Below are 883,195 nucleotides of genomic sequence, written 5' to 3' on the forward strand. Positions count from 1 at the left end.
AAGGCAGTAAACTAATTTACACTAGTTAAGCAATCTTAAATTTCTATAATTAATAGTAATAAGGTTTAATCTTTAATAGTAATCTTATTTAGCTATTAATAATTAATAACTAGTTTAAGTTTCTTATTTTTCTTTAGTATAAATATAATAAGGTATTTAGCTTATAAGATAAATAGTTTAATATATTCTTTTTCTAGCTATTCTTATATTTATTCCTAAAGTATTTTAAGTTTTACTTTACTAAGATTATAAATTAAAAAAAACTTTATTATTTTTCCATTTATAAGATTTATATAGTAATCCTATTATAAGTAAAGTAGCTATACTATTTTTAATATTAAGCTAAACAGTTTCTTATATTTCCTTTAGTATTATTAGGGTATCTTTTAAAGAATATCTTCTAGTTTTTTATTTTTCTTTTTTTCTTTTACTTTTAATAATACTTTATCTAAAGCTTATAATTCTATTTTAACTTATATAATAACTTAGTTAATATATACTTATTCTCCTTTAACTCTTTTATAATTATACTATAGTAATATTAGCAATTTTTCTATGCTAAATTAAACCTTTTTCTTAGGTTTTATTCTTTTCTTTATATTTCCTTTATTTTATTACACAGGAGATTTTATTTTTTAGTCTAAAGGCGCATCTTTACCTTCCTTGCCCTCTCTATAGCTTAGTCACAGCTCCTAAGTAACATCTTATTCCTAAAGTATTTATTTTATTTTCTAGTTAATTAATAAGTTACTTTATTTTAACTATAAGTATCCTAGTATAATATCACAGGTATTAAGGCTTATAATATTACACTTAATATCCTTAAGGTATTTAATAATTATTAAAAGAAGTTAATTAATCTTATATTTAATAACTATCTTATATTTTAGGTATATAATACTTAAAATATAAAATAGTATTTTCTTAGTAGTACTTAGTAGCTAGAGTTTAGCTACTAAATTAAGGGTAATAAAATTATAATTTATATTACTATTTATATAAATTATAACTAGTTATTAATTAATATACCCTTTAACTAATAGTTTTCTATTATTATATTTAATTAAGTTAATTTAAATATTATTCAAATAGGTTTAGTCCCATATAATATTTTAATATTTTATACACCACTTATATCTTATATCTTAGATTTAATTTTAAATTATATAGTAGTACCTTTTAATTAAGGCTTTATTTTATTTTCCACTATAAGTATACATTTTAAAGTTATAGCTTTTTTATACTAGCCTTTAGGTAGTCTAATAATACTAGTTCTTTTCTTGCTAATGTTTTAGGTAATCCCATATATTATAGTTAAGGAAATAGTTCTTCTAGCATTCTAAATTCTATAAATAGTAATTTTATATTTTATACTAATCTTTAAGTTTATTAAAAGCATATATTCTATAGTAAAAGGTATTATATAACATTTAATTATTATTTCCATAATACTTATTAAATCTTAGGTTTTCTATATATCTATTATCTAATAGGTAATAGGATTTTAGTAGGATAATATATAATAAATTATAGTTAATAAGGTTTTTTTATACTAGAGGGTATTCCACTAAGTATTATTATTATTCTTTCTATTAGTAATATTCCTTAACTAAGGTATTTAAGACTTTACTATAATTATATTATAAGTCTTATAAGCCACAGGTGCTATATTTATTATAGTTATAGTTAAGGTCCTAGGATTTATAAAGTTTATATTAGTAAGTGTATTTATTTATAAGTATTTTAAATATGTTAAGTGTATTAGAGATTTTATATAATATTACTTAGCACTCCTTTTTTACTTATATTTTAAAGTAATTTTTAGCAAGTTTATCTTCTTCTTTAAAAAGTTCACATATAGCTTTTATATTCTATTACTATTTACCTTTACAGGTATATTAGAATTCTTTTATAAATCTATAATCTAGGTATCTATAGCATTTATAATCTAGGTTTTAAGAACCATAAATATTATAATTATAAATATTATAAAGCTTAAGAGTTTTAGTATTATATTTATATTATAGTTTATAAGCTTTATAATACTTACAGTCCTTATCCCAGTCTAAGTCTTTCTTTTTACTTAGGACTTAGTTATAAAAATTAAAAGTATTAATTCTTACTATCTTATAAGTTTTCTTAGCTTATAGTTTCCTTAGGTAATACCCTAATCCATCCTTACTACTTTTATATATAAGACATAAGTTATTATAACACACTATCTAGCTTAGGTAAGCATATAATACTTCTATAATAGTATTTATCTAAATCTTATCCTTAGTAGTCTTAGGTTTCTTCCTATTTTTCTTAATATAGCAATAGCTTTTATTATAGCCCTTCTTACTATAAAATCCATAGGTTATCTTAGATCAGCAGTCTACTTCCTTATAGCCTTTCTTACCGCAAGTGTTATAAGTTCTATTAAACTTCCTATAGTTTAAGGTGTTAATATTTATTCTTCCTAGTTAAGTTCTATTATCTTTAGTAATATAATTTTCTTATTTTTTTCCTTAGTTAGCCTAAGGTTAATATCTAGTAGTCTAGCTATTTTTCTTATCCTTTTATTCCTACTTTTATTCTTATTATTAGTTATTAATTATAATAGCTTCTTAGGTAAATATAATAAATATAGTTTTTTATTAATTAGTTTTATAAATTTTATCTTTAACTTTTAACTTTAGGCTATAGTAATATATTTCCTTTTTTAATTCCTTAGTCTAGTTAACTTTACTAAGTAGCTAAATAAAGGTTAAAGTATATTTATAATATAATCCCTTTTACTTAAGGCTTTTAAGTTTCTTTTCTACCTCTTAAGCTTTATTAGTAATTCTAAAGAATCTTTTTAATTATTCTTTAAGGTTTTTATATCCTTTAAAGACTTCCTTTATAAGTTTACTTTACTAAGCTAGATTATTTTTCTTATCTTTAAAAAGTATTTTAAACTAATCAGCTGCTATATCCTTAGTGTAAGTTCCTATATATTAAATTTATTTTTCTAAATTATTTACTAAAAACATCTTTAGGTAATAATACTTAAAGTAAGTTTATAGTTTATTAAGGAACTAGCAGAATTTAATAGTATCTCTATTAAACTTCTTTAGTTATTTAATTTTCAGGACTTTTCCTAATTCTAGTTTATTATCTACAGGAATAGCTAATGCTACTATAAGTGCTATAACAGGTGCCACTTAAGGAGCTACCCCTAGTAAGTTACTAAGTTATTATTATAGGTTATTAATAGTTTATTAATCCGCTTACTATTATATATATAAGTCTTAGATTATATATTCTATATTTTCTATATAAGTTCTAGCGCTTTATTCTTATTACTTATATTATTTATATTTTTATTCAAGAGCTTCTATTAAAACATTTTACTAATTATAAACTATCCCTACTAATATATTTTTAAATTTAATAATACTATTTAACTAGTAATTACTTAAAGCTTAGCTCTTATAATTAATATTATATTCTAGGATATTAAAAGTTAGTATTCACATTCTTTATTTTATATTACCTATAAAGTCTAGTAACTATTTAAACAAGAGTTATTAACATATAATAAACTATATACTAAATAGTTAATATAAGGTAAATTCCCAAGGGATAAACCTAGTAAATAATTCTAGGTTTATATTAGTAAAGCAGTTAAGAAACCTAATAGATAATATAAGTAATAATAAATAATATTACCAGATAGTAAAGTGTAAAGCATATTACAATCTTAATTCTATATTAACAACTAGCTATCTAAGTTATCTAAATAAGCATAGAAAAGTAAACTTATATATCCAGTCTAATTATATATAATTATAGTTATAATAGTAATTACTATAGTAATTACTAGGATAGTGTTAGTAAGCGCAGGAGTAATTACTTATAGTGCAGTAATTACTTCCTTTTAGTTAGTTATTTAGAACATAATATATCCTTTCTAGGGCCTGCTGGTGCAACTAAGTGTTATTAGGTTATAATAACAACTAGGTTAAAATACTACTAATTGCTTAAATATAATATAATAGCTCTACTATAAAAACTATAGGAGTTATACTATTTTACACTAACTATAGGTTTACACTAGAAGTATATAAACTATTATATAATAGCCCTAATATAAATAACATATAAATTCTTACAAAAGATATAATCTAATTACAAGAAGAACTTAAAACTTAACTTAAATTCTTTAGGTAATATATAAAAAAATATATAAATTATATAAGGATTAAGGGACTAACCCTTTAGGAGGGAGATATAGTTTATTTACTATAATATTTACATAATAAAAAACTGCTAAACATTAAAATAAATAGGCCAAGTAATAAACTAGATTTTAAGAAACTTAAACTATTTAAAATTCTAAAGAAAATTAGTAAAGTTAACTATAAGCTAAACTTACTTAATAATATAAGATTAAAAATAGCTATCTTTTATATATTACTACTTAAAAAAGCACTAGTGGATAAAAAAATAAGTAAACCTATTATAAATAAAATAATAGTTTAAGATATTAAAAAAAGAATATAAAATTAAAAAAATACTTGCTATATACTAAAACCCAGAAACAAATAACACAAAGTACCTAGTTAAGTAAAAGGAATACCTAGAAATAAAAAACTTATAGGAACCTAAAGAAAACTTTAATTCTTATACGCTAATAATAAAGTTTCTCTAGTCTCTGGAAATAATAAAGAAGGGTTAAGCAAGAAATTAGAATTAAAAAAATCCACCCCCCTAGTAATTCTATATAACAAAAAGAACCTTTAACTCCTGCTGCTTAATATCCTTAAGCTTATCTAATAAGCTTAAGCTATACTACATCATTTCCTTACCCTTAGTACAAAGCTGCTATTTCTAATAATACAATTACTTTAGATAATCTAAAGCCTTATCTATTTTAGCCTAAGCCTTATAAAAAGCTTTATAATATTATAATAATAAAAGTTCAGCTAACTCCTTAGCTAAATTTAAATAATAAAACTTTAAAATAATATAAGATACTATAAATTAGCATAAGATTTTATTATAATAAAAACAAGAACTTACAAGAATTAAAAGCTACTCCTTAACTATTACATAAGCAACTAGCTCTTATATATTTACTATACTTTAAAAAGTAATACTTTACTATTTAATTTTTATAAACCCCCTAGAAAATAATAAGAATAAGGCATAATATTAAAACCCTTAATAGTAACTAAATCTGCTAAATAATAATAATAAAGGGTTAAAAGGGAAGCTGAAGAAAGAAGATTAGATATTGCATTAATAAGAATTTAAAAAAGAAAAAAGGGAGATGCACTAATAGGAACGGAATAACCTAGTTATAGGCCTTAAGAGTAAGACTAATAGAAAGGGAGTATTATATTATACCCTAATAACACTTAGTTATATTAGTAGGCCTTAGAAAGGATATATTATATTCTAAATAACTAACTAGAAAAAAGCAATTATTATATTATAAGTAATTACTTTTACACTTACTAATACTATCCCAGTAATTACTATAGTAATTACTACTATAACTATAATTATATATAAATAAACTAAATATATAAGTTTACTTTTTTATGCTTATTTAAATAACTTAAATAACTAGTTATTAATATAAAATTAAGATTACAATATGCTTTACACTTTTATTATCTAGTGATATTATTTACTATTACCTATATTACTTATTAGGTTTCCTAACCGCTTTACTAACATAAACCTAGAATTATCTACTAGGTTTGTCTCTTGGGAATCTACCCTATACTAACTATCTAGTGTACGGTTTGTCACATATCTTTGTACAAACCGTATCCTACTTTTTTCACTTTAAAAATATATAATTAAATAACTATAATAAATAATAAGTTTTTAAAAATAAATCTAGCTTTTAATTATACTTAATTAATTAATTTTAAAAGATTTATATATTTTTATTAAGTAATAGATTTTTAAATAATATTTTTAATTAAATAGTATAGACTTTTCTAGTCCTTTTACCCTATAGATTTTTATAGTAAAATTACCTTTTTTTACTTTTTAAGCTATTTATTAATATATTATATAATATAAAAGTTATTATATAATCTTTTTTATATAAATAATTTAATTTATATTTTTAATTTTTAATTTTTATATTTATTAATAGTTTTTTTTAATTTTTTTTAAATTTTCTTTAATTTATAAATATATAAATCTTATTTTATAATATTATTATTTATTATCAAAACTTTTTATTAAATTTTATTAAAATTTAAATATATAATAAAATTTATAATATATATAAAGAAAATTATTATATAAGCTATTATTAATAAAAAATTATATTTTAAAAATTTATTAAGCTTATATAAGCTTAATTATATAATATTATTTTTAAAAAATATTTTTTATATATAATAAATTATTATATAATTATTATATAAGCTTTTTTTAATAAATATTATTAATAATTATAAAGTAATTAAAGTTAAAAGTTAAAAATATTTTTTTTATATATAAATTTTAGTTAAGAAATTAAAGATTTATAGTGTAAAATTTAAGAAAAAAGTAAAAGATATATATTTAAAAAATTAATAATTAAATAAATATAAAAATTATAATATTACTTTTTTTAAAATAAAATACTTTAATACTATATATATATGATATATAAAATATGGGCTTATTGCTTATGTAATTATTTTATTATATAATTTTAAAGCTAAGATAGTAGGATACGGTTTGTACAAAGATACGAGTTTCGTTCCCGCCTCTCCAGCAGGAGAGGCGGGGGCCTTGATTACGGCCTTAGTCATCTAGTCAACCCGCCGGGTATATGCGGGACTAGAGACCATTGAAAACAGCCATAGCACATGTAACCCGTCACAAGTCTAGCCATTGGAATAGTGAGCAGCTGAGAAGATGGGGCCGTATACTCCTCCGACAACTAATGTAATCAAATCATCGATGAAGGTCCGGTTCCAGAGAAGAAACAATCAAGGGCCAAGATATCTGCGTTGAGCTGATGGCTACGTTCCATATTGTGCAAGGCCACCAACATAGAATGCCATCTTTACAACGCTGCAGGGAATCACCCTAACTTGATCAGGGCTGGGCCGAACCAGCTATTTTTATGTCCTAGGCAGTGACCAACAACATACAAGTACAACTTGCAGGGGAAAAGCAGTCTGCAAGCAAGAAAAAAAATGAGCGTTTCCAGGGACTTTTGATATGCACATCTCCGATATGTGGGATGAACAGAAGTTCCATTCAAGACCTGCTCATACAGGATAACAATGGGCTTCGTCAAATTGTAGACAATGGTAGCCCCTTTGAACCATGTGATATAGTTCTTTGGCTTGGTAGGAGCAACAGCTCACTTCAGCAATCTGATGCTACGCATGTTATTGCATATCGATACGCCGTTCGTGGTGACGTTGAACCACAAGCCAGGCACTCTTGGCTTCGTCCGCCCAACATGATAGTCCAAAACGCTTTTACTGCCTTAGGACCTTAGAATCTCGAGTTTGAGACACGCTAGCAGTTTGATTAACGACCCGGCCGGTCTTTTCACATGGTCTGGCCCCCAAGCCGCAAAGATAGGAGACAAACAAGCGGAGGGGTGGTGGTTTTGTCGAAGGAGCGGATATATTGCCACAGGAGCGGAGATGTTGCCCTTTGAGGCTGCCTTAGGATTGTGCAGCAGTCGACAAATGTTTGTTTGCCGTGAGGAGTGCGCGGGCGGGGAAGCTAGGCCTCTCAGGCCGTCGCCACGCTGATTGCGATTCGAGCTAACACCAACAGTGAACCGGGGAGCGTTCTGTTGGTATAATAATAATAAGCGTCCAATCTTGGACATTCTCTCCACAGGTGAACGCTGCGACACGCCAAGCTTCGTGCCAAGATGTCTCATACTGTCCGTCGGAATGGGCAGCTGTCGTCGTGTGAGCCTTGCCGCAAATCAAAGCTGCGCTGTGATCACGGTCGACCTCGATGTGCTCGCTGCGCCAGACGCCGGCTCACCGAGCAATGCTTCTATCACCCTGCGCCAATGGCTCGACGCCAGCGCAGCGAGTCGCGCGTAGTGGCAGCTTTGTAAGTCATGTTAGTTTTTGATTGCCTCGAATTTCCCGCGATCGAGAACTTACACGTTAGTCGGGCCTCTCTAGGGCTCCAGCTGATGTTACCCAGCGGCCGCTCGAGGCCTTGACAGAGGTATCAAGCTTGACAGTATTGTCGTCGAGTTCATCCTCATCCCTGCCGTCTTCTTCGGCCTCGTCAATTCCTGCTGCGTTTGATCTGGCTACTGGCTTGGTTACCATGCAAGCTTCTGGTTTGTCACCAACAGAGGCTGATCAAACGACATCGTCGCGTCAATATACGTCACTAACTCGCACTGGAGTTTCTCATCTGCAGCAACCATTCCACGCGAATTCTTCTCTCGTAAGGGAGGGTGAGAACTTACTGCAACTGCTCCTTGACCACTATTCTCACCCAGATCTCGAAGAATTAGTCCACAACTGGTATACAGATCTCGGAGACAGCCCAGTTGGTGGTCCTCTAGCCAAGGCGGCTTGGCGCGCGATCCAGAGCAATTTGCAGAACCTTCATGCTAGTCGATTACTGAATCGCCTCCAGGCTACTTCTCGAGATATTTTTGACCATACTGCTCGACCACTCAACATGCCCACGACAGCCGCAGACGGTGCTCTTGAAAAAGAGCTTTGTGCTATCCGGTGGGAAACTGTTGGGATATATTTCGCGCTCATAGGGATGGTTCTTGCATCGGCCAAAAATCTCAGCACCAGCTTCTCGGGTCGCCAGCGGTTTGGCGACCGTAAGGCAACGTCCATCGATGCCTTTGACGCCTGTCTACGATGCGAGGCTCTGTGCAACCGCGTGGGCCAAACGAACGACCTATCTGTATGGCTTGCCGTCCTGGCCACGACACTCTCCACCTGGTGTTTTGGTGATGACTCTTGTCAGGCCTGGCGTCTAATGGGAAATTTATCATCCGCCATATTCGCCCTCAATTACCACAAAGGCTTTCAAGAAGACATGAATACCCCAACATACTTGGTCGAGCTTCGAAAACGAGCCATTGCCCTATCTCATGAGCTAGACAAGTCCCTGGCGACGTTTGTCGGTCGACCGCCACGCTTGAATAGGAACTATTGTACCATAGAATTGCCCCTTGACCTCTCAGACTCGGCCATTATCGGGTCTGCCGAACTGTTAGAGCTACAAATATCGCGGCTTGATGGCAATGGTTGGAATAAAGACATGACTGTATATCCAGCGTCTCGCCAGCGAGCGATTGTTTGGCTAAGCTCGATCCGTGAAGAAGTTCTTGAGTTGTCACTGGGTACCATAACTCAAGATCTCGTTCATGAAGCCCAGTAAGCAATTAACCAACGACAAATCTCCTCTTTTTTTTTTTGAATGACTGACTGACTGACTGACTGACATGTTTATTCAGGGAAATTTTAACTCGGGCGTCGTCGATCTGGGAGACTATGCCTCACTTCATGCAGTATGAACCATCCCTATGGGGCCGCATGGCGCCTTCGACGATTATAATGCTTCTGAGCCTAAAGCTTGAGTATCTGTATAGCAGATTTCTTCTATACAAGATGCTAGTGAATCAAAGCAGTGGCTATCGTCATGCATTGATTCAAATTTCCCACGAGACCCTAGGGCTCGTGCTCTCAGTAATGAAGAAGAGAGATCTCATAGGCTCCCATAGAATCGATTTGGAATGGACGGTAAGTAGCTCTCAGCTTTCATCGCTGGTAAGAACTGACCCGCTGCAGATAGTATTTTACGCGATGCCATGCGCGAGTGTCTTGATTCTGGAATTGTTTCGACTAGCTAGCCTGCCAAAACCACAGCCATCCGTCGCTTCGAACAGGTCGACCATTATTCAGGACATCAGCGTTCTCATATCTTGCTGCGACTGGCTAACTGAGTCGGGAAAGGGCAATTATGAGCTCTGCAAACAGGCTCAGTTGATCTTCTCAAAAGCTCTGGACCAGATCCTCAATCACGAGATGCCTTTGACACGTTCACTGCCGGACAGTCCAACGGTGGACATGTACGATGCGTTACCGGCAGAGCCTGCTGGGGTTCAAAACCCGGAAACTATCACTCAAGATGTGCAGTGGGCAGCATGGTTGGATACTGTTGACTTCCAGGGAGAACCGTGGCTGGAGATGCTAAAACCTCCTACAAACTTTTTCGGAGACCTTGACGATTACTACTACTGATGCTGATGAGACAGTAAGCTTCAGGACAAAAATAAAGCTTTGTATATAGGTAGCTTACTATAAAAACTTTTGTATCTATAAAGTGATAAAACGTGAAAAGAACACCTTACGCATTCCGCTGCAGGACAACCCCTGGCGTATTTAAGACTGATGGCGGTGAGACAGCAAGTTGACTCTTAACAGGACCAATTCGTCGTAAATCGCGTCAACTCAGCCCATTTAGCTATTCCTCGACCCAACTCTTTTTGTGTTTTGCTTTGCAAGAAGGAGTTGCACGTGGTCTTCCAGAGTTGGATGGTCGATGACCTCTTCCATTGTGATGTGTGGGGCAATTTGAGCTTTGTACTGTGCTAGCAATAACACTGTAGCTGCATGGCCGCCGCGTACTTTGTAATATGGTGTTGTTGGAGAGATATAATCGACCTCTTCAGGGCTAGTGAATAAGGCGTTTTGCCAAATTTCTCGCACCTTGTGTAGTAAGCTGTGCTTCTGTCCACCCAAACTGACTCCACCGCCGTCGACCATCTGCAATTTATCACCCTCTCGAGGCAATCTGCGCGTTCCATCACGTTCCCATTCAATTTCATCTTGGGCCACTACCGTGCAAGCATCATCGGACATAAACATGGCTATTGCCTGAATAAGACTTCCAAGGAGAGTCTGAGCTTCATATGGCGGGACAAGGTTATCGTTGCAACTAAGAGTGACTTCAATCGTATTGCCCTTGGGAATAGAGATAACCCATATATCCGTAGAATCATGTGAAGGGCATCGAAGGTCCACATCAGCCTGTGTCTTCCCATTATTAAATTCTAATGAGGGAACGTCGGCAATATTCTGATGCTGCAAGATCGAGCTGTATCGTGTGGACCGCGGCCACGCTGTGCAAGCTTCCACAATACGATTAAAACCGAGCGTTTCGTGAGGCATCGAGGCAAGATAGCGGTCTTGGATTGCGTCTAGGAGACTCTCAGTTGTCACTCTAGGGGGAATCCGTATTCTCACAGGAACGATGTTAAGACACGGCCCAACCATGTCCTCCACTCCCGAGATGGGAAGCGTTCTACCAGACACTAGATGGCCAAACACGATATCGCTCTGCTTGGTATGCTTGGCCAGTGTAAGAGCCCAGGCTGCTTTCAACGCAGTTGCAAAAGTATGCTTTCGGCGTTCTGGAGTCGGGATTGTTCGTGTATAAGTCTTGGCGACAGGATATTGATATGAATGACTAGGAGGTGAGAGTTGCGTTACCTTCGTCATGCGTGCGCGATGAAGCTCTGTTCGCCAAAAACATTCGGCTTCTTTTTGCTGCTCTATGCTGGTTGCCCTTGCTGCAAAGATGGAAAAGCTTGGACGAGTCGGCAGTACACGACCGTCAAAGGCGTCAGATAGGTCAGACCCGATGTGTGATAAAGACGTTGCGTCAGATTGTGCGTGAGAAAGGGTCATTGCAAGCGCGCAGACGCTCTCGCTGGTAGGACCAGTGGTTATCATGCGTACACTGCCCTCGCTGATGGCTGAATCTTGACCATTGGCAATCATGGAGTCGACCCAAGCATGGATCTCTTGTTGGAAACTGGTATTCCGGCGCAGGTGCTCATGCTTTAGATACGGCTTTCTTCGCACAACTTGGAGAATTTGTGAACCGAACGCTACAAATGCGGTTCGCAGAATCGCATTGCGTTCAATCACAGTCTTGAACGCCGTGAGGAGTCTTTCTTTATCGAGAGGAGAAGAAAAGGTTATTATGACGTAGTTACTCCATCCTCGGCTTTTCATTAGGTCGCCTGCGACGGCCCAGGCTTGAAAATCCGTTGCTGGAACGATATCTTGGACGTCACTCATAGGTATCTGTAAACTTGTTGAGACGTGTCTTCGAATTGCGTCATCCTGTGATCGTGCTGTCGGGGTTTGGCTCTGCGCAGTTTCAACTATTGAGTCTGTCATTGACTTTGAGCAATGCTGAGCCATGCCGTATATCGTTGGGTGGCGAAACACATCAGACGCCGTCAAGGGAATATCGCTGCGACGTGCCAAAGAGGCAAGGTGCATGGCGCTTATTGAATCGCCCCCCATTGCTATAAAATGATCGTGTATTCCAATTTCGGCTGGATCTACCTGTAATACCATGGAAATGAGTGCATGTAACTTGGTTTCTAAGGGGCCTTGACGTCCCGTCGTAGTTTCACCCAGGCTACTTAGAGCCACTTCCTGCTGGGGTGGGAGGGAAGCGACACTCTTTGTCAAGTTCGTGTCCGAGATTCCCTTTTCGCCTTCCAGAGTTGCCCTCAGAGCACCAACACTTGACATGTCTGAGCTATTTTTTAGCTGTTGGATTATCCGTTCCAGATGCCTCAGGATGCCGTGTATGTGACTTTCCGAGATCCGGCGAGAATCGAATTCCATTTCAAACTCGAGCCTGTCACTGGTGATTCTGGCGCCCAAGACAATGGCATAAGTGTGGAAAGCCTCCACAGTCCCTGGGCGTTCTTCGGAGCCGAAGAGATCTGGAACGTCTTTGTCGTTCTGAATGTCAATGTCGAGCAGAGTCTCGAATTGGCATGCAGCTCGTGTGCTGGGATCGATCCTTTGAATATACTGCATGCCATACTGCGCAAACGGTATTGCCTCAAGGCCTTGGTTCTGAATCCTGACAAGGAAGGAATGTAGGTTCATTTCATCATCAATTTTAACCCTCGTTGGGATGATGGACATTGTAGGGCCACACAAGTCCATAATTCCAGGGACTGCCGTGCTGCGACCGTTGGTGACGGTTCCAAACGTAACGTCTCGTGAGTCGTAATAGCTTCCAAGCAGAAGACCCCAGGCAGCTCGAATCAACGAAGGCCCAGTGACTGGACAACGACCTATACCGAAGTCTTGAATAGAGTGCTTCACAGTCTTCGACAGCGGGCTTTTGTCAACTGAGGGTTTAACCAACTTGGAACCTGGAGATACAAAACCGTTCAGCAGCTGTGCCCAAAATGTAGTTGACTCAGATTGTTTAGCGGAAAGAATGCTTTGTATAAACACGGCAAATTGAGGCGGCGATGGGATGGAGCCCTCGTGGTATTGTTGGTCTACCAGGCGCAAGAGGAGATTTATCGTCCAGCCATCGTACGCAGCGTGATGGGTTGTCCAAATGAATTGGCGAACCGCATTATCACACCCTTCGGCAATACAAAATCGCATAAGCGGAGCTCCAAAGTCAAAAGCCAAGTTTTATCCTTATGAAGGTAAGTTTGGAGATCTTGTGTTTCGGCCCAAACAATTGTCTCGTCCAATACCGTCTGCACTAGGCCCCACGCCTCCGATGAGACTATACGAGTCCGGAGAATGTCACAAACCTTTGCAACATTGCACCAAGCGCTTCTGAACCTTGCAACGTCAATTGCTGGGTCAAGTCGGAATATTCGCTGTGCAACGTAGGAGCCTGGCCGGTTCTCCGAGTGCAAAATCATTCCTTCCTGGAGAGGTGTGCAGGGGTATGCATCCTCGATTTGGGCCTGATCGACATTGCATTGGTCTTCAATCTCGGCCATGAGTATTTTGAAGTCTGACTTGTCTCCTTTTTTGAGGAGGCCAAATGCTTCCAATGGCTGTTCTTCCAGATGTCTAATCGGCGAAGTAGCATCGCATATTTCAGCTAAGCTCTTTGCACGAAGGATTGCGGTCACCGGCATGTTCAAGCCCTCTTTTCTGGCCAGTGTGGAAGCTTGGATTGCCGTCAAGGAGTTGGCACCCAGTCTTACAGGACTATCATGCATACCAATATCTTGGGGCTTAATATTCAGTATCCTAGCCCAAAGTGACTGGACCTGTCGTTCTAGAGGCGAAGATGCTTTTCTTGTCGAATGAAGTGAAAGCGAATACTCTTTCAGGTTCGATCGCGGAATGTTCTCGAACAAAGTCCTGAGAGCGCGCCTATCTAGTTTTTGGGATAATGTCTTTGGTAATTGCTCGAGTGGGATGTAGAACGAGGGTATCATATATGGCGGCAGATGCTTTGATAGGCTCTCTTGCAAAGCTAGTAGGTCATTGCGTATTGGTGTTGTCACCGCGCCAATATTGTTCTCATAGCATATGTCCACATTGCCTGAGAAACTGACGAAAGCTACCAGGACTTGCGATTGCCTGTTCAGATTAGCAACCTCGACCGCGGCAGCCTTGATGGTTTGAGAGTTTTTGGCAATGCGGAATTCAATCTCGCCGAGCTCTATCCGTTGACCTCGTAGCTTGACTTGCGTGTCTTTTCGGCCCAAGAAGCTCAGAGTCCCGTCAGCTTTCTGTCGAGCCATATCTCCAACCTTGTAAAACCTGCGTCGGAGTCCATCTCGTCGGGGCGTAGCCCAATTTGGCGGGTCAATAAAAACTGCCTTCGTCTTGGCTTCATCAAAGAGATACCCGCGGGCAACCATGGGGCCCTCCAGCAGTATCTCACCCGGTACGCCAATCGGGACAAGCTGGTCATGATTATTTGGGTCCACCAGCCACATGTGGCACCGTGTTCCGGACCCAATATCTGAGGGTGATGAGCTTGCGCTGAACTTGGCCATTGATGGCCAGATAGTACCTTCGGCAGGCCCGTAACTGTTAATCAGGCAAGTACGATTAGCAAACTTGTCAATAAGCTCCTGCCTGGCAGCCTCGCCCCCAAGAACAAGAGTTTTGACGTTCTCGACATCTTCAGGCAAGACAAGGTTCGCAACTGTTGGCGTAAGATAGAGCCAGTTGATCCTGAAGTCTGCGATGACACCGGCGAGATTACTCAGACGGTCTGCGTCGGAAGGAATGCAACAGCATCCACCATGAATCAGTGTCAAAAATATTTCGCTGCTACTGACGTCGAATGCATATGCGGCGAACTGTAGGACTCGACTATCTGCGCTAAAGTTCATTTCTGCAGCCATTCCGTCGGCGAGTGTGCAGAACGCGTCATGTTGTAGAACGACTCCTTTGGGAACACCGGTAGAGCCAGAAGTAAATACAATCAGCGCTGCGTCCTGAGGGTCGAGAGGCGCCTTGAGCTCCAACTTGATCGGAGGTTGAGGGAGTTCTGCCAAGAGCAAATCATGCAGAACCACGACATGCTCGACCTGGCCGTCAAACATTGCCGCGTGCTCTTTTCCTGCCAGCACAAGTGTCGCTTTTGTATGGTTAACCATCATTCTAAGCCTCTCTGAAGGGTGTGATGGATCGAGAGCGGCGTAAGCACCTCCGATTTTGAGGACTGCAAGCATCGCAACAACGGCCCATGCCGATTTACTGAAGCAGAGTGGTATGATGGGCTTGTCACCGACTCCAATGTCTTGCAGGTAAACAGCCAATCTTGATGATACAATATCAAGCTCCCCGTACGTGAAATTTCCATCCCAGGCCTCGATTGCCGGACGCTTGGCGTCCAACATCACCTGTGCTCGCACCTTCTCATGGACGAAATTTTGGACAGCGCAGTATTCGGTGGAATTCCACTGATGAAGCAGTGCTTTGTCGAAAGGAGAAATACGCTCCAGGTCTGCCAATGTACCTTCAGTGCCTAATTGAGTCAAAGACTGAAGCCCGTCTATATGGACGAGCTGTCGCAGCATATGGGCAAAGTGATGCACCATTTGCAAAGCTTGCGTTTGATCAACCATACTCTCGTCAAAAACGCATTCCAAGTCGAGACTCTTTTGATTCGGACGGCATGTCAGCACTAGAGGGTGAGTGTGAAATGATTGAGAGTCATTTCGAGAGCTTTCAAGTTCAATGATTGTGTTGGGCTGCACATGATCAACCATGGGATGTATGTCTAATAGCGACTCAAAATCACAAGCTTCCCAACAGTCTTGGTTTAACTCTTTGATGTTTTGAACACCAAACTGCTCGTGCGGCATGACTGAGGCACTTTGGTTCTGCACAAGCTGAAGAAAATTAGTGATCGTAGATTTCCTGTCAAGCTGAATTCTCAAGGGCGCAGTGGCAATTGTTGGGGCCATGATTGTGTCCACATCTGCGAGTTGTATTGCGCGTCCGGCCAAAACTATCCCAAATATCACGTCTTCGGATTCTCCATACTCCGAGACCGTCAATGCCCAGGCCGCGCGAATATATGTTGAGAATGCAAGGTTGGACGTATTGGGAAATGTAACTTGGACAGTCTGTTCGAGTGAGCGTTCCATTCGTAGAGTATGGCGTCGTTGGTCTTGTTTGACGAAACGACCAGCGGAAGACGGTGATGCCAGCTGAGTCTTCCAAAATTGGCGAGTCGCGTCAGAATCCAATGTCTTGATGTAGCGGATGTAATCGCGATACTCAGCTTTTGGGCGGACCCAGGTGCCAGTATAGGCCGCCCGAAGAGCTTCAGTTAGTTGATCCAGCATCCAAGCATCATAGATGGCATGATGTGCAGTCCAGGCCAAGTAGGACTCTTCACCCTCCACCAAGTACAGCTGGGACAGAGGAGAGCCAGATTGTATAGCCATGGGCTCAGAGTTGCGGCGGCATTCGTCAAGTGTTGCTGCTTTTTTCCATACCAATGTCTCGTGAAGAACGACCTGCACTAGACCTGCAGACTCAGTCTGTACCAATCTTGTTCGGAGGATGCAACTATCCTTGGCTATTGTAGACCATGCCTCAACCAACTTGTGTGGATCTGCGTCATCAACAATCTTAAAGATATGAGTGGCGATGTATGACCCTGGCTGATGCAGGCTTCCCCGCATGAATAATTCTTGCAACGGCGAGCACGGATATACATATTGTATGAGGTTGGCTGTTATCCCACAGGCCGCGCAAACTTCTTGAATGGTCGCGTTGTCGACCGTGGGAAGAGTGTCACGGAGTCGTGAGAGTTCTGCGTTATTTTGACCATCAGAGACGGGCATCGTAGTAGCACTGGTACGGGAGAGAACTGAGGCAGTCATTTTTTCAAGGCTTGGACCCTTGAAAATATCCTCTACCGTTAAAGAAAGGCTGGCTTTCCTGCATTGGGTGACAAGTTGCATGGCTTTGAGAGAGTTCCCACCAAGGGCGAAGAATGTATCATGGAGACCTATGCTGGTCGCCCTGATGCCCAATTGCCGGGCCCAGAGAGTTTGAAGGGCTATCCCAATGAAATGCTGAGGCTGTTTCGCACTTTCTGCTGCAGCTACTGCATTGCGAGTGCTACATTGCGTTTTGTAAAGCTTCATGAAAATGCTCCTTAGCGCTCCGCGACCAAGCTTTCCAGATATTTGCATGGGGAGATGTCCAACCTCAACGTAAAATGAGGGAACCATATATGTAGGTAGATGAGTCAAAAGATGAGACTGGATGCTGCTCAACGCTGGGGGTAGTGAACCTGCCGTGTGAAGTACAGCGTCACTGCTTTCATCCTTTGCTTTATCTCCTAGAAACCCGACAATCGTAGGCCCCAGTCCTGGAATGGGAATGCACTCGACTGCTACCTGCTCGTGCGCAACGCCATCTCGCAACCTATATTCAATCTCGGCAACTTCGACGCGCTGGCCCCGGATTTTGCATTGGCTGTCTTTCCTTCCCACAAACACAATAGATCCGTCAGTTGCATATCGGGCGAGGTCGCCAGTCTTATAAAACCTCCAGCTCGGTTTCAAATTGAAGGTCGAACGCCATTTCGTATTGCAAAGGAAGGCTTCGTGGCTTGCGTCCCCGTGGTAGCCGCGCCCAACAATTGGCCCCTCTATGAGGAGCTCTCCTACTTCGCCAATAGGCATGAGTCTTTCATGGTCATTCTCATCCACAATCCAAGTAATACAGCCGACGCCGCGGCCAATGTTTGATGGATCCGTATCCACCGCTGCCGGGGGAGCCACTGTACTGACGATAGAACATTCGCTTGGCCCGTAGGTGTTGATCAGAGTCACTCGAGATGCCCATTTGGCCACATTATCGGCAGTCATTGCCTCCCCTCCTAGGATTATTGTTGTGAGTCCTGGCGTATCCTCTGGAGATATTGCAGCAACTGCCGATGGTGTCGTATCGAGAGTATTGGCACGATAACGCCGGATGGCTTCGGCCAATTCATTTTTGGACTCATACTCAGAAGGAATACAGACACAACCACCAACGATCAAAGTCGTCAGTACGTCTTCAATACTCGTATCAAAGCTGTATGACGAGAAGCTAAAGACTCGCGAGTCTTTGTTCCGATGTATCAGCTCTGCTCGCACACAAGCTCCAGAGCAGAACGAGTCGTGTTCAATCATTACGCCTTTCGGCTTTCCCGTACTTCCAGAGGTAAAGATTATGTACGCCAGGTTGGATGGATCCCTTGGAACTTCTGGATCGCCTGTAATATCTGCCTTCGACAAGTAAAGGCCATCGTTGGCATTGCGCGGCCAGCCATCCTGAGAAACCGGGATAGTTTTAAACTGCGGGGCTGGGAAGAGCGAGCCGGTTTCTTTAGAGACCAAACAAACGTCGGCTTGTACTTGGCCGACTATCTCATGCAGACGTCCAATAGGCTGGGATGGGTCCAAGGGTAGAAACGCGGCGCCAGCCTTCAGCGTCCCTAGAACAGCGATGATATACCACATCGACTTTTCGAAGGAGACAGGAATGATAGATTTAGCCCCATATCCCAGACAATTAAGGTATTCCCCCAATTGAGTGGAAATATGGTCAAGCTGACGGAAATTCATCTCCCCGTCCCAGGACATAATGGCTGGAGCCAAGGGTTCATTTCGCGCTTGATCGGAGATCAGGTGATGGATTTTCTCCTTAATATTTCGGGGTAAATTCGAATTCCATAGCTCGAGCTTCGGCTTGTTGGTAGATATGGTAGGTGTCAGGTCTCCCAATATGCGCTCGGTTGATCCTTCGCGTAGTTGCTGGAAAGCCGTCCTGATTCCCGCCAGCAGCTTTTGAGCGTCTGTAGTTGCCATCACCGAAGCGTCGTAATCAAGAACAAAGCTTACGGCGCCCTCCTCGGGGAAACACTCCAAAACAATGGGGTATTCTGTCATTGCCACACCAATCGCCGCGTCCTCGACGCGCAGCACTGCATTCTTTCTCCGCTGTACCGGCGCCTGAATGACAAGCAGGTTTTGGAACTCACAGCCTCTACCTGCTTCAACGGATACGGAGGCTATGTTTTGTAACCCAAAGTGCTGATGATGCACCATTTGCGCGCGCTGGTGGCGTAGTTTCTGCATGAAGTCGATGATTTGCTCTGTGGGAAGAACCTGGATCCGCACGGGCAGAGTCGCAATTGTTGGTCCTACAAGATTCTCAATACCAGATAGAGAGATGTCTCGGCCGCTTTCAACAATACCAAGAACAATGTCAGCCTCTTCCGAGAAGGACGAAATAACAATCGCCCATGCTCCTCTCAGGTATTCTGAGACTGTGAATTGCGAAGTTTCTGAAGACTTGTAGAGCATCCGGGCCTTTAGAGAGTCTCTCGGTCCCGCCAATGCGGATGACGGGAGCGGAAGCCTATGCCCTCTGAAATCACTATACTGTTCCTTCCAGAAACATTCAGACTCTTTTTTATCAATGCTTTGAATATAATTAACAAAAGAGCCAAATTGAGGACTATTTGGCAGTTGGTTGGAAGCTGACTGGATGTTGTAAGCCTTTGAAAATGCGTCGAGTACCAAGTCGCAGCTCCAGGCATCCATAATTGAGTGATGGGCCTCAAAAATAAACCTTGACGTTTGTTCAGTGCCGTGGCCTTGGAACAGCCCAAGGCGTAGTAACGGTTTGCCAAAGCCCGTGCCAAAATTGTCCTTAATCTGACTTTCGTTTGTTATAATTCGCCATTGGAGCTTCTCACGAATGACAGCTTGCCATATGGTCGAATCATCATCTTCGACGAATCGTGTTCGGAGTATGTCGTTTTTATGAAAGACAAGGTCCCACGCTTCTCTAAATTTGTGGAGGTCCAGATGCCCAGGAATGGCCCACTCGTATCGGATCATGTACGAGCCTGCATCTTGTAATGACCGTAAGAAAAGACTCGCTTGAAGAGACGTGCACGGATACGCGGCTTCAACCAATGACTCGTCGATGTGGCATTTCCTTGATACAAGCTGCCGCAAAGCTTGGGTGCATCCCGGTTTGGGCGAGAGGCTGAGTGGCCCCGTCGGTTGCCCGTGAAGGCTGATTTTACCCTGCGAGGAGTTTTGGATCAAACTGGCCATCTGTTGGACTGTGGGATTCTGCAGAATCTGCGGCACTGTTATACGGAGGCCTTTTGTCCTCGCAATAGAGGCAAGGCTCATCGCAGTGATGGAGTTAGCGCCAAGCCGGAATATGTCATCCTCAACACCAAATGCAGACTCTTCAATACCAATGACATCTGCGACGAGGCTATGAATGATGCGCTCCGTTTCCGTGGCAGGAGTGGTCGAGGTTTCCGAGAATCGCTCAAGTGCTAGTGGGCTGAATTGCACCAACAACAGCTGCTCTTCGGCGAGGTGCATTTTGGCAAAGACGTAACTGAGAGTACACTCAATTGGAAATGTACGGAGAAATCTCTTCGAGGTGGATGATGATTTGATTGTGTGATTGTTGAGTTCGCTCAGGAGTATAGCGGCAGTTTAAAGCTTTGTACACAGGTGCGACGCTGCAAGTTAAAGAGCCAGATAGCATCGGAGTTCGGCTCAAAAAACCACTGTTGGGCCATTATTTGATGATTTCTGTGACTGCAGTATTGTCCGAGACGTAGATGTTTACATGTGCTGTACACGGACTGAGGCGGCAGTGAGGAATTGCAGAGGTGTAATAACCGCATCGGAGCAACATTAGCAGTAGTCCGACCTGCTTCCAGATACATGTACCCATGCCGGAGCCCGGCGCTGGTAACCAATTAATTAATGCGGAGTGGTCCGATGCGCCTCGGAGCTCGTGCATGCAGCCGGAGCGCACAAGGGCGCAAACCAAATTTCACCTAGCCTCCCCTCACATATGGTTCAAATAGAGATATATAAATATACTTATATATGAGAGAGAGGTAGATAGATATTAATGGCCTCCGTAGCTTATGTAACATCATTATTTTCCCACCTCTTGACTTTTGTCGGCATCAAGTTTATAGCAATGTGTGGTGTCATCGGTCTCAGTTACGCGGACCCAAAGAAAGATGTGGCCGGCGAGTTGGTCGAAGGGTCCATTTTACTTCAGCATCGAGGTCAAGATGCATGTGGATTCGTTGTTCAGGGTGCCGTAGATCATTTTGGAGTCGCTAAAGGAAGGGGCCTCGTGATGGACTTCCTTCAGAGTGAATCGCGCTCCATCAACAATCTACGTGGCAGCGAAGGCATTGGGCACGGTCAGTAAAACCGTTGGTAGTGATTATGACCGTATTCAGGCCTAATAGTAGATACAGTGCGCTATCCAACGAATGACAACCACGCGGATTCACAAATCCAGCCCATCATTTTGGATGGCTACCACAGGACCAGTCTCAGTCACGTATGTACTTTGCGCTGCAACCTCATGGGCGACACAACTGGATGCTCGCTAACCAAAGCAGAATGGGCACTTGACCAACCCTCAGCAGTTGAAAGCAGAGCTTTGCAGAGACGGGCTTGAACCACGAGACAACGTTGGCGACACAGAGTTAATGTATTTGGTGCTCACCTCAGCTCTACGGGTCGGACATGAATCCAAAGCCTCTCCGAATCAAATAATTTCAGCAGTTTTAGAGGTGTATAAGCGCTGCCAGGGATCTTTTGCGTGCATCTGCATGATCCCTTCGTTCGGGGTAGTCGCTTTTCGAGATCCTTACGGGATCAAGCCGCTTGTTTTTGGCGAGCGCGGACCGGGGTCCTCTGGTTCAGACTTCGCGATCGCAAGTGAGAGTGTTGTCTTGCAAAAGCTCGGATTTGAGAATTTCCAAGACATCAAACCTGGTTAGTACCAGAGTATGCCCCTTGCGGCCAATAGCTGACACTCTCAGGGCAAATGGTTCTAATTCCGTCTTCATGGCGAGGCAGCCATCAACCGAATTTTCATCAAGTAGTCGCTCCTCGGTCATACGCTCCCGACATCTTTGAATATGTTTACCTGGCCCGGGCCGACAGCGTAATTGATGGCGTTAGTGTCTACGATAGCCGCAGGCAAATGGGCGAGGCACTGGCTCGAGCTGTGAAGAACAAGCTGGGACCGGTTGTCAAGACAATTGACTGCATCATCCCCGTGCCAGACGGTGGCTATATTGGTGCTCTAGAGTCGGCAAGAGCTCTTGGCAAACCTGTCAGCCTCGGTTTCGTTCGCAATCAACACTCTTGCAGGACTTTCATCATGCCCAATCAAGAGCAGCGACTTCGAGGAGTGCGGCGCAAATTGAGCACCGTCAATGCCGAATTTCAGGGCAGGAACGTGCTTATCATAGACGATAGCATTGTCCGAGGCACTACGTCCCGAGAAATCGTGGCCATGGCAAGAAAGGCGGGGGCTCGCAAGGTTTACTTGGCCAGCCTTTCACCAGCCATTAGGTATGCTAAAATCTCTCCCATTGTGAGACTCATTAGCCAACTATCTTAGATTTAAACACATCTACGGAATTGACCTCGCGGACGAAGAGAAGCTGGTCGCTCACAAGCGCACCGATGAAGAAGTCTGTGCCAATCTTGGCGCTGACGGGCTGGTCTATTTGCCGCTACCAGAGCTTGTAGACGCCTGCCAAAGGTCAACAGTTGGGGATGGACCACTAGGATTCGAGGTTGGCCTATTTTCAGGGAATTACGTGACGGAGAGGTACCCTGTTCCCCCAGCGAAATCTGGAATTGAACGGCTAAACTCCCTGCCCCGGTTCTACCACACAGCGGAATTTGGAGGTCTACATACGGCAGCTTGTCATGCTTTGAGAGGTACCCGCATATTATAAAGGGGATGGCCTGGTATAGTTGCGTCCAGTGGCTTTTATAACTGTATTCTAGTATCTGCTCGTAGCAAGCGCTTAATTAAATTGGGGATTGTCGGATAAAGCATGTTCTCTCTGTTGTTAGAAGTGACTAATTCTGCGCAACAGCTAGGAGCCTCGCCAAAACCTGGAAATAACAATCTGCCATTCTAAATGCGGAGCTGAAAGAGTAAGAGAGTATGTTGAAGCGCATACACGTCTGGAAAGTTTACTTGGCGATTTGCTGTGAGGAGCAGATGGATTGCATGTCTCCAAAATCGCCCTACCCGGAACTCGTGGGAATTCCAGCAGCTTGCGTCGATGGTATCAACCTATAACCCTCAAGGATCCTATGATCTTGTCGTCTATATTGGATATCCTGGTGGTAGTCCGGTGGGTGTCCGTTCACAGCTGCGGGTTTGCCTACATTGCACGAACGCTTTCGGAGCTCGGAGTAGGGCTCTGGAAAAGGAATGCCAGCCACTCTAGCAATTGCCCATACTCAAATCGTTCGTATCACTATAAGAACAACTTATTTCCTTTATCATGCTTCAGCGATACATCTTCACATTGATCTTATTTTATTTTAGCAATAAACCCAAACACCTCAAGACCCAAACATGTACAAAGTTTCCGCCCACGAGCCATGCCTGGAGCAGATTGCGAACGGCGATACATCTGGTGTGCTTTCGGTGGCTGACGTGAAAATGTTCAATCAACTGCGGCAACAGTTTTTGCAGGACCCCTGCTTGGATCTCCAACTTGGCCAAGAGGACGGCCAGAGGAACCGAGTTCCCTTGACCAACAACTGCAAGAAAGAGTCTAACGAAAGTGTAACGAATCGCCAAATAGAAGGTATACAATCTCATGATTGGCAGTCACACACAGCCACACAGGGTGCCTTGTATCAAATCAACCAAAGACGACTCTGGGAGGAAATACACAAGACTTCCTGTTTTGGGTTATTGTCATTGAAGCAGGGCATGAACAGGCTATCATTGAGCGTGGATGATAAGCTTGTTCGGGACTATCTTTGCACTGAGGCTAGATTGCTGGGCTGCCAGGTACGAACTGATGAGATGGGCAATATATTTGCCATTCGACCAGGACGAAACAATACCATACCGCCGATCGGAATGGGGAGTCATCTCGACACACAACCTGCTGGTCAGTTCTGTCTTTGCCACGAAGTATCAGTAACTCTAACGCTGCAAAAGGTGGCCGGTTTGACGGTATACTTGGAGTGTTGGCTGGATTGGAGGTCTTGAGAACAATGAATGAGAACGATATTCAGACGTATGCTCCAGTAGCTGTCATCAATTGGACAAATGAGTGAGTCTAATTTCCATCTCTAAATTTTATGCACCTGGCTAATTTGGATAAAAGGGAAGGGGTACGATTTACTCCAGGTTGCACTGGTTCCGCAGTTTGGGCTTCTCATATACCGCTAGAGATTGCTCATGCCATGCCAGATACTTCAAATACAACAACCATGAAGGAATCGCTCTCGTCTATTGGTTATCTGGGGGAGACGAAGGCTAGCCACAAAGAAAATCCGCTCTCAGCCCATTTTGAGCTTCACATAGAGCAAAATCGAAAGCTACAAGATTCACAAAGGAGAATCGGCATTGTGACAAAGATCCAGGGCATTCGGTGGTATCGAGTTCAAGTCTTGGGCCGTCGTGACCATGCCGGAGCAACTCCGATGCAGGAGCGCGCAGATGCCTTGGTTGCGACAGCAAAATTTATTTCATTCCTCGACAGGCAAGCCCTTATCACCTCCGCAGTCGCAACAGTGGGAGTACTCAATCTGGAACGCCCATCATTGAATACAGTACCTGGCTGGGCCAGCTTTACAATGGACATTCGCCACCTGTCAGAGGCAACCCTGGAGAAATTTGAGTCTGCGATCGATGCCATGGCAAACTTACTTAAAGCTGAGAATAGCGGGCTTGACTTTCAGATTGAGCGCACTTGGCACAGCCCCGCGGTCGATCTTGATCCTGCTGCCATCAAATGCACCCAAGACGCGGCAGGCGATGCTATCGGAGCGGGCCAGCTCATGGAGATGGTGAGCTTTGCCGGCCACGACAGTGCATTAACAGCAATGGCGGTGCCGACTTCGATGATTTTCGTACCGAGTAGAGATGGCATCAGCCATGCACCGGCGGAATTCACCAGCGAACGGGACTGGTAAGTTCTGATGTCTATATCATTATTATACTAAAGCGACTAACCATAAGTCAAGCGGCAATGGCGCCCAAGTGTTATTAGGCGCTGTTCTTAACTACGATAGTAGACTGGAAAGTCAGAAATGAACACGATGCAAGATCCAACTAAATATTGTTACATCGGTGTTCAAGTTGGGCTATACAAAGTATCTGTTCTATATATCCAAGACTGCACATTCCGATACAAAGTATTGATTACAAAAATCCATGTCTGCATGCCCTGACTAGCCCCAAGGCTATTTGATGTCTTGTGTTGCAATAAGAAAAGTGTTATGACAACGAATCTTAATGTTTCAGCTACTTCACAGGCTCGCACTTCTATCGAATCAGATAATACACCCAGACAAGCAGAGGATCCATTGGTGTTCAACCAATTGGGCAACACGCAAGTTACATAAAGACTTGGTTTCAAGTCCGGGGCTTCCAAAGTTGTTATTGTTTAGATCAAGAGTAAAGTAGCATTAGGGTAGTAAGGGGTGTATTAACTAGCCCTTTTCATGGAGATATCTAAAGTGTTTACTTCTACTCGTAAATTCTGTACCGAAATCTGGTATAGGTAGCGTTGCTCAATGAGTCATTCCATTGTTCATTTTCATCACCTGGTACATAGTGGACGCCCCGCCCTGAAAAAAATACGACAGACTTGGTGGTGTAGCGTTGACCACTGTATATTGTTTGTAGGGGAAACTTGAGCAAGGAACAGTCCGACTATCAACTACATAAGAAGCAAAAATCATTGGTCATTCATTCCGAAGTAAAGTATTCCGTCGCGGAGTCGGAGCATCTCGACGTCTGCTAGGCATGCTGTTGTCAACAGACTTTCAAACGCGCATGAATGTAACAAGGCCGAGGTCCGTAATCAGCGCCACTAACTAAGCAAAGCAACCGTCCGCAAGATGCGGCACTCATGCACGTCCCAAAACGTATCCTTGTCACTCCGAGCTCCGAGCGGAGTAGAGGTCCGATTGGCCAATTTGGTCCGCGCCCCCACGAACATGAGCTTGTGTAAGTGTGTTGTGAAGGCTACGATAATTTGGATATATGGGATGGGGTTTACTTCTACGTGTGGCTGTAATCGTTGAATGTTCAAAGAAACTTGCTTTGTTATTGAGCTGTAATCATGGAATGCCCAAAGAGAGAAACGACTGAAGCTGAACACCCAATCCCCGAGAATGCGCCAACTGAAGAGGACTCAAAGTATCCTCGCGGTGTACCGTTATTTCTCAACCTCCTCTCAATAATACTAGCCACTATAGTGTGCGGTTATGTATGCAAAGCATGCCACACTATGCTATCAAATGTCGTTTTTGCTAACATTGAAACAGGACGCGAATTGCGTGACGACAATTATCCCGGTTGTAACAGACAGATTCAACTCACTCAACGACGTTGGTTGGTATGGTGCTGCCTTCTTACTGGCTTCAGCATCTTCACAACTCTTCTACGGAAAACTATATCTCTTCTACCGAGCTAAAATTGTCTTCTCTGCCGTTGTCTTCACCTTTGCCGTCGGGAGCCTCATATGCGCTGTTGCGCCGAATAGCAGTTCATTCATCGTGGGTCGTGCCATCTCCGGCCTGGGAAGCGCAGGAATATTAGCCGGTACCAACATTATCATATCCCGGTGCGTTCCAGTTCGAATGCGATCAGTCTACTCTAGCATTATCGGGGCGATTGAATGCGTGGCCATCTCTATTGGACCATTGCTCGGCGGCGCGATAGCAGAGACTCTGGGATGGAGGTGGTGCTTCTGGCTTCTTCTGCCCCTTGCAGGCCTAACTATTGTTATTACAATGCTATTTCTGGGCAACGAAGAAGGCGCCGAACAATCGAAATTGACTCTGAAGGACAAAATACGCCGCCTCGACTTACCCAGCCTGGCGCTTTTTATACCAGCCATTGTGTGTCTGATCTTGGCACTTCAGTGGGGCGGAACTTACTATGCTTGGAGCAACTGGAGGGTCTTTGTACTATTCATAATCTCCGGATGCTTCCTGTTTGCTTTCGGGGTTTACCAATACTGGAAAGGCGAGGAGGCCACCGTGCCTCCAAGAATATTTCTTACTAGGACTGTTCTTTTTGGAGCTCTTTATTCTTTCAACACTTCTGGGGCACTGTATGTTGTGGTATATTATGTAAGTATTCCTGATTGGTGACATGTATCTTATTGCTAATTTATCGAAAATAGCTACCGATTTGGTTTCAGGCAGTGAAAGGAGCCTCGCCATTCAGCAGCGGCGTTCGTGGCCTTCCGCTGGTATTGTCTCTAGTGGTTTCCATCCTAACATCAGGGAGCGTAACTAGTATCATCGGGTACTATACTCCAACGATGTGTCTTGGATCTATATTGATGGCGCTTGGCGCAGGAATGCTGACAACGTTGCACGTCGAGACGCCAATATCGTTATGGATAATATACCAAATTATCTTTGCCCTTGGCATCGGGTTCGGTTTTCAGCAGCCCATCATCGCTACTCAAACAAATTTCTCAGGAAAGGACCTCCCGATTGCCCTAGTGCTAGTCAGTTTTATCCAAAACTTGGGAGGGATTGTAGCCCTTTCTTCTGCGCAAAACATTTTCACGAATCAATTGATGGATAACCTGCACAGAGCGGCGCCTGATATTGATCCAAAGCTTGTTCAAAAAGTTGGAGTACTAAGTCTAAAGCTTAGCTTTACTAAGAAGGAGCTGGCTGAAATACTTCCAGCTTATAACCTCTCTATCACACAGACATTTTTAGTGGCAACTGTTATGGCTTCAGTAACAGCGATTGGTTGCTTTGGTATTCCTTTCTATTCAGTCAAGGGCAAGAAAACTACAAAGGATAATGTTTAGGACAGGGAAATGTTTCAGCTAGAGCAAATGTATTGTTTCATTAAAGTACACTACATTGTTTTACACGGGCCTGGTACTTGCACGGGCTCGACTCTTCCTACTCCTGATTGGTTACGCTCGTTCCCGTTGATAGACGACTCTTGACAAACAAAGTCGTGAACTAGTCACGAAGACTCTATCCACACAACCGACCGGGGGAAACCCGCCCGAATCATTGAATGAAGACAATGATCAGGGCCGATAATGATTGGGGCCGACAATCATCATTATAATTCGACAAAGTAATGATCAGTCTAGAATTTATTAAGATACAGTTATTACCACAGCTTCTAGATAGCTTTCAGCACTTGATACAACTTTATCTCTATACCCTCTGATCATTGATCAATCAAACTCCTATTACAAGAATTGAATATTAATAGCATAAACCTAGGAAATAGTAGCTTTAACCTACTGGGAATATTCAGACCCTGACACAAGTCATAGCTAATTCCGGCTTGTCACCTGGCTGCTATGACTAATCGAAGACTGGCTCTAAGTCCAAGTATAAGAACTGCTATAATCTCAAAAAAATAACCCTATTGATGGGCATATTATTATCTCTCTACAAGAAAGACTGCAGAGGTGCTCTTAAGTGCACTGTCCACCTGATTTTCTGTGCTCTGAGGCACCATGGGTCTGGCCAGCGTTCCCTCTGAGTTCGATGTCCAGGTCGACATATTTGGCCAAAGATGGGTCACTATTTTTACACAGACCAGTTTCTGTTTTGCTCTCACCAATGACCATGACGTGGAAATAATTGTCGACATCTTGATCAAGGGCAACGATCGACTTTCCTATCATTTTCCATGGTTGGCCGGACAGGTTGTCTAGGAGGGAGGAGCATACGGCAACACAGGTGTCTTCAAGATCAAGCCCTTGGATGCTACACCTCGCATGACGATAAGAAATATGAGGGATAGTGCAGATACTCCTTCTTGGAAGGCCTTGGTACGATCTGACTTCGATAAGAATGACCTGGATGAGGGCCTTGTCGCCCCAAGGAAGTCCAGCTCGGGGCGACCCGGCGAAACGGTAGCAGAAGTCTTTCAGTTCCAGGCGACAATCATGGCGGGCGGGTTAGTTCTCACATTTCTCAGTATTATAGTATAGATGGAATGGGATTGGCTCAGGCTATTCGTTTGTTCTCTAAAGCTTGTCGCTTAGAGGAATTTACAGTAGAGGAGTTGGCCATAGGTACATTCTCCTCCGGCAAGGTGGTTCCATTACTGGGGGATACTTGGAGGCCCGGCCCTGAGCTTCATCACAATATCTAGAATTGGCTTTGCCGCCGATGAGTCAACGAGACGGCCATATTTCATGCTAAGTTTACGCGCTGCAATAGGGCTGGCGCACTATGAATTGCGCGATACTTGGCCGACGGCGAACCTCACCTAGGCGTTGTCAGCGCATGAAGATGAATAGAATAGTCAATACACCACTAGTCAATATCTGACTTAATCCTCGCTCCAGTCCAAAACAGACCATTCAGAATCGCTGGATATTATGCTTCAAAGGAAGAGCAGTCAAGATATACCCCAACAGCCATGCATCTTGAGTGAGCTGTGCATGAACCATACCAAAATATTGTCCAGGAGTCGAATGATCATACATGCTGACCTAGGTATGGAAGGACGTTCTTTCTTTACGACTCTCTGGCAACATGTGGACTAACATGGACTGGAGGTACTGATGATATTTTGGCCATCTTACTGGCACTTCCTTCCATGGTGGAAGAAATTGAGGTTATACTGACAACCTTACCGTACGGGAACGTAGCTCTAGAGAAGTATGTAATGGAGCATGAAACTTAGCATCCCTGCTCACAAGTTCCATGGAGAAGCCTGCGAAATCTTATCAGCATGTATCATGTGGTAGACAAGGAGATAGAGTGGCGTAATCTCAACGGGTGCTGAGTCGGATTTGAGCCGTTATGTGCTTGCAAGCCTACTGTTGCTGTTGGAGCCACGCATTCGCTGGAGGCCACAGAGCTCAAAGCTGACCACTTCCGTAGGTCAACGCTCATTGCTGTGGAAGTAGCACTGACGTGGAAGCAGATGGTATGGATGGCGTGCATGGCGTGCACAATCGATTTCCCGATCCAAGTCCGGACGATACCTGGAAATCCCTTCTTGAGAGAGGTATCCCTGTTAATACCGACATCGTTCAGCCTTTCTGGACACTCTTCAAACCCTCTGGAGAGCCGGCACAAGGGGAAATGCTCAGACTTCTTGTCGATAATCCCCCCAACGCCATTTCTACAGCAGTTATTGGTTCCATGACGAACATCGAGTTGGCCGCTGCACCGGGACCATGAGACTTTATTGAGAGTAAAAGAGGTCACTATGATGGGCAGCGCATTCAACGCAACGGACAACATCATACCGATGACGGAATTCAATGTCTTTGCGGACCCTGTGACGGTTGTGGTCCTATTCGCCTTGATGTCTTGGGCTCCCTAATCAACAATGCTGCTAGTATGCGCGAGTCTGCTGTCAAACATTGGCAGCTCAACGAAATGGAAGCGGTAGTTGAAGCTTACTCTGTTTCCATTAGACATCACCATAGCCCACACTGTTAAATAGAGCATCTTTGAGAGCGCTTGCGTTGCTTGTAAAAGCAGGGAGCCCACTTGCTCATTGGGTTCGCCATTTTATTTCGGCTTCGTATACTCACATCTGCATTACTGAGAAGGCTGGCGACGAGTTGACTTGTGTTCTCCATGTTCCCTTGGTTGTATGGTATCTAGTTGCTCAAAATCAGCACATATAAACTTCGGCTATGAAATCTGAGGATATACGTGTTGGGACTTTGGGCCGATTGACAATCGGGATGCTTGTCAGTGATCAGCGGTGTCTTGTGAAAATTGACAATGAAAATGGCACTTTTGAAGATAATGGTAGATAGCTGAGTCAAAAAAAAAAAATTATATTAATAAATGATCGAGTTGTCTATTAGCAGAATGTTAGAAAAGATATTACTGAAATGCATTTTTTATCTAATTATTCCAACAAGTTATATAATATTTAATTAAAGCAAAAAGATGTAAGAATAATAATAAAGTTATTTTAGCTAAAAAAACTTTTTATAATATATAATATACTATAAAGAATTATAGAAAAATATTATTTATAAAATTATTATATTATAATATAACTATTATAATTATAAATAAAGGGAATAGCAATTATTATTTAATATTCATAAACATATATATATATTAATAAAGTAACCTGTTCCTTAATATAAAGAGTATTATTGCGCAAGCTGTATCCTTTTGCTTAGGGGGCTGTAACTAACCTGATTAGGAAAGGGGCAAATTACCTTAGAATTTTCGACTAAAACACTATTATTACAAGTGCAAATTTTATAATAAAAATATAAAAAAAGAAATTTTATAAAATTAATTTTATAAACTATCTTATATAAATAAATAATAAAAAAATATATTAAAAAAAAACTTACTTAAATATTTAATAAATACTTATTAAAAGCTCTAAAGTTTAAGTTTAGTATTTTTATATAAAGTAATTAAATAATTAAGTAACTTTTTATTAAATCTTAATCTTTATATTAAAAATAATATTAAAGTTTAAAAAAACTATTAAAAAAATATATAATTAACTATATTATTTAGCTTTTAACTTATTATAGGTTTTATTTTACTAATATATTATATATTTTTTAAATAATTTAATTTTTAATATATTTATATAATAAAGTCTAAGAAATATCTACTACTTTATTATATATACTTTTTTTTAATATATTATTAACCTTTAGAATACCAAGTGTATTAAGGTAATAGGTTATACTATACCTAATCGGGTTAGTTACAGCCCCCTAAGCAAAAGAATACAGCCCGCGCAGCAATACTTAATATAAATATAAAAAATCTTTTTACTAAAACCCTTATTAAAGATTTACCTAATTAGCATCTACTTGTTTATTATAGTAGTTAATTGCGCCAAAGACCAAGTCATTCTCTGTTCACAATCTAGGTAGTTTACTAACCTAGTTTTTACAGTAACTGTTTAGAGGTAGTAGATAGTTCGGCGACATTAAACCCTACAAAAGTACTTCCGATAGCCGAAGCCTTGTACCAGGGACAGGGACCGCTGAATATCAGACTGTAACTTTACAAATACATCAAGTGTTTGTAATTACTTAAATAGCACCTAAAAAGTAGGTACAGGGAATTTCTTATCTTGCTTTTTGCACACTTATCCTAATGCGCAAGTACCCCAATCTGATCTAAGAAGCATTGCGCTAATGCCCTGCCCTTGTAAAAGTATTTGCCACAGCGTTGTAACAGTTTTTTTTCTTTACCAAATTCTCCCTATATACCAAAGTGCCTATACCCAGGTTGTTTTGAATAGTTGGCGGATATGTAACAAATGTTATAGTAACTACGATCATGTAGATAATTTTGTGCATTCCACCACCATCTATTTTCACCGGTTAAAAAGCCTTGACGTGGGGGTCTCAACTTTCTAGAGAATCCTACCCAATGTGAGGCAATTGTTTCCCGTGAGGTAGTATTCGCAATTGTGATCCCGTATTGTATACGGTGGTGAAATGAGGACTATTGCGGAAGGAAACTCTTTGCGCGGAGCGCCCCTGTTACGTCTTCGGGTCTTCTACGTGTTCTTCCACTTCCTTTATCTTACAGCCCGGTCTAGTGCAAGCGTGCTGGAATATCCTGGTCGCAGGTCAAGACAGCGTATGGAGGCGCTGGTGCAAATGAGAGTTGCCCAGTAGTGATGGTAAGGATCCCCAACCTCCCATAAAGGCGTAAACGTTGGAGCCTACGTAAGGTGCTGGCCAGATGTATGCCGTCACCCAACAAAGTTGTGTTAAAAGACAGAGTGCGAAGAATATATTAATGTGCGTTGGTAACTCATCTCACAGGCACATATTCCGGTGATCCCACTGTTGTTACAATTATGGGCCGATTATTTGAAGTTTTATGAGGTAATTTTCAAAGAGGGTAATGATATTCGAGATTTTTTTCTTGGTAGTTTGTAATTCATGAGGGAGGTAAGATTTACTGTTACATATTCTTGCGACTATAGAAAGAATACCTTTGACGTAGCTGCTACAAGGCCCTTGTTAGAACACCCCCCTGTAGTAAAGCGGTCCCATTCGTATAGTTGTTGCATGATAGATATGAATTATTATTGATTAGTATGAATTATTAATATTAATACATAAGATTTGCATTTAATTATACTGGTTTTTGTAAGCTATTTACTCTCACTTCTTATTAATTGATATTATTCGCTAGACTTGTAATGCAACTTTGTTAAGACTGCAAACTACGTGATTGATGTAGGGGTGTCAAAGGGTGTGCTTGTAGCCGGGACGTAGGTTCCGAGTGTAGACCACAATCTCTTGGTACACCTACCCCACTCTATTACATCTCGGTTTGAGTTTAGTTGTAATAAGCACGTAAGGATAACTTAGTCTTTATTGGGATATGTTCCGTGCTATGTAGTACACGAATTGTGCTCAGCAGCACCGGACCGTACCGAACATTAACATCATCAACCAAATGGAGACAAAGGCGGGTTGTCGGCCTTTTTCTGGGGCCTTGAAACTGACGTGTCGAAGTTCCCTGCAATGTTTCCCTCCTCCCAAAACTACTATGATCTTCTTGTCAAAGATATTTGTTAAAAATGCTTTGAACTGAATCTTCCCGCAAGGCAAAGCTTTTTTACCACTGCCAACAGAAAAGAGATCCGGTGTTTCTTTCTAGATGCCAGCCGAATCCGATTAACAGGCACGATTAGCTCCAAGTGCTGGGTCCAATTTGTTATCATTGCTCTGTTTGGAACATGACGATGGATTCCAAACAGCATTCTCCAGATGAAGTCGATACCAGCAGCACCAACGCCACAGACAGAGATTCAACTGCTTTACACAAGGGGTCAAGACCTACGGAGACTGAGTTCTCTGGCGTACTAAGGAATAATGGCCCAGCTGTAGAACTGGAAAAGACTTCTCAGCCGGACCAGGCCACGCGCCCAAATGGTGGATGGAAAGCCTGGTTGCAGGTTGCTTGTGGCTTTTTCCTTTACTTCAATACGTATGGTGCGGCAGCCGTGGTATCTAGAATGAACATGCGCCTTTGTGCGTCAAAGGCGGCTGGCTAACAATTGATCGATAGGTCTCATTAATACTTTTGGGATTTATCAGAATTACTATACAACTGAATTCCAATTTGATCCCTCCCGTGCCTCTCTTATTGGCGGAATACAGACGTTTCTTCTGTTTTTTGCTAGCGGTGCTGCAGGCCCTTTATACGATGCAGGCTATACACGTTCTCTTGTTATTGCAGGATCAATCTTTATTGTTTTAGGAACGATGATGCAAAGTCTCTGTACACAGTATTGGCAGTTCATCTTAGCCCAATCCTTATGCATTGGACTTGGGGGCGGCTTAATATCGTTCTTAACTCCTACCATTCTCTCGACTTACTTTACATCTTTATATCCCTTGACTGTGGGAATTGCGGGTTCAGGAACAGGAATTGGCGGGTAAGTTCTCCTACGCTAAGAAATCACAATACTGATATATGTAACTTAGTATTATCTTGCCTATTACATTCCGTGAATTGCAGCCCAAGATTGGGTTTCCATGGACTGTTCGTATCATCGGTTTTATCCTTCTCGTTACGCTTCTGCTCCCAGTACTTTTTCTACAGCCTCGCATAACCCCTAGTGCTGGCCGCCGCAGAATTATTGATACAACCGCCTTTACCGACTGGCCCCTTGTCATTTTATTAATCGGCAATTTCATCTATCTGCTTGGAGGTTTTACACCCTTTTTCTATGTTCAAGTATATGCAGTGGAGAACAACATTGCAGACGCAAATCTAAGCTTCTATATGATTGCAGTTATGAACGCAGTATCTGCCATAGGGCGAATCCTGCCTAACTTTCTCAGCCCATACACTGGCCCTTTTAATATGCTTATTATAACAAGTGTTTTAACCTTTATTTTCGCATTTGCCTTTGAAGGCGCGAAAAGCCTTGCCTCACTTATTATTATAAGCATGGGCTTTGGAGGTGCTACTGGCTTGTTCTTTGCACTACAGCCAGTTGTGGTAATTGGACTTTGCCCCAACCCCAAGCTTGTTGGGACGCGAGTGGGAATGGCGTTTTGCTTCTTGTCATTCGCAGTGCTTGCAAGTAATCCTATTGCTGGTGCTATCCAGCCTGTGGGCGGCTACTCAGGAGTGTGGATTTGGACTGGAGTTACTACTGCTGTTGGCACTGCTTTAATGTTTGTAGCACGTCTGGTCAAGACAAATGGTGTTTTGTTGACGAAAGTGTAAAACCTGTACAAAGATTTGTCAGCCAAGTCTTATTTACTGCTAATGTAATTAATTACTCATAAGATTTTAGTATCTTGACCCCTGTTATAGGTAACGTTATTGAGCTAGATATTTAAATATCATTGGCCCCAAGACTTCTTCTTGCGTCCCCTGCGTTGTTTTAATCCGGTAACTTTTAGATTGCTTAAGATTGTCTGGACTTTTCGCGCTTTTACAGCTCTCTCTTTCACCGCACAATGCCTACAATTATTGATCTTAAGAAGAGCTTCGCTTCTGTCCCATGGTGCTCAGAACTTCTCAGTAACCCCGATGTTGAAGCGTGCATTCCTCCGTGCCGAGCCGGCGAAAAGGATACTACATATGAGCTCTGGGAAAGGACTTTGAACACTTCAAACACCATCCCAGAGTTCCTTGCCCTTCACACAAGAACAGAGAACCCAAATTCACGTATCCACGATATCAAACTCCTCGCCAATTTAAACAACGGGCTGGACGGGTTTCCTGGCGTTTGCCATGGAGGAATGGTCGCCACGTTGCTGGATGAGTCCATGGTCTCGCTCATTCTGATAAATATCCGCCGCGGGGCACTTGCTTGCCCTTGGTACGGTACTGTCTCTCTTAACATGTCGTTCCAGAAGCCCGTCAAGACGCCAACCACAGTGCTGGTAGCAGTGAGTCTAGACAAGGTAGAGGGGCGCAAGCTGCTCATCACAGCGACTCTGCAGGATGGATCGGGAAAGGCACTTGCGAAATCAAGCGCTGTATTTATTGGTTTAGATGGAAAACTATGAGAACTTGGTGTCCTAATGTATAACCGTTATGAGTATTGCATCTCCATGTTGCAAACTCGCAACGTTAATACGGTCTATAGAGTGGAAATAAACAATTATAGCACTAAATAGACATCAAATGTACAATGACAAGTGAACGAGACAATGAATTTTAGATACAGCTGATAGAATCCTATAAAATATGTGCACAATGAAAACGAAAGTGTCCTCTACAGCCTGGCTCTTCCCCTAGCGCGGCGCTTTCTCTCTAGATCCACAAGCAGACGACGGAGGATCTTTCCCGAAGGGCTCTTTGGCACCTCATTAACAAATTCAATGCCGCCTTTTAGCCACTTGTGCGCAGCCTTATGGTTCTGCACATGAAGCGAGATCTGACGTGCCAACTCTTCATCGTCCACGGCTCCTGCAGCAGAGGCCTTCTTTACGACAAAGGCCTTGGGCCGCTCGCCAGCGGCTTCATCTGGGACGGGAATGACCGCACAGTCCTGGACCGCGACATGGGTGAGCAGATGAGCCTCTAGCTCGGCTGGCGGAACTTGGAATCCCTGATTCATGTCAGCTTCAAGACACCATCTTCGTAAATGAGAAATCCAAAAAGGCCTCCAACAAATACACTTACCTTAACCTTGATCAGTTCCTTTATTCGGTCGACAACGACTACATGCTCGTTCCCGGATGGTCCCTTGCGAATCACAACCTCATCACCAGTCTTAATCCACCTGCCGTCATCGTCCCAGACGAAGGTCTCCTCGTCAGCTCTCCCATTGCCCAGATAGCCTGGGATAATTGAGGGACTCTGTACAAGAAGCTCTCCTGGGGTCTCGTATGTAAAAACTTCTTTGCCGTCGGAGTCAATGACCTTGGCACGGATACCCGGAAGCAGAGAGCCGGAGGAACCAAGATCAATGTCATGTTCGCTAGTAGTGCAAATTAATGTAGCAGTTTCAGTCATGCCTGGTAAGTGAGCTTTGGTCAATTTGCGTGCGCAATGTCATAAAGTAGGTTCTTAGACTCGGTAGCTTACCATAACCTTGTCCGAGGTGCCAATCAGGGTACATTTTGAGAAGCTGTTCTGCGGTTTCCGCGTAAAGAGGAGCACCACCTGTATGTATGTTTGCCACGCTAGATAGATCATGCTTGAGGCACTTGTCGCGATTCCGGAGCATCTGTATGATGATCGGGGGTGCCTATTGATCATATCAGCACATAATTTACTATCTTCAACATGTTCTGAGGAGTGTTCATCAGCCATGACAGCTTCCGCATGAGCTTGATACGTACCACGTACAGACGCCGTATCTTAAAGCGCTGAATAGCATCGAGAAAAGAGTCAATTGTGAACTTGGGAAGCACAATGAGCTCATCACCCTGATATGCCGCGCAGAGTGCAACAGTGACGAGGCCATAAATGTGACTCATTGGTAGCAGCCCGAGAGTGACTTGGGTGTCAAATTTGAAATGGCTTCTCGCTCCTGTTTCGTATGTAGCTGTTGCTAACACGTTTGAAATGACATTGTAATGAGATATGACACATGCTTTCTTAAAGAAGGGTCAAAAAAAGAATCTTTACACAATCAATGGCATCAAGCTTGACTTACAGGTAAACCAGACGTTCCGCTAGACATTGAGATAAAGGCTGCTCGCCGTGCCCCTTCACCTTTAGGCCAGTTCAATGCCTCAAGGTCAGGTAAATCTTTGCCAATGGAGATCAGCTTCTCAAGGCTGATATGAGACGTGGTGCTTTTGGCCCCAGGGAAGTCCATAATGAATATCTTGTCGTCAGTAATACCACATTGTTCCGCAGCCTTCTTAGCAGTGTCTAGGAGCTGAGGGCAGGTAAAGATAGCCACAGCACCGGTTTTTTTGAGCTGATATTCAAGCTCAGACGGCGACTGAGATGCGCTTGCTGGAGTTACAATGCCTCCAATTCGATGAATTGCCAAAACTAGCGGTATGTAATCGATCTAGGGCTGTTTGTTAGCTGTAATGATTCATGTTTTGTTGAAGTCCCCACCATAGTATATCCATACCGTGTTGGGCGAGAATACTGCAATAACTTTGTCTAGTGACAAGCCTTTGTTTGGTGTAATGTTGAGAGCCTGGGCAAGGCCTCGTGCAAGGAAGTTGGTCCTCTGTGGCACCTGGGTAGCTGTGAAGCTCTTCCCGGTGAGGCCACATGTAAAGGGACTCCGTGATGTTGCTGCTGGCCGTCTGCCATATTTGCCGGACAGGATAAACTCCTCAATAGTAATGCTATTAGGAGGTTCTTCCAAAAAACACAGATCAGCTAGAATCAATATAAAAGACACATGGGGAAATACCAAATGGGAGACTAGGCACCCAAGCTGGGGAAGTAAACATTGTAGCTTGGATTCTGGAAGGCAATGAGGTTGTATTGTTCAAATTATGAGACTAGATTTAAGACAAAGGTTGACTGGCCCTTATAAATTAACTAGAAATACAGCACCTATACTTTTGAAGACACTATTCTAAATTTTACACGCTTGGAACAATATTAGTGAGAGAACAGTAACTAGGCAAATAGTAGTATAGTAGTTGGTATACAAATATAAATCACAGGGGATGTATCTTTAGATAAGTAACTATAATATAATATATAATATATTACATATTACATATTGTATTTACAACAAATAAATACTTTATTAATACAGGGTCAGGCTTGGTACTAGAGTCGTAAGTAATAAGTTTTCAAAACTACCTAATTTAACAAAAGTAATTTTTTTTTATTAAATATTTACAATACTATACTTTTCTTTTAATATATTATACAATTGCAGCTTCATGCCTCTTATCCAAGCTTATAAAAATACAGTCTAATAAAGTTAGAATAGTTGTAAACATTAGTTTAGTTTGTTTACAAGAATAAGGAGATCTAGCTGTACTAGGGTAGTAGTCCCTCAACTCCTTGAAACTAAATCGCCGGCGCCATCATACGACCGACATATTACCAGGAGGAACATGCTTTCGGCGGCTGACATGCAATTTTGCTAGGTATGTTAGGCAGGCAGCATGATCCTGGACCTTGCAGAGAAAGGATTCAATGTCAACGTGTAAAAAGCACGTTTTTCCACGCCTTGATAAGGAGAGCAGGCTCTGTTAGCTTATTCAGTAACCGATTCATTAGATCAGAGAATATTCCTGGCAATTGTCGTAAGACCGACAGCCGACCCCCACCCCCGGTGGCGTAGCCCTTACCGATAAAGGTCTTGCTGCAGCAACCTTGCTATAATCCAGGGTGCCTATTCATTGATAAGTAAGCGGCGTATTTAGTTAGCAAGGTTGCATTACAGCAACGCTGCGAGCATATTATCTAACACGTTTATACTTTAATATACCATGTAACTTGGGCTGAATACGATTTGTTTAATCCACTTTCCCAAAGTGTCTTATTCGAAAGAGATTTATACCGCAGAATCAGAAATTAGTGCTGACTCTGACCCTATTCCAGCTGAAAATTGCAAGTTCCAGATCTAAGACCTTAATCTAGATGCTAAGGGTTTAATAATACTACCTCCTACTGTATTGTAGTAAAAGTAATCGGTAGATTGTTTTATTGATTGTTACAAGCTTCGGTCTTTTTCGGCCTATTGTTTAAATCAAGTTAGTTGTGTTCAAAGTACTAAGAAGATGGAAACTAGTTTTAGTTAATAATTCTAGTGTTTTTATCTTTGATCTACCAAGACAACTCATAGTTGCCGGTTTACTGCCTTACAACTGCAACTGCAACATAATATTCCAACAAACATCACAAACAGCAACAACAACACTAGCAACTGCAACTGCAACAAGATGGCACCACCTTTGCAAGGAGCAATTGGCGCAGCAGATGCCGCACCTGGTGTAAGTCGACGACTGTTTGACAACAAAATGCACTTCTACGGGGACAATTCTGAAGATAGACTTAGGTTTCGTTCTACACGCCTCGACAAGAGCCAGCTGCGGGTACTGCCAAGGATAAAGACTGCCCTAGCTTGTTCAAGCCCATCAACATCGGAGGGATGACTATTCACAATCGCATTGTTGTATCTCCAATGTGCCAGTACGAATTCCCATAAATCCAACCCGCATTATACGAATTCTATACACGACTAACTCTGAACAACGTAGATATTCATCCCCAGATGGTTTCGCTACACAATGGCACAAATCTCTGATCAACAGCTTCTCTGCACGCGGCCCGGGCTTAATTTTCATGGAGGCTCACTCTGTTAGCCCTTATGGCCGCATCACGCCTTCGGATGCTGGACTTTGGAGCGACGCACACATCGAGCCTCTCGCTGAGATCACCGAGTTCGCCCATAGCCAAGGTGTCAAGATCGGCATACAGCTTCAGCACGCCGGAAGAAAGGCGAGCCGACTCTCACCGTGGCTGGAAATGACAAAAGTTTCTAAAGGCAAAGTACGGCATCATATACTTTTTGGTAGATGAGACTCAACACTAATTCGTTTCAGGACTTTGGATGGCCTGATAAGGTCATTAGCTGCAGCCCGTTACCATTCAGCCCTGATACCTGTCTACCGAGAGAAATGACCATCGCCGACATTGAGTCTCTGAAGAAGGACTGGGTAGCAGCAGCGAAGAGAGCTCTCAAGGCTGGTTTTGACGTAAGTAACCGAAATACTGCTGCTATTTGAGATATCGCTTTCTAATTTTCCGCAGACAATTCTCTTTCAGGCAGCCTTCGGCTTCCTCCTCCACAGCTTCTTGTCTCCAGCTGCCAACCAGCGCAAAGACAACTACGGTGGCTCTTTTGAGAACAGAATCCGTCTCCTGGTCGAGATAGTGGATTTGGTAAAAGCTGAAGTCCCTGCCGGCTTCCCTATCGGTGTCCGCATGCCGGCAACTGACCATCTGGAGTATGACGAGTCTATTCCACAGTGGAACCTGGAGCAATCCGCCAAGCTCGCCAAGATTCTTGCAGAGCATGGAGTCGACTATATTGATGTCTCCAGTGGCGCTCTCGACCGCCGCCAAAAAATGAAATACGGGAAGGGCTACCAAGTTGACCTGGCTAAGCAGATAAAGAAAGCTCTGGCGGGCACTAGTGTCATCGTTGGAGTTAGCGGCAGTGTTATAACGGGACAACAGGCTCAGGATGTCCTGGACTCATCGGCCGCAGACGTCGTTGTTTCGGGGCGAGCCTTTGTGAAAAACCCAAATCTGGTCTGGCAGTGGGCTGACGAGCTGGGCGTCGATATTCATGTCGCAAGCCAATGTGAGTAAGACCCTAATAAGTATACTTGACCTTATCTTAGACTTTTAGCTAATAATATCTCTAGTCGGTTGGGGATTTGGCAAGGCTCGGGGCCTTCCGTCCAAACAAAAGTCAAACCCTAAGTCCAAGATATAATAGTTCCGTGTGCAAAACACATTTTAAGATAGCTTTAGTATATATGTGTTGATAGCTTTCAACCAGTTCCATGACCTACGACGGTTGAAAATGGCCAATTTCGCTATCAATTTGCCAAATAGAAGTCTCAATAGAATAGGAAGCAATTAGACCAAGTTTTTGTCTCTAGATCATGACTTTTACAAATAGTTGTTCATAGTTTAAATCGCTTACGACCGGAAGAAATCTTGTCGAACTCGGCCTGCGGAAGTCCTGTGACTAGGCTATTTACGCCGGCAAACACCTCGGCGATATTTTGCCTCTCCATTGCTTCCACTTCAGGTTTATTAATGAGCTTCTTGATCTGGATCAAACTTTCTCCCACAAGTTGATCGCCTAGTCGCTCCTCAATTTCCTCGAATACAAGGCGGTGGAACTTTTCCTCCTCACCTTGGCTGCAAGGGAAAATCTTGTTAACGAAGCCTGCAGCTAGGAGTTCCTCCGACGTGATCTTTTTGCACATGAGTAGCGCCTCTCTCGCCTTTCCTGCTCCTAGCCGCTGAACTAGAGCTCGCGAGGCGCCGCCCTCAGTGACAAGGCCAAGAGATGCGAACGGCATGAAAAGAACTGTATCGGGGACGCAGTACACAAAATCTGCAAACGCTGTAAGGGATGCAGATAGTCCAATCACAGGTCCGTTGAGAGCTACAACCATGACCTTTGGGTGGGTTGCGAAGGCATCTGTGATATTAATATTGAATGCGAGAAAGTGCTGGAGCCAGTGTAGGCGTATCTTGTCCTCCCCCTTCGGCAACGGGGGGTTGCTGCCAACATCGAAGCCACTGCTGAAGGTGAGTATTAATTTTCACAAGTAAATGAGGCCGTGCTTATACGTACGCAGAGAAGTAACGCCCTTTGGCGGTGATTACAGTTATGAATACTTCATCATGAGTAGCAATTTCTCTCATGCGACTAGCGAGTTCGAAGTACTGCTGCTGGCTCAATACATTGAGCTTTTTGGCATTATTAATGGAAACAACCGCAATGCGGCCACGGTAGTCAACGTTAATAATAGAGGAAGTCATTATACTATAAGCAATAGTAAATAATAAATAAGAAGAAAAGTAGACTTCGACTAATCCTAATTATATAGAAGAGACTATTGTCTCTTGTAGAAAAATAAGTTACTTAGTGCGAGATGTTAGTTTAGGATATAAGCTTGTTACAAGCTTCGAAGAACTATTGTATTGTAAGCAGACTGTTGCATCGGACCGATTGCCTTGAGTTTTATTTGTTTTTGTAACCGAAACTTGACATGGAAAAAGATAAGAATATAGCATCGGCGAGTTATTCATCCATGTAATAAGTCCAGTCTAACTATATGTAGGTATTAGTGTAATATAGCTTTTTGTTGAGCTGCAGCTGGGATGCTGAATAATATTTTATATTAATGTCTTTACAGATGCTAATACAGCTGTACAAGCCTAACCTGTATTGTCTCCACTGATGTTAAGGATTTTACACTACTGGGAGTAATCAACTATTTGTTCTCTTGCGCTTCAAAATAACAACTCTATGACAAAAAAAAAGGATTGTTATTGCATGTTGTAGGATAATATAGCGTATAGTGCGTATTCTTATAAACTGGGTATGTTACACTTAGTGAGAGATACTCACTGCTCCCATAGAAGATAAGACAACTTTTCTAGTGTTGCTCTCAATCTACTGGACCTGTTTATAACAACAATGATAGAAGCCTAAAGGTACAAACATCAGTCTGATCTAGAGAGTTATATTATCAAAAATTCTGGATTCTTACGCTCTCCACAGAAATCCACAGTTGTCGAGGCCCACTGCTGCGGTTTGCATATGTATAGACGGAGCATAGAGGCCTTCACGATAACATATCTTTTAATCAGCTTCAGTCCCGAGAATTCTCTCAATTCTTCCTCTTTCTTTGTTTCTCATATCCTTTTTCTTTAACCTCCTAGATCCCTATTGAGCTCATCCACGATGACTCATAAACCACGTTCCAAGGCTTTCACGCCATTTCTCACATCATGGCCAAAACTGGATCTCTTTATCTTAATATTGATTCTCTAAACGCTATTGCGCCTCTGAGAAAATTACGAGGCATCAGGTAGAACATTGACTTGAACCTCAACTTTTTTTGTAGTGCTGGCCTCGGTAGTATACCTTTGGCATGCCCAAAACCTGGTGTCTTGCCCTATGTCCTGGTTGGCAAAAGTATCACCGTCAACGGCCGTACATATGTCATCGACCTTAGCTGGGTCGACTCAAAGGGTCATCAGTCGGGCATCAAGTACATGAATAACCATGGTATTACGTTCAAGAGAGTCATTCCGCCTAAACCTCTGAAATATCGCTAGCGCGGTTCATATGGCTACGTGTTGCAGAACCCAGACGGGTCATCTATTTATTCTGATGAGTAGTATACGGGGGGGAAATGGAATACTAGTTCTAGGAGAGATCCTCAAGACAAGATAAAAACGAAGAACTACATAAGACAAATAATAGTAACTGAAGAAGCTGGTGGAGGATAGACATGAACCACTTAGTGTCCAATGAGCGCTACAGCGTAGATTCTGGCCGCTCAGATAAGTTTGGCCTCCGTGAGTGACACTTACACGACCCAGTCAGCGATTAGCTCTGTTAGCATTCTAGAAAGAGTACTGGTCATGAACATGAACAATCCAAAAAGTTACTGTTAGGCTCACAACGTCAATGGTATATAGAAGCAAGTCAAACTTTTACTTACCAACCTAATAGGTCATAGGCGGTATTATTTTCGCATATTGTAACTTTGGAGTTTTGTACTACAGTCTTGAAAGAACCCAAGTAGTGGTTAAACAGCTTAGTATTTGCAAACATATAAGAGAAACTAGAGAGTACTATAGCTGCGACAGAATTTTTCTTGCCAGTTAATTCATCGTTATCTGCGTCTGCTCCAAGATATACCTACAGGATGAATTGGACTCTTCCCTCTGCCTAATGCAAAACTGCGAGACTACAAATCTTCCATGTCGGGAATTGTGTTAGTTGATCTTTGAATCCAAGTCTCTTCAACCATTACCCCCACAGTGTTGCCAGCAGTGTTCTTCATGTTCATTACCTTGTCACCACCCGCCTCTAACAGAGTCTTCATCATTCCGTCAAATTCCCTTTGTATTTTTTCTTGAGGTAGTTGACGCCAACATAAATGCCTATTCGCTGCTTCATAAAGCGGCGTGTTTCCCTTTAGGTTCTTTATGCCTACGTTAGCCCCTCGGTATAAGAGAAACTGTAGAGCCTCGACGCGATGCCAGTGCGATGCCAGTGTGCACAAACATGTATTGCCACTTGCATCGGCGTGAGATAGCTCCCCACGCTCTGTAAAAAGCAAGCTCATAGTCGCTGCTTCGTGAGGGATGCCGTCGTTGAATCGGTCACATAAAAACTGAAATGGTGCTCTCCCTTCTCGGTTTTGGATACTCGCATCAGCGCTATTGTCGAACAAATACTGAAAGACGCCTTTTTAGGTGATTGTAAAGCAGCCGTAGCTGTGTGCAGCATAATGCAGAGGCGTTCCTCCATCGTGATCCTGAGCATTGACGGTCCTAGGGTTGCTTTCCACTAGTAATTTCAGTGTATTCACTAGCCTCTTATTAAATTCGGGGCATTCAATTAGGCTTGGGTGAAATTCTTCTTTACTTCCACCAGCTGTCCAATGAAGCGGGAGGCGTCTATAGCTGCTGCACCGCGAAACCAGCTCGGCAGCATCACCACTACCTATATAGTGCCTAGGCAGTATTCGGACGGCCTCGACATTCCAATATATATTAGCAGCGAACAAAGCCGTGACTCCACAAGTTATTACCTTCTTCTCAGTGGCGGCATGATCGCCCGTGCTGTATGTATAAGTTCCCTCATTTGGGTCAGCGCCGTTGTCGATGAAACGTTTGATCAAACCCAAGGAACAGCGAGCGTTAAAACATTCTCTATCGGCTGATCTAGCTCTATTGTCACCTCTGTAGGAAAACTCGGACATTCGCCGAAATCTTCCGCCGATGCACCTTTATCAAGCGGCATGTGCATTATTTCGTCGCGGCGTGAAGCCTCATTGTCGATATTGAACCCCAACCATTTCGCAGCCGCTAATATGGCTGACTTGTCGTTCTCAGCTCTTGCGTGAATGTCGTTATATTTTTGGTATTCCTCTTAAAGAAGACGAACTGTCAAGGCGACAATGCTCGCACGCCGTGCTGAGTAACAAAAATCCTCGTTCATGAGGAGGCTGCATTGTGTTTGTATTCGAAGCGTAATGTTGCAAGAGCGCTCTAGCACATCCACACCCCCGCGAGCAGTCCCCAGATGGAAAATATCTCCGATACATATTTCAGAGTATTTTTTAATATAGTGAACCAGTGCATCAACATCATTGTTCACAAGGATTGCGCGCAGCAGTCGACGATCACAAGTCTCAAATAAGCTGTTGTCGTTTTCATCAACAAGCGTATGGAAAGGCTGAGGTGGATATCCATCATCGCCTATCTGAAGATTGTAAAATCCGGTATACAACGACGCCGAGATACGAGACACCTTTTCAGTCATCTTGCCAATGTGGATTTGTTGCACTGTAGAGTTGCAGCGCTTTCGTTGGATGGCCTTTTATGACTTGCGATATGCTATCAAACTGCAGCCAACATAGACGGCGTAACAATTAAGTCAGGCAATAAGTGTCAAGTTTTATTGCATCAGGTCCGCATATTGAAATACGGCGCCGAAGTGTTCAGGTGCAATAATAACTTGGGAGGATGATTTGGGACCGCCCCAGCAGGCAGCTATCAAGCCTCTAATACCACTCTGGCATGGTAGAGCACAGTACCTGAGCTGAAAAGTTTGCAATAGCAGGGGGATTATTGAGGCTAATACAAGGCATAACCTTTGATGGAACACAGCCTACAAGCTACTTCATACAAATACTGTATGCTGTTGGTCGCGACGCAATAGTACTATTTCATGCAGCTTAGATCTCCACCTAAACTTCTTTATATTGGTGGAATTATATAACCGGTCCGAGCTAATGCGGGTGCCAATTCCTTTCGACGCCAACCACAACCAACAACATAAACGAGCCCCCCTGGTATCATACTCCGACCCAGGCATAGTGCATAACTTAACCAGAGCTCGGAACAAGCGGTATCTCCCCCTTGCATGTTCCATTTGTAGAAACTATCTTCCGTGATTTTGTACTGCTCTCTGACATCTCCACTCACAACAAAGTGGAACGTTGTGCAAGTGGCAAATGATGCCAGGCTCTGTTGGGCTAGGTACAGCTTCGTTAGTAGTTGTCGGCTTGATACTTGAAGGCGTCGGTCTCGTAGTCGTAGACGACGCTTTAATCTTGAAGATGTGGACTTGCTCGTCGTGGATGTAGCCTTGGTACTAGCAAAAGGGTTGCCTGTTACGGATGAAGTCTTACTTGTTGTACCTATAGTAGATTTTGTTATAGAGGAATCTGTCGACGATGCGGCTGTCGATGCGGTAGTAGATGCTTGTTCTTGTCCTGAAGCCCAGCCTGGAATGGGATCGACGCAGGTAAGCATTTTCTTTTCGCAGAATCTTGACCACAGGTCACCTTCCTTGGACTTGGATTGGCTGCTGTTAAAAAGTTAATAGTAACCTAGTACTGTAGCTAAATTTGTACACATAAAACGTTGCCATCCTTCAGATTCACTGAACACGGTCTGTTGTCAAACTTTTGGCAACATTCACTCCCGTGAGAGGACTGGCAGGATGAGAATCTTCTGGCTGTGTTTTATTTTAGAGTTGGCCGCTGTAGGTCCCTCTAGGAGTCGTTAGGCAGACGATTGTTCCTAAGTAAGGATCTGTCGAATGTAAGTTGGCACAATTCCAGGTAATCACGTTGTTATACATCAGCAATTGTCGTGTTGAAATGCCAGTTTTAGCTGTGATGCTTCTACAGTCGTCATTTGGGTGCACCTTATATACGCGATTGCACGGAAGGGGTGGACAAAGCTTGGCGTCAGTTGCGATGGATAGGCAGTTGGTAATAATACCATTGATGCGATAGGGGGTAGCAGCAGACAACTTGTGAGACAAGGCAATGGAATCGTATCTGTTTGGGGTACATGATTGTAGAGAACACTCACCGCTCGTTAGAGAAAAGCGCGTAATCACAATCAGTTCTTTGATGGGCGGTGTTAATAACGTACCGAACATCGTTGTTGGTTACGAGAATCGAGGTCTCGTTGCCATTGGGCAGAGTAATCTGATTTCAGAATAGGACTGCCAGGTAAAATGATGTGCTTACGTCACGAATCTCGAACGATGTCTAACCGGACGCTCTTTGAAGGGTAATAGCTGTAGGATATAAACTCCGGATATGTAGTTTCGCTCGACTGGATTGACAGTCCTATAAGAAAACAAGTTGTTCCCCGGACTGGTGAAGCCTAGCAAACGATATATCCTGGTCACTGCTGATATAAACAATTTATAGGAAAACTTTTGAGAACTATATCTGACAAGTCGCGTGTTCCGGTCAGCGACAGCTTCTTGGCTGATGCGAAGAGCATATCTCTCGATCGCATGCTTCAAGCCTTTCTTTGAGCGGGAATGTCTTTCCAGAGGAATATACAATTTTAAAAATAACTCAATTAGCTGGCTTTGTAATTATAGATAAATGTTATCATTACTACCAAATTCAGATCAACTTCTAGTCTTGCCCAAACATCTCCTTATAACCTTGCAATGTCTAAGGAAGAATTTGGCTCAAGGGCAAAGTCCTTGAAGAGCTTCCCACATAGACAGTCTTGGCATAGTTAGAGATGAACCAGTTCTGGCTTGATGAGTCCCAGTTACTCAGGTCACGTCTGGTCAACTGGAATGTGACGGTGGCAGCTCGGCCAGGAAGAATCTCAATGTCATCAAATCCTCGCAGAACACGTACGGGATCAGTTGGGCCACCCAGGCTCACATACTAGGACAAATAGTTAGAAATTTTACGAGGACAGATATTTTCGATGATTTGTAAAGTACTTACCAGTTGCGGGATTTCGGTACCCACGACCTTTCCAGTGTTCTCGATTTGAGCTGTGACAGTATACAGAACGTCGTACAGACGAGGATTTCCGCCAGGAGCACCACCAGCCGGGGCGACCTTCTGGGGCGACCCATCCTGAGAGTTTGGAGGGACGTCTTCGGGCTGCCCTTCAGGAACGGGACCCTCGAGATATGGGTAGACGTAGAGGTTAATTGGATCAATGTTCTTGGGGAACTCATTTTTCGCAGGATTCTTGTTGATAGTTCCAAATGTGGGTGCTGATGATGTCTTGCCTTTATTGGGAGTATAATTGCGGACCTTGTGCTTGACAATCTTGAGATCAGAATAGGTGAACGTGGTGTAACTAAGGCCAAAGCCGAACTCGTAGCTTGGTTCAATACCAGCGGCATCGAAGTGGCGATAGTCAATGAAGGTTCCCTCGGTATACGGGATTTGTACCGGATCTTGGGCAGTTGTGTAAATGACATCAGTACCCCAGTCAGTACGCTGCTTGCCCCAGGTAAAGATAGACTTGGCCTGGGGGTTAACCTTGCCGTAGAGAACGTCGGTGATGGAATTGCCGGACTCTTGGCCAGGAAGACCAGCCCAGAGAATGGCAGTGACATTGGGGTTGTTCTTGTAGGCCTCCACAATGATAGGTCCGACAGTGTGCATGACAACGATGGTATTTGGGTTGTGCTGCGCAACCAGTGAGACCACTGCGTCGCCGTTACCCCAGGCAGTGAGGTTGTTTCGATCACCCTGGTTGCCGTCGACAGTGATGTAGCCTTCGCCACTATCGGCGTTGACAAATACAATAGCTGCATCAACACCTGAAGCTGCCTTGATGATAGCATTTGTATCAAAGTTGTTGCTCACATTCCTGAAGCTGGTCTTGTCCTGCTCGGCCTGGGCAGAAAGAGCTGTAACGGGACTGATCAAGTATGGGAAGTTGGCAGTGCCACTTCCCCAACCCATAGCGAGGGTCCAGATGGGGTAGCCGTTCTTGACGTTGGAGCAGCCTCGGTCGCTGCATGCATTGGGGCCCGCTGGGTTGTCATGAGCGTCGTTTCCGATGACGGCAATGCTCTTGGGTTTCTTCAGAGGGAGCGCCTTCTTCGTGTTCTTGAGGAGAACTGTTGAGGCGCCACCAATCTGGCGAATGAGGTTCTTGTGATCAGCTTGTACGTTGACGTGCTGGTTGATGGTCGTAAGTCCCTTGTTTGGATCCTGCGCATATATGGGCCCGGTGGTCTCCAAACTCCATGAATCGAAGTTGACAGGGACTTTGGTAACATCACGGCCAATCTTGTAATAAGAAGTCATAATTCTCACCGCCATGTCGTCGAGTCTCCATTGGGGAACGGTGCCATTGATGACAGCGGCAGTAAGGTTGCTTCCCCAGTAAGTGTCTCCAGACGCAAGACCCTGATCTCCAGCCATGGTCTGATCAAGGCCAGCCAGGGCGCTGGCGACACCAGACTGCTGTGCCCACCAATCGCTCATGACTAAGATGTGTAAGCTTTTGCATCGATCAGAAAGCATTAGCACGACTTACCAAATCCCTGGAAACCCAGTTCCTCCTTGAGAATGTAATTCAGCATGTAACTGTTTTGACATGCGTAGCTGTTGTTGACCTGGTTGTATGAGCACATGATGGACCCTACTCCAGCGCGAACAGCATCCGCAAAGGGCCTGGCAAGAAAGAAACAGTCAGTAATTGCTCAACATTGTTTGTGGAGATTTTCCTTACCAGAGATACAGCTCGTGAAGCGTAACGTCATCGATGTTGGAGGATTCTGCTTGCTTGTTGTTCTGTCCGTTCGATAACGCGGAAGCACCACCTTGACGGTAATGTTCCTGCTCGTTACCAATGAAATGCTTGGCACAGGCAATTACACCAGAGTCTTGGATTCCCTGAACCGTCTGGGCCATTCCAACTCCCGTGAGCACTGGGTCAGGGCTGAAGCCTTCCCAGTTTCGACCACCCTCAGGTGTACGGCCAATAGGCCCCGCCACAGGTCCCAATTGCGTATCTACGCCCTTTCCGCGATGCTCAGCTCCCATAGCCGCACCTCGAGCGTACATCAGGCTCCGACTCCAGGTTGCCGCCACATTCATTCCGGCTGGGAAGGCCGAATTTTCATCCGCTAAAAGATCTCTTAGAATTGTTCTCACGAAGGCCAACTGGCTGGGGGCTGATCTTACTGTCACGAACACCGAGAGGCGAGTCTTGGTTGCAAAAGCCTGGAAACCCAAGTCGAGGGATCGATCCAGAGTTTCCCACGCATCTTCCCCCCTCCCATCCTACACCAGTAGTGAGGTTGACCTTCTCCAGAAGAGTGAGTTTGCTAACAAACTCGACAGCCTTATCATAAGCCTGTGCCCAATTTCGACCGCTGGTCGGAACGGGAGAAGGATCGTCCCAGTTAAAGTCCGCATTGATCCACGGTGAAGGATACTTGGGCGGGGAAGTCGCTTGTCCAGAGGCAACGCCTGCTAGCAGAGTGCCAGCGGCGATGATGGAGTTTGGCAACATGGCTGAGACTCGGCCACCAACTGATTGTGCCAAGAGGAAGACACTTGGCACTGATGCTACCAAAAGCTTCTTCTCACATCTGAGATACCAGCTGAATATATACCCCTGAATAATGGAGTAATTCCAGCGAAGGTATGGTTACATGCCGAACAGCCGTGCAAATGATGTTACCCTAGCTGTCAGCTTCTACGACCAGGAGTCGAGGAGTCCAGCCGTGATTTGCACATCTGCTTTTAAATGGTATCGAGGGTAATCGGACCGATGGTCTCGATAAACACGCCAAAATAATACATTGAGACGGGCAAACAAGATACTACGTGACCGTGGCGAACGGTTATAGGCGAGCTTCCGCGCGCTCTACTCCAAGCTCTACCCGTTTTCTACAAGTCACAACATATCCAGTTAGACAGCAGTTTGGTTTGCCAGTATACCCCAGCTTGCAAGGTAGTTGTTTAGTAAATTACGTGCGTCCAATACTTCAGCCACTAGGATGTATGCAGAAGGAGAGATCTTATTAGTGGATGTTTTGAACTTGGGTTTGTCCGATTGCTGAACCGGTTCAGGGATTATACACAGCAAGTTTACAAAGGGTCTCCGAAATAAGGCCGGGGATAAAATGATACTGCCGAATTACACTACTGAGCAAAAGGATACTGCGGGGTAGTTGGGGAATAGGGAGCGCTATGTAAGAATTGAGATTGGTCCCTTGCTAGGAACTACTAGTCTACTCGGTAGACCAAGGGTTTGATGAGGGTCAGAATCTGGGGAAATTGGTTCACAAGCGGAGCGCAACCGGGCAGCGGAGCGTCCAAAACAGCTGATTCAACAGCGAACATAACACACACACACAGAGAGAGAGAGAGAGACATTCTGCCATCATCCGATCACGGCAACAAAAGCTTCGAATATGCCGATGATAAAGTCTACTAGAGCTAGCTGTCCCTATACTTGGAGTTCAAAGATTCATTACCAATGCTCTACTACGTCTGGAGCTACTTAATAAAGAAATATTTATTGTATACAAAAAGTAGATACATTTTATGAATTCTTTTCCCTGATTTGAACTTGGTCCGACCATGGTGACTCAAATTTTCATACGACTATCTACTTACTAGTTTCGTGCTGTGTCTACTAAGCGAGGGTAATCCATGGCATACACGAGCGCGACGCATTATTTAGCGGTTACCTGCCGATGGGCGAGGAATTTCTTTTGGTTGTTTGGTAGTTTACCTATCAATCCAGGCTTTACGGCTCCCAGCAATTTTTTTACAGAGGGCTGCCGACGTGAAGTTTATGCTGTGTGCCAAGGCCTAGTCGGCCGCAAGATACCATGAATCCGTTATTAGTACAAGAAAAGCTAATATTCGGAATAATTTACTATTATTGTTGGGTAATCAGCTGACATTCTGGTTAAATTATCTCCCATTTGACTTGTTATTGCCCCTGTCACTACAGCACAATCTCCTTATCCTTGGATGAAAGTACAACGAATCATAAGTGTATGCTAGAGAATTAGCAGGCTTACTCGCAGGCGATCAAATCGAACCTTATTAGAGAGAGAGAAGAAGCGAGTTCACTTAGCTAAAAACATAACCACAAAAACCATCTGCCCACTTACTTATGCTATTTTCGTGATAATTCTTTGTTTAGGCTTTTTGCGTAAGAAAGCTTGCTACGTGTAGAACATTAATGTGCATGAAACACTCATTTGTCATTCTACTAGGCTCAAGTTGGTTCATGTCACCCTTGTTGACTCACTCCGATCTGCCCACAACATTCCAATTGTTTGTGGGTTGTCCTAATCTTTTCCGCCTACAGTGGATTAGTGTGAAGTGTGAAACCTCTTCGTTTGTGGGCCTTTGAACTAACAAAGCTGTCGATATGCAGGTACAGCTGACTCGTAACCCCAAAGAATGGTAATACGAATCGATCGGGGAAGGCATCCACAAACCCTAGTGCAGCAAATCATGCTAGTAAGATCGAGATACCAAGCCCCATGTTGTCACTAGATACACTGAATTGCTTGGTATAGGGTTATAGATAAGCCCCAAAGCAACAGTGGTGTTAGAAATCAGAATCTTTGAAGCAAGTTTGGAGACTGAGGTAACATCTTATGCATCCAGATGAGTGCCGCGTAAGATGAGACGGTTTTATTGTTTCCATAGACGATGCATCTAAGGTACTAGTGACCGGCTGAGAACAAAAAAGGCGGCAACACACTCAAAGTTTAAGGAGCCCTCTTTTGACTAGCACTAGAGCTTCACTCTTTATTGTGGTTAGTCTGACGTACTGGTATATCTAGTTGATGCAACATTGGATCCAGAAGGAGATATTGCTTGTGTATGCTCTAACTCCAAAGAGTGAAAGTTTCCCTAAGAGGGAAAGACTGATCTATAATGGTAGCCGATGGCTTCTTGATTACGGACTACTTTTCCCTATTTTCATATTTTTGCGAACTCGCGATCCTCTCGCCCAATTGTTTGTTCCCGAATCAGCTCTCTAATCGTGGTATGAAACCTTTTCAGTGGCTACGAGGAAGTATTCCTGTAATGTATGTAGCTAATCCATTCGTCTTACTTAAGCTGCTTCATACAACACAGTAAATTGTTGCCCAAACATGAATGCACAGCCTATTCGTATGATGATTTCTGTCATGATGTGCAAGTGTAACGTATGTAGTCTGTTATTTACCAGCTGCTGTCTACTAGCTCGCCAAGTCATAACTCTTGCGAAATCTTTTCTTTTCGTTCCTCACTTTTCTGGCTTATAAGCATTGAGAGTAATACGGATTCGAGTACGTGCATGTCGAACCAGAAGCGCAGACAGTCGGTCCGCTCCAACCTTGGCCTCCACACTGGCCGTATTTACTACAAAGGGCATTAGCTTGCTCTCTCTCTTCTTACATCGGAAAAGAACTTACGTCTGTGTAGCTCCCGCAGAACTTGTTGTCTTTGAAGTTGTTGGCGGAATGGTAGTGCTTGGCTTTGTGGTGGTGCCAGGGTTGGAGGTAGTGCTATGCGCAGTTGACGTTGGTCGAACCGAGGTGGTTCCAGATGATGCAGGACCGCCACATCCTACGCGGCTCGTCGCAATCGCGACGTCGTCGAACCAGACTGTGTTGATGTCTCCGCTGTAGGCCTCCCAGCCAAAGTAAACACCAGTGATATCCGGTACATATGTTTCTCTTGTCCAGCCAGCGTCATTCGAATTGTTAGCACTTGGCCCCGCAGTCATACCCGTGATCAGGTTGCTGTTCAGCCAGGTCTGGATAGTCCCGTCAGTGCCCAGGTAGTATTCAAAGCACTGGAACGAGCCAGTAGGCAGATCGACTGAAGATGCAATGCCCTGTGGAGATAGGTCCGGAAGAGTAGCATCGTCAGATTCGCGGTTATAATCGAGGATTTCGCTTTGACCACCAATGCGGAGGTGTTTACCGCTTTGTGCGGTATCTGGCATAACAATGAATGTGACGTGGTCGCTGTTGAGAGCAGTCTCAAGCTGACTAAAATGCCCGCTCAGTATGCATATGTTCAAATCTAAGGTGAGAGTACTTACACCCAGGCTCTAACGTATACGTCACCAGTTGGCACTTGGGTAGTGCCAAAGAAGATATGTCCGCAATAGCCATTTGCGCCACCAACGACCTTCATAGAATTGCTGCCGCTATGGGCTACTGTGGTGTCCAGACTAACAGTTCCGCCCTGGTTGCAATCGGGCGCATAGGTGGGCCATGTACTCTGGTTCCACCCATCCTCAAAACCGTCTGAGATTTGCGCGATAGAGAGAGACGAGAAAGTTGCAAGGGCGAGTAGAGCAGCCTGGCGAGCCATATTTACGCACAAGGCCTTGGTAAGGACCAAAGGTGCTATGGATGTAAATATTGTTAAGTGAATTAGATCTGGATTTCACATTAGCATACCTAGGTATTTAAGGAGGTCTCATAAAGCAATACCTCGATATATGGCAAGGCTCTTATTCTATACCTAGTATTGTTGATTTATTCCGGTCTTGCTAAATGGCAATTTGATCAAAGCAACGTTCTATCCACTCGATAATGGCTTTGAACCCAAGCCTGGTATTGAACCGCTTTGCCTATATAGATCCGAACTTAACCTGTTGCATGTGCGCGGCTAAAGTAAAACAGGTAAAATATTTTTGCCTAATAATTTAATATAGCTAATATATCACAAGTCATAATTGTATAACTACCATACCAAACAACATATCACTAAAGAACGACTCTTGTCTCGATCGTCTATTGGTAAAAATTGATCCATACATAGATGAGAGGAGCCGGACAGTCGAGAGTGTTTTCCCGCAATTAAGGTAAAACAGTAGAACTTCAATTTAGTTGCAATTTCATTAACTGTCATCTACGCTATATAAATGAGTGCCATATTGTAAAATTCTATGTACAGTTGGTCGGTTGCATTCTTTGCTTCATTCGGTAATCCTATCAAGGATCGCTAGACCATCTCGACAATATATGTGATTGGTCAATTTCTCTGGAAAAGCCTGCTAGGACAGACTCTCGTAGCAACCATAAGAGTTAGATCGTGGTATTACTGTAAATATAGACTTTCCGGAGTAATACCAAGAGATCACTACATCCAAATCCACCAAAGTAAAAAGATTGTCCCTCCGTTAATCCAATAAGTGAATGTCATGTTTCCTAGCCAGCAAGTGCATGTCAAAGTTCCAAAAGCCCTCATAGTAATACCTACCATTATGACTAGTTAAGGCACTGCGCATAGTAGGGATTCAGGGTCGTGCAAACGGCTGGCGAGGCGCATTTGGTAGGGCCAGAGTAGCCGCTGCCGCCGCACTGGCCGTACAAGGTCTGAGTTCCGCCGGCGGGGGGCGGCGTGGTAACAGCAGTTGAAGAGCTGGCTTTTGAGGTGACCGACGTCGTCGATCTCACGACTGTTGTAGTCTTGCTGGTCGACCCTCCGGTGCTGCTGCCACCGCCACCGCCGGAAACGGTGGCGCTGCTGGTGGCCGTCGCGGCGGAGCTTGCCTGGGCGACACTTGAAGGAAGGCCTGATACGACGGTAGGACCAGGCATAATATACGTAAGGGGGGCTAGTGTAGATATTGAAGAGGATACCAGGGTCTGTCTCATGGTAAAGGTCGGTCGCTAGAACGCCAGAGGGCTGCAGCGATCCCGTGCCTGTGACAGCGAGGTTGAAGCACTGAGGGTAGTTCTGGGCGCCGTCTGCTTGCTCGGCGCTATGTAGGGCGATGAGCTCGTGGCGCAACACGTAGTTACCCGTCTGGAGATCCTCGGGAATTTGGATAACCCAGGTATTGTTGTTGCCGATCAGCACGTCCGAGCCCCAAGTGCCTGGGTTTCCGCCACTGAGAAGGCCAATGCCATCAATCTTGAAGAACTCAAGTGTAGTCTTATCCACGGTCTCGCAGGGGCCATTGCAGTTGGCCAAATAGTCAACGACGGTGCTTTTGTGTGGCCACGGAACAGGCACCCACTGGAAAAGCACAGAGTCTCCGGCCTTGACAGATGCGTGCCCCTTTGCGTTGGTGCCATTCTTGTGGCAGACTATATCAGGGGTTTGATATGCATCTGGTGAAACAAAGCCTGCCGAATAGTATAAGCATCAAGACACGAGGAGAATTTGCAGATCCGGCTGGAAGCCACTTACCGTTGTCAGTATCGGCAGCCGTCCAGCCCACCACGATGGGCGGATCTGGCATGTATGGAAACGATGTTGGATCATAGCCCTGATAGTACACCCCATTGACGACAATGTTGTTTACATGTCCATGTCCAACAACGCCAGTCGCCACCGTTAGTGCGATGGCAAAGAGGTTGGAAAGCTTCTGGGCCATCTTTGTATGTAGTACGGAGTAAATCCTATCTCTGTGTATGCCCGAAATAATGCTTCGACAGATGTTCCATACCGGATGATTATGTCTGTATTTATGCACCATGGCTAGCTTTCGGTGCCACAAGCAGCCTATCCAACTGAGTTCCTGCGATGGTGCATCTGTCACCTGCCAAGGAGCCTATTTACCCGCTGAATCAAAATTGAAAGACAATATACCATTGCGGCTAAATGATTTAACCCAGATATAAAGCAATGGAAGGAATGGAAGGTCATGTTCCGCGATAGAGCATCCTCTTTGTGGAGAAGGTTGCAGCGGCTAGAAAAGTTTGGCACTTGAGTAGATACAGCCGCCTGTTAAGCCAAGCAAATTATAAGAGTATGTGATCTATCTTTTTCTTACGTATTTGACTAGTGAGCAGAGGCTGTGTAATAAAATACATGGGCTGATTATTTTTTGTTCGTTTATACACTTTCCAATACATTTACTAGCAGGTTATTGACGAAACCACCGGCTTTGCGGCAAAGATACAGTAGTCATGCTAACAGTGGCCGCGTGTAGTGAAAAGCCGGGTCTAAGAATCGGAAGAGGCGTTGGGCTACTCGGCAGATCTGGATGGAGAACGGAGCCACCCCGCCAATAGTGCCGGCAGAAGAAGCCTGTCACAGAGGTCGAAGAACACATATGTACAAACAATTCCTAAGAGTACTTAGGTCCTAGTTTCTTGGCTAGATATGAAACAACCGATTGCTGATACTGGACGACTTCGTAGATAGCTATAGTTTCCCATTATTCAAGTGCCAGTCTCATGTTATAAACTCATTTGATCCCATAGTGTTATAGTGTAATTGAATGTTTGCTTTAACAACAACTAAACTCTGATTTGTCGACTAGATTATCAACATTTCGACTTAAAGCCCGGAGCAGGTATTAAATATGCATAAAAAATGCCGGACGAAGAATTCGCCGTAATTGTACTTGACAATTATCTGCCAACAGACGTCACTAAAAAATGAAGATTCTCAAGCAACAATTCAATGCAACATCTAATTCGCGCACTAGGTGGATACACCAGCATGACTCATTCGTAATAACATCTGAAAGACAGTTGTTATTTGACAGCAGAGATATTAGCTCGTGCAAAATAAACAGCAAGCACATGTTTACCTAGGCCTATGTAACTACCTAAATACATCGACTGAAGCTGTAATTTGCCTAAATCGGCGACATGTTCCACTTCTTGTTCTCTTTCGTAAACTTTGTACAAGGGTGAATCTACCAAGTGTACTTTCCAATAGGAAAATTGAAGGTCCAAGTTGAAATCCTTCTGAACACCGGGGAATGTCCCCGTTCTCACCCTCTCAGGCCATACCAATGATCTGATTGGCACACTAACTCTCACGAGACCTCGATACTCTGACCAGATAAGCTTGGCATTCGGCATCTATCACGTCAATGGCTAGGCAGAGATTTCCAGACTCCAGCACCAACGCTCCGAACGTTGCATCCATCTGCGGAGAACCCATTAGTCGATGCTTAGCTAGAGACAGTGTGCAACGGGAATAGGCAATGTGTATTACGCTCTTCATGAGGATTCTCACATTGGACATGGGATCACAGAAGGCACACTGGAGTTTAGTGCTCAGTGTTGATAGAGTGGTATATAGTTCAGCCGCTGCTAGCAAATTAGAAGCAGGGCGGAGCATGTATTCTGTAACTTTAGTAATACAGTTATGGCACTGGCAGCCAATCGAGCTATAAGAAAGTAGGGTTTAACACGATTGTTTATAATATTACAATGAGCCTAAACTCCCACATACACATGTTGGAAAAAATCTGTATATAAACAATGTGGCTGCTAAAATTGGAGCTACTCTATGTATGTCTTCTTTGGTGAGGTAAAAGGTATACCTGTCAAGACTATGAGCCATCCATTAAGCAGTTTCTTCTTCGCTATTGATGATCACATTGAACATTGGAGAAAACCCCCGAAACTAGAGGTTCCGAAGCGGTCTAAGGTGAGCTCCCATGTTAAGATATGGAGACCTCCTGGCGTATTGCATGGCCAGCCTCACATAATATATTCAGCAGCCTGCTTTGAACCGCTTCATTGAAGAGGATTCCAATGATATCTAGAGGGGGGACTACAGAATTGGTAAAATTGTATAATAATAGTCCATCCAGTGCCAAAGAGTCTTCTAATGGACTTTTTGTAATAGTTTAATGCAATTACCTAGCAGCCCAAATCCGATGCGCTCCGACGAGAAAAAGTTTCGTATGCTTTTATACCGCTTGCATTCCGAAAAGAGATAACGGGTTAAGCTTCTAATACAATTCATTGTATAAAATTTCCTCGAATGATTCCTCTTGGCCTCTAGAACTGGCTGGGACAGTCTTATTGCATTGTCGATCGCTTTGCACGCCTACTCCTTCTAAAAGAATTTTAAGGGCCGAAGAGCCGACGCGTTCTGTTGCTCCGACGGCATTTCCAGAAAATATGCGGCAATCGATTCCATTCTAAAGAGCGCGCTCTATGCCAATCAAAGACCTCATGCTTAAAGCGGAGTCATTAGCGAGTCTAAGTGCAAGATACCACCTGCATGTTCGGCAAACGATGATTACATGAGCATTAGGAAGCCAAGAGCGGAGTTGTAAATCGCAATTATTCCAGACAGTTGAGATGAAAGCGCTATTCGGCACCTTCTGCTTGGATGGAGGTCGGCAATTTTTCAGGGTATTCCAGAAGTAATTATTAATAACAAATATAGCAATTAAGCTACTTTCATAACTAGCCAATTAACTTTATGAAGACCTTTTTATTCTACCAGCAGTAAGTCGAATCTGATCGCCAACGCGGTGGGCAGAATGCGGGGTGATGTAGGGTAATAATAGTCAAGATGATTTACCGACGGATGGCCAGCGATAATTATATTACGATTGCCAAATCAGACACTACTTTTTGACCAGACGTAGTCCTATAACAGTCGTTAGGTTTCCCACTAGCTTGTTGTTTCATCCTGTGCAAGATTTGTCTAAGGACTTCAACAATTGAAGAAAGACCTTGGAGATTTCCCTAAAATGAATCTTTAATGACGCCCAAGACCTAAAGAGTTTTCGAAAATAATACTCCATGTACTCAGTCTCACTTAGGCCGGCCATAATGATGATCTCATCATTCGCCAAGAAGAACTTATTCTTGAGCTGCTATTTCGCGCTCTTCGGTTTGCTGGCGCAAGCAAAAGCACAAAACTCTACCTACTTCAATCCTGTTCTTCCCGGCTGGCACTCAGATCCCTCTTGCGCCGTTGTTGACGATGTGTTCTATTGTGTTACTTCAACATTCATCTCTTTCCCTGGTCTACCCATTTACGCTTCCAAAGACTTGATTGACTGGAAGCTGGTCAGTCACGCCTGGAACCGCGAAAGCCAGCTTCCCGGCGCTAGCTGGGGCACTCCCGATCAGCAGAATGGCATGTATGCAGCTACTATTCGATACCACGACGACCAGTTCTTTGTGATTTGCCAATATTTAAATGCACCAGAGGGTAACATTGGTGTGATATTCAAGAGCTCAGATCCTTTCAGCAATTCTGCTTGGAGTGATCCGGTACGGTTCAAGCCTTCGAATATTGACCCTGACTTGTTCTGGGATGATGACGGCAAAGTTTACTCCGTAATGGCAGGCATCACGCTTCAGGAGATTGATCTTGAGACTGGAGATCTGAGCCAACCGCCTCTGAGTGTTTGGAATGGCACTGGTGGAACGTATCCCGAAGGGCCACACCTTTACAAGAAAGACAACTGGTACTACCTCATGATTGCAGAAGGCGGTACAGAGCTCAATCACTCTATTACAATCGCACGGTCACGGAACATCGGCGGCCCATATGACAGTTATGCCAACAATCCTATCCTTACAGCGCGAGGCACAGACGGATACTTTCAGACCGTTGGTCATGGAGACCTCTTCCAAGATCAGAAGGGCAAGTGGTGGGGAATGTGCTTATCGACACGTTCTGGACCTGACTGGACTATCTATCCCATGGGGCGTGAGGCTGTACTTTTTCCCGCTACATGGAACAAAGATGAGTGGCCAATCTTGCAGAAAGTAGAGGGGCGCATGAATGGATGGCACCTACCACCACGCAGTCGCGATGTAGCTGGGACGGGACCTTTCAACGACGACCCTGATCGATACGACTTTCCTCTTCACAGTTCAATTCCGGCCAATCTTGTCTATTGGCGAGTTCCACGTCAAGGATCTTTTAGTATCTCAAGCAATGGCTTACTGGTGGTACCAAGCCGAAGCAACTTGACCGGTGTTATCCCTGCTTCAGACTCTGATGACGCTCTCGCGCTAAATGGCCGACGAGGTCTCTCTTTCATTGGAAGGCGCCAAACACATACAATTTTCGATTATGCTGTTGATTTATCCTTTTCCCCCAAAGAAATAGATCAAGAGGCCGGGGTGACCATTTTTCTCACACAATTTAATCACGTCGATCTGGGTTTAGTCCTCCTTGAACAAAATAACACAGCCAATTCGAGTCTCTTCCTTCGCTTCAGGACCATCAGTGGAGGCTCCACTGCCGACTCCTCCTTGACGCCGCTACCAGAACGCTGGGGACATGGTCCTTTGCGCCTCGAGATTCAAGCACCAAATGCGACTCATTTCACCTTGTCGGCAATGCCAGCATCAGAACCGCAAAAGAGAATTACTGTGGGCGCAGCCTCAGGATCGCTGCTGAGCGGAAATACGGGTCCATTCACGGGAAGTCTACTTGGTATTTTTGCTACCTGTAATGGAGCTGGGAACGAAGATAGTTGCCCTGAAGGAGGCAATGCTTATTTTCAGCGATGGAGGTACACGGGAATAGCGCAGTACATTTCAAATGATACAGCCATTCCAACATAGAGAAGACGGACATTCTTATCTATTTAGGATAGCGACATAATTCTTTCATCTGCCTATTTCCTTCACTTGCTTGCAGCATGAGCTTGAACACTTAACCCGAGTGAAACTCTTAACTCGAATAGGACTCGTACTTCGCTCGGGAGTTATTTCAGCAGTGCTGCTGTTTTTGAACCGCAATTGCGATTATCTATCTGCAATGTCAGCACCTCTGATATTCGACGACTACCCGTTGCAGTCGAGGCGTGAATCGGAGACGGGCAGGTGATGTTGCATTGTTTCGTGGCGCAGACGAAATCTGTTGCTTCGGCCAGGGATAAATGACATGCTGGATGCGGCGGCAGCATTAACTGTCACTGCGCATGGGTTGGTGGTCGGACTGGCTTCGAGCATACGACATCCGATTCCGTTTATATGCACTTCTCAGGGCGTTTTGGATAGCATGCACCACCTCGTATGGGAAGTACGGCGTCACGGAAAATACGGCAAGCAAGAAGTGATGGTTGACACTTGTTCAATACCTTGTCCAAACAAGCCGAAACATTTAACATTGGCCATCGCAGACACTTCTTACTCTGGCTCTAAATCTGCGTTTTGTCTGTCGAATAGAAGGAACACTGGCTTGTGAAGGGCCAACAAGTGACGATTCAGCATCCTAACGGGGTGAGAGACGTTGATGTATATAATGAGAAAAGACGATTTAAGTGCATCGCTGTGCCGCATCACATGACTATTAATGAAAGGCAAGCGGAAAGCTGAATGCACAAAACGATACCTGTTGGATAGTAACATAGTCCTGCTTATTTAAGTGAAGCCTTGTTCTCCAATTCCGCATTATAGAATTAGCCTGGCCGAAACCGCTACCTAAAACCTATCGTGGCAGGCCGGCGGTGTTTTCTGCCACTCTGTTGAGTACTACAGCACCAGGAGCATCATGTATCTTTGCATTAGTCACTTATTAGCCTACTGGTCATGAAGACACTAAGCTTGAATCTATTCTTCAGCCAAGCTAGCTACCATTATTACGAAGTTCTTCGTCCAAAGAGTTTACACCAGTGACGAAACGTTTTCTTGGGCATTTTGAAGACGTGGTTGTGACTATAGCCAAGGCTCAGCTGTGTTTTCCAAGCGTCTCCAGATTCGATAGTTGCTTCGGCAATGGGTAGTTTCTGAGCCAGCAGTAATGATCCCTGTCGGTTAGAAGATGATTCTCCTCTTTGATGTAGGGATACAATTATTTGCGCAAACCACTGGCATTCCTCCTCGAGCTCGTATACGCTGGATTTATCTTTTGAATGGATACATGTATTCAGACGGCTACTGTATATCATGCAAATGTAATATATAACAAGCGCGTCGTAATACTTATTTCCATAAGTTGGATCATTGATTGGTGTCCTGCTGGGTTGTATATAAGTGTGATACCAGTCTTGGAGAGACGCTCGAAGTTTGTGGGCTCGAGATATAAACTCTGTAATCGCTTGAAGTGGCTGGTCGGGATTATGGCAAATCACGTCGGTAAACTCTTTAAGCAGAGTGGGTATGGTGACGAAAATCAGCATTATGGATATAACCATAGTACTTCTTTCCGGCACAAGAGGATCGTCCGTGATAATTGATAGAAGGACCGCCTTCCATGCTGGATGATCAAGGAAACAAGCTTCATTGTTTAGTATTGCTTCTGTTGCCTACTGAGATTCAGCCTCTATTTTCGAGATAACGTTGGGGATAGTAACGATCTGATAATTACCATTGGCCCAACATAACCCAGGAAAAGACATTTCTCGAACTCGGATTGATAGCTCAATGGACCTCGTAACTGTATTAAAAATGTAGCTCCTGCGGTATGCTTTATCCATGCATCCTCTCGACTAGGATTTAGAAGCTGCACGGAAAAAAAAAAGAAACAATTAACCAATATTTTCCATAGTCTGCTCGAGACGCACTTACTTCATAGAGGCCTAACATTTGCGTGGCGCAGAGGAGCTCAGCTGTAATACGCTGAGAAGTAGAGTCCATCGCATCTTGTAACTTTAAGAGCGCTCTTGAATAAGCTGAAAGAGCGAATAGCTCCCAGTTTCTGTCGTCGGGCGTAAGCAAGCACCTAACGCGAGCTAAGACACAATCTGTAGCGCTTCTTATCAAGGCGCTTTGCTGGTAATGCAAGGGTATATACTGAAAATATGACCAATTTCTTCCCGTGAAGAAATGCGCTATAGTTTGAGGGTTTTCAAGAAGCCTTTGTCCAGTATACCGGCCAACCCCCACGGAAGTTAATAAAGACAGATCTAGAAAGTGTAGATTTGTTTTGGAGAGAACCGCTGAATATGTGGAAGCAGGGGCTCGCAAATATGCTGTGTCTGTCTGGATGTAGACGCCGTCAGGCTTGGTTTGAGACGCTTGCTCTGCCATATTAAGTATTTGTATTTGTTTGCATTCTGCTGCTCTTTCATCGCTTGGTATAAAAACAGGAAGCTGTCTGCTATTGGGATGCCGATGTTTAGGTTCTGCCTTTCGCTTCTGAGCCACTTTCTGCATGATTTCGCGCCTTATTTTAGCGCGATCGATAGGCGAAGTAGTCGCTGGATTTATCCAAACGAGATTGTTAGACATTGTAAAGATGAAGATTTGTCCTCATATAATACCAGCTAGAAAAAGGCGAAGTCTGGGATGTAGGAAGAGCAAGAATCTATTTGAACTGCGCTATTGGAGGTAAGTAGGTAGTAGTGCGCCTGTAGTTAAGCACCATCGAGGTGGGGAAACGGTCAATGTCAGAACCTATGCAGATGCTACGACATGTGGCGAGGGGGGGATTGGTAAGCCTGTTAACAAGTTTTAGCGCTCACTTTATAAAGCCATTTTGAGGCTTAGAAGAGTGCGTACCTAAATAAACGCCAAAGCATTAAAGTCTCAAATATGTTACCTCTTATTCTGTCGAAACCTAGACAGTAGTGGATGACTTATATTCATGCATATTAACAGAACGTGTGAAGCCATAGTGATCAAGTCGTTCACAAATAATAGATACATAAGCCGAAATTTATGCAAATGTTGGCATGTTGGTGCATACATCACTCCAAACGTTATTGCCACTTCTCTCATTTCGATCATTATCAGACATGATATTATTGAAACGCCATTCAGGCTAGGAAGCCTTTATAACGAGAACACTATCCGGCTAAAGAACTAAAGCGGAATACGTACGTATGTCCAGTGCCTTGGCATAAGCAATTATCGCATAAGTTGTCATCTACATATAGCTTCATATTCTCCATCCCTGGTTATCAACATAATCGACGGGAGTCAAAAGGCCAGTCTTGATATCGTATACATAACCAAAACACTGATCAGCAATCCTCTTAGGCACATATGGAGAAGTCTTCAGTATATGAAGGTCATCTCTGACGCTTTGCTCAACACTGTTCTATGAGTTAGAAAAGTCCATTGAGATAAGAATAAGTGCTTCTATAGAGGATTACTCACTCGTCAAAAGCACCAAACACCATATCATCAATCTCCGAATGATCTGGCAGGCGGCTTTTATGGGCTTCTCGAACCTCTGCCTCTTTGAACTGGCTCGCACCACAGTCTATGCAGGGAGCATCAAGTCAGCGTATAATCTTTACCTCGATATCAACGGACGACGTATACCTGTATGGTGAATCACTATAACACTCTTGAGTCCAAGAAAAACGTCAAAAAGCATCACTTGTTGCAAGGCGGGGGCAACACGGCCGGCAGGATTGCGCGAAATAAGGACTTGATCTGAGATATCACACACGTTAGAGTATAGCACGATAGAAAAATGACGACTTTACATGCCCTCGGGTCTAGTTTGCAAAAATTGATCCGGGTTGAGGCGAAAATCGACGCAAGTAACTTTGTAAGTCAGTCTTTGGGTTCTTTGCCATTATAAACGGCTATGAACTTTACTCACTGACAAGCGTGGTCTGAAAGACACGGCCGAGAGCCACCTGCTCGCCGATTGTAGGCGCAGGACTGTGAGTTTCAGAGTATTTCCTGTCCAGCAGATGTTAGAAGTCGCGATAATAGACCCTAAAATATCGTAAACTTGCTTGTTGCGCTCAAGGAGCGTTTCGTGGAAAGAAAGAGACATGGTGCTGGAGCGAGCTAAGTAACGTTATCTTTGATCTTGTTGAATTAAAGCAGAGATATCAGGCAGGTTCTTGGCCATTATTTATACGCTGAAGAGTAACACCCGTGTAGCTTGATGATATACAATGACGGAAATCTATGATCTGTAATCATCTACGGCGTGTTTTTAGCCTCATATTCATGGTCTATCTTGCCTTGGTGATTCTTCACAAATGGTTCTCGCCTTTCGTTCTCTTTTCCAGGGTGCTTCTGCCTCGCTTGGATTAGCACTTCGTCCTAGCATTCCAGTTTGTTAACTGATGTAAGCTGTTGTTAGCGCCTGCAATACTTGTAACCTCCCTTGCCTCCATTGCTCTAACCCATTTTTGGGAATTGTACCCTGGTCGATTTAGCGTTCGTTTGCACTGCTACTAACCAAAGTAGCTGACCAGTTTGCCATTTACAGTAACCGTACGCTTGTACTTTTTTGCCTCGTGTAACTAAGAACAACAGACCAAGTTTCTCCTAGCTGTATTTTGCTTGTCGAGTCGCGGGCTAGTAGCCAGGACGCCGCTGCTCCGTCCAATCACCAAGGCCTTCTTGTTATTCCGACATTGTTCGGTCGTATTCAGATGGAATGATTTGGAATCGAGCTTGTATTTGTTATCCGGCCATTTTCTCCATGCGCCTTAGATTAAGTACAAATACTGCTATGCTACGTAATTGGCCATGGATTGGGTCTGTCAAGTAAGCGCATTTTACTCATTCCAAGCTCGTGAAAGCCTCCGCCAGGAGACAGCTTTGCTTCAACTTCGATTCGGCCTTGTCTTTTTTCACATAATTCCATCATCTCAGTAGCGGGAAGTTGTTGAATTGAGTGGATCCATACGCGCGATTCATATGGAAAAAGGGAAGAACATTTCTCTCTCCAGGTCTTGCCATGCCTGCATCAAGGCTAAGCGGCGCTGTAAGGCCGGAATACCGAGGTGTGAACGATGCCGCATCAAGGAAATAGAGTGCTCGTACGTCAATGAGCCACTGGTCTCCCACTTGGATGATAAGCAGTCTCTTGCAAATGGTAGCCCTAAGATCCATGAAGATTCACAAGAGAGCCGACTTCTGGAATCTCGTCAAAAAATAACATCTCGTGATATGGAATTCTTCCACTTCACACATTTAAACGCTCCTTTGCGTCTTATTCGAGAATGGTGTTATTCGAAAACGACATATGCTAGTCCAACAGCATGTGAACCTACCTTACCTTTTATGGAGTGGGGACAAGATCTTGCAACTGTGAACTATCTTGCGGCTCAATTGAAAGCTTTCCCAATCACGTTCTCACGAGAAGCAAAGACTGTTTTCATTCATTCCACTTTATATAGCCGATGGTTGCCAAAGCATATCAAGAATGCATACGCCATTTGTCGAGCATATTCGTTATCAATAGACAATGGCGCAGACTTTCACTACGGGACTCTACATCAAAAACTTGACGAATTGATCAAAGAATATCCAACATTAGACTCATTCAGCGACCTGCTAGCTTCTCTTCAAGCTTTATTACTCTATTTGCTTATATGCATTTTCCACAAGGACCCCCGGCAGAGGGGATTTGCAGAGACACATATCGTCACTCTCAACCAGTGGACACGCCATGTGTGGGAGCAAGCTCCAAACAAAATATCACAAAGACTAAGCAATTGGGAAGCTTGGGCTTTTGCAGAAAGCGTTCGTCGCAGCATCATAATCTCATATATGGTTCGAGGGGTCTACCAAATCGCAAAGTTCGGCTTCCATCCGCATTCAATGTTTGTTGAAACCCTGCCATTCGATCGACACACATGGCTTTGGGACGCGATATCTACAACAGACTGGTCTTCACTACCGAGAGATCCTCTGCACTCAATAATCTCGTATCGTGAATACGTCACGGATTTTGCAAATCAGCGAATAAGGCCAACTGGCTTATTCGAATTGCTACTCTTGGTTATACGATATGGGAAAGAACCAATTTATTATCGGCTTTGTAATGGCTAATGTAAGGGGCGGAAAAAAACATCATAATTATATTGTAGGAGGGTCATGGCCATTGCTTAAAGTATCAGTTTTCTATTGGTCTACAATTTCTCTAACTCAGACATGTGAAGAACTTGAAAGTTTACCTTTTACGCAATCTGCTTAGTTTCCATTTCTCTGACTTAATTTCTGGCCCTCGAGTTAATTTTTCACAACCACAAGTTGCTTTCAACACCATATGGAGACCAACCTAGCGTCCAAATGGGTTACGTATGGAATAAGAGCGATTTCCATTTCTCCGGTCTCTATTTGCTCATAAGGACATTGTTACTGGCCTTTTCATGTCCATGGGGCTAGCATACCACGTCAAGTTAATTAGATATGCAGAAATCTCTAAATGGCACTCTGTTTGACTACTAATGAGTACTGGCGAACATAGAGAATCCTAAACTGTGACCAGTTTTATATGATACACAGTGATCACTTGAACACAAGCCTCCACTGACGGGACGTTTTCTTTAAACGCCACTGAATCCATTGCTGTACGATGCGTTGCTAGATCCAACCACCCAATCATCGCAACATAGAGCTTCTCACTTCCTCCCTCTCCCACGTCTCCTGGAATTTCATTTGTTGCAATATCCTTAGCAACACCAGTACACCCCTGAGACCTCTTGATCACAGATGAAAAACCGTCAAATGTGTCAATAAAGCTCGAGTTGTAGGAAGAGAATATCGCAATCTCTGTCAATACATTGTTGAATATTTGTGGATACATCTGTGGAGCAATGGGTGCATAAAGCATTCGAGGAGCGCCTAAGGCGATGAGATCAAGGTTCATCTGAAAGGCTGCAAAACCTGTAGATTGTTCGAACTTGACACAATGTTGAGTTGCGATCCAGTCTATTGTCACCAATTTTGAGAAACATGTTCATTTTGGTCACGCTGTAACCCGAAGCGCTTACCGATCAATAGGTACACTTTGTTTTGGGACTCAATGGTCTGGCCCCAATGGACTGCTCGCACACCGTTTTGCTGCTTTAGTGTGGGGAGCGTGTCATTCCACACGCTGTTAGTGAGTAGTGAGTGAGGGTTGATGGTGATGATAGGCTGTACATCAAAAATGATGATCTCCATGATTTGGGAAGCCATGGTAAAACAGTGTAAGTTCGAATCGACTATTGAGTCCCCAAACGCTTTTCTACTCAAAGAATAAAGTTATAGTGATATGTTAATGTTATATCTAGAGATGCGTTACCATGAAATATTCTTTATCCTGAACTACGCCAATATGGATCATACGGGGCCGCAATCCGCGACGCCGGAGTAATAACTCCGCCTCTGGCTCGCGTGGACATCACTGACCGCCGGGAAGCCGTAGTTATATAAAAGGTAAAAAATAATGTCAATAATGAGTAATATCATATACGGGTGTTGGTTTAATCATTTGATCTTACGTACTCAGAATGCCGAATTGCAGCTGACATCTGAATACCTAGTAATTAGTCTATCCCTTCTGTGCGCCGCAACATCTCTTACCTTGGCCTGGTAACTTTCCTGAATGTCATAATAGGCTGTACTAGATTTAGGGTTATGGATAACTATTTGGTAAATACCGAGATCGGAAGATTTATTGAAACTCGCACGATTGCGTGAGTAGACTAAGAGTCTAGGAATCTGATGCACCCGGACTACGGATCCCGGACCCCGAACGAGTTATGCCATGATTGCCGCCTTAGGTCCTCGGGAGTCTCAAAAAACTAGCCGGGATCAAATGCCCGTTCGAAAAAGCGGCAATTAAGTTTCTATTTCTCTTGGTACTTGATTAGATCTCAATGAGCCGATTTCATAGCTGGGTAGGCGGGTGACAGAATCCGGCTGTCTTGCTCTGCTGAATCCAGGGTCCAAAAAAGAAGAACATAAAGGCGCTAATTACGTGCTGTTATTGTTGTTGACTCACTCACAATTAACATCCCAGAGGTTTTCATCATGTCTAGTGGTGGAATTAATGCCGAGGGCAATTTTAATCATGGAAATGCCATCCCTGGACCTGAGGCAGACAGAGTAATGCCTTTATTCTCTCTGCAAGGGAGAACGGCCATTGTGACTGGTGCAGGATCAGGAATCGGGCTTGCTGTTGCGCAGTCATTTGCAGAAGCTGGTGCGAATGTTGCTATATGGTACAATAGTAACAATATGGCTGTTGAGCGAGCAGCAGAGATTGAGCGCGACTATGGGGTGAAATGTGAGTAACAACTGCACAATTATCGTGGGTCAGCTATGCCTAACAAACTTCAAGGCAGAGCCTACAAAGTCAATATAACATCGTATGAAGAGGTACAGACGGCAACGGACGGTATTGTCAAAGAATTTGGAGGCCGCTTGGATATCTTCGTCGCCAACTCGGGTATTCCTTGGACCCAAGGCCCTGCTCTCGAAGGAGATATCTCGCACTATCACAACGTGGTCAATATCGACCTCGATGGAACTTTCTATTGTGCGCGCGCTGCTGGAAAACACTTCCGTCGCCAAGGACTGGAGGGCACGGATGCAAACGGTAAAACACTGGATCAAAGCTATAGCTGCGGATCTTTTATTGCCACTGCAAGCATCAGTGGCCATATAGTCAACATCCCACAATTGCAAGCGGCTTACAATGCAGCAAAAGCTGGCGTAATTCAGCTTTGCAAATCTCTCGCTGTTGAATGGGTTCAATTTGCGAGAGTCAATTCTGTATCCCCTGGCTACATCGCAACCGAGATATCCAATTTTATTCCCCAAGAGATGAGAATTATCTGGAAGAACAAAATTCCCATGGGGTGAGTAATACCCGAAGAAAAATGGCGATTGTTCATATTATACTAATTCGAAAGTCTAGTCGGGAGGCCCATGCAAATGAACTAAAGGGAGTTTTCTTATTTCTGGCTTCTGATGCTTCGTCGTACATGACTGGTGCCGACCTCGTTGTTGATGGGGGATATACTCTAGTATAGGTTTACCAGAATGAGACGCTTACAGTATCACCTCTTTGGGCACAATTGACACCTTTTGTTGTCGATTTGGGGCTACAAACTTCAAAACTAGTATATTATACGTACGTATTGCCAAATCTAAGGTGAGTGAACTTGTTAGAAGTAGTATCTGTCGCGAGCTTGTGCGTAAGTACCTAGACGAGTAAAGCAAGTACATAATGGCTACCTTCTACGAAAACGCCATTTATTTGATGCTAGAATGACTTTGCGCCGTTAAAAGGAAAAAAAAAATACCTACTCACATTATGGCTTTAGAGAGAAAGATGATAAGTTTTTATAGTATGGTATCTGTAGGGTTCATTGAGAGGCTGCGCAGTCCTTACAAGAATTGGATTCTTATGTTTTTTACATCTGATATACACTATCATTGCGGCATCTTTTCAGTGAGAAGCAAAAACTAAACAACTCCCTGGATCAAAACTTTGATGACATTCTCGTTTCTCTCTCGCACCAACTGAAAGGCATCCTTCGTGTCTTCGAACTTGAATCGGTTTGTGACCAATGGTCTCACGTCAATCTTTCCGCTAGCGACCAGATCAACGGCAGTTGGATAGCAGCCTGTCGTATAGCGAATGGAGCCACGAATTGTGAGGTCGCGAATGCATGCAACAGTGATTGGGAACTCCACAACCTAAGATTACGTTAGTAGAGGTTTACCTTGAGGAAATATTGCGCATGAGCTAAGAGCCCTACCTCCTGGCCCATGCCTGCTTGAACATAGGTGCCCCCTTTCTTGGTCAAATGAACTCCCGTTGAGATGCAGCTTGCAGCACCCGTAGCCTCAATCACAACATCCGGGCCATCACCAAGATCGAACTGCTCCTTGATCATTCTGGCCAGCTCTTCATTCCACTCATTGTCAGTCTTCACAGTAGCTGGCTTCTTGGGCGGCAAGAAAACTCCATCGGCGCTATAGCTTTTTGCGAAATCCAGTCTCCCCTGACTGATATCTACCCCAATCACCTTCTTTGCGCCGTAAACCTTGGACACTTTTTGACAGAGGACGCCAATGGGGCCACAGCCGAAGACGACAATGGTTTGGTTGGCTCGCACATTGCCTACTTTAGTCATTTGTACAGCACAAGCTACCGGTTCCACTAGAGCTCCTTGCTCCATGTCCATATGATCTGGAAGAGGAACGCAATAGTCAGCCGCGACTATGTAGTACTTGGCGAGCGTACCATCCCATGGTGGGGTAGCAGCAAAAACAGTTTCGGGGCACAAATTGTAGGATCCAGAGCGGCAGTAGTCACAGCTATATATGTGGATTAGTATGGAAATTCTGCGGCTGTTAAATACAAATAAACTCACTGTCGGCATGGTACACCGGGTTCGATCGCGACACGGGTCCCGACTTTGAGATTTTTCACGGCAGAACCCACTTCCACAACAGTGCCTGAGCTTTCATGACCCAGAATTATGGGCGTAGTCAGGACAAAATCTAGCTCAAACATTAGCACAGTTTATAGATTCCAGATCTACGATGTTTATTCTAATCTTCTGTAGATATCTCACCTCCGATTCTTCCTTTATCATAGTAATGCAGATCCGAGCCGCATATCCCGGTTTGAGCAATGTGAACTCGGACATCCCAGGCATCCCTTAGTTTAGGAATTGGCCGCTGCTCGAAACCTGCGTCTCCAATAGCTCTTAGCACAAAGGCTGGGTTCTCTTCCTGTAATGACCTATGAGTTAGATGGAAAGATCGACAAACGTTAGGTTTTTGTAAGTCTCACAGTAGCGTGTGCCATTTTAAAGCGTCGGACAGCTTGTTCGTAGTAAGGACGGGTGGTTAACTCAATCTTTGACTAGCACAATATAGTTTGGTGTTTACAGGACTTTATGAAAGTTGGGTTTTGTTGCATTTCAGCATTTTTACTAACAAGTTATATTGAATATACTGAGGTGGGTGATTGCAGTCAATATTGATCGGTCAGCCATGTCTGGAACTCCTCACGCGGGGCTTTGCGGTCCGGCTGACTAGCAGATTACGGGTTACTAAACTCCGAGTTCTCGGGAGAAGTAGTCCGATGGCACAAGTTCTCTTTTATTGATCATGTCCGTCACGATTTTAACCCAAAAAACAGGCGTTCGGGGGCCGTCTGCCGAATTTTGAATGAAAACCTTACAAAAAGCCCCTTTCATATTGTTCAAATATGTTTTAAGTCAATTCTGGTCATCGCATACCAGTTTCTCCTTTCGACCAATTCTCTATCAGCTGCGAAAGCAAAGGAAGCACTTCGAAGCAAACTACATTGTGTCACGCAAAAGCATTTTCACTTTATCAACATGAGTTTATCCAAATCCAACTTCCAGGGAGAGTCATCATATCCAACTCTGCCGGATAGTGTTATGAAAATGTTTGACATGACTGGTAAGGTTGTCATTGTCACTGGTGGCTCGGGGGGGGATTGGGTACGAAGCAGCTCGAGCGCTTGCAGAAGCTGGCGCCAATGTTGGTTTACACAGCGATTTTGGCATTTGCATTATGTTTTGTTGGATCTGACTGTGTGTCCAGGTTGCTCTTTGGTACAGCAGCGCTACAAATACTGACGATCTTGCGGCCACGATTGAGGCAGATTTTGGTGTCAAAGCCAAGGCTTACAAGTGCTCTGTCGAGAATTTCGAAGAGGTTCAAAAGCAAACTGCTGCTGTGGTGAATGACTTCGGTCGACTTGACGTAATGATTGCAAATGCAGGCATTTCTCGGCCGGCAGGTACGTACAGTTCTCATGCATCTGTATACTTTTTTTTAACAAGCTCTTTAGGTGGCATAGATGACCCCATCGAGAACTGGGAAAAGGTGCTTGCAGTCAACTTAGACGGAGCTTACTACTGTGCGAAATTGGCAGGAGAGATTTTCCGAAAGCAAGGATCTGGAAGCCTCATCTTTACAGCATCCATGTCTGGGCATATAGCAAACGTTCCACAGCGTCAGGTAGGTCCAGCTATTATATGCTCCAGTATTTCTTGCTTCAGAAACTCTAACCAGCGTATGTAGGCCTGCTATAATACGTCTAAAGCTGCTGTGATCCATCTTGCCAAATGTCTCGCAGTGGAATGGGCAGACTTTGCACGTGTTAATGCAATTTCACCGGGCTATATCAAGACTCCGATATCTGCCGGGGTCCCCAGTGAGTGGAAAGAGGAATGGTTAAACCTCACGCCAATGAGACGTGAGGGGGATACGAAAGAGCTGAAAGGAATATTTCTTTACCTTGCGAGCGGCGCTAGCACTTTTACCACTGGAGCAGATATTGTGGTAGATGGAGGATATTGTTGTCGGTAAATTCTTATATAGCGAGACTGGACAAGAAGACTTTCACTCTGCGTAATATTTGACATGAAAATGTGAGGCTACGAGAGTTTCACTTAATAGATACACGCTATGTATATGCGATTGTACAAGGCCAATGGCCAGATAGGCAGATGGTAAATGCGGAGCTTTTATTAGAGACTAGGAAGATTCTGACGCTGATCTGAATATAATCCAAATGTCTTGTACATGCCGGTACGGTGAGAACGACAACTTGAGTCAAGCAGCTAGCTTTTGAACAACACCTGTCAAGGTTCTAATCATACGCGGACATTCGATTCATAAAATCCGAGATAGTTGATTCTTGCCTAATGTTCGTACAAGTTAGGAAAGGATTTTGACATGGATAGATCTAGACTCTTGAAGCTATGCTAAGTCACTTACAATTCGTTTATATGATCAGATTGTGCAAAGTCCGATCCAAGTTCTGGCCACATCATCGGATATAGACTTGTCAATTGATCTTGCCATGACTCTTGCGTCGGCCCATTTATTTCTTCTTCATTTGAGATATATGGCTGGGTCAGAGATGTTACGACCCGAAGACAGCGACCCGCTGTAGGATTCAGCCGCATCATGGATTCTAAAATTTTGGTGGATTCATGAACCTGGTCACGCCATGCTCCAGCAAGATCTGAATGCGGATTATTGCGCAAACAGACAATGGGAATAAGGACTGCTTGAAACAAAAAGTATAACCCATACCAGGAAACCATCATGGTCTGGGAGTTGCCAAACCAGAATCTTGAGATGAGTTCGATCGACTCGCTTGATGCATCTAGACAGCGTTGGAATGCAATGTCAATATTGCCCAGGTCCTCTGAGCTGTCTTGGTCTTGTCCCCACTCCGAACCGGACATAGCCCGTCTGAGGAGAAATGGACGGTACGCCAGGATGCGCAAGTTGCGATACCGCCATTGAAGCGTGGCATGACTGAAGGCATATTTGGGCGTCTGAACAGCGGACGGCTGAAAGTAATGGGGCAGTGAATTCAGCCACGGTTCGATTGATATATCATCCAGCGCAACCATTTCCTTTGCTGTTGGAAAAGAACTTGATATCATTCGTTCGTAGATGTTGTAAGTAGCCATATGAAAAGAGCACTGAGCTCTCAAATGGGAGTATAGCGTAGTCGCATCTGCTGGGGGCGGACTTTGTGTTGTAGCCGTTGTGAGATCCTATATGACAAGTAAGCTGCGCGCCTTTTCTCAGACATCTAGCGATACTAACGGCATCGTGAACATTTATTGGTAGCTCGACATCGACTCCACTTTGTGGAAAATCGAATGGCCTGGAAAATGTGATAATACTTCCCACATCAAATGCATACAGACACCACCAAACTCTGCGTCGCATTTCTATGATCAATGGTTTCAGCGGCCAGGCCGAGATTTCCTTATGGAGGCCAATTCCCATAGCGTTACGTCGTGCCAACCCGTAGTAGTTGTAACTCGAGTTTGGCTTGTTCCCCATTTGTGCATAATTCGACATTAGTGTCAAGGCCTGAACCAGAACCAGGTTACCAGTTTCCAATAGGTCAAATGAGAACCTTGCTTTTGCTGCTTCAAACAGTCCAGTGTGAACATCCGTCCGCTGTGTAGCAGTTGACCATGCCCCTAGAGCAGCCACAACATACAGTAAGACTTGCCAAGCATTTCCGCTAGGCCGCGGTATAATTTCCATGAACTGAGCTCGAAATGTAGCTTCGTGTATGATGGGGTATGAGCGATGGTAGAGTGCAAAGTAATCGTCGATATAACCGTCCAAAGCAGATAGAGACGTCATGGCGAACGGTATTGTGGATATCCTTGGGCTTGATGTCCCAGAACGATGGCCATTGTGGCCTACGGTAATGCGCAAGAGCGCAGCACCCGAAGCAACGCCTAAAATATGTCAGCGTTTGTCTGGATAGAAATTTGGAATAAAGCGGGTGTAGGAGAGGGGGGCTATACCAAGATAACCACTGCCATCTGTGTCGCTAGTTAAACTTCCCATCCCATCAACAAACCTTTGTCCGCCGGGCTGGCTACTTCTTTCATCCCATTCAAAGCTTCCTGATGCGGGGGGCCTTTCCAATGAAGTCATGATATTTCGATTAGATTGCGATACTCGCCCTGTGCAATGTGTGTGGGGACTGTGATGGTTGAGGCTTGCTGAGTGAGCAGTAATTGTGCCGTATCTTGTCTCTGGTAACTCTACGTCTCTAGAGTGCAGTAAGACGAAGTCTTCTTGAAGAAGTAGACTTCGTTGAGAGATGACTGCCTCAGTTTCGTTGGTTTCCATATGCTCAATTGACTGAGAGGGGGGTGTAGATGGAGTTACGGTCTCTCTGTCGACTGTATTGTCTTTGGAGAGTGACGTGGAAGATTCATTCATTTCTTTGCACTCTTGCTGTGGCTGAAGTTCTCTTAGCAAGGCATTTGCCCTGGCGAGTTCTCCCTCGACTTGTGTTAGATGCCTATGATCTAATTAGTGAAATACTCTATCCTAGGTGAAAAGACCGACATCACATACCTCCTCGTTAATGGCGTCCTGCCTGGCCTTTCGTAACTACATACTCTACGGTATTTCTGGCACGTAGAACAACAAGGAAGCAATCTATCACACTTGAGATGTGCAACACTAGTCAATAGGCCGCTCAAATGTGCTCGGGACACGAATCTTTACCTTGGATTTCTTTCTGCTGCATTCTTGACAAGCTCTCCGAGCAAAAGTTCCGCGCTGATCACGCCGGTCTGTCTGGCCCGGCTGCATCTTTAACAAGTTTCACGGGTGCTCGTAGCAACACAATGGCTGTGCGCGAAGTTACAGGCAACGTAGGTAGGATATCATTATAGCTCGGGCGTTATTTCCCGCTTATGGTGCACATTATTGACCGCAACGGAATCCGACGTCCGGCCGCCGCTCCACAGCCACAACCACTGTGTTCTACAGAGTGCTAGCCACATAATTTTCTGCGCTTGCTATAAAACAAAACGCCGCAACAGACGATAGGTGCCATGGAAAGCTCAGAGGTACTACCTCACCGTTTGTTTGTACATGAGATAGCCGAAAATACGTGGTTCCTGAAGAATATATGAATTTATCTGCCATGTATTAATTACATATCCCGAGACCTTTTCTTGCATGTTGGCTCATATTAAGCAGTGCGTTTGAAACTCGCCCGTGCAAGAGCGTACGCAAGCTGTATCGCTGCGAGCCAACTTCGAGGCTTCCACAAATCTAGACCAGCGCCCAGCCGGGCTACCCGCACCATACTCTGCGGCGAAAAATCTGGTGGTAGTTTCTTTGCAATTGCCATTACCTTATCTCTATTTTCCTTCGCCTTTTCCCGGTGTGCCGAGCTGAGTAAAGTCATGAGTTCTTTCAAGGTTGGTTCGGTGCAGTATGCCGGTTGCCCAGCCTGTTGTCGCCATGAATCTTCCAATGGCCCCGCGTTAAATGCGTCAAACCCCATTGCTTCCAACAATTCCATCACAACTGGCACAGCTTTGTTGTCATCTCCTGCGACAGGGAGCGCCACTCTCTTAGGCGAACCTTTTGGTCTCGCACTAGAAGCAATGTTGAGCGCGATGATATTATTCAAGGCTTTCACAACAGGGAACGAAAGAGTTTCTGATATCCAGACACTCTCCGCCATACCCTCATCCACCTGTTGAATGTTCCCATCACGCGAAGGATAATAATTGCAGGCATCAACCAAGACCATGCCAGGGCGCATACATGAATGTAAAATCGGCTGCAAGGGGAGAATACCACTCATGGGCACCGCCAGGATAACAACATCCGCTTCGGATACTGCTCGCTCGAGGTCCAGTGCTTTAGCACCTGTCAATCTCTCTACTTCATAGAGACTGCTGGGGCCTCTCGAATTGCTGATGCTGACCGAATAACCGGCATGAACAAGTTGTGTTGCCACGGCTGTGCCGACTACACCAGCACCTATGATGGCAATCTGGCGTGGTATAGTGGTTGCTTGAGATTGGGCAGTGGTAACCATTTTCTATGGGAAGAGGGCAGAATATTGTTGGCGGAGGAGCGCTTTTGGTGTATACAGATTAAATAGTAAGTAGAGAATTTGAATTAGAAATGAAAAGTTTGGAGAGATTTATTTCAAGTCTCAAGTATATATACCTAGACAGAAAGTCCAGTTGACCCGTCAGCCAAATTGACAAATACCTAGGTAACTACTATTATTCCTTTTATTAGAATTACAGTATGTAACTATGAGTAAAGCTATTATAAAGCTACACCAGTTTCCTCCGCCAGATTCTCCGCACCGCCGCTTACGCAACTTGACATATTCTCCGCAAGGTTGCTACTAAGAGCCTTATCTTAGAACTTAGAACTTTTGGAAGGTATCCTTGTCATATATTTCTATACTTCAATTAAAGTTTTGTCGTGTAATATATCGTGAAGAAAGTCTCCTACTTTCATCATCAAGTCTTCCCTTAGCTGATATGCTTCATTCTCCAAACGAGCCAACCGGAAATGCCTCTCAATAGCCAACAATTCATGTAGTATATTTAAAGCCGAACTCGCCTCCTCTGTTTGGAATTTGCCGTATGCAACTGTTTTGTCTTTGTTTTCATCAGTTTGGCTAGAGAGAACACCTCCATCACTCATCTCAATCCAAGCAAGCCGTCTTTTCGCGTCTAGGAAAATTTTATCTCGATATGCTTCGTTCTCATGCCATAATATCTCTTGCAGAAGTAGCTTGGCGGCTAGAGATCTGATTTCCGTGACATCAATTCTCAAAGTCTCTGAAGGCTGCGGGCGCGTTGATAAAATTGTGTCCCAATGTTGCGCATACTCTTTGATGTTTATGTGGCTCCGTTTTAAAGTCCAAAGTCCTGTGACGAATACATCTGGAATGAGACACGCCTGGCGCTGTAAACGCACTATGCATGAATCATGAAGCTCCTGTCTATAAAACTGAGGGCTAACCTGTCTCGCTAACTGATCTAAAACCTTGGAATTGTATACTCGGATGATGTTGAGTTGACATGCGGTTTGTCTGAACATCAGAGACGCAAACCTTTTAAGCGGATGTTCTGCTCGAAGCTTTTGTTGAGCCACGGAATATAAATGCCTAATAAAAATACCTAGGAGCTGATTTTGTCCGGTCATTGTCATCTCGTACATCATATCAACGAGATTCCATGCTAGATCAATGTTGAAATCTTGGATCGCATCCTCCAGTTGGATAAACACCTTGCGAATCGCTAAACCAGCAAGAGAGCCATAGTTTAGAGAAAACAGTTCCATTGCAAGAGTAAACGTCTGGTACATCTCTATGCTTGAAGAGCATATCCTGGTTTTTACTTCGCCCATTTCAATGACACCATTGACCCAGTTAGAGATGATTGTTAACACTTGCTGAAGTGCTCGTTCCGAGGTGTGGACATCTGGTTCTAAAGCAATTATCGGAAGCGAGATATCTCGCCGCTGAGTTTGCTGCGCAATTCCAATGCCATTGATGTCCTGCCGTGAGAGCAAGTATTGACTTCGCATCCGCTCTGTCAGATGCTGAGTCCCCGGGGTGGTCGCTTCGCGCTGGGCTCTCTTTGTAAGCCCCCATTTTTTAAATTGTTTTTTATACATTTGCCTCCTTCAAATAGAATTAGTATTATGATCCCAAATAAACATGTTCTTACATACGTAGCCTTAAATCCATATGTATACTCCATGTGTGTCATGATTTCGCGTAGTTTAAAACCCTGTATCTGATACATACTCCAGACTTGAGGATAAATGGTGACCCAGTCTGGCGAAGTCCTTTCTGGTCTCCTAAACTGATCCATGTTTTCCAAGGAGACCTTTGCAGAAGATAATTGGGTGCCTCGTGGCAACAAAACGCGATATGGTTGAGGGGCTGGCAGTCTCGAATCCATGGAGACGGAGCTGACCCTAAGACTGGTAAGACAAATAAGCGGACTGATGTTTGCTATTACAACCAACAGCTTCGTGAGCAAAGTGTCATTGATAGCTGTAAGTAAAGCACGGATATCATCAAGTACTAACTTGCGGAGAAATCAAGTCAATGATGAAGAAAGTGTGCGGAAATGTTTCCCCAATAATACTGCTGATGCGGACCAGGAGAAATCCGAGAAGTGATGCTAGTGGAGATTACAACTAGTGCTGGTTTCCGGGATGTCACAGCCAATAAGAAGAACAGAAATAGGAACCATGTCCAGTGGGTCTTGTCAGCAAGCGAGGCATGATGGAACGGACTTTGACTTTGTACAAAGTACTAAAGGCTACTCGGCCGCTTAAATGACTATCTATGTTCATAGGTTTCAAGAAGATATCAAGCAGATGAAACTACCAAATTTGCAATTATTACAGAGATGTTAGTAAAACCTTGAAGATTAAGTCTGGGGTACTATACCTAAATACAATGTTACATAGGTTTACCTACCCAGTATATAAACGTGAGAGAGGTGCTGTCATACTGCCAGCTTTTGTTCCCGTTGCAATGGTGCTCTGCTCGAGTCAATTTGTACGCGGATAGATGTTATCGAAATTATACTGCTTGCTTGAATCCAACTTGGGTCTCTTGCACGGAAACAATCGGCCACTACAGTTACAGATTCGATGGCAACGATGGCAAGTTAGTAACTTGGCTTTGAGCAACTCAAGTTACAAATATGTTTCAGTCACTAAATGTCTGTAAAAGCAAGCTGAATAGGAAGAGCCCTCACTGTAAGGTAATGACATTTGAAAGGTGCTCCAAAAGTGCTTTTTGCTGTGAATTGCACTTCTGATTTAGCTAGATCTTTGGAAAACTTTACTATTAGACCACGTCCAATCCAACCATCTCCGCAAAGGTATTGGGAGGAGGAAGCATATTAAACTGACCGTCTGGCTAAGTAAACAAATTACTAATCTTGTAGCGACACTGCATCAAGGATCCGCTTATGGCAGCACACTAATCTACGCTTGGAAAACGCCACTCTTGGCGAAACACTCAAGTTAGGGTATAGCTAACATAATCCTAAATCCGTAGTTGTAGCTGTGGGAAAATATAAGTCTTGTGTACAATATTAATCCTCCTAGATCAGCCAACTGCGACGTCAACTGAAAACTCCAAATGCATTTCGTTATTATTGAACGCCCGGATTTAGGCGGCGCAACAGGGTTAGACACCCAAGGCAGGTCATATGCTGCCAAAGTTACTCGTAGTGGATCGAGACGGCGACGAGTACTTCAGTATCAACAGCAAAAGTTATAGAGGCAGGCGAATGGAGTTCAAACTGTCCAAGGGCTTCGACAGGTTCAATAAAATACCAGTCAGCCCAGTCCTCACAATATACTATCATCCGCTCGGAGAGATCCGTTTTCTGCAAGCACATTTGTAACCCCAATCAACACCTTTGAGGCCGGTCTATTTGATTACTGTAAGAATCTCACCAGCAACCTTTGTATGAAACGTTTTGAAGTAGACTAAGACAGACTGTCGATGCTAACATGCACTAAGTTGTCCAGGTAGTGGTTCCATACGGCAAAAGCCACTGTGAGCACTTTACGGACAATCCCACGTACCGAGATGGCTTGAAACGGGAATTCTTACCTCTTGTTCTGACCAATATTGGATTGTTGAGTGGCGCTTTACTTGCAACATGCCACAGTCTCTTGATTCAGTCCCAGAATTCAGTATACGAACAGCTGGCCATTCAGTATAAGGTAGCTTGTCTAGGTCACCTGAATAATGCAATGCCATGCGGGACCGACTTTATAGAGGATTCTACCGTGATCCAGGCTCTGCTTCTGGCCTCTAATGATGTGAGTCGGGGTCATGATGGATGTGTTCAGGCTCCGCTCATAATAGACATAGTACGCTGCTGGCGAAAGAACTACTGCACAGCTTCACTACAACGCAGCATTGCAAATAGTGCATCTACGGGGAGGAAGCCAAGCTTTAGGCTTGAATGGCTTCCTTTGGAAACTTGTTAATATATTTCCATGCTGCAAGGATTTAACTGTTAACTGAGGTGTGCTAAAACTGAGTCGAAGTCTCAATCTAGCTAGAGAACTTCCTGGACTGTCCTCGAAAGAGAGAAAATTTTCCTTTAAATCACGACATAACGAAGTGGAGAACTCTAGAATAGGCAGTTACCTATTTAAGAATGGATGTACAAAAGGGAATGTTAGAGACAATAGTAAATGTGTTATATGAAAATATCTACAGCTATTTAAGTAGAGGTAATGCTACTTTCAAGAACAAATCCCCAGCACCAACAAAGAACTTACACACGAGTTATATCTCTTCATATCGCTCCAACTTTAAGCATGACGTCTGGGCCAACTCCAGCTTTCCCACCAGGCTCCTGGATTCTTGTCACCGGCGTGACTGGCCACATTGCCTCTCACGTAACCTCACAGCTCTTGCGGCGTGGTTACAAAGTTAGAGGCACCGTCCGTGATCTTACTTGCGCCTCCTGGCTGGTTGATGATCTATTTAAAAGTGCTGCTGTAACCGGGAACTTTAAACTTACTCTGGTGTCGGATTTCGGCGATCCAAACGCCTTCAAAGACGCCGTAAAGGGAGTCTCCGCTATTGCACATATAGCCACCCCAAATAACTTCGACTCGGACCCATCGAAAGTAATTCCGGTGACGGTTGGAGCTGCAACGTCTATATTGGAAGCTGCTGTTTCTGAGCCTTCCGTGAAGCGGTTTGTTTACACTAGCTCAGTTGCCGCCGCTGCGACACAAAGGCCCGGCAATCATACGCATGTTGGACGAGATACGTGGAACAACTGGGCGATCGAGATTTCCAATGCGCCGCCACCTTATGAAGCTTCTCGGGGATCGGCTGTCTATAGCGCAGCCAAGGCCAAGGCAGAGAAGGCTGTATGGAATTTCCTTGAAGAAGAGAAGCCGCCATTTGCTATCAATGTTGTAAGCCCATTCGCTACGATTGGACCAGTGTTGCACCCCAATCAGCCTGGCGCTACATCTTTGTGGATCAAGGAGCTACTACAAGGAGACTTATCATCTACAAATATAGTCCCTAACTGTGAGTTCGATGGCCTTTATTCTATGTCCAGGTTATGGAAGGTTATTAATTGTCTATTTGCTACTGGCCAGTCTACACCGTTCATGTACACGATGTGGCTTTGTTACATATCGCAGCCTTGCTAGATCCAGAGGTCAACGGATGTCGTTTGCAGGCTTGGGCAGAGCCAGCCAACTGGAATGACTTGCTGAGAACTTTACGGAAGCTCTATCCCAACAACACAAGCATAGCCTCTGATGTCCCACACGAAACAGACATTGAGTTGACGACAGACACGACCGAATGTATATGCTTGTTGAAGAAATGGGGTGATCAAGACGGGTTTAAAACAACTGAGGAGGCCGTGCAAGATACAATTGCTCATTGGAAATTGGTCTAACAAAGTATAGTCTGTAAAGATTCTGTCTTGCTGGGCGTAATGACATAATTACGTCCGAGTGGCTGCGGAGACTAAGCCTCATGGGCAATTAATACCATGACATTGCTCAGGTGGGACATGTAATAAAAATAGCAAAAGATCATTCTCAACATAAATTGGGCTTACATTCTGATCGTATATACTGCTTGTATCCAAAGATTGGCTATTAATAATGCGATAATATTACGTTTTGATTCGTAATATATTTATCTCTCAGCATTGCAATAGGTTGCATGCATCTTTCATTGCCGCCTGACAAGCTATAAAACCAGCAACGTATGCCATAGCTATACCTCGACATTCGCTCCTAGGTCAGTTCAAGTCGACTCTCCTCGCAAAATTTAACTGTCGCTCTCTCCTTCAAGAAAAACCCATCTAAACCATGAATACTTGCATTCCTGAGACAACTATTGCGGGAGTCACGGTAGTTGACACTCCTATTGTTCAAGCTGCTCAAAAGTATGCTCGCGCATACCTGAACGATATGGGTTTTAATCATGTAATGCGTTCATGGATACTTGGAGTTGTCGTTTACAAAAAGCTTCGTGAGAAGAACGCTGTCTCGGAAATTGATCTGGAGGTACATGCGCTGAGTGCTATTCTTCATGACCTTGGCTGGGATGTAACAGGTAAACTTATTTCCAAGGACAAAAGGTTCGAAGTTGATGGTGCGGAAGCTGCTTGTGCTTGGATCAAGGAAGAACAGCAAAGTGGAAGAGCGGAACACTGGGACGATTATAGGCTTCGGCTTGTGTGGGATGCAATTGCTCTGCATACTACTCCCTCGATAGCGCTGTATAAAGAGCAGGTGATTAAGATCTGTGCTCTTGGAATCTCCGCAGATTTCCGAGGCCCAGGTTTAGACAAAGACGGCACGATTTCTGAGGAAGTATTCGATGCTGTCAATGAAAGCTTTCCTCGCCTGGATCTTGCTGACGGAATCCGCAAAATTATATGTGGCTTTTGTCAGACCAAACCGGAAACTACATATGGTGTGTACACTATTTCATGTTATTCACGTATCCCTTATCTAACACTATACAGACAACTTTCAGATGGAGTTTGGCAGGAGGTATCTTGAGGGTTATAAAACAGAAGGTTCGCTTATGTGTGATTTCATCCAAGCAACTGCTAAATGAATGTTATTACAGTAATAGAGAGCTCGGACTAAATATTATGTCGGCGCTTGTTAACTGAAGCATACGGGGCTCCAATTAAACTTGATAACTTGATCAATATTAGTTAATCAGCTATGTATCTTCTAATAACCATCCGAAACCATCTACAGGGTCTCGAATTCGTCATCGGGTAGCTGTCAGATGGGATGCATCATCCAAATTCCGTGAGCAACGTCGCGATAAATGTCTATCCTTGTAGATACTCATACTCTTCCTGCAAGATACACTCGTAAATGAGACTGTCGTTCCGCGCATAATCTATCCGAGCAACCTAGCAATCTGCTGGATCGAGGGTTTTATGCCTTGCTGCAATATCGTCCAAGTGATAGCGGTAACTAATAGAAAATGGACTGGTTCATTGCAATAGCTAATCTCCTATATATACGTTCATGTATTGTTTCAGGCCGAGGCTCCAGATGTCGGACTAAGATGCGCCTCCTTGTAGCTAATGGCTGCGCCAGACTGACAGGCCTGTATTTCGAAACCCGTTATCTAATTGACATTTGCGGGCAGCATGTTTCATCCTTCTCACTGCTGTACTACTGCGAAAATACGGTTGACGTCTGTTACTATGGCGCAAGGCATAGGATATTACAACACAAGCAATTCCCGCGCAGTTGCAAGTTCCATCTCCGGGTAGCCAACGCAGTGACCGCTGCTATGAATAAAGATCACAATAGGACATGGAACGGTGGTGGGTATTGCGGAATGGCAGACGATGCTTTGAGTTGAAAATGTGTCGGAAATTGGAATATTATATTCTCTCTTAATAAGGGTGGTCGTTTGGCTGCTAGCATTTGCTAGGTAATAGAAATTTACCTGTCGGTTTTTGGGAACATGGAATAGCGCTCTCTGTGCCCCGGTGGCGACTGCGACTCATTGTCCCCTCTAAGCGGCTTCAAAATTCGGGTCCATGAAGCCAGTAGCCAAGGTTTGCCCAACAGTGCTTGGCGGTTCATCCATTCTAAACATGTCGCGCAGTAAAGTAGCATAGAAGATGAAAGACAAGATCAGTGAATGTGCAAGCCGCGATACTTTTCTTATGGTTGTTTAGCTGAGAACATTTACAAAGGAGTAAGAGAAGGATTCAGCATTGCTACTAAATGTTGCAGGTTGAGATGACTTGCGAACGAAAAAGTAACGATTAATATTGTATAGATGACGCAGGGTGACTACACTGGCCGTGTGCAACCTCATTGACGATTAAAGATGGCGAGTAGCATTTCTGCGACCTGGGAAACAAATCGAGGCTGGGTGCTCCGAAACCTTGCATATGGCGGAAAATCTGCTGCTGAGGATTCAAAGTCACACCGGATTGAGTCACACACCGGATCCACCCATGCCCCGGAGACGAATTAAATTGCATTTCCCCTTAACAGTCAAACAACACGACGATATAATTGAGTTTTCTCATTGGATGATGTAGATTTCGATTTCGGTTACTGCGATTTAGTATGACTATAGAGTAATATTGCAACGAGGCATTGCTGACCCGCTCTAATGATCGCGACGCATTGGAAACGCTCACCATAAATGCATTAGCGCCGAGTGGTGTAAGAGATTTGTGTTGTATATATTCAACAGCCAGCTCCCTCCAATCTTGGCTCTGGCTATACCTAAGCACTTCAATATTCTTATACACTTCGATCAACCAAGCTCACGATGGACGAATCCTGCGAGCTGGGCAATCTGCAGGCTCCAGGCCGACTCCTACTCACATCTATTCCTGAGTTGGCCAACGAGCAGCCCCAAGTCGTCTCATCAACCAGTCAAGTACAGGACAAGAAGCCTCGGCCAGCGAGCTTCCGAACATGGAGATTCTGGGCCATCATTTTGGCATTGACCATCACTGGCCTGATGTCTGCAATCGAGGGTACCATCATAACGAGCGCGCTGCCCACCATCACAAACGCTATGGGCGGTGGAGATTCCTACATTTGGGTTCCCAACGCCTATCTCCTGGCTCAAGTAGCCATCCTTCCCCTCGCTGGGCAAGCAAGTAATATTTTTGGTCGTCGTAATCTGCTGCTGGGAGCCGTTGCCCTTTTCACGCTTGGAGGCGGCCTCAGCGGCGGTGCATCTTCGATGCGAATGCTGATAGCGGCCCGGACGATCCAGGGACTCGGCGGTGGAGGCATTAACCTCTTGATAGAGACGATCGTGACCGACATTGTCCCGCTTCGGGAGCGCGGTCAATACATGGCCATTGTAGGGATGGGTGCTGTTGTGGGAGCCACCGTGGGCCCGTTTCTGGGCGGGCTGATCACCGATCATGCTTCCTGGCGGTGGTGTTTCTATATCAACGTGCCCATTGGCGCTGGTAAGATCAATTCTCTTCCCTCTTTCCCGTCAAATTCGACCTACATCCAGTCAGGTTCTCTTAACTGACCTTTGTCTAGTCTCTTTCGTGATCCTATTTGTGTTCCTCCGCGTCAAATATGAGCGTGACCTAAGCTGGTCGGCACGCTTCAAGCGCATCGACATCTCTGGCAATGTCATTTTCGTGGCTGCAATTGCCTCTGCCCTGATTGCGCTCACTTGGGGCGGCACCATCTACCGTTGGAGCACCTACCACATTGTTGTGCCCCTTGTGCTGGGCTTTGTGGGCGTGTTACTCTTCATCGCTTTCGAATGGACCCCGCGACTATGTCCTGAGCCTTCTTTCCCGCGGGAGATTGTGTCGAATCGCACTTCGGCAGCCGTTCTCATCTTGACTTTTATCCATGCAATCGTTGCGTATTGGGTATACTACTTCATGCCGATATACTTCCAAGCCGTCAAGGGTTTAACACCTCTACGCTCCGGAGTAAATACGTTGCCCAACGTGGCTGGCGGGCTTGTCTTTGCGATTCTGGGAGGCGTCCTTCTCTCTAAGTTTGGCCGCTACAAACCTATCCACTTGGCCGGATTCGCTATTACCACTGCTTCCTTTGGCCTGCTCAGCATTTTGGATGCCAACTCAAGCAATGCCGCGTGGGTATGCATACAGCTTCTAAACGCCCTCGGCAGTGGCGCGCTTGGCGGTGTGCTACTACCGGCGGTTCAAGCGCCTCTGGATGAGAGTTATGTCGCCACAGCTACCGGCGTTTGGAGCTTTTCTCGCTATTTCGGTTGCATCTGGGGCGTTACTATCCCGAGTGCTGTGTTCAATAACGAGTGCAGCCGTCTCGCAAGCACCATAAGCAACGCGGAAATCGCTAGTAATCTGTCGGGGGGGCGGTGCATATCAACATGCCACAGGTGCCTTTCTTTCAAGCATTGAAGACCCAGAACTTCGCGCAGAGGTAGTCGGAGTATTTACCACAGCGATGCGGACGGTTTGGCTGATGGGCATTGCATTTGCTGCATTGGGATTCTTGGTCACTTTTGTAGCGAAGGAGATTAAGCTACGGGAGGAATTGAACAATAGCTTTGGCGTGGAAGAAAACAAGCATGCTTCAACTTTCCCAAAGAAAGATGCTGAGGCTGTGTTATCGTCTCATTCAGTGTAGTATCGATGTAGGGATTATATTTGGCTACAGTTACAGAGGAGTGCAAACTCGGCAGTCTTGGCTGCAAATGATTTCAATTATTACGCTGAGCGTGCTCGGAAGAAGTATAAAGTAACATCATTCCCCAGATACGCGGATACAGCTATCAACATGGAACTAGCCCTTTTCTACTCTAAATTAAACTCCTGTCGCAGTGTTGACTGTATTTAATCTGGCTTTGATATCCGTTGCTTGGCAGAACGCCCGCTTAGGCCCCTCGGGGATGGTATGACTCGTCGCCCTCGCCGGTTAAAAGCTACTATAGCATGCATGTGCCTCTCAGAGCCCTTATTCTGGGACAAGTCAGCATCATCTAGAAGAAAAGGGAGTCAGCGAGTTACTTCTCAATCGGTGAGATAGTATCAGCCTGTTTCATGTATGAACTGGGACCTGTCCAAGATATAAGGTAAATTGTGTATTCAATCTCGGGAAAAGGAGAGAGAGGTGGCTGCGTCATATATGCTATATCACTCTCCCTTTTGTTTCAACAATAAATTGCCTTTACTACCTTATACTATATGTGAATCCATCTAAGGTGGGCTTCTGGGGAATATGGCCTTGAGATGAATGTTTCCGGCTTACTCCAAATACCGTTATAGCTTTAAGCATCGTTCCGCCCAGCCAGATTTCCACACAGCCACCCGAGTATTAGCTTCAGAACGGCGTCTAAGAGTCTGGTGCTGACAATTTAACAAGGAGTCGATATGTTCTGGGACTATTAACAACCAAATTACTGCTTCACGCCAGCCTACCTTAGTCTCATTTAGCTTCGGCAACATTTCCTTTACTGCCTTTGGCGCTACTTTGCAATGGGGCCCCTCGCCGGATCTCGAACTGGGAATTGCTTCATTAGATATATGACTTGGGCCTTTCATCTGGAAAACTCAAAGCCGGACACACCATTGGGCTGCACTAGATGGCTTAGTATTACCCACTGGCTGTCAGCTAATGTTATAGAGAGGATGCTAGTAATTCGGTAGGTAAGATCATATTCTTATAAAAACATTCCTCTAAGAAAGTAACCCGGAACATTAGAGAAAAATAGGAGCAAAAATAGGAGCAAAAGGCTGGAAGCGTTCGCACCACATATTCTTTCCCTCCGCGAGATAGACGCCAATAATACCTATTCTCGTCCACTGGCACTAGACATTCTTTTTGCGCCCTGAATTTGGTCGTTTACCTATGTGCTTATCTCACGTCATCCTCCTCGTGTTGGCTAGCGTTTGAAGAGTCATGCAATGCCTTCTTTTCTACTATATTATATCTACGCCATGTGTTTCGCACGAGGCATCTTTAAATATACAAATACTCTATTACTGCATTCTTCGAATCATTCTGAGTTTCCTAAACGCGATTCCATAACGCCAGTTCATTCTAACCATGGAATATGCGTCGGGCAGGAATAGTGCTTCTCCCTTAAGCAAGATGTCGGAGCAACCGGAGGCATCTTTCTCAAACATAATAGGAAGATTAATTGATGATGCTGCGCGAATCACGTCGGCTTCTCAATACCGAATTACTCTCGGCTTTGCCGTTCTATTTCACATTCTATTCTTGGCGCGCGCTGTATCAAGGTTTTCCATTACAGCCAAACAAATAGGTCTCCTTGTTCTTTTATTTCACATTGCCGTCTCAGCGATGGAGCTTCTTCGTTGGAACTATACCCGAGCCACAACTGGAACCGAGCCAGTTGCAGATACCATAGATATTGTCCTCTGCATAGCTCAGGTCGCCAGCACAATGAAGATAATAAGGCGACACCAAAAGGGACATCCAGATATAGTGAGGCCCATCTTTCAAGCTGTTACGCCGTATCGTCTTCCTTTAACAGCCGCGGCTTACATCCTAAGAAGCTCCGCCTTGCACCGGGCGTCGGTCATGACCAACCGGGGCTTTCTTTATGTTCGAATTGGTATACTTGGCTTCGCCATGTTTGACCAGCTAAAAGGCTCAAAGGCATCTATATACACCCTAGGAAGCTATTTTGGCTCAATCCTATCTACTTTGGACAACGATATACCACTAGGATGGGCTATTTTTGGCTCTTGTATTATATTGACATCTAAAGTGTCGCGCTGGACAACGCAACAAGTTTCGCCAAGGTAAGGTGATCTAAAAACAAAAAATAAAAGAACGTTTGGGATCTGTTGGAATGACCTTTAACAATATGACTTTAGCAGCTCTGGGATTCCGAAGAAAATAAGTGCGATGAGATTGCAGCTAGTGCAGCTTCTGCTTTGGATGGGGCTTGCTGATCTGAAGACTATTAAAGCCTATGATGACGGATCTTTGTTCAGCGGCAAAGCTGGAGAGAAGGAACACAAGAATTGAGGTTCAATCAGATATGAATATTGAGATAAGCAATTAAAATATTGGAAGGAGATCATGGCTGCTTTGTAAACTGAGGGCGTGTGTGATGGAGAACATGATGATAGTAAACAAGCGCTGGATTTTATTCAATGCTTACAATAACTATGAAAGCTTGAGTTTTTGCTATCACTACCTTAGGTATGCAAAGATAAAAGTACCGAATGAGAGTTCAGAATATTGCCGGATAGAACGAGCGGGGAAGACCAAGCTTCAATTGCGATCTTATCTCGTGAGGCCGATAAACTAGGCGCAAGTGAAGCACATTATTGCTATTTTTTGCTTGCTCGTTCGCTTATTATGGCTCATGGACGTGAAGTCCTCATTTTAAGCGCTAATACCTTGTCAGGCACTTCCCGAGGAGGGATTTGGGGCATTGGTTCCTAATTGGGCGAGGCTCATGGTTGCATTTCTACCTCTCTGTGAGTTTTACTGCCGCTGCTAATAAAAGCCTCGTTTGAAGATCACTGCGGGTGCAATCCCCACAAAGACCACCTGGGGGAGGTATGCGTAGCATCTATGCAGCCCCTATACCATGGATCGTAAATAACTGGAGGAGTACCTAGTAAAACTTGGGGTTTCGTGGGACCGGGAACGGGCGGGAGGGAAATGCGCTGTAACGACATAGATAGATGGGTACATGTAGTAGCCACCATTGCAGGAGCCGCACAACTGGTCTTGATGAAGAGAACCGCAGGCATCCGCCACCCATTTCTCTGTGTCTACCTAGGTCGCTGCGTATATCTTACCAACTGCTTCCAAACGCCCATCACCTAATTCTTCTTATTGTCCGGCTTTGAGAATCGCTATGGTCGCTTCATAGCGATACAACCATGTACTACTTATTTGGAATCAAGGATGCGCTTGCATATGATCGCAAAAAATATAAATAAAAAGATGATGGCGGGTGCCAATATCATTGCGACGCGCGCTCCTGGTATGGCGCAATTGAGTGTTCCTCATCAACATATCTTTCGTGTAGTCTATGTTTGCAATTCTTTGCTCATGGTCCAGATGAATGAGCAAATCTCCAGGCAGCTCTTTAGCAGCGCTTTTGTGCCTAGCAAATTCAAGAGTGGAGTCGCGGCTATATATAGAATTTCAATAAATGGCACGGCAAGCTAAGAGACATGATGAATATTATATGTACAAGCATTATTGGGGCCTTTTACTTCCAAATCTTTTTTTAAATGGCATATGAAATGTAAGTGTTCCAATTGATTCCCATCATAATCTGTTTAGACTCTCTTTCCCCTTCAAGCGATTTGGGTATCATTGCTAGGGATACATTGCGTTTGCAAGGGTATTTTAAGACGCAACTAAAGACAAGATGTCCTCTTATTTATTTCGGAGATTCCTTATAGAGGCAGTGTCTAACAATTATTGCATTTCGCATAACTATCTACCCCTCATTGTAAAATGACTGCTCAATGCTCTTTGCAAGCTGCTCTTTTAAGCCGTGGGTATTCTTTCCCCCAATTCTTACTATATCAAGCGTTATAATCTCGCAAGCACCATCCAAATTTAGAACTAGGACAAAGCCGCACTCCCCGAAGTGGCCATTCACTCTCTCTTTGCTTTGCCATTGTCTTCCCTTGCAAGGGCTTCGGGATAAACACCTTATCGAGAAATGAACGTTAGAGTGCCTGTACTTGTACAGCGCGACCCCAGCGAAGCATCTCTTTCTTAATTTTCGGAGTAAAGTTTAGCCCGACTTACGTTATTTGATGGCCTTTGTACAATCACCATTCAGTTGAATGCTTAGTTGCCATGTTCTAGAATGTCGGGGTAGAGTTTAGCCCGACCCTGATCGACGGCCTTTGCCATAGTGGCCTCCACTCGGGAATTTTACTCCGTATAAGATTCTAGAATGTCGGAGCTAGGTTTGACCGGACTTGGACTAACAGCCTTTACCATGCCGCCTTCTTCTGTACAACCAGTAAACAAAAGCCGAATCCCGAAATGTAATTGCCCATATCAAACGTAATGAGAAGAACAAGTGAGGAGGTTCAACTTGTAAGAAGAGGAAGTAAAAAGATTACCCGAAAAATGTAAATTGCCAAAGTAGAGTAGGAGTTTGGCATTTAATTTGTGTAAATACAAAAAGAGCGTTTACTACATGAGGATACTATTTAATACAACGTGAAGCATAAATAGGAGGATACTTTTATGTAAAATTATTGTTTAGTGCCTTTTAGCGTTCTCCGAGTTGCAGTTGCCTGTTCTAAATGCAGTATAAAGTGCAGAGACATAAGCTCCGACTTCAACGGGGGTTGCATCAGCGGTTGTTGCTTATTAGCCTGCAGCTGTTTTCTGCTAGCATCATGCTTTTGAATCCTATAACTGCAAATATGGGCTGATTAAAGCCAAGCAAATCTTTTTCAGCCCACGTTACTGAAATTTTAGTAATAGCAGTTACCCCGCCACCCCTCCATCAACTGCGCTACAAGGTTGAGAACTATTACGCCGCATCTGATATGCAAGTCAATAACGGCATACTAGCTGTATATTCTTTCTAATTGAACTTGACTAGATGCTCTCATTCCAGCAACAATTACTTTCCAAGTGCATTAGATAGATTGACTCTATCCAAAACCCAAATAGGAGCAGTCGAGGTGAAATCTTAGCGTTACTGTAGATGCTGTCACAACAAATAAAGGTGTAAGTGAGCGTTGTTTATTGTGTTGTAGTTTTCTAGCCGAAGAATCCCTGGCCTGCTGAGAACAGGCATCTTTGAATAAGCCCACATTTTATCGAATGTTAACTGACAATCCGGCCACAAATACGCAATTCTCTTCAAACTGGGACACCTATAACTTCTTGATCTGTGTACAAGGGAAAAAAAAATACGAAAGTTCCACTTAAAAGCCGCAAAGCCGCAAGGCCGCAAGGCCGCAAAGCTTTCCTTGGCGGCTGAACTGTTGCCACCGAAGGAGCGCCGCTACTTATGGTGTCATGGTGTTACAGCAAACAGTGAACCCTCTCACCAATCGTCAGCTTCATGATGAACAAATGTTATGTACACCCTGGTACTAATGCAAAATAATCCTAGCAGTAATATAATCATGTTGTGGTCATGGATTCTTGTGGTGTACTTGCTCCGAATGCAATAAGCTTGGAGGATTTGGGATGTATAGGTGAAAACAAATATGTATATATTAACAGCCTACGTCTCCTCTTCTTATACTCATTGCAAATCACAAAGGGTGATCACTCTACAATTTGGAACTCAAAATTACCCTTATTTCCTTCATTCTTTTTCTCCACATCTCCGTTCTATCCATAGCTTCAAGCTTCAGAACCAGCTCAACAACAGCCATCATGACAGTCGTCCCAAACATCGCTAGCGAAAGGAGTGTGGTCACTCTTAAAGCAAAACGTCACAAGATAGACACTTTAAACTATTCCAGTATTCAATATGAATACCCCGAGATATCTCTTTCTACTGATAGTACCCCTTTGGTGAAGCCCACAAAAGAGTCCAAGCACATACTCATTGTGGGAGGTGGTGTGAGTGGGCTGTTGATTGCCTGGATACTCTTGGATGAAGGATACCGTGTCACCATTCTTGCTGATGACTGGGCCTGGACTAAAGATTTCGAAAAGTCTCGGATGACGTCGCAAGTTGCCGGGGCTTTGTGGGAATTCCCCCCTGGTGGGTGTGGGTTGACCGAGATTGAGTCGCCGGGCAAAGGCTGGGCTGCCATTGAACACTACCGAGAATGGGCTCTGCAGAGCTATGAGTTTTACGAAAAGTACGAGCAGGTATTCAACACTCATGAGAGGAACGGTGGATCTTTTGGTTTAAAATTCACCAATCTCCACCAGTTCTTTTTGGACGACTTGTCTCAGTTGAAGAAGGATAATCCCAACTACGAAGAGGCTTTGAAACTGCAGGAGATAGAAAAGAGCCCGCTCAGGAAGGATGTGAGAAAGTATTACAGGACGACGGAAGCAAATAAGTTGGAATGGAATAAACAATTCGACAAAGTCATCGAGCCAAGCTTGAATGGGCAAGAGCTCAAGAGCGCCTACAGCCACAGAGCTCCTATTGTCAATACAGACAAAGCAATGGCATATCTTATGGCAGTGGTTGCGGCCAAAGGGGCGATCATGGAAACGCGAAAAATTGACACCGACATCAGGCATGAACTCGGCTTGCAGCTGTTGAAGGACCACGGGGCAGATGCCATTGTGAATGCCACCGGCCTCGGTGCCAAGACAGTGGCGGCCGATGATGACGTTTATCCCGTCCGCGGAGCTGTTCGACGCGTTGAAAATACCCACAGAGGCTCTTTTAGACATCTGAATGATGCATATTTGGTTCCTGCACAAAAGGATAGCAACCAACACCCCACCAAGACGGTTTTCATTGTCCCTCGCAATGACGACGTTCTATATGTTGGATCCATTGTACAGCCCAATAACAGTACCATGAATCTTACTCCAGAATCGCCAGAAGTCCAAATGATGTGGAACCGAGCGGGCTCCTTTGTTAAGAACTTGCTACATGCTGGATTTGTTCCCCAATATGAATTTGCACAGGGCCTTCGACCTTTTACCAAGAGGAATGTCAAAGTTAGGGCTGATGAGGTGGCGACTTTTCCGCTTATTCACAACTATGGTCATGGAGGCTCCGGTTGGACTTTGGGTATTGGTACTGCTCGATGTGCTGTGCTTATTTTGAAGAAGCGCTTGGAGGGAATTCCGGCAGCCGTCATCAATGAGGAAATTTATGGATAGGCTTTAGCCGATTTGTGCGCCAGCTCTCAAGAATTGCTGTTAAATATTGATAAAAGAATGAAGATTTATAACTAGGTACAAATCGAGTCTACTCTATGTCGCAGAGAGAAAATGTTCTCAGGAAATTCTCATTCTTCCTAGCCTTTCAGTATTATAACATAGGCTATCCAGTAATACTACACATGCATTTAAAAGTAAAAGATAATTTTGAGTTTGCCAGGCAATTACAGTTCATGTGTCTTTGTTGCCATCTTCTCAAAACCTGCTATGACTTCGATGCGAATGCAATAACAGTCACACTCAAAGCTTTCAGATACACTGCTTCAGCAAGATGCTCCACTTGTTCCACAAGGTCAAACTATTGTGAACTGGGTTTAATTATGTATCGTACCACTCCTTGAAAACACCATAAAATGCTTCCATTCGCTTTGGCTTTGTGCAGTAAAGAGGGGCAATGAAGCTCACGAATTTTACGAATAAATGTTTGGTATCATACGGCTATGTTAGCTCTTAACCAGGAACAGAGTAGTTAGCCCAAATACAATATTGCAATACTCTTGAACATTTCGCGCGCCCTGACATACTCAACTAAAGTATGGCGTGTGCTCAAATGGAAGCTCAATGTATTCAACGATTATCCACTAACTTCATGAAACCCGCGATGGCTAAAGGCACGCAAGTAATGACTCAAGCTTTCGTCTTTCGATGATTTAGAAGCATCCTGTCTTGCACAGTGATGGTATCAGGTACGGGGTCCATTTTTTTGCCAAAGAGGCCACTATCAGAAGTTGAACTGAGACATCCTTTGAGGTGTTTCGACACGCATTCTCGCACGAGTGTAGCTTGGCTACAGATCAGATGAAGTTGGTCCAATCAAATGTGACAACAGTATCCCAGCATAGGCACATCACAGAGGGATTATATGCTGAACTTAATCACCATAATGTAAGCCACTATTCTACTGTAGGCTCTAGTGGTAGCTGGCTTTCAGAGTGGGAAATTTCAAGTCAACAGGTAAAGTCCATTAGCTAATCGCTAATGCTAATGAGAGGAGTTCCAATCATAGATCTCTTTGGTGCACTGCAAAAGATTGACCATTCGCTCTCTCTAGTCCAATTCCTTGCACGAAGATAATCTCTTCAAGAATTCTGATATTCTTCCCATTTAGTCGTAACCTCCACCTACCACACCCTCGATAATGATCCCCTTTCGAAGATAGGCTTTATAGGCACTGGGAGTAGTATGAGTTTGACACCTTGCAAGATCCGGATGAGCAGCATGTAGGGCCGTTCCAGCCAATGCCACCGCACTGGCCGTACAGGGCAGAGCAGCTGCCAGAGGGACCCGTGGGACCGGTGGATCCTGACGAGGAAGTTGGAGTTCCAGTTCCAGTTCCACCGTTGGAGACTTGCTGTGATGCAGATCCGCTGCCGCTCCAGCTCTCGACGGCAATGACCTGGAAGTTCATTGTGCCAAGATTCAAGCCAGCCTTGGCCCAGGCATCGAAGTGGTTCTGAATAGTTACAGTACCGCTGCTCCGTGCTGATTGTCGGATAGAGATGTACTGGTTGAAGGTCGCCGTGCCGATAATAGAAGGCTCATTGACGCGCTGGTTCTCCCAGATAGCGTAGGTGCCTCCGTCACTGGTGAGCGTACCCTTTTGCGAGCCGCCCGTGGAGATTCCAATGTTGGTCTCCATGACATAATACTCAACAAGGGGGGTTTGTGGTCCACCCGTAGACGGAAAGGCTACCAAGACCGCTGGAGACATTGAAGGTGCCTGAATAGTTGATAGGACTACAATATTCGTATCATTTGATTAGCCTCCCTGATTAGTGAAAGCACAGAGCAACTGGGAGTATGTTATAGGACAATTGATCATCACTTACAGATTGGTACCGGGTTGCCAGCCTACACCCACAACAAAGTCTTGCTGAGTGTTCCAGTTAAGGTTGAAACCAGTTTTTGACGGCGAGAAGTTCACGGTGCCACCAGTGGTATAGTCCTGGTTGTAGTTGATGGCGGTACGACGAGCAAGAGGATGATCAGGTCCAAGGAAGAAGTTATGCGGGCCTCGCTCCTCAACGCTCTTCTCGACAACCTCCGCAGGAGCTGCGAGCGAGGCCGTGACGGCCGAGAGGCCGGCAACAAGGCGAGAGAAAGCAACCATTTTTATTTGTTGTCGTACAGTCTGGATGTCCACGAGGTAAAAGCTTAGTGAGGTAGAAGCATGAAACGGCATCATAAGCTTCACGGGAAGCTTATATACTTATTATGAATCGGTAGAACACGCGTTTATAGTAGGTGAAATATTTCCCATTTCCCTTTTCGTTCTGCCCAATCATATAGCCCCTGCTGCTTACTGACTCGTGCAAGGGTAACAGTAATTCTGCCAATTCATCAGCCTGAAGTCAATTTATGTCCGTTGATCCGAAAGACCATATTTTTGGACTACAACACCTTTGGTTAGGCAGTGGAATGGATATAGAAAGTAAGATGAGTAGTTTTTCTTTACCTGATTACAGAATCTGTGGAGAATATGATAGATCAAAAGCCTTGAAGGGCACAGCATAGATGGCTATCCATGATATCCTAAAAGGATCAATATTCAGGCCAAAGCGCGTCGACGGTATCAAACATCTATCTTAGTCCTAGGGTACAAAGTACTTACCGCTTGGGGCAATTCAAGATCGACCTTGGCGCGGGGTAAATTCATTGCTAGACTTCATTTTTGCCGTACCGATTAAAATGTAACCTAAATATCGGCTAGCCGCTGTTGACAGCAAGCCATGTAAATGGCTGCCGGATACATTGGGCGAGAAATTTGTATCGCCAGGAAAAAAATAAATAGCCTTACGCGTGGATGAAAATCATGTCCCTCCCTCTCCCAATGTCACAATTACCCTAGAGATTTCTATAATCTCAGTATCCATTCTCACATGCCCCTAGGGGGTGTTTGCAAAAGTCAATATCACGGATTCATATCTCAGCTTTGTGGGAACTCTGGGTGGCCACCCTTCTATTTTAAACTGCTTTCGCCATATTATCTGCAGGAGCATATACAGGGCACAACAACGGTTATAACCTAGAATGTTGTGTAATACTAGCTAGTTTCTAAACAGTAAGCATATAAACTAGATTGCATCAAATTTGCAGACAGCACCACAACTTCTTGATGGCATTCTGAGCGTATTCAATCTCTGGGTAAAAGGAATGCCCCGCTCCTTCCCAATGCATATACGCCCAACATGTTCTCAGGTGCTACCTTGACGATAGATTCGTTCTGTATACCAGTGCATACGATGCAATCATGCACCTACCCCAGATATTTCATGAAGTTGGGACTCGGAGTATTTGCAGTCGTAATAGATCGCCCTGTGGCTCGTCTTGGTATTAATGAGTGGAGAGCCAAGTCCTTGGTATTTCAAATCAGGTAACACCACTCCTGCTTGCTAGGGCGTGTGCTGCCCTGATTCGCTGTTCGGATTTTCTTTCGCAGTGCAATTATTCCCGCTATTTCTTCCCTTTGTACAATGTATTTCCATGCCCACTTTCGCTATATTCGAAGACTGGTACAACCACACTCTTACAATAACACCCATTGGGCATTGGATGAGATTCCAAGCTGGAGTAGCGGCTAAGTTGATCATATTTAGCCAGTTTACCCGTCATGGAAATCTGGCACTGATGGCTATTATCACAAAATGTGTTTTCATATTCATTTCTCAGCTGACCTTCCGTTAGCTGACAATGTTATCCAAGGATTCTGCATTCTGGCTTCCCCCAGTCTACGCGCAACTCCGGCAATTAGCGGCGCGACGGCGTATGTAAGAGACTAAGCCACAGTTTGCCATCAACCTCTTTTGAAGTCCGAGAACCAATATTTGACCAAAGCTGTATTAATTGCGCGCCTCTTTTTGAGTAGAGCAGTAGCATATCAGCCTTTTAATTTTACCATTGTTCGACTCTCTCCTTTTGAGCGATAAACTGGCACAGATATTATGCCTTGTTTGTATTCCCTGGTAATTTCATATTACCAGAAACGAAGTCTTTAGATTAAGTCGTATACTTAGGATACACCGCCGTACAATACAATTCAAGCGTCAACAATTTTAGGCTAATTTTTAGTATGCAAGATTTGTCGTGGCTAGGTATATTCACGCCGTGGATTCTGCCCGATTCTTAAGGATGGAAGGTATTAATACTCCCGGGCCGCAGCGCTAGGTGATTCCCGCTAATGACCAAGAGAGAAATTTGTCCAAAAGACGATCGTCACAAAAGTTGCAAATCATCACGAGCTTATCGAATTGCTTAAATTTAATAATACTGCCATACATGGTATACATTTTAAGTATAAATAAAGCATCTAGACCTTTTTGCTATTACAGATTGCATCTTCGTAATCTGTCTAGATGTAAGAGGTTTGTGAAGTTGCTGACCTTATAGGGCATAGTATGCTAGAAGTTGTAGCATATGGGTAGATGGGCACGTACAAAGGCCTGTATAGGACTAGCGTGGTCTGTTGAGTGGAAAGGAAATTCTATACTGCAGCTGAGGTTTTACAACTGCTTTTCACAAAATCACTTTTCTTTGTTCTTATATAAGAAATCCCTTTGTGGCTGTCGAACGTGGTAACATTCTCGGCTAAATTCATAGACAACACAGCGCTATGCAACATAGCTGTTGAAGACATTATGCTATTATGCCCTTATTGTACTAAATCTATGCATGACGACTATTGCGGGATATCATCAAATTCCTCAGCTAAATCGGTAGAAATGAATCACCGTTACTAAAGCTATGTCAAGCTTAGCTGAAAGCGGTTTACAAGCCCCATGGTAATTCTGCTTCAAAGGTACGAGTCGCATCCCCATCATAGCCAAACTTTTCCATCCATTGTTTCATGCTTCTGATTCTGCCGGGGTATATTTCGTCTAGCAAAGCGTAATCTCTCTTGCACAGCCCAAGCTCAGTATTTCGCCCAGAATTCTGGTATATCCTCCACCATGCAGAAAAGTTTTGTTCGAATGTCAGCAGAGATGGATCTTTTGGAGATGTCGAACGACCCGGCCTATGTTGCGTAGCAGTTTTCTGTGGAAAATGAAACGTAGTAGATGTCTTGTTTACCCTTCTATGTCTACTAGGATTACATGCGTGCTGCTGTCTGGTGTTTATGCTAGCAGTTTAAGCCTGACTGTAGGGTGGACGAACAGTTGGTGGCTAATAGTGGAACCAGTCTGATAGCGCTACTGGCCTGTCACTCCTGGGTTTCCAGTTGTTGGACTTTGACTATGACAAGGAAACCGAAACCGAAAGCTAATATCTATACTTATCATAAACCGTAATTGATGAATCAGGTGAATCTGTCAAGATAATTTAGGTAACTGTCTATCTCCATGAACTAAGGCATATACGCATGCGGATGAATATAAAATGAGAGTAGTCAATCGTGATGTTGCCTTGACAATATATACTTGCAGGGTAAGAGTGTTGTATGATGTCAATATATATACCGCGAGAGTCTTCTGGGGCTGTCTCTTTTTATGTTTTGACAGCAAAGACGCGTCATGGCTGTGGGGCACGGTCTAATTAAATGGAGATTCCTCAACAACCAGCATCCTTGAATCTGGTGGAAAAGGACAAGGGCTATACATGACAACTTGAACGGATGATACAGTAAAGGCACCCACAGAAAGGTAAAATAAAGGCACACACAGAAAGGTAACATGCTCGATGCGATCCATGACAAGGGTCTCTCCAAGGTGACGACAAAGCTGAGGAGCTCGAGAATGCCAAAAAGAGAAAGAAGAAGAAGAAGAAGAAGGAATAAGTAAGTTGTTACATAATACACAGGAGTGTAATATATTGGAGAATAGAATCTCAGTATTGCCGTTAACGCAGCTATACTGCTGTGGACTGCCCCCCCTGATTACTTACTAGTTCTATATATGTGCAGATAGCTTGCGAATCTGTAGTCGATCATATTATGCCCGGAGCGGCTGAACACAATTGGAAATGTTTTGAGTCTTGAAAATCGTTTGAGAGTTTTTATGTTGTGTATACTTCTGTATCTACCGACACCCTACTTGTAGACTCTAAGTTTGCGCTCTGCACAGACAGTGAAGCTTTTTGGCCCTAGCCAATCAGGCAGTAATGGCCAGCTATCCTCAAATCGGGTGGCGATCGAAAGGCTTGTAAAGATTCTATGCGACTAATAGTTGCTCAACCCAAGGACAAACAAGTCAAACAACGTGAGGTGATGCTGCACGATACGTTAGAACACAGCGTAACCGCGAGTACTCAAGGTTTGTCTAGTAGAACATCTCGGAGGCAGGTTCAAGTTTATTAGGCAGCCATAGTAAGGCGTTTAAAAAGACGTAACAGTTTGAAAATGAAAGTAATCAGCAATAAATTAGACAAGTGCTTGCAATTTTAATACATGCCATGCCTAGCGTGATTGCCGTAGCCACTTTGACGCCTAAAATAGAATAGAAAGGGTTCTGGGCAATGATGGCGAACGCCATGGCTGCGCGTATTTGAATGATTAACACTACTAACAGTAGCCTGTCATAGATTGTCCGGGTTGCCAAGTAATCGATAGCCAGCTCGCCATTTCGCTCTTGGAGCTGTACCAGTCGCACGCTAGTTAGCGAGCTGAGCTGGTTACCATGTGGCGTATGTATGTACATATGTCAGGGCATCGCATTTCAGCAGATAAGCAGGGGACATGTATGAAAGTGGCGCCATGAGTGAAGAGCCATGTGGACCGGCTATCGAACGGATTTCATCCCCCGCATGATAAGGCCATCGTAAAACTCCATCCAAATCCACGCTGCCTCAAAGTACTGACATTAGCGAGAGTTTTAGAAAGCATAGTTTATGGAGTAGTGCTGATGAATTTATGGGGTCAGTAGCCCAGAGGGCCAATCTCCAGCTGCTTCTGCTAGTTTTCGACCATCGAGCCAGCGACCCAGCTCGAGCGGCGGGCGGATTGGTTTATAGCGGAATGGGGCACGTTTGAAGAAATGACTTGACATGCTACACTGACTAGACTGATACGCGACGGATGGAAGCCGGAAGGGTGGAAGCCGGAAGCTGTAGATCAATTAGCCACTGGCTGCCGACATCGGCTACGTCTCTTTTGAGACAATTATCACCGAAGCTACGGCACTGGCTTCCTCGATACCTACCTATCTTGTGACAGTGGCCGCCCATCGAGCTACGCAAGAGGCTGATCCAATACTACAAGTAGTAGCTGCGAGAGTCCAGATGCAGTTGAACCCTCGACCAACAGACAATGAATCCTGCAGAGTCTTGGCACAGCTTATGCAGGGGCTTTCACGTTGTTTTATTTCCGAGCCCGGAAGCCTCACGAACCACTCTAGCTCAGTTTCCAATCTGTAGCACCGGAAGGCGCTCTGTCAGCCGCAGCAACTCAGGTTTCGCCCCGCCCAAAACAGGGGATATCCCCGGAGCTAACTATCACAAGCATGTGCAGCAGAGCATCGCCTCCAGTAGACACAGGCCAATTCGCATCGATCGGAGGCTAGATATGTCCCAGTATGTATAGCCAAGCGTGCCCAGCCTCGGTCTCTATCACGTTTTGCTGCCCTAGCACCGTTCCGGCATTATTTCGCGCAAAAGTTCCAATCCAGGATACAGAATTAAGGGCCGATGTATCCCTCTGCTGCAGGGCTCGCACATCATCAGCACTCTGATTGGACTTTTGATACGCGGACAATTTGTCCCTTTAATATGGATGGACAGGCCAACATCTTTTCCCATGATGCCGCCACACGTATTTTGCATTATGGGGTAGATTTTCTTCTGATCAATGCTTCTGGAGCCAAATTCTGGAGAAAAAGTGGCCATGCTGGACTGCACAAATTTTGGTGGCTGATCGCATCACCCCTGACTAACGACGCCTCGCTACCAGGAATCAGGACCAGACCAAACTAGACTGTCGCGTGCCTCTATAACCGATCTACTGTAAATCCAGGGGTCAATATAGGATACTACTGAAAAAAAAGCGCGATAAGGCAAGTTAAGGGCCATGGCAAGGGTGGGTTTGGCGCCAATAGTGAAGTGTTGCGCGCTGGTCTAATCTCGGCTTCCAAATCAGATGTTCTAATGCTGCATTCGTTCCCCACGTAGCGAATGCATATTATCCTCTTCTCTGCTTCGTGCTGCTGATCACTTCCTTCTCCCTTGCATCTCAATTACGGCTCGTCAACGATTTTCTCCGAATGGTGGCGCCTCTACCGAGAACAGGCAAAGGCAACAACTCCAGCAAGAGTCGCGGTCAATGGTGCAGAGCCATTAACCCTTGAAGCACAACGGCAGCAACGACACGACAAGGACGCCAAAATGGATCGAGAGTTCATGGAACAATTATGGAGCGAGCGCCACTACGGAACACCGCTCGCCATCATCTTCATGGTGATGCCCACAATCGCCGTTGGCTTGCGTCTGTATGCGAAGATCACGGCTCATCAACAGCTTGAGCTAAGCGATTACTTGTCCATTACTGCATGGGCTCATACAGCAGGCTTGTTCGTATCGTTACTGGTAGCCGTATACTTGCCGGCCTCATATCTGGACAATCCTACTGGCATCGATGAGCCCGTGTCCAAGATTACATTCTCTCTCAACCTCTTGTGGGTTGGCGCCTGCTACAGCTGCAAGCTGTCGATTCTTTGCCTCTACTATCGCCTACTGAGTACACCAAACAGTACTTTTCGTCGAGTCGTCCAGGGAATGTTCGTTCTAACGGCCTGTGTCGGTCTTGCGAGCGCTCTGGGCTTCCTCTTGATATTCAAGGATATGTCGTGGTGGTGGACAACAGGATTGAGATCCCACCCTGTACAACTGGCACAAATGATTCAGATGAATGAAGCCATAGATATTCTGTCGCTTCTCACTGATGTCATCTTGTTCGCGATGCCTTTGCCTGTTATCAGGAAATTGAGCCTCGATAAGCAGAAGAAGCGTTTGCTTATTGGTCTATTCTCGCTTGGTTTTTTGTAAGCGGCCATTTCTTTCTAAATGCACAAGAAGATATCTTGGACTAACTCTTCCTTCCCAGGACCTGTATCGAGGTTGTCATCAGAATCATTACCACGTATGGCTTCGACGGTGCTTTGGACGCCATCCAAGTCCAGTGTCTCTTGATGGGCATTGAGCCGGCCATGGGCATTACGCTATGCTCACTTCCTGTCTTCTTGCGATTGGTTAGTGTCCATGTTTACAGATATTGATAAACTGAATTTTGCTAACAATATACTATTACTACAGTTCCGAAAGGGCCACAACAACTCAAGCGGTCGCAGCTACGCGTCAGGAGATCGTGGCAATTTCTATTCTCTGGGCCCCGTGAGCGGTAAACATTCAACTACCAGAGATCCTGACGGTGCCTTGTTGGAATCAACTGTCGGAAAGCCGCAGCCAGTGATTGTACAGACAGAGATTACTGTCCACTCTTCACGGAGCGGATATAATGACTCTCTTGAATCCCAGGAGGGTTACTGGAAATGATGAATTACAAGGGATCTTTCAATTTAATGTTAAACTGAATTAATGCGAGACTTATCGAGCAATCGCCACAACCATTGTCGGGTATATATTTTCTTATTAATGAACATAATTATTTGAGCGTTTCATAGTCTAGTGTTTGTATTTAATTGCCATAGCCTTTTGCCATGCTAGTCCATGGGTTATCCAAAGTTTTCATGGATCTCAATTGTATTATTCAGACCATTCTAGGCCACCTACGACACGTGTATATGTGAGTTCAATATCAAACGTTCATGTCGAAAGTTCACGTTTCTATCACAATCCCCCCTTTCCCGAGAGCTTTGCATACTTGCCTACCCTAGATATTTCTAACATGGTGCGCAATCACTTGACGGATTCGCCGGACTGGGAATAAATATCAAGAAGGATTATTCTCCGGTTTGAACTTGGAAGTGTCATCCAAGGCTATAATTTCTTCTGTTTCGGTCCTCATTTCACTGCTACAATCTTTGGAATATGGATGCCTTGCATCTCATAAATAAAGTCTAAAAGGTAGCCTCAATGTTTATGTATGCACTTGCTTTCTACTTGGAGTAAGGGATCCAAAATGCGGGAATCACGTTTGACTCCATCGTTTCCAACCCACAGTTTGATGCTTAAGGAGGATCCATTCACTCTCTGCCAACCTGGCCATGATGCGGCTAGGCATCTTATACGAGTGGTTTAGGTGGCTTTTGGAGTTGCGGCAATCGCGTAAAGTGTACCGACTAGCACGTGAATCTGAATCCGTACTTGGGTAACTATTCCAGGGCACAAGCTTGTTTGCTAGGCGAAAACAATGCATCGATGTGATAGTTTTAAATTGCTCCTTATGCAAGTTATTGACCTATTCTGTAGATCCACTACCATTGAGATTCTCAACCTTGCTCATGTGGGCGGCCGGGAATTAAAATGATGCAAAGCAATATTATTTGGTTATATTCCTGCAAGATGAACTGCATGTGGTTTTTGGATCATCCGCAGCAAGAAAGGTCTCCTCAAAACTTGAAAGTTCAAGATTATGCATGCAATAAAATGCGTTTTTAGTTTACAGGAAGCACAACGCGCCCGATAGTTAGCTCGATGCCGGTGTTTGCAGATTTGATTCTCGCACTTGAGATTACAACATATCTACTGAAAACATAAAAAGAGTTTCTATTAATAAAGGAGGGATTATTGGACTATGCGCAATTATTCCATATACGCTGATTTGTATCATTCTTCAGCGCTCACATTCTTGGACGTCGCTGAGCTAAGTTGGCAATCCAGCTCTTATCAAGAATTTGGGTTATACGCGTAGTTTCTTAGATCCACACGCGTTTTCGCGGCGAGGTATTGCTTCGAGGACAAGTTATTCGTTTCTATTAGAATAAAGCCACAGCTATCTAGTTATTAGGACCCAAATTTCGGATGGGATTCTTAAGAGAAGTATTACCAAGTATTCATTGTAAAGTATAGGTAGTGATAGGCGTCTAGAAAAGGGCAGAAGTGACAATTGTCGTATCTCTACCAGCTGTATGTACTTAGCCCTCGTCTATTCAACTACAGCAAGTTAGTTCGCTAAATTATAGCGCTTGTTTGCTATAATCTTCTTCTAGGTACAGCCCCGCTGTACATATTTTGTATGCCTGATCATATACGAAATATGGCGCTTATTTTTAAAATACAGCGCTTATTCGCTGTCATGAAATGTAATACACGTATCCAATACTGCATAAGCATTTACCTAATTATCAATAACATGTTACTTGTTGAAGCCGTATAAAGCACTTCATGACTATACAGCTCAACTCTTTTGTGACTACTCATAAAAAATTCTACTGTTTATACAAGCCACTCTATAGTAATAGATAACGAGTAGGTGCAACATTTCTCTTTCCTGATTATATCAGGTGAACATTAAAAAGGAGGACTGGATTATATAATTCAAGTTTCTCATAAAATGAATATTGCCCCATTAAAATAAATTCCGAAACAGAGAGAAGCGCTTAGGTTTTAATGTTTAGTAACTACACAGCGTAATCATTGGCTCTCACCACATGATAACATAAGATTAGCGCATCACCTAAGATTTTACGACTTGTCAGGCTTTTTTCACCGACTCTTCATTTTTCCTCAGCTAGTTTAGAAAGAATGCGCAGCCTTCGAAACCTGTTGCCAGCAGTCTTTGCCGTTCAACTTCTCTAACGATAAACCGCCTAACTCTTGAACAACAATGCCCGCTGTTGAGTCTAGCTCCAGCGTTACGGTTCGGCAAAGCACTTCGCTTGGTGAGGTCAACAGTCTCTTTTGCACTCAGATTAAAGATTTAGGATGGGTATGAGTTGCGAATGTTATTTCATGGGACGAATGGCTGATAGATTCCAGAATCGCCATGAATTGGATGCTCAAACACACTTTACAGTGGCTCAGAATGGCCAAGACTGGCTACTATTGATTCCAGCGGGCGCAACCGAGCCTGTTGGGATGGTGATAGGCTTCAAGTTCCCTAATCGCACCGGATGGGTCGGTTTCTTCATAGTTGACAAGAATTACCAAGGAAGAGGATGGGGTGGGCTTCTGTTCAAAGCCATGCTTGATGCCTACAGCGAGATTGGCATCCAAATGGTTGGTTTGGATGCTGTACAAGAGCAAGTTAAAACATACGAAAGACGAGGGTTCGTTGAAGCGGCCAAGATCAAGATAATGACGTGCACACCTGAACAAGAATTGGCGACGAAATATAGAGCTGTCGAGCTGGCCAAAGGGTATAAAGCAATCGATATCAAAGAAGCTGATACGGGTGCCATTGCGGATCTGGATCGCATGCATACTGGGCTTGACCGAACAGTACTCTGGGCTAAGGCTTTGTTTCCTCGACCAGATTCATTTGGATTTGCCATCATATCTACCACCACTGAGGAACTATCAGGTTTTATCCTAGTTCGTCGCTGCGAACACGGACACCGATTTGGCCCTCTGTTTGCGGACTCAAACGCCCACGCGTCCTCTCTTCTTCAACTAGCTATGTCGCATCCAAGTGTTTCAGAATCTCCTGGAAGCTTAATCGCTGAAGTATTTGGCCCCAATGAGAATAGTGTTGATGTATTTTCACATTTAGGATGGCAATGGACGAAGATGGATTACCACCGAATGTGGTTCAATGGCCGAGTGCCAGTAGAGCAACAACAAGGTGGACGAGGTCAAAAGGGAATGTTTGCTATTTTTGATGCTTCCGAGGGATGAATTTGAAGGTATATATAAATACGGCGGCGCATCAGTAACTCATACAGGTATGTATATACAGCCGCTTATCAGTTCTCGCGGTCCCAGTGCTCATGTCCAAAGTCATCCCTTTCCTGGATTTGTAAAAGTAGCTCGCTCTCATGTCCATTGACGGTATAATAATTGTAACATGGTCGACAGTGTGCTAACAGGAATACTTGATGCTAGAAGTTCTGTACTTGCGACGATCACGGTTTTTTTCGCTACTAGCTGAGAAATGTACGTCGGTATTAATAATAGTCTTTAGCCTTGCGCAAAGCACGCACGTTGTTTCGCAATCGACTTCAGAGCCTGGCTTATATGATATCGAAGCAATCCATTCTAGGTATTTGTAATCCAGGCAGGGTAACATTTATTTGATCTGATTGGCGGGGACAAAAGGACATACAGTAACCAATGACTGCACATTCCCAACTGAATGCGACGCTGCTGGTTTTGGGTTATCTCATCATCATAGTTTGCCTGATATGCCCAAAGACAGTTATTTTGCGTTCGTTTTGCTACCCTAATGGGAATGTCTCCCGGAATGCATGACATTACTATAACCCGCATCAAGCTGTCGAGAAGATGGTGAATCCGTTGACGAAAAGACATGCTGTACAATTGCAATGTTAACTACGTAGTTACACGTCTACAACCATTATGTTTGTAGTTTATCAAGTAGCTATTTTTCTTTGGAATGGTAATGGTTTATCTTTAGGATTGTACATTTTGATGTACCTCAACTCAAGACAACTCGAAACTGGCATCCAACGTAGGAGGTAGTACCACCAGTAGACAAATACAACTCTAGATTGCTTTCGCATATTAATACCAACTACCGTCGGTTATCGTGCTACTCCACGTAGCATTGCATTTGCATGTTTTCCTGCACCAAATCTCCTTCTCTCTTAGGCAAGTAGCGGTGTCCATTAGTGGAGTAGAACACGGTTTGAGATTGATTGTGCTTGTGCTGTCAAGCTGTCAAACTTCAACGTTAGGTAATCAAAACATGCAAGTCTCGTATCTCAGCCAATGAGTTCCGTGTTGTGTATTTTATACAAGCATTTCAAAATTCCATTCATGGTAACAATGATAAGTTACGCATTTCCTAACAATATTTTTTGATGCTGTCGAAACTAGTACTAGTATATCCGTTTCTTTCTGTCTTGATATTCATTTTCTGTGGAACTCTAGTCCCAGTTTTTGTCATACTGATTCATATCATTTGTGTTTTAAGCCGCTTGAGGAAAAAAAAAAAACGCACGAGAATCACACTCGCAGCGCATGCTCTCAAAATTAGATTGACGAAGGATCGGTGATTACGTACTTGAGACGGAGCACACCCGCAGGCATGTCTACTTGATAGGTGGTCTGATCACCGATCAGTGTCATCATCGCACAAAAAGCTCCGCTGTCCACATCATACGATACCACGCCGCGGCTGGAGCCCCTGCTCCATTATGTCGCAACTCAGCGTGAGCGCCGCATAGGCTGCCGCTGTAATGGCTTGGTCAGCCTCTCCGTCCCCCACCAGCATGGCCTCGATGTAGGCTGCTGCACTCGAGCAAAAGAGGAACTCGCGCGCGGACGTGGCCCCTCCTGAGGTCCGGACGCGCTGCTCCAGGATGGCGACATAGGCCTGGATGGTGTCTTGGATCTGGCGCCAGCTGGGCCCGCTGACGGCAGAGAAAAACTCGTCCTTCAGCTCGCTTATCAGATCGAGACAGAGGGCCAGAATGGCGTGCCACTGCAGAGTGGCGAAGTGGCCTTGGCCGTGGATGCGCAGAACGGCTAGCGAGCTCGCAGCAGAGGATGCACTACTGCTGGTAGTGGCGGTCGTGGCCGCAGACGAGGTCGTATTGGAGGGCAAGACAGGTATGCCGTCAGCATCAGCAGTAACCTCGTCGAGCCCGGCTGCCGGGGGCTGCGTCACCGTTGCCAAGCCTGAGGGATGATTCGTCAGGAGCAGCGCCGAGATTTCCATGCGCACCTTGCGGGAAAAATAGCAGGCCGGGCTGGGCAGCGGATGGGCGGCGAACTTTGCGTGTGGTGCCAGGACAAACGGCAAGGTGAGGGTATCCAGGAGCTTGATCTGGAACTCGGTGGGCTTCTTCGGCAGCGACTGCAGCCTGCGAAGCTCTGTCGAGTACGCTGCCTTCAGCTCGGCGGCGAGCCGGTGCGTGTCGTCCAAAGCCTTTGCAGCGCCAGGGGAGTGCATGACGTGCAGTATTCGAAGACGCAGGCGTTGCGTTCGCGTCAGGATCACTAGGAAGTTTGTCCTCGTCATGCGGTAGCCGGGGGGAAAGACTATTGAGATACGACGATGGCGCTGAATCGGCATCGCTGGTGCTCGCGTCCTCGTCTGCCAAGTCGGATGGCGGCGCACAGTCGTAGGTTTCTGGGGAAATAGGCGCTGGCAACTCATGATCGAGGCATAGCTGTAAGGATAACTCTAGCATAGTCGCCCACAAGCGCCGACGGACTTCGATTTCGGTGGCCGGCATATCAGGATCGATTGTAGCAGGGTCTCGGTGCAAACCCAATTGTATCGCTAAGCGTGTGAGGTCATGATCGCCAGGAGACCACAGTGAGCCGGTTGATGTGGCATTGACTGGGCCGGTGTACCGTGATAGCGCCAACAGACATATTATCTGCGCAGTGTTCAAGTCTGCTCGTGATCCAGCGATTGCCTTGCGAGCCAACCATTGCCTGCCGTATGCAATCCAAGTTTTCGCTTGGTCCCGCCAGTAGATGCCGTCTTGGGTTTGCTCAGAGACGGTCTTGTCAGCAGTATCCAGTTCAGGGTTGACGAAAGCTCCCAGGGCAATACATATCACAAGCTTGCACAGGAATAACTCTTCAATCTCAGGGGACCATGTTGACGAGGAGCCCGCCCAGAACCGTCCGTAGTCGCGAAGAAATGAGGGCACATGCAAGATGCGCAGTACCGATTCAAAGGTGCCAAGGTATGCATCCAGGAGAATGTCGCATATCCGCTGAGGCGGCAGCAGCTTTTTCACCGCGTAATTGGGCAACTCGGGAGTTGCGGTCCAGTTGAGCGACAGGCTAGGCGCCGAGTGCTTCGATGCTCTTACTTGACGCTCGAGCTTGACAAACTTGTCCATTAGCGGTCTCAATGGCTCATGCTTGGATTGCAGTTGTATAGGCCCTCTCTTATTCCTTAATCCGTGTAGCACAAATTGGAGCCTTTCGCATTTATTCATCGCTTCTTCCCAGCAAGTTGCTATTCGTCCATGAGTGGCGACGCTCGGAGTCTGCTGTTGTGGCTCTGGGTCAAAAATCGAATTCGCCGAGGACCAGGAAGTATGGTCCTCGCTTGGCGTCGATAGCTGCCTGGAAACTGCCGTAGATGCATCGGAAAAGTTTGAAGCGCTCGCATCTGGGAACGAGACTCTTGTTGATTGCGATGGTGCAACTCGAGAATGTGCGTCGTCAAGGCCCAAGTAAGTGGCGAGATCTCCAACGTCGTCGCGCAAGTGCGCCGTCGTTTCAAGGGGAAAGAGATCAAGGCGCCCAGAAGACTGTATATCTGCTAGTTGAGAAAAATCGAGTCGTGTGCCGTTGGAAGAACGAAAGTCGCCGTGTGGAAAGGGATGATAATGGACATTGCTGTAGATGCATCTGGGGCTCGGGAGCTTGCTACAAGGACCGCAAGGCGTTGCGCTATCACATCTGATCTTTCGTCGTTGGCATTCGACGCAAGCTGGGGCCAAGCGTCGCCGTTTGTGTGCTAAACCGGAATCCATATGTAGATGATTGCGCGCTGGACGATGAAGGTGTTGACAAAGGATAATAGTTTATGTACCGCATTATGGGTGTAGCTAGATTTATTATCTACTGAGTGTCGGGGATACAGTTGGATTTTAGTAGGATTGCAAAGAGTGGGTTAGCTTGATTGTAAGATACGGGATGATAGAAGAACTGGGTTAGAAGGCAATAGTTTCAAGCATTATATGGAATATGTATTCTACGATTCATATAAGTTTCACTACATGTATAATAATATAGTTGATATTTTATATAATTATTCATAGTATATTATAACCTTTTTAATACAGTTCTACAAACAATTCTATATTATTAACTATTATATAAGGCATATAAATATGCATGTATATATGCATATTATATAAATTCTGCTTTAATATTGTGTATAAGAGGTGAAAAGAAATAAAAACACAAGTAGGATTTGTACAATAGGCTAGATATAAGTTACAAATTTAAATTTATAAAGCAAGTGATTAATGTTGCTATAAACAGCTACTATTCAGTATATAATATTAGCGGCAGTGCTAAACAGGCACTAGATATAGAATCAGGCTTTATTATCTAGTCTCCCTGCACTAACCAAAAAGATCTCTTGCAGCCTAAATCTTTGCTTTTACTCTTCAATGTACACAGCTGCCATCTTACACCGGTAACAAGATCCCAACTCTTATTAGCGGGAAAGTTAGGCGTACCGTAATCGAATCTGTAATATCTGTAAAGGCTTCTGGGTGAGAGTACTGAGAAGCACGTTGGCTAGAATATCTAACTATGTGCATATCGACACCTGTGACGGTCAAAGAAGGGTTAATAGACTCAGTTGTAAGAATGTAAGAAGCCAACAGTGTTTTTACTTACCGCTATTCTCTCTTCTTTGATGCGCATGAAAACAGCCGGCCATATCGGTGTGGTAGCTGATGTGCCTTGTACAAGCAGCGGAAACGCCGTGCAATAGGACGCGAAACGATTGCCATGCTTCAGAAACGTTGGGGTAGCCTCGTTCACTAAAAGGGAAAATGGCGTCAGCGATGTTGTCTCAATTATTTCCAGGATTGGTATATGCACAAAGGGGAAAGATATCGTTCAGCCGCGCTTTTCGGACAGTGTGGGATGGGAAGGTGGTTGTGGAGCCGCCGCCAGACAGGAAAGAAATTGCAAGCAAGCTCCGGCAGCTATCAAGCTGCGGTCAGGGCAACATATTCTACTCACATTGGCGCTGAGCATATGTTTATCATTGATCTATTTACTCGCTAGCATATGATATGATACTGACTTGGGTAAGCGGGCTTGAAGATGCCGCGTTGGTGCTGACTGTGACAGCCGGTGGGATCGTTGGGCTCGGGGTAGACTGGATCACGACAAATGTCTTTGGTGCAATTCCTAGTTTCGCCGTGCGCACCATAGTTGCAGTAAACTGTGTAAATATTAGTATCAAGGAACGCTGCAACTCCCGCTGAACTTTCGTAATAGCATAGCAATAATGTTATTTGTTTTATTGCTGAAAAAGGCTCTGTGTCTCTCAAATCCTTGACCCCGGCCCTTCTCGTAGATTTGGTCATCTGATCGGCAGAAGACAGCCGTTGTGAAGTCCATATGACTTTAGAAAGCTATGTAACACTGACATGCCAGATATGATTTGTCTGTCTAATCCCGGGAACTATCTAGTACCATGTGTCAAGCGCTCAATTGGATACGTTCTGCTCGGAACTCGCAGTGTGGAAACTCAAGAGATCAACAATGCTTCGATTCACTATCAAGATCATGTCCGTATACCAATCAATATAGATCCCACCGGGAGAAATTGATATCTGCGGTCCTGTAGCGATTATTAAACTTCATAAATGCTAGCTTGGTTGCCATCGGCAGTCATCGCACCATTGGGAGTGGAATATCGGACCAACAGCCTTGCAAATAGGTGGAGATAGATTATAGATGCTGGTTTCTTATCAGTGATGCAATCCATAAAGGTTCTCTCATAGCATAAGCTTAGACTAGTGAACGGGGACGGGTCAATAACGCCCATGATCTGGTACGTTGGACGAACCGTACGTCTGAGCTTTGCATGCATCTTTCCGGGCTCGACACTTTTATCTTGCTCTTATTTATTCTCACCGCGCCTAACCCGGATTTCTGGCATGATACAGTTGATGTGTCATACCTGTTGATGAGGAAACGCGGTATTTTTTGCGTGCGGAAAAGATCTAAACTTTCTGTACACACATGTTCAAAGTGATCAAGTGATAATACCCATGTCTCATAATCCCTTTCACGTGAGAAGAATGAACATCAAAATGGATTCGTTACATATTTATAAGGAAAGGGATGATCGCAAGAGATTTGTGAGGCTTATAAGGTCTACACAATGAAGGGGGTAGAAGTGTATATGTTGATTGGCTGACTGAGATATATCCAATGGGAATGTGCCCTTTGAGGCTAGGTTGTCTATCGAGACCACCGTGACCGTATGTGGCAACAATAGTACAAAGAGTCCACCTTAACGAATAAATTTGGAGCCTCAAGTTTGTGTGAAGACTATGTAGGCTATAGGGAAGCGTGTCCTGGGATGTATAAGCGGTAGCAATGATTGACAATCTGAAATAAGAAGTCTTGGCTTTGTTACTAAAGCAAAGGCTAAAGGTAATGATCAGAGACAAGAGGAAGTTAAAATGATTTCCAAATTCACATACATATATATAGCGTGCCCAACTGGCTGGGCCTTATAGAGAATGAGTAAAAAAAGGTTTTTTTTGTATGACACCAGTTTAGCAAACAAGAAAAGGCAGCCGAGGATGTTTGTCTTCAATTTTATTCCAGTAGATTCTCGCCACTGGTTGTTTCTTAGTAGAACCTCAAAATCAAAACACGGAGTCATTATATTGGAGGGGCATTAAAGTCACCTCGACTGTAAACTCAGCTTTTATGATGGAGGTATTTGAGTCCTATTCCAATGTTGCAAATGACATACAGCTGTATGCGTTTGCAGAAAGCGTGCGGAAGAAAATTGATACTAGTGGTTCTCTATTCAATAAGAAGAATGCTTTCATACAATCCTGAGAGTTTTATTCTGGTTTATACTCCTATACTGAATATATGAAAGGTTTGTTGCTATATAGCAGCAGGCAAGAGCAATCGCTCATTTTAGCAAACAGCCAGAAGATGTTTAGACACAGGATTCTTATACGGCATCTCATTTTGTTATTACTGTAAGGTTGAGATTTATCTAGTTCCTCCTGTACAAAATCCAGAAGCAAGATTAATCTGTAAGAAAATAGGAAATTACGGTCGCAAATCTTTGCTGAAGAATGTGATTACCTAGATTCGTTCAAATTGCCATGTGCTCTCGTAATCGCGAGAGACGCTTCACAGCGTACACAAAGAGCGCAAGCTCAGCGTGTACTCCCATGAAAGCAAGATATACCGCCTTCATCTATGGATACAGTATTACATTAAATGCCCATAACGAATCTAAGAATTACGTCAGCTGCTTTCCATGCAAGTTGTGATAACAAATGATCCGCTACTATTCGCCTGGCTATTGGCGTGAAACGAAAAGCTTCCAATTATTCACAGAGTGAAAGACGGAAAAGTACTAGCAAATGTCGGAATTATGGGCTTCGCTTAGGGGCCTTCGTTCGATGGCTGCTTTGCTATTAGTTTTCTGTAGCAATGACAACTGATAGCACTTGAGATGCCAAAATCAACTGCGCCAGAGATTAATTGGACGTAATATAGCCGCCTTGTAGCCTTCTTGTCGCTTCATTTGCTGTTGCTGGCACACTTAGTGTCTGTGCTGAGCGCAGCTCTAGACTCAATCTCAGCATCGCCCTAGAGAGGGAAGAATAAAGGGAGGAGAGAGAGGAGACAGCGTGAGTAAGAAACTGCCTAATGAATAAAGTCTTCGCACAGAGAGTCCCTTGATGAAGAGGCCTTCAAGGTGTACATGTATCTATCGAGCTTAAATCCCCTTTGTCTAGTCGGTTTCCGTTTTGTGTTGAATCCTAGCTAGCTACACTACTATATAACGCTAAAACAGCGCTATAATATATCGAGGATTTGGTTTAAGCATATTCATTTGTACTCCCATTATATGGAGAAGGAAATAGTCTCATTGCTCCAACTATTCTAACAAAATAGTACATTGCCTCGGGATTAACTCCGACGAATCTATGGCTCGTCGGAATTAATTTGTCCTCGTATCAGATGATGATACAGAAGCCCACCAATGCGACGCACACTGCAATGGATGCTTAATATCTTATTTGCAACTCAGAAGGAGCTATATACCGTCGGAAATTTCACCAGCGAGGAAGCAAGTACTATATCGCTTGGGCAAATATTTAGGCAGAAACAGAATCGACTGTGTTTTGTTGCTGGTGGATGCAATGCGCCGCTAGCGTAGCATCGCTGATTTTGATGCTCTGGGGCCCCGGACAAAGTCTGCGGAACCGAGGTCCGTGGAAGAATTCCAATCAGAAATGGCCTCCGTCTAAATCCCCTTCGCAGCTTATTACATATGAAGCGACACTAGACAGTAACGTTGCCAGGGGCGCGACCCCTATTAGAGGCTGTTCACTGGGATTATGAGTTTTGGTTGGCCAATTCGCTGTCTCTTGTGGTACAATTATCGCCTGATTCTACTCAAGTTGTTGTTTAGTTAACGGCGGTTGCAATGGCCGACGGAATCCAAGAGTTATTTCCCACCTCCCCAATACAGCTACTTGATCGTTTCTATTCTCTCAACTGGGCAACGGGGCTGACACAGGATTATTGATCCTCATGCGTCCTGGGTGGCTACAGCGGGGTTCACGCGGGGTACGGGGCAATTACGGTGTGCTATTGCCATCTTTCTCCAGCGGCAGCTACAAGTCGGCCACTCCTTCGCATACGGACACAAGGAGTTGACTGCGGATGCCTGGTGACTCGAATATGCTTTTAGCTGCAAAGAGTATACTGATAGTATGATGAAGAGAATCAGTTGGCTGTGAATAGGGGACGGCGGTAAACATGAACATATCTGCTTCACATTGCGGCCATAGACCGCATTTTTGAAGCACCCCAGGTCGAGGCTATCACTGCATTGGTGTGAGAAAACTGTACAAAGTAGCGTTGACAATTTCACTGGTGTATATGATTGGCATCTGTGGAGGATCGACCCATTTGAACGCATCCTCCGTCCACCCGCGCCATAGCTTGACCCGATTCTGGTGTGGTGCCGATCCGGGAGTTATTGCCGTCTCCAATTGCTAGAATCCAACGAATTATATGTCAAAACAGGCTTCCTAACGTTGTAAAGCAGAGTTAACGGAATCATGAATCCCGTGTGACTCGGTTCAATGCTCGGCGAGTTAGCAAATAGAGGTGCTTGTGGCCATAGGCCCCATACAACTCTATAAGAAGCTTATGAAAACTCCTAAGCTTAATTGTAGTAGCTTCGTAAACACCTGCTCAGACATATCACCGCAGCTAGGCCATGGATAGCCTATTCGGGCTCGCTCAAAAACGCGGCCAGCTCTCAATTACCGTACTTACTTACTATCCGTCTGAGCTAGGTAAGCCGTGCATCTCACGAGTAGCCTGTTTGCAACTAGCGTTCGCAAACTATGCCCATCGATGCATGCTATAGACGCAAGTTATAGGTGACCAAAGAATGAGACGCTCCATAGATGGCCGCAGATATGTTCGGACCGATCTCACAGACCTCAGCTTGTGCTTGCTTGGGCATCGGCATCATCTCGGAAGATGCATCCATGTTACGAAGTACTGTATAGCTCATCAAGAGCTTCGTATGAGGTCAGGTGATGAATCGAGCCCTACAAGCTTCAACAAATGTATAAATTCTTCGATTGGGCCCTATAATCGACGTGAAACTCAGACCTGTAGGTCCATAGGCCTTGTTTTTTGTCACTCGTACTCAGAATGCTGCCAAAGTTGAACTTGGTTCGCCGTCTCGGGCTTGGTGCCCTTGCCGCTGCAGCCTTGTCTTCTCTCTCAAGTGCTGCTCCCGCCAATGTCGCTATCCGTTCACTAGAGGAGCGCGCCTCTTCTGCTGATCGCCTTGTCTTTTGCCATTTTATGGTAGGTAGTCGTTTGTGAACCATCTGTAACTCAGCTAACTCGACAACTCATTGTAGATTGGCATTGTTGGTGACCGTGGCAGCTCATCCGACTATGATGATGATATGCAACGCGCCAAAGCCGCTGGCATTGACGCCTTTGCTCTGAACATTGGCGTTGACGGCTACACTGACCAGCAGCTTGGATATGCCTATGACTCTGCCAACAGAAACGGCATGAAGGTGTTCATCTCCTTCGACTTTAACTGGTGGAGTCCTGGCAATGCTGCTGGCGTTGGACAAAAAATCGCCCAGTATGCCAGTTTGCCGGCCCAGCTATACGTCGACAATCGCCCGTTTGCTTCTTCGTTTGCGGGTGATGGTCTTGATGTCAACGCACTGCGTTCGGCCGCCGGGTCCAACGTGTACTTTGTGCCCAACTTCCACCCTGGCCAGTCCTCCACTTCAACTATCGATGGTGCCCTTAACTGGATGGTATGAAGAGCATCTGCCGACGTTGGAAGAAAACAATGCTGATACTCCTACAGGCATGGGACAATGACGGAAACAACAAGGCCCCCAAGCCAGGCCAAAACGTCACCGTGGCCGATGGTGACAATGCCTACAAGAACTGGCTGGGCGGCAAGCCCTATCTCGCTCCCATCTCGCCCGAATTCTTCACGCACTTTGGCCCCGAAGTGTCATTCAGCAAGAATTGGGTGTTCCCGAGCGGCGCACTGATCTACAACCGGTGGCAGCAGATCCTCCAGCAAGGCTTCCCGATGGTTGAGATTATCACATGGAACGACTATGGCGAATCGCATTACGTCGGACCTCTAAAGTCAAAGCACTATGACGACGGAAATTCGAAATGGACCAATGACATGCCTCACGATGGATTCCTCGATCTGTCAAAGCCTTTTATTGCTGCATACAAGAATAAGGATACCGATGTCTCTAAATACATCCAGAACGAGGAGCTGGTCTACTGGTATCGCCGCAATCTCAAGGGATTAAACTGTGATGCCACGGACACTACCTACAATCGCCCTGCTAACAATGCCAGCGGCAACTACTTTGAGGGCCGGCCCGATGGCTGGGATTCTATGGAAGACGCTGTTTATGTCGCCGCCTTCTTGAAGTCTGCTGGCACAGTCACCGTCACGTCTGGAGGCACCACCCAATCGTTCCAAGGAACTGCTGGCGCAAATATCTTCCAAGTTTCGGCCAACCTGGGTCAGCAGAAGTTTGCTCTCACCCGAAATGGCCAAACCGTCTTTGACGGGACGTCTCTCATGGATATTACCAACGTCTGCGCCTGCGGCATATACAACTTTAACACATATGTCGGCACTGTTCCGGCAGGATTTGACGACCCTCTAGAAGGAGATGGTCTCGCATCTCTCACGATTGGCCTGCATGTGACAACTTGCCAAGCTCGTGCCTCTCTGGGAACCAATCCCCCCGGTTACATCAGGTCCTGTCACTTCGATTTCAGCTTCTTCGACTCGGGTTTCTTCTCCCCCGGTTTCCTCTACCCACGCATCTTCCCCTCCTGTGTCTCCCCCTCCAACTTCTCGTTCTAGCTCTTCTACTCCCCCAGTCAGCACACCGCCACCTGGACAAGTCTGTGTTGCTGGAACCGTTGCCAATGGTGAAAGCGGTAACTATATTGGTCTGTGCAACTTCAGTTGCAAGTAAGTTCTTTTCTATCCTCTTTTACAGCTTCACAGCTAACTCTCACAGCTATGGCTACTGCCCTCCTGGGCCATGTCAGTGCACTTCATATGGATCGCCCATTTCCCCGCCGGCGTCGAATGGCCGCAACGGCTGCCCTCTCGCTGGAGAAGGCGACGGGTATACTGGCCTCTGCAGTTTCACCTGTAATCACGGCTACTGCCCCCCGACGGCATGCCAGTACTGCTAGATCATTTGAGTTGTACAACTGGGCGTGGTACGGGATATTAGTACCAGCTGTACATAAGCTGTGAATACATCAGGCTCTATTAGTTACTTATAGCGACTATATAGCACTAGCACTGCTTGTATATAATTCAGATTGTGGCATTAACCTTTGAGGTGGACATTTGGATGTGCATGCCGCAGTGTAAATTGCTTTTGAATGACAAGATATCCATCCCGGTGCACAGCAGTGATCATTAGCTATCTGAAACCCACCAGAGCTCAAGCAGTTGTTATACATGTCTGCATGTACTCACTGATTCACCGCAAATTGTACAAAAATGGATACAGTTTGAATGATTCACCCAATATGTATTTCGTCTCTTATATAATATGCAATACCAAATACCTAAAGCCTCCAAGTTGTCCATGCTTTTTATATTCCGTATTCATAGCCGTCATAGTCTTTATGATGTCGGATGATAGTTCTCCATAACCAAGTCCTCCTTTGACACACTCTCCGCCAAGAACCAACCCTCGTTCTGAAACAAGGCTATTAGCTCAGCACGACCATCCGACGCGAATGTATAGTTATCTGTTTTGAAAGAAGCTTCAACAATATACTCGATTCCAGTACCGCTCGCATTTTCGATTGGCCAGACCTCAATGTCAAGTTCAACGCCGTCCCATGTGCCAACTGAGCGCTTGGTAAGAACGGGGCCATAAATGACACCACTCTCGAGCATATCAGTACCCCAATTGTTAGATACCCAATCATCAAACATGCCTGGCGCGTTTGATTCCAACATGCTGCGCGAATCAGCCTCGTCTGGGTCGTCCGTGCCACTGTAGCCCTTTGATGAAGCCGTGTAATCCCGCTGGATAGAAAGAGTTTGCGAGGCATAGAGCCAGTCAATCTGCGCATTATAGTTGCCCTGGCCAGAGTTCCAGCCGTCGTTGAAGGCCGTGTTTAGAGCACCATTGATATCTCCGTTGTTGACCGGAAGACGCCACTTGTATGTGAGGTCAAATCCGCTTTCATTCTCAATGTTTCGGATGCGGCAGCTCCAGCCATTGTTGTAAAGATCTTCCGAAACTGTGTCGATGTACTGCACATTGATCTTTGTAACCGTTGTTGGCATCGCAAATGTGGAAAGAACCGTAGGAGTAAGTTTGAAACTGGAATCCAGAACCACGGTAGGATCGAGCAGCAAATGGACTTCATAATCAGGGACCATGGGACCATCGGCTGCCAATGCCAGAGGCAACATAATGGCCGCAGATGCGACCTTGGCCAATACGTTCTTCATGGCTTTTATAGTGAGTATGAGACTTGAAAGGCCTGAAAATGACACAGATTCATTTCTTTCTCATTTTCGCGAGGTCTACGGTCTATTTATCTTCAAGTTCTCGCTCTAGCAAATCCTCAAATTCATATTGGCATTCTTTCTCTCTCTATCCCCATGAAGATGCGGGGAATAAACGGTGTATTGTCTTCTAATATTAAAAGATACCCATGAAATATTTTGTCGCTGTTTCCGTCACCGAGTATAATTGAACTTGAAAGCCCACGTGCTTGTTTCCGTACGCCTTATTGCAGCAAAGAGAATTATAGCGCGATATATCTATGGGACCTCGTTCTTAGCTCATCATTATTGCTACTACCTACTAGTACACGTATGTTGTAACCCAGGTAAGCACACGATGCATACAACAGCAGGACTTCATAAGGTGTCTATCCAAAAAAATCTTTATAGAGGCATATCCGCCAGATAGCAATGGGAATTTACGAGACTCATGGTTGTTGTCCTTGCTCTGTAGCGGAACGTAAAAGTTGAAGTCCTTGATTTGCAGCAGTTGATTAGCGTCTCACCTGCAGCAGTGGCTATCGTCTAGGTGCACTTGGTTTACGAAGAGTTTTCATCACGGCAAAGACGCAATATTTAGCTCGCGTTAAGTAGTATGCCGAGTCTTTTTATAAGCACCGAATTGCCGAGAAATACCTGTCGGTAATGTGCAAACAGTACTAGGTAGTAGTCAATGTATATATATATGAGCAAAGCTGTGCCGTTGTTGCCGGGCGGCTGTTGCGATGCCACTTTTCTGTTAAAGACCCTGTACGCACGTGGGCGCCTCAAGCCATGTTCCAATGGGGGTCTCTGATAATATCCCTATAAACTGTTACATATCTATTTCGTTTGCAAGAGGGACTTCGTGGGGGCATCTATACTTCGGTTACAAGAGGAACTTCGCGGGGAAAGATGGCGTTTCAACGTTCGCCACGTAATTCTCGTAATATTATGACATCTTCGGCATGGATGACTATTCCTATATCATGTTTCGTTCAAGACCACTGCGCTTACTTTTAGCATGCTAGCATTTGCTGCTTATTGCTATAAAACTTACAGCAAAGATATCAAAATGAAATCTCTTCCAATCATGTGCATTCGCACGTTTATCGTGTTTGCTGATTCTTGGTACATGAGCCTACATGTACCTAGATGGGGGAGGCCTAATAACTTTTAGTTCTGCTGTAAGCTGTAAGTCAAATCCTTGGAAGTCCAGCGACACGCCTTTAAATCTTCATAAAACAGCTAGAAATTTTACAATATTAAAATATTCCATTCATATCTGAAACACTACCGAGTGAGTAAATGTAGTAACAAAAATATTGTTGCTGAGAGATTGCTACTAAGATGGTCCATGCAAAGACAACACACACAGGTATAGGGAGATAAGTAGCAGCGAGATGCGGCGCATCAGATGATGAGCAAAGTAACATCCCTTTGAACATATAGCCGTTGTGCTAGACTTTATCAGCCCGAAATCCATTAATGAAGCTTGGAACTATCTTCTGCCCCTAGGCGTACTTGCCATACTCATCAAGTTAAAAACCTCTGCGGCACATAAAAAGCAACGTACGGCGCCGACGTTGCTGGTAGCCAGCCATGTTTCCAGTTTCGCTGGGAATGCAGCAGAAGGGTTTTGGGACAATTAACATGAGCGTTTTATCGTCAGGCAGATGGAAATAACGGCGCACATCATTAGGCATTTCCAAAAATACCGTGTGCTATTGAGTGCCTTGAACGAGTGGGAGGGAGTTAAGTTTACTGAGCTCGCAATACGCGAGGTATTTCTCACTAAACTCTCCCGTGACGCTTGTATATCGCAATATTGCTTGCTCTACTTGATAGCCGAATCAATAAGCTTTGGTAGTAAACAAACATTGGGATTTGACCGTGTTACTCAACATATCGGTGCCCAAGTCTCTCTTCAGCTGCGGTTTCTAGCCTCTTGATCCCCAATGCTGCTTTGGGTTAACCGCTGTAGCTGAGCCATTAGGTGATCCGCCATGACGCGTAACCCCTAGCCGGATAGCGGGTTACGGCGGCCAATGACTCGACACACTAAACTGCCTACATGTATGGAGACTGATTCCGGATTTCCCATTCAAACACTTACCTCACGAGTCTATATTCGGGATCAACAAGTAAAGAGGATAGACCGTATTGCTGTTGAGAACCATCATTCACCAATTTAGTTACTCCGGTTATTCATGATCAATATTGCATGGTCTCCTTCGCCTGTGTTCCGTACAAGAATTGCCAACTACATGCGCAAGCAGTCCTGACATGTTGCGTATCCACAGAGTCTGATGCAACATGCGCAAGTGGTTGCCATATCTCTCGATTCAAGCACCTGCACTGTAGAATGCCATATTATCACGTTCACACGCCAAGGCTCAAAGAACAACCTGCATCATGAAACGCGCTGTTGGCCCTTTAGATAAACGCAAGACAGTTTCTCGCTGCCAGGCTTGCGCGAAGAGGCGCATAAAGGTCGGTCCCTTGATTCCATTCCATCCTTATTCACATATCAATAACATTAGTGCCATTAGTGCCAAGGAGGGTTTCCTTGTGAATATTGCAATCGTACCAACAAAACATGCAGCCCACAAGCGGTGGCAACATCCACTAATCTCAGCGGACAGTTCGTGGCATACGCGCCACGACAACAAGGAGCGGCAACTGCTATCGCGTTACCAATACAGATACAGTCCCATGATAGCGAAATATATCTGAATAGCTTCGCAGAGTTACTTCACCGGTGCCAATTCACCAAAGATTTCATCCACATAGGGAGAGACCTGCTGCCTTTGATGCACACTTCGCCAGCACTGCGAGACTTGGGCATCGCAATCGGGGCGCTAGATGCTAGCAGACGAGTTTCAACCAGAACATCTCTCGAGCATGATTTGCCACAATGCGTCGCATATCGTTCCTATAGCCGTTCCCTACAGTCTCTCCAACTGCAGCTCCAGACAAAGGGTGTGGGTATGGGCCAGGACGTAGCGTGGACTACCTTTCTGCTGGGATTGTTTGAGGTGAGATAATTATAAGGTGTACATCATCGGATATTGCTAACATAACTAGTTAATGGCTGAACCATCAGGGGACGGATTCGCGAAACACATGCTCTATGGCACATCAAAGGTACTGCAGCTTGCTGGTCTGGACGCCCAACAGTCAACATTGCAGAAGAGATTGCTTAATGCATTTCGGGTGCTAGAAGCAAATAGAGCAATTCTATACGGAGACGGCACATTTTTGTCGAAGGGCAAGTGGAGCTTCAATAACAGAATCAGAAACAAGCAAGCTGTAGTTCCTGATCCTATGGTGGATATAACAAAGCTAATGATACAAACGTCACAATTCAGCAAGCAGTGAGTCATAAATTAATGTATATATTTGGCATCGAGCTAAATCTTAATAGGCTTTTCCAAGTCGTTGAGGATACTCCCGCGGAGAAAAGATCCAACAGTCCTGCTATCAAAGCTCTGGCTCGCGAAGGAACCGCGTTAGATCATAGAATCACCATCTGGAACAAGGATAGCCTCTTACAGTCAGCCGTTGCAGATCACTTCACCCAAATCTCATTTGCGTATTATTACGCTCTCCAGCTCTTCCACTGCAGAAATTTTACTTATTATTCCTGTTGGGAGACTGGGACAGTTCCCGAGTTAAGCCCGCTTGAAACAAACGCGTACGTTGCGGCAATCATAGATATATGCGATACAATCATTCGGGCTTCTAATATACCTGGAGTTATTCTCCTGTTTCCATTACGGATGGCAGGAGCACATGACGACTTTGGGCATAGAAGTAAGATTCTGAAACTCCTCCAGCAAATTTACAACAGTGGCTTTGCAGTGGCGGAGAGAATCAAGGTAGATTTATGCGATTTCTGGACATTCAAAGGTTTGGAGGTTTCGATCGAGAAGAATAGTTAAATAGTTGTCTAGGTAAACATGCTCAAGATACAAAGTACCTGAATAGAAGGAAGAAGTAAAGCAAGACCAAAGCCTCCCGAATTGATGCGAGTAGGCTTACTTTCGCTAGGTAAAAGCGATCTCAGATCTTTCAGCCTAGGCAGTTTCTTCAATTTCCAGTCTGAACTTGGATGTTGAAGAAGTCGGTAACGACTCGGGTACGCCTACCAGGCGAAAAATAGTCATACCCAACAATGACATTGCAACTGTTCACATAAACTGTCACCGGAATAACACCTTGGTACATGATATCCCACTGCTCAACATATTAGCTTACTGTGGTATAAAGCTTTTGTAAGAAAACACTTACAGAGGCCACATCGCCGTTGAACTGCCTTGTGACAATCCCTCCGAAAACTGCGTCGGCTTTGGCAAGAAAATCTTGTTGGAAAATGGGGTAGTTGGAATTAACATAGCCTTGCCAGACATAAGGTGTCGTTCCATTATAGATGGTCATGACATTATCAACCAGGCCATCACCGGTAACGTTTGCATAATTAAACACCGACGAAGCTGGCGCATCATCGTATGCCTCATTCACGCGGACCATGCCTTTGGCGGGAGAATTATCGATGTATCCAGTCATGATGTGAGAGAGTGTTTCATCCCTGAATCTTCTATTAGCTGTGAAACAAGTCAAATAGTCTAAAACTAACCATTTGTGTTGAACAAAGTTTGCTGTGAACTCAGGCTGTACCAAAGGCGGCTTTGGCTGCTTGAAGCCGGATGAGTACTCGATCATAGATGAAGGAAATGCAGCGCATTTCGGGACACTGGCTGCGGCGGCGACAACTACAAGAGTAGTTGCGGCAAAAAGCTTTCTCATACTCATGTTTGTATATGAAGAGAGAGATTTTAGAAGATTGTGTTTCATTAGTACGAAGAGCAATAATTGTAGAATTGCTGTCGTTGATCACTTGCTCAAAAGAAGTTAACAGCTGGACCAGAGCTTCTATATATACTAATCTCCACCAAACCACGTACGGAACATCTCGTGGCTTAAGATGAGCGGCTATATAATTGAGCATGCTGTGTGACTTCTTTAGGGCGTTCAATTACTGCTTCTTTAAGACACGAGATGGAGTACATTTCCACTCAGCCTCGAGCCAGTTCGCTCACCCAGCCTCAATGTGGGTCATGGGTGAAAAGCGTTCAATTATTTCCTAATTGGGCAAGGGCGGGGGTTTCCGAAAGCGCTGAGAAGAACGGAGTACTGTTGGATGTCAGGTACATTTGGATAGAACGGAACGCACTCGTGAAGTACTCAACTAAAAGCTGCAACTTGAAAAGGGGAGAAACATATACTGGTACTTCAGAGCTAAGAATAGAATCGCATTGAAGCGAGTAATATGTATGCCACAGTACGTAAATCATTCTAACGAGATTAAGCAAAACAAGCCGTATAAAACAAACCTATACCTGTTTCGAGGCAGAGTTATCGGCTAAACAAAGAGGAAACCAAAAGGATACCAAAGGTGGAATGGAGACTACGTCTACTAGTTGTGAGTATTTGAGAAAGATTTGTGGTAGTGCTAGGCTAGAATACTGGTGAAATGGAGTTTGGCGAAATCTTTGGGTAACCGTCTTTGGCGTAGTTATTTTTCTATCAATGATTCATTTTTCTACTACCTACAGAGACGGCTATTGGCTTGAAAATTTGGTTAGATACAGAGAATCGATCTTAGCTATGATTAACAAAATTGGTGATATACGTGCAATCAATTGAGATATCACATGCTATCTGAGTGGCATACACACTTTCGCGCAAGCCATGGCTGGAGCCAAGTTATAAACAATAAACGATCATCCTTTTATATACTGAAATATAACATATAGTGCAGAGAATATAGTATTGACAAGAATGGTGGGAAAAGAAGTTTCCAATATCATCTGAGGACAATAGCTGCTAGTAGCAGTACCCCCAATGACCGCCCTATCGACGATGGTAGAGCAAGCCATTGTTCGAACCTTACTGGAAGATGTCGTTCTGGGCACCAGGAGTCCAACCCATGTTGGTGCCATAGGCGGGAGAAGCACCGTTGGGAACCTGGACGTTGTTACCAGAAGCCTGGTTCCAGGCAATCATCTGCTTAGCACCGGACAGGCACTTGGATGAGTCATTTCCGCAGTAAACGGGGACCTGAGCCTGGGCAACCTTCTTGGTGGAGCTTGTGCCGGTGACATGGCATCGGTAGTTGGCCATGTACATGTTGGGCTGGCCACAGCCGTTGGGGACCCAGAGCCAGGCGCAGTAGCAACCGCCCTCGGGGCACTCAGGGAGATCCTGAGGGACCTCGTAGGTAGCAATACGCTTCCAAGGAGTGCTATCATCGAATTAGTACATTTCTTCGTCATCTTTTTGGCATTAAAGGCTTACTGCTCAAGAACAGAGAAAACTACGAGGTTCTCCATGTTGACCTGGGAGATGTCGGAGTTGTAAGAGATGGCCCAAGCACTGCCGGCAGCCATAGTCTGGTTCTGGGTGTGCATAGCACCATCATCCTGAATGCAGTCAGGAGGGTTGCCAGGGCCAGACCAGTTCTCGGGGTGGTCCTGTCCATCGGGCCACTCTCCAGCAAACTGTCCGTTGAAGGACAGGGTGGTCTGGGCTTGGTTGTGGGCAAGCTCAACAGTGAAAGAGCCACCTGCAGGCAGCTCAACGGAGGCATTGCCGGGAGGAGGTGCCTTGTCGCAGCCACGGTCGGCTTGCATCCACCACTGCTCGAACGGGAGGTCCCAGAGAGGGTTGACAGGAGTGTTGGAGTTTGAGTTGTAGTTGCTAGGATCCGGGCCACCCTACGAGATGATGTTAGAATTTGCTCCGTAGCGTGATAGTCTTTGATCCGCAGATGCACAAACCTCGCAGTACATGCCCTTGACGAAGGCGGCAACGTGGGCATTGGCCCCGGAGGCGAGAGCCAGCGCAACAGGGACTGACCAAAGCATGGTGTCGGTTAAGAATCGAAGATGATTAATGAATGAACGGTTGAACAAGCGAAAGAGTGAAGAGAAGAAGGCTGACTTTGAAGTTGCTTGGGAGTAAAAGGCTGGAGGATTTGCGAGACAGCGAGATGCTTATATAGATGCTGCTCAGCGTCGCCGAATAGTCTACCTATTAGATCGATACTATATGGCTTCCAGGGTTTGGTCGGGAAACTAGCCAAGAATAAGCTGTAAAGAGTGGCAGGTCCTCCGTGGGTTAGAACTTGACATGGGTTGGCCGGAAAGGCTGAAGATCTGCCACCCATCATCCTTCAGAGGAAGGCTAGTCATGGGTCAAACTTGGCCGCTTCCCCTTTTCGAGACTATGACAGGTCTATGTTTTTCTTCTTTTAGCTCTATATGTAACCTCCAAACGAAACGGTTCCGAAATTATACGGCTCGTTACAGCCGACCGTGCGGATGGAGTTGTCCCTCGCCAAGCGCTATTAGAACCGCACCACCTTCAAAAATTAACCGGCGGGACGTTTCCTTGCATCACATTGCTGTCATGTAGTACCTACTACCCTCATTGTGTATATGGATTTCTCAGGTAATGCCAAGGAGACAGGCCGCGGATACTGACCATTGATGCTACATCAGGCGTTTCGAAACAAAACGAGGCGGAGAGGGCTCTCCGCAGATAGGCTCCACAGAGACCAGATGTTCGCTCCACCCACTCTATCTGGAAAAACTCCAGGAAAATAGGCATTTGTCCAGCAGGCTGCCTATACGAAATACTGCACACCTGTGTGTGTGATATCTACGAGGCTGGTTAGGCTCTGATGGTCTCCTTGCCACCATCCTCGTTGTCAAACGCTAATTGTTTCTATGCCGAATTGAAGCCCAATCTCACTCAGACATAAAGATGTAATTGGCAGGTCGATGACCTGTAAGCTTGGCCACTATCACGAGGCGGCCTCGCCTGGATTACCCATACGCTAGGGAAAAGAGCTCCTTCAATAGTATTCATTTCTCAAGCACTCTACAGAGCACACTCCGGCATATGTACAAGTACGCGCGCCGGTCGGTCCGTTTCGGAAAAAAAATAAACGTGCCACTCAAAGTTGACGCTGCTGGCATTTCTGGCTGTTCCTGGTAACTCTTTAGTTAGCGCTTAGGTTAGGCGATGAAACAGGCCAAGGGTCGTGTTAAATAAGAATACAAATCTTACGAACTGCCATCTTTGATCGCTAATCCCTGTGCCTGTCAACAGCTGAGCGCCCGCTTTTATTATCTATCACTGAAAACAAAGCTTTGGATTAAATGCCGGCGGCCATTTTATTTCCACAGATTACGACTGTGACCCCCCTTACTACGTGTATGTTAGAATGTAGCGGGCTTACCGAGCAACAGATATGTAATCACCACAATAAGATATGGAAGTTTACCGAGCACTTGGATTGCTCTCGGGGCAATGATAATTGCTGTTTCGAGGGATCGTACCTCTAGTCGAACTTTTACATTGTAATTGCCCTTTCCTTGTGGTTGCATCTCACTGCCCTATATGGTTATATAATGGAAAAGCCTGTTATAAGAATTGAACTATCCTCGCATACAAGAACATGGCCAGAAATAGATCACAGAATCTCTGTGGATTGACTAATCCGCAGATCATCTACGTCTAAGCCAAGCAAGTCCTTCGCGAGCTTCCGTGTAGCGTTAGCTATTGACTACTGCTATACAGCTTTCCAATTCTGGATTAATTATAAGTTTCATGTAAGGCAGAACAAAAATAGCAGCCCGTTAAACCGCCTAGTTCGACAGAAGTGACTGACCTAGAACTCGCTACAACATATTCCGGGATATACCACTATGTGTTGTAGTTTCATTTATTAGGGAGCTTTTACTCCGTCTCTACAATCATAAATAGAACGAGACATGTCATCTCAAGAATTGGAACTGGGCATTCTTACACGAACCAAAAAATAGAGGAAGCAGACTAGTATTTGTGTTGCTTCTTTATATTTTGTCCATCCCTCACGCCCGTAGAGCTTTCGCGGATCAGACACGTTTATTCGAAGAATATGTTGTATTGCATCTACTAGACATGATCAGCCGGCGAATATCGCATTATACAAGATCTGGGTTAAAGAAACAGCTCGGCTTAATATTCGACTCTCCTTCGAAATCTATAATTTCTACAGTCATGCTCAGGAATCTCTCAACATCTACCCAGGTACCTATAGCTAGCTACCATACTTTATTTGTGCATCGTTATAGTACCCAGGTAGGCACCTATATACAGAGCCTTGCTTCGTCGAATTCATTACAAGTATATCCTTGCGACTCTCGAATTTTCCAAGGAATACTAGCACGTCTCAAAACCAGATCACTCTAGCCTTGAATATGAAGTACCACCTACAAATGTCATTTTGCAGCTAGCTGGAGCCATCATCTTAGCCCCTATCGTGTACCGACCCAGATCAAAGAGCACTGGTCCTTGCAAGTCCTAAATCGACTACAAATTCAAGATATGCTGAGGCTCTCGGTATGCTTGTTGACAGCCGAGGTTTTCATTGGTGGAGAGACAGCGCCCGGATACGAGCCCCTGTATCATATTAGGTAGATGTGGAAGCTCGCCTGTCAGTTGCCAAATACGCACGGAGACCCACGCTGGTGTTTCACCCACTGATCGTGCCAGCCGGCTCAAAGTCGCGCTTTTACGCTGTACGTTTCCCGCAAATGTTCTTGATACTGATTCGAAAAAGGAGAATGATTACTACTCGCATGAATCACGAATAACTGCGCCTATTGCACCAACTCCATAATAGCTTAATACCCAAGGGGCAATCGATCTCATCTGTTCCGGATTCCGGAAGCGCCGGTTCACTCTAAGGACCCAGCGCCGATTGTGTTTCGCACGGATGACTAGCTGGGACTAACATTTTACGAGACTCATACAGTACATATTGATCACATTCAGCATAGAATTAAGATGCCTAGGTACTCTGTCATCATTTGTTCGAGACGTCTGACCCATTCAAAACATCATAATCATCGTGTGATACCTCGTATCTTTATTAGATTAGGGTGATGTGATACGCTGAACGCGTATTTGCAGCCCGCTAGCCAGCTGAGTGATCAAAAATAAAGAAACCTCCTCCAGTCCTGCCCACAGCGCCTAGGCCTTTGAGATATTCGACGACCAAATCATGGCCTCCAGCCATAGCCCCTTGCAATGGAGTCTGCCCTCTGCGATTAGAGCTCGCATTCACATCAGCACCAGCGTCGATGAGCTTCTTAACAATATCCATATGTCCTTTCTCAGCAGCAGCATGCAAAGCAGTCCCGTCGCCGTCGAAGCCGCCTCCTGAGGCCTGTACGTCAGCGCCTGACCTGAGTAGAAGCTCCACGATCTCTAAATTGCCCTGCAGGCATGCCCCCTGAAGGGCTGTAATGCCCTTATACCTTGCTGACGGGGCATTGGCCTGCGCCCCAAGAGAAAGTAGCAGATGCACGATGGCCCCAAAACCGCCCCTTGCCGCTGCCTGTAAAGCGGTGCGACCCGCTACTGGCGACGGGGGCGCATTTACCTCGGCACCACGTTCCAATAGCAGCTTCACAATGTTGAGATGGCCGCGCTCCGATGCTGCCTGTAGCGCAGTTCTTCCATTGTAGCGAGCGACAGCGAAAGTATTTGGCAGCGAATTTGCCTCTTGTTGGCTTCTTGTTAGTATCCGAACGCCGTGATTCGTCTCGGGCCTCATGTTTACTTCTGAGCCTGCTTCCAGAAGCAGGTGGACGACCCTTTCATTCCCCTGCCCGCAAGCAATCTGTAGCGCGGTACGCTGAAAGTTATTCCCACCGCAGAAATGAACATCTGCTCCAGAGCCGAGCAGATATTTGACAACGTCTTCATGTCCTTGCATGCAGGCTGCTTGTAGGGCTGTTTGGCCATAATAGCCTCTTGGGGGGTCATTGACGGCAGAGGGACCTGGTGAGGCAAGGATATCTCGGACGGCCTGAAGATCTCCGCTTCTAGCAGCGAGCTGCAGAGGTGTCCAGCAGTATTCTTCTACATCTTCAGTTGGCAATGAAGGATCCCATGCCGCATCCAACGGCGACAGAAACGTTTGGTGTTGTGGCCGCACTATAAGTGAAGTCTCGACGAATGTTTCTGCCATTTTCACGTTGACAACCTATCGCGGCGCTGCTTTTTCTTATAAAAATGCGGCGATCAGCGATATCAAGCATTTGAAAAGTGGCTGATTGGATTTTGGCTTTTCGGGGATTGAGTATCTCTACAGAACCACGTGCAGCTTTGATCCTTCGCGCAATTTTTACAAGCGGCTGCGCGAACGTAATATCAGATTAGCCTGGTATTGGACGCCCTTTGATGCACCTACGATTCGTGAATATGTAATTATTGCCCATATGACCACTATGCGCGTGTATTCACCGCATAATGCTCATGAACGCCCAAAAGTAGTAGGTATATGTCAGCATATAGATATTTTCTTGTAACATAATCTGGCGATTTGTGTTGTATGGCAGATTTGTCAAACATGACGCAAACTGCAAACCATTATTGTAGCCCTTCTATACGGTATGTTATTCTATTGGGCACAGTAAACCCAGAGGTGAAGGAGAAGAAAGAAAGTAAAGAATGTTCAAATTGATCAAATTGTTAATTAAGCTCTGAATCATTTACTGGGCGAGATGCGACTATGCTCTCCATGAGACAACAGCCTCCTTCTACATTCGTCCCAAATCTATTCCTTTGCACCTTTGGCGATGAAAAATGGCTTCATACTAAAGTTCTTGCTAAAATCATGCCCAGAGATATCGGATGCATGTGGTGACGTGTTGGGATATAGCTGGTAGTCAAAGCTTCCTGGAACAAATCCAGCTTTGGACAGAAGATCCTTCATATCTTCAACTCCGTATCCGTGATGATTAGAAATCGTGTGCTGAACCCGGGCTTTATGTTGGGCGTGATAGTCGTCATGGTTGGCGCATTCGCCTCCCTGGGTGTGGTTATGAGAGTGAGCGTCTGGAGCCAGATCTATGACAACCAAGACACCACCGCTTCTTAGGCGCTCATAAAGACCAGAGAGAACGCCCGCTTGATCCTCAATGTGATGAAGAGCCATACTAATCACTATTAGGTCGAAATTGAAAAATTCCTCTGCGGCGAGAAGCGTGTTTTCGGGTGGCGGTGGGATGTAGCCCTGGACAGCGTGCATTTGCTCAACTGGGATACCCGACTGTTGAGCCATCTCGTTGTAAGATGCAACACTAGTTTCGGAGATGTCGATACCCCTAATAATGTCGAATTGGCCCAGAAGAGTGTTCGAAACCATGCCAGGGCCGCACGCATAGTCTAAAAGCTTCACGGGAGAGCCACCTTCTGACCGACCTCGGACACCCATCCACTGGACGCTGTTGGAGAGGGCATCGCCGATTTTCTTGGACATGTCGAGTACCCACTGCTGCTTAAATAACTCGCGACCGTGGTCACTATTGAATGTTGGCGGCTGTTTCATCAAAGGGATAATGAGGGTGGCGCAACCCAATCACTTACTTCCAAAATCGGCGGTTGGTTGCCGCCAAATCCTCCTTTGCGTGCTGAGAGTTTTCCATTTCGAAAAAATAATCCTATCGCTTGGTTGCTGTTGAACACAAAGAGATTGGACTTTGTGCTCGCAACATGGACGAAAAAGGAGTCTTAAATACTTAGACAAAGTCTCCGGAAAGGATCCGCGAAAGTGTCCGCGACCGCTTGCTTGAAGTGAGTTTCGTGCTACTAATATGCCCTGAGTAGTTATTTCTCCGCTCGGCATATTGGCCTCAATTTCACAGAGAGACTCTCGCTAATATCTGCAACCAATGTAAGTGGAATAATTTGGGCTGCACATAGCAACGACTTCTTGCTTTGTGGTTCTACTCAACACACTAAGAGTGGCGTTTTACTACTATACTACCGACGTCACTGTAAATTTGTGTGCAAGTCTGGGTGAGTACAACAAGATTCATTCCAATCAATTGCAATACAACTTTAAAGTTAGCAGCTACATAATATTCATTGTCAGTTATCATGATTAAAATTAAGACACTGCGCAAACTGTTGCCGCCATAAATGTTCAAAGTACGCTATGACTTATACTACTTCTAACCAAGATTAATCCTCCGTATACATGTTTACAGCACAATCACCTCAAACTAGTTTCTGAATGATAAAATTAGGGAATTTGTGAATCATTTCATTATTTTTGTTCCAAAGAGAAAGTGAAAGAAATATAAGGAGCAAAGAACAACGAAGCAGACGCCCTGTTACTACCCTGTTGGAGAATAGATTGAACTAGGTATGTAAAGACTGTATACATTATGTCGCTTTCTTTCTTTGGGCTTCCAGTTAACCTACCATTCTGCAGCCTTTATGTCCAATGGTAAGCGTAACATTCTCTGTCCGTCCGGGGTCGGGGATGGTAGTCGCCCCCCTCGTATATTTATCTGAAGCGACTGATGAAGCATCCTCGGCGCTGCCAAGCCTGCATCGCGCTCATTTCGCATAGTGACAAATTCCTCAGCCGTGATACCGTCCTTGAGATGCTTGTTTTGCTCCCTGTGGTCATGCACAGTCATGTATGCCTGCGGAGAACGGCCGTCTTTGGGAGGATAATCGTGGCCAGTCCATATCTTGACATTATCTGGTAAGCTGAGCAGCTTACGACCTGACGAATAGAGACTTTCAGAGCTGCCACCTGGGAAGTCACAACGCGCGGAGCCAATGTCGGCGTTAAAAACAGAATCGCCACAAAAGACGTTATCTTCAGTCAACACGTCAGCAACCTATGACGATCTAATTGAACTTGATTTGGTGTCTTACCTCCAACTTTGTAACCCATGTGATCAGGCGTATGGCCAGGGAGATGCATAGCCGTTGCTTGGATATTGCCAATCATAAACTTTTCATCATCTCCTAGGAGATGGTCAAAAACGACTTCATATTGCTCCTCCGGAACTCCATATCTCTTGCCAAAGAATCTTTGGACCTGGCCAATTCGCTTGCCAATGGCAACAGATGGCTTATATCCCTGTTGCTCAGCAAGACGCTTCTGAAGATAGGAAGCCGCCGTCAGATGGTCTGCATGTACATGGGTTTCCAGAACCCAATCAACTTTGTAACCTTTCTCCTTGACCAGTGCCAGCAACGCATCAGCAGTGTGCGTAGTAAGGCTCTGGCTTGTGCGATCAAAGTCCAGGACAGGATCAATAATTGCGGCTGTCATGGTTGACGGATCAGCCACAATGTATTGCCATGTGCCTGTGTCGGGCTCAAATTCGCTGTGAATAGTGGGCTCCATGGCTGAAGAAGAGACGGTGGTGAAAGCCTTTCTGCTGTATATAGACAGTTTTTTAGATCTGTCGATACTGGCTGAGCTGCCGGATGAAACGCTTGAGCGTGTATGTAATGGTCTGTGTCTGGGACTCTGGCAACGAGAACTAATCTTGCAGCTGCTAAAGCACCTAGCATGTGTTGAAGGTCGAGTCACAACGCTTGAAGTAAGAGACGAAGCAGCCTCCAACTGCCTTAGACAACCGGTGATGGGGTATCGAAGTGACATTGTGCACAGCTGATGCTTTATAGTTGCTGCAGAATGAATCTAGTCGCCGGCTTACTCGTCAGCGCAAGAGGTCAACGAGCCCAGAACAGGCGCGGGCATGTCTAATATCGCAAATCGATTTGCCGCATCGAGTTCCCGCGGGTTGATGTCATCTTTCAAGTCGTACGAGTGGCCAAGTGAGTTCGGCGAGCCGCAAAGCTGGTCGGCGACTGTGCACCAGCCATTCATCAACCATCACCGACTTCCGGGCGCTGACGATGCGTTTTTCGGTGGCGGTCGCCGGATCCTCGCTGACCTTCTCGGCTCGTCGCCGTCAGCCACGGCTAAACATCGGCGCTGCGTGTTCCAGCTGCGGATGTCGGTGATGCAGGCGGGCCGCGGCGACTAGTCGATTGCGCGATCGGTGATTATTCATCGCAATGCGTGCAGAGAAGCTCACATTTTAGCTTTTAAGGTGTTGAGCCGCGGAGATTTCCTTGTGTCCTTTTCCTTTGTGGTTTGCCGTGCTGTGTTTTGTTGCTCGTTTTCTTTATTGGCCATTTCTCTTCTCTTCTCATCTCATCGCCGTCATGTTCCCAGCACGCTCAATGGCCGCCTGCCGCACTGCCACCGGCCTGGCTCGCAGCTTCGCCACGGTATCAAACGCCTCTGCTGGCCGCAGCCACCGGATTGTGGTGATTGGAGGCGGCGCGGCTGGCCTGGACATCAGCCACAAGCTGCTTCGATCTGGCAAATTCGCCCAGGACGACATCGCCGTGGTTGATCCCGCAACGTGGCACCATTTCCAGCCCGGGTGGACCCTGGTTGGCGGCGGCATCAAGACCAAGGAGGAGCTCAGAAGGCCGCTGAACAGCTTGATCGACCCTAAATTCAAGTTTTACAACGACAGCGTTGCCGGGTTCTCACCGGAGCAAAACTCCATCACACTTGGCAATGGCGACAAAGTCAGCTATGAGCAATTAGTTGTCGCCCCCGGCATCTCAGTCAACTACGGCAGTGTCAAGGGCCTCCCGGAGGCTTTGGCTGACCCGAAAAGCCTCGTTTCTTCCATTTACAGCTATGACACTTGCGACAAGACTTTTGAGACGATCCAGAAGCTGCACAAGGGCACTGCCATTTTCACTCAGCCGGCTGGTCCGATCAAGTGCGCTGGCGCGCCTCAAAAGATTCTGTGGCTCGCTTTGGACCACTGGAAGCGTGCTGGCCTTTATGATCCCGCCAACCCCGCTGGTTCCCCAATTCAAATCAGCTTTGCCACGGGCATGCCTGTCATGTTCGGAGTTGCCAAGTACAACGCCACGCTGGAGCAGCTTCGCAAGGAGAGAGGAGTCGAGGGATTGTTCCAGCACGATCTTGTTTCCATCGATGGCGACAAGGCAACCTTTGCTCTGCCCGATGGAAAAGCCTCTGTTACGAAGCGATTCGACCTCTTGCACGTCGTACCCAAGATGGGTCCTCATGCTTTTGTCAAGGGCAGCGCCCTGGCGAATGAGGCTGGCTACGTCGATGTTGATGACGGCACTACTCGCCACAAGAAATACCCCAATGTGTGGTCTGCCGGCGATGCATCAAGCCTTCCGACGTCCAAGACTGCTGCCGCCATCACAGCACAGACACCTGTTCTGGTTCGCAATCTCTTGGGATCGCTGGAGGGCAAAACGCCTGACGCAACATATGATGGATATGCTTCATGCCCGCTGATAACAGAGTACGGCAAGGTTCTGCTTGCCGAGTTCAAGTATGGAGGAGAGCCAAAGGAGACCTTTGGTGACTGGTTTGGCATCGATCAGGCCGTTCCTCGCAAATCTTTTTACTACATGAAGAAGCACTTTTTCCCTTGGGTTTACTACCAGCATATGGTGAAGGGAACTTGGGGTGGTCCAAAAGGCTGGATCAACTAAGTAAATAACTTGCCCTTACAACTTCAAATTGTATCTATAGTTACTGAAAAGCGCTACGTGTGGTGTATTTGTTTCTTCGCGACCCGAAAGGTGTCTTAGTATGTGTTTATAGCTTGTCTAAGATAAGTGCCTGGGTATATGTGGCTCTGGGATGGGTGGGGGTAAGGGAACAAAAATATTGCAGAGTTTCCATGATGTTAGTGAAAAGAGAAAAGTATTCAATGTATACAATGTCACAGGTTTCACAAATTGATCTGATAATTAGAACTAGCTCGCATTGTATGAACGTATGACGCTGGATTACATGTCACCCCATAAATGAGTGAGCGAGTGGGCTTGCCAAATTTTCTCGAAAAATGTTCAAAATAATCCCATCACCGACGCCGACCCTCTTCGCCTTGGGTGAGTATCTTGCGGGGTTGTTCAGACACAAAACTGTTAGCATCATACGATTTGACTCCCTCCAGTCAGCTACTACTTTCTTGGCATTCTTCGTAGGTACAAATTTGATCTAGGTATCCGGTACACCCGTGAAAGAGAAGCTTGAAGAATAGTGAAGAGGTAGCTCCCCTAGCAAATTTGCTTCACCATTTATGTGTATGTATATGTATGTGAGAGATATATTTGTGTTTCGACAGTCAAGTTAACATGTGCAACATCACCCTAGCCCATGTCTCTTTTTCCGACGCCTTTCACTCACACTCTCGCCCGTGGTGAGCAAGCATGAAAGCTGATAAATGTAGACGCACTGTAAACCCGGGTTTAACTGTAAGTGGCGTAATGACGAGTAAGCCACAATAGCCTTTACCAACGATTGGAGTCGAGTGACTACTAGGTCCAAGGACAGTGCAAACATTTAGTCTGTCAATACACATTATTCGAACCAACAATGCTAAAGGAAGCTCCGCAGATAACTGGCCATCTTCGCCGAGGATATTCCTTAGGCCAGTAACGTATTGGCTGACTCTCTTAGAGTACGACCAACTCATCTAGGCGTTCTCTCTAGGGGATGCAGTGGTTAGCTTCTACATAGCCCCATCACTTCATCCAATACCATACACTGCAGACGACTTTATAATTATTAAGTGCATTTATTGTACTTAGTTTGTTGTTGCATTAGCTCATCTCTTTGATTGAAATTAGTCTTTTACATACATCGTGAAATTCACGAGGTCATTGTCACGAATAACGAACGAAAATCGAACACGTATATTTGTCTTGTGTAGCAATAATCAGGATCATCTCAGCACAATCAGACATTTTATCAATTTCAACAGAATGAGAAGAACGAATTGTAAGGTTCCATTGGATGTAAATTTGTTTGCTCTATGTATGTAGAAGAATGTGTTCAGGCCTTTCGTATCAAACGAGTGTAGGCAAGGCTCTATAAAAGTATGTGCAAGAAGATAAGGATGGTATATGATTGAAAATGGATATATGCAGTACATGTAAGAAATGTATTCACATATTATCCATGATTCAAGAAGACAGAGCATTTCTTCTTAAATCATTGTGTAAACGAAGTGAAGCTGCTTAAGCACAAGTGCTAGTAGCAAGGGTCCAGCCCGTAAGACGGTTAGCAACGTCGGAGGCGTAGCAAGCAGTGCTACCGAGGCCATTGTCGAGAGAGGCGAAATCAGCAGAGCCGCTGTTGTAGAGGCGAGCGGTGGCATAGTAAGCCTGGCTGCCAGGGCCCTTGACCTCACCCTTGGCCTGTGAGTAAAGCTTCTGGAGGCCAGGTCCCTGAGAGGTACCGGCAACACCGTCTTTGATCATCTGGTCAATGGCAGATGAAGGGCAAGGGTTGATACCGAAGCAGGTACCAGATCCATCGTGAGACTGCATAAGACCGGGGTTGGTGACGCCGTTGTTTGTAGTGGGAACACGGACGCAGCCCTTGCTCTCTTGCATGACGATGGCGAGGATGAAGCGCTCGTCGACGCCAGTGGACTTTGCAGTTGCCTTGATAGCATTGGCAATATCCTGAATCTCGGTCTCAGAGTCGTTGTCGACCCAGCCGTTCCAGACGCAAGACTGCTTCATGAGAGGGACGTTGGCCTTCCAGAGGTCATCCCAAGAGCCCCAAGAGTCCTGAGAAGGCCAGCCAGCACCGACTGATCCGTCACCCTGGTAGTAGGTGTACTTGTCTGCAAGACCGCGCTTGACAGGAGTCTCAGCAGCGGGAAGGGCAGTACCGAGGGCAGCAAGGCCGGTAAGAACGAGAGCAATGTTGCCGAACATTTTGATGTTTTGGATTGTGTATATCTTTAATGAAAGAAAGAAGTGAAGTAGCCTCAGGCTTAGTTGGAAAGGAGTGTTGGTAGAAGACGTTTGAAGGAAAGGAATGTAAAGGTGAACTGAATTGTATGAATCAAAATATCATTGCTTTCAGAGGAGAAATGAACGGCTTTTTATACATAAATTCATCTATATAAATCATTTGTCTGTCTAGCATGGAAGTATGGGGTGTCACCCCTTCCGATGCTAAGGCAAGAAGGCAAACGCCATCTTTTCAAGAAAAAAGTGAAGAGCTTTCTAACAAAAAATTTCTCATTCTTACAAAAAATTCTGAATCTCCGAGTGAAGGACGGTGGTGACAGTAAGGAGGAGACCGATATGCGGTATGAAAGCCGAAGACACCTCTTTAGGGGACGGCCTAAAAACGCCACCTGCAAGGGGCCATTCTGAAAAAGATCCGACTCGTGCCCGACTCGTGGTATGTGGATACAAAGGGTCTTTTTTAGCGTAAGGTCCACGTGTGCGAAAGGGGAAAATCTCGCAAGCCTTGTGCTCCTGGGTTGGCAGTTATCTGCGATATCAAGTCGGTTTACTATTGTTTTACAAGCGATATTATTTACTCTTCACGTTCACTTGTCTTTTACTTTCTTGCTCCATTATCACTACCTCAGATTTTACTTTATAGAAAAACTGCCAAGAGAACTTGACATTTGGTAAAGGAGGGGATGCGCTAACTGTTTGAGCATCATCACCATCCAACATGAATGCATCATAAGCGCCTTTCGGAAGGTTGCAGTGTCAACTAACGGAGTGGCGCTTTGGAAGGTCACTAGAAAGGATAAGTGGATTCATAACTGGCAAATGGCAACAAACCACCCTACGTTGGCGTATAGACGAGGCGTCAACGTTATCGAATCGGAAGCACCCTCAGTCATTTGTTCCTGGCTAAATAGATTCTTCTTTTTCCTCTTCCAGTATCCCTGGATTTGCCGCCGGCTCTATGTCGGTGAGCGGCTTCTCAGTTTTTCATTGTGACCGAGTCGTCAAGACAAACGCGTAGCCCCTGAATGACAATAGCACAGACAACACCATTTAGGCAAAAGAAGTTCTAGAAGAGTTTGACGCCTTGCGCTAGAAAACCAGCCACACTCCTTGTAAACATCACAACTTGCATGTAAGTGCCTATTGAGGAATACAATGCGTACGCATACTCCTTTGCCAAGATTGCCGCGTTCGTCCTTGACAAAACAGAAGTAATCCTAGTACTCCAAGTAGTACTAAATCTTCGGTTTCTAGCCCCAAGTCTAAGAGTCCGCACAGATTCGGAAATATGTTGCCAACGCTGGGGTAAGCAGCGGACCGAGGGTGCCGAAGTACTAACTAATGCAGAGAGGCCCGAAGCCGTGCCTACAAACAGGAAGATCGTGCAGGGAACATCTTTGTAAAGAATATGGGGTAACCGAACACGAAGTCGATCATCGACTCAAATTCTGGGGAAGCCGCAGAACGGTTTATGATAGACGCTATAATGATTTCTATTTACTTCATAGATGCATTTAAAAAAATTCCTTGAAGCACAAGAAATCAGAAAAGAGAGAAAACAAATCAGTTGCCCATGTGAGGTGGGCATGGCCATTCTCGGGCATCCGAGGTTGCCACGGAAAACTTTTCGCACCGCTGCGTCATCCACTGCGTGATGGAATACACCAAAGGAGATGCCCCTTCTCTACAACCCTCAAAAACCTGAACAAAATTTCTCTTGGGATATACTGCCATTTCGGTGAGTTGACAGGCGCCTTGTGGCGTTTGCCCCTGGCCGGCGTTGCCCGAAGCAGAAATTTTGTGCCTGGTGTGGCTGTTGATTTGACAGAGCAACGCCACTTAGCCAATGCTTTTCAACGGTGTGCGCGTTCTCGCGGTTATGGAAAAAGCCGTCCAATTGCGTAGAATGAGCGTACTGTACGGAGCTTCAAGCAAGTTAACAGCATTAGCTCACAGCTAAATGGGGCAACTGACTGAGATATTTTATGGAGTCTTTACAGTATGTACGTCGACAAATACAGTGCACGAAGGCCAGAGAATGTGTTGCTTCTTTGCCTCTCATTAATTAACTGTGGTAGAATTCGATTTTTTTTCTTGCCTAAGACAATCTCAACTATTATAAGTTTCTGAATGACTAAACCGCCAACAGCGTAATACTTTTCGTAGCGGGTTGAACATTACAATCGTAGCGCCCAAAAGCCGAGTATCGCGCCCGTTGAAGGAAAGACTTGCATAAGTAATATTTCAAAAGGGATTTAGATATCTCAGTGAGGGTAAACGTTCAAGGGAAGACGGAAAAGAAAAATTAAATGAGTGGAAACTCCCCCGAGGCGATTTGGTCATTCTTTTTGCTGGGAACTCTCCGCTAGAGTGCATCAGCCCTTTGCTACCTGCGCTACTAACAGGAGGGTTCTCTCCGGAATTCACATCAAGGCTTCTTTCCGGCCCCGCACGTTCTTGACACTGAAAGCCGGCTTAATTCCAGAAGGGGCCACGCCTGGTTGTACTATCTGCGCAGCCTGATTATTAAACGTCATTGCTTAGTATCAAGTTGGCAGGTATAGTCTTATAATCACTACCCTAGACATGTTGAAAACAAAGGAGATAGCATTGTAAGAGCTCAAGCAGACACTAAAGCTCTCAAGTATCGTTGTATTTCTATGAAACTATGGCCGTTCAATGCACAAACTGGTTTTTGGCCGACATAAAGCATGGACATTATAAGTATTGCAGCTCATGAGGCATGTCATTGTTTGCAAAGGAAATTAGTTCTCAGTCTCGCTACTTCAGCGTCGCCAGCATTATTATTTAGTTTGCAACGAATTGAGTAGATCCTATCTAAGTAAAGAAAGACCAGAACAAGTCTGGTTTATCTAAGGCTTTCTTCGCATTGGATTCCTGCTACTTCCTTTTACAAAGGCCTATCCTTCCATGCATGGACGGATATGTCCGTTTAGTTTTTTCTATAATAAGTGACGAGCCATGTCGTTTTAGAGGCTAACTACATTGGAGCACAAAATACTTAGAGTCGAGGCGCTCTTTTCACAGCTACACGATGTTATTTGTTCCTGATTTCAAGGGTGTAGGTGCACGTCCAATAGCCTGCAGATCGAAAGGAGTGACCACCCCAAAAGAGTAAACTGGCTGACAGCTGACAAAAATTAACGGAAAATGGTCTAGTTTTGCGGACTTGCGCCTTTCCGCTACGCCAGCTATTACCCCGGTTCATTGAATAGATCAGGCACGTAAGTCGAAGTCGCAGCATTCGTTGCTTAATTTGATGTTTCGTGATTTTTGTTTTTACTCTTCAGGCGGTACAAGATGACCCAAGTAGGAATTCGGATTTTGCCTTCAACCCGGATATTACGGGTGAATGGATTGTCGGTTTGTAGGCTTGGAAAAGACAATGGCAAAACAAGAACAATCTGAATATAAATACTTGAAGCGCCTTCATCTGAGTATTCGACCACATCCTAACTGCTGGTAACAAAATCGAGCTGAATACCGAAACCCTCGCGATGAAATCCAGTCTCGCATTCTTGTCGTGGCTGGCCTTTGCCAATGGCTCTGCAGCCTCACAGAAAGACCTTCCGACTGTTGACCTCGGATATCAAGTCCACCGCGCAATCTCATATGATGTATGGCTCTCGAATCAAATCATCAAAGGCAATATATACTGACTGGTATTAAGAAAACGTACAAGACATACAACTTCACCAATATACCTTTTGCGGAGCCTCCTCTAGGTGCTCTGAGATTCAATGCGCCGGTTCCACCCAAAGGCCGAAAATCAGGGATTCAAAACGGCAGCATTGGCAAGGTCTGCCCTCAAGCGACTCCTAACTGGCTAGGAATGAGCACATTATTTAATACGGCATTCGCGAATCACCAGTTGCCTTTCAACGTGACAGCAGCAAATGAGACTTTATCAAAACTGCCTCCGCTGCCGCAAGATGGTAGAACAACGGAAGACTGTCTTGTACTTGATGTTTTGGTTCCTCAGAAAGTATTTGACGCCAGAATTACGTCTAAGAAAGGCGTCAAGCCTACCAAAGGAGCACCAGTTTTGGTGTGGATTTACGTAAGTAGTATCATGAAAAAGAATAGTTAAAGATTGAGTAACCTAACACTATGAACAGGGTGGTGGATATGTGCTTGGAGATAAAACAATGTTTGGTACTCCAAATGATCTCATGGCAGCAACTCAAACCAAAGGTTCCGATGGAGCTATCTGGGTGGCAATGAACTATCGTCTGGGTGCATTTGGTTTTCTTTCTGGCCCTACGTTGCAACAAAACGGTACATCAAACGCTGGGCTTCTTGACCAGAGGCTTGCACTTGAATGGGTTCAAGATAATATTCATTTATTTGGAGGTGATCCCGATAATGTCACCGTCATGGGCGTTTCGGCCGGCGGCGGATCGATCATGCATCACATCACCGCCTATGGAGGTCAAAAGCCCGCACTTTTCCGTCGTGCTATCCCGCAGTCGGCTGGTTTGGTCCCTATGCCTGGAAATCGAGCACAAGAGCAAGCCTTCGACGACTTTTTGTCTATGCTTAACGTTACTACACTAGACGAAGCAAGAGATTTGCCATCGAGTGCATTGCAAGCTGTCAACACGAAGCAAGTTGGTAATGCGCCATACGGTACTTTTATATTTGGCCCAGCCGTGGACGGCACTTTTGCACCAGGAATGCCATCAAAGCTGCTTCTTCAAGGTGCATATGTCAAAGGCATAGAGGTGGTCTCCTCTTTCAACCAGAACGAGGGAATGACCTTCACGGACCCTTCCGCTTATGATAGCGAGCCTCTGTTTAGGAAGCAGATCGAAACTGTATTTCCGCTACTTTCCAGCGATGATGTTGACTTTATTTTCGGAACGCTGTATCCGCAGACATATGATGGATCTCAGCCATATACCGATTCTCTTGGCAGAGCGCAGCTGCTCATTGGTGAAGCAGCACTCGTTTGCAACGAGAATGCAATGGTCAAAGCTGCCATACAACAGAACCTTGCTGCATTTGGCTATGAGTATTCCGTCTGGCCAGCAGTGCATGGGTCAGACCAGGTTCCGCTTTTCTCCAATGGACCAACACCAGGCGTAGACCCTGAGGTTTCGAGCATTTTGAAGAATATTGTTGGAGGCTTTGTGAGCAGTGGTTCGCCAAACAAGTCTCCAGCTGGCATTACGGCGCCTCCCTACGGCCAAGATAGTTCCATTGTGAACATCCTGGTCAACGCTTCTTCTGTTATTCGAGATCCTACGGCAAACAAGAGATGTGACTGGTGGCAAAAAGCGCTGTATTATTAGCGGCTCGGTTAGATGCTGTCAGACTTGTTAACTTTCGATGCCGTGAGCCTCAAAGGGGTTGAAAGCGGTATAATGTTTAGGATCACTAATCTCTTTTACTTATACACTGCTAGTAGTACTACCATATAGAAAATTAGAGTAATCGTGCTATATCATCTAAATAAACCAGTAAGCTTAACCATTCTATGGCTGCTCCTGCCTTTCTTGGTGCTCATCTGGGAACATGGCCAGTCGGTCTTTTTCTCGTTTCGGCAATTCCTCTGCTTCTAAAGATAGAGTTCCGCGTAATTCTAGCTCGAGTTCTTTCAGCTCTTGTAAAAATCCTGGATTCGGTGATGCCTGGGGACGAGCGCGCACAATTTGCCCCAAAGCCGTCCTCAATGAAATGCCATGATGTTTCATGAGATACGCCGCAACTACTGCTGGAGAGCGAGATATTCCAGCAGAGCAGTGAACCAATATCCGGCTCGTGCCATTACTTGACTGAAGAGCCGCCTCGATGATGTCGCAGGTGGCGCCACTAATCTTCATGATCGATGAAGACGGTGAATCGGTGACGCTTACGCGATGGTAGGCCACTCCTGGGACCTTACTTGACGGGCTAGTACCAACGCTCAATACATGGGATATTGAATTTGCTTGCAGCAGCGAGATGGACGAAGCTGCGGAGACTGGCCCGATGAAGATGGATGGTGGAAAAACAAGGGAGATGGGGCTGCTCTTTTCTCGCTTGCCCATTTGCAGAAACTACAGGCAGGCAGTCTTTTCTGAAAAGGAAATTGTGTATCAAGAGCTATGCTTTAGAGGTTGGCGAGCTGCTGATGGAACGGAATGCAATTGCTTATGCGGAAAAGGTGACTCAGGATACATGTATTTTGCTCCTAACATTGGGCTAGCATAATGTACATGTAGGTACTCTCAGGCAGCAAACAGGCTAGCATGTGACCTGAAAAGCACATAGACGTTCATTGGGCACAGAAATTGCAATACTAGACCGAATATCGCATGTGTCATGCTACTAAAAGACTCGGATTGCGGATGACTGCATCGTAAGTATACGTATAATGTTAACCTAAATTTCTTTAGGGCAATAGTACTCGTATGTTCACCGATATTCCATATGAATATTTGCTCAGACTCACAACCAATCTTGTATGTCTGAGTGGCGAATTATTGCTTCGCATATAGCGGAAAAATTGTCCTATTCACTCGGGAGTGGCGGGAACATTCCCGAGCATTTACCGTGGAAGAACGGCACACGCAATTTTAGAGACTTCATGCTTAAGTTTAATGCAAAACGAAGACAAACACTGCATCCAGGCGCTGTAGCTGAGCCGAGAAGCCGCATCCGCATTGGGGTAGCTGAGCAGCCGGCTTGCCGTCATCCCACCTTGGCAGGACGATCAATCGGTCAGGGGCTGGCCTGGAGTTCGATGGATGTTCTAGAGCAGAAGAAAGCTGACTCGCAGAGGGAAACCAGCACTAAACATGCAACAGGCCACTCTCCACTATAGATTAGTCTTAAAACTCCGTTGCTATGATCTGGCTCCTGCCCAACAAGGGGTACTACCTAATCTACACACATACTTGCACATTCTACCTACTAGACTGGTATCTACTGTAGTAGGTATTACTGCCAATACTTCGTAGTGCTGCATTCGTAGCAGGGAAGTTCTTGCTCACACATCAATTGGTGGACAGCCGCAAATTATAAGGATGTAGAGCCATCAAATTACTCGTGATTCCTCGCCGTCTGATTTTTATGCGTAGGCGCCTGCGGGCTCCTCGCATGCTGCGGAGCATATGGCTCGGAGCATTCCGTACAAGCTGCTGTTACTGCGCCCATACACGTAGGTTCGGTGCGTGTATTCTTCAATGCTACCACCAAATTGATACTCCATATGCTGCGTGTGCATACCAAAGTAACAAACAGGAATCATCTTCTCGCTGACTGCAGAATATCCCAGCGAATTGCTTCGAAGCGTAGTCTAAACATACTTCTTGTGGCACGCGAATGCCACCTTGAGCTCGTATTATTGCTTTTACCGCCAGGTCTGTTGGGGCCTTCCTAGCACAGCTTAGCCTTGGCTGTTCATCGCAGCCACCTGTAGCCGCAATGCTATTAAGGGAGTCTTAGTGGCGCTGAATCTGGGGTCCTGAAAATCCACAAATCACCGTCGCCGGAAGCACTGCCAAGGCCACCCCGTCTCCATTTCCTAAAGAAGCAGCTGAAGCAAACAAAGCCAGGCCAGGGCAACAACCATCTAATCTTTCCAATTGATGACATCGTCTTTTCACTTGTACGGAGCAGAAAGTCAGTTGTTTCTAGCGCAAAGATGCCTGTCCTATCGGTCCGTCGATCCAACCGTGGGATGCCGGAATCCGGTTGTGCCTTGCGTAGCAATGGGCTACTTTGTTCCACTGCGGCAACTCCTTTCTCTTTCTGGACCTTGACTGAGTATGGATCTCGAATGAGCCCAAGGCTTGAGATGTTTCCCATATAAAAGGCGTCTTCCCGCCCCCCCTCAGATCATTTCCATTCCAAGCAAACACTGTGAACATCTTCAGCTCTTCTATCTCAGTCTCAATCTATTCAGCCAATCACTCAAAATGAAGTCTGTCGCTGCTTTCTCTGTCATCGCCGCCGCTATGGCTGGCTTCACCCAGGCTTGCTCTACTCCTGGCAACTTCGTGGTCACCTTCTATGGCTACCCTGACAACAGCCCTCCCGGACCTGCTACCGCCCACAACTGCGGTGGCCGTAACTTCAAGGCTGGTGGTAAGTAACTGGCATCATGGAATGTTTATGAATGGGAGTGCTAAGGCGTAACTAGGTACCGGAACCTATGCTGATCCCATCACCATTGCTACTGCCCCTGGCGAGCTTAACGTTTGCGAGATCGTCTACCTTCCCTTGTTGACCAAGTATGGCCGTTACGAGGATGACTGCGAGCAGTGTGGTACGTATCATTCCTAATGACGCTGTCAAATTGACATGTGCTAACCCCCCTCTCAGAGACCGACTTCAACAACGGTCAGCCTCACATTGACATCTGGACTGGTTCCAACAGCCAAAACGGTGGCCAGAACCAGATCAACTGCGAGGATAACCTCACCTTCGGTGGCCGTTACTCCATCGTCCGCAACCCCCCCACCAACTACGGTGTTGACAGTATGTTTCATATCCCCGGGTAACTATTGGTCTTGACTAATCATTTGTTTAGCCACACCTCTCTTCAGTGCTCCCAACACTTGCAACACCAACCACGTCTACCCCAGCAACCCTGCTCACTGCTAAATTAATGACCGGCAAACTTGTAAATAGCCGCAGCTTTTTAACTTTCGATTTATGATAATGATTAGCTACGAATAACCAACTCCCACAGCGGGTTATCTTTGGAACGCTTCAGTATATAGCTGATTGATATTTGTAAATAAAGCACATCATGAGCTTTGGCTCACATAACTCTTTGTTCATGCATGCGCCTACCTTGAAGTGATTAACTTGATGATTGTAAACCTATAAGCACCTATTTAACACTGATGATCCCTTTTTTTAAGAACTCTTTTCGTGATGTCGATATCGAAATCGTTGAGAAAGATCGCATTAAATATAGAAGTAATCTGATCTGACTGCACAAACTTTATACTAGATATATAGCTAACAGATCCGGGGTTTAAAAATTTTTAGCACATATATACATTTTCCTAATACAATTCCTTCTAAATATAGTAGTAGTATTCATATTTCAAGAAATACAGCAAGGGAAGACGATGAATCGTATAAATTACGGAAGAAAAGACTAGTGCGGTGTTCCTTTTTCAGAGACAGGAGATTACGTCAGGATGCAATTCATGAACAGTACAGCTTTTCTTAAAGGTTTTGTAGGTGCCTACTTACTTTTTTGATGCAGCTTATGAAAGCCAAGAATACCGGTTAACTGCAGTCGTTTCAAAGTATGGTTTTCACTTCCGTTTCGGCAATTGAGGCTGATGCTACTTTAAGGTAAATTTAGTTTAGAACAGTCATAGTATAAGACATCTTTAGTTTATCTAGGCAAATATGCATAAGCACACCTGCTATCTTTAACGCTACTTGCTAATGTTCAGCACGCTTCTTCGTAACCTTCTCAACGCTAGTATAACACAGTCCATGTATTTTTATGAATCGTTGACCAAAACGTAACGGAATCTGGGCTTGCCCGCCTCCAAGTCAACAATTGCCTGGTTCGCGTCTTTCATAGGTCGCTTCTCCACCCAAGGCTTGATTTGTTTGTCGGCGGCGAGTTGTAGCATGTCGCGGATCTCATCAGGGCTGCCGATGCCTGAACCAGTAACATTCTTGCGGCCATAGATGAGAGACATGGGATTCAACTTAATAGGAGCCTCTGGGGCACCGACTTGCACAAGAGTTCCCTCGTGTTTAAGAAGGGCCACATATTCGTTGAATGGCATCTAGAAGTTATCAGGTTAGCGCAAGAGTTCAAGGGAGGATATTGGCATCTTTCAACATACATCATCAGAGGATACGGTTGAGATGATGAGGTCAAAGCGCTCGCTGTTCTTCTTCACCCAATCTGCGTCGTCGCTTGTTGCAATGTAGTCATCACATCCCAGGTTGATGGCATCGGCCCTCTTGTTTTCCCTTCTTGAGATTCCGACAACTTCGTCGGCGCCAAATGCCTTTGCAAAAAGCACCGCAAAGTGACCAAGACCACCAACGCCGACGATGCCAACCTTTTTACCGGGCCCAGTATTGTGAAACTTGAGTGGCGAGTAGACAGTGATGCCACCACACATCAAGGGGGCAGCATACTCGGGCTCCACGCCTTTAGGGATTTTGACAACAAAGTGTGAAGGAGCACGATGATATAAAGCGTAACCTCCGTACGACTTGTCCTTGTTGCGATGTCTGGAGTTGTATGTGATGACGCCGCTTTTGCAGTATTGGGGCAAGCCTGCGTTGCAAGTAGAGCAAGGGCCGTCACGACCAAGACAGGCATCGCTCTGAGCACCGACACCGACAATGTCGCCAACCTTGATGCCACCCTCGGCTTCAGAGCCAACTCGAACTGCGACACCAACGATTTCGTGTCCGACAACACACGGGTACTCCGTGGCACCCTAATCAACCCTGAGTCAGTACTGCCGTGACGGCCGAAACTAATGATATCATTGAGATAAGACCCACCCATCCTGATCTCAGAGTATGCAAATCTGAGCCACAGATACCAGAGTGCGTGACTTTGATATCGACATCGGTCTCTTCCCAGGCCTTTGGCTGAAACTCTCTCCAGACCATCTTGCCTTCTGACGAGGAGACATCGTCACCCATCCATCCTTCAAACTTGTAGTCAGTCGACATTTTGGTCGCTTTGAATATTTTGTAGGTTAAGTAAAACTTGTGTTGTATAATTAAGCTCTGTGTAGAATTGTTGTCTGGTTCAGATCCAGTTGCACGGCTATGAGCTCCTCTTTATATCTGTCTCAAAAGCACACTTTATACTACGACGCTATTGAAGTCATAGGGGGCCCCTTCTCTACGGACACGAAAACTGGAGATAGTTGTCCCACAAATTAGACAGACAATACTGTACGCTTCTACCAGGTCGCCATTTGCCAAGGCGTAGACATTTGGCTGCTGAAGCTTTTCGATCAGCTCTACACTTACACACTATCAGGTACTACCGGGAGCGCCGCCAAAAATGGAAATTGGTCCACTTTTCCACTTTGTGGATGAGTCTAAATGTCACTGAGTGAAGACGTCCCTGTTTTGTTGTGGTCAACGTAGCCAATAACAGGATTCATAGTGGGTTACCTAATAAATGTCGTCCTAGGTAAACGTGTCTGGTGCCCTAATTCCGAGAAAATTGCTAATGCCATCGTAATTTAGCGACAGCACGTTATCGGCGATTGCGAATCCACTTTCGGAGATCCAAGGTTAAAGTTGCCAGCCGTACCTCGGGTTCTCGCATGAATGTTCCACTCATGGCTAGTAAAGGAGCATTGAAGAGAGTTACTAGTAGTTGTCAACTGGATGACGTGTAATTATTTTGTAGCACCTGATAGTTATTAAGCCGGATTTGTGCGGTGGAGTTAAAGCTGGACCCGGATCTACAATTACCAGCTATCCTATCAATGTTTTCAGCTACTCGGATGGGACCGCCTGTGGCGTACAGGTTTTAAGCGAATAGCGATAGGAGAGATGCGCCTCTTGTGTTGAGAGTATTTCTACTTTATTTTGTCCCTTTTCCTAGGTTTTCTCTCTAAAACAAAATATGTATTGCGCGATGGCTGAGAATAATTATGTACATGATTTCTTGTTCATATTGCTACGCGCCTGCGAGCCAAACTACGGAAACTTCCAAGTCCAGCTAAGCAACACTCGGATTAAGAGCCAACTCGCTCAACTCGGACATAACGAAGTTACCGGGCTTCAAGAGACCGAGCCTTATCTTAGTCGTACCATTTATGCCATAACTACATCGTAGCTACATACCAAAAACTCCCCTATTTTCTTTCTTAGGCCACTCCATGGGTCAAGTTGACGTGAAACTCCGCTGAAAAAGCCGCCCAGTATGTACTATGAAGGTCCACTGCGGAAGATACGCGGAAGGAATGCGGTGGAACGTGGAAGATAGGCGGAAGATATGCGATTCGGAACTCTCCGCACAGTAGCTTTTCCGGTTTCTTATGAATCAGAAACAGCTCTGGAGTTAAGCTCGTTGGAGTCCCCTCTGGTGACATGGGATTGAACTTGCGAACTTGGCTGGAGCTGACTAAAAGACTCTTGTAAACTTGAAACCAGAATTCGCAAAGGAAAATGTCGATTTGTAAAAAAAAAAAAAAAAAAAAAAAAACATACTTAAAACAGCATTACAACTCGCTCTTTAGATCCAGTAGTGGGGCGAGATTTTATCAGCTTCTGCCCATGCCTATTACATACCTGTATAGCATCATTTAGTTCCCATCTTAAATCTCAAGTACTTTTGCTACTTCTTGAGATAACGAATTCAGGAATGCAGGAACTAGGCAAGTGGTAAAAAGAAAGGCATCACTTTGTATACATTTTGAATCCATTTGGACTAAAATTTGATTGTGTAAAAGCCGAGCGTCTTACTGCAACTATGTTAACATACAAGCTTTACTGTTCAGTGCCTATTCAGCAGGTTCAACAGAGACCTGCCAGCAGTAATTTTACTTCATGAGTTTGTTACAATGATAGGCCAAGGCCACCGATAGCGCACCGATTTTTCATCGACGAGTGAGTTAAGGCTCACCACAGATGAAGTAGATCATGTTTACTATTGCTTTGCTACAACGATGGCTACAGAACGCTGAGCTAATAGTGTACGTAGTTGGAATGTTGCTAGATGTTCTTCGCTTGGCCTTGCCAAAAATAATACGTGTGGATCAATTGCCAGCTCAATTGTTAAGATGAAGTGCACGCTCCATAGTCCATTAGGTGCATTTTGAAGGGAAGTCATAGCAAAGCAAGGACCACGGATCGCAAAACTGTGATCGCGAAAACAACATGAGTGCACAAAACACCAATAAAGCATCATCAGCTTGGGTTAATGTAATTCTTTGTGCTTGTACGTATACATAAGGCAGTTGCCATTCTGTGAGTCGGAGATCCCCTCTGTTTTCGGTAAACTCTGATGAGTATATGAAGCATGCAATAATGTTTTCTCATCTTAAGACTCTCCATCTCGCAGCCGCAAAGTAGAATCGATCAGAGGCAGTGTATATAGATCAGATAACTAACGGAGTACAGAGTAATCAACTAGCGTTTTACGCCCCGCAGGCTCTTTTGCGCACAAAGATTCCCGCTTTTCCAAGGTGCACTGAAAACTGTAAGATAAACAGTTATAAGCAGTTGCAAACGTGCGATACGAATACACAAGTGCGGCTGAATTGATTTAGCCAATATGAGACGATTCTGCCTCGCCGGATCCCCTAAGGAAAGCAGGAATGCATCTTGAGCTTTGTAGTGCGCCATTTTAAGTCTCAGCTGGTCTGGAACTAATAGAGACGAAGTCAGAACACAAACACAGCCACGCGACACATTCAGCATCCAACGGACACAATAATGAGCAGGAAAAGACAAGCCGTATGACGGCGGGACAGCTCTTCTACATCTCCACGTTTAAATTCTAGCTAGATTAAAAAATGTTTTACTACTGGTTGGCAGCGTGTCTCACAGCTTATCGATCTTCAACTAGGTATTTTAAAGATCTCACTGTTGCTCTATATTAGTGCAACGCTTCACTAGCCCAATCCCTGTGACCACGTGTGGGCAAGGCTTATTCCACCGGGTCGGCAGGGCGTGGGAGCCTGGCCGCAGTCCGTGATGCATTCCGTGCGTTTCCCCCGCTAGAGGCTGAGCCAGCCGGATCGCCCATTCGCTACACGAAACGGCCAAGACATCGTAATCCTATTGCTTGGATCACAAGCTAGTAGCATCAGCTGGTATTTAAATCACTCAAAGGCCGACAATCCTCGCTCATCCAGGCAACATTTCGATGAACGTTGTAACTTGGCTCTGAGATCTGCAAAGAGACTTTCTCAAAGAGAGTACCATTTAAGCTTATAATAAAATGTCGGGCTACCCGCAGCCACCACCACTGCCTCCCCGATACAATAATGGATCGGGTCCCCCTCCACTCCCTCCTCGATTCCCTCCTCAGCAGACAAGCGGCCAGCCCGTGCAAAACAATGCTCAATACTCGTATGGGAGCTTGAACTCGCAGCAACAGCCTTCGTACGGATATCAAGCACCACCTCTCTCGTCACCATCATCGTATCCAGCTACGACTGCCTCGGCGCCATATTTCCCACCTCCTCCAGGTGCACCACCGACTGAGCATACTAACTATCCGCTCAGGCAGCCAACGACTAATCCCAGCTCTATCTCGGTGCCATCTACTCAGAGGCCATCTCAGACCTATCCCCCTCCTCCTATTTCCCGCCGCCCAGTACCACAGAGTCCATCCGGCTACCCCCCACATCCCCCCGTATAATCCAGCTCAAAGTGCACAAACTCAAGCTTCATATACATACTATCCACCACCTCCTACGACATACTACAATAACCCTCCTGCCAGTGTTGCGGCAACTACAAACACGTATGGTCTTCCATCAGCCACGCCTTCCCAGGGCTCAATATATCAATATGCGAACTATACCCCCACTGAACCACACAATTTGCCCCCCCTCCTGGCCACAGTCACCTGCATCAGGAGAATCTATGTCATATGGACATGTAAATTCACCATCTCAGCAGAACCCACCTTCGCCTCTTCCTCCTCCTCCTCCTATTCCACTGTCAACTCGTCCTCCGGTTGAAGCGACCTCTATCACCCATTACCCTCCACCACCTACTCCTCCTCTGACAGCGGCACTAGAAACTCCAGGACAGCAATTTGCGGCATCGCAAAATGGACTTCGTTCATCGTTACCGTTGTCTCAGTCGCAAACAAGCCAAAGTCAAGATCTATCCAGGCCCGCTGTGACTCTCGATACCCAGCATGCAGCCTTGACATCTAGTCCTCCTCTGACGACTTCGGCTGCGTCACCTCAAGCACACGAGTCCTATAGTCTTCCTCAAGCACCCCAACCGCAGCCTACTCAGATCTCATCAACTCAAATTACAGATAATACCAGTTCAAATCCTGATCCAGAAAACACCCAGCCGGCCACTAGAGTGCCGTCTGCAGATCCTATAGCTATTCTTTCCACGCAAATGGTCAATCTCAACATGAATCCCTTGGGAGGTGCTACAGAGCCACAGCCCTCTGAAAGACAGCGTGATGAGAATACGCCGCAGCCTCCACCACATATTAGAGCTACGGGGCCACCCCTGGAAGTCATCACTTTCTGTCCAGAAGGAAGGGTGGTGGATTATTCGCTTTACTGGTATCGGCTGCCTGATATACCGGATTTCCTGGTCTGCACAAAATGCCACGCTAATGAAATCGAATCTACCCAGCTGGCAAGCCAGTTCGAGAAGATAAAGCGGCTTGATAATGAATCCTCTTCCTGTTCCTTCTGGAGACCCAGAGTAAAGGAGATTATGTGGCCGCAGGCTGTTCGCACAGGCAATATGGACGCTATGCGACTATTTATGAAGAAGCGCGGTAGTGTAAAGCCATGCAAAGGGGCAAATCCAACAGCGGCCACAGAGGGGATTACATGGTACGGGATGTCTAATAGCGAAATTGACGGGTTTATCACATGCGAAGCTTGCTACGAAGATCGAATAGTAGGAACGCCATTTGAGAGCAAATTCTCTCCACATCGTCAGCAGCCTGCCAATGAGACATGGTCATGCGATGTTGCTCTGCTGTACATTTCTCGAGCCGTCGTCAAAATGGCTCAGCAAAACGATTGGGCCGGATTTGTTGCCGGAGCTACTCGCCGTCTCTCATTACCTAAATGTGAAGGGAGAGAAGTACGGCCAAACTCTTGCACCTGGTACACACCACGCGGCAAAATCGACAATATGCAGGCTTGTGAAGCTTGTTACATGGATAGAGTTGCGCTTACGCGGTTTGAAAGAGAATTCGGGGTTTATGAAATGAAGACAGACTTCGATTCCTGGATGCAAAGTCTTGGTCAATACTGGACCTGCAAACTCCACGAAACCAACCTCCCGTTGGTGTGGGCTATGGAAAATGCAATTGAGCAGCGCGATTGGTGCGTGTTTAGCAGCTCAGCAGAAGTTGCGTGTCGACTCCCGCCTTGTACGGCAAATGGGATTATTCGCGGCAACTGGTGGACAATCCAAGGAGGGTGCGATAACTTCGACATCTGTGAGACGTGTTATACGTCCATTCTAAGAACGAGTGGAGTCGGCCACTTCTTCGAGCCTGCAAAGCGCAATCCCGAGGCCACTTTGATTTGCGATTTCTGCGTGTCGAGCCCCCGATTCAAGCAATATATAAGAATGTATGCCAAGTCGGTGGATCAGGGAGTTTTCAGTTACTACTTGGACTACGTCCGGACGTTTGCTTCAGTTCCTGTCTGCCCTGTGCTCAAAACAGTTGAGAAGACACACTGGTGGGGCTATCCGGGTGCTTTGTTCTGTCATGATTGCTACTTGAGTTTTGTCATCAACACCAAGCTTGGCAGTTCAGTGCCCATAAAGGAAGGGTTTGATGAGCGGCCCCAAATCTGTCAGATCTGGTCGTCTCGCATGCGCACAATGTGGTTGCAGGCGTGTGACGCTGGTGCCCCAGGCTCTCCCGAATCGGATGCCAAGGTGAAAGAATTCACCGAATTTGCTAATGAACGGCTGAAGATTTACACCCAAACGATTCCTCAGATGGATTTTATACGCGGAATGAAGCAAATTAAGATGCAAGCCGCAATGAATCAGGGACTGGTGAGTGTCATGTACCAGGGAATGGATAGTTTATTGTCTATATCTGGTGCCACAGACGGGAACCTTCATGGAAATAGTCAGCTGGGCTGGCACGACACAACCCAGGGCGTACAGAGCGCCCAAGCGTATCAGAATATGCAAGCTGGATTCGCGAATGCAAACCGGGCAGATGAATGGATGCAATTCTTCCAGCTTGAGCAGATATGGAAACAAGTTGAGTAGGGCAGACGTACAAGTATGTACCTATACAGCTATACAGCAACGAATATTCCCGATAGAATTGGCGTGGATAATCAAAACCTCAAATAGTCTGACAGATTGTTCGCCCATTGTGGCATCCTTGCCCAGCTTAGCTAGGTATTTACCACGCATAGTTGTATCCAGCTATTATAGAGAGTTGAAAACGGACACCAAAACTTGCTTTCTTGTCAATTGATTGCTCTATTGCTGTCTTCAAACCTTCAGTTATTCCGCAGATTGGCCGACCCTCGGCAGTAGCTTCACTAGTGCGTTAGTGCTTGAGGGGTCGTGAGACCTGAGATCGTTCGGTGGAGAGCAATAATTAATAATTCCATGGCATGATCCATACTGACGACAGCACTTCAGTCCGCACTTAATCCCCTCATCGCAGTTTCAACGGTTCAATTGACTTGAAAGCAGCATCATATAAGGGATTGTAAGGCTCTCTGTTATCAACAACCCTGCACTTTCTCTGTAAAATGGCACTGCCTGAAACAATGAAAGCCGTCGTCTTCGGCGGGCCCCGCAGTGTTTCCGTTGAATATCGGCCTGTGCCTCAAAGTACGTCTCTGCATGCAGCTGAATGCTGCAAATGTGAAATGAGCACTTTATAACTCAATTCAGTTCAGGATGATGAAGACATCATCGTCAAAGTGAGCGCGACTGCTCTCTGTGGCTCGTAAGTGTTTTTCTCTCAACACAGCCAGACAAACTAAATCGCCTAGCTAATACAGTATGCCCTATTAGCGAGCTACATGTTTATCGTGGCCATGAACGACCGCAGCCTGGATTCATTATGGGACATGAATTCACAGGAACTGTTGTAGCCGTAGGCTCAGCTGTCAAGTCAGTTACGATTGGCGACAAGGTCGTGACTCCATTTACGGCATCATGGTATGTGGCGGTATCTTGGTTATGTTTTTTGAAAGATACTTTCATCTTCTCTTCGCAGAATACAAGCATCCATGCTTACACAATTATCAGCGGCAAATGCTTTTATTGCCTCAATGGCGCTTCTGCGCGCTGTGAGAAAGGCCTGCTCTTTGGCTCAGTCAAGCTCGACGGCGGCCAAGCCGAATACGTCCGAGTGCCTTTTGCTGATGGCACTACCCACAAAGCACCGCCCTCAATCTCTGACGAGGCTCTCATTCTAATGGCAGACATCTTTCCCACTGGCTTTTTTGGCGTCAAGTCTGCGCTTAGCCTTGCCTCTCCAACTCTCAATATTACTGAGTCCACCATGGTTGTTATTGGATGTGGCCCTGTAGGTCTATGTGCGATTGTTGCAGCAGCCGAGCGGAAGCCCAAGCATCTATTTGCTATTGATAGCGTGGATAGTAGACTCGAACAAGCCAAGAAACTCGGCGCCGAGCCTCTCAACTTTGCCAAAGACAAGGCAGGAATGGCGGCTAGAATCAAGGAGGTTACAGAAGGGCGAGGCGCCGACTTGGTCGTTGAGGTTGTTGGACTTTCGCCAGCATTGAGGACAGCTTTTGACATCGTGAGACCATTCGGATGTATCAGCAGCATTGGCGTGCACAACGCAGAGGTATATTTCATCACAATGCTATGCGACTGAGCTCGGCTAATATCCGACAGATTCCTTGGTCAGGCAATGAAGCTTATGGGTAAGTACAAGCCAGCCCCCCGGCGGAAAATAAGACGAGGTAGAGTACTGATAGATGATCCTGTACAGCAAGAATATTCGTTTACAGATGGGTCGATGCCCCGTCCGCAGCATTTTCCCGGAAGCTCTCGCTCTCCTTGAGAAGAAACAACATCTATTTGGGTGAGCTACCATCCCCGCTGCATTCGTATATAACAGAATGATCTAATTAAATATGATAGATTTATGTTTGAAAACATTATGCCTCTTCAAGAAGCTGTTCAGGGCTATACACTCTTTGACGAGATGAAGGTCCAGAAAGTTGTCTTTAAGCCATAGCTATGAGTCAACACTGTTACAAACCAATTCTTGACCAACGAAGCTGTATCTTTTTTATGCTGCATAATTTGAGAAAATGGGGCAGTGAAAGATCAGATCGAACAATAAAAGATGTTTCAGTTATACATTGCCTACCGAGCTTCTGAAGATTCGTAGTCTGGCCTTATAGGACCAATTCCACGTTCCTTCGATGCGCGTGTCTTATTCATCTTGCCAACGTCTTTTCTATAATTACCAACAACAAATAATAAGGCACTAGGCAGCTACGCTTAATTAATGCGCGTACTTTTGACGCAGGAATTTATTGCCATTAAGAAAGAGGCGCATAGCTCTAGTGAAGCTAGGTAGTGAAACTAGTGCGTATTGCCCATGCTACCTATCAAGGGATCATTAATTGAAATGCTGTGTGTTCATTAAGTCATAGAGTCTATAATATGATTAAAATAAACATCGTCTTTCTAAATATTGATCAAGCTAGGCAGCAGAGGCTCCTGAAACCTCGTCAAGACCCCGTTTTTTGAATGTCTCTTTATTTGCATGCCCGCCTTTAATTACACTCGGTAAATGCATCGTTGTGAAACTCACGCCCTTCGGATTACATGTCGCATGATTCGTAGACACAGCAGAAATAGAGACGGGTGTTGGACTTGGCGATTTCTGTTCTGTAAATCTCAAGCCTCTATTCCACAATTAAAATGGCTGCCAAAACACCTTCTGATGAGCGCAAGATGCTCAATGGTCTGTTTGCACCTTGAAGGGATGAATGATGAGCATTACTTTGCTAACACACTGAATAGGCCAAGGATCTGTAAAGGCCACCAGTTCCACCCATACTAATGGAGCTGCTAAAACAAACGCTGCAGAGCAGTCTGGTGAAGATTCGGATGATGATCCAGACCAACATACTATTGAAGTCGTGGCCGCCACCGGTGAGGGTGGCGACGTGAAGAAGCCAAAGAATAAAAAGAAGAAGAACAAAAAGAAGAAGAAGGCTGTTCAGACCGAGCCTCCGTCGATCCTTGTATCGAAACTATTTCCAAACAATAACTATCCAAAGGGCGAAGAGGTCGAATACAAAGATGAAAATCTGTATCGCACTACTGACGAAGAAAAGCGTCATTTAGACAGCATGAACAACGACTTCCTCTCCGACTATCGCCAGGCGGCCGAGACGCATCGTCAGGTCCGCCAATGGGCGCAGAAGCATATCAAGCCGGGCCAGAGCCTCACTGAGATTGCCAACGGCATCGAAGACAGCGTTCGGCGACTCTTGGGGCATGACGGCTTGACTGAAGGGGATTCTCTTCATGCCGGCATGGGCTTCCCCACCGGCCTGAATATCGATGAGATTGCTGCTCACTTCAGTCCCAACGCAGGTGATAAAACTGTGCTCCAGCAGAATAACGTGCTGAAAGTTGACATTGGTGTGCATGTCAACGGCCGCATTGTCGACAGCGCCTTTACAATGGCGTTTGATCATAAATATGACAACCTTCTTGCAGCTGTGAAAGACGCCACGAATACTGGCGTCCGCGAAGCAGGAATTGATGTCCGCCTTGGAGAGATAGGCGGCTACATCCAAGAAACCATGGAAAGTTATGAGTTGGAGCTCAACGGGACGACGTATCCGATCAAATCGATTCGCAATATCGGAGGCCACAACATCTTACCATATCGCATCCACGGTACCAAGAGTATCCCAGCTGTAAAATCGGACGACATTACCAAGATGGAAGAGGGTGACATCTTTGCCATCGAGACTTTCGGCAGCACTGGTAATGGCTGGGTATACGACCATGGAGACGTCTCTCATTACGCCCTCCGCGGCGATGCACCAAAGGTGGACTTGCGTCTCTCTTCGGCCAAGTCACTGTTGAATGTGATCAAGAAGAACTTCCATACCGTTCCATTTGCCCGACGCTATTTGGATAGAATCGGCCAGGAAAAGTATCTCCTTGGTGTATGGGTCATCAACTCTCAAGTTCTGCAACTACAATGACTGACATTTGGGATAGCTCAACACTCTCGTGAAAAATGGCATCGTTGAGGATTACCCGCCCTTGGTTGACAAGAAAGGGTCGTATTCGGCCCAATTCGAGCATGTAAGCATTACCTTCATTATGCTACTTTCAGCGATATCTACTAATGAGCTATGACAGACTATTTTGCTCAGACCTACCGTAAAGGAGGTCATTAGCCGTGGAGAGGATTACTGATTGAGAGAAGCTCCTCACAGCCGGGGCACTTCCCCTAGCTTAACGATCCTGGTGGAAACATCAGTCGATCGTAAAATACAAGCAGAAGCTTGAACCTGTTTCATTCACCACTTTCGTTTACATACATTCGATTACCATTTTCACTACAATTAAAATGCGATGGGATACAATGTCTTTCAGCGCTGGTGGCATTAAGCTGACCTGACCTAAAGACAATGCTCCCAAGCACAAAAAAAAGATAAACATAGTATAAAACAGGATAATCTCCAGATAGCACACAGTCATTACAATAAAAATCCAGTCTATCTTACTACGGCTCGAATCTAGTCTTGCAACTACTGAGTAGAAAATGCGCTGATAAATAATACGCAATCTGAGCCATCCTTATGCCTATCAATACAATGCGCGTTCTATGTCCACAATTAAAGCTGAACACCGGTTACAACAGTGTACTTCCGGATATCCTCTCTTGGTACATATTTTCGTCCATCGGTGCTCACGCTGACAGGTTCCCAATCTTTGAGTAATCTCAGCTCTTCCTCTCGCCGGTGTTTTGCACCATCAAGCGCATCCGAACCCAGTACAATGCGAGTAGCCCATGGCCGACCAGCTGCCACTCCTTCTCCCTTAACAATATCAACCATTGTGGATGCAGCTTTTGCAGGATCCCCCGGCATAAGCCCCATTGGATCGGTTGCAAACATGCCAAGGAAACCTGCCAGTAGAGGTTTGTACGCCTCTGTAGCCTCAGACGGGGGGGCAGCATGGTCTCCTTCTCGAGGCTGCATAAGATTGGTGATGAAACCTCCACAATCGAATGCGACGCTTCGAATACCCAAGTCGCAAACCTCTTTATGGAGGCTTTCTGCGAAAGCACTTAGAGCCGCTTTTGTCATTGAGTAGTGAGACATTGTCGGAAGAGCCATCCAGCTGGAGCTGGAGGAAGTGAATGCAATACAGCCCTGGCCTTGGGCACGGAATAAGGGCAATATGGCCTGGGTAGTATGCATCTGCCCAAAGACATTGACTTGGAACATATTTTGCACGTATGCATCGCTATTCCCGATCGTGAGTTAGTAAGTTGCATATATCGATCTTTGTTCCCAAAAGAAACTCACTCTGCATCTTCAACAGTCTTTGCGGCTGACATGCCGGCGTTGTTCATCAGCACGTCAATGTGCCCGAAAATGTTCCATGCTTTCTGTATTTGAGCCGTAACCTCTGCGATTCCAGCGGTAATATCAAGCTCCAGAAGCGCGATGTTACTAGATGTAGACTTTAAATGGCCAAGTCGTTCTTCGACCTTTCTACCACTTGCAATGACTTTATCCCCACGAAGCAGGATGTGCTGTGTCAGGGCAGCGCCGATACCAGATGTAGCGCCAGTAACAAGGAAGACAAGGGGGGGCCATTTTAGATCAATGAGATAGTGTCTGAGATGAAGAGTGTTACAAATTGAAATGAATAAAAGCGATGATTATCTGTTGTTGGAATGTGAGGATTGCAAGAAAGTTCATTTGTAGCATTGTCCTGAAGGCCACTTATATAGATGTATGTTTTTTATTTTAGCCATGACCTTTGTTTTGGGCATGTTACCTCACTACTCCCAAGTTGAGTAAACTTTCTTAGCACTTTCAGTTAAGTCCGAGAAAATGAATCACAGCAGAGAGAAAATGGACGAAAGTACGGACTAAATGAATGTGAGCAGCAGCAAGTTGAGAGAGATGTCCGATCACGTGAGCGGACGAATCAACGATGATGCCCTTGATTGACTTCGTCCGCGGACGACTCTTTACACCTACATCACATGTCCGGATGAGAACTCATTTGCCGTAAACCCGAGTTTTGCTTTCAACTCATCTCCAAACATTTCATCTCATACAAGCCCGTCCACTCATCGAGCGAAAAAGATGCGGAAGGGAACCCGAAGCTGCACCGAATGTATGTAACCCAGTTCCCAATTACAGATGCCTTGCATATGACCCCATTACGTGCGCTATGCCATGCAAAGATTTCTTAATGAAAGATTAGCGGATATTAACAATTATTCAACAGGTAGAAGACGTAAAACGCGTTGTATCTATTCGCCCGGAGACCGCGAGTGCATTTTGTGCAAATCGCGCGGTGCACGCTGTATTGAGCAAGGCAGCGAAGATCCGAGCTTTTCAGGATCCAAGCAAAGTAATCTTCGTAAACAATCTGCAAACGGGAGAAAGTCTAAGAAGCAGACTGGAACTCCTATTGGTCAGCCTGAGAAGGTCTTTGAAGATGCGGAGACATCCGATCTCGTGTTGTCGGAAAAGATTGACTCTGCACCGATCGTCTCCTTGCTGCTCGATGCCAAGGTAAATTGGATCATTGGAAAAATAAGAATATATTTGTCCTCGGCTTCTGACGTTATACATAGCTTTCTAAGTTAACAAAAGCCGATCCGGCCCAGCCTTCCGGCTTCGTAGCAACGGGTAACGAATCCACTTACGCCCGATTGCCAAACAGAAGCCAGAATCTGCGATATGCTTTTGACCACCCTCTTGGTAACAAATCCGCACGTATATGCTCCACTTTACGTTCAATTCTGCCAAGCTATGACACGATCATGTCCGTCTTGGCCGAGAAGGGGTCGTGGTGGAACAGCTTCCGTCAAAAAGCATACGCCATTTCTGAAGCCCCGTCTCAGACAATAGAGGCCTTTGCAAAGCGAACCTATACAAGCAACAACCCGGCCGACATAGGCGCCCTTGCCATTGCATTTGCGAGGAGCTTGAACAAGCACCGTTATATCTTCACCCTTGTAGATGAGCTTGTGATATCAGATATTAACTATACAGCAACTATAGAGGGCTTGGAGTGTCTGATACTGCTTGCCAAATCGTATACGGATTGCGGCCAGCCAAAGAGATCATGGCTTGTATGGAAGAAGGGCATAGCTGCAATTCAGCTGATGGTTCGTTGCTGTGTTGATCCATTGAAGATTGTATGCTTTATCTAACTATGCGCAGGGTATTTGCATTGGAAGCAACTATTCTCCGACGGAGCTGAGACTGTGGTGTTCAGTCTATCATGGTGATCGATTCAGTAGCATGCTACTGGGGCTGCCTTATGGGCTCAACGACAACCATTATCAATCTGCTATTACAGCATCCGGAATGTCCCCGGGATTTTACTTTGTTCTCAACTGTGCGGTCATCTCTGGAAAGATTATTGACCGGAATATGGCTCCCAGCAAGCCTTCCTACGCGAAAGCCATAGAATTGGATGAGGAACTGGAGTCGATTGCGTCGTCCCTACCAAAAGATTGGTGGATGATTCCGAGTGATATAGAACAGTCACTACAGCCATTCGAGTCCGACAATCTCAGAGAACAATTCTTACAGCAATTATACTTCTTTTGGGTCAAGCTGTACCTTCACTTGCCATTCTTAGTAGATTCGTCAATGGGCTCACCTCATTATTTTAGCAGAATGGCCTGCATTGAAGCGGCCAAACAGATCTTGAGGAGATACCGGGTCTTGCGCTACAGAAACAAGTCGGGCTATTGTTTATTCGAATGCCAGACAACGGATTTCGCTTGCTTCACTGCCGCTGTAGTTCTTCTTGTTGGGACTTTTCATTGCAGCGCTGCATTTCTCTCGCCAAATGTGGAAGAAGACTTGGAGCTGGTGGCGGCTACCGACCAGATTTTACTCGATGAAGAGCTCAAGAGCGACTGCAAAGTTGCAGCACAGTGTCGAAAAGTGCTCCGAATGCTCAGCACGGAAGGACCCGAGCCATCGGACGAATGTCGGGAAGTAGTGATACCGTATTTTGGCGTGGTGATTCGCAAACGGTCTCGCCACATACAGTCCCATAGCCATAATGTCGATGAAACCTCCGACCCGTCTCTTCCTCTTCCGCCTCAACCCTATTGTCCAGCCGGCCCAGAAGATAATAGCCCGGCTGTGGAAAACCCCTGGAGTTTAAATGGATTTTCGCTGCAATATATTAGCCATCGCGGACTTGACCGGGCCAATCCCGGTGGGTTAATGGGAGGCGCCGGAGTGGAGTCCGCGCCGGACGAGTCGTATTTTGCCTCGGCAGCAATGGAATGGGACCCAGGCTGGAGCGTTCTCACCGACATTGACTGGGACCTGATGCCGGGCATTGATGAAATGTCTCCTGAGGATTTGTTCAACTTCTAGCCACCACTGGATACATGAATCCCATATCTAGCTCTGCGGCAGCATTCTACATGACATCGCTTACTTGTGAATCAGCGCGCATATTCTCTTAATTGCTATACATGAAGGACTCCTTTTACTTATTTTTCTTACTTTGAAACGGTTTAGTGATCTTTCCAAGTGTTAATTCTTTGCCTGACTAGACTTCGTTGAAGGTGGGGATTTGTCAATTGATGGTCGCATGCCGAATCAGCCGATCGATCTTCCGCCACCATAATGACCTACCCTATCATTTGTTTGAAGAAGAAAAGTGACATGTAAATCCACTTTTGGGTGTGAATTGGGCATAAGCCTATCACTCTTCTTCTTTCCACAGCCTGCCTATGTGACTACGGTGTGCCTTTGACTATCTTAGATTGAGCAACCAAATGGATGGTGCGTTACTAGACTGAACACGATGATGATTATTTATTATGCAGAGACGTTGCAGCTACTCTTAGGTTAGCAAACTAGACCTTAAATCCCCTACAGTATGCATTGTGGAATAGCTTGGAGCATTCTCTCCCTTTGCCCCTTCTTCCTATTGCTAACTGAACACTTATCCTCGGATGTGGTTCCAATGCGGCTTAGGTGTAGCGCCTTTCCCGCGATATCAAAGCCGCTTGCGGCCCGCTTGGACCTCAGTTGACTGGCTGAAGCTCTCATTTAGCGGAACCCATGACAGTTTCGCATCTCTCATAGACTCCTAAGTGACAGTATTGCCCGTATATTAGCTCAAAAGGACTCTAAAAATCTGGCTCAATCGGAGGTGGCGAAAGTCCCTGCATATTGCGTGCATATACGGATAGACGGCTATCGACTCGTACATAGGTACAAACAGGATTCTCGACGATAATCAGTCATCCAGCTGTGTATCAAGTCTACTCGTACTTGTGCTGTGTAAGATGGGCAGATGTTATTGATTCCATCAACTAGCGTCTAGGTACTCGGAAAGGTCCGTTGTCTTTCTAAGCAGCCTGGACTTTCGGCGTTATCTTGAGCATACGCATTGTCTCCTGATAACGCAACTCGAAACCTCATAACAGATAACAAAAGTAAATCTCTCCTAAATCTCTCTAAATCTCTCTTTCATTGGCTGAGTCGAGGGTTTTGGGCGATGAGATAAGCAGGATTCCGACATGATGTCACTAGTGGTTGGAAAGACCCGCAAAATGCTCTGAAAATTCTTTCAAATGTGGCCTAGAAGCTTTTTCGAAGCAATCGCGCTACGGCTGCCGCAATCACTAAGCCTAATGCGTAACTGTACGGGAGATGCCGTACGCAAGGAGCATCTTCCGTCGATGGGATCTTCCGGTAGCTTCATAATAGACGCTCTGACAGGGTGGGTTTCCTCGGTTATGCGCGAGTGTGTTTGTAATTCTCCTTGAGATCTGAGTTTCATCGGTGCTTAGATTAGAAACGCCGAAAAATGATATCAATTTGATGATGGAAGAGTTGCCATGATAAGAGTATTAAAGAGCCGCGGGCCGGCCCCTCGATACAGCTCTCTTCATCTAGAAGAACATCAACAAACAACACCAACTCCTATAAACCAAATACATTAAAACATCAACTCCAAACCCTTTCATCTTTACAACACACATAATCATAATTACCAACCTTGTATACTCACAACTTCACAACCACACATCAACATAATCAGAATGAGCGGCCAGGTTACCTACGACGTCTACCGCGGTGCTGAGGGCGAGACCCCAGTTCTCAAGACCATTACCACAGAGCTTCGCCCCAATGATGTTTTCCTCGAGATGACCCACTCCGGCCTTTGCGGCACCGATCTCCACTACAGACACGCCGATATCACTCTCGGACACGAGGGTGTCGGAATTGTCAAGCAGGTCGGCTCGGCCGTTAAGGACCTCAAGGTCGGTGATATTGCCGGATTTGGGTACATTCGCGAAGTTTGTGGTAACTGCATGGAGTGCTTGACTGGTAAGTTATAGCTTATAGACGATTAATCACTGTAATGCACAACATGCTAACTGATGATAATCTCTAGGCTGGGACCAGTACTGCTCTCAGGCTGTCTCATATGGCAACGCTGGTTTCGACATCGGCAGCTTCGCTTCCGGAGCTGTTCTGGATGCCCGCTGTGTCTTCAAGATCCCCGATGAAATCGACCCTGCTGATGCCGCTCCGTTGATGTGCGGAGGTGCTACCGTCTGGACCGTCCTCGACCAGTATGGAATCAAGTCCACTGACCGAGTTGGTATCATGGGCATCGGTGGTCTCGGCCACATTGCTATCAAGATGGCCGCTGCCATGGGCTGCCACGTTGTTGTCCTTTCCAGCAGCGAGTCTAAGCGCCAGGAGGCTATGGAATTCGGCGCTCAGGAGTTTCACGTTCTCCGCCGGGGAGAGAAGTTTGAAGACAAGATGGAGCCCATCAACCACCTTCTCCTCTGTGGAAACGCCCAGATTGACTTCGATGCGTATGTTTTCAACTGAAAACCCCTGTCTGCCAAGCGATTGTATCAATAAGACTAACTAACCAATTTTTAGCGTCCTTCCTTTGATGGCCGCTAACAGCGCTCTCTACCCTCTCGCAGTCGACTTCAACCCCTCCAAGGTCGTCCTGTTCCAGCTTGTTCTGAAGGGTATCCGAATCCAGGGCTCAGTCGTTGTCTCCACCACTGAGATGCGCAAGATGCTGAAGTTCTGTGCTCTCCACAAGATTACTCCCCAAATCGAGAAGTTCCCGCTCAACGAGACCGGCATGACCGATGCCATGGCCAGACTGGTTAAGGGTAACGTCCGATACCGCGCTGTCCTTGTCGCGCAGAACTAAGCGGTTGGCAACTCTGTTGGAGCACAGCATAAAAGACCTCACTCGGGTAATGATGTAATGAATTTTGGGTCAAGCGGTAGACGTCTGGAAGAAAAAAATAACAGTTTGGGCTTAGATATAGAATACTTTAGACATAGATGTTAGGTATTTCGGCGTATAATAGACTCTTTAACTCTGTCTTGATTTTCTTGATCTCATCATCCCCCGTCTAGCATTGCGCTAACATCACAAGTTGTGAGACAGTATCCCATCCTTCCCCTCAAGAGCTCTTTGGTGTTTTATGAGTTATGAAAGCTTTTTCCGCCTTCCCTTCCTTCTCTGCCCTTCCCTTCTCTTTTCCTTCTCTCGCATTTTCTCTTTCTTATCTTTTCATTTCTCTTTAGCCGCCAATTGTGATGAGTTACCTATCATATCTGCCCATTGTGGCCAAAGCCCACGCACAGTGATATCATTGTGACATTCTGACGATTTATGTCTCAACCACTAACCCAGCACACTTCCCTTATGAGCTGCTGAATATTCAACTGCCGGGCACTACCTAGGTCATGGCAAAACGCTGGCCACAGGCTTACATCATCATTTTCACGCCTACATATACTCGCTAGTAGAGCTACCTAAACTGTTATCGTCATAGTGTCTCGAGTACACGTATATTATTAGCGGAAGACGCGGGCTAGTGGCAGTACGAAGAGTTATGGGCTCAACAACTGTTTCCGAAAGCTCAAAGACAGAGTTGCCCGATGTCTTGGCAACTCCCCAGGCTCCCGGAAAAGTTCCAAAGCTGTCAAAAGAAACTGGATATGGGCTTTAACTACTTTTTCAACTCTGGTTGACGCCATGTAGCTAGTACTTGTACGGGTAGAAGAAACCAGAAGAGATCGCAGCGCCTCGCTACCTAGGCAAACCTTATTCGTAGTAGCTGGGCTGACAAATGCCGCGCTTCTTATAGCCGACAAGCGAATAAGTAATCTCTACCTCACGTGACAATCAATCTTGCTTGATAATGGATGCGCCGTAAGCTCCGCATCTGAAGCCGCATGAGACAAAGGCCTCGGCGCTCACTCACTACATGTAGGACAGCGTCCACAGAGCAACGAAAGCAATCTTTTTATGAGAGTTTCATTCATATTTTCAAGAAATACCCCGTAATGGAGCAAAGAACCAGCCCCAGCGACTCGACTCCAGACCGCGATTCGCAACAACCCGCGACTCAGCCCACTCACAGAAGAGCGAGGACTCGGGCCCGGATAAGCGCAGCGTGTGTGAGATGTCAAAAGCGGAAGATTAGGGCACGTATCTCTGCGACTTGTTGCCTTCAAAGAGGCTACCACGAAGTTGACTGACCATGTGAAATGTCTAGTGTGATGGAGTTCTACCGGCATGTACAGGCTGTCAGAAGGCCGGCGTCCGGTGTGTGGATGGTGGTACCTCGCGTGAGATACCTCGAAAGTGAGACCTTCAGCTTCAACTACGGGCGGCATTTGCCGTGACGCTTTCTGGTTCACTTGGCTAACTCTATTCAACCCTGTACAGCTATCTAACGGACCTTGAACAGCGAGTTTCATGGCTGGAATCCATTGTTCGTGATAGATGTCCAGATGTTGACCTCGGCTCAGGGCCAGGAAGGCCATCGCCAGCCAAGGCGGCATCAGCAGCACGCCTGAATTCTAAAGATTCTCCAGAAGAGTCTTCGCCTCATGAGATTACGGAGCAAATGAGTCTCGTCTCTATTTCCGGCGGCTCAGACCTTCGATACTTGGGTCCCTCCAGCGGCCTCTTCTTCACCAAATTCGTGCTTGCGGGCTTGGCGCACGTCGCAGACATTGAGACTGTAAACCTTCGCGGCACCGGAAGCGACGACAGTGACGAGCTCTTACCAGGAGATTTAGTTGACTTGCAAGCAAAGGACTTTCCAAATGACAAGAGACAGACCCTATTCCTCACTCAGATATACATCGACTCCGTTCATCTTCAGTGGCCTTTCTTGCACGAGCCCACTCTCCTTGGCATTATTGACAGGATTTACAATGGAGCACTATTGGATCCCCTGGAAGAGTTCCACGTCTTTATGGTTCTGGCAATCGGAGCCACGATTTATGGTCGGCGATCGCGGCGGCACATGCTGGGCGAAGGCTATTATGCTTCTGCATTGCAGCGTCTGGATACCGTTTTTAGAACACCGTCCCTCGCTACTTGCCAATGCCTCTTATTGATGGAGATGTATACCCTCCATGACCCTTCTTCAGGATTGAATCTCTGGCAGCTTCACTACCATTCGCTGGCCTCATGTTTGGAACTCGGCTTGCATCGCGATGTTCGAAATCCCCGCCACTTTAATCCCCTTCAAATCGAACTGCGCACGCGAATCTTTTGGTGCACATATGCCATGAACCGACAGCTCTGCACTACAATGGGGCGGCCGCTGGGCTTTTTCGATGAGCAGTGTGAATTAAGAGTAAGTCTCACACCGTTCTCAGAAACCGGAGTGTTTCCACTGACACATGAATAGATACCCTTGGACGTAAACGATGATGAGTTGACTGAGGAAGGAGTACGGCCTTCTTCGAGGCCTCCTGGAAGCGTTACGACAATGTCAAGCGCAATCCATCTTTTCAAATACGCCCGACTCAGCTCTGAAATCAAGGTGGTCATCTTTTGCACTGACCGAAGCTATCCGCCTTATGTGACTCCAGCCATTACCGACATGTCAGCATGGCGTACGGACGCGATAAACCGCATACGGCAATGGCGACAAGACATCCCCAAGCATCCCGAAGGCGATCGCATGGCTTACCTGAATGATCTCTGTGAGATCCGATACCACGAACTGATGATGCTTATCCTGCGCCCCAATCCCGTGTTCCAACAGCCCACGAAAGCGGCCATGGGCGAATGTTTCAGCAGCGCCATCGCGTGCAGCAAGCTCTACGCGAAGCTCCATAACGAGAACCAGCTGCGCTATGGATGGCTTACTGTCCACTCATTATTCCTCTGTATCATGACAATCTTCTACTGCGTCTGGACACCGGATAGCATTGCCGAACAGGTCAACTTTGACTGCCTGACTCAGTCTCTAAAGGCGGCGTCGGATGTTCTGAGTGCAACTGGAGAGTACTGGCCCGAGGCAAAGCGGAGCCGCGATGTCTTGGATCGAATCTTCTCCGCAACCATGAGACGGTTTTCCCCGCGGCAAGAGTTTCCAAAGGGGGTTCCGCTGCTCTCCTCTTCGGATTCTCAACCTGGCAGCGTTGCGCCATCAACGAGCATGACTGACGGCACCAGCGCCTCGTCTCAATCCGGCAATAGCCCATATGGGGATGCACTTCTCTCTACGGTAGAGGGATTTGTCACTTCGGCGCCTGCGGATGCAATTCTTGGTCCAGGAGAAGGGCTGCTGCCTCCAGGCGAACCAGCGCTGGGCTCGCAGCCGCTCTCTTTGGCGGATCTTCCAGACATGGTGGCCGAGTTCCCTGCTTATCCGACCACGACGCTGGATTCGTTCATGTCGACGGACTGGCTGTCGTACTTTATGAATGCGGAAGACTTTGGGGGCATGGGCATGATGGATGATAGTTTTGGAGGTTTGGGTGGGTTGGATTTAGTAACGGATGTGTCTGGATGGTATCAAGGGAATAATATGGGCGTGATGCAATGATTTATAATGGGACGACGACACTTTGTAGAAGCGCTACGAGATGAATAACTGTATAAAATTAATGTCGCATTTTTATTCATAATACTGCTCGTTCTTGTGGCTCCGCATGAGATCCGGCTCTGGAGTCTAGACGCTCAAAGCTTCAGCCAAGGTGGATAGTGTATAAGTCGCAGCTTTAGAAGGGACGAGACCAGACGCCAGTCTCCTGATCCGTGCTACTATTGCTCAGCACTCTTGAATCTCCATGGAGACTGAAATACCCAAATGCCCTCTGATTTGACCCAGATTCTTGACACGTTTCCATCTGCCGCAGCCATTCTGTCCACGTTGCCGCCCGTCGAAATGCATGTGGTCAGCTGAGTCTTCAGCAGGTCCCCTCGCGCCGGGGTAGGCTTAGCGGTTCATGCACCCCAGATTCCCACTCGGAGCTTAAAACTCGGCCGCTAGAGGCGCTGAAGCGCTGGAGCGTGAGCACCTGAGCACATGAGCGCTAAGAGCCCAGCCTCGCCACCGCCGTCACAACTCCATGCTTCCCCTCTTTGCCATCTCACGATGCCTCGATCTGCGACGGCAGGCCCTCGAGACTATTGAAGACGCGTTCCGGCTCTGTCTAGCTGCGGACGCTGCGGCCGAGATTCACCGTCCTTTGTCGCCGTCGTGACAGCGCCCTGCCGCATTGCTGCCACGGGCATGTCATCCACCGAGAACACTTCGCCTCCCATGGCAGAGCAGGGCATTTCGGCGAACACGCAGTCGCCGCCGGACAGGAACAAGAAGAAGCGGATTAGGAACTGGACAGCAGACGACCGAGCAGCCCATCGGGTGTTTGAGAGATCGCGGCGGGAGGCGTTCAAAGAGCGATTGACAGTAAGTGCGACTAATAAGACGAGGTGTCTACATGGACCCGGCTCTGCGTGTGTGAAGCTAATAGGCATGAAATACAGACGCTTGCAAGCCTCATACCGTCACTGCGATCAACCGACCCGAACCGACTCTCCAAACACGTCGTCATCGACCAAAGCGTTGCACTCCACAAAGCCGAGCAGCAGAGAATAGTTGCATCCGACCAGAAGCTCCATCGTCTTGCAGCCGAGCGTGATGAACTCCTCTCTGAGCTCAACACATGGCGGTTGAACGCTGGCCTCGAAGGGCACCAGGCCCGAGTTATAGCTGATGAGCCCGAGACTGTTCCAATGCCAATAATGGGCGAGTTAGACACTGCGATGCTAAGAAGCAGCATTTCATCTATTGGAATGGGCGAAGAGCAGGGACCGACAGGCGGCGGCCCCATATATCTAGAAGAGCAGTCTTCATTCACGCCTACAGAACATGAGCTCCCACCCGAGGCAGTTTTGGTTCCGGCAGCCGAGACAGAATTGCCACCGGCATCAACATCTGCAGGCACGGGAATTCCATGGATGCCCGCTGAAATGAATTTCTCTATTCCCAACTCGATTCCTCTAGATGGCGAGTTTCACGCTGATGCACTCAATAAATCACCATCCTACACTCATCTACCGATGGCGTATGGTATGGCCACCAATAATCTGGATGGAGAAGCCCTACATTTCAACACAGCAATGATGCACATGTCTGATCCATCATCATATCATGACGATTCATACATCTATAATGGCTGATGACTAGTGTTACTGATTGGAAAATCTCAAACTACTCTCATCCGCCGCTGCCAACGCCAATACGCAGGGCATCCATCCGTTCTGGAGCTACCAAACAATGCCCTATCTATGCGGCACACTCATAGGGCTCGAAGCGCCGTGTCAATCTTGTCCTTGCTACTGTTCTCGCCACCAGTAAAGAGCTCTAAAGCGATCGCCAGTCTTTCTTTGGTAATGGGATCAGCCTCAATTGCCTTGGCCAGTTCTGCGCCGCCGTTGGCGAGGTAATCGATATCGGTGCTAGCCAGCTTGCCATCCCACTCTGCGGCAGCAAGGGGATCGATCTTTGCCAACTTGCGAAGCCTTTCGGAAGCCGGAGGAGCGTTCTTGTATACATGAACAGGCTTGGGCGCGCCTTCACCGGGCTGCTTGGTGCCATCATACTTGAGCTTGGCGAGTTGGTCCAGGACGGTATGAGAGATGGTGGCTGAGTGGCAGCCCAACTCTCCCGCTGCCATGGCTTCTTTGGCAGAGATAAAACTTGACAATAATTGTTTAGTCAATGGATTTGGCGTTGAGGGTTTTCAGATTTCATGCATCTCACCTGGCATTCTTCAGAAGTGGCTGCTCCTTGCCAGTCTCTTTGTATAGTCGTCGATACGTTTCGAGGATCTGGAAGACTCGAGCGCTCATGGGATGTTGGGTCGCGGGATCTTCAACGTCGGGCCAGAGCGATAAATCATCGTGTGCTCTAGTTTCTATATGTTTTCTTAGCTTTTGTCGCGTATACCCCAGAATGTGAAAGCTTTTGACAAACCATTAAAGTACGGGCTGATGTACAGCATACCTGCCTGGCTACAGGCGATGGCTTGCGGGAGACCAAATAATGCTGTTCCGAGCGTTGGAATTCCCTCGGAGCTCAGAATTTTGGCTGCATTCAAGGCCGGGCCAGTGGATGGAATCTTGATGCAGTATCGATCTCGGCTAATGCCAGCTCTAGCAAACTCTTTATCGTATAGCCGAGCATGATCGAGAGTCGCCTGCATATCATATGCCTTGGACGGCAGGGTTTGAAGCAGGACACGGCCTTGAATCAAGTCGATATTCTTCTTGCACATTAAGACGGCCTTGTATATATCGTTAAATGAAGAGCGTCATATCTTATCAGAAGAAGTGAAACGTACCATTCTTGTGTATATGGCCAGCCAGCCCTGATCTTGTAGCTCTTTCGCAGTTTCGACCAACAGCTGGGCGTTGGATTGGTGGCCAAGCTGGATATCAACCCAGAGCTGGTTACTGGTCTGGTCATGCGGCTTGATTGGCATGGCCTTGATGTATTCAGGATCCATCCAGTCGACATCGACATTGACTGAAATTCGGGTCAGTTCACACCCATCTTTTTGAGAGTCGTGTGTAAGATCGGCTTACGCTGCTCCTCGAGCTTGTCGAGCCATGTTTGAGATTCCTTGCTTCCCATTGTATATGCAATGAAAAAAAAGATTCGGTCGTTAATGAGTGAGTTTCAGATGGTCAAGTGTTGGTTTGGACAAGGTTTGCGCTGTGGTGCTTGAGCAGAAGGTGATGCTGAGATGGGTTTATATACTGGTTTATTACGGGTCTATCCACCTCTCATATACTCTTGCAAATGGTATTATCCTATCGACGCTGACCTCATTTCGGGTCCAACTGGGCCTAATGCTACTGGAAAACTATACAGGAACCAAATAATCCAAGGGGTCGTCACATGCTAGTGTCAAAATACGACATTAATACTCGTTCTTGGTGGATATTCCAAACCCTCCCACATGCCGTGCCGCTATTTTGTTGCTAAAGAGCCAATCTCCTCACCTTGTTCTGCGGACCTGCACAGGTCAGAAGTCGGCACACGCAGGGCATCTATGCATAACCAGATTGCGCTGTTTGCGGGGAAAAGTCTAACTTTGGGATTTCGGTGCGGAACCCATCTTCCGCTAACTAACAGAGAGACGCCTAAATGGCTAAATATTGTGAGGTCGCAGTTTTTGCCAAGAAACACACGCAGGGCAAGAGAAGGAGTTCTCCACACTTTCAATTTAGATCGGAGGACACGCAGGGCAGAAGCTGAAAAGGAACGGGGAGAGAAAGTTGCCAAAGGATCAGAATACCAAGTGGCGAATGAGTTGGTGTGGAACACATGCAGGGGATTAGATGGGAATAACATAGTCTGGGTTTAAAGGGTGGCTCCGTTTTGCATTTTATTGTACGAAGAGAGATGGTTAGCATACGGAGTTGACCACCTAGAAGACATATAACATGTTCGTGATATGTCGAGTATTGAGAATTGACATTTACAGAAACCTGTTGTCAAATGACAGGTAGCACGATGAAAATAATATTATCGATATAGAGATTCAAATCGAATAAGCAAACTGTCAATTGATCTTGCAAACTGTCAAGTGTCGTAATCGTACGGTACTTCGACCCGAACTTCCATGTGGCTGGGAATTGGCGCGTCGAACTAACGCCATGGTGCTGTTTTGAACGAGCCGGACCAAAACCTGGGGTTTTGTGGAACTCTAATGAACCTAATGAACCCCATGGGGGGTAATGGCTCTACCGACAATACGATAGTTGCGATGAGCATCGTAAAATATATAAATGTTGGTCTGGAATGCATCTGAACCCCCTTCGTTTCCGTTAAGACGGCGATCCAGTACTGCATTCGAAGACTGATCACTAGATCGATGAATATCTGCCCATCATGGCTCATTCACCAGACTTGAAGCCCAAGGATGAGTTCATTTCTTACGTTGAACCCTCTGGCCCCAGCCTTTCTCGCAATGTCAACGCCAAGTAAGTTTACATGCTTTTTTACACTTACTAGGTCTCTCAGTTAATAATATTGCTAGGATTTGGAACCCTTTGATGGGTATTTCAAAAGATAACCTACAATCTCAAGTCAGAGCCTTTTGCAGAGAGTATGGCTTTGAGGACAAGGAAGATACCTTCTTCCGAGGTGCTCTGGCAGCCCAGAATCCAAGGGACTATGAAGATATTCCAGAGCTGACAGACGATGACAAGTATTGGCTGAGGCGCGAAGTCACAAACCGGTGGCATTTGCCCAAGGCTCTTTACTACACCATCGCTCTTTGCTCCCTTGGATCAGCAATCCAAGGCTGGGATAACACCGGCGCCAATGGCGCAAACCTGTCATTCCCCAAAGAATTCGGCATTGAAGATAACGGGTGGCTCGTTGGAGTTATCAACTCGGGTCCAACTCTCTTTGGCCTCCTCAGCGCATGGGCCGCTGACCCAGTAAACAACCTTCTTGGTCGACGGGGAACAGTCTTCGTCACGGGCCTGTTTTGTATCTTTCCAGTCTTGGCGCAAGCATTCACGCAGAACTGGTGGGGTTTAATGATTTGCCGCTTGTTCATGGGCCTCGGAATGGGTATCAAGATCTCGACAATCCCAGTCTTCTCCGCAGAGGTCGCACCAGCGTCTATTCGTGGTGGGCTAGTAACTAGTTTTCAGCTTTGGGTATCCTTTGGCATGTTTGTGGGATACTGCTGCAATCTGATCTTTTATCGGATTGGAAAGCTGGCTTGGAGGTTCCAACTTGCATCTGCTTTTGCACCGGCAATTCCAGTTGTCATATTCGTGTGGTTTTGTCCCGGTATGGCCATTATTAATCCATCGCGAAACACTTTGTTGAAATTGAAACAAACTGACAATTACATATAGAATCACCTCGGTGGCTGATGAAAAAGGGACGATATGTCGAGTCTTTCCAATCATTTTGCCGATTGAGGAATACTGAGATGCAATCGGCAAGGGACTTGTACTATGCCCACTGTCAAGTGATGGAAGAGAAAGATGCGTTTGCTGGCGTCAGCTTTTGGCACCGAGCCTGGGAGTTATTCTCTGTGCCTCGATTGCGCCGCGCAGTTGTTGCCAGCGGATGGATCGTCATCAGCCAACAGTTTTCTGGGATCAACATGTAAGTGGTATCATCTCACTAATAGAAACAAAAAATGTATGCTGACTACTCATTACACAGTATGGCCTTCTACAGCTCAACAATCTTCGTCGAGGCAGGCTATTCGACTCTCAGCAGCTTGCTCGCTTCAATGGGCTTTGGTCTCGTTCTTTTTGTCTTTGCTTTCCCGGCAGTATATACCATGGATACGTTTGGCCGTCGAAATTTGCTCTTGACAACATTCCCAAATATGGCTTGGTGTCTCCTTGCCGCTGGACTTTGTTTCTTGATGTCAAATGACAACAGCGCTCGAATTCCCTGCATTGCCTTCTTCATCTACCTCTTCACTGCTTTCTATGGACCCGGTAAGTACAATCTTTTGCATTGAATTGGACAATCGCTAATCTGTGTAAAGGTATGGGTCCATTGCCATCAATTTACTTTGCTGAGGCATTCCCTCTGTCTCATCGCGAGCTTGGCGCCGGTCTGACCATTTGCATCAATAATGCTGTTGGCAGCGCTCTGAGCCTTACTTTCCCTTCGCTCTTGAAGGGACTTGGGCCTACTGGCGCATTTGGATTCTACGCGGGATTAAACATGCTTGCATTTGTAGTCATATTTTTCATCGTTCCTGAGACAATGTATGTTACCCACCGACTACTCCAATTGCACAAGATGAAGACTGCTAACCTGGATATAGGAAACGGACACTGGAAGAGCTCGACTTTATATTTGGCGTGCCAACGCGGCGCCATATTTCGTATCAAGTTGGTACTTGGCTGCCGTGGTTCATTAAGAAGTACATCTTTTTCCAGCGCAAAGCGAAACTGGAGCCTCTTTATAAGCTGGATGGTGTAGACGACACATCAAGCGCATAGGAAGAGGGATTGAAGACCAAAAAATATTGTTTCCTTTTCTTGGTTCGAATTCACAGTATGAATCATTACTTAGCTAGTTGTTGAATTTTCATGTTAACTGAAGTATTAATTGCAAGATCACTCCGAATGTCAAATAGTTATTGAAGAACCTCATCTCGCGTCTCTTGTAATTTGCAAGCCTTTAGCAGCCATGAGACCTAGACATTCTTTGCTAGTCTACCAACTCAAAAGGACTAGCTATGGCTCCTAATTACCGGCTTACTACAGTCAGCCTTGAACCTGAGCGCCCACCATTGTCAGATCCTTTGGAGCAGCTTTGGCTAACTCTTATGTTGACGCACTCGCGGAAGCACCGATATTGGAGAGGTGGAGGTTATTATACTTGAGATAAATAGGGTCGGACATGATGACTGAATTTCGGATTTATTTTCGCGAATGACATTATGGCGATTAGAGTAGGTGTCTTCAATATACCGCGAGGATATAAGTCGGCGTTTGATGAATTTTAATCTGAGCGCACATGACAAATTATGCGTTTTCCAGTAAGTTTCGGTCCATTTCTTTGTCACACTGTATTAAGTCTAAGCTTAGCTGGGTCAAGCGCCCGGCTTCAAGGCCTATAGGCTGCCTGTTTATGGTGCGGAGTCGCCTCAAGCCCGTGAGCTGGTCGTTATTTATACTGTGTGGCTCTAGGCCACTCATGATATCTGCACTCGCAGCTCATTTTGAGAGGCGACAAGTACTAGGCAATAGCATCCCGAAACCATGACGGTCGACAAAGAAGTCATAGTTTCCAAGCCTAGAGGGAAGAAATCATGCCTCAACTGCAAAAGTATGCTCCCTTGGCCATTCTTAGCTTAAATATGCGCCATGAACTGCGTAAGAAAAGGCCCTTTAATGGTACGTCACGACTGACGGCTTCTAGACCGCAAGATTGCTTGTGACAGGCTGATGCCGGCATGTTCCTCGTGCAAAAGACGAAAGAAGATATGCTCTGGCTACGACTACAATCTATCATGGCCACGTTCCGGCGACGAGCGACGAGCTGCCACGGCGAATGTTCGACATCAGAGATACCAGACCGACACTTTTGCATTCTTGAACACCTCCAGCTGGGACGTGATGCTTTACTATGAGAACTTTGATGCAAAATCCCAATGTGAGATACCCAGCACTTGATGTAGCCCTATACATTGCACTGACGATGACTCCACGGGACAGCAAACAGAGTTGGTGTCTGGACACCACCATCACCAGCCCGCTCACCGAAGCTCCCGCGATTCGGGACTGGCAGATCTCCCATATGTAAGCTGTGACTGGTAGCTTCCGAGACTTTGCCTTCACGTTAACTTCTCACACTCTCTTAGACGATACTGAGATATCATCTGCTGTTCGACTAATCACCTCTCGAGGGGATCTCCGACAGGACGTATGTGGCCTTCTACGCCGCATGTCGCTCACGGACGATGGCGTTTCGTCTCTTGCTGTTCGCTACGCTATGAACGCCATTTCGTATCTCTATCTGAAAAATCCAGATGAAGCAACGCTGCATCAAATGCGTGCTGTTGCGGCGTTGCAAGGCGCTATTGATCGGATTAAAGATCCCCGGTGTAGAGCTCAAGCTATTGCTGCAAGCTTGCTCCTGAGTCTGTACGAGGTCTGTAGTTGCTTGGCTGCCTCCGTATACACTGTATTTACCGCACGTGCTGGTGAAAATACTAATCTTATTTCAGGTACTCTGTCCAAGTGGCAAGACGACCGTCTGGTCCGTACATTTTGATGGCTGCATGACCATTGTCAAGTCAAGCTATCAAGGCCGCCGAGAGATTGAAGGGGAACACGCAGTTCTCTTGGACTGGGTGTTTTACCACAGCGTGCTCTATAAATTCAGCCTGCAACATTGGAAGCAACGAACTCCACAAATGGCAGCGATTGCACAGCGAGACATGCTGATTGCTAATATTGTTTCTTACGATCATTTCGGCACAGTACGGACCCTCAGTTCGCGGTGATAATGAACATGTCTAATGAAAGAATTATAGATTCACAGCACCCTAGGCTGCTCTCTCGAGCTTCTGGAATTCCTCAGCCAGGCTATCGATCTTGCAAACAGCCGAGGTGATTCGGCAGTTCTATCGAAACGCCGCTTACATGCAATCTACGATCTCGAAAGTAAGATTAGAGACATCAACCAACATCCATGCGTTGGAATCGACCGAGAAGATTACCACGTCAGGGGAAGCAGGAAGCGCTACATCACCATCGCTCGCATGTACCAACTTGCGGTCCTCATTTACCTTGATCGAGTGGTTCGCGGATCGGTTGCCGACTCCAGGCTGTCACGCACCAGCGCCGAAGAAGCCTTTTCTCTGTTGCGCGACCTTGGATTATGCGAAAGACCGTTTATAATGGTCATGTTGGCTCTGCAAGCAGAGGGCGACAGCGACCGTCTACTGGTTCTTTCTGCGCTGGAAAACGCCATCAATGAGAGGCCACTAAGTAATCTGACTTCCACGGAGCATATCATACGAAGCATCTGGACCCAACAAGACCTCCAAGGCAATGAGCAAACGGATGCATCAGCCATGCTAAACACCATCATCAGCTCTTATGATATACCTCCTTCTTTCACTTGAGACGGGCCTAGTAAAGTTGGGATTATATGAGAACGGCGATACTCCGCGATCTGAGGCCCGAAATATCCATCGGTGTGTGCCAAGTATTACCAGGTACCCATCCTAAGATGCGTATGGGATTTTTTCCAAGACAGGCCAATGCTGGTCAAGTAATTGGATGACCCCAACGGGCTATCATGAAATGAAGGCCCGTGCTGGCGATTTTACGAACGATTGTCACGACACCAATACTTCATAGTTGCGTAAGCCTACGCTACTAATTCCAAGAGCTCGTCGGGGAATTTCCCCGATTCCCCGCTGGATAATGACGAACCCAATTTTGCTTGTACGAAGCCCAACATCCAACCTTGACGCAGCCCTCCATCGCGGAACGGTTTCGGCGTCAGCTGTCGCACGAGACACAACAGGGATGGGTGGGGAGGATTCTTACGGCTTCTGGTGCCTGGTCCCCGCACCGGATATCGTTCCTATTTGCCGGGGAATGGCGGCTTTGCAGCGGTGAACGCAGCCTAGCCCCCAACTTGAACCCGACGCGATGCTCAAACTTGAGCTTCGGCGACATCATATGTTGGCAAGACGGTATTAAAGCTGGGAGATTCCCAGACAAGGCTGTACTTTGTGCTTTTTATCGCGACGCAGTTTCCAGCGAGATTGGAGCGATATTCGACATATTAATACCATGCGGCTGCATACGCTGTCCAGCCATGCGAGCTTGTTTCTCGCTGTAGCGGCCTTGCCCCCAAATTCGGATCCACCTCAAATCTCTCTAAGAAGTGTGTTTTTTTCTTTGCGCTCTTCATTTTTTTAAGTAAATGTAGAAAGTATCTCTAATGCTTCATAGCACACAGTAATGGCAATGGGCAATGGGCGCACGCGTATCGCCGAGCTGAGAAGCTAGTGCAGCAAATGACTTTGGAGGAAAAGGCCAACATCACGCGCGGATTCCAAAGTGATAATATCTGTGCTGGTAATACTGGCTCTGTTCCTCGTTTGGGATGGCCCGGAGTGTGTGTTCACGATGCTGGAAATGGAGTTCGTGCAACCGACATGGTCAACTCTTATCCATCCGGAATCCACGTCGGTGCAAGCTGGGACCGAAGTCTGACATATGAGAGAGGATTCCACATGGGCAATGAATTCAAGGCCAAAGGAGGTGAGACGTTCTGTATTTGTCAATAAGCCGAGCGAGAAAGCCGTATACTAAGCAGCAGTCTCATCAGTCAACGTACCGCTTGGTCCAAATGCTGGACCTTTAGGGCGAACCCCTCTAGGTGGTCGGAACTGGGAAGGGTTTTCTGTTGATCCATATCTTTCTGGCCAGTTGAATGCTGAAACAATTATCGGCATGCAAGAAGCAGGCGTGATTGCCAATATCAAGGTAAGACCTAATCGTATTGAAGCCTATACCACCTATACGAAATACTAACCGCTCTGGTATAGCATTTTATTGCCAACGAGCAAGAGACGCTAAGGCGTCCGTACTTTGGCATTGAAGCTGTGTCTGCAAATATAGATGATAAAACTTTGCACGAATATTATCTATGGCCATTCATGGACAGCGTGCATGCCGGCGTGGGATCTGTCATGTGCTCTTACAACAGGATCAACAGCACGTATGGATGCAAGAACGATAAGCTGATGAATGGTATCCTTAAAACAGAGCTGAATTTCAAGGGATTTGTCATGCTAGACTGGAATGCGCAGCATGATATCGATAGTGCAGAAGCAGGGCTGGACATGGTTATGCCTCTTGCTGGCGCGTGGGGCAAGAATCTGACGGACGCAGTTGCGAATGGGACGGTCAGTGAAGCTCGAGTAACCGACATGGCAACACGGTAAGGAGCCCTTCTATTATCCTCTCAACGTGTTTCTGTACTAACTATACGGGTTTAAGAATTGTTGCTGCATGGTACTTGGTTGGTCAAGACGGCAAAACCTTTCCAACTCCAGGGATTGGCCTGAAACAGCTCACACAGCCTCATGAGCAGATAGATGCACGGGATCCTGCTTCAAAGCCCGTCATTTTAGAGGGTGCCATAGCAGGGCATGTCTTGGTCAAAAATTTGAACGAGACGCTGCCATTTAAACAAAGACTTGCCATGATATCCGTGTTTGGCTATGATGCCACGGTCCCACGGACGAAGAATACGGATGTCTTGTTTCAACTTGGATATACTTCGTCTCCAGAAATGGGCCAAGCTGTCTTAGGCGAAGAAGCTCATTTTGACCAGGCCGCGAGGGGAGGTGTAATCGTTACTGGTGGTCGAGCCGGCGCGAATTCTCCAGCTTACATTGACGATGTATGTGGACCAATTTCTTTCTCCAAATCAAGTTGAACTCTTTCAGCTAACGTTTTTTCAAGCCTCTTAGTGCTATTCAGCGCCGAGCCCGCGAAAACGGGACTTGGGTAAATTGGGATCTGGACTCTTCCAATCCCGATGTCAATGCTGCTTCCGATGCCTGCCTGGTATTCATCAATGCCATCGCCACCGAGGGCTGGGACCGCGAGGGTTTGCATGACGATTTCAGCGATGACCTCGTCAAAAACGTGGCCTCCAAATGTTCCAATACCATTGTCGTGATCCACGCCGCAGGTATTCGCCTGGTTGATCAATGGATTGAGCATCCCAACATTACTGCTACCATCATCGCCCACTTGCCTGGTCAGGATAGTGGTGAGGCTCTTGTGAAGCTACTTTATGGAGAAGCCAATTTTTCAGGCAAGCTGCCATACACAATTGCGAAAAACGAGAGCGATTACTCAGTCTATGCACCGTGTAAGCGTACCTCAACAAATGACACTGACCCACAGTGCGATTTTACTGAAGGAGTATACCTGGATTATCGCGCATTCGATGCGAAGAATATCGCGCCGCGATTTGAGTTTGGATATGGCCTCAGTTATACGTCTTTCCAATATTCTTCCCTCTCTATCAAGCCTTCGGTACATCTTTTCAAGTCAAAGTGCAACGACGATAAGCTCTGGCAACCTGTGGCGAAGGTCTCTGCAACCATCACCAACAGTGGCCCTGTTTCTGGGCAGGAAGTCGCACAGCTCTATGTGGCTATCCCAAACAGCCCCCCAAAGCAGCTACGTGGTTTCTATAAAACGCAGCTATCTCCCCAGAAGTCAGAAGCAGTTCATTTTGAGCTTACGAGACGAGATCTCAGTGTATGGGATGTGGTTTCACAGGCGTGGGTTATCCAGGACGGAGAATACAAGATATTTGTTGGAGCGAGTAGCCGAGATGTTCGCTTGCAGGGGACATTAAGAGTAGCAGATGATTAATTGGTTGAATAGGAATAGAGATACTCTGCTTCATGAATTTCCCCAAGATGGTTCATACACGGTGTCAACGCGACCGAAAGACATTGAAGAGAGGAGCAGCTTTTGTTATGTGAGTCGGTGCTTTAGCTGCTTCAACTTTTCTATTTTTAGATATGCCATACGTATCAACCATACGTAATGAATGAAACAGAACCAATCATTAGTCAAATACCAGTCCAACTTGGCAGATTATATCTCGCTAGTAAGTACATTGCTTGTATCCGATAATATGGTGTATTTTATGCCCTGTTCTCGATATCACAACTCCTAAAGCTTAAGGTAAATCGCGGCTTTTTGCGCTATAATGCCTAGCTGCCGCGATGGTCAACACTCAGCTATCAGGGGATCAATAGCCTGCCTTTAGTATCAACAACCTGAACACCGTTATTGTATGTAGAAAGCGAAATAAGCATCCATCTTCCATTAGATATGGGGCTTCATAAGATTTGATGGGCCGTGATGAGGCTTGTGTGGCTAGTGCGAGAGGCACTGTTGCAGTACTGCCCAAGGAATTCTTCACGCTGTTCAGAACAATAGGCCGACAATAGTGGCACATGTGGACAATGCACACCCGCCCACTCTTTCGTCCATGTCATGTCAATATTTTAAGTACCAAAAAACTACCAATTCTCGTATCTCATGTTCAATGACAGATGAGGCATTAAATATCTGATAAATACATGCATGTTGCTTAGTGCGCCTCGTGATTCAACTCTTACGGGTAACGATTTCGTTTTGCTTGTTATCAAGGATTAGACTAAATTAATGGTTAAAAGACTGTCTTGCAATTAATGCGGTTTTCTTCCAGGGAAAATATATAACGGAGTAATTTTACTGTACCCAATAAGTGTTGTTAGATCAACCACAAACCTTGTAGAGTTGACTGAGAAGTTGACCGCTCTACATCTGGGTTTCTATCTAGGAGCTATAGAACGTCACCAGTATACATCACAGCTCGTATACACAGCCTGTAGATCTTTGTATATTCGAGTCACGGGTTTTCCGTTATCTTGTTAGACTAATAGGTAGTCCATGGTCACATCCTTCGCTTAATGCGGCAACCCATTGCGCGGAGAGCTAGATGATGGTACCAAATGGGCGAAGAATGACTGCCGAATAAAAAAGAGCCAATCGGCAATCTTTTAAAACCGATCTTGTTGAAAGACTGCCCAGGTTTTTAACGGAGGTAATCTCTTGCTAATCATGAGCCTAGGAGGAGATCCGAATGATACATGCAAGCGAGTGCATACTAAATACCGGGGGGAGCTTTATTGTACGGGTCCGAAGAGGGCCATGCTAAAGCATTGACCGTGTCTCAATACTGTATATCTATTCCCTCGTTTCCCTCTTTTCCCTCTTTTCTCGCGTTTTCTTTTTTTTTTTTTCTCCACAAGTCATTTTCAAAATCGAAGTCAAACATGCGTGTGGGACATACATCCCTGGCGCTTCTCTGCGTCGTAGCAGAGAAGTTTGTCCAAGTATCGTTGGCTGCACATGTCATCCATGAGCGGGCTCTGCCAACAAATGACTGGGTCAAACTGGGCAACATCAATCCTGACGGTCTGCTGCCTGTTAGAATTGGTTTGACTCAGCAAAATCTTGTCCAAGGACATGATTTGCTCATGGAAAGGTATGGGAGATTGAATGATGGTTGTTCTTCATATCACTGACCCTATTCAAGATCTACCCCTGGCCACCCCAAGTATGGCCAACATATGACACAAGATGAAGTTTTTAAACTATTCGCACCACATGACGACAGTGTGAATGCAGTGCAGAACTGGCTGGAATCCGAGGGAATCAAGCCGGATCGTGTGACTAGATCCGGCAATTTTCAATGGATACAGTTTCATGCTACTGTAACGGAGCTTGAGAAACTCACCAACTCGACTTACGACATCTATGAGCACCAAAAGACTGGCGTTCGCCATGTTGGTACCGATGAATATTCGATTCCGGCCGAGCTTAAAGTCCACATCGACATGATTTCACCTGCCATTAAACGACTGCAGATTGCCGGACCCGTCAAAGATCAACAGATTCCGATACCTCAAAACACCGAAGCCCAAAATATTCGCCGACAGTCACACCATAATGTAATTCCTGCAGCCCCATTGACTGGCTCAGATGTCACAAACGATTGCAACACTTTCCTCACCCCCCGCTGCATTAGCAATATGTATCGCATGCCTCTTAACAGCGGGAACTCGAGCATCCACGGCAATGAACTGGGTATTTATCAGCTACAACCGTACAATCAAAGTGATTTGACCTGGTTTTACAAGAAATTTGCGCCGTAAGCCATTTCGGAGTTTTCAACCACGACCAAAGCCACTAACATCCGCTGCAGGCACATGGACCACAACGTCAGCCCTTTATTCGACTCAATTAACGGCGCCCCCAGGTTCAGCGATGATCAAACGGCTAACACGACGGGAGATGGCCAAGCTATGCTGGACATACAGGTCGCTTCTCCAATCGTTTACCCTCAGCATGTCCGCGTCCTTGGCGTTGAAGATGTCTACTATCAAGAGAGAGCATCGAGGGGATTGTTCAACAACTTTCTCGACGCTATTGACGGTAGCTATTGCAACCTCACTGCATTCAACATCACAGGAGATAGCCCCAAATACGATCCGAGTTACCCAGATGGCCACGGCTACGTAGAGGACAGGATGTGCGGCGTCTTCACGCCGACTAATGTCATTTCCATCTCTTATAGCCCGGAAGAAGCGCAGCAAAGTGCAAACTACGATCGGCGCCAGTGCAATGAGTGGATGAAGCTCGGCCTGATGGGCATCACGGTAGTCGGCTCAACGGGAGTTTACGGTGTTGCTGGAAACGAAAACGAATGTTTACAAACTTATGACGCAAGAAACGTCTTCAATCCGCTGTCTCTGACTAATTGCCCATATGTTCTCGCCGTGGGCTCGACACAATTGGCACCAGGTGTTCATGATGGCAGCCAGGGTTATGAGGTTGGCCTTCAAACCGTCCCTTACGCCTCGGGCGGCGGCTTCTCAAATATCTACGAAGCTCCTGCGTACCAAAAGAGCGCTTTAGATTGCTATTGGGAGAACAATTACCCGCTATACTTGTACTATAACGTCACAAACAACCAAACTATCGGCCAATGGGGCGGCCTCTTTAACATTGCTGGTCGCGGATTTCCAGATATATCGGCAATTGGAGCCAACATTGTCACTGTTGACCAAGGTGACGTTCATACCACCAGCGCCAAATCAGGGGCTGCTCCGCTTATTGGTGCCATTATCACTCGCATCAACGAAGAACGCTTGAAAGCGAATATGTCGACGGTGGCGTTTATAAACCCAGCGTTATATGCTAATACTAGCATTTTCAATGATGTTACAGTAGGCAACGCAACTGGCTGTGGTGGGTTTGGCTTTCAAGCCGTCAAAGGCTGGGATCCGGTAACGGGCTTGGGAACTCCAGACTATCCCAGCATGTTAGAATACTTCTTGTCCATTGGTAAACCGTTCAACGAGGAGTTGAAGTGAGATGAGGAGGCAGCTCGGTTAAGATAGATTGGAAGCCTCTAGAAAGGGTTTTAGAGCTATTAGTCTCCTCTTGTTTATAGTTTGTCAGATTTACAAATATTTACTAAGCTATGAACGGTGATATGTTGATGTGACTTTGTAGTCACGGATATTCTCTGTTCCTAGATACGTTGAAGCTCCTACCTTGATACACATAGGCCACGCGGCATTTTCCTTGATGAATTGCGACCTCGAATAAACATCATCTGAATTGGTTTATTTTCCAGCTTGATCCTTGCGTTTTCTTTATTCGTTCTTCATTCAACCGAAAAGACATTTGTAAAAATATTGATTGAATCCCTTCACTCTGCAGGTAATGGGAGCCTCTGAAAAAAGAACGGAAGAACTTGAATATCATTCATTTTTCCACTCAGAAAGCGATTTATAAACTTGAGTCTCCAGTTCAACCCACAGGCTGATGACTCGGCTATCTGCGAATGGAAGTATCTGAGTGCAGACCATCCCGGCAACTCCATTTTCTCGATCGCACCACCACCATAAATTTGGCAGGCCAGCCCAATGAGCCGCATCGGTAGACCTGCCGGTGCTGCTTCCATTGGTCTTCATAAATGTAAGTCCCCAGCCCTGGGGTGGATTCTCAGGGACCGGATACAGCTCGCTGAGGGCGTTGGTCAAATCTGGCTTCGACGCAGGAATTCCTTGGCGGCTATAATTTGGGAACTGTGGAATCTGGTTTCGGAACATTTCATCCACTGTTTCTTTACGCAGCAGTTGAACACCCGTCCGCGGGCAGGTGCCGTCGTTCAACAACACTGCCAGTACCTCTAATTACCCTGATTAGATGCCGAAATATGCCTTGACCGTGAGTTGTTAAGGTGGGAATATGGCTTACTGCAGTATTCTTGGGGCCTTGCAAATAGGCCGGCGCCCCCACTGTTAAACACGCGGCGTGTCTCAGCCACGTTATTTGGATCGATAACCAATGGAAGTTGAAGAAGGTGGTCCCGTGGTCTTATGATGCCAGCAGGGGCTCTATCGTGCATATATGCAAGTCTATCTTTCATATCCTTGCTAGGAAACATGGTCATGTCTTTGATGCCTAGAGGCTCAAACATGTGCTTTTGGAAATATGCATTGAGAGCGAATCCGCTTATCCGTTCAACAGCGATTCCAGCCCAATCTATGCCCGTCTAATGAACACTCATGTTAGCAACACTGGATAACGGAATGTAGATATTTATAGAACTTTCAAGATAAAAAGGCAGAATTGAACACTCACTCCGTATTCCCATCCCTCGCCAGGTTGAAATACCAAAGGCTGTGAAATGATATGCTCAATTCTTCCGGAAAATTCATTTACTCCGGCGGGAAAGGACCAATCCCTTAGCCGCTCGTTCATAAAGCTGTAACCGAACCCAGAAGTATGGGTCAATAACATCCGAAGAGTAATTTTCTTGTTTTTTGTCTCACAGGTTCCATCTTCCCGCAGCACCTGTACTTCCTTGAGTTCGGGGACAATATTTTCAAGGGAGTCTCCGTCATCCAGCTGCAAGGCACCTTTTTCAACGAGCTGCATGCAAGCAAAGGCGGTAAGCATCTTGGTGCACGATGCAATCCAGAAAACGGTGTCAAGAGTCATTGGGTCTTTCGATACCAAGCCGCGCTTGCCAGCCGAATGTGCGAAGAGTTCCTTTCCATCTTTGCTAATAACCACAACCGTAGCCCCTGGAATATCTTTTTGGGGGTCAAGACAAGCTCTGTCAATCGTGTCTCGGAGACTCGAGAGAATTTCAGCGCTGAGAGACATGTTTAGCAATTGGAGAAAAGCAAGGGAGTGCGATATTAGGAAATTAATGTGCGAGTTTTTCAGTGTCATATATTCGCCTCTTATCTTTCTGTCACACATCCAGTCATCTTTACTTCAATCTTGACAAAGAAGGACAAATATATTAAGCTTTTCAAGTTGTGCCACAAGTGGGTCATTGGATCATCCAAACGTGGCTTGTATCTGAAGTTGCATCCATTTCTCAATACGGCTTCACATGCATACATCCCCCTCTTCTATCCGACTCTACCCGTGGAAGTGTCGCAGGATGTAACATATATTTCAAAATCTTGATTCACAACGGTGGAGGTGCTTCGGTTGTATGATGCAAACAATTAGACGCACCAATAGGTTACCTGTTTACCTTATCTCATGTCGTACAGATGCGGTGGCGGTGGATGCGTACTAGAATATACGTTGACGCAACAACGGGTATTAATATAAAACAGGAAGAACTTTTCGTCTTCAAAAAGTACTCTACTTCATTTCGTATTCAAGATCAAATCAACACACCTTCTAAACATCCCTACATCCCCACACACCTACACACCTACACACCTTTATACTAGATAAAGATGGGCGACAATATTCCTTCCGGGCCCAAAAAGTTCACCACTGGGCTAACTGACTATTCGCTTTCAAGCAATGATAAAACTGGCCCTTATTCGGACAATCTTGAGATAGATGCCCTTGTGGTAGGGGCAGGTTTCGGTACGAAGAAATACCAGCTTCTTATATGAGTCGTCCCTGATGCTAATTAATTCGTGTTCATTATTTAGCCGGTATCTTTATGCTCAAGACCCTTCGGGATCTTGGGCTGAAGACCCATATATTTGAAGCTGGTAATGATATTGGTGGCACTTGGCGTTGGAATTGCTACCCAGGTGCTGGAGTCGACTCTGAAGTGCCTGAGTACGAGTTTTCCTGGCCTGAAGTATGGAAGTCGTGGAATTGGTCAAGCAATTACCCCAACTACGAGGAGCTGCGAGCCTACTTTGATCACGTTGATAAAGCAATTGATGTCAAAAAAGACTGCGCATTCAATACCGTTGTAGTTGGAGCCCACTTCGACTTGGTTGCAGGAAAATGGATCATACGTACCGAGGACGGCCGAACCACAAAGGCCAATTATCTCATCCTTGGAACTGGGTTTGTAAGTTTTTTTCCACTTGCCATGTTTCTACAGACGTTTTGAAGCTAAGGAACGGAAACTTCTGCAGTCGGCCAAGCGATATATCCCTGATTGGCCTGGAATCAACAAGTTCAAAGGCACCATTCATCATTCATCTTTTTGGCCGGAAGAAACGATCGGTGTAAAGGGCAAAAAGTGTGCAGTTATAGGCACAGGGGCATCCGGAGTGCAAATTGTACAAGCCTGGGGCCCCGAAGCTGGACAACTCAAAGTCTTCCAACGCACTCCCAATCTTACAGTTCCGTTGCGCAAGCGAGACCTCACTAATGAAGAGCAAGAGAAGACCAAGAAATACTATCCAGAGCTTTTTAGGTATCGTGAAACGAGCTTCGCGGGCTTCATGTACGACTGGGCTGAGAAGAACACGTTTGACGATACTGCCGAAGACCGAGAAGCATTTTATGAAGAAATGTGGAATGGTGGTGGATTCCGATTCTGGCTTTCGCTATACAAAGACAATCTCTTTAATGCACAGGCAAACCAAAAGTCGTACGATTTTTGGGCTAAGAAAATTCGAGATCGTGTGGAAGATCCAAAGAAACGGGATATCCTGGCTCCCCTTGTCATGCCTCATTTTTTCGGAATCAAACGACCCTGTCTCGAGTACAACTACTATGAGCAGTTTAATAGGCCAAATGTCGATGTTGTAGACATCAAAGACAACGCCATCAAGGATTTTGATGAGACAGGTATCATTCTCGAAGATGGAACGCACCATGAACTTGACGTGATTGCGATAGCAACGGGCTTTGTATGTACCCTCAACCATTTACATGACGGAAGCAGCACATGCTAACAATCTTCATATAGGATATTGTGACTGGAGGTACGATATACGGACAGAACACCCCAGGCTGAAATTGTGTTCAACTTCAATCGCGCTAACTCTTCATAGCAATGACACAACTAGGTCTTGAAAGTCTATCTAAAACTAAACTCGAAGAAGAATGGATCTCTGGCGCCGAAACATACCTGGGTCTCACCGTGAACGGATACCCCAATATGTTCTATCTATACGGTCCTCAAGCTCCGACCCTTTTCAGTAATGGTCCAACCACCATAGAGGTGCAAGGCCGCTGGATCGCCGATTGCATTCAGAAGATGCAGCTCAAAGATATTAAATACATCAATGCGAAGCATGCGGCATCTGTGGCTTGGAAGAAGAACATCGTCGATCTCACTAACGAGATGTTAGTTCCGACCGTCAGATCAACTTATATGGGTGGAAGTAACCCTAACAAGATCTTTGAACCGGTTTGCTATCCCAGCGGGATTCCCAAGTATGCCAGGGATATTCGCACGGCGCTTGATGATATGTCAGGCTTTGAGGTGGTATATAACTGAAGACATAGGCACAAATAGATGACTGCAATACTCGTGATCTTCAAACGGCTACCAAGTTTATCACAGTTTATACATGGGCTATCATATAGGTCATCATGAAATATATTTATTTACCTCCCGACGATAAACGAGAAAAGGTATTTGACTTGCGACCAACGTCTCATATTGGGGATTGAATCTTATCATTTATTGTATATACATGATAAACGTCTAAAACAACTACTTTGTAAAAGAAAAAGAAGAAGTGGTGAATAATAAAACACTGACTAACATGAACATCAAATCATCATCCTTTAACACATCTCCTCACGTTTCCTCCTCGACTCAGCACCCTAAGCCTTCACTCCTTCATATCAGCTTAGTATGCCTTTCCACTCTCAACAATCTCGGTAAGATTGGTGTTTCCAGTCTTAAGGAGTGTCTTCTCCTTGGGCAGGGCCGCAATGACGTCGCTGGAAATGTTCAAGTGGTCGATGATGGTCTGCTCAGGAGTTAGAGCAAGCCACTGAGCAACAGAAATATCAGAGAACTTGGAGGCCTGGAGCACTTCCAAGAAAATCAGGTCCTCAGTGCCAGTGTTCTCGACGTAGTGCGCGTTCGCAACAGGGATGTAGCCGACATCGCCAGCAGTGAAATCAAAAGTGTTGGCGGAGCTCGGGGCAGCATAAAGAGTAGCACGGCCGGAGCCCTGGATAAAGTAATCCCACTCATCGGAAGTAGGGTGCCAGTGAATCTCTCGCATAGCGCCGGGCTGGATAGTAACAAGGGCAGCAGAAAACTTAGCAGCGACAGGGAAAGTAGTGGGGTCCAGAATCTTGACTGAGCCTCCTGGAACCTCATAAGCCTTCTGCTTAGACCAGTGGAAGGTGTAGCCGTTGGGGCCACTAAGGAATCCACCGGGGGCTGTTGTGTTCTGCTTGCTGATATCCTTAGGCTGAGGGGTACCATTGAAAATGTAGAGCTGGTTAGCGGGAAGGTTCTTGAAAGCATCGACAGGGGCGCGGAAGTTCTTGGACAAGACAGAGCGAGGGGTACGAGCAAACATCTCAGAGATGAGGAAAGTTCCATTCTCGTCAAAGTCACCCTGGTCAAAGACAAGCAAGAACTCAGCACCGTTCTCGAATGCCTGGATAGAGTGAGGAACACCGGCAGGGAAGAACCAGACATCTCCCTCGCAAAGGTCGTCAGTGAAGGTCTGAGATTCGTCGTTGACGGCTGCAACACGGACACAGCCCTTCAGAATCAGGGACCATTCGCCGGCAGTGTGCCAGTGAAGCTCACGGTAAGCGTTAGGCTCGAGCTTCATGTCGACACCAGCCATATCCTTGGCGTTGGGGAGCACGGCAGTGTTTTGCTGGCGGGCCCAACCGGCTCTGCCGGAGGCTCCAGGACGGTTGTGAGAAAGACCAAGAGGCCAAACAGCATTGGGAACGGCTCCAGAGTCTGTACCGGGGGCCGCAAACAGATCAGGGTTCAGCTTCTCGTACTCAAAAGTGCGAGGGCCAGCATCTGTGCCACCAAAGGCACCGCGGATGGGCTGTGGCTCATCAACGCCCTCGAAGTCGAGATAGACACCAAGGCTGGAGTCCGCATCTTGGCCGGGAACCTCCTTGAAATTCTTGACCTCGGCGCTTCCCTTGCTAGTGTCAGGGATGTTGGCACTACTGCCGCCTTGGAGGCCGGTGCTTCCATAAAGACTGCCAACGGGAGCTGTGACAGTAGGAACAGGAGGAGTGACACCTGCAACAGCTCCAGTGTTCTCCCCATAAGATTGGATCCTGCAGCGCGGTGTGTTAGTTGCCAACTCAAAGGTTCTTAGAGAGCGAGTTTGCCATACTGAGGAGCCGGAGCTGCTATGGCCATCATTGCGGGCACAAGGCCGGCAATGGCAGAAGAAAGCTTGGCATGCATATTGATGAAGAGTTTATAATTCTCTAAGTTGCTCCCAACTAGTCGTGTCTCTCTATCGCGTCTGCCAGATGCTGGTGATGCAAAGCGAGTGACGAACTGGATCTCGAGGGCAGCGTCCGGTGGCTTTATACCAAACGGCGCCACGGACACATCTCCATTTCTAGATCCGAGACTCGAAGTCGGTGATGTCCTCCATGGAAGAGGTCCGCATGGTTGTCACTTTCCGATGACTCGCCGAGCGATGCCGATCGAGACACGATGCTCCCCAGTAACAAGGCTAAGACGACGCAATCATGATTCCGTCGCACGGTATAGACTCATACCGCCTTCACTTTGTTCAACACTGCCGGTAATCCACTTCTAGGCACCGCTGGAGAACTCCTATCCGATGCATTCCCTGCACGTGTAACAGGGAAGCTTCGGCCCAAACTGCATCTGTACTCTGTAGCACAGTCCCAATTCCCCTCATATATTCAACCTAGGCCAACATTAATGTCTCCTGGCAAGAGTCTTGAGCAAAAGGAGGCTTTCCATTGGCTATCGCACAACTAGAGTACCCCCAAAGCCATCTCTGTTGGCGCGCTTCATGTTTTTCATACGATGAATGATCGAAAGGTTCTCTTCTATTCTTAGAACACCGTTTTAGATGCCGGAGCACGATGTCTCGAAACGGAAAGATCGAAAGGCTAGATTGGCCTGCTTGGAGCCGAGATATCCGTGATTTTGCTTGAAGCAAAGCCCGTGATGTCGCATCGTGACGTTTGTTCACATAGAAGCTTGTGGATCGCCTTGTTGAATCCTGGAAAATAGCATTGCAAGCTCGTTCCGATTATCCGTTCCATGGGCCCTGGATCTTTTATACTCAACAACAGAGAACTCCATAATTGTCAGACACTAGATGTTGTATAGCCTCTTCGCCGAGCCGCCGGGCAGAGCACCATGAGGCGTGCTTGCTGTGATCAAAGCAAAATGTAACCCCCAGGGCTACTCTATTGGTCTACAAGCGGGCCGTCCCTGTGATGATGTGCGGGGGTTAGGGCAGCCACTTTTTGCCTCCGAGGCGCTAGACTCCATGGGCTTGCTCTGTCGTGCAGTACAATTGGGTGGCCGTATGCAGTCTGTGTTACATCTTGTCTTTTCGTCAAGATATTTTCCGATGAGCTGAGCAGCATCTCAGCTTTGGATGCGGAATTATGTCGGTATTTCAGTGTCCTTGGCGTCGGTCCATACTTTGCAGAGCGAATGTTGTCTCACATATTGATACACATGTCTTCATAGAAGTACTTGTTGACCATTGTTTGAGTCCCACAACCACAAGGTTCATCGAGGCTAGTAGAGACGGAGTATGGAGTAGTAGATATCAGGTCTCCTCTCTCACCATTCTTCTCTCTCTTGAATAGGCAAGTGTCACGATAAAGGTTTTTCCTCTTTTTAAGATTACGCGAGATAATTTTTAAGATTATTTCCAAGTTGTCTCCACCCAGCAGACGCAAAGAGGTGACCGGCCAATCACTTCGAAATGCGCGTGTGATAGTGACTAGTACTCTGATCTACAAGTAGTTGGCTTTTGTTCTATTTTTAACTCCAACTGAATCCATTTGATGCTGGCGGCAATCTATTGATGAACACACAAATCAGGCAGCGCAATCAGACAGCCCAATCAGACAACGATGTGTCTCGTGGCAGCAGTGCGTAGTTGTGCAAGAATGAATAGCTTCTAGTTCCGGGGTAGCGAGTTCATGTCGCTCCACTATTAACTCGCCGGCTGGACGGAGAAAAACGGTCTCGCGGCGTCCAAGTTTGAAGTCCATCAATCAGTCACCACAACCCCGGCCAGATCGCCTTGCTGTTCCTGCGCGGCCATCCCTTGCCATCGGCTGCTACTTCTAGGGACAAGCTCCACACAAGGAAGATGCCTAGTTGAGCCTGATTGAGAATCCCAGGCCTGTTTCTAGGCCCATTATTCTCGTTAGCGATCCACTATCCTAGCTATTAACAAGATGCACGCATAGGTATGCATAACAATAGTCCTCATTCATGAGAACGATTGACCGCTCCTGTAATTTTTTATCTTGCTGGCTGAATATATGTCATTAATTGACTAATCTTTTCCGCGCTGCGTCTTTAATTTCACTATTCTCCAGTATAAAACTTCAGGCTGGTCACGAAACTTGAGCCCGCCTGTTACTTCGTTTAGAGGAATATTTTTGAGACGAAGTATATATGAAACTAAAACTTTTTGAAAAGCTTTGAAGATTACTGGCAAGCTACACAGCCTCGTTGTGGTTACTTCAGACCTTGTCCTTGATTTCAAATCCGAGCAGTTCCGAGGGTTAAAATCTGATCAGTTGTTAGTATTCTTCTAAATCTTTGAACTTCTCCATATATCTCTCGTTGCATGCCAAAAGTTTCCTTGGTGGGACAAATATTGAACAAATACAATACATCATGGAAAAAACACCTCTTATACCTATACTGTTAACTGGTCGTCATCGAAAGCCGCTGGGTATGCATACCCATCCCGAACAATCCAGCCTATGCATAGTTCAGGTCTTAATCTCAAGTGATATTTTAAGCTCCAGTACTATCTAAAAGGTTTTGGGAAACAATTTACCAAACTGAAGACTCACTGGTTGCATATTCTCGACTCATACGGACTCCGTTCAGCTTCAAATCAGCTGACACCCGTGTATAATTTTTCTTACCTAATGATGATATGCATTCAGTGCAATCCGGTCAGTGGATTTCATAGCTCTGCTAGTCTGTTATAAAACATGGAATCATCCATGCATTGTACCGGAATCTATTGGACTTGAATTACAAAGCGGCTGCTGACGACTTGTGGGTAATTTTGAGCTGGTCAAGCCCCTGACGGCAGCTGTCATGTAACTGTAAGATCTAGCAGCCCTACTCCATGTCTCGGAGATTAGGTGGCCCTGAGTAGTTTTGTAGTCGTACCATACAATATACATCTCAAAAAAAGGTCGGCCGATGTAACACCAATATCTGATATCTATTGATGTAAAAGAGTACGTTTGTTGAACCTATCTACGCCTGATCAGCTCTTGACAAGAGAAACAAATAAAAGAATACTTTACAAGAACATAATATGTATACAAATCACTTACTCAAATGTACTCTTAAATATACGTTGCACATGCGTGGATATACCGATCGCCGCACAGCCAATATATAACACATCTATAAACACATACACACACATGAGATTGCCATTCTTCGCTTTGATCTGTGCTGCAGTCGTACTTAGATATCGCAAACCTGTACTTATAATGAATAACCAAATCTGTCATCTGCATTCGGTCAGTTCTTCGTATAGGGGATATAGGTGGAGATATGGCGAGAATTACAACTAAATCGTCACATGTTTATGAAATTTTACGTGTGATCGTTCAGCTATAGCTTCAATGAGTAGAAATTGTTTTCTTTTCTTTATTGTTGAGCAAAGATACCCTAGTGAAGTCTGAATCTATGCATCGCACGGGTTTTACTATTCACAAGCTCTGCCTCTTTGTCATTTGATTTGAAAACTAAGACTGATCAATGTAACAGCCTACTATCGTCCTTCTCTCGAGCGCGACCACCCCGATCTCGTTTAGGAACCGTTGATGACGCATATCATGTATACTGATCAGATTGCCTGTAGTGCCCCCGCCCCAAATCTACCAAAATCTACCAAAAGCATAAGAAGAAAAGGTTATAGCTTTGATGCGAAATCTCATGGGTTATGAGTATCATTCTATACACACGAAAGTTGCAGGGTATAACAGAGATAGAAGAGAAGGGAGCCAAACCAGTCGTTACACAATTAAGACTCTGTGTTGAGTCATAACGCCGCTATGCAATCGTCGTTGACACATTAACATGACAAATGAACGCACAATTAAATGATGAAAATTTCGTAGCAATTACAATAATGATTGTGATTATACTAGCCAACGCCAATTAGAAAGTAGAGAATCATTCCGTCTTCAGCCTTCATTGTCCCACATTTTTACTCAGCTCGGCAACTCTACTTATTGAGGAGTGTTCTCTACGAGATGCAGTCATCCATTCATATGCCTCTGCTAGCACAGCAAATGAAGCTTTCAAGAATCCAAACTAAGCACCAAATTCTTATTATGTTTATGTATATGTTTGTATACTATGTACAGGATCAACTACGCTGCTTTCTGCAACTATTGGTTTTTGGTAGTGTCCCAAATAACGTTGCCAGAGCCATCCTTGACCTGGATCCAAGGAGCCTGGTTAAGGACTACCAGGGATTTTCCAGAGCCTGAAGTGTTGGTGCTCCACTGCTGGACGCCGTTGAAGAAAGATGCAAAGTTACCGTCGGAGCCAAACTTCAGTTGGCATCCGGACGGGCTACCGCAGTTTCCACCGTTAGGCAAAGTGTGGCCTGATGCCCAAACAGGGCTGCCTGCCTGAAGAACCACTAAGTTGTTGTCGCCCTGGTACTGAGCAATGACATTGTGAAGAGTAGCGAATGGGCCAGAGTCGGAAACAACAGTCAGCTGTCCGGGCTGGAACGTGACCGAGTTTGGCAGCGGCAAGCTCGAGCACAAGAAGTTGGTCGCGTTACCAGGAGTGGCAACGAAACCAGACTGGAAGTTCTGAGATCCAGAGATTCCAGCAGGGTAGTAGATGAGGTTTGCGTTGGAGTTGAAAACGCTCTGAATAGCTTGGCTGCATTGAGAGGCATCAGCAAAGCTGGACTTGGGAGATGTCACGCCCGACACAGTGTTTCCCGTGACCTAAAGACATGTCAGTGGTGGTCGTAGATAGATATTGCACGTAAATCACATACCGTAATGCCGTTGGTCCATCCGTTGACGGCAATGGGGAAGCTGACTTGTCCGCTGATGGTGTTGCCGGTGATGGTGACTGGTCCAGACAGCGCTGATGGGTCGTTGAAAGACCAGACGTTGGCGCCAACGCCAATACCGATGTTGAACAACTTATCGCCTATGATGTTATTGTTGGTAACAGTAACGCCGGCGTAGCTACCATCGTATTCATCATCGACAAGGTTGATGGCACCAAATCCTAGGTACTGTGAAGATGATTTGACAGTGTTGCCGGTGACGGTGCTGCCAGGAGAACCAAAGACGACAATACCACCGTCTGTGCTGCCCGTGATCTAGCGTCGATATGTTAGAGGCTCCTATTCTCACAAATTCTTTAAAAGGTTCTGAGTATGGTCACTTACAGTGTTTCCCTGCACTAGAGAGGCAGTGCAGTCCAGGGAGATGCCATCGGCCCATAGGCCATCACCACTGGCCGGATCGGTACCAGATTGACCGCAAGGGCCAATGTCATTGTTGGTTAGGGTAACGTTTCTGCAAGGGTTGTTGTCCTGTCCAGAGCCAATGACATGGAGACAGCTCCAGCTGCGGGGGTTTCGCGATGCTACGTTCGAGATGACCTGGCCGCCGGAAGTGACACCACCAACGATGATGTTGGCATCGCCGCCTGAAAGGAAGCCGGCGTTCTGTCGGTTACCTTCCAGCTGGATGTTCTTGATGCGAATGTTGTTGAGATCTCTGGCAGAAATCAGAGTGCTAGCACCACTGCCGACAGCGACCTGGATGGTGGCTCTGGAGCTGTCGGTAGGGTAGCCCTGTGTGGAGAGTTCCTGGCCATCGGCGGTGAACTTGACGATATCGGTGATCTGAATCAAGGCATTGGGGCAAAGCTGAACAACGGCATTCTGGCCTCCAGACTGGAAAGCGCTGTTGATTGTGTTCTGGTCTCCCGAGGAGATGCAAGCTGCGGATGCCAGAGCCGGCAACAGCAGGCCGCCTGTGAAAACGTTCTTCATCTTGGCTTGCTAGTGCGATCTGATAACCCTGTAATAAGAAAGCAGCGGTTTATAGGCAGCGAATAAAGAAGCTGGAGGGCCTGTCAAAGCAACGAGGATCTCGAGGAACAGGACAATTCTTAGCGCTTCTCTACACTTTTTATCTATTCAGATCGGCTCTCCTATTCTTTCAGCATGGCCTATATCCTCATGTTCCGTACTATCCGCTTACTTGCTTTAATTCCGAGAGACGGCAAGTTTACGTGTTTCAGGAACTATGCCACATTGAATTGCACGGAGCAAGTATGCGAAGGTAAGCCCACCATCATCCGATGCTAAAATCGATAGGCCCGGGTCTGATGCTGTCCTAGTTGTCAGAAATAGGGCATATCCTAGCTGTGTCTTACAGCTAGGAACCGACTAGGCCCGATCAAGAAGCTCCACGCTTGCCCCTTTACTTTCAAGCTTTCAACTGACAGCCAGGGAAAGATTCTGTGAATGGCGGATTAATGGTGGACTGCTCAGGGAATAGTAAACACGATAGCCACCTACCACAAAGGTGTCCGGCGCTCACTCGCTTCGGCAGTAATCTCGGTCGTTCCCTGTAAACGCATCACAAGAAGACGCATGGTTCCCACCCTCACAAAGCATCAGACACCTACAAATATGACAACGTTGCGTAACGACAACCAGAGCAAAATCTCAGATGGAGGTAGGAACCAGGGAAACGGCCTAGCTTTAAGGCGGAATGCCGGATTGGCACCGCATGCAGGAATTATTGGGTACCCGGGGCCGGGACATTTTCAACTCGTCTGCCACTAATATCACGCTGTGCTGGCGTTGCGGCTTTAGGCTAAATGGTCACCAGATCTAGCCGGAAAATTAACATTGGAAGCCTAACTATAATCCATTAATTCAAGCTGCAACCTTCGCTCTATTCTAGAGGCACTGCCGTCCAGAGACTGCTCCAACCAACATGGAGGGGTGACAGCTGAGGCTGCGGGGAAAAGCCTTGGCCACGGCAGTCGACGAACGAGCCGCCGGGAATCTAAACTTTAGGAGACGGGAAAATCTGGGGAAGACGATAGACGTAACGATTTAGTCGTTCGATACTGCCTTGGTGGAAGATGGCGTAATGGAGATGTGAGTGAGTTTTCCGCAGAGGGCGAGGATCGGCAACATCGAGAAAAAGAGAGGGAGGCGTTCGGAAACCGGAGATGGTCACACCCGTCGGGTCATAAGCCTTGCTCGATTAAGAAAGCGGATTTGGACTATGAAGCCATTTCTGTATGTGGCCAGAGAGCTGCGGGCGATAGTAAGCAGGCAGCATATGCAGCCGGCAGGTGTATATAACAAGTGGGAATTTGTGTTCACGAAAATACGGAATACGATTCATCGCTATAAACCAGGCGCGCAGATTGATATTCTGAGGCTCTAGGGTGCCGGGTGCATCGCTTTCAAAGTCAGCCATGGCGCGTCTACAGCTGTTACCATGGATGTTCTCCATGGCCCTTTTCCATGTTGCCCAATCTCGAACATGTTTGCCAGTGTATGAAGCGACGACAACGTACGTGGGATGCTACCACGATCCCAACTCGCCTCGTGATCTCGCGGGCCCGTTCTTGACGGTTGGAAACCTCAACTCGCCGCAGTACTGCGCCAACGTGTGCGGTGCGGCTGGTTACCAGTTTGCTGGAGTCGAGTTTGCCATGTGAGTTACTTTGAAGATTTGAAACTCGCGCCTCTTGAGCGTTTAGCCTGTGAACATTCTGAGACTGACTATTTTACTGTTGAAAGCCAATGCTTCTGTGGTCATAGCATTGAGAGCACAGCCGTAAAGGCTGATGATAGTCAATGCAGCACACCATGCCCTGCGGACTCCAGCAAGACATGCGGTGGTGGAAATATGTATGTTATGATTCCATAACCTTGAAACAGCTTGAAGTGTCAGGGAATGTTCCATTCTAACACAACTTTGCAGGATTAACATCTACTCCGTCACCAACCCCTCGGCAAACCCCCCCTTGACGCCTTCATTCCCCGACTGTACCCGTGATCCCCTGTGCAGCAATGCCATCTGTGACACCACTCTGAGCATGGCTGAGAGAGCCGCCGCCATTGTGAAGCCTATGACTCTTGATGAGAAAGTTGCCAACGTTGGCAGTTCTGCTTCCGGCAGTGCGAGACTCGGCTTGCCCGCATACCAATGGCAGAATGAAGCACTCCACGGAGTTGCTGGCAGTACCGGCGTCCAGTTCCAGTCGCCTCTTGGTGCCAACTTCAGCGCTGCAACCAGTTTCCCTATGCCTATTCTCCTCTCTGCTGCCTTTGACGATGCTCTGGTCCAAAACGTCGCCACCGCCATCAGCACAGAGGCACGTGCCTTTGCAAACTACGGATTTGCTGGACTTGACTTTTGGACGCCGAATATCAACCCATTCCGAGACCCGCGATGGGGTCGAGGCATGGAGACTCCAGGAGAAGATGCCTTCCGCATCCAAGGCTATGTCCTGGCCCTGATTAGCGGGCTTCAGGGAGGAATCAACCCTGACTTCTTCAGGATTATTGCAACCTGCAAACATTTTGCTGCCTACGACATTGAAAATGGCCGCACAGGCAACAATCTTAACCCCACTCAGCAAGATATGGCAGACTACTATCTGCCAATGTTTGAGACTTGCGTTCGTGACGCAAAGGTTGGGTCTGTCATGTGCGCGTATAACGCTGTCGATGGCATTCCGGCCTGCGCAAGCGAATATCTCCTGCAGGACGTTCTGCGAGATGGCTTTGGCTTTACCGAAGACTTCAACTACGTCGTCTCCGACTGTGATGCTGTTGATAACGTCTTTGATCCTCACCACTACGCCAGCAACCTGACTGAAGCTGCTGCCTTGAGTCTTAATGCTGGTACTGATCTCGACTGCGGTTCCTCCTACAACGTCTTGAACGCCTCTGTAGAGGCCGCCTTGACATCAGAAGCTGCGCTCAACCAATCTTTGGTCCGTTTGTATTCGGCGCTTATCAAAGTCGGATATTTCGATCAGCCATCTGAATACAAGTCGCTGAGCTGGGCAAATGTCAACACCACTCAGAACCAAGCACTTGCTCACGATGCTGCTACTGGAGGAATGACATTGTTGAAGAACGACGGGACTCTTCCCCTTTCTCGCACCCTCTCCAACGTCGCTATCATTGGTCCATGGGTTAACGCCACTACCCAGATGCAGGGCAACTATGCCGGCACGGCACCATTCCTGGTAAACCCTTTGGATGTCTTCCAACAGAAATGGGGCAACGTCAAGTATGCTCAAGGAACTGCCATCAACTCTCAAGACACCAGCGGCTTCAGTGCTGCTCTCTCAGCCGCAAGCTCTTCCGATGTCATTGTATACCTTGGTGGAATTGACATCACCGTAGAGAACGAAGGCTTTGACCGTGGCTCAATCGTCTGGCCTGGAAACCAGCTCGATCTGATCTCTCAATTGGCAAACCTGGGCAAGCCTCTGGTCATTGTCCAATTTGGAGGTGGCCAGATTGATGACAGTTCTCTGTTGAGCAACCCCAACGTCAGATCGATCCTGTGGGCCGGGTATCCCGGTCAAGATGGCGGCAATGCCGTCTTTGATGTTCTCACCGGCGCCAACCCGCCAGCTGGAAGACTTCCTATCACCCAGTACCCCGCCAGCTATATCAACAACAACAACATCCAAGACATGAACCTGCGCCCAAGCAATGGCATTCCCGGACGTACCTATGCCTGGTACACTGGCACACCAGTTCTTCCATTCGGCTACGGTCTGCACTACACCAACTTCTCCGTGTCCTTCCAGTCTATCAACACTGCTGGCACAGACGTTGCAACTATTGTCAACAACGCAGGCGCGGTCATAGATACGTCAGTATTTGCAACACTCGTCGTCAGCGTACACAACACCGGCGGCAAGGCAAATCTTGCATCCGACTATGTTGGCCTTGTGTTCCTCTCATCCACAAACGCAGGCCCGTCACCCTACCCCAATAAGCAATTGGCTGCATACGGGCGTGCCAAGAGCGTTGGTGTCGGAGCGACCCAGCAATTGACCCTGAAAATAAACCTCGGATCACTTGCTCGTGCAGATACCAATGGTGATAGATGGATTTACCCCGGCGATTACAAACTTACTCTCGATGTCAATGGACCGCAGACGTTTAATTTTACTTTGAGTGGCCAGGCTACAAAGATTAGCACTTTGCCAAGGCAGTCTTAGAGTAGAAAGATAGGATGAACTGTATATAGTATCAATTGACGACTGGTGTGATATGAAATGATCCTTGTGCGTTGTGTACCCCCGTCGCAGTTGTAGCTATTTTGGCAATTTTCGCCAGTGCTCTTATCAATCGTAAAGATGCGTAGTCCAAGTCCAGTATAAACCTGTAGCCAACAGCGGGAGTAACAGCGGCTATAGGGTTACAGCCATAACCGGCAAGTCTTTAACTAATTTGTATACAATAAAGTCAATATGCCTGGTAAGAAGGCTAAGTAGAAAACAGGAACTTGTAGAGTATTGAAAATATTGAATTGAATAGCTAAAATAACAAATCCATTGACTAGAATAACCTTTGCATTCGCACGAAGGCATGGGAAAACCATGTAGGAAAAAACCACACCAAGGTAAGCAGCCACATCCACTTAAGATCAAAAGACACCCATATCTTCACTCGCTTCCAAAAGTATCAATCCATCCCCTCAAATTCAGCTTCCATTCAGCTTAGATAAGGCCACCCTCTCCCGGCTGGACAATTCCGTTGGTGGTGGCCGCGGCATGAGCCCTAGCAACCATGCCATAAACAGGGAAATACTTGTCGAGATAAGGAAACACTTCCGCCGCGCCAGGGACATTTCGCCAGTCCCTCATCAGATCGCAAACGATGGAGAAAAGACTGACAACTTGCACACCTGCATGTCGCATCCTATCGTTGGAAATGTCGCGGACGAATGTAGAAGAGCTACCCGATGCCTCGGCATTGGCCCAAACAGAGTATCCTTCAGAACGGAGGGACAAGGCCAGATGGGCTGTACAAACATCTGTCACAATGCCAGCCATGATAATCTGAGTCCTGTTTGTAGCTTTGACGGCATTGCGGAAATCTTCGTTGTCCCAGGCATCAACTTCGCCCTGACGCTTGATAAAGGTTGCGTTTGGATACATGTCCGTAATCTCTTTCGGCAATGGCCCATTGGGTCCTATAGATATTTTTAAGTCTTGGATCTCGTATGCAGGAAGGTTATCTTACCTTGTTCTGCCGAAGTCGTCAAGATAACTGGCAGGTCAAACAGTTGTCCAATGGCGGCGTGTCCAATGATGCTCTCTTTGTACGTGACCGGATCAAAGTCTCTAACAGCATTGTAAAGGCCGACTTGCAAATCAACGACAAGAAGAACCTTTGAATGTGTTAGCTTGAAAGATCACCATGAATAGAGGTTTCGAAAAACTTAACATACAGCCTTGTCTTTGTCAAGCCTCTCATAAGGAACCGCTATAATTCCAAGTCAATAGATGCCAGTATCAAACCAAATTTGACGTTCAAGTACGACTTACAGTTTCCCATGGCGGTTGCAGACATCGATGCGATTGCTACCGTGACGATAGAGAAGAGCTTCATTGATGAACCGGGTTGGCGATTTCCGAGCTGGTCTACAAGTAATTCAGGAAGTGAATTGTATAGTTGAGAATGGTTGTGGGTGAAGGAAGGATATATTTTGCTTGAATTCTTCTTGATATATATACTACAACCCCCTTGGCATTGAACTTGGTTCTCTACAGTCAACCAAAGAAGACTGCTCTCGAAATTTCTCGTCTAACATCTCTTCATCATTACGGAGCAATTTGTCAAACCACCATTTACCACTCCCTCGAATGAAAAATCTTGATTTGCATATCCTTGAGTTCTTTTGCCGCAGTAAGCAAATCCATCGAGTCTATCCAAGTGGCGTTACTAATGAAAGTTGCGACGTATTACCAGGGTCAGCTCGCTGGGCGTATAGAGTTGACAGGGGGGGTCCAACCTTTGTAATTTTACAGTCAGCTCTGCGCTATGGCTTGCCCAGCGCCCTATAAGGCCGTGCTGCACTCTGTAAGAAATTTTCCACCCGTTCCACCAAGAATGAAACGCTCCCCACACTGATGCTATGTTGACAAGTAGCTGACAGTGAAGAAGCACTGCCTTGATGAATGATGCGAGCCATTGATAGGCTGTAGATGATTCGCATATGCGCTTCATTATAAAGAACAATGTCATAGCCATCTCCACATACAGTTCCATTACTTCAGGCTACAAGAGGGTGGTATATGCCACTCGCAGACTTTCCACTTGAAAGGCTTATGCAAAGAGAAATTTTCAACGCTAACTTATCTCACTGTTTGTATTGTCAAGGAAATATCACATCGCACATAACAGATTGAAAAGCGAATGGACTGAAGAGACATTTGATTCTAATTGCACATATGAAGTCATCTTGTCTCGCATCCAGTATGCCATCAAAACTCATATCACATGATTGATACCGCACAATTTTGCAAACTAGAGGAATTGTACGCCTTTCAATCATTCTCAGATCCTTTTTAATCATATTTGTTGAACGAGATGAAGGATCGCACTACTGAGACTAACGTACGGCCTAGCCGACGCAGAGAAAGCGACAAGGCGTAATATACGATGATCATGGTATTCCATTGTGAGATTGCTGTGAAACTTCGATGCCGTGACAACTCAACCATATTGTTTAAGCTTACACATTATAGGTAGATTAGGTTGCTTAATCTTTCGTCAAGGCGGCTGTGGCTTTTACTTATACCGCATTAGTGGCGGCTCGGCATTCATTAGCTACATGTAGTAACTACAAGTAGACAGGTAGGGCGAATTTGCCAACAGACATGTACCTTACATTTAGGAATCGTAATTATTGCGATTACTGACGGGATAAGGATAAACCTTCAGCTGACCGACCTCTTGTCCTTGGCACTAATTATCAGATACTACCTAGTATGATGCCAAGATTGAACTCCAATTCCACGCATTATTCCCGTATCAGATGTAAACAAGGAGTAGAATTACCCTTCTGCCCTCTGGGGACCATTTTCGAGTGCACGAGGCTGTAGGAATGAGGAAGAAGGAATGGGCATTGATGTACATACGAATTCTTGCTTGTATCGTGAAGACGCCATCGGGCTAGCTAGGCTACATCAAGATCCGCAGGGATTGGTAACCGAGAGTGTTGGTGATGAACAATGTGATGATATTCAGCCCGGTTACGATTCCACTTGGCGCATCTGCAGATATTTCGTCACACCCCTTTACGATACAGCTATTATCGGTACTCATTTGAGTATACTCGCAACCGAGGCTCCAATAGGTCCACATATGTGGGCAGCAAGGATTACCAAGGATTATGTAAATGGCGAGCCAACAACCAAAGGTCTCTCCAGCCATTGGTCCGCATTATGCCGAATGAAGGAATGGTCCCACGCAATCTATATGCGAGGTTACATCCATTCATATGCGTTCGGTGTATAAGTGGCAATCGCGGGCAATGCGGATTAACAGTTCTTCGAGTTTCACACATGTGCCTCGCAATTGAGGATTCGTAAAGGCAGAGCCAACTGATACAAGGCAAGCTAATGTATGCCTTGTGCCTCCTATTACAAGGTTCCACAGCCTGGGCTCCAATGAGTCTCGCGAGAGTTGCTGGTAACGCGTGAGACGTGACGCGCTGTATAAATACACGAGCCGAGTCTCTGTAGAAATATTGTAACACACACACTTAAATATCATCATTCATTCGTAAAAGCTGCAGCTTCTGTGTCCGCCATGCGCCGTTTTCAATTGCTTTTGGGAGCTCTTGGGCTCTCAAATGTTGTCGACGCAGCTTCAACGTTGCTCTCAGGCGGCACAATCATTGCTTGGGACGACAATGAGAACTATTTACGCATAATCCAAAACGGTTCTGTGTTGGTCACGAACGATCGCATCGCCGCTGTGAATTCAAAACCGTTGCCATCAAACCTGCCATCTGGAACAACAGTCGTGGACATATCGAATCAGATCCTAAGTCCTGGATTCATTGACACCCATCGCCATGGGTGGCAAACTGTCTTCAAAACAATTGCATCAAATACATCACTTACCGAATACTTTAATCGCTACGGAGAGTACTTTTCGGCAGACAAGTTCACAGCGGACGATGTGTACATTAGCCAGCTTGCCGGCATCTACGAAGCCGTGAATGGCGGAGTGACTACAATTCTTGATCACGCCTCACACACCTGGTCAGCGAGTACATCGTACGCCGGACTCAATGCATCGGTCGATAGCGGAGCCAGAGTCTTCTGGGCATTTACTTTCCACAACATCACATCACTGAACTATACCGCCGAGGATCAGTTCCCACTCTTTCGGGAGATGGCCGAAAACAAAAAGGCGCTGCTGGGAAATTCCGCTGCTGAGATTGGCATTGCATACGACTACTGGGGATCAAATCCAGATATCAACGAAGCCCAGACTGTCGCAGATCTTGCCAAGGAGTTCAATGTCTCGGTTGTGACGACGCATTCTCTCGCTGGGCCGTGGGCATTCAGCAATCTTCCATCCCAAGTTCAGCGATTTGACCTTTTGGATGGGTCTATCCCAGTCGTCTTTTCGCACTCGAGTTTCATAACCGCAGATGATTTACAGCTTCTTCGTTCTACCAACCAGTATATCTCTATCACAGCCGAGTCGGAGATGCAGTACGGCCACGGCCATCCCCACTCATACTATGCGCAGGACCAAGCAGCACTGGGAATCGATACCCATTTTACCTATTCCTCAGATATCTTGACACAAGCCCGCATGTGGCTTCAGTCCGCACGGCACTACTTCTATAACCAAGTGTTGGAGAACTGGAATGTGCCGACATACAACCCTATGAGCGTCAACCAGGCGTTTTTGCTGGCCACACGGTCTGGAGGATTGGCTCTCCGACGCCCAGATCTTGGTGTTATCAAAGTCGGCGCCAAAGCTGACTTAGTAGTCTGGGATGCAGAGAATTCACCTTCAATGCTCGGATGGGAGGATCCTGTTGCAGCAATTATTTTGCACGCGAACATTGGAGACATTTTGCACGTACTGATTGATGGCAAGTTTGTCAAAAAGGATAAAAAGGTGGTAAATAGCGACTATCCTACTATTCGAAAGAACTTTTTGCAAGCAGCAAAGAAGATTCAGAAAATTTGGAAAGAAATTCCATATCCCACGTACGAGGGAATATTTGCAAGTGGCTATTCTTATGGCACACCACAAGCCGTCGATGTGCAAAGAGGGTCAGGCACAGGATTCGGCACTCAATTCTTATAATGCGCAAAATCGTGGAAGGAAAATGTAAAGAGCCCTGAAATGCGAATGAATGAGGCAAAAATATAATATCAGAACTAATATAAATACAACCCTGTGTTGTAAAAAATGACAATAATAACTATATGTATTTGAGAATTGGTCTGTGGAAGTGAGGTAATACGGATAAGTGACATGAGCACGCTATATGCTTTTTTCACAAACAGCATAAGGAAATAATTTGCGATAGGTAAAGCAGCCAGCAATTGAGCTATTATTTCATATAGCCGTCACGAACTAGACAACAACTGCAGTATTCGCGGTATGCGTATATTACCCGCCTCGGTGAGTGTGCGACTACAAACCATTAAGCCAACTGCAAAGCAATTAAATGTAAGACGCCTCCACGATGAACCCGACTGTAAACTTGGCATGTCGCAGAATAGCTGGCCACTGGATCTTCTCAAGAGACTATCTATATGTGAGCCAAAGCCAAACAGACTCCATTTGTGAAACTTACATCTGCAGCAGAATGAATGTTTTGGTTGGTCTTTTCGAATACGTCTTCATTAACGAAAGCAGATGCTATCGACCATAGTAAGTAAGGTCTCTGTCTTTCAAAGGAAGCAGAGGTAACTGACGGAACCCGTTGGATCGGGCGCTGGCATGATCGGAGCAGCCATAGCCACATCTAGTGGTCAGAGGAGCAGCACCGGTGTATTGAGTAGCAATTACTTTGACGTACTGAGTGAGGGGCGCGTCAACGTTGTCAGTATATACAGCCAGCTGGTTACTCGGCGAATACCCAGTCATGTCTTGATTAAGCATGGCAAGCACATTCTTTTGAGTGGATTTGTAGTTTGAAAAGATGGCCTGAGAGCCAAGGAGACCTCCCTCCTCGCCACTGTACCAGTGAAACTCAACAGTGTTCTTCGGGGTAAAATCCGAATGGGCAATGACACGTAGGGCCTCCAAGATAGTAACAGATCCTGAGCCGTTGTCATCTGCTCCAGGACTGCGGGCTGTAGCAGAGCCAGCAGTAGAGTCCATATGGGCTCCCACAATAACTCGAAGCGCGTCAGCGCATCATGCACCAAATTTTCTGGAGGGAGCGTACTTACTTAAGTTGGAGCTTTGGCCTGGTAGGCGAGCAATAATAGAGGGCTGGTTCCATGTGTGATTGAATCTCTGCACAGTGATTTCCGGCCTCGCAGATGCAATGCTGGAGACCTGATCGAAAAGCCAGGCTGAGGCTTGTGTGCCAGTAGTCGAACGGTAGTGTCGCGTAGTAAATCTAGTCAACAATCGTTATCATCATGCAACTACGGGCCAACCTCGTACAATACTCACTGCGTGAACGTGGTTAACCAGCTTTGTGGGCCATTGATGGACACGTCGGCGATGAGTGACTGTGCCTCGTCTACGTGCTCAACCTTGGTCGGATAGTTAACCGCACGGGCAGAGATGGAGGCTTCTGAAGATGGGGTGGATAGAATAGATAGCACTTCATCGTCCTATAATCTAACGTTAATAAAGGAATTGGTCGCGGCCTGCTCAATCGATAGTTTGAGATACTCGCCTTGATATCGGTAATGTCGATGAATCCTATATTCTTTGAGATGAATCTGTCGAATTTGTCTTGTTCAGTCACCCATTGGCCGATATCAGCTTCAGAGGTCTTGATGAGGCGGAGCCCTGAGCCACTGCCAGCCAGAGGCGCGGAGAGGGCAAGCGGGCAAGCCACCAAAAATAAGGATATGGCGATTTTAGTAGACATGTTCTCGAAAATTTGCTCAAGTTGATATTGAAGTCTGATAAATATTCGCAGTGCAAGACGTCTAGTATGAACGGGCCAACAACCCATTTTATGCTTCTACGGCAAGTAGCGGCGCAAAGATACGCGCAAGAAAGATCGGACAGACAATTAATGTTTTCCAGGCGTAGAGTAACTGCCATTTGTGATATAAAAAGCCATAGCAACCAATCATTTCATGCCTATCGGTACATGACGACTTACTTTGGAGCTTATGGAGCTTCCTGATCCGGTAACTAATGCCTCGCTGTCATGGCATCTTCCTTGTTAAGTGAGGTGACATTCGGGCCAAGAGCAGCAGATCAAGCTGGGCGGGACGGAAGATAGACATATAAGCTTAATTTATTGGCTAATCTTATTTTTGTTAGCCACCCTCATAGGTCCTTGGCAGTCGGGGTCGACTGCGAGAGGAAAGCACGGAGTAAAATAGAGGGGAACAATTGTGCCATTTGCGAAAGTTCCATCCCAAATAGCAGGTGAACTTGCTTTCTGTTATCTCCGCGCCGATATGCAGCAAAGTTGTGAGCTTGGCAGCCATAGCATCTAGGAATGGAGATAGGTGCATATATTTGACGGGACAGCCGTGCTAAGAACCTAGAGAGTGTAATGACTACGTGAGCGATTAATTCTATGCCAACAGTAGTGGTAGATTTATGGAACGCTGAGTTTCTTCAAGATTGTCGTGAAGATGGATGGTGGGAATGACGGCCTCAACTTGTGAATGGGCCTGATGTGCAAGCTGTAAATTCCCAAGTGGGAGAAAGAGTCTGCGGAGCCGTACGACTTAGATGAAGGAGAGGCGGGCAATAGGTATGTTTGCTCTGCTTTATTGTTTATTGCCTCTATCGACGGAACGAGGTGTCGATGTATATTTGAAGCGCATCATCGCCCGTTCGAGGACATCATGTGCCAAACCAGTCGCCTCACTCCCATATTTTGCACAATGAGAGGTTTTCCTTTTCTTTTTCAGGAACGGCCTAGGTAAAAACGAGCAAAAAGACAACGTAACATACACGCAAATAGATCATTATAAAATGCACGGACTATATCGTGGTGTTTGTCCTTGTGGCTGCATGCCCACCAAGTGAGTCGCACCGGCGCATCTCTTGGGTGTTCAGTAGAGATTAAAAATGCTGTGGAGAGCCATGCGTGCATGCATTAGCGAATTTTTCTGCAGATATACTAATTGTATTGTCTCGAGAGGTTTTAAAAATGCTGTGAAGTAGGAGAGAAAAGAGGAAGCGAGGAAAAATCAGCAACTAACACGCAGTAGAAGAGAAGCCTGAGAATTCCAGATTCGATACATGTAAACAAGCGAGATCTGGCTGCTTCAAATTGCTATTCATCCCCATGCGAATAGCAAACTATCATAATGCAATAATTTGCCCAGCGTAGCATCACCAAGTGCTAGCTATTATGGTCCAACGGTTAAGACATCAGTTTGTGGTATTACTGCAAACCACTGAAGACCGAGGTTCGACTCCTCGTAATGGCACATTTTTTGTCTTTTTGCTGCAATTCCTTTTTCTTCCTTTTTTAGAAGGCCAGCGCTAATAGCGTTAGTGAGCAGTTCGCAGCAGTAGCGTACGGCAATACATAAGGCAGCTAAACAGTAGTTTTCATCACCAAAAGAGGGAGATCTGCAGCTTTACTGGCAAAATAGCTACCAAGGTAGCAATTCGGCTCGCCTTTCTACCTACAAGTACCTAGTACCTGATATGTGCAGCAAAGTGAGACAGGCACGCGCATTCATGCCAGAAATTAAAAACCACCAGCTGTCATCTACCCATCTAAGCGTCTTATCAGTGTTTCCAGCGGTCACAGGTTGTACCGAAGCATAAACATTTGTAACTATCTCAAAGAGTGGCCCTCAGGTAATCGTGATTTATAATAAATACATCACCTGATACTAATCTCGACCGTCTTGTTTGGGAAGATGATTGCTAATCCAGACAGCTAAGCCTCTTCTTCATGGCAATGGGGCTTATACTGTATGTAAATGTTGAACGCAGAAGAGAAAGTAGGCAGAGAAAATCCAAGGTAGATGCTTCCGAGAGAAGTGATACATTTGCTGCAAATACCGATTCTTCTGGCAATCCTCACATATCCATGTTTCTCTAGATGTTATTGTCCTCTTTCAATGCCGTAATTGGAAGCTCAACAGCGCTCCCAAAAAGGGCAGTGAGGCTGGTTGAACATGTCTTCAGCCCACCATCTCGTAAGCCCAAATCATAATTCCGCACTCCACCAGCCGCGGTACAAGCCGCATCCTCGGAGAGCTCTCGGCATATAAATATTCCTCCAACAGACAACCCAGCCTCAACACCATCAGTCAACTCACAGATTCATTTTGGACCAACCATTCAATCTCAATCAAAGTACGAACCGGTCCAACAAGAGCATACTACGAGACCCAAGCTAAACACCTCCTGCACAGCAAAGACACAATGCCTTCCAACGTGACAGTTTTCTACGGGCAGCCCAAGGAGGGCGAGTTCTTCGACATGGACTACTACATCAACAAACACATGCCCATCGCCAACGAGCATTGGACGCCTCTGGGCCTCCAGAACTGGCAGGTCCTGCGGTTCGGCCCTGACGCCCCCTACCATGTGGTCGCCATCTTGAACTGGGAGAACGAAGGCGACGCCGACAGGGCCCTCAAGCACGAAGCAGCAAAGATTGTTGTTGGCGACGTGCCCAACTTCACAAACATGAAGCCTATCCTGACGCCCGGCGAGATCACTGGCACCTGGGAGCGAAAGTAAGGAGGGGTTGCAAAGAAGGGCGGGGTTGATGGATCGGAGTGGATTAGCGACGCCACTTGATATACCTACCACAGCTAATTTATCGCATAGCTAGCAAATCACGCACAATTTATCATGATCAGCTTATCAGCGCGAGGATGTGATACCGTGTCCATTATATTACGGAGTATCTAGTATCTATACAAAAGGTGTCCAGAGTGTGCGAAAAAGAGGCTACATTTACGTGGGGCGTAATGACATGAAACCATCATCACCCAACCGACATGGCCACAATCGCCAGATGCCCTGTTCATCTTCCATCTTGATATCGTCAAGAAATCTCGATACACACCTTTCCTTTGTGCTGTCCCGACCACTGATACTCACATGCTTCCTTGAGTTGATCTAGACGAAACACCTTGGCATCAATGACCGGTCGGAGCCTCTCCGGATTAGCCTCGACTGCGCGGCACAAATCTTCCAACATGACTCTTGATCCTACAGAAATAGGCCGCACTATACACCTATACGTGAAACTGTCCGAGAAGCCGGGCTCGTTGCCCTCGGAACCTCCCAGATAGCCAACAATATTGATGACTGCATCTACCCTGATAGCCTTCAAACTCTGCGCCATGGACAGCGGACCAGAAACCTCAACAACTTGGTCAACGCCAACGCCCCCAGTTAGCGCTTTGGCCGTAACGCCCCATTCGGAGTCTTCTTTGTAGTTGATAACGTGATCAGCTCCGAGATCCTTTAAGAATTGTACCTTGTTGCTGGAGCCCGTAGTAGCAATGACTCTTGCGCCGACTGCTTTGGCAAGCTGCAGTGCAAAAACGCTGACTCCTCCGGTGCCTTGGGTCAGCACCCATTGGCCAGCGTTTAGTTTGTAATCAGAAAGCCCAAAGAGAGCACTCCAAGCAGTCAATCCAGCACATCCCAGCGTTGAGGCCTCCAGAAAGCTCAAATTTGATGGGATTCGTACCAAACCCTGCTCGTTGAAAGCTCCGTAATTGCGAAGCGTGCCATCCAGAGTGCCTCCAAGCATGGAAGCGGCCATAGCAGCCTCGAAACGCCCGCCAACGAAGTCTTGGAAGAAAGCTGTGGCAACTCTATCGCCTGGTGTGAAGCGGCGGACATGCTTGCCAACTGCGACGACTGTCCCAGCCCCATCAGACCCTGGGATGACGTTCGGGATAAGCATGTGTGGGGCATTTCCTTTTACTATCATAAGATCGCGGTACTATGATATAAATGCTCTGGTCAGTGGTAGGGGACATGATGCCAGTGTGCATTGACTCACGTTGAGAGATGCCGCTTCTACTGTATCAATTGGTTAGAATCTGACATGTAAATACGCGGGATCTCTATAATTAAGCTTACATTTCACTAATACTTGGCTATCCCCTAATTGAGGAAGAGGCTGTTCTGAGTACTTCAAGGATTCAAATCCTCCTCCCTCGGTGAGGTTCCACTGGTATCCGGCTTTAGGGATTTCGAATGCCATCTTGTATGTCCTTGATATGAGCTGCAGTCAATGAATATGCGGATTGCCAAGTTGAGGCTTAGATAGAGTTTTCGATGCAGCTTTTGATAGATTGTCAGACTTTATTGTCCTGATGTACAGTGCAAACCTTCTTTATATAAAGCTCGCCCGCTGGCAATAATCTCATGGCACTCAACAATCACATTAATAATTCATTATAGGAGTCAATGATGCTCCGGACCCTTGATGCTGACCATCACCAATATAGTCTCAAATGATATTCTAATTTATAATACTCCTTTGATATCAAACGCGACCAGACATACAATAGTTGTTAATTACTGTCTTGAGAATTGTCTTTTCAGACAAATACAAATTGTCAGGTGATATTTAGCGGGGCGGTTCTGGATGCCTGTCTCGGAGTTAACGAGTGGAGTTGACACTACAGTTTTAAATTCTCATCAGATGGGAGTCTTTATTTGAACGAGAAGACTATTGATAAGCAGTCTGGCCTACCGGTTGACATATAGAAAATATCTGCAAAGTGAAATAGTCCAAAGAAGCCGTCCTCCTTTAGAGATGTCAACCATTGACGTCTTAGCGGCGGCACGCTATTAAACGTAGCTCACCTCAGAACAGCTATAATTACCAGTTTAGGCCTGCTGCCGAGTGAAATTTTACAACTACGGGCGCTAATAATTCAGCGTAGTGTAATCTATAAGATTTGATCTGGGAGCTTTCTATGATCAAGTACGGGCATAAAGAGAGCTTTTACTATCTAGATTCTCAATAATAACTCTCAATCTTACATGACATTGAAAGATTGACGTCTACGTCTACGTCTACAATATTATCCATACTTGACGGCAACAGCTCCGCAGAAGCTTTAGTTCATCTGTCGCTTCTATTAATTAGGTAGTAATGTACAGTCAGTTATACACATTGCCCACGATCTTTTGCCTAAATTTTGGAAGCAACGATAAATGCCGTCAGAAAAGTCAATGAGTCTTACAAGTACATCATTTACAACGCAGCCTCGAACTTGCCGCAAATGGCACATTTTCTCTTCCATGAAGCAAAAAACTCCATCAATATATCCTCCCAAAGCGTCTTTCCCCTCGTAAACATAATTGTGGCTCCAGGTACTCTAGAGTAGTTTCATAGGCGGAAAAACAGTTCATCTCATCATATCAAGTATCGATCAAACGGACTCTATTCTACCGAGAAATGGCGCAAATGCTTGCTATTGCCGCCCAGGACCCGAATTTTGCCCCATCCCCTGTTTTCATCGTGCTAATATTGATGGCATCATTCTAAATGCGGGGTTGAGCAGTTCCTATTTACCCCACCATCTATTATAGAAGACTTTGCGACTTGGCGGTTATGCTGTTGGTGACACATTTCACTGTTTAAAGGTATACACAGATTATATCGCTTCATTGAAAGGAAAACTAGGACCAAGAAAAGTAACAAGGATGGGTTCAAATTCCAACTCAGCACTAAAGATAGTCTTTGGGGCTATGACCCTTGGAGAGAAAGGTTTGTAAATCCAGCCTATGAGAGCATTATGGATGCTAATTGCAGCCTCCAAGGTGCTGATCAAGCTCGAATTCATACTCTGGAAGAATGCGCAGAGATTCTCGATGTATTTCAGGAATTTGGCCATTCAGAGGTCGACACAGCTCGAGTGTACGGTGGAGGCAGCTCTGAAGAGTACCTCAGGCAGCTGGACTGGCAAAAGAGAGGCATTGTTATGGACACCAAATTATCGCCTGCTAGCGGCAAGTATAACCACACGGCTGCGGGTATTCGACAAGGCCTCTTGGAGAGCATGAAGGCTCTTGGAACTGAAAAAGTAAGTTGAAAGGAGACACGCATATGAGATGCATGTTTGTCAGGTGGAGAATTGCCAACTAAATGTTGATTAGGTTGACATGTGGTACCTGCATGCGCCTGATCACAATACACCATATGAGGATACTCTTCGCGAAGTCAACAAGTTGTACGAAGAAGGCTACTTCAAACGCTTCGGAATTAGCAACTACTCAGCCTGGGAAACGGCTCAGCTAAGCGAGCTCTGCATTCGCAACGGGTGGAAGAAGCCTGATGTCTACCAAGGCGTATACAACGCCCTCCATCGAGGCGTGGAACCCGAGCTATTCCCTTGCCTGAGATACTACGGCATCGCATTCTACCAGTTTAACCCCTTGGCTGGAGGAATGCTCACTGACAAGTATAAGCTGGACTATCAAGAACACGAGCAAGGCAGTCGGTTTGATCCCTCGCATGAGCAGGGTGCGAATTACCGACAAAGATACTGGAACGAGACGTATTTCAAGGCCCTGGATATTGTGAGGCCAGTGGCTGCCAAGCTGGGTATCAGCACCGTTGAGGCAGCCCTTAGATGGTCTCTTCACCACAGCTTAATGCAGAACCAATATGGCGACGCCGTGATCATTGGGGCCAGCAGTGTCCAGCAGCTGAAGGAGAACTTGACAAGTTTGCAAAAGGGGCCACTTCCAGATGAGCTGATTGCAGCCTTTGACAAGGGATGGGAAGTGGCCAAGCCGGTCTGCAAGCCATACTTTCGTTAAGAGAGAGCCAGAATGTGCTACGGCTGTGCACGATACATTGAATAATGGCCAACGCGCCCAAGACAGGGTTCAAGAATAGGGTAGTGTGATTCAATGCAAGCTACTGCTCTTCAAAGGCAAAAATACCATGCTCCACAGTGTAATACTATGCTCATATCGGCTCACTGATGCCGATTTCCTCTGCCTTCCGGCGGCTCGCTTTACTAGCTACATACCTTTTACCCGTGATTTCTTGATTACTTATACAATTCCTCTTGGATTTCCGAAGCGATCATCTGCGGGGTAAGTCCTCGTATACATGATATATTGATCAGGGTCATGGGAGCGGGAAAGGAAATATCATTATACACGTTTGGAGTAGCTGTTAAATATCGAGCCAATTACATTTACTTATTGACTAAATAGCAAAGTTGTTTTACAACTATTGAAGAGAGAAATTGACACTGACGGGCGCTGTACAAGGGCTAGGATCGGTACTTCACTTTGACACCTCAGATCTCTCTCCTCCGATCCGTCGGGATGTAACCTCGCCGTGATCCGTCGTGGGGATTCATTTGAAACAGGAATTTACAACTTGCTTCAACTGATGCGTATTTTTAGGCTAATTCCTGGATTTTTCGTCAATGGCAAGATATGGAATCAAAAATGACGTCGATCGAATCCTCTTCTCAAGAGCAACGTACCATATACCCAACAACCCGCGAATGCTAATAGTAATCCAGCAGTGTGGTGAGAGTATAGAACAATATAAAGCGAGCCTCAATTATGTTCAATGTAGATACATACCCATTTGGTTATCTAAACATTTGCAAAATGGTTCGGGCTTCAGTAGTCTCGTCAATTGCGACTCTCGTCGCTCTCGCTGCGAGCGAAACGGTCCGCTTGAACGTCGCCAGATCGGCTCCAGCATCGTCAAGTCCGCCAATCTCACTTGATTTCCAGTCGTTTTCCATCGAATTTGCATTCCTCGTCGATTTCAATGGTAAGTTACAGTCTGTTAATGTCCAAGGAATAACATTCACCGTTCCCCTCAGGAAATAAGTCTCATCCGAATAAATTCACCAATAATCTCTTGACAAATTTAAGAGCCTTTAATGGAGATGTTCCTCAGATTCTTCGTATCGGCGGGAATACTCAGTAAGTATTCATCTCAATTCCCAGCAGCTTGTTGCTGATAAGTGCACACAGGGATCATGTCACCTATTTTCCCGACCAGAAAGAGCAAATCATCAATTTCTGGGATCCGTCGTACAATTCGGATCAGCCTCGTAATACTTCGATTGGCCCGACCTTTTGGGAGGCCTTTACCGCCATTGAAGGGACAAGGTACATTTTTGGGCTAAACTTTTACAAAAACGATTCCACATATCTTGATAACCTTCGAGGAGAGGTAGAACAGTCTTTGCTGCAGATTCCGCCCGAGCGACTGCACCTATTCGAAATAGGCAACGAGAATGATTACGGCGCCCTGTCTGGATTCCGACCTCCAACATGGACCCAGCAGGATTGGGTTGACGAGTGGGTATACCGTTCGCGACACATCCAAACGCCGGCCAATCCATTGCGTTTCTTTGCTCCTTCAACCTGCTGCTATAACATCACGACGCCTTACTCGTTCTTCTCCCCCCTGGACAATCTGGAATAGTACGTTCGATTACGATCGAGATGGGTGGATCTCGGAGGTATCCCAGCACGGGTAGGTCTCAGCCGAAGATGGCTCAGAGGCGATTTAGTCACTGAATTGGGGACAGATATGTATCCGGAACGTCTCAGAACCCATCTCTACAAGGTTGGTTAATCGATTACTCTATGGGTTAAAATATTAACACGAAAGCAGGCACTCTCATGAACCACACAAGCGTAGTGATAAATGGGACTATCCATCAATCCCTTTGCAACTTGAACCACCACGCTGGCCGTATATACACTCTTGGCGAGACCAACAGCGTCTCTGGTCAAGGAGCATTTGGAGTCTCCAATGTATTTGGATCTGCCCTCTTCGTTCTTGACTATGAGCTCTATTATGCATCTTTCGTAAGTCATCTTGTCCCTCTTTTCTACACCTATAGTCTTGACGGAACCTGGCAGGGAGTGAACCGCATGCACATGCACCAGGGAACTGCTTACCGCTACGGGGCGTGGATGCCCATTTCTCAGAACGGCACCGGTCCATCGACCAACCCTCCCTACTATGGACATGTCATGGTTTCCAAATTCATCGGAAGCAACCCCAGCACGAGAATCAACAACATTGATCTAAACAGTGAGTTTTACTCTGCATACGCAGCATACGAAGATGGACGCCTAGCGCGAGTTGTGCTGCTGAATCTTCACGAATGGAACCCGAGCAGTAGCCAAGCCGAAGCCGAAGCCGAAGCAGCACCGAGCACGACGTTTACTCTTGGCACTGGCCGAGATGGCATTCAGTATGCTACTGTAGAAGCAATGACTGCTCCAGGTGCACTGTCGGAAACAAATATCACGGTCGCTGGGATTAGTTACGATTATGACCTGGCTGAGGGAAAACCCGTGAGGGTGGCGAAACAGTACGAGAGCGTGCTCCGCCCTGATGACAAGGGAGAGATTTCTGTTCCAGTACGGGATTCACAGGCAGTACTTTTGACATTTCACTAACAGGTAAACGTGAATGTCTTGCAATATATGTTGGGGATATCTTGGAGACGTACGAAGGAGCAAACACGGTCATAAAGTAAGCCCACCACCATGTATGACAGACAGTGTATAGTATGTTGAAAGGCACATGGCGACTCCATCTTTCGAGAGAACTCGTCTTCTTGAATCTGACGTCCTGCCATTGCAATAAAACATGGTAAAAACACACAGCAAATACCACTTTATCTGACTAAGAGCAATCCTACCGGTTCGTCAAAGACCTGCATATGCATTGGTAATCGCTGGAAACCACTCCCCGCTGCTCCAGGCCCGCAATCTGCCGAAAACGCTGCCCTTCCAAGCGCTCGGCTTTCCGACTCGGCGGGACTCGCGCAATCAACAGCCTTCATTCGCCATTTGCGATATCAGCGATCCACCAACAGGCCGGCTGCAGTTCGCTGAGCGAAACGGGACAAGGAGGCGATTCCGAGCCCGTGGCTTCACTTCGTTCTACGCGCACGCGACAAAGCAGAGAGTAGAAACCAAAAGCGCAAAAGGTGCTGCGGGCTCAGAATGGCAACAGATGAAGCGACGCCACTGCTCCCGGGCCGTAAAGCCTCGACTTTGGCCGGTCAGAAAGGCTTTGGGGCGTCGGTCAGAGGCATCTTCACCAATGTCGAGAACCGCATCCTGGCGGCCGGGTTTCTGATATGCGTCGCCTTTAGTTACACGCAAGTTCCGTGAGTCGCAATGCCGATACTTGTGCCGTAAAACAGTCAAAACTCACATCGCTCGAATAGGCTCATGTATGTGTTCCATCTCATGGTATGCGACGAGTATTACGACCATCATCCGCCCTTTGAAGGCCCCGGTCAGCGATGCAGTCGTGACGAAATCGCTGCTGGGACCGCGGCGCAGTTTAGTATTCTAGGAATGAGCACAACACTATGCGGTGAGTTATCCTGACTGTTGGCCAAGATTATACTGCCCAGTTATATGTAATATTGACAATAGCCGCGTGTGTGACGGACGCTCAGGAACTCTCAATCTATTTCTCGCGGGATGGACAGTCAAGAAGATTGGCCCTCGCGCTGCTCTCATGATTCAGACCTTTGTGCCTGCGATTCGAGTCCTTGCACAGATCCTGGGAGTCGTCGCGGGCAAACGCACCGGCATGCTAATTATCCAAAGCACTCAGCTCTTCACCATCGTTGGCGGGCCCGCGGGATACATTCTCGTCACCAACATCATCGCCAGCGAGCTCGTTGAGCCATCTCGGCGTACAGTTGTCTTTGGCAAACTGCAGGGAAGCATCATGCTTGGGCAAAGCATCGGATACCTGGGTGTGTACATCATCTGTGTTTAGGAGCTTATCCAGCCGGCTAACAGGTTGAATGCGCAGCTGGTGGAATGATTGGAGATGCAATCGATATTCGCGCCCCCTTCGATTTTGCCTGCATCACGTTTCTCATTGCCTGCGTGTACGTCCGCTTCGGCCTCCCGTACATCTCTCCCGAGTCTATGAGCAACAAGAAACCGGGCCGGCAAGGCATTGCAGGCTTCTTCGCGCCGCTCAAGATTCTCGTGCCGCAGCGCATGCGCTCAGCCAACGGCAGTATCAAGAAGCACTACGGCGTTGTGATTCTCTGTGCCGGTATATTCCTTGGAGTTGTACGTAGCAAGGCCTTTCATTTCATTTTGTATCCTGTGTCTTCAGAACTGACTAGATCTACCCAGCTTGCGACGGATTATGCACCTCTGTTGATCCAGATGTACGCCACCGCAGCCTTTGACTTTGACCAGGCCGACAACGGCTGGCTCATGTCTGAATTTGCCTTTATGAGAAGCATTTTTCTCATACTGCTCTTCCCGCGCATCATCAACTTCGGCCGCCACCTGATGAAGCGTACTTCAAGCCCGGCACCAGAAGACTCTGACGATTCGTCCATATCCACGGCTGATACCCAAATACCCACCGAGCCTGGCGACTTCGATGCAGCTACTGGCGAGCAGACCGACGTTGAGCCAAGTAAACCACTATCCTCGACGCATCACCGCGAAGTTGGACGGTTTGATCTCATTTTCCTTCGATGGAGTCTCGTAGTTGACGGGGCACTCACTACCGTGGCCGCATTTGCTACAAAGAGGTGGCACATCTATCTCGGTAGGTTCATCGCCATCGACTCAGCTTCATCTCACGGCACCCAGTACTAATTCATCTCTTTGCAGCTGCATTCCTCCTACCTTTTGGATCCGGCTCTGCGCCAGCCGCCAAAGGCGTCATCACAGACATGTGTTCAGAGTCGCAGCGCGCGGATGCCCTAAACGCCGTGACCCTTGTAGAGAACATTGCCCGATTGTCCACACAGGGGCTATTTGGGTTTGTATTTTCGAGTCTTGCAGGCGTGGGCAAGGCATATATAACGTTTTTCTGCAACGCGGTAAGTTCTGCCACATGTCAGCCGAGCTGGACAATGTTAATGAGAGGCTAACGTGGATGGAAATTGTAGGCAATCGCAGTAATTGGAATGGCAGTCTTGCTGTTCTCCCGTTTCCCACCTACAGGCAGTACACTAGTTGACGATGACGCTGAAGAAATAGGAGAAGATCAAGATTAACGTGAAAATTCACTTTGCTCATCAACAGTTCATGCATCTAATGGCGGCTCTATAGGATGGAGCTTTTGCTCACAGATCAGCCGTGAGCGTCCAAGCCAGTTTCCGCCTTGGACATAGGCCGAGCATACTTTTGCTCGCAAGAATGACACCCCCAAAAGTTATAGAATCTATAGAATCTATAGAATCTATAGAATCTATATATATACTCCTTACGCTTCCACTGTAAAGACATGCTTTCCTCCAGCAGCATCAACACTCGCCCAGCCAGTTGTTGGGTCAGGCGACACATTTACAGGTGCTCCATCCATACTTATCGTCGGGTTATCCAGCCCCAAGGTCGGAACGCAGACCACCCCCGACGAGCCATCTAATGTTTCAATATTCAGAGTAAATACCACTCCAGTTTGTGCATCCTCTCTCTCCCATGAGACTTCAATCTTGCCTTGCGGCGTTGGCACTTGTCCTTTGGCCCATGTAAGTCCGCCACCATCCACCACAGGGCAAATGCTCCACGTCTTGAATCCAGGAGACTGGGGCTTCACTCCAAGCACATAGCCAGTCAGCAGCGGAACTACTCCCGTTGACCAGCCATGCGCCATGGATGTAAATGCACCCTCGTACGGAGCGCCACCTGGTCCAATGCCCTCCCACATGGTGATCTGGGGATCATGGCTCGCCATCCATCCATACAGCCTTCGGAGTTCGTCAAAGGCGGAAGAGGCTTGCCCAGGAGTGGCAAACCGGGCCGCAATCTCAAAGTAGGAGATGAAAGCGTAGACTCGGCTATTGAATTGATCGCCGGGGCTCAAGATGCTGCTGTCATAGAATGCGTTTCCATATCCCTGAGAGGTCGCATTTTGCCAATAGTCCAGTATCTGAGCCGAGGTGGTGTCATTTGTCACTCCTGCGAGAATAGCAATAGAGTTGCCATCTTGCGAGTGAACATTGCAGTATGTGCCAGCTGCGGCTCCGGGGCAAGGGCCGCCATCATAGAACGCACCAACGCTCTGGTCAAAATTGTGGCTTAGAAGCGCTTTTCCAACAGATGAAGCCCTAGAAGACCATCTTTCTGCGTCATCATCGAGGCCAAGACTCGTAGCCAGCTGCGAGGCATACGATAGCGCATGAACGTACAAGGCGTTGTAGTACGTTACGGGCCCTGACCGGGGCAGAAACGCATAATCGCCATAGCCAGTGTCATTTTTATACAGGAGCCCAGTTGCGCTGTCTGTATTTGCAGCGTAATAACCGTCAAGGGCGTTTTTCAGTGTGTTCCAGTAAGTATTCGCATAAGAGGTATTGCCGGTGTACATCACAAGGTCGACACTACAGACAACCCACCAAAGGGGATAGTCAAACAGCGGAAGACCGTAATTGTTTCTATTTTCCCAACTGTTAGCCTACACTTTCTTTACCGCTAGTCATATTCGCGACCTTTGAGAGACTTACATGCTCGCTGGAGGAATCCAGCCATCAGAACGCTGATGCTGCGCCAAGTCTTCCAACACATTTCTTGATGGTTCGGCAAAATCATGAGACAGATATGAAGTAAGTGATGATACGGCAAGATCTCCAACATATGGGTCTCTATCACGCTTAGCTCCATCAAAGAGTACTTGTTTGCCCTCCAAGGTCGGACTCGAAGCGCTTCTAGGCTCTGTCTCGTTGGCAAGAAACACGTCTGTTCCCATATCCACGGTATACACTCCATCATACCACCATTGCGTGAGACTTTCGTCTGAGCATTCAAACGATCCGGTGAAAGTATCCGGCGTCCCAAGATACGCCGACCATTCAAGGCTCACGCCTGAGATGGAAACCGAACCTAGAGAAGAAGTGTATGGCGCATCCGATGCCAAAGCTTCTAGCCAGATTTTCACATAACGGAAGCCGTGAAGCCCATCTGAGCAGACTTGAGTGCCGTTTTCGCATCCATGAAGATCGCTCCAAGTGTAATTACTGTTCTTAACAGCCACCTATGAAGAAATGATCTAAATATCAGCGTCCAGATCGCTTGACAAAATGACGACTTCAAGTCTTCATTTTCTTACCTGATCCGTTCCATTGGTCAATTTCTCATTCTATATCGGCATTTTCGTTAGCAGTCCGTCTGATCAAAGGAAGAGGACAAGGGGCATGTGGCTTCTCAAGACTCACTCCGCTAGCATTATCAGATCGTGTAAAATCACTCCGATCGGTGAGATATTCCGTCGTCTCGGAAAAGGCCAATCTCAAGCCCGGCAGCCCAGTAGACAAGCTCTGTGATCCGCTGAATTGCAGGCTCAAAACTCCAACAACATTCTGCCCAAAGTCCACCACTATTGTCGGCAACTGGTCGCTTTCAGTATTACGGCTCAGCACTGTTGGCTCTTGGCCATCGACCAAACCGTTTGGATTCGACACATTGCCAACTGTGCTGTCCGAAACAACTGCAACTGGCTTCACTGTATTGGAAGCAGGCGATCTGACATATTTCTGCCAGCTTGGAGCTGTATCAGCCGCACCAAACTGAACACCATTCGACAACACAAGGCCAGTATAAAGCGCAATCAAGCTGTTAGAAACCATGGCTGCGCCTCATCAATCAGCTCTTGGCTACCGTTCAATTATAGTTTCAAGGCCCAATGGTTCAACTCACTTACAGCGCACAACGTAGTATCACCCAGAGGCTTTAATAGCATGGCTTCTCTAGGCATCCATAGTCGAGTTTTCAAATCCTATCGGCGATTTCGCGTTATTACGCACCGAGTGTAACCCTGTCCTGAATCTACTTGCGGGGTCAGATCCGCGATCTGTTCCCCCGCGATGGGCTACGAAGCGCCGACACAAAGCAGGATATCAGGTCGCCGACTTTGAGAATGCGGGTGTTGTATCTAGTAATTGAGGTGATAGATCATCCTACGCTAAGATGCCTTGAAAGAGCGGGGATGCATGGAGTTTCATGGTCTATGAGTAGCCTGGAGGAAGATTCATGAGATGCTAGCCGGCTTAATTCATGAATTAGCTGCCGAGTAAGAGGGACGGCTAGGTATTAGACTACGCGCCTCAACTACCCAGCGGCTCAGAAACCATCGTGGCGCGCGTTAATGAGATCCGAAATCCAAATTCCAATCAAGCTAATACGGATCATGTTTTCCAGACCCCGAGAGTAGAGTGCAAGTCCGTCGAGAGGTTGGTATGCTCGAGGCAAGACGGCAGTATATTAGAATATTCCTTTTGACGTTGTAACAGGCTACGTGGAACTAACATGACACTCGTAAAACGCGATTCACGACTCAAGATAGTTACAAGTGTCGAGTATGTATGTATACTTGATTCTGACTGGGACAGAAAATTGATAACAAAGGATACAAGAGCAAGACAAGATAATAGCAGCCCACGTAATCCAGCAATGTATTCGCGAAGTGGTGGAAAATGATAACCCCAGACACCGTGCATCAATGCCCCAAGTCAAATATAAAAGCTACCATCTAACGACATGGGATTACGCTTTGCCTTTTTCGTCCTTCTTTTTCTTCTCATCCTTCTTCTCGCCCTTCTTCTCATCCTTCTTCTCGACCTTCTTCTCATCCTTCTTCTCGACCTTCTTCTCATTCTTCTTCTCGACCTTCTTCTCATCCTTCTTCTCGACCTTCTTCTCATCCTTCTTCACTTCCTCCTTCTTCTCCAGCATAGTTGTCGCTTCCCAGACATGCCCATCCACATCCTCAAAGCTCCTGGTGTATATTCCCACGGATTTCCCATACCCTTCCATTTTGAATGGATCTTTTTTGCCGCCCCCCCCTCTCGGCCTTTTCTAATAGCCCATCCACATCGTCTCTGCTGGCCACGCCTAGAGTGTATATCGCACCCGTGAACTTCTTCGCATTTATAATCTCTGAGCCCTGACGGACAAATTCTCCGAACCGCCTTGTAGAGTGTAGCATAAGACAAATATTGGAGTTGGATCTGTAGGGAAAACGAAAGGCAGAAGTGTTGGCGTCGGAGAAATCAGGAAGAGGAGTGAATGAGAGAGATTTATAGAAATCGGTAGCGGAGTTGAGAGACGCGACGGGGAGTGAAATAAAAAACGATGGCGGATTTACAGTCGGCATGGTAGCAGAAGAGATATCGTTGACAATGTATATACTATGAGAAACTCGGCATATATGTGCAAAACGTAGTTATATCGTTTATGATTGAGAAGTTGCCCTAGTGGGCTCCATCGCGTCTTATAAGGCTGAAGTATATGGCTTCATAATGACATAAAAAGCTCATCATCGGACACAAGCATCAATCTATCCGGCGCTAGACACAGCTCAATCGGAGTCAAATGGACGAAAATTGAAACCTTGTTTCTTCCAGCCGTCACGCTAAGACTGCTTTTTGCCCTTCTGAGGAAAAGGGCCAAGGAGGTGTAAGCAGCCCTGCAGCAGAGCTACGGCAGCTCCAAGTCTAGAATTACTTGGCGTAGCATTTAAAGCGTTCCTGGAACGCCATGCAGCTCGCTGAATCACAGGGCCTATATTCAGTATAAGTATTGGTGATAAATCATTAGTATGCATATGCACTATTAATATTCGTCCAATGACTCTCTTTCTCGCTCCCTCCCAATGTGCTGTTTGCCCTATTGCAGCCACCACTGCTACGCTATTGATTGAAGGCTTGCATTTATATGTAGGGAGGAATTGTTTTGCACACCGCTTCGGCTGCAAGTATGTGGCCCAAACCAAACTTGGTGCCGGGCTGGCTACTCCAAATTACTACATGTAACTTACAAGGTGCTCAGTAATCACCTGCAGCATATAAGGTTCGAAGACGCCCTGAAATCCCATCTACAGATAGTTTCTCTTTGCAGGCAAAAAAAAATGAGCTCACATATCACCAAAATTCATATGAAGTGTCAGATATAGCAAGGTCAATATGCTGAGAAATAGGAGGTGGTACGAGAATCCTCATGGCAAAAGCAACGAAATGGTAATCCTTGCATCTATAAGCCGACGGCAAAGTATTGGAAAGGCAGCAATACATGTACGTACATATAACCTGCAGCTCTTTGACCAATTAAAGACTTGCGTCTTTGTTGGCCAGAGCAGGCGACTCAACCCTTTGCATGGCTGTGATGCCATGATTAAATCACAACTTGGTCCAGTGAATTGCGAACGTACCACCACGAGTTTTGCTATGCATGATCCCAGGAGCATTCTCATCTGCATATACACCATATCGTACTAAATATTAAGCATCCCAAACCCTCAAATGTGATGATGAGCAGCGACGTTGCATGAAACATCCCGCGCCGATTGGACACGCCTTACTTTAGCCTCTGCCGTTCGGGCCGTTTCCACATTCTGTGCCTGAAAGAGCAGCCGTCACCATCGATCCACAAGCAAATCGCATCTCGGCTGAGCCAGCAGTCGATTGGCTGGGTATGTTACGATGTGTTTCTTGGCTCATTCTGATGGCACTACTCGGAATTTAAGCCCAAGAGCCTACGGATAATAGACCGTCAAGACGGCTTCAAAGTCACAATCGGAGTTTGTCGCCATGTTTCTGCACGTATAGACGGCTGGCAGAGCAAATAGGACAAGATCGGCATGTACGAGTTGCCTATTTTATGCCAACGCGCAGCGCGAGAGCCGCGGTGGGACTAGAACGAGAGGCGATAGTAATCACAGCCCAGTTTAACACCTTGCGACCTGAATTTGGGTCTCATAGGGGCTACGATGGGTATTATATATAGATGGAGCACATGCAACTCTATAGCTTTACACTATAGTAAGCAACGGGGTATGCGTCGAGATTCACTTTGAAATACCATCTCTTCACAAGCCGTGACCGCTACATCATGAAATCCACTCTATCATGGCTACTCTATGCCACTGCGGTATCAGCCGCGTCGCATAATCAACACACTCACCCTACCAGAGCCGCGGCCATCGATGCCTCCACCATCCAAGGCAAGTGGCTCTTTGGCTACCAAGGCTGGTTCCGCAAGCCAGGCGCTGGCGTAAACAACCACTGGTCCGCTGATGGCAACACGCCAGGACCCAATAACAGTAGGAAACATGTCTTTCCAATTCGCATAAACCCAAAGGCTGAGGCCTTGTATGACTGACTCTTTGATAGTTGAGATTGACTTCATCCCAGACGTCAGCCAATATCCGGCCAACTGCCTCTTCAACACGCAGCTCACGCTGCCAAACGGCCAACCAGCCCAGCTCTATGACAGCTCTTGCGCGGGTGTTGTCGACCTGCACTTCAAGTGGATGCAGCAGTACGGCCTTGACGGCGTGATTGTGCAAAGGTTTCTAGGGTCTGTCGGCGACCAGTCCTTTACCACGGTGAGCATATGCCGTCTTGGATGCAAATCGCAGAGCCCAGCATCTGACCACCAGCCTAGGTCCTGAATCAAGTCCAAGCAGCAGCTGAAAAGTATGGCCTCGGCTTCATCGTCGAATACGACGTCTCCGGCGCCGATTCGTCTCAAGGCAGCGTCGCTACCGCAGTGCTAAACGACTACAACGCCAACATCAAGAAATACACCACATCGTCAGCCTACATCCACCAAAACGGCAAGCCCGTCACCATGGTCTTTGGAATCGGCTTCTCTGGATTCAAAGTCACTGCCGCCGACAGCATCAACATTGCCTCTCAGCTCCAATCTGCCGGCCTGTACGTCGGCTTCGGCGTGCCTGAGCAGTGGTCTGGCGATGTCACCGGCAACACGGGCTTCGTCCAGGCTTATAAGCAGGCAGACTTTATCAGCCCTTGGACTGTGGGAGGCTACAGCGATGCCGGCTACGCAGGCTTCCACACCTCTACCCAGGTTCCAGACGCGCAGTACGTGATATAGCTAACTGCAGGGCTCTTTTCTGCAGATTTGAACTTTGCAAGCTAACAATGTTTTGTTATTAGGCTGTTGAAGTCGCTCGGCAAGCAATACGCACCTGTTATTTTCCCCGGCACCTCTGCCTTGCATCTCAACGGCGGCAACAACCCATCAGCATTCGACTACTTCCCTCGATACAACGGCTCTTTCTACTCTGCACAGGCAGATGCTCTTACCACCATGGCCAACAAGCCTTTGTTCATCTTTAGTGCCATGTTTGACGAAGTCAACGAAGGTGGGTTCATAAACTCGGCTGTTTTTTCCTTTTTCTGCGTCCCGTCAGCTAACCGGTTATACCTCTAGGCACTCAAATCATGCCATCTCTCAAGACCAATCAGCTGCCCACCAACCAGAAGTTTGTGGGCTACGACAACAACTTTGCCGACACAAGCTTCTACCTGGAGCTGGCTGGGAAGAAGGCCGCTGCCTTCCACGCTGCGTAGCAAGGATTACACGGCATCAGGGTAAAAAACAACGTATGATACCTTTTATCTCGAGTACATATCAATAAAGTGAAATGAGTAATGAAAAAGTGTCCAAGCTCAGCCCTGCCTGTAATTAAACTACCAAGATGAAATAAAGAAAGCAACAGATTGCGAGATCCGATACAACGATGCCGACTACGTGATTCAACCACGAATGTAAAACTGCCGTACCATCGACTTGCTACATGTAGCAAACTACTAACATGACCCCAGCTTCTCCGTGTTTTCCCTTTCGCCTCGATCCCCTCTACATACCTAGGCGTTGCTTTTCATTCTTCCGCCGCATTTTCTTCTCAATCACAGCTACACAACTTCTCCCTCTCATAACCGAGGCTTCCCGGCAGATCAAGCTTAAAATCCCAACGTCATCACCCCAAACCAGCATCAACAAACACCATCATAATTGACTACTCCAACAATAAGGTAGCCAAGCATCAACTACCGCTGTCCCCACCCCCTCCCTATATGCAGCTCAGAAAGTCAAAAAAGTCAACCCCCCCAAGCTAAGCAGCCGCCCATCCAACAAGCAGCAGCCAATCCACGCGCATTCCGCTTCACCACCGGCGAGCTCGGAAAAGCCAATCCAAGAAGAGGCATGACAACAAACATACTTGCAGCCCTCCATCCAATAACATCATTAACCGCACACGGGAAGGCTACAGCAAAAAAAGGTTACCTCGGACTTGCTCAATGCAACTTTGCTTCTTTTCCCAAACGCCATAAGCACGTAATGACAGCTTTTTCCTTGCAATTCTTCTTTTAACCCACGGGCGTTTTTTGCACCAACTGGCTTTCATGCAGCTTTAGCTCGCGCGGAGGCGGCATCCTTCCCGAGCAGAATACGTTACCAAAGGAATGTCAATTCAACTTTTTTTTGTTAATCAACTCTTTTCTTTTACTTAATGCTCAACCACCCAATCACTGAAATGGTGGGGAGTCCGTGATCTTAGCTCGCCCTTCAGATTTTGATACATCTACACCGAGACAACTTTCTTGCTAACAATGGCCTAGTTATGATATGTCAACCAACAACATACATGAGCCAAATACGCCCACCTATGCTCAAACACGCCGTTTTCGTTCGTCTGCATGTTTGTCGATCCGTTTACCTATTTGTTTCGTAATACAAAACACAGAAACAAAAAAGCATCGCCGTAAAATGAGAAACTAAAAGACCCTTAAAATCCACATAGGGAGACAAACCCCAGAGTAAAGATTTTGACACCAAAAACCACACACCGAATAGCAATTCGCGCATACTTACTTCCCTCTAGCCCAGTTTCACCTTTACACACAACGTGAAAAAAACCACGCTCTCCATGTTTTCCCCCTCCCAAGGTGAAAAGGTGAAAAAAGCGGAGTTTGGAGCAGAGAGCAGGTCATTAAGGCTTGACACTAACATCCTTAGCCAGCATACTAGAGCCGAGATTCCGAAACTCTCTGCACGATCTAGTGGGCTCGCGACCTCCGGTGGCGTAGGCCCGTAATTTCAAACATGGAGAAAAAAATTGAAGGAAAAAAAAAATTTACTTAGCTTGCGCCATTTATTTCCCTGGCGCTTGGAGAAAGAATTGGGGGAAAAGCCTGGTGCCCAGACTCATGGTAGTGTTGGCGTAGGATAAGCTTGTTTGGTGAAGGCAAAAAACTCTCCCGAAGTCGGCTTGGGAGAATAAAAAAAGAGAAAAGAAAAAGAAAAAGAGAAAACACCAATTTAAAACATCACGAAAAGCAATTGGCACAAGAAGCAGTAAAAGTATTTTTGAACATAACACATTAGCAAGATATGAAAAGTCTATAGTAACTAGATATAGGTTTATACTAAGTTTTAAATTAAGTTAGCGACTGGGGGAATCAAAAGGTTAACAATGCATCCACCGGCTGGAGAACTCTTCTCTATGCAAGTTCATTTCTCCGTCCATCTTTGACTTTGGTAGCAAAAACGTGAATTCGGTTCTTTGCAGAGGCGATTGACCAAAACAAATAATAAAAACCACATGTTAACTTGCTCCCGCTCTCCCTCAATTGTAAAAAAAGAAAACTTTGGTCCTCCTAGACCAACCTTTCTCTTCCCCAGTTCACCATATATAGATTAAGCTCTTTTTGTAGGCGAGTAGTAGCAAGTTTCTTTGTGACCATATTAAAAAGATTATTGCGGTTGGGTATACACAAAAAAAAGAACAAGACAACTCTCTTTCCTAAATTAGGCCTTGAACATCCACGACATTAAAACTCCATTTACTCTTCCTCGTTATCAATAGCCTTGTCGGCAAGGAGGTAACGGTCAACACCCGTCGTCTCGTCTCTCTCGTGCTCAATGGCGAGCTTCTGGAGGGCGGTGAGGACGTTCTCGACAATGGTGTCCTTGCGCTTGCGGTCCTTGCGGCCGAGGTCGTTGAGCCAGGGGATCTGGTTGAGGATGAAGTAGATGATGGCAATGAAGATGGTGACACCGAAAGAGTACAGCCAGACAATGACAACGGTGACAATGTCGGTCCAACCATCGTGACGCTGCTTGGCAAGGTCGACGGGGTTGTCGAGCTCGGGAGCACCAGACAACCAACCGAAGAGGGCGAAGAGAGTGGCCATGATGTCGACACCGAGAATGGCGCCGACGAGCTGCCAAGAGGGCCAGGTGCGGCCACCACGGGTAACAAAGATCAGCCAGTTCTCAGTAAGAGCGACCTCGAGGAAGAGAATCTCCTGGACAGAGCCAAAGTTCTGGATGATACCGCCGTTGGGCAGGTACATGGTTCCACGGAGGACCCAGGTACCGAGGGCAAGCAATATTCCGAGGACGACGGAGATGACCCAGATCTTGGGCAGCTGCCACTCGACGGGACGGGGCTCGTAGTGGGCATTGTCGTAGGCGACGGCGACGGTGGCCAAATCAGCAAACAGGGCCAGGAAGACAATCAGGTCGACACGGATGGTCTCGTTGATGATGATCATGGACAGGGTCAGGTAGATCTCAAGGTGGAGACAGAGAGCAATACGGTACTGGACGTAGGCCTTCATGCGCTGGAAGATCTGGCGAGAGGTCTTGATGGCAAGGACAATGGTGGACAGACCGGGGGCAAGGAAGACGATATCGGCGGCAGCCTGGGCAGCCTCGGTGGAACCCTCGACGGCGATACCACAGTCGGCCTTCTTCAGAGAGGGAGCGTCGTTGACACCGTCACCAGTCATGGCAGTAAGATGGCCACGCTGCTGGAGCATCTCGACGACACGGTACTTGTGCTCGGGGAAGACTTCGGCGAAACCGTCAGCACGCTCGACGAAGTCGTGGGCGACAGCGCCACCGAGACCACCGTGGATGAGCTTCTCAGAGTTGTAGACCTTGGTTCCGAGGGCAAGCATCTTGCAAGTCTCCTTGGCAATGGCAATGGCATCACCAGTCAACATCTTGACGGGAACACCGAGCTGGGCAGCCTCGAGAATGGTCTGGGCGGTATCCTCACGGGGGGGGGTCGAACATGGACAGGAGACCAAGGAGAACCCAGTCCTCGTCGTTCTTCTTGTAGCAGACACCGAGAGATCGGAAACCACGGCGGGCAAACTCACGATCCTTCTCGCGGTAGAGAGAGGCAAGGGGCTCGGCGGGGTTGGCAAGCTTGAGAATGGCCTTGGGGGCACCCTTGGCGCAGATGAACTTGTCCTTGCCGAGACGGCACTCAGCAGTGATACGCTTGGAGACGGGGTCGAAGGGGGTGAACTTGTCGGTGATCCAGCCCTGCTGAAGGACCTCACGGGCCTTGGGGTAGCGCTTGAGGGTCAGGATGGTGACCTTGTCAATGGGGTCGAGGGTCTTGAGGTTGTGGGAAGAAGCGAGAGCGGCAACGGCCATCATCCAGTTGACATCCTGGCCCTCAACGACGTAGGGGTCACGGATGGACAGCTTGTTGGCAGTGAGAGTACCGGTCTTGTCAGAGCACAGAATGTCGACACCAGCAAGGGACTCGATGGCAGTGAGCTTCTGGACAATGGCCTTTTGCTTGGCGAGGTAGGCGGCGCCGACAGCCAGGGTGGTGGTGGTGACGACGGGCAGACCGACGGGGACACCAACAATGAGGAGCACAAGGGCGTAGTGAAGCAGGTTCTGGGAGCCGGGCTCGGCAATCTTGAGGTGGTGGAAGAAACCGCCAATCCAGGCAGCGAGAATCCAGAACATGACGAGGACGAGCAGCGAGGTACCAATGTTGTTCATGACAGCCTTGAAGTGACCCTGGTCCTTGGCGCCCTGCACGAGATCGGCAGTCTTACCGACGAAAGAGTCGTGGGCAGTGGCAGTGACAATGGCATAGGCCTTTCCGCGCTTGCAGCCGGTGGTGTAGTAGGCAACGTCACCGAGGTACTTGTCGACGGCGAGGGACTCACCAGTGATGGCGGACTGATCGACGGCAACAAGGGGAGTGGCGCGGTGGGAGACCAGAGCGCTCTCCTCCTGTTCCTTTTCGTCTTCCTCAGCCTCGTCGTCACTGCTGCCGAGCTTGCCTTCAGCGCGGAGCTGCTTGAAAACCTCGAAATCCTCAGTACGAGTGTAGTCGCAAATCAGGAGAACATCAGCGGCAACGGTGTCACCCTCTTGGATGATGAGCTGGAAAGGATTGGATTAGCTAAAGTGACAGTAGAGCGATAGAATGTAGTAGACTTACAATATCACCGGGGACGATTTCACGGGCGAGAATGTTCTGCTCCTGGCCGTCACGGACAACAGTGCATCGCATGGCAATGTCACCCTTGAGAGAGGCGACGACATCGGCAGCAGACTTTTCCTGGTAGAAGGCGACGAAAGCGTTGAGCAGCAAGATACCACAGATGACACCGAAATCGATCCAGTCACCCAGACCGACGGCCAACAGGGCGGCAACCTCCATGACTAGCATCAATTGTTAGCTTACATGACATTTTTTTGGATTTCCCAGCCATTGGAATTGACCAATTGGTTGAAGAGAGAGAGAGAAGAGCTTACCATATAGAATAGGACCAGTAAAGAAACCAAGAAACTTGACAAACATATTCTCCTTCTCGGCGCTCAGCTCGTTCCAGCCAGACCACTTTCTCCTCTCGTCGACCTCGTTGATACGAATACCAGTGCGAATGTCCGTGTCCAACCAGGCCTCGGGCACAACCCTCTTGGCCGGCTCGGCATCCTCAACCAGATCGGCGTCGGTCGACCGCCAGAACTGCCACCACTTGACATTGCGGCGCTTCTTCTGGTTGTCGTCGCCGCTGCGGGAGCCCTCACGGTAGGTGGAGATGTATCGCTCCAGGGCAGCGTACTCGGGCAGGTTGTTGTCGGGCTGTTGGGGCGGAGCGACGGTGCTGCCAGAGTGGTCCTCACGACCACCGGCCTCAACGTCGCCCTCGGCCTCACCCTTGCGTCGATGGAAGACTGACATTGTTGGAAGAGATTGCGCTCTCGAAGCCGCCGCGAAACTGGCAATTGAAAGGACGCAACAAGTCGCAACTGGGCAGGAAGGAGGAAAGAAAATTCATCCACCACGGCGGCTTGCCAGAGATATTTATTCCAGCGTCCGGACCCCCCCCAGTCCACCCATTGCCGTGGTTCCTTTTTTTTCTTCTCTTTGGTCTCTCGCGCTGTCTATCCGTCCATACTACCTGCACTACACTAACCCATCCTTCGATGAGACGCCAGAAAAAGTCGCGAGTCCCCATCCATCCATCCCATCCCAATTCCAGCTTTGCCCACACTCCCACGCCTGCTAGTCCTAGTAGGTCCAACTAGTCCCAGTCCCAGCCAAGCACACACGCCCCCCCATCGGCCAGCGAAGACCGACGGCAGATTGTCGTCCACCATGAGGGCTAGACCGCTTCCAGAGCACGGTCAGGCCTCAGGCGCAAGTAGCGGCGTGCCGCGCAGTACCTCCAAGGGCCGCCTGGCGTGTACCTCCAAGGGCCGAGTGATCCTGGCCTCTGCAAAAGAGCGGCGCCGAAAGGGCTCTGGCGGCGGTGGATACGACTGGTCAGGTCCCGGCGCAACCGAACCTGTCGACCGATGCCGATATCCGACTTAACCCCCAAGCATCATAGCCAGACGCCTCTAGACTGCTTCGAGGCAAGGAAAAGCCTGTGCGCCCGGAGTAGCTGGGAATCCATTATTCGCTCTGGGGGCCCAGAGCTCGTTTTTTTTTCTCTCGTCTGTGTCTCGTCTCTCTGTCTCTCAGGCGGCGGGTCCCCCCAGAATCAGCACGTCGAATCCCGGGACAGCCGGTTCGAGGAGAGGCAGAAACTTGTACGTAGGAAATCCCGCATCAAAATCATGGGTAATCTTTTTTTACTGGGCTCCCAATTTCCTTGCCCATTGCGCGCTTACCCGCATCGACAGAGGGAACAGCGCATCATAATACCTGCTGCAGCTACAAGCAGTCTAGCTATGTACATACAATACGATAACGCGCAATGATACCTGCGCACTCTCACTGACCGGATTGATGCTCGTCCATGCCGGCAGCTGTGTCTGTGTCAGTGGTCGTTTCTTGGGGTCCCTTTTTTTTACAAGTAATTCCCTCTTTTTGATGGTGTTGGTTTTAACCAAGAGGCTGTTTCAAACGGTCTACTCCGTAGTGCTAGCATATTCCCACCCAGTAGACTACTCGACTACCTAGATACATGTAATCAAAGCGCGTATTGAATGACACGGAGAGCACAGAATAAGAAAGAAAAAAAGCTTCGCGAAACGCACTTTGTACGTCCCAGCGACGTCGGAGGCTGAATTTAGCTGTGTTTTAGTGAACGGCAGCATACCTAAATCATACGTATGATGGGCAAGACAGCCAATAACGAAGCTGCCGTTGACTCTGCTCGGATGGCTTGGCCCGTCTACGTCTCGCTGATTGATTCTCTGTTCTTGATCTGCCGTAATGCAGCAATGCCGTGCCTCATTCCTCATGGAGCATGTACAAGTAATCATGCTACCCGGCAGTAGTTTCTTGTACAGTCTACGGCAAGGCATCACAGACCCCCAAATCGCGCATACCTCTTCTACATCCTCTAACCTCGGAGATGCAGTCTCCAGGTCCTGCTCCTGGCCCCCTATCATTTCCCTTGTTTGCCTCCCCCTTCTTCGTCTTCTCCTCGGTGAATGGCTGTCCAAGTTGAACGGCTTGCTGGAGCCGATGGTCAGCCAGCATCAGCTTCGGCATCCAGCTCGTGCTTCGCTCTTCCATACATCCATACAGCCATACAGCCTGTATCGCCTTCCTCTCGATCCAATTCGCCGGCCCCCTCCTCGGTGCGTCCCGGGATCGCCTTTTGGGTCCCCCTCCCCAGCCCAGGCAATGCCGGTAGATGTAAACGCTTAATCCGGGCGCGGGCTTGCCCTCTTGCTGTGCCAAAACTCTCTTGCGATAGGACAAACGGGTTTGACCTCGTTTGTTTCCTGATGTAGCCTACGCCCGCGACGGCGACCTAGTCAGCTCTACAAGTATACTTGAAGGTAGTCGAGCTATGTCATTCTGCATTTCAGCCGCTCCTTGCCATGCTGCCGCTCTTTGCCATGCTGCTATTTTTGCGCCTTTTTCGCCCTCTCCCTTGCATTGCCTTACTTGCCGTTTTTCCTTTCGCCATCTGGATCATTCCTTCCCCCAGAGCTGAGCTGGAGCTGAGCTTGCCTCGTGCCTGCCTGCCTGCCGACTTAACCAGCGCGTGCTAACCACACGCGCCTGCCTCCTTCGCTGCGAGTTTTGCGCGGATATGCCTCGCCTGGGCTCCACACCGACGTCATTGGCCATGTGCAGGCCCGCCCCATTTCCGGCCTAGCTCCGTTGCCCCGCAAACTTGGCTGCTTCGCTGCATTTTTCTAGCGCTTCCATCCGATCACAAAGGGCCGCTTGGCGATTTGGGCGATTTGGCTGCCTTGGCTTGCCTTGCCTGCAGGGCAAGGAGCGAGAGGCAAGACGTGCAATTGACGATCGCCAAGGGCGCGGAGGCGTGAAAGGGGCACACGAGGCAGACCAGGTAGCCCGTGGGGACCCGTCTCCAGGCGGCGATGGGTTTTTAGACCGCATTTTCGCCCGCAATCGCGATGCCACAGGCGCTGCGTCCTGGGCTCACGCGACGGGCTGGAGAAGGGAAAAAAAAAATCAAAAGAAGGACAACGGGGGGGACCCAGAATTCTAGGTAGCAGTACGTACCGCCCATAGCTCCAAGGTTGGGTCCAGTTAGTACGGAGTCGAGGCCCCACCAATTTCCAGGGACATTTTCCCTCGAGGTACGAGCATGCAAGTACCGGCGAGCGCTGCGGTACTTGCAGAACTTGTGAGCTGTTCGGCACTAGAAGGATTCTAGGTTAGGAGTTATCCTCGGTACGTACCCTGATCGGGCCGGTCGCAATTTTGCTCCGGTAGCCGCCTTGGCCGCTTGGATTCCGTCATAGCCGTGAGCCTGTAGGAGGCAGCACAGAGTTGCCTGAGTGGCGCTGGAATGGCCCTCAAACGGCGCGCCCGACGTGTAAGTGACGGGAATCTCGTGTAGCTGCTCAATGCCGGCATATCTGCGCCGGTGCGGCAAAAAAAAAAAAATTGGAAAAAAAAAAAGTGGTAGACTCGATATGCGTGTAAATCGCGGCTGGATGGAGCCGTGCTACTGCTCTACTAGGAAAGTCCCTGTATACGCTACGAGTCGCAGCGCAAGAGCTTCCACAAGCTCCGATAGCAGCTCCGGCGAAGCAACCGCATCGCAATTGAATCGATTCCACCATGCGGCTGCGAGAACACGCTCCTCCGCCATATGAAGAGGTGTCCAGCCATGGCCCGCGAGTCCAGTTGCCCATTGGCGAGCTGCTGTCTCTGGCGCTCGACGGCCGCTCCGTCTTCTCGGCCACCAACCCGGCGCTCGTCTACTACGAGCTGAGCGCGGCGCCGTTGCAGGCGACGTCTCTGACTTACATTGTCAAAAAGGTGAAATACCGGCTGGCGGGCAATGGCCGGGGCGACGATGCCAACGGCCGGCTGCGCACCCGCCACGACGAGATTTACCTCTTCCGCGATGCCTACGTCAACTTTTATGCGCCGCGGCGCATCGTCATCGACGGCAAGGCCAAGGACGGCCGCAGCTACAAGAGCGTCAAGCTCTCGCCGGGCCTCTTGGGCTGGTCGACGTGCTCGGCGGCGGGCCACTTCAGGGCCAAGGTGGGATTTGGCGATCGCTGGCGGAACCGCCATCAGGTCATCTGGAAGGACGACAGCGGCCGCATCGTGGCCATGGAGGACGCATACACTGCTTACACTGCTACCAACAGCAATACCGGGAGTAGCAGTAGGCCAGATGGTGTGAGCAGTCCAGACGGCATCAGCAGTCCAGACGACAGCAACAGCAACAACACCAGCAGCAGCAATATCCCGACTCGCAATGCGCCGGAACACACATCGACTGTGCCCTGCTTGAAGCTCCTGCGCCTGCTCGACGACAAAGACCTGGATCTGCTGGTGACGTGCTGGACAGCACGGCTCTGGAAGCAGTCGCAGAAATCACACCGCAGCTCGCCTCCATCGTCCATGGGCCGGTCCAGAGGTATAACTTTTTTTTTATCCGTTATCCTTCATATTCACTTACACCCTCCACCGTTCATGCACGTCATTGAGACTGTGAAAGCGCTAACATTCACCAGTCAAGCGATTTGCAGCACGACACCTCAGCCTGCGGTACATGACCAGCCTAGTTTCGTCCAATCCAACCCCGACCCGGCGCCTCGAAGCGTAGCGACCCTCCAACTGTTTCACGCAATGCTCTGGACATAGATCAACGAGGCTCTCATAATGTTTATTTCTACATCTAATAATTTTTACGCCTCTTTTTTTTTTTTTTTTTTACTCTCTACCGCTTATTGTAGTGCTGTATTTACAGGCGTTGCCCAGAGGCCGGATCACATACATAATCGTACTTGAACAGGCTCGTCTTAGGCGGCGCAGATCCCTTGCCTTGAATTTCAGATAGCCGAGGGTGGACGTGGAAGGGGGCCCCCATTGCACACAGGCATCAGGAGGACGAAGCCGGCACAGCGAGAAGAACATGAAGCCATTATGATGGATTGATTACCTGGACGAACTGATGGACGCCGGAGAGACACGCAAGAGGCTCTCGAGCTGTTAGAGCTACCTTGGCACCGCTGATTGATTTGCGCGCTTCCACCTCTCAGCTTATTCGAATGACACTGGAAGCCGGGGTTGCTACATCATAGATACTCGTACTACCTACCACTTACCACACTTATTCCTACGCGCACCGCACACACACATACACACACACACACACATAATGCCATCGCCACCACTAGGCCCATCCCATGCGAGGATTCGGCGTCACGATCCTCGGACGAACCGATTGATTGACTTCTCCTCGATTCAACACGAGCCCTGGGGCCGATGACGGGACACCTCCAGAAACGCAACGCCTGTCATGTCCTGCTTACAGTAATGGAGTCCCATCAACCCCCCGTGCTCGGCACAATCACGACTTCTCCTTGCCAGTTCGATAAGCGTCGTGCAAGCGAAGCGGCACAACTGATACAGACAGGTATTCCCCAGAAACAGCAAGCCCAAAAGACCGCGGAGATTCACCAGGCGAGGCGATAATAACCACGGAGAACAATACCCCAGCGCCTATACTACTAGAACTAAGTACCTACCCAGTAGGGATCGTAGGAAAGTCGAGCTGACCAGGGGGGGTGTCTCTTGGACTTTTTTTTACAACAACAGTTAGCATCAAGACGCTAGACAAGGGCCAGCGCGTATCCACAAGAACACTCAGATCGGCCGGTTCAATCTAGTTCCGACCGCGGCTTTTTTTTGACGCGCAGGGGGTGGTGGCCAAAAGGCAAAGCAGGCAGAATCAGGAAAAATCACAAGTAGACAGAACTGGTGAAGAAGAAGGGGTGGCTGGGTCTTTGGGGGTCCCCCCTGGCGTATCCGGGGAGACATGCGCGAATTGATGGAACTCGAGCCAACGAACGGGAACGGGACAGGCATCTTTTTTTCTCGTTCAAGCCATTGGACTGACTGACTAGTATTACTCGTAAGTATGGAGCTTGGGATGGCGTGTGTTGTTCAGTGCGCTCTTCAAGAGTCCCTTACATTGTAATCAAATCCCGAGCAAAGCCGCGGCATAACGAACAAAAGCAGACGGAGGCTCCAGTAAAAAAAGCAACAGCAATAAGACGAAAGATCGGTGAATACGGAAGACGGCTTCTACAGAGCATAGCACCATCCTATCTTCAATCAAGTGAACAAACTACACACGCAGTAAAAAGGAGGTGACAGCAAAGTCGCCCACTAAATGGGCCTTTGCCCCTTGACAGCTATCAATGCCGCCTTTTCGCTCTCCCAAGCGTTGCAGAAGACTGCCCGTACAAACTGGTCTACCCAAAGTTGCTCCCGTCACGGACAAGTTTTCCATGGACAATGGACAAAGGCACCAAAAAAGCACAGAGACAAGACACGGAACAGGATCCCCACTGGCCCGTCAGAGCCGCGCTAATACGCCCTGGCCCGGACCAGGTCTCTTCTATCCGCATGTACATTCACGAACGCAGATACAACGGCCTTGTCGCAGGTATAGGCAGATAGGCAGGTATCGGTAGGCATTAATTACTGATCCCAAACTACCTACACTATTGCCTTGAGGCTAGAGCTGATATCGACCACGTCCGCCGGCATGCCGGATTCGGGGGAGTGGAGCTCTGTGTTGCCTTATCCTATCCTATCCTCGGAGCACCCCAGCGCTGATTCTGTTTGGCTGCTGATTTGCTATTCTTGTAAATTACACTGAGTATTACAGGTACTCTCTGCGTACTCGAAACTACGGCGAGAAGAAGACGTCGAAAACGATGGAGAGAAGAGAGATTGAAAAGAGCGGTAATGAATAATGTAGCAGCATGACGCCAAAGCGAAAACAGGTGAGCGCCGCGGAGAAGGGCCGTGGGACGGTAATTGGAGCTGAAATAACGACGTGTAGAGAGATTCAGCTGCGATGATGCTATATTCATACCAGTACTTGTAGTTTCTTGTAGTCGCAGCAGCAGCGGTACTTTCTTGCCAGTAGAGCAGCAGTACCTACTCTTGCTCTATTCAGCATACATCCACCCCCCCTTTATCACCGGGTACACCACCAGTTTCGCCTTACGTATACATTCACACTCTCCGGAGTAGATACGAGGCCAGATACGCAACAGCCATAACAAGGCGGGCAACGGCAGCGGCACAGGCTATTTTGGCAAGGCGGTCTGTCCTGGCACTGGATTGGACGTCTGCTGCGCTGGGCCAATTGACTTTCCGGCAATACGTCGCAGCAATTGGCGGCTGCAGCGGGCTGGGCCAATTTTTTTGGGGGGGGTGATTGACGGCAATAGAGTTTTTCTTGGGTGGGAAAAAATTACAAGTAGGGGGCCATGATCAACATTTTGTATGGGGGAGAGGCAAAAAGACGAGAGAGAGAAAATGTTTTTTAGTGTCGTCGGCTTTTGATTTTCTCGGCGTCTACAACTGTCACCACAATAGAAAGAAAAAAAAGTTGTTTTTCTTAAGAGGTCGACTTACTCAGTAACCAGCCACTTCATCCCCAATTGGGAAGAGGACTCAATACTGGCCACCGTGGCTGATACTCCTGACCGTAGTTGATTGATTGAATGAATCTTTGCATTGAATTGCCCAAAGCCTTATCTTCAATGCCCCAATAGATACACGGAGTAGTGTCCCTTCTTAGCCTCGAGGCACCCACTCTCCAGCGATTCTCCGTACTATAAACTACGGACATTTTCCTGCCATGGGGCCTGTCCCGCAGACCAGACCCAGGCCCGGCCAGGCCCAGAAGCAATCCAGCCGCCCGGACGTGTTTGACCAATTCAGCCGGCTAGGAAGCGAAGCTGAACAATAAATATCGCACATCAATTCAATCAAATCAAATCAATTAATCAATCAATATACAGGGCGGCTATCTATCTTGTGTAACCAAACTATCTGATAGCTTCAAACTCTAGCAGCATTTCCCACCTGAAGCATCATCTTCCATCAGTCTATCGTAGCAATCTGCTGCTGCACTTGCACTAACACATTTAGTCCCATATGCGCAATTCTCCATTCTCCAGAATAAATGAAATAAAAAGGGGAGACGGTCCTTATTGCAGGGTAGACGGCATTCCCACTCCAGCTCCTAATGTAAGGGACCTGCTAGTCGTATGGAGTCGCGAGTCCCAATCCCCATCTTGCTAGAGCCGGAATAGCTTCAAGTGCAGACGCAAGACGCAGATAGCTACAACTAGGCACTGCACATCTCAATTCCTGCGGCGACCGTTAGCAGAGTACGGGGTACATTAGCAAAAGTAGCTCGCCCATAAGAGATACAAGTATTATTACGGAGCACCCCTTTCGCACCACCCAATATCTGGCACAGAGTCAAAGTCGCATGTGTAATCCGTGAGCACGGAGTAGTTCCGTTCCCTCTGTTTTTGAAAGGATACCAGATACGACCGATATGCGCTCCAGTAGGTGCTACTGCCGGGAGCCTGACATCATCTCACGCCCATGCCATTGATCCCGCAATAGCCTCTCCCCGAGAGCTCCATTTCCAGGTTTCCAGCCACGCTTCGTCCGATCATCTCCTGGGCCCTGTCGCTTGAAGCGAGCGGCTTTACTCCGATGGTCACACGTAGTGCCCAGTACCTACGGCACACAGACAGACAAGTACCTACACTGCTTGAGCATTACGAAGTGGAAGAGCTGGACTACCGTATTGAAATTCATCCTTCTCCGGAAGAGTAGGGACAACAATGCCGCGCCCATTCACATAAACCGGGCCCTCTCATCAAGCGAGGCAGTCCAAGAAGGGAAAGCAAAGATTCGGTCTCTCTGTCACAGCAAATTCTCTGCCTCTGATTTGCTGCCTAGTCTCCGTCTCCGTCTTTCAATCAATGCCTTGGCTGGGCGTCCTGCGTGTCCACCGCACCGGACGCTACAGGGCATTTTGTTGCATACAGACTAGACACGCTGTTCGGCTCGGCAAAACGAGCCCAAAGTCACAGCGCAGGCTATTGGACAAGGCTCCTGGAATCGTTCCGGACCGGGCAGTGATTTGCATTGACAAACAGAGAGACACAGAAGAGAGACGGCGGAGACGGCTCAACCCCGGGGCAAGCGAGTGCGAAGGACTCATCACGAATGAATGTACAGTAAGCAGGACGGAAATGAAGTTATCTAGGCGCCAAAATAAGAAGAGCAGCACTACCTCGAATCCGGCAGTCTGCTGTGACCAGTCTCTACCTCCAGCTTTGACTGGCCCAACCACCCATTTGATTGAATTCTCTCACTGACTCTCGTCGCGTGCCCCCTCCATAAGCCAGAAACGGCCCCCCCCCCCCCCCCCCCCCAGGTCAAACCAGCCCCCTTGCCTTCTCACCATCACCAGCATAAAGAGCAAAGCCTGTTGCTCCGTTTATAGCTGCGCTGGGCTGGATTGCCAAGGCGGGCCCAGGCTGGCCCTGGCTCTGGCTGCCCTGCTGGCTCCTCCATAGCCGAAAAAAAGGGCGATCACATCAGTCCAATCTTCAGCGTCAGTGCGTTCTTTTTGCCATTTAATGGCGCTTTTTAGTGACCCGGCCTGTGCGGCTCGTAGGGCGCAACAAACGCAAGACAGTCTTTCTTTGTGCCCCCCCTAACATCGCCAAGTCCTCTCGCCTCTGCAAAGCACGGCCATGCGATCGCCTTGGCGGACGCCGTTTGCTGGGCAGAATCTCGACAGTTTAATTGGGGACAGGAAAAGAAGAAAAGAGGGCTGAAGGGGAAACAACGGCCATCTACAAGTGCAAGCATCTGCTATAAGTCGTTTAGCTGTAAGACGCCGCCATCGTTTCTCGTATAACCGTAAAGCCAACGGTGAGAAAAGGGACGCCCTGACCGGTCCCACGCAACAGCAACAGTAGCACCAGAATAAAAGGTCAAGGCACCGCTTTACGCGCTCAAAAGAATAAGTGGATATTCTGCCCATGATCGAAGCACAGCAGCCCATTCTCACCGTCGACGCCGCTTTCCATTCCGGGCAGGACGAACAAACGCCGCAGAAAAAAGAAGCCAGAATAGAAGGCCGCAGAATGCGCCAATTAATGGTCTCACTAGGGGCTGGTCTCTCTGACTGTCTCTTTTTGTCAGCCCCCGAGCCGCCAGGAAAAACAAAAACCGACTTACTCGAGTCACTGACCGAAAGAAGAACCAACTGAAAAAAGTGGCCAGGGGTCTCTCTCTCGCCTCGATGTTCCCGACCCATGTGGAGACTCCAATGCCTTGGACTTTTTTTTTTTTTTTTTTTTTTTTTTTTCCTTATTTCCCTCGCGTGCTCGTCGCGTTTCCATCTCCAGCTAGCCAGTCTAGGAACTTTTCCTTTGCTCTCGCGATTCGCGTTGGCAGAAATACGACTTCCGGTCTAGCGTTGCTTCGCTGACGGCGGTTGGAGCCACCGACTCCGTGCGCAGAATCACATCATCACATCACTCGTGGGCTCTTGTTTTATCGCCGGCGGTAAGGGAAATTGATCCAGGGCTCACGTCGAGGCAGGTCGAGTGACTCCGTTGCGCTGCGGGTACAGGGTTGGGCGTTGCGTGTAATACTGCGCAGAATGTACCTCCACGAACGAAGCGAGCAGTTTCAGCTGCCGTGAGTGAGTTATTTGCCACTTGGTGGCCTGATGTCCGAGATACTTCCTGCGGTGAGATTGGTGACGACGATGCCGGGTTAGCAGCGTGCAAGTGCTGGATCTGAAATGAGAAGAGCAACACTGCATACTCGCTGTATAATCAGTTTATATGCATGTTTATCGAGTGCAGTCTAGTACCTGGCGTAGTGTTGCAACTTGTGTTTGCATGCCATCCACCATCTTACCCGGGACCTGAAATTCAATTCATCGATTTCATACTCTTGTCTCATAAATCTGTAGCAGCTTTACTCTCAACTACATGGTCAACTCCTGTCTCACACAACACATGTCCTCCACGCCATATCCAAGACACAAACCTGTCTCTCCACAAGACATTTCACAATAAAACACTCCATACTGTAGCACTACGCAACTCTGCAACCACCCGGAATTAAGCATAATACAACACCCCAACTATACACGTAACACGTAAACTCAAACCCGCCACAATTCTTCTAGAATGCATACATTGTAAAAAAAAAGATTCCACAAAGAACCACTTTCCAGCTCCATCCCCAAAACACCTTGTCAGACCAAAAGCGAAAATCACTTCACTTATACGCGGCTATACTGAATATACTCTCGTATTTGCCTCTCTTTACCTCCGGCCCGTTCCGGCCTGGCCGGACTTCAACTTGACCCCAAACCCACAATGGCCGATCGCATCGCCAACACAAACGGCATCACAGCCCGCAAACGCAAGACTCATCGCAAGTCTCGCCTTGGCTGCGGCAACTGCAAGATTCGCAGCGTCAAAGTACAATCTCATGCTCTCCTTGTCTCCCTCTCATTCGTTCCCCCGCCGTGTCTTCCGTTTCCCGTGGAATATACCGTAGCACACACATGACACCAGTTCGATATACCACATCAGGCACTCATGACTTACACGCAAATAGTGCGACGAATCAAAGCCTACATGCCGCCGCTGTCAAGCATCAGGCTTCACATGCAACTACTCCAGCACCGGCCCAACTCTGCAGCTCTCTCGCTCCAGCGTCTTTAGACTCAGCCTCGCTCCCACCCAAGCCAGGCCTGCATCTGCATCTACATCTGTCGATGGCCTCTTTCGAGAAGCGTACCTCCAGCCTGGCCTGCGGATCCCCATCGTCCTGCCTCTGCAGGGCAGACTGGGCGAATATGCTCTGCGGCCAGAGGACCACGCCGCCCTGAGCCGGTTCTACGACAGGACGGCGTGTACACTGGGGACTCCCACCACGCGGAAGGGATATCTCAAAGTGCTGTATAGCCTTGTAGACGAAGTATGTCTCTCACCCCCCTATCCCTTCTTTTACTCACATGTATCGTCATCTTCATCATCATGTATATCAAACTAACTTCATCTCCAGCACGCATTCCTCATCCACGTCCTCCTCGCCATCACCCTCCTCCACGACACCCACCTCTCCTCAGCCCCCCTCCCCCCCCTCCCACGACCTCTCCCTCGCCTTCCACTGGTATCACGGCACCGCCATCCTCAAGCACTTCCTCGCCCTCCCCTCGCCAGCCACAACCCTCTCCTCCACCCACCGCGACGCCCTCTGGGTCTGCGCCTCCATCCTCGGCGCCACGTCCTTTGCCTCCGTCCGCACCCAGGACCCCCTCGCCGCCTGGCCGCTGGCCGACCCGAACCCGGCCGTCGACCTGGACTGGCTCAAGATGGGCTACGGCAAAAAGGTCGTCTGGGACATTGCCGACCCGTCGCGCCCGGAGAGCGTCTTCCACAAGACGCTCTACAACACGCCCATGCAGCAGACGTTTGACATGGAGGCCCCCGTCAGCGAGGGCATATTGCCGCCGCTGCTCTACTCCTTTTTCAACCTCTCGCCCTCGACCGCGGCGTCGACTGTCTCGGAGGATGCAAAGTCTTACCATTCTGCGTGCGTCATCTTGTCCATCCTGTGGGTCAACAAGATCAACGAGCACAACGCCATCCTCTTCCTCACATTCATCACGCACATTGACCCAAACTATAGGTCTCTCATCGAAAACAAGGACCACCGGGCACTGCTCCTCCTCTTGTATTGGCACTGCCTCGTGGTGCCCCTCGAGAGTTGGTGGATGCGTCGACGATGCGTCGTGGAAGCCAAAGCGATTTGCATGTATCTCGACGACAAGTGTGCGGATGACGAAGCTTTTATAGAGCTGTTGGAATTGCCAAAGCAAGTCCTGGCAAATGCGCATTGAACAAGTGTGACTCGGTAAACAAAACATAATTATATAGAAATAATCAAACACGAGGCGGCTAGAGCCCTTCGTGCATCGCTATAACTTGAAATGAAAAATATATATCTCTATCGCTCATCATGGATAAGGGGAAGAAACAATAAACAAAGACAAGGAAAAAAGAATCAAGTGTCATAATCAACAAGGCAGCCGCTGGTGTACCATATCCAGCCATGCCAATCGCTCACAACCTACGTCCCGCTTGCTACATCATTCGCTTCTCCAACCACAGATTGCTGCTCGACGTCCTCGGCTTGCCCAATCACATCTTCTGGAGCGCTCATCAGCGGCTGCTTGGGATCGTACCCTACAGACTTGACAATGCCGAGACCTCTAGTGCGGCCCTCTCTGAACAAAAGCCGGTCTCCAGGGGCAATGTACTCTGGACGCTGGACAAAGCGAAAGGCAACGTTGGCGCGATCGCCCGTGCGAATCAGCTCGCGGTCAATGTCGATGATAGCGCATGTCTGCGAGACGGCACCGACATGTAGCATGGCCTGATAGCGCTTCTTGATGGTGGTTGCGTGCGACAGAATAAGAACTGTCATGTTGGTCATGTTGGTTAGCTGGCTGTCCATAGAGTGTATATACTAAAATTAGGGGACATGTGAAGCCCTGACTCACCTTCTGCGACGAATTCTTGAAACACCCTGGGCCCAGTCTGTCCCTCTTCTTTATGAAGCATCACCATGCCCTTGCGGACATCTCGCCGCTTCATCTTCTTGAGCGCAAACGAGGCAGATTGCCCTGCCTCGGCCACATGCACCCGTATTCTCTTGCGCTCAATGGAACGCACTGCCGTGGGCGTGAAATGCCCTAGAGAATCCGGCCCAATCAGAACATTGTCGCCTTCGTGAACCATGCCAGACTTGACAATGCCAGAGACAACCGTACCAGTGAACGGCACCGAGAATGTGTCATTAACTTGAAACTCGAATGGCGCGTCAGAGTGATAGTGCCCGTGGTGAGGCAGCATGTTCAGGAAGAGCCGCACGAGATCGAGGTTCTCGCCGGTGACGTTGGACACCTGGAAGACGGGACATATCCTCTTGCTGACAAACTGGGTCGCCGTGTTGATGCACTCTTCGCGGTTTGTGATAAAGGTTGGCATCTTTCGGGCACCGGGACTCTTCATGATCTTGTTGACCTGGCTGATGGTCTCCTTGAGAATGTTGGGAGGGCAAATGTCAATCTTGGTGATGATGACCATGACGGGGACGTTGAGCGCCAGCGCAATGCCCAGGTGCTCCTTGCTCATTCCAACCAGTCCATTGTTGGCCGCGACCATAAGAAGGCAAAAGTCGGGACTGCTGGAGAGCAAGCCGAACACAGTCGTGCGCAGGTACTTTTCGTGCCCAGCCAGATCGCTGAAAGTGATGACCTTGGCACTGCGCTTCCCAATGTCTTCCCACGACAGCTTTCCTATGCGCAGTTTCAGCAGACTGTTAACGGTAGCTGATCATTGGCATTACTTACGGCCTGGGGTATCCGAAGTGACGACTTGGCCGAGACTGTCGAACCCCATGATTTCCATGCCCACAGAGCTTGTTCGTCCCGTCTCCATTTCGTGCTTGTGACGGAAGAGATTCACTCGCGCTCGTCCTCGCCCGTCGTCCAGGTCGTTCTTGACTAGCACGCCGAGCAGCGAACTCTTTCCAGCATCGACTGTTTGTGTTCAATGGCAGATTAGTGCTGTCCAGTATAAAGGATAAGTGGTGTTAAGCTCACCATTGCCCACGACTGCTATCCTCGTCTCAATGACATCCTCAATCTTGCCCGGTATCCTTCGAATGAGAATCTTTCCGCTGCAGCTCTTGTCCTTGGTCGGGCTCGTCGCCGTGCTTTCCGCCTCTTCCTTGCCACCCACATTGGTCGTTAGGAGCAGCTGGCAGTCTGCGCCCACCCGCTTCGCAGCCTCGACGAGTCTTGTATACGCCTGATGCCACTCTTGCGGAGTCAGTTGCATGGATTCGCCGCTGTTCTCGAACCCGAGATCGAAGACCGTCTCGCCGGCGCCTTCTTCTATTCGCTCGACAATGACGTCTCCGAGCTTCTTCAGGGTGTCGTCGTCCGATTCGAGCACGAGGTCCTTGAGCTTCACTCGCGGCGCAGAGTCGACCAGATTTAGGCTGTCGAGCAGCTCATCAAGCTCCACATCGTGTTCCACTGAGTCGGCGGGCTTCTTCGCAGAGGCTGGATACCGTAGATTCTGCTGTTGTTCTACATATTCGGCAAAGTCGCTGAGAGCCTGCGCAGCCCGCGTTAGAATAGATACGGTGCAGATTGAGGCTCTGAAAGAGATATATAGAAAACACCTACCGATTCGCCCTTGCGCTTTTCATGCTCGAGGCCCTTGGCCGTCTTGGTCTTGGTCGCCATCATGCCGTGGAACCATGCAGCTGCCGCACTCGTATTACAGGAGAATGAGTCGCGAGAGAAGCACAGAGAGCAATGGCGGTGGGAAGCATCATTTACATGAATATATAGCAAAAACACCGAAAATAGCAACTATGACTCTTCGGCCAGCCCAGTTAAGCTTCAGCCACCGTCAGTCACTGTTGAATCGAGGCTCAGCAGCTTGTAGTGAGTAACCGGGGAGCAGGTTATCGATAAGGCGAGCTGGTATCGGAACTGTGGGTCGATGACACGACTCCCGTATTAGGCATTAAAGCATACCACCACTAGATACATAAATGTGCTCGTCCAGACTAACGAATCTCCAAAAGGCTGTGTGTCTGTCCACGTTGAGCTGGGCAAGCCGCAGTGTATGCGCATTGAGCGCATTGAATGCATCTCTGCACAGAGCAGATGCCTTGTCCATGGCATCACCAGCTCCAGAAAGTAAAGCGCCGCATCTTGATCCCCGTCCTCATCAATTGATCGCCCTGTAGCGAATTCCATGCTGATAGCCAGAACTTCTGGCAATGAAGTCTAAACATGCTGGAGCAGCCCTATTCACCTCGACCATTATGTCACCGCCTCCTCCAACTTATATGCGCCTCGTCGCATCGCGTGGTTCGGTGGAACATCATTTCAGTTTCATTATCGGTATCATTGCTGCCATTGCTGCCATTGCTGTCTATATCTAGAAAGGAACTTGAGGAGAGATTAAAACGACGCTATCGCCTGTCAAGCTGTTAGCCAAACACACCCATCGCCTCTGTGGATAATGGGGAGACCCGACCTCTTACAAACAACATTTCTGATTTCCTGCTAATGGTCTTGGAAAGCATTAGAGCCATATATAAGTGGTAGACCAGACAATGCTTCAACGCATACCTTGACCTCGTCGCTCTCCTCCTCGTCATCGTCGACGGCGTAGATGGTCTCTTCCACCTCGCCCAGCACCAGGTTGCAGTGACTATCGTAGGCCTGTCAAAGCATCAGCATCAAGTCCAGTGCCACTCAATACTATGAAGTTGGCCATACGTGAAGCTTGCCCTTGAGCTCTCTGTCACCGCGCAGCTTGACGAAAACCACCTCGTTCAGCAGCAGCCTCACCAGGTCGAGCGGCTCGGCCACATGGCTGGTCTCCTCTCCAACATCGGCCATGGCTGCGTCGTAATTCTTCGTCGAATGTATGTATCGTCGGGCAATGAAAACGGACTGCTCGGTTCGAATATCGTGGCTCTGCAAGGGCGACTCTGCTGCTCGACTTTGGGTAGCTTTGGCGATGGCCTTGTCAAAAAAGCTAGCCTTGCCCCTCCATTGCCGTGGAAAATCCTCGGCAGACGCAACACCGCTGCAAGCGCATCGAGTTTTCCGCGATATGCAGCTATCGGGGTGCCGCCCCATATGGCTTCAAAGCTTCTTCACCAAGACCCGCGGCCCCAGCTCGAAGCCACTTTTACCCCAGATTCTAGAGCATCGAGCCACTGCTAGGCCAGAGGGCTGCTCAATCTCAGGCCCCTCATTCCGATTCACCAGCCAGATGATAGAACAGGCCAAACCATGACGCTCAGACGACTCGTCTGGCCCAGAGGCCGTCTTAGTGGACTTGGCCTGGCACTCAAAAACCAGCATCATGAGCCTTTGCCATTGAGATGTGGGCGGCGAGCTTCAGACCGGCGCCATCTGGCGTCTCATAGCACAGTTTCCAACGGCCAGCGTCATTTACTACCAGATCTGATGCCACCATCTGTTTGCCCGGAACTTGGAAACCTCCTAGAGTCTATTCAGAAGCTGGACACATCCCAAATCAGCTGGGACTTTACTGCCTGGACCGACATCTTGAGCAATGAGAATTCACCCGCCCACGAAGCAGCAGTTCGAGAAGCCAGCGAGCTCCCCGCGTCAACCTTTTCAGAGATTCTGCGCAGCATCGATCCTCTGGTCTCGACAGAAGTTGACATTGCCCACGGCCTCAACCTCACCCAGGGCCATGCCCAGTTCAGCTTTCCCGGCAAACTGCTGAACCAGTTCGGCGTTCGCAAAGTCCACCATGGCATCCTCCAGGGCGTCCAAACCCTCATCACCATCCGCAGCGAAGCATCACCGCCCAACAGCTTAACAATAGCCGACTACGAAGTGGCCATGCGATGCGCCGGAGCAGCAGTCGACTACCAGCAAGTCAAAGTCTTCTGGGCCGCCATGGCAGCTCAGGGCCTCTCAGACTCGCGCACATCCAAGTCATGGGCCGACTTCCTCAAAGCCCGCTTCATGACCGAGCCGGAGTACTACCAGTTCGACCGCTCCAGAGTGGCTTTTCTCGCGCGCGACCTGTACAGCAACCGCAACCCCTTACCCATGGCGGTCCTCAAGCACCTGGACAACATCAGATTCAGCGTCAACGCCCTCAAAATGGAGCCCTGGAACCGAAGACCCGACGAGCTCGACGAGGACATGCGGCGCCTGCTGCGTCGCCGTCTGGGCTACAAGAGCTTCAAAAGCCACTGGATCCGCGGCCTCTACTACGGGCACGAGATGGACGAAGATTTGCTGTGCACCTCCATGGTTGCCTTTGCCAGGTCCAGCTCCCTCAACTCGATCAAAAAGATGATTTTAGAAAACTACTACGGCATCATCATCACCCAAAACGACACAACAGACATTCAAATCTCCGGCGGCCGCGAGATCCCACCAAACTCCCCCCTGACGCCCACGCCTCGCCTCCTCCACGCCATCGTCGAGGCCTTTGGCTCCATGTCCCACATCCTCCTCGGCACAAAGCTGCTCGACTTCGTCTCCCGCCGCTACAACATCGCCATCCCCCACGAAACCTGGTCCGCCCTCCTCAACTGGACCTACATCTCGGCCTCCAAGCCCTTCAAGCCCCTCCGCGACATCCAGACCGGCGAGCTGTCCACCTCCAGCTCCGCCGCCGACGTCCGCCACATCTGGGCCGCCATGACCTCCGAACCATACAGCATCGTCCCAACCCTGGCCGACCTCGACATCTACGTCAAGACCCTCATCAACCAGCGCTCCTTTGGCCAAGCCATCGCCACCATCCGCGCCCACGCAATCCCCCACCACGCCTCCCTCCTTTCAACCTACCACACCGCCCTCGCCGACGAGATCCTCCAGCTCGACGCCCTGGCAACCCTCTCCAAGGCCCTCTCCTCATCGCTCACCTCTCGCGCAACCTCCCGCCGCCGCCGCGCCCAGCTCCTCAAGGACCACACCCACCACCTCATATCCTCCTGGCTCACCCGCCTCCTCAAGTCCGCCTCCGCCACCCGATCCGCCCGCGGGGGCTCCTTTGCGCACACCCGCATCCCCGACCTGCTCCTCGAGTTTTCCGACTTCTTCCACCCGCAGGTGCGCTACCGCACCGCCCAGGGCCACGTCGTCCTGCAGCGGCCCGACGCCGACGTCGCCAAGCGCTTCGACTGGGACAATGCCACCTGGCGGCGGACGCTGCCGCAGAAGAAGTCGGGCATCTACGCGCGGGACTTTGAAGGCTCCGACGACCCGGAGTTTCCCTGGCCGAGGGTGAAGGAGATGAAGGTGCTGGAGTGGAAGAGAGTGCCGACAAGGAGATCCGACGTGATGCTTCGGCCGCCAAGGGAGTGGGCGAAAGAGGCGAGAGCGCAGGAGTGGTGGGATGCGCTGGAAGAGGAGTTGATGCTGTAGATTTGCTCAAAATGTGCTACAGTGTATATATACATGTATGGACATGAGTAGGTGTGTGGATGGATATAGATGGATATATTACGTGCTCATTTAGAACGACATTATCTATATAGAGTTCCAAGGCACATGTGCATATTACTAGTATATAACAATTTCATCTAAATAATCACAAACACATCAATAAACGGCTCTCTACGCCAAACGAATAAAAATAGAACCAAGAATACAACAGTTATGCAAGTCATTATTCGTGATTCATTCGATCCATCTATCCATGCCATAATAATAGTCAATATGTACAAAAGATGAAGCTAGCCCAGGGTATCTACCAGTCGTCCTTCCTCCTCCCAGCCAGTGAAAAAAAATAACCAGTCATAAAGTCGTGTTATCCAAAAAGCTTGCCAAAAACCTAATAATAAGAAAAAAGTCCATTTGTCGTTGCAGCAATCGACTAGCACCCGAATGATTATACAAAGAAGAATATATACAAAGGATTGTTTCCAAAGATTTGGAGAAGGAGCGAAGATTTTCAAAAACCTTTTGCAGAAAAACTCTGGGTCATGTCATGGGATGGTAGAAGCATCTTGATGGAATGTCGCTTCATCAATTTCCTATCGCAGCTTCAGCCAAAACTCCCAGCAAGCTGGCAGCAGCGCCGCCAATGCCCACCGCACCAAGCGCCTCGGCCCAAGGCGTCTTGCCGGCTGTCTTGTCTCTCCTGCGGTCATCGCGGCGATCACGGTAGCTGTCGTCTCGGTCTCGGTCTCGATCTCGGTCTCGGTCTCTGTCCCGGTCTCGTCGGTCACGATCACGATCTCTATCCCTGCGATGTTTGTCGCCATGTGATGGATCACTGTCTCGACGTCTCCGTTCTCTGTCATCTCGGCGCTTAAAATGGTCATCCCTGTCTCTTTCATCGCGATCTCGAGATTTCTTTGAAGAGCTGGAGTCTCGGTGCTCACGACTTTCCTTTTCTGCTCGGGGATTCACCTCATAAGGATTAGGGCCGAACCGCACATGGTTCGTGTTCTTGTTCTTCAAGATTGACTTGGGCATGGTGGAACCAGTTGGAGAAGTCTTGTCCTTTTCTGGCGGGCTCACAATGACGGGATAATTCTTATTCTTCTTTTCACCCGAGTCTTTATCATCATCGTCAGAAATGTCGCTCGAGTCTTTGTCGTCCTCGGAATTCTCATCTCGACTACTCTCTGAGCCCGTTTGCTCATGCTTCTTGGCATGGTGAGAACGCTGTTTGCCTGACGTCTTATTGTTCCGAGCAGCATCATGCCGAGCAGCACGACGTTCGGCGCTTAGGCGGGCGTAGTAGGTCACTTGATCGAGAGACAGGCGGCCAAGGACGGCAACATAGCCTGGGCGAGCTTCGTATCGTACCCTAGCCAGATGAAGGGCTTCGGGGCTAACGACAGAGCGGTCGATCTTGGTCCACTCCGCGCCCATGGGGATATCCCGGCCGTAGCTATCAGGAGCCAGGCGAAGCATCGGCGCACCCCCATATGCTGGCGGAGCACTAGAGCCGTATACCTGAGGCGTTCCCTCTACATGAAGCTTGTTCTTTTGAGGAATCGGCTGAGGGGCCGTAGCCCCAGATATCTTGATCTCAGGCAGCGGCATGGCGCCAGACATCATGGGCTGGAAGGACGGAATATCGGCCTGTGTCGGAGAGCTGCTCAGGTTGAGGCCAGCCATTCCAGTACTGAGAGAGTCCAGCATGATTAATTCCTGGGTCGAGATGAAGGTGAAGGAGCCAGCAACGTTGCCACCACCCTCAGCTGGCGCCCAAGAACGGGAGTCATAAGAGAGCTCTGGCGCCAGCGAAGGGAACGGAGGTTGATCGGGCATCAATCTTTCAGTCTTCATGCTGGCAGGAGCTTTTTGGTAATCAGCGAGCGGAAAGGTCATATGGCGCCCATACTTGTGCGCAGACGCAGGGACAGAATTGCCGTCAAGTTCGAGGAGGCCTTGGACAGTAGGAGGAGCGCCGTCTTTGGCAGACAGCATGGTCTCGATCTCGTGAATGTAGGCGCGCAGAACATCCTGAGAGTGTCAGCTTCAGTACATGTTTCACCACCAGATGCCAAGACTGTACGCTACTTACCTCATGCTCGTCCAGCACCTTGGACGAGAACCCCTCCTTGACAAGCTCGCCCTGGAACCTTTTCCATAGCTTGTCGTCGCCACTTGCAGCAGACTTGCTGGTGCTATCACGACGAAAAAGCTTGCGCCCGATGGTGTCGACCTTTTCTTTGATGTAATCGAGGCTGGGCCCGCGACGGCCACTGCTTGGCGGAGCGCTGCTGGATTGCACCAGCTCCAAAAAGGCGTCAATCACAGTCTGTTGGTGGACCAGCTTGGTCTGCACAGCAGCGATGCCCTCGGCAGCACCATCGGCATACGGCCCTCCCCCTCTGCTGTTCAGATCCAGCACGAGCTCGAGCTGCTTCAGCGTCGTCTGGGAGTCCTTGATGATGGAGTTTAGCTGGTTCAAGTAGGACGACGAGTCTGCGGCGTTTAGGCGTGAGTCCGGGTCGGCAGCCTCGACGCGGAGATGGCGCAGGGCATTGTGCAGGTTGCGAACGGCCTGAGAGGCATCTGTTGAGAGCGACGGCACGGTTGACTGGGTGGTGCGCACGTGAAGGGTCCTGGCAAAGGCGTCGACGGCATCGATGTGTTGGACGACGGAGGTACCGCTCATAGCTATGGGGAATGGCACGATGCTTGCTCTATAGATGGTGCGATGCGATGCTGCTGGCTTGAGAAAAGAGATATATAGGTATATCTGTATCGGCTGTGGCAAGTCAAAGTCCAAGTCGCCAAGTCTGTGGTTCAGGCAAACTTGGCGGAGGATATTTTTGTCTTGGGAAAAAAGAAAATCACGTTGGGCCGCAGTTTTGAGACAGACGGTCGTCTGCGCTCGCGTGTGTCCGTCCTCGTGATAGGCAGGGCAGCTGTGGTTGTGACTGGCCGCTGGTTGGTCAGCAGCGGTCGATGAGTGAGCTGAGATGGCGCAGCAGAGCCTGGGCTTCGGAAGTTGTGGAGGCTCGTATAATCGAAGTACTATCTCCGGGATGGGGGTTTGGAAGCTGGACCGACGGTGGAGGAGATTTCGATCGAGATTTCGATTGAGATGAGAGGGGGAAAGTGAAGGAAAAGGGAAGAGGCAGAAGCAAGGCTCGCGGTTTTCAACGGCCAGTACCTGAGGCAGAGGCCATCACACCCAGATGGTGAACAACAGCGCTTGTACCGCTACCTGGCAAGAACCTTGCCTCTATCAAGGCTCAACTAAAACATTACATGTAAACCATCCATCCATGCTTTACTCCAATTACTCCAGCCCCTCCTTTGGTACTTGTCGGCCATCTCAGCCAAGCCCCAAGTCTCAGTCTCTTTACTGTAAAGCACCCCTACATTAGAACATGCACGGGATGGGCTGCCGATCCAAGCAACCCATAGACTCTGTCGACCCGGACACGAGCCAAATTCAGGGAAAACACAAAAGAGACGGCACGAACATGTGACTTCACCACGGGCTGTGACGTCGTTGCACCAGCCCCGCCAGAAACCTGGTGTGGGGGAAATCTGTTAGTGCCACAGAGCGACGGTGGTACAGCATTAACAGAGCACGAGAGAGAGTCACAGCGTGAACTGGACGGGTGGCCACAGACCAGGGGGGCGCTGTTCTGGAGCCTGGAGGCGCTGGAGGCCAATCCCGACCCCTGCGGCGGCGACCCAGCCCAGCAGGATTTCCAGCAATGCACATCATAGCTCGATTGAAGCAGCCATAATCTGGTTGATGCTGAGACAGGCACGGGTACAGGTACCGTGTCGCTACCAGACTCTGCCTCCTCGCAGCAACTGCCACTGCGCTAAAGCATCAGTGCTATGGAGCGCTAGTACCTGGGAACAGAACAGCCCCAGAAACAGCCCTAGAAGGCGTCGGTATTCCTCCCAGTTAGCGGCAGCGCCAGTGCCTGGAGCTTCCATCAACCACTGACGCCAAAAGCTACATGTCCACGGAGCCACGGGCGTCTTAGTGCAGTACAGCGCGACTATCAGTTGGCCTTGGGGAAAGCCTGACGCAACAGCCGGCCCCGTTGGTTCCGATCTGCCCTTTTAGCATCTCCATGTAGTCATTTGGTGACGGGCTTGGAGCTACGTCAAGATTGCATCTGCCTGACGGTACCTGCCGGTATCGACACATTGGCAGCAGCAGTCATCACTTGTCAAACCTCCATGTCTCGTCTCTCGTCTCTTCACAAGTAATATAAAAATTTCTCTTCGTGTTTTGCCATTTGCCACCCCTCGTATCCATCTCGCTATAAGCCGGCCTTCTCGAAGCGTCCAGAACACGAACCCTCTGAACCCTGCATTTTTGACTTTTTTTAAGGTTAATCGACCGCGGCCAACGTACATATGCACGGCACGGCGCATGTCTCGTCTCGTTCTCAGCGAGGCTGTGCCGCTGCGAACAAACTCCACTGCATCCAACGTTTCTACTACTACTAATCTGGTACTAACTCGATCGCTGAAACCGAAACCTGCATGTACTGCCACTCGCCTTCATGTGTAGTGGCAAACGCCTAGGGCTAGGGGTGAGATAAAGCGCAAGGCAAATGCGGAGATGGAGAGATTGAGATTGACGCCGCGGATTGCATGTCTAGATACCAGCACATGTATTTCCTGTTTATTGAAAAGATGCATGCGCGTTACATTGCAGGTTCAGCTCGTCGTCTGTCGCTTGCCGCCTCCAATAAAATTCATGGACTGTGCAACTCTGCACAGAGTCTCTTCCGCCTACGATCGACATGAGCTCGAGCTTCACCACCAGCGTAATATCCCCTCTACTCACAATCCTCTGACAGCCCTGCATTTCTTTGCTCTCTCATTCGTCCGAGTCTGCTGTCCAGCTAACTGCATCCTCCTAGCAAGTTCTAGCTACACTACATGCAAGACCCTCAGCTCACCACCAAAGCCCCAGCTCAGCTCGCAAAAGGGGCTTTTGCTTACTACCATCATGTAATAGAATCTGCTGCAGAGCCTCACAGAACGATTCCTCCACTAATCACATGCTCATCCATCTATCCCGCACAACCACATCTCAGGTATGGATACACTGGTTGACTGGCTGGATGTCATACATGCTTGCTCGGCCTACTTTTGACTCCAATCATTCACCCTTGTCAGCAGCAGCATGTGGTCATTGCCATCATCTTCTTTTTCTTTGTCAATTAGCCCGCAGGCATGGATTGCTATGTGCCTCTTTTTCCAAAAACTAACTCAATACAAACACCCTCGGCATCATCATATTTGTTATGTACAAAACCGGCAATCACCACCTATCAATCGTCCCGTATATAGCCGCCAAGTTTCTTCGTTGCCAACAATGGTATTATCCAGCTCGCCAAATTATTTGAAACTGCCAACCAATCCATTCGGCCTCCTTCACCGAAGCTCGCTCTTCACCCCCACAAGATTATGCCATGCATGTGAAAGCCTTACTTTTTTCTTTTCTCCGACTACTAGTTGCCCGAGTGAAATACCGACTCCGTCTGAGCCGCACTAGTCAAAGATCCTACCATCCATCGCGCTGTTCTCTCCCCGACGCTCCGTTTCTGAGAGCCCCCTCTCATCGAAAAATAAGCCTAATACAATTGAACTGACCCATTGTATGAGCCTCTGCCTGTTCAAAGGAGCACACCTGCGGCTCAGATTGAGAGCTTCTCCAAAGAGTATGCCTCCACCTTTTGACTGATCAGGTGTCCCATCTCTCGAACGCTTCTCTGCATCACTTCACCTCCCGACACCACCTTCTCTCTCGTAGGCAGCGACTTTGTCTTCAGGCCAAGCGGCAGCAGTTTGGATTCCCGGTTCTCTACCTGGAAAAGCATCGACTTGTTCTGGGATGCTCTGGCTACACCGCCCTTTTGGGCTGCGTTTCCGAACCGCACAGTTTCGCCTAGGATGCCATTCAAGAAGACGGCTTCTTCAATGCCTTCCAGAGCGGCTGTCACTTCGAGTCGAAGGGCTGTCAGGAAGTCGCTGGCTTCGGCCTTGTCAGCCCACGAGATGGCATCGTTAAATAGCCATCCACCAGCCCCAACTGCGTCCAGGCATCGACCCAAAAGGTCTGCAATCAGGGCAATGACGCCATCCGGGGGAGGCTCGTTGCCCTCCGAATCAAAGCTGGTAGGATCAATGTATAGCGAGGTCCATGCTCCGCGGAGTAATTCCACACGTAGCAGGTAGATGAGTGACATGATATCCTCTGTTGATACTGTTGTTCGGAGAGCCTTGACCGTAGAGACTGCAGGCAGCCGCCATAGCTTAGTAAATGCCAGAGTCAATCCACGCGAGCGGCTGCTAGAGTCATCGCCCAGATAATGCTCTGTGACGGCAATCTTTCGCTCCAAGTCATCCAGGTCCATCTCAATATCGTCATCCTTGCCGCTGTTGTCGGCGTGGGGCTCGCTTGTCAAGAGTTTGGTGGCATCCATTTTACCCTCGGGAATCAAGTCCATGCTGAGCATTAGGGATCGAATGGCGAGTAAAAGCTCCACCTCGCCTAGCTTGGTTGCTTGCAGGTAGTTCAGCAACAGGGTCAGTGAGAGATCAGCATCCGCAAGGCTCCGGATCAAGTCTCCCGCAACGGCGCGGTTGTCCGATGCCTCGGGTGCGAGTTCATCTCGGAAAGCCGTTCTCAGATTGGATAGAGTGAGATGGCCTGCGACCACAAGGTAGGTTGTCACATTGCTCTCGGGCAAGACGAGGCGCAGCTCTGGCCGTGTAGATTCACCAACCTCCTTAATGTCAACTGAGAATACTTGAGTGATGGCGTAAATGATCCATCTGCGATCTACCGCAGGGTAGGACGATCTAGACAGCCACTCCCATTCTGGCAGCTCTTGCGCATCGGAGCCTTCCAGAGTCTTTGAATTGTCGCCGTTCGGTAGCTCTGTGGTCTTCTTGGGCACGTTAAACTTGCGGCGCAAGACGTCTTCCCACTTGTTTAATTCGTTGTTTGCGAGTAACCTATCGGCCGCTTCTGTTTCGGCTTGGAACTGGACGAGATAGTCACTTGTAAGCGTTCCTGGGACCAGCCTAGTAAATTCAGATGATACTTCGCATCTCATCTTCTTGGATGGTACTTCAAGACCAGTGCCTCGCCCAATTGAGTCAATCAGGAGACCTTCCTTTCGTCGTTTGCCAGGGTTCTTTGGCGGCTCGACTTGAATGGTCACAAGAATGTTGTCTACTAGGGCAACGACTGTATCTTGGCTTCGCAGGTAGCTGATTAGCTGGCAAGATCGAGGTGTCTCGCCATCAGTTGGAATTTCAGACCAGTCCAGGGAAGCCTTGGAGTGGATGGATCGATACTGGTAATTGTAAAGACCAATGGAGTTTAGTGAAGAGGCGAGAATGAAGGGCTTGAAAAGCCGGACAAAGGTTTGCGCATTCTCTGCCTCAATCGACGACTTGAGCTTGGGCACGGCACCCGTCAAGTCGTAGACACCAATAGCTCCTTGCTGGAGCTGGAGCAAAAGGCCTGACTGTACATCAACCTGGTAGATTGGAGATTCGTCATTGTCCTGGTTGGCGATTGAAGTGATTGGCACAATGTCGAGGGGAACGAGATGCTGTACGTCGGCCGATGCTGAGCTTCCAGACACGGCTGCCAGCACAATCAAATGCCGGTTCTCAACGTTTTGGCTCAAACTCTTCGAGATTAGAACAACAAGTTCCACTTGAGAATCGGTGGCCTTTGGCAGAGCGCTGAAGACTTCGGGCCGATTCTTGAACAGCCCTTCGTTGAACTCGGCAGTGCTTCCCGAAAGTGCGTATTCGATGTGGAACTCGGAAATGGCTGTAGCCACTGAATCTTGAAGCATTGACTTGGAAGAGGAGGACCATTGTATAGCCAGGGATTCCCCAGACAAGCACACAACCTCTCCGTCTTCACAGACAGCTATTATATCCCCAATGTTTGCGGATTGACTCGAGGGTGAAGAGCAAGTGATGTACTGGACAGCAGAGGTCTGCAAGACTTGCGAGATGCTGTTCGACGTCGTTTTCCCGTCACGATGGGCTACGTCCTTGAAGAGAGTAATTTTGTGAGCCCCGTTGTCGGCGGTTGCTATGAATGTGTATCGCAAGGCATCGGTGGTGTTGTTTCGACGGACTCTGACAGAGTATGGGGGGCAGGTAAACGATTCTTGCGGCGGGATTGGATAAGATGTGACGAGTCTTGAGGCAGGGACCTGTAATTATTCACATGTCAGCAAACTGCCACTATCAAATAGCCCAGTTATTTTGTTCCATACATCGTATATGCTTGTTGTCTCTCCGTCAACGCCAACAACAAGCTCGGTTCGCTTTCTCTTCTTCTGGCCGTCGCGCTGGCCGTACACTTCTCGGGCCACGATATTGCCCTTGGTATGGTCCAGAGGCTTTGGCAAGTGCGCCAGAATGTATGGCTTGTGTATTCTGTATTCGGAAGCCATGGCGATGCTTGTTGCTGTCCGGAAGCCGTGCAGTCCAATAGCTGATGTTTTGCGACTTCGAGCGATTGCAGCTATCGCTGATAAAAAAAAAAAGTTGGCGACGGCGTTGCAAAATTCCGTTAGTGGGGTGGCTTAGGTAATGCATGTGGCGGGGCTCCAGGTGATAGCGCGAATCCGCTGTAATCCCTGCGACTCTACAGTGCACGCGTTAATGGGAGCTGGACGCGTCGAATTGCTCTTGAAGTCGACAACGCGGGCTGTTTCGGGACTTTGCACCAAATGAGGACTCGACAATAGGGCGGGGATATTGGCGAGGCCTGGAGGATTCTTGATTTACTGCATCTTGAGCATATTCATATGGAAAAAAGCAGCTCCATCTCCTATCTCGGTCTCATTCTTCCCCGATATCGACGTTGTTCACCAAACAGCGAATTCATGCCGAACTAAGGTGGGAAAGACACAGAAGCGCTGGGAATCGCTGGGAATCTCGAAACACAGAAGCGTACTAATGCAGTTTCCCGTCTTTTCAGTCTCGCTTGGATCAATGGGACCGGTCCTGGTCGCTACGATGGTGCAGGGCGAAAATGGTGACCCGTCGTCCAAGAAGCTTCATCCGTTCTTCACCAAGAGCGATCCCGACCAACTCGCGGCCCAGCCTGCGGCGTCTCCGCTAGAATCGACTGAATATACACCCGAAGAGTCCCTTCCGACCTCTGCTGAAGGCCCCAAGCGAAAGCGGCAGAGGACAGATGCTTCCACAGCTCAAGATGACCCCGAAGCCAAGAAGTCTCGACGAGGAAGGAAGCCCGCAAAACAAACACTCAACGGGGCCATCTTGAGCCATCTCAACAGGCCAGACAAGGATGGAGCACATGGGGACGATATTCCCGTCACACAGCTGGCCCAGAGCCTTGCTTTATCGACAGTCAACGAAATGCAGGTACCGAAACAGCAGCCGGAGACGACTGGCCAGACTGCGAACAACTTCACATGCTCGAATTCCTCTCTTGACCCTCTGCAACAACAAACACCCGTCCCTGCGCAACAGAAAAGGGTGCTCAAGTTCAATCCAAAAACCGGAACTTTGGGTTCACCGCCGAAGCCCAAAGCCATAAACAAGCCGAGTCGAGTAGTTACAATCAAATATGGACGGGATGATGAGCATCGAAAGGCCCTAGGCGAAAGGATTGTTGCAGTTCTCGAAGGAAGGCTACATTTATCACCTGTGCCGAGCAAAAAACAAGGCACAAAGCCAAAGTCGCAACAGAAAGACGGAGCAGCCGACAAGTCAAAAAACACACATCCGTTCTTTACAGGCAAAACGAAGCCGCAGCCTGGTACTATTACTGCTCCAAACGATTCAGCCAATAAATCCTCAAGTCATGGCCGCGTCTTCATGTCTACTCCAGTCTCGCCAAAGAAACTCAAGATGCCATTTTCTACACCCAAGGCTATTCAGTTTGGGATAAAATCAGGAGGCACAAAAATTCCTGGTGCCATGTACCCATTGTGGCCGGCGCACGGGATGACACATGTGCGTGATTGCGAGTTCCCATACGCAAGGGCAACTATTCGAGAATCTGGTACAAGGCACAGGAGGTCAAAAAGGACGGCCGTCTCTATTGGACCGCGCGAGTCTGTGATGCGACACCTTCTACATGGCTTGGACATGGCAGGAATACAGAAAAGTCTCCCTAAAGACGACAACAGCTTTTTACCAGCGCCCGCCGAACTACGACTGCCCCAGAGGCATTTTGAGAGTGGTCGAAAACTCCAGAGACGAATTCGGTCTCAGCTCCAAAGCAATTTGGCCAACCATCACCTTGATGAAGCTGATCTTGATGTCGATGAGCTTGCCGGTCGAAAGTCTCCTAAAATCCATCCTGCCATTAGCCGTCTCTACAACTCACTCTACACGCAACTCTCGGCTTTCGATAAATCACAGTGCGAAAGTAGCAGCTGGATCCAAAAGTACGCACCCATAACGGTCGCGCAGGTATTACAGCCAGGAAGAGAAGCGCTCCTTCTTAGCGACTGGCTTCAGGCTCTCAGAGTAGAGTCTGTGGAATCTGGGACTTCTGAGGGAGACAAGGGGAAAAGTAAACCGAAGAAGAAGAGGAAGAAGAACAAACTCGACGGCTTCGTCATCGAAAGCGAATCGGAGGAGGCTGAGATGGACGAGATTTCCGATAACGAAGGAGACTGGGCCGTCTTATCCGGCTCGACACTGGTTAAGAAGTCTGTGATGCGCTCAATCAATTCGACAAGCAGAGGCAGTAACCGTCTCAAAAATGCCATCATTCTGAGTGGTCCCCACGGTAGCGGCAAGACGGCTGCGGTCTATGCGGCTGCAAAGGAGCTAGACTTTGAGATTTTTGAAATCAATTCGGGGAATCGAAGGAGTGGAAAGGACATTTTGGAAAAAGTTGGCGATATGACACGGAATCACTTGGTGCAACACAACCGAGCTGAAGCCACCGCGATTGATCTAGAAGAGGTGGCCAACGATATCAGCTCAGGGAAGCAAGGCATGATGACGTCGTTTTTCAAACCAAAGGCGAATACGCAGCCTGCGAAGCCCGGCACAAAGCAGCCCAAGCAGGAGGCTGAAAAAGAGACGAAAGCTCCGTCTAAAAGCCAGAAGCAGTCTCTTATTCTCCTCGAAGAGGTTGACATTCTGTTTGAAGAAGACAAGCAGTTTTGGACCACCCTGACAAGTCTCATTGCACAGTCCAAACGACCGTTTATCATGACATGCAACAACGAAAGCTTAGTTCCTATAGACACTTTGGATCTACATGGAATCTTCCGCTTCTCACCAGCCCCTCTAGGTCCAGCTGTGGACCTGTGCCTCCTCATCGCTGCCAACGAAGGTCATGCTCTCCAGAGATCGGCTGTGGAAGCATTGTATAGTTCTCGCAATAACGATCTGAGGGCAACAATAACGGAGCTAAACTATTGGTGTCAAATCGGAGTTGGCGACCGTAAGGGAGGGTTTGACTGGTTCTATCTACGCTGGCCCAAAGGCTCCGATCTTGACGAGAATGGCGACGTGGTTCGAGTCATCAGCCAAGACACCTACCAAAAGGGCATGGGCTGGGTCAACCGCGACCCCATTGTCGCTAGTAGTGGACTTGCTGCTGAGGAAGAGGCCATAGACCAAGCCTGGGACTTTTGGGGCTTCGACATGGGAGACTGGTGCAACAGTACCAACATGAATTCTTGGAGCACAGCTACTACGACGCCGGAGAGAAATCTGACAGCGCTAGAAATGCTAGAAGCGTATGACGATTTCTGCAGCGCTATGAGCTGTGCGGATCTCTGTTCTGCAGGCGCCTACGGCATCAAATTACAGGAGACGCTGGATCCAACGCTGCCCGACCTTCCAAGCCACGTCAAGGACGATTATACTATAGGACATGCTCTACTGGAAGCCCACCCGGTGGTGCATTATGCTGCGCCAAACAAGGCCATGTCAACATCCATCATGTCCCTGGCTCGCGCAGCTTTGCGTGAATCGACCACAGAGAAGTCGGATAAGGCCTCACTACAGGCCCCAGTCCTAAAACCAGTTGACGAGGAACAGGCAATCTGCATCATCGATTCGTCTTTCCGATACTCCCCTCCACAAATAACCAGGATGGACATTGCCATTGCATTCGATCCCATCGCTATCGCTCCCAAGGTCGTCCCGACAACATACCTCGATCCCTCCGTCTTCGATCGGACAATGCAACTAATCGTCCTCGACGTCGCCCCCTGGATCCGCGGCATCGTGGCATACGAACATCAACTCATGCAGAGACGTTTAAAGCTGAGCAACCTCCTCAGCGAGGGCGGCAAGCGCAAGCGAATGCGCACGACGAGGAGCGCATACTCGGCACTGGAAGGCGGGGAGCGGCGGACGACTCGCAGAGAGAGGCACTTTGGCGATTGTCTGTCCACACTGCACGTTATGCGCACTGGTGGTGAGAGGTGGATGGATCTGGTAGTGGAAGAGGTCGCAAGGTCTGAGGCGGGAGACAGCACTGCGGCGAGTAGTCCTGCATCTGATGATTTGGGGCTACAACAATGATATACATGTTTATGGGATGTATGCAAGCGGGAAGATGGATGTTTAACGTTGGATTGGAGCATGGGAGCATACGCTGGGTTGTTTGCCGGCGTTTTTCGTAGCGTTGAAGAAAATATCGAACATCTAGATGGGGGCTATGAGCTATTATAAATTCAAAGTATGTGAGACAGTTATACCTCCTGGCATGAAGTTGCGAATCTCAGTATTATGACTATTACTCCTCGTCCTCTCCTTTGCAAGCTCCAGGCAGATACTGCTACCTAGGTACTTTTATTTACAAGCCAGCCAACATCAAATATACAATCTGCAGAAACAGACAAGCTATATCATCATCACGACTCTATATCAAACAACGAATAAAAAAGGGTCTTATAAACTTACACTCACGACACACAATCCTTACTCACCACTTCCGTTACTCTACACATGTCTCTCTTTCTCAAGCCTCAAAAAACAGCAAAAGAACACTCAGATTCCAAGCAACGGAACTTCCCACCCTTGTTACGCTTAAAAGCTCCCATCACCAACTCTCAGCGCACTAGAAAAACGAAGCTAGCACAGGTGATAACAAATAGCCCAGAAGCTAACGTTCGGCACAATACTACTAACAAGGATAAAGAAATTTGACAGTAGTTGAGTTTGTATTCTCTGCATCATGTACTTTACGTTGGCGGTAGGCATGAATTCAGCCGAGATTCGAGTGTCTCACTCTCCAACGGACTACCTGATTTAGGTGCATGATGCTACAATCACAGTGAAAGCCCCAACGCAAAAGCTCCAAAACTTGCACACCCCATGGAGCATTTCATTATCGTCAGGGGCATATTATATCACTCGCACCCAATCTCAAGCTACATGATTGGTGATTCCACGCAAGAATTCATCCGTGCCCAGCGCTCATACACATCACGGAACTTACAACGTCAATGCTGCAATCTAGAAGCAGTACATAGCACAATAGTACTACAAGTAGGTAGCAACAAACTATCCACGTCCCAACCCCCCTACCCTGTCAGCGGGCAAACATCTTCCCCTCATCCTCCGGTGTGATTCCCACCACCAACCCCAAAGACGAAAAGCTACAACCAGCCAAAGCAGCTACCAAGACACGGAGCACAAGTGGTCCCGTTGATCAGTTATTCAGGCCCCTAGCACTTTACATAGTAACCGTGTATAAGTGTGTCTCAGTTGCGAATTCGCACCAACATGTCACCGGCCTAGGCCACCTACATACAAGCCGTCGTTGAGAAGAAAGCCCGTTCAGCCAGATCAGCATACAAAAACAACCCCAACTCCCAACTCCGCAAGGCAAAAAGACGAAGCGAGTTTAGAGCTTTCCATAACGATGACACTTGCCATTCATTATTCGCAGAGGACATACGCAGGAGATCCTTGCTGGTCTCGCCGCCCACCGGATGCCACTTGATACCGGGCCCACCATGACGGGACCTGGCAACAATGTCCGTCTTACGGAGTGATAACCACAGCAAATACGGGTAAGACCGTGCTGGCAATCGGCTGCTTAACTCCTAGGAGCTAATTATAGCTTCGCTTTCGCGTAGCGGCGGCCAAGCGACTTTGATATGGAAGATCAATAGTTATTTCGGCGTGGTCTCTTATTGCCCCGTCAGCAGAGGGCTTTGAGGCGACTTGGGATGTTGGGAAGCTCTCAAAGCACAAATATTCACAAGAAAGGAGTTTTCAAAGGTTACAAACGACATGAGCAAAAGTGTTGTAGAAGTATTTTCTTCTTAGATTCAAGTGTAACACCCCCTTGCCATGTTTCGTCCGGATCGTGAATCTCGGCGGGGAGTTCCTCGCTCTATCTCGCAATGGACGCTCCGTAGCAAAGAGTGCCCTTGCTCATCAAAGGTCAAAACACAGCTTGAGTTTGATGCCTTTCTCAGGCAAGAGTCCGCAGGTTTCAATAGCGACCAAATCAATCAAGTAGCCTCGCAAAACCGACACCGTCAAAAATTGGCAATAGGAGCGCCTCCAATCGTTCATGGTTTGCTAAGGCCTTGTTGAATTCGCGGAGAGCAATAAGATCCTCTTCTGCGTGCAGGACATGCCGTTGTAGTTGCCAGTTCGGATTATCCTCGCTCCCATCGGCAACCAGTCCTCGTCGAAGGACATTGTCAGCAACGATGAAGCCGCCAGGACGAAGGAGCCGATTAGTTGAACCAGGCCGAGATCCAGCCAGGATGTCCCTGAGATAGCTTGGATAGCCTGATTTCTGGGCATCAATAAAGATCAAATCATACGGTTCCTCGGGCTGCAGAGTTGATAACCTTGAATACTTTGTTAGCTGCCATGAAGAACAAGGGATCATTATGGCAAACCGGTGATTTACGTTTGGAGCGCATCCCCTACGATGATTTCCACATTCTTCACCCCATGCTTCTCAAACGTGCCATTGGCAATCTTTGCATATTCCTCTGAGAACTCAAGGCCGGTCACTTTGCCATCTTCGCCAACGGCATGCGCCCACACGAGCGCAGAGTAGCCAACGTATGAGCCAATTTCGAGAATTCGCTTAGCACCAAAGGCTCTTGCAAAGAAGATGAGACTCTGAGCCTGCAAGTTCGAGATCATGTAAGCCGCATCCTGCGGACGGTTCTCATCTACCCAAGCGTGATAGTCCACGAGGTGTTTTGGCAATGCAGTTGAACTCGACGCTGAATATGTCGTCACTTCAGCGGCCACCTTGGCATTGGGAAACAGAGCTGCAGACGTCGTCTTTTTGGACATGGTTGATCAGGGCCAAGAGTGGACGAAAAAAATGTAATGTTCTCTTTCAAGACAAGTTGTGGCAAGGCACCTTTGGGAAGCTTTTACTCAGTTATCTCTTTCGCGGAAGAAGAATTGCCCATGACTTTCTCAGTTCATTGTCTTGATCATTAAGCTACCTCTCGGTCTCCGAGGCTTGATGCGGAGAGGATGCAGGAGTAGTGATGCTGGACAAATGGACGATCATCACAGAACAGGAGTCGATTGCGTTATGAAGCTATTCCTTTCCCCTCATCGGTCTCCGAGGCCGACAGCCCGATAGCCGAAATGGCACTCGAGGAACGCATCTGATAAACCATTATTAGGCACCATAATACGGAGTCATAGTCCATGAACTCAAACCAAAGCAGAACAGAGCGGGCAGCGACTACGCGGCCTATGACAAGCCCAAATCACTGATAGTCATATGGTCAGGCAAAATGGATTAGTTCGTGACACAATTCCCCATGTCGGAAGGGTTGGCTCAAAGGCCGTGTCCTGCACGACAGCGATCTGCTTCGGCGGCGTTCGTCATGGAGGACCCGGCATGGTGCGACTATCAAACCCGGCTGGGAGCCCACTGGGTCCTGCTAAACTTGCAACGAAATCCCGCTGATGTAACCGGCTTGTGCTGTGCCGAGCTTCTCTCCAATTATCCTGTATGAGGGCAGCGGCAAAAATAGCTAAGCAGACAGCCAGACATGAAAAGCCATTACCGGGCTAACTTGCGTTTCGAAGGGAGTTGCTCCGTATTACTCCCCGTATCAACGACGCAAGCGCCAACAGATTGTGCTTGGCGTGAAAACCTGATGGCGGAGAAGCAAAGAGACTTGACGCCTCCCAGGGATATCTACTAGCGAAGTGGATCTTGGCTCAAAGCAGACGAGGGTTGACGTTTGCTGAAACTCGCCGAGCAAAGGATTCATGAAAGCCGTGCTATTGTATGGCGGCTTTGGAGTTTACTCGAGGACGAAAACCCACCCGGGTAAAGGAGGTTGCCTTTAGCGCAGACGTACTCTGTACATTGTACATAGCCTGGAATCCGGTGGCACTGTTACTTGTAAACTGGATTTGCCCGTCATAAGGGCGGCCTAAGCCCAAGTGAGCAGGAACTGCCACCCGGCGCTCCGCCGTGTAACCGGAACGTGTCTATAGCGACCGGGGCCATGGCGAGAGACGCGGCTCCCCATCTAGCCTCAGCTGCGTCCGATCCAGCCGCGAATGTCGCTGAGCTCCGTTTCAGGGAGCGTGCCAAGTATAGCAGCTTGGGGGGGATCATCGTCGTCGCCATAGATGGGAGTCGGTAATATGGATGCGGTGAGAAATGGCCGTGGCACCTGAAATGACGAGAAACACGACTAATCTCCCTGCGGACCGGGCGCAGCGATGCTCGACCCAAGCCAACGGGCGCTGCTTTTCGATGCCGCTTTCACAGTTCACAGCTGATGTTACCCCCGGGGAAGAAAAGAGTGAAGGATGCGAGCAAATGAGAAAACAAACAGAGGTGGCAGACAACGGAAAAGACATGGCGCCCGAGCTAAGACGGCGTCTGGACCACACAAGATGAGTCGCCAAGAGTGGACTGCATGCCGATATTGCATGCCTATCTCACAGCTCTGAAGAGGTACTCCGTGCAAGTTCTGGATAGTGAGAACTGCAAAGCATGAGGACTCGTGCCCCATACAGCAACCGATTCCAATGACACATGAGGGATTACCTATCCGCATGTTGCCCGTCCCCTGGGAGTAACATGCAGCAACGTGTGTTTATTTGGTATGCCATTGTATACCACACCATACTGGCAACTCTCGGCGGCAGCTCAGGAGCTGATACATAGCACCACTTTGGCAAAGATGATCGCCCAGTCATACCTGAGAGACAGTACCATGACTGTATTTGCAGAGGCGTTGGCGCGTGGTGTGCAGAGGCACAGGCATGGGGCGGCTCTAGCCCTGTACGCGCTGCGACCGACCATTTACATGCAGGCAGTCAGTGTCTGTGGCGTCGTCCAGGATGTGCCACAGATCGCTAAGAAGCGCAGCTGGGCCAGGGAGTGGGTTCCAGGTTGTCGTCTTTGGATGGCGCATTCGTGCACGCAAATAGCACATCAACGTTGGATCAGAGGAGCCGGTGTGGTGGGATGAGGACAAGGCGTCGCATGATGCTGACGGTCAGTGCACAGGCAGGAAGCTGGAAGACTGCAAACGAATTAGCAATACGAACATAACATTCTGGCCTGGCGTCGGGGCAACAGTTGATGTCAGCCACCGCAAACGCCAACGAGTGTCTACAAGTACAACCGCGACAGCAGTGCTATGCTGCTGGTACTGTACCGTCTGTACTCGACTTCCACAGCCCTGGTAGGCCCTATTAGAGCCTGCAATGAATGCCTTGACCCTTTGGTCGTACGAGGGCGGTGCTCCATCCAGCGACTCTAGCTTGACGCCAGGAGGATCGAGGCTGATTTGACGATGGGGTCTGGCCCGCTTTGGGACTCGCGTGCACCACTGACGCCAGGACGAAGTGCGCGCATAGTGAATGAGTGCATGGGCTGGTGTTGGAGGTTGGACGCTGGCGAGGAGATATTTTGGTCGTTTGTTGGTGTTTGCCCGGATTTACTTGGTTGCCCGGATTTACTTGGTTGCCCGGATTTACTTGGCTGCCTGGGTGCTGCCTGGATGCTCAGGCTACGAAGAGCAAGTACCTCGCTGCATGTACCTACGTGCACTGAGCGGGTGGACGGGTACATGCAGTACACAGCGACTCTGATAAGATATGGTGGTGATGGACTCTTCTCTCTACCAGCATCAAACTTGGAAGAGACAGCCATGGTCCAATCACACGACTGCAGAGTAACCGCTACTGCTCGTACGGCATCGCCAGACTCTCAGGTGGGCCGGCGCCATCGTGCAGGGCATTGCATGCACTAACGTGAGGACGGATATGGAGCCTTTGCTCTTTGATACAGGTACTGTAGCACTTCCACTGCTCCCGTGATTGTGGAACTTGGAGATGCCAACGATGGCAGGGGACGCAGGCGTTGGCGTCTTGCTGGTCTCCTGCTGGTCTCCTGCTGGTCTCCTGCTGGTCTCCTGCTGGCATGTCCATCACAAGCAACCGAATCATCTTGGCGCTGCCGAACGTCACAGCCGAGGAGCCCGAAAACTCTTGTCTGGCCGGGCATGAATTGATTGTTGCACAAGCAGTCGCTGTTGGGCCACTATGAGACAGAAAACAGAGCAAATGGCACAGACGATGAGACAAGCCAAAGCCAGCCTGAACCTTGGAACTGGCCACCAGGCCGAATCTGGCTATAAGACAAGAGCATCTACAGGCAATATACTGTGCTGTGGCCGTCACAAGATTCACCACCACATGCAGCCTCTTTAGACGCGGGCGAGTCTAGTCCGGCCAGCCCACCGGCCAGCAGGGAGGGACCCGTCCGGACGTTGGTTTGCCATGGACAAGCACGAGTTGCAAGTACAGTACAAGACTGCCCGTGGCACTCGAGTCTTTTCGCTCTCCAGTGTGTGGACCTGGACTATCGCCATCATGGATCCCATCGCCGAGAGCCACTGTTTAATAGACCCGAGTGCTACATTAGGCTTTGCAATATTGGCCTCGCCCCGCGTGTTGCGCAAGGCAAAAGGCAAACAAAAATTGTCTCTAGCGTCCAACAGCAGGGTCCATCTAGAGAGCAAGACTGAATCCAATACACTCCTCTTCTGATGCCGAAAGCGTCAACATTCGCCCAGTCCCAGAACAATGCGACTTGAAGACGAAAAGGTCGGTCCACACAGTGTCTGATGACACGCCATGTAGGTGAGCAGTCCGGCACGCTATTGCTTATTATCCTGAATCTTCTTCCTGTCAAGTATGTAAAAGTACGGAGCATTATTAGTGGACCAGCTCTGGTCAACCTCTCTGATTCGATCATCCGGACCACCTGAGCAGCCATCTCTCGGCTACCCGTCCATTGGCTGGCTGGAATTGGATGGCTGTCGCCGAGCCACCAAACTTCTCTTGCCTTTGCCGAATCTTGACCTTTGCATATTACTCTCTTTCCCCTCTCTTGGTGGATGCCATGCCATGAGACATCGATGCAGGCCGCCACCAAATGATTCACGCAATCGGAGCCGCCTCATCAGCAGGATAAGGGGACTAGAAACGCCTCACGATGATGGTTCCAGCACGAGTCGTCGCACAGAGCCGAGCCCTGAACATCATTCGCCCTCGCCTAGACCATCAGTGCCTTGCTGCGCCAAACGAAACGGCTCCAAGGGATCCAACCACCTGAGCCAGCCTTGGGTTTGCTGGACCAGTGGGCCGGATCATCTAGTGCAAGCCGTGGTGCTTTTGAAACTAATGAAGCTGGAAAGAAAAAGCGGCATCAGGGCGTCACACAGTTGCCACACCTTGCCGGACCCGCGCACCCATTTCCATGCTCTGATGGCAATGCACATGCCTTCTCAAGCATCGTTGGCATCATTCAACAGCCCTCGGCCGGGGCTCTGCGGACGCTGATGCTCCCGATTCCACATCATGGCCGAGATGGCTGACGTTGAGCCTTTGCTGCTCGTTCTTGATCTGGTTGGCACACCCTCGTGAAAGTCAGCCGTCTTCAAATAACGGTCCTACACGCCCCCCCTTTCAATAAGCCATGGGCTGTGATTGGTCCATTGGAGGCGGCATGCTAGATTGACTCTGCAAACGAGTATCAAACGAAATCGGTGTTGATACTAAAGTCGTGGACATCATTTTTTTTTTAGCAACCGAACATGCCAATCTTGTGCATCTCGCTTGAGTACTAATATCATTAGGCTGACTCGTTATGCTCGTCTTGGAGACTGGTGTGCAGATTTCGTACGGGCCCTGATAGTGGCCTTCTATAGACGCTTGATGCTGCTTGATATCGCTTGGACGAACGCCAAACGAGTATTCACGCATTAAACAGGCTTGACCAGGGGTACTTTAGAGGTGCGAGCATTCGAGACCACGCCTTGGTACCAGCACTATTGTCTTCATTCCTCGCATCCGTGCTCCGTGCATCTGCAAATGAATATCCAAAGCATATTAGCCCTGCTGTTGCCTTGCTAAGGTAGCGCAGGCAACCTTGACTCCCACGATGCCTCTAGCATTTTTTAGCTTTGTATATCCCAACGGGCCGAGACACGGCATCCGTGTTCCATTTTCATTTACATACGAAACACGCCACTTTGATACTATTTGCTTCCCTTTTCTTTTTTTTTTCTTCTTCTCTTTGCTACGGCAACAGCCAGAAGGCGGCTGAATGACCAACGAAATTACTCGTCATGAGTAATATCATGAGAGACGCAAACGCATTACAACGGAATGAAACCGCCCTGCTTGCCACGGTCCACCTAACATAACATAAAGCGGGTACAAATAACAGTATAACGCATCACCATCAAATTCGAGGCCTCGCCCCCAAAAACCAGTACAGTATTAGAGGGTATTGCCCCTCCCCCCCTGGTCATCCTAGGGACCATTTGCGGGAACCTGCCTGGATCAGTCCCTGGCAGCCAATAAAGGACCCCTGCTAGGACTTCAAAGGGGAGTTGTGTCAATGGGGCCTTTTCTTCGTGTCTGAAAGGTACGAGCGTTTACGAGAAGCACTACCTCACTTTGTAAATGATCAAGGCAGGTCGAATCTTGTCGCCGTGTTCCTTGGCGTACGTCCTTTGACAGCGAGAAACGCGGCATGTTGAAATTTCAATGCCTCCAAGCGGAATCAAACTTGCAAGCATACTTGTACCGAGGCAGCTGACGGACGCCACGGGAATGAGAGATTCGCATACCTACAAAGTACCATCCACCGTGCATCTTGCAGCCACCGTCTCTTAGTATCATTCGGGATAGTAGCTCCGCAGGTTGAAGGAAGCAAGAAGGGGGAACACTGGGAAAAGCCAACAACGAAAAGAAAACAAGGCCGTCTCTAAACCCTTTTCACTCTCCCCTGCTTCCAACCCCACGCTTGCGCATCTCAGCTACATACTCGTAACAGGTAATCTGCCGTGTACATGCTGCAAACGAGCGTGGCTTATAAATATCACATCTTACATGCGACACAGCACTTCTCTCGACTCTCTCTGCGGGAATCCACACCGTCAAGAAGGCAGTTGGGTAGTAGGTAGTGCCGCCTACTCCAAGAACAATCACTTATAGACTACATGTACCAACCAGGCCCTGTTCACGGACAGGGAGTAAACGCTCCAGTCCTTTGTCCGCGCCTCATCCTCCTTGCTTGCTCCCTCTCCCCTCTTTTACCAAGCAGCGCTGCCGATTGCTGCAGCCGCTAGAGACAAAAACGGTCCTTCAACAAAAGCAAAGAGAAAAGAAATGTCTTACGCAAGACGCCATGCATCCTTGGGTACTCCTTGTTACTAGCACTGTCGCAGCCAAGGTGGCGCTGATAGCGGTACTTACTGCCACTATACAAGTTGCAGAAAATGATTATGGCATGTACTCCATACGGAGTGTGATGCATCCATCATTCAACCCATATCAAGTACAAGGACCAGACGGGATCAAAAGCGAGTCCCAGTCACGAGAAGGTACAGCAGGTGGGCTTCCTTTTCTCACGAGTCAAGGGAGCGAGAAAGGAAGCCCACTTTTGACGTAGTCCATTTTCCTTTGGTTGATACAAGTATCACATGTAGTCAGAGTCGGTTGCGAATCTAGGCTAGTATTTGGATCTTCTCCTGCGTCTGTGCAGATCAAACAAAGTTTCTTGCTTGCAGTGACGATGATGCGAGAAAAAAAAAAGAGAGGCTCCGAAATGAAATGAAAATGTACCTACCTAGGTGGGACATTACCAAGCTTTGTAGCCACAGCAGGATTTGGCTCTGATACGGCCGCGGGCGGATTGGGTGGGCCTGGACCATGCCAGTTGCATTGATATTGGCGGTGATGAATGGATATTCAAGTCTATACCAGTTTATATGCGCTCGACTTTTGCTAGCAGCACCCGGTTTATCATTAAACCATGGATGCTTTTCTACCCTCACTTATTGCAGGACATGGCATGGCATTACATACATTACATGGCTTTATCTTGGCGGATTGGGCTTTGATCGCTTCGAGATGGGTGCATGCCGTCTGGGTCTAGGTCTAACTACATGCACATATGATTGCCACCAGGCCAGAACATCGGCAGGGGAACGCACGCGCGCGCAAAAAAAAAAAAAGGACGTTGTCAACATTCGCCTTAGCATCTGATACGGATACGATGTTTCGGTAACATGATCCATATGGCAGGTAGACACCCAGGGCTCTCATGTAAGCCCGCCCTGTTTTATAGATGCCTTTTACCTGTTACCGCTGAGCTCGTCCATGTAATTAAATATGCGTAGCACAGCAGATTTAATTTTTCTCTTTTGCTCCATGTTGTGTAAAATTGTTTCATCTGCAACTAGACGAAAACAAGACCAATGAATGAAGCAACATGGATATAAATAAGACATTTTTTTTTTTTGAATCTTCAATGCAACGAGGTAGGTATGCTATAAGTGGCTTTTGGACATTGTACCCACAGCTCATCCCGGAGTACGCCGAGACGTACGTGTTAGTCGAGGGCGCAGCATCCTTTCAATGTACTTGATACGGCTCGCCTTGTGCTACATCATCAAAATAGCTACAATCTACTACGGATTATACACAAGGCAGCATTCCCCATAATCGTCATGTTCATCAACTCCCCCTCAACAAGTTTTTCTTTTCCCCCCTGGTCATCCTTTGATGTTTCCCCCCTTGGGCCTAGGCCATAGGACGCTGGGGCTCTCTCTCCCTCTTTTCTAGGCGAAAGGCGGGAAAAGAAGCAGCTGAAGGGGGCCGCGTACCGCGGATATCATTGGATGCTTCCCCCAGCCACGGGAGGGTGAAAAAAAAAAAAAAAAAAGGCAAGGGGAGTGGGGAAGCGAAAAAAAGGGAAAACATGGCAGCAGGAGAAAAAAGGGTGTGGGCCCGCGCAGGTTTTCTGGTGAGCGAAAATGCTGCCGCTGATCACAAAAGAGAAAAAAAAGACGGGGGCGGTTGATTGAAAGAAAGAAGAGCAGCATCAAGACTGTTTCAACGGGAGAAGCTGGGGCTAGGCTGTGCCCGGCTTAGCAAGCAGCAAGAGGTCTTGTCTATGTTGCCCTGGGACAAGTACTTATAGGTATACCTACAAGTAGTACTGTATATTCTGTAGCTGAATCATTCTGTTTGGATTAGCATCATGTCCAGCTGCCTACTTGTACATCCATACGGGCTGGCCGCGCCCCTGTAGTTTTGTACAAGTGTCGAGCTAGGCCGGAGTTGCATGCGAGCACTTAATCGAGATATGTACATACAGTAGGATGTGGCATCACCTCAAGCAATAGCATCATCAGTATGCCAACTCAAGCGTCATCTCCAACATTTGTCTTTGACAAGTATCTAGTCATCCTTTGATTGGCACTCTTTTTTTGTGGTCCCGGTGCTCCCCCGCGCAAGAAAAAAGGCATCATCGCCTGGCGAGAGATATCAGACAGGCCGGGCCAGGCCTAAAAGCAATGCCATGCAAGGCTACAATTATACGGGCAAAATGTATACGTATCCATCAGCAATAAGCCCTGGCGCTATGCTTTTGTATCCGCCCTCCACGCAGGGGCTGGCTGACGCGGATCGGGGGATCGAATTTGTGTGTCGGTGGATCATGGATATAACGCAAAGCAAAGCAGAGCAAAGCACAGTACGCACGGTTGGGATATTTAGAGCCCGTTTTGCTTGTATAAGTGATGGTCCACGGAGTTGCATCAGCGAATGTTGAATCTTGCTTGCAAAGGGGCCAAAAGAGAAATCAAAATGAAAATTCAGTCTTCATCTTTTTTTTTAGCCGTCATACCAGATCAGCATCAGCACCCGGCATCATCTAGTCTCGTCATCAAGCCTGCGCAACACGACTCCGTTTGCTTTGAAGGGGGCAAGCGAGGCCATTCCAAGTGGAGCAGCCGGACGCCGGGTACGAGACGAGATATGCTCCGTTGAGATTTTGTCTTGCTGCCATTGCGGTGTTTGCCGGGCCAACAGCAAAGCTATTACAGTATATGTACTCTGTGCAACGTTGAAGCGGGATATACTGTAGCTTGATGCTGGTTAAAACATGGATAGTGTTTTAACCGTGGCTTCTCCAAGACTCGTATAAATGCCACTTACTGAGCACAGTGCCACTAACGGGTACCGTCTGCTCGTAGTAAACGCAAAGTGGCAGATCAGATCCCTACCCTCACAAGCACATGGACCCTTTGCCGTACTACTGCTAGCACTACCCAGTAAAATACCACTTCGTACTTGAATGGGGACGAAAACGGGGAACACGGCCAGGAAGCAAGCAAGCAAAAAAAAAAAGGCGGCAGCAGAATTCATTAGCTTACGCCTGGCTACTTGAAAAAGAACGAAATGGCTCCCAAGGCGTTAGTCTAAAAAGCGAAAATGCTACATGCATGTACCTCTACAACTGCTACAGTACTAGTAGTACTTGCCCAGGCATTGATGTCTTACTACGATCTGTGCATGTCTGTAGCAAATCTTATGTGTCACCGGGGCTGACTCTATGCGGAGGCACGAAGCGAGCAAGAGACGCCGTCATCTCGTCCTGCTCCTATTTTCGGCATCAAGAATAAGCCGTGTTGCAGGTTGGCGATGTGATTGATGAAGCAGGAGGAATGTTGAGAGTTTCTAGATGCATATACCGTTGTATATGCCCTGGTCGCTCTATGCCATTTAAAGCCTCAACCCTGCAACATTCAGGTAGAACTAGCAGCAGTAGTCAATGTAGGCTACAAGGTGTAATTGATAAAGGCTTTTGGCGGCACGGTACAGTATGGATGGGCGTTGATGCAGGGGTGCAACTAGAGGGAGCCAGAGAGACGTGGACCGCCTGCCTGTGTCCTTTGCAGAGTAAAGGTAAGAGGTGAACAAGGAATTAATCACACTACAATAATTTGGAGCGCCATCAGGCGGAAACCAAAGAAAAAAAGGCCGGCTGCGGGTGTTCCGGGCAAGGGAACGAAGAGAAATGGCAGCGTCACAAAGTCACGACCGTTTCCAGGCGTGTCAGTGCAGTCAGTCAGCTGGGCTCGCCAAGCATCACCCACTCCAACCGCTAAAATGCCCAGGCAGGCTCAACTGCCTGTTGGTGCTGAATCTTGTCCACGGCCATCCATGCGCGCACTGCAGGGGGCTTTGCGGGTTGCCGCCACAGTCGGGTCGGCGTGATGCAGTTGATGTGAGCATTTGATTGAGAGGGACTAGCGGTCCGTTAGCAGTCATGGCTTTACAGTAGCTGGAGAAGCTTTGCTGCAAAATGCGCTGCAGGCGGTCATTCAGGACCCCGCAGAACCGTCTCAAGTACTTTCAGTGGACGTGCTTGTACTGGCTGTCTTATTGGGGGCAGTCGGCGTGTATCCAGTATCCATCAAGGCCGACGCGACAGGGGCCGCAGACGCGCAGTGCAAGTAAATTGGATGGATGGATGGATGGATGATGGATGGAGATGCCCGTTGCGTCGGAGGACTTGCTGCTTGGGCATAGGCCTGCAGACGGTACCGGTACAGAGTTGGATGGTGTGGCAGTGGGCAAAGGCATTACATACAAGGGGGGCAGCCTCACATCCAGATTGATCAATACGATTTGATGCCTGGGCATATCCACATCAACGCCTGCTCGTCGGAAAGCCGGGCACAAAAAAGGCGTCGTGTCCGTTTCTGATGATCAAGTACATGGGGGATGATGGAGAATGATGGAGAACGGACCTTTGCTGGAGCGTGGCGTAGTCAGTTGGCATTGCGAGAATTAGCATTCAGATGGAGAAATCAGAAGATGGAAAATAAATTTCACCACAGGCCAGACCCAAAAGACGCCCCTCGCTCCAGGCTCTTTCGGTGACCCTCCTCGGGCTGGCGTAGCGCAATTACGCTCGCTACTAGCAGTAGCTGCTCCGTTTTCTGGGTACGAGCAGCGCTTTGGAGCTCGTCGACGCTGGGGGCTTCGCCTTGCCTCCCATTGGGCAGGATTGGCGTGGCGCCGCCGCGTACTCTCGTCCAGAGGTACCTGGAGCTGCGCTGTGAGGCCTGCGTGGCGAGGGTACCGCCCGGCGCAGGTACCGCGTGAGAGCAGCCCCATGCCCAGCGCCAGTGCCTCCGCCAGCTTCTCCATCGCCAAAGTCCAGCCCAGCCCAGCCCATCCTCATCCGCCATCACGACATGCATCCGCGCACAGTATCTGTAGCGGTACCGGTACCAGTACCAGCACCAGTACCAGTGCCAGAACGACCAAGTCAAGTTGCTCTGCTCTGCTCTAGTCGCATCCTCCACTCGCAGTCAATGCCTCCTCCGACGCCGACGACTCCCCCCGTGGCCGCCGAGCCGCCGTGGCCGTGGTCGTGGCCAAACCCATCGCCATCGCCAGAAGCGCGAAACCTCAGCAGCGACGCCGAAACAGAAACGAGCCGCACCCATGCCATGGCAGCCGACGCAGCCAACCAGCCCGCCTGAAGTCGTCAGCCCTTCTCGTCGTGCTTCTCGTCACCCCCCTCCTTCAGCGTCCCTTTTTCTGGGTCCGGGGGGGGTTCCCTTCCCCTTCTGCTGCTGTTCTTGTGCACCTCTCCTGGAACCCATAACCGATTGCCCCCCCCTTCTCATTTTAGCATCTGGTTCATGTCTTCCATGCTGCGCTCTTGTGCTGCTCGCCAGTTGTGCCGCCGGCTTCTGGCCTGGTTCCGCGCTTTGATGCTAGGGATGCATGTCAGCAAAGCGTTCCTTGCCTGGTCCGGCGGCGTTTTAGCACCGCTGGCTGGGCTCTTTTGGACGCCATCCATACCTCGCCGGTACGTACCACTTTGGCCAGAGGACGGACTAGCGGTGCGAGCTAGCGGTGCTACTGCCATGAATTAGCGGTGCTGCTACCTCACGGGCCCGGGCTGCCAGTGTTGATACAGCACCTGGTGCGCTACTCTACTCTGCTCTGCTCTGCTTTCTCAGGTAGCCTACACCAACCACGAACCAAGAGACTCAAGTCTGATTCTCTCTGCATCGGCCCTGTCAAAGAAGCCCAAAGAAAAAGAAAAAGAAAAAGAAGAAAAAAAAAAAAAAAAAAAAAGCCAAGCAGAGCAAGACGAAAAGGGCAATAAAGAAACGAGGGTTAAACAAGGACAAAACGAGCGACTCAAGACTCAAGAGCCACTCACTGTGCCGCTACTGGCAGCCCCGAAAAAAAAGATACAGGCGCTTGTACCCTCACATCCCTGGCACCTCCGCCGCACAGAAATAAACCTGGGGTCTGTGGCTCTTGCTGGCGCTGCGCGTGTCTGCATGTACCGGTACCTGGCTGCTCCTGCACCTGCTCCCGTACCTGTACCTGTACCTGTAGCCGTGCTGCAACGCGCAGATATTGTACCCACCTCACTTACACAGATCCAAACTCTGGTCGACGACTTTCCTCTGCTTCTCATCTCGGCCTCACCTCACTTCCCAAACCCACAATCCTTCATCTCAAAGTCTCCAGCGTCTCTCTTTTCTCTTTTCTCTTCTTTCCCCCTCCGCAACCCACCGCGACTTTGCAACTCCGTGCGGCGCTGCATCACTGCGAGCCTCGCTCCTCCATAAAACAGCCAACCATCCACATCCGCGCTGCTCGTCGTGCTTCACTCTCATCATCGGCTCCCCATGTCGGTTACAGCTGCGCCCTCGAATCCGCATCTTCTTCACCTGCCGCTGTCGCCGTCATTCTCCGGCTCCCGACGACCCGTGCTGCCTCCCCTCGGCATTCTGCACAAGCCCTCGACGCTCGCCCGCGACATCGACCATCATCACCAGCATCTGGCAAACGGCCTGCGGACGCCTCCAGTCGACGACATGAGCACCACCTACCAGCAGGTGCCGGCCGCCTACGACAGCCATGCCCTGCGATCATACACGTCGGCAATTGTCCACCCCAGCAGGCCAAAGACCGTGGCCGTGCCTGGCCTCAACGATGCTCGCCAGTATGGCCGATATCCTGCAGTCCAGCAAAACCAGCACCAGCACCAGCACCAATACCAGCACCAGATTCCCGTCTCGCAGGCTCTGCACGCACCGCTGCACAGCACTCCCTCTGATCGATCCGCGAAATCAACGCCAGCCTCGGTGGTTTCTGCCAAGGATGCTGCCTCGTCACGGAGGAGCTCCGAGGCGCTCATCTACCACAGTCTCCAGATCCCGAGATGCATCAGCCCCAGCGGCGGCAGCTTGGCGGATTTTGCAGCTCAGGTTAGTCGAATCCTTTCCAAACAACCATACGCGCACATGTTCCGATTTCTTGTACAATTCTTCTCACCCTACGAGTTTCGTACCCTTGTCTTGTTTTTCACTGCTCGCCTTGTTCCCTCTATCCAGTTGCCCAGTTAGCTGACTCTATGCGTTTTCCTGTCTAGATGACGTGCCTCTTTTGGTTCGAACCTCATGACCATCTCAGAAAGGCCGAGAGCATGAAATCACGGCCAAATGTACTTCCCTCTCGTCTGGTGGATCTGGCCAAGCCAAGCTCGCAGTTTCGAAAATGGGTCTACAACGTCTTGTCCACCACCCAGGTGACACAAAACGTAATCCTGCTAGCTCTGCTCTTCATCTATCGACTCAAGTGTTCGACACCACAGATCAAGGGGCGAGGAGGCAGCGAGTACCGATTGCTGACTGTCTCTCTCATGCTTGGCAATAAATGTAAGCACTCTTCATGGAAGAATCGTGGGGCGGCAGAAGAAAGGCTAACACCAGTGTCTAGTCCTCGACGACAACACTTACACAAACAAGACGTGGGCTGAAGTGTCCTGCTTCACCGTCAACGAGATCCACGTCATGGAAGTCGAGTTTCTGAGCAACATGCGATACAACCTCCTTGCCTCCAAGGACGAGTGGGAGGAGTGGTTGACCAAGCTGGCCTGCTTCCACGACTACTACGAACAGGCCCTCCATATCCCGGCATCGCCGCTGCACGCCGTGTCTCCGTCTTCCAGGAGCTTCCACTCTCCCATCCCCTCGCCGACCACGACGACGCTGGCAGCCCCTGCCGATATGGCCTTTATGCCCAGCAGCATCGCACCAAACTTCTCGCCTACGACCTCGAGACACGCTCAGAACTGGGCCATGTACCACGCCAACCCCGTGTCGCCGCTGGCTGCAAGGCCGACCATGGTCCTGCCCATCAACCGAAAGCGCAGCCCCGACGTGGACCCGATTGAGCACCCTGCCAAGCGACACATGCGTCAAGCCCAAAGACCCAACATGGCGGTGCCACCGGTGATGAATGCCCGGCCCAAGGACTCGGCCAGGCTTCCTGTCCCGCATCTCACTCTCGTCACGACGCAGGTCCCCCCCCATCCAGCCACCCGTCTTCCCGGCCTCGGCAACATCAGCGGCAATGACCATGACGCCCATGACGACGGGATACGCTCCTCAGTCACCCTATGCCGCTGCCAGCCAGAACATGGTTTCACTGCCGCCTATCCAGCCCGGCGCACGCGCCATGTCCGCCGTCTATCAGCCTGCTTCCGCCGCGACGGTACCAGCCTCGACCGGTTTCCCCAACTCGGCGCTCCCCGGCCAGCCATCGATGGCCTATACCACGCCCACCAAGCACCTCACCTCTGCCTACACCTCCTCGCCCATGGCTGAGAATCTGTTTGGAACCGCCTCGGGAATGCACACGCCGATTGCCCTCACACCAATCTCCCACTCTCCCAGCGTCTACTTGCAGCAGCGGGCCAGCCCCTACCGACCTATTCGCCACGTCAACCGGCTACTCTACCCACCGCCGTCGGCATCGCTGGATCAATATCACTTGGCGGTCCCCGTCCAGCCTACGCAGATGCACTACCAGCCTCTTGGTCGACGAAACGATTTACGCACCGGTGTGGTGCCCGAGTTTGTCGTGTACAACAGAGGCCAGCAATCCCTTCCGCAGAATGGAGTGCAAGGAGCGTATGCACCCTAGGGGTGGCTGCATTGTTCCTTTTGCAACCGTTGGCTGGTGGATGGGAAGCACGTCTGCACCCCATACTATCGACAGTAGATGTTGCGAGATGAAAAGTCTCCATTCGACAGCGTGTCTCAACATCCTTGTACTTTTACTCATGTTTTTTTTTTTTGTTTCTTGACTATTTTTGGAGTCGCGGGGTGTTATTCCCCCTACCTTGTGTTATTAGTTGCTATCTGCTCTTTTTTTTTAATGTTTTCTTTTCGGGCTTATGCTAGTTTATCAAGGCGGAGCACATCGATTTGCATGGTTTGGGCGTTGGTTAAGGGAAATTGGCTGGTACATGGGGATATGCGGCTTTGATCGGGTTTTCGGGTATGTCCATGACGACGGTACAGCACACGACGGAAATGGGAAACCTGGTCGAGCGAGTCTAAAGGGGGTGCCAAAGGGAAATGCTTGATACACTTATACTCCTCCAGAAGCATTTATTTGGAGTTGATTTCTTTTTTTGTGGTTACGCGGTTAATGCCTTTATTTCCCCTTTTTCTGTTCTATTTTATCGCGTTTATCTTTTAAGACTCTATTTTTTATGTCCATTATAATATCAATGGATGATGCAAAGACCAGTGGTTTGGGTTGTTTACCGGGCAAATGGGGCCAAGTGAAAAGGGAGGGCGACACGATATAACTGGCTGGAATGAGAGAAACAGAACAGCCTTTTTTCTCTCCTCTCAGACTTGTGAATTGGGCCTCTTGTTATTACACTTTTTTTTCTTATCTGCTTTTTCTGTCTAAGATACCACCATTACGATTTAGGCTTTTGGGGAAATGGGAATTGAATTGAACGGGCATTATGATGTCGCCCTTGTTCTTTATGCATTTTTTGTCTCTCATGCGTGAATTCATTTATTAGCAGTTATGTGCAACGTACGGACTGGTGTCGAGGGAGAGAAAGCGAGGAGAAGAGGGATGTTGTATGGACTCCTTTGTAGGGAGGGCTGACGATGTTTTGCTTGGACGTCGTTGTATGAAGTAAGAAAGGAAGGAGTGTATGAATCAGTTTTGTTTTACTACAGCAACGTGGTGCTCTTGTGGGGTTGAAAGCCCGATTATTGATGTTGCTGCAGGGTATCTACAGACGAGCGGTATCGTGGATATTATGTAATCTCGCGCTGGTGGTGTTGGAGTTTGTTTGTTTACTCTGGATAGTCCCCGTATCTATGCTTGGAGTATAAGGCTACCTGTCATGATGAAGCGTGAATTCTCAACTTGAGATACTTGATATAATCTCCAAGGTATCATCTCTTTTTGTAAACTTGGCTGGTACGGGCGTATGTTGAGCCCAGGGTCACCAAGACAACGGCTCCACGTATTAGTGCTTAAATGGAGACGGACGGAGCTGCATCTGTGGCTGCAAAACATGGCTGGACCTGCATCATGCTTAAAGTGGCGAATGCAGTTACTTTAATTCTATGTCGCCTTTCAAGACAAGCTGCTTCTCTGCTCTTTTTAATCGTCGCCATCTTGTATCTCACCTGCTGTCTTGGTACGTGCATGTACCGATACTTTGTAGAGACGCCCGTCTTCTCGTATTTCCAGCAGTAGCCAAAAGTCACCTTCCCTCCCTGTGGCCCCACCGCCCGGAATCCCACCCCCAACTTTTCCTCTTCCCTTTTTCTCCTCTCCTCCCCAGGTTCTCCCTTTGGAAATCTCGTATCCACCAGCAATTCTTGCCTCGTATCGAAACACCATCGACGACTGCATCTCGAATCCAAGAAGCGGGAAAAAAAGATTCCTTTTTGAGAGGGCGAATAGAAGAAGAGAAGCATCTTTTTTCTTTTCTTTTTCTCTTCCTTTCTGTTCAATCGTTTCCCCCGACACTCGTTTATTATTGTGGGGAGGAGGAGAGACTGTGGCGTCTTGTTTATTTGGATCTGGCAGCTGTCGCATCAAAGGGCAAGGCGAGTCTGAGGAAGAAAAAGGAGGATAAGGATACAAAGGGAAAAGGAGGACAGATGAAAGGACGCTGTTGATCGATACCGATACGACATCCTCGCTCGTTACGATTTCTTTGCGCGCTTGCGACACCAACACCACCGACGACAAACCGATCCGACCTCTCCCTAAACACCAAGGAATTCCACAATAGCCCATCATGTCGGGCTTTGGCGACTTCACCTCCATCTGCGAGCACACGCCGCTGCCGCTGTGCGCCTCGGTCGGCCCCGTCCTCTCGTCGTCGGGCCGCGTCGGCATCGAGCCCAACTGCTACGCGCGCAACATTGAAGTCGCAAACACAATCATCTTCGAGGGCGCCGCGTCCTTTGCCCACATTGGCGCGCTGGTCATGACCGTCATCATGGTCCTGCACGTGCGCAGCAAGTTCACCGCCGTCGGCCGCAAGGAGATTCTCAGCTTCTTCTACCTGTACATGCTCCTGACGTTTATTTCGCTCGTGGTGGATGCCGGCGTGGTGCCTGCGGGCAGTGGGCCGTTCCCGTACTTTGCGAGCGTGCAGAACGGCCTGACGAGCGCCGTCGTGACGTGCCTGCTTGTGAATGGCTTTGTGGGCTTCCAGCTGTACGAGGATGGCACGCCGCTGTCGGTGTGGATGCTGTGGCTCTGCTCGCTTGTGGCCTTTGCCATTTCCTTTTTGGTGTCGTTGGCGACGTTCAAGGGCTGGGCTGGGCTGGGGCCGACGAACACGATTGGCCTGTTTGTCGTCTTGTACCTGCTCAATGCGATTGAGCTGTTTGTGTATGTGGGCATGCAGATTCTACTAGTGGTCCGGACGCTGCAGGATCGGTGGCCGCTGGGCGACATTGCGTTTGGCATCTTCTTTTTCGTGGCGGGACAGGTGATTCTGTATGCGTTTAGCTCCAAGATTTGCGTGGCTGTGAGCCATTATCTGGATGGGCTGTTTTTTGCGACGATTTGCAATTTGTTGGCTGTCATGATGGTTTACAAGGTGAGTGACATTGAAGGAGATGGGGACGAGGTGGAAAAGGACAAGAAGAGGAAAAAAAGGAGAGTTGTTTGTCGAGACTTGCTAACGTGTTGCTTCTAGTACTGGGACTCCATCACCAAAGAAGATCTCGAGTTCTCTGTCGGCACCCGCATGAACAACTGGGAGGTTAAGGAACTCCTCGGAGATGATGAGCGCCGCGGCACCGTCTATGCAGATGATCCTTATGCTCAGTCGAGCGGCTACGACATGCCCTACTCTCCGACCACGAACCGCTACTCATCCCGACACTAAGTCTGTTCACCACGGCCTTTGAGTTGGCGTGATTCTTTAATTGTTTTTGCGCAAAATTTTATTATCATATTTTTACGGGCACTTAATGTTGGCGAATCTAGGATGGACAGCTCCTAGTTTCACCATGTCGCTACTATTCCCCCCCGTCAGACGGGATTTTACGCTTTTACGTTTTTGTGAGGTTCTTTGCAGCATGGATATTGAAATGGCACGGCGTTTGACGAGAGAGTGATACCTGATGAGTTGTTGAGAGTATCCGCGTTTCTTACTGTCAATTTTGAATAGATGAGCAGACAAGAGGTGGTATATAGAAGCACAGATAGTACATGAATTAACACGTGAATGCTGTAGCACGCTCGGCGACTTTGTCTAATTATAGATTGTGTCTTGTCAGCAGAAACTTCCCTTTTCGTGTCTATGTCGATGGCGATTACTAAAGAGGGGAAACCGACTCAGATCCATCCGTTTATCAATGCTATGTATGGTAACTGAGCACATTCTCGCTATCCTTGTCCGCATGACGGGGCAGATGACTTGAAGGAACGATTAACTCGTGGTGGATTACGATTCACGGTTGTTACAGGTCTGTTGTCTATCTGTTGCTGATGACTGATAATTACCGAGTTTAGTAAACGCCAGAAGCGTACTTTTGCACGGAAGCTGGTGTTGCTGCAACGTATAAGCGCTTGTCAGTGGAAGGGGTCCTCTTCGGGTGCTTACGACTTGGTTGAAAGACAAAACAAGTCTACTTGCTGGGCTGGGTTGCATAACTGACGCGAGTCCTTGAGTCCAGTCAGCCTCATCGTTGATCTGACTTTAAACTCATGGGGTCTTTGCGAGACTTGCTGACTTGTATATATTAGTTGCGGACAATAGCCCCAGATTACAATTTGTTTACTATTCAGAAAATAAAAAAGACTCGAGTGACTAGTTCAGTTGAGCAAGCTGAGATTTAATTATCCCACCAGTCCCAGAAGCCTGTCAGATTTTCTTTTTTTATGCATTTGACCCCCCCCAAAGGTTTTGCAAGATTACACAAACCTGAATAGGTAATGAATTTTTATGCCCTCTTCTGGGCAACCGACTACTGTTCTTGGTCTTTCGCTTCTTAACCTGCCCTGTGAAACTGAATCCTTCGACTCAAGGGAAGCTCAGGCCACGTAACTCAACAACCAGGGTAAGGCGTATTTTCCTGTCGTATCATCATAGTGTAACAAGGGTTTTTTTTTCTCCAATAATGTCCACCCCCTCGGCATGAATAAACTGGCCGGCCGAGTTTATGGGCTCGATCGCGGAGGGCTGTGTTTTGAATACTATCTTTCTTTGGTGGTTCCACTGAATGATCATGGGTGGGGGGAGGTCCTTTTGCAACAAACAAGTTACAGTCCATATAATTTGTCTCTTTTTGTTGCTGAAAGCGGGTTTACGAACCTCGGTATCGAGCTGGTGTAGGCGAAGTGTGAAAGTAGGCAAAGTGTAAAGAAAAAAAAAAAAACGAGTTTAAGCCTCAAGGAGAAGTTGTTACATTGCTACTTTGTATCCAAGGCAGCAGCGAAAAAAAAAAAAAACCCAAACCCCCCTCCCCTTTATTCTGATTCCTTCGGGTTCCTCCAACTCGGAGTTAATAGTAGAATAAGGAATACGCATCAACTAGCGAAACTCACAGCGAAAAGAGGGCTTTAAAGTGTCGGGAGCATGGAGCACAGCCCAACGCCAAGGAATATTCTAACTCGCCTGAGGAAAGGGTTTGCGAAAGAAAAAAAAAACGGCCATGCTGAATCCTTCCTTCATGCTTCCATTCCCCCCCGCCCCTCCCGGCTTTTTTTTTTTTTTGATGCGATCCTTTTTTTCTTCTTCTTTTGTCGGCGGCGGAAATACTGCCACACACTTGTAAAAGTCGCAAGTCCGAGCAGTATCGGGTTTCTGCAAGAGTTGCGGATTTCTTGTTTTCTTACAAAACTAGTATATTGCAAGGGAGGGAGGGTGTGAAACTTAAAAAAGGTCTGTTTATACTAATCCATCTGCATCAACTTGTGCGCTATCAGCTGTCAAAACTTAAAGAACGCTTGTATTCGCCTCTTGGCTTTTTTTTTTGATACGCTTTTGCCAAGGAAGCCAAGCAAGTCAAGGGCCAGGCGATGAAGCGAGCAGCCAACAGCACAGGCGAAAGTAGAGCAAATTATGCTGCTACTGCTGCTATAGGTAGTAGCAAGGTATAGAGAGAGGTGTACTGGATGACTCGTTGACGAATTAATGCCCAAGTAGGGTTAAACTCACGCCGGATAAGAAGGAAGTGATGAAGAGAGAAGGGCAGTAGTTGGCAATACACTACTCGGAGTCGTCTGCATATTACATTCTACACACACCACCTTGCTCATGCGCTTTCTTCATCGTATACATCGTATATTGACTTGACTCCTACTTGGCCTTTTGTGATTAGTTGCACTAACTGTTTGGGTGCTTTGTAATAACCTCCGTTGGGCATGACTACAGCTGCTATACTTGTACACGAACTACCAGGGGTTATATAGCCTTTGTCTTGATGGCCTGCTCGATTGCGTTGAACAAGCTTGGCAGTTTGGGGTAAAGCCTCGTTTGTCGTATATACTTGTGGTACGACGCGTGCTTTTGTCGTTGCTTTTCGTCAGCAGCCGCCGATCTACCGCTTCAGGACAAAGCTGAGCAGCGGGTTGTCCGCTCGTGCAGGATTCGAGACGCAGTGCTAGCACCACACTACTGTGAGTAGTCGTGGTATAGGTTAGATGCGGGCTAGGAGGAATAGGCAATAGATGGCGAGCGTGATGGATGACGATTGGGCCGCGCAGAGTTTAACAAGGGGCTGATGCTTCTAATTCCGTGAAATAGTAATGGCACATGTAATACTAGTAATACGAACTACTTTCATGTTCTAGTGTCCCCCCCTCGGTAGGGCTTTTGAGGATTCGGGGCCACTAGGATCCTCGACTTACATCCGAGAGAAGCCCGGCATTACAACAACTTGGAATCAAACAGATACCAGAGCAACAGCCTGCCGGAGATGGACATGGACCGTGGGCTGGATTGCCGAAAACTGGAGACTTTGGAGCTGAACGGGGGGGCGTCTTTGTCTAGACACGGGCTTTTTATTTCCCATCCAAAGGGGGCGTCTGTTTCTTGGCTTTTTGGGCTGTCCGAGGTAGATCCGGGGGGTAGGGATCGGATTATTGGCCAATCGGCGTCGAGGGGCAGGTATTCTGTATAAGTGATGTGTTATAATTGCTGCGCCCATCTGTCTCTCTTTTCACGCTGCTGACATATCACGAGGAAAGAAGAGAACTTTTAACGAGATGAAATTGATCTGCTCGTGGAGATGTGCGAGAGGGGGAGTCTGTCATGCTCGTTGGTTTCAGGTTGTGCTGCTCGTTGGACTTGCCATCCATGAGCATTGTTCGAGTACGGTATGAGCAAGATACCTAGAATGGTGTATACAAGATGAACCGTTTGAAAGCAAGCCAAAATCTGACACTGGCCTAAATCGACCGTAAAACTCACTACATACTTGTACAGTAAATGCACCCTCCCCCAAAAAACACCGTATAGGGCGGACAAGGATTTATTTTCTCGTACGAGTAGGCACGGATCGGAGCACGGAGCAGAACCAAAGAGCAATTCACAGCGACTGGCACTCCACATCACGCCGAGGACCAAAGTTCAGGCTGCTGCTTTTTTTGCCTTGTTCGTCTTTGTCTATTGCGATGTGGGATATTTCCGGACCGGAGTTGCAGCAGCCAAGGATTTTCACGGTGGGGAACAGGAGCGTATGAGAGTACGATGAAAGGTTCTTTTAATGCCTAGGTAGGTATAACAAGACTTGTTAGTGGTTACCTGTATATCACCATCAGCGAACCTTGCCTTGGAGTGAAATAGGACGCTGTTTCGAGGGGAGGGGTGTGCGTGAAGACATGTGGCAAGGGTCCCCTGGTAATTTCCTATCTCGTCCATTCATTACCGGTAAAGACAAAACAAAAAGGTTCCAGCGCCGGTTTTCCATTGCTGCTTGTACAACCTAGCATCTGCCTAGTCTGCGTGCGTGCAGGATTTTGACAAGTCGGGTAAGCATTCAATCTTGGACGGCCGCAGCATTGCGAGCTCACATCGAATCAGACTGGCCAGGGGGGGAGAGAGTGGAGGACAGTCTAGAATGTCTTGTTTTTTCTTCCTTTTTGTCTTTTTTCCTCTCTGAGTTGCGCCGTCACGGAAGATGCCGCCGACGCAGAAGCGATAGCCGCTGCTATGTTACGGCTATTATGCCGAAGCCGAGCTCAGCTGCTCTTTAAATTGCCGTTCTATTGAAAAAAGAAAGACACGTTCGTTCTAGAGCCCAAAAAAGTAGTGGCACCCCGAACGGCATATTGTGGGACCTAGGGGGTCTGGAGAAGGATAGGAAAATAGTGAAGCCATTTTTTTTTTTTTTTTTTTTGCTGCTAGTACAATACGGCTGAGGGCCGTCTTTCCATTTTTACGTGATTGAGGCTCTGTTGTAATAAGTAATACAGGCTACTGGATTACAAAATGTGCGGCCGCTGCTTATGAGACGTGGTCCAGGGCCGAGTTGCATATTAGGTTGATCATCGGACGCTCTTGTGACAGGGTACGGAGGATATAGACGGATACCTGGTAGATGCTATATACAGTAACCGCGTGCTGAGCCTGTCGGTAGGGATGTAATACATAGCGTGCCGTAGAAATAGGTACAGGACGGTAAGATTGCAGACCCTGTCTTTTTTTACGTGGGGGGAACTTGGACATACGGCAATACAAAAGCCCGGCGAGTGAGAGAGAAGAGGATGTTTTTTTCGAGTGGAGACGCATTCTGATGAAGCGGAAGATGGAGTCTTTTTAGCTTATGGAAGAAGTCGATGATTGATAATACTATTGCCCTTTTAGGCAGTTTCAGTCTATCATAGGCAACAAGGGTGCGAAGAAGGGTTCTTAAACAATCAGCACACATTTCTCAACATTACACACTATAATAACAAAACATGTAAAGTATTAATGCTTTTACTGCTTTTACTACTGCTATTATTACTACTATTACTACGCTATATCCAATATGCATTATTAAATATTAGTTTTAGGGACTAGATGACCTTTTCTTTTATAAAATAGTGCCCATGTTTCAAACCTGTGTGTGCATTTTTATTTTGCCGTCCTATTCTTCGCACCCTTGGTGAGTCAGTTTAGCCTTTGGCGTAACTTGCTGATCAGAGCTGAAGGTGGAATGTTTCTGTGGACTAGAACAGCTTAGCAAGGTAAGCGAAATACGCGAAAGGGGGGAGAGCTAGTGCATGTATACAGTAGTGGCAGTGTTAGTAGAAGCATTGGCAGCTGAATGATGAATCACAGACTATACGGGCACTATAGCACGGCTAGGTATATTCCGCGGATGATGGCCGGTTTCTGCTGACGCAGCATACGAATGCCCTGAAGCAGTTAGGCTTGCGAGATACAACCAAGCATGAAGCAGCTCCTAGGCAACAAGAGAAGAGAGTAGTATACTGGGCATATTGAGCCATGGCATGATGCTTGGTTTTGGAACAAGCGCTCATGTTGGTAGCAACATGAACCAATAAGCTTCGGATGACGACATTTCGATTATTAACGCCAAAGCCATGGCTCGCATCGGGTTGAGTAATCTCATTTCCCCATCGCTATAGCCTATCCATGCCTATTTGTTCTAGGAGTTGTTAGCGCCGCAGTAAAAAAGGGAATATAGAGTCGAGAACACGAGTAATGCTCAGCCGGGCAAGGCTCAGGCTTGAATCGAAAGGATATACTTAAAAAAAAAACGAGGAGAGCGAAAATGACAAGACAAATTAAGCTAGCATTGACTAATGATGACAATACCAACAAGAAACAAAAAAAGGGCCATGTGATGGATCTTTTTCCCCGGAAATAAGGGCCAGGCCAGTCGGCGAGTTTGTCTGATGCGGAAAAGAATCCTGCAAAACTCAATTTCTGTTGACCCTTGGTGCACTTTAGGGCGCGGCCGCTCAGGCGGTTCACAAATAATTAGTAATGGCTTCGTGGGTAGGATCCGCGGCAGAATCAGGAAAGACATCTACGAGCAGAGCAGAGCAAATGGTAGAGAGGCTCGGAAAGATGCTTTGAGTGAAGAATGTACTTGGAGTATCCGCAAGTTGCCGCATCGGGCGCATCTGGGCAGTGAGTTTGATATGATGGGCCATGAGACATGTTTATCATGAATTAAGTCCGAGGCTTGGATGTGAACAGGGGGTGCAGGGAAGCGTCTTGACACGCACCCGAGGAGGAATACGCCTTGATACTACGGCGAAGAAAAAGGTTTGATGTAATGCAACGGCACGACTCCTTCTCTTCGATTTCTCATTTTACTTTGTCCTGTGCTTTCGAATCCTTCCAACGGCCGATAGTACGAAGGAGTTACTAACCTGGGACTAGAAACAGTCTAACGCCTTTGCTATACGCAATCATCTCCACACGGCCAGATACGCAGCGCATATACGCCCCCCCGTCTGCTCCGAAGAACTCGCTCGCTACCCGCTGTGCTGTATCTCGGAAAATATGACTGGGCAGACGAAAAGCGAACCCCATTAGAAGGGCGCATTACGAAACATGATAAAAAAAGATGATGCCTCAACAAGGCCACAACCCGCTTAATCCGCAAGACCCGCGCGATCCATCGGATATAGTAAGTCAAGCCCAAGTTTAGGGGAGCCCAGCCCAGCCAACGAACGAACGGGGCGATAGCCGTTGGCTGAAAGAGGAAAAAAGCTGCCGAATAAGAAAGATGAGAAAACAAGTAGAAAAAAAAGGATGCTAAAAACCAGCCGGGGTCTGGGCAGTCGTATATTCTGGCCAACCAGAGATGACAAGCTGCAGTGCTCTGAGTCGTGGTGCAGACACTACAAAAACACGATGACTTGTAAAAGAAGGAAGAAGGTACTGTAGAAATTGGGCATAAAAAAACAAAAATCGTCAAAATGTAGAAACAAGCTTTTGGAGTCAAGTTCTAGATCTCGGGTTGATATCACAAGTTGGGCTGTGTGATGTTACACTCTGATGCAGAATACGGAGCCCTGTTTTGCAGCTTTCATTGGATGACAACGTTTCTGGCGAGATGATCACCACACCTACATGAGAAAAGGACACAAGCGGCCAAATTAGAACTGCCGCCGCACATCCAGGATTCAAGGGAAGTGGGATGGAGTTACGACAGGAATATGCGGTTGATAGTTGCAAAAGCCGCGCCCCGGTTATTTGTTCCTCCTCGTCGTCTTTTCTGGCTTCGAAGGATTTTTTACTTGGATCGGCTCGCCGAGAGCGCACCCCCCCATGCTAGAACTTTGACGGCACATGTCATGCCATGCCATGAATCAAGGGGTGAAGAGGGAAAGACTACGCGATTCTTTTTTTCTGGTATTTCTTCCAAGCTGCCGGGATGTACAAGATGGGATGCGATGGATGAGGCGAAGGATCCGCTTGTCTGAACGGGCTATACGAAATATATGCTGGTGGGCAATTTTTGTAACATTGGACAGCCGCACTAGCGGTCCGCATTTGCCTGGATTGCGTGGGATAATTGATAGGCTATTCCATGTTACTTGGCTGTGTATGCCGAGAGTGTGCGTGTAAGAGACGAGTGTAAGTTGATCCGATAGCCGGTTTTCCCACGCGGAGGAGCAACACCGCATATTGTGTACCCATAATGACGCTAGTTTTGACTGATTGGATAGTCTTGAAGGAAAGAAAGCGTGTGTCTTGGCCCTTTCTGCGTCCCTTTTTTTTTTGTTGTGGTGGAGAGAATGGCGGATAGCGGATAGCCGGACGGATACAGGCACGCCAGGAGAGCCAAGGACGCGAAGGATTGGGGATGCAAGGAAGAAGAGAGTGAAACGAAGAGAAGGATAAAAAAATGGAGCAGAATAGTATTTCTCTCTCTCTCTCTTTTCTGCTTAATGGTCTTTATTTCCTTAATTGGAAAATGGAGTCTTTTGTGAATGACTCTGAATGACTCGGCAAGGCGATGGCAGTTGGACAGCAACAATGGCATACATTTGGGATAGCTCGCTTGGAGTCGCCCGCAGAGGTATCAAGAGCTTTGCTTGAGTCGTTACACAAGCACTATAGTCGGGCTATCCGAGGGCTGATAGGGTACCGCACTCGTATAGTAGCCAGCATAATCCCCGATTGGGCAGAAACGAGGCAACAAGATAGGCTCGCTGCCCGGGCTTCTGGAGTCAGTCTTTTGGGGGCTGTGTTGGCATGTACTTGCTCGGATGATGCACGCAGTATTCCAGACTAGAACAAAGCAAGGGAGTAGATTACTTTTTTTCTTTTTCGGAAACTCGCTCTGCGTGGGGGATCGATGCAGGCAAGATCATCACAGTATCCGCCGGCATGACACAGTACTAAGCACCTAATCATCAAAGCAATGCTAGAATGGCTGTGGAAGAAGCAGTTTAAGCATTGAATCTCATCTGGCCGGCACTTGCATCAAGGGCCTTTTGGCGTATGCCCTACAAGTTGTTTGTTTTCGAACTGCCGTTGATACAACACCGAAAGCCACATGTTAGTCTATCGGCCAAGCAACGGTGCCACCTCCACACAAAATTGGGCAAAAAACATGGATGTTATGGAATCATGGCAATTACGCCTTTTTTTCTTGCCCGCTTTACTAGTTTAACTACTTGTTCAATGTATTATTAAAAAAAAAAGCCCGAAACGCGACAAGTACTATTGTTAAAATAGTTCCTATTTCGCGTGTTCTGGCTGGGCTTTCTAGTGCTAAACTTTGGGCTAGCGGGGGCTAATAAGTTCGGGCTTTAAGCTTGCAATCGGCAAAAAGAAGCTGAAAACGAAAGAACCAAGTGTTGGCAACTTTGTTCCGCGATTTTTTTTTTTACTTTTTGTTTTTTTTTGTTCGTAAACGTCACGAATTGCAAACAATGAATAGGGGTGGCACTTGATAGCTTGACTACTCTGTTGGCTGTCCTTTGTTTGCTTAGATTCAATAGAGATGTGACGCACTGGCGCATGCATCCCGACTCTTTTTGCTTTCAGAAATGGACAGCATTGCCTGATTCGGAAGCAGGATGGAACTTTCAATCGCCTCCCCAACGCCTTTCTGCTGGTTTGCTATTGACGGCAATAATTGCATCACATCTCGCAGATAGAGACTATGGCAGCGCTAGAAGAGCACGGTCCGCCAAGCTATCGCGGCCGGACTGAGGGATGGGCATTTGCCCCTTTGGTCGATTCTGGTCGGGGCGCCGGATCGGTAAAGTGGCATATACCAGAAGCAGGCAATGGTGGCAGAGGAGCAGGTACCCGGCATGTCGTCTTGATGCTGCCACAGTAACGGCATTTTCATGCTGGCTGCAGCCGGCGCTTCTCGTCTTGCGCCGGCCAATTCAAGCCATTCTTACGCGAGAGTATAGTCGCTAGAATCGTGTCACAAATACGCCAGATCAATAATCACCAGATTAGCTAACCACGCCGTAATATCTGGCTGCCAGCTGCAGCGCCGTCTAATTATAGCCCCCGAGACGCTCGAAGACGAGCAGTACCTTGCGGCTACTTGCCTGTGCGCCTATCGCGATGGCTCGTTGTTTGTACCCGCCTCGTCTCGCGTGTCTCGTTTGCTGCTCTCTGTTTCCGTTCACTCCTCTTCGCTGTCCTCTTTTATGTTTTATCCCCTCCTTCATTCTTTATTCTCTCATATTCATTTGCCAATCCGGGTACATTTCCATCCTCCTCCTCCTCTTCCATCGCATTTTCCTTCTTCATCTTCTTCCTCTCTTCCTCCTCTACATATCCCACGCCCCCTCCCCTTGTCCAAACAAATCTCACCCCTCCCCCCCCTAAGAAAAACAATTCTTCTTATCTGATGCTTCCATCCTGCACACCCTCCCCTGCTCTCACATTCTTATTTTATTATATTTATTATTTTATATTTCTCTTCTCTTCTCCGGTTCGCCTGAATCTCCCCTTGCAGCCTCAAGACCCATCCCTTTATACGACGCTTACGTATCCTGTCTCCCAGATCGACCACCCACCGAAGATAGAGAATAGGCTGCGGATAGACGTAGACCCAGATTGATGAGAGGACCAGACGATATATACTGTACAGTAAGTCGTTCCCAGACGGCCTTTTTCCCCATTGTGGAGTCTTGCCTTTCTAACGCCTTTTATTCACCGGCCAGAGTTACAAACACTCAGCTGTGATCAGTAATACCCATTGTAATCCGGATCGAAAGAAAGGTCTTGTCAACCAGGTTAGTCAATGCTCGCTCTTTTTGTCAATCTGCCATGGGGGTTTCTCTTCTCGATGCGGCTGCTATCGTCGAGCAGAGCCGCACCTAGGATTTTGCTCGCTTTTTGTTTCCCGTTTCTCTCTTTCTCGATCCTTTGATCTGTATATATATACATGCCCCCTTGGGATTGGAAAGGAATACGCAAAAGAAGAAGAAGAAAGACCCTGCCTGACATGGTTACAACAATCCTGCCAAACTCTTGTCTGTCTCGGTGTTCTACAAGTATATTGACTGGATTGGGACGCTGCAATAGGTACCGCAGCAGCCGCAGCCAGGCAGCCGGCGTATTATTCCTTGTCCGTTCCTTGTCGGCGTCGCAAGACAAATTCTAGCCTTGGCACCACCATCTCGCTTTTGCCTAGTGCCTGGGCGTGTAGATACCACGCCGGCTTACCTTGTCTCTCTCTCTCCACAAGTATGGAGAAGCCTGGGCGTGGGCTATATACTGGCTCGTCCCTTTTTTGAGATTCATATAGACGCCACCATCTGCTTCTAGTTCTAATCTGCTTCTTGCTCTACATGCTCTTCTCCTTGTGTCCCTTTATTGTCTGGTTGACTAACCGTGAATATTTGGCCGTGGCTCCTGGAAACCAGGCCTCGCTGTCTTTGCCCATCTCGACCAGACCAACAACCTATACAAGCTCATACGACGACGGACAAACAGCATCGTCTTCCGCCTTGGCTGCACATCACCCGCAATTGGACTGCAGCCATCGATGACTGTTGTATATAACCGTCTTTATTAATCAATGGTTTGAAAACATCTTGGAACAAGGACAAGACAAGGGAACAACTCTGGCAACTACGATACCGCCACCGCCGTTCCCGACACTTGCATGGGACTATGGTTGAGTCTCGTGTATATCATTGGGGGACTAAGACTACAAAAACAGGATATCTATAACAGAAGAACAAGGAAAAACAAATTGAAATATTTATTTGCTCTTTTTTGGGTTGTAGCATCACACAATTGGCGCTGGCACTTACTCTCAATAGTGCTCACACACAACTCATTCAAAGCAACCACCTCGACAAGATAAAAAAACAATTCATCGAGACAGCAAGACGAAAACAAAGCAAACAGAGAATGGAAGAGGCGGCCACATGGGAGGACCTCCCCCCCACGAACACCAGTTCGTCTGGGACGAGGCCGAGGGCAAGTTCTGGAGAGACTTCAACGCCAAGCAGGAGAGCCAGCACGCCGACGCCGAGAGAAAGTACCAGCTGGCCCTGACCGAGGCAAAGGTCGAGCTGGGCACGCTGGACGGGAGGCGCAACCAGCTCAGCAAGCTGCGCGAGAGGCTGGCGCTGGAGCTGAGCCAGCTCGACAAGGAGCTGGCCCAGGTCGTCAGCGAGTGCGACGGCAAGACGGACAGGATCCTGGCCATTGAGCGCAACTACCGGCACGATGAACACGACTGGCTGCAGCAGCGCGAGAAGGTGACGGAGACCATGATCCGCTGGTTCCAGGAGAAGCGCGAGGTGGCGGCCAAGGCCCAGGCCGCGGGCAACGGCACGGCGGGCCACCTCATCGGCAAAAAGGCCATTGACGCCTCGCGAGGCCTGGCCGATGGCGAGGCCCCCGAGATGGAGGGCGTCGAGTACTGGGCCGAGCAGGGCGCGCGGCAGACGCCCCTGACGCTGCCGGCCATTGTCACCAGGCAAGTGGCGGCCAAGACGGCCATCACGCCCCTGACGCCGTCGCTGGCCTCGTTCAAGGGCATCCTGCAGGAGCCCATCGAGCCCATCGTGGACCTCGTCGACGCCGACGGCCGCATCATCGGGCCCATCAACAAGACGGAGCCGTGGAACCAGTGGGTCAAGGCCATCCTCGGCCTGCCCATCAAGCGCGCCGTCAAGATCCGCCGCGGCCGCAAGTTCACCGCCGACCACCTCGCCGGCATCTACGAGCACACCGAGGCCAAGGGCGTCAAGTGGCTGTCGTGCATGATCCAGGCCATTGGCGACGTGCAGCAGCAGCGGTGCATCTCGTGCGACAAGAACCAGGGCGCCTTTGACGACTGCATCATCATCGGCGGGCCGCTCTTCCAGAAATGCGGCAACTGCGAGTGGAATCGCCAGGGCTGCCACGGCGCCGCGCTGCGCAAGGACGGCTCGGGCTCGGGCGATTCCCCGGCTGCGGACCGGGAGGTTTCGCCTCGGAGCATGCCTCGGGAGGACGTCTCGATGGAAACAACGCCCGGCGGAGAGGGGCTTGGCATCAGAGAGGCCGTCGAGGCAAACGGCGTTTCGCAGAGCTCCCCGCGGAATGCGCACATCATCCTCTCGCCATCACCCACGGAGCCAAAGGTCGAGGTTGCCGCAGAGACGTTGCGACGGATCCCTTTGGCGGAAGAAGCAATCAAGGAGGCCGAGGACAGCAAGGAGCCGATCCGGGACCGGCGCGATGAGAGACGCGAGCAGGAGATGGTGGCGCAGCAGACTCTGCAGAATCTCCAGGTTCGAAAGGAACAGGCTGCCCAGGAGGCACTCGCTGCTGCGGCCGGATTCGCCCAGCACGCCATACAGTCGACTGAAATGGCCAGTTCCAAGCCGTTGCAGCAGCCTGAAGAGCACAAGCCCGTCATCTCAGAGCGGCGCGTACTGCCGTCGAGTCGACCAGCTACTTACCAGCCCGAGCATCAAACTCAGCATCAACATCAACAGCACCAGCACCAGCTGCAGGCGCCCAGAGAGCACCGCCAGGAGCCAGCTCGAGCATACGCCTTCAGCTCGGGCTTCACTCCCGCCAACATCCCCAGCCGCCCTTCGTCTCAGGACCTCAGCAGTCCCACGCCGCGCTCCATCGAATTCTCGCCCCAGCCCTCAGACTCGGCCGACCACGCCGACCTCCCCAAAATCACCCGCGAGACGCTCGTCCTCCGGCACAACGGCCGGGAATACACGTACCCCGAAATCATCGAGGGCGTGCCCCTGGAAAAGATTGACCCGAGCCACCCCTACTGGGACCCCAAGTGGCCCGACATCAAGAGCCTGATCGAGCCGCCCCTGAGCCAGTGGCGCGAGAAGCACCAGCAGGCCGTGCAGTCCAAGGACAAGGGCGCGGACAAGGCCTCGACGCGGTTCCAGCTGGGCCGGCAGGTGAACCGCGGGCTCAAGATCCTCGAGTTCCTGGACGAGGGCGACATCAGCCCCTACCAGCTGCTGAGCAAGAAGTACACCACGTCGGGCAAGGGCAGCATCACGTCGTACGACACGCTCTTCCGCCTGTGCGAGACGCTGAGCGAGCTGGCCAAGTACGGGCTCGACATCCACCCGCTCGAGTGGATGCGCCAGCGCCTGCACGAGCTGTGGCTGGAGCAGGGCGCCGCCTTCAACGTGTCGCGCATCATCCACAACTTCTACAACGACCCCAAGCTGGCCCTGCTGCGCGCAAAGTCGGGCTTCAAGAACATTGGCCGGCCCTCGGGCGTCAAGGCCAGCCGCCGCAGCCAGGGCGCGCCGTCCAGCGCCCACGAATCGCTGTCGGGCAAGCGCAAGAGCACCTACTCCTTCAACGGCACGCCCGCCGACCACGACGCATCCTCGACCGACCTGGCCTCTGACGGCGGCAACGAGAACCCCCCTGGCGGCGTCCGAGTCGCCCGTCTCCGGCGGCGGCCCCATCAGCAAGCGTGCCCGGACGCTCTCGCCGTCCATCCGGCCGTACCGCATCCTCGTCGACGACACGGCCGACTTCACCGACACGGACCTCTGGAGCGGCGCCGCGCTGACCAAGGACGACTTCGGCATCGACCAGATCAAGTCGCGCCTGCACACCAGCTCGCCGCGCGTCACGCAGTACCTGCACTGGACGGAGCAGGGCCGCTGCCTGGCGCACCAGGTCCTGAAGGAGGGCCATCCGGCGCGATGGGGCGTGCTCAAGGCGCCGGTCAGCTTTGACGTGCGCATCGACGACTTGATGGACGTTGTGTGGAACCGGCGCGTCATGAAGGCGCATTTCATGATGGCGGAGCGAAGCAGCAGCAGCAGCGGCGGTGCTTCTACAGCACGGCTTGCGTCGAGGGATGGACGGCCGAGGGGGGATGTGATTGTGTCGTTTAAGCGGGAGAGGACGCTGAGGCGGTTGATTCGGGTGCTTGAGGGCATGGGCGTGAGGACGATTGAGGGGTCTCAGTGAGTCATTTCTTTTCCCTTTACTTGTCTTGTAACGAAGCATTGTGCTAACATGCTGTTCTAGGGAGGAACTGGAGCATCGCTGGGCAAGGATGCAGTCGGAGCTGCTCTCTGACAGAGACGATGAGATTTCGGGCGAGGAGGCCAAGAGGCCGGCTTCTGCGTCCAAGCTGCCTGTTGCTTATTAGCCTGTTGTGTGGCAGTCTAGCATATTTCTTTTGCTCTCATTTTTGTGCATTCTGGGTGGTGGAAATTGTTTGCGGCGTTTTTTGGCGAAGCACTGATGCATTCTTTTTTTTTTTTTTTTTTTTTCTTTTGTTTGTTGGAATGATAGATACCCAGTCGGAAAAATTCGGTCGCTGCCTGTTTTCTTTTTCTCCTTTTTCCATCTCGAAAAAGAGAATGGTTTTTTTTGGCCTGGTTTGGCAGAGATATTGTATATAGCAGGATGTGTGGCTGCTGTTGAGGGCAAAGTAGGGAAATTTAACATGCATGACTATTCGTGCAGCTTTTAAAACCAGACTTGTTCGTTCATGAAAGAGGATGTAGAGGGTATAACTTTGTTCTCAAGAAAAAGACGGCTCTGAAAAATCATGTTTGTGATTCTCTTAGATGGGGACACATGCATGTGGGTTATAAGAGGCAGAAGTGGAAAGGTAAGATTTGGACGTTATTTGAGCGATAACTAGGAGGAATTTTTTTTTTTGCAGAGATTAAGGGTCTACAGTCTCGTATTATATAGGTCGAGTGATTGGGGCATGATATCATGTGGCGTTGATGATACCGGTATGAAGCTATACATGACGATGCAGTTTACAACTTCATTTGTTCATTTATCAAATATACGATTCATGTGGCCTTGATGATATGAGTATGATACTATACATGGTTATTATTCATATCTTCATTTATTTCTTGAATTTATATCTCATTCATTATCCATTCCCAATAAATTGTAAGGCATCATTACACCGTCATTACATCGCCCAGCATACAACGCGCAAATACTCCCCAAACCTTGCATTCACACCCTCACTTCCTCCTAGCAGAAGACCTCGTCCGCCCAAGCACCTCCGTCGCTCCCTCGGCAGCGCCCGTCATCCGACTCATCAGCATGGCCTTTGTCTCCATCGCCTCCGGATCGCGATACTCGAGCTGCGTCGCCGGCGGAGACTGTCTCTGCTCGTGCTCTTCGTCGTCGTCGTGCAATGCAGCGGCGGCGACTCGAGGGACGACGGCGTCGATGCTGGTGGCGCTGCTCGCGTTGGAGGCGTTGCTTATGGCGCGGCCGAGGATCTTTTGGCGACGGCGGCGGATGGTGCGAGAGTCGGATTGGTTGTGGTTGCTGTCGCTGAGGGAAGTGGACTTTGGGGGCAGGGGGGATCAGGTCGGAGAGGGCGGATGTGAGGCCTTGGCGGAGTTCGGCGGCGGCGAGCTGGCGTTGCTTTTCGGCCTCTTCTTCTTCTTCTGTTTGCTTTGTTGTTTTTGTTGTTGTTGAATCAGGCACAGGATTCGGTATTGATGGTTTTAGAGGTTCAGGGGCTGATGGCGGAGGAGGAGGTGGAGGGTCGAGTGCTGGAGGAATCGATTCTTCTTTTCTACTGCCATCTGGCATCTTGGCCGGCGCAGATATGGTGCGGGGGACGTTGACTTTGGCAGCTGGCAGCTTTGGTGACACGTTGAGCGCGGCGTCAGATAGCTCGGATAGAGGAGGAGGAGGAGTATCCGCTGCTTGCACGCTTTCAACAAGATGAGTGGGTGCCGTCATAAAGTCTGCGGATGTAATCGACTCGAGTGTATGCTGCCTGACGCGGCTTTTCTCAGGAGCATCCTTGTCAAAAGCCGTAGTGTCGACGCCAGCGCCGATGGTAGGCTTGGGAGGCCGAGCTGTGGGCTTTGCTTCTGAGTCTGCAGGTGTAGCCTTTTCTTTTCGCGGTTGAGGGGCCTCTTTTGCCGGGACCGGCTCGTCTTCTTCGTTGACAAAAGGATCTCGTCGTTTTGCGCGACGCTTCTTAATCTCGGGGTATATAAAGTCTTCAATGGGGACTAGACCGGCGCTGGATATGCATTCCCAAAGCCAGTCTGCCGAGACAACGGGCACACCCCAGTCCAGCGCGCATTTCAGCTTCTCTCTGCGCATTGACATGAGGGACTTGCAGACCAGCACGTTTGTAGACCGTCGAAACTCCTCTTCATACTTGCCTCCTAGCTGGGTCACGCTTCTTGCGACTTGGTTGAGCTCTATTCCGGTGAATGCAGCGCTACATACCACCATACTTGAAAAGCCAGGGATGGGGAAAAGGGGGAATGGTCGTCCGAGCACCTGCTCGTTGGGGCTAAAGAATCGCCTGTTATGCAGGCAGTTTTCAATGTAAAACTCGGTAATGACGTGGATGTGTTCGTCTGGTACGGTGGGATGGGTATCGGGCTGTGAGGTTTGGGGGACAATGAGGAATCGGTAATGTTCGGGGTCTGTGGGCTCAGACAGCATGGCAGGAGACTGTAGCGACGCCGCAACGTTGCCGCCGAGCGTGGTAATTGTCTGTTCCAGTATAGATGCTCTTTGCGGCGGGAATCCATGGATGAAAAAGGTGCAGTTGGCAAAGACGCCTTGGTCCTCCTGGAGAGAGTAGCCTGGCTGCGTGGGAACTTCAGAGGTTGGCGTTGGCGCAGGTCGTGCCTGTGCCTGTGCCTGTGCCTGTGCCTCCTCCTTGAGCGGGTTCTCGTGAGCGAATGAGTACTCTCTCGATGCAGATCTACCCAGAATGTCGCCCCAGAGGTCGTTTCTCTGCGAGCTCAGCTTCATGCTGGCAGTCTTGCGCAGCTTCCTTGCACCCTCGTCAGGCCCGCCGTTCAAGATTGCTGACCTTGCCCTCTTCCCCAGGGACGTCCTTCTTGGGTCTGTCTTTACCCAAGCGCCGGAGCCTTGCTCTTCTACAGGCAGCAGCGGATCAAACTTGGCTTCTTCTAGAATCATGCCGCGCTCGACGCTCTGGTTGAGCCACTCCAAGGTGACCGTATGGACGCCCCAGGACTTGGCCGCTGTAAATTTCTTGCCCTCGGGCTTGTTGACAATTAGGTGAGTGCATCTCCTGGTCAGGTCTCCGGTGAAACGGCCCCCGTTCTGCTTGACCGTCTCTGCAATCTTGTCTCTCTGCTCGCCAAAGCCCGTCAGGCATACCAGCAGAGACCCTCTGGCGGCTGGCGATTCTTCTTCCTCCGACCAGGGCTCGGCGCCGCTCGTCTCCAGTGGCTTCATTTGGTAGCGCTTTTCCAGCGCGGCAAGGTCAATCTCCTCGTCCTTTTTCCACAACTCGCTGACGGCAATGATCCAGCCGGCGTCCATGGCCTTGATGTCGACTCGCTCGCGCGCAACATGGCGATACTTGGGGGTGTCGTAGCCACCGACGACGAGATGCGTAACGTCTGGTGTGAGATCGTATTTGTGGACGCCACCGAGCTCGGCAACCTTTTGAGCAATGTCTGTCTGTTTGAGGAAGAGTCGAGATCTGTTAGCACTTGTGACGATGTATATTAGAGCATAGAGCTTGGAAAGTCGAAACGAACCCGTTGATCAGTCGGGATGTCGGTGCAGCAGACAATGACGCCCTTGAACGGCACGGAGGGGTCTACTCCGTAGTTTTCATCCTCTGAGGAATGAGGAGAGGCCATTGTCTAAAGCATGAAGCTGCTGCTGCTTCTTTAGACATAAAGAAGTTGGAGTGCGCATGCGCTGGTAAAGTATGCAGCCACTATAATGCAGGTGCCTGTAAAATCAATGTTTGGATGCCGTCAACTGATAAACGATAAGAGACGCGTCTCAGTGCTTGGACACCGACTGCTAAAGCGCGTTGATTGATGACATCCATGGCCTATTCCTTAGCGGCGAGATGCACTGAAGGGATGGGCCGTTATAGTGGGATGCAGCCGTTTAGTGGGATTAGCTCCAGTGTTTGATATTGACGTGTGTCAGTGTAGAGGCAAGACAGTAGCCAAGCCAGAAGATTATGGAAATTGTATAACAAGTAGAAGTGGGAGAAGAAGAGAATTGGCAAAAATAGGTACGATCCATGTAATGACGCTCTACGAGTTGAGAGACTCAGTGTAATAACAACGGCAACAACTTGTGCCCCCTGTAGCTTAATAGCAGTAGTTGGAAATTTCCAGTATCCGCAGAACGCGGTGCTCAACTATGGATTGACAGCAAATTCCACTTTGTGCTTGCTGATCAATTCCGTGGCCTGTCAAGGTTTGAGTTCAAAACTGCAAACAATCAATATCCAATCCTCACAACGCGGCGTATTATTGACCGCCGACAGCGCTGTCGCCACTGCAAGCCTCGCTCGCCACTACAGCTGCAGCGGTTCCCTATGCGGCAGCGACTGCTTCTAGCATAAGCCCAGCCCGCAGCAACCCACATCCACATCATCCATACCTACCCAACCCCACCATCGCAGCCTTGCGTGAGTCCATCTTCTGCTCCGCCAGACACAAAGCAAAGCCTCTCCTCCCAGCCACGCCGAGTGTTCCACGACCTGCCCTTTGCTGGACGCATCTCGCATCCTATCTCATACAGACGACAGACTGACGACAGACGAGACGCATCCATAGCAAGCACCGCCGTCTTCGAACCGTCGTGTGCGTGCACCACCGCCCGTCCGCCGTTTCGATTCAAGCCGCAGCTCCTCGACTCGACGTCGTAGAAGCGAAACGCCAGCGCATCGCTGACTCGTCCGAAAACGATCGACGCTCTGCTCTGCTACAGTCCAGCGGCAGCTCTCTCGTCTGCTGCACCGGGCAGAGGCCGCATACAAACTTTCGGGGGGCTTCTCGGTGCTTTATCCAGCAAGCTACGGCGACGCATCCTCATCTCCGCGCGGAGACGCTCGTGTGACTCGGCTCATATCCCAAGGCTGCCGACCTTCCTCTTCTCGCAACGATGCCTCCTCCCTCGCTGGCGCAACAGAAGATCCTCCTCGCACAGTTCGTTTCCCTGACTGGGGTCTCGGAACGTCAGGCGACTCGGGTACGTTGAGATAACGTTGCTTCTCCCTTCTATCCTTCGCCGTTGCCGGCCGGAAGCCCAACGGGCATTTCCTCAGGCCCTGGCCTTGTTGGTCCATGCATCACGACATGGCACGCAGACGGGGCAGAAAATTGGGTCGGCGCCGTGAGGCTGGCATGAGGCTGACCGTTTCGGCTTGCACCGCAGCTGCTGGAGACGTGAGGCTGCGGCCGCGGCAGGCAATCGTGCATCCCGATGGAGCGGCTCTGGTCCCGTGAGTTTGGCTAACGTGCTGGTGGTGTGCAGTATCTCAAGTCAACCGGCTACAAGCTTAATGAGGCCGTTGATGCGTAAGTCGCCCTCTATCAAGTCTCCAACCCCCCTTACGAGCCTCAAATCTCCGCCTGGAATTTTCCCCGATATGCCCCCCTCCCACCTCCCGTCCAGCCCGTCGGATATTCCTCGAATCAGACTCCTCACGGCGCTTCTCGGACAATTTCGCTGTGAGATGATGCATCGCCAGGCTTCCAGTGTTGTTATCGGTGTGGGTTTGACTGTGGGGGTCCCACTAAGGCGAAGCCCGCCCGTCTTGTCGGACACTCACCAGAGTATGGCCGAGCGCCGCCGATGCTACTGAAACAGAGACGCCAGAAAGCTACGGCATGCCAAGATGCTACCTTGCCAGATCGTATAGCATTGTCGTCTCCCGGATGCGTCAAACATCCATTTTCGAGCACGCCTCTTTGCCTATCTTGCCGGCTCCCTGGCAAACCTAGATCCTGGGGGGCTTCTCCAGACGATCCGAGCGCTCTTGATTGCGTTACTTTGCATCCTGCGTCTTGTCAAACCATTCCATCTCTTGTGATACTACTGTCTCCGTCCATCTGGCTCCTGCTATAATCTTTCTCCTTGTCTGTTCGTTTTGCGCATATCGCCTATAGATTTGGTTCCTGGCTGCCGGTGCTCCACCCTAGACGACGACAACGACGACGACGACGAGAGCAGACAACCAAGACCCAGCAGTTCAGGGACGCATGCATCCCGTGCATCGGGCCTAGAATGACGCTGGGTTGGAAAGGCGTCAAACAACATCTGCCGTCCAAAGTCGCAAAGGCAGTTCCTCTCCTGCTATCCAAGAAGAAGCGGGAGAAGCATGGCGCAGATGGCTCTGCCAAGGAGGACCCTGGACGGTATATTCTACTCTGGATGACTGGGGGAACGGGAACGAGCATCAAGACGGCAATTTGACGTTGATTGAATACACTGTTGCAAACGACTATCAAGTGACGCCGCTGCATCATTCCTTCCATCTCTCTCGTCTTTCACAAGATTGCACAAGCTACACGGTTTGCACCGCAGCAGTGGCTAACGAATTGATTTTAGATTTTATATGAACTCGGCCAATGAAGCAAAAGGCCCATCTCCCTTGGATTCAAAGTTGGATGCTCTGTTCGATTCACTAAGAGGTAGAGTTCTATTGCTCCTGTATATAAAGTTTGTCCCGTAAGCTTACCATTCTGATAGATGACGAAAATGATGAAAAGGACAAGCTGGAGCTGGAGTCTACCATGGGCTACCTAAGCGAGAAACTTAATGTCAGCTTGGAAAACGCTGAACTTTTCGTCGTCTTGGAGCTTGTGCAAGCCCCTAGTGTGGGCGAAATCACCAGAACCGGATTCATCGACGGTTGGAAGGCAAGCGGGTAAGTCTTTTTGCTTCTTTGAATTTCAAAGTCTGGAACAGCGAAATACTCATGGTTGGTAGGGCTGGGGCGTCGCACCAAGAGCACGCTTCTCATGTACGGAAGCTTATATCCGATCTGTCATCAGATAGCGCTTTGTTCAAAAAAGTCTACAGGTACGCCTTTGTCGCTGGCCGCGAAAAGGACCAAAAGTCCTTGGCCCTGGAAAATGCTCTCATCTACTGGAGCATGCTGTTCTCGGCCCCGGGCATGGCATGGAAAGGCAAACACGACTGGCTGGAGCTGTGGAAGGCGTTTTTGGGCGAGAAGTGGACCAGATCCGTTAACAGGGATATGTGGAACATGATCTTGGAGTTTGCCCTGAAGACCATCAAGGACGAGTCGCTATCATTCTGGAGCGAGGACGGCGCATGGCCAAGCGTCATTGACGACTTTGTCGAGTGGTGCAAGCAGAAGGGCATTGGGAAGTCTGAGACTATGGATGTCGACGACCAGTGAAGCTGAGGATCTGGAAAGCCATTTTACACAACACGCTTATTCGGGATGGAGATTATCGATACGTTTCTTGACGGCATGGGGGTTTCATCCTTACTATATTATGAGTTGAAGCGAGACCCGCTTTTTCGTCTGGAAGGAAAAAGGGCTGGCTATGATCTTTAGAGATGCTAGATGAGGCTGGCAGCGCAGACTTTCAGCTCTTCTGGCATACAATTTTTGTGACGATATAGACTTTAAGCGCCAATTAAACAAAAATCACATGTATGTTTAGACAGGATGGCGTAGTGTGATGTTGTATATATGCTACATGTATACGCTTTAGTATGTATCATGTGTTAGACTCTTATACATTCCCTCCATTGACACCACCATCTCATGTCTCATGATGTGGCAATGCCGTTGCCAGTAAACACCAAAAACTTGTACAGCGCAGTTTGGAAGCGTCAGCTTCTGTTCCCCTGTTGCATATTGATGCCAAGCATTGATAGTTCCTCTAGCCCCTTGTCGACACCTCTCTTTCGGTTTTCTGGTACATCATCATAATCTTACACGACGTTAATCCCATTTTCGGATCCCAGCTAGCGCATGTACTCCCGTTCCCATGATTTTTGTAAGTCGTTTTGCATCCAAAAGGTGCTTCCATGCGGTGTATAAAGCAAAAAAAGAAAAAAAGAAAAAGAAAAGAAAAAAAGAAGAGCTGAAACATAAACCCCCCCTCAAAGCAAAATCATTCCTTTTCTTTTTATCTCCCACACATCTTCTTCTACGCCTCACTGCCCTGCGTCCTCCACTTGGGCGGCCCAAACCTCGACACCGTCTCGAGCTTGCCGTCACCGAGCTTGACGTGCGCGGCGCGAATCATGCGCGGCTCGAGACGCAGCGTGGATCGCACGTCCTGGTGGACTTTGGTGGACGAGTCGTAGCGCATGACGAAGTAGTGGCCGTGGGTGTGCTTCATCTGGTGGATGGAGATTGGCTTGGGGAGGGAGAAGACGCCCCAGTTGGAGAGGCCGCGGATGACGCCGCCGTTTTTGAGGACGAGGGAGCCAACGGTTTGGGCGATTCTGTTTGTAAGTTGTAAGCTTGAGGAGCAATCGAGAGAGAGGGGCCAGAGAGAGTAGAGAGCGTGTGAATGCGCCTGTTGGTTGGTGGGATGTTGAAGTGAAGACGTACTCTTTTACCTCGGTGAGGCTGCCCGGCCGGACCTGTGAGGGGAAAAAAAAAAAGACAGATTAGTGGATTGAAGATGTGGAATGGGCGACATGTCGCTGCTTACAATGGCAATGAGTTCGTAGAGCATCTTTGCGACAGCATCTACGGTCTGAATTGATGTGGTTATTTTTTCTGTATGGTTGCGATTGCGGGATGGGTTGAAATCTGAGCATAGCTGTTGCGCCGAGGTTTTGCCGTGGTGAGGGATGACGGCGTATCTGACTCCGAGGCGTGTTAGGTAATCACATTGTATGAAGCATGGTAGGTTCCCATAATGGATATTTCAACACAGAGCGTTTCACGCAGGTCTCTACACTGGTAATTGATGTTATAGCTGGTTTCTTTGAAATTGTATTCGTATTGTACACTGTATTGTATAGGTATTTTCTATATCCTCTCCTTGGACAGAGCTTGCCATATCCCCCACGGCAGCCTCCACCCGCTGCTCTTCACGGCAAACGGGTCAAAGTTGGCCTTTTCCAGGCTCAGCAGCCATTGTGCTGCGGGTACAGCTTCTAGCAATGCCCCGAAACCGCGCCGTATGTCCCGCGCCGTGTCGTTGTCTCCCTCCTCAAAATATTGGTGCTCGCCCTCACCCTGGTGCTCAAACTCGTGGCCTGGATCCTGCCCCGCTTTTAACCTCTTGAGCATCTCTCGCGCCGTGATCAGATGGTCATTGGCGCGGGTGGCGACCTTGAAGATTGCGTCTTGCAGCCCGGGGGCGTTGGGGCCTTGCCGGAAGACCTCCTCCTCCTTGACACCCTCCTCGGCCATGATGTCCAGCGGCAGCAGGATGGCCTGGGTGCGGCTCGGGGTGTCGAGGCCAGAAGGGCTCCTGACGGGCTGCGCGGGGGCGGCGAGGATGGGAATGCCCCGAAGCACAGCGACGATGCCGCACGCCTTGCCGATATGGCTGGCCAGGTGATCCACGTGCATTGACCGCAGCGGCATGGATGCCAAAGTCGCATACATGATCGTGGAGTACGTGTGCTCGGCGTAGTCTTCCAGGCTGGCCAGGGTGGCGAAGGGCCGATTGTCCATGTGCCTCTCGCGCGTGCGGATCAGGCGCGAGACCCAGAATTTGATGGACTTTGCCGTCGACGAGCTGCCGGCCCGTAGCTCGAGCTGCTGCAGTCCGCGGTGGAGCAGGATGCAGATTGGCTCGCGGGGAGGCTGCCCGGCGAACGTCTTGTCGATGGACTCTTGCCAGAACTTCATGCGCATGACGCCAATGGTGGGATTGGACACCAACTCGGGCAGGCGGACGAGCTCCAGGTTCAGTGCGCGGAGGGCGGCGTAGGTGTCCTGGACGGGCGGCGGGATGAAGCGGTGGATGAGGTGGGCATCGTAGTCGCTGGTCCTGTGATTCGAGGCAGAAGTCGTTAGAAGCTGTAGCAGAAAGCAACAAGGCTGCAAGGTTGCCTTATCATGCCAAAGGAGATAGGGCAGGGGAGTGGATTGACGCCATACTGAAGCTGCTTCAAACAGTATCGCCGCGCTGATTCGACGTCAGCGTCCGTCACCGTTGCGAAGCTGCGACGGCTCCGGGGCGCGCTGGCGAGCCTTTTCAGGCCATTGCCTAGAATGCCGGGACGATGCATGCAGCGTGGGATGAAGCTTATCGCGGCTCAATTGGCGCAGCCGTCATGGTGATGGGCTCGGGCGAGAAAAGAGTCGCATTGCATTGCGGGCACTTTTGCGACTGAAAAAAAAAAAGGCAGCGAGTGGCAGCTCTTCAAGCTGTCTGATATAAACAGACCGTGATTGGCTGGTCTATTACTCCGTCGGACAAATGGGGCAACTGCTGGGTTAGCGTAGATGGATGACGCGGTCATGTGACCTCTCTACACGGTTCGCGTTTGGCAGGCTCTAAGGCGCGTCTCCCAGCGGGTTTAGCGGGAAACGCTGCAAAAAGTCACGGCTTCTGGGTTTTGCTTGCATGTTCCAGATGAGAGTCCCGGCGCAAATATGGAGCTGGGATCCTCGCAAGAGCCTCCAGTGAAGAGGCGGAGATTCTTCAAGGACCCGGACGAGGCATCATCGGATCCGGTGGCTTTCAGCAGTCCCAAGCACGAGTATAGCTCGAGTCAAGAGCCAAGGCTGTTCTTCAAGACGGAGGACGACGATGACCGCGAGGAGGAAATAGAGAATAAAGCGAAAGGTGATTCTTCTGGAGAATGGGTGGCACAGGAGAGAGAGCTGGAGAGGCAAAGAGGCATCAAGACCGAACAAGCAGATCGAAATGCCTTCACCCAGCTTCGTGAAAATGGAGCTGCCTCTAGGCAAGCTTCTCGCGAAGAACCCACGCCCCAGCACGAGTCCTCATCGTTGACCTTTGACCAAGAGACGTTTGAAAGCTTTGTTGGATGTAAAGTTGCTGCCGATATCCTGAGGACCATTCAGCAACACTGCGGGAACAACCTGGAACGAGCTGTCAACATGTACTTCGACGGCACCTACAAGAAACTCATCAAGTCAAAGTCAACATCTCATCCAACGGCATCTTCTGCCACGCCGGGCTCCAGCCGAACAGCATTGACCGACGCCCCGGCCCAGTCCCCGCCGATTCCCATCCGACGAACCATGTCGAGCTCACGATACATTGGCGCATTCGGCGTCGAGGGATGGGCTACAAGAAGTGGAGCAAACTTGCTGAAGCACGGCGAAATCGTCAAGATTGAACGGCAAAAGATACAGCCTCCTCTACCCCCAAAGACGAAACCCCGGCTCGGCGCCCCTCCCACTCCCGTCAAGATGAACACCGCCGCCTCGAGACGAGTCGACGTTATCGTACGATTTACCACCCACAGCGGCCAAGAGATCGGACGGCTGGCTAAGGATACTGCGAACTGGGTGTCGACGCTGATAGATCAAAAGGTTTGCGGGTTTGAAGGTATATGCGTGTACTGCCCTGAGCGTGTGCGAACAAACGATACCATCTTTCTCCAGCTGAGATGCTTTCTGCTCAACTCGGCCTTCTTCGACCGAAGCTTCAAGCCGGGAAACGATTCTTCAGCCACATGGTTCGAACAGCAGATTGAGACGGCGCAAGAGAAGGAACTCCGACTTCGACAAGTTGCTTTGGTTAGGCTTTTCCAGGAAATTAATCTGCAACCGGTTGCCGCAAATGCTGCAGCAAAGGGTGGGCGAAAGGGCCTCCTTCAGGCTGCCGAGATGGATGAGCAGAAGCAAAAGGACTCGAAAAAGGCAACAGCGAACAGCAACAAGGAATCTGGAAACTCATCACCGTCGGAAGAAGCTGAAGAAGGAGAGGAGCTTGAACAAGATCAGCTTGATTCGCTGTATAAGAAGGCTCAGACATTCGACTTTAATATGCCGGAAGCTGAGCCCGCGAGCACTTTTGCCATGTCGCTGCGGCCATATCAAAAGCAGTCTCTGCATTGGATGCTGGCCAAAGAGAAAGATGAGCGGAGCCATAGAGAGCCCTCGATGCATCCATTGTGGGAGGAGTATCTATGGCCAATCAAGGATGTTGACGACAAGGATTTACCCACAGTAGAAGGCCAATCCAAGTTTTATGTCAACCCTTACTCTGGCGAACTTACGCTAGACTTTCCTGTTCAGGAACAGCACTGTCTCGGCGGCATTCTCGCTGATGAAATGGGTCTTGGAAAGACCATTCAGATGCTCAGTCTGATACACTCGCACCGATCCGAGGCTTCGCACAACGCCAGGTCAACTTCTAAAGACGGATTGAATCAACTTCAGCGGCTGGGTAAGAACTCGTCAAACGTCGTGGATGCGCCCTGCACTACTCTTGTGGTTGCTCCGATGTCTCTACTATCGCAGTGGCACAGCGAAGCCGAGAAGGCCTCAAAAGCAGGCACTATGAAGGTTCAGCTCTACTATGGCACTGAGAAGGCGTTGAATCTGCAGTCGCTGTGCAGTGGCTCCAACGCGCCGGATCTTGTCATCACCAGTTACGGCGTCGTCTTATCAGAGTTTGGCAGTGTTGTCCCAAAGAACGGCGAAAGGGCATTCCATACTGGCATTTTCTCGCTCAAATTCTTCCGAGTGATTCTAGATGAAGCCCACTATATTAAAAACCGAGCTTCCAAAACTGCGCGCGCGTGTTATGAGATTGCGGCAGATCATCGATGGGCCCTGACCGGTACGCCGATTGTCAACAGGCTAGAAGACCTCTTTAGCTTGGTGCGCTTCCTGGGAGTTGAGCCGTGGAACAACTTTTCCTTTTGGAAGACGTTCATCACGGTACCATTCGAATCAGGCGACTTTGTGCGCGCATTGGACGTTGTGCAGACGGTTCTAGAACCATTGGTCACGCGAAGAACAAAAGATATGAAGACACCAGATGGCCAGCCCTTGGTACAGCTTCCCCCGAAACAGATTGACCTGGTGGAGGTGGAGCTCTCCAAAACGGAACGAGACATTTACGACCACATCTTTAACAAAGTAAAGAACACATTTGCCAAGAACGTAGAGGCTGGCACTGTACTCAAGGCATTCACAACTATCTTTGCTCAGATTATGCGTCTCCGTCAATCGTGCTGTCATCCTGTTCTTGTCCGCAACAAGGATATTGTCGCCGATGAGGAAGAGGCTGGAGCCGCAGCAGATGCAGCTACTGGGTTGGGAGATGACATGGACCTCGAATCGCTGATTACACAGTTCACTGCCATCACAGATGAAGCGACCAGCGATAGGCAGACATACGGAGCACATGCGCTGGACGAGATTCGGAATGAAGCAGAAAAGGAATGCCCCTTGTGCTTTGACGAGCCAATGAATGAGCAGATTGTGACTGGATGCTGGCACTCTGCGTGTAAAAAGTGCTTGATGGACTTTATCAAACATGAGACGGACCATGGCAAAGTGCCGAGGTGCTTCAACTGCCGGGCACCGATCAACCAGCGTGATCTATTCGAGGTCGTGCGGCATGACGAAGGCGATGCATTTGCCTCGAAACCGCGCATCAGCCTGCAGCGATTGGGCGTCAATTCATCGTCAGCCAAAGTTACAGCGTTGATGACAGAGCTTCGATCGTTACGCCGTGAACGGCCTCACATGAAGTCTATCATCTTTTCACAGTTTACGTCTTTCTTGTCGCTCATCGAGGCCGCGCTCAATCGCGCCAACATCAAGTTCCTTCGACTCGACGGAAGCATGACGCAAAAGGCGCGTGCAGCGGTGCTGCAGGAATTCTCAGACAGCAAAGGCTTTGTGGTGATGCTGATGAGCCTGCGCGCGGGCGGCGTGGGACTGAATCTGACGAGCGCGGGGCGCGTGTTTATGATGGACCCCTGGTGGAGCTACGCCGTGGAGTTGCAGGCGATTGATCGGGTGCACAGACTGGGGCAGCAGGACGAGGTGGTTGTGAAGCGGTTCATCGTGAAGGGGAGTGTGGAGGAGAGGATGTTGAAGATTCAGGAGAGGAAGAAGTTTATGTAAGTGATGTTTCCCTTGTTTGGTCTAGGGGTTTCACGGTGCTAATTTGACTGATTGCAGAGCGACGTCGTTGGGCATGATGAACGACGAAGAGAAGAAGCTCCAAAGGATAGAGGATATCAAGGAGCTTCTTAGCTAGATGACGGAACGAGCAATCAAATGTCACGACATGGCTGATGAATATGGGGCGGATCTTGGAACTGTTACGACTGTACTTTGTTTTCATGTGGCTGGCTTTTCTCATTGACTGGCGTAGGGGATACTGCAAAACTGGCATGGCACAATACGGAATTGCATTGCATTGCATTTGGTTCCTGCATTGAACAAGGTGTATATATATGAATGGCTGGCTGGCGGTGTGACATATAATTTTACTCGTACCGGTAGCGGTGCAACATGGAAAGGGTATTAGACGACATGTCAAATGGATCATGACAGACGGTTGCATCACTGGTCCGAAGCGATGGCACGTTTGGAAGAGGAGTATCTCAGCGTGCCATCGTATGGGTGGCATATCAATCACAGCTCAATGCGGGCGTCCCCACAGAATTCCCCAGTGAGGCTTTTGGGCAATCTAACTTAATCTGCTAGGGTGGTTTCAGGGTCCTCGATGGGAACTGCGCGAATGCAAGTATGGACACGCCATGATGCCTCTAATGCACCTATTGCTACTAAGTAGTGGTATTGGATAAATGCTAAAGACACAAGATTGCGTCAAGACAAAGAATCGCCACCTAGACCGTCGATACAGCGCAGAGCAGGCATTTCCATACGCAGCAACAAGCCAGAGCTGCTGACCGAAGCTATTCAGGGGCACCCTGTCAAAAAGGGGCGGGGCCGCCCAAAGGCGCAAGCCACATTGGGACAGCCGAAATTACCGGCCAGGGGGAAGCCCCAGCAGCTTATCCAAAGTGCGATGCCTTGGTCTGTTCATCAAAAGAATACGAGGCGGATTGTCGGTATGCCGTATGTTTTTTGCTTGCTTCGGCCTGAACTAGTTTGGCCTCCTTTTTAAACACGAGGATTGATGAGAGGCTAGTGGGTGGCTTGACGGGGAATGAGAGTTGATAAATATGCTGATCCCCCCGGATTTGTACGCGCTTGAAAAGGGTCTCTTTTTTTGTTACTTTTGTCAATCTCCAGTCCAGTCGCTCTTTTCAAGCAGTCAATTGTGATTTCTTCGCCGTTCCTTAACAACACGACGTCCTTTGTGTAATAATACAAAAACCGGTCATTACCGACGACATACATTTTCATCACATACCACCGCAAACATGAAGTTCACCGGCCTTACCGTTGTTGTCGCCGCCCTTGCTGGCCTCGCCGCCGCCTCTCCCGCTCCTCTCGTGAACGGAAAGCTGGTCTGCGGAACGATGAAGGACAGCATCGTGACTTGCCCCTTTGGACAGATTTGCTTGCTTGCTCCGGGCGCTGATGAGAAGTCTGCTACGGGAGTCTGCCAGACTCGCTAAGAGGGTGAGTGTCTTTTTTTTTTTTCCATGTGCTTTGCTTTGCGAAGATGAAGACGAAGAAGTGGGACGTGTTGCTAATGGCTGGTGGTTCTTAGGTCATTCCTTGGAATTGAAGCCGATGTGAAGGGAAGGTGGACGTAATGGGTTTTGATGGAGATGAGAACATTGAATTAAAGCGATTAAGTGCTACGACTATTAAATCTAATAAGTCTTGTCTAGCCTGGGCAAGCTCTCACTGTGAATAAAGTGCCGAAAGTACATACATATCATCGCGCTACTGTGACTCTTTCTCTTTACTCTCTGTAGTGCCATTGTGAATGATGAAAGGTTGACCTGCCAAGACAAAAAAAAGATGTCCAAAGCTATCCAATCCCGGCTGGTTAGATCGATCGACGCGTCTTCAAGTTCAGAGTTCTGACACTTCCCGAGGTGGACTTTGCTGCTTTAGGCATGTGCGTTGAGAGTGTCAGAAGCATTGTCTCGAATATCGTTGCCCAATCTGAATATATCTTGTTACTGTAAATGTATGTACTATGTAGATGCGTTGAAAAAGTGGGTTTCAGTGAGTTTGTTGTTCTGATACTGTGGATTGGCTGAACAAGCATCTCGATTTTGCCCCATGTTGAGAATCTACCTAGTTGCATATAATGTGGACTTGTAGCTGATGATCTTGGGGTTATTTCCTATTTGGGTAATCGGCAGAATGTGCGATACCATTTCCACATCCGCTGCATCTACTGCTGCTGGTAGTACATCTGCTACGTCCGCTACATCTGCTACATCTGCTACATCTGCTACATCTGCTATAGCGTCTTATCGAATGTGACGAGAGGAATAAGCATAGTTTACATAATGTAAGCGCTGCTGCTCTATAGCACGCACAGTATTCTAAGCTACAGCAATCTTATATGCAAACCCAATCTTTTATCTATCAAGGGCAAAGGCAAAATACCTCAGCGCTTTAAAGTTACGCGCCTCTATACTCTATAATCTGGAACTCAACCCTTATGTGCAGCTGCAAAGACTTTTTGGACGAGATATAGTCGAGTAAAATACTTGTATAGACAGCGAATAGAACGCCATCAGTGGAAGGTAGTATAGGGCAATGCAAATCTAGAAGTCTCAATAAGTAATTTTCTCAACCACTTTTTTTCACGCTGGCAATCATCAACGCTCTCTGGTTAGGTCGATTGCCTTGTAATAAGTGGCAGGGTCTTGAAAGAGTTTGTTGTTGTGGCTGTAGCTGTTGCTAGGTTAGATGATAAGTGTATGATAACAAAAGAAGCAAAGGCCACTCAAGGTTTTTGATGGACTGCCGCGTACTCTAGATACGCTATTTGTGGCGGGGCAAATAAGATTATACCACCAAAGTATATACTTCAAAGGGTCATTATTGCCAATGTGCCGATAGCACGATCCCTTGAGTCTACATAGTGACGAGCGTACGTCGTGGGATGAGCTATGGTCCCTCGTCTGACTTTTTCGTCACAAGAAAGTCCTCTCTAGAGCTGGGATATGAGAGGTACTGAAAATTCTCGGCACAATTGAGAGTTCTCCATCCTCCCGGGGATTGTGCAGGCATCCCCCAAAAGAGTCAAGGACACAAAGCCAAAATAGGGTTTGCCTTGAAAAGTAAACATAACATAACCTAAATAAGAAGTCTACGTAGGTAGGTAGGCATTGCATGCGAAGATGGAAAGTTAATTTTTTTGGGGCAGCCTGGAAAAACTATTTATACTCCTTGCTGTCCCCAGCCTGCTCTCTTTTTTCTCTTTTCATTTCATTCCATGGACTTTTCCTTTGGCTACTTTCATTTTCTCCTTTGGCTTTTCTTCTTCTTTACCTTTAGTTTCTTCATTCTCACATGCTTTTTTTTACACTATGTCTACTGTCGCTACATGGTATAGTGCCAGTGTAGGCACCACATGGGCGTTTTTAAATTAGTAGGTAGGTGGAGGAGGGGGAGCCCCTTTGGGGGGAGGATGTTGGGGTGAGGAATTTGAGGAGGGATGTGGAGGGTATGAAGGGGAGGGTGGATGGGTTAGAGAGGAGGGAAAGGGAGCGATGGCAGCAAGAGAGGGGGGGATGGGAGAGGGAGAGGGGCGAGCTGCACGGGCAGCTGCAGGCCGCGAGGAGCCTCTCTTCGCAGAGGACGAAATGAAGAAGCTGGAGAAGAAGATAGATAGGCTGTGGGTAACCTTTGTTCGGAGAGGGCGAGGATAAGATGAGGATTTGGGTGTTGGAGGAGACAGTGGACGGAGTGGGAGATGCGGGAAGAGGGGATAAGGTGGGAGGAGAAGTGGGAGAGGCGTGAGGAGGAGTGGGCGAGAGAGAGGAGAGGGCTAGAGGAGCAGATGAAAGCCCTGAGCAAGCAGATTTCTTTCTCCCTCTCAAATAGTAGTGTAGCATTGCTTTTTTCTTGTTGCCAGCGTGTTTATAAGAAGAGGGGAAAGTCATCAAGCACCTCGGTTCTATTGCTAGTGCACTGACTGTAGCTCATCGGGTTGATAAAACACAGTGCTTGATCACTGTACATTAATACTTGAGAACAAAAGTAGTAGTAGATGTAGTAGATGTAGTAGATGTAGTAGATGTAGTAGATGTAGTAGATGTAGTAGACGTAACAGCTAATGAATTTGGGCAGGCAAGGCGTTTCGTATCCTTGCTTTATTTACATTAAACTAAACACTTACATGCGTATGACATCGCTCGGTCGTTGCTCTCGCCCCCTTCCGCCGAGAATCTTCGTTATTGGCACCGCCCTTGGTTCATCGCCATTGTCACCAGCTTTCTCTCTACTGACCTCGCGTCTTGCAGGTTTGCTGGTTCAATCCGACGATGACTGGACGGTTACGCAGAAAGTGACGAATCAACCAAGTTCTAGCGAAGAGCTGGCCGATATGATCTTTGAGCTAAAAGACGGCAGTGATGAAGCTGGGCATCAAGCTGTAGAGACTTTAAAGGGGCTGATGCAGTTAAATTAAAAATATAAGCCCTACTTTATTTGGCCTAGCAAATAGAAGAGCTCGGTATTGTTATAGAGCGCAAAGTTGAGAGCTATTTGCCGATCGTGTATGGATTCCCCAAACGTCTCCTCATCGCTTGGCTGAATGCAGCCGCCGGATGTATCCTAAACTCATATCTTCCCCTTTCCGTACCCAAATTCACAGCTATTCCCCTAGTACTTAGTCTAGAGATTCTATTCGTTGAAATATTTATACATGATTTCACTTACTGCTATTGCTTCTGACATTTCGCGCCCAAAGGCTGCCAACTTTTGACGCTGCAGATCTTCAGTGAAGAGAAGCGATAGTACGAGCGGGAGAAGCATGCTAGATAGTCATGAGACCTTGTGGCGCCCAGTGAAATGTGACCTATGACGTTTGTCCTTATGCGGCTGTGGTGCTTCCCTCTCGATCTCTCTAGTTGACTGCCACGTTCTTTTGTGCGATTAGTTTTGCGTTCTACTCTCTCTACCTCTTTTGGACAAGCTGAAGGCAGAATTCAACGATTTGCATGTGTCCATCGTCGCGTAAAAGGCAGTGCAGCTGAAGCGTGGGATCAAGTGGCCTGATGGCGATCAACTAGGCCGTCGACCAGAGCCGCCTCTTTGACGCTTGTCGATTTTGATTCGAGATCCAGATTGTCTCCCCCAGCTTCGTCAATATAACAGCGACAACGACGACAGCAGATCATAGCTCAACTTTGATAGTGACAATTAAGACTGTGGCAAAGCAAATGGCAACACCGCAACAGAATGAATTTAATCGCACGACAAGGATTGGCGAGTAGCAGGATATAGAAGGATATAATACAGCCTCCATTGGAACCAACTTCGCTGTCAATAGAACATGTCAAAAACACGGTAGGAATAGAAGGCGCCTAATGAAAGAATATCTTGTAAATTTATTGAGAGTAATAATCATGCTTACAATACCAAATAATCTTCGTTGTTCTCAAGCTGGTCATATAGTTTCCGAGCGTTTCCAGGCTGGTGACTGACTCTTGTGAGATCGCAAAACATCGACTCCCATTCTGGATCAAATACTGTTCCCTCTGGCCCCAAGTCTTGCCATGTGCATATAATCACAAGCTCCGGCGAAGCTTGTATAGAGAAATCTGTTCCACAAGAACTACAGGAAAAGAAAAGTTGAGAGTCTTTTGCTGAGAATGCCATGTCGAAAGCCATTGTGAGATTCGTCTTATAATCACGTATATGATGGCATATACGTTCCCGTCTTAGAAACTGTCGTGATATCGTATTTTGAGCCCCAAGGTAAGTCTGGACAGATAAATGTACATATCTTCCATCTATGACCTTGGGATAAAACGAGGATTGTTCTAAGATGCCTTCTTCTTTGTGGTTATAAAACCTCTCTTTATCCGGGAAGTAATGTGGTTCGAGAAGCCTCTGAAGACGTCTCCGTTGTCTCCATTTGATTGTCCTCAATCGAGTATATTTAAGGGTGAGTTGGACGTGCCTATGCGCTGGCATATTGAGGGCGAACGAATTACGAATCTGAATGTCTTCTGGATCGCGCCACAAATCGGAGCCGTATTCGCACTCCGGGTTATATAGGTGGGTTGCTGGCACATCACGCCAGACAATTTTATGAAGTTTGCAGCATCTGGCGCAAACCCAATAATCAGGGAGAGATCTGGCGAGGCAGGTTAGATAGCGTAGTTTATCTTCGAGCGTAGCCAGTATCTCCCCCCTCCCAGAAAGAAAGTACTGATGAGTAATAGCGCGTAGCGGTCGACAGGTTTGGTAGATGACTAGCAGGCAGTGTGGAGGGAGGATATTGAGTATTTCGAGCAATATTTCGACTGGCAGTCGAAGAAGGTAACTGCGAGTATGAGGCCGGAGCCGTTGGAAGCTGGAGAGGAGTTTAATGATGTTCATGGTGAAATATTCCTGCGTTTCTCCTTATTCTTGTTTAGGTAGGTGTATATCTCTGGGGAAGAATTAGGATATGATCGGTAGCATGGACAAGGTAATATATTTGTTATTCGTCAGCTTAGCCCCATTGCAGAACCTGGACAGTAAACCTTTCTGGAGGTCAGAGGAAGTTTATTGGTAGAGGTTTGTCTATGCATTGCCGAAATCTTCTATAACATTCTAGTTCATTATTAAACGCAAATCTAGAGACACAAAGTTTAAATACACAGCTAAATGCTGGAGTGGCTTCCTAGATATACCCACAATATTGGAGAGAGAGGAGACACAGGCATTGATAAGCTTTCACCAAGTACCGTCGGGCCGTAACCGCACCAGCCACTTACACTGCAACAAGCATCTATTAAGATGTGGCTAGTTATTGGAGCTGGAAGAGACTCAGTCAGATGTTTCGAGAGGCGATGTTGACTTCGAACTCAGGCGAGGTGGCTTCCTGACGGAATCCTCCGGTGGCCCAAGCAGGGATGGCCGCTGTCGGGATCGAGTCAAGCATCTTGTATACTCCCGGATTTGATACAAATATGCTGAAGGGGCACAGAGCTAAAGGCACGAGCGGCTACGTGGGTTCATACCTGCTGAGCTTATCGGCGGAAGCGCCCCAGAAGCCGGCCCGGTGCCTGAAGCCACTTTAACTCTGTGGATAGTCCAGGCCTAGCGTTAAGCTATACTGATACAGACGATACCGATGGTGGGAGGTGAACGAGACGTCCTCGGCTCACCGTTACTCTCTGTATGGGCGTGCATTTTATCCCTATAGACGCCATTGGATGATACATTGAAAAATAGTACTTTCATACACACAACGGTTATCCAGCCATGTATCATGAAGCTATTCAGCGAAAAATCAAATCAACCGCCAGTTTCCAAGCCAATCAATATCATAGACAGCAGGCATACGTATGCATATGATGCAGCAACCTGTAAATAACCTCTGCAAGGCCCAAAGGGGCAGACAACCCTAAGATAATGACTCATTATAGAGTTTGAGCGTCATTTGGAGGACAAGTATTATCAGAGGCGTAAACTTGACTTGATATTCTTCCCCAAATAGTCTTGGTATGAGCGAAATTGTTCGCTTTACGTTTCCCAACATAACCTTTGAAAAGGTTTTTTATTATGGCTATAACTATGACAGAGTGAGATATCGAATGCGTACAAAGTGTATATATATTGCTTGCTGCCCCTAACCTGCCTTGGCCTTTTTCTTCTTCTTTTTTCTTTTTCCAGGCATAGCATCCGTTCGTTCTGAAAAAAAAAAAAAACTATATATTAATATACGTTTTTTTTATCTTATTTTTTTTTCCACTATGTCTGCCATTGCAACATGGTATGGTGCCGGCGTTGGCACATTAAGTGTTTTAAACGCCATAGGCGTTTTTAAATTGGTAGGTAGGTGGTGGAGGGGGGAGCCCCTTTGGGGGGGAGGATATTGCGGTTAGGGGTTTGAGGAGTGGTTTGGAGAGGTTAACGGGGAGGGTGGGTGGATTGGAGAGGAGGGAGAGGGAGCGTTGGCAGCAGGAGAGGAGGGAACGGGAGAGGGAGAGGCAGGAATGGGAGAGGGAGAGGAGCGAGCTGCACGGGCAGCTGCAGGACGTATTGATCCAGCAGATTAAGAGTCTGCTGGGTCCGACCAGCAGCCCCGGGACAGCATAGTTCCTGCTCCGCCCGTCCTCCCCAAGCGCCAGCAGCGTTGTTTTTTTTGTTTTTGTCATTCTTTTCAGCGTGGTTTTGTCATTCGTTTTCAGCGTTGGCATGTCACTCTTTTCAGTATTTGGCGTGTCATTCTTTTTCAGCGTTGGCGTGTCACTCTTTTCAGTATTTGGAGTGTCATTCTTTTTCAGCGTTGGCGTGTCACTCTTTTCAGTATTTGGAGTGTCATTCTTTTTCAGCGTTGGCGTGTTATTCTTTGAGATCGAGTTCCTCGAGGTCAAGGCCGAGAGTGTCTTTGAGAGACGCGTCTTTGCACAAGACTTCCCCAAGAGTTGGTGTGTTATTTTTTGACACTGTTGTTTTGTTATTCTTTTTCAGCGTTAGTGTGTTATTCTTTGAGATCGAGTTCCTTGAGGTCAAGGCCGAGAGTGTCTTTGGGAGACGCGTCTTTACACAAGACTTCCCCAAGAGTTGGTGTGTTATTCTTTGACAGTGTTGGTGTGTTATTTTTTTTTTTTTTGATAGTGTGGTTTTATTAATTATTCTTTGACAGCATTAGTGTGTTATTCTTTGACAACGTTGGTTGATTCAACATTCCTTTTACCAACAGCTTGTTGCTCCCTCCAGCGGCGGTTTGTTATCCTTGACAGCAGTGGTTGGTTATGGCCTTTTCCAGCGGTGGGTTGTCATTCTCGACAACAGCATTTGACTAACTATTCTTTGCAGTGACGGTTCAATGTTCCTTTCAGCGGTGGTTTGTCATTCCCAATAGCGGTAGTGATTATGGACTCTTCTCTCTCCTCAGCGGCGGTCTGTCATTCTTGATAACAGTGGTTTTCATTTCATTTATTCTTGGGCAAACGCGTCATTAAAATCACCAGCAAAGCCGTTTTGGGCCTGTGAATGTCACAAGCATTGAAGCTCCCGCGGCTCTTGGAAGATGGCTTCTCGATTGGAAAGTTGATGGAGTTGGGTAAGCAAGTTCTCTCATATCCTTGATTCGGGTACCTAGATCAAGCTAGCCAGGTATATGACAGCACTCTCTCATTGCTCTCGCCCCCCCTACCTCGAGGATGTTGACCTCGATCAAACCGGTTGGCCTCGATCAAGCTAGGCGGCTCAGATCAAACTAGGCGGCTCGGATCACTTTCACGACTATGAGCCCGACATCCAGCACGAGTCGCAATAGATTGATCTATTGGGGAACATAGATATCAACGGCTTTGTCCTAGCTCTTATATCTTCTCCAAGTCCCCGTCTAGGAGAAAGTATCTTCCCCCCCTTGTTTTTCTTTACACTTTCGTTACGTCTTCTTCCATTGCAACATGGTGTAGTGCTAGTGTTAGCACTATCAATACCCTCTGGAACCTTGGTGATTTTTACGTCCTTGGGCGCTGGCCTTTAGGGGGCGGGCGTATGGGAGGGCAGAATGGAGGCCCTGGAGGACAAGGCCAAGTTGATCCAGGGGAGGAAGGAGAAGATGACGAAGGAATAGGAGGAGGAGAGGGAGGAACTCCGGCAGGGTAGAGAGCGCTGTGGGGAAGAAAAGAAAGGAGATGAAGGCGTTGCGGCAGACTATAATAAGAATCTGGTGCTACTGCTAATATTGCTACTATTGCTAGGTGTATATAATAGATAGATAGTTAGACAATGGATATTGTATATACCCGGATACATCAACTGCTTTATTGAGCTTTATGTGAGTACTGTAATAGAGCTGGGGTGCTAGATAACTTTTCCCTTATTTGACTGTGTATCATGCAGCTATCCACCAAGATGTACATCAGTCATCAGTCTCCAGGCTAATCAATATTAAAGATGACAGGCAGACACATGCACATGGCGAAGTCAGTGGGTAAATAACACGGAGCCAATGACTCATTACAAAATTTTTTATTGTCAATGCTTTTACCGAGGTTCCAATAATTGGTTTGCGCACAGACAGTTGAGCAGGAAGGCTTAGGCGTTCCGGTCCGCGTAAGCAGAGTACCAGCACAGCAAATTATTAGAATATAGAATTATAAGCCTGGTGATAGTCAAGATGTTCAATAAAACGGCATCTCCTTTATTAGGTGTGATGTTTTGCCTGTCATCACACGGCTGAAAGCGCAGATTCCTTGCTATTGCGGGCTACTCGCTGCTAGAAGCATTTGTTTGCTCATGCCGAGAGCCAACGCATGGATAGCCGCCGCACGGACTATATGAATACGCAGATTCTAGATTTTCTTCTTCTTCTCTCTCTAGCTATTTATCTGCTTTCTTTCTTTCTGCTGCACGTGAGAGCTCCCATGATCTGATGCAGCAAGCCTGTCCGTGTGCAACACCACGGCACTATTTATTTCGACTCTCTCTTTAGATAGATCATCGTCATCAATATCATCATCTATTTCCCCTTGATACCTTTCATCGCCTTCTTTTACTCGCCTTCCAAGAACAATTTCTACCACGCTCATATCCCCGCTATGGAGCTCACGAACTTACCCACGGAGCTTTTGAATGCGATCCCTCTCTATTTGACGAGCAAAGACATCAAAAACTTGAGACTCGTGTCCAAGTTGTTTTCCGACATACCTTTACAGCTCTCTAGGGTGTTTATAAGCGCGAACCCGATAGACATTGAGGTGTTTCGCTCTATCGCGGATCATGAGGCCTACAGACATAGTGTAAAAGAAATTATTTGGGATGAGGCCCGATTCGGCAATCCTCGTTCTGGATGTGACGGGCATGAAATGGAGCTTCGCGAGGCACCTCGTGAATATATGAATGCTTGCAAAGAGAACTTGGCCGACATTTTGGGAAGGCGATCCATGTACGCTGTCCATTTTCCCTCTGAAAAGGCTATAGACGAGCAAGTAAAGGCCCAGATGCCTATATTCGAATCATGGCTGCTCTATTGCGAGTATGCAGACCGGCAAAACAAAGTTTTGAAAGACGGTGGCGATATTAAAGCGTTTGAATACGGCCTCGAACGCTTTCCGGCTCTCGAGAGAATCACGTTGACGCCAGCAGCCCATGGGACAATCTTCAATCCACTGTATAGAACACCGATGCTTCGATCGCTTCCATATGGCTTCAACTACACCATTCCGCGCGGTTGGCCGGGCACTTATTTTCATTTGAGCAGCGAGCCGTGGGAAACCGAGGCTGATAAAGAGCAATGGCGAGGCTTTCGAGAAGCCATTCGTTGCCTCGCGGATAACAAAGCACCGTCGGTGAAAGAGCTTGTTCTCGACGTTCATCAGTTGCCAACAGGCTTGACCTGCCATTTTTTCGACAGTCCCTGCCGAGAATACGACCAGCTCATTGATGTTCTTCGCAGGCCTGGTTTCCGCCGCTTTGATCTCGCCCTCACCGCCGGCGGCCAGCCCACTGTCGACTGGATGTCATTCCGGAACAGGCGCATACGACGTGCCCTGGCAGAGGCGTCGAAAGACTTGGAGCATATCCATTTGAGGACGGATTGGGGTGAAGAACCAGATTATCGTACTGGGCTGGACAGCAGCGGCCTCCCTTATCACTTCACCCCACTGCTTGACATCTTTCCCATGGAGCAATGGCCGAGACTCCGGCACTTTGGGCTATCAAAGTTCCTTGTGCGGCAAAATGATGTCATGTCTCTTCTGAAAGCATTGCCAGTCACGATTCGGACCATTGAGCTCAGCTTTTTGTGCTTCTTAAACGACGTGGGCAGTTACGAAGCCCTGCTTTACGAGATGCGTGATACTCTAGATTGGCGCAATAGAGAAGCCGCAGCTCGCCCCAAAGTCAAGATTGGCTTGGAAATCTCCCCCCGAAGAGACGCTATATGGCCGAGCAATCTGGTTCGAAAGAGAAGTGGATTCGTTTTTGTACAAAGGGGGGGCCTTGTCCGTTTCCATGCGATCCAGATGATGGCGAGTCCAGAGATGGTGGTATGATACGGGACGAATTTCAGCCTGAGATTGACGGCCCATGGGTTGATTGTCCTGTTTGGAACCGCAAGGATTGGGAATCATATTCGCGAGCCTACGATGAAAAGGGGGGGAATCCTGACGTACAGGCAGCTTATGATGCTTTGGAGGCCATGGATTACGAAGACTAACCCGCCATGGGTTCGAGCCTTTGTCTTCTTACTTGTAGGGTTGTTGATCTCGAACGTTTATATAAAGCTAGTATTTCAGTCATGAGTTTCGATTTTATGGAAATAGTTTAATAGAAGGAGAGAAAGCTACAATCAATACTACCCCGTCTATTTAAACGTCATCAGAGGCTAACCCATGGAGCTCTCGACAGTGCCAAATACTTGTCACCCAGCTTCATCCTGAAGAAAGCTTTACAGGGGCTTACCACACCAGCTTGGCCTCGCAACTGGCGTTGTGATACCTTTAGGGCACCGTCACTGTCATCTTGGGCCCAGCCGCTGTCGTCAACTTGGAGGTCATTGCAGATCGCGCGATTTCAGGCCATGTGCGCTCAACGCAAACGTATACCTCGGCTTGAAGTCCAGAACAGTCAGCTTTGACGGCTGGATTCCATTTATAAAAGTCTCCGAGGTCGATTTTCGCATGAGCGGCAATACCGGAGCATCCGTCTCCTTTCTTCACCTTGTAAAACCCGCTGCATTGGTCGACCATGCCGCTTTGTCTTGGAGTGGGCGTATGCAAGCCAGTGTATGTTGCAGTGGCATGTGTGTACGTCTGTGAAGCACTCTTGGTCACCGCGGGATCAGTCATTGTTGTGTGCTTGTCATTGTCATTGTCGTCGTCGTCGTCGTCGTCGTCTTCGGTGTAAGGCTGATTTCCGCCGGGGTATGTCGAAATACAATAATATGTGCCTTTAGATAGTCCTTTGCAATCTTTACCAACGGAAGGGTTCATTAAGCAAAAATCTTTCATATTCAAGTTGTTAAGGCCCATGATTGTGTCGCATGTGGTTTCGGGCCCTATGAGAAACCAGTCGGTGCAGTTCGCAGTCTCTCCAACCGCTCGAGGACTTGGTGGACTTTGAACAGGATCGGGAGCTACAATATATGAGCCACAGTTCAATTCCAATTTCACGCAAATGTTTCATGAAGGAGTAGAGATTCTCTGTCAAGAAAAAAAAAACAAGTCTTACTTGGAGAAGGGGTGGTCAGCAGGAGGCAGTATGAGCTGCTTGCAGAGAGCGTACATGGCTGCGGATCGTTACTGCCACTAGATGTAATTTTCTGTTTGTCCTCCCTCAAGGATGGATTCCATAACATGAACTCCTACCACAACCAAGTCAGTATTCCACACAGCGTGAGAAAGTGGTAGGATTGTACACACCTCGAGTGAAGTGTCTGCCTGGTAAGCCCATCCCAAACAATCGGTATCATCATTTTCGAGCCAAAAGTACCTTAGAGCAAAATAAATTAAAAATCTGTCCCTTGCCCTTGGCAAAGTGCACTTACAAACTACAATCTCGGCGTGTGCCGTTTGCCATCGGAATTTTAGGCTTGCTGGTCCTATACGAGGCCATAATGTCCCTCCTCGGTACTGACTTCATAGGCAGCTCAACCCAGATGTCGTTATCAGTTTGATCTCCGCCATATCCTGAGTAAGTAGATATGTTTCCTACTGGCCTGACACAGTAATAATAGTACAGCAGAAGGTGAGTGCAATTACTGTGGACCTCTGGGTTTAAAAATATGCTTCATCATCTGTCAGTATCATCGCGCGATATACAGCAAGGTGATTTGGCGACTTACAAATCTTTCAGCGATGTGCCAAACTCAGCTTCAATAGTCGAACAATCATCCCCTTTGGCTACTTTGTAGAACTGCCCGCAACGCTCATTGGTCGCTTTAAGTACCAGCGTTGGCTTTGGTCTATGCGAATCTTGTAAGTTTCCTTGAGACGATCAATTGCATGGCATGGAAGAAGCTTACGCCGGGGTTGAGATGGTAGTCGTGGCTCCGCGCGAGTTATTGGGGATAGAAAATTTGCCTGAAGGATTGCTGATACAAATATTCTTGCCCAAGAAATCATTCATGTTTCTTTCATACAATTAGCTCTCCTTGACTGCAGAGTCAATCTACCCATCCGTGGCCTCAACTTACGTGCAGGCAGGTCTGAGATTGTCGTTCCAAGCGAGAATTTGTGCATAGGTGATGTTATTCTCCCTGGTGATCCTACTACAGGTGTCGCCATCGTGAACAGTGTGCTTTTTGCATTCGATAGCAGCAGCAGATCCGTTGGTCAAAACAGGAGCGGGAAATGCGAATGCATGAGCCCGGAGAGCAAGAAGGAAAAGAGAAAAGAAAAGCCTATAAAGGTCCATTGTTGCACTCAAGAAAAGTAGCACTTGCAAAAATGCAGCAAAAGGTGTTTTTTGGCTATAGACTTAATGTAGAGATGCAGAATAAATGCTGAAGAAGAGACTCTTTCTCATGAAGCAACGAGTTTTTCCTCACGACCGCACGGACCGCTCCCAAGGCACATTGTGTGCGATTTTCAAGACAAATCCTGTCTTCTGCACTTCAAAGACGACCGATTAGCACAAGTATGGATTGAAGGCTGTGATTGTTACGATGCATAATGCAAACATGAAGGTCATTGAGAAGGATGCTGCCCGATAGCAAACATCGACATGACTACATTTTCAAGGGTGCCGTGTATTGGAACCAGTCCTCTTTCCACATTAAGCATGACTTGCGTCAATTATTTTCTGCTAAAAACTTGACAATACGCATATACTTGGCTTTTTCAATTTCCCTATACCATCAATATTCAACGATGATGCATTTTTAGGGCTGTACCAACAAGAGGCATAAGAAGAGGCCTGAGTCGCTAAAGTCGGCTCAACGCAGCGACCCGGCATGGGTCTTCCCGTGCTCTTGGCTTTGCAAAAGTTCCCGCCCAAGGTCCGCGTAGAAAAAAAGGGGATTCAAAACAATCAACAAACATTTCTCAATCTCACACATCACAATAACGCTAGTATCTACATTGCCATTGATCATAGGAACAGAAGTTATCCAGCACTTTAGCTATAGCATGGACTACCATGTACTAATAAGTACTTGAACTACAGCTACTACGGCTACTGCTGTTTTAAAGAGGCATAGCTATACTGATATAATAATTGAATACTCTTACATATAGGCTAACGATGTATAGTTTATCAAGCTATAGCTAAGGTATTAAACAATACAACTAAAGTGCTGGGTGAGTTTTCCTCTAATAAACTAGCGTTTATGTTTTGAACTTGTTTCAGGCCCTGCCGCCAAGATCCACATCAGCTTTTGCGGCCAAGACGTGGCAAACCACTTGATTATAAAAGTGCGCTGGCTTTATTCGCATATTTGTCTTCGTCGTGTCGTGCTCAAAGAATAATACGCGGGTAGGCGATTCATGAAACCCCCGGAGCAGGGATGACATGGGTTTTTATCACCATACTTGCTCTAGCATGGCGGCTGATCAAAGCGGGTAAACAAACAAACCACATATTTCTTCCCTGAAACAACGGAATTGAGCATTAGAGAGATCTTCCCCTTGTCGGCCAAGACCGAGAGTAAAAATAGCTAGAATACATGCTAGAGCTTTGTGGTATGTACTTATTTATACAAATTTATATAATCTGCAATGGCGAGCCACGAATAACACATTCAAATTTTAAGTATTCTAATGGTGGCATCATTACATTTAGCATTAATGAAAGCAATATAGGTGGTTTCTTGCTCCGATTTCGTTCTCTGAAGCCATAGTTTATGAGAGTTGTCACTCAATTTCAGGTATTTGGGAACATATATATAAAGCAGGAGAGCTGGCACCCTTGTAGATAGAAGAAGATTTACTGACCAAAAGGGGGACAAGGTCTGTGTGGGAAACAACCATTTTTGGAACATCCGAGCTTAGCAATAATGGCGCAGACCTAACACTCCTTGCCATATTAGGGAATGAGAATGACAAACAGCTGCCTGGCGGTGAGTCTGTCCTCTTCCCGTCGGTGTTTCAAAATGGAAACTATCAAATTATCACTATCCAGCTGCTCCAGGGTCCAACAAGCCTCATTTCGCACTCTATCAAATGACCAAGTTCTTGGGCTCGGGAGGCCGTGCTGCTTGATTGCTCATGACTCTCTGCGATGACAACCTGTACATTGCATACCCAAGTATATATGAATAGAGTGAGAGATAGAAGTAAATGTAGTTTGAACCTTTTCGTATCAAGAAAGAATTGCAACACAGAGAGTCGGATATAATCATTTTGATACTACAGAGGATCGACTGGCATCAGTCCTCGTGATGCTATGGAGATGCGTCGATTCTCATTCTTTTACCCGTCCATCTTCTTGCTCATATCAGCACTGCTTTCATTTCACTACATTTCCTCCTGCGTTTACGGTCTCCGGCACACTCAATCACATCACGAATGGCGCGAGACTGGCATCGTCGAAGCTAGGCTGGCTCAACCAAGGCAAAGCGGCTACACCTGCTCTAAGAAAGAGCCATGTCCTAACGGTGCTTGTTGCGGTGTTAGTGGTTGGTGTGGTTATGGCCCAACGTATTGTGGAAAAGGTTGTCAGTCCAACTGTAATGCCAAAGCAGAATGCGGCAAGTTCGCTCCCAAAGCCGAACAATCTTGCCCCCTTAATGTCTGCTGCTCAGAATTTGGTTTCTGCGGTACAACAAGCGAGTTCTGTGGCAAAGGTTGTCAATCCAACTGTCATCAGCCGAAGCCGTCCGGCCCTCCGTCAAATGTTCAGAAACGAGTGGTCGGATACTGGGAAGCGTGGAATACTCAGCATCTATGTGGTACTATGGAGGCTGGAGAGATTCCTGCCAATTATCTGACTCACTTGAATGTTGCATTTGGATACATCACTTCGGACTTTCGAATTACTAACATGGATGGCCTGTCAACCAATGTTTATGAAAGTGTTGGTGACATAAAGGCTCGGAATCCGAACTTGAAGCTACTCATTGCCCTCGGTGGTTGGAAATTCAGCGATCCAGGTCCGTGGCAAAGCGTGTTTCCAGCTATGGTGTCTACAGCGGCGAATCGAGCAGTGTTTATAAAAAATGCCTTGAAATTCTTAGAGAACTATGGGTATGATGGATTGGGTAAGTTCTTTGTCTTTGCAATTGATCTGACTGTTCGCTAATTGCTCTTGTTATCCCTCGATAGATTTTGGTAAGTGTATCACCCCAACACCATCGACGACCCATAGCAATCTCATCTCGACATACTACGGATCGCACACAAACAAGCCGAATGTATAATCCAAAAAAAAAAAAAATTTTTAGCTTACAATGAAGCAGATTGGGAGTACCCTGGAGCCGACGATCGCGGCGGCACTGAGAAGGATGGCGAAAACTATGCTGTGCTGTTAAAGGAACTGCGAGCCGCAATCAAAGCCAGTGGCCGCGACTATCTCGTCACATTTACGGCTCCAACCTCTTACTGGTATCTTCGCCATTTCGACTTGGAGAACATGGTTCCTCATGTTGACTGGGTGAATTTAATGTCATATGACCTTCATGGAGTGTGGGACGGCAACAATACAATCGGTAAACAGGTCTTGGCCCATAGCAACTTGACAGAGATTGATCTTTCACTTGATCTAGTGAGTCAAAGGGTACAAAGCATGGGCTTTTGGAAGGCTACTGACCCTTTTTGGCAAATAGTTTTGGAGAGTCGGAGTTGAACCATCAAAAATCGTTCTAGGTCTCGGATTTTACGGTAGATCGTTCCGTTTAAAAGACCCTCGCTGTTGGAAGCCCGGATGTGCCTTTAGCGGCCCAGGGGATGCAGGCCCATGTTTTGGCACTGCAGGCATATTATCTTTCAGAGGTGATAACTTTCCATTCATATACTCATGATTGTCCTTGGCGTGAAAGGTGCTGATAGAGCTGGCGTATAAAGAGATTACAGATGTACTTCGTCGAACTGGCGCAACAGCTTACTGGGATAAAAAGGCAGCCGTCAAATATATGCCTTATGGAAAGAACTCGTGGATCTCGTAAGTAACTTGACATCCTATTTTCTCATCAGATGGTCATAAGCTAACGACGCTCAAGTTTTGACGATGTCCAAACGATACAGACCAAGATCGATTACGCGAATAAACTAGGGCTTTCGGGCTTGATGATATGGGCCATCGACCTTGATAATGGACAGCTAGATGCGCTTAGAGCAACCTCTGATCCGTCTGTCATTGGCAACGACGACACCCCATTTGATCTAGTGGATATCAAGAATATTTTCCCGACTGAATACCTTCCTCCTAACGGATACACTCCAAGGTATGGACTGGTTAACTTTGGGGGCTCTCTAGGCTCAGCCAATATGGATCCAGGTAACGGCGGATTTGGCTTCTTCCTCATATCAGGCGATTCTCACGTCGCTTCGCCACTGACTAAACGGGACAATGAGCCGGATCCATTCAAATTCTTGGATTGCCATGGCACGAAAGTCGCATTGCAGTCGGGCATTTCCAAAGCCAGAGTTGCTTGCTTTAGTGATGATGTGGAAGGCTGCTTCCGAGTCATGGAACAAGGTATCGAGGGTACTCTGGTGGAGCTACCGGACCATGTGAGTGATCATTTCTCCAACTTCCGATGAAACGACCAGCTCTCTAATTTGTACGGATTGCTTAGTGTTTTTCACAACAATATGCAAGAGCTGTTTCTATTTAGGTTTCACCAGGTAAGTCCCTTATTTTACAAACGTTGCAACATGTAGCTCACCAGCCAGATCAATACATCCCCACAATGTTTGACGGCAGACAGCCAACCTCACAGGTCTTTGACTTTTACTTTGATTTCAATATGGGTCTTGCCCGCCGAGATACCAACAACACCAGCATCCGTATTGACTACTCAAATGTCAAGGGCTACTGGGACTCTGTTGTCAACTCGCCTGGCATCCAAACTCGGCATCTTACACGCAGATTCTTCGCCCCATCATCTGTAGAATGGCAGAAAAAATATTCCAGCGACGGTTATTCGGCATTTGAAGATTCCAAGTCTTTTGACATTAGTGAAGATGTACAAGCCCCACTACTGTGGCAGACTGCTCAAGATTGTCCAGTTGATGGCTCGACATTCAATGAAGGCATTGGTGCTTACATAAAAGGAAAGCTCAATGCTCACTTTCTCTATGGTTTCTCCATGGTGGTAAGTGGACTCTTAATTTTTTTTTCCGTGCCTATCACAGTACCATTGACCAGCTTGTCTTGGTAGGCATCCCTTAACCGAGGAGCATTTCAGATTCAAGAGTCCAGTGGGTTCTTGCACGTATCTGGAAACACAAATTTTACATATGCCGTTGGGGGAGTCGGATCTCTCGATATATCGGAAGCTGGCAAGGGAAATCCGGCCATAAGTGACGACATTCCGGTGACGCTAGGTGGGCATGCTATCAGTGCCGGCAACTCTGCTGATATGGCTACCTTTGAACCCTTTTACCAAATTCAGTACGAGATGGCCACTATGAATGGGACTGACATAAGAAGTTTCGGAGACGACAGTATTCCATTCAATGGGCGGCTACAAACCAGAATTTTGTCCGACTTGGGTGACTCAACAGTATATTTTCCGATTTCCAATACAGAGTTAGATGCGACCCCCAAGAAGCGCAATGGAAACAGAATCGTGGTACCGGCAACTAACGTATTGTATAATGGACTGGGATACGGTGGGAGAATAGCTCTGAGCAGCATTGTTACGTTTGGTCTGAAGAGTAAACTGCTTTTGGGGGGCCAACATCTTCCCCTACCGATTGATCTGCCCAATGTGAGCGATTGGCAAATGCTATGTGATTGATCATCAGCTAACCTTTCTCACAGATGTCTGTCACTTACAATACAATGACCGAATTTGTCTTCTCTTCAGAAAAAGGAAACAATCAAGAAATGTCATGCGCGGATTATTCGGTAACGTCAGTAAATTTCACGTTCACTACAGGAGGCAGGTTGAAATACTAATACACAATGGACGAATAGAACTTTAGCCTACCAATCGCAGAATGACACGTAAGTTTCCCTATACGCTCCATCTTCTACAAATTGATGGGATTCGGATGCTTATGGCTGGCGAGAACAGTGACTTTGCTCGATGGAATGGCGACCAGCTAGCCGAGTTTGCGTATGAGTCTGTAAGTGGCCGTTAAATATTATGCATCGGAGACGAAATTAACCAGCTTAACGCTTGTAATACAGCAAGCCCTAGAAGGTGAAAAGCATTGCTACAATGAGACCAACCACACTTTACTTGGCGGCCGAGGGAAATTATTTGGCTGGGGCTACAGTGCTGGAAAGTCGGTTGACGTCTCAGATTTCCTAAAGGACGAAGCTATCCTTAGCATGTTTGACACCACCCAACCAAAATTTGACTGCGATGACTGTGTTGGTTGCGAAGAAGAGCAGAAAAAACGCAAAGAGGATTTTTGTTGCGGATGTGTGAGTATGCAATATCTCTACGGCTATACTGACTTCAATCCCACAATAGATCCTCCCGAAGAGGGAGAATGGATCCCAGGCCACCAACCGAGGAGCGAGCTGGATGAAGAAGATGGGAAAGACCATTCACTAGAGACACGGGCTAATGGCAAAGCCACATTGTCTCCCAAGATAATAAAGGTCTGTGGTCCTGCTAAAATTAGACCGCGAAGTGCATTCTACTATCCCGCCTTCCCAGCAGATGCAACATATGCATGGGAGCATATCGATCAAGGACGCTGGGAGCCCATATCTAGGTACTGGGGCAATATTTCTTCCTCTTGCACGAATTGGGCTGCTGGCCAGCTGACTGCTGCCGATGTCGAGTATACTCCAGCGGGCATATACCGGGCCAAGTATCAAAGTACATACGCCCCCTCCCCCCCCAAAATTTTTCTTTCTTTCTTTCTTTTTTTCTGTATATATATATATATATATATATATTTGGCTAACGAAATTACTGTTTTAGCGGAGCATGTTTTTGAAGGCCAGCTGATATCAATCTTCTTCACTCAGTGGCTTGATAAAGGGTTTTTCAAGCGCCAGAACCCTATGCCTAGCAATCCTCGGCCCAAGGTGCCCTGCAGCTTCACTGAGATCTATATAAAGAAGATAGTCTCTCTGAACTCATGGGTGCTGAAGAATAAAAAGCAGCCTTTTATTCAAGTTCTTCTAGCAGAGCTGGGCAACATGGAAACCCTTGATCGCTTGACCATTTTTAAGGCTAGACCAAACCTGAAGAAAGGAAATGTAAGTATTCTCCGGCTCTCTTCTCACTTTTTATTTTTTATTCCTCAGTTCTTCTTTGGTTCACAAGATTTTCTAATGCAACAATAGCTGTTTGAAAATATAAACAGTGTTGCTGTAACAAGCTATGGTCTCATGACTGTCGCCGAGCAGCTTCAAAGTGTGAAAGAGCTAGGTAGGTGTGCAGCGACGAGACGTGAAATTTGATCTCTTGAGGACCATCTTGGTCTTCAATTTTTTTGCTAATTCAGTATTTGTTTTGCACAGGTCTAATATTCTCATACATGAACAACCAAATGATTTGGGACAAGTTTTGCGACACGTACGAAGCCTTGTATGATCGATTCGGAGATTTTGACTCGTGGTACGCTCGGAATGGAGGCGCTTTAGCAATTCCTTCTCTACAAAATGAATGGCGAGCATTTATTCGGGCGATGCTGGATAGTATCGTCATGAATTCAAGGACAGAATTCGATAAACTTTACACGCTCAGACGGTACGTTGTTGTATTGATTAGAATGTGAATCGTGACGCCAATCATGATTTTTAGTATTCCCCTCGCAAACCAAGCACGTGCTACGTCTGAAGCTTTCTGGGCAGTTAATAACCTACAAAATAGGAGACTCATTAAGCTAGACAAGACATGTCAACATCTGCCTTGAGAATTGTGAGAATTGTAGGCGGAACCAGACCAGAGCGGAGAAATACACATGTATTCTTTAGAATTGAAGATGGTAGAGGTCCGAGGGGTATTGGAGAGTTGTGGCTTGCACTGGGACGCTGGATACATGTAACCTCTTCATATAGGTAGGTCGCAATTACACGTACCTACGCAGTTGTCAAAAAGTACATGTAAGTTATATAAGAACACAGCTCAATCTCGCACAATGAAAGCTTAACTACGGGTTAACGGAGCAGCTTGGAAGATGGAGACATTGAAAGTCGCCTCTACACGTGGAAAATAAGTGAGCCCAGCCAATATATTACGTGATCTAGAGCTTGACTGGTAGTCTATCAGCTCCCCGACACTTGGAATGCGTAGGCTACGATGTTTTTTTTTTTTTTTTTTTTTTTTTTTTTTTTTTTTTTTTTTTTTTTTGACGCAGGTTAATGAAAGTCTATTTGTTGTATATAACTTTTCTTCATTCTATCCGGCTCCAAGGCCATACATGTGCAGGGGTATTCATCTCACGCTACGTATAAAATCCTTTTCTCCTCAAATTTACAGCTTGACAATGGCCTTGTTGGCAGCGGGCTGCTCGTCCTCAGTGTTGAACAGGTTGATGTTCCATCTGGGCTTGTCTATTGCGAAGGAAAAAAAGAGTTTGTTAGCACTGTCTGAAACGAAGCAGTTTGACAAAATCAAGGAAAAAAACTCACAGTTGAAGGGAATGTTGAAGCGCTTAGGAGTCTCGCCCAGCTTGGCCAGGGCAGCGACAGCCTCGTCGTCCAGGTCGACCTCCTGGAAGTTCTCGGCAATGCGAGCCTTGGTGACGGACTTGGGGATGACGGTGTGGCCGCCAATCTGGGACCAGGCGAGGATGACCTGGGCGGGGGTGACAGTCTTGCCCTGCTTCTTGGAGAGGCTCTCAGCAACGGCCTGGACCTCGGGGGGTGTTGACGAGCAGGGGGGATGCCGCTGGAGTTGTTGCCAAAGGCAGAGTAGGCGGTGATGATGATGCCCTTCTTCTGGCAGTACTCGATCAGGGGGTAGTCGGGGAGACGGGGGTGGCGCTCGACCTGGTTGGCGGCGGGGACGACGCCTGTGGCCTCGATGATGGCCTCGAGCTGTGTGAGTTGTCAAGTTAGCTGTTTGAACTTTGGAACACAGAGTCTTGGGGAGACACGTACGTTCTCAATGGTGAAGTTGGAGACACCGACGGAGCGGGCCTTGGACTTGGGCAGCTCAGTGACGGCTTTCCAGGTCTGGACGATGGACACGTTCTTGTTGAGGAGCGTCTCAGTGCCTTCGGCGTTCTTGGGGAAGAGACCGTGGCCGGGGGCAAAGGCAACAGGCCAGTGGATGAGGTAGAGCTGCAGTGAACATGTTAGCGAACCAAGGCGTTTCTTGCTTCAGTCAGGCCAGCATACGTCAAGGTAGTCGAGGCCAAGCTCCTCGAGGGTGTCGTCCAGAGCGGGCGCAACGTCCTCGGGGGCGTGGGAGCTGTTCCACAGCTTGGAGGTGATGAAGATGTCCTCGCGCTTCAGGCCGGGCACCTCAGCCAGAGCCTTCTTGATGCCCTCGCCGACCTCCTTCTGGTTGGCGTAGACCTTGGCCAGGTCGAGGTGGCGGTAGCCGATCTTGAGGGCCTCGTAGACACCGGCGCCAACCTCGCCAGGGCCGGCCTGCCAGGTGCCGTAGCCGATCTGGGGGATCTTGTGGCCGGTGTTGAGGGTGACGGTTCGTCCGGAAGACATTTTTGCGGTGGTGCTGAATGTTCGGGGGAGGAAGGTGTTGGTAAGTGGAAATGCGCGGTGGCTGAGACGAGTCGACGAGGAGAGGAATGAAGAGATGGGGAGGAGGGACGGGAGAGACAAGCGACGCAGGGCTGCCATTATTATACGTCGATATCGTCACTATCAGTAGCCACAAAAGCAAGCCATGGCGCGTCACTATGGGGGGGGGAGCTTGGATCATATTTCCCCATCCAGGGCCTCCCATCTCCATATCTATGTATCCAGCTCTATCCATTGCCTTCTGTGGGGAACATCGGCGTTTACGCACCTTCGAACGCGTGCTTTTTTTCTGTTATTCAGCAGTCTCCATCATAGGTACCTTGTCTGATTCATTCACCGCAAAGAATGATGCATTCTATTGTTTGAAATGGTGTAATTGCCTCATGCTTTTGAGCAATTTGCCCGTCTGTTTGTCTCATTCTGCCTCCTCTATCTGACGGTCAAAGCGTACACAGGCAAGACAACGACGAGGTTCCTAGAATTGCCCCGCGGCCCAAAGAGGAAATCTTAGACGCTCGAATTTTTTAGGTGATGAGGGGCTTAAATTACGTACATGGCAGAAGCTGTGCTAGAACAAGGCACGGAGACGCCACCATGACTAGCAAGAGTCGTGGCTTGTGGGGGTCCGGATTCGACGATGGAATATGAGGCAAGTATTGCCCGTGGGCTGGGGCGGATTTAACAGCTTGTTTGTCCAGGCGTTCGAAAACAGCAATAGAGTGTCATCGTCAGTTTGTCTCTTCTGTAGCACCTGGATGGCAGGAAACCAGCGGGACGAATCAGACGAGCTTCCTGATGCTCAGCCCATGCAAGCAGCGAAAGTGCGAGATAGTCTCTGTGCCAATCAACGAGTCCTTCCTATGTTGAAGGCTGCTCCAATCTCAGCATCTCCTGCCAATCACACCGATTTGCCCTGCATGTCACCATTCCATGTGCGCGACGCCGAAATACTTCATTCACCCAGCATTCCCCTCTACCCCACGCAAGTTACAGCGAGGTACCCCCGTCTCCAAACGCCACCTAAATAGATAGCGGGACGGAGAGACTTGCCTGAGTCTCGCGGTGGAGAAACGAACCGCTCCAATGGCGAATCCAAACTTGGCTTGAGCGGCTGATAGATTGTCCGCTGGGCACTCTCTCCATGTGGCGATTTGCTCGCCGGGTGACAAAGCCGCATCTCGGATCACGGATAGACGGACAAATATCCGACCATCGACGGCTTATCTCCTAGACACTGGGTAGAGTGGGCGGCCTTTGAACGGTTTTCTCGTGTGGAACCAGCCAAAGCCGCTGGCTGCGTCACAAGGGAAACCCATCCCGCGGAAACCCATCCCGCAAAGCTTATTAACTTTATTAGCAGTTGAATTGGCCGATGACAAACTAAATCGCCTTGGGAGAGGGGGAAAATAGTTTTGAGGCAAGTTAAGCCGCCTTCTAGAAGCCTTCTTCACGAGCTCCACGTGTTTGTACTCCACGTCAAACTTTCTTCGTCACAGCAGCACCAACGTCGCTTGTCCATCTCAGGCTCGTCTCTCCCGTCGAAACACGTTGATCTCCTTTTACAAACTGTTCGGCTGCCATGCCACATGTTCAACAGAAGTCGTCAAAAATGCTTCGCATCATGTCACGAAGCTCCTGTTTGTCGGTCTTGAACCTCCTGAATCACCAAACTATCGCTACCTGTAGAAATCTATTTGCGTGAAAGAAATCACTCAGCCGGGCTCTTTCTTTTATTCATTTTCAATGGCTATAGGAAGAGCAAACTGTTTCAATGTCCAAAAAACGGTGAGGATAGCTGCTTTGGCTTGTCAAACTAGATCAAGTCGCATCAATGAATCTGTACTTGGAGCAGCAATAACACCGTAGACGCCTTCTTGCAGGAGGTGTATAAGATGAACATATTGTCGTCGTAAAATAGCCATCTTTTAATTTTCAATAGCATTAAATTCGATTCAATTAACAACTTTAGCAAATCCTGACATTCCTTTCAGGCCCCATCATGGTCTTCCCATTGTTCACTATGCCCTGCCTCCATGACCACCACCATCAGCCCCCTATCCTTCATTCTCGCGACTCCTATGATGGACAAATATCATCCTCAGCGGCTGTTGGCCTCACCGTTGGAATCACCCTCATTGTAGTCATCATCGCCGCCATCACCTACCTTTGGTGCTGGCGCCAAAGTCACCGCCACCGGCGAGCTCGGCGACGACGACGCTCTGAGTCGCGCCATCGCCGCGACAACCAGCAAGAGCAAGCAAATGCTGCTGCATGTGGAAACAATGAGAGGCCAAATGAGGTCGATCAGGTGCCTCAGGGACAGAATGCCGCTGCCCAGAATGAAGAGGGACCTCCACCACCTGCTATACCCCTGACGGTTCATCACCACCAGCATGAGGACAAGCATTTCCACGGTCACTGCCATGACCATCATGACCAACAAGATGATCATGAGGATGGCCAAGGCTCTCCCACGGATTCTGATTTTGACCATCGTCACGTAAACTACCATCGCCATCGCCGTTTCAACCGCGCCCAGCGGATCTTTCACCCACAAGACCCCATTGCGGAGGCTGAAGATCCAATCCAGCCACAGATTCGACTAGCGGACTTGGAGGCTATTTTCAATGGACTAGATGTACCCCTGACGAATGATCATGTTCATGTCGCTGCGAAAGAAGAGAAGAATGGGGACCGTGAGAAGAAGCACAGAGAGAAACGTCGTAAGCGACACCATCGCCATCACCATCACTGCCACCATCGGCATAGGCGAGTGATGATTCGCTAAGGGGAAGAATGGAACGTCTTGGAGGGTTTGATAAGTGATTTGATAGGTTCATAATTTGAGAGCACGTAGGTAGATGAGAGGTATGAATACAATGTTAATCGTTCTGTTATCCGAATTTATCCTAGTTATACGATGAGCAATCTGTCCAATCCATCAACGAATTGTTAGAAGTAGCTGACAAAGAAGTTGTCAAATGCCATTAAGAGAAAATCACGCAACATCTCATTCGAAAATGCCCCAGCACCGCACACCAACAAGGTTTCAACGCATCAAGCCTCCCCTCCTTCACCTTCAGCCGCGCCCTCGGGACGCTCGACCTCTTTCGAATGCTTCGAATGACGTGATCCCCTACTGCTACTAGACCGTCTTCTATGTCGTTGCTTCTTTTTATAGACCTTGATGGAATCTCCATAACAGCAGAGGAAAATGCAAACGCCGACAATGAATGCGGCGAGGACGAAGCCGACGACAAGGCCAATTATGAGGTTGGTGTTGGTTCCAGAGTTTGAGCGTCGCTGTATTGACGAAAGTACTTTTTTCGTAATGGTTGAGATGGCGATAAGAGAATGATTTGCATTGTCGGTATACTCTTCTGTTGCTTGTACATGGCGCTGAAGCGCCTCAGATTGATCTGGATTTATCGGAATATACATGCGGGCTATTGTTTGGGTTTGTGCGGTAGATGAACAAATCTGACACAAATGATTCAAGTGCAACGGAAACTCAAGGTGAAGTTTGGATAATGGTATGCGACTACAAGTTGAGCCTTTACTAACACACTGCACTATATACATGGTCCTTGGACCCATCGCGGCGAGACAAGCTACAAAGATTGGCCGGCATCGCACACCCAACAGGCCATGAATGACCGAGTTTGGTCAAATGTAGCAGACGTTGCATATGCAGCCTTTACACGAAATCGTCATTGCTCTTCCTGCGAGCATGCCGGAGCGAGTAGAAGGACAAGAAAAGACGGGTGTGTAAGTGCATGCAGCTGCATGTGGGTGCGCCATGAAGAGTAAAAGCAGCGAGGGGCGAACTTGTCTCTCACACAGAAGACTAATCAGTTACTAGACCAGAGTTGCTTGAAGTATATGATAGGATAAATTCTAGAGGTGGTGACTGGTGGAGGACACGATGCACGCTGCAGAGGCAAGGAGAAGAAAGACTGGGACTTGCAGTCTCTCGGCGCATATCTGCATGTGCGTGATTGGCAGGTTGAGGGGAAATGCCCAATGGAAATAAATTTCCGTGACACATGGACTGCGGCGGTATTGCGCACAAAGATAAGTACAATAGTCAATAATATCGCAAACTTGAGTAATGGGCCCTACGAGAAGAAATGCGGCATCAAAGAAACAACGAGCAATACTCAAGCTACTGCTGCATTATCAACAAGGCCAGCGCATCGCAAACATGCCATTGCACACTTCTACTTCATCGAAGCTAGTACATTACAAGAAGGATGATGTGGACTTGGCAGGGTCGCAGCGGACACTCCAGCTCCTCAAAGCGGCAAAGGCGAGGCAGAAGCATCTTCTCATGGGACACACGATGCTGCGGGGGACTCTTTGATGCAGGACAACGCATCGCTTTGGGCGTCTGCTCTAGCACTAATTTGATAATTCAACAGGGCATCTATTTAGCTTGATGAAATGGCTATTCTTTTGGTCCGACCATGTTCAAGTGTGGTGTGCTGGATCCAGCAACTATCAGAGAATATGAGCCTTTTTTCCTTGTTTCGTTTCTTTGCAGATGGTAATCAAGACGATATGTGTGCACATGTGGTAATTGGGTACGACTTGGGCCTATTTTGCCCACTACTTCAATGTACTGATAAAGTTACATTGGCTGAATTGAGACGACGCCTGCACAATCCCGCAAACGTGGGCGCCAGAGTCCAAGCGTGTAATAAACAACACCCCCAAAGCTCAAGCATCTGCACGACTCCTTTCATCTAATCTGTCAGAGTATTCGGGCGCTTAATCAGACTCGCTCCTCCACGCGCTATTTGCAGTAACAAACCACTCCCAGCACCACAGAGCCAAAAATGCATCAAAATGTCACTCATACAGCCAGACCCAAAGCCATCCAGTAACACACCCAAGTACGGGGCAGCGACTGAACGCCTAGCACAGTATTAAGCGCCCTGGCTAAGTAAAAAAAAAAAAAGAACTGGACCCGGCAGATGGCCCTTCCGGTGGCAGATAAGCTACAAACTAAACACCGGGGGGCCGTTAAGGATCAACCAAAAGCTCGTCCCAACACCGGGGATTGGGCTGCTTGCCTCTTGTTCATTTCGCGAAAAAAAATAACGGCCCCAAAGCCAAGAACAAAGCATAAAATTCGCAATAGCTTGGCGGGGGGAGCGTCAACTGTCAAAAGGTTCAAAAAGTTGAGTTCAATGGCTGTCTCCTTTGATTATTCAGGGGCGCTGGGCGTTTTCTTGGCCTGTCCCCACGCTGACATGCTGTGCCGCTTTCTCGTTTATTTCACTCAACTTTCAGCTCGAGTCAAGAAGAGGCAAATTCTCTCTACAATCAAAGATGTACATGTTTATTAAGAGTCAATGTGAACGTAAAAACTCAAGATGCTATCAAGCTGGAGCAAAACACAGCACTAATTCCCAAAACGTAGCTCAGCATCCAGAAGCAGTAACATCAACTATCCAAAACAATAAATCCCTTCAACCCCTAACGATACTCGCTTATTTCATCTGTTCAAGCCACGCGTTAACACTCTCTCTATCTCTCTCTCTTTTTCGGCTCCGTGTTTGACAATCCGCTGGTCCCGAGCTTCGCGTTTCACCATTTCAGCCTCCCCCTGTCCATTTCAAACTCCACAGGCCTCCTAGCACAAAAGCCAAGCCCAGCAAAAAAAAGCAAAGCAAAGCAAAATATGACAGCTCTACAGGCCGCATAGAAGAGTGAAATAATCTCATTTGCTAGCTCCAATCTCCATCTTCCTCTCTTCACTTGGCAGCTCCATAGCTTCGGGTAGTTTTGTGCCACTAATAATAACCTCTCCATGCACCTTGTCTTTTTCCGCCCCTCGTATTATTTTCACGACAAGCCTCTAACCCCCGGGGCTTCGTCATCAACCTAGATAGCAGTCTTTTTCTCTTGGCTTCGCGTTTCGTTTAATCTTTCATCTAATCCTCTAGCGAGTAATGTCTTTACCGTCTTTTTAGAAAGCTTCTCTTTCTTTCTTTACCTCGTCTCTGCTTTTGCCGATAATTTCTTTTCTTTCAACCGCTTTTCTTTGTACATCTTCTACCGTCGGGAACTGGCTTCTCTCTCTCTTTTATTCGAATAATTACAGACGGCCTTGACGGCTGCTTGTTGATTGCGATTGTCCTTCATTAATGAGCGTCGCCGTTCCCTCTAATAATCATATCCGATAATATCCTCATCTATTTATCTCATTTATAACGCATATATATATATATACCTCTATATAAAATCAGCGTCTCATTGAGCGAAAGAGCAATAATCAGCCACAAACACATCATGGCCATCCGGTCCTTTCTCACCCTCTCTCTAGCCCTGCTCGCGCACGCACGGCCAAGACACGTATTCGACCCGGAAGACGTGGGCACCAAAATCACCCTGCCGGTCATCTCAGCGCCTCGAGCAGTGGAAGCAGTAGCAGGACGAAGTGCAGGTGACGACGAAGACAAGCCATTTCACATCTTGCCGTTCCCGTACACGGGCAATGGCAAGCGGGCGATTTTGGAGGATGATGACGGAGCAGCCGGCGCGGTGACTCTGCCAGTGCCTCGACCGGCGTCCAGGAGAAGTGCCGGAGATGAGAATGAAGATGAAGAGGACAAGCCTTTCCACATCCTCCCCTTCAACGAGAAGCGGAAACTCCCCGTCGAAGAGGGCCCTATAGGAACCATCACGCTGCCAGTCATTCACGCCGCGCGCCCCGTATTGGACAAGCGAGCCGTGGAAGTGCAGGTCGAGAACCGCTCCGACGTCTCATACTACGCTCAACGTAAGTATCAACAACCCTACATGTAGCTACATCTAGATACTGACACATGGACAGTCAACATCGGAACTCCCCCCCAGACCGTCTACGCCCAAATCGACACGGGCTCCTTCGAGCTCTGGGTCAACCCCGACTGCTCCAACGTCGCCTCCTCGGACCGCCGCTTCTGCCAGGCCATTGGCGTCTACAACCCGCGCTCCTCGTCCTCATCCGCCACCACCGACGAGTCCGCCATGCTCCGCTACGGCATCGGCTCCGCCAACGTCTCGTACTTCAAGGACACCATCGCGCTGTCCGGCGCCCCGGCCATGAAGCAGGTGCAGTTCGGCGTCGCCTCGGCCAGCGTCGACGAGTTCTCCGGCATCCTCGGCATCGGCGCCGGCGAGGGCGTCAACACCGACTACCCCAACTTCATTGACGCGCTGGCCGCCCAGGGGGTCACCCAGACAAAGGCCTTTAGCCTCGCGCTGGGCAGCAAGGCCGAGGAAGAGGGCGTCATCATCTTTGGCGGCGTCGACACGGCCAAGTTCCAGGGCAAGCTCGCAACGCTGCCCATTGTGCCGGCAAAGGAGTCGCCCGACGGCGTGGCGCGCTACTGGGTCAGGATGAACTCGATTGCGCTGTCGCCGCCGCAGGGCAAGGCCACGACCTTTAGCCAGACGGACATGACCGTCTTCTTGGACAGCGGCTCGACGCTGACGCTGCTGCCGGAGCAGGTGGTGGAGGAGATTGCAACGGGGCTGGGGTCGAGCGGCATGGACTCGACGGGCTACTATGCCATCAACTGCAACCTGGCGAGCCAAAAGGGAACAATCGACTTTGCCTTTGACGGCGTGACGATTTCTGTGCCGTACAGCGAGGTGATTCGCCAGGTCAGCTCGTCGCCGCCGCAGTGCTACCTGGGCATGATGGGCAGCACCGAGTTTGCTCTCCTGGGCGATACCTTTTTGCGATCCGCCTATGGTAAGTCTCTATTGAATTCTCCGATACCAAGTCGTTACTAACCTCCAAACGCAGCCGTCTTCGACCTCACCGGCAACAGCATCCACCTCGCCCAATACGCCAACTGCGGCACCAAAGTCCTGACCATCACCCCCCGACTCTGCTCTCCAGGGCCTCTCCAGCAGCTGCGGCGGAGGCAGCGAGTCTCCTGCAAACCCTCCCGCCTCTTCTTCCTCGTCAGCTGCCCCAGCGGCGCCCTCAAAGTCTGCTGCGTCCAAGCCCAGCGCCCCTGCTTCAAGCAGCGTCCAGCCGGTTCACAGCCCAACGCCAGCAGCATCCAAACCCGCTGATCAGACACCTCCCGCTACGACTACGGCCGCGAGCACGCCAAAGAGCACTCCTTCGAGTGTGTCTGATGCTGCTGGCAAGAGCAGTGCCGGTAGAGTCAATGTCCAGGCTGTGGGATGGAGCATGGTGTTTGCAGCAATGGGTCTGCTATTGTTGTAGGAGAAAAGATGTGAATCAGGGGAGAAAAGAGAAGGAAAAGAAAATGGAACCTACTTTTTAGCATAATATCGTATAGACTGCTATGTTGGACAAAACTATAACGCTTATACATAGATGACTTATATCGGATACTTTTTATTACCATCAATCATATTCTTACACAACCTCCAGCACAAACATGGGTCCTCTCTCATCTCCCCCCGGCTTCACAAGCTCATGCATCCTAATCCCCGCCACGGGCTCCTCTTCCAACGTCCCATCATCTCGCCTCTTCAAAACCACAACCGCCCACTCACCCTCCTGATTACCCACAAACAGCTCACCTCCGTCTCTACTCACACTAAACATGCGCGGATGTTTCCCTCCCGTCGACGTCTCCCCCACAAGCTCCAGCGATAGCCCTTCTTCACCTTCAAGGACCCGAAAGTGAGCAATCGTCTCCGTCAGAGAGTTCAACAGCCGATTCGACGTATAAACATGTCTCCCATCCCTCGAAAGAGCAATCTCCCCCGCCGCAGCACCCGCCGTCCTCTCAGACTCGGCATCACCCTCCATAAACGTCGAATAGCTCCCCAATAGCGTAAACCCAATACTCTCGTCCGCATACTTCAAAGCAAACACAATAACACGATTGCTCTTCTCGCAAAGAAGCATATAGTGCGTTGCCGGTGCATCATCACCTCCCCCAGAAGAATAAAACACTCCATGCCGAGGCCCTGATCCATCCGGCACCCGGACCCGGTTCACAATCGGCACACCGGCCGCCGCCGAGTCCAGCACCAGGAGAGAGTCCGTGCCAAGATCATTGACGACAAACCAGCGGCCCGTGGGATCAAGCACGGCCTGATGAGCACGCGCCACTCTTCCAGCGTCGAGCACGGCATCTTTCGACGGCACCGTCTTGACAAACTCCAAAGAGCCGCTGCTCGTGTTCCAAATATCCATCGTGCCAGAGGCCCATGAGCTGCCAACCATGATGGCGCCGTCTTTGCCGAGGCCCAGATGGCAGACGCCCTCGCTGCCGTCATTTCGCTCAGCCACCTTTGTGAGAGAGTTTGCCGCAAGGTCAAGTTTATAGAGCAACGTTGTTGCTGTATTTTCGTCAAAGGTGTATAACAGACTTGGATCTGCAGGCGAGACGGCGAACCAGGAGGGATTGCCAGCGACGGCGAGATCAAGATCGATGGTGAGGCTGCGAGAAGCGGAGTTGTAAGTTGCGAGATAGATGTGGCCTGGCCGGGCAATGAGCAGGCGGCGAGACATGGTTATTCTTTTGGGTCTTGTAAATTGTGTATATCAATCTGTGTTTAAGAATACTGGCTGTTCCGTCAGAGGTGGGGTTAAATAATGAATGAGGTAAGATTTTGGAGCAGTACCGTAACAAACACTTTCTATGAAAGAATAATCTTTGCAAAATAGATCAATCGAGATTACATTTCAAGAGAGAAAAGAAAGATGCAAAGTTTAAATCCAGCTGTCTCATAATTGCATCTTGACAGGCGGGGGGGCGTTGACAAGTGCAAGATCGACGCATGGATTGTGTGGGGGTCATTCAAGATGGGCTTGGCTCTATTGTTACATGCACTCCAGGCGCAAATCATCCATGTCGACGACTTCACTCAGTAATCGATATAGGCCTACAGGCTACAAAGCTTTGTTGATAAAACATGGCAGCCGTCATATACACGTTTACAGCGTCATGGTAAGCATCTTAGAACAGCCACTCTCACATCGACATTCTGCGACTTCGTGCTGACAAGCAGTGACAAGACCGCACATCCTCACCAATCAAGCACAAGCACATTCATAAAATAGGCTCAGACAGTCCCGTAAATACAACGGTATTCTCCTAAATACAACATAGCCTCTCGCTCACCCCATATTAAAGGCCTGCCGCCCGCTCATAACCCTCTCATCCTCCTCGTTCTCATTATCATTCGCACATGTTCGAAACCATGCATAAAATACGTCAAAAAGCACCAACGAATGAGGTGTGTATCTTGGAAAAATAAAAATTATGAACCCTGCAAAAAGAAAAAAAAATTGCAACAAACAATCCAGAGCCATTCAGACTGCTTTAAATTAATACCGTATTTCCCAACTTAGAACAAAAACAGCGCAGCACCGGCCAGGACCATGGCCAGGGAGCTCACGCCAGTCTGAGAACCAGCATTCTTGCCGCTCTTGGTATTGCTGCTGCCGTCACTGCAGTCTTGGTTAAAGCTGGAGGACGAGCAGCTGGAAGTGTCAGCAGGGGTAGAGCCGCCAGAACCGCTGCCGGAATCAGAGCCGCTGCCGGAACCGCTGCCGCCAGAGCTGCCGCTGTTGCTTCCGCTGTTGCTACCACTGTCGCTGCCGCTGGATCCATTGTCACCACCGGGAACCGTGCCAGAGGAACCGTTACTTCCACCTGGGATCTGGGCCTGGGTGTTCTTGGGGGTGCTGCTGGACTTGGTGGCGGAACCCTTGGCAGACGAGGCAGCCGAGGAGGTGTCAGGCTTGCCGGCGTCCATGTCGGTACCGGTGCCCTCCAGAGAAGCCAGGTTGGTGCGCTTGTTGCCGTCGATGACGGTGTTGTTGGTGCCGGCAATGTTGCTGTAGGTGTAGCTGGTTCCGGAGCTGGATCCAAGCCCCGAGGTGGCGTTGTAGCAGTCGACGGTGACGGACTCAAAGGTGGCGTAGAAGTAGCCGGCCTTTTGGATATCTTGGGCGTTCCAGTCAATCTCACCACCGGCCCAAGCAATGGTTCCGGGGGCGTTGCTGGCGAGACCTCCGGGCCAGATGGAGATTTGGACACGGGAGGGAGTCTGGGGGAAGGACCACTGGTTGGAGGTGGCGTTCCAGTGGTCCTTGCGGTTGACGGTGCGGCCGACCTTGCCATCGACGAGCCACTGGATGGTGTCGGGGGTCCACCTGATTTCGTAGTCGTGGAAGTTGTTGAAGGTGTCTGAGAGGGAGGTGATGTTGCCCGAGTTGTCGTCTGTTGTCATTAGCATTTTCATTTACACGGCCACGGATCCATTGAGAGGCTTACAGTCGGGAATGCCCTGAAAGTACCAGTTGGTCTGCGCGGTGCCCAGGTCGACGCCCACAAACTCGTAGTCAATCTCGTCCTTGACGTCGGAGAGCAGGATAAAGGCCGTGACGACGCCCTTGCCGCGGCTCGTCTTGAAGCGCGCCTTGACGTTTCCGTACCACATGTACTCGGTGGTGGCCATGACGGTGCCGACGCTGTTCTTGGGCATGGTCAGCAGCACGTTGCCGTCAAAGTAGGCGGGCTCGCCCTGGGCCACCCAGTCGGCGGTGGACGGGTCGCCGAGGTAGTTGCTGATGTCGGCGATGCTGGACAGCTTGGAGTCGAACGTCAGCGTCTTGGACTTGCACACGGGCTCGGGCGTGCACGAGTCGATGGAGAAGGACATTCGGGGGTCGCAGCCGCCGAGGCAGTAGGCGCCAACGCCGCATTCGCCATATTCTGCGTCATTGTCAGCTGCCGGACGATGGAAACAAGAGACGAGACAACTCACGCGAGCAGCAGGGACTCTCCTTGGGGCACTTGTTGGTGAGCGAGCACGTCGTGCTGGTGCTACCCAAGACAGCCCCAGCGCCCAGCAGCGCAGCCAGCGCAGCAGACCGCAGCATTGTTTCGAGCCGGATTTGATTGGATTCGATTCGATTCGATTAAACGTCGTCTTCTTGCTGTCCGAGAGCGAGCGATATCGGATGATTCTGTTATATTGCGTGTGTAACACCGAGGAGCGATTGGAAGGAGGATGGATTGGATGCAATTAATCTGCGAGCGCGTAGCTCTTTTTTTTTCTCTCCTCGCACAAAAAACGATTGGATTGAAAAGAAGCGAGTTCCACGACGGACGAGATGCGATGAACGAGTGACGCACCCGTGGAGGCGACAAACAAATACACGAAACAAAAAAACACACGCAACAAGCGAGAGTCTTTTTTCTGGTTTGTTTGCCGTGGGCAGAAAGGAAGCGGGCTGGAATGCAATGCGGCGGAGGATTGCCGTTATAAGAGGTCGGACTGGAGTCGCTGTCTTGCGCTATGGCCAGGCCAGGGGCTTGGACCGGGCTGGCCTGGACTGGGCTGGACTGGGGAGATTCTTACAATTCTTACAGCACTGTCAAGTCCCTGGATCGGGCAGGTCAGATGCTGCGTCGCGGGCTGATTTGTGTGTGATGAACTGCTGGTTTGAGCATTGTTTGCTAGCATATGCTGTTGAGTACATAACATGCTATTGAGTACATCACATCAATCACTGTTTGCCGTGCTTGTGTTCGCCGATCCCAGCAAACTGCTTCCCTTCAGCTCGTGCTTCTAGTCAGTACCCCGGACCTGCACAACAGCGCCACCACGCCACCCATCAGGGGAAAAAAAATCAGCAAAAAGAGCGAACCCGCCTAACCGCAAGGGAAATCCCGCTGCGCCCTCAGCGCTAGAAGCAAAAAAAAGGCACGCTCTCCTTTGACTCAAAGCATTCTTCTATAAGAACGAACAAAAAAAAAAATTTATTCTCATCTTCTCAACTCCAACATCTTCAAAACTCATCTCGTATCAATTGCTCCATGCCCCGATCCCCTCCTCACCAACAAACAAAAAGCCCCATCCCCCATTTCTGTCTTCTTCTCTTCCAGACACGAGGTGCGAGTGGAACCCCCTTTTTTAGCTTCCAATGCCTTGTCTTGTCCCATTTCAGCCGACCATCCGGACGGTTCCCTCCAGCTCTGCTAATGGCCGATACGAGCTGGCGCTGCAGTCGCACTAACACGCTGCAAGTCACATACAAAATGGGTATTTCGTGTGCTCGAATCTTTGTACACATGCAGCCAGCACATCTACAGCCAGGTATCCAAAGCCATCAGAATCTAGCTCAAGCCTCCCCCTCTACAAAGAAACAGCCACATGGAAGCCCAGCGCTTAAAAGGACCTGACAAAGAGCAACAGCCCACTGTAAACGGAGAAATCGGCGCTCCCGGAAAAGCGGCAAGCATCTCATGCACCAAATACGTGTAATCAGTGGTCGTGTTGATTGTGTGGTAGCATCATAAAGCTCGACTGCATGCTGCTCGAAAAAGAATATCAGAAATTTTCTTCTTTTTTTTTTCCCAGGATCCATTCCGAGCATCCATTCACATGTAAGACTCCGTCTCACCGATCATCGCGATCGACACGAGCCCCCCCCAATCCGGGGTAAAAACATGGCTCGGGCTTCGCTTAACGCGCTGCTGCCATTGTTTCGTTTTTTTTTTTTTTATTACTGCGGAGTTGTACTGGCGATTGTGGATTTGCGCACTGCGATATCATAACTTCCAGTACTGTTAGCCAAGCTAATAGTGGATATAATGACAAGCCCAATTATAGCAACAGTTTCATCAAAGTTGCTGCCATTGCACATTCGCAAAGACGAATCAACGGGTCTAGATTCAAATTGAACATACCTCTTAGCAGAAGTAGCAGTACCAAGTACCCAGTATTAGTAGTAGCAGTAGTACCCCATACTATAGCCGGAGTACTGGATAACAGAATCGGTGTGCTGGATAGCTTTTCTCTAAATTAACATGAATTGGAGCTTGCATGAGCTTCTGTCATATCAGTATAGTATGCCCACCTAGCATCTATATGGCCCAAGCATCATTCGTTTTAACCAACATGATAGTAGACCATCTACAAGTAGAGTGCCCAAGTCTCATTCCAAAATGGCCCAAGACTTCCTTGTATCACGTACATCAGAATCAACACTTCTCAATTATTAAGAATCACTCATTCTGCCATAGTCCGTATAACATGCACATTTAAGATCTATACACCCACGGAAATACTGTCTACTACCTACGTACTATCGTCTTAGCTAACATATTAGAACAGCATCCACAAGTGGAACACTTTGACTTTCCTATAAACATGCCCAGGACTGCCTTAATCACGTCCAACAGAATCTACACAGCTCAATCATTAGCCATCACTCCATATACACCAATCAACACATCCAGCCTCAAAGACATGACTCCATCCATCCATTCACTTCATCACCCCATAACCAGAAATCATAAAATCACAAAGCAATATATATATGTATTATATGTAAAAAACGCATTATATACGCAGCCACAGCCGCATCGCTCCAACATCACACCCAGCACAAAAACCGTATGTCAAAGTTTGCACGCTCAATCCTTCACTCTTCTTCACTTCGTCTTCCGTCTCGCCTTAAATGTCTTCAAAGGATCGCCCTTTCGCGCACCCACTTTCCGCTTGCCACCACCTTTCCTCTTCGTTCCCGCGCGTCTATCATGCTTCTTCAGCGGCACGAAGCCAATATCCCCCGCCGCGATGCCCTGTCGGCCCTCCTTGGGCAAAAGGTAGTCCGGCACGTGCTTCAGATGGGCCTGCTGTCTGGCCGTTCTTAACTCGCCGTCGTGGCGGAGGTGGTTCATCTCTGTGGGGTTCTCTTCAAAGTATCTATCCAGAAAAAGAGCCATTAGTCTTACGGTCAGCTATTGTAGCCAAGTCATCAAACTCACCTCTTCAGCTTCTCACTCTTCAACAGCTCCTGACGCAGCTCCCTTGTCCGCGCCTCTCGAATAGCCACCTTTGTCACCGCACGCAGCGCATCGTTCATTCGGTATCTGAAAGCATCCACCTGGTCCTTGTTAAAGTCGTATGGGTTCAGCTCTTTGCCCTTCTTCGCCTGCTGCTTTGTAATTCTTGCCAGAATCTTCTCGTCATTCTCCGCGCTGGGAATGGACGTGTAAATGTGCTTTTTGTAGAGATCCTTGGGAACGACAAAGGACAGCGCCATGCCTGTCCGGCCAGCTCGCGCTGTGCGGCCTATTCTGTGTGTATACGATGAGGCAGATGTGGGAAGGTCAAAGTTGATGACGGCTGCGACGTTCTTGAAGTCAATGCCTAAAAGCAAGCAGTCAGTAAGAAGAAATCCAGGCGCATGTATCGCAGGTATACATACCTCGAGAAACACCATATTCCACATCTCCCTTGGCAGCCTTCCGCTTCTTCTTGGGCCGAGACTCCTCCTTGGACTCGCCCTCGTTTTCTTCGTCCTCTTGCTCTTCCTCTGCCTTTTCCTCGTTTCCAAGAACTTCCTTCTCGTCAGAGGCAATGATGATGTCGTAAACATTGCGGTTAAACTCCTCCACAACGTGAATTCTCGAGTTCACCGGTAGCTCCGAATTCAAAATACAGCTTCGGATGCCGAATTGCTCAAAGTAGAGCTTCAGGCGGTAGCATCGGTCGATGTCGGCGACGAAAATGATGCACTTGCCCTTGACCAGCTGGAGCTTGAAGATGACATAAATCAGCAGAAACTTTTCGTCCTCGCCACACCTATAGCCAACGTTAGTATCGCATCATAACCAGCCAGCTAGAAGACACAAGTAAAAGAAGAAAGAACAAACTCACTTGGTCACCAACTGCGTAACCCCCTCGCCCTCTGCATCCGGCTCCTCCAAATCCAACAACTCAGGCTGCTGCTCGCGATAGAAAATCTTCTTGAGCGAATCCACCTCCGTCGTCAACGTCGCACTCATCATCGTCGTCTGGATGCCCTTGGGAATAGACCACGACAGGCTCTCCAGATCCTCGCTATATCCATACGACAAGAGCAGGTCCGCCTCGTCCAGCACCAGATACGCCAGCTTGTCCAGCGCCAGGGCCGACGAGTTGCCATTGACATTGTGCCAGGCGCGCGCGGGCGTCGAGATGACAATGTCGGGACAAGTCGATAGCAGAGACCGCTGCACGGCGTCGGTGAGCTTGTCCGTCAGCTTCACGGCGCGGACGTCCTTGGCGCAAAAGGCGGAGAAGAGCTCAATCGCCTTGAAGACTTGGTCGGCGAGTTCTCGCGTAGGCACCAGTATCAGAGCCGTCGTGGCAGCCGTAGAATCGACCTATCGCAACCAGGAATTAGCAACCCTCTTACGCATTCAAACGACTCCAATCCACATACACTCTTCTTCTTCAAAATGCCAGCCAGCACAGGCAGCACATAGGCCGCCGTCTTGCCCGACCCCGTCTTCGCCTTGCACAGCACATCCTTGCCATCCAGCGCCAGCGGAATCGCCCTGCGCTGCACCAGCGTGGGCTTCAGGAAGCCCTGCTCCGCCACAGCCTGCACCAGCCGGGCATCGAGTCCAAGGTCTGCAAACGTCGCTTCTTCATCCGCCGCCGTCGTCGTCGCCGTCGCTGTCTCGGCCTTGGATGCAGCAGCAGCAGCAGCAGCAGCAGCCGAGGTTGGCACGTCGTTTTCGTTGAGCTTGCGCTTCATGTTTGCCGTCTGTAATGACAATCCTTCAATTGTCTGAATGGCAAGACTTGAAAAGTTGAAGGCCTTGGTTGGCAGTAGGTATGTAAACACCACCTCTGCTTTATCGCCTTATCACTACCAAAGACGAAGAAGGAAGAAAAAAAAATTCCCACGCCTTATCTTATCGCCCAAGCTCCAGTAAAAATCCCAATACGCCCCCCTACAAAAGGTACCTAGCAGAAAACCATGCGCTTGAACGTTAGCGCGTGGAGGGGTTCTTCACGCCAAACCAAACCAGCAACAAACACTTGCAACATTGCTTTTTGTTCCTCCAGGTACAGTCGCTGCCAGAAGTACTGATGCCCGCTAGCGCTTACCTGGTAGCGTCGCACCCCCTAAGTCGTACACGATACCTCTTCCCTCCACCACAGTCTTCCAAGTCCAAGTACCTCTCCATTTCCCATCACAAGCGTTCCCGTCCGATGCAATCCATACAAGGACAAGGGCTCGTTACGTACCTTGCCTTTTAGCCTTTTTGTTCCCCCTTCATTGCCGCTTGGATCTTGTAGGGCTGAAGCAGACATGGGGCAAGATGGTCATCTTTGAGATCGGAAACACCCTTTGACAGTTAGTATAGAGCAATCCTGTAGTCTGTTTTACCTTTATACTTCAAGCTCCAGAGTCGCAGTCTTTATACACGGCACACGTGGTGGTACAGCTACCTGCACCACAGTTCCCATCCAGCACATGCACGCTGGCAGATGAAACGAGACTCCGCGGCAATAAAGACTTCCAATGATACTGCTGTATCACAAAGATGATTCATATTCCAATATATATGCCCCTTATCTTGCGTAACCAGCTCTCCCAGATCAACACTCGTAGATGCTACTGCTACTGCTGCTAGTAGTATTTACTAAAAGATACCTGCCTAACCTGTAAGCAGGCCATGTGCTCCAGCCCCATCTCCGAATAAACCGGAGCAGGGCCCCGGCATCTAGTGTCAACCACGCGCGCGTGGCGCTGCACTACCAGGTACGCAGCGACGGGGTATGCATACCAGCGACCCTTTCTCTGCCTCTACGAGTCGCCAATGTATCGCCAAACAGGGGTAAGTGAAGCAAGTGAGGCCGCTAACGGCTGTACATCCAGTGGGCGTATCTTGCATTGTACCCTCTATACAGGCCGCTCATGTACACATCACAAGCGCCATCTGATATACACACCGCCTACTTGATACAGTATTTCATCTACAAAGGCTTCTTACAAGTATACACGGAGCACCGCAGAAACTATGCCGTCGTCTGCCTCTCCAATTCACTGTTTTGAACGCAACAAATGCAAAATAAACTTGATATTATAAAGGTAAAAATCGAATCAAGGGAAAACGAAAAAAAGAAAAAACATCTGCTCCGGGTATAGCTATCCCCTTCTTATAAGCGACAGTCTTCCGCATCCCCAACCATCCAGGCAAAGGCTGCTTTGCTTCACGTTCTCCGGCATCCCCATCCCGGGAATTTCACCATTGTTAGACCCTTGGCCTCGCCGTATACCTGCTTCTCCATCATCTCACCCCGTACAACACCACCGCTGTCATCCACCCGGTAGGTGTCGTGGTAGAAGAAAAAGTGAAAACGGGGTGAAAAGAGAATAGGATACAGTAACAGCCAAGAGGCCATGGGCCACGTAGCCATATTTTCTCAGAGCGAGCACGAGCAGAGAGAAAAGACGACAGTATCCCGTCAACAACGCCAGCCAAGACCCATCCAGTGCTTTATTTCCCGCCCATGAAACGCAGAAAGAAATGCGCACACAAAATCTCTAAGCCCGGCGATAATGATGGAAGAAAAAAGACGAGAAAAGACAACAAAAGGTTGTAAAACTAAAGAAGATATAGAGAAAAGAGTTGGGAGGCAAAAAGAAAAAAAAAGTGAAGGGGGAGAAAAAGAATAAATAAAGTAAAAACAATGACAAATGCCATGTTTTGCCCATTAACGAAGTAGCGGAAAACCCGGCCGTACTCCTTACTGTTCCTTGCTTTTCTTCAGAAACCTGCATCTGGAGTTGATAACTGGAAGCCCTTGCAACATATAAAAGCCCGAATAAGAATAATAAACAAAGATGAACTGATTTCCTCCTTCTGCGTGGTGTTGATTTTTTTGGTTGTTGGAACTTTTTTTCTTTTTTTTTTCCTCATTGCTCTCCGGAGCCCGTGTCCTACACAGACCAAAACAAAAGGAAAAGACGACTTCTGGGTAGAAAAATTACAATCGTCGGACAGCCCGGCCGGGAGCGTTGGTCAGGTTAGGGCGCTGGTGAGCGGTCACGTCGAGTTCATCTCACCTTGGGGTTGCCAAAGAGATCTGTATCAAAGTTAGCGGGACCTCGATCGTTGCAAATTAACCCCTACCGGCCGTTGGCTGGAAGCATACCTGGAAAATGCTCCTTGGCATACTGCTCGCAGGCCTGTGGAAAGTTAGTACCCGAGCCTTTGTGCCATGTGTGAAAGCTGAACAGGAAGGGGAGGGGGGAGAGGCGTACCTTTGCTGGTTTTCCGACTTTTTGCCCTATCACTTTCCATTTGTTGTTTTCGTACTCTTTTATAGCATTCAACAGCGCCTGGCTCTGAACAGACTGATCAATCAATGAGGCATCAAGCTTGGGACCAGGACAATACTTACTTCGTCTTCGGCAAACTCAGCATAGTGCATATCCTTGTACCAGTGCTTCTTAACGGAGCCTTCTGTTCTGGTAGGGAAAGTCTGTGCGTAGAGAGGACAGTTGGTTAGCTGGCTTTTGCCCATTGATTCAGGTCCTCGTCTCTCATCAGACATACCTTGGCAATCTCAGCCCAGCTGTTTCCGGCATCTCGCATCTGCTTCAATCGCAGCTCTTCCTGGGGGGTCCAGGGCGTGTTGGTCCGGCTCTTCTTGGCAGGAGGAGGCACGGCCGCGGCAGCAGAATTGGCGTCCTCGGCCGCGGCGGGCGGTGGCTGCGAAGGAGGCGCGGCCTGAGGAGCGGGCGGCGTGGGCGCCGGAGGCTGACCCTGGACCGGAGGCACGGGAGGTGGAGCGGCGGCCGTGGCGGGCGAAGGGGCAGCGTTTTGAGCCGGTCGCTTCCTGGGACGGGCATTGGGCGGCTGGACGGCGGGCTGCTGAGTCGGCGTCTGCTGCTGGGACGGCGGGCCGTTTGGCGGCTGCTGCGATACGCTCATGGGCGGCTGGACTGGCGTTGGGTGGTGTTGCTGCTGCGCAGCCATGTTGGGCTGGGCGCCGTAGGGAAACTCCATGCGCTGCTGCTCGTTGCGACGCATATCGGCCGGGTAAGGATGGTTACTGTTCGAGGCACCCCGGTTAGCAGACTCGCTGGCGGGGGAGGGGAGTCATCATGGCCTGGCATGCAACTATGCATGGTATGGTATAGGAAAAGGCGCCCTCGAGACGGGGGCCGGGGGGGGTGGGAAGCGGGGAGAGGGAGAAGAGGGCCGTCGTTGCGCCAGGCACAGCACAGCGGGCCAAGTTATAGCAGGTATCAACAGGAGGCAGACGGTGATACAGCATTTCGTTTGTCTGCCGGCCGGTGATGCCACGCCTGGACTGGGGGAGAGGTGTAAAAATAACAAGACAACAGCAGGAATTGGGTACCAGGCCGGGGCGATCGTCGATGGCGGCGGCGGGACAGAGGCGGCGACCCGGGCATTGAGGCCACGACGGCCATGTACCAGGAACAAGGAGATCGAGTACTTACTGCATGTCGTTGGACGGGTGGGGGGAGTTGGAGTAGACGTAGTCCGGCACGGGGCCGACTTGCCACTGCTGCATGATCTGAGGATAGCGCACGCGAACAAGGTCAGTAACGATCTCGTGTCTCTTTTTAAGCTTTTGGCCGAATTAAAGAGGATTTCGGGATGTAGCAAAGAAGAAGAAAAGGGCCCGCGCGGTGTTTTCTCTGCTCTCGGGACAGAGAGGGCCGTCGCACGCGGCGCGTCCAGGGATCGACAAGGCTGTCGACGGGAGAAGAATAAAAAGGAAAAAAAAAACAAAAAAACAGGAAGAAAAAAAAAAAAAAAAAAAAAAAAAAAAAGAGGAAAATACAGAGAGGGGTTGTGTCTGTCTGTCTGTCTTTTCTGCTGCTCAAGCACGGCTTACGCGCAGAGCACGCGTAGGTAGGATCAGGGTCAAGCTCCCACTGATGCCGTCTCAGGAACTGCAACGGCACGACGCGATGCAGGCCAAGAAGCAGCAATCCGGCAGCAGCAATGGGAACACACAGAGCATCCCCGTCGACGCTGGACGGACGGTTGCGAGGGCACAAGGTGAAGAAGCCGGCGACGAGGGAGCAAGGGGGGGAGAGGAGAGAGGAAGTCCTTACGGGCGAGGCAATCAATGTAGGTCAATGTTGCCTAAAGCATCCGACCTGGGCAAGTCTGGCTCGGCTTCTTTTTCCTTGGTCGACAGAGGGCAAAAGCTGGGGGCCGAAAGGGTCAGGTTGCACAGCTCGCCAAAGTAGTGCAAGGCCACTTGGACTTGGATCAACAGAGTACCTGTAGCCGTGTGGTACCGAAAGGAGCGAATGGGAGAAGAGCAGAAAAACAATATATTATTTATAATGGAAAACAAAGGCTTGGGCGGGACGCGAGGTGGACTGATGGTCTGGGGAGGATGGAGCTCGCAAAGTACAAAGACGAGCAAGCTTTGCAGAGTGAGCACAGAGGCAGTAAAGTTGCGGCTTGGTGGTGGGGGGCAGCCAGCCAGAGGCGTTGGCTAGGGGCAGATCCGAAGCCGAGGCGGCTTGGGTTTGGGTTCCTGCTGTGACGGGTGCGGAACGGCGAATTGGCCAGCCAAGAGGGATTAATTGGGCTCAAGCAAGGCGAGTTGGGGGGGGGCCGATGAGTTGAGTCTGCGAGGAGACTCGGCGAGGATGGATGCATGTGCTGACAAGGCTCAGCTTGGCTCTGGGCCAATGCCCGCTGCTGGCTGGGCTTTGGCGCTGGCCTGACTTGGCCTGGCGCTGGCTGGCCTTGACTCGACGCAACTCGCTGATTGAGTGCAGAAACGTTGCTGGGTGGGAGTGACAAGAGAGAGGAAAAGAGAGGGTGGCTAGAGATGGCTGAGGACGATGGATGGGAAGTACAGACGGGCCACACAGACAGCTGGACAGGTAGACACGCAGCTGGACAGACAGACACGCAGACAGTAGACAGACAGATGGTGGATGGCAGACATGAAGAGCAGCAAAGAAAAAATGGACAAGAAAAATCAAAGAGAAAACAAGCAAACAAGAAAAAAGAAGGCATCAACGTACGACGGCTGGTGGTTGGCGCGGCGCTGAGGGCAGGGCGAATGATGCAGTGGTACTGCCCGGTACTCCGGCGAGAGAGCTGCGAAGACGCGGATCGGCCAGGGTTGGACGTCGAGCGGATAAGTGCAAGATGGTTCGTTGTTGGAGTAGGTGGTGGTGGCCGCAGTATCAGAGGCCAAGGTGGACGGCAAGTTGGAATGCTACTGGACGAGCAGCAGATGCGTGGGATCCGAAAAAGCTGTGCGGTGCGACTGGAGCAGGCCGGCGGTAGCGTGGCGGCAGGTCAGTCAGAGTCAGCCTGCAAATGGCGTGTAGCCGGTACAGTACGTAAGTCGCCCCGGCGTGTTTTTTTTTCCCTCTCGGAACACGCAACGCACGCACGCACTGGTTACGCACGCGATATGCCTCCTGCTCGTGGCGGCACTCTGCAGCTCAGGTCGCAGCAAACAGGACCGGACGGCGGTTGCGAGCAGCTGGTGCAGTTGCAGGCGGTGGATCCGCGGGCCAGACGTGCAGCGCAAGCTCGAGATGGCCAGGTCTGGTCAAGTATCGGGCTTCAGCTTCAGCTTCTCGCAGCGTCCCAGGCTTGGGGGTGGAAGGTCGCGCAGTACTTGGAGCCCAAGTAACTCGGTTGGGTTTTTTTCTTTTTTCGCTCCTGGGGGGGGAGAAGTAGATGTTTTGGAGCGACTGGGACTGGGTCTGTTTTGGGGAGGGAGAAGGGAGAAGGGCGGCCGGAGCGCAAAAGAGACTGGAAGAAAAGCTTGGCCTTGTGGGTGGGAGGGTCCACTGACGAGGTGCAAGTACCTCGATTGAGCATGTTGCGGTACTTGGCGCTGCAGCTGTCCGCGTGGAGGCCAGGCGGCAAGTCGAGGGGAGTGCAAGTACCGGTACCGCGCCGCTGGTGTCGTCAAGGCCGGGGCGCAGGGAGGGGCGTGACAGTGCATCACCCACATCGCAGGCCCCGGATCCGCACGGTCCTCGTCAGGCATCGCGTTGCACCGCATACAGTGCCCGGCCTCGGACAGCAACGGTGGGCTGCCTTGTCGCAGCTCGCACGGGAGTCCGCAGCAGGTTGCGGCGCAGCACAGGCCCCCAGAGCCTGCTTCCCTTGGCTCCTGCTCGGCAACGCACGGTACGGGCTACAGGCGGGCTACGAGAGTACGGCCGGAGTAGTAGACGGTACACTGCACCCGATACTGCGAGTACATTGTACTTGTAGCCATTCATGCAGCTCTAGAGTAGAGCTCCATCACTAGCACCAAGCAGCTCTACATTGCAGGGAACCGCTCACCTTGAAGCGACAGTTGAGAGAGCCCAGCTCCGACCAGCAGCAGCTCGTACCGGTTCTTCCCTCTCGTCCCCGTCCCTTCCGGTACTTGCACGTACCTGTACTAGCGGCGCTGCTGCTGGTCTCGCACAGTCACGGTTACAGTCAGAAGTGCGCAGCACCTGCATACGGTGAGGAGCCCAGCTTCCGATAAAAGAAATTGCAACGAGAGCGCAGCAGCTGTTGGGAACTGCTGGGGACTGCTGGGGCATGCGGCGCCGGCCAATCAGCGGCGGCGAACGCCTACGCGTCCTGCTGCAAATTGGGCGGCGCACCGTCCGCTCCAGCCACTCATTTCGCCGCGCAGCCAATGGGCGGGGCGGGGGTCGCAGATTGGGGTGCGTTCATGTGCAACGCAGCGACGAGGACAGGAGAGGCGGGCGGGTGCAGGGGCCACGGCTGGGCTGGGTATGCGGTACTTTGCGCGCGAGTACTTGGAGTTGCAGCCAGGCGGGTACAAGGTACGAGGGAGCCTGGAGGAGTGTATTCAACCCGATCTACTACCACTTGTACAATGGAAGCTGGCCAATAGTGGCAGCATTAGCGGTTGTTGGACATGCGCAGTGAGAATTTGGCAATGGTGACACGATGTGGTATGGCGGTCGTAATCAATAGATTGCTGCAAATTAATTGCACAAGGCAGCAACCCAAAACTGCAAATTGCCAACATTTGAGATTATGGCGTCGAGGTTGTCGTGTTCGGCGCCTCTATTAGTACCGGATACTTTGCGCTACCCGCTTTAGGAGGAAAGTGCCTGGAAACAAGATTCGCAGCAGCTTCTTTCAGCCTTCCATCTATTTTTGTTTTCCACAAATTCGAGAAAAAGCTACACAATCCCAGCCTCAAACCCTCTTACAACTCTCGAATTTCACCGAAATGCTGCTTCATTACCCTCGGCCATTCGCTTAGGCGTCCAAGGCCTTCCCTGTCTCTGGAAAAAGGGCTCGAGCAAAAAGCGGAGCCTGCGGCGATTGCGTGGAATTGGTTGGCCGCACTCGTCTGGCCAGGCCTGCCTTGCTACAGTATGGCATGCATCAACAAGCGCAAAAGCAACGCTCCGGTGATGTGATACGCGATGGCCTCGTCTCTGGGGAACCTGGGAGCAGGCAGCGACGAGAACCGGCGGCCAGCCTTGCTCCTGCTCACGCTCCTTTGCGAGCAGCCTTGCGTGCAATCGGCCCTTGTGCGAGCTGCCAGCAGCCTCGACGTGCTCCGGCACCGCAGGATCCACGACAGTTTGCGATGGACAGTAAACAACAAACAACAGTCGTCTACAGTAATCGATGCCGAGCCGGGACGCTCCTTGTGCTGCACAGCTTCCAGAATGCGCCCATCCCGCCCCCCTGCAGCGCCGCTCGCGCGAACTGCAAATCGCCAGGCCGTACCTCGCCGCCTTGTACTCGATACCTTTGGGGCTGGAGAGGCTAGGGCCGCATCGCTGGCCAGCTCCACCTTGTCCATGCCTTGTCCAGATCGAGGTGTCGAGACCTCATCGGGAGCTTGGGGTGACTTGTGGCGATTGTACAAGTACTTGTGCCTCGCCCTTGGTGGAGGACGCGAGTGCTTTGGCAGTTAATGTGGCTACGATGGCATGGGAATAAAATCCGATTCGTTCTAGGGGAGATCAAGGCGCTTCGATTCACTCCATGGGTTCGTCGTGCTGAGCGGCCATGCCACGGGCAAGACGACGCCCCAGTGATACCTTGCAAGTTGCACAGGTTTGCTATACTGTAGATGCCTGGATTTCGGTACTAGCAACACATACGGGCTTTTACGCACCCCGTCTGCTCCGTAGGGCCATCCAGCCAAGGTACAGACCGAGCGAGCGAGCAGATGAATCTCCCAATCTCCACACTGGCAATGTACGTCCACGGGAGAACCATGTGTGCATCCATCTTTAATTACGGCAGGCCTCTGGGGATGGACTTGGCTGTTGGACACTGCTCTCTGGGGAAAGGGATTTGTTTACCCGGAGACCTGCTCCAGCTGCTGTTCTGAGCAGCATAGAGTACAAAACTAAACGAGCTTGGGGCGGATGCTCCCCTGGCCAATGCCAATGCAATACGGAGATGCAGGTGCAGATCCAAATGCAGCATCTAGGCACTCAATCAATATTGGCCTTTGCCGTATCCCCGTCTGGTGAATGCTCAGCCAACATGCAGCAGATTGTAGGGTAAGCTACTGCACATGGCAGCGTTTTAGGCAAAGCACAGATCGAGCGGCCTTATCAATTGGAGCATCGCCAAGAGGGTGCTATGCCAAATACTCAACATGCCACAGGCGATATCGCTTACTCTCAACCGTTGCCGGCCAATCGAAGACGCTGGGCGGAACATTGGAAAAGACATGCAGATGCTCCAATAACTCAGACATGAGGAGATGGACCTTTCCTCTTGCGTTATTGGACGAAGCCCAGCAGATGCTGGGGGGGCGGCTGGAGTGATTCATCATATTGAGCGTCGCTGAGCGGCGGATTCCAGCGCACGCCGCGCCGAGCCGCTCTGCCTGATTCATGAGCTGCTGAGTCTTGCTCCCATCGGCCTGTTTGGCTGCCTGTCTTGATATCTGCCCGTCTATTCGCATCCTCCTAGGCTGTGCAGTGCAGTCCTATCCATTAAAGGGGAGCCATGCTTGGCAAAGATCTACAAGTAACATGTCCAAAGGGTGCATTATCCGCTGGAAGAACATGACAGCCGGGCAAGTTAGCCGAGATGCAATGCACTCTTCCAAATGGGTTCATTTCGTTAATTTTTATTTCCCTGTGACAGTACATGCATTTATTTCTCTTGCAGATATTGCATAAAGTTTCACAAGATGGAATTGTACCAGTACAGTTACTCGCTTCGAGTTGGCAGGGAGGAAATGAGAAAAGGACAAGAGAACAGATCTTTTTTCACGGTGAAGTGGAAATCGAAGAGATTGGAACCAGAAAAAGCAGCCGATAGAACGTGCGTGTCATACGATTCCGGGTGGCTTTTGGCGTTTACTCATTAGCCACACGCGGCCAACCGGAGAATCCCTTGCCAGCTTCCTCAGGGAAACTCGAGATTGGTTGCGATGCAGCAACCCATGGAAATGAAGCCCGCCCGCTTTTCTCCAGATTAATCTGGGCACGGCAGGCGATGATGCTGCGGTGGCCCGTGATGAGAGAACCGGCGGGACAAGACGGCATTTGGTATGAATGCGTGGATACGTGTATACGTGTATATACGCTGTCTCTGTCTCGAAACAGCAGCCCTACTCCAGGATAGCGGTGGCTGGGCTCATGTTTCGAACAGATGGTGCTGTCCATATCAAATCAAGGATGAGCAAGCAAAATTGACAAGCAGCATGGCCATGGACTTTTCCGGGACAAGCGTCGAGTTTGACGTCAAGACGTTTGAATCGTTTCTCTGCTCGGGAGAGGAGCAATCCGTACGGCCAATGCTACGCTGATCCACCCGGCAGTTTCTCTTTTGTTTCCTCGTCCTCTGTCTTGTCTTGTCTTGTCTCTTGTCCTCTTCATGCATCTCTCGACCTGATAAAACAAACTGCCACAACAACCGAACATTTGCAAGCGCTGGCGTGAAACGAGACAAACGGACCAGGGCGCTAAACAACTTGCCAAAAGGGCTGATACTCGTATGAGGAGCGCCAGGCGGTGTTAGCGCGTTTCGAGCATGGGTTGAAACGCGGCTGCACCAAGGCCCGGCGGCCAAGTTTGAGGCATGGCGGCTACCAGGATGAGAAGCGAAACGAAAATGATGGCTGACAAGTTGCTGTTTTGTGGTGTATTTCAGTGTATTTGGTGGGAGAGTCCTGTTGAGGTTTGCTCGTGATGCGTACTAACATGAAATGGCAGATGAGACCACTTATACGCAGTAATTGAGCATAGCTTCGTCCCTAGTACTTGTACGTTAAAATCTTTATCCTCGTTCAAGACGAGAATCCACTCAGTTGCGTCAGCTCTTGCTCCATTCATCATTGTTTACCTTTTTCTTCTTGTACATCATTTATCATTCGCTCAGACGGGCATAGCATAGCCGAGCAAGGGGTCCAAACCGGTCCTCGAGAAACGGGCCTCCCTGTTTCGACAAGAGAAACAGCCTTCAAACAGCGACGTCTGCCTCCTTGCATGATGGATCTGCTACGATGGCGGAGACGATCGTTACGGGTCGAGGTCGGGTCCGAGCTCTTCCTTTACGCATAGGAGAAAACACGAGGGGTCAATGCTCTAGATGCCATTCTTTCTGTGGCTTGCTGATGCTAGCTGAAGTTTGGAGTACAGTCCCAATTGGTTCTCTCTTCTTGTCGTTTACTGCTGGATAGACAACATCACTGCTCATCTACGCAACATAACAAGGCTCCTACCAAGCAAACAATCTTCAAACAACCTGCACTGCCCCGCACATCACTCTATCGGAATCCAAACACGCCGTTTGCTCAAAAGACTTGCATGAATGTTTGAAATGCGTTTCCTAGTGCCGTCCCGAGACCCTGACCTGGACCTGGGACCGGGGGCCGCATAAGAAACAAACGCCCCTTCCACCGGGGCCAGAACGTTATGCTTATGTTGAAAATCTGTTACAGGACCTCTCCAAACGTGTCACAGGCTAATACTTCAGATCTCACAGAGACCCGGACCAGGGGGGGGACCCCTGCTCCAGAGAGCCGCCCTGTTTCGTGGGGACCACAGAAAGAAGAGGCTAATGGGAACGCTTTTGTTGTACCATGGTTTAGTGGTATATGCGCGCAGGTTAAGCTCACGGCATGAGATGTGAGCAGGTTTTAATACTTGCTCACTTCCCCCTCGCCTGGTGAGTTTTCCCCTTCTCTTCTTTTTTCCTGTTGTTGAGTTGATATAATTTATTTTATTACTATTTTTTTATTTGGTTGCATCCCTCGGCGTTCGGGCCAACTTCTTTTTTCTTCTTTCGCTTCTTTTTAGCCTCCTATATAATAATATTTTTTGTTCTTTTGTGGCTGGTTCACTAAAGTTCATTTCACTCTTTTTTTTCAGTTTTTGGCTTCAAACTAGCTTGGCACTGGGCGCCATTGGTTCGAGATACCCGCATACTCTTATTATTCTGAGACGGAATTTTGATCTTGGATTCTAAGAAGAAAGATTCATTTACGATTTTTATTTTATTTTCAAAAATAAAAAGGCTTGCATCGAGTTCACTTGGTTATATATTGCCACGACTCCTGTGGGGACCGTTACGTGGCAAAGCTTGTTTGGTATAAGACGGGTTGCAGTAACCTTGTATCGTGGACGCAACTATATCTGGGAGGAAACGATATTCCATCACAAACAATGGCATCGACACTGCCTTCTGGGCCTTCTGGAAGCCAAAGAATGACTCGTGGAGGACGCGCATGGAGTGAACAGGAGGTAAGTTGAACGCAATCACCATCATACGGAATAGGAAGCAGCATGAAACTGACTCGATACTGCAGGATGCTTTCCTCATGCAGACTCGTGAGAACAAGATGCCGTACAAGCAGATTGCCCATCAGCTCAAGAAGACTGAGCTGGCTTGTCGGCTGCATTTCCACCAGCTAGTCCGCAACAGTGCCCGTGGCCGTCGAAACCGAGGATCAGTGTCGTCCATGTCAGACCTCTCGCCTGAAATGGATGCCGCGGCCTCTGCGTCGACTTTCCGCAGAAGACGGGCACCGCACAAAAGGACGGACAGTGACAGCTCCATGTCGACCACGTCCAGCCGTGAATACTACCTTCCGAGGATCACAGAGTCCAGCGGCGACTCTGCCAGGCAGCACATCATCCTGCCGAGACCCGCGGCCATGCCTGATGACTCTGCGTACACCGGCCGAGCATCTTGGCGGCCTCGCAGCGTGGCCGAGGAGTTTGCACCCCTTCATGACCAGCATTACCAGCATTACCACCACAGAACGCCGTCTCTGCCACCGCAAAGAGAGATGATGCCCCTCCCTCTGCCGTCGACTGCGGCCGACATGCCGGCGCACGTCGATCTCCCGCGTCTGCATGCCATCTACGACGCTCACCGCGGCGCCTTTTGGAACCACATTGCGAGCGAGTACGGCTACAACACGCCGCCGGAGATGTTGGAGGATGCGTGGAGGGCAGGTGTGTATGGCGGCGTGCAGCAGTATCCCTGTCCTTTGTTTAATCGTCCCATGACGCCTGTGAGTAGCCCCGAGGCCGAGAGGAGGCATCATGGCGTAGACAGGACGAGGATTTCGTCGATAATATCTGGGGATGATGATGCTTGTGGTGATAGGCGGTAAAAGGGGAAGAAGTACAAAAGAAAAAAAAAAAAAGAAATTATTTTTTAAAAAAAAAAAAGTAATAATAGGAACGGGGTCTTATTTTTCTTTAGGAAGCGATGTTTTACTATTTATTAATTCTTTTCACTTGATGCGATTTCCTTTCCTGGCGCGACTTTATTGATACTTTTAATTTTCGTTGTTACTTGGCTCGATTTGGGGGTATGTTACTAGTGGAACGCAATACCCTGATTACCCTTTTTTACTAGGTTTCTACGCCTCTTTTTTCCCTTTTTTTCTTTGTGTATCGCTATATGCAATTTCTACAATGGAGTTGGAGTTTGTATGGCCTGCGGTGGAAAACGAGCAGCTCTGGACAGTATGGAAGAGATTGTGAAAATAGAAGATTGAAGTAATGAGGTATGATGGGGTTGTTTCTTTTTTCTTTGCTTATAGAAAGTTTTTAAAAATGAAAGTATCTCTCTCTATAACCTTCTTTTCCTATTTGCAAGTGAATTTTTTGATTATCTGATTGTGAATGGCTTTGGTAGTATATGAGATTGGAGGAGTAGTAGCAATAGTACCGGGATATGCGTATTTCCCGCTTGTATCATTTCAAAAATAACATTTTGCTTCTTTTTCTTCTTTACTCCATGGATTTTTTTTTTTTTTTTAGTTTATTTTTGACAGGAATTATCTAATCGCCAACATGTTACTGCGAGGTGCAATTTGCAGTTTTGAACACTGAATGAATATGTCTGCTTAGGGTAGGCTACCAGCAACGGTTACACTTTTATCCAATAAAGTTGTAAAAACTGATTCTTTCCCTCCGAGGTTGCGGAGACAAACACGATGAGCATCCTTTTAATGTCTTTTAATTTGAAGATCAAAGCATTCCTATATGGAGCCTTGGTCTTTTCAATAATTCCCACCCTCTTGGCGCAAGCTCCTAGTTTTCAAGCCCCAAAATGGAACCATGAGTAAAACCAGCGCTACGATTCGGGGACGCTCCGAACGTCCCCGCAAAAAAAGTCCCGAGTCCCCTCGCACTACCGCTATTAGGCTGAGTTGGGTGTGTAGAAACGAACGATGACGGAGGGGGTTGCGGAGGGGTGGAGCTCAAGGAAGCTGGAGAAGAAGTGAGGGGGGGACAGGAAGACAAAGTCCGTGAAGCTGGTTTTCTTTTTTTTGCATCTTTATTGATTATTCATTGAGGGAGAATAGAAAGATATCTCGCTGAGAGTTTCAATCCCATTGGTGAGTAACTGGTCTCCCATCTCTTGTTCGTTTCCTCAATCCCGCGTATAAGTTCTGTCTGCCGATCACAGCATCATCTCCCCTTTCCCTTCATTTGCCGGCTCCCCAAGCTTCAATTGCCGCTATCCTCCGGCATCCCTCCGGAACCGCTCTGCTAGTTTTGATCATTTTCTCTTTTCATTCTCAAAGAAGCCGGGTGATTTGATGATAGTCGTACCGCGGGGGGGGACGTTGCCAAGCATTGGAGCTTTCCTCGACAATGTGGGGTAAAGAAAGATGACAAGCTTGTTTTGTTTATAAATTGACTCTCTCCTGTTGGCTGCTCTGCTTTTCTGAATGATGCTAGGCACAATTCATAGCTGATATCATACAAGGTGAAAGTAATTCAACACAGACAATGGCATCGCAGACATCTGGCAGTGCCGAGCCGGCACACGACCCCAAGTCGTCGAGCGACTACATCCAGTTCCCGTGTCTTCCTCCCGGCGGAGCGCTGAATCGCTGGTCGGCGCGCCTTACCAAGGACCATGACTTTCCCGGAGCACAGGTGCGTTATCATACACTTATTGAAACAGTTATCAGCTGAGCTGACGTGGTTGGCAAAAGGCCATGCTCTACGGAGCTGGCGTCCCGGATCGAGAGACGATGAAGAATGCGCCGCAAGTGGGCATTGCGAGCGTATGGTGGGAGGGCAATCCGTGCAAGTATGAAGACTTCTCAATTGATACACGACTTGAGTAATTTGAAAGGCTAACTGAACATCACAGCACACATTGTGAGTGCTAGACTCGACTACTTGACAAAAAGAAACCGGCCAACTAACACGCAACGCGACAGTGCTCGAGTTTGGCCAAATCGTCAAACGCTCCGTCGAGAAACAAGGCATGCTCGGCTGGCAATTCAACACGGTCGGCGTCTCAGACGCAATCACCATGGGCGGCGACGGCATGCGCTTCTCGCTCCAGACGCGCGAAATCATTGCCGACTCCATCGAGTCCGTCACCTGCGCCCAGCACCACGACGCAAACATCTCCATCCCCGGCTGCGACAAGAACATGCCCGGCGTCGTCATGGCCGCCGCGCGCCACAACCGGCCCTTCATCATGATCTACGGCGGCACCATCCGAAAGGGCCACTCGAGCCTGCTGGAGCGCCAGATCAACATCTCCACCTGCTACGAGGCGTCGGGCGCCTACGCCTACGGCTCGCTCAAGGCAAAGAGCGACGCCGATGCGCCGGGCCGCTCCAGCTCCGACGTCATGGACGACATTGAGCGCCACGCGTGCCCCGGCGCCGGTGCCTGCGGCGGCATGTACACGGCAAACACCATGGCCACGGCCATTGAAGCCATGGGCCTCACCCTGCCCGGCTCGTCGTCGTACCCGGCCGTCTCGCCGGAAAAGGCCCGCGAGTGCGAGCGCGTCGCCGACGTCATCAAGGTCACCATGCAAAAGGACATTCGCCCCCGCGACATCATGACCCGCGCCGCCTTTGAAAACGCCCTCGTCCTGACCATGATCCTCGGCGGCTCGACAAACGGCGTGCTGCACTTCCTCGCCATGGCCAACACCGCCGGCGTCCCCCTGACTCTGGACGACATTCAGCGCACGAGCGACCGCACGCCCTTCCTGGCGGATCTCGCCCCCAGCGGAAAGTATCTCATGGAGGACCTGTACCAGGTTGGCGGAACGCCGTCGGTGCTCAAGATGCTCATCGCAAAGGGCCTTATTGACGGGTCCATCCTCACCGTCACTGGCAAGACGCTCGCCGACAACGTCGCCGACTGGCCTTCCCTCGACCCGGGCCAGAAAATCATCCGCCCCCTCGAAGACCCCATCAAGTCCAGCGGCCACATCCGCATCCTCAAGGGCAACTTTGCGCCCGGCGGCGCAGTGGCCAAAATCACCGGCAAGGAGGGCCTCTCCTTCACCGGCAAGGCCCGCGTCTTCAACAAGGAGCACGAGCTCAACACTGCCCTGACAAAGGGCCAGATCAAGCGCGACGACGGCAACCTCGTGCTGATTGTGCGATACGAGGGACCCAAGGGCGGCCCAGGCATGCCCGAGCAGCTGCGAGCGTCGGCAATCATCATGGGCGCGGGATTGAGCAACGTTGCGCTCGTGACGGACGGTCGGTACAGCGGTGCCTCTCACGGCTTCATCGTGGGCCACGTAACGCCCGAGGCAGTAGTAGGAGGGCCGATTGCGTTGGTCCAGGACGGAGATGAAATCACCATCGACGCTGAGACGAATAGAATCGACGTTGCCATATCAGACGAGGAGATGGAAGAGCGAAGGAAGAAGTGGACGTCGTCGGAACCAAAGATCAAGAGAGGCGTGTTGGCCAAGTATGCGCGGTTGGTAGGCGACGCGAGCCACGGAGCCGTAACAGACGGATGGTGAGCGTCTTCACTCAGTTTTGCGTTGAACAACTTGTATCAAGAGAAATATAATGAAAGATGGAATGCTCAAGACAGTTCGCTTTATGATAGTATGACAAAAGATGGGAATTATGAAGACCCTTCGTCCGCTCAATGTAGGAAAAAAAAAGGGGGCAAGAAAGGGAATTCGTTTTCAAGCTTCATACAGGTACGTAAAGCAAAAACAAATGAGAACAAGTAAAAGTAAAAAAAGAAATCGAAGGGTATCGTCCTCGACTGCCGCCTTCTCTAAAACCAATCAATCAAACCAGTCTCATAAAACTTTGCACATCTGCTCTCCCTCGCTATCCTATATCAATGCATGGACACGTATATATACATATAGACATGTAGTTCGTCTCCCCTCATATTCAGCGCGATTAATCGCCCAGAGGCATGCCCTCCAGAGCATCCAATAGGCGGCGCCAGTTATCCGCCAGCATCTCCGCATATTTGACGCGCTCGCCGGCCCAGTCTTGGTTCCATTTGCTGACGTGGTACTGGGTTGACTGGAAAGTGATGAGCTCGTCTCGGAGACACTCCTTGACGAAGATGGAACGGCTGTGCTGTTGCACAATAGACTCCTTGTCCTGTTTCCCGCATTGTCAGCTCCAAAATACACAAAATCATCGAGTACAGGGTATCAAACGTACCTTGATGATGGCCTCTGCCACCTTTTCAATCTCCCCCGGCTTGACGAGACCCTCTGACTTGGATCGCAAGTTGTCCAGCTTGGCCTCATTGGCCTGTATTCTTTTTTCCAGATATGGGATGTTGTCCTTGTCCAATCGCTCTCTTCGCTCAAACAGCTCGCGGAGGCTGACCAGAGCATCTCGCTGTCGCTTCAGATCCTCAAGCACGCCTTCTTCCCATCCCCGGCTTTCGTCTTCGAGTAGAGTCTGGCAATTACTCAAATGCCTGCTCATTGCTGTCAAACCGTCGTTGAGCAGCGCAACCTCGCTCGTATCAGTGGCGTAGGTATCGGCAGAAGCTTCGGTGAGCGAAATGAGCGACATGGCAACCCGCGCATGATCCGCTGCGACACCCTCTGTTCTTTTGACGAGACGATCCATGATGTTGCAGGAAGTAATGTACAGCTCGGAAGAACGACGAACTCCATTGCTTGTTCGGGTGAAGAGATCCTCCAGAGTTGGCGGAAGTGAATCTTCCAGATCGGGGGGCAGCACCCGATCGGAGAATTCGTCTTGGACAGAAAGGTTTGCTTGCTTTCGCCATACGGCAAGTTCCTGCATTTAGTTAGCAATTTATTTGACCCCTTTCATCTCCTATTGTTTGGTATTATAAAAAGTGGGAAGCTCACTGTAGGAACAGTCAAGAACATGACGACCAGCTGCTCTTGGCTCAGAACTGGATGGCGTACGAGAGCGTTTAGGAATCTAGCCAGCCCTCGTCGTCGTTTTTCAATAAAGGCGCCGTCATTGGACAGATGATTGCCATTGACAGCCACACGCTTGGGAGGCAGCAGCGGCAGCATCCTAAACGGATATCTCTTGTGCAAGCAGTCCAACAGCCAGACAAAGTCGCTGTACCGGCGAACGACTTTGCTCCCTCGTCGATGGCTCGTAACCTCGTAGTTGTGGTGCTGAAACATGAAGATACCCTCCTTCCCTGGCATGAGCGTTACAACGACATTTTCCTCTGCGCTGTTTCCTACGCGGCCGCCCAGGCTTCGGGGTAGTGCCATGGTAGGCGGCGCTCCAGGCCCTGAATCAGCGCCATCCGCTCCAAATAGGTTCTGCATAGTGGGCATCGGTGGGTTTTGAACCTGAGGCGGCGTATCGTTGAAGCCAGCACCAGGTGAGCTGCCGTAGAAACCAGCTCCCCAGCCGCCTTGGCCAGTCAAAGAGCTGCTCGAGGCTTGCCTTGGGCGGTTGGATGGGCGGGCGTTGTCGGGCGGAGCACTGTAGTTGTTGGTTGTGAGACGTGGATCGTACGAGGGAGGTGCATGCTGGCCGAAATCGTGGTTGTGTCCATTGACCGCAGGGGTGTGATTCTCCGAGCCGTTTGAACGGGAATGGGAGTGGCCCTTGTGCAGGTCTGGCGCGTTCCACGGATCGTCTTCGGGGTCAACCAAGGTTGATCTGGTAAGGACGCTTGAAGGAGGCGGCGGAAGCTCAGGCTGGGGCTGTGGTTCCGCGGGAAGCTGCGGCTGGGGCTGTGGCTGGGGTTGAGGCTCAGGCTTATACGGCTCGGATTCTGGCCCATGTTTGGAAGGGACCTGTGGTGGTTTCGCCGCAAGTTCACTGATGGGAGGCATGATGGGTTCGGCGGTAAGTCCTGGTAGGTTGGGCTGAGGTATGTCTAACCAAGAGGACGAAACGTTAGCTGGCTGCCCAGTGAAGAGAGATGTTGTGAATGAAGTCTAGTTGCTGCAGGACACGCCAGGTCAGATGGCGACTATCAATCGGTCTCTGATCGTTTTTGACGTGAGTGCGACTGAATCGCAGCTACGGCGTAGGTCGAGAGTTGAGCTAAATTGAGTGACATAAAGAAGACTCCATGATGTAATGCTCCCGTGCAGAGGGTGGCGTATGTCCGCAGCCAATATGAAGCAGAAAAGAGCAAACACGGGCTGTATATATGGGCGTTGCACTCACTTCGTCGGCGTTCATCCACTCCGTCGAGGCTGATGATGTCGCCCTCTTGCGCCAGGCCAATCAGCGCGAGCACCACGTTGAACTCGTTGCGCGACAGCAAGACGTCGGACCCTTGGCCAGGAGCCACCAGCGCCATGATGCGCGCCTGGGCATCGGCATCCAGCCTCGCCACGGCAAACAGCTTGGCGATGCCGGCGGCCGTGACCTGGCCGTCTCGGCCGTCCTCGCCCACGACGGCGTCAAAGGCCCCGGCGTAGCTCTCGGGCACGTCCTCGGCCGGCAGCAGGCTGCGGATCATCTCGGAGCGGCTGCGCTGCTTGCGCGGCGTGGGCATGTCCCAGGGCGACGAGGCGCCGCTGTTGTCGTCGAAGAGGCTGGACGAGTTGCGGCCCGACGCAGGTTCGTCGTCGAAAAGGCCGCCTCGAGGGCCCGGCGGCGAGCCCGTGGTTGGGCCACTGTCGCTGGGCTCGTCTCCAAAGAGCGACATGCTGCGATGGCCGGCCGGTGGTGGATGTCGAAGCTCGCGTGTGTCTCTTCCGAGGATGGAGAGGGCAAAAAGAAGACGGACGAGAAGCCAGACAGCAAGAGGCGAGAGAGTCGGTTGCTCGCGGGGTTGCGCAGTCGGAAAGAGGCGAGGTTGGCCGTCGCAGTATGAATGATGAAGCAAGGATGGCTAGCCCGGCCTTAGTGGTGCGTTGCGTCTTTCTTTAGCTCGGCGTGCGTAATGGCGCCGCTATAGCGCCCGGCTGGCTGGCTGGAGGACGACGATATGGGGCAAGGGAGGAATTACAGCTGACGTAGCAATTAATAATGACAGTACAGAGTGTATGGAATTGGAGAATTAAAAAAATTATTATTATAAGAGCTGTGATCAAAAGGGAGAAGAAAGAAGCCGTGAGTCTGCAGACATACGGTGTGAGACGCCGAGTGTAGTATAGACGTTGGAGAAGCTAGACTGCCGGGGGTCGTGGCCCCGTCATATCTGCAGGGCAGATAGGCGATGGAGAGCTGACTACCTGGGTATATCTACGAATAAAATATAATTCGAATGCTATGCCCTTTATCATTTATTTTTAGAATAAACTGCGCAAGATACAGGTAGACTAGCTACTGGTTGCATGCTCAACGACTTACAGCGCCATACTCTGTGACAGCACTTTGGCTACAGTACCCAATGACAATGACGCGGCTGATGCATGAACAAAATCCATGCCCGAGTTTACATATACATATATATTATACATTTCGCCTTGTTGTGCATCGTCCTCCATCATTGAAACAGGTAGCTTTTCCCCCTCTCAATCCTCGCTCGATCTATGCGCAGCAACATCACAATATAGCCATCATTCATAACGTAATACACCCACCCTACCACAACGTCTCCTCCGCCTTCTTCTTGTCCTTCTTCACCTCGCTCTTCACCTTGTGCACACCAGGCACCCTAAAGTACAGACTGGGTGACTGGCCTGGAGCAACCTGGTGGCTTAGGTATCCCCTGTGCGCAGGGTCTCGGTAGTACTCGATGTCGGCACGGCTCGTAGGGTCCGGTAATCTGTATCGGAATGGGCCCTTTCTCGCCTCCGCCAAGATTGACTCCACATGCTCGAGGCCAACTGGTAGGGGCCGGTCGGTATTGACAGACTCGCCGGTAAGCAGTCGCTGAATGGCCAGTCTCGTGTAGTATCTGGTGAGAACCTTGCCTCCTGCGGCTTCAATGGCAGCAATTGCGCCTGCTGAGACTCTTGACACCATGACGTTGATGGGTTGTCTGAGAATCTCGTCGCCGCGAGAGAGAATCTTGACGCCGTCTTTGACGCTGCCAATCAGCTTGCTTTCGATCAGCTCCTTTGGCGTGATTTGCTTGGAGGGGTCGAGTCGGCCTTGGTCGATCCAGTTCTGGATCTGGTCCAGGTTCACCTCGGAGATCTTGGGCGCTCGGCTATCAAAGGTCAGTATCACGCTGTTTCTTGAAAAGTTGGCGGGGCGCAAAAGGTTGTTGCCCCGCCTCCAGAGGCGCTCACAAGTTGTCGAAACCCTTCCGGCCGTGCTTCACAATCAAAGGTGTCTGGCCACCCTGGAACCAGGGCTTGACCTTTCCATGCTGTTTTTGACCCTTGTGGCCTCGTCCGGAAGTCTTGCCGTGGCCCGAGGAGGGACCGCGACCGACTCGTTTTCTGTTCTTGATGGCGCCGGCATTGTTGGCCAGGCTGCCTAGGATCGAAGCATTACGGGTTTGGGTCTGCTGGAGGGTGAGTCTGGCGAGACAGGCTGTCAATGAAGCGGCGGGAGTGTTGACGGCGACTCGGCAGCACGACGCTGTGCTGAGAAACGGTATTCGGGGAGGCATCGTGGTATAGCTGGGTCTTTTATCGCAGCGCAGGCAGTTTTGCTTCTCTGCATCTTGAAAGATTTTGGACTGGTACGATCTGGGGTGGTGCCTGAGGCCCAAACCGGGACTAGCTTGGCGGAACGTACCCGCTCCAATAAAGGGCCATTATCATGGCCATGAAACTTTACCATGCACATTGATGGCTTCGAAATGATTCAAACGGTGATATTTTTATTAAATTAATTGAATCAAGTAACGCGTCAATACTATTCATTCGATTCTATGGAACTGCATCCATGATTTATGGTCTCATTAGCTGCCACAAGACATGCGACAAAGTAATAAGAGTCGCTCGTTCCTGGCTTGAAGAACTGCAGATTTGCTATAGGACGAAAAATATATTTCACAATCCTTGTTAGCAAGTCGTTTTGGATAGAGACTCCTTGGAGTTTTCAACATCATCATATACATGATAAAGGCATAAAATTTCCCTTAAAAATGTATACCACCTACCCCACATCGCAGCTTTTACTTGACGGTGGGAGCAAAACTTAGAGGGCGTACAAAGTAGCTATTAATTCTGCCCGCATATATTTCATGGATCAACATCGGCGATACTTGGCCCTTTGCCGCATCAAGTGCAGAAAACTACCATCTTTTTGTGTCTAATCAGCTAAAATGAACTGAGCTGAGATCAAGCTATTTACAAAACTATTGGAAAACAGCCTTGGGGGCTACCCAATTGGGCGGCATGCCGTCTCAGCTCCTATCCTCTTGTGAAGCTAGGCCAATTATAGTTCAAAGAATAAATAGTTGTCGATGGATTTCAGCGGCAAAATTCTGGGCTTGGCTTTGGATTGGTGATAGCATGTATGATTCAAATTGAATATTATTTGCCTGATCACATGTAGCCGCAATAAAGTACTACGAGGCAGATCTATTTGATACCTTTCACTATGCCGCCGCGTTCTTATATAACGGATGGCCCTCCAGAATTTGGCAGAGATACTCCTGAATTATTATAGATAATCTCTCGACCAGTTTAAGAGCTCCACCACCCATGGATAAAGTCAAAGACATAATTCAGTTCTTCAAAGATGAAGAAATACCAGTGTACGCAGTTGGCGAATTGCCGTATGAACGATCGGTAGCAACAGCCAACTTCCTCTACCGATTCGCAAGACCCGACTGTGTTGTGCAGCCCAAGCGAACTTCACAGGTCCAGACAATTGTTAGAGAAGCCAAAGAAAGGGGCATACCCATTACGATTAAGAATGGCGGCCATTCTTATGCGGGCGCATCCACCGCTGAAAAGGGCATCTCGTTGGACTTGTCCCGAATGAACAATGTTAAGCTCGATACCGACTCGAAGATTATGACGCTGCAAGGAGGTGCGTTATGGGGACACGCGTATAAAGAGTTTGTCAACAAGAAGCTCAACCAATATGTCATCAACGGTGGACGATGTCCAACGGTGGGCGTAAGCGGCTTCATTTTGGGAGGTGGCCTCAGCCCGTTTACGAGAAGTTTCGGCATGGGCTGCGACACTCTCAAAGAGATTACAATAGTTACCGCGGATGGAGCAAAAGTCACCGTGAAGGAGCGCGGCAATGATGATCCCAAGAAAGACATGCTCTTCTGGGCGCTCTGCGGAGCGGGTGGCGGCAACTTTGGAGTCGTGGTGGAAATGAAGTTGCAAGTCCAAAAGCTACGATGCGACAAAGTCGTGGCTGGCAGATATACTTGGTGGCCACAGGACGATCCGGGCAAGATGAAGAACTTTATGGAGACGATGCGGAGCTTTTACGCAACTGCTTGGCCAAATCAGCTCACCATTGATAGCTCTTGGCTGTGCGATCTTTCACAGAGCAACATTGGTGTCAGGTTTCTCGTCTACCATAATGGCGATAAAGCCGAATTCGAAAAGCTTATTAAAGAAAACATTTCTGATGAGGATTTATCGAAACCACTCATAAAACGATCCCTGGAAGAGCCGTCTTCTCTATTCCTTCATGAGACGCTAGTTGCTCAGTGGTCAGAAGAGACTGAGAAATCTTTCCCCCAGAATCCATCTTACATGATTTATTCATCATTTGTCTTTAATAATGATGCGGACGATATTAAGGCCATTACAGACATCATCAGAGAAAACATGACTGCTTTCAGGGCAAAGTTTCCAGGAGAACGTGGCCTGCTACAGGTAACCTGGATACATGCGGGCGGCGAAGCAGCTTCCAAAGACTCATCAGCTACAGCATACCACTGGCGCGATTGTGTTTACCACACATATATCATGGTGCAATGGTATGAAAAGTTCTTGGAGCAAGATATGTGGGACTTCCTCAACCGTTTCAAGGGAGAGTTGAGGCCATACTCTATTAATGGGCAAGCGGCGTTTATTAATTTTCCGGATGGAAGATTGGCATCGGACATTCATGAGCAAGCATATTATGGAGAAAATCGCCATGCATTGCAGCAAGTCAAGAACATGTGGGATAAGGATGACTTCTTCCATTGGGACCAAGGCGTGCGCCGTCCAGCTGAAGAGCTGAAAACCGAGACCAATGCAACATTGCGATTGGGACTGGAAGATTCCCTATTTATAGAATCACTGGAGAGCAATATCGTCGATGAAAAGGACTTTTATACCTCTAGGATATCATCGTTCAATATGGCCATGTCGAACCTTGAAGATGTTCCAGATAACGGGTACAGCTGGGATAAGCCTCTGGCAAATCAGTTGGTCTCAAGGCAGTGGGAGACTGTGACACTTCCTTCGGAGAAGATATTTGATAGAGGCATCTACAACTTGAACGATTTGGGATTCTAACGTCCTAGGAGCATTTGCGAGAAAGGGAGAGAGCCAAGAGACTTTTATAGGCATCAAAGGAAGAGAACAAGCAAAATAGTATATTAGCATGTAATACAACTTCCCTACTACTGCCACTGCATTTACTGTTACCACGTCTACAGGTAAACTGGCCCTGTCGCGCATTCATTGTAACAATCGTATGGCTTTGTGTGAGGTAAAAAATGCTGTGATACCAAAGGGACGCTGCCCCACGCCGCTCCAAATATGCATTATTCATAATTGTAAGGCGTCGCGTGAGGTTAAAAATGCTGTGAAAAGGATAACCCAAAAGTACACTGCATAATTGTAAGGCGTCGCGTGAAGTTCATAATGCTGTGAAGTCACGATTCAGAGAGAAAAGAGTACTACTGACTTATCTGAGCTATAGCGGAAGATTAATTCTGACGATGAGGAAACTTGGGATACCGAGTTATAATATCGAGTTTAGGCAGATTGGGAGCTTTATTACATGGGCGCATGAAAAGCTAATGAAGACTGCCTAGGCACTATAGCTACCTTCGAATCTGATGTGATTGGACAAAATTATTTTGAGGCAGAAGCTGTTATAGTTGACTGATTGCGGTTGACTATAACAGCTTCTGTCTCAAAACACAGTGCGCAAGAGCTTGGCTACCAGTCTTCTGATTATTGATGATGTGAATACGCATATGTGGGACTTTGATTAGAGCTGTATTAAAATAATTTGGTTGAAATTGATTCATAATGCCCATCTCTATTGTTGAACTAGAGATGGTAAGCTGTCGTGCAGATTCAGGGTTTGCTAATAACTCCAGTCTACATACAGCGCCATGTTAAAGTCTCTTGTGAGCTAGGTTTTGGCGACCAATTAAGCGTGTCATTCATCCAACCTTAAAAAGAGACCTACTTGTAAGGTACTGTAGCCACGGGAGACAAAGTCTTCATACCAGACACTGATCAACTGAGGTTCAAGGCCCTGTTCCACAGAGACAAGCCTTTAGCTTCCGGGGTATTGCTTCATGTTCTTGCGTAGGAATCATGATTGCTTGCTCTTGTAATCAATCCACCAGCACTACACCAGCAGCCGAAACACGGCCCGCATTAGTCATCCATTCCCGAGCTTCGAATGGCCGGAACCTGCATCTTGCAAGTAAGCTTCGGAGTTCGCTATAAACATGCTTATACGGGCGCCTCCGACTGGATACCCTCTTATACAGCCTTGCAACTCTTCACCGACTTTGCACTCGTTGATGCCAGGCTACGCCGTTTTTGTGCCTGGAAAATGCGCACAACCCTGCGCAGGTCCTGCAACGCATGCGCAAAGGCGAAGCTAGGCTGTGATCTCCGAGTTCCGCAGTGCTCTCGATGCCTCAAGCGCAAGTCCAAGTGCGTTTATGCCAACTCGCCTCTGAATACGCCCCTGGACGCAACGGGGCCATTAGCAGAGACGACGGGGCACAGCTCGTTACATGTAGCTGCTAAGAATGAGGGCGAGGCGTTGTCTGTGGTGTCGCAGGAGAGGGAGATGGTATCGCGACCCTCGGAAAACCCGGGATTGTTGATAAATCCGGCGACAGCGTCCTTTGATCCCTTTGACTCATACCCGTCGACAAGACTCCCTCGACTGCATGTGCAACGCCTCATCCACCGGTGTAAGTCTTTCTCTCTAATGAAGGCATGTTTTAGCACATTCACACACTGACATTTCCAGTTCTTTCCAGCATTGCGTTTCAATATTATCCCTTGGATCTCAATATAGAGTCAAATCCGTTCATTGTTTCCTGGTGGCCGCTTGCCCTTGCAGATCAAGCGTTATTCCATGTTTCATTACAGACAGCCTCTCTTTATGAGGAGCTGCAGGCGCAAAAGGGATTTCCAATATCCGACCTCCTCATGGTGGACTCGATTGCGTTAGTCAGAAGAAGGATCGAAAACTCATCATTGGCGTTTCAAGACGAGACCATTGACTCTGTGGTGACCTTGGCGGCCATTGAGGTAAGGTGCCACTGTATAGCGAATGAATGAACATTGCTTACTAACACGGGAGATGGACAGCATGGCAAGGGAAACATCGAAGCCAGCAAAACGCATATCGATGGAGTCAAGAGGATGGTCATCTTCAGAGGTGGAATCAATGAAGTAAAGCGCAAAAGTCCACTGACGGCGCGTATGGTGTCATGGTGAGCGTTGCAGATACTGATGACGAAATGGCTCTAACAAGTGTCGCGCAGGGTATCTATGCTGGTAATGGGAGCTCCTCAATTCCCAGCCAAGGATGACTTTGGCGATGGAGATGGTATCAGTCCAATACCGCAGTGGCAACTTGCTTCAACCGACGCAGAAACCCCGGGAGGGATCTTTGACGATTTAAATATAAACCCGGCCCTGGGCAGCATTTTATCACGTCTAAAACCCATCTTTCAGGACCCACGGCATTCGAATCTCACAAATACAGCACTGCATGATCTGACGTGTTATGTCATACACAGGCTGCTGTTGCTGCCTCCACTCATAGATGGGAATCCGATGCAGTCAGCTGCTTCAGAGTGCCTTCGATATGCGGCGGCCCTCTATATGCTAATCATACACGGCACCACATACTATTCCCACGCCGGATTGGCACACATCATAATCCTTCAACTACGGTACCATCTAATGGTCTTGGCTGGAACTAGCTACATGCATGAGCCACACATAATCTGGGCTCTTTCTGTTGGCATGGTGTCGACGATGGGGGGAGAGGGCCATCAGTGGTTCTTGAATGAAACCACTGCGGCTGCAGAAACCCTCGACCTCGAGACTTGGGAGCATGTGCTCATGCGGCTGCAGAGCATACTTTGGATAAGAGTGCCACAGGAAGACCTTTTTCACCAGACGTGGAATGAAGTATTTGAGGCTGCTGCGAAACGCAGGCAACAAGTTTCTCTGCTTGCATCGCAATCACCCAATTAGGCAATAGACCTTGTTCAATACCCTTGACCGCTGGCACATCAAAACTTTGCGCTAAAAAGACCCTTTTATAGCATGATTGCTTTGTATACATGGATAAAGACTCTCTGGCAGGGGGGTTGTTCATATCAGCAGGGAAAGACAAGTTGTCTCCAACCCTGCGGCTATAAGCAGCATTTCGATGATACGGAGAATCTTGCTCAGGCAAAAATAAGCCATGATCACTCCCGTCGCCATGTTCCGCATCCGAGCGCAGTCGCATGTTTTCCGAGCAAACGTCCAACAAAAGAGTGGACTCTGGTCGATGCTAATGATGACAGGCCAATCGAATCTCTGCCCTGAGCCAGGATGAAGCGAAAAGTCCGCCGGGCTGCCCCATATCGAGGTACAGAATTCGGGGTCTAGAACTAATCAGGACTAGACTCCGAATATCTTAATCGCAATGGTAATTCGGAGCAATCAGGCTTTCATCGTATGGCATACCAAGCACAATGATATGTCCGGGTCAGGACACCCTTTGTTTTCGGAGTCTAGCACGTAAGCGGCTACTCAGTGCTAGAAGACAGAGTCGGAACTGGAAAAGGATTACAAGTATACGAATACGAGACATCTCAGATAATTCGTAGATGCAAAACGAATGCGCCAACCGTCTGCTTGGTGGTATCAAGTCTGGCCACTTTCCACTTTGGTTAAAATTGGCTGCAGTGAGCTAATTACCCAGTGTGCTGATGTATTTCAAGGCAGCAAGATGTTGGTTGTCCGTATATATTTGGTCCAGTTGCCTCTCTTTCAAAGTCTTTCCCGTATAGACCCATTCGTGTATCCTCTGCAAGACACGTTCTTGTAGCTGCCTCCGAAATCATGGCCACTATTATCGAAAGTGGCATTCCAGCCACTGTCCAAGTCATAACGAATGGTACTCAGAATGATGTTTCGAGTCAAGCGAGTGGTCTGTTATCAAAATATCTGCCTAGATCGAACTGGCAGATAGCTGTCACGGCGTTGATGATTTTGATCGCATACGATCAGTGTATGTCGTCTAAACTATCTCAAACAATTACAACAAGGAGAGCTACTACAATTGCTGACGAATCAATAGTTTTATATATAAAACAGAAAGGATCAATAGCTGGGCCCATGTTCAAGATTCCACTCATGGGACCATTCCTGCAAGCAATCTACCCAAAGTTCGATGCCTATCTCGCACAGTTCGCCAGTGGCCCCTTGAGTTGCGTATCTGTATTCCACAAGTATGTGTCTCGCATTTCCTTCTACCCGTAGCTAGATATGCCCGTTTTCTGCCGTTTGATAGACGTTGGACTGACTTTTTGACAGGTTTGTTGTCTTGGCCACGGACCGCGATCTCGCACACAAAGTGTTCAAATCCCCAACGTTTACGAGACCATGCCTTGTCCCGATGGCGATAGAGATAATGCGTCCTACAGCATGGGTTTTTCTGAATGGAAAAGCACACGCCGAGTTCCGCAGAGGATTGACTGGCCTATTCACAAACAAAGCTTTGAGCACATATCTGCCAGTTCAAGAAAAGGTCTATGGAGACTACTTCAAAAAGTTCGTTCAAGCTAGCAAAGAGAACAAGGGAAAGCCCTCTGTGTTTATGGGTTGGTTCAGAGAGATCAACTGCGCGCTATCATGCCGAACATTCTTTGGAGATTACATCTCCCAGGAGGCAGTCAAGAGAATTGCAGACGACTTCTACCTCGTTACTGATGCTCTCGACCTAGTCAACGTCCCGCTCTCTATCTATATCCCATTCACAAAGTGCTGGCGAGGAAAGCGTACCGCAGATGCCGTGCTGGCAGAATTCACAAAGGCCGCTGCGGCATGCAAGGCCAACATGGCTTCCGGTGCCAGACCTACATGCATCGTTGACCAGTGGGTTGAGCACATGTTTGAATCTCAAAAGTACAACGAAGCAATTGCTGCAGGTGCCGAGGGAATCGAGAAGCCGACCAATCTTATTCGCGAATTCTCACCGGAAGAAATCGCCCAGACACTATTCACTTTCCTCTTTGCGGCTCAAGATGCGTCTAGCAGCGCCACCACATGGCTGTTCCAGATTATGGCTCAGAGACCAGATGTTTTGGACCGCTTGCGGGAGGAGAACTTGGCTGTGCGAGGTGGCGATAAGAACCGACCGTTCGAACTTGGCATGTTCGAGTCAATGACTTATACGCATGCCGTGGTCAAAGAAGTCCTCCGCTATCGCCCGCCCGTCATCTTTGTGCCTTACCTCGCCACCAAGGCATTCCCGGTTACCCCAAACTACACGGTTCCCAAGAATGCAATGATCGTCCCGACTTGTTACCCGGCTCTTCATGACCCGGTAGCCTATCCGAGCCCTGATGTATTTGACCCAGAACGATGGATCACAGGCGATGCAGAGTCAAAGACCAAAAACTGGCTGGTATTCGGTGCTGGCGCACACGACTGTATTGCACGACGATATGTGCCGCTTACTCTTGCTCACATGATTGGCAAGGCTTCACTGGAGGTTGATTGGGTGCACCACGAAACGAGCCGCTCGGAAGAGATTCGAGTTTTTGCTACCTTGTTTCCTATGGTATGTTGAATATTCATAAAGATCAAGCCTCACTCTGGCTTATTATAGATTGTATGGCTAACTATATACGCAGGATGAATGCCCACTTGTTTTTACGGAGCGAAAATAAATCTCAGTCTCAACATCAAAGTAGTGATCAATAATTAGTATCTAATAGTATAGAGAGCGTCAGACGCTCAGATAGATGAGAGAAGGCGTTCGATAATAAGATGACGTGATAATGAACCCAGCTTACATATCTCTATCGCTGTTGAAGATGGGCTGTCTATGAATGTAACAAAAAAGAATTGTGTGTATGTACTATATACATAAGTAAACAACTATGTACCATCTCTATAAAAAAGCTCAAAGCAGAAAACAAAAGCCAAAACCAGCTCCCATGTATGTAAATACATTACAATGTCCATACTGTAAAAGAAGATGTCAAGTAAAACAGCGGCAGGAAAAAAACCTATCGGTATCTTGAAAAGCATGGCAGCTAATATATTCAAGCAAGTTTGGCATGCTCTTGCTCTAGCTTCTTGGCAAATGGTTTCATACTTTGGCAGAGTTTATCCTGTGATTTCACTCACTATTAGCAACGATTCAATATCGAATTGTCCATGGTTTAAGGAAAGACTTACAATAGCGCCTTGAGGCATCAACCACAAGCCAAATCGAGCTACACCAGCGCCGCCACCGACCCATTGCTTGCCAGTCGCCCCCCTTTCAACTCGTTGCAAAACATCCTGGGCAAATGCGTCCGGCTTCTGGCCATAGGGATTCTCCTCTGGGTTTTCCTCAATGATATCTTTTATGGGCTTATAGTAAGAGTTTTCTGGGAAGATGAGCGTTTGCATGTTGACAAAGAAGTTTGTTGCAATGCCGCCGGTCACGAGAGTCATGACGCGAACTCCAAGCGGTGCCATTTCAAGGCGCCAGGTCTCGCCTCCTTGAATCAGTGCCGCCTTGCTGGCGTTGTAGATGCCTTTTTCCAAAATTAGTTTGGGAACATAGGGAGTGAAGTTGAAAGAGTTGTATGTACATACTTGAGAAAGGAAAATTGAAGACGCCGCCCACAGAGGAGTTATTAACCACACAGCCCTTGGCTGCTACCAGCAAAGGACCAAAAGCTTGCATCATAGCCAGGGCTCCGAAGAAGTTGGGATTGAATAAGCCCTTGGCTTCCTCGAGGGATGTGTCGAGGCCTGGCATATTGAGTCCTAGCCCAGCGTTGTTGATGAGGACGTCGAGTTTGCTCGTTTTGTTCTGAACTTCTACAAGTGCTGCTGCAATCGATTCCGCGGACGTCACATCGAGTGCGAGAACAGTAACGTTGGGCGCATCGTGGAGAGGCTGCGGTATCTTGGAGGGCGAGCGTGCTGTTGCAAAGACGTGATAGCCCTTGTTCTTGAAGGCTTCAACGAATGCGGCGCCAACTCCACCGGCGGAGCAGCCTGTGACGAGACAAGTCTTCTGTAGAGCCATTGTTTAGTAGAGGGAGTTGTTGTCTTGTTTTGTATAATATAGAAGTGGTGTATTAGAGCTATAAGTTGTAGGCAGATGAATGCTTCGACTATTCCTACGGTTCTACTTGCTTCTTATATATCTTTCTTCTTCCATTTACACAACGCTTCCGCTTTTAGCTTCTTGTCGCCTATCTCAGCGTATTCTTAGCATAGACCCTCCGCCACTACTCATTGTCTAAGTTAGATTATGGCTGACGATGATCTTACCCACTTCGTTATGATTGGCTGCAAACTCCGGCGGCTACAGCTCATTGGCCTACAACTCCGGAGATGCTTTAGGAATCTTGCTGGCTCAGCTAAAGGGGTCTGTCAAGCAGCCTCAATCTCCGTCGTCCTTTGCATTTCTATTATTTATTCCAAAATACCTTGCCTGATTTGCTCCAATTACCGAGCTTCCGGATGCCCAATACCCGAGCCAAATCTTGCCACAACTGCCGCGTGGCCAAATCGCGATGTTCCTTGTCATCTCCTTGTTCGCGGTGCGCAAAGCGCTGCCTCCAGTGCCACTATCCGCAGAGCCGTATGCGCGATGCAGGTATTCAGCAACGCAGGAAGGATTTTAGACCAATATTGCCTGTGACGAATGCTCCGACAGCCATTGACAATATTGCAAACCATGGACGTCTACTTGCGGAGAATTCAGTTTCTGTTGCTGAGATTTCAGATGCTGTAGCAGCAGACGCAGCAAACTACTTTGCCAACTCCGACGCAAATTCAGAAGAGAACTCGTTTGATGCTATGGCTACGTTACTCGGTATTGGTACCAAGATGCCAAACCTAGCTATCTATCCGAGCGATACATTTTCACCTTTTGACATTTCTGTGACACCAGCATTTGGTCATGAGACAACTCTATCGCCGGATAGACAGGGAGATTCTGACAACAGCTCTGTATCTCGATACTTTGTTGATCCTTTGCAAGCATCGGATCCTCTTTCTCTTCCATACTCTGTGTCGGGCTTTGGACTCAGCGCTGCATCTTCTCCTATGCCGACTAGCATCAGTTTCAGCAGCCCGAATTTCCTATTGACGGCGATGGACTCAGCTGATACCCCAGACAAGCCTCCTCTTTCGATGCGCGAGAGATCATTTCAGCAAGGCTCTCTGACAGCCAAGATGATATTAAGCCAGCTCTTTGACTATACCCGCCGAATTGCAGAGGGTAAAAACTTGCCGCCCTTTATACATCCCCCGTGTTTCCTTAGTCAAAACGACGAATGCCCTACAGAGGCACCTCATAGTTGCTTGCCTCAGTCTTTGGCTATTTGCAGAAACCTTACCCAAATGTTCTATTCTCGAACCTCAGAAAGCACTTCTTTCATTTGGCGGCAGATATACATTCACCTGCGCGAGATGCGCGCGGAGGTAAGTTGGCCAATTATGATGATCCCGAGCTTGGAGACGTAGCGAGGAGAAGTACTTACCGACTACTTTGTTAGTATAACAATTATGATACGAAAAGCATGCTAGAGGCTTTGCAAGCGATCTTGATATATGGCCTGTTATGTTCACAGTCCACAGAGTCTGTGTCAAGAGAGGATATTGACTGGCTAATTTCAACAACAGAGGTAAAGACTGAGTCACAACTACACCTTGTCGCATGAGCATCATACTTATCTTGCTATTCTTGCACAGATTTTTGCTCGCCGACTGTACAGCATCAGCTCATACGACCAAGGGTTAGACTACGCATCCTTGTCTCGCAGCAAATGGGTCTTTGTGGAAAGTCAAAGAAGGTATTTAGCCCAAACACGACATATACCTCGCCTTTAATACTAATCTACTCAGAATGGCATGCCTCATGTACCTAATGGACTTGTTACTTCATGTAAAAGGCCAAACTCCTTCGAAGGGGAGATGCCCGGAGTTTGTCGATCTGCCTTTGCCATGTACCCGAGAACTTTGGCAGCCTATATCCGACAGAGACTGGAGAAGAAGATATAACGAGGAGAACAACTCAAAGTTGATGAAGGGAAATCGGGGTTTGACAATGGGAAATTTATTTCTACTGAGGCAGTCATTGTCTCGTGGCGAAAACTTTCTCAAGACGGCTAAAGCTGACCTCGCGAGAGAATTGGCCGAATGGGTTGAGAAGGTGGACGATTTGTCGATGCTTTTGTGGATGGCGGTTGCGCTAGAGGGGGATGGACAAGCCAAGATGATACAAGGGACGTTGGCAATGGAATGAGAGCGAAAGCATGCCGCTCTAGAAGCTGCACTTTAGGAGCATGGTGTTTCATTATCTTTGTGTGTATCAACTTGATGTACTATTGCTGCAGTAAGAGCTTATGGCACAATCCACATGAAGTTTTATTATACATTATCAATTAGAATATAGCCGACAGGCACTCTGGCTCAAGATATCATCCAGCTATATAGTATGGATACTCTTTTGGTCTTTGTATAGGACATAAGTTTGATGACGCGACCACCACCATTCCAGTCTCCCATCGCAAGAGAGCTCAACAACTCCCTCAAGGTCCCATTCAGAGCTGCACGGAGTGGTAGTAATTGCAGCAACATAAGGATGCACGTCGGTTCTTCTCTTAAAGCCCAAAAACCATGATGGAGAAATTTCCAAGTCCATTGAAGGACATATACAGTCCAATCGTACTTGTCCAACGCTTTCTCGATGGCCATTCGAGAAATGAAAGAGCATACCTGAGTAGCCTGGTTTATCGAAAAACTTACAAGGAGTAACACTCACTAGACCAGTCAAGTCGTGGTCCGAGTAAAAGTAATCTTCTATGACGGAAGGAGATATACCCCCTGATGGTTTGGGTATAGGAAGTGGAAATTCGGGGGGGCGCAGGCTTGTCGCTCTCGAATGCTAACGACATTAATTCCGTTCCTGAACAATCGAGGAATACTTCTGCCGTCTGGCCCGGTCTGCCTACTAAAGACCAGTTTGTACACCGACCAGAATAGACGCCAGCAATGAAGACTCTTCCTGTACTTGTTTTGATCTAGACAATTATCTCAGCGTGGTATTATCTCAAACACGATTCTTCAACTTACCCCTAGAGCTCTCTCTCGGCGACTTAAACTCTGGCGCAGCCAGACTTCAGTGATGACCTCGCCAGGATCGATTGGCATATGCAGCCAGGATTTATAAGGGCTGGACTGGTACCTGAATCCAGCTTCGCCTCTCCGGTGAGCATAGAATTTGGTCAATCCTATATCCCAGAGAATGGAATAACCAACGATGGAAGGGTGGTTGATAACGAGCGACGCCATTCGATCCGGAAGCTTGACCAAATGGCTGGGAGTAAAATGCTCAAATCGGACGCTGTTGGATTTTGGGACGCTCCATGCAGTATCATCCTCCTCCACACCCATCAGACGGCGAAGTTTGATGCCCTAATGAGATAGTTAGACCAGTATTAACCATAGACATAAAGTAAGAGATGGCACACATCTGAGGATGCGCGAATATTTAAACTTTCTTCGTCGATACGACTTTTGCGCCACCATATCCCTTCGACCTCATCGACCTTTGGTAAATTATGGGGGCTAGAGAAGAGCAATTTTGTGATGCCGAAGTGGTTCTCTGCCGCATATACGTCGACAATTCCCGCGTTGGACGGTTGGAATACCAGTTCCCAGTCATCACTTTTGGGCTCATTGGAGAATGTCGATACATATTGGTTACCCTCAAACTCAACGTACTTGCACCATATAGGCTGTGTCATGTTGGCATAGCAAGGCTTTGGTGTAGGTTCCCACAGACTTTGTAGGTTCGCCGTTGTAAAGTGCGGCAGTAGATACTCTGCAACGATTTCCCAGAGCTCTAATGGCAGATTCGATTTTGAGTGCGCAAAATGTGTCAAGAGCTCTGTACCCATAAGGGACTTGATTTTGCGTTGGCGGATATCCAGTTGCCGAGCACTAGGCATGTAATCATATTTCGACGCGTCTGTCATATCCCAGAGACATTTTAGATATCGCGGACTTATCATGTTCAGGCACTGCCGATGACAGCGTCTTAAGCAGTGAAGCTCCCAGATAGATTTGAAATATGAATAAGTAGGGGAGGGGCATATCATTCCGCCGTATTTGGTCTCGTCATCCCCTTGTAGCCACAAAGTCAGCCTCTATGACTACCCAATACACAAAGCTGCAACGAACCTGTGATGATATCTTCGTCTGAAATAACAAATTGGCAGAGGGAGCATCGTAGTCCTCCCGCCATGGTGAATTCTGTCTAGAGATGTGTGATGGTAATGAAGCAGGATGGCAGCCTTGGAGAGCAGGTATGGTGGTGTTGTAAGAGAAGCAAGGCGCACGATCAAAGGATAGAAAGGACACAGTTGCAAGAGGTGGCTGATGTGTGCCGAGGAGATTCTGCGAATCCATTTAATGGAATCCTTATCGTTTATATACCTGTTTATCGGTCCATCGGTTACGTGTAGGCACATGTAGGTAGACATAGAATGAAGTCATTGCGAGAGGCGACACGTGACCCGCCTCTTCCCCCAACTGCCACATATAGATCTATGGATCTCCGAGGAGCAAAACCGGCCCTTCTGGACCATCTTTCGTCAGAATGGTCAATTTGCGAGACAAGCCACAGAGATGGGATCAAAAGTCTCTCCGTTCTGTTATTAGGCCAATACGAGACAGTCAGGTGCTCGTGCTCTAGATCTCAATTATCATCACCCAAACATGGCAATGAACTCCTTCAGCTTTTGATGCAATGGATGAATAATTGGCAACTGTGAATTTCTGAGGAGCTCCTTGGTATATTTGACTACTTAGTCTTATAATGAGAGAAAAACCACTTTACAGTTTCGTGAGCCAAACCCAGGTTGCTCAGTCCCGCAAACGGTCAAAAGGGCATTTCATCGTTTTCAGGAAAAGTCAGTATCGGTGTATCTAGGCAGCCACACCATCCGGGTTAGATGAACCCACCAAGCCAATATTCATCGACTTGATCCCGGTATCCTGTCGCGAAGTGGTAGGTGTGGGGATTCCCTGATTTCTAGAAGCAAGTCGGCGCGAATAGGCTACCCGAGCAAGACTGTAATAAGGCATAAAACTAATAATAGCAGAAGAAAGCGCGATTAATCTGAGCCACAGAAGGAAAAAAATCCAAGCGAAAAGTCTATTAGGCAGGAAAGGTTTGAGTGGCGCTTTGCGAAAGCATCTATCGCTGTTGGCAGAAGGTACACACTATCGCTCACTACTAGGTACTTCTACACGTATAATCCGAAATAGTAAGAAAAGATTAGAACTTTGGTTGGATGTACATCTGAATATGCTATTAGAAGCTTCGTTTATATATTGATATTGCTCATGATACCACTGGATGAACGTGTGCGACTGCTGATGGCTTCCCAAAGATACCACTTCCATCCAGTGGTCAGGAAATGTTGCGATCTGCATTTCAATTTACCTGTAGTGTCACAACAGAAGTCACAACTATGGCGAATGATAATATAGCTACTTCCGGACTCCATAACAAGCTGGTATAGTGAAACATAGGTAGGTAGGTACCGAAAGATGCCGGAAACATAAGTCCTCAATATCATACATGGAGGTACACATAGTGCGGAACCTAGACACATAAGTGTATTATATACAAAGGGAGGTAATGTAGAATTATCTTCTAACGCTACCTACTCAAATTAATACCGCATTAATCTGGCCTGCTGTTTGCACTCGTATCTGCATGGCCCACGTTCACTCGCCACTCGGTTTGGCTTTGTAAATGCACGCAGTATCAAAAGAGAGAGCTGGTAAGATCATCATCATATCGAAGTATGTCGATTATTCAATTTGGGGCTCTCAACTGTATTTTCCGAAAAGGCTGATGTAGAGACAAAAAGTTGGCTCTTGTAGCGATGAACTCACGTTCCTTGACCTGTCTCTTGATCGTTTTAATTTAAGCCTGCTGTAGTTTTAGCGCCCGCGATGTTCTTGCTGGACTACGTGTATGCAGCCTAAACGGCCTGCTTATCTTATAGTGCTTCAATACTTGAGTCCATATTTATTATATGCCACCAACAACAAGAATGCAGGGTTTTTTATACTGAAATTTCTACCATTTAGTTGACTTGGATCAAATTTGAATAAATACCTGATTTGTCTTAATATTACGGTTTAATCTATGTGCTTTTGAGGCAGTCTAAGAATGCCCTCCAAGATCGGATTTTGTATACTCTTTCGGGCAAGGCATTTGTTTAGCTACATGCAAGCGTGTTTATTTCATCGCCATTTCAAGTTCTACCGAGGCATTTCACATGGCTCAAGTCTGATAAAAATGGCTAGACAGCTGCATTCGCCAACTATAGAATTTTTAGCAGCAAACTCACCATGCAACAGGGAAGAAAACCCGGCTTTTTACGGCATTGCGGCTGGAGCAACATTTTATGCTTAAGCGTCAGCGGCCTTTTCTCCGCACCGAACTCTACTCAGAAATGATCTGTAGATTACGCCTTTGCCTCGGATGAGCGGAGTAAATGAATGCTATTTATATAAGCTCATGGCAAACTGAACAGAAGTTGCTCTCAATGCGGATGCATACGTTTCTGCATTTTGGTGGAAATTAATCACAAACAATCTCCAATATACCTCAGAGCCTCACAATGACGCCACCAACCGGAGACGAGAACACGCCTGTGCAAGTTACCAAGACTGCTGACGGCATCACTACCATCACCATTAACAGACACCACCGCAGAAATGCAGTTGACGGCCCTACCGCACGAAAGCTGACCGAGGCTTTTATTGCTTTCGAAGACGATCCTAGTCAAAAGGTGTGCGTCTTCCATGGCGCCCATGGATCCTTCTGCGCCGGCTTCGATTTACACGAGGTTGCCAAATGGAATGGTCCCGGAGACATGGACTACATGGGCCCAATTGTTGATGGCGGTCATGCCGTGACCGGTGACCGCCAAATCGGGCCTATCGGCCCCTCTAGGCTTCAGATCAAAAAGCCTGTGATCTGTGCAGTGGCAGGATATGCTGTTGCAGGAGGCATGGAGCTGTCTCTCCTGGGCGATATCCGTGTCGTTGAAGAGGATGCTGTTTTCGGCATTTTCTGTCGACGCTTTGGTGTTCCACTCATCGACGGTGGCACAGTTCGGCTCCAAGCAATTATTGGTCTCGGCCGTGCCTTGGATCTGATCCTCACCGGCAGACCAGTTGGGGCTCAAGAGGCTCTCCAGATGGGTCTTGCAAACCGCGTTGTTCCCAAGGGACAGTCTTTGGAGGAGGCTACGAAGATTGCTAGACAGCTGCTTGGCTTCCCCCAAGAATGCATGAACGTGGACCGGTCAAACTGCTACTACTCGGCTTATAACGCGACGTCGTTTGTGGATGCGCTGAGAAATGAGTTTGCGAATGGATCGCAGGTAATTACGACGGAGAGCGTCAAGGGCGCGGCCCAGTTTAGTGCCGGAGCTGGGCGACATGGTGTATTTAAAAGTGCAGATAATTCGAACCTTTAGACGTCTATTCTATAGCACGTCTTGATTTATTAGTCTTCAACAGCTAGAGCCGTTTCTAACCTTCCATGTCCGTCAAGTTCTTGTTGCGAGTAACACACTCTTCAACTCTACTTATTTTGAATGTAGATTCAATGGAAATGTCAACTTGGACCGATGTCTGCCGCTTACATTGAGAAATGGAGCGTTCTAGTAGGCATTTCCTAACTGTATGCGGCTGTAGTAAATTTCCATGTACGAATAGGCGCGCCTTACATTTTGCGGAGATGGCGCTTATGTAACTTGCCTGTATAAAAGAAAGTAAGAAACTTTGCATTCCATGGATTTGCTTCATGCACGCAAACATATGGCTGTGCTGTTTGTATTCATAACTCGGACGAAAAGATTCGCAAGGCTGTTTTATGTGAAACGCTGAAATGTCGAAGCTCGCAAGCGACCCTGGCGAGAAATCGCTTACCAAGCTCTTGGCCACTCTCACAACTACTCTGCATGACACAACTTACGTCTTCGCAACTCTTACCGACACATCGAAACTCCCACCGTTAGCTGAAACCCAGCTCTTGTTCAAAGAAACAGAGGGAATCACAGTCATTGTCAGCCAGGAATACGCGGAAGCACACAAGATTGATTTCTTCTTCCCTTGCAAGATGATTACGCTAAATGTGACGTCAAGCTTGGAGGCTGTCGGGTTCATGGCGGTCATAGCGACGAAACTGGCGGAATACAAAATGGGGGTTAACCCGGTCAGCGGCTTTTATCATGATCATTGTTTTGTACCTCTGGGGAGAGAGCAGGAAGCAGTTGAAGTTTTACATCGATTGGCAGAAGAATATAAGCAAAAGGCGCTGGTAGACAATTAGTTACCGCGCATGATTAAGATGCCTAGCATGTAGACACAGCGTTGAACAGGTCACTATAACAAATAAAGGTAGTCTACATGTATGATCAGCATTATGGACATGCACCCTTTTTTCTCTTCTTTGAGCTATAATAATGGACCAGTGGGATAACATTTCCACAAATGATCATTCTGTTTCAGATACCCAAGGAAGGCGCCCAAACGGTTTGCAAAACAACTGAGACTGCAAAATGAACATCCACTTACAGTATATTATAAAACTCCATGAAAATGCGCTGAATTAATCCTTTACATATTCACGTCATCGCGTTGTAAACCACTTGGCACCTCAATGTCCATGCCATCTCCAAGATAAAATAAGCTGATTGTGTGTGTCATAAAACTATCAACCTATAAAACAATAAGAATACTTCAATCTTGTGCTAATAAAATCCAAACATGTCATGAGTGCAATCATAATCATAACCTTCAAAGGGTATAAAGGAGCGGCCAGCCGCGTCATATCAATCTGCTACCACGTATTTCGTAAAGCCCTTTCCACCATTCAGGATTCCATGATTGGCTCGTTTGCAAATAGGAACTCGCGCAGCAACTTCCAAGCGTTTTCATAGACAGGAAGGTTGACAAAAGCGCGGTTTTCCGAGACGCTATGGAAGAAACGCTTCAAAAACTCCTTGTCGGCATGAACGTTCTGCGTATTGGCCGCCTGGCCCAAAATCAGAGCGCAGCTGAAAGTAATGTGAACAAAGAACCAAAGCCTCTGGAAAGCTCCATTCAACTTGAGCAGTTCCATGTATGTTTGTAGAGCAGATCGGCATCGGTTCAGGTAGTACTCTGTAATGTCGCTGTCTTGGGTTTCATCGCCCGTCATGGCTGGCCTATATAGGCAGACCATGACCGAGTCTGAGAAGAGTCGGAATATATAGTGTTGGAGATAGTCATTCTTTGATTGGCATTTGGATAAATCTTGTAGATGAGGAACCGATCGGGTCTCGATGACGTTGACAATCTTTCGGAAGTCAAGAATCGTTTCGTTGGGTAGCCGCTCTCCTGAGAACTTGGCCTGATTCTGAGAGTGACTGATCTTGTTTGCAGTCACAAACAAATGGTGAGAGCTGTCGAAGAATGAATAGAATCGCGGCGAAGAAGTGGTCGATGGAATGGATTCAAGGACAGTAATTCCGGACGGTCGATCGTAGCAAAGGGATGAAAGAGTGTCTTGCCAGACTAAAGAACGCCTGCAAATTTTGGATAGCATTAGTCATGTGTCCACAAACAGTCTGATGACAAAGGCTCTTACCATATAGAAGACTTGATAATGGCTTCTTCTCTTTCTTTTGTATTGCTGATAGTGTGTGGATCTGGCGTGCAGTGAATGCCCAGGGCTTGGGCAAGTCGTATTGCTAAGCCTAATATGGCACACGGTGTGTCAGAAAATGACTCGTGAAAGCAGTCAAAGAGGAGAATATGCGGGATTACTCACCCAACATGGACCACGACGCCCCTGCGTCTCCCTGGTTCCTCAAGTAGTTTACCAGCATTATCAAGGTCTGAACAACCTCTATATTTGGGTACGAAGTGAAGTTGCATGATCGTAAGCATTGAAAAGAGCAGCATGCTGTATACGAGTATCAGAATCAAAATTCCGAAACAGTGAATGTATTACACCAGAGGCTTACCAAAAACCCATGCTTTCGTGGTATCAAGCTGCCCTTCTATCGAAGCAAGTTGGGCACCGCATGCCAGCATTCCGAATAGCAATCCAAACCACGAGATTGGATACACAGAAAGGGGTTCTAGGAAAGCATCGAGGGGAGTATTTCTTCGCCTTTGAAGAAACTCCTGAAGTGAAGTCTCAAAGTTTAGTAAATTTATAATCGAGGACTCGAGGTGAAATAGAGATTCTTGGTATAGTCGAAAGTGGCTTGAAACCAAAACCATTAGCTCAAAGTCTATAGTGTAATGGAAGAAACAAATCAAGGCTGTATTTACCTCAAGATAACGTCGTCTTCTGGCAAAGCGCTGTAGACCTTTTCAATGCCATCACCTGGCATCCACAGATTCGTAAAGGGAAACGTGGTGCTAGAGTTTTGAAGGCACAACAGTTCAAATATTGCCTTTGGGTCCATCAAAGGTTTCACCGAAGAGTCTTTTCCTTTTTGACCTGCCATTGAGAAGACACCAGGTAGAGACTCCGAGCCCAGATGCACCTTTGTACCGTACGGCAGCGCCAGGTCAACAAAGACGCCCTGAGCCATGGCAGAAGCCGTGGAGTTCACATTGGCAGCTTCTGACTGTTGCTGCTCCCTGCTATCCAGGCTCTGCTCGGAAGTGGATGGATCCGCTCCAGCAAAGGTATTGGTCGTGTAGTCACACAAATCGGGATGCTCCCGACTGATGCAAGTCCCGCATGGCTGGTTAAGGTCACACTTGACTTTTCGTCGTCGACACGGATAACAAGCCTTTGCGGTGCGGAATCGACGTCGTCTAAATAGCAGCAGGTCGAAGTCTCCCGCTGGGATGTTTCCTGTTGAGTCGCCTCCAGACATTTTGATCGGGAAGCAGCGTGCCAACGAGGTTCGCCTGTGAAACATGAAGCTGAAGATATCGGATCGGGTTGAAGAGGTCGAGTTGAGTTGGGTTGTTATTGTTTTTGGTTTATTCTCCCGAGTTATCTCGTTTCTGTAAGCAATTGGTCTTTATTGACCTCCCTTTGCGTCTTCCCTCTTTTATCACATCTTTGGTGAGCGCCTTCGACTAGTGCAGCCCTCTCGTGTTTCGTATTATATCGAGCTGTTTATAAGTCCATGGTGCCTCATATATCCCAAGCGAAGGCATCACCACTCAATAAGCTAGGCCCCCCCCCGAGCGGCTGACAAGGCACACGCCGAAGGGGGTGTCCTCGCTAGTCTCCACAGATTAACCGAATCGATGCCAGCTAGGACAGACGCCGAAAGCCACTTTCCACTGGTGGGAATTAACAAGCTAGGCATTCCGAGTTGGAGGCGTAATACCGAGCCTCAATCCTCCTCGTGTAGAGGAAATAGACGTCACGTGAATATCCCGAGAATTGTCGCTTCACAGCTGCATCATTGACGGAAATCGCCGAAGAACCTCCTACGGTTGCTGAGTTCCTTGTTTTGCTTGTTAATTCTATTTTGAAAGCTGAAAAGTCGTCACGTTTATGTAATCCTTTTTTTCGCCTCCAGGAAAACTTTTCCTATTGATGCAGGGCAGCCAACGGGATCTCCCGGATTTTGCCATCTTGAGTGTTCAACTAACTAGAGTTTACCGTGTCGATATCTGTAACCTTGGTGTTGAGTCTTGGTTTCCTAGCTTTGCCGTGACTCAAGCTCCCGCAAGCTAGTCTACCAAATCTATTTCCATTAATCCCCGTGAGTGCACGGGCGGTCAGAGTTGCATGTTTGCAGCCCTGTAGTGGGTCGACATCTCTATAATCATCCTGTGGTTCGCTAACCACCATCCTGTCGCCGCGCTTAAGCAATGACCCGGTACGTGATCCCGGGGCCCTGGATGGATAGATTAAGAGTATCGTGCCACCAGGGGGTGGCAACGTGGCGATATAGATTCGGAAATGGATAAAGTGACTGCAGCAGTTTCTAGAAAGTGAAAATCCACGTAGACGTAAGCGGGAACTGTGTATGCCTTGGCGATCGAGCGATAACTGAGCAGCTGATGGAAGCAATACGAGGCTGTTTCGTTGTGTACCTATTACATGTACCTAGTTCTATATGGCATAGTTAGTCGTATCTAATTTGATAGATAGAATACATAAATCTCACTATTTACTATACAAATAGTAACGTGTGTCAACTAAGTACCTAGATCTTCTCGTATTAGATGATCTTTTTCTAAATTAAACCACTGCGACGAAGTAGAAGGGGGCTAGCTTCGTCAGAGCGAGAGCCGTAAACTATGACGAAAACCGACACTGACAAATTCAAGAATTGCCATCTCTTTTGGCTGAACGTATGTCTCCTGCCAATCTGTACAAGGGAAAAAAACCCGCCGTGGCCTATCTTGGGTGGCAGAATAGTGTTGTGAGGACTGTTAGTTGAGTGAGTAAAGCTGGCTAGTTTGCCCGCAACGCCCCATCCCTTCATCTAGTAATGCTGAAAATTTTTGAATGCTTTCCCAAAGTAGGTGGCGGACAAGCTACTGTATGGTGCAATAAGAAGATAGCATGGGTACACTGTAATCGCCGAGTGGCGGCAGTTTCGACGGCGATAGAAGGCGGGAGGATCTAGTTGCCAGAAACTCGCACCAGCACCCTTACACTCAGATTATTACGGCTATCGGATCTTTCGATATCGAGCTTGAACATAAGAGCCGGACATTTTTCCCAATTCGCTGCTTTCATCATATTTTTTCTCGCATAACTGGGTATGGTTGGCCCTGCAACTTGGATGTTTGAGCTGACTATTCGGACAAGTCGGACGAGGTAACCTCTTTCCGCTAATACCCGCCGCCAACAGGTAGCATTGTTCCTCAGCATATGGCAGTTGTTGTCCAGCCTCTGCCAAGAAAATACTGGTGGCAAGTTGTGGCCTCAGTTGTCCATGCCAAACAGGCTCTTCGCAGTTCCTCAACCAAGCTGTCTTGTCAACGACCCCAAAACGGTCCACAGCTTCTCTCTCCACGGCTAATGCCGAAGCGCAAGCGACAGGCGCGGTGTTTAGAAAGCGACGGTGCCAGCGGCCCCACAAACACCCCCGAGTTGATGGCGAGACCGCCCCGGACAGTGACACAACTAGGTTTCACATAAGGGAGCCTATCAGAGTGCCGGGGAGCTTTGGTGGTCCACTTATAGCCCGCCGCGCTTTGGGCTGAGTTCCACCAGTAATGCCGAATTGTCTGCGAAAGCTGGTCATACATATTGCCTAGTTGGGATGGGCTGGTTGACGGGGATAAGCAGGGATCATCGAAGCCACCCAAAATCCCGTAGCTGTGGGCTGTGGGCTGTAGCGTGAACCGATCTGCCTGATCTTGAACTGAGAAAGATTTCAAGGCAAAAGCAAAGGGTTCCACATTGAATTGAAGGATTCACTTACTATCAGAGGTTTTTACATTTTACAATCTTACTCAGCCCTACAGACGCTGCCAGTGTTATCGGGAGATCGCAACGTGAATATATGCGTGCAAGCTTGTACAATTGAACGCTCGTTATAGTATGTGCATAATCTTGTCGTGTGTGTTGAAAATCCCTGTATTTCCTGATTTTCTGTCCCCCGCTTGCTATGCACGAATTTACTGTAAGAGCAACTGTATGTCAGCTCACAGGCTCGTATCTCGAAATATTTCCTTTTCGACGCGTTGATCAAAATAGATTCTGTTTCTCGTTTTCTAGCCTATAGGATTGGATTGCCACGTTTAATTAGACCAATTGTGTTCCTGAACTAGACAACCCTTGCGAAATGTGAGGAAAGCAATCTTCAATCGGCAGCTATCAATGGAAGCGAGCATGTCACTACAGGCATATCGAAATTGCACTGAATTACTAGAGAAACACCTTACCCGCCCTAATCTGCATTTGCAACTAGGAAGCCATACCTACTGGCATCAAAACTCGGTGAGAAAATGACTCAACTGGAACGGATCTTTTAGCCTTATCCGAGCTGGAGTCATAGGGCTGGCAAACTTCATGCGCGATTGGTCCTAGAGTTTCCCTCCGGAGAGGTGAGACAATAGTACACATGGCCTTTTCTTAATATAGGTCTTAGTGGAAGAGCCAGGATCGGTGTATATCTCCTTGCTCTGCTTCAGGAAAAACTGGCATGGTTTAGCTCTCCAAGGACAAAGCTATGCGCAGAGTCCAACAACTGCAAGCTCATGCTAAACACCCGGCGGGTATTCGACTGTGCCGTTTAGCTGAGATAGGAATGTGGTCCCCAACATCCTTGCTTAACAAAGGTTCGCAACAGGGGTGTCGGAACTTTTACCACAAGCCCTCACGAGCAGCACGAGAGGTGGATCAGCCCACGATGAGGAAATAATTCAGGGCTAAGGTGGAGGTGTGCGGCTGAAAATGCACGTACAATGAGATACGGCCGAGTGGTGATGGGGCCCGGGGGGAACCTCTTCTCCATGGGGTACCGGCCGAGAAGTGCGTCAGGGGTCCCCAAAAGATATGGCATCTCTCGTGAGAGGAAAGTTGCAGCCATGTCAGCCCTACCTGCTGTCTCAAGCGCATCAATGACAGCCTCCCTGGATGGTCGATGCGTGGATAGTCACTCCACGGAGATGTTCTAGACTGCGGCCCAAGAAGCTATTGTCATGCCTCTCATTATTGAGAAAACAGGCTAGCTCCATCTTGGCTCTCGGCATATCTTGTGTATCTCATCCGGTGTTTCTATTAAAGATCTCGTGATGGGTTCTATTCTGCCTTGTTCACGATGGTAGGTCACAGTATGCCTGTTGCTCCAAATCAGGCGATTAGAGCCCAAAGTGCTGCATTAGCTCTTATAACTGTTCGGCTCATCGCTCTTCTGACAAAGATGAGATTCCCAAAACATACCTAGCGAGTGCGAATACGAAGAGTAATACATACCCCATGTATTGTGGCGTACCATATTTAGTATATCGAGTTATCAGAGATGATCAATGCTGCATAAATGGGTAGTTACTCATACGACTTTACTCTTGCCGTTATTACCAACGCCGTCTTCTATGAGACTGAGAGTGCTCAACGCATGTTGCTCATTATATTATTAATAGCTATATCTATACATTTAGTAAGCATTTAACTCGGCCTGATATCTATCATTTCCAAGCATTATTCCGTTCCTCTCCAGCATTGCGTGTAGGGTATCAAGCTCATGCTTATCAAATTCCACCTTGTCCTCACCTAAGCGCCCATCCGCGGTATTTCCCGTCAGTGTCACTTCTTCAAGAAACGGAAATTTAGCGACCGAATCTATCAGGCGGATCATATTCGCAACAGACTCGTACTGCGCATCTATGAGCTCAACATGACGGATAGATCTGGGTAATAGGTTGACCAGAATATTTGTGTGATAGTCTGGGTTTGCAACTTCCGGAAACAAGACCGACGTTCCGTCAATTTTAAATGTTTCAAGCTGTGAAAATTCTTTGAGAGATAGAATCTGATCGCCATCATCACACAAGCCAGAGAAACAGAACATGCCTGTCTTCTGCCTTTCTCGGTGTCCCAGGTCAACTGAGATAGAGCGGAGCGTATGTTTATGCAGCGCCAAGATCTCAATCAACTCCCTAGGCGTCACACTAATCTCCTGAAGGCCAGCATATATAGTGTGGTGTTTGAACTCGAAACTCTCTAGCTGTCCACAAAGACGGACTATCGATTCTAACTGGGTCTTGGATATGTGACCGCCATCAATCGTTAGCTTTGTCACATTGCTGAGAGAGAATCGGGTATTTTTAGGCTCCTCGTCGCAATATAGACCGTAGCAAGGGCTTATAGTGAGTTCTCGTATGTGAGGCGCAAGCTCAATAATTCCTCCAAAGTATCCAACAGATATTCTCCTGATATCGCTATGGCCAATTGTGAGCTGTTGTAGCTGATGCAAAGACACCCGTCTTGGAACTTGCGCAGCCATTTGCTCTAGTAGTGTGAAAGCCCCGACACCGTCGTCGGCATAAACCTCGTGCGTAGAAACATCCATAATCTTCACATTGGGGATCTGTGCGATAATGAGCTGCGTCATGGCCTCGTATGGGTATTCCTCTAGCCAACTCCCGAGGTCTATGCCCAGTCTAGTCGCTACATCGGCAAAGATGCTGAGATAATCTTCTGTAAGCTCAAACCAGTAGAATCTGCTGAATACGATTTCCTGCACGTATCCACCAAGTTCAGGCCGCAGACTAATAGATCTAAGGAAGCTGGCCATCTTCTTCATCTTTTCCCACGAATTAAAGCGAGAGTAAAGAACAGGCGTCGCGATGCGATTAAGGGCTTTCGATGCTCGGCAGACAAAAGACAGTGTCTGAGAGTCGAGATACCGATGGTTCGAGAGCTGCCGACAGATGAGCTGGACAATCTCCTCAGGGAGGGACATGAGCGGGAATGGCTGTGCCATGGCGCGCAGAGCAGGGAGAAGTTGAATGAACGCTGAGAGGATGTTGTGCTGCCTCTATGCGTGATAGATAATATGGTCAAGGATACAGTCTTTCGAATTGACAACACAAGAGAAAGATCTGATGCGTCATGCGGCGGCCAGATACGAAAGTCAGCCCTATAAGAACGCGGCAATAGCGGCATGACTCGTACACAGACCCTTGTACGGACAAGGCGCAGCATCGATAGAGCTGATTTAACTAACTGAGGCGAAGTAAGCAAGCGCTACGAGCTTCGAATCGCCTTGGAGAACGCCCAAGTCATTTCGCGCCCGTTATACAGCTCATAGTCAATGTCTGCTATGCGAGGCTTGACTTGAACGGATGCGAACATTTGGGGAGAAATAAGATCTCAAGTCCATGCACAGTTGTCTTATGACTTGGCTCTGTTAAAAGCTGACAGCCTGGGGTTGCCGGGTTCCACTTGCATGCTGAACTTTGTAAACTCCCCGGACTTGTCCATCGTTGTTTCAGCCTGTTTGCGAGTTGAGAGCCGCATGAGGAATTATCACATGTTTATTTTCTCACCTTTGAGCGTTGTGTGGAATATTCCGTCCATGCATAGCTGGATCCACGCCATTGAGCCTCTGCTGACACCGATATTTACCTACAGTGTAAATTGTAAGCTTTGCCAAGAACTGCAACAATGTCCACTTGCCGGATAGTATACTGCGCTGGATTCGGAAACCGCCAAGTCTAGTCAGCAACCCAGATGCCGTACGATCGATGGAGTATGCTGCCCAGTATCCACCTCTTCGTCTCCAAGCTTACCCCGGGCCCTCCCCCGGGCTCGTATATCGACCAAAGAACTGCTTACAGTTTGACAGGGATATTTGCCGAAGCGCCTGTTAATGGGGAATATTCCACATGCAGCAGACGACAGCCGAATTGAAGGATCGATATGCAACGACTCGTCTCAAGTCCCACCTTGGTAGAGCCGCGTCTTCCCAAAAGGGGAGTGAATCTTCGAGAAGGGATGCATCTCATAAGAAAACTTGATTGCTTGTCAAAGCCCTCTCAGCTGATGATCTGCATTTGTCACAAGTTTAATCATCAACTTACTGTTTAGAGTTATTGGAAACGAATAACACCTGTCAACTTCTAACATTTCGGAACATGCCTTATATTATTGGAGCAAAATTTACGAAACCCTTGTTCAATAATACGCCGTAAAAAAAGAAAAGGCCCGGTTGTGAATAAGCTACAGAAGTTCATCAGGGTTATGTCCATTCCAATATGGCAAAAGCTTTGGCCTCTCAATCGCCAAATTTAAACACACCCTGGTAAATAGCCGAGCGGGTATGCATGGCCGGCTTTTCTCTCAGCGTCAAGCCGCTGCAACAGAACTTTTGCGCGGGGAATTTGGAGCGTGAACTAAGCTACTGACACAACTAATACACAACTAACACATGCAATTCTCTATACCCTGAGGCTCAGCAAAACCGATAGACCGCCAAGCTTTAGTTTGCAACCGAACGACATGCAGCGCCTCTATTCTCAACTTTGGATTCAATAGGCTCAGGATCTTAATGATTCGAAGGAGTGTATTGGTAAGAAGCTACCTAAGGCTACATTTTCATTGTGATACCTAATATTACAATGATTGATTGACATTTTTTTTTTGTGATATGTTTTACTGTTTTGGTTTGCGCGCAATATTCTCCGTACCCTCAGCCCGGAGGAACTAGTAAATATCCTTATGGTCAGCCTTGATCATATCGGCGCCCTTTTCAGCCACTGCGTACACAGAGTTCTGAATGCGGCAATCAGGGATCAATGGAATAACAGAGGCATCAATAACGCGGAGGTTGTGAACTCCATGAACCTTGAGCGAGGGATCAACCACGCCCTGCTCAATATTTTTGCTTAGACGAGCAGTTCCGACGGGATGGAAAGCAGTCTGGCAGCGATCCAAGACTGCACGCTTCATCTCCACCTCTGAATGAAGCGGCATCGGCCATGGCGACTCTGACAAAACATAGTCCTTGAAGCCCTCACCCTTGGTCAACACATCGTAGGTGAAGCGAATGCCCTCGCGCATAGCAATGATGTCGAGGTCATCGGCGAAGAAGTTGAGGTTGATGTAGGGTTGCTCGAGCGGATTGGCGCTCCTCAGAGTAACCTCACCGGGACCTGACACAGGACGGACCAGATCCACGACGACAGTGGTGTGTTCACCTTCCGGAGGAGGAGGGAAGTGCCACTGGAATGCGCTGCCCCAAAGACACACGAAATCGAGCTCAAAATGCGGCTGTCCTTCGGGTGAGAAGGGATCCTTTCCGCCGTTGGCCTTCTTGGCCTTCTGATAGTTGGGATCTTTCTCCAGATATTCGTCGATTCGCGGGAATCCCACAACTTCCAAGAAGCCTGAGCCAGCAGGACCAGAATGATCTTTCTTATACTGGGCATGCATCTTCTCATTTTCAGGGCCCTGCCGGAGAACAGCAGTATCCATACCAACTTCGGGCTTAACACGCAAGACAAAAGGAACGGCCGGATGATCCATGAGATTCTGACCAACATGACGCGAGTCAACAATCACGTCAATGTCAAATTTCTTAAGCTCGCGCTCAGGACCAACACCACTGAGCATCAAGAGCTTGGGGCTTTCAAAAACGCCCTCTGAAAGGATAACTTCACGGTCTGCGTAGAGCTTGATGTCCTTGCCGTTTGGTAGAACAACTTGCACGCCGCGGCAAATTCGATCAGCGTAGCTGATGAGCAGCTTCTTAGCGTGAGTCTCGGCTAGAACCGTGATGTTTGGTTTGTTTTTAAGGAAGAGGTAGCTTCCGGAGCGAACTCCCTTATAAATGGTATCGCAGCAGTGGTAGAGACCGTTCATGTCGCCATCATAGATGTTTTCCGTAATAGGCTTTCCGCGTGACTTCCAAGCCTTGAAGATGTTTTCACGGAAGGGCTTCATCTCGTCAATGAGCTCGGCGTGAGAGATATGGATGGGGCCTCCACCGCCAATCTTCTTCAGCTCTGGCAGATACAGCTTTGAATCATCATGATAGGTGGCGCTTTTGCGAAGGTAAGGGACGAGAGGGTCCCAGGTCCATTCTTTACCTCCCCATTCCTCCCAGCGATCAAAAGTAGGCTTGCAGCCTGGAACCCAGGTGAAATAATTCAATGACGAACTTCCACCCAACATCTTGCCTCGCGTGTTGGGCTTTTCAACACGCTCATAATCGTCACGCTTGACCATGGTAGTCTTGTAAGACCAATCATGTTCACTGTTTCGCAGGTTCATGGCGTTGGAAGGTGTGGTAATCTCAGGGTGTTCTTCAGGGTTACCGACACCGGCCTCAATCACCAAGATGCGAGTCTTGGGATTCTCGGCCAGGCGACCGGCAACACAGTTGCCAGCCGTACCTCCTCCAACGACAATGAAGTCGAAGTGGTCGCCGTCTTGAACGCCGGCGTTGCTGCCCATGTTGCTGGATTGAATAGGCACTGTCTTATGAGATGGCATCAAGATGGGTTGGAATAAGCCAAGCAAAAGGGCTACTGAGAGGCTTCTTGCTTTGAGTCTGTTTGCTTGAAGAGTAAAGTTTTTTCAAAAGTGGCAACCAAGGCCTTTTTATACCCATCATCCTCAGCTCTAGTGAAAGTCTTAACTAAAACCCTATCGGTATACCTGATCTGGCTGGAAGCAAACTTTCGAGGCCCCGAGAGGACGGCACAGCAGGCTACACCAAACTCTGCACTCCCGTTAGCATCTCAAGTGAGCGGATTTCAGATCTTGCCATATTGCTCTAAACCCCGCTCCGAAGAGGGGTTGATGATACCTCCTTCCGTCGTATAGATCTCACCCATGACGGGACGTCGATCTTGCTGGGTGGAACTTTGAGTTTTTGAAAGATATCCAACCATTACACTAGAAGCTGTGAACGTGACGGCGCCGTGTAGGATCGGAGATGGCGATAAGTGGATAGTTCTATATTCCCTTCACCCTTTGGGTCTCCGAAAAGAACAAACTGAACGAATAGGAAGCTACATTTTTAGGTCCATTGAGGAAACTTGGTGTTTAGCAATATAAAACGACCTTGAGGGTGCTTTGTGTTTGGTTCTATTGGCTGTGGCTATCACTACGCTTCTCCTGGATTAGCTTGCGGTGGCGTTCACGACAGCTCAGCTTGCTGCTATGTGCCCTGGTGAACTTAATTCGAAGCAGTGCCCAATGACGCCTCCCCAAGCTATGCAGATTTACGTCAACCGCCGTCAAGTCTTTCTGCTCTCAGCCAAGGCCCAGCGAGGCCGTTGAAGTACTTGATGAGCGGCTGGCGCTATAACGCCGCGTGTGCAATCGTCGATGCATGCCAGCTCGGGTTAGGAAGCTCGCTCACACTTGCTACACTAGGAAACTTAATGCTCCAAAAGATGTATGCTTCGGCCAATAATTGAAGATATTCACAATCAAGGCGGCTGAGGATGGGACGATGGAACGTGATGCCATGGTGGTTCGCAAACGTGTCTCTGTCAGACTCGGCCAAGACCGACCTCAGCCGCATGAACCGAGCCCAAGCCATTGACGAACCTAATTATGCGCGGAATTGCCAGACGTTTTCAAATGACGAAATCACTTTTTTTTTATAATTATTCGAAATGGCCTGATAACTTTCCCCCAGTCGCTCTCGCTTGCACATTTTAGGCAATATTAAGCATGCTACAAGTTATAGGACTTTATAGCTTAATTAGCTGTCTAGGCATGATTTGCGAACCTAGATTTCATCATGTGATATAATTGCCAAGTAATTTATCACAATTCTCAGACTGTATATACGAGTTGGCATAGAATAAAAGCTCTAACCAAGGCGGCTAGATATTGCAAGCTTTGGCCGTATGGGCTCGAATGGGGTGGCCTCGGCTGTGATGAAGCGGGATAGTCATACCGACTGCCTATTACCCTCTTTCTCCTAGAATTGAATTGAGAGGTTTGTGAGTCTCATAAGAGTGACTGTTTTTGTAGAATTGAGCTTCCCTGGAGCTAGAATCATTCTATCTAGTAGCTTAAATGACTATATAACAAAGAAACTTTATGTTTCATATTGAATCACGTTTGTTATTTTACCATCGAAATGCGTTCTACACAAGAAGACTCTTGACGAGATAGCTTCTGATTTACACCAATTTAGTTAGAGCACTAAAAGAGGGGACAAGTGGCCAAAAGCTCTCTTGCTCTATTTTTCCAGCGCGAGTGGGCAAGCCCGAGCCAAGCCTCTGCTCATGTTTGCAGCTGACGTATATGCCAAGATGCGTAAACTCAAGTTCTAGCTATTGGTACACGTAGCTTATCGGAGAACAGTCCGATTCTAAGTGAGAGCGAATCCCCAAGCGAGACGTAAAGATTAGGAGACTGCGAGGTGGGAAACTCCGCTACTTACAATGGTGATTCTTAGAGTCAGTCTACGCCCATGAATCCGGCCAACCGAGTGTTGCCACTGTGATGGCGGAGCAAGCCAGAAGAGACTAAAGTCGCCAATCATTCCGTATATTTGGACTGCACGCGGTTTAATTTGAATGCGCTTAGTAGCAGGTCTCTGCTATCAAGTAATCTAGAAAGCAATTGTTGTTACAACCATCTGTGACTTAGCTTAAGTTCATAGTCTTCCTTGAGGAGCAATACTTTTTGTTCAAGAACTGATGGCGTAGAAGTCGTTTTCTGCAACTTCAACTCAAAACAGTCAAGTATACAAGTCCACTGTGAAGATGGCTCGTTTCCGTAGACAGAGATTCGTATCCAACCTCGACTCTTGGTACCAAAAAGTCTCCACAGCTTCTCTGTGGACCTGTAGCTTAACAATTATACGTAATTGCTGCTTGAACAGGCCGCTTTATCCGTCTCTCAGGGCGCCTGAGATTGCGCCATCTGCAACTTCCGGCTGGTATGTAGTGACTTATCGCGGAAGGGGGGCATTTCTACTCATCACATTTGCAAGAACAAATGCTGTGCTTTGAATCGGCACGCTTGGTTGTACCGATCACTCGTCATAGACCCAGAATAAATCACCAACAACTTGTCTATCCTATTCAGTACGATGATCTTATAGATGGTGTTGCCAAGTGCGGCGATGCCGTAAACTATACCACCCCTTAGCTTCATCCAATCACTATAGATTAGCAGCAAGCAAACCCACTAGCTTAACGGCTTTTACGGCAGAACGCGAGAAATGAGCGAGTGGGGACCGAAAGCCTATGAGTAGCCTACATTAGTCTGAGAGCTATGAATGAAGAGAGATCTGTTGGTGATATGGCTGAACGGGCGTCTGGGCCGAGCTTTCTCCATCTCAGATGAAACATTGACGGTGAGGTACATAATTTTGCATTCCTAGCGTTATAGCATGATGAGGAGCGGTTATTGAGATGTTGTAGGCTACATTTTCCCCCATTTTAGATTCCAGTTTCCCAGAACTGTGGCAGCGCGTTTCTGAAGCGAAATAGAAACCACGCTCAAAATAAGAGTACTGTAGAAAACTAGATCTAATAGATATTTATTACTGAATGAATTATATTGAGCTATAAACTGGGTCCATTAAACTTGATAGCTAACATATTAGTGTGGCTGGGAGGAGCTGAACTATAGCTTGGCCAAGTCCGGCCATCCTTGCCATGCTTTGCCGCTTTCAAGACTAAAACGCCAGTTCGACTCCCTCATAAAAAGTTACCACTCACATGAAACCAATGACCTACCCCTCTAGCTGTTGCTAGATCGGATGAGGTCTCCATTAGGATCTAAAAGCCCTGGACTCTACGTGGCGTTACGGCATTCAAGAACACAGTTCGCGGGATACCGACAAGGCGGCTCGATCTCCGGACCAATGTAATCGAAATGATAGATCCACAGGCCATTCGGACAGAGGCAACCAAGATCTGGTCATGGGTCAACCCTGCATAAAAGAATAGATGATATGAAGTGGCGCTGCATTCGCCTCTCCTGGATCCACGCTAAACACCGACCTGTTTCCGAGTGCCAAGTACTAGACTTGTGGAGTACTGGCAAACTTATGCCCTGTTCGTATTCTTTACACAAGCTTCTCGAAAGATGTATACGTCCTATTTCTCTGTACTCTATTTGCATTCTGGGCATAGCCCACCCATATGCTACTCTTCAACTTTACCAACCAGGCAACAAAATTCCGCCCATCTTCATCGTTTGCCCTGAGCCGATTCTCGAGATCGCTGCTATTACTGTTCTTACTGCCATTACTGCCATTACTGCTAGAACAGTGACGTGGTTGTTATAAAATAACTGAAAAGAGTTAGATAAAATGAATCAGTACCTCGCTTAGGATTTTGTCTGTATGTCCTTGAATAGTGGTTAATTAGCTCAGACCTCTGCGGTGCATATAGCTAAGGCAGCTTTATGAAGACTCTTGATCCTTCACTACTTTAGAGGTCTTCATAACGGCATTGTTACGAGTTCTCACTTACTGTTTGCTGTCATTAGTCCTGTCCCGTCCTATGTCATGCATATGAATAGTCATAAATTGGCACATAATCGCCCAAGGCTTCTGACAACGCAGCAGGATACGCAGTATTGACCAATCGAGAGACAAACTAACGATACTATTGCGTATGCAAACTTCCCCGCTATCAATTGTTGGATCAACTGGGTCTCTCATTGCGCATATACCGTTACGTTGTTTATTTTCTGGCCTTTTGAATCTAATGCCCATCCAAGTAGAAGTGGAACTGTTTTAAGCGAGTTTCTATGCATCTAGTATTGAGGGGTTGGGCTCATTAAATCGTCATGGGTGTGGGATATGATTGGCGTCGTTGACTATTCCGATATTTCTGTGAACGGCCATGGGCTCTCAGGAGACGCCCCATTCATGTACTGACTCGCAGATCTGTATCTATTTGCTTAAATTTTCAAAGAATCTGCAGGCAGTGCTCGATTTGCCCAACCCCCATGACTGATCACTCAAATAACGCTCGGCGCGCATACTCATGCACAAGCTGAGTAGCTATTTTCTTCGCATACGCAACGCTACTATCTTGTGGAACCTCTTCGAAATTATGGAGCATGTCTACCACAGGTAGGACAAGCTGGATGTCTGCCATTGACTCATCTGCTAGAGGATTCTTTGCGGCATGAGCAACAAGAACTATTAGAGCCGTAACATGGTGATGTAATGCGGCCCTGTTGTTGTGAAAGGGTTAGTTGACAAAACTCCCTGTGGCTTATAGCCTATCACCAGTGTGTATTACTTACAATGAACAAGCATGATCGTAATCAGCAACGCGGAATAGATTCAACGAAGCTCTTGCTGATGAAACACAACAGCCCGGCGGCCCTACATCTCCGCCTATGGCTAGGACCAATGGCAACAGCTGAAGAGTGGGTGGTTCGGATGCCCTAATCTGGCAGCGAGGATGGTCCCAAGCTTGCATCCTCAAGGCTCGGTAGGAAAACCCATGCAAATTAGTGTGGCAGTTGAGATAGGTGAGATACAAGACTCGTAGCAAAAAGATTCCGGCGCCCCCAAAAGTCGAGCACGATATTCCATCTGCGTAAACGCTATCCAAATTGTCCAGAGTAAAACTCAAGTCAGTACATGAAGCTTTCCAGCTGCTTAGCTCCAGTTCCAGCTCCTGGATCGCAGTTTGACGCTCCGTGGCTGTTTGGCGCCTTGCCTTTTCAGATATGAGACGTCGATGGATATGGCCCTCTATGAGAGCAAGGTGAGCCCGCACACGCATATAATTGATATTGATGGAGCCATTCTTGGAGGTTATGTAACCTAGTCCATCTTCAGGGTATAATGGAGGCAGGTCGATACCAATATCGTCCTCATGTATCAAAGGTGGCCGCTCGAGTCTGCTTGCAAGATCATGGTCAAGGTAGTATGCTATCCAAAATACACGATTTCGCTGGATTGCGCGATGCGCGGCCGCAAAGTCAAGCTGATCCAATGGCTGCTCGTCTTCCTGAATATGAAGTCCATGCTGAAGAACCAGCCTAATTGCAGCCGCAAGGATTGTCGATGCCGGATGTGCGTCTGGTGAAGCCTGGAGGAATATGGTCATTCCTAACAGTGCTTGAATGGCCAATAGATCTTCACTACCTCGAATCGTGATTTCTACCGCCTTGTCCAGTGCAGCATGTAGATACTGCCAAGCTTCTTGAGCCCGAGAACGAGGGCAGCCGATAAGAGGAATCATTACCTCTTGACGTAGAGCAAGAGCACACATGACGTTTGTAGCTGTCCAGAGTGCCGCATCTGCTCGAATTTGGTCCATCTCGAGTTCAGAAAAGCGCGCAAAGAAGTCATTTTGGTCGAATAGCGTAACGGTTTGGTTGAATGTACTGAAATAAATTCGAATAAGGGCAACGTACTCCTGCCGCCCTTTCAAGTTGTTATTGTTGTCCTTTGCGTTGTTGATGCTGCAAGATTTCACAAAGGATCTGAATTGCTGAGGAACCCACTCCACAAGCTCTTGTAATAGTGAGGCCCTGATATATCCTGCACTGCCACCGTAGGCAAAACTGAACGGGGGGCTATGTAGAGTCGATGAACCGGCTACTTGAAAGTTTTGCGCCTTGGGCTTTGTTGATACTACTCGACTTTCGTTGGGTTGGCTGTTTGTTGCAGATTCGTGGCTTTTGAGCGCTTGGTGTAGGATGTTTTCAAGTTCGCTGACTTTCCTTTCCAGAGCTTCACGTCTTTTAGGTCTATGAGAAATTAGCCTCATTGAGAGCGTGCATTCTGAACTTTTCCTTTTTTTTCTTTCTGAGTTGGAAAAAACAAAGCATCAACAAGGGAAAATGGCGCGGAGATAAACTCACCTGCTGCGCGTAATTCTTTTCGGCGTTGCGGCCACAATGTATGTACAATCAACGCCAAATTTGACACACTCAGAGCAAGATGGACTGCTCCTGTCGCATTTGACCTTTCTTTTGTGGCAAATATCGCAGGCCTAATAGTGAATTGGTGAATACTGCTTCATGCTTCAAGGGGCGGGCAGAAAACGGTGTACATACTCTGCTCTTCGGCTTTGTAGCCGGGGCGGAGTCTACCGTCGCAGTTACAGGGAGACGTTCTTGATTGCTACCTGAGCCGCTCTCCTGTTGTTCCATCGAGTGACGCCTTTGTTGATTATTCAATAATGTTTCGGGACTGTTAACGTTATGCGTATCGGACCGACGGTGAGCGTGAGAGGGGCCGAAAGAGCGAGAAAATGGGCCTGAGAAACGGGTCTGAGAAACAGGTAAGAGTTTTGCCCTATTGAGGAAGCAATTGCTAATTTTGAAAGTAGACAGCAGTCAACACCAACAATCACGAAAAATAATGATGACTGTTCTGGTGCAGTCTTCAGCTCAGCTATTTTGTCGTCGTAATGCATCCTGGCCGCTCGGCGCCTCTCGGCGCACAGCCGATGCCGAGCTGACAAATGTCCGATTATATGGAGAATGGACTCCGTGGGCAGCCTTTCAAGCTCGAGACGCGGCGCCGGTCGCTCTCGGTGACAGCAGCTCCTTATCGGGCCTGAAGGTATTTACATAATTGGTAATTTCTGTCTCCTGAAGTGTTTACTTTGTTAGAAATGCGACGGTCAAGGGGGTCCAGCACAGTAGCACGGGGGAAAAGAAGCAGTAGAATTATGAGCTTGAAAGGTAGATAAATAGCTTGGAGCCTGCGCATGAAGATGGAGAGTGCCAGCAGATACAAAATTCATATTTGATAAGTCAAGTCTTCAACTTTGCGACTATCTGAGTTCACAAAACGAAAAGGCGAAAAATATATAATTCAACATGACGGCCGCAAACAAGACAGTTGTTTTAATCACCGGCGCCAACAGAGGTACGCCTAGCAAGAGCTCTTTCAGCAGGTCACTGTCAAAACGACAGTGCTAATACATGGCAGGCATTGGACTGGAGCTTGTCAAGAAATTTATTGCAAGGGACAATACAGTAGTAGTTGCTGCTGTACGAAACCCCGAAAACGCCTCGTCTACTAGCTCTCTATCAGGGCTTCCTCACGGAGCTGAGAGCTCGCTCCTCATCATCAAGATTGACAGTTCCGACAGCTCCAGTGCTCTCTCTGGCATCGCGAGTATCTCGGATCGCATCAGCCATCTCGATGTCGTCATTGCCAACGCTGGAGTCCTCACTCATCAAGGCCCCATTTCGGACATGCCTCTAGACCAACTCACCTCTCATATTGCCATCAATACGGTGGCTCCAATCGCGCTTTTGCAGGCCACCAAGCCTCTCCTACGGAATGCTGCCAATCCTAAATTTGTCGTGGTTTCATCCTCCATGGGAAGCATCACGGACATCGTGACCCAATTGTTCGGCGCTTACGGAGCCAGCAAGGCTGCCGTCAACTATCTCATGCGCATGGTCCATCTGGAAGAAGAGTGGCTTACTTCCATGGTTATCTGCCCTGGGTGGACTCAAACTGACATGGGCGATGGTGCGGCAAAGAGTCGAAATTATGGTGAGAGAGCGCCAGTCCCATTGGAGGTCTCCATTAAGGGAGTGGTAGAAGAGGTAAGTCTATTATGAAAAGAAATTAAAGCTCTTCGCGCGGTATACTAATTGATGATAGATTGATGGTCTTACAAGAACTGAAAAGTCAAGATTTGCTTCGTACGATCACATTGATCGTCCGTGGTAGCAGCTTCCAATCAGCTCCACGATGAGTTGGCTTCAACGCAAGCAGCATGAATATGGCGAAGTGGAAATGGAAAGTTTATCATTCATAGAATTCTAGTTCAACACATTTTTTCCCATTAAACAACAGGTTTTCGATAACTGCTATGACCATTGTAATCCTAGTCCAGCACTCAGTTCTTTTCCGGCACAAACTCAATAACGACCTTGCCCTTCCTACCCCGGATCGAAGCACTCTTATGAGCCTGCGCCGCCTTGTCAGGGGAAAACAATTCCACATCTATAGGCTTGATTGTCCCATTATCCACCAATTGCGCAGTCTTTTCCAGCGTTTCTCTCTTTGGACTAACAATGAAGAAGAGCCACTTTACGTTGGGAAACTCGTCCACCTCGATTGGACGACCCTTTCCATACTCCCATGCAGCCGGTGCTGGCCCTACGGTGATAACATGGCCATGGCTCTTGACCGTCTTCCATGTCTTGGCCAGGATGGGATCGCCAACCGTGTCAATGACGACGTCAACGTCCTTGATCGAATCCTCCCAGTTCGGCGTGTTATAGTCAACGACCTGATGGGCGCCAAGTTCCTTCAACGCCTCGTGGTTCTGCGGACTGGCAACAGCAATGACTTCGGCACCAGCCACGCGGGAAAGCATCTGCACAAGAATAACACCGACGGCCCCATTGGCGCCAGTAACGAGCACTTTCCATCCCTTCTGCACCTGCGCGCGCTCGAAAATGGCCTCCCAAGCAGTCAGCAAAGGAATCGGCAGCGCAGAGGCTTGAGCATGGCTCAGCAGCTTTGGCTTCTTGGCCAGCTCTTCGCCTTCAACAATGACATATTCCGCCTGTCCAAGACCCCTGAACGTGTGAATCATGCAGTAGACTTCGTCTCCGATCTTGAAATCTCCCTTATAGTCCGGCCCCAAGGCGGCGATTTCTCCAGAGACGTCGTGGCCGGGAATGCGAACGGGGCGAAGCCATAGTTCCTCCCAGGTAAGTTCATCCCTCGTGACAGCCGCAGCGTGGACTTTGATGAGAATCTCAGCTTTTTTCGGACAAGGTATCGGAATGGCGGGATTGAGGGTGACCTCTGGGTTGGTCTTGGTGCCCAGGACTTCAACGGCTTTCATCATGGTGGCAATTGGATGCTGTAGAGGCGAGATGTGGCTGTGATTTTACATGTTGAATATAGCTAGAATTCTCAACTGTTTATATATCCTTCTCGACAAGGCGTACAAAAAGCTTGTTCACCGGGCTGACGGCTGGTTTCGTCATTCGGGTGGTGGGTGGGTTCCCGGGTCGGCGCCCGATGGGGCAACTTTTCGGATCGGATAGCGCCTAGTCGGGTCGTGGATAGAGACTATCGGGAGGCACTTGTCGACTCTATCATTCTATAGGGAATTAGGTCCTTGAATGCCTTACTAAGCGTTTCAAACATTAATGAAAAAGAAACAAGTGTACATGGGCTTTCTACTACATGTACCTTGATTCAAACATGTTCGTAATGGATCCAGGCAGCTACAGGCAACACAGGTCTCATCCATACGGCTAGCGAATCACGCAGCTTACACGTCCTCACAACAGCCACTCCAGGTATCATCACCAGCACGTCTTCTCGTATCCAGACAAGAACAGTGCACCATCTGCCCAAAGCGCTCAATTCGATAGCTCAAAGTTGTTCTCGTTGAAAATAGCAGGGCGGCGTCTCTGAGCAGACGCTGCACAGCCCTATTAGTCGAGATGCAAAAGGACCTGTTTAGCACATCGCCCCCAACTCTCTAATTAGACCATCCCAAATACCTAGTTGTCTACAAATAAACAGAAACTGCCGTAGTTTACGATCTGTGCGATTGCAAAGAGGGAGCTGCGCAATATATCTTCCGGTGGGATTCGTCACCACAGCCCAGCCTCCTCCAGCCGAGACAATCGCTTTTCCCGGCGCTGTGCCTGTATTAGTTTAACAGCCATCCATCCCTGTCCAGCAAGGAATCGCTTCCTTTCGATACAACCATCGTATCATTAGCTCTCAGTGACTCCCTGCGCTACCACTCCACGTGTCTCGTGCCCAATGAGCTCCTTCACCACACGGCAAAGATCGCTGTCTTACTCGAAAGAGAGTGGCTTTGCACAGTTCCCTCCCAAGTCGAGACTATCCTCCGGATGAATCACCCGCATTCCACTTGCAGCATCAATCTTCATGCACCGCCTAGTCTAGATGCCATCTTCTCTGTTTCCCGTTTTCCAACTTCCCATCCACTGTAAAACAAAAAAATAAAACCCCAAAAAGCTGAGCAATGGCAGAGGCAGTAGGACTCGCCCTCAGCGTACTGCCAATCGTCATCTGGGCCCTGGAAAAGTACTCGGAGCCGTTTGAGGCCTACAGCGACTACCACAATGCGATTAGCACGCTGCAGGCCAACCTGCAGATCCAGCGGATGCATCTCGAGGCCACTTTTCAGAGCATTGGCCTGCGGCACCCGACGCCTCGCGAGCTGCATGAGTGCTTGCAGCAAAAGTTTCCGCAGAACCACAGCGAGCTGCTGTTTATTATTCGGCAGATGGATGGCTTGATGCTGGGGCTGATGGAGAATCTGCAAGTAGACATAAGCCGAAAAGTAAGAATCTCATCTGCGGAGCTACTGAATTACCCAATGGTTTTCCCACCCACCCATCACCGTAACTTGTTGTCCATCTCATCCAACCTCAGGCATATACATGCATCTACTTACACAAACTCTCCTACCAGCCCCTCTGGACTCGCGAATCTCCCGAAAGAGCAGCATGGGAATGGCGTCGCGTCAAGCGCAGTTTCCGCGCAAAGAAATGCGACAGGATCATCCACGACCTGCGCAACTGGAACGACGACCTACGGCATCTCATCAACAGCGCAGAAACCCTGCCCGATGACGAGAGCTACGCCGTGAGGAGAGTCAGGCGGCTCTACAATCGAAGCAACTGCGAATCTGTACGCGGCACTCTCAGATCCCTCCACCGGGCTCTGCAGTACGGGCTGAGCGGCGATGGCGCCCAGTGTCATCAAGTCTGCATAGAGCTGAATAGTCTTCATGTAGGAGGCTTTCCGCTACTGACGTTTCGCATCGGGATTCAGCACAATCCAAATGGACCTCAGACCTCTTCTCCATGGAAACTCTTCTACGCCGCTGGCGAGGCAGTCAAAGAGACCTCGGGAGCGATATCACCGCCACTTTCATTATCCAGGCCCTCGACGCTTCGATCACGCCAATCTTCTTATTCGCAGGGACTGCGGGATAGGGCTCATAGTATTTGGAGCAAGTCGCGGGATTCATTTGCCTTTGTTAAACAGCTTCCAACGCCCAGAGCCAGTGTGGAAGACGCTTCCATTACATCTGCTACGCCAATACTACCAGAATGCATCACAGCACGCTCTCGACCAATAACGAACCTCTGCAAGAAACTGGAAGCCGCTCCCACCGGAGAAGTATTCGGTTCCATCAAAGATCTCGACGACCCTTTATCGCCTCATGAGCGAACATTCTCATTAAATCACCTATCTCGAAATCACGACACAGTAATACGAGACGTCTCACTTGAAAAGATCCTCGCCACAGAGTCCCAGCGAGTAGCCCCCGCCATCCAACCTCTCTCCGCAAAGAGGCGATATGGCATCGCCGCATCTCTCGCCTGGGCAGTCCTATATCTCGCAGACAGCCCCTGGCTCACACAAGGCCTGGACAGACGAAAAATCAAACTATTCCTCCAAAAAAAGCAATCCAGCGGCTACATCAGCCTTTCCGAAAAAGCATACCTCTCATGCCTCATCTCAAAACCAACGTCTCTACCATCGCCAGCATCATCCACCACCTCCTTACGAAAAGGCACCCCCAAGAATATCATATTCGAACTAGGAATCCTCCTCATCGAGCTCGCCGTCAACCAATCCTTCAGCGAGGAATCCCTTTCCGCAATTCTCAAAGACGACTTTCGCCCGCTAAAACTACACCTTAACCGCGTGGAGCAAGAGGCCGGGATTTATTACTTCAATGCCGCGCAGCGATGCGTGTACGGCGTCTTTTTAGCGGACCAGGGACAGATGGACTTTGATCTGGAAAAGTTCCAAAACGAGTTTTATAGTACAGTTGTAGCGCCTTTGCAAGCGACGTACGACTCACGATGATGCACGAAAAGAAAAGGCTTCGATGATGGTTCCAACTGCTTGCACAATCCCATTTACTCACTCAATGGCTGGCTTACGTTTGACCTGTATCCGTTTTGTATTTACTTTACCTTGATGAGAGACGGGAAGAGGCCAAACGATGAATGCCCATGACTAAGTAGATCAAATTGATCACTGCTGAATGTCAAGAGAATCTAAAGTCCAAACTTTGTAAACTGCATAGCCTTTCATAGCTCTTATATAGCCACGATAAAGCCATCACCAGCATCTCTCTCACATTCAGTAATAAGAGTCATACATCTAACAATGCCTTCACTCCATGAATTGGGCAAGCACATTTAACAGAGCCACATGTTGAATTGTCTTTTCGCATAATCATAACTCTACTATTTATGTTTTCTTATAAAAATAATTAAGAGGACTTGTAGTCGCCGCTTGTGCCTATCCCGTCATGTATCCTAGATGCAGTAGCGAATAATGTCTGAAGAAAAATATAGAGATCAGGAGCCAGCGGGATAGCCTCATGCTTGTACAAAATCGCATGAGAATAAAGTACCATTTTCCACCCTTCCAAAACCCTCCCAAAATTTGTTGCCACACAAAAGTCCCGTCCCCATTGTCTCTCTCTCTCTTTCTCTCTCTCCTGTGTATAGATGAGGAGTCGTAACTGTTTCTAACCTCCTTGTGCCTCTTGATGTGTATTATATTCGTGCACTTCATTAATGGCCAATCCCTAAAAATGGAAGAATCAGGCCGTTCTTTATTCAAATTTCCAAAAGAAGAAGAAAAGGACCCATGCTCCTTTACCCGGTTATGGCGAGGCCCAGCCACCAGCAACGTCCACCCACTCGGCCAGGCATGAACCGTCCTTGCCCTCAACGTCAACAATGTCAGTGTCGCATCGGCAGCGGCATCCAACGCCATTCTCCTTGGCCTCATCCCAGCTCTCCCAGTACTGGTCTTCTTCGACTCGTTTTCGCTCGTCCAAGGTGGTTGTCTCGAGGAAGGGGGGGTCGAGGAAGCTGTCGGGCGGGAGCATTCGCGGGGCAGTGCTGGATGGTCGTGTGTCGGTATCCAAAGTCTCGGAAGTAGTGAATATCTCGGGGGGCCAAGAGAGCACCGGCGGCCAAGGAGTGGATAGGAGCGTCTCCCCACTAATAACCTTAGTTAGCCATGCTAAATTCTCATCGTGGCGAGTATAAAAAGATGTAGATATTTGACTTACCCGTTCCATCCAGAATCCACCACTGCGATCCATCGTCTGGAAAAAGTCGTTGTACTCCTTGCTGCGGAACCAGCTGAGCTTTGCGATTTCAAAGTTGGACCAGAAATGGCACATGTTGTATTTTTCGCCCTCCATAGCCTCGGGGTCGATGGGTTCTTGGCTGCTTGGCTTGGGTTCATCGGGCAGGGCATTGGGGTCGTCATGCTGTTCCTTTGGCTCCTGAGGTTCCACAAACATTTCCCACAGGCCCTGTGACGTCAGGTTGTTGTTTCGCTTGTACGCCGAGGCATAACGGAAGATGTTGGGGACGGTCTCGCGAAGCTCCTTTACAGCAATGGTAAAGCCGTACGTCTTGTTATTCTCAATCATCTTTAGGAATGGATCACTGGTGACCTTGTCAGCAACAATATCTTGGTAACGACACATGCATAAGCCCAATGGGTGACCTACTAGGTAATATCGCAGAAGTAGGTGATTTCGGGCTCCACGCGCCAGTACCATTCGTACTTGAGCAGAAGAGGGTGGTTGTAGAAGAAGCTAAATCGCAAAGGGTCAGTCAAACCGCGCGTTGACTTTGCACGTTGGCCGAGTTGCTCACCCAGAGTAGAAACGACACATGAAGTGGTAGCTCTCCATGCCACCGTACATGACTGCAGCATCGCCTTGCTTGGCAATGCCCTCCTTGGCAACTTTCTCGTCAATCCAGTCCGGGAAGCCCCAGGTGCCTGGCTCGACCTTGCCAAACTCGACAGCTCCCGATGTGTAGTTTCGCACAGTTTCCTTAAACGTGTCGTCGAATTCGGCGTCGTTGAGGAAGACGTAAGGGTAGTGGTACCATCGGTTGAAGTGTCGCTCGACAGACTTGATGGACTGGATAACGCCATCAATCTCCTTGTTCCTGGCCAACACAACAAAGGCAGCGTTGGCTCGCGGTTGTGAGGTATCGGGCTCGAGGCAGCCGGTGACGAAGACCTTGTCATGTTTTTCGCTGATTTTGCTGCACACAAAAGAAACCACAGTTAGCAGCCTGACGCAGAAAAGCAATCCTATGGATGCGGTATTCTAGCATACCGAATAGCTGGCGGCGAGCCAGCGGGCATCAATATCCTGCCTGGAGAGCTGGGATGCCTGACGAACAGCACCAGGATGAGCACAACCACCAGCACCGGGAATACGAGCACCACGCCCAGCGGGATCGAAACCGCCGAGTTGCCGCGCAGCCGCAGCGGCCTCTGGAAAAACGCCAATCTTGATACCAGGCCCTTGTTTTTCGGTCGTTTCTCGTCTGAAGTTGGAAGCCCATGAGAGGGTCCCGCAGACCCCTTTCGCCGGAAGATGTCCATGGCGACTAGCAAACAGCCCGCTTATGGCTGCAGGGACAGCAACAGCAACAACCCAAAAAAAAAGAGAGAGGGAAGGAAGAAGAGGGAAAAATTCGCAGCAATCGGCTCGACAGAGGGGCTGAGTCGTGGCCTATGCTCGCGTCGAATGCGGTGTGGAGAGGCGGCAGTATAGAGAGGCCAGATTGATTAAAGGCACGAAATAGCAGACCCTTGGTAATCAGGGGTGGTTTTGGCGTGTATATTAGATTAGATTGTCGATACGCCGTCAAGAAGCACTTGTGCCAATCGAGCAACAAGAAGAATCGTCTCGTGTGTCTATAAAGGCCAAAACGCTGACACGGATCGTGGGTTTTCGAAGCACAGCGCCGTCTTGCACCCTTGTTTTTTGTCCTCTTTTTTTCTTCAGATAATGAATGCGCCTCTCGCGGGGCAACCGGCCGCAATCGCAATCTCCAACTTCCAATCGCAGAGTCTCGCGCCAAAAGATAAGGCCTCTCGCAGCGAGAAGCGTCGCGCTCGATCGTCGTCCGTCGGTCGAGGCCAGATCAGCAGTGGAGGAGGTTCCTGGAATTGCCGTCTCTGTTTTTTTCCTTCCTCGAAAAGGAGGGAGGCAGTTTTTGCTAATTGGAAGGCCTCGCCCTCTAGAGCAGCGCCCAGACCGCTGTTGATTGGGGAATTTGCGTCCGATTTAGCGTGGCCCGGCTAATGAGTCTGGGGCGCGAGGCTTCGATTTTCGGGGACCAGAGGTCAATCACAGGCACTGCCGTTGGAGAGGTACCTGCACTGCTACAGGGCATTGCACCACGCTGCATGTACAGCATACCAGCACCTGAAAAGCGAGACTTGCAAGTCAACCGCTGCGCCATGGCCCCATTGCGTCGCCACCACCCAAACAGGAATTTTCCGAGACAACGCCAAACAGACCGGCGGAACATCGATTTTCCCCCCTTTTTCCCACGCGGCACAACGCCGAGTCGCGGCCATCAACGCCCCGTTTATCCAACTACTGAATCCTCTCCACACCGAGATTTGGAGGCGCAAAAAGACAAAAAGTGGTGATCGCGCCCGGGCTCGAACCGGGGACCTTTTCGGTGGTGTCAACTGATGTTGTTAACGAAATGTCATGACCAACTAGACCACGCAACCATCCTATTATCTGATTGGATGAGATCTGGCGGCCGGAAAGGAGTCTATGAAGCATCACCAGAGCTCGACCTCTCTGCTAGAGGTGGTTGACCTCAACAGCGACTAATCTTTTGTTCTTGCACAGAACGGCTCGAACAACCCGCTCACGCAACAAGTCTATTCCAATATGTCACAAAAGATCAATTCGAAAAACCTCTCGTACAACTCTTCCCTCCCGCCTTTTCTCGCCGCCCTCCGCGCTCAGACATCTGGTGCTTCAGGTCCAGATCCCATCCTTTCGGCACAGCGTCGAGGAGCGAAGAAGAGATCAAGTAGCGAGGAAGCAGAAGATGCCCCGCTGGTTGTGGACGAAGAGGGCAACGCTGTTGATGACCTGAAAGTCAATAAAGACGGCACCGTCGAGGAATTACCGAATGACAAAAGCAACAATGGGACAAACGACGGAGATGCAGAGACAGCGCAAAGCAAGACAAACAAGAGCGAACTTGAAACGGCCAAGGCTTCAATAGGAGGGAGAAAACGCAAGGTCGGCAAGGTGATTGGCGAAAACGCCGAAAACAGTGAGCCCGAGACTTCTGCGGCGGACAAGAAGAGCGAGCCAGTGAAGAAGGATCAAAAGGATGCTGAGCAACAGGCTACCAATCGGAAGCCTAAGAAAAAGGCAAAGAAGATTAAGCTGAGCTTTGACGAAGAAGAGGGCTAGCTGGTAATTGGATAACACTACGAAAGAAGAACATTCAGGTTTTAGGAGGCGCCAATGTCGAGCATCAAGCATTACCGCAGAAGCTTTTCGTGTGCTCTACCAGGGATCGTCTTGAAGCGAATAGCATTCATCAGATGTTGGTACATGTTTATGAGTTGCAATTCGTTGAATTGGGGTAAAAGAAGCTCTATACACTCAGCATTCCGAAATTAGGAGCTCGGCGGAACAGCTACTATTACTGCACGAGCTGCATGATACGGCGCCCTACTACTAATGATTCAAAGCCCTCCTGCGACGGTGCAAGAGTCATAACATCACAATCTAGAACACCAACCAGGCAATGGACGCAGCTTCCAGCGTCAGCACTAGATATATCAAAAAAACAAACAAACAGGCCTCCAGTCTTGTCAATGCTTGTGATACACATTGAAACGAAATCATCGGTATCTACAGAATACACAGCCGCTTCCCAACCTCCCGCGGGCACGGCACTTTCGCCCCTTTTGCCGTCTCTACGCCTTTGATAATACATCTTTGAGTCACCCTCCTCCTGCCATCAGTTTTATATATCCCCCCTTTGTTTATCGCCATCGTGTGCATTGCATTTACTGGTAGCGGTACTCGGGCTTGACAAAGTCGGCAAAGGTCTTGGGCTCGGCAATCTCCTGGGCGTGGTGGCCGTGTCCGTGGTCGTGGCCGTGGTCCTCGGGTCCGATGTACTCCATCTTGTAGACGCCGCCGCACTCGGGGCATCGCTCCACAGGACGCTCCTTGGAAAGCTGCGCACATGTCCACCGTTAGCATATTCCATTCCCACGCTTCACAGCGCCCATATATATGTGATTCAATCTGATTCACTTACGCCGAGCCAGATAACGGTGTGGGAGTCGACGGGATAGCCGGTGCAGCCAGCAAGCTGCTCATCGCCGGCGGAGCGCACCAGGATGGGGTTCTCCATGGTTCCCTTGCGGCTGGCGTCGAGGGGTCGCATGTCGAAAACGTCTACGCCCTCCATCTTTCCGAGGATTTCCAGACGCTCAAGACCGGTGGCCTGCTCGAGATCGGTAGGGACGGCGCCGGGCTGGCCACCAGGTCCGATGAGGTCGTCCTCGGTCTTGACCTCTGCAGCCGGTAACAAGCTCCTGCGTCAGCAATTGCCATGCCACGATGGCCAATGTATAGCCATGTACAAGTATCCACGGGGAACAACATACCGGAGATGGTCTTGTAAGTTCCAACCTTCTTCTGGGCGGTGCCGGCAAGAGCAGCAGCCTGCTCACTGGGGGTTGTAGGACCAGCAGAACCTGTACAGAGCTCGACCCTTTACGTCAGCCACGAATTCCATCGCATCCAAAGCCCAGATTCGTCCTCATCTTCCTCCTCCTCCTCCTCCTCCAATCCAAAACACAACAACATGTTGAGGAAAAAAAGTCACATACGGCGAGCAATAGAGGTGGTGAAGCCGCGAGCAATGGCCGGAGCGACGGCGGCGCGGCGAGCCGCAGCAATAGCAGTTCGTTGCAAGAACATCTTGTTGTCGAAATTCCCGAGCGGTGTTGGTGATTCGGAAGGGGGGGGGATCGGATTCGAGGTTTTGAACGTGGGGAAAAAGAGGCTTCGTTTCGTTCGAGGGATTTGCCGGATGGTCTGATTTGGGAACCCATGATGGAGTAAAAAAGGGCCCCAGTTTGGGGCAGGGAATTGGCCAATCAGGAGGAGTGGATTGAAAGCACGTGACTAAGCTGTAGATTGAGCTGTGCTTGTTTTCTTCAGTGAAGGTGGGATTGCATCATTGTGCCTTTAATAGCTTGGAGAGGTGTTCTTGAAGCTGTTTCAACGTGTTATTCTTTTTACTAAACATCAGTCGCTTCTGTATAATATATTTTAAGTCTTTTTAACAAACTAATTTTCATGTTGTAGGCCTATGTTACTGACCTTTACTAGCCTAGGAAGCTATCCCCCTCATCTTATACAGGTAGCTCCCAAGTAGCTGTATAAGAGAAAAAGCATTGCCTTGCGGATATAAAAACTTGAGGTAATAAAATTGAACCTTGCATTAGTGACTATTTAAGATTGTTCTTTCTGAAATAAAGTCCCTCCATAAAACGAATCATATACATCTCCCAAGGACTAGAGGTGAGAGCGCGCCTTCGAAGCCCAGTTTCCATCACAACAACTTGGCCGTGAATACCAGTTCCGAAAATAAAAGAAAAATCCGATTCACACGGGTCTCAGACCAAAACTAACCAAAAAAAAGAAGAAGAAGAAGAAGAAGAAGAAGAAGAAGAAGAAGAAATCGCAGATCCTCCAGTAGTAAGTGCGCCTCAAGTTCACCTTTTCCCCCCAAGCATACGTGGCCCTTGCATATTCAACTCTCTGCTGAGCTTTCCTTGACAGATTTCAGGCCCTCCAGACTGCTAAATCCCATGCAAAGCAATTATTGCTCGTTCTCGCGTTGCTGAGCCTGCTGTCGTTGCTGCTGCCTGGCTCGATAATCGTTAACGCCAGTATAGATGGAGGGCGCTGCATTGCGTCGGGCTCGTTGTGCTCGCTGCGCTTCGTTGCGTCTGGCCTGCGCTGTCGACGCCTTTTGAGCGCTGTTACGCACATCGGCACTCAACAGTCTCGGTGCCTGTCTTTGGACGTTCCGGATGACGGGTCTGAAGGGCAGCTGCGTCTGCCGCCCAACGCTCTTGATGAACTTCTTCTTTGGGCCATAGCTGTTGAGGAGGTGTCTCTCGCGAGCCGACAGAAGGGCAGCCTGTCTCATTACCGTATCTTCGTATGCTTTCCCCTTGGTGTCGTTGCAGTCATCTCCGAGCCTGTAGACGATTGAGCGAAGGAAGCCTCTCGGAGTGTCGCCGGGCATGACAAGCATGCTCGCTGCTTTCTTGATCACTCGCCACCTAATAAAGTCAAATGGATCCATGCCAAGTTTGCCCTGGTTTTGCAAGCATTGAAGGTCGGATATCTTGCAGGCAAGCTTATACATGGGCTCCATTTGGCACAGCCCTTGCGGAGGGAGACATCGCTTTCCAATAATCTGGTTGGGGTGGTATCTGCCGCCCTCTCCAAAGATTTCTCGAATCTTCTTAAACTTGCTCGCGTTATCGGATAAGTGCTTGAGCTTCTTCAACAGCACCGCATTTGTAGGGTCTAGCCGATGAAGAGCTTGTGCTTCTTGCTTCAGTACGGCTTCCGGACCCTCCTTCTCCAGGAAGGCGTTGAACGAATCCCATGAGCTCTCCTAGTACTCATGAGACTCGTTGATTCGCTCCACCGGAGTTCCTCGAAGCAGAGGCGGCTCCAGGTAAGTCTTTCCGTCTGGCGAAAGCTTGTATATCTGCTCAAAGGGGGTCTGGAGTACTCTTAGGAGGGTGGCTTGATCTTCTTCGTTGTCCAGGCAAAGATGAGTAATGCCCGTTTCTGGATGGAAAGCTGCCATGATGAGAGATTAAGAGGCTGATGATGTGCTAAACTTTTCGGTGGCCGATTAGCAGTAAGTAATGAAGCTGTGATCAAATGTATTAGTGCGTGAATCACGTAGAGGCGCCTAGCATTCACTCACACTGCGATTTATTCGCTCGACGGTGAATAACAGGGCAGCAAGGCGTGTGCATAAAAACAGAAGAGTGTCAAAAACTTGTAATAGCCCTCGGAATATTGCTAAAATGGAGCTGCTATGACAGTGCTGTCGCTGAAGGTATGTTGAGTTGGGTTGGGCTGAGACAGAAGGCCTTTGTTAAATGTGTGGTAACGAGGCAGGACGATGGATGGGTTGGGGGATGTAGATGAAAGGTTTAGAAAGAGGAATGGGAAAGAAAACAAGAGGGATTCGCGTCTTTATGCTTCACGCGTCCTCACGTGCCTGGCGACTCTGTTTGCAGCTGGCGTTTGCATCGACCAAGTGGCAGGCAGGTGATGGCAGGTGATGGCAGATTATGTTTGAAGTTCACTTGCATGGGATCAGGGGCGTTTGATCCAAGCAAGAAGAAAGACTGTGAATATCGGGACAAGTTATCCAGCACCCCAGCTGTACCTTAATCCAACGGCTAGTCCATACAGGTATATTAAGATATACAACTGCTAAACACTTTTAAAGTCAGCAGCAGTAGTAGTAGCAGCAGTATTAGCAGTGTAGCATTAAGCATTAGCAGTAGTATTAAGCAGTAGATGGCCTATATGTCGTTGCTACCTATAGCTAGAGTGCTAGATAACAGAATTGGGGCGCTGGATACATGTAACTTTTCTTTAAATATCAATCCCATCCTATATTGTACCAACACAGGCCAGAACTATTCAAAAGGCGGCAAACGAGACATGGTGAACACGATCCTATATTATTGTTATCATGTCGATTCCTTGTAGTGTAGCATCAGTTATTACCAGATACCCATTCTCCAGATACCCATTCCTGCACCGATGCCTCATCCCTCAAATACAAAGCGCCATCCCCGTCTAAGCCACACAACTCCATCGCCCCCCCTCCAGCAAACCAAACACTCACACATGCCTCACAGCTTCGCCTCGGCCTTCTTCTTCCATTCAAGCCCCTTCTTCGTTGGCAGCGCCATCCCGTCCTGGTACCCGCTCGCCACATGCTTCCCCTCCGGACTCCATATCCTGCTCTCCAACACCCCCCTGCCCGCACAGGTCCTCGGCCAACACACCTCCTGAATCCACCACCCATCGCCCTTCATCACGGCCTCTTCGGCGTTTACGTGCACGTAAAAGGCATACGACAGACTCGCCGCAGATCCGAGCGTGTAGCCCCAGCCAAGATGGTTGGTCAGCATGATGAGTCCGTTGCGGTCTGCCTCAAACGCATGCGCCACGATGTGCGCGTCGGGGTCGTCTTGGGCAATGGGCTTGTGCGGCCGATACAGGATGAGCTGCCGCCGCTCCGGGACGTCCTTGTCGGCGTTGTAGGCCGTCATGTCGACCTTGTACATGTCCAGCATGGGAAACCCGCCATGGCCAGCGTTGGGAAACAGATCCGTGACGGCCTCGACGTCCAGCTGGGGACTGGCTTCCCACTCGTCTGGCGCGCGCTGCGAGAGGATATCGGCATATCGTTCCTGCGCAGACGTCATCTGCTTCTCTGCGGGAGACGCCATCGGACGCTTGAATGTTGTGAGGCAGGCAAATCGGACGTCTCCCAGCGGCCGATCGGCGTCAGACAGCGGGTAGGGACCTGTAGGCTGGCTTGATGCCTCCAGAGGCTGCCGCGCCTGGACAAACTTGGTTGCGAATGTGCGACTTGAGTGGACGTCTGTCACGTCGTACACAAACGGGCGGTCCATGGCTCCGGGTTTTGTGAAGACGCCTTGGATAGACTGCTCCGACGGTTAATCATCAAGTCCCGTCAAAAGACGCTGCATGAAACCTTCAAAACTCACATGGATGCCCAGTTTGCCTGCTCCACTGCCAGATTTATCCTCCTCCTGCACCGCCTTCGCCGCAACGTAGGGTGCTTGGGCATAGACATGCCCTCCATACGCCGCGGGCGGAAAGTCCGTCATGTTGCCCTTCTTGAATGCCTCTGGGTTGAGTTTCGCCCAGGGCAATTCTCCCGCGGGTCTCCAGGCCGGCGTATGGCTCATGAACCGCTTGACACCACTTCTGGAGCTGCTGTCGGGGACCCGCGAGAACCTCATCGTCTCGGAAAAGTCCCTGCGGACAATCGCATCCTCGGCAGCGGCCATTGTGTATTATCGTTGCTCTTGTGCCTCTGTAGCTTGGTGTTTGTTGCTCTTTGTCTATACGGGCATCCCTTTTTTTTTACATAAACATTCTCCCAGCGTCGTCCGCCCAATCGCGAGTCCACGCGAGTATAAGTAAGGACACAGCCATCGCTATAAGAAGCGCTTACACTGCGTGGGGAACCGAGAACCGGGGTCGATCTGGTCTCAGATGGAGAGTTGCACTGAGCCTCGGCTCAAGTCCGTAACCGCTAGCTTGCGAAAACCCGCGAAAGCCCGCAGCGCAGAGTTGCGACGGGCGCACCAGATGGTGAGCATGTGGATCTTGCCGGACTCTAATGAGTTCTACTGTAGGGGATTTTGCCTCTGATGTGGTAAGCATAGCAGATGGTGTTGTGTTACGCTGCGTCTGATGGATGCGACTGGCTACAAGCATGGCAGCACACGACTTTAGCTACCTAGGCATCATGACGATGCTGGCTTCGTTGGCAGCGCAGCTCAGCTTTCTATTCAAGGCTGGTAAAACGGTCATAATAAGGCTGCGGTGATTGTCAGGAATCAACCGCTGTGCTAAAGAGCAAACAGAACAATTCCACTACCTAAAGTCTTACATGGAACTCGTCAGTCTAGACCTATGTGCTGCCCAACTAGGAAATACGTATGCCAACCATACAGGAGTCTAGTGTTGGACAGCCCACAAGCTTAGAGATCATTTTGACAGCAAATTAAACAGTTTAATGGACTAAATTTACTAGTGGCGAGTGGCCTATAAGGGCAAAATGATGAGCTGAGTGAGCTGATTGCCAGTCGAGCTACAGAGGCTAAATAGGTGTGTGTGGTGATGGCATTAATAGTCTTGGGAATTTCAACTCACACTCGAATGAATACACCAATTGAGATCCAACGGGTCGACTTCATCGTATCCAGAATCATCTCAATACGGCTAGCAAATAAAATAGGCGATTACCTAGACAAGAATGCCAAAGATGGGATGGATGAATGCTCGACTTACCATGAAGCATAACTTACCCTAGACTACCGCCTAGAAACGCCGTGCTTTTGTTTTCTTTATTTGGCTTTCCAAACAATAGCAGTCGCAATGATAATGCTATTCATCTGCCATCTTTAATTAAACAATATAATTCACCCAAGCAACCTCGCGGTTAAAATCGAACTTTATTCCTCGCAATCCCTCTCCTGTGATTCGCTGCTGAACGCGGTTGCCCATGTCTCAATGCCAACGTCAAGGCGTCGTCATAGATTCTCGCGTGCAACTTGTTTATTATGAGATCCCTACAAACGCCCACTCATTTGCTCACAACAACTCCCATCTCAGAACTTCACTTTCATCGTCGCCATCGGCACCTAATAATTAATTCTTGACTCACACACATCACTGACGGCGCAAAATGTTCTCGTGGAAGGCCCTCAGCAGGCCGTCCCAGATTCGCCATGACGAGGAACACCAGCCCCTGCTCCCTCAGTACAACGAGGCGACAGCGAGACAGACTCGCCTCCACGAGAAGCTTCACACATACCAGATGGTGCGGGCCCTTTCCAACGGCTACATGCCCTCCAACGAACAGGTCATCACGCACCTCCGCACCCTGCTGGCCGCCGATGTGCTCAATCCGCAGACGCCGGGCCTGAGTCCCTCGGGCAGGGCGCTGGTTCGCACAACGCGCATATGGCTCGGCGAGCTGATTGACCTGATGCAGTCCAAAAACTCAAAGGACCAGATCCAGGATTTTCTGTGGTACTTGACCAAGGCGAGGCTGGAAGTAGACGTGGACACGTCGCAAATACACGCCAGGGCTACGATGGCGAAATGGAAGGCTGATGCGATGGCTGCTGTCGACAGCCTCAAGACGGTTGGATCGCTTTTACTTACTAATTCTGATTTCCGGATTCTCTTGACGGATCTATCTACTGTTTCACGGGAAGTTTTTCGGGACACGGCCTTTTCACTAAGAGATGTCGCCCATGATACGGGCAAGAAGCTCGAGCCAGCAGAAGAAGAACAGCAGGCCCTTAAAAAGCCCGGCGGAGATGACCAGCCCGCGCCGTCAACGGAGGATCTGCAAGAAGAAGTCATGGAAGTGGCTCAAATCGTTACGAGTGGCGCTGGCGATGTGGTAGGCACTGCAGCCCGCAGTGCTCGGGATCACCTCCAGGGAGAGGAGCAAGAGGCCCTGACACATCGCCTCAAGCAAGCCGTGCTGAAGCTTCGCAAAAGGCCAAATTACTCAGACTCCGTGTCTACGATATCGCTTCTCCTCAGGCAGTATCTCAAAACTTACGCCCGTGCAGCCGCTACTACGGCCGAGGCTATTGACGCTGATATCAACATCAACCCAGAAGGCAACGAAGCCCTGCGTGATTTCTGGCAGCTGATTACATCATTCGGCAGCAAGGACGCTTGGGATCAAGTCGAAAAGTCGTTTCATGAAGTTGCGGAAATCGGCGAATCTGATCCGGCGTTTGAAGATCTTGTAGACCAGGTCTCTAAGCTGGTGCAGGATATCATGATGGATCCAGACTTTTTCAGTAATGCGGAAAAGCGTTTTGAAGAGGTTCGCGATAAGTCGAAAGAGCTCGCCACGGAAACTTCCATCAGAGATAAACTTGATGATCTGCTGCGAAGCATAAGCTGGGCCTTGCGCGCTGTGGGCGAGGATGCAGAAGTCACTCAGCTGTCGCGTAGTTCAGCTCGCATTGCGCGCCTCATCTCGCCACCGGGTCAGTACATTAACCAGGAAATGGTCTCCGATTTAATAAACGTGTTTGTCCCAGTGTTGTTACAGGCAGTTCAGTATGTGCCAATTCCACGGCTCGAAGTTTCGACTCCGGACGTTGATTTGCTCGTTGAAAATTTAATCTTGGAACCTGGCCGGACTGTCAACAATTCTTCGTTTTTGCCGTATAGACTACAGGTTTCGACTCGGAATGACGTCGACATTCGCAAAGCCCGCTTCCAGATCCTGTCAACCGTCACGTCCCTGGCTACAATCAAAATCTCGGGACTGTCCATTGCGGCAGAGGAACTGGGATACTGGCTGCAGCTGCATTCTGGCATCCTGGGATTTTCGGACAAGGGCCTTGCGAGCATCGAACTGGACGAGCGTGGCATTGACATCATTCTGGATATCGAAATCGGCCGAGACCGACTCGAGAAGATTGTCTCCCTGCGCAAAGCCAGTGTCCGCATCCACCATCTCAATTACACCCTTCGCGGCTCTAGGTTTTCATTCTTTGGCTGGCTTCTCAAGCCCTTTATCCGGCCAATCGTCAAACGGGCCATGGAGAGGAGCATCGCTTCCGCAATCGAGGACGGATTGCACACTCTGAACCGAGAACTCGTCTTTGCCCGAGAGCGTCTGCGCGCAACCCGAATTGCCAGCCCCGAAGATCTATGGACGTTTATCAGAGCCGTGGCCGCTCGACTCGTTCCCAGGCCTCATCCAGATGTCGAAGCCCGTATTGGCGTGCGTCCGGAGATATTCCGCGGCCGCTATGCTCCGGGAAGCCTGGTGGAGCTCTGGGAGCGTGAAGCCCAAGATGCCAGTCAGAAAATCTACGAGTATGAGCGAGGCGGATGGCGCAACGACATTTTCGGTGTGCGAACGCGTCCGGCGTAGTTGGACTTGTAAAGAAGCAACGAGTAATCAAAGGGGCCTGCGGCTTTGCGTGACTGACTCGTCATATCCGGTCGTGGGTGTACGGCATAAAAAAAGGAAAAAAGGACCTGCGGCAACGGCACAGCTCGCTTTTTGCTTATACAGAGTAGGTATCCCGAATGGTTACGTGCAGTGCAAGTATTGGCTGACTGACAGCTTGGGTTGAAGTAGCGAATGGGAAAGGATGGTGGTGCGAAATAGCCACCATCCATAATCGGATGTAGCGGATTGCTTGAGATGCGGTTTGTTGCTGATCAAGCGCCGCCTCATCGGTCCAGATCCCGCAGGAATCGCCATGCTCGACTCGGGCAGCGAGTAACCCCGCGATTCCCCAAATGTTGGGCCGGAATATTCTTGGGCGGGCGGGCACATGGCCAGATCGGCTTCTCAATAGTCTTGGGCGGCTTCTTGGAGGCAGAAATGAGGTTAATGCAGCGCTGAGTTGGCGGGAAGGGCTTTTGGGTGACACAGCAGCCTTGTTGAGGGAGTGGCTGGATATACTATTGGATGAGGATGCTGGCAGATTCGGGTAACGGCTTGTTAGCTTGAAGGGGTCGAGGACGAAAGGGCCGGTAGATGCCTACCTTGGTACCAGTAATACTGAATATACTTGTCATTCTGTGATGCGATCAATAATATGATAAACGACTGCTCCTATGAGCGCCGTCTCTAGGCTTGTGGGTTAAATTAGGGTGCAAAATAAGGTCAAGAAAGGCGGAAGATGCAAGATGGGGTGAGAATAGGAGAAAATCAAGAGCTAGATTGTCCAAGTGCTGCACCAGTTCCCTTTTCCTAGCCATGGCATGATGTGACTGGGTTGACAAGGTCGATATGCAAGTAGCACGATGGGGAAAGTCGAGGATGGAGCCTCGCGGACAAGCAGACAAAAGGCCGCCACCTTTTTGGAAACAACAATTCGAGGAAAGAAAAAAAAAAGGTGATTTATTACCGAGCCGTGCTCTTTGAGTGGCCAGAAGGCAGTGTGGCATTCACCACTAGTGACTAGCCAGGGTCGTTGTGATGAACGTGACCAACTTTCTCAGCTGCACGGCTGATGCGAACGAACGAATCCCGTGCTTTTTGACGATGAGGGCGACAAGTACACGTCTTTTTTTTAGTGGCGAACGGGGTTTGCTGCTGCTGATGTTGGGATAATATACATACAAGTACAGCACCCAGGCCTGGAACTGTCTCAGTCCGTAAATTGGAGATGCAATGCAGTACGAGCAGCCTATCATGGGAAGCAACATGCCAGGGCAGCGATCCGATTCGACAGGCAAATGCGTCTGTTGGTGTGTACGATGCAGTAGGTTGAATGCTCGTTACCCCCGGTTTCATAGAGAGAGTCAGATCTGTATGGTATACTGTACCTGTGCTAGCCGACATCAGGGCAATAAATTGAGTTTTTCTTTCTCTTCTGGACGGATGTAACCCTTGGACAAGGCATGGATGATGTCAAGAAGCATACTTGGTAACCCTACCTCCTAGTGCCCGCGTAGCACAGCTGCTAATATCGACTTCTTTGGCGTGGTGTCTCTCGTGATGCCGATGCCTTTGTGGCCTCATGCTGGCAGCAAGTAGACTGTAAGAAAAAACATCGTGAGACATTATATGGAGAAACTATCTTGTCTCGCGCGGATATATGCACGCCGTGTCTCATCCCATCGTATTCCGTCCAACGCAGCTGCACGCTCGGTATTGTAAAAGCGATGCTGGCCGCAAAACGAGTGAATCCCGGTCGCAATAAAAAACCCCTGCCACTTCAAAAAAACCGCGGCTTTTCTAAAACTCCCCCGTTGGCTGCAACAAGACGGGACGATGATGTCGTCTTGCAGCAGGAATCCTGAACCTGGGGAATTTCTCTTCCTCTCCTCTCCAGCAAAGGCTGACACACACTGTAGTGTTCGTACGATGGATGCATCGCCCAGCGTCCATCCAGCTCGCAGCCCGCACCTCCAACACGCAGATGGTGATCCCTGCTTGTTAACTATAGCCAGCCCGGGCTCTGCGCTTCGCTCTCGTCCTTGTGCTTCCCCGGACCATGGAATGGCCAGATGTGGAAATCCGCTGCGTTGGCACACACCACCTGTTAATCCCTGTGATGTGCGTTGGTCCCCTTTTTTATTACCAGTCAGTAGCTTTTTTTGGTCTTTGATATTGCAATGTAGCATCTGCTTTTGGGCAAATTCAATTTTTGGAGGCGTAATTTCCTGGGGAGAGAGACCAAAAAAAAGAAGAGGGGCGAACCCGTGGCTTCGGGACGGCTGGATTGGATTTGGATTGAATTCTAGACTTGTGCTTTGCATGAGTCTAGCTTTTCCCCTTCTGGGGGGCACGAAGATGAATGGAATTCGTCGAGAGACGGACTTTGGTCTAGCTTTAGCTCGTTTCGAGGCTTCGGTCAACAACCGCCCCGTATTCATTATTCACTCCCCCAGCAAACTCCCCGCTTTATGATGCGGCAGTCTCCCAGCATCTTGGTCGCTTGGAACACAGACCTCGCTCTTGTGGGAGACACAGCTGGCCATTCGACGGAAAGTGAATTTACAAGAGGAACACCTGTTTTGTTTCGGCTGGTTCCTGGAGCACGGAGCACAGAGCCGGGTCTTGATCTTCGTTTTCATTATTGTTGCTGGGCAGCAGACTTTGAGAGCCTGTCTTCTGCTCTCATGCCGCTCGGGCCTCACATTACACATTCTGCAGGAAACGCTACTTAGCCTGCAGACGAAGCCAACTTGTCAAGTGATTAATGAGTAATAAGAGCTGGAATTGCCCACCGCTACTTGTTTCGAACAGCTGGCAGTATGCAACGCTCGCTCGAGCCGGTGCAAACGCTACGATGTCATGACCCTCTCGAGGCCGGCCGCCATGTGCGGAGGCCAAGACAGCACAAGGCACTGTCCAGGCGCAAGAGCTCCGACTTTCTGCTCGAGGCGGCGCCGCATCGCCAGCGCCTCAAGAGGAGCAGCAAGTGGATGAAGCTCGACCTCGCCCCTCTGCCGGAGAATGTGATGCAGTTCGCCATCTCGAGCCACGGCACGCAAACGGCCTTTGACTTCTCGCTCGACACGCAATGGGCGTACAGGGGAACCAAGCGCTGTCGTCTCGGGTCCGACGTCGAGGGCCCCAACACGGCTACCATCAGCCGCAAGAAGCGGCGCCTGAGGACGCAGCTCATCACCAGCCGGCTGTCCCAGCCCTTCTCCCAGCCTGCCACGCACATCTTGAATCGCAATGGCAGGCAAGTTGGCGACCGGCGCTTCGTCAAGATGGCCGTCACGCTCGACTCCAGCAGGCGGGCGGCGCATCTGCAGGAGACGGCGTACCTGAGATATTCAATCATGAACTGCATGCGCAAGAGGATGGGCATTGCGAAATCCCTGGAATCGGGAAAGACGGGCCACGGGGGCACGGAGCGGCAGAGCATGGACACGTACACCAAGGCGCCGTGGCAGGCTCGAGACGTCAAGGCGGTTCCCGAAGCAGAGGCAAAGACTCTCGAGCCCAGTCTCGGGGCGTGTCAAGGCTCACCAGTGGCGCTGAAAGAGGCCGCTGATGCTCAGTCCGAGACACTTGTCAAGGTCCCGGCATGCCGCTTGTCCAAGCCCAGAGCTCTGCCGCTTCCCTCTGCTGATGCCGACGCCACGAATGAGCGCAGCTCGGCGCGCATCGACTCGACAAAATCACCAGAGCCGAGGCCGCCGTGGATCTATGACGATGGTGAGGAGGACAGCTTTGCCTTTCTTCATCTGGACGAGGAGCATCTGGACGACGACGACGCGGACATTTACTGCGACTTTGACGCCTTGTTCGGGGCCAAGGCGACTTCGCCTGACACGCAGTCCGCTTCGGAAGAGCATACATATGAGGAGTACATGGATGAATTAGACGGCATATCTTGGAGGTTGGGCTAACATTTTTTTTTTTTTTTTTTTTTTTTTTTTTTTTTTTTTTTTTTTTTTTTACATCTCTTTGCAAACATGTCCTTTGCGTGTTTTCACTTTACTAGAAAGAGACGGCGGAATTCATAAGATCTTGCATGCCCGGAAATCACTTTATAAAGGGCGGGGGGAGGGCTGGAAAATTACTGTATATTTATTCGCATGGCTTGGCTGGTGCATAAGCCAAGGATGGGCTGTATGGCTTTTTTGGGGGAGGCGTTCTTTTTTTGTTGGATGAGTGTAAAGGCTATGGGCGTTGGCGGCAGGGACCCAGAAAGTGTTATGTCCCCCGGAAATGTAATAAGCTAGGAAGTTATGATATCGAATATCCCACCAATGCATATAGTGTATATAATGGCTTTTTTCTTCTTCTTTTTTTCAAAGAATCAGTTGCCGTTGGATTGCTTGCGGTTAGTATCTTCGGGGAGCTTGGAAGCCCTGGCTTTTGCAATGTCGCACATGGCCTTTATGGTTGTGAAGAAGAAAGAAAAGAATTAGCTCGTTGAAAATTACCATGTGAGATGATCCACGCTGGCTGTGTGCCTGGCCGTACCTGTAATGCAGCATCGACTTCCATTGAGTAGTCGCTTCGTTCGATCCGCATCCTCATGTCATCCATGATCTCGGGGCGCCCTCTGCCGTTGACAAAGACGACATATCTGAGTCCCGGGAACGCCTCTTCGTATTCCCTGTTGAGCGTGGCCAGCTCTTCTTCGGAGCCGCCCTGGATGTTTGCCTGTTCAGCGACGGATTGCGCCGACTCAATGTTCTTCTCGCCAAGACGGGGATGGGATCCGAGCACGGAGAGCAGGACTGGATGCGGTTCTGTCTCGGCGGACTTTGCCGCGAGAGCGAGCAGCCGGATCTGGCATACGTCTATCAGGTCGGGATAGGAGGTGTAGACGGCGGTGCGGATCACGGGCAACAGCGTGTTGTGGATGGCCGGGCTGGGCTCAAAGAGCACGTCGAGCACCTCGGTCTGCGCCAAATCCGTGTACGAGTGGAGAGCCGCAATAGGGGGGAGACGCTCCAATGGCATGATGCAACACGTATGCTTTCGCGGACAAGGAGAAGAGGACCGCCAGAAACGCTATTAGGATGAGTTGGTGTTTTGAGTCGAGGGCTGAATCGCGTTGCAGTTTTGGCAGAAGAAGCAGTGAGTGAGCGCCGTCTATAACAAACAATGGCGCCGAGGACGAGGGCCAGATTATATGAGCTTTGGGCGGGGTCTGTGAGACGTGGAATCCAGCCGCAGAAACAATCACACAAACTCGCAAAAGAGCCTTGGGACAAGAGTCACTGAACAAAGGTAACAGAAGGAAAAAAAAGAAAAAAACAAACGAATGAATTTGCACAAAAAGCAAGAGTCAGACGACAGCCAAGCTCATCCCCTTAACCCCCCGCATTCCAGTGGAGCGACGAAAAGCAGCGATACCGAGTTGGTAGCTTGTTCTTGGTGAGCGGCGGGCTTATCACTATCAGCGCGTGACGTGCTTGGTCTGTGCGCCAGGGAGCGGAAAATCTCGATCGGGATGCAAGGTCGCGCGCGAGGAGCCGCGGGCGTCGCTGAAGAAGCTGGCAGCCTTGTGAGATTTCACCCAGTATAGCATTCAATTCACAGCCATTGGCAGCTCAGAGGCGATCCATACCCAGTCGCCATGCTTTGCGGAAGTGAGTGATGCGCTGCTGTCTTTCATTATAGATTGAGCTTTCCGTTCATCGCTCGTTTTGATCCCCCCTGCTTGCAGCTTTGCTAACTGGTGCACAGTCTCCGGAGAAGCTCCCCAAGAGCCTGTCGCGTCCAAGAAGTCGGGTGAGTAGAGGTGGAATTGCAATTCGCATCTGGTTGGGATGCCGGCTAACTGGTCTTTTTCATAGGCGTTGTATACGAAAAACGACTCATAGAGCAGTACATCAATGAACATGGCGCAGAACCCAACGGCGAAGTCATAACAGCCGACGACTTGCTGCCCATCAAGTCTTCTCGCATCCCCCGACCCCGACCCCCTACTCTGACATCGATTCCTGCACTCCTTGCCACATTTCAAAACGAATGGGACAACCTTGCCCTGGAGACGTACAACCTGAGAGAGCAGTTGGCACGGACGAGAGAGGAGCTTGCCACGGCCTTGTACCAGCACGATGCCGCCGTTCGCGTCATTGCCCGGCTGACAAAAGAGAGGGATGAGGCCAGAGACTCGCTGAGCAAAGTTACCGTAACAGACGGTGCCGCGGCCGGCGAGGACATGGTTGTGGATAGTGTTGAGCTGCTGCCAGAAGAGCTGGCAGCACAGGTGGACCAAACACATCAGAGGTTGGTGTTTTCCTGTCCTTTCATCCTGGCCCCATTGCTGACCATGCAATCCTTTATAGCCTATCCAAGAGCCGCAAGAAGCGCCCCGTCCCAGAGGGCTGGGTTTCTGCCGACGAGGTGTCCTCGTTTGAGCCGACAACAATCAACTCTTTACCTGTCCCACAGGCCACATCACTAGATCTCGAGGGCAGCTATGCGGTGGCGGGCGGATTGAACGGCGAGGCGGCCATCTATTCTATCGAGGCGGACAACGTGGAGAGAACCGTGCCTGTCAATGAGCCCGTAACAGATACTCTGTGGTCCGGGTCAAAGGTTTTCTTTGCCACCAGTCAGGGAAACATCAAAGTCTACGAGGCTGGCAACGAGATTGGCACCATGTCTGAGCACGCTGGAGCTGCCAGTGGCCTGAGCTTACATCCTTCTGGAGACCTGCTTGCGTCGGTGGGCACTGACAAGAGCATCGTGTTTTACCAGCTGGAGACGATGAAGCGAGTCAGTCGAGCATATGCCGATGCCTGTAAGTTGGACCCATCTCTTACATTTCCCCCCCTTTACTTTGAACTTGGTAGGCTAACACGTTTGGCAGCTTTGACTACATGCGCTTTCCACCCTGACGGACATTTATTCGCCGCGGGCACTGTCAATGGAGACATCAAGTTGTACATGACCAAGACGCTTGAGCAGGCCGTGGTATTCAAGCTCGGTGCCCCGGTTCAGGCCATTGTCTTTTCCGAAAATGGCTTCCTGCTGGCAGCCACAGCCAAGGGACAGACCAGCGTCACCATTTTCGACCTGCGCAAAGAGGGAGACGCGGCGGTTTCCAAGGTGCTCGAGACGGGCGGCTCAGTGCAGTCGCTGGCCTGGGACTATTCAGGCCAGTTCCTGGCGACGGGCGGAGCGACGGGCATTACCGTCCAGCAGTACACAAAGTCGAGCAAGAAGTGGAGCGAGCCGCTGCGCAACTCTGTGGCTGCCATTGCGGTTCGCTGGGGCGAGTCGGGCAAGAAGCTGGTTTCTCTCAACGGAGAGGGTGTGGTGAGCGTGCTTGGCGTCAAGAACTAATGGGCAGGCTGCGTGTCTATGCAAGCCACCCCTTGCCGGATTTTGCTTGCTCTTGGTTATTTTCATTTATTTACTTGTTCCTAATTTTAAATCTGCACGCCGGGACAAACTGGGAAATTGTTAAATGAGGGGTTTTAGATTGTGTCACACGAGCTGTACATTTGAGAAGAGATGAAAAAGGGCACCTGCTTTCTTGCTGTCTAGGTAGCCTCTAGCTATCAGAAAAAGAGCAAAAATGATATCAAGCGAAAGACACATTACACGCATTGTCTTGTTACAATTCTTTTGTTCAGAAGCTGATGAAATGGTGAAGGGACCCTCGGCATATTGCTCACTTCCACACACTGGGTGCCAAAGTCTATATCTGTACGTGCTCCCTCGTTGCCGCGCAGAAAACAGGACCTTTGAGAGCTGAACCCCCATTTCATATGCAAGGGAGGCGCAAAAGGGAGACGCCGAGCACAGGCGGCTGACGCTGAGCACAGCAGCGGCTTTGGAGTGAAATGAGTAAAGAAATAGGGGGCACAAAGCAAAGGAACAAAAAGAAACAAAAAAGAAACAAGAAAGAAAAAGCAAAAAAATACGGCGGAATGTCTTGGAATAATATTTGGTGCTTGGTGTTTATTGGCCGCTCACTTCCGGGCCATGTTGAGCTGATAATAGCGTCACATCTGTGGCGTCGGCTCTCCCTGCGTTTATATCACGCTGCTGCGGCCGCTCTGCTATACGAATGTTTAATATATTGCTGCTCTACAGTGTACTGTGTGTTTTGTACCTACCCAGTGGAAGCATCTGTTATTTCATCTCTTCCTTTCATCTCAGCTTCATTTCCCCCCGGGATGTGCGCGGTGTAGCACCAAAGCTCCCACTGCTTATCAAAGCCGAGCGCACATCACGGCTCAGGTGCCTCACAAGGGCAGGTACCTGCTACCTGCTACAATTACATTAGTGCATGGTTTGACTGTCAACAAACAAAGCCACCTGGACTCGACTCGACTCGACGCTCGCCAGCTCCTGTAGGCGGCAAATCCTTTGAAGGGGCTCAAGGGGGGAGAAGAAACACAAAAGAAAAAAAGACCAAAAAAAAGAACAAGATTACAACAAACAGTCCTTTCTTTATTCATGTCCTTCAGTCCATCGCTTCTTATTCTTCTCGCTCATTTTTCTCGCTGATTTTTTTCTTTTTGCCCTTCTCAGCTGCCTGTTGCCACCAACTCCATCCCCACTGGCTAACCAAAAGCCGGGCTGCTGTTTGCGTTGAATCGCTCACAAGTGCATCAATCCGAACGGCCGATACTGTGCGGCGGGTCTTTCTTTTCCTCCTCCAGCGCCACCATTCTGGCGAATGCTCTGCCCTCCGACAATCAGGCTGCAGAGACGCCTCCGAGGCAACTCCTTTGACGACGACGCTGATTTGCCGCTCCCGTGATCCTCACTCTCGCCCATTCTCTGCCGACGACGCCGCCCTCACAATCTCGAGCCCTCTCCACATCGCCCTCTTCACGCCGTCGACACCGGATTCTTCACAGCCAGCCCACGGCCCGATTCACCAGCACAGCATGTCGCTTGCCGACGACGGGCTGGTGGCCATCAGCGACGACGAGCTGGTCGAAGTCCACGTCACCCGAGCCTCCTCCACGACCAGCAGCCGGCCCAACCCTACAAGCTCCATCTTCAGCAATCTGCTCAACCCGCAGGGCGTCGCATCGCGGGCGCGGGCAACGATGGAGAGCCTTCGCTTTTCCATGCCGGGCAGCGGCCAGTCCAGAAGACCCTCACAGCCGCACGTCCAACTTCGCCCGCCTCACGCACATTCGCAATCCGCCTTTCCTCGCTCGTGGACGACGACGCCGGACTCGGGCGTCATCGACCTGACGGTAGAGCCAGACTCGCCGGTGGAACGGAGGAGGCCGCAGCCCTCGCACAACTCGCACAACACTCACAACACACAGCAGCAGCCATACATCCCCCCCCAGGAACCCGCGGCGGACAGCCTCGCAGCGGATATCGCCGCCGCACCTGTCCCGGAGCGACAGCACCTTCGTGGGGCAGCAGGCGAGCTTCATAGACTTGACGGCAGACTCTCCCGACGACGACCAGCGACCGAATCGACACGCATGGCGACCACAGCCGCCGCCGCCGCAGCCGCAGCGAATTCACCGGCAGCGTCGCCACCACCACCGCGCCCACGACCACACCACCGAGGAACACCTGCTGGCCCTGGGATACGATCAGGAATTTGTTGGCATGGACTCCTTTAGGAGATTGGCCGGCCTCATCACCGGGGACATGCTTCCAGGCTTCACTGCGCATATTCCTTCGTCGGCCTCCCAGCAGCACCAAGAGCCCCCGAAACCACCCTTGGAGCCTCTGCCCCCCCGCAAAGCCGGGCTTTACTCGGGATACATGCACGGAAGCCGATGGCGAGCAGGTGGTGATATGTCCTGCGTGCAACGAGGAGCTCGCGTACGACCCTGCGGATGCACCGGCCACGCCGTCCAAGAAGAGGAAGCGGGTTGCTGGCGAGCATCATTTCTGGGCACTGAAGAAATGCGGTCATGTAGGTGGAATCTCAAGTCCATGTTTTATTGGCCTACATCGTCTATATCACATTGAAACTAATCGTAGTCGACGATAGGTATATTGCGCCGATTGCTTCGAAAACAGAAGACCGACTAAATCTGCCCCCAATGGCGCTGGCTTTCCCTCCGTACCAATCAAAGATGGTGCCTCTCACGACTTACACTGCGCTGTGGAAGGGTGCGAGACAAAGGTGGCTTCAAAGACGGAATGGGTTGGCATATATCTCTAAGGAAAGGAGATTTTGTTTTTCCATGGAAAGACAAAAACAAAAGGGGAGAAGAAAAAAAAGAGACGACTTCTCATTTTGGTCTACGTGTGCATATGCATATTTTCTTTTTTTTTTCTTCTTTTTCACACGAATATTTAAGGCTTGGTGGCTGCATGGAAACCAACGGGACTGATTGGATGGTATGGTATTTATATACATATGAGTCTGCATGAACGAGGAGCACACCTTTTACAAAACATCATTTGTGCTTTCAAGGGCATTTAACGGAACGGACAAAGACGGGATTGGAGTTTTAGGGCTAGGGAAGGGGGAAGGAATTCTTTTTTTTTGTTTCCCCTCATGAGATGTTTTTTTTTTCTTCTTTCTTTTTACTCTCCGTTTATAGGCGTTGGGAGGGACATCGACCAAGCACACACAAAGGACGGAAATATGGGAGATATCGAGGGTAGGGAGGGATGGTTTTGCAGGAAACGCCTTTTTTTTACCCATTGCTTTTTTTTTTTTCTTTCTGCGGTTGCAAATAGACGGACTCTTTATTTTTTTTTTGTTTCGTGTCTGATATTGGTAGTGTTTGTTTTTTTGGTGTTGTGAAAGCGATACCCCCAGGCCGTCTATAATAGGTAATCGAATCCACCGAACATTTTATAAGAGGGTTATTTTTTTCTTAATAATATTCCACTACATGAACAAATAACTTTAGATCTTGAAAAAAAAAACATGCTCTTCAATTGGGAGATTGCCTCAATGGAAATAGAGATAGAAAACGTTCTCTTTTGGCCTAGTTGATCCCAAAGAGATGGGATGGGATGGGATGATGCTGATCTCGGGCAGGGGCAGCTAAGCCGGATAGAGTGCTATTTTGCTGAGCAGAGGAACTAATGCTAATGCAGCTTTTTTTTTGGCATGTGATTGAGGTATGGGGGATGAAGGATGAAAGGATGAAGGCTATTTTTATTAGATGATATCGGTAAAGTAGGCGGTGATAAAAATGCAGAATAGAATAATCTTCCAAGGCTGCGCGTCACGTCATTGGCAAAGTATGTCATTTAATTCTTATATTTGACGAAAATGTATCTACAGAGCTAATCTCAATATCTAAATACTAGTCGAATGAAAAAAAAAACTCCATCTTGGCTAGAAATGCAATGCAATGTCAAGCTACTAATTCCCAGTATGCCCACCCAGTTCATGTCCCGAATCTGCAATATATGCCGCTTTCCCAAGTATGTGCCATAATAATATGCTGCTCCATCTAGCCGCCAAGCAAAGGGGTATATCATCTCATCATCATAGGTAGGCACTGTGCCAGTCCAAGTTCATGTACATCATAAGGAAAGCTCCGTCGCCAACTCGTCCATCCAGCTGCCGCCGAATTCTGACTCCTGCGAAGCTGGTGGGCACTTGGACTCGCTGGTCTCGAGGGAGGTATTGGCATCTTTCGGTTTATTTGCTGGTATGATGGGTGTGTTTGCGTGCTTTGGAGACGAGTATTGCTGCCTTGCCTCTTGGACCATCCTGTTGGTGTTGTGAGGGGTAAAAGAGGACGGAGACGGTCGAAAATTGCTCCCAAGAGAAGTAACTTTTCTGCTCATGTTAGCTACAATGGGTGATTTAGTACCCGGTGTTGTAGCCTTTGGATTTGTTTCAATCAGCGGCCTTCTCTGTGGCGTGGGCTTTACGGGAGTGCGGTTATCATTCATGATGAGTCTTTTCCTCGTCGAAAACTGCGATATCCTTGTAAGGGCTGAGCTCGCTGGATTCGAAATCTGTGCCCCGTCGCGTCCTGTCCTAGCAGCTGTATGATTGGCATGCTCGGGGTTTAATTTGCCAGCCGCTAGCATCTCGTCTCGAGCACGACGCTCGGCCTCTTTCTTTCTGGTCTTTTCAATTTCGGCAAGCTCCAACTGCATTGTTTGTCGCCTCCGCTCCTCCTCTTGCTCGGCCGTCCGTCGGCTACGAAGCAAAGCTACAGCCATTCTCTCATTGGATCCAGAAGCAGTAAAAAAGGGCTTAGGTGTGTCAGGCGACGACGAGGATAGAGATCCTAGAGAGAACGAGCCTTTTTGGGATACCCGCGGTGGGTTCGGAGTTTGAACTTTAGACTCCAACCTTGATTTGATGGGAGAGGTGAATGTAACTTCTTCTTCTTCCAGCTCAGCCGCCTGCTGCGAGGGCGAAGGAAAGAAATCGTCCATGTTAAAGAGGATTTGTTGCGTGCTGAGAGGCGGTGCTTGCGGTTCTGCAGCTACTGGCGAAATGGGAGAGACTGAGGGTCGCGGAGCAGAAGGTATTGGTGGCGGTGGCATAAGAGACGTTTGGTCACGCTCTTTTTGGCTTTTTGCCCGATGAGTTTGCTTGTCAGGATCAGAGTCAGCGGCAAGCCCCAGATCCAACTCATGAGCGGTCGTCTTGCGTCTCGAATTCTGAGGGCTTCGTGGCAAAGGCATCTCTATAGATTCCTTGGTAGGTGTTTGCTGGAAAGTCGGGATAGCGTCAAGAGCCAGCATTTCCAATTCCAAATCCTCTTGATCGCCAAAAATCAAATCAAATTCCTGGGAATCTCCGAGTTCAGGGTTCTTGATTGACTTGGCAGGACTGACTTGGTGATTTTCGGCCTTGTCCTGTGGATGGCTCTTTTGTTTTTCAACCGGAGTAGCGTCGAGTTCCACAGGAGACTGTGATGTGCCGAAAATCAAATCAAATTCTTGGGAATCTCCTGTTTTAGGGTTCTTGGTTGACTTGATAGGACTGGATTGGCGACTTGTGGCCCTATCGTGTAGATGGTTCTTCTCTTTTTCGACTGGCACAGCGTCTAGTTTCAGAGAGGATTGTGGCGCTGCGTCTTCTATTCTGTTATCCACGCCAATATGTGTGGCCGTTTCGTTAAAGGACAGCTTTGACATCTCCTCATCAGACATTATTTCGAACCCATCGAAAAAGTCATCTTCTATGATGAGCTCGTTCTGCTTTTCCTCAGCAACAACACGAGACTCAGCGGAGGGTTCTTCAGGCAATGGAGACGCATGTCTCTCCCTTCTCTCTACGCCCTCGCCAACTTTTCCATCTTGCTCCGTTTCATTGCATAGGCGTTTAGGGCTCGGAAAATCATCTTCCTCTTCATCGTCGTCCTCCACCAGTTCTTCCACGACAGGTAATTCCGAAGCTTTCGCAGTATCTGCAGCCTCACCCACGTCCTCACCCTCGCAGCTCCTCTTGTGACCTAATCCATTTCCTCGAAAGAATTTGGCAATGGTGTCTTGGCTTGGCCGGACCGTCACGAGCGGCAGGCCCTTCTTCTTCTTCTCCTCTTTCTCTGCATGTTCCTTTGCCTTCTTCTTCTCTCGCAGGAACTTTGCTCTGGCAGCAGCCTTTTCCTTTTCAAACTCCTTTCGGATACGCTCCTGCTCGGCTCTCTCCTGCTTTATGCGCTCTGCTTTCGACAGACGCGGCACGCGATTTGCCGCTTGGTAGGCCTTGCGTACTTGCTTGGATGTCATGGGGCGATTGTCGACGGGGGTCCGCGTGGCCGGCCCGGCGGGCGGGATGACGGTGAATGTTTTTTGAACCCCCATTGCGGCGATTGCGTCAGAGTCAACGGAGGGGGGGATTTGGGGTGTGGCATTCTTAGACATTGCACCATGTCCAGTGCGTGGTGATGATGGTGTTGTTGTCGCGGGGTAGGACCAAGTACGTGACGATGTTGACGCGAGGCCGATGCGCCATCACGTGATGGATTATACCGCTGGGCCTTGTCTGCTTGGCCTTTATACCGTGGTTGGCCAGTATTCTATTGATTCATTGAATTTAGCAATTTTCAATATAGGTTATATTCAATAGATGGGTAAAGTGTTGAATCTGAGTGTACTCATATTTCGTTGTTTACTCATGTCTAAGTGCTTGTTGGGGACTCATTCTAGCGTCATTACGAACTAGAGCTTCAAGTTCTTAGCAGCTGCGAGTAGATGGCCACTTATGATGAGGTCCTCGTCTATTCAATACTTTGCTGCATTCTTTACAATCAATTCAATATTCACGCATGGAGTTACTATAGTGCATATTAGAAAATGAAAAGAGATGCGCTTTTGATTCTTTCATATAGCCATCAATGGTTGTCTATTTGCCCAAGCACTTTTTCTTCTTACACAAGCCTCGATATACCCATCATGGCTACGTATAGATGATCCATCAACACTCAATCTACCTGTCCAACGGCTCAACTGTAGGGTCCCAAGCTACCGGGGTATACTCCGTCGTCGTCAAGTCCTTGACCTCGTCCTCCGTCAGCTCAAAGTCATACAAGCCCGCATTCTCCGCAATCCGGCTCGGCGTAACGCTCTTGATCAAGGGAACAAGCCCCTTTTGCAGACTCCATCGCAGCAGCACCTGCGCCTCCGTCTTGCCGTATTTCTTCGCCACGGCCACGACCTGCGGCTCGCCGAAGCGCTCGCCCCGGACAATGGGGCAATAGGCCTGCACGGCAATGTTTCTCGCGTGGCACCACTGCACAATGTCGTCCCGCGGGAGCCACGGGTGAACCTCCCACTGGCCGACGGAAATGACGCCGCCCTTGCCAGCGCCGCGCTCCGACTCGAGCTCCTTGATGTAGGCCTCGAGCTCGTCGAGGTGGTGCACGCCGTAGTTGGAGATGCCGATGGAGCGCACCTTGCCGGCCTCGACGGACTCGACGAGGGCTTTCCAGGCGCCCTTGCGGTTCTCGACGCCGCCGTAGGGCGAGTGGATCAGCACGAGGTCCAGGTAGCCCAGCTTGGTCTCCTGGAGGGCGATGTCGACCAGGTCGATTGTGTTTTTGTAGCCGAGCGGCTTTCCGCGCACGGGCACCTTTGTGGTGAAGAAGACTTCTTCGCGAGGGACTCCCGATGCGGCGATGCCTGCTGCTGAAGGGCCCTGGTTGTGATAGGCAGAGGCAGAATCAATCTACGACACGCGTTAGAGACGCAGATTCCCGAGGGGGGGTTGACATTTGAGCGTCAAGAGTTCCGATGACTTGCTTACATGTCTGTATCCAATTCTCAGCGCCTCTTTGCACACTTCAGTTGCCACAGACGCCGACCTATGAAAGCTGTCAGTGAAAAACAGCCTCCTTTCAAGCTTGTTCAAAGCTAGACAAACGTTTGATAGACCTAAAATAAGCACCACGCCTGTCAGCGCCATGCCGGCAAGATTTGAGCTAGCAGAGACGAAAAAGAGCCATCAGGTTACTCACTCCATAGCCGAGGAGGGGCATGGTGTAGCCCGAGTTGAGCTTCACCACAGACTGGAGCGTGAGTTTCTGCGCCATGTTGCCGAGTTTATTGTATAGAGAAGGAAAGTGCTTGGAGAAATGGTACGGGATAAAGATGGAACAAATTACAAAGCCCGCTGCCTATTTATATAGCCATGATAAATGATGTCAGTTACGCCATTGAGGGGTTGGAGGGGCAATTCCCCGATTAGCTGATAAATCGCCAGGTCCTCGGTGTTTGCACGGAGAATAGAGCAATTCTGCCTGCAAAACCCATAGCATCTGTGGCATCTTTTCTCCCATTTGGGCCTGTAGGGCTGCTTAACGCCGAGATCCAACATCGGCTAATCAAATAATCCAACGCTGTTGATTGCTAGTACGTGGATGTACCTACAAGATGAATTCTGGTATTCTGGCCTCTTATGCAGAGGCATCAAGCTAGAGCGTAGGCAACAGATAGTGCGTGCATCGTCAACATTTTCATCCATCATTCGCTGTTGATTCCAAACATATTTTGCATGCATCCAATTTGACCCTCTAAATGACGCTATCCAACATGTCTATTTCGTCCTCCTCATTCCGTCTATTGGGTGTCGGCTCCGTCTCTGCTTCCTCCTCTTCCTCCTCGTCCAGGTCGTGCATGGGGTAATTCAAGATGGCCGCAATGTCTCCCATCATCTTGAGTCGCTGCCCGCTCTCGTGGTCGCTGCTTAGTATTCGCGCATCGCCGCCGTCGAGCTTAACCTTGTCCACCAGCGCAACGTACTTTTTCCGTGTCGCGAGATCCTGACTCCTAAAGAGGGAGTTGTTGATTAATAGCACTCCTCCGCCAGGACCAACTGCGCCATCGGCAATGGCCTTTTCCACGGCCCTGCTGCCGTACCATGCTCGCCCATCGTCGAGCTTGAGCAGGTCAAAGAAGTTGTCCATGTACTGCGCCTCCTTTGCGAAATTCATATCCTTCATCTTGGCCAGCACCTCGGGGCTCTTGAGCACCTCATTCAAGCTGTGGATGTGCCCTGAGTTGGCGTGTATTACTGTTGCCTGCCTTGCGACAGCTGTGAGCACCTTGTCCGACTTATCCCGACCCTGCTTTGCAATGTATTCTTTAAAGTCCGTCGCAACAAAGCCGGGGCTCGCTAGTAGTAACGGTCTTGACTCGGAAAAGTCAACGGCTCTGAGTAGTGACGACAGTGTCTTGTCGTAGAATCTCTTCATTCCTGCATCTTGGTCGGAAGCAGTATCGCGCTTTTTGGGAACCACGCTCTCCACGCGTGTCTTGAGAACAGTTCGGAACTGTGTAAGGAGGCAGATGTTGGCGAGGCCTTCTTGCATGACGACAGCGGCCATGGCGCCGTTCTTGTCGTCTGAGAGAGCTTGCGCCAGAGTGGCCTTGGCTACACTGTCCCAGCCGTCGGGCTTGACCACGGTAAATGATCTGTTAATCTCAATGTCTAGGGTGTGATGGGCGCCCATGGACACATGGTCGTTCTCGGCCGCAACGACGCCAGACACTCGGAGCGAAGAGACAACGGGATCGAAAAAGGTTGACTTGACCCGGATGGCCAGATTTGTGTGGACTCGCTCGGCGGCTGGGACGCCCGTGCCCGGGTTGATGTTGACGACTTTTCGGATGGCATGCGCATGGACGAGATCGCCGGGAACTATCAGGTTATATGCATGCCACTGCAAAAAGAAAAAGGACGACGGTGTTAGCCGTAGTGGAAGCAAATGTCACGATGCCCTCATGTCGCACTGCGGTATGCGACGGGGCGAGTGCTGCGGCTTACCATGTCTTCCGGGTCCTCTGGTAGGAGCGAGACCTGCTCGTCCTCAAACTCTTTGGGTATGTGTCGCGATACGAGCTTCATGGTGATTTTGTGATGAGATGGTGGCTGCAGCTCTGGGATCGTGATCTGCAAGCAGATTTGATGCAATGGTTTGTTGTGAACTGAATGCCATCGTTGGGGCGAGAATCTTATCGGACCAGGCCTTGCCGATAAGCTTCGGTGGCTGCGATCGCTGCCTGTAACGGTTTGCGCTATGCGTCATCGCTAAAGCATGCAGTCCACTCAGGATGCAGGCATTCATCAGCCTTGAGCCTCACTACCGATGCAGTATTTGCCCTGGTGCCTGGACAGGGCTTCAGGTCGGCGATGCGCACATCTTTGCAGCTGTATCTGCCGGTATTTCGATTTTTGAAAACCCCATTGTATATTTCTTTCCATTTCATGTAGTACTGTTATACACTTTCATCTTGTTTTTATCCTTCTGGACTATGAGGAATGCTGGATGGCGATGCCTGCCTGGCACTTACACTCTGCATGTACTTGCGCACTGCCACGGTTGAAACAGTTCATGTCGACAGTTAAAAAGACGAGAGCTAATAATAACTTGAGTGTTCCATAAACGGACTAGTAGAAAACAAGAGGAAAACAAACTCGGCTCTTTCACATGTATTGGTGAGTTGATGTCTGAATCCACAACGGTCTAGTTTGATATCATTGCCATCTTTGGCTGCTGTGTGTTTGTTTCAACAACCCTGCATGTCAAACAATCCTATGATCCTACACAAAGCCTCTCCGCTAACCGCTTAGAAGCGACCGTCGGCCGGTATCGAAATATCTTTGAGTTCTTTATTCTTCGCTCTTCTGAAACATGGTAGATATACCAAGACAGGCAGCTGCGGGACATCAGGACAAAGCCTCAGCCACCTTGTACTGTATCCTCGCATTCGGCTGCTGTTAATTGGCGCCTCGCTGTCATGTCCCTTTGCGGCGATGAAACTGACTGCTCAGCCGTTCAGCACGCCTTGCCCGAAGAAGCCTCTCCATTCGAGGACCCTCATGGCTTGCGCAAGCAATGTGGCAGCCGCGTCATTACAGGTACGGCCTTGTAACGAGAATGCCGTGTTGGTTGCTGTTTACTGCATCAAAGTAAACAGAGGCTTGGCCCCATGAGGCAGTTATGGACATGCTTTTCCCGGCTAGTTGGGTGTAAATTCCGATTCTAGACTGAGGCAACGCAGCTGTGACAGGTTTGGGAGCCTTTCGGGACGGGGACGGAGACGGAGACGGAGACGGGGGGCTGGAATGGGCGCTGCAAGGATCTGGGTCGAGAGTGGATGAGATGAAGTCATTGGCAGTCATTGACGCGCATGGCGGGCTGCACAAGATTTGCGCCGCACAGCAGGGCCCTGAGATTGACAGCAGGCTGTGCCTGTGCCTGGTGGCATTACATGAAGTTGCAAGAATAGAATACAACACTTGTCCAACTGTATATTCAGTGTATCATCACGACGAGACTCATTTCGCTTTTTGCGCTCACGGGCCCCAGCAATTCTTGGCGGGGGACTGGAAGCTGGTCGGACCGAGGCAGCTTTGGGTGGATGGGATGAGACAATTGATGGAAGATGCGGCTTTACGCGTATTTGGATGCACGAGAGCAGCTCCGGAGCAATAGTCCGGCACTCGCCCGCGTAAATCGCCCCGGCCCTGCAGTAGAGAGATGGAAATTACGGAGCATCTGCACACAGTCTGACGGCCAACTTGACCTGGAGCTTTGGGTGATGCTGCGTGCACAAGCACATGATTGATACTGTACTCCAGCTTCTCCAGGCTCACAGATCCTTCTAATCACCCACTAATCCAAGTGCAGCCCCTAAAATAAAAAACGCTCAATGGCAATAGCAGTGCATGGATCATGGGACGGCACGTTCCAAGGGGCGGATAGAATAATAACTCAGTGCAGTAAAATAGAGATGCATCGGCGCAAGGCAGCCCTGGATCCTGCTGCAAGGCATACCGCACCGTAAAAACACGGACAAATGCCATGCGTCATCATGCCACCGGGCATCGGGCTCTCTTGGCAGCGGGTCGTATCGTATTACGGCCATCGCCTTAGGTAGCTCGTTATGGCACTCTTGCTTCGTACAGCACTACCCGTTTCTGGCCATCGAGATTTGGGGGGGTTTGATTGAAAAGGCTCTTGCGCCAAGTGCGACTCGCTTCTAGTTTTTTCTTTGCCTTCGTACTCGGATTGGGCTTTGAGATGATAATTAAGAGCCGGTGGCTTGAAATTTTCTTCTTCATTCCCTCAGCTTCTTCTCTCATCAGCTTCAGCTTGTATTCCGTGCCGCCTGTTTTATTCTATGGGGTGCATCACCACATGATCAAGCGATAGTCCATCCATCGCGCCTTGAACACTACCCACCTACAACTACTCCATCTGGGATATTAAGCTCGCTGCGGCCCCTGGTTCGCCGCTCCACCATTGACGTTTGAGGTTGGACATCTCGAATTGCTCAGTGTGCGACTTGGCCTGTTCAACTGCGTTTGCCACGGCTCCGCAACTGCGCGGAATCAAGGCACCAGAACGAGAACGAGCCGCCTCGAATCCTCACATCTGCGTCCCTGACAAGGTCCCCGGAGCCCGCGGATTGGCTCTGCTTATACCTGCTGTAGCTCCTCTACTAGGGGCTGAAGAAAAAAAAAAGAAAGAAAAAAAAGCATCCCGCTTATATAAAGAAGCTTAGTCGGCCCACTCGGACCCTGGACGTTGTCCGGAGTCCGTTTTACCTGCATTTGATTTGACTTGATTCGGATGTGAAGCCCAGGCCGGGGCCAGCTCGTGACTCGACCTTCTCGACTTTTCTGCGAGGCTCCAGGATTGGCTGCATCGAGCCAGCCTTTCGCTGACTTTGCGGTTCGAATCCTTTCATCTGGCCAGGCCCCCTTACACCGACCGATTCGACCGTCCAGACTCAACTCGACTCAACTCTCTACTGCACCACCACCACCACTTACACCCGCAACTTACCATCATCGCCCTCGGGTTGCTGCGACTTCCCGGCGAGGCGCTTTGTTTCCCGCAGAACCGTTGCCATCACAGCATGGAAGATGCCTCCACCAATACAGACACCTGCGGACAGCCAATTGGCCCCCAAGAAAGACGGTAGCACCAAGCTCTCCGCCAACGGAACCTCCGGCAACTCCGAGTCGCAGCCCGTGCCCATTGTGAGGCGATCGACAACTCGCCTGTCGCGCATCTCGACCCAGCAGCTGCAGAATGGCAAAGACCGCGAGGCCAAGAATGTGTCGGTCAGGACGCTGTCCTCGACCCCGCCGGCCGCGGCGACGCTGGACCCTTTGAGCAATGTAAGCATATATACAAGCAGATGCATTTGTCTTGGACGGTGTCGGTGCGATCAGATTACTGACATGCACGTCATTGGCTGCAGCAAATCTTCCTGAGGACCAACAGCGGCTCTCTTGAGACAGCGACATCCCTAGCCCAGCGCTTGCGCAACTCGACCAAGGCCGACAGTCCCACGACAGAGAGCTTTCCCCGGAAGAGCATAACCATTGAGAACACGGCCCGCTTGGCAAATGGCTCCGCCGACCTGCCCAGAGACCGAAGGTACGTTGCGCCTTGGGCTTTTGACCTGGTTGATCCAGCATGCTCATTTTTTTCTAGGAAAGGAACTTCGTTTTTGAGCCGCCTGGCCATGCGCAGCGCCTTCAAGAAGAACGACGACGATGCGCCCGACTCCGACTCCGAGCTCGGCGAGCTGCGCACTGAAGGGAGCAGCGCTCGTGCTCCCATGTCCGTCATGAGCGATGGCGGCGGCTACATCCCGCTCTACAAAGAACCCCCCCGCTATATTCGCGTGAGGGCGCATAACAGCAAACGTCGAGACTTTAACCGCCTCTTCTTGGCCCAGGAGCTGCTGGGCCCCAAGCCGGACAAGGACGACGAGCCGTCGCAAGGCCGCGCCCCTGCCACCGCGGTGGGAACAAAACTCCTCAAGGCTGGCGATGCTATTTGGGCGGCCGAGTTCAGCCTTGACGGCCGCTATCTCGCCGTAGCGGGCAAAGACCAGGTCGTTCGAGTCTTTGCTGTTCTATCGACCGAGGAAGAGCGCAAGGCGCATGAGCAAGAGGAGGAAGCGGAAAGAGAAGCGCAAGGAAACAGCAGAGGGGAGCGACTCAGCGCGCCCGTATTCCGAAGTAAGCCGATTCACGAGTTCAAAGGCCATACCGGCGAAGTGCTGGCCCTTTGCTGGAGCAAAAACAACTTTTTGCTGTCGACATCAATGGACAAGACTGTGAAGCTCTGGCACATCAGCAGAGACGAGTGCCTTGCTACGTTTACGCACCACGATCTGGTTACTTCGGTGGCCTTTCATCCGACCGACGACCGATTCTTCCTCGCCGGCTCCCTGGACGCTCAGCTCAGATTGTGGAACATACCAGACAAGACAGTCGCCTTTTCGGCGTCTACAAATGAATTCATCACGGCTGTTGCCTTCTCCCCCGACGGAAAAATGGCCATTTGCGGGGTGCTGAATGGCATGTGCTCGTTTTACGAGACAGAGGGCCTTAAATTAAAGTTTCAGATCCATGTCCGATCGTCAAGGGGAAAAAACGCCAAGGGTAGCAAAATCACAGGCATCAAGACGGCCGCTAACGCGGGAACTGGCGAGGTCAAGGTACTGATTAGCTCCAACGACTCGCGCGTGCGAATCTACAGCTTGAAAAGCAGGATGCTCGAAGTCAAATTCAAGGGTCTGGAGAACCAGTCCAGCCAGATCCATGCTCGCTTCAGCGATGATGGCACCTATGTCATCTGCGGTAGCGAAGACCGGAAAGCATACATTTGGAACACAAACACGTCCGAAGCCGACACCAAAGACCGTCAACCTTATGAATGCTTCGACGCTCACCCAGAGGTTGTCACCACCGCTCTGATAGCACCGACGCGGACAAGACAGCTCCTGAGCGCTTCGGGAGACCCGATTTTCGACCTCTGCAATCCACCCCCGGTTTTGCTTCGCAGTCTTGATGAGGCAGCGCTGAGCCAAACAGAGGTATCGGAGACAGGCACGGAGATCCATCACCCACCGCCGAGCATCAGGAAGCCCGAAGAAAGCCCAGCCTACATTGAACGTTGCAAGCACAGTGACGGAAATATTATAGTTACAACGGACAGGACCGGCACCATCAAGGTATTTCGACAAGATTGTGCCTTTACCAAGCGCCAGCAAAACATGTGGGAGATTGGCTCCAAGTCCTTTAGCAAGGTGAGCGGGCTGGGACGAAGCGGAAGCATCATCACGAGAACTAGCGGAAGCTTGTCTAGACGGACTTCGTTGAATCTGAGCCAAGGCCAGAGCGCCCAGCACCCGTCTGACCGGATTATTAGCTGGCGCCAAGATGTGGATGACGAGGGGCGGGCCAGCCTCAATGTGACGCCGGCAAGGAGTGAGCGATCTGCATCGCCAATGAAGGCCGGCAAAACACCTGCCAGCATATCCACGGCGGTCAATCCCTCAGCCGAAGCCCGAAGACGACCTGTTCCAAGCGGCTCGCCGGTTCGTGCCGCGCAGAGGAATAGTCTCGTCAGCCCCGTAGGTAGCGTGCGGAGTAGGCCATCGATTGGAGCGTTGGACGGAGCATCACAACCACCGACGCCGAGCTTCAATTTGATCAGCGTGGCTGATGCCGACGAGCCCGAAAAGGACGGCAGTTTTTGGAATCTCAGTCGGTGGAGGGGCAGCTTTTCGGGACTACGATACTCGATAAGTGCAAACTCTCCCACTGAGTCTACTCACGATGCCGCCGCTGCCTCTTCTTCTTCTGCTGCCGAAGCAGAACAGCCCAAAGCTGCCAATGAATTGCTGAAGCCCCCCTAGCAAGACCGCCAATCGGAGGAGCATTGGGGTTACCGACCTCAACAGGCCCAAGGTCGTGGAAGATCAGACCAACCGCAGAAGATCAATGGGGCCAACAATTCGAGCAAGCAAATCCCAGGAAACAACTACGGGAATGGACGTCATTGATGAAAACAAATCCGATCCGTCGCTACCCAAGAAGCGGGCTGATTCTGGCGTGGGGAGGATGAGTGATGATACGGCTGAATGATTTTATGGGATATGGGATGACGTGGGAGAGAATGGGAAAGGGGAAAAAAGGAAAAGAGTATGGCTTAAAAGTCTCTTGGGAGCAAAACTTTGTTACTTTGGGTATCCAGAGCTTTGTCCTGTTGATTTTTTGGAAATCAAGAGCTGTAATGCTCGATCTATGCTTGTTGCTTCAGATCCTTGTCTCTCTTTTTCTCTCTCCCTCTCTTCACCTTTCCTTCTTTATAACGGCTGCATACAACAAGCGTGGAGTTTTTCATTTTCATGTTATTCAATTATGTCTACATTTTTCTTTTCTTTTTTCCTTGCTATACCCAGCGGTGTATAAATTCATGGTGGTGGTGGGAAGATTAACACTGGTGTTTTCTTTTCCTTTCTATTCTCTCTCTTTCCTTGGCAGTTGGAACACGGAACAAGACTCCTCTTTTGTGTATTATCGGGGCGCACTGTATGTAGAATTTGGGAGTAGAGCAAATCAATGATATCGTTAGGTTATTTGGGATACGACGGATGGAATGATGAAGCGGGCTGAATAGAGTCGTTACGATGCAAGATGTCTCTTTCTTTTTTTTCTACTGAATGCGCTTGTGAAATTTCCCTAGTCACTAGAGATTGGATTGCGAATTCGGATCTAATGAGATTTGTTTTTATTATCTTCTACTTTGCATTCTGTAGCTTTGGGGTATCCTCTCAAAAGCAAAACCAGAAGATGGGTAGCTTCATCTTTATGCGACTTGTTCTGAAGCAAGTATTTTCTTTTCCATTCCCTCATTTTGCCATGTCAACTTTGTATCCTCCTCTGCGTTCTTCGGTTTTCGGTTTTGCATATTGTTTTTCTTCTTGATTTAAAAGTCCTCGTTGGTAGAAAGCTGTCCCTAAATAACAAAGGACCCAGTATCAGCGATCCGTAAATCCTTGCTTCTTTTATTCTCCTCTATACTTTTTTTTCCCTCTTCACAGCAAAGAGGTCTTTCGTCGCGCGCCATCACCACTCACCTCGCTCTTGGCCTTTTCGCCAATTTCCGCCGTCAGCTTCTCCAGCGCCTTTGGGTTCGCGCCCGTCAGGTTCTCCGTCTTCTCGCCGTTCTCGAAGAAGAAGAAGGCGGGGATGCTGCGGATGCCGAGCTCCACGGCCAGGTCGGCGACGTCGTCGGTGTCGAAGCGCGCAAAGGCATACTTTTCGCTGCCGAGGCTGCCGGCGTGCTTGCTGAAGAAGGGCGAAATGGCCTTGCAGGGGCCGCACCAGGAGGCGTGGGCCTGGAGGGCGACGTAGGGCGTGGTTTTGACGAGTTCGTCGAATTGGGCTTTGGAGGTGATGTCGACGACGGTGGCCATTTTGGTCGTTTTGGCTGTTGAGAGTTTGAGTGTGGGTTTTGGTTGGAGATGGGAGACTTTTGATGTTTGCTGGTGGAGATGTGTGAGAGGAAAGAGGGCGGTTTGTTGGGGTGGAAGCTTTTATGCGGATTTTTTTTTAGTGGTGGAGGAGGAAAAAGGTGGTGATGATGTAAGTGTAGCGGTTGGCGAGCCTCGGTATTAGTAGCTAGCACTGAGATATTAATAATTATTGAAGAGGATGAAAAGTGATTTAATTTGCATGGAGACGAACAAATACAAGAGATATTCAGATAGCTTGCATCACTCATATTATATATTATTTGTTATGGCTGTGCATATATGAACCCATCTACTCCTTTTCTTTCCATGGTTAATCGCCAGCATTACAAATAGCATCATCGCCTTTACTTTCCAGATGGGCTAATGCGGAGGCAACCTGCAAGCGGTAAACGCAATGCTGTGCCAAACATGGAATCTGCACGGGCAACAAGCGTATTGTCCCTTTTGTATGATTTTCAGGGCTAAAAGATACCTATTGCCTTTTTGGAATTATCGGGAGAGGTGTAGGTGGCGGACGAATGCGGAGCTCCTCTGGCGGGGGTTTAGGGTGCGATTGCGTGATTGGGAGGGAGCGGTTGGCTAATTTTTTGCTGACAAAAGAAGGGGGCAGTCGGTGCTTGGGATCGGATGTCGCAGGGGGGTTTGATCGGAGTGTCGGCAGTGGATGGTTTGTTCTGGGTATGACGTAGAGCTGGAGCTGTTGATTTATTAGATGCTGCAGTTGTTTGAGATGGGTAAGAGTTTGAAGCTGTTTGCTGCGTAAGGGTTGAGAGCTGTGGTGTGGCGTTTTAGCTATACGGGTGCTTGATATGATGTAGTGCTGCCGCAGCCATTCTCTTGGATCAGGAATGGGAAGTACGGGCTGATATTCGTAGAGCATTAGCCATCTAACAGAAGGTTGAGTGAACTTGGCTTATAAACTTGGTTTTGAGCTTTCTATTGATAGTTAATTTACATGTGCGGTTTAACTTGTGTACGCAAGTATTGATGTGTTGGCTGTCTTTGACATTGGCGTATTCCGTGCTCTAGCTGCTCTTCGATATAATACCTACGAACAGCTAAATGTAATTTCCGTATGCCTGAGGAGAGGGCATACTAATGGCAACTAAGCCTATGGAGGCTGCGGGTGATTAAGAACTGTCCATGTCAGACAACAGCTTCGTTCTTCATCTCTTCATCTGCTTTTATCCAGCTCAATATGCCTTTGCACCCCTGAAAATTGGTTCACACAGACAGAGTCAGCAGAAGCTGTTATGCCTGATGCAAAACTGGTAATGTCCTGGGCTTGCATGTAGATGATGTTGTTCTGTGTTACGGTTTCAAGGCGAGATCGAGCAGCACGACAGAATAGCCATAGCCGAGAACCCATCTCCACAAAGCTTCCCAGTCGGGACACAGTTTTCATTACACCGTTTTTTTTTGTTCCATTAGCGATTGGGTCTTATCCAATGACATGGCCAATGAATTGGGGTTTGGCAGCACGTTGAACATCCAGTTCGACCGCGGCGGAGTGTGCTTCCTCTCCGATAGCTGCTCCACGGTATTGTCGTTTGTCTTGAGTCTTTCTTGTATAGCATATTGAGAAAGATCCTTTCCGAAACACTCGGCAGGTAGAGCAACCCGATGATCGTTCGTCGATGGGGAGGAAGGGAACTCACTCAATACGCACGTTTCCAGCCGGTCGCCACTACCGCTACGAGGAGGTTGATATCAAAACTAGGCATGATAAAATTCTACATTTATGCCAGAGTTCAGCAAAATTAGCCTTTTTAACGAAGACATTGTTGGCTTTGACGCTCTAGGGCATCTATTTAGCATCTCTTTCCCCGGGTTGATAGAAGCTATGCATGATTCAACCGCTACGTGCTTCATTGCAATCTCCAATGTCTTTCAGATCAAGTAAACGTGCAAATGTTAACACCGTTCGTTAATATTCATTCTCTATATTCCTTGACAGGCTGAAGAGTTTGCGCCGACCCCTTATCTCCAGCTTCCAATCTAGTTAGACGCATATCAGCAATATCCAGCTGCTAAATACTAAATTAGAAGGATCTCAACACGCAAGCTAAAGATCATCACACCTCTTACGGAATCTCAGATCCCCCGCATTGGATATCGTGTGGGGTTAGGGGTAACCCAGAGCGAATCGTTGGCGCAGTATACATGACCAACATTACGGCACATGTAGTTACTTACTAAAGTTGGCCGCAGGGATGAGCTGCGTAACGAATGGAAATGCAGGCAACAGTGGCATGTGAGACATCTACTGAATATATAAAGCCATGCACTGCTCCTGTTTCCGCCCGCCTCCTTCATCCGCTCCTAATTGCGACTGGAAGACGCATTGTAACACCAATGGCGCCCCAAAAGTCATGCGAGAACACCGAGGGTATTGTCACAGAAGTAAATAATACGCATACGCCTCCAGAAGCAGAAAAGGCCGTCAGTCATGATGCTCTTCTCGCCAATGCTGCTGATACGCAGCAATTAGGTGTGTCAAGTCTCATGCACGCACATCAATGATGTCTATCATCCCTTATATAGAGGGGTTGCAGCGGGGATTTAATGCGTAAAACAGCAAACATCGACTATAAGCAAGAACTCAAGCGACATTATTCCAGTATCCAGATATTCGCTATAGCATTTAGCATTATGGGACTGCTTCCGTCCATTTCAGCAACGCTGTGGTTTTCGGTCCCTGCAGGTCCTGTTGGTATGGTGTGGGTAAATCGCCTTGGTTACTCCCAAAGGCATACCAAGATGCTGACTATCATCAGGGATGGTTCTCAGCAAGTTCTCTTATATTTGTTGTTGCCCTAGCTATTGTTAGTTTGCAATGTCTCATTTCGGACGTCGACATGAGCTGATCTCCGCAGGCTGAACTTGGCTCCTCGTTGCCAACATCTGGTGGTTTGTACTGGTGGACGCATTACTTTGCTTCTGAACGATTCAAAAATCCTTTAAGCTTTCTTGTCGGATACAGCAACACGCTGGGGCTCATTGGAGGCATTTGCTCCATAGATTGTATATGATCGACCCCTTTATGCAGGAACATACTCTGGCTGACGGTGGTCTAGATGGATTCGCATCGTTTATCGTATCCCTGGGCAGTATTAGCAGCGATGGGAAGTGGCTACCCCATCGCGGATACTTATATGCCATCTTTGTTGCGACTGTGCTCTGTCATGGCCTGCTTGCAACCTTTTGTGCAAGAGTCATGCATCATCTTCAGACCTGGTTTGTTGTCGCCAATATTGCGCTGATTATAGCGACAGTTATTGTTTTACCAATCAGTATGCGCATCAGAGGCGTTCCAATCAACTCGGCTGATACTGTATTTGGTCATACCGCCAATGAAGGTACTACTTGGCCGACGGGCTGGGCATTCATGCTATCCTGGCTGTGTCCGATTTGGACAATAGGAGCGTTTGACTCTTGCGTCCATATGAGTGAAGAAGCCAAAAGCCCAAAAAGGGCTGTTCCGGCTGGTACAGTAGCCTCGGTCGGATGCTGCTGGATCATAGGCTTCTTTCTGAACGCGATTCTGGCCGCTTGTGCCGGCAGCGACTTTGGAGCAATACTAGCCTCGCCTTTTGGCCAGCCCATGGCTCAAGTATGGCTTCATAACTACTTATGCCTCTATCTCTCTATATGTATCCGCCATGCAAAACTAATAGTATCATAGATATACCATAATGCTTTGGGTAAACAAGGGGCTTTAGGCTTCATGTCCGCCATTTCCATCCTACAGTTTTTCATGGGCCTCAGCATTGTAAGTCATCCAATGATGTCTGGCTGTCGGAAGTTAGTTATTCATGAAAAAGTGCTTACCTTGCTTGAAATGCCAGGTAATTGCTGCATCTAGGCAAACTTGGGCATTCTCTCGAGACGGGGCCCTACCGTTCTCTTCGTACCTCCGCAAAATCAGCAAATCTTTTGGATACCAGCCCTTGAGGACAGTATGGGCATGCTGTCTTACGGCTATTGTCCTTGGGTTGCTATCGTTAATCAACACTGCAGCTGCCAATGCTCTTTTTTCTCTTGCTGCAGCGAGTAACAATGTCGCCTGGGGAATCCCAATCCTATGTCGTGTCCTTTGGGGCCAATCCAAATTTCGCCCGGGTCCCTTCTATCTGGGCAGATTTAGTGTTGCTGTGTCAATCATCGCATTAATTTACTTGACGTTTGCTACTATTCTTTGCATGTTTCCAACGCAAGGACCAAATCCTGATCGTGAGTCAACAGTTCCTGGCTCTTCTCTTCTATGCTCCATATTTTGCATTATTTGAGCATATCTTTCTTTTATCCACCGCAACAAAAGAAAATTGCCAGCATCTTCCATGACACAATGCTAACTAGGAGGAAGCGACTATCATGAATTATTCTCCAGTTGTCAATGGAGCGGTCTGGGGGGGGGTGCACTACTATACTATTTCGCATACGCCCACACCTGGTTCAAGGGTCCTATACACAATACTCATAGCGTGGAAGAAGAAGGACAGATTTAAGTTTTTACTGTTTTTGCTATGTGTCTGAATAGCTTTACTATTCTAAACTATGGGCGGACGATGCCCCCCAATGTCAACTACGATATTATAGGACATTGAAACACGTCATCAATTTTGCATGTGCCCTGGTACTAGAGAACCCGTTTTAGCTACTTACCGCTTGCTACCCCGATCTCATGCGGGCGTAACCTTGTGGAATACATCCTCCGACGAATTTAGGCCCCAGAAGCAGGAAATTGAAAACATTTCAAAGTATGCGTTATTTAGATCCTGCAAATAGTCGTTTCCTATATAGTAATTAGTTAGTCGGAACCTATTTAGTTTGCTACTTATAGATAAATTCTTGGGTGGCGAGTCGTTAATTTTGCAGAATAAGTAAACATACAGAGAAAAGAATAGTAATATAAATCCATAGTGTTAAAGCTAGAGCATAGATAGCTAGATCTGCTTCTTAGTAGGCCACACAAACAGTGTAATTCGCTGGTAGCGACATCTGGAGGGCGCATGATATGCGCTACTAAAACTTCATATGTAATCTTCAAGTTACCAAACACAAGATAGCAATACTCACATAACAAATGAACAGGCTAGTAAAACCGAAGTTTGAATGAAGATTTTACAAACGCTTATTACATGATCGCTTGATCACAAGAGTATAGTATTCCTATAAGTGAGATTGTCTTTCTCCCTTGGCGCTAATACGTTGGCTTTCTATCAACAACTTTTAACCGATAAACGGGTGTCGGGCTATAATGGTGGGGGGAAGAGATTTGCGAGTGAGAGTCGAAATGAAGATAAGTAATCCATGCACATGTTGCTAAGCCACTAATACCTATCAACCCGTGCTCGGAGCCTGTTATTTCGTTTTGAAGGAGCATAAACGGGTCTGAAGTATACCAGTAGTAGATTGGCCATAGCTGGCGCAAGATGGTAACATTATCCATTTAATAAGTATTTGTAACTAAGCGAAAAGCGCATAAACTTTTTCTGAATGTAGAAGTATGTCTATGTGGTCAATTCCCTTTTGGATTCCCATGTAGGCCTACGTCGTGACTTGTCGTTTACACATCGTAGAAGCATTGTGTTAAGAACCCGAAGGCCCGGGTGCAACGCTAGGATTACAGCAGGGGCTCAACACATTGCAACAGAGCAGGGGCCTGTTAAAGAGACTATACGCTTACGCAATGTTAAGAATAAAGGGGAATGCTTTTGTAAATGCTAGGTAAGCGAACAGATATATCCTAAAAGCACAACTAGTAAGAATTTTGTGTTCTTCGATCGGATAATAATTTAAGCCTAGGTTGCGTATCAATGAATTAGTTGAAATTATGTTCGAAAACACAAACCAGCATTTAAAGCTTATTTATGGAGTTGGCTGGTTCTGTTAAAGGAGACAACTCGTATGGAAGACGTAGGCGACCGGTAGTCTCTCACTAATTGAAGTTTCCTAGAATCATTTACAGAAAGTACCCCAAGCGGCAACTATCCCGAATAGTAAGTATTGCGAGCATATGATACATCACATCGGAAGGAAATCAATGCTTTGGATGGCAAAAAGTGGACTTTCAGCCAGCCTCTCCATGTCTACGAACCCACAAATGCAGTTTCAACAGGGGCGCCGAGTTGGATTAGTCGTGAAGCGGCCGCAAACCCCGCTTATCAGAAGTGCTGCTTAGATGTTTGATGGTAGAATACAATACATCTAGTAGGTATTAGCGGGTTTGTTTACACTTATCGCTCAGTAGTTATAAAGTAGCTGATTTCCCACCTGTCTCTAAGTTATGTACATAGTTGAGGGCCCAATAGTACTCATTGTTGGAACTCATAAGGCATGATTCTTAGAGAAACACGTCGTTTTACTGTTACTCACTCTGCCTAGTCAATATGGGGTTCATACAAGACTCGAATATTCCTTTGAAGCCTAGTGTGGCACTGCCACTGCTAGCAGTCATATTGGTACGATCTTCAACTTTAGTAACTGCCATGGCCAAAGACTACTTGTTACCTAACACAACAGAATTAGGGAATATTATACATCACATACACCACGATTTACAATCTTTTTTTTCACCCTCTCAGAAACTTCCCAGGCCCAAAACTCTGGGCGCTTCACTATGGCTTTTATGCTCGTCTAGAGCTCTCTGGCGAAGGCCACCGAAGGATGGTAAAAATGCACATAAAGTACGGCCCAGTCATTCGAGTTGCTCCGAATCATCTAGCTTTTTGCCATCCTGATGCGATGAATAATCTTTCATCTCATCGAAAGCCAGGCCAGCTTGAAAATGGCAAAGAAGAATCTCGCAGCTTGAGTGTTCCCCACAGCATCATTGGCGCGTCCCGTACCGACCATACTCGAATGCGAAAAAGCATGACAAACGGATTTTCTCAACAATCAATGATCAGTCAGCAGCCTCTGATCAAAGTCTACATTGACAAATTATTTGAAAAGTTTCAAGAAGCAAGCGAAAAAGGAGAAAAGATTGATGCGGTTGCGTGGTATAATTATACGACTTTTGATATCGTTGGCGATTTGGCTTTTGGTGAACCATTTGGGTGCCTCGAGGAATCTACCTACCACCCCTGGGTGGATCTTATTTTCAAGAGCATAAAAGGTATAGCATTTGATTCATCTTTTAGACGTATGGGATATCTCCATGCTATCCTCATGTCCTTGGTTCCCAAATCGATGAAAGATAAATTTGAACAACACAAGAAGCTATCGGAAGAGAAGGTTGTAAAAAGATTAAAGTCGGACACAGATCGAAAAGACTTTATTGCATCCATGACATCCAGAAAAGGGAAAGATGTAAGTGCTGAAGGAATCTGAGTCTTCTTAGACGAGGCTCTATCTGCTAACTTCACCTAGGAGTTGTCTTTACAAGAGCTTGCTGTCAACGCTGGTATTCTAGTCATCGGTGGTTCAGAAACAACAGCAACGGCGCTCTCTGCGGCAACATACTTCCTTGGTACCAATCCAGAACCTCTGAAGAAGCTATGCGAAGAAGTTCGGTCTGCATTCAACAATGAAGCGGAGATTGACTTGTTTAGCGTTGGCCGTCTGAACTACATGCTCGCTGTTTTGGATGAAGCAATGAGGCTTCACGCACCGGTTCCAGCTACAACTCCGCGAACTATTAATGAGTTGGGAGACACCATTGCAGGCTACTATGTGCCACCAGGGGTACGTGTCACTTTGTTGTTCTTCCAAAAGCCGTAACATCTTCTAACGAGCATATTCTACTCTAGACAAACATTGATATCTGGTACTGGACCATGTTCCATTATCCTGAATATTGGGCGCAAGCAGAAGATTTTATTCCAGAACGTTGGCTAGGAGATCCACGATTTGAGCACGATAAGAGGCAAATCTTCACTCCATTTTCTGTTGGACCTAGGAACTGCATAGGCAAGAAGTAAGTTCATTGCAAAGGCCTCGCTTTTCATCATTGCTAATACATGACCGATCCAGCCTTGCGTATGCCGAGATGCGACTCATTCTTGCCAAGCTCATTTGGAATTATGACATTGAGATTGCAGAAGAAAGTATTGGCTGGGATAAGAAGTGTGGATGCTATATACTATACGAAAAAGGGCCGCTCTACATATGCCTGAAGCCTAGGAACCAGGGCTGAAGGACTATCTTCTTCATGCGTTAAGTTACTGAGTGTTATGATTGATCCGACTCCATTCAGTTTTACAAGATGCCTTGGTCCGCAAATGGACAATACGCCTTGGGCTACTGATATCTACCTACGTGACATTCTACTTGTTGGTTGCGTCTAAAAGCTCCCTTGGTCTGAATGCGCCAGAGCAATCTATTCTTCGTTGACAAAGGGGTACCTGTACAAATTCAGATCTTATAATGCCAACGAAGTTGCCGCACTATCACTCCATCTCGGCCCCAAGTCTCAGTCGCCGTCTTTATCACCTCCTCTGTGATAGGAACCTGGCCTTTGCACCGATCGACAAGTAATTCTATAACTTCTTTGCCTTGTTTCATATTTTCCACCGCCATTTTTAACACCTCTTCCGTAATAGGGACCTGATGTCCACGCTGGTCAAGGAGTAGTTCTATAATCTCCTTGGCTTGGTAACGATTTCTTGCTGCTTGTTTTAGTACTTCCATAGTAATAGGGACCTGGTCTCCACGCCGGCTGAGAAGCAATTCTATAACTTGCTTGCCATGGTAGTGATTGCCTGCTGCTATTTTCAGCACCTCCTCAGTGATGGGGACCTGGTCGCCACGTCGGTCAAGAAATAGCTTTATAACTTCCCTGCCCTGTCCGTAATTCTCTGCCGCTGACTTTACTATACCTTCTGAGATGGAAATCTGATCGCCGCGTCGTAGTAGAAGTAGTTCTAATACTTCCCTGCCTTGGTGAGGGTTTTTTGCAGCCGTTCTTAACACCTCTTCACTAACAGGGACTTGATCTCCGCGCCAGTCGAGGAATAATCTTACTATCTCTGTGGCAGATGACTCATCTCCCGCCGCTGTCTTCATCACTTCATCAGTGATTGGGACCTGGTCTCCGTGTACGGCGAGGAGCAGTTTCAACAATTCTTCCCGAAACGGTCTTATGATTCGGATTACTCCATGCTCTGTGACCTTGGAATAGTCTCCTCTCCGCCCCAGAATGTCAGCCATGATCCCCAGCCCTTCAGCCTTCCGGCCCAGAAAGAGCGTCTCCCAACGCGCGGAGAGTGATGGCGGACGAGTTATCTCGTTTATCGTCTCATAAGTTTGGCGCCATACTTCGAATGTCGCTTCATTAGCTTGACGCCTTAGTTTGTACATTCTTTTGTAAGCTTTTATGGCTTTTTGGAAGTTTTCGACGGCATCTTCATAGCTTTCCGCGTCTTTCAATAGCCATCCAACGTAGTGTAGCCTGGCCGCTTTGCCCCAGCGATCATCTGTTTCCTTCAGAGTCTTCGTACGCATAAACTCTCGACTGTGTAGCAAGCACTCATAGTCAATCTCGCATAATTCTTCACAAGGAGTTTCCCAGTCCCATACGAGTAGCATTTCGCGGGGGAAGGCCTGTATTCGTCGCGAACAATCCAGCCAGTCGAAAGGCGTCCCCTCAAGTCGCTTATATCCGATTGCGGTAACGGCAATTGCGACGACGACACAATAGTCCTCACATGGTCTTATGATTGTGAGCTTTGAAGCGCCCTGCAAAAGGCAGAGAACGTCGCCCTGCTGGATGGATTTTGCAGAGGCTTGGAGAGTCCAGCAGCCGTCCCACCTCCACAAGTCTTCAGAACCGTCATCTATAGCAATACTAACATCTATACTCTGTCTCTCATCCCACGCGCCGGCGTTGGATACCGAGAGTACCTTTCCGAGAACACAGCCTGTATGCTTGATAACTGCGACTTGCTGGTTGTCCCAGGTGTTGACAAGTGCTTGCTCACCGACGAGAGAGTGCACAAGTTGACGAAAAAGGTCTCTCCACAACATGTTATAGTTAGGTAGCAGGCCGCTTAGAGTATCAGAGCTCATACCCAGCAAGGCATAAATCTTGTCCCGCAGATCCTTTGCCTTGCGGGTATGATACATATCCACTAGCTCCCCGAGAGGACAGATGTTAAGAGAAAATCTGTCCGAGAAAGTAGCTAGATGCTTCGGTCGCAGGCCTGCGCCCTTTATTAGGTAGGCCGCCGACCGAATACGATTCTGCGTATCTGGGTCTTTAAAGTCATGGTTTAGTGCAGTTAGACCCGTGCAGAATGCAAGTCCGTCCATGTCCATGGAGTGAAACATCATTAGAACTTGCCGAGCCGCAGCTACCTCCTGGAGTACCTAGAAGATGCCATCAGCAACTGCCTACTGACTCCATCGGATGTCTGGAATCTTACCCAGATACGCTCAAACCATGATCGCTGAAGAAGCGTCTGGATTGCAAGGCGGGCTGCCTCGTGGTCAGAAGACTTGACCGGCTGGCCGCTCGCAGCGTTACTTATTTCTTCAAGCGCTCGGTGGACATCATCTGAGGCCTTGCTGTCCCTTGGATGGCTACCCATTGCCTGTTCAAGCCAAACTATTACACGGCTTGCTTTAGCGTATATACTCGCCATAACTTGAACCTGGTGATTCCGCTCTTCAATGTCATCCTGGTTGATGCAAATAGCATCGGCCCATATGATTCGTTCAAATGAGCGATCTCGGAGACGCAATAGAGCCGCGTGGAGATTTTCCGTAATATACAGATCGCCTTTGTTGGTTAAAATACGTCGAGGCTTCTCTTCAGAGCCCCATACGTAAGATAAAGCCTCGTAGAGGTGAGTGCCTCTGCTTGAGTCTAGGAGAGGATACTCAAAGAGTTGGCAGTGCACTAGAGCATGTTCATCTGAATGCGGCTGCAGCCGAAGTAGACGAATAGAATTGGCTGGCAAAGAGGAATAACGGTATATAGTTGCGGGATTAGAGACCGGGTTTGCCGTCATGGCAAGTTCAGTATCGCGCTCCACAGTCTCTGCCTGAGGCGAAGGGGAGGTGTTGGTGGTGTCGCATTCTATATCAGGAGTTTCGCTCTCCAGGATATCCGGAACTGTCTCCTGCTCGGATTGACTTGGGTGCAGTGCTTTTAAAGTCATGTCTCTGCTCAAAGGCGAGGCGGCAGCGTAAGCCTAAGTCTATTGAAGCCCCCGCAAAGGTATGGAAATAAGATAGAAGTGAGAATACAGAATGAAAGCGAGAATAAGTAGGGTAGCCGTCAGAACATAGCTATGGGGTGATGCGTCAAATAGCGGCTTAGGCAGCTAAGCAGCTAAAGACTGGAGATTCTACGCAGTTAGCCAGCATGTGAGCCTACGGGTACCAAGCAAGGTACATGCAGGGCGGGGCTCTCTGTGCCTTTGAATCGCGAATATGGTCTTTTCCTTGTCACTTTGTCTCCTTTGACTTTGCATCTATTCTCGTACAATGTCCTGGCATTAGGGAAAGGTTTTGGCGGCTGCTTTGCCACATTGCCTGAAAATTTAGGGCTGTAGAAGGCTGGGGAATTAATGTGGCAGGCTATGACTGATAGCTCTATAACAGTGCTAGTGCCTACATGTAAACAGCAATGACATTGAGCACGATTTGACGAGTTGGATACAGTTTGCGCATTCCTGTCTCATATATTTCTATATGAAAAAGTCTCTTTTCGGCGTTTTTTAATTATAACATAGCTGTACGCAATGTCTATGGGGGAACCGGGGACGATGTCTGCCGGAGGAAACATGCGGAAGCTCGTCCAAGTAGGGAGATCGAGTATCCAGAAGATTAACGTCTCAGCCTAATGGAAAGGCATAGTAATTGTACTTGGGACATCATAGATGATTCGACCAAGGTCGTCTGAGGCCGCCATTTGAACGAAGCCGAAAGGCATAGCGAAAAGGAAAATATCTAGGAGGACGAAGACAATATATCCCGAATAAAGTACAGCCAAATGGTAAAGAGGACTGCATCTACTATTTATTCTTTCCTGGCGACCTCCACCTGATAGACCTACAAAAGGCTCTGTTAGATCAAAGTGAAATTTGTAATCTAAGCGACGCGCTTGTAAAGTTCAGCGGAAAAGTATTTTATCGAAAAAGAACTATTTGACAAAAAATACGGCACAAGATGTCTCTGTTAGATCCGTTGCTTAAGATTATGTTTGTAATATAGACAAGTATTACAAATGCATACAACATTTGTCACCGTTTCATGATAAGCCGACACCGGTGATAAGCAAACGTACACACGCCGGCGTTAAGGCATTCCAGCCTCATTCACAAGGCTTATTACGCTGTACAGCCATGTCTCTCCTCCATCAGGGGGCTGAAACTCTCCTGGATTACAAGGCTGAGCTTTTGATGGACCTGAGCTCCGTCACCAGAGCCTGATGGATAAGGCTTACAGATACATTTCATGCGACAGAGCGTGGGGGTAGAGGATTTCTTGGATTTATATGGCTTCTGTCAAAATGAAAAGGCCCCATCTTGTTCATGCTGCAATGCAGTCATTTGCAACGACTCAGCTGTATACCCAGCTGGACCAACGTCCCTGAACATGCGACGTAAAATGGACAGCCACGTTTCATCAGGAGGAATGGTAAAGGATAATCCAAGAGGCTCAGTCAGCTTGACGAAGATCCAATCTTTTATAGGACATATAGCCTGATAATTGTGACAGATTGCTTAGTTGGGATATCCTGTTAGGAGGAATTGAAAACAACTTCCTGTCTTGTGTTTAGCTATGTACTCTCTCTTCATAATCTTCGACTGGGAGTACATGGTATGCTATGTCTATTGGCACCTTTTTACAAGGCGTAACTTACGCCACCCCAAGCCTCTAGTCCACCACTTGGCTTCAATTTTCAAACCCTATATTAGTAACGTGTAACGCAAAGAAGTAGCTGCATTCATCATATACCTGTTGCCTTAACAAGATATCACTCTATTGTAATCGAGATTCAAGTCCCGTAGATCTAAACCACTCTGTTACAATGCATAAGGCAAATGTTCACAGGCATTACTGCTTGTGCTTGTAGCAAAAGGAGAATAGATGCACATCCAGAGAATTATATCAAAGACAATGAAATGAAAAGAATTTACGGTATTTAATATATTCAAGGTTTCTTCCAATAAATCAAATGCCCTCCCTATGGTCACAGCATGAAGTTTGATCTACAACAAATACGCCTCATTATAGAGCTAGATGTAAAAATAACATCATTTGAAAGATAACTACTATTTAGAAACATATTTTACAAGTTTGAAAGGTGTATCATGAGGCTCAGTATAATGAGGTGACTCGTCTAAATGCACTGTAAGTAGTCGCGGTCAGCAGTCATGCCTACCGAGATGCTGACATAGACATGCGCTTTCCTGTCAGCTTTTCAGCCTATTCCGCCGTTCGGCGAACCTCCATCCTTCGGGAGGGCAAAATGGGATGAATCTGTAGATGCGTTGCCCTATTTCGTTCAGCTTGACTGAATTCGGCTTTTGAACGAGTTAGTCACGGCCGCGTCACGCTGACCGGTGCAAGAAGATATAAGAATGGGCTTGGGAATGATCATGTTGGTCCTCGAACCAACAAGCACATCCAGATAACATTCACTAGAAGATCAAAACAACTACATCACTTTCTTTATCAGTCATCTATCTATTAGAACTTTGATACTCGCAACCATTTACAAAATGAGACTCCCTCTTGTTGTAGTCATGGCTTCAGTTGCCGGTAGGTTCACCTCTACATCTGCCCTGATATGTTGCATATAGGCATTTGAGTTTAAGGAATAGCAACTAACACCATTCTCAGATGCCAACGGCACCAACTCATCTGCTGGCCAATCTTCCGGGTCCGGAGGATCTGGGTCTGGAAACACTTCGGGCAGCACACCCTCCGGCTCGGGTGGTAGCAGCGGCGGATCTTCTGGATCTCAGAAGAAGTAGCCCAACGAGGCCTCACGACTTTTTACTTCTACGCCAAACGCAAAACTACATGTGCAGTTCCATGTTTGGATTGTATTCTTTGATTAGAATTTTTTTGGAACAGGGCAACCAAAGGGTTATAGACGCCAATCTTGTAGAACACAGTGTACTTTTATAGACTAGATTAGACCGCAATGTTTCATGACGTTTACTTCGCTCTCGCTCTCGCTCTTCCCTGAATCGGAGATCGCCGTATCGCAATGTGACTCGATGTCTCGAATCAATGTCTCGAAAGGGTTGTGCGTTGTGGCTGCAGAGACGTGCAACGAATGCGTATGTGTCTACGTGCACATCCCAAATCGAAGATCCTTTGGCTCGCCCCAAAGTCTCGCAACGGCTCTCCCCATTGGCTAATTTGGCCTTGGCTTAAATCTTAGCTCTCTATTACCGCCCGGCCACTTATATCCGAGAACAGTCTGTCGGGGCCGCGAAGGAACACGCACAGGGACTGACTCAGGTTTTACCACCCGCTCTTTTGTCGAATCCCAAGACCCCAATTTATGAACTGAATTTCCCGTTTTGGGGAAATGAGACGCTGGAGAGCTGTAAGCTACAGGTAAGACTTGCTGCAGTGTTGCATCGCAACCAAAACACATGGCTTCTTTCTTGTCGGTTCAGGAAGGTGTTCTACTTGCTGTTTCTCCTCTTATTGTTCCTGTTGTTATTAATAAAGCGCGCTGCGCATCGTGCAAGGCACGTCCAGAGTCTGCCTGGCATCTCGATACCATCGGGGCTAAGCGGCGTGTGGTTGTTCATATTGTTCATATTTAGAATACAACGCACGATCTAGCAGCGTCATGTAGGCGCGCCGCAGCGCTGGTTTATGCCCAGCCGCGATTCCCGTGACCAAATCGTGGGAAGTATGCCTTGATGCCAGGGGTAATCCTTCCTGAGATCCTCCTGTATTCTGCGCCTCGTCCGAAGCGCTTATTGGGCCAACCGCGAAACCGACATGGATCTGGCATTCGCCACACTGCTTTAGCTGGAATGGCCCTGGCCAGCAACTGCCGCGGCGTATCTTACGGCAGTCATTGCGTGTCCAGCAACTTAATTTATACCTTTAGAGTTAGGATACTGTCGTCGCCGATAGAACAAACGAACCAGGCGTGGAGTTGTTAGCCGATTTGCCCTCCCATCATCTGACTGCCGCCATTCCTTTGGTCTCCGGAACCTTCCCTGTCCAGCAAAGACCTCGTTGATGATCATCTCCCGTGCCGCCGATTGGCCAGCCTTATGGTTATCCCAATAGCCCCAATGGGCCCCAACAGCCCCCCTGGCACCAGGACTTGGCTTCCTGCTCTGCTGATGCTGCTTCGAAACTAGTTCATGGCCCCAAGGACTTTTGCTCGGATTGGACAGCTTGGCTTCGCCATTGACTATTCCTAGCAGTCGTCCAAGCCGCACCCGCTGCCCTGGGATTCGTTGCGGCAGCCTCGCTAATCCAGATCAAGTACACAACCTTGCAGGATCGCCACGCACGCAAATAAAGGCAAAATGGGCCGCCAAGATTGGACGAATCGGCCGCTGGAGCTGCGACCTGGTAGCGCGTAGGTGTTTATAGCCTTTGCACGAGCGCCTCGTAGAGCCATAAACGATCCGTTTCGAGCCAGAGCGATGGCATCCCGGGTCTCGGCTACGCACACGATGACCGAGGTGTGGCTTGTGGCATTGAGATGCTGCACGCTGGTGTGCCCGCCCCCAATCTTGAGGGGTCTATCACGCAGATTCCTTCGAGACCCTTGTCGGTTGAGATGTGTTTAAATAATGGAACGTCTGTCTTGCTTTTGATGTTCCATGGATGAGAAACCTGCACACGCACGAATTTCTGTCTATTACATGACGCCAATCCACCATCTACAAAATGGCAATGTCAGCGTCCAACTCGGAACGAGCTTCCGGCAATCGAAATGTATTAAGGCTTTCTATTCACAACGAAGAGGGGATTGAGGAAAGGGTTAGAATCGATACCATCATCGATGCGGAAGCGGCTGCAAAAGAAAGACGCAGAGCTCAAAACAGAATTGCTCAGCGGAAACATAGTGAGTAGGCCGAATAGTAAAGACCATCGTCCAAGAGAGCTACGTAAACATTGACCAGCCATTTCAACATGCAGGGCGCCGAAAGGCCGAGAAGAAGCTATCTGCCATGTCCCAGTCACCCGATCTTCGAGTGCCGTCCCACCCTGGGCCTTGTTGTTCTTGTGTCGTAGGGCGTTCAGGAGATATGGGCACAGAGGATTACAGCCAGAGTTTCATGTCCATCACATCGCCAAACTCGTCGTATGGCCCTCTCACGCCCTCGGCTTTTTCTGATTATGAGGGCCATTCCAGCTTGTCCGCCAGGGAGGTAATCGGCAACGAGCTCCCCAACCAGTGGTCTCCATTTTGGTCAGCGACTTCTCCGTTATTCGACACCGACGCTAATATCCTGCCGCCCGGAGACGCTCTTGCTAGCCGTAGCCACAGCCCCATCCCGAGTTCATCATCACTGGATATCCAGCCTTTTCAGGATTCGCAGTCTTCAGCAACAGCCCTGCCGTACGACGGATCATCGGACCTTTTGAGGAGACAAAAGAGCAATTCTCTATCCCCAGAGGGACCTATTGGCGGCCAATTTCCTCTGCATTTAGCCGCAAGGGGTGGGTATATAGGAACCATAAGCCTCCTGATTAGCAGAGGAGCTAGGCTAGACATTAAAGACACATATGGGCGAACTGCGCTGCACTATGCTGCTGAGGCTGGTCAATTCGAGGCCGTGAGCATGCTGCTCTCCCTGGGAGCGAACCCGTTTCTGGCGGACGGCGAGGGATGTAGTAGCTTGCACGTAGCTGCTAGTAAGGGGCGAGAAGACATAGTTCGGGTGTTGATGGAGCGAGGGATGGATCCAAATCTTGGAGTCGGCAGTGACATTGAGGCATCCTGATGATTTTCTCTTCTTTTTTTGGAATGTATATTTCTATTAGATACCAATTATAGCTCCGTCAAGAGCAAGGAGTTGATGTTCAATTTCTTTACTTCTTTCACCAATATTATCATCTGTTTTTCAAAAGATCTTTTGTTTTGTTTAGTTGGTGACCGAATAATCATTACCTAAGATATTGAATTGGTGTGTACATGTACATTTCGAGTTTGATTAATAGATTTTGAATTGACTTATCCTCGTCCATTGAGATAAAACAGGATTGACTTGTTCTTTTCCTCCACTCTTGAAAGGTTCTTTTTTATTATGCTAATTCACAACGGGAATGAAATTTCGCAATGTTCGAATAAATCTTCTCTGTGCTTGAAGCTGTGGGCTAGGAATTACTAGGTTTCGCCACTGACCATCTCCAGTTTACAGGCAGTCTGTAAACCCGCGGCAGCAACAATTTTCTTCGTTGTGAATACATGTACTATCCATTTGGCACTCGCCGCAACATCGAATCTCGGATCACTAAATCGGGTCTAGCGAAGCTACACCGCACCTAGATCCGCAGCATTTCTAAAAATGAACCTATTTGACGGATGGATGATTATTAGTACAAAGCAGATTGCCCAAAAGAGGCGCAGCCACTGCTACCCAGAGTGGCTATAGCCGGCAGCCGCCGCTAGGACTGCCGATTGTCTCACTAGTGCCATCGTCTTTCCTACCGTCAGACAGAATACGAGAGATTTTATTTATGCGAGGATTTGACGTCACGGCATATATATGAGGCTTCGAATCAGTTCATTGTTTGAGAATAATTGAGCTGGAGAAACAAAAGGAGGCGCTTCGTTTCTATAATTGACTTTGCACAAGCACAGCCGCAGGATGGTCTACCAGACGCCCACAGAGATCCTCGAGGTGCTAACCTGCTACCTTCTCGCCGACATCTCTCAGGAACAGCTACAGGCGTTCAAGGCGGCCTTTGAACTCGGCAATTTCGCACGGTTTTCGCCCAAGCTAAGGATTAAAATCGTGCGCCCGCCCGAAGACTACATTGGCAAGTCTCATGAATACATTCGCCGCAAAGAGGATGAAGCCGGCCGCGAAGAGGCCTTTCTCATTGTAGATGACAGGGCCGTAGAGAACGATGCTGTTTGGTACATTCAATGGTTTGCGGATGATGGGCCCATGGATGTTTGCGCTGAGAGCTCAGACGTTTTGTGGAAAATGCTCATCAGAACTGATAAGCTGGCAATGGTCTACGTAAACTACGACGTCGGCAACATATCTCTCCAAGAACAGTTGCCCAACTGCGGCGTGGAGTTTCCTGTAAAAGAGGGGTATGAACAGCCGAAAGTATTCGATTACGACATGGACATGCATAAGGAGCAATATGGCCAACCGACATGGGTCAATGCCGAACCCCACGAATTTGAATACAACAAGGGCGGCGAAAAGTTTGGAGATTATGTCGCGCCGCCAAGGACACTTGCAAGATTGAAAGATGAAGTCGCAGAAGCATCGGGGGTGTTGAACGACTGGGTAAAGCCTTATCCAGCGGGCCCGTTGCGAATGTCGAATGGAAAGATGAAGGAATTTCCAGAGGGAACAATGGTTCTGCAGCTAATGATTAACCCCGATTTCCCTTGGCCGCCTTTCAAATGGCCTAGAGGATCACTATGATCTGGATATTGATATCATACGCGGAAAGGCATATGAGAAGAACTACGGGATTGAGTGCGCATTATTATAGCTATGTGATGAACCTTGTGAAAGGCAAGTTACGAATACAAAGCTCAATGAACAACAATAAGGCTAGCTGGAAACAAGTCTGAAGTTTGATTAGGTTTGTGAAAAGGCTTCGTTGAATAACACTCATTAGCTGAGTACACATTTCACTATGAGACACTTCTACTACTTACATAGCATTATATGGTATTGTACTCGAGAAATCACATATGGTTCTAGTATCATTTACAAGCAATTCCACTCATGCTGAAATAGGAGAAAACCCATCAAAGATCCGACTCATTAGTGTATATACTCTATCTTACTATCTATATGAAACAAAAGAACAAAAGTGGTGATTTGCAATCTAACGCCTAGCACATTTCCCAACTCCATTACCTATACTTCCATAGGGTCCTGCCCCAGTTAAACGCCAACACACACTTTCCAATTACGTGACCAAGGACCAGCGGTAGCCCATACTTGAACCAAGTCAAAGGCTGCCACAGTCGAGAGTTAGGCAACTTTACCCTCTTGTCTTGCTCCATTTTTATCGCCACCTTTCCTACTCGCTTTCCAGAAAATGCTTCGACAGCCTCCAATATGACATGAACAGTCGCTTCCGGCTGGCTGAAAAACGGGGAGTGGCTGGTCTGCAGCTCCCTATGCTCGACAGAAGCTCCCATTCCTCTCGCCATTCCTACATTCATGCGCTGCGCTATCACTGGCAGCCCCTGATCTTCAATGGTACCGAGATAAAATGAAGGCACATCCAGCCAGCCAGAGTATGAGTATTCGCCTCCCTCAAACAACGACTTGAGACTATGTGGTGTGAGCTGGGACACTCGGTACTCTGCCTCGTCGGCTGGCAAGTCGTGGTAAAAGAACTGGCGCGGAGGAACAGCGAGGTCGGCAAATCCAGTAGCTTTATTTACGCGGAAAAAGTGAGGTGCACGGCCGAAGAATGGATCCATAAATGCAAGTCCTGTAAACGTGTATCCAGAGGCGATCAGGATAAGGCCAATGACGTGACCAGCGGCTGGGATTTTTGACGCATCTGCATCCTGAAGACCGCCTCTCTTTCGCGCGAAACCCTTGATGACGCTGTTTCCGACCAGGCCACCGTATGAGTGGGCAATGACTACCACGTCTCGCCCGCAACTTGTTTCGTCGGAAACTGCTTTCCTGGCAGCATCGAGATCATCTTTGAGAGTCTTGGAGGGGTCTCCAGTTGTTGAAGGCAGAGTTACTGCGGTGCATTTAATACCGTGCTTCTTCTGCAGTAAATCGATAACCAGATCGTAGCATAGAGGCTGGTGCCATGCTCCCGGGATAAAGACTAGCGTCGGAAGGTTTTGCATTTCGGAACCCGGCTGACGGATCGTGGCGTTTGTTGCCTCAACTCAGATTCTCAGAGGTGTAAGTGAAAATGTTGTGAATCGCTTTCAGAATGCCGAATATACGATGATAACTTGGAAGAAAAGGAGGGAGAGAAAAAATGTAATTGCTTGTTAGTTCTCCCCTTGGTGGTCAAATCTTAGTTTTCGTGCAATTTTTCGGCCCTCGTAGCTGTTCGGCCTGCGATGCGAGGCGAAGTCCGAGATGGGCCAACAATAGACGGCGGCGCTATGCTCAGTCATGCTGCGCTAAAAAAAGAACTGAAACTGAAGAGCAATATATACAGCTAGAAATACCCATCCTGTGCCTATATACAATACTCGACTCTAAGACAGGTTCCTCTGATAACCTCTAGATGTGTATATCCACGCTCCAATTATATGCGCCAACTCATTCAGAAGCCCCTGCAGTCATCTTCTAAAGCGATGCAAGAAGAAAAAAGGTATAGGCGGTGTCACTGCGGTTCTCGAGGTTGAGAGTTGTATGCCGGTGGTTTGTGGTTTCCTGTTGCTCTTCACACCCTTTGCTTGCCTTGTTTTACACAGACTGTGAGATTGGGCGCCAATCGAGTACGATATAGTCTATTGCCTAATTCCCAAGTGCATTGCTGTTTGCCAGCTACTACCTTCGCTGACCAAATCGTGCTCTTCTCTCGTGCCGAGGTAGCATCTATAAATCTACAGTTGCTACCCTCCACTCAACCCACATTGCTCCGGCCCCGCACAGTTCCGGCTCTGTAATGTAGCTGTATTTCTCGGATGCTCTGCACTTTATTACTGAATCTAGTGAATCATAGTACTACCCCAATAGACATACATACTTGTAACACACATCAATCCGAGGATGAGATATTAGTCAGCTTGTGCTTACCTGCAGCTTACCCGAAACTATCGACTTGAACGCACGGAGTTTATAACTTTAAAGGACGAAGGAATTGCATTGAGATGCGGCTTTTTTCTGCCAAGCGCCTCATCTTATATAAAGAAGTTCCCGTCGCATGTGAATCTAATACATCTTCTTAGATCCAGACTTTTACTAGTAAAGTCGTGCCTCATTCTCTCAACGTCTGACGCCTTTTGCAAAACGCATCCGCCATGGGTTCAACCACTCCTCAAGTGCAAATCATAGACAAGTCGGATCATACAAAACAGTATGTCGTCACCCTCAATGATGCGTACCCGCTGCCCTCTTTAGAAAAGGGCAACATTCGCATCCGCAGCCGTATCATCTCTGTCACTACCAACACATTTACCTATGCCCGGCTGGGCCATGTCCTGGGCTGGTGGAATGTCTGGCCCGCGATCCCATCATTACCAGCGCCCTACGATGACTCCTCCAAGTACGGTCGCATCTCGGCTTGGGGCTACTGTGAGGTAACTGAGAGCCAAAACGACAAGATTCCTGTTGGAACCCAACTATTCGGCTACCTCCCCATTGGAGACTACCCAGAGATCCTCCAGGTGGTTGTTGATGACGAGACTGGTCATATTCTGGAGACTACAGAACGGAGAGCCGGACTTATGCATATATATAACCGATACCTGCCGTCTCCCCCAGGGGTGGACCCGTTATCAGCAGATACTCGGTCATCTGCGGCCTGGGATGCGGTTGCGCGGCCTCTGGCCGAGACCAGCTACCTGCTGAACCGCCATGCTTTTGGCTGGGACAAGACAAAGCTCGTTCATCCATCGGGTGCTCCAGTGCCATGGACTTCAGACGATGCATCTCTGGCAGACGCCGTGGTGGTGCTTTTCGGGGCATCTGGCAAAACTGCACTTGGCCTCGCCCACCAGCTCCGCCGAGCAAGGCCTGCTGAACACCAGCCTCGCAAGGTTGTGGCCGTTGGATCGGCCAAATCACGAGACTTCACCGAGGGGACTGGCCTCTTTAGCGACGTGTTGCTGTACGAGGATGTTTCTGGCGGAACCAGTGCCAGCGTTGTCGCCAAGCTGGGGATCGACGCCAACACCAAGGTGCTGCTCGCCAACTTTGGTGGGCGAGGCACAGCTGATCAAGAGCTGCACGCTGCCGTGACTCGCGTGTCTAAGAACGTAGTCACTCTCATGGTGGGCGGCGATCCGACGGGTAATGGGTCGGGATTTGGCAGCATGCCGAGCGGTAGCGTTGTATGCAGTGCTTCTCACCTGCGAGATGCCGCCTTGAAGCTGGATGGAGCGACGGCGTACTTTGAGAATTCAGCGCGCGAATGGAGTCGATTCAAGGAGGACGTGGCGGCCAAAGCAATGAAACTGCAATGGGGCAAAGGATTACAGGAGTATTCACAAGGCTGGGACGCGCTGTGCAGTGGGAGCGTCGACCCAACTCTCGGTTTAGTGTATGAGATTTAGGCCTGGATGGTTGATCGCGGGCAATAAGGTCCATAAGGTGCATCCTTGTAAGCTTACCCGAAGATACAGCCCACTAAAATTGAAGCACAGAACTATGTCTTTGTACTGGATTGCGGCGTAAACTACGCTTAACAGAGATGTTCATGGTGAAGGATTGGGGAGTAACAGAAGCAGTATAAGCGTTGAAGGCCTGTATCGTGCTAGATATCACCGAGCTCGAAGAGTCAAAATGGCGATAACACGACACGTGCTGTTGAGTCTTTGAGAGTCTATAAACTAGTCATGATAGCCGCCGTGGATGATCTTAACCCGCAGGCGAGGACGAAGTGCTCCGTCACGGGTGGGGCAGCAAATAGGGACCCAAAATGAACACATGCGAAAACGAACCAGTTGTAGCAAAAGGAGAAGTAAAAGCTGCTTATTCCAGAGTATCCGACAACTCTTATAACATATCAACAGTTCGCCTAAGGGAGCTGTGCGTTTATGGTTATATTCTTCTTACAATTTTGTCCCCTGCGTGTCTATGTACGTGTTGAGCAAGGGTGGCATGCGAGGTGATTGTCGAAACTTCTCCCCTCAGTGCATCGCCCACTTCTAAAATTTCCACATTACATTTTTAGTTGTGATTTGCAACTCTCCGCTTTCGCAAGTACTAGTAGTCTTGTGCTTGTAGAATACCTCGCTGATGCACGACGCATAGTCTTGACACAGGTTATGCGACCATCTTCAAGTCAGCAACAAAATGTTACAGGATGTGATAAAGTGAAACCGTGAGAAGCACGTCTTAACCACGAGCGGCTTGCCTAGTTGAGTGCAACAACAGGCAGGGGAGGAACGCCAAGCTTAAATTGTCAAAAGCTAAAATAGCGAGCTAAGAACTCATACATGGGGTTCGCAGAATAAATAAGCAGCATCCATGTCAACTCTGTGCCTAGCTTGTCCGCCTTGCTTATGAACGGCAAATGCCGCCCTTGGCCCTGAAGGGCAAGAGAACGTCCCGAGTAGTCCAACTGAAAACCTCATAGTTCAGTCATAAACGGATCTAGTGTGGTATTGATAACTTGCCAAGGCCTATTTCAGTAGCGGATAGTAGACATAGTATCCGCATGAAGCACAGCAGCTAAATGTTGGGGTCTATTATAAGCAGCGAACCACCCCCAGCCCGTATGGGGTCTGGTGAACTGTCATCTATTGGGTATTTAGCCGCCGATCGTAAACCTCGCGCCTCACTCTGCAGCCTTACAATTGGTGCTTGCAGGGAATCCTGAATCCTTCAGTAACCCCTTTCTGCCGCATTTCTGCCTATCCTTGGTTGTCAACCAGGCCATGGCAATTCTCAGCGAGCTGTGGTGGATTCCGCGGTTGAGGGAGCCGCAAACGGGCTGATTTCGCCTACGCGAGTCTCCCTCTAGCAAAGCTCCCAGCCCAACACAAAGATTTACCTCGGGTGCAGTTCTATCCTTCTTTTCTATTCTGTCTTCTTTGCCCTTTGTCTTCAATCTACCAACGACGAGTTGCTTCCGTCACCTCGGGCTCCCATGAGCACGCTACCCAGTTATGAGTCTGCGGGGCCGGGGGCGCCCTCAGAAGGTGGTTATTCAGCATTGGAGGTCTCCTCCCACAGACTCAGTGGCACCACCGCGCCCGAGGTATACAGCGCCTACGATGGCTTGGAGGTAGTGAACGGCGACATGATCGATGCGAGCAACAAGATCAAGGTCGATACAGAAGCAGCCGTTGAAGAGCCGTTACCACAAAGGAGTACGGGAAAAAAGAAGTTGTGGATCATTGTTGGAGCCGTTGTTCTCGTGGTGGTGGTGGTGGCCGCCGTGGTCGGTGGCGTTGTGGGATCGCGACATCACAACAGTACAACCACAGCCTCAACTTCATCAGATCCTTCTTCAACTTCTTCTTCGACCTCTTCTTCAACGCCTTCTCCAAAGCCTTCATCAACGCCTGCATCGACGTCGCCGAACGCTGCCTATTCCAGTTCAAGCATTGCAGTAACTGGCTGGTGGACAACCACGTCTAGCTATAGCATCCGTCTTTTCTACCAGGGAAAGGATGGACATTTACGCCTGATAGGCTACGACTCCACAGATGGCATGTGGTCAACAGTAACAACCCTTACCGGCCCGGACGTCAAGCTAGGTAGTCCTATTGCAACATGCAATTACAATACCACCGTGTATTTCGGTTCTGCAGTCAATTCTGGAAATGTAAGTCTTCGATCCTTAGAATGTTTTAGGTCATGCGCTCGCTTTCTGATACTTCAAGTTCAACCACAAAGAATTATACGCAAATCGACGTTTTTTATGTGGATAACTTGGGCCAAATACAGGAGTGGGAAGTCCAAGAGCACCCGGGGGCAGCAACTAACAATTTGAACGGAACCATCTCCTCGCTCGGCCTGAAGCCAGGTCCAAACTCGAGCCTCGCAACATACTGGCCTAGTCTCATCTTCCAAGACGATCTTAACCAGTTACAAGAGACTTATTTCACCACGAGTAGCAAATGGCTACAGAATCCTCTGAATATTTCGCCACAGAATCACTCAGCCCTGGCAGAGATTGTCTACTCAGTAAGCTCAGCGAGGAAAGGCGGCGGAAATTTCATCTACCAGGATGGTGACCAGAAGCTCCAAGCTGAGGGGAGAAGTAGCTCGACTACTTCATTGAAAGCGGGTAAGTCGACTGTGAATGTCATCATATCTTTACCAAAATTAACTTGAGATCACAGATGCTCCAGCTGTTGCCATCCCGTCCGAGTCTCCCATTGGGGCCTTTTCCGTTCCGCGAAATTCCCAGACAGATAGCCCAATGAATACTTATATTCTGTGGCAAAATAAGACAGACGGTGTTCAGATAACTTGGATGGATGATGACAAAGGCTGGCAAACTACATCAGCACCAGATTCTTTTGGAAATCCCGACAAAGGCACAGATATAACTTGCCTCATGCCATCTGCTTTCTCCTTCACCCCGTTACAGTCCAAATACGACATGGCCCGCTGCTACTACTTGGTAGATGGGCGAATAAGGGAGGTAAAGTACGATGGCTCAAATTGGTCCGTTGTTGGAAATGTGCCGCTGGGATGATACTCATTACTTGTACAAATACCCTATTTCTTTGCTCAGTTTAGACATGTTATCATAGTTCCAGCGTTCCATTTCATTTAGCTGCAATAGGCTTTAATTAATGCGATGTTTCGAGATCATATTGCCTCTTATTCAAGACAGCTAGCATTTGTTTCCGTAAAACTGATGGCTACTTGACCTTCAAATTGATCACACAGAATTATTGACTTCGTTTACATATACATATTATGTAGATAACCTTTTAAGAATTGTCTAAGCTTATCTAAATATGGACCACAGGGCTGCGCAAAAGAGCAAGACGGTACACGAAACAAGGCAAATGCTAGCCTCAATCATATGAATCAGTGGCATACAGTCAATATTTACTGCAAGAATGACTGGACGGATGCCCATTGCTGGGAAGCTAGTACTCCCGTCATTGTGTCTATGCTATATGTCGACCTACAAAGCCGATTTGTGAGATCGAACTCCAAGCTGGGATTGGAGCTTCACCTAACAGGCACCGGTGTCTTGGGAAGGCTAGATGGAAGTATCGACCTCGGCGAATTCGAAGAGGACGGCATCGAGTTTCTTGCGCAAAGCTAGAGTCTTTGCTAAACATGCTGGTAAGACATTTCATACGCCATCATGATGAGACTAGCTTACCTTTACCATAGAATAATTACGAGATGATGATATTTCGGCTAAGGGGACTAGAAGAAGGATACAGAGTCATTTAATTTATAGTCTGCTGATGTACGAGCATTCAGCATGCCCATCACATAAATGCAACACATATTTCGTCCAACTTTTCTTTTCACGTTGTCTTCTTGATAGTGCGCTTAAGTAAGGAAATAGGTGAAAGGCCCTCTTCAGTCATACATCATTCCAAGTATCCTAACAGGGAATTGGAGTACTTGGACCGTCTACCCTCCTGCTCAATATTCTCTAGCTCCTAAAGTTGCCAACTCTATGTTGGTAGGCATTTAGTCTGAGTCGGAAGTATTGTCGTGATTCTTCGTCTTTTTCCTTGAAGATCCACTGGAATCCGAGTCAGAATAGTCACGAGATTCGTGATGATTTCTCTTCCTATTCTTCGACTCATCCCTCCGGCGCCTTCCATGTTCTCTGTCGCGATTGCTGCGCTGTTGATAACGGTCATATCTTTCGCGGCGAGACTCAGCCATATCCATATCACTTAAATGAGTCGCTTTTACAAGATATCTTTCGAAGTCTTCGGCGATTTTTGCTACCTCTTTGAAGTGTCTTTCGCGAAGTCTGGGCCGTGCCTCAAGGCTCCCAGTCCTGGGATTCTTTGCTTCGTGAGTAGCCATTGCAATCGCTGTCTGAAATGCATTTCGGATTTGCCTAGTTATAGGGCTCTTTGGATTAGTCGTCACTAGCTTATCAATTTCATGGATATGGTAAGATCAACTTGCCTCCCATTCCAAACTGTGAGATTCTCGGTGTCGTGTAATTCCTTAAAATGCGCTTTCGCAAACGCCATAATTTCTTCCGAGTCGATCTCAATCTTTTTGCCCTGCCCATTGAATTCCTTCTTGATCCGTTCGATATTGTTCTCCCACACGGCAATCGTACGCTTCAAATTGAACTTTTTGTAAAATAAGCTGACATGGATCCGAGACTTGAACGCCCTGTCCATTGTGCCAACCCTATTGGTTGTAAGGAATAAAATACCCTGAATGCTGTAAGTATTTTCGAATATCAACTGTGGGTGTGTCATTATATACGCTATAATACTCAACCGACCTGAGAAACACTGTAAAATTATGTTAGATTCCATTTCGATAGTAGCTACGGTGTAGCGGTGCGCTCACCGGAGACAATTGCATTTCGTTCAATGTCGTTTCCTGTACGAGCTCCTAGAAAGATACTAATTCTTTCTTAGCTTCTCCAAATCTTCTCTTCGTTTTCTTCAAGGGCTTTGGTACTTACTCGGCCTCATCAAGCAGCATCACGCAACCCCACTTATGAGCTAGCTGGAAATTCTTTTCTAGATTTCTTTCCACAGTCTCAGCTTTGTCGCCAATGTCGCCACATGTGATAGGGAAAAGTGGCCGTTTAGTATGAGCTGCAACGCATTCTGCAGTGCTTGTTTTGCCAACACCTGGCTCTCCGTGAAGAAGAATTATTAGTCCACGGCCTTTACCCTGAATGAGATCGACTGATGGGAGGACACCACCCGTTCTAGTCTGGGTGTCTCTTGGCCGTTCATGATTTTCTACCAAAGCCAGGATCATTTTCTTGTTGTCTTGGTTTATCACGAGATTATCCCACTCGTTTCCGTAGGTTGGATTGGTGAGAAGGTCAATATCGAAAGTTGCCCATCTCCTCGTTCTTAATACAAATCCGTATACTTGAGGCGGTAACAAGATCATTTGATCATCACTGAGGTCCGCTGAGTGCACCGGAACAGAGTCAAAAAGAGCCCTGTTCCCTTCTCTGAAAGTGTTGTACTCATGCTCATCAACAATATAGTCATTAAAGATGGCGTCATTGCCACAGCAGCCTGCTCGACCGCAAAGAGTACCCATGATGGCCGAATCAGCGAATTCGCGACTATCGTCAGAAACTAAGCGACCTTCAAGGCCAAGCACTGGTTTGGTCTCTGGTTTCTGAATGAATGCGAGCTCAAAGTCTATAATGACTTCCGAATCGACCTACGCCGGCATCAGCTTATTTAAACAAAATAATAGTCGCGCATAACGCAAAGGTTGCTGAAAATTGTCTTACCTGTTCAACATTTTTATCAAGCGTTAAACCTTTGTACTCACGATGTGATGTAGATTTTGGGTTTGACAACTCTGCAAACTTTTTCCCTCTTTGTCGCAGCTTTTCTTTAATATTTTTTTGGTCAGGAAAGCATTTGAGCGGTATGACTGGCAGAGAAGTAATCTTTCTTTCCCCTTGGAAACTTGCAATCTGAAACGTCCTGTTTACAGGCCCAAACTGGGTACCATCGAAATGAATATAAAAGCATTCGATCAGAAAAGAACCTTCCGAATAGCCAGGATCCTTGAGCTTGCTAGATGCATGCATGCTCGGAGGATCGTCTTTCGAAAGAATATCTCTGCCGCCTGTGACTTTGACAACGCGATATCTGTGAATAGATGGGCAACGTAAATTATTTCTATGTCTGCATGCATACTCTCTGTAGCACACATCAGGGAACTTACAGCTGGATTCTAGACTCGCCGGGAGTTCGCACTTCATCTCCGGGCTTGAAAATGTACCACAGGTCACCGAATGTAACTTTATCGACTTCGTGGCCCAAATTAAATCGTAGATTCAACTTATTGCCCAGCCATTTTTCCATCATATCCCACAGCACTTGTAGCTGATCAAGGGCTTCCTCGGAATCAATATCATTCTGTGGGCCTTCGACTAAGCCTGTTGTGCTATGATTGTCGCCAATCTCTTCTAAAACATTAGCTTTTGGCTTCTCAAATTGTAACCCTTATACCTGAGAAAGCTTTCCAGAAGTTCACAGGTAAAAGAAACTGATGAAAAGGGTACTGATCAGGTATACATGCCTTTGCCTTCGGAATGCAGCACTCTCAGTTTCTGGATCTTTTTCTTTATCTGTTCATTGAAGGTAACAAGTAGTTTAAATGGCCGAAAGAACAATAGCCTGTGCTCGTAAGGTCCCAAAGTAGTGTTGCATTGAGTTATATTCTTCAGAACCTTGAGCAGAAGTTTTGATCTGATTCTAATGCGATGTGCCTCGAAAGAGGTAGCAAGTTGGTCCAAAAGTTGATCACGCGTCGCATCAGAAGCTTGAACTATGAAATTGTTGTGACGAGGCTGCTCGGTAAGTATCTCGATGATGTACTTTTCACCTTTATCTATTTCCATGCAATGAGTCCATTCGCCTTGACTGGCTTTAAAGTTAGTTTGCAATGAGCGATTAAATTCGACCCATAGAAGTCCGCGTATCTGAGGGATAACTTTGATCTCTTGGGAGCCCTCCTCTTCTTCTGGCGGGGGTTCCTTATTCAGCTTCCTTACTTTATCTTCCAAAGTAAGAATTCTGCGCTCTAGCAGTTCTGCATATGCTTTGCTTTGCAATATCCTCTTTCTTGCCTTTACTTGTGCTTGTTTCACGGAAAGCCCCGACAGTCCCAGTCCTCGACTCTCGCCCCAAAGAGTATAGGAACTTTCATCGTTATCGCTAGGTGAATCATTTATGTCTCTCTTAGTAGTGTCCAATGGCCTTGTCTTCTTCTCAGATGTTGCTGCTGTCTCTTCTTTCATGCTCTGGTTCTCTTGGCTGTCTGTGGTAGTAATTTCCGCTTCTTCCTTGATCGTCTGCTCATTGATATGGTTTAATGAGCCACTCGTTGATGATGCAGTCAAAGACATCTTCCGCTCCGGAACTGGCGGCGCCATAGTTTTCGTAGCAGAGTGCTTGCGTTCATTTACATCCATATGGGAATCAGATGAAGAAAGCGACGTGGTCCGTTAAATTAATGTTACGGGCTCTCGAAAGCATATGAGCAAGAAAAGGTTAATAAAGAACCGCAAACATTCAGATTCCAAAAGAGTTGTAAGAAGCCTGTCTGTTTCATGTTCGGCTCAAGAACAAAACGTTAAATAGTCGGATTTGCTTTTTGGAGCCTTGTTTACATGGGAGCAACTGGTGCAGTACGCATGTACAAAATTAGATCCTCTCAAATTCAGCAGGGGTAGCTAGAAGTAATCCAATTGGTGGGAAACCCCTCTTTCTTCGGTGACGATAAGCAAAATATATTGGAGATCGCTTAACTATTGGGTTGCAAGCCCCTCATTTATTCGGCGACAATAAGCAAGATATATTGAAATTTTTTGGGGGCCATGCGTCCGGATACTGTACACCTCATTTTCCGTACTATGTGCATCAGAGCCTATTGATATGATGACAACCATACATGCCTCAGGAGATGATTAATCATCATGTATTTATGGGAGTATCATTATGTTTCCCTTCGATATCATCGACCTATTACTACTCTTAGCTCTACTATGTCCCCAACACATTGCACTTTCTTTGCCTTTCACCATGCATATTACATGTATTTAATACTGATCTAAGCGCGTACATTTCGAATACGCGTCTATTATGTCCCAACTAGCTCTATTTAATCCCCAAGATTCCAATGGCGCTTCTATGGCAGAGAAGAGCGTCCCCATGATGTCCTTTCAGTCTGTGGTAGCTAAGTGTTTGAACGCATCAGAAGATACGGCAATGCTTGGCGCCTGTACTTATACGCTTTAATGATTTCCAGACATAAACTTCTCTCATCAATGGAACTATGAAAAATATTTGTAAACATGCAGGAAATGTGGTTCTCGTAAGTGAAGATATTGACAGAAAGCGAAATAGGGCAATTTTCATTTGAGAGTCATTACAGCGTCACATGCTGACTATAGATCGTAAATTCGTCACCAACATTTACAGCTTTTCCGAAGTTATTAACCCACACTCTTTTGCTTGCATACCCCTATAGTTTCGAGTGGAAGCCAGTTAGCACCTTTATGTGCAACATTATTCACAAAATGGGAGTATTAGCTTCCTACCTCTGAGCTCTCGGCGTTGGGAGGCATAAGTATCTTTCTCATAACGCTAATAATGATCAGATAGTCGTCGTCTTTGGCGGACTTGAACTTGCATATGTTTCCGTGATCAGCTTTAACAGGAATCCCATCTCCACAGCCTGGGAGCTGAGCGGATTCTTTTTCAACAATCTATACGTAGTCTATGTTTCAGCACCTGATACTGCAAAGTGGGATGATGCTTGTTTACCTACCTGGATGCTCTCGCTACCAATCTTTGTGGGAAGGGCCTCATAGAAAAAGAAGGCATCGATTTTATCATTTGGGTCTTTAGATCCTTGGCGTTCTTTTAGTACACTCGAAAATGCACTTGTCAGTTCATTCAGACGTTCAAAGTCGACGCCAAGAAGCCCAAGTGTTTGTTCTTGAGTATCGACTCCAACGAGCTGAAGGATATTGCTAATACTGCCGGGTAATCCCGGCACGATAGAGTTCCTGAAGGGTGTCCCAAGGAATATTATTCCCCGGATATACTTGGTGGTGGAATTTGCATTGGAATCTTTTCTCCTCCGCTCCCCATGAACGAAAAGTCGTGCCGCGACAAGCCCACCTAGACTGTGTGCAACAATGATTATGGGTCGATCATCCTGATAGGTAAACTAGATTAGACATCTAAAATTGAGGCGGACAAAAAAGACAACAAGGCAAAGAAGAAGAACAGACTCTTTTATATGGGAGTTAGCTTACCGTTTGGGTCTTGGAACGTTCCTCTGCCAGATTTGTAAGGAGGTCGCCAGCGACTCGGTTGACTTTTGTCTCAGTAACATTTCCCACCTCTGTGTGGGTAATGCTGCTATCATAGCCAAATGAATAAATCCTGGCATCAGGTATATCAACTGGGAGTAATTGTCCAGGCCAAAACATGAAATCTTTACTCCATGTAGTTACCACGTCGCCTCGAAGTCCATGTAAGAAAACGATGCTATTACTAGTGTTTCAGCTGAAGTTGTGATAATATTGTTAACATTTACTTACTCAACTTTGGAGTCGTTGCCACTAGTGACCAGCTGCAGCCCAAAGCGATCTGCCATAGCCATTCCTATATCTGACATTGATGCGTCCGTCCCATATAATTTACACGGAAAGGGAGGAGGCTCGGCCCTAAAAGAAAATGCAAAGAGCCAAAAGTTGATTGATTCCTATCCAAAAGCGCTACAGAGAAGATGCGAGAGGATAAATGACTCTTCAAAAGCGTAGTTTCATCGTCGAAAAATAAGAAAAGCCCTTCTAAAGCAGGGATTCTGGAACAAACGCTTCAGCTCATGTACACCTATGGATATGTTCGGAGACATGGCTCTCAATAGGTCTCCACATTTGCATTAACACTGTGTTACATCCGGCGAGCCTTGCTAGAATGAGACGCTGGCTGCAGATTGCGCCTCGTGAGGCTAATTATGAACAATTTAGCCAGGCGCATATGACCCGTGTTCCACGCGGCAGCCTGATGGAGGATTCCGTGACTCTAAATATATCAACATAAGCGTTTTTTACTTGTCAGTTCCCATCCCTTTACCGCAGATCCTTCCATTCTTCTCGTGGCCTGAGAAAGAGCCGCATGGGCTAAGCGAGGACGAATCTGGTCCGAGACTCTGCGTTGCCCCTCTGCTTTCACACATGTACTCGGTCACATATTTCGGCGCAATCCATATTCTAAGCTTCATTACGTCCAGCAACATCATATGAATACTCTAGCCCCCTGATCATCAAATATGGGTCCTGAAAGGCTGACTGCTGTTACCAACAATGAAAAGGCCGTGAATGTTGGCTCCTCACAACGCATCCAGCACCAAGACGCCTCAGTTGGTTCCAATGCTAAATCTGTTCATACGGGATATGAGTCCCGAGATATTACAGTCATCAATAATAAGATAACACATCACTATGCTCCGCCAAGTGAGCTGCCTTATCGAGGAAATCTAGCGGCTGGATACGTGAAGAATTACTTGGTATCGCCAGACGATGACATCAATTGGAGCAAGAGGTCTCAAGATTTTCTCACCCGAAATGAGGCTGAAAATGAGAGTTCTGAGATGTAAGCAACCTGCATGAAAAGACCCAACTATCACGTGGCTAAAAATGCAGTGTAGTGATTTTAAATGGCAGAAGACAATATCGTCTGTTCAGCGCCTCAATGGAGAAGTCGCTGGATTCTCAGATAAATTCGAAAATATCTCATGGTTAGCGTGGAATACTATTGAATGCAGTTTCCAAGATGAGCTGGATAAAGCGATTGATTCTTACAGCGGAATATCTTGGAGACGACAAAGTCCACGAATTGATCATCTGAAAGCTATTAAAACGAACATGATAAGTTTCTCTTCATGGCTAAAGGCTCTGAACACAGATCAGCATCGCTCTTCACTATGTGGTATGTAGAGAGTCCGAGCTGGCGGCTTGTTGAAGCCCTCTCAAAATCTGAGCGTTACACTGGCTGATACCTGCTCAAGGCGCTATGCAATGCATATTGAATGTAAACGTTATCTGCAATCTTGAGTTATAAAATATTAGCTAATTTAGAGAACAACCAGGTGCTAAGGGATCAAGACGAATTAGACGCCTACGCTGTCGAAAAACTGGCAAATGTATTTTGCCTCTTCGGTGATGGCACAGAATATTATCTAAGGGCTATTGAGAACGAAAAATTGACGTCGTCAATAATCGAAGACACAATTGTTATTTATGAATGTCTAGTCATTATACTTGTTCTCCTCTTACATGGAATCAGAATGCTGGAGCGTATGTCCTTTTTCGGGCGAAAATCTCTCGGTCCTCGCTAACCTGTCACTTATAAGCGTTTCAAAACGAAGTCATCACACGAAGAATAGACTATATCAAGGAAAGACTGCTCAGCGCCAATAACGCAGCTAAAAGGCCACCGGCACGTCGAACCAGAAGCAATTCTGGGCACTGTGGCTTGGAGCTTTTAGTAAGATATTATTACAATTTATTAAGTTCCTTTGAACCGGATATCGGTCAGTCAAGTCGTTGTTCTCGATTTAACGACTGTAGTACTAAGATATATTATTTCAGAGTACCTGCGTAACGAGTACATCCAAAAACGACAGATGAACTTGTCAAATAGCTCCATGGCACAGACAGATAAGTCCTGTTGGTAACCCAATCGCAGTGATCTTAATATTTTGTTAGCAGAGCATCAAATCTCATGATTGCTTAGGCCTTAAGTCAACAAACGTGATCCGTTATCTCAACTACAGAGCCACTGGCGACTTTAAGAGGTGTATCACAGTGGGCAGGCCAAATTTTGAACATATTCAGCAGCTGGCTCGATTGACCCATGGAGAAATCTACCGAACCTGGTTAACAGATGAATACAATTCTTCGGCCCTCCTCGTGGAAGGCGGGAGTGCACCAACTGAGTCAATTACTTCGTTATCTTACCTCTGCGCCCGTATTGTACAAGAGTACAAAGATACCGACAGAATCTTCGTTCTGTCTTACTTCGGTGGTATCCGCGGCGAACAAGCAAATGCGACGGATGTGCTCTGTCAAATGTTGGGCCAATTATTGACATACAAATTAGTCGCAAACATCTACTTGCGACATCCAATCGAGCAGGAGTTGAAGGATAAAATAAAGAGAAAGGACTTTGCGACGCTGCTGGATGTCTTCCTCAAGCTGATTAAACAGCTTGAACCATACAAGGGGGTTATTTTCTGCATTATCGACTCTGTATCAATGATTGAAAGAGGAAAACAAAAGAAGAATGCCGAGAATCTTCTTCTAGCACTGAATAAGGTTGTGAGAGAGCAGAGAGGTAGAGGGCGGAAACCGGATACTCGCTTGATTTTTAAGTTACTAGCTACGGAGAAGGCTACATGCTTAGTTGTAGATAGGTTTTTTCGTCCAAAGGACAGAGTTAACCTATCTCATGAGACATTTGATGAGAGCATCCATAGCGATTTATTTATGAAGCTATATCCAGCAATTAGTCTTTAATAACAGTATAAGTAGGTGTTTCAACTGTATATAGAAGAATTAATTAAGAAGAAGGCAAATTCAAGACCTTTGAGTAGATTACTCCTGGCAAAACATCAAGCGTCAGTGTAAAAAACGCATAGCTGAAGGAGGACAATAGTCGTGTGTGGTGGTATGAATCCTAGGACCCGTTGATCCAAGAACAAAACGGTAAATGGTGCCAATTTTCTGTTTTGACAGAAAATCGAGCAAAAAAAAGAATGATTTCGCCCGGGCTCGAACCGGGGACCTTTTCGGTGGTGTCAACAGATGTTAACGAAATGTCATGACCAACTAGACCACGAAACCATCGAGTAACCTGATTGGTTGATGACAGAAGGGACATAGCAGCCTCATAAACGCCGCATCCGTGAGCAGCTGAACATGGTATCTCATCAGGCAATGCCAATGGGGCATTACCAAACAGAAAATAACCGAAGCAATGCCAAAAGGTGATGTGAGATTTATTTAGCACTAAGCTTAGCACCTTGTTCTCGAGAGAAAATTGCTGAGACAAGATCTTACTTTGTCCATCAGCAAAGTACGCCTAATCTATCATAGAGTAGCCGCTTTTGCAAGCCACATCCAGTGAGGCTGCTTACGCTTTTCTCATAGTGACGCGCAGGCGAAATACTGAGCTTCGGCCTTAAGTTAGGGTTTACTGTTATGTGACAGATATCCGATCGGAGATGCATCAAAGGCTCTCTGCATATGCCCTATTTGGAAGAGGCTAGCTTCTCAAAGTGGCAATAGGTTAGGTAAAGAGCTCTAAATTGCTCAAAACAAACAAACAGAAAGTTCGCGATTAAGGAGACTTATTCATTAATACCGCACGTCGAAAGGGGCCTTCCGATCGTATCGGAGACAGTGGTTTCCGGAGTAGGAAACCTTATTCTTCCCGTAAGCCCGTTCCCAATAGCCTGGAACCATTGCGTCTAGATATCCCTGGCATAGTAAGCACCCCCTGCTTTTGTCTGACTAGTGAGCCATTGAGCCCATATGTCTTAACCTACGGCCGTTGCTTTCGTATAATTACGAGTCAGAGAAAGATCCTTGTTCAACAAGGACTGATTTGCTGCTACCTGAGAATTGCTGGACTCGAACGAATAAGCGCTAAGCAATGAGCTTGCCCGTAGTCTTTTGTACCTTTTCTAGCGAACTAGTTAGTGGTTGAGAACGATGGATAACATGTGTACCGATATATTTAAATGGGCTGTAGGGATCAATTAGTAAACTTCTTTACGCTACGAAGGTGGACTTGACTATATCGGAGAATTACTATTCAAAACAGACTAGCAGAGCGAATAGAACCACCCTAAGAGATGATGATATAGCGTTAGATATATGGGAAACATCATACCAACATTTCCCATATAGCAGCAGTTCGGCCTATTGCGAGCTTGTTCGTTATAAAAAGCGAATTGGAATCGTCACGCCACATATGTAAAAGCTGTCGAGCATGAACTGCCAGGGGGGATCTCGCTATTCTGATAAATGGCTCCATTTCTATCGCAATTAGAAGCTTCATGCCCAGGTGGCGCGGCTCCTTGCCGTCGCTGCCGCGCCACACAGTTCGTATGGATTAAGGAAATGCTCGAGGCATGTCCCTCTTATGTGGGCCCTGTGAGTCTTGTAAAGAGGTTAGTGTGGCTAGCTACTTATTAGTTCATTAGTCAACAAGACAAAGTTTGAACAGTGCTGACATGGCCTTTGAGAGGATCAATTGGATGCCTTTAAAGAAACACTGTATGAGGCTCAAAGAGCTGCCTGATCCCTTTGGTTCGTTACGGCAACTACCGATCATAAGCTTGTGGAGCTATTTCTGAAGCTCATATATCTAGGTTTCATGAGGCATAAGACTTACCGGCGATATCAACACTCGTTATAAGCGTCGCCCCAGGGGCTCGGATTCGCCTCCAAAGAGTGGAAATGACTTTTAGATGCCGGTTTATAAAGCCCCAATGGGAAAATTGCCAAGTGCTCTTCCAGACGGGTTGCTTCAATGCATATTTTGAGCGATGATACTCAATTTGGGATTCTCTAATGCTAAAGTATACACGGTATACCTTTCTAGCCCCGACCGGAGACTTGTATTAGTGTATGACAAAGCAGAGACTCTCACACTAGCACGAGTTTAAAATGGAATCCGCCATATTCCTGCGCTGTAGGGCTGAGAGGCGGTGGCCACTGCATAGAGCACTAGTTCATGGTGGTGCTAGCTGCAGTGTATACATAGTGATAGCTGACTGTTACTGGAATGTTATCAAGGTCAATTGTACTGCTCTAGAACTAGGTAGTATTTTTTATAGGATTGAAGGTAAATTATCCTTGGCGAATGTAACTGATATTGGTAGTTAAGATGCAGGCTTAGTGGCTGAGCCTCAGTGTCGCATATTGCATACCTACAAAGAGACAATAGACCAACTCCGAGGACCAAGTGATCCAACGTGAGAAACGCCACGGCAGCTTCCATCATGTCGGCTAAGTATACTGTTGCTTAGAGTTGGCCGCCATAAGCCACGTTCTAGATTGAGCATTTGTACAAACATAAGCAACCACTGTGGAACATGGCCCGAATTCCCCTAGTTTAGGGATTTTACCAGTCTACTTGAGGAAACAGTTCTTTCAAGATTCCAAGTATGCCCTTTACAACGTATTTTACATCGAGGCTAGTCCTGACAACAGAATAAGGGAGTCAAGTACTCCTGATCAAACGCATTCAAGCACAGGTTTCGCAATACTCATACAAGTATACATAGGCTGGGAGGCATTCGTTTTCGTAACTGTGAAAATCTTTTGAAGCATCGTGCTTAGGATAGAGCTCTTGGGTGCCATCTACGTCGAGCAGCACATGTCAGAAACTAAACAAAACCCAGGGGTGGAATGAAGCCACCATCGGACGCCGTGGCGTACCGCCCTGGCAGTAGAGTACAGGGTCCGCATAAAGTTACAAGTACATCTATTTTTACGACAACTGGTATGACAGTTCGTCTCTCGTGTACGCCAAAGTGATTCGATACCTCCGCTAGTTCCGCCCAAGGGGCCTAGATCTATCATCGGGGCAGTGAGACATGGGCGGGCTTAAGCCGACCCTCCTTGAGATGGTAGCTCATAAGCAGTCAGCCTCAATTGGCGTAAAGACCTCGGAGTTGATGGATATAACACTGAGATAATGTTGGGATAAAGGTGGAGTGCCGTAGAAACCACAACTATAAAAAGGATGATGAGTCTCCTAGGGAATTGCTAAAGCTCCCTTCCTTCACAAATCAATAATACCACTACCAGTATTATAGCCATTTTCTTAAGAATACTTGATTAAATCAGCAACCATGGCAGGAGTTTCACGCTCAGAATACTACCGTAACCAGTTCAACCCGGAACCATCGGCAGGCATGGCTGCTTATGCCGCGACCTCCCTCTTCCAACCTCACCACGCTCGCCAAGCCATTCGCGATGCTCACAAGAAGAAGATTCCCCCGTTGTTGGGCTACTACTGCGGTCTTGGCTCTCAGAAAATCACGCGCTGGGTAGCACCTCTAAACTTTGACGTCGTTTGGGTCGATTGGGAACACAGCAGCATGAACGTCGAGACAATGACGACCATAGTCCACGAGGCCATTTTCATGAGCCACGGAAAGACAATTCCGTTTGTCAGAGTGCCAGGACATGACCATGCAGCTATTGGATATGCGCTAGATGCGGGTGCCAGTCTCGTTATTCCTCAGGTTCGTCGCCAGGTGGCATTCATTCCCGAACGCTCAAATAGCTTACATGTGACATTTCAGGTTGAGAGCGTTGAGCAGGCCAAACACGTCGTATCGGCAGCCAAGTTCGGATCAAAGCAAAACGGTAGCCGCTCTGCGCCTCCATTCCGATTGTTTCCCGGTGTTACAGATCGGCCATTCGAGGAAGGCAGAGATATCTTTGAAGCTCTCAACCACCAAGCAGCCATCATGATCCAGATTGAGTCGCTAGCAGGTAAATATCTCCTCGTCACTCGAAACCCTCGACACATTCACCCTAGGCGTCTGTTTGCTAATCAATATTTTGTCGCTAGGCATCAACAACCTCGACGCCATCCTCACCGAGGTGCCTGATATCGACATGGTATGGCTCGGAACCCTCGACTGTCGTGTTGAGATGAACATGCCAAGCAACATGGGCATGGGCGGTACAGAGCCCGAATGGTTAGAGGCCCGACAGAAGTTCTTTGATGTTTTAGACAAGCACGACAAGCCCTATGGCGGCTTTGCCTTCCCCAACCCTCCCTTTGGCGGCGAAGAATCGTTCAAGAAGGCTGCAGAGCGCATGTCATTCATTATGGCGGCAGCGGATACATTGGCGTTGGCAGGAATGGGCGAGATCCTGAAGATGTCGAGAGAGTATGTGGCGCCGATGGTGAAGAAGGAAGAGGCGGTTCCCACCCGCAAAGTCGTCAATGGTGAGAAAGGAAATGTTCCGCAGCCCACGTTGAAGGCGTGAAAATAGAGAGGCAGAGAGCAGAAGGCGGAGCGGAGACGGTTGGCAGAATGAAATGGGGTGATGTAAGCAGCAATTTGTTAGTTACATGTACCTACAGTTACAACTTAATGAATCCATAACCTATTGCAACAATATCGTCTGAATAGAACAGAAAAGGCATCAACCCGTGATTTAGAAGCAGTTCTACTCCGCATTCAACTCCTCATCGCATCGACACCATTTACATAACAGCAACTACTAGCGCTCCTCGAGATCTGGGGAAGCTCGACGCCGTTATCGCGCGCCATGTGGGACTCGTTCGACAAGAATCTGCAATCGAATCAGCGCCGTTGCGCCTCGAATCCCCAGGATGCTTATCTCTTGTCTGTACAAACTGACTCGGTCGTCTCCCCGCAAAAGACCCCCTACGAGCGCTGGAGATAATTGGCTCAAGGCGGAAGCTGCAAGGCCCCAATCCCTGGCCAGCGACTGATCCTTGACTCATGCGGTCCGATTTCAGCCTGTCCAGCGCCATTCTTATCTCGCCTCCATGCATCGGACCATCGCCTGTCGCCAAAAGCCCGGATGGAAAACAGTGACCGATGAGAGGTGGCAGTATATAAGACAAAGCAAAGCCAGAGGGCCTGAGAATGTGAGACACCACGTTATCTTGGCCGTTTTTAACTACAAGTAAGCCCCTGCGGCCACGGAGGCAGGCCAAACAAGCTTATCGTCAGCAGCGAATGCCTGGCCCAGAATCGGCGCCGCTGTTACTCGTTCCAGATGAGGCGTCGACTAGGCCTCAGGCTAAGCACCAGCTAGCAGCACGCGACAGCCAGGAGGGCGCCTCAAGCAGGGGCAGAGCCGAGGCCGTCGTCATCGGACGAACCATTGCTTGCATGCGATTCCTGGTGCCAGGTCCTCGAAACGAAACGGCAGCTTCTTATCTCTCTCTCGTCCGACTTTGTCTCTTCAACCTTCGCCTCTCCCTCACCTCTCACAGCCTGCCTCACGCTGCTGCTCCTGCAACTCCTCCGTCGGGCCGCTGCTTGGATGGTGACACGGGACGACTTCAGACGCTCAGCTACGCACCACCGATAACGGCCAATTGACATCACGGACCGTCGACCGAGAGCCTCACTTCGCTTCATACAGCCATGGATACTCGTCGCCGCCGCTCCTCTGTTGGCAGCGGCGCCCAGACCGCCGACCAGGCGCTCGCGTCGCTGGGCTACAAGTCCGAGCTGCCTCGCCATCTCTCCATGATGTCCATCCTGGGCCTCTCCTTCGCCATCATGGCCGTTCCCTTTGGCCTCAGCACCACGCTGTACATCACCCTCACCAACGGCCAGTCCGTCACCATTCTCTGGGGCTGGATCCTCGTCTCCCTCATCTCCGTCTGCATTGCCGCCTCGCTCGCCGAAATCTGCGCCGTCTTTCCCACTGCAGGCGGCGTCTACTACTGGTCTGCCATGCTGAGCTCCCGCGAGTGGGCGCCTCTGGTCAGCTTTGTGGACGGATGGCTCACTCTTGTCGGCAACTGGACGGTGACGCTGAGTATCAACTTTTCCGGCGCGCAGCTTATCTTGAGCGCCATCAGCATCTTCAACGAAGACTTTGTGGCAAATACGTGGCAGACTGTCTTGTGTTTTTGGGCCGTGATGCTGGTATGCGCTTTAGTCAATGCGTTTGGGTCGCGATACTTGGACCTCATCAACAAGGTCTGCATATACTGGACCGCTGCCAGCGTCATCATCATCATGGTCACCCTGCTTACCATGGCCGACCACCGACACTCGGGTGAATATGTCTTTGCTCACTATGATGCCTCAGCCAGCGGATGGCCGACGGGCTGGTCCTTTTTTGTCGGACTCCTCCAAGGTATGTTTGCAACATCATCCCCCTTTAGAGTCTAGGCTGTATTCTCCTCTTTCTTCTTCTTCTAACGAAACAAAAGCTGCTTATACTCTCACCGGCTACGGAATGGTTGCCGCCATGTGCGAAGAAGTGCAAAACCCCGAGCGCGAAGTCCCCAAAGCCATTGTCCTCTCCGTCGTTGCCGCCGGCTTTACTGGCGTCATCTACCTCATCCCCCTCCTCTTCGTGCTTCCCGATGTCCAAACCCTGCTCAGCGTTGCAAATTCCCAGCCAATTGGTCTACTCTTCAAGACTGTCACCGGATCCGCAGCTGGTGGCTTTGGTCTCTTGTTTCTCATCCTTGGAATATTAATGTTCGCTGGCATTGGCGCCCTCACGGCTGCCTCGCGTTGCACATATGCTTTTGCTCGAGACGGTGCCATTCCCGGATATAAGCTTTGGCGCAAGGTGAATAAGTCTTTTGACGTGCCCATCTGGGCTCTTGTCCTCTCTACGGCAGTCGACTGTATCCTCGGATGCATCTATTTCGGCTCGTCGGCTGCCTTCAACTCCTTCACTGGCGTCGCCACAATCTGTCTCTCCACCTCATATGGTGTCCCCGTCCTGGTCAATCTTGTCCAGCGGCGCAAGGCCGTACGACACTCACCTTACCCTCTTGGCAAAGTCATGGGCCCTATTATCAACGTCATCTGCATCATCTGGATCGTCTTCTCCGTCGTCATCTTCTGCATGCCTGTGTCGCTGCCGGTAGACCCCACGACGATGAACTACGCTTCGGTGGTGTTTGCCGGATTTGGAGCCATTGCCTTTATTTGGTACTTTGCGTATGCGCGCAAGAACTTTACAGGTCCTCCGGTTAGAAGCGGTGGAGAAGACGATGCTATTACGACAGTGGGAGTGGCAGTGGGTGAGCCCGGAAGAGGCTCGGAGTCACCGCAAACGAATATGGAAAAGGATATGAAATAGGCTAGAACCTACGATGAGTAATATGAGCATAACGAGTAATTCTTCTTCTTAATTCAATTGCTTTAGTAATTCATGAATCTATTACATACTCCTGCTATCTATACCAGCGAAGCATGCCCATAATCATAACAGGTATATACAAAAAAGGCAAAAAAAGACATTTTATTTTCCCATCACACCCAGGTTTTCCCCTTTAAACACTGATAGTCCGGAACACGCTGAATTCCTCACCGGTAGCAATCAAGCTGCCCGGAATCTGCGGGTGCCAGTGCACCTCCCTGACATCCTTGAGGTAGTGAACAAACAGCAGCTGAGGCGGCACGTCCTTGACGCCAGCAGTGTCCTTGCTCTCCTCGTCGTCCAGCTCGACAGCCAGATCCCACAGCGTAACGGTGTTATCAGCCGCAGCCAGCGCAATAATAGAATCGTCCGTGGGATGCCACTCGATACTGCAAATTTGCTCCTTGTGGTAGTTGAAGCTGGCCACTGGCTGGGGCTTGCTGTCATTGCCCTTCCATTGTCTAAGATCCCAGACAGCCCAGGTTCCGTCGTCGGCTCCGGAGGCGAGCAGGTTGGTGGTGTGCCTGGACCAGGACATGACGTTGACGTCGTAGTTGGAGACTTGGACCGTGATGGCGGGTTTCCTCGACTTGGATCGAACGTCCCAGATGCGAACGGTGCCGTCGCTGGAGGCAGATGCGAAGACGGACTGCTCGGAGGGAGACCACTGGATTTCCTCTACGCTGCTGGCGTGGCCCTGGAATGGTCTGTTGTCGGTGACCCAGCCGCCGCCATCAGTGCGCGTCGTCATGTAGATGAGGCCGTCGTTGTCGCCAGTCAGGAGCTTTCCACCGGGGACGAGCGGTGACCAGTCCACGGCATAACCCTCAGACTTGTGTGCTCTAATGGTAGAAATAGGCTTATTCTGCTGGGCCGTAATGACAGTGCCGGGCGTATCGAACGAGGTGAGGTGAGGAGTAACGTCGTGGATGAAGACGCTCGCGGACTCAGTCATGGTTGCCGTGAGCGTCGTGGGAGGCAGAGAAGGATCCTGGTTGGGGATCTGGTGCGTGCGGATGCGGTTGGTGCAAGAGTTGAGAGGGATCGACTTGCTCTCCAGGATGGGGTCTGAATCTTCGTCGTCGTCGTCGGAATCAGAATCCTCGTCGCCGCGCTCCATCTTGCTGAGGCCGCTGAACTTGACGACCAGCAGCTCGTTCTCGTGGGCCTTTGCCGACTCGGCTTGCGTTCCCGTGACGGTGTACATGGTGTGGGGGTAGGCTTTGCGGTTGTCGCCGAGGGAATCCTTGACAATGTCAAAGGACAGGCACGGCCAGGGCGTGTTGAGGCGGTGCAGCATTTCGTAGGTGGTCAAATCCGGCGCCAGGGTCTGGCCAGGCTCGAGCTTGCTTCGTCCGACAATAAAGGTTCCCTGGTCAACTTCCATGGCGTCTGTTTCAATCATGTTTGTTAACAACGGCTCCCAATTGAAACTTTGCGATGGCGCGCAAAGTGCCGATGCTGCTGGATCGCAGAGATGGGTACTCACGCTCTTTCTCTTCGGCCTCTCTCTCGGCGTCTGGCCGTCCATCCACACCGGCCTCGATGATTTCGTCTTCGCTCTCAAATTCGTCTTCAAACTCATCTTCGAACTCGCCCATGTCCTTGTCCATATCGATGTCCATCTGCTCGGGGCGCTCGCCGCCCTTGAGCGGCGCATCGTCCTGGTGGTCTGCTGTGCGCTTCGACATGCTGAATGTATGATTCAGAGAGTCTCTAAACTTCCTAATAAAGCTTGTTAGAAAGATGACTATAGATGGCAGCTGAAACAATGCGCAAGATACTCACTCTAAGCTGGGGCGCCGTATGGAATAGCAAAGCTGAGACCTCAGTCAGTTCAATATTTTTTTGAGCCCCTCTAAAATTTCCATCTGCAAAAAATCTTATCGATTGTTATCGGCAAAGCCACACTAACCCCGCTGTGTGGCTGGTGCTCTTTTCTCCAAGCCTAGCTATGTGGCGCAGGTCTTGTTGGTTCCACTTTTCGTTGTCCTCCATTTGTTAGGGGATTGTGTATCCGGTATCCGTTGATGAGCAAACTGTATCCGTTTTTGCTTAGTAAGCAGGATACTTAAAAAGAAATAGTAATTATACTATTATAAACTATAAAAAAGTAAAATAACTTAATATAGTATATTAATTATTAAGTAAAGTTATAAGATTTATTATAAAAAGTTAAGTTTATAAAAGCTTAATATAAAAATTAAGTAAAATAAGTTATAAAAAGTTTATTTTATTTTTAAAATATTAATAACTTAATACTTAACTATTATATTTACTTAGTAAAATAGTATTATAATTAAAACTTGAAGTTTTAATATTTTTATATTAATATTAGCTAAATCAAGGCTGTTGTAAATAGTTATTTTAAATTTAGTTTGCTTACTAAGCAGAAACGGATACAGTTTGCTCATCGACGGATACCGGATACACAATCCCTTTGTTAGTTGACAACAACTGTATATAGACCAAAAGTTTTTTTTAAAAAACGGTACAGTCCTTGGGTAGGGTTAAAATGTGCGCCATGATAGATTTTTGACTTGATAGTTGTAAGGGACCCTATTTATCTACCTACAGGCACCTGGTTCCTTTGTAACGGCTTATTCTCACCCAGTACCGCTGCAGTGTGTCGTGTAGGACGTTTTGATGCACCTAGGCCGCGCTATCGCGATTAATCAAGAATCTGCCGTCAAATAAGAATCTGTTGGCAGGCTACTATCTTACGGCGTTTATTACCGTCTTTTCTCAAGAAGCGGCCTCGATGTGGATGGCAACACCAACACCAAACTTCGGCAAGCCGGGCACAGTCCGTCCTGATGCTCCGGAATTGCGGGGCCGTCTTCCGGCGTCTGGCATCAAGATTCACGCAGAGATAGTGAGTGACTCACATTCGAGATACATCATTTAACATGCCCATCTGTAACTTTAAACCAGCTTCTTTGTACAACATTCAGCACATCACCTTGTTTTGATTGTTTTATGCCAACGATGTTAAGGCAAAAAGTGGTAGTATCGCACAAAATATCAGCAAGAATAGCAAGAGACCAAGAACATCTTCATCGGGTGGGTCGGCTGTACTCGCAATCTCTTCGAGCTTGTCAGCCCAGCTCATATCACTCGCAGACTATACATAAGAAACGCAGAGCTGGACGGCGAGCTGGAAAGGTATAATTGGAAGACTCGCTTTCAAGAAGGAGGCCCTACTTTCCTTTTGAAGTTGATGCGTCGACCAGTTCAAGACTTCTTGCTTCTCTCTATTTCATTGGCTCTATCCTTCGCTTTTGTGATATTCAATCTAGTTAGGTTCCTCAATACTACATCGATCAGCATATATTCTGCGCTATTCCGGATGATGCAGGCGGCCCCATCAAAGGAAAAGACAAACCTCGACGTCTTAGTATGTGGCCAAAGCCAGCCTTATCGCCTGTTCCGGGGAGTATCGGGTACATACTCCGTCGCCGCCAAGTGCCAAGCACTTCGTGGATATCATCAATATGCCGCATATCCACAGATGTCGTGGTGGGATGCCCTTCATAGGTGAAGACCGGCTCACGAAAGTGGTTAAGAAACTCCACCCGGCGCCTAACGTAATGAACAAGGTCCATTGGCCAATACGCTCCATTGATAAATACACCCCATGAGCGAATACGCTCTATGGACGAATATGAATGTACGTTGCGTTTGTCTCTGAGAGTGTCGGTGATATATCAGAGAACAGGCCATCTCTCAGGGGGTGCTGAATTTCCCGTTACGCGTTAGGTTTAACCATGCCCCCGTCATCAGAGCAAGAAATTGGACTAGTGGTGTTCTGCTTGGTCACTCGGAAATTAAAACGGCGTGACTCCGTCCAAATTCTCTACATCGCGATTTTACCTGCAGCCGAGCGGGAGTGTAAATAGCACAACGTATTAGACATTGTCATCTCCTCATACTGGGTGTATTCTCGCAAAGCTACTCGCTGTAAGGCAGTAAAAGAATACAGATACAGACTCCAAAAGTTCCCACTGGTTAGACTTATTAACAGAGGCCCAGAATAATGCAAAGCAGAAAGACAGGTAGCTCAGCTGCTTCAGGGGTAACTAAGGCATCGTTTTGGAATTATTTTCTCTGCCATTTGTATCATACATCATTCGAAACTCTATCAAAGTATTGTACAGTTAATGACAAATCCAATTTATATTTGAACAATTGCCTGATTCACGGTTGAATCATGCGTTGATATCGTTGTGAAAAGCATTATTTGTCTTGATCTGGCCTCGACGTTGGAATGAGGCTATAGGCACTGTATCAACTACCGAAAGACGGGCACTCAACTACAACAATCGAAGCCAATCTAGTGTAAGTTATGATACGCATGATACCGAGATGGAAAGTGAAGTTTCACCAAGCCGGAAACCTTCATGCGCAAGACACCAAAGGTGTATATTGAATCATTGCCCCCAGCTACACAGCCTACGCTGGCAGTGGAAGAATAGCCGGATCAGACCACAATTTGCTTCCCCAGCGAATTAATTTATTTTGAGTTATGATGTAAACTCTTTTGCAGCTTACTCCCTCTTTCTTGCACATTTTCATGGACATAGTGGACGAAAGACTCTAATGATGTCAAGCCTAGTGACTGTTGCTTTACACTTTACACGTACTTACACAAAGGGAATGATCTTTAATATATATCATGTTCCTATCTCGGTTCTCCCCATATTATAAATTCATATCAGCAGTAATCATCCCATAAATAAGTAAGAGGTACGCGTTACGCTGCCTGTCTACGTTGAGCGTAGCAAAGCTGAACGTTCGTAGTGAATCCTAGTTTACATCCCATCTATAATGAACTCCCTGGTGATTTAACAGATAATTTGTTACTAATCTCTCAGTCGCAGATCAGATAGATATTACTTTTTCGGGGAAAAGTGTTGACTAGTAGTATGCATATGTTCACATATACCTATATGGGCAGGTCGCCTTTTTGTCATTGTCGCGTAAGCTATCTGCATGCCAAGAAAACTCTCCGACCCCTACAACGAGAGTACCTGTGACAATGAGGCTACTTGTGTTTTCCAATGCTCATGACGAAGCATTCGCCGACTGTGGCCAGCTGTGATGCTGTGGACGCGTCGTCACCAGCTGAGAGCTCAGGTAACTGAAAATCCCCACACAATGCATCTCACCCACTTGATGAAGTGAAGTTTCTGCAGATCGAGCACACGCGGTTCGTTCCAAATCAAATTCCCCCGGCCTATTAATATAAAATTATCCACAGTATAGTAATCCCAAAGGTTGCCATAGAAGGCGTACGAATCCGGGCCCGGTACCCGGATACGAGGCGGGGCCGTGCCAAGCCCGAAAACCCTGTGTAAATCACAGAATTTTCACCAAGCGTGAGATCGTCAGTAAGATACACGACAATAGAAAATCTTGCTTCGGCCGCTTGCTGCTCCAAAAATTGTGACATGATCGGTACTTCTTGCTCTGGAAGCGTGATTTAAACCTTTGCTCGTGGCGGAGCCACCATATTGAAAACTACTTCTAGTTACATCAGCATAGGTATTGAGAATTTACCTTTCCAGCGGACATTTCTAGAAGAGAGTTGATTAGTGAATAAGGGATAAAATGAAACAAGCCTATACTGCCGTTGAAGATACTGTCCAGGATAAAAGGCTACTGCCAGATGTCTTAAAAGATAACACTTACACTACCTCGCAGTAATTGACAACTACCCATATTTCACTTGACATCTCGCGGTATATAACCCACAGTTCATACATCATGTAGTAGCTCACAAGTACTAGCAGAATAAAAGTTTGCATAGAACTATAAAGACCCCTGCCTGTCTTTTTTACCAATTTCTTCGATCTATGATGTAGTTTTAATACTGATTTTCGCCCCTAGCCTTTCACCAGCCGCTCGGGGTATATCATAAACGCCGCTCCCTCCTCACTGCTATCTGCTATGACTCGCCAAAGTCCACTGGCTCGTCGATACTTTTCCACGTTTGTTGGTTGTAGCTACACAGGAGTATTGGACAAATAGTTACGCATCCGCTGTCTTTCTTGCTTGAGAGCTTCTCGCCCCCCCTCCAGAAGCACAGCATATCAAAGTGCATATATAAGACACCCGTAGATCACTTCACTGCACCCCTATACATTTAACGCTCCGAGGCATAGCCACTCTGTAGGCTTCCACTGGCTGCTTCGGGGTGTTTCCGATTTCGATGCTAGCATTGTGGCGGAATCCATCTTGATAAGTACTAGGGGCTGTTTCATTTTACTCTGTTAAATATTTGAGTTACTCAACAGATTCCATACAGCAGATATAAGATATACAGATCATGAGAAAAATGGTTAGTGTTAATTTTCTTATAAGTTGTTCAAGTCAAATCTTTCTCATTTTTTGAGGGAGCTTTCATGTTGTTTACTAGAGCACTGTCCTCCACTGCATTATAGACTGCGCCTCGCTCGAGAATATACAGTAGCTTTAGGTTGAAATTAGCTTTATAATTTTAATGCTTTGCCACGAGCTACCAATGCAACGGGGGTGTGTGCCCGCAATCCTGGCGCAGGCCATGCATGAAGTACTGGCAAGCATCGTGTTCCCCCCTTATGTGGATGATCAGCCTGCAAACTTACTCCGCTTCTTCCACTATCCGAATCGTACCTCGCCAAGAGGGATAACACGGCACAGAATCATTGGATAAAGCAAATGTATTACTTAAGTACATACTAATATAGAAGAAGTTTACCCCCGATCCATGACGCAGTGATCAACCAGGGACTTTTTCTAATCGAATGTTCATCCAGGAAAAGTACAAGACTAGCTACGAAGGGCGTATAGAATACAAGTAACTGCAAGGTTGTTTGTAGACGAAAACAAGACACCTTTTCTGAAACTAGAAATTTAGAATGTAATGTCCATCATGAGAGTTCTAGAGCACACGCCTTGCCATACTAAAGGCTCGTTATATATGCCAAAACCAGAATATTTCCAGCATCTATTCTTCTTTGATACACACAATTTATAAACAGTATAAAAAGCATATGTTTCAGAATATATAAAAATCATTCCGTCAAGTAGAATCGTTTTATAGAGGCGCCAATATGTACCGTGATTATGTGACCCATTAATTGTGTGCTAAAGCCCGCGTTTCAAAAGCTGTTTCCATACCCAGTTACGTCTATAAAATAAACAGCCGAGAGTCGTAATTAAATCAATATTAAAAAGCACGTAAGAGATCAATATGTCGCTGAAAAGAAATCACAAGGTAATTCGAGAATGCGTTGTCGGGACTTTGGACCAGTCTTTGCAGAAGCCAAATGCGGTCCTGCAAAACTTGCCGTATTCGACTATCAGATCGAATTTTCTCCATGAGCCCAAGGCACGATGGACAAGTCGAGCATCAGAGTGCGTAATAGGTTTAGAGCCCATATTTCCATACTTTCCCCGACCAGGACTGTGAAAAACTATTAGTCATTGATCCATGTGGAAGATACAAGGCACATGGCTTACCTGAAGCCTGTTATGGGCAGAATCAAAGCATCCTCCACCAACTTTGATTTCCCTCCGTCCTTCAGACCTGTCAAGGCGCTCCATCTAAAGCCAATTGTGTTCTCCAGCCACATGAGTGTGGCAAGAGTAACAGCAGCAGGCCCAGTTCGGGTCAGGGGGGTCAACTCTATTTGAATCATACGTGGTTGCTTCCTTTTCCAGGCGCACTTCGTCGCGAAGATTCTCCATGAATTGCTTCAGGGCCGGGTGGTCAGGGGCAGCTGCCAGTGCCCACTGGGTTAATTGGACGGGATAGGTGTATCCCATTCGCCAATAGGCATTTGAATTTGGATCTGTGTCAGCCTCAAGCCCCCAGATAAGGTTAACTGGCTGCGTGCCATTTGCCTCAGCCTCCGGGTTCTTGAGCCCATAGCTCTTGCCAGTGATATCATCGGTCCATCTCGAGAGATCTGACGGGCCGAGCCAATTGGCAGGGTGTCGTAAGGGCTCTGTATCTATGTCGGCATACTACTAGGGTTAGACAAGGCAGAGGTAAGGAGAAGAGTTGTGAGAAGACATACAACGCCACCAAAGTGTTGACACACTAGGACACGAAAGATGTCTGCCCTTTCGACGGGAGTGAAGATGTTGTAAAAGTCTTGGATGAAATCCTTTTCATATCTCTCCATGAACAAGTCGATCCCTTCGTCATCCCAGAAGAAATAGGCCATGGGAGCGGTATTGTTTGGAGCCACGGCATATCCAAGCCATTGCTGGACCCACGGAATGATTTCAGGTTTCCATGTGTCGACCTTGGACGAGGCTCCGGTCTGATGCATCAGCAGGGGAATGTTGGAAAAGGAAAGCTGCCGCTCGCGCACGGAAAGGGCTGCCTTGGACGCAAGCACAGCAGCTTCGACAATGTCTCGCGGCGGCTCATGGTCGTCTGCGACCCAGCTCGGAGGAATGAACCACGCTGCGGCGTTGATGTCAGCATCAAACTCTCATCAAAAAGGGCTTTGAATTCTATTCGGGTTATGTAATGCTGCCAGATCCGAACGCCACAAAGCCAAAGCTGCTTACCTCCTCCCAAGCCGTCAAACGACTGGATGTGATTCCATACCAGAGGGTAGTTGAGTTGTACCAGCTCGGCATCAAACGGCGGACTTTGCTCCTGCTGCTGGCCGTCGGTGAGGACCCAAACCGTTATCACGCCGGCCAGGGCAGATAACAGGAGGAACCGTAGCCGGCGGCGGATTAGACCATGCGGGAGTAGCATGGCTTATGTGATTTTGGACGGGGACCGCGGGCGCCCTTTCGTAAAAGACGCAGTCACGCACGCACGCAATGGAGCATCAAGAGACTCGCGCACCGAGCAACTGGCGATGCTACAGTACTTTGTCCGCTTCCTGCAGCGGCGCTCTCAATCAAGTCTAGCCGCCTCTCTCGGGGGGTTCCCGATTGCCTGTTGACAGCACGAATTACGGGACAATCGACGGTTAGCTCTCTTTGCCATGTACAATGGGAGTTTGTACCGGTTTGCTTTGTCCAGATGGAGCCTCCAGGCCTGATATTTTCTTCAAGAGCAAGGCAAGGCCAACGCAGCACGGCGCAGCACAGCACAGGCCATTAACCAAACACGCCAAAATCCAACACGTCGCAGAATTCGCACGCCAAAATCCTTAGGGGGCGGTAGCTCGGCGTTCTCGGCCGTTCTCCGAGCTGGGGTTCTTTTTTTTTTCCTTTCTCAATTCGCTAAGCCCCTGCGACCAGTGATCCGTAGGCGAGCAACACCGTCCAGTCAGATTCATTGTTTGCGGCAATAGTTGGGCGCCAACCGTGGCGCAGCCAAGACATGGAAGCCGGGGTGGGCTTCTGCATGAGGAAAAAAAAGGCCACTTACTAGAGACGATGACGATGTGCGTGGAGACAGACGGTGAAAAAGGGAAAAATAGAAGAAAGAATAGAATCGACTCCTGAGATAAGCAATCAACGATAAGGTGATACTTGCCTAGTACCTGGTCATCACGAGGCAGGTATTCTGCCTTCTTCCTTCCCTGTTTCAGCGCAGCTTCTGCCAGGCAAGTGCTGCTGCTCTGCCCCTTCCCACATTCCTCAGGCGTGCCTCGTGTGGGGCCGGGTCTCGATTGCGGCGGGAAGGAGGGTCACCCGTAAGAGCTCCTTCCACTCTGGTTGGTGCAATTTACAGGCCTACCGTCGCCTAGTACCGACCCGGTAGCGGAACAGCGACTAGAGACTTCGTCCCTGTTTGCTAGGCCAGCATAGGCCAGCTCCAGGCCGCGACTAGGCCAAGGTACCTCCATGGCGTGGTTCAGCAGAGCCTCGACTTGGCCGTGACTTGGCCACGGCTAGCTCCAGATTCGAAAAAGCTTGGCACTGTAGATCCAAAAGCTTAGCCATGACTGCTGCGGCTGGAGTACCCTCGTGGTACCGGGTACGAAAAGTACGCCGGCTGCCGTTTTCCCTTGTTGCTGCCCGTATTTTCACGCCTCAACAGATGGAGATTCCGTTTAATAACTCTCCCCTCAATCAGCTGTCAATACGAGTAAGCAATCTGAATCACTTAATGCCGATCAGCCGAGACACACAGAACGTCTTAGTAGACCAAAGATGGAGAGAAAAATAAATTCAAGGCTCTATTAACGGGTATTATTCAAAAAAGGCATTAGAAGAATTTGTACAAAAAAAAGTGAATGAGAAATTGCGAGAGGCCCTTTTCTTTTACAGGCCCTACATGATCCTCGCGGTGTGTTTGTGCGCTGTTTTGCTCCTGTTTAGTTGTTGTTATACATAGGAAAAAAATGACGAGAGTGTGTTTATACAAATGAGCGATCGCCCTTGAAGTTCCACCACACCCTCCGCAGGATCAGTCTTCTCCGCACAATAAGAGCCAGCACGACGCCGACGCAGAAGAAGACGATTTGGTGCAACCGTCGGCCCAGCGATGTGATGAAGCGGGCATCGTAGGAATGCCACGATGAGCTGCCGAGGTGCTCAAAAATGGGCGTTGTGACACGCCCATTGAGGCTGTGCAACGGTCCGGGGAGGATCTTCAGGTCGCTGCGATCCGACTCAAAGGCGTGGATGACCGAGGCATAGTGGCAGCCCGTGCTGAACATGACAGTCGCGTAAGGGAGGCCCAGCCAGTGTTTGTTGTAGGTGGCGAGATTTCTGACAACGTCGCCGATGAATTGGTTGCGCTTGCTAGACATCATGAAGCCAACGGAGAAGCCGACGGGATGAGCTTCGGGAGCCACAAAGTCGAATCGTCGCAGGGGACCCAGAGCTCGTGTGCACTTGAGATCCATGTCGAGGACAACGCCGCCGTATTCATACAGAAGCATGTAGCGCAGGGCGTCAATTCGCTCCACGGGGTAGGTGTAGCTATCCCACATCTCCTTGAGGTCGGGGAACTTTTCCTCGACAAACTTGGAGGCCTTGTCATCAGTCCAGATGTTTGCCTCCCAGCCTGGGTGCATGTCGACGCAGCTCTGGACCGTCTCCTTCCACTCCGTCCTCCAGTTCGTGCTGTGTTTGCCGAGGGCGATGTGATGTAGGATGGGGGGCACGACATCTTCGTAGGGGGCAGCTGAGACTTGGTTTATGCTGTAATTGGAGAATGTGACGTCGAAGTTATCTCTCTCTTGTGAGAGGATGAATGTGTCGCGATGGATGGGCCAGTAGGCGGGAAGGGCGGCCAGCGTCCATGATGTGTAGAGAAGATGGCGGAAGAGAAAGACGGCCGACGCGAAGCTCACAATCGTTAACCAGAAGAAGGTCCGGGCTCTTTTTTCGACAGTGTCGCCAAAAATCGTTGCGCGTTCTTTAATCATGATGTCGATGCTAGATGGCTAGCACTGAAGAGAAGAAGAAGAAGAAGGAAAAAGGGGAGTGAGAAGGATAGATAAACGGGTGTGGAGCGGTATAGTATCGTTTTTCTCTCGGACTCTTGGTACCAACGACGGTGACACTCTGTTCGATTTTCAACCACAATGGCAAAACGGATGAATAAGAATAAGAGGGTTATTATTCGAGTATTAAAGTTTAGTTGAACATGGCTCGTGGCGAGATAAAATAGGTTTGTGGGGGTGTAAAGAGAGAAATAGAGTGGTCAAGAGAGAGAGGCTGTGTGTTTCAAAGTTGGAGATTGCGGCGCGGTATCTCGACTAGATTTTTATTCTCAACAGCCTCAGGGTGTCTCGTAATTCCGCTTTCTTTCTGACTACTGCTCTTGACAGCATAGCCTCCCCCCAGTCAAGAGTACGTTGGATCTCCAGTAGCGCGTAGGTGGACTATGCCAATGCGCACCTGGCGAAAAGGAGGAGCCTCCACCACTGCAGCCATCCTTACGACAGAGCTGGCGTGGATCGCTAACCGTACCCGGCCTTGGGTAGCGACACAAAGCCACCCCCCCTGCCCTTCCTTCGTCTTTTCTACGGACACTTGGAGGGGGCGGGGGCGTTTGGTCTGTTACAGTGGCAGTGGTAGATACAGTAGTCGACGCAGATGAAGGCTAGAAATAGAATCCTGTTGAAACATCATACCGGTTCTAGCACTGGCTGCTTCAACAGTGCTTACGACCCAATCTATTTTTTTCCTCCCTATTCAACATCTAGTATATACTGCAGAGCCTCAATACTAATCAACATGTTGCTCTCGAAAAGGGCATGGACCTGCGGGAGAATTCCACTGGATAGGAACCCTGTATGCGAGAAAGAGAACTGAGAGATGGGGAGAGAGAGGAGCCGCTAATAGACCACGAGTGCTACGGAGTACAGGCATTTGTATTTGCACCATGTACTACAAGTATCTTTTTAAATAGCCCTGCACGTCTGACTCCTAGCATTGGCTCGTCAGAGTGACATGATCTAAGGCACGCTAACCCCCGTCGCTTAGTATTCCGCCTCAGCAGCTTAATTTGCTTTTAAAGCCCAGATGGCCTGCCACGCGCATTGAATGGCAACTGGTTCGCCATGATAGGGCTGGCTAAATAAGCCCTAGAGCGGCTCGGCCATGCCCCAAAACAACCAAGCAAAAGCATGTTAGCCAGCGGCCATCCCGCAGGCAAAGCATACATAGCATGCGGCAACATTACACGTACCGACTCGGCGAGCTGACCTAGACCCAGGCCAGAGCTGCGCTTATAAGGGTGCCTGTTGCTCTCTTGTCCCACGCCAAGCATTGCATTGCCTAATTGAGCGGCTCTACACCGGGAAATCGGCAAGGTTTGTGGCTTCTTTGGTCGGAACGCTGGCTTGGCTTGGGCTTGGGCTTGGAATGGGCCACGGCATATTTCACACAATGCACGGCTGTCGGCTGAACTCATGTAATCGGTACATTAGTGCTACTAGTAGTGTCGTTGCCGTCCTTGGCACAGGACACCATCTTTTCGGCGGTAGAAGAGCTGCCGGAGAAAAGCAATTGCAGCTAGAAAGTGCTAAGGCGCCATGATGCGTTGAGTGCCTAGGTACCTAGGCAAGCAATCGTATAGATACACCGGATGATTCATCTGTACAGCCTCAGCAGGGCCACGGCATAGCATCACCGCGTCGCAGGTCCAATTTCAAAGCCCGCCGGGGGAAAAGTACCCGGTACTCGTACTTGTACATCACATCACATCACATGTTATGTCACCCTCTCTTGGCAGGGATCCGCAGCTGGTTCCGTCGTGCTAATCTTACCTTGACCACGGGGTTCGCACGCAGCTCTCCAGAGGGCGTCTGCCGTTGGCGTCTGTCAAACTCGTACCTCGTCCCTACCGCGTGCTGTTCGGTACAAGGCCGGTGGCGTGGCACACCCCCCTTAACTGCTTCTTGAACTTGCACCACTACTTGTTGGTGGCTCTGTGCCTCGCAGCCCGCGGGCTCTGGTCAAAGCGCCAGTCAAGCTTTTTGAGACATCGAGCCATCTGGTTCCAGAACGGATGCTGGCCGGTAGTGCGTGTTCTTGTGCTTGCTTGCGTGTACCAGGTACGAGCAGCTGGTTCGTCCCTACCTACTACCGAGTGCCACGTCGTTTCGCTACGTTGCTACCTAGTTGGGCACAGTTTACTCATCAAGCTTATTCCATTTCCTGGGACGCCAAGCACAAACACGGGGCTGAAATATTGGGGGCTCTCGCCATCGGCTTCCTAACTCGAGGGTCGCTCTTCTTTATTCCCTTTTTATTGTATCTCTTTCCCCTCCCTTGCCTGATTGACTTCCGGGTTATTTTTATCTCTCGTGGACCGAGCTGGCTAGCTGACCATGGCTCGCAAAATCCGCGATTCTACCATCTTCAAGACGTGCCATTGGTTTGTTGGGACGCGCAGCCGGCGTCGCACCTTGCTTCGGCTCGCCGTTGCTATCCTCGTCATCCCTCTGTTCTTACAGTGGCTGCTCGCCTACGTCGTTGGTAGGGATGCGCGGCTGCTGCCGCCGGAGCTGCTGCAGGCCAAGAACGTCTTGATAGTCACGGCCCATCCTGATGACGAGTGCCTGTTCTTCTCGCCTGCCATCCTGGGCGTCCTTGACAGGAACCGGGCCATCAATGGCGGCTTGCTAGTTATGTCAACTGGTTAGTTTTATTTTTATTTGCTTTTTTCTTGCCTTGATTCTTGTCCTTCTCTTGGCTCCATTTTCCCCGCATCCGCCGAGGCTTACAATTCGTCACCCTTGGCGTACACAAATAGGAAACAACTATGGCCTGGGCGAGACGCGCAAGCAAGAGCTAAAAGGCTCGTGCAGTGCTCTACGCATCAATCCATCGAGATGCGAGGCATTGGACCATCCGAGCCTTCAGGACAACCCCAAGGTGTGGTGGGATACGGATCTCATCAAATCCAAGGTCAAGGAATATGTCGACAAGTGGGAGGTTGACGCCGTAAGTACACACTACTCTGCTTCTTGCTTTGCCCCTCTTTTTTTCCTTGTTTGCTTTACATTAGTTCTGCTTTTTTGCATCTCCTGTGTATGAGGCTGACACACTTCACTGTATAGATCATCACCTTTGACGAGGGCGGTGTGTCTGGACACATCAACCATCGCGCTGTGAGCGCAGCCGTGAGGTACGCCACCTTGTATCCTGCATTGCATACTCGCCTGGAGCGATGTAACACGCACACTATTGATAGTTCCTTCAACTGACTCGCCCGTCTAGTGAGTACGTGGCCGGTGATGAAAAGGCGCCGCCAGCATACAAGCTTGTCACCACGGCAGTTCTCAGGAAATACACTTTCTTGTTCGACTTGCCGTTGACGGCACTGTCTTTCTCGTGGAGAATCATCGCAGCCGTCTTCTATCCGACTGAGAAAGCAAGCTCCGAGCTTAGCTCCGAGGCGCTAATAGCCAATACCTGGCACCGGTATCAGAGGACGCGTAATGCCTTTGCAAGCCATGACAGCCAGTATTCGTGGGACCGCCACTTGTACATGATTCTCAGTCGATATGTGTGGTTCAACGATCTCAAGAGGATACCGGCCAAGGGAATGGCTTCGTGAACTGTATCCTACCATAGCGAGGCTCAAATTGACTTACTCATCCAAGTGTGAATGCAAGGTAGGGGTGAGCATGTATATGTGACATTCGACTACCTCGAATCTAACTTTCTACGGCGGCTACGGCAAGCTAAGGGACTTTGAGATCGAACTGCAATCCATCGTCAAGTCCACAGCTTCATAGCTGCTTCATGTTCGCCTCAGCCAACATCGCAGCTTATCCTCTGTGGCGCAATTGGCTAGCGCGTCTGACTGTTAATCAGGAGGTTGGAAGTTCGAGCCTTCCCGGAGGAGACACAAAAGCTAGACTCTTCTTTTTGGGTGACGTCCAATAGTCTTTTCTTTTTGCTCATGTAAACGTTGAGCTGAAGTTTGCATGCGACTTGTTTTGAGTTGTCTAGTCATCGAGATGCATGGTGTTGCCACCAGCTAGCACGACAAGACCTGGGTAGTTGACGAAAGGATTCGCTTAACACTTTGCAGCAAGCTATGGCAACCACTAGTTTGCCAATATACGTGTATCCCTGATCCTTACAACGGCAAGGCAGAGCTACCAGCAGCCTGGCTGTACTTTTACAAGAGTCCACTCCCTATTAACGAACCACGCTATTGAAGCGTCGGCACTGATACGTCGTAAACATCCTTAATTCTAAGATTAATTTGTTTGCCGGGCTCCAGGATTCACAAACCACGCCGGTCTTCAAGCTGAATACCAAGAGAGAATGGAAGCCAAGTGACATCCTTGGTCATGCATTAGTCACAGGGCTAGTCCCACTTGGACGAAGAGAAAACGCTGAAGCTGAAAAAAGGGCTGACAGCAGTTTGCTACGGGGAGCAAGGGTTAGGACTCAAGCTAACGCAACACGACGACGCTTTCTATAATTAAATAGTACTAACAGCAACGGACTGAGTCCAGCCCAACAGTCGAGGGCGTTCGACGTCAGGCATGAGCATCACGATCATTCGGCAGTCATAAGACTATTGCTCCATTTTGCTTCGTGTCACATATAGAGCACGGAGAAGTAGACGCCAGCTCAGTGGGCCCCCCTGTTTTTACCGCCTTTGTCCGCAATCAGGCCCCTTACTGCAGCCCTACATATGGAGTTGTTGCTTTTTAGAACTTTTCATGGGAGGTAATCTGTGACAGAAGCGGTAAGAGTTTCGTTCTGCATGGAGTAAGGTCTTTGAGATGCCCAATAAGCGACTTCTTGGCCTCTCCACAGCCTTATCAAAGTGTTTAGCTTCGAAACTTGTATCTCAAAGTATCAAAGCTCGATTTGGCAAGAGTTGAGTTGTTGGTAAGCCCCCTTTAGTTATGATTCTCGCAACTACTCAACAGTTTCCAAAAAGAGAAGTGCCTCGAGAAGACTCTGTACATTCGTTGTTCAAGTTGTTTGAGGAAGCGGAATTCCGCATCTTGGTACTCGCGGCTTGGATAGGGCATTTGGTTATCAAACTTAGAGAAACACTTAAATCAAGTAGACGATGGACAGGATCTTCAATAGTAGCAACTTTCTCGTTTCACAGGTTCACTCTGGTACATGTACTTCTGTAATGAATACAAAGAATTCAGAACGATGCCTAAACAATGTATAGCTTTCAACGGAGTGCGAGTCAAGAACCTTTTGACTCCCTATCAACCAATGATCGACATCATCAATCCTTCTATTCCAATGGATAGGCACCAGCTAACTAAAGATCTGACTGAAGCTTGATGTATAGACTAGCTGAAGTTGGCACCCAGCTCGTAGACGTACCCCCTCATATGCAGCATGCTTGTCGTTTTCAAGTTGGTAATTTGTGGGCAGCAAGATCCAATGCCATGCCATAAACCCACCCCCCTATGTAAGACGAGAATAGTAATCACACTCACGTTATCATGCAATCATACCTTGTTCAAGATAACTACGCGTATCATGTTAGTTCCTGTAAGGGGAAAAGATAAAGTAGTAGTAGTGTGGGGATGCACCCCAAATAACATGGTTTCATTTCGACCATACCGCCACACGAGGACCTAGCCTCGATGCATCTTATGCCCCTGCAAAGCAAAAGGCATCAAGTTGCTCCAGAGTGGAGCTATCAGAGAATGCTGACAATCATGGTCACCGAAACAATCTTAAAGACGCCGGAGAGGATCGGTCAATGGGGCCGGAGAAGACAGGTGGGGCCGGAGAAGAATGACAGAGCCGCTCACAACAACATGGTAGAAGTACAACATGAAAATTACACGAAACAAGCTGACTTTTAGCGTGCGTGATCATAGCTTGTATGATCGTGGTTTCTGCGAATCATCGATGGGCCAGTAAAAGAAGCAATACCGCCAAGCAGAGGTAATCTCGGTCCATGGGTTTAGGCAGCCCTACACGAAGGAAACATGAATAACTGGTGGAACTGGTGTTCTAGAGCGTAATTAATAGATATTATGGCTAGAGAAGGTCAAACATCTTGAGCAAGATCGTCGACATAAGCGATATGGAGATACAGGTAGACTTTCGCAAATCTTTACACATACATTGGGATGGCATTCAGTAAGCAGCAAAACCTGTCTTCCTGAGAAAAGGGACAACTCAAATACTTTCAGAGTCCGACATAGTGACCCTGAACTGAGTCGAGCTGAAAAGGGGGGCATTTTATGTCGTATTGCCGAACTACTTAAAGTTATGTTAGAACTAATAGAAATCTCGCAGTTTCTCAGACGGTCGAGGTCTCACTTGACACCGAGTGAGCAGCAGATAAAACAGATACCAACATTTCAACAGCGCTAAAATAGTAAATCGTACAGGTGTGGCTGTATCATTCATTGCCACCAGGGGACAAACAAATCAAGAATATCAATACTGTATACAGGATAGTGCTCTGGATACTGGGCATGGAGAGGCATGCAAGCCCAGGTGCCTCGTATCTAATATTTGATCCATACTAACACTTGGACTTTTCGCGGAAAGAATTCCGTGTATACTAATCTACTTGATTTGTCAACACAGGGACTGCTTGACGGAGCAGCCCCTTTAATGGACAGAGAGTAGACTGTGCATTCAGTCAAGCCCTGGGATAATTGCTGAGAAGAGTAGCCTGCCTTAGTCTCTCCAACTATGTGTCAATCTAGCTCATGCAAGAGTTGATTTGTTTGCGTTCTTTCTGAATCACGACCAGTTATACGGCGAGAGGCTTCGCATTAAATTTCGTGATAGTCAAGAATTGCTTCGCTAATCTGCCCAATCGTTTGTCTTTTAAATCCTCAGAAGTAGTCAAGGAGTATACATATAGAGCTACTAAAGCATCTTGAAATTAATCGCCAAGAAGAATTAAATTCTGTTTCCTCGTCGTTAATTTATGTTCACATTTGATGGCCTCTGGGTATTCCGCACAAGAGTCCTTACCCTGCAACAATTGGATATTCACACTCTCGACTTCTGCTACGCTCTATCAGTGTCAAATGTATGCTTTGATGCCTTGTAGCTGGCAAGAAGATGGATTCGAGCCTTGAGCAGACTTTTTTATTGAGCTCCATTACTGGATTGTTTCAGAGCGGCTTTACATCCTCTGGCCGCGGACAATACCGCTCCAACGTAAGGCTCGTTTTGTCATTGGTGGAGCAGACCATCAAGTTCTTGGTCTTACAAGGTCATTTGGGCAACCATATTCTCAATTGAATCTTCAATCTTTCCAAACGCTGTCAAATTTGTCTTTTGTGCTCTGACTGCTCTTTGACACCTATTACCCCTGTATATGACACACCAGCGTCAATGAACCATGCGTCAGTAGAATGGTCAACGAGAATATTAATAAGCTTTGTATTGTTTTAACCACTCCCTGCGTGGTGCAGTTGGGGAAAGAATGTCTCCAACCTGGTCGGTCCCCCTCCGTAAACATGCGCCTCTGGGCTGACGGCACAGTCTGACGTGTTGCCATAGTCGACATCCGTTAAAAAGCAAGTGAGCATCCGGTTGTGCTCAATCTGTACGATGCCACGAAGACGGGAGATTTGTAGAGACTTATCATCATAGGCGTCACGAATTTTGCTATACGAGCCATGGTCGCATAACAGAGATGTTTTATCACTGAGGCGCATGAACTTTGTGGCTGCGTTGTTCTCATCTAGTAGTGGAACTTTGGCCAATATAAATAAAAGGGGGCCACTAGAACTACTATTTATAAATGACTCTTTAGAGAAGGCTATATCGAATGGACAATCTGAATGAATATAAATCGCAAACAACGGACCATCAGCCTCTTCACTTTTGTCGTAATATGGGATAGCAATAGGTGACTCGCCGTTAACCTGCAGTGTAAGAACATGAGATACAATGAAAAAGAATTCTTGCAGACTCATAGAATGGTCAAATAAAGCACCCAAACGACTGAGGGTGGAGAGAAGTGGCTCTGTAATCCAATTACCATAACCCTCGACGGTGTAGTTGTAACTCGAAATCTTCTGCTATTTCCTTCTTTATTTTTATAAAAGAAAGGAATATTACGTTCATTGAAGATGAGAAAGATAATCCTTCAACTAAAACATAACCGATTAAACGATGGTCATTACGTATGATAACCTTCACATCAGTATATTCGCTGCTGAAAGTGAACTCGAGTATATCCCATACCAGAGTCGGGAGATCTGAGCTGCCGATGCCTCGGATCTGATGGTCACGAAATCCATGAGAGCTGATTGCCTACAAGGTTTCTAAGGGTGGTTTTTATTAAATACGCAGCGCCCCAGGGCAGCTCAAGCATAACAACCGCATTTTCGCCATTGTTGTTCATATCTTAACAACTACATAACCTCAGCATGAATTCTTAATTAGGAATGCTCTATTTTCTGGGCGTCGCATTGAGCACTATCAATAGAGCGCGCGGTCTCGACGGATACAGAAACAACTTCTGACTGACAACGAATCAGTGGCAAATGAGAAAGATTTTTTTTTTTAGTAAACCTGGCTCCGCAGATGGTTGAACTGTCGCAATCGAGGAGCGAGAGGCCCAGCAGAGACGGAGATTTCTTTAGAGAGAGTACCTTTGCGAACGCCATGTCACAATCTAAAGCTTCTCACATCTGCTGCTGTTGTTCTGATCCCACTCAAGCCTGCTGAGAAAACTAACAGAGGGAATGCTAAATGACTTGGAGGATAACTGAATAGCTGTTCACCCTCAGCCTAGATCAAGATGACAGGCACATGCGTAGGAAGGCCTCCGTACGCGAAAAGAACGATGATAGTGAGACCCCTCCGTAGTGGAATGAGGGAGAGATTAGACAAAAAGGTCAAGCTTGGTCACACAATCCTTCCGACGCTATCTTCACTCCTGGCATTCTAAGGGAAAGTTTATAAAGACCTCGAATAGCAAGAGAGGAGATGATGCGACTTACTTTCCCACTGGCTATTCTAAAAATCTGTATATCGCAGAGCCGTCACAAGTATTGACTAAGTCTTTTATTTGTTATTGCAGTGCCTGGTGCTAAGAATCTTGCCACTATGGGAAAACACTTCACCCCCAAATCTACAAATGCAATTCTAAAAGCAACTGCTTCTCACTCAGAAATTCACACCTTTCCATTTCAGAATCCTACAGCCAGGTTACCATTGCCATCTATTGCCAACAAGTCTCAAAACTTCCATTCTCACCACGAAACCTGCTCGTCGGAATCCCTTCTGACAGGAACTAACCCTGTATATATATCCCTGATATATCCTTCATCAAAGCTACCAAAAACGTAGCATACCGGAGAACGATACGAGCCTCTCCTTCAACAGCCACATCAAGGGTTAGGTGATTTGTCAATGTATTCAAAAGTGCAATGTCTCCCACGCGCGAGAAGTTGACAAAGACTATCAATCTGCTTAAAGTATAACAATTCCACCAGACATGGGTGTCAACGACCCGTAAGTATTAACCTTTGTCACCACCAAGACCTCAACTTGCATCATATCGCACATTCTCAAGTCAGAAGTCAAGCCAAGTAGACAAGATAAAGCGCTCAATCACGCATCATTACTAAAAACACACTAAAAGCTAATAAGTATCATCTAAAAATAATCCCATAAACAAAATCCACTCTCCAAAAAACCCCATAGTCAAAAACTATCCAAGCCCAGGGTATGTCTGTCAAGTATGTATATAATAATATCATTTCCCATCATTTCATCTCGTAGACATGGTCCTCGTTTTTGTTTTCATCCTATCCATATACAAAACGCCTTCATCCGTCGCCATAAAAACCCCTCTTGTTGAGATGCGGGTAAACATCTTTCATAATATTTTTTTGTCAAAATATGAGTGAATAAGAGAGATTGTTCTCTCGAATACCATGGCCCCCATCTATGATAAGTACCCAAACGCGTTGAGAAACTGATAATATGCTCTGCCGTTTGAGGGTGGCTGGAAATGATAGAATATGTAAATAAATCGAATTAAAATCTTTAAAAAAAATTATACTTGTTGCGCTTGCGCCTGTGACTGGACCTCATCTCGAACATAGGTAGATCGCTGGAGCAAGGCACTAATGTTCAGGTCCATAGGTGGCCGCTGGATTTCCATGCTTCGACTAGGCATCCTTCTGCCACCAGGAGTTCGTGGGTGAGCCACGTTGACACGGCCGCTTCGGTCTAGGATTCTAGGAGGCGACTCATCACCATCCGATCCTGAACCCTCATGATCGTCAAGGCCATACTCAGCTAGTCGAGTAAAGTAATCGGCGAGACCATCAACGGTACTGGGTGTGCCGACAATGGCGTCGTACTGAGGAGGCGGTGTCATGATCTGAGGGATATCGGCATGGTCATAGACGACGGTGCTTGCAGGAGGCGGTGCGGTATCGTCTTCAAAGGCGGGTGGATTGAAGCTGGGTGCTCGTAGCAAATGGATAGGCCGGCCGGGTCTCTCAGCTGATGACCAAGCTGCTGGGCTTTGTCGACCCGTGGCGGCCGGAGCCCCTGATTGTAAGTGGACGGCTTGAGGCGGAGCGGGCATGCTGTCTGCCAGTCTCTCGGGTTCCGGAAGAGTTCCTGTCGAAGAGCTCGGGGATGTTTCCATGGCAATTGTCGCCGAGTCGGGGCAGCCGCAAGCTGATTGATAGGGAGAGGGTCGGTTCATCTCGCCAGAATAGGCGGGCAGATACGTGTTGGCCTTGGTGGCCCGGCAGTTGAGGATGGTGAGAGGAGAGTCGATGCTGATTTCAAAATGACGACGCTTAGTTCCTGAAGGATCTTCGGCATCTAGGCGGCTAATTCGCATAACGACCTGTTTGAAGTCAGTGTCAGGTTCTACAGCAGGACATTATTGATTGTTTTGAAACTTACCTTGATCCAGTGGAAGACATTAACATTCTTCCAGCTGCAGTCAGGATGTAGTCGAAGAGCCTTGTTCTTGGCCATCATCTCACACGTGGGAATCTGCACGCTCGCCTCAATCTCAGTGGAACCCCACATGTTCTCAAGGCCCAGATCCAAGTCGCCGAGGAGGTTATCCACAGGCGCAGGCAGTGGCTCTGGGGCTTGATGCCTCCTGGCAGCATCATGAGCTCGTCTTCTTGAGGCGGTATCCCGAGCGACTCGGCGCTGCTCTTCATTGAGTTCGCCACCGCGAACAGTGATGACTTCGGAGTCGGCCCAAGAGGGGTCGAGCTCTTTTCCTGCCGTCTTCTCAAGAAGCAGAATCTTTCGGCCCGGGTCTTTCCTCGTCACGCGCTTATCGCTGGTCCAGTACTCGACAGACTCGGTGATGTAAACCTTGAGCTTGTGGACTTGGACCTTGGCCAAAGGCGTGAGCTTAAAGGCGATGGGGATCTTGGCTCCAATGGGGAAGCTCTTTCCGGAGACCATGATGTCGTAGTGGAGCTGGTCCTCCCATTGACGGCTGATAGAAATGGGCTCGGACATTTCCAGCGACATCTGATCCGGTAACCGGATGATTGGGACTTCTTTGACACCGTGGAGGTTGGGCTTGAAAGCACCGGCACGATCAACGGTGGCGTGGAGCTCCCACTTGACCGAGGCATACTGCAGCTTGGTCGTCTCGAGCTGGTGGTGGTCGATGGGAAGCTCAAAAGAATAGTCGTAGACGCCAGGGTAGAAGACCTTGAATCCCTTGGCCTGAGTGGGAGTGACGACTCCGCTGTCGCCCTTTCCAAAACTCCGGGACTGGACATTTTGAAGAGAGAGACGCTTCAGTTCCTTGGCAGTCAAGTTGTTTCGCATTGACGCAGATGGAGAGATGCTGGGCGAGCTGTTCAAGCCAGTGCTGCTCGAGTTTGCAGAGCCACCCTTGAGCTTGTAAGTGCACTGGTTGCCATACTCGGTCTCCCATCCGTCGTTTAGGGCATTGAAAAAGGTAAGGACTTGCGTCCGTAGGCTTTCTTCCTCGTACAAGTCTTGTTTTAATGGTGGAATTCCCTCGGGCCATTCTGTGCGCGCGCGACCAACCAGCTTCAGCTGGACGGCCTTGATCTTGACGTTTTTGCTAATGGTGAGCTGCATGCGGCCTCTGAGGAGAGCGGTGCCGGCGCGGGATTCCCGGCGCTCATGGCCATTGTGGTCGAAGCCCGAGAGAAATAGGTTGGGCTCGGCGAGGAGGATGGAGCAAGCAACTCCGCTGCCTGTGGCGACGGGCTTTGTGACTTCGGTAACGATGGCGTTGATGCTTGATTTTGAGCTGCGGATGGAGGAGAAGCTGTTGTGATGGCCCAACTGATAGGTGCTCATGGGCACCACGCCTCTGGCTGTAGCCATGCTGTTTGGGGGGTATCGACGGTGTTGAGACGAGTTGCGAGGACGGTTTGTGCGGTGGCCGGCGTGGCGGCTGGAGTGGCGGGTGCGGCTATGGCTGGTGCCGCGATGCCTATGCCTCGATCTGGAGGATCTCGAAGCCGCTCTGTGCCGTGCTTTGTCTCGTGGCTGTTCACGGCGGTCTCGACGATCTCGGTTATGAGCAGAGTCGCGGTCTCTGGAAGGCGGCGGGGCCGGTTTGGAGTCACGATTCCTGCGGGACGACGATGAAGTTGGCTCGCGAGAGTGGTGTGAGTGGTGGCTGCGAGAGTGATCTGCGCGGCTGCTATGGCGAGAGGATCTGGACTCGGGGCGAATATACTCGGTCGTCGGGAGAGTCTGGACACCAACGGGGAATGCGTTGTGCTCCGGGATGTCGACAGAAGATAAAGAGTTGCTTGCCAGCGACTGGAACAATCGTGTCAATGCCAGGCGTACAGGCAACTCGGGCGGCCGGCTGGGGTGGGCCAAGGCCGAGAATCTCGACGAGGACCGCGGAGTTCCTGGGGCGGGACTGCCGCTATTGCTGCTGATACGGGTCCTGGAAGAGCCAGGCGAGGTTCTGGTTCTGGCGCGAAGCTCTCGCGGCACGTAGCCGGCGGGATAGCTGACGACGTGGATGGAGTGCGGCCGCGTCCTTCTTGGCCCAATGAGGGGCGGTGGGAGCTGCTGGTCAACGGGGTCGGCCGGATTGTCAGCCGGATTGTCAGCGGCGGCTGCGGCGGAGGCGTCGGCGACAGGGGCGTCGAGTCGGTACAGGATGTTGCCGCTGCTGGTGCGGACCCAGTCGTCTCTGCGGCGGCGTCTGCGGTGGCGGGAGTCGGACTCGCGCGAGGCTGGCATGTGGTCATCAGTATAAGAGTCTTGGTGGTCTTGGTGCTCGGCGGTGCTGTTGCTACGGCACTGCTCCCGGCGATGGGTTCGCGATGGTGGCGGCTGCACTGCAGCTCCCGCCGGCATGTTTGCTCTGCGGATGACGGCGATGCTGATCTGGGGGGAGGGGGGGAGGGGCTTGCTCAAGCCGAGGGCTGGGAAGGGGAAAGGTGGGAATATCTCGTCTGCAAGCTCGACAGCGGCATCAAGGGCAGCGAACAGGGCCATTCAGACCGCCCATTCTCAACCAGCCGGGTGGAGAGCCAGAGCAAGCCGGGCGACAAAGGCCACCGGGCAAGCAGGCAATGATGTGCGGTGGTGCAAAGAGATGAGGGGAAAGCACTGAGACTATGCTATGCAGGGCTGACAGAGAAAAAGAGGAGAGAAGGGGTAAGTAGTACACAAAGCACTAGGAGCTTAATGCAGCGGGGGGTAATGAAGCAAAAGGGAGAAGGTGAATAAAAAAAAGGGAAGCTTGAGATGTGCTGGCAGCAAACAAGAGGGCAGAGTTGCGTTGACGGCGATGCCAGCAGGACTAGAGTGCTTTTGTGTCTGGATCTGGGCGCACTCGAGGCACAACCACCAGGGCGAATGAAGAAGCTGCTGGCCTCACAAGATATGGAGAGGGGGCGTTGAAGCTGCAGATGAGGAGACAAAGGAACAAATGAGCGAGGAGGGAGGAGGATCAAAAATTTTCTTTCTATTATAATTGGGCATCGAGAGACGAGGCGAGCTCGCCTCCTCGTGATTATGCGAAGCGGCGATAAGATAGTCTGATGTCGACCCAAGAACGATGCAGCCGGGGCAGTTTGCGGCCGGAGCGTGGCAGAGGCCCATGAGTGGCGCTGCCGCAGGGCCAAGCTTCATCAACAAGACAGGACCAGTTCAACGAGGCCCTGCACGAGCATCCACAAGTGCAGGCTGGACACGTCGATGGGAGGGTGACGTTGACGGTTGGGCCGCTGGAGCCCATGGAGCATGGAGCATCGAGGCCCCGCCGCTGTTGCGTGTCCGCCCAACGGGCTGTAGCCACAGGCGCATGCTGTGCAAAAGCAGGTTTGGGGGAGAGGCTTGAGCGAGTGTGTGGCCAAGATGATAGGTGATGAGAGCAGGGGGAGAGAGACGCGGTGGAGATGAGGGATGGGCTTGCAGAGCGCTTGCAGCAAGAGGAGCAGGCATGGAAATAAGAAGCAAATAGTGCCGGCATGTAGATGAAGTCCAAAACTCAAGAGACAATGCCTGGGTAGGGCAGCCATTGAGACCTGCACCGCTCGACGTATCATCATCTCTTGATACGACGCAGCAGCGGCAGGGCCAGTGGCATGGGAAGCAGGACGACAGACACACAAAAACAAGACTCACTCACCACAAGTTGGGGCCAGATGAGATGCAACTCAGATCGGCAAACGCGATTGGTGACCCTGCTGCAGGCGCAGACAAAGCAGACTTTTGATCTGCTGATCGCTGCCGAGTTGTCGTTTTGCCTGTGCGTGAGGCGGAGATGTGATGCGAAGCGATACCGCAGTGGCTACTCTCGACTCGAGCTATGGAGCAAACAAAAAGACGTTGCGTGACCAGGGAGTTTTAGGCGAGATGCAGCTCAGAAAACGGGATGCTGGGGGCGAGAGCGCGCGCTGAGAAGATCAAGACGGAAAAGGGTATCTGCGAATTGGATGCGAAAAGAGACTGCGTTTATGCAAACAACCAAACAATCAATGGAGAGCGGCGTTTCGGCGTCTTTGTCTGCGCTGGTTCGTGTCGTCGTGAAACTCGAGAAGAGAAATGGAGCGGATATCGACGAGGCAGAGGAGAATGAGATGGATGAGGAGAGAAGGAGGAAGTTGAGTTGTGTAGAAAAGAGAGAAAAGTACAACCGGCGTTTCCTCAGCTGAACCGAAATGGCAACCCCAGAAAAGCCTCCCCCAAAGCCCTTATAAACAATTGACAGAATAGTCTCGTGGCCCGGCAAAAGGTTAAACGGCAGAAACAAACAGACTCAAAGCCAAAAACCTGTCAAAGCCGGTGGCAGCGGCAAAAAAAAGAGAAGTTGTCAAGCCCAGCGCTGGGTCTTGCTTTAATCAGCGCTTGAGTCTCCCCCCGATGGCCGGGCGAACTACGTAATGCCGGAATCACCCCCCTAGCTGGCGACGCTTTGATTTGCATTTGCTTTTTTTTGTATTTTTTGTTTTTAATCCCTCTTTAATTTCCTCGCCGGTCTAGTTGGGGCCTGGATGTAGATTAGCCTCGCTTCTCCATCTTCCCCCCCTCCCCCCCTCGGCAGTGTCTGTCCGGGGCTGATGGCGGGCCAGGCTCGGGCTTGAGGCGTGACGGCCATGCTAACGAGGCGGTAGTGCCCCTTGGAGCAAGGCGTGTGGCAGCCTCTTAGTACATTTGGGGCAGTAACTTGGCATAAGGCTGGTGATGTCAGAGCCCGAGGCTTGGGGCTAGCAGGAGTCGAGCCCTTACTAACGTAGGTACATTTATGCGCAGCAGATTGCGGTGTTGCGGGCATGTTTCTGGCATTTCCACGGCAGAGAGGAGGTGCCTGTTACGGACAGAATGGCCCTTTACGGCAACACGCTCTGCAGCATCTGGAATAGACGGGACAACGAGAGAGCGACGCAGGGTATCTCGGCTGATGCTAATCATGGGTCGCGTTTCTGCACTGCCCGCGAGAATAGCAAAACAACTGGTACGTGCAGACATCATTGTACAAGTATTCAGGCCTCAACCTGCTGCCTTGGCACCCGTTCAATGCCCTGTCCTGCAATCTATTTCAAACCCGCTAATACGCACGCGCTTTTGTCTCACGCGCCCAAGCTCAACACTTGAAAACAAACCAAGAACGAAAGATGGAAAGGAAAAAAAAAACAGACAAGCCAAGATGATCGACGTCACTGCCACGCCAACCCCCTGGTCGTTTTCTCTTTAGGAGGGGGCCAGCACACCAAGGATGCTTCAGGCGTCCAATCAGCCTGGCCTACGGGCATTTCCGTGGAAGTCTACCATTCGCGTTCTCTTTGGAAATCTCATGCATCAATGTATACTCGTACACACACTATCTGCCATGGCATTCTTTACTCGTAATAGCTGTCAATTCATTCAGAGCGAGATCCCTTTTTGGCCATCCTCTGCCTCGTGACCGCCACAGCCAGGACCGTTTTGCGCCTCATCCGCCCCATCATGTCGATCTCAAACACAAGATGTAGAAAACGACATCTCATATTCAACCTGGTCTTGGTTTCTGCCAAGAGACAGAAGACCTGGGCAGAACAGAACCACCCCAAGGAAGTACCCGAACTGGCGGATAATGCCGGGCACCTCTCCCCGCTGCCTCTCACAGTGTCTATACGCTCCATACCGTACAGCAACACCACGCAGCCACTATGTCGCAGCACATGGCATCAAGACACAGCTTCCAGCCGCTGCTGAAAAGCTGAACAAGCCCGTGGGTTTCTCGCATGGCCCTGCGTTCCAGTTCCCAAACCATCAGGCCACCATGGCGCAGCCGTTTCAGGAACATGCGTAAAATAGCTCCAGCTCCCTGACCCAGCTGGCCGTCTCCATTCCAGCTCAAACCATGTCTTGCATCCAATGCGAAGCTTGCCCAATGGTCAGCTCATCCAGTCTCCTCGGAGCTTTCATGGAGCTTTCATGGGATTGTCCCCAATCCCAGATCGCGGATTCGGCAATCGGGCTGGCCCCATTAAAAAGGGGGCTCCATATTCCCGAGACATGCTTTCAATGCCGAGCCACAGCTTTTCTCTGGACGAGCTCTTTCCCCTCGCCTTTCCTTTTTTGTATTTTCCCGATTTTATTTTAATTGTTTCTTATTTTATTTTATTCATATTATCTCAGCGCTTTTTTTCTTCAACGGCTCGCTGCCGCAGCGAGAGCCCAGGCGTGGATTCGCTCCGGCACACCCGAGTTTCTTCACACCCTCCGGATCTGCCGGATCCTTTTTGGAATAGGCCAAAATCAAATTTCACAAACCGCATCTCTTTTTGCCCATTCACCATGATGCTATTACTTAGTAACACATATACCGGCACTGCTATTAGCAATGTGTAGTTGTCGTTGTTGCTCCATCTCTGCCTACACGTACCCTCGCTCCGTTCTAGAACAGAGTCTACATGCACCCTTGAGGCTCAGATGGGCTCAGGAGATTTGAGATCTCACCATGTGACGGGGCTTGCGTCCCAAGACCCTCGGTCCAAACTTTCCCAGACGACCGGTTCCGTGACTCAGCCACCAGGGCCGCGCACCAAATCATCTTGATGCTGAGTGATATTCTTAGTTTTCCTGTTTTCCCGTCCAAGATAACAAGGTTTCGCCGTGGTTGTTCGCGCAGCTCAACTCGGCGGTCAAATACATCTTGGCTACTTCTCCCCCGCAAAATAGGTGAAGGATAATATAGATTTGGCAACTCCATATAGCTCAACCATACCGCAAGTCGCCACCTCCAAACGCCAAATCAACTCAACCAGCTCTGGCGCATCAGCTCTAGAGCGTAATACATTGTAAAATTCCTAAGCCCATCTCAGCTCTTCAACCTAGGTGTATCACCAGCTCGGATGCATATCAGCTCTGCCACCGATGAATGATCTCACCGACCCGTGAGCTAATCTATCGCAACTGTCAGAATCAGCAATTACAGATTATCCTCTTCGCTGAGCTGAGCTCAAACGGCTTTCTCTTACGCGTCCAGCAGGTCATCTGAGGCTTTCCCCTCTTCAAGCCAACTTCTTTCCGCAATCACTCGTCACTCTATCCGCTGTGAATGTTTACAAACGTCTGAGTCTGCAGCTGCACGAGTGCGTCATCTGCCTCTGCAGACAACGCCCGCATCCGCTTTGTCCCCAACATATCCGGACAGTAATACTACAAGGTAAAAAAAAACTCTCCACGCAGTAGAAAAAAAACCTCCCGATTTCCCTCGCCCGGTCCCCCTTTGCAATTAGTCAAGTAAAAACACCACAAAGTCCCTCCCCATTTCCCTTCTCTTTACCAGATTCCGTCATCGAGAATTTTTCACCTTGCATGCTTCCTAGGTGCCCGGTTACACCGGTTCGTACCAAGTGAGCGTCTACTCCCCCCACACCCGCTCCAGCCACCGGATCCCCCGGCCGACGCCGTGCCGACGCTGGCTTCTTTTGAAATCTAGCCGATCGACATGACAAAGGCTGTGCCCTGTCTGCGAATGGGGTTCAAGGGTCCTAAGGGTCCTAGGAACATGGAACGAGTGGTGGTATGATTGGGGCCAAAGGATCCACTTGCCTGCGGAGGAGACATTGGTGGAAGAGGCAGCGTGACATGTTCATCCTCGGAACTTTGCGTCTTTCTATATTGATGCTATTGAAGATTGGTAACCGTATATGTGATTGTAACCATCTTTTGAAAGCTAATATGGCCTGTATCAACCAAGTGCATGACTCTCGTTAAGTGTAATACGTCATTGAAGAATAGTTAATACAGATCAAGTAGAGCAAGTTTATTGCCGGTATGCAAGTTTTGTATTCTCGGGTCGTCAGGATTTGTGCTCTTTTCTGATCTGCCTAATGCATTTCAGAGGGAAGAAAACCATGTGCGTCAAGTCCAAATACTTTGGTCGTGCAACAATGTTCCTAAACACCTCATTCTTACAAATCATTCAAGCACAAGAACAGGTAATGATGTGAACAAGATGATAATTAAAATACAAACACGGCTGTATATAGGATTATACAACTGTCGTTGGAAAAAGGCTGAATCATTTACTGTGACATTCACGAGCTTGACTCACTTCCGGCCTATCTTAACCTACAGCATATTCTTAACTTACTTTTGACTCAGTCGAGCTTATTAAATGAATCAAAACAGCAATCATCTATCATTCTATTAAATAAACCTGCTGTTTTCATCATGATACATTGAGGAGAAGTTGAGTATTGGGTGAGTACACAAGTTCATAGGTTCAACTTCAGCACACACTACTTGCTCGCAAAGATACATGAGCTGTCACAAAAAGAGCAAAACAATCCTAATCAAGGTGTATAGGACTCAGCTTGCATCAAGGAATGTATTCTATTGCCGATCAGCCTGGTACGACTCATTATAGCATCACAGCTATCTCTCTCTTATACTGGTCAGTAATCAAGCCAATACCACTCAACTCATTAAACGGTACGTTTGTATCTTTATCATCCAAGACGCGGCAAACAAGCAAAACGATACATCAACAGACCATATATCTAAACGCTGAAGCTAAAGTCTCAAAGTCAACTCTCAAAGTGAGTTCGCACTTACAACACCAGCAAGTCCAATACCTCATCACCACTCATACTCATCCTGCAAATCATTCCACCACACACACTCTCCAGCTTCTCTCCTCAGTAATGCACACGTTCTCATACAAAAGAGTAGTATAGGTTCTAATCAACATGTATGGGACTCAGTCTCCATAATGGAATTCATTCTGTAACTGATCAACCCGGGACGACTCACTATATCATCAGAACCTCATTAGCCCTTCTGTAGGTACCATTCCCTTGTCATATTTCTGTCAAGCAATCGCTACTCAAGTGACGAAACTATTTTTAACTCATACAAGCAGAAACTATTCCTTGAAATAGCAACAAACAAGTAAACCAAAGGCCAAACGACCATCTAACCGCTCAGATTCTAAACCCAACTCTCAGTCCCATCTCCGCCCTCACTCTCATCATCTCACACATTCTCCCCATCCTCTCTCCTCAATCTAAACGCCTCCAGCAACTTCCTCCTCATCATCATCCCCGTCAACTTAATCCCCCTCCCATCCCCCATCCTCTCTCCCCTAACCTCCTCCTCCCCCGCCCAAACCCACGCCTGATGCTCATTCTCATCCAGCACAACACTCCCCTCCTCAACCTCAACCTCGAACCCAACCCCGCAAATAATCTTCGTCCCGCTCCTATTCGTAAACACAGACCACCTCTCCTCGCTCCTCCCCTCCGTAACAAGCCTCTTCATCCGCCTCGCCACCAGCCCAACCTCCTCCCTCAACTCCCTCGCGCATCCATGCAAAACGGACGCATCCTCCGCGTCCACCGCCCCGCCGGGCGCCTCCCACAGATTCGGCATGCTGTCGTGCGCGGCGCGCTGCACGAGCAGGACGCGGTTCTGCGCGTCAAAGACAAAGCCTGATGTGCCGATGCCGTCAAAATGCTTGTCGTGAATCCTGAGCCAGTCGGCTGCCGGGACCGTCCATTCGACAAGTGACTCGTCAAAGGCAAAGTCGGCCGTGGATCCGCCTTTGGAGTTTGCGTCTGTTGTGGTGTTTTCTTGAGACATTGTTCAAGACTCGATTTTATAGCGGAGTAAAAAAAAATTGACGCTTATGCTTATGCTTGAATGTCTCGTTATCCAAGACTGAGGGGAAGAAGAATAGATCGTATTTTGTATCGTAAGTTGGCTTGCTTCAACTCAAGGCAAGCCAGCTGAACTCGATGAAGAGGGGAGAGTAACAAGGCAGAAACGTTTGTTGTTTGTTGTACATCTGGCCCGCGCACCAAATCAGCCTTGCGTACCTTAGTCATTCTTGAGGCTCTTAACACGCATTAGTTCGCTGAAACTCGAAACCGCCAGGCAGCATTCGGGATTGCGTGTGTCACCAATTGAGTCATGATTGGACACAGGTCATTTTTCTCTGCATAACTGCGTGACTCCATTTTTGACAACAATGCACAAGTAGAGCCGCAGAGCCGAGATGCTAGTCTTTCTTGGCCGCAGCCGAAGGACTTCACAGCTAGGGAGCAAATACACACACGCAAACACAAACACAAACACAGGCTGATGGTTCAATGGTTCAATTTTTCACAAACACAATACAAGCATTAAAATAAAACATACAAGTCTTGAATCATTCACAAGTTCCCTATTATTATAAAGTTATCAAATACAAAAGTTCCTTCCAACTCCCATTGCGACCCAACCCATACTAAAAGAAGAAGCAAAGTATATAGATATAGATATAGATATATATAAGGTAATGCCTTTCAGGCAAAAGGAGGCATCCCGCACACTCTGGCTTTGAATATGAAAAAAATCTTTCAGCCTGGGGAATCAATAATACAAGACCAAAAAAATAATAATATCCGCGTGTCTTTGATCTAGCATGAGAGGATCGCTTTTTTTTCCTCCCCACACCTCGAATCCAATCCGCATTAACCAGATATCCTTTGTTGTTTTGAATGTTGGTTCTGCAACACTTGCGGCCAGCATCCCGACTTGCGATGCTTGGTTGAGTATAGAGCCTCGTCTGTTAATGCCATGCCGCAGGAACTCAATCGCCCTGATATCATAAACTCGTGTGCAAAGGCCTTTTCTCGTATCTTGTTTTGGACAACCAGCCAAGCCTCTTGCCAAATATCTTACAACACATTAAAGACATGACCTCCAATATCGTCAGTTCTAAAACCAGGCGCCCCTGCTCTGGATTGAACATATATATCATCCACAATCGTTAGACAAGAATAGGGTCGTATAACATGAAACCATTTCGTTCGAAGATGGGAAGGTAGTGTGATGATTGCGCCAAGTTTGGTGTGAGCCAAAGGCGCGTTCTTTCGCTTGTTGAATTTGTAGCGAGCAGAAAGATACAGGGTTGTTATACATTTCTTTTTTTTTTCTCTCTTTTTTTTCTTTCTTGGTTTTCCCTTGTTTGTGGGGCACCTCAAGTGTAGGACTTTGAACAACTCGTTTTGATCAAGTTCGCAAGTCCAACGCGACAATGAACGGCCGTGGTGTTGTCCAGTTGTACAGACACCCAGAATCGTAGAGTCGATTCCCTGTTGAAGGACTGGCTGTCAAACTCTTGAGGGCTCCAATCATTTTCCTTTCCTTATTTTTTTTCCCTCCTCTCTCTGGTCGACGCATCCTGAAGTGGCAGGCATCGAGGAAATCGGATACCCCAATCTCAAGCTGCAGCCCATCAGTTCTCTCCTTACTCCTTACTCCGTTGCCAAGACCGACTTGTCTGTCCTGACTCGCATGTGATTGGCGTGAATGTCAAGGCATCGGGACATCAAATGAGTAACTGGCCAAACAGCGGCCTTGTCCAACATCTGAGAAGTGATGCGAAGGATCTTGGTCGCGAATCCGCCATTATATCCGTCGTCAGAATTTAAGCTGCCCATGAGATCCAAACTAATCTTCATCTCTGCCGAGGACAGCACTGCATGTATCTTTTCGATCAGTTGGGCATCCTCTTCTTCCAGCAGCATGATGGCAGGCATCGATGTGCCATCAATAGGGTCTCGGCCGAGGATTCCCAGATAGCGGCCAACTCTGTCCTGTACGGTGGCAACCCACTCGGCAAGAACTTGCGCGCAATCGAAAGCGCACATGGCGGATTGTAGGGGCAGTTCACGACTGGTGAAATCAGCAAAAGTTACTCCAAGCTTATCCGACATTGCCAATGAATCGGCCGCATAAAAGGCAGCTTTCCGCAAATGGCGCTCGCGGCGAGAGATGGTTCGAGTAGCAAAGGGAGAGCCGCTGGCAAAGGGAGACTTGTTGTTCGACAGGTCCATTGCTGATGGCGGAATCGAAGGAGAGCCAGTAAAGAGGGTGCTGTCAAAGGCGTCATTGCCGACAGGTTCCACGTTGGATGATGGGGAGTGCTCGGCATGCTGCACAATCTCCGTCCCCCGGGCCAACTCCTCTGCCATGCCATCCCAATCTCGTTGCCAAAACTTCTCCTTTGACCTGGAGAGATTGACAAAGAGCCGCACGTATGCCAAGTCAAGTAAAGGAATTGCGTCGGCGGAGAGTGGTCCCATGCCGAATGGATTTGGTCGCTCCACGGAGTGCTTCGGGTTACTGGACCAGGCTGCTTGCCACGCCTTCAAAGCTGGCTCAATGTGTCGGTGCATCTTTTCGGTCTCCTCGTTGGTCCAGACTTTGTTGTGATGCCTCTGTCGGGTTTCCCAGATGTAGTTGTGCAAAGCGTTGATCAAGATCAGGCAGCCAAAAGTGCTGGGCTTCAGATTCGACGGCGGAAGCGTCGCTGGCGAGAGCCGTCCGCCATTCATCGCAGCCATGTGCTTCTGTTGTCGCTCATTTGTGCGCAGGAGCTCTCCGAGAGCATCGGCAAACTTGAGTCTGTTGTGGTTGGCGGCCTCGACCCCGCCCTTGGCGAAGAAGGCAGAGCTTGATTCGGCAGCGAAGAATTCTTCGTCGCAAGGCAGGTCCAGCATGATTTCTGAATTGGTCAGCGCCGGAGTGTGGTTGTAGGCGGCGACGAGGAGGCTGGACATGATGAAGACGGCGTAGAGCGTGCGCTTGCGCTCCTCTTTCCGCTTCCAGTGCAGCCACTCTTGTCGCTCCTCGGCTTCACTTTTCCTGCTCCAAGCTGTTGAGTCATCATTCATCCGGGCGTCTTCGGAGTCGTCTTGTTCAGGGCGCAACAGATCGGCGGCTTGGGCGAGGCTGACGAGCGCTGCACAGTGAGTCGAGGCAATATCACTAATGGTCTTGTCGGCGCAGTTATGGCCGTACACGACGTTGAGCAGCATGGCCTGGACGAGCCAGACGGGCGTGTGCGCCGAGCTATCCCTACCTTGAGATGGCGAAGACTGCGTGTGCTGGTGGTGATCGGATTCGCTGTGCGAGCTGCGTCGGATATTATCTGCTTTGCGGACATCTGCTTTGCGTCTTTCTTCGAGGTAGAAAAAGATCATCTTCTTAGCCATATTGAAGAGTTCCTTGGACTGAGCGTGCTCCATTTCATACAAGGCGCCAATGGCAGCCGTCGCGAGCACCAGACATCCACTACCGCCTACACCATTCTGACGCCCACTCGGGGAGGACGCGGACATATCAAAGGACAACGTGGGCAGGTGCAAAAAGGGGAAATGGGGATGGAAATAAGTAATGTAGGCTGAGACATAACGCTGTAGATTCTGGGTACTGGGCACGTTGACAGCCGGGGCAGAAGGGGTGGACCCGGCGGATGACGACGATGGGAACTGCGGCGACTGCGGTGAGGTATGAGAGGTAAAGGAGTATTTACGGCCTCCAAAGGGCAGGCACTGGGAGAGGATATTCACAATGGTAGTCCTAGTGGCATCTGTGATTGTGGTTACGGGCGAAGCGCCATGGTTAACGACGCCGTTGAGGGACGATGGGGTTTCCGGGCCGGCATTGAAGGCAAGGGTGTGGTTCATGCTCTGCGTGTTCAGTCCAGATACGACGTTTGGGCTCAACGAGCTCAGCGATGGTGGGGGCGTGGAGAAGTATGGGTCATTGATCTTTTGAGTAGCTGGCTGAGGTGATAAAGGAGCTCCATTGAGGAGATCCGGGAAGACTGAACCATTCAGATCCATCGCAAAGGGATTTGGCATCTGCGGGGGGCCCATCACGGAGGGTTGCCACATGGTACTCGTCCCGGCCGGAACAGGGTGATTTGATCCATCCACCATGACATCGCTAATCCCACTCTGGCTCGTCGTGCTAAGCGCCGACGGGCTCGACTCGTCCACCACGTTTTCGTTTGTCTGAAAGGACATTTGATGGTCGAAGCCGCTCAGCCAGTCAAATGTGTCGTCAAAGGTTGGGTTCGGCGGCACATCGCTGATGGCCGACGCGAACGGGGAGGCCTGCTCCATTACCATCGAGGGAGGGGAATCATTATAGTGAAGGGCGTTGGGGTTGATGGTGGTGCCCGGCCCAAACAGGATGCTTTCGAAATCAAAGTCGGGGTTGAAGGCCGCGAGGGGAGGCGCTGTGCGGAGGGCGTTTTCAAAATCGGTACCGCCGATTTGCCCCGTCTCCAGCTTGGGGAGGCCGTGCATCATGGCCCTCTGGCCCATGGCGGCCATGGTCATGCCCGTAAACATCTGGTCAAAGTTGTGCATTGGCAGGCCGGCCAGGCTGGGGTGGCGGCTGTGTCCGCCGTGCATGCTCCTAGCAACGGATGCATTCGCCGAGGCGATCATCTGCATGGCGGCGCCGTCAACATGGCTGATGGTGTTTGCACGCGGACGCATGGTGTTGGAGCCGGGGTTGTTGTTGTTGCTGCTGGCCGCCGCGGCCTGGCTGGCGCCCGCAACGCTGTTCTTGCGAGCCCGGCTCTGGCCCGGGGGCACGCCGCTGGTCGACTCGCGGCGGTTTCGAGGCCGTGCCGAGGGCGTCGACGTCTGGTGCAGCTTCTGCTGGTGGCGGAGCAGCAGGTCGCGGCGGGCAAAGCATCGCGAGCACTCGGGGCACTCAAACGGCTTCTCCTTTGTGTGGGAGCGCTCGTGGCGCTTCAGGTGCTCCAGTCGGGCAAAGGAGCGCTGGCAGGTGGAACAGACGTGCGGGCGCGGCTTGTCGGTCTTGGGCGGAGGGAAGTTCGGCGCGGCTTTGGGCGTCGTGTTGACGGTAATCGTCGACGCTGGAAACAAGCAGCAACACGGTCAGCTGTCAGACGAGAAGCTTTGCTAGCTGGAAGGGAGGCTTTTTGGAGCGGGTCTGTCCTTTGGAAGGGGAGCTGGAGGGGAGCTGGAGGGGAGCTGGAGGGGAGCTGGAGGGGAGCTGGAGGGGCACGGGCAGGCGCCGGCGACCAGAGAGAGAGATGCTCACCAGAGTCGTCTGCGTTGGGGGCAGCGTTGCCGCCAACGCTGGCGCTGGCAGTGGTTGAGTTGGACATGTTGGAGGCGCGCGACACCCTGGGGCCTGAATCATTCATCACCATGGCAAGACACCGCCGAAACAAGGCCGCCGTTCGCAGACGGGGGAGCGAGGCTGGCGACGGCGAGAGCGAGCAGAACAGCTGCTGCAGGGCGCTTCGCGGGGTGGTTGAGCCGAGCTGCAAGCTGCGCGCGATGACTGTATTTTTGGCGGGGAGGTCGTAGCAGGACAATGGAGGGGCGGAAGCTGCCAGCCTCAGCACGACAGAAAAGCGCCGAGTCACAGGACAGAGCAAATACCTGATTAACGAGAACGGGGCGTGAGGGCGTGGCGCGTTCCCGCGAGAACCACAAGCATCCCAAGCAGAGCTTTGCGCACAGAACAGCGGCTTGGGCGTCGCTCAGGTCGAACGGCGAAGCAGAGATAAAAAAAGATGCTGCTTGAGCAAGACGGAGCAGAGGGAGAGTAGGAAGAGGTTTGGCGACGGACGAGCGACGAAAGGGCACTTGCGAGTCGCCCACCATGCGGCGACACAGTGGCGGGACTGTGCGGTCCAGCGTCCAGCCGCCTGTTCTGCTGCGCCCGCTAGCCCGGACCAGGGCCTCACAGTGCGCTGTCGGCGCCGGAGCACGCTGGAGACCGCTGGAGCAATCGCCGCAGAGGCCTGGGACGGGGCAGCCCAGGAGGGCTACAGCGGGCCGCTGCTTGCCGTGGGGATTGGGCGGGGCTCGCACGGTGCGTCGCCTGCATGTACGAGTACTCACGAGCTACGGGCCTGTACGGGCCTGTACGGGCCTGCACCACTGGGCGCTACCGCGAGGTACGTACCGCGAAGGCGCCGAACGCATGTTGTTGGTCGAACGGCGCGCGGACCCCAGCAGGCTCGACGGCGGCCAATCGGCAGGGGCCAGGGCCAGCTGCTGCAGAAGAGGGAAATGGCCTGCAACGAACGGTAAGGATCAATATGTATGTACAGTACTGCTGGGCTATTAATATGTGCGCATATGTAGGTGCTATTAGCACTGCTGTCCAGCAGGTGTTAGCTCTCGGTGCAAAGAGGCATGCCTGCAGCAGAGTCGCACTGCTAGAAACATGTACGACGAATGTCGCACGCATCAGCTGCCCATCCCATCCTGCATTGGTGGGATGACGGCAAGTACCTGCGCTGCGCCGGGCCCTGGGAAGATACTCGCTGGGCTGGCGCTAGCGGCTGCATGTACTGTACACGCCGTGCTCTGGCGGAGCCACTCACACTGTCCTGCACTGTAACCTGCAGCAGGGTGTGGCCGCCTGCGCTGGATGCGCTCTGAAGTCATGCTGCCGTTGCCTGATGAAGCCCTTTTTCTTTGCACAATAAATGCACTGAAATCTTTTTTTCGAGTGGCCACGAATTAATGCCTCTGCCGTGTGTCGTATTGGGCTGTCTTTTGCAGCGCAGAGCCATGGGTACCCGCGGATGACGCGGATGGACGCATCGCATCAGCCTTTTGGGAGGCAAATACACGGCAGTACCTACTCGCATGGCAAGATTGGGCATTGGCAGCGCTTCTTTCACTCGTCAGGCTCACGCAGCACGCTAGACGGCAGCGGCCACACACCCATTCGACGCTCGACCATTTGTGCCTGGCCGCCACAGCGCGAATACGCAGCAAATCGAAACCAGCTTCCGTGCCACGGCGGAAAAAGGCTTTTCATCCTTGTCCTGCGTCGCTGCCATTGCATCAAATCAAATCATATCATGGGAGATTCGGTGCAGAGATAAGGTACATCCAAGTAGTGCAGAGCCGAGTTCTGCTTCCGTATCTCGCACTACGGCGAATCGGTCGAATTCAATCCCATGTACCGCCGCGCCCAGGAGACGCCTGCGAGTACAAGAGCCTGCGGACTCGTCCTGTCGCATGAAGCAGCCTTATCCGATTCCGGCCTCATTTCAATACCCGACTCTTGCCAAACGCCTTGTTCTCATTCTCTCTCGCCCATCCAATTGCCTTGTAACCGACTGTTCCAAAGTTCAGCCAGCTCCACCCTGCCTTGCTGTGTTTGACCAGCTTCCGGCTGACTCTTGCTATACTTGCTCTACAGGCACGGAGCATCCAAGCTGCCATGTAAGATGGAACCCAGATACCTGTGCTAGTACTTTGTCATCTCGGACAGTGTGAGGCTCAAGAGCAGCCGCTAATAGCACCGCCTCCGGCATGGATCTGGCCGGATCGAGACTCGGCGGCAGCTCAGGCTCCCCGGCGCTCATTCTTGTCGATTCATTCCATCTTCTCATTATTTCGCAAGTGTTGCTACCAATGCCCTGACTGTATAAACTGGCAGCTTCAATGAAACGTACTGCGTACTCTCGTGTACATGCAGGGAACATCCTGGTCCAGCCACTTCCAGCAGCAGCAGCTCGTCGACTTGTTCGCATCCCGGGATGACTCCGACGAGGCAATTATCCCGCTCGGCGTACCATTTATCGCCAGCCCACCCTCCTGTACGTGGTTTGCTGGGCACACTGTACAGGATACAAGCCGGCAGGGATGCGCTGCTGCGTGCCCATGGCGCCCAATTCCCGCTCGTACAAGGTCGCGAGCACAGTGCCGGGTCGCATCCAACCACCGACGTCGCCTGCACTTCTGTACCTACATATCGTTCCAAGCGCAGCCTAATCCTCGACGCATCGCTGCTAGTGCCTGTGCGGTAAAGAGGTAAAGATTGAGTCGTTTGCCAGCACGCACCCTTGCCGGGCTCTGCCATGTCCATATCTGGAGCAACGCAGCCAATGCCTTGGCCGCTGCAGTGCACGCATGAGCGAGCGGAGCTATCCGTGGACCTCGTTCTGTGGGCGTTGGTTCCACCGGCGATGTGCTCAGTTCTGCTTCAGGATGGGATGCGCCGCAGAAGCCCAGCGAGCAGACAAGACGCACGGCGAAATTGCGACCCAAGCCCAGGAATAACCGCTGGCGCAATCCATTGGCGTGGAGACGGCAGCGCTCGCGAGTAAGTGCTAGCTGGCGCTGATAGCGAGTTAACAGGCGATTAGTCGACTATCGATACGTCGCTGTGCCCAAAAGCTGACTAGCGGCCAGGCTAGCAGCCGCTGAGCGCTGCGCAGAAGTTCTGGCTCTAGTGGGCTCTGATCACGCGCTTGGCCCCTCTGGCTCTAGGCCATCTGCAGCGTGGCTGGTCAGAGGGCACGGTGCGAGCGTGGCCGACGCTTGAGAGGCTCCTAACGCCAGGTACCAGCAAGTACCTGAGCCGAGGAAAGCCTCATGCAGGGCTGCTGTTGGGGGACTGGCACGGTGCCACCATTCTGTAAGCGTCCAGACTCTGCACTGAGCCTGCTACGGAGTATGATGATTGCTTCACGACTTGGTACGTAGAGGCAATGCTTCGGCCCCAGGATATGCCAGCGAAACAACAATGCTTGTCAGAGATGCCAGACTTGCTGGCGGATAAGCTTCGTGACTTGTATACGGATGCTGGGAAAGGCTATCTATCCGCAGTCTCCACAGAGGAACCTGTTGATAACGCTGCTACCTAATCGTACAGGCAGGAGGTATCTGCCTAGGTACTTGCCTATACTACCTGCCTTGGCACATTGCGTATAGCTAGTGTGCGTGCTCTTGCCAAAAGGAATATTCGATGGAGCAACAGATACGGAATGCGATGCAAAGTTCGGCGGGCCTTTCATTCCCATTTCGTGGCAATAAATCATGGAAGGAGCACCGAGAATGAGGCGGACATCGATACATGCTGGAAGGAGCTAGGGACACGGCCGCTACTAGACAGTGTCGAAGACACCATCGACATCAAGCCACGGACTAACCTAGAGCCTGAGCCTAAAGCACAGTTGGCTGCTTCCACCGAGTCTATAATGGTGAATTATTAATTGCATCTTCTTGCTTTAGTGCTTGCGTATCTACCAAACAGCTTTATACATCAGAATTTAGCAGTTCCGAGCTCTTGATGCTAGCTTATACTTGGGTCACCACCTTCATAGCCCAGATCGCTGCAACGCATGCTGCATGTACTTGTACAAGCACCTACAGCTCGATACAAGCACATGCCACCACCAGCATTGCACTCGCTTAACCCAGCCATCTCTTGGCCTACATTGCTGCACCTTATTTACTGACTTACATGAAATGATCTTCGCCGGTCCCACCGCAGCCGGCACTCTGGGCTGGTTCGAGAGCTGCTGCGTTTTGCGAATCGAGTCCGTTTCTGCGGTGGCTGTGTTTGCCTCTGCGTCTCCGTCTCCATCTCCTGATCAATGCGACGTCGTCTGGCGAGCCAATCTGCGGCCTGAGGCCTCGTGCATTGCATAAGGCGCGCCACCAGAGAAAGAGCGCATGTTGCAATGGGCGACGATGCCACGGCCCAACTGCAGTGGGTGGCTGTTGATCTATCCATCTGGCACCTGTTGAGCTATTGATGTTGGTTGCTACCATGTATATACGGAGTGCCAGTGAAAAAAATGCACAATTCTCCAGATATCTGCTACCAGGGGCTGCGTCTCTCTCCATCACATGGTAATCGTACGAAGCCAATGCTCTGTGCATAATCTTTCATGCATAGCTACTCTTTGCCGCGGGCTTCGGATTGCTCCATATCGTACGTTGATGGCATGGTTGCGTGAAAGATCAAAAAGACGGCTGGCTGCTCGATATACAAGCCAAAGCCGAATTCAAGTCAATTGAGCTGGAGCTGATGGCTCCAAAGAGCGATTCTCCTTCTTCTCTTGGCTTTCGAGACACTGGCACTCGACTGCTCGACCTCATCTGCGTGTAATTGCGCTAGAATGGCAGACATAATTGACCATCTTCTCTCAGTCTCCCTGTATGTCGGTTCCCAGAATTGAAATCTCGACATCGATTCTCTGCTGTTGCTCGCTATTAAGCCACGTCCGCAGAAGCGCTCGAACCTCGAGATACAACTGAGTCGATTTTTTATCAAGCCTGAACACTGCATATTGTATTGACTCGATATGTGACACTCGCAGTCATTCGATCTGGGGACACTCGTCTTTCTCATTGAGTGGAATATATTGCCTCGATTCTTCCGCTATCAAGACCATGATGCTCTGTTGGCTTGATATTGACTATTCGATACGTTCTAGAAACAATTGGAGTTTCTAGCCCCTGATAGCTCTTGCACCAGATCGTCGAGGCTCGCTTGTGCCTGAAAATTGGTCTGTGAGAATCTAGTGGCTAGACGTTAATCATGGAGAGCATCACGTACTTTGGCCAACCAGTGTTTTCGCTTCATCACGACACCTCGCCCCTACTTCAACATAACCATCTCCAGCACACTCATTGCCATGAATATTTGCGCCAATGTCGAGCTATGCCGTCAAAAGGGGCCGTGAATCAGTATTTGGAGAAGCTGCCGTCAAAGCTGGTACCTGAGAGTCTGTCCCTGGTACTACTAGGAGCGAGCGGCGAGCCGTCCATCGTACGTGGGTCTCCAAGCTGTGATCGACTACAGTGCTATTAACACAGTCACACATACACGCGCAAGCCATGCCTCCGGACAGTGATCCGTTATGCGAACTAGGCCGCATGACGGAAGAGAGCGCGCTGTACCAAGTAGACGACGAAATAGCAACATATTCATGTCATATTGATTCCATCCTGTTGCTAGGAAAGATCGATATTGTGTAGGTTTACTTGTAAGCAACGCCGGCTTCAACACTAACACAGCCGCCAAGCGCCAGATACTACTTGAATCGACGCATTTCCAGAGACATCGAAAGCAAGACAAGACAATGATGAGGTCACCGAGAAGAAGCAGAAAATATTGACAGAGATCCGAAATAGAACCTGCTCCTTCGACCCAGGATCCAGAAGAGCTAGCAAAGAAACGCACCATCACGTCACTTGTTGGCGAAAGAAGCAAAGACCTTCCAGCCCCAGCCAAGCTTGTGTGATTCCATCAGCCGTGCCCTTACTGGACTTTGCTTGAGCAACCATACTGCACTGTAGACCCTTCACCACAAGCTGTTCCTGGACCCATATCAAACGAGGTCAGGTGCACAAACGTCCCCAGGGCCCACCGCTTCGTTGCGGGTTAGAGCGTCGCAATTGATGCATCAATCCTCGGAATGCATGTCGGCATAGCGGCTCTGCCATTCGCTGATTCGCCCGTCTCCCATGCACGTTAACCTGACCGACATGCTGCTAGCAGCCTAGAGATGCACCTTGACCTTGAGTCACAGATAATACTGTATATGGAGGGATTCCCATCTCTGCTCAACCCTGAAACTGGAGCACGAGTTTCCGTCCGGCTCCATCCGCCTAGTGGTGAAAACGACGAGGACTAACTCGCTTTCGTGATGTTATATAACACGTTCTAATAGTTTCCCGCGTCGCTAGGATTGCATATATGCACGCTAGTCCTGTGCGTGGGAGGCCGCCCATGTGATTGAATGAAATGGCTTCTTCATCATTCCGATATGCAAGGACTTGTGTGTCTTTTTTTTTTTTGTTTCCTCCCCAGCAGCCCGGGCAGATTTGCGCGTTGATTTTCCCTTCAGGGATCCCCGGATGCCTGCACCGGCTGTGTCGCTTGTGCGTGCTCACGCTGCCGGACACGAGTCAATCAATCTACGGTATATGCTTAGTTCTCACGGCTAGCTGCCCAAGACTTTGTGCTTGCCATCCAGCCAAATTCTTGTCTCAGACTCAACAGCCCTATGATGCCACTTACACGGAAGAGCCTGGCCTATAGAAATCTCCCTACATGACGAACCCCAAAAATCCCCAATCTACACAAGCTCCTCGGTTTACCCCAACTTCTCTGATATGGCGGGGGAGACAACCCCCGGCCAATTTTCTTTGGCGAACTGTCCCCCCCCCCCCGGACTGTGAACCTCAATCGGGGCTCAAGTCGCCTGCTGACCAGGAACCCTTGAGTGTGTGGGCGGTCTGTGGTAGCGCTCTTCGTACACCATCGTGATGCTCTACCCCTGTTTCCCCAGATTCCTTAGCTCTGGCTCCACGACCATGGGAAGATGGGAAATGGAGCGGGCGACGAGCCGCCGTAGGCTGGGCCATAAATTTCTTTCGGCCGTGAAACTTGAAGCAGGTCGCGATTAGTTCGGAGATGTGGCAACCTTTTTTTGTTAAAACTGTAGCCGATTTGTCTTATCTAGCACTGTCTGTTTGAAACATTGCAAAAGCAGAGGCTGTAACCATGCCGGCACCCGGATTTCTCGGGTCAAAGCAGAGCTGCTTACACCTCTATTCGGGTTCGACAGGAGATTACTGCGAGGCCAGCCAACCACTGCGCTGTGATTATGGCAGTATTATGAAAGATGTACAAAGTCCGTCGCACATCCACTTAGACCGCCTTTCAATATATACAGAGGCTCGCCGAGGGAACCGGCGGACAGCGGCATGGAAGCCGGCATTAGCTTCTCTCCAGCTTTTCCAACGGAGCTCGCACTCGCTTTCACCTTGGCACCAAGGTTCTTGCGCCTCAATGGGTCCTGAATACCCGCCAACTGATGTGGTCCCCTGAAAAGCGGCCAACAAGTTGAAGAAGGAATTATTCGGGTATTGGTTTAGCCGCCTGTTGACAAAAAGGGGAATCTATCTACAAGTACGGGCGAGTGTCGCAAATGGCACAGTGCCCATCCTTCCACCTCTGCCCTTTTTCTCTTATTCTTTTTTAAGAAAGAGATGGTGTTTAGGTGGGCTCGGAACCAAGGGGACAAGAAAAGCTCGCATGTATGTATTGCGATTTGCAGCCAATAACACCTAATTGAAATCCACCCTATACATTGCCTCAACACCATACCATGGAATTTCAAGCTCCCAACTTGGTTGAAAGCCAGGTTGATTCCCCCTTTGGCGTCATAAGGCATCTCCGCATTAGCGCTCCTCGAGTTCCGCAGCAGCGCCTTGCATGAACCCAAGGCCAGCGAAGGAAGTTGGAGAGTCTGAGTGCTGCCACGCCCACGTCCCACGTGCTCGGTACTGCTCCGGAAGCTGCTTCTCCTTTGGTGTTTTCCGTGGATGGGACACCAACCAGCCCGTTTTCAAAGTGCTCGCGTCTTTCAAGCGGCCGACACCACGCCGTGCCTTAAAAAAGTTCAAACTCTCCGCGGCATCAATTTTCGGCTGGGCATTTTACATTACGAACGCCACAGCACTTGTTTAGCAACGCCGTTCCCCGTGGAGTGCTGCAACGACCCACAAACGGCCTCCGGTACTATCTATGGTGGCGCCAGGGGCAATTTGTTCTGGATTCTTCACCAACAGCGCAGTCTTCCTCGCTTCCGGACTTTGTTGCCGCCTTTTTCTTCTCTCGCTTCTCCATGGTGTGATCGGCGCTTCACTTTCCACATTCTCGGGAACCTGCTTCTTCTCAGCCCGCAGCGCTTTTATACGGAAAACCGGGAATGAGAAGGGCGTTACTACCACCACCTATACTAGCATCGTGGCAAGGATGCAAAAGAGCGAGAGAAATGAATGGCCGTGGCCGGAGCAGTTTTGCCATACTGTAGGGGAACCTCCGTATAGCAGGTCCACTCGCACTTCGGACCTAACAGCAAAAGCGCATCCGTGGCCCGCCACTTGAACCGCGCGGACAAGCGGACCATCCGCAAAGGGACGCACGAGCTTCCGGCTTGGTCAATTACTGCACTTTGTAGGCTTTGTAGAATTCCTAACTACTGAGCTTGCGGCTTTTCTATGATGTGGATAGGCATGCCTAGTTAGGAACGAGTAATTGACTGGATCAAGTATGTAACAAGAGTGCGCCGAGGTATATTTCTGTCAAGGCTGCCGAGATGCCGCTGGTAGACTTGCCTAGATGGGAGTTGTGTTGATAGAATGTTACAGACGCTGAGAGCTTAAGCGAGCGGTTACGGAAACAAGCGACAGGGAAAGTGACTCAAGCCGTGGAGTTTCGAGTCAGGATTTGGCCAAAACGGCATTGTTCTCTCTGTCTTTTTATGTAGGAGATTGTAAATAGCGCTCAAGATTGCTGAATCTTTGAGAAGTTGCACTCTCAGTTTATTCAGTAGGTGTCTAAGAAGCAATAGCGTTGATTTTTTTTTTTTCGTTTGGTAGTTGATATCTTGAAAAAGCATTGTTTAGAAAACATGACATGTAAAAGCATCAAGCTTGAATCAAAATTGTTTAGTACAAGACCATTTATTGAAGCATGTCGACCTGTGTTTCAATAGTATGTATAAAGGTGCCGATTGATACAAAACAAGATTACCTAGTTGGAACCCACGCGGGACGGTTTTTCATGTGCTAACAACCCGGTGGTATGTCACTGTTATTTTGGATCCAGTGTAGTCAATTCGCGACGTGGACTGCACGTGGTAAATCTTCGATGTTTTTTTCCTCCAATGGAGAGTGTAGAACGGGTACCACGTTGATGTCAAGTTCAGAGAGATATATTCGGTGTCGCTGTATAGGATCCCAAGGCAGCTGAAACATTTATTACTATGTACTCTACAGGACAGCATTGACTGTTCTTCTCCTCGTACTTGGGGATAGGTTGAACCATGGGAAAAGGCAGCTAACCTCTTGACCGGTATTAATGCATTTAACCGTTGATACATAAGTAAGCAGAGGAATAGTAGTTTATTCTCCGATTCCGAGTGCTATTACGGAGTACTCTGTGATAGTACAATGTGAAATGGTGGCCTGTGCGCTTTATGTCCTGATTCAGGGTAATTACGAGATCTATTACCTGCCAGAATTGGACATTGAGACTGCCATGGTTGAACAAAAGATAGCATGCTGGTAGACTATTAGTAAATGGGTAAGCTACACGTGCGGTAAAAATGCTTGGATGATATAGCATGAGTAGGCATCATCATATGATGTGATTGGTACGATTCTTTTCTCTCATCGTATTATGCTAGCATCATCAAGGGCCATGACGCAATGACGGTGCCTGTTTGATAAGCCTCCCTGGCTAGGCAGAATTTTCTTTAAAACAATCTGTGTTCCGATGTGGAAGGAGAGTTTGTTTGGCACTTTGGCTTATAGGTCAGCGGCGAGATACCAGGCTGCAGCACCCTCGATTATTACCCTGAAGCACTAGGCACAACCAGTGATAACAAGAGTATGATGACTAGTCTGAAGCTCGAGGATACGGCAAAGTTTTTATGTCCAAGTTATAGGGCGTATACAATATGCCGTTCTCCACCAAAATGGCAGTCAAATGTCCAATGCTACATATTCACTAGAAATAGTAATATGATGGCCTAGATCTAATATCTTTTGGTGCGTGCCCGCGCGCTTTTCTTCTCCAAAGCTGTAAGCGCCCAGGATCGCCAGCGGGCATGTAACGCTGGATCTACAATACAATCCTCAAGCAGAATACCTTTCCCTTTTTGCGGGCGCTGAAGGGATGGCACGCGCCGGATCACCGCTGCCAAGGAACAAAAGTTGACAAAGGGCGATTGCGTCCTTATCCACCCCATGTGCTAGGAGTTGCATCCCGCCGTGTGAATAGGATTATCTTTCTATTAACTATTTCGATAACCTTAAATCCGCGATGAAAGCAGCCAACCACATCTGTTGCTCCTAGGGGCCGTGTGCCGCCTGTGGGAGAATTTTGTGCGAGGGAATGCGCATATACGTACATGTAAGTCAGCTTACACAAGATAGGACATAAAACGATAGCCTAGGACATGTATTTATAGATTGGCCTGTCACGTTCGAAGCATATTAGAATATAAAACACTTGATCCTACTACTGTTTGTTTGGCCATCTATTCCGGTGCTGTCTCACGCCTTCGTACGCCGTCCTACCAGACCTTTGAAGCTCGCGGAATCTAGGCCTTAATAACGGACGAAGCCGAAGGATCAGGCAAGGGGCACGGCAACTGATTCCGTCAATTAGATTGCATTCTTCTAATCAGATATAATGGCGTTTTCAGATCGGACTTTTGTTGCTGAAACAGACAGCGTTGTCAGATGGATCCTACTGCGTCGCTGGCCCCACTGTGCCGTTGATGCCTTTTATCGCCAATGCCATGGCCCGAATCGAGCTTGCTCGTGTGCTCTCTCAGCAATATCTCTTTCCTAAATCTTGCAGAGATCATCCGGAAATATGCCCAAACGGCACCGTCATCATGATACAACGTAGCTTCTAGACGCTGCAGTTCATATAATAAAGTGTGATGTTTTCGAGCCAGCTTCGGGCCTATTATGAACGGGGCAGCTGTGCCAATTCAAAACGGTCTACTACGGAAGTTCGGCACCCCTGTGGACGGGTATTTCGGCACTCATATTACGGGGAGACAGGCATTGAGACCGCCCCTAAATTTGGAGATCTAAAGGGCAGGTCTGCTTTACGTAGGTCTGCAGTACCATTCTCTGGAGAAATCGTAAATGGACCGTTTTGCTGGGAACTTGGCCTGCCCATTGGTGGCAGATGAGTTGCGGCTCCGCCGTCACTGATGAACTAGGTATTTGCTATGCCCATGAATACGTCGACTTGTAATGCTCATCCTCCTAGTCGATGAACATGCTAGGACAAATGAGGATGGTGATTATGAATTGCTGGGTCTGGATGATCGCTTCATGGAAGAACTGGGAATGAGCTGGGGCGCTGAATCGGTACAGGGAGTTGAGGGGGGGATATCGGCCGAGAGTCTTATAAGAAGACGTTGAAGCTCGAAGTACGAGTTTCGAGATCGGCAGCCCAAGCTCCTCAAAGTTGTAAACTCCAACTCAAGACAACTCAAGACTATCCAACAACAGACAAAGAAAAAATGCGTGCCTCTCTCTTTGCCTCCCTCGCCGGCCAGGTGGCCATCAGCGCTGCTCTTCCAGAGCCTGCTGCCCACAGCCCCCCGTGCGGCTGGTGCTACCGCCTATGCCTCCAACTCGGGCGGTAACTACAAGCTCAGCTCGATTGCTGCTCCCGTCCAAGGCGCTGGATCTCCCGGCTCAGAGTCTACTTGGAACTTGAGCATTGACGACACGAGCTCCGGTTACAAGCAGAAGATTACCGGTTTCGGTGCTGCTGTTACCGATGCCACCGTCGCTTCCTTCAACGAGCTGTCTGCCAGCACTCTCAGCCAGCTGCTCAACGAGCTCATGACCGGCGCTGGTGCCAACTTCGCCCTCATGCGACACACCATTGGTGCCTCCGACTTGTCTGCCGACCCTGTCTATACCTACGACGACAATGGCGGCAACGCTGATACCGGCATGACTGGCTTCAACCTCGGTGACCGTGGTACCGCCATGGCCCAGATGCTGGCTCAGATGAAGGGCCTCAACTCCAACTTGAAGATCTTTGGATCTCCCTGGAGCCCTCCTGCTTGGATGAAGCTCAACAACGCCATTGACGGCAACACCAACAACAACAACCTCAACGATGGCTACTTGACCGGCAACGGTGCTCAGTACTCCAGCTCCTTTGCCCAGTACTTTGTCAAGTACATCCAGGCTTACGAGTCCCACGGCGCCACCATCGATGCCATTACCATTCAGAACGAGCCCCTGAACAGCCAGTCCGGCTACCCTACCATGTACATGTTCTCGTACGAGCAGGGAGACCTCATCCAGAACTACGTCGGCCCTGCGCTGAAGGCCGCTGGTCTCAACACCCAGATTTGGGCTTACGACCACAACACCGGTATGTATCTCGCATCAATCAACGTCTCTATAATGAAAGCAAGCGTTCTTTATGGCTAACACATAAACTATGTAGACGTGCCCGATTTCCCTGAACAGGTCCTGGGCATTGCCTCCGAGTACGTCCCTGCCGTTGCATGGCACTGCTACGCCAGCAGCCTGGACTGGACCGTCTTGACCAACTTCAAGAACCAGTTCCCCAACGTGGAGCAGTACATGACCGAGTGCTGGACTCCCTCCACCGGCTCCTGGAACCAGGCCTCCAGCTTCACCATCGGCCCTCTCCAGAACTGGGCTTCCGGCGTTGCTGCCTGGACCCTCGGCACCACCGCCCAGGACGGCCCTCACCTGTCCGAGGGTGGATGCGCCACCTGCACTGGTCTCGTCACCATCAACAACGGCCAGTACACCTTCCAGACCGCCTACTACATGATGGCCCAGTACAGCAAGTTTATGCCCGTCGGCGCCACCGTCCTCAGCGGCACTGGCAGCTACACCTACTCCGGCAGCGGTGGCATCCAGTCCGTTGCCTCTCTCAACCCTGACGGTACCCGCACAGTCGTCATTGAGAACACCTTTGGCAACGACGTCTACATTCACTTGACTACCCAGAGCGGCCAGGAGTGGAGCGGCAATGTTCCCACTGAGTCTGTTACCACTTGGGTCCTCCCTGCTGTTTAAAGCTCCTATGGGGGAACGAAAAGAAAAGTGACGGATGGCCTAATGGTTTTTGATGTATATAATTTATCCATGGTGGCAAAGGCCGCAATACACGTGTATATTTGCAAGAGCGCCTGCTGATGATGTAATCGAAATGAATAACGACGCGCCATTGATATCTAATTTTGCCTCTGAACTGAATGCTTGATACGGACAACCTGTGAGATGTGAAGTTGAAGTGCAAGCGCATAGTTAAAGGGATGCCACTGCATGGGAAAAGCGTATGCTTTGAAGCCGTAAATGAACTTGATCGAGCTTTGGCGAATATTTCCTGTACAAAGCTTTTTAAACATGGCTCTACAGATTCGTTATTACACATACTGTAATTGGAAGTATCCTCATGTTTACCGAAATAACCATTTGCTGCTACTCAATGTTTTACTATTGTTGCTATTCCTTCTACTACAGCTAATTGGGCTATTTCTATCTCTTCTACGGTATATAAAAAAAGACGTGGCTTTTTGTTGCAATCATTAAATAATTGTTCGATCATGGTAGTACAAGTTATTCACATGGTATCGGACAAGATTGTTAATTCGAATATTATCATTATATGCATTACGCTATGTCAATATCTATCATACGCTCATTCATTACTCATCCACATTAATTGAAAGGATACTCTACTGATGCCTTGGGGTTGCTGCCGTAGCAAGAGTACATAGGATCCTGGTCGCCAAGGTAGCCAACACACTTGTAGCAGTTGAGCACGGTATCCGGATCCCACTTCTTCTTAATGGCGAGAAGCGTGCCGTAGTTTTCACCGAAAAACAGGTTCTGCCAGTCGGGCTCAGCTGGATCAGCCTCGTTCATATAGGCAGCCTGGACAGACAACGGAGCCTGAATCTTGTCAATGGCCGCGCGGGCGCCCGACATCATCAGGTTGGCGGTGGAATCAGGAGTGCCAGGCTCGTAGCTAACACCATAAACCAGGTGCCACAAGGTCTTTCGCCAAGCGGGGTGGGTGCTGGTTGCGTTTGCTGCGTCGGGAGTGTTGAATGGGGCAGTCTTGAGGAGGAAAACGTTTGCTCCACTTGCAAGTGCCTCGCCAAGTTGTACGCGGGCGGCTTCCAAGCCGTTGAGAATGCTGGTCACAAGAGTATCAATCTTCTCGGAGCTTTCGAAGTTGTCGACGGTGATGAGACGACTTGGGACCGAAGACGACAGACCAACTGCGGTGTTTGGAGTGTAAAAGGTGTTTTGACCGATGAAGAAGTCTGTCTCGCTGTCGAACTGTTGGTAGGTGCTCGAAATGACGTTGATGCCGGGGTGGGTAGTCAACAACGTGTTGAATTTGGCAGTCAAATTCTTAAGGGTGGTCAAGGGATCGCCGTCGGCAGGCAGAATCTCCAAGAAAGTGAGAGACTCGGGCAAAATGTTGTTGTATCCAGCAACGCCGGCCTTTGACCAAGATTCCTGGTCAGTTGACATGCCAGTGAGAACATCCCTCAAGACGGTATTCTCTGTAACGTTGGAGCTGGGTGGAGTGATGGTAGCGTTGAACAGCCATGTAGCCCACTTGGTTTGTGGGTAGACCTGGAACTTGTAGTTGACGAGAACGGCGTATGACTGGCCACCACCACCGCGCATTGCCCAGAAGAGGTCGGGGTCGTTACATTCGTTGATCGTTCTGAAAACACCATCTGCCGTGATCACGTCAAATTCAACAGCCTGGTCCACCATCAGGCCCTTGGAAGGACCGAGCGGGCCGTGGCCTGCAGATTGACCATATCCACCGGCGATACCGACTGTGTGGCAAGCTCCCATGGTGATCATCATGCCGTGATTGTTGAAGAATGCAATTGCATCTTCAGCAGTGACACCTGCGCCAATAATGCCGATATTCTTCTTGTTAGAAGCGGCAGAGCAGTTCTTGGCCGAGAAGGAAGACGCAAACGTCATGTTCTTCATGCTGTGAGTTCGCAGGCCGAGAGTGTTGGCAGCAGCACTGCGTCCCAGGTAGTCGTGTCCAGTGTTCTTGAGCACAATGCGGATATTGTGCTGCTTGGCGAAAGCGATGGTGGCGCTGATGTCGGAAGGCTCCAATGCGTCGACATAGAGGGGAGATATTCTTCCGAGAGAGCATGTCGATGCTTGAGGCTGAACCAAGCCAGGATAGCAGTTCTCAGCACCGCAAGACTCCCACTGCGTAAACTGAGTAGATCCAAACGTAGTCTCTCGAAACGTGCCATTACCGTATTGTCCCAAGACCTCGGCACAGACGTCCTTGTTGTAGTCTTTTGAACTCGGGAAGCAGGGACTTCCAAGCATGACTGGAGCCTTGAGGCGTCCAGATACCGTCTTGTTGAAGGCATCCCATTGCTGGAGACTCGGCCAGCAAGATTGACCTGGCTGACATGTAAATGAAAGACCGACCGCCGGGGCGGCAAGATTCGCCAAGGCGAAGAGCCCTGTGCTCTCCTTGATATGCATGCTGAACTCTGAAGGAAAGTCAAAGTATCAGTGAAGAGGGAAGACTTGAGTGCTGAGTAGCCTTTCCAGAGCCATGTTGGCGTTGATCTCTTATATATATATATATGCATGCGCAATGTTTCATTCTTGGAAACTCTTCCGCCCGCCATAACTGAGTCAAGTGAGCAAATATTCATAGACAAGGGCCGGAAGATCACGCCAAGGGAGCCCTTCCTGATCGCCCAAAGCAATCCCCAGTCATACTTCTTGTCAAGTTGTTAGTGCTTATTTGCAGCTTTACTTGGGTTCCTAGACCCTTGAAGCAATCACTTGATATGGAAAGCATAGTCATACTTGTACGAGCACGGATACAATCGATAGTGCCTGGTGCGCAGGGAACAGTGGGTCTAGGTATAATACCGTGCCCCTCTATCGCGATGCCATCCCTGCCTGCCGCGTGTCTGTGGTTGGAAATGGGTCTAGAGGAAACTGCAGCGGCTAGGTATTCTTTCCAAAAGCTACCAACCAATCTCTCTTTCTTGCTGGGCCGTTATATTGATCACTTTGCCGTAAACTTGTAGACTCCTCAATGCAGCGTTGAAAACTTAAGCCATTTATCTTTTTCGCATATCGATAGCTCGTTTCCTAGAAAGCAAGCTCAAGACGACAGACCACAAACTCCTTCAAAAGCTTTAGGGCTTACAGAAGGGTCCAGTTACCCCTGAGCAGGCACATGGTTTCAAACTTCACAAAAGTGATAAGCTGACTGCAGATCGAGCATCAATGGCGGGCCCTGGAGTTCTATCTAGCTTTTGATGGTCAATAGTCAGCCGTTGGCGGCCCGGGCCGGGATAAGGGAAATGTCAAGCGGGGGTTCGGTTGGGGCGGATCGCCTGTTTACACATGGGCACGGGCACTCGGCACCCAGGACTCAAGATGAGTCGAAACTAAGTGCTTACCTACCACTATGCCATTACACCCTGCCAGCATTATACACATTGACTGGGTATGAATCGACGCTTCTCGTACGATCTGAGCGCCGTTTATTCTTGTAGCTAATAAATATTGCAAGACTTCAGTCCTGTTAGAGGACTAATTTTATGAACGTTTAATAAGCCCTCACAGAAAATCGTCTTGCTCAGCCTTGTCAATCACCCTTGGGATTTATAATACTCGTGCGTATGGTCCTAGAATAAATGGGATACACACTACGTAGTTTAGCCTAAAGCAGATTACCCAAAAGAGATTCTTGATCTGCAAATGAATACCGCTTTCAACAATGCATGCATTCATCATTCCGAGGAACGCCCATTTCTGTCCATCTCGGGTTACACGTCATAAACCAGGTACCTGAATGTGTGGACTGATGGTATTGGTACTCAGCAGTTCAAACAGCTTCTGGCAGTAGCTGATCCGAAAGATCATCCGACTGGCATCCCTGACCTCAGCTGATATGTGCATACAGGGCGACCAAACAATTCCTACTGCGCATGGAAACGGACATGAATCAGCTTGGGAAATATTGACCTGCACCGGGCACCTTAGATAAGGCAATGGTACAAAGGGCTGAATAGTAGGTCTATGCTGAATATTTGTAGATGTGTATAAACTGCCAAGCCGCTTTCACCATAGAAGAATGACGGTGCTCTATATGATCCCTTTTAATGATCTTCTACTGGTCATTTGAGGCTGCGGTCGGAAGTTTTGCACGTCGCAGTGCAGTAGCTGACAGGGAAATCCTTCGATTGGTGGCATACGTAGGGATCTCCTTGCGCTATGCGGACCGAATAAGCGTGCAGCTGCATCTTCCAGAGGCGGAAATACAGGGCCAATTATGTATTCCCGGGGGCCGGGAATATTACCCGCATCTCTATTACCAGAGAGCCGGAAATACTGCTCCGCAATATGACAAGGGTTTTTGAAGTTGTAAATACTTGAACATGGCTTACAGGCGTGGACTGGGCCACCTACGATATGACAACTTTGGAGCCTCATTACTATGTGAGGTCGCCATTATATCCTACTGGTGCTTAGTTGACATAATCTGCTACACTTCAAGTTGTAATTGAATGGCTGGAGTAGGCTATATTGGTTAGGCTACTGGGAGAAGTGATCGAAAGATGTCTCATCTTGCTACACAGCGCGATTGAACGTCATTACAACCACCTATAAGTTTATGGACCAACATATCTGACTACAAGTACGAAGTTGACACACAATGGCATCAGGATGGAATAGGTGGTAATAACATTAAAGTCACAACTCCGTAGGAGACAACTTACATTTTCCCTCAACTACGAGAGGAGTGAGGTTTATGTCTTATTTATAGGTTACGTATCAAGTTCAATGTGCACGCAACGTCCGTTCACTTATATAAGCAGATACAAAGCATATCTATTCGTTCAATGCTGCCACGCACTCTATCTCTACATCTGCACCCATTGGCAGACCAGCGACGCTCACGCACGTTCGAGCCTAAAACACGTTAATTATCTTTGTTTGTAGTAGGCAAAAAGCACACTTACAGGAAATGGAGCGGAAAAGAACTTTGCATATCCTTCATTCATCGGTCCGAAGTTGTCCATGGTCGTCAAAAAGACGTTGACCTTGATGATGCGTTTGAGAGATGAGTTGGCCGCTTCCAAAAGCGCAGATATGTTACGGATAGTTTGTTCCTGTGACCAGCGTGTCAGTGCCAAGAGTTCTCATTGCGAATACGAAGGGTTGCTTACGGTACGCTCCGTTACGGTGCCTTCAATGAGTTTGCCTGTCTTGGGGTCGATGCCGATGTTTCCTGAACAGTACACGAGGCCATTGTAGACTTGAGCCTGCGAGAAGAGTGAAATGGGTGCCGGAGCGGCGGCTGTTTGAACAGGCTGTGGGCTAGGCATTTTGTCTATGTCTAAGTAAGAGGTTTGATGAATAAAGTTTATGAAGTTGTATCTGATGAATGAGATATGTGAATGCTGAAAGCTTGTCTGATGCTCAGTCTTTTATCTTGAGAAAACCATTGGCCCCATTTGCGTATTGTTTTTGAAGTAGCAATCAGAGTTGAGCTCTTCTTGTCAGCCCCGCCACAAGGGCGTAGTAGCGTCAATGATTCCATATCGCTCCCTATCTCGGACGCCATTTCAAGATGCTCTTTTCTATCTTAGGTAACCGATTTGTCATCGGCAATGAAAACCCGGGGCACCACCGGTTCCGGTGATAAGGATCTTATTTCTTTAATAATCAAGCTGAATCAGCAAAGCCGTTAATAGCCTTGGCCCTATCCACCGATGGCGGTTACCTTTGAAATGTGCAGCAACTTAGACTAGTCGACTTATAGTTGTCAATTATTGGTGGGAAACCAATAATGACGGAGAATTGCTTTGGTCATGCAGCGATTGGATTGGCGTAGCTCTGCACGGCGTCTAGAATCATCAGGTAAGGTGTATTAGCTAAGTCGATTGCTTTGAGGAAGATCTCCAACGACATAAAGTCAAAGTCTTTTTTCATTCTATCCGTAAAGTTCCCTCGATATACCAACACGAGATCAATTACAAATCACTTATTTACAGAGTCAGAGCTTGTTTCACAATGTCAATGACCAGCTCAATGGACACAGCCAATTCTCCCAAATTCGGCAAAGTTTTTGGAGAGAAACACTTTATGTTTAAACCAGGCTTTATTCATTTAAACCAAGGTTATTGAAACGCAGCATAAATTGAATTGCATTAAACAATATGGCTAACGTTGTTTAATAGGATCTTATGGCGGATATCCTCGTCCAGTGCGAGATGCTCTACGTTCTGTCCAAGACGCAGTACAAGCTGAGCCCGATAATTTTGTCCGATACAAGTATCCGGCAAAATTAGATGAAGTCCGTGAGCTCATTGCTAGTCATCTACATGCTGCCGATACAGATGAAATTGTTCTAGTTCCGACCGCAACAGTGGCACTGAATACCGTACTTCGCAATTTGACCTATCAGCCAGGAGACATGATTGCTTACATAGAAGGAACTTACGGAGCAATCGAGAAGACGATTGATTATCTTGTGGAGACTACACTCGTGGAAAGCGTTTGTGTTCCATTTGATCCAACCGTGGACGATGATGATACGCTTGTCGAGGCGTTTCAATCAGTCCTACAAGAGAACCACGGCCGCGTTCGCGTAGCCATTTTCGATACAGTTATGAGCATGCCAGGGCTTAGAATGCCATTTGAGCGCCTGGCGCAGATCTGTAGAGACTTTGGGGTTCTAAGCGCTGTCGATGGCGCTCATGGAATTGGCTTAATTGATTTGAACATGGAGAAGCTCGGAGCCGATTTCTTCACCACGAACTGTCACAAGTAGGTTTTGTTCTCCAATGGCTGCTTATTATCTGAGAGATATGATGGCTAATAACGACACAATATCTAGATGGCTATTTGTGCCACATACTTGCGCCGTTTTGTATGTAGCCTCAAAGAACCAACATCTCATGCGATCTTCCATCCCAACGTCGCATGGCTTCCAGCCTCTTCCCGAAATTCTACAGAAGAAACAATACATAAGCCCGTACGAGCTTCCGGCATCCAAGAACCCATTTGTATTCCAATTTAGTTATACGGGAACAATTGACAATGGGCCGCCGTTGTGCGTCCCCGCCGCACTTCGCTTTAGGCAGGACATCTGCGGCGGGGAAGAGGCTATACGGGCTTATTGCGAGAATTTAGCTCGGGAGGGCGAAAAGGCCGCTGTCGAGATATTGCAGAGTCGCCCGTTATCTATACCGGAGACAAAACGAGTTGCCTTTGCCAACGTTCGTCTTCCCTTGGAAATAGCATCATCTGTCGTGGAAGAGAACGGGCATTCAGTTCCCTTGTTAGACGTTGGCAAAGTTATGGACTTCATTCTTGAGCGCCTTGCTAAGGATTATAATACGTTTGTAAATATTGCCTTTATCTCGGGATCTTTGTGGGCAAGATTCTCAGCTCAGGTGTATCTCGAACTAGAGGATTTTGAGTATGGTGCAAAAGCTTTGAAGGAGCTTTGCGAGAAGGCTGCCAATAAGGAGTATGTAGGATTGTAGATATATCTCATTTCTTCTAAGCGTTCTACTGTGTTTCTAAACTAGAGCAGTTGTCAATTCAGTTACTGATGGAGTATAAGTCAACTTGCTTGTGTCTATCAAGTCTTTTTGTTACTTCAAATTGTGCTGCGTGTTCCAACAAACATATCAGAAATTGTATTTATTCAAGAGCTATACTCGTTATACTCGTTCCTATAATTGATGGTGGGAGTTTCGCTCCATCTTTGCCCGCTCGGCAAGTCCGGACAACACAATAGTTGCGCCACTTACTTTGCGCTGTTAGACTTTGCGCTCCATTCGTCTATGGTCAAGACTTCGTCCACAATAGTGGGCCAGACAACTTTCTCAGCGACATCTCTCAGCTCAACTGAAAATCCAGCGGTCGCATCGCTTCTAAAATGAGGGTTAGCATATTAGAACCTTGTAAAGTTTGATAGGCCTGCGAAAATACGCACATGATCGTGACATGATACCCCCTAAGATAGCACGTTTGTTAGTTACTGTATACTGTAGTTTGGGCTTAAGAGACTTACAATTCAATTGCATAGCGAGCGGTAGCTTCCAAACATGTGTTTGCAACCATGCCCGCGCAGACAACGTGCGTAATATCGCGTTGGCGAAGTTGATAGTCAAGATCAGTATTGCCGAAAGAGCTGCACCCTTCTCGTCAGCCTTGGCGTATTTTATACTTGAAAGCATATGAAGAGAGTCGATGGATTACCTGCTATTCCAGTGGCGCGACACAATGGCATCGCCGTTGCTGCGATCCGGCTCAAGACCTTTATAAATTTCCGCCCCGAAGCTCCCTGCTGCGAATGAGGCCGATTGTTGGATTCTGAGCTGGCTCTTTGTCATGTGGTTCCAATCATGATATGAGTTTTCTTCATATAGTTGGTGTTGGCAATAAAAGATAGGGATATGGCTATTTCTTGCAGCCTTAACAAATTTTTGGAGATTGTTCACCGTGTCGGTAGCCTCAATGCTATCCTTGAGAGCAGGGTATACTTTGCCCTCTGGATGCAAAAAGTCATTCAGCGGATCGATCAACAGGAAAGCTGTTTTCTCTTGCATTTTGGCGGTCAAAATATTTGATGTAGTGTTTGTTGGTTGATAAAGAGATAGCGCCTGTGATACTTGTGAAATGTGAATCTGAGAAGATTAGACTGAACTCGTTGGGTTTATATAGAGTAGGAGGGTGAAGCAGATCGACCAAGGTACGCAGAGGAACTGGCCATCCAAGCCCGTGCATGGCTTCAAAACCCCCAACTCTTTTCTTCGTCAGCAAAATTTGTCAGATAATAGAGCAACTTTGTTTAACTATATCGGCAATAAAAAAACAGACTGAGCGGTTTACATTGCTTATCTCCGATTTATTATCCTGCGTGGCATTATTTCGTAAAGTTTCAAGGTCATTAGCTCGTGTTGCGGACTTGTTAAAACACCGCATAACACCGAAGGCCGCAGAGGGCCGCAGAAGGCCGTAAAGAAAGCCCGCCAAAAAGTAAGAATATTTTACTCTTCCAAAAACGGGGTGCTTTGAAAGCACCGATGATTAAAGCAGTAACTGGATGCCTTCAGAACTCACATCGATTGCATCAATGATTATCCTTGCCAAGTATCTTGGCGGCCAAAAATGGTCATCTGAGCTGCTATAATACTGAACTAGCTCCACTGCACCATTCTCAGGAACGTCAGAAATGAGTCTTTGTCTATATTTTAGTTACTAGGACAGTAGATACTCGCGTGTCCTACTGCGTAACCTGAGAAAAAGAATGTGGAAATGATAATCCATCCAGAAAAATATCTTCCGATGCTTGGATATGGTTGACATGTCCTCTCTCAATCAACCGACATTACCACCAATCATTGGAATCTAATAATAAATGAGTGTTTAGATGGTGATGTCACTCATTGACTAGTTGGCCGGCCTCATTGCCTACAATTAGCGAGGTGTTGCGAGAGATGTGAAGATTAGAAGCCGGACATTCCCTCTAACCTATCTCGGCTTACTTTAGTCATCAGCTTTACATATTCACGCCCTTCGCTTCTCCATGTTTCCGTCCTGTTTAATATCTCTGCCGACAATATCCGCAGAGGATCAACAGTCCTGTCTGCATGGCGCGCAGCCATTTCTCTTTTCGGACGGATGACCAATCCTTTAAGTGGATTCTTCGTCAATATCACCAAGTTAATTCCACCTATCGACTTGAGAAAGACATTTGGACAAGCCGATATCGGTTGCAATTGATATACTTAAGAACCTAGTGGCAGCAAGTGAGCAACTAGATGATAATACCAGCCATATACTCCCTGAAACTTTTAATAGCAGCAACTATTACTTTATTATTGCCAAATTATCAAGATGCCTATGTATCATTTTGAACTCGCTACCAAGCTGACTCAGACCCAAAAGTTGGCTCTGGTTCGTACCATCACAGACTGGCATGCAACTACATTCAAGTCACCTAGGTTTATCGTAAACGTCCGCTTTATCGATGTTTCTGAAGGCCTTTTAGCCGATTCCTACGTCGGTGGTACACAAAGACGCATTAACCGCCTCTTTGTCAGCCTTCGAAGTGGCACTAGTCGCAGCCAACAGGCCTTGGAAGGCATGGCTGACAAGCTAGAGAGTTTCTGGAATGAGACTGTCGGCAAAGACTCCATTGCAAAGCAGCTTAGAGGAGTTTTTATCATGGGAGAGCTAGATGTTGCGAAAGAAGCAGGATTCCATCTCCCACTAGTAAGTTTAGAGGCATAAACTCTCAAGATTACGCACTTACCAACGCAATATAGCCGGGCCATTTTGAGCAATGGGTAAAGGATAACACTGAAGAGTTACACCGTTTAGCCGCAGAAGGCGACCCTGATGCGGCACAAGTTGTTGAGGAGATCAAGGTCCGACCGGAGTTTCAGAAGTAACATTGCCGTATTGGATACATTGCCAATACTCTAAAATGACAAAACGTTGGACATTGTATTGGAAGAAGATAGCCTTTCATACATCGTTATATAGTTTTGAATGGTCATTGAGACTGAGTTAAAGTTGTATGTAAAAGATGTCCTTCTGCTCGTTTCAAGTGTTCCATATCGTATCAGCGAAATTTCCACGACACATGACAAAGCGCAATCGCCATGCAATTTGTTTTACTAAGTGTTTTAAATTGTACCATCTACCATCCAAAAAGGACTGAAAGGCTATATTTATACAAGCGACAAAGAAGTGATGTTCATACGGATGGAATCTCTTCCGTTGGTAGCCTATTTCGACAATGCTGCTATATAGGCGGTATGCCCCTCGTATGGATGAGACAATCTGCAGAATGTTGAGACTACTCATCAAAAAGCGAAATCCACCTATTGCCAAATAAGGTCTTTGAATTATGCAGAGATGATTTATCACTTCATTTATTGACAACGCCCTCAGCATTAATACCCAACTGCCTTGTTCATTTTTCGGGGGTTGGCGCTGACAGCACTAAAAGGTCCCTGTGGATTTGTAGATTAGTGGGCCATTGAACGGAGTGGGCCAATGCACATGTCAAAACATGTGAAAGCGATCAATTGAGATCGATCTGGGGCCTTTTGCTCAAGGGCTTGAGCGCCACTTGTTGCTCTGAAGGGCGATTTATTACAGGGTTCAAAATGTTCTACTATATCTCTGTATCAACGCGTTTATCTCCCATTTAAATTCCATTTGAGCCTTTCATAAAATTGATAACAAGCAATACGGCGTAGCACGAACCTGCTTACGAAACTTGTCACCGAGCCGAGGCACGGAGAAGGAATAACGAATCTGTCAATTTTTGCCGACCAGGCGGGTCATTTTGTGCCCAACAACGCGAGTCACATCCCAACAAAGCCAGATGAAGATCTATTATCATTTTGACAGTCTTTATCAATCCCAAGACGGCACTTGAATGCTCAGCCCAATTCGAGTTTGAGCCGAGTGCCAGAAGTTTCAACCTCTTCAATCAATACTACATTTTATCTCAGTCTTTGCCTGTCAGACATATTGGCGCCAAAGAAGTTCGCCATGATTGAGAAAAAAGACTTTTTTCCGGGCTTCACCCCCTTGTCGGCGCAGGTTTACATCCGCCACCCGGATGCACAGAGCGATGCTGTTGAGCGTCCAACTGATCCCAGGGCCGTCCTCATCTACTCATGGGGTGATGGACAGCCCAAGAACCTGATCAAATACGCCGATGGATACAGAGATCTCTTCCCCTGCTCAACGCAGATCGTCGTGCTGGCTCCCATCTCCACAGCCATGTGGTCAAACCTCGACCAACGCACACAGGCCATGCGGCCTGTGATTGATGCCATCTTTCCCAAGGCATCCAACGACGACAGAGAGACTGAAAACAGGGAAGATCGTGTGCTGGCACACATCATGTCCAACACCGGCGGCATAAACTACGCTGCAACGCTGAATGCCTATCGTGCTGTTCATGACAGACCAATGCCGCATCACCTTCTGGTCTTCGATTCCACGCCTGGCAGTGTCATCATGACACGCGAAAACCTGGCTCGCTGGTCGCGGGCAATGGCGCTGGGAACTGCAAACTGGTTCCCCTGGCCGTTTGCCGTGACACAAACCCTTTGGGCCGGCTTTCTCTGTGGAAATCGCGTGCTCGAGTGGGCTATCGGAAAGGAACCTGCCCCAGTCTTTAGCGTGAAAGCGATTATAGACCCGTATTATGAGACTAAAGATACGCGGCATTTATACGTTTACAGCGAGGATGACGACTTGATTCCGTTCGAAGACATAGAAGAGCATATTGCAGAAGCAAGAAAAAGAGGATACAAGTCTGATAACCACATGTTCAAGGGAAGCGGGCATGTGCGACATATGCAAATGTTTACGGAAGAATACTGGGGCGCTATTCGAACGTCTTGGAATAGAGCAACGAGCGAGCCTTCTGATAGAGCGTAAATGTCTCTGTCGAGTGTTATAAGACTTAAACATGGATATGCGTTGTTTTATATAGAGTAACTTGCGTTGCAACTGCCTTTTCTGGCATTATACATAATTTCTAGATAGAACTCCGTTTTTTAATTGGCATCTGTTGTTGTGGTTTCTTAAATTGCCTTTAATCTTGCTTTAAGCCTTCGCATAGCGAAAATAAAAAGAGCTCATATACTTTATTTATACTTAGTATTATAGCTAGGAAGCAGCTATATTGAATCTAGTGGATTTTATTTTACGTTTTAGTGTTTCTCTTTGCTCTTCCATAGCCGTCCTTGTGCCATCAGCCTACCGAATCGTACCTCATCAATGTGGTAAGATCGTATACTGTCTTGGGCACGAGACAATAACCAGTTCTCTCTCCTTTCAAACATCCACTTCTGCGTCGTCACACTGCAACGACAGAGCTAGTAGACAGTTACATACATGTTTTTCGATTTGCTCACAGGAAATGTTGCTTATACGATGTCCATTTGCCCTAAAGACACTGGTGATATTTGTATAACTTAATGGCAGAGCAAGCACGAAAATCTATTGACAAGGCTGATATAAGATTTTTCAATGATGATAAATCGTATAGTTCAATCCGTTGTAGTTTGTTTAGTGTAGTATCCTGAGTTATTGACAAGAAAAGGGCGTTTGCCACTGGCTATGTGGAGTAGTGACGAGTAATATGTCCCCTTAGTCATTGATCCAAAACTGATCTCCTTCTGTGTCATGTCAAACAGGTATTTACTTTCCACTGCAATAAAGTAGCGAAATAAAAAGATGCATGCCAAGCGTCTTGCTGATTCTTATGCAGCTATATATGTATATGCTGCCCCTTTCCTTGATGGCGTTTGAGCTATGCATCTCTCATGAATGATTCGTCCTATGTGAGTTTAACTTGGCTTGTCTACGGACTCAAGCTAGCAAATCTCGGCATCGATGAGCTCTCCCGAAGTTGTGGCAAGACGCGGTAATTAGGAGGCAAAGCAAACCAGTGAGCCATAGTGCCCCCGAGCATAAATCTTTTACTTAATTCATATAGCTCAGAAAGTGATGTCTTGAAAGAATTACAATATCTATGATCAATAATACATCATGATGCAAATAACGATACCAATAAGCATTGGTATCATTGACCCACGTACGCCATGCCAAACGCGTGCCAGCTATCCCCTATATACATGTAGAATGGCAAACCTCCATTAGATAATTCTGCGAGTTTATCCCCCCAGTAAGTTTTTCAGCTTCCCTCGTAGCTCCTCCAACTCTGTCTGCTTAGTCTGAGCTCGTGATTTCCAGTACTCCGCATCTGCCTGGTAATAATGAGACCGAGACTTTTCATCAGCTAGTAATCGACGCATATCCTCAGCTTCCTTCTTCAGCTTTTCATTCTCCGTTCGTAGGCCCTCCGAATTGCGCGAATTTGATGAAGCAGCATTGCGCTGCGCCAACCTGAGAGCGTTCTCATTGATCCTGACGTCTTGCTGTAGTCTCACAATCACGTCTTCGAGATGGGTGATTTTTTGTCTGGCATCACCAAGATACTCTAATTCCCTAAGCAGTAGGGAGACTGCATCATCTACCTCGGCTGGTAGGGTAGAAAAGCGTGACCGAGGGCCTCGTGGGCCGGCTACCATCCCGCGGCCTACGCCCGACATGTTGATTACACCCGAAAGAGGCGTTGAAGCTCGCGGGCTTGGAATCGTGCCTGAGCGAGCGATTGGAGTGGTGTACTGGTTTTGGGATAGCCAGGTGAAAGACGTCGGTGCCGTGGCCTGAGAATTCTGGACTGCTGGTACAGGAGCAGGAGCCGGAGCCGGAGCAGGAGCCGGAGCATGGGCGGGAGTAGGAGTGAGAGCTGGTGAATTTGACACTGGAGCGGGTGACGTCGAAGGTAGCGAGGTTTCATTATTAGGCTGTGTATTTGGCCTGTGACTGGGTAGAGCCACCCTCTGCTTCTCTGGGGGCGGAGATGGAGGTGGGCTGAGTGGCGGTAGATGCTGATGCCATTGTCGCTTTTGGCAGACTTGGCAAAAGAAATTATCGCGATACATGAAGGTTTCCATAGGTCGATCCAAACAATGCTGGTGGTATGATCTAGGACAGGTGTGGCAGTCCGCTAGGTCTCCCCCTTTATTGCATACAAAACACACGCCTCGACGGGGAGATCCATTCTCTACACACTTGGTTAGTATTATGGAGTTGAACCTGGAGTAGGGATTATTCATGTAGAAGATTCTAGAGCATTAGAATCGGAAACACAGGGGGGTTGAACATACTGCGCCAATCTCGATATCTCTTTTCTATAATGCGGGTTAGAAGGTTCTTCACATTACGGGGGCCCTCGACTCACCTGATACACTTATGGGCTCCGGATTCCCGTTTGGATCTTCACTCTCAGGTACTGGACGTATGGTATCTGCCTTATTGGCTATTTCTGATTCTGAGACGCTGCTCTCCATGTCGGATTCCTCAGTGCGCTTCCTCTTCGCTGTCACCGATGAAGACGACATAGTCTAGCTACTTTGCTTGCAGAGGTTACGGGATGAGGGGAGTTCATCAATAATAAGTCGTGTAGCTACTGATAAGGTGGCGAAAGCTTCTTCTTCGTAAGGGAATGCGGATGTAAAATTTAAGAGGCTGAGAGTTCAGCGAGGTCTCTCTCGCTTCACTAGGGACAATTATACCACGCGATGATTCGTAGCATGATTATTAATAGATGACTATGGCTATGAGAAATTTAGTCACGTGACTCTCAGATTGAACCAAATCAAGAAGTGTGATGGCTAAAATGCCCCGTTTGTTCGCCGGACCAAACTCGCGCGCTCTAGTTTAGGCGGATCGATGCATCATCGCCTTACCAAGGCTTTGTAGTAAGCATAGTATTCCATCCATTTCTTACAAATCCGTGTTAGTCCCGGATCCGGGCAGCGAATCTCGTCTCGAGGGAATGAATTGATTTCCCATCACTAATACCTAGCCTCTGCACCTACAACCAAGGAGGACAAGTATTCCACATTCTTGCTGTCTGCCTACAGTTAGGCCCTGGTCAGCATTGAGTAATCTTTTCCGCTTTCGAGACGCCTGTCTTCCTCGGGTTGTTCCATGCACTCCATGCACAACAGTCCACCCGCAAAATACAACCCATCCAGGTTACACTAGAGCGCCTTGCTTGTCCTTCCTGTATTGCTGTAGTACGGGTGGCTTTACCAACAGTTTTGGTGAGGCAGAATACAGGGAGCATTGGCCTATTTATACCTAGTCCTTAGGCATCCATTCCTTCTTGTCTTACTTGCTTTGATTACCAATCCGTGGCTGGGAGTCTAGCCTTAAAAAGGCATCGCGAACATCTCTTCTCAAGCTACTGCGATCGAGAAGAGGAGCAACAAAGAGAAAAGACGCCAGAGTGAAGTTATGAAGACAGCTGCGAATAAGCCATTGAAATTGTAGAAAGATTTCCACGATTTGCATGCGTATACTCCATGCATTGTAATCTATTCATTTGCGCTGGTGAGCTCGTAAGAGTGTTCATATAAGGAATACCTAGTACGCAACAAACCCTTCCATTATTCCAGAAGACGCCTAATACAGTGGCAACAGACACAAGGTTGGCTTGTATGAGCGGTTCCACCTTAACAATCCTGCTGAGTAATGTCTATCCTTACCAGCAATCTGACCAAGACATGCTCTGTTTGGTAAAACAAACGCTTCACAGAAGATACCACCTTTTATAACAAAAATTCTTTTGATAGCATATCTAATTCTAAAGCTCTGCTCTCATGGCTATCGGATTTTGACTTGTTTGCTCTCCTATTGAGCAGGTAGTGAAATGGCAGGTGCTTGGTTAATAGCAGAAAGCGAAAGGATAGCGCCTCAACGCATCAAGTACCGAGTATGTGTGATGCATGTATACCGGTGTATCTGAAGCGTTTCAGCACCCACTTAGTATTTTGACTTTAACAATTCATTGCTATCGATTATAGCGATCCCTCCCCAGATCATTTAGCGAAAAAGATGATTAATATCAACACTTTTTACCTCGGTTGGTAGCCTGTTTTGGGTAAAAGATTTGTCATGCAACCCGAATGCTTCATAATTGCCGAAGGAAATAACTGTGGAGATAATTAGGCCATCCCCTCAAGACTAAAGATGCCAATTATTGCCCATTACAGTAGAGTATTATGTGATTCAGGGCTTGGATTTAGCAGCGGAAATCTGCCGAAGCTCTTTGCAAGGGACAGAAAGAGCCGGCGTCTGTTGTTCCGAATCCTTCACCGCTGGCTTTCTTTTTTTGTATAAAACATATTGCCTTTATGATCTTGGCAAAGCTCTTTAAGAATTTGATTAGTGACCTACGATCCGGCTGCCTTTCAAGTCACGAGTTAATATGGATGTTATAGAGGACATCAAAGAGGATGCACCGCGTGGCGAAAAGGAAGATGATTCCTTTCCCTCGAGCGATCCGGAAAGTGCTCCAGAAAGCAGCCATGCTCTAGAGTGGGAAGATGATCCTCGCAATCCATACAACTGGAGCGATGGAAAGCGGATGTACCATACAGTCTGCGTAGCCCTCTACGCGTTTACGGTGTAAGTAATAAGTAGACATACACATGGCCATGGTCCAGCTAACTTGCCGCTCCGATAGCACTTACATGTCTTCAGCCTACGCACCAGGGGCAAAAGCAACTGGAGAAAGATTTCACGTATCAGAAACGGTTTCATTGCTCGGTATCTCGCTCTTTTGCCTCGGACTGGCATTCGGACCTATGATAGGAGCACCTCTCAGTGAAACGGCAGGACGATTGGTTGTCTATCGGCTGGGCTTACCCCTCGCCACGCTCTTTCTCATCGGTGCTGCGGTCTCCAAAAGCATTGCCTCAGTTGTGATTTGCCGCTTCTTCGCCGGTGTATTTGGAAGCCCAGCATTGAGCGTGGGTGGTGGAACAATGGCAGATATGTGGCCGCCCGCACGTCGTGGACCATCGACAGCACTCTTCGTTATGGCTCCTTTTATGGGGCCATGCATTGGTAAGTCGGCATTCAAAATTATTGACCTTTCAAAAATACATGTTGTACATCTCGTAGTGCTAACTCTTAACAGCTCCAATCATAGGTGGCTTCGTCATAGAACGGTTAAACTGGAGGTGGCTCGAATGGGTCTCTGTCTTCTGGGGCGTCGCGACATGTGTATTTGCTCTTGGTATGAGTGAAACCTACAAAAAGACCATTCTCGAGCGCGAAATGAAGAAAGAAAACCCGTCTTACCGAATCAAGATGCCTACGTTAAGCTGGGGTGCTATACACAAATGGGCAAGCGAGTCCTTGGTGAGGCCTTTGCAGCTTCTATTTACCGAACCCATCGTCTTGTTCCTGAGTCTCTATATTGGCTTCGATTTTGCTGTGCTATACGCCTTCTTCGCTTCCATACCACTTGTTTTCCAAGAAACATACCACTTCAATTCTCACCAGAATGGATTGGTTTTTATCGCTCTAGGAATTGGCGCGTTATTAGCAACGCTGACGAACGTTCTTTGCGACCGCTTCATCTATACACGAAAGTGCGCTGAGGCACGAGAAAGGGGTGAAACGGGCCATATACCTCCAGAAGAGCGTCTCTATCCAGCACTCATGGGAAGTTTTGGAGTTGCCATTGGCCTTTTTTGGTTTGCTTGGACTGCCCGCCCTAGTGTACATTGGATAAGCCCGATTCTTGCTTTGATCCCATTCAACTGGGGCAATCTTTGCATCTTTGTGAGTCTCCTTCTCTCTTGTTTTTATATCGGTACCCCTAGTTCTAACAAGTCCTCTGAAACAAGGCAACCAGTATAACTTATATGATTGACTGCTATGGCGCTCGGTATGGAGCTTCGGCGCTTTCTGCAAATGCCTTTACACGCTACATCTTTGCTGCCGCCTTTCCGCTTTTCATCATTCAAAGTACGTCTTAGTATATAACTGATGTCAACACTTGAGGAGACTGCAAACTAACGCCTAATCTTAGTGTATGATACGTTGACGACAAAATGGGCCGCCAGTCTACTTGGTTTCATAGCCATTGGCTTGATTCCTATCCCCTGGCTACTGTTTAGGTTCGGTTCAAAGATCCGGCAGAAGACACGCTTCGCTCTTTAAGAGTAACCATGATATCTCTTCAAGATAAAGGAGATAGCAATTTGTGTGGTGATGAAGACGACAGATAGAGTTTGCAAACGTAATCATACCAAGAGGCACTTAGAGCTAGAACGTATAGATATTAATAACTAACTGCCAATAATTTGCCTAGACAGCCGAGGATCTTCATTTAGAGGGCCGCGACTGTTACGTAAATTTAGATCAAGGTCATCGAATTTTCGTGAATAAACTAGACCACACAGTTCAGAGCCGTAGACTATATTTGTGCAGAATTACTCATCTTGCTTTGTCATTTAACAATCTTACTCACGATGGGTCAATCAACAATCGTTATTACGACGATGGCGTTTGGAACGATTTATGGATTAGATTGCCATATGCCGTTACTCTAGTTACTCGAGTCAGCCATCCATAGTATTAAATTTCTTGGTATGTGAATCATTTCAGCTATTTCTCTCGATGTAATAGTTTGCTTATGCACGTAAGATGCAAGCCAAGTTAAAAAACAGACATTGTCAGTAATTTTGTCCCTGATTATTGAACTGGGCCGCGGTAGTCTGGCAATTCGGCAACTCTATTAATACCCAGCCGGCTAGTAAGTCCATTGGTTTCTCAGGCACACTAGCGAAATACCATTAGCAACTGCCACGGAACTCCCAGAAATGGCACTTACAAATCATGGTCTTCTTACAAATTAGTACAAAGTCAGATGCTTTGAGTCATTTACGTAAAATGGATTACAACTAGAGACCAAAAAAGAATTCATCTCCTCCGGGAAGGCTCGAACTTCCAACCTCCTGATTAACAGTCAGACGCGCTAGCCAATTGCGCCACAGAGGAATGAGCTTTTTGATTGGACGACGTCGACGCAAATCAGATTTTGAGTCTCCTTTGCACGAGATGGCATGAACTCGAGCCTGATGGCCCTGATAGGTAGATGACAAAATATGAGATGAAAATAAGCCATCACTTAGATGCTTCCTCGTGGGCTCTTATACCATCTATGATCTCCAGAATATTTGCGATACCAATCGCACGACAGTATCTATTAATTGCATGAAAAGACGCAGATCAGGTACATTAATTAAACAAAACCTCCTGGTCCGTTGACAGCATCACAGCTTGGCAGTTCCAAACCACCAAACCACTACTATTATCACACAACACTGAACCAAACTCACCACAACAGCTATAGCCGCAACTATAGGACTACTCAATCTTGTCCCTCCTCCCCCATCTATATTCCTATCCACCTCTTTCGCGTACTCTCCTCCTACATTTCCCCTTGGCCAATACTCGCAAACCACGAACCAACCTTTAGTCCCGCACAACCTCCTCCCACATCCCACAGTCGTCGTAGTCTTCCAAACCAGCTGTGTAAAATGCCCCGTCTCTTCCGAGAAACCAGGGTCGTTGAAGTTATACTTTGCTTCCTCGTTCCCCCACGCTTCCACCGATGCCGTGGCATTAGGGTACCCTATAGCCAAGTTCTCTCCATAAGGGCCACCTGAATGAGCAAAGCGACAAGTTGTGTCTGACTGGAGGTATGATGTGGCGAATTTCTCAAGCGTAGTATTCCAAGAGAGTGAAGAGGCGTTGTATTGGCGTCGATAGGTGTTTGTCGAATTAAGGATTGCTGATGTAAAAGATGAAGCGATGGAGTAGGAGGGCTCATTGGAGGGAATCGCTGGGGCGGCAGTAACGGTGACAATGGCGGTCGAAGAGGAGGGCCTGGCGAATAAAATGAGAGTGTGTAGCAAGAAGAGCAACCGCATAGTGAAGGCGTGGTTTGTTTTGTGTTCTCAGAGAAAAGTGAATGTCGCTAAGAAAAAGAAGGCAAAAGGCCTATACGCAAGCGCCATCCGCTGAACATTAGAGGTAACAAAGAAAGCCGCTGTAAAAATGCCTACAAAGAAAAAAAAATAAAGGATAAAGAGTTTGGAATAGCAGTGAATTGGTATTATTCTTTGTTTTAACAAATGATGATTTACCCTTGCTCGCTGTATCAATAACCGCCCATTGCTTGATTTGTCGCCGAGCTTCCAGTTTAAGCGCCGCTCACAGGACGAAACACCACCCAGCAGCCAATCATGCGCGACTGCTGCTGTCAACAAGGATAATGCAGCATGCGCCGAAGGAGACAACACTGGCAAATATGTAATATGATTGCTCCAAATTATCATGACTATGTATAAACATTCGGTTCATCGTACCACTCTTAGTCTAAGGTATTGCGGACAACCTGGCCTTGTTAAACTTTTGTGCTGTTTTGCCGGTATTTATACGCCATGATCAGGTCAATTTCTGGATAGTATATGTAAAGGTGCAGTGCCCTCAAATTACGTAGAGTAGGACAAAGAGACTCAAAATTTTGGGGGGTGGATGATAGTTCACTCTATAAGATTAAGGCCGGGGATCTAGGCAGTCTAGTAGATCTTGTTCCGCCGGGGTCCATCAACTTTAGATCATACCGACCAGTGGATGCAACTTAAAATATAGTAAATTATGTGTCTTGAGGCATCACGGCTCTCACTTGATTAATCAGTTTAATAATACTTTACAATACTCCTATTATGGAGCGCTCAGACTGTTATAAAGACGGCTCCAAGTCAATACCATATCTCTCTACGCCCTTCTCATTTCGCCACCACTTCAAGCTATATTGCCCATTGTGAAGCAAATCATCCATATCCATCTGTTCGTCACCAATTCGAGAGATCATCTCTCCGCCAGCCATCAGCGTCGCCGTTCCAGCAATCGAACAAGGATTATGCGGCAACACGTCTCTCACTGGCAAAAGCAACCTCGTTGCAATAGCGCACGCCACCATCACTGCGAGTACAACCTGGAGCGCAATCTTAGACCCACGAGATTGCTGCAGCCTCTGATTGCCAGATGTTGTAACCAGGCCGTCATACGTAGGCAGGTCTTTAATAGTACTGTTGTCTCGCATATTTAGAGAAATGGCCTGAGCCATATATGTCCCGTAGAGGCGCTGAGTGGCGTTTCTGAGATTTTCGACATTTTCAGCTCCAGCGAGCTTACTTGCCGGTTGGCCGTCTTTCGTCAAAACTAGGGCCTCAATAAAATTATCAATGTAGTTATTCGATGAGTTGGAATTGCTCGGGCCAGGAATTGTCTGGTTAAATCGCGGATTGCTGAGAGTATCTAACCAGGCATTCGGCAAAAAGGGAAACCGTTCACTGCCGCGGCTTGATTTCAAGAATCTCGCCGTACTCTCGTTCGCTATAGGAAGCTGGGCGGGATCAAAAGACAAATTGGGAAGTTGCCATGTTGCATTGGTCATGACCTGCTCAATATTTTGGTAACAGATGAGCGTCGCGAGATCTTGCTCGAAGCCGGAAATTTTGCGCTTGGATCCCGTGCCCGATTTCTTCACCTTCATCTGACCGAATGTTACGGCAAATGTTGGGCACCCGTTGTCGGTTTGATCGAGCCCGCTACCCATTTCTCCCGACTGTGGGTTTGTGTCTACCGCTCCATCACCGAATATTACACCGCCATCCCACATGAGGACGGAGGCCTTACCCACATAGGCCATGCTTGTATCGTTGGGAAGGAGGAAATACTGCATCCATGGTTCTTGGCTCTTCAGATCCTTGGGAGCAGTCTCACACCACTCGGCATGTTCCAGAGTAGTGTTAACGCCGACCCAAATATAGCCATCCTCGGGAGACACCATGGCGTTTTGCCCAGGCATTTTGAACCCCATTGAACCACTTTCTTCATTGTCTTGATCGAATATTGTGATTTCACGAAGGTAATTGGGTATCGAGGTGCAGTTCAGCGATGGTCTCACGGCGGGTACATTGACTGTTAGTGGCACGTCTGCGCTTGAATTCATCGTGAGGGTGGCGTTCTGCTGGAGTACATTGAAGGCCAGATTCCCGTGCGTCCACTGTGTGCTATTCAAGCCCAGATATTCCACCAAGTTATCAATGGCAGTAGCTTCGTTATCCGTTAGAGAAAGGTCAACGTTGGTAAAGTTGAACACATCGCCTTGCTGAAGTGCAACAGTTTGGACAATTGGTACTTCGATGACGCTGTATAGGCCTGATACAATAATAGTTAGAAAGCTTCCAACAAAGCTTCCAAATAGTGCGATGGCTACTGCAAAGTTCCTTGTTCTCAGCGATAAGAATAAAGAATGAGGAGGTAGCTGGGCAACGAGGCTCAGCTCAACTGTCCTTTTCGCATTGGCTGTTCCTTTCTTTAAAGGAGCAAATGGCGCAAAAATTGCCGTCATCATTTGCATAGCAGAGTAGAGACCAGCCACCCCAAGTGCGACGGCTGAAGGGATGTACGTGGCGAATGCAAGTGCACTCGATTTGTTAATACTGATAAATCCATTGTTTGTGTCTGAAAAATGCTGAACAATTTCCAGTGAAGCAATAACAGCCAGCGGGAGACAAATCGCAAGAACAAGAAACCAAGTGGTGCTGGCCATTGGCATCCATGAAGGCACTTGGAGTTGGCTTTGTTCTGTCACGTTGTTGACGTATGTTTGCCCTTCATTCCGTCGGATTGGTTCAATACATATACCTGAATGAGAATCAGGGACATGGTCTGCTCGAAATCGGTAGTCTCTAAGATGTTGTTGTAACTTGTCATTGCTCAAATGCCCCATAGGTGTTAGGATTTTGTCAAGTTCAGGGCTCGATGCGAGTATAGTAGCCGTCGAAAAGGCTGCTACTGGTTTGGCGGGTGCTGAAAAGCTGGGGCGGACGAATATCATGGTCACAGACAATATGACCAGCAGTCCAAGAAAGCTGCACATGAATCCGGTCGAGAGAGCTTTCGCATGCAATCTCTGCTCTGTGTATGTAATACTTCCGGTAGTATTACGCTTCGCTGGCTGAACGACAAGCTCGTGCAATACTTGAGCGGCAATCCCCTCGAAAACTTGGGTTCCTGTACTGATGAGGAGTTTCGGATCCATGAAGCTTCGAATGGATTGGAACCCAGCCTTTTTGGTCATGAGCTGAAAGAATGTGGGCACAGTGGTCGATAGAACATAGTCGATTCCCCCCGGTACCCAAATCCCAGCGATTAGTAGAGTATGTGACTGCCATGGCCAGTGCTCCTGGAGGGAACGATTGAAGCATCTGTTTCTTGGCAGGTGCTTTCGAGACAAGAGCTTGAGCAGATCCATTGACGTTGCTTGGAACACTGACATTGAATTGGCGGAGCTCATAAGTAGGTTTGCAAAGAGCAGTCGTGACGTTGTGGAGATACATGTACATGTTGGGCCGGTCGGATGGCGAGATGCGAACATCAGCCACCGACATGAACACGCGATTGTCGTTATTGGGATTGTATATCCGTTCTTCAAGAGTCATATTGTCCGGTTGTATATAACCTGTGCTAAAGTCCCAATCCATGTTGCAGGGATAGAGGTCGAACCGAGCCTGGTAATTTTGTGTTGCGTTTGGGTCGTGATAGTAGCTATGATCAGCACCCTCAGCCAGAGTTACTCCTTTAATTTCGCAATCTTTGGTGGTAACGTTGGCAACGATAAAGGGAGCCATAATGCTTCGCCATGGCATGTACGCTGTTGAACCATTTGTAATTGGGAGAAGTTCGCAGTCATAGTTGACTTGGAGGCCATCCGTAGAAACTGAATAATCGAAACCAGTTGCGGCGCCTGACAGCAGTTGGAAGTCGGGTACAACGAAATTTTGGCTAGTTCCGGCTGGGAAACGCAGTCCGTAAAAGTTGATCCCATAGTACGTTTGCGCTGGGCCAGCGCCAACGGCCCAAGCGTTTTTTGGGTCTACAGTTTGGCTAAGTTGAAACTTGGACGATAACTGGAAATGTTCGTCGGTCTTGGTCAAAGTAGTCGGTTGCAGTATGAGAAAGCCGGTTGAGAAAATCGTCTGGCAGAATGGTTAGCAACTGGCCAAGAAAGAGGTAGAGGGGGAAAGAAAATGAAATACGGACAGTGCCCAGTATCAGCAACTGGCCAACCATAGACATCACCACAGCCCAGTGTCTGTTCTTGATGGCTATCCAGAGGCCAACCGGTAGTATTGGAGAGATATAGTCCAAGAGCAGCGTCTTATCAGCTGGCGATGGGCCTGCCTTGAGCTCTTCCCAGGGCATCAGTATCTTGTTTGCGAAATCGACCTGCCGCCACAGAGCTCCCACCACAACAAGAACTAGTTGGAAGTATGAGAGTCAGCGGTCAAAAGTATTAAACAGAATCTTCTCTCTCGCGAGACTGTCTGCGCCTTACCTGCGGTAGGGCCATATTTCCAGCCATAATGGTTTGCCTCTCGTTGTGAACTAATGCCATTGCCCAGCTCAGAATAATGATACAGCAAAGCGGTGGTTAACAACATCAAAAGAAAGGTGATGGCAAAGGCGACGAGAACGCCTCGGCTAAGCCATATCGGCATCCACAAAGTCGAGCGAGAGCTCTGTGGCGGTTTAGCAGGAGGCGTCGGTAAATACTGAGTGGTAGTTGACGCGCTGTTTGTGACCACTCCAGCATCAGACCCATAGGGTGTTAGAGCTGACACAGTATCGTCTTCATCGTCAACTTCTGCTTGGTCGTCGGTTTGGGCGGCTATAGGCCCGTCAGTGCTTCGTCGTTCGCATCTCGTATAACGCCAATCCGCACCACAGCAGGCGCACCTTGATGATATGGCCCCGCCCTGACCTGAACAGGCTTTCTTTTTAAGGATACGATCTGTTGATACGTGCCAAGGCGCGGGGGTCGTAGGCCTTGCCCGTCGAGATCGGACATGGTGCTGGTCGATAGCAAACAGGCGTCGCGAAAACTTGCCTGAAGCTGTGGGAGCGAAGAAACGGAAAAGTAAGCTTCGCCATGGTTTTTTCTCTCCTTTGGTCTTCCTAGGCTCACAGGCAACAAGTCCTACAAGTACTACTAGTCACACAGGCCACTTGATGCTCTAATAAGTCCTCGGATCCAGCTCACGCACCACCTAGGATGTGAATCCTTAGTGTCTCTCTAGCAAGTTGCGATGTGCGCCAGAACTGGTTTCGCTAGACGGAGCAGGCCTTTTATTGGCATAGGTGGCGCTGCTGTGGATGCGTGGTTCGACCTAATACCAGCTCTAAGCAGGGACGTGCCGAAGCCACCGCGGCAGAGAGACTGTGGTACCTTTTTCTTGGCCAGAAGGTTATCTCTTTTTTTTTTTTTTTTTGCCCCGGGAGGCTGGGTTTGGCGGAGGCTGGGTTTGGCGGAGGCTGTTTCACATGAACTCGAGATGCGTTTCGCATTGATGACGGATGGGACGAGTCTTGGGGTAAACGTGGCTCCGGCGATTGTGGAGGCGTTCTTTGTCTTTGCAACAAGGGCAATTAGAGGGGCTCATTGCATTCCTAGTGTTTTCGCTACAGAGGATTGTATGCCGCATTCAACTAACACCATGTTCCAGATTGCCTATATGCTACCGCCCACAATTCATCCCGCAAGTACCAGTAAGACGATAGAAAGCAGCTCATTATTTTTCCAGAAGAGGAATTTCTTTTCTTTATTGAAAATTGCCAGTTCTATGCGGGCTCCATCATTATGAAGAGCACGTGTCAAAGCTTTGTGCGCTCGCAGGTACAGGTGACTTCCATGCATCTCGTACATTTGACCCCTGCATCACCATCGCCATTCCAGTTGCTCTCGCCAAGTTTCCGACATCCTGTCTGCCACGCGACTACCCGATGAGAAGCCCCTGTTGGCAATCGAAACATGTCAAAAGCCTAGGGAAACATTATGCTGGCGGATATGGGAAACTGATCCCGGCGTACGGCTCCAGAAGCGCCAATCGCTCCTGCTATGGCGCCTGGTTGGCGTCATCAAAGAAGGGCCTGAGACAAGTGGTGTTTCGCATCTTTTGCCCACGGATCCGGCTGCTCCATGAAAGCATGACCAAGAGAGAGAGACATTTGGTCATTCCAGAGGCTGTCATAAATAATAAAACTTGTCCAGATCTTTCACGCCGGCCTGTCTCGCTTCTCATCTGCTAAAGCAAAGCAGCTTATAATTCACTGGACGACCCATCTTGGCGGCAATTGTTGTGCACATACACTACGGCCTTGACGCTACCTCAATAAGAAGCATATCAGCGACGACTCACATCTCAATGACGAGATATCGTGCAATGCAGCAACTCAGCCTCACACATCTCGTCTTTCTAATCGGCACGGCATCCGGAGCTCTTTTGACCTTGTCCAGTTTCGAAGGCCTGGCCTCTCCAGCGCCTCTTTCGTGCATATATGCATACAACGCACCGATTCGAGGATGCACCGCAAATGATTTCGCTAGAGGCGCAACATGTTCAGAGACCTGCGTTGAGGGGTTACAAGCAGTGCAGTTTACAGTGCGATCCTTGTGCGCCAAAGCCAGCACTGCCAACAATCCTCTGCTTCAGCAAATACAGAATGGCAATCTAGTGGCTGCTGTCTGCAAGACGAATACACCAGCTTCAATGCCGATTCCTTCTCCTGCGACGACACTACAGACCTCGACGATACAGACTTCGACGATACAGACTTCGACGATACAAACATCACCGCCATCACAAGCTTCGCCTACACCTCAGAGCACCTCAGATGGTGCATCTCAAGTGACATCAACGCAACAACCGGTTTCTACCGAAGCGGCGTCAAGTACGGCAGCATCCGCCACACCGGATCACAGCATCACATCAGTGGCTGTTTCTACTTCGGCGATCGAATCCGCTACACAAACCTCGCAAACAAGTGTTGAGAAGCCCTCTTCATCGAGCGAGGAGCCGTCAAAACCAACACGGCCGATCAATCCCAATGCACAGCCAGGCAGCGGCGGCGGGAGCCCGTTCGACTTTGTCGCAATCAGCAGGGCAGTCAAATTTAATTTTGCCGAGACGTTCACCACGCTGGCCACTGCCGCTGCGCTGGTGACACTAATACTGATGTAATATTGTATTTTTATTTGACTACCACAGCGGTCTCGATGCTGAGGAAGTTATGAATCTTTAATGTCTATGTAATGATGGGGAGGAAGAGCATGAAAAGCGCACCTAGAGCGCCTGTGGGCGGAAAGTTTCTCAGCACGGAACCACTATAACGACGATCATACCAAAGGGTGTCATGTATAACAAGCGACAGAGAAGGCATTTTCTTTATTTCTCAACTGCGACAGGATCGCAGACACGGAATTGGCTAGCAGTACGAATACATGCTTGGCTGGAATAGGCGCAGGGTTTGTTGGATTTGGGAATGAGAGTTGGATGCTCTTGGAAGAATTTGTACTAAAGTCATGGATGAATGGATTGAATTGGCATTACGCCTTAAACCAATGCAACTGCCCACCCTTTGACGACCGTTTTCCCTTTTGTTTGTGCATGATGCATAGATTTAGTCGAGTCGGCGAAATCTGGGAGCTTACCATACGACATGCTAATAGGGCAGTAAAAATTTAATAAACATCAGTGAGTGAGTGGAATTGATTAAATACAGGTGCATTTAAAAAGCAGAATGTTCTGTTCAACTAAAGAAAAGTTTGGGTGAAGAACTGGAAACAAAAAAGCCAAAAAATAACCGCACCATCTCAGTTGGCAGATTGAATTATAGGAAAAGCCCAACGCGGGGGTCGAACCCGCAACCTTGAGATTGCAATACAGAACGTGTACCTCATAAGAGTCTCACGCTCTACCGATTGAGCTAGCCGGGCAAATCACGTGACTATTAGCCAATCATGAATCGCCAACTGAGCTCGATGCGGCTCGTTGAAGGTCCCTGGATTTATTTCTATCTATGAGGCTTTTACTCTGTACTCTACCCCGATGAAATGGAAAAACAGCACCGCTGGATTCCTTGAGAGGGGATTGAAACAGACTTCAGATAAATTGCTGTTGACGTATTCTATAGCTGGCTGCTAACTACACTTTATCTGCTTAGGTATTCAACTTACTACGTTAGGTATTCTGGCGCATACCCACGACTAGCAAGTTGTTGCAAAGACGCTCGCACAAGTCTCACAGATCTAATTCGTATGCAAGCACTATAGGCAACGCATACATGTCATCATATTTTAGCTTCTTCGTGATAATGGGGTATTGAATCTGGAGCCTAAAATTATTGCAAATGCTAAGCAGGCCAGCTCAGGCGATACACGTAGCTCCCACCATCAAGGTCGCCAAAGCAGATCGCTATTCTGATCGAACTGGAATAGCCTTGGCTCTGACCTTTTCCATAAACTTATACATGTATTCAAATTACAATTTGCTCACATTCTTTCTCTCAAGCCACAACTGATTAGGGAAGTACAGACATTATTATTCACCTCCATTACCTTTCAGTATCCCATGCTGAGTCAGCTTCTACACACTATCAGTTAGACGCGAGTTCTTTCAGAACAAGTTGCGACAGCTGTTGTGCCTACCTTTAAGAATACTGGGAGAAGGTATGTCTTTCCTAGCCTCTCTCTTCAGTTTGTAATCTGACTGGAACCTTTCATCTCGGTCTTCCACTCTGGCAAAATCCAGTTGTCCATCAGCGACATAGCTAGTCATAAGTTTTGGCTCTCCAAGCGGCAACTTATCGCCCCGGTCGATCTGCCAGAAGTGGTATGTTTTGCCATAGAGCGTAATTATTTGCTCCATTTCTCTTTTCTCTGCTAGTTCCCAAGCTGCTTGAGGAACAACCCGATTCGGCATGATTAGCATTCCAGATTTGACCTCATAGACGTGGGAGTGCCATAGCCGCCGTTCGTCCTGCGGTAACGATTCATATAGCCTCGGTGTGATCATATACTCTACGCCTATGATCCGTGCATCGGGCTCCGGTGAATCGTATATAAGACATTGACGAACCTCATCATCTAATCAGTGGTCAGTCTTCTGCACAAGCTTTTTACTGTGCTTTTTTTGTACCTATGTGGCTGCAATAGTGGTTTGCTTCCACAGCTCGTTTAGGATCGTCAGCATACGCGTGGAATGCGTTGAGATGGGCGCATATGTTCTTGACCGGTTTGAAGTCCTGCATCAGTCAGCTGAGGCTTTCTTGAGGTTGGTCATTGAAATGGTACTTGTGTGAGTGAGGCTGCGCTCGCCAGTACTTTGGTCTCACTGGGCAACACCTCACTAGGCGCACTATTATGTCCTGCGTCTGAATCCATATTCGAAATGCGATGCTTAAGATCTCGGAACAACAGTTTCTGGTCTTTGAGTCTGCAAATTACCTTTAGAAATAATGTGGCAATAAATAGAGATCTTATATCTATTGCCTGGTAGAAGCTGAATGAGACATCCATGACGTTGGTGTATCATCACCACGGCCGGCGAGCGGCGAGCGGCGGCTAACGTGGGGCCATTACACAACTTGTCGTCCATCGCGTAGAATCTATACAGTATCTTTTCATCGCTACTCAACACTTTATTGTATTATTTAAAATATTATGGGGACCTTTGTTGGAGAGCTATATCGGGCGCAGAGGCAAATTTCCCTACGATCGGGAAGTGGCGAAACCCCATTTTCGTAGCTTCTAGCTAAACGAACCAATCGCTGGAACCATCGACAACTTCTTGTCGGGATGCTTGCGTTATCTTCTGCATGTAATTCAACATGAACAAGGTAAAAGAAACTTATATTTGATGTTGGCTATCCGGTTAATTGTAGCTCACCTATTAACTAACGGCGCTGGTGCTCACTGGAGAAGTTGCGAATGTTGATTAGTAGAGCTGCCAGTCCCTGTTGTTGTGGGCTTTGGGTCACATTGCGCCATCAAATTGTTCCCCTTGTCAACCGCAAACTGTATAACATCAGGCTCACATATTACAAGCTAATAGTCATGTATTATAATACAATTGCCCAAGTCGCAATAACGGTCCGTTTTTGCGCACCTAAATCCCATAGGTCCATGTACTGGTCGCACATCGTCGTGATGGGCTGGAAGAGGCCCTGACTAGAGCTCAAGCTAATGTACACAATAATTGAAGTAGTACGAAATAGTTGAATGAGTAAATGCCATTAAGCAGGCTGAAATCTCAAATATCTGGAATTAATAATTGGTTAACAAGTGAGTTAATTGCCGTCTCTCCTTCGTGGTACGCCAATACCCGGCCACTTATAGCCAGACACTGCAGTCATCACCCAGGCTTCATAGTATCCGAGTTCTATAACTACTCATACACATGTCTGCAACAGCCAACCATTCCATACAGGCTGTGTACACATTACGTGAGTTTGCAAGGCTCTCGCCCGATAAAAATCGTGCGTCAACTGCTTCTTGTATGAATAGTTGCAACTTGGCCACGCCAAAGCTTCTTTCCTCGATCTCAAGTGGCAAATTTACCGCAGGTAGCAATATACCCATGGCTAACATCGCTGTCTCATAGTTTGCCAGATACAAATATATCAAAAAGTCGTCGGACGCAAATCTATCTGGCGACCTAGGCATGAGTCGTAACCAGCTGCGAATGGGGAACATAATTGATAGCTGGTCCTCGAGCGAGCCATGCTGTCCAGATAAGGTACGAACATTGTGAAGAAAGTTGATAAGTTCTCTTGTGGCACTCTCAAGTTCACCGTCCAGCTTGCACTTACAGAAGCTACGGATGGACTTGGCCACTGACTCCAGCAGTGTGTAAATTTCCTCCGTTAGCCGCGAAGGGCCGTCTGAAGGCGTTTCGTTTTGTAGTTTCTCAAAGACAGAATGCTGTGCCTGCATTGTATGAAGCGGCTTTTGGTTCTTCGTCGTAGTATCCTGATCGAGCTGGGCGTCGGTAGACATGCTAACATTAGCTCAAGACTAGGAACCATGGTTGCCGAGATTCCCAACTTACAGAAAGTTTTCCTTTGAGATAGCTACTATATTCGCGTCTAATCCTTTGCAATTAATACGTACCCGAATGCCCCAGGCCGTTTGTATTGCTTACGGGTTAGGACTATACCACGCCATCAATATTGACGATGCGATGAGGCCCTGTGAGATTTCTTCTCGATACTCACAGCTTTGGCGACTCAAACTTTGCATTTCTTCGACCATTCCATGAATTGCAAGTGCCCGGTAGTGACCTTCCAGCGGCACTATGTGAGATGATTTCGTTGCCGTTCTCAAGTGGGCTGCGCTAATGCCACATAAACAGTGCCTCAAATGTTCAAATTTGCCTGCCATGGCAAGAAATCTGAAATAATAAATTTCATCAATACATGTGTAAAAGACCGGGAAATCTGTCTTATTTACCTTGAGAACTGACTGATACCCACAGAAAATCCGCGCTCTGAAACTAGTATCATGTCTTTCCGCATAGCGCAAAGGTGATACAGTAGAATCTTTTCGTCAGGCAGCATCGGGTTCGACCAGCCGAATTGAGATATCGCTAATGGATAGTCCAGCGACAGTGGTGCGACCGTGGCCTCCGAGGATAAAATCCATTCGTCATCAGCTCCCGGCAGCGTAGTTTCTGAGGCGGTTGGCGGAGGTGTGCTATAGCTGCAATTGACGAGTTGACTACGTCTGAGAAAGTGTTTTTGACACTGAGTACTACTAACTTGGTAAGATGAATCATCAATTGCAGGATGACGGGATGTCGAACCATTGTGGCTTGAGTTCATCGCATTTGACTCTTCTCTTCCGACAGGTAATACACCCACTTCGAACTTTCCGATGCGTCTGCTTCATAGAACTTTGGTGCTCCCGCTGGGCTTGGAATTGCAAAAGAAAAGAGAAGATGGTAAAGGCTGAATTAAAAATAAAATAAAAGTCAAAGGAAGTAAAGGCTTTTATTCGACGATGTATACTTGTCTGGACTGGCGCAATCCGTCTTTTCTATTAATATACGTAGCTGTGAAATCGCATCCATGACTGCCACAACAATGCCGAGGCCCCATCAGCACCACACTTCGCACTCCCCGAACTTTTAGCCTATTCTGGCTGGGCGCTTGTTCCACTGTACCTTTCAAGAATAGCGCAGCGCCACAGCACTATAACACCACAGATACAGCGGTATAGCTGAAGATCCACGTTCCCCGTCATAGTAGTCCTCTCACACATTTACGCAACAAAAGTTTCGCCGTAAAGAGTTTATTATTCTAATAAAGTAAGAGCATAATTATGTACTCAAGATGATCAGTACTGCAACAGGCGTGATTCAAGAGCTAGGTAACGATCTAAAGGCCAAGACGTTGTTATTTGGCTGTAAGTCGCTGTTGTGACATATTAATACAGCAAACAAAGGCTCCCAGACTTTCATACGGATGCCCTTTCAACTAATTTATTTATTCCCTCTTGTTATATCAGTAATATACATCTATTTGCTTGCCCACTACTCCCTATTCGCTTTCAAATTCTTTAATCACGATTCCCTCAGCCTTGGCTGCCGCCCGCATGAGGCCAACATCATAATAGCATCGAAGCCCCCGAATCTGCAAGCCATCTGTGCCCTCGCCCTCTGCCGCTGGCCCAATCTCGTATACAAACACCTGCGGCACACGCGTGATAGTGGTATTGTTGTGGCTGTGCAGACCTCGCACGTACTCCATATGCAGAGTGTGCGTTCCCACAGCATCCGACACGACGGTGAGCGTATAAAACTGCTCAATTGGGTTGGCTCGGAAGGCCCCGTACATCTTCTTGTAAAAATCCCAGAGGCGATCACGCCCCGTAAAGAATGCCCCGTGGGGCAGATTTATATAGGCGTTGCGTGTGTAGTACATTTCTGCAGGGGTATTTGCGAGATCTTGAAAGTCTTTCGCGTACTTGGCGTAGAAAGCCAAGACGGGATGCAAAGCTGGTAGGGAGGACAGAGAGATGGGGGCGGATAGAGAGAGAGTTGTCGTGTCGGCAGCCATGTCTATGGCTTTACTGATGGTAGGTTGCTTCGGTATGAATTATATAAATATAGCTCAGAGCGTAAAATCGGGTGTCGAAGGGTACGAGAAATTTGTCTATGTGTAAATATGCTGATCTGAGTTTAACCTTCAGTTCACATCAGTATGTGATGCGCCATAAATCGATGGTGATGGTTTGGATGAGCGCGTAGTAGGTAGAAAGAGTAACAATAGCAGAATACTTACAGGTACTCCAGGTGTGAGCGTGATATCTCAATCGTCCGTTGTTTGGCAGTCATTGCTTTATAGCTGACGGCGATGACTGAACTTGACGCCGATTCTTTGCGCGCGTAATGCCGAATAGAAGTCCACAACGCTTGTTTCTCGAAGACTGGTCTATTCACTAGTCTATTCACATGCCATATTTACGGCGTCCTGGCTCTATACAGCATGGGCGAGATACATGGAAGCAGCGATGCACGATTGCCAGATCCGTCACGATTTCTTCTTTGGGAGAACATGGCCCATTTTTTACTTGGCGCCGAGCGGGCCGACCCGCTCCAAGGCAAACCAGTGCCTCGGCGTCGGCTTGTGGATCCAGAGCTGCCGAAGCAAGACAATTCACGATGAAATAAACCTGCGTCTGGAGCATTTACATAAACCCCTCAAGCCCCTTCAGTACTATTGCCGAAGTCATGATTTTCGGGCATTCCGAGTGCTTGATTTTTCCTTGGTCAGCTAGCAGCTCCCGTGCTGCGGGCGTTTCACCCCTTTGCAGCGGAAAAGAGATCTTCTTGGTGCGCTTCTTTAATCGCCTCTAAATTGCTACACGACGCGAGATCATTTGCATTTTTCGTCGAAAAGATGGTCGACCAAGGCATTTAAAGAGCGCTGTAGACGAAAACAACGTTCATAAACCGAATTCTGGACAGGAAACAGTAATGTAAAATGGTAGATTCAGTACCGTATTATTTGAAGAAAAGTACTGCGTCAGGGAGCGCAGATCCCTCACTAACGTTGTAGACGTCGTGCAAGATTACATCCATGCAAGGCATTTAAGCTCCCATTCTATCAAGGCAAAATATTTTACGCCCTGCTTATATAGACAACAGGGTTCGATGCGCCCGTACTATAATCTCTTCTCTGCGAGTAGTGCGCTATGAACTAATCGTGGGAACCTGCATGAGACTACGGAGCTCTATATTGACTCAAAGAGCCACTTTATTTACATGTTTGGACGGAATAGTGCAGCACCCTTGCACTCATCCTAAATACTAGAGATTTCGCCATCTGACGAATCTCAGCTACTCCCTGATCATTATTAGCTGTTGCAGAGTGGAACATCTCGGCAATAGATTAGTGGCATAGATCACCGAATAACCCGCGTCAGTGACCCATTTACAATAGGAACCCACCCCTCGCCACATCGTTCATGCGCACGCTAACCAAAAATTAAGTCAACTAGTGCCTTCCGCCTCTTCCAGATCTTCTGGAAGCATTTTGCTTAGATGGAGACAACAAGAGTGGCTCTACGCAACAAGGCATTATCGGTTATCAGAGAGGGAAGCTCCGTTGGTCATGAAATACAAATGGGAGATATAATTGGTTTAAATGACGATTTTAACTGATTGACAACTTAATTCAACTACTCTAAGAATACAAACACGAGATTGCATGGCTCACTCTGAGGCAGCCAAGTCATTCTTCGACTTAATTGAAGATAGCCGTCTCGTTAAAGCAGAAAGGCACCGGCGGTGATGTCCACTTAGGAGTCGAGTTCCTATCCTCAGGATTCGTATATTGCACAATAGGTGCCAAAATACGCAAGTCCTTGCCGTAGACGCTATCTTTGAAGTGAGTATAGAATTCCTCATTTCTCGTGTACGAGTTACCGTCCCGCTCAGCGTATCTGTCCCAGGCTTGGACGATGGCGTAATACAGCTCGATGACATGGAGATCGCTTGTCATCGGCTCAAATTGGAACCTATCTTGTATGCGCTTGACGATTTCTGGCTGGTACAGACCAACCCATGACTCTAGAGTAGCGGCATTGTAACCCGTCAAGCTCGAGCAGCCTGACCAACTGCCACCGTAGCGGGCCCGATCTCTCAGCATGCTCATGACGTTGACTGCGGAGAGGATGCCTGTAGACATGTCGCTGATTGGAAGCGAAGGGAGGACGCCCTGGCCATCAGGAAAGCCGTACGCCTTGCCAACAACATAAGAACTGCCCGCAGCAGCGTCGGCGACCTGTTGCCATCCTGGACGCTCAGCATAGTAACCGTCGGGGCCATAGCAATTTTCGTCCAAATAGACGACGCCACGCTTGCGAGCAGCGGCCAACTCCAAAGCCAACGACTTGCCAAATCCGCGTCTTTCAAGTGATCCTAGTCTATAACCCTGGATGATGACATCGGCATCAGCTACCAAAGACTCAAGAGTCTCTTTATCCTCGTCTTTGCCGAGGTCGAGGTCGATAGAGCGTTTCCCCGCCATGAGCGTGAGTTGAGCCGGCTTTAGATGCTTGTTAGAAACTTTGTCCTATCAATAATTATGGTATATCAGAGGTGCACTCACTGTAAAATCGGGGAGACGGCTGCTGTTCACACGAATAACGTCGGCTCCCATTGCCGCCAAGATTGTGCCGCAGGCTGGTGCAGCGATAACCCTTGCCAACTCCAGCACTTTAATGCCAGCAAGAGGCCTTGCATCTGGATTCTCCTGTGCCGTTGGGAATGCAGCTGGGGGGGTTGCCTCCGTAAATTGGGCCTTGTTGTAGTTGACGAGTGGGCGTCGAGCGAGCGAGCGACCCATCGTGGTGTCCAGCCAACCCGCGGGCGAGTGCACAATAGATCCCGGGAAACCTCGATTTACCATGAGCTGTTCGAGGTCGCTTGCAGTGTAGGTCTGGGTGATTTTCTTGATATGTTCGTATGCCTCATCTCCAGATGCAAAAGTGGCATTTGGGTCAACGCCAATGGATCGGAGAATGGGTTCTGGGCCCAAGCTACCGTGGAGCTGAAACCAGACACCAGGAGTAGCCGTTGGATAGATGGCCTGGGATCGCATCTTAACAGGCGTTGCGACGGCACCGTGATCAAACACTTTCACCGCAGGATTTTCGAGAATCTGCGGTCCTTCGGATCCATCGATGTGTACTAGAGCAGGTGTCGCAGGGAACATGCCAGCGGCATCAGTGTTGACCGTAGTCTCGCCGGATGTCTTGAATCCACGCAGCTGCAGGATTTCGTGACCGATGATGCCCGCCAATCCATGAAGAGCTGCAGTGAAAGCCTGAGACTTGATGGGTCCTGGTATGCAGGGGAGCTCATCGCCAACAAACCTTACTCCATCAATAAGAGATTGATCAGTGGTGAAACCGGGTGTCTTCTTTGCAAGCTCTACAAGCAGCCTCTTGCTTTCCACGGGCACGGGCGTAAAAGCTGTATCAGTGAATGATCCAAGGCCATACACTCCCTCAACTCTGACTTGAGCAGCCATGATAGAGATACAGGTGAGAGATGAGAAGATGCAAGTTAAAGATGGAACAAAGGTAGCAAGATTAGATATCTTAAGCGTTCGTAAAGAACTAGATCACTTGATTTGTGTCGATGGATGAGATAAGATGGAAAGAGGAGACATTGGGATGTAAAGGCTATTTATATTTTTCTCCTCACATATTATACCGGACGATGAGTTCTTGTTGTACAGACTATGTGCAGCCAGAATAGCGTTCGTCACACCTACGAGCCTCGGCTGGAGCTAGCAACATGAGGGAGTTGGAAGTGTCGGAATTCGGACTGTCCTGATCTAAGGGGAACATTGTCATCGAGTAAGGGGTATAGGGACGTACGAATCGATGTCCATTATGAGTAATCCCGGGTATGGGTCTAAAAGGTGCGTTGCATGAACGAGCAATTGAGCAAAAATACATACCGCATTGGGTAATTCATCAAGAACATGCCGTCATGAAAATTAACGCAAGAATAAGTATCCCCATCATAACGTTTCATGCTTAAACATCTTGCATGAACGAGGTTGCGATATGATTGTGTATCGCAGTCGAGTGGATCGCCTCATATCTAAAATCCCATAATGACGCCGCCCTGAATGCGCGTGGCGTTAGCTTTAATCCCACTCTCATGTAGGACCATAGAGTGAAGCATCTCGGTAAGTGGGGTACCGTAGACAATCTGCCGAGGCCGCGGCGTCGCCAGCTCCAACTCCTCGGTAGCTTCATTGACGCTGTGGAACCGCCATCAAACAGCTGGGCATGGTTTGGCAGGCCGTTTATTCCATACTTATTGCACTCAATATCAGCCGGAGAGGACGCGATTGGCTATTCGGATTCACCTCTGACGTTTACACAAAATTCGGTGTCGGCGTGTGTGGGGTTAGATGCATAAACGAGTCTACTAGAGAGCGGATTCTTCGGATCCAGCCGTTGGCGTTTTAAAAGAAGAAAATGAAGAATTGCAACAAAGACTAGGGTATCCTACGCAGGTCCACCTGGTCGGTAGTACGGCAGCGATATGCCCGCCATGAGGTTGGCTACGGGAACGCCGCTCATTGCGACGAGCTGTATTGATGGGTAGCTTATGGTCCAAATAAGTAAAAGCCGTAGTCTACCATCTGTATGCATACAATTCGTATATAAATGGGAATGGTTGCTGACTACGGTCCATTAGACTTTGTGCGAGCATTAGGGCAATATATCAATTGCTTACGCTGACAGCCTTTCTCACTGCGTTGATATCAACTTAACTTATTTTCATCGCCATCATGTCGATCCGGACAGTAGGCGTGGTTGGAACCGGGGTGATTGGAGCATCTTGGACCGGTCTATTCTTGGCTCATGGCTTGAAGGTCATTGTATCCGATCCTGCGCCGGGGGCCGAACGCGGGCTTGCAGACTATCTTCACAGTATCTGGCCAACCTTGGAAAGGCAGAAGATATCTCCCCACGCGTCATTGACCAACTATCGCTTTGTGGGAGCTAATTTTAAGGATCACTTTTCCAACGTTGACTTTGTCCAAGAGGTACATTATCCACAGCTATTGCCATGGCTATATAACGCTAACAGACATGAATAGAATGCACCAGAACGACTCGAGCTGAAGACCAAGCTATTCGCAGAACTTGATGCGGCGACCCGTCCGGATGTCGTTATTGCTTCTTCGTCGTCCGGAATACCTAGTTCTCGATTCATATCGGAATGCGCGATCAATCCTGCCCGCGTGCTTATCGGACATCCTTTTAACCCTCCACATTTAATGCCACTTGTCGAAGTTGTCCCTCACCCTAAGACAGCAGCTTCAATCACAGAAGCGGCCAAGTCATTCTACAAGTCTGTGGGCCGAAATCCTGTGCACATTCGTGAGGAGCTGCCAGGATTCGCCGCCAACCGTCTCCAGGTAGCGCTTCTCAATGAAGCTTATAGTCTTGTGAGCCGTGGTATTATCTCGGCTGAAGATTTAGGTGAGTGTGACTTTCGCGGATCAACCCGAGACTAGCAACTAATATAGAAACCAGATACGTGTGTGACTAATAGTCTTGGGCCGCGATGGGCTGCCACCGGTCCCCTTTTGTCCAACGCGATGGGAGGCGGAGGCGGTACCGACGGCTTGAAACACGCTTTGGAACACCTTGGTCCGGCATCTCGATCTTGGCTTGAGGATATGAAAGCTCATGCATTCACATGGACGCCTAAAGAGCTTGACACACTGAGTGCCAGTGTTTCTGAAGAGCTACGTGGAAAGGATACCAAAGACCTAGAACGACAGCGGGATGATCTGCTCGTTGAGATCCTCAGTCTAAAGAAGTAAATATACGGCTAAAAGCATGCTTCTATATTTGCAATTAACACTTATTTGCCTAACTATTATCCCCTTGTACTATATAAATGCCAGCCAACTTTTAAATGTACATAACGTAAGCAAACAGCGTCGAGCCCTATTCTTTGCGCAAAGGGAGGCTTCTAATGAATAATTACTTTACTGCTGGGTAGCTTTAATGACCCTCATTTACTTTTAGCTAGTAGAAGCGGAGACAAACGGCACTCTGAGGCTACTATTTGCAAACTGGCTTGATTTCGAAACTTGCCAGCTGTTAGCTGATGTGTGTCGTGTGGCTGAGCGACGTTTTATACGAATATAAATTCTCCACCTTAGTCGTCGTCGTCGTCCTGTCAACGCGTAACAGAAACTTTGTGAAAGCCCCAGCCTACCATGGAAATAGGATAAAGTTAAAATCCGTTATCTGGAAGTTAATTTTAGACCTCCATATATTACACAGAAATTCCAATCCCAACCACTTCACATTTCGATTCTTTCTTCTACATCTACTCGTTCATTCTCGTTATTTCTTTGGATTATAACGCCCAAACATTACGATACATATACCCTCGACAGGGCCATTTATTACATTAGCCCCAGCAATACCTCAAACGACATACACAGTTAGACTCGTCCGCAAGCTTTACTTTGATTGGAAGCTGCTTTTACGCAACCATAACGGCGACTTTGACAATGGATCAGAAATTCAAGCTGGTAGCCCCTCGTGCTAGGTTGACTGAGGATTACAGCAATCCGATTGAAGATATACTCTTTGGTTCCGGATGGGATCGCGGTATTGGAATTAAATCATCCTACACGGCTGAACGTCTCGTTGACCTGCTTGCCGTTCCTGTCGTGCACAAGGACGACCGAAAGCCTGCATCAGTGGAGCCTCGAAATACGCCACAAAATTACTGCTCCCATAACCAAGATCAGAGTCGCGATCTGTTGGTAGCCTAAGCCATCAAACACGAAGCTAGCGTCAAGATTTTGAAAAGCAATCCTCTGAAGGAGGCGAACCAGGGAGACCAGACAGGACGTTTCCGATCGGCCGCATTGTCCAATCTTCCTACAGAACTCCTTCTAGATATAATGAGCTATATCGAAGATATTGAAGACATCGTCAATTTAGCATTGGTCAATGAGCGCCTATGCAGTATTGCTCAAGGAGAACTGCAATCCTATTTTCCCCAATATTTTGCACCATGGGCCAATGAAAACATTGCATGCGTGGGAGATTACTCGGCTGAACACGACTTTCCCCCTGGGCTTTTTTCAGATGCGGAATTAGAGGCCCTGCAGCACGAGGAAATCGCAATTTTTATCGAGGAAGAAGCAGAATGGAAGATCGGGAGTCCGAATAGGCTTGGTGACTTCACCTACCCTGGTGTATCACACATTCAGGAACGGCCAATGGAAATTCTTTCCTCGAAGACCTGGCCACTGAGGGATTGTTTAGGGAGCGTCAGAGACTCCTCGCCGAACCCTCTCATCAAATCGTGTGACATCTACCGCGACTATTTCCCCAGGGATCAGCCATGGGTTCTTCGAAACCTTACTACGAAAGAATTTGTTCGTGCAGAAGCCATCGCCCTGAAGCTCGAATTCATCAAAGGTCCGCACATTGTCGGCCTCGGTTTCGGCGAAGTCCTCCTCTCACGGATTTCTTGGACATCAGCAGCCTTGGACATAGAGGATCCAGCCAACGTCGGCAGAGGAATATGGGCGGGACACTGTTTCGACATCACGACGCTTACCAGACATGAAAGAAAGACAACTGGTGACGCAGAGTGGACTGATGTGAGTGATGAAGTTGTAACGGAAATTGCTATTATTTGGGAAAGCTTCTTTGGCGCCGACTGGCGTGAGACACTCTGTCGGGTATTTGAAACTCAAATGTAGACAGTAGGCGTGGGGAATAAGCATGGGCTTAGTATCACCGGACTAAAGTTATTATAAATAATACTTGGTATGGTATGGAGAGAGTAGTGTGAGTATTCTTGGCGTTGGTATAAATTTTTTTTACAATACTTATGTCTTCGGCAAAGTATCCGTAAAAAAGACTGCGAGAACACTCCGGAATCGATCCGGAGTGGATATATATAGGTTACGCAGCTTCCACAATAAAGTATCTACTATCATAGAATTCGGTCTATCCCTTGGCTTTCTTCAAAATGCGTCAATTCCCCTGGCTCTTATACGTGTATCCTTGGATGCCTTACCCCCGAAGAATTATTATTTACCTTCGGGAGAAAGGAATCCCATCTTCTATTGTGACTATTGTACCGGTCACAGATCCTCAATTAGGCAACCAGGTTGACTCACGGTTCCCTGCTAAGCCACTTGGGAGCTTACCTATCCTTGCCATTCCAAAGGACAATCATGGTGCCCATTTCACATACATTCGTCAGTCGCTAGCTATTATGAGTTACCTAGACGAACTATGCGACAATGGCGAAGAGGGGTTCCCGCGCTCTCGTTATTCCATGCGTGGAGCCGATGCTCTCCAACGGGCGCACGTCAACGGAGTGATCGCCTTGGCGGACGAGTGCACGACTCAATGGAATGCCATACGTCTCTTCGGTACTGGTGCAGGACCTTTTCCTCTACCAGAGGCATCAAATGAGATGTTGCGTTGGGTTCGACGCTCACTCATGACGATCGAAGAGGCGTACAAAGATCGCGACATGGCACCGCCAATACAGAGTGAGAGGGACGAGTCCGCTACTGGCAGTAGCGTGAATCTCGCAGACATTGTGTTGTACCAGTTTCTCGAATTTACCGTCGACTGCTATGGCGTGGATATGACTCAGGGATCGGGCAAGATAGTAAAGGACGTTTATGGGCGATATGTCTTGGAGAAATTCCCAAAGCTAGAAGAGTTTTACAACGCATTTAAGACTCGGAAAAGTGTGATCAGAGATGTTGAGCAGGGAGAGGTACCGCCTTCGGCAGTTTTGGAGAAAATGAGAAATTGGCATAAAGGGAGCCTCTAATGCTGAAAAGGAAAGAGATTGTACTTCTGCGTCGCGTAACACAGTCTGGATGAATGTAGCGAAGTAGCTTGATGGCTTTTGTAATCAGCTTTGAGATAGTCAAGTCCAACATGTATTATTACTTCTATCTTTTACATTCATAACATTTCCAATCTGCGCTTGAGATCTACATTCACATTTCCTCTCATATGACTTGTATCAGAGAAAGCTTGTAGGGGCAAGCACCACACCAAGAGCCTTACTGGGGCCCTATGACCAAAATTGACGTTTGAAATGGCCTCTAATTGGCTTATCTAGAGAGCTAGCCGAGACCTCTTTCTAGCGGATGATCCTCCGCTTGCTACAGAGCTAAGGTGGAATTTCTGCAAGGTCGTCAAGGAAATGTTGCGGGCATGGATCGGAGATCGATCTTCAACTTTCCGAAGCTGAGCTTGGACTGTTGAACATGAATCGCAAGAAAGAAGAAATGTTCAAGGCAATTACGTATTGCAAAAGCTGTCGAGTATTAGAAGAATGAGTGGAGGGGTTGGGGAGGCGGCATTTTGGGGGGGCGTAAGCCCACCACAAGCTGCGCTGGTCTGGCTCCGCCAGTCGGTAATATTGTTCATATAATCTTGAAGGCGGATGACTATGTACTATTGTTTATAGATTGAGCTCGTGAGGTCATTTAGACGGCCGGTCCTGTGCCTGTAGTCAGAAATCTGATGGATCGTAGCTCAAGTTTGGTTGGGAAATCTGTCGCCCAGACACTAGCTGCACCTGCAAGCTTCTTGTACAAAGATGAAGTATGAGGCATCTTATTTGGCGTAATTGAAGAGAACGTGAACAATCTTTTAGGTTTGACCGAAATTGCCTTGCCTACAGTCTACCAAAGCGCCACCGAAAGGCGTGTGGGTGATTTGGAGAAGCGGCTAGCGACATTGGGCCTCGAAGGAGACACCCGAGATTCTTCTACCAGCAGGAGAAAGCATTGGAGTGAACACTAGACTCCATGCTTGGATACGCCACTACAAAAATAAGTAACATATGTTCGGAAAAACAGTAGCAAGCAAGTGATTATACATGATACTTAGAAAAGCCTAGCTGTGGCAAGCTGTGTATTTCTAACTACCAGGTAGAGGAATATGAGCCTGCACATTTCTCCACCACGCGAATTTGCTACAATGAAAGCAATATTCCGCTAGATGTAAAAGCCATATACTCTTCGGCATTAGCAAGCAATAGCAGGCAAATTTAAGTGCCATAGAATATGATGCATTTTCCTCAAGTCAAACACTGGCTCAAAAGTCTAATACGCGTCATTTTGTAAGATAATTGAGCATTGTGAGCCTTGAGGAGATACACCAGAGTGCAGAATGACGCGGCCCGTCTCTCCTTGCATGTACTACCTAGCAAGCATGAGGATCTAAACACATGTCAGCCCCCAAGCCCATGCCAGTGAAGATAAAGTGGGAAAACAGAGAGACACGATCTCCAACGAGTAATAAAGATTCTTCAGAGGAAATTCAGTACATTTGTTACTCCATTTGGTCAAATCACCTATTTGACGGTGCAAATATTAGTAAATGAAGCCTTCTTCAAAGAGCAGTGAGCTGGGCAGCTGTGCTACGAACATGAAATTGCCAGCTAGCCCCAAAAAGCAAAGAGGTACAAGCAGCAATATGGCCATAAATTGCGGGAATACAGCCACTGCCACCCCTCCCCCCGCTCCCTACGTCTCTATTCCGCTGAGTGCCATCTCCGTTCACTTTGAGGGGCAAACTCCAGCCTCACGAAGGAGCTTGGCATTCTTCATATGTCATGAACACCTCTCTTCTGTGGTAGCTTAGGAAGAGACTCGAGCTATCAATCTCCACCTGAGATGGATGCTTCCCACTTCTTGTCTCCAGATCATTGGCTCAGGCAGCGATGCCTGGCATTGCTGTCTTACTTCATTGGGTCCGCGGTATCGAAGAGATGCAAACGGTCACCAGCAGCGACCTGGCACATTCAGCATTGTTCATTATGCCAGCGGCATTGAATAGATGCAACATTCACAGATTTTTTGGCCTCTTGAATTGAACATGCCAAACCAGAGTATTGAAAAATACCTTTGTTTCTGCTTCTTTTCTTATATAAAAGCCTACCTGCTTCTGTCTTCATCATGGACCATCTCTCATCACTTCTTTCTCATCTATTCTGACTACTTTCTGCGCACTGCAAAACGCACACGTTCCATACCCACTTATACTTCCCCATCCTCAGTACCAAGCCATCAAAATAGTAGGTATAAGTACTAAAGTTGGCCTTGTGCATTTATCTACACCTACTAAGCATCCCTTAGTACCTGTGCCTACTAGGTTATATTACTCCACGGTACCTCGAGATGTCTTCATCATCTGCCCGCGCAACCTACAACGGAAGCACCGCGTAAGTTCATCTCAATGAAACATTTCTTTGCTTGTCTCACTCTCTCCTCCGCTGCTCCCTTAAGCACACATCTGAAATAGAAAAGGAGAGTGTGGAATTGGGCCACTGCTGTACTGTTCAAACCTCGTATCATTACTACTGCATATCTCTAGGTACATGTACATGTACCTTTTACTGCGCTCCATGCACTAAGGACACAATGTATAATCAAGTGCTAACAAAAAGAATTTATTCTAGTAGTCAACGAACCGGCGTTAATTCCGGAAAGGTCCGAGTTTCGCCCCAGGTCCCAGTCCATTTGACCTATAACATGGACCAATTTGCTCAAGAAGGCGGAAAGAAGTCTGGCGATGGCCATTTACGACCTCCACTCGAATTCCGCCGTGCGGAAACTCAAGCCGAGTCGGGAGCTCGAATGCAGGCGCAGCTACGCGAATTGGAGGAAAAGTTCAATAAAAAGAACAGCTCTAGTGGCAAAGGCACTAGTGCTAATAAATGATTGTTGAGGAATTAGTGTACCAGTGGATAGTATGGGGCTCTTGTTCTCTACTCTTATTTTGTTAAGTCTTTGTTTGCCTAGGAAGCTATTTAGCTAGAATTTGATACGGCCGCTTCGTTTGTCCTCACTATCAATTATTTCTTTGTAGGCTTGATTGCCGTATCACATGTGATGCTCGACTGATGGATCCTCATTGAGAATACATACAGGTATGTGTACAGAGTCATCTCACCACTGTTGTTCCAGCAATGCTGTTATCTTCGGCGGGCGCTAGGCAACAGCCGCCGCTAAAGATTAGTCGCTACCTTGGCCACGGGCACTAGAAACGTGCAAAGCACATGCATGTGGATACATGTACCCATACAAGGTGAGATACGTGAAATCATATAGTAACGTCTCACAAGTAGAAATATCCTACGCCTTACCTAGCCTACGCCTTACCTAGCTAGTTTTTTTCCCCTCTCCTTTTGCACAGGATTTGACGGAGAATAGTGGACTGTTGCTACTGGAGTTTGCTGGGCAAAACTACAAGCGGGGCTACCAATGACTGAGGGGGAGAGGAGGTTGAGTATGGCTATGTATGAAATTTGGGGCTGAGAGCTACCATTCGTAAGTAGTTTTACCATTCTTACTACTATAAGTTTGAAGTCATCGAAGGTAGTCGAGAGCCATAGCACATAAGCTTGTGGGTAAACATGTCGGAGGTACTCAAGACATACAAAAATGAATAGATGAATGCATGATGATATTGGAATACCGTGGGCGATTGCCATAATTGGATGGGGAGTGTAGATAGGGTGATGGCGAGTGTAGATGATCATCCATCTCTATTTACATATACAATTTTAGAAGCTATTTCAGCTGCCGCTAATCTCCCCAATGCGTGTATCTACTTTTCTTCCTCTAATTTTCTATATTAGTCCACCATGCTTACCCACTGATGTGCTATGCCTCGTGGTATCTTATGAGCAACAAAAAACTTGGCCTCTTCTTCCTGTGCTTCAAACAGCCGATCAAGAGGAAGACGCGCTTGTGCTTAAGAGAAGTGAAAGAAGATGCGGCCTCACGCTCTGTGGTGGAAACCTATCATGAAATTTTATTTTCTTAGCATCTGGGCTGTCCCTGTATCTGCGAAATCTGGAAACTGAACCAACTCAGATATTGTCAGTCAACAAACAGCTGCTCGAGCATCTTCACGAGTAAGGGCCGAAGTCGCACTCAGTAGTCGAATCGCCGGAAGCCCATCACGTACAAGAGCCCGAATTAGTCGACTTCGCCTTCTTTAATTCTTTTCTCATCTTTATTCAAGTCTATATAGTGTACCAAGAAACATTGTAGCGGCACCTAGGCCAACTTGGCGACGCTATCTCGGCTACCTCGAACCATCACCTCGAATTTAATGAGCTGCAGTTGCAGACGCACAATATGAGCTTTCAAAAGAGATAACTGTACTAGCGACGGCGGTACCACAAGCGCCATTGGCGCAGTCACGGATGCCATAGCCAAAGTTGACGTTCTTGCAAAGGCAAGATGGTGCTGGTGAAGCACATCCAAGGGTTGAGTATTGAGCCAGCAGGGCGCTAAAGCACGTCTGGCCACAGGATGGCAGCCCTTCAATACCAGTCACTGTTGGTACTGCAGTAGTTGGGAAAGTAGTGCGAGCTGAAGTAGCGGATGCACAATATGTGCTTTCAAAAGAAATAACTGTACTAGCGACAGCAGTGCCACAAGCGCCATTGGCGCAGTCACGGATGCCATAGCCAAAGTTGACATTCCTGCAGAGACAGGCAGGGTCATAAGTGCCGCAACCAAGGGTCTGGTACTGAGCCAGGAGGTTGCTAAAGCACGTCTGACCACAGGATGGCAGTCCTGCAATGCCTGTGGTGGTAGGGGCAGCCGTCGTGGGATACGTGGTGCGAGCTGAAGTAGCAGATGCACAGTAAGTGGTTTCGAAAGCCAAGACTGTACTGGCAACACTGGCTCCGCAAGCGCCATTGGCGCAATCACGGATGCCATAGCCAAAGTTGACATTCCTGCAGAGACAAGCTGGGTCGGAGGTGCCGCAACCAAGAGTCGTGTATTGCGCCAGCAGGTTGCTGAAACACGTTTGCTGCGAGGCGAGAAAAGTCAGCACCTTGTATAAGATGAAGGTTTGGTTTCACTTACTCCGCAAGACGGCAGCTGAGATATGGCCGTCAGCGTAGGGCTAGCAGTGGTGGTGGTTGAAGTTTTGGAGGTGGTGGAGGTGGTTGAGCGGACAGAGGTAGACGAAGTGGTTGGGGTTTTTGACGTTGTCGTCGTAGTTGTGAATGGTTTACTTGTAGTAGTCGTGGACGGTTTACTTGTAGTAGTCGTGGACGGTTTATTTGTAGTTGTGGAGGATTCGGTTATACTTGTAGATGACGTGGACGTGGACGTAGACGTCGTCGGCGTTCCCGTTCCCGTAACCGTAACCGTAACCGTAACGTCGCACTCGCACCGTCAAAGGCACTTGCGAGTACCAAGGTTCCATTCACACCAGCCGTCATGGGAACCACAGTTGAAGTTGTTCCACTGTAGCTGGTAACATCCAGCAATATCTCTGGCCACACAAAGGACGTGCAGATAGCGTCTAACCCAGGGCGCTGTATGTCAGAGAAGTTTGGAGCATAGAGTCCAAACCCACTAAGCAACAAGCATGGCAAGTAAGCAACTGTCTACGCATTTCATGAGTGGGGTGAAACATACTCTGGGCAGCAAATTCTGTACGTAGATTTGACATTAATAGTCTGCCAACTGTAAGGACAGACCAACTGCCGAAACGGAGGCAGCGAAACAGTGGCCAAGGCGCTGGCGTAGAACTGGGGCGGATAACAAGACGTCACAGTCACACTCGGTACAGGCGTCATGATATTCTGCCAGAGCACGTCCGTGTCTGTTGGCACCGCAGTGAACCCTCCATCGCAACCTGTAGGCGGGGTGAAGATTTCGGTGACCACCAAGTTGTACCCTGTGCTGGACGAAGCTGAAGACACGGATCTCGTCGTAGTGGATAATTTTGGGCTTGTCGTGGATGTTGATGGAGTGGATGTGGAACTTGATGTTGTTGGTGGCTTTTGACCAGACGTAGTCAAGGTGATTGACTGGAACTGTCTGGGTGCAATCGACGGTATATCAGGGAGGTCTTGGCCAGAAGCAAGCAATGCCTTCCCCAGCAGCATCAGCGCAAGTCTTGAAAACCGCATCTTGAACAATCGCCAGAACTACCCTTCTGACTACAATGAGCTATGGTGAAGTTGGCAGAGGGGAAGATACGATGCCCAACTTAACCATCTTTCGACTCCCACAAGAGTCATTGACCCATCAGACCATTGCCTTTTCTACAGAGTCGTTTGTTTCTACGGTATAAGTGCATGGCCGCATATCGGATGTTGGCGGAACTACCTGTGGTAATTTTGGCGAGCACTTTTGCAAGCTGCACCTGTGGGAATAGGATTTCCAACTGCAACCGAAGAAATTAAGTAGCCTTGTGGAAGTGGATATTGGGGTCTAGATGATCGGGAACGGTGCTGTTTTAGCTTTGAGGAGGATCGAGTCTCGGGCGGCAAGGCGGCTAATCGGCAACGGGGAATCATTGCTCTTTTGGGAGCGCTTAAGATGCTGCATAGACTACTACATGTACCTCTCTATTAAGCCAAGCCGAACAAACCTCCATTTCGTTGGAAACCTCTCCCTGCACTTTGGTATTGCAGCTTGTCATATTTTCCCGACTTCTCTGATACCTATACCTATCGTATTGATAAGCCATCCCTACAATCGTACTACGGCAAGCTGATTGTAGACGGTTGGATGTTTTCTTGCGTTTCCGCCACTTGACCCAGAGGTGACTCACTTGTAAGACAGTGACCAGGCATATCGGGCTTGAATACCAGAAGACCATGGCCGCCGACGGCAAAGCAGCCGTCTCGCTGCAAGAGTTGCCAACCGAGCTTGTTGCCCCAATCCTTAGGCGTGTTGCCGACATTGCGACACTGGATAGTCTCATTCGAGCGTGGCCCGCTGCGTATCGCGTGTTCGAGTCCAGCGCTGCTGATATCACCGAAGCCGTCTTGTCTTCTGGCTACGTATGCGGGCATATCCGAGTCATTTTCCGCATCATTGCCTTGCTACGGTCTGGAACCCTCCCAATCTCCAACATGGCCGATTTTCGACGACGGGTTATTGTCGATGCTATGAGATACGCATCTCGCGTGCGCAGCTCGCCCAGCGGATTCGCCCCGGCCTTGTTAGCCAGGGAGACGCCACCGGCAGTAATACGCAGTCTTTTGGCGACATATCGGCAGATCATGCTGGCCTCGCTTGGCTGTCTCACCTACTATCTTGACCGTTTCAAAACTCTCAAGCCAGAGCATCCCATTGACAGGATGATCAAAAATCCTGCATGGAGCGAGCATGTCCCGGCTTGGCAATCGAGGCCGCAAGGAAGAAAATTTAACGTCCGGGACGTCGGTCCCCCGTCTTGGACCGTGGAGCAGCGCGTCAACCGGGCTTTCTGGCGTCTGCAGCTTCTCTACGATCTCAAAAGGGCCGCATCAAGAGGTTTATTAGACTGGCTAGACGATAGCAAGGCTGAACTTTGCGACATTGTTGCAGTCAGTCGTCCAATCAAAGAGTCTGCGCATTTATGGCGTCGGAACCGCCGCTACGTGCACCAAACCTGGGCTGGCTGTTCAGACTTTTACCATGCTTGGGTGCATAATGTTCCATATGCGCCAAATAATCCGTGCCCCCCCCGAGTACGAAGAGCTGATATCCGTCGTTGATTATGTTGGAACCGTTCATGGCCAGGAAGCTTCTGAACGGTTGGTTAAAGGCCAAGTATGCCTAGCAGAGTTACAAGGACCTGTAGAAATACATCGAGAATGGCCGCTAGCAAAGCCTGGCGTAAAGGACTGGAAAACACTCCTTGGCGCATCCGTGGGCGCCAAACGCTATTATTACGGGCAGCAAGGCAAGTCAATACTGGACATGGTTGCCTTTGACGCTTTGGGGCGCTATGGGTTTGCGTTTTGGTCGTGGGAGCGCATGTTTGCGTATGGTCTTGCCGCAAGGAGCGAGTCTGAATATGAAGACTACCGGGTCACTTATGCTTGGGAAAGCATCCTCAGTTCTGAGCAAGTTACGAGGGCGGAATGGGAAATAGTGAACATGATATAGAAAACATGCTTGCCGTTACGTGACGAGGGCAAATATATTGATACATTGAACCCTTTAACTACCAACATGGAATATAATAATAATTATCATAAATGTGCTTAGAGATGAAGAGAATGTCTTTTCACGGCCGCTCTTTAGGATCGGAGTGCATCATGAACAATCTACACGGCATAGTGACCGATTCCTGAGGTAGTCTTAGAACCCATGCCTTCTAACCAAGTGCATCAACTTTCGCTTCTCCCTCAATTTGATGTGCCGTTTTGGCGGCTGTGATCTGCACGCAAGGTCACTGCCGCTAAGAACGTTGGTCGAGAATGTCTGCATGTCGAGGACATCTTGGTGAATCTTGGTGACGACATCTGCCGGCGGGAAGACAAGGCTCAGTTATTGACTGCTGCTACTACGCTTTGTCCAATTATTGAGTTTATATAGTAGTGAGGAAGCTAAAGATACATGGTTGAATAGTAATAGAATATCCTAACCTAATAAATATCAGACAGCTTAACGAGCTGCTTACGTACAATTATTATAGATCTAGTTTTAAGAGGGTAAATAAAAGGCTACAATAGCCAGCCACAACCTCTAAATAGGTAAATATCTATGCAGGGCTAAAAGATGGGTAGATCTTAGGACCATGCCGTGGTAAAACGGGCAACACTATCCAACGGAACCATGTTCAAACTGCTAAATAATGATTTAGTTTCTCTAAATTAAACAGCAAGATATCATTTTCCTGCAAATAATCCTACCTAGCCGCAGATTCAATTCAGTACAGGCCAGTAGCAACAAGCCATGAACCTCTTTGCTGCATCATGCTCCGGGCTCTATTATCAATTTCTTTCCTTTAATATTAATCCAAGGTATTCCAAACGATATCACAACCGCGGCTGCAGACGCGCCTGCAGCGAGATAGAATGTGCCTACAAGGGCCTGGTTGAATGCATCCAGAACAACTGGCAAAATTTCCGGGGGTACCAGTTTGCGAATAGATCCTGAGCCATTGAGGAGCAGATTCTGTATTTCAACACCAGAAAGATGCCCCGTCAACTTATCAATAAAGATATTACCAAAGACAGCTTGTGCAACCGCTAGGAAAATAGCACTGCCAAAAAATTGAAAGAATGTGGCTGTAGAAACGCCAACAGGGCTTTGTGAGGGTGGTAGGATGGCTTGTACCGCAACAACGGGCATTTGAGCCATCAAGCCAAATCCTATGCCCGGAAGGATTTGGTACCCAATCCAATGTGCGGAAGATGTAGACACATCAAATGTACTGTAGAGGCCAATGCCGATGGCCATCAAAGCACAGCCAACATAGACCCAGGAGTTAAGAGGACCTAGTTTGGGAGCCAATGCTCCAGATACCAGGGCGGCGGCAATTTGCGGAAGAAAGGTCGGTAGGCTCATGACGCCGCTTCTGATTGGACCCGCTCCTTTAACGACTTGGAACCACTCCGGAAGATAATAGACAACTGAAAATATCGCGCCGTACGCAAACGCCAGAGTGAGGCTGCTGAAGGCAACAGTGCGGTTGAGGAGCACGGACATGGGCAGCATGGCTGCTTCGCCTTTGTGAAACTGCCAGACGACAAAGACCGCACAGAGTCCTCCGAATCCGAGAAAAAGTCCGATAATCGTCGCTGATTTCCAGGGATATGTAGATCCTCCCCACTGAAGCGCGAGCAGGGCCATCAAGATTGCCGGTATGAAAAGAGCGGCGCCGACAAGATCGAGAGCCTGAATACGGCGGGTGATGGGCTCTGTTTCTATCGCTCTCGTAGGTGGATTAAAGAACATGATCAGCACAAGGCCGGCTACCCCGCCGATTGGCAGGTTGATGTAGAAACACCATCGCCACGATACATGTTCCGTAAAAGCCCCTCCAATCAGAGGGCCAATCACAGTGGCAAGGCCAAAAAATGAGGATACGAATCCGATATACACTAAACCGCCTGGGTTAATATCAGAGGCCAGATGTCATTGGGAGGACGCGGTTCTTACGTGGTCTTTTGTCAAGCGGAGCAATGAATGCAACAATAGAAAATGCACCAGACACGATACCTGCTCCTCCGGCTCCTGCAACAGCCCGCCCGCCGATGAACATGTTAGAGCTCACGGCCGTGGCACATAGTAGAGAACCGAGCTCAAAGACGGCGAAGAAGCTAAGGAACGTCCACTATAATCGGTTAGACTAATCTTCTTGCACAATTGCGACGGCATGAGCTTTGCTTACTTTAAGAGAAAATGTCGCATAGAGTTTACCACTTAGGGGCTGCAGTGAGCATCTGTGTAGATCAATATCAGCACCAATACAGTATACAATAGAAAGAATGTGGAGAAACAAACAGTGCAAGAAAATATGCGCTCCCATACCACCCAATGTCCTGCGTAGATTTGAATCGATCTGTGATATAGGGGATGGCCTGGGAACGAAGCATAAGCTAGTTAGCCGATTTCTACCATGAGACTGACTGGCGAAAGGAATACCCACCGTAGCAACAATGGAAGTATCCAAAGCAATGAGGAAAACGGGCAAGCTCAGCCCCAAGAGGATCAAGGCCAGTGCTGTTGAAGAAAGTGATGGCTCGTCCAAAGATTCCACCGCTTCGTCCGGCTGTTTTATCTCTCCGTCTGTATTGTCATCAAGACTAGCCAACGTTTGAGATCCTGATTTAGACATGACGAAAGCCCTCGTGAGTGGATGCTTCAACAGTATGACAAGCAAAGACCCTTATATGGACTCATAAGCTGACTTGGAACAAGCAAAAAGGTAGAGGTACTACTACTTTAAATGTTGAAGCTTCCGCGGAATCGATGCAAATGTCCGCAGCTAGGGAGTACTGCAGCTTGGGTTTGGACCTATATTCGCATATGAGGATTTGGTTTGAACATTCCAAGACATGCTCCACTCCGCTGCGGAATTAGGCAGTATGATTATCTGCTCGGGAATTCTTTCGAGGCTATTTGTCATCGGAACTAACGGTATGTTGATTCTACTGACTGCTGGCACGAATGGCAGAAATCCACAAAATCAACAGCCTAGATCTATCGATATTAAATCATATATGAATATCATTATATTATTAAAGCAGATGCCATCCCAAGACTGCGCATAAGCGAAAGCCGGGTAACAGTCTGAGTGCATACAGTTAAAACACACCAGAGGACCCAGTGATGGATGCAGCAGAAGCGGAGAAAAGGAGGCGAACTAACTGTCTGGGCTTTTCCTTGGGATAGTGAACAATGTGGTTTGAACTTGTAGAATCTGGTGAAGGATTGCCAGAACAACAGCTTATCTGTTGACACTTTGTTCCTATACAAAGAAATGCCCTGCAGTTCAGCGAGATTAGGTAAGCTCAGCTACAAAAGTACAGCTTCCCAAAAAGGAAATAAAAGTCTTGGCACTTCGACCCAGCCAATAGGCGGCCGCCAAAGTTTGAGCTTGAAAAACTCAGGGGCGCAGAGACTCCTTTCTGTCCTCCGCAATACAAATTCGGTGAAAGCCTTTTAGTGACGATGGCGTGGTTGGGTATCTTGATGTATCAAGCTTGTGACCTGCTCAGAGTCTATTTCCGCTCCGCAGAAATGGCCAATGAGTTTTATGATTTAGTCATACAGCCGATGATGAGGGAGCTCCCATCTGGTATGATAGTTGGTAATACTCCCTTTCAAACATGATGCTCTTCATCAGGAGAAGTACAGTAAGTCAAGCAGGCGCTTCGCTTTCTGACTTGAGCACATCATCCATTTAAGTTTGTCATCGTCACCTTGAAGCCATGATAGACCGCTCACGGAGGCCCACAGAGGCTCTTAGCACACATTCCCAGAACGGTAATTTCTCACTCGCTATTTGAGAAAGCATCTTTGCAACAGTACTAGACATATTATGCCTTCACGGTACTAGGTTCATTTTACCTAAGTTTCAAGCAAAGAATAACGCCAATGTTGAAGTACCGTTTACTTCTGGATGCGGCTTGTCAGCTTTAACCTATGTCTCAACCTAATGATCCCATTGATCTGATTCCCTATTGGGGCTCCTCATCTTGTGGAAAAAGTTAACCCGTGATTATCAATCTCTTTTGGCTTATTTTGTAGCTTTGAATGATGCTAATCAATAATTTTGAATATGATTGCTCAGCAGGACGGACTTGAGAAACTGTATCTATGCCTAGGAGAGAAACAATGAACGTATAAAGTAGGGGCAACAGACCAGAGAGGAAAAAATTTTGTTCATCAAGATAACAATATCATCAAACGCCCAATCTCACCACTAACCCATCATAAACCTACATCACCATGGCTGAACAGACTGCCGCTATCCCCAAGGGCTCCCTCGTCCTCATCACAGGCCTCACAGGTTACATTGCAACACACGTGGCACAGCAATTCTTCGACCGCGGATATAAAGTGCGTGGAACGGTCCGCGACCTTTCCAAGGCCTCTTGGCTCAAAGATGATCTCTTCTCGGCGGAGCATGCGGCTGGCAAATTAGAGCTTGTCCAGGTGCCAGATCTCGGAGCCCCAAATGCCTTTGGTACTGCCGTCAAAGGGGTTGATGCTGTCGCTCACATTGCCACTGTCGCCAACTTTGATCCAGACCCGAACAATGTCATTCCACAGACCGTGTCCGGCGTGGTTTCGATTTTACGCGCCGCAGCTACAGAGCCTTCCATAAAACAAGTAGTTTTTACGTCTACCGCTGGCACAGCCGTGATGCCTCTCCCCGGTGCGTCGGGACACATCGGCCGTGATACCTGGAACGATGCGGCTGTGCAGGCAGCGTGGGCTCCGCCGCCATACGACGCCAGCCGCGGTCTGGTCACCTACGTGGCGAGCAAGGTGGAGGCTGAGAAGGCTGCCTGGAAGTTCATTCAAGACGAGAAGCCCAACTTTGTATTGAATGTTGTGAACCCATTCACCACGCTTGGCGCCATGCTTCACCCTAGCCACGAGAGGGGCACAGCCGGTTGGGTGACCGGATTGTTCAAGGGTGATACAACCCAAGCTAGCATGCTGCCTTCCAGTGAGTATCGCTTCAACTATCCCTGTTAAAGAATGTTACCCAGTGTGTTAATATCATGAAACAGTATACTATGTGAATGTCAAAGATGTTGCCGTCCTCCATGTCGCTGCCGTCCTTGACGAGGGCATCAAGGAGGAACGTATTCAAGCATGGGCCGCCCCTTGCAATTGGAATGATATCCTGACCGTCATGCGACGTCTTTATCCGAGCCGAAAATTCGTCGACGATTTCCCGGAATCGGAGCCAATTACTGCAACTACTGATGATAGTGTGGGGTTGAAACTGTTGAAGAAATGGGCTCATCAGGATGGCTGGAAAAACTTGGAGGATACGATTCGCGAGAACCTAAGCGGCCTTCCATAGATGCTAAGCTGCAGTGGCTGCATCAGATCAAACGTATGGGTAGGTATCGTATGATTGAAAGAAGATGCCCATAGCTAGAAAAGACTAAGAGAGTAGCCAACCGAAGAAAGGATGTCATTATAAAAATACAAGATTAGTGATAAACTTTCAATATCTCTCCAACTATAACATAGAGCAATCTCACTCGACATAGAGACCATTTTCCTGTTATAGTAAAGTCTATGTAATACAGCTTAGCTTTCTTTTTTTTTTTTTTTTTTTGCCTTGCAATTTTCTTATTAAGCAAAGCCGCGAAGTTGCTTTGCGAAGGTACCACCGGAGCTAATTGCCAGCTTCCAGCTTTGCTTTTGTTAATTAGATTAAAACATAGAACAATCTCACTCGATATAGAGACCAATTTCCTGTTATAGCAAAGTCTATGTAATAATGCTTAGCTTAGCTTTTTTTTTTGTCTTCCAGTTTTCTTCTCAAGCATAGCTGCGAAGCTGCTTTAAGGTACCACCAGAGTCAATTGCCAGCATCCAGCTTTGCTTCTAATAATCGGACAAAATGCCAACGCTGGGGAACTCTAAATAATTCTTAACTACTAGTAGCAAATGGTCGTTTTTACCCCAAAAGTAGCGGAGACTTTATTTTCCTGTTGTTTTAAATACTAAACGCAAGTTTCGCGATGTCGCACTTGTAGTGTTGATGTATTTATGTACCTTGGATTAAAAATAAATTACAATTTCTGCTTTAACGCTCCATCTTCATGAAATATTTTTAACATGGAGAAATACAGCACTTCTACAGCTTTTAAATGATACAAGTTATGCTAACTAGATAGTTGTAATATATTCTTAAATGTTATTTTTAATTAGGACTTTTAAAAGTTCAACAAGAATATAGTAGTACCTGGAGCATTTCAGCTATGGAATTTCTGACATTCGTACAGCTGGGCTCTGAAAGAGAAAACAACGCAACAAAACTCCTGGTGTCCGTACAGCCGGGCTCCGTAAACATCAAGTATCGTATACTAACTGACAATTATATATAAGGGCAAACAACGCAACATGACTCCTGGTACTCGTACAGCTGGACTCCCCCTATTACCAGAAGCTAAACGCATTGCTAATAGCATCCCCAATGTCGCTGGCTACATTCTCAACTGCATGTCCCACATCCTCAACAGCATCCCCCACATCGTCAGCTACATGCCCAAGGGCACTTCCGACATCACTGACGGCATCGTCCATGCCTTGTCCAATATCTTGCACAGCGTGCCCGACATCACTCGCCACGTGGCCCAAAGCGCTCCCCACATCACTGACGGCATCGTCTATATCCTCTGCAACGTCTTCCACAGCATGGCCAACGTCGCTTGCAGCATCACCAAGAGCCGAGGCGACATCGCTAGCAGCATCGTCAATTGCTTCCACGGCCTTCTCTGCTCCCTCCACGACGGCTTCGCTCACGTCTTCAACGAACTCGACGACCTCCTCGACAACCTCCTCGACGAGCTTGGCAAGCCCCTCGAAGAACTTGCTGAGAGCTTCCTTGATCATCTCCCACAGCTCGCTGAAGATGGCCTTGATGAACTTGACAATGTCAAAGTCGGGCTTCCAGCTCAGGTCGATGTCGATGTCCTCGCCGACCAGCTTACCCTCAATCTTGCATGTGAGGGGAGGGCCACCGTCCCTGAAGCTCGCCGAGCTTCCAGAAAATGAGATTTTCGTAATGTTGATGATCTCGCCTGCCGCCTCGAGAAGCCATTTGGCAATCTTGGCACCGAAGTCGAGAACTTCGTCCCACAAACTGGGCTTGTTCTCTGCCACGAGCTGGCAGGCTTGTCGAGCAAGTTCGACCTCGGCAGATTTTCCTTGGGCCTTGGCTAGACCCTTACGAGCCTCTTCGAGAGCGGCATACTCGGCTGTTTTCTTCAGCTCATCGAAAGCTCGCTGTGCGCCAGAGACCATGGAGCGCGCTGTCTCTTCGCCAGTAACGACGGCGGCCTTGGCTTGCATCGATGCCCTGATTTCGCTTGAACTCCTCTCAACATCGTACAAGGCCTGTGAAGCCTGAGACACAAGAAGCCCCTGGGTCTTCTTGGTATCCTCAAGGGCAATCTTGGCGGCCTCGACAGCCGCCGCCTCGGTTTCCAAGAGCTTCTCGAGGGAGTCCTCATCGACTGCTACTGCAGATTGTCCAGCAATAAAGTCAGGGCCTTCCAAGACTCCCTCGGCTACCATCAAGACCAGCCGAGCAGCTTCGAGCCCGGTGGCGGCGATAGCCTGTTCAGTCGCCTTGAGCGTCTTCTCGGCAACCAGGAGAGGCATATCCCACAGAGAGGCCTCGCTGATCTGACGGTCAATGTCGGACAGATCCTTGTCAAGTGCCTCAACCGTCGCCAAGGCCACGTCGACAGTCTGCTGAGCACTCTCCACATCGGCGTGAGCTTTACCAAAGGAGGCGTTCAGCGCATCCCTCTTGCGATGCAGCTCATCCTGAGCCTGCCGGATAGCATCACCGCTATCGTGATCAGCATGATATACAGCAGACTCTGCCTCACGGATAGCCACCGAAGCATCATGGCAGACTTGTTCTTTGTAGGCGGTCACGGCAGCCAAGGTGCTGACGTATGTCTTGTCTGCCGCATCGGCCTTGTCTCTGAGATCCTGAAGATGGGCAGCTGCCTGTGCTTTGGCACGCTCCAACTCGGCCTTGACGTCCGTCTGTTTCTGCTCCCATGCTCTCTGGCAATCGTCAACCTTGCTCTGAGCAGCTTGCAAGCTGGAGTTGTATTCGTTCTCCTTTTCTGAAAGTCTCCTCTTTGCGGCTTCGTAGTCAGTGTTCTCGGACATGGAGTTAATCTGCTTGTCCAACATGTCAATAACGTTCTCGAGAATATGCTGCTCCACCTCGCCCGAGACGGCAAAGTCAGCGTTGGCGAGCGTGCTCAGATCCTTGAAGTCGATATCGCCCGTCAGCTGGGCAGCGAGCTTGAACTTGAACCAATCGGAGAGCTCAACCTTGACCCAGAAGTCAAAGGCCGGCTTGGGATACGCTTGGGCTTCAAGATGCAGGGCTGCAGATAGATCCCAGAGCTCCACAGCACCGTCGATGAAGATACGTTGCTTGTCGGCCGAGAGCTCGATATCAACAATGGGGTCCTTACCCGTCGCTCCCTTGACTTTCAGAGGACCGAGATCAAATTGCTCGATTGTAGCCATGAGTTTGACGCCCTTGCCACCAACGGTGCAGTCAAATTTAGCCTTCTTGCCCAGGATGAGCATATCTCCGCTGAGAGAGGCTCCAGCAGGGAAGTAGATCTCTCCAATGGAGGCTCCGGTGGAGAGATACAAGTCGAATTTGTTGAAATGCAGTAGATCCTTGGGCGGCTTGGGGAAGTCTATCTCGCAGACCTTGGAAGCGAACTGGACCAAGTCAACGACCCCGAGGTCGGTCACGGACGCGGCGAGCACCTGATCCTTTGGATTCTGGCTAAGCTTCATGGCCAGCTTGGCCTCCTTCTGGCCAAGCATCAGCTGTCCTGCGAAGCCGATAGCACCAGGTACGCCGGTCGTGAAGAAGGTAGCGTAGACGATGCCAAATTCGAGAGAGCAGCCTTTAATCTTTATCTCTTTACCCATCTTGGCTGGGTTGGCCCATTCGTTGATCATGGTGGCATAGGCGGCTGCTCCGGTGGTGCCGGCTTTGAGACCGAGAGAGAATTTGAGCGGCTCGGGCTGAGTGTCGACCTTGACGTTGAGCAGAGCCTTGACGATCAGCACAATGTCAGTTCCTTCTTTGGCAAACTCAATGGCGATAGGACCAGTGTACACATGCTCTCCAAAGGAGATTGTGCGCTCTGCAGGAAGCATGACAGACAGCCGCAGGTTGCCGGTGCCGGTCTCATAGCTGGCGCAGAGGATCATGCCCTTGACGCTGCCTCGCATGAGATCCTCCAGCTGGGGGATCCTGTCAACCACGGCGCAGAACTGAATGCCCTTGCGGACGGGGTATCTGAACTTGTTGTATGCGCCATCGGGGTTCTCCTTGTTGGACGCAATGAGCGCAAGCCCCTTGAGGGAGACGTCCAGGAATGAGCCCTTCAAGTCGGGATTAAGCCTACCGATGCTCAAATCCCCAGCAACCTCACCGTAGATGGTCCACTGCAGCTCCGAGCCCGATGCCTTCTCGGTGAAGAGCCCGACGCTCAGGTCAATGCCGCTGAAGGACACCTCACCCGCGATGCCGAACTTTGTTGTTCTGGCGCACGACAAGTTATTGCTGCTACTGCTGACGAAGACGTCGAAGCTGGCACGCTTGATCTGGATGGACTCAAACTCTACATCCCCGATGCCACCGGAGATGTGCAGGCCATCCTGCATGATGGCAATGGAACCATAAGCCGTGGAGTGGCCATTGATCGTGATGGCACCGTCAAGAGAGACTCCCGAGTTGGAGATGACCAAAGAGAGAGAGTTGAAAACAATGTCGTGGTCGAATACGTCGAGATCATGACCGGTGATTTGGTTAAAGATCTTGCCGACCTCTTGGAGAGTGAGATTGCCCACGTAAGCCGCAATAGAATATTCATCTGGCAAACACGGTTAGTTCATTATTATTGTCACAATGCAACAAGTGAAAGACTTGCCTTTTGAGTAAGAACCCGAAATAGCCAGTGTGGTATCATTCAGATGCAAAACGGCTTCCATTTGGAGACAGATATCGGCCTTGGACGAAGCCTCAGACAAGACGCCGACGAATGTGACCTCAGAAAGCTGCGCAATAATATGTCAGCAGATACTCAAGCTATAAAAAGTGACTGTGTGCCTCTTACCATCAGGTTTTTAATACCAAAGCAATCCTTCCAATCATCATCTTTCAGCGTGACAGAGAGCATATAGCGCTCATCCATTACGCGGAGGAGATACTCGGCCTTTAGTGGCACAACAGATCCGGGCATGGTCATGTCAACTTTTCCAAAGAAGCCATAACCAATATTCATCCCGCCATCATCACCACTGGCTTGGTCGAGAGTCAGCTCGACGCCCAACTGCGTGAAGTCGAGAATATCCCACAGCTTGACGGAGCAATCGTCAAACGAACCGCGGAGAACAAGACGAGGCGGGGCGTGGGGCATCATCCAGTCCCTCGACATGCCGAGATGAGCACTGACGTGAAGGGCAGGTCTCTCTTGGTTGAAGACATCTCGGATGACATCTTGAAGCGCCTGGAGGGGACCCTTGAACATGAGGTCCGTCTCGAGATAGAGTCCTTCAAGCTCGTAAACACTCAGTGGAACAACAGAATAACAGAGTTCAGTATTTTCAAGAACAATGGCGTCAAATGGGCCATCCTTCAAGAAAGGGAGTACAGAGCCAATGGTGATCTGACCTGCAGAAAGCTGGACGACCTCCTGGTATGGATGAAGTTTTGTGATCTGTCCCCTGAAGATGTGCAGCTTGGCGGGAATGCAGCCAAAAAGGTCGACGTCTCCGATTATGACATGGTTCTCTGGTATCTGGGGGAAATGAGGAGGAGCAGCCTTGCCGACATCTCTACCCACAGACAGATCTTCGGTGACGCCATATTGATCCAGAGGGTCTAGTTTCTTCTCGGTGCCAACAGCAGGTGTGATTGGAGGAGACGGAACGTCTGGTCCGCTCTTCTTTTTAAAAGCCTGGAGAGCAATTGGGTCTTGTTCCGTCTCTTGAGCGTCAGGGGAATGTGGTGGTGTAAGGGAAGAAGAGGACGTGACGTGGTGGTGGCTTGCAGCACCCAGCGTGACGAACTTGCCATCCGCATCAATGGTTGCAATAACAGAGTTGCGGACGGTCAGGCCAGCATAGCTCCATGACGGATCTTTGTTGAGGTCATCTTGTTGTCTTGACTTCTTTGTGGCCGAGTCATCCCCTCCATCTTCGCTGAAGAAGGTAGAGTGAGAGCGCTTCAGACCTGTGGCCTCAAGGGCGAAGCCAAGAGCAGACTCTTTGAGAAAGTCTGTGGCTGAGGATGTGAAGCGGGCTCTCTTAGGATCGACATCTTCGCGGACGGGCGATCGAGGGCGCTTGGTCCCTGAGCCTGTTGTTACGCCCATCGCGGGAAACAAGGTTCCTCAGGAGGTAGAAAAGAAGTCAACAAGAACGCGGGGGGGGGGGGGCACAGAACCAACGTGGTTAGATAGGCGAGGGGATACAATAGAATACAAGATGGGGGGAGAATGATTAATAGAGTATTTTATATGTGGCGGGTACCTAAATGTGCGAGAGATGTATAAGGATACTGGATAGCAGGAGGAATAATGTAGTATCTTTATAGAATATGGCTGAATTTTGGGGGAGAAGCGATGGAGTATTGTTTATCAGGCTGAATGCTATAGTAATGTACTCTTTTCTCTACGAGATGGAGGGACATAGCCTCTTACCATATTGTATATCTCAACTCATATCACATCCCATTCAAGGAGCAGAATATCCGTTGCCTCCCAATCAGGTAACCATTTCATTCTTAGTTCTGAATGAGGGACTCTTACTGGTCTAGAATGGCCCCAACTACAAGCCACGTTTCTAACGGTCCCCTCTAGAGTCAATAACGGCTCTCCCCAGCGTGGCTGGCTGGGACATTCCAACGCGAAACTGGGGAGATCATCTATTGGATGCGGGACGGATATGGCCGGAACTATTGGCATCGAGCTTGCCCAGCTGAGCTCAAACTATCGATCGTCTTACGAGAGACGTGCAGTTCGGGGGGCGCAAAAAGGAATTCACCACCATCAGCCGTTTGGGTTCGTTCCAGCCCTGATAGGGAAACAGTTCCAAGGCTGATTGGGGCCGTGCCGGGGGCGGGATTTCCACTGCGGCACCGGGTGTTCGGCGGCTAAGTATGGGCGTAGACCAGGAAATAGCACCCTTGATTGGGTAGAGCGGTCCAATAGCCCAGACTGAACCGCGTCAATGGTGCTTTTTGGCTAGAGCTGAATGCAGGGGTTCATTCCCAGCCGCATCCAAGACGGAACATGACATCCTGACTACTGACATCCTTTGAGATCGGCAATCAATATCACAGTGGCCATTTTAGAGAATCACATACCAGTTGATGTCCCCTCGTGAGTTTCAGCTGGCTCCTCGAGGGCCTAGGCTTGAAGCTGAAGATGTGGACGCGACGACTAGTGATTAGGGAAAGGGGGCAAATATTTGACTCGTTTGGTCTCGAGGCCAGCCTGACAACAGTTAGCAATGCACATGTACGAGTATTTAATTGCGCTTTTGCTCGGACTTGTATCCTTTCCCTCGCGTCATCACCATCCTTCCAGTTTATATATGTTGGCCACACCTTGACTTACAGCGCCCTCCACTAGTTGTGGCTTATTATTATCATCATCTTAAGATACCCATCACTTCCTCTGTGTCTTTTTGACAAGCAGCATTCCCTTGGCCACTTTCAGGCCTCATCGCTACCATGAACATAGAAAATAATAATGTTTTCAACAACAATAACAATAACAACAACACCGGCGGCTTCATGGAAATGGTCTTTGAGAAAGAGCCAGAACCCGATGAGGGAACGCAAGGAGTGACAGAAGCGGATCATCGACTGGCTCAGAGGCTCACAGAAGCAGGTCGGGTGCCAAACAACAACCTACTCATCCCAGAGACTGGAAATACGGAGGAGACAGAAGTCCAGGGAAATGCAGGATACAACCCCGCCCCAGGGATTGACGACGAGATGGAAGTCCAAGGAGATGCAGGACACAACTCAGAGAACCAGGAGCGCACGAAGAAAATGACGAGAGCAGAAAAGTATGTCCAAGGCAATACCCTGATACACAATCAGAATGGCCAAAGTGGGCGAGCAACCAGATCCGGCGCAAAGACCGTCCTCAAGTGGTCAGCGCTGGACCAAAGACTGAGTAAGGCCTGCAGAATTGCCGCTTGCACAGTCGAGGAGGTCCAGGGGAATAATTCGATGCCGAGCCCTTATGCGCCGACTGTCAGCTCGGTCGAAGGCGCTGATCCCTCACTGTACCTCAAAGTCACTTGGCAGAGCATCGCTCATCTCTTCTCCTATTACATGGACGGAACCGAAGAAAATGTGAATAAAGTCAAGGGCCAAACCAATAGCGAGAAAGAGGAGATCAATGAAGAAGATGATGACATGGAAGAGGACATCGCAAAGGAGGAGGAGGGCATCGCGGAGGAAGATCTGGAGGATCGCGAAGAGGAACTCGAAACCAATCGCTCTACCAAAGACAAAAACACCTCCAATCGTAACGAATGGCCGGCGATGCCCAAATTCACCAAGGGCAAAGTTGTCTACATCCCTATTGCTTTCTTGCATGCATTAGCTGCAAAGCAAAATCCATGGCCTGAGCTCACAAGGTAAGTTGGATCCCCCTCCCTCTTTCTTCTCCTCAACCTCACAGATTTGCTACCGAAAATCGAGATCCCAAACCACGGCAAGGAGTTCCAAAGCTGACTACCATTATTTTCTTTTCACTCTAGCATGAGAAACGCCCCCCCGTGACGACTTGAAGAACGGACCTCTCAATTTCAACGCAAAAAATGTCAAGCTTTTTACTGCAGCAGATAAATCAGGAGTTAATGCTTCCTTCACCCGAGTAAGCGGATATAATCGTCTTTGGGTGGCTCTCCGCGACGGGTTAGGCCGTCTGATCTTCTGCTTGCACGACAGCTCCTGGTCATGGCACCACTACACAGAGGCCAACCGGCTCAAGATTGCGTGGAGGTTTGCTCTAGGTGCCATCACACCTCCCTCGGGGGCCGGTGGAGGCAAACCGCCGCGGTACCAAGTGGTGCCTGTGGGTGAGCTGAAGATCAAGATAACAGCTGAAGGCGAAGAGCGATGGCGGCACCGCACTGGCGGGGCTCAGGCTTTGTTCACGACCTTTATCGACGAAATCAACAAGAAAAAGAAAACAAACGTGGATGACGGAAAGGTATCTCTTCACACTGAGGATGGCATCCCGACTGGCTACCGTCTGGTGAGTTTATTTTTCTATTCCCCACTTGTCTCTGAGCTGCCCCCCCAGTGTGAGATTGTGATGATGGTCCAAGGCTAATAATGGAGCTTTCGCAATCATATAGCTTTCAGAAGATCCATTTGGTCTTTACAGAACATACATCAGTGTCGAAGGCTATAACTCCTATATGAACTTCCTGCTGCTCGGTGCTGTCACGCAAGACAAGGAGGTTGAAACATATAGATCTCGTAGGAAGATCATCGACACTCGTGCTCTCCCCAAGAGATTGGAGAAAACCCAAGAAGAAAAAGAAAGGATTGAAAAGGAAAATCAAGACCCGAAGGATAAGATAAGCCCGTTGGACAGGACGAGGATCAACCAGAACTCGATGAAGGCCAAGGATAAGGTAAACTCAACAATTCCCTATCACCCCCTATTTTCCCTTGCCGTCGAAAAGCCTTCTATTTGATCAGATATTGACAGTCGGTATTTTACAGGCAGATATGGACGTCATCCGGAGAAATGGTAGGGACGCCATCAAAAGAGGCGACACCCGGGCCAAAGTCGAAGAAAAGTCGTCCAGAGACATCCAAACCTTGACCATTATAAATGTGAATGCCCGGAAAATCGAACTGGCAAAAGGTCGACGCCAGTTCGAGACAAAAGATCAAGGAGACGTCATGGCCTCTAGCGCACCAGATGTATGTCCTCGTTGCCGCATAGAAAGAGCCTACGCGAGGACTTTCTTTTTCTCCAAGAGGGTGTATGCTGACAGAATATTTGTACAATAAAAAGACAGCCAGAAAACTACTCGACTGGCAGTGGATCGATCCCAAAAGTCGGATCATCGGACGCGTCAGAACCACCAAACGGCAGACGGATTACCATCCAAACGAGATGTTTAATGGCCTTTACATTGCCGAGGTAAGTAAATATTTATATCATCTGCTTTTTCCCCACCTCTCTCCTGTCAATTTCCATTACAAGGGCTAACATTTGTTTCTTCTTCTCTTTAACCAAATAGTGGCTGCACCTATCTGCATACTCTTGGGGTGGTCTCGCCGATGTTCAACCGGACGCCACGGTGGGTAAAGAAGGAAGCAGTCAGATCCATCCGAATTTCGTCCTTGGTACCTCGGAGACCAACTCAGCCATGACCAGGTAAGTGATTGATAGGGAAAATGGAGACTCCAAGCCCCTCCTCCGTTTTATGCCACACCGAGAAAAGTATTTTTACCAACAAGCCTATTTGTAGATGGGAAAAGGCCTGGCAAGACCTAATTGAGCATGAGGGCGAGCTACTCAACGCAGCTGGCGAAAATGGCAAAGCGTACGGTGGTCAACTCACCATCGTTCGACACCCATTCCGCAAAATCTCCAAAAAAGAATCCACGGCTATAGTATCCGAGTCCGATGAAAACAAGGGAGCTTCCAGTACTGGGATGCAGGGGTTAGACGTTGAACAACCTGGGCCCCAGAATAACGGAAACGAACAGAAGCCCAATTTGAAGATACCTGCCAAGACGGGAACCAAGGTGTACGCATCCTTCCTGCACGATGTTGCGCATGAACCTGCTGCGAACAAACCCGGGATTATTCAATGGGCTCCCGAAAGCACGCAGCTGGATAAAACCCTCCAGCGAGCGGCAAAGGAGTTCCGCTGGATCTGCTACCAGTTCGACTACGACCTTCACATCAATGCTGTCAGCAAGATCCTTCGCCGCCGGGACGGCTTCAAGGGCAGCACCCGGTTCTACCCGTTCCGAAGGATGCTGTATCACAAGATTGAGCACGACCTGGACGCAAAATTGTGGAAGGACATGCTGAACGAAGCTCTTACGACAACCTGGACTTTATAAAACAAGACTACTCGTTGACCCAGAGATTTATGAGTCTCCAGACGAGACCCAGTATTCCTGGGTTAGAGCAAATCAGAAGCTGGACTGGAAACAGAATGAGACATGTGGAAAGATTCTCATGGGTCGGTAATAGGCGTTGCTCTGCTGGCCATGTTCTAATTACAGAAGATGAAGGTGCATGAAGGAGACGTAGGGTATCAATCTTATATATATGATGTTTTAAATACGCTCTGTTTCGGGATATTCCATAGCTCTCTACATGCAGTATTGTGTATCAACCTGCAAATCCCGCCACTAGGCGAAAGATTGGACCGGTATTCACTTTTACGTCCTTTAGTGGGAAAGCCGAAGAAAAGCTCTGCCATTACCTACATTTACCTATCTAGGTAGGTATAGAACTAGTGTACAAGGAACTCAATGCCATATATTAACTCCGGTATTTCGGTATTTTAGGATGATAAACCCTCTTCAAGTCAGGTTTTTTAGGATATTCTCCATATTACACCATTCAATGGCCTTTCTCAAAAACCCACCAGGCCCGAGAGTTGGCAAGCCCCCCTTTAACTTGATCATTTTGCTCATACCTTCAAAATGCAGAGCTGTAGCATTTAAATTCTTACATAGAAACTACAGGCCCGCAATATTTTCATTAGATAATCTTTTCTCGGCAAATTTCCGTGGGGGTGTAGCTGCGTAACTTACTTCGTCTGCGCACAATATCAGCGTTTTCGCAATTGTAGCTTCGCTAATTATGGGCCTCTCGGCGGCAATAGCCGCATTTACAGACCTGATGCACTCGACTTTGTACATCATTGCAATTTGAAAGTAATCGTGGTCCGCTTGTGCTTGGTGCTCACGAAGAGTGAGGTTACGGCACGAGGATAGAAATATGCCGGCTAACAAACCACTGTCTGTGATGATAAAGGGAAGCCAATATTGCTTCACGCCTTGACGGAACAGCGCCTCCTCATCGCCATGGGGACACCAAAGTCCGGCGTTTGGGATAACTGATGTTGCATCTATGGCGAGTTAGTTGGCATACAAGGATGAAAATCCTTGAGTGGCTCGTCCGATGGTCACTTACAGTAGTCGAGGAGGAATTGCTCAAGCTTTGTTATAGGTCGGGCACAGCAATAAAGCAAGCCATTGTATACGGGGATTGCTATATTTACCGGCGAAGCTAAACTCAAATGAGAGTCTCCGCCAGCATCTACTTTCATTCTTATCTTCCTCTCGCCTCCCTTGAGCCGCAAAGCCGACGCGCGACGCGTAGCATGAATATCTCGCGCTGCGTGTGACCGAATGTTGGAAATGGTGGCCGAAGAGGTGGCATCAAGCGGATGTGCAATGTTGACGAATTCCAACTCGATCCCTTTCCTCAATGGCCTTGTTGATGGCGTCTGCGACGTGTTGTCTGCATCCAAATCATTTTCGTAGACGATATTCGACGCCGGCTGGTAGCTTCTCCAGCGGCGGATTCGCGTCGGAAGCTGCAGGCCTTTTTCGGACCGGCTTTCTACCTCTCTCATGATTGGCAATGATCATTAAATTAAAATAAATAAATAGATAAAAACCTCAGGATTGCCAAGGAGATGTTCGTGACGGATAAGTAGGCGGCAGTGGTGGTGGTCACTGGCCATGAAGTTTAAAGTGAGATTCTGACTAATGTCCGTTCTTAGCTCTGACCGCGTATCCACCTACATATTCCGAAATAGGAAATCTCGGAAATGGAGTCCTAAATCCGCGTATGTTGACAGCAGAGGAGCAGCAATGAAGATTCCTAAGGCTTAGAGATCTCTTTAGAAGCATTACCATTCTATACCATACGAGAAGAATTGATTACGAAGCAGGATTGGAGTCGGTATTCTCAGAGAACAATCTCGCCTTCACATGATTATTAATCTGCCAGTGAGTGGTTGTTCATGCGCTTGTGTGATAGCAAGGGTAGAGGAGTGCCGTTCTTTATTATTGCTTTCCTGCAATCATGTGTGCATTCGTCCTATCATTAATTACAGACAGAAGCTTATTCATATGCCTTTCTTTGAGATTTCTAGATACGTATCACAGCATGCGAGATTGTAAGAGTTCGGGGGAGAGTACAAAAGGAACCCCATCTTCACCTGACTCGTCTCAGTCTCGTCGCCATAAAACACCTCCAAGATCGTGTCCACATAAACTCTATTGTGCCTTATCACCATTCTTTACTCGTATAAACAAATATTCAGAGTCGAATAGCAGAGCACTTTTGTTCGTTTTTGCTCTACGACATACAAATTCATCGAATCATTAACATTCACCGCTACCAAGGTTACTTAACAAGTGGTGGGGGCAATATTCTCCCTCAACGTACTCGATGTTTCAAGCCAAGTATTTTGTATCTGTATGTAACAGATTCGCGGCGCCCCGATAGAAAGCATGATACTGTAGTTCAAGTTGTTCCTCCGAATCTTGGATACTGCGAGCGCCTCGATAGGCATACTCTCCATGTCCCCAGCTTATCCGGCTAGCATCCGGCGGTCATAGCACGCTCAATCAGTAGAGCAAGTTTGGCGCCCATCTACGTCTTTGCTACCTATTATCTCGCTAAGCACCGTGAGTAATTGTATGAGCCGCTGGAACAGTCGATGGCGCTGGAGACCTGATGTAGCTACCGCCACAGCCCGAAAGCCTCAATTCCGTGTCCGTGCTGGGCATATCCACCACGCAACGTTTTCTCAAGCCTCTTACCTGGCAACTGGCCGCTCCCTGAACTGCAGTCAACAGTTTGACCGTGAAATCTAAATCTCATGAGGTTACTTGTTGCAGCTATAATTACCTAAATTGACGGGAGTTTGCACGGATTAAAGTTGCGTGTGCACTATAAGTACTAATACACTCCACCTTTGTCCGATTAAGTACACGCCTCAGGATCCTCGATCCATCGTCCCGCTCCGCTCCCGTGGCTGTAGATTGAACCTTGAAACAGGAACCAGATCCTTGGAACCAGCCCTGCACAGATTCCTGTAGAAAACGGGCATGGCGTTGACGGAGGCGTGCCGCGATGCATCACATGCGTTGAGAGCGGTATTTGCATTCGCGCTGCGATGAGCGGATTTTGCGCTTAGCATGTGCACGAATTGTCCAGGCTTTCATCATGTAACTTTTTTCCTGTTTTCAATAAAGCCGCCGAGATTCTCGTAGGTGTAGTACTCTTCACTTTTCGCATTCTAGACCGTGCAGCTGTTAATAGGTACAATAACGGTGGAGGTTTAGATGGCGATTATTCTCCTAGACGGCCTGGTAATCGCTTGAATGATTTCGTATTTCGCCCTTGTGGACACTTGCTGGCCTTGGTTTCTAGCATATCTGGTCACACGGTTTGATGCTTCAAGTCCGAGAGGTTCAAGGCATTAAAAAATCGAGCCTTGAGCGTCTCGATATGCACAATCTTGATCAAGAAGCACCGAAGTGAGCTTGTTTGTTAGTGCGCGATTCATTGCAGCAGGCAGCGCCCGCTAATCTTGATACGGGCTTGTACACATGCACATATATTGACGCTTATGCCCCAACAGCGCTCCATGTTGCACACGCACGCATCTGACGGGGGTCCTCTCTGGCGCCTTTAGCAGTCCAGATGCATCAGTGGTCGCTAATACTATCTAATCTGGTCTTCACATGGCGTCTGTTGATGCCCAAAAGCGTGCAGATGACTCCTTCTCTCTGCGTTTGCAGCATGATCCAACCAAGGTATGGACTTTCTTGATTCACAGAGACGCAGCACGACCACCTTCATACTTGTTCGTTTTATTCCTCCTCGTCCTCGTCTCTTCTTCTCCCTCTCAAAACCTCTCCTCCTCCACCAAGCATTTACCACCATTTGTTCCAACATCGTCACGGTCATTTCAGCCAACGGCACCTGCAGCGGGCTCCGTCAGCAACAGCTCACCCCTCCCACGCTCCAGTCTTCGCTGCACCCTCGCTGCAAGCAACCGCTCACTTTTTTATTCCCCGATCCAAAGCCTCTCAACGCAGAGAGGCACATGCAGCTCTTTAGTACGTCACCAGCGGAGGGACCATTTAAAACACCCAACTTTTTTTCCTACCCAAAAAGGTCCCCCCCCGGGAACTGCGTTGGGCAGCTCTGGCATGCAAGAAAGCATTGGCTCTTCTCTCCATCCTACAAACGTCCACATAAATTACGCAACTTGACAACTTGATTCTGTGATTCTCTGCTGGCTGCTGCAAAAACATCTCTCATTCACGGCTTTGCTCTGCTCTCCTACACTTTGCTTGCGCTTTTTGCGTCGAGGCTTCACCACCCACCAACGTCATCTTGTGCCGCAAATTCCCGACCCCTGCTCAACAAACAAGATGGGCGCCGAACCCATCAAATTCGAGATTCCCGACGAGTACCGAGTGTTTCTGCCTTTCAACCGCTTTCCGCCTGAGATCCGCCAGCAGATATGGCATGGATCCGTTTCGACGCCGGGGATGCATTTTGTGAAGCTGGAGAGCCGGGGCCGCCACTGGAGATGGATATCGCTAAACAGGCTGGCGCAGTTGATCACGCAGCAGCAGAATCCCGAAAAGGACGACGACTACGACGAGATAGCACACGAGGTCAAGAATGAAGTGACTCCCAAACGCCTGTGGGACACTCGCCTCGTGCCCGTGTCGCCAAACCAGAAATCCGACATCTCCAGCTACCATGACCTCAACAAGCAGATGGCAGCCCTCACCACCGTCTGCCACGAGTCAAAGGCCGTAGCCGACAGCTTGATGGCCAAGCAAGGCGCCCTGAAGCTGAGCAACGGTAAGCTGGTTGCCTTGGGGGGGGTCGTCTGACATTGTCTTTCTCGAATATTTCCCTCCCGAGCTCTTTGAAAGCGGCTGCGGCTACGACATCGATCCCAACTGCCCCAGCCTGGACAACATACGGCGGGTGGCGGTGCGTTATTGCCATCAGTGGCAGGAAAAGCCGCTGCCGACGGTCTGCTCGCTTTGCGGGCTGGTCCACGATACGACTGGCGGCGTCATCTATCCGATTCACTTGTACCATTTCCTGGCGAGACATTTGCCCAACGTGGAGGAGTTTTACTTTGTCGACTATTTCCTTTTGCGCAAATCAGCACAGTCAGGCGCCAGTCCCGGTAAGTTTTATTTTCTAGTGTGAAAACTTGTAGGCTTCCTTCTTTCTTATACGTAGATGTGTGTATGATAGGCAAGTTGCCTACGCGCAAGTATAAGTGCGGCAACCGAACGTTTTACGAGGCGAATGACGAGCACTGGAACGTAAAGCCGCAGGTCACCAAGATGCAGACGTGGCTACAGGACAGATTTATCCGTTATGCCAAGGCAAGCCAATTGAGCCGCCACAAGAACCCGGAAAAGGTGCGGTTCGGCGTTTTGGCCTGCGAGTGGGATATCGTCCCTCCGCTGTCACTCAAGGCGCAGCCCACGCCTCCAGCTCCAAAGGGCCGTAACAAGCGTATGCTTTACGAGGAGCAAGCGCTACGTCGAAATCGCCGGCGAGTCCTGCGCCAGAAGTCGCGGAATGCGCAGCTGATGAAGTCGAGTACATTTACGGCCAATGTGCCGTTTGTATTCGGCAATCCAAACAACTCGGTTGACTTTACCTTTTCACTTGACTGGAGGCAGACGTAATGAGGATCGGATCCGGGGGAGCTCAGAGGTACAAGGTTTTCGTTTGTCGGACTGGATTGGTCATATCACGGAATGGGAATGGAGCTTAGAGGACAAAAGGCGCAAAATGGAATACAAGTGGCAATGGTCAAACACACAAAAAGAAAAAAAGGCGAGAAATAACGGGAAAGGGGTGCGAGCTGTACGATAACGAGAATGATTAAAACAAATACCCTAAGAAGTGGACGACTAATATTGCTACTATACTTGAACAGTTGAATTACAAGTTTTTTTGATACAAGGGTAGTCTGAATGATGATGCGTCTATGATGTATTTCTACGAAAAGTTTTACTGTTAATTTCATTATAAGAATCCCTTCACAGCTTCCCAAAATGCGTCTGGGTCCTCGGACATGGGCAAATGTCCTGTGTTGGGAACAATTTTGAGCTCAGTGCCGTTTGGTCCAAACAGGCCTGTAAATCCTTCCATTGCTTTTACCAGCACTCCATTGGCGTCGCCATCGCCAACTACAAATAGTCCTGGAACAGAGCACGACGGCATATCAGGCTTCATGTCATAGTCGGAAAGAGCGGTGCAGCTATGTTTAAACCCGTCTACACTGTTTTCAGTGACCATTTCCGTCATCCGCTTGACGAGATCCGGCTTTTCCATGGACGCCGGGTGGAACCAGCGGGCAATGGTGCGTTCGGCGAGCTGGTGGATGCCGCGGCCGGAATCCTGCTCGGCGATGGCGACGCGGTCTTTCCATGCCTGAGAGTTTGCGGACGAGGAGGCGGCGTTGAAGTCGCAGGCGATGAGCTTGTCTAGGCGCGAGGGATATTTGAGGGTGAAGTTGAGGGATGTGGCGCCGCCCATGGAGACGCCAATGAGAGCGTACAGTCTTGGGATGCGGAGGGCGTCCAGGACGGCGAGGAGATCGTCGGCGAGAGTGTGGAGCGTTGCCGAGGTGGGAGGCTGTGGGATGGCGTGTCGGCCGCGGGTGTCGTAGCGGAGGATGCGGAGGTCTGGACGATGGAGCTTGAGGATGTCGACGAAGGCGTCCCACATGTGGAGAGAGGTGAGGAGGGAGTTGCAGAAGGCGACTGTGGGGGCGGCTGGCGAGGGATTGCCTTCTAAGCGGTAGGGAATGGCGAGAGAGTCTGGGGTGGTGATGTATGAAGCGAGGATGGGAGCTGGGCCGGCGATTGTAGATGTCTTGGAGTCTGCCGCAGTGAAGGACGCTGCCGGGGGGAGTCTCGATAGGTGGTCGAGATCTCTTGGAGCAGGGCCAAAGGTGTAGAAGAGAGAGTAGATGCGCCTCTTTCTGGATGCGACCGAGTTGTCAAAGTCGTCGTTCTTCCAGGAGCCATCGGTGGCAGCCTTCTGCTCTGCAGCCTGCAAGCCATTGTCCTTGGCAAAATCGTGAAAGGTCAGGAATTTAGTGGGCAGGTCCGGCTCGAGGCTCGAAGTGACAAAGAGACGACTTCTTAACCAGCCGGGGATCTTGGACAGAAAGGGGATGTGCTCTTGGATGAACCATTTCTTGAACAGGGCCTTTGCTTCAGGCGTGTCCTTGAGGGTGATTTCGGTAGCGACCGCCACGAGGCCCTCTGCTTCTTCGTCCGTCAACTTGTCGACCGGCATAAAGAGGGGCGATTCCTCGCCATGCACAAGGTCGTAAAAGTACCGCGAGACGTCCACCTGGCCAATGGTCGCGGCCTCTCGCGGGGATCGATTCGCGCGCAGCGTCAGGTACGTCTCGGTCTCGAGATGCGCCATGTCGGTGACGTCGTAGGCCGCGAGGAACTCGGGCTGCTGGCCGTCGGCAGCCCGATAGCGCAGGCCATTGGCGAAGATTTGCGGCAGCCGCAGTCGCGTAGGGCCGTGTTCGTTGTTGTACCACTCGTGGAACTGGTCGAGCGAGAGGCCTGGCCGCGGCTGCATCGTGACGTAGAGGTTGCCGGGGGGAGCCATTGCGGGGGTGGTGTTTTTTTGCCTTGGCTGGAGCTGTTTTTCCGTTGTTGAAAAAAGAAGAGACGAAGAGAGAAACTGAAGCCAAATGCTATCTGCCTGTTATATAGGAGTGTATAGAGACGAGAAAAGCGCCAAAGCAGCCTGTTCTGAAGCGAGACATTTCGTCCGGGTAAACATTTAGCTTTCGGTGCCAGAGTGAGATGTGGCGCTCGAAAAAGGAACCCCGCGATGTCTCGGCAATTGGAGTCGGAGCTGGAGCCCCCACGTGGATTCTGGAGCCGGACCGGTAATATGGAGCTCCAGCTGCCAAACGCCGTCGAAAAGTGTCAAAAAGGTCCCTGGATTTAGACTGGTGATTCACTAGGCTAAGATCTATGCACGTCGTGACTCTTCTCCTCTTCATCTTCAACGCATCGGCAAGACGACGCAGCAAACACTCCAGCATCGTTGCACCACCTGCAGCTTCGCCCCGTCGCAGAAGACACAGCGCAGAATGGCACGGCATCACCAGTCCCGGCGATTAGGCACCAGCCTCTGTCGTCTGCATCCACGGCCAAAAGACGTCGAGCGGGCAGCGTTCTGGGCCTCTAGCCACTCACCACCTGGACCGCAACGTACCACGCACCGCTCCCATCAGCCTCTCAGCCAACGGTGTTGAGCGTACAAATCCATAAATCCCCGTCTGCTGTATGCTGTATGCAACCCCACCTCACGCCTGCTGCCGTGGTTCGGCCAATGGCGCCGTGGTGGAGCTCGCGTGGGATGAGCCCGGATCAACCCCTCAATTGACGCTATCACGCTGTAACGAATTGAATCCGCAGTCTCTTCACATCCTGCGAGCGTGGCTGGCCTCCCGCCTTAGTGTCGGCTGCTGGTTGTGAGGTGGTACGACTGGGCGCTGATAAAGAGAGGCAAATGCAGCCGCTTCCCCCTCAGTTTTGTTTCTTCTTTTACTTGCAGGACATTCCTCTCTTTTGTCCTCTGGGCGAGCCCAAGAAACATTCTGTCCGTCACAGCGTTTCCAAGAAACGTCGCGATGGAGCTGTTCTTGACCAATGTGCCCGCTCATCTGTCCGATGACAGGCTCAGGACCGAGCTTGAGCCCCACACAAGAGTCTTGGGTGTTGTCGATTGGCTCTGCGATAAACCCAAGGGAAAGGCTCATGCCTGGATCTCTTTCGTTTCCGAAGCTGAGGGGAAGAGGTTTCTGCAAAAGCACGAGAGCGTCAATACTCCGACGCAGCCAAAGATATTCCAAAATGACAAGAGGTCGTCTCAGTCCAAGGCCAAGGGTGTGGCAAGACTACATATACTCAAGACTCCTATTTATGTCAAGAAGAGCAAGAGAGAAGTCGATAAATTCACGCTTCAGGCTCTAGAGTATCAGAAGGACCAGCGAAAGGAATTGGCTGAGGACCTCAGCAGAAGGGCTTCAAAAGACTCAAACAACAGCAAAAACAACACCAACACCAACACCAATAGCAGCAGCAATACCAACAACAACAACAATAGCAGCAGCAGCAACAGCAGCAACAGCAACAGCAACAGCAACTCCACCATCAGCACGCCTATCCGTGGCATCTCTTGCGGCAAAAACATATTCGCAGGCGAGTCTGATACTCTGGTGTTTGTCCAGCAGAGCAGTAGCAATGTTAAAGGCGTTGCAAAGTTTGGCCGCCGCGCCTTGATCCTCACACTCGGACAGGAATTCCGAGTCGACATTGCCTATGACACCATTCAAGATCTCATAGCCGGAGTATCTGATAACTCGTTGACTTTCGTCTTATCCGAGACTCCTAGGTTCTACGAGGTGCAGGCAGCCACGCCAACGCAGCCTGGACATGCTTCACATTTTCCGAAATGGGAACGGCAAACGCACATAAGCACATGGCCTGCTCACGATAAATATGTAGCTCATTGTCTAGTCTACCAGATAACACTGGCTTCGCATTACGCGGAAACCCTCGAAACGCTAAAGTCTCGGAATGTCATTGCTGTCACGAGACAAAATTTGCCTGTACTGAGGAACCCTAAGCCCTTTGACCAAGATTACACTACTAGTATGAGCAGGTTCGAAGGCTCTATTGGGAGTGCTGGTTCAGGGAGAACAAAATTGCTGCCATTTGCTATCCTGTTCCAAGTCCAGGCATTAGTGTGGAACAACTACTTACATCCAGCCATCGCGACCAAGCTGCTTCACCTCATGACTTCAGTAGCCAGAGACTGCAAGAGATCGGGCACTCCACTACCATTCACTACCGATGCCATGAAACAACTGTATCAGAAAATCCCATATCCTTGTCCTGGAACTGAGCCCCAAGATCTTTTTGAGGGGGGAGCTGGCATCCATCGTTGTCGAAGCTGAACGGGCTCTCCGTAACGAGGACCAAAAACGAACCTTGCACTACGGCGCACAGCTACCTAGACACCAAGCTTGGATTTTGAAAGCAATGGTCACTCCAACTCGCATTACGCTGCATGGTCCGGACGCCGAGAGCATGAACAGAGTCTTGCGAATGTTCCCAAATCACTCGGATTACTTTATGCGAGTCATATTTGGGGATGAAGATGGCCAGGACTTGGCCCTGACCTCAAACGTCAAGAACACATTAGTCTTTGAGCGATACAGAAAGATTCTCAAGGACGGAATTCAGGTTGCCGGTCGAAAATTTGAATTCTTGGGCTTTTCACATTCATCTTTGCGTTCACATTCCGCATGGTTTGTTGCAGCCTTTGTTGACGATTCAATGAACCTTCAGAATAACGACACCATCATCAAATCACTCGGCGACTTTAGCGATATTCGCATTGCCGCAAAATGCGCAGCGCGCATTGGCCAAGCTTTCTCCGAGACTCCTTACGCTGTGCCAATCTTGAAATGTGGCATCAACATCGAGTACATTGACGACGTCAAGACTGCAGATGGCAAGCGCGTTTTTAGCGACGGCGTCGGAACCATCTCGTGGGATGCCATGGAGGAGGTATGGGACCATCTCCCGAAAGCCTCGTCAGAAGCCACCTGCGTTCAGGTCCGCCTAGGGGGGATCAAGGGCATGCTCTCGCTTGACTCTCGTTTGAACGGAAAAGTCATTTGTGTGCGGAAAGAATCCATGATGAAGTTTCCCAGCAAAGACCAGACGGAAATGGGCATCTGCGACACTGCCTCCAAGCCGATGCGCACGTATTTGAATCGCCAAACCATCAAGATTCTAGAGGACATGGGAACAAATTCTGAATGGTTTATAGATCAGCAGAACAAGGCACTCAACGTACTACGAAACGTCACTACCACAGCGGCAAACACTAGCACTTTTTTGAAGAATCAGATGGTCGGTACCACTGCGGGCCTTCCCAGGCTCATAAGATACCTCAGTACAATTGGAATCGATTATCGCCGAGAAAGGTTTATGAAAAAGGTCGTGGATCATACCATTTTGCGAGAGCTGCGTCTGTTAAAGCACAAGGCCCGGATTCCCGTGGACATGGGAGTCACTCTCTTTGGTGTTATGGATGAAACAGGCTTCCTAGAAGAGGGCCAGATTTACGTTACCTTTAATGAAAGCCATGACCATCTCCAGGGTCGAGTCAAACGGTCGCTCAAGGATGGGACCGTTCTCGTAACTCGCTCGCCCGCCCTTCACCCTGGAGATATTCAACTTGCGCGAATGACGACACCACCACAGGGGCATCCGCTTCGCAATTTAAAAAACTGCGTCGTCTTCAGCCAGAAAGGGAGCCGCGATTTACCAAGCCAGTTGAGCGGAGGAGATCTTGATGGAGACTTGTACAATGTCTTTTGGGATCCTTTTGTGATCCCCAAACAATATTTTGGCCCGGCAGATTACCCAAGAGTGAAGCCGCCGGAACTGGATCGAGCGGTGACGCGCGATGATATTGCCGATTTTTTTGTCAAATTTATGGAAGCAGACATCTTGGGCATCATTGCCAACAGGCATCAGATGCTGGCTGATTACCAGGACGAAGGAACGCTAAGCGCAGACTGCGTCGACCTCGCGGAGATGCATTCGACTGCGGTCGATTACTCCAAGACCGGTATTGCAGTCAGGCATCAAGACATGCCAAAGCCACCACGGATGCGGCCGGATTTGTGAGTTTGCATCTCCTACTTCTCTCAACCTCACTTGCCCTTCTCTGCCTACTAACTGTTGTTGTTTTTTTAATCAGTCTCGCCCCCGCACCTCCGACTCGTTTGTTTGATCGTGGTGAGATTGACCACATCGGAGATCCAAATGAAAACGAAGATGACGAAGACGGAATGGGAATGGCCAAGCACAAATACTACAAGTCGTTGAAAATACTGGGCGAGCTGTACCGCGGCGTGGACGAGAAGAAAATCTGGGCCAATGATGTCCAGCGCCCTGTTGACATGAGCGGGCCGCCGCTGTGGGATCAACTAAGCATCCATGTGCGGAATGCCTTGTGGGAAGAGGGATATTCCACGTTGGATATTGACTATAGGCGTCAGATTGACCATGCGTGGAAAATTCGCGATCTGTAAAGCTCCTGTGGATTCATTTTACGGATAAAATAACTAACTTGCGCACAAATAGGTACGAATCATCCGTCTCCAACAACATGTGGCAGTTTTCGTCCAACCCCCGCGTCCCCATCACAGAAGTGGAAGCTTTTTGCGGTTCAATCTTGAATCCCAAGGGTAGCCAGACCAGGCGAGAACGGGACTCGTCCATCAAGCTGAAAGATGAGATGGACAATGTCATGAGCCATATGGTGAAACTCATCAGTGATCGCAGCGGAGGGGTCACAAACGCAGATGACGCCTTATCCGTCATGAGCGACGACGATGAAATAGGCGAAAGGAGGGCGATGAATGCGATAGAATTGTCCTGGGCATGTATGATTGTGGGCAACGATAAGGCTCTGGACAAGAATTATCGTCAGGACGAGTTAAAGCTGGAGAGCTTTCGAGTGGTGGCGGCGTGCTGCCTGGTGAAGGAGCTGAATGAGCTTTTGACGAGGAAGAACTGGGGGCGGATGTTGAAGACGAGCGGGGGGGTTTGTTGGGGTGTCGTCGGGCAACCGCAATCGACAGCATGGGCCGTTGCCGATACGATGATGATGAAGGTAGATTGTTTTTTGGGTATTCTGATGAAGTTATGACTCAACGTACTCTGTACGTGATTGGAGATGTGTGGCTATGTTATGGTATGTACTGAACGGGTAAGGAGATTATGGTACAGAATGACAACAACAACTTGACAGTCTTATTTCTAGCCAGTCTTTAGCATCATGGCTACTAGTGAAAAGAATAAAATTAAAAATAGTTTAGTCAAAATGATTATCGGTATAAGACGGAAAAACACATATCTCGCTTGGGGGGGGCGCTTGGCTTAACTCTGGTCCAATTTACTCTGCAACCTGGACGAGATTTACGCACGTGAAGCGGCTAAATATAGGGCCTAGACGTGATGTTGCACCAGATGAAGCCTTCTACAGATGTTTGAGTATCAATTGACTTTAAGCGCAACTTATGCATCGGGCACTGCGCTGCAATGCCAATGAGATAGTATTCTACTGAGAACACCGGGGGAAGTTCCCAAAGTAAACATCGATCATAGCATCAGTGACTACTAAGTAATTGTCTCCGAGCGGTGTCCGGGCGGCTTTTCGACTAGGCGAAAATTCCTGCACCGCGTACGAGTATGTATTCTATAGTAGCTGGGACTCTATTCAGCAGATGAAGAAGTGATGTTAGTTGCAATGCTTTGCTTGTCCCTTTAGATGCAATTGACTAATCATGACGAGATTCCATCTGACCTAGCTGGTAAAGAGCCAAGCTATAGTCTAGGAAATGGAAGATGAGATGCTTTTTCTTTTCTCTTCCTTTTTCTTGTGGCTTGCGTGGCTGTTTTAGGAGCAACATTTTGGCCTAGATACTCGGCGTGGGCGATAACAAATGATGTCGGGGTCTGTGGGGTAGCATTTAGTCCAGTGTTTGAAGAAGATTTGTTTAGGTTACATGGTGATGAACTATTCAGTGAATCTCAACGAGTCTTTCGATCACAACGTCCATGATACACCCATCTATTCAGTATCTAACTCTGTGTTTCCTGGCATATTAACATCTGGACTTGCAGCCAATTGAGAGGCAAAAAGTGAAAATTCAGAGTAGCCAGAGCGATCTAGGGTAGCAACGGAGTGGCCGGCACGTGATGAGCTCAGCAGTCGCCACGCGCGGTACGTACCGGCAGGCGCTATCCAGATTTTCTTAGCGCCAAAAAAAACTGCAGGTAAGAAAAAAAAATATCTTAGGCGCAGACCGAATCCCCCTGCTTTCCGATTTCTTTCTCTTCAACAAACTCTCCAGACGGCATTCTCTGGCCTCTCCTCTCTCTTTCTTTCATTCCCGCGTTCATCGCACACCAGAGACTACTCATCAGGACTGTCTGTCCTCGGTTTCGCTGACGCGTTTCATTTCATTCTCTCTGCTCGCCTGTTGACCCCTCGAGTATTGCCCTGACAACCGCGTTTTCCCTATTTCTTTGTCCAGAGACCCTTTTCTTCACAACCACCACAACTTCATCGACAGCATGTCTGGCTACGGCGGCGGTCGATCCAACGGCGGCGGTTACGGAGGCGGCGGCGGCGGTGGTGGTTACGGTCGTGATCGCGGTGATCGCGGCGATCGCGGCGGCGACCGCAACGGCCACGGAGGCGGTGGATATGGCGGAGGGTAAGTTTGACCACCTAATTCTGATATCATCCCTATCTTTGAATCGCAAGGGTGTGGAATGGCGGGGACTCAGGTCCCTCCGCGATACACGCTTGTCGGTTGGAAGACTTGCTTTCTGCGGCTCAACCGACAACACTCTCTTCTCTCTATTGGAGGCAGCCAGATGCTAACATCGTTTTGCATAGCCGTGGCGGATTCGGCAATGGACACGGCGGCGGATTCGGAGGCGGTGGCTATGGTGGAGGTGGTGGTGGTGGTTACGGAGGCGGCGGTGGTGACCGAATGGGCCACCTCGGCGCTGGTCTGCAAAGACAAGAATGGGGTATGTCTTTCTCTGTGTTTCTCACCGAACTTTGGTGTTTTTATTTTATTTAATTGGTTTTCTTCGCAACGTCTCGCTAACTTTTGAATTACCAGATCTATCCACTCTTCCCAAGTTCGAAAAGGACTTCTACAAGGAGGCTCCTGAAGTCGCCGCTCGCGACGCTGCCGAAGTCGAAGCGTTCCGTCGCAAACATCAGATGACCATTGCCGGCTCAGATGTTCCCAAGCCCGTCGAGACCTTTGACGAGGCTGGATTCCCTCGCTACGTCATGGATGAGGTCAAGGCTCAGGGCTTCCCTGCTCCTACCGCCATTCAGTCTCAAGGATGGCCCATGGCTCTTTCTGGACGTGATGTTGTCGGTATTGCCGAGACCGGTTCCGGAAAGACTCTCACATACTGTCTTCCCGCCATTGTTCACATCAACGCTCAGCCCCTCCTGTCCCCTGGTGACGGCCCCATCGTCCTGATCCTCGCCCCCACTCGTGAGCTTGCTGTCCAGATTCAGCAAGAAATCTCAAAGTTTGGTCGCTCATCACGCATCCGCAACACCTGTGTCTACGGCGGTGTCCCCAAGGGTCCCCAGATTCGTGACCTCTCCCGCGGTGTCGAGGTCTGCATTGCCACTCCTGGCCGTCTCATCGACATGCTCGAGGCTGGCAAGACCAACCTTCGTCGTGTAACTTACTTGGTCCTCGACGAGGCTGATCGCATGCTGGACATGGGTTTCGAGCCCCAGATTCGCAAGATTATCGAGCAGATTCGACCTGACCGACAGACTCTCATGTGGTCCGCTACATGGCCCAAGGAAGTCCGTGCTCTCGCCTCCGACTTCTTACAGGACTTTATCCAGGTCAACATTGGTTCCATGGAACTGGCTGCCAACCACAGAATTACCCAGATTGTGGAGGTTGTCACCGAAATGGAGAAGAGAGACCGCATGATTAAGCATCTGGAAAAGGTCATGGAGAACAAGGAGAACAAGATCCTCATCTTTGTTGGCACCAAGCGTATCGCCGACGAGATTACCCGATTCCTTCGCCAGGACGGCTGGCCCGCTCTCTGTAAGTCAACTCACACAGACAAAGTCTTGTCTCTCAAAATGATGCAAGTACAACATCAGCTAATATTCGTCTAGCAATTCACGGAGACAAGCAGCAAAACGAGCGAGACTGGGTCCTCGACCAGTTCAAGACCGGAAAGAGCCCTATCATGGTTGCTACCGACGTGGCATCCCGTGGTATCGGTATGTATCAGTCCCCCCTCTCCCCCCATCTCCAGCAACTTCCAGCAAAAGCACTTGCTGTATACTTTACTCTCGCGTTTAGGGGCTATCTTTATTGTGCGAAACTGCCTGACCAGACGGTATCCGTATGGTTCCCATTATGTGGTGGAGTCTTGATCCGTTGTGTAGCTTTCCCACCGCACTGCTATACTCGTATTTCCATTCTTGTACCTTGCTCACTCCCGTGGTACAAAGGGTGGAGGTTGGCATCTCTTGACCCCGATCAAGCTGTCTCCCCAAGGCTCCTTGAAATTCCCTTTGAGGACTCCTGTGATCACATAATATGTTTCTCCCCCCCAAAGGAGGATGGATGGCATTTTGAACGCACTTGGATTTGGCCCTGGTCTACCAAGGAGTGAAGTTGCACAGATGGACGTTAATATATAATTACGCCGTCTCTTCACGTTCCGAGCTGGAGGTTGCTATACATACCCGTATTTCGTTTGCTAACCCTTTCTTTTTCTTTGTAATCCAAAAGATGTTCGCAACATCACCCATGTGTTGAACTACGACTACCCTAACAACTCGGAGGATTACATCCATCGTATTGGCCGTACCGGTCGTGCTGGCCAGAACGGAACTGCCATTACGCTCTTCACCACTGACAGTAAGTTTCAATCCTGCTATTCTCATCATGGGGGAGAAGTGCTAATCATATTGCCAAAACAGACCAGAAGCAGGCTCGTGATCTCGTCAATGTGCTCCAGGAAGCCAAGCAACAGATCGATCCTCGTCTGGCTGAGATGACCCGCTACGGTGGTGGTGGTGGCGGCCGCGGCTACGGCGGTTACCGTGGCCGTGGAGGCGGTCGCGGTGGATATCGTCGATGGTAAATTGCGCCAAAAAGCCCCTCTAGGAGTGACAACGGTCTATCAGCCAACTCCAACAACTACCCACTGGGCAACCGTCGGTGGTAAGACAGAAGAAGACCTGCGCGCATACCCACGCAGCGGACCGGACAAGTGCAACTCATCAGAGTTTAGAATGAATGCGCCATGTCCTGGATCGCATGATACAAAAACGTGAACGGCCCAAAGCACTCAAACGGCGTTTGATAGAGGACAGGATTGGTTTCAATTAGACACTGGCTCGCATCCTTGCGTAGTCACCGGTTATTTGGTTTTTGCTGTGGACGGATATTTTCTTGCTTTTGTTTTTGCTCATTTTATTAACCCTTTTTTCTTTTTATTTTAATGGTTTGAACGTATATCACATAAGGACACGGAAGAAGGTGCTCCATGGTTATCGGTCACTTACTTGGCCATGATGTTTGATGTATCTCTCGACATCAGCTATATGCCTCGGGGTTAACAAATGTATGTTGATAGAAAAAAATATGAGGTCTGAGAGGACACGCATTTGGGCAGAATGTCTTTGTTTTTGCTACAGTGAAGTCAAGACTGCACATGAGATGTGAGATGTGAGATGTGTTGCCGATGCATTCAAGTTGCAGTAGCTGGCGTAGAGTTTATCTGATTTGGTGTTCCTGTTGGAGTGTCTTTGATGCTTGTCCATTCGTCAGCTACCAGTAGAGTCGAGTTCATGACAGGCTGTCCATCTATAGTTGTAAGATTGCTTGTGTTTGGAACATGGAACTGGCTCCAGTATCGCTCACGTCCTTATTTGCGCTAGCCTTGCACATGGATTGATGGTATCCAAAGGCCATCCATCACAACTACCGTTCAAACATATCACAACTCACCTTTTGTGCAAAGACCTTGTCGACGCACCTTGCCGATTCCAGCACCTATACACACCATCTACGTGATCCTTTCCGGCGTTGAATAGACCAATCCCATTTACGGAAGATATTAACCAACCTTTTTTTTTTTTCATCTTTACACTTTCTCATTTGTTACGGCCTTTAATCCCTGTGTATGTTTATGTAGTGTGATATACGTGAATACAGCACCTGGTTATTCGCCTTGTTTTTTTCCCATTCGTCTATTCACTCAGCCACCAACTTGCCTTCCTTCACTCAACTCTAAACAAAAAAAAAATCCTTCTGCCACACCAACAAACAATTGAACTGGCACACAGTCACACTCTTCTCTCTCTCGCACACACGCCCCCCCCCCCCCTTTCTCTGCCAAGCGAGCGCAAAGACGCGTCCGTGCGGGCGTGTTGGACGGTCGTTGCTTTGAGCAAAAGAAAAGAAAAAAAGGAGCAACAAAAAAAGCCACATGCACATGCAGATGCAGACGTTGGGTGTAGGCATATTTTGCTCCTTTTGTAACTCCTTTTGTTTTAGGGGGTTGGTGTGTGTGCGGTTTCTTTTTTTAGGAGCGGTTGTTTATCCAAGATTGGAAATGAGTCTATTTTGTATTTATATATATGCATGTATATGGTTCTTGATAGGTTCATTCGTACTTTTTTTTTCTTTCTTTTTTTCGTATAATATACCCTGTTTCTGTCTCTCTATTCCTCTCTTATTTGCTAAACATGCAAGGGGACGCATCCTTTTGCTAGTATTCAATCTGCTCTAAACCTCAACAAGCAAAAGGAAAAGAAGTAGAAGAAGAAAAACAAACTAGCATCGCAATCCTTGCCCGGAAGGATCGAGATTCCTTCTTTGTTTTTTTTTCTTTTCTTTTTCTTGTTTCGCCTTTCGCCTCTTTCCCCCTGCTATGTACCATCGGGCCTTTTGTCTATACTGTAACTAAAACTTTCCGTTATGCATGCTCACTTTTTGCTATTATTGTAAGACTGGATATTTGTATTCCCCCCTTTTTTGCTGTGTCTTTTTCCCCATTCTTTCATCTATAAAAAAAGAAGAAAAGGAGAATAGGGCGAGGCTGAGCTAGGAGCTGAGAGCTGAGCTGCATCAAACAGGGATCAAGCAATATAACCTTGCCTAGTAGGCACTACTGTACGAAGCGCATGCCATCATATGTATTCCAATCATTGTTATTTATTCCATTCCATCGCCATGTGTTGTTCCCCCCGACCCCCTTGTTGCTTTTATACTTTGCTTGCTTGCTTTCCTTTCATCTACACTCTTTGTTACTTTCTCCGTCTTACATACAAAACAACAAAACATCCCAGTCGTCCAAAAAGAGAAGAAGGCGACAAAACCCTCCAAAAAAAATGATAACTGACATGAAATGGAGATAAATAAAAAAAAATATAAAAATAAAGCAGACCCCAGCCCCCCAGATGTCATGCAACCCTCTCCTAAGTGGTTGAAGCTCTTCACACACACAAGCGCACATGCACCCATAAATAATACCATGTACGAAAAATCCTATAGGGCGGAAGGATTCTTTCCCATGGCTTCGCTTCGCTCTACTGACTGGAATAGTATGCTCGTACGAGCTGGCATTACTACTACAGGCGAAAAAGTATAGCCCCCCCCTCCCTCGAAAACAAAGTGAGGAGACAAAATCCGGTCAGCAGACGAGAAAAGAACAAAGTTGTCATCCCATATCAGTCCATTCTTGTCAGTGTCAGGAGCTTGAGGCAACATACTCCAATGAGATGAAAAAAAAAAATGTATAATGTAAAGTATACAAGTAAGACGACGAGGCGGCACAAAAATAATAATTGCTTGGCAAAACTCACTACCTTGTTTTACTGTTTACTTATCACGTCCGTGTCATATATCCAAGGGGGGGGGGGGGGTTCTACCTACAAAAGAAAAAGTAAATGTACATTTACCGAGCCGGTCATAGCCAAAGGTCCCGCAAAATCCTTCCAAGACATCGGCGAACTGAAAAAAAAAAATCCTATAAGAATAGACAAGGATTCTGCTTCATTGTCTCAACAGCTGTCAATAGTTACAGAAAGAAAAAAAAAGGCCAGTTGGTCGGCCACGTCCGTGTCTCTGTTGGTTGGAACTGCAAGCCGGTGAGCTCCGACGCCGAGGAATTTGAACTATTTCCTCCCTGCAGAATTTTATAAATGCTGGGACTAGGTTGAATCAATGCTTACCCGGTAATCTGGAAAGCCGCGACGATGATTCTCTTTTTTTTTTAAAATAAGAAAACTCCACAGATAACACCGACATCAAGCCGCCCGAGTGACATACACGCATTTCTGCTTTAATGATACTAAAACCCTCTTCGTTTCAATTACAAACAAGATATATATCTACAATACATAAGCAGTCCCTTGTAATCCACCCTTTACATTTGGAATCTTCATCCAATAAAACGCATCACATCAAATCAAACCTTGAAATCATCCAAACAATGACTCGTACACACACACACAAACCACATCTCTCTCCCCCCAAAAAAGGAAACCCCCATCATTCGTTCTCCATTCATCTCAAAACCAATACAAAAAAAAAACACAAAAAGTAAACCAAGCAAACAAGGCAACTTTACCGCAGCTGAACAACTAGTCCCCGACCATCCCCTTTTCCCCCATTAGGCATGGAACGAACCAACACCACAAGGCGCACAAAATTGCCCAAAAAACGAGGCGTAATACTTTTCTCTCAAGCCCTCCCCATAATTTATTTTGGGGAGGCCCCATTTCTCCATTTAGTATATCAAAAAGAGGGAAATGGCAAGACCCCTCGAAATGGGCAAGTTCTCCAGGGAGGTGAGATTTTGAGCCTCCTCCTGCCTGGGGGCAACCGTAATCGGAGAACCAACTTACTTCAACGCCCGCTCGAAGAATATCTAACGTGTGTGAATTACCCGATATAGAAAATACATGACATATGAGCATTCTAGGCCTACAAAGTGGATCTGTACAGAGTACAGACACAGCGTTTGGCAAACAACAGTTCCAACGCAAAGGGGGCGTGCCGGCAAGATTTTGCAAATATTGAACAATTAGAGATACTATATATGGAGCAATTCCAAGCAGGTAGAAAACGCGATAAGAAGGGGGTAGTAAATGTTGGAATTTCAACCGCAAAAATTCATACCCTCCCAGAGACTGGAGACATCTCCATCTCCTCCTCTCTCTCTTCAGTCCATAGCCGTCACACGCAAAGCATTCACCTACAGGATACCTCACTCCGTAGGACGCACATATACAGTAACCACTGCCAGGAAATCCAAGGGTATTCAGGAAAACGCCCGTATGTCAAAACAAACATACTGTAGCGTGCAAGTAAAAGCCTCCATTTTTTTTCCCTTCACCGAATCGTATACTACTACTATAATAGAACAGCTGGGAGGGGAAAAGAAGAAAAAAAGCCCAGGCTCCCCCCTCCATTGTCATGCACGTCTTTGCCCCGATTTTGAAAAATAAATTATGGAGAGAGAGAGAGAGAGAGAGAGAGAGCCACAATTTTTTTCTTCTTCGTTCTCTCTTTTTCAGCCTCTACCCTTGTCTAACGCCCACAGTGCATTCAAATCTCATTTCAAATAAGAAAGAGATAAAAACAAAACACACATATACACACACACACCCTGGTCAAAACGATTAATCAATTTTCTATTTTTTCCCTGAGGCTGAAAGGATTGGTGATGGCCCGATGAAGAGAGGGGAAGCGCGCAAAGAGACAAAAAATACCACCCTCAAAGTATATGGTCGCCGAATGGAAAGTCAGTCGAATGCACATGTAACAGGGGTGACAGGCAATCACAGAGACGAGACCCAAAGAGACCCCAGTAATCCCTCCTCCGCTTGCTCGCAGAGAGAGTTTACCTGCCTCCTCATCTGCGGAATGTTCTCCGCTGTCTTATCCTTTGAAATCAAATCCATGCCGGGACGGGCGTAGTAAGCACGTGGTCAAAAGTGGCGTTATGCTGTAGGAGGAGAGGGAAGAGAAATACAGTATATGTTGAAAGGAGGGGGAGGAGAGACTCTGGGACCGAGGATTCAGAAGGAAGCTTCTTCATACGGCATTTCGTAAAGCTTTCCCAGACAGATGGTTCCTTCAGCGTCGCATTGGAAGAAATGAACTGGCAAGGGAGAAAAAGACCCGTGTGTGGGCAAGGCATGTGAAGCGGGATCTCCACGCTGAGACGAGACGCGTCCGAAAAGCACAGCTCTCTCAATCGAGCCAGGGATGAGCCGAGCTAGCTAAAAGCCAAGACACAAGGAAAGACTGGCGACCAGGTTCAGTCAAGGGGTGTAGCAGTGGCTAGCCAGCATCGCGATAGCCATGGCCCATGGGTCAGATGCCTCTTAATCAACCTTATATATCCAGTCACCAGTTTATGAATCTCTCACACATCCATCCACGCTGCCTCTGGCTTTCTATCACGTACTCATACATCTGCCTCTCACTCATGCCACTTGGCGTGTGATGTGCCAAGCCCAGGTCAAGAAGTGTGTTGTGTGTGACTGGGGGGGCTCAATGCAGACAAGGGAGAGGAGAGAGAATAACATGTGTGATTCGTCGTCACAGCACAGGTGGAAAAAGACGGTGGTTGATATTTTGATCCTGAGCTGCACATGTAGGCAGGATCGTTATGCCTTGCTCGGTACCGTCACATCCCAGCTTGTCAACCTGGCAAGCATTACGAGCAGTCCGATGTCCGTACAGGATACAGGGCAAGGTAGCATTAGTCGAGTTGACCGTCTTTTTCGCTTCCGATTCCTGACCCATGGGCTGAACTACAAGCCCACAAAAAGACAACCTGAATAGAGGAGAGAGGCAGGCGCGAGAGAAAATAAAAGGCGCGAACCTGGGCGACCCCAATGACCCAATGACTGGGATGAAAGAAGAGAAAGGAAAAGGCGGTAATGGACCAATAAGATTAGAGAATATCCCCAGAGAGAGTCAAGGGGACCCATAACACAGATAACTGGGTCGGGGGTGCCGAGATGAGTCAAACAGGAAAATGGGGTTTTAGCACGTTCGCCGACGAGCTGCAGGTAAAGTATCTATACAGTGTACAATAAGAAACAGCGCGTTCCCCACATTATGAAAAAAAGAGGAAGAGAAAAAAAGATCGGATGCTACAGTAGCTCTTGGACGTAGCCCTCCGTTAAGGCCAGGTAGGTAGTAATTGCCTTCTCCATAATGCTGCAGCTGCAGCTGTGGGAGGGGGGGCTGCGAATGGATTGGGGAATGTCACAGTCGCCGTCGTCCTGCGGATGGCGCTCTCGTCAAGGGTCAGATGCAGCCAGAGACAGGGACTTCAAAGTACAGTAAACCAAGTTTTTTTGAAGCCAAGGCAAAATCTCCCATTGGCGGCGGCGGGGATGCTGAGGGCTGGACAAATGAAGAACCAGCAAACGCGACTGGAAAATGGAGGGGTGTGTAAAAAAAAAAAAAGCAATCGTGGACGCGAGCCTCTGTCTCTCAAGAAGAAAAAAAAAAAGACGGGTCATCTCTTCCCTCCCTTGCTGAGTCTCTTAGTCATGGGGATAGAAGAAAGAGGGGGAGCGAAGGGCCCTGACTCGGCAAAATGATATCCTTGAAACGTCAAGGGAATCCCTATGAGAACAGCCGCACAAGGGTCAGTATAGGTGAATCATTGAGGTTGGGGAGAGGTCCGGTTCCCACCAGCAGACGTCATAGGATTTGGTAAACAAGCAGAGCAGCCCAGTGCCAATCTGAACGGCGAACCCCGGCCGAGGTGGCTGAAACAGTTATCAAAGCCCAAGGACCGAGGCTTTTTGAGCTGTCCTCCTCTCATCTTGACATATGCCTTGGGGGTATCGTGTCCTCCTCGCTCTCGGCTCCGTGCTGTCAAGGTTGCTGTGTCCGGGAGCATGTGAGCTCACTTTTTTTTTCGTCTCCATCATCATGCGCATCTTCCCTCTTCCAACCAGAGTCTCGATGCGACGGCGGGCGGTGGAGGGAGGGCGAAAAAGTGGACGGCCCAGGGTCGAGCGGCAGTAGCTGGACGAAAGCAGACATGGTTGGCCACGAACCCTGGACGGCCATCGTCACGTCCATATCCATATCCATACTGTAGCGGAGAGGCTGAAAATTCGACTGCAGGACGAGGAGAGCAAGAGACGCGCCAGCGGTCTGCGGGCAAGTTGGTCGCGCTGTCGCACCACTCAGCCCCGGACATCACTTGAGCGTGCACTTTTGTTGCTGTCTCCCCCTCTTTTTCGCATCTCGCATCTCGCTCCAGCAGACGGGCGACCTTGGATGAGACGTGAGCAAGGCTTGGACTGTGCAATGTGCAGTGTGCAGTGGTGCAGTGTGCAAAGGCGAGATGCCCCGACTGGAACCTCGCTGGCCCGTCTCTGAGTGCATGTCTCAGTTGCAACGGCGTAAAGTATGCAGTACCCTCTGCCTCCATCGCTGCTGGCGTCTGGGTACTCGCGTCTGCGCCCCAGCGCCAGCACCGCGTCGGTACCGCGCCAGGCCCGCGAGGGGTACCGGCTACCGCATAACGTGACGAGCCGCCCAAGCATGTCATCCAGCTAGCGGCCACGCAGCCTCAGCGCCCCAGTGGCCGGCCATTGCTGTGCTCGCAGTCGACAGAGCGCCAGTTCGCCGTCCGCGCGGCTGAGCACGGCGAGGGCCACTGCAAGAGTCTGGCGCTGGCTCGCACAAGTGCTCCCGTATTGCTGGGACCGCAACCGGCGCCCAACGACGGCGCCCGCTGGCTGGTCAGAAACCCGCCGTTGGTGTGTCGCACAACAGCCGCCCCCTGGGCTGCTTAGCGCTGTGCCGCTGCGAATGCCCACTGCGGCAGGCCCCAAGGCAGAGGCAGGCCCCCTACGGCGTTGGCTCTGGCGCTGCGCACTAGCACTATCGGCGCCTCTGGCTAGCATGGAAACCACCACCCCCAGATCGCCATGCGCTGAACTGGACGCTTGGGAGATCCCTGGACCAAGGATTTGCGACTCCACGGAGCCCTCTCACTAGCACTAGCACAATACCGACCACTGGGTTCCTGGTAAGCTCGCGCTGGCAAGATCTGAGATAAGTTTTGCTGCTAGCACACGTTGGTCCTGGAGGCTAGCTCGGGGCTGGATGTACCGCTACCAGCGCATTTGCCTGGACTGTATAGTGCTGTGCTGTAAGCTGTCGCTCGCTCCATCTGGCACGCATTGCAGCGCACTAGTGCGCTGCCAGCATCGTCGCCTATGGCGCTCGGTGTATCGACGCCGAGCAGGCATCGCCAAAGCAAAGCCGCATCGCATAACAGCCAATGATAATAACGGCAGCAGCAGCAGAAGCACAAGCAATGCTGCAGCAGGGACATGCTTGCGCGCGCCCATGTCGCACGCATATAGCGAGTGGCTCTGCCAGGAGCTCTCTCTCCAGGCAGTCATGTTTGCGAGGCAGCACTATGCTTCATCCAGTATGGAGTGCGTGCAATCATCAGCATGCTCGCTGCGATGGCCATGGCAACACCGGCTTTCGCGGGCCACTTCATTTCGCATCCCAGCCAAGGAGAAATGCATTTCGGCAAGGCGAGCCATCCATCGTATACCCATGAGCTGCCGCCGCGTAATGGCTTACTGTACCATCTCGTCGGCTCTCGCTTCTCCCCCCTTTCTTATACACATGTCGTGCTCCTATCTCGACATGAATCGTTTCCTGTTCGGCAAGGCTCTAGTGCAGGTCCCAGCTCTCGCAGAATTTAGAGTTGTTGAACCAAGGCCTAGACATCGGCCGCCCTAAATCCAATCTCTCTTCTTTAGCTTGCTCCATCTCATCAGATCTTCGCGATTAGTTTGGGCGGACACTTGTGGTAGTGGTAGAAGTACTGTACAATGATAAGCGCACCAATATGGGGTTCTGTTTTTCCTCTGATTCCATTAGCAGAGCTGATCAGACCCTCTCCAGGCTAAAGAGCAGGTTTTGAAGCAACATGCTGGGGCAGGCACACTGACCGCGTCTCGGCAATCGGCTCGCATATGGGATTGTGATGGGAGTAAGACTGGAGCCCATACTGAAGCTGGCGCGCGGCCGTCTCACACCGAGAGGGGAATACGGAGCACCTCGCCAGCCCTACGGACATTTGGTGGCACTAATACCCTCAGTAGCCGTAAGCACACCGTGATCGTATCAGATACCCTGTAGGTCCTTGATTTCGAAAATCAGGTGAGATCGGTCCCTTGGATTCGTTAAACGAACAGGAGCGACACACTACTCCCCATATGGCCGTTTCAACAAGCTGCCAAGCCAAAGTCGATAACAGCTGGGTGACAGCGAGCTTACTGTGCCCATTCACCTCCTGCACCGCATATTGCCATCACTCCGAATTCCGTGCTGGTCTGGGTTTCCACAAGAATTGCAACGTCGAATCAGTTCTGCTCAGCCCAGCAGAGGATCATTTAACACCGGGTAGGGTAGCAGCAATGGCCGAATCGAGAGGCCATCTGCCGTTTAGACGCCCTGCCTTGCTTACGAACCCAGAGCAAACCTCCAGCTCTGCGAAAAAAATGCTCCTGACAGCTGACGCTAGTCTTAGCCCAGCGCGCGCTGGATAGTCTTCTTTTTCGACCGGGCGCCGCTCCCTTTGTCGATCCAATTAACGTGGAATTCGCCCTTTGTGCTGTACAGTACTGTCCTACTAGTCGTAGTAGTGCTTTGCTTTGCTCCGTCCTAGACGTCTCCACGGCCGCCGGTGTCGCGAAGTGGGGGAACTTTTCCGAGGAGCACAAGTCGTTCCCAGGAAATCGGGTACACCTAGATCAACACGTTCAGCATCACCTCAAACCCCCCCCTTTGCCCCAAGTAAACAAGAATGTGTTTCAGCCCGGTTCTCCAATGAAATGAGTGCGAAGAAAGACCGCATGCAGTGGTACTTCCTCTCTAGCATTGCAACCTTCAAATCCAGACATCAAAGACCGCCATTCGCCTAACGCAGCCCTCTTTTGCCTCAAAGTTCAGCTGCCACGCCCCCTTGGCCGAATACGACAAGGTCCAGTCGTTTGCTCGCTAGGGCGTCCCTCATCTCACGCTCTGGTCCATCTCATCCCAGGGCCTAGAGCAGCCACCGTGATTAAAGAAATGACGGTGGCTTGAGAGCAAAAGGGCAGCCACAGCACTGTGAGCTGGCGTGCTAGCGCGTTGGATTACCACCACATTTGCTGCGCCATGCAGCAAAGCTGAAGGGGGAGGGTGTTGGAACCCCATTTGCGGCTGTCTTAAGAATGCCCCACCGCAAACCATAGCGCCTATGCGATGAATCGTTTATCGCAATTTGTCAATTGTCAATTTCAAGCAAAAGGGCATGATTGGATAAAAATACGACACGTCTTGTGTTGTGAGCCATCCAGACGTGCAGCAGGCGGGCGTGCCGATTGGTAGCAAAGGGCCAGACAGTGAAGCTACCGCTTTGCTGTTTGCTTCATCGACCGATCCATTGATTGCGAAGCAAGTTCAAGTATTGAAATTGCAGCTGAGGTTGAAATCCCAGTAATGCCCAGAACTAATACTTGGTACTAGCAGTAGATGGTGAGCTTACTGGTTCCGCTGCTCGCCCCAAAGGGCTGATGCAGTAACGAAATTAGATCGCCGTTGCTTTCTAGTGTTCAATCCCGTCCCCTGGTGTGAATGGGGGACGTGCCAGTGCGGCTGACTTCGTCTTTAGCCCGTAGAGCGACTGATACCATGCTAGCCAGGTTTCATTCGTAAGGGGGGGGGGGGGGGGTTTGGTATCTTCGATCCTTTGGGCTTGGAGGCCGAGAAGGGCCCTTGTCGGCCTAGTTCTACTCAAGCTAGCAGTTCTTCCGGTGATAGTCTAGCGGTCAGTGGTGGTAGGCAGTACGTATTCCGTGTTTCTTCCTCCTCATCGAAGATGCTTTGTTATCAGCCAAGTATGTACCGTCCATGCTGCGGTGAGAGGGAGTGAAGCACTGTAGCGAAGCACTGTAGTGCAACAATCGTTTGATGGTCTCCCTTTGATCAAGGTTTGATATATCATCGCTGACCCTTTGTTTCGCTATCTCGACAACACTCAGCCCTGTCTCTTGTACAAACACACTTGGCAACTTCCAGACTTCATTTGAAACTTGTGAAAAGAGAGCAAGAACAAGTTCAAACATATACACTGTTCCTTCTTGTCGAAATGGGGGTCAAAGGGGGTGTATCAAACAGGGTGCCACTGCTGAGGCATTTGAAATTCCAACTTTTGCTGCCTGATATCACCTGAGCTTCATCCCACAGAGCACATCATGCTTTCCCGGCCGTGTCACCAGTGTGATGGAAGCAATGTTCATCACTTGATCTTTTTGTCGAGTGTAATTGAGGAGAGGACCGTTGCTTTGAAATTCCATCGTATTAGGATAATGCTCTTCTTTGGTTTTCAATATCAGTTGGAATATGCATAGACGGGACCAGACGGTAGCTAGCCGATGTTCGGCTTGGACACATGTCTCTCGAGTGTGGGAGATATGATGGAACAATGACTACCATAGTAGGTGGCGAAAAATACCACGTATAATGTGTATGATCTTCAGATTGCATTTCGGTACCCATATGAATCCGGTCGGCAAGATATCCATCTGACGTAGAGCTTTCATATCATCAAACAACTTGGCAGTACTCGTCCTACTTTGAACGATCTCGTTGGAGCGCCACCTCGTTTGGATCGACGCTAACTCCTACTTAACGCCGGCTGCCAGCTCAGCAAGGGAAGACGAAGGCGAGGACGTCTAGCCGCCTAGCCTACTACATATCAAATGAGAAGAAAAAAGCATTGTGTCCTTCGGATGCAGTATCTCATCCCCCAGTGGTGATTGGATAGCTGCTCATGTGGCTGTACGGGATAGAGTGGCTGCAATCAATCCCCATCAACCAATTGGTGCCTCAGATGGTCGCCGAAGGGGTGCGTGCTGCAGCATAGGTAGGTCAGACCATGCAAGACGGATGCAGGATTTCACGCAACTTCTTTTTATATTGCATTCTCATTCTCTTGCTTTTGTTCCCTGTATCGCCCTGCGGCTCGGCCGTGGTTGGTGACTATCGGATGAGCTCATGATAGAATGTCCTTCAACTCCCTGTCTAGTTATCAGGTGATGGATTTGGTTTTCCCCAGAAAAGTCGAACAGTTAGGCGAAGGCCGGTGGAGTGTGCGGCTGGATCAGTGACAAGGTACCTTTGCCAGATTGGTCGGTACGTGCATGCCAGAAACGCGCAACCTGGGTCAAGTGCGATTTGATTGCCGCCAAGAGCCAAAGTGAAAAACTGTCCAGGTGCCTATTAACTTGTCAGCTGAATATTGCCGCGACATGCCTTTGCCCATGACTCCGCGACTATCCTCGGGCGCGAAGTGCTATATCCCATGCCGTGTTGTACAGTGCTGCCGTGAGGTTTCCATTGGCTGTGGTATCGTCTACGCGGCCCCGAATTGGCCAGCGTCGTACAACGCTTGGATCAGACATTCATCATTATCAACATTACCCTGCCCATCAGTGGATCTACCACGTGAGGCCACGCCCTTGGTTGCATCGCAGGTTCGAAGGAAGCACAAAGCTCAGCCATCACACGTGGACCCTCAAGAGGGGCTTCAATTCGAGCTGCGTGCGACGAAAGCCGCCTTGCATGGGAGGGGGACGTCGCAGTTCGAGAATCCTCCCCCAACGGCTGAAAAAACTTGATATTGCGGTGAAGGTCGACGAATCTGGACTTCTTTGGGCCAATCTCTGATCAAGGAACTGCATGCATGCATCCAGATTCACCTCGGCATTTGGCCGGTCGTTTCTCCAGGCGTTTGCTCCAAATAGCAGCTGTCAAAATCCGAGCTAGCCTGTTGTTTGGGGCACAGTGTACATGTAGCCAAGAGTACAAATTCGTAGTAGCATTGGCGAGAATCTGCAAGTAGTCGGCGACCACGGTCACCCTGCTGAAATGCTGCACTCCAACTGCGGTTATACAAGATGCCTTTGTGGTTTGCATTCTCTTAGTAGCCACATTGCTTGCTGCTGGATTGCACTTTTGATTCTTGCTGGGGGGCGCGGCTTTGCAGGTCTGCGGGACGTCAGGCATTAGTGCTAGCATGGTAGAGTGTAAGTATGTAATCGCAAAAGTCATATGCTTTGGTGTCTGAAGCCTGCCGGGATGCAATCCCCTCCTCTTTGTTTCTGTCATTCACTAGGACAAACTCAGAGAAGCATGGACGTTAGCTGGAGCATCGTTCTGACGCCGGCGGACAGGCCATGATTTTGGCCCTCGGCACCTTGACCAACGAAACAGCGCGGCCGTGCCAATTCGGGGCATAGATGGCCTGAGGGGCGATTTTAGTCTCTACCGAAGACTCGGGTCGATTTGATCTGTTTAACGCCTCCCAAGGCTGAAGGCCACTCCAGCCAGGCAGGCAGAAGCGATGATGGCTACAAAATCAAAAGCAGTGCACAGTTATAGCTCTCGCACAATTTTGCGGCTGCGGCTGAGACCTGGGCAACAAGAGACATGAGTCAACGGCTGAAGAGTATGCGTGATGGCTACCTAGTGGGTTCATTATTGCGTTGCCGCCGAGCTCTCGACTGTGCGCTGTAGCTTGACGTGGTCATGAGTATTGGAATGCAGCGGTACAAGTACGAAGTAGGGATATCTATAGATGTCTTGACTCATGAGAGACAGAGAGGGAAATGGAGCCAGAGAGAGATGGCGAAGCGCGAGAGGAGCAGGGAGAGGAAGAGAGAGAGAGAGAGAGAGAGATGAAGATACCTGTCGATATACCTGAGCCTATCATGGCACAGTCCCTCTCTCTGGACACCACTTCTGCATGTATGTCTCAGGTTGGCATACGAAAAGCGATGCGGCGTACCTTGGCACACATTGCTGGGGTCACGGTGTCGAGCCTTTGAGATTCCGAACATGGATGCGATGCTACGTGCACTTCGTATTCCCGATGCCTCTGCGACGATGCCGTTGCTGCCTATTGCAATGCCTTTCCCGCGGTGTGAGTGCAGCTTGCTACTGTAGGAGACGTATCGAGATGCTTTGTCAGTCCTGCCATGGCATCGACTCAACCACACTGGGCAGGATAGACGGCATGGGGTAGGAACGGAGCAGTTAACCCATAGTGGCGCGTACCGTCCGCCTTGCACCCTGTTCGAGCGCATGAATCAAAGCTTATAGATGATGCCAAGTTGCAGGGTGGTTGGCCGTGGTGGTGGTGGCGCTGGGCGTTGAGCGTCGGCGGAAGCGGGTTTAACCATTTATCCGAAAGCGGCAAGGGGACTAGCACAAGAGGGCTGTCAATTGATATCATATCGAAAGGTTTGACAAGCGACCAGAGTGGAGAGCCCTGCAATCCTACCACCTCAAGCACAAGCAATGCTACGGGGTTGGAAGCCGCAGTTCCAGGCCCTCCGCGGGCATCACAACGTCGTCTTTGCTTTATGCGACGCGGCCGGCAAGAAATTGCGGTGCGTGGAAATGGAAGCTGCACAGACGCGAACTGGGTTGGATCTGCGCATCGACTGATTGCGGAGACCAGAGGCGCTCACTTGCTGATGCTAGTCCCCAGGCCCTGACTCGTCCCGCGTACGGTGAGAAGCATTGATCGCTTGTTATCTTACAGTATACCGGACTATTGCTACACGCAGAGACATGCGTCGGGCGGCAAGCAGCGAGGCCGGGGGAGTGACGCCTGGTGTGTGCGGTGTGCATGATGTGTGGTCTCGAGCATCTTCTTCACAAAGGCGGCAGCAGGTCATGCACCGCGCGTTGGCTGCGAGAGGCGACGCGCCCGTATTACATCTTTATGAGAAGGCGTCGGCCGTGCATACGGTACAGTACAGACATCGATTGTGTATCTGTAGGTGTACAAGACGGCCGCAATATGTGATTGAACAGAACAGCCTGCGTCCAAGTCCAGAACGGTGCCTGCATCTGCACACACCTGCGCCCTTGGCAACCTATCGGAGCCCAGCAACGACCAGAGGCGAATCAGCTGATGGCCGCTGTCATTCTGGCAACTCTGATTGCGTCTCGCTGCATGACGCTCTGTTCGAGTCGCCATATCTGCGCAAGACGGTGACTGGCCAGCGTCCCCAGCACAAGTACGTAATGCGTCCAGGCAGGCAATATTTGGCCAGTCTGGTGGGTGATCCGGGCATTACTCGTACAGTAACTGCCTGCACTCCCCTCTCAGCAATCTGGCGAATGTGACTGGTCAGTGGACGGCCGAAATGCTTGTTTATCAGCAACGGACCGGGTATAAAACGACAACATATACTGTACTGTATATATGAGAGACACATGCGGTAACTGCCATGCTAGCGGTAGGGTGCCTTGGTGCTGGGATCAATCCATTCAATAGCATCAATCTTGTGCCCCTCCCCTGGCGCGCTGCATCAGAGCTTGAGGGGAAAAGCTGTCGCATGCTGCGGCAGAGAGATTGCTGGGGCCCCTGGGCTGCGCCTAGAACCCGTTGACAGAGCCGATGGCAGCCCGCAGTCAGACGGCCAAGCACTAAGGCGGTTCACGGCTGCACTTGTTCCAGGAGCAGTGCTTTGCCTCCTGGCACTAGCAGCGCTTGCACGTTGTGCTGGAAACTAGCGGACGATCCAGGGCCAGAGGACCAGTGGCAGGATAGCCACATCTCTATATCTGATGCTCTCTACTGTACACACAGAGAGACATTGCCATTGGACCTGTGGATGGCTTTGCAATAGTTTCAAAACATACATGTAAAGGAGCACCTCGCAATGGCAAATGCGCCCGCAGTTGGCAGCTTACGAGATACGCGGCCAACTCTTCTCTCTTCTTCCATCTCGCGCTCTCTCTCTCTTCTCTTGCATATCCCATGGCCCGGCTATCGAACGATTAGTCGCTGTTACACAGGCGGCTGGGTGGAGCGTCGCACACGCTGGAACGAACGCCCTTTCTGCGGAGAATATCTTAGCAGCGCAACCTGGACTTTGGTGCTCCGTCCTTTTTTTCATCAGCGTGGGCCGCTCGCTCGCGTGCGACATTCGCTAGCGCCACACTGGAACCATGACGCTGGGCTCCAGCTCTTGGGTCTTGGGTCTTGGGTCTTGGGTCTTGGGCCTTTTCTTTGGGACCAGGCGTCGATGCTGGTTCGGCGCCGAGCCGTCGTCTGTCCTTCAGCCGTCGATGCTTCCTTTTCGCCTCTCCGCCTTGCCTACTTTCGCCTCTCCATCGCGACATGGACATGAGACGACACCGCGGCCAGGCCACAAGGACGACACCGCGCCGCATTGGGAACCAGAGTTTTCTCGTCCATTCCCCCGAAAGAGCGCAAGTGGATGTGGAGGGGGGTTGGGGCTTTTGGGCTTTTTTTGCCCGTTTGCGGTGGTCTCGCCCGTGCCATCTGTACCAGTACCGTGCGCTTTTCTTTCTCGTCGTTCCCCTCTTCTCCTCTCCTCTCCTCACCTCTCCTCTCCGCCTCTCTCCTCTCTCTGCTCTCTCGTTCTTCCTGCTCGTTGTGTACGGCAGGTACATGCTCCTCCACGGCTCGTACATGCGCGGCCGCCTGCTGTCAAGACCAAATTCGCCGTTATTGGCACTACCTCCGGCGGCGTAACATTGGATCGAAGCGGCCATGGCCTCTGCGACTAGGTTTCCCTTGAACCCACCCCCCCACGAAAGCCAAGCCGCAAGGACGGGCTCCACCAGTGACATGCCCTCGCTATTGGGTCGAGCTGATCGGCCGCTGATTGGCCATTATTTATCGCAAGAAAAAAAGGCGCAGATCTTCTAGTATCGGGTGGGTAATAAAACACGCAGGTGTACAGTGCGGGGCACGGAGTACCGGCGCGCTGTTGCAGGGGGGGCACAATCCATTTCATTCCATGCTGGCATCCACCAGCCTTCAGCTGCGTCCCGCTTGGCTGGGATCGAGGTACCTGTACTTGGCCCAACGCAGCGTAGCACTATCTGGGCGCGAGGTGGTGGCCTCCACCGGGTTTGAACCTGGTTGTCGGGGCTGAAGGCCGACTAAGCACAAGCACCAGCAGAGCGAGTGACACTGCTAGTGGTGCGTGCTATGGGATGGGCATCAGCAATCAGCATCCGAATCCAATGCTCGAGGGCATTGGGTGGTTGCACAATGGATTTCGCTGAAGACAACCATTAGAATCGTCTCGTGCACGTATCTGTAGCAGCAATAAGCAGTCCGCACGCGGTCACGATGCTCACGACGGATTACCATTACATCACCGCCTCAGCTTTGCCACATCTGTCGTGTCTCGCCGATGCTGAGCCCAGCCGGGGGCGTGGTTTATTGCTTGCTTGGGAGGGGAAGAAACTCGCCTTTTTCTTCTTCCTTGCTGCAAGGACAGGGTTTCATTCAGTTTAATGTGCTCTTTTTTTTTCTTTCGCCTTTTGCCCTTTCGGTTTGACGGGGTGCTGTATCAGTTGCGCATGTACGAGTACTTTGCTCATGTATCCTATACGTATACGGAGTGCATGCTCTGCAAATCACCCGCCACACACACGCCCCCATTTTTTTCCAATACTGTATTTTATTCTTCTATTTTTTTCCTCCTCACAATTTCCTTCACCACTTACCGCGCTCCCATCCTCACCACCAACAAGAGCCCTGGAGTCTTTCCCCCGCCCAGCAATCAACGCGCGCGCTCTCGCTGTCTGGGGCGTGAAGCGGCCATCCGTGCAATTTGGCTGAGATTTAAGAATAGCCCAGCTCGTCGCCCGCGCCCAAACTGCCGGCACCAAAATCTGGCCAAACCAACCAGCTCGGCCTCGCGCTACGACGGAAATAATCCGATTGCCACACGCCCCCCCCCCTCACTCAGGCTCCTCGCTGCTGGGTCTAACTTTCGGATCGTACTCGATACGTACCTCGAGTGCTGCGTCGAACTGCAGTGTCTTTAGTAATAGGTAAGCATCGTCTCCAGACTGCTCTGGGTCTCGCCTTTTTTTTTTTTTCGCTCGCAAAATACGGAGCTGGCCCTGGCCCTGCTGCGGCTGCGTTTCTCTGGCCAAGCCAGTCCCACCCTCCGATACTTGCACAGGCACGCTCTTTGCTTTTCTTCCCCATCAGTCCCCGGCACAGATTTTCTCTTCCTGCTCTTCATTTCTTGGGCCCGTATAAAACTCTTTTCTCGCGCACCACTCTGCCCGCGCAAACCTCGTCGCCGTCATAAACTGATCCGTGAGCCTTTCTCCTCTAGCGAGTCACCACAATCTCGCCCCGCCACATTCTCTCTTTGGCAGAGTTCGCTTCTAGAACTACACAAGCGCCTCATTTCAGCCAGCAGCCTTCGCCGTCGCGCCCCGTGTCCGTCTATCAAACAGACGCTCAGCCAGAGGCCAGCAGCGTCCAGACAAACTCGCACCCCCTCGGCCTTGCCTCGAGTCAGTACGCTAGACTCTCTTGGAACTGGCCATCCCGGCCTGTTTTCTACCTGTCGGCACTATATTAGTCGGCGTCCCCAATTCTGTACGACCGGAAGGCCTAGCTTTAGCTTTAGCCCCCTTCCAGACTCTGGCCTTGATCGCGGGCCAAAGCAAGACATCCTAGCAAGATCAGACTCCTGGCCTTTGCAACTAGTGCGCATCACATCACGCACCCCAAAGAACCCCATCAACCGAGCATTTTTAAACAACTTTTGCTATACGCCGGTCCCCCAGCCCGCGCTACTATTGCCGCCGCCGGCGATATTACATATACTAGCCCTTCCACCAACTCGCGCCGCCGCGACACCAGTTTGCCCCGGAGCAGCCTTGGCTTGTCGTCTGGTCTCTTACTATTTCATCCTCCCCCCTGCACCAACCTTGGGAAAGAAATCACACCAAGCCCCGACGCGAGTGCTTGGAAACTACTAGACCTAGTTCTTGTCTGGACGCCGTCTCTTTTTTCCCTCTTGTCCCTCTTCTCACTACACGCCAACCTCGTGTGGAGTCGGTAGCACGTTCCTGGAACCAAAACGCAAAACAACTACATCGCGACTTGAGCCAAGAAAGACATCTCTCTTTTGACTGTCTTTCTTCCCCATACGTCGTCGCATACAGAAACTTGTCTTGGCAAGTTGTTACGCATCTTGGGCACCGCCTTTGTCGAACAACTCTCTGCAAGTTTTTATGGACCGCGGTGCAACTCAGTTTTCGCAGTCAGGTTTGCCTTCGCCCTACTCCAGCAGCTTCGGCGACCACCACTCTGAAGGCTCGTCGGCAGATCACGCGTCTGCTGCTCAGTACCCAGGGAAACAAGACTATCCTACCTCTGTAACTCCCACCTCGGAGTACAGCGTCTATCCTCCCTCTGCGCGATCAGGATCTTACTCGGAGCATATCCAGCGTTCATACCATCCATCCAGCAGCGCCAGCAGCGGAGGTATGGCGCAACAACAGAACAGTCCGTCTATGCCCCAGCACAACGGGCCAAGCCATCAAGCCCACCCCGTCAATTCTGACAACGATGTGCCTATAGATCCGTCTATTGCGGCTCCGAGTCCTACCTACCCTTACGGGCAGCACTCGCCGTATGCGCCTAATCCAGACATGTCTCATGGCTACTCCCATCCCAGCGGTGGCATGTACGCGCAGCCTCGCCCTGACTGGGCCGGCTACAGCCAGCATGGAGCTCCTCCTCTGACTCCTGGCCACCCCGTTTACGCTCAATCGCCCGCCTCGGCGCCGCAGCAGAGACCCAGCCAGGTACGTATAGGTGGCGATTATGGAATCCATTGAAATATGAAAAAGAAAAGGAGAGAAAAAAAAAGGAAGAACATACGAGTCAAAGAGTCAATGAAGGAAGAGAATGTGAAAGAAATTCTTGTCAGCCCTCATCGTTGAAGACGAGGTGGTGCGGCTGTGATCTTGGCGCGACGTCTAAGTGGAGTTGCGCGCGCGCGCGCGCGAGTTTGCAGACGCGAGAGCAAGAAAAACAAAGAAGAAGAAAAACCACAATTTGTCTGGAGACTCTAGCAAAAGAAGAAGAAAAGGAGTTGATTTGGATATATTATCAAACTGCGACGCGCATTGGCTAACGCAAACTTGATTCTCAACAGGTTTACTCTTTCGTGCCTATCCCCGGCGCACAGCAACACAAGCGCCCTCGAAGACGTTATGAGGAAATTGAACGCATGTACAAGTGTGGCTGGAATGGTTGCGAAAAGGCCTACGGCACTCTGAACCATCTCAATGCCCACGTCACCATGCAGTCTCATGGTCAGAAGCGAACTCCCGAAGGTACGTTGCGAATATCGCACCTCTGTCTCTTGACTCACCCCTTGCTTTGCGGCGTATTTTGCGCTTGGCAAAACTTTGTGTTTTCCCTGTATTATTTTTTACTTTCCTTGCTTTATCACTTTCAAAAACATGCAAGCTCGAATCTTGATGGCGATTTTGGGTTCAGTGTTCAAGGTTTGATCACGTGAACCAGCCTTGAGCCTCTACGAAAACGTCAACTTTGACTTCGAGATTAAGCCCCATTTACCGTTCGCGAAAAAAAACCCAGCCATGTGGAGGAGAAACAAAATCAAATCATCAAGTCGCTGACAGCCCGTTTATAGAGTTCAAGGAAATCCGCAAAGAATGGAAGCAGAGGAAGAAGGAGGAGGAGGCCCAGCGAAAGGCTGAAGAAGAGCGACAGAGGGCTGCAGCCGCGAGCGTCGCACAGAACGGCGGTGGCGATCCTCAAGGCCCCGACGGCGCGCCTTCATCTGGCTATCCCGGACGAGCTGTCCAGCTGCCTCCCATAGGATACCAGCCTACCCAGTACCCGGCGCCGCCTTCAGGCAACGTTGGACAGCAACCCATGCCCGAGTATGGCGCCGGCCACATGTATTCCAACTACCAGCCTCACTCCCCTTACGCCCAGCCCAGCCAGCAGAACATGTATAGCCAATGTAGGTCATCGACCCGAACATGAAACCGATGGAATATGCTTCCGTTACTAATCAACTTGTCAATTTTAGCAAACGGCGCACCCGCCCCTAGCCATTAGGTTTACACTCGTGGTGGCCCTGATTCGGACATATAGTAGTTTGCTGGTCGCAAATTCCCCTCTCCTTTTCCATGCGTTGGACATAATGGGTTTTTTCTTTGTGTTTTTTTGCGGCAAGAGAAGAGTCTACGGCGACCTCTCAAGGAATAATGTCTCAGTGGGATATATATCACCCGAGTTTCCCTTTTTTTGGGTGCTTCCCAGGGAGTTGGGTACCTTTGCTGACCAGCAATCTTAATAAGGAGGCACCCGTGTTTGATTCTACAACAGTTATGAGGTGGTTAACTCGTTTTTCTTTTTCATCGTTACGCTTGTTCGAATTCTTTTCTTTTATTGTCTGTTTTCAATATTTCCTTCGGCTTTTTCGCACTCAAAAGTGCATTGGTCTACGGTTACTGGGGGGGTTGCATTGGCAGAGGCACTCCGGGGATGGTCGGCTCTTTCATGGCGTGATGCAATTATCAGGGGCGGTTCGGCGCAGAGGATACGGAGTACTGAAACCACGGCGGGTGAAAGCACCATGGGGATTTTCCAGGTAGCTTTGGTCTGGGGGGAAAAGAAGCTGCTTCTGTATCGCCGCAAGGCGGGGAAAAAAGCGATACGACTTTTTGTCAAGTGAAGGGAACGCTCAGAGCGCTGGAAATGGGAGCGTAAAGACGAACTGACTTGGACTCTTGAAAGCCCTGTATAAAGGCCCCCGTGCGGACTTGTTTTTTGTCTTGTTTACTTGTAAAAGAGTTAAGCAGGACTGAAGCTAACCAAGGGGGGACGACGAAAGCTTTTGGAAAAAAAAGAGAAAAAAAAAGTGAAAGGAAAATGAAGGAGGAAAAAAAAAATACCAGGTTCGGAAAGAATGGAATTTGTGCTTTACGTGCGCTAAGATATTGCGGCGAGAAGAACGCTTTGTGTAACGTTTTTTTTTTTTTTTTTGCAACGAATTTCTTTTCTACTTTTTTTTTTTTTTACTTACTCGTTCCTCTTCTCATTTTTGTGCTTGAGAGAGACGAGAGGAGACTGTATACGATTAGTAGCAAAACCACCTTGACAGTCATTACGGGTTATAATAAGAGTGTTATGAGCTAAATGGAGATTTGAACGCTATGTGTACATGTATTGTGTGAAGAAGCTGCGATGTCGACGAACGCCCGCAACACCAACAAAGTTTGACCCATATAAGCAGAAGCAAGGCTACGAAGATGCAACGCCAGGACCCTACGCACGTTCTTAGCAAGGAGATCCTGCACATAGCTATAGTAAGCTTTAAATGTTGTCTCTCTTTTTTAGCTTCGCATGGGGATGAGAAACAGACTAGCCGTGTTGCCATGCTGTCGGGACAGACAAGAAAGAAGCGGCGCGCCAAGATCAACCCCCCCTAGATGAAGTGCCTTAGTGTCGAAGACTAAGAGATAAAATGAATAAATAAAAAAAGAAACCGAGGATACTAAGGGGATCCGTTCGGGGTGTGACGGGGGGGAACATGAACACGGTGCGATTTTTGTTTGTTACACAAGAGACATGGGGTTGGTGATGATGGTGGTGGTGGTGGTGTTTGTAACTTTTTAGCGCGGGGGGGAATGGATTCCCGTTGGAGACTTGGTCAAGTACGGGTACATTCCATGTTATTAATATATGCCTGTATATATATGTACGTGCTAGGTTATATTGAGATGGGATTATGTGCGCTAATGCTTTGTCTTGGATGATTTTTCCTTTTTTTTATTAATTTGATTGGCCTTTTTTTTATTCCTTCTCGACGAGAGGCGTACAAAAGTTTCTTAGTTTGAGACGTGGGGAACCCACATGGCATGGACATGAAGCTTAGGTAGTTTTTGGGTTAATCTGCTGGCTGTATATGGCATGGGCGAGGTGAGATTTACATAAAAAAAAAAGGAGCATGGGGGGAATAAAATGAGAGAAGAGAGGCAAAAATATGAGGGCTGATTTGGTTTAGTACGGAAAACGGTGGCCACGCGAGAGTGAGACACGACAATGAGTGACGATGGAGGTTTTTTTTTGTTTGTGTTACTGCGGGAGATGGTACTAAACTACTGCTGGAACTTGGAAATAGTAGCGCTAGAATGCTTATGTTGTGTGACAATAACATTTTTGAAATTTTGCAGCAGCTGCAACGAGGTTATAGGGTGAAGAAGAAAAAAAAAGGTGAGTTCAAGATGGGAATTGAACTGTTGTTGTTGCATTTATTCTAGAAAGGTTAAGATCCACGCGGGAATGGCTTGCGGGACGATGCGCAGCGATGGGCGATGCGAAAGCCGAAAAAGGCAATAATTAAAAACAAAAAACACCAACTGAATGGATTAGTTTGGATACTTTACAAGGGGGGGATCATGGAAGATTTAAACTAAAGAGGGCGTGTGCAGCTAAAAGAGCATTAAATAGTAAAAAACTTGTCGTACCAACCGTTTTTAACCTTTTTTATTTTTTTCTGGTTGTTTTTTTTTTTTTTTACTTTCTAAATCGTGCTATTCCTCTTTGTCTTGTTCTTTTTTTTTTTTTTTTTTTAGTTGCGTCTAAAGTGACCGGGGGATGGAAGGAGACCGGGCTTTTTGGAACTGGGCTGCAAATAGAGGGGACCCGGCACTTTTTTTTTTTGTTTGCTGAGATGGCACTAGTGGGACGACGGGAGAGCGGAATGCTACTCTATGGATTTAGTATTTTGAGAGGAGGAAAGTGTGTGCGAGATGGAGGGGGGTTGATTCAAGTATGATGGAAGCGATGTAGAAGGTTTGAAGAGATGGTTTGCTTTGTATGCATCGATGTGATGTGGCCTGTCTTTTTCTCTTGATACCTAATGGTGTTGATGTCACAAGCAAGCGTCCATTCAAGTAAACGACGGCGCGCAGCGGGAGCTAAAAAAGAAGAAACAAGCACTTAAAGTTCGCAGAAAAAGCCCTTTATTTTAAGCTGTTTTAGTTTTTTGTACTTGCGGATTTAGAAAGCCGCTCGTTTTGTTGGCTTTTGTCCGGCCTGCTTTTTTTTAGTGGGTGTGTGGTTTTGAAAAAAAAAAAGATGGTCTAAGGAGGAGACTAGGTACGGAGAAATAAAACATGCCATGGGATGCCATGCCGTGCCTTGTTAGCTTGTGATGTAGAATTGGCGGGGCGATGTGATGGAAAGAGAAAATAGGTGTATATATTAGGAGTAATAGCAGCAGCAGCAACAGGTGGTTTCCAGGTGCTGTGTGATCAATGGTCGATTATCAGGTGAGACTTCTTGGCGAGAGGCTTGTCTGGTGCTGAGAATAAGAGACGTGCCGTAAAGCAACGATATATATCAATCACCTGCATTGTCAACAACTGAGCTGTCGTTAACATAACCGCAATTGTCCCGAGTCATGTTCTCGCGTAAACACCACCATCTCGCAAGGCAAAAAAGACCAGGGCCACATCGACATCGACGATGCTAGTGGCAGCAGATACCACCAACCCACGCAAGCTCAGATCTGCCTTTGCCTAGGTAGCTGCCTAGTAACGCACACACCCTCCCCCCTATACCTGTACATCAACTCCTGTTAGCGGCCAGACGAGCCATTACCCACTCTGGACGTGGACGGGAGGCCAGATGTGACAGCGGCGACGGGACTGGAGGGGCCGTCCTCGGCAGGTTAAAGCGCGGTGGGAACAGCGACTCCAAGGAACGTCCGGCACCCATGCGACTTTTGTGCTTAGTAGCAGTTAGTCAGTGTGATGATGCTGTAGATGCTAGTATTAGTCTGCCGTCTCTCGCCCTTTTTTGGTGAAGCATCCTGACATTGTCGATTCGTGCCTTTTGTGCACCCCTTGCTTAGCGCCTTGCACTGTGTGCCATGGTCATGATCGGGGGGGGGAACAAGGGGACCAGGCAAGAGGACGATGATGTGAGTTGCAGCTTGATCTTAGTGCGATCCCGGGGATCTGGGTCGGGTGGAAGAGGCGCTGATGCTGTTGTATCCGTGGGCTGATGCCGTGTTGCATAAGGTAGCTGTTGGTTCCGTATGTAGCATCGTGCTTGGTGTTTGCGTGCGACGGGCCAACTCGGATATCAGAGATTCGGCTGGATGCCGCTTTTGCTCTTTCCGCTCAGATGGTTGCGTAGACAGCATACAAGGATTTGATGTCGTGGCCAGGCAACAAAAGGGTGATTGATACGCAACCACCCCCTTTTTGCGCACGATACCATGCTGTTAGTATTTGATGCTCTATTATGGAGTCGATGCCGCTCCATCCGGTCTCCAGCGCATAGCCAAGAGGAGACGCATGGGCTCCGGGAGAAGAGACATTTGCCAGCCTGGTTGTTCGGATGACCTTGATGGAGAGAGAGTGCTGACATGACGAAATCTTGAAAATTTCATTGTAATAGCCTTTTTCTCGATAAGGCCGGCAGGTGGACCCATCGCCCATGTAGTATTGAATCGTCATCAACTGTAGCTTGTTATTAGCGAATATGTTGCCTTGTCGAATAATGGTAATGTCTTCTTTCATAATCGGATAAGACAAGTACTTGACGTAGCGAGCCGACAATGCCGGATATCACTCACATCACTTGTATATACCAACCATGTCATCAACTGCAGTGGAGTTGCGCTCTTTGCCGCAACCATCTCTACCAAGCACCGTATCAACCATTCTAGAATGAAGAGAGGAAAAATAGCTGTCCCGTCCAGTAGCCACAGCCTCGTGGCATTGTCCCATAGTTTGACGCAAAAATAAAACGCCTACCGGTAGCAGCAAAGCTAGACTCGGCCCACGACTCTCTAGTGCTGGGGGGTGTCTGTCCATCCAAACTTCGCTAACTTTAGGTCGACAGATGGAGCTTGTCTTTTTTTTTTCTTCTTCTGCATCTCGTGCTAAGGTCGTAGTGCGAAAGCGCTTTGGTCGAGCCCGATTAATTTAGTGCAGAGGACAGAAGTTTCTTTGACAAGTGCGTGATGGTGCGAATCAAGGCTGCGGCAGCTAATTTGGGCGCATGGAAGTTGAAAATGCAATGTGATGGAAATCACAGGTTTTGATGTCCCTCTTTGGACTGGTGGCATTGGCTGCGTCTCTCCCTATGATAGCTACTTTATACTTGCTTGAATAACTTTCCTCTTCTTCGTCTTCTTTTGATTCGACCGATCCTATATGCTCACTTGCCTCTCTTCTTCGCTGTGCCTTGAACGGTTGTTTATCTTGCTGTTGTCGCTGCATATCGATAAAGTCGCCTTCCACCTGCACTCTGCATATCGGCCCTAACACGGATACGGCGCGATTAGCGCCACAGCAACCACAGCGATTGCTCTGCACGTCATCTTCAACCTCGCACCTTGACGTCTTGTCTCATTTCAACTTCAACACAGGCTCAAACATTGGCTTCTATTATTTGCGCTGCCACTTAATCCTTAATCAGATGAGAGTCAATTCACCCGATCGGGATTTTGTTGGCAGCTTTTCAGGATAAAAAGTTTTCATCCTAGGCTGTTACTCGCTCTGCATCAAGCTACTGCAACTCCAGCTGAAGAAAAAAACACGTCACAAGAACAGGGCAAGGCTCGCAGCCCGTCATAAAAGCTGGCAATAGAAATTTATGCAGAATGGACGCTGAAAATGCACAATCTCCAACGCCTTTGGCTCTAGGCGGACTCAAAAAGTCCAACTCAACAGCCTCCACGGGCGCCCATTCAGCAAAGTCTCACACTTCTATATCAGTACTTGGTGCACACCCCTACGGCTCCCTTCACGTTCACCAACCTACCGATATACTATCTCACAATGAACATGATATAGAAGAAGAAGAAGACAGCCCGCCGCCACTGGATCCTCCTTTGAGCCCCGGAAGCCAAAAACGAGTCATGTTTAGTGCTATGCCGCCAGAGGTCCTCGGCAGCCAGTCAAATCTTTCTACCGCACACGAGACCCATGAGACTCTCACTCATTCCATGGGTGGAGGAGACGTATTGCTCATCTTGGACCTACCTGAGGTATCTCTTGTGGGATACGACGCCATCTCGTTTACCGCCAAGCACTTTGGCGGCCTCAGGGATATCCCAGCAGGGCCGCATTTCTTCTGGGTAACACATCCCGATAGCGGCTCTGTCCGGACCGGGTTCTGGATCATATCATCCGGTATCAACCAAACTCACGTCTTGCAATGGGACAAATTTACCGAAACCATTCTTGAGCCGTCGCGGGCAGAGGCTCGGATCCAAGCCGATAATCTCGAGAGCTTCCACGATAAGCTGGTGCCCTACCATGACCCATCATCAGTCAACTCAGACCCGATCAAGATGGAGAGCTCCGTCGATCAGGATTCAAAAGAGAAACTGAGAATGTGGAAACAGCTGACTGCAAGTGTCACCGAAAGAGTGCTCAACCGCGTCACTGGACAACGGGCCAACAGCTGGCACGTCGACACGACAGACCGCGTCAAGGGAGCTGTGCTTTTGGCGGCAGAAATGGAGCTCGAAAGGCGATTGTCAAATCATCTGCTGCAGTCAAGAGAACTCAACTTTAGCTTTCCACAGAGTTCAAAAACATATACCGCTGAATCCCTGGGGGCCGATCGAACCCTAGCGGCTACGGATGCGACTCCCTACATGGAGTTCATTATGACTGCTCTTGGCAAGGAGTTGACTGACGACGATGTTGTTGGCGAATTACAGTTTGCGTTTATTGTTGGCGTGCACCTTGGGAATGATGCTTGCATCCAACAGTGGTGGCATATGGTGGTCAAGCTCATTCTCAAGGCCTACCTCTTGCCAGAGTATCTTCCGATCCTTGCTTCAAAGCTGCTACTGGCCATTGCGTCACAGATCCGCTACAGTTCTGAATGGCTGGGTGAGTCTATCCTGGACTATGGTAGCTCAAACAGCCATGATCTGAGGCTTGCCCTGATCGTCTACAAGCGGCGACTCGAAGAAGTCCTCGAGAGACTCGGCAAGGAAGCCACAATCGACCAGATCAAAGTCGGCAACTCGTTTGCCAAGGTCGAGGCAGAGGTGGTGGGCCTCGGATGGGACCTGTACGGCGATTATCTCCGAAAGGGCAAGGTAATGATGGAGGACGGCGAGGAAGTGGAGCTGGAAATGGCCGAGCTGCAGGCGGAGGATGAGCGCGGCGAGTGGGCGCCAGAAGTCGTGCAGCTCGATGAGCAGGGCCGCCAGACGGACTTGGTTTCGTGGAACGACTAGAGGGCGGACATGGGCGGTCGGAAGCTGGTGGAGGCGGCTATTTCATCAGACGGTCGACAAGACGGATTGACGCCATGGCCATCTCCATCTCCTGGGAAGACGACGGTCTTTAGAGGTGCCTGGAAGATGATGACGAGGAGCAAGGTGAGGAAGATGAGCGTGTTGAAGAAGGCGAAGAGGCGGATGGTTTTGTCCGAGTAGCCTTGGCTGGCTCTGAGCCTTTGATAATTTCATTCTCTTGGTGTTTAATGTTTAATGGGTTGGATACAGGTTGAAAAAAAATATGGTTATTGGCGTTTGGATACGAATTTGGTTACTCAAGAGGGCCTTGAGAATTGCTTTATAATAGTGTTTACGATTACTGTACTGCAGAAGTTTAATCATTGGTGTTTGGACATGTGTATTTGGTTACTCAGATTGTTTTTTGAGAAAAATACTATTATAGTGATGGCGATTACTGATGGTTTACGGCATCATCACAGTTCAAACACCGTCATTCACATCACACACATGCACAGCAATGCGTTTCGTAAACGTTTGAAGATTTCATTAGCCTGCCAGACCCGTTACAATCCGCCCAAAGCAAGGCCATGCAAATGCCAATGGGAAACCTATCCCCATGCCAGGGGATATGCGACTCCGGCCCCTTTTGTATTCCACATCCTGATGCCGCCAAGGACCGCCGCCCAGACGTGGCAGCAGCGCCATCCTCTCCAGCAGCCGCAAGACGCTTTGTTTTCGACCAGTTTCTTCTTCCTCTGCAGATTCTCGTCCCTTGCTCTCTCCTCCGCCAGCGCCACCAAGTAAAAAGTAAACGCCTTCTTGTCCTCCCCCAAAAACCAAAAAAGTCTTTGTCGCAAACCCTTTATCGGTAAGACTTCTGGTACCTGGCACGAGCGCCGGGACCACCGAACTTCTTGGGCTCGCAGCGGCGGTTGTCAGCGACCAGCAGGGTGCGGTCGAACTGGACGAGGGCCTGCTTCAGCAGGTTCTTGGAGTGCTCGTCGACGAACTTCTGGTAGTAGGCGATGAGGGACTTGGCAATGGCCTGACGGATGGCGTAGATCTGGGAGGTGTGACCACCACCAGTGACGCGGACGCGGATGTCGACGTTGGCGAACTTGTCGAGGCCGACAACCAGGAGGGGCTCGTAGACCTAGAGACGCGAAGAAGTCTTAGTACTTTTGGGGTCTTTCTTCGTTTCACAGCAGTGACCTTCAAGACAAATTTTGTAGCGCCATCTCCAATTCTTTTCTCGAAGTTGAACCCCCCTGTGGTTTTCGAATTTGACGGGGAGCGAATTGGACAGGCTACAAAAAGCATCTTGGAGTCGGCTCGGGAGGAAGAAGAAGGAAGCGTACCTTGAAGCGGAGGATCTCAGGCTGGACCAGAGACAGGGGACGGCCGTTGACCTTGACGAGACCACGGCCAGCCTAGATGATGAATCAAACGTCAGCACTTTTGCATGTCTTAATCATCTTGAAATTTATTCCTTGTCGCCAAAAAATCGAAGAGAAATTTTGCATGACTCCAAGTCCAACAAATTCTTCCCCCACATTGATTCCCATTCTCGAATTTTCCCATCTCTTCTTCCCAATATCCCGCCAACGACATGGACATGTCCATCCCTCATCATCTCCGTCCACTAACCTTGCAGTGGGCGACGGCGGTGGCCGTCTTCTTCTTGCCGAAGCATTGCACGCTCTGAGTCGACGACATGGTTGCTGGTGGTATGTGAAGGAGGGTGAGAGAGCGGGTTTGTTGCTGGCGGTCTCGCTTCGCTTGTCGTCGTGATGGACTTTCGCGGGTCCCTTTTTCGCCTAGACGGATTTTTTTGCGTCCCGGGCTTCGAACTCTGGCCGGCGAGGAGGGAGGAGGAGGGTTTGTGCCCTTAATGTGCGCTATGCCGCTTTGGGCCGCACGAGCGAGGTTCTGCCGCAAATCTTTTCGCGCTGCTCTGGAGACAAAAGTAGGGCGTCTAGCGGGTTCAAGGCATAGCGTCATGTTAGCGGGGCGCTGTATTCTGGTGCGCATGCCAAACAGCAGCGCAGGAGAAAAAAAAGAGCGGATCCACGTGATGCGTGCCCTAAACCCTTTGCCTTAGTGTTCCAATTGTGGCATCCCGCCAAAATTTCGCATCGAGTGAAGCATCACGCCGGACAAACTAACCACAGCCAGAGTAACCGTCAAGGTACGTTTTTGCCGTCGATCCAATCTCCGTCGCGAGACTTTTCTTTGTTTCACCGAATCTAACATCAATCTGCTTTTCAAGATGGTCGCCGCCAAGAAGCACGTCCCCATCGTCAAGAAGCGTACGTCTTTTGATCCGAACAGAATAAGAGCTCTCCTCTCGTCGAGATACGGTCGCCGCGCCTCATTTTGCCTTTTCAATTCTTAATTTCCGACTGCCTTCGAACGCAACACACCCGACGAATTTAAAAAAAATTCCGAACGAGGAAAAGTCTTGAAGCGCAGTTGGAAATTAGTTGAATCAGGGCAAATTGGACAAGGCGGCCGAATCGAACCTCTTCTTAACTTTTAATGCTGGAACGAGCATGTTGGACGCATAATTAACTGGAGATGTGCAGACAAGGCTTCTTTCAACCGTCACCAGAGTGACCGGTTCGACCGTGTCGGTGCCAGCTGGAGAAAGCCCAAGGGTATCGATGGCCGTGTCCGCAGACGCTTCCGCGGTACCATCCGTATGCCCAAGGTACGCCAAACTCTTACCTTGACAAGATGACCCAGGAACAATGTGCTGATGTGGAATGAATCATTTAGATCGGCTACGGCTCCAACAAGAAGACCCGTTTCTTGACTCCCTCCGGCCACAAGGCTTTCCTCGTCAACAACGTCAAGGACCTTGAGCTGCTGTTGATGCACAACCGAACCCACGCTGCCGAGTACGTTATTCCTTGAGATTATGGATTTGTATGCAAAACGTTCCCCCCCGGCTAATACTTTCCCACAGGATCGCCAGCGCCGTCTCATCCCGAAAGCGAATTGACATCATCTCCCGCGCCAAGCAGATCGGTGTCAAGGTCACAAACGCCAAGGCCAAGGTCACCACCGAGGTCTAAATGGATTAAAGTATGTGTACGAGGATTTGCGAGTGGGAGTCGGGTTATTTCTTCGGATCATCGGGTGTGTGGATGGGACGATAGAATAAAAATAAAGCATTTACAGCACACACACACAACAATGGAGAACAAAAAAAAATTGAACAAAGTCTACAAAAGCGCGATTTTTTTTTTACAAGTTTCTCCGGGTTTATCGGTTTATCATATCTCTGGAAAGGGAAAGGGGGCGCCTGCGGTCTTTTGGGGCTGCTGTCTTTATTTTTATTTCGCAAGAGGTGCTACGGTTTGCTTTTTTTTGGCCATGCGTGCGTGCATGCTGCATACGGCTGGAGAGAGAAGACGGCCTCGGGCATTTCCATGTATTGTCGATTGCTAGGGAAATATGACGCACCGTTGACGAATGACGATTTGATACCTGAAGAATGAGTGCCGTGACTATTTGAAGTGACATGGGGCCCGTCATTTTGGTCTGTTGACTCGGAGGCATGTGAAGAAGCAGCTGGACTAATAGGAACTAAGACCGAGCATGTCCGGGCTATACCACGGATAGGACGAACAATATTTGGCAGAATTGAGTCTTGGGGAACTCAACATACTGAGAGCCCCAAGTAAGGCTACTCTTTAACTTTTTGTCGCTTTGCAACAGTACGCATCACATGTTCAACTTTTTTCCAACCATGACCCCCAAAACAGCTTACCTAGGCTGTATCCATACTCAAAAACTCTGCCTCGTTACGTCTGGCCCTTTGCGCTGAATATCGAAAACTACAGCTCGAAAATTTCTTTTCCTTGCTACAAGAGCCGAGACACTCGTCATTAGGACCAACCGAGTCAATGAGCCATCGGTTTTGTTGTATACGCATAATCTCGGCCATTACACCAAAACGTAATGTCACGCTTCTGACCGATATATCAACCAACTATAACGAAACGAAATACGTTTGTCAAAGTTGTTGGTTAGCTAATATAACATCTAGGCAAAGCTAGCACGCATCATTCCACAGAAAGACACAACATGGGCCGCAAACATACATTTCAAGTTATAATCTTTGGCATTCGCGCCTTGGCCAAGACACTGGATGGCTCTCTTATAGTCCAACGGGTTATCAACAGTTCCCTCCAACATATACGTGGCCCTTGTGTCGTCCGGCTTGGGCATCAGATATCGGGTTTGTATGCGACTAGGGGAAAGTTGGGTTAGGACGGCAAGGGTTATATACATCATCTTCCTTGAAGAGGAAAGAGGGCGTGCTTCCCGTGGACATGGTTTGGTGTTATTTGCATTGCTGACAATTGGTCTGTTAACTATTTAACCCTTTGTGGTATTGAAACAATCGGGACTCTGTGTCGATACGGTGAAAGAGGTATTGTGTAGGTGAGTAATCTCTCCAGCCATGACGGCGGAACGACGGGCAACATTACATAGGTATGAAGCACCTCGTCTCTTTGCCATCATCAAGCAAACGTTACGTGCACGCCCCGAGCTCGTGGCTGGCCAAGCAAGTCCAGCCGGTCACTGTCTCGGACATGTACCATCCATATCTCAGCTAAATGCCACGTATTACGGGAATTAGTAGCGGTTTTCGGTTCGAATGATATTTTCCTCTTACACACATTCAGCTGTAAATAGTGCAATTAAATGGGTAGGCAGATCAAACTCACAGAATTCCTGTTTACGCAGATTACGATGCTTTGCAATGGCTGAGCCGTCGAGGCTGAGTTTGGAAAGGCCAAGTTTACGTCTTGTATTCAGGCGAGTCCGTACGGTCACTGCAAATATGACAAGAGAGCATTGTTAGTAAATTACATTCTTCCCAGATCCATCTCCCAGTGATGGGCCACATCATTCTACGAGGTAAGCCTACTCGGGGCTGCGAATCTGTTGAAACATTGTAGATGGAATAGCAGGTACGAGTATGTGGGCGCATATACACAGTCCACGAAGCTTTCTTCATTGAAAAGAAGCAAGTCAATCGATGTTGAATCTTAGTATTTTGCAGCTATGAAGTTCATCATATATAGATCAAAGCAGTTTCCTCCGCAAAACAAAAAGCATTATAAAGATCCACCAACAGTATGTACTACCTACGGCCAATTGTCGAAACTCGCATCCTCCTTGAATCTAAAGAATAGCAGTCGCCCTGATTCACATCCAACAATAACACTATGATCTCGCACTTGTGCAACGCCTCCACGATACAACTTTGGCAAATAGAAAACCTCCTTGCCCTGCCAAGTGACGCTCCCAGGGGTATGCCAAATGATGCCCCTCACGATATGGTCCTCAAAGTTAGTGAAACTATATGGGCACCATGCCGTAGGTGTCGTATTCACCAAATCAAACTCTTGGATATCCTTGATGAGGATCGGACCTACCCCTGTCACCACATACTCAGGATAGGCAGGATTGAGCTGCAAAGTATGGAGTGGAACGCTGCACTTTGCTGTAGCTTCCTGGCCTGTCGCGGTATCCCAGATCCAGATTTGGTTGGAAGAGCAAGCAATAAGGCTGCTTGCATCAGAATTGAAGACCAATGAGAGTATATCACTGCCAAACTGCTTTTTTTGCGCGAGGACCTTCATTGATTGGATGGCGCCACTCCCGGGTTCCTGCAGTACAAGGTCCCAGTATAGAACTCTGCCGTCGCGGCCACCAGCCGCGATGTACCTCCCATCCTTGGAAAATACAACTGACGTGACGAAAGTGGTATGGCCTTGGAGTTTGTGGCTATAGTTGTAGTTGATGTCATCGTTACTCGCCTCATTATTGCTGCTCTCGTGGACTAGACGCTGCATGTCCCACACGCGCACCATTCTATCATCGCACCCCGATGCCACGAAATTGCCGTCTGGCGAGAAGACGGCAGACCATACCATCTCAGCATGTCGAATCGAGAATAGCTGTAGCCCGTTCGTCACATCCCAAACTCTAACTGTGCGCTCTCGAGCTGATGAAAGCAGATACCGAGAGTCATGCGAAAACTCTAGTGATGTGATTTTTTTTGCGGTGTTCACGAAGTTGGCCTCGAAAGCTCCCTATATCCCCACCCCAGAGGCAGATCAAGCCGTCTTTCGAACCCGAGGCAACAACCTTGCCATCTCTTGACAAGGCCAAGCATGATATGGGTGTTTTATGGCCTGGAACCCGTTGGTCAACCTCTCCACCAACGTCGATCGATGCTCTAGCAACCCTTTCTACCTCATGCCGGCCATAGTCCCAGATACAAAGTGTATGGTCTGCGGAGCAACTGACGACATGTTTCTCGGACTCCAATGGGGAAAAAGATAGGTTGTCAACTTCGGAAGAGTGTCCGCGTAATATCAATTGAGCTTGCTTATGATCATCGTCCCAAGGGGCCTCCCAGATCCTGACCGTTCCATCCCTTGACGCAGATGCCAGGCAAGAACCGTCGGGAGAGAAGGCGATTGCGTTGATGCCGGATTCATGCCCGATGAGAATGCTTGGTTTTTTACGGGATCGTACGTCCCATATGTAGATGACATCGCCGGCTATGGTAGCAATGTATTTCGAGTTGGGCGAAAAGGCCACATGAAAAGCCAATCCCAGATGCTTTGGTAGAAAAAAGAATTTCTTTTTTCTCAATACTAGGGAGTTTCCGATGGCTTTTCCCACTGTGTTTACCGCACCATCCACTGCCTTGTTGTTTACATTCTGTGCCGGCTCCTCCATCAGCTTGCAGAGGGATATACGATTTCCAGACGCCGAGACAAGCAGGGCATCATCATTAGAAAATGCCAATCCGCTAATCAGAGAGTCTTGGTAGGCAACTTCTTGCGAAACGATTATGGAGTGGGTCGACGTGTCCCAAATCTTGATTTGTTCGCCCACTGCCGCAGCGAACCTGCGTCCGTCATTGGAGAAGCTGATGCAGCTCACACGTTCCCCAGAAAACCCATTCAGAGTTGTGCTACTTGTTGCCGGTTGAAAAAACTCATTTTTAAAATTCCAGATGACAATGCTTCTTAGAAATGAAATGGCGATGAGACCGCGAGAAGAAATAGCTAAATGGCTTATGTAGGCGTAGATCGTTTGGGAAATGTACTGGATTTTGCCCGTTTTTGCATCCCAAATGCGAATCAAAGAGTCACTAGACCCAGAGGCTACATATTGGCCATCGTGTGAATAGGCACAGCAGCGAACCTTGTCGTATTGTACTCGGAGAACATGTACAATGGGATTCCAATTGCTGTCGATATTTGGTGAGATTGCCAATTGTGGCATCTCTTGGTGAAGAAATTGTTTTCGCGTCGTGCTGTTGCGAGGGCAGAAAAGAAGAGTATTTTTGGCTCCAAATATGGCCGGACTTTCCATGGACTTGTGGAAGTTTAGGAACTTTCGTGCTTCGCAAACATGGCTAATATAGCTCTGGATATAAGCGATTTCTAAATCCCCGCTGCCATTTTTCATTCTGGTTTCCAATTCTTTCTACGAGCAAGTTAGCAATAGAAGAAGCTAGAAGCTGATGAGGGAAACGTACCTTGAGATCTGCCTCCAGGTCAAGAATCAAACAGCAAGCCCGAGACAACCAATCTAATGAGGCCAACACATCTGCCCACTTCAAGAGGTTTGCGGTCATCATATCGATCGCCTGGTCCCTTATCTCTTCATCATCAATTACATGAACAAGATGCTGGATCCAACAAACTGTAGGATAGTAGGTAGGTATCGTCAAATATGTGGCTCGCTGTTCATGCAAGTCGTCACCTGCAGGCAGGTTAAGCCATTGGGAGAGAAAAAGGAGGCAATTTTTGACTATCCATCGGTGCCGTTGAGCCGACGACTCATTCACATAACCAATGTAAAAGTCTCTGGCTGAGCGATGTGTGAAGCATACCGAGCCACAGCATACTTCTAGAAACGAGAAGCAGCGGGTTGTGATCAATCTCTCAATGTTAACCTCTGGCGGTAGATTCACGAGCACTTTGAGCTCTGCAAGTTTGATAGGGTAATAAGTCTCGGCCATTGCTCCAAGAATTTTCAAGCAGTAGTTGTTGTCTCCGAATGGTAGCCTGTTGATATTATCTATCATGAAAGAATATGGGCAAACCTTGGAGTTGAGAGACTTTTGATAATCCAGTAACTCTTGAAGAATATGCCGAGCGTGCCATGAGTCTGTCTGTATAACGAATTCGCATACTACATCTGCCCAGAAGAAGTTTCCGAGCGATAGGTTCCGTAACAATTCCGTTAGCTGAAGTCGCAATTGCTCACCGTAGCTTCCATACTGTGCAAGTTCTCCGACTTTGAAAGGGATATAATAGGCGTTGAAGATTGTTAGGTTCCCGGAGTAGTTCTGATCGAGGCTTATGTCTAGTCCCATGCTTGCCTCATCCGATAATGGCAAGTTGTCAGCCGATAGTAGCCATTTAATTTTAGATGAGAGGCTCATGGTAGTTCTCGCTAGCTCCAAGAAGCGATTGAACTCAGTGCCGTCTCCTTTAATTTCGTCAACACCATCAATAAGAATCAGAGTAGGCTGAAATCTTTCATCCCCAACCATTTTCTTGAGAATTAGGGAAAGGGCATAAAAGTCATTCGCATGGGAGAGATGTCCTCTGCCTATGTGTTTGAGCCCGTCGACCAAAAGATCAACTAAGCAGCTCTGTTCCTTTAGTATTGCGTAAATGAGACTCTTGATCGCGGATGCAGCATTTTCTGGCTTCTGCTGTCCGTTACCATTCCTTGAGAACGACAAGAATAATGGGGAAAAGGTTTTGTTTTCTCGCCGAGAGTGAGCCCACATAATGGCTGACATATAGATCGACTTGCCAGTGCCTAGAGCCCCAACGATCCATAGCATGCGAACTTCATTTGCCTCAAATAAATTGTACTCATTCAACGAAGATATCCATTGGTAGAGCTGTTCGTATAGCGGAATCAGAGCCTTTGTTCTCGCGCTCCTAAAACCTCGATGATGCTGTTGTCGGTCCACTGCAGAGAGGTCGCCTAACAACATATCCCCTCTTGTCTCATCATTGATCAGTGGGCTATCCTTCTGCATATGGTTCACTGCAGTAGCACCCCTATGACCAATGTGAGAATGGGTGAAGCTCCGTATTTGGTTCTCGATGCAAACTCCAAGAAAACATTCCAGTGCCTTCTCTGCATTCACAATTTCGGTCACGCTCAAATCGGCATTGTTGAAGGTCAAGTCTTGATTGGCTTTGGCAAGGGAAATCTGCGCGTCTTCATTTCGCTGGGAGCAAACAAGGCGAATTTGGTAAACCAAAATTGCTTTGTAGAGCTCGCGTATTCGCCCTCTGAGCAGCCGTTCTTGTGTGCCTCCTTGGCCTTTTCCGTCGAGGAGTTTGGGGAGGAAATTGTACCACGTCAGTCGGGATAAAACATGACTGATTCCCGAGGCCTTTTCTGATTTGAATTCATGATAATCAAGATACTGAATATTAAGTTGCGGCATTAGCCTTGCAATGTCCATGACTCATGTCAAGCATAGTTGTTACGCACCTGTAGGCATAGCCACATTCCTAGCCACGGTAGAATAGAGCTAGGTACACTGGGATGTGCCAGTTGCATGATTGCTTGTACTCCAGGTTGAGACCCTGCTTCTTTGTTATCGGTCGTCTTGGTGGGACCATTGCCATCTGGGTGCATGTTAAGACATGCGGTAACGATTCCACTAATTTGCTGCTTCCATTGCAGAGGATCTGCTGGAGGGCCGTCTTCTAGGGGCCTTCTAACTGAGAGCTGATGCAGCATAGAAGTTTCTGAATCTTCTTCTAGCCATAGTTTGATGGTGTCTTCGTATCTCTTCAGCTGGTTCGGCTCCTGTGATTTGAGATCGTCATATGCTTCGCCCCAGAGGCTGGCAGCTAGCAACTGGGATGATTTCTCCAAACCTGTCTTGGATGTCGGCATTTCAGGTTCAGACTCTGAAAGAGTACTCTCCGATTCGCTTTCGAATTTGACCAATTCTGTGAGGGTAGAGGTAGAAGATGAGAAATCTTTGGAATGGATGCTTTCGGCATAAGAAGCAGCGGGGACTGGTGGTATTTGCGATGGTCCAACGTCGCGTGCGGTCGGATCACCACCAGGCTCATTTTGTTGGTTGTTCCAGATGGGGTTCGAAGTTTGCTCCCCGCCTTTATTTTCGCTTTCGGCGTGTAAACCTGCGTGGGAATTTTCTCCTCCAAAACGTCCAAAGAAGGATGTAGTATACCCGCGCTGAGGCTCCAATGTAGAGATGCTGGGCTCCATCATTGCAAGAGGTAGTTTGTGATGATATCTATTAACGTTGGACTGTCAATATACAATACTGACAGCGCAAGTGGGATGTGACTAACGCTGTAGAAGATAGGGCTATGACTCGATCTCGGAGCAAGATGGATGAATTGAATGGCTGGGAAAGAACGTGGTGGGCGGAGGTATGGGCTGGCATTCATCCGAACGATGACAAAGTATCGTGTACGAAGTATTACATCAGCCCTGCATCTGACGATGAGTAGATGAGCAGAAAATATAGTCAGCGGCTCCGCAAATGGGTGGACAGGGTGACACTCAGAAGTCGTACGGATGAGGTATATTACAAGACCTTGCTTGTTACACAAGCTCGACGTGGTAGGATATGACTGGTGCCCTCTCTGTGCCAGGTTGCGCTGGTGGCACCAAGCTGAGCTCACGCATACCCAAGGCAAGATAAATACGTGGCCCTGCTGCTGGGTGTAGTAGCAAACTTGGTCTGATGTGAAGAGAAAAACAAAGAAACAAACAAACTCCATCATCTGAAGCCAACACGCACCCTCATCTAGCATGGATGCGGAACATTGTACAAGCTTGGACGACATTGGTCAGTCGGAGCCGCTTCCCTTGGATCTCTACCACATCGACAATCATCCAAGCACCGTCGGATCAGGCTCTCTCAAGTCGTACGAGGCCAAGGAGGGCGGCGGCGCAGTTTTTGCCCGCCAAAAGTCGGGGCATGCCATAACGGTGGAACGGCTGCTTTGGGTAGACGGATGGAGAGAGACAACTATCGAACCAACCATTGATGGGGACAAGACTGTGCACGGGCAGGAGATGACGCTCGTCGTTCTCAAGCTCGTGCTTGCTTCGAGTGATGCCAAAAGGAAGTTTTCACGGGCAGAGATCACCGTTGCATTTGAAGACCCAGAGGCAGGGGGCGCAAACGAGCCCAGAGTGGAGGCCTGGGCGCCTTTCTCCAGTCGAGAGAGGTGGAATGCGTCACAGGCCCAGCGCACAAAGGCTGATAAGAAAGACGGGCACGCCAGCCTCGGCTATTCCGGCGTCGAGGTGTCTGGTGGCTGGAGCCGGGAGAGCACCATCTCGTGGGATCAGGTGGCTTTCGACCAAGGAGCAGCCTATGCGCACATCAGCGACACCACTCGGAATCGCAACGGCGTGACCTGGTCGCTCCAGCAGAACAAACTCGAGAACGCCGGTGTCAGCCCGGAACTCTGGGCCACGGTCCTCTTGTCGCGACCAACGGCGGAACCGTATCTGGTCAAGTTCTGCATCGACGCGAGCGTGGGCACCATGGAGGACGTTGCAAACAAGACCAAGAAGTTCTTTGGCTTGAACCCGGACAAGACCAAGCCGTTCCTGGTGACGCCGTGGAAGAGCGTGGTCTGCAACTATGAGGGCAAGGATATCGAGAAATGCATCGATGTCAACAACCTGGGGAAGCTGATAGACCAGCGTACCAATACGCAGCTGAACGTGAGATGGGGGCCGGACCACCACATTGACGTCCCAATGCCATCCGTCAGTCAGCAGGCTTGGGGAAGACTGAAAATGGCAGAGGCAGAGGCAGAGGCAGAGGCAGAGGCAGAGAGCCTGGCCAACAACAAGACCGCCAAAGAGAATGCGTTGCCAACGCCATTTTCAACGGCCTCACCAGCAGCTGCCACGCAAGAGCCAGATCTTGTGTCCGTGCCATCCTTTGCCGATGCTACTACCTCTGCCCCTGGTCTGCCGCAAGCGCAAGTGTCTCAATTGTGCCTGCCGCCTCTGGTCGTTGGCTGGCAGAATGCTTGTCCCCATTCCCCAACCACCAATGCCGACGCGACTCGTGTCACAGAATTAGAATCACGCATGACACAGCTAGAGGGTCGACTTGCTGGACAAGATGTTCTGATACTGCAGCTGCAGCGTGCGTTGCTTAATCAAGAAGCCTAGGTGGCGGGATCCGAGTGGAGGCTTCATCTAAATCGTACACGTAGCTTGCATGCAATTGATTTTGTTTAATGCGCTTCCTGCCACGTTGTGAAAGAATAATGCATATGATTTGAACACGTCTCGTGAAATGTTGTAAAAACCCTACATACTGTATTACGGCCCAAATGCATGATGATGTAGACACTATCAGGGACAAAATGTTGAAGTCGACAAGTACATCCATCTATGCCAAATGATGCATCATGACGGCGTTTGGCCTTCACTGACTGTATGCAGTCAGCAGCAACGCGGCGCCTGATCAAGAACAACGCATCTTAGGCAGCTATACATCTACTTGTTTCATGTATATATGAATCGAGGCACGTTGCTGCCTCGTTCAATGTGATCCAAAGCATGCCAACAAGCCCATAGTTCCGGTATGCTCTGGCCTGCTTCCTCTTTTATACTTGGATTTAACCCAAACTTGGCCCCCTTTGTCTTTATCAATTCTTAATCCTCGAGTATTCGTTTTGCATAAGTTCCAACAGTCGACTCGAACTGTGAACGAAGGGAGAACCTTTCACTCCACCCGTACTTGAAGCGCTCCAATCCCTACATCGGTAACGAGAATAAGTTCTGATACGACAACCATGTCAGACCAGCGGCAAGGCTCAGGACATGTTGATAAACTGATGGAAAGCATTGATGTTCAATGGAGTAACGTCTCAACGGAAAACCTCGATGAGAGTATTCCATCAGTTTACTACGCAATTCGTGAAGCCTTAACGACTAGTATCGAGTCTGAAACCAACGATGAGGGCGAAACGTTACGGCAAACTGAGAAGCGGATCGAAGGATTTCTCAGAGGGGAGGGGAAAGCACAACAAGGACAAGCCCAAAGGCAGGAAAAGCATGATGAAATTGATGGCTGCATACTCTGGATAATTCTTTGGAAAGCAGTGGCCAATGTTTCTGATACCAACCGCGAAACTTCCAAAAGTCGGGCAAACATGCGAATCATCCGCATGATAATCGACATAGCACCATGGCTAGCATTCGACAATCCCAGTGAACCCATTCAGGTCGATGAAACCTGGGTGCCGTATAATATCAGAAATCGGTGCAAGTTCGGCGACAAACATGCCTACACCGACAACCAATTTGTTTCGACGCCTTTCCACGAAGCGGCCGCAAACAACAATTTCGAAGCGATAGACCACATGCTTACAATGGGCACGAAGAAATTGATACTGGCTAAGCCCGGCGCGTCGCAGCGACAACTGTTCATCCAAGTGTTGCAAAAAGAAAACACAAGAGGAGAGACCGCGCTATCGTTGAGTACCAGGCCCAGGCATGGCAGAACAGAGGCGTTGAAGGTCATTCTAGACTTTTGCAGAGAACATCTTGATCCCGACAACAAGTGTTTCCAAGACGCCTTACATGCAGGGCGTGCAGACGTTGTAAGGGCCTTCCTAGACGCCGATCCAAGCAGTTTCGTAAGGCCCGGCAACATTCTCAAAGCCGTCACTGCTCTCAAAGAATTTGGACCCAACCATGCCAAATATCAGAGTCAAATGTCCATCGTCGACTTACTTATTTCTCACACTACGACAGCAAAGGATCTGAACGAGGATGCCCTTAAGCTCATCATCCAACTCGATTTGAAGGATATGCTAAAGGGAAAGTTGGACAACGCAGACTTCAAATTGGATGATTTAAAGCCTCTTCATCTTGCTGTCGAACAACAGAGTCCTGATTTTGTGGAGATGTTTCTAAAGTATTATCCACACTTGATCACAACGAAGTGCGGCGGAAAGTATCCCCTATGGCATAACAACTACGAGGGCGAGAATGAGCGTCGCAAGTTTAAGGGGCCTAATGTTAACAACAGAAAAATACGCGACATGGTAGTGACTGCTACCATCAGGAGCAAAGAGGCGGGTAAACTAGAGGAGTTGCTCGAGATTTTTCGTCAGTCTGGAGGTACGTGTATTCTCTTCATTTCTTCCCTTGATGAGTAATGGCTGCCAATATCATAGCACGTTAATTAACATTGACAATTTCTTGCTGGAATCGAGTAAGCTGATTCGGTTTCATCAACTTGATAATGACATAGTCTCATCATTCATCTAGTCAATGAGATATGCTTTGATATTTCTCGAATCAATTCAAAGCTCTACCCGGTGTCTGATTTCATTCGATCTCTCGTCAGTCATCAAGATGATCGCAACTTGCTATCCTACGAGCAGACGATAAGATACATTGAGTTTCCTGCCCTGGACCTCAGGGTTGAAGAAAAGGAGACATTTGGAGACAATATTCAATCCGAGCATTTCGAAGTTTTCCAAGCGCTAGACTGGCTGAAAAAGAAGGGCGTCAAGGAGATTATCGAGTTTGTCATCCGTGACAGGCTTGTGAATCCGCACAATGAGATTGGCATAGGTCAGTACGTCGAAAGGTTCAAGGTTGAAGTTCTTGATTGGAGGTTTTTAGACATGTCCATCTCCATCTTGAAAATAGGTAAAGACAGGATCAGAGAACTTCATCTATACACAGGTGGCAAGCGATCAGCAATCATGCACTGGCTGAGCGAAGATGGAGTGCGCTCACTTACCAATGTATGCTTACACTTCCCTCCACCCACACACATTGGAGATGCTTGACATGCACAGGGGTACTAATATAATACATTCATAGCTTCAAAAACTTGAGATTCATATCATACAGGTTTGGTCAATGAATCAGGGAATTTGGTGCCCAAGTTGGCTAACTTGAATATTTGAAGGAGCTAATGTCAAAAGAATCCCGCCAAGTCACGACGCGATTCATAGAGAAAAATTTCCAAGCTCTATGTGACGATATTAATGAAAGAAGGAAAGAGGAACAAGGGGAAGAATACGACAGACTCGAGAAAAATGTAACGGTTGGGGCTTGGAACCCAACAGTCAAGCGATTAGCAGACTTGGAAGAAATGTCGGGTGCATTCTATGTGAAAAAAAAAAAAAAAAAAAAAAAAACGAAATCACAAATTACTAACTGGTCAACTATAGATCCGACAGGGCCGTTCCTAAGCTATCTAAATTCATTAGAAGCTATAGCCATTACGTGGCGGAAGAAGCTGTCGAATTCCGCGCGACAAAGGTGGCCCTCATTGATAATGGTATCCTCAGTGTTTCCGCAAAAACTGACGGCTCATGGGATCGTCCATCTGGCGAATGGCGCTTTGATGATTCATCATACAACGCTACCTACCCAGCAGAGAATACAAATCAAGAGGATCAAGATATAAAGGATGACGATAGCAGCAGCTCAGTGTCACAGAGGCAAAAAAGGCCAAAGGAGAGCAAAAGCCTGTGGTCTCGAATCAAAGACGACTGCTCCTTTGTTGATGACAACTCTCGACTAAGCTCATGGCTATTTGCTTCCAATCCTCACGGAACTCAAATGGCAAATTTAATATGCGCCATTGACCCATTGTGTGATCCACAATTTTTACATTTTTCTATTAAAAATTCTTTATAAATTAGACCTCTACGTGGCGAAAGTGACGGAGGGGAGATACGGTATCAGCCCAGGAAGAGTTACCAAGGTGAGTTTATTAATTTATTCTTTCCCCCCCTTTATTTAGGGGAGATGTTTTGGAATCTTTTGAAAAGCTGTTCACTGACAATCTTGACCCCCCATATTTGCAAGGCAATTCAATGGGCAATTGATCAAAAGGTCGACATCATATCAATGAGTTTTGCCATTTTGGACACAACCGAAGAGTTCCAAAAGGCGTGTGCAACGGCAGTAGATGCAGGCATCGTCCTATTCTGCAGCACCCACGACGAGGGAGCAAACATAGCCACCGCGTATCCGGCCAGCTTCAACGACACCATCAAGTTGATGGCCTGCGACGAATTCGGCGCGCCGACCAGGAACATGAAAGACGGCTACGACTACACCATCCAGGGAATCGACGTGGCAGCGGGCGTCGTGCCGTTCCTCGAATCCGACGATCGCATCTCCGGCAGCTCCGTTGCCACGGCCATTGCCGCCGGGCTGGGCTCCCTGATGCTGTCGTGCGATCGGCTCGCCAACGGGGGGGCCGTCGAGAGTCTACTCTAGAGGCGGCAGGTCTGAGCTCATAAAGGCGTATTTTAGAGACATGTTGGCAGAGAATAGCGACAAATATATCTTGCTGGAGAAATTTGCTGGTGTTGACAGGAAGCTCAAAGATTGGACGAGCATCTATGCTGGAGCCATTATAGAGGAGTATTTCCAAAAGGCACCAAGATGAACGGGTCGACTTTTTGATAGGGTTACAATGCTTAATTAAGCAGAAGGTACGATTGTTAAGGCTATCATCTCTACAAGTAGATCAAGTTGGATGGGAATCCTCACTCATTGATGATGGATAGTGGTGCAGATATCCACTATAACAGCTCGCGTATTGCTTACATGTAGTACAAAAGAAGCAAAAGAAGCAAAAGAAGCAAAAGAAGCAAAAGAAGCAAAAGAAGCAAAAGAAGCAAAAGAAGCAAAAGAAGCAAAAGAAGCAAAAGAAGCAAAAGAAGCAAAAGAAGCAAAAGAAGCAAAAGAAGCAAAAGAAGCAAAAGAAGCAAAAGAAGCAAAAGAAGCAAAAGAAGCAAAAGAAGCAAAAGAAGTAAAAGAAGTAAAAGAAGCAAAAGAAGCAAAAGCCTTAATCTATCTGCCATTTAGTAGATCCAACACCGACTCAATCATAAATCTACCACTACATCAAAAATGCAGTCGGCAATTTACACGCATTTACCAATTCATCACCACCAGCCGAGCCACTCTCCATCTGAGAACTCGCCCATTGTAACAACAACACTCCATCATACGCAACGAGCCTCTCGAAAAGCCCAGTACAGAGTCTTGCGTGAATTTACTTTCATTTCGAGATGTAAACACCTCATCCAGTCCTACCTAGTGTCCATGGCTAAACGGGCATCCAGTTATCCTGCCACGCTTAGATAATGAATGGCCTCTTGCAACTATGCATTAACTGGCACAACATAGAAATGACCCTTTCACTTACTTTCAAGTACCGCTTCACAAAAGCTTATACAGAAATTCACTTCACTTCACTTCACTTCACTTCACTTCACTTCACTTCACTTCACTTCACTTCATCTCTTTCCCCAAGAAAGAACATCACTCGAAAATCCTCTCATCATTCACCCCTCCACAGTATAAAAGGGCAAAAACAAACAATATACAAAACAAAAATGGCAATCGCAACATCATGTCTTTAAATAATAATAAGAAGAAACGGCTAAAATGGGTATCTCATCAACCCTTCACAAACTCACACACACATACATCTCCCCACTTATCCTCTCTCTATCGTTTATCCTTTCTACCTCACCAAACCACACACCACCAAGAACATACTGCAAAAGTAAAAGAGAGGGGAAAATAAAAATTGCTCCTTTATGGAATATCTCTCCATAAAAAGGACACCACAAAACTGAAAAGAAAAGAAAGTTAAACCACCAGGGTCTAATCATCAAATATGTCGGTTTATACTCCGTTCTACCTCCCATCTCGCTCCTTCAAACCAAAACAAAAACGAGAGCAGACCAAGAAAGTCAATGACCTCAGCAGCCAATCCATATGGCTGGAAAAATAAGGGGGAATAGAAATCGGGAAAGAGAAAGAGAAAGAAAACGACATCAATAAAAGTGGAATACCTGACCAGGCAAAGCAAAAGAAGAAGAAAAGTGAAAGCGAATAAGCCCCATTCCATCCCTCCAAATCTCCCAGGGAAAAACAACCGCGCCTCTGCAGTGCCTTTGCCAACCACTAACTGTGCGGCAAGAATGATGTATATATCTCATCATGAACATGACATGACAAATGAAAGAGGACGCCCCAGCTTCGAGCTCATACGAAGTCAAGAGAACAAGATTTGAGCAACAAGAGCTAGAAGAAGCATGTGTGACATGCGTCATCGCATTCAACTCGATCGTCATGCCCAAAAAACAACCCCCTTTTTTTGTTCTCCCCGCTGGACTTCCGCAACGCCCATCATGGTTGACTTGTTCCGGCAATAAAAGACGACAAAAGTTTCATGTAAATGAAAAAAACGACAAGCCATGCGCTGCGTGATAGGATGAGCGTGAATCCAGCAGCTGACATTTTCTTTCAAAAAAACGGTGATCAACGTGCGGATATGGAGAAAAAAAATCTATGGAACCCCAAGAGGCTCTCTTAACAAACATTATGTAAAAAATCGTAGGAAAGGCTGTTTTGAATGGCCACGCTCACTCAATGAGATCCACGGGTTCGTTGCTTTCTTGCCAGCCAGTCTCCAAGCATGTTATCAAGTTGCTATAGCAGCTGTTAGTATATGCAGCGCCTAAGAAGAGAAAACTAAACACTTACAGTCGTTATTTCAGCCAACTTGGCATTCTGCTCTCGGAAGAGACCACCTACTACGGGATGATCGCTGCTTGCAGGTACCACATCGGTCTTGTCGTACACTACAACCAAGAGGTCGCGAATATGCTCGGGCTCGTCAAAGAAGGCACGTAGCTTCATGTCGTCCCAGGTCTGCTCTTTGCTGCCAGTGGAAGAAGAGCTACTCTTGGATCTACCCTCAGCAGACTGAGTTAGCTCAGGAGAAGGCGAAACAGAGGGCGATCGATCCTCTGGAGACGAAGTATCAACCATCAGAGCAGGAGGGTCCGAAGGCGCAATGGGTGACTCGGGAGACGCCTCTGCAGGCGCGCGGGCTGTAGATTCGGCCAGAGGCTGTTGCTGAGATGCAGGAGATTTGTCACCAGTAGATGAAATGTGGCCCTCGGGGAAAGAGCCAGGAATAATAGCCTCTTCTTGTTCTTCCTCCTCTGGTGCAGCATTGGTAGCCGCAGGTGTAGACGATGATTTTGGCCTGGGCATCTGATCCAAGATGGCTTCGCCATCATCTGAGTCGTCCGAGTCGGATACATCCAAATGGGCATACGGGGATCGCGGCCCAGTAGCGGCTCTCGGGCTGGTAACTACCTCGCCACGGCGTGCAGTAGGAGACATTGGCTGCTCCAAAGACGGGCGGCCCCGAGGGGGCTGGTGCGATGGAACCTCTTGTGTCTCGTTTGTCTCGGGGTTGACGATGCGCATTGACGGTGGAGGAACGTTGGAAACATCGTTGATGCGGCTCTCGGCCAGATAAGAGGCAAGCTCCACGGTGGAGTTTGGAGTCTTCTCGTTGATGGATGGCTCGACTCGGGCTTGAGGCTTCTGCAGCTTGGCCGGCTGCCTGACCTTTTCCGGAGACGAATGCTCTTCAGACTGGCGCTCCTCGCTGTCGCGGGGCTCGCCGTCCGGCCCATCGTCATTGGGCGACCTCTTCTTGTCTTTCCGTGAGAAGAAGCCTCGGAGACCACCAGGTTTCTTGTCCTTCTCCTTCTCCTTGCTCTTTTTCCTGTCCTTGTCAGACATGAGCTCCTTCTCAAGCTTGTCTAAGCTTGCGCGAGACTTGGATCCGGCAGAGTCAGATGACTCCCGAGGGGGAGCGTCATCCCGCAGCAAATTCGGCGTAAGGGTAATCTTCTTGGTCTCGGCTGTATCATCCTTAAAGAAAGAGTCGGTGTTCCTGATGTTACCGTTACGAGATATGCTGGGGCCGTTCTTCTCCACAATATCGAGGCTGCCCCGAAGATCTTCATCGTCGGATTCTTCATCCTTGTTTGGCTCAGATTGTTTGGCAGCCTTGGACTTGGTTTTGAGCGGTTCCACCTTGGCGGTGTCATCTGCAGCATCGTCGTCTTCTGACAGCGCCTTTTTCTCCTGAGTTCCCTCTAGCAGCTCATCGAGATCTTCCTCATCTGAGGAGTAATCAGGGTTGTAGTTGTGGTAGGTGGGCTCTGCAAAAGCGACAGTGGCTTTCTTTTTGATGGCGATTGAGAAGCTAGTTTTTGGCTTCCCATCGGCTTGTGTATCGGTCAACATGGTTGAGGAAAGCTATTGAGCGTTAGTAACGAGAAGACATCATTTTATTGATGAGAATTGTACGCACATCGATATTCCTGTGTTTGTTAAGTCGCGCTAATCTTTCGGTAGGCGTCTCGATGTGCTCGGCTGGCAGGTAGCCTACGTATTGACATATTAGCGAAAATGTTGATGGAAGCTGAGAAATCACAAGGAAAACATACCAATGCTACTATCCTTGACTACTCTTACCAGCCACCAGTAGCTGTTGCTATCGTCGAGCAGAACCATGGTATCACCCTTGGTCGCGTTCGCTTGGCCCTCGACGGTGGCCACAAAGGTGTGGAGGGCGTAGACGAAATCGAAATCGATGTCCTCTGGTTCATGTAAGCACTCTGCTGCCCAGCCATAGTCAATGAAGCGTGGGTTGTTGGGGAGGGAGAAATCAGAATCATCATCTTCTTCAAAGGATTTGTTGTACGGTATCGTGAGCGATGTATCGGCCTCTTCGATGCCGGCTTCGGTCTCGTATACGAAGGCGTCTTGATGGGTGCAGCTGCAGCCACAGCCACAGCCACAGCCATATTCTCCATCATAATCACACATGCACGTCTCCCCATGCTCGATAGCGCTGAGTTCCTGGTGAGCTAGAGCTTGTGATAATGCCCAGTCACCATCCTCGTCCACCACAGGATCCTAGCCTTTGGTTTCCAAGTCTTGTTCATCCGTCTCATCAACATCGCAGCCGGCATCGTCGTCGTCGTCGTCGTCGTCTTGATCGCCACACTTGGCATACTCACCCGAAAGAAGATGATGATGCCCGCTTCGAATCTGCTGCAGGAAATCTGTGTCTCTTGTGCTGGGAATTGGAGGAGATGGAGTGTTTGGGTGCAGGTGCAGTGATGCCCAGGGAATCCGAGGGATGGAGGTCAGGGAAGACACTCGCCGCGGCCAGGCCACGGGAGTGACGGTAACGGAGTGGCTGCACGCACCATCTTCGATTGAGGGCGAGCTCGAGATGCGATCCATCATGTCGTCATCCAGGTCGCCGTCGTCCTCGATGTCGTCGTCGTCGGCCATGCCGCCGTTCTGGGCCACGGCCAGCGGGTCCTGCTGGTGCTGATGCTGCTGGTAGACGTCCATGTTGCCGGCGTCTGTGTCTGTATCTGAATCCGCGTCCGAGTCGGTGTCGGTGTCGGTGTCGGTGTCGGTGTCTGGCGAGCCGTTGTATGTGGCGGTGGAAGAGGCAGCCCGGGGACTGCGCGATTGCTCCTGGGCGGACTTGTGGGCGGCGTCGCGAAGGGTCTCTGCCTGATGCGGAGCGCGGGCGGTTGGGCGTCGATCTCGGCGGGCGGATTGGTCCTGCGCCGAGGGGGCGTGGTGGTCTTGAAGATCGATGGTGTCTGTATGTCGAATCGAAGGGAAAAAGGAGGAAGCGCTCGTCAGTCTCGAGCAGTCAATGCTCACGTGTCTCGCGTCGCGGACTCGGAAGTTGGGTGGGAAAAGAGAAAAAGACGACGTGAATTGGACAAGGAGAAGGAGAAGCAGAAGGAGCGTCAGAAGAGAGCGAGTGAGGGTCGGGAAGCTGCCCAAAGTTCAGAAAAGAAAGAGCGCAGGGAGCGCGATCGAACGAGCGAGAGAAGAAAAGGGCAAGGGAGAAAGAAGAGAAGATGCGATGATGGCCACTAGATTGTGCAGCAACAGCAACAGCTACAGCTACTAGAGCTTCGGGCAGATGCAGATGCAGAAGATCAGGACGAGGCAAGAAAAAAAAGGCACAGTATGGACGGCCAAAAAGATGCCCCTGGTCGAGTTTAGGCACTCTCGTGTGTTCGTCTGTTCGTCTCGCTCTCGTCTCTTGCCATCGCAACGTGCCAATGCTATGCAAGGCTAATCACAGCGAAACGGGGGTGGCGCGCTCTGGTGCTCTTTTGCTATTCCCGTCCCTTTTTTTTCTGGAGCCAGTGACAGGCACAAGTCCCGGGCCAGGGCCTGGCTCTCCAGCAGGGGGGTGGAATAAAAGGTGGAGGAGGGGAGGGCACCAACCAGAATTCTCAGTGGTGGTGATTCGAGATGGAGGGACTGGACATACAGTACAGCAAAGGCATGAGAAATACAGGGGCAGGGCTTGGGCGATCGCTTGTTTGCATGAGGACAGAGCACGGAAAAACAAAGATGGAGAAGCGAGGCCAATCAGCGCCCCGTAGTGAATGAATGAATCAAGCAATCGGGATAGCAGTCTGTCATCGTACAGTAATACGTACCGGCTCTGATGATGGACGGCCTCGTCATGGCGGATGAATGGATCGCAGCCCGTCTTCTATTGTTGTGGATGTATTTTGCCGCTCAGCTTCGTGCCAGACTGGTTGATCAATCCCAGAGATTTCTCTCACTGTATCTCAATGTTTTTGTGAAATCTTTGTTTATTTTTTTTAGAAAAAAAAAATCCCTCTCGCGGGCTTGAGCGGGTTTCCGGCTAGCTGGCGATCTCCACGACACTAAGCAATTGACTTTTGGCCTCGCTCCTCTATGCGAACACGGTTGTCACTCCAAGCGTTATCTCTCGGCTGCCTGTTGGCTGTGCTTGCTGCAGGAATAATAGGATCGCGTGCCTGTTGGCTGACTGTGCTGTGCTGTGCTGTGCTATAATTGTGGCGCGTGCTGCAAGGCGCAATAGCAAAGCAAAGGGCTGACACTGCGAGTATCAATATCAGATTGGAAGCAAAATGACAAAAAAGCTGAATGGAAAAGTGAAAAGTGAAAAGAGGCTTGACGGGCTTTGGTAGGTAAGCGATCGGGTCTGGCAACCAGGTGACGACAAGAGATGAGCAAGTGAGACATGCGTCTGGTACGAAGACACGGACACGGTTCCTTTAGCCAGCTTCACAAGAAGATCAAACAGTAGTATTCTCTGCCATCATCCCACTGTAAAACGCAAAGTGCATGAGAAATCAGCAGATGCAGCCCATCCATAGCGTCATCTCCCACGATACTGTGCATCAATACAATCAAAATCCTACGATCCCCCCTCTCCACTGGGTCCTGCTAAAAAACAAGCGCGCCCAATGTTTCTACCGACGCACGTCCACCCACCCACACACAATAATAGCATGTCAACACCAAAACATTCCTCCAATACCCGGTTTTCTCCAATACCCCTCTTTTCTCTACCAAAACACGTTCTTCTCATGCAACAAAGGACCTGATCAAGCAGTATCAAATGCTATAAAATGGTGCTATTAAACCCAAAGTCCTTCTTCAAATCTCGCTCACTCAATCCCCCCAGCATCTCCCTCGGCACCATCTCATGCACCAAATCCACTCCATGCAGGTGCAGATGCAGCTGAGATGCACCTCGCCCGGGTTCCTACATCCAGGACCATTTTACATTTGATGTACCCACAAATTCTTCCCACAGCTCCAATGCCTTATCCACCCATGTATCTCTCGCTCTCTCTACGGAGTACCTCTGGTCATGAACTGTGCTTTTCACTTTCATTTTTCAAAAAACCTCAACACAACGCGTAATCAAACACCATCTTATAAAACACCACAACATAACCCGGCATGACACGGCATAAACACCAATTCAATCCTACAACATACGCATAAACCAATCGGACTCTCTTAGCGAATCCCACCTCAGCCCAGGTACCTAGTAGGATTAACAAAAAATGAACAGGCCAAGGTACCTAAAGCTGAAACAACCCCACGCACCCTTTACGCAATCTCACTGGTTCTTGTACCCCCTGGATCCGAAACATGACCATTCCGGGTCTGCATTTCTTTTTTTTTTTGTTAAAGCGTTGTACTTGTAGGCAATCGCGCTTCATCCACAAGATCTTCAACCTACCTATTCATGGCATTGTGCTGACTCACTCACTTGGATGAGATAATACAGTAGATACTAGTAATACACACTAACATCTCGCATGGATCTATTTTCAGAAACAGACATACCTAGTAGTATAAATAGATTCCTTCAGCCATTAGTGCAAAAAGACCATACTTCACAAGACAACTAGACAGCTCATCAATTAATCGAACAAATCATCTTTTTTTTTTTCTGTTCCTGAATCCCTATCAATAATCCCGTAAATCTATTTCTTGTAAAGCTACTCCATTCTTGATAATGGCAGCACTTGAAAAGCCGTTTGGCCTCTTTTTTCATTTTCCTCCATTCTTTGTTTGACCCAACTGAGAGACACTTTTTTTTGGTTGTCCTCTATTCAATGCATCGTAAAAAAAAATACTTCAAAACGCGCTCGAAAGCAAAAAAAAAGGCAGAATATTAGTTAATGCAAATCTCCTCCTCTCTCCCTCTACTGGTGGATAGACATGCGTCGAACCTGCTCAGTAGGGCTGCCCTGGGCTGCCATCTCGGCCAGCTTCTTTGTCATGCTATTGAAGTAAATGTTAGCAGCTGGTCATCATATTGAGTCTTGAGACGAGGTGTGCAAAAAACTTACAAATCAAAGAAAGCAAACTGGCTGGGCTGGCTACCAAACTCGTAGACGAATCGGCTGGCCAGGTAGCTGCCAAAGATGGCGCGCAGGTAGTTCTCTGGCACGCGGGAGATGATCGTCTCCAGGCCAATCTTGTCCAGCAGAAGCTTGGGGAGGGCGTTCTTCAAAACACCCTTGCGGATGTTCTCGTTTTCCCACAGGTCAGAGTGCTGCAGCTTCTCGTCAAGGTCGGTAATGGCCACCGACAGCTTGTCAGACAGAACGGATCGGGGAATGCCAGTCTGCTCGTGCTCGCGCCAGATGGCCTCAAACTCGAGTCGAGCGTTCTCCTGGATCTTGGTCTGGACCTCTCGGACGTAGTCGTTGTAGAACTGGGGTGCCTGTCCAGTCTTGGCATCGACGCACATGTGCTCGATGAAGCCGTCAGTGTCAAAGGACAGAGAGGCCAGGACTTCCAGAGACGAGGAGGTGACACCTCCCTTGTTGGCAGAGGCATCCTTGTAGAGAATGCAGCCGGCAGCCTCCAGGCGCAGCTTAGCGTCCTGGGTGATGAACAGGTTGGCACCCTCGACAATGTAGGGGATGACGCTCTTGCCGTCCTTGATGAGGCGGTTGACAGAGATGAGATCAATGGACTCGGGCCGGCCACCACAGGGCACAAAGCTGTCCGTCATATCGGTCTCGCGCAGGTGGTATGTGTTGCGGAAAGACGTGCCGTTGTTGACGACCTCTCCGCTGGGCAGGGTGACGTTGTTCTCGTCGCAGAGAACGCGGTATCCGTCCTTGGACAGCTTGGACAAGTCGTACTCGATAATCATGGCTCGCTTCTTGGCCAGGCGAATAAGCTCGTCCTTGTCCAGACCGTTGGGGTCTGCCAGCACACCAGAGCCGTCGACGACAGCAGTGTACTTTTCGTTGCTGAGTAGGATTTCGTTGCTGCCCAAGTCGCCGTCGGGACCACCGGTCTGCATCTTCCGGACCTGAGAGGGGTCCAGGTCGAGCTTGCGGTAGATGCCCTTGACGTACTCGCGCACAGACAGGGTAGTCATGCCATACTTGTCGTGGGGGATACCACCAAGCTTGGGGGACTTGCCGGTGAAGAAAGACTTCCACCAGGGAGCACCACGAGCCTTGGCGTGCTCGGTGGCCCAGTTGACCAGGTCGGCGGTGTTCTCGTCGGGACCCATGAACAGGATCTCCTCCTTTCCATACAGATCGATAATGGGATTCTTGATTCCAGGGGTCTCTGCGGGCAGGAGGAGATCGAGGATACTATCAATGTACTTTTCAAACGCCTCGGTGGCCTTGTCCTGCTGCTTGGGGTCCAGGAGAATGACACCCTTGGATCCACCCTCGGGGATATCCTTGTTCTTGCGCTGCTGGGTGCTGGCAAGGCCGTAGTTCTCGTCAAAGAGGTTACGCGCGTTGATGCCATAGGCCTCCTTGCTGCGCGACTTGACGATACGGATACCACCACGAGAAATGTCTCGGAAACGGAGGTGGAAGCCACGAGACTCGGCACCAATGACCAAGAACATACCGTACAGGGGCTTGGGGTACTCGGCCTCTGGCAGGAAAGAGGGGTCCAAGCGGAAGCTGAGGGCGACCTTGGTGGGGGTGAAGTAGTTGGTCTTGAGGATGGCGTTGTTGAACACGCGGAAGGCAGTCATGACCATCTCGTCGTGCTCGTTGGCGACCGTCTTGGAGATTCTGTCTCGGAGCTTGTCGTCAGACATGACCTCGACGGCGGGGGTGGCCAGAACAGCGCCGTTCTCCTGCTGCAGAGGCGCGGGGAAGTGCACGTTGGCAAAGGCAGCATAGAGCAGGCGGATCAGCTCGGGGTACGTCTGGATGATCTCGACAATGTAGTCGGGGGTGAAGGTCTCGGTACGAAGACGTCGCTTGAGCTTGGACAGCAGAGCCGCGTGGGCGTTCTGCTTGGCGTCCAGGATCTCAGAGAGAGAAGCGTACTCGGGGCCGAGACGGTTCAAAAAGTGCTGGACAAACACCCAGGCGCTGTGGGCATAGACGGACTCCTGCAGACTCAATTCACCAGCGGCAAAGAGGTGGTGGAACTTGTTCTGGGGCAAGCAGTATAGCAGGGAGATTTCCTTTGTGATCTGGTGGATGGAAGCATCGATCGAGGGGAAGTAGCCCTCCAGGTTGGCGGCGGGGCGGAGGTAGACGGACATGACGGTGATGCCGTTGGAGAACTGCTCCACATACTTTCGCGAGGAGGTGACGCCGTAGTGGTGGTACAGGTCACTGAGAGTCGAGAAGATGCCGCGGGCAGTGCGGCTGCGGAAAGCAACAACCAGACGCCTCTCGGCCGAGCCCTCAATGTCAAAGACCTCAATGACGGGGCCAGCTCGGGTAACGGCCAGCTCGATGATCTCCTGGTAGATCTGCTTGGTGTTGGCGGTGGCCTTTTGCCAGAAACCAACGTCGGAGATGACCTCGATTCTGGTCTCCTTGGGGTCGGTAGACTCGGGGCTCTGCTTGAAGTGGCACTGGTACACAAAGTAGCAGCGCAGAGTGGCCTTTGAGCTGGGGCTGGCGCCAATAGCAGCAGGCGATCGGAAGGTCTCGACGCGGTACTTGCTCTTGCCCTGGTGATCCAAATACTTGGACTCGAGACGAGACTCGTACCTAGGGCCGCCGACGTGGGCCTTGCCAGGCTCGCTCGTGTCGATGTAGATGGCGTGGTCATGGGCCTCCATGTCCAGGCGGATCTCCTCCTGCTTGTCCTCTCTTGAGTGGGCAGCAACCTTGGCGGCGTAGAGCGAGGTGATTTGGTTGGCAATGACATCGGGGGTCTCGATGTGGAAGTAGACATCGTCGATGCCCAGCTTCTCGTAGAACCACTCAATCTGCTCGTCAATCAAGGCATCGGGGAGCCAGCCGCCCTGCTGGATGATGGCCTTGACGGACTTGATCTGCTCCGTCTTGCCCTCGAACTGGGGGGCAACGTAGCCGACTGTGGCAGAGCGCAGAACTCGGTGTCCATTCCTCAAGCTGTGAGGAACCTGGGGAACACTGACGTGAGTGGGCTGAGGTGAAGGACCACGACTTGAGTCTGATTCAGAAGTCTGAATCTGAGCCAAAGCCTTGGGCCTGGGGGGAATTGCGGAAGACATTGTGGATGGTAGGTCTAAGGGATCCGTGTATTCAGGGAAGCTGTCCAGAGGAGAAAAATTAGTTTGGAGTGCCAAGGCCATTGCGAAGATATCAAGTAGCAAGAAGGTGAAAACAGGGAAAAGTATTAAAAAACAGTGAATACAAATGGCAAGAAAATAAAGGGTGGTATGAAAATGGGAAGAACAACAGAACGCTGGTTGCAAGGAAAGTCGCTGCAAAGACGTATATCATATATATACTTCAACGCCACGACACCCCAAGCTACAACGTCAAAGATAAGGATTTTCTTTGCATTGACAGCCAACCCGACGCATGAATCAAATGACATGCACGATCCAAGCAAGGGTAGCTATCAAACTCCGGGTGAGACACGCCAGAGACGCAAGGAGAGATCAGATGGCAGCGCCACACTCGTGGTGTTGGTGCCGTGAGATATTGCAGTTGCCAGGGGCAAGGAATGCGGGTGCTCGCCCAAGCTTGGTTGGCAAAAAGCCACGGTTCGATGTAAAACACGATTCGTGCTCACCGCCGCAGGCCACAGCTCAGGCATTGTCACGAAGCCACCACCCCTTGGGCGGCAACTGCAAAACTGATCTGATGCCATATTGATTCGACGGGAGCGGCGGAGAGCGACGAGGGGCACAGGGAAAAGAGACAAACAAGCCACTAACAGCCCAATCGGAAGGCTCGCTATCACCACGTACCTAAAATGAAGACGGGGTAGGAATAGATGGTAAGAATAGCAGCAATCGCAGCGGATCTCGTGTCAATCCTAGAGCAATCGCAAAAAGACCACCAGTCAGCAAACCGCTGTTTGCAGAAAAAAAGGAGATTTGTCTTTTGTCAGATCCATCAATCAGACGTACCAGATAACGCTATTCAGAACAAGCAGTGAAAGAAGCTAAAGAGCTGAGGCCGTGGCGGGGCAGGGGGCTTCAGCTGATAGTGGTGCTCCTGCGGTCTGGATGGCGACAGGAGGAGAGATAAGAAGACCCAAGATCGGTGAGACGGGCTTCGTATTTATGAGGTCGGTGCGTGACGAGAGATAAGAAGAAATTCTGTGACGAGAAGTTTCTATTTTAGGCGCTGCGTCTAGAAGCACCAGAAGTGCCCTCTGTTAGCCAACACTGTTGCTGCTTGCAGCCGGGTGTCTTTTTTTTTTCCAAAGCGGATCAGAAGGAGCTGACAGCTTCGGCAGTGCCGAGCTGCCGCTGTTCGAGATCATTGGATCGCCTGGGACCCTTTTTGCTGGGCTGTGTTTGTTGGAGCTGGACTCACCGTATTGGGACGTGTGTCTATTGATATTTGTCTTTTTGGTATAATCCCCTGAAGATGTTGTTGGGGAAGGGATGCTGGGAGTAAAGATGCAGATAAGGGAGAAAGAGGATAGGTAAAGGTGAATTATAGCTGGCGGCTCAGAGGAATTGGGGAGCCAATTGGCGCTGCAGACAGGCCAGACGGGATGATCTAAGAACAACAAGTGAAGCTGAAGCTCCTCAGCAGCAGCAAAACGCACCCGGCGGCGCTGGCTTTAAGTACTCTGGCGATTCTGGCTCCGACGAGCTCGTCGACGCTTCGTGACTCTTGCCATCGTCACGGTACACCACGGTACAATGGCGCTGGTGACCTCGTTGCCCCTCCACAGTGGGCCTGCCAGGCCCAGAACTGGAGCCCCCCTGCGCTGGCCGAGTGCCGCTAGAGCGCTGTGGCACTGTACGTCCGGTACAGCGAGTACAATGTGTCCCTCCGGCACGCCTGGCCCGCAGAGTCCGCTTAAGCTGCTTCTCGAATCTTTTTTTTTTCTCTCTTCTCACTTCTCAGTTAGCCCGGCACAGTGCCAGCCGGTGATCCGGGCCGGTCGAGTTCGCTTTCTGCGTCGCCCTATGACCTGCTTCAGGGCCTCCCCAGCGCCTGTGTTTTAGGGGGCCTGGCCGCTAGCAGCACATCACGTTGGCCGCTCTGCTGGGCTTCTCGACTTGCCTCCGGCTAGACCGTTGGGCTCGCGGTCAGATGACTGTTGCTCTCATCTCAATGCGGCTGGGGGGCCAGATTCCTTATTTTCCAGAGGATGTGTATTACAGACCGAGTACGAGCGAGTCCAGACGAAAGGGGGAATGAGTATGAGAAAACCGTGCACGGTATGCGATGTGTCGCATCGATACTGTGCTGCACGCTCTACCTGCGGCCTCGTGCTTTGTACATGCAAGTACCAATTGTCCGGTCCCAAGCAGAGCCCAATGAGGGCAGAGGAACGCTCAAAGGACCCCAAACGGAGCGGCGGCGCGCAAGTTGCGAACAATTCATGCTTGATGGCGATATGACCTCACGCCGTCGCTCTGCAGGTCTGCAGCTACTCTCCAGGCACTGTAGGCGGTGCGCTGTATGTAAGTATTACCAAATAGCAACTAGCAGCTAGGCCCCAAGGGGCAGTATCGCTGGTCCGGGCGTCCGGTACCTGACCGTTCAGCAATCAGGAACCAGCGCCGGGGGCTGCAGGGCAGGCGCAGGCGCTGCAATGCGGCACCTGGACGCAAATTCCGCCAATCCTCCGGGCCGGTGACACCCACAGGCGGCCGAGGGTACCTTTGGAGCAGCGCTGGTAGCCCGCGGACGGGTATGTACCGCAATTGCGACGACCGAGTACCGCTGGTACGTACCTCTGCTCTGGCAGCCGGCTATTCGAGGCTCTGCGCTAAGCAGCCCAGTTTTTTGCATTTGCTTCGTCGTGTCTTCGCAGAGCTTCTCCAGACGTCCTCTGAGCTTTTCCCCTCTCTCCACGAATCGAGAGGCGGGCTAAGCCTCAAGTGGTGGCTCCCCGGCTTGGCCAAAGCAGAGTCTGTCTGTCTGGTGATGACTCGCAGGATAGACGCGGCCATAGGCAGGCCAGCAGCCAACCAGCGATATTCGTTCTGGAACAGGTACAGGTACAACCAAACAACAGGCAGAAACACCATGGCATCCCTTGTCTCAGGCTGACAGTCTGTCTCGCGCATGATGCAGCCCCAGCTTCCTCTCGGGTCCTCCCAGCAATTGCAAATGTGATACCATGCTGACGTGCGACGACTCCTGCGATTTGCAACATTGTAGCCTGCCTCGACGTCGATTCTTATCTGCCGCTTATCCGATTTGTGAGAGGCAACGCAAGACCACTTGGGCCATTCTGCGCACATCAACAGCTGCTTCAATGTCTTATTGAGCAGCCAGTGTTACTGCCTGCATGTAGGTACCTGCATGCGGTATACAGACTCAAGAACAACTTGTACACAAGGACAAGCACCTGTACGCCAATTACGAAGCTTCTTCCATCGACTTTCCACAAGAGTCAGTCTACAAGATTGCTGCCCAAGATGATGCACATCCCAGCGCCTCAGAGCCCCAGGAATCCAAATCCCGGGCTCGTCAACATCGTTGTCCGTTTCGAAAATGCCATCGTGACAATGCAAGGTTGGCTAAGACAGCATCTAGACCTGCCCGTAAGGAGCTGTTTGTCATAGGTAGTCAGCCAATTTCGCCTCCAGAAGGGAAACGAAAAACGAAAAAGACCACCTGACAAGCGCCTCCACAACGCGCAGGGCCTAGTCTAATTTCTTCTTTTTCTTCCCTTTTTTTTCTCCGAATGCTACGGTACATGGACTACATGGACTACATGGTCACGATGCAGGTGGCCGGCCTGCATACCGCTTCTTTCAAGTTATCCAACACTTGTACCTGCAAAACACTTGCCAACGGCATTGTTTTCTGATACTTGAACCAGGTAGATCCGGAGTATAAGCAGCTCATTTGTCGAATTTTTCCCAACAAAAAGGGCGTCTATGCGCTATGCAGGCAGGGGCTCGTATATACCTTACACTTTGCATGCAAGTCGCGATCCGGCTACGGGTCCATCCCCGGTATATTCCAGCTAAGCTTCCCGCAGACCCAGCGGCCAGCCGCGGGGATGCTCTCCTTTGCCTTCTCCATGAAATACAAGTACTATTGCCTGGCGGAAGCGGGTAGCGGGCCAATGGCCCTGTCTAGCTGGCCACGAGGCACCTCACGATGGTCCAATCTGCGGCGGCGACGAGATTGCGTGGCGGCCCCTATGGCCGTGCTGCCACGAGAGAAAAATTTTCAGCCCCCCTGAATCCATTCAGTCAACCGACAGCACATACTTGTAAAACAAAGGAGCCGGTACAGGTACCTGTACCAATACGTGTCCATACGTGCTGTTTGCGGATGCATTGGCTCAAATTGAAACTCGACAATTGCCCACTTGCAGCAGCAAATACGGTGATGTGATGGAGCCTAGACAGCGCCAGCAGCCAAACACAATGGCGGCTCGACGCCTCTCCCCAATATATTCGGCACGGCCTGGAGAACGAGGCTCCACACCCGGTCTTTGTCTCCGCCTCATCGGCTCTGATCCCCACAAAGAGCCAAGAGACAAGCCGATGGCCCCAGACCCGGCACCACCGAGCCACGACTGTCTCTGCATTTGGGTTTCCATTACCCCCAGGTTTTCCCATCGCGGGTTTCTATTACCCCCCAGTTTACCTGATGAGCTGCTTGTGGGTGAGGGCTAACGCGAGCTAACTGTGTGCGTTTGTCGTTTGCTGGCTTGAGGGGATTTGTCTGCAGGAACATGCCCGTTTTGTGTCTTCCGACCTGGTAATGGCGTAAACCAGCAAAGTCGAGCGGGTGGCTGCCTCGCATTTACCTCTCAAGGTACCAATCTGAACGGTTTGCAGATTTTTTTCCTACGGTATGCTTACTTGGGCAAATTAGATATAACTATTATTGACTATAGAGGTATTTACCTCTGAGTATATACACGCTTGTATGGATCATCTAACAAATTAGCATCTCAGGTGCTTGAAACACAACTTGTCCAACACAGTGCGGGCAAATCGATCGTCTCAGAATGGAAAATATGCGGCCGAGACGCAGCAGCTTCATTCCTCTATTAGCTCATTGATTCATGCATCATCTCCCGAGACTGCTTCGTCTACACTCGCCTCGTCTCCCTTGCACGGCTTCGCTTCCCCAGGAAATCACGAAAAGAGAAAAGCAAGCTAGATGGGCGGGAGCGGCAAGTCTCGAGCGGTAAAAACAGGAGGGTAGCAGCAAGACCTGGAGAAGAGGCAGTAGTCCCGGCTAGAGAAATCTGGGGGAAGCCGTCCGCGCAAATCAATCTAGTCAGACTATCGACTGCCCAGACCGGGACCTCATCCGCTACAGTAGTCCTCAATTTTCAATTTTTTCTTCACTCTGGCCTTCTGGCGGAGAAAACGCTGTGGCCACCTGTTAGTAAATCGTGGGTCCTCCTGGGCAACAAACTCCATGTCGTCTCTTTTTTTTTCACACCCCGCTTATTTTATTCTTTTCTTTTCTTTTCTTCTTTTCCTTCTCTTCGGTTGCCCTGCCAGGCATACGCCCCCTTAGTCAGGGGGGGCCTTGAAGACCCATCTAGGCGCCGGCACTGTACCATCACGAGGACCGCAAAAATTAAAAAAAGAAAAAATTGCTTCAGGATGTTTGTGTTAGAGCGAGGTACCTATGTATCTTTTTGATGCGTTTCCCTGTAAAAGTGAGAAGGACTTAGACTACGTTTCTCCGTCCTGGGATTTTCATGTCATGATTTATCTATTTTATTTTATCTTTTAGCTCCTTTTTTCTTAGTTTCTATTACTATTATTTTGACGAGTCACGATGGTGGTACCTTGAGTACACGTAGGTCATTTTCAATTGCTTTTTTTTGCACTCCCTCTCTCGCTCCCCGTCTTACGTACAAAAACCACAGTGCCTCAATTGCGTGCTTTGCACGCCACCGCCGGCAATTTCTCATTGGTCTTTTTCCTTTTTTGACTCTTTTTTCGTGCTCCTTCTTTATTTGTTCTATTCGTTAATTTGAGCTTCCCCGTTGGCTTCCTTCCCTTTCCGAGTGATTGGCGTTCCTGTAGATCTTTTTTTTCTCACTGGCCGGATTGTGGCTATTTTAGGGATGACTGTACGAATACGTTCCGGGTGAAGATCTCTTGAATCTACATTTCACTTCAATCTGAATACAGTGGTTCACATTGCCGGTACTGTAGAATTGGAATCATGAAGAAATAATGTTGCAATTCCAAGAAGAATATAGCAGAAGTTGTCAGCCACTGCTACACGTTGCTATCATCTCCTGTGGCGCTGAATTGATCCCCTGATCTTTTTTTTACTCAACTCGCACCGCCACTATAACGGAGTCAACGGGAGAAGAAAAAGCTGGGGATCTGTCTCGGTAGCTCGTACCGAGAGGGCTTCTCGCCGTGTCATGTGGTCTCTCTTTTCTCGCTCGCCGCTTGGTAGGTTCATGCTCCGGCTGACTGGCGGCTTTGCCCGACCCCGGGTTTTCAGCCGTAGACTTACTCTCGGGGCTAAGTAGGCGTATATTGGGTGCTGTACTCCATATTGGCGGTCACGATGCTTGTTACTCTGCGGGCTTGGGCTGAGTCGGTAGTGTCTTTCATAGTTCCGGCTTCCGGAGCCCATCTAGCGCTGAGACATGACTCTCTTTTTTAGTCACGATTTCCTGGAGAGAATCCTTTTTGTTCTCCTTATTCCGATGTAAGTAGTCAAGGGAGTAAGTACAAGAAGATACTTGCTTGTCTTACATGTCGCATACAATTCCGGTGCTTTTTTTCCCCAGAAAAGCTGTTTGCGGCTCCGGCTTCCGAATCCGAGACCCAAGCCCGGCCTCGTCTGTTTCCACCCCCCCGGCATCTTTTTCCCCCCTTATTAGAGTTGTTGGCGGGAATAAAAGAAGAAGAAAAGGGTGAGCGCAAGGTCGATCGACCACAAGACGACTTTGAATAGGAAAGGCTTTTCGTAGCATTCATCGGTGACCGGGGCGGTGTAAGGGCAAAGTGCTTGTTTTTTGGGGGGATTCGTTTGAGAAAAGACAGGATCGGATATGATCCTGGATACTTTTTAGGTAACATGTAGTATTCATTATTTCTTGGGGGCTGCGGTGAAGAGAAAAGGGATGGGGATGGCCTCGTGTGTTGATTAGGTGGATCATGGTGTGTTGTGTTGTGCTGCGTGTTTGAGTTGGCCATCGTGACAGGACGGCTAAATTGTGATTTCGCTGCAGCAATTGGACTTTAAGGGGTATGCAACTGAAGCCGCATATGAAAAGGCAAATTGGGGGATTTTTTTGATCAACGTCGACACGTGCGCGTTGATTGAGCAGCTACCAAGAGAAAGCTGTGATAATTCGCGTGATGAAGATGAGACAGCTTATGGCTGTTACTTGGACGTTGTCTTTGCTCTTGCTTAGACAGACAAGGAGACAAAAAGACAGGGGCCGCGATACGGAGATGCACGTACAAATAGATGCACATACACCAAGGACACTTCAAAATCATATCTAAACAATAATAGCAGCGGTGGCAATAAAACAGGTAACAGTATGTACAATAGTAACGCTGTATGCTTAAGTTTGTAAAATCCCTTTTGGCGGCTTACCGCTTGATAGAATTCTCAATACACACATCAGAGTAAGAAAGAGGTGAGGTTGAACGCAGATCAAGATGACATGTAACATGGAATTCAACCCGTGCGGGACTATACGGTGATCAGAGACCATGAGTCTCAGGGCAACTGACGGATCAGCGCAGCAAAACCTGTTCCTCTCTCGTCACGACAGGAGAAACTGACGGGGAATTAATTCAGCCTGTTGGAAAAGCATCATGCAGCAGGATTCGCATTATGTTATGAAAAAGTCTCTTCTTCTCATTTCCTCACGCATGACCATGTATAAAAAGGACATGTTGCCTATACGGTAAGGTAAGTTTGCCAAAAAAAAAAAAAAAAAAATGCAGCCGTTCAGGGTAGGTGTCTTCATCTATTTTTCCATTCCGAGACAGGGTCGGGAGGCCGCCATGTGGTTACAGTTTGTAGTGGCGGCAATTGACGGGAGGGACAACTAGCTGCGAATGGCATCTACGTGACAACTCTAGCATTTGCGACTATTTTTTCTCTCTTAATTCTGCATTTTTATTTTATCAATTTTTCCTCCGTTTCGATCCCATGTAGCATACAGTGTACCTACCACTGGGGGCCGATTTTAGTTTGGCAGATGATGTGCTGCGGCTGAGAAGATTAAAAAAAAAGTTAGTGTCCATCACACGAACTTTTTTTCCCCTTTAGTTAGAGAGCCGCGAATATGCGATGCAAGCGAAGGATTTACTTTTGCAGAAAAACCCAAGGATGACAAAATATTCTGCTTCTTTCCCCCTGTCTTTGCCGCTGTTGCACGAGAAACTGACAAGTGGCACATGTGTGTATTTTGTCATTTTCTATTTGAATTTGGCGAGCAATGACATCATCGATGAGCCTCGCCTCGCTTCGGCTATGGAGGAATGCTTCAGATGGCAGTGGGAAAATGCTGTGGCCACTTGCTGTAATGCATTTTTTTTGGTGCATGTTTCTTAGCTCATCCGCTGCTGGAGCCCGTGTAAGTCAGCGGCTGGAAATTGTGTGACGCTCCTTGCAATGGCGTCTTTGCCATGGTATCTGGGTATATTCGCTTTTTAGGTATTTTTGTGGTTTTATTTCATTCTACGCCGAGAATGCGGCAGCCTCACCCAAAATGACTTACATAGAGAAGTTCTAGCAGTTCCCATTTGTTTCCTTGAGACGCCATGCTGCCTGCATCAAGCTGTAGACGGCACGTGACCATTGCGATATCTTCGGCTAAACCGCCAGAAAGGCGACCCGTAAATCGGTCTCGGCGAGCATCGAGACCAAAAAATTTGAACCGCTGTATTTGTAACTGCAGCCATTGAGCGACTAAATCGCATCTCGTCCTCGCAAAGAATCCTCCAAACAGGGATTCATCTTTTCGCATCTTCTCCTTCCCCTCCGGTCTTCTGCTCCGAAAACAACTTTTGAAAATCCGGGAATCGCATTTTTGGAGTTCTGTGTCCCTCCCCCGCAAACGGAAAGCTTTCTGTTATCGCCACTATTGATACATCGGCTCTTCACATCTCAATTTGCGCAACTTGCATTCTTTGCCTACCGCAGCATCGCATACTCTTGATTCATACATAAACCGCCAAAATGGTTACTCTCACAGAAGTCGAGGACGAGCACTTCCAGCACGCCCACCTGGGCGCCGAGGTGGAGGATGACGACTTCACTGATACCGGTATGCTTTTGTTCCCATCCAGCATCGCCCGCACGCACATCCAGTTCTAACAGAAGGCCTGCTCTTCCAGAATCCGAAATCTCCAACGAGTCCGACTTTGACCCCTCAGAAGAAACCCTCACCGAACGGCTATACGCTCTCCGCGACATCATCCCCCCCCACCACCCGAGGCTGGGTCTCCAGCCGCGTCAACGCCGTCACCAGCGCCGCCTGGAGCGTCCTGTCCTTTGGCGGCAAGGGCGCCTGGGTCATCACCACCTCTGCGCTGTTCCTCGGTGTTCCGTTTGCGCTGTCCTTTGCCGAGGACCAGCAGCTGACTGCCATGGAGCAGGAGTACAACATGCGACAGACTGGCAGCGAGCTGCTTACCGCCGGAACAGAGGGAAGCACAGCGGACCAGATTGGAGCTGCTCTGGGCCCTGAGCAGACCAAGGCTGCTCTGTGAAGAGGGTGATACACACGAAATAAATTCGAAAAAAAAAAAAACAGGATGTAACAAAAACAAGAGGGAATGAGATTTGGGGCGCTCATGGTGCAAACGTAGGCGCTTGGAACTGGAAAACAACGATTGGTTCTAATGTAATGACTGGCTTACAATACCAAATGACGGAGGAGGATGATGGGACGATATATGTGGTTAAAGGGGTCCTACACAAAGCATTGTGGTCTCCCTCTCCATTCGTGTACAATACCTTTAAGCAAGGGAAAAGGATGTTTCTTGCCTGCTGTTGGACGGCTTATAATTAGCCGGGATATTCCTTTTTGCTATTACAGCTCGGACGCAGGAAGAGAAGGGCAAGGGAAGCTTGTACGATTGACGGCCATCTCATCTCTGGAACGTGGTAGCATTCACACGTATATGTATATTTTGATTCTTGGCCGTTGGCTAGAACTATTGATGACAATTGCTGACGTGACCATGCTCGCTATTACACCTAGAAAAGGAACATGAGAAACGATGTAAACTGTGCTCCTTGTAGTAGACTTATGGCTTGATTATGGTTTGCGCTTGACCTGTCAAAGGCGTGGCAGCCATGCAAGATTGACATTTTGCATGTGCTTCAACTGTGGGGCACTTTTCAACCTCACCGTCTACTAGTATCGTGATGACAGCTTCCACCTTTGTCGTCTTCTCCTCATAATCTCACTTGGCAGAAGAGCTAAACATGGACTTTATAGCTCTGCCAAAGATTGAGGTTTGCTCGTCGCCCCATGTCTCCTCAATTCTATAGGCTTTGATGAAATCTCATCTGACATGAGCGTCTAGCTTCACGCCCACCTCACGGGCAGCATCTCCCGCCAGACCCTCCACGAAATATGGCTCACCAAGAAAGCCGCCGGACAGACCGATCTTGAAGATCCACTGGCCGTCATACCAGAAGGCAAACACGACTACAACCTCGTCGCGTACGTAAAGCAACATACGCATATATAAACATCTTCTCAGATACATATATAAAAAAAACAGCTTCTTCCCCCTCTTCAGCAAATACATCTACGCCCTCCTCACCGACGAAGCCTCCATCCGCCACGCCACCACCGCCGTCCTCCAGTCCTTCCTCCAAGACGGCGTCGTCTACCTCGAACTGCGCACCACGCCTCGTCCGACGCCACTTCTCTCCGCGGCGCAGTACGTCGATATCTTGCTCTCGACGATATCCGGATTCGAAGAGCAGAATCCGCGGCTTCACACGCGGCTTATTCTTTCGGTGGATAGGCGGCATGATTACGAGATGGCGGCTTCTGTGCTTGACCTTGCTGTCGAGACGTCAGAAGGTGGCTACGCTGCAAGGCATGCAATGGTGGTAGGTCTGGATCTATGTGGAGATCCATCTGCGCGTCCCTCGGGGGAAATATCCCTCTTCACGCCGATATTCGAAAAGGCCCGCGCTGCAAATCTCGGCATAACATTGCATTTTGCAGAAATCCAAGCGAGTGCCTCCAAGGCAGAGCTCGAGACGCTATTATCGTGGAGGCCCCGGCGGTTGGGCCACGTCATCTGGGAAGACGAAGAGACGAAAAAGGAGATTGAGAGACGCAAAGACGAGCTGTGTCTTGAGCTGTGCCTGAGCTGTAATGTCCACGCGGGCATGGTGGAGGGCGGGTTCGAGGGCCACCATTTCGGGGGCTGGAGGCGCGTTGAGGGTGTCAAGGTGTCGCTTGGGGTGAGTTGTTTCTTTTCATTTCAAAGCCATATATACGTGTGAAGGCATATTTACCGTTTTCTATAGACAGACGACGTGGGCATCTTTGGCAGCCCGCTATCCAACGAATACCGCCTCGCTGCACAACACTTCCACCTTGATAACCGGCAGATCTGTGCCTTGGCTAGAGAAGGCATCGATTTCATATTTGGAGGCGAAGTGGAAAAGGAAAGGCTACGACGAATCATGTGGGATGAGCACTCTTGTTGAATAATAGAGCAAACAAGTGCCATTATTGATAAGCGTTCTTTTCTTCTTCTTTTTCTTTTTAAGTCTACTTCAATTGCTCTCACCAGTAACAACACCATCACGTAATACCATCATAACGCTACTTTTGCATCAGGCTATATATAGGTAAGCTAAGAAAAAGAAAACCAGCTACAACAAGCGAGAGGAGTAGAGAACCACCACCCAGAACTTCCTATTCACTTTTTAATTTTTTGTTTTCCATCTCCAATTATTTCCTCCCCCTTTTTCCTTGTTCCCGCCATAGCCACGGCCGAATCAAACTATTTTGCAACTTTGTAGCGGATATTTATATATTAAACGCCAGCAGAAGAGAAGAGAAGAATGAAAAGTCTCATGAGTCCCAATCTATTTTTGTCATCAACACGTTATGGAGCACTGAATTCGATTTGTCTTTTTTTTTTTTTTTTTTTTTTTTTTTTTTGTATCCTTTTTTTTTTCAGTGCAAAGTTTGCGGAGGGGTATCGAGGTCCACTCCCTCAACCATGTTCTTCTGGACCTGAGTCTCGCCAACCAGTTTGCGGAAGAACTTGGAAGCCTTTTCGCTCTCGCTCTTGACCTTGACTGTCTCGTCGCGCTTCTTGTTGAGATCCTTGACGCTGTGGTCGAGGCCAATGCGCAGGTTGTCGGCGGGCATACGTAAGACGGTGCGTACTGCTCCTGAAATTCGGGTGGCATTGGTGTGCACGTAGTCAATCTCTGAGAGCTGTGCCTCAATCTTTCGGGCCAGCCGATGGGGAAGAGAGGTTGGGATCTGCTGAAGGACATATGCCGAGGCGGCAACAGCTAAGAATATCAGTTAGTAAAAGGGTCAAGATTAGAGACGGGAAAAGAGAAACAGGGCTACATACCGGCAATCACAATTCCAGGAAGGATGAGCTTGCGAAGATTATCATTGCCAAGGATTTTCGTGGCGGTTATGGCGTGGTCCATCCACGAGTTCATTCCCAGCATGCGAGGCACAACTGCACCAGCAATTGTCAGGGCCATACCTGTGCCGGCAAACTTCTCTTGGCTGTGTAGCAGAGTTGAAAAGTCCACAAAGTCGGCAAAATCAGTAGGGACATCTACCTGGCGGGCAAACGCATCCTTCTTCCGTCGGAACATGACGTCTGGTCGGAAGTGCAGGTTTTGAAACTCATCGCCCACATGAAGCAGGCCGAGCTGCTTGATGGCGTTGACGCCCCTGACAGTCTGGCCACGGGCGTGGTCCTCGCAGGTGCTGACGGCATCCGCAATGTGGGATAGAATGGCGTCTTTGAGATCGTCGGCATAGCCAAAAGCGCCAAAGAGCCCGGGGTACGGAATGTCGTACTTGGTGCTGCCGGCATAGGTGATGGCGGCGTTGAGCTGATTTCGAGTATGGTCGTAGACGCTCTTGCAGGTCTCTTCGATGTTGTGGACAACCTGCTCATCAACCTCGGATCGGGCTTTCTTGCTGGCCAGAATCTGCGGCTCGAGCTCCTTGAGCTCCCGGGTGACTCGGTCAAACTCAGACTGGGCCACCTCGTGGTTGACGGTAGCCAAGGTATTGACGTCATTGAGAATATTCATAAGATACGTTCTTGCCGGAGCAAGCTTCGATCTTGCACGCTTCTCCAGGACGAATCTCCGCAGCGACTGTTCGAGCTTCTCAAAGTCGCGAACCTTGTCCAGGTCCTTACCCTTGCCGTTGTCATCGGGGTCGTCTCCACTTCCGCTGCCACTCCCGCTGCCGCCTCCGCCGGGTCCTCCAGGAGGCGAAGGTGCCATGGGGATGACATTGCTGGAGACGAAATGGACAAGTTCGGACGCTTCTTTGTGTGTCCGCGGGCTGAGTCCGGCAACTTGGTCCAGGATCATCTTCTGGCATCGCTCCTTGTCTCGAATGAAGTCGTAGCCATTGACGACGATGAAAATGTAGGCCTTTTCGGCGGCGGCGGCCCAGATAAATTCTTTGGCAGACTGCGTAAAGTGATTTGCCGCGGAGACGACAAAGACCACCACGTCAATCTCCTCTTGGCGAGCAAAAATGGCCGTCGTCTTGGTCGTATCTGAGTTGAGACCCGGAGCGTCGATCAGGGCAATGTCCACGACACCGTTGCTGAGTAGAGACTCATCAATAGTTCGGACATCCTTGACGTAGACCTTGCACTGAATGTACTTTTCATTGTCAATGACGATTTTCTCCAGCTCCTGGAGAGAGTAGGCGTCATAGGTCGATTCGTCATTTCGGTTGTAAGTCACTTCCCTGTGGACGGCATGGACTTCCTCAATTCCTGCATTTTCCCGTGCGTCCAAAACCTCACAAAAGATGGCGGTGCAAGGTTGCTGATCCTCGGGCAAAACTTTGCGGCGCAGCAAGGCATTGCAAAAGGTCGATTTACCGGCATTCAAGTCACCGGTGATGAGCACTTTGCTTGATGTATCCTCGATACGTTCACGGAGCGATACAAGATGCTTAATGCTGGAGCCAATTTTGCCATCAAGGAGGGATGCAATGGAGCCCTTTTCCAATGAGTGTACGAGCTCGGTCTGGTGGAGAGCTCCTAGCTTCAAGTCGAGTTTCAAAATTGAAAATTCCTGAGCAATCTGAGGGGAGACAAGACGTGGCTCTGCCGCGGGCCGGGCCTCGGCTGCTTGGCTGGACTCTGCCGACGCATCCTCGAGACTGGTCATGGCTCTCCTAAGCATGGGAGGCGGCGGCGTCTGGCTGGACCTGGCCGCAATATCCTCCATGGTGGATGAGTGTAAGATGCCCGGACGAGGCACATCAGCTTCCATCTTCTCGGCTCGCTGAACGGAAGGATAATGCGCGGGCCATGTAGTATTCATCTCTCGAAGGCTATGCAGCAGGTCCAGCACCTTGTTGATTGACCGGCCCAGCGTGGCCCTCTGGGAGTTGTACCACATCTGGTGGATGGCATGGGATTGCCGTCGGTCGCCATGCGTCGAGATGTCCAGCATGCCTGGTTCGTCGCCCATCATGCTGCCTCCATATCCCGAATCAGCCTCGAGCATGCCCTGCAGGCGCGCGGCGTGCTCGGAGGCCATGCCGTTGCCAACCGTCATGTAGTTGGGCCGCGCTCCGGATGCACCCGCCTGGCCTGCCATGTTCGGGTCGAAGTGAGCATCGTCGTCGTCCCCCGCGGGCGATTTGCCCTTGTCGTTGAAGTATTCCTGGCTCATGCTGGTGAAGGCGAGCTTGCCCACAGCATTGTCGAGCTATGGGATCAGGGCGCAGAAATGCCGGAGATGCAGCGCTGCAGAGGTTGGGTATGTAGGAGGAGGGTCAGGCGTAGAACGGGGTTCGTCGAGTAAAAAGGTTGCATGATGTTTAAGCAAATTGCCTCCCCGGCGGTCACGAAGCTCCTGTGATTGGTCTAGCTCGCCGGCACAAACTCGGCAAGCCTGCAGCTATCTTATCGGTGGCCGCGAAAATCGGGTCTGCAGCAGCAGGTATCCTGCAAGTACCGCTGCACCGGCGCGTGCTGGTGGGGGTACACGGCCGAGTTCTGGGCAACGACGTAACGCTTTTAGCGACAGGACAGGCATGGCAGCCGGGCGCTGGTGCAGGACTGCAGGCGTACGTTGCTCCTCGGGCACTCCGCTAGGCAGATGTCATCAAAGCCTTTTCTTCCTCTGCGCTGCCATCTCGCGACAATCCATTTCACCGCGCACTTCTTCCTCACTGCTGCATCTACGGCATCGCACAACACTGTGGCTGCTGCCTTCTGCAAGAAGATCCCTAACCCGTCATGAATGTGAGGCAATGCAATGGCTGGCATCACGGCCTTGTCCCCCACCTGTGAGAAACGGCATCTAACCCAACGTGCAAATGCAGATCCTAGAATGGGCGTTTGGCAAGCGCATGACGCCGGCCGAGCGCTTGCGCAAGAACCAGCGCATGCTGGACAAGGCCATTCGAGAACTCGACCAGACGCGTGTCAAGCTGGAGAAGCAGGAGAAGACGCTGATACAGCAAATCAAGACGAGCGCTAAGAATGGGCAGATGGGCGCTTGCAAGATCCAGGCCAAGGATCTGGTGCGCACACGGCGGTACGTTGAGAAGTTTTATGGCATGCGTAGCCAGCTGCAGAAGATTTCTCTACGGCTGCAGGTATGGAATGTCCTGTGTTAGCAACTGCCCTGATGCCGGCTAACAAGTGGATGACGACTAGACCTACCGAACGAATGAGCAGATGATGCAGGCCATGAGGGGTGCTACGATGGCATTGGGCAGCATGAACAAGTCCATGAACCTGCCACAGCTCCAACGGATTGCGATGGAGTTTGAGCGAGAAAACGACATCATGGAGCAGAGGCAAGAGATGATGGATGACGCCGTTGACGACGCCATGGACGTTGGAATCGAAGAAGAAGGCGACGAGGTTGTTGAGCAAGTTTTGGAAGAGATTGGAATAGACCTGAACCAGGCTGTAAGACTGCACTTTCCCCCCGTTAGAGATCATGAAGAACGGTGGCTGACTGTTGGATAATAGCTCGGGGAGACCCCAACCGCTCTGGGCAATTCTGCTGTGTCTGAGGGCAAGATTGCGCAAGCTGTTGGCGCTGGAGGCGGAGGCGGAAGCGGTGACCCGGTCGATGACGATCTCCAAGCCCGACTCGACAGCCTACGAAAGTGAACAGGTCACGACTCATTCACGAGCGGAATAAGCAAAGAGGAGATCTATTAATAGAATCAATCGTGCTTGATTGGAACCTGCCAAGCCAAAAGGACGTCTCTCGAGAATGTTTCTTCCTGAAGCATTGCATCCCGGCATGATGCAAGAGAAACATTCGTAGAATGAGGACCCCTAAAGAGGATCGGAAAGTCTGAGGATGTTATTGATATATATACGCGGGGGGCTTAGACGGGAGTGAGCCATGTCCGTTTTCTTGTTCGGCGCAAGAGGTGTTGATGGCGAATATGATTTACGAATACACAAGCACACATTTTTATGCATGCAAATTCTAGTTGTTCTAATGATGCAGAAGATGCCCGTCTATCCCAACAGGAATAAGGAAGAGAGAGCATGGCTGAGGCACCATTGGACTTTTGTGTGTCTTATTTGGATACACGGGGTAGGTAGGTGTTTTATAGCGACTGTGTTTCAGGCCAATATGTTCAAGTTGTTTGAACAAGAGTATATCTACACATCCATTTTTGGTCTCTGTGTTCTCAGAGATTCTCGGTTGTGGTCTTGAGAAGAAATGCCGTCGACTGGAGGAAAAAGCAAGGTAGCATTGAACACTGCGAGATCGAGATCAAGTGGACAGGCAAGAATAGCATAGACGGGGGCGCTAGAATTCCCCGCGTCCACTAAACAGCGCCGCGACCGCCATCTTGGATCTGGAGCCTTATCATACTCGGTGCCGTCATTCCCGACTTGTTTCGCTGGGCCGAAGCAAGCCTAAAATTAGACGGCGACGTAGTGTAGTATTCCGGGCTGGATGCTGGATGCCCCTACATGACATGAGATTAGCAGTTGCATAGTCTAGCGAGCACATGATTTATGAAGGATTACGTTGCTTCGTTTCGCCGGTGACGTGAGAAGAGGTGCGTGGAGCTCCAGATTCGACCTGGACCCTTCCCTTGTAGTACATGTAGTAATACCGTAGCAAGGCCAGCTTACTTATAGCGCTGCCATGTCCCGGGCTGCTGCGCTGGGTCGAGACGCTAATTGGCGCCTTGCAGTTGCTGCTACTAAGCCAGCCATTGCTCTCTTCGTCATCTGCCTTTGTCTCTACACTGTCTCTGCTTCTTCTGCCTTTCTCAACAGCCTGTTCGTCTCAGGCACGCTCCAAGCCGAATACCTTCTCCATTGCCGTCTTTTCCGTCGTGGTATGTAATCAGCCTCTTCCACTGGCATTCTTTGTAAACCCCATTCCTGTTGCTTGTCCGTTATCCCCGTCCCGTACCCTCATCTTCAGCGGACAGAGCTGTCCCCCAGCTTCGGCCATCAATTGAAGACTGCTCGCCTTCAGCCAGCGCCCGGCGGCAAGACCACCAAGTCTGCTGCCAAATCACAGCTCTGCTCGCATTGCTGGCGAGTGCGTTTCAATGCGTGCTACCTGGCATCTATATCCAAGGCACTGCGCACGTTGAATACAGGTCCAGCAGCTTCAATCTCTCGCCAGGCACCGGCCCCAGGCACGCAGCACGCAGTACGCACTGCAGGCCAGAAGCAAAAGCGCCAAGCCGCCTGAATCCTCCCCGCTATCCCGCTGTTGTGTGCCCGCCGATGTCATCTAGTCCTTTCATGTTTCTATACCGGCCCCCTCGATTGCCCAAACACCAGCCCGTTTGATCTTCAGCTTGCTCGTTTGCAAGCCACACGCCGTGCAATAGGCTCACTGACCGGTGCAGCTTTCCCCCAACTCCTCAGAACCGTCGGCCATTCCCGAATCTCGCATTGCGTCCGCTGCCGTGCCACGCCAGCGCAGCAGCCTTTCCCTCTGCTCCGTGATCAGTAAGCGCCGACAGCGTCCAATCACGCAGCGTCCTCTTTGACGAGAGCGCCGCCGACCATCGAACCCCGCGACGACCCTTCGGCTGCGACATCGACCGGCTATTCATCACCGTCAGTCCATCTCGAGGCCTGCCATCCCATCCCATCCCCGAACGGTCCCTTTCGCTCCACAAAACTGGCAGGAAGCAAGCGCCGCAGTCTCTCCTCTCACGGAGGAAGTCTGCTAAATAGAATGTTCGGCGGAGCTTCCAAGCCTGACAGCGATTCCAAGAGCGATGACAAGTCGCCTTCTCCCGAGCCAAGCCCCACCGCTGCGTCCGCCGTGCCCATCAACAACGCCGACCAGGTGGCCAGCGGCGAGAAACGCAGCGGTAATGGCAGCCCGCCCACTCGACAGGACGTCGGCGAGAAGAAGCGCAGGAGTAGTGGCGTCGGCAGCAAGGCCAGCAGCCTGCTAGCCTCGGCCAGGAACTCTCTCAACTTCTCCCAAGCCACCCGCTCCGGGTCGGATTCCGGCGCTCAGACACTGCTGCAGAAGCTCGGCAAGCACGACCCTGCCCTCGGTGTGCCGCAGGGCCAACACAACAATTCGGCCGGCGAATCGGCCCCCGGGCCCAAGTCCACCTTCTACGTCGGTGTTTGCGAAGAAAGAAACAGGAGACACCGCCGGACGATGGAGGACACCCACTCCTTTCTGTACAACTTCCTAGACACTCCGGCGCCGGGCGCTGATGGATCTGGCGGAAAGGACAAGTCAAGTAAAGACGACAAGGACGTCGCTGTATCTGAGTCGGACAATGGCTACTTTGCCATCTTTGACGGCCATGCCGGCTCATTTGCTGCGGACTGGTGTGGAAAGAAGCTTCACATTGTCCTGGAAGAGATGATACGAAAGCACCCCAGCATGCCGATCCCGGAGCTCCTGGACATGACATTTACATCTGTTGATTCTCAGCTCGAGAAGCTCCAATACCAGTCTAAAAGGATTAGCGGCTGTACGGCGGCTGTTGCGGTTCTTCGCTGGGAAGACCGTGTGCCCAGCGATCGATCCATCACCGGCTCTCTCGCCATTGCTCCGGCCGCCGCAACCGCCGCAGCCGCGAAAGCGATGGCCACAGCGCAAGAATCAGAAAAAGAAAAGGATGGGCCTTCAGAAGCACTGCAAGCTGGTTCGAATGAGTCGATTGCTTCGAAGCTCAAGGGGCTCTCCAGTCGACAGCGCGTCTTGTATACCGCCAACGTGGGAGATGCTCGCATCGTTTTGTGTCGTAACGGTAAAGCCTTGCGCCTATCTTACGACCACAAAAGCAGTGACGAAAACGAAAAGAAACGAATCGCCAACGCTGGCGGCAAGGTCGAGGGCTACCGTGTCGGTGGACTGGCTGTTAGTAGAGCGCTTGGAGATCACTTAATGAAGAAGCTCGTGACTGGCCACCCATACACCACAGAAACAGTCATACAGCATGACCTTGACGAATTCATCATTATTGCTTGTGACGGGGTAAGAAGTTTTTGATACCCTTTCGCTATCATATGAGGCCAAAATATGCTAACAAGTAAATTACAGTTGTGGGATGTCTGCAGCGATCAAGAGGCCGTCGACCTTGTCCGAGAGATTCACGACCCGGGCGAAGGAGCAAAGATATTGGTCGACCATGCCCTCGATCAATTCAGCACCGACAACCTATCATGTATGGTTGTGCGACTGGATAAGGAGGCTCTCGCACGAAGCCAGGCCAGCCAGGATGCTGAGCCCGAGGCAAACCATGGTGCCGCCTCCAAAGTGAGCGAGGCAGACAAGATCGTCATGGATACAAAGCAGAAGATTGCCGACGGTCAAACCCCCGCGGTGGGTGTATCAGCTAGCAACTCCGCAAACGAGGGGGACTTTGTGCCTACGACGCTGAGCGATGCGCTTGTTGAGGAGCCTATTGCCATTGAGGACAGCGACAGTCCCGAGCTGATTTCTCTTGACACTTCCATTGGCAAGCCAGCTGCTGCTGCTGCCCAAGAGTCAAAAGACGAGTCAAAAGAGTTGGCAGACGTCTAGGACTCGGGAACCCTTGCCATCCAGCCAAAGGCCGTCTGACTGTACCTCAAAATCGCCCAGACGAGCTGGCCAGCTAGACTAGGCAAGGATGGGGAAATGAGAGGCATGACATGATTAGAGCATACGACGATGCCTCCATGTTATAGGAGGAAAGAATCCCGGTGGTGTTTGGCCCAGGTTTGAGTAAATCACACAGTACTACAGAAGGGACAGAGACAGGCGATGAGGCTGGTATCTCATGGAGGGGTTGGGCATTGGGGCGCATGTTTGGACCAAGATGATGTTGGCAAAGTATTTGTTTTTGTACGCTATGCTACCTGTATCTATATGTACGTGGGCCATTTTAATGCAATAGTTTAAGAAAGCTGCTTGAATTCTTTTGGCTTTGGTTCGTTTAGTATCACTCAAGGCTTTCCGCTCCAGGTTATTCGGGTACATGTTAATGAGGAAGAGGCGATTGTGGAATATAAGCAAGAGCTGATGACCGGGATTCAGCTTTAAGGGCTCTATGGCGGCGCCAGGTCAACATTTGCTACTCTATATTTGGGTACGAAACGGATGGCAGCAATGTTTACGAGGTTGAGGAATCCTACACTATCCAAGGCTGATTAAATAGTCTGAAACTTATTTACGCTTTAGTTTATTTAAGAGTATATAAAGACATTTTTTAATATAATGCTGGGAATTTACAGCCGGTTTAATTCTACTACAGCTTCTACAGCTTCTTAAGTATAGTATTCAAATACCGGATTTTGTACTGCTTATTTCCCAGGTAACCCGCTTTGCCAACTTAAATGTTGCTAAATAACCATGACTTACGACATATACAAACTACCTTTACATCTCCTTCAACGTTTAATACTACTAGTAGTAGTTTGCATTTGCTTTAAAATAACAATGAGACAAAAGAGGAGCGTGCCATCCTCATCATGTACCCCTTACAGAAGGATGGTGGAGACGGCGCAGATGTGGCGTTCCCCGATGCTGCAAGGTATTTTAGTTGGATGACTACAGAATCAAATAAACTTTTGATAGTTCAATCGTAAATCGAACATCAACTGGACCGCGACTCTATCCCTTGCTACGCTCGATCTGCGCATCAAGTCGCCAGTAAATAGCCATAGAGCCCGCTGCATTAAGTATCCGGAAACTTGGCCGGCCTCCACTAGGAATAGGCTGCTAGTAAAATGGGTAACGATGGGGCCTCTGTGCAGACAGCTGCTGCACGACGTGCGTTTCAGGGTTAGCCACCGGCATTTGGGCTGCATGTTGGGACGAACTGCGGCCGCAATGGAAGTATAACAGCAGCAGCAGCTCTAGCAAGACAGGTAGGTAGCCGTGGCATGGTGTTGGATTCTGCGGCTGTCGCGTGGAGCTGGACGCTGCGTCGCGTATAACAGCACAGCGACCAGACAAATCTGCGGAAACCCAACGAGCGATTCGCAGCTCCTCATCGCCACGGCGCCGCTGGTGAAGCACGCTATGCGATAAACCATTGCGACTCTGTTCCTGGCGTTTCGCACTACCGCGCGATTATTGGAGGGGACGCAATTCAGCCAAGGGGCGGCCCAAGCTTCAATTTCGACGAAACTAATGGCATCAATTGATCCCCCAATGGCTGGCGGACCGCTGGTGAAGACGCACAAGTGCCCATCCGGCTCACTGGCAGCGGAACTCTCGTTGGCTGGCAAAAAACCCCTGTTTGCAGATGGAGACGCCTTTGACAGGGGGGACAGGCACCAATGCCCCTAAGAAACGGCCAGCTAAACCCCCCTTAAGATTGCCTAACCAGAGAAGTGGAATGGAAGGCCGGCTGTAGACAATGTCTTGGCTGCTCTTCTCTCGTCGTCTTCTGGTCAATGGATCTCGTGTTTGGCTGAGCAAGGGGTGCTTATTTGGACAGCTCGTGTTTGCCCGTCTTGATTCCCAGCAGACCGCGGGCTACAGCCAGGAATACATGCCGCGAAAAAAGACCCGTTCTCGATCTCGTTTTGGGTAAAAACATCGAAGAGCTGCTTTGCTGTGTGGGTGGCACCAAAAGCAGGTCTTGCATTGCATGGGATTCTTTGGCGCGCCCCCCTTGCCTCCATGCATCTACGGCGCGGCGCTTAGTTACGCAGGTGGACTCTTGTCTAAGCCAGGTCCCGTTCGATCTGTCACGGAACTTCGTTTGTTTTGTGCCGCAGCCAACAGGCGTCGTAAGAGCGAGTGAGCATACGAAAGTGACAGAGGGAGGGAAAACAAGCGTGTGTCGGGCCAGATCCTTGACGAAAAAAAGCTGCAGCTGCATGTAATTCCGTTCCGGCGGGCAAAGACCACTCAACTTCTCTCCATCGTTGGACCCGAACCGAAGCGTAGGAGAAGCATCCGAAAAGGCTGATTCTGCGTATCCCGCCTTCCCCCACGTCGCGATTTTGCTCGTCTCCATGTCGACGTCGTCGCAACTTGCCCCTGAGAATTGGTGGTGAGACAGACAGACGCTCGCTCGCACAGCCGGCGCAGCGCGTTGGGCATCTCGCAGTCCCTCGTGACTATTTGCTGTTACTCTTCGCTCGTTTTGCTGTCTCTCGCTACTCGTACCCTCCATTCATTTCGTTCTTGTTTTCTCCCTCGATATCCAGCTTGGTTGAGCTGGACTTGGCTGAGCTGGTTGGCGCAAACGATCGAAACATAGATATCCGCGCTATATCGCAGACAGTATGTCGCTGAACGGCTTGGACGATCCTAAGATTGTAGAGGCGCATCAGGCTGGTGTTGCGGAGCCTGGAGGATGGTATGCATGATTCAACTCTGGTCTCTTCAAGTGTGGTATATAAGATGCGATTTGCTGAGACTTTCCTGCTCTTTTTTTGCTCAATCTATAGGTTCTTGATCAAGTATTCGAGTCGCGACGAGGTCGAGCTGCTGGACAAGGGAAATGGAGGCATTGCCGAAATCCGAAACGCCGTCGAGGGCTTTGACGAGAACAGCCCATTGTATGGCTTCTTGCGATACCGGCGAAGGAATGTCATTGTCAAATATTTGCCAGAAGACTGCTCTCGACTTATACAAGGTTAGCTTTTCCTCTCATGTCCGTTCTTTGATCGGCGGGCGATCTGCAATGTCGCGCAATGCGATGCGACGAGATGCGAATCATGGTTTACTAATTTGTCCGCAAACCAGCTCGAGTTGCCGTACACTTCACCGCCGTCTGCGAACGATTCTCTCCCTACGATGCCATATACGAGATTTCCACCGCCGCCGAATTGAAGGATACGAAGCTATCTGCTGCCTGTTCTTTGCACGCCGCATCTGCATCTACAGCATCATCTACGAGCTCTAGAAGACGACGGTTGATGGAAATCGCCGAAGAGGAGGAAGTGGTGGAACAACGGTCGTCGAAGCGACAGTCCATAGGATCGGAGCCCGATGGCGAACGGCCGCAAACACCTGGCGACAAATCTACAACTACAGACGAGGTCAAATTAAATTCTGAACTGGCAGCTTCTCCAGAACATAGCAAATTTTCAGCCTCAAACACATCTGAAGTGCCCAAATTCACGGGCATTCACGACAGACCGACTTCACCTACCAAGTCAATCGACACGACCGACAGCCGGTCAGACATCTATAGCTATTACCCAACAGGTAAACCGAAAGTGAAGCTTGCTCCTCGGCCCAAGGCCGATATTACGATTAGACCCCAAGTCGCCGGAAACTTTAGGCCCGTTTCGTCGCTTCCGGTCGGATACAAGTTATTTGGAAAGGGAGGGAAGAAGAGCAAGAGCAAGGACACAGACTCTGCGTCCTTGATTCAGGAAGAGACTCCAGAGATGGAGCCGCCTACTGATGCTGCCCGTGCGTTAAACGATGCGTTGGGAATTAGTGGTGATGCATCGCGACCCTCCACAGCCACTGGCGCTGAGACGCTGTCCGTACCAGCGGCGCCGGCGAAGCCTACTATTACGCCTGAGAAGGCTAGGCTTATGAAGGCCATGAAGCTGAGAGAAAAGAGGAAGAAGCAGCAGGAGCTGTTGAAGCAACAGTCTGCAGAAGGGGCAACACCAGGCGCCGAAGAAAAGGTTATGGTGTTGAGGGGGGGAGAGGATCCAGACTTTGAGCACTCTTCGCATATTCATGATGATGACGATGACGATGACGATGACGACGACGACGACGAAGAAGAGGATGAAGAGGATGAAATTCAGAAGAGCGAAGAAATCGACCATCGGGCAGCATCCATTAGCCATACGGATTCTGGCGTCGTTTTGAGTAGTCTCCCGTCGTCGTCCCCGCTTGCCCAAATTGATGAAGTCTCTGAGGAGACTGCCCGATCAGAATCTCGCGCTCAAAGCTCAAGAGTTGCCTCCTCGGAGCACGATGAGTCGACTGCTGCGTCTTCACTTTCGGATCCCACAGATGAGACTGTCCATGGCGCTGTCACTGCGTCAAAGCCAGGGTTTGTTGATGTTGAAAAGTCAAAGGCAAAAGAAGAGAAAATCCCGTCGTCATCATCGTCACCATCATCGTCGTCTGCTGCTGCTGCATCATTGCCAGAAGAAAAGAAATCGAGCGCGGTTCCAACCAGAGATAATGCCATTTCAGTCGCATTGGAATCCACCACAGCTATAGCAGCTGAGCAAGCTACTGGGGCCGCTAATAAGGGATCGGCTAACCCCGAAAATGAAAAGGAGAAAAAAGGGATTGCAGAGCCAATTTCTCAGTTCTCGGCGCATATTCCGACGTCAAAAGCCCCACCAGCTGCATCATTAAAAGGCATGGGATCTGGTGCAGCCGAGATTCCACTCAGCGACACCCCCGGCGATGTTGCGCAGGCAGCAGACAAAGGGGAATTACCGCCAGTAAAGTCTGCTCCACTGCCTTCTGGGCCTAAACTCTCAACGCAAGATTTGGTCGACACTGCAGACTCGGCCGCCAAAACCACCGTAGCGACGACGCCTTTGATGGATCTCCAGCGCGAGGGCCCATTGTCCGCGGCGCAGGAATCGAGTCCAGCAGCTGGGACGGCTAATGAGGCGGCGGCCACTCCCGACGAGCCCAAGGCAGGATCCAAACCCTCGGCTAGCAGTCCACCGATCCAGACAGATCGGACGACGGAGCCAAAGCAGCAGGCCGCAGCGGAAAAGCATGACGATCGCGATGCCGCTGCAGCTGCAGCTACAGCTGCGCCTGCACACGCCAGCAAGGAGGCGACTCAGCGCGGCGACGCAACGGTGCAGAATGATAATAAGCCAATGAGTGCCACCAAATCTCCGCTCACCCCTGTCTTCCCCAGTGCTACAATTGCGAATGGCCCGCTAGGCGCAAGAGCTCCACAGGCGCACACTGTTCGAACAGTCTCTAATCCTGTCCGTGGCAACTACATCGCTCCGACAGATGTAACTCAGTCTACGGCGCGTTCTTTGAGCTCCGGCGCAGCTTTCCTACACAAAATCACGCAGCAGCAGTCGGCCAGCCTCGCCACCATGAAGCCCACCGTCGGGTCGAGCATCTCGCAGCGCATCAAGGCGCTCGAGAAGCTCTCGGCGACATCAGGCGATCAGGCTCGCCCGGAAAGTCGAGAGCGCCCGCAGTCGACCTTTTTCGCCGTCCAGAAGAGGGACACGTCCCGGCCGCCGTCCGTGATGGACAGGACAAAGTCGCTCAAGGGGAGGGCTGCATCGCCAACGCCATCGCAGGATGAGTTTCCGCTGCCGCTGGACACGGGCAGAGTACGCCTGCAGAGATCCGGGTCCGTCGTCAGTCGGGTTTCCATGTTTGAGCCCCTCGGCGCACCGTCGAGCGCAAACAGCCTAGCACCGGGACCTCAGTCGCGAGGACGACCGGAATCGATAGCCGTTACGCCGAGAATGTTGCGAGACCCAAGCCTGGCCTCGAGGCAGGATGTCTCTGAGTACGGCTATCAGCAGCAGCAGCTCGCGGGTGACCACGACGACTCAGGACGGAGGTCGAGGTCTCTCGAGCGCGACGGCGAGGATGACATGGGTAGGCGATCCTCGCTGAATACGGTTAAGGGTTTTTTCAAAGACCCGCGGAAGTCGGTGACTGTCTCGACTAACATGCGCCAAACGATAGTTTCTAGGACAACAACACAGTCGCCCAGCAGCCGGCGCTCAATCACGCTTGATCGCGATAACCTAGCTAACTCTAGTGTGACGGAGGATTCGTATTCTGGCGATGAGCGGGACAAGAAGTCGTCCCGCGCCGGGCGCTTCATGCGCAAGCTGTCCAACTTTTCCACGGGCTCGTCCAAGAGCAAGACTTCTTCGGTAGAAGACAGCATCAACACCACTGCCACCAGCATCACAACCGCCACTAGCACCGCCACTCCTGCCACACAGGCCCGCAAGGCGGCTCCCCCCACCGCCTCTGGCGATGCGGCCATCGTATCGGACCTGGGCGACGTCAACGTCCAGTTCCCGGATAGTCTCCTGTGGAAGCGACGAAACCTGTGCCTCGACACCCAGGGCTTCATCATCCTCGCCGCGGGGACGCAGAGCGGGCGCGCCGTCGTGGGGCCCAAGCGGTACTTTTTGGGCGAGTTTCGACAGCCGTACACGCCGGACGTGGAGGTGCAGGAGCTGCCGAATAGTGTCGTGTTGGACTTTGTGGAGGGGACGGCGATCCAGTTGGCGTGTGAGGATAGGACGGGACAGCTTAATGTGCTGCATGGTGGGTTGCCCGTCGCCTCTGTACATGTGAAGAATATGCTAACTCTACTTTAGTTTTGCAAGCTGCTCATGCTAACTATAGCCAATAAGTGCTGAAACTTACTCACCCTGTTTGAGACAAACCTGTTGAAAAGGCAAAGTCCTCTACTTTCATGAGGACCCAACATACTCTTTCATGTCTGACGATGTCGGAATATCTTCTTACAGCACCTTGGAGCTGAACTCTACTTGCCTCTTTTCCCGTATCCATCCTTTTTCTCTCTCCCTCCGCCTCTCTCCTTTCACTCAAACACTACGCTTAACATATCTACTAGACATAGAAGGTTGGGACAGGAAAAGGAGGTTCTAGAGCGGGAAAGGGTGGTCATTTGAACTTTTGAACAACACAATATTCGTTGGAGGATGGTTTTATACCCCCACAAGCGAAAGATGCACTCTTCAAAAAGAGTGTGCTTGTACAACCTTTTTTCTTGTCTGTCTGCCTTTCCCGTTTGCCCTCTTCTCTACACTACCTACACATACACGCACACACCTCGACGAGCACCAAACCATTTCACTTGTTATTACTCATCTGTTTTTCCTTCAAGGAAAGGGAAAAAGATGGAACACACTCACATGATACCACTCCACAAAGAAAAATCCTTTTTGTCGCTTTTTTTTTTTCTTTTATTTCGCTGTTTTTTTATTTTGCTACAACAAACTGTTCTTTTGCTGTTTAGCTAGCTAATTTCTTCGGGTCACTTTTTTTCTTCTTCTACCTTTTCACACATTTGTACTACACTCACATATATACACACCGCACACTTCTTTTTATGTTTGTTTATTCTATTTCTTCTTCTATGTCTTTTTTTGAGGGCTGGAGATTAGGGAGGTGGATGGTGGTGGATGGAAATATTTAATTGAAAAATAAAAAAAATGGAAAGAAAAAATGATAGGATGACTGTTCGTGTTGTCTCTTGAGTGTGTCAACTTGTTTATTCCTTTGCTTGCTTGTGGTCAGAAGGCATTATTATAAGGGAAAGATTTCCCAGCACCCCCATTTTGTTATCCAGCACCCCAGCTGTAGCATAGGCTACCTGTACTACTGCTATCACTGCTATTACACCTACTCTCTCGAATATCTCTACCACATACGCTTTTACTACCTATCTCTACTACTGCTACTCATACTATAACTTCTCAACATATCTAGCAGTCTGGTTGCATATTCAATACGTGGACCAACTGCCTTCATGTCGTTAAGCTGCAGCAGGGGTGTTAGAAAATGAGATTGGGGTGCCGGACAGCTTCCCCCTACAGCGCTGTGTTGTTATATTGTACCGCAGCTGTAGCCTAGCAAACCTAATTAGGTACTTAAGTCAAAAGCTCAGCTAAGTCAGCTCAAGCTACAGCATAGACTTTAGGTCTGATGAGAAGAGATGTTCAACTGCAGGAGATTTGTTGTTTCTCCTGAGTAGTAATTTAAGAGTGCCAGAGGCCTGACAGTAGCTTAGTATCTAGAATTAGAAGGAAGACCAGTATTCAATGGAGAGAAAGTAGACTTCAACATTCTGATGTAGAACGGTGAAAGGCCTTTACTCTCTACGCGGTGTTACCTGCATGGTATGCAGACACGTGTGCGCCCCCAGAGCCTGCTATGATGCCTGAATTTTTTGGAGAACCGTTGGGCTGCTATACTTCAGGCATCAGTTGGGCACATATAGACATGTAGCGTCCAATGCCCCTGCTTCACCTACTTACCTATGTAGGTAGATACCTATATATACTCTGTCCTGACCTACTAATCTGACTGACAATCAACAGATATACTCCCTCACGACTAAGTTTCATATGCAAGCAGAGGAGTACACCATGAGTTCCCACTCACCAGAATCTCCCGAGCTTGATACATTTCTTGCAGACTGTAAAGTTTTGTTTCATACCATATACAGGAATAGTGTCATAAAAAGTCATTTCACTGTCGCAGATCTCAAAAGCGAGGAGTTCAACATTCACAATGAAGCCAGAATTCACGATGATGAGATTGAAATTCACAATGCAGCCCAAACAGAGTCCAACCTTTCCAAGCTACGGTGGTTTCATATTCCGGCGAACAACAGATCATGGGTTGACATGTTCATGGGAAAATGGTTCGAAAGAGCTGGTGGTCTCGACCAAAAAAACTGGGAGCAAATGTGGGATCTTAAGGTACGGCCAGGGCCTCGATATCGAGGGAACAAACCTCCTCACTCCCAACACATGGAGCCTTCTTGTACTATGAGCAAGGAATTAAATATTCCCTCGAGACAACCTGGAAATATTGAGGCTTATGGATTAGATGATAATTATTACCCGGCGCAGCTCCCGGGTAAAGATTTCGAAAACTCTGATGAGCTGAGACAACCTTTACTCGCACTCTATGTAAGTCTTCAAACTCCCCATATCTCAAAATAAACTGTAGCTAACGGAAACAATATTTTTATTAAGCTTCCATTTATGAGTTGGGATATCTTTGGCCAATTTCGCTTACTAAGTCCATCTTACAAACCGATTGAGCAAGCTGGTTCCCAAGAGCAAGCTGGTTCCCAAGAGCAAGCTGGCTCCCAATTAATTTCTTCGCGCCCGTCCGATAACAGGACTAGGATGGAAAATTCCTTATCACGTTTTTATTTGAAAAAACCTCTTTCCCTTCACACAAGGCGAACTCTAGATCAATTTTACTACGATTCTCTGGACGACACGAGTTCTAGGGACCGTGATCAAGTAATTTCGAAATGGACAGGAACACAGAAGACTGATCAGAGAACTGAAGCTGCGGTAGATGATAGCTTCATGATCATGATTGACCAGCTTTGGTGTTGGGTCCTTGATGATAGTATGCAACACCAATCATGACACAATTTTGAGCCCATGACTGACCTCAAATTATCTTATTTTAGAGACTATCCTATCATGCTTCCCATCCCAAGATTTTCAGTACAGTCCCGACGGGTTTACTAGCATCTATAAGAGCATGCAGGAGTCTTGCGGTAATTCTGAAACCGTTTGGGACCTATTCTCAATTTTATTTAAAGAAGCTTCGTCATATCTTTTTCGTCAGGATAATAAAAATATTATCGACCTCATAGAGATTTTTAGGTTAGTAGTAAGCAAAAAGGTGAGAACTATTTCCAAAGCGTGCAAGATGATTCTCTTAGCTAAACTGTTATTCAGGCCGCCGAACAGGTCCAATCTTTTGAAGACTTCCACATGAGAGCATACCATCGACCTACGGCAGCTGCTTACGAGCAAGACTTAAAGCTAGTTCTTCAGGTGGTCGATATAATTGACGAATTGAAGATAATTCTTAATCTTGCTGATAAACAAAGAGAAGTTCTGAAATCTCTTATATTGGCTCTACGTCGTTGTCAAGCTTCGGAAAATTCACTCGCTAACAGCGGCCGGGCGAACATGTTAACCGTCTTCAACACATGCGTGTTCCACGGGGGGGGCCATCTTTGTCACCAACAATTCAGTTGAAAGGAGTTTAGAGGATTCTATTGAGACAACCAGAAAATTAGCTGAAAAATTGGAAGGTGCAACTCGTGACACTGTTGTGTCAGCCGACGAGACTCTACTGCTTCTAATCGTGGAATTGGAGAAGTTAATTCGAGAAGGGGAAAGGACGCACAAGATGGTAGGTGGTGGTCTTATTCAAATGATTTATCGCCAATATTCTAACACAATTACCTCCAAACTCAGCTACTTAGTCTTCTAGATCTCAAGCAGCCGACAGCAGCCCTAATGGAAGCTCGCTCTACAACACAACAAGGGCATGTTACTATGCTCTTTACAATCATCACTATCATCTTTGTGAGTCAATCAGGGCTTTTTATCGTAAAAACTGAAACCTAACAGATGTGCCTATAGCTTCCGCTGTCCTTCTTTACCTCTTACTTTGGCCAGAATGTTTCTCAGCTTACTGGTGATACCAGTAATCCAACAAGCTGGGAACTGTGGCGTGTTGGAAGTACGTTATGCCACCCTTTAGCCTTTTCCCGAATGCCTGATTTCATGTTATTAACAGTCCGTAGCTCCTATAAGCATTGTTGTTATTGTCTCTGCATTACTTATTGCTTATCGTATTGGTAATCCATCTAGTCGCTTATGGTTTTGGCAGAGGTCCACTACCGACTCCAGTGCGTGGAATTTTGTTTTAAAGAAAAAGAAACTATCAAGAACTTCATATATATAAATTTCAGACTGCAACTATAACTTTGAATATCACTGTAACGCTGGCCAGTATGGTGCGACTGGATGCACCGAACAATACCGACGCGCGTAATAGAAGGGTATTTGTTGAAAGCACCTTTGCAGGATCTGTAACTGTGACTGAAACTGAAGGCTGGAATAATATTAAAAACTTAAACACCCCCATCCCCCCCGCCCGGCGCCCCCCGGGGAACTGTCAGAACTTCTTACTCTTTTTAATAGTATTCTAAGGGCTAGATCTCAACGCAACTCCTACTTTACTTCATCAAGTTCAAGCTCAAGAGCTGGTGATAATAGCTTTACTACCAACCAAGTATTGAAACACGACCGTAGTTATGAATAAACCGAGGTCTACATATCTAAGATGCCAACGTAAATGATGGTAGTACCGGGGGGAGTATAGAATGATTCGCTCACTGCCCTAAGTATTGACGTCCAGAACTTTCCCCTTACACACCTACTAGTATTAAGAAAGTGCTACTCTCTGACTTAACCTTAAAGCGATTATCCCTTATAATAGCTTTTATTAAAACTAAAATTCAAAGAGATCGCCAAGCCTCGGGAAGCCCTAATAAAATTACAACCAAAACGCCGCCTTCACCCTCACCCGACCCAATTTTCGAAGACGCGGCAACGCCATCTTTAGCGATAAAAATACTCCAACAGCGACTATTGCCAAACCGAACGATAATATAAAAAAAAAATTAAGATGATTGTTCTGTGTTGTCTCTTGAGTGTGTCAATTTGTTTGTTCTGTGTTGTCTCTTGAGTGTGTCAATTTGTTTGTTCTTTTGCTTGCTTACGGTAAGAAGGCAATGTTGTAGGGAAAAGTTGTCCAGCACCCCAGCTATAGCATGGGCTTTTACGTCGATCACGGCTCTCACATCTATTATATTCACTATATTAACCATCTATACTCTATACACCTTTACTACCTCTACTAATGCTACTGATGCTCATAAAGCGCTATTCTCTGACACGGCCTCGAAGCCATTATCCAAATTGAAAGCCTTCTTGAAGCTGAAAAGAGAACACTAAGCCCCCACAATCTAAAACGAAGCTTGTATCCGCAACTGAAATCCAGTTCCTGGAGATAACAACGTCATCGTCCATGTCCTGCGTTACTTGCTGCGGTTACATCAGCTCCCCGGTTTACCCAAGAGTTCAAGAATCTCGACGTGGCCATGGGTGGATGCCACATCATAAGGCGTTTGTCCCTCATTGTTGGGCGTCATATCCGCTCCACTGTCCAGGAGTAGTTTGACAATCTCAAGATGCCCGTTGCTAGAAGCGTGAAATAATGGTGTCCGTCCCTCATGATCCGCGCTGGATACATTGGCGCGGCTATCAACCAGCAGCTTAGCTATCTTGGCATCACCTTCACGGCTCGCTATCAAAAGCGATGTCTGGCCATGAACATTTTTGGCATCAATATACGCTCCACGCTTGAGGAGAACTATGACCACATTGGTATTGTGATAGACGGTTGCCAGTATGAGCGGGGTGTTGCCATCCTCTTTGGCTACCGAGGCATCGGAGCCATTCTCAATCAAAAGGTCAACAGTTTTGGAATGGCCGCGCTGGGAAGCCACATGAATAGGCAGCAAGCCCTTCACGGTCCTGTGGAAGATGTCGACGCCCCGTGAGAGGAGCAGCCGGAGCACCTCTAGCTGGCCATTTTCGGCTGCCAGAAACGCCGCATTCATCTCATCAATGTTCAGGGCGTTGATATCGGCACCCTTATCTAGCAGCAGAGCTGCCAGATCGACATACATGTGGCCAGTCTGGCATGTTGCCATGAGTGGCGTTTGTCGTCTCTGCGTAGCCGTCGCATTGATGTCGGCGCCTTTCTCGATCAGTAACCTGGCCACCTCTAGATGGCCATTGCGGCACGCTTCGTAAAGAGGCGTTCCACCAAACGGGTCGGGACTGTCAAGCTTTGCGCCGTTCTCCAGCAGCAGCGATACAACGCCGGCGTGGCCATTGCTAGAAGCATGCATAAGCGCCAAATTCTTGGAATCCGGCTCCGTGATGCCCTCACCGTCACGCCACTTGATCAACAGCTCGACTATGCCAACATGGCCCCCTGCGGATGCTCCAAGTAGAGCGGCGTGATGGTCCGCATTGGCAGCTGCTCCCTGTTCAAGAAACATTTGAACGATTTCAAGCGCTCCTGCCAAGGCAGCCACGGAAAGTGCTGTTGTTCCCTTTGCATCAACATTCATGGCATCGGCACCGTTGTCAACTAGTAGTCTGGCCACTTCCAAGTGACAGTTGGCACACGCAGCATGCAGGGGTGTTCTCCTCTTCTTATCGGGTGTCATTAAGTTGACCTTGTGCTGGATGAGGAGCTCTGCAATCTCAGTACGTCCATATGAACAGGCTACAAAGAGAGGCGTTTGTCTGTCTGCATCTTGCAGCGCAAGGTCCACACGATCGATGAGCAGCTTCGCAATATCGGTTTGCCCTTCGGAAATCGCTACATGCAGAATTGTCTGTTTTTTGCTTCCAATCTTGACATTGAGATCTTCTTCCTGCTCGAGGAGTAGTCGAGCCAGGTCAAAAGAGCCGTTCTTCAACGCGGCCAAGATTGGCGGAGTTGTGGAAGTTGAGAGATAGCTTGATAACTGGCGGTGAGCGCCTTTTTCGATGAGAAACTCGACCGCCCCGATGTGTCCATTGGAGGTTGCTTTGAAAAGTGCATCGTTACCATCCTCGTCTAACTGGTGAATGTCGGCACCATTCTCAATCAGTTGCCTCATAACGCTTAGATGACCGTTGGCGCTCGCAGCAAGAAACGGGGACACGCCATTGCCATCTTGGAGGTTGACAGCAGGGATCTCTTCCATGGCATCCTGGACCGTCTCAATTTTAAAGTACTCCCTGAGCTTTATGTCATCAGCAAGGTGCTGGTACGCTTTGCGGTCTGACCAGAATTTCCATTCGTCTTGAATATCCACATCATCACTGTGAGATGGATCATCTTCAAAGGCAGAATTGTCCAAGGAAGAGTCTTTTGCATCATCTTTGCAGTCGCAGGCATCATCAGAGCATTTATCTTCGGGTATAACACCTATTCCATCGAGGTCAAGTTCGCTGCGGTTGTCTCTCTGGGCTTCCGAATTGTCGTCATCGTTTTCGTCATCCGGTTGATGCTCCATTTCTATTGGAACCAGAATGAGGGCCACAGTGATGAAATGCTGTTCGACGTGCTTCTCTAGAGCTTTGCGTGCCTCTCTGCAGTCCCGATCTGTGTACTTCTCCTCAAGCTCCTCTGGGAATCCGCCACAGAATGGACAATCCTGCAGAGCTGGTTGATCGTGAAGCTTGCTGTGCTTCACGATTGTAGGGCGAAGTGATTCGGCAACATCGTTGCTATGGACATTTGTTATGTGTTCTTCCAACTCTGCCGGGTTTAAATATAATCCAGAAGTAGGGGAGAGAGATTGGCACTGCAAGCATTGCCAGCGCGGCTGCGAGTGCACTTCTCGCATATGAATGAGCAAGCTCTTATATGTACTTGCACAGTTGAGTGGTGACGAGCAAGAATCAGCTACACAGAAGAAAGGTTCAAAGTCATGAACTAAATGGTTCCTTGTTAAACCGAAGCACTGAATCAGTAACTGTTATTGTACACAGGAGGCATACAATGTCAAAAATCATACTTACCACCACTGCTTCTTTCCTTTGGCTTCTTCTGCTGGGCAGATGAGAAAACAGAATGGACAAGTAAATGAAGTGCCCGTAGAATCCATTTTCGGTATTGAAGGGAATGTGCCTGTAGGGATCACCACGGATGTAACAGACTCTGCTCGCTTGTTCTGCGCCGGATGAAGGTTTTTTATGTCGAGCTTAGTAGCTATGGTGTTTGACAATATAATACTTGGATTGATGCCCGTCCTTGTTCTAAGAGAAGGGGAAGCAATATCCCTTGTTTCTTGATACCCAGCGGGAGACGCTGCTTGGGCGGGATCCGCTTCTATCGGCTCTGGCTCTCGTTGCAGCACTGGTGCTGTTTTCCCCAACGTGGAAATCTTTTTCTGATGCCGATTGAGGTACAAGAATCGGATTCGGCGAGTTGCAACTGACCGAGCCATACGTTCTTGCAAAATTATGCTCGCGTTGGGAAAGAGATGTTCAACCTTTTGTCTCGCGCATCTCTCAAACAACTGATACAGTTCTGCGTTATTAGTCTTGAACCTTTCAGTGCGCTCTTGACGATGCTGGTTCCCCGCTCGCTGAACAGTTATTGCGAGTTGACGAAGGCTGGTGATGGTATTTTCGATGGACGTCCAGGTGCGCGAATGTGACGGGGGTGCTGCATCGTCATCTTCCGATGGCTCAGATGGCTCAGGTGGCTTGATTGGCCTATAAGAGGAAATGGAAGACCGATCAGACGAGTCATTGGACTGGCTATCAGATGAGCTTTCTTCTTCGCACTCCTTTCGGGAGAGCTCCTTTTCTACACCAAAATGTTAGTCTCAACTATTTGAGCTCGAGTAGCCAAAGTCTTAATTACCGACGTCGCGCTTGAGCGTCTCGAGAAGTTGTTGAATCAATTTGCTGATTTCTGGTGCGCTACTTAGACGAGAGGCGATGGACTGCCGGCCTTGACGGAAAACACCCATATTCGCAGCCCAGATGTTGAAGCTCGCCATTTGCTCTCTGACCCTGGCGCCATCGTGGATAGATAACTGATGGAGAAGTTCCCTGCATCGGACAGATGATTCTCGAAGATCTGACAGCCTCTCCTCTGACAGCTGTGGATAATGCTGCTTTTCGTCCTCACTCATCATGTGCGATTCGCCGTAAAAGATGGAGAGATGATTGCAAAGGTGCCAACCGGAGAAAATCGCGCTCCCAGCTTTGTTTCTATTATTTCCATTAATGGGCAAAAAGGCCAACGCTAAATGGAGCTTAAAAATGGCAATTAGTTCGAGCAGAATCTTTTACCGCCTTGGCGATGTAAAATATACCTGTTTTTTAGAGTTTTATATGCCTTTTTTTAGTGTACTGCGATAGTTGTTTCTGCCACGTTGAAACACTCCATAAAAGCTACCTACCTTCTTTTAATGCCGCTTTCATACAAAGCAGCCTATTACGTTACACCGCTCTAATCAAATCTTGATGCACTCTGTACAGGAGGAGGTCCTGTTTTCTATCTATAGATTAATATAAATTTCCTCATAGAAGAAAGTAGCTGTTAGAAGGAGGCAAAAGGAACGCGCCGGAAGCAAAAGGTAACTTGCCTGCTTTCCTAGGTGGCCTCGATCAAACAAGGCGACTTCAAACGATGCTGTTGACCTTGATCACATCGGCTGACAACGATCAAACTAGGTGGCTTCGTTCAAACAAGAGGGCTTTGGTCAAACAGGGTGGCTTTATTCGACCAAGGTGACTTCAATCAGCGCAGCACAGCAGCTTTGCTCACCACTATAAACGCTTTGAGCGGGCATCATGACATTTTGCATTTTACATGCATCCTGCCTTGTTGATATCAGGCTCGGCCGGTACATGTACCTGCATTATGTACACAGCGTTCCCCGCACTGAAGTCGCATCGCAATCTCTCGAATCCATTGGACAATCCTTGCGCCTTTTTAAACGCCCAACCTTTGGGCGGAACCCATTAAGTCAGTCAGTATCCGCCCCTGACCCAAACTTAGACGATGCGGCTGGAAGCCTCTCCAGCCTCAAAGTCGACACTCCAAAGTCTACACTCCACAGCCGTCATGTTTTTACCGTGGCCCCCGTTCAAAGCCCCAGCGCCGGTTTGCAGCATAGAAGACATATATGAACTCCTCGTCGCGGTGCTGCCTACTTTCATTGCCCTGGCGGAAATCAACTACTCGCTCTTGGAGGCCGCCGGAAACAGCGAGGCGCTGCTGAGCTTCTACATTGGCTTCAAAGCCGGCGCCTTCAACCTGCACAGCGCTCTTCACATCTGGGGCGCGTTTGAAACGCTGCAGAGACTTTCGGCCGACGAGTATGAAGACGAGATCCGGGACGAGCTCTCGAGAGTCCTGCACGAGCTGGAGACACGCTTCCTGTCCTGGAACAGCAAGAACGCCAGAGTATGCAAGCGCCTCGGTCTCCAACGAAAGGAGGGCGAAACGTATCCAAAGCTGCGCGCTCTTCGCAGGATTCTACCCGATGATGACAGATTGGACGAAGAGTCCGTGACGGCGCTGACTGCCATCGTCCGTATCGACAGCAGCAGCTCCTCTAAGCGGAATCAGCTGCTGCACAGTCTTCAATCAGCGTCGTCATTCTTATACGATTTACAGCCATCTTCCATCGAGGACGGCTCCTCGTGCACCGCCAGATTCACAGATTACCCGTTACAGCATATCAAGGGCCTCACCAAGACACTTTTCGAAGTGCTGAGCAGGAACTGGCCGTGGCCATGCCAGTGCCTCGGCGCCTCGCATTTGCCCCAGTGCCCGGTTGCCTCATACATTAACCGCAAGACGCGCCTGAATCTGACTCAGCATCAGCGCTTTGAGACGGCTCCGAGGCATGGCCAAAGTCTATCAAGGACCAAGGCACTTTTCCGAATCTTGTTCCCAACTGATATGCCGAGTGAACATTGGCAAGACACAGAGATTGTTATCCATAGCAGAGAGTAAGTAATGTTGACATGTAGCTGAGCCCGAGTTAATGGGGTAGTAGGAGTGTATACGCCGACAGCAGAGAAGTGACGCATGGTGTATATGAAATCATACGAGATGTCAGGACTGGAATCCGCCCAAGGATGGCCATCTTTTCAAATAAGCTGTGGCAGCTAGAAGCCGACGCTGAGACCAATCCTTCATGCTCCCCGCGAGTACATGGCAGTGGATTCAAGTCACTGAAAGAGCTCCTCGGGCCAAGCCAGTATAAGAATCAGTCCATATTGTCGGACACGGAGAGAAAGGACCGTTTGATCCTCTCATTCATCTTGACCACGTCTCTCCTGCATCTCATTAAAGGGCCGTGGCTACAGGCCAGCTTGAGCAACGAGAACATTTGTTTTCTCGCCTTGCACTCACGCTCAACGCCTGATATTACCAAACCTTATTTAACAGCAAGTTGTGCTTCTGCAACTTTGAGAACCGAGTCGAGAAACTTGAACCAGCCTCATCGCTTCCCCGACATTCTGTCCCTGGGTATACTACTTCTCGAAATAGCACGTGGCCGTCCCATAGACTTTAAAGAGGCCGATGATCGCTGCTACACTGCCCTCGTCTACTTGGACAAATGGAAGCAAAGCTCTATAACTGTCCCCGATGGCCTCTATCGGGCAATCAAGGCTTGCATCGAGCCAAAAGAATTCAGGGGAAACCAGTTCGATAGAGCGGTACCAGATGGTGATTTTGCAATCAGGGAGTACATCTTCAAGAGGATTTTGTTCCCACTTGAAGAAGAGCTTTCCAAGGGGTATGAGATTTCGCTGAGCGCTTTGCACGATGGCATAGCAATAAAGAACGAAACTAGCAAGACTGGATCTTTTGACCATAATGATGAACATCAACTTCACAAGTATGCCAACACTTGCTCCCCCTTCAAGCCTCTAGCACACTAATACCGGGCGCTTTCACAGGCAGCAGGCGGCAAAGGAATGGAAAGGACAATTGGACGGCGTGCACGATCTAGTCGAACGCTGCATGGAGCGCTGCGAAAATATGCCAGACAGAGAGTCAACCCGTGTTAAGATTGCCATGCTTGACACAGGCCTCCAATTACCCGAAAGTCTCCAAGAAAATTATGAAGCTGAAGGACGGGTAAACGTGGGAGCATCGGAAAGCTTTCTTCCTAGCACGAAAGATGATGCTGATTGCAGCTGGAGAGTTGATCGCAACGGCCATGGCTCACGCGTGGGCCAAATCATTCTGGAAGTTGCCCCAGAAGCTGACCTGCACGTTGCGAGAGTGTTCAAGAGCGGAGACAATCTGGCAAATCCTAATATGGCTGCTGAAATCTACAAAAGCATCGCCGAGGTAATCATTCCCCAACAACTAGGCAAATAGAAATGCTAACAACTCTAGGCTATTGGCCGAGCAACCAATGAATGGAAGGTTGACATAATCGTCATGTGCTTCGGCTTCGACAAACCAATACCTCTAATCCAAGACGCAATGAAAAAGGCCTCCAAAGTCGAAAAGCCACCGCTGTTTTTTGCAGCCACCCGCAACGATGGCGCTCACAAGCTCATGGCGTGGCCCGCACGGAATCCCTCAGTGATTGGCATCAGCTCGACGATGGGTGATGGGTGTAGGTCTACATTCAATCCCTCGGAAAACGATTTCCACCCTATACTGTATGCTCTCGGTGAGGGCGTTCCGGTCAAGATACCAGCCTTGGACAACCCACGAGGGTATGTCATCAAACACGTCTCTGGGACGTCGTATGCCACGCCCGTGGCCGCGGGCCTGGCAGCAAATCTGCTAGGATGCGCTCGCATGGCGGTAAAGGCCTCTTCGCGTGAAGACCAGCTCGTATACAAGGACTTGCCCTCGCGATTGCAAGAAATGGGCGGCATGTTGGCTGTTCTGAAGCATCGTATGTGCGCAAAGGATCTTGATAACAAAGAGAGCTTGCTCCCTTGGAGTTTCCTGACGCTTTCACGGCTGGAGAATAATAGGCTCTTGGAAGATATATCTGAGACTTTACAACACTATTAGCATAGTACAATTCTTCTTATACAGCAGTATTTTAATAAGACTAAGTGATGTGGCCTCGCAGATTGCCTGGCCAAAGTAGCAGGTTCAAACTCGAAAAGTTTCACCTCCTAGAGGTTATATCATTCGCCTGGAAAAGGATGAAAGAAATGCAGAAATTCAAGATCAATAACTCAAAATTGTAGAATCGATACAATCTATTGCTCAGTCTCAATGCTTTCCCAAGTGTCGGAGAAACCGACATCCGTCTCCTCTTCGACATCATAGACGTCCCGCAAGGCTACTTCTGCAGCATCGCCGCTCTCTTCCTTGTCAAACACAGCTCCCCTCACATAACTCTCATTTGTCGATCCGGCACCTTTCCTCTTCGGCTTCATCCTCATAAGCTGGTAGGCAAAGATATAATCCGTCGATCCAGCAAACGATATGCCACTCTTCTTTTTCGATTCCCACGCTGCTTCTGGTCCCACCTCCACAGGCACGCCCAGGCCCGTTGCATCGACCTTGATCTCAGCCTGGGCCGACCTCTCAGTGTTCCTCTCGCTGGTAACCTTGGAGCCCCTTGCAATCTTGATGCCAGTAATCAGATACACGGGCTTTCTCCAGTTGCACACTTGGAAATACGCCTGCACGCCCGGATCATTGATGGCCTGCGCGAGATACTCATCCTCCGGCAGGAAATATCTAGTCTCCAAAACGTCGAATTCATGATCCTCCGCCGCTGACTGCAGCTGGGTGAAACTGAGCTGGCCCCCAATCGCCTGCAAGCACTTGGCCCAGATCCCAATCTTGCCCGAGTGAACCCGCTCGAGATTGGTCCGCCAGTCGGTCTTCTCTCCTTCATGTATCTTGGGTGGGGGGATGGGACTGCTGCTGCTCTTGGGGATCTTGCTCTCGGGGTTTTTGGCGTCTTTAATCAGACGCCCGAGAACGACGATGTCGCTATCTGCGGGAATGTCCCAGTTCGGCGACGGAATATAGGTCGGTGTGATTGAAGACATTGTTACCACTCATCAAGAGAAGAATTCGATAAATCCACTATACAAGGGCTGTTGACTGAAATTTGGTCACAAGCGAGAAATAATAGCCAGAATAACAACAATGTAGCGACATAACAGCTGGAGAGTAATGATTATTAATCAACGTTTTGGGGATATATGTCGGCCTAAATAAGGCAGCACAAGGGTCGCCCTGCTTTTTAGCTCAACGGACCACAAGGCTGTATGTACTACAACAGTAGCTGCAGCTGCATAGACTCTTCTATATGGAACTCCGTCTAAAGACAGAGAAATAAGTCAGACACAGGAGCATGATGGATTTGAAGAAGGATATTATCCAAAAAGAATAGGTATACTTGCTGCTTGAAATACAGAATCGCCTTTGTTCCTTGGAAGATCAAGACCCTCTTCTCAACCTGTTTCCAGCTATATATTAACTTGCATATTCTACATTTGTTCTACATGAAAGATCAGGAGCGCAAGTAGCTTCTTAGAAATACAACAGGGGTATACAACAGCCCAGCTACAAGCTCATATCCTAGTTTAAGGGAAAAGGTTTTCAGCAACCCCGTTCTATTACTTACTGCTGCTGCTACTACTGCTACTTCAATACAACGCAGCTGATTTCCAAAATCCCCAATTCATCAATAACTTAACCCAGAGGTCAAGCTCTATTTACACGTTCAATACATTACCTTGTTGTTTATAGTAGCTATATCCATCATCATTAAAATCAGACACCTCCCTTACCTTTGTTACGCTTCCGGCATGGGCATAACGCAAGTACCATCACGACTTAGAAGACTGCACCGCTGGAGCATTCCCAGCATCCCATAGATTAGATGGGCGAAACAGTGCAGCCAGCTTCCTCCCACAGCTTTGTTTAAATCAGCGCAGTTGCAGAGCAACGCCTTCCAAACCGGTGAGGATGGCCTCTCTGCCCACGTACAACATGGAGAAGTCGACTCTTTCCGCGTTGCCCCCCCCCCCCCCAGTGGCCATTGCAGACGCAGGGACGGTCTTCTTGGCGAATTCCCTGCGCCTTCCGGGTGGTATTGTCGTCGTCTTCACCCTCAAATTCCTCGAGAAGACGCTTTCGCTTTCTCGGGGTGGAAGCCAGGGGGGAAAAGCTTTCGTTGAGTATTGAAATGGTCACTTCAGTTTGTCAGATACTGTTCGACAATATACAGAAGCTCCCGCCCCGTTTCTCATATGACAAGACCAGTGACCATACACGAAAACAGGATTCAATAAAACGCGTCTCAAAGACAAAATCGTCATCAAGATTTTTAAAATTAGAAATCTGAACTATGTCCATCGTCTTCGATGGTAGCCCAACTAAACAATACTAGTAAAACGTAATAAAATGCCCAAGACGGCTTGTCTCCATATTCCGGTACCACATCCATAACTTTTTTAAGATTCCATGCACTCCAAAAGTCAACCAAATTCATCGCTCATTGTAGTTAGCATTAGACCGCCGCTTTACTTAGCTGGCCGTTCCGCTGTTAGCCCCATCCAAGCCGGGGAAATGCACGGGGTCCATGGCCATATACTCCAGGAGATCCAATCCGCCAACGTTGACACCCTCAGCAGTCATGGCAACAGAGCTGTTCTCCATGTTCTGGAAAAAGGCCGGGCCAGGAGGCAGATACCACATCTCGCTCCCAGCATTGTTCCATTCGTCAAACAAGTTGACGTCCATGTTAGCCGATGTGTTGTTTTCAGCCGCAGGGGTAGAGGGGCCAATTGATGACGCCCCATGGTACGGGAAGTTGCCACCAGAGATGTCAAAAGGCGTGGCAGAGATGTTGTTCGCCTCAGCAGTGGGAGTTGGTACTCGGTCTAAGAATGCTTCATATTAGTTTCTGGAAATTTCAACGTGATAGAAAAGGTATTTTTCAACTTACACTGTCCGTTGAGGCCATCTCTAAGCCTCTGCGCGTGGCTGCCCACCCAGTTTGCATTCTCTCCATTCTCTCCATTCTGCACTGGCGGTGCGCCACCAGCGCTGCCCGTCTCTGGAACAGGACTCTGTGCTTTCGCAGATGCCTGCGGCATCGGTGCTTGGATGAAGCGGTTCCGCAGACGGCTCGTCAAAGACTCCAACAAGTCGGCGAAGCGAATACCCAAGTGGACGTCGTCAACAATACAGTTGCGCAAAGCCTCCACGGTAGCATCCATCAAATCAATGCTCATCTTGACGTCGGAACGAGGAGCACCGAGGGCAAAAGTCTTGAGCAAAAACATGGCACCGCTGATGATGCGAAAGTATGTTCGTACAGGTGCGTGCTTGAGATAGCCACCGGGAAGCAGACCCTCAACAACCGTTCGGAGCAGATTCCGGCTTCCCTCCACGACCTCGCGCACATACTCCTGGTCATGGACAGTGAAACCTCCCAGCTGACCGAGAGGCAGCTTTCCGTAGTTGATCATTGTCTGAGGAGAAAGATGCATCGGCTGTACCCCGTTGCTAGTGTTACCCGCGTTACTAGTACACCGCTCGACTACAGCCTGTAATGACAGGGAGTTGATGTAAATCCGCACATATTCATACTCAATGGTAAGAATATGCCTGATATACTGCGGCAGGCGGAACAACTCAAATTCTCGGTACCAGTCCTTCAGAAGAGGCGTAAAGTCTCTGAGCAAGTCAACATACTTGCCCGACTGAATGATTTCCGTGGTGTGCTTGCGGGTTTTGAAAAGCTTCTCGTTGCCAAGATGCATGGCGTTGCTGATACCTGCCCAGCAATGGATGATTTGGTCATCGAGCTCGAGATCAGGGACGTAGTTGAAACCGTTTGCCAAAGAGGACGGATTCGTCGCAGGCGTGCTGCTGCTGTCGGTGGTCAAGGGCCTCTGACGAGCGACGGCCGGGTCAGCCTTTCTAAGGTGCTCTGGCGTCATGCTGGTCCAGCCCAGGCGTCCGGCAAGCTGGCTTGTGTAGATGAGCAGAAGTCGTTTGATGCGATTGGCACGTTGACGATAGACCTCATCTTTATACTCTGGTCGGGTGATGGCATCATCCTTGAGAAGCTCATCAATGTCATCAAAGACACCGAGCTCATACGCCAGTCCCATGGCAGTGCTAAGAAGCATCCAGCACATGCGATCGCTCCTCCATGCCGGCTCAAGCCAGCTCTCGATCCTCTTGCCGCCAATGCCTGGTCCGACTGTTCTGTGCAGCTCATCCTCAGATGCCATCAGCGGGGAAGCTTCGGCTATGGGGAGGACCAGCTCATCGGTAGCCTCATTTGGGGGAAAGTGCAGGGCACGAGGGTGCCACTCGGTCAGGATCAATAGCGACTCAATCGTGCCCAGCGTCCTCAAGCTGCCCTTGCGAAGTCCCCGCCAAGGCGCCGTGCTGCTTGTTTGGGACTCATCGGTGAGCATTGAAGTGGATGCAGATCCCGAGCCGCAGAAACCACCTCCAAAGGCTTCCTGTCCCCACAAACATCTCTCAATCATACCGCGCAAATACGTCCATAGCTGCTCGGGCACGGCGTGAGATCGACAAATGCCACCGGCGCCAGGAAGTTGGCAGTATCTTGAGGAGATTGTAAGCAAAGTGACTGTGAGAATAGGCTCTTCGGTCAAGAGTGTCAAGTGAGATGAAGGGTTGCTAAAGGTCGGAGGAGAAATCGGTGTAAGTGGAGAAAGGTATTTATAGTAGCTAGCAGGGAGAATAAAAGTCAGTTTCATCGCTTTGCAACAGATGTGATTAGAATTTCGGCTTACTAGTCAATGTACTCGATGGCTTCCTGCGCAGTGAACCATCCTGCACGTACAAAACGAAACCTTGACCAAGCTCTTAGGGCATCTTCATAGCCGGGCTGGGCGCTCAGAGTTGGTCGATCCAGATTAGGATCAACGGGCTGCTCTGGCCGGACAGACATGGACGGCCCTCTTGACCTGGCACGGTTGTTACGCTCGTCTGCAGCCTGAGCCTGTTGTGGCGGCCCTGCAGCAACCGAGGCCATGCTTGGCTGGCGCCTGTGTGTATCGGCAGCCGGGCTGGACTGGCCGTTAGCAGTACCCAAAGCAACCGAGGATGGCATGACAAACCTATCCGTCGCGGCCTTGTAGAGGAGGTCGAGAGCATCGTGAGGACCAAAGACGCCCTGCCTCATGACGGTCTGAGCCTCGAGGTTCTCCAGCGTCTGGTTGGAATCGCCATCGCCAAACTCGCCATCGCGCCGGCGGCCGTTGTCCTTGGAGCCATCGGGCCGTCGCAGCGGTTGAGACCGGCCAGTCGATCCTCCGGGCGTCAGCGGCGTGTCGCTGTATTGTCGCTTATCGAATCGTGAAAACGGAGGGCTGTCGGCGGCGTGGAGCTTCTTGCGGCCATTGCGGATGACATACTCGTCGGCGTCGCTGTCCTCCTCGTCCGTCTTTCGCTTGCGCCTGGTGGCACTGAAGTAGCAGTCCTTGCTCTCGCGACGGCAGCGCACGCACGGCGGATCGTGGGGGTTGTCAACGCTGCCGAGGTCGCATCGCACCTTGCGGCGGCGACATGGAATGCACGCCTGGTAGACGCGCTTGTGCTGCGAGTTCTGCGAGTTGCCCGCGGCGGCCGCGGCGGCCTGCTGCTGGGCCGAAGACTGCGCTGAAGCTGCCGTCGCAGTCGACTGGGCGGGACTCGCGTTGCTCGTGTATTGGGCCATTTCGTCTCTATTTCCGGGGTGCCCAGAAACCACCAACAAGGTGGTGAGATGTTGGGGCGGTTTGCGGCGGGATGGCGAGCGCCAGAGGCAGAGCGTAGGCCGAAGTCAAGCGAAAATCAAACGCTGGCGGGGGTCGCGCGCGCTGTCTCGGTGCACGCTTGGATGGCAAATCGAATCCAGTATAAAAGAAGGCAAGAAGAAGGAAAATCGAACCACCCTCTGCAGGTTAAAAGGCAAGCGAATCCGTCGACGGCCCTTTTCTTGCTTTTTACCTTGTTTTCCCTTTTTTTGCCGAATCTGCTCCCCTACTCCTTGGCTGCAGAAGAAAAGATAAGAAGAGAGGAGAGGAAGAAGCAGAGAAGAAAGTAGGTGGTTTGTAAGAGAAGAGGAGGAGACGGCCAATTGAAGTCAAGCGCAGACAAAAAGAAGACGTAACAGTAACAATTTTTTTTTTTTGCGACTTCTTTCCTCTCTCCTGTGCTTCGTTCCTTCCCCCGGAAAACTTTTAGCAGCAAGCACTACGGGTACTTTTTTTCCTCTGATCCAGAAGTACCTGCCTACCTACATGCTCAATCTAAAAAGGCCAGAACCCTTCCTTTGGGGGGGGGGGCCGTCGTCTCTCCTTCCCCTCTCTGATTATTTGTGTGCCAATGGTCTCCCAGACGGCTGCGCCTTCGCTTCTTGCCCGCCCCAGAAAAGCCAAAATAGCGATAAGGCCAGGCGGGAAAAGGCACGTTAGTGGGAATTTCTAGTGGAAGCCGCAGCACAGCAGCAGCGACGACGCAGCAGCTCTGGCCCCTCCTTCCACCCCGGACCCGCCCCAGTGCAGCAGCCAATAATCGCCGCCCAATCAAACGTGGCTATTAGCCAATAAGAGGCCCCCGTCCAGCCAATCGCAAGGCGCCAGACGCTGCATCCTGGGAGGTCACGTTGGCGGAAATGAAAAAATCCATTGACTCGTCCGCCACCTATCGCTACTGCGCAGGTACTTGCGCCAAGCTGGGAAGTACTTGTTTGTCATTAGCACCAGTCCCAGAGTCACGAGCCGTATAGTAAAGCAACGGTGCCGGTGGTCGAGGGATCGATCGCCAGAGCGCCACTGGCTGCCGGCGCACACCGAGAGTCTCAGGTACTTGCTTCCGCAGGCATGTGGCGTGTGAGCTGGCAATTGTTGGATGCAAGGGATGGGCGAGCTACGTGTTGCGTTGCGCGCCCAGGCATCCGCCATCAGCATCAGCATCAGCAATTGGTAGCGTCATGTGAATTGGATTATGCGTCTCACTGAAAACACCAAAAGTCAAAAAGTCAAAAGCACGTCACGCAAGCAAGGCTCTACTTCTGATATCCGGGTCAAAAGCTACTTACTGTACGATGAACTGCTACTACGGAGCTCCATGTGTCTCAACCTGCAGCTCAAATTGATCTTGGCACAAAAGTGCTATCGACTATAATAATAGTCCACCTGCCAAGCAACTTGACTTATATGTAACCCTCCTATATATGCCACCCCAAGACGATTCCATCCACAAAAGAGCATCTAGTGCAGGAACCACAACCAACAGAAAGAGGCCCGCTTACACTCTCCGCCTCTATATCACAGCGCATGCTTACAGCAGCTGCTCGTAAATGCACCCGAGGAACCCATCCGCCCCCATGTCCAATAAACGGCGGTCTGGTGAAAAAGAGAGGCTGCCCTGCCTAGTCCCTCCTGCAAGGGGACAGCCAAATGGTCACTTTCACTTTCACATGCCGGCTCGACTCTTCCGGTGGTGTAACTCCACGCCTGCACAAGTCATCATCTATCACAAACACTCACTGGAAAAGTCAAATAAATTATCCGCACTAATACAGCATTATTCACTTCCAACTAGCACTCATCGCCTTGTAGACTACCTGACAAGAAGTAAAAGCACCCATATATGCTCTCTTTTTATTTTATTTTTTTTCCTCCTCCAGCGATACAAATAGAGTCCGGCACGCCTCATAATAAAAAGGACCCGTTTTGATGGATCCTTCCGACAGCCTCATTTCACTAGAACCAGATAGTGATCCTCTTTGACGTTCCTCTCTGCTATCCACACTGCAGCTCCTGGGAGCAAGAAAAGAGCAAAGATGAGTAAGGACAAAGTATAAAAGAAAGAGAGAGGGGAGAGGGGAGTCTTTCAGGATCGAAAGAGTCGAGAGAGAGAGAACATTGCGTCTGCCATGGCTTTCAAACGGCTGTGTGCTTCATCAGGCAGATAGAATCGCAGTGAAGGAGCCTTCAAAAAAACACCCCAGGTGCAGATTCCTCCTTCGAAAAGACAAAGGCATGTAAAAAAGAGGAGTGGCAGAGTAGCAGAGTAGAATATTCTTTTGTGACAACCAAAAAAAAAAAAAAACAAGAATCGATTTCGCGAATTCGTGTTTTTTTTTAAGCAAATTCTTCTTTTTTTAAATGCCGGGCTTGTAGTCGTTCTCGCTCCCGCTTTCTCCCTCCAGTGGTGCCCTTTGCGTTACAAAATAAAACCACAATTACTTCCGTCGTATCGGTAGTTTCCTTTGCGCGTATTCTCATGATTGCTCCTTGCCGTGATAAGTGAAAAAAAAAAAAATTAAAAGGACCAAAAAAGGACAATGTGTAGCTCTCTCTCCCTCTCAAACTCAATCGACCATTGCCTCCAAGTGGTTATAGCTCGTATTCGGGTCGTCTATCCCAATAGCGCGGGCTGCTGCAACTTGGAGGCGCAACACACAGTTTCCTTAGGCAACAAGACCCTTTTTAGTCTACACATTGTAAAGCTGTCAGAAAATCGATTCCGTAGCCAGTAGCAATTACCAAATTAGGCTCCTTCATGGCTAACTCACCAGGTGCTCCCAGAGCTTCGTCGTCAACGCATCCGGCATGGTATATAGATCGATGGAAAATTCGCCAGCTTCAGACAAGTTACTCACTACAATTCCGAAAGAAAAGCATCAACACGGGGTGTGGACTTGTCCAAAGAAGAAGAGAAGAGATATTCAAAATTGGAAAGAAGATACACGCATGTTGAACATCTTTTGGGGGGACATGGCGGGAGGGACTCACCTTCAACATCACTCCGGATATAGGTCTCTGGTCCCTTGTTCTCATTAATCAACTGGATGACGCGCAGAAGATCCTCTTCCTCAAGCTTCTCCAGAGCCTCGGCGATCTTTTCGTAATCATACTTTTGGGCTCCCTTCTTGCTCACGAGGCCTTTCTTCTTGGGTCTGTCTTCGTCAGAGGGCAGAGGGCCGGTCTCGCGAAGCCGCTCTTGGAGTGCCTGGGAAGGGTTTTTAAACACAACCGTGTGCGTCACCTCGTACTTTTCCTGCTGGAAGTTGAGGTCGTGGATGATGGGAGCCAGCTTGGTCTTTTCGGTGGTGTAGAGATCGATGCCAATCTCAAACTCACCCCAACCCTCGTTGGAGCAGATGAAGGGGGGCTTGGTGAAGGCTGAACGTAGATGGCGTCAATAATGTCTCGGAATCGGGAACCGGTAGGCGTGGGAAGAAAGATGAGACTCACTCTGGGTGGGATTCTCGAATGTAGGGTGCAGGTTGTAGACAACCTTGGTGAAGACGTCGCCAGGCCGCTCATTGCCATCCTCATCTAGCAGAAAGAGCCGCAAGCTCCATTGCCGCATCGGAAACTCCTCCACGGGCGAAGGCTTGTCGCTGCAGCATCGGGTCAGAAAGGAGCCATAAGATGAGAGTGTAGCGAGATTTGAAACGTAAAAAGAAGGAAAAGCCAGTTCATCAAATAGTCTCTCCTCCGAACAATAACGCAAACAAGAGGCTGTATCTTGATGAAATGGGTTGTTGGCAGAAAAGGCGAGATACCGAGCACAGAAAAAAAATACTCACATGACGTGTTGGTCCGTAACGACCTTGACTTTCCTCTGCTCATCGTCAGTCTCAAGCCTCGCATGAATCGCCAGTTTCTTCGCAGCGCGCGGCGCTCCCCTGCGAATCGGTGCCATCGTAAAAAAAAAAACAATCAACAATAAAGAAATGATGGGCAAATTGAAATTCAGAGCGTGAATGGTGAATAGCAAAGTGACGGAAATATCAGTGCCGTTCAGGGATCGGAGAACGCGCTTCCGTGAGGCTCTTTTTTTTTGCGTTTTGTGCGTTGATGTGACTTCACACAGCGAAAGCTGAAAGAAGGCGTTGAGAGAAGAAGAGAAAGAAAAACAACATCGCGTAAACAAGAAAAGAGGCTTCCATCATCTTTTCTTAGTGAATAGGCAATCAATCCAGCCGGCTGGCAGACATTTGGCGAAACCCTCCCATCCAGCTGGCAGCTCCCGTCTTCCGTCATCTGCTTTTTTTTTCCGCAGCCTAGAGGCGTCCATTCGCCCAGTTTCCCTCTGCGTGTCTGCCAGCTGCCATCCAGCCGGCATGGATATATACACCTTTTCCCTTAATAAAAGAGAAGAAGAAAAAGACACCCAGTTGCTCCGATGAATTATATAAACGTTGTCCGAACAAGGCGTAAAAAGGAAACCGGAAAAAGCCGAATTGCAGGAAAGGAACAATGAATACGTGTGCGTGTGTAGTAGACTCACCTCGACCAACATATTGAAAATGTGTCCTAATTTTCTTCTCCTCCAAGAATTAAAAAAAAACCAATCTATACGGAGAAACAGTGAATTGGAAAAATGGTGGCAAAAATCCGAGCGGGAAAAAAAAAGGTAGGTAAGGATTTCAATAGTACAAGGAAAAAAGGGAATTAATTTTAGAACAAAAAAAAGCAAGCTCGCGGCTGCTGCTTTGGCTTGGGCGGCCCTTGTCCGGTCCTACACGGCGCTCAAGACAAAAAGGCAAACACGCAAGTAGAGCAAAGCAGAGACGCCAGCACCGGCCAACCGAGACCGGAAACGCGAAAAGAAGAGCGAGTTTGAAAAGGGGGCAGTGGAAAAGGCCTTGCTCCGAGCAAGAGGGGGGTTGTGCAGCGAATTGGTCTTGACACAGCAAATGATGAGAAAATGGTATCTTGAAGCAAATTGTCGCAAGCAGCGCAATAGGTAGATGCTGTCCGGTCGTAATAAGCAGAGCAGGTGAAGGGAGAAAGCGCCGTGTAAAGGAAAAAATGGCTGGGGGGGTTCAGTCACGTAAGAGTTGGCGGGAGGCTAGCTCTCACTGTGCTTCTGCCGTCTTCCACTTCAGCTCCAGGAAAAAAAAATCGGGTTCCACTCTCCTTTGAAATGGACAGAACAAGACAGCAGACGGAGAGACAAAGGGCAGAAACAGACGGGAACAAGTAGAGAAAAAAAAACATTTTTTTCCCAAGCTTTATGCCCGGTAGGAGCCCGGCTATCCGCCGCCATTCGGGGCTAAACGGTTGTCCCCCTTTGACTGAATACCTGCTCTGCTCCTGTCCATCTCCGTCTCGGCTGCTATGATTGTGTACTTTGCCCGTGCGCTGCGCCTTGGAGGCGGTCAGGGCCAGCAAAGAGGTACCACGTCATAGCGTCATGGACGCCAGATCGGACGGAATCTCGCTGAGCCTCTTTCCGCGCTAACCCTATAGCTGAGCCGGAAATGCACGCATCGTGGGATGCTTCTATTGTGGATGTTGCTATATAAATACTTGAATGCCATTTTATCGATGTTGCTGTTGCTTTTGCTTCCGTCACTTTGATTCAGGCAGTATGGCGCGTAAATACATTGACGTGTAGACGTAAATTGTGGGCTTCTCATGCCGCCATCATCACGGCCAACGCAGCTGTATACATCGATTTGCCATGCTCAACTACATACAGCGCTCGGTGCTCATTATTATTTACAAGGATACACAACATCACTGAACCATAATGCTATCTTCTGGTATCAACTTTTTATTTCTTTGCGTCAGGGTGCTCTACTATCAAATGCCATTATCTGCTAATCCCCCCCCAAGCCTTGCGCCACTTGGTGCTTACTTTCATCCGGGGGGGACCTCCTCCAGTCTTCATGAATCCAGATCGACTGCCTCTGTTTACATCAACTTCGTACAGGGGCCTCTTATATATCGATGTGCTGTATTGCGGAGTGTATTGTGTTGCGTTGCGTTGTATGTGTTGTGTGTTGTGGCGTGATGGGGCGTGGGATGGTGTCGTGGTGCTAGCATCTTTTCTGTTTAATCAACAGCCGATGCGAGGGGGAGGGGGAAAATTATGGTTCGAGAAGCGGCAAGCACTGGTTTCGGGTTATACAAGTCGGTCGAGAAAACTTCAACTTAAGCAGTCTTCTCCTCCTCCTTGGTCTCCTCCTCGCCGGCAGCGGCCTTGAAGAGGTGCTCGCTGTCCTTCTGGGCCTTCAGGAAGGCCTCCTTGAACTGGTTGGCATCTGCAGAAAAAGTGAAAAGTTCATGTTAGTGATTGTAAAATGCATCAGTCCAGCGGTCTTCACGTACTGTCAGAGTTGGCGAATCGAATAGCAAGGGTAACAGCCTCGGGCTCGCCCTCGCTGACATCAGCGGCAGCGTTCCACACCCAGCTGCGGTCGGAGCCAACGTTGGGGGACAGGGTGATTTCGGGGACAACTGCGCGCAAACATGTGTCAGTCAAGCTACGAACAAGGGTCAGGAACATGTGGGGAAACGACATACTGTAGTGGTTGGCGCAGACCTTGAGCGTCTTCTCTCGCCGCATAACCAGGCGGACCTTGTCATTCTCCTTGTGCTTGAGCAGCCTGACATCGCCAGTTCCTCGCTCCTTCCACTCGCCGGTGGAGGCGGGGGCATCCTCGCCATCCTTCTTGACGGCCTTGACGAACTTGAACAGCTTGGCGCGCATCTTGAAGAGCTGCTCCTCAGACTCCTCGTTGGTCTTGACGTCGACCTTCTCGGTCAGCTTGACGACGGGCTCGAAGTGAACGTCCTCGCTCTCGGGGGCCTCCTCCTGTACGACAGATATCCTCGTTAGCCTCGTCTCCTCTAATGCCCTGCTCTTATGCCATAAAGCATCTAGAGCCTTGTTTCTCCATCTCTCCCCCCTCTTGTATGATAGTGCTTACCTCATCGCCCTTGGCATCGCGCTGAGCCTTTGCGCTTCCAGAGTTGTCGCCACGGTCCTCGTCCTCCTTCTTCTCCTTCTTCTCACCACCGCCGAACATGGAGAAAACAGAGGAGGCGGTCACGGAGGCAGCAGGGGCCTAAGCAAAGCCGGCGGGTCAGTATATACAAAATGAACAAACGCAACGGGGTTCCCCCCTCCAGCATCGATATATCGTCAGACAGCGGACATGTCGCGCAGAAACCGACCGATCGATCGAACCTGGAGGGATGGAGAGAACCGCACGGAAAGTCGTCGCACCTCAGTGTTGGTCTGCTCGACCTTGGGCTCGGTGGCATCGGCGGAAGACATTTTGAATGTGTGTGTATGTCGAAAAATCTAGTCGAGAGAAGCAAGACGCAAAGATTAGTCGCCTGCCGTTGTAGCAAAAAGACAAGAATAGAATACGCGACGGGCTTTTTTTTTATTGTTGGAGAAGAAGAGCTGGCGGCGGGGCAAAAAAAGAGGGAGAACAAAAACAGCATGCAACTTGTTTCTCCACAAAACCTCTGCGCGCAACCTTCGTCGACGGACTCACCGAACAAGTAGGAAATATCGCTGATTATCTAGAGACAACAAAAAAGAGAGGCGTACTTTTTTTTTTTCTTCTTCCCTCGGGTCTGCCTAGCGGGACGGAGTTTATGGTTAAAAAAGGGCGAGTGGTGGTTGGTTTTGGTTTGGCGACAAAAGGAGGGGCTGTGTTTGGGCTGGAAAGTGGGAGTGGGAGTTTGCTTTTTTTGGCGCTGCCCCTCCAGTGGGTGGCGGGGGCCCTGTTGATTTTTTTTCTCTTGCTTCTATTGGGTTCTTGTAGCGCTGCACGTATTTTCTGCGGTGGGATACTTGGATTTGACGTGCTCTGAAGATCTGGGCGGCTAATAGCTGTAGGGCCCCTTTTTATGCACTTGCATGCAACTCATAGGTGCCTAGGCTGCTACTCCATATTAGTCTACAGCTATTCTCTGCAGCAATATACGGCATTGAGTACGAAGAGAATTAAATACAAATAATCTTTTCGTGAATAGCTGAGCAGCACGTGCTTCTCTGAGTGATTTAATGGCTCTCCAGCGAGTAACGTGGGAAATCACGGGAGATGGACCAGATTGATCAAGTGATCCCAATATGGCGTGAACAAGATGTATAGGAGCTAACGCTATCTTAGGACTACCTGCTATCTATTACCATGAAGACGTTCTACAGGTACTGTCTATAATTTGGCCTCGTCTACTTGGATCTGCCAGCAGCTGTTTTACGAGGCCCTTGAACAAGTCAAATACTGCACGTAGGTGTTGACAGCGTGGTTTGGTCATTACTCAATATTACAGTATTATTGATGTATGCGCGGACAAAGTCTGAGAGATAAAAAGCCGGATCCCTCATTAGTAGCAAAGAGATACACAAATGACGAGTTACACAATCACTGTAAACCAAGACGAAACACTCAACAGACATCCAGCCAAACACAGCAGTATATATATTTGCAAACCATACACATCCACAGTCACCCTCATTACCATTAAAAGCACCAAACGCCCAGGCAAATAAAGCAGCTTGTATATTTGCATTTGCCATACACATCGCACATATAATAGTAAAAGCCAACATCTCCCTTCACAAATCGAGTAAAGTAGCAATGGCCAAGTAAACAGACAACAAATAAAATAACAACAAACAAAAGAAAAAGCCCTATAAACTCCATCCCATTCCTGTTTCCTCCAATCCATACCTATTTCCTGCCTCATTTCAAAATAAAAGAGTTTTCATTAAATACATACCAAACCAAATCCTCGCGGATTCCATAACTCACAAGAAAAAAAAAGTAAAAAAGAAAGAAGGGAGATGATAAAATAGAGAAGAAGAAGAAGAGATACTGGCATAAAAACAAAAGATATATCCCATACCCCTTTATGCCGCGTTCTTGCAAGAATTCACATCTCCACACGCGAATTTGTTCTTCAACTTGGACCATTCGGACCAGAGCCGTGAAGCTGCTTCTATCGGCTTCTTAGGATCGTCCCTTTTTGCGTTCCTCATCTCTTCAGCAGCTGCGTGCTTCTCGGCCGAAAAAACCGCTGCCTTGCGCAGATATTCGTCATGCTCCTCTGCGCTGCCAAAGACCTGCAGCCACCAGAGCCTAGCTGAGAGCTGTGCGTCGATAAGTTGGAGGTGAAGCTGATTTTGTACATCTTCGACGGATGGCAGGTTTTCGAGAGCTTGCTGTGCAAAGTCATCAATCCTAGTGGTAAACTCCTCAGCGGCTTCTTCAAACTGGGCCTTGGCTGTCGATACGAGGTTGTCGAGATTCTGCTTGGCATCTGCAAAGGTGGCGCCAAATGTCTTTGATACAGTCTCAGTGACGGTTTGGCAGACGTTTTGACATGCCGAGTTGATGGACTGCTTGGCGTTCTCAATGCATCGCTCTGCCTCCTGGGCAGCAGCAGGCACGAGTCCGGACAGGTCATGGGCTAGGTGTTTGGTGCGTTCCAAGGCCTCTTCCATCAAGCCCTTACCAAAGTGGACCTTGACCACTTTGTGAATCTTGGGACGGCACTTGGCTTCGAGCACGAGGCTGACAACACCGTGGACCTCCTTCTTGGCAAACTGCAGGCGGAGGCCCTCGTCTACCATGGACATTGTAGTATCGACAATGTCATCTCCTCTCTTGACAGATACAGATAGACAGTCCTTGGCTAACCACGTCTTCTTAATACTCTTGGGGATGTGTATCAAGATATCGTTGTGCGCTTCGGCCGTGAAAGATACAGCAGGCTTCTTTGCGCCGAATATCCAATCGTCAGACTGTGGCTCACCAATAGGTACCAAAGCCACGCTGTTGGTGGAAGATGGGGTCGGTTGACTACTAGGAGTTGATAAAGATGAAGTGGTGAGATATGAAGTGGTGGTGATAGTTGCAGTGACGGGCGGTGGGGCTTGGACATTTGGTACAACTGGTTCGGATGGCGATTGGATGAAGATGGGAAGCGCCAAGAGCACAACCAAGACGAATGCGAAGCCGGGGAACCCTCCCCATGTTGCCTCTGCGAAATATTCCATTGCTTCGGTTTCGAATGGCCAAAATCCAGCCATCTTCTGTTTCCAAGACTTCTTCTTCTCGGGCTCAGCTGGGCCCGGTCTCTCAATCACCCGACTGGCCTCTGGAGTCGGGAAAGAAGGAGTCCCCAAGCTCTGCTGCGTGTATTCAAGCGATGAGTGAGAGTAAGCCTCATGCTCAAAGGGCGGAAAGGGCTCAAGCTTGGCAGTCTCATTTGTGAAATGCGACTCGGCCAGCACACTGTCTTCGTGGACAGACTCTTCGTCATCCTCTTCGTCTTCGGTATCATCACGGTCAGACGCTGCTGTGCTGGGCATGTCGGCCTCATCAACCGCAGACTCGGTCTCGTACGAGTCTTCTGTGCCCGCCAAGCTTTGGACATCGTCTGGGCGATGAATGTCGAGCGAGCCGATGGATTCGCTCATGGACCCGGTGTAGTTGTCGTCTTGAGACTCTTCGGTGTCGGTGTCGGTGCTCGAGATGAGCTCGTAGGTGGACTCGGACAGGCCGTTGTCCTCGGCGAGCGGAGCCAGATCCATGATGTTGGGATTGCTGCTCGATATCCAATTTGCAAGCTGCTTGTTGCCCTGCGGCCTGGGGAATCGGAGAGTGGGCTCTGAGGAGGCGAGGGTCGCGCCGGCTGTGGGCGAGGCGGCTGTCAGCGATGGCGAAAGGATCGAAGGCGGCGCTGGATAGGAAGCTGATGGCCTGTTAAGCCGAGGGAGCAGAGTATCGCGACGTCGAGGCTGCGGTGGCGGCGGGGATGGCGATGTATCAGGCTGTTCCATCACGAGGTGACTGCGGTCAGTCCAAGGACCATCTCACGCACCAAAGCGACGACTCGGCGGCAAGCCCATGAATCAAGCAGGCGGCGGGAATGTGAGTCTTTGCTGCAGTGGCAGCGGGGTGGACGTGAACGTGGTGAAGGTGAAGGCAGATGTGAATATGAAGGAGGGGAAGAAACGCCGCGGGGAGGGGCTTTTGGCCCGGAGGGTTTGATGGACGGAGGATGATACGAAAGTGAGGTCAGAGCCAACAGCAGCTTGCAAGACGAAACAACTAACCACAGTCCAGACGGAACAGAGCAGAAGAGGAGAAGAAGGCAGAAAAGATTCGAACGCGAGTTTATAAACCAGAGACGAGAATCATCCAGCCCTGGTCGCAGCACGAATCGGCCGGGTGAAGCTTGATGGTGCAGAGCCGTGCCAGTGACATACAAGGGTTCGGGGCCTCTTCTTTTTGAGGCTGAGTTGCTGCCTGCGGGCACCCGAGGCTGCCTGATGGCGGATGGGCCGCTGGAAGTTTAGCTGTCGAGCGCCTGTAGAGCATGCAGGTTAGCCGCTGAAGGCGGGACGGTGCAGTGGGGTTTCAAGCTAGAGGTACCCAGCACGGACGCTATGGTGAAGTTGAGACTTGTAACGGCAGCTGCGCGTGACCCCAACCTGAGGTATTATTGCTTGACGACGGCCGTGGAAAAGACGGAGAGAGATGGCAAAGATGGCGCGGCTCGGGGTGGGGAAGCTGATGGAGTTTGGAGCATCTGTCGAGACCCAGACGGTTTGATAGGATGCGGAAGATCAAGTCGGTGCGAGGCAGAGTCTCACGTGAAGATTATGCAGCCAGTTGAGGGGATTCTCTCGACCAGTCGGAGTGGCCAGCGTTGCGAAGAGCCATGCAGAACAAGGTTCCAAAAAGCGAGGCTTTATCTTCTCCGGACACGGCCAGTAATCTATGGCTTCTGTAGAACTCTACGCCAGCCAGGCTTTGCCTCTAAAGTCCAAATCTAGATAGAGGCTTGAATGGGATACTCGGACAATGGGGCTAGTACAGGCACGGCTTTGCAGAGTCTCCGTCACATGCAGGATGCGTTGAAGACGGATGTGGCAGACGAGCAGCTACAATAGTATTGGATACTTGATTATGGATTCAATACGCACCTACATCTGCAATAAACGTGCTTCAACTTGGAATCTACATCACAGCAGCCATGTCCCGCTTACACTCTCTTCTTGATATCGTCATCCTCCGTATCCAAGTGGATCCTCCCATTCCCGCCCTCCCGAGCTTCCTCGGCGGGTCCTGTGGGGATCCCGTAAAAGAGCATATCCAGAGTTAGCCCCAAGATGGAAACTTATAGATGGCCTAGATCGGAGTCGATGGGTACAAGTAGATTCCTTTGATAGAGGTAGATCTCTCTGATAGAAGTGGATTGCACTAATAGAAGTAGATCTCCTTGATAAAATATTGATAAAAGTACATCTCCTTGATAAGAATAGATTCTTTTGGCCAAGTCATCAAGCACTGCCCAAGTACATACTGGTTCAACGCCGCTCTACATGCACATATCCATCATCGTCAACCAGCCCAGCTTCATCTTGCAACGCATCTCCCGGCGGCCGTTCCCATTCAATCACCGCTCTCCCCGCCTCTCGCTCCCTAGCCCGTGAGCAGTCATACGTACCGCCCACCGCATAAGAAGCCCCCCGATTCGTCCCTCTCCCAAACCGTCTGCTCATACGGAAACTCTGGCCAATCGATGCATTCACGGGCTTCAATATGAACGGCCCGCCTTTGCCTCGTCCACTCCTCAAGGACTGACCGATAAGCTGACACTGGGTGATCGAGCATCATGCCCGGAGCTGGCACCCATTCCTCAAGCTCCGTAACAGCAGCAGCTTTGGATATTTTCTCTGTATAATGGGTATTTTGTAAGCTTTTGTCGCCAGTAATTATGCTGTAAACAGTCAATATGACCAGTGCCATTTCTTGTCCCGAGATGTCGAAAACAAGTAGATAAACAGGACCAGCTATTTGGCGGGCGAAGTTGAAGTTTATTAGTAGCAAGTTATCTGTGTCGGGATCGATAAGAAGATGTCGGGGAATAATATTGTCATGAATGACTCCATATCTCAGATTTAAATCATCCACGGCCTGAATGAGCTGCTTGAGCCACTTGAGTTTGAATCCTCGTGACGCATCATCTTCCAGCGAGCCACCAGGTATATAAGGCGTTGTAAAGCCAACAATCTGACCGCGTATCTCGTCGACCACAATTTTATCAATAGGAACAATATTCGGATGGTGGGAAAGCCGTATCCAAACATTCAACTCTGTCCAAAACCGCCAAGAATCTTGAACGATGAGCGCATACTTGAAGACGACTCTTTTTGCTTCTTCTCCAGTGCCGTATGAAACAAGATCAACGCCCCAGGCCATGCGAGACAATTCATACAGCTCAGTTCGGATTACAGTTTCCACACCACTCAACGGCTTCTCAAGCTGGAGATGCTCCATCTCAAACCGCCAGATAACGATCCACGGATCGTCTTTTGGATCCGTAGAAACTCGAAGTAGGTCACCGCTCTCAGACATGTGGATCTTATAGGTGTCGAGCGGGAGAGTTTTGATGTGCTTTTTGAAATGCGCAACAACTTGGGCTGGGTCTTCTTGATACTCTGCATCTGTGACGAGGGACATCATCCGGCGTCGATCCCAGTCCATTATCTGCCAAATGACTGGTCCGCCAATCTCAATCAAGCAGCCAAGGAAGCAGTATTTGTCGATATCCTTTAGCATTGTGTCATTTGGTGTATGTGGCAGATGGGTGAGAATCGATGTATAGAAAATCATTGCATGGATCAAGACAAAAGACCTCATTCTCTCTTCTTGAGCAAATATCCGCAAGTTAGAGTTCAGGTTGGCTGGAAATGGCAAAATTTATAATCTAGCACCAGGTGCAGCTACATGGCGAGTAGGAATCTCTGTCTGCAACGTTAAATCACAACATTCACCAAAATGAGAAAAAAAAATCATGTAGAATATTTCATATTGGAGCCGATATCATTCGGCACTTATACACACCCAGCCCCAGGCACCTAACTGCCTGTTTACAAATAAAAATATGTCATGAAAAACACCCTCCGGTCATGTATCCCAAACAAAAAAAAAAATAAAAAAAAATAAAGGGAACGTTAAAAGGCAAAAAAACCGTTCCGACATTCCGACATTATACGTGTGTCGCTTCCCATCTAGTAGTAGTAATACTTTTGTATATCCCCTTCCCCGTATCTCCACAAACTCCGTATGAATGACAAGAAACAAGGCAAAAATAAAGCCGAAATGCAGACCAGGCAGCAGGCGCTCCAGGTACAGGGATTAGGTCATGTGTTGGGCGAGGGTCGAGTCAAACAAGCCCAGGCCGGAAAAAAACCAAGGGTCAAGGAAAAAATCCCACCTCAGGTCCGTAATCCCAGTAGCCAAGAGAGAATTCGAAGAAGTGGGGTATCTTCACACAAAAAAGTGTTGTAGCACGGATGTTGTTGCCGGCAGCGGCGGCTGCTGGTTCCAGGGAGGCTGAGATAATAGACTGTGGTTTTCCAAAGGATTTTCCAAAGGATGGTGCTATCCAATTGTAAATGCATCTGGTTGGTCAAGCCCGAAGCAAGGTCATCTGTTTAATATGGTGTACAGAGGAGGAAGAGGAAGCGAGGTGTTAATGATTTATAGAGCGAGCAAGTTATTTTGATTGCAGATTTTTTTTTTCATGATAGCACGCCGTGCTTCTTGAGCACCTTTTGCAGGGACTCGGGGCCAAAGTGCTCGTCATCTGGCATCATCTCAATAATGCCAGTGAGGTTGGCGAACAGGTCGCCCTGGTTTCGGTAGGCCAGGATAGCGGGCACGGCAGCATTGTCGAATTCAATGTCTTCGTAGTGGACCTTGACGAAATGAGCCGACGGGTTTGCCTTGACCAAGGGCATCAGCACTGATTCGATGGCTGATGAGACTTCGCTCTGGACAAGTAGTGTTAGAATGCGGTTCGCGTAGAGGATCAAGTAGAATGAGCTCTTACCTCGTGATCATAGACAAAGACAACAACAGTAGTGTCTCTGTTCACCTTCTCAATGGCGTCCAGATAGCCTAGGGCATCCACCTCATCCATGCGGCCGTAGATGCGGGTGCTGGGGCTTGTCCGTCTGGCGCGGACGGATTGTCCGGATTCATTCTCAAGCTCTTGCCTCCGCGCTTCCCGCCACATGCTCAGGAACTCCTCTTCATCCTCGTCATCACCGCCGCTGAATATGGCCTCCTCGCTCTCGCTCTCGCTCTTGTTGCTGCGTGGGGAGCCAAAGACGCTCTTGCGAACGGACTGCGCGCGGGCCCTCCACTTTGTCTTGCGGGCAGATTCATAGCTTCTGGCGTCGGCAATGACGCCCTTGACGCCGGTAGAGCGGCCGTTGTCAAAAGACACGGGGGGGCAGCTTGAACTCGGTGGCGGCGGTAGGCATTCTCATTGCCTCGTCGATCCTGGCGTTGCGGTATTGTTCTTCTTCAGAGAGATCGGATCCGTGCTGGGAGTCGACGTCGTCACGATCTTCAGGGTGGACAGTTTCACGATGGGCGTTGTTGGCGACAAGCTTGTCGAATTCGTCTTGGGCTTCAGTGGTCATGGTGGGCTAGAAGGGCTCGTCTCACGAGCGGGAGGCTGCGGGTAGTTATATAGATGGACAGAAGAGTGGTGTTGAGGTGTCGTTGTAGTTGCAAGCTCCAGCTGGCAGACAATGCGAGGTGTGCAGCAAGAGATGTAGTGTCTGTCAAGAAGATGTGTGAGGGAGGGGGCGTGTGGGCTGTCGTTTATGCCGTCGACTGGCCCTCGGGCAGCGTTTCTAGAAGAAGCGGAGCTGGGCGGCAAGGGTGTGAGACGATTGAGCTGGTGAAGCCTCTGGTCTGTTGAATTCGTGGATTGGGCTGCAGTGGGTTTCGCGCGATTGGCACCAGGGACGAGGGACGCTCGGATCGAGAGACTGAAGAGGGCAGAATCGTCGGCGAGAGCGAGAGAGAGTTGGCGAGATGGCAAACGGGGGCCCCTGGAGAAGTCGCACGCCCCCCTTTTTTGATGCGTCGAGCCGTTTCAGCAGGCAGATCAGGGCATGTCAACGGCCAGGGGGAGGCTTGAGGACAGGCGGTAGTTTCATGAGCGAAGAAAATGATGACGGGCTGGAGACGATGCGAGCCCGTGATTGGCGGGAGCTGGAGCAAGGTGGGTAAAAGATGGACAGGGCCAAAGTGGCGCGCGGGGCTGTGGCGCACGATGCGGTACGTCGTCGAGATACAATGGGCCGGCTTCACGTTATATTGTGGCTTTGCTGTTAGAAGGTGTTTTCTGCAGCGCCAGATCAGATCCGATCACCGCTGCTGACGCAACGCAGCCAACTTTGCTCTGGAGCTGATGCCAATCTCTGCTGATCAGCTGAAGGGCAGTTAATATCTATGAAGCAGAGACTGTCCAGCCGCATTGCCTGATGCTACATGGCGACCTGCACCAGCAGTATTCGTACTAGCACAACGCCCAGATTCCTACCTCGCTAACGACGTGAAATAAATCACAGGCAATACTCTGCTTCGCGTGGAAACGTCGATACGACGTTGACGAGGCTGAGGCCCGGTCCAAACGCCCATAATTTGAGCCCAGGGGTCGTGGCCTTGTTCTTCGTCTTGGGCTGCAATGCAGTCATGCCAGCGGGCAGGTGTAAGTGGCGCCAGCAAAGCAAAGCACGACAGATGCATGGACAGCAATGAATCCAGCGGTCCTGCTGCGGGCCCCAGGAACTGACTGCTCAGCTTTTCAATTTCGTCTTTTGAACTCCATCTCGGACCAGACCCCCAAAGAAAGACAGAGAGACAGCAAAAGCTGGGGTGATGGGCCTGTGTGGTTCCTCTGCCTCGGACCACCGACGCTAGCAAAAACGAGCGACTGATGGCTGAGCCCTTGCATCAGCTCTAATTCACGAGCACACGACGAAGATGTCATTCTGGCCAGGCGAGAGCGGCTCTTCTCAACGCCCACCGAGTCACACACGTGGTGAGAGGTCGGATCTGTGACAAGCCTGCTCCACCACCATTGCACCCAGGGAGATGACAATTCTCCGCTCGATTCATGCAGCCCAGGTGCGGCTGATTGGATACGCCGTTTGCAAGCGCTTGGCCCTCTCCCCCGCAATGGCGAGCGTTGTGAATGCTACACATCATTTTCTATTCATAGGGCAGGACGAGAGGCGTTGCCAATATCAAGTCTGCCGGGCGTCGGGCTGGGCCGGCCTTTATGCGCATTGTCCAGACGATTCGCTCGTGTCCAATTACTGCAAGGCGTGTTCAGGTCGGCCAGACGAAGGAAATACCTACTTGTAGTAAAAGGCTTCGATAGCCAAGAAGACGGTGAAGACAGGGGGCTTTACACGACGACACATGGCATGGCTGACGTGGATGAGTCGGGATGAGGGCATCGTGAGCAGTGCACGGCCATGTTTCCTTTCCAGAAGGGTAAGCTGATGGCCACGCTGCAGGATGCCGAAGGCCTGGTTGTTCTCTGAGCTGGCAGTGCCGTCTCTCTCGTCCACCATGTACTTGTAGCTGCCTTGCCTCTGCTACAGATCCAACGACAGAGCAGTCTCCAAGAGCCGACATCCGAACTTCGTACTCGCGTCTCATGCCCGGCTCAGTCTCGTCCGGTCTGTCCTCACCGCCATGTCCATCTCCAAAGCCCTTCATCCCACTGCCGAGCCCGCTTCCAGTCCCAGTCCCAGCCCTAGCAGACAATGGCATTAGCAGTTCTCGGCAATACAGCCGTGTCAGGCGAGACGCCAAGGTGAAGAAGGAATCAAGTCACGGCGTCTCATCTGACATGCTTAATCCATGGTGTGCACAGACTATCCCGCATCAGGCATGGCCCATTCATGCTGCTTGTTTCAGGAGCTGTTTCATCCTTCATGTGCGCAGATCGGGAAAATGGGACAAGAGAGCAGGGCCTGCTTTATATTAAACCACCCTTGTAAATACGATTCCTTGTCGGCTGGGTGCGCACGGCAATTCTTTGCGGCCCTGCCATTGGCTTGAATCACACAATGGCCTTGTCTTTCAACAAATTAGCAGAGGAATAGTAAGCCAAAATATCTCAAGCGATGTGGCGCAGATTGCCAAGTCCTGCGTTATCTGAAGAGGCGGCCAGCAAACAATGTGTAATCATCAAACGGTGAGATTTTGCGATTGAGGGCGCCGGATACGAGCTGAGGTGCGGCTGAGCGATACGGTGATGACGAGTATCTGGCAGTGCGGTTGAATACACGTATACGGCACATCAGATAACGCGTTGGCCAAGGATTTACACATCGTGCCATGCATGCTGGTTCTATTTTTGCAAACCTTGTCTCTCAAGACGTCCCTAGTACTTGAGTTCGCCTCTCGGCGACTACCGTCATGTAGCTGCAAACACCCGTTTGCGTTACATCCTGCTGATTGCTGCCACCCTACCTTTATGCAATCATTTTATTCTCTGTCCAATTCCTTTGCTAGTCATATCCTTCATATCCCCATTAGCATTTGGACCTTCTCGAAGGTCCTTGTGGTTCTAGGCCTCTCCGCAATCCCGCACCAGCTCCCTCATCATGACACCACCAGTACCACAAAAACAAACAAGCGTGATATGCAAGCACCATCCTTTTCTAGAACAAAGAAATAGAAGCAGGTTAAGAATCGCTACATGGCATGACCGATTTGCTAGCTGCTTGATTCACTCCCGCTACCGGAGTTGCCGTGCCACCGTTTCTAGAACGGCGTCTCGAGCCAAAACTTACACGGGCCATGTCCATTTCTTCCAGCTCTCCACGTTACAGCTGCTAGAAGCCGCTCTTTTTTTGCTCTTTGATGACGGAGGATCCTGTCACAGATGACGCTACCATTTTTAGACAGCCGTAGTGGCTGTTGCTCTTGATACTTTGGGGCTGCTACATCATTGTAAAGTCCAAAATAAAACACAGACCATGCGCTGGCGAGAATGTTACAAAATCGCATCCCAATGTCTGTCACCATGACACGCAGCGCTTCATTGCTGGGTCCACTAATTCATCGTCATCTTTTCATGGAAAAATATGAATAAGCTTAATAGTGGAAGTTGATATATTTATTTAGGCTCTAGCCGTCTTACTTTGTTCCAAAACGAAGAGCCGCGTTTAATCCATCGTCAAGCTAACCTGCAGCCTACCAAAAAGGAGAAAAAGAAAAGCCATCTTCGCAGCAACATCAGTGTTTAACATGTCTGCATCTTTTGATCTCATCAGACGATTTCCTATACGTGAGTAATACCAATGACATAAGCAGTCCTCTAGGCCTTATTTATTCACAGACGAATTGCTACTAATAGCGAGCAACATTTGCCATGAATGACGTAAAAACGAAATTTGGGCCGGTTTTATGCTCTTCCTTTGCAAGGAATTTTATTCCTTCTTATTTATAAATTCACTCACATTCCTAGGTGAAATTGTCTTGACTTTATTGAAACCTATACATGGGGGGGCAAATACTGCCTGAGAAGCATGAGAAGGGTTGCTGAATCACCCAATCGATCGCGCCTTTCTCTTCGCTTTCTGCAACCAGGGATCAGAAGCCTAGTTTTTACTGTATCCTTTCGCCAACTGTCAATAAAAGAAGGTGAAGAAAATGTGATTGAATTGAATCTTCAGTAGTTTCTGGAAGCTTTTTGCGAATACTCGTAAGAAATAAAAAGGGCTGTTGAACCTTTCAACAAGCGGCCCTCTTTGAATACTTCAAGATCAGAAATCCTGCTTTTCGTGTCCTTAAAACAAATGGACCATAAGCGGGATTAATGTTACCAGCAGTAAATACTCACCACGTTTTGACTTCTTTGCAAACTACATGTATAGAGTGACAGGTAAAACCATCTCGCATGTATAGCAAAAGACAATGAAAAGGATATAGACCATATATCTCACTCTTTCAACAAATAAAGCAACATGTATCAAAAAAGAGTAACTAAAAAAAAAGAGTACAACCCGTAATTTTACCTATAACAGAATGCAAGATAAAGAAGAGAAAAAGAAAAAGAAAGCCAGACAAAGCCTCCTCCCAAGGGTATTGTATCCCTTCCAACAAACTCATTCTAAAACACCCATCACCGCAAACAACACGTCTCTCTCCCTGTGCTGTCTTGTTTCTCGCGCGTCTCTTCCTCGTTTTATATGTGCTTTTGCATTTTCTTTTTTTGCATGTGCCAAGTCATTATATATATCCCAAATGAAAAAAAAAAAAACGGAGGAGCTCAAGGAGAAAGATAAAAAAGGAAAAAGCGGCCCGGTCTTGTTGAATCATCGTACTGTATTATCTGGAAGCTTTTTGAACTTGTGCTCCTCCTTTGTTATAAGCCAACCAACTAAAAAACCCACCAACATCCCATTTCCCATCGCTATAATCCCCCCCCTCCCTTCCCCTTCTTCCAAGTGAAATCCTCCGCCCTCCTCTCTCTCTCTCTCCCATCTCTAATCTCCAGGTTTTTTTCTTCTTCTTTTTGGGTTCTCATGAGCTCTGTTATTATGCGTTGTCCTTCTAAGAAAAAAGAAAACAAAACAAACAAACATGTAAACTCGCTCGACCGCGGCATATTAAAAAGGTGGAGAAAAAAACACCGCAGAAGCAGAGCTAGAGAACACACAGACACAAAAAAGGAAAAAAACCTAGAGGACAATAGAAGAAGAAGAAAAAATAAACCATCAAGTAATACACTCCGCCCGTCGCCAACGACCCAGAAGCTTATCGGGAAAATGAAAAACGCAGAAACTTGTGCAAATAATTTTTGGGGGATCAGAGGCGGGAAACGGAAAAAAAAGAGTAAAAAAGAAAAAAACAAAATAGTGAGAGATCAAGGGAACTTGTGGAAGCAAAAGGTATCAAGTCGGCCGGTTTTCCTTTTTTTCCCGACTGCCTGCCGAAAGAAGTGGGTTGAGATGCCTCCACGAAACATGGAAGTGCTGCTCATGCATCGGCCAAAAAATAAATAAATAATGATAAAAAAGTAAATGGTGTAAGTAGGGCACGTTTCGTCACTTCGTCCTGCGTACGCCAGTATTCGCAAGCCTGATATGCGTGTGGTCGGGTGTCCGAAATTGGCGGGTAATATAGTCGTTGAATGCGGATGGTTGAAGAAGTCATGGGAGAGACTTGAATCGGCATATGCGTGAAAGCCCGTCTGTGTCATAGGTTAGGCATTTTAGTAGGCCCAAACCTTGAGCTGTAGAAGGAGTTAGCGGTCAGTCTCAGACAGGAATTCGGTTTACGGGCTGTTGAAACATACCAGAGAGTCCCATGAACCTGTGCACAAGCTGATGCCGTCGTTGCTCACGCCCAAGCAGCTCACGCGGTTCTCGTGGCCCACCAGTGAGCCAACCTTTTCGCCTCGTGTAATATCCCAGACCTAGTTGCCGAGAGTTAGCGTCAGATGCATCATTATTAATCTCATGCGTGGCTTACCTTGCACTCAAAGTCGTCATAACCAGCGAAGAGCAGACGTCCAGAGACAGATGTGGCGACGGATGTGATACCGCAGAGAATGGATTCAGACTAAGTTGGCACGTTAGCATCTTTGATCATGTTCTTTCCTCAAGACTCTCTGTTGAAGGTTTGAATGAAAAGGCGGTAAGCTTGACATACTCCATAGAGGTTCAATTCACGATCGGCACGGATATCAAACAGTCGGCAGGTGGCGTCGTCGGATCCGGTGACGAAAGAGTGGCCATCGGGGAAGAACTGGATGGCGTTGATGTCGGACTCGTGGCCGGCAAAAGTCTGGACCGCCTTTCCGGCACGGATATCCCAGAGCTTGGCGAACGCGTCGCAGGCACCGGAAATGAAGGTGTTCTGGTTGGTGGGATTCAGGCTGATGCTCATGACATCGCCGAGATGGTCGGCAAACTCGGTGACCTTTTGGCCCGTCTCAATGTCCCATTTCATGCAGGTCATGTCACCCGACGAGGTGAGGATGCTGCGGTCGTTGATGAATCGACAGCAAGAGAGATAGCCGGCGTGACCGGATAGCTCCCTGGCCACCCGCGTAGGGCCGTCGCGCTGCTGGTTCAAGTTGTAGATGGAGCAGATGTTGTCGAGACCACCGCAGGCAACAAAGTTGCCGCTGGGGGCGTAGGCGCAGGTCATGACCCATGATGATCGCAGGGGGATGGCGTGGACTTTGTTGGTGGTGTAGGCGTCCCAGATGATGAGCTTTCCGTCCTGCGAGGCGGAAACGAGGTGTCGTCGGTCGGTGGACCAGTGCATGGCGTAGATCTTGGCCAGATGGCCCTTGAGCGTTCGCTTCGACCGCATGAGCTGGTTCTTGGGGACGGACTCGTGAGCCTGCTGGGCGACAGCCCGGACTAGAATCGAGAGCGTTAGCAACTGCGGCAACTTTTCTTCTTTGGATTTTACGCATGGTGAGACAGATTCGCAGCCACCCGCCATGGCGATTGCACGGCCAGCGAAAATCCCAGAGAAACAACGCAGAAGACACAAAACATACGTGTGGTATCGGCCAGCTCATCCTTCTTTCGCTTGATCCTATCCTTCAGCGTCTCGGCCTCGCGACGCGCTTGCTGGATGCGCGCCTGCATCGCCTCGGGCGACACATCGTTGGGCTGCGAATTCATGACGGCGGGATCGGGCGTGAGCGGGCGAAAAAAAAAAAGGGCAGTCGAGCAGCAGGCGAAAAGGCGATTCTCTCTGCACGGATTGTTGGCGGATTCGCTCGTCGGGGGGGGGAATTGAATTGACGAACTTGGGATTGTGGAGAGCGGAGGGAGAGGAGAAGAAAGAATGCGCTGGGCTTTGGGGGTTTGGGGGGGGAAGAGAACTGAACTGAGCTACAGCAACGTTAGCTCCTATCCCAGGGGGGGTTGGGCTAGCTTGGCTGGGGCCCGGCTGTCTGGGGGCGGATGATGGGAAATTGACGGTGGGCTGGCAGGCCCTGAGCAGAGGGTAGGGGAACAGCGCTGAAGGGTCGCTAGCGAGGCAAACGCGCGGTGGCCTCTGAGGCGCTGGAATCGGCTGCTTCTAGGGCCGGGTCGAGCTGGCGCTACTCTGCGCTACTCTGCGCTACAGATGCTGCGTGCAACTCGACGTTTGGCGGGCAGTTTAGCCAAAAGTGCCCGTGGACCTGGTTGTGACTTGGAGCTACTACTAGTAGTAGTAGTAGATTGCAGCCATGATGCCGCGATAGGCATCTATGCCATGTACGCACTCTACTAGTAAGCTGTGAGCGAGCGCGCGCGCATCCACCGCGGTCCCCTTTTTTGCCCATTTCGCAGCTGCTGCATATCGCAACTGATAGACGCTGCGGACCACCCACTGCTGCTCCAGCAGGCTGCGCTACGGCTAACGGCTGCGCTGCGCTTATGCTGCAACGGGCAAAGGACGTGCGGAATAACTGCATTCTGCTTTGTAGCGGTACTTGCGTCCGTCTCGCGCGCGGGTCGAGGTACATGGATGGATCCCAGCTTTGCAACAGCAGAACGCAGAGATGCGCTCTTGGCTCTGCATCATTCGTGTTTTACTGCCTCTGTTTTGTGTTTGCCTGTACGAGCTCAGCCCTCGCCTTCAGCTTGTTGGCATTTCTAATTGCCTCACGACCCGCGGTTCTGGTTTCCGGGATTTCGGGCACAAGGTGGAATGCTTGAGCCTTGGGTACAAGTTGCAGTACATTTGCTGTACTCCGTCATATGTCAGCCTACCAAGGTAGCAATGAATTGTACCTCAGTAGGCACCTGAAATTGTATTGATAACCTGCTGGATTACACATCTACGCTTTGATATTGCTCCGTCATGAATCCTGATAATCCTGTCAAGTCCCGTCTACGGCCAAGCCGCATGATGCCCGCCGCATGAGGCCAGATTCACATGAGAGCAAAAAAGATACAGCGGCAGCACTCTCTGTATTTGCAACACCAACAAGCACAAGCACTCCCAATATGGTTATTACATCAGGGGCAAGGAGAGGAGGCCGGTGGAGCCTCGCTCCTCGCCAAAAGAACATTTTCTTCTTCTCTTTTCGCTTCTGCATTGCGACCAGGGTGCGCTTGAATTACCTCCTCGAGCATGTACTGGCTACTTCCGGCGCAGTACTGGGTACGAGCAGGGAATAATTCGCTAGTTCCGTGCACGAAAGACCTTTGGGGCCAGATTCAAATCTTGCCGTCCATTTCTGGGACTGGTCTATGCTGCCTTCTTTTTTTCACGCACCTTTGTTCTGCGTCGGTGCTTTTTCTCTCACCATCTGCCACACGATCTGCATCCCGCCAGCCGATGCTACTGTGCTGCAAAGTTCATTCATTCAATCAATCAATCGGCCAACAGCCCGGCCAATTCTCAAATCGCTGCGTTGAGTGGGAATCGCGCTGGTTCTGGTTCCTGGCCAAAAGCCCGGCCAGCTTCAACACTCCACTGACGCCCGTTGACGCCACTGGCCGGTAGCCCTGCAGCTTTAACCCCTGATGCGATTAGTCGCTGAGCACGGAAGATGGGCTCCGTCGAATGCTTCTGATACGGGTGCGAGTAATATTTGCCAGCAGCGGACTGATTGGCCTCTGGCCGGCCTCTTCTCCTGGGCGGGATGCAATGCTGCTAAATAAGTGGTGGTCTCAGTGTCTACCGTGATATGTAGCACCAACTGGTAGAGCAAGGCTTCGAATCCTCCATCGGTGTGCAGACACTTCTCCTGTGAGGCGCACAAGGCAGATACCCGCAATGCCTTCATCCTTCTGATGCTGCTGCGTCTTTCTGCCTGGGCGAGTAGCAGCAGCAAGAATCGGCTGGAAATAAACCGCAGGCCCAGGACTGGCCAGGCCAAGGACGCAATTTACGATGCCTGCACGGCGACCCGCTTCTTCCTCCGAGCCCACCTTCTAAGAGCAGGTTTGGCCCCGGCCCATTACCAAGACGGCTTGCTTCTGCACTCGGTCCCGGCCGTGGGCAAGCAATCATTCGACTTGGACGGATCCGCCTTGGCTCTTGCTGCGAGTAATTTGAAAGCAAGCTGTAGCTTACAGTAGAGTCTCGTGTTGGCGACGAGAGGCACTGATACACACAGCAGGCTAGCAACTCGCCATTCGAAGCTGTGCGCGCGACATCACAAAGAGAGACGGAGAGACTCGGTGCTTCTGTCTTGGCTCTGCCTTGAAAATTTATTGCCAGGCCAGAGGATGTGCCCCCGGAATGCCGTGCGAGTGATGCCAGCGCAGCGACCACACTGTGCTCCAACAGCGGGAGGCAGCTTGTCGGGAGCTTGCATTTGTCACAGAGCGCTTGGGCGGCTGCTTGCTGCGTATCTGCTTCGTAATACCTGGACGAAGGAGCTCTGAGCTATACACAAGTCAGGACCCAGAGGCTGTGCTAGTTTATACGTGTATGCGGAAAACCCACTCCTGTTCGGCTCACCAAACACTTTACGCAGGCGAGCAGATCTACACAGCTAGTTCTCCTAACAAGAGACTAACAGAGCTTGCCGAGACAAGATTTACACATCAGATATGCTCCCGCAACCTGTCATCCATCATGGAAAACAGTGCCACCAACTGCCGCTTTATGCTTCTCAGCTTAAAACTCTTGCTTGAATCTGACAGCTTACCTACCTACCTGCTCATATATGTCTTACTTGCATCTCGACAGCTACTTGTAGCTGTACTCTTACAAAGCCGGCATGGTCTCTCTTCCAGGGTACGCCTCTCGGCACATTTTTCTCACGCTTCCGTATTATGCCTCTATCCCAATGGAGCAGTTCGCAGCAGATGATCTCGATGTACATAGTATGGTCTGAATGAACCTTGCGCTTGCTAGTCGTATAGCGGTATAAGACGGGGAGCCTTGGTATAAGCGCCATTTGCGAATTGCTTGTGCGGGATAGTTTGTCCAGACGCCTTCTCATGAGTAGTAAACATACAATTACTTGATACTGCCTTGACTCTCCTATTAGGAAAGGCAAAAAAGTGAATTAGAGCAATAAAGCGTTACATTGCGGTGGAAGTAGTACCGCTACCAGTCCCTGACGTGCCACTCGCCCGGGGATGGCTTCCGAGTCGGTACCTGCGTGAGGCTTTTATTCAAGGAGAATATCCACAAGATGAAAAATGATGGCGGCATGCTATTTTACTGTATAGTACACACATTCATCTTGGAATATCTAGTACTATCCTTTTTTTCATCTTGCATTGATATGCTACGAATGGTGTGGGTGCTGGCAGAGACAAATCTCATATATGATATCATGATCCCCTTGAGATTTAGCTGCGTTTAATGTGCTATGCCCCCCTTAGCAAAGCGACTCGGCCGAGCAATGATTAAGGAGCTTCTAAATCAAGCTAGCTCAAATCCAAGGGATACATTGACAAAGACTTCAAATTATATATAAAGCTTATAGTAGTTCCATTTCCTCACCATGGCGTCAAAATAATACTGCCCAAGCGCTATCCCGGCAAGGATTTTCACGATACATACCCATCCTGCCTTTACATCTTTCGTTTCCTCCTCTTTTTTGAATACATGCATTTCATTCACCATTACGCTCTTTTGCCCATGCCTAATCTCATTAATTGGTCTCTGCCCACTGTTTAAACCACTCTAAAGCCTCGGGGTTGGCCACGCTAGCATTCGTCCTGACCGCCATGCCTGAAAGGATCTGCTTCACAGCAACTTCGATTCTATCATGATTTTCACAAATTAGCTTCTTCGCTTTCTAAAAGGGGGAGGAGGGAGAGATGACCAACTTTTTACCGTTGCCCGTCTTGGGCACGCCGCCTCCGCATTCTTCCACCACGCCCGGGACGTGACGCGGGCTGAGCTCGCTCTTAATCTTCTGCTTGATCCGGTTTCTCAAATCATCGTCGAACTTGTGCTCCGGCGTCGCGACCACAAAGAGGCACACCGTCTCGTCAGTGTCCGTGGCCCGTCGGCGGCCCACGCAGACGGCATCTTCCACCTCGGCGGCGAAGAATCGAATCAGAATGTTGTAGATCTCGGCCGAGCCGAATCTCACACCAGCAGGCTTCAGCACGCCGTCGGACCGCCCCAGCATGAGGAGACCGCCTGTCTTGGCATCGGGAATCTTGACAAAGTCGCCGTGATGCCATACCGCACCCTTGACACCGCAGACGTCCTCGAAACGCTCAAAGTAGGCGGCCTTGTACTTGTCGTTGCCGCTGGCGCCAAAGAATGTCAGGGGCTGGCAGGGGAAAGGCTTGACGCAGACCAGGTCGCCGGGCTCTCCTGCTGGCACTTCTTCTCCAGTGACAGAGTCGACAACCCTGATGGCCATACCGAGACCGGCGCACTGGATTTCGCCAACGCGCACGGGAAGTAGAGGGCAAGAAGCGCCAAATAGGGAGATGATGTCGGTGCCGCCAGTGATGGAGCCGAGATTAATGTTCTTGGGGAAGGCTTCGTAGACGAATGAAAAGGTGGACGGGGGCAGTGGTGATGCAGTGGAGTAGATGGCTTCGAGATGAGACAAGTCAATGCTGGGATCGCGAACAGGATAGACGCTGTTGGCCTCCAAGGCCGTGAGGTAGGCCGCTGAGGTGCCGAAATGAGTGACCTTGAGATCCGACAGCACGCGAGGCAGAGACATGTACGAGTTGGGTCGGAAGGGCGATCCCGAGTATAGAATCAGCTTGGCTCCAGCAGCAAGCGCCCCGATGCTCCAATGCCACATCATCCAGGAAGTAGTTGTGTAGTAGAGCATGCTCGACGCAGGGGTTAATGAGCAGTGCAGCACGTGTTCCTTTTTGTGCTGGATGAGCGTTCCTAGGGCTGTGTGAACGATTGCCTTGGGGAGACCAGTAGTTCCGCTGGAGTAGAGGATGTAGAGTGGATGGGATGGCGACAGCTGTTCGAACTTGAGATTCTCTGAAGATGCGCTGGCGAGGAACGCTTGGTATTCAACAGCCTTGACGCCGTGGGCCTCAATGTCCTCGATGCCAAGCTCGCCCTTGATGTTGTTGATTACGACGACCTGGTGCAAGCCCATCTTGCTGAGCTCGGCGACAATGTCGTTTGTCTTGGATGTGCTTGACCATTCCTTGCCATTGTAAACGGTGCCGTTGTCTGCAAACAGGACACGGGGTCCAATCTGGCTCAGTCGATCCAACACGGCAGAGACGCCGCTGTCAGGGCTGATGCCCGTCCATATCGCGCCTATGGAGGCGGCAGCCAGCATTGCAACCACGGCCTCTACATGGTTGGATACGTAACCGGCGACGACATCGTGGGGCTCCAGTCCCGCAGCGCGCAAAGCATTGGCGCATTGGCGGATAGCCTCGCGCAGTTCACCCCAGGTGGTTGAGCGCAAGTCGCCTGGGAGCTCGGTGGTGGTGATGACGGCGGTAGAGTTGGGGTCGAGGGGCTCTTGAGTGGGAGGAAACAGGAGGTTCTCGGCAAAGTTGAGGAGGGAGTCGGAGAAGAAGTCGGGGCGAGGGAACATGGGCGCATTCGGTGGCAGAACCTGTTTCAAAGAAGAAGCGCCGGTCAGTGGACGTACCCTATCATGGCTGGTAATTGTCAGTATCGTTTGGAGTTGAACGCACCGAAGGATATGGCTTGGAGCTGACGATGCCCACAAACTGCCACACTTCGTCCCAGAAGTGGGCGACGTTGTCGACGGACCACTTGTACAGGTCCGGGTATCCGTTCAGACGCAGATTGTGCTTCTGGTTCACCGTCTGGAGAAACTTCCACATGGGCGTGGACGCAGGGTCTGGATGTCTCCAGAGCTCCTTTGCCAGCGCGACGCCAGGAACGGTGTCGTTGCGATCGATAGACTCCCCCATGGTGTATATGCCGTGGATAGCCCGTGAAGTCGAGTGTGAAGAAGAAGGGGAGGAGAAAATTAAAGCGAAAGCGAAGGAGAGAGAATGAGGGAAGTCGATTGGGGTCCTATTTCGTATCTCTGCCTCTCCCACAACGGAATTTCAAGATTATCAAATAGTTTACTCAGATTCAGGGACCAAAAATCGGTTGGGGTTCATCGCTGACGGCACTTGGCCCAATGCCGAATCGGCTTCGATTGCGCACCTCCATCTTAGCCGTCACAACCCGCGGACAGCCCTCGGGACTAAATCTGAGGTGGTGAGGGAGAAAGGCTGCGGCTGTTACTGCGGAGGAGGGCTGTGGCTGGAGGCTGTGGCTGGAGGCCGAGGCAGGCAGCGGTGACTAACCGAGAACGATAATGTGGCTAAGCAGACGCTGTCTGTGTGGCTGCTGCTACTCGATTGACTTTTTTGACGAGCGAAGCGAAGGCTTGGAGCATGTGATGGCTTTAAGATGGAATTACTGCGTAGCATCGTAAAGTTTGATCTAGCGAAATGCAGAAGTGCCGAGGACCAAAAAAGTGGCTACTGTCAAATCGCTTCTTTTCGTGTCATTATTTGAGCGAGGCTAGGACTTTTGCGTTTACAATACAGAATATACTCGCACTACTGTGGTAGCAGCTTGGCATTTACTGCTCAGGCAGAGGATCCATCATCATCAAAGCACATTGTCAAACAAGGCACTCCACACCTCTACGGCTACGCGTACAAGGGAGCGCTGAGCGGAGGAGCAATTCCGTGTATTCCGCATGGTTGCACTCTTGCTGTGTTGGCGCGAGATACATCCAGTAGCAGTGAGACACTTGCCCCCACTGTCTGGAGTGGGATGGGATGGGCACTGTTCGTTTCCAAGGCCCTTGCGTCTTATTAAAATGAAGAAAGGATCGCCAATGTCAGAGCCAACCCCAAAAAGTTTAAAACGAAGAGGCAAATTAGATAAGAGGAGAAAAAAAATAGAGGCCCAGCTCCATGTCTCGTTCGTGTGATTAATGTTCAAGAGCAATGGATAGCACAGCAGCTTGGAGGCATATATACATTAGATCAAGACACCCAATGATGGACGCCCGGCTTCCTCGGAGAGTTTCCAGCTATAGCGAGCCGATCAGCTGGCAATAGTTTGAAGTGGCTGCCAACAGCTCGCAGCTCGCAGCTCACAGAGCTCTCAGCCCTTTTTCCTTTCCCGCTACCAGCGCCGCCCCCTTTCCGAGCGATAGAGATGGCTGCGAAATGTCATCACGCGGGTGCCCCCTTGCAGATCCCAACGTCGTGCGACGAGCTCTGCAGTTGCTGTACTCGTAGAAGCTGTAGGCCTATACTGTACAGTAAGTATTTGCTGTTGTGTTCAATATTGCCGGTCGCGGCCTGTTCATGCCCGAATACTCCTGTACACAGGCATAGCGTTGCATCATTATCGGCGCAGTCCATTGTATCATCTGAATATCATTGACTCGCAGCTCAAGCATGATGGCCTCTCCTTGCCGTGATGCCGATGAATGGCAACTCCCGGCGTCATAAACCTGCAATTGCAGCATCTTGACGAGCAGTATATCGCTCGGATGACCTCATTCCAAGCAATGCGCGAAGCAATGCCGGAGAAGGCTCGCAGTTCGATGCTCTGGTCAGCCCCGGGGGATCCGATGCCATAACCGATAGCCTGCCAGCCGATTGCCTGCTGGCCCATGTCTGCCGAGAGACATGAGCTGCTGGAGGCTGGCTGGTACCCGCTGGTAGAACCACCGGTGCATCGGTACTTGCAGCGGGCGTCGCCGCGTTGCATCCGACCCATCAGGCGCCCAGAAATCGACCTCAAGCCGCCTGTACATGGCAGCAGACAGCGCAAAAAGGCCCAAATTAACAGCCCCATGGCCCAGGCTAGGCGCCCACTTTTGCTGGGCAGAGCCCCCCTGTCTGGCCGCTCCTGAATTCCGACTTGGCTGATTTTGACCGACCCGACGACGCTACGCTCTTGGCCGCAGCGCGCCGCAGTTCCGTAGCCCCAGTGTTTTGGCAGCAGCGAGAAAAACGAAGCAGAACTGAAGCGAGGAAAAAAAGGTGTTGATGGAGCAGGTGGAAAAAAACCAGACAGCGTTGCCGCTCTAGTAGCGTAGCTTATGATGGCCTGTTTTTGAGCCCTCCCACTGCTGGCCGTGGCCCTGCACAGCGCTGCCGCCGTCTCATTGGCCCGCTGCCGGACCCCCTTTCGCCAATTCATCTTACCTTATCGTCCAGCCCAGCCGAAACATCCCCCCAGAGGCCAAAAACCTGCCTTCTTCAACCTGCTTTTGCTGCCATCGTGGACCTCTTTATTTCTTTGTCTCCCCCCTCGCGTGGTGTCCTGGTGCTCTCAGACTCGGATCTCCACTGCAGCATTGGCCTGTCACGACATCGTTGCGCCGACATCCAGGGCTGTGCTGGACCCCAAGCGACGATCGATTCGATTCGAGCCGAGTCGAGCCAAACAAGAGCCTGTCGCTACCAACGGCGAGAGACTCGGGTGCAGCTTCGTTGTCGGCGTCGTTTTCAGACTGGTAAGTCTCGCATGGCGCATGATCTGCGTGTGTGCTTTTAAAGCCTCAGCCCTCAACCCCAGCCAAAAGAAACCCACCTCTTTATATCAATGAGGCTTTGGGTCACTTCCACCTCTCGTCACCCATTCCCCCCCCTCTCAAGTGGACTGGCAGTACCTATACCAGCATTTGTCCACAGCTGAAACCTCGTTTGGGTCTTCATCAAGACGCTTTGCCTGCTGCGGACGTCTAAACCTGGTGGCGCTGCTAAGCAAGGCTTAAAAGCGTATGTGGCCACACCGCATCGCGCCGTAACTTTGGGCTCGTCGCGGTCGCTGCCGAAGCAGTGCACAGAACAAAAATAAAAACCACAAACCAAAAGCTTCCTCTGCCCCCAGTTTACGCCCACAATACGGTTGCATCATTGCCGAGATCTTGTTTTGCTCCCATTGGACGCTCAAGCTAACCAGCCTCGATTTTTTCTCCTCCACCAGACGCCTCGTCCCAGAAAGCCTTGTACTGGGCCTGCCGACCTTTCCATCCAACCACGCAAGTTGGATTGCTCGGTTAAAACCTCGTGGAGATCATGCCGCGACGGCTCGCAAACCCCTTCTCCTCTACCCAGTCTGCTATGTCAGCATCCGAGAAGACTGGCGAAAGACGTCTCTCGTCCTCCAAGACCAACCGACTGAGCCAGCTCTTCTCCTCCAGCCCAAAGTCCAAGGATCAGTCACCACTCGCCGCCATGCCGCAGAGCCAGATGAACACCATCTCGCCGTCGACGGTGTCGCTGCCCACCATTTCGCTGTCGACGGCGACCGGCGAGCCCAACAGCATCGAGCCAACCAAGATGCTGTTCAAGCCGCAATCGGCCGAGGAGCAGGAGCAGCGACGGCTCGCCGAGTCTCAATTTGGCCCTCTGCTTGATCCGTCCCACCGCTATGTCAGCCAGTCCAATGGCGAGACGTTCAAGGAGCCGATTGAGGATATGCCTCCGTACTTCTATCTCCTGACCACCTACTTGAGCTATCTCTTCTTGATCATCATTGGCCACTGTCGCGATTATTTTGGCAAGCGTTTTGGCGATAAAAAGCGCTACAACGCCCTCAAAGTGCAAAACGGGCTCGCGCCTCTCACTGATGATTTCGACAGCTTCTACAGCCGCCGGCTGAAGGGTCGTTTGGATGACTGCTTTGCTCGACCTACGTACGGCGTTCCCGGCCGCTTCATTACCCTCAAGGAACGTACGGCAGACAGGCTTAACCGCAACTACCACTACACTGGAAACCACGTCGAGACACTCAACGTGAGCTCCTACAACTACCTCGGCTTTGCTCAATCGCAGGGCCCCTGCGCCGATGCTGTCGATGAATGTGTCAAGAAATACGGTGTTACCGCTGCAAGCCCCCGCGGCGATAGCGGCACTTCCGACCTAGCCCTCGAAGTTGAACGCGAAGTTGCATCCTTTGTCGGAAAGCCAGAGGCCATGGTCTTCTCCATGGGCTATGTGACCAACTCCAGTACCTTCCCTGCTCTCGTGTCAAAGGGCTGCCTGATTGTCTCCGACGAACTGAACCATGCCTCCATCCGTGTCGGTGCTCGCCTCAGTGGCGCCGTTATCCAATCTTTCAAGCACAACGACGTGGTCGCCCTGGAGCGTGTTCTTCGTGAAGCCATCTCCCAGGGCCAGCCAAGGACTCACCGCCCCTGGAAGAAGATTCTCGTCGTTGTCGAAGGTCTCTACTCTATGGAAGGTACTATGGTCAATCTGCCGGCAATTGTGGCCCTCAAGCGCAAGTACAAGTTCTACCTGTACGTTGACGAGGCTCACTCTATTGGTGCCCTGGGACCCCGTGGCCGTGGTGTCTGTGATTACTTTGGCGTTGACCCCTCCGAGGTTGACATTCTCATGGGCACCCTGACCAAGTCCTTTGGCGCCAACGGAGGCTACATTGCGGCAGAGAAGCACATCATTGACAAGCTCCGTTCCACCAACGTCTGCTCAATCTACGGCGAAGCCCCTTCTCCTTTTGTCCTCATGCAGATTCTTACCTCGATCAAGCTGATCAACGGCGAGATTTGCCCTGGCCAGGGCGAGGAGCGTCTCCAGCGAATTGCCTTCAACTCTCGCTATCTTCGCCTTGGACTCAAGCGTCTTGGACTCATCGTTGCTGGCTCTGATGATTCTCCCATTATCCCCGTTCTGCTGTACAACCCCGGAAAGATGCCTGCCTTTAGCCGCGAAATGCTCAAGCGCAACATCTCTGTTGTCATCGTTGGTTACCCGGCCACCCCGCTCATCAGCTCGCGTGCCCGCTTCTGCATCTCTGCCGCTCATAACAAAGATGACCTTGACCGAATGATCAGAGCCTGTGATGAAGTTGGCGACATGCTCCAGATCAAGTTCTCATCAGGCATTGCTGGCGGCTTGGAGCCGCTGCCTGCTGGTGTAGCACCAGAAAATGAGGCTGAGTGGAGGAGGGCTAACAATGTCGCCATCAGGCCTCCTCGATGGGATGTCGAAGAGGTCATTCGACGAGGTGCCGTTGATTGCAAGCTTCCTCTGCGATGAACGCCACATATAATTTTTTTTATACTGTCAGCTTTTTTTTTAATTAGTGAGCAGCTCATGTTGTCTCTTCTCTGGTCAAAGGAAGAAGAAATCACATAGAACGGGTAAAAAAACCAAACTATGGCCCGGTGTTTGAGGCGTCAAGTGTTGAGCTATTCATGGGAGATTTACACACACACAACACCTTGTTTAAAGAAGGAAAGAAGGAAAGAAAGAAAGAAGGAAAGAAAGAAAGAAAGAAAGAAAGAAAGAAAGAAAAAGAAAGAAAGAAAAAAACACACAAACCGTATAATATTGTTCGACTAATGGGGCTTTATGATCATGCAGAGTATTACGATTATCTCTGATTTGATGTCAGCCATACTTCTACTACTATATAATTAATTAATGTGATCAATGCCTGACAAAAAGCGGCCATGAAATGTGAGAATTACAGATGGTCATGAGTGCAGGGCGACATACTTTGGAGTGGAATTGCAGGATATATACGGCGGATTGGGTATTAACTGGGATGGGAAGAAGCTTGAACATGTGTAAATATGAGAGAATGAGAGTTGGTGAAAGCTCCGTTTAGACGGGTGTGTCTCTTGTTTAAAGGCAGATGATTAATGAAGTTGAACTTGGTTAGCCATTTTTTTTTTTTTTTCATCTTAATATCGCTACCTTTATTTTTCCTCGGGCAGCAAGAAAAAAGTATCTGTCATTTTGTGATTTGTGATGTGCCTTGAAGCGACAATCCTTTTCGTTTCTTATCAGGTGCATGGGAGATGAATGGGATGTGGAATTGCGGGATGAATCTGGGTTAGCGAGGCCATGAACCCTTGTTCGTGTTTTTCTTAGTTGATACTTGATGGGCTTAGTATGCTGTGGTGTCGAGAAATTGTTCCAATGCTAACCCCAGGACGATAACAAAGACGAAAATAGAGAAGTAAAAGAACGAGTGATGTGTAATTTGAAACGCAATAGTATTGGGGCGACAAGTTTTTTTTTTGGGGGGGAGGTGTTTTAGTTTTTCTTGGCAGTTGCAGTATGTATATACGAGCTTTTTGGTGTTTCATGATGAGGGGGTGGTTGGGGGTTGAGATGAGACGTGTTTGAGGTATGAGATGGTGTTTCTGGGGGGGTTTTTTTTTTTGATCTTCCTCTGGGGGCGGCTCGGAATTGAGCACTGAGCTATGAATTGTTCATGGCCAATGTTGGGTGTTTTGGAAAAAGAGTCAAGGCACGGAGTCAGGTGCTGCTACTAGTGATATTTAATACGAGATTCTGCTCACCAATATGTAAAACACGTCTGGAAGATGGGAGGAGAGGGCGCTGCGACTGCAAGGGGGTGAGGATGGCTTCGTTGGGCCCTTGCATACGGCACGTGCAAGGGAAAGAGTTGAGTGTTGATTTAGTTGCCTTGTTTGGATTGCCATCAATCGTGGTTTTTATGTGCTGATTGGTGTGGATGGGGAGATGGACCGAGGCAAGGGAGAGGGCATGCGAGGCTGTATCGAGAGAGCTGGTGGCTCTACTGGGAGCTAGATATGGTATCTAGTAGCTAGATGTCGATGCATGCAACAAAGAGGCTCAATTGATGAGGTGCCTTGTGTCGATAATTTCCATATACATGTGTTTGATGCTACTTGGAACATGCAGTTGACATGGCCTGCCGCCTGGGCAGAAGAGAGTGGCCTGACTCGAATACTCGCAATACCACCTTGATACTCGGGTGAGGCAGGTTCCGTCCTTGGTATTGCTACCCTCAGCTCGCCCAGCCGTTGCCGCAGACTGGCAGAATTGGCCGTGTCATGGACATGATTCTTAGACGAATGTGCCCTTTTGCTTCTCTCCCCTTGTGCTCAGCCACGGAAAACAGGAGGTTTTTCATGTGGGGGACTAGGCCTCGTTGCGGCTAGCGGTGCGCTGCCCTGGCTCAAGTACAAACGGCTGCTTGGAATAGAAAACGGCGTTTGCAGGTACCCAGGCCGCGGCGGCGTTATGGGCAGCTACACGCTGGCGGGCTGGTGCTGCAGTGGACTTGCAGGCGGCTAGCAGCAGCCCCCAGGGCCCTTTTTCTTGGTGCAGTGGCTTGCCTGCGCCGGGTACCTGTACACGGCGTGCTGCTGCGCGAGCCGCTGCCGCGCTGGTACCGGGACCTGCGGCGCTGCTGTGCCTGTGCCGGCGCCCGCACCTGTGCCTGTCGGCTGGCATTTATTGGCCGAGATTTGACACTCGGGCTTGTTGCGAAAGTCCAACGCGAAGGCTCCCAGGTTTCGTCTCGTTCCTTGCCTTGCTGCCCCTCCTCGCAGCTTGCAAGCGACCATCGACAGCGACGAAAACGCTTCTTTTCTCTGTTGCGTGCTGCGAGCTCTTTTCTCGTCACATCTTTTGCTGGCCGTGGCCGAGAGCATTTCTCACCTTCTGCTGCTTCCTTCGTCCTTGTCCAACCGCTGCTGACCCTGTCCGCACCCATCGCCCAGTTAGCCGCCCGCCGGCGCTTCTGCTCGCCTCCGCACGCCCTGCTCTCCTCTCGTGGTGCCTCAATTCCTGCCTACGCAGCCCGCATTCCCCTGAAGCGAAGCTCGACGCCGCGAAAACAACCGTCCATCTCGAACACAGTCGCTTCTGCTGTCGAATCCCGTGTCGGCGGAGGGACAAAAAGCGGTCCAAGGGAGAAGAGAGAGAGAGAGAGAGATTCGAAAAGAGAAACTAAATAGGGGAGGACACTGCGCCTGCACGAGAGAACGAACACTTGAGCGAGCAAGAGGCGCTGGCCACGGACCTCCTGCTGCCGCCGCGTCTGCCCAAGATGATGAGCTTTGAAGGAGGCACGGGCTACGCCGAGTCGGACGCTGACGACGAGTATGAGCACCTGGGCGACCACTCGCCGGTGGGCGACTCCGAGACATCGCCTATAGGCTCTGAGCTGTCGACGTCTGCAGAGCATACGCCCACGACATACGGCCATCGCAGCAGCATGGACCGTCTGCCCGAGACCATCGTCACCGAGTGGACGGCGGAGGAGTGCGCCGACTTTATCAGTGCCATCGGACTGCCGCAGTATGCCGACACATTTCTAGGTACGTTTTTGACCATGGCAGGATGACATGGCTGGGAGGCATTTTGGCTGATCGTGGGCGCGTCTTTACAGAAAACGACATTGTTGGCGAGGCCCTGGTTGCCCTGCTGCACGACGATCTCAAGAGCATGGGCATCGCTAGTGTTGGTCACCGTCTGACGATCCTCAAGAGCGTCTACGACGTCAAAAAGGCTCAGGATATCCCAATTGAGAGCGACCAATATCTGCCACTCTGTAAGTCCCCCGAGCATCTCCAAGTTTCTGCACAAACCGGGACTGGTTAATCGGCTGACTTTTCTTCTTCTCTCGTGACTTTGTAGCCGCCGATGCCGAAGCTCAATATGCTACTGCAACACTCAAAGATATCAAACGACTGGTGGACCAGCTGCGGCTGCGAGACGAGCGGATGAGCCTCCTAGAGCAAGACCTGCGGCGCATGAATGAGGATTTCAAGCGCCTCAGAGAAGATATGCTGCCGGCACTGCGGCTTGTCAAAGATGCTCAGCACCCGCTGCCGAATGTCAGCGGCCCCGGCCAAGCATACGCATACGAGTCCACCCTCTCTCCGCCCGCACCGACGCCGCCCGGAGCCCAGCCCGGCGACAAAGGCATCAAGCGACAGTATTCCCAGCGACGAATCTTGATTGGAGCGACGCCCAAGAACAACTCTCCGACACAGGCCACGCACGACCAGCGAATGATGTCGGAGCAGACGCTGGACCCGTCCAGTGCGGCTGAGAGGGCAGTCATGTCGTCGTCGCATCTGGCGGCCATGAATGGCGGCAGCCAATCCGCCTCGGCCACAAACTACGCTTCGGCTTCAAATTATCCTTGGCCAGCCGTACCATCGCCCACATCGCCGCAGAATCACTTGAGCGGAACTACTCTGGGATCTCGAACTTACAACTCTACCACGCCTTCCGTAAGGACGACGTTTGTCGATTCCGATCTCAGCTACAATTCACGAGATAACAAGCTCACCGGGTCCGGATCGATTCGACGTCGCGAAACGCCCGTCCCCGAGACGCCAGGCTCAAATAGCTCTGTCGAAATCTTCAAGTCGTTTAGAGTGGAAATGGACGATCCGTGCCACAAGGTGCTACCGGCCGCGCTGAAGAAGTATCAAATCAATGCGCCCTGGGACCAGTATGCCCTTTACATCGTCTACGGAGACCAGGAGCGTTGTCTCGGCATGGATGAGAAGCCCCTGATCCTGTTTAAGCAGCTGGATAAGGAGGGCAAGAAGCCCATGTTTATGCTGCGCAAGATTAATAGCGCCCAGACGGATGGTGGCATGGGCATGGATCCGGCCAGAGGAGCTACGCCATATGACCCGCCGGGAGGCATCATCTGAAGAGGAAACAGACTCTTGACTTTGTACTCACACTTGTTTTACTATTCGCCAACAGGGTCTTGCTTTTGGAACCTGGATGATACGGCGATATATACATTGGGGCGTATTATGGAGTTGGTTGGGAAAAAGAAAGAATATCTCGCAGCGGAAGCGAGCAAAGGATAGCGAGGATTTGTCTAGTTATACTCTGCAACCCATGTCCTGGCTGTAAGTCCGTGTAAGGGCGGTTGCTCTATGTGGTTGATTGATGCATGAGCAAATGATGTGCGTTGTGCCCATTACTCGCCCGGCGAGGTTGACGACTGCTGCGCCGGCAGGCTTCTCAGGAGCCAGAGGAGTGAACTGATGCCTCAGTATAATGGGGCTTGTGACATTGGGGATGATGCAGACCTGAAACCAGGTGAACGGACTATAATGGAGGATTCGACCGACAGAGCTCCCGGCTTTGGACTCGTTTGATCTATGTATGATCATATTGACACAATTGTATTTCGGGCGAGGATTTTTTTTTTTTTTTTTTTTTTGCTTTTGAATATACTGGGCACCCACCTCTGCACAGATATATATACACATTTGGAGGAAAGGAGGGAATAAGGGGGGAAGGGGGAAACAAACAAGCAAACACGGTGGAATTGTTTATTTTTGTGTACAATAGCAGATTTGGGAAACAAAAAACGGAAGGGCTAGGGTGGTGTGTCGTTTAATCATTTTTTTTTCCCCCTTACGAGGAGTGCGTGGGTTGTGGATTGTGGACTAGGTGAAGAAGTGAATGTGCATGTGTGATGGGTATTTCTGGGATTAATGTATTGGTAGCGTGATGTGTTGGTACTTGGTATTGAGCTTTTTCTTGTCTGTCTCGGGTTGCTCTCTGTGAGATGGGCGGGTAGGTCTCTGAAAATTGTGTTGTAGGGGTTCGATGTGAGCTGTGAATTGGAGTGAGAGAAGGGGAGAAATAATGGACTATGGAAAGAATAGGAGCAATATATTTTACACAGATTTCTATGGTGCAAAGATAATAGGAGTAAGAGTACGGTTTACAACCCTTTTATAGGTTTATAATGTATCATGATGGTGCGATATGAAGTCGGAGATGAGATGTAAGTGGGTTTAACTCAAACTGATATACCTCCCTGATAAAAAGAGAATATTATTCAGAGATGTTGATGGACAGAAATTATTTGAGCTTGAGTTGTATACGCCTTTAGAGGGTCCACAACTTCATGTAGCTGCCGTGCTGGTCATTGGACAACGGAGCTTGAATAATACATGACAGCCGCTACTACGTGGCCGAGCTGCAGAGCATCCCATATGGCAAAGAGCTTTAATTAGCGATTCGAGGGCGTTTGCTTTATAAGCCGTGAATGAATATGTGCATTTCCTTGGCTAGGCTGAATGATGATTCTTTGATGATCGAGTTACGGAAATGCGGTTCCGTAATCGGATCTTGTGGTCTACAAGGGAAGCGAGAAGCTAGGAATTAGAGTTGAGCGATGTTTGGCTGGCGTCGAGCTACTAGGTAGATGGTGTGATGTTGGAGTTGTTAGTTAATGGACTCGGACTAAGCGTGGCTTTGCTGCGGCGGAGCTTCTAGAGATTTACGCGGCATTGTTCTGGATGGAATAATTAAGAAGCAAGGGTAGCTCCAGGTGAAGGCTGCTTTGTTATGTATATATATATGTATATGTGCGTCTTTTGCCTGGACTGGTGGGGCGAAACGAGGAATACGTGCTGACGGGAACGTGGACAGTCGTACGTTGTTAACAGGCTGGGCTACATGTACCCGATGAGCAGATTGCGTACACCGACTTGCGTACGACTTGCGTAGACGAAAAAGGAATATGCAGTCTAGCTAGCTCAGCTGCTGGGCACAATGGATAGCTTTCCTTTCTATCAAGGTGCGGCGCTTAGGTAGTAGATTTGGGTGCGGGCGAGCTAGGGCACGAGTCGCGAGGTGCTTATGTGAGAATAGGGACCTGTCTTGCTTGTTTGTTTTTGCCATGAAGTAAATGTATGGCTTGCGTCAGTCAGATGGGCTTTTTGGTTCAGATTGGAGCGTTGCTCGGCCCTCTTCCATGCGTTGTTGCAGTGCCATCTTCGGGTTATAGGCAGCCCGGCTCACGGCACTTGGTGGTATTACAAATGGAAGCCGAATGGGAACTGGATCAACAGCAGCTTTTGTCGGCTTGCCGTCATTGATCGCCGCTGTCACTTGCAAACGGCTGCCGCACCCGGGACGAGGCTCATGTTATTGACTGGTTACAACTCGGGGGTCGGTGTTGGATGGGAGAGGCGGCTTCGGCTTCGGCTCACCCACAATTATTCCTTTCGTCTCCGCTAGCACTAAAGACGCATCTTACAGCACCTCGTAGTTTGGGAAGGGCTGCCTATCCCGCTTCTCCACAGAGCTTAAGCCACATTTTTAACGAAACGCTATGGACACTACCGGTTGAGTCATATCGCCGGCGTTCAGGGCTTCGATGAAGAGGCGTCCAATCGCATCGCGGCGGGTATAGAGCTGGGGGTTTGCTTCTGCTCTATTAGTGACCAGTTGACTTGGACACGCGCGGATGCAAAGTTTGTGACGTGCTTGTGCCGTTTTTGGAATTGGGCGTTTTGGGTCTGACTGTTGTTGCTGTTGTTACTGTATTGGGTAGTCGTCTCTAGTGCGGGAATCCTTTGCTTCTGCCGGGTCTCGTTTTCCTCGGGTTCGACGAGGAGGGTGATTGGGGGGTTTTCTCTTATTAAGAGGTGGTTGTCGCCTTGCGTTTTGGGAATCTCTTTTTCTTGGCATACGTCTACAATCTGGCTATACTAGAGAAAATATACTATTGTTGTTCGGTTTCGAAAGAAAAGCCTAGGACTCTGTCATAATATACTATTGTCCTGCTTCCTTGTTCGGATACCACCTTACACATCTATACTGCATTTGGGCGGCTAGAATGGAGGAGAGTATACACCATACTGGTTGATACACTTATACATTGTCAAGGTTAGATTTATTCCAAGCTGCCATGATTATACATGTTGCACAACATGTCTACCATTGCTATTTACCCATGCTAACAAGGTTTCATGCAGATGGGCATTATAACACGCATGAGCTTCGAGCCTAATCCGGATCTTCCAAAGGGTCCTCCCCGTCCAAGTCCGAGTGCTACACCCACAGCTACCGATATCATCTCCAGCATCACCAAAAGTATGGCAACATCAACATCAACATCCTCCCCAACGCCCACCAGCAAGAGTCACGGATTCGGCGACATTGCCGAGGGCGGCAACAGCGGGGAGAGGATCCTACGGGGATTCTTCATCGGCGTGGCCATTGGCATCATACTCAGCTTTGTGCTGTGCTGCTGGCTGCCCTGCCTCAGAAAGAGCCCGAGGACGAGACTGCAGAGGAGGAACGACAACATCCGCCGCAGACTCGTTATACTCGAGGACGAGGCCTGGGTGAACCAGAACTGGCCGCAGAGGAGACCGTGGGAGGTTGGCCAGGACGAGAGAGGAAGTTATGAGAGCCATGATCCTGTGAGCCACGAGGAGGCTTGAAGATGAGGGCCTTGATCGAATGTTTGGGACAATGACTTGCACTTTTACTATTCACTTTTATCTTTTGGAAAGCGGGCACACTTACACGGCGTTGGATGACGGTAAAGCAGGGATATCCGGGGACTTGTCTGCCAAGGGAAAATCATTTGGGATAATACGTTACGGGATGGAGTCTGTTTAGGCGTTTCTGCTTATGGCGATGATGGATCGACATGCTCTTGTTGGGTTTTGGCTTTCATGTTTGCGAGGGTATAAGTCGTCAGAGCTGACGAGTTTAATGAGGATAGGCAGAGCTGAGGTGCTTACGAATGGAATGAGAATTACATGAACAACAATTAATTAGTTAATACCAATATTTTATAACTAGGTTTTGCAGTATGATTGAATAAAGCAGGCAAGCTTCGATGCTGTGTGCCTTTCTAATGATAGCGGCCAATAGGTGAAAAAGGCAGACTTGACGATGCAGGCAAGGTACGTACCGGCTCTCGCTGTTTCAGTGGCACAGCCACCCTGGACTGGGGCGTCCAATTTGACGGTCCAGCAGAGCGTCGCGCGGCTGTGGCGCAGCGTGTCTGCCACGAGCAATGACGTTGGCGGGGAGCCACAGTCGTGCGTAAGTAAGAGCCGCGATCAACTGAATCCTTTACTGTAGGCATATTTTGGGGCTCATTTCAATCTTTTTTTCTCACCATATTTTATTCAGCTGTTAGTTGATTCCATCTACTGATTGATTCCATTGGCGTTTCGAGCAGCGACTGAGCTTGGCGCTACTGCAGGCGGAAATCCTCAGCATCCTTCCCCCCCTCTGCTGGAAACGTTCGAGTCTCAGCTTGGTGCAACCTCGTTTTTATAGGCTCGTCGAAGCCAAGCCTTGGATTGGAGCGAGATGACCGGCTGATTCTGGCGCCGCTGGACTCTTGACTTGCTTGGACCTTCTTCTCATCACCCTTCTATCAACTTTCTGGTCTCAATCGGTGACGGCTTCATTCTCGCGCCATGCTCGACGACAGCTTCCCGACGTACCGCCTGGCCTCTCCCAAGCAAGATGCGCTGCAGACGACGCTCTTCTACACCTACAACGGCTCGGATCCCGCCCGCGCCTACACGCTCCAGAGGCCCGCGCCCTCGGCCTCGGCCAACCAGTATGCCGTCGCCCTCCTGGACGCCCAGCACCAGTCCGTCATCTACGGCGAGGTGCTGGTCAAGCCCGAGATGCAGCAGCCCAGCCTCTCGGCCGCCGAGCTCCGCAACCAGAGCGGCTCGCCGCCCAACGTGCCCATCACGCCCGACTCCTTCGCCGTGCTGCTGTACAACCCGGACCAGGCCATCGCCGTCAAGCGCAGCGCCGGGGGCTGGAACCGCACCGACTCGTGGGGCTTTGAGATGCCCGAGCGCACCTTTAAGCTGCCCAGCGCGAGCAAGCTGGACCAGGAGACGGGCAGCAACGAGGTGTCGGACCTGTCGCCCAAGATTCTGTTCCACTGGAAGCGCGACGGGCGGCTGAACAAGGACATGACGTGCTACATGTCTGGCAAGAGCGTGGGCGGCAAGAAGAGCAAGGAGCCGGACATTACCGTGGCCATGTACCGCAGCGAGAAGCAGGGCGACGCGCTGAGCATCTACGAGCCCAACATGGCGCGCGTCGAGGTCGAGGACCGCAAGGGCCTGGAGGTTGTGCTGCTGCTGAGCGCCGTCGTCGTCAGAGACTTGCACTTTGCGCCCCGGCAGAACCCCTTCAACATCTCCAGCACCGGCACGATTCCGGCAGGTGGTGTAAGGAGAGGCTCACGGCCTTTGGCGCCCAACGATCCAACGCTTGTGTCGGGTGCATTGGGCAACGTTGCACCCCCGGCGAGGCCGCCGCCGAACAGCAATGCCGCCAAGCAGGCCGAGATTGACGCAGAGACGCGGCGGCTGCAGGCGATGGTGGCCGAGGAAGAGCGACAGCGTCGGGAGCGCCTTGTGCGGCAGGAGGAGGAACAGACGAGGCGGATGCTGCAGCGGGAACAGGAACAAGAGGCGCAACGCCGGTGGCGGCAAGCCGAGGTCGATGCCGAGACGGAGCGTCTGCGCCGAGAGTACGGCGTGCAGGGCCAATGGCCGCCGCAGCCTTCTTCGTCACAGCGGCCCTCTGAGGCACCAAATGCGGCGACGACAATGTCTGGAGCGTTGGGAGCGATGGGCACTCGCTGGTACGGCCCGCCCGTCGTCAACAATCTCCAGCCTCCGCCCCCGCCGCGACCGAGCAGCGCAGGGCCGGCACCATCTTCACAGCAGCAGCAGCAGCCGCAGAGGAATGGCCGCAATAAGCTGTCTCCGCCAGTGCCGGGGGGATCTTTGGGGCCTTATGCTGGACCGTCGGGCGCGCGGGTGAGTGCGCTGAGTTTCTTTGGAGGGGGGAAGAGTGACGAGGAGAAGAGGAAGAAGATGAAGAAGAAGCAGAGCGTGCATTTCTAGGTGTATGGGATCATCTTTTTTTTCTTTTGACGTATAACATGGCGCTGGAGTAGGGGAAACATATAGGTTGCTTGTTATTATACCGGACATGATGAGATGGATTATGGGGAGCAGCATTCGCGATTGAACTGTTGTTTATTTACATGAAGATATATATCATTTCACATTATAAGCATCAGAAACAAGTATTAAGGAATGAGAATTTTGTGTGATTATTAAATGGTTTGAAGTAGATATCTAAACCGATCTTTTTATCTTTCCCTTTTCCTCCTGCCTAGATGCCAATAAGCATCCTTTCCGATATCCCTTCTCCCGTTGTAATAAAAGGTATCCTTGCGAATCGAATCAAATGGGTATATGTATAATACTCTTTTGGATGTAAAAAAAAAAAAAAAGAAAAGAAAAAACTTTTTGTGTGTGCGTGCTCCCAGCCCCTGAAATTCCCATGCCCAAGAAATCAAAAACTTTTATGTGTATATGTTTCTTTTTTTAATGAAAGTAAGAAAGCATATTTGTGGTCGTTCAATCGTTTGAAAGTTTTGAGTTTGAAGGATTGTTCCTTTTTAGTGGATAATAGGGCGAATCTGCTGGTAGTGCAGGGAGTGGTCCTTTGTCTGGGTGACGCTGCCAATGGTCTTGCCGGGCTTGGAGGAAGAGAAGATGCTGAGCCTCTTCTTGTGCTTCTTCTCGACCGAGGCGATGGAGCGGTTGTCCGGGGTGGGCGCCGCGGAGGAGGTTGCTGAGGAGGTCGGGGAGAAGATCTTGGGGTGGGTTTTGCCGGTGCTCAGGTGAGCGCGGATGTAGACGAGGTCGTCGATGAACATTTTGGTGGTTTTGTTTAGAAAGTGGAAGAGAAGTAGTAGATGGTGATTTTGTGTGTAAGTGAAGCTTTGTTTGTGGTGATTGAAGCTTGTTGATGCTGATGCTGGTGATATTTTTTTCATCTGAATGCCATCGCCCACCAGCTCCTTTATATATCAATTCCTCTACGACTCCATTGGTACGTACTTTTCACGATGCCGCGACTTTCCATCCTTCATCCCCTTAGCCCCCTTGCGTATACCTACAAGCTTACAAGGCTACAACAAAATTTTTCTTTCCATGAGAAAAAACATGTTTTTTTGGCAACAAACACGGCGGATCCGTCCGTAAAACGAAGGGGCTCCACAGGCTCTTCGTGAGTGCCGGTGACCCACAACCCGATCGTAGCCAGAACGAAGCTCCTTTTTTTTAGAAAAAAAAAACCCATGACACTATTGCAGGTTTTTTTTCTTGCCTGTGATTCGAAAAAGTGGGGTTAGTCAAGAAGGTGTGGCTCAGCTTCGTTGGTTCCTGAGTCAGCCGGAGAATAAGAAGGGAAATTTTCTTTTTTTTCAGGTACCAGAGTGCAGGTACGTACCACGGTAAACCGCGGGTTAAGCTCGCTCGGGCCGAAAGACAGGGATCTGTAATTGGTTTGTGTGAATTTTTTTTTTCTTTTTCTTCTGTGATTCGATGTGGCTTGATGAGACGTTGGTTTGTTTTGGAGTGTGACGAGGGTTTGGGTTGGTCAATGGCTGGGGACGGGGCGTTTACGTGTATAGCAGCCTGATGTGTTGGAAGCTGGAAGCTGAAGCTGCAGAAGTGGATGGAAGCGGGAGGGAGGCTGGAATGGGACCTGATCGGGCCATCGGCGTGGGCGATGACTGCATGGTTCGGCGTGACTGGCGATGCTGCGAGCAGCTTCTACAAATTACTCACTGGTTCCAGGCAGCTGCATGTGCTATGACTGATCTCTGTATGGCTTGCAGAGATTGTGAATAGCTTCACTTTGGAAATCACAAGTAGATACGTCCTTACATGGTGGATATCTCTGGGCATCACCATCTCCATACACGTGTTCATGACAAAGTAGCATCTCCACAGCATCACCGCAATTTTTCATCTTCTTCAGCAAATGCCCCCTTTCCCCTTTTCTCCTTGGCTCCCGCATGGCAGCCCTATGAAAGTTTTTTTTTACCAAAGAGTCACGAACCTCTTTTCTGTGCCGTGAGACCCGCCTGGCCGGGATCCGCATTAGCTAGGTACGGTACTCGTCCACTGTGGCTTGAAATTATTTGCTGCCGTAGTGGAGTACCGCATACAATGTTTCCATCTTTTACTCCGTATATAAGAACAAAGGTTGCAAGAGGAGAGAAAGAGTTGGCGAATGGTGGCGTGTAAGTGGACTCCGTGGCGAGACAATTGGAGCTGCGCAGGGCCTGATTGTGGTTTCTTTGCCGTAATAATTACTACCTGGGGCCTTGCTAGCTTGTGATTTTATTGTATAATTTTGGAATGACCTGGTTTTTTTTTTTGTTGGATTTCAAGTTGATGCGTGCAACTTTTTTTTTTTTTTCAGGGCTGCGGTCAGCTTCGGTTGCTAAGGGGGCGATGGATTCCTTTCTGCTGGATGGATACGTTGCTACCCACGTGGATTGAACGTTTCGTCGTCATGATGCTGTTTGTGTGGATACGATTTCGTGTGATTTCTACGAGTGTAAAGGGGGGCGCATTAAACATTCGTGTTTTGCGTCGAATGATTGAAGCTGGTGTAAAACACATGATGTTCGTGAGAACGTGGCATTGATGTTGTTTGTTGTTGTCTTCTCCGATGATAGCCGTTGCTTTTTGACTTTGATTCTTACAATGATTGCTCCAGCTTCATCATGTATTACATGAGAGTCGTAGTATCGCATTGGGCACTCCCTCTACAAAGCGTGTGACAAACATGCGGAGAACTGATGGCAGTATGAGCAGCCTAATAGCTATTTCACAGACATTGCAAATCCCACATGTAGCCGCCGGCAATGGAAATGGATACCTTCAAGACCCAACCAGTCCCTCATAAAACAGAGATCCACCCAAGCCCGGCTTGACATTCCGTGCCAATCGCCTACAATTCGTTCTGATCCTCTCTTGGCATCAAGTTGAGGAGCGCGGTTGCCAAGCAATCGATCGAGCCCTGTAGAAGACGGGCAGCATGGAGAGCATGTTTTTGAATGAAGAAAGCCGATGAAGCTCTGGAATCCTCGAGCAATCTTTGGCCGCTATTTGCCGGCAAGTCGAGACTCGTCGACTGTCCACAGCATCAATACCCCTTTGCTGCCCAATGGTTTGAAGTACGACAGGGGCCAGCCAAGCGATATTGGAACAAGAGAAAGGAGACAAATGTCTCCAGGTATTGCTTCGAAAAAGCGGGCGGCAGAGTCTCCTGCGTTATGGAGTCGTCTTCGTTAATATCAGCTTTCAAAGAAACAACATTCTCAGGAAATCCCTAGCCCCCAAACAACAACGGCGAAAAAAGACCAGCGTCACAATGTAAGTAAAAGACAGACACATAGATGCATGTCATCGTCATAATGTAAAACTCGAAATAGATCTAGGCAAGTCATTTCACACATCTCCCGTAACAAAAAGGAAACCGGCTCTCAATCAAAAACGCCGCTCATGCAACGCCTCCCACCTCCCCTTTCCGCCTCCAATGATCCATTTATGTCCCAGATTCCCTACCTTGTTGGCTTCTCTACACGTCATTCTCGTAAAGCTTGCTTTGTCTTGTTCAAATTGATTCGGAATATCTTTCATTTTTCCCCCCCTGTTATTTCCATATTTGCGAGTTTTCAACTTCATTTCTCCTCGTCGACCTTTTCCAGTCTTAGGTCGTTGACGAGCATGTATCGGCTGAATCCGAGCCACAGGTAGCGGAACCAGACCATCTGGCTCTTGTGCGCCGTGGTCATGGCACTCAGCGCAGTGCCCAGGCTGGGCTCTGAGCCGATGAGGTTGTTGGCGTAAACCAGCTTCTCCGGACGCTCAGGGTCCTTGTTCGGGGTGAATAGTGATGAGGCAATGGTGGTGAAGAGGTCTAGGCCGCCCGAGTATTTGCGCAGCAGGCTGACGGTGTTGAGCGTGTAGACGTCGACGGGGCTCTTCCATTCGGGCTTGCCCTCGGTCAGGGCTTTCGCAAAGCCTCGCGCGCCGTGGTAGAGAGAGATGTGGTTGGGGTGGGACGACACGCCCTGGCCGTCAAAGGTGATGAGGGCGTCGATGTTGGCCGTGGGCTCCGAGGCGTTTTCGGCTCGCTGGCGCGCAAGCTGCGGCGCAAAGGCCTTTGTGAGGAGGGTTGCAATCTTGGTCTCGTCCCAGTGCGTGGTCATGGAGTCGGGGAAGTCCTTGCTGCAGATGCCAATTGTGTCAGTGTCGTCTTTGCGATGCGCCTGTAGAGGCTGGCGGCACTTACGGGTTGTCGACGACAAAGACGTCGGACTCGTCGCGAAGACCGAGGGCCAGGCCGCTCTGGATGAGCTCCTTCTTTCGCGTCTCGCCCAGCCCATCCGCATTGCCTAGAAGAGCTCACGTCAGTCCATCATTCACATGTGCGCAAAAGTCCTCTTCTCGGCATCATCCCGCATGGCTTTCTGCTCTTCGTCGTTGTCGCGTGTGCTAGTACTCCACAAGTGAAAACACCCCACATGACATGATCATCCGGGTCCTCCCCCTCCTCTTCCTCCGCACGGAAAGCCACAGACATGGAGACGCCAGCAATTGGGCGCTCGCAACGAAACAGACGGGCCCGCCATACCTGAGCTCAAGCAGAGAATCTTGACGTGGTTGCCCGTCTCGGGGCGAGCCAGGGCCAGCACGGTCGGCGCAAAGAACATGGCCTCATCGTCCGGGTGGGCAATCAGCAGACACACGCGCTTCTCCAGCAGCTCCGGGAAGCGGTTGCGCACGGCGTTGGCGGTGCAGATGTAGATGCACGGCACGGCGGCGGCAACCGAGGCGGCCAGCACCAGCAGCGCGTTGGAGTCGATGGGCAGGTCCCTGAAGCCGAGGTCGAAGGGCAGGTTGAAGGGCAGGCTGAGGCTGGCGGGCATGGCGGCGATGACGGCGATGACGGCGAGATCGATGGACGGGCGATAAGCGAGGCTGCGGTCGGGGCCGAGGCTGAGGCTGAAGCTGCGGGAGACGAGCGCGTGTGTGGCCGCTGGGGACAAGCTGCTCCGGGGTAAAAGGGGAGAGCCGCGATTTGAAGTCGACGATGTTGTTCTGGACGAGGTTGCTTTTGGTTTTTTTGTTGGGGAAGAGGTACAAGTAGATGGGCGGGCTTTAAAATTGAAAAGGCGGCATGGACAAGGTGGGGAGCGAAGCCCGGAAAGCGCCTCTGCAGGCCGCCGTGCGCTGTGGCTCCAGGGCCTGGATCTAGTGTTGGCGGGCAGGCGGCCATTGGACAGCAGGGTGAAACGCGCCAGATGTGCTGCAAGGGATCGGCCTTTGACGTCTGCAGCGGACGAGTAGGAGGCCGAGGCGAGGGATCACGCGGAGGGGATGGAGGCGGCAGTTGGCAGCAAGATGCAAGGTGTAGCTGTGGAATGGGGCCGATATTAGGCATCTGTTTTAATGTACAGCTAGACCTGTGCCATCAGATAGTGTCCATGTATGATTTGATGCGTCCGATCTTGTGCCACTCTAAATCGCAACTTACAGCTGTCGATAGCGCCACTGCCAGGGGCATCGCCGAGAGCATTATCGATAAAGCATCCCCCACTGCCATGCCACTGCGGAGGTTTTGCTGTGGCCGCTGATTGGCCCCGCCGCAAGCCTTGTTCGGCTGATGTCGACCGACCGACCGATTTGATGTCATTTGTCAAGCCCGTTATTTTTCTTCAACTGAACACGAGACACGTATCTCACCATCTAGCAAACACCACATACTTGCATCAACACTGCCACTCTTTCGTCTATTGATCTCAATTCACATTACAAACAGTCTATATTTCAACTGGCGCCACCATGGTCAAAAATCGCAAAGAAAAGCCCCCCAAGGCCGTCAAGCTCCGCCAGCCCGACCGCTCGGGTCCAACCGAACAAACGCTCCTCCAGTTCGCCGATGAGCAGCAGCTCTTCAAAAAGGCCGCCAAGCGAGAACGACAGCTTGCCGGGGACGGAAACGAAGACGACGACGACGACGATGAAGAGGCACAAATGTCGCCCGGGGCGGAGCGGTTCCTCGAGGCGCTGCTGTACACGGCGACGCTGGCGACGCTGCACGTAACGTTTGACGTCTTGGTGATGAACCAGTACGGCACGGAGATTAAATGGGATCGCGTCATCCAAAACGCCGGCCGAGCATTCCTTGGTAAATTTTCTTCTTCAAAGACAACATCAATGTGCTAATTTGCCATCGCCAGCCTTCTTCATCCTCTTCTACGTCCTCCACCCCTCCACACCACACGCCACCCTCGTCCCCGGCCTGCCGCAACGCCTCCAGCGGCCCCTCCGCCAGCTGCTCTTCTTCGCCATGAGCTGCGCCGCCGGCTGCTCGCTCGTCTACACTACAAACGCTAGAGGCTACATGTACAACATGAAGCGCGCGCCGCCGCTGGGGTGCATCTGGCTGTGGGCCGTGGTCGAGCTGGACCTGCTGTGGGCGGTGTCCAGCCTGGCCGTTACGGGCGTGTACATGTGGACGAATGGGTATTCGTTCAAATAAGCAAACCAATCATTTGTTTTTTTCAAGAGGAAATAGAGGAAAGTTGGTTTGTCCTTGACTTGCCGTTTGGTAAAGCAAAAAATCAAGCGTTGTGTGTGTGTTTTTTTCCCGACAAGAACAGCGAATAGAGAAAAAGAAAAATGTTTTTTTTTTGTCATTCTCCGTAATCCGACTGCCACTCCTCAGTCGTCTCTTCATCTTCATCCGCCCTCACCAAAGCAGCATCCCTCCTCTCCTCAAACACCCTCAGCCTCGCCTCCAAATCGCCCATCCGCGCCGAAACCATGCTCACCTGCAAAAACTGCACCCTCGCCGTCAGCGCCTCCCGCTGCCTCACCAGCTCCAGCGCCTTTGTCCTCACGCCCAACCACGACACCGCCACAGAGGGCCTCGCCCTGCCCGCCGCCCAGCGCCTCGGCAGAAGCGTCCACTCAGAAGCGCCCCTCAGCGCAGACTTGACCTCAATGTCGGTCACGAGGTCCAGCAGCCTCTGCTCCAGGTTCAGCAAGTCGTCCATGACAAACTTGTACATTTGCTGCTGCTGCCTCTGCCGCCGCTGCCGCTTCAGCCTCTTCTTCTCGTCTCCTTCTTCTCCCTCCTGCGCGTCGTCCATTGCGCGGAGCAGTTCCGCCAGCCACGTCGATTCCGTCTTGTACCACGACAGCGACGTCTTTACGCGGAAGTACTCGTCGTCGCTGTTGCGCAGAAAAGCGATGCGCGCGTAGGCCGCGGCGGCAATGGCCACGACAAAGGTGAGGATGCCGATGACGTTGGCAGATGTGGAGAGCGGCGAGTCTTGGTTGTTGGACGAGTCCATTTTCTCCTTGTCCCACCCAATTGGGGGAGATGAATTTGTGGTTATCAAGTACAAAATAGTTACTTGAGGCCTAAAGACATGTCAAGTTTTACGGCATTGTTTTCTGTTACTTTAGTGGTCAAAGAATTGATCAATGTTAGACTACAGGCTTGTTGAAGTAGCTGAGCTTGGACCAGTTTCCATAGCTGGGCACTAGTCAGGGGTAGAGCCACTTTTGCCCGAGATGGAGCATTGAAAAGACATCGCCACACCATAATATACGCCATGAAGCCATTGTCTACGGGTGAACCACATCTTTGGTACAACTCAAAAATTACATTGCAATGAGTGAAAGGAAATCAGCCACAAAACAAGTCAATTTTATTCACTGGTATATAACCCACATCATCTTCTTGTAAACTAGCAATACGTAAAATCCCAGCAAAACCATCTCCCAACGTCAAATAACCCCTTTCGTAGCAACGATATCTGAACACGTAACAAAGTAACATGCGACCAAATAAAAGGAAATGAGTAACAGAAATTAGAAAAAGGAAAAACAAACAATAAAAAGAAGATAAAAACACCCATTTTTGGTTCCCAGTCATTCGGTCATACATCTTTATGCACCCAGATCACGCTATGCAACATGATGTTAAGAAATCACATCACCCCTTTTCTTCTTCTTCTTTCCCTCTTCTTCCCACTTTCCATCTTCTTTTCAGCTTTCTCATTCTCTTCAGCTCTCCTTCTCTTCTTCCGCAGGGAATAAAGGCAAAGAAAAAGAAAAACAAATAGCAAACCTGTCTATGTGGATAGTGGTATCAGATTCTTCCTCATGCAGCACAGTAATTAAAGGAAATAGGCAAATGGATAAATCAGATGCTCATCAGGCTCTAAAAGAAGACAGTAGAATCGGTAAAAAAAAAAAAGATGGAAAATATCCGGCAAATTATTTTTGTCTGCTCGGCTGCTCCGCAAAGCGGATGCCCCTTCGGGCGGGAGGCACTCGTGGCGTGCCCTCGTCGTCCGAGTCGCTATCCTCAGCAGCTGCCGCGCCGCCCATTCCCAGGGCTGCTTCACGTCGCCTTCGCTCGGCCGGTGTTTCACCTGCCATATCGCGCCTTTGTGACCGGCTTGTTCTGCTGCCGCTGCCTTCCATCTCGCTCTGCTGGCCTCCCAGCGCGGCGAGACGGCGGCTCCGTTCCACGGCAGTTTCGCCCTGTAGCTCGGAAGGATGCAGTGTGCTGTTGCGACGGCCTCGGGGAGCATCGGCTTGCCGTCCAGGAGAGAGGGATTCGGAGTTTCGGGCGCTGTGATGAGGACTAGGAGAGACGGACGTGGACGCCGAGGTAGATTCGGAGGTGGTGCTGGGCTCGGGCTCGACAATCTCGGGGATGTTGGATGGGCGGTTGGCTCCTCCTTGTGATAGATCTTGGCGGGCCACTGCTTTGAGTGCGTTGGATGCCGTCGACTGATCCACAACCTCCTTGCGCGTGCCGACGTCCAGCTTCTGCACCTCTCGGATGAAGTCGTCCTTGGTCATGCGTCGTCCCACTCCTCCGATCGTGAAGCGAATCTGTCTGTCGTCGTCCGATTCCCCCCTGTTGCGCCACGCTCTTCTTCCGGCCCTCACTACCGCCGAGGACACCAAAGCCGGTGGTCCAACCAGGCTTGAATACGGGCTTGGCTAAAGACGCAGCCGCAGACGTGGCCGCAGTCGTGGCAGCAGTCGTGGCAGCAGATGCAGCAGATGCAGCAGATGCAGCGGATGCAGCAGCGGCGGCGGCCGCACCAGCAGCAGAAGATTCACCTGCCTTGCCTTCTTCGGCAGCAGACTCGGCAGATTTCTCGGGCTGGCGCGCAAGAGCACCGAGGCCAAAGTACTTGAGACTGTTGTTGATCCGGGTGCCCTCCTGGCCAGGCTGTTTCTGCGAGGGGAGTTCATAAGTCTTGACGACCTCTCCGTCCTCATCTTCGACAATAATCTGTAGAACAAGTCAGTCAGTTAAACGCACTGAACAAGGCGTAAAAGAGATTCATACCGTATTGCCAAACTGATAGGCTCGGGCAGGCTCGTGTCGTCGGTGGGACTTGTCCTTTTCTTTTCGCTTTTCCACCTCGGAGCTGTACACATCCGTCATTTTACGTCGGATGCCGCTCATCGTCCAGTGGAATGGCTCTGATTCGGGTTTGGATTGGCGTCGGCCGGCAAGTGTTGGGAGAGTCGTCTCTCCTTGTCCACGTCCACCTTCATGAGGGACCGTTCGCTGATCTACAACATCGCCGTCATCATTTTCAAAGACCAGATGCTCTCCTTCCTCGTAAACATTGACGTGCGGCGCCCGGGGGCTGTGTTCGCTGTTCCTGCGGCGGCCGCGTTCTTCCTCTGCATCATCCGACTTCTCAACATCCACTTCTGTAGGGCTATCGCCAGAGAAGTTGGAGTCTCTGGCCTCTGGAGGCGACGGCGTCTCCCTCTCGGGTGGGGGTGACGCCAAAGCAGGACGGTTGGGGAAGATGGCCGACTGGCTGATGGGGCCTCCAGGCCCAAGGCCGTCGTCCCACTTTTTGTTTCTTCTTCTCCTACCCGACAATGAAGACGGACGGCTGTTTGAGCGGCCATTGGTATCGTCTTCTTTCTCTCGCTGTCGACGGAGGAATTGCCCAGGTGGGGGAACAGTACCCGGGGGGAAGTCGGGCGACTTGTAGTCATCCAAGGACGCATCTGACATGGTGCGCGCCTGGGATCTAGACTGGGATGAGATCCTTGGCAGTCGATTCATCCACGACGGCCCATCGTCAGGGGCGGCGGTGTAGGACATGGTTAGCGTCAAAGTGTTGATGCGCTTGCCGAGCGTAAAGACGGCGACCGAAGAACCATGGACCAGAATGGAGGAGATGACCAGGAACGTGACAATTGGCCAGACCAGGTAGATGAGATTGAAGTGAGGAGCATCGGATGACGGCAGCTCCGATAGCGGCACGGGCTCGTCGTGCTCCAGCTCAGACCGCGCGAGGATGGCGACGAAGATGGCTCCGACGCCGATGGGGCCAAAATGGCCTGCAAAGAGGGCCTCTCGCCAGTTTTTTATGTCTGGTATCAAGGGTTTGAGCATCATCATGATGGGGATGCGGCGGAAGAAGATGACAAAGATGGCAATGACGACCAGACGCCACACCTCCATGCCCAGGAAGCCGTTGTTGTACTGCTCCCAGGGGATGATTGTGCCAAAGTAGACAAAGTAGGCCAAGTTGAGAAGCAAGTCGATGACGTTGGAAACGTGTGATTCCTCCGTCTTTTCGCCGAACCAGCCGTCGTTAGAGAAACCGACTCCGGCAGCAAAGCCCACCAGCAGATCGTCGACGCCGAGGATACTACCCGAACCGGCGCAGAAGAGAGAGAGGGCAAAGTAAAAGACGAGGAAGCTCTCGCGATCAATGTAGTCGCGCTCTTCGGCAAAGCGAATGCCGCGGCGGGCAATGTAGCCAATCATGAAGCCGTAAAAGGCGCCAAAGATGCACTCGTACAGAACCACGTAGACGACGAAGTGGAAGCTAACCTCGCCGGCGTCGCGGTGATACTGGATCAGGAACAGCGAGAGGTAGATGAAGGGAAAGGCCATGCCGTCGTTGCAGCCAGACTCGGCGGACAGCAGATCTCGCAAGTGCTTGGGCACGCGCTTGGCAAACTTGCCCTTTCCGACAACTGACGAGGCCAGGACGGGATCCGTGGCCGTGACGCAGGCGGCAACGACGAGCGAGTCGAGCCAGTTGAGCGACGGAATCATCCACCAGACGAAGAGGCTGACCAGCAACCAGCCCACGGCCATGACGGGCACCAGCAGAAAGACGACGGAGCGCCAGTGCTTCTCCATGTAGAACTTGGGCAGTTCGACGCCGACGGCGAAGCACTGGACGACGAGGACGATGCGCGAGAACTCGACGGTGATGGTGTCGACGTTGCCCCAGGACTGGGGGTTGATGAGGTTGGCGGCGTGAGGCCCGAAGATGACGCCGCAGAGCGTGGCAACGGTGGCCTCGCCAATGTACATGCGCTCCTTGATGATGGACGAGCAGAGCATGAAGAGCGAGGTGAAGCCGCCCAGGATGATGTACACCAGGTGCGGCTTGGTGATGTCGAGGTTGTCCCACGCCATGGTGGGCGAGCTGTCGACGGCGATTGGATCGTGGGTTGTGTATGCCTATGCGGTGATGATGTCCGATTCTCGCGGAGTGTTGTATGTCTGTGGTTGCGTCTGGGATTTGTATTAATTGCCACCTCGTAATTATACCTTCCTCCTCTTGGGGTCGCCTGATTTCTCTTTTCCTCCTTCTCTTTCCTTTTCGGTCCTCCCAACAGCGCTTTCCTTTCCAGCCCTCGTAGCGTTTGCTCCCAACAAAGTATAGATAACGCAGCACTCGCCGAACAAATTTTTTTTTTCCCACGGGGCAAAAGAGCAATGCCTCTTGGCGTCCCTGCCTTTTTCTCCTCCGTTTCTCCTTCTCTTCGTTTCTTTTTTTTTTTTTTCTAGCTTCGTTTCGAGATCCGATCTCGCGTGCCAAAACAAATCACAGGGTCTCTGCGGATTCCGGCTCAAGGCGCCGGTCGAGGCCCTGACGGAAGCTGGTGCCGGGAGAAGCAGCGGCCTACGGGCTGGCACTGCAATCTTGGTCTGACGCCCCAGTCAATGGTAGCCGAGCCAGGGATGTCGTGATGGCGAGACATGCAGGAGAAGGAAGGAAGGAAAGCAAAAGAAGTTTGAGAGCGAGCGCGATACGAATGGGAAGAAGAGGAAACTGGGAATGGACAAGGTTAGGTGGACGGGGTTGAGTAAAAGAAGTGGGCTGGTTCGCACGATTAGGTGTCTGGCGGGATGAGGACGACGATAAGAATTGCAACGGGCAAGATTGCCACGCTAGTAGGGAAAGAGAAGAGAGAGAAAGGGATGGAGAGAGCCCGAAAGCCGCGCCAAGGGCTTGGAAAAGAGGCAACGCCGTAGAAGCAGCGATGGAAGTATAAGATAAAGTGGACTTTGGGCTGGCCTGGTATCGCAGTAGCGCCAAAGCTTGACGGACGACACACACACAGTGGGCCCGTGGAGACGTGCAACTGTAGACGGCTTTGAGGCTGTGTCTCTGTTGGTGTCGTCACTTGCTGGCATCGGAGGCGTCGGTTCCGAGGCCGCGATGAGAGGAACTGCCGATGGGCCCGGAAGACGCCCGTGGGCCGGGAGCAGAAGATGGGGGGCCCGGCGGCCAGTTCTGGGGAAGGCCGCGGGCGGCGCTACGGAGGACGCAGCTGGGCTGAGCTGTGCGGTATCAGAGAGTGCAGCACTGGTGGCGGTGGCTCATCCGGGCCGTTGTCGAGTTATTGACGATGGAGTTGCTGCTGTTTTGATGCAGTCGACAAGGCTGCGTTTGTCGTTAATTCCGGGCGATGCACAGAACCTGAAAGCGAAAAAGCCAAGCTGGACGACGCAAGGCGCCAAGGAGCTACCGCTGCAAGGTGTGCCCGCCAGCGCTGATGCATTGGCCGCACTGACGCACTGCAGGCGCTGTGCGTGGGGTCACTGCGTCGCTGCTACAGGGGACGCGCATCCACTGCGGCGACCGCCAAAGGGCCACTAGCAGCCTCTTGAATGCTGGAGCCAGGCGTCTGCCAATGGATCAGATCATCTGGGTTTTCTTAGCAGCTTGGCTGGCTGGGCGCAATTGGAATCAGGAATCGTTGGATGACGGAATCCGGCGCTTTGCCTGTAATCATTCCCGTATGTGCTTGTTTGATCAATGTTTTCAAATCGGAGTAAACATTGAAGAATTCCAGCGGGTTTTTATTCTGCATGTTCCAGTCGTCTGCATCCAGCTGTGAGACAGGCCGATCCGGTTTGCCGGAATCGTGCGCCTTTCCCGTTCATTTTCGTTTCTTCCCTTTTTCTTCCCTTGTCTCACCCGCCTCGTGATGACTCAGATGCGCCAACTGCAAGTGATTGCCCATGTCGTTTTTTTCTCTTCTCTCTTTTGCGTTCAATACGCGAAGCTACAAGTGAGACAGAGCTTCGCCTAAACCAGCCAAGGTCTCGGCACGGCTCTGCCTTGTTGTAGGGCATTTTCTGTTTCTTCCCTTTACTGTGCTTTGCTTTTTTTTTTCTTCCCTTTTTTTCTGTTGCTATTTTTAAAATCTTGTTCGTTACTTTTTCCTCTTATTAGAATTTGGGCTGCAAATAGTACGCCTTCTTTGGGGGCTAAATGCCCGCCTGTTACTCCCGCAACTTTCTTTTTTTCCCCTTCCCTTTCTGTGCCCGATTGGCAAATATTTGCCGTCTTGTCCTTTCAGCTAGTTTCAGCCACCCCCGAAACTCAAGGATGTTTGTCCCGGGATACCCCGTGAATTATTGCTTTCTGGCGTTTTCCACCCGCCGGCATTGGCGAGGATTTGGGACTCCGGGAGAACAAGCAGCCAACCGCACGCTGCCACTAACAGCCCCCTATTTTTTGCCTATTGCCGTACAGTTTATGCTTATCTCTCGGCGCCCAACTGTAACTCGGACAGGCTCATCTAGATTTGATTGCGGACCAGCACGGGAGTCAGCCCCCAACCGCTGGCCGTACGTACCCGAGGCCCCTATCAGCATCAGCCAGCTCATAAACTGCAGCTGAGCGTTGTTTGCTCTAATTTTAATTGCTAAAAAATTGCACGACTTTTGAGAGAAAAGAAATCTTGGCCAAATAATGACTCTTGGTTCTGAGTTATCAATTGCCCAGCGAAACAAAGGGGCTAGTCCGTCTGTCTTGGCCTTTCTCTTGCCCCGCGCAGTGATCCATCATGTGAGGCGCTGTGGAGGATGCCATGCCATGCCATGGAGTATAGAGCTACATACGACAATCTTTTCCTTGCAGATCGGATTATCATTCTAGCTGTTTGGAGGCACTTCCCGGCTGGGGTTCTTGCACTGTGAATCTGTCAAATCTGACAGCCTGACATGATTCGCCAGATGTTCCAGCGGTGCACTTTTATCGCTTGCTGCTCCCCCGCGTTTGAATGCGTTTGCATGTGAGATGCAAGATAAAAAAAACAAGAACACGGTATGCGTTACGGCTATGAAATGGGCGGGATCTACGGTCATCATCTTGTTCCAACCACCGCTCATGTTGCTGTCGTGGCGGAGGCTGCGCAAATCATGCATGCACGCAGTAGATCAAGTCGGTTCTGACGGCGAATTGCGGAATGGATGTTTGCTAACTAACATTCTTCTTTAAAACTTCTATTTCCGTTTGAGCAACCAGGAGGCTGTCGGGTTGGTGGTGGCACAGCATTCCTCCATCGGATAATCGGCCAAGTGTGAAACTTTTTGGGACATGGCTTCGAGTGGCTGCAAAAGTCCCTCCAATAGCCATGCAGTCGTGCTGTAGTGTAAGATATAAGTGATTTCCTTTTCTCTCTTTTGCTATAGGTATTTTGTAAAAGTAATACAAATATGGTATGCCTCGGTGTCGCTTTGGTCCTCGTGCATAATCTAGGTCACGGCTATTACCGTAGAGGCTGACATACCCTGCAGACAATCGTGAGCTTTTACAAGCCGTGAACCATGCCTCAAAAAGAAGGCATGTACGAGTTTTGAGGATACAATTATAAGGTGTATTTAGACTGTCTATATCGTACAGTCCAACAAAGGAAAAGTCGTCCTGCACCCCCGTTCTGTTATGCGGCACTCCAGTTACAACGGGAGCTACAATGACCACTGATGCTAACACTACTCCCAATAGAAATAGCAGTAGAATATTTTGATACATGGTCTATATGAATTGTTCAGCTGCAGCTGCGGTGATGGGCAATGAAACTAAGCTGTTGAACAATATTTCACCTGAATAATCGGCTCGTAATTTATTTCAATCCGTAAGCTCGCCACAAATGCTGTCGTGCATCAAGTTCTCCAAATAAGACTTCCACACAAGCATTATAGCAGTGGTTAAAGTGTACTAGCAAGTCTTTCAAGAAAGAGTAATGATACAGGGTAAAGACTGGTTCATGTGGATAAGAGGAAGGAGAAAACGCTAATAATATAAATCTAATATAAACTGCTCCCCAGCGGTGGAACATTGGGTATCATAGCAAGTCGCTGGCTGTTATCAACGAAATCAAAATAAGTAGCACAATGGTAAATGATAAACCATGAACTAGGTGCCGAATCTGCTGGACCCAAAGTACAATACTGGATTCTCTTCTGAAGCTGCGCCGCTGCACCCAGCCCTGCCAGGATAACGACCATGCTCTTCAGAGATCACAGCATTGGAGCTCCAGTCGTTTCTTTCTCATAAACTACGCCGCTGCACCCAGCCCTGCCGGGATAACGACCATGTAATACAGAAACAACAAATACCGGAGTCTCCAGTCCTTCTTTCAAACTGCGCCGCTGCACCCAGCCCTGCCAGGATAACGACCATGCTCTCTAGAAAAACTCAATGGCAGCAGATTCCTGCACTTGGCCCCCCTTTTCCTAAGAGGATTGTCGTAGGATTATCGTAGCTTTGCCTTGCCAGAGCCATCCAACTCCCACAACGTCGCTGATCCATTTCTTCGCAATGACCTCGTGTTTGGGGATCTGGATGGCGGAGACCTTGCGTGGGACGTGTTTGCAGCAGCGGTCTTTCTTTTTTGACTTGCGCGTTGATGGCCCTTCTTTTGAGGTCCGGATCCCACGGCTGCAGTGCCATTTGCAGTTGGCTGACCAGCAATGTGAGGAGATGCCATATCAGATGCGGCTGAATTCTCTCGTTTTTGACGTTTATGTGAGCTGTCATTGTTACCGTCATGTCTAGATCTCTTTTTCGACAATTTTGGTTGTTCGACAGCCCATTGGGGAGATAAAGGAGCATCAGAAGTAGGTGTCTGTGTGGTAGAAGTCTCCAGTTTTTGTCGTTTATGTGAATGGTCACCATCATCATCACGTCTGGACCTCTTCTTGGATACTTGGCTCCTAGTAGACTGCCCTGGAGAAGAAGCATGAGAGGTTGGTGCTTGCATAGTAGGACTCTCTAGTCTTTGGCGTTTACGTGAAACATCTTCATCTTCATCACGCCTGGACCTCTTGTCGGATTTTCTTGCCTTGGTGGATGATTGGGGAGAAGAAGCCTGCGCAGGAGACCTCTCTAGTCGTCGGCATTTATGTCTCCGTTCGTTAACACCATTAGGTTTGGCGGCGCTTTCGTTTGCCGCTTGCGAGGCAGAAGGAGAATCTTGTAATGCAGGATTAGAGTTGGCGTCTTCTAATTCCTGCTGCTGCTGTTCATCAGGACCAGTGATATCATCATCAAATTGCACCCTCTTCCTAATTATGTGTTAGCCTTTATTTATTGACAAAGTATGTAAAGAATACTAACCGCTTCCCCTTGGCAGAATTGGAGGATTTGTTAGTCGTTCCCTTTGGCAGAATGAAATCTTCATCTGGTATATATTTCCGAGGTTCCATATCCCCCTCGTACTCTTCCTCCCAATAGTCAATAGGCTGCGTCTCCATATTCGGATCTTGATAATCGCCATTGGGATCAACAGGAGCTTCATCGATAATGTCTTCATACAGCTCTTCGTCGGCTTCCCAGCCAAATGCATTGCCTTTCAGAACACGCATCAAGTTGGAGAAATTAGGATCACAGCAGGCTAGAACCGTTCGAACGAACGCATCGTGGCATGGAAAATGTTTCATGTCGCGCTCACTCCGGCTTTCGCCTTCAGACAAGAAAGCCTCTAGCTCTGCTAGCCGCTCTTTATTCCTTTCTTCAAAGATTTTTTTAAAATCGTCATTATTTTTAGCGACTTTCGCTACTCCTATTGCGATTTCGAAGAATTCATCCCGTGGCAAGATGGGGATTTGGATCATATTGAAGCGCTCCCAATAAGCTCTCCAGAGAACTCTTGGGTCTGATAGACGGTATTCGAATCCATGCCACCGCTCATTATCTCCCCAAGATCCGACAAGCTGATTCCACGTACGTACCTGTCTATTAGTAGGCGTTGGTGGTGTGAAAAGAGGCATTGCAGTTGTGCGAGCCGCGGTCGCTGCCTCATGAAATTAATTGTATGTGCTGTGAATTCGCGACACGTATGAAGGTGAGACCTTGACAGCCGCCAAATTGCCGGATTACTCGATTAGCTAGCGGCACCTTATCAGGCTCTTTAGCGGGCGAAGCCGCCTAGAAATAAACTGCAGCCTGGGTACATGCACCTAACCCTGAATACATGTATGCACATGCGTCTTTAAGCGGTTTAGAACTTACAGATGGCAGATTTCTTTGCTCTGTCTTCCATTGAACAAGTATATATGCACGCATGCTGTTCCCTCCATTTTGCTGACTTTTGCGGGCTGAATGGTATCAGGCCAATCATGGACGCACTCGCGGGATAGACGCGTTACCGCCCCCTGGCAGAGAGGGCCGTGAACCTATTAAAGCACGACACGGCTTTCGCGAGAATGTCGCGACAGCGTCACATTGCAGGACCGTTAAAAGATACACGAAGCGGGGTGTTCCTCCCACCAACAAAGCAGCTCATTGTCGCTCCCAGCAATATATAGAATCCATAGTCTAGGTATTAGAAGCGATAATGAGAGGATTGGCATGTGCCTCCATGTAGTCAGGTTCTTTGGGTTCTTTGCTGGCAGCATGTCTTCAGTACAGCAAAAGCCAAAAAAGCTGCAGGCTGAGACTTCGTCTTCTGAGACACAGGCCAAGCCACATACCACGAAAATGGGATATGTCCATGTGGATGGTAACGAATTATACGAATCGACCCAACCTGCGTCCCAGTCCGATTCGCCCCCCAAAGTAGAATCTGAGCCACCTGTCGCGAAAGCAGGGGACAGCCCTGCGGATCAAAACAAGGCTGAAGAATCTACCCAGCTGGCTTCTTCATTGCAATCTGGCTCCTGTCCTGAAACGAAAATTGAGAGAGCTGTGGGCGAAAATGACGGCCAAGAGTCAACCCAGCTGGCTTCATCATTACAGTCTTCCTCTCCAAAAACAAGAATCGAGTCACCCACCGTAGACTCAAAGCCGGCTGACAACCTTAATTACGTTGAAGAATCAACTCAGCTGGCCTCCTCGCTGGAGGGGTCCCCTCCAAAAATAAGAATCGAGTCGCCCGCTGTAGAAACAAGGCCAGCGCACAACAATTATGTTGAAGAGTCAACACAGCTGGCCTCTTCATTGCAATCCGTTTCCTCGTCTCAAAGGATAGAAAACGTGTTCAAAGAGCCAAAAAAGCAATCTACCGCTGCTATCACTGCTACCTCATCACAAGAGGTCTCTTCAGTTCAACCACATTTGAAACGTGTCGTTGTGAAAAAGGATGATAAGTCCCTAGACGACATAGCGGAAGCTCTTGAAAAGGCCTCAAACCTAATGCCAGAGGCTCGACTCGTCATCAGATCTCTCTATTCCAACTGTGCAACTGGAGCCAAAAACTACTCCCTCACTTATCCTCCGGCGAAAGATGTCTATGAACATATATATGGCGTCATCCAAAGTAGAAATCATGCAGATTTTATATTTGAGACACCCCTTTATCGCTACCCGCCTCTTGAAAATTCTCTTCTCAGGCGGCCTCCAAAGATCGAGTTTTCCATCATATAGGACCCAACAAGTGACAACTGCCTCCTCATCAATCGCTCATTTGGTTGGGACGTATTCTTGACCATGCCTGATTCTCCCCTCAGGCGAATCGAGATTCTCGGATCGCACGTCCTACATCCAGGCATGTGGATGATTTCTGTAAAGGGTCAAAGTTCTTACGGGTATCACCCTGTTCTTGCAATCTTGATACTTCAAAAAAAGATTCAACATTTCAATCTATAGGGAAAACTTTTCGCTACGATCCAAACGAACTATTGAAGGCGACGACGGAATGGCTAAACGACAAAGACTAAATGATGGCAAGAGCAAAATCGCTGTCGACAGTTCAGACTTGATTGATAAAAATAATGAGAATTCTTTTCTGCATAACCACACAGCTCGAGAGATTTACAACCACAATATCTCTCCAATCCTAGACCTTACAGACGGAGAGGTAGCCGTTGTGGAAGTCTCGACCGCTGATTCAGCGGACACAGAAGACGAATACCATTTACAGCGAATTAAAAATGTCGTCAAGCTTCAAGCCACAAGTGTTTTTACTTGTCAGCATTCGAAAATGGCCGGAGATGTAGTAGCAAAAGTCCTTCGCTACAGTGGCGACTCAATCTATAGTTTGGTCGGCATTTCAAGAAGCTGGAAGCAAGAGAAAAAGGCGTTGAGCAATTTGCACCATGTAAGCAGTCAACGTGTACGAGAAAATTATTTCTAACCATCTACAGAGAAATATTGTGTCTTTAAAAGCTTTTGATGGCCGAGCTTTTGCACTCTACTTGGAACATCTACCCCCCCTCGCTGAATGCTGTGCGCGAGTCGCCACTGGACCCGTCTGATGTAAAGACGATACTCCGCGATATATCATCTGCTCTCGCATATCTATCGAAACAGGAAGTTATACACTATGATATTAAACCGGCAAATATTGCGTATTCTCCTGATCGAGGTGCTGTGCTTATGGATTTTGGCATGGCCGACTCGGTCGCGACTATCAAGGAACCGCATGGCGGAACTCCCTGGTTCGTCCCCCCTGATACTCTACGTAGGGGAATTCGTGGTTTCCCAGGTGATATATGGGCTCTGGGCGTAACAATGCTTCTCGTCCTGGAAAAGATAGCTCTGCCAAGCCCTCGCGAGAGTATTTATATGCAGAAAATACATGACAAGGGGACCCGCTCATATAAACGGGCGCGAGAGTGGATGGAGTCCATCGCTGAGGCAAGGTATAAGTTGAGCCTAACAAATCAGATTGAACATTTGACCTTTGAGATGCTTCACGAGAGTGGCCCTGCACGGGTCCAAGCCGCAACTATTGAATTGGCGTTGAGAGAGAAGAAGACATGAAAAGAAACGGTGAAGACTTGGGTGAATTGGAAGACGTGATCAATGTGCGCAATGAAAACGTCCAATTACGTCTTGTACTTGCTATTCTTAATGCAAGATTTGATACGCGTTTTCGTAGCCAGCACGATTCTCACTGGCCGGTCTCGAATGCGCAAAAGAATTGATAACATATTCCGTCCATTATCCATTAACATAAATCATTCTAGCTTAATTCATATCTCATACATTGCATATGCGCGTTGATGTTGCGTTTCTAACAGGAAAATCGAGAAAGCCTCCGTCGTGTTATGCCCCGCCACCAAAAGCAGGAAAATGCCAAAAGCAGGAAGACGCCAAAAGCAGGGAAATGTATACAAATGCAGGGATGGAAGACCCGACACATGACACAGACCCCCGCTGGTACTTTGTACCTTTGGGCTTCAACTTCATTCCTCGGGTCTCGTCTTCGAGACACCAACTTCCACTCCAAATCCTACTTCTCTTCTGCCCTGTCCAGCTTGCCGACCAGCTTGCCTCCGTCAAGGATGCTGCCAAACATGGCGGCCTCAAACAGGTAGTTGACCTGCCAGGCGTGGTGGTTTGCGTGAGCAATGATCCAGACCATCTCGAGCACCTGGCCGCGAGAGAAGAGCTCGGCCATTCGCAATCGCGAGCCCTCAACCAGTTCGTATTCACGCTGCTCATCGACCTGGCCTGCCCTAACATACTCTAGGGGACCCGTGACGAGGAACTCCCAGAGTTCCCGCAGCACTGGCTTGTCCTGGTTGCGATGGAGGAAATGGTCGACGTGGTCGCATGTATCTTGGCCGTTGCACGCGTACTTGGGATCAAGAGGCCTGCTGAAGCCGGTTGTACGGTACTGCTTATCAAATACTTCGTCGAAATCCGCCTCGAACTGGGGCTGAGCGGGAGTCTTTCGTGCTTTGGACCAGCCTAGAAGGGCACGACGGAAGAACAGGTGACGGTCGTTTTGAATGTGCCATGTATACAGGGCAGCACACATTCTGGCAACTGGCTCATGCCATCTCTGGGTCAGCATCCTGGCGCTTGTTGCGGCGTAGGCGTCGTATATCTTGCGCAGCACTTGTTCGCTTACGACGCCCGTCTCTGTAATGTCCGTCACATTCAGGAAGGAGTTCATGACCTCGGAATTCACCAGGTCGCATCCAACGTCGACAACGTCAGTGCCTGGAGAGCTGAAGACGAGGTCAGCCATGACGGCACCCGGGTCGAAGCCTCGCGCTATCGACTCGGCCGCCATGCCTAGCAAGCTGCTCTCTGACAGAGAGATGATCTGTGCAGTACGTCGATCTACTCGTGCCGAGCGATACGTCAAGTTCTTTATGTGGCGCTTCTCCAGCGCAATCTTTCCTTGGATGTATTGCTTGCCGAGCGAGACGGCGTCTCGACGCTCGCGCCCTCCTGGAGTGCGCAGCGCATGCGGATCTTCCAGACCTCTCTGAAGAAGCGGTTCCAACGTCGGAAAGACGTAGTTGTAACCGTGCTCATAGTAAAAGGCCATGTCAGTCACATAGTTGGAGAACATGGTTCGCGCATCAGCAGCACCCATGAGCAGGGCGGCAATACCGCAGCCGAACAAGGCATTGTTCGTCTTTAGTGCGTCAGGCCAGTCTGAGGCTCCCAGCTTCTTGAGGGCAACGTCCGAAGCTGCACTCAGTCCAGTACCTTTGGGTGGCAAAATATTACCGGCTGCATGCTGACCATCTTTCCAGTTCTGGAGGTCGGTGGCTAGCTTCAACTGAACCACCCGCGGTCCTGACTCGAAAGAGGACAAAGATTGTTTTTCGTCCAGAGACGAGTTTTCAGGCAGATCCCCAATGTCTCCAAAGATTTCAGCGACGAGGCCCCGGGCTTGGTCAGAGAGGGCTGCTAGTTCTGGGACAGTACCATGGCCGACCAAAGCTCTTGCTTCGGAATAGCCGGGATGGATGGGAAAAGAATGCTTTCTTGGCTTGCGGCCCAGGACTCTTCTTACTCGATTTCTGAAGCCTTTGGCCCAGAAATATCGTGGGATTTGATCTGATCCGTCCTGGAAAGTGCCTTTCTTGAGTGACTTGACTTTGATCTTGATTCCTTTGAGATCAAAGTCGCTCCAGTAGCTCCGGTGAGGCTCGAAATGACATAAAGAGAAGACCATGATGGTTGATGCTGGGTTTTCAACTTGGACTGATGGTCTACTGGTTGCATTACGAACTCCAGCACCGGATTCCTCCGCCTTCTTATATAACTACCTACTACTATCTGGGTTTTCGACTTGCGGGCAGTCTACCAAGTATGCGGGCACTCTCCAAGCGGGCACTTCAGGTGGCCCTTTTTTCGCGGCCTAGGTGTGCATTTGAAAAGCCCGCATGCAGTTCCACGGCCGTATGCACTGCGATGGAGACTCTTTCGGTCTGGGGTGAACCAACAGCACACTACATGTCATTTTCCACCTGAGAAAAACTAGGATACTTGGACAACACGAGGAAGGAAGCAAACTCCCAGCCTGGCCAGCTGAAGAACGAACCCCGGGTCAGCTGATGTTTATACATACTCTTTGGGAAGTGCGAGCACTGCATCACATCATAGGAACCCTACAGGGCAACGAGGCAGACAAGGTAGAGTACGAGGGGGAACAATGGAGTCAGAAGGGCCAGGTTGACAAAGGCCACGACGGGAGAATCGCTCGGTTAACGTCTCGGTCCTTGCCGCTGTCGATTGGCGCAGACACTAGCAGAGGATAAGGGTAGTGCCATTGTTGGACCATGAGGCAGTCCGTACATGACTTGGCGCTGCAACCTACTGCAAGGTTGAGCATGAAGAAGTTTACACATTCGTACATACTTTTCGCGCAACCCTCCCCACAGGACAGGACAGGAACATGAGGGGCCCCCTGCAGTCCGATTATGCAGCCTCTCTCCACAATGATATCAGATGCTGTTGGTCCATCCATGTTTTCTCATGTCGCCACTTTCTGACTTTGGGATAGTCGCATGCATGTGCTGTCTACGGCGAGGAAGCGGTGAGAAGATATATTTTTTTTTCTAGTCGTGGCTTTGCAGTTGTGTTACCTGGAGTTTGGAAACAACACCGGCTGGTGGCGATATCAGGTGCTGAGAGGAACAATGCGAGATTTCGGAGGCGGGGCTTTACATCGCCCACGCCCGCTTACAAGGTAGAGATGTAACATTGGCGATGGGTCGTCAGCCGCGTGGCAGGCTCGGTATGCTGGAAGATCACCTGCACGATACATCGGAATCCTCTCCAATGCATTGCATTTTTTATTGCTGAATGCAGCAGTTGAGCTGGGGCTGATGCTTACGGTTCGTAGGAGCTGTACGACGACCAGCCGGCAATCTGTTGCGCGGATGCTTGAACCTTGCTGGTTGCCGGGATTCAGAGGGAGTTTTCTTGCACAGTAGTGGTGTACAACAGACAAGTTGTGACATGTGAGAGAATAAGAGAGAAGCAGCCGTCGTATCTATCAAGATGGGGCATTTCAGAGAGCTTGACCATATAAAACTCGGGCAATGCCACTTGCACCCCGGCCAATGACATGATTAGAGCACCTCTTCCCTGCCATGTGCGCCTGGCTGGACGAGTGACAGGGCGTTTCTGGTCGAGGCCGGGATCTGATTGGACGTTATTCAGCGTTTGCTACATTTACTACAGGGCCGGCCTACCTGAGGTGGGTAGTCAACCCCGACGCGAACCCAAAGCGGCCGTGCCGCGGCTGAATCAAGCCACAGGTGCAGAGGCAATACCGCATCGTGCCGCGTTTCGCGGCATTTGGACCAGCCAGCAGACAAGCCTTCGCTAAAAGACTAAAAGGCAATTGTGGAGAGAAGCAAGAGACTCGGTTGCAGTGACCCGTATTCGCTGTGGAAAGCGACTACGGCTGTACACGCATCGAGGATAGCCGCAGAGCGAGGGCAGCGTGCCGAGTGCTCGTCGCGACGGCCTCATGGCGAACGTCGAAATCTTCACCGTTGAGACGTGCCGCACGCTCTGGCCAAAGGCTAAGCTGCTCCGCGTTGGCATGGCCGCTCGGGCTAGCGGCGGACCGTGCCATTGGCCTGTTGGCCTGGACGGCATTTGGAGTTGAGTTGCCAATGCAGCTGCCGCACAGCTGACCCCCGGCATGGGGAAGCGCTGCAAGGGCTCATGTCCAAGCCCAATGTGCAATGTTACCGCGGAAATGACACGGCCCCTTCCATGGCTGTTATAAGTGCCGCTGCAATCGAGATTACCAAAAAAAATTGGGTTGCTGACCTTCCATCCCGTGCGAAGTAACCTTTTTGAAGTTCTCAAGCATCCTTCGCATGTCAATCATGGCCCCGCCCGAAGCTGCGACGACGATTCGGTACCGCCCACTGGATCGGTCCGGAAACGAGGTGCGCCTGCTCGAGCTGCAGCCGCCGACGACCAACGACATCAGCGAGCGCGTCGTGTGCCGCCTGGTGCACGAGAAGCTAAGCGATGCCTCCAACTTCATCGGCCTCTCGGCGCTGTACGGCGACATCACCGCCACCGAGACGATCCTGCTCAACGGCGCCAGCATCACCATCCCGAGCCACCTCGCCCAGGCGCTGCAGTACATGCGAGTCGTGTTCCTGGCCGCGTCGCTGCCCACGCCCGATGCCTCGACCACTGACCTGCCGGGCCCGGCGTCGATGCCACCGCCGCCGCTGCCCACGCCGCCCAAGAAGGCCCCTGGCTGGCTGCGGTCGCTGCTGAAGGGCGTTCGCCAGATGCTCGCCGAGCCAGGCGTGCCCAAGGGCTCACCGCCTCTGCGCATCTGGCTCGATCTGCTCTGCATCAACCCGCGCGACGCGCGCGAGGAGGCCGAGCGGCGGGCTCACATGGCGCGGGCCTACCACCACGCCAAGATGGTCGTCGGCTGGCTGGGCGAAAAGGACGCGACGTCTGATCTCGCCGTCGAGATCATCAAGGCCTGGGACAAGGTGATGCCGCGCACCTTTGGCGAGCCGGGCGACCGCGAGGCCCATCCCGAGAATTATGCCCCCCTTTATGAAGTGGATGGCCCCCGTGGCGCACCTAAGCGACATCCCCGAGGGCATCAAAGACCCTCGCGACGTGCCGGCCTACGTGGCCATCTCTGGATTCCTCAACCGACCCTACTTTCGCAACTCTTGGATCCTCGACGACATGTCCAAGGCGCGCTTCCCGGCCTTTTTGCTGGGCGACGACATTGTGTCCTGGATGCAAATCCTGCGCCTCAACCGCGCCAACGAGGAGATTCGCGACAATGGCGCCGAAATGTTCCCCGACGAACTGCGCCCGCTGCTGGAATATCTGCCGCTGGGCAGCGTCTACGCCTTCTTGAAGGACTTTGATAATCGGCAGAGGATGGAGGGCGGTACGCCGGCCATGCTTACCGCCACGAGCTCTATTAGAAGCTCGTCTTCCATGACGGGCATACGGACAAGGTCAAGGCAATAAAACTCTGGGAAAGAAAAAAAAAAAGGCAAAAAAGTTTATTTCTTTTTCCAAATAATTTTCTCTTTTTCTTTTTGAATGCCCTTTTCTTCTGTTTTTTTTTGGAAACATCTTTTTGTTGCGGTATCGGTATCATTAAATAAAGGCGTGAGAAAGTTGGAAATAATTTTTTTTGTTTGTTTTTTTGAGAATGATATCATCTGAGTTTTTATATAAAGGGAATGTTAAACGGGGCTTTTATTTTTTCTTATTTATTTACACTCTTCATCTATCTATAATAACGCGAGACAGTTTTGTTCTTTAGCGAGTTGTTTTGTCTCTGTTATTGTTAATTTTGTATCGGTTGGTTTTTTTGGTTATGCAGGGAGGAATAGGGGTACGATTATGATCTGCGATATACTAGTGGCTTCTGGGTTTATTTCAGTCCGTGTAAGCGCGCCGCGAGGCATACGCGTGTCATTTCAATCTGTTGAGCTTTCTTGATCAATTCTTGCTGTGCATCTGATTTAAAATACCTATTAGTGCTGTACATGCTAATTGCCCGTATACGTGTACTCATCCCGTGCCGAAAGTCTTTTTTGTCTCGCGTTTCTTTCGAGGAATTGCCACATTTGGCAAGTGAATTTGTTCCTATTGCCCGAACGCGGGAAATTAAACGAGTGCTTAGTCACAAAGGTTACCGGGCCGGCGGTACGGGCAGGGCGCTATGCGGTAGCGCCTTTGAGAGTTGGAATCGGGGGGGGCGATATAGTTGTTTGGAGTATAGTAACTTGCTACTAAGGTTTCTTCTAGAAGTAGACTACAGGCCTTCTTATCAGAGGTTGGAAGTTCCACGCCGGTGACTTGACTAGAAAGGTGACACGGTGGCTGTAAAAATCTTATACTGTGGTAAAGAACGTTTGCGGACTGCTTGTAAAGTTACACATACTGGGCACTGATAATAGAGGTAAAAAACTATGACCAGAGCCCTTACCAGAAATAAGTACCCTTACTATTGCCCTTATCAGAATTTGAACCCTTACCAAAAACCTGGGAGTAATTATTTAGAGTATAGTAACTTATTACTGATAGTAGTTTCTCGTAAGGTTTCTTCTAGAAGTAGAATATAAGTCTTCTTATTAGAGGTTGGAGGTTCTATGCTGGTGACTCACTAGAAAGGTGACACGGTGGCTGTAATGTTGTAAAGTTACACATTACCCCAACTGCATCAAATACGGCATGTTGATACGAAAAGCGTAGGCTGAAAACTCTTATTAAAACCTCCCTCTCCTTGCAAAAAATCCTTCCTTCCTTCCTCTATTATTTTACACCAATCTTCCATCTGATTTGGCTAGAACATTACGCTGCTCCAACATATTAATTAGACTATTCGAAACCTACTGCTCGCTATCCATCTGACAATGGAGCTAAACAACAGCCAGATAGCCCTAGCCAGGGCTTTTGATCGTCCCTATAGCGATATCGCCCGAGACGAGAAACTACTATACCTTCGCCGCAATTTAGAAATAGACCATCGCGGCCAAGTGTTTTTCTCGTCTGCTTGGCGTACTTACGAGCCTCCCATCGACCAACCTTTGCCTCCTATAAACCAATTCGAATTTCCTGATTTCTGTAACAAATCCGTTCCAATCTATTTTTTAAATGGTCAATGGCGATTTGCCGGCACACTATGCAACTATATATATCGCCAATGGTTCAAGCCTTTTCGGAGCGAGATTGAACACGGACGTTTTTTGACTAAATATATTGCTCCCAAAAATGCAGAAAATCGTTCTCACCCAATAACGGCCTCTATAGGAAGCTTCATCGCTCTACATAAAGCCATCTGCACAAATATTCATCAACAACGTAAAGAATACGCGGCAGTGATTGCCTCGGGAGCGGACAATCATCATATTGTCAAGGACCATCAGAACTATGTCCTCCAGCCACTATTTGAAGCTCTGGTTCTTGTCATTGATCCCGGAAATTGGAAAGGAGAGGATTCGACTTTAATAGGAAGGCTTCCTGTTACTATGGCGCGCACTGGAGTGGAAACTGGGCTAAGCTCGCCTATCACGTTTGAGTCCATTGTTGATAAGATTGACGAATATATTGGGGAAACGGCGGTCAAGACAACATTGGAGACTGCTATTACTTTTGTGACGGAACTGGAGGCCCGCGAAACCAGGGTGTTTGGTTTGCAGCCCAACCCAATTGCCTCTTGGGATCCGGATTACTCTTTTCCCCAGTGGCGAGATATAATGCCGTATGACCAGATGATTGGGCCTTCTACTCGCTTTGTGGATATTGAGAAATGCTTGCAGAGCTTGCAGCAGCTACAACAAAACAATAGAAACTGGGACCAACAATATGTAGACGTTGAGGAACGAGAGGCTCGGCAGTACATTGAATGGATATGTTGAATGACGTCTCGCAGCAGCAGTCTTGATGATATAATTGGCCAACTCAGAACTCTTACATACTTGTATTTAGCGCTTTCTTTTTTTCTCTTTGGATTAAAGCTAGAAGGTCTTGATGTTCTATACTCATGTAATTTTGGATAGCATGGGATTTATCAGATGGAAAGAGCTGCAAATTGCATACTGTCGATGTGGCAGCATACAGCGTGTAACACTTTGCGAGACACGGCAATTTATAGCTCGGATAAAATATATTATGAGCATAGGCGTTAAGCCAATAAATCCTTAAAAGTAAACCACTGTAATTGAACTAGTTAAACGCAGATAAAAGTAGTAGAAGTAGTAGAAGTAGTAGAAGTAGTAGAAGTAGTAGAAGTAGTAGAAGTAGTAGAAGTAGTAGAAGTAGTAGAAGTAGTAGAAGTAGTAGAAGTAATAGATTAGGAATTTTCTTTCTTATTAATACTGTCTTTCTTATATAACGCCTTATTGGCCTTTAGTATCGCCGACCTCCCCAATATTGTCAATCTTATTATAGTTGTTCTAAATCTCCTTTTCCATAATCAATCTTACTAATTCATCCTTTTCACCACTGTGGGAGACCATTTCCTTAAAGATCCCACCCTCTATTTCCAGTAGTTCTTTCGGACTGCCGAATTCCGCATCGACTCCGTCCTTGATCACCAGTATCCGGTCAAAATCCACCACTGTGCTCAAGCGATGCGCAATAACTAATAGCGTCGAATCGGAAAATTCTTGACGTATCGACTGCTGAATCAGTCTATCAGTCTCCATATCCACAGCCGAAGTCGCCTCATCCAGCAGCAAGACCTTTGGGCGTGAAAGGATTGCACGTGCAATGCAAAGCAGCTGCTTCTGGCCGTGTGAAAGGTTGGAACCGCCGGATGCAATGGGAGATGACAGTGTCAGAGAAGAATTCGTGTCTGAACTGATGGTGGCACTGGAAGATGGAATGGCATCCTCAACATTTGATTCGCCAACTGGTGTGCCAGGGCTTGAAGAAACGAGGTGGGATCGCACCAAGGCTTTCTGGAGTTCATAATCGGTGAATTGGTTGAAAGGGTCGAGGTTCGAGCGAATGGTGCCCGAGAAGAGGAAAGGATCTTGTGGGATAATGGCCAGACGCGTGCGCAAGTCGGAGAGCTTGATCTTGGAAATATCAACGCCGTCGATGGTAATGCTGCCTGATCGAGTGTGAAGGAAGCGGAAAAGGGCGAGCGACAAGGTGGATTTTCCTGGTTCATGTCAGCGCGGGTTACTTGCTTCGGTGGGATGCATATAAATAAGACTTACCTCCTCCTGTTCTACCGACGATTCCGATCCTTTGGTTCCTTTCGGCGGTAAAGCTCAGCCCCTTGAGAACAGAGGGCAAACCTTCGGCATATCCGACCTCCAGCTTCTCGACCTCTATCCTTCCCTCTTCAGGCCAACTTGCCCGCACCTCCTCACCGCCCTGCTCTTCAATTTCCAGATTTGTGTACTCAAAAATTCGCTCGGTTGCGTTCATGTCAAGCTCTGTTTGGGTGGAAACGGAGATACCCCAGTTGATGTAGTGGCCAAATGACAGCGCAAAGGAGAGAACAAAACCGGCCAAACTAGCATCAATCGATGGCGTCGTAACAACGAAAATACCAACGACAGCAGAAAACATGGAAGCTGTAATGCCGATGCGAATCATGAGCCACATTCGGAAAGCCGAGATGTACCAGGTGCAGGCTGCCCAGTCGTCGATGAGAGTAAACATCCTGCCGGTGAATTCGGACGATTTGGAAAAGGCCCGGATGGTCGACAGACCGCTGAGAGACGATGCGAAATGCGAAATGACTGGGGACTTGTTGGTGGACTCGAGTCTCTTGATCGTCCGTGCTGCAGCCATGTATTTTTTAGCATAGACTGTGCAGATGGCCAGAAGAATAATGGCAATAATGATCATGTATGACGAGACAAAGACACCAGCTACCAAAACACCGACAATGTCCCACATTACGTTTGCAAAATAGTAAAAGTTGGTGGCCAATGAAGCGTCCATGCTGGTAAAGTCTCCCGTGAATCTGTTCAAGATTCTGCCCGTAGGCACAGTATCTAGCCATCGAAGTGGTGCTCGGAGCACACTGCGCAATATGCCCTGGAATATCCTTCGTGACGCACGGAGGGAGCCGAGATAGACGCAGTACAGACGGCTAACCGACACAATCACCGAGACGAGTGATATGGCGCAGTAGATGCCCAGATAGAACCAAAGGCTTCTGACTTGGGCCTCTGATTGAATGCCTGCCGCCGCATCTGTTGAGTTGAAGTAGCTTGCTGGCCGAGCAAAAAGCTGCGTCTCTAGTCTGTCCTGGTAATGGTATGTCACACGGGGCGAAAAGGCAGTAGTAGCGGCTTCTTCGTGATCACCAGCCCAGACTTTGATCCAATATGTGCGGCCAAGCGTGAAACCTTGAGCCAAGGCATATAGCAGCACGAGAAAAGCGCCAAGGGTGTATCCGCTGAACGATTTGAGGTATCCAACATAGACGGCGGTCTTGACTCTTCCAGTCTCTCGTTTCTCGTCCTCGACAAGCTTCTTGGGTGCCTTCTTAGCCTTGGGCGCAGGAGTCTGCGAAGCTTGACCATTGGTTTTTACTATTGCTGAATCGATATCTTCCTGTCCGTCTTCGGGCTCCGCGGCGGCGTCATCGGCTTCGATTATTTGGTTCAAGACCTTGGTGCGTCGCAGTTCCTCCACTAATCCTGCATGTTCGACAATTCCCGAGGCTGAGAGATGGACAGCGTAATCCGCACGCGGTAGGCAGAGCGAAGTGTGGTGAGTAACCAGGATTCGAGTCCTTCCTTTTGCAAGATCACCCAAGAGTGCATTCGCAAAGACGTCCTTTCCAACGTGCGCGTCGAGAGCACTAAACACATCGTCGATGACCATGATGCCTGCTCTCGAGTACAAAGCTCGTGCCAATGTCAATCGCCATTTTTGTCCGCCACTTAGTGTGATTCCTTGAGCTCCAACTTCGGTTTCATCGCCGTCTTCGAATAGGGAGAGGTCCTGAGCAAGGGCGCAAGCTTCAAGAACCTTTTGGTATCTAACAGGGTCAAATGGAAGCCCGAAAAGTACATTGTTCTTGATGGTGGCATTTTCAATCCATGGAGTTTGGGAGATGAAGCAGATTGCGTCAGGGATGATCCAGTTGGCGGGAGTCGCTTTACTGTCGAATCGTTGCTCTGGAGGAGGCGCTTTTGGAACTTGTATGTAACCACCGAGGACTTCAGCTTCGCCGAGAATCGCAGCCAAGAGCAGGGACTTTCCAGATCCAGTAGGTCCTGAAATCACGCTCAGGCCACTGCTGGGGAAATCCAGGTTGAGCTTTCGCAGAGCAAATTGGTCCTCCGATGGACCATCCGAGCCAAAGGGAAAGGTGATGGTAGCGTTGCTGAACGATATCGCAGCGCCTGGGTGAACATTGTCGGCTTTGTCAGGCATGCGGAAGAATTTGTCGATTCTGTCGCAGCTGACTTTGGCGTTGATAGCCGTAACCAGCAACAGCGGGATATGCTCCACGATGCCCTCAAGGATTCTGAATAGCGTAATCGCCGTAAAGGCAACGGAAGGCAACAGGTTTCCGTTGATGTAGGAGTACGTCGCCAAAGAAAGTGCAGTGATGACAATAGGCGTGAGCTCTGAAGCAAAGGCCATGTAAATGTTGTCGAGTCGCGTCTTCCAAAGCACTGAAAGCTCCTTTTCACGCACATTCTCGATTTTCTCCGTCCATTGGGTTTCAATCGCAGAAAACTTGATCTGCCGGATTCCGCTTAGAGCTTCTGTGGTAACAGCGGCTCTCTCATCACGGAGTTTCATGAGAACTTTCTGATTTTTGCCGTAGACCGCTGCGAGGGCTTTGTTGATAGGGAAGAGGATTAGGATTCCCAGCATTCCTGCAAGCAGACTTTGCCAACCAACAAGATGGAGTAGAAACGCAACGATGATGATGAACTGTCCTGCGCAATTGACGTATTGTGCGCTTTGGGATCCGAATCTCGCGATGGCATCGCAGTCGACCGAAAACATGTTGACAATATCTTGCTGGGATTTTGAAGCTGGCTGGCCGTCTTGTTCCTCTGTATCATCGGACTCCTCGGCGCTTGAATCCGCAGACTCCTAGGACAAATGATTAGCTTGGTTTAGGATGCCGAGGAAAGTAATGTTTCCTCGTATGTGCCGTGCTTTGTTAGATGACGGGATTCTATCTTACCTTTTTGGGAACATGAAGTGAGTCCTCTATTCTCATCAGCTTTTCGTACATCAGGCCGGTCAAAGTTGATCTCAGAGGAATAACCGTATCTAAGCAAAGGTTATTAGCAGCTCTCTAAAATCGGTAGAAAAGACTGGGAAAATCTCATACCAGCCATCTCCGACCACATGACTCTGGAGTCGACTAAACGCGAACTAATCGTAGCGATGACAATTGCAGCTACCCATTTCCACGCAACAGGGTCAATAACCCCATTGTCGCTGCGCGTCTCGAGGTATCGAAGCAGCTGTAAATTCGCAAAGGCGGGAGCGACATCGAAAAAGTTTGTAAAGAGAATCATGGACCACTGGTAGAGGAAAATCCATCGATACTTCCAGGTAATGTGCGCCCACAGAGGAAGCTTATCCTCCCGGAAAATCATCCGCTTAAAGTCTGCTGTCGAGTTTTCCGATCTCGTGACGTGATCCATGGACGGCATGTCTGAGTTCTCAAACTTTTCTGTGCCAGCGGCGTCGAGCATCCCCAAGCTCCAGCTGAAGCTATATCGCTCCCAGAGAGTGCCTGTGAACAACGAGTCGACAATTTTTCCATTTGGGCTGAAAACATCTGGGCGTCTTCGGATTAACCAGACCGTTGCAAACAACGCCAGCGATGCGACAATCTGGATTCCCGTTAAAATTGCAGTAACAAAAAGCCCATCGCGGTAGCCATAGTTGAGGCCGTTGATTTCATAAAGATTCACTGATGCTATAGCAGTAACCGAGACGCATGTATACAGACTTGCGACAGCAGTGTTGAACCTCGCCACTGGTGCAACTTCTCTAGAAGCGACTGTGAATTGCAAAAGTAAAAGTATCTAGAGAGTATCAGCTTCAAGCTCAAAATAAAAATTGCTGCGAGCTGCGACTTACCCAGGCAGGCACCAGTAAGGATATCCCCAAAAGGGGCACAGCTGAACGTGAAAAGTCGAATCCTTGCTGGACAGCGGTGAAAATTGCATCTGCGCCCGAAACTGCGATTGCTAACAGAGTGATGATGAAAATTGCGATGAACTGGCGCTTGTTCGAAAATTTGGCCGCTGATTCTTCGCTCGCGACTCCGTCGACGTCTTCGTACGTGATGCCATCTTGGTTCAGATTCTTGGCGTTCCGGTTGCCAGCTACAAGCTTTCGAACAAAGGGAATAGACAGCAGCGCAATCAAAATCGCCAAGCCCGAGGCCACATAGTCTGGCTGGTAAAGCGATCCCATCGCGCACCTAGTTGGCTGCCGCGCAGACTTGCGATTTGCAAAGACTATTCACTGCAGTTGGCAACAAGAATGGCTTGGCATTGGCATGTTTAAACCAGAAAACGAATTGATAAGTCGGGAATAAAGGCGTAATAGCGGGACCATCCAGTGCCACAGCCCGTAAAGAGTTCGCCGTCGGTGTGTGAGTCAATGGGCCAATCTAGCTGAATGAGGAAGGGACTTTTGTGAGCCTGGTTCCTCCAGTAGTTAGCCTTGCTGCCTGGGGCTCTTTATGGGGTCGATGATCCTGAGAATGGTCCTAATTCGGGGCATTATCGCTCATGGATCACGGATACAGTATTCCGGAGATGTGGAAATCTGACTCACTAATCTGTTTCGTGATCCATAGTGATTCGGGGAAGAAAGTCAAGTGGTCCATGATTCAAGCAAGTGTGTACTACCAGGTGGGCTTCCCCAGATACCTAGTAAAGGAGGCCCAAGCGTTAGTGAAGATACGGTTGTAAAGCTAGGCATTACTTTGCTATCTACAGCTATCTACGGGCTATCTACTCCATAGTCATCAACTTGTGGCTCTGCCAATCGGAGTGCGACGCTTATACGGCCTCTGATTGGAGACGAGAAACTGACCGAGCTACCGCCTAGACGGTTCTGAGTGGGAGTCCGTGCTAATGCTCCGAGTCTTCCTTTTCCTCGCTTTCCTAAATAGGCAATCAGCTTCGTCCGTTACCAAGCGCTTGGATCAGATATGACTCAGCGCGCTGTACCTGATCAGTGCGCAACTTACATGTGATTGTGCTCTATCAGTGGCATCAGTAGCATCAGTAGCAGCAGTAGCTCACGCAATAGCTGGAATGCTGGATAACGGAATTGGGGTGCTGGATAGCTTTTCTCTAGGTTTCTTTATACAGAGAGCGCGTAGGTGAACTGACATTAGGTTAGATGTAAGACCAACTCTTCCGCTTTCAAGCCATTGCTGGCGAGAATTGAATGGTAACGGAAAATACTTTCCAAAATGTTGACATGATGTACGGAACGATTCGGGGTATTTGCGTTCCATGAAAGATCCGCAGAGTGATTTAAATGGCCTATTAGTGCTGCGTTGGTTATATATATCAATGGACCAGAGATTAAAGTGCCACTATAGCATTCAAGCGCACCCGAGATGGAATATAGTCGAGACTTTTGCCCTTTGCAGACTCAGCTCTCGACGGCGCATTCTGGGGCAGTGCGCCTCAAAACTACGGTCTAGGTAGATACGGAGGTGCTTTTGATCTCAAAAATGGCAAATCATAGTGTCCAGAGAACTTTATTGGATGCCGATGTAACGCTAATTGGGCAACTTGCAGTGACCCGTAGAAGTGCCTGTAACAGAGCTCTTCAGGCTCTTGTGCCGCCCTTGTACCTCTTCTTTGGGAGCTGTAGATGTCTGGCTACTTTAAATAGTTGTGATACGCAGCAGAGTCAGGATGCTAATGCTTGTGCGGGTGCCTTTGGGGTGGATGATGGGGCACAATGCCAAGGCAACTTAAGATTGCCCATGATGCGTTCCATCGGTGAGTTTTGCTCCCTTTTGACCGCTTGATACAGATTTCTACATGCTGGATTAGCTGACTGACTTGGACACTACGATCATAAGTTACATAGAGGAGATGTATCATTCTAGTATTCTATACACTCCCTTCTCTTTTATAGTCCCTTACTTATGCTCTCTTCGCTAACATTTCATTTGAACAGAACTGTCGTCGAAATTGGTGGCGGCGGATCTTCTTGTCCTGGCGGCGGATCTAGGTATATCGCGGGAGTGGTGCACCTGGAGCTTGATTCAGCGGCCTATCATCTGGTGGTGAAACCGGTATCAATAGTAACTAATCCAAAGGGCTGGAATGTCATACAGACAGGCGAAAGTATATGCTGTAGCGGCTTCGTTATGATGGAGCAAACGGTCGGATCTGGCGGATGCTCACGTCGTAATGAGAATCCCCCTTCTATTGTCTCAAGACTTACTATAAAATGGATGATACGCGCAGAATTGACATCAATATTCTGCCCGGCTTGAGCCTATCAACATATAGTCTCAAGTATAGCCTCGACTTCCGACAATTTACTCATAAACAATATTAGTCATCTTCAAAGATCTAACAATGCATCTATTGATAGATTTCGCTTTGAAGGACAAGTATACTTACCATGAAGTTCTCGGAAATCATTTTAGGTGAGTTTGATATCAGTCGGGCAGCGAGAAAAGACAGGAAGTCTGACCCTTCTATCATAGGTCCGAAGCAGTTCCCAGTGCAGTTCCAGTACCAAATGCCCACCACAACATCCTCCTCTGGGATGCGTACAGAAAAAATGTCTGGCACAACATGTTAGGCCCACGGGTACATAACCTATATACATACATGTATCGAATCCAAGCCTCTTACATCCACCGGGAATTTACCGCGTGGAATCACAATCTCGAATACGGCAATCCACCGCCGACGGCCAACCTTGACCCGAATCCTATCACTTGGGCATCCTTCCCGTGGCAGACCAAGGGAGATTGGTTGGACCAGCGCCTGGTTGAATGCAATGACGACCCACAACAGAAAACAGGCCTCGACATCTGGCTGTTTAATGTACACAAAGATATGGATGAGCAAACAGTCTTTAACAGCCTGGATGGCGAAGCTTTCATTGTTCCACAGATCAAAGCCCTCGATATCACGGCTGAACCTGGCGAGATATTGGTGAAGCAGAACGAGATAGTGGTAATTCCACGTGGTATCAAATACCGTGTGACGTTGCTGGAAGGGAAGCCATGCCGAGGGTATATCTGCGAACTCTATCAGGGCCATTTCCGACTCCCTGAGCTTCGCATCATTGGAACGACTGGCCTAGCCAACTCTTTGGACTTTCAGATCCCAAAGGCATTTTTTTAAGCTGGTGCTGAATAGGGGTCAAATGGAGAGCAGGTTGCCGTCGCCAACAACGGATCTGGCAATTGGACCGTCATCTCACGCCTAAACATCAAACTTTGGGCCTGTTCCTAATCCACGACTCCTTTCGACGTCGTTGGCTGGCAAGGTACACTCTATGCATACAAATATGATCTGACTCACTTGGATACCATCGCCAATATGCGTTATGGCTTGCCGATTCTTCAGTGTTTGTTGTGTTGATGGCTTTTTCATTTGGAAAAGCCTCTGGCACTGATGTCGTTGACTTTGCGTGCGTTGGAACTCGCTGACAAGTGGCGCAAAACACTTTTCCAGCTCCATGGTACCATCGCAACACAATGCAAGAGTTCGTTTTCGGCATCAGTAACGACCAAGGTGAAGATTCTCCGCTTCACCGCCTTGAACCTGAATCCGGCCCTGTGGCGGCTTTTCTCAACGGGGCGATGGCGACACACGGCCCCGGAGAGAATCTTTATCAGGCGCTGAAAGCATCAGACACAACTGAGCCATTGATGGTGCACGATGGCGGCTTCTCGTCTGGGCTTTCTGAGTTTGAGTGCCCTCTCCTCTTGACTGATTGGGCTGCTGAGGCAGGAGAAAAGAAGTCAAAGAGTCGCTTGGAGGATACTTTGAAGGCGTATAAGGTTGAATGAAGTTGAGAGAAAAGCACTTTTCCATTTCAGATTGTATGGAGAATTAGGATAGTTTGTTTGCTTTGAAAAGATAACTCTTAATGGACATGTCTACAATCGCTTGCAAATTAACAGCTTCATGCGAGAGATGCATAGATGACTCTGGCTCCTATTTACATAAATAGCAAGGCATTCAATTTTACCTATTTCATGGCTGATAGCATCTACAGCCAGAGGCGCGCATGTTATAGTCCAATTTGATTCAAATCTAGTTGGAAAAAACTTGGCCTGTTCCATAAATGTTCAATGCTTTGGCATTTTGGAAATAAATATCGCTATTCTATTTGACATCATATGTTAGGCTATGCCTCGCTTCGTTTATGCGCGTTGTAATCATTTTGCATTCCGATTTGTTGCACAGAAGCCCAGCTTACCATCTACTTCAAGATTGTCGTGCACCTTTCGTTACTGCTTTTCTTTGTTCTCTTTGAGCTTTTCCAAGCCTTCGAACCCATTCAAGTCCCGTTCAAAGTCCGGGCGCTTCAGTTCCATAACTTGTGTAGTTCTGCCGTACATGTCACCACCTAATCTGCTCATCGGACGCAACACCTGGTCAAATAGTTAGTAAACCTAGTCTTTGTAATAAATCATTTTATCTAATGGATAGAACGGAATAAAAATTGCAAGTGAAAGACTAAACAAGCAGGCAAGGCGGCAGACAGTGAGACAAACCGTTAGATCCAGATGGTTCTTTTCTTCATTGATGGCATCTTCTCTCGCCCAAAAGTACGTGACCTCAAGCAACACAAGGCAGCCCGATTTCTTCCCAGGATAACTCCGGCTGGTGAACTCGCGAACGCTCTCAAGACGAGCCTCGATACTAAAGATGGACTCCTTGACTCGTGCGCACGACACAGTGTGGCAGTCGTGCACCGGAGTCAAGCCAGCAATATCCCATTCAGAGACGCCATAGGGAGCATTGATGCTTGTGGCGTTTACAGCCTCGACGAAGCCTTCGCTGACGACGTTTACGACGCACTCCCTCGCCTGGATGAGGTTGAGCAACGTATCTTTGGCTTCTTTCAACGAGCTCGTCAGTCCGACTGCCAGGATTGGCGGGTCTATGTTGACCATCTGGAAGAAGCTCATCGGCGCCAAGTTCTCGACTGAGCCATCGGGAGACCGCGTCGAGATGAGGGCAATGGGCCGCGGAACGACTCCGCTCACGAGCAGTCTGTAGTTGTCCATTGCCTTGCGGTCTGGCGCAAAAGGGTCGATGGCAACATGTTTGGCAGTCGCCGCAGAAGCCGAAGCTCGTGCCTGCGTGTGGTTGGCACCAGAGCCGAATGTCCAGCCGGGCTCGGGAGTTTGGACAAAGATCGAGGCGGCCTCATCCCATGGCGGTCGTGATGCTGGATCAGACTTTTGCGTCTGGTTTCCATTGCCGGCCTCAGTGGGCCGAGACTCGGTACTCATTGCGTAAAAATAGCTGGGTCAATTCGGGAAGAGATATGAGCAAGACTCGCGATATCGCTCTTCTCAAGGTTGAAGTAAACTAAATGTCAGTGGCGGGTTTATATTAATTTGAAAGTTGTATTATTAAGCCTCCGTTACTCAGTGATTACTACGTAGCACTAACAACAACCAAAAAGTGGGATTTTTGCTGGGGATTTCTAGGCAATTTCATGTAACAAAAAATACTGATATAGCTTCAAGTATTGACTACAAAATACCGATTACCCACTAATTCATACATGTTACAGTGGACAAGCACCATGTTATAGCAGATGAGCACTATATTGCGGACCATGCTATACCTTTTGGCATGGTTTGAGATGGGTTGAGTACTAAGGTATTGAGGTTATGCTGTACATTGACGGGCATATGTACTTATATCATTTTATGCTATAAGCGCTGCCCTTTGGATGCTACTTACTACAATAAGCCGTCCCCGATTCGAAGTATCCATGGCATTGAGCTTCTTTTCGCCATCGTTGGCAGCAGCTCGTAAATTTTTAGCGTGGCAATTAATTGGATGGTAGCCGCCGTAAGAGTGGGAATATCCTCCATCTGATTAGAAATGCCCCCTGAAGATTGTCCGCCCGCCCAGCCAACCATAGAAAGACCGCCTAGAAAGGCCGCCGCAGAAAGCATCACTCGACAAGTCGTGCACGCTCGTTTGGGCGTGAAATGAAGATTATCCGCCCAAGAAGACGGAGGAGTTTATAGACCAGCTTGGCATGGTCAGCTATACACGACAAACCGCTTTAGACAAAAAAGGTTGTGCAGCTTGACTTTGTGTTTTTGCGCCAGGAACGAAGAACTGTACACAGTTGAAATGGAGGGCAATTGGTGAATGGTAATTTTGAGCATCTTAATGCCGACTGATTTTGGTTTAGAATAGCTGTTCTGGCTACTCCCCATAGGTATATTCGTTTACAAGACGTAGCGCACTCTTCAATGATGGAGAAAAGTTGTCTGATTCGGACAAGCCGTCGCTATTTAACGCTGTCTCTACCATCTGAGCACCTAAATGCATAGTAATAATTCGATATGCCAAGATGGAAAGGTGGCGCGGTATGGGAAGAGGCGCTCGTAAATTGTAGACGTAAGCTGGCAAAAACATCGACAATTGTTGACGTCCTTTAAACCAGTCTTTATCGTCACAAGGGAGCTTCGTCTTGCATTTACCCCAGTTGATCATGCGAAGCCTGTCTTTGGTCACACATATAAAATTCTCCAGATAAGCGACAGCTCACCAGGCGCGACGGAGCTCCTCTTAATCCAAAGGTTAGAAGAATCGAGATTGGCGGCCCCGGTTGTGGAAACAGCCGCATCGTCGCAGTCAACTTGATCCAAACTACAGTCATAGGCCAGTCGAACCGTAGTTGATAGAGCAGAATAAGTCCGGCTGTTTAGGCCCAATCCCAGCTGCGCGAAGCTAATAAGGATGGAAGTTTGGGTGATTAAATTGGTGGTCTCTGCATGCCATCACGTTCAAGCTCCGCCTTGCCCAGTTCTGAGGGTCGAAGCGCGAGAAGTCTGTTTGCCTGGCTCAGAAAGCCTTTTCCGCGCTCCCACCGCTTTCGGCTTTTGTAGAAGGCGATACCTTGAGTGCCGCAGCTATTTGATCCTCAGGGCGGCAAGAGATGGAATCTTCTGAGATTAGTGATTTGGACCCGATGGCTTGGCTTGGAGAATTTGAATACAAGTTGGGCCGATTGGTTTCCACGGCTGCTTCTCCTGAGGATACATTCTCTTGAGACGGTTGTGAGTTGGGCCGCAACCAGTGTAAAAGCGACATGTTTCCACCCACCTTGTATTTCGTTGCCTGTAGGCCTCTTTCTCGTGTATCCCTTTCGTGGGCCTGGCTTCAAGGTAAAGGAAGGGTAGACACAGGTCAATCTCGCCTATGTGCATAGTAGACATTTCGGCTTCGTTCCGTTGCCTAGTACGGTATGAGTACTGCTACGAGGCAGGACTCTCTGTGCAGAGACTACTGGGCAGGGCAGATTCGCCGTTGCATTGCAGAAAGCTGTTACTTATGCCTTGGTTTGCATTATTGTCAGTATCCTTCACAATCGCTGTTACATATAATTACGTGACCAAGATTAAGATGTGACTTGCTTCTATATAGTGGCTGCCTAACAATGAAAGAGCGATTCGATATACATGTACCCGGTAATTTGATTATACGCTGTCTCTACTTTATAGTTAGTCTTTTTATAACGGAAAAGGTTATCCAGCACCCCAATTTCAATCTCCAACGCCCCAGCTACAAGGCAGCCAGTCCACACATCAAAATACATATACACAACTGCCAAGTACATTTAAAATGGCGGCAGTAGCAGGAGTAGCGGTAGCAGCCAACGCTATAGCTAGATTGCTAAACAACAGAAATGGCATGCTGGATAACATTTCTCTTCATAACATGATGAGCACTGAGTTTCAAGGAACAAGGCCAGTAGAGCTCTCCATTCTCCAAGTAGCAACTCCTACTTGCATACAGTGATTCAGTACTCCGTACATTTAGTTTGAACTCAAGTTCAGCGTCAAATTAGGTTCGTGCCAGCTCATTAAAAGGCATATTATCCAAGTGCCCAAAAGGTCATCTTGGCTGAGAGTAAAACGTATGTAAGCCTTGATGAAACATATTCTCATGCCTCGTAATTCGTCTCGCGCGATTGTGTTGAAAGACACCGAGCAGGATTTCGGCACCTTTGCCTTGCTTAAGTATCAGTCTCTTGTAAGGGTTTAACGTATGTTAACGTCGCTTGGTATAATGACTGGATGGGGTGTCGTTTTGATGAGTGAGTAAAAGATGCAAAATGCAGCGGAACAGCAAAACGCATCGTGCGTATGTTGGTGTGCATCTGCCGCATAAATATGTAACTTCAGCCAACTTTGAACGATGGAAAGTGTCGAACGACGTTACGATCCAGGACCTTGACAGGAGCAGGTTTTACTAAGAACTCATCAACACCAACTTCCTCCGCCGTCGTTCTATCCGATTGGCTGTCTTGTCCAGTCACAATGAAGACAATGCTTTCTCCCCAATTGTTCTCTTTTTCCAGCTGCCGTATCTGCTGGGTCGCCTTGAAACCATCGCAAACCGGCATTTGGAGATCCATAAAGATCAGCTGGATCCATGTCCCTTCGCCATTGGCAGCCAATGACTGCTGCTTCGAAAAGGCTTCCACAGCTTGCAGGCCGTCAGTCGCGGAGCAGTAGGGAAGCCCTCGTTTGGTGCAATACATCTGTAAGATTCGGAGGTTGATGTTGTTATCGTCAACAAGTAGTGCCATGGGCTTGGAAGTAGCGATAGACGGGGGAATCGAGGCGACGGAGCCCGCTTTCGCAGTAGTTTTCCCGCTACGATCAGATGGTGGCGTCAATAAACCATTGTTACCAGTAAGTGAGTTGGTGTTCTGTCTACCGAAGAAAGATGGAATTCTGTCTTCTGGCGGAGTGGGCATCGTTAGTTGAGACATGTAGGCTTGTGAGGCTTTCACTTCCGAGAGATAGTCATTGGCGTCTTCGAGTGCCGAGCTCATCGAGGAAGTTGAAAACGGCGCGGTGACGTAAAATATGTTCTTAGGGTGTTGTTCTAAGCAAAAATTCCCTTCTGAAGCTGGGACGAGGCAGATGGCAATTTTTCCTGTTGGAATCTGAGATAGATGTGAATGGTGTTTTCCCGGCCCAGGCACATAGTCTAAAACCACAAAGGAGTCATCCAAGCTATCCGAAGATTTAAACCCATTCCTGTTTAGAAAGAGAGTGAAGTTGCTGCATAATGATACACTGTCTGAGCCGGACGTGATATTGTAAAATGTGGAAGGCAAGGCCTTGAGTTTTTGAACGAGCGACTGCGATGGTGGTAAAGGAACACACTCCATCTCCCGAAAGGTGGCGGTAAACTGTGACCCGCGATTAATTTCTGACCACACCAGACTGACAGATCCGTGGAGCAGTGTTGCAAAATTGGAAGCGAGGGTCAAGCCTAAGCCAGCGCCCGATGAGTGCATTCCAACTTTCTCATAAGGCTCGAATATACGTTTTTGGTCATCTGGATGAATTCCGCGACCAGTATCCGTGACGTCAACAACAAGCTGTTGGCGATCTGGCTGTAATGTTATAGTCACCGTGATAATGCCTTCCGAAGTATTCTGTATGGCGTTGATGATGAGCTGAAGCAAGCTGTCACGAAGTAGACCGATGTCGGTTCGGAAGCTGACGCAATCCAATTGGGAGTCATGATTGAAGAAAACAGAGGCCCTATAGCGGGTATCGTCGGAAATCGCTTTGCGCATCTCGTTGGACAGTTCTGTTTCGAGCTCGTACACGGTGTGCAAAGCGTACTGCCGGTCCTTCATGGCAATGTCGGCCCATCTGTTTAGCGTAATCATGTTGTTGACTATGGAAATCAAGTCTCGCCCTGATGACTTGATGGTATCCAGATAAATAATTGATTCTTCAGGTTCGCTCGGCTTGATCTCTGGCAATGGCTCCATCGTTTTGCTCTCACGATGCTTTTGTGACGCAAGCTCCTCTGTCAGTAGGTCTGCAGAGCCGAGAATTCCGTGAATCGGAGTTCGAAGCTGGTGAGAAAATCCTCGGAGGAACTTTTCCTTTGCTTTCATTGCTTCCGTTAGGAGTCGCTTGTGCCATATCTGAGAGAGCATGGTTGCACACGATTGGACAAACCAAGAGTCAACATCGTCAAACACTAGTCGAAAGTCTTTGGATGCTACAACAAGTAGGGAGGATCCTGACAAGGTTTCGCACGGAGCGGCAATTGCACGCACCACATTGTTTGAAGGGAAAGGTTTCTGGTTTGAAGTTTGGATGAAATCATCCAAATAAATGGTGTCTTCCCACAGGCCATCTTCAAGCTCAGATAAGGGCACTGGTTCATGATTCTCAATCTCGACATGGGCGTCTTTGCATGATTGCACGGTAATTGTCGCATCTGGGTATATGATCCTCAGTATCCGCAGAACCGGTTCTTCTAATCCTGTTTTGTCTGCTTCGCTCTGTGCTGCAGAGAGAAGTTCTGAAATCCGGCGCCGTTCTCGCTGGCGCCTTGCTCTCGCTGACTGAACGATATCGGCGGCGACCCAGTCAGCTAGCCGAGCAAGCGTCTGCTGCTGGAGCTTGGTCAAGGGCTCTCGGGCCGTTTTAGAGCTCACAGTAACACTGCCAACATTGACGCGCTCCCCAGCTTCTATCTGCAAGCGAATTGGAGCTCCAGCATATGCAAGGAGTCCAGCGGCCTTGGCATACGGGCAGTCTCTAAATCTCCAGTCTTCCATCATATTCGGCAGCTGGAAAATATCCTATGTACAATTAGCAGGCGTCTACATACCAAGTATCATCAACATACGTGAGTCTGGGTAATTGTGTGAGCACAGAGAGATTCTCCGCGTGGATGAATGGCCAAAGGAAGCCCAACAGCTGCTAGACGAATATAGTAGTTGAGGTCTTGAATGCCAATGATGACAAAATCCCAGCCACTGGATTCCTGAGCCAGATTTGCCTTCTGCTGCAGCCCAGAGAGGAACTCGGGCTCGTTGAGGATATCGCGAGTGTAGTACCAGAGCATAGACAACCTGAGCCTCTCATTCTCCGCCAAAAAGCCGCGCAGATATCGTCCATCGTTGGACAGCGGCTCATCAGGGGCCTTTGACGGCGCAAATTCATCATCTGGCAAAGGATAATAGTTTTTCTCTACATCGGGATTCCACGGCTCAACTGGCTTATCGAGATTGTCTGGATCGAAGATGGGCCAGACGGTCTGCGGCAGAGCTGGCGGGGGCTCATGCTTCGACGACAAGATGACCGCATCTGTCTTGGGGAAAAAGGGCTTCGGCCGCCCGCCGCTGGAAGCTGTTGCCGTGGGCATGCTGCAGAACGACGAGATCCCAACCAAGGGGCCTGCGGTGGCGTCCAATGCATTGCAGGTGCAAAGTATTTGCAGACAGTCGGCATTGGAACAGATTCCTGATCCGCTGCATGTCCGTCTGCACGTGATGGCTTCGCTTCGGCCAGCTCCCGGCAGCCCCGGCCAGCCGGGCGTTTAGTTCCTGAGCAATCTGGTGGGCCGACGACGAAGCTACTCCAAGACCAGAGTTAGTATCTGCCGTATCTCGGACCTCGGACCGGGGTGCTAAGCTTTGGCGAATGGGCGCTCGACGCTTGTGTGAAAGAGGCATTTCTGGTTGAGAATTGACACAGATTCGTGAAGGAAGATGCTCTAGAATGATTCTGCCCCGCCTGCAAAGACGGGTATCTTGACGAGATGGAAGTTCCCGATCCAATTCAGTGACGCAGACAGAAAGGCCGATGCCATTTTCAGGGTCTTCCCGAGTGGAGAAGAGCTGGTGTGGAGATGCGGACCCTGAGCGTTGTATTAGCGCCTTGGGACGGGAAGACTGTCTCTCAGTGAACCAGCAGCAAGTATAAAATACTTGGGTATCCAGCAGCTATATTCTGATAGCTGCTACACGCTGGGTGCCTGAGTGATCAAATAGTAATGTAGCTCTTTAGCGAAGCCCTCAAATTAGGCCTCCACGAAGATCAACGCTTTGGAGCTTACAAAAGGCTCCAGTACGCTGTGCTTATTTGCCTTCCCCACCGTCCCGTCATCCCCACGCTTCTCTAGATCCATTTACGACTCGCGGTAGCGCAATGTATGATCTGTGCAGTTTGCCATATGAAACAGTCCATGACGTTTTAATAAGTGAAACTTTCTGCTGAGATCTCGTTATGTGGATTTTGCGATGTTGATCGAACCCAGGACCCACTCTCTCAGAGATCAAACATGAAGTAGCGAGCGAATGCAGCTACAAGCACAGCTAGATGCATTGGCTATATACTCATAATATCTCCAGTGCCCCGATCCTATTGTCTAGCACTCTGCATGAAATAGTTGATATTATGAAATTGTAGTCAATTGGATAATCTGGCCCCCCGGAAGAAAAAGGTATCACCGCTGTGCCACGATCCTGGTGCTAACCAGTCATTTTGGTAACCGCTTCAGCCTAGACTTTGGATGCCCCAGCTTTCAAAAGGAGACATGTTGAAGACTATAGACTCGCCAAGCAGCTTTTTCGAGTTTTGAAAGTCGAAGGAATGCTGAGCAATGTGGTCTCTAAGTTGCATACACCGGCCTACATCTTTCTATTGCAGGAGGTAAAGAACACCATGATTGCGTACCTCAAATGTGGAGGAAATATCGAAAACTTCAGCTTACTAAATTATAAGACTCTCATATTGATTGAAGACCAAATGGTAGCTTTCTTTTGCGTTTTATTGAACCATAAAGACAAGAGAGTCTTGGGAGCTGGAATGGCTTGCCAAGCGCTGTAAGCTTCCCAAACAGGCAGTTATTTCAGGTGGGTCTCATGATGACTTCTAAAAATAGGAGTCCATTAACTACCTAGTTTTTAATCGAATGCCAAAGCCAACAGAGGAGCAATAACAAGAATGTTAGTCACGATGTAGGCTTTTGCAAGGCTGTATTCACAACCGTCATACATCGCACATACAGGTACAACTCCAGTATCCATCATTTGGAATCAAGTCACAGATGAGGAGCTAGCAACATACGCGCTCAGTAACGCAGGATCAAAAGGCCTGAAAAAGTAATACCGCCCATCTCAGGCGGCTGCGTACACACCTAGGGAAATACGCGTCTAATAAGTGTAGGCCACTTCCCCACGCAGATATTCGTCCCGATGGACTGTTTTTGGTAAGAAGTGTGAATACGAATACGGAACGCTTTGCAGAATGAGCTCTAAGATACAATGTTCCATACCGGCAAGACATAGTTTGGCTGCCAATTATATGCACTCGGGTTCTTTATCCCAAACAAAGCAGCTCTCCGTAAAATCCCATGATACGGCTACGTTAGTCCGTGCCCACACTCCCTCCGAATTGTCATTGGAACATGCATCTACGGTTAAGATGTCAGTCAATGATTCCAAACCATCTAACAAGGTAATCAACATGTGTACCTATATAATAACCAGGTCTTCTGCAACTAGTTCCAGCAGAACAAAACAAGACAAACAACCGAGCTGCTAATATATTTATTATCCTTCATCATGGACTCTGAGTCAGAAACTTTCAAATTTTGCATTATCATTGGCGCTGGTGTGGGTGGTCTTGTGCAGGCGGCGGAGTTGCTACGAAAGAAGGTGTTACAGCCGCAAGACTTACAAATCCTCGAACGACACAGCGATTACGGGGGCGTTTGGAAAGCTGCAACTTATCCAGGTGCTGCCTGTGATGTATTTAGTTGCACCTACCAGGTCAGTTGGCATCGAAATCCAGGTATGTTATATCATCAAACATCGTTGTTTCCATTAGAGTCTCACAAGCTGACTTTTGGTGATTCTCAGACTGGAACTATCTTTTCCCCACGGCTTCAGAACTCGTCCAATACTACCAAAACTTTGCCAAATACTACAAGATTACCGACTGTACAACTTTTGGCCAGAACGTTACACAAGCCACTTGGTCTGAAGAGCGATCGTTGTGGGTCGTGGACGTTAAAGATGCCCAATCTGGAGTATGCAAACGTTGGACTTGCCGTGTTCTTATACAGGCTGCCGGAACGTATAATCGGACGAGCACACCACAAATTCCGGGAATGGACCGTTTCACGGGCAACATGTGGCATGCTTCAGAGTGGCCGGCGAAGTACGACTTCACCGGCAAGTCTGTGGCGTATGTCGGAACTGGCCCAACATCTGTCCAGGTACTGCCGTACATTCAAGCACAAGCAAAGTCGGTCAGTGTATTTTGCCGAAGCATGACTTACTGTCATCCGTTCAGCAACTTTAAATATCCAGCTTGGATTAAATGGGCATTCCGCTGGATCCCTGGCTTTCTTGCCTTATACGCCTTCATGATTGGGAATCTTTTTGGTCTATGGGCGTATTTCGCCTTTCGACCTGCATCTTGGATGGCGAAGAATACGGAACGCTATTGTCGCCGCACTTTGGAGAAACAAGTGCCTGATGATGTTCTGCGTCAAAAGTTAACACCGGTCGGGCGATTTGGGTCTAAGAGGCCACTGGTGTCTCTCTCGGGATTCTTTGAGACGCTTCAGAAGGATAATGTTGAAGTGATTAATTATTCCATTATTGCGGTGGACGAATACGGTGTTATTACAAAGCGACCACACACAGACGATGTCGTTTTGCAGATTGACGATCCGGCCGCAGTCAGCCGTCAGAGTTCAGAATCTCAGCCAAAAGCACAGAATTTGCATATTAAAGCAGATGTTCTCATATGGGGAACTGGATTTAAAATGCAAGGCTGGGGCGGAGCAGTGCCTACAACAGGTCGTGATGATCAAATTCTCAGCGATCATTGGAAGAGTTCGCCTAATGCTTTATATGGTACGTATATATACAGCTTTCAGTCTAATATGGAAGCCGCTAATTTAATTTTGACATTAGGGACTATGACATCAAAGTTTCCCAACCTCATCTTCATGAACGGCCCCAATACTACTACGCCCTGGTCAAGTTTGATCCGAGGGTTGGAGATGCAAGCAGCGTTTAATCTCAAGATCATTCGACGCATTTATCAACAGTCTGTCACGCTTCCACGTTATACTATAGAACCACGCCGTGAAGCAGAAGAAGCTTGGACAACATCCATGCAGCCGGAGCTCAATAAACTGGCTACTAGCCCGGAATATGGACCTGCTTTTTATTATTTGAATGAAAGCGGACAAAATACTTTCTTCTTTCCGTGGGCACAGCGATATTACCAATGGAGGACGAGAAAGTTGAATATCGTGGAGTACGTTGAATCGGGGTTATCCAAATCAGAGTAACTAACCGGCCTGATACTCAAATGTGCCGATCTAATATCTCTATCACTGTGTTATAAACTGGGACAACAAGAGACAAGAGGGAAAGTGCGTTACATTATGGAGGATAAATATGAAGCCATACAATTTCAGCATAGCTCAGCACAGACTTTCAGTAATAAATAGTTGTTTAGTATAATTTATTATGTCCTAAAACCTCTTAACCTACTTGGCTTCTATGAAAAATGATATATATTAAACACTATAAAAATTACAATATACTTCTCCAAGTGTCATGCTGTTTGGGGCTAAAACCAGCTTATATGCAACCGATTCCTGTTGTCAATTAGTATCCAAATGTAACCTTCTTTCTGACGTCTAGATGCCGAATCTATGTGCCGTGTCTCCTTGATTCTGGCGTTCGGATGCCGACTAGAACTACCGCATTTCAAAATTGTTTAGGCTAATTCTCATGACACCGAGACAGTATATTTGCGATGAAGTATTCGCAGTCCCTTTGAAACAGGGATGTTGAATGATGACAACACCTTAATTTTACCTTGTTCAACTTTTTAAACGTACCAATCGCGGTCGCTTTTGAGATGTAAGTTGAATAACTCATCATTGCCGAAATCGAAGCCGACTGTACGTTGCATTCTGCTTATTAGTGCGGTAGTATATTCCGCATTTTGGCTAAAGGCGGCAGTTATGGACATTTAGGATTCGCTTCCTTTGAGTATGAATGTGATATTCAGTTTCCTACCAACATGAATGCAACAAGATCTATAGTGAAGCAAGCTGCCGCGAATCAGACAGAAACAGTTATAAAAGGAAGTAAACCAAGTAAAATGCCGGCCGGTGGTTGATTAGCCCCAGGCGCCTAGTCTATTTGACAACGCACAACTACACAAGCAGTAAATATGGTATGAAAGTCTGCATTTGCAAGAGCAGCTGGCATGGCCATGCTAGGCATGCCATCAATGGTGTTTGCTGCATCTCTGACCCAGGTCTCTAACTGGGGTAATCCTGTCAACGGGGTCAGCATGTATATTTATGTACCTGACCGGGTGGCAACTAAGCCTCCAGTTATTGTGGCGGTACGACTGAGATTCATCGCCAGTTCTACTCGTCAAAGCTCATGATTCAACAGATTCATCCATGCGGGGGCTCTGCGCAAGAGTACTTTAGTCTTACCCGGCTACCCTCGTACGCGGATAGCTTTGGCTTCATCCTCATCTATCCCCAGACGACTAAGGATCAAAATTGCTGGGATTGCTACAGCTCTGCATCTAACACTCACAATGGCGGTAGCGACTCAAAGGCCATTGCAGCCATGGTTTCGTATACTCTTGGCAAGTATAATGGCGACGCCTCCAAGGTTTTCTCTGTGGGGTCCTCGTCTGGGGCTATGATGACACCGATCCTTATGGCTGCCTATCCCGACGTCTTTGCTGGAGGCGCAGGCTTTAGCGGAGTTCCAGCTGGATGCTTCGAGAACGCGACCTCTTCTACACCATCCACCCCAGACCAGAGCTGCCCCCACGCCCAGAAGGGTTTTACAGCGCAGCAATGGGGAGATATTGCACGCGCCGAGTATCCGGGATACACTGGTCAGTACCCGAAGATGCAAGTTTGGGAGGGGACTGCCGATACTCTAGTGACCATTGGGAATCTTCAAGCTCAGTTGGACCAGTGGAGCAACGTCATGGGGTTGAGCTTTTCACACAACGAGACCAACACGCCGCAGTCAGGCTATACGAAGATTGTTTACGGCGACGGCACAAGATTGGTTGGCTACAGTGCTGCAGGCGTAGGCCACTTTGTGCCTTTTCATGAAACTGATGTAAGTACAACTCAAGATCTCTTGGATGGTTACCGCTAAGCTTTCGTGGCTTTGCCTCGTCGTGGCGTTCGACTGAGTTGACAACGGAACCCTAATCTACATTCATATGAAGGCTTAATAACATTGATAACAGGTCCTCGACTTCTTTGATCTTCTGGGCGGCACTTCCACAAGTTCTTCTACACAGCCTTCAGGCCCCACGAGCACAACGGGAGGCGGCGGAGGCCCCAGCTGTACTGCAGCTCACTGGGCACAATGTGGCGGAATGGGCTACAGTGGATGCACAGTCTGTGCCTCTCCATACAGCTGCCAGGTCTCAAACGCGTATTACTCTCAATGTCTGTGAGGATGGTAAAGTTTGCTTCTAGAACTAGGGGGAATAGCCCTTCATTTGAGAATCCGGAACTCAGGGCGTATTCTTGTTTATGTGGCCTAGGCCATATGATGTTGGCGCCTTAGGTAGACTTCGCAAAGAACTGATTCTCTTGAACCTTGCATATTGCTCGCAAATAAAAACATATTCTTACTTTGGTACACTTTATCTAGGTCATTGACATAGAGCACGAGATCACCAAATGCTATAGACGCCCTGCACACCTCGTCTATATGACCATAGCTGGTTTTGCGCGGCAGCGGACAATACCACTAACAGTAGTAATGAATTTTTACGTTTCATGTGATTTGCCTATATTTGGGAGCTCTTTTGTAGAAGTTGTTACTGAAATAATATTTAGGTTCACTCTCTTTGTAGATCTGAACGGTATAATAGCTCCTTCCCTCTCTTGCTTCTGCCGTCATGTGCACCAAAATAGACGAGAAGGTTTCCTCTCTATGTTTTCCGTCTACCGTTTGTTTTTCTTCAAGCCTTCTCCGTAAGACCATCTCTAAGAAGCCCGCATAAGTGCTTGCTGCCCTCCGCGATTCATTATTTTTCCTTCTCAAAAAAAAAGAAAGAAGATTTTTCACTCACCATGCGTAAGTGCATGCACAGCAAATCAGTTCCCCATTCGCAAAATTAGCTGACAGCAACCCGCTGGCACTAACAAAGTCCGACAAACTCCGCTTCGCTTGATTTATCTTGAAATTTTTCTTATTATTGTCTTCTCCGTGGTCCTTACGGTCACCATACGCTTCCTCCAGCCCGTTGAATTGGCTGCGAGCCTAGATATCGACCACAGGATCGTCCTCTTCATCATCGTCAGCGCCATAACCATCATGTTCACCATGCTCATCCTCCTCCTCATCATCTTCTTCTTCTGACGCCCTGCCGCTGCCGGCACCATGACACCACTGCCCCTGGGCACCGGCTCTGGCCGCAGTCATCTGGCTAAGCTTTGTAAGTTCTCAAGATCCCGTTATATATGACGTGGTTTTAACTAAGGTGATATGCCAGAGAATTTTCTTTTTGTAAATTACAGATGCGTGCAGGAACCTTGTTGGGGTATATTTAATTTTGTTAGCTGTCAATAATTCTACTCTACTCTTTGCTCGGTCTGACACCCGGATCCAACTTTTCATGACATGATGAACTCCAGTCTAAAGCCCGTATGGTGCCATAAGTCAGTCTTATGAATTCCCTAACAATCATGGGTTTTCTACGAGCGTGATGTCGTACAAAAATAACGTTATGAAAGAGATTTGGCCGAGAAATACTTGTCTCTGTGGAATTGTAGATATCCATCTCCAGCTCTCGGTATGGACCTAGGAGCATTTGTTTGTTTATCAAATCCCGCTTTGGAAGAAGTAGGTAGTTCAAATTCACGGGCCTCATAAATGTAGCAAGCGTAAAATTCGACATTTTTTGATGGCCCCAATGAACGCACGAATAATCTACCAGCTTGGCATGTGAACTAGAGAGAGGGCGTATGGCGCGCCTCAAATGCAGCGCGAATTGTCAGATCTGTTCTTTTGTGGAATAACGGCTCCCCAATTTTGCGTAAGGGCCGCGGGATGGTGGCGACAAAGACTGCCGACATATGCTGCGTCATTGTCCTATGGAGAGATGTGTGCTCTGAAGAGCAGAATAGCCCGATGGCTCTGATCAGAAGATATCTCAGCCGGCGATGAAGTAATGTTTTTCTATTGTAAGGCTGGGTGCTGCCCAAATCTCATGAGGTACATAAAGTTAGCAACTCGCAGACTATTTTCCATATATTCTGGTATAAACTGATGGTTTGAGAAAACTTATCAACGCTTCTGGGGGTATATCGCCCCCCTCTGCAATATTGTGGCTATACCGAGAAAGCCTCAGGAGTATTAGCTGTGCCACTTCAAACTTTGTGCTCCACACACTGGCGCTTAATATTATTGCTTCCAATACTAAACAGTACTTCAATAGTAGCATAAAGAAAGTTTCGGTCATATTATGGGGGTAGTGTGTATAAAGGCCAAGTGTCCAAGCTCGAAGATGGGGCCAAGCTGACGACGACTGAATGTTATAACGTATAAATAGGCAGCTCACGAACCCCATTCAGATTCTCGCTCTTCTCTGATAGCTTACAGCAAAGAGTAACGTCAATAATAAAACATATTGTCATGGATATCCTTAAATTCCCTCTCCGCCTCTTACGGCGCGCCAAATCGAAACCTCAGACTTATATCCTCCAACTACCCGTTGAAATCCTTCTAGAAATATTCGAATACCTCCCTCCTTACAGCCAACTATTAGTCTACCAGGCCTGCCGACCGCTACGCACACTTGTTCACCAATATTTCCTTGCTGGGAAAGGAAATGTGCTAGCCACACTGGAAGACAAACTGCGCTATCTCACTCACCTCGCCAGGTCTACGCCTGATCGGTGGGTTTGCGCCAAATGCTGCAAACTTCACCAGACCTGCAAATGGGATACACCGGTATATCGCGGGGCCTACCAACTTCCAGCATGTAGAGACGGAATAGCATATGTTCCACATGACAGCGAATGTCAAACGCTCTCCAATGTGGGATATTCGGCATCGCACAGACATATTGAACTTACACTCAAGTACTCGCGGCTAAAAAGCAAAAAAAAGAAGCATCGGACTCATCTTCAAAGACTTCTCGCGCCGCATCACTTTGAAACTCAAAGCCCTCGCAGTATCTCCGTAGCCGAAGGCATCCTAGCACAGAGTTCATTTTACCCCAAGGTTGTGGATGGAAGATACTTACTTCACACCGTCCGAACCTACCTTGGAGCTGAAACTCCGGTATCACCACGATCTATAAAGTTCTTACAAATATGCCCTCATCTACATTCTCTTGGTGGCTTTTGCAGGTGGAATAATATGGGGATAGATCTGGATACGGTTTTTAACATGGCTTTCTCAGCACCACCAAACACTCCAATCTTTTCCTCCTGTCCTGCTTGTGGAACAGATATCTCTATACAATTCTCACCAGAGCGAGCTGTTGTATGCGCTTGGCAAGATGTGGGACCGGAAGCAACAGTGTACGATCCGGATTGGGAGGCGATAGTGCGAAGGACTAAAGTTGTCTATCACGATGCTGGAAGTATCCGAGAGCTTTTTGGGCAGCATGAGCACAATGGTGAGATTTTTTAAAATTATTCAAGGAGAACTCTTGTATTCCTACGACTTGGGCTCTGAATAGGTTGAGCATCAGAGCGAGAGTATAAATAGGAATGATCATGTAGATTCGTAAAGCATCATCATTCGAGTTATTGATTTGTGAATAATCAGGGTAACAAAAGGAAGATCTCTATCTTTCATCAGAGCCTCTGAGCCAGAAAACTTCGTCAAATATTCGCATGGATCCTGACTAAATGAGCAGATGAAGAAATTTTGAGTATAACGCGAGCTACATATCATGAAGGAATAGTAAGGGAAAGAAAAGTCCCATCGGCTCCAGATGTGAATGGGGGATAAAACCGAGATTTTATTAATATCTACTTTGTTTCAGCTCTTTACGCTATTTGAAAACCTCTCAAGACAAGAAACAAAAAGACCAGGCAAATGAAGAAATGAACGAAAGATCTAGCACTCTGACTACTGCTGCTACTGCTGCTACTGATTGTGCCGCTTTTACTGCTGCTGCTTTTGAGTGTATATAGTAATTTGATATATTCATATGTGGACGATCAGACTTGTTGAGCTACAGCTAGAGTGCTTGATCGTGTTGTAGTGAGCCAGGGGTACATGGTCCTCATAATCTAGCTCTGCCGCCCACATTCGCCTGACCTCCATCAACACCGCCACCTGCACCTTCACCTCTTTCATTTCGCTCTCCTTAATGAAGAAACAATGCCGCTAGGGGCCATGATCCGGAGCAAGAGGTTCAGCGGCCTATTCTCGTGAGGTCGCCATCTCCTTGAACAGGTCGTCATTCTGCTTCCCTATTGCCAACTGTGCTTCGCCACCACCATCTTGCCCCCGTCGTGCTCGTTGATCGGCAACGCGAGAGAAATCAGGAATAGGAGCATCCGACATCCGACATCCCTATTCCACCTCCAAAGGCCACATCTACCTGCACCTGCACCTGCTGCCCCTGCCGTTCCCTCATCAACAACGACACACTATCCCTCACTGTTGTCCATTCCCTCTCGCTAACTGGTAGGAGAGGCGCCTGTTTTTGCGATGGACGTACATGGTGAAGGAGAAGGCGGCGAGGGCAACGAAGACGGCGGCTACGGAGCCGATGTTTGACATCCAAGTTGTCACGTGTGTTTGAATGATATGTAGCCCTATCAATCAAATTAGCGAATGTAGTCCTGTACTGCTCTAGCACTGCTGCCTTTCAGTGGCCCCAGTCGAATCGACCATGCTTATTCTCGCTCTTGGGCATGGATCAGCCGAGCCATATTTAGGCTGATAACGAGAAGAAGAGAAGAGAAGAGACGAGTCCGACAATACTGCAGAGGTGAGGGAGGACAGAAACCATAGATACCCAGCTAATGATGTGCATATTGAGAAATATGTGAAGTTAGTTGTGTTTACCTCGTGAATGATGGCAGAAGCAAGCGTATTCATACACGATAGGAGGCGAAAATGAGTGGCAAAAAGAGACGGGATAGCAATCAAGCAAGAGAAAAGAAGAAGGAAGAAATAATAGCGGCGAGGGGGCAGCATTTATATATACGTGTGAAGAAAAGTAAATCTAATGGCAAAAAAAATATACACGCGCATGGTGACGAGTTTATACTTTGGGACAACAAACTTTAAGCTTAATTATGGCCAAAGCTTCCTATAGCATATATACTTTGTGTGGGCAATAAGCCGAGTTTATTTCAGTTAGATAGTTTTAGGTACTGCACCATTTATGCGATTGGTAGATAACTCATCATCTCCAATTGACACAATTGGTCAAATACAGGCTTGGAATGTGTGGTTAGCTCGCATTGAATCAGGCTTTGGTCGGGCATCGGGTACTAGAAACATGAGTCTGTCATTCAAATTATTAGCCCATGGGCCAAATAGGCACTAGTATCTGAGCTACAGATAAACAGAAATAAAAATGCACATACCGCCCTCTACTTGAGCGAATCGTTTCTCAGAGCTACACCATGGTATTATTTTCTGCATGGTTCTTTGGATGGCTGCGCAGTCTACCTAATTGGGAATTGATGCATGTATTGTCAACAAGCCCCGCCGAGATTTGCAGTCCAGATTCATGTTAAACGGAGCGAGACTAAATCATCATGTGATCGTTCTACCTCTCCCCCTCAATTATTCGCGCAGATTACAATTGACCGTGATGGCATCTGCGCTCTTTCATGTGCGGCTTTCTATCCCGTCGCCGTAATGTCTGCGTAAAGACTACAGGAACTGACCGCCATTTATAGGCCAAGGGAGTGCCATACATGGATCTCAATTAGCTCTGGTACCAAGACGAAAAAGGACGAACATACTGAAGAGTAAAGATGTCGGTCGCTCCATCATCACGGAGACTCTCCACCAAGTTGCAATCGCTAAAGCCAGGCTCGCCACAAGAACAGGTATATTATTTTGTAAAAATATACAGGCCTTTTTTTCGAGATCACAGTATTAACAAAAAGCTCCAGCCATGTGAGGTCTGTGAAAAGTTGCTCAAGCTGCTCCAAGCCCCAGTCGAGACTCGAGGAGATGCCATGAATCACGTCCTGATCAGAAACTGGAAGCAAGTCGTGGAATCACAATGTCCGCATCATCCAAAATTCCTTGCGTCGATCTTAAAACTAGATCTCACGCCTAGTGCTGCCGATGAGATTACCCTCAGAGTGCTAGCATTCACCGGGTGGGACCACCTCGAGGTTCATGCTGATATCAAAAGCGCCGGAAAGTCTAGACAGTTTAGATCAGGTCAAATCTACCTGTTTCGAAAAGATCCAAAGTCCCGACAAGATGGCAGTGCACGACTTGTAAATCCTCTCTGGATTGACCACAGCCTCCTCAAGCAGTGGAAAGAAAAATGTCTTTCTTCTCATGGCGAAACTTGTAGCTCAACGCAGGCACAATCGTCTAATAATGACGACGCTCGACCTACGTGGCTCATTGATGTTTGGCGCAAATGTCTCGTGCGCCCATCGCAGCATGATCGATACATAGCTCTGAGCTATGTTTGGGGAGGGGCTCCCACATTGATGGCTCGAATGGACAATATTGCTCAGTTACTAAAGCCATCAGCATTCTCTCAAGGAAGGACAAGCGTGCCCATACCGAAGACGATCCGCGATGCAATGAGTTGCGTTGAAAGACTTGGTGAACGATATCTTTGGGTAGATTCATTATGCATCGTCCAAGATGATCCAGTACACAAAGAGGCAGAGATCAACAAGATGGTGTCTATATATTCCAATGCATTTATAACAATTACAGCTTCCGATGGCATTGATGCCGATAGCGGCCTCCCAGGACTTGGTGGCCTCACTGAACCAAGGTCAGCGATCCAGGTTGTCCATACATTACGGCCGGGCATTCAAATTGTCGAGTGCCTCGTGGAACCAAAGAGTACAAAGTGGAGAACGCGAGGATGGACGTACCAAGAGGAATTGTTTTCTCGGCGACAGATTTTCTTCGAGGGTGGCTGGGTTCGTTGGGTCTGCCAGAGTGACAAATGGGCTGAGGTGGGCGAGAAGCATGGTGCACAAGTTGACGGACAAGTTGGTAGTGTCAGCAGCATGAATGCGGCACTGTCGAGTCCTATCCCGGATCCATATGTGTGGTGGAACATGATCGGTTCGTATAATATGAGAGACTTGACGTATCCCGAAGATGCACTTAGTGGGTTCGCCGGTATACTCAACTCCTTTGGAAGAAGCTTCTTTGGTGGCTTCATCTCTGGTCTGCCTGCCGCCATGTTTTATATAGCCATTCTGTGGCACACTCGCGATCCACTCACTCGTCGAAGAGCAAAGGGCTCTGGTGGGAATGTTTGTCTTCCTAGTTGGAGCTGGATAGGTTGGAAAGGCACGCTTATGTCAACCGTAATGCACCCATCATTGGACTTTGTCAAAGTTAGAGCGTCCAGGGAGGGCGCAAGGTACTTTGACAGAGTTACGCCCCTTGTCCAGTGGCATTGGAAAGAGAGCTTGAAGACTCCTGGGATCCCGATCGGGAATACCTGGTACGAGTATAGGCAGAAGTATGCCGTTGAAACACAACAGAGTCCATGCCCCTCTGGTTGGACCAGACATAGTGTCGATACTGAAACACATCCAGGGAGGCTCACTTTTCCGCCACCAGAGCTCGACGACTCGCCAAAGTTTTTTTACAAGCATAATTCAGAGCCCGAATCAGAGTTTTGGTACCCTGTTCCCATACCTGATCCATCGCAGATCCCTAAGAGCCATGTCGCCGCACCATTCATCTCGTGTCGGACAAAGAGAGCCTTTTTGCGTGGTAGTGAAGCCATCACGCCGCGGTATATAAGAGGCACTACAGTCATTTCACTTAGAGACAAGACATCAGCTTGGATCGGCGCTATGCGGCTACAGGAAAAATCTCCAGACAATGGCAGAAGCTTAGTAGGCCAAGAAATCGAGCTAGTAGAAGTTGCCTTGGGTCGTGTCCCAAACGATGCTCGCCAAAGGCTCCAACACCACCAGGTCTTGGATGAATGGGACCATGAAGAGAGGCCAAAAGACAACAACATGTATGAGTACTACTATGTTTTGTGGGTTGAGTGGATAGACGGTGCTGCATATCGAAAAGCATTGGGACGAGTGGAAAGGAGGTTGTGGGAGGCCCAGAAGCGTCAAGATATTGACTTGATCCTCGGATGAATAGGTAGTTGAACGATGCGAGTAGCATATGTTAGAAAAAGCTAATATATGAGGCGATTTAGGAGGTGAAGATGTTATTATGGGATCAGCGTGATACGGACATGAATATTACAGCGCTTATTCCACTATAAGCCTACCTACGTGGCTACATGTGCTACCTACCTGTATAGAGCCTCATGGTCCTTGTAACGACTGCGAAGTGCTTACGCATGATATAATTCAGCGTCCACACATATCTCTCAAACATATAAAAAAAGATGAAAGAATTCAGTCATCTGCTTGGCTTGACAAAATTGCGACCTACTTTGTAAAATACCTAGTATTTAGGTATGAGACAATAGGTTAGGTTCCCCGCCTTCAACAAGTTACCAGTTGATACTCGATACATGTAGGTAGTACTATATTCCTCTAGCCTATAATATCAGATTGATTCAATTATGCGATTCTTCGAGGCATTATTTACCAAGTGAAAACAGAGAGTAAGTGACAACTATATATTATACAAGGCTAATCAGGCTGTTTGTCTTCATAATAGAATAATGCGCTTTAGAGCAATGTCCCCCACATCTTATTATTTCGGATCATCTGCACTCTGCACCATATCTATGAAGATATAGCTTACATCGGGCTCATTTAGATGTCTGGATTCTGACTAAACCAGCATCGTCTTGACATAGGAGCATCAATTGCCTTTTTATGCGCGCCTGATCAACCGCAATGGCAGACACTCTTGGGCCTGTTTCTAACGTAATCGCGGTAGCTGACCTCTTCATCAAAGTCGGCGTGCAGTGTTCCGTATACTGCTCAGGCCTCAAAAACGCCCCTCGCGATGTTCGTCTAATCTTGAACGAGGCCGACAGATTCACGGCAACACTCAAGGGCCTAGAGAAACTGCTTATTAACAGTTCCCATAGCAAGAAGCTTTCGTCTTTGCAGAATATTATCGGCATAGTGGAGGAGTCTCGCCTGCAACTTCAAGATCTGACGGCCAAACTCGAGCGAGGGACTAAATTGCAAAAGATAACGTGGCCGATGAGGAAAGAAGAAGTTGCCGGCATAATAGGCCGACTGGAGAAATATAGAGCCGCAATTGCCTTGGATTTACAGGTTGATCAGACGTATGTATGCCAATTTTTCTCTTTTCTCTGCTTTTCTAACTCGCAAGATTGCTCACAATTTGCCAACAGCGCATTGCTACTCAATGTTCACCAGGAAGCCATTTTGGCAAAGCTCAAATCTGCCAAAGGAGCAGCATTTGACTCTCCCAGCCATGTTAACAGCTCTAGATGCTACCCCGGGACGAGAGAAGGCATTCTGGAACGTATACAAACTTGGAGTACCAAACAAGATGGCCAGTGCATCTTCTGGCTGAATGGCGGAGCCGGTACTGGCAAGTCGACGATATCTCGGACCGTTGCGCAATCGTTTATGGACAAGGGGATGCTCGGTGCTAGTTTCTTCTTCAAATATGGAGAAGCTGACCGTGGTAGTATGGCGCTTTTCTTTCCCACGATAGCGTCTCAGCTTGTCCAAATGTTCCCTCAGATTGCGCCACATGTCCGAGCGGCAATCGAGGCCGACCCTACTATTCATGAAAGGTCAATTAAGGAGCAGTTCGATAGGCTCATTGCAGAACCCGTTAAGTTGGCGTCAGAGGCTTCCCAGCTGCCGACAATAGTGATTGTCGCCGATGCACTTGATGAGTGCGATAACGTCGAGCATGTGAGATTGGTCATCCACCTCCTCTCCCAAGCGAGACATTCCGCATCTGTCTGCTTGAAATTCCTCGTTACCAGTAGACCAGAGCTAGCTATTCGACTTGGTTTTGCAGATATTGGCGGCAATTACGAAGATCTGATTCTTCATCAAGTGCCTTCAATCATTGTTAAGCACGACATTGCTCTGTTCCTGCAACATGAATTCAATGTTATTCTTCAGGACTACAACAAGTCTGTATCTTCAAACAGGCGGCTGCCCCTGTCTTGGCCCGGTAACGAGGAATTCCAACAGTTGGTTTCCATGTCTGTGCCCTTATTCATCTTTGCTGCAACAGCTTGCCGTTTTGTCCGGGACCGAAGAATTGGTGGGCCCAAGGAGCAACTGATGAAGATCTTGGAGCAGCAAACGAGCCATGGATTGACATCTAACCTGGACGCCACCTACTTGCCAATAGTAAATGGACTGATGGCTGGGCTTTCAGCTACCGAAAAGCGTCATGTTTGCGAGCGGTTCAAGCACATCGTCGGCTCTATAGTCACTCTGGCAAGCCCTCTCTGCGTACCGTCCCTCGCCCGCCTCTTAAATGTACCTCTAGACGTCATTGAAGATCAACTGGACTTCCTGCACTCTGTCCTTTACATTCCCACTGATCCGCAGAGTCCCGTGCGTCTACTTCATCTGTCTTTTCGCGATTTCCTTGTTGATCAGGAGAAGTCCAACTTGATAGAAAGATATCCGTTCTGGATTGACGAGCGAAAAGTTCACCAACAGCTAGCAACACATTGTTTGGAGCTGCTATTAGCAGAGGGCACTCTTAAGAGAAACATTTGTGGCCTGAATACGCCAGGCGCTCCTCGATCTGAGATTGACCAGCGGACCATCGACGCCGCTTTACCATCCGAGGTTCAATACGCTTGTCTATATTGGGTATTACACTGGAAAAATAGCGAGTGCAGGGTTGAAGATGGCGGGCTTATCGATCGCTTTTTGAACAGCCACTTGTTGCATTGGCTCGAAACTCTCGGCTTGATTGGACATATTTCGGAGTGCATCAGAATGATAAATGACCTGCTGAGCCTGGTTGATGTACGATACCCTCCTTTTCTTGCTCGATATTGAGTCTATGGTTAAGCTAACACGAATCTGAATAGCCAGAAAAGGGAGTGCTGACCTCAGCTTTCCTTCGAGATATTCGACGAATCATCCTTAGCAATTGTGCTATCATAGACATTTCGCCTCTGCAAGTTTACTTTTCAGCCATAGTGTTCGCGCCTGAACAAAGCATCGTCAAAATTAAGTTTCGAAGCGAACTACCTGTTTGGTTAACTGTATCGCCGCCAGTTGCTTCTAAGTGGGACACATGTCTACAGACGCTCGAGGGACACAGACATGCCATTACTTCAACTGCATTCTCGCATGATTCGAAAATACTTGCATCGGCATCGTACGACAAGACGATCAGGATATGGGACGTTATAACTGGTATCTGTATCTCAACGCTTAAAGGACACGACTCAAGGGTTAGATCAGTTGCGTTCTCGCATAATTCAAAGGTTCTTGCCTCAGCGTCAGAAAGCGATATTCGACTCTGGGATGCTGCAAATGGCATTTGTACTTCAGTTCTTATAGACCATATCACAGGGGGCTATTGCATCGCTTTTTCACATGATTCTAGAATGCTTGCATCAACATCCCAAGACTTTACTGTCAAACTCTGGGATGTAGCAAGCGGGATATGTATTTCTTCACTCAACGGTCACAGCGAAGGGGTTTGTTCGATCGCCTTCTCGCATGATTCTACAACGCTTGTATCAGTCTCACGCGGCGCTTTCATTAAGCTATGGGATGCTACTACCGGTGGTTGTAAAACAACGATTAAAATCAACAGTGATGCTGTTGGTATCACCGCCTTCTCCCACGATGCCAGGATACTTGCAGCATGGCAGCAAGACGACAGTTGTATCATGCTTTGGAATACCGCTGATGCCGAATGTATAGCAACGTTACACGTCCACAGCAAGACAGTTGGTTCACTCTGTTTCTCGCACGATTCCAAAATGCTTGCATCTGCATCTAGTCAGAATGACATCAAACTCTGGGATATTGCAACAAGCACATGTATCGCAACGTTAAAAGATCACAGCCGGGTAATTTTTTCACTCCATTTCTCACATGATTCTAAGCTACTTGCATCGGCAGCATTCGATAACGCTACTATAAAATTATGGGATCTTGAGGTTGATGTCAACCAAATACCACTATCTACCGTGAATGGAGACTCTATCTATGGCATCAAGCTCATAAAGGGGACGAAGACACTGATTTCAGAATCAGAATCAGAATCATCAGAAAGAACAATCCAGCTATGGGATGTGACAACAGTTTCTCACACAGCAACGCTTACTGGAGGCTCGGCCTGGCCTTACTCGATCGCAGTTGCACATAATGCCAAGCTACTCGCAACAACTTCAATCTCAAATGGTCAAATTGAGCTCTGGAATATCGCGACGGGCGCAAACATAGCTACGATAGAGGGCCACAATAATTCAATCTTGTCAGCCGAGCAACGGCATGATACTAATATTGATTTAATGCCTTCGATCATTGAAATTGACGGCATTCGGTGTATCAAAGTCTGGCGCCCAAGCGAGGATACGTACCGCCAGCGGGCAGACAGTTACTCTGTCATCAGTGCAATCACATTCTCACAAGACTCTCAGTTGCTTGCATCAGCATCGGCAGTGGATGGAATTATCAAGGTGTGGGACATTGGCTCAAATGCTTGTATAGCCACACTCACAGGCCATTCCAGCTGGGTCAGTCAACTCTTTTTCCTCCCACAATCAGATGTTCTAGTATCATCGTCTGGTGATCGCACGGTTAAGATCTGGAATATTCGCACTGCTATCTGCACAGCAACGCTTGAGGGTCAAAGTGATCCAAGTCATAAATCAATTGCATTCTCCCACGACTACAACATGCTTGCATCAGGAATAGACGATGGAAGTATCAAGATTTGGGATATCTGTACGGGGAAATGCCAAATAATACTTCCGGGATCAAGCCAAGAATCGGTGCGTGGAATCGCCTTTTCACACAGCTCTGCGTTGCTGGCATCAATAGCATCACGGCCGCGAGAGGGAGCGTACAGTTACAGAGACCATCCAGCTCTGGAGTTCTGGAACATCTCAACTGGTATGTGTCTAGCTACAGTCGATTTCACTCGTTCCGCAGCGGGTTACATTTCTTTTGACGAAGTGGGATTCTGTCTCTCGACAAATGCGGGTGATTATATATTAAACGGTACGTGTTTCTCAGGATCGGTATAATACACAGACACTGTTGACATAAAGATAAACCCGAACAGGAACAATGATATCAGAAGATTCAGGAAGAAACTCGCTGTCTCCGTCTGTTGGCGACGCCACTATATCCCGCCGAGGCATTGGCCTTAGCGAGGATTCAGAGTGGGTTATGTGGGATGACGATAGATTGATATGGCTTCCGCCAGCATATCGACCATCTGCCAGTGCTGTGATTGGAACAACATTGGCCATCGGATGTTCACTGCCTAATGTGGTCTTTATGACAATCTCATCCAGCTCGTTGTCAAATAGTGAGACCTCATCTATTCCATAGAGCAAACCACATATCGTCTTAAGAGGCTGTTTGTGTGGAGCAGAAGGGCTACGGTGAGTATACATATAGTTTTGATCATCTGAAAGCTCCTGAAAAGCTGGTGAGACCCCGCTTCCTGATCCGTAGACAACATGTAGTTGAGCGGTTGGCGGCCGCGGTGAATCGCGGTTGTTGTATATTTTTCAATTAAAACATATTTTGCTTCTTAGTTGTCTAGTCAATTGCTGAAGAACATATGATTGGTAAGTTAGTCTACTCATTAATGTAACTCCGCTAATGCTTGAATAGGGAATAAACGAAAATCCAGAATGTGGTATCAATCCAATGGCACATATCCAACAACAGACCAAGTTGATCCATCGTACTTTACCTCCCTTACTTTTCCATCTACCATGTAATAACAGCGGGCCATGTCGTATTTGGATTGTATAGGAGTTATAACATAGTCGGTTGCAGTAAGGCACGTAATATCGGTTCCGTCGTCGGGACTTCCAAGGGCATCTGGCGTCGATGAGGTTTGCCACCCGTTGTTGTCGTCATTCTTGGTCATTTGGAGAACAGTGCCATTCCTCCATAAAACATAGAAATTCATCAGGCTGTCCAGGTTTCTAGCAGTCTTGGGGATAGCAAACGCGCCGATGGCTGCTTGCAGCGGGATGGAGACGTTGGGTGCTGGGTCATCTGCAAATACATGTCAAATATAAGTAAAGCGCCCCGAAAACAAAAACTCGGTTTGTCAAATCTCACCCGCAACTGCGTCTGCGGTGGCGTTATGCCTCATCTCCGCAAAAAGCGTATGATCATCTCGTTGATAGATGAAATTGGCGCTGCCGGTCCTTGATCCCCACCATGGGACTTCTACCAGTGCCGAATGATTGACGGCCGAGAGGTTCAAGATTTTGTGGGCCCAATGGTTTTGTACTGAATAGTAGGCTTCTTCTAATCCATTTACCTCGTTCTGAAAGACAACGCTTGGCCAGTGTGCTGCAAGCCTCGTGCTCATGCCTGCTCTTAGGGCGCTCGCAGAGAGGGTTCCCTTTTTATTGGTCGTTGTTCGTACGGGGGCCACTTCTTCTTGGATCGTCCAATCGTTGATATAACCCTGTATTCCCTGATAGAATACATGGATTTGCGTATAATTCTATGTGATAAGGATTGGCGCATTAGATGGGAGGATACAGCGACCAAAGAGAGCGAGAAGCAAGACTTACACTAGTGGAGTTCACTTCATTTTTGAAGTAGAATGTGGAATTATAACAGCCAGCTGCAAGCGGAGAACCCGGCCTAAGTGGCGGGTCCGTTTGATATGTTGCTACCGTTGACCATTTGCCATCACTGGAGCTGTAGCCGGTCATGCGCAATTGGCCATCCTTTCCTGGTAGAATAGGCGGATGTTGTATTGGCTGGTGGTCTCCCACCAACCAGTTACCGCAAGACTTGAGTTGGAGGCGATGGCGTTGGGCGACGATGACGAAGGAGTCGTAGAAGGGGACGAAGGAGCGCTCGAAGTCCTCGAGGACGCTGCGGAGTTGTGATGTCGCGACCCAAGAACACCGCCAACCACAGCCGCCACTATCACCACCACCAGAATCATCGCTGCAACCGCAATCCATATTATCCTTCTTCTTCTCGCGTTTTTCTGCTGCGTTGTGCTTTCGATTGCTGGTGCAGCCACATTCTCGGGCTTTGTCCTGACGCTTGAGCCAGGCAAATCGGTGTCGACCACTTCCAATCCATCGTATCCACGGAAAGGCTCTGGTGCTTCGTCGCCATTTCTCGTAACATCCACCTCTGGCAAAACTTCAGGCCCTGTGGCCTCGGCGAAGCGCGATCTCATGGGCATCAATGGGGGCGCCTGGAGTTCCTCGTCGTCGCCAGGTAGAGGGAAAGACAAGACAAAGTAGCACACGAGAGGAAGGAGAGAGAAGGAAGAAGAGATTGACAAAGGAGGATTTGAGACACGGCGTCGCATGACGCAGGAAAACCTGCCAATTGGCAGAGCTCCTTCGGGTCAATTCAGCCTGTGAGTGGCTCCCTTGCTCCTCTCAAATCTGCGCGAGGTTCGTGTAGCATCGTTCCACTAGCCAGCTTTCACAGCCCGATGAGGCGCCAAGAGATAATTTGGCAGGAACAGGATGCTGAAGGATGCAGCCTGTAGCCAATTGCAAGGCTGTGAGTGGTGATACAAAGCTTTGGATCGGCGATAGGATGCCCAGTTACAGGGTTGATGCCGCAGTAGGCTACGAAACAGGCGAAGCGGTAGATACCATATCTGTCTATACATAGAATTAGGTGGTAGTAGGCTGAGCTGGGAGCGTCTTCGCTGAGTTGCGAACGGACCTTGCAATACATGTACTCAATGTGTTGACAGCCGAGCTGAATTAGCATCACTAAAACACACGGCAGTTAAATACCACACCTCTTATAGGTAACCACCATCTTCCTCGGCTGAAAGGCATGGCCACCACTATACTGTTTATTTCAACGTCGATACTCAGGAGTGAATGGTATACAGACATGACAGATGTTCCATAATTTCCACCGCGGAACACGGAGTAAGCCGCCATCATCGCCAGGTCCATGTTCCCAAGGGGGAAAAGGCAGTGCTGTGGGCCACGAACCACGAGCCACGAGCCATAGGTATCCCCAGCCGAACTAGAAAACGCTCCAACAATGTCTTTTTCTAGTTTGTATGGACCATGTTTCTAGTCATCTCTGTCCACGCTAGCGTCTTGACATCTCGATTTTTTACAAAATGCGACGCCTTGTTCAAAGGTCATTGCTCTCTACGGTCTGAATGCTGGTGGAATGCTGTCCTAGAGGCAAGTCAAGGATATTGTTAGCATGACTTCAGTTCCTTAGCCAGAGCATCCAGCAAGTCGACGGCAGTACGCAGGTAAATATCGGGAACGCCTTGCAAGTTTTTTTTTGGGGCGACAGCACTTCAACGTCAGCAGCGGAAACTGCAAAATTAGAGAATGCGGGCTATTACACCCTCGAGGAAATTAGACCGCACCGCAACGAATGGGGATGCTATTATCGAGTGTGCAAGCGGGTTAAAATTTCTAAAAGACATGTAAATACAAACAATATGAATGTCGCAATTATACTATCCCATATTCCAGGCCGTTGAATCAGTCTTTATACCATTTTCCATCTATCCAAGTGGAATATCCTGTTCTGTAAGCCAGTTAGCGGAGCCAACTACATGTACCAAAACCCCAGCGGTCATCATGGGCACTAGTCGAAATGAACTCACACTTTACGCGTACTCTCATCAAGAAAAAAAAGAAGGGGAAAAACTTTAGAGAAAAAAAAAGGTCCATCATCAATGCGCTTTATTTCCCAGCGGAGGTTCCACCCAAGAATTTCGCGTCAAAAGCGCGCAGCTCTTTGCGCATGCGTGCTTCCGCCTCAGCCACTGCTTCGGCGTCGCCCTGCATCTTGCCAAAGCCCGGCGGTGGACGTTGACAGCTGGGACCTGTCTCTTTGCTTTCATCCTGAAAATGACTGAGGCTGTATTTGGGATCGTTGGGAGCGGGAACGCAGGGGCGGGCAGCGGCTTGTGTAGCGCTGTCAGTGGCTTCGTTGGCGCTGTGCGATGGTTCAGCGTTAGCGCGCACTACTTGCACGGATACCAAGCTCAAGCGAGGAACGGGTGGGAGAATGTGGGGGAGGTGAGCTGTAACTTTCGATCCATTGTCAAGCTCGATCCAGGATCTTATGTGGTCGAATGGCCCACATGAGAACCCAGAAAGAAAATATCCGATGTAGAGGGGGCAGAGGGAAGCAGAGAAACAAGAGGAAACAGAAAAGCTAAAGCAGAAGTCCAGCTTCCAGATTGTACTTACACAGCGCCATCGCCACAAGTCGCGCCTGTAGATGAAGGAGGCATGAGGGAAGACTGGAGGGTGAATGGCACTTGTACAAAGTTCAGCTACGTCTACCAAGCTATGGCCACGAACGATGCTGGAGCAGCTCTGGGAGAGAACGAGAAGAGGGCCAGGGCCAGTACTTATAGCCATGAGAAGAAGGACACCAAATGGACATCAATTGCAGGACCGTCAGGCAACTAGTTAAACAGCGACATCTATCTTCTGTCGAGGAGGGCTACATGTATAGAGCAGCACGCGGCGGAGGAAGCGACCGAGGGCTGTTCCATGTGAGAGGCAGTCCAGAGCTGGCCGCCGTAGCAGACAAGATACACCGCCCTCTCCAGAAAGTAGACAAAATACAATTGAAACTACAATGGCGGCGGACGACAAACGGCGGCCGCTGCGCGCCGATTGCCGAAAAAGCAAGAACTGTGTGTGATGCCTCTGCACAATCCGGTCCGAAATCCAAAGCCAGCTGTGCACACCGCATCATTGTACCAGTACACGCGAGTTCACTGAAAGCGCCGCCACGCTCACGACCCATTGGGCGGTTCTAAAATCCCGACTCCAGTCGGCAGGGCATCTGTCACCTGAGCAAGACTGGCAGACAGGAGTGAGTACAGGTACAGAGCCATTCTTCTGCACTGAGACCACAAAACGTCCCGAATAAATGGATTGTTATCTCCGCCGCCTATATGAGGAAGTGTGGATAACGGACATTTGCGCAGTCGGTAGCGCCGCTTTAGTATCTGCAATGTAACTTCCTACTTAGGTAGTACCCAAGAGCTGTTGAATGCAAAACACACAATCATCAAGTACCTGGGTACTAACTAGCAGAAGGCAAAGCATCAAGACGGCTGTGCTTGTAAGGTAGCTGTTTGTATATTGCCCTGGTATATCCAGTAGCAGCGCACCGCGGTGGTTGAGGCTCTGCTTTTCTCCTTCCCGCACAATCCTCATCGGAGACAATATTACTAGCCAGCACATCCCGCTCAGGTGACCATGCAGCCCAAAAAGCCTTTGAAGAACACACAGCGCATCATCACCCTCAGGTACCGAAAATGGATATTAAGGGGTACCATCATCTGCTTACATCCGAGGCTAAGGAATTTCTTTTTTTTTTTTTTTTTTTTTTTTCCGCGTTTCAACCTTGGGCGCCCTGGATCACATTCGTATTTCCATACCTATAGAGAGAGCCACAATTAGCGGCCTAGGCTTATGGCTAGTTTTTGTTTTTGCGAGGCGCAAAAGAGGAACAAAGAAAAGAAACACCTCAAGACGCATACGAGACAGTCGAATTGAATGAGAGGCGCGCCGTGGTAAATCCCTACTGCCGACATGACGTGTGTGCTGAGCTACCACCTGCATCGATTCTACAGTTACAGCCAGGCTACTTTTTCTCCAAAGCCAGAGTGACATACAGAGTGCTAGTCCATTATGTATTTTCCGTACGGGGTAAATAAAAAAGAAACAATATGTCGGTATGACCTAAATTAACTACTAGAGCCAATGGTTACCGGTCGGTGAGAACGCGGAACGTACAGCAGTTCAAAGTCGCAACAAGGGTTGAAGTAACTTGTAGATCTGTGGTGGGTCACGTAACCGCCAGACTTCGAGCCCGTCTCTGGAGGCGTCCCAGTTACTTACCCGTTGGGGTAATGTACTGGTCTCTTTGCGCTTCGTGCCCCATCCTTTCGTACCGTCTGTGTCAAAATCTAACCGTTTGTCCGGACCAAAGGGGAGCCAAACAGGTTGACATGTGCTTCCAACGCTGACTTCTATGCTGGCTGGGATTTCAAGCTAGACAGCTGGCTAGGCGACAGCTGGGACAACAGGGCCAGCTAATAGGACCGGCCAAATAAGCGGGCAACGTATCGCCGAAAATCCTAAGAACCATCCCAATAAGAACAGGCTCGAAATAAAGTATTCCCCTTGTCCTCATAGGTACCCCGGGAAAGAAGAAAAGGTCACTTTCTCCACTTTTAGGGTGCCGCCCAGTTGGTAATGGGATGCCATCTGATCAATCTGTTGAACTAGGTACCTAACCACCGGGTCAAAGTGATGGATGTAACTTAGTTAGGTACTTCTTTCGCCGAAGTGCATGCTGGCACTTATAACACCCTCTAGGCGTACAGCCCCCACGATACCTAGCAAATCATATAGTAGCACGTATGTTTGTCTTTGCCGCCTGAACCAAGGATGAGCTAACCGACGCCAGGTCTCAGCTGAACCCGGTATCTGGCGTACAATGGCAGGAAAACGGGCCCTCCCCTTGGCCCCTTTGTTTGTTTTGCTTTTCTTTCCTTTTTCTTTTCCTTTTCTTTTCGTTGTTCCACTAACACAATCCCAGGTAAAAACGCTAGACGTTATGCTAAAAGGGCTCCATAGATTGCCGTCCCCAAATTTCGGACGCTAGAGCGGACGCTAAGGTTAACCCAGACGCTGAGCTAGATCGGGCAATTCCAAAATCCGCCATCGTCATCGACACAGCCTTGATATGAATCATGAAGGATTAGCCGTTTCCAGGCCCTCCCGCAGTGCCTCGCTTTGTTTCCTCGGTGTGAAAAGCTGCCTCGCGCTATCCGCACGCTTCACCACACTTCATGGCTTCTCACGGCATAAGCCGGGTTAAGGCACGCCCTGCCCCGTCGTATTATCGTGTGCTTTGCCCAGCTAGGCTCTTAACCAGGCTTTCATTGAGCCGGAACGGCCAAGCCTGTATGCGGATTAATTACTGGCTGTCCGTCTTTCGGTCGTATGATAAACAGAGGCATCGGGTCGCCTATCACATGCAATGTAATGTTCATTTTCACATGTTTTTTTTTTTTCATACAAAGGGCTATTGGTAGAAAACAGCGGTAAATTCTTTGGTAGTAAGCCGGCAGCAGACTGTTGTATCTCATCATTTATTACCAACCAGAGTGGTCTAGGTAACGTGGCAGTTACATAGGTAGGTAGGCAGATGTGGCTGGTCATTCAAGGGACATTGATGTTTCTTGCTCAGATTCTATGACAAATAGTAAAATCAAGGACTTATCACAGACATGACAGACTCCCGACACACTAGAGAGGGTTTCCAGGAGCCGCGATTGTTGCTAAAAATATACAACTTCCAGCTTTCAACAAAGGTAGCTCCTATATCAGCATCCCAAAAGTTTGGCCCGAATTAGTTGAAATCTCAAGCTACATACAACTGTCCAAATTTAGCCATGAATGCTCCGCGCTTTAGGTAGGTCTTGGAGTAATTCTTGGGGACTGTCGGTAAGGCTCGAGGGCTCTGGGGAAATCCAACTACCTACTAGTTAAGCCGAGGAAAAGCCCAATTAGTGCTCAATAAAAGATGAAAAAGGAATAGCCCCTTAAAAACACGTATTAAGGTACATGTATATTACTAGTAGTAATCGCTTTACATCAGGTACCTACTCGTGTCTCCCTGAGACTTAGGTCATCTGGATCAGAGACAAGTCAGGGGAGGAGCAGCATGAAATCATTAAATAAGCCTAGTACTAACCACTACTTCTCAAACAGGTCGTACAAAGCCTACTGACTGTATAACTACATGTACCTACATGTACCGTGGTAGCTTGCTTAATATTGCCTTTTATCAATGGAATGTTGCCTTCTCACAAAAGGTCCTGCGCTTCTCCCAGTGGCCGCGAACCATGTACATTAATTATTATATATGGTTGCCTTGCTGGATGGAGCGCGACGCCCTGAGCGCTTTTCTCCGAGGTTGCGTATTTTGCAATAAGAAACGGGCCACGCTCTTACTGAACGAGGCTACTATCCTCATATTGGTTTTCTATTCCGACACGGAGATAATCCCACAGTTTTACTATCTACAATTGGCTGCACCAAAGTCTTCAGGCTCTACTAGCCTTAAAACGTCAAGGCTTGATATTTCATGTATGTGCGTGCGGTGACGGGACATAGTATCTTCTTACTACAAGACCGCCAGAGCTATAAATCTCCCTTGATCCCCCTTTATGCCTGTGCATTACAGTATGAACAGCGGCCAACATCAATTCGGTTATCCTTTATTTGTCTCAATTAACATATATCCTCTTTTCTCTGGCTTCTACTTCTACTTCAGCGTTCAAGTTTAACACCAAGATGCCTTCAATTTCTACTCATACCACGAGCAATAGCTGTGACAGGTAGGTATTATTACCAAACAGAGATGTTTCATTATGTCTATCCTTCTTCCTTTAGACAAAAGAAGGTCTGTTCTTTAGATGATAGAGTATTCGTATACGTACATTGAGCTTCATTACATGTACATACCACCTATCTACCTTGGAACACCATCAACTCAGATGCCGCACATCCTTTTATACCTGGTGGTGATTTACTAAAGCAGCCATGCTTACAACCACTTTGCGCAGTGCAAGAAACCCCACCTTGGCCACTCACAAGGGCGACTGCCAACGCTCCCGTCTCTGCGACAATGACGGCATCCGCCGTTTCCTCGCTGATCAGCACCATACTCCTCCAGTTGGCCTCGGCCCTCTGCAGACAGAAGATGAGGCTAAGGCTGCGGGTAAAGCTCGCGCGTCCGCAAGCATTCGTGCTTTTAAAGCGCAGTTTGGCTGTGGCAATACATCGCCGGAGACTCAGTCTGAATGTACGCAAAAATAAAGTAGCTGCTGGGAAATGGTATTGATACACCTGCAATATATAGATATAGCGCAGTGATGTTGTAGATGCTCTATATACTATCTAAAGGGAGCGAAGGGACAGTTATTACCATTGCGCGCCAGGGAGTTTCTGGTAGCAGCTTCTACAAGGAAGTGTCTCTGGGTGAATCCTCTGATGAGCCTTTTCATGCCTCTAAGAGGCTTACGGAGACAGAAGGAAAATTCCAACACCGTCTTACGAGGGAAAAAAGACGTCACTAGAAAACAGGGTGGCGCACGATGGTTGCTGCTAGTCTGGCGATGAATACGTGGATGTATTTATGCGCGCAGCCTTTGGGGGATACCCACCCTCATCGTCTTATACCTTAGGTACCTTGGTATATCAAGTAAATGCATTTAGTACTAGTATCATTAGGGCCGTGTTACCAACAAAAAAAAAACATTTCTTGTAAAGCAAGTGTTCAGTCTACCTACACGCTGGTTGATACATCGCTACTGAGTCTTGTATTACAACAGAATATGGGTACTCTGTAAAAACGCCTTGTTCTTCATCTCACTCCACTCTTTTCCAGAAATCTGCCTATGTCTTCCATCTGGAATACCCCTCCAACTACAAGCCGCTTACATGGTCTATAAAATACACAGTAGTGGGGATATTGGGCGCTGAGCCTTGGTCTATTGTTGATTGGTACAAGTCGGGCACCTCCAAGTCCACGGGTACAGACACCGTGCCGACGGCCCCACCAAAATCCGGCCATGGGGCGGGCTGAGCTGGATGCCGTGGGAAGCCCATCTGGAGCGGCATTAAGCGACCGGTAACGCCGTCCATCACAGAAGAGACAGAGCCACACTTGGATGTTGGTATGAAATCCATCCTGCGACTCTAGCTCTCTGATGCTCTGGCGTTTACTTCTGTCAAGGACAATCCGTCTCCCAGAGGTGCTAATATGCAAACATAGGTACATGTACAGTCTTGAACTACGTACCAGCACAAGGCAAAGCATCAAGACGGCTGTGCGGAATTAAAGCTCAAATTCCGCACGATCCGATTATTCGCATGTTCCCCTTGCATATCCGGGAGCAGAGCATCGCCCTAGTTGAGGCTCTGCTGTTTTCCACCCTGGACGCATAATCCCCATCGGAGACACTCTTACTAGCTAGCCCATCCCTATCAAGCAAGCGACTATACAACCCAAAAGGCCTTCAAGAAGAACATACGTCGTATCATGACACTCAGGTACCGGCAATTGAGATTAAGGGGTACTGCCATCTGCCTATCTCCGAGACCAAGGAATCATATCATCATCCGTGATAGTTCTTTCGCCTTCTTCTTTCTCGTTCCAACCTCACCGTTGGTGGCTTTCGCATTCGTATTTCCACATCGCGGAGTTGCGCATAGGGTTTGCGGCTGGTCCTTTTTCTGTGGGGCGCAGCCTTTAAGAAGAACAGATGAAAAAAGAAATAGCTCAAGAGAAGAACACGACAAGTGCATGAGATATCCGGGTTGAATGAGAGGCGCGCCGTCGTAAATCCCTATTACCAACACGACGTGTGTGCTAAGCTACGAGGTACCTGCAGCGTCTCGGTAGATACAGACAGATACAGACGCGCTTTTTTATCTATGAAGCCAGACTATTATACAGAATACCAATGCAGGTTTTATATCATATGGAGTAAATATAAGTAAAAAGAAACAATGTGTCGGTATAGGCCAGGGAACCTATTGGAGCCGATATTCGTGGGCTGGTGAGGGCGTGGAATGTTTTCAAGTCGCAGCTTTGAAGATTGAATTTAGATCTGTGGGCCATGTACGGATACATACGAACCGGATCCCCCTGGAACTTAGTAGTACTCTTTTGGGGCCCTTTTTTATAGCGGCCTTGTGCTTCTTGTCCGTGAGGCAGCTTGTTAGCTGATTAGAAGGCATGACTTCGTATGCTATGATAAGAAATAGACATTGTGAAATCATGGGACATGTCCTCTTATTCGCTATATGTATACATAAAATCCGATTGGTTGAAGCATAGACATATTGCGTCACGTCGTACCCTCGAACTCTACAGGTACAAGGCGGCAAGCTAGAGGAGAGTTGGAACGACAAAGCCAGCGGCAAGGATAAGGGCCAAATAAACAGATCCAACAAAAGAACAGATCCAAGATTAAAATCCAGTCGCGGTCTCCACTTTCATGGTGCCTACCCCCCTATTTGAACATGGGATGCCGTTTCGACAATCGAGATGTTTAGACCCATCACGCAATCTGGGCCATTGCCGGCCCCGAGTAAGCAGAATCTGCCGAGTATACAGCACTGCGCATTACTGGGCGCCATTTCGTGGTCCACTCGCTGCGCTGTAGCGCTCGCAACACTAGCACGCTTGGCTACCCGCCTTCTCTGTCCACGCCCCAAATGCCCACGAACAAATTCCAATTACCCACGGATGACTAGGTAGTTAGTAGACAATATCCGGCCTGGGTTAACTTGGCTGCATTTTACTATGTAAAGGTACTTCTAGCTCATCTTCTTCTTTACATAAGGAAAAAGGATAACCGGCTGTTATGTTAAAATTGCAAATACACTCGAGTTATGTTCACGTGCTGAAAGCCGCGGCAGTTGAGAAAAAGATTTAAAAAAGTAGGCGCCCTGCAGTAAGCAAGGCAGTGTTAGTAAGGTAAGCAGGCTGCTATAGTAGCGATAGTAAAAGTTGGAAGAAAGGTAAGAAGGTAGGTATCTCGGGAAGATGAAGCGGAAGTAGATGCTCTTACCTTGAGAAAATTGGTACGAAAACTAACCTAATCCCAGCATAGCTTAGACGCCCGTCAACAATTGGAATTTATCTTGGGCATTTCGGGGTTCAAGATGTTTAGTACGGTATTAGACGTGGCGCTAGAAGGGCTAAACTGCCGCTAATTTCGGACGCTAGAACGGACACTAGATTAGACCAAGCGCTAAGCCAAGCATCGGACAACTTCAAAAGAGGCCGGGCTCAACTCATTTGGGTTGCCGGTCGCGCCGTCGTCATCGGCAAGTCTTGATATGGAGGATTTGGCCGTATCCGAGCTTTTCCACAGCAGCCCCTCCCCCCTTCTTGCCTTTGTCATCCTCCTTGAAAGAGCTACATGTACCTCGCGCTATCCGTGCGGTTCACCACCCTCCATGGTTTCTCAACACGGCTCAAGTCAGGTCAAGACACGCCCTGCCCCGTCGCATTATCGTGTGCTTTGCTCTCAGGTTTTATTACAGATGCTAGCTAGTAATAGGAATGATGTACCCGCGACGCACTGCAAAGAGTTCGCAAATGCCGCCATTATCTCTGAGAATATGCAGCGTCAAACGTTTAGCATTGGTACCTAGCTTTTGGATATGGATGCTAACAGTTTGGCACAAAATAGCAGAAACCTATCTATAAACGCCCACCTCTAGCAATAAATATTCCGTGCTTTAGGTTCCGGGGCAGCACGGCATGATTGTTGGGAGCTCTAGATGCGACTCGTGCAATCGGGGAATTGTGCAAGTCGGGTAATTGTGCGAGTAGTCCTAAAAGGTAAAAAGGGATAACTCCCAGAAGCCAGTAAGTACTGAGGTAATATACTACTAACGTCCAAAATGATAAACTGCAAACTTCTGGATGTACTCGTGTCTCGGCCAAGCTGCAGAAAGCATTATAATGATAGGTCATTTGGGATCGGAGGCCTAGCAGGGGAGAAGCAGCATAAGGTTAGATTAAATCAGTACTGCAAGGTACTTCTCGAAAGATCCTATAACACCTACTACCTTTGTGGTTGCGGGTCTCTGCGTGTACTGTGGTGTCGTGTTCAGCTTTGCCTTCTTTTTGTCGCATCCATCCTTGCAATGTTGCCTAATGTGAAAAGTTCATGCACTTGCCGAGACAGGGCTAGTTGAGCACGGCACGATGTTGCGTGCGAGACTACCGCTGGCCATCTACAAGGTATGGCCATCTCTACCCCGTTGTCACCTCTCAGCACGGGGGGAAACACCCCGTTACATCTCAGTGCCGTTTCTTTAGCAATTGTGCTGTTTATACATCATTTGATACGTGCGGTCAATGATAGCACGATAATACAGGCCTACCTATTTGCTGAACAATTGGCTACTGCAAGCACTATTAAGATGCATGGAAACTACAAGCTGAAGGCTTGATAGTTACTGTGGTATGTGCCCATGGTGAAATATCAGGATTGATGCTTGTTTTACGTGGGAATTCCTGGATCGTATGTTCCTATTAGCAAGAAAAAATTCAGGCTAAGCACATTAAGCCTTCGACAAGGAGGTGTAGCATTGGCGTCATCTCAATAAGGCAGTATACTGTACAGGGAAGGCTACAGGGAATAGGGCACTATCGCCATCCATCGGCGTCACAACTCGATCGGCGAGCTAAAAAGGGCGGTCTCTGATCGCTAGTGCTAGTGCTGGTGCTAGTGCTGGTGCCGGTGCTGGTGCCGGTGCTGGTGCTGGTCTCGCCTGATATCAATCCCATCCGGATTGTACATCCCGAGGGGCGCGGACCACGTTAAACAACATGAGGCCGTGACAGCTGCAGTTGTTTCCCCACGCGTGCCGATTGCTAGGCTCGCCTGGCTGGGGGGCGTTTGGTTCTGGCGCTCGGCGACGCTCCGTCTGTGCTGCTACCGTTGCCATCTAATCGCCATCAGGCCGGGTTGGAATCGAATGTGTTCTGTCTCTGCGTGGCATTGATTTTCGTCCTTGTTCCTGCTTTGTACACGCCCGCACTAGTGGAGCTCTTGTACCTTAATTTGGTGTCCCATGCCGTCTGGGAAAAAATACTAGTAGGTAACGAATACTCTTTTTTTCATCGGGGGGCAAAAAAGGTTTCTCGGGTTAAAAAGAAAAAAAGGCAACCACCCTTTTTATCCTATGTAAAAGCAAGGTCACAACTCAAATGGCTGCAAGAATGCCACTATGTCCGATGCTTTCGGTGCCTTCTTGGGGTTTGTCGCGCCTGTAGAGCCCACATTTCTCCATCAGTCTATATTTTAGTCTTCTTGCAGCCTTTTCTCTCGCTGAGATGAACAGCTGTATATATATCGCCACTATGCCCTCTTCATTTCCATGCATCACAATGAATCTTGGTCAATATCAGTTCAATCTCATTTCATCCATTTAATTTGAATGCGAAATACTTTTTTGCTTGAGCTTCTACCTGAGCGTTCGAGTTTTGACGCTACAATGCCTTCAACATCCACTTGTATCATGGGCAACGCCTGTAACATGTAGGTACTTGCTACATGAATATGAAAATAGACCCACCCTTCATTATCTTTGTTCTTTTGATGATAGAGCATTCGTATACGTACATTGAGCTTCATTACTTGTACATACTCCAAGTCGAGCTCAGAAATTCAAGCCATGAACTCATATGTCTCATATTCTCTTATACTTCATGATCATTACCCAAGCAACAATGCTAACTAAGGTACCTACAATTCTTTTCATAGGGCAAGCAACCCCACCACCCCGGCCGCTAAAAACGGCGACTTCCAACGCGTCCGTCTCCACTACGCCGGTAACGTGAATCGCTTCCTCGCCGATCAGGTCCAAACCCCCCCAATTGGCCTTGGCCCTGTGCAGACAGAAAATGAGGCCGTGGGCGCAGGTGAAGCCCGCGCGGCCGCCAATCTTGACGCTTTTCATATGCAGTTTGAATTTGGCAATAAGTCTCCGGAGGCCAAATCTGCATCTACGCAAAAATAAGCTGCTGCTGAGAAGAGGTTGTTAGTACCAGACATCTGCAATAGGGAACTGTGGCGGAGGGAAGAGTTTTACGTTCCTGTGGCAATAAATATATATATATGTACCTACCTATATCTGTAGCCTTTGGACAGGATACCCACCCTCGGGGTGTTGCGTGCATAGATTGGCCGGTGTACGTATGCGCTAGTATCGCCAACCGCAGGAATGTTCTCATCTGTTGTCATAGTGTTGAACCTATTTGTAGTTTACAAGACCAGACCTATACGTGGCTACGTGCATGGTGGAACGAAGCACTGCTTATGGAAATTTGGCCTGGCGCCGTCAACTGAGGTCCCTGCCAGGTCGCGCCATTCCTGCGGTCAGACGGCACTCTTCTGTCCTACGGCGTTTGGTAGGGCGATTGCAGGGAGACCGAGATGCGGTGGAGCGGCCGCTGGTGGCGATGTGCGCTGCCGTGGGGGGTAGTTGAGCAGACAAGAGCAGTCCCAAACGGGTGCCATTGTCAGGCCCAATGTTCTAGGTGTTTTCGATGCAAGGTGTGACGTGGAACCTGCTTCACGCCAATCTCAATCTACTGATAAGCACCCTTCATCTCAACAGAATAACAAGGCCTTTTGTACCGCTATACATCCACTACTGGGATAAGGTTGCTCGATCTGTGGCATCGTATGGGCTAGGCTCCAAGTGTATCTTCGGCATCGTCTCCATCGCATGACAGCACAGCTGTGTGCCCAGGAAAAATTTTAGATGCCTTTGTTCAGCCGTACTTGCATGTACCTATGTATGTAAGGCAACCATGGCACTGATATGTGATGATGATGGAAAATTCAAAAACTCTCGGATTATAGTTTATTCGCAATGTACATATATCCATGTGTAAGAGTATAATTTGCATATAATTTGCACCAAATCCATTTCATACAATACTGCTTAAAGAGCAGAACCACACTGCGTGGACATTGCGCATCTGCTTAGCTGCCTGCGGAGGGACTGCCGAATTTCTCATCGAATGCGCGCAGCTGCGCAAGCATTTTCGATTCTGCTTCGGCCTCGCTTGGTGATCGCTTCAAGCCGAGAGGCGGATGTTGGTCTGGGTCGGAGACAAAGCGGCGGACGATGAAGGTGGCATCCGCAGGGACGAGAGCAACGGCGGCTTGGGTGCAGCCCGTGGTGGCTGCGGAAGTGGCTGCGGAAGTAGTAGCGGGAGAGGCGGTGTTGGAGCTGGGACGGACTTTGGTTAGCCCGACTTAAGAAAAAGCATGTGTGCAGCGGAATCTTTAAAGAAGACGGTGATTGGCCAATCAGAAGACGTTGGCCACTGGCCTTGAGTTGAAAGCCTACATTAGGATACACCACAAATGTAAAGAATGAGTGTTGACTGTGCTACTGCGTCGGTAACGCTTGTCACGTCTTATACAGAGAAGTGACAAATAAATTAGAAAGAGAGCGCACTTACGTATTATTATTATTATAGGCAGCGTTACTAGCCATTTTGAAAGCAAAACACTCTGAGACAAGCGAATAAAGGCCAAAGTGTAACGGATAGGCTAAACAGCGCGGTGCATACAACAGCCAAGAATAAGAGATAAGTCGGCGACGCAATCAGTTTGCATGGCAGAAGAATCAAGAGAAACCGGACGGAGAGAAGGGAGGGAAGTGGCAATGATTAAATAGGTAGGCCCAAGAACAAGATTGCAGCCAGATTTTTGTTCTCTCAATGCTGTCAGCCAGGCTCGCTGCGCTGGGGAGCATCTCCAGTGAGTCCCACTCGTGCGTGATTCCCGCGAAATACTCAGCTTGAGCAGGCCGAGACAGTGATATAATTGGCCAAATAGTCCAGCCAAGGTACCTTGAGATGTATGAGCGCTAGTATGGACCGCTGCGTACATGTACCTGTGGTCCCGCGGACTACATCTCGGTTTGATGGACGACGCCATGTACCAGCAATCCCGGCGGTCATGCTTACCTAGGTACCCGGTATGGCTGGATCGGAGTCCCCTCCTCGAACGCGGGTGAACGAATCTGCTGGAGCCACCAGACCACAGGCGGTAGCTCTGCCACAGGAAGCAAGTGCAATCCAGATTTGCCAAGACCTTTGTCTCCAGCGGCATTTGTCTTGGCTTGGGACTGGCCAAGGCATCTTGGACCGTTGAATCCTGCCTATGGGCCACACTCTCTGGACAAGGCGGCGACCCGCCACTGCAACCCGCTGCAACCCCGAGCCAATGCATGCTACGTCAATCCTCTGTTAGTTCACAAAGCCAAGAAGCTATACCTGCTAGTACGAGTGGTGGCACAAGGCCAATGCACGAACCCATCTAGCGGCCGGCGACAGAGCAGTGATGTGAGCGCGAGCCCAAGTGCAACCATCGGTGCTGAAGCCCGCAGGCCCCGTTGCAGGATGGTACCACCACAGATACAAGTTCTATGTACAAGTACCTATGTACGGTAGTACCAGACCATTGATGCTTGCATGCCACCCATGTGCCAGTTTCTTCACTTACCGTAGTCCGGCTCCGTACGTGTATCCGTAGCTTGAGCCAAATCGACGGGCTCATGCTCACAACACCGAGTGCTGGCACCTATCAAGTTGCATTACAGTGGCTCAAGAGTCATCGCATAAATGGACTCACCGATTCTCGTGCCCCTACAAGACATGGCAATGAAGAGGTGAGATACGATGACGGAGGCCCTCTTGCGGGCTCTACCCCCATGCGCCAGGCCGATGCACAACAAGAGCCCCATTCGCAACACTAGACTCCTTCCCAGAGTTGGCGGCAATCATCGCGTCGTTCCGTTGTGGGTATGGAGTAGTCCATAGGACTCCAATCAGATTCTAACGTATCTCCCTCTTGGACTGAGCATCTTATAAGCCGCTTAGCGCCGCAGAAATATTCCGCGTGTCGCAAAAGCAATATATGTATATGTATGTTATGTAATAAACTACCATCTTTATAATCATACTCGAAGAGACAACTCTAAATGGCAACACAAATGACATTTCTAGTTAACATTTGACTACTTGCTTCATAAACAAGACGAAAGTGTAGATTATTCGGCCCCTCGCTCACAGGACCTAGGCAAACGGTGTGCCCCTCTCTACCTATTTCATCCCCGCTAAATTCACGTATATGCCTAGCATGTTTAAGAAAGAGGTCAGACGAGCTTATTATTAAAGGCAAGGCACCGAAGGCTTTCCAGATGACTTCCATAACCGGGAAACCACTCCCCAGACGGTGTGACGGTGGAGGCTTTGGTGTTGGAAGATGGCACATGTGGAAGTCTTGCCTTCATATCAGTCAGTATATGGCCAATGAAAATTTACGAATCACAGACTAAGAAAGCGTGTGGATGAGCAGCACCCGCGCAGGAAAGCTTCCAAGCACAGCCATTATCACATGTACTTTACGTGTACAGCTTCAAGCCATTAGCATACGGCTCGTAGAATTTTATCAACTATGAATAAATGCCTCATCAGCTCCCTATGGCTCATCTTCTTTGTCTCGCTTTTGGAGCTGCTAAACTGCCAAGCAAAGTAAAGGTCGGTCCGGACTGTCACGTCAAAGTGAATAGGCTGTCTAATGTCTCATGTCAAAATGGGACGCAGCATAATAGCCAATAAAGCAAGTATAATAACTATCAAGGCCCACTGCCTACGTAATTATACCAGTTCCAAACTCGTATCTTACGAGCCATGCTCACATGCAGCTACCTTCATCCCGCTATCGTCTACCAGCGCGAGAGGAGGACGGTGGGAGGGAAGACTTCGTTTTACATCATTTCAATTGCCTTGGAAAAGAATTTTTTAGATTACCATGTTCATTTTATGCCGATTGAAGCTTCTAGATAGCCTGAGACTGTTGGAAGGGGATGATTCAGGATGGCCACAATGACTTTGTCTTTTTCTACTTTGTAGCTTTTGTGGCTGCCCTTTGGGCATTCTCGTATCTTGAGCCTTATGGAGCTCGCAGAAATCCTAGGGGATGCTCTCATTGGCCTTTCTGCGAGGTGACGCGGCGAGACATACATGCATGTTTGCTTCTCTACTGAATGAAGGGTGTCGAAACGTCTCTCAATTGGTTTAAAGGAGGGGTTTACTGAGACATCTCCTCATTAAGGCTTCTCGTTTGGGCTCTTTGATTGTGAGGCATACTGGAGTGAGAAAACGGCGGTCCAGTATCTAGGTTTACCCATTTGGAGCAAATGTACGAATTAAGTTTCTTAAATCTTCTTCTCTGTCTTTCTTTTCTTTTCGTTGATAGAGCATAATACTACTCTTCCTCTTATTCATAGACCCCGTTTCACATAAATCTGCCTATTTGTTCAGTTTTTGACGGCAGAATGCCTTCAGCCTCCATGCCTACCTCTATGCATAACAGTAATGGCAGGTGAGTATACTAATATTTTCCTTCGTTCGCTGCGACAAGAAATGTCTGCTACCTTCATAGCCTATAGCATAGCGGCACACGTACACTGTCTTCATATTTCATTCCCGTCAAGCAGATGCATATAAAGGAATCATCTCAATAATGCTAACCAAAGGTTGATGTCGTTCAGCGCTAGCAAGCTCACCACAGCTACTAGTAATGATGGCTCACAGCGCGCACATCTCCATCGCAGCGATAGCATCAGCCGCTTCTTAGCTGATCGAGATCAACGACTTCACATCGAATTTTTCTCTATGCAAACGCAAGATGAGGCCAAGGCCGAGAGAGAAGCCCGCATGTCTAAAATTCTGCGTGCTTTTGATATGCGATTTAGCGGTGGCGACAAGTGCCCAACAGCCGAATGTAAGCAAGAAGAAAAATTACGTACGAGGAAATAAGCCGGCAAGATATTTCAAGTATGTACAAGTATTGATCGATCTGCTTTTTGTTCATGGTGAAATAGCGATGTTTATGTCGCTTATAGGCCTGCATTTGCAGATCGTGGGCGAAATAGGACCTAGCTAGCATAGTAGTTAAAAAAATGCAAGTATACGCTCTTTTATAGAATCCATACATATCTACGAACTGTTTCGTTGCACTTTAGATTCTTGAGGCTTGTAAAGGTGCGCGTTGGTACAATTAATTGCAAGCGTTTGCATGTTTGGTAGTGAGTGGAAACATGACCACAAAGCCTCAATCATTTTGGCTGCCACCCACTACGCACCTATATAAAACGTATAATCTCTAGGTAAGGACAAAGGAATAAGAGTCGCAAGCCCTATTATACAGTTAGTAGCAAGGACACATGCATCTAAGACATGTCCATTAGTACCTAATAGCAGTGCGTGTGGGATGTATTATCAGCACTAACATCACCCTATACGCTCTGATAGGCGGAGTAAGGCTTTTCTACCTACCTTTGTCAGTAAATCAAGAGACTATGCACGCCTTGGATGTGGAAACAGTCTTCGGCGGCATCAGCAGCAGCAGAAGAAAAATACAGTTTGGCTATGTCACTCTAAGAAGTTACACGTATATATGGCTATATTGATCTCAAGTTGCGGAGCCAATGACATCATTGCATAACATGCACTCTCATCTCTATTTATGATAGGCCATATCAGCTTATGCCCCTATATGAAGCATACCACCTATGATATATACGTATATACCTGTGTCTACTCCTTTAGGCCGCCATAGCAGCGACATGAAAATCGGAATACTCCTGGAATAGACAATAGGACACAGCGACCACTTTACACCGCCTACAGCCCTCTATTGATCTAATCCGACATCGCCGTGGCGCACTTTAAGCCGTCTAGGGGCTAATGCGCGTGGATCAGATCCCTGCATTGATGGAGAAGCATGCCCAGCCGCCATGCGGGAACCTGCTGAAGATCATACGATGGTACTCAAATGCTGTGCATGGGGCCCCAGTAGTATCGCATGAAACCAATGCTTATATAGACGTCAAATCGGAACACAGGGATAACGGAAGGGCACAGAGCCGCCGCCTTGGATACCGATCCAGCCCAGTAGAAACGTAATTCAAACTAGTGGTACGTAAAACGAATAATTGACCAATCGGAATATCTTTCCGATGTTTAGCTACAGAAATATCAACAACACACTACTGCACATGTATGTAAATGAGCTGTCTGTGGAACAATTGCGAAGAATGAAAAGGGTGTTTCGGCTGCGCACTGCATATACATGCATATAGGGATGTGACTATGCAGCACATGCATTAGGTAGCGTGTGTAAGGGAATACGTGTTCCAATGAATAATGGGCTGCATATTCCAAGTGTCAGTTGACGCAGATACGCGGCATGCAGTCGACTATGAGCACGTTGATAACCAGATACTTTGACAAATATCAGTTCAACAACTACAGTTGCTGCAACTTTCTACATCTAGTTAGTCTACTCTGGATATGTTGGAGGGTTGGCTCCGACCTATATGGTAAGCAGCAAGTCTCAATTATACAAGTACCGGGTGCTTGGGACGACTTCATCCCTTCAACCAAAACGCAGATATAGCAGTATCTGTAAGATTGCTTGGGTTCACATATTAGCCAGTGAAGAATTTTGAACGCCTAACAAGGCAGTTTCAAAACCCAACGATCCCTTCACCCCTGTATCCCTGTATCTATGCGGGTCTCTGTCTGCCTCGATGTTCTGAACTTGGCACCGCTAAAAATAGCACAGAGAACTGATGTACTAGTAGCACATGAGTTGTTGCTTCTTACCAGTACCAAGGCAGAAAGGCGGCCCGTCCACGGGTGTTAAATATGGTAAAAAAAGAAGAGCCGGGGATTCAATACGCCGGCATTCATGCATGCAAGCGCGCTCTCAAGTCTAGGCCCTGATCCGAGAAACTGACTATGTTATCAAAACCCCCCCGAGACCCCGCTACGGAACCCTTTTACACATTCACCAAACTTTGGGATTCCAATATCTCCTGTATCTCTTTCTTTCTCTGAAGCTCTGAATGGCTGAGGCCTTCCATAGCTGCAAAGGTTTGCGCGTCACGCCGCAGTAATTTGCCCACGCCTCCTCACTTCGCTTGGCAATTGGGCCGCCACTTTAATTCCTGGCATTGGGCAACTGCGGTACAGCGTAATCTATTGGCAGTGTAAGCGCAAATGTGGTTATTAATGCAAGCATCGCGCAGAAAACTAGCATATGCGCTGGCATAGAGGAAAGAAGGCATATGCGCAGAAGGCCGAGGCATGCGAGATGTAGTTAGTCATGTGTGCTTATGGTGTTTATCGCCCTGGAGAGCTGGGGATCAAGTAAGCCGCCAATAACGGGCTATTCACGGGAAAACTTGTCATAATTACATGTGAAAAAGAATACGTGTTTGTCTTGTGTCTTGCGTAACAATTGCTGTGTTACAGCGGTTAGGGCAGATGGGCCACGGTAGCAGCATAACAGGCACTCCATACGCCTCTTATCCATTCATGTACCAAGTTGATACATATATTCTTGACCACTAAACTACCATAATGCAGCTTACAGCAGCTTTGGCACCTTTGGTGAAACACTACATCTAACATGCAACTGCCTTGCACTAACAAAAAAGTATACTAGGACCAAGCTACTGGAACTGCAGCGGTGGCTCAATGCCGAGACAGTATATTAAAGAGGTCATGGCCACCCTGATTTCCAAAGCACGCGTCCTAGAATTATAAATTTCTCTCACTTTCGTCCCTATCTAATGTAACAACCTTTGTTTTACTGCTCGTCTTGAGTCTTGTAGCCCTGCCTAGGCTTCTCTATCCGTTCAGTCTTCTTCTCTTAAGGCATTGCATCCATATTGGCATTGTCACACCCTACATCTCAAGGATGGCAACTACGTCTACCAACGCCGCTCCTAGCGGAAATCCCCGAAAGTATGGTTGCTCACATATTTCAGTTATCATCTTGTGATATTATTTGGCGTCACTTCCCCTTCATGTAAAACAAGCAGTGTGCCGTTATGTATCCATGACTACACCCAACTCCAGCTTTTGTTATACCCGTTTTCTCTTTTACTGATGACACGTATCACATGTCCTACAATCACTGCGCGTGTCAGCTCCCTATCCTAACATTATTTTGAAGCAACGGAGCTACGGCTACAGGTACCGGCACAGAGATCAATCCCCGTCGTCTCGCCCAGACTCCTGCCGATCCAGGTTACAGCATGAATCGCTTCCTCTCCGAGAGCCCCTTGCCTGGCGTTGTAACAGGGGAGACTCAGGGGGCGGTAGGAGCCCGTATACAGGCAGAGCTGCGAGATTTCGATTGCCGATTCAATTCCCCGAACCAAAGGAACTCTTCTTGAACAAGGGTAGCTGAGAGGGGCACGAAGTGGTCACTATGCATTTGGAGCTTTTTTCCTTTTTTTTTTTTTATTAGAGAGGCATTGCAAAAGCAGCAGGCGAAAAAATGATGGGTTATCAAAAGGGTATTATCTGTTCAAGATACGGAGTCAACCAAGGAGATTGGAGTCAATTTTAGGCCGCTGAATACACATTTGTCTCTCATAATCCAATGTTGATATGTTATGCACAACTTACAAAGCATGTTCCTAATCGAGAGGCGCCAAACCATTTGTCATTGCTAACCTGAAAGGGTTCGTGAGCATGTCATTAAACCAAGGCAATAAATTGTACATCCAGGCATCAGAAAAAGGCAAAAAGGCATCCAGTGCTGGCAACACTGGTCACGCCATCTGGACTACCAACCACCTCTTTCTGCATTATCACACTCTGCAGCCCATATCACAGTCGCACAATCAAGACTGGAAGACTCACGATGTCCAACAGCGTCCCCTATAACTCAACGTCCACCCCCTTTGGCGCTTAGATTGTCTGCGGGGCCAATCTTACTGGGCATACGGCTCAATTATCTATTGCCACGTCGAGCTTTTTGGAATTCCTTGTCTTCTTAGCCCTTGGCCTTTGAATATGCGGCCCAGCGGGAACGATTCCTTTGGAAGGGCGAGTCTCATTATCCAATACAATGCCTTGTTTCTGCAGCAAATCGTTGTGTTTTTACTGGCGGACTTGGTCGGAGCAAGCGCGTATGTCGTGCTACGCAAATAACATGACTTTTACAGTTTGTTCGGCCCCCTCGTTGACACGTCTTGGCAGTCCCAGATGGAAATAAGAGAACAAGGGAAGAGGAGACCGCCAAGGCCTAGTATGGGCCATTCTGTAAAGGCGGCTTCGCAGAATGCTCAATGTGACGGTTCGTTTGTGCTCATAGCGACCTGAGCAACGCGAAAAAGGGCATTACCAGGATTGCTTTGATGCCGTTCCATACCCAGCGGCTATTTCAGCTTTGGATAGCGATGGCGGGTTGCAAAAGAACCAGGCATCATATCGCAGCTCGTATCCCTTTAGCCAAAACAAATGCCATCATGTTCTCTGGGAAATCGACGACATCGTGGCACCGATTCTAGCGCCTGTTTACAGCTAGTTCTCTCTCTCCTTTCTTTTCTTTTTTTATGAATACACATCGCGAAGGATCGAATACAGGAGGGCCGGGGGCGGGGGCGCAAGGCAGAGATAGCATTTGAATAGTCCGCGGTGCCCTCTTGCCCCATGTGCACTTTCAAGGAGGCGTTCAGCGCTTCCCGTGCGCCTTATCGAGGCAACTCTCCCAAGATTTCTTAGTTGACACCTTGATCGAAGATTGTGGATCTCCTATTGAGGTTCTCGACCTGGGATCGTTGATGTGAAAAACAAGGCGTCCAAGCCGTAGCGGCATCTATCTTATGCATAGAGCATCTAGTAGTCTGCATTAAGGAAAGGCAACTTTGTCAACTTCGTGTCGTAGGATCGCATGGCAGTAGTAAAAGGGGTATTGGTGCCTATTAGGCGAAGTTCGAGGTTGGATGTTGTCGCGAAGGTAGATGGGCTTCTCGTAAGGCGTAACAGAGATGCAGACGCCACCGCGGATTGCCTCCAAGGATGGTCCCTGTGCCGCTCGATTCTCATATGTCTCCGCTCCCTGGCTCTGTATTGATATTTCATCGTCCGTAATATATCATTCATCGGGTAGTCAGCCGGTCGTTTCTTTCTTGCGTAAACCCAGCATCGACGCCACAGCAGGGAGGACGCCTCTTTGTAATTGGACCATGACGAAGATCATGAAGAGAAAATAGCGCATCAGCAAAACAAATTTTATAGAAAAGGCGATGTATATGTATGCGAGCGCAATAAGAGAAGAGAAGAATACCCCTCATAGACCCCACCCTAAAGGCTGGTAATCTAGAGGAGCACTACCTCTTCTGGTTACAATGACTCCCTTTTTCAGAGTATTCGCCAGATGCTTCGCAAAAAGAAACATTTGGATTTTTTTATTCGGAACTAATAAATATCCTGCTGGGATGGCTCTTGTTATAGTCATTGTATTTTCTATTATTTTGTCTAGACACTTCAGCCTCATTCCTATTAATAGATCAAAGCCTGATTGTGGGTGTCACAAGTTATAGCTGTTCTCGCGTCGGTAACGGTCTGGTGGCGAGAGAAAGCCTTATCGCGAATTCGTGTCAAACTAAACGCATACAAACGAATCTGTTTTCAGCCCGTTGTATGCCGCGTAACATGACAGTGCAGCAAACATGTAGAAAAAAAGCGAGCGAGAGCAACACCAAAGGGAGGCGAAAAGGCTACTAATTAGGCAGCAGAAGGCAGAAAAAGCCTTACAGACGCCTAAATCGCGATCAGCCTACAATTAATACATACATTTTCCAGTTGCCCGCTTCCTCGTGATCTTTTGAGGGAATTTCCGCCCACTCAGCCGCAATGCTACTATAGGGTCCACCTCCCAAGGCGTCCCGGCATGGGATGAAAGAAGATAAGGCAACTTGGAAGCGCAAAGCCTTACTAATTAACATTAGGGCATGCTGGCTGGGAGCTGTGCCAGTCAGTATGAAAAGAATTTAGCTTGTGTGGGATATGGTTGTTCTCTAATACAACAGATAAGGCCGTCGTACCCAAGCATGGCAAGATAAATCCACGTCTATGCCGTGTACATTAAGTTGTAATAAGCGACTAATATATCTTTTCTGCCTTGCGGAATAGCTTGTGGGAACGGTTCAGTCCTCACTTAACTGCATAGCAATGCTTATTTCTAATACAGCATGGCATATAATACTGTTGCAAGATATTATACTCCTATATCCCGATTTCGATTCAAGTAAAACTCAGAGCTCGGGATTGACACCCGTTTGCGGGCATCCACTTTAACAACAATACAAGGCTGCACCTCTATAGCAAAGGATCTATTCCAGTACCCAACGCCGCCTACCACTTATAATTTTATAGTGGTAGGCCGGCACCGAATAGTTCTAGATGATTTGCCGTGCCGGGAGATTAGTAGGCTTTAGCTCCAGATGCCAAAGTGTGCCAAAGGAGATTGAGAGGTGTTGCTTTCGCTTATTACCAAGACCGGAATACCAGGGTGACCATGCTGCAGAAAGCTTGTGCTCCAGCCTTATGGAGATTGCCAATGGGTTCTAGGTAGGGCGCGCTGTCTCATGTTACGTTTGTATCTCGTAGTAGTAGTAGTACGGGAATAATGATTTGGTGTCAAAGAATTTGACAAGAGAAATGCGAAGAGGCTCCGGCTTGCCGAAGTAGAATTGATTCCATGCGAAATGGGTCATCCGCTGCTTACATGTAGCTTGCTCTAGCGCGGCTGAGGCGCTATAATGGGGCGAAGGTACTCCGTAGATCACTGTCAGATATCAGATCTACGGGGCGCTCTATCTCCATACCCGTTTCAGATTCCATAAAACCTCAATTGTTGACTCAGGGCCTACGAAGTTAGCCTGGAGCTCTTCACACGGCTCTAATACACGTATGCTACGAGGGAAAGGGGGCTTCGGACGCAAAATCTATGGGTATCTTGTATTCTTAATGTACATATATGGCTATTTGACACGTGTACACATACTATGCTGATTTATTCCATGTTTTCTATCTAGATATAAGCAGCGAAGCGGGTATCAGGATGAGCCTACTTACGTTTAGATCCGTGGCTGATGAAAGAAGTGCTGAATTTTGCATCAAACGCATGTAGAAGTATAGACATGTTCGCTTCGGCTTCGGCTTCGGCTTCGCCTGGTGCTTGCCTCATGCCGGCCGATATAATTTGCCCTTTATTCAAGAGAGTTTGACGGATGCAAAAGTCTAGGTCCTCAGGAACGAGGGCGATATTGGCTTCCGTACAACGCTGAACGGTTGTGGAAGAGGCCTCATTGTAGCTAGTATAGAAATAGGTGAGTCAAGTCTAAGCTTGTTCAATGAGCAGCGCTTGTAGTTCTGGTTTACTTTCTCCAGTTGCACAAGGGTGAGAACAGTCAAATAGTGTGGAACTAGAGATTTGTACTTGGACGGTATTTGTAGTAGCAACAACAATATTTGCAAAGCCAAGTATAAAAACACGGGGGAGCAGACTAATAAATAAAAGATAGCACTTACGTCTTACTATTGTCATTGGCCATTCTGGGAAGCGAATGTCGTAAGACGAGCAAAAACGAGCCACAACAAGTAAATGCACTAAGCTGCAGACGATAAAACAAGCGAAAGACAAGATGTAGCAATTGAGGCTACTTTTTGGAAGAGTCTAGGAGAAATGACGGGGAGGAGGGTAGATATTTATACTAGTTTACTTGAAGAACCAATGTTGAACTACATTTTGTTCACCCGATGCTGTTTTCTACTATTAGAACTTCACTAGGCGTTGTCGCGCTTGGATGTGCAGCCTCTCCATTGATTCGTATTTTTAATGGTTTTTTTTTTTTTTTCGTACGAGTACCGCCCTGACGAAGTCTTCAATATTACTTGTCAAGATTAAGGAAGCTAGACAGGTTGGCGCGTGCTCCAATGCCAAGTTGTGTGCCGATTTCAACGAACCAGGCGCCAGGACAGAGGCCAGAGGCCAGATGGGACGAGCCCAAGGCAATTAAAAAAAAAATCACGCAGCGCGCGCTTTATAACGCGCATTAGGAAAAACGCTAGAATGACGCTAGACGGAAGGCTGTGCTCGCACCACATATAGGGTTCTACGTGGGCGGCAAACGGGAATCGCTCTTGCGCCTCTACGATACGTTACACAGCACAATGAGATCACGGACAGATCCTAGCTCATCCTTTATTTGACTCGATAGTCCGATGACAACATGTATATGTGGGTATATGTATATTTTCAGCGCCGTAAGCGCTTCGCTTTTGCTGCAAAAGGAAATGAGTAAGTAGATACCTATCTGAAGGATCATATCGACAATCACCCTTGGCATGTGGCAATATAAATCGCTTTTTGGCCACACCCAGCGATGCCATCATGCAGGTAAGCACTTTTAGTCTCTTTGGAGACGACCTAGGCGGACGGCGCGGCAACTTGCCACGTTGATATTCCCGACATCATCTCACATCTGACACACCATGTTCTCTATTTGCTGCCACTAAGAGACGCACCTCGCGAGTTCTTGATGAGCGGCTGCTTAATTAGTGCGGGGAAATTCTTTCCTTTTTTTCTCTCTCTCTCTTTTTTTTTTTTCCTCTCTTTTTTTTTTTTCTCATTAGCCTAGATTCGGATGACCAAAGAGGTAAACTTCTGGGACGTGTGAATCAAGGGACGCTGGCCTTGTAAGTAAAGACGTCTATATAGCCTTTCATATACTTGTACCTGCTTATCTTTTATCAATATAGTTTGGCGATTCGATTGTTCTATCTTTGTATTTACTATCAAGTAAGGTACATTAGCTTTCCTAAATGTGTACCTTATATAATAAAGATAGCAAACATCTTTACTGCCACCAGAATTTGTCCCAAGTATCGAAACCAGAATGGATGCGCGCGACGCGCTCCAGATATTTTTCAAGTGCCGCCATTGTCGCTGGAAATATCTAGCCTCGTCCTTTTTAGCATAGCTTATGCATCTGAATACCCAAAATCCTGCGAGAAATTAGATTAGTGCGACTAGAGCGGACAACTAGGTACATGCAACTCTCCAATTTGGCGGTGAAATCTCCGGGTATCTAAGATAATGATAGTTTCAGCTCGCCTGATACGGAATCAGTCGGTCAAGGCGTTAGCTCAATAACATGCAATCTTTTTCTGGTTCAGGTGCCAATGTTGCTCATTCGATAAATCGTGTGTGACGTTCGTGTCAGCGATCACCATGTCCTTGAGTTAGGCTCGCTGAGTCAGTGAATGGCTGCATTTAAAAGGTCGGGGAGCATCAGTACATAACATCAGACCGTTGGTATGTTTGCCTTGCCCAATCAAGCACTTGTGACTCGGCATTGAGAGCACACTACGCGTTATGCGTATCATGTGTTGGGCTGCAGAGGGCATCATAAAGGCTGACCATTATAAAACCAACGACAAAGCTAGGTTAAAGTCGCATGAAATTAGATCCGACTCAGATGTGGAATCAAATCACTTTTCAGATAAACTTTATAGTGCTGTACATGACTACACATGTACGTAGCTTGCTTCGCTGTTTTGCAAAGATCTTACGTTACCATAAACAGGCAAGAGTCTGCGAGTTGCGATTTGTCGATAGTACTACCTCGTGTTTCATATAGACAACAAAGGGAGCATAGCAACTACATGTACATAGGTATTAGTAATTAAATAAACATCAAATCCAATCATCTTAACTCTAAAGCTTATTTATAAAGTACAACCACTTCTACCCCACTATCACTCGTCGGCACAGTAAAGAAAGGCTCTATGCTGTTACTGCGTCATTTTTTTAGATAATACACACTGTCTCCCTGTTTACATAACCGGGGTGTAGCTAGTTGCAGTCTCTAGGCAGTTTGTCTTTTTCTTCTTTTTTTTTTTTTTTCTTTCTTTTTTTCTCCTATTCAGATATTTGCCTACATAGGGTTATCTAGTAAATGTGGCCGCTCCAAATGTTCTCTCTTAGTCTTTTCGTTTGGCATTGAATCACTCATAGGTAGGGCATACACGTCTATGTCTACTGTTAGTTCTTCCCGTCCAGGGGAGTGGTGCATCTCAATCGACGGCTTCCATGTCAACGGTACATGTGTTATGCACTACCCGTTGGATACCCCGCAGTGGGATGCAGGGTACATATTACTTTGTGTATTTCAGGGGTTAGACAACTCCTTTAGTCTTACGCTGTGGCGGTGTAAAAGTTTTCTGCCAAGCTTCATCTTCGCCTCTCCGTCTCATCATGAGAGTTGTCACAAGATAAGCCAATGGCTTTTGCCTCAATAACGTGTAGAGGTGATGAAGAGAAGTAAATACACGCAGATGGAATTATTCTAATTAAATTAATAGTCATCAACAATTCTCGACTGTCGCAGCAATATGTTTTCTGCTTCTTCAATCAATAGGACAAGCCTGAGAGCTTCATTTCACTTGGAGCTGTGCTCTCGCAAAGGCTTCGTGCGTGCCTAGAGAGCACAGTTGTTTGGGGGAAAACATCTTTGTGTCAGTAAGCTAAGCCACGCTATCAGCTGCAGACCTACTGCATGTACCCAGAAATGTGAAAGACGATTAAGGGGAAGCGGGAGAAAGGAATGTAGGTAAGTCATGTTGCCCTGGAATGCTCTATACAGCTGCATTGATATCATTTTTATTAGCTAAAAGATTCTATAAAACTCAAGCATCTTCTCGCTGACTGGCTTCGATGTTTGCGCAAGGGTGACTTCACGTTTCGATTGTCAATTCCCTCTCATTGGTTGCTAGTGACACAGTCATCCAATCGAACGTGCCATACCTCCGTCATGCTTTAGACATTCTGTAAAGAGAATAGCACAGTTAATGGAGCCTGGTTGTATTGGATCCAGATAGTCTCAATCGAGTTGATCTATCGCCACTAGTCTTCATAACTCTGCCGCGGACTCATTTAGTTTGCTACTAGTACTAGTCGGAAAATCATCACAACTTAAATCAGACTTGCTTTCAATCAAGTCTTAGTCCCTCGCAACTTGAGTCTTTACATCAAGTGGCCGCCTGATACAAACATTTCTTCAGATTACTGCAACTTCAGTACTCACAGTAGACTGGCTGCTCCTTTCCTGGGTCCTGGGGAACGGCGACCCGTTTTCACCCCCTCTTGCCTTGAACTGATCTAATCCTATATAGGTAGCTCTAGGGTGATTCAGGCTCTCTAATCGTTATCCTCATGCATAATTGCGGGCGCAAACGATCCTTGCATTGTATGGAGATTGAACCAGCCTACCACGTGGAAATGGCTCACCAGGTACCCGAATTTCGGCTACCGGACCGCCGGGGCGAGTCACGTCGCATTGAACATGTTTGTATGTGCATATAAGCGTCATCTTATCAGAGCACAGAGATGGCGTACACAAGTACCAAGATCCCTTACCTCAGAGGCCATTTCAGCCCAATGAAAGTGTGCTGGAGAGTAGTATGTGTCACACTTTATATGATTGGAAGATGAGGCATTAGCCAATCGGAGTATTTGGCCGTACCTGATTCAGAAAGCATATATCAAAATAAAAGCAATATATAAATGGCCATGGAATTGTTACACATGTTATATCCTACTAAGATTAAAAGAAAGCCACACTTAAGCCTTGCTTCGGCTATGCGCTGCACACTGACCTGTAGCTTAAATACCCGATGCAGTGTAATATGCACCTATAAATCTCCGCATCTATTTCTGAATTGCACCCTGCATAATCTAAATGACAGCTACTGAAGATATTTAGTGTGCATGCAAGCATAAAATCCGGGCCGGCTGAGTGAATGAGTTCGACAATCACACAAACGCTACGCCTCTCTAGGCGCTGTCAAATAAATGCCAAACGGCTAGTAGCTTGACTGTGCTCGGTACGTTCCGATCGTATAGGAAAATATCCAATACTAGGTACCTACTAGTAGGCAGATAAGGTAGGTGGTGTGGCCCCATGTTCAACTCGTATTCAGGCCAGGCACCCAGCTCCATCGCCATGCTCACAGCTCAAATCTTTCCACACGCGTCAGTGACAAACTCCAGAAGCAAGACAAAGCACGTTGCGATTTCTGCGCTTTCAGGCGTCCGCTGCCTTACCCATGCCCTGCCCCAGGCAGCGAGGCAACCGGCACTTATACAAACATGTGTAGCAATACAAGGGTACTTGGGCATGTACATGCACCTCCTTCGGCAATACTCTCCACCCCAGATCTTTCCTCCGTCCAACGGGCCTCCAGGCGCTCCCGCTCCCCCAAAAAAAAACTCGGGCTTTCCGGCATTTCTTGTGCTTTTGCCGCTCTTCCTCGCAACTCCAGTCTGTTTCAATGGCGCAATTGTCGCGCAGCTGCGAAATTCTGCACATTACTGTCTACCACGCCGCTCACCTAATCCACATCTTGCTCCTCACTTGGTTGCGAGGAGGCCAAGCGGTTTGGCACTCGGAATCAAGTCTGTCGGCAGTGGTGGTACAGCTTGCCGTGCCACACCTAGGCGCATATGCAGGTATGAGCAGAGAAGGTATCGAGTCTTTCTATGCGCAGCACTAATGCGTGTCTGCTGCCACCCGCCACTACAGCATCTAGAATGTTTTGTGCTACTCCAGGGAACCTAAACTGACGTCTCCAACGACCATTTGCCATCAAGAAACCCCATCATCATTCTCAGCAAAGAGCTCATATCTAACACTTTGTCCTGCAATCCATCTCAAAAAATGCTGCAACGGCAAAATACACGTGCAGAGAAGCTACGCCAGATACGCCATCCACAGCCATCTCGTCCTATTTTCGCCCGCCGACAGAGGCAATCACGGTTAATGTTCTTGATGCGCTAGAACTGCAGCTTACAGGGAACAACGCATACAATGATTGTGTATGAATGCCTTACGCAGCAGAGCTAAGAAGGAGGCAACGCAAAATTGGCCTAGGCTAAAGAAGAGACAGCACCCCCCTCCCCCCCTTTCTTTATCTGAGGTGGTCTCTTCCAAAATAGAGTCTTTCCCCCCCTCTTCATTGTGATCCTTTAATAGTCTCACTCGCCTCAAATCTTGAAGTTTCATCGAAGCCTCCCAGTTCTTCGGTTATTCGCCCCCCAATACATAGCATCCGGACCTTCGGCACTGTCCAACCCTCCATCTCGAAAATGGCAGATAATGCTGCAAACGCTGCTCCTGACGATAACGAGGAAAGGTAACGTGTGACACAAGTTCGACTTTCCTGCTGTTGTACGAAAATTGAGTGCACGACTTGTTCTTTGCACGAAAATAGAGATTGTATTGCCACATCATCAACCATGTTTGGACGATCACGCCCAGCCCCTAGCTTTTGTCATGTCACACCCTTTTTATTTCTCTATGGTTACACCGTCTGCTGCCACCTAAAAATCGTTGTGTAATGCCAGCCATTAGATCCTAACGTATGCTGTGACAGAGGCAATGGCCCTCCCCCCAGGGGAATTGCGCCAGGCAGTCTTGCCCAACTTCCTTACGATCCAACCCATACGTTGAACACCTTTCTCAATGAATCTAGCCGGCGGGAGACCCTAGAGGAGAGGATTTATCGCCTCCAGGCGTTGGTGCAAGAGCTTGATACCAAGATTGGCCAGCGCACGGAACAAAGTCATCCTCAATAGTGTGTGTGTAGATTTCAGGGGGGGTCAGAGCGTACTGAAATCTGATTCACAAGGGTCGCAATTTAAGGGTGTCACACGAAGTTTTTGGATGTCCACGTGGGGTAGCCTCCTTAAGGTGTTCACACAGCCTAGGAGATCAACGTCGAATTCAGACAGCTAAATATACTCGACTCATATCATTACATCTTTCCAATATTCGCTGTCGTAAATATCTAGTAGCTAGATTCGAGACTCGTCTTCACAATATCCACTGCGGTTTTCGCAGCTGGGCTTGTGGGAACGGAAAGGACAAGTGCGGAGCTCAAAGCTCGAGGAGGAGAAGCCATTGCCGCTTCGAAGTACAATGTTCTCTAGGCTAGTTTCGAAACGTGCCGTGTCTTCCCCACCCTCGCAATGGTTGTCTATCTTGTGCTATTCTGGAAAATATTACACCGCTTGACAATCCCCATAGACTAGCAAGTAATTATAGCTTTCCCAAATCTTGAAAGACTCGTGAAAGTGCTTTTAAACCAAGCCAAACGCTGATAACCCATCGTCTCTGGCATTGCTGAGCCCAGGCAGCAGCCTTTCTCGAGATAAAAAGGCGTACTCCGCCTTGCCGCCCCTTATACCCCTCTTCCTTCAGCATCACTTCCCACGCAAGAGACTGGGCGTCGCACACAGCATATCAGCCACCGTCGCACGAGTCACGAGCCAGTGGAGTCGTGACACCCATTCCTGGGCGGTTAACCCCAAAACTGCCTCTATAACCTTGCTTCCTAGTGCCTTGAGCACATATATTTGCCAACGGGGCTGATCCTGCCGGGCTTTGGTTGGATCACCAGCGACCACGTCAACAACAGAACTGAACTCTCTCTTCTCCTGTAAGCCCTTGGCCTCATTCTCTGCGGCCTAGTGACGTTCTTTTCGATGTGTAGATGGTTCTTCTCCGCCATACGTTTTCTGACTCCTGCTATTCGCCTGCGCATCGCACTGGTGGATCTCGCACTGTTTGTCGTCGAATCGCTTCCAAGGTCGTCGCACTGGCTAGGCTAAACGAGAGCAGAGCCGCATGTTCATATACCTAGTCCTTATACTTATTAGCATCGACTAGATAGGTACTAGTAGGTATTTGCCACCCGACTCATACCGCTTTCAGTCTTGCCTGAAGTGGTAACCAGTTGCGCCACTCCAATTAACAACACCTTCACATTTTCTTCATCCCTTCATAGTATAGGTTCATCATCGCATCTTGAAAGGTGCAGAGCAGCGTAGCGGGAGGAGTTTGCTTGGCTATCTTACTGCGAAAGATGCGGTTGAAGAAATCCACGACGAATGATTCCACAGCCCGTTCACAGCTTATTCGCTCGTTTCTTCTCCCCAGTTTTGGAAACAATACTCCAAATCGCAAAGGATAGCAAGCAAAAGGGTGAGAGGCACAATACCGTGCCAAGCTTCGAGTGATTTTCGGCACCCCTTGCCATGCGCCATATTACCAGCGCGGTAGATGCGTTCAACGCTTGTCGTGTTGCCTTGTTGCCTTGTTGTGATAGCTCTCCTTGAACGTTTGAGGCTCACGTCTCATTCGAGGACCGTAGTGTTCTCATCGGGGTTCTCGACTCGAGGTTGTTGACATTAATAAGGCGTCCGAGGCAGGCATGCCAACGCATAGCAGATTTGCCTTATTTACGGGGCATGCGGTCGTTTGTACTAAGGAAAGGCAACTTGCGTAGATTTCGTCAAAAGGTCGCATCGTAGCAGTCGGAATGATGGCGGGGACTACTGGTCGAAAGTTGCAGATGATGGTCCTCGCGAAACGATAGGCTCTTCATAAGGCGTACTGAGCTCAATGCATACCCCGTTGCATCAGACAACCGCAATCCGCCTTGGAAAGTTGTCTCTGTATCGCTCACGCCCTCCTATCTTTCTGCCTATTGGCTTTCTGTCACTTTTCGATTGCTTGTCGTATGTCATTTAGCAAATAATTTGGTCGTTTCTTGCCTGCATAGCTTCAGTATCGGCGCCACAACAAGAGGGCCCTTCTTTGTAAGTGGACCACGACCAAGAAGAGAAACAAGGAAAATAGCGTATTGGCAAAGGCAAAGATGATTTTTCGTAGAAGAGCGAGAAATATGTATGCAAGAAACATAACCAGAGAAGAGAAAGAAACCCCTCATACCCCGCCAAAAGGGCTGATAAGTAGTTTGGAGATACTTACATCTTCCCAATGAGCGAACTGCGATAACTCCAGCATTTAGTGATAAATTTGGCAGATACCCCGCATCAACAGACTTTTCTTTTGTTTTTATTCTCTCATAATACTATTTAGCTATTTGTAGGGGCCACTCTTGTTATAATCGTCTCCTCACTATCCTTTGATTCCTCAGCCGCAAATTTAGCCGCGCCAGCCTTGTTTTTGTCCCGGTCATCCCTCGGTAATGATCTCACTAGAAGGTAGAGTCTCGTGATAAATAGCAAATTCGAATCACATGCAGGCGATAGGTTTTTTAATATGTCATATGCAATGCGATATGTATTGAGAGGCGCAGTAAATTCCCAGGCAGAAGCCAGTTTGACATGAACAGCGGAAGAAAGCGGGATTATTTGAACGTGAGGAGGTAATAAAACGCCTTGCAGGTCTAGAACATTGAATGCAACCACCCTACTGGTCACTACTCATACATGTAATCAATACAAGCGTTTTGCCGCTGGCCGCTTCCTCATAAAGCTTTCAAGAGAAATTGTTCCGACCCAGCTGACAACATTGTTATCACCGAAGCCCAACTGGCAAGGCATTCTTGAAATAACGTGACAGTGAAGCACGTATGAAGCCTCATTAATTCATAAGAGGCCGTACCGATTGATGCTTGGGCCAGTTCAAGAGAAGAGAAATCCGCTTACGCATTACATGACTCGTTTCCTATTACGATACATGAGGCCATTTTGCCTAAACATTCCGAATGCACGCATACGTACATGTAGGTTGCGCTGTGATGAGCGAATAATATATTTGATCGCCTTGCGAAAGATAACATACCATTACCCATTTCTGAGGTGGTATCGACCTGGCAGAAGACTGCAATAGTGCGTGTACCGACTTATGATGGTATCAGCCGTAGAACAGCTTCCACCTACCTGTAGGTGTTTCTTCTTCTCTCAACATCACATCGTACGGGCGTCCTTGTCCGAGACATTGCCAGGCCAGGCCTCGATTCAGCGACGTCGTATACAAAAGTACACAACATTGTTGTGAAATAACAATACTCTCATATAAATTATATCCAAGTGGTACTCAGACCCTAAAAGTTAGATTAAATTGTAATCATTTTGGACATTCACTTCAGTATAAGCCTGAAGTTGGTCCCCCATGGCGCGAGATCTATTCCAATCAATACTTAATCATTCGTATTAGTTATCAAGAAAGGCATAGGCCCTAAAAGGCAGGAGGGGAACAAAAAATCACCACCGCCCATCACTTACACCTCTATAGTGGTAGACCAGCAGTGGTTTTAGCTCCCTGCATAACAGGCAATCGCATTGTAACAGCTTATTTACAGGTTTGATTCGTTCATTTTCCAATAATGGCGACTCATATTACGCGTCTTTAACTCTATTTCTGAGCCGTAGGATTTGACACCCATCAGGCATTCCCCATCACACACGGCTGACGATTTGTCTAAGATTCGGCCGTCCTATGGCATGGAGTAGTCGATCCGGCACTAGCAAGCAGTTTTTCTTTCTCCAATCCTTTGACTTCCATGTCAAAAGTGCCCCCCCTGCATACGTGTTCACGGGTAGACAAGCCGTGTGGTCGAGGACAGTTCCAGAAAAGCGGCTTACAAGGAATGTAGAAGTTCTGTGCAAGCTCGGCCTATCCGATGACGCGTCTGGCTCTTCCATCGCCATCTTCTCTCCCATAGAATCTGGTCAGCCACTGTCACACTGCGGCGCTGTACCACTGCATGGTGCTCCTTGCTCTCGTCGGCCGAATCTACTGCGATGCCGACACCCCGGTTTTCTGGAAACCGGGCAATTGACAGGGGGAGTACCACATACATGTACTTCCCATTATGCAAGTCTTCGGCGTCCAGGTAGTAGCAGATAAAAAGATCCCGAAGAGAAAAAAAAAAACTCCTTCGTGCCATCGATTGGCTCAAGTGCATCCAGAACATGCAAGTATTGTAGCTGCCTGTTTTCTCGGAGATTTCTACTTTATTTAATTGTGCTGCCTATTCCAGCCTGAAACTTGTGGGAGCCACCCTCTAATCCAGCGTCTAGATGTATTGTTAAATCGGCTCCTATTTCATGTTGTGGACGAAGGATCCAACACCTACTTATGTATGCTGTTGCCCTTATTAATTACCGGTGACCGATTGAGTATCATCTCCTTGCCTGTGTGGCATATTCTTGTCGTCTACCTATATTTAGGAAACGGTCTCAAAAGTTTCCAGGATGGGGGTAATGGGCTGAATGTTTGCAGATCATTACATGTATTTACAGCGATCCTGACTTTTGCCGCAGGCACATCTATACCTATTACATCACAACGCCCACACAAAAAAATGTCTAAAAATGCAGTTCACGACAGGCCAGCCAATTAACGTCTTGTATATTATACTCTGATTTTAATCGGCTTTTCATGGGTGGCGGATATAGTATGGCAGAAGGAAAAAAAAAACAAGGCCGTCAGAGTCACACTAACGAGGCTGTTAGCACTAGAATCTCTCTAAAGTCTATGGCAGAGATACAGCAATCTAAAGGTAGTACTGGTCCGTAAAATTTCGCCCTGCCACAACAATAACAATAGAAGAATACATGTACCTAATAAAAGGGCTCAAATGAAAAATTTGCGCCCTCTACCCTTCAATTCGCGCCCTTCAAATGCAAATGCTACTGCTAACAATATTTGTTGTAACAGGCTGGTACGTTCTGACTTGTGCCATGTTTCATCTAACGGTTTGGGATCGTGGCTCCAAGTATTTGAAATGGTGATGCCTAACATTTGGACAGCAAAGATCGCCAGGATTGCCGCACAAAATCGCTCTGCGCGTCATTCTATAAACGCAAACAGCCTCACCGACTGACCCGATTGCTTTTTTAAAACTGTCTACACCAGATGTAGTGTTGCATTCCTCGGCACTTTTCCGGCGAACGCGTGGGTTATACATTTAGGATCAAATTGTGTCGGCGGATAGTCGCACAACAAATAGTAGCTCTAGGTGCAACTATTCAATCACGAGCGTTACCAAAATATCAAAATCCACCGTTGAACAAGGATGTTGCCCGATCGAGCAAGTCCGCCGGCACAGAGTGCCAACCTAAGAGTGTGGCTTGCCAAGATGGTGATTCCCCCTTCTTTTGGAACATATATGTAGATTCTACAGTATCGAGAGGGTGGTTACAAAGGCGAGATTAAAACATATAAAAAGCCTCTTATCCAATTTTTATTCAACAATTATCCTCACTCACAATACCTGCCGCTAGATTTCTGTCGAACGCAGTGTCTCCATCGTCACCATACAGCTTACACAGCTCACCAGCGGCATCTGCCTCGCGACATCTTATAAGCAGCCATGTCTTCTCACAACACCGTTTATTACGGCAAGTCCAAGTAAGCCCAGCCCTAAATATTGTATATTCTTACTTTTCCCCTCTGCCACGTCACTTTCTCATAATAGCATACGTTCTTCTTGTCAAAGCTCGACTTTGCCCCAACTCGCTCAATTTATACATGCTTATAAGCTTATACAGAGACAAAGCAAGTTCCAGCAGCAAAAACTCCGCACTTCGAAAGGTCCCCAACGATCCAACCTATGCCATTGATCAATTCGTGGGCCGCAGCGGGCAAGTTGCCAGCCCCCCGCAACATCAATCATCCAGTTCAGGGCGTGCAGAGATGGAAAGGAGAGCCATAGCCGCAAGACAAGCCAGAGCCTCTGCATTTTTACAGCAGTTTGATACGCAGTTCAGACGCTCTAG

At 48.8% G+C, this 883,195-nt stretch overlaps 287 protein-coding genes and 6 non-coding genes across 300 annotated transcripts; 153 read left to right on the forward strand and 140 right to left on the reverse strand.

Annotated features, from left to right (window-relative positions):
• The first annotated feature begins 7,733 nt into the window (after nucleotides 1–7,733).
• Nucleotides 7,734–12,661, forward strand: TrAtP1_005228 (uncharacterized protein). The gene is made up of 4 exons (XM_014089478.2): nucleotides 7,734–8,070; nucleotides 8,145–9,374; nucleotides 9,455–9,740; nucleotides 9,789–12,661. Exons 1-4 carry the CDS (start codon nucleotides 7,880–7,882, stop codon nucleotides 10,239–10,241), a joined length of 2,160 nt encoding a protein of 719 aa, XP_013944953.2. The 5' UTR covers nucleotides 7,734–7,879; the 3' UTR covers nucleotides 10,242–12,661.
• Nucleotides 10,461–20,668, reverse strand: TrAtP1_005229 (NRPS; the record flags this gene model as incomplete). Its single annotated transcript, XM_066112631.1, has 2 exons — nucleotides 10,461–13,214; nucleotides 13,589–20,668. The coding sequence occupies 2 exons, from the start codon at nucleotides 20,666–20,668 to the stop codon at nucleotides 10,461–10,463; spliced, it is 9,834 nt and encodes a 3,277-aa protein (XP_065968716.1).
• A 561-nt stretch (nucleotides 20,669–21,229) lies between these two features.
• Nucleotides 21,230–23,136, forward strand: TrAtP1_005230 (uncharacterized protein). The gene is made up of 5 exons (XM_014089476.2): nucleotides 21,230–21,516; nucleotides 21,574–21,659; nucleotides 21,721–22,099; nucleotides 22,147–22,684; nucleotides 22,734–23,136. Exons 1-5 carry the CDS (start codon nucleotides 21,285–21,287, stop codon nucleotides 23,074–23,076), a joined length of 1,578 nt encoding a protein of 525 aa, XP_013944951.2. The 5' UTR covers nucleotides 21,230–21,284; the 3' UTR covers nucleotides 23,077–23,136.
• Nucleotides 23,137–24,583: 1,447 nt separating this feature from the next.
• TrAtP1_005231 (uncharacterized protein) lies at nucleotides 24,584–25,288 on the forward strand (the record flags this gene model as incomplete). Its single annotated transcript, XM_014088963.2, has 1 exon — nucleotides 24,584–25,288. The coding sequence occupies one exon, from the start codon at nucleotides 24,584–24,586 to the stop codon at nucleotides 25,286–25,288; it is 705 nt and encodes a 234-aa protein (XP_013944438.2).
• A 1,154-nt stretch (nucleotides 25,289–26,442) lies between these two features.
• On the forward strand, nucleotides 26,443–27,478 carry TrAtP1_005232 (uncharacterized protein; the record flags this gene model as incomplete). Its single annotated transcript, XM_014089475.2, has 2 exons — nucleotides 26,443–26,589; nucleotides 26,648–27,478. 2 exons carry the CDS (start codon nucleotides 26,443–26,445, stop codon nucleotides 27,476–27,478), a joined length of 978 nt encoding a protein of 325 aa, XP_013944950.2.
• Nucleotides 27,479–28,830: 1,352 nt separating this feature from the next.
• TrAtP1_005233 (uncharacterized protein) lies at nucleotides 28,831–29,031 on the forward strand (the record flags this gene model as incomplete). The annotated part of the gene is made up of 1 exon (XM_066112632.1): nucleotides 28,831–29,031. The coding sequence occupies one exon, from the start codon at nucleotides 28,831–28,833 to the stop codon at nucleotides 29,029–29,031; it is 201 nt and encodes a 66-aa protein (XP_065968717.1).
• A 4,697-nt stretch (nucleotides 29,032–33,728) lies between these two features.
• Nucleotides 33,729–35,631, forward strand: TrAtP1_005234 (uncharacterized protein). Its single transcript, XM_014089474.2, has 3 exons — nucleotides 33,729–34,290; nucleotides 34,367–34,736; nucleotides 34,786–35,631. The coding sequence occupies exons 1-3, from the start codon at nucleotides 34,035–34,037 to the stop codon at nucleotides 35,534–35,536; spliced, it is 1,377 nt and encodes a 458-aa protein (XP_013944949.1). The 5' UTR covers nucleotides 33,729–34,034; the 3' UTR covers nucleotides 35,537–35,631.
• A 68-nt stretch (nucleotides 35,632–35,699) lies between these two features.
• Nucleotides 35,700–36,451, forward strand: TrAtP1_005235 (uncharacterized protein). The gene has a single exon (XM_014088959.2). The coding sequence runs from the start codon at nucleotides 35,773–35,775 to the stop codon at nucleotides 36,325–36,327; it is 555 nt and encodes a 184-aa protein (XP_013944434.2). The 5' UTR covers nucleotides 35,700–35,772; the 3' UTR covers nucleotides 36,328–36,451.
• Nucleotides 36,452–38,756, reverse strand: TrAtP1_005236 (putative NRPS-like protein biosynthetic cluster). The gene is made up of 7 exons (XM_066112633.1): nucleotides 38,649–38,756; nucleotides 38,358–38,593; nucleotides 37,926–38,291; nucleotides 37,609–37,866; nucleotides 37,352–37,514; nucleotides 36,947–37,281; nucleotides 36,452–36,872 (listed from the first exon to the last, which is right to left on the reverse strand). Exons 1-7 carry the CDS (start codon nucleotides 38,686–38,688, stop codon nucleotides 36,537–36,539), a joined length of 1,734 nt encoding a protein of 577 aa, XP_065968718.1. The 5' UTR covers nucleotides 38,689–38,756; the 3' UTR covers nucleotides 36,452–36,536.
• A 1,384-nt stretch (nucleotides 38,757–40,140) lies between these two features.
• Nucleotides 40,141–41,702, forward strand: TrAtP1_005237 (uncharacterized protein; the record flags this gene model as incomplete). The annotated part of the gene is made up of 6 exons (XM_014088932.2): nucleotides 40,141–40,191; nucleotides 40,257–40,390; nucleotides 40,459–40,750; nucleotides 40,804–40,956; nucleotides 41,012–41,567; nucleotides 41,632–41,702. The coding sequence occupies 6 exons, from the start codon at nucleotides 40,141–40,143 to the stop codon at nucleotides 41,700–41,702; spliced, it is 1,257 nt and encodes a 418-aa protein (XP_013944407.2).
• A 193-nt stretch (nucleotides 41,703–41,895) lies between these two features.
• On the reverse strand, nucleotides 41,896–42,766 carry TrAtP1_005238 (putative secondary metabolism biosynthetic enzyme; the record flags this gene model as incomplete). Its single annotated transcript, XM_014088949.2, has 2 exons — nucleotides 41,896–42,523; nucleotides 42,579–42,766. The coding sequence occupies 2 exons, from the start codon at nucleotides 42,764–42,766 to the stop codon at nucleotides 41,896–41,898; spliced, it is 816 nt and encodes a 271-aa protein (XP_013944424.2).
• Nucleotides 42,767–48,456: 5,690 nt separating this feature from the next.
• TrAtP1_005239 (uncharacterized protein) lies at nucleotides 48,457–51,283 on the reverse strand (the record flags this gene model as incomplete). The annotated part of the gene is made up of 5 exons (XM_014088923.2): nucleotides 48,457–48,681; nucleotides 48,745–50,252; nucleotides 50,303–50,439; nucleotides 50,498–50,894; nucleotides 50,953–51,283. 5 exons carry the CDS (start codon nucleotides 51,281–51,283, stop codon nucleotides 48,457–48,459), a joined length of 2,598 nt encoding a protein of 865 aa, XP_013944398.2.
• A 2,557-nt stretch (nucleotides 51,284–53,840) lies between these two features.
• On the reverse strand, nucleotides 53,841–55,113 carry TrAtP1_005240 (uncharacterized protein; the record flags this gene model as incomplete). Its single annotated transcript, XM_014089472.2, has 3 exons — nucleotides 53,841–54,150; nucleotides 54,204–54,785; nucleotides 54,839–55,113. 3 exons carry the CDS (start codon nucleotides 55,111–55,113, stop codon nucleotides 54,048–54,050), a joined length of 960 nt encoding a protein of 319 aa, XP_013944947.1. The 3' UTR covers nucleotides 53,841–54,047.
• Nucleotides 55,114–56,019: 906 nt separating this feature from the next.
• Nucleotides 56,020–57,130, reverse strand: TrAtP1_005241 (uncharacterized protein; the record flags this gene model as incomplete). The annotated part of the gene is made up of 2 exons (XM_014088952.2): nucleotides 56,020–56,879; nucleotides 56,944–57,130. The coding sequence occupies 2 exons, from the start codon at nucleotides 57,128–57,130 to the stop codon at nucleotides 56,020–56,022; spliced, it is 1,047 nt and encodes a 348-aa protein (XP_013944427.2).
• Nucleotides 57,131–60,287: 3,157 nt separating this feature from the next.
• On the forward strand, nucleotides 60,288–62,042 carry TrAtP1_005242 (uncharacterized protein; the record flags this gene model as incomplete). Its single annotated transcript, XM_014089471.2, has 1 exon — nucleotides 60,288–62,042. One exon carries the CDS (start codon nucleotides 60,288–60,290, stop codon nucleotides 62,040–62,042), a length of 1,755 nt encoding a protein of 584 aa, XP_013944946.2.
• A 3,259-nt stretch (nucleotides 62,043–65,301) lies between these two features.
• TrAtP1_005243 (uncharacterized protein) lies at nucleotides 65,302–66,156 on the reverse strand (the record flags this gene model as incomplete). Its single annotated transcript, XM_014088986.2, has 5 exons — nucleotides 65,302–65,458; nucleotides 65,523–65,628; nucleotides 65,691–65,804; nucleotides 65,977–66,059; nucleotides 66,116–66,156. The coding sequence occupies 5 exons, from the start codon at nucleotides 66,154–66,156 to the stop codon at nucleotides 65,302–65,304; spliced, it is 501 nt and encodes a 166-aa protein (XP_013944461.2).
• A 2,439-nt stretch (nucleotides 66,157–68,595) lies between these two features.
• On the reverse strand, nucleotides 68,596–69,302 carry TrAtP1_005244 (uncharacterized protein; the record flags this gene model as incomplete). The annotated part of the gene is made up of 2 exons (XM_014089470.2): nucleotides 68,596–69,053; nucleotides 69,116–69,302. 2 exons carry the CDS (start codon nucleotides 69,300–69,302, stop codon nucleotides 68,596–68,598), a joined length of 645 nt encoding a protein of 214 aa, XP_013944945.2.
• An 837-nt stretch (nucleotides 69,303–70,139) lies between these two features.
• Nucleotides 70,140–71,143, forward strand: TrAtP1_005245 (uncharacterized protein; the record flags this gene model as incomplete). The annotated part of the gene is made up of 3 exons (XM_014089469.2): nucleotides 70,140–70,395; nucleotides 70,450–70,969; nucleotides 71,029–71,143. The coding sequence occupies 3 exons, from the start codon at nucleotides 70,140–70,142 to the stop codon at nucleotides 71,141–71,143; spliced, it is 891 nt and encodes a 296-aa protein (XP_013944944.2).
• Nucleotides 71,144–71,472: 329 nt separating this feature from the next.
• On the reverse strand, nucleotides 71,473–73,115 carry TrAtP1_005246 (uncharacterized protein). Its single transcript, XM_014089468.2, has 5 exons — nucleotides 72,919–73,115; nucleotides 72,698–72,857; nucleotides 72,494–72,623; nucleotides 71,876–72,437; nucleotides 71,473–71,813 (listed from the first exon to the last, which is right to left on the reverse strand). Exons 1-5 carry the CDS (start codon nucleotides 72,931–72,933, stop codon nucleotides 71,580–71,582), a joined length of 1,101 nt encoding a protein of 366 aa, XP_013944943.2. The 5' UTR covers nucleotides 72,934–73,115; the 3' UTR covers nucleotides 71,473–71,579.
• Nucleotides 73,116–73,471: 356 nt separating this feature from the next.
• On the forward strand, nucleotides 73,472–74,471 carry TrAtP1_005247 (uncharacterized protein; the record flags this gene model as incomplete). The annotated part of the gene is made up of 5 exons (XM_066112634.1): nucleotides 73,472–73,556; nucleotides 73,624–73,637; nucleotides 73,701–73,899; nucleotides 73,951–74,120; nucleotides 74,184–74,471. The coding sequence occupies 5 exons, from the start codon at nucleotides 73,472–73,474 to the stop codon at nucleotides 74,469–74,471; spliced, it is 756 nt and encodes a 251-aa protein (XP_065968719.1).
• Nucleotides 74,472–74,608: 137 nt separating this feature from the next.
• Nucleotides 74,609–77,331, reverse strand: TrAtP1_005248 (uncharacterized protein). Of its 2 annotated transcripts, XM_066112635.1 has the most exons (6): nucleotides 77,166–77,331; nucleotides 77,013–77,104; nucleotides 76,451–76,956; nucleotides 75,729–76,381; nucleotides 74,883–75,676; nucleotides 74,609–74,806 (listed from the first exon to the last, which is right to left on the reverse strand). In XM_066112635.1, exons 1-6 carry the CDS (start codon nucleotides 77,250–77,252, stop codon nucleotides 74,755–74,757), a joined length of 2,184 nt encoding a protein of 727 aa, XP_065968720.1. In that variant the 5' UTR covers nucleotides 77,253–77,331; the 3' UTR covers nucleotides 74,609–74,754. The 2 variants fall into 2 exon arrangements, with proteins under 2 accessions (XP_065968720.1, XP_065968721.1); XM_066112636.1 differs by having other exon boundaries at nucleotides 74,883–76,381.
• Nucleotides 77,332–77,637: 306 nt separating this feature from the next.
• Nucleotides 77,638–78,600, reverse strand: TrAtP1_005249 (uncharacterized protein; the record flags this gene model as incomplete). The annotated part of the gene is made up of 1 exon (XM_014089466.2): nucleotides 77,638–78,600. Exon 1 carries the CDS (start codon nucleotides 78,496–78,498, stop codon nucleotides 77,638–77,640), a length of 861 nt encoding a protein of 286 aa, XP_013944941.2. The 5' UTR covers nucleotides 78,499–78,600.
• Nucleotides 78,601–81,742: 3,142 nt separating this feature from the next.
• On the forward strand, nucleotides 81,743–82,423 carry TrAtP1_005250 (uncharacterized protein; the record flags this gene model as incomplete). The annotated part of the gene is made up of 4 exons (XM_066112637.1): nucleotides 81,743–81,774; nucleotides 81,849–81,898; nucleotides 81,979–82,283; nucleotides 82,394–82,423. The coding sequence occupies 4 exons, from the start codon at nucleotides 81,743–81,745 to the stop codon at nucleotides 82,421–82,423; spliced, it is 417 nt and encodes a 138-aa protein (XP_065968722.1).
• Nucleotides 82,424–82,736: 313 nt separating this feature from the next.
• Nucleotides 82,737–83,899, forward strand: TrAtP1_005251 (uncharacterized protein; the record flags this gene model as incomplete). The annotated part of the gene is made up of 2 exons (XM_014088936.2): nucleotides 82,737–83,520; nucleotides 83,592–83,899. Exons 1-2 carry the CDS (start codon nucleotides 82,791–82,793, stop codon nucleotides 83,897–83,899), a joined length of 1,038 nt encoding a protein of 345 aa, XP_013944411.2. The 5' UTR covers nucleotides 82,737–82,790.
• A 421-nt stretch (nucleotides 83,900–84,320) lies between these two features.
• TrAtP1_005252 (uncharacterized protein) lies at nucleotides 84,321–85,077 on the forward strand (the record flags this gene model as incomplete). The annotated part of the gene is made up of 2 exons (XM_066112638.1): nucleotides 84,321–84,930; nucleotides 84,983–85,077. The coding sequence occupies 2 exons, from the start codon at nucleotides 84,321–84,323 to the stop codon at nucleotides 85,075–85,077; spliced, it is 705 nt and encodes a 234-aa protein (XP_065968723.1).
• A 1,570-nt stretch (nucleotides 85,078–86,647) lies between these two features.
• TrAtP1_005253 (uncharacterized protein) lies at nucleotides 86,648–88,973 on the forward strand. Its single transcript, XM_066112639.1, has 2 exons — nucleotides 86,648–87,436; nucleotides 87,516–88,973. The coding sequence occupies exons 1-2, from the start codon at nucleotides 86,779–86,781 to the stop codon at nucleotides 88,376–88,378; spliced, it is 1,521 nt and encodes a 506-aa protein (XP_065968724.1). The 5' UTR covers nucleotides 86,648–86,778; the 3' UTR covers nucleotides 88,379–88,973.
• A 5,032-nt stretch (nucleotides 88,974–94,005) lies between these two features.
• Nucleotides 94,006–95,897, forward strand: TrAtP1_005254 (uncharacterized protein). The gene has a single exon (XM_066112640.1). It carries the CDS (start codon nucleotides 94,335–94,337, stop codon nucleotides 95,754–95,756), a length of 1,422 nt encoding a protein of 473 aa, XP_065968725.1. The 5' UTR covers nucleotides 94,006–94,334; the 3' UTR covers nucleotides 95,757–95,897.
• An 885-nt stretch (nucleotides 95,898–96,782) lies between these two features.
• On the reverse strand, nucleotides 96,783–97,926 carry TrAtP1_005255 (uncharacterized protein; the record flags this gene model as incomplete). Its single annotated transcript, XM_066112641.1, has 2 exons — nucleotides 96,783–97,553; nucleotides 97,656–97,926. 2 exons carry the CDS (start codon nucleotides 97,924–97,926, stop codon nucleotides 96,979–96,981), a joined length of 846 nt encoding a protein of 281 aa, XP_065968726.1. The 3' UTR covers nucleotides 96,783–96,978.
• Nucleotides 97,927–104,123: 6,197 nt separating this feature from the next.
• On the forward strand, nucleotides 104,124–105,290 carry TrAtP1_005256 (uncharacterized protein; the record flags this gene model as incomplete). The annotated part of the gene is made up of 3 exons (XM_014089462.2): nucleotides 104,124–104,779; nucleotides 104,842–104,986; nucleotides 105,051–105,290. The coding sequence occupies 3 exons, from the start codon at nucleotides 104,124–104,126 to the stop codon at nucleotides 105,288–105,290; spliced, it is 1,041 nt and encodes a 346-aa protein (XP_013944937.1).
• A 2,233-nt stretch (nucleotides 105,291–107,523) lies between these two features.
• TrAtP1_005257 (uncharacterized protein) lies at nucleotides 107,524–108,533 on the forward strand (the record flags this gene model as incomplete). Its single annotated transcript, XM_014089461.1, has 2 exons — nucleotides 107,524–107,625; nucleotides 107,676–108,533. The coding sequence occupies 2 exons, from the start codon at nucleotides 107,524–107,526 to the stop codon at nucleotides 108,531–108,533; spliced, it is 960 nt and encodes a 319-aa protein (XP_013944936.1).
• Nucleotides 108,534–110,443: 1,910 nt separating this feature from the next.
• TrAtP1_005258 (uncharacterized protein) lies at nucleotides 110,444–112,321 on the reverse strand (the record flags this gene model as incomplete). The annotated part of the gene is made up of 1 exon (XM_066112642.1): nucleotides 110,444–112,321. One exon carries the CDS (start codon nucleotides 112,319–112,321, stop codon nucleotides 110,444–110,446), a length of 1,878 nt encoding a protein of 625 aa, XP_065968727.1.
• Nucleotides 112,322–118,256: 5,935 nt separating this feature from the next.
• TrAtP1_005259 (uncharacterized protein) lies at nucleotides 118,257–119,979 on the forward strand (the record flags this gene model as incomplete). Its single annotated transcript, XM_014088990.2, has 3 exons — nucleotides 118,257–118,415; nucleotides 118,472–118,888; nucleotides 118,942–119,979. 3 exons carry the CDS (start codon nucleotides 118,257–118,259, stop codon nucleotides 119,977–119,979), a joined length of 1,614 nt encoding a protein of 537 aa, XP_013944465.2.
• Nucleotides 119,980–120,762: 783 nt separating this feature from the next.
• Nucleotides 120,763–121,605, reverse strand: TrAtP1_005260 (uncharacterized protein; the record flags this gene model as incomplete). The annotated part of the gene is made up of 1 exon (XM_014089459.2): nucleotides 120,763–121,605. One exon carries the CDS (start codon nucleotides 121,603–121,605, stop codon nucleotides 120,763–120,765), a length of 843 nt encoding a protein of 280 aa, XP_013944934.1.
• Nucleotides 121,606–123,640: 2,035 nt separating this feature from the next.
• Nucleotides 123,641–125,607, forward strand: TrAtP1_013343 (uncharacterized protein). Its single transcript, XM_014089458.2, has 4 exons — nucleotides 123,641–124,134; nucleotides 124,194–124,679; nucleotides 124,729–125,018; nucleotides 125,069–125,607. Exons 1-4 carry the CDS (start codon nucleotides 124,057–124,059, stop codon nucleotides 125,583–125,585), a joined length of 1,371 nt encoding a protein of 456 aa, XP_013944933.2. The 5' UTR covers nucleotides 123,641–124,056; the 3' UTR covers nucleotides 125,586–125,607.
• Nucleotides 125,608–125,733: 126 nt separating this feature from the next.
• TrAtP1_005261 (uncharacterized protein) lies at nucleotides 125,734–126,456 on the reverse strand (the record flags this gene model as incomplete). The annotated part of the gene is made up of 3 exons (XM_066112643.1): nucleotides 125,734–125,880; nucleotides 125,935–126,232; nucleotides 126,281–126,456. 3 exons carry the CDS (start codon nucleotides 126,454–126,456, stop codon nucleotides 125,734–125,736), a joined length of 621 nt encoding a protein of 206 aa, XP_065968728.1.
• A 793-nt stretch (nucleotides 126,457–127,249) lies between these two features.
• TrAtP1_005262 (uncharacterized protein) lies at nucleotides 127,250–129,167 on the reverse strand. Its single transcript, XM_014089456.2, has 3 exons — nucleotides 128,484–129,167; nucleotides 128,002–128,420; nucleotides 127,250–127,948 (listed from the first exon to the last, which is right to left on the reverse strand). Exons 1-3 carry the CDS (start codon nucleotides 128,568–128,570, stop codon nucleotides 127,594–127,596), a joined length of 861 nt encoding a protein of 286 aa, XP_013944931.1. The 5' UTR covers nucleotides 128,571–129,167; the 3' UTR covers nucleotides 127,250–127,593.
• Nucleotides 129,168–131,671: 2,504 nt separating this feature from the next.
• Nucleotides 131,672–132,730, reverse strand: TrAtP1_005263 (uncharacterized protein; the record flags this gene model as incomplete). Its single annotated transcript, XM_014089455.2, has 1 exon — nucleotides 131,672–132,730. The coding sequence occupies one exon, from the start codon at nucleotides 132,728–132,730 to the stop codon at nucleotides 131,672–131,674; it is 1,059 nt and encodes a 352-aa protein (XP_013944930.1).
• A 468-nt stretch (nucleotides 132,731–133,198) lies between these two features.
• TrAtP1_005264 (uncharacterized protein) lies at nucleotides 133,199–134,221 on the reverse strand. Its single transcript, XM_014088927.2, has 2 exons — nucleotides 134,131–134,221; nucleotides 133,199–134,066 (listed from the first exon to the last, which is right to left on the reverse strand). The coding sequence occupies exons 1-2, from the start codon at nucleotides 134,187–134,189 to the stop codon at nucleotides 133,319–133,321; spliced, it is 807 nt and encodes a 268-aa protein (XP_013944402.1). The 5' UTR covers nucleotides 134,190–134,221; the 3' UTR covers nucleotides 133,199–133,318.
• Nucleotides 134,222–134,676: 455 nt separating this feature from the next.
• On the reverse strand, nucleotides 134,677–136,572 carry TrAtP1_005265 (uncharacterized protein). The gene is made up of 2 exons (XM_014089454.2): nucleotides 135,436–136,572; nucleotides 134,677–135,376 (listed from the first exon to the last, which is right to left on the reverse strand). The coding sequence occupies exons 1-2, from the start codon at nucleotides 136,172–136,174 to the stop codon at nucleotides 134,967–134,969; spliced, it is 1,149 nt and encodes a 382-aa protein (XP_013944929.2). The 5' UTR covers nucleotides 136,175–136,572; the 3' UTR covers nucleotides 134,677–134,966.
• A 29-nt stretch (nucleotides 136,573–136,601) lies between these two features.
• Nucleotides 136,602–138,314, forward strand: TrAtP1_005266 (uncharacterized protein). The gene has a single exon (XM_014089453.2). The coding sequence runs from the start codon at nucleotides 136,744–136,746 to the stop codon at nucleotides 138,073–138,075; it is 1,332 nt and encodes a 443-aa protein (XP_013944928.1). The 5' UTR covers nucleotides 136,602–136,743; the 3' UTR covers nucleotides 138,076–138,314.
• Nucleotides 138,315–139,608: 1,294 nt separating this feature from the next.
• On the reverse strand, nucleotides 139,609–140,316 carry TrAtP1_005267 (uncharacterized protein; the record flags this gene model as incomplete). Its single annotated transcript, XM_014089452.2, has 1 exon — nucleotides 139,609–140,316. The coding sequence occupies one exon, from the start codon at nucleotides 140,314–140,316 to the stop codon at nucleotides 139,609–139,611; it is 708 nt and encodes a 235-aa protein (XP_013944927.1).
• Nucleotides 140,317–143,873: 3,557 nt separating this feature from the next.
• On the forward strand, nucleotides 143,874–145,670 carry TrAtP1_005268 (uncharacterized protein; the record flags this gene model as incomplete). The annotated part of the gene is made up of 3 exons (XM_014089451.2): nucleotides 143,874–143,993; nucleotides 144,047–144,436; nucleotides 144,495–145,670. 3 exons carry the CDS (start codon nucleotides 143,874–143,876, stop codon nucleotides 145,668–145,670), a joined length of 1,686 nt encoding a protein of 561 aa, XP_013944926.1.
• A 183-nt stretch (nucleotides 145,671–145,853) lies between these two features.
• TrAtP1_005269 (uncharacterized protein) lies at nucleotides 145,854–146,408 on the reverse strand (the record flags this gene model as incomplete). Its single annotated transcript, XM_014089450.2, has 1 exon — nucleotides 145,854–146,408. The coding sequence occupies one exon, from the start codon at nucleotides 146,406–146,408 to the stop codon at nucleotides 145,854–145,856; it is 555 nt and encodes a 184-aa protein (XP_013944925.2).
• Nucleotides 146,409–147,850: 1,442 nt separating this feature from the next.
• Nucleotides 147,851–149,073, forward strand: TrAtP1_005270 (uncharacterized protein). Its single transcript, XM_014089490.2, has 4 exons — nucleotides 147,851–148,449; nucleotides 148,505–148,630; nucleotides 148,687–148,842; nucleotides 148,895–149,073. Exons 1-4 carry the CDS (start codon nucleotides 148,281–148,283, stop codon nucleotides 148,966–148,968), a joined length of 525 nt encoding a protein of 174 aa, XP_013944965.1. The 5' UTR covers nucleotides 147,851–148,280; the 3' UTR covers nucleotides 148,969–149,073.
• Nucleotides 149,074–149,684: 611 nt separating this feature from the next.
• TrAtP1_005271 (uncharacterized protein) lies at nucleotides 149,685–151,126 on the reverse strand. Its single transcript, XM_014088957.2, has 3 exons — nucleotides 150,862–151,126; nucleotides 150,186–150,794; nucleotides 149,685–150,125 (listed from the first exon to the last, which is right to left on the reverse strand). Exons 1-3 carry the CDS (start codon nucleotides 151,033–151,035, stop codon nucleotides 149,832–149,834), a joined length of 1,077 nt encoding a protein of 358 aa, XP_013944432.1. The 5' UTR covers nucleotides 151,036–151,126; the 3' UTR covers nucleotides 149,685–149,831.
• Nucleotides 151,127–154,134: 3,008 nt separating this feature from the next.
• On the forward strand, nucleotides 154,135–157,665 carry TrAtP1_005272 (uncharacterized protein). Its single transcript, XM_066112644.1, has one exon. The coding sequence runs from the start codon at nucleotides 154,801–154,803 to the stop codon at nucleotides 157,276–157,278; it is 2,478 nt and encodes an 825-aa protein (XP_065968729.1). The 5' UTR covers nucleotides 154,135–154,800; the 3' UTR covers nucleotides 157,279–157,665.
• On the forward strand, nucleotides 157,666–159,659 carry TrAtP1_005273 (uncharacterized protein). The gene is made up of 7 exons (XM_014089448.2): nucleotides 157,666–157,857; nucleotides 157,921–157,975; nucleotides 158,044–158,190; nucleotides 158,281–158,845; nucleotides 158,896–158,924; nucleotides 158,993–159,085; nucleotides 159,145–159,659. The coding sequence occupies exons 1-7, from the start codon at nucleotides 157,776–157,778 to the stop codon at nucleotides 159,239–159,241; spliced, it is 1,068 nt and encodes a 355-aa protein (XP_013944923.1). The 5' UTR covers nucleotides 157,666–157,775; the 3' UTR covers nucleotides 159,242–159,659.
• Nucleotides 159,660–159,863: 204 nt separating this feature from the next.
• Nucleotides 159,864–161,766, forward strand: TrAtP1_005274 (uncharacterized protein). The gene is made up of 4 exons (XM_014089447.2): nucleotides 159,864–159,979; nucleotides 160,039–161,201; nucleotides 161,257–161,343; nucleotides 161,401–161,766. The coding sequence occupies exons 1-4, from the start codon at nucleotides 159,937–159,939 to the stop codon at nucleotides 161,455–161,457; spliced, it is 1,350 nt and encodes a 449-aa protein (XP_013944922.1). The 5' UTR covers nucleotides 159,864–159,936; the 3' UTR covers nucleotides 161,458–161,766.
• TrAtP1_005275 (uncharacterized protein) lies at nucleotides 161,754–163,094 on the reverse strand. Its single transcript, XM_014088946.2, has 2 exons — nucleotides 162,576–163,094; nucleotides 161,754–162,513 (listed from the first exon to the last, which is right to left on the reverse strand). Exons 1-2 carry the CDS (start codon nucleotides 162,620–162,622, stop codon nucleotides 161,880–161,882), a joined length of 681 nt encoding a protein of 226 aa, XP_013944421.2. The 5' UTR covers nucleotides 162,623–163,094; the 3' UTR covers nucleotides 161,754–161,879.
• Nucleotides 163,095–163,261: 167 nt separating this feature from the next.
• Nucleotides 163,262–166,521, forward strand: TrAtP1_005276 (uncharacterized protein). The gene is made up of 4 exons (XM_014089446.2): nucleotides 163,262–163,398; nucleotides 163,513–163,802; nucleotides 163,865–164,401; nucleotides 164,457–166,521. The coding sequence occupies exons 1-4, from the start codon at nucleotides 163,368–163,370 to the stop codon at nucleotides 165,633–165,635; spliced, it is 2,037 nt and encodes a 678-aa protein (XP_013944921.2). The 5' UTR covers nucleotides 163,262–163,367; the 3' UTR covers nucleotides 165,636–166,521.
• Nucleotides 166,522–167,129: 608 nt separating this feature from the next.
• On the forward strand, nucleotides 167,130–168,583 carry TrAtP1_005277 (uncharacterized protein). The gene is made up of 3 exons (XM_014088974.2): nucleotides 167,130–167,606; nucleotides 167,674–168,106; nucleotides 168,177–168,583. Exons 1-3 carry the CDS (start codon nucleotides 167,318–167,320, stop codon nucleotides 168,460–168,462), a joined length of 1,008 nt encoding a protein of 335 aa, XP_013944449.1. The 5' UTR covers nucleotides 167,130–167,317; the 3' UTR covers nucleotides 168,463–168,583.
• Nucleotides 168,584–169,517: 934 nt separating this feature from the next.
• Nucleotides 169,518–172,201, forward strand: TrAtP1_005278 (uncharacterized protein). Its single transcript, XM_066112645.1, has 4 exons — nucleotides 169,518–169,751; nucleotides 169,823–169,911; nucleotides 169,996–170,917; nucleotides 170,972–172,201. The coding sequence occupies exons 1-4, from the start codon at nucleotides 169,611–169,613 to the stop codon at nucleotides 172,115–172,117; spliced, it is 2,298 nt and encodes a 765-aa protein (XP_065968730.1). The 5' UTR covers nucleotides 169,518–169,610; the 3' UTR covers nucleotides 172,118–172,201.
• Nucleotides 172,202–172,807: 606 nt separating this feature from the next.
• Nucleotides 172,808–173,757, forward strand: TrAtP1_005279 (uncharacterized protein; the record flags this gene model as incomplete). The annotated part of the gene is made up of 2 exons (XM_066112646.1): nucleotides 172,808–172,984; nucleotides 173,062–173,757. 2 exons carry the CDS (start codon nucleotides 172,808–172,810, stop codon nucleotides 173,755–173,757), a joined length of 873 nt encoding a protein of 290 aa, XP_065968731.1.
• Nucleotides 173,758–173,876: 119 nt separating this feature from the next.
• TrAtP1_005280 (uncharacterized protein) lies at nucleotides 173,877–174,254 on the reverse strand (the record flags this gene model as incomplete). Its single annotated transcript, XM_066112647.1, has 1 exon — nucleotides 173,877–174,254. The coding sequence occupies one exon, from the start codon at nucleotides 174,252–174,254 to the stop codon at nucleotides 173,877–173,879; it is 378 nt and encodes a 125-aa protein (XP_065968732.1).
• Nucleotides 174,255–174,506: 252 nt separating this feature from the next.
• Nucleotides 174,507–175,213, reverse strand: TrAtP1_005281 (uncharacterized protein; the record flags this gene model as incomplete). The annotated part of the gene is made up of 3 exons (XM_014089443.2): nucleotides 174,507–174,863; nucleotides 174,921–175,105; nucleotides 175,165–175,213. 3 exons carry the CDS (start codon nucleotides 175,211–175,213, stop codon nucleotides 174,507–174,509), a joined length of 591 nt encoding a protein of 196 aa, XP_013944918.2.
• Nucleotides 175,214–176,476: 1,263 nt separating this feature from the next.
• TrAtP1_005282 (uncharacterized protein) lies at nucleotides 176,477–178,572 on the forward strand (the record flags this gene model as incomplete). Its single annotated transcript, XM_014089442.2, has 6 exons — nucleotides 176,477–176,568; nucleotides 176,625–177,391; nucleotides 177,460–177,715; nucleotides 177,776–178,059; nucleotides 178,110–178,335; nucleotides 178,395–178,572. The coding sequence occupies 6 exons, from the start codon at nucleotides 176,477–176,479 to the stop codon at nucleotides 178,570–178,572; spliced, it is 1,803 nt and encodes a 600-aa protein (XP_013944917.1).
• Nucleotides 178,573–179,337: 765 nt separating this feature from the next.
• On the forward strand, nucleotides 179,338–181,208 carry TrAtP1_005283 (uncharacterized protein; the record flags this gene model as incomplete). The annotated part of the gene is made up of 6 exons (XM_014089441.2): nucleotides 179,338–179,404; nucleotides 179,498–179,731; nucleotides 179,794–179,877; nucleotides 179,940–180,229; nucleotides 180,306–180,560; nucleotides 180,615–181,208. 6 exons carry the CDS (start codon nucleotides 179,338–179,340, stop codon nucleotides 181,206–181,208), a joined length of 1,524 nt encoding a protein of 507 aa, XP_013944916.2.
• Nucleotides 181,209–181,887: 679 nt separating this feature from the next.
• On the forward strand, nucleotides 181,888–184,497 carry TrAtP1_005284 (uncharacterized protein; the record flags this gene model as incomplete). The annotated part of the gene is made up of 6 exons (XM_014089439.2): nucleotides 181,888–181,981; nucleotides 182,050–182,361; nucleotides 182,429–182,586; nucleotides 182,649–183,043; nucleotides 183,103–183,508; nucleotides 183,571–184,497. 6 exons carry the CDS (start codon nucleotides 181,888–181,890, stop codon nucleotides 184,495–184,497), a joined length of 2,292 nt encoding a protein of 763 aa, XP_013944914.2.
• A 1,424-nt stretch (nucleotides 184,498–185,921) lies between these two features.
• On the forward strand, nucleotides 185,922–188,057 carry TrAtP1_005285 (uncharacterized protein; the record flags this gene model as incomplete). The annotated part of the gene is made up of 3 exons (XM_014089438.2): nucleotides 185,922–186,166; nucleotides 186,218–186,832; nucleotides 186,887–188,057. Exons 1-3 carry the CDS (start codon nucleotides 185,955–185,957, stop codon nucleotides 188,055–188,057), a joined length of 1,998 nt encoding a protein of 665 aa, XP_013944913.1. The 5' UTR covers nucleotides 185,922–185,954.
• Nucleotides 188,058–188,394: 337 nt separating this feature from the next.
• On the reverse strand, nucleotides 188,395–189,959 carry TrAtP1_005286 (uncharacterized protein). The gene is made up of 3 exons (XM_014089437.2): nucleotides 189,337–189,959; nucleotides 188,950–189,247; nucleotides 188,395–188,881 (listed from the first exon to the last, which is right to left on the reverse strand). Exons 1-3 carry the CDS (start codon nucleotides 189,931–189,933, stop codon nucleotides 188,451–188,453), a joined length of 1,326 nt encoding a protein of 441 aa, XP_013944912.2. The 5' UTR covers nucleotides 189,934–189,959; the 3' UTR covers nucleotides 188,395–188,450.
• Nucleotides 189,960–190,371: 412 nt separating this feature from the next.
• Nucleotides 190,372–192,553, forward strand: TrAtP1_005287 (uncharacterized protein). Its single transcript, XM_014089436.2, has 5 exons — nucleotides 190,372–190,593; nucleotides 190,662–191,035; nucleotides 191,103–191,825; nucleotides 191,885–191,900; nucleotides 191,970–192,553. Exons 1-5 carry the CDS (start codon nucleotides 190,458–190,460, stop codon nucleotides 192,416–192,418), a joined length of 1,698 nt encoding a protein of 565 aa, XP_013944911.2. The 5' UTR covers nucleotides 190,372–190,457; the 3' UTR covers nucleotides 192,419–192,553.
• A 34-nt stretch (nucleotides 192,554–192,587) lies between these two features.
• Nucleotides 192,588–195,279, reverse strand: TrAtP1_005288 (uncharacterized protein). Its single transcript, XM_014089435.2, has 2 exons — nucleotides 194,256–195,279; nucleotides 192,588–194,196 (listed from the first exon to the last, which is right to left on the reverse strand). The coding sequence occupies exons 1-2, from the start codon at nucleotides 194,327–194,329 to the stop codon at nucleotides 192,777–192,779; spliced, it is 1,494 nt and encodes a 497-aa protein (XP_013944910.2). The 5' UTR covers nucleotides 194,330–195,279; the 3' UTR covers nucleotides 192,588–192,776.
• A 3,164-nt stretch (nucleotides 195,280–198,443) lies between these two features.
• On the reverse strand, nucleotides 198,444–201,557 carry TrAtP1_005289 (uncharacterized protein). Its single transcript, XM_014089434.2, has 4 exons — nucleotides 200,700–201,557; nucleotides 199,557–200,639; nucleotides 199,155–199,487; nucleotides 198,444–199,101 (listed from the first exon to the last, which is right to left on the reverse strand). The coding sequence occupies exons 2-4, from the start codon at nucleotides 200,166–200,168 to the stop codon at nucleotides 198,526–198,528; spliced, it is 1,521 nt and encodes a 506-aa protein (XP_013944909.2). The 5' UTR covers nucleotides 200,169–200,639; nucleotides 200,700–201,557; the 3' UTR covers nucleotides 198,444–198,525.
• Nucleotides 201,558–201,563: 6 nt separating this feature from the next.
• On the forward strand, nucleotides 201,564–204,474 carry TrAtP1_005290 (uncharacterized protein). Its single transcript, XM_066112648.1, has 3 exons — nucleotides 201,564–201,858; nucleotides 201,945–202,055; nucleotides 202,129–204,474. Exons 1-3 carry the CDS (start codon nucleotides 201,617–201,619, stop codon nucleotides 204,392–204,394), a joined length of 2,619 nt encoding a protein of 872 aa, XP_065968733.1. The 5' UTR covers nucleotides 201,564–201,616; the 3' UTR covers nucleotides 204,395–204,474.
• Nucleotides 204,475–204,714: 240 nt separating this feature from the next.
• Nucleotides 204,715–205,870, reverse strand: TrAtP1_005291 (uncharacterized protein). The gene is made up of 4 exons (XM_014089432.2): nucleotides 205,727–205,870; nucleotides 205,630–205,664; nucleotides 205,422–205,569; nucleotides 204,715–205,371 (listed from the first exon to the last, which is right to left on the reverse strand). The coding sequence occupies exons 1-4, from the start codon at nucleotides 205,788–205,790 to the stop codon at nucleotides 204,896–204,898; spliced, it is 723 nt and encodes a 240-aa protein (XP_013944907.1). The 5' UTR covers nucleotides 205,791–205,870; the 3' UTR covers nucleotides 204,715–204,895.
• A 2,125-nt stretch (nucleotides 205,871–207,995) lies between these two features.
• Nucleotides 207,996–209,519, forward strand: TrAtP1_005292 (uncharacterized protein; the record flags this gene model as incomplete). The annotated part of the gene is made up of 1 exon (XM_014088922.1): nucleotides 207,996–209,519. One exon carries the CDS (start codon nucleotides 207,996–207,998, stop codon nucleotides 209,517–209,519), a length of 1,524 nt encoding a protein of 507 aa, XP_013944397.1.
• Nucleotides 209,520–209,882: 363 nt separating this feature from the next.
• TrAtP1_005293 (uncharacterized protein) lies at nucleotides 209,883–211,272 on the reverse strand (the record flags this gene model as incomplete). Its single annotated transcript, XM_066112649.1, has 7 exons — nucleotides 209,883–209,966; nucleotides 210,016–210,080; nucleotides 210,137–210,186; nucleotides 210,241–210,562; nucleotides 210,617–210,789; nucleotides 210,846–211,009; nucleotides 211,075–211,272. The coding sequence occupies 7 exons, from the start codon at nucleotides 211,270–211,272 to the stop codon at nucleotides 209,883–209,885; spliced, it is 1,056 nt and encodes a 351-aa protein (XP_065968734.1).
• A 1,446-nt stretch (nucleotides 211,273–212,718) lies between these two features.
• TrAtP1_005294 lies at nucleotides 212,719–212,803 on the forward strand. The gene has a single exon. It is a non-coding gene; the product is annotated as a tRNA-His (tRNA).
• An 824-nt stretch (nucleotides 212,804–213,627) lies between these two features.
• On the forward strand, nucleotides 213,628–214,206 carry TrAtP1_005295 (uncharacterized protein). Of its 2 annotated transcripts, XM_014089430.2 has the most exons (2): nucleotides 213,628–213,686; nucleotides 213,746–214,206. In XM_014089430.2, the coding sequence occupies exon 2, from the start codon at nucleotides 213,756–213,758 to the stop codon at nucleotides 214,074–214,076; it is 321 nt and encodes a 106-aa protein (XP_013944905.1). In that variant the 5' UTR covers nucleotides 213,628–213,686; nucleotides 213,746–213,755; the 3' UTR covers nucleotides 214,077–214,206. The 2 variants fall into 2 exon arrangements, with proteins under 2 accessions (XP_013944905.1, XP_065968735.1); XM_066112650.1 differs by having other exon boundaries at nucleotides 213,628–214,206.
• Nucleotides 214,207–215,778, reverse strand: TrAtP1_013344 (uncharacterized protein). The gene is made up of 3 exons (XM_014088948.2): nucleotides 215,439–215,778; nucleotides 215,359–215,378; nucleotides 214,207–215,298 (listed from the first exon to the last, which is right to left on the reverse strand). Exons 1-3 carry the CDS (start codon nucleotides 215,560–215,562, stop codon nucleotides 214,387–214,389), a joined length of 1,056 nt encoding a protein of 351 aa, XP_013944423.2. The 5' UTR covers nucleotides 215,563–215,778; the 3' UTR covers nucleotides 214,207–214,386.
• Nucleotides 215,779–216,878: 1,100 nt separating this feature from the next.
• TrAtP1_005296 (uncharacterized protein) lies at nucleotides 216,879–218,600 on the forward strand. Its single transcript, XM_014089429.2, has 3 exons — nucleotides 216,879–217,080; nucleotides 217,134–217,396; nucleotides 217,470–218,600. Exons 1-3 carry the CDS (start codon nucleotides 217,017–217,019, stop codon nucleotides 218,133–218,135), a joined length of 993 nt encoding a protein of 330 aa, XP_013944904.1. The 5' UTR covers nucleotides 216,879–217,016; the 3' UTR covers nucleotides 218,136–218,600.
• Nucleotides 218,601–218,948: 348 nt separating this feature from the next.
• Nucleotides 218,949–219,780, forward strand: TrAtP1_005297 (uncharacterized protein; the record flags this gene model as incomplete). The annotated part of the gene is made up of 3 exons (XM_014088928.2): nucleotides 218,949–219,117; nucleotides 219,170–219,272; nucleotides 219,324–219,780. The coding sequence occupies 3 exons, from the start codon at nucleotides 218,949–218,951 to the stop codon at nucleotides 219,778–219,780; spliced, it is 729 nt and encodes a 242-aa protein (XP_013944403.2).
• A 102-nt stretch (nucleotides 219,781–219,882) lies between these two features.
• TrAtP1_005298 (uncharacterized protein) lies at nucleotides 219,883–220,769 on the forward strand (the record flags this gene model as incomplete). The annotated part of the gene is made up of 2 exons (XM_066112651.1): nucleotides 219,883–219,924; nucleotides 219,973–220,769. Exon 2 carries the CDS (start codon nucleotides 219,981–219,983, stop codon nucleotides 220,767–220,769), a length of 789 nt encoding a protein of 262 aa, XP_065968736.1. The 5' UTR covers nucleotides 219,883–219,924; nucleotides 219,973–219,980.
• Nucleotides 220,753–223,565, forward strand: TrAtP1_005299 (uncharacterized protein). Its single transcript, XM_014088942.2, has 7 exons — nucleotides 220,753–221,488; nucleotides 221,549–221,700; nucleotides 221,786–222,091; nucleotides 222,151–222,419; nucleotides 222,486–222,912; nucleotides 222,978–223,189; nucleotides 223,259–223,565. Exons 1-7 carry the CDS (start codon nucleotides 221,322–221,324, stop codon nucleotides 223,364–223,366), a joined length of 1,641 nt encoding a protein of 546 aa, XP_013944417.1. The 5' UTR covers nucleotides 220,753–221,321; the 3' UTR covers nucleotides 223,367–223,565.
• A 10-nt stretch (nucleotides 223,566–223,575) lies between these two features.
• TrAtP1_005300 (uncharacterized protein) lies at nucleotides 223,576–225,934 on the reverse strand (the record flags this gene model as incomplete). Its single annotated transcript, XM_066112652.1, has 4 exons — nucleotides 223,576–224,746; nucleotides 224,816–225,342; nucleotides 225,418–225,447; nucleotides 225,524–225,934. The coding sequence occupies 4 exons, from the start codon at nucleotides 225,932–225,934 to the stop codon at nucleotides 223,576–223,578; spliced, it is 2,139 nt and encodes a 712-aa protein (XP_065968737.1).
• A 724-nt stretch (nucleotides 225,935–226,658) lies between these two features.
• TrAtP1_005301 (uncharacterized protein) lies at nucleotides 226,659–227,535 on the reverse strand. Its single transcript, XM_014089428.2, has one exon. It carries the CDS (start codon nucleotides 227,458–227,460, stop codon nucleotides 227,074–227,076), a length of 387 nt encoding a protein of 128 aa, XP_013944903.2. The 5' UTR covers nucleotides 227,461–227,535; the 3' UTR covers nucleotides 226,659–227,073.
• Nucleotides 227,536–229,193: 1,658 nt separating this feature from the next.
• On the forward strand, nucleotides 229,194–230,680 carry TrAtP1_005302 (uncharacterized protein; the record flags this gene model as incomplete). The annotated part of the gene is made up of 5 exons (XM_014089427.2): nucleotides 229,194–229,404; nucleotides 229,475–229,689; nucleotides 229,749–230,188; nucleotides 230,264–230,472; nucleotides 230,541–230,680. 5 exons carry the CDS (start codon nucleotides 229,194–229,196, stop codon nucleotides 230,678–230,680), a joined length of 1,215 nt encoding a protein of 404 aa, XP_013944902.2.
• A 2,277-nt stretch (nucleotides 230,681–232,957) lies between these two features.
• On the reverse strand, nucleotides 232,958–234,124 carry TrAtP1_005303 (uncharacterized protein; the record flags this gene model as incomplete). Its single annotated transcript, XM_066112653.1, has 1 exon — nucleotides 232,958–234,124. One exon carries the CDS (start codon nucleotides 234,122–234,124, stop codon nucleotides 232,958–232,960), a length of 1,167 nt encoding a protein of 388 aa, XP_065968738.1.
• A 52-nt stretch (nucleotides 234,125–234,176) lies between these two features.
• Nucleotides 234,177–236,121, reverse strand: TrAtP1_005304 (uncharacterized protein; the record flags this gene model as incomplete). Its single annotated transcript, XM_014089425.2, has 3 exons — nucleotides 234,177–235,316; nucleotides 235,375–235,598; nucleotides 235,692–236,121. 3 exons carry the CDS (start codon nucleotides 236,119–236,121, stop codon nucleotides 234,177–234,179), a joined length of 1,794 nt encoding a protein of 597 aa, XP_013944900.2.
• A 262-nt stretch (nucleotides 236,122–236,383) lies between these two features.
• TrAtP1_005305 (uncharacterized protein) lies at nucleotides 236,384–236,838 on the forward strand. The gene has a single exon (XM_066112654.1). The coding sequence runs from the start codon at nucleotides 236,539–236,541 to the stop codon at nucleotides 236,755–236,757; it is 219 nt and encodes a 72-aa protein (XP_065968739.1). The 5' UTR covers nucleotides 236,384–236,538; the 3' UTR covers nucleotides 236,758–236,838.
• A 765-nt stretch (nucleotides 236,839–237,603) lies between these two features.
• On the forward strand, nucleotides 237,604–238,044 carry TrAtP1_005306 (uncharacterized protein; the record flags this gene model as incomplete). Its single annotated transcript, XM_066112655.1, has 1 exon — nucleotides 237,604–238,044. The coding sequence occupies one exon, from the start codon at nucleotides 237,604–237,606 to the stop codon at nucleotides 238,042–238,044; it is 441 nt and encodes a 146-aa protein (XP_065968740.1).
• Nucleotides 238,045–239,195: 1,151 nt separating this feature from the next.
• TrAtP1_005307 (uncharacterized protein) lies at nucleotides 239,196–240,551 on the forward strand. Its single transcript, XM_014089423.2, has 2 exons — nucleotides 239,196–240,253; nucleotides 240,351–240,551. Exons 1-2 carry the CDS (start codon nucleotides 239,440–239,442, stop codon nucleotides 240,440–240,442), a joined length of 906 nt encoding a protein of 301 aa, XP_013944898.1. The 5' UTR covers nucleotides 239,196–239,439; the 3' UTR covers nucleotides 240,443–240,551.
• Nucleotides 240,552–247,070: 6,519 nt separating this feature from the next.
• Nucleotides 247,071–247,265, forward strand: TrAtP1_005308 (uncharacterized protein; the record flags this gene model as incomplete). Its single annotated transcript, XM_066112656.1, has 1 exon — nucleotides 247,071–247,265. One exon carries the CDS (start codon nucleotides 247,071–247,073, stop codon nucleotides 247,263–247,265), a length of 195 nt encoding a protein of 64 aa, XP_065968741.1.
• Nucleotides 247,266–247,714: 449 nt separating this feature from the next.
• On the forward strand, nucleotides 247,715–248,602 carry TrAtP1_005309 (uncharacterized protein; the record flags this gene model as incomplete). Its single annotated transcript, XM_014088958.2, has 1 exon — nucleotides 247,715–248,602. One exon carries the CDS (start codon nucleotides 247,715–247,717, stop codon nucleotides 248,600–248,602), a length of 888 nt encoding a protein of 295 aa, XP_013944433.2.
• A 230-nt stretch (nucleotides 248,603–248,832) lies between these two features.
• Nucleotides 248,833–251,023, reverse strand: TrAtP1_005310 (uncharacterized protein; the record flags this gene model as incomplete). Its single annotated transcript, XM_014088941.2, has 5 exons — nucleotides 248,833–249,182; nucleotides 249,266–250,063; nucleotides 250,118–250,306; nucleotides 250,370–250,889; nucleotides 250,961–251,023. 5 exons carry the CDS (start codon nucleotides 251,021–251,023, stop codon nucleotides 248,833–248,835), a joined length of 1,920 nt encoding a protein of 639 aa, XP_013944416.2.
• A 211-nt stretch (nucleotides 251,024–251,234) lies between these two features.
• On the reverse strand, nucleotides 251,235–252,319 carry TrAtP1_005311 (uncharacterized protein). Its single transcript, XM_014089419.2, has 4 exons — nucleotides 252,071–252,319; nucleotides 251,921–252,013; nucleotides 251,826–251,862; nucleotides 251,235–251,767 (listed from the first exon to the last, which is right to left on the reverse strand). Exons 1-4 carry the CDS (start codon nucleotides 252,191–252,193, stop codon nucleotides 251,727–251,729), a joined length of 294 nt encoding a protein of 97 aa, XP_013944894.1. The 5' UTR covers nucleotides 252,194–252,319; the 3' UTR covers nucleotides 251,235–251,726.
• A 156-nt stretch (nucleotides 252,320–252,475) lies between these two features.
• Nucleotides 252,476–254,952, forward strand: TrAtP1_005312 (uncharacterized protein). The gene has a single exon (XM_014088916.2). It carries the CDS (start codon nucleotides 252,593–252,595, stop codon nucleotides 254,714–254,716), a length of 2,124 nt encoding a protein of 707 aa, XP_013944391.2. The 5' UTR covers nucleotides 252,476–252,592; the 3' UTR covers nucleotides 254,717–254,952.
• Nucleotides 254,953–254,958: 6 nt separating this feature from the next.
• TrAtP1_005313 (uncharacterized protein) lies at nucleotides 254,959–258,212 on the reverse strand. Its single transcript, XM_014088925.2, has 2 exons — nucleotides 256,833–258,212; nucleotides 254,959–256,771 (listed from the first exon to the last, which is right to left on the reverse strand). Exons 1-2 carry the CDS (start codon nucleotides 257,427–257,429, stop codon nucleotides 255,320–255,322), a joined length of 2,049 nt encoding a protein of 682 aa, XP_013944400.2. The 5' UTR covers nucleotides 257,430–258,212; the 3' UTR covers nucleotides 254,959–255,319.
• Nucleotides 258,213–259,049: 837 nt separating this feature from the next.
• TrAtP1_005314 (uncharacterized protein) lies at nucleotides 259,050–263,303 on the reverse strand. The gene is made up of 2 exons (XM_014089417.2): nucleotides 263,053–263,303; nucleotides 259,050–262,989 (listed from the first exon to the last, which is right to left on the reverse strand). The coding sequence occupies exons 1-2, from the start codon at nucleotides 263,230–263,232 to the stop codon at nucleotides 260,440–260,442; spliced, it is 2,730 nt and encodes a 909-aa protein (XP_013944892.1). The 5' UTR covers nucleotides 263,233–263,303; the 3' UTR covers nucleotides 259,050–260,439.
• Nucleotides 263,304–263,419: 116 nt separating this feature from the next.
• On the forward strand, nucleotides 263,420–267,475 carry TrAtP1_005315 (uncharacterized protein). The gene is made up of 2 exons (XM_014088931.2): nucleotides 263,420–263,680; nucleotides 263,763–267,475. The coding sequence occupies exon 2, from the start codon at nucleotides 263,777–263,779 to the stop codon at nucleotides 267,305–267,307; it is 3,531 nt and encodes a 1,176-aa protein (XP_013944406.2). The 5' UTR covers nucleotides 263,420–263,680; nucleotides 263,763–263,776; the 3' UTR covers nucleotides 267,308–267,475.
• A 1,771-nt stretch (nucleotides 267,476–269,246) lies between these two features.
• Nucleotides 269,247–270,058, reverse strand: TrAtP1_005316 (uncharacterized protein; the record flags this gene model as incomplete). Its single annotated transcript, XM_014089416.2, has 2 exons — nucleotides 269,247–269,598; nucleotides 269,661–270,058. 2 exons carry the CDS (start codon nucleotides 270,056–270,058, stop codon nucleotides 269,247–269,249), a joined length of 750 nt encoding a protein of 249 aa, XP_013944891.1.
• Nucleotides 270,059–270,543: 485 nt separating this feature from the next.
• TrAtP1_005317 (uncharacterized protein) lies at nucleotides 270,544–270,886 on the forward strand (the record flags this gene model as incomplete). Its single annotated transcript, XM_066112657.1, has 2 exons — nucleotides 270,544–270,735; nucleotides 270,815–270,886. The coding sequence occupies 2 exons, from the start codon at nucleotides 270,544–270,546 to the stop codon at nucleotides 270,884–270,886; spliced, it is 264 nt and encodes an 87-aa protein (XP_065968742.1).
• Nucleotides 270,887–272,935: 2,049 nt separating this feature from the next.
• Nucleotides 272,936–273,202, reverse strand: TrAtP1_005318 (uncharacterized protein; the record flags this gene model as incomplete). Its single annotated transcript, XM_066112658.1, has 1 exon — nucleotides 272,936–273,202. One exon carries the CDS (start codon nucleotides 273,200–273,202, stop codon nucleotides 272,936–272,938), a length of 267 nt encoding a protein of 88 aa, XP_065968743.1.
• A 7,748-nt stretch (nucleotides 273,203–280,950) lies between these two features.
• On the reverse strand, nucleotides 280,951–281,325 carry TrAtP1_005319 (uncharacterized protein; the record flags this gene model as incomplete). Its single annotated transcript, XM_066112659.1, has 1 exon — nucleotides 280,951–281,325. The coding sequence occupies one exon, from the start codon at nucleotides 281,323–281,325 to the stop codon at nucleotides 280,951–280,953; it is 375 nt and encodes a 124-aa protein (XP_065968744.1).
• A 114-nt stretch (nucleotides 281,326–281,439) lies between these two features.
• TrAtP1_005320 (uncharacterized protein) lies at nucleotides 281,440–281,610 on the forward strand (the record flags this gene model as incomplete). The annotated part of the gene is made up of 1 exon (XM_014089414.2): nucleotides 281,440–281,610. The coding sequence occupies one exon, from the start codon at nucleotides 281,440–281,442 to the stop codon at nucleotides 281,608–281,610; it is 171 nt and encodes a 56-aa protein (XP_013944889.2).
• A 1,170-nt stretch (nucleotides 281,611–282,780) lies between these two features.
• Nucleotides 282,781–284,763, forward strand: TrAtP1_005321 (uncharacterized protein; the record flags this gene model as incomplete). The annotated part of the gene is made up of 3 exons (XM_014089413.2): nucleotides 282,781–283,362; nucleotides 283,527–283,812; nucleotides 283,874–284,763. 3 exons carry the CDS (start codon nucleotides 282,781–282,783, stop codon nucleotides 284,761–284,763), a joined length of 1,758 nt encoding a protein of 585 aa, XP_013944888.2.
• Nucleotides 284,764–284,788: 25 nt separating this feature from the next.
• On the forward strand, nucleotides 284,789–285,082 carry TrAtP1_005322 (uncharacterized protein; the record flags this gene model as incomplete). The annotated part of the gene is made up of 1 exon (XM_066112660.1): nucleotides 284,789–285,082. One exon carries the CDS (start codon nucleotides 284,789–284,791, stop codon nucleotides 285,080–285,082), a length of 294 nt encoding a protein of 97 aa, XP_065968745.1.
• Nucleotides 285,083–286,590: 1,508 nt separating this feature from the next.
• Nucleotides 286,591–288,694, forward strand: TrAtP1_005323 (uncharacterized protein). Its single transcript, XM_014089410.2, has 2 exons — nucleotides 286,591–288,035; nucleotides 288,135–288,694. The coding sequence occupies exons 1-2, from the start codon at nucleotides 287,223–287,225 to the stop codon at nucleotides 288,324–288,326; spliced, it is 1,005 nt and encodes a 334-aa protein (XP_013944885.1). The 5' UTR covers nucleotides 286,591–287,222; the 3' UTR covers nucleotides 288,327–288,694.
• Nucleotides 288,695–298,445: 9,751 nt separating this feature from the next.
• On the forward strand, nucleotides 298,446–299,380 carry TrAtP1_005324 (uncharacterized protein; the record flags this gene model as incomplete). Its single annotated transcript, XM_066112661.1, has 3 exons — nucleotides 298,446–298,475; nucleotides 298,550–298,621; nucleotides 299,255–299,380. The coding sequence occupies 3 exons, from the start codon at nucleotides 298,446–298,448 to the stop codon at nucleotides 299,378–299,380; spliced, it is 228 nt and encodes a 75-aa protein (XP_065968746.1).
• Nucleotides 299,381–299,764: 384 nt separating this feature from the next.
• Nucleotides 299,765–302,563, forward strand: TrAtP1_005325 (uncharacterized protein; the record flags this gene model as incomplete). Its single annotated transcript, XM_066112662.1, has 1 exon — nucleotides 299,765–302,563. The coding sequence occupies one exon, from the start codon at nucleotides 299,765–299,767 to the stop codon at nucleotides 302,561–302,563; it is 2,799 nt and encodes a 932-aa protein (XP_065968747.1).
• Nucleotides 302,564–302,768: 205 nt separating this feature from the next.
• TrAtP1_005326 (uncharacterized protein) lies at nucleotides 302,769–302,985 on the forward strand (the record flags this gene model as incomplete). The annotated part of the gene is made up of 2 exons (XM_066112663.1): nucleotides 302,769–302,797; nucleotides 302,862–302,985. 2 exons carry the CDS (start codon nucleotides 302,769–302,771, stop codon nucleotides 302,983–302,985), a joined length of 153 nt encoding a protein of 50 aa, XP_065968748.1.
• Nucleotides 302,986–303,627: 642 nt separating this feature from the next.
• On the reverse strand, nucleotides 303,628–306,631 carry TrAtP1_005327 (uncharacterized protein). The gene is made up of 2 exons (XM_014089408.2): nucleotides 306,365–306,631; nucleotides 303,628–306,284 (listed from the first exon to the last, which is right to left on the reverse strand). Exons 1-2 carry the CDS (start codon nucleotides 306,467–306,469, stop codon nucleotides 303,840–303,842), a joined length of 2,550 nt encoding a protein of 849 aa, XP_013944883.2. The 5' UTR covers nucleotides 306,470–306,631; the 3' UTR covers nucleotides 303,628–303,839.
• Nucleotides 306,632–307,736: 1,105 nt separating this feature from the next.
• On the forward strand, nucleotides 307,737–310,002 carry TrAtP1_005328 (uncharacterized protein; the record flags this gene model as incomplete). Its single annotated transcript, XM_014089407.2, has 5 exons — nucleotides 307,737–307,823; nucleotides 308,109–308,152; nucleotides 309,186–309,268; nucleotides 309,327–309,504; nucleotides 309,567–310,002. 5 exons carry the CDS (start codon nucleotides 307,737–307,739, stop codon nucleotides 310,000–310,002), a joined length of 828 nt encoding a protein of 275 aa, XP_013944882.1.
• A 283-nt stretch (nucleotides 310,003–310,285) lies between these two features.
• On the reverse strand, nucleotides 310,286–311,348 carry TrAtP1_005329 (mitochondrial 37S ribosomal bS6m domain-containing protein). Its single transcript, XM_014089406.2, has 3 exons — nucleotides 311,279–311,348; nucleotides 311,176–311,207; nucleotides 310,286–311,066 (listed from the first exon to the last, which is right to left on the reverse strand). Exons 1-3 carry the CDS (start codon nucleotides 311,300–311,302, stop codon nucleotides 310,766–310,768), a joined length of 357 nt encoding a protein of 118 aa, XP_013944881.2. The 5' UTR covers nucleotides 311,303–311,348; the 3' UTR covers nucleotides 310,286–310,765.
• Nucleotides 311,349–311,549: 201 nt separating this feature from the next.
• On the reverse strand, nucleotides 311,550–312,903 carry TrAtP1_005330 (uncharacterized protein). The gene is made up of 2 exons (XM_066112664.1): nucleotides 312,685–312,903; nucleotides 311,550–312,574 (listed from the first exon to the last, which is right to left on the reverse strand). The coding sequence occupies exons 1-2, from the start codon at nucleotides 312,813–312,815 to the stop codon at nucleotides 311,602–311,604; spliced, it is 1,104 nt and encodes a 367-aa protein (XP_065968749.1). The 5' UTR covers nucleotides 312,816–312,903; the 3' UTR covers nucleotides 311,550–311,601.
• Nucleotides 312,904–313,074: 171 nt separating this feature from the next.
• On the forward strand, nucleotides 313,075–317,153 carry TrAtP1_005331 (uncharacterized protein). Its single transcript, XM_066112665.1, has 2 exons — nucleotides 313,075–316,640; nucleotides 316,702–317,153. The coding sequence occupies exons 1-2, from the start codon at nucleotides 313,183–313,185 to the stop codon at nucleotides 316,778–316,780; spliced, it is 3,537 nt and encodes a 1,178-aa protein (XP_065968750.1). The 5' UTR covers nucleotides 313,075–313,182; the 3' UTR covers nucleotides 316,781–317,153.
• Nucleotides 317,154–317,757: 604 nt separating this feature from the next.
• On the forward strand, nucleotides 317,758–318,385 carry TrAtP1_005332 (uncharacterized protein). The gene is made up of 2 exons (XM_014089404.2): nucleotides 317,758–318,117; nucleotides 318,209–318,385. Exon 1 carries the CDS (start codon nucleotides 317,916–317,918, stop codon nucleotides 318,111–318,113), a length of 198 nt encoding a protein of 65 aa, XP_013944879.1. The 5' UTR covers nucleotides 317,758–317,915; the 3' UTR covers nucleotides 318,114–318,117; nucleotides 318,209–318,385.
• Nucleotides 318,386–326,962: 8,577 nt separating this feature from the next.
• On the forward strand, nucleotides 326,963–328,935 carry TrAtP1_005333 (uncharacterized protein). Its single transcript, XM_014089402.2, has one exon. It carries the CDS (start codon nucleotides 327,183–327,185, stop codon nucleotides 328,635–328,637), a length of 1,455 nt encoding a protein of 484 aa, XP_013944877.2. The 5' UTR covers nucleotides 326,963–327,182; the 3' UTR covers nucleotides 328,638–328,935.
• A 149-nt stretch (nucleotides 328,936–329,084) lies between these two features.
• Nucleotides 329,085–329,870, reverse strand: TrAtP1_005334 (uncharacterized protein; the record flags this gene model as incomplete). Its single annotated transcript, XM_066112666.1, has 2 exons — nucleotides 329,085–329,700; nucleotides 329,815–329,870. The coding sequence occupies 2 exons, from the start codon at nucleotides 329,868–329,870 to the stop codon at nucleotides 329,085–329,087; spliced, it is 672 nt and encodes a 223-aa protein (XP_065968751.1).
• A 3,607-nt stretch (nucleotides 329,871–333,477) lies between these two features.
• On the forward strand, nucleotides 333,478–335,282 carry TrAtP1_005335 (uncharacterized protein; the record flags this gene model as incomplete). The annotated part of the gene is made up of 6 exons (XM_066112667.1): nucleotides 333,478–333,781; nucleotides 333,846–333,851; nucleotides 333,980–334,284; nucleotides 334,346–334,511; nucleotides 334,584–334,680; nucleotides 334,739–335,282. 6 exons carry the CDS (start codon nucleotides 333,478–333,480, stop codon nucleotides 335,280–335,282), a joined length of 1,422 nt encoding a protein of 473 aa, XP_065968752.1.
• A 149-nt stretch (nucleotides 335,283–335,431) lies between these two features.
• On the forward strand, nucleotides 335,432–338,429 carry TrAtP1_005336 (uncharacterized protein; the record flags this gene model as incomplete). Its single annotated transcript, XM_066112668.1, has 9 exons — nucleotides 335,432–335,836; nucleotides 335,903–336,454; nucleotides 336,508–336,599; nucleotides 336,664–336,693; nucleotides 336,764–336,815; nucleotides 336,880–337,522; nucleotides 337,628–337,908; nucleotides 337,996–338,080; nucleotides 338,173–338,429. 9 exons carry the CDS (start codon nucleotides 335,432–335,434, stop codon nucleotides 338,427–338,429), a joined length of 2,397 nt encoding a protein of 798 aa, XP_065968753.1.
• A 575-nt stretch (nucleotides 338,430–339,004) lies between these two features.
• Nucleotides 339,005–341,516, reverse strand: TrAtP1_013345 (uncharacterized protein). The gene is made up of 5 exons (XM_014089401.2): nucleotides 340,916–341,516; nucleotides 339,997–340,837; nucleotides 339,757–339,939; nucleotides 339,286–339,693; nucleotides 339,005–339,207 (listed from the first exon to the last, which is right to left on the reverse strand). Exons 2-5 carry the CDS (start codon nucleotides 340,459–340,461, stop codon nucleotides 339,094–339,096), a joined length of 1,170 nt encoding a protein of 389 aa, XP_013944876.2. The 5' UTR covers nucleotides 340,462–340,837; nucleotides 340,916–341,516; the 3' UTR covers nucleotides 339,005–339,093.
• Nucleotides 341,517–342,361: 845 nt separating this feature from the next.
• Nucleotides 342,362–343,150, forward strand: TrAtP1_005337 (uncharacterized protein; the record flags this gene model as incomplete). The annotated part of the gene is made up of 1 exon (XM_014089400.1): nucleotides 342,362–343,150. One exon carries the CDS (start codon nucleotides 342,362–342,364, stop codon nucleotides 343,148–343,150), a length of 789 nt encoding a protein of 262 aa, XP_013944875.1.
• A 2,554-nt stretch (nucleotides 343,151–345,704) lies between these two features.
• Nucleotides 345,705–348,767, forward strand: TrAtP1_005338 (uncharacterized protein). Its single transcript, XM_066112669.1, has 3 exons — nucleotides 345,705–347,149; nucleotides 347,204–348,109; nucleotides 348,164–348,767. Exons 1-3 carry the CDS (start codon nucleotides 346,660–346,662, stop codon nucleotides 348,436–348,438), a joined length of 1,671 nt encoding a protein of 556 aa, XP_065968754.1. The 5' UTR covers nucleotides 345,705–346,659; the 3' UTR covers nucleotides 348,439–348,767.
• TrAtP1_005339 (uncharacterized protein) lies at nucleotides 348,752–350,097 on the reverse strand (the record flags this gene model as incomplete). The annotated part of the gene is made up of 2 exons (XM_066112670.1): nucleotides 349,972–350,097; nucleotides 348,752–349,911 (listed from the first exon to the last, which is right to left on the reverse strand). Exon 2 carries the CDS (start codon nucleotides 349,856–349,858, stop codon nucleotides 348,752–348,754), a length of 1,107 nt encoding a protein of 368 aa, XP_065968755.1. The 5' UTR covers nucleotides 349,859–349,911; nucleotides 349,972–350,097.
• Nucleotides 350,098–350,196: 99 nt separating this feature from the next.
• Nucleotides 350,197–352,634, reverse strand: TrAtP1_005340 (uncharacterized protein). The gene is made up of 3 exons (XM_014089396.2): nucleotides 352,123–352,634; nucleotides 351,630–352,070; nucleotides 350,197–351,575 (listed from the first exon to the last, which is right to left on the reverse strand). The coding sequence occupies exons 1-3, from the start codon at nucleotides 352,235–352,237 to the stop codon at nucleotides 350,698–350,700; spliced, it is 1,434 nt and encodes a 477-aa protein (XP_013944871.2). The 5' UTR covers nucleotides 352,238–352,634; the 3' UTR covers nucleotides 350,197–350,697.
• Nucleotides 352,635–354,664: 2,030 nt separating this feature from the next.
• TrAtP1_005341 (uncharacterized protein) lies at nucleotides 354,665–357,008 on the reverse strand. Its single transcript, XM_014089395.2, has 5 exons — nucleotides 356,576–357,008; nucleotides 356,029–356,516; nucleotides 355,577–355,953; nucleotides 355,134–355,518; nucleotides 354,665–355,071 (listed from the first exon to the last, which is right to left on the reverse strand). Exons 1-5 carry the CDS (start codon nucleotides 356,891–356,893, stop codon nucleotides 354,798–354,800), a joined length of 1,842 nt encoding a protein of 613 aa, XP_013944870.2. The 5' UTR covers nucleotides 356,894–357,008; the 3' UTR covers nucleotides 354,665–354,797.
• A 2,198-nt stretch (nucleotides 357,009–359,206) lies between these two features.
• Nucleotides 359,207–360,693, reverse strand: TrAtP1_005342 (uncharacterized protein; the record flags this gene model as incomplete). Its single annotated transcript, XM_014089393.2, has 6 exons — nucleotides 359,207–359,235; nucleotides 359,305–359,338; nucleotides 359,414–359,497; nucleotides 359,554–359,634; nucleotides 359,709–360,207; nucleotides 360,620–360,693. The coding sequence occupies 6 exons, from the start codon at nucleotides 360,691–360,693 to the stop codon at nucleotides 359,207–359,209; spliced, it is 801 nt and encodes a 266-aa protein (XP_013944868.1).
• Nucleotides 360,694–364,312: 3,619 nt separating this feature from the next.
• On the forward strand, nucleotides 364,313–365,087 carry TrAtP1_005343 (uncharacterized protein). The gene has a single exon (XM_014089392.2). The coding sequence runs from the start codon at nucleotides 364,577–364,579 to the stop codon at nucleotides 365,075–365,077; it is 501 nt and encodes a 166-aa protein (XP_013944867.2). The 5' UTR covers nucleotides 364,313–364,576; the 3' UTR covers nucleotides 365,078–365,087.
• Nucleotides 365,088–368,794: 3,707 nt separating this feature from the next.
• Nucleotides 368,795–369,750, forward strand: TrAtP1_005344 (uncharacterized protein; the record flags this gene model as incomplete). The annotated part of the gene is made up of 2 exons (XM_014089391.2): nucleotides 368,795–368,872; nucleotides 368,938–369,750. 2 exons carry the CDS (start codon nucleotides 368,795–368,797, stop codon nucleotides 369,748–369,750), a joined length of 891 nt encoding a protein of 296 aa, XP_013944866.1.
• A 1,633-nt stretch (nucleotides 369,751–371,383) lies between these two features.
• TrAtP1_005345 (uncharacterized protein) lies at nucleotides 371,384–371,727 on the forward strand (the record flags this gene model as incomplete). Its single annotated transcript, XM_066112671.1, has 2 exons — nucleotides 371,384–371,533; nucleotides 371,593–371,727. 2 exons carry the CDS (start codon nucleotides 371,384–371,386, stop codon nucleotides 371,725–371,727), a joined length of 285 nt encoding a protein of 94 aa, XP_065968756.1.
• Nucleotides 371,728–371,870: 143 nt separating this feature from the next.
• On the forward strand, nucleotides 371,871–373,388 carry TrAtP1_005346 (uncharacterized protein; the record flags this gene model as incomplete). The annotated part of the gene is made up of 1 exon (XM_066112672.1): nucleotides 371,871–373,388. One exon carries the CDS (start codon nucleotides 371,871–371,873, stop codon nucleotides 373,386–373,388), a length of 1,518 nt encoding a protein of 505 aa, XP_065968757.1.
• A 397-nt stretch (nucleotides 373,389–373,785) lies between these two features.
• On the reverse strand, nucleotides 373,786–376,510 carry TrAtP1_005347 (uncharacterized protein; the record flags this gene model as incomplete). Its single annotated transcript, XM_066112673.1, has 4 exons — nucleotides 373,786–373,995; nucleotides 374,059–374,652; nucleotides 374,727–375,727; nucleotides 376,024–376,510. The coding sequence occupies 4 exons, from the start codon at nucleotides 376,508–376,510 to the stop codon at nucleotides 373,786–373,788; spliced, it is 2,292 nt and encodes a 763-aa protein (XP_065968758.1).
• A 556-nt stretch (nucleotides 376,511–377,066) lies between these two features.
• On the reverse strand, nucleotides 377,067–378,400 carry TrAtP1_005348 (uncharacterized protein). The gene is made up of 2 exons (XM_066112674.1): nucleotides 378,045–378,400; nucleotides 377,067–377,962 (listed from the first exon to the last, which is right to left on the reverse strand). The coding sequence occupies exons 1-2, from the start codon at nucleotides 378,368–378,370 to the stop codon at nucleotides 377,392–377,394; spliced, it is 897 nt and encodes a 298-aa protein (XP_065968759.1). The 5' UTR covers nucleotides 378,371–378,400; the 3' UTR covers nucleotides 377,067–377,391.
• Nucleotides 378,401–379,412: 1,012 nt separating this feature from the next.
• Nucleotides 379,413–381,182, forward strand: TrAtP1_005349 (uncharacterized protein; the record flags this gene model as incomplete). The annotated part of the gene is made up of 1 exon (XM_066112675.1): nucleotides 379,413–381,182. One exon carries the CDS (start codon nucleotides 379,413–379,415, stop codon nucleotides 381,180–381,182), a length of 1,770 nt encoding a protein of 589 aa, XP_065968760.1.
• A 1,155-nt stretch (nucleotides 381,183–382,337) lies between these two features.
• TrAtP1_005350 (uncharacterized protein) lies at nucleotides 382,338–384,836 on the forward strand. The gene is made up of 4 exons (XM_066112676.1): nucleotides 382,338–382,834; nucleotides 382,894–383,177; nucleotides 383,238–383,362; nucleotides 383,414–384,836. Exons 1-4 carry the CDS (start codon nucleotides 382,465–382,467, stop codon nucleotides 384,132–384,134), a joined length of 1,500 nt encoding a protein of 499 aa, XP_065968761.1. The 5' UTR covers nucleotides 382,338–382,464; the 3' UTR covers nucleotides 384,135–384,836.
• A 44-nt stretch (nucleotides 384,837–384,880) lies between these two features.
• Nucleotides 384,881–386,945, forward strand: TrAtP1_005351 (uncharacterized protein). Its single transcript, XM_014088968.2, has 4 exons — nucleotides 384,881–385,161; nucleotides 385,231–385,381; nucleotides 385,467–386,715; nucleotides 386,789–386,945. The coding sequence occupies exons 1-4, from the start codon at nucleotides 384,993–384,995 to the stop codon at nucleotides 386,822–386,824; spliced, it is 1,605 nt and encodes a 534-aa protein (XP_013944443.2). The 5' UTR covers nucleotides 384,881–384,992; the 3' UTR covers nucleotides 386,825–386,945.
• Nucleotides 386,946–387,202: 257 nt separating this feature from the next.
• Nucleotides 387,203–388,182, reverse strand: TrAtP1_005352 (uncharacterized protein; the record flags this gene model as incomplete). The annotated part of the gene is made up of 3 exons (XM_066112677.1): nucleotides 387,203–387,271; nucleotides 387,339–387,682; nucleotides 387,744–388,182. The coding sequence occupies 3 exons, from the start codon at nucleotides 388,180–388,182 to the stop codon at nucleotides 387,203–387,205; spliced, it is 852 nt and encodes a 283-aa protein (XP_065968762.1).
• Nucleotides 388,183–388,531: 349 nt separating this feature from the next.
• TrAtP1_005353 (uncharacterized protein) lies at nucleotides 388,532–390,450 on the forward strand. The gene is made up of 4 exons (XM_066112678.1): nucleotides 388,532–389,588; nucleotides 389,663–389,791; nucleotides 389,859–389,959; nucleotides 390,012–390,450. Exons 1-4 carry the CDS (start codon nucleotides 388,623–388,625, stop codon nucleotides 390,409–390,411), a joined length of 1,596 nt encoding a protein of 531 aa, XP_065968763.1. The 5' UTR covers nucleotides 388,532–388,622; the 3' UTR covers nucleotides 390,412–390,450.
• A 169-nt stretch (nucleotides 390,451–390,619) lies between these two features.
• Nucleotides 390,620–392,560, reverse strand: TrAtP1_005354 (uncharacterized protein). The gene is made up of 4 exons (XM_066112679.1): nucleotides 392,352–392,560; nucleotides 391,640–392,295; nucleotides 391,242–391,583; nucleotides 390,620–391,189 (listed from the first exon to the last, which is right to left on the reverse strand). Exons 1-4 carry the CDS (start codon nucleotides 392,413–392,415, stop codon nucleotides 390,911–390,913), a joined length of 1,341 nt encoding a protein of 446 aa, XP_065968764.1. The 5' UTR covers nucleotides 392,416–392,560; the 3' UTR covers nucleotides 390,620–390,910.
• A 1,978-nt stretch (nucleotides 392,561–394,538) lies between these two features.
• TrAtP1_005355 (uncharacterized protein) lies at nucleotides 394,539–395,825 on the forward strand. The gene has a single exon (XM_014088915.2). The coding sequence runs from the start codon at nucleotides 394,811–394,813 to the stop codon at nucleotides 395,672–395,674; it is 864 nt and encodes a 287-aa protein (XP_013944390.2). The 5' UTR covers nucleotides 394,539–394,810; the 3' UTR covers nucleotides 395,675–395,825.
• A 149-nt stretch (nucleotides 395,826–395,974) lies between these two features.
• On the forward strand, nucleotides 395,975–396,621 carry TrAtP1_005356 (uncharacterized protein). Its single transcript, XM_014089385.2, has one exon. The coding sequence runs from the start codon at nucleotides 396,088–396,090 to the stop codon at nucleotides 396,529–396,531; it is 444 nt and encodes a 147-aa protein (XP_013944860.1). The 5' UTR covers nucleotides 395,975–396,087; the 3' UTR covers nucleotides 396,532–396,621.
• A 254-nt stretch (nucleotides 396,622–396,875) lies between these two features.
• Nucleotides 396,876–399,663, reverse strand: TrAtP1_005357 (uncharacterized protein). The gene is made up of 5 exons (XM_014089384.2): nucleotides 398,523–399,663; nucleotides 398,210–398,454; nucleotides 398,014–398,148; nucleotides 397,831–397,939; nucleotides 396,876–397,768 (listed from the first exon to the last, which is right to left on the reverse strand). The coding sequence occupies exons 1-5, from the start codon at nucleotides 399,122–399,124 to the stop codon at nucleotides 397,075–397,077; spliced, it is 1,785 nt and encodes a 594-aa protein (XP_013944859.2). The 5' UTR covers nucleotides 399,125–399,663; the 3' UTR covers nucleotides 396,876–397,074.
• A 3,616-nt stretch (nucleotides 399,664–403,279) lies between these two features.
• On the reverse strand, nucleotides 403,280–404,608 carry TrAtP1_005358 (uncharacterized protein; the record flags this gene model as incomplete). Its single annotated transcript, XM_014088945.2, has 1 exon — nucleotides 403,280–404,608. One exon carries the CDS (start codon nucleotides 404,606–404,608, stop codon nucleotides 403,280–403,282), a length of 1,329 nt encoding a protein of 442 aa, XP_013944420.2.
• Nucleotides 404,609–406,329: 1,721 nt separating this feature from the next.
• On the reverse strand, nucleotides 406,330–408,081 carry TrAtP1_005359 (uncharacterized protein; the record flags this gene model as incomplete). The annotated part of the gene is made up of 1 exon (XM_014089383.2): nucleotides 406,330–408,081. One exon carries the CDS (start codon nucleotides 408,079–408,081, stop codon nucleotides 406,330–406,332), a length of 1,752 nt encoding a protein of 583 aa, XP_013944858.2.
• Nucleotides 408,082–412,280: 4,199 nt separating this feature from the next.
• On the reverse strand, nucleotides 412,281–414,953 carry TrAtP1_005360 (uncharacterized protein). The gene is made up of 4 exons (XM_014089382.2): nucleotides 414,634–414,953; nucleotides 414,439–414,569; nucleotides 412,864–414,324; nucleotides 412,281–412,791 (listed from the first exon to the last, which is right to left on the reverse strand). Exons 1-4 carry the CDS (start codon nucleotides 414,727–414,729, stop codon nucleotides 412,569–412,571), a joined length of 1,911 nt encoding a protein of 636 aa, XP_013944857.2. The 5' UTR covers nucleotides 414,730–414,953; the 3' UTR covers nucleotides 412,281–412,568.
• Nucleotides 414,954–415,404: 451 nt separating this feature from the next.
• On the forward strand, nucleotides 415,405–416,272 carry TrAtP1_005361 (uncharacterized protein; the record flags this gene model as incomplete). The annotated part of the gene is made up of 3 exons (XM_014089381.2): nucleotides 415,405–415,453; nucleotides 415,517–416,145; nucleotides 416,204–416,272. 3 exons carry the CDS (start codon nucleotides 415,405–415,407, stop codon nucleotides 416,270–416,272), a joined length of 747 nt encoding a protein of 248 aa, XP_013944856.2.
• Nucleotides 416,273–416,441: 169 nt separating this feature from the next.
• On the reverse strand, nucleotides 416,442–417,404 carry TrAtP1_005362 (uncharacterized protein; the record flags this gene model as incomplete). Its single annotated transcript, XM_014089380.2, has 1 exon — nucleotides 416,442–417,404. The coding sequence occupies one exon, from the start codon at nucleotides 417,402–417,404 to the stop codon at nucleotides 416,442–416,444; it is 963 nt and encodes a 320-aa protein (XP_013944855.2).
• Nucleotides 417,405–418,294: 890 nt separating this feature from the next.
• Nucleotides 418,295–420,689, forward strand: TrAtP1_005363 (uncharacterized protein). Its single transcript, XM_066112680.1, has 2 exons — nucleotides 418,295–418,886; nucleotides 419,018–420,689. Exons 1-2 carry the CDS (start codon nucleotides 418,566–418,568, stop codon nucleotides 420,425–420,427), a joined length of 1,731 nt encoding a protein of 576 aa, XP_065968765.1. The 5' UTR covers nucleotides 418,295–418,565; the 3' UTR covers nucleotides 420,428–420,689.
• Nucleotides 420,690–420,765: 76 nt separating this feature from the next.
• TrAtP1_005364 (uncharacterized protein) lies at nucleotides 420,766–423,812 on the reverse strand. The gene is made up of 5 exons (XM_014089378.2): nucleotides 422,724–423,812; nucleotides 422,251–422,649; nucleotides 422,103–422,189; nucleotides 421,653–422,037; nucleotides 420,766–421,581 (listed from the first exon to the last, which is right to left on the reverse strand). The coding sequence occupies exons 1-5, from the start codon at nucleotides 422,993–422,995 to the stop codon at nucleotides 421,363–421,365; spliced, it is 1,362 nt and encodes a 453-aa protein (XP_013944853.2). The 5' UTR covers nucleotides 422,996–423,812; the 3' UTR covers nucleotides 420,766–421,362.
• Nucleotides 423,813–424,051: 239 nt separating this feature from the next.
• On the reverse strand, nucleotides 424,052–424,141 carry TrAtP1_005365. The gene has a single exon. It is a non-coding gene; the product is annotated as a tRNA-Val (tRNA).
• Nucleotides 424,142–424,307: 166 nt separating this feature from the next.
• TrAtP1_005366 (uncharacterized protein) lies at nucleotides 424,308–424,844 on the forward strand (the record flags this gene model as incomplete). Its single annotated transcript, XM_066112681.1, has 1 exon — nucleotides 424,308–424,844. One exon carries the CDS (start codon nucleotides 424,308–424,310, stop codon nucleotides 424,842–424,844), a length of 537 nt encoding a protein of 178 aa, XP_065968766.1.
• Nucleotides 424,845–425,449: 605 nt separating this feature from the next.
• TrAtP1_005367 (uncharacterized protein) lies at nucleotides 425,450–426,469 on the reverse strand (the record flags this gene model as incomplete). The annotated part of the gene is made up of 4 exons (XM_014089376.2): nucleotides 426,284–426,469; nucleotides 426,059–426,148; nucleotides 425,707–425,966; nucleotides 425,450–425,623 (listed from the first exon to the last, which is right to left on the reverse strand). Exons 1-4 carry the CDS (start codon nucleotides 426,372–426,374, stop codon nucleotides 425,450–425,452), a joined length of 615 nt encoding a protein of 204 aa, XP_013944851.1. The 5' UTR covers nucleotides 426,375–426,469.
• Nucleotides 426,470–427,220: 751 nt separating this feature from the next.
• On the reverse strand, nucleotides 427,221–427,949 carry TrAtP1_005368 (uncharacterized protein). Its single transcript, XM_014089375.2, has one exon. It carries the CDS (start codon nucleotides 427,843–427,845, stop codon nucleotides 427,282–427,284), a length of 564 nt encoding a protein of 187 aa, XP_013944850.2. The 5' UTR covers nucleotides 427,846–427,949; the 3' UTR covers nucleotides 427,221–427,281.
• Nucleotides 427,950–428,084: 135 nt separating this feature from the next.
• Nucleotides 428,085–428,620, reverse strand: TrAtP1_005369 (uncharacterized protein). Its single transcript, XM_066112682.1, has 2 exons — nucleotides 428,413–428,620; nucleotides 428,085–428,356 (listed from the first exon to the last, which is right to left on the reverse strand). Exon 2 carries the CDS (start codon nucleotides 428,287–428,289, stop codon nucleotides 428,092–428,094), a length of 198 nt encoding a protein of 65 aa, XP_065968767.1. The 5' UTR covers nucleotides 428,290–428,356; nucleotides 428,413–428,620; the 3' UTR covers nucleotides 428,085–428,091.
• A 398-nt stretch (nucleotides 428,621–429,018) lies between these two features.
• TrAtP1_005370 (uncharacterized protein) lies at nucleotides 429,019–430,732 on the reverse strand. The gene is made up of 2 exons (XM_014089374.2): nucleotides 430,244–430,732; nucleotides 429,019–430,180 (listed from the first exon to the last, which is right to left on the reverse strand). Exons 1-2 carry the CDS (start codon nucleotides 430,547–430,549, stop codon nucleotides 429,359–429,361), a joined length of 1,128 nt encoding a protein of 375 aa, XP_013944849.2. The 5' UTR covers nucleotides 430,550–430,732; the 3' UTR covers nucleotides 429,019–429,358.
• Nucleotides 430,733–431,643: 911 nt separating this feature from the next.
• Nucleotides 431,644–435,284, forward strand: TrAtP1_005371 (uncharacterized protein). The gene is made up of 2 exons (XM_014088954.2): nucleotides 431,644–434,329; nucleotides 434,392–435,284. The coding sequence occupies exon 1, from the start codon at nucleotides 431,956–431,958 to the stop codon at nucleotides 434,182–434,184; it is 2,229 nt and encodes a 742-aa protein (XP_013944429.2). The 5' UTR covers nucleotides 431,644–431,955; the 3' UTR covers nucleotides 434,185–434,329; nucleotides 434,392–435,284.
• A 576-nt stretch (nucleotides 435,285–435,860) lies between these two features.
• Nucleotides 435,861–438,187, forward strand: TrAtP1_005372 (uncharacterized protein). Its single transcript, XM_014088967.2, has one exon. It carries the CDS (start codon nucleotides 437,028–437,030, stop codon nucleotides 438,135–438,137), a length of 1,110 nt encoding a protein of 369 aa, XP_013944442.2. The 5' UTR covers nucleotides 435,861–437,027; the 3' UTR covers nucleotides 438,138–438,187.
• Nucleotides 438,188–439,567, reverse strand: TrAtP1_005373 (uncharacterized protein). Its single transcript, XM_066112683.1, has 2 exons — nucleotides 438,718–439,567; nucleotides 438,188–438,628 (listed from the first exon to the last, which is right to left on the reverse strand). The coding sequence occupies exons 1-2, from the start codon at nucleotides 439,201–439,203 to the stop codon at nucleotides 438,551–438,553; spliced, it is 564 nt and encodes a 187-aa protein (XP_065968768.1). The 5' UTR covers nucleotides 439,204–439,567; the 3' UTR covers nucleotides 438,188–438,550.
• A 174-nt stretch (nucleotides 439,568–439,741) lies between these two features.
• TrAtP1_005374 (uncharacterized protein) lies at nucleotides 439,742–442,245 on the forward strand. Its single transcript, XM_014089371.2, has 5 exons — nucleotides 439,742–439,835; nucleotides 439,933–439,977; nucleotides 440,043–440,478; nucleotides 440,538–440,995; nucleotides 441,065–442,245. Exons 1-5 carry the CDS (start codon nucleotides 439,823–439,825, stop codon nucleotides 441,538–441,540), a joined length of 1,428 nt encoding a protein of 475 aa, XP_013944846.2. The 5' UTR covers nucleotides 439,742–439,822; the 3' UTR covers nucleotides 441,541–442,245.
• Nucleotides 442,246–443,099: 854 nt separating this feature from the next.
• Nucleotides 443,100–443,801, forward strand: TrAtP1_005375 (uncharacterized protein; the record flags this gene model as incomplete). Its single annotated transcript, XM_066112684.1, has 1 exon — nucleotides 443,100–443,801. The coding sequence occupies one exon, from the start codon at nucleotides 443,100–443,102 to the stop codon at nucleotides 443,799–443,801; it is 702 nt and encodes a 233-aa protein (XP_065968769.1).
• Nucleotides 443,802–445,677: 1,876 nt separating this feature from the next.
• TrAtP1_005376 (uncharacterized protein) lies at nucleotides 445,678–447,924 on the reverse strand (the record flags this gene model as incomplete). The annotated part of the gene is made up of 1 exon (XM_014089369.2): nucleotides 445,678–447,924. The coding sequence occupies one exon, from the start codon at nucleotides 447,922–447,924 to the stop codon at nucleotides 445,678–445,680; it is 2,247 nt and encodes a 748-aa protein (XP_013944844.2).
• Nucleotides 447,925–448,418: 494 nt separating this feature from the next.
• Nucleotides 448,419–449,753, reverse strand: TrAtP1_005377 (uncharacterized protein). Its single transcript, XM_014089368.2, has 4 exons — nucleotides 449,577–449,753; nucleotides 449,483–449,493; nucleotides 449,366–449,423; nucleotides 448,419–449,287 (listed from the first exon to the last, which is right to left on the reverse strand). The coding sequence occupies exons 1-4, from the start codon at nucleotides 449,649–449,651 to the stop codon at nucleotides 448,550–448,552; spliced, it is 882 nt and encodes a 293-aa protein (XP_013944843.1). The 5' UTR covers nucleotides 449,652–449,753; the 3' UTR covers nucleotides 448,419–448,549.
• TrAtP1_005378 (uncharacterized protein) lies at nucleotides 449,754–451,551 on the reverse strand. Its single transcript, XM_014088960.2, has 2 exons — nucleotides 451,385–451,551; nucleotides 449,754–451,280 (listed from the first exon to the last, which is right to left on the reverse strand). The coding sequence occupies exons 1-2, from the start codon at nucleotides 451,463–451,465 to the stop codon at nucleotides 450,132–450,134; spliced, it is 1,230 nt and encodes a 409-aa protein (XP_013944435.1). The 5' UTR covers nucleotides 451,466–451,551; the 3' UTR covers nucleotides 449,754–450,131.
• A 1,876-nt stretch (nucleotides 451,552–453,427) lies between these two features.
• Nucleotides 453,428–459,110, forward strand: TrAtP1_005379 (uncharacterized protein). The gene is made up of 3 exons (XM_066112685.1): nucleotides 453,428–454,750; nucleotides 454,834–455,012; nucleotides 455,070–459,110. Exons 1-3 carry the CDS (start codon nucleotides 454,493–454,495, stop codon nucleotides 457,285–457,287), a joined length of 2,655 nt encoding a protein of 884 aa, XP_065968770.1. The 5' UTR covers nucleotides 453,428–454,492; the 3' UTR covers nucleotides 457,288–459,110.
• Nucleotides 458,361–458,850, reverse strand: TrAtP1_005380 (uncharacterized protein; the record flags this gene model as incomplete). The annotated part of the gene is made up of 2 exons (XM_014089366.2): nucleotides 458,361–458,390; nucleotides 458,512–458,850. The coding sequence occupies 2 exons, from the start codon at nucleotides 458,848–458,850 to the stop codon at nucleotides 458,361–458,363; spliced, it is 369 nt and encodes a 122-aa protein (XP_013944841.1).
• Nucleotides 459,111–459,141: 31 nt separating the features above from the next.
• Nucleotides 459,142–459,874, reverse strand: TrAtP1_005381 (uncharacterized protein). Its single transcript, XM_066112686.1, has one exon. It carries the CDS (start codon nucleotides 459,788–459,790, stop codon nucleotides 459,383–459,385), a length of 408 nt encoding a protein of 135 aa, XP_065968771.1. The 5' UTR covers nucleotides 459,791–459,874; the 3' UTR covers nucleotides 459,142–459,382.
• Nucleotides 459,875–465,657: 5,783 nt separating this feature from the next.
• TrAtP1_005382 (uncharacterized protein) lies at nucleotides 465,658–467,050 on the forward strand (the record flags this gene model as incomplete). The annotated part of the gene is made up of 4 exons (XM_014089363.2): nucleotides 465,658–466,224; nucleotides 466,285–466,599; nucleotides 466,665–466,831; nucleotides 466,888–467,050. 4 exons carry the CDS (start codon nucleotides 465,658–465,660, stop codon nucleotides 467,048–467,050), a joined length of 1,212 nt encoding a protein of 403 aa, XP_013944838.2.
• A 218-nt stretch (nucleotides 467,051–467,268) lies between these two features.
• On the reverse strand, nucleotides 467,269–470,015 carry TrAtP1_005383 (uncharacterized protein; the record flags this gene model as incomplete). Its single annotated transcript, XM_014088907.2, has 2 exons — nucleotides 467,269–469,221; nucleotides 469,278–470,015. 2 exons carry the CDS (start codon nucleotides 470,013–470,015, stop codon nucleotides 467,269–467,271), a joined length of 2,691 nt encoding a protein of 896 aa, XP_013944382.2.
• Nucleotides 470,016–472,586: 2,571 nt separating this feature from the next.
• Nucleotides 472,587–472,841, forward strand: TrAtP1_005384 (uncharacterized protein; the record flags this gene model as incomplete). The annotated part of the gene is made up of 2 exons (XM_014089362.2): nucleotides 472,587–472,626; nucleotides 472,708–472,841. The coding sequence occupies 2 exons, from the start codon at nucleotides 472,587–472,589 to the stop codon at nucleotides 472,839–472,841; spliced, it is 174 nt and encodes a 57-aa protein (XP_013944837.2).
• A 1,108-nt stretch (nucleotides 472,842–473,949) lies between these two features.
• Nucleotides 473,950–475,901, forward strand: TrAtP1_005385 (uncharacterized protein). Its single transcript, XM_014089361.2, has 2 exons — nucleotides 473,950–474,919; nucleotides 474,994–475,901. The coding sequence occupies exons 1-2, from the start codon at nucleotides 474,742–474,744 to the stop codon at nucleotides 475,800–475,802; spliced, it is 987 nt and encodes a 328-aa protein (XP_013944836.2). The 5' UTR covers nucleotides 473,950–474,741; the 3' UTR covers nucleotides 475,803–475,901.
• Nucleotides 475,902–476,534: 633 nt separating this feature from the next.
• TrAtP1_005386 (uncharacterized protein) lies at nucleotides 476,535–477,797 on the forward strand. Its single transcript, XM_014089360.2, has one exon. It carries the CDS (start codon nucleotides 476,670–476,672, stop codon nucleotides 477,465–477,467), a length of 798 nt encoding a protein of 265 aa, XP_013944835.1. The 5' UTR covers nucleotides 476,535–476,669; the 3' UTR covers nucleotides 477,468–477,797.
• A 110-nt stretch (nucleotides 477,798–477,907) lies between these two features.
• On the reverse strand, nucleotides 477,908–478,873 carry TrAtP1_005387 (uncharacterized protein; the record flags this gene model as incomplete). The annotated part of the gene is made up of 1 exon (XM_014089359.1): nucleotides 477,908–478,873. One exon carries the CDS (start codon nucleotides 478,871–478,873, stop codon nucleotides 477,908–477,910), a length of 966 nt encoding a protein of 321 aa, XP_013944834.1.
• Nucleotides 478,874–479,714: 841 nt separating this feature from the next.
• TrAtP1_005388 (uncharacterized protein) lies at nucleotides 479,715–481,661 on the forward strand. Its single transcript, XM_014089358.2, has one exon. The coding sequence runs from the start codon at nucleotides 480,005–480,007 to the stop codon at nucleotides 481,256–481,258; it is 1,254 nt and encodes a 417-aa protein (XP_013944833.1). The 5' UTR covers nucleotides 479,715–480,004; the 3' UTR covers nucleotides 481,259–481,661.
• Nucleotides 481,662–482,434: 773 nt separating this feature from the next.
• TrAtP1_005389 (uncharacterized protein) lies at nucleotides 482,435–484,563 on the forward strand. Its single transcript, XM_014089357.2, has 3 exons — nucleotides 482,435–483,477; nucleotides 483,549–483,942; nucleotides 483,998–484,563. The coding sequence occupies exons 1-3, from the start codon at nucleotides 482,797–482,799 to the stop codon at nucleotides 484,354–484,356; spliced, it is 1,434 nt and encodes a 477-aa protein (XP_013944832.2). The 5' UTR covers nucleotides 482,435–482,796; the 3' UTR covers nucleotides 484,357–484,563.
• Nucleotides 484,564–484,692: 129 nt separating this feature from the next.
• Nucleotides 484,693–484,941, forward strand: TrAtP1_005390 (uncharacterized protein; the record flags this gene model as incomplete). The annotated part of the gene is made up of 1 exon (XM_014088929.2): nucleotides 484,693–484,941. One exon carries the CDS (start codon nucleotides 484,693–484,695, stop codon nucleotides 484,939–484,941), a length of 249 nt encoding a protein of 82 aa, XP_013944404.2.
• A 380-nt stretch (nucleotides 484,942–485,321) lies between these two features.
• On the reverse strand, nucleotides 485,322–487,395 carry TrAtP1_005391 (uncharacterized protein; the record flags this gene model as incomplete). The annotated part of the gene is made up of 6 exons (XM_066112687.1): nucleotides 485,322–485,703; nucleotides 485,775–486,034; nucleotides 486,087–486,115; nucleotides 486,174–486,229; nucleotides 486,292–487,016; nucleotides 487,090–487,395. 6 exons carry the CDS (start codon nucleotides 487,393–487,395, stop codon nucleotides 485,322–485,324), a joined length of 1,758 nt encoding a protein of 585 aa, XP_065968772.1.
• Nucleotides 487,396–487,528: 133 nt separating this feature from the next.
• Nucleotides 487,529–488,784, reverse strand: TrAtP1_005392 (uncharacterized protein; the record flags this gene model as incomplete). The annotated part of the gene is made up of 2 exons (XM_066112688.1): nucleotides 487,529–487,773; nucleotides 487,890–488,784. 2 exons carry the CDS (start codon nucleotides 488,782–488,784, stop codon nucleotides 487,529–487,531), a joined length of 1,140 nt encoding a protein of 379 aa, XP_065968773.1.
• Nucleotides 488,785–489,900: 1,116 nt separating this feature from the next.
• Nucleotides 489,901–491,167, reverse strand: TrAtP1_005393 (uncharacterized protein; the record flags this gene model as incomplete). The annotated part of the gene is made up of 4 exons (XM_014089355.2): nucleotides 490,924–491,167; nucleotides 490,636–490,870; nucleotides 490,143–490,535; nucleotides 489,901–490,080 (listed from the first exon to the last, which is right to left on the reverse strand). Exons 1-4 carry the CDS (start codon nucleotides 490,998–491,000, stop codon nucleotides 489,901–489,903), a joined length of 885 nt encoding a protein of 294 aa, XP_013944830.2. The 5' UTR covers nucleotides 491,001–491,167.
• A 198-nt stretch (nucleotides 491,168–491,365) lies between these two features.
• On the forward strand, nucleotides 491,366–493,985 carry TrAtP1_005394 (uncharacterized protein). Its single transcript, XM_066112689.1, has 7 exons — nucleotides 491,366–491,980; nucleotides 492,036–492,316; nucleotides 492,396–492,418; nucleotides 492,477–492,684; nucleotides 492,741–492,920; nucleotides 492,979–493,056; nucleotides 493,124–493,985. Exons 1-7 carry the CDS (start codon nucleotides 491,658–491,660, stop codon nucleotides 493,903–493,905), a joined length of 1,875 nt encoding a protein of 624 aa, XP_065968774.1. The 5' UTR covers nucleotides 491,366–491,657; the 3' UTR covers nucleotides 493,906–493,985.
• A 160-nt stretch (nucleotides 493,986–494,145) lies between these two features.
• Nucleotides 494,146–494,232, reverse strand: TrAtP1_005395. Its single transcript has one exon. It is a non-coding gene; the product is annotated as a tRNA-Val (tRNA).
• A 3,020-nt stretch (nucleotides 494,233–497,252) lies between these two features.
• TrAtP1_005396 (uncharacterized protein) lies at nucleotides 497,253–498,405 on the forward strand (the record flags this gene model as incomplete). The annotated part of the gene is made up of 3 exons (XM_014089353.2): nucleotides 497,253–497,648; nucleotides 497,709–497,901; nucleotides 497,981–498,405. The coding sequence occupies 3 exons, from the start codon at nucleotides 497,253–497,255 to the stop codon at nucleotides 498,403–498,405; spliced, it is 1,014 nt and encodes a 337-aa protein (XP_013944828.2).
• A 722-nt stretch (nucleotides 498,406–499,127) lies between these two features.
• TrAtP1_005397 (uncharacterized protein) lies at nucleotides 499,128–499,496 on the forward strand (the record flags this gene model as incomplete). Its single annotated transcript, XM_014089352.1, has 1 exon — nucleotides 499,128–499,496. One exon carries the CDS (start codon nucleotides 499,128–499,130, stop codon nucleotides 499,494–499,496), a length of 369 nt encoding a protein of 122 aa, XP_013944827.1.
• Nucleotides 499,497–499,541: 45 nt separating this feature from the next.
• Nucleotides 499,542–501,228, forward strand: TrAtP1_005398 (uncharacterized protein; the record flags this gene model as incomplete). Its single annotated transcript, XM_014089351.2, has 2 exons — nucleotides 499,542–500,265; nucleotides 500,342–501,228. The coding sequence occupies 2 exons, from the start codon at nucleotides 499,542–499,544 to the stop codon at nucleotides 501,226–501,228; spliced, it is 1,611 nt and encodes a 536-aa protein (XP_013944826.2).
• A 53-nt stretch (nucleotides 501,229–501,281) lies between these two features.
• Nucleotides 501,282–503,115, reverse strand: TrAtP1_005399 (uncharacterized protein). The gene is made up of 3 exons (XM_014089350.2): nucleotides 503,077–503,115; nucleotides 502,778–503,013; nucleotides 501,282–502,680 (listed from the first exon to the last, which is right to left on the reverse strand). Exons 2-3 carry the CDS (start codon nucleotides 502,977–502,979, stop codon nucleotides 501,422–501,424), a joined length of 1,461 nt encoding a protein of 486 aa, XP_013944825.1. The 5' UTR covers nucleotides 502,980–503,013; nucleotides 503,077–503,115; the 3' UTR covers nucleotides 501,282–501,421.
• A 4,983-nt stretch (nucleotides 503,116–508,098) lies between these two features.
• TrAtP1_005400 (uncharacterized protein) lies at nucleotides 508,099–510,696 on the reverse strand. Its single transcript, XM_014089348.2, has 4 exons — nucleotides 509,854–510,696; nucleotides 509,352–509,746; nucleotides 508,792–509,298; nucleotides 508,099–508,735 (listed from the first exon to the last, which is right to left on the reverse strand). The coding sequence occupies exons 1-3, from the start codon at nucleotides 510,047–510,049 to the stop codon at nucleotides 508,876–508,878; spliced, it is 1,014 nt and encodes a 337-aa protein (XP_013944823.2). The 5' UTR covers nucleotides 510,050–510,696; the 3' UTR covers nucleotides 508,099–508,735; nucleotides 508,792–508,875.
• Nucleotides 510,697–511,403: 707 nt separating this feature from the next.
• Nucleotides 511,404–512,923, reverse strand: TrAtP1_005401 (uncharacterized protein). The gene has a single exon (XM_014089347.2). The coding sequence runs from the start codon at nucleotides 512,622–512,624 to the stop codon at nucleotides 511,608–511,610; it is 1,017 nt and encodes a 338-aa protein (XP_013944822.1). The 5' UTR covers nucleotides 512,625–512,923; the 3' UTR covers nucleotides 511,404–511,607.
• Nucleotides 512,924–515,036: 2,113 nt separating this feature from the next.
• On the forward strand, nucleotides 515,037–516,268 carry TrAtP1_005402 (uncharacterized protein; the record flags this gene model as incomplete). The annotated part of the gene is made up of 4 exons (XM_014089346.2): nucleotides 515,037–515,346; nucleotides 515,462–515,652; nucleotides 515,769–515,836; nucleotides 515,929–516,268. The coding sequence occupies 4 exons, from the start codon at nucleotides 515,037–515,039 to the stop codon at nucleotides 516,266–516,268; spliced, it is 909 nt and encodes a 302-aa protein (XP_013944821.1).
• Nucleotides 516,269–516,485: 217 nt separating this feature from the next.
• TrAtP1_005403 lies at nucleotides 516,486–516,559 on the forward strand. The gene has a single exon. It is a non-coding gene; the product is annotated as a tRNA-Asn (tRNA).
• Nucleotides 516,560–522,100: 5,541 nt separating this feature from the next.
• TrAtP1_005404 (uncharacterized protein) lies at nucleotides 522,101–528,024 on the reverse strand. 2 transcript variants are annotated; one of them, XM_066112690.1, is made up of 3 exons: nucleotides 527,264–528,024; nucleotides 523,561–525,860; nucleotides 522,101–523,501 (listed from the first exon to the last, which is right to left on the reverse strand). In XM_066112690.1, exons 2-3 carry the CDS (start codon nucleotides 524,986–524,988, stop codon nucleotides 522,692–522,694), a joined length of 2,238 nt encoding a protein of 745 aa, XP_065968776.1. In that variant the 5' UTR covers nucleotides 524,989–525,860; nucleotides 527,264–528,024; the 3' UTR covers nucleotides 522,101–522,691. The 2 variants fall into 2 exon arrangements, with proteins under 2 accessions (XP_065968776.1, XP_065968775.1); XM_066112691.1 differs by having other exon boundaries at nucleotides 523,561–528,024.
• Nucleotides 528,025–532,602: 4,578 nt separating this feature from the next.
• On the reverse strand, nucleotides 532,603–533,208 carry TrAtP1_005405 (uncharacterized protein; the record flags this gene model as incomplete). The annotated part of the gene is made up of 1 exon (XM_014089344.2): nucleotides 532,603–533,208. One exon carries the CDS (start codon nucleotides 533,206–533,208, stop codon nucleotides 532,603–532,605), a length of 606 nt encoding a protein of 201 aa, XP_013944819.2.
• A 1,658-nt stretch (nucleotides 533,209–534,866) lies between these two features.
• Nucleotides 534,867–538,546, reverse strand: TrAtP1_005406 (uncharacterized protein; the record flags this gene model as incomplete). The annotated part of the gene is made up of 2 exons (XM_014089343.2): nucleotides 534,867–538,291; nucleotides 538,480–538,546. 2 exons carry the CDS (start codon nucleotides 538,544–538,546, stop codon nucleotides 534,867–534,869), a joined length of 3,492 nt encoding a protein of 1,163 aa, XP_013944818.2.
• Nucleotides 538,547–538,577: 31 nt separating this feature from the next.
• On the reverse strand, nucleotides 538,578–539,051 carry TrAtP1_005407 (uncharacterized protein; the record flags this gene model as incomplete). Its single annotated transcript, XM_066112692.1, has 1 exon — nucleotides 538,578–539,051. One exon carries the CDS (start codon nucleotides 539,049–539,051, stop codon nucleotides 538,578–538,580), a length of 474 nt encoding a protein of 157 aa, XP_065968777.1.
• A 3,603-nt stretch (nucleotides 539,052–542,654) lies between these two features.
• Nucleotides 542,655–543,080, reverse strand: TrAtP1_005408 (uncharacterized protein; the record flags this gene model as incomplete). Its single annotated transcript, XM_066112693.1, has 1 exon — nucleotides 542,655–543,080. One exon carries the CDS (start codon nucleotides 543,078–543,080, stop codon nucleotides 542,655–542,657), a length of 426 nt encoding a protein of 141 aa, XP_065968778.1.
• A 661-nt stretch (nucleotides 543,081–543,741) lies between these two features.
• Nucleotides 543,742–544,181, forward strand: TrAtP1_005409 (uncharacterized protein; the record flags this gene model as incomplete). The annotated part of the gene is made up of 2 exons (XM_014089342.2): nucleotides 543,742–543,972; nucleotides 544,020–544,181. 2 exons carry the CDS (start codon nucleotides 543,742–543,744, stop codon nucleotides 544,179–544,181), a joined length of 393 nt encoding a protein of 130 aa, XP_013944817.2.
• A 5,610-nt stretch (nucleotides 544,182–549,791) lies between these two features.
• TrAtP1_005410 (uncharacterized protein) lies at nucleotides 549,792–551,938 on the forward strand. Its single transcript, XM_014088943.2, has 2 exons — nucleotides 549,792–551,136; nucleotides 551,212–551,938. Exons 1-2 carry the CDS (start codon nucleotides 550,593–550,595, stop codon nucleotides 551,814–551,816), a joined length of 1,149 nt encoding a protein of 382 aa, XP_013944418.2. The 5' UTR covers nucleotides 549,792–550,592; the 3' UTR covers nucleotides 551,817–551,938.
• Nucleotides 551,939–552,388: 450 nt separating this feature from the next.
• On the reverse strand, nucleotides 552,389–555,067 carry TrAtP1_005411 (uncharacterized protein). Its single transcript, XM_014089341.2, has one exon. It carries the CDS (start codon nucleotides 554,286–554,288, stop codon nucleotides 552,462–552,464), a length of 1,827 nt encoding a protein of 608 aa, XP_013944816.1. The 5' UTR covers nucleotides 554,289–555,067; the 3' UTR covers nucleotides 552,389–552,461.
• Nucleotides 555,068–556,661: 1,594 nt separating this feature from the next.
• On the reverse strand, nucleotides 556,662–557,158 carry TrAtP1_005412 (uncharacterized protein; the record flags this gene model as incomplete). The annotated part of the gene is made up of 3 exons (XM_014088984.1): nucleotides 556,662–556,742; nucleotides 556,793–556,942; nucleotides 557,000–557,158. 3 exons carry the CDS (start codon nucleotides 557,156–557,158, stop codon nucleotides 556,662–556,664), a joined length of 390 nt encoding a protein of 129 aa, XP_013944459.1.
• Nucleotides 557,159–557,594: 436 nt separating this feature from the next.
• TrAtP1_005413 (uncharacterized protein) lies at nucleotides 557,595–559,324 on the forward strand (the record flags this gene model as incomplete). The annotated part of the gene is made up of 3 exons (XM_014089340.2): nucleotides 557,595–557,952; nucleotides 558,014–558,602; nucleotides 558,673–559,324. The coding sequence occupies exons 1-3, from the start codon at nucleotides 557,847–557,849 to the stop codon at nucleotides 559,322–559,324; spliced, it is 1,347 nt and encodes a 448-aa protein (XP_013944815.2). The 5' UTR covers nucleotides 557,595–557,846.
• Nucleotides 559,325–559,470: 146 nt separating this feature from the next.
• Nucleotides 559,471–560,612, reverse strand: TrAtP1_005414 (uncharacterized protein). Its single transcript, XM_014088919.2, has 4 exons — nucleotides 560,046–560,612; nucleotides 559,858–559,977; nucleotides 559,780–559,800; nucleotides 559,471–559,717 (listed from the first exon to the last, which is right to left on the reverse strand). Exons 1-4 carry the CDS (start codon nucleotides 560,393–560,395, stop codon nucleotides 559,591–559,593), a joined length of 618 nt encoding a protein of 205 aa, XP_013944394.1. The 5' UTR covers nucleotides 560,396–560,612; the 3' UTR covers nucleotides 559,471–559,590.
• Nucleotides 560,613–561,472: 860 nt separating this feature from the next.
• Nucleotides 561,473–562,395, forward strand: TrAtP1_005415 (uncharacterized protein). Its single transcript, XM_014089339.2, has 2 exons — nucleotides 561,473–562,064; nucleotides 562,118–562,395. Exons 1-2 carry the CDS (start codon nucleotides 561,687–561,689, stop codon nucleotides 562,241–562,243), a joined length of 504 nt encoding a protein of 167 aa, XP_013944814.2. The 5' UTR covers nucleotides 561,473–561,686; the 3' UTR covers nucleotides 562,244–562,395.
• A 780-nt stretch (nucleotides 562,396–563,175) lies between these two features.
• Nucleotides 563,176–564,532, forward strand: TrAtP1_005416 (uncharacterized protein). Its single transcript, XM_014089338.2, has one exon. The coding sequence runs from the start codon at nucleotides 563,358–563,360 to the stop codon at nucleotides 564,255–564,257; it is 900 nt and encodes a 299-aa protein (XP_013944813.1). The 5' UTR covers nucleotides 563,176–563,357; the 3' UTR covers nucleotides 564,258–564,532.
• A 788-nt stretch (nucleotides 564,533–565,320) lies between these two features.
• TrAtP1_005417 (uncharacterized protein) lies at nucleotides 565,321–567,758 on the reverse strand. The gene is made up of 3 exons (XM_014088971.2): nucleotides 566,632–567,758; nucleotides 566,558–566,581; nucleotides 565,321–566,454 (listed from the first exon to the last, which is right to left on the reverse strand). Exons 1-3 carry the CDS (start codon nucleotides 566,789–566,791, stop codon nucleotides 565,499–565,501), a joined length of 1,140 nt encoding a protein of 379 aa, XP_013944446.2. The 5' UTR covers nucleotides 566,792–567,758; the 3' UTR covers nucleotides 565,321–565,498.
• Nucleotides 567,759–568,665: 907 nt separating this feature from the next.
• Nucleotides 568,666–570,410, forward strand: TrAtP1_005418 (uncharacterized protein; the record flags this gene model as incomplete). The annotated part of the gene is made up of 5 exons (XM_014089337.1): nucleotides 568,666–568,865; nucleotides 568,924–569,306; nucleotides 569,380–570,029; nucleotides 570,095–570,215; nucleotides 570,280–570,410. The coding sequence occupies 5 exons, from the start codon at nucleotides 568,666–568,668 to the stop codon at nucleotides 570,408–570,410; spliced, it is 1,485 nt and encodes a 494-aa protein (XP_013944812.1).
• A 766-nt stretch (nucleotides 570,411–571,176) lies between these two features.
• On the reverse strand, nucleotides 571,177–571,250 carry TrAtP1_005419. Its single transcript has one exon. It is a non-coding gene; the product is annotated as a tRNA-Asn (tRNA).
• Nucleotides 571,251–572,917: 1,667 nt separating this feature from the next.
• TrAtP1_005420 (uncharacterized protein) lies at nucleotides 572,918–577,001 on the reverse strand. The gene is made up of 2 exons (XM_066112694.1): nucleotides 576,372–577,001; nucleotides 572,918–576,307 (listed from the first exon to the last, which is right to left on the reverse strand). The coding sequence occupies exon 2, from the start codon at nucleotides 575,704–575,706 to the stop codon at nucleotides 573,001–573,003; it is 2,706 nt and encodes a 901-aa protein (XP_065968779.1). The 5' UTR covers nucleotides 575,707–576,307; nucleotides 576,372–577,001; the 3' UTR covers nucleotides 572,918–573,000.
• Nucleotides 577,002–577,604: 603 nt separating this feature from the next.
• On the forward strand, nucleotides 577,605–579,693 carry TrAtP1_005421 (uncharacterized protein). The gene has a single exon (XM_014089333.2). The coding sequence runs from the start codon at nucleotides 578,534–578,536 to the stop codon at nucleotides 579,347–579,349; it is 816 nt and encodes a 271-aa protein (XP_013944808.2). The 5' UTR covers nucleotides 577,605–578,533; the 3' UTR covers nucleotides 579,350–579,693.
• A 315-nt stretch (nucleotides 579,694–580,008) lies between these two features.
• Nucleotides 580,009–580,104, reverse strand: TrAtP1_005422. Its single transcript has one exon. It is a non-coding gene; the product is annotated as a tRNA-Lys (tRNA).
• A 416-nt stretch (nucleotides 580,105–580,520) lies between these two features.
• TrAtP1_005423 (uncharacterized protein) lies at nucleotides 580,521–581,753 on the reverse strand. 2 transcript variants are annotated; one of them, XM_014088982.2, is made up of 4 exons: nucleotides 581,461–581,753; nucleotides 581,306–581,411; nucleotides 580,816–581,253; nucleotides 580,521–580,753 (listed from the first exon to the last, which is right to left on the reverse strand). In XM_014088982.2, exons 1-4 carry the CDS (start codon nucleotides 581,683–581,685, stop codon nucleotides 580,722–580,724), a joined length of 801 nt encoding a protein of 266 aa, XP_013944457.2. In that variant the 5' UTR covers nucleotides 581,686–581,753; the 3' UTR covers nucleotides 580,521–580,721. The 2 variants fall into 2 exon arrangements, with proteins under 2 accessions (XP_013944457.2, XP_065968780.1); XM_066112695.1 differs by having other exon boundaries at nucleotides 581,306–581,753.
• Nucleotides 581,754–584,705: 2,952 nt separating this feature from the next.
• TrAtP1_005424 (uncharacterized protein) lies at nucleotides 584,706–585,224 on the reverse strand (the record flags this gene model as incomplete). Its single annotated transcript, XM_014089332.2, has 1 exon — nucleotides 584,706–585,224. The coding sequence occupies one exon, from the start codon at nucleotides 585,222–585,224 to the stop codon at nucleotides 584,706–584,708; it is 519 nt and encodes a 172-aa protein (XP_013944807.2).
• Nucleotides 585,225–586,913: 1,689 nt separating this feature from the next.
• On the reverse strand, nucleotides 586,914–588,704 carry TrAtP1_005425 (uncharacterized protein; the record flags this gene model as incomplete). The annotated part of the gene is made up of 2 exons (XM_014088961.2): nucleotides 586,914–587,717; nucleotides 587,781–588,704. 2 exons carry the CDS (start codon nucleotides 588,702–588,704, stop codon nucleotides 586,914–586,916), a joined length of 1,728 nt encoding a protein of 575 aa, XP_013944436.2.
• A 991-nt stretch (nucleotides 588,705–589,695) lies between these two features.
• Nucleotides 589,696–591,029, forward strand: TrAtP1_005426 (uncharacterized protein; the record flags this gene model as incomplete). Its single annotated transcript, XM_014089331.2, has 4 exons — nucleotides 589,696–589,837; nucleotides 589,892–590,243; nucleotides 590,298–590,682; nucleotides 590,737–591,029. Exons 2-4 carry the CDS (start codon nucleotides 589,986–589,988, stop codon nucleotides 591,027–591,029), a joined length of 936 nt encoding a protein of 311 aa, XP_013944806.2. The 5' UTR covers nucleotides 589,696–589,837; nucleotides 589,892–589,985.
• A 413-nt stretch (nucleotides 591,030–591,442) lies between these two features.
• Nucleotides 591,443–591,998, forward strand: TrAtP1_005427 (uncharacterized protein; the record flags this gene model as incomplete). The annotated part of the gene is made up of 1 exon (XM_066112696.1): nucleotides 591,443–591,998. The coding sequence occupies exon 1, from the start codon at nucleotides 591,732–591,734 to the stop codon at nucleotides 591,996–591,998; it is 267 nt and encodes an 88-aa protein (XP_065968781.1). The 5' UTR covers nucleotides 591,443–591,731.
• A 132-nt stretch (nucleotides 591,999–592,130) lies between these two features.
• On the forward strand, nucleotides 592,131–592,940 carry TrAtP1_005428 (uncharacterized protein; the record flags this gene model as incomplete). Its single annotated transcript, XM_014089330.2, has 1 exon — nucleotides 592,131–592,940. One exon carries the CDS (start codon nucleotides 592,131–592,133, stop codon nucleotides 592,938–592,940), a length of 810 nt encoding a protein of 269 aa, XP_013944805.2.
• Nucleotides 592,941–593,212: 272 nt separating this feature from the next.
• TrAtP1_005429 (uncharacterized protein) lies at nucleotides 593,213–594,034 on the forward strand (the record flags this gene model as incomplete). The annotated part of the gene is made up of 1 exon (XM_014089329.2): nucleotides 593,213–594,034. One exon carries the CDS (start codon nucleotides 593,213–593,215, stop codon nucleotides 594,032–594,034), a length of 822 nt encoding a protein of 273 aa, XP_013944804.2.
• A 2,365-nt stretch (nucleotides 594,035–596,399) lies between these two features.
• TrAtP1_005430 (uncharacterized protein) lies at nucleotides 596,400–596,942 on the forward strand (the record flags this gene model as incomplete). The annotated part of the gene is made up of 2 exons (XM_066112697.1): nucleotides 596,400–596,443; nucleotides 596,681–596,942. 2 exons carry the CDS (start codon nucleotides 596,400–596,402, stop codon nucleotides 596,940–596,942), a joined length of 306 nt encoding a protein of 101 aa, XP_065968782.1.
• A 1,191-nt stretch (nucleotides 596,943–598,133) lies between these two features.
• Nucleotides 598,134–600,166, reverse strand: TrAtP1_005431 (uncharacterized protein; the record flags this gene model as incomplete). The annotated part of the gene is made up of 4 exons (XM_066112698.1): nucleotides 598,134–599,052; nucleotides 599,109–599,414; nucleotides 599,444–599,606; nucleotides 599,670–600,166. 4 exons carry the CDS (start codon nucleotides 600,164–600,166, stop codon nucleotides 598,339–598,341), a joined length of 1,680 nt encoding a protein of 559 aa, XP_065968783.1. The 3' UTR covers nucleotides 598,134–598,338.
• A 506-nt stretch (nucleotides 600,167–600,672) lies between these two features.
• Nucleotides 600,673–602,143, forward strand: TrAtP1_005432 (uncharacterized protein). Its single transcript, XM_014089326.2, has one exon. It carries the CDS (start codon nucleotides 600,860–600,862, stop codon nucleotides 601,742–601,744), a length of 885 nt encoding a protein of 294 aa, XP_013944801.2. The 5' UTR covers nucleotides 600,673–600,859; the 3' UTR covers nucleotides 601,745–602,143.
• Nucleotides 602,144–602,948: 805 nt separating this feature from the next.
• On the reverse strand, nucleotides 602,949–604,818 carry TrAtP1_005433 (uncharacterized protein; the record flags this gene model as incomplete). The annotated part of the gene is made up of 5 exons (XM_066112699.1): nucleotides 602,949–604,081; nucleotides 604,140–604,314; nucleotides 604,372–604,423; nucleotides 604,485–604,561; nucleotides 604,630–604,818. 5 exons carry the CDS (start codon nucleotides 604,816–604,818, stop codon nucleotides 602,949–602,951), a joined length of 1,626 nt encoding a protein of 541 aa, XP_065968784.1.
• A 1,616-nt stretch (nucleotides 604,819–606,434) lies between these two features.
• Nucleotides 606,435–607,524, forward strand: TrAtP1_005434 (uncharacterized protein; the record flags this gene model as incomplete). Its single annotated transcript, XM_014089325.2, has 2 exons — nucleotides 606,435–607,161; nucleotides 607,226–607,524. The coding sequence occupies 2 exons, from the start codon at nucleotides 606,435–606,437 to the stop codon at nucleotides 607,522–607,524; spliced, it is 1,026 nt and encodes a 341-aa protein (XP_013944800.2).
• A 1,088-nt stretch (nucleotides 607,525–608,612) lies between these two features.
• TrAtP1_005435 (uncharacterized protein) lies at nucleotides 608,613–613,606 on the reverse strand (the record flags this gene model as incomplete). Its single annotated transcript, XM_014089324.2, has 3 exons — nucleotides 608,613–612,103; nucleotides 612,176–612,287; nucleotides 612,347–613,606. The coding sequence occupies 3 exons, from the start codon at nucleotides 613,604–613,606 to the stop codon at nucleotides 608,613–608,615; spliced, it is 4,863 nt and encodes a 1,620-aa protein (XP_013944799.2).
• A 1,361-nt stretch (nucleotides 613,607–614,967) lies between these two features.
• TrAtP1_005436 (uncharacterized protein) lies at nucleotides 614,968–618,623 on the forward strand (the record flags this gene model as incomplete). Its single annotated transcript, XM_066112700.1, has 7 exons — nucleotides 614,968–615,887; nucleotides 616,132–616,510; nucleotides 616,614–616,895; nucleotides 616,987–617,190; nucleotides 617,285–617,413; nucleotides 617,514–617,650; nucleotides 617,745–618,623. 7 exons carry the CDS (start codon nucleotides 614,968–614,970, stop codon nucleotides 618,346–618,348), a joined length of 2,655 nt encoding a protein of 884 aa, XP_065968785.1. The 3' UTR covers nucleotides 618,349–618,623.
• An 88-nt stretch (nucleotides 618,624–618,711) lies between these two features.
• TrAtP1_005437 (uncharacterized protein) lies at nucleotides 618,712–619,973 on the reverse strand. The gene is made up of 3 exons (XM_014089321.2): nucleotides 619,433–619,973; nucleotides 619,051–619,367; nucleotides 618,712–618,975 (listed from the first exon to the last, which is right to left on the reverse strand). The coding sequence occupies exons 1-3, from the start codon at nucleotides 619,875–619,877 to the stop codon at nucleotides 618,817–618,819; spliced, it is 921 nt and encodes a 306-aa protein (XP_013944796.2). The 5' UTR covers nucleotides 619,878–619,973; the 3' UTR covers nucleotides 618,712–618,816.
• A 2,725-nt stretch (nucleotides 619,974–622,698) lies between these two features.
• Nucleotides 622,699–623,172, forward strand: TrAtP1_005438 (uncharacterized protein; the record flags this gene model as incomplete). Its single annotated transcript, XM_066112701.1, has 1 exon — nucleotides 622,699–623,172. The coding sequence occupies one exon, from the start codon at nucleotides 622,699–622,701 to the stop codon at nucleotides 623,170–623,172; it is 474 nt and encodes a 157-aa protein (XP_065968786.1).
• A 468-nt stretch (nucleotides 623,173–623,640) lies between these two features.
• TrAtP1_005439 (uncharacterized protein) lies at nucleotides 623,641–623,991 on the forward strand (the record flags this gene model as incomplete). The annotated part of the gene is made up of 1 exon (XM_014089320.2): nucleotides 623,641–623,991. One exon carries the CDS (start codon nucleotides 623,641–623,643, stop codon nucleotides 623,989–623,991), a length of 351 nt encoding a protein of 116 aa, XP_013944795.2.
• Nucleotides 623,992–624,334: 343 nt separating this feature from the next.
• Nucleotides 624,335–625,945, reverse strand: TrAtP1_005440 (uncharacterized protein; the record flags this gene model as incomplete). The annotated part of the gene is made up of 1 exon (XM_014088911.2): nucleotides 624,335–625,945. One exon carries the CDS (start codon nucleotides 625,943–625,945, stop codon nucleotides 624,335–624,337), a length of 1,611 nt encoding a protein of 536 aa, XP_013944386.2.
• A 1,036-nt stretch (nucleotides 625,946–626,981) lies between these two features.
• On the forward strand, nucleotides 626,982–628,310 carry TrAtP1_005441 (uncharacterized protein; the record flags this gene model as incomplete). The annotated part of the gene is made up of 1 exon (XM_066112702.1): nucleotides 626,982–628,310. The coding sequence occupies one exon, from the start codon at nucleotides 626,982–626,984 to the stop codon at nucleotides 628,308–628,310; it is 1,329 nt and encodes a 442-aa protein (XP_065968787.1).
• An 85-nt stretch (nucleotides 628,311–628,395) lies between these two features.
• Nucleotides 628,396–631,084, forward strand: TrAtP1_005442 (uncharacterized protein; the record flags this gene model as incomplete). The annotated part of the gene is made up of 3 exons (XM_014089319.2): nucleotides 628,396–630,053; nucleotides 630,131–630,460; nucleotides 630,517–631,084. The coding sequence occupies 3 exons, from the start codon at nucleotides 628,396–628,398 to the stop codon at nucleotides 631,082–631,084; spliced, it is 2,556 nt and encodes an 851-aa protein (XP_013944794.2).
• Nucleotides 631,085–632,282: 1,198 nt separating this feature from the next.
• On the forward strand, nucleotides 632,283–635,633 carry TrAtP1_005443 (uncharacterized protein). 2 transcript variants are annotated; one of them, XM_014089318.2, is made up of 6 exons: nucleotides 632,283–632,657; nucleotides 632,843–632,979; nucleotides 633,075–634,043; nucleotides 634,118–634,225; nucleotides 634,743–634,871; nucleotides 634,934–635,633. In XM_014089318.2, exons 1-6 carry the CDS (start codon nucleotides 632,515–632,517, stop codon nucleotides 635,095–635,097), a joined length of 1,650 nt encoding a protein of 549 aa, XP_013944793.1. In that variant the 5' UTR covers nucleotides 632,283–632,514; the 3' UTR covers nucleotides 635,098–635,633. The 2 variants fall into 2 exon arrangements, with proteins under 2 accessions (XP_013944793.1, XP_065968788.1); XM_066112703.1 differs by having other exon boundaries at nucleotides 634,118–634,871.
• Nucleotides 635,634–639,042: 3,409 nt separating this feature from the next.
• TrAtP1_005444 (uncharacterized protein) lies at nucleotides 639,043–639,502 on the forward strand. The gene has a single exon (XM_066112704.1). It carries the CDS (start codon nucleotides 639,113–639,115, stop codon nucleotides 639,470–639,472), a length of 360 nt encoding a protein of 119 aa, XP_065968789.1. The 5' UTR covers nucleotides 639,043–639,112; the 3' UTR covers nucleotides 639,473–639,502.
• A 2,420-nt stretch (nucleotides 639,503–641,922) lies between these two features.
• Nucleotides 641,923–642,432, reverse strand: TrAtP1_005445 (uncharacterized protein; the record flags this gene model as incomplete). The annotated part of the gene is made up of 1 exon (XM_014089481.2): nucleotides 641,923–642,432. The coding sequence occupies one exon, from the start codon at nucleotides 642,430–642,432 to the stop codon at nucleotides 641,923–641,925; it is 510 nt and encodes a 169-aa protein (XP_013944956.2).
• Nucleotides 642,433–644,245: 1,813 nt separating this feature from the next.
• Nucleotides 644,246–644,578, forward strand: TrAtP1_005446 (uncharacterized protein; the record flags this gene model as incomplete). Its single annotated transcript, XM_066112705.1, has 1 exon — nucleotides 644,246–644,578. The coding sequence occupies one exon, from the start codon at nucleotides 644,246–644,248 to the stop codon at nucleotides 644,576–644,578; it is 333 nt and encodes a 110-aa protein (XP_065968790.1).
• A 5,585-nt stretch (nucleotides 644,579–650,163) lies between these two features.
• Nucleotides 650,164–651,264, reverse strand: TrAtP1_005447 (uncharacterized protein). Its single transcript, XM_066112706.1, has 2 exons — nucleotides 650,908–651,264; nucleotides 650,164–650,856 (listed from the first exon to the last, which is right to left on the reverse strand). The coding sequence occupies exon 1, from the start codon at nucleotides 651,261–651,263 to the stop codon at nucleotides 650,943–650,945; it is 321 nt and encodes a 106-aa protein (XP_065968791.1). The 5' UTR covers nucleotide 651,264; the 3' UTR covers nucleotides 650,164–650,856; nucleotides 650,908–650,942.
• A 5,321-nt stretch (nucleotides 651,265–656,585) lies between these two features.
• On the reverse strand, nucleotides 656,586–659,328 carry TrAtP1_005448 (uncharacterized protein; the record flags this gene model as incomplete). The annotated part of the gene is made up of 2 exons (XM_066112707.1): nucleotides 656,586–656,692; nucleotides 659,274–659,328. The coding sequence occupies 2 exons, from the start codon at nucleotides 659,326–659,328 to the stop codon at nucleotides 656,586–656,588; spliced, it is 162 nt and encodes a 53-aa protein (XP_065968792.1).
• Nucleotides 659,329–660,455: 1,127 nt separating this feature from the next.
• On the forward strand, nucleotides 660,456–663,714 carry TrAtP1_005449 (uncharacterized protein). Its single transcript, XM_066112708.1, has one exon. The coding sequence runs from the start codon at nucleotides 661,541–661,543 to the stop codon at nucleotides 663,134–663,136; it is 1,596 nt and encodes a 531-aa protein (XP_065968793.1). The 5' UTR covers nucleotides 660,456–661,540; the 3' UTR covers nucleotides 663,137–663,714.
• TrAtP1_005450 (uncharacterized protein) lies at nucleotides 663,663–665,277 on the reverse strand. The gene is made up of 3 exons (XM_066112709.1): nucleotides 664,787–665,277; nucleotides 664,498–664,569; nucleotides 663,663–664,292 (listed from the first exon to the last, which is right to left on the reverse strand). The coding sequence occupies exons 1-3, from the start codon at nucleotides 665,168–665,170 to the stop codon at nucleotides 664,002–664,004; spliced, it is 747 nt and encodes a 248-aa protein (XP_065968794.1). The 5' UTR covers nucleotides 665,171–665,277; the 3' UTR covers nucleotides 663,663–664,001.
• On the forward strand, nucleotides 665,278–666,634 carry TrAtP1_005451 (60S ribosomal protein eL32). Its single transcript, XM_014089313.2, has 5 exons — nucleotides 665,278–665,327; nucleotides 665,409–665,448; nucleotides 665,725–665,849; nucleotides 665,918–666,039; nucleotides 666,108–666,634. The coding sequence occupies exons 2-5, from the start codon at nucleotides 665,409–665,411 to the stop codon at nucleotides 666,214–666,216; spliced, it is 396 nt and encodes a 131-aa protein (XP_013944788.1). The 5' UTR covers nucleotides 665,278–665,327; the 3' UTR covers nucleotides 666,217–666,634.
• A 1,667-nt stretch (nucleotides 666,635–668,301) lies between these two features.
• Nucleotides 668,302–669,093, reverse strand: TrAtP1_005452 (uncharacterized protein; the record flags this gene model as incomplete). Its single annotated transcript, XM_066112710.1, has 1 exon — nucleotides 668,302–669,093. The coding sequence occupies one exon, from the start codon at nucleotides 669,091–669,093 to the stop codon at nucleotides 668,302–668,304; it is 792 nt and encodes a 263-aa protein (XP_065968795.1).
• A 94-nt stretch (nucleotides 669,094–669,187) lies between these two features.
• On the reverse strand, nucleotides 669,188–673,456 carry TrAtP1_005453 (uncharacterized protein; the record flags this gene model as incomplete). The annotated part of the gene is made up of 3 exons (XM_066112711.1): nucleotides 669,188–670,663; nucleotides 670,716–672,635; nucleotides 672,704–673,456. The coding sequence occupies 3 exons, from the start codon at nucleotides 673,454–673,456 to the stop codon at nucleotides 669,188–669,190; spliced, it is 4,149 nt and encodes a 1,382-aa protein (XP_065968796.1).
• A 549-nt stretch (nucleotides 673,457–674,005) lies between these two features.
• Nucleotides 674,006–675,391, forward strand: TrAtP1_005454 (uncharacterized protein; the record flags this gene model as incomplete). The annotated part of the gene is made up of 1 exon (XM_066112712.1): nucleotides 674,006–675,391. The coding sequence occupies one exon, from the start codon at nucleotides 674,006–674,008 to the stop codon at nucleotides 675,389–675,391; it is 1,386 nt and encodes a 461-aa protein (XP_065968797.1).
• Nucleotides 675,392–676,020: 629 nt separating this feature from the next.
• Nucleotides 676,021–679,480, forward strand: TrAtP1_005455 (uncharacterized protein; the record flags this gene model as incomplete). The annotated part of the gene is made up of 7 exons (XM_014089309.2): nucleotides 676,021–677,353; nucleotides 677,504–677,988; nucleotides 678,068–678,097; nucleotides 678,156–678,343; nucleotides 678,421–678,848; nucleotides 678,898–678,959; nucleotides 679,064–679,480. 7 exons carry the CDS (start codon nucleotides 676,021–676,023, stop codon nucleotides 679,478–679,480), a joined length of 2,943 nt encoding a protein of 980 aa, XP_013944784.2.
• Nucleotides 679,481–681,649: 2,169 nt separating this feature from the next.
• TrAtP1_005456 (uncharacterized protein) lies at nucleotides 681,650–686,114 on the reverse strand (the record flags this gene model as incomplete). The annotated part of the gene is made up of 6 exons (XM_066112713.1): nucleotides 685,576–686,114; nucleotides 684,304–684,714; nucleotides 683,536–683,688; nucleotides 683,400–683,473; nucleotides 681,767–683,344; nucleotides 681,650–681,712 (listed from the first exon to the last, which is right to left on the reverse strand). Exons 1-6 carry the CDS (start codon nucleotides 685,601–685,603, stop codon nucleotides 681,650–681,652), a joined length of 2,307 nt encoding a protein of 768 aa, XP_065968798.1. The 5' UTR covers nucleotides 685,604–686,114.
• A 1,225-nt stretch (nucleotides 686,115–687,339) lies between these two features.
• TrAtP1_005457 (uncharacterized protein) lies at nucleotides 687,340–692,498 on the reverse strand. 2 transcript variants are annotated; one of them, XM_066112715.1, is made up of 4 exons: nucleotides 692,194–692,498; nucleotides 691,782–692,007; nucleotides 687,781–691,687; nucleotides 687,340–687,712 (listed from the first exon to the last, which is right to left on the reverse strand). In XM_066112715.1, the coding sequence occupies exons 3-4, from the start codon at nucleotides 690,993–690,995 to the stop codon at nucleotides 687,634–687,636; spliced, it is 3,294 nt and encodes a 1,097-aa protein (XP_065968799.1). In that variant the 5' UTR covers nucleotides 690,996–691,687; nucleotides 691,782–692,007; nucleotides 692,194–692,498; the 3' UTR covers nucleotides 687,340–687,633. The 2 variants fall into 2 exon arrangements, with proteins under 2 accessions (XP_065968799.1, XP_065968800.1); XM_066112714.1 differs by having other exon boundaries at nucleotides 687,781–690,954; nucleotides 691,620–692,007.
• A 7,562-nt stretch (nucleotides 692,499–700,060) lies between these two features.
• Nucleotides 700,061–700,526, forward strand: TrAtP1_005458 (uncharacterized protein; the record flags this gene model as incomplete). The annotated part of the gene is made up of 2 exons (XM_014089306.2): nucleotides 700,061–700,081; nucleotides 700,152–700,526. The coding sequence occupies 2 exons, from the start codon at nucleotides 700,061–700,063 to the stop codon at nucleotides 700,524–700,526; spliced, it is 396 nt and encodes a 131-aa protein (XP_013944781.2).
• A 602-nt stretch (nucleotides 700,527–701,128) lies between these two features.
• On the forward strand, nucleotides 701,129–702,550 carry TrAtP1_005459 (uncharacterized protein). Its single transcript, XM_014089305.2, has 4 exons — nucleotides 701,129–701,277; nucleotides 701,349–701,488; nucleotides 701,550–702,246; nucleotides 702,313–702,550. The coding sequence occupies exons 1-4, from the start codon at nucleotides 701,248–701,250 to the stop codon at nucleotides 702,493–702,495; spliced, it is 1,050 nt and encodes a 349-aa protein (XP_013944780.1). The 5' UTR covers nucleotides 701,129–701,247; the 3' UTR covers nucleotides 702,496–702,550.
• TrAtP1_005460 (uncharacterized protein) lies at nucleotides 702,551–705,840 on the reverse strand. The gene is made up of 2 exons (XM_014089304.2): nucleotides 703,383–705,840; nucleotides 702,551–703,317 (listed from the first exon to the last, which is right to left on the reverse strand). Exons 1-2 carry the CDS (start codon nucleotides 705,697–705,699, stop codon nucleotides 702,971–702,973), a joined length of 2,664 nt encoding a protein of 887 aa, XP_013944779.2. The 5' UTR covers nucleotides 705,700–705,840; the 3' UTR covers nucleotides 702,551–702,970.
• Nucleotides 705,841–706,268: 428 nt separating this feature from the next.
• TrAtP1_005461 (uncharacterized protein) lies at nucleotides 706,269–707,156 on the forward strand (the record flags this gene model as incomplete). Its single annotated transcript, XM_014089303.2, has 4 exons — nucleotides 706,269–706,274; nucleotides 706,355–706,630; nucleotides 706,692–706,949; nucleotides 707,013–707,156. 4 exons carry the CDS (start codon nucleotides 706,269–706,271, stop codon nucleotides 707,154–707,156), a joined length of 684 nt encoding a protein of 227 aa, XP_013944778.1.
• Nucleotides 707,157–708,135: 979 nt separating this feature from the next.
• On the forward strand, nucleotides 708,136–711,633 carry TrAtP1_005462 (uncharacterized protein). The gene is made up of 2 exons (XM_066112716.1): nucleotides 708,136–710,484; nucleotides 710,551–711,633. The coding sequence occupies exons 1-2, from the start codon at nucleotides 709,216–709,218 to the stop codon at nucleotides 711,031–711,033; spliced, it is 1,752 nt and encodes a 583-aa protein (XP_065968801.1). The 5' UTR covers nucleotides 708,136–709,215; the 3' UTR covers nucleotides 711,034–711,633.
• Nucleotides 711,634–712,893: 1,260 nt separating this feature from the next.
• TrAtP1_005463 (uncharacterized protein) lies at nucleotides 712,894–718,958 on the forward strand. The gene is made up of 4 exons (XM_014088912.2): nucleotides 712,894–713,806; nucleotides 713,898–714,085; nucleotides 714,196–717,705; nucleotides 717,759–718,958. The coding sequence occupies exons 1-4, from the start codon at nucleotides 713,733–713,735 to the stop codon at nucleotides 717,791–717,793; spliced, it is 3,807 nt and encodes a 1,268-aa protein (XP_013944387.1). The 5' UTR covers nucleotides 712,894–713,732; the 3' UTR covers nucleotides 717,794–718,958.
• Nucleotides 718,959–719,555: 597 nt separating this feature from the next.
• On the forward strand, nucleotides 719,556–720,294 carry TrAtP1_005464 (uncharacterized protein; the record flags this gene model as incomplete). The annotated part of the gene is made up of 2 exons (XM_066112717.1): nucleotides 719,556–720,104; nucleotides 720,244–720,294. The coding sequence occupies 2 exons, from the start codon at nucleotides 719,556–719,558 to the stop codon at nucleotides 720,292–720,294; spliced, it is 600 nt and encodes a 199-aa protein (XP_065968802.1).
• A 2,525-nt stretch (nucleotides 720,295–722,819) lies between these two features.
• TrAtP1_005465 (uncharacterized protein) lies at nucleotides 722,820–727,495 on the reverse strand. Its single transcript, XM_066112718.1, has 5 exons — nucleotides 727,184–727,495; nucleotides 726,911–727,085; nucleotides 726,454–726,850; nucleotides 725,604–726,396; nucleotides 722,820–725,528 (listed from the first exon to the last, which is right to left on the reverse strand). The coding sequence occupies exons 3-5, from the start codon at nucleotides 726,728–726,730 to the stop codon at nucleotides 723,074–723,076; spliced, it is 3,525 nt and encodes a 1,174-aa protein (XP_065968803.1). The 5' UTR covers nucleotides 726,731–726,850; nucleotides 726,911–727,085; nucleotides 727,184–727,495; the 3' UTR covers nucleotides 722,820–723,073.
• Nucleotides 727,496–731,709, forward strand: TrAtP1_005466 (uncharacterized protein). Its single transcript, XM_066112719.1, has 4 exons — nucleotides 727,496–728,558; nucleotides 728,606–729,454; nucleotides 729,516–729,912; nucleotides 729,961–731,709. Exons 1-4 carry the CDS (start codon nucleotides 727,603–727,605, stop codon nucleotides 730,594–730,596), a joined length of 2,838 nt encoding a protein of 945 aa, XP_065968804.1. The 5' UTR covers nucleotides 727,496–727,602; the 3' UTR covers nucleotides 730,597–731,709.
• Nucleotides 730,791–731,594, reverse strand: TrAtP1_005467 (uncharacterized protein; the record flags this gene model as incomplete). The annotated part of the gene is made up of 1 exon (XM_014088955.1): nucleotides 730,791–731,594. One exon carries the CDS (start codon nucleotides 731,592–731,594, stop codon nucleotides 730,791–730,793), a length of 804 nt encoding a protein of 267 aa, XP_013944430.1.
• An 810-nt stretch (nucleotides 731,710–732,519) lies between the features above and the next one.
• On the forward strand, nucleotides 732,520–732,738 carry TrAtP1_005468 (uncharacterized protein; the record flags this gene model as incomplete). The annotated part of the gene is made up of 1 exon (XM_066112720.1): nucleotides 732,520–732,738. The coding sequence occupies one exon, from the start codon at nucleotides 732,520–732,522 to the stop codon at nucleotides 732,736–732,738; it is 219 nt and encodes a 72-aa protein (XP_065968805.1).
• Nucleotides 732,739–732,854: 116 nt separating this feature from the next.
• On the reverse strand, nucleotides 732,855–737,114 carry TrAtP1_005469 (uncharacterized protein). Its single transcript, XM_014089298.2, has 4 exons — nucleotides 735,660–737,114; nucleotides 735,333–735,608; nucleotides 733,502–735,267; nucleotides 732,855–733,436 (listed from the first exon to the last, which is right to left on the reverse strand). Exons 1-4 carry the CDS (start codon nucleotides 736,256–736,258, stop codon nucleotides 733,081–733,083), a joined length of 2,997 nt encoding a protein of 998 aa, XP_013944773.1. The 5' UTR covers nucleotides 736,259–737,114; the 3' UTR covers nucleotides 732,855–733,080.
• A 38-nt stretch (nucleotides 737,115–737,152) lies between these two features.
• On the reverse strand, nucleotides 737,153–740,841 carry TrAtP1_005470 (uncharacterized protein; the record flags this gene model as incomplete). Its single annotated transcript, XM_066112721.1, has 5 exons — nucleotides 737,153–739,024; nucleotides 739,106–739,715; nucleotides 739,788–739,936; nucleotides 740,126–740,160; nucleotides 740,830–740,841. 4 exons carry the CDS (start codon nucleotides 740,839–740,841, stop codon nucleotides 739,192–739,194), a joined length of 720 nt encoding a protein of 239 aa, XP_065968806.1. The 3' UTR covers nucleotides 737,153–739,024; nucleotides 739,106–739,191.
• A 1,238-nt stretch (nucleotides 740,842–742,079) lies between these two features.
• On the reverse strand, nucleotides 742,080–744,250 carry TrAtP1_005471 (uncharacterized protein). Its single transcript, XM_014089296.2, has 5 exons — nucleotides 743,560–744,250; nucleotides 743,261–743,398; nucleotides 742,854–743,145; nucleotides 742,659–742,787; nucleotides 742,080–742,591 (listed from the first exon to the last, which is right to left on the reverse strand). Exons 1-5 carry the CDS (start codon nucleotides 743,608–743,610, stop codon nucleotides 742,482–742,484), a joined length of 720 nt encoding a protein of 239 aa, XP_013944771.1. The 5' UTR covers nucleotides 743,611–744,250; the 3' UTR covers nucleotides 742,080–742,481.
• Nucleotides 744,250–748,134, reverse strand: TrAtP1_005472 (uncharacterized protein). 2 transcript variants are annotated; one of them, XM_066112723.1, is made up of 3 exons: nucleotides 747,731–748,134; nucleotides 747,412–747,665; nucleotides 744,250–747,126 (listed from the first exon to the last, which is right to left on the reverse strand). In XM_066112723.1, the coding sequence occupies exon 3, from the start codon at nucleotides 746,884–746,886 to the stop codon at nucleotides 745,201–745,203; it is 1,686 nt and encodes a 561-aa protein (XP_065968808.1). In that variant the 5' UTR covers nucleotides 746,887–747,126; nucleotides 747,412–747,665; nucleotides 747,731–748,134; the 3' UTR covers nucleotides 744,250–745,200. The 2 variants fall into 2 exon arrangements, with proteins under 2 accessions (XP_065968808.1, XP_065968807.1); XM_066112722.1 differs by having other exon boundaries at nucleotides 744,250–747,665.
• A 664-nt stretch (nucleotides 748,135–748,798) lies between these two features.
• TrAtP1_005473 (uncharacterized protein) lies at nucleotides 748,799–749,923 on the reverse strand (the record flags this gene model as incomplete). Its single annotated transcript, XM_014089293.2, has 1 exon — nucleotides 748,799–749,923. One exon carries the CDS (start codon nucleotides 749,921–749,923, stop codon nucleotides 748,799–748,801), a length of 1,125 nt encoding a protein of 374 aa, XP_013944768.2.
• Nucleotides 749,924–750,888: 965 nt separating this feature from the next.
• Nucleotides 750,889–751,385, reverse strand: TrAtP1_005474 (uncharacterized protein; the record flags this gene model as incomplete). Its single annotated transcript, XM_014089292.2, has 2 exons — nucleotides 750,889–751,140; nucleotides 751,200–751,385. 2 exons carry the CDS (start codon nucleotides 751,383–751,385, stop codon nucleotides 750,889–750,891), a joined length of 438 nt encoding a protein of 145 aa, XP_013944767.2.
• A 202-nt stretch (nucleotides 751,386–751,587) lies between these two features.
• On the reverse strand, nucleotides 751,588–751,797 carry TrAtP1_005475 (uncharacterized protein; the record flags this gene model as incomplete). Its single annotated transcript, XM_066112724.1, has 1 exon — nucleotides 751,588–751,797. The coding sequence occupies one exon, from the start codon at nucleotides 751,795–751,797 to the stop codon at nucleotides 751,588–751,590; it is 210 nt and encodes a 69-aa protein (XP_065968809.1).
• Nucleotides 751,798–753,525: 1,728 nt separating this feature from the next.
• Nucleotides 753,526–753,747, reverse strand: TrAtP1_005476 (uncharacterized protein; the record flags this gene model as incomplete). Its single annotated transcript, XM_066112725.1, has 1 exon — nucleotides 753,526–753,747. One exon carries the CDS (start codon nucleotides 753,745–753,747, stop codon nucleotides 753,526–753,528), a length of 222 nt encoding a protein of 73 aa, XP_065968810.1.
• Nucleotides 753,748–753,833: 86 nt separating this feature from the next.
• TrAtP1_005477 (uncharacterized protein) lies at nucleotides 753,834–754,166 on the forward strand (the record flags this gene model as incomplete). The annotated part of the gene is made up of 1 exon (XM_066112726.1): nucleotides 753,834–754,166. The coding sequence occupies one exon, from the start codon at nucleotides 753,834–753,836 to the stop codon at nucleotides 754,164–754,166; it is 333 nt and encodes a 110-aa protein (XP_065968811.1).
• A 1,918-nt stretch (nucleotides 754,167–756,084) lies between these two features.
• Nucleotides 756,085–758,728, reverse strand: TrAtP1_005478 (uncharacterized protein). The gene is made up of 4 exons (XM_066112727.1): nucleotides 757,844–758,728; nucleotides 757,664–757,753; nucleotides 757,488–757,607; nucleotides 756,085–757,424 (listed from the first exon to the last, which is right to left on the reverse strand). The coding sequence occupies exons 1-4, from the start codon at nucleotides 758,645–758,647 to the stop codon at nucleotides 757,404–757,406; spliced, it is 1,035 nt and encodes a 344-aa protein (XP_065968812.1). The 5' UTR covers nucleotides 758,648–758,728; the 3' UTR covers nucleotides 756,085–757,403.
• A 3,721-nt stretch (nucleotides 758,729–762,449) lies between these two features.
• Nucleotides 762,450–765,547, reverse strand: TrAtP1_005479 (uncharacterized protein). The gene is made up of 3 exons (XM_014089291.2): nucleotides 764,755–765,547; nucleotides 762,940–764,672; nucleotides 762,450–762,873 (listed from the first exon to the last, which is right to left on the reverse strand). Exons 1-3 carry the CDS (start codon nucleotides 764,995–764,997, stop codon nucleotides 762,762–762,764), a joined length of 2,088 nt encoding a protein of 695 aa, XP_013944766.2. The 5' UTR covers nucleotides 764,998–765,547; the 3' UTR covers nucleotides 762,450–762,761.
• Nucleotides 765,548–767,278: 1,731 nt separating this feature from the next.
• TrAtP1_005480 (uncharacterized protein) lies at nucleotides 767,279–770,745 on the forward strand. Its single transcript, XM_014089290.2, has 2 exons — nucleotides 767,279–767,564; nucleotides 768,038–770,745. Exon 2 carries the CDS (start codon nucleotides 768,130–768,132, stop codon nucleotides 770,113–770,115), a length of 1,986 nt encoding a protein of 661 aa, XP_013944765.2. The 5' UTR covers nucleotides 767,279–767,564; nucleotides 768,038–768,129; the 3' UTR covers nucleotides 770,116–770,745.
• A 2,164-nt stretch (nucleotides 770,746–772,909) lies between these two features.
• TrAtP1_005481 (uncharacterized protein) lies at nucleotides 772,910–774,533 on the forward strand (the record flags this gene model as incomplete). Its single annotated transcript, XM_014089289.1, has 3 exons — nucleotides 772,910–773,180; nucleotides 773,252–773,413; nucleotides 773,500–774,533. The coding sequence occupies 3 exons, from the start codon at nucleotides 772,910–772,912 to the stop codon at nucleotides 774,531–774,533; spliced, it is 1,467 nt and encodes a 488-aa protein (XP_013944764.1).
• A 180-nt stretch (nucleotides 774,534–774,713) lies between these two features.
• On the reverse strand, nucleotides 774,714–775,600 carry TrAtP1_005482 (uncharacterized protein; the record flags this gene model as incomplete). Its single annotated transcript, XM_066112728.1, has 2 exons — nucleotides 774,714–774,993; nucleotides 775,572–775,600. The coding sequence occupies 2 exons, from the start codon at nucleotides 775,598–775,600 to the stop codon at nucleotides 774,714–774,716; spliced, it is 309 nt and encodes a 102-aa protein (XP_065968813.1).
• Nucleotides 775,601–777,611: 2,011 nt separating this feature from the next.
• On the forward strand, nucleotides 777,612–778,082 carry TrAtP1_005483 (uncharacterized protein; the record flags this gene model as incomplete). The annotated part of the gene is made up of 1 exon (XM_014089288.2): nucleotides 777,612–778,082. The coding sequence occupies one exon, from the start codon at nucleotides 777,612–777,614 to the stop codon at nucleotides 778,080–778,082; it is 471 nt and encodes a 156-aa protein (XP_013944763.2).
• Nucleotides 778,083–778,740: 658 nt separating this feature from the next.
• TrAtP1_005484 (uncharacterized protein) lies at nucleotides 778,741–780,751 on the forward strand. Its single transcript, XM_066112729.1, has one exon. It carries the CDS (start codon nucleotides 779,079–779,081, stop codon nucleotides 780,537–780,539), a length of 1,461 nt encoding a protein of 486 aa, XP_065968814.1. The 5' UTR covers nucleotides 778,741–779,078; the 3' UTR covers nucleotides 780,540–780,751.
• TrAtP1_005485 (uncharacterized protein) lies at nucleotides 780,730–781,471 on the reverse strand. Its single transcript, XM_014089286.2, has one exon. It carries the CDS (start codon nucleotides 781,361–781,363, stop codon nucleotides 781,103–781,105), a length of 261 nt encoding a protein of 86 aa, XP_013944761.2. The 5' UTR covers nucleotides 781,364–781,471; the 3' UTR covers nucleotides 780,730–781,102.
• A 2,715-nt stretch (nucleotides 781,472–784,186) lies between these two features.
• On the reverse strand, nucleotides 784,187–785,437 carry TrAtP1_005486 (uncharacterized protein; the record flags this gene model as incomplete). Its single annotated transcript, XM_014089284.2, has 3 exons — nucleotides 784,187–784,736; nucleotides 784,801–784,903; nucleotides 785,143–785,437. The coding sequence occupies 3 exons, from the start codon at nucleotides 785,435–785,437 to the stop codon at nucleotides 784,187–784,189; spliced, it is 948 nt and encodes a 315-aa protein (XP_013944759.1).
• Nucleotides 785,438–786,353: 916 nt separating this feature from the next.
• On the forward strand, nucleotides 786,354–787,053 carry TrAtP1_005487 (uncharacterized protein; the record flags this gene model as incomplete). Its single annotated transcript, XM_014088956.1, has 2 exons — nucleotides 786,354–786,699; nucleotides 786,752–787,053. The coding sequence occupies 2 exons, from the start codon at nucleotides 786,354–786,356 to the stop codon at nucleotides 787,051–787,053; spliced, it is 648 nt and encodes a 215-aa protein (XP_013944431.1).
• Nucleotides 787,054–787,207: 154 nt separating this feature from the next.
• On the reverse strand, nucleotides 787,208–787,870 carry TrAtP1_005488 (uncharacterized protein; the record flags this gene model as incomplete). The annotated part of the gene is made up of 1 exon (XM_014089283.2): nucleotides 787,208–787,870. The coding sequence occupies one exon, from the start codon at nucleotides 787,868–787,870 to the stop codon at nucleotides 787,208–787,210; it is 663 nt and encodes a 220-aa protein (XP_013944758.1).
• Nucleotides 787,871–788,801: 931 nt separating this feature from the next.
• On the reverse strand, nucleotides 788,802–789,011 carry TrAtP1_005489 (uncharacterized protein; the record flags this gene model as incomplete). The annotated part of the gene is made up of 1 exon (XM_066112730.1): nucleotides 788,802–789,011. One exon carries the CDS (start codon nucleotides 789,009–789,011, stop codon nucleotides 788,802–788,804), a length of 210 nt encoding a protein of 69 aa, XP_065968815.1.
• Nucleotides 789,012–789,174: 163 nt separating this feature from the next.
• Nucleotides 789,175–792,009, reverse strand: TrAtP1_005490 (uncharacterized protein; the record flags this gene model as incomplete). The annotated part of the gene is made up of 2 exons (XM_014089282.2): nucleotides 789,175–789,837; nucleotides 789,895–792,009. The coding sequence occupies 2 exons, from the start codon at nucleotides 792,007–792,009 to the stop codon at nucleotides 789,175–789,177; spliced, it is 2,778 nt and encodes a 925-aa protein (XP_013944757.2).
• Nucleotides 792,010–796,367: 4,358 nt separating this feature from the next.
• On the reverse strand, nucleotides 796,368–797,727 carry TrAtP1_005491 (uncharacterized protein; the record flags this gene model as incomplete). The annotated part of the gene is made up of 2 exons (XM_014089280.2): nucleotides 796,368–797,178; nucleotides 797,231–797,727. 2 exons carry the CDS (start codon nucleotides 797,725–797,727, stop codon nucleotides 796,368–796,370), a joined length of 1,308 nt encoding a protein of 435 aa, XP_013944755.2.
• A 781-nt stretch (nucleotides 797,728–798,508) lies between these two features.
• On the forward strand, nucleotides 798,509–799,477 carry TrAtP1_005492 (uncharacterized protein; the record flags this gene model as incomplete). Its single annotated transcript, XM_014089279.2, has 1 exon — nucleotides 798,509–799,477. One exon carries the CDS (start codon nucleotides 798,509–798,511, stop codon nucleotides 799,475–799,477), a length of 969 nt encoding a protein of 322 aa, XP_013944754.1.
• A 747-nt stretch (nucleotides 799,478–800,224) lies between these two features.
• On the forward strand, nucleotides 800,225–800,815 carry TrAtP1_005493 (uncharacterized protein; the record flags this gene model as incomplete). The annotated part of the gene is made up of 1 exon (XM_014089278.2): nucleotides 800,225–800,815. One exon carries the CDS (start codon nucleotides 800,225–800,227, stop codon nucleotides 800,813–800,815), a length of 591 nt encoding a protein of 196 aa, XP_013944753.2.
• Nucleotides 800,816–800,977: 162 nt separating this feature from the next.
• On the reverse strand, nucleotides 800,978–804,294 carry TrAtP1_005494 (uncharacterized protein). Its single transcript, XM_014089277.2, has one exon. It carries the CDS (start codon nucleotides 802,971–802,973, stop codon nucleotides 801,288–801,290), a length of 1,686 nt encoding a protein of 561 aa, XP_013944752.1. The 5' UTR covers nucleotides 802,974–804,294; the 3' UTR covers nucleotides 800,978–801,287.
• Nucleotides 804,295–804,371: 77 nt separating this feature from the next.
• Nucleotides 804,372–804,684, forward strand: TrAtP1_005495 (uncharacterized protein; the record flags this gene model as incomplete). Its single annotated transcript, XM_066112731.1, has 2 exons — nucleotides 804,372–804,503; nucleotides 804,565–804,684. 2 exons carry the CDS (start codon nucleotides 804,372–804,374, stop codon nucleotides 804,682–804,684), a joined length of 252 nt encoding a protein of 83 aa, XP_065968816.1.
• Nucleotides 804,685–804,707: 23 nt separating this feature from the next.
• TrAtP1_005496 (uncharacterized protein) lies at nucleotides 804,708–804,887 on the reverse strand (the record flags this gene model as incomplete). Its single annotated transcript, XM_066112732.1, has 1 exon — nucleotides 804,708–804,887. The coding sequence occupies one exon, from the start codon at nucleotides 804,885–804,887 to the stop codon at nucleotides 804,708–804,710; it is 180 nt and encodes a 59-aa protein (XP_065968817.1).
• Nucleotides 804,888–805,137: 250 nt separating this feature from the next.
• Nucleotides 805,138–806,172, forward strand: TrAtP1_005497 (uncharacterized protein; the record flags this gene model as incomplete). Its single annotated transcript, XM_014089276.2, has 1 exon — nucleotides 805,138–806,172. One exon carries the CDS (start codon nucleotides 805,138–805,140, stop codon nucleotides 806,170–806,172), a length of 1,035 nt encoding a protein of 344 aa, XP_013944751.2.
• A 1,371-nt stretch (nucleotides 806,173–807,543) lies between these two features.
• TrAtP1_005498 (uncharacterized protein) lies at nucleotides 807,544–808,907 on the forward strand. Its single transcript, XM_014088965.2, has one exon. The coding sequence runs from the start codon at nucleotides 807,676–807,678 to the stop codon at nucleotides 808,678–808,680; it is 1,005 nt and encodes a 334-aa protein (XP_013944440.1). The 5' UTR covers nucleotides 807,544–807,675; the 3' UTR covers nucleotides 808,681–808,907.
• Nucleotides 808,908–809,108: 201 nt separating this feature from the next.
• On the reverse strand, nucleotides 809,109–814,282 carry TrAtP1_005499 (uncharacterized protein). The gene is made up of 5 exons (XM_014089275.2): nucleotides 813,851–814,282; nucleotides 813,090–813,795; nucleotides 812,940–813,028; nucleotides 809,989–812,845; nucleotides 809,109–809,930 (listed from the first exon to the last, which is right to left on the reverse strand). Exons 1-5 carry the CDS (start codon nucleotides 814,187–814,189, stop codon nucleotides 809,218–809,220), a joined length of 4,704 nt encoding a protein of 1,567 aa, XP_013944750.2. The 5' UTR covers nucleotides 814,190–814,282; the 3' UTR covers nucleotides 809,109–809,217.
• Nucleotides 814,283–816,330: 2,048 nt separating this feature from the next.
• On the forward strand, nucleotides 816,331–817,110 carry TrAtP1_005500 (uncharacterized protein; the record flags this gene model as incomplete). Its single annotated transcript, XM_014089274.1, has 2 exons — nucleotides 816,331–816,401; nucleotides 816,462–817,110. The coding sequence occupies 2 exons, from the start codon at nucleotides 816,331–816,333 to the stop codon at nucleotides 817,108–817,110; spliced, it is 720 nt and encodes a 239-aa protein (XP_013944749.1).
• Nucleotides 817,111–817,466: 356 nt separating this feature from the next.
• TrAtP1_005501 (uncharacterized protein) lies at nucleotides 817,467–817,781 on the forward strand (the record flags this gene model as incomplete). Its single annotated transcript, XM_066112733.1, has 1 exon — nucleotides 817,467–817,781. The coding sequence occupies one exon, from the start codon at nucleotides 817,467–817,469 to the stop codon at nucleotides 817,779–817,781; it is 315 nt and encodes a 104-aa protein (XP_065968818.1).
• Nucleotides 817,782–817,866: 85 nt separating this feature from the next.
• TrAtP1_005502 (uncharacterized protein) lies at nucleotides 817,867–819,298 on the reverse strand. Its single transcript, XM_014089273.2, has 3 exons — nucleotides 818,493–819,298; nucleotides 818,195–818,369; nucleotides 817,867–818,100 (listed from the first exon to the last, which is right to left on the reverse strand). Exons 1-2 carry the CDS (start codon nucleotides 819,234–819,236, stop codon nucleotides 818,226–818,228), a joined length of 888 nt encoding a protein of 295 aa, XP_013944748.2. The 5' UTR covers nucleotides 819,237–819,298; the 3' UTR covers nucleotides 817,867–818,100; nucleotides 818,195–818,225.
• Nucleotides 819,299–821,359: 2,061 nt separating this feature from the next.
• Nucleotides 821,360–825,221, reverse strand: TrAtP1_005503 (uncharacterized protein). Its single transcript, XM_014089272.2, has 2 exons — nucleotides 824,644–825,221; nucleotides 821,360–824,596 (listed from the first exon to the last, which is right to left on the reverse strand). Exons 1-2 carry the CDS (start codon nucleotides 825,160–825,162, stop codon nucleotides 822,155–822,157), a joined length of 2,961 nt encoding a protein of 986 aa, XP_013944747.2. The 5' UTR covers nucleotides 825,163–825,221; the 3' UTR covers nucleotides 821,360–822,154.
• A 2,144-nt stretch (nucleotides 825,222–827,365) lies between these two features.
• Nucleotides 827,366–829,110, forward strand: TrAtP1_005504 (uncharacterized protein; the record flags this gene model as incomplete). The annotated part of the gene is made up of 3 exons (XM_066112734.1): nucleotides 827,366–827,594; nucleotides 827,663–828,667; nucleotides 828,728–829,110. The coding sequence occupies 3 exons, from the start codon at nucleotides 827,366–827,368 to the stop codon at nucleotides 829,108–829,110; spliced, it is 1,617 nt and encodes a 538-aa protein (XP_065968819.1).
• A 1,114-nt stretch (nucleotides 829,111–830,224) lies between these two features.
• Nucleotides 830,225–830,968, forward strand: TrAtP1_005505 (uncharacterized protein; the record flags this gene model as incomplete). Its single annotated transcript, XM_014089270.2, has 1 exon — nucleotides 830,225–830,968. The coding sequence occupies one exon, from the start codon at nucleotides 830,225–830,227 to the stop codon at nucleotides 830,966–830,968; it is 744 nt and encodes a 247-aa protein (XP_013944745.2).
• Nucleotides 830,969–832,090: 1,122 nt separating this feature from the next.
• TrAtP1_005506 (uncharacterized protein) lies at nucleotides 832,091–832,252 on the reverse strand (the record flags this gene model as incomplete). The annotated part of the gene is made up of 1 exon (XM_066112735.1): nucleotides 832,091–832,252. The coding sequence occupies one exon, from the start codon at nucleotides 832,250–832,252 to the stop codon at nucleotides 832,091–832,093; it is 162 nt and encodes a 53-aa protein (XP_065968820.1).
• A 4,388-nt stretch (nucleotides 832,253–836,640) lies between these two features.
• Nucleotides 836,641–839,146, forward strand: TrAtP1_005507 (uncharacterized protein). Its single transcript, XM_066112736.1, has 2 exons — nucleotides 836,641–836,859; nucleotides 836,926–839,146. Exons 1-2 carry the CDS (start codon nucleotides 836,785–836,787, stop codon nucleotides 839,122–839,124), a joined length of 2,274 nt encoding a protein of 757 aa, XP_065968821.1. The 5' UTR covers nucleotides 836,641–836,784; the 3' UTR covers nucleotides 839,125–839,146.
• Nucleotides 839,147–839,683: 537 nt separating this feature from the next.
• Nucleotides 839,684–844,861, forward strand: TrAtP1_005508 (uncharacterized protein). Its single transcript, XM_066112737.1, has 5 exons — nucleotides 839,684–840,242; nucleotides 840,312–841,929; nucleotides 841,995–844,146; nucleotides 844,211–844,724; nucleotides 844,771–844,861. The coding sequence occupies exons 1-4, from the start codon at nucleotides 839,842–839,844 to the stop codon at nucleotides 844,480–844,482; spliced, it is 4,443 nt and encodes a 1,480-aa protein (XP_065968822.1). The 5' UTR covers nucleotides 839,684–839,841; the 3' UTR covers nucleotides 844,483–844,724; nucleotides 844,771–844,861.
• TrAtP1_005509 (uncharacterized protein) lies at nucleotides 844,799–845,826 on the reverse strand (the record flags this gene model as incomplete). The annotated part of the gene is made up of 3 exons (XM_066112738.1): nucleotides 845,694–845,826; nucleotides 845,230–845,623; nucleotides 844,799–845,163 (listed from the first exon to the last, which is right to left on the reverse strand). The coding sequence occupies exons 2-3, from the start codon at nucleotides 845,483–845,485 to the stop codon at nucleotides 844,799–844,801; spliced, it is 621 nt and encodes a 206-aa protein (XP_065968823.1). The 5' UTR covers nucleotides 845,486–845,623; nucleotides 845,694–845,826.
• A 7-nt stretch (nucleotides 845,827–845,833) lies between these two features.
• Nucleotides 845,834–846,454, reverse strand: TrAtP1_005510 (uncharacterized protein; the record flags this gene model as incomplete). The annotated part of the gene is made up of 1 exon (XM_066112739.1): nucleotides 845,834–846,454. One exon carries the CDS (start codon nucleotides 846,452–846,454, stop codon nucleotides 845,834–845,836), a length of 621 nt encoding a protein of 206 aa, XP_065968824.1.
• Nucleotides 846,455–847,820: 1,366 nt separating this feature from the next.
• TrAtP1_005511 (uncharacterized protein) lies at nucleotides 847,821–848,850 on the reverse strand (the record flags this gene model as incomplete). The annotated part of the gene is made up of 2 exons (XM_066112740.1): nucleotides 847,821–848,076; nucleotides 848,843–848,850. The coding sequence occupies 2 exons, from the start codon at nucleotides 848,848–848,850 to the stop codon at nucleotides 847,821–847,823; spliced, it is 264 nt and encodes an 87-aa protein (XP_065968825.1).
• Nucleotides 848,851–852,719: 3,869 nt separating this feature from the next.
• TrAtP1_005512 (uncharacterized protein) lies at nucleotides 852,720–852,995 on the forward strand (the record flags this gene model as incomplete). Its single annotated transcript, XM_014089265.2, has 1 exon — nucleotides 852,720–852,995. One exon carries the CDS (start codon nucleotides 852,720–852,722, stop codon nucleotides 852,993–852,995), a length of 276 nt encoding a protein of 91 aa, XP_013944740.2.
• Nucleotides 852,996–857,933: 4,938 nt separating this feature from the next.
• Nucleotides 857,934–858,725, forward strand: TrAtP1_005513 (uncharacterized protein; the record flags this gene model as incomplete). Its single annotated transcript, XM_066112741.1, has 2 exons — nucleotides 857,934–857,962; nucleotides 858,470–858,725. 2 exons carry the CDS (start codon nucleotides 857,934–857,936, stop codon nucleotides 858,723–858,725), a joined length of 285 nt encoding a protein of 94 aa, XP_065968826.1.
• An 839-nt stretch (nucleotides 858,726–859,564) lies between these two features.
• Nucleotides 859,565–860,317, reverse strand: TrAtP1_005514 (uncharacterized protein). Its single transcript, XM_014089264.2, has 2 exons — nucleotides 860,182–860,317; nucleotides 859,565–859,946 (listed from the first exon to the last, which is right to left on the reverse strand). The coding sequence occupies exons 1-2, from the start codon at nucleotides 860,214–860,216 to the stop codon at nucleotides 859,697–859,699; spliced, it is 285 nt and encodes a 94-aa protein (XP_013944739.1). The 5' UTR covers nucleotides 860,217–860,317; the 3' UTR covers nucleotides 859,565–859,696.
• A 6,965-nt stretch (nucleotides 860,318–867,282) lies between these two features.
• On the forward strand, nucleotides 867,283–867,477 carry TrAtP1_005515 (uncharacterized protein; the record flags this gene model as incomplete). The annotated part of the gene is made up of 1 exon (XM_066112742.1): nucleotides 867,283–867,477. The coding sequence occupies one exon, from the start codon at nucleotides 867,283–867,285 to the stop codon at nucleotides 867,475–867,477; it is 195 nt and encodes a 64-aa protein (XP_065968827.1).
• A 967-nt stretch (nucleotides 867,478–868,444) lies between these two features.
• On the reverse strand, nucleotides 868,445–868,783 carry TrAtP1_005516 (uncharacterized protein; the record flags this gene model as incomplete). Its single annotated transcript, XM_066112743.1, has 2 exons — nucleotides 868,445–868,660; nucleotides 868,751–868,783. 2 exons carry the CDS (start codon nucleotides 868,781–868,783, stop codon nucleotides 868,445–868,447), a joined length of 249 nt encoding a protein of 82 aa, XP_065968828.1.
• Nucleotides 868,784–876,748: 7,965 nt separating this feature from the next.
• TrAtP1_005517 (uncharacterized protein) lies at nucleotides 876,749–877,404 on the forward strand (the record flags this gene model as incomplete). Its single annotated transcript, XM_066112744.1, has 2 exons — nucleotides 876,749–876,795; nucleotides 877,036–877,404. 2 exons carry the CDS (start codon nucleotides 876,749–876,751, stop codon nucleotides 877,235–877,237), a joined length of 249 nt encoding a protein of 82 aa, XP_065968829.1. The 3' UTR covers nucleotides 877,238–877,404.
• Nucleotides 877,405–883,195: the final 5,791 nt, after the last annotated feature.

Source organism: Trichoderma atroviride, chromosome 3 (assembly GCF_020647795.1).
Source record: "Trichoderma atroviride chromosome 3, complete sequence".
NCBI lineage: Eukaryota > Fungi > Ascomycota > Sordariomycetes > Hypocreales > Hypocreaceae > Trichoderma > Trichoderma atroviride.

Bases quoted from the DNA above. Each gene is read 5' to 3' on its own strand.
- TrAtP1_005469 (XM_014089298.2), bottom strand. From the start codon at position 736,258: ATGGCCCAATACACGAGCAACGCGAGTCCCGCCCAGTCGACTGCGACG. The intron at 735,609-735,659 runs GTTTGTCATGCC...CGGCCAGTCCAG, and splicing joins TACAAGGCCGCGACGGATAG to CCCGGCTGCCGATACACACA. The intron at 735,268-735,332 runs GTAAGCCGAAAT...TCTCCCTGCTAG, and splicing joins GCCATCGAGTACATTGACTA to CTACTATAAATACCTTTCTC.
- TrAtP1_005228 (XM_014089478.2), top strand. From the start codon at position 7,880: ATGTCTCATACTGTCCGTCGGAATGGGCAGCTGTCGTCGTGTGAGCCT. The intron at 8,071-8,144 runs GTAAGTCATGTT...GGGCCTCTCTAG, and splicing joins TCGCGCGTAGTGGCAGCTTT to GGCTCCAGCTGATGTTACCC. The intron at 9,741-9,788 runs GTAAGTAGCTCT...GACCCGCTGCAG, and splicing joins GAATCGATTTGGAATGGACG to ATAGTATTTTACGCGATGCC.
- TrAtP1_005301 (XM_014089428.2), bottom strand. From the start codon at position 227,460: ATGCCGACTGTAAATCCGCCATCGTTTTTTATTTCACTCCCCGTCGCG.
- TrAtP1_005355 (XM_014088915.2), top strand. From the start codon at position 394,811: ATGACGCCACCAACCGGAGACGAGAACACGCCTGTGCAAGTTACCAAG.
- TrAtP1_005276 (XM_014089446.2), top strand. From the start codon at position 163,368: ATGCGGAAGGGAACCCGAAGCTGCACCGAAT. The intron at 163,399-163,512 runs GTATGTAACCCA...ATTATTCAACAG, and splicing joins AACCCGAAGCTGCACCGAAT to GTAGAAGACGTAAAACGCGT. The intron at 163,803-163,864 runs GTAAATTGGATC...CGTTATACATAG, and splicing joins CCTTGCTGCTCGATGCCAAG to CTTTCTAAGTTAACAAAAGC.
- TrAtP1_005498 (XM_014088965.2), top strand. From the start codon at position 807,676: ATGGAGCTAAACAACAGCCAGATAGCCCTAGCCAGGGCTTTTGATCGT.
- TrAtP1_005450 (XM_066112709.1), bottom strand. From the start codon at position 665,170: ATGCGCACCAGAATACAGCGCCCCGCTAACATGACGCTATGCCTTGAA. The intron at 664,570-664,786 runs GTTAGTGGACGG...TTCATCATCTAG, and splicing joins CCGCCGTCGCCCACTGCAAG to GCTGGCCGTGGTCTCGTCAA. The intron at 664,293-664,497 runs GTACGCTTCCTT...TCGCGTCTCTAG, and splicing joins CTGAGATCCTCCGCTTCAAG to GTCTACGAGCCCCTCCTGGT.
- TrAtP1_005410 (XM_014088943.2), top strand. From the start codon at position 550,593: ATGACCGGCGCTGGTGCCAACTTCGCCCTCATGCGACACACCATTGGT. The intron at 551,137-551,211 runs GTATGTATCTCG...TAAACTATGTAG, and splicing joins GGCTTACGACCACAACACCG to ACGTGCCCGATTTCCCTGAA.
- TrAtP1_005333 (XM_014089402.2), top strand. From the start codon at position 327,183: ATGGAGCTCACGAACTTACCCACGGAGCTTTTGAATGCGATCCCTCTC.
- TrAtP1_005307 (XM_014089423.2), top strand. From the start codon at position 239,440: ATGCGGCTGCGAGAACACGCTCCTCCGCCATATGAAGAGGTGTCCAGC. The intron at 240,254-240,350 runs GTATAACTTTTT...AACATTCACCAG, and splicing joins GTCCATGGGCCGGTCCAGAG to TCAAGCGATTTGCAGCACGA.
- TrAtP1_005262 (XM_014089456.2), bottom strand. From the start codon at position 128,570: ATGCTTTGGTCAGTCCCTGTTGCGCTGGCTCTCGCCTCCGGGGCCAAT. The intron at 128,421-128,483 runs GTTTGTGCATCT...ATCATCTCGTAG, and splicing joins TCAAGGGCATGTACTGCGAG to GGTGGCCCGGATCCTAGCAA. The intron at 127,949-128,001 runs GTAAGCCTTTAA...ATTCGATGATAG, and splicing joins GTTTTCTCTGTTCTTGAGCA to CACTCCTTGGAAGCGTATTG.
- TrAtP1_005312 (XM_014088916.2), top strand. From the start codon at position 252,593: ATGACGCTCAGACGACTCGTCTGGCCCAGAGGCCGTCTTAGTGGACTT.
- TrAtP1_005356 (XM_014089385.2), top strand. From the start codon at position 396,088: ATGTCGAAGCTCGCAAGCGACCCTGGCGAGAAATCGCTTACCAAGCTC.
- TrAtP1_005313 (XM_014088925.2), bottom strand. From the start codon at position 257,429: ATGAGCGGTACCTCCGTCGTCCAACACATCGATGCCGTCGACGCCTTT. The intron at 256,772-256,832 runs GTAAGTAGCGTA...TGACACTCTCAG, and splicing joins AGGTGCTGGACGAGCATGAG to GATGTTCTGCGCGCCTACAT.
- TrAtP1_005338 (XM_066112669.1), top strand. From the start codon at position 346,660: ATGGCCATCCGGTCCTTTCTCACCCTCTCTCTAGCCCTGCTCGCGCAC. The intron at 347,150-347,203 runs GTAAGTATCAAC...ACACATGGACAG, and splicing joins CGTCTCATACTACGCTCAAC to TCAACATCGGAACTCCCCCC. The intron at 348,110-348,163 runs GTAAGTCTCTAT...CTCCAAACGCAG, and splicing joins CTTTTTGCGATCCGCCTATG to CCGTCTTCGACCTCACCGGC.
- TrAtP1_005415 (XM_014089339.2), top strand. From the start codon at position 561,687: ATGCCTATGTATCATTTTGAACTCGCTACCAAGCTGACTCAGACCCAA. The intron at 562,065-562,117 runs GTAAGTTTAGAG...AACGCAATATAG, and splicing joins CAGGATTCCATCTCCCACTA to CCGGGCCATTTTGAGCAATG.
- TrAtP1_005443 (XM_066112703.1), top strand. From the start codon at position 632,515: ATGTCTGGCTACGGCGGCGGTCGATCCAACGGCGGCGGTTACGGAGGC. The intron at 632,658-632,842 runs GTAAGTTTGACC...CGTTTTGCATAG, and splicing joins GGCGGTGGATATGGCGGAGG to CCGTGGCGGATTCGGCAATG. The intron at 632,980-633,074 runs GTATGTCTTTCT...TTGAATTACCAG, and splicing joins TCTGCAAAGACAAGAATGGG to ATCTATCCACTCTTCCCAAG.
- TrAtP1_005287 (XM_014089436.2), top strand. From the start codon at position 190,458: ATGGGCGACAATATTCCTTCCGGGCCCAAAAAGTTCACCACTGGGCTA. The intron at 190,594-190,661 runs GTACGAAGAAAT...TTCATTATTTAG, and splicing joins TGTGGTAGGGGCAGGTTTCG to CCGGTATCTTTATGCTCAAG. The intron at 191,036-191,102 runs GTAAGTTTTTTT...AAACTTCTGCAG, and splicing joins TCATCCTTGGAACTGGGTTT to TCGGCCAAGCGATATATCCC.
- TrAtP1_005432 (XM_014089326.2), top strand. From the start codon at position 600,860: ATGGCCGCCGACGGCAAAGCAGCCGTCTCGCTGCAAGAGTTGCCAACC.
- TrAtP1_005350 (XM_066112676.1), top strand. From the start codon at position 382,465: ATGCGCACAACCCTGCGCAGGTCCTGCAACGCATGCGCAAAGGCGAAG. The intron at 383,178-383,237 runs GTAAGGTGCCAC...GGAGATGGACAG, and splicing joins TGACCTTGGCGGCCATTGAG to CATGGCAAGGGAAACATCGA. The intron at 383,363-383,413 runs GTGAGCGTTGCA...AGTGTCGCGCAG, and splicing joins ACGGCGCGTATGGTGTCATG to GGTATCTATGCTGGTAATGG.
- TrAtP1_005374 (XM_014089371.2), top strand. The intron at 439,978-440,042 runs GTGAGTAGAGGT...TCTTTTTCATAG, and splicing joins TGTCGCGTCCAAGAAGTCGG to GCGTTGTATACGAAAAACGA. The intron at 440,479-440,537 runs GTTGGTGTTTTC...AATCCTTTATAG, and splicing joins GTGGACCAAACACATCAGAG to CCTATCCAAGAGCCGCAAGA.
- TrAtP1_005457 (XM_066112715.1), bottom strand. From the start codon at position 690,995: ATGGCCTTGGCACTCCAAACTAATTTTTCTCCTCTGGACAGCTTCCCT. The intron at 687,713-687,780 runs GTAAGTTTTTTG...TTACTTCAATAG, and splicing joins CAGTTTGCTTTCTTTGATTT to CATGACAAAGAAGCTGGCCG.
- TrAtP1_005248 (XM_066112635.1), bottom strand. From the start codon at position 77,252: ATGCAGCCGGGCCAGACAGACCGGCGTGATCAGCGCGGAACTTTTGCT. The intron at 75,677-75,728 runs GTTAGTATCGCT...CTTGTCATATAG, and splicing joins CAATAAATGTTCACGATGCC to GATCTCACAACGGCTACAAC. The intron at 74,807-74,882 runs GTAAGTGACTTA...TACGAACATTAG, and splicing joins TCTGATCATATAAACGAATT to GCAAGAATCAACTATCTCGG.
- TrAtP1_005291 (XM_014089432.2), bottom strand. From the start codon at position 205,790: ATGAAGCTCTTCTCTATCGTCACGGTAGCAATCGCATCGATGTCTGCA. The intron at 205,570-205,629 runs GTATGTTAAGTT...ACACATTCAAAG, and splicing joins GGCTTGACAAAGACAAGGCT to GTTCTTCTTGTCGTTGATTT. The intron at 205,372-205,421 runs GTAAGATAACCT...AAATATCTATAG, and splicing joins GACGACTTCGGCAGAACAAG to GACCCAATGGGCCATTGCCG.
- TrAtP1_013343 (XM_014089458.2), top strand. From the start codon at position 124,057: ATGAAACGCGCTGTTGGCCCTTTAGATAAACGCAAGACAGTTTCTCGC. The intron at 124,135-124,193 runs GTCGGTCCCTTG...TAGTGCCATTAG, and splicing joins GCGCGAAGAGGCGCATAAAG to TGCCAAGGAGGGTTTCCTTG. The intron at 124,680-124,728 runs GTGAGATAATTA...TAACATAACTAG, and splicing joins TTCTGCTGGGATTGTTTGAG to TTAATGGCTGAACCATCAGG.
- TrAtP1_005485 (XM_014089286.2), bottom strand. From the start codon at position 781,363: ATGTTCATCGACGACCTCGTCTACATCCGCGCTCACCTGAGCACCGGC.
- TrAtP1_005274 (XM_014089447.2), top strand. From the start codon at position 159,937: ATGGCTGCCAAAACACCTTCTGATGAGCGCAAGATGCTCAATG. The intron at 159,980-160,038 runs GTCTGTTTGCAC...CACACTGAATAG, and splicing joins TGAGCGCAAGATGCTCAATG to GCCAAGGATCTGTAAAGGCC. The intron at 161,344-161,400 runs GTAAGCATTACC...GAGCTATGACAG, and splicing joins ATTCGGCCCAATTCGAGCAT to ACTATTTTGCTCAGACCTAC.
- TrAtP1_005235 (XM_014088959.2), top strand. From the start codon at position 35,773: ATGCCTACAATTATTGATCTTAAGAAGAGCTTCGCTTCTGTCCCATGG.
- TrAtP1_005385 (XM_014089361.2), top strand. From the start codon at position 474,742: ATGGCAATGTCAGCGTCCAACTCGGAACGAGCTTCCGGCAATCGAAAT. The intron at 474,920-474,993 runs GTGAGTAGGCCG...TTCAACATGCAG, and splicing joins AATTGCTCAGCGGAAACATA to GGCGCCGAAAGGCCGAGAAG.
- TrAtP1_005330 (XM_066112664.1), bottom strand. From the start codon at position 312,815: ATGCATCGTCCCGGCATTCTAGGCAATGGCCTGAAAAGGCTCGCCAGC. The intron at 312,575-312,684 runs GTATGGCGTCAA...CTCGAATCACAG, and splicing joins TACTGTTTGAAGCAGCTTCA to GACCAGCGACTACGATGCCC.
- TrAtP1_005480 (XM_014089290.2), top strand. From the start codon at position 768,130: ATGCCGCGACGGCTCGCAAACCCCTTCTCCTCTACCCAGTCTGCTATG.
- TrAtP1_005296 (XM_014089429.2), top strand. From the start codon at position 217,017: ATGGGTTCAAATTCCAACTCAGCACTAAAGATAGTCTTTGGGGCTATG. The intron at 217,081-217,133 runs GTTTGTAAATCC...GCAGCCTCCAAG, and splicing joins TATGACCCTTGGAGAGAAAG to GTGCTGATCAAGCTCGAATT. The intron at 217,397-217,469 runs GTAAGTTGAAAG...AATGTTGATTAG, and splicing joins AGGCTCTTGGAACTGAAAAA to GTTGACATGTGGTACCTGCA.
- TrAtP1_005372 (XM_014088967.2), top strand. From the start codon at position 437,028: ATGCAACGCTCGCTCGAGCCGGTGCAAACGCTACGATGTCATGACCCT.
- TrAtP1_005451 (XM_014089313.2), top strand. From the start codon at position 665,409: ATGGTCGCCGCCAAGAAGCACGTCCCCATCGTCAAGAAGC. The intron at 665,449-665,724 runs GTACGTCTTTTG...GGAGATGTGCAG, and splicing joins CGTCCCCATCGTCAAGAAGC to ACAAGGCTTCTTTCAACCGT. The intron at 665,850-665,917 runs GTACGCCAAACT...TGAATCATTTAG, and splicing joins GTACCATCCGTATGCCCAAG to ATCGGCTACGGCTCCAACAA.
- TrAtP1_005343 (XM_014089392.2), top strand. From the start codon at position 364,577: ATGGCCTCGTCTCTGGGGAACCTGGGAGCAGGCAGCGACGAGAACCGG.
- TrAtP1_005351 (XM_014088968.2), top strand. From the start codon at position 384,993: ATGGCCACTATTATCGAAAGTGGCATTCCAGCCACTGTCCAAGTCATA. The intron at 385,382-385,466 runs GTATGTGTCTCG...ACTTTTTGACAG, and splicing joins TGCGTATCTGTATTCCACAA to GTTTGTTGTCTTGGCCACGG. The intron at 386,716-386,788 runs GTATGTTGAATA...CTATATACGCAG, and splicing joins TTGCTACCTTGTTTCCTATG to GATGAATGCCCACTTGTTTT.
- TrAtP1_005357 (XM_014089384.2), bottom strand. From the start codon at position 399,124: ATGTTTCACAGGCGAACCTCGTTGGCACGCTGCTTCCCGATCAAAATG. The intron at 398,455-398,522 runs GTAAATACAGCC...TTTGGTTTCAAG, and splicing joins GAAGACGACGTTATCTTGAG to CCACTTTCGACTATACCAAG. The intron at 397,940-398,013 runs GTGAGTAATCCC...GTGCCATATTAG, and splicing joins GGCGTCGTGGTCCATGTTGG to GCTTAGCAATACGACTTGCC.
- TrAtP1_005417 (XM_014088971.2), bottom strand. From the start codon at position 566,791: ATGTCGTCTTCATCGGTGACAGCGAAGAGGAAGCGCACTGAGGAATCC. The intron at 566,582-566,631 runs GTGAGTCGAGGG...CCCGCATTATAG, and splicing joins GGAGCCCATAAGTGTATCAG to AAAAGAGATATCGAGATTGG. The intron at 566,455-566,557 runs GTATGTTCAACC...CCAAGTGTGTAG, and splicing joins GAGATATCGAGATTGGCGCA to AGAATGGATCTCCCCGTCGA.
- TrAtP1_005315 (XM_014088931.2), top strand. From the start codon at position 263,777: ATGGGACCGGTCCTGGTCGCTACGATGGTGCAGGGCGAAAATGGTGAC.
- TrAtP1_005290 (XM_066112648.1), top strand. From the start codon at position 201,617: ATGGCGCGTCTACAGCTGTTACCATGGATGTTCTCCATGGCCCTTTTC. The intron at 201,859-201,944 runs GTGAGTTACTTT...TACTGTTGAAAG, and splicing joins GCTGGAGTCGAGTTTGCCAT to CCAATGCTTCTGTGGTCATA. The intron at 202,056-202,128 runs GTATGTTATGAT...ACAACTTTGCAG, and splicing joins ACATGCGGTGGTGGAAATAT to GATTAACATCTACTCCGTCA.
- TrAtP1_005273 (XM_014089448.2), top strand. From the start codon at position 157,776: ATGGCACTGCCTGAAACAATGAAAGCCGTCGTCTTCGGCGGGCCCCGC. The intron at 157,976-158,043 runs GTAAGTGTTTTT...ATGCCCTATTAG, and splicing joins GCGACTGCTCTCTGTGGCTC to CGAGCTACATGTTTATCGTG. The intron at 158,846-158,895 runs GTATATTTCATC...AATATCCGACAG, and splicing joins TTGGCGTGCACAACGCAGAG to ATTCCTTGGTCAGGCAATGA.
- TrAtP1_005379 (XM_066112685.1), top strand. From the start codon at position 454,493: ATGCCTCCACCAATACAGACACCTGCGGACAGCCAATTGGCCCCCAAG. The intron at 454,751-454,833 runs GTAAGCATATAT...CATTGGCTGCAG, and splicing joins CGCTGGACCCTTTGAGCAAT to CAAATCTTCCTGAGGACCAA. The intron at 455,013-455,069 runs GTACGTTGCGCC...ATTTTTTTCTAG, and splicing joins GACCTGCCCAGAGACCGAAG to GAAAGGAACTTCGTTTTTGA.
- TrAtP1_005444 (XM_066112704.1), top strand. From the start codon at position 639,113: ATGTTGGAATTTCAACCGCAAAAATTCATACCCTCCCAGAGACTGGAG.
- TrAtP1_005368 (XM_014089375.2), bottom strand. From the start codon at position 427,845: ATGGAGCCCATGTATAAGCTTGCCTGCAAGATATCCGACCTTCAATGC.
- TrAtP1_005378 (XM_014088960.2), bottom strand. From the start codon at position 451,465: ATGAAGCTCGTATCGCGACACATACCCAAAGAGTTTGAGGACGAGCAG. The intron at 451,281-451,384 runs GTAAGCCGCAGC...TTCTTTTTGCAG, and splicing joins CAGAGGACCCGGAAGACATG to TGGCATGCATATAACCTGAT.
- TrAtP1_005466 (XM_066112719.1), top strand. From the start codon at position 727,603: ATGCGGCTGGAAGCCTCTCCAGCCTCAAAGTCGACACTCCAAAGTCTA. The intron at 728,559-728,605 runs GTAAGTAATGTT...ATGGGGTAGTAG, and splicing joins ATTGTTATCCATAGCAGAGA to GAGTGTATACGCCGACAGCA. The intron at 729,455-729,515 runs GTATGCCAACAC...GCGCTTTCACAG, and splicing joins GATGAACATCAACTTCACAA to GCAGCAGGCGGCAAAGGAAT.
- TrAtP1_005266 (XM_014089453.2), top strand. From the start codon at position 136,744: ATGTTCCCAGCACGCTCAATGGCCGCCTGCCGCACTGCCACCGGCCTG.
- TrAtP1_005277 (XM_014088974.2), top strand. From the start codon at position 167,318: ATGAGCGGCCAGGTTACCTACGACGTCTACCGCGGTGCTGAGGGCGAG. The intron at 167,607-167,673 runs GTAAGTTATAGC...GATAATCTCTAG, and splicing joins CTGCATGGAGTGCTTGACTG to GCTGGGACCAGTACTGCTCT. The intron at 168,107-168,176 runs GTATGTTTTCAA...ACCAATTTTTAG, and splicing joins GCCCAGATTGACTTCGATGC to CGTCCTTCCTTTGATGGCCG.
- TrAtP1_005502 (XM_014089273.2), bottom strand. From the start codon at position 819,236: ATGAGTACCGAGTCTCGGCCCACTGAGGCCGGCAATGGAAACCAGACG. The intron at 818,370-818,492 runs GTTTGTCTCACT...CTATTTGACCAG, and splicing joins AGAACCATCTGGATCTAACG to GTGTTGCGTCCGATGAGCAG.
- TrAtP1_005514 (XM_014089264.2), bottom strand. From the start codon at position 860,216: ATGGCTAGTAACGCTGCCTATAATAATAATAATAC. The intron at 859,947-860,181 runs GTAAGTGCGCTC...AGTCCGTCCCAG, and splicing joins GCCTATAATAATAATAATAC to CTCCAACACCGCCTCTCCCG.
- TrAtP1_005437 (XM_014089321.2), bottom strand. From the start codon at position 619,877: ATGAGAGAGGTAGAAAGCCGGTCCGAAAAAGGCCTGCAGCTTCCGACG. The intron at 619,368-619,432 runs GTAAGTGACCAT...AACTCGCCATAG, and splicing joins GCAATTCCTCCTCGACTACT to ATGCAACATCAGTTATCCCA. The intron at 618,976-619,050 runs GTAAGTTACGCA...GCGGGCCTGTAG, and splicing joins TGATATTGTGCGCAGACGAA to TTTCTATGTAAGAATTTAAA.
- TrAtP1_005423 (XM_014088982.2), bottom strand. From the start codon at position 581,685: ATGGATGTCTCATTCAGCTTCTACCAGGCAATAGATATAAGATCTCTA. The intron at 581,254-581,305 runs GTACAAAAAAAG...ACCACTGATTAG, and splicing joins CCACTATTGCAGCCACATAG to ATGATGAGGTTCGTCAATGT. The intron at 580,754-580,815 runs GTAGGCACAACA...GATAGTGTGTAG, and splicing joins TTCTCCCAGTATTCTTAAAG to AAGCTGACTCAGCATGGGAT.
- TrAtP1_005341 (XM_014089395.2), bottom strand. From the start codon at position 356,893: ATGAAGCGCAAGCTCAACGAAAACGACGTGCCAACCTCGGCTGCTGCT. The intron at 356,517-356,575 runs GTATGTGGATTG...TGGTTGCGATAG, and splicing joins GCATTTTGAAGAAGAAGAGT to GTCGATTCTACGGCTGCCAC. The intron at 355,519-355,576 runs GTATGTATACCT...GCTTGCTTTTAG, and splicing joins GGAATATGGTGTTTCTCGAG to GCATTGACTTCAAGAACGTC.
- TrAtP1_005377 (XM_014089368.2), bottom strand. From the start codon at position 449,651: ATGGCGCAGAAACTCACGCTCCAGTCTGTGGTGAAGCTCAACTCGGGC. The intron at 449,288-449,365 runs GTAAGCAAGTCA...CGCGTGTCGTAG, and splicing joins TGAGAATTGGATACAGACAT to ATTGATTCTGCCTCTGCCTA.
- TrAtP1_005420 (XM_066112694.1), bottom strand. From the start codon at position 575,706: ATGTTCGCATCTCGCCATCCGACCGGCCCAACATGTACATGTATCTCC.
- TrAtP1_005503 (XM_014089272.2), bottom strand. From the start codon at position 825,162: ATGCCCACGGCAACAGCTTCCAGCGGCGGGCGGCCGAAGCCCTTTTTC. The intron at 824,597-824,643 runs GTATGTTGATGA...AATTGTACATAG, and splicing joins ACACAATTACCCAGACTCAC to GATATTTTCCAGCTGCCGAA.
- TrAtP1_005484 (XM_066112729.1), top strand. From the start codon at position 779,079: ATGCTCGACGACAGCTTCCCGACGTACCGCCTGGCCTCTCCCAAGCAA.
- TrAtP1_005373 (XM_066112683.1), bottom strand. From the start codon at position 439,203: ATGCCATTGGAGCGTCTCCCCCCTATTGCGGCTCTCCACTCGTACACG. The intron at 438,629-438,717 runs GTACGGCCAGGC...ACAACCATAAAG, and splicing joins AAGTCGATGCTGCATTACAG to GCCATGTGCGACATTGCAAA.
- TrAtP1_005478 (XM_066112727.1), bottom strand. From the start codon at position 758,647: ATGGCGGGTGGCTGCGAATCTGTCTCACCATGCGTAAAATCCAAAGAA. The intron at 757,754-757,843 runs GTATGTCAAGCT...GTGCCAACTTAG, and splicing joins GTGAATTGAACCTCTATGGA to TCTGAATCCATTCTCTGCGG. The intron at 757,608-757,663 runs GTAAGCCACGCA...CTCGGCAACTAG, and splicing joins ATGACGACTTTGAGTGCAAG to GTCTGGGATATTACACGAGG.
- TrAtP1_005272 (XM_066112644.1), top strand. From the start codon at position 154,801: ATGGTCTTCCATCAGCCACGCCTTCCCAGGGCTCAATATATCAATATG.
- TrAtP1_005447 (XM_066112706.1), bottom strand. From the start codon at position 651,263: ATGCGGCGCGGTGTCGTCCTTGTGGCCTGGCCGCGGTGTCGTCTCATG.
- TrAtP1_005331 (XM_066112665.1), top strand. From the start codon at position 313,183: ATGGAGCTGGGATCCTCGCAAGAGCCTCCAGTGAAGAGGCGGAGATTC. The intron at 316,641-316,701 runs GTAAGTGATGTT...GACTGATTGCAG, and splicing joins CAGGAGAGGAAGAAGTTTAT to AGCGACGTCGTTGGGCATGA.
- TrAtP1_005271 (XM_014088957.2), bottom strand. From the start codon at position 151,035: ATGTCGACTGACTACAAGTTTGAAGGATGGATGGGTGACGATGTCTCC. The intron at 150,795-150,861 runs GTGGGTCTTATC...AGGGTTGATTAG, and splicing joins ATACTCTGAGATCAGGATGG to GGTGCCACGGAGTACCCGTG. The intron at 150,126-150,185 runs GTATGTTGAAAG...GATAACTTCTAG, and splicing joins CAACCGTATCCTCTGATGAT to ATGCCATTCAACGAATATGT.
- TrAtP1_005234 (XM_014089474.2), top strand. From the start codon at position 34,035: ATGACGATGGATTCCAAACAGCATTCTCCAGATGAAGTCGATACCAGC. The intron at 34,291-34,366 runs GTGCGGCAGCCG...ATTGATCGATAG, and splicing joins CCTTTACTTCAATACGTATG to GTCTCATTAATACTTTTGGG. The intron at 34,737-34,785 runs GTAAGTTCTCCT...TATGTAACTTAG, and splicing joins TCAGGAACAGGAATTGGCGG to TATTATCTTGCCTATTACAT.
- TrAtP1_013344 (XM_014088948.2), bottom strand. From the start codon at position 215,562: ATGGCATTCGAAATCCCTAAAGCCGGATACCAGTGGAACCTCACCGAG. The intron at 215,379-215,438 runs GTAAGCTTAATT...CAATTGATACAG, and splicing joins TAGCCAAGTATTAGTGAAAT to TAGAAGCGGCATCTCTCAAC. The intron at 215,299-215,358 runs GTGAGTCAATGC...TTTATATCATAG, and splicing joins TAGAAGCGGCATCTCTCAAC to TACCGCGATCTTATGATAGT.
- TrAtP1_005348 (XM_066112674.1), bottom strand. From the start codon at position 378,370: ATGCCTCCCCGAATACCGTTTCTCAGCACAGCGTCGTGCTGCCGAGTC. The intron at 377,963-378,044 runs GTGAGCGCCTCT...GACCTTTGATAG, and splicing joins CGGAAGGGTTTCGACAACTT to CCGAGCGCCCAAGATCTCCG.
- TrAtP1_005363 (XM_066112680.1), top strand. From the start codon at position 418,566: ATGGCAGAGGCAGTAGGACTCGCCCTCAGCGTACTGCCAATCGTCATC. The intron at 418,887-419,017 runs GTAAGAATCTCA...CTCTCCTACCAG, and splicing joins AAGTAGACATAAGCCGAAAA to CCCCTCTGGACTCGCGAATC.
- TrAtP1_005299 (XM_014088942.2), top strand. From the start codon at position 221,322: ATGGCAACAGATGAAGCGACGCCACTGCTCCCGGGCCGTAAAGCCTCG. The intron at 221,701-221,785 runs GTGAGTTATCCT...ACGGACGCTCAG, and splicing joins AATGAGCACAACACTATGCG to GAACTCTCAATCTATTTCTC. The intron at 222,092-222,150 runs GTGTGTACATCA...TTGAATGCGCAG, and splicing joins GCAAAGCATCGGATACCTGG to CTGGTGGAATGATTGGAGAT.
- TrAtP1_005471 (XM_014089296.2), bottom strand. From the start codon at position 743,610: ATGTCTTCCGCCGATGCCACCGAGCCCAAGGTCGAGCAGACCAACACT. The intron at 743,146-743,260 runs GTAAGCACTATC...TCTGTCGTACAG, and splicing joins GCGATGCCAAGGGCGATGAG to GAGGAGGCCCCCGAGAGCGA. The intron at 742,592-742,658 runs GTACGTGAAGAC...CTTTTTCTGCAG, and splicing joins TCGATTCGCCAACTCTGACA to ATGCCAACCAGTTCAAGGAG.
- TrAtP1_005246 (XM_014089468.2), bottom strand. The intron at 72,624-72,697 runs GTGAGATATCTA...TGTTTGAGCTAG, and splicing joins TGATAAAGGAAGAATCGGAG to ATTTTGTCCTGACTACGCCC. The intron at 72,438-72,493 runs GTGAGTTTATTT...CCACATATATAG, and splicing joins CCCGGTGTACCATGCCGACA to CTGTGACTACTGCCGCTCTG.
- TrAtP1_005386 (XM_014089360.2), top strand. From the start codon at position 476,670: ATGGTCTACCAGACGCCCACAGAGATCCTCGAGGTGCTAACCTGCTAC.
- TrAtP1_005253 (XM_066112639.1), top strand. From the start codon at position 86,779: ATGGACGAATCCTGCGAGCTGGGCAATCTGCAGGCTCCAGGCCGACTC. The intron at 87,437-87,515 runs GTAAGATCAATT...ACCTTTGTCTAG, and splicing joins CAACGTGCCCATTGGCGCTG to TCTCTTTCGTGATCCTATTT.
- TrAtP1_005404 (XM_066112691.1), bottom strand. From the start codon at position 526,125: ATGGCCCTGTTCGCTGCCCTTGATGCCGCTGTCGAGCTTGCAGACGAG. The intron at 523,502-523,560 runs GTAAGTTTCAAA...GACTTCAAACAG, and splicing joins ATGTCTTCCACTGGATCAAG to GTCGTTATGCGAATTAGCCG.
- TrAtP1_005353 (XM_066112678.1), top strand. From the start codon at position 388,623: ATGCCCAATACCCGAGCCAAATCTTGCCACAACTGCCGCGTGGCCAAA. The intron at 389,792-389,858 runs GTAAAGACTGAG...ATTCTTGCACAG, and splicing joins GGCTAATTTCAACAACAGAG to ATTTTTGCTCGCCGACTGTA. The intron at 389,960-390,011 runs GTATTTAGCCCA...TAATCTACTCAG, and splicing joins TTTGTGGAAAGTCAAAGAAG to AATGGCATGCCTCATGTACC.
- TrAtP1_005289 (XM_014089434.2), bottom strand. From the start codon at position 200,168: ATGAAGAACGTTTTCACAGGCGGCCTGCTGTTGCCGGCTCTGGCATCC. The intron at 199,488-199,556 runs GTAAGTGACCAT...TATCGACGCTAG, and splicing joins CTCTAGTGCAGGGAAACACT to ATCACGGGCAGCACAGACGG. The intron at 199,102-199,154 runs GTATGTGATTTA...ACATGTCTTTAG, and splicing joins GATGGACCAACGGCATTACG to GTCACGGGAAACACTGTGTC.
- TrAtP1_005399 (XM_014089350.2), bottom strand. From the start codon at position 502,979: ATGTCGAAGCGCACAGCAGACCACCAGGACGATGCGCCGCTCAAGGGC. The intron at 502,681-502,777 runs GTGAGTACCCAT...TGATTGAAACAG, and splicing joins AGAGGCCGAAGAGAAAGAGC to ACGCCATGGAAGTTGACCAG.
- TrAtP1_005414 (XM_014088919.2), bottom strand. From the start codon at position 560,395: ATGCAAGAGAAAACAGCTTTCCTGTTGATCGATCCGCTGAATGACTTT. The intron at 559,978-560,045 runs GTAATCCATCGA...AGAAGGGTGCAG, and splicing joins TCGCGCCACTGGAATAGCAG to CTCTTTCGGCAATACTGATC. The intron at 559,801-559,857 runs GTAAGTCTCTTA...GTGCTATCTTAG, and splicing joins GCTCGCTATGCAATTGAATT to GGGGTATCATGTCACGATCA.
- TrAtP1_005230 (XM_014089476.2), top strand. From the start codon at position 21,285: ATGTGTGGTGTCATCGGTCTCAGTTACGCGGACCCAAAGAAAGATGTG. The intron at 21,660-21,720 runs GTATGTACTTTG...TAACCAAAGCAG, and splicing joins ACAGGACCAGTCTCAGTCAC to AATGGGCACTTGACCAACCC. The intron at 22,100-22,146 runs GTTAGTACCAGA...TGACACTCTCAG, and splicing joins TTTCCAAGACATCAAACCTG to GGCAAATGGTTCTAATTCCG.
- TrAtP1_005416 (XM_014089338.2), top strand. From the start codon at position 563,358: ATGATTGAGAAAAAAGACTTTTTTCCGGGCTTCACCCCCTTGTCGGCG.
- TrAtP1_005329 (XM_014089406.2), bottom strand. From the start codon at position 311,302: ATGCTCTACGAACTCATTGCCATT. The intron at 311,208-311,278 runs GTAAGCAGCGAC...TTCCCCTCACAG, and splicing joins TCTACGAACTCATTGCCATT to GTCCGGCCGGGCAGCCTCAC. The intron at 311,067-311,175 runs GTACGTCTTCAC...ACTTACAAACAG, and splicing joins AGCCTCACCGAGGTAAAAGA to AATCGCCCAAACCGTTGGCT.
- TrAtP1_005340 (XM_014089396.2), bottom strand. From the start codon at position 352,237: ATGCTGCGGTCTGCTGCGCTGGCTGCGCTGCTGGGCGCTGGGGCTGTC. The intron at 352,071-352,122 runs GTGAGTTGTCTC...ACAATGACGCAG, and splicing joins GGAGAGTCCCTGCTGCTCGC to AATATGGCGAATGCGGCGTT. The intron at 351,576-351,629 runs GTAAGCCTCTCA...TAATGACAACAG, and splicing joins CTTTCAGGGCATTCCCGACT to ACGACAACTCGGGCAACATC.
- TrAtP1_005369 (XM_066112682.1), bottom strand. From the start codon at position 428,289: ATGGCAGCTTTCCATCCAGAAACGGGCATTACTCATCTTTGCCTGGAC.
- TrAtP1_005508 (XM_066112737.1), top strand. From the start codon at position 839,842: ATGGCAGACACTCTTGGGCCTGTTTCTAACGTAATCGCGGTAGCTGAC. The intron at 840,243-840,311 runs GTATGTATGCCA...ATTTGCCAACAG, and splicing joins GATTTACAGGTTGATCAGAC to CGCATTGCTACTCAATGTTC. The intron at 844,147-844,210 runs GTACGTGTTTCT...AAACCCGAACAG, and splicing joins GGGTGATTATATATTAAACG to GAACAATGATATCAGAAGAT.
- TrAtP1_005507 (XM_066112736.1), top strand. From the start codon at position 836,785: ATGTCGGTCGCTCCATCATCACGGAGACTCTCCACCAAGTTGCAATCG. The intron at 836,860-836,925 runs GTATATTATTTT...AAAAAGCTCCAG, and splicing joins CAGGCTCGCCACAAGAACAG to CCATGTGAGGTCTGTGAAAA.
- TrAtP1_005401 (XM_014089347.2), bottom strand. From the start codon at position 512,624: ATGATTAAAGAACGCGCAACGATTTTTGGCGACACTGTCGAAAAAAGA.
- TrAtP1_005275 (XM_014088946.2), bottom strand. From the start codon at position 162,622: ATGAACAACGCCGGCATGTCAGCCGCAAAGACTGTTGAAGATGCAGA. The intron at 162,514-162,575 runs GTGAGTTTCTTT...GATCGGGAATAG, and splicing joins AAGACTGTTGAAGATGCAGA to CGATGCATACGTGCAAAATA.
- TrAtP1_005472 (XM_066112722.1), bottom strand. From the start codon at position 747,135: ATGGAACAGCCTGATACATCGCCATCCCCGCCGCCACCGCAGCCTCGA.
- TrAtP1_005314 (XM_014089417.2), bottom strand. From the start codon at position 263,232: ATGGCTTCCGAATACAGAATACACAAGCCATACATTCTGGCGCACTTG. The intron at 262,990-263,052 runs GTATGGAACAAA...GAATAATTACAG, and splicing joins AGACAACAAGCATATACGAT to GTCCCTGCCTCAAGACTCGT.
- TrAtP1_005479 (XM_014089291.2), bottom strand. From the start codon at position 764,997: ATGGGGGAGTCTATCGATCGCAACGACACCGTTCCTGGCGTCGCGCTG. The intron at 764,673-764,754 runs GTGCGTTCAACT...TCTTTGAAACAG, and splicing joins GCTCCAAGCCATATCCTTCG to GTTCTGCCACCGAATGCGCC. The intron at 762,874-762,939 runs GTTGGTCATCTC...AAATCATGATAG, and splicing joins AAGACGGGCAACGGTAAAAA to AATCGAAGTTGCTGTGAAGC.
- TrAtP1_005354 (XM_066112679.1), bottom strand. From the start codon at position 392,415: ATGGCGGGAGGACTACGATGCTCCCTCTGCCAATTTGTTATTTCAGAC. The intron at 392,296-392,351 runs GTTCGTTGCAGC...TGTGGCTACAAG, and splicing joins AGACGAAGATATCATCACAG to GGGATGACGAGACCAAATAC. The intron at 391,584-391,639 runs GTGTGCCATCTC...CTATCTCATTAG, and splicing joins ATATTCGCGCATCCTCAGAT to GGCATCAAACTTCGCCGTCT.
- TrAtP1_005421 (XM_014089333.2), top strand. From the start codon at position 578,534: ATGACGAGATATCGTGCAATGCAGCAACTCAGCCTCACACATCTCGTC.
- TrAtP1_005305 (XM_066112654.1), top strand. From the start codon at position 236,539: ATGAGGGCTAGACCGCTTCCAGAGCACGGTCAGGCCTCAGGCGCAAGT.
- TrAtP1_005462 (XM_066112716.1), top strand. From the start codon at position 709,216: ATGTTCGGCGGAGCTTCCAAGCCTGACAGCGATTCCAAGAGCGATGAC. The intron at 710,485-710,550 runs GTAAGAAGTTTT...AGTAAATTACAG, and splicing joins TCATTATTGCTTGTGACGGG to TTGTGGGATGTCTGCAGCGA.
- TrAtP1_005459 (XM_014089305.2), top strand. From the start codon at position 701,248: ATGGACTTTATAGCTCTGCCAAAGATTGAG. The intron at 701,278-701,348 runs GTTTGCTCGTCG...ATGAGCGTCTAG, and splicing joins TAGCTCTGCCAAAGATTGAG to CTTCACGCCCACCTCACGGG. The intron at 701,489-701,549 runs GTACGTAAAGCA...TAAAAAAAACAG, and splicing joins CACGACTACAACCTCGTCGC to CTTCTTCCCCCTCTTCAGCA.
- TrAtP1_005360 (XM_014089382.2), bottom strand. From the start codon at position 414,729: ATGGAACAACAGGAGAGCGGCTCAGGTAGCAATCAAGAACGTCTCCCT. The intron at 414,325-414,438 runs GTGAGTTTATCT...AATTTCTCATAG, and splicing joins AAAAGAATTACGCGCAGCAG to ACCTAAAAGACGTGAAGCTC. The intron at 412,792-412,863 runs GTAAGTAATACA...TCACAACAACAG, and splicing joins TACGATCATGCTTGTTCATT to GGCCGCATTACATCACCATG.
- TrAtP1_013345 (XM_014089401.2), bottom strand. From the start codon at position 340,461: ATGGCAGCCCTGCGTCGCTTGTCTCTCCCGTCCCTCCTCCCCATCTCT. The intron at 339,940-339,996 runs GTATGCTGGCCT...TGTTCACTGCAG, and splicing joins TTGGCCTCGACTACCTTGAC to CTCTACCTCATCCACTGGCC. The intron at 339,208-339,285 runs GTGAGTTTTTTT...CCTTCGCAATAG, and splicing joins CTTCAACATTCCCTTCAACT to ACAAGCCCAGATGGAACATC.
- TrAtP1_005327 (XM_014089408.2), bottom strand. From the start codon at position 306,469: ATGGCCTCTCCTCATTCCTCAGAGGATGAAAACTACGGAGTAGACCCC. The intron at 306,285-306,364 runs GTTCGTTTCGAC...TTCCTCAAACAG, and splicing joins ACATCCCGACTGATCAACGG to ACAGACATTGCTCAAAAGGT.
- TrAtP1_005264 (XM_014088927.2), bottom strand. From the start codon at position 134,189: ATGGAAAACTCTCAGCACGCAAAGGAGGATTTGGCGGCAACCAACCGC. The intron at 134,067-134,130 runs GTAAGTGATTGG...AACATTCAATAG, and splicing joins ACCAACCGCCGATTTTGGAA to TGACCACGGTCGCGAGTTAT.
- TrAtP1_005494 (XM_014089277.2), bottom strand. From the start codon at position 802,973: ATGGTCTTCTCTTTATGTCATTTCGAGCCTCACCGGAGCTACTGGAGC.
- TrAtP1_005288 (XM_014089435.2), bottom strand. From the start codon at position 194,329: ATGCATGCCAAGCTTTCTTCTGCCATTGCCGGCCTTGTGCCCGCAATG. The intron at 194,197-194,255 runs GTATGGCAAACT...ACCGCGCTGCAG, and splicing joins ATAGCAGCTCCGGCTCCTCA to GATCCAATCTTATGGGGAGA.
- TrAtP1_005236 (XM_066112633.1), bottom strand. From the start codon at position 38,688: ATGTTTACTTCCCCAGCTTGGGTGCCTAGTCTCCCATTTG. The intron at 38,594-38,648 runs GTATTTCCCCAT...GTTTTTTGGAAG, and splicing joins GGTGCCTAGTCTCCCATTTG to AACCTCCTAATAGCATTACT. The intron at 37,515-37,608 runs GTACGTATCAAG...TATGATCAATAG, and splicing joins AGATACGGCGTCTGTACGTG to GCACCCCCGATCATCATACA.
- TrAtP1_005460 (XM_014089304.2), bottom strand. From the start codon at position 705,699: ATGAGCCAGGAATACTTCAACGACAAGGGCAAATCGCCCGCGGGGGAC. The intron at 703,318-703,382 runs GTATGTAGCCCT...TGATATTCTTAG, and splicing joins TCCTGGAATTGTGATTGCCG to CTGTTGCCGCCTCGGCATAT.
- TrAtP1_005265 (XM_014089454.2), bottom strand. From the start codon at position 136,174: ATGTCACTTCGATACCCCATCACCGGTTGTCTAAGGCAGTTGGAGGCT. The intron at 135,377-135,435 runs GTAAGACACCAA...TGTTGACTGAAG, and splicing joins CATGGGTTACAAAGTTGGAG to ATAACGTCTTTTGTGGCGAT.
- TrAtP1_005449 (XM_066112708.1), top strand. From the start codon at position 661,541: ATGGACGCTGAAAATGCACAATCTCCAACGCCTTTGGCTCTAGGCGGA.
- TrAtP1_005286 (XM_014089437.2), bottom strand. From the start codon at position 189,933: ATGACACTGAAAAACTCGCACATTAATTTCCTAATATCGCACTCCCTT. The intron at 189,248-189,336 runs GTGAGTGTTCAA...AGTGTTCATTAG, and splicing joins GCGAGGGATGGGAATACGGA to ACGGGCATAGATTGGGCTGG. The intron at 188,882-188,949 runs GTAAGCCATATT...CAGGGTAATTAG, and splicing joins AAGGCCCCAAGAATACTGCA to AGGTACTGGCAGTGTTGTTG.
- TrAtP1_005371 (XM_014088954.2), top strand. From the start codon at position 431,956: ATGTTCTCGTGGAAGGCCCTCAGCAGGCCGTCCCAGATTCGCCATGAC.
- TrAtP1_005311 (XM_014089419.2), bottom strand. From the start codon at position 252,193: ATGGCCGATGTTGGAGAGGAGACCAGCCATGTGGCCGAGCCGCTCGAC. The intron at 251,863-251,920 runs GTATGCGTTGAA...ATGCTTTCCAAG, and splicing joins AGGAGAGCGACGAGGTCAAG to ACCATTAGCAGGAAATCAGA. The intron at 251,768-251,825 runs GTCGGGTCTCCC...ACAGCTTGACAG, and splicing joins AGAAATGTTGTTTGTAAGAG to GCGATAGCGTCGTTTTAATC.
- TrAtP1_005381 (XM_066112686.1), bottom strand. From the start codon at position 459,790: ATGCTCTACGAATATCAGCCCGTACTTCCCATTCCTGATCCAAGAGAA.
- TrAtP1_005400 (XM_014089348.2), bottom strand. From the start codon at position 510,049: ATGCTACTCCCGCATGGTCTAATCCGCCGCCGGCTACGGTTCCTCCTG. The intron at 509,747-509,853 runs GTAAGCAGCTTT...TCAACGCCGCAG, and splicing joins GTTTGACGGCTTGGGAGGAG to CGTGGTTCATTCCTCCGAGC. The intron at 509,299-509,351 runs GTATGTCTTCTC...TAACCCTAGTAG, and splicing joins GTCAACACTTTGGTGGCGTT to TATGCCGACATAGATACAGA.
- TrAtP1_005295 (XM_066112650.1), top strand. From the start codon at position 213,756: ATGCCTTCCAACGTGACAGTTTTCTACGGGCAGCCCAAGGAGGGCGAG.
- TrAtP1_005370 (XM_014089374.2), bottom strand. From the start codon at position 430,549: ATGGCCGCTGCCGAGGATGCGATTGTCCGCAGGGACTTTTCCGAGACG. The intron at 430,181-430,243 runs GTGAGTTTTGAA...CCGTCGGAGCAG, and splicing joins CAGGCAAACTGGGCATCCAT to TCTATCCAAGGCGTCTTCAC.
- TrAtP1_005270 (XM_014089490.2), top strand. From the start codon at position 148,281: ATGAAGTCTGTCGCTGCTTTCTCTGTCATCGCCGCCGCTATGGCTGGC. The intron at 148,450-148,504 runs GTAAGTAACTGG...AGGCGTAACTAG, and splicing joins CCGTAACTTCAAGGCTGGTG to GTACCGGAACCTATGCTGAT. The intron at 148,631-148,686 runs GTACGTATCATT...CCCCCCTCTCAG, and splicing joins GGATGACTGCGAGCAGTGTG to AGACCGACTTCAACAACGGT.
- TrAtP1_005411 (XM_014089341.2), bottom strand. From the start codon at position 554,288: ATGCATATCAAGGAGAGCACAGGGCTCTTCGCCTTGGCGAATCTTGCC.
- TrAtP1_005388 (XM_014089358.2), top strand. From the start codon at position 480,005: ATGGGTTCAACCACTCCTCAAGTGCAAATCATAGACAAGTCGGATCAT.
- TrAtP1_005499 (XM_014089275.2), bottom strand. From the start codon at position 814,189: ATGGGATCGCTTTACCAGCCAGACTATGTGGCCTCGGGCTTGGCGATT. The intron at 813,029-813,089 runs GTATGAGATTTT...ACCTTTGCTTAG, and splicing joins CATGTGGTCGGAGATGGCTG to ATACGGTTATTCCTCTGAGA. The intron at 812,846-812,939 runs GTAAGATAGAAT...CATTTGTCCTAG, and splicing joins CACTTCATGTTCCCAAAAAG to GAGTCTGCGGATTCAAGCGC.
- TrAtP1_005254 (XM_066112640.1), top strand. From the start codon at position 94,335: ATGACAGTCGTCCCAAACATCGCTAGCGAAAGGAGTGTGGTCACTCTT.
- TrAtP1_005389 (XM_014089357.2), top strand. From the start codon at position 482,797: ATGAGCACGCTACCCAGTTATGAGTCTGCGGGGCCGGGGGCGCCCTCA. The intron at 483,478-483,548 runs GTAAGTCTTCGA...TCAACCACAAAG, and splicing joins CTGCAGTCAATTCTGGAAAT to AATTATACGCAAATCGACGT. The intron at 483,943-483,997 runs GTAAGTCGACTG...TTGAGATCACAG, and splicing joins GACTACTTCATTGAAAGCGG to ATGCTCCAGCTGTTGCCATC.
- TrAtP1_005278 (XM_066112645.1), top strand. From the start codon at position 169,611: ATGGAGCAAAGAACCAGCCCCAGCGACTCGACTCCAGACCGCGATTCG. The intron at 169,912-169,995 runs GTGAGACCTTCA...AACCCTGTACAG, and splicing joins TCGCGTGAGATACCTCGAAA to CTATCTAACGGACCTTGAAC. The intron at 170,918-170,971 runs GTAAGTCTCACA...ACACATGAATAG, and splicing joins ATGAGCAGTGTGAATTAAGA to ATACCCTTGGACGTAAACGA.
- TrAtP1_005364 (XM_014089378.2), bottom strand. From the start codon at position 422,995: ATGGACATCTTCCGGCGAAAGGGGTCTGCGGGACCCTCTCATGGGCTT. The intron at 422,650-422,723 runs GTATGCTAGAAT...TTTTGTGTGCAG, and splicing joins GGCTCGCCGCCAGCTATTCG to CAAAATCAGCGAAAAACATG. The intron at 422,038-422,102 runs GTAGGTCACCCA...CAAGGTCACCAG, and splicing joins TACTTCTGCGATATTACCTA to TGATCCATTCCTAAAGATGA.
- TrAtP1_005332 (XM_014089404.2), top strand. From the start codon at position 317,916: ATGAAGTTCACCGGCCTTACCGTTGTTGTCGCCGCCCTTGCTGGCCTC.
- TrAtP1_005465 (XM_066112718.1), bottom strand. From the start codon at position 726,730: ATGATGAGTGAGGACGAAAAGCAGCATTATCCACAGCTGTCAGAGGAG. The intron at 726,397-726,453 runs GTAATTAAGACT...ATTTTGGTGTAG, and splicing joins GACGCTCAAGCGCGACGTCG to AAAAGGAGCTCTCCCGAAAG. The intron at 725,529-725,603 runs GTAAGTATGATT...CGGTTTAACAAG, and splicing joins AAAGGAAAGAAGCAGTGGTG to GAACCATTTAGTTCATGACT.
- TrAtP1_005323 (XM_014089410.2), top strand. From the start codon at position 287,223: ATGTCGGGCTTTGGCGACTTCACCTCCATCTGCGAGCACACGCCGCTG. The intron at 288,036-288,134 runs GTGAGTGACATT...TGTTGCTTCTAG, and splicing joins CTGTCATGATGGTTTACAAG to TACTGGGACTCCATCACCAA.
- TrAtP1_005463 (XM_014088912.2), top strand. From the start codon at position 713,733: ATGTCGCTGAACGGCTTGGACGATCCTAAGATTGTAGAGGCGCATCAG. The intron at 713,807-713,897 runs GTATGCATGATT...CTCAATCTATAG, and splicing joins GTTGCGGAGCCTGGAGGATG to GTTCTTGATCAAGTATTCGA. The intron at 717,706-717,758 runs GTGGGTTGCCCG...ACTCTACTTTAG, and splicing joins ACAGCTTAATGTGCTGCATG to TTTTGCAAGCTGCTCATGCT.
- TrAtP1_005394 (XM_066112689.1), top strand. From the start codon at position 491,658: ATGGGTCCTGAAAGGCTGACTGCTGTTACCAACAATGAAAAGGCCGTG. The intron at 492,317-492,395 runs GTATGTAGAGAG...TACCTGCTCAAG, and splicing joins GCATCGCTCTTCACTATGTG to GCGCTATGCAATGCATATTG. The intron at 492,921-492,978 runs GTCAGTCAAGTC...ATATTATTTCAG, and splicing joins TTCCTTTGAACCGGATATCG to AGTACCTGCGTAACGAGTAC.